General features: G+C 40.0%; 75 protein-coding genes and 4 long non-coding RNA genes across 210 annotated transcripts; 42 read left to right on the top strand and 37 right to left on the bottom strand.

The window, feature by feature from the left end:
* Positions 1 to 23,420: 23,420 nt before the first annotated feature.
* Positions 23,421 to 36,432, bottom strand: LOC143901948 (uncharacterized). The gene is made up of 3 exons (XR_013258226.1): positions 35,914 to 36,432; positions 35,390 to 35,435; positions 23,421 to 24,634 (listed from the first exon to the last, which is right to left on the bottom strand). It is a non-coding gene; the product is annotated as an uncharacterized LOC143901948 (long non-coding RNA).
* Positions 36,433 to 43,357: 6,925 nt separating this feature from the next.
* Positions 43,358 to 130,496, bottom strand: LOC143898551 (telomerase-binding protein EST1A). 3 transcript variants are annotated; one of them, XM_077408124.1, is made up of 28 exons: positions 130,391 to 130,496; positions 129,910 to 130,254; positions 128,517 to 128,976; positions 128,089 to 128,374; positions 127,700 to 127,978; positions 127,333 to 127,586; positions 127,044 to 127,241; positions 126,830 to 126,965; positions 126,577 to 126,749; positions 126,257 to 126,481; positions 125,828 to 126,169; positions 125,585 to 125,752; positions 124,961 to 125,485; positions 124,798 to 124,876; positions 124,604 to 124,714; positions 123,175 to 123,399; positions 122,768 to 122,829; positions 108,110 to 108,255; positions 83,958 to 84,139; positions 82,106 to 82,179; positions 77,053 to 77,165; positions 74,677 to 74,780; positions 74,272 to 74,445; positions 73,696 to 73,902; positions 54,848 to 55,010; positions 49,670 to 49,890; positions 48,660 to 48,741; positions 43,358 to 48,282 (listed from the first exon to the last, which is right to left on the bottom strand). In XM_077408124.1, exons 2-28 carry the CDS (start codon positions 129,956 to 129,958, stop codon positions 48,146 to 48,148), a joined length of 5,175 nt encoding a protein of 1,724 aa, XP_077264250.1. In that variant the 5' UTR covers positions 129,959 to 130,254; positions 130,391 to 130,496; the 3' UTR covers positions 43,358 to 48,145. The 3 variants fall into 3 exon arrangements, with proteins under 3 accessions (XP_077264250.1, XP_077264244.1, XP_077264257.1); XM_077408118.1 differs by having other exon boundaries at positions 129,910 to 130,413; XM_077408131.1 differs by having other exon boundaries at positions 127,333 to 127,583; positions 129,910 to 130,412.
* On the top strand, positions 109,494 to 112,765 carry LOC143893156 (uncharacterized). The gene is made up of 9 exons (XM_077398200.1): positions 109,494 to 110,215; positions 110,367 to 110,480; positions 110,591 to 110,708; positions 111,008 to 111,272; positions 111,359 to 111,481; positions 111,562 to 111,652; positions 112,007 to 112,146; positions 112,226 to 112,358; positions 112,494 to 112,765. Exons 1-9 carry the CDS (start codon positions 110,060 to 110,062, stop codon positions 112,542 to 112,544), a joined length of 1,191 nt encoding a protein of 396 aa, XP_077254326.1. The 5' UTR covers positions 109,494 to 110,059; the 3' UTR covers positions 112,545 to 112,765.
* A 126-nt stretch (positions 130,497 to 130,622) lies between the features above and the next one.
* Positions 130,623 to 134,217, top strand: LOC143898566 (eukaryotic translation initiation factor 2-alpha kinase 1). Of its 2 annotated transcripts, XM_077408136.1 has the most exons (9): positions 130,623 to 130,915; positions 131,298 to 131,486; positions 131,570 to 131,735; positions 131,804 to 132,177; positions 132,271 to 132,566; positions 132,716 to 132,892; positions 132,970 to 133,125; positions 133,236 to 133,367; positions 133,474 to 134,217. In XM_077408136.1, the coding sequence occupies exons 1-9, from the start codon at positions 130,804 to 130,806 to the stop codon at positions 133,720 to 133,722; spliced, it is 1,851 nt and encodes a 616-aa protein (XP_077264262.1). In that variant the 5' UTR covers positions 130,623 to 130,803; the 3' UTR covers positions 133,723 to 134,217. The 2 variants fall into 2 exon arrangements, with proteins under 2 accessions (XP_077264262.1, XP_077264269.1); XM_077408143.1 differs by lacking the exon at positions 131,298 to 131,486.
* LOC143898578 (divergent protein kinase domain 2A) lies at positions 134,160 to 136,387 on the bottom strand. Its single transcript, XM_077408156.1, has 4 exons — positions 135,543 to 136,387; positions 135,110 to 135,410; positions 134,906 to 135,036; positions 134,160 to 134,796 (listed from the first exon to the last, which is right to left on the bottom strand). Exons 1-4 carry the CDS (start codon positions 136,146 to 136,148, stop codon positions 134,578 to 134,580), a joined length of 1,257 nt encoding a protein of 418 aa, XP_077264282.1. The 5' UTR covers positions 136,149 to 136,387; the 3' UTR covers positions 134,160 to 134,577.
* A 10,315-nt stretch (positions 136,388 to 146,702) lies between these two features.
* On the top strand, positions 146,703 to 153,196 carry Phtf (putative homeodomain transcription factor). 2 transcript variants are annotated; one of them, XM_077421110.1, is made up of 16 exons: positions 146,703 to 147,281; positions 147,457 to 147,596; positions 147,748 to 147,959; positions 148,032 to 148,218; positions 148,292 to 148,419; positions 148,490 to 148,592; positions 148,670 to 148,894; positions 149,194 to 149,261; positions 149,465 to 149,634; positions 149,691 to 149,821; positions 149,946 to 150,255; positions 150,337 to 150,565; positions 150,650 to 150,745; positions 150,833 to 150,976; positions 151,048 to 151,143; positions 151,218 to 153,196. In XM_077421110.1, the coding sequence occupies exons 1-16, from the start codon at positions 147,241 to 147,243 to the stop codon at positions 151,269 to 151,271; spliced, it is 2,334 nt and encodes a 777-aa protein (XP_077277236.1). In that variant the 5' UTR covers positions 146,703 to 147,240; the 3' UTR covers positions 151,272 to 153,196. The 2 variants fall into 2 exon arrangements, with proteins under 2 accessions (XP_077277236.1, XP_077269718.1); XM_077413592.1 differs by having other exon boundaries at positions 146,714 to 147,281; positions 151,231 to 153,196.
* Positions 153,197 to 153,825: 629 nt separating this feature from the next.
* On the top strand, positions 153,826 to 163,619 carry Oys (lysophospholipid acyltransferase 6). Its single transcript, XM_077398174.1, has 11 exons — positions 153,826 to 154,302; positions 159,235 to 159,380; positions 159,813 to 159,890; positions 160,450 to 160,541; positions 161,175 to 161,286; positions 161,663 to 161,798; positions 162,008 to 162,155; positions 162,234 to 162,439; positions 162,615 to 162,812; positions 162,889 to 163,040; positions 163,177 to 163,619. The coding sequence occupies exons 1-11, from the start codon at positions 154,216 to 154,218 to the stop codon at positions 163,331 to 163,333; spliced, it is 1,512 nt and encodes a 503-aa protein (XP_077254300.1). The 5' UTR covers positions 153,826 to 154,215; the 3' UTR covers positions 163,334 to 163,619.
* Positions 163,620 to 163,766: 147 nt separating this feature from the next.
* On the top strand, positions 163,767 to 172,604 carry Chp (leucine rich repeat containing G protein-coupled receptor chaoptin). Its single transcript, XM_077402052.1, has 16 exons — positions 163,767 to 164,097; positions 164,737 to 165,025; positions 165,358 to 165,528; positions 165,925 to 166,400; positions 166,608 to 166,827; positions 166,898 to 167,208; positions 167,396 to 167,620; positions 167,678 to 167,899; positions 168,214 to 168,382; positions 168,630 to 169,162; positions 169,324 to 169,518; positions 169,578 to 169,862; positions 169,951 to 170,076; positions 170,137 to 170,250; positions 170,336 to 170,571; positions 170,877 to 172,604. Exons 1-16 carry the CDS (start codon positions 164,095 to 164,097, stop codon positions 171,160 to 171,162), a joined length of 3,861 nt encoding a protein of 1,286 aa, XP_077258178.1. The 5' UTR covers positions 163,767 to 164,094; the 3' UTR covers positions 171,163 to 172,604.
* On the bottom strand, positions 171,721 to 172,761 carry LOC143896099 (uncharacterized). Its single transcript, XM_077403663.1, has 3 exons — positions 172,722 to 172,761; positions 172,020 to 172,234; positions 171,721 to 171,930 (listed from the first exon to the last, which is right to left on the bottom strand). The coding sequence occupies exons 1-3, from the start codon at positions 172,759 to 172,761 to the stop codon at positions 171,721 to 171,723; spliced, it is 465 nt and encodes a 154-aa protein (XP_077259789.1).
* A 1,189-nt stretch (positions 172,762 to 173,950) lies between these two features.
* Positions 173,951 to 175,942, top strand: Smb (small ribonucleoprotein particle protein SmB). Its single transcript, XM_077402939.1, has 3 exons — positions 173,951 to 174,076; positions 174,688 to 175,222; positions 175,655 to 175,942. The coding sequence occupies exons 1-3, from the start codon at positions 174,074 to 174,076 to the stop codon at positions 175,765 to 175,767; spliced, it is 651 nt and encodes a 216-aa protein (XP_077259065.1). The 5' UTR covers positions 173,951 to 174,073; the 3' UTR covers positions 175,768 to 175,942.
* Positions 175,943 to 177,300: 1,358 nt separating this feature from the next.
* On the bottom strand, positions 177,301 to 183,119 carry LOC143895618 (uncharacterized). Of its 3 annotated transcripts, none has more exons than XM_077402911.1 (13): positions 182,899 to 183,119; positions 181,684 to 181,858; positions 181,107 to 181,294; positions 180,919 to 181,028; positions 180,526 to 180,784; positions 179,933 to 180,169; positions 179,734 to 179,832; positions 179,462 to 179,640; positions 179,196 to 179,309; positions 178,912 to 179,091; positions 178,579 to 178,823; positions 178,385 to 178,494; positions 177,301 to 178,253 (listed from the first exon to the last, which is right to left on the bottom strand). In XM_077402911.1, the coding sequence occupies exons 1-13, from the start codon at positions 182,957 to 182,959 to the stop codon at positions 178,060 to 178,062; spliced, it is 2,151 nt and encodes a 716-aa protein (XP_077259037.1). In that variant the 5' UTR covers positions 182,960 to 183,119; the 3' UTR covers positions 177,301 to 178,059. The 3 variants fall into 3 exon arrangements, with proteins under 3 accessions (XP_077259037.1, XP_077259047.1, XP_077259053.1); XM_077402921.1 differs by having other exon boundaries at positions 179,462 to 179,619; positions 182,899 to 183,118; XM_077402927.1 differs by having other exon boundaries at positions 182,444 to 183,112.
* A 567-nt stretch (positions 183,120 to 183,686) lies between these two features.
* Pdzd8 (PDZ domain containing 8) lies at positions 183,687 to 193,718 on the top strand. 8 transcript variants are annotated; one of them, XM_077402841.1, is made up of 10 exons: positions 183,694 to 183,949; positions 184,442 to 185,131; positions 185,209 to 185,401; positions 185,481 to 185,743; positions 185,887 to 186,955; positions 187,229 to 187,491; positions 187,764 to 187,964; positions 189,474 to 189,623; positions 190,727 to 190,909; positions 191,170 to 193,718. In XM_077402841.1, the coding sequence occupies exons 2-10, from the start codon at positions 184,736 to 184,738 to the stop codon at positions 191,371 to 191,373; spliced, it is 2,922 nt and encodes a 973-aa protein (XP_077258967.1). In that variant the 5' UTR covers positions 183,694 to 183,949; positions 184,442 to 184,735; the 3' UTR covers positions 191,374 to 193,718. The 8 variants fall into 8 exon arrangements, with proteins under 8 accessions (XP_077258991.1, XP_077258967.1, XP_077258958.1 ...); XM_077402832.1 differs by having other exon boundaries at positions 184,419 to 185,131; XM_077402805.1 differs by having other exon boundaries at positions 184,376 to 185,131.
* Positions 193,719 to 194,804: 1,086 nt separating this feature from the next.
* On the bottom strand, positions 194,805 to 197,584 carry LOC143895617 (uncharacterized). The gene is made up of 2 exons (XR_013256374.1): positions 195,265 to 197,584; positions 194,805 to 194,900 (listed from the first exon to the last, which is right to left on the bottom strand). It is a non-coding gene; the product is annotated as an uncharacterized LOC143895617 (long non-coding RNA).
* Positions 197,585 to 197,601: 17 nt separating this feature from the next.
* Positions 197,602 to 206,880, top strand: Sclp (leucine rich repeat containing protein 20 sclp). Of its 2 annotated transcripts, none has more exons than XM_077402876.1 (4): positions 197,602 to 198,473; positions 203,895 to 204,038; positions 204,172 to 204,339; positions 204,685 to 206,880. In XM_077402876.1, the coding sequence occupies exons 1-4, from the start codon at positions 198,320 to 198,322 to the stop codon at positions 204,846 to 204,848; spliced, it is 630 nt and encodes a 209-aa protein (XP_077259002.1). In that variant the 5' UTR covers positions 197,602 to 198,319; the 3' UTR covers positions 204,849 to 206,880. The 2 variants fall into 2 exon arrangements, with proteins under 2 accessions (XP_077259002.1, XP_077259012.1); XM_077402886.1 differs by lacking the exon at positions 197,602 to 198,473 and adding an exon at positions 201,722 to 202,294.
* A 1,667-nt stretch (positions 206,881 to 208,547) lies between these two features.
* Cip4 (formin-binding protein 1-like Cip4) lies at positions 208,548 to 242,462 on the bottom strand. Of its 5 annotated transcripts, none has more exons than XM_077402748.1 (11): positions 241,997 to 242,462; positions 222,412 to 222,527; positions 219,312 to 219,362; positions 217,426 to 217,732; positions 217,005 to 217,151; positions 216,187 to 216,543; positions 214,013 to 214,042; positions 212,773 to 213,080; positions 212,282 to 212,473; positions 211,576 to 211,712; positions 208,548 to 211,396 (listed from the first exon to the last, which is right to left on the bottom strand). In XM_077402748.1, the coding sequence occupies exons 1-11, from the start codon at positions 242,018 to 242,020 to the stop codon at positions 211,239 to 211,241; spliced, it is 1,827 nt and encodes a 608-aa protein (XP_077258874.1). In that variant the 5' UTR covers positions 242,021 to 242,462; the 3' UTR covers positions 208,548 to 211,238. The 5 variants fall into 5 exon arrangements, with proteins under 5 accessions (XP_077258874.1, XP_077258888.1, XP_077258881.1 ...); XM_077402762.1 differs by having other exon boundaries at positions 211,576 to 211,700; XM_077402755.1 differs by having other exon boundaries at positions 214,013 to 214,039.
* Positions 242,463 to 243,053: 591 nt separating this feature from the next.
* Positions 243,054 to 252,133, top strand: Sws (patatin like phospholipase domain containing sws). 3 transcript variants are annotated; one of them, XM_077402728.1, is made up of 15 exons: positions 243,054 to 243,297; positions 243,967 to 244,368; positions 244,450 to 244,869; positions 244,975 to 245,279; positions 245,405 to 245,759; positions 245,866 to 246,159; positions 246,382 to 246,761; positions 246,890 to 247,058; positions 247,320 to 247,700; positions 247,858 to 248,133; positions 248,394 to 248,580; positions 250,209 to 250,325; positions 250,645 to 250,965; positions 251,145 to 251,440; positions 251,750 to 252,133. In XM_077402728.1, the coding sequence occupies exons 1-15, from the start codon at positions 243,292 to 243,294 to the stop codon at positions 251,849 to 251,851; spliced, it is 4,011 nt and encodes a 1,336-aa protein (XP_077258854.1). In that variant the 5' UTR covers positions 243,054 to 243,291; the 3' UTR covers positions 251,852 to 252,133. The 3 variants fall into 3 exon arrangements, with proteins under 3 accessions (XP_077258854.1, XP_077258847.1, XP_077258863.1); XM_077402721.1 differs by lacking the exon at positions 250,209 to 250,325 and adding an exon at positions 249,651 to 249,767 and having other exon boundaries at positions 243,062 to 243,297; XM_077402737.1 differs by lacking the exons at positions 243,054 to 243,297; positions 250,209 to 250,325 and adding exons at positions 243,334 to 243,637; positions 249,651 to 249,767.
* On the bottom strand, positions 251,629 to 256,259 carry Fpgs1 (Folylpolyglutamate synthase 1). The gene is made up of 4 exons (XM_077402795.1): positions 256,086 to 256,259; positions 254,361 to 254,585; positions 253,799 to 253,917; positions 251,629 to 253,590 (listed from the first exon to the last, which is right to left on the bottom strand). Exons 2-4 carry the CDS (start codon positions 254,433 to 254,435, stop codon positions 252,258 to 252,260), a joined length of 1,527 nt encoding a protein of 508 aa, XP_077258921.1. The 5' UTR covers positions 254,436 to 254,585; positions 256,086 to 256,259; the 3' UTR covers positions 251,629 to 252,257.
* A 912-nt stretch (positions 256,260 to 257,171) lies between these two features.
* LOC143895384 (E3 ubiquitin-protein ligase RNF14-like) lies at positions 257,172 to 261,120 on the top strand. Of its 4 annotated transcripts, XM_077402471.1 has the most exons (6): positions 257,172 to 257,348; positions 258,994 to 259,062; positions 259,146 to 259,534; positions 259,814 to 260,148; positions 260,264 to 260,428; positions 260,526 to 261,120. In XM_077402471.1, exons 3-6 carry the CDS (start codon positions 259,174 to 259,176, stop codon positions 260,793 to 260,795), a joined length of 1,131 nt encoding a protein of 376 aa, XP_077258597.1. In that variant the 5' UTR covers positions 257,172 to 257,348; positions 258,994 to 259,062; positions 259,146 to 259,173; the 3' UTR covers positions 260,796 to 261,120. The 4 variants fall into 4 exon arrangements, with proteins under 4 accessions (XP_077258597.1, XP_077258582.1, XP_077258591.1 ...); XM_077402456.1 differs by having other exon boundaries at positions 259,146 to 260,148; XM_077402465.1 differs by lacking the exon at positions 258,994 to 259,062 and having other exon boundaries at positions 259,146 to 260,148.
* LOC143895442 (protein SLC31A2) lies at positions 260,000 to 263,459 on the bottom strand. Of its 2 annotated transcripts, none has more exons than XM_077402533.1 (5): positions 263,289 to 263,459; positions 262,948 to 263,207; positions 261,445 to 261,671; positions 261,278 to 261,377; positions 260,000 to 260,114 (listed from the first exon to the last, which is right to left on the bottom strand). In XM_077402533.1, the coding sequence occupies exons 2-5, from the start codon at positions 263,205 to 263,207 to the stop codon at positions 260,078 to 260,080; spliced, it is 624 nt and encodes a 207-aa protein (XP_077258659.1). In that variant the 5' UTR covers positions 263,289 to 263,459; the 3' UTR covers positions 260,000 to 260,077. The 2 variants fall into 2 exon arrangements, with proteins under 2 accessions (XP_077258659.1, XP_077258669.1); XM_077402543.1 differs by having other exon boundaries at positions 263,298 to 263,459.
* A 453-nt stretch (positions 263,460 to 263,912) lies between these two features.
* LOC143895403 (beta-1,3-glucosyltransferase) lies at positions 263,913 to 266,507 on the top strand. The gene is made up of 9 exons (XM_077402477.1): positions 263,913 to 264,048; positions 264,186 to 264,295; positions 264,418 to 264,600; positions 264,672 to 264,802; positions 265,033 to 265,210; positions 265,321 to 265,456; positions 265,539 to 265,686; positions 265,823 to 266,099; positions 266,290 to 266,507. Exons 1-9 carry the CDS (start codon positions 263,976 to 263,978, stop codon positions 266,449 to 266,451), a joined length of 1,398 nt encoding a protein of 465 aa, XP_077258603.1. The 5' UTR covers positions 263,913 to 263,975; the 3' UTR covers positions 266,452 to 266,507.
* A 99-nt stretch (positions 266,508 to 266,606) lies between these two features.
* Positions 266,607 to 336,627, bottom strand: LOC143895319 (peroxisomal acyl-coenzyme A oxidase 3). Of its 6 annotated transcripts, none has more exons than XM_077402373.1 (12): positions 336,608 to 336,627; positions 269,988 to 270,138; positions 269,779 to 269,901; positions 269,477 to 269,632; positions 269,261 to 269,408; positions 268,864 to 269,154; positions 268,612 to 268,775; positions 268,289 to 268,532; positions 267,980 to 268,213; positions 267,713 to 267,867; positions 267,206 to 267,499; positions 266,607 to 267,104 (listed from the first exon to the last, which is right to left on the bottom strand). In XM_077402373.1, exons 1-12 carry the CDS (start codon positions 336,610 to 336,612, stop codon positions 267,015 to 267,017), a joined length of 2,055 nt encoding a protein of 684 aa, XP_077258499.1. In that variant the 5' UTR covers positions 336,613 to 336,627; the 3' UTR covers positions 266,607 to 267,014. The 6 variants fall into 6 exon arrangements, with proteins under 6 accessions (XP_077258499.1, XP_077258510.1, XP_077258506.1 ...); XM_077402384.1 differs by lacking the exon at positions 336,608 to 336,627 and adding an exon at positions 271,142 to 271,303; XM_077402380.1 differs by lacking the exon at positions 336,608 to 336,627 and adding an exon at positions 270,194 to 270,760.
* Ir68a (Ionotropic receptor 68a) lies at positions 270,734 to 280,988 on the top strand. 6 transcript variants are annotated; one of them, XM_077402424.1, is made up of 11 exons: positions 270,734 to 270,822; positions 271,956 to 272,043; positions 272,181 to 274,149; positions 275,232 to 275,409; positions 275,692 to 275,834; positions 276,483 to 276,791; positions 277,172 to 277,277; positions 277,680 to 277,975; positions 278,213 to 278,548; positions 278,996 to 279,383; positions 279,803 to 280,988. In XM_077402424.1, exons 3-11 carry the CDS (start codon positions 274,082 to 274,084, stop codon positions 280,097 to 280,099), a joined length of 2,121 nt encoding a protein of 706 aa, XP_077258550.1. In that variant the 5' UTR covers positions 270,734 to 270,822; positions 271,956 to 272,043; positions 272,181 to 274,081; the 3' UTR covers positions 280,100 to 280,988. The 6 variants fall into 6 exon arrangements, with proteins under 6 accessions (XP_077258550.1, XP_077258542.1, XP_077258526.1 ...); XM_077402416.1 differs by having other exon boundaries at positions 270,734 to 270,858; XM_077402400.1 differs by lacking the exon at positions 270,734 to 270,822 and adding an exon at positions 271,101 to 271,117.
* On the top strand, positions 282,632 to 285,027 carry Dhps (Deoxyhypusine synthase). Of its 2 annotated transcripts, none has more exons than XM_077402483.1 (8): positions 282,632 to 282,758; positions 283,035 to 283,171; positions 283,256 to 283,530; positions 283,608 to 283,826; positions 284,051 to 284,243; positions 284,327 to 284,430; positions 284,507 to 284,632; positions 284,816 to 285,027. In XM_077402483.1, exons 2-8 carry the CDS (start codon positions 283,066 to 283,068, stop codon positions 284,900 to 284,902), a joined length of 1,110 nt encoding a protein of 369 aa, XP_077258609.1. In that variant the 5' UTR covers positions 282,632 to 282,758; positions 283,035 to 283,065; the 3' UTR covers positions 284,903 to 285,027. The 2 variants fall into 2 exon arrangements, with proteins under 2 accessions (XP_077258609.1, XP_077258612.1); XM_077402486.1 differs by having other exon boundaries at positions 282,648 to 282,758; positions 283,043 to 283,171.
* On the top strand, positions 285,556 to 364,119 carry Eip78c (Ecdysone-induced protein 78C). Of its 3 annotated transcripts, none has more exons than XM_077402448.1 (8): positions 285,556 to 286,052; positions 289,628 to 289,707; positions 346,839 to 346,963; positions 350,010 to 350,151; positions 351,676 to 352,070; positions 352,367 to 352,684; positions 352,995 to 353,379; positions 354,159 to 364,119. In XM_077402448.1, the coding sequence occupies exons 1-7, from the start codon at positions 285,964 to 285,966 to the stop codon at positions 353,373 to 353,375; spliced, it is 1,530 nt and encodes a 509-aa protein (XP_077258574.1). In that variant the 5' UTR covers positions 285,556 to 285,963; the 3' UTR covers positions 353,376 to 353,379; positions 354,159 to 364,119. The 3 variants fall into 3 exon arrangements, with proteins under 3 accessions (XP_077258574.1, XP_077258563.1, XP_077258568.1); XM_077402437.1 differs by lacking the exons at positions 285,556 to 286,052; positions 289,628 to 289,707 and adding exons at positions 295,739 to 295,993; positions 299,753 to 301,860 and having other exon boundaries at positions 352,385 to 352,684; XM_077402442.1 differs by lacking the exons at positions 285,556 to 286,052; positions 289,628 to 289,707 and adding an exon at positions 341,161 to 341,422.
* Positions 364,120 to 364,358: 239 nt separating this feature from the next.
* Positions 364,359 to 366,095, bottom strand: LOC143895432 (glycerol-3-phosphate phosphatase-like). 2 transcript variants are annotated; one of them, XM_077402511.1, is made up of 5 exons: positions 365,934 to 366,095; positions 365,709 to 365,802; positions 365,388 to 365,636; positions 365,047 to 365,298; positions 364,359 to 364,970 (listed from the first exon to the last, which is right to left on the bottom strand). In XM_077402511.1, the coding sequence occupies exons 1-5, from the start codon at positions 365,934 to 365,936 to the stop codon at positions 364,627 to 364,629; spliced, it is 942 nt and encodes a 313-aa protein (XP_077258637.1). In that variant the 5' UTR covers positions 365,937 to 366,095; the 3' UTR covers positions 364,359 to 364,626. The 2 variants fall into 2 exon arrangements, with proteins under 2 accessions (XP_077258637.1, XP_077258646.1); XM_077402520.1 differs by having other exon boundaries at positions 365,388 to 365,649; positions 365,934 to 365,977.
* Positions 366,096 to 366,699: 604 nt separating this feature from the next.
* Positions 366,700 to 368,384, bottom strand: LOC143895422 (glycerol-3-phosphate phosphatase-like). Of its 2 annotated transcripts, none has more exons than XM_077402501.1 (5): positions 368,016 to 368,384; positions 367,864 to 367,954; positions 367,544 to 367,792; positions 367,203 to 367,454; positions 366,700 to 367,124 (listed from the first exon to the last, which is right to left on the bottom strand). In XM_077402501.1, the coding sequence occupies exons 2-5, from the start codon at positions 367,949 to 367,951 to the stop codon at positions 366,766 to 366,768; spliced, it is 948 nt and encodes a 315-aa protein (XP_077258627.1). In that variant the 5' UTR covers positions 367,952 to 367,954; positions 368,016 to 368,384; the 3' UTR covers positions 366,700 to 366,765. The 2 variants fall into 2 exon arrangements, with proteins under 2 accessions (XP_077258627.1, XP_077258619.1); XM_077402493.1 differs by having other exon boundaries at positions 368,085 to 368,384.
* Positions 368,385 to 369,191: 807 nt separating this feature from the next.
* LOC143895304 (uncharacterized) lies at positions 369,192 to 375,321 on the top strand. 2 transcript variants are annotated; one of them, XM_077402357.1, is made up of 11 exons: positions 369,192 to 369,482; positions 369,607 to 370,277; positions 370,359 to 370,471; positions 370,569 to 372,630; positions 372,739 to 372,869; positions 372,948 to 373,037; positions 373,122 to 373,232; positions 373,346 to 373,458; positions 373,544 to 373,663; positions 373,753 to 374,006; positions 374,091 to 375,321. In XM_077402357.1, exons 1-11 carry the CDS (start codon positions 369,465 to 369,467, stop codon positions 374,209 to 374,211), a joined length of 3,804 nt encoding a protein of 1,267 aa, XP_077258483.1. In that variant the 5' UTR covers positions 369,192 to 369,464; the 3' UTR covers positions 374,212 to 375,321. The 2 variants fall into 2 exon arrangements, with proteins under 2 accessions (XP_077258483.1, XP_077258475.1); XM_077402349.1 differs by having other exon boundaries at positions 373,735 to 374,006.
* LOC143895294 (transcription elongation factor SPT6) lies at positions 374,604 to 383,971 on the bottom strand. Of its 2 annotated transcripts, XM_077402334.1 has the most exons (12): positions 383,761 to 383,971; positions 383,549 to 383,630; positions 382,537 to 382,733; positions 382,339 to 382,455; positions 382,054 to 382,071; positions 381,817 to 381,980; positions 381,390 to 381,639; positions 378,006 to 381,034; positions 377,267 to 377,783; positions 376,920 to 377,160; positions 376,210 to 376,657; positions 374,604 to 376,088 (listed from the first exon to the last, which is right to left on the bottom strand). In XM_077402334.1, the coding sequence occupies exons 1-12, from the start codon at positions 383,797 to 383,799 to the stop codon at positions 375,881 to 375,883; spliced, it is 5,310 nt and encodes a 1,769-aa protein (XP_077258460.1). In that variant the 5' UTR covers positions 383,800 to 383,971; the 3' UTR covers positions 374,604 to 375,880. The 2 variants fall into 2 exon arrangements, with proteins under 2 accessions (XP_077258460.1, XP_077258469.1); XM_077402343.1 differs by lacking the exon at positions 382,054 to 382,071 and having other exon boundaries at positions 383,761 to 383,970.
* Positions 383,972 to 384,917: 946 nt separating this feature from the next.
* On the top strand, positions 384,918 to 385,878 carry LOC143898474 (nuclear receptor 2C2-associated protein). The gene is made up of 3 exons (XM_077408029.1): positions 384,918 to 385,185; positions 385,317 to 385,407; positions 385,487 to 385,878. The coding sequence occupies exons 1-3, from the start codon at positions 385,148 to 385,150 to the stop codon at positions 385,769 to 385,771; spliced, it is 414 nt and encodes a 137-aa protein (XP_077264155.1). The 5' UTR covers positions 384,918 to 385,147; the 3' UTR covers positions 385,772 to 385,878.
* Positions 385,879 to 385,932: 54 nt separating this feature from the next.
* LOC143898106 (MAM and LDL-receptor class A domain-containing protein 1) lies at positions 385,933 to 391,563 on the bottom strand. Of its 4 annotated transcripts, XM_077407484.1 has the most exons (11): positions 391,464 to 391,563; positions 390,505 to 390,944; positions 389,990 to 390,187; positions 389,384 to 389,738; positions 388,798 to 388,974; positions 388,293 to 388,719; positions 387,725 to 388,063; positions 387,247 to 387,465; positions 386,734 to 387,116; positions 386,292 to 386,457; positions 386,057 to 386,209 (listed from the first exon to the last, which is right to left on the bottom strand). In XM_077407484.1, exons 2-11 carry the CDS (start codon positions 390,906 to 390,908, stop codon positions 386,169 to 386,171), a joined length of 2,709 nt encoding a protein of 902 aa, XP_077263610.1. In that variant the 5' UTR covers positions 390,909 to 390,944; positions 391,464 to 391,563; the 3' UTR covers positions 386,057 to 386,168. The 4 variants fall into 4 exon arrangements, with proteins under 4 accessions (XP_077263537.1, XP_077263610.1, XP_077263454.1 ...); XM_077407411.1 differs by having other exon boundaries at positions 385,933 to 386,457; XM_077407328.1 differs by having other exon boundaries at positions 386,292 to 387,116.
* Positions 391,564 to 392,688: 1,125 nt separating this feature from the next.
* On the bottom strand, positions 392,689 to 394,770 carry LOC143898372 (serine/threonine-protein kinase Nek5). Of its 2 annotated transcripts, none has more exons than XM_077407841.1 (6): positions 394,373 to 394,770; positions 394,202 to 394,292; positions 393,966 to 394,133; positions 393,546 to 393,706; positions 393,202 to 393,349; positions 392,689 to 392,964 (listed from the first exon to the last, which is right to left on the bottom strand). In XM_077407841.1, the coding sequence occupies exons 1-6, from the start codon at positions 394,429 to 394,431 to the stop codon at positions 392,689 to 392,691; spliced, it is 903 nt and encodes a 300-aa protein (XP_077263967.1). In that variant the 5' UTR covers positions 394,432 to 394,770. The 2 variants fall into 2 exon arrangements, with proteins under 2 accessions (XP_077263967.1, XP_077264032.1); XM_077407906.1 differs by having other exon boundaries at positions 393,966 to 394,103.
* A 143-nt stretch (positions 394,771 to 394,913) lies between these two features.
* Duba (Deubiquitinating enzyme A) lies at positions 394,914 to 400,001 on the bottom strand. 2 transcript variants are annotated; one of them, XM_077407646.1, is made up of 12 exons: positions 399,267 to 400,001; positions 399,071 to 399,169; positions 398,347 to 398,438; positions 398,072 to 398,196; positions 397,491 to 397,633; positions 397,252 to 397,407; positions 397,015 to 397,171; positions 396,719 to 396,930; positions 396,506 to 396,625; positions 396,269 to 396,424; positions 395,998 to 396,187; positions 394,914 to 395,668 (listed from the first exon to the last, which is right to left on the bottom strand). In XM_077407646.1, the coding sequence occupies exons 1-12, from the start codon at positions 399,411 to 399,413 to the stop codon at positions 395,508 to 395,510; spliced, it is 1,758 nt and encodes a 585-aa protein (XP_077263772.1). In that variant the 5' UTR covers positions 399,414 to 400,001; the 3' UTR covers positions 394,914 to 395,507. The 2 variants fall into 2 exon arrangements, with proteins under 2 accessions (XP_077263772.1, XP_077263838.1); XM_077407712.1 differs by lacking the exon at positions 399,071 to 399,169 and having other exon boundaries at positions 399,267 to 400,000.
* A 433-nt stretch (positions 400,002 to 400,434) lies between these two features.
* Arp10 (Actin-related protein 10) lies at positions 400,435 to 402,292 on the top strand. Its single transcript, XM_077407772.1, has 5 exons — positions 400,435 to 400,666; positions 400,778 to 400,930; positions 401,004 to 401,288; positions 401,368 to 401,647; positions 401,756 to 402,292. Exons 1-5 carry the CDS (start codon positions 400,587 to 400,589, stop codon positions 402,086 to 402,088), a joined length of 1,131 nt encoding a protein of 376 aa, XP_077263898.1. The 5' UTR covers positions 400,435 to 400,586; the 3' UTR covers positions 402,089 to 402,292.
* On the bottom strand, positions 402,110 to 403,811 carry Eif3f1 (eukaryotic translation initiation factor 3 subunit f1). Its single transcript, XM_077407785.1, has 5 exons — positions 403,634 to 403,811; positions 403,364 to 403,533; positions 403,100 to 403,282; positions 402,619 to 402,840; positions 402,110 to 402,535 (listed from the first exon to the last, which is right to left on the bottom strand). Exons 1-5 carry the CDS (start codon positions 403,740 to 403,742, stop codon positions 402,362 to 402,364), a joined length of 858 nt encoding a protein of 285 aa, XP_077263911.1. The 5' UTR covers positions 403,743 to 403,811; the 3' UTR covers positions 402,110 to 402,361.
* Positions 403,812 to 404,065: 254 nt separating this feature from the next.
* Positions 404,066 to 407,869, top strand: LOC143898352 (metalloendopeptidase OMA1, mitochondrial-like). The gene is made up of 8 exons (XM_077407759.1): positions 404,066 to 404,467; positions 404,641 to 405,478; positions 405,597 to 405,736; positions 405,860 to 406,033; positions 406,122 to 406,229; positions 406,307 to 406,507; positions 406,634 to 406,810; positions 406,991 to 407,869. The coding sequence occupies exons 2-8, from the start codon at positions 405,130 to 405,132 to the stop codon at positions 407,084 to 407,086; spliced, it is 1,245 nt and encodes a 414-aa protein (XP_077263885.1). The 5' UTR covers positions 404,066 to 404,467; positions 404,641 to 405,129; the 3' UTR covers positions 407,087 to 407,869.
* Positions 407,870 to 408,005: 136 nt separating this feature from the next.
* LOC143898335 (integrin alpha-5-like) lies at positions 408,006 to 416,828 on the top strand. Its single transcript, XM_077407725.1, has 20 exons — positions 408,006 to 408,633; positions 409,463 to 409,724; positions 410,249 to 410,381; positions 410,978 to 411,042; positions 411,202 to 411,358; positions 411,439 to 411,524; positions 411,771 to 411,965; positions 412,342 to 412,441; positions 412,510 to 412,711; positions 413,132 to 413,313; positions 413,400 to 413,512; positions 413,792 to 414,006; positions 414,093 to 414,306; positions 414,504 to 414,670; positions 414,744 to 414,927; positions 415,304 to 415,715; positions 415,791 to 415,893; positions 416,256 to 416,385; positions 416,467 to 416,523; positions 416,601 to 416,828. The coding sequence occupies exons 1-20, from the start codon at positions 408,446 to 408,448 to the stop codon at positions 416,634 to 416,636; spliced, it is 3,201 nt and encodes a 1,066-aa protein (XP_077263851.1). The 5' UTR covers positions 408,006 to 408,445; the 3' UTR covers positions 416,637 to 416,828.
* A 234-nt stretch (positions 416,829 to 417,062) lies between these two features.
* Positions 417,063 to 426,248, bottom strand: LOC143898339 (nuclear RNA export factor 1). Of its 2 annotated transcripts, XM_077407746.1 has the most exons (10): positions 425,990 to 426,248; positions 423,205 to 423,575; positions 422,862 to 422,948; positions 422,535 to 422,778; positions 422,231 to 422,424; positions 422,026 to 422,138; positions 421,599 to 421,635; positions 421,288 to 421,517; positions 421,023 to 421,191; positions 417,063 to 420,907 (listed from the first exon to the last, which is right to left on the bottom strand). In XM_077407746.1, the coding sequence occupies exons 1-10, from the start codon at positions 426,060 to 426,062 to the stop codon at positions 420,464 to 420,466; spliced, it is 1,962 nt and encodes a 653-aa protein (XP_077263872.1). In that variant the 5' UTR covers positions 426,063 to 426,248; the 3' UTR covers positions 417,063 to 420,463. The 2 variants fall into 2 exon arrangements, with proteins under 2 accessions (XP_077263872.1, XP_077263863.1); XM_077407737.1 differs by having other exon boundaries at positions 421,288 to 421,635.
* A 309-nt stretch (positions 426,249 to 426,557) lies between these two features.
* Zyd (sodium/potassium/calcium exchanger zydeco) lies at positions 426,558 to 452,806 on the top strand. 2 transcript variants are annotated; one of them, XM_077423446.1, is made up of 8 exons: positions 426,558 to 426,747; positions 445,965 to 446,138; positions 447,488 to 447,675; positions 448,395 to 448,632; positions 448,961 to 449,092; positions 449,597 to 449,812; positions 450,405 to 450,506; positions 450,994 to 452,806. In XM_077423446.1, the coding sequence occupies exons 3-8, from the start codon at positions 447,496 to 447,498 to the stop codon at positions 451,335 to 451,337; spliced, it is 1,212 nt and encodes a 403-aa protein (XP_077279572.1). In that variant the 5' UTR covers positions 426,558 to 426,747; positions 445,965 to 446,138; positions 447,488 to 447,495; the 3' UTR covers positions 451,338 to 452,806. The 2 variants fall into 2 exon arrangements, with proteins under 2 accessions (XP_077279572.1, XP_077279483.1); XM_077423357.1 differs by lacking the exon at positions 426,558 to 426,747 and adding an exon at positions 439,934 to 440,271.
* LOC143907167 (peptidyl-prolyl cis-trans isomerase) lies at positions 430,395 to 432,680 on the top strand. 3 transcript variants are annotated; one of them, XM_077423866.1, is made up of 3 exons: positions 430,395 to 430,741; positions 430,975 to 431,538; positions 432,544 to 432,680. In XM_077423866.1, exon 2 carries the CDS (start codon positions 430,990 to 430,992, stop codon positions 431,506 to 431,508), a length of 519 nt encoding a protein of 172 aa, XP_077279992.1. In that variant the 5' UTR covers positions 430,395 to 430,741; positions 430,975 to 430,989; the 3' UTR covers positions 431,509 to 431,538; positions 432,544 to 432,680. The 3 variants fall into 3 exon arrangements, with proteins under 3 accessions (XP_077279992.1, XP_077279913.1, XP_077280065.1); XM_077423787.1 differs by having other exon boundaries at positions 430,413 to 430,666; XM_077423939.1 differs by lacking the exon at positions 432,544 to 432,680 and having other exon boundaries at positions 430,418 to 430,666; positions 430,975 to 431,905.
* Positions 432,073 to 484,958, bottom strand: LOC143906504 (sodium/potassium/calcium exchanger 4). Of its 3 annotated transcripts, none has more exons than XM_077422748.1 (9): positions 483,538 to 484,945; positions 436,379 to 436,603; positions 435,915 to 436,102; positions 435,675 to 435,822; positions 435,143 to 435,244; positions 434,605 to 434,661; positions 434,015 to 434,224; positions 432,799 to 432,900; positions 432,073 to 432,651 (listed from the first exon to the last, which is right to left on the bottom strand). In XM_077422748.1, the coding sequence occupies exons 1-9, from the start codon at positions 483,755 to 483,757 to the stop codon at positions 432,317 to 432,319; spliced, it is 1,587 nt and encodes a 528-aa protein (XP_077278874.1). In that variant the 5' UTR covers positions 483,758 to 484,945; the 3' UTR covers positions 432,073 to 432,316. The 3 variants fall into 3 exon arrangements, with proteins under 3 accessions (XP_077278874.1, XP_077278944.1, XP_077278802.1); XM_077422818.1 differs by lacking the exon at positions 483,538 to 484,945 and adding an exon at positions 437,094 to 437,624 and having other exon boundaries at positions 432,076 to 432,651; XM_077422676.1 differs by lacking the exons at positions 432,073 to 432,651; positions 432,799 to 432,900; positions 434,015 to 434,224; ... (3 more) ...; positions 435,915 to 436,102; positions 436,379 to 436,603 and adding exons at positions 475,581 to 476,722; positions 476,836 to 477,141; positions 477,260 to 477,427; positions 478,236 to 478,479; positions 481,173 to 481,639 and having other exon boundaries at positions 483,538 to 484,958.
* Hk (potassium voltage-gated channel subfamily A regulatory beta subunit hyperkinetic) lies at positions 453,418 to 474,287 on the top strand. 3 transcript variants are annotated; one of them, XM_077423062.1, is made up of 10 exons: positions 454,139 to 454,733; positions 457,483 to 457,612; positions 460,427 to 460,680; positions 462,784 to 462,997; positions 465,085 to 465,212; positions 466,818 to 467,024; positions 467,371 to 467,468; positions 467,754 to 467,810; positions 468,736 to 468,942; positions 470,065 to 474,287. In XM_077423062.1, the coding sequence occupies exons 1-10, from the start codon at positions 454,697 to 454,699 to the stop codon at positions 470,164 to 470,166; spliced, it is 1,434 nt and encodes a 477-aa protein (XP_077279188.1). In that variant the 5' UTR covers positions 454,139 to 454,696; the 3' UTR covers positions 470,167 to 474,287. The 3 variants fall into 3 exon arrangements, with proteins under 3 accessions (XP_077279358.1, XP_077279188.1, XP_077279273.1); XM_077423147.1 differs by lacking the exon at positions 454,139 to 454,733 and adding an exon at positions 456,070 to 456,088; XM_077423232.1 differs by lacking the exons at positions 454,139 to 454,733; positions 457,483 to 457,612 and adding an exon at positions 453,418 to 454,014.
* Positions 484,959 to 485,751: 793 nt separating the features above from the next.
* Positions 485,752 to 488,523, bottom strand: Pqbp1 (poly-glutamine tract binding protein 1). The gene is made up of 6 exons (XM_077423569.1): positions 488,083 to 488,523; positions 487,816 to 487,925; positions 487,559 to 487,734; positions 487,156 to 487,336; positions 486,896 to 487,065; positions 485,752 to 486,810 (listed from the first exon to the last, which is right to left on the bottom strand). Exons 1-6 carry the CDS (start codon positions 488,150 to 488,152, stop codon positions 486,618 to 486,620), a joined length of 900 nt encoding a protein of 299 aa, XP_077279695.1. The 5' UTR covers positions 488,153 to 488,523; the 3' UTR covers positions 485,752 to 486,617.
* A 294-nt stretch (positions 488,524 to 488,817) lies between these two features.
* Positions 488,818 to 491,158, top strand: LOC143907112 (cdc42 homolog). Its single transcript, XM_077423670.1, has 5 exons — positions 488,818 to 488,877; positions 490,129 to 490,325; positions 490,487 to 490,596; positions 490,669 to 490,866; positions 491,050 to 491,158. Exons 2-5 carry the CDS (start codon positions 490,148 to 490,150, stop codon positions 491,137 to 491,139), a joined length of 576 nt encoding a protein of 191 aa, XP_077279796.1. The 5' UTR covers positions 488,818 to 488,877; positions 490,129 to 490,147; the 3' UTR covers positions 491,140 to 491,158.
* A 5,422-nt stretch (positions 491,159 to 496,580) lies between these two features.
* Positions 496,581 to 517,266, top strand: LOC143906448 (uncharacterized). Its single transcript, XM_077422573.1, has 3 exons — positions 496,581 to 499,629; positions 504,378 to 504,503; positions 505,016 to 517,266. The coding sequence occupies exons 1-3, from the start codon at positions 498,744 to 498,746 to the stop codon at positions 508,639 to 508,641; spliced, it is 4,638 nt and encodes a 1,545-aa protein (XP_077278699.1). The 5' UTR covers positions 496,581 to 498,743; the 3' UTR covers positions 508,642 to 517,266.
* A 1,440-nt stretch (positions 517,267 to 518,706) lies between these two features.
* Positions 518,707 to 555,627, top strand: LOC143905953 (FERM, ARHGEF and pleckstrin domain-containing protein 1). Of its 11 annotated transcripts, XM_077422074.1 has the most exons (21): positions 518,800 to 519,367; positions 520,938 to 521,210; positions 523,065 to 523,169; positions 523,243 to 523,465; positions 523,613 to 523,736; positions 523,823 to 523,910; positions 524,016 to 524,171; positions 524,312 to 524,472; positions 524,857 to 524,931; positions 526,622 to 526,764; positions 527,665 to 527,889; positions 550,259 to 550,461; positions 550,558 to 550,647; positions 550,788 to 551,163; positions 551,233 to 551,342; positions 551,498 to 551,638; positions 551,713 to 551,867; positions 552,221 to 552,342; positions 552,464 to 552,624; positions 552,743 to 553,002; positions 553,079 to 555,627. In XM_077422074.1, the coding sequence occupies exons 2-21, from the start codon at positions 521,025 to 521,027 to the stop codon at positions 553,152 to 553,154; spliced, it is 3,180 nt and encodes a 1,059-aa protein (XP_077278200.1). In that variant the 5' UTR covers positions 518,800 to 519,367; positions 520,938 to 521,024; the 3' UTR covers positions 553,155 to 555,627. The 11 variants fall into 11 exon arrangements, with proteins under 11 accessions (XP_077277806.1, XP_077278539.1, XP_077278456.1 ...); XM_077422241.1 differs by lacking the exons at positions 550,259 to 550,461; positions 550,558 to 550,647; positions 550,788 to 551,163; ... (5 more) ...; positions 552,743 to 553,002; positions 553,079 to 555,627 and adding an exon at positions 542,743 to 547,866 and having other exon boundaries at positions 518,777 to 519,367; XM_077421680.1 differs by lacking the exons at positions 550,259 to 550,461; positions 550,558 to 550,647; positions 550,788 to 551,163; ... (5 more) ...; positions 552,743 to 553,002; positions 553,079 to 555,627 and having other exon boundaries at positions 518,707 to 519,367; positions 527,665 to 542,606.
* A 5,424-nt stretch (positions 555,628 to 561,051) lies between these two features.
* LOC143906666 (uncharacterized) lies at positions 561,052 to 565,413 on the top strand. 2 transcript variants are annotated; one of them, XM_077422931.1, is made up of 7 exons: positions 561,052 to 561,209; positions 562,165 to 562,806; positions 562,932 to 562,949; positions 563,412 to 563,738; positions 564,015 to 564,161; positions 564,252 to 564,399; positions 565,137 to 565,413. In XM_077422931.1, the coding sequence occupies exons 1-7, from the start codon at positions 561,146 to 561,148 to the stop codon at positions 565,285 to 565,287; spliced, it is 1,497 nt and encodes a 498-aa protein (XP_077279057.1). In that variant the 5' UTR covers positions 561,052 to 561,145; the 3' UTR covers positions 565,288 to 565,413. The 2 variants fall into 2 exon arrangements, with proteins under 2 accessions (XP_077279057.1, XP_077279109.1); XM_077422983.1 differs by lacking the exon at positions 563,412 to 563,738.
* Positions 565,414 to 572,173: 6,760 nt separating this feature from the next.
* On the top strand, positions 572,174 to 709,247 carry LOC143903741 (uncharacterized). 2 transcript variants are annotated; one of them, XM_077417650.1, is made up of 5 exons: positions 572,174 to 572,684; positions 629,518 to 629,646; positions 692,316 to 692,456; positions 692,813 to 692,953; positions 706,912 to 709,247. In XM_077417650.1, the coding sequence occupies exons 2-4, from the start codon at positions 629,527 to 629,529 to the stop codon at positions 692,855 to 692,857; spliced, it is 306 nt and encodes a 101-aa protein (XP_077273776.1). In that variant the 5' UTR covers positions 572,174 to 572,684; positions 629,518 to 629,526; the 3' UTR covers positions 692,858 to 692,953; positions 706,912 to 709,247. The 2 variants fall into 2 exon arrangements, 1 of the variants encoding a protein (XP_077273776.1); XR_013258803.1 differs by lacking the exon at positions 692,316 to 692,456 and having other exon boundaries at positions 572,181 to 572,684.
* On the top strand, positions 574,712 to 576,104 carry LOC143903812 (U6 snRNA-associated Sm-like protein LSm6). Its single transcript, XM_077417828.1, has 3 exons — positions 574,712 to 574,872; positions 575,030 to 575,120; positions 575,797 to 576,104. Exons 2-3 carry the CDS (start codon positions 575,030 to 575,032, stop codon positions 575,943 to 575,945), a joined length of 240 nt encoding a protein of 79 aa, XP_077273954.1. The 5' UTR covers positions 574,712 to 574,872; the 3' UTR covers positions 575,946 to 576,104.
* Positions 575,954 to 577,904, bottom strand: LOC143903580 (TIMELESS-interacting protein). The gene is made up of 2 exons (XM_077417315.1): positions 577,763 to 577,904; positions 575,954 to 577,177 (listed from the first exon to the last, which is right to left on the bottom strand). Exon 2 carries the CDS (start codon positions 577,124 to 577,126, stop codon positions 576,158 to 576,160), a length of 969 nt encoding a protein of 322 aa, XP_077273441.1. The 5' UTR covers positions 577,127 to 577,177; positions 577,763 to 577,904; the 3' UTR covers positions 575,954 to 576,157.
* Tpnci (troponin C type I) lies at positions 582,191 to 589,520 on the top strand. Of its 2 annotated transcripts, none has more exons than XM_077417538.1 (6): positions 582,191 to 582,523; positions 583,874 to 583,904; positions 586,213 to 586,356; positions 586,656 to 586,775; positions 587,877 to 588,008; positions 589,154 to 589,520. In XM_077417538.1, exons 1-6 carry the CDS (start codon positions 582,521 to 582,523, stop codon positions 589,180 to 589,182), a joined length of 459 nt encoding a protein of 152 aa, XP_077273664.1. In that variant the 5' UTR covers positions 582,191 to 582,520; the 3' UTR covers positions 589,183 to 589,520. The 2 variants fall into 2 exon arrangements, with proteins under 2 accessions (XP_077273664.1, XP_077273577.1); XM_077417451.1 differs by having other exon boundaries at positions 582,191 to 582,544.
* LOC143903238 (NCK-interacting protein with SH3 domain) lies at positions 589,313 to 594,920 on the bottom strand. The gene is made up of 9 exons (XM_077416730.1): positions 594,370 to 594,920; positions 594,064 to 594,254; positions 593,111 to 594,001; positions 592,614 to 592,816; positions 592,440 to 592,543; positions 592,144 to 592,362; positions 591,375 to 591,547; positions 591,181 to 591,278; positions 589,313 to 591,092 (listed from the first exon to the last, which is right to left on the bottom strand). The coding sequence occupies exons 1-9, from the start codon at positions 594,395 to 594,397 to the stop codon at positions 591,002 to 591,004; spliced, it is 1,998 nt and encodes a 665-aa protein (XP_077272856.1). The 5' UTR covers positions 594,398 to 594,920; the 3' UTR covers positions 589,313 to 591,001.
* On the bottom strand, positions 595,056 to 598,902 carry Taf5 (TATA-box binding protein associated factor 5). The gene is made up of 11 exons (XM_077416846.1): positions 598,732 to 598,902; positions 598,078 to 598,263; positions 597,585 to 597,787; positions 597,318 to 597,514; positions 597,022 to 597,226; positions 596,787 to 596,906; positions 596,552 to 596,697; positions 596,327 to 596,464; positions 595,850 to 596,043; positions 595,482 to 595,773; positions 595,056 to 595,393 (listed from the first exon to the last, which is right to left on the bottom strand). Exons 1-11 carry the CDS (start codon positions 598,792 to 598,794, stop codon positions 595,179 to 595,181), a joined length of 1,959 nt encoding a protein of 652 aa, XP_077272972.1. The 5' UTR covers positions 598,795 to 598,902; the 3' UTR covers positions 595,056 to 595,178.
* Positions 600,395 to 635,148, bottom strand: Tup (LIM1_Isl and LIM2_Isl domain-containing protein tup). 2 transcript variants are annotated; one of them, XM_077416946.1, is made up of 6 exons: positions 633,671 to 635,148; positions 615,262 to 615,448; positions 611,069 to 611,373; positions 606,988 to 607,289; positions 603,932 to 604,153; positions 600,395 to 603,747 (listed from the first exon to the last, which is right to left on the bottom strand). In XM_077416946.1, exons 1-6 carry the CDS (start codon positions 633,783 to 633,785, stop codon positions 603,520 to 603,522), a joined length of 1,359 nt encoding a protein of 452 aa, XP_077273072.1. In that variant the 5' UTR covers positions 633,786 to 635,148; the 3' UTR covers positions 600,395 to 603,519. The 2 variants fall into 2 exon arrangements, with proteins under 2 accessions (XP_077273072.1, XP_077273144.1); XM_077417018.1 differs by having other exon boundaries at positions 603,932 to 604,138.
* Ssp3 (short spindle 3) lies at positions 675,347 to 716,983 on the bottom strand. 6 transcript variants are annotated; one of them, XM_077416040.1, is made up of 15 exons: positions 716,840 to 716,978; positions 715,601 to 715,825; positions 714,154 to 715,466; positions 713,341 to 714,077; positions 712,783 to 713,263; positions 712,449 to 712,631; positions 712,117 to 712,368; positions 711,586 to 712,032; positions 711,396 to 711,505; positions 711,211 to 711,334; positions 702,289 to 702,452; positions 685,645 to 686,089; positions 683,924 to 684,115; positions 679,874 to 680,047; positions 675,347 to 679,009 (listed from the first exon to the last, which is right to left on the bottom strand). In XM_077416040.1, the coding sequence occupies exons 2-15, from the start codon at positions 715,809 to 715,811 to the stop codon at positions 678,935 to 678,937; spliced, it is 4,908 nt and encodes a 1,635-aa protein (XP_077272166.1). In that variant the 5' UTR covers positions 715,812 to 715,825; positions 716,840 to 716,978; the 3' UTR covers positions 675,347 to 678,934. The 6 variants fall into 6 exon arrangements, with proteins under 6 accessions (XP_077272166.1, XP_077272247.1, XP_077272001.1 ...); XM_077416121.1 differs by lacking the exons at positions 675,347 to 679,009; positions 679,874 to 680,047 and adding an exon at positions 680,054 to 683,337 and having other exon boundaries at positions 711,586 to 711,656; positions 711,759 to 712,032; positions 716,840 to 716,981; XM_077415875.1 differs by lacking the exons at positions 675,347 to 679,009; positions 679,874 to 680,047 and adding an exon at positions 680,054 to 683,337 and having other exon boundaries at positions 716,840 to 716,980.
* A 35-nt stretch (positions 716,984 to 717,018) lies between these two features.
* Positions 717,019 to 720,933, top strand: LOC143902981 (uncharacterized). 6 transcript variants are annotated; one of them, XM_077416608.1, is made up of 9 exons: positions 717,019 to 717,139; positions 717,740 to 717,996; positions 718,386 to 718,490; positions 718,580 to 718,645; positions 718,727 to 718,842; positions 718,998 to 719,252; positions 719,342 to 719,549; positions 719,632 to 719,852; positions 719,927 to 720,933. In XM_077416608.1, the coding sequence occupies exons 2-9, from the start codon at positions 717,949 to 717,951 to the stop codon at positions 720,927 to 720,929; spliced, it is 2,022 nt and encodes a 673-aa protein (XP_077272734.1). In that variant the 5' UTR covers positions 717,019 to 717,139; positions 717,740 to 717,948; the 3' UTR covers positions 720,930 to 720,933. The 6 variants fall into 6 exon arrangements, with proteins under 6 accessions (XP_077272734.1, XP_077272515.1, XP_077272659.1 ...); XM_077416389.1 differs by having other exon boundaries at positions 717,037 to 717,144; positions 717,646 to 717,996; XM_077416533.1 differs by having other exon boundaries at positions 717,062 to 717,144.
* A 530-nt stretch (positions 720,934 to 721,463) lies between these two features.
* On the top strand, positions 721,464 to 741,001 carry Dhc64c (dynein heavy chain, cytoplasmic). 8 transcript variants are annotated; one of them, XM_077415288.1, is made up of 22 exons: positions 721,464 to 721,905; positions 722,682 to 724,294; positions 724,401 to 724,536; positions 724,605 to 724,978; positions 725,234 to 725,269; positions 725,914 to 725,985; positions 726,105 to 729,455; positions 729,536 to 729,930; positions 730,015 to 730,325; positions 730,411 to 730,499; positions 730,720 to 730,749; positions 730,886 to 732,032; positions 732,116 to 732,611; positions 732,904 to 733,519; positions 733,719 to 734,513; positions 734,612 to 734,813; positions 734,934 to 735,129; positions 736,484 to 736,601; positions 736,690 to 737,061; positions 737,150 to 739,912; positions 740,004 to 740,201; positions 740,409 to 741,001. In XM_077415288.1, exons 1-22 carry the CDS (start codon positions 721,662 to 721,664, stop codon positions 740,841 to 740,843), a joined length of 13,989 nt encoding a protein of 4,662 aa, XP_077271414.1. In that variant the 5' UTR covers positions 721,464 to 721,661; the 3' UTR covers positions 740,844 to 741,001. The 8 variants fall into 8 exon arrangements, with proteins under 8 accessions (XP_077271414.1, XP_077271730.1, XP_077271568.1 ...); XM_077415211.1 differs by lacking the exon at positions 734,934 to 735,129 and adding an exon at positions 735,564 to 735,762 and having other exon boundaries at positions 721,465 to 721,905; XM_077415604.1 differs by lacking the exon at positions 725,234 to 725,269.
* Positions 741,002 to 742,156: 1,155 nt separating this feature from the next.
* On the bottom strand, positions 742,157 to 753,834 carry LOC143903479 (baculoviral IAP repeat-containing protein 7-B-like). 2 transcript variants are annotated; one of them, XM_077417194.1, is made up of 3 exons: positions 753,325 to 753,834; positions 745,984 to 746,811; positions 742,157 to 745,832 (listed from the first exon to the last, which is right to left on the bottom strand). In XM_077417194.1, the coding sequence occupies exons 2-3, from the start codon at positions 746,770 to 746,772 to the stop codon at positions 745,482 to 745,484; spliced, it is 1,140 nt and encodes a 379-aa protein (XP_077273320.1). In that variant the 5' UTR covers positions 746,773 to 746,811; positions 753,325 to 753,834; the 3' UTR covers positions 742,157 to 745,481. The 2 variants fall into 2 exon arrangements, with proteins under 2 accessions (XP_077273320.1, XP_077273263.1); XM_077417137.1 differs by lacking the exon at positions 753,325 to 753,834 and adding an exon at positions 747,622 to 747,769.
* Positions 753,835 to 759,858: 6,024 nt separating this feature from the next.
* On the bottom strand, positions 759,859 to 767,797 carry LOC143894855 (death-associated inhibitor of apoptosis 1-like). Of its 3 annotated transcripts, none has more exons than XM_077401507.1 (2): positions 766,457 to 767,797; positions 759,859 to 762,587 (listed from the first exon to the last, which is right to left on the bottom strand). In XM_077401507.1, exon 2 carries the CDS (start codon positions 762,551 to 762,553, stop codon positions 761,618 to 761,620), a length of 936 nt encoding a protein of 311 aa, XP_077257633.1. In that variant the 5' UTR covers positions 762,554 to 762,587; positions 766,457 to 767,797; the 3' UTR covers positions 759,859 to 761,617. The 3 variants fall into 3 exon arrangements, with proteins under 3 accessions (XP_077257633.1, XP_077257641.1, XP_077257627.1); XM_077401515.1 differs by lacking the exon at positions 766,457 to 767,797 and adding an exon at positions 763,339 to 763,580; XM_077401501.1 differs by lacking the exon at positions 766,457 to 767,797 and adding an exon at positions 763,168 to 763,321.
* Positions 767,798 to 767,932: 135 nt separating this feature from the next.
* Positions 767,933 to 772,841, bottom strand: Diap2 (Death-associated inhibitor of apoptosis 2). Its single transcript, XM_077400455.1, has 8 exons — positions 771,990 to 772,841; positions 771,714 to 771,834; positions 771,408 to 771,599; positions 771,142 to 771,320; positions 770,740 to 771,021; positions 770,404 to 770,546; positions 770,155 to 770,321; positions 767,933 to 769,710 (listed from the first exon to the last, which is right to left on the bottom strand). Exons 1-8 carry the CDS (start codon positions 772,482 to 772,484, stop codon positions 769,520 to 769,522), a joined length of 1,770 nt encoding a protein of 589 aa, XP_077256581.1. The 5' UTR covers positions 772,485 to 772,841; the 3' UTR covers positions 767,933 to 769,519.
* A 404-nt stretch (positions 772,842 to 773,245) lies between these two features.
* On the top strand, positions 773,246 to 775,825 carry Acat1 (Acetyl-CoA acetyltransferase 1). Its single transcript, XM_077401049.1, has 8 exons — positions 773,246 to 773,403; positions 773,702 to 773,848; positions 773,935 to 774,049; positions 774,237 to 774,430; positions 774,565 to 774,855; positions 774,927 to 775,115; positions 775,191 to 775,348; positions 775,423 to 775,825. The coding sequence occupies exons 1-8, from the start codon at positions 773,377 to 773,379 to the stop codon at positions 775,541 to 775,543; spliced, it is 1,242 nt and encodes a 413-aa protein (XP_077257175.1). The 5' UTR covers positions 773,246 to 773,376; the 3' UTR covers positions 775,544 to 775,825.
* On the top strand, positions 775,457 to 835,533 carry Bdg (sodium-dependent transporter bedraggled). 4 transcript variants are annotated; one of them, XM_077399609.1, is made up of 15 exons: positions 777,508 to 778,580; positions 779,085 to 779,809; positions 788,130 to 789,177; positions 794,516 to 795,559; positions 825,920 to 826,098; positions 826,789 to 827,005; positions 827,944 to 828,197; positions 828,452 to 828,675; positions 828,811 to 828,967; positions 829,055 to 829,335; positions 829,477 to 829,608; positions 831,672 to 831,899; positions 832,101 to 832,298; positions 832,782 to 832,829; positions 832,986 to 835,532. In XM_077399609.1, exons 3-15 carry the CDS (start codon positions 788,147 to 788,149, stop codon positions 833,898 to 833,900), a joined length of 4,908 nt encoding a protein of 1,635 aa, XP_077255735.1. In that variant the 5' UTR covers positions 777,508 to 778,580; positions 779,085 to 779,809; positions 788,130 to 788,146; the 3' UTR covers positions 833,901 to 835,532. The 4 variants fall into 4 exon arrangements, with proteins under 4 accessions (XP_077255744.1, XP_077255735.1, XP_077255716.1 ...); XM_077399618.1 differs by lacking the exons at positions 777,508 to 778,580; positions 779,085 to 779,809 and adding an exon at positions 775,457 to 775,539; XM_077399590.1 differs by lacking the exons at positions 777,508 to 778,580; positions 779,085 to 779,809 and adding an exon at positions 787,268 to 787,454 and having other exon boundaries at positions 832,986 to 835,533.
* Positions 800,301 to 806,996, bottom strand: LOC143895254 (uncharacterized). Its single transcript, XR_013256259.1, has 3 exons — positions 804,828 to 806,996; positions 804,660 to 804,766; positions 800,301 to 802,752 (listed from the first exon to the last, which is right to left on the bottom strand). It is a non-coding gene; the product is annotated as an uncharacterized LOC143895254 (long non-coding RNA).
* LOC143895249 (uncharacterized) lies at positions 828,052 to 830,456 on the bottom strand. Of its 2 annotated transcripts, none has more exons than XR_013256257.1 (3): positions 830,321 to 830,456; positions 828,543 to 828,685; positions 828,052 to 828,187 (listed from the first exon to the last, which is right to left on the bottom strand). It is a non-coding gene; the product is annotated as an uncharacterized LOC143895249 (long non-coding RNA). The 2 variants fall into 2 exon arrangements; XR_013256258.1 differs by lacking the exons at positions 828,052 to 828,187; positions 828,543 to 828,685 and adding exons at positions 828,784 to 828,914; positions 828,992 to 829,371 and having other exon boundaries at positions 830,321 to 830,445.
* A 699-nt stretch (positions 835,534 to 836,232) lies between the features above and the next one.
* LOC143894415 (WASH complex subunit 1) lies at positions 836,233 to 839,502 on the top strand. Its single transcript, XM_077400647.1, has 4 exons — positions 836,233 to 836,564; positions 837,296 to 837,425; positions 837,559 to 838,117; positions 838,256 to 839,502. Exons 1-4 carry the CDS (start codon positions 836,543 to 836,545, stop codon positions 839,048 to 839,050), a joined length of 1,506 nt encoding a protein of 501 aa, XP_077256773.1. The 5' UTR covers positions 836,233 to 836,542; the 3' UTR covers positions 839,051 to 839,502.
* Positions 839,503 to 839,533: 31 nt separating this feature from the next.
* Positions 839,534 to 845,199, bottom strand: Colt (carnitine/acylcarnitine carrier protein colt, mitochondrial). The gene is made up of 5 exons (XM_077401714.1): positions 844,812 to 845,199; positions 844,529 to 844,643; positions 843,745 to 844,059; positions 840,580 to 840,753; positions 839,534 to 840,462 (listed from the first exon to the last, which is right to left on the bottom strand). Exons 1-5 carry the CDS (start codon positions 844,905 to 844,907, stop codon positions 840,275 to 840,277), a joined length of 888 nt encoding a protein of 295 aa, XP_077257840.1. The 5' UTR covers positions 844,908 to 845,199; the 3' UTR covers positions 839,534 to 840,274.
* Positions 840,782 to 843,513, top strand: LOC143894240 (uncharacterized). The gene is made up of 6 exons (XM_077400383.1): positions 840,782 to 841,060; positions 841,292 to 841,429; positions 841,499 to 841,630; positions 841,706 to 842,523; positions 842,595 to 843,144; positions 843,280 to 843,513. Exons 1-6 carry the CDS (start codon positions 841,022 to 841,024, stop codon positions 843,451 to 843,453), a joined length of 1,851 nt encoding a protein of 616 aa, XP_077256509.1. The 5' UTR covers positions 840,782 to 841,021; the 3' UTR covers positions 843,454 to 843,513.
* A 1,014-nt stretch (positions 845,200 to 846,213) lies between the features above and the next one.
* Pgant7 (N-acetylgalactosaminyltransferase 7) lies at positions 846,214 to 850,892 on the top strand. Of its 2 annotated transcripts, none has more exons than XM_077400422.1 (11): positions 846,214 to 846,480; positions 846,685 to 846,858; positions 846,962 to 847,167; positions 847,251 to 847,417; positions 847,515 to 847,722; positions 847,894 to 848,070; positions 848,156 to 848,399; positions 848,488 to 848,709; positions 848,808 to 848,906; positions 848,996 to 849,121; positions 849,207 to 850,892. In XM_077400422.1, exons 1-11 carry the CDS (start codon positions 846,430 to 846,432, stop codon positions 849,345 to 849,347), a joined length of 1,815 nt encoding a protein of 604 aa, XP_077256548.1. In that variant the 5' UTR covers positions 846,214 to 846,429; the 3' UTR covers positions 849,348 to 850,892. The 2 variants fall into 2 exon arrangements, with proteins under 2 accessions (XP_077256548.1, XP_077256554.1); XM_077400428.1 differs by having other exon boundaries at positions 846,215 to 846,480; positions 846,678 to 846,858.
* Positions 850,893 to 851,358: 466 nt separating this feature from the next.
* Positions 851,359 to 856,203, bottom strand: Cct4 (chaperonin containing TCP1 subunit 4). 2 transcript variants are annotated; one of them, XM_077400505.1, is made up of 11 exons: positions 856,085 to 856,203; positions 855,807 to 855,995; positions 854,513 to 854,565; positions 854,323 to 854,412; positions 853,993 to 854,244; positions 853,679 to 853,774; positions 853,435 to 853,596; positions 853,008 to 853,352; positions 852,632 to 852,883; positions 851,938 to 852,222; positions 851,359 to 851,858 (listed from the first exon to the last, which is right to left on the bottom strand). In XM_077400505.1, the coding sequence occupies exons 2-10, from the start codon at positions 855,937 to 855,939 to the stop codon at positions 851,977 to 851,979; spliced, it is 1,629 nt and encodes a 542-aa protein (XP_077256631.1). In that variant the 5' UTR covers positions 855,940 to 855,995; positions 856,085 to 856,203; the 3' UTR covers positions 851,359 to 851,858; positions 851,938 to 851,976. The 2 variants fall into 2 exon arrangements, with proteins under 2 accessions (XP_077256631.1, XP_077256634.1); XM_077400508.1 differs by having other exon boundaries at positions 851,359 to 851,584.
* Positions 856,204 to 858,855: 2,652 nt separating this feature from the next.
* On the top strand, positions 858,856 to 890,557 carry LOC143894017 (uncharacterized). The gene is made up of 4 exons (XM_077400011.1): positions 858,856 to 860,074; positions 881,941 to 882,185; positions 883,468 to 883,618; positions 884,842 to 890,557. Exons 1-4 carry the CDS (start codon positions 859,906 to 859,908, stop codon positions 887,946 to 887,948), a joined length of 3,672 nt encoding a protein of 1,223 aa, XP_077256137.1. The 5' UTR covers positions 858,856 to 859,905; the 3' UTR covers positions 887,949 to 890,557.
* Positions 890,558 to 890,699: 142 nt separating this feature from the next.
* LOC143894764 (cysteine-rich PDZ-binding protein) lies at positions 890,700 to 903,257 on the bottom strand. Of its 6 annotated transcripts, none has more exons than XM_077401418.1 (4): positions 902,892 to 903,026; positions 891,959 to 892,039; positions 891,755 to 891,871; positions 890,700 to 891,679 (listed from the first exon to the last, which is right to left on the bottom strand). In XM_077401418.1, exon 4 carries the CDS (start codon positions 891,620 to 891,622, stop codon positions 891,320 to 891,322), a length of 303 nt encoding a protein of 100 aa, XP_077257544.1. In that variant the 5' UTR covers positions 891,623 to 891,679; positions 891,755 to 891,871; positions 891,959 to 892,039; positions 902,892 to 903,026; the 3' UTR covers positions 890,700 to 891,319. The 6 variants fall into 6 exon arrangements, with proteins under 6 accessions (XP_077257544.1, XP_077257539.1, XP_077257536.1 ...); XM_077401413.1 differs by lacking the exon at positions 902,892 to 903,026 and adding an exon at positions 892,151 to 892,638 and having other exon boundaries at positions 890,700 to 891,675; XM_077401410.1 differs by lacking the exon at positions 902,892 to 903,026 and adding an exon at positions 892,151 to 892,630.
* Positions 895,043 to 900,648, top strand: LOC143894888 (short-chain dehydrogenase/reductase family 16C member 6-like). Of its 3 annotated transcripts, XM_077401575.1 has the most exons (10): positions 895,874 to 895,996; positions 897,170 to 897,255; positions 897,918 to 898,064; positions 898,394 to 898,548; positions 898,672 to 898,849; positions 898,972 to 899,101; positions 899,488 to 899,611; positions 899,831 to 899,956; positions 900,183 to 900,232; positions 900,403 to 900,648. In XM_077401575.1, exons 2-10 carry the CDS (start codon positions 897,235 to 897,237, stop codon positions 900,417 to 900,419), a joined length of 948 nt encoding a protein of 315 aa, XP_077257701.1. In that variant the 5' UTR covers positions 895,874 to 895,996; positions 897,170 to 897,234; the 3' UTR covers positions 900,420 to 900,648. The 3 variants fall into 3 exon arrangements, with proteins under 3 accessions (XP_077257694.1, XP_077257688.1, XP_077257701.1); XM_077401568.1 differs by lacking the exons at positions 895,874 to 895,996; positions 900,403 to 900,648 and adding an exon at positions 895,043 to 895,061 and having other exon boundaries at positions 900,183 to 900,307; XM_077401562.1 differs by lacking the exon at positions 900,403 to 900,648 and having other exon boundaries at positions 895,841 to 895,996; positions 900,183 to 900,307.
* Positions 903,258 to 903,559: 302 nt separating the features above from the next.
* On the top strand, positions 903,560 to 910,387 carry Sym (symplekin scaffold protein). 3 transcript variants are annotated; one of them, XM_077400041.1, is made up of 16 exons: positions 903,561 to 903,931; positions 904,404 to 904,600; positions 904,689 to 904,922; positions 905,006 to 905,292; positions 905,375 to 905,604; positions 905,682 to 905,864; positions 905,951 to 906,393; positions 906,490 to 906,762; positions 906,888 to 907,071; positions 907,161 to 907,402; positions 907,491 to 907,669; positions 907,753 to 907,913; positions 907,995 to 908,130; positions 908,224 to 908,588; positions 908,816 to 908,893; positions 909,015 to 910,387. In XM_077400041.1, exons 1-16 carry the CDS (start codon positions 903,878 to 903,880, stop codon positions 909,099 to 909,101), a joined length of 3,333 nt encoding a protein of 1,110 aa, XP_077256167.1. In that variant the 5' UTR covers positions 903,561 to 903,877; the 3' UTR covers positions 909,102 to 910,387. The 3 variants fall into 3 exon arrangements, 2 of the variants coding, with proteins under 2 accessions (XP_077256167.1, XP_077256157.1); XM_077400031.1 differs by having other exon boundaries at positions 905,679 to 905,864; XR_013255993.1 differs by lacking the exons at positions 908,816 to 908,893; positions 909,015 to 910,387 and having other exon boundaries at positions 903,560 to 903,931; positions 905,679 to 905,864; positions 908,006 to 908,130; positions 908,224 to 908,363.
* Positions 910,313 to 913,182, bottom strand: LOC143894876 (17-beta-hydroxysteroid dehydrogenase 13). Of its 2 annotated transcripts, none has more exons than XM_077401550.1 (7): positions 912,450 to 913,182; positions 912,139 to 912,312; positions 911,595 to 911,771; positions 911,362 to 911,511; positions 911,036 to 911,295; positions 910,798 to 910,923; positions 910,313 to 910,721 (listed from the first exon to the last, which is right to left on the bottom strand). In XM_077401550.1, the coding sequence occupies exons 1-7, from the start codon at positions 912,450 to 912,452 to the stop codon at positions 910,655 to 910,657; spliced, it is 957 nt and encodes a 318-aa protein (XP_077257676.1). In that variant the 5' UTR covers positions 912,453 to 913,182; the 3' UTR covers positions 910,313 to 910,654. The 2 variants fall into 2 exon arrangements, with proteins under 2 accessions (XP_077257676.1, XP_077257682.1); XM_077401556.1 differs by having other exon boundaries at positions 912,559 to 913,181.
* Positions 913,183 to 913,290: 108 nt separating this feature from the next.
* On the top strand, positions 913,291 to 1,006,253 carry Lapsyn (Leucine-rich repeat activity-regulated protein at synapses). Of its 9 annotated transcripts, none has more exons than XM_077401369.1 (4): positions 927,449 to 928,014; positions 929,328 to 929,758; positions 1,000,306 to 1,000,526; positions 1,003,846 to 1,006,253. In XM_077401369.1, exons 2-4 carry the CDS (start codon positions 929,710 to 929,712, stop codon positions 1,004,677 to 1,004,679), a joined length of 1,104 nt encoding a protein of 367 aa, XP_077257495.1. In that variant the 5' UTR covers positions 927,449 to 928,014; positions 929,328 to 929,709; the 3' UTR covers positions 1,004,680 to 1,006,253. The 9 variants fall into 9 exon arrangements, with proteins under 9 accessions (XP_077257505.1, XP_077257449.1, XP_077257509.1 ...); XM_077401342.1 differs by having other exon boundaries at positions 929,233 to 929,758; XM_077401354.1 differs by having other exon boundaries at positions 929,183 to 929,758.
* On the top strand, positions 916,850 to 918,198 carry LOC143895232 (uncharacterized). Its single transcript, XM_077402228.1, has 3 exons — positions 916,850 to 917,053; positions 917,843 to 917,929; positions 918,035 to 918,198. The coding sequence occupies exons 1-3, from the start codon at positions 916,955 to 916,957 to the stop codon at positions 918,059 to 918,061; spliced, it is 213 nt and encodes a 70-aa protein (XP_077258354.1). The 5' UTR covers positions 916,850 to 916,954; the 3' UTR covers positions 918,062 to 918,198.
* Positions 1,006,254 to 1,006,752: 499 nt separating the features above from the next.
* On the bottom strand, positions 1,006,753 to 1,022,017 carry LOC143894226 (lamin Dm0). Of its 3 annotated transcripts, none has more exons than XM_077400376.1 (9): positions 1,021,127 to 1,022,017; positions 1,012,186 to 1,012,498; positions 1,011,444 to 1,011,736; positions 1,011,030 to 1,011,224; positions 1,010,712 to 1,010,943; positions 1,010,394 to 1,010,615; positions 1,010,033 to 1,010,134; positions 1,009,415 to 1,009,473; positions 1,006,753 to 1,008,348 (listed from the first exon to the last, which is right to left on the bottom strand). In XM_077400376.1, the coding sequence occupies exons 1-8, from the start codon at positions 1,021,585 to 1,021,587 to the stop codon at positions 1,009,450 to 1,009,452; spliced, it is 1,842 nt and encodes a 613-aa protein (XP_077256502.1). In that variant the 5' UTR covers positions 1,021,588 to 1,022,017; the 3' UTR covers positions 1,006,753 to 1,008,348; positions 1,009,415 to 1,009,449. The 3 variants fall into 3 exon arrangements, with proteins under 3 accessions (XP_077256502.1, XP_077256496.1, XP_077256508.1); XM_077400382.1 differs by having other exon boundaries at positions 1,008,258 to 1,009,305; XM_077400370.1 differs by lacking the exon at positions 1,009,415 to 1,009,473.
* Positions 1,022,018 to 1,022,633: 616 nt separating this feature from the next.
* On the bottom strand, positions 1,022,634 to 1,059,951 carry LOC143897653 (ribosomal protein S6 kinase alpha-5). Of its 3 annotated transcripts, XR_013256969.1 has the most exons (8): positions 1,051,308 to 1,052,480; positions 1,030,342 to 1,030,416; positions 1,029,744 to 1,029,962; positions 1,029,157 to 1,029,272; positions 1,028,822 to 1,029,022; positions 1,028,052 to 1,028,489; positions 1,025,657 to 1,027,932; positions 1,022,634 to 1,024,536 (listed from the first exon to the last, which is right to left on the bottom strand). XR_013256969.1 is itself a non-coding variant. In XM_077406468.1 (7 exons), exons 1-7 carry the CDS (start codon positions 1,059,697 to 1,059,699, stop codon positions 1,026,316 to 1,026,318), a joined length of 2,772 nt encoding a protein of 923 aa, XP_077262594.1. In that variant the 5' UTR covers positions 1,059,700 to 1,059,951; the 3' UTR covers positions 1,022,634 to 1,026,315. The 3 variants fall into 3 exon arrangements, 2 of the variants coding, with proteins under 2 accessions (XP_077262594.1, XP_077262587.1); XM_077406468.1 differs by lacking the exon at positions 1,051,308 to 1,052,480 and adding an exon at positions 1,059,594 to 1,059,951 and having other exon boundaries at positions 1,022,634 to 1,027,932; XM_077406461.1 differs by having other exon boundaries at positions 1,022,634 to 1,027,932.
* On the top strand, positions 1,059,835 to 1,066,353 carry Iyd (Iodotyrosine deiodinase). Of its 12 annotated transcripts, none has more exons than XM_077406568.1 (6): positions 1,059,866 to 1,059,883; positions 1,062,999 to 1,063,181; positions 1,063,670 to 1,064,005; positions 1,064,611 to 1,064,817; positions 1,065,158 to 1,065,474; positions 1,065,760 to 1,066,353. In XM_077406568.1, the coding sequence occupies exons 3-6, from the start codon at positions 1,063,807 to 1,063,809 to the stop codon at positions 1,065,943 to 1,065,945; spliced, it is 909 nt and encodes a 302-aa protein (XP_077262694.1). In that variant the 5' UTR covers positions 1,059,866 to 1,059,883; positions 1,062,999 to 1,063,181; positions 1,063,670 to 1,063,806; the 3' UTR covers positions 1,065,946 to 1,066,353. The 12 variants fall into 12 exon arrangements, with proteins under 12 accessions (XP_077262728.1, XP_077262694.1, XP_077262720.1 ...); XM_077406560.1 differs by lacking the exon at positions 1,059,866 to 1,059,883 and adding an exon at positions 1,060,036 to 1,060,174; XM_077406552.1 differs by lacking the exon at positions 1,059,866 to 1,059,883 and adding an exon at positions 1,060,583 to 1,060,856.
* Positions 1,066,097 to 1,078,424, bottom strand: D4 (double PHD fingers d4). 5 transcript variants are annotated; one of them, XM_077406478.1, is made up of 10 exons: positions 1,078,231 to 1,078,424; positions 1,078,024 to 1,078,133; positions 1,077,321 to 1,077,557; positions 1,076,974 to 1,077,179; positions 1,076,722 to 1,076,791; positions 1,074,900 to 1,075,055; positions 1,074,265 to 1,074,294; positions 1,072,642 to 1,073,091; positions 1,068,309 to 1,068,421; positions 1,066,097 to 1,067,930 (listed from the first exon to the last, which is right to left on the bottom strand). In XM_077406478.1, the coding sequence occupies exons 1-10, from the start codon at positions 1,078,320 to 1,078,322 to the stop codon at positions 1,067,799 to 1,067,801; spliced, it is 1,596 nt and encodes a 531-aa protein (XP_077262604.1). In that variant the 5' UTR covers positions 1,078,323 to 1,078,424; the 3' UTR covers positions 1,066,097 to 1,067,798. The 5 variants fall into 5 exon arrangements, with proteins under 5 accessions (XP_077262604.1, XP_077262634.1, XP_077262612.1 ...); XM_077406508.1 differs by having other exon boundaries at positions 1,077,321 to 1,077,582; positions 1,078,231 to 1,078,248; XM_077406486.1 differs by lacking the exon at positions 1,074,265 to 1,074,294 and having other exon boundaries at positions 1,078,231 to 1,078,423.
* Positions 1,078,425 to 1,079,042: the final 618 nt, after the last annotated feature.

The raw sequence follows: 1,079,042 nt of genomic DNA, 5'->3' as shown, positions 1-1,079,042 counted from the left end.
CCGAGTCGCGGGAGTCGCTGCTAACAATTTAAGTGATCTTTAGTAATTCGAGTCCCTCTTCGGGATGAAAAGGGTTTTGATGAATCGACGAGAGGCCCACACCGTTAAGCACACCAAACGGTGTAGAACAGTGAACGATTATCGCGACGAGACTTCTTATCAGCCAATTGCGATGACCTACGAACTCGCAATTATTATCACACGTATACACGTCACGAACCTATGTATTTGCGCGATCCGACATAACTATAATCTTCGATGTAAATACCGGCATAGATTGATTCGAGCCGCGGGGTGAAAAGCCGCCGTCCAAAGTGCCGGCGGTCGACGTAATCACTGTTATCCAACGGGCACGGACGTTGAGAAATGATTTTTGCTCGATCTGTTCTCCGCGCGGCGTGAATACGCAACGCGGAGCATGTAACGCCAAAAGCATTCCTCGCGCGACGCGGTTTCGATAACTCCACGATCATTGCGGGTAAATAAGAGAGACAGGTTTTATCTTTACGGTTCAATCTTTCACGCGGTGGAATCATCGAATCGAGGGTGGCCGGATCGCTAGTGATAAGAGATAACGGGTCGAGACGCGCCGTGTTAGCACGAGTGTTTGCTTATCGGTACGCCGTGAGCGGAAGAAGACGTTTTATCCGTTACCGTTCGAGCATTCGTACCATTCGACCGCGAGCAAAGTTGCGGGTTCCCCGCAAGCTATAAATAAATTAAATGAAAAGAATAAACTCTCAGACTATTCATAAATTTTTTACAATAAACAAACAATCACCAACATCTTTACACATTTCGATAAACACACAAATAAGAGTACGAGCTTTCGTAAAATATGTATATTATCACTTTTATTTTACTTTTTTGTTTACCTACCTATATAACGTTTTATATGCCACGCAATTTATACATTCAAATTGATGCTGTAACATTTGACGTAATAGATAGTCATTGATACTATCGATACTCTTGTAAGCCTTCCTGCAAATGCTCTCCACGCTGTGCGTTTCTCGGCATTCGAAGCAGTCACGGGGAAACATCGACGAGCCCGCGTCCCAAGGCGACTCCATAAAGTATTCCCGAAGGGACGTCGGGTGAAAAAAATTCGCCTCTCTAACGAAACTGCGCGCTGGCTGCTACAAAGTGGCGAGCTTTCTGGAAGGAGAGAAAGAGAAGGAAAAGGAAGGAACGCGCGGCCGGCTGCTGTGCCGCACTCCTGCACTCTCAATCGTGATTCCACGAAGTCATGCGATTCTCGACAAAACGAGTCTACGAGTGATAAACTTACCCGGGAAATTAACTAGTCTCGAGGGAACGAGCACGTTCCAACTCGTTACAACGCGGTATTCGACTCGGTATATGATGCTTGTCGGCGGATATAACCGCATAAACAATCTCGGTAAAGTTAGCGTTTCATTTTCAGAATTTCGATATAATTGACAGAGTTAAGTAATTCCATAATTTTTTCAGGGGGCAAGAACCGGAATTTCATCGAGTAAAATGAATTAAGTTCTGAAAATGGAAACGCCAATCTCGTAAATGGTTAAACGACAGACGCGACGCCTCCTCCGCGATTCTACGATGCCACGAGAGAAATCCTCGAGAATTTTTTTTTCGCTATAACAATTCCGTTATGTCAAGAATGTTATGTTTGCGGAAGAAGTCTCGGACGAGAACAATTTAAATGTATTGATTACCAAGAGAAAAAGAATTAATTTCCCGATTGTTTCGAAGAATAGATTATCGACTGTCTCTAGTCTCACGCGCAGTTCTAGGACTAAATAGTATCGTTCGGTTCTACGACGGTCCCAGTACGTGAGTAGACGAAGCGACACCGGCGACGAGAAATTTCAAGATCGTGCTGTATCGTCGCAAGGACGACGTAAAAACTACGTTTAGACTTCTTTCTTCGCTTCGTTCCACCGACTCTTGTGACAAATCGGATGGAAACGTGCTCCGTCTGTTAAGAACGCGTGAAGAACGTACTTGGTGAAGAATATTTTGAAAGATTCATCGTACACGTACGTAACAAACGCTAAACTTTTTAAGAGAGTAAAAATAGAACTGAAGAAATTCGATCGCGGTCTGGTTGTCTTTCAATGACGAGAGCAAAAAATATACGCGGAAAAGAAAACGATGAAGGGACGTATTGTCTTGACTGGAATCTCGCGATGCACGCGCCCTGTATAATAAATCTCGGCAACCTTGTTATAGCCGCGGATTCTTCGCTGTTCTTCTTGCCGCGTTTCTTTCGCCGGTACTTGAATCACGTGGTAATTGCCAGCAAATATTTCTCGCAGCGTCAGCTGAATAACGAGTAAGGGAAGAAGGTTCGCCGCGGATAAACAGATACGATCGGTCAATAAGTAGAAAAGATCCCGGTCGCTCTGTAACCGTCCTAATTAATTTCAACTAATTATACAACAATTGCGCAATTTCTCGATTACGTCCATGACTGTCTTGCAGAGTGTCCAAAGGTAGAAAATGTCGCTTGATTCTATCTTCTTAAGTCTACGTTTTGTTAAAACGTCTTTTGCGCTCTTTTCACGTTAATAATCGTCATTTACCGATACGCGAGTACCTCTTCGAATAGCAACGGGACGTCACGACGCGGCGATCGGCACGAAGCCGATCGGAGAGAGACGGCGAGTACGACTCTAGCAGAGAGTGTTTACTGTTCGGTCGAGCTGTAGATCGCCTCTATCTTCGATCTGGTCTCTCTTCTGGCCGAGCTCAACCTGAATGGCAAAGAGGAACGAGCCACGTTGAAGATCCCCGGCGTCACACGACCGCTACTCACCGGGGAATTTACAATCGCGCGCTGTTCATCCTTTATTGGGCGGCATTCGGCTTACATAGATCGCAAAATTTACGTGGAACGCGCGGCGTGTGTCCGCGACCGCGGGTACTCTCGATCGTGACCTCGAGCAAATCCCTCGGCAGAAAGCACGCAAACGTCGACGGTGAGTTCGATTACCTCGGTCAAAGAGTCGCAGGCTCGCGACTGAATTTGAACAAACCGTTCGACGACGATGCGCACGATTTGAAGAGCAAAAGAAAAGGTTCCAAAAAGTATCTAAGTATTCGAAAATAAAAACGCGACGTCGCGTTTTATTTTCGAATAGATGTGGGGCATTCATGCTTGTTTGCATAATGAAAGTTTGTTGTGAGAAATCAGTGCCAAGTGTTCTTAAATAAAAAAAATTTATTATTTTCTAAAAATGTCTGTATTCTTTTTTGATAATATATATGTTATTACACTAACTTATTTAATTATTTGATTTAATTATTATTAGATATATGTTTAATCTTCTTATACAAGATTCGAATGCGAGTTAGAATCTTTCGGGTAGTCCAACCGAGTGCCTCGTGTACTCGCTTGCGTCACGGAAACCCCGTTCATTTTCATTGACGAGCGAAGAGGACCTGTTCTTGTACTCTCTCTCTCTCTCTCTCTCTCTCTCTCGAGAGAGAGAGAGAGAGAGAGAGAGATTCGAAGCCTCTCGCGCGCACGACGTTTGTCCAAATATCTGTTCACGTAATAACGAGCGTTCTTGTTGAAACACGCGACATTATTCAACACTTTGCACACCCACAGACGGACCTCGCGTGGGCGAGCTGGACACCGCGAGTGCCGCGAATGCGCCCAGATGACGACGTTTCATCCCCGAGGGACGCCGAGGGGTCGACGAACTTTTAACCAGTTCTCAGATTCAGCCGTTACTCCGTGCGTTTTGTCGCCACGCGACAAAACATCAGAGCCAACGAATGGCTCCGCCGGCGGCTGCGGCAGCGAGACATAATTTAAGTCGCGTAATTTACAATCGTACAATGATTCTCATGTGGGAACTTGATACATTGGACTGATTAGATACTGACGAGGATACCGATCCTGTCAAAAAATGGATTCCATACCTCAGTTTTCTGACCCAATACTCAACCAATATTAAAGAAACAATGTTATGGTACAGGCCAAATATATGGATCAATATTGAATAATAATACTGAAACAATATATCGGTAGATTTTTGGTACCACATATGTATCGAAATTGCCAAAATTAGTAGGTATACGTTAGGTGTCACCGAAACGATATAATGCCGATATTTTAATTAATACCATGTCTATACTGAATTTTAGATACCAAACTTGGTAAAAACAATATGAAAGTCAGTACCGCAAGAGCTATTGGAGTATGGAAACTGATATACTAGTACACAAAGAAAGCTGAATAATGTTAAAAATAAATCCACTTTCCTCAATGATTTCAAAAATTGATTGATTATAGATAATCAAAAGTACCTCGTGGTCAATTATTTGAACGCTGATCTTTCTTTTAAGCGTTGCTCATCCCTACAAAGTGCATATGCTCCGTTGCATCTCGGTGAAAAGACGGCGGACAGTTTATCCGGCTGGATGTTTCTCGTATCGTTAGACGTACGTCCGATCATTCTTCGTAGAAGCGAGAGCGGAGAAGGGAACCGTGCGCGCGTATGGTGCGTCGGTGCATCGCGTGCAGGAGCATCGCACGCCTGGAGGTCCGTCCGAAGATCAGTGGATCAACGCTATAGCAACGTCCAGACTGGGCGCCGCACCCCGCCGCGAGATGTTCGGTCGCGTCTCGAAAGAATCGCTCGGTAAATTGAATCCCTGAAACCCGCGCCGGACGCGCTGAGCGTGCGCGAGAGAGCGCGTCTTCTATTTGGAATATTAATTTCGACTCGGCGCATCGCCGGACGCCGACGCGACGTTCCGGCGCAGTCGCGACGAGATTTATTCGCAGCGCGCGACGTAACTGGCATATCTCTGTTGATGATCAATGTAATCCGAAGATTCGTTTGCTCTACTGGAGATCGCGAAAGTACGTATCACCTCGACGAATTCAGTTTTCCGTGCTATGCACAAAAGCGAAAAACGTACCTATACCTCGTCACGTTAACCGTTAGGTTTTTATTATGATCTTGGCGCGCACATCTGTTGCACGCCGTGATTCATCGGAGTTTTATCAAACTCGATTCCGGGGCTGTGTATTAATTGTCGGGGCGAATTTGCGTTTCAGCTGTATTGTTGCAAAATTATCCGTGCGAAAATCGGCGTCGGTGGATTCTATTCTATAAAAAATCTCGCGCGGAAGCATTTCATGTATGTACTGTACATACTATAGAGAATAATTTGAATTTTACCTCACATTAGATTCTATGGATAATAATTGCGAGTTTCACGCGATTAAACAGATTCAAAATGAATAGATACCAAGTTGCGCATCAAATATATACAGTTCAAATGTTTATAACATTACGTATTTTGATATATATAAGTATGTCTCACATAGTATTATAAGTATTACATCTTACAATTAGATAAGTATCTTTGCAAATTTATTAATACAAAAAAACTTCGTAATAAGTTAAATAAAGTTTTTAAATTTTGTTGCTTATTCGCGTCTTTGAAATTTAATGTTTCTCAAAACTTATTGATTTTCACTAGTTACTTCAAATTTATTGACGCATTAATACTGTTGATTAGAAAGAAATCCATTTCCTCATAAATCAAAGAATACTGACTGAAAGAAGATGGGGAATCTATATGTATAAAAGTAGACATTTCTTGTATCGCGCTTTACCTATTTTTTGTAGGCCAAAACGTCATTAGTTGCAACAGAGAGAGAGAGTGTCTTCGCGGACTGATCGGTTTCGGTAGAAGATGATTGTATTTTATATATAAAGATGATGTAATAATAACAGTGTGTGTAAATATTTGACTGGTTACGCAGCATTCCAAGCAAGCGAGGCGAACGTTGCCGCGCACCTTGACCTCAACCCTTTCTCAGATCGACGTATGCGATCGCGGATAAATCATTAGTCATACTTCTCTCCTTTTTGTTGATTTAACGAAGATGTGCCGTAGGAACGAGTAAATACACGTTCCCCGCGCGTATTTGCATAATTTCTGCGTGATATTACTTAGTAATTACAATCTGTCGATCAAACTTTATGCAACTTGAGAAATAATGACTAAAAAAAGTGTATAAACTCATGAACTAAAGATTGCTGATGGACAATAAAGATACTGCCTATAATAACTCAATTACATTACGTTAATCCTACATTGCACTCAATGTTTATATGAGTATCTAAATATTGCGTTTAAAAGCCTAATCAACAATCTTCCACCCTTACAAAAATTGCAAATTATTCTTAATCTTTAATAACCGGTCAGTAGGTATTCGTTGCACCGATATTGCAATGAGGGGCGAAACATATCTTGCTACCTTTTTTTAATTTTCACCCAGCCTCTAATAATTAAAAAAAATATTTTGCGAAATTCCAGATTGAATGCTATAGAGAGAAAAACGATGTGTGTTTTATAGATGCGAAAAATTACAAGCTTTCTTTCTTCTCTGATTTATTGTTCTCGACGACATGTTTTATTCCCGCGCATGTAAATTTCTATTCCGATACATCGCGCGATCTCGGTCGGGAGAAAAAACAATGACCTAGAAGAAAACATGACGCGCAGGTATATAATCGTTCGTAATTGTCGTCGAATGCTTCTTCTTTCCGGCGAGCGTACGTATTGTCTACGGTACGAATGTTCACGCATAGATCTTCAAGTTAGGTTGGAAAAACGACGGTTTGCGTTGCCGAAGGTGATCGGTACTCGTCTCGCAATTACCCTTGGTACTCGTCAGTCGGGCGAAACGCCGATACGATCTCGCTGCTCGTCGTTGGATCTCCTGCGTCCTTGCGGAGACGCTCGCGCGACTCGCCGTCCATAATTTACGTAAGTAGAAATCCGTTGCGATATAATAGTAACTTATATCGCTTACGGTGGTTACTTGTACCGTGAGTGCACGAGCGAATCGTTTAATCTCGATCGCCGGTGAATTAACAATCGCGGCGGGCGAACGCTAAAACGTATATATACACCAACAGCATCGTGTGATTTCTCTGTATATTGAGACAGTACATGGCTGCACAATGGGCCACACTACGCGCTATAATAGATACTGTTAAATAAATATTAACAACGTGATAAAGAGCAATTGTTGTCATTATTGATGTACATAAAGATAATAATTTGAACTGAGATTATATAATAAATTAAATCGATCAATCAATTAATCAATCAATAATAATAATAGTAATAGTAATAATAATAATAATAATAATAATAATTTGAACTTACCTAGATTATATTTTTCTCAATGATAATGTCAGGCCCGAGAAAGGTTTACAGGATCTTTGGAACACGACTCCGACTATATTAAAAATAAGTATGACTCCGAGTACAGGACTATGGGATGCTAAAGCTTATTAGCTCATCCGAAATAATTGGCTCGGCAAGCTTACCACATACAGCGACAATTTGAGAAATTCGACGCGCCAGAGGTATTCATTACAGCGCGATCGCTTTTTTATCTTTCTTTTTTTTTCCTCTTTTTTTCATTATCTTTAGCGCGCGTTGTGATTGCGACGGGTAATTATTACGGCTTTTTATCGCTGTACAACGCGCGTAATTAATTCCTCGCCGCTCGTAAGCGTCGGATTTGTTAAGGTACCGATAAACACGCGCGAGAGATTACATCGCGTACGCAGAGACTTTCCTCCGCGCGAGCCTCGCTCGCGTCCTCGAAGGTCGCGTATGATATGCGTCGAACGCGCGTTCGGGACGGCACCTGCGGTAAGGTAACAACGAGGCCGACAATGTGGCCCCGACGGGAAGAAAAGTCGAGGTGCGACGCATTAAAAGCATACTAAACGTTCGGCCCGAAAGCCGACTCGCTTTGTTCGATTCGGATCGGATTATTTATTTTCACGCGTTACAGTGCAACCAGCGCACAGTTATAGTGCCCAGCGTATGCACCGGGCATCTTTTTTCGTCCCTGAAACGAGAAATACGGGGTACGGGGTTCGCAGAAGTATAGAGCAGTAACGTCTCCCGGTTAATTGCTCGAGTTGCGCTACGTCTCGCCGGCGCCGGGGATCGTATAAGTATAGAAATACCATCTCACTGAAGTCGAGACCGCGGATTATTATCCGCGCGAGCGCGAGAAACGTTTTACCCGACATGGATTAGTAACACGGATCATCGTCGTTTGCTCGACCGCGTAACCAACAGCAGCGACTTTGCCTGACATCGGTGGCGTTGTCTAGTAGGGGCTAAGAAAGACACACGAGTACCCTCGGCCTGAACATTGTAGACGCTGCTTCGTGAAGACACCAAGAGGTTTTGTCTACCTTTTCCATTTTTATTAATATATGTGTATATATTGTATTAATAAGTATACCTATAGATATTTATAAAGATAACATTTTGTATTATAGCCGAAACTTTTTGACCACTAGATCTATAACACAAAATATCGACGTTTTCAAAGATTAATTGGTGACCAGGCACGCGTAAGCGCGAACAACGATACGGTTACCGATATGCGTACGTGTTAAAAGACATATCAAATATTCAAGATGTTTTGGAAAACGACTAATATAATAGCGACGGGGTACTTTCCATTTTTCCGCCTGCAAATATCATTATATCAAAATAAATTGGGAAGATCTGTTACTAATTAAAACCAATCGTAAAACTCGAAATGTTACTTATTCGTTCTCATAAAGATATAATCGCGACGTTTGCCGATATTTAATAAGAAACGTCACATTTTTCACAACGGACGCGGATGCAACGATCGCTGTAACATTGAAACGCAATTAACAACAGAATAACAATGAGAAAGGCGTTTTATCAGGGTGACAGCGAAGCTTTTTCGTCAGCGAGTTGCAGGGGCTGGGGCTGCGCACAAATAGTTCCGGGTGAATAGAAGAACGAGCCTGACATTTCGGCGACTCTGGCGTTGCTAATGAGACTCCTTTATGCTAATCGCTCGCGTGCTCGCTCCTGCGAATCCGCTCGACTCATGAATTTTATCATAAAGCTCCATCATTTTCTTCGTAGGCCATGAGACCTACGAAGGAACGGATTGAGCCGTCAAGGTGGCGAGAAAGGGAGAGAGAGAGCGTTCTTCTTTTCCGTATCAGGACGGAGTGTCGCCAGGACCTTGGTAGAGAGGCCAGCCAGAAAAATCGGAAACGTCTCGTTCTCGAAGGCGAGGGGCACGACGATCCAGATAGGCAATGAACCGGTGGGCATTTTATTTTAACGCTATATGGCCATCATCAGCTCGCGATAGAGAGAAGAGCCGTAAACTCGCTAATGAATGTCCTGAACTGAACGCTATACGCGCTGTTCGCAACGTGGCCGCGCATTCCGTTGATTTGCCGCAGCACCCACCGCTTTCAGGATGATTAAGGAAGATAAATATAGAGCATCGCGCACGTTAGCGCGCACGTAGAGAGTTAGAGAAGACGACGTGGTCCCTGAAGGAACGGCGCAGTTTCTGAAGTACCTAGCGTAAGGTCCAAGGCAAGGATATCTGGAGAGAAAGCACCGCTGTACAAAGTAATCGATGAATTCTTAATTCTTTTGCGACCATATATTGGTCGACTGCAACAAGGTCGATTAGCGACTAACCTTGGATAAGTCGATTTCTAAAGATACGGCAATTTTCGCTTTTAAGGATCATGAAGATGCTCCTGCGTCGCTCAAGGGTATCTCTGTGTTTAACGGACAAATACTTACTTGTGCCGTGCCGAAACCTCGAATTAGGAAGTATATCCGTAAATAGATTTGCGAGCGGAGTCAAGGAGGCATATTCACCATATATCGCGAGCATCGAAGTTACACAAAGGAAGGACGGCGAGTGTTTTTCGTCGATGGATTTACAAATAGAGAAACGAAAAAGATAAGAGGGTATACACCGAAAGATCAGTAGGCACGTTCGAGGTGGCTTAAACTCTCGTCGACGAGAGCGCGCGCCGTAGGAGCGCGACTCCAGGCACAAAGGGAGGAACGTCGTCCGGAACGTGTTCGCGTATATAACGCGACGGCCAAGAATTGAACCGACGATACATCGAAGGTCCTGACCTTGGCGTAACGAGCCACGCCGAGAAGACGAGAGTCACGCCCTGCCGTGAGAAAATTAATTGATATACATTTTTGTCCGGGGGTTTCGCATCTCTCGCCTCGCTCTTTCTCTCGCTCTCTCCCTCTCCCCCTCGCCACGCTCGTTACTTGTATACCGGAGGATCGGCGCGAGCGCGCGCGGTCGCTACCGACCGCGGCGCAGCAACCTCGATTACCAACGACGGACGGCAGCAACAACGACAACGGCAACAACGAACAGCGGGAGCCCGGTGCCGCGCCGCGCCACGCCGCGCCGCGAAACTCGACACAATGGGCGTAACAAATGGCGGAGCTTTATCCCCGCTGTCGTAATAATAAAGTGGTGGATGCCGCAATCGTCTTTGCGGTCGATTAGTAATGATTATGCGCGATTAAACGGCAGCGATTACGGCCACCGCACTGGTTCGCCGTAGTGAGAGAGAAAGAGAGAGAGAGAGAGAGGCGAGGAAGGGAACAGTCGCGCGCGAGCGAACGCAAACGCGCGTCCTTGCAAGGATAAAGAGAGCCGGTGAACCTGGTGCAACCTGGTGCAACCCGTCGACGCAGCGCGCGCCGCGAGTATTGCGCCGCGCGAGAAACGTTCGCAATCGTCTCTCGCGACTCCGAGGGCGACCCTTTCCAAGATCGATGGCGTTCTATCAGCCGAGCATTTCGCGTTGGAATGAAATTAATCGCGCGCAATCACGGTCCAATTATGAGCGGGGCTGCACGCTCGAGAATGCGAGCGACCGCGATCGAGGACTTGAATGGAGAGAGCGGGACGAGCGAGAAAATGGCGATAACGCGGCTTTCGATATTGTGTTTCGACGGCACCAACGAGAAGCATTGTAATGCTGTAACTTTTTCAAAAGAAGCAAGAATACTCTTTTTCCAAGAGTAGATCTATAAAAATCTAGAATTGTACCTCAGATTAATGCATGAACATGAGACTTTTTAAAAATGTTTTTCATATATGCTCAATCAAAAAACTGCCGCAAAATACTTTTGTAAAAAGATAGTGCCAAAAGTACCGAAAATGTAGTTGTAACGCTTTTCATTTACGAGTTTCTGCCGCTCGTTCTAAATTCAATAATCAATAAACGCAAATAATTTTTAATCTTCAAACACGAATACCTTTTATGACACTTCTATTTAAATCGCCTTTAAAATTATTCACTCTCTATATCCGTGTCTTTAAATATCAAATAGCACGGTCGATATTCATAAGGTTCACGCTGAAAGAACATCGTAGCGTAGCTAACGTAGCGTTCTTAAGATAGCAAGCTCAACGATATCAGAGCCTAATGAAATTACAGTACGTTTGCCCGCGACGGATAAGTTTAGGCAGATACGACGCTTGTGTGTTCGCCTGAAATAAATCACTTCAATCAACGTGATGGGACGTCGCGCGGCTCTTATCCGAAGCCGCGGGACCGCGTATAAATCAGGAAATCGCCTCGCTCGAACCGCGTCGGAAATGCAAACTCCGCAAACGAAGAGGAGAGACTCTCCTCGTGCGAGAGATGTATTTGCCAATTTTTAAGTACTTAGTTACACGGTCCGACGACATGCGGACACCGTAAGCATCTCGCGCGGCGCGGCGCGGCGGCGCCGCTCGGCCCGCGTACAGTCATCGACGCGCATTGACTGTCGCGCCGCGTTCCTCGTTCCTCGTTCTCTCCCTTTCCGTCTCCGTTTCAAGATCGTATACCGTATATACCGCGCATTAATCTCGAAATTATAATGCGCTTGATTTATTCGAGGTGCTGCGCGCGCTAGCGCGTCCTCGATTATTCCGAGAAAGTGAGCACGCACCATCCGTCGAGCAGGGTCCTTCGTCGTCCTTCGTGTTCCTGCGCTTCTAAATTTGTTACACGCGCACGCGAGGGAACGTACACCTGCGTCGCCGTAACGCATTGCAGCGCGGGCGAAGCTGACAGGTGAATACCGACATCGATTCAATGACGCGCCGTCCAACGCCAGCGAATCGGAGACACATGCGCTCGTTAATCACGAAATGTATGGTCATCCGCCGGGGATGGGAAAAAGCCAACGAAGGATGTCGGAAAACGGAACTCCACGCGCCTCGATGAGAAACGACTTAATCCTGCGCGCGTGTCGCAGGTGTGTATATCGAAAGTATCGTGTTCGATCAGAAAAGAAATGTCACATTTGCTAAACATCGACGAACCCTGTATAAACGCAAAGTTTGCTTTGACAAACTTATATAATTTTAACGAAGCTTCAAATTATATCTTCGTAGAATGCAATACGATTTGATTTAGCTATTGCGTATATTTTTCTTCTCTGTCTCTTTTTTTTTCTTTTTTTTTTTGAATAATATTTCTCCGATTAAGTTTCCGATTTTTTAATGTTGTATTACTCTAGCAATTACGATGCGCGCGTCTCGAGCATGAGTCCGCCGATTAGTAATTACAAATATTGCTTATTAACACGACAGCAAGGAGAACAGGTTCTTTTGCAAATAAACGGTAATCGCCGGCCTTTATATGTAATTTTTAAACTACAGTAGTGCGTAATCTTTCAACGAAAAGGTCAATAAATCTCGATTTCCCCGTGGTATCTCGCGCAATTAATCTCTCGCGAAAAACTCATGTATGCTGCAGGATCGGATCTATCATGAAACGGATGAAGAGACAAGCAACACTTTAGGCCCTACTTTTAAGCAAGTCCCATATCCCTTCACTGATCGCGAAACGCATGACAAAAAAGAATTGAAAAAAAATCATTTATATTTTATAGCAGCAAAATTTTTTAATAGAGCTCATTTTAGTCCCTCGCTTTCAGTCTTGAGATACGTTATAGACGTAGAGGATACGAGAGAGAATTATCGGAAGATTATTCCACGTTTGTTTCAAGAAAGAGATTTAAATTTACAATAAGCATATATTTAACTACCGAAGATTAGGTATTTAACAGTGACATGTGATATTGTTATAATTATTGCTCTATAAAACCGCACAATTTTACGATCGTCGATGTTAAACGACGATGTTCCGCGATCATTAAGAGTCGACCCTCCCTTCGGATTAGAGATGCTCAAATTTAATAGGATAATAATTTTGTTCACTTTTATATGCATCTGATATCGAGCATTATCTAATGACCTTACAAAGAGAAGATAAATTATCTCGCAGGATCGATATATATTACCGTGGTAATAATAGAGATACTGCTGCGGCAGACAAATTAACGGAAAATCAATACAAGTATTTAACATTATATTAATATTATATATTACAATTAATACGCGTGTGTTTTATATAAAGAATACAGAATGTTTCGGAGTTATTGTTCAAAATAGAATATCTTTATTTCTAGCTTTTCGAAGCTGGTTTTATCTAGCATCAGTACCTTACTAATATCGAAGGCGAAGGATATCAAAACAATCATTGTGAGCATTCTTCTCTCACGCCGAAGTTGCTCCCTCGTTGAATCTTCTTTTTCTCGTTGAGACTGCAGCACCGCGGGGCAGCGTAGATAATAAAAAAAAGTTAATATTGTACACAGCGCATCGCGCGAGAGAGCCTTTTCATTGGAATCGGAATTAAGTACGACGGAAAGCATATACCCACATGGAACCCGGCGAGGTCACGGCGGGTGACGTCACTCACGGATGATCACTGTCTTCGCGGCAGAAGACGCGACCTTGAGGTGTCTTCGCGCTTCGATGTAGCGAGCTAGCTTAACGATCCATCGATCGCTTTCGATCGCTTTCGATCGCGGCCGACCGGCCGGGCTCTGAAGTTAAGCCGGTTGACTAGCTGGTTGATCGGTCGGTCGGTCGATCGGTTGTGGTTGGTTCGTGTACGCGAACGAAATTATCACTTTCCGACGGTTATTAATTTGTGCGCGTTAGTGCTCGAAATTACAGTTGTCCGTATCCGTAATGTGTTAATCTCTATGCTAATAGCGCGATTCGATGTACATAATAACGTTTCTTTCGTGTCGCGCGCGCGCGCGCGAGTTAATGGAGTGTCAATGGAGCAAAACGTCTATAGTTTACCCTCGATACTGAATACTTGTAATATTAATATCAATATTAAGTGTCGCGAAACGCGCGCCTGCGCGTTTTAATCTTCGTGACATGCATTGCAATTAATCTGTAAACGAGGCGTATGATGTTTGAAAAATCGAACTTGCTCGAATTCACACATCATTGAATAATTAATTCAAGCTTTAAGATTAACGATGCAAAAAATATCCGTGAAGAATATCGATCAAGGCTCGAATTTTTGTATCAAAGAATTTTTATGTCGCGTCGTCGACATTTTAGATTAATAGCCTACATTACGATAATGACGATATCACTATTTTTTCGCCACACGTTGTGAAAACGGGTTGTAAAACGCGCGTGGTACGATGACGAAGGAGGTCGATTTCGCGATCGCACGTGGAATAAATGAAAATCAATTCGTTCTGCGTACATCCGGTTCCATTACTGCGCGGTCGCGCACCGATAGACTTTCGTCTTCTTGGCACGCGTCTCACGGATCGGCTAATATGATATCGGTTATTCGCGGTCACTTATATCGTAGGTTCTACGTCGATAAATTAATTGCCGTCGTGGCTTTTCACAAAATTTTATGCTCGCTCGTATTTCACATAAGTTTATGCTAAGCGCGTCGCCCGTTATCTTTTCTTATCGATTTGTCACACGAAAGTTAATTACGCCGGCGAAATTAACGAATTAACGATCGAAGGTTACTTCTACTCTACGTACCGTTATTACCCCGTCGTGCAAAAGCGTAAACACTTACGCATCGAGGGCAAGACGCGCGCGATCCTTAGAGAGAGATTTATCGATCATTATCAACGTAATTCCATTATACGCGAATTATCGTAAACTGAAGAAGAATTTCTCGTTCTCGCGTTTGTTCGCGTCATCGTGATTACGCATCGTAATAACCTGGAATTCCTCCATTTACAGCAACTATCAATAATAATTCCTCTCTAGTAGCGGGTATAAATAGATTTACATTATTGGATGTGTTTATTGCTGGCAATAATGGCGATTCTCCACGATTGGAACCATTACTTTATTAGGCGCGTAATTACTTCGTTAGTTCTGCGACGTGTTATCGTAAAAAGCGCACATCGTACAGACGTCTATTAGTATTAGAGTAAATGAGAAAGAGTTCGCGAGTAAAAATACGAAATTAATTCCGTACGCTCTATTCGAACATCGTACACTATTACGAAATTAATTTCATTAAAACAAATCATTCTTGATTGTCATTGTTCATCTTCTCTTATCGTTATTCTACATGTTCCATTTTCTAATTAACAAAAAGGAAGATTTTTGCTATCCTTATCAAAATAGAGAAGGGAACCTCTGTGCTACACTTCCGTTCGCAAATGGATTGTTACCGAAATTATCGCGCTCTCGCAGTTTTGGGAAAAGATCGTCTCGAATTGCACGCAATATCGCGCATTACAATAACGATAAAAAAGAACGGAGTAAGAACGATCATCGCACGTATTCCAAGAGCTATAGCCACGTTAAAACAGAAAAGCCGAGGAGCACCGACTGCTGCAGCACGGCCGTGGGCGACCCGTCCTCCCTTATACGTCCGACCGAGTACTAGCTAATTCGTTGCGTATATATACAACTTCTAACTAACTGGCTCTCGAGCTTAACCGTTGCCTTATCCCTTGCCGTCTTTTCGTCCATCCTCTTTCTTCCTTAATTTAAATAATCTTGTGAAGAACTCCGAGCTGTGCAGTCACTCGGAAATTTGATGCAGAAGCTTCTCTGATGAAAAAAATGAATCCCAAAATATATTTTTGAAATCTAATAATCGGAGCTTTAGTATATGCACCTAAATTTTTTAAAAGACTTCAACTTTTTAGGCAAAGGGAGATATTACTTATCTTTCATAAATTTTAAAATAAAATTATTTCTAAAGGTCGGATAAGAAAGATGTTAGATTCATCGACAATACAGCATTAATTTTGTTTCGTCAAAAGTTTGAACGTCCCCTCAGTTCGCGCCTTCTCCTTTTTATCAAGTAAAAATCCGCATACTAAAATCTCACTACTATCGCAGAGGTGGGAGCTTCATGGAGATCCCTTCGCCGAACTGCGTCAGCCGCAACGATCCGGGGGCAAGGACCGTCGAGAATGCGGGTGGTTTTTACAGCGTGGAGCATCCGATGGCTCGCCGCTGCACGTCGGGCGGCATAGGTCGAGTTTAATCGACTGTCCGGTCCGGCGCTCGCAGATGAGTTATCGATCGGCCTGTCATCGGCGACAGGTTATTGTCCCACGACGCGCTCGCGCGGGCAAGGCGTAAGTCAGTCTCCGAGCATTTGCGAGAGCGCGCATATATGCATATACATTGTCGGCGGGTCTAGCCCCGATGCGTGGTGTGGCGTGGCGTGGCGTCTCGCGAGATCACGAGCGCCCCGCTCGCACGGGGCGATTTGTCACCGCCATTAAGCTCACGTCAGATCGGTTTTTCATCTCTCGATCTCTCGGGCTGCGGGGGGTGGATAGGCCCCGATTCGTCACAAGCGTCTCTCCGCGCCCGCGGGCCCAGAAGTTAACAATAGATACGAACGGTAATTAGTCACGGCGAAGGGTGTTCGCGCGGTACCTATATGCGATACGCAAAAAGCGCATTAACTATCGGACCAGCGCGATTCTCGCATTCTTATGTCGCCCCGCGAAGATTCATTAAAGTTGCGCGTCGGGTCCGTATTGTATGTACGTAGCGCGCGCGGGGCGTGAAATATAGCGTTAGACGATCGCACCGTTAATACACCGAGAATGCAGTCTATTAAAGATCAGAAACGTATAGAATGAAGATTCCGAAAGGCTCCGATTTCGGATTACGCTGGAAGATATAAGATTCTCTCCCGAAAAAAAGAATGGGACGGAAAATATTTCGCCAAGGGCGAAATCTGAAATCGGTCAAAATCTTTTTTTCCGCAATTCTTTCACTTATCCAAGTACCGTTTGTCAAATCGCGCGATGCAATTGCGGATGCGGATTCTTCGGAACGTTGCCCGAGACGGGCTTTACCGGCGCCGCGGTCGTAAACGTCGAAAATTTTCGAGAGAGAAATGCAATTGTCGTTCTCGCGCGATGTTGCGACTCGTGTGCAACTCTCGGCGTCCCTTAACGGGATACAGGGAGCAAAGGTGAGCGTACAAAGAAGCGCGTCCAACGGATCCGCGGCCCGACAAGAAATTATTTACGAGCCGTCTAATTAGGAGCTAATTATTAATAGCACGAAGAGATCGACCGCGTGGCGAACATCGCTGATTATCGTGCACGACGAGCGCTATTAACGCCTAATTAACATATTCTAAGTCTCACACCTATATACGCGATCACCACCTGGTCTCCGGAGAATCCACGAGTTTTCGTCTCGTGGGCGTTATTTCGCGTAAGTTTTTCGACTTCTTCCTAAATTGTCGTTTTCCTTATATTGACATGATAAAATTTTCAAGATCGTATTAAGAATAAATAATTATTTTGGATTGAAAAAAGAGTTTCAGAGTTTTTAAAATAATTCTGTTATTTCGAATCAATTCGCCAAAGATCGATACCTCTCTTATTTTTAAACTGAAATACGTTCACAAATGTAAAGAAAAAACTGGAGAAAACAAATTATCCCTGCCGTTAAATAGCATTTTCGATATGCACAGCGACAGCAACATTATTGATGAGCGCGCAAACAAAAGTCTAGGCTATCATTTGTATGTATGTTATAACATTGATTAATTCTTTCTCTATAAAGAAAATACAATGATCGCATTTTTTCATCGATCACATTTGTAATTCGTGAGCATTCGATTTTACAATAATAATCGCGTTGTTATTTTAATTCCCCTGTACACATGCCAGAAGCAAAATCACATACAAAAGCAAAATCATTATATTTTGTAATATAATGACAAAACTATAATTGAGTAATCAAACTTCTCATTTCCTATTCATTTAATTCTGTGGCTTAGCTCTTTGAGGTCGCCATAATAGAACTTTTCTGCAGCGGACTTCGCAGTAAACGGTACGTTATTGAGACGCTAAACTGACGTTTCAAGATCGACGTGGCTCGCTATTAACGTACGAGCCCGTACGTCCGGAACGATCGGAGTAAATTGCTCGATTGTAACCGCAATTAATTACACGCGCCGGTAACACGGTCCCCGAGGCCTCTTTGAGCGAGCACCTGCGAACATGACAATCAATTCGCTCTGCGCGTATAGTAGCGCGATCGTCTAATTTACCGTGCGCCTTGTACCGATTTCCATTTACAGGAATCGCGTACGTACCGCTTGTAGCGGAATCGTAATTTAGTACCATACATTCGACGCCTTGCCCGCGCCTCAATATATTATTATAACCTTCTTCCCCTTTCTCTTTTATATCTGCAACGACTAGCATCATTATTGCTTAATACTTAAGTACAATAGCCCATTTAGCCACATACAGGATATCCTGGATTTTCCTCCCATTTAAAGAAATTCGATCTTACAATATATGTATCTCGAACCGAAATGTCAAGATGCTAATAACTTTAAGATTATAAGCAATCAAATACGAAAGAATGTCAAATAAAGATGTCATTTCGTCGAATTTAATTAAGTTTATCAAGGATAGTTTATTTACGCGTATTCGATGCGAATAACAACGCAGATTCGACGAGGATAGTTTGCGAAAGCGCCTATTGATTAAACCCCGCACCGATGATCTCTCTCCGTCTACCGATCGTGCGGCGTAGATCGGAATCGAGTAGCTGACGCGCGTAAAGTTCCTGGATCGATAGCCAGCGCGAGCGCGAGTTCAGTTCCTGGTGCCGGGCGATAATCGATCGCGATTTCGAGGCGAACGCCGCGCAAAGTGGCGCGTTCCGCGCGAGGCAGCGGTAATTACGCCTCGGTACCGGCGAGCATTAATTAGACGCGACGAAATAATTAATCTCAGGTACTTAGATCATCCTCAGGAATCCGGCGACGCGCCGCGCCGCGCCGCGTACACGTACCGTATGCGTACAAACACTCGCCGCCGAGAGGCTCGACCTCGTCGTCGCCGTTGAACAGATCGATTTATCGAATTTATTGCCGTCTCTATCTACCGACGATCGCGCGCGCCGCTGTAATCTCTATATATAGAAGTCGCGAAGACACCTGCGACTTATATACCTGCTCCTCTCCTTCTCCGTCTTCTAACGCGTCCTCCTCTCGGTCTGCCGTACGCGCGTATGTAAGATAAAATACGTCGATTATTCGATCCGCGTAGTCGACGCCGCAGAAAAAGCTTTTCACGGCTGTCCGGTCGATTATCAGAAATTGCATAGGCCTTTGGCCTTTCCGGTAGTCATTGTCGGTGATTATGACGAAAAGGAATGCCACTTCGGCGCGTGTTCTCGAAGCGCGTCGCGCCGCTGAAAAATGAATCTCTGTATATATAAGGACACGTCTACGAGTGTTTATTTAAATTAAATGACCGTCTTCGTCCGGCTGAACATCCGATTTTAATATTTTATTCGCGATAAATAAACGAAATCAGATGCTAACATAAGCGACGGTTGCTACTCGAATTCTTCACTTTCATATTAATCTCCTAATGAAATAAATTTTAAAATTAGAGTAAGAACGGCAGAAGGAACAAAATGTACTCAAATCTGCCAAAGCAGTCTCGATGTTAAACAATTAAGTTTTGGAATTGCAGAACAATTCGACTGATTGAGAGAGAAAGATTTGGTCGAGCTTGGATTAATCGAGCCGAACACTATTCCTACCGTGATAGACACTTCAAACGATAATCAAAGTCGATTTCCAAATTTTCGTCGTGTCTACCGCGAGTGAAGTGAATTTACACGCGAGAGCGTTTACTCAACGGTCTCGTGCATCGCAAGGTCGTGCACATCGGGAAATGCAATTAGCTGCCGAAATTTGCATTTCAAATCACGACCGAAACGGCGCGGGATAATTTCGCGAAACGAGCGTTCGAGATAAAAGCCCGAGCGCTCGGGGCTAAATGGATTTTCGCGAATCTCGAATAAGACGCCGCGCCGGGACAATCTAATGGCAATAATATGGGATTCGTGTTTAAACGTATATAATAAAGTCGAAGAACAACTATATAAACCGCGCCCGACTTGACGGATGATAGATTGACAGCCGTGGAATATCTCCGTCGGCGAGAAACGCACACTTGTTAACATTGCACCGTGGCTCCATAAGGCGGAATACGCGATGTGAATAATTTACAGCCAATTATTTATATCCTCTCTGCCGATCGCGTCGCCGAGTGGACGCGCGGTGTACGCAGCTTGTTCAGTGATTGAACTACGCAGAAATCGGCGATGTTATCGGCACGCGATCGCTAATATATCGTCGATTTAGCAGCACGTCTCCTTCCCTTTCCACCTTATCAGGCTCGTGCGATTTGCATAACGGACTCTTCTTCTTCTTCCTCCTCTACCTCCTCCTCCTCCTCCTCTTCTTCTTCTCCTCGTGAAATTTTCACGTACCAAGCGTACAGAGTCGCGCGACTTGCATTATGCGCGCACGCGTCGCGGTCGTGAGTTAGCGCATCGCGATCCCATAATCGGGTAATTAATCGTCCAGTCATCAGCGTGAATCAGCTCTCTTCAGCGTGGTTAATACGTTGGTTTACGTGATACGCATTTGCATTTCGACGGTTCATTCAGTAGCTCGCGCGTCAAAGGCGGGAAGCGCCACCGCACCGCCCTGGCGAACAACTGGCCAGTTACGGCCGTTCGTCATATAATTACACACCGCATCGACGCGTTAAGGTACGAGGACCGATTCTTCTTGAAAAGAAGAACGGGGAGGACCGATACATTGGCAGCGCATAGGAGAGAGACCAGTCACTGGTTTGTCCGCTGAAGCGCGATGTTATTATCCGCGAGATTTGATGACATAATGAAAAAGCTATTGAAATAATCGATGATATAATCACGGATATTAAACGATAATTACTTTTATGCTGGCTCGAGGTATGGCGTTAGACTGTCATCGAACGGCGCTCAATTAACTTATCTAATAGTGATTTATTTTCTTAGAACACGATTCTCTTTCTTGCTGCAAGCCATGACGTAAACTCGACTATGCCAGAATCTCAAATGCAATTTACTTTACTACTCGTCTTCTTGGAACCTTGCTCGCGACCATGGTACAATATATTTTTGATCACTCTTAATACACACACACAAGAGCTATTTATATTTTAATTTATTTCGCGAAGAGAGAGAGGAAAATTGAGAACACATATATTATATTTTCGTTCAAGAAAGTCGTCGTTAATTTTATCTTTACTTCCTTTCGTTATTCGTTACAAATTATAATTTTCACGCTTTATTACTTATTCGTAACGCGGTAGCGTGTGCGTAAGCTTCAATTAGCGTAAGACACAATACGGATTTAATCACGGCTATATACACGATTATTAACACGCTTCTTGGATTGGAATGGCAGACGGCTTTATCTATACCTGTATCGCCTGTTGGCACTGCATATAGGCGGCCCGTCGCGCGACCTTGTCTAGTTAAGACACCTTCATTGTAGCTACAGAGTGAGCATAATAATGGATACTTAACGATTCGGTATGGAAAACAGCCTAATTGCGCGGATACGTTTAGATGCGCCTGCCATCACAAGGAAACGTAGTTGCCAGGACGCGCCAGGGAACATTGCGAAATGGTTTTCTTGGGAATGCAAATGACTCGGCGACGCTTATTCTCGCCTACAGAAACTACTCATTCCTGCAAAACGATATCTAATCATCTAATTACCCGATTCCTATTTTCGTAATTATCACTCCATTAGCAATCGCATCTTGTTTAATTTCACAGGTTATTTTGCTTGCCTGTAAACGTGGTCGGCTTAAAAAGGTATAGAATTGTGCAGTGTTTTAAAACGGTTATACCGCTTCAATCACATTCTTCATAGTAATTTTGAAAATGTTCTTGAACGAAAGAGGGGTCACTGCACTCATTTGGCCATTGTTCCGGTAGCTGAATATTTATCGCATACCCGAATCTGCTTTAATTAGCGGACTTAATAGATGATTTAACGCCGCGGTGCTCTAAAGCCTCCCACAATGGCGCCTAGGTTTCGGCCACGCCGGGAAGACGACGCGAATGGATTGGATCCCACGAGCATTTGCATTTTTCTGTCGGAACGACGTGCCAAGTTCACAGAGAGTATGCTAATTGAGATCCCTCTCTCGCCTGATGGAAGCCTGTTATATCTTTTCGCTACTATGCTCTCGCATGGCTGAGCCAATTCCGAACTTCCATACGACAGCCGGAATTGCTCGTGCGAAAGCCGCTCGCAATATGCGTCCGCGTCGAAATTATTTTATTTACATCAAGAGTAACATAATTAAAGTTAAGTATAATTATGCGGTAAACGAGATAAACATGAAATTAACGATCGTTAACATAGACAAAGGCCGCCGATATTCATTAGTCGGATTCTGATTCCAGTTTCTAATTGGTTAAAGAAAATGACCACTGCGCATCCTTGGACTTGCTACACTTGTCTTCTTACATCATGTTTCAATCAACAACTCGATCAGTTAAATTTGGCTGTACATTTAACTCGTATATAATCCTTTTCAAAATAAACGATTCAATTATATATATAAATCCGATATGGTTATTACTCGCTGTTAACCCCGAGCTATTGACCGAACGTTTATAACTTCATCGCAATGTTATTTCTGCGCGTTCGATATATAGCCGGCGAAATTTCGCGCCGGAATATCTCACGGTGAAGAGTCGGTAACTCGTCGCTCGCAGCCGGGCCGTAAGGTGCTGGAGGTAGACGTATATATACCATCGTATCCGCGGGAAGAGATCAAGTACTGGACTTGGTCGACCTGCAATTTCGGTAATTTCGCGCGCGCGCGCACACACGTTCGGTTATCGAACCTCTCCGCCGAGAGACCCTTCGGGACCCTTTCGCTGGGCGGTCCGCGGCCGATACCCCACGTTTAGGTTGCTCGGCTCTCTTCATCCCGCGTGTTTCTACGCCTCCACGCTATAGATACCGTCTTCCCTCTTCCCGCCTGTCCCCGACACTTCTTCCCGATGTTTAAAATCGATGAGCTTGCACGAGAACGCCAGAGAGATCGTTTCGATACTCGGTGTACCCGCCCACGTCAAAAATTCGTCGAAAATTCGCGGGGAATTCCACGCAAGAGTGTGCCATAAATTTCCAAATAAACGATATCCAGCGGCAAAATTGCTCCATTATTTGCGATTAACTTTCGTCCCAATATTATTTCTGGGATCTATTTACGTCTCAAAATAATCAAAATGTTCTTTAAAAGTATTGAATCAACATAATTTATTACATACAATAAATTAATAAAACAATGATAAAAATAAAAAATTATCTTGTCACAGAATACTCATCTACATACGTAAGACGACAGGTGTACAGGCGTAACTTCCTATTATTGTCTTCACACGAAATTCCGTATAACGATGCTCCCACAGCATTAGCGCAAATAATGAATCATCGAAAGCACTTACAATTAGTGACGCAACGGGAATTGTTGCTTGACTCAACCTACTTCTCAGTGGGAGATTTTGGGCGAACCGTCATAAAGTTTCGTTAGATAACTTTACGAACGTGCTTGATGGATTCTCTTTAGTAACGAGGGCTGTAACGTGTATAACGAGGGATTGAATTATATCCGTTGAAGACGATCGCGCGAGCAGCAGTGAGGTGGAGAGAAAGATAGAGAGAGAGAGAGACAGAAAAAACAAATGAAAACGAAAGAGAAAACAATATATCAGTGGAGACAAGGGGAATCGGGAAGATGGAGAGAAAGAGAAGGAGAGCGCGAAGTAGACGAAAGTTGAGACGTTGACCAGACGTAACGCTGCCGAAACGCCTCCCTCGTTAATTGATTTCGTTAACGGTGCAACCATTAAACCGTAATAACTCGAAGGGTCCTGCCGGGCAGAAATAACCAGCCGCAAGCTGGCGGAAGAGGATTCGCCTTTTTCCATTACCGGACCGGGAGATTTATTGATCCCACAGAGTTATACGCTACCTCATTCTCACCGACCGAAAGGAAACGGTTCGATGTGGTTGGCAGACGCGGATGCTTCTAACAGCAGATATATCGGGAAACCGGGACACTCAATTAGACGACTACAAAGGATATATAATCTAAAGAAGAATTATTGAGAAAATTTATGGAAACGTACTATGTCTCACTCGCGAAAATAAACGAGAATTTACTTAACGTGCGACAGATTCGCAAATCAACGTTGACGCAGGAAATTGATATAGTAAGTTGCAAAATTACACGGGAGATGGTTACGTACGCCGAGATAACTCAATCACGACCGATGCCGCAACGATATGCCACACTGCATGTTAGACGAGTTAATATCTGCTCTACACACGATACGCACACAGATTATACTCACGATCGATCTAACGGAATACACGCGAGTTAGTAATGTGCAAACCGTCGAGCCGTCCGCGTCGCCCGACGTTTCCGAAACATGTTACCACTAATAGGCCATGTTAATTGCATGCGTTGTAACGAGGACGGTAACCCCGAGGTGGTGTATACCTTCCGTCCGCAGGATTCTTCCTTTGTGTTTCTGCGAAATTAAATCACCGCAATTAACTCGCAATCCTTAAGTAGCGAACGCGATAACGAGGCAGATAATAGATAATAACAATTTATATGCTACCATCTAAGACGCGCGATACACATATACGCACGCACATATCTCGCCGCGTCTCGAATATAATAATTAAATTAAAGAGACAAGAATAGATACCAATTAAGGCGCAATTTCCTCAATTTGTACGGTAGAACATAATAAATCTCGGTCGCATAGTCAAAAAGATCTCGAATATTTTTTGCACCGTAATCAAATTTCCTGTTTTTATCCGTATCAAAAACGTAATATGCCGATTATCTGATAAAAAGAGACTAGCAAAATCGATCGTTTCGCATTCCAGTCGAATAATATAAGTTAAAAGAGGTCAATCGCGATAATTCGACGTTGTTTACGGAACAAAGGCGTGGCGACTATATCTGCCGCATCGATATTTTCGATACAATCTTTTTTACACGTTCTCTTCCCCTCGTCCTCGCCCATAAACGATTATCGGCGTTAATCGGGTTTTCAATTCGCGATACCATCAATTTGTCGAGCGACTCTCGTATACCGGGGCCAGGTCAACGAACCGAATCGGACGAGAAGTAATTAAATGTTGAGACGTGACGACCAGGAATCGACAGAACGAGAGCGTACACAAATGATAGCACGAGCGTCGGTACGGACCCAAAATTCGAGAACACGGGTCATCATCCTCCAGCCTCAAGCGTGTAACTCGTGGAGAACGTGCGCGAATCTGCCTCGCTCAATTACGACCTAACCCATTTAGAGAGAAAGAAAGAGAGACGAATCGATGAACGGGACGCGACAAAATGCGCCGGCGTTTTCGCGCCGCCAAATAATTTATCCGTCTAATTTCGATCGCGCGGGCAACGCGTCGGCGATTCGTCTCGGCGCGGCGCGGCGCGTCTTTCTCGCACCTCGCGCCTCGCGCGGCTTCGGCCTATCGCCCTCGCGCGCGCGCGTACATCTTCCCCGGGGAGCTCGGATTTCTCAGCTGGCGTTACCAGTGACATACGAGCTAATTAAAGTGAACCGTTTCTAACTGTATGCGCGATCGCATCCGATCCGAGAGACGCGCGCTTTCATTCAGCAGAAATCGCGCGCGCGAGCCAAGATATTTGTCGTTCCCCCGAGAGAAATTGTGACGGTTCGTTGAGTTCGGATCCTGTTTAGGATCTGAGGGCGGTCAGAACGGATGTTCGGCAGATGCGATATTTCCCTAGTGATCTACTTTAACATTTTCTCTGTAAAATTGATAACGATCGAGCAATATATCTTTAAAGTAGAAATCGATAGAGATATATATCGTACAAACGTGACATTTTTTTCAATTCGTATTGTAATTTGTAATCGGATAATAATGCTCCCTAAACATTTAGAATGAATTTAATGAAATTGCATTATTGAAATAATTCATACGATATAATTTGCAAAAAATAAAAACACGAAAGATATGTATGCTCTATATATAGAAAATTAAAATAAAAGTAAGTAAATATTTTTTTACACAGCATATAAAATCCGTCAAAAACAGCCCTCGAATAATTTGAATCATTGAGATGGAAGTATTGGATGACGTCGAAACGGAAAGGAATCGAATTATGTTTAAAAAAAACGGAACTGAATTTATTGTATTCGGCCTCGATCCGTCAGCATTCCAGACGAGGTCGATATCGCGATCGGTAAAACGAACGTTGTTATACAACACGCCGTCCTTGAAACGCATAATACGCCTCCGCATCTTACGTCCGTTCCACCTTCGCGGATCGACTTTCTTTATTACGTAGCAGTATCAAAACAACGACGCTATACCGGAAATAAAGGCGAATAATTTCTTTAAAAAGGCCAAACATTAATTATTTATAATCAATGTTCTTTTTTAAAACGTTGAAAATAACCAAGTTAATTAATTATTCACTAATTTCATTATTAACTTTTCGATATTGTTGATATAATTAATTCACATTGATTTTTAACTGAATCCAATCTATCTAATATTTCAAGAAAAAAATTATAAATATAGAACTTTTAGTTTACTTTCTTCTCTGTCCGTGATAAAAAACATATTTTTATTGCAGATTAAAATCTAGCAAGAAACGAAGAATCGCTAATTTTTAATTATTCAATCTATATAAATCATTCTCTCTCGCACGATGTCGCATTGATACATTTACTTATATTAGTTATTTATGCGATGATATATACATTATACACTTAAAATATATCTTTATAATTATGTTTATGTTTCGTTCGCACGTGCTACGAGCCGGTCGAGCAATTTATCATCGGTGCTATCGAGCGATGTACGTAACAAGGTTAGCGCTCGAAGACCGCTTCCCACTTCTTTTCTTCTTCTTACTATTACTCTTATACATGAAAGCGGAAACCGCTGTCCGCCCAGACTACGTTCCTACTTGTGCACAAATCGGTGAGATACCATTATAAATTGAATTGCCATGAAACCGGCGAGACAATGGCAATTCGATACAGAGGCGAAACAGATTGACTATCGACTATAACGAGATTCAATTGTATTTATCAGAAGTAGAGAGCCGAAATATCACTTCCTAATACACAACTACTACTAAATATACAGGAAGTATTATAATTTTGGGACTGATTTCCTCAACGAGTGTAAAATTGATTCTTTTCAACAAAAATACCGAAAAAAGAATAGAAAACTGATTCAATCAAAATTTGATTTTTTATTAAAAAGAAAGATTTAATTCTTTATTGAATTTTAAATAAAATTAATATCAATTTCAAAAATTTTATTTCAGATTTACTATTAAAACAAAATTGTAAAAAAAGATGAAGACATCTAATTACATTTTTGCTAAGGATTTGGAATTAAATAAATCAACTCCATTAGAGTAAAAGAATTCATTCTTGAAAAAGAATCTCACCCGTTAATAAACTTTTCATATTTAAATTGTGAAAACAATACATTAGTATTAAAATAAAATCTAAATTATAAATATTAAAAATATACAATTGATTGACATAATTATATCATACATATGTAATGATAATGACATATATATGCATTAAAATATATTGCAATATGAAAGCAGTTCGTTTATATCTATAAAGATCTAAATGATGAGGGGACGATACTTAGGAAGTAATGGCATATGTATTATATATTAATATATTGCAATAAAAAAGCAGTTTATTTATAATCCAAGGCTGTAAACGATGAGGGGATAGAATATTAAGGGAGTCTACTCGCATTTATCATAAGAAAACACGTGTATCGATAACCATCAGTATATCAAGTTTATCAATATCAGTATATCAATAAATCATCAGAAAATATTACGGGGTCCAGCCGCGCGTGCAAGTTCCGAACAAAATATAACAGTAGCGTCTCGTTACCATCGTCTAAAGTCGTGTTAATGTCAAAGTCGTCATTATTAAGGCGATCGAGGGGCAGCGAAAGACCTGCCCGATAGTCAATTACTTTCGACGTGGTTGCTCTAATAGCTGCGACGACACAATACATCGCCAATTCTTTTTCTTATGGTCTCTTGCTGCGCTCCGCGTTGCATCCCCGACATTTATCGTCGCTCGCGGCACGACCCGTTTGCGTTTTCGCTCAGGTTTCCTTTCGGCACGAGATCGTTTAACGGCACGACAAGACGGTCAAGAAAAGTCGCGACGCGAGTCGAACGTCGCCGACAACGACAACGGACGGTCCCCGTATTGTGTTCCGCGTGGAAGCCAGCGTCACACAAGACCGCCATTAAGAGTTTAGTTTTATCGCGAGCGAGACTCTCTTCTCGGATGAGTGGAGAGCTACTCCAAGCAGACGGCTTTAGCGTCGACGTAAAATCCGCCGCGTAAAATCCGTGAATCGCGCGAGTGTGCCTGCTGCTTGACCGGTCGCCGCGCCGCTTCTCGTTCGTGCACACACGATTCTCATCGCGCGATCGCGAACATTTTTACGTGGGACACTTTTATGACCCAGGTTGATCGCTTAAATGGAATCGAATGTCCACTGTCCAGCGGACACTCGCGTACGATCGTATCGAGGCTCTTTATCAAGCTTTCTTTTTTTCTTTTTCCTTTCTTCCTTCCTCTGTTCGGATACACTCCGCCTCCGAAGCACGAAGGAAAGAATAAGGCAAAGATATTAAATGCGCTTTCACGGAAATTGAATTGGACCCGTCTCGGTTACCCTAACTCTTTTCGCCATGTACATATAAGTAAAAATTAAACTTTCGAAGACCTTTCAATATATCTCTCTTGTTTTACTTTCTTTCTTCCTTATTCAAATTGTTAAGATTCTCTCTTTATTCCAAATTTATATTACATTCTGTTTGATAATATGGATCGTTAATAATGTATTTGAATTTTCCTGTATTCACGCTTTGATATTGCTTAAATATTAACCAATATTAAGCTTCTTTTTAAATTTTTTAAGAACCCAGACTCTTATCAACTCTTACCTTACCCCTTAATTAACTTTCTAGACTCATTTCTCTATCTTTGCGATAATATCTACTCAATTATTCTAATGAGCTTGTCTTATTTCGAAATAATCAATAAATTTATTCTTTTCCCTCTGATGCGCCTGCACTTTGGCAATTAAAAGATTCCTTCCTAGCGATCCAAAACGACGCACGCGAGAAGCAAGGACGAGAAAGAGAGAGACAGGAAGAAATAGGGGGATGAGAGAAGGGAGCGTGCTGCGCGCGTACTCCGACATTATGACGGCGAATATAGCGCGAGTGTGATGTATGGTGCAATTGGTCGTTCGACACAGGATGCAGGCGGAGGTGGGATGATGGAGGGAGGATACGTCCCTCTTCGATCCACCAAATAATTGATGCATGTTCGAGCCTCCGCAGGGTTCAACGGATAATGATGGGGGTCCGGACTCTGCCTGGACTCCCCGGGCTCCGCAGTTGCATCCTGCCCCTCCATCCTGCTTCCCCCTCCTCTCCTCTCATCTCGACTGCAGACATAGACTTCCTTCATCCTTCGGCAGAAACGAAGGGTTTGGGGAGAGATCTTCTACGCTACCATGCTAAATTAGAATCTCCCCCTGTGAAACGGACCAGCGTGATTGGTACCGTCACGGTTTGCGCGTCAAATATTCCACACTATATATTGTAATCCAAATCTCCGCTTTATTATGGAGCAATTTAACACCAATTCGTTGGAGATATATGTAAATTATATGAGGCATTTTTTTGTCCACATGATTTTTAAAACAATTTATAACAAACAGATTAACAGAAACACATGAGTCGTTATACTGCAATTGCATATTACAATTTTTTCTTAAATACAAATATATTTCAATAATTAATTGTATATTTCGCGTGTATCCCACAAGGATTAACACGCTTGCAGTATAAACAAATGTGCAAAATTGTAAGTGAATAACAATAAATGACACTCTTCTCGCAATTGGGCTCACGGCACCGTTATTTTAGCTTGTATTTCTTTAGCAAATTGTTATTGATATGGGGGATAAGCATAGTCGATTCGCCAATATATTTTCGCAGAGTACAGATAAAATCCGTGCGATCTAAAAATAGCGGGCTCGCAGCAACATGGACGTTATATGCGCGAACGCTCGCCGATATGTATTTAACATTCCGCCAGCGATCGCGCGAGGTATTTCGATAATTCGACGAAGACGTGTCGCCGATCGTGATCGGCGAACGAATTCGCGAAACGGGGTGAGCAGTATCGAGCACCGATGCGTCCCACGCAACATATGCAGTGAATGTGTATGTGTATACGTATAATACACGTGTGTGCGTATGTCACCTGAGAGAGATTCCTCCGTTTCTACGCTAACATATATAATATATCCTTCTCTTCGCGTATTTAATCAAGAAAGAAGCGACGAATATATCCGCGGGACGCCATCGGAATACCTCTACTTTCGAGTCAGACGAGTAATCAAAGACGGAAATTTCAATTAGGCATGTGCCCTAAAATTCCGTTTTTAGACACAATCAAAATCACAGAGGCACCTGACTTATGCATTCATCGTCGCCGGCGATAACGAGAATATAACGAACTAATAGTATCCACTACTATAATAAAACAGTTGTACGATATAAAAAGATTCCAATTCTTGGCTGCTTATTTAACATCCCAATACGTATTTAACGTCCCGGGATTATTTAACGTTCTATACTGGGATGTTAAATACACGTAAGTGCAGCTAAATTTTTTATTAAGAATACTATTGAATGTTGAAAGGCATTTTTCTCTCATCGCTTATCGATCTTCCACGGAAGGAGGGGGAGGGATGCGGGGGACAAACGGATAACGTCTCCGTATTGAACCGTCTCTTAACTCATTTTCCGTTATGACTCTAGCGCGATCCGCGTGCCCGCCGCGATAATTAATCGAATAATGGCATGGAAATATTGCAACGCGGAGATTTTTCCCAACGGCAGCGGAGGTCGGCGACCTCGTGGCTCGTCGAGGACCCCAAACGTACGTACGTACGTATACGCACTTACACGCGTGGAGACGTTTCACACGTATACGACGACGTAGAGTGTCGGTATCACCGCGCGAGAATGTCGAATGGAATTACGTCAAGAGGAGATATCCTACTCTGTGTGTTGGCGCGGGTTTACCGTTTTGCCTTCGGAGCCGAGCACCTCTTCTTATTCTTCTTCTTCTTCTTCTCCTTCGCCTGCGCCTTCGCCTTCGCCTTCGCCTTCGCCTGCGCGCGATGCGACGGCTCAAAGGTTACAAACGCACTGACCCATGCGTGTCACCGTTATTCCCATTGATTTTTCTCCTCGAAAATCCCCAGAGCGTGCGATCGGGTGGGTATATAGCTCTTTTCTTACTCTTTCGGTACCGGCACGTACGAGTCGAATCGGCGAGCTCCGAGACGATCGCGACGCTTCGCTCCCGCGAAGAGGAAGATGCGCGTCACATTACCTTATGTAGTACATGGGAAGCGACGGAGAGCCGGAGAGCGGTTTTCCAGGCAGCGGCTCGAGCTTCGAGCTACTGTATTTGCATGATTGACGGACTCTCGGGAGGGAGGGAGAGAGATAGAGAGAGAGAGAGAGAGGAGGAGCGCGCGATAACCCTCAATCGCGAACGAAGGTACGGACGGCGGCTCTACTCCGTCCTATTTGTCCCGATGCGCGTACTTATTAACGTTGTTGCGGCCTTAATCACGGTTGCTGCCAGTTTAATCTCCAGTGTAATTCTGGATTTCCCTTTTGGCTTCGCTCGATTGATTAACCGCACGGAAATCCCTTCTAATCTATCTTTCCTTCATCTTAAGGTAGCATAGAGTGATGGATATTGTGCGATATGTAGATCGCCCCGAGCTAGGCCGCGACTCGTGAGACGGATGCATCAAGACAAAATCGAAACTGATATAATTATATTCGAATCTTGTCAGGGTGACGTATACCATAGACTGTGACAGCCTGAGATTAATATTGCATAATTCGAATTAAAATAGATTCATACTTCCTAAATTATTAATCTAATAAATTGCGTCAAAATCAAACGTGTTATACGTACTTAGGCGTTCAATTCACTCAAGCGCAAAGTTTCGCGAAAATATCAACCGGATTACTGCTGATACCGCGCTCGTTTATGCGCTACAAAATTATCGGTAAAATAATTCGACTTCTTTCATATAATCACGAGAGACTCACCCTGACGGTAAATCGTGGGAGCCGAAGAGATTCTCGGCGGCTCCTCGGAGGAGGAGATCGTGCAAACACAGAGAGAGGCGGTCCCTCCGCCGAGACGATTCACCCTCGATATTATCGGGACGTAAACCCTGGCAACCCTCCTCGCACAGTCGAGACGTTCCATCCCCTCGCGGCGGCGGCGGCGACGGTGGCGGCGGCGGATTGCGTCGCCAGGATCGATCTGGCGCTGGTTGTCACTGCACGCGCCAACGCGCCTCTCGAGCCCATCGGCCGTGTGCGTCGCCGAGAAGCGCCCTTAGGCTAAAACTCCATCTTGCCTTACGCCCGTCAAATTGAATCTTGATACACTCGGTTGACCGCGGCTGTTGCCTCTGATCCAACTCCTACGGGACGAGAATCTCATCGTACCTATACCTACACTGACCTACACGTAGCTCCGAGCACGAAAATTTCTCAAGCGGCGGCTTTTGGTTGCTTCAGGCGCCGGCACAAAGTAATTGCAACGTTCTGGAATACGGTCCGACGAGAGAGAAAGAAAGATTCGTACAACAATATCCCGAACGATACCTTTATTTATCAAAGGTCAGCCGAAGAAAAATTGACCCGAGATAAATTAAAGAATCTACAAATAATGTATAAAATACTCAATGTATCTGTACATATATAAATGGTTGTTATATTTTCGTTAAGGAAAAATCGACTTCAAATTGATAAAAGAATTATTTTAAAAAATCCGATGTTCTTGACAAACAACGTAAAATATTCACTGTATCTGTATACAATATATAATTAGCTGTTATATTTTTGTTAAGGAAAAATCGACTCCAGATTGATCAAAGAATTATTAAAAAGAATCATCTGATATGTTCTTGACGATAAATTTCATCAAACTGACCACGGTACGACTTAATGTATCAATCGTCGTAGTTACAAGCGGTAGAACCCACCGGAATACTTTAACGATACGAATGTGGTGTATCCGTGTGTCGTTGGATTGCAACGACCCGGGGCATCTTAAGCGCGCCGAGTTTGTCTCGACCGTCTCTTCCGGGCCCTCTTCTCAAGGCTGTCGCTCCACCGCGCGGCTCGGTTCGGATCCCGTTAACCGCTGAGTTTTACCGGCCCGAAGACACGTAACCGTCTAATAACATTAATAACGAGAAATGCCTCGTAGGTGGCCGCGGACCGAGGGAGATTTTCATAGATTGGTTCGATCAGGGAAGAGTATCGTGCGCCGTCGAAGTGTCATTACGCGTAAGTACGGCATGCATCATATGATTACGGCCGTGATGTCAGGCAGTAAGGAAACGATACTCTCTAGCGACTTCAATTAAATTACCCGCGTCGATACAGGCAACGGCGAATATTCAATATTCGCGCGGAGATTGCAAGTTATTATCTCGACACGTACTTTACGGTGGGAGGAATTACTTTCGTCGGGAAAGTCGCACAATCGTGGCGCGCGTCCATCGATCTCTCGATCGGTTACGTATGTATAAAAGCGCAATTTCGTTCCACCTGCCGTATATCTGATCCGCTCCAAATGCATTTTTCGAAGACGTCAAATTCGTTCGGACGGGACGACAAGAGAAATAAAGGTATAACGGAATCTCGATAGCGCCTTATCGTTACGACACGGAAGAAAAATCATCTTGTTATAAACTCGACAGTTTTGCAAGCGTAAATTTACAAAGCGACACATAAATTGTATACAATTTTAGACCTTGCATTTCCCTAATTTCGTTTCGTGGAGCTTCGTCCGATGCTCGAAACGTGGACGAGACAAACGCAATGGCGCATTCGGCCAATCTAAACGAGCGCAGGCACCGCTCGCGAGTGTTGTCATGCGGGGACCGTTGGGTCCGTACCTTCACGCGCGATTACCCGACAGATATATCCCTCCTGTACCCGTGCCCGCTTCTTCGGGCTCGGGCTCGCGCTCGCGCTCGCGCCCGCATGCACGCACGCAAGCACGCACGCACGCACGCGTGTATACGCACGCAAGCCTCGTGAGAACGGCGTCTTCTCGATTCTATTGGCGCCACGCCGCGCCGCGACTTGACACGAAAGAGGAAGAAGAAGAAGAAAAATGCGGAGAGCGCGACAAATTTCTGCACTTCTTGGATACACGCGCGCTCTTATTCGAAAATAATTGCGTGTCACACGAGGGAAGAAGTATATTTATTATTTTAATGAATTTTATTTTTATATGTAAAATATATAGTTTGTATATAGAAAACATTTTTTTATTTTTATTGTGCTGAATTGAGACTATTTTTTTATTTCGTAAAGAAATGTAGTTCCCATCGAAGATAAGTTTTCTTAAATTCATCTTGTATATCTCTAACGCACATACATGATAAAGTATACTCATGTTCTAATGTGCGCATAATAAAAGATGCTTATTTCCTCGCTATTAAACGTTGGATATATATAGGAAGGGGTTCAAATATCAACTCCTTTCTTCTTCTATAATATCGCCTCTTATGTATATAATACTTATTTCACCATCTGCTGTATATGCTCAGTGTTTATAAAAAAAAAAGAAAAAACCAGATAGTATTCGAATCTCCTTTGCCGTACGTCAGTTTTGCAATTGTGCAAATATTGATACGTCGCTATTGATCTAAGTACTAAACGGCATGTATCAGATTCGATACGCATATCCGCCGTGCATGCGCGCACACATGCATCATGCGTTACGCGCGGGGTAGACGTACGAGCGCATCGCGATGAGGCGATCAGACACATTCGTTGCACAATTCCATCACGTGTGAACGAATTGACCACCTGGCCAATATAAATAAATAATGACTATTAGTATGCGGGACGTGCGAGGCTGTTTTACGTGATCGATTGCCCGACGCGAGTATCGTTACACGTGTGTATACGGCAATCGGTCCGTAATCGTCTGCCAGGATCACGATTACAGGTATACACCCGCTTGATTCCGCCGCGAGGAGATAGAGAAATTGAATCCTCAATCCTCCCGTGCGTCTATTCGATTCTCATGCAAAGATGCGTTCAAATTTCCTCCACATAATTAAATATAGTACAGTCTTACCTCTGTGTGTGTGCATTGGACTTCTCAAACGGCTCCGTTAAAAATTCTGCAAAAATAATCTATAAAATATGCGAAAATGTAAGAAAAAATCTGGTTATATATAATTATAAAATAAGAATCGTCTGAAATAAAAGATTTAATCCGGGGTCAACGACTTTGTATTGAATGATAATTATATATATACGTGCGTTTCTTATTTAAAGATATAGTTCAGCCCACGGTTAATTTTCGAGTTAATTTTGCTCGATCAATCGAAGTTTATTCGAGTACAGTCTTGAAATAGACATCAATCAAAATTTAATTAGTTCAACGTCAGTTCGATTTAAATCAATTTCGTATCGTAGAAAATCGCACGAAGTACAATAGATGGGAGATTTGCCATAAGGCGGATGAGAACGAGTCAATTTTCGCAGTGATTTAACGGCCAATTATAGGAGATATTTCGCGAGTACGCGCGCAACGCGATGGATGTCGTGTGTTCGCACGGTTAAAAAAAATCGCAATGACAATATTATCCGGCTTACGTCAGGGCGAGCGGCTCCATCCAGAATCCGGATACGATCGATGACGCGCGGTCCGCGATGCGCCCCGGCAGCACAGTAACAGCGATTAACGACACTCGTATAAAGTGACGGTTTGCCTCTGCGATGCGCCGGCAGTTTATACGAGCGTGACTCACGCTCACGCCAAGTAACATCGATAAAACCGAGTTAAATTATGTAAAGGTTCACACGCGCGTTCCGACACGTCGGCCGAGCTGTGCGCGGAGCTGCGCGCGGTTGCCCCGAGAGCTATCGCTTTTAATGAAATGCACGAAGAGCGCAAAGATCTCGCCGTCTATTTTCGCTCTTAAATTAAACCGGACGGCTCGACCGGCATTTTAATGACCCGCTGGCGCAGCGAACCGGGCCACAGACTTTGTAATCCGTTGATTTCCGATCAATATTTCTGATAACATTACCCGTGCAATGTGTTGCACGTTACGCGCTCTATTTCGAACGATAAGACATTATCGGAGTTGTTGCGCAAAGATGTATATTTAAATTATTGTAATCTTGCATTTGTTTATTAATTAATGCGGTTTAAACATTTTAATATCTCTTATTCCGTTAAATACAAATGTTAACGTAAAAAAAAGAGAAAAAATAGAATTTAAACACCGTTAACTTACCGTATGGTCTTCTTTCCTTTCGCGTTACATCTTCGGCAATTTACTTCTGGATCCAACATGGTACAGCAAGGGATTCCCCGGCCTTTCGCGATGATAGGCTTGATTCACTGGAGCATTGTCTCCCGGGCGATACGCATACAATGGCTCAAAGCGATCTGAATCTAATCTATGACTTATGGCCGCAATGCTCGCCTTTTGAATGAACAATGTGCCGCGGCGCACGCATTTTTTTTCTCCGTTCTCTTCTTTTATTTTGCGATTGGTTCGATCGGCTACATTCGAACACGTAATCCGTATAAAAATCGAATGCTCGACCTCTTTCTAGCGGCCGACATAGTAATCGACAAAAAAAAAACCATGACTTTTCGCACCTGCTTCCTCCCGATAAAAGGAGGATAAGTACATTGAATATTTTAGGATATATACACGCCAGATTCGCATTTACAACTAAATTGCTACGAAAGTTTTATATATTCTTTTTACTGCTATTTACTATTTATTATGTTTAACGAAAATAAATTATAAAATCTCCAAAACATGTTAAATCAATTGCGAATAATAATAAACCTTCGTCATTATTTTATATCAAATTTAATCGGGCTTAAATGTATACACCAAACTAAATAAATTACTGATTTAATTTAACGATTAGATTAATATAAAAAATAAAGCTTCGATAGAGAAACTTATTCCTATTATATTGCAGTAAAGAAAGAAAAACTGATAAACTTGTCTTTACGGAAATCTATGGCTTTTCATTGACTTTTGCTTACACGTCTCGTTATGGCTCGCTATACACGGCGCGGCGGAGATTCTTGGTCGCTCAGTCGTTTTGACGAAAGGGAAACGAAGAAGCAACCCGCTAACGCAATACGGCATATTGCGCGGCTGCGGCGGCTTTCAGTGCAGCAGGTAACAACAAAGTCGCCTAACGTAAAGCGCTTGGGCAAAGGGAAGAAGTCAATGGCCACGACGATGTGCATTTAGCGGTCGGAAAGCGCATTACCTAACACACGGCGCGAGATTGGATCTGCTTGCGCGGACGAGGACGAGGAAAAACGAGTGGATGACTTCCTACATAGATAAAGATCACCGCGGACGAGTATCCTAGCGACGAGGTCGAGCCGGTCCTATGCCCGGCATTATGCGCGATTCCTTTGAATTGATCGGGACATTTGTCGATGTGCCTTTTTATCTATCCTCGGATGCAATAAAATTTCTCGATGCAAAACGTAAAACAATACAAAAATCGATAATATTTCCTTTACTTTTACTTTTTTCTTCATCCCTTTCTATGTCGACCTCGCACTTCTAAGTGTCTAGAGGGAAAAAAATAGAAGCATGGTTACATTATAGCGATTGAGCGCTCACTCACGATTTTCAGTATTTGAATAGTTCACAATTATACTATAATTTGCGTCAAGTTAAATATTAAAATTGCAAATCAGGCAATTGCGACACTTAGGCACTCATTCCGCGATCCAGCCACAATTGTAACTGGCTATCGAGTGCCTCGGTCAGTGCTTTGGAACGCTATTACACATCGCGCCGACGGGGTGCAAGGGCCTGAATGAGCGCGTCGTCGCGTCGCTTCGTGAAAAGGCAGTATCGGGGTTGCCGGGACGGCGAAAAAGGAAAAGGAAATGCGGAGAGTGCGACAGACTGCGAAATATAATAGGTCTGAGTTACGGCCACGGCTGTGTGGTCCTGCTTTGACCCCCCGGTCGCGCGAAGGTAGTTAGCTTTGAGGCTTGACACGCGGTGCATGACGTACACAACGTACCGGGCCGAAGCGGCCGCGGAGGAGAGCAGTGGGTAGGTGGTGGTATAACACGGCTTTCGCGAGTGCGAGGAGGCGCTACGTCGCCTTTGTTCGTCCGACGATGTTAACGCCAGATCGGCTCGCGCTTTTATTACCGTATATGATACCTTATCCGTGCCCCGCGCTATCGCGATGATGCTGGTCGCTGATCAACCTGCTGCCTGCGTTTACGAGGGAGCCTCTCGTTTGCGCAACCGGAGGAGGATTGTTGGGGTATCTCTCGTCGCTTAAATTAAGTTACTTAACGCCGGAACATGGTGTTTACTCTGTACTTATATATATACTTATACTCTAGACGATAGAATAAATGTATGGACATAGCTATAAAAATATCGGAGAGAGGCTCTTTATTTGTCTTATTAAATAATAAAAATCGAATTAGTAGTAACAGAAACAGCCGATATTTTCTGCGGGCAAAGAGTACTTTTAGCATACGTTTAAAATATTTGTTTATAAAAATAAGAATATAATAAATTTTTTAATGTAACATTATCAGAGTAAAAATTGTGGACTATTATGGACTATTATGGAAAGATCCGACTTTGACGGTACTAACGTTATTCCTTGAGGGAACGGGCTTTTTGTCGCCGGGGTAAGAACTGGTAAGAGCAAGAGCGCGATTACAGCATTTCGTAAGTAACTCAGACGAGCCAGAAGCGCTCCGACGAATGCAGAGAACGCATTTACGAGTGAACTGCGCGTGAAAGGCGAGGGACATCGCCTGAACTCGCTCCTCGAGGCCTACCTGCATCCGCAAACATTGCATAAGAGTTCGGAAACGGAATTTGCGGCTCGAAGGGAGAAACAATAACAATTTAATCGCACGATTAAACACGTGACGATGAATCACTTTTACTAAAAAATTACGTCATGTACAGTTACGTAATTTCAACAGGAACCACAAAAGTCATTATTGGCGTCATTGCTCAGGTAAGAATAATTAACGTATACGCGCATATCTTTATCGATTAAAAAATTATGTTACATTGCTTCGTAATCTCTTTTTCAAACTCTCTATGTAAAATCTGGATTCACAATAAATTAGATTAAGATAAAATTAGATTAGATAAAACTTTAAGGAAATAAAATTATTAATAAAAAATTATTAAAATTTTAAAGAAGATATAAATACGTAATGTATTTCAATTCAAAAAAATATTAATCCTAATTTTGGACAATACATATCGGAAAAAATAAAAAATATATCTATATAACGTTTTAAATAAAATCATAAAATATATTAATAATATATCAATAAGATATAAGAGCACATTTATGTATCTTACGGAAAGCAATGTCAAATTGATGATTAAAACAGCATAAATTTATTAAGTATGCATTCTCGAAGGAAACAAACTCAAGAGAGCCTCGAGATCGCGCTCACCGAAATTGACGACGTACGATTATCGCCGCGTTCGGCGCGATGAAAGAAGTTACGCCCAAGTCGAAGTGGATGCCCACGGAGCCCACCCGGCGCGATCGAGAGTCATCCAGTCGCCGCTCGCCGCGGCATTCTGGCTCACGGCCAGCTGACTTCGCGGGAACACACTACCGGCCCCGATCGAGGCCCCACGTACGTAGATACACCCACACGCGGACGAGTGAGAGCGCGGTGCCCATGCCTACCACACGTGCAACGACCCCGTGAACTTGAACTTGCGCCGGTCTCGCTCGTCTCGTCGCGGTGCAACCTCGAATCGTTCGCCGAAACGTTGTTAAACAGCGCGAAAAGAAAAGGGTTCCCGCCCCCGACCTGCATCCGCGCGACGAGGGAAAGAGTTAATACGCGCTTCATCTCTGCAGCGCGCGTATGAAAAGTACACGCGCGGGAGAAGTGCGGTCCGTTCGCGGAAGGAGACAAGTTGGGAACGCACGATGATGTTAATCGCTACCGGGAAACAGCGGGGGCTCCTGGCGCGCAACGTGGCTCGCAGCATCGCCGCGCCGCGCTGCCGCGGAGACTCCGGGGAGCAACATACGCGCGTTTCCTCGCGCGTGTCAGGATCCGGTGTGCGAGGCGATTGTGGGACCGCGAGACCCCGATTTTTGCTCGGCTTCCTCTTCAGCTTCTAAACTTCGAGAACGAAAACGCGAGCCCGCCGCGGCGCGGCGGTTAGATTTCAGATGCGCCGAGCGAGCGGGCGAATCTTTATGCCGCCATATGGCAGCGCGCTGCGACGGCGCGGCGGCCTCTTCCCTCTGTGTTCTCCCGCTGGTTTTATACTCCCGTCAGACAAGTGCGGGCTGTTGTGAATGCGATTATACGTGCTTCTCGCACAAACGCAGCGCCGCCGCAGCAACAACCGACCGGTAGCCATCGTCGTTCGTTCGGATCGCTCGCCAAATTGTTCGCCGACCATTTGGAGTCGTTTAATTCTGTATACCCTCAAAGAATCAGCGCAAACGAACTTTCCTCATTCGTGACAAAGCTCAGAGGAAAATATGTGCGAGCCAAAGCGACTGCTAGTTAATTAACTCTGATTTTTTATGTCAATTAAACATTTTGAAAGCATTTACGAATGCACTCAGTCTAGTCTTAAACTTGAAAATTTCTTAGCTTGTAAATAGATATATGAATAAGTCGTTCCGTATTAAACATTTTTTTAAATTTTATTCAAATCTTTACTATCGAGATGGTTTTAAAAACTTGAAGAATTACGAGATAGATCTTGTCTCCCGCAAGACTCTGCGCAAAAATGATTTTAAATTTATTATGGAATCCACGCGCGACTGCAGAGATACACGGGTGACTCTGATGCACGGTATTCGCATATCGCTTCTCAACAGAAGAGATCTCCGAGCTATGGTATCGACGATCGACAACACCAAGATGCAGCTCATCCTTGGTGCATCAGCCCGACCGGAGGACGAGGTAACTCGGTATGCGGGTCACCCCGTTCGCCAGTGCGCGTATCGCGAAGATGCATTGTTCGATCAGATAGCGAGTTTACGTTATCTCGCGGCCGCTACTGCATAACTCTCGCGTTGGCCGCCTTGTGCTCCTTCTTTCTCGCTCAAGCGCGCTTTTATTTACATTTACACATAGTTTTATTAAACATATTGGAAGTTCGAAATGTTTCCATCTATAATTAAATATCGGAGACTTGTAAATTTCGCTAAATTTAAATCTGTCAACATTAAAAACGAGCAAATAGGAAAAATGCTTAAAACACATCTGGTAATAATTATGCACGTTGTAACAAAGAAGCGATTCGTAGATAAAATATAAATACAATAAAATATGTCTAGATTATATAAATTTGACTGTTTTATATCATAATTCTTAGATATATCATATGTAGAGGATAAGAAAATAATCATTAAACAGAAGTCGCGCAATATGAAGTGCTAAATGGTTCGCAGCCACCTCCGACATGTGTGCCTCCCGATAAGTTGTTAAGTCTACGTGGTACGCTTTCGTGGTACGGCGTCGACGGATATGCAACGTGAGTACCGTATACCCTTAGTCGCAACAGACGATCGCCTTTCTCAGAATTAGATAAGTCTCTTTATTGGTGATCAGATCACTGCAGCAACAGCAACAGCAACAGCAGCAGCAGCAGGAGCGGCGATGGCGGCGGCAGCAAGTTCAAGGTTGACTGGGTAAAAATAGCCAGATCTTGCCGGACTCTCTCACGGACGGAGAACGCTTCTCCCGCTGCGTCTGTTGACTGTGCTCGACCGGAAACGTACTGTCCGCCACTGATCGCTAAGACATTCCGAAGCTTGTCCATCGAATTCTCGAGTGAAGTCACATACCGACATACTTTAAAAGCAATCAAGCAAATAAATATTCCGGACGTCAAAATTTAAGTACATACGTAAAATGCAATACGCTCATATATTTATTTAAATAGTTTTATAAAAAATTTTTAAAGAGACCACTGCTTGTGTGCCATTTACTCTCTCAATTTCTTACGTTTCCAATTTGTTTAATCTTTAGAGGAATTAGTAATCACCGATAATTTTCTTGTAACTATTTTTTTTTTGCTATCGATCCTTTTGCCAAGCTGGGAAGATAAGTAAAAAAAAAAGATATAATAACAACTATTTTTTTAAGGCAGTGACTTTTTATCTGTTTTAGATTACAAAATAAATAAAAACTGCGATAAAAACGTCTATTAGTCCAATAACAGGGAAAAATATAGTCCGCGTGATAAAACCGGATAATTAGTGACGTAAGACTTGCACTTGAAACGAAATCGTGATGTCGATAATGGATATTGGAATTCGTCGATCGTGACAAGTATGTACCGCTGTGGAGATGCTACAACGGTGCCCGTTGTCGCTCGTACGTGGCTTTCGTGAAAAACGTACCTGCCTGCACAAGTGCACACGCTGCGCACACCTCGCGTAAGAAAAAGAGTAGTATTCGAGATGACTCGGGCGACCTTAGTCGTGCGCCTAAGAGAAATACCGTGCCCCCGCGCGCGGACCTTCGACGATGAAGATATAACGAGGTCGAGCGTGTCAACGACTCTATCATACGACGAGAATCCCCTCCGCGTGCCTCGCGAGCCTAAATCTCGCGAACTAGGTAAAGAGTACGCAAGACAGGTTTAATCTAGAAAAACCTGACGCGCCGGACCCCGACTTCACGCTCTTCGCAGTCGTAATGGCCTGACAAAAATTATACGTTGCATCCTGTCGAGTTGAATAAATCGCCTATTATTAATACATTAGCTGATGTAGTACTAATAATGAGCATGTCTCTACCTATAATTAAATATATCGGAGACACTTGTAACGTTCATTAAATTTAAATCTGTGAAAATTAAAGAAAGGACAAAGTAAGGAAGAGATATTTGGTGATAATCGAGTCTGGTAATTAACGATTAATTTGCTAAAAATGCAATACAGAATATGTAAAGCAAGTTTAACATAAATTATGAGAATTTCGTTCTAATAAACAGCAGAGATTATTATATATACTAAATATCATATAATTGTAATAATTATAATAAGGTACATAATGTAGTAACGCTAGTCTCAATTTTTTATTGAATATTCAAAGTGGTAACACTATTTAGTAGCGACATTTCTCATAATATATAATAAACGATTAGCCTAAAGCTTCCGCTTTCGTAATAGCATCATCCTTATAGTTTTGTCATCACCATCGTCGTCGTCGTCGTCGTCATATCTTCTCCTCGGACGAAATACAAATGAATCGCGTTCTTTTCGTTTCGTCACATAATAATATACGTACATAGATTTATCAGAGATATTGCGAGAATCTAGCATAAAATCGGGTGGGTGTATTTATATATGTATAATTATATATAAATGTATATTTAATTATATATAATTATATATACCTATATACAATGTGGATATAGGTACACTTACGGTGTGAGAGTTATCTCGGAAGCGGAGGACGTTTTTTGAGAGAACGTACCGCGGCATTTCTCGCTTGTCCACGTCCGAGATAAATCGGTTCTAAAAATCACGAAGTCTATCTTACGTCAAACGTCTACCTAGATTTTTCAGGCAACTTCTCTCTCTCTCTCTCTCTCTCTCTCTCTCTCTCTCTCTCTCTCTCTCTCTCTCTCTCTCTCTTTCTATCTAGCACGGGCTAACATGAACTCGATCGCGCGTAAGCCGATTGGAACAGCCGGCGATTACTCGCAGGATCGACATATATGCAATTTCGAAGTTGAAAGACCGGAGTGAGTGAAGTGAAGATATATTACATCGAAACCATGAAAATGAATTATGATGCTCGGGGACGGACAGTCTTATCGAGGTGGCTTATTCGTGAGTAGAGTGTCTATTGCACCACTATGACTATTGCAGAAGAGAACTATTGCGATGATATTGTAAATATACTATGTGTGTGATATGCCCGGAGTACAATTGCAAACTATAGGTACCCTAATTGTTATCCCGTACTAAGCTAAGTGTTGTAAAAATTATCGCTAAACACTTTTCTCTAAAACCGACGGACCAATCGTACGCGAACTGCGTTTTCGGCAAAATAATTGTTCGAATTTTATCAATCAATATTTTATTCGCTCTTTTGTTATTTTCCAATGATTAATCAGTACTACTATTACTTTTCTTTAAATGTAATAAAATAATTCAGTCTCTGAATGACAGACCACTTTTAAATCCAAAGTTTTTGTTTAATAAACTTTATAGAGCTTGGGACACTTTAAGATATTGTCCTCTAACTGTGATTTTTCATGATTCGTCATTTTAATCGTTAAAAATATGTCTCCCGTATGTCTGTCGGTTCAAGAAAACAAGTGTTTCTCGATAATTTCTATTATTGTATTCGCGATTGCAAGGCGCATTCGCGCAATCGATTTCGCTCGCCCATCCATCGCACTCTTACATCTCGAACGTCTGCCTCCATCAAATTAATTATCGGCCGCTTATGGCGACCGGACGCGTACATTAAAAAGGCTATGAAAGGCTATACTTAGAAATTAGTGAAACACAATGACAGTGTACATCGTCGGTGCTTCGAGTGGGCTTCGTCAAACTCCATCAATACGCCGCACTTTCTCTCGCAGTGGAGGTTCGAATAAAAAATTGAGCTAAAAACGGCGACGAGGGGGGGGGGAAGAAGGTGACAGGGGAAAGAAAAAGAAAAAAACGTTAAAATAAACCGACACGCTGGAAGGACGAGAGATATGAACAAGTTCACAGGAGCGAAACTCCGCGTCTCTCTCTCTCTCTCTCTCTCTCTTCCTCTATTTTCTCTTCCTCCGTCCTCTCAACGTGCCGATCTTGGATCTTGTGAAGTATCGTTGACGAATGCTACTTCACCGTCTTCTTACAGCGACATTAAGAAGTACGTATACTTAAATAAGACCTCACCGCGTTTCGCAAAAAGCAAATTTACGGGATCCTACTCGGAAATTCGTGCGATCGTATCTTTCTCGTAGAAATATACTTAAATCCATAAGTATATAGCGATAGAATCCTTGTACAGACATATATATTTGTTTTCGATAGAAAGAAGATATTTTCCCACGACAGACCGGTAGAGATATTTTAATATTCTTACGTCGGGCTTCTTACGCGCCCTTAAAATATCGCTGAACAGACAACCTTACACGACCGAGACTTTCTTCTGCCCAAACGGCGTGGTTTGTCAAGCGGAACATCACGGTGTAACAAAAGGATTCTGCCCGGGCGGTGCAGTGGGTGGGCACTTCTTCTACTTACCGAATCGATTTAATTCGCAGGAATTCCGACGAGACTTCGGACAGCATCGAGATTTATTGTAGCGTACGGGTTTTAGTACGTCGAGCGTTTTTTCCCTTTCCGCTGACTGTGTCCTCCTTCGCTAATCTAATTGTCATTCTCTCTTTCTCTTTCTCTATTTATCCCCCCCTCTCTCCCTCTCTCCCACACACGCGCATACATACATACACACGCGCGCGCACACACACTCTTTAATACACTAGGAGCATTAAGTAACTATCTTATCTCTGTCGAAAAATAGGACATCGTGTTCGCTACTCGATCATCGGTCCCGCAGTTCCTCGCTAGTCGCGCGCATGCCTCGACCACTGTGTGCTTCCTCTTTCTTCCGAAAGATAAACTCGTATACGTATCTGGTAAAACCGAGCAATATTAAAAAACGCGAAGAAAACGCCAACATTGGCGCGCAAGTTGCGTTCGCGCTTTCGACAATTTGTCATGAGAATGAAGCAATATCCCTCTTCGATTCCACGTCACGCAAACTATTTTGCGAATCTTACTTCGCACTCGCAATCGTGGTCTCAATTGGTCTTCCGTAACGACGAAGCCAGGCAAAGTGACATCGCTAGATCGAAGTCGATGAAAAATCTCGTGTCAACGTGATTCCGACACGGAATGTTTATAACAGCGATCGTGCCAACACGTGCGGGATACATTTATTCTTCGCTTATCGGTAAAAGCTAATCTTTGATATTATAAAGAACACCATGGTTGTACAATCGTGCACCTCATGGAATAAAATCCGCTTCGTTTCCTTACGTTAATTTCTAGTCTTAAGCCGGTGAACTATGTAGATGTCAATATATGTGTATATGCTATACAAGCGAGTACTCGTAAGCAATGAGGAGAGATACGCATCTCAGCTATGACGTACATACGTTTGCTTAAAGACGATCGAAAAAGGAATTTCAAAAATCAAGGATTAATCCACAAAATATATTCTCGGCGACAAACACCAGCAATTTTGTTCGAAATTATAATGTAAACAATCAACCTTGCTTGAAACTATTGATATGTGTAATAAAAACCAAATATAATTTTTACACCGCAAATCTAAGTCTTGTTCTTACACGCATAAACGCCTAAGAGTAACACATTAGACTGAAGCTTTTTTTTACATGTTTTTTATATGTTAAATTACGTCATTTAACAGGTTTAATCGTATTAAATTAAAAGTTAATACATCTTAAATGTGTTTTAATACAGCAAGAAGAGCTTTAGCTAAAATAACACACTTGAATTTGCAGCGTATACGAACGTATTTGATCGTTTTTACACAAAAAATGGACGTAGATTTCCGAAAGTAAGCGATTTTCGATCGTTCCTAATATTCCTCGAGGATAAAATCATCAATCGGCGACGAGCGAATGCGCGATCAACGATCACGTTACATCGCTTGTCGTTTTCGATCTTGTCGATATCCCCGACGAAGCATAGTCATTCATTGGAGACGAATCGCCGTTAATAATTCACTTGACAACTTAAAGGTAATAATGTTAAATGACTTCAGCGGTAAGAAAACGAGAGGAGAATCGCCTCGTGGAAAATGTCACGGTGGATTTACGGCGGAACGATAAAAAGATACGTTTCGTGATTGCTAGCGAAACGATGACGCGAACGCATCATCGTCACATCATCTCAAACCCACACACGCCGTACATACGATATAAAATTTTTTTTAATAACGTTTCACACGAACAAAAGTAAATGACGGCAAACAAAATTATATAAAATGGTTATCCAAGCCGCAATAGACGGCTATTATTGATAAAAACAATCTACAAACAGTGATAGCACTTCAAGACAGTAAAGCTCTATTTTCATCGTTTTCTTCGCTTTTTCTTCGAAACATTCACGTCTCCGTCGGTTGTCCCTCGATTTTACATCTGGTGTACTGTACGCCATGGCTCTTTGTGAACGTCCTGGATTCAACGTGTCTTTCGGACCGCCCGGCGCCCGTTACACGTTCCCCGTGTGAAAAGGCTCTCTCTTCGGGATTTTTATCTCTGCACGTTCGAGATACACGGAACAGTTAGGGGGTACAAGGTAGGTAAGTAGTGTCACGCTCATTCACGAGGAGCCTTCGAATAGCTCGCGTTTCCGACAAGCGAAACGGCGAGCGACAGGCTTCCGAGCCTGTTTCTTTCCCCATCATTCGTACCGTACTTCATTCGCAATTTTACGCGACCGCGCACGCTTTGCTTTTTCTTCGGTAGAACTTGCTCCTGCTTACCGCACTTCGCGGTTTCTCCGTAATAGGATTAAAAAAAATTTAGAAAAAAAAAAGAATACCGTCGGGAGAGACAATCTGAATACCCAACCTGCGACAGACTTACGCGCGATAATAACGTGTCGTTTGCGCACAGTCGACGGTCGATCGGACGCGAAGAAGATCCGTCGGCAACTAACGAACCTTCTTTTTCTTTGTCTACTTCTTTTCCGTTGCGTTTGGTCTTGTTTGACGTTTGGTCGGGCTCGCGCGGCAGGAACACGGGAGATTTCTCGTCAAGTGAGAATCGGAATTTCGTCGCAATCACGTCATATCGCCTCAGCCGAGTCCAGCCCATTGCATGAAATCGGGAACTTCTCTCACGGGCACGTCCCTGGCCAGAGCCTTCACCCTGAGGTTCCGGTCCTCCGTCAGCAGAACCACCTCCCGTCTCAAACGCCTCGGCTGTCCCTCCTCTGTTAAGGCAAAAGCCGGGATTTCCCCATTTTTTTTATTGAGCTTAAGGACCTCCTGCTACTAACTCATTTATATTCTTGTCCCGAAAGTCTTTGATAAATTTAAACTAGCGAAATACCGCCTCTATAGATATTCTTCGGCAAAGTTAGAAGAAAAAAAAGTTTCCTCTTAGATATCCTTTAATAAATCTAGGAAAGAGTATTCTTCTAGAGATAAATTTAGACTTCAGTATTAAACAAAAAAAAAACATTTTCTTCTATAAAAAGTTTAACATCGAATGTATGATTCAATTAATTATGTGAACGAGAATAATGATTGGAACTATGCAACAAATATTTTAACGCGATATGACATGAACTTTATGGTAGGTACTTACCTGCGCTTGCTTGATCCTTGTTAATTCTGCAGAGACTGAGGCACGTAGTTAATATTCTATCGTCGTTCCGTGTCAGTCCATCCTAGAACAAGACGATTGAAATTCCGAATATACCGATAAACTCGAGTAAATAATTACGTTTTAGTAGCGACAAATAGCTAAAAAGAGAACCGAACTTCCGAATTCAGGGCAGAAATTGTCATCGAAATTGAGTTTCCGATTCGATCACGAAAATTATGTTAGTACCGAAAATAATCAGGCACAAGCCGCAAATGCTGCAGAAAATACTTTGAACGTACACCACGTGAGTGTTCTCCGGCTCGTTATTATAACATTCGCGCTTCAATGAACACCGTGTCCGGAGTGCCTTGCCTACCTTTCTTCGCTACCATTGGTCTTTGGCGCGACTGGTTTGTACTGTACCGTGGTTACTTTCTGCGTGTACTGTTGGAATCCTATCGACTGAATGTCACAATCGATTCGCTTTATCGTGTCGCTTGTCGTTGCCCGCCGCAGGCGTTTAGATATAAAGTCGCAATGAAAATAACGACCCCCGTAATAATTTGCATATTCAAATCGATTGTCAGAACCGATTTTGTAATCGCCATTGATACTCGAAATCGCATCATTTGCTTAATAAAATGTAAAACATACCGATGTGTGAATTGGAATTAACGACGACGAAATACTAGATTCAAGAGTAATAATAAAATATGAATAATCAATTTTTCTTGGACTAAAGAAAAAATGCAAGACGAAGAAGAGGAAAAATGTGCGCATTAATTCCCTCTCCAAATAGCTCGCAATAGCTTTGGAGAATTTTCCGAGATTGTTAGAGAGAAAAAAAAGGGTGGAAGAAGTAAAGGACTATTCATTGGAAGTCCTACATCTAGCCGCGGTCAACGATCGATGCAAATTTGCCTTTTAAATACCTCAGCAGACCGAATACAGTTACTTAAGAATGTAAGCGTATCGAATTGTCGAGAGGTTTGTTCAGCTTCTTTACTTACCTTGTCGCAATTTTCCTCGACCGTAAAAGTGCTGGATGTGAGAACGGTGCCCCTCGTGGTTAAGCACCGGATCGCCGGATTTCGGCTTCTCGCGAAGGCCAGTGCCGCCTTGGCATTCTCGGCAACTCGCGCCAAATGCTCAGGATTTAGAGCCGCTTTCGACGCTGGAGGACAATCTCTCGCATCGGCGCCTCGAGCTAGACCTTCGAGTTCACTTAGTACTGCAACAACAAAAAATATTTCCGCTCGTTAAGCACGTGCGAAAAGGGCTATATCGAAAGTCACGCGCATGTCTCGCGAGACTACAAAAGAATCAAGATTAATCGCTGTTAAATGAGTTATGATGAAAAATGCATGGATCTTGAAATTTTAATCCTTGTATAGAAGAGAAGAAAAAGAATTAGGCGTAAAAAAATAAATTTACAATTATAAAATACGTGATTGTGATTCATATAACACTGGTTCTACACACTGCTCAATTAGTCATAATGCTTCATTATTATACGTAAAAATATAAAATTTACATTTATGTTAAAAATGGTAAAATTTTATAAAATACAAGGTATAGAAATAAATAAGTAGATACGATGAATCCTCTCAATTTCATTCGTACAATTTATCGATGATCTAAACGCAGACTGATTCATTGAAAGATTATTTGTATCTTCTCCGAAATTCTTTACACAGTTACACAAATATAAATAACTCGGATTAAGATCTCTCTCTTGAACAAAATCCAACGAAAAGAAAAATCGTGTCTGGTGACTACCACTTTACGTTGGTCTACGTCTACGCGAACATATTCACTCGGCAGAATCGATCTCGCCTTCACGGCCGAGATTGAGGAAAACGGGATGGCGACGTGTGCTGTTAAAGCAAAGAACCATCATAGCTGCTGATGCGCTCAAAAGCCACTCGCCCCGACGATCGGCGACCGCCATACCGATATCGCCCATGTACCGATCGTAGCCAGAAGGCAGCCCGCGGTACGCCGCTGCCATCGAGCCCCATCGCGAGCGTTTCAAGCCGCATACATGCATTCATGTATGAGCCGTGAGAACCTAACTGTGAACGCTCACCGTTGCTCGCCATCGGAGAGCCAGACGGGCCCGTGGTCGGCCGACTGGCCGGCGAGGTCAAAGGGCAGCACGCCGGCCGATTTTGCATGAAGGCGCACTTTCGTTTTTCGACCCCACGGCCCGCACGAACGACAAAAAGGAAAGGGAGAAACGCACGGAGCGAACGAGTAACAAGATTGAGCAGAAAACATTTTTTTCTTTTTACTAGAGAGTGATGACGCGATTTGATTAAACTTTCTTCTTTAAACTTTTGTTGTCATTATTAATTTGATGTTCGCAAACAAAAAGAATTTCTCAACTTGGTAATATTTTGATATTTTGTCAATTTGTTGTCTTTAGAGACTGGTCAATTGAAATTATAGTGATAGAATTTACAACAGAATCTTTAAAACGAGACAGAATCAAAAAGTTTTTTATAATCTCTATTGAAAAGATAATATGATAAATTCAGAGTTCGATTTCGTTTTATTTCGCAGTTTGTCATCTTCCAATTTTTGTTCATGTTCTCCGTACAAACAGATTCATTGAATTAATTCAGTGAGGAGGACGGGGAGAGAGAGAGATTATCACGAATGCTGGTGAGAGGAGCTTTATCGACTTTATTCGCCACAGATTGCCGCGCGAGCGCGCACAGAAAAGCAATCTACGGAAAATGCAAATGGGAGATTCACCAAACTTTCCCCCGACTCGATAAATTAACTGACTGCCAGCCTTATCCTCCTTCCAGACCCGACCCCCGAATGAACTGGCAAGGGCAGTCGCGGTAGTGGACGAAGTTTGCGAGACAGGGGGACGGAAATAGAAAGAATAATATCTGCGCGGAGTGAGAGAATAGGGGAAACGGCATTATTTATCACGGGCTTGCAGACATCATTTATCACCGCGCGATAAATATTCCGTTGCTGAAATATCGACATATGCAGTAATCAATCTTTAAATTATGCGCGATTAGACGTTCGACTAAAATAAATTAAAATAACTGCTCTAACGGCGGATATACAATTTTAAAAACCAATCTCAGTTTTTTAAACTTTGCAATCCATTTTTGTAACATTACTTAAATGCTTTATTTCAGCGATCTATTTCTTAGATATCCGCATCTCAATTTCCTAGGTTCAAGTTCGTTTAGGTTTTGTTAGTGTTTTACCCGGCTGCTCCACTTCCTTATAATTTTTTATTTCCAAACGAGATGTTTCGTGAGTAAAGTGACGTAGTCGAAAAAGCTTAACAAATGTAATGAGCCGTGACTAATCGATGATCGCGATAACGCTCATCGAAATCCACGAGGCAAAACGTTTGTCCTTGCCCTATCGCAACGGCCGCGACCTCACCTAACAAACGTTTTGGCATTCAAAGCTGGAGGATCGACGGAGAATCCATGACAAAATAGGATGCGGACAGTGACGTAAGCTTCCGCAAAATACCAAATACCGTGTCCAGATTGGCACCGTGAGTCGATTTTGCTGAATCAACGATTAGATCAGCGTTAATTGGCAATAGGGATGATGATTGATGAGCCTTTCGATTTTCAACGGCCTTGAACCTTGACACCAGCTTTGTCTTCTATTGAACGCTAAAGCAACCGTGTCGCGTACAACTTTCACGATCTTAAGAAGATCTTCGTAAATTCGATATTAAAAGCTCATTTTTCACATTACTGCTTTAACGTGACGTTTTGTTTAATTTAGTACACTAAATTATTGCAACTTCGCTAGAAAAGGTTTATCCACAGGTACATACATCTGAAAATCGAATGCGATACAAATATGCGTTTTAAGATAAGTAATCACAAAGTAAATACATCACAACTTGAATTAGAGACTCGAGTAGTTAAGATATACGCGCTCGAGGCAATAAATGCTCCGAATATCCGTCTTGTCGTCGTAGCCGTAACTCCAGTCGCATTTACTACGAAGCACCGTGAAAATGTCAGTCGCACCGTGGAAGATTGTAAATTTATCGCTGATTGCGTTTCGCTGAGTAGCGAGTGTCTATAAACTGCGACTATTAAAAAAGAAAGAACCGGTCGCGTCGTTCCGTCGTCCTATGCGTCATCGTTGTTGTCATCATCGTCGACCGATTGACAGAAACGAGCGTCCTGTACGCATTGTCGTGTTGTAAAAACACGCGCGATCGGAGTGTGACGTGTGATTTGATGATTCCATTGCCGTGACAGCCTTCTGTTCAACAACTCCAATTGAATCTAACTCTTGTAATAGAGAGAAATATTTATAAGAAGGATCATTATCTTTAAGAAATATAATTAAATATAATTATATTTTAAGAAATATAATATCTAAACTGAATTTTGAGCTGAATTTTAATCGAATTAATCGAAGCTGAACTTAACGGGATATTTCTGCTAATTAATTTAGAATTATATCTCTCCTATAACTGTTTGTTATTCTTTATGATGTACGATAGTATACAGTTACCATGCACTATCCCAATCAAATAATGTTCGTCGAATAATAAGTAACAGATTCTAATGACGTAATTTATTATGTTAGTCGAGTATATCATAAGGTTATTTAAATTGAGTATCATGAACAACCTGTATTGAAGTTTCATGTTATTACATTCTTTACGAAGATAGATCCCGTCTTCTTCCTCGACAAAAATTTGGTTTTTTGAAGGCCATTATCAGTTATAATAAATTCTCTCTCAACATTAAATATTCCAATAATTAAACGAATCACGGATTAAAATTCTAAAATAAGTTAATTCCATCCAAAAAATGTAAGTTTTGCTCCTGAAGTCTAACTTGTAAGAAAAAATCGAAATTTATATACATAAGTCGTATTTATTGTATATGTTGCAAACGCGAGTACTGTTATATCTCCATAGCGGAACGTAACGTATGGCTGTAAATCGGTATGCCGCGGAGTGCTACGGATTTAACTGCTTCGAGCGCGACGATGACTCGGGACCGCGCCGATTTCGTACGAGTCGTATCTCGATGTGGAGGACCGTTAAAGGAAACGCACTCCGACAATGCGCGGCGCTCCGACCGATCGACGACGCTCGAGAGAAGAATTGCTCAACGCTAATTGGAGCGGAGGAATCGACGGCGGGCTCGCATTCCTCGGTGTCATCATCCTCGGCCGTCGGTAGAGAACCGGGAGCTGACGCAAGCGCCGTTAATGGCCGTATCGGTCGGAGTTCGATCCGGCAAACGGCTCCTGCGAACGGACAAAGCGTCTCGCGATGGCCGCGGGGGTATACGGGACAATCCATTCTCACGAGGACGAGGGGGCAGGGAAGTTCTGCGACAAGTGACGCGTAATGACGATGACCTAATGAACTATTCTCCGCTAGGGATCGACGAATCAACGATCGTCGGCTGTTTCGCGGCTTCGCTTAACGTTCGGAGAGACAAGGCGAATCGAGTGTTTGCGCACCGGCGATTGCTTTGACCCGAGGTGCGACCTCCGACTGGTCGCGTCATTTCTCTTCGATGACATTATCTAGACACAACCCTCGCGAGAAGGTGCGTTCGGTCATTATATAGGTTTTATTGTTAGATACGTTCGTATCTAAACGATATTTCATATAGATACGTTCGATGGGCCCATAGCTAATTAACCAACAAAGTATTATAACAACCGATTTAATTGCGCACGATATATTTCTGATATTTAAATATAAATACTTGAGAATTTATATATAGAAGTAAGAATTCGATTAAAATTTCCATAGATTTTACATCCAATGAATAATCATTTCGTTATGTTTTCAATCTTCGAGAGATAAATGATTTTTACGAGACAAACAGAACAGTGCAGCGAGATAGAGTTAAATTTACGATATTGGACGAATTGAAATTCTTTTCTATTTTTCTTCATCCGATGTATGCATGAATGGAAATTCTTTCTCGTTATTTATTGGTGATTATTTTACGCTCTTTTTTTTTAAAAAAAAAGAGTATTAATTCGAATCATGTTTCTATAGCACATCCATCTTCCTCGAGATAATCGACGATCTTGGTCAAAAAAATGATGGGCGAGGTCGGGGGTCAAACGGCGCACGTGTCAAACGGCAACGTCTCGCCAATCCTTCATCCGCGTTAATAATATGTTAAACTTTTGTTTTCACTTACCGACGAGTGGCACCATGAGAGTGTAGATTGGCTGCGCGCCGGAAGTGGCTCTTGCGATGGTCTGCAGTTGCTGAAGGTAGTCGATGAAGCAGTTAGTATCTGGCACCAGCTGTCTCGGTCTCACCTCAATTTCTACCGACACCGAGGACTTTTGTAAGATTGCCTAAACATACGAAATGTATATACGCATATGTTTATAGTGATATAAAGATATAAATAGATTCTAAAATTTTAATACAAGACTCAAATAAGATATTCTATTTTAAGATAGTCTAATACATCGAAAGAAAAATATATTAAGTGCCACTTTGACGACAAAATACAAACTAAAATAATAATATTACAAAAACATATACCTAAAATAATTAATCATATTCCAATTATAATTAAAGGGGACATTGCATGGTATAGGGACGATATTTAAATTTCACTTTTAATCGCGGATTTCATCTCAATTTTCTATTATTGTACGTAATAAAAAGCAAATCTTTTTAAAATCAATAGCCAAGCAAATTTTATAGTTGAGTAATCGTCTCAATCTGCATCCATCTTCGTGATTCTCCTCCTCGTCGGGGAGAAACGTGCCGCATCTTCATGCGCATTACATGCATCTTCCACCGAGAGAGAAACAAAAAGAGAGAAAAAGAGAGAGAGAAAGAGAGAGAGAGAGAGAGAGAGAGAGAGAGAGAGAGAGAGAGGCGCGTGTGCGTGCAGCGCAAGATGCAACGGAAGACGCATTATCTTCCAATTGAATCCCACGTATGCGGATGGTGCTTCGCGAGAGAGGCAGTGGCGCGCACCGAACAATATCGACTCGGCAGTATAACGTGAATGCCAAGTAACCATTGTCGTAACAGAAGCTACGGACTATAATGAGGCCTCTATCTAATATTGTTTCGACGATGATCGATACATATCATTGACCGCGAGCTCATTTATTCCAAAAAAAAAACCCATGAAAATTGCCTTCGGTAATAAGGCGGTAGCTTAAGATATTTAAGATTATATATTTTAAGACATTTGCGAGCGGCTTCATTAAAATTCAGCAAAGTATTCAGTACATCTGTTATCTCAGCTCATTAACATATCCTTGTGTGACGATTTAAGGAGTTAACCGCTGTCTACAATTTTCGACTGGAATAATATATGCAAAAGTAGCTATTGAATACATTAGAGCCGTAAATCTTCTCTCACTTTCTATTTTTCGACATTCTTTATGTAATCACTATTTAAAAGCAATTTGCTGACTAAAATAAGCACTGAAAACGCAATAATACATAATCTGAAATATGAAAAGAGATAAAAACATTCTAAAGACACTATAGTCCATCGAATCATTTATCCTTTAATTTAATTCTGGATCTTAAAATAGGTCTTCTCAATTTTTTTTTTACCAAATTAACAGATTCCTATATGTAAATTCTAGAATAAAATTCATAAAAACAAAATGTTACTTCCAATAATTAATTTTCAGACAAGGTAAATGCCTCGTACACCTTCTCGTTCTCTTTCTCTCTTTTCTTGCCCGAAATACCGAACATTTCTTTAAATCTTTCAAAAGCTAAGAGGCCACTTAAAACGATCCTGCAATAGTCGGCGCGAATACATTCTCGATCCTCCACAACGGTACATCGAGAATTATTCAATTTCGAGAGTCTCTAGGATATGGTTTCTCACTAATGTCCGTGCGATGGCACGTCGCACGAGTCGGCGAAAAAGCATGCGAGGAATCCGAAGACGAACCTAATTGCTTGCGGGGGTACGTGGACGGAATGCAAAACTAGGGAGAATCGTGCACACGCGACGTTGATCGCCAAGCAAAGCCGTGTCAAGCCACACCACGCCGGTGCTGTGCAAATGTCATACACGTGTCCGACGAGATTTCGATCTCTATTCTCGTCCTGCTGACATGATAGCTCGCGGTTCCCGTTCCGCAAAGGGGTTAATAAATAGCCGGCGGATCACCCATTCGCCCTTTTTTGGCAAAGCTCGTGACGTGGGTGCGAATTCGGGCCCAAATTAAGTTATTATATATAGGATAAACGCGTTCTCGATGATACAGGTGTATATCCTTCCAAGAATTCATTTCGAATATATATATATATATATATGCATATAAGTCGGAAGGGGGCCTGACACGTTCCACAGAAATATATAGATATCGAAACGAAAACGAGTCGACGAATGCAAAATCGTCGCGCGGAAATTTATCACGATGGAAACGGCGTTCAAGATTTTTCATTTTATTTAAGACCGTAATTTACGAGCACTACATGACTACACTCGTCTCGTTGCATCATCGCGAAATGAACGGGGGCATGGCATCCGCCCGCGCTCGTATGCGTTCTTTTCGAATTCAAACGCTTTCCTCTCGCTCGCAGCTCGGTCTGCTTCATTAACGGCCGCGCCGTGCGTGCGACAGCGACATAAAAAGTCGAGGAATTTACTCCCGTTTAAAGTATTCGTGAATTCCTAAACGATGTGGCGTGTACCGTTGCGCATTCCCGCAAACGTATAGCACCACTCGCCGTCCCCCTCCCCCTTCCTTTCCCTCTTTCATTCTCTTCCACCAGCCACGCTCACGCGGTTCTCGTCACTTTTTTTCCCCTCTTTTCTCCGTTGGGCCCGCTCGTTCCTCGCGCCTCGCACCTCGGCCGACAGAGCCCGGCCGGCCCCTGCTCGTGAGAACCCTCCGTTGAATCACGCATCGCGCGGCCCCTAACGCCCGCGCGCATATTAAGCGCACACCGACACGGGCCTTCACACGATCGAGCGGGCCCGCGCCCCGTAACAACATTGTAAATGCGCAACACTCGCGGAAACGTACCTGGTTAACCGTCGGCGTCGGGGGACAAGTTCGCAGGTTCGTCCGGCGCCGACGACCGGCGAGTTACGAACGTGCGCGCGTGCTCGCGACGCGCTCGAACGCGGAATAACGCTTTTTCTAGTAAATGGAAAAGAAAGGCGGAGTCGCCGATTACACTTTCGTTCCCTTCTCAAATTGTCCGGCTCGTCCGGTCGTCCGGATCATCCCAGAACCGCCGGCGAACTCTCACGACGGTTTCGATTTAAACGCTGCTCTTTCTCAAGATGCTCTTAGACTGTATCGTTATATTTTTATTCAGATCTATCTGAATTCTAATGAAAATTTTATGGGACTATACAATGCGAGACTGCATTAAAATGATGCAATGTCAGATTGTTGCGCATAACGCGAATCGGTTTCAAAGAATCCTCGCGAGAAAGTATATATAAGACAATCTTCTATATGGGTTACGATAAAGGGGCCCCTATATATATATATATTTCTGATCAAATACTGAATAAATAAAACGAGCACGAGAAAATAGTTGAATATCAGATTCGGGTAGAAGCTACATGCAACGTTTCCTCAAAGTTGCTTCTGAATAATATATCGTCGATCGAGAAAAGTTCGCTCGATAGATAACAACGTTCACGGTTCTGATATATATATATATATATATATATATATATATATATATATATATATATATATATATATATAACGTCGCGTATACGAGCAAATTGGAATATATGCATAAGTTGAGTACGATATTTGAGAAAGAGAAGAAATAGAATCGAATTCATTATACATTCTAAACGAGAATGCTTTATAAAGAATATATGAAAAAATATCAGTTATAACATGAATAAATTATACACATTAAAAGATAACGAATAGTTAATTGGCAATTGCAATAATACCCTGGTAACTTTTGGTAATTATAATAAACTTAATTTGTGCATATCGAAAAGACGGTGGAATGAGAAACGCGCCAAAGAAAAAGGCCATTTCTTAACGACGATAACGATAATGATAATAATAATAAGAGTGGCAGAGATGTGGGCGAAGAAACCCTCTTCGAGAGATCAGAAATCGATATCTACCATAAGCCACGAAAGTCAATCCTGATAAATTAAGTCGAATCCCTATATGTGCGTCGTATATGCCCATCGGGCGTATATATGTTCCCATAAATCAGGTAAATACCCGGTCTTACCGGCCGCAAACGGTCGGCGTGTATCTGCGCTCTGCGCTGCTCGCATAATCGTTACATCTGTTACATCGTAATCGTTATCATTTCAATTATCCACGGTCCGAGCAGCCGAGAGAGAGAGAGAGAAAGAAAGAGAGAGAGAGAGAGAGAGAAAAAGAAACGCACGCAGGTGCAGGCGCGGACGCGCGCTCGGAGATCTCGGCGCGGCGCGGCGCGACGCGGCGTGCAACTGCCCCGCATAATTCTAGCGTTACACCGAGGGTTAAGACGTTTTTCCCCATAAGGGAGACGGCGATTTTATTGACTCGACGAACGTTACCACGTGGCCGAAGTCGCGAGAGCAACGCGCGTCAACGAGCGCGCGCCGTGCCGGGCGAAAGAGGAATCCAAAGTGCCGCGGTAAATCGCGCGCGATACGATCTAAACCGCCCATTCTGCTCGCGTATACGATTTCGCGAGAGCACATCCCGGGCCTCCTATCCGCGAGTTATATGGATTCGTCGTCGTCGATAACGCGCGTATATGATAATCTCGCTCGGGTTTCGGAGCGCGCCCCCGCGCGCGCATCTCTCCGAGACCGATAATTTCCTTTCCCCGATCCCGATAATTACGCTTCTTCTGTATACTTCGTAATAAACGCTAATTCACTACACGGGATCTCATTTGCATGGGAAACTCATTATGCGCATACCACCGGTAATTCGCCGTGAAATAGATAAGTCGACGGTCAAGTTTTCCGGAATATCTCGAGAGAATCTGCGAAAATCCCTCGCAAGTACGCTCGCCAGACCGTCGTTATAGGACGGGCAAAAACTGGAGAATCAAAAGGAGAAATGGATGAAAAGTAGAAAAATTAAAATGGATTCAAGCCGATGTGGGAAATAAAGGTTGCGCTACCGGTCGCGCGGCAAGAAGAAGAGAGGAGAGAGGAGAGAGGAGAGAGATGCTTATAATTCTATCCTCGATTTTACTGGCCGTTTTATTCCGATGGAATTAGCGTGAGGCGGGTTACATGGGCGATATATTACGGGGAATCGCATTTATAAATGTAACCAACGGCGGCGGTCCGCGACCCTGCCATGCGTTCGTAATGGCGCGCCCAAATCGGATTGCTTTACCCCTTCGTGCCACCATAAACCACTTCCACGTGTAAGAATCGCCTCGCGACAGCGGCCGGTTATCTTCTCAGCCTTTATTAGGTTCTCCGGACCTGTTACCGGGAACAAATGGCCGCCTCAAATAAATCGCAGAAGAGGGATTTTCGCGAATTAATGTAACCGCTGCAATTTGCCACCTACCGAATATGATAAATTCATTAAATTTATTGTCAGTTTATAAATAAAGGTGCAAAAGAAAGAATAATTAAAGCCATGCATGATTTGCAAGATCCACTTTAGATACAACTATATTTGAAGATTAAGTTCAAGCTTATAAGTGCTCCATTTATATAAAATCATATATCTAAAGTGGATCTTACAAATTATGTATATTGCTCCAATGTTGCTCTAAATTCTTCAAATACAGCACCAGGTTTTTCATGGAACATTTTTTGGTTTATTCGATCCTACTTATAGAAAAAAAATTCTGTCAACTAAAATTATTTTTGCGTCACTCTTTCGTTTGTGTGTAATCCGACTCACGCTAATTCCATCGTGATAAAGCAGCCAATAAAATCAGGATAGAATAATTCTATAAGATTATAATTATTATAAAAGAAAGTATCAAAAAGATTACCTGAAGGATAAATAGTTTCGTTTCGGATCAAGGGTGGTAATAAAAGTTTATTGAAGTAATATATCTGAACGGATCTTCAACGTATATCTGTGCTTCCTTTGCAACTAGCAGACTCTCAGCTTTAACTACACCGAGAGTACTTTAACTACAACGTTGCTCGTTGCAACGACGCAAACATTGACATTGTCACGAGCTACACGAATCCTTTTCCTTCTTACTCGTCTCCTAGCTTCGTCTTTGAAGAAAGAGAAGTGGAGAAAGAGAGAGAGAGAGAGAGAGAGAGAGAGAGAGAGAGAGAGAGAGAGAGAGAGAGACCGATCGGTCGAAGTACAGTCAAAAAGAAGAAGCAAAAGATAGTCTGTTTACACTGCCGATGACTGAACTAATAGAAACGACGAGAAGTGGTACTCGCTTTTCGATTTTCAAAGGCGCGTTGTCGGGCGCATTCCTGAGATATTTCTGCCGCCGTCGACGAAAAACGCAAGGTAAATTGAAAACTGAAGGAGCATGGAAAATCCTGCGAAATGCATGGCATCGGCGGCGTCGATGCACTCGATACAGAACGCCGGGAATGAGCCGAGGCGAGAAATGTCAACCTTCCGTGGAACTCAAACCCGGCGAATCGGAAGGAAACTCCTCGCCTTTGGCGCGACGAGATGGTAAAGTAAATTGTCGCCTATGTTATACGAGTGGAGACGATGTCGTGCATAGATGTCGAGCCAAGCGGCTCGAAAGCTATCGACGAGGCGGAAAACCTGGAAAAAAAAGAAAGCGAGAAAGGAAGAAAGAGAGAGAGAGAGAGAAAGAAGAAAATGTCAAAACCAGCAGATTCATCGTGCCATGTGAAGTGGAAGTACCTCAGAATTTCATGTTGTATTTTTATCTGTGGTCTCTGATATTTTTAAGACCACTGTTTATCGATCGGAACTGGAAGACTGATTTTTTCTCCGAGTTGCCCTTATCCTCTCAGAAAATAAAAATCAATCCAATTGCATGTAATATAACCGTCAACGTAGGATTTGAATGCAAACTCGCTTTATATGTGATAAAATGTAAACAAAAGTTCGATGAACTCTTAAATATCGAAACGAATGCAAATATCGGTGATTTATTAGCTGAACCATTTACGAGACTGACCTTTGACGAACCATTTGGCGAACGTTCGTGGCATAAATCATTTCACGGTAGATTAGCGTAGGGGCGCACTTTCGACAGCGGCTACGACACTCCAGGGAAACAAAGTGTTCTTCCCTAATATCGCGGAAATTAAAGATCCGTTCTCTCGCGGGAACGGAGAACAGCTATTACTGTGCATCGAGGGACAACGGGCATACAATGTCCTCGTCGGCGACAGACCCCTTAGAGCGAACCGAGGGAAGGGACGACGGTAGAGAAAATGTTATCTCGAGTCTGCGGGTGATGCGGCGAGGGTGAAGTCCGACCGCATGGTAGTTCCCGCGGGACCGTCAACTCTCGTAATATCTCGACCATAAATGTTTGAATATGTAGCCCGACACACTCGGCTATATCCTCGCCAAGGCATCTTTATGCAACAAATGTGAAAAATAGGGAGGAAAGGCTTCATAGAGAGAAAAGGGTGAACAGTATGAAAAATGATCCGCATCTCTGAAACAAGCATTATGCATATATATACAAACTACAATATTTACGAGTTATTTTATAACTCAAATTTTCGTACTCATCTTGCTGAGTTTTACCATTGAGTAAAATTCATTATAATTTCTCAATAGTTTAAAAAAACATTAATAGTTAGACAATGAGGACAATTTTCTTCGCCAGTGGATAAATGACAGCAGTGTAAGAATTCTTTGACGATAATTGGCAATTTAATTAAAAAGTTAACACGACATTAATAGTTAGATTAGGTATATTGTAATTTTCAAACTCAGTAACGTATCGACTAAAGCATTACATTCAATTTATATACGTGACATATTATACATGCATGAGACATTTCCGTAAAATTGTATGGAATTGTTGTGAAGCTATTAAACAATTTACACATTAGTATATACCGATGTATTAAGGTGCCAATTCATGAGACGCTGAAAATGAGCGTCAACGAGGTGAACGTGGTGGTTTCGCTTTGACGCTAGCGTCAAAGAAATGAAGTTGAATTTGTTTAATGTTCAGCGTCGTCGCTGAATCGTCGTTAATCGTCCCAGTACAATCAAACATAGACTTTAAAATACGTAAAATATTAATTATTTTCAAGTAATATCTTCAAGTAATAATATTTTATGGATACATATATAAATAAAAAGATAATGTTTCTGAAGATTTTTGCTTGCTGAAAATGAGCGTCGAGCGTCAACGTGAAAAGGCACCTTTAAGCATTGTGTGTTGCTAAATTCTCACGGCGCAAGAGGCTTAAATGAACTTCACCATATTATTAATAACCAAAAATAAAATAGTCGAGCCTTACGACGCCGAGGAGCATCAGCGCGGTCCTGCGGGGCTAATATTAAAAAGGCAACACACGAGATTTCGCGGACGTCCGAAACGTTTTACGTCGGCTCTGCGAGATGAAATTCGGGACGTGCACCCCGTCGAGCCGCGCACACGGTGAAATATAAGTTCACTCAGCGGGAAACGGATCCCGCGAAAGAGGAACGAGCGGGGGCTCGTCACGACAGGTGTCTGTCTCGTCGCCGTACGTCCGGTGGAATTTATTTCTCTGATAGGTGTAATTTATTCATACGCGTATGCCGTTACATGCACACAAATGAAACAATACGCGCGCGTCGTTAGCCCTCGGACGGAGAAAGCAACGAGAGCAAACGCCGTAAATCACAATAAAGCGTATATCGTTTATTAACGATCTCATTTAACCACCGAGGCAATAACGTTTCGGCCGAAAACCACGTCTCCCATGCATTTTACATGGCAATCGCGCCGTCATTTGTATTCCGACCGTTGCGCGCGTTGCCCGGGCCGTCTAAATCTAAACGATTCCCGACCGCGGAATCGCCGCCGAATGCGCGATAAATTATCCATTATGCGGAGAATACGCGAGAGATATCGATTGGTATACCCCGCCGAGAACGACGACGAAACACGTCCACCGCCACCGTCCCAACCACAATACAGCCCCTGATGCCCTACGGCTACTAACAACATAGGGTATACACCGGACAACAATGGTGGACGTCAAAACGCCCGGGCCGTTAACCTGGCTTACCATCGTCGACACTAATACGCCAAATTGTTGCCCGTCGCCGTCAACCTGGCTAATTAATTGGATAGCGATATGAAGTTTCGTTGCGGTTCACGTTGATGAAATGCTAATTTTGCTTCTTATTAGACAAGCTGATGTCGGCAAAAAAAATGGTGTGTCGATCAAAGACCCTTACCTTTCATGCACATCGATGTTGCATTATTAGCGAAAGAATCAATTGAAATACAGTGCCAATTATAAATTTATGCAAAATTCTCAACTCGATCTTAATTTGAACTCTTTGCTCTCGAGTCTGCGAAATTTGGAGCACTCAAGCCTTAATAAATAATTATCTGAAAATTTAAAATGAGAAGTAATCAAAAATTAAATTATTATGATTATCTATAGGTATTGCGAAGGCAAACTCTCTCATCGATTTAAGTGAGATATCAATCCAACAAAAACACAACAAAAACAAAGAGATTTTTTCCTCGACAGATTTCGTCTCAATTTTATAATGAATTTGATAAGAACGGTGTTAGAACGCGATTGCGATCACGTAAATCCCTAAAGATGCTTTTGAACGAAGTCATGCCGCGCCATAGTAACCGCTACAGCGACCGTTTGGCGCGGCGCCAACAGACAGAAGATAATTGCTTTAAAGTAATTAGTTACTAGAGTTCACTTCACTCTTACTTGACCGCCTTCTCTCTTCCATCGTCTTTGTGCCTGTCGTCCTCCATCTCCTCATTCTTCTCCTAACTCTCGCCATCGGTAGCAGACGTACGCCCATAAAACGTAATTGCTTTTCGGTTTAATCACGCTTTTTATTGACTGTTTGTCGCGAACGGATATCTGAGCTCGCGTTAGCTACGAGAACCTCGTAACGAATAAAATATTATCTCCTTAGCGAAATACGCCGTCGTTGTCTCGCGGCCATTCGTACAGTTTATTTCAAAGCATCTTGCGTAAACTATCCGCGATAACGAGCACAGAACACATGTTCTTCTTTCTATATAAAATAACATATATGTCCAGAATCGTAAAAAAAATATATGCAAATAAACTTTTTTATTCCTCATGACCCTGAAACATCTCAAATTACGTCATATCTTTGCGAATCAGCCTATTAATCTCAAGGACCATTCGTAGCACCTATCTTCATATAGAAGCGTCCCGGGAGTACGAAGACTACTCGTACTACGAAATAATATAATGATTAATTTCGAACAAGCGTCCTTACCATTTCCCGCAGAATAATCTCTCGCGAAGATCCTTCGGTATAATATATAGGAACCGACTTCTCTGTATCTGAGGTGCCACATAAAGAAAAAACAAAGGTTAGATAAGACATCGCGAATATAAGTGTAATTGTCGGACAACCAAAAATTAAAAACAGGACGGTATCTTGTATTGTAACCATTACCTACGTAATTAACAACGACAGAGACGCGTTAACCTTGGTTGGATCACGTACCTTTCTACAATAATTGCAAGCTTTAAAAGGCAAATGGGGATAAATCAAAAAACGAATTTTCTAAACTGTAAAAGAATAAGAAAATAAAGAAATAAAATCGTTGAAATTTTTGTTTAACGAATTTTAGATTTTGTGATTCAATAACTATTTGAATTCGAAACTATTTGAACAAAAAAATACAGAAGTATAATTTATAAAATCACACAAATGCATACATTATATCTATACACGCTCGCGTTAGCCATATTATTGACACGTTAATGATGATAAAAGACACGTTCAAAAATGCTTAAAAATACCGTGGAAATTAAATGCAGTTTCGCGGAGAGCAAAATTTTATGCGGCCGCATAATTTGAGCAGTTTACGAGTACATGGAAGTAGTTCGGAGAAATTATCGTCGGTCGCAATTTTCGTTCGTTCGTAGCCCGTAGAAGAACATCGGGCTATTAATTTGTACACAAGATTTGCGCGCGCACGCGAGAGCGCAGAAAAAACATGATGCTTCGAGAACAGCGAAAGGGGGGGGAATAAATAAAAATTTTGCATACCGATTTTTAAGGACGATAGTGGTCTTAATTATGGCACGTAAATTAGGGTACATTTAGGTACACGCTAATGCACGTTTCCTCGATGAAGCATGCAGAAACTGCGCAAACATTGCAGAGCGAATAAAAGAAAACGAAACTGAAACGAAACTGAGAAGAACTGCCTACCTCTCTCCCATCTGCGGGAGAATTAACATCATGAGCGTGAGAGATCGCCTCACGATTTTTTTCGAGGCACGCGAGTGCCTCAAAATTTTTCAACCATCCTCCCTATACATTCATCGCACCAGGAGCAAACTCAGGATAAGCGCGATATGCGCAGAAATAGAGTTGTAATGAAGAATATCGCAGTTTGAATAAAAAGAAATACGCAAAACGCTCGGAAAAAAAAATGTATCAGGTTCTTCAATCGCGGTTTTATAATATTTCATTTTACGTATTTTTCTAATTTAATCAAACGGTCACACTTGATCGAATAATCACATCAAATACAATTTCTTCTTTCAAAGTAATCTCCGGCCGCTATATTTTCACTGCGTTTTTTGCAATGATAAATTAATCCTCGCCAATTCCAATAACTTTCGCGTTTATAGATTTTCTTGGACATGTTCCGAATACATCCTGTCGCTTCTCATGTTTCATACTCTCGCATTTCTTCTACTGATAACAGCTTAATTACACTCGTTAAGTTAATTATGATATAATTATAAATAAAACAGATTAAAAGAGATTCCTGATACCGTGTTCTAAATTTTGGAACGTAATAATAATAAAATAACAGCCAAGATGTTAAGAGAGCGAAATGTCTTCATATCGTTCAGTAGGACTGTGTAATAAGGCCTCGGGGGCCGGGTTGCGCGTTTATCTATATGCTTAGAAAACGCCATTGGCATAACTTTGTGAATGTACGCGATATCTAACAACAGAAATACGAGGAGAGGAAAGGGGCGGCGACGAGGGGGTGCGCGCAGAAGAAACGGCAGGATGGAGATTCCAGGATAACCTTCGCATCCGCGGCGAGCGCTTGAACTCCTCTCCGTATATGAAGCGGATTTAATTGGCATAATAAACCTTTAAATAGAAGCTTCGCGCAGAGGAGCGAATGGTGTGTTAAGAGGTCGTTGGAGCCATTTTCTATCTCCTCGCTCTCTCTCGCGGAGCCAGTTTAGATATACCCGAGAGCCTCGTGTATACTCGCAAGTACGAGTTACGCCCGGGATGAAAGATTCGCGAGATATTGATGCATGTATAATAATAAGGGATCGTAATAAATAAGTAGTGCTTTAAGACGTAGCGATTATTTCATCAATTTCGAATCAGAAACGCATCGGCGCATGTGCATAACACCTACGTTTCGATATAAAGTAAATTCCAGTAAAAGAAACTGTGTTATCAGGTTAGATTTAGTCTATTTAATATTTCTTTTCCCTTCTCCTCCTTCCCACGTTTCCCTTTTTTTTTAATTTCGATTAACATGAACATTAGGACCAGTATTGCCTACGCGGTACATCTTCCTCTTAATTTCTAAAAGTCGTTTAGGAGGAAATTGAGTCCGGTTCTGAAACAAGCCGCTCCAGTATTACATCAATCTCGCGCTAGAAATTAAGGCGGCCAAAAAATGTCTCGAGGAAATGAATCGCTTCTTGCAGCATCCTTCGTATCACGGTGCGTTACCGTTAGCCCGGCCCTTGCGATCGCGCAGCGCGCTTCTTTATCTTCTTTTTCCCGTAGATCACGCCCGGTCATCTTCGTCGTCCGACCGCAACGAGAAGCGAACCCGTTCGATATTTCAACAGCGAGACACAGGCGGAGCAAACGCTTGTTACGCATACAGATCTAGTCCAATTCATTTCTCATTTCTCAAACAGCATGTAAAATCTACGTTAATATATTCCCTTCTGTCACTTCACCTACACCGAACAAGCTCAATTTTAGCGTTGAATCTTGCAATGTTAAAGGAAGAAACTTATATTTAGAGTAAATTGTAGAAAGAATTTATAGCAAACTTTGAGAAAGATTAGAGAAGATTAAGAGAAGAAATATATAACATATTACCCCATCACGTTTGAACAATCAATGCAACGTCCAGATAGATATTCCCCGAAAAATCGGCAAACGATTATTAAAAAACGACACGTGAAAAATGCGTATCTTTTTCTGGACGAACAAAAATTCGGCAGAATCGCAAAGAGTTATTAAATATGCTCCGTACCAAAAGAACCCGTAGTTAAGACGCATTACGATATGTTATCCTGGGATCCGTGCATCCATGGTTCATCGACCAAGCATGACGGGCCGCCGCCGTGCGCAAAAAGGAAATATCCTCGAAGACCACGGGCGATGCAGATGAAGGATTAATTGGTTACAGTTCGCGATGTATATACATTCCGGTTTCCTGACGCAATGCATTCATGCGCGTCTCTGATAATGCTATTATCATTGTAGCGATTAGGCTGTGGGCCAATTCCGCCTTTTCAAAAAGATTTCCATATACGTTTCGTAAATTGCTCCGTTTTTTTTTTTTCGTTCTGTGTACACACGGACATACACACGCGCGCGCGCGCACATACACGCCAACGAAAGAGAGATATCGTTTTAATCGACGTGACCAACGGGGTTTACAACTTCTTCGCCGGGATGCAATAGCACGTGACGAGCAGCGAACAAAATGCGAATTTGATTGTTCGGCCGGCAGGCAAAAAAAAATCCCCGCAAAAAGTCGTCCCGCGTAACGTGGCTATTTGCAAAATATGCGTCGAGTTGCGCTCTCGTTCGGTACACGCGAGGATAAAATGATAGGCCGACTAAAAATACAGATTTCATCACGATGAAATCGATAACGGCAAACATTCGTTATTTATATAGTATCACTACGCCAATTTTTTAGAGTGAATATGAAAAATCAGAGAGAGAGAATCATGTATAAAAAATTTAAAAAAGATTTATATATATATGCAGCACTACCATTTCCAATTTTATATCTCTCGAATTCGAGCAAGAGATTTTTTTATATAAACAACATATACAATTTATATGATTTATCCATATAAATGATATTATATAATTTCCTCCAATTTTCTGTTCGAGAAACGAGTTACGTAATAATAATTTCTCGTATAACCAATTCAATTATCGTCGTATGGTTCGCGATTCCGGTATTACAGGAATTATAAAATCAACACAACAAGAGCAACTGTACGTTAATTAATTAACTAATTAATTAATCTCCGCCAAAAATAGCAGTTTGCGTTTCACGATGGTTTGCGAGTTTCGCCCATCGAGATAATGGACATGGGAAACGGTACCTGGTCTACCTCGAAATAACGCGCGACCGAATTACCGGATCCCCGAAATACGGTAAAATTAAGAACTCATCCCCGCCTCTAGACGAGAACCAACGTAATCCGGCCTGGTTTTTAAGGTTAAACACCGGTTCGCGGTTCACGGCGACACGCGCGGAATTTCGCTGGCCAATTAAGCGTAATTTTTCCACTCCAACTAATTTGCGCTATAGTAATTCAAAGCTTGCGGGATGTGCAAAACGCAATTCACTCGACTCGAGTGGCATAATCCAGATTCACCGTTGTCCGCGGAAAAACTGGTTCCGTGGTGTTACGCATGCAACAGGATTGTTCTAGATTCCAAGGCAGGTTCGTTCAGGCGTTAAAATTGACCCACGAGTTTCAGATAATATCATAATTGTTTAACTATACGGTAATGTCGACGAAAAAAAAGAAATGAAGAGCCTCATAGCAAGTTATCGGCGAGGAATTATACTAATCACAAAAGTACGTGTGTAATTATGACACATATTTGAAGTAATAATAATATCGTAAAAAATTAAATCTTTCAATCTTCATATTTTCGTTGCAAATATCAAACATTAGAATATTAATACGTCTCACAATCATTGTGCAATTCTTTAATGGCCAATTTTGGAGATTAATTAAAGTCATAACTCCTGATATGAAAATATCGTAATAGCTTCGAGCCATAAGTGATTAAAGTTGATCGATGATATTACGTGTATCTAGATCCGTAGCTGTGCTTAAACGCGCCCATCAGTTTATCAGTTTATTGATTTTCATAATTTAATGAACTGTGTAATTACTTATCGTCTCTTTAATTATCGAACTTTGATAACAAACTTTTAGAATCATAAGCAATAACAAAATACTGCCACACTGTAATTATTTTTTCTCTAAAATGCACTACCAAACGTTAATTTAATCCATGAATAAATTACTATCGAATCTCTCATTTGCATATAAAGTCTACAACTTGTACCTGATTTTGCTCTAAAAAAAATTGAGCATTTTGATCAGGAATAAAAATTCTACTTACCTAAACGTTGATTGAAAATAGATTATTTTCGTAATTGCTTCGTAGTTGTCCCGTTATTGCTCCTTCACGATATTCACATAGCACTCACTCGCGAAAGAGCGGTTAATTACAATCACGAGCGCACTAATTATCAGGATACAATCATCGCGCGACACTCTGCACGGTACTCTGGATTTTAATCACGTAACGTATACTTTGTCACGTTGCGAGGAAAGAATTGCGTGAAAAAGGTAAAACGAATAAATCTGAAATAGCCGAGGGTTTTAACGAATCACCGACGTACAAACGCTACATTTATGCTGCGAGATTCACACGAGTATATTTAAAAAATGTAAAATTAATTATAACTATGTTTAATTAAACTAAATGTCGCAACGCTGTTTGATTCGGAATCAACCCGTTACGTAACCGTTACGTTCCGTTAATGACCGTTACTCCACTTACTCAATTCAAAAATTAATGGATAAATTACATTTAAATTGCGGAAAAAATTCAAAGAATATAAGCGATGCAAGATATCTTAAAGAAATAACTATCGACCGTGAATATCGCAACGATTTATAATTCCTTCTCTCTATACCGCTTTGATTCCGGCCTCGCGTAAGTAACTCGCATATAAAATGCGTATCAATAAATAGGAACGCTTATGAATCGTTAAACGCAGGAATTAATGAACGATAATCGCCATTCATAAAAAATTATCGCGTTTGATATTCTTTGGTACTTGTCACAGGTAATGCGACACCGCGGAGCACGGAGCGGCTCACGCCGCTACCTGCCGGCTCGAGGTTCGCCGCACGAATAACCGAGCGACGACATAAACAACGGCGTGCTAATACGCTGTACCTAATAACAAACATCAAAGTCGTGCGTCAACCGACTTGTTTTGCCCCGAGCATAAAATAAACTATAGATATACGCCGAATAGTATATGTTCCGCGAATATTAAAGTAGCGTTATTAGAAAGCTACGTGGCACACGCGGCTTCTCGTTACTTATTGTATTCAATATTATTCCGTGAGGCGCATGAATCAAAAAAGAGTGGAAATTATAAAAAATCGATGCGATATTTACGGACAATAGTATTCCTTAAACTTTAAATGTTTCGGAATGTAAACGTAATTTGTCATCATTGTTTTACGAATTCAATAAATGGAATAATTTCGGTCATTAACGGAACGTCACAATGATGAATTGATTAAATCGAGCAGCTTTACGACACTTTTAATTTTATTAATTAATATCTTTTTAATGTATTTTCACGTCAATCTCGCAGCATAAATGTGGCATTTGTACCTTGGTTCGTTAAAACCGTCAGTCGTTTTAAATTCGTTTGCGTTGCATTAACTTTTCTCACGCAGTTCTTCCCTCGCAATGTGAGATGCACATGTTACGTAATTAGAGTCGGAAGTTCATAAAATGTCGCGCGACCGTTACATCCTGATAATTAGCGCGCGCGCGATCGTAATTAACTATGTTTTTGCAACTGAATATTGTGTGTGAGTGCAACGAAACAACCTGAGAAGAAGAGGAGGTCTGATTTGCCACATATAAGTTTGCGAGTACATACAACTTTAACGCTGTCGTTATCGCGTTCTGCAGAAGAAAAAGCCGATCAAATATGCAAAAGTCCGCGTAAAAAAAATAAAGCAGAGCGTCCGAACGCGAGCGAGAAAGACGACCTAAGATAAAACCTGCATCGGCACTGTCGAACAAACTACCGACGGCTACGATATCGCGCGGCTATTTATTTCGGCGGGGTCGCATTGGTCTTCCACCGAACTTTATCCCCGAAACAATTCTACGACCGAGAGTTACGGAGCGAGATCCGTGTTCCGCTTCCAGTTTCGCTTCCTGATAAAAGCGTCGGTCGAAAAATTCGAGAGATACGGGAAGCGGCAAGTAATTTATATCGCCGTCTCGAGTAGCGTGTGGAAAAACCCAATAAGCTTGGATTTTCTCGAAGAGGAAACATCGCGGAGTCTGGATTTAGGTTACCATTTTAAAACCAAGCAAAGAGATGCGTATATATTTATTTTTTCTATTTAATAATATATTTAAAAGTTTCTCGACTATATTTTTTTATGATTGCTTATATTTTCTTATTAAATTAATTTAAATACGTAATAATACTGTTAGTATACCTAAAACTGAAAATTATATCGACGATAAAAAAATTAAACTAAAAAATAGAACAATCGCGCGCGTACAGGATCTCTGACCAGCCTGCTCCTTTTCCTTAATCTTTCTTTTTCTTCGAGAAGAAAGATACCGCGCCGAGAAGGATAGAGAGTAACGTGGCCGACCACATAGTACATACAAAATCCGGCTCCAAAAGCTGGGGTAAGATAATAAATATGCAAAAAGGAGGAGTTTCGATGCCGTAAATAAAAACGAGCGGGCTTGCGTGCTGGCGCGCGAGAGTCTGCGGTGAGAGAAGATCGCGCGCTCCGAAATAAAAGGACGGCAGAGTGGTGTAACAGAGGGTGGAGAAATGCGAAAAGAAGGAGGAAGAGGAGGGGAGAGGAGACACAAAGGTACAGCCATTCTCCACCTTCGTTCGCAACAAGTCAAGCGCGTGTTGTAATCTCTTGATTTAGTTCGACTTAGCTACGATTAATGGGTCTAGTCGGTACTTTTCGTCGATTCGGCAAGTTATTCCGTGGCAAGGCGACAAATCCAGGACAGAAGGCAAGGAATACAGGCGGCGGTTAGATCGGTATCGACGGCGGTTAGACGGTCATTCGACAGCGATATTCGCGTAGGACGTCTCTATCGACGAAAGACTGCATACGGCGCGAGCTAAATTTGGAAGCGCCAAGATTCCTCATCGATCTCGAGCTCGTTCGAACGCCATTCATAGCGCGCAGTCTTCGAACGATCGAATTGCTATATTGAAATTTATTTGCGTATCTTCCAAATAATTCGTCTACAGGTGCGATTATCTTTCGCTTGACACACTGTCTTAAAAAATCTTGGAGATCACAAAAATAATATAAAGATAGACACATAGAAATTTTCAAATATCGTATACGAACATTGTTTTATTAAAATCTGAGATGGCTGAAAGAGGAATGTGAGTGAGATCACAGAGATATTCGCGGGTTTTGGAGCTGTCCGACCAACAATTTTATTACTAAAATTAATTAATTAAAATTCATACTGCTTAAAAAGTGGATTTATACCGAAATAAGCGAGACAATCTTTATGGAAAGTCAAACTTTACCGTGAAATAAAAGTTTGTATTTGTTATCTCCTGCATTAAAGTAAAAAATATGTAGTTTACGTACTCATGCATAAAAATCGAACAAGCTAGAACCAAATAGTGATGTACCGAAGTGTGATTACGGACATTGTTACAAACTTCTAATACCCTCGTTTACTTAACGCTGTTGTTTCGCGTAATAATGTTCGCCGGTTAATACGCAATTTTAATCGGATATTACAACATAACAACGTGTGGTAAGCAGCGCTCTATCGTCGTATGTTGCGCAGACAAATCGATAGATCATCCCCGGTTGCGTACCGCGCCAGGGTATTTCGCACTCACCTGTACTCGCTGTCGATGCCGATCTTGTTTCCGCTGCCGCCTCTCCAGTTCCTCCTTCCTCTCGATCAGCGACCTTATCTCGACAGCCGCCACGGGAGCCGTCGTATCGTCGGGCACATTGCCGCACGAGGGTAATCTTCTCAACGTAGGAATTGACTCCTCCTCCTCCCCCTCGCTGTAACTTTCTACCAGGAGTTCCGAGTCGCTCTGGAAGTGAATTAATTCCATTCCTAGATAACGAACCAGGCAGGGATCGGATTTATAACGGATTGAAAATTCCGAAAAGAAAAATCCCGACCTTTAATTTCGCTTTGACATTTCGTAATTATCTCTATCGTCACTGTTTACATGATTTTACAAACTTTTGATATTCGCGCAATATCCACCATTATTGTTATATATACATACGAGATCAGCTAAAGATAATTTTAAGATAGACCATGGTCGTTCTTTCGCTGCTTCAAAAAATTCGGATTGAGAATTTGCTGGGACTCCCAGCAATCCTCAGCGCGCTGAATGCGTTTTCTTTAGAAGGAGAGGAGGTGGGACTATAGATTTACGACAGTTACCACTTACCTGTGTCGGCGGCGAACTCGGTGAACTCGTGCTCGAAGCCTCGACCACGGAAACATATTCGCTGACGCCGGTCTCGCTTTTCTGCAATTTCAGCACCGGTGTCTCCAAGCCGCACAAGAACACTTGACCGAAGAAGAGAATCTTGCTTATCCTGAGGCACATCTGAGCCACTTCCTGAAAACACGTTGCGAGTTTAACCAACCCGTGGAAGTCGAGCGACCGCGCGCGGATATCCCGGTATAATAACTGGTATAGTAAAAATCCCTTCCGGAACTTTGAAATATCTCGAGATAGGAGACTCTGTTTTAAGCATACTTAAAGTTTGTTGCCAACAAGAAAAGCACGTATCTTGCAGATACGTATATTCAGTGCAATTACTGAAGATATTACACAATGTAAAATTACCATATCTTCTGTTTTCTCCACGTAGCAAGGGTCCTGGGGATTCAGCATGAGAGGAGTGAATCCAGCCAACGTGATATCTTCCGGTAGTTTTACGAGTTCCAAGTCTGAAATCAAATGTAGAAAACCGGTGTACATCCTTTATGCACGAGGATCGATGCTCCTTATAGAAAGTTTTGCGATCGTGCCAAATCAGATCCTCTTTCAGAAGCATACGAATAGACCCTGAATTTACAGAATTGACGCATAAAGATCTATATCACGTATCGCGAAAGGAGCTCAGACGTTTATGCAGCACGATTTAAAATCGATAAAGTGTGATCGCGTAAAATGTGTTCTGACGATCCGTTGTCAGAACACATCCGACATTAAGATTTTATAATTCAATATGAGCGTAGATAAATCATCAACAATAAAATTGCACTTAGCAATAAAATTGTATAATAGTGATATTAGATATTTTTGTCAATAACGCAGAGTTTTCTAAACCTTTTGCATCTACACTTAAAAAAAAAATCTATACTAAGCAAATATAAGCGCAAATAAACGCGAATGAACAATTTGCTTAAGTGCGAACTCATTATCGCGTCGCCAGTACTGACGGCGCTGTTCGCCGTTCATCGAAATAAGTTATTCGCTCGTCCACGTTCATTTACTTCATCTGTGAATCCGTCTTTAAATACTTAATTATTTAAATTTAAGTAATTAATCATGAATAAACTCAATTAATTGCTAACGACGCTTCCGGGCAGGCAACAGTAGCGTTAACGAAAGGCCGAGATCGAATTATGGCTTTGACAAACTTATTAATTCTAGTCAGCCATGTGATCGGCCGTACCCTCGCCGATATGCGCGTATAATGATATTCACTATGAGCCACGCGTATTGACGTCCGCGCATACGTACTCGGTTTAGAGGTAAGTGTACCGCGAGCAAGGACGCGCCATGAAACTGGAACGCTCGTTTCCAAGCGACCGGACCCGTTGGAAGACCCAGTTCGAGACCGAACTCGCGATCGCGTCTAATGATTTGTCAAAAATAGAAAATTTTGCCGCGTATTCCGCTCGCGAAAAGCGTACGCACTCGCGACCGATCGCCATGGTTCTTGTCGGTCTGCCAATGATCGTTGACAACTGCTAATTAGAACAATCGATCATAGGTTCAAAGCCGACAGAACTAAAATTAGTTTTAGTATCGAAAAATATAAAAATCTAGCCCTCAACACTTTTGTGATAAATAACATGACGCGCGCTGTGTCCTTTCGTCACTTTTGAGAACCATTAATGTAATATTCTTCTCGAGCTAAAATTGACCCAAAAAAAATTATATTTGTGCTATTTTAGAGAATTTACTCTAGAATGATAAACTATCGTCAGTTCTATGTCCACAGCTTGAAGAGTTTAATGATCCGGTTGGACGTATCGACAATGAATGCGTGCTAAATTCGTGCAAATGTAATCACCGAAAAATCTGCGAAAGATGCAAAGCCGGGTCGTTTTCGTGGCGAGGTCTACACGTGAATGGGCTTCGAGGCAATGCAATTTGTGTATTCATAACATGCGCGCGGCATGCATATAGTGGCGATGTAGCTCGCACGCACGCTGAAAAACCATTGGCCACACGCTAGTAAACGGCTGCAAGAGAATGGCATTGCAGTGGTCACGTCGAACGTATTCACCGTTACGCAACCGTCGCGCCAGCTATCTACGGGTCAACAGACCGGGCACCGACTTCACCGACTTCGAGGAACGCGACTTTTTCGATTAAGTCTGGTCCAGGTCAGCCCGCGAGAATCGCTCGCATCCCATCCGTGCGTTTCGTCCGGTTGCCATTTCTCTCGCTGTTCGCGCGCGCTTAATCCGCATGAGTTGAAAAATAAACGTTATCAAGATGCAGAAATAAATAAACTTAAATTAATGGACTTTATTACTATTAGTTAATCATAATTAGCGATGAGAGTAAATTCGTTAAAATTTTTCGCTAACAAAGTAATAACTCTTATTAAATAATGTTAGAGAATTTGTTAAAAGGATATAATCAAAATTTTAATTATGTCCTTTTTCGATTTATTTGAGCTCCGTTTTTGTAAATTATTTAATGCTATTGAACTGATTTTTCCGACATCACAAATCGAATAACTTGTTTCGATTGATTTCGTGATCGGACATATTTCGCACAACTCTCCCAATTACCGGAATGTGAAAAAAAAATGAATTGATACTGCTGACAACTTGTGTCAACTTCCGCGATGTATAAACGATTCTGACGATTTTTTAATTTGTTCCAACACGTTTCTCTTTAGGTAAAACAATCGGCGATTATCATTGGCGTGGGCAGAAATTATTTTCGCATAAAAGATAATCGGAAACATTCCTTTACCTTCTTCACGATCTTCCGTATCCTTGCCTTGGATTAGAGTCGTCCTGGTGTAATTTAATTTCTCTAGAAGGTTCACCATCGTCGCCAGTCTGCTCCACGCGTCTCCTGGCGGCCTGCAACAAGAGAATCGAATTAAGCTTCCTCTAAATTTCGTAACATTCATTAAGAATAGCTAAAGTCCGAAGGAATGTTCACGGCTCCACGTCACGATTGAAAGTCCATCGTGATTTGACAAAACTCAAACGAATTCAATCGTTCTTCTAATACATAATTCAAAGCTGGGAATGAGGAAGAAATTCGATAATACCAAGGTCCAATTCTTTCTACATGATTAAACCGAGCTCGCTTCGGAGATTGAGTCATCGATCGAGTGATTTATAATTTACGCCGCATTGAATTGCGGTATAATGATCTTCAATTCCCTAAATTGTATTTTTTACCGGGCTTTCGAAGATTGCTTGACGCCACTTTGGCGCCGCGAGGCCGACGAACTTCTTATACCTCGAAATAATATTCGGGACTAATTTTCTACGGATTTCAGATTCCTCATTATTGTTTTTGTAAGAGTGACGGCGTAAATTGCCCGACAACTCGTGAGGTTGCCGGCTGTGCAAACAACACTTGCTCAAACATTTGCTTATGAAAAAAAATAATCAGGTAAATTGCTACTTGATTTTCTCTGCTACCGGCTACCTGATGGCGTGTACTTAACACGAGGTAAATATTTTCGGTTCTGGATCATTCGTCACGCGACGAATCCTTACCACAAGGGTACCACAATTACCGCGTTCGACGTGACCGAGGCTCCCGAAGAAATTCCGTTTGCCAAAAATACAGTTTCGATGCGTTGCACGAAGATGCACCGAGATATTTCGGAGATTTGCGGTTTCCGCGTGAACGTGACGAAACGCACGTTCGCGCATTTTCGCACGCCTTCGCGTGGGGGACGTATCGCAATTTCGCGTATTTACGACGAGATACATAAATCTGCAGAAATCCGAGAATGAGCGCGATAAAACAAACGGGCAACTGATAAAATTTATATCTAACCATTTGCAGCACTCGAAGAAAGAGGTGGTGTCGCGGGGGAAAGGAACGCGGGTCCTCGTACGAATGTGATATATCCCCGCGCGACTATTCATTAGCAATGTCGAGAATTACGTATTGAAAATTATTACGGCATAGGGACCCGCGTAATGCGCGCGGTGGATAATAATAATAATAGATCACGAATTTATACATTTAATGTACTTCGTATGACCGGCGGCGGCTCGTTCCGCCGACGTTATTAATGATCTACCCGCGGCAGGGCATACGTTACCATTTACCACTTCCGTATTACTGTAAAACCAAAGTCGCTCGTTCAATTAATTCTTTCGTCGCGCATAGCGGCTCTATGAGCAAATTCTCATTGTACAAAACAAGAGCATTTAATACCGGAAATATGCAACGGTTATATTCTTTATGTATTAATTCTGTGTGTTAGTGCTTCTTCGCGAAATAAGGCGACATTACTTATCGCTCGCCTCGCATTATAAAAGAACGGACTTGGTCATAAATTTTTGGCGTGTAAACTCCGTTCCGACATGCAGGTATAGAATCTCATACGATATATACATATGCACGACCACGATGACGATGCGCCGAAGGAGATCACGTGAGAATCATAAGGGGATTTTATCGATCGCTTAATTTCGCGACAGAGCAAAAATGCGTGCAGTTTCCGGCGCGATTTATCGGCCGGCGTCACTAAAGGTCATCGATTAATCGTGTCTGCCATGGGATTCGCCATCGCGAAGTCCGCGTCCGCGTTTGCAACATCGAATCGTCGCGCGCGCCGTTCCAAGTGCAACGATGATCAAGATCGAGAGAGGATCGGCAATCGCGCGTCTCGCGCTGCGCGGCGTCCTTGTCAAGGAAACGCTTGACTCACGTAATTGTTAATCGCTAACGAGCAACAATGATTAACCTATCCCCGGCAGATAGTAGCTGTTGGTTACGCAAAAAAAAAAACCTGCGTCTCGAGACCGACGTTACGAGAGAGAACGAGAGACAGAGAGCAAGAGAAAGAGGGGAAGAGGGAGCCTTGAGGCTCGTTTAATGGACAGTAGATTGCATCAGTCGGACAAGCGTGACTCTCGCGCTCTTATCCCTCTCTCTCTCTCTCTCTCTCTCTCTCTCTCTCTCTCTCTCTCTCTCTCTCTCTCTCTCTCTCTCTCTCTCTCTCTCGCTCTGTCTCTCTTACTGGCTCTTATTCTTCTTTTATTTTATCTCATTAGCGAAACTCGCGCCGAGAAGCGACGACGCGCCGTGCGTCGATAAGATGAACGGCGCAATGCTCTCTCTCTCTTTCTTTCTCTTCTCTCGTCTTCTCTGCGAGCGCGCACGAAGCGCGCACCAAAAAGTATTCGCTCACGTTTGCGTATGATCAATTCGAAACGCGCCGACCCGGCCCCTTTGTGAAATGCTGGCCTGCGGACCTCTCGAGCATTTGCAGGACGTCGCGACTTTCCCGTGCTGTTAGGTCCCTTATATTTAATGACGTGATTCAGCGCGGGGCACGTTAGAATTCGGGGGTCCAACGAGTTCGTACATACGAAAAAGTAAATCAAAATATTATTCTAATCAGTTTTCAACAAGTAGAAAATTAGAATAAAAAAATAGAATCAGATAAAATTGAATTAATTAGGTCGTAAAATATTGCGCTCAAAAGCATCATGATTTCAACTGATTGTCTATTAAAATTCACGATATTAATTTTTTATATCATTTCTCTGTATACTATTTGTCTTTAGATTATCATTTATCTTTCTTTAATTCAAAACTGTACTATACACTAAACATGCTATAATTACTCGTTCCAAGATAATATTTTTTTATATATTTTTAATATCACGCACATTTCAGTTATACAATTAACTCTCCACTGATAATTTATAGAACTCCCGAAATACTAAAAGTACTATCGGTATTTTAGACATAAATTCACGTGATACTTCAGTACCTTGCGCCAGTGACCTCCGTGATAACACATTGATCCGTCGTTTTCCTTCTTTTTCGAAAATTTGTCAATCAAATTGCGGCAGCGGTACAAGAATTATGAATTAGGAACGAAGCGAGACATTACAATCACGAACACGTGTCGCGCCACGGGAACGTCGTCCGACCGCCGTCGCCGCCGCCGCCGCGGATGTCGCGACGTCTTTACCTGCGAGTTTCTCACACCGCGCGCGCGATTCGCCGGGGCATCACCGCGCGAAGAAATTAATAGTCCGATACAACAGCCATAATTCAAAACACCTCAAGTGTCAACCTGAATTAATAGTCGCTACGCGCAGCTGCGACGAAGCCGTGGCCGAATGCGCGGCGCGCGAGTTGGCGAAAGTCACCCTACAAATCTCCTTCTCTATCTCTCCTCCCTCTCGGCGCCTTCGGAGGATTAATCCGTTCGACAAAAGCGCGATGTAGACCCACCATATCTCGCGCTCGTCCGCGAAACTCGCGCTCTCCTCGTTGAAATTAGAACCGATGCGGTAATAATTAAAGCGGGACAGTAACTTATGCATTCGCGCGACGAGCGCGAAAGAAGCGGGTGGTAGAAATAGTGCCGCGAGAACCTGCGCAAGGCGCGCGCGACTCGCCAGAGAGAGAGAGAAGAGAGAGAGGAGAGAGAGATCGAGCCTCGATACGATGCAGCGGTTGACCGTGACCTACGCCACGCTCACTTCCATCACCTCTCCCCCCTCCCCGCCCCCCGTGAGATATCGGCTCTCGCTAGAACACGCTCATGTCTATTAAGCTGGCACGGCCGATCGAATGAGACGTATACAGGGAATTTGATGCTCCCCGATGCTCCCTTGTCAAATTTGTCGCTCTGTCTCGCGATTTCGCGCGTCATTCCGTTCCGTTAAAAACAGTAGCGTCAAAATTCAAAAGTAGCACAGCCGCACGTAAACAGGATGGAAGATTTTTGAAAGCCGGAGTGCCCGAGGCGTCTTCAAACGAGGATATAATTTATTTCGCCAGTCAAATATTAGATGCCAACACGATCGGTAGCACTTTGCACGCTAATGATCTTTCTCGCTCCCAGAATCAAAATTATCCCAAGGCCCGCCGTCAATAAGCATGATCGCGTTACATATCGCGTTACTAAATATCTCGTACGCAACAGCTACGATCCCGAGGCTAAAAACGTTCGGATAACAATTTTTTTCAAATTAATATCGTCTTTCATAATAATCTCAAAGCATATTCGGAAATGATTAATTTCAGGATCTATATACAGTATTTATCAATACTGAATGCTGGAGACGACAAAGTTATTTAATCTCTAAGTTGTTATAAGTACGTTCTTTTAATCATACTATACATTATTTAAATTTGAATACTATAACAAAGTTTTATCTACTCGGATCTCAAAAGTTATATTTAATTTACGTATAATGATTTGAATTATTGTTTTGTATCGTTTCTCTATCTAGTTTTCTCGTTACATTAATTCTCGAGTAAATATGGCTGAAACAGCTAATAGAAATATATGTAGATTATTCAAAATGACAATTACTAATAAAGTAATAAATAGATTCTTGAATCCCTCACTTGAATTCCTGGCAATCCATCATTTCCGACATTATTGCACGTCGGCCTCAATGAATGCGAACTTTTATACGGCGCAAATTCCTCTGTAAATGTCGCATTCGCTGGAAGCCGATGGGCCGGTTCGAACCACACAGACCGCAAAACCGCAGGATCGGAAAGTTCAAGAATATATCGAACAGTTCTGTCGCACGCTACAGTCCTGGCACACGCGATATTCACGCGCTGGCATCTAACTTTAATCCCGAGGGTATGACTATCGCGACGCGCGCGGTTAATAAGCGCAACAAAGTTGTAATTAATCCAAGACGGGGCAGTTCGTAAGCCAAATGAAATTTATGTTGCGAAACAATATAAAGAGATTAGGGACACCACCGAAGCCGAACACTACGACGACTAAAGGCCGCGTACACGCAAATCTCATTTCCTTTATTGGGTTTAACATTAAGAAACTTACCCGACTCTGTAATCCGTGCAAGACGGCGGAGGATTCCAAACGGTGCTGTGGCAAAGCATCCAGTCGCACCAGATCTGCAGAAACAAACGTGAGAACATAAAGTTTATAATTCCGTCAATTCCAAATCAATGTATGTGTAGGCAGAGCCAACGCAAGCCGAATGTCGATGTCGGTATACGCAGACAATCCTTTCAATTAAATTTTCAGAAGCAATTACTCTTATAGAATTCGAAACGTTTCGATCTTGGTCTATACTTAAATGTGAGAAATAATGACAACTTAGCATTAAAAGAAAATGCGAGAGAGTAGTTTTAGAAAATTATTTCTTAATAAAAAAGATTATACACACAAAAAATAACATCGCAAAAGACTATTTATTATAAAAACATTTAAACAGTAGGTATTAGTTACGTAAGAGGAGCCAAGCAAAAGTCCCAACTATCTCGAATCGAGGACGTACTCGAATTATGTTCTCTTCCTAATATAAAAACATCTTATTTGAGAGGAAGATACTTTTTTTTCCCAGATTTTTATTTCCCTCATTTATACCTTATCAAGTTTTTAATCGTCGGAAAAAACGCGCGAAAGTACCTCGCTATTTATAGACACTCCCGCGAGATGCTTTTTTCATCGAGCACGTCCATCCATCCTCATAAAGTGAAACATATTCCACAGCGGCCTTGTATCGCGTCTACTTTATCGGCAATATTAATGGTCTCACCTCAGTCGTAAGCGCGAGTCCGGCTATTATTCCTTGTATCAGCTCGCATTCCGATAGTATATATAATCATTGATTCCTTTTTTTTTTCTTTATATCTTTTTCTCGTTAGCCAAGAAATACATACTATGCAGACGCGCTAATTTCACAGCACGTATATTAGCAAAATATCTATTTAATAATAATTTAATGCCGTAAAATTGAGTTAATCAGTGACAATCCGTCATTTTCCGTGATTCCGAAAAGATTGTACGACGTATAAATTCTTTTATCGTAAAATTAACATTTATTTAAGCACTTCAAGCTTCATTTCAAGCAACATCCTCAACCGCTTTTTTGGTTAGGTTATTCTTCTCATCTTGTGTAGCTAAATCACTAATTACCGTATCATTTCACGATCAATCTTTTATACGGCATAATACCAAGTTAAGAAATCAGTAACTTCAAGGTTCCCATGTCTGCTCACAAAACGATTATTAATCGATGAAATGTATGCACGTTCGCGATAACGTGCGACAGGTGAATTAATTGTGAATGTTGAATTGCGTAACAAGTCGCGACGCGATCGGATCGGATTCTGGATCTGACATATCGGCCACCAGCGGACGGATGCGTGGGTGCGAAACTCTCTCGCGGCGCTTCATAAATTATCCGATGATTAAGCGCGTTCGAATCCGGGGGGAGGAGGGGCTGCGACAGCGATGGGAAGTAGAATCGGATCGAGCTGACGAGGAAAACCCGGCGCCTTCCAGATTGATGCAGCCGCGACCTGGACCAGTGATAATCAACCAGCGGCCCACCATAAATTATCCCGTGGGAAGCGGGAGCGAGTAAAACAGCTACAGCGACGAACGGGGGATGAAAGCTCTTTTTTTACGAGTACGTGCGTATTTGTGTTGCCTCTCGAGATATGAAAATATCGCGATACGACATATGAAATAGCACGAAGTTGAAAAGTTGACCGCCACTGCTCCAGATCTAATTATTCCGTAATGGCGAGCTACGGACGATGGACGTGATCGAGGCAACGTTTCGACTCGGAAATTGACTTACGCTCGCCGACTCGCGTCGCAAAACGCAATTAAGACTTCGCTCAACCGATACGTATTGATGGGGGAAAGAGGGGGAAAGTACCTTAATAGCCGGTAGAAGCACTTGGAGATCCTCGCCGACCACCAGCCTCGGTTCCTGCTCGCTATCTAGCTGAGCTTTCAGCAAAGATACACCACGCTCCAAGATCAGGCTGAACATCTGCAGGGATACGACGAGCGCCCGTTCTTGGACCTCCGATCTGTAGCCTTGTTCCATCTGGGAATCTACAATCAAAAAAATCAAGATAATATTAAATAAATTCATGTGCCATGCCGTTCACTAAATCACGTACATTCTGAACTAAGAAAAATGCTGGTTTCGTGAAAAAAATAATAATTTTCTGAACAAGTAACAGAGATAATATACAGTCGCTTTATACTGCAGGAAGCATGATAGACATTCTTAAAACTTTTATAGTGAAATATAACTAAGATCATGTAGTTAAGATATATTTAAGGGTTTTTTTTAGCTGCAGAATAGTATCCTCTCTTTCAATTTTTATTGTAGTTTTATTTCTCTCTGTTACGTCCTATAAAAATTTACTTCTCGAGACTCACGATTTTTATAACCGTATTCAAGCAAGAAGTTTCCTCGAGAGAACTTCATCTCTCTCACAATACCATTGAAAATCATGAGAATCGTCGCTGAAGAATATCATTCCGATCGATCACGAGCAACGACTTGCGAAGGCAGGGAAAGAACGCGCGAGGGTGCATCTACTATACGCGCGGCAATATCCGGACGGCAAATTGGTGCTGATTGTTACATTGTAGAGACGAAAACGCGTAAGTTAATGCCGGTAGCGATCACGTTTCGGTGATGATGATGATAGCCGATCGATGCGCAATCTATTCCGCGTCGCGACCGGATTCGCTATCGGCGCGACTGTGCGTTTCTCTCTTCGAGACTGTCATTACGCGTTGTATCGAAGCTACGTGACGGGACGGGGCTCCCGGCGGATTCAGAGGAGCCGAAGGTCATGGCACAACCTTCTACTGCACTATACCTCCACTTCCATCGAGTCATTTCGAGACCGTTTCCCGAAGTGGTTCCCTCGGAGGGACCGGTATATAACGAATCGATCCCCTGGCAATGGAAAACAATTCTCTCGGAAAGGTCAAGCGATATCATCTATATGAGAGCAGTTTAATTTGCATTCGGAAGCGCTCCGAATATCGTCTCCTGTAATTCTGGCCTTCGAGGGTGAATAAGCTTTAACTACTTCGTCTGCTCAATTACCTTCAAGCCGTGAAAAGTGCTATTTCGCTATAAATGTTATTTTAATTTCCTAAAGGCGCGACAGTTGAAAGTTTTACTTTTGGAAAGAAATAATAAAATTAAAAAGTATAGGAGCAATGTCCGCAGGACTATCGTACTTTAAATCTCGGAATGTCTCAAAGTGGAATTAAAAGAATCAGTGGCAGAATAGAGATAGCAGAATTAAATTTATCAATATAATGTTGGGAATTCACGAGAATAAATAAATAAATAAGAGCCGGAAGAGGGGCATTGAAAAATGAGGCTTTTAGCTTGCATATTCATTTTCGATAATTGACGTACGAATATTTTAACATCGATTTCCAAGTGATGCCTTATGCGATCTCTTTCATCTTAACTATCGGACGTTACTTTACTACTTCGTGGATATTACGAATATTTGAATATCATACATCTTAAGCGAAAATCCCGTCGCTGCTTTATGCATCTTTATTAGCAGGCTACAGCGAAGGCTAATTAGATAAGCGTCGCTAACGATGGTGTAATGGATCCGCTCAAGAACGCCACTTATCGGGACTACTGATGGCGTTTATCGCGAAAAACGAATAGTGTAGCGGGTAGCGAGTACAGCAAGGTAGATACGAGTCCTCTCTACAGTGTATATTTGCTATTAAAAAAGAAGAAAGTTATCTACAAATCTTTTAAGATTTGAGAATAAAGCGTAAAAAGCGTTAGACCAAGAGCGATAAAACTAATTATAGGATATGTAAACTATGCAGTTATGCGTTATAAAAATCTGAAATAATTTTGTGCATACGCCAAATGACAAAACATCCTAAAAAGAAAACTTAGCCAGGGAGAAAACTTACAACAGTAGATAGACTTCGCATTAGTCGTCTCTATTTTTCGCTTGCCATAAAAGTTGTCGGCAACTCTAAAGACGTCCGAACATTCCGCTCACGCGCGATAGTAAGGGCGTGATTTCACGTTGCGCGTGTGTGTGTATGCGTGACGCGAATTAACTCTGCAGAATAGGAGGCTAACGCAAATCTAACAAGCGGGAGAGTAGCGCACCGTGCCACGTCTGTGCCATCCTCCATCAAGCGTCGTGCATACGCACAACAGCCATATTCGAAGGTAGACTCTGGCAGTTTAATTTATCGCGGACAGGGATAATAATTAGCGTTTAACCGCGAGGTCGCCCCGAGAAAGCCCGTGTGGTCTTCTACTCGTCGGGGATTGGGAGGGGTGTAAAAGGTAATTAGTTAGAGAAGATTTACAGGGAGGGGTTTTTTTGTTTTTAACTAATTGCCACCGCGATCATTAGCGAAACTCAGGCGTATCGCCTCGCGTCGACTTGCACGATTTCCTCGTCTTTCGCGCGAAAAAAAACAACAACAATCTAACTACGCGATCGTTAATCCGTGAATAAATGCACCGTAGCCGCGAGGTCGCCACGCCATCTCGACACGGCAGAAATTGTAAAAATATATTTATAACAATCATCAATGTAACGCTATACCGAGATAGTGGCAAATGACGAGTTTCTATCTGAAATATACCAGGTATACGCACAGTAGTTCTTCGTGCGAACATCGCGAGGCCAACGAACTTCGCAAAAGGTGCGTACACTTCCTCTTATCGAGATCCTTAACTAACGAGGTAAACGCGACAATCGAGATCCCGCGCGGAGCGAGAAGCGCTTTTAATGAAGCCGGTGGGTAAGTTCGGTCTTCCTGTTTCCCGGACCGATACGCCGCCGTGAAAACGGACGGAATCGAGTTAGCGAGCTGCGCGCAGGTAATTCGATTATTAACGATTCTAACAGACACATCGCGTCTCTAATTTAAATGGATTCGCGGCGCGCCATCGGGATATTGCGTTTTCGCGAGATATTCTTCTCTTTAATTTCAAATAACATAGAAATTTAATAATTGTTAGTTACCACCTGTTTACCAAAAATTAAACCAACAATTAATGCACAAACTCTCAAGAGAGCACGTTTACGTTCGTCTGTTTCTTCGCTTTAAAGGAATTTTTTATGAGTTAGTACATCTCACGTTCGGCAGAAGAATAAAAAAGATATACCTCAAACGTAACATTACGTAATTCGTATTTAAACGTCTCCTTTCCTTATTACGCATTCCCCAATTTCCTTTTGTGGAGAGGACTTGTTACGTTTTTAGTGTCCGTTTTTACATATCTCTTCAGGCATTCGAAAACGATCGTTTTTTTTTCTCCCGTCAGTGTTTTTGATAGTTGTTGGGTTTTTAAGTGGTTAACGGTAAGGACAGTATAATAACCGATCGCTGCGGCAGTATCAACGATACCGTTGTCTTTGACGAATGTTTTTTCGAACCCGGCAAATCTCCGTGGTACATACGTATATGGAGAACGCACTCGTTAATTCAGTTACCGCCCCATTCCCGCTAATAACGACTATAGGGGAATATGAGAGAGCTATTGTTTAAGGATAATCACGTCTTAATGGCCGGCAGGAGAGCGTAATGTATCGTTAAATGTAGCTATAATGCGGAGAGCAACGGGGTCCGCGCGAAGTGTTTTACGTATTATTTAAGCAGCGCGCGGCGCAACGCCCGCACACGTGTACGCGGGTACGGACGCGTAGAACAGCGCGCTCGTTCTGCGGTTAACGTTTCAATCCTCGCTACTGCGTTTTACCTGCATTTATCGTGCGTTGTACCCTCTGCAAGTCGTTAACGGCTATTATAGAGATATTACGGCGGCTCGCACAATACCGTGCAACTTCCATTACGTTGAATCGACTCAGGAAAGAACATGTTTCTCGCGAATATTGCTTGATAAGAATATCAATGTTAATTGACTCGTGAAATATCGAGTCAGCTGAAGAGATTAATTTAATTCAACACATTATTTTAATATTAACCCTCCGTGGTCACACCTATTTTTTCCAACAAGAAAGTCACTCTGGGTCATTTTGACCCGAGACGAACTTTGATCGTTGGCCATTTGCATGACCATTTATCCACCGATCGTGTTGAAAAAATTCTCGAATGCACTTGCGATATTGCTAAATCGATTGCTATAAAAAAAGAAGTGCTCAGGAATTTTTAACATATAAAAAAAATTCGCGAAAATTTTATTTTTTTAACGGTCTCTACCTATAGAAGATACTTCAAACTCTTGTAGATGGCGGACCAAGCTCCATTTTAAGCTAGGTATTTAGCTGATATTTAGATCCAAATGAGGTTGGGTCAAATTGACCCAGTGTGACCACGGAGGGTTAATTAATATACTTTCAAAAAATATTTTTAAGAAATTCCATTGTGGAATATTTAATCCTGCTTCATATTTCACGCATATTAGAAAACCATATCTTTCCTAATACTTTTTGAACACGATCAAATAATCTGCTTCAAAAACAGTGATGATCGGAGACAGATCCAGTCATCCGAAAAAATTAAATATGAACTACAATATTTCATAAAGATTTGTCTAAACTTATTCTTATTAAAAATAACACTTCACGTTACTACTCGACGATCAAGTTGATAATCGCGCAATTTTACGCTCAAACATAACACACTAATCTCGGGATAGAATTAAAAAATCGTGCGTCGCAAGATTAAAAAGTGTTCGAATTTCTCTGGCTGTTCAAACGTACCTGCTCCTTTCTACCCCGAGCGATTTGAAATTCGAACAGGCCGTCGCGACGTGTTTCACAAAAGATACAACATTGCGCGATGAATTTAGCACCGACGACCCCGTGGTAATGCCTTTCGAATGACGTGCGCGGACCGCCCGGAGGTAAAGAGGATGAGGTACGAGCGCGCCCGTAAATAATCGGGCATAGGTGAATTCTCGTCGTCGACCTTCGCGCCGCGCGCCGTTTACATCGCACTAATCACGCCAGTAGATTAATGGGTTCTCCTCATTAGGCCGGGGCCCGGCGTAATCGTAATCATTTTATTAGTCATTTTATCGATGCACTCGCGTGCTCGCGCGCGCGCGTACATTTTCCAGCGGTAATATCCTGCTCGTGTCACATTACCATACTATTAACATAGTGCATACCTCGCGGCAACAGTTCAACGACTTTAACCCTTTCATTACCCGTGGCTGCATTATTGCGTGCATTATTAACTTTTAACTTAATTTCCGCCGGTCCAAAAGCGCTTCTTTTGATCAAAATTTTTTTACACGTACTTATAACCGTTTATCTCATTGTCCTTTCTTTTTCATGGTTTCGCGCGATCGTTAAGAACACGTCAGGCTCCACCATATAATTTTTAAGGAAACGAGAAAGATTTGGTTCTCTTCTCATTCATTATGGATTAGAGGAGGTCCTTGTAATGATAGATTTACAAACCGTGATCGTACAATACATCGACAAGTAAACGAGCTGAAGCAACGGCCCAAGTATACCGATCGCATGCGAGAAATTCTGCGACGATACTCGCAGACGCGATCGTTTCTCAGTTCGTGCACGCGCCGCGAGGAGCTAACCCACCGCCGCAGAAGGAATCACTGGTAGGCGCCTGGCGCCAAGAACACGTTAGAAGAGAATCTCGTCGCCGCCAACTCCGTCGCCATGCGAACGAACTATGAGACCTCGATAGCACACGCACCATGCGGGCACATGCCAGCATTGCTCGGCGCGAGAAGAGAGATACGCGACGGCCTTGATCATTTTTCAATCGATAAGGGAAAATTGTTTGATACGCGAGGAAACCTAGATAGGCGGATAGAAACGGGAGGCAGGAAGGGCGCACGTTGCCCCGTACGTCGCACGTAAGTCTGTTAAGTTATCGTAAACTGGTTTGCTCGTTGCTTTGCGCCTTACTGCGCCGCAAACCGGAGATTTAATAAAACGGCGCCGCGCGCGACGTTAGCCAACCGGCCATTCGATTACGATATCCATATTCTTGATCTCTCCCCGCCCATCCCGCGTGCTACTCGGTGCCACTGAACCAGATGGCGATGAGATAAATTTCGCGAGAAACGACCGTTTCGGGCCGATGACCCGTATACGTGATCGCCGTCCGGCATTGAGAGCTGAAAGGAGACCGTCTCATCCCAAAATTCTGGACGTCACGACCGTCGGACCGTCATCCTTTTGACGAACATAAGTTGTTTGTGCTCAATTAAGCATTTCTTTCGTGACAAAATACTTGGACGAATGTGCACAAAAATATTAATATAAAAGGAACATTTTTTTGATTTATATTATTTATACTCCTAAAATAGTCTTCGAGGTATTTTAATGTTGCCGTTCTGTTAATTTCCTGTACTTATTTATTACGTTTGATATTTGGTTATAATCATGACCAAATATATTTTTAATTGTAAATAGAGATTGAAAATATAAAAACAAATATACATATATTCACTGCAAAAAATGAAGAAGGACCAAAATGGAACAGCAAGATTAAAGATTCAAAAAAGATTCCGCTTTTACTTTCTGCTAAAAGTATCCATTTCACTTTTAGATAGACTTTCTACTAAAGAGCTTTGCTGGATGGTTTCCAGTATTTTTCCACATTGTATGTTCTTTCCTAAGTTCTCGACTTAGCATAAGAAATGCGATTAGTCTAACTAATGACGCAATTATTTCCATCGTCGATTTTCGCTTTTATTTCACTACCGTCGAAAAATAACGGAGACGTACTTAACGACGATCAAATTCCGAAATCCTCGCGTCGCAATACAAAAGACACGCGAGTGTGACAGGTAACGTTCTAATCGTCCCGAAATGAGTCACGATGTCGATGTACCGAACAATAACAGTGGCAGCTGGCAGCGGCGCTGGCGATCTCGCCGCGGTGGAGAGATCAGCATCTCTCGAGAGAGAACTGGCGGCTCGCTCGCTCACTCGGGAGCTCAACGTTCGACCTTGGCGGGACCTTGCGAGGTCGCCGACATGATTCCGTCCTGTCCATTCCGCTCGCAGCTCGGCAAGATCGGCAGGGATTAGGAGAGAGGAGTCCAGAGAAGCGGAGTTCAAAAGGGAGGGAAGATGGGTCGGCGTGAGACCCGCGACCTTTTGTCGTCCGCCGTCCGCCACACCTTCACCCGGGCAGCGCCGACTAGAGATTTTTATCCGACTCATTCTTCTCGCGTCAGCCACAGCTAGATGGATACAGTCACTGAATAGGCACGTAATTGGGCTCGCTCACGGCGTTCGCGGAAAAAGCTGATGCAGAAAAAGCGAGCAAAAGTCCTGGGGAGCACGGAGCACGAATGAGATCGTCGCGTCGTCGCGTCGCGACGCGTCGCGGGGCGGGAAATCATCGCGGATGACACGATGCCGTGTCGCGAACAATCTCATTTCAACTAATTACAGTCGCCGGGGTGAGTTTAACGGCGGCAAAAAGCGGTTGAAAAGATAGTCGACGGTTTTGCGTCACGCCACGACAGAGCACGCGAACCTAATCTACCCCTCTTCCGTATCTTCGTTTTCTTTATATTGCGGTCTTCCTATTTCAATTTCTAATATGCATTTACGACAGATTTCGATCAACGGCGAACTTTCTGCAGTAGACAGTATGTAAATTAGGCATAATCTATAAGATACGCGCGCTCGCTACTTCGCGGAAAATTATTCTTCGATAAAATAATGACTGTTACTACGCGTGATTAACGAGCGCCGGTCCAAAGTCGTAAAACTAGATTTGTAAGCCTTTTATTGCCGTATCGTCGCGCGGATCGCTTAAAGCAAATTGCATAATGTAACGAGCTTTTATTGCGTTACGCAGTGACGCCGGGTAAAAATATAGATATCGTGCTTATTAAAGCAAACCGTTCCCCGCAGGACGCAGGAAATGCGTAACAGCGAGAGACCACCGCGGTCTGGAAAATCGAGCATCTCTTCTCCGCGCCCGACCGACGTTCGTTCTCTCGAGACGAGCTATTCAATTCTCGCGATTTCTGCACGAACGGTCGTGGTGATGAGAATGCGCTACGAGACTTCCGTGTAGATGGGAAGCCGCGACCACCCCAACAACAATTTACGAACATCTTGTGTGAATCGTCTTCACGATCTACGTACGCTATTTGTTACGCTTACAGCAGTGATTCGTGAGTGTGTCGTTCATCGGAAGAAACATAAAAACGATTACGGCGAATCTACAAACGCGTATATCTCTGCGGATTGTTACGTCGAATTGTTTCGCGAAAAATAAAATAATCTTACATAGCACCACTAAAAAAGCTATATATTAAGCTCAGAATCTAATCTTCGAAGCAATTTTAAGTAAACGAATTCATATAAGGTATGAATAAAACTAATAATTATTTAAATCTTCACAAAATTAACAACGTTATGAATATAATAACAATATTGTTCATCTAACAAATAATCAAACTTTTTACAGATTAAAAATTTCTAACTATTATACTTCTCAATTTTATACTTTCTGATTTAAATCGTCTTTCCAGAAAATTTTCCAAGTGCATTTTTATGCGATTTATACGACATTTATGCTGTCGAAATAATTTTTTAAACATCGGAACGCGTCGAAAGAATCTGAATGCAACTGCGCGTGTCAGCGCAGCGCGGGAGATAGATATCTGCAGTACTGCGGTTATTGTGCGTTTCTTCACAGGAAGTTATGTATTAACGGTCATAAACGACCCGCGTGCATACGCGCATCGCAAAAGGCCGCTCGTCCGAAGGTATTAAGTGTTCATGCAAATACAAAAGTAAACGCCGTCTTTCTCCGAGTTCGCGCCGTTGCGTCGCCGCGCCCGCCGATACGCGGCGGCGTAATTATACGAGACCGCGAGAAACCTAGCGCCGACTAAATTTAGATCTACAAATCTAAGCTTCAGGTGAAATGAAGTTACGGAAAAACGAAGACGCGCGGAGAAACCTGAAGAACTCGATTCTCGAGCCGCGTCACAAATATTCGAATACTAAGTAAATGTCCAGATCAATAATTTTACTCGCGACATCGTGCTCTTCGAAATACTCAAACGTATATGAGAATTCTTTAAGGTAATCTCAATATCGATTAAAAATGCAATCCGGAATTTCTGGAGTATCCGTATACATTTGATGTGTGCTGATGGGAACTCGTAAAGCTCCAATCGTGCATTCGCGAACCGCGCGACTAATCGGCGGCGCATTAATTGACGCACGTCTCGGATCGCCCCGGGAAAGTTAATCTTATACAAACGTCACACGTTTCTTACAGCATTCTTCACCGTGCGGAATCTCGAATAGGCATTTTTCTGAGATATCGTCATTCCACGCGCGTCGACCACGAAGAAGGCGTTGATTGCCGGACGACATTCGCGATTTACGCTGTGACCGCTTAATGACAGCGCTATTAATTTGCAAATTGTCGTTTGCCCGGCGCCGTTGCAAGACCGTCCGTCATCTCATTTTCGTTATAAACTAGTTAATTGATTAATCGTCCTGTTAGCCGGTTTCTCATCGTCGTGTCGCGTATGTTAGCGCATCCAATTTTCAGACCATACAAGAATCTAATACGTTCGATGAGTAGTTTCCAGGGTGTGTAAGACACGCCTCTGAAGCATCAGCTTTTGTTAATCGTCAAGGAAAAGCATGTTCCTGAATTTAACAGGATCGTAACAGAAATCAATTATTGAAGACTCCATTAAATATTCGCGAAATACATTTTATACGCCATTTTAGGCTTGCTGGAAAGAAATCATCCATTTAAATCTGAACAATTTTTTAGCTTTTAAAAAAACAACAATAAAAATTTAAAAAATTAATTGTAAATGAAGACGGCAACTGTCGGAACACTCGAGAGAACACGCTTAAAGGTCAGAGCGGAAGAGCAACGGCATTCCAGTAAATCCGGTTCGGTAAATCGAGAAGAATTCAGATCGTAATGCGAGCACGCAACAATAAGCTTGATTATCTATCTCCGTACCCGATATCCGGCGATATCATTAGCATATCGCCGTTAAGTTCCTTCCTGGCGATAAGGACAAAAGGAGGTGGTGCGCTTACGAAACGGTATTAATGAAGCGCGCACGGGGTTTTTCTTCGGCGCGATTATTACTTCTGGCGCGGTGATACGTTTCGTGATACGCAATCAAGCGGAGGAAGCGAGTTTTAATAGCCGGACCGAATTAGTCGCGACGCTACCTGCGGAACGATCGTCAATTTGTCGGCTTAACGAAGGAACGAAAGCACGGAATCGCCGCACTCGTTAGGCAATCTCGTCCCGAGAGCGGTCGCGAGACCACGCGCGTGATTAGAAGGGCAGGAAATGAACAGCGAGTCAGGCTGGAACTGACTTTTGATTCGCGGCCAATAAACCGTCGAGACGAATGGAACGCCACCGGCCTTTGGCGAACGCTCGTTTTATCACCGTAACTTGCTTTACGTGGAATTTCAATTTCCCAGATCGCGTTGCTGCGCGTTATCGTGGACACAAATCGGTTTCATCGAATCACAGCGATTGTCGAGTTTCCCAAACGCGAACGAGATTATCAAAAGAAAATTAAGAATTTCACGAACGTTTTTAAGAGAAATCTCATTAAAGAATCTGCAATTAAATTTTAGCACGTTTATGAGACACTCCACACGTACTACACGCATATCGGAGGTATATATACATATAATGTAAAGATTGTATATCATCTCTCGCGATCTAACGCTGGCATCTTCAACGTCACCTCCGCTGCAGCTACTGCTGTTCGTTCACCCGACCTTGGCAAGGTCACGCAGTCACGATAAAAAGGAGCGAGGCAGAAGCGCGGAAGGTAAGCAAGGAGGGGTTGACTATGGGAACGGGGGAGGGTGGAAGGGAGCGAGGGGAGAGTCTAATCAACGGCCGGCGTCATGCTCCAGAGAACATTGCGGGAAGAGAAGGCAGAAAAAGTGGCGAAACTGCCGGAGGGAGACAGAAGCGATGGCGAGAAGTAGAAAGAGAAGATCGCACGAGAAGCGGAGGCAATGCAGGGCGCGAGAGAAATGTCGCACAGGAGTCCAAAAGACGTCGATGGCTCCCAAGAGGATCACGAAAATCTCTGATATCGGCACTAAAAGATGCGGTACCAGATTTCATCTACAGTTTAAAACAAGAAAGTTTATAATTTTATTCTTCCACAGTCCACGCGACAGCTCTATGGTTACAAAATTTTTGGGAATTCTAATATTTTAACATTCCAAATTATTCAAATATGTATTACGTTTTGTGATATTACCACATTTATACAAGAGTGATTTATTTTCCATTTATATCACACTCGTAGCTAATAAGATTCTTCACAATTTAAGAAAATGCAGATGTGATTTGCATACAATTGTTATAACAGTGAAGTATTTACCAAAAAATTTCCTATATATTGTTAAATACATAAAGTTAGGTCATCAGATTGACAATGATTCGATATAAATCTCACATCCGTTTGACGTGTAGCTTCCATCATCGCTCGGCACGAGCATATGTCGACAAGGCGCCAAGTTAAAAATAACGTCTCGCCGGATATTTATAGCGACAAAGCAGGGGAAGCGGATGAAGAGAGAGAGAGAGAGAGAGAAGAGGGCGAGGGTTAACGGGATAAGAAAAGAAAAGAGAGATGCATCTCGCGCCGATCGGCGGCGATAGCTTGGAGTCGCAAGGGAGCTCAAAGGCGAAGAAGAATCGCGGGGACGCAGGACACACGGGTAGCACGGAAGGTGGATAAAGAGAGGGATAAAGATGGCTATAACTGTGTAACTTGTCTGCCCGTAAATTGAGCGGCAGGGGCGGCAGGGGCCGATGAAGAGGGATAAACAGCCGAGTCTGTATACAGCCTACAGTACGCAAAACAGGGTAGTTGAAGTGGAGCGACGACGCATGGTGCATTAGACGAACCTGGAGCCAAAGAGAGAGAGAGAGAGAGAGAAAGAGAGAGAGAGAGAGAGAGAGAGAGAGAGAGAGAGAGAGAGAGAGAGAGAGAGAGAGAGAGAGACGGGGAAAGTGCAGCAGCAGCGGCGGGTGCATTGCGCCCGAAGCAAGATGGCCTTGACGTGGGCCGACCGGCGAGGGCAAGGACGACCGCCCGAGGGATATCCTCTCTTTTTAGCCTCTCCATCTTGACTGTACGGCGGCAGTCGCATCGACCACAACGACTGACGACTCCTCTTCTTGGCCCGTAACCGCGTCCATCCATTACAACATTGTGACAACAACGACGACGACAACGACGATATCCTTCGGCAATATTTGCTAGATTTCATAAGTCATTCGGCTCCTTCTTTACCGAGGACATCGCAAAATTATGCTATGATGAAGAAAAGATTACGTAAGATAGTGTTATCAAAAAGAAAACTATATTGTTCTTTTTCTACAAAACTTATAGTGAAAATTAAATTTACACGTTTAAAAATTATCCCTTATTTCTAACTTAATCTTAGCGAATAAAATTAGAGAGAATTCTTTATTCAATCAATTTTAAATCGATTGCAGCGTTCAAGTATTAAAAAATCCGAACATCATCAGACGATACAGATAGCATGATATTATCGATTCCCATCAGCGTCCGCGAGTTACGGCAGAACGATCTCATCCGTCACCCTCGTCCTTCTCTCTCTCTCTCTCTCTCTCTCTCTCTCTCTCTCTCTCTCTCTCTCTCTCTCTCTCTCTCTCTCTCTCTCTCTCTCTCTCTCTCTCTCTCTCTCTCTCTCTCTCTCTCTCTCTCGCGTCCTTCAATCCTCCTTCAACGAGACGACGAGGTCGTCCCTGAAATCTGCTCGACTTCGGCAGTCATTCTAGGGAATAATTCATGACGTCGCGATCTTACGGAAGAATAGTTTATCGTCCGTGCAAGTGGAAGTCCGATCGGAAATCGATTCACGTACCGATAACATGGACCCGATAAGGGAGGAGGCAACGGAGAGAAAAGAAGAGAAACTTGAACTACGTGAACAAACACTCTCGACCATCCTTTTGCACTAACCACACTTAACGTGAAATACAGTCGATTTTCGCATCCCAGCCGTCGCGGTAATTTGTTCAAGCTATTTTTTTTTCCTCAAGTTTGTTAGATTACGCAAGAGAAGTAACGATTATGTAAACACACAGAGGAGGAAGAAATTCGAACAAATAAGATAGACTGCTTGTCTGACATTGATCAAAACATAAATCGTCTACTAAAGCCTTGTTGGCTTTAAGCTCAAGCTTTAAGATCAGAAAAATCCTTCTGCTTCAACATTTGTGATATCCTTTCCAGCATCATTCTCTCCTAAATACATCATTATAAGATCATCTGAGATGAAGTGATTGATTCGATACAACGAATGGCAGAAATAAAAAGAAATAATCTTTGTCGCTAATCACCATCGTTAGCAGGGAAAAAATGAAATCATTAATTTAGAGAAGTCAATCGAAATACTCGACAATTGTTGTAAGAAATGGGTAAGAAAATTGATAGGGTTTTAAGGGGTGACACTACTTTAAATATATTAATTTACATATATGATACCTTACACAAGAATAAACGAAGATCTATTTTAACAACTCTATCTAATTTTATCCCATTTTCGCTTTACTTCGTTCAACAGCTTCGTATAAGGACTGATAGATTTTCTCTCCAAGATTTTCAGAGTGGACTTCAATGCGTAAAGGTAGAAAAGATCGAAAATCGAGTTCCGGAGAAACGGAAAGTGCGAAAGCAGGCGGCAAACAGAGTTTATGCGAGGCGGCCGGCGTAAAAGTATCGAGAAGTGCGATGTAACACGCACGAAAGTGGCGCGAAAGAGGCGTGCCGCCGCCGGCCGCGCCGTGGATGAAATATCCGCGCTGACATATTGACACTGGGGAGTCATAATTCGCGCCTCTCGGGCAAACAGAGGGCTGCGAGGTGGAGTTAGTCGTCGATGTTCAACGGTGCACGTTTCTGAAAAAGATCTCTCTCTCTCTCTCTCCCAAGGGCGAGAATCCGTTTCGCTTCGCGGAGCATGTGTGCTCTTTGCGCACACACCGGCGAGTCGACCGGGCTGTTTGTTCTTCGTCGATTATAATACTTGGACGCGAGCAAAGTGAAAAAGGAGATCTGGGAAAAAAAATACGGTATCGCGGTAAGATTTTGATTGTCCAAGATTGTCCAAACTAATTTGTGAGGAACATTGTTATCAAATAATCGGCGCTTTTTATTAACGTTACACAAGAAGAATCCCATTGATATAAGAACAAAAGACTTAAAACAAAATTTCAGCGATTTCTGACGGCTGAGGGAAAGAGTTAAACGATCCTGAAATGTTTCGAAGTTCGCGAAGTGCCGCCGCGCTCGTGAGATCTCTCTCCGCGCGTCGTTACGGGTCGCAAGGGGTCGCCGCGTATCAAAATGTACAAAATTGTTGCACTTTCCACGCCGCGGTACGTTCAATCTTACGATCCGCGCAGTGCGGATATTACAAGCCGCACCTCCGCCGAGCGATCGTCCATCCAACCCCCTCCGTTCCCCTTTACCGCTCTCGCGCCCTTGCTGCCACATTAAAATAATTTAATTTAATACCCAGCAATTCCGCTTATTGCCATTGCAACATCAATTTTAATAATAGACCTCTCAGCGAACGAGAGCCTCCCCGACACCCTCTCGGACTCGCCCGCTCGCTTCGTCCGGCGACGGCGACGGCGGCGGCGGCGGCGGCGGCGGCAGCGTTTCTGCGCCTCCGAAGAAAACCCAAAGCGCGCAACACACATTCGATATTACGACCTCGCCGGTAATGACGTTTTTTCTCCGATATTACTGAGAGATTTTTTTCAGGGCGCCAATCTATTTGCGCGCCGCGCGCGCAGAATGGGATCGGCGCAGCGGGGGGAGATTACAGCCGTCGTTACAGATTACACAAGGCTCCGGATGACTCCGTTGTCTGGAAATGCTTACCTCCTTCTCGGTAATTTGTATACGTTACACGAGACTAATAACGACTCCTTCCGATCGTGTTCATAAATTCTTCCCCGGACATCGTATTTCGCCATAATATTATATCCTTGTATAAAATATTCTTAAATTTATAATCTTTAAATTTATATAATAACGTGAATTTTAACGTGAAATAAAGCGATGACTGTATACGCGATCAAGAGCCTAGACGCAAAAGTGCTTTAAAATATATTATGCATAAGTATAATGTGTACCGTCTCAATATCTGTTTATGTTACGTCTGCCGCTTGATAGACAGAATGAATCTTCGCGTATGATAGTCTTCATTAAAATTTTAATAAGGATGTAGGGGATGTGTATGTTTCCACCGATTATGCTAAGATCCTATATAAGATGCTAGTGGCGAAAGGGTTAAGAAAGATCACTCCTCGCGCGTACTATCCGCGCTCGAGAAGATTCTTCCGCGGCGGAACAGAAGCGGGCTCCGAAGTACTCCGAGGTTGGCGGCCGGTACTCGAGAAGAGCACTCGGCGTGCCTATGCATAAATTCACGGGCGCGTCAAGACGTGTTAGCGTTATTACGTGTGTCGAGAGGAATACCGATCTGTCGGTCGGTCGGCCAGCAGTTTTCTCCGTCCTTGCGCGCGAAGCACCCATAACCGGTGCACCCACCGACCGTTGCCGTTGCCGTTGCCGTTGCCGTTCCCGTAGCAGCAACAGCAGCAGCAGCAACACCCAGTCTCAAACACCCGCTAGCGAAACCCTCCCGGTCGCCGGACAGGTGGTAGCGGGATCGCGTTACAGAAATTGCCAATTACCTATAACATGCAATTCCTACCTGCCCCCGTCGCGCTCTTCGCCCTGCTATCGTATTAATCCGCCGCTGCACTCGCCCGTTACAACCGGGCCGCGTAATCGCGCGGGAAGCCGTCGTCGAAATTGGACGACGTTACCTCTTCCCGCGAACGTAAAAGGGTTTCCCAGAAAACAAGACGCTTCCCTCGATCCTGCAGCTATTTTATTATACTTTTGGTAAGCGTAATGTTTAATATTCGGTACGCGAGCAGCTGATCCCTCCCGAAGAGCTCTTTCTAGAAATCAAAGTGTTTGGCACATTTAGTCCTTTTGCAAGATGAGACCTACATCAGGGTGGAGGTGCCACTTTTTCTCTACCTTCAAGGATGAACTGCACCTTCTCATAAGAGGCAGAAGATGCAGTATAATAATCCTCAAAGGAATAGTTTACGCAATATCGACGGACCGCTATCAGCCTTGCCAGATTCGTAAAAACGCGGCTCGACATACTGATTTTTGCACCGCGACCAGGCGCATCGATCATTCGCTTGTATAGCCGCGTGTTCACCCGGAGAGAGTTCGGCCCCGAAGAGGAGAGGTCTCGGCTCGGCCGCCAGCGGGAGTCGAGCGTTTATCGCTTAATGACTTGGACTGGTGTATACCACCGGTGGAAGAATGATAGTCGGTAAGCAAGCTCTCGACCGAGAACCATCGAATGAAGCTAAAACCACTCGCTTAAAATTAATAAAAGTCCATAATTGGCCGCAACGACGTCAGAATGAGGAATGTTATGCTCGCGCGGCAAGGCCGAACATTTTTACACGCTGTATATACCTTCCCTCCTAAATAAAGAAAAAGAAGAGAGAGAAAGAAGCTGCTATATTCGCGCGAAAGAACCTATCTAATTAGCGAAACTAACGGGACGCGGCACACGTCGTGCTTAATTGGAGAAGCCTCAAAACCTCCGTTAGCCGCCTAATTAATTAACCACCCGCGAACTTTCCTTTAAAGGCCGCGAACCAGCCGGTCTTCTCGCTGATTGCGATTAATTCCGACTATCCCCGTCGCGCACATAAATCTCTTGTATCAGAGATAAAAGAGAGAACATCGTGCTAAATTCACAAAAAGGTAAATTTCGTCCCTTGCAATATCGCGCAGTTCACGAAAGATTCGCGTGGCAGTCCGTTTCAATTTCCATAACTCGATTTTCTTCTCACAATCAGTGTCGTCAATTGAGTTCACGTAAATTCAACTTGACCGGGCAATCGGCATTCACCCGGAAAGAACCCATTCCTTTTTTTTTCCGAGTTATGCTTGGCAAACATCCTGAACGACCGGCCTGAGGAACCGGCCGTCAGCCGCGCCTCTTCGCGTCGATGGGGATTAACGCGTGCTTTCGCGATCGCAAACGAGATGGCCTAACGATGGCCAGTCGCTCGTTCGAAATGCCAAATAGAATAGCCGGCGACGACGAACGGAATAAGAGGGTATCATCAGTGGTTGGTATGAGCGAGAACTTTCTTACGAAAAGATCGATAAGCATTCGCGATTCTCCTTGCGTTAACCCACGGACGATGCTTGACCGACAATTACATCAATTGTACCGATTATACCGATTCTTATAACAATAAACAATTGGTATCTGTTCGCTTCGTAAAATAAAACTTTCGTTTTCAAGAGGAATTTTAACATCGCAAATATTGCGTTTGAATGCACACAGCCGCGAGCTATCCTTCTCAACATCACTAATTTATTATTTTTTTTTTTTTTATAAACTTTCAAGGACTACTAGAAGAGTTTAGGAACACACAACGATTAAACAACCAGTAAACGAATGTTCGATCTATCTAAATAAAGCAAAAAAATTCCTAAAGTTACGATTAATGTAAAAGCACTATATACATGAATAATTCAACATATGTCCACTGAAGGACTTACGAAACACGATCAAGCCGACGTATATCGATAATTTTATCTCATCGACACGATTACCTACTACTTCCGGAGAACTGGGTTGTTCAAATATTTCCTTAAAAAACTCTCGATTTTCAATCCGCGAGTATATGCAATAAAAGCAATGTAGGAATAATCCAATGTGTTCTCTTAATGCATAAAAATCGAATGTGAAGAGAAGTATGGGAAATGCGGCCAACCGATTACGAATAAGCAACGGCCACGGTAAGCACCCAGCAGCAGCAGCAGCAGCAGCGACGGCGGCAGGCATTTACCCGGTCACTTCCCGCGAGCGCGCGACGTGTAACGCCGTTCGCGGTTTATTATTAATAGGACGATAAGATCGCGAGGCATTACGTGAAACACACAGCTCGTCAAGCCGTAACTGGTTCCGCGCCGAAGATAGAGTCCCTCATCTATCTCCGGCGACGCCGACGTGCGGTACAAGAACGCGGGCGAACATCAGAGGTGCGCAACCTCCCGACTTGCGTGCTGTACCCTCGATGACTCGCGCGTAAGCAGCGGTCAATTTTCGTGAGAGTGTGAAAATGACAAACGTCGCGGCATTGGGCCTAGGGTCGAGTGTATCGTCCCTAGAGAAATAGAATCTCCTGTTACACCTGCCGCCTGCCGCCAAATTCACAAGACCATATAGCGGCTCTTCAAGCGAGTGTGCGCTACTCTCATGAGACATCATGAGGAAGCGAAATATAACGTATATTAATCCTTAAATCGCGGTTATTCCTCAGGCTGATTCCGCGCGTTTCACAATGCTGCGCGGGGTCTCAAAATATTACCGTTACAAACGTATGAAGAAATGATTTCATTAGTTCGCTATCACCGGAAGTCATTAGACGCAACTGCGGAAAAACGCATGACCGACAATGCGATGCATTTGCGCGCGTCCTCTTGCATCACTGCCGGACAAATTAGTAGAGCCTCGTCTGCTCTAATCGTTCTTACCAGACTATAAATTATTTGCGGGAAATGAACTCGTAAAAACTCGCAAAACAACTCCACGCTGAAGCTCTCGCGTAGAAACGTAAAGACCGTCTTGAGATCGTCTCCGCGGAAAGAATTCGCCAAAGAAACCGGAGGTAAGGTACTTCTTAAATATCCTTACGCGAAGATTGACATTTTCTCGGAAGCGAAGTATAGGTATAACGATGACATCAAAGCTTGAGGACTTGTCACACGATAATCTCATCTTTTTCCGCGTGCAGATATCGAAATGAACGAAATTATAAAAAAAAGTTTTCTCTTCCAAATTCTCTCCATAAAGTCTGTCAAAATTTAATATATAGATTTTTTATTTCTTGACAAACAGAAAGAAATTCAGAGAAAGTTGTATGAGTATTCTTAATTTATTTAAAATTTTTTTACATTATATATATATATATATATATATATATATAAATTATACTTCACTAATTTATAAATAGATAATTTTTTCTGGAGAAGAAGTCAGATCAGAAAAATTTTAGGTAATCCAGCATTTAAAAGTAAGAAAAAAAAATCGAAAGAAATTAAACTGTATTTACGCATATAATGTACTTTTATTACAAAAAAAAAATGAAAAGTATTGTCCCTTACTAACGTGGCGAGGAATGTGACGTGCAAATGCAATTTCCGGAGGCAACTTGTATAATAGTCACTATTCGGCGAGGTGACTGAATTAATTTGATCCCCAGGACAACGCGTCGCGTCAGACGACAGGACCCATATCCAGACGCAATGACAGGACGATATTCGGACACCGTGGTCGCCTCCAGGCGGTTAGAAAGTTCAAAGTTCAATGAACCGCAACTGGCCACGCGAAAGGATCGCACGCAGGCGTGGACGCGCGCACGCATGCACGCCCGCACGCACGTACATACGCGGAAAGCTCGAGAAGAAGGAGGAAAGGGGAGAGAACATTGAAAGGCTCGTTTTTTGCCAGCTGATTTACTCTTACGAATTGGCCGTGCGAAGAAATATTTTCTTCGGCGGGATAAAAGATCAAAACAAACGGCGCACACACGGTGCGCGCATTCGTGACCGAGGTGGTGCAGCAGCGAAACGCGAGATTCTCTCTCGCTCGCGCGCGATAACGATGCCGATGGGGCACCCTGCCGTAGGAAGGATGCGTGAAAAATAAGAAACGCAGAGGTAACACAAGTCGCGAGCGAGACAGAACGAAGCCACGGGCAATAATTCTCATATTTTAGGGAGGCAATTTCGAAGGCGAGTGCGCACATACGAGGGAAGAGAGCTGGATTTTCGAGGGCTGTACTTTTCGATAATTTATGCCAACGAGCTCGCCTCGGCTCCGGCTCGACTTTCCGAGAAGCAATTCCCTTCGCCATGCCCACACGGTTGCCCATCCGCGAAATTCCGTCCGGCGAAATAAGTTTGGATTCATGCGCGCGTGGCGTGTCGCGACATTTTCTTTATCCGAATTGTATAATCTGGTCTCATTCGATTTATTTAAAATCCCCGAACGAGATTCGCCCACGACACACTGAGGCACTTAAATAACCATTTAAATTTTAAGGATTGTTTAAGATAAAGCAGATTGGAGCAACTTAACAATGTTGAAAAATTTTGTTACCTTTTGCGAGGAAATATATTCGTCTGGTCCCTCAAAGAATCTCTTCGAAACACAAAGTACGCTCGAATACTCGAATAAAAAATTTCAATTATACTGAGCAAACGTATAATGATAAACGGAAACGTGACCGATCAAGGGCGAAACGGGAAAAGAAGGAAAAAGATAAAACAATAAAACAATTTAATAACACCAATACGCGGTGGGCGGGAAAGAAAGTGCGTACCCGTATTTATAGGTGTTCCAGTAAGGCAGGTAGTAGTACGTGGAAGGATTTAAGATACGCGAGACCAAGCCAAGTCCGTAGCTCGGATGCAGATGATCCAAGATTATAGACATTAGGGACATTAGCCTTGGCTTTATGCGATTCTTCGGTGGCCCCGGGGTCCTCCGGCTCTGCATTCGTTCCTCGCGCATATACGCGTGCGCACCGTGCTGCGTCCGCGTGAAATAATCTAGCGGCGTTTTCCCGACACATATTCTGCGAACCGTACAGATAACACTTGTGGTATCGTTTAAAAATTCGAAGGTGCAGCCTAAGAAACTTCCAAAGATTTCTATCGACGACGCCTAATATACGTGATATAGAGATAAACGAGGAAGAAAGCACGCATCATCGGTCAAGGGAACGTGTTCGCGCGGCGCGAGAGGGTAAATCGTCGACGAGGTAGGTGTAGAGCGAGAGGGCGAGAGCGAGCCGCAATCGAAAGACGAATGAAACGTCGAAGGCGACGATTACGGGAGTGACTATCCTATAATCCACCGGCGAGGATGGTTTCTTAGATCCTGTGCTTGATTGGTAATTGGATCCTACTTCGGTGCAGGGAGGTATATACCTGCGGATGAAGAAGGTCGTTTACCTCTTTCGATGGAGCAATCTTCTCACGGCGAAATAGTTAGTCCGAGATCGAATCATTCACTTCCTCCGCTTCCGATTTCGCATCGATCATGTTTATCGCGGAATTCCCAAGCACGTAACAAAGATGAATTAATAAAATAACTCTATCAAGAGATGCTGAGAGTAATAACGATCTAAAAGATTAAGAAACAAGTCATTTAACTGTATTAAAAAATTTTCCGATTACTTTTTTTTCCGCTCTTTCTTAACGTTTCATTTTTGCGTTACATCTTTAGCATGCTTCTCGTATATAAAATAAGACATCACAGAGACGGCGTGCTCGCTTCGAGATCCACAACGTTCATACCTAAGGAGAAAGCCAAATCGGAGGAGCAAACCGCAGGGATGTGTCGCGGTGATTTAAGGATGATGAAGGCGGGACCTGGCATTCCTCGACGGACAACCGCAGACAGTGTCGACACGGTTGCATAAACTCAATGGTCCATTACCGACAGTGTTTACGATTTTTCAATTACTGACTGGCTGATGGAGGATCATCGTTACGTCGAAGACAAGGTCGTCCCATCAAAAAGATTCTCGATAGGCAGATATATGCGATTGAACCGAGAAGAAACGGCTAATATTATATTATAATATTTTATCGACCCGACCTTAAGAATATCATAACGAAAGTTTCCAAAAACATTTTAAATACAAAAAATCCTAAAATATTCCGCACTCCTGTGTGCACTATAAATCCTTATAAAAGATTATACTAGCTTCGCAGAGAACATTTTCCCTTTTGATCGAAATAATCGATAGAATTAAGTTATGACTGCAGTCTATTCTCATGTCCGCGGAAAATTTCGCGCAAAAATTTCGCGTCATATGTCATCCGAAGTATTCAACCGCGAAGTTTTACACGCTAGAAGGGAGCCGCTGGAGATTAACGCACGTGCAATATTGCGAGGTTGCAGGTGTAGTCCGCACGTGATGGACGCCTACTTAAAGATTCAAATACTAAAACACCGTCGCTCGTGAACCTGCGTTTGTACTAAGCTGCCTTTTCTTCGGTAAAGTTTTCGCCATTTTCTATTATCGGCTTTGATAATTGGATTTCCGATTGGTGAGTCTTGTTCCTTTTATTATTTAAGTTATTTGACATCCGCACGTTCAAGCCATCTATCAAAATTTATCATATCTATATATCAGACCCATTCAATATCATTCAATATATTATAAGTAACAATAAGTATTATAAAAAAATAAAAGCCAACGACACTAATCTAAAAAATCTGTATATGATGTAGTAATAAATACACTCGAGCTGTTTCAAAATACGAATATATATTCTTTTTATTAATTCGCGGCTTAAAGATCAATTTATCTTCCGAAACCCAAGAGGCGATGTTACTAAATTCGCGTTATCGCGATAAAAAAAAAAAACATCAGCCACTTGGGGCGCAGCTTTGTGCAGTTAAACTCGGGCGGAGAAGCGTTCGAGCAGGTGCAAAGAATTCGAGCGGACAGTTTTACCTCGGAAATAGAGCAGCAAGAGATAGAATGCGCCTTGATGACTCAGGCTAGGTTCCATTCTGAGAAGAGCGAAACCTCAAGCGAACGGGGTTTCGCTCTCGTATAGAAATTAGTAATAATTATATAGGACTAGCACCTGCACGCAGGTGCAAAAACTCGGGGGAACGCTCGTTGCTGTCATGGTGCTCGTGCTCTCTTGGACGAGCAGCCGCATGAGTCATTGTCGAAGCAAGAGAAACATCTACCCGAACCGGATATACCTTTGTACCACGGTTGCTTGTCGATGACAAGCTAAAGCGGAAAACGAGTCATCCCAATAGAATGCATCTCGTGACAGAAATTAACTTTAACAAAATCGCAATAAAAAATTTCTCAGTGTCAATATAACATGACATTTAATAAACTCTAATTAATATAATTTATTAGTAGTTTTGTGACCAATAATATTGTTAAAAATTAATCTATTTTATCCTAGAATGTTTTTTTAGGAGAGCTTCAGTTTAATTTAGAATAGAAATTTCCAACACAAATAAAAGTCTCTTCTGTGTAAAATGGAAATAACAGCTTTTTAGGTTTAAACTGCAAAGTAGCGTATGGAAATATATATTTGCAATATTGTCCGAGTCGGTAGAACTTACTTACATACGCGTTAAACACGCATCATGCATAATGTATGCATTTAGTATATGATTTAGTCACCGATGGTGACCAACTCGACTTCGCAAGTATTTCTGACAAGACAATACACTTTCTAGTTCAAGTTACGTTTAGTAGTCTTTGAAGAAAAAAATCGCGAAAGAAATTAACATTAATAACGAGTACGATTGACTCGATCGTCAATTAATTTTGTTCTGTCTTAAATAAAATCTCGATTACGGAAATTATTTAACAACCAAGAGAAATAGAGATAAATATCTCTATAAAAAGAATATAAATCTATAATGTGTAGTATAGACACGTACTGACAATGAAATCGCGTGATGCAAATTATTTCGGTATAAAATACAGACTTGAATTTAATGTAATATTAATTCAAGAAAAATGTATATTACGTATAAAAGCAGTTAATGTTGCTTTACATAAAAATTTTAATATAGCTAAAAAACTCCTACTTCAAATTCAAAATAAAGATTACTTCAATCTCTCTTCCTTTTGTCAAAAAAATATTGCAATACTTTTTTTTATAAAAACTTAGTCTCTTTAGTCGACGAAATAAAATTAACTGAGATCTTTATAGACCTTCTAAACCAATATATGTAATAGCAAAACAATTATATAAGCTATTATTTTAATACATTATTTGATACAATAATTGAAATATTGTATATATTTGTATAATTGGTACACCGCAATGTTTTATAAATATAAACGTATAAATGTAAGATTATTTGCGATATTAAAAGATGCGAAAAATTCTAGCAAATTTTGACTTACCCTTCAGCTGCGTGGTCTCGATCGCGAACATGTTGAGCGCCAAGAGCTGAAGTAAACGAGTACCAGGAAGTGGTAGTGGCGAATGTTGCAATAAGGCTCTGAATTCCTTCAACATTTGAACACCGGCTTCTTGAAAAGTCTCCATTCTAAAAAAAAAAAAAGAATACAATCTTTTTCGTATTCTTGCAGCGTTTATATTTTGTAGCATAAAAAAATAATCGACTCTGAATTCAGATTACTCAATTCTACTTAATATATCAGATATCGATTTTAAAGAGACCAACTGATGAAAAATCGAATGAATTGAAATTTAACTAATTTACTTAACCTATTTTTATCGTTAAATAACGATATATATTTAATATAAGGAATCAGATGGCGACAATTTTAGATAGTTAACGAACAATTTTTGCTCGCTTTAAGTGATAAAGATTTGCGTGTAATTATGTATAGTTAAACATAACAACTCGATATCACTTTTCATATCCGTTAAAATTTTAAACATTTTAATAATTGAAATTTTGATCTATACAGAGTATTTTTAGAATGGTGCAAAATTCATAAGTACACTCTCTTTGATCATTATGAAAACCACTCAATCATTTTCGATCAATGCACTGAAATATCAATAGCTCTTGAGTAACAAGCAATTCAAAATACTATCCATTTTCCTCCACCTTCGGAAATTATACACGCACAATGGAGACGATTAACGGCACGGAAAGGGTGAGCACCCACGTAAATGTCTCTTCAATCGATCTTGGCTCTAAGTAATCGAGTTTAGATCGAAATCGGTGAATCAGCGACCCACGTCGGCGGCTAATCCGAGACCGGTGATAAAGGAGGACGAAGGTGGCCACGAGGTCTAGAGCCGCCGAGGGGGCATCCTCGTATTAAACACGGCAACGGGAGACCTCGCATAGCGGACACTATCTTTCCCACAGCCTCTTTCCGCGTGGCGTACCCCGTCTACATTTATATATATTGTATATGTATACACACACAATGTATTAAATCTGTGTAACGTCTCACTTGATATCTCACCCGCGCCGCGCCGAGTTTGTAATTCGGAATATTCGTGATGCAACCTCCTTTCAATCCTTCTCAACTCCTCCCATTATGTCCTACTTAACATTTTCCAGCTTTAAAAGTAGAAATTTCTAAATATGGAAGAAATCAAATAACTACTTCTAATGTTATCATTTCACGCCAAAAATGTTTTTAAAAATGTAGAAATTTTAATTGAACTGTTTTTATAACTTTAATCATTTATCTCAGAGAGAATTTATTTAAACATATCATTTATAATATTTTTTCTAATAATCATCTTGATACCGTTGATTACAACTAATAATGCCATACAGAATATCTTTCAGTACAATATAATTCTACATATAAAGTTTCTTTTTTTACCTCTTTCTTGCCGAGTTTATTTTTGATACTTATAAGAATTTTAGAATCCACATTTTACATTTTTGTCCTCGAATCAACTTCATTTATATCCGACATTTTATAAAATTTGAACTCTTGGATTTTATAAATTCTGATTCTCACACACACACAGTCACTATTTCTATTTCTAGTCTCCGATTATTTAAAAGAAGTATAAATTCTCTTTCAAAAATAAAATGACCAAGACCGTTCGATGCGCTCGTCGCACGTCTCACTTGAAAAATGGTTTGATGGATATTACACAGTATACGGTTACGGGAAAGTAAAACTAATTCGATCTTCAAAGAGAAATGATAAAAGGACTTTATAAACGCAAAAGGAAAAAGGTTTACACTCGCAAATAATTGCGCACTTACTTCCAACCGCAATTACCATACTATTTTGCTGTGTCAGAAGGAATCAATAATAAGTTTCCGTAATTCACCGTACGGACAAACGTCCATAAGGAATTGTCCATAAGGAATTGTTGATGGCTCTGTAATATTAGTGTCCCGCAAAATGACTGACAAGAAAGACATTTGGAAAAGTCGGTACTATCTTATCCTTAGAACTTATATGACTATATCGGGTATATGGCCGTACAGTAGACTTGGCGTCAGATACATACGCTTTATACCGACGTTTATATTCTGCAGTAGTATTCTGATACCTCAGGTAAATTTTGAGATTAACGCTTACCGAGAAAACAATTCACTGTAAATTATTTATGTCATCGCAAACGAATGGGTTCTTAGTGGTTTTTTTTTCTCCAATAAAAACTTTGACGTATTGATATGTTCCACACACAATATTGATTCCAAAATAGTTACTGTACGTGATAGTTGCCAAAGATATCACTAATATGATAGAGAGTGTAACAGCAGCGATGATCAGTATAATATTCAGCTATAAAATAGCGAGCATAATGTTTAACAAAAATGTGAGTAATAATACTAGCAAGTTCAATTTCGTTTGCGTTACGTGATCGAGCTGTTTCTTCTCTAAATAGTTAATTCAATGAAAAACGTATATAAGCGTATATTTATATAGATAAAGTCTTGTCTTAAGACAATAGAGGAGGATTGGTTGTCATTGAATACAGATACAGAAAAATCTATTCTGCAACGCCACACCGAATACGGACAATATTTAACGACGTCTTATGCAGGTACGTATGTATGTATCATAGAAAACATGTAGGTGTACTTTTTAAAATGTGTGTACACACAATTGTGGCGTCTATATATATATATATATATATAATGGCGCATTTTTATTACTTCCGTAATTTCTTAAATTTTTCAATTATTTATACTTTTCAAATCGTAAAATTTGCATACAATATATAATTATTATAAAAAAGATGCACTTGTTTATTCAAAACAAATGTTTTTAAACCGTGCAAGAATTTCAAAAGACGATAAAAGTGTATGGAAAGAACTTGCTGATACATATCATATTTTCTAGTTTTCATGCATATGACACAAGTTTTTTACTTGGTCAAGCCAGTCATCTTGACGCTCTTAGAAACCGATGTCGCGAATTCTACAAAGACGTCTATATCGAAGTTGCCGTTTCGCGTCGAGTACGGTGTGGACATAGGTCGATACTTCTATCCAATAACGATTCACTGTTACCTAGCCGTATTCGCTCACGTGTTTAGTACAATCGCGGTTGACTCTTTATATTGCACATTGATCCAGCATGCTTGTGGGATGTTCTCCATTATTGGGTAAAAATATCAGGATCCAGAGCTAACAATTAAAAATTACGATAAGAGTATTATTTTTTTGCACCAACATTTTGGTGCGCTTCCAGACACGTGCTAGAGGAAATTGGTAAAAATAATGACGCTAATTTTCGTCTGACGCTAAACAAGAGAGAAGACAGTGATTACAAGACGGCATTGAGTTGCTTACGTAGACATCTGCAAACAATAGAGTGCGTATTAACGAAAATGCAAATCGATATCGATATTTCTATGCTTGTTTGTATCTGTGCTCAGATTCGCAATTTTGTAGATTCGCGGAACTAATCGAGTCTACGTTTACAAAAATATTTCTGATCAGCGTTAATCTAAATATGATCGGTGGAAGTATGACCGGTATACAGGTATGCATCAATCTCTATATCATTATATTTTACCACTGAATAAAAAATGTCGTAACTCGATTACAATTAATAGGATAAACTCGGGTGAAATGGCCATAGAGAAGAAACGGCCCATCAGGCCCATGTTCTCTCAACCTAGCTATTCTAGCTAGCCATTGCAGCTAGTATCGAATGGGCCATCTCTCCTCTAAGGTCATCTCATCCAAATTTATCCTATTTCACAAGAATAATAATAATTGTACTTTCAATAACAAATGCATAATTTTCAGAATGTCAGGTATGCTCGCACCTAATCGAAAAAATCAGAGATTCAGTTTAAAAGTTTTTTTGAAAGGAATTAAAATCGTGTTTCAGATGGTGATGAATTTAAACAAAGGTGTTAGAGACGCAGCAGCGCCTATGGCTATTTATATTGCGCAACTTGTTCATATCTTTCTACAATTCTGGCAGGCACAGTTTCTGTTAGATTACAGTATTGTTCCATGCGAATCCATGTAAGGATGCAAGTTTCTTCTTTCTTATCGCTAGTTGTATCTAAAATTATATACACAAACTTTATTCTGCGTTATATAGCTGCAGAGGAAACTGGTACTATACTTCGAAGAGATGTCAAAGGCTTTTCCTTTTAATTATGACTAGAACTATAACGCCGTGCAGAATAACTGCCGGTAAAATCGTAACTTTATCAATCGAAAGCTTCGGTGCGGTAAGTAAAAATTGAATAATCATTTTTATATTATCGATTTTTAAAAACTGCAGAATGTCTCAAGTAATTTCGAATATATATATCCCGAAAACATTATAAAAAAATTACATAATATCGAATTTTTATTTTCTAAAGGTTCTGAAAACGATGATGTCTTATTTTACGGTGCTACGTTCCTTCCAGTGATGATACTATCATATCGAAGTAACCATACATACATAATTAACAATACGCCGTTAGCAGAATAAAATTGTGTATAAAATTTTTCTTCGTATCTATCTGAATGTCAGTATTATAATACAATTAGCGCTGAGTGTTAATTTGAAAATTAAATCTCTAGACTTAATTAAAAATTAAATTAAATCTCTAAATTTTTTAATCCATATCTCATCGCATACACACACACACACACACACACACACAACACATTATCTACATTCTACATCAACATTATTTATATGTAATACCTCAATTTTTAGAACGTACAAAAATTATATGCTATACAATTCTATATAATATCTGTTATTTCTCCGTTCTTTACTTCTGTTTACTCTTTCCAAATATTCTAAAGAAACTTACAATTGTCTTGCTAGAGGAACTACAAAAAATGATTAACGCATTCGTTAAATTTTACCGTTGAGAAATTAATCGGTGGATAATTTGCATCTAAATAACTTTCAAAATTTTTCAGAAATCACGATCGATTTTCGAATCATTGTATTTCACGAGACCGATTCCAATAAGCTAGTGTATCTTTCAATAGGCTGAATGAATGGGTTAACCGAGAACGTGCCACTTCGCCAGATAGGAAAAAAGAAGACGAGAGAAAGAGAGATCTCTCGCGGCAAGTCGCGCCGTTCCAACTTCTATGCCAACGTACCGTTATTACGTACTCTCGATTAAACTCCGAAGAATGCCAAGTAATCGCTTAACCCCTTCGGCTCCCGTGGCTTCACCGCGTAATGAATCACCCGGATCGCTTCCCTCGGCCGCGAAGAGGCGAAACATCGGACTCTACGGGGACACGACAGTCGCTGATGGTCCTCGATTGTAAACCCCGATGTTTCTGCCGAGGGTAGAGAGAGAATGCCGAAGAGGCCACTATTCCCATCGCGTCTACACACGCCGCGAGCGATAAACGCGGCTGCTGAAATCGGACACCTCTAAGCGCGGCCAGCGCCAGCGGCGCGAATCAAGGCGCACACTCACACGCTCGTTTGCCCGCTTCGTTGTTCGATCGGTCGAAAAAGACCGTTAGCCGCCGACTGAAATCAAGTTGGTATACGCTGCTACCATCCCACATCGCGTGGTATAATCGTCCGTATTTATTCGCGCCATTACTGATGCCGACGATGCCGCAGCCCCGAACAAGAGAGTAAAACGTGACGAAGCGAGGTGCAATTCTGCGCCAAGCACGCCAGTTTTTGGCAGCGCTCGAAGGTACGACCTCGTTATCGTAATTTAAAACGATCTACTAACAAACAACACTATGTTTGATATATATTAGAATTTTTCGTATTTAAGCTTCATCAAGGGGAATTAAAATACGAGACACAAATTTGCATCGAATATTTTCTCGAAGTTACGAGAAACTGGAATTACCTGCTTTCCCTCTTCGCTTTGAATGGCTCGGACTACTTTATTTAATTTCAGATTCAACTGCGATATGCATATTCAACCATTGCGACGTTACTTTAAGTTCATTAATATTAAATGATAATTTGTATAAATGCTCTCAGAATGAAATCTATGAATTAAAAGTAACATTAAGATATTTTACGAGCTGCTTCTATATATAAATATAAATAACCCGAAACTTTTTTTAATTTTTTGAAAAAATTGAAGTTGTGTACTACACAAACAAAACTTTTAACGTTACTATAGAAAACTATACATATATTTATATATATATATATATATATATATATATATATATATAAAACTATATATAAATCATATCTTTATTGTGACACATATCGAAACTTTTTCTATGTCAAGAATTTAGCACGCGAAAAAAATAATGTGTATAATCGTTCCAACATAAATTAAATTTAACACAACGTCGACATGTCGACGCTGCTGACACAAAGATGGACGGACGCGAGTAACTAATAATTTTCATATTACTCAAGCATAATCGTAAATCTTTATAGCGTTAATACCACTTAGCCAGATACATTATGGTATCGGATCTGATCGTAACTCCGTGATCATCGATTTCTTTATCTTGTCCGCGCTTTACAACTCTCTCGCGGCAGAGATCGAACAACCTCGTTCGGAATAATGCACGGTAACTAAGAGTCGTATCTGCGACCGATCGATCGTAGACAACAATAATAATCTTAGGGCGGATCGATCGAAATATCGACCAGTGAAAGTTCCGAAGTAGCGACGTTGGTCGATTAACTTTACAATTTTTTGATAAATGCTAAAAACACGACTATCACACGCTAGAGAAGGATTCTCGCGTGCGCTTATTAAGTCTGCTATATTAGCAAAGTGACTGCTATCACGCGTGAGAGATAAGCGCTATCGTCGCCTTCACGCTCACTGCCGTTGTCGATGCAGCGCGGCATTGAAATCTCTATGCTACGTTAAAGCATTAATAGCAAGCGTTGCAAGATGACTTTTTCAATTCCTGCATCTCGAAAAGTCGATTATCCTGAACAAAATTACAACAAAAGGATTACATTGCAAAAATACCTTCACTTTTTTGAAAAGATTCAAAGAAAAAAATATTTGATTTATGTGAGAAGTAAGACGTGGGAAAATCAATTAATATCGCACGAGCCAAAACATAAAAACTAATATAAATAATTCAATAAATAATATTAATAAATACTATTAATAATGTAATAATTCAAAAAGCTAATTAATACTATATATGTCTTTACAGATATCTCTCAGTATTCCTATGAACTAGAATTATCTGGAAATGGATCATGATCATGACCACACATAGGAAGACACAAGGATCCTTCACTTAAGTTCGTTTAAGAACCAATTGAATGTCGCTACGTTTGATTAAGTAGATTTATTTTCCTCGTCTAAACAAGATAACGAATCGCTGAGCTATGATAGACTCAGTTAAACCAAACTGTCGGCATCTATCTATCCTGTACAAGGCCCTATGTTGCACACCCTATGCTACGAGCTGATACATAATATGCAACGCCGACATTAAGGAGCCCTCTCGGCAGCCCGAGTTGTCCCATCGACATCGACGGACAGGCTCTATGACTAACAAGTTTGCACTTTAACGCATAACGGGGCATTCCACCGTGTACCATAGATCATGGTCCATGACCCGCGGATTGCGTGGGCCGGCCACCATAATCATTCCTCGCCTCGATACAGCGACGCGGCGGCGATGCGGTACCACGAGCATTAAGTTTCCGACTCTTCTCCTTCTTCTTCTTCTTTTTCTTCATCGTCTTCTTCTTCTTCTTCTTCTTCTTCGCCTTTCATTCCCACTCCCGCTCAATCTCAATCGCGCTATCTCCCGCATCGAACTCACTCCTTTTGCGATGGCGCAGCCAATTTTGTCGCTTCGATCGAGAAATAATCACGTCGCGCGACTAATCTCTTCAGAGACAGTTATTTTACATTTGATTGACAAATTATATGTGTAAAAATTAATTAGTCAAACTAATCAAATTGTGTATATATGTATATATTAGGTTGGCCAATAAGTCCGTGCGGTTATTTACAAGTAACATTTATAAGTATAAAAAACCGCACGGACGGCCAACCTAATAGATGGCAGTTTCATCTAATATAAAATTTACTCTTCGTTACATTGATTACCGATATAAAACGCGCTTCATTTAATAATCAAAAATATATTTGCGAGATATTTTTAAAATAAATTTGTTAAGTATAGTAAATGTCGTTTTCCCCGAAGAAACCGGCAGAAACGTTCATGGCAAGGCAAAAATTTGGCAAAAATCTCAGCAGTTTTGCAAGAAAATGCAAATCCGAACGAAATAGCGCGTAACTCTGTGCGTACGAGGTATTCGTGAGTAGTACAGGTTGTACCAACCGCGAAAATTAATTTAGCCGCAGCTATAAATAAATGTCGGATAGATAATAAATCGTACCGCAAAATACGCAGCGCGGATAAATATATAGATACCTTCGGGGTAACGAAATTCCTTCGATTTTTCATCGGCGGTCGCGCGATTATACATAATTAATCGATCCGGCGCGACATTCCGGTCAGGATACGATCGCGTCGCGGTATTCGGGATCTCCGACCGATCGCCCGTAATAGAAATGTAATCCTGGGTTATTGGGTTTTATCTAGATTATAAAATCTAAATGACTCAATCGCCGACGACGATGCATCATCGCCGAACGCGTATCAAATATGATTACGACCAATACGTTGCCGTCGTAATCATTGTCATTAGTGTAATTATCATTATTTATTGACCGGCAATAATATCGTCTAAAGTTTCGCTCGAACGTAAAGTCGTCGCTCCACAAACGGGATACCGACGTCGCGCATTTTACTCTTCGGAAATTAATTATAAGTAATGATACGGCACATGACACGAACGACGCGCGGACTGCTCTGATTAAGCACTGTTGAGAGGAAATGCACGGCGACATAAATTGTAGCCTGCAATCGGGCAAGACGGTATAAGTGTCAAGGACGTTTTTCATATATCGTCACAGACTTTTCTTTCCTGTTGTATCTACTTCGTAATAAACAGATAAGATTTATTACGCTTACTCCCCAATGCTGTCACGTATTTACTCTACGTTCTCATGTGATCGAAAAATAAAAATAAAAAGCCAATTAAACTTGGGTGCGTACGTTTCTTAAGAATAATAAAAAGAGGACATTTAAATTAGATATCTTATCGCTTTAAATTAGAAATGTAGCATTTTCCATCATTTTCAATTATATATAATTATTATAACGATCTTTAAGTATAATAATTATATTACTAAAAGCTTTTAAATTACTTAAAGCAATCTAAAATGTTGATTAAAAATCTTGCTTTCATCGCTTCTTTTTTTACATTTTTCTTCGCAAGGTAAAAACAGTTCAGTCAAGAAACCGTTTTAAAAACTAACTTTTGCCATATTTTTACATATATATTGTCGTTTATCCCAATCTTCAAATATCTCGCACGTCTCTTAAAAGTTGTTTTATCTCTGTTGTTTCACAGCTCGAACCGGCAGACTCGATGGTTCGAAGGTAAATGGCCACGAAGGAACTTTGCCCGACGAAATGTATCATATAATCTGATCGTCCTTGCCAGCAATGCAAAGACACATAAGCGACGGCATAATGAGCCATTAGCCCGAGAGTGTCGATGACAGAGCCTGATACTATACCCGCTATCTCTTCGTAAACCGAATGCGCCATGAACGTTACGCGTGTTCCCACTTCCCCCCAACGCTTTAACGCTCCGAGAGTGAACATCGTTTAATCATCGATTACCACGGATTCTCCACTCTCGCGCGAAACATATCGTAAAACGAGCAAACAAAAATTTGGAAGATATGCAAATGCATTGAGTATACGAGGCGCGATGCGAGAAACGAGATGGTTCAAAGATAATATTTTCGTTTCGTATAACGGTTGCGAAATCGCAAGAAAATTCTTCCTCCCCTTTATGACTTTCGTACTGGTCTGCACATTATAAACGAAAGAGTAGACTGGTATAATTCGAAAGACTTGAAAAATATTGGCATAAATTTCAAAATATATGTAATTAAATTTTATCGTTATTAAATTAATATTTTAGTTTGCAAATGTATTCATATTTTTAGTCAATTTTTTAATACCAGTAATCATCGAGACTTAAGTGAATAAAATTTACGCGATATTTACGAATAACAACGTAGATTGTATTTGGAAGATTTCGAAGAGATCTGCCACTGGAGGCACAAGGCAAAAATTAATTCTCGTTAGACAGATTCGAATTTATATATCGCAAAAAGACACGATATATAAATTGATTTGTGAAAAGCCTCGGTCGAGCTTCCGTGCACGTCGTCACGTAACTTATCGTGTCGACGAGCCGGAAATCGAACGAAATTTCTCCGGGGGACTCGAAAAAGGACGACCATCGGGGGAGGGCGATCGGAACAAACGGATGGAATCCCAGATGGTCGCGATGGACACGCGATGCGTACGGCGTACGTGCGGTCCGCAATGCACGCCGCCGAGGAAGATAGCCGGGTGTAAGAGTCGGGTTCTGGTCCGCGAGGCTGCGGTATCCGACGAGGAGGGTGCCCTTGAAGCGGGCGGGGTCGTCACTCGCAGGGCCGCGGGTAAACGACCATCGGAAACCCACGTGTGTTACCAGCCGGGGCTCGGAGCCTTACAGCCTCGTAGCTTTACTTACTCGCACTACTTAAGTTTCTGGGTGTGTATGCGCGTCTCACGCTGATCTCCCTCTCCCCCTCCACCCCACCCCCTTTCTCTACCTCCTCTCCCATCCCGTCACGGAAAGCACCACTGTGGACCACGGAGAAAACCTACCTTGCCCATCTATACCACTACCCACCGGTGGAAGCGCCGGCCGGCCGGCCGGCCGGCGACCACTTCTCTTGCCTTACGAGTGTTATGAAACGATTCCTGCCTTCTTCCTTCACGCTGCCAATTTATAGGTTTAATTACCGCCTCGTGGCGCGCGGTGCTCGCGATCCTCGTCGAGAGCAGAAACCCGAAGCTGGATCATACGGCGACGTTAAAAGCGATTTAATCCGTCGGACTGCTGTATTAATCGACGATAAGCGATTTGTCCGCTTTACAGGTATTGCTCGAGACTGTCGGCTATCAGAAACAAGCGTAACGTAGCGTTGGTAGAGCGCACTTGCGCTCTGAAGGTATGTTCGACTCTTTCGCCGCTGCCATACTCATCATATTTCTTGTTACTTGTGACGTACAGACATATATAATATGTGTATAATTAGAAAAGAACGTAATTAGAATTTGAGCATATAAAGTCGAAATATTAGCAGGAAGTACTATTTAATTAATGTGCATTCCTAACATAAATAGTATCCAGTAATCTAGTTTCTATTTTAATGTATTCCCCAAGCTTGTCGCCGTTTTCAATATATTCGTATTTTTTCAAGTTTAAAAAAGTAATTTTTAAATTTAAGGGAAAAAAGTGGAATTCAAGAAAAAGAAGTTATTAAAATGGCACAAAGAAATAATGTTAAATTATCATAAATCAGTTTGCTCAAATTTCGTTATCCATTACTAGTGATATGCTCGTCATAATGATCCATACAGAAATTGAAATCGGAAATTCCTGATCCATAGTCATGTTTATATTTTTATCAAGTTTCGTCCTTAAAATAATTTTGCGATCGGGGTGCGTTTTTGTACAAAATGGGGTTGAAAAATTGCTGTCTAAATGCGAAAAAGACTTATCAAAGCCAATAGCGACTATCTCGATTAATAAAAATTATGCATATTAAAAACGTAATTTCTTGGACCTAGTAGAAAAATCGTGAAAAAATCTCGGATTCTTTACTCAGCGGAAAAGGGCTCGTGAAAGGAAAGGGTTCGGTGGCGGGCGAAAGGCGCGGTACCACGGATGGAGAGGAAATGGTTCGCGACGGGCCGTGTTGCGCGTTGCGCGAGGGCAACCTTGGGCATAACTCGGTAGGGCCGGACGTGCACCGTGGTGCTCCTACAGCCGAGTAATGAGCCAAATCCATTACGGCAGCGGGAACAGCGGCCAGCAACACCGTAAGCCAACTATGCTACGCGAGTCCGACTCCGGTCTCCCATCTTTCCTCCCTCTCTTCCCCGGTCCCTCTAGAGAGAGTTTTACCCTCCCTCAGAGCCATCCGCTTACCATCCACCCATCCGCCATCCGCGATCTGTACGTGTGCCTATATGCCACGCACGTACCGTGTCGTTAACAAGCCCCTAACCAATGGCACCGGTTCGGTACCGATTCCAATTATAGACCGCGTTAGAGCGCGCGTTCCACGTAGCTCTAGTGGCGCATATATACATATACATAGAGAGAAAAAGATAGAGTATCGGAGAGTAACGTTCCATACCTTCTTTTCCTTCCGCTCCTCCTGCGCGCTCCACGTCCTCGTCTCTCAACCCTCCGACGTACTTGCTCCTTTTTCGAATTCGAAATCGCGGAACCAGATCGCCATTATGCTCTCCACTCCCCGACTCGAGGGGGGGGGTAAACCGAGAATTTACGAGAGACGAAAATTCGCGGGAGCAATTTCGTCGCCGGATGAGTTATCGTCGAGGGAACGCGGTACTCGACGGCGGTGGTCGCGGGGTATCCGCGCAAGGTGCAGTACTCGCAAGGTCACGACGCGCGACCGAGGACATTCCTCCCTCCGCCCACCCTCCCCCGCCGTCGCTGCGGTCGGTGGTGGCGCCACGCAATTGTCAATTAACATTTTTACCGACGCGCAAGAAAACACGAAGCTACATACCGTAAAGCCGCGTACGTACATGCCCGCGGTTGGTCCGTGCTCGACGGGGTTTCTCCGTGGGGTCATCGCGAAAACGATGCGCGCGGGTACAGGGCCGAGTAGGTACCGGCATTCGGCAACGATCGAATGGACGAATAATCGCGCGCGCATTCATTTGTATATATTTTTAAACAAAATATGCAACATTCTTTCTCTACAGCGCGCGTCAGGCGGTACTCCGACTTTTCTCGAGAAATCTCGTTGCGATCGACTACATAATGAGACTAATTTTAATTTTAATTTTAATTTTAATTTTCGAGACAAAAAACAAGATCTGATATTATTAGTACACCAATAACGTAAAAAGAATATTTAGGTGAATAATAAACGTTAATACTTCATAATTTTAAAAATAAGTTTCAAAAAAAAGTTCAAATCCAGAAAATTGCGCCGAATAAAAGAAGGAAATATGATAAATATTTAAAAAATACACCAATATCAAAAGAAATTCTTTTACGAATTAGTATTACACGGCAAAAAATATAAGACGTCGAGAGTAAAATATCGACAAAAAAATCGATAAAGAATTCACGATAGATGCATTACATTGAAAAAAAAAACTAAGAATATCTGAGGATCTTTTCAAGAAATATATGTACAGACATATATACATATCTCCGGACACATCCATCCTGATACTTAAGAAAACAACGTGGACTCGTTTTTCACTCGTTATATGTTGGCGAGACGCGATTAATACCATTATTAATGTGCGTATATCCCACCCCAATTTATTTTTCTCCTTGAAAACTGCTAATCGAGCTCTGCGCCGGCCGACCGGACGCGATCCGGAGACTCCACGGTGCGATATTTCTGGATTAGTAGTCGGTCTAGATTAAATTCCACGACGCTCTAACGGCGCGAATAATATCCCGTTCGGGCGAGATCGACGATAATTTATAAACTTGCCGAGGCACAGCCTCGAATTTTTTTAGCGATTCGCCATTTCTGGCTCGATCGCGATACCGGGGTTGTTCCGATTATTTATTACAGGAACGGAATTCATTTATTCGCGCGGTCGCCTTACTTTGTTCAGGATACGTTGCTAATAGTCGGAATATACTAATACATAGTCGGAATACTACAAATTCTGAATTTTCTATTGAAAGTGCCATAAGATTTAACGCGTTAGATTTAGAGCTCTTCGTTTATCCAATTCTTATCCAACGAGTAGAATTTCATCAGAATAGTCGAAATAATCTTTGTCGAAGTTTATTGAAGTTGTACATAAAATCAAAATTAAAAAAACAAAGTGTAAATGGATCCTCTGAGACATATATACTTGACGAATATTGTATATCAAAAACGCATTCGTTCATTTACTTTTTTATTATTATTAATATTAATTATTAATTATTAATTATTAATTATTAATTTAATATATATATAATAGCTAATTCATTTTATAATTTTTAAAAATTTTATTTTATATTATAGGTATATAAAATAAAGTTTCTTATTCATCTGCTTTACACAGATTTGACCCGACTTTTGCAAATTAAAAAAAAGCTGTATTTATAGTCGTAAAATACTGTTGTAACGTATGACTCTGTAAGAAAATGCGGACTAAGAAAACAGGGATATAAACATGTTATTCCAATGACACGAAACTGGCAACCGAAAGATATATACGCGAGTTTGATCAATCTTCAGCAGATGCGAGTAGAATATGAAATGGCGATTTGTTCCGCTCGATAGAATTTGCAGTGTACGCACCGTTGAGATATGTAACGGTGAGATACAGGATGGACATATTTATGTACGAACTGCATTCGCTAGATGCAAATATCGGGCAGTTGGACAGCAACATCAAGCTACTTGCTTGATAGCCATAAACAAATCTTCAGATAACCAAAGTAGTACAACCGCCAGCGAACCTTTTTTCTCTTATCGAAAAACATGCAAGAATATCAATGAAAAACACTCACCCTATCTTGGTGATGAGCTTTCCGTGAACATGAAGATACGAAGTCACAAATCGCTTGTTCACCTACAAAAAAAAATACAAAACTCTAAAGCGATAGATAAAACATTGTCTCTATCATCAGACGTATTAAAAATGTATCAATAATAATAATTTTATCAAAAATATATCAACAATATATCAATAGTAGTTATCAGGCATATTGCTCGAGATATACATATATTATACTACGTATCATTAATGTTTGTCAATTTTAATTTAAAAAAATAAAAGAAATCAAGAGCTCTTTAAAAGAATTTTGCATCTGCTTGGTAGATACGTAGCACTTTATCGTCTGAATACGAAAGATATACACTATAGAAGACGTGGCTTTTGAAAGCTATTAGGCAAATACGAAAGGGAAATAGATACCTCGACACTCGTTAATTGCGATAACTCCTCCAAGTCGCTTGCGTGGGACAATCTCGCTTCATTGGCCGCGCTTGTTGTACGTCGCACTCGCCTACCGTCGCCAGGATGAATCCACGTTTCTCTCCTCAGCCCGCCGCCGATGATGTTTGCACCTTCCTTTTCCTTCATCCTCGCCCGCTCCTTCGACTCCCTTTCCTCCTTCCGTTTACGTTCGATAGACTCGTACTAAGAATATTTCGTTTATTCATAAAGTACCTCTACCGTGTATACCTGATGCATTTACGATGCATCGTGTATCAGACGCGGTGCATGATATAAATCAGCATTTACAATTGTCGGTGTATGTTACAAATGTCGTTATATGCACATCGTTGCCATGTATGTACAAGTGTAGAAGTTACGAGTACTACATGGCGTTATGCACGGTGATCCGCGACCAAATCAGTCTCTAATTTACAGATTCTTCGACGGGAATTTAATTCGTGATCTAATCACCGAACTATATATATATTTTATCGTAATATATGAAATAAATAAAGTTAGCAGTTTTCAATAAATAATATTTTCTATCAAATTCTATTAAGTACCGTTGACAAATTTTATTATTGGAATAGAGACGACGATGGTAACGAAACTCCCATTGTACAGTCCGCTAGTCATACAAAGAGTGTCCATCGGACAATATTTGTATTCCTCATTTGTACAAATTCCCGTGTCTATGATAAGTGCATGCTAACGAAATGTGCAGAGCTCTAGCGAAGATAAGAAAAGTCTCTAACATGGATTTACAGCAAAGCATTTCTGGAAATTTAGGAACATCGGCTCTTACAAACAGGCAGTCTCAAAAATGCTGCATCAGGCATATCGTTAGCAAATATTGTGTTCTTGTGTGAATTTCTCCAAAAGATGAGTGGTTCCGCCCACCTTTGTATATATTACACTTAATTAACTATTCTGTACATGTTTCTTTTCTGTGTAGTGTTCTTAATCATTTATTAAAGCTAAATTCGCATGAGCAATTACTACAAAAAAAAATAGCTATGCAGAAGTGTATTTAACTAACGGCAGATATACGCAAGAACGATATTTACTGTTTTAATAGTTGCAAAAGGCATTAATTCGCCGCCGTTGCCATCAAGAGTTAATGGAATATAAAGATTCTAAGTACACAGATGGATTGAAACATCAAGGCTCCAAAAAACACGTAAAATAGAAAATTTAATATGACAAGCAGCAAAATAATTAACAGGTAAATAAAGCCTTGATAAAGCCTAAATAAATAAATGATGAATAAACGTCTAGAGAATTCACACCAAGTATCAAAATTTACTTACATAATGTAGATACTGGCGGCAAAAGAAAATCAAAATATTATTAACGTTAGTACAGATACAAACGGTTTAACGATACGTTTCATAAGTTCCCTTACCTTTTTTCTGTTTTCGTCGAAGAGCCCTATCAGGCTTTCTCTGGCAGAATGGAAAGGATTGGACGCCATAAGAGATCTCATGTAATAATACACGGCATCTAATTTCCGTCTCTGAAAACGCGAAAAAATAATGAAAAAAATATATATGCATTAAATTACATTCACTACAATAAATGTACGTAGTAAATGCGTACCGCATAATGCGCCAGTAAGGCAAGTTGATTATAAGGTCTGCCATTTTTTGGATTAATTTGTTGTGCTTTCAAGTACCACCTGTACAGAAAAAAAATTAAATCCAATATGTCGAGTCTTTAGAATTATTGCTGTAATTCATAATTATGTATTATAAACACTTACTGCCTAGATTTTCCATAATTGCTCGTTTCGTTCGCTTGCTCCCTATACCTCGCCAAGTCTCCCAAAAATAAAAATATCTTTTGCGCACTGACTAAGGCCAGTCCTAAGAGTCCGAGACCCTTAGGTAGACTCGTCAACGCAAAAAACGTGTCTAATTTGAACTGATACGTAGTCTCGAGAGTAGTCAGTAAACTTTCCAGATAAACGGTACCCTCGTCAATGATATTTAACATTATCTGCTTGTAACGTTCCCGTCCTTCCGAGTTTTCTTTAGGCATCGCTTTTCGCAGCATTTCGATCAGATTGTAAAACAAAATTTTCCAAAAGTGTTGCTCAACGTTTTCCGCCTGGCAGAATTTGATATCAGTCTCAAGCAAGATCTTTAAGCTCTGTTGAAGGAAGTGTCGTATATACGAGACTCTATCCAAACGCGAGGTAAAGCCACCGGAACTTATTATCCATTGTAGTTCCAGATCGGCACGTTCTATGTCCAATAAAAGGCAGTGATTTTTTGCTGAGTGAAAACTAAAAAAAAAATTAAATAGTAATGTAATATAAACGCATATATAACAAAATCCTAGAATGATATAACAATGCGTGACGTAAGAATAATTGAATATATACCTAGCTGAAAATGGGTCGTACCACGAAGGTCTCACGTTTCCGATTTGATCGTTCATGTACGGCGATGGCATACCGTCCACGTGAGCGCCATGGAAAGAGTAATGTGACGATGCGATACCTACATTAGATTGGAATACTGGAACGCTTGAGACTGGCATGTCATTATCCCTTAAAGAGAATAAATCGTTTTATTATCTCGTATAATTAATACATCGCAAGAACGAGAAGAGAAGTTAGTGTTACCTCTGTATAGCTGCTCTGCTTCCGGGAGAAGTGATAACGATAGGTTTATATGGATTATTCGGATCAAAAAGCGTTCTCTGTTGTTGCTGTCCGGTTCTTTGCTGAGAAGTTGTAGCTGTCTGATTGGCAGACGACTGGCTAGTCTCATTAGGCAAGATCAAGACGCCCGGTTGAGCGTTACTGTATCCCGTCGGAGATGATCGGTGTCCTATCGAGTTCGAATTCACGCTCGAAAGAGGAGCAGTGTGAGAGAAAACTTTAGGAGTTTGTCTCCCGTCATCCGACTCGCAAGTCGATATTTTTCTGCCAGTTCTCCAATCTTCGTCTAGGTACCTATCAGTTCTGAAATAAGATATTTTTATACATAATTTGAGATATTTATACCTAAAAATTGCGCATACATAATCCAAGTTTTAAAGAAATAAATACCTGCGTCTATGAAGATCATCGAAATTTCTATAGCTGACGCCATAATTTCTGTCTTTACTCGATTCTCGACTATGCTGAATAATATTACGCCTCCTGTGATCGTACCGCCTACCGCTATTATTGTTATTATTCTTTTGATTATTATTATAATTATCGTTCTCTCTGTTTTGTTGATTTTTCTGACGTTCGCGGCTGTTACCTCGTCCTTTGTCTCTGCTACTGCCACTTGAATAATTCAAAATAATCTCATTAAACGAAGAATCTTTCGATATTTGTAATCATCTTTTAAATAGATAAAAAACCTATAAAGTTCTACTTACCGATCAGCATCACGCTGTTTATCGCGTTTTTTTTTTTTACGTCGCCTGTTACTCTCACCTACGGCCTGACTTCGCGGCACACTTGTGCTTTCCCGTATGCTTAATACGGACGAACTACGGCTCAAATGTTCTTGTTCTAACTTCTCATTCAATTCAACTTCTTCACACCAGTCCTAATTGAAATATAATTCCATATATTTATATATTGCCCAGGAAATATTTTAAATATTAGTTCATCAATTTATATACTTACAAATGTTTCAGATGCGGTATAAGATGATTTGTTACATGATTCGCTTTTCACAGAGCAAGGATTTGTGTTTCGTTGATTATTCTGCTTGTCCAGACTTGAACTGTGCTCGTATGTATTACTGGTGATTGTTCTTTGCCTTAATTATACCAACGTTACGTTATTAAACGCATATAAAAACATGGAAAAAGAAATGATTGTATGAATATTTAGTTACATGTTACTGGTGCGATTGTCTGTTGGTGATGTTGCGCCTCTGCGATGATTCTCAGGTGATCTGTGGCCTCTGTTCGAATTTGATTGCGAAGTTGCGGGCGACGCGGATGACGGCGGTGGCATCATTACGCTATCGGCACGACTTAAGCTTTCCATGCTGGTGTACATAGTGCTATTGCTACCACGGCGATCATAAGACCTGTTATTCGCAAATTTTGTAATGTTCCAATAAAAATTTTCACATATTACTTAAACAGAAAAATCAATATAAATATAATATGTCGTTCTACCGATTCATATATTCCTGGCTAGGAGTATGGGATCTGGAACTCGGAGCAGAGTACTGTTCAGGTGTAACAGGCCTGAACGTGCTGCTTGCTGTACCATCTAATTCCTCGGGTCTCAGTCTACCTCTACCTCTGCTTCTCGTCGGTACGGTATTAGCCCAATTAGATTGCGGTGGCAACGATCCAGATGGTGGCAGATTTTGCATGGTTTGCGAATGCTGCATCGGTGGTGAGTAATTATAACTGGACATACCCTGCTAATACATATTAGAATCCACATGTTACTTCAATTAGAAATCACCATATTGGATATAAATTAATGCTCGTAAAATATAAAAATAAGATAAAACAGCACTGAACGAATTTTTACCTGAAATGTAATGCTGCTACCGTTCCAGGTGTCCTCTGAGGACGTTCCTGGATTGTCGCTAGGTAACGCGTACCCATTATCAAGAAGATATTTCTTTTGAAATCGTGGTGGCAGTTGTTCTAACTTTATATTTTTCGACAAACCGTCTTTCGCGTTGCCGCGTCGGCCTGAGGGTGGCTTGCCTTGAAACTTATCCGAATGCCCAGCGGGCTCAACACTACGAGTGTCTCGCGTACGATTAAAATCGTTCTGGTTGGTCATAGATAAAGGTTCCGAGCCCTAATAACACGTAAAATAAATTTTTTTTTTCTACATTGAGCTATACAGACTTCTACATATAATTTTATAATCTATCATTATAGTACTTTAATATTTCAAATCAAACAGACCTGTCTGACTTCACGTAGATTATCCTTTCGATTCGCACAGTTTCTAGCGGATACCGGTGATTCGGCGCGCCAATACCAACGCTCCTCATTCTCGTTCGCATGACGATGTCGACGGTTACCCGAATACCGTTTACCGGTGTCATCTCTACCTCTGCCTTCGCTTTCATTGTCTCGCGTGCTGTAACTGCTCGCTCGACTACAATCGCTTTTATGATTACGATTGGAATGCGAATCGCGATCATTACTCTCTTCTCTCTCTCGTTCCCACGCGGAATGGCTGGGAGATCTAACAGAATTCATTAACTCATATCAAGATAATGTAATAAACACTACTTCCGTATTGTTTTTCCATATTAAGCATTACTTTATCATCAGGGTAGTTTTATGCATCTTAGATCAATGAGAAGAAAAAGAGGAAATTTTTTTACCTATTGGTTCCGTCCTGTTCAGCCAATGCTTCCTTCACTTTTTTCGGTACATACAGCAACTGCTCAGGCTTCCTATTTTTCTTTTTTGGATCGTTTCTACCTGCTCCTCCGCCAGAGCTGTTACCAGTGCTCCGTGCCGGTTCGCTATTGCCGCTATTTCTATAGTTAATATGGGTATTGTCCAGTTTTTCAGCTACATTGTCGATTTGTGACAGAGGTGGACTGTCCTGCGCCTGATTAGCTCTATTGACTTGCGACTGTCTCGAACGATACTGGACGGAGGTCATTCTGGATTTTTCTTGCGAGCCATTTTCATTGTCGTATTCGTCGGCAGTGCTGTTAGATCTGCCTGACTTACGTAAAGGGCCACTTCCCGGCCTATATAAAGCCTGAGATGCTCTATTTCCTCCGCCGCGTATCCCTGCCAACCTGTCCTTCTCCAATTTAGAAGTCATTGACTCTGAAAATTGTTATTACAATGCTACTCATATAGGAAAATTCAAGTTTTTCAATTTATTTATTTCTTATACTCATAAAAATGGTTTATTCAAATATTTTACATGTTTAATTATAATTTCATTAATCACACATATAAATTGTTATTAAATTATTTCATAAAAATTATACAGCAATTTTTTCAATACTTGTATAGTACAGTAATAAAAATAAGCTGCAAAACAAAGGCTGACTTGAACCGACAGAATCAATTACAAAATCAAATATCTCATGCACGTATATACTTCTACGTCAAATACACAATAACAAATAAAGCAACTGTGATGCTTCAACATAATTTAATCCGTAACATATCTCAAGAATTACTCAATATCACGCGCAATATTGTATATACAGCGTAAAGAATGTCGTCATTGTCGTCGCAAGAGTGGACAAAAATCCCGCAAACTTATATACACCCGATACGTCCTACTCGTAGCTCAAAAAGGACGCGTTAGTCCTCGATGAACGTAGCGAATTCGGAGAAACCGCGGAGCGTGATTTATCAACTTTTAACGAAAATATATGGAATCGTTTGTACCGACACTCTCAACGACGCCGGAATTTACCAAGCGGAACGTCCCCTCCTCGGACGGAAACCGATCGCGGATCGCGCAGCGCCGACGCCGCTCGGTCGAACGAAGATGACGAAGACCGTCGCGATCGTGGGATTCAATCGTCGCGTCGCCCAAACCGCCGTAAAGTAACGCGACATCGCGGTATGCCCGCGGTGTTTGTAGGTTATCTCGCGCGGTGAGGTTAATTTCGCACACGTTACACGCGATCCGGATAAGGATCGCGAATTCGGCCCGAAGTTGGACGCGCGAGGGTGCCGGCGACGGCGCGACGCCGCTCGGTCGCTTCGCTCGCGAAATAATTGACATTTTCGCCGAGATACCTTGTGAAAATCCTCCCCACTTTCTGCGTCCTTTGTCGCGGTTCGCCATATTGAAATGCAATCGCACGAAGTCGGGATTTTTCTATCGCAGCGACGTCCGCGAATGCGACGAGGCGACGATGTGATGCGAACATGCGAGATGCGAGCTTTGCTTTGCGAGCAAATGCGAATGCGAAGAACGAGAGACGTCGTTGTCGTCGACTATTTTCAACGGCACGTGAACGCTACCGCACCCCGCACCATCTGCGTGCACCATCTCCCGAAAACTTTTTCGCAGCGCCGCTCGCCGGCGGTAGCTGAACGTCGATAACGTCGGTACCGACCGCAGATAAATTTTATCTGCGCCTACGAAATAAAAATCAAAAAATCGAATTTAACGCATCAATTCTCTTGCGTTTCTTTTTGCACACACGTTTTATGCGATTATGCGACGTCTGATTTCCTAAGGAAGAGTTTAGGAAGATCGAATTAATAAACGCACGTTTGACTTGTCGAACTGCGGTATCCCTAGTGCGCGTGACGAGAGGAGTCTCGAATATTCCAGAAACGCTCGAACCCTCAAATCTATACCCTTATTTCGGCACAATGTCGAAATTCGCGGAATCGCGCGTCGCCTCGCTTCGATCCTCGCGGATCCCGGGGTCTCCTCGTCTGGTTGGACCTTGCCTGAACCTGAACCTGAACGCGGTGACCGGGACGGGATTTCCGGAATGGTAGGCAGAGTGCGCGGAGCATGTGTTGTACGAGCAACGAGCAAGTCTGCACGTCAGTCGATCGCGTCGGTTCACAGCGTTTAGAGTTCGGCAGGTGGGACCTCGGACTCCTCGTCCTCGGAGTTGTCAGTAGTGTCAGACTGTCAGTCAGTCACGCCGGTCCGCTCGCGCATGGCACGGCATGGAGCGCGCCAAAAGGGAATCGGAATGCGATGCCGGAGCGGCAAGGATGAGCGCGGAGCAGACGGACCATCCTTGGAACGATCTGACCACCATAACCACGTTCGACCAGGGTAATCTGGCGCCCTATTTCGAATATGCGACGCGTACAGTTTTCTTCCGAAATGTGGGATTGAGTGACCTTTACGTTAGAATTTGTCACCCGAAATAATCATTCTTTTTTTACGAAATATAAAAATTAGATTTTTTTACAGAGAGAGAGAGCGAAAATTTTGAATCTGTAGTATTTATTTTGTTTTTAAGTGACTGATTTATTTAAAAGGAAGGGAGAAAAGATATCCTGCAAAAATGTCTATTTAGAATAATTTCTTTCAATTTTTTTTTTTTTTATATTATATTTTATCATGCATATATATACCTCATATGTTGCATCATTTTTTAAAATTGGGATACGCAATGTCTGGTATTTGAAAATCTTGATTTGTTTGGGAACAGGTGACAACATGAGATCGACGTTTTGCTTGAATAATATCGATGAAAATCAAAACAGCGGGAAAATTATGCCAGCAGGAAAGTCACGAAAGCCGCAATTGACTCAAGCCACTGTCTTAATCGAATCTCTCCTACAACAATTATGCGCTATATTAGAAGGGGATAAAGTTCGCAGAGAGAAATTATATTATGGCAATTGATCTTTTTTCTTTAAACATTATTGACGCGCGTAGAAATATTTCTGCGGGGAGCTAATGATAAAGTTTATTTTACAGCAATCTGTAAGAAACTACACGACTTGCAATTAATTAATGACACCTACGATACAATGGAATTTGAAACGCTAAAAGGAAAGTACCAACGTGCTTTCTGTCAGATGCTCTCAGTCGCTCGCGGTGAGCCTGAAAGCGACAGTGTTATGTTTATACCAAAGTATTTACGGTATTTTATATAATATGTCCTTCCAGATCTCTTGTGACATTGTAACGTCACATTGGCGTTGTTTACAGGTTCCTAATACCGAAATTGCGATACGACGAGGAATTTCAGGAAATAAATTTTATCGCTCGCGGTGGTTTCGGTGAAGTTTATAAAGCGCGACATCGTCTCGACGGCATCGAATATGCGATTAAAAAAATTACCATGCCCGCTGATCGTATAGAGATTATACAGAAGCAATTGAATGAAGTAAGGGCATTGGCTAAATTAAATCATACTAATATTGTTTCCTATAATGCGGCTTGGATTGAATCATCGTCCTACAATTCGAGTAGTGTGCCACCCCCAGATCGTAAATCGTACAGATCGCATACGTCGAAACGCCATCGAAAGGAGTCCAAGTCGTACAAATCGTTGATCGAAGATTTATTCAATAGCAAAAAAGGTCTGAATCTTAATTTAACCCTAAGATATATCACGATTAACAAAATATATTATACTCGATACTGAAATATCTCTGTAATTGACATGTATACAGATGTTAAAACGAAAAAGCGAAGTAAGATATATGGGAATATTGGTGATAGTGATACCAATCGTGACGCTATTAGTAACAGATTTGAAGAACTCGACTCGTCGGCTGACATCACAGAAGAGAGAATAATTGAGGGCAGTAACAAGGAAGAATCTACTGAGGAGTCCAGTTCAGATGTAGTGTCTTTCCGAAATAGCAAGAGCAATGAAAATCTAGATCAAACAATTATAGATACGGATACTAGTGGTGATTATTCGGTCGAAGAATTCTCTAGCCGAGACGTATGCACGTACGATAAAGTAAGTGGATAATATAAATATAATATAGATATTAATTGACATAAACCGACATAAACGCATTTTTTGTTTTGAAACACAGATTGTGGATATTGAAAGTATATTGCTAAACACATAAATTTTAATATTTGGCAAATGTTTTGGGTCAACAGAGTCGACCGTATGTGACTTTATACATTCAAATGGCCTTGTGTGAACAGACGCTCGAACAATGGCTGCGCGGTAGAATAAATGTAACGCCTGAACCATTAGCTAGAGCGATATTCCAACAGATTCTTTGTGGAGTCGATTATATGCATTCTCAGAAAATCGTGCATCACGATATAAAGGTAACGATGCTCATATCTTGATCAACGTCACAGTGAAATCTCTTTTGAAATGTAATAGAATATGTTTACGTTTTTAGCCAAGCAATATATTTATTTCGACATCTGGACGGCTTCAGATTCAATTAGGTGATTTCGGTTTAGCATGTCCATTACAAATAGGAAATCATCATTCTGTGGTTGGTACTCATATGTATGCAGCACCGGAACAACTTAAGGGAAATTGTGATCCAAAGGTAATTAAGAGATAAGAAAGAAAATTTTGATGAAAAAAAAATTATACCTACATATATAACATTTATATACTTTGATATACCCTCTATTTTGATACTCTTTTTATTCGCAGAGTGATGTCTACAGCATAGGAATCGTCCTCGTTGAGCTTTTAATTTCAATAAAAACCCAAATGGAATTAAGCACTGTAATTAATTGCTTAAAGTCTGGTAACGTACCAGAAGATCTCAAGCGACACAAGTGGGTGAGTTTAAAATATATTGAATTATTTATTATATTTTATATTATATATATCAACATTTTTATATTGTTTTTTACTAAATCTGAATTGTGTATGTGCTTTTACTTAGGCACAAATCGTCAAACAATTGGTACAAGAGAATCCCGTCAAACGACCATCGACAAGTCAGCTCCTGCAGAACTTTAATAACGACAAGGATGTGATAATAAATGGATTGAAAGATACTATTGTGAATTTAAAAAATGATAATCGCATTAAAGATGACACAATTCAAAAGTTAGTGTTAGAGATTGTGTTATTAAAGGAAAAAGTTCAAGCATTGTCAATGCAACAAACTGTGGACAATACAACAAACTAGACTGTTATATTAAGGAGCTTAAACTCATGAAAAACCTTGATATGACATTAATAAGACTGCCGAGCAATTTTTCTCTCGAGTTAATTTTAGGAAAGTAATGATTCACGCACATAGCAAAGTAAAATTAGTTTTTAAATATTTGGAAATTTATATTTTAATTCAACTTTCTTTTTATAGACATGAACGATAACTCATAATATATAAATTATATATTTTTTATTACATAAAACTTATATAAAATTTTTACATTACTACGAGCACATGTTCATAACTGATCGGAAACCTTAGACAATTGTGTTTAATTTTTCAACTAACAATAACTATCTGACACATGCAAAAAAAAGCTGTAAAATATTTGTAATTAAGTAGATAATTAAATATGTCTAATATGGCGCATGCAAAATTGTCTTGCAATGCCAAGTATTTTTTACCATTACTATGTAAGTAGTTATGCATGTATAAGCATATTTTTATTATATTAAAATGTACATAGAATATTTTGTCTCATTTTATTTCTAGCTTTGCATAATCTGTAAGCACAGATGGATCAATTATCGCTTACAAATCAATAGATGTCAAAGTAGCCAGCCAGGTGATACATACAAGTGTAGTTTTATTACCGTCTTCAATTTAATTATGATGATTATATACTACTATTTTTATATACAATTTTAACATTATTGATAAAATAGTTTACAATATAATATTAAATTATAGATTAGTGTTAAGTACAAAAAATGTACATAAGATATTCTTTGAAAAAGATTATTTAAAAAAGAGTAAGATATACATCTGAAATATTCAACATAATATAATAATACTAAAAGATTTTTCAAGCTATTATTATAACTTAAGCTACTTTACGTTGTATTCGCGTTGAGGTAATTCTCTTAAAATGACATCCAGTAGCGTCTTAAGTCGTTGCCCAACAAATATTCTGGAAGTGGTAAAATCAGGAACGGCACATTGTTGCAACAAATACTCAATATCTGGATATTGCTGTTCAATATTAGTAGGTGCATCGTGAAGAAATCCACCGGGAAATGGATTTTCATTTCCTGAACTTACTAAAAGCTGCAATCACAGACTTTTGAATATGCGGCGTACAAGTTAACGTGCGGTGTATGAAAAGACACTTGATATATCTGACTCTTTAATTATATATAAATAAAATAGCAAGTACCTGACAAATTGCATAATAATTGTGATCGCTTAGACGATGGCTACAAATATCCTTAGAAGAAAATGCAAAACAGTTGGGACAATCGAAATGCATCGTGTTCTTGTGTATTTTCTGCCATTCCTTTGGCTCATCTACAAATTAATTATCACACAAATGCAGTACAACACGTATTTCATCAATAACTTTGTAACAAGAAAATTTTACCTTCTTGAGAAATATTTTTGTCAACAATAATAATATTCTCCAAATCAATAAATTTGGCTACATTTTCATTATCAACAGCAATATTATCAGCCGATATATCCGTTAAATAAAAACTGAATCTTTTGTTTTTGAAGGTGAACATATAAGCGGCATTTAAGAGGCTCGAAGCTATTTTTACTCTATCAATCCAAGATTTGTCATGACAATCCGAAAGTGGCAAACCGATATATTCTTCAATGATAATCCGGCCACAAGCTCCAAAATATTTTGGCACAGGCCATCCATCTTCAGCGGATAATATCTGAAAGGAACGGAGATATAAAACACAAGGTATATAATTATATTAATTTTTTCATTCAAGAATATATCATCCAACGACTCTTGTAATTTAATAAAATAAACTATATAGTTTTTATGAACATTCGTAATTTACCTGAAGGATTAACGGCTCTGGATTTATGGAAACCAATGTCCAGAGATTAATTAGATATTGCGTGGGATTGATGTGTTTATTGTTAAGATGGACATTATAAAACAGATCGTCTAAATGCCCTAATGTCGGACAAAGTCTCAGGCGACTTGTATCATCTTGGGAAAAATCGGAAGTAATTGTTTTTCTGATAAGATCGTAAAAATCTGGCGCATATCTGTCTAATGGAACAAGAATCGAGCAGGGATATCCCAAATGGAGTTGGTCGCATAATGTAACGTCAAGCGCTTTTAGTTCAGAAGAGTGTGCCAGCTTCTTCAGCACCACTTTGCTTTGATCATACGTTCCAAAGAATACATTTTTGACGCTGAACAAGTGAGAGATTATCGCATTAACATCATTCCATAAGAGATCTATTTTGTGAATGTTGTGACACGCAGAAACCCCATAACACGCCGGACACTTGTGCAACTCCGTCAACTGTGTCACAGAAGGATATAAACTTTGTAAAATAACGTTTATTCTTAAGGCAAGAACGCAAATGCCAATTAACAGTATCATCTTCCATTTTTTAAATCTAAAGATGTTACGTATATAACATAGAATCATGAATCAATTATCATATCCCTCCTCTATCTTTCAATGCAGAATCATATTTTATAAAAAAAATCTCTTTTTCATTATAAACTTCACAAAGGTGATTACAAGTCAATCCTTCAATCCTTTTCGAGAATTATTACAGAGCAAAATGACTCAAACTTGTAATTGTTTACTGCCTTTAAATCTTCTCAGATTTTAATCTGTATAACATTAAAAAATTTTTTTTTTAAATATGTGTTTTCACAGGTTATATACTTCTCGTATCCGGCGCTTTAAATTGCTTTAAACTTTAAATATGTAACTTTAAATGCGAGTTTCGGAACGCACTGACTACAGAGTCACAGACTGAGCAATGGACAATGATTCGCATCGACTTCGGTCGAACTGCAATTAATTTTATCGATGTTTAATTAGTCAAATAATATTTGCACCATTTTGTTAACATGGACAGAATAATCAACTTTTTACCGTTTAACTTCAACACATAAAAAGAAAGATTAGTAGAATGACACAGTTATAGTTGAAATATTTGCAGCAATTCTGTCAGTTATGTCCATTTCTATACGAATGGTATAATCTTGGTCGGCAGGAGACCCAGGCAAACTCAGATGCACTCAGGTGCCCTTTATGCACTAAGTGCACGTTAAACTGCACTTTACTCCGTATTTTATTTATTATAAATTTTTAAAAGCAAAAATGCAAAATTGGGTTTTTTATCTCCCTGTATTATTGTATAAAGTGTATATAAAAAAAATTTCACGAATCTATGTAACTTTTATTTTATGAGAAATATGATGGATATTACGAATTAGCCTCATGGGACTAACCAATCGGAATGATTCCGAGATTCCGTCCTGCATGGGGAGGCACCCTTTAGACACGGGATTCGTACGTGCGTTCGGTGTGGCGCGAGAATTACTTTCCAACAATATTAGTTTTATTTTTAAGAAATATTTGTATTTCGTTTGTATCTTTAGAAATATATGTGCCTTTTCTCAAAACCTTGTACTACAATTTATTTACTCATAAGCAAAATATTTTTTATATAATTTACAATAAAAAAATACAATATTTTACAATTACATGACTGCTTTTTAATTTATATATACACATGAGGAGCGGTCGCGGAGGAACGAGGAAGGAAGGAGGAGGCTCAGAGAAGCGTCGGGCGTCGGCGAGGCAACCAACGAGATGAGCAATTTATTTATATTTTATTATTTACTTGTGGACTTATTAAACGGTTTCCCCGTGAAAACTAATACGTGATTGCAATGAGTACTCCACGCGTCGGTTACAGTAATATTATGTATATATATATAATTATATATATATATATATATATATATATATATATATATATATATATATATAACATATAAAAAATATTATATATATATATATATATATATATATATATATATTTCTTATATATATATAAGAATTGCATTTATTATTTTTATTTATATCATAAATGCTAAACTACGGATATATGTATATCATATGGCATTTATATCAGTGAGTGTTTTATTAGAAACATTTAAAAAATGTTTCTAATAATATTTATTACGGTTTCTTAATGTATATTGTTATACGGTATAAGAATCGTTTATTATTTATTACCAATTCTAAACCATTGATACGTATATCGTACCATACCACTTACCAGTGAGCGTTTTTATTGAGTACATATATTCTTGGCGTCATTTACGTTATTTATCTCTTGCGGATCCTGATTCGTTCGGTAGTCCGATTCATCTGTCCATCAAAACGGACTTATATATGGATCGTTATTAATGCATGATATGAAAGAAGGTCCGGTCGGAACTTCAGTTCACTCTATTAGGGCTGCGTTTCAGAGCCACGCTTTAGCGCAATAAACGTGCTCTGTCTTTGTTCAACTTTCTGTAAGTATAATAACGAAGATAGAGCGACAAAGATAGCTCGAGCGTTAAAAGCGTAGTTCTGGAATGCGAGATTGGATATTATCCACCCTCCTGCCTACTGATTTAGTTATAGAATCCGAACATTTATTAAATTATGTATTGGATCCATCTATTGATGAGATCATCAATAGATGGATCCATATACATAATTTAATCTTCTTGTAGGAGATTGAAGAAGTTTCCTCCTCTTCTCGGTTATAAATTATAAACGTATATCATCGACGGCCGCTATGTATTACGGTCACCGTTCAAAACCGAGTTGGGTTTGACAACGTTGGCAACATTTCGGAGCCATTAGCTTGACAGTTCTAATTGTGTTTGCAATAAAGGTATAATGTTTGTGGAAAGAAGGTTAAACCAAGAAAGATTGTCCGGAGATATAAGAGGAGAGAAAAGATGTATTAAAATATGTAGTATAACGGCACTCTCTCCAATTCCTTTCAAATTGAATACAATTATAATTAGTATAATACCTGTATATAGGTGCCTATATATAAAAACTTTTTTACATTCTGTTTAATATTTATTTTTAATTACTTAATTTTTTTATTTAATTTAATTATTTAATTTTTAATAAGTCCAATTATTAATATTTATTTTCATAAAGAAACTTATTTTTTATTTTGATAAATGTAGATACAAATATCTTATTGTATTATAATAATATTTAATATTAATAATTTAATTAATTGCTTAATTTAACTTTTTGTTTAATAAATGAGCGGATGTAGTACTGAAAATGTACCTATTATATAATATTTTAATTTTCAAAATTGTTAAATTACAAGCAAAAGTTTTGTTGTAAATTTTACAGTTGTAAAGTAACTGTAATACTTTATTCGCGTGCATAAAGATACCCTCTGGCAGAGAGGGTATCGGGACTCGAAGAGGAGATATCTCCTGAAAAGGTAGGTTTGTGATACGAGTCAAAGATTATAAAATTATTCATTCGGATTGAAGTCACTTCAAAAAAATTGAGTCTATTATTAGTTTCCTCCTCCATTGTAAATTATAATCTAAAATGATAATTGAATTAAAAATGTAGAACGGTATTAAACTTATAGAGAAGGGACTATCAGTGACAGTTGTCACTATATCGTCAATATATCTACGGTAAAAAGGAGAAGAAAATCCAATAGTCCCGATCGCCCTTATAGTCTCCAAATCCTCAAGGGTAATGTCGGCGGCGATGGTCGGAAAAAGAGGCGAACCCATTGAAGAACCAAACGTCTATCTGTAGCAAACTCCATTGAAAATGAAATAAGTGGAGTCTAGCACAAATTTAACCGCCTGTATAAATTTGTCACAAGGTATGGCGCAGTTCGTACTGCTGTTAAAGTCCTGTTAAAGGAGAAGTCCTGTAAAACGTTCCTTCTCCTTTAATAAGTCGTATATACAATATGTATATAGATTATCTGTTGCACGCGCTGCTACGAGCTCCAATGGTATTAAAGGAGAAGTCGTGGAAAACACAATTTCTCCGTGTTATTAAAGGAGAGCGAAACTGGAAAACGTTCTTCTTTAAAATAGATATTTTATATTTAGACAATATATTGCATATTAAGTAGACTAGGCTAAATAAATGCAAGATACATATTAATATTAATATGAAAGTAGGATACCTTTATATGTAATATCTGTATAATATAATATTAATTTTATAATTTACAACAAATACAACCTAATATTAAGTATGAGATTATACGACCGTGTAAGATATACAATCAAACAGGGAAAAACGCAGTAATCGGTCAGGACTGGATCTTGCTTGTTCTTACTTCTTAAGTGACTTTTTTACGTACAAAAATTTTTGGTTGAAACTGCGTTATGTCCGAAAGTAACGACGCGTGGTCTGCCAAGGCAAAAGAATTGTATGTAAAAAGTCATTTAAGAAGTAATATATTATTCGGACGAGCAAGATCCATCAGTCCTGACCGATTACGGCGTTTTTCCCTGTTTAACCTAATATTATTATGGTAGAACCGCATAATTAAAGCCGCGTATAACGATAATCGTGAAAAGCTCAAATCATATATAACGATAGGGCGCACAGCCGCAACAAGGTGTTTGCGTTAAATTATTTTATAATATATATTTTCCACCGTTCCCCCAGATTGTGTACATCACTACTACCTCACTAAAAAAGCAGAAAATTATAAACAGCTTCTACGAAAATCGCGCCAACGGACGCGTAGCTCTCGGAATAATCCGAATAATAAAGTAAATAATACCAGCTTACCATTTAACACATCCATATTATGTTAAATTAACGCAAAAATTTGGGTGGGCCATTTGGGTGGGACATGTGATTCATGTTATATTTAACACAAATTTTCCAACTGTGTAAATGTATAGCAGTACATTGCAGCTATCGGTAGAAACAAGGCAGTTAAGCAAAAGGATATGATTTAATGAAAACAAGAGAGACACTTGGAATGAAGCTTGTGAAGTTATCCATGAAAATTTTCCTTAATTAATAATCTTGAGCGCGAAAGCGCTCACGAAAGGAAGTAAAGGAAGCTAAGACGCTAATTATCTGACGGAAGCGCATCGCTTATTATACCAGACTTTATCCTTTCTATAATATTTGCATCGTATTTACAGAATATTATAATAAAATGAAAATAGGGTGAAGAGAATTTCAACGCCAATGTAATCTCTTGGCAATGTCTTACTAATTAAAATATTTTTATCAAATCGTGTAAACACAAATTTCTTAAAAAATTAAGCAAGTTTTTGTTGTAGGGGTGTTTATAAAAACATTAAATTAATATATTTTCGGTTTTTTATTTATTAAAAATAATATACCTGAACACTTCTCACAGCTTCTGTCCACAGCAGAAATTTTCTTGAATATATCCAATAAAATAACTTTGAAATGTGTAAAATTGTTATTTTGAGATTTGATTGCACTTTGTTTTATTAAAACTTAGAAAAAAAGATTAATCGAGTTGCTGATTAAAATTAATTAAAAGATATAATCCAAAACATTAAAAACCGATGATTGACTTTATTTATGTATGCAGTCGAAGTACATTTTGCGCAATAAAGTGGCAAAATGCATATTAAAATTGCGTCGAAAATTCATTACTCCCGGTGAAATGTTCAAATGTTTTATTTACGATGCAACTAATTATTTAACAGTTACGGGTTTATTTTATTCCGGTGCTTTTATTACGAGTGAACACGAGAAATGCATTATATAGCGGAAATAAATTTAATTTTGCTCGACAGCATAAAATAAGTCGCGGGCGGAACTAAAAAAACCGTGTATTCAAATGTGATGAACGTTTTGGCTCTTCTTCTTTAAAAAGCCATCTTCTTATCTCAATAAATGCTGAAGATGGCTCGAAAGAAGAGCCGAAACGTTCATCACATTTGAATACACGGTTTTTTTTAGTTTCATTTGCGCACCACGTTCCGCGCCCGATTTGCATTCGCCGTTTTAAATTGTTGGCACTTTCACGAGTCTAATTATATTTCTGAAATAAATTTTATATTTCTCGTATTTCATCTGCAGCAAATTTGCGTACGTAGTATAATTAATATTGTATTAATATTGAACTATTTTTTTTCCAACTTTTGCCGTCTCTTTCCTTCCTAATTTATATTATTTTTTCTTGTCGAAGGTCGGAGAACGCTCTTGAGAACGCTCGTAATACCGTCTCATGGACACGAGGAAATATTTGACGTGTTGAACAAATCCGACGTTCCCTTGTCAAAAGATTAAAATTTAATGAGGTACCTTATGTATGGCAAATCTATATAGCATCTTCCCTCGTTCGCGCCGAGGCTTAAAGACGAGGTCTAACAAAGAAAAACCTACTAGCCAAGACGCAATAATACTAAAGTTATCGATGGCCACGTGGCGGCGGCGCAAAGGATGTTATATATATATATATATATATATCACATATTATTTTTCCTGAATACGAGGCACCCTTTGAGAGTATTTAGCCAAGAACCAGGCATTTATTTCATCAGTTCTTGTTTTTCTAGTAAACTCTATTTTGCTAGAAAAAAAAGAATTGACGAAATAAATAAATATAATAAAATAATAAAAATTAGAACAAGAACTGACTTCATCCTATTTATTTCATTTCAAAGAATAAATCTGTATAACGATCAATGATGCTCGGCTTTTATGAAATTCATCTCATTGTTAGTATTAGGATCTCCGAGGGTGTGAAACGTGCTTCTGCGGGGCGCAGAACATATCATATGATTGTATTATGCGAACGTATTATTACTTTAGCTCCTTGAAATGTGCGACCAAGTATCGCAAACAATTTTTAATTGAAGGATTATTCTTAAAGTGTGTCAAAGTTTGTTCTTTGAAATTTGTGTACGACAGAAATAAAGATGGTTATTTTCTTATATAGTCCATATATATATAATCCTGGCGCTATTAAAGAAAGAAATTCACGAAAGCTTCTTTGATAGCTTTGCAAGTAAAGATTTTTATTTTTAAACTCATGTAACACCCGCAAATTTTGTGTATGTGCAATGCGCACACACATATACTTCACTATTACATTTATACATCCCTAATTTATTTAATGACAAAATAATTCAATGCTGTCACTTGTTTTTGCTGCTAAAAGCTCTCGGCGCAAAGAGTAAGGAAGTTACGATATTTTCCGTTCCATGATATTTTCCGATATTTTCCACTCGGGCGGTTAAAATTGTCAGAGTTAGATGAGAGAGCAAGAATAGAAAAGAATATACGATACAAACAAGAATAACAAGAGAAAAAAGATCAAAAGGAAAGGAAGAGCGCTCGCGCGCAAGAGAGAGAGAGAGAGAGAGAGAGAGAGAGAGAGAGAGAGAGCGTGTGCGTCGCTTCTTTTATCAATTTATTATACAAATTTCTATAGCAAATTTATAAAAAATAAAATAATTTGTTTAAAAATTGCAATTATATAAATGGCAAAAAACAGATTACATGTGAGTTTGTATGTGCGTGCGTGTATGTGCGCAAAATATAAATTGATTAACGAAAACAACTGATTGGGAGAAATTTTATTATCTTCTATCTATCCATATATATATAATAGAATATCTGTAAGGGGTAGCAGGCACATTAACTTAAAAAGTCTATGCTCTTCCCATAGACAACTACTTATATGTTGCTTGCTCCGGAGTGGGCACGCCAAAATATTTATATGCTTTGCTCCGTAAAGGAAAACCAGCCTCTGAAAATCTCAATCCATCAATCCTTATTCCGAAGTTACGGATCCAATTTGCCGACTTCCCTTACCTACATTAGTCTATCGACATCGACCAGAAAACCAAAAATATTGTATATCGCAAAGCATTAGAATAATAAATAAATGATCCGCGATATTTGACCGCGACATTTGATCCATGACATTCGAAATATTCGATAAAGTTATTTTTGACGTTTTTGGCGTTTTGTCACGGATTTAATTGGGTTTTTTTCTCCGGATCAACGTCGCGGATCAAAAGTTGCGGATCATTTGTCTTTGGATCACCTGTTACGTAACCGCACTGAAAGGATATATCGTACAGGTTCATATATTTACGATTCTCTTCTCTCTTTTCAGTTTGACATTTAGAGAATAACTGAACAAAAAAAAATTTATTTTACATACTTGTACGGTTTTAATGTAGACGGTCTAGGCCCGATGAAATATGATTTATATCAAAATATTGTAGTGTTTTACGCGATTATTTACTTCCTAATCTTAAAATGTATTATAATTGTATACTTCAATTTATATCTTTTACGTACAGGATAATATAACGTTTAATATAATTAAAAGATTTATTTAATTAGGGGAACTGTGCATAATATCGCATCCCATTTTTAAGAAGCATTTGACGACATTGAAAAAAAGTATTCCTTACATATTTTTATTCAAAATAAATATTATGACATACGATGGAAATAGAAACAACTCAAAATAATAAAGGCACATAAGATTGGTAAAGATATCCTTTTTTTAACAATTAAGAAAGCCCATGGGGTTTCACGGACTATAGGGTGTGGGATGGATGTAATTAGCATCCCGCGTGGCCGATTTACTCTCGGAAAAATATTGAGAGATGGATAGGAGGCTGAGGGAGCGTCTATTATACCGCACACTATAACTGGGTACTCACACAGAGACGCTCTGTGTGCGTCGAGCCGCCCCTGCCCATGCGCGGCCGGCTCGAGGTGCGATATATAGCTATAGCACGAAATTGTTATTCCCGTTTTCAATCGTCGCGCCGAGAAAACGGAATGGATTGCCAGTGCCAACTCGTCGCGTCGGATTATTATATCTTTATTATAATTTTTATAATTTTAGTAACAATTTCTGGTGTTTCTTTCGTGGGCTACATGTGGTGGAATGGCTACTACATTGATGAATATAACGATGACGATTATGACTATTTAAATACGAGAGCGCGGAGCACGCGGGACTCGGAAGGTAAGGGGCAATTTCACCAACCACACGGTAAAAAATAAAATGTTACGCGTAACATTTTTCAAATGTCCCAGAAAGTCCACTCTAAATTTTGAGTTAAAATAATAACTCATTCATCGTGCGTTACTTGTTGACAAATTAGAAATGTTAATTTATTGACACTATATATATTTTACATTTATATATTTGTTCTTTTAACTTTAAGTATAATGCAAAAATAACTTGTAAAAAATGTCGACATAACATATTTGAATAAACGATAGTTATTTCAACTTAAGAGAAATGTTGTTTTGAACATTTGATTGGTAGTAAATTTGATTGTTTTGTATGTCAAAGTTTACGCATATTTGAGAAGATTTACTTTAACTTTTGTTTATGTTAAAATAATTTTAAGGCGTGTTGATTTTTTGAAATAATTATGTTAAGAGAACTCAAAATAATATTCAATTTCTAAATGACATACATAAAGTGTTAAGTTTATCACGTTGACATTAATGTTGAAAATGTTACGAAAATAATAACATAGCTGTTGTATGTTAATTTTACATTAAAATAATAGTTAAATCTTGGTAACAAAAGAAAATTTTAACATTTGCAGACGCACGATTTTTTACTGTGCACGGTTAGCTTATCTATGAAAAAAGCGATATATTACCACATTGGTAATACGTTTCTTTATCAAATGGCCATATATGAATACCAGCCTATATGTTTTTTTTTTTTCCAGGACACGAGGAGGAAGAGAAGAAGGCGACATCGAACTCGCGATGTTCAACCGTTAGACGCCGGCGCCGTGCCGTCTTCTGTGACCCTCGATTAGTACTACACCGTGCCGTCGTACGTAAGATCCCGACGACGCCGACGGGCAGAGGCGCACGGCAAACCGGACTCGTGCGACGACCCGGTCCCCGCGTGAGGACCCCATCTTGGCAGTGTCCTGTACCGACTCATTCTTGTCCTAGGGACGAGTCCGGCAACCATGCATGTTCGCGCTCTCCTCAGAGCACGAAGAACAATTGTTAATTTCCTGATCGTCCTGAGGGAAAAATGTCTCAGAATTTTTTATATATATATTATTAATTATATATTATAAATAAGATTTTTATTTATACGAAAGTTTTAAGACTTTCTCAGAACTTTAAGATTTTCTTAGATTTTTTATACAATATACAAACATTTTTTCGAAAAAAATTGGACAAAATAATAATGAAATATTTCAGATTTTTCCCGCCAACACACATCATGTATATTTGTATATATTTGTAGAAATCTAAAATAAATATGAGAAAATCCGCGCAGTTTAACAGAAATTTTTATATACAACTTTATATTTTCGATTCTGGAGTGTAAAAATTACCTCAGGCTAAGATTAAGATACCGCGTAAAAGTTTGAGAAAGAGTAATAAAAACTAAACGGGAATAAGCGCGAGACTTTCCATTTGAAATTTCCGCGCTTCTTTCGTTCGGTCGGTAAGATAGACCCACAAGGCTGGTGAGCCTTCGACCATATGCGTGATGCGTGATGCGTGATATGATGCGACGCGGCGAGCGGCGACACGTGCGCGAGATGATCCCACGCCGAAGCTGCCAACTTGGCGGCGATCAGAGAGCGGTATCGCGGTTCGCGGTATCGATCGCGCAGTATCGCGTTCGCGGATCACCTATCTTCTCTCTGCGAATAGACACAGATCAAGTTTCCGTCATGTTGAGAATGAGAATTCTGTGCTTATTGTCTCTGTTGCCATCTGTTGCTAACCAATCATAGCATTCGAATTTTTTAGGTTGTAATTAACGATTTTTTTGTTATTTCCTGTGCCTATTGCCTGTTGCCTGGCATTGTGTGTGCAAGGGGCTTTACTAACTGGAATTTAAACCGAGATTAAAATTAATCTACATTGTAGAATATAAATCCCTGATTAAAGTTAATCGGAGTTTGATCACCCTCAGATTTCTTTCTCAATTTTTCTCACTCTAACTCAAATATTTATTCATTTATTCATTTGTTTCGGATGTAAAAAATAACGTCAAAATATGAGAACCAAACAGATATAAGCTGTGATTTTGATTTTCTTCGACGATTATTTCTGCTTTAAAACAAAGTTTCTAGTTATAATTCGTTGTCTCTGATTTAATCTTTCTTCCATGAACAATGAAAAATTATACGAGTCAATCGCCGACTGACTGGAGTTAATCGGAGCTCGCAAGTCGAAAAATATAAACATACAGATATATCTCCGACATTTCTGCGAACTGGTCGGTATCGCCACCTGAAACCGCTTCCCCGCTGATGCTTATTCAACGGGTGGGAGAAGCGCGATAGCAAAATCGCCACCTCGGATCTCGGATCTCGGATCCAAACCGGGCGATCGCGATGCCTCGAATATACGTTCCGTCCGCTTGGGTTCGTGGGTTGTGCTTTGTTCTGCGTCAAATCGTATTTCCCATCTCTCTTGCGGTCAAGTCCAGTGTCCGGTCGGTTCGACGCATCGCTCGATGCTGTCTCTCCATGGACGAGTGCTAAATGAGAAGAAAAATTTATTTTTAACACATCGCTCGTAGATACGATATGATATATAATAATATTACTCTGACTGTCTCCTAATCGTTCGTGTATAGAATTTTGCGGAAAGTTGTACGCACTCCGTTTTCTCGCGAGTTGTTTTTCTCCTTTATCCTTTCGTCGCGACCAAAAGAGCATCATTTCAGTTGGAAGCTGGTACTGTGATGCGTTTGATCCATATGGATCTCAACGAACTGGTGCACTGGTAAGGAGAATCCCATGGAATTTAATACTATCTAAAATTTGACATTTGTCAGTGACGTGTGACACTCCAAGTTCGGACATTTAATTTGGGCGTTAATATTAATTAGAAGACGATAAGAGACTATAAAAATGACATAACTGATAACTGGAGTAATGAGAAGTAAATTTTTTTTCAGGTATCAAAAAAAGATTGGAACATATGATAAGCAGCAATGGGAGAGAACAATAGAGCAACATATTCTTGATGGACTAACGCATGTTCCAATGAGAACAACAAAACTTAAAACGGAGCTAATTGATGTGGATCTCGTTCGTGGTATGCTGTAAAGATATTAACAGCCATATATATATATATATATATATATATATATATATATATATATAAACTAATAAGTTGTATATATGAAATATTATTAGTTCCTCTTGATAGGCATGTATATTTATTCATAATATATCAATGTATATAGGATCTTCATTCCCGAAAGCCAAGCCGAAGCATGGTTTGATGACAGTAGCTTGCCTAGCGTTTCAGCGACTCATGTTCCTTCCATTGTACAAAAAGTGGTGGATACAGCAGACGAGTTATCGCATCTTTGTGCTTTTCTTGTTACTGTACAGCTTGCAAACGATCAACGTTGTCCTGTATTACGTTTATGCAAGCAGGGAAAATGAGGCGGAAGTATGAAAAATTTGTTCATCTTCTGGAATATGTTGCGTTGCTATCCATCTTGACTGTCATGTCTGTTTACAGATTGTGTCAATGTCGGAAGTATTAGTACCTGTTGTTATGATGTTGGTCCTGTGCACTGTTCATTCCCATATTGTATCGACACATTCGGGTCCTACCATGACGTACAATCAATCCAGGCAACGAATAACAAGACGCTCTCGACACGTTAGATGCAGAAATGGGAAATCAAGGCCTAGACAAAATTTACGTAAGTGTGCTATAGTACAAAGAGCATTCGCTTTATAATATACTTTAGGTACAGTGTACAATCTTCACTACAGGTGTACATAAAGATTCAAAATCCTCTCAAGATATAGCTTCTGAGAAAGCGAGTACAGGAAGTGAAGAAGTACTGACTGCAGTAAGATTTGCTAAGAAAGTAGTGATTCAGAATGGCAGCCAATCTCAGGTAAATATTTTAATTTACAATACTTATCAAAATATTGTATACATGCATTTAAAAATTGTTGATGTAACAGGAACCTGCAAGCGCTCAAGTAGTATATGACAAAGAATCGTTAAGTACAACTGGAGAAAATTCTGATCCCTCAAACGAGAATTTAGCTAATCGCGAACAGCAAGGTAAAGAGGAGCTACTTATTTGTTGCACCGTTGTATAATTTTAGAGCTTGATATCTAATTCTCTCTACATGCGACAGATGATGTACCGGAGGAACATGTAGCAAATATACATCAAGACGATGATGGCTTTGAAAGTTTAAATGGTAATGTTTCTAGTGATAATGACAAAGTGATAGGCCGTGCCCTGGTACAAGGAAATAAATCACGACTAGGTCTGCCACGACAGAATAAAGCTCACGGGTCATGGTCGGAAGACAGTACCATTCGAGTTTCATCAAAGTCAATTTCATCGAAGAACTCAGGTTTGATTTACAAGTACACGCTTGTAAAATAGTTCGTAGACGGCTAACAATTTTGCAAAGATTAAGTCTTTTATAAGTCTTTGTAAAGATAATCGTAATTTTCGAGTGTAAAAATAACTTTTTAAAAATATTGAAAATTCTTCCAATATGACTTAAGCTGTATGAAAGTAATCGCTCTTTTTTTTTTATTTGTTTTTATGTTTGTGGTTGCATTTCCAACCGCTAACACGCTTTAATCTTTGTTGGCAAGGTATAAAATGGAGTAATAGCTAAATCATCGTTTTCCACTTTCCACGCAGCACCTGACCCGTTAAAAAATGATGACAATTTTATGGATAGCAAAAGCAACATTCACGGCCATATTAAGGTACCGTCACTCACAAGTTTCACTTTATAACTGAAGAAAATCTCTATTTTTTAAATGATTGCGCTTATCTCTTTCGGAGGCTAATTTTTCTTAGATATTCTCAAATATCCTTTTACTCTATTAAGAACGAGAGATAATTAGAAGGTTCATATTTAATGCATCTTATATTAATCTGTCAACTTTGGTGGTCTTGTTAATTCAAGGATAAAGATACGTCATCAAAAATATTGAGATCAAGAGATACACGGCAGCAGTGCGAGAGCGAAGAGGAAGGCGAGTGCGAGGAGGCTACAACGCATCATCTCACGGAGGCAACAACTTCCGCCACGGAATGGATGGGTGTAACAACCAACAGTGACGAGTGTAGCTACAGGTAAGACGTACACATCTTAATAAATCATAGCTTTTCGTAAAACAAAATTGTTACAGTTCGGAACTTGGGGAATCTGATATAGCCAGCGAGGCTAATTATGGAGAATTCGTGGAGCATCCTTTCTTATGGGAATTTGAATTACCACCTCCGATATTATTTAATTCTACTTGCACATCGTCTGATCGTGGTTAGTATGATAAGTTTTGCATATAACTAAAGATTTATTTTAAGCAGCTATCTATATCCAACCATCCAACAAAATAAACATATGTAGATTTAACAATATCTACTTTGTATCGTTTTGTTTATAGTTTCGTGTACGATTTGGACGCGGCGTGACATCAAGAAGGCTGAATTATCAGTGCTTGATATCAGTTCAGCAATTATTGCCAGAGTCGAATCCATGCCAGAGGGCATGAATTATTTTTACGGCGGTTTAATACTTAGTGTCGCGTTATGTCTGATACCGTCAATAAAACGGCTGAGTGATCATGTAGGATCAGATAACGTCGGAAATGCATCTGTTAGTCTGTTACCAAGCGACATGATCCAGGTGAACTTTGAAACCTACATCGATGACTTGTGCAGAATAATTGGCATAGCATTCGGAAGTACTTTTTGGTAAGAGAATACTTTTCCGGTTTACATTTTAAAATATTTGCAGATTAGTAGTTTTTTTTTAACCGACTCTTTCTTTTTCAGGGAACGAACGATGGTGTTAATTTCAATATTTGAAAGATTCGCGCTGTCATGCTGTCTATTTTTCTTGCTAGCAGTAGCGGAACGAACGTATAAACAGAGGCTTTTGTATGCAAAATTATTTTCTCACTTGACATCATCCAGACGCGCGCGTAAGTCCGATTTGCCGCACTTCCGTTTGAACAAAGTGCGCAACATAAAGACATGGCTGAGCGTCAGATCTTATTTGAAAGTAAGAACTATCAAACGTTAATACGCTCGTTAATTTGAAAATTAGATTTGTGTGTCTTATGCTTTTTCCAATTTTGTATTACAGCGACGAGGCCCGCAACGATCCGTAGACGTAATTGTTTCAGCAGTATTTCTCGTTACGTTATTATTGCTGTCACTCGTAAGTCTGGAATTAATTAAAGTAAGTACATTATATATATATATATTTTTTTTTTATATATCTATTTTTACTTTTTTATTTCTTTTGACAGTGTAAATTTTATTTTAGGATCTCGAAAGTTTGCACTCGCGATACAATGTCGAGGCATTATTCTGGTGCTTCTCGCTTGGGATATTTATATTACGATTTATGACGTTAGGAACGAAGATCAACAAAAAGTACAGAAATCTCTCAATTTTGATAACTGAACAGGTAAATCTTCCTTATAATATACTTGAACTTCTATACCTGAAAGCTTTCTTACTTTTCGATGTAATTTTCAGATCAACTTATACTTGCAAATTGAGCAAAAGCCACATAAGAAAGAAGAGCTTATGGTTGCAAATAGCGTATTGAAATTGGCGGCTGACTTGATAAAGGTATGCGTTTTTGCAAGTTTAATAAAAAAAAAAAAAAAAAGGGCCAATATAAATAAATAAATTAATTTTCAAAGGGATGTTTTACAGGAATTGGAGAGTCCGTTCAAAATCTCTGGACTCTCGGCTAATCCGTATCTGTACACCATTACTAAAGTGGTGCTATTGTCAGCGCTCTCAGGCGTGCTTTCGGAATTGCTCGGTTTCAAGCTGAAACTGCATAAAATAAAAATCAAATAAAGAAATACGAGAAGTAATGGAAGAAATCACGTATCCTCTGTCAATCTCGGATGTTTACCGGATTTGAAAATCTATCAGCGAAAATTGCTTGGCTTAATTATACTTGGTTAATTTTAGGTGCTTTAGCTTGTTCAACTTCGAGACTGTAAGTAACAAAATCTTATTTAGCTAGTCACATTAATGACAATTTAGCCTAATACCTACTCAATGTATTCCAAATTGAAAAAACTACGTAATTATGACAGAATTTATAATGAAATTTTCATTTAAGAGAAACATTTATTTCAAATTCGTTGAAGAATTTGAAAAGCATATGATTTTAACTCTTTGCTACACGACTACTTCATTCGCGTTGCTGATATTAATAGACTAATGAATATTAAACTGATTTCATGGCCGACTAATTTAGTGGTACAAAAATTATAATATAAAAATAAGTCAATAATTATTCAAATGTTTATAAAATTTATTAGAACAACGGTACAAAATCCATGTGTCAATTCGTAACGTAATCTCCTTGCTTTCTGACGCACTTGATTTAATCTAATATTCTGTTTGTACAATGAAAAGCAAAACTATGTAATGACATTATTGTAGGTTTGCTACTGTTCTATAAATATATTCCGAATAATTGTTGACTCATCTCATACGTAGTTAAATCACTTAACGCACACATTTGACAAGGCAATACATTTATTGTATGCCGTAGAACAGAACTTTAGCCTAAATGAGCCTTTTTTCCGAGTTGCTGCATATTATTGCTTTATCACCGTTAGCCTATTATATCGAATACTAAAAACTGTATAAAAATAATTCTTACACTTAATGAAATGTGTAAAGTGTTTGGAATCTATTCAATGTACAGTGTAAATATTGAAAATTTATAGCAATAATAAGGGCTCGATAAACTACGCACGAAGGACTTCCCTCAAGAAAGTGCTTTTTTAGTTTTAAATTAAAAATTTTTGATGTTTTCTGAACGTTGTAGCAAGATTTTATTATTGTTACGAATGGAGAACATTCTATTTTGTATATTATCTCGCATCTATTTTGTAACTACCGATTCAGGTGGTAGTACCTATATATTCGTTGAGCTTCGTTAATGATAAGAAGATCAATCGTCATATATACTCTAAGGCTATGTAAGAGGGTGAGTCAACAATATTATCTGGAATCTATTTATAAAATTTATTGAAGCGCAAACAGAGATTTTTCAACAAAGTCCTCTTGTTTTTCAACGCACCTGGGGCATCCCGTAAGTATATTTACGCTAAAAAAAAAAGATTTTTTATTAATCTTTCAGCTACACACGCAATACTTTTTTATATCCTACTCAGTGACAAATTGATTAGTGAACGATCAGCATGTATTTGATCCAAATTCAAAGATATAAATTGTCGATTTGCCATACTAAAGGCATAGACCAACTTGTGGAATGCTAGATGCTTCAAATGTAGTTTTGAAAAGCAAGGGGACTACGTGTGTGTTGAAAAATCAACATAAATTTCTGTTAAAGCTTTAATAAATTTTATAAATACATTCCGGATAATTGACTCATTCTCATGTAATCTGACAACTTGCGATATATTTTTCGCAAACATTTTAATGTATTTGAAATGTGTGTATAATTATATAATTGCACAACATACTTGAAGATATATGTAAATACTGTATGTATTACGAGATAGAGTATGTATTATGAGAAGAATAGTACCTGTGCGATAAAAATAAGATTGAATGTAAATTATTTTTCAAACACACATTTAAAACTTGTCGCAAATACATAAGAAATAAAAGCAAATATATATATATATAATGTATATGAAGTGTATATGATACATAGAAAAACTCTGCTGTACGAAGAATCTTTTTGACACTTTAAAAGACAGTTATTTCAATTTGTATCAGTTAACTACAGACTCGCGGTTTACTTCTATTTTATACCAATAATAATAGAAAAAGGAAATCTAATCGACGGAAAAAACCATTTAAACAATGATCTCGGTATATCACGGGCACGTATAAATAAATAAATAAATACATCATTTTATCTATCATAAAAAGAGGAATCTGACGTGTGTGTAAACTTTGCGCGCGCAAACAATAGGTATATATACACATATTATGGAAGAGAAAAAAAATTAAGAGACTGACATCATTCGACTGCGCGAGCGATCAAACGGTCTCGTTATCGATAACAAATCGCAATCCTGGTCGCGCGATTGGGACCTCGATACATTCCCCGCCGCGCCGGAACGTCGGAACCCCGATGACAGCTCGATTTCATCCCCCGCCGCGCCGGTCACCCCGCCACCGATAGATCTGTTATTTGTTATTGTCCCGTGGCGCGAACCGCCGATTGGTCCACGACGACCGCGTGACGAGCGACACGAGCCGTGAGCCGTCGTCACGAGCACGAGCACCCAGAGCACTCGTCGTATGGGCGTGCGAATGTGCCGGCCCGCGGCACTCGGCAGCGCGGATTCGCAGATATAGCTGGCGCGTCACGCGTGGCGCGTGCTCCGGTTTTTTTAAGTCAGGGGGTTTAGTTTAGTTCGCGGTCGACCGTCCGCAGGTGCACGTCGCGCTCGCGCTTGGACGCGCCAACTGACAGCAGCCGTATACGGTAATACGCCGCACGCCGTACATCGGTGAGACGCTCTGCCCGAAGCACGAAGACCGTCGAAGATCGACCATCGACCTGCGGAGTGCGGACTGGTGCGGACCACTCGCTTGTTCGTCTGGTTCGTCAGCCCCCCCTCCCCCTCCCCGTGTGGCTCGCCGGGGCCGCGACCACGACTTTGGACCCGGCTCTCGGCGAATTTCCGTGGGACAATGGCCGCGGCCATGGACCAGGATTACTACGACGGCTTTCGCACTTTCTCCTGGCTCGCGGATCTCGTCGGATTACCGATCGACCAGGTGAGAGCGCCGACGAGCATGGGCGCTGGGCATTCCGGGGTTAGGGGGTGAGACCGGCCGGTGCCACTGTCCTCCGGCGGATTCCCGGGGCGGCAACAGGGAGATATCGATCGTCGGGAGGATCGCGCCGCGTCGCGACGCGCCTCTCCGCGCGTTGTTATTGTGCATCTCGCGAATCGCAGTTTGGATTCGCACAATCTCGAATTTGTATATACGGTCTGGAATGAATCTCTTCCTCGCGCCCGTTGTGCGTCGATCCGGTGTGTTTTTAGTGCTGAAATTATGCGTGGAAACGCGATGAGAATAAGAAAAAAAAAAAAAAACCAAGCGACGAGTCGGTACGAAGTAAACAAATTGAAGTGCTGTACCAATGCGCCGCGACATCGTGGACACCTATAAGTATAATGCGAATTGAAATCAAAGATAAAAATTGTGATGCAAGAAAAATATGTTTATCTTTGATTCTTTGATTTTAATCGCGTTATAACTTATTTAAGGATTAAAATGATAAAAATGTCCAGACATATAGGTATACATACGTGTCCATCGTGCATTGGTATATTTACTTACGTGCGAGGCATTCGTATTCGAAAAGAAGTTCGCTGGATGCGATTGAATAAGAATTTCCGGTCTGTCTACTTGTCACGTATTTTGTTTTTTTTTCTTTAATGGCGATTTTAGTTGCGTCGATTTGATTGATGGCTCTCGACTGTCGGTCGGGTTTTCCCGAGTTTTCCTCGATAATCAAATTTGTAATTGCCTGAGAGAGACAGAGCTAAAAAAAAAAAAAAAAAAAAATGCAGCTTACGTAACGCAGCAAATTATGAAGTTCCCTTTTGCATAATTTCTCAACGACGTGATTTTTTCCCTCACATTACAGTTCTTCGTCGATTTAATTTTGAATTCAACTGATTTGAATAATCGACTTTAATGAGATTCCCGCGCGATGACTTTCAGAACTAGATGTCCTTCTCCACATTGTATTCCTTATGTATCTTGTATAGTTATAAATTATGTGATACATCGTTTTCTCCAACGCGGAAAGAAAGGATGAGAAAAGCGGTAAAAGCTATTTCTCTTCGCAACGATCACGTAACTTTTCCCCGAGGGCGTGAAAGGTGAAAAGTTTCACGTAAACTTGTGATTTATGTGATCATATATAACTCGAGGAAACCTGGAAACCGTGATCTCGTCAACAATAATAAAACAAAAACAAAAGAAAAAATAAATTCACGCGGAATGGATAGAGCGAAAAGTGTAAAGTTCCGCGTGAAATTACGTGCTCGATTCCCCGCATGGTTGGGTGCGGTACGCGTTGTCTGCAAAATTGCCTCGTAAACCTCGAAGTAGCCGATGACGTAAGCCGCGCACACACAAAATCGGAGGATGTATATTCACAACCCCGCAGATTGTATCCCTGTCTTGCGTAACACCGTCAATTGTCAAATCCAAGACGGACAACCGTGAATTTCCCTGTCGTTCGGATACACGCCCGCCGCCTCCGGCTTTTTCAATTCCAACCCGCGCTTCGGCGCGCAAAGCTGCGGTCCGGGTTTCGGCGGCCAGATTCGGGGGGGAGGGGGGCATGCGCGTCTCGTCTAGAAAAAGAAGAAATGAATATTGAAAAAAAAAAAAAAAAAAATATATCGATCGTATGAGCTGCCAGTGTCCATTTCTACCAACGTAGGTTAACTTTAATCTCGGTTTAACTCCTTTTCTATATTTTTCTAGTTCTAACGCTCATTTCCACCAATGTAGATAAATTTTTATCTCGGTTTAACTTCTATCTTTCTCCATGTTCTAAAAATTAAAAGTCAAGTGATGAAGGGGTTACGTAATATTTTTGTTAATGTGGCAGAACAATATATGCTTTGTTGATGTCGCTAGGTAAGTTGATCGCCGATCAAATGAATCGGGGTTCGTTCGTTGAAATCCCCGCGAATCGTTCCAAATCACGACGCACGAATATCCAGAACGAGAAAAATCGATGGACCAGTTTTGTTCGAAAATATATTTTTCGTTGTTCGTTCTTCGTATAAAGCTTCGCGATTGTCTCGTCGCCGATATAACGGCTTATATCTTTTCTCAAAGTCGTGAGACTCGTGTGAGTATTATCTCGAAAGAAATAGAAAAAGCGCAAGAGGGGAGAGAGACGAGGAAAAAGGAAACAAAGACAGAGCGCAGAAGAGATAAGGAAATGCGTGTTATCTATAAAAACAGGTTGATTCGCGCGATGACGAAGCTATATCGCGAGTGAAATAACTGGATTATTCCGATTGCCAGTGAAAGCCTCACCTTGGACAGATCGCGATTCCGCATTCGACCGCACCTCTGAACTATCAATTTGACCTGATTGAAGCGCGATCGAATCACACGTGCACAATCTTCATTGAAGCGGGACGTTTGTGAGAAGCGCGGTGGCGTTAGCGTTCTCTTCGTAGAGAGAAGCCGTCGCGGCGTCGTTCCTACCTGTTTATTAACTTGGAAACGGACGCCTGAGGTGTCTTTTACCCTCCCAGTATCGAAAAAATGATGAAGAGCTCACGTCATATAATTTTAATATGTTTCTTTCTGTTTTTTATATATTTTTTATTGATTTCTCCTTTTTTTTTTCAGGAAATGTTGAGAAAATATAGAACAAGAAAAAAAATACGCAATATGTAATTAATAACAATGACTTTTGATTGGGGTGTAAAAATCACCCTAAGTGACCATGTATGTAAAAAAAATCAAGCGCCCGTTTCCGGGTTAATGCTGAGCTTAAAACCATGGAGAGGATTGAGGGGAAGAAGAATTTAGGTTCTTCGTTAGAAAAACGAAATGTATATAAAGTGATTTTGTAAATACAACGTTTATTCGGTATAATTTTCCTAAAATATTCCTTGTAAAAACAAACGCAATTGAGATACGTCTAGAAGAGGTATGTAAATATAGCTGATCTCGGAGGAGAAAAAAAGATATCACTTATTCACTTTAAGCTGTTCAGTTTAATTGTACTTTACGATATAAATTTCTATGTAGACCTGATGAATCAATGTTTGAAGATTGTTCAGGACTTTTAGAATTTTCCATAATGTGGGTGAAATCAGTTCTAATAAAAAAAAATGCTTCTTTGATATCTATTGGTACTTAATACAAGAAGGCTCTTATTGTATTATAATTTCTGACCCTTTAGGAGGTCAAAGAAGTTCAAATTTTCCATTGAGCGCAATAGAATTCCAAGCAGACGCAACAGGTAATGAAGACATTTGTGTTGCGCCGTGTTGCACATTTTTTTTTTACTAATCGCTTCCCAAGGCTATAAAGACGCGGATGGTAGAGCTATATTATTGGGTGCGTTCAGCCGATACTCCGCTAGCCTAGCACGCGTGAGCAGTCGCTCGTTTTCGCTCGTTTCCTCTCCTTTTAATCCATTGGGTCAAAGGAGAGGAAACGAGCGAAAACGAGCGACTGCTCGCGCGTGCTAGGCTAGCGGAGTATCGGCTGAACGCACCCATTTTCTTACCGCGAGGGAAAACGGTGGCAATTGCACAGCTGTAAAGAGCTCGTAACGAGCGGCCGGATCATTTTACGATATACGCCCGCTCCTTAGAATATGATCGACGTGCTGCGCGCCATTTCGTCTTCTATTTTTAGCGAGAAATCTTTGTCTTGATATTCTTAGCAGTGCATACCGCTAGCAGAAAATGAGATCAGCTGTTTAAAGAAATATGCGCTTAAAAATAAAAACGAGATTAGAAAAGAAGGCAAACGGGAGGATATAATTTCTATTTATTGGTCGTATAACAATGAAGATATATATGTATAATATATATGCATACATATGTACTTGAGAAAAAAAAGTCTTTTGAAATAAGCCTTGCAGAATGAACCTAACGTTGATCTTTTTTGTCAGTGATTTTATTATATTAATGAATACAAATTAATCACCATTGATTTATATTTATTATTTTAACACATTCAGTAATTTATTTATAAGATATATATTATCTCTACATACATTCTTTTATCTGGATTATCTAGTAATCTTTTTATATAGCTTCTTCCAACATATTTCCACATTTGTTATAATATGTATAATATAATATAAATTATATATGTATGTATTATATTTTTAATTTATTATTATAATCCGGTTTTGTATATAACGCATCTTAGAGGAATTATATAAGAATCTTAAAATTAAAAAAAAAACTGATATTTTTTATTTTTAAAGAAATACAATTTTTACATTATTTATTACGATATCTAATTCTTTCAAGCTGGTATATAAACTTTATTGATTTGAAACGTGCAAGATTGAGGTATTCTCACTCATAAGTAAGATAATGATAAGTTTCTACTAGAAAAAAATATGTATAGAGTTGTATATAGTTTTGCAAACAAAGCAATTTACTGTGAATGGCAAAACACACCGGATATATCTACTTCAATTTAGTATGGTGAGTGCAGTAACCACTGGCGCAGAGATCAACGACCTCGTCCGTGTATCTGCAGCGTTGTTCGCGAAGTCGAATGAATCTAGCACCTGCGTACCGTTAGGATGGATTCAAAAGCAGTTTGACATTTCCACGAATGTACCTTTTTACGATTGTGGAAAAGAAACCATACCTCTTAGCACAAATCCTCTCAACACAAAGCACCGTTGCACTTGATATTTTTACATACAAGATACCTACGTATAATTTAGTAACATTTTAATGGACGCGATTAGGATTAAAATTTGCAGGAGCTATTGTTACTTTATTATTTAATAACTTATTAAAAGATGCCTCGTTATTAGAAAAATCTTGATCTGTTTAATTTAATTGATAAACTTATAAAGATTCGAGATTAAATTGTATGTATGTGTGTGTGTTATAAATTATATATTAAGAAAGATGTCTGATAAGATTGAATCTTAATAAATCTGTTTCTCTTTTGTTTGTATAGGTAAATTTTGTCTTGACGCAATTCACAGCCCTCATATTAGCCGCATTATTAAGATCATCTTTGAGCCCCATCGCTACTACTTCAGCTGCCAGACATGTTTATGGCCTTACCATTGGTCTTGCTCTTGGATATTTTTGCTTTGGCAGGTAAGCTTACGTTCCATCCATTCCATGTAAGAGTAATGTATGAGAATTTTTGCTTGTTGCAAAATGGTTGTAACTCGAAATATTAAGTATATGCCATTTAAAGAAATTCCAATTTATGATAATTTTTTTTTAATATTCCTATTGCTTAGTCAAATAATATTTAGTTTAGTATTAGACAAACAATATAGATTAGAGTTAGATTAGTTTCATTCTAAGATATAATTTTCTTTGAGATTCTATCTTCATCTTGTGTCAATTCGATATCGAGACAAGGAGCTACCGCAAAGTATCGGTAAGCAATACATAACTCAATTTTAAGTTACTCTTATAATCCAAGATTAATTCTTTCAGTTGCAACTGTTTTGCCAGCGCGTTGTCGAATATCAGTATCTGTTTTAACAGAGGGACTTACTAATCAGTATTTTTTTTCAGGCAAGCGATTCATCTCGCTATTCTTCCCGCGTTATGTTACGTAGCGATGCGCACACAAAATCCTCGCAATATGCAAAGGTAAGCTGAATATAAATATACATATGTAAGATTATTATAACGTTAACTTACGCGCTGTTAACTGCGTTGTACTCTTAAAGCTCATCTTTTATTTGTGTGTTACTTGTTAATAAATATATATTTCAGTATCAGGAATATTATATCAATATTTCTAGTCAAAATATGTTTATCAATTTTTAGTTAGTCGTGGCAATGTTTAGCATAATAGTGATAATATTATCGCGCTTATTATTATTAAAAAAAAATCGGATTTGCGCGCTTTATCGGACAATACGTTCTTATGCATAATTAATCCTAAATATCCTAATACAATTATCATTATGCAGTATCATATACTCCCTCTCCCGAGACTAACGAGGAAAGATTGCGCACGTCATCGATAACAATGAATCGTTTATTCGCAGCGTGAAGTGCACTTAACGCAACCGTTTGCACTTATGACGTAACGAATCGCGTGCTTATTGTCGAATTAACTATAACGTTTGATCTTGCGAGCGAAATCACGCGAGCAAAGACGATGGCCGCACGAACTTGACATGTGCATCTGAATGTGTTTCAGGGTCGTCCTCGCAATTGCGTTAATCTATTTATCGTGCATTCACTTTCACCGGCAGATCTACGATTATGGCTCGTACACGCTCGACATCACTGGTACGTTCAACTCACAATTTCATCCGGCTTATTTGGAGAAGATTTTTAGCTCTTTTACATTTAATTTACGTAAAAGAATTTTTTTGTTAAATTTATATTGAGGAGTTAATAATTTTAGAAGAGACGCAGATCTTTTTGTAAAATTTTTTAATTATTAGTATACTTTTGTTCACCCACAAATTTTTCTTTAAATGCAATTGCAACAGCATTTTACGCTCTCCTATAAGCGTGACCGCGTTTATTAAAATAGTAATGACATCTTCGCGATGTTGTCACACTTCTTACTGCCTGCAATTATGTAAGTTTTACACTGCGAAAATGTAACGTATCTGTTTATTTAGATCTATTCCTAAGAAGACAAACGTGATTTCCGATATCAATTTCGTACGCTTAAATCCTTCTATCGTTGCCCTTATAAGTCTGCTTCCTTTGTTCTTTACAAACGGCGTTTTATAAATTGAGTTACATTCAGCGTGATATATTGATTATTGAGCAGTATGTGTGTATGATATTGAGCGTTTATTGTGTCTCGCTATTATGCACACGCCAATACATCTCGTTCGCAAATGTTTTCGACGATAACTCTCATCATTATTCTCGTGCTTTTATAACATGTATGGATGTTCTTTTCAGGCCCTCTCATGGTTATAACGCAGAAAGTAACTAGTCTAGCGTTCAACATTCACGACGGGCTAATGCGACGCGAAGAGGAACTAACACCGATGCAACGTCATCAGGCAGTAAAGTGAGTGCACGTGCTCTTTTAACAGGCCCCGTGCGCGTTGTTATTTATATCGAGCACAAGAAATATCAAGAACGTAATGCATATAAAAAGCAGTTCTGATAATTGTTTATGACGTCAAAATCGTATTACTTATGAACTGTATTAGTAAAATATGTTTTTACATATAAATGTATTTATACGTTTAAAATATCGCAATACTTGTAATAATTATAATGTAAACATGCGTTTAGAAAAGAAGATAAGGTTTTTCCAGTTTCACTAAATTTTGACAAATTTATTAATAGAAACGACTTGTTAATGAAACGCGAATGGAAGAATATCTTCGAACTTTATTGTTTACGTTACCGTATAAAAAGATATTCTCTTAATGTTACAGGAAGATGCCAACTACTTTGGAATTCTTCAGCTACATCTTTCACTTTCAAGCTCTAATGGCTGGCCCAGTGATATTCTATCGCGACTACATCGATTTTATACATGGCCATCACTTGCCTGGTGCCAAATCTTTAGCCGTAAGGATATTGACGTGGATATAAAACCTTATAATGCCTGTTACAATTCTAGAATTTATGTCATCTTTGTTTTAAAATAAAAACTAAGGCATTATTTTTTAATATGATGTTGCAAATCATAGATTTGTCGGTTTCACACAATTTAACAAAGAATTACTATATAATAGAAATAAAAGGAGAAACATTAATAGTAATGACAAATGTTTTAGGGCTTTTATGACAAAAATTGTCAAGAAAAGGAGATCGTTTTGGAGCCATCACCGACTCTGGTCGTTATCAAGAAAGTCGTAGCGAGTTTAGCATGCGCTATTATATTTATCACATTTATCCCGGTCTTCCCAATACAGCGCGTAAAAGGTTCGTTTGAATCCTTTGTCTTCAATCTTATCGTGTATAGTATATATCTCTGTGATTAATGATACATTTTTTTTCCAGAGGACGAATTCCTGGAGAACACAAGTATGCTTTACAAAATATGGTACTTAATGCTAACGACTATGCTCGCGCGCTTTAAATACTATCACGCGTGGTTGTTCGCCGATGCCATATGTAACAATTCCGGCCTTGGATTCAACGGTTATGATGAACGAGGCAACGCACGTTGGGATTTGACGTCGAACGTCGACGTTTATAAGTTCGAGGTGCGATATGTCTACTGTTTATTATAATGTATAAATAAAAGTAATTAAAATTTCGTAGCATTACTGGTGACTAAATAGGAAATGCTTGAACTCATTTTCTTGTCGCCAATATACATAGCGAGACCCACGTTTATCTAAAGTTAATGTTGTAATTTATCGTTTGATTGATTTTCAGACGTCACTTAATCTTAGGGAAAGTATCGACAGTTGGAACAAGGGCACGAATTTGTGGCTGCGATCGATCATGTACGAACGAGTTGGTCGTAACAAAGTAATCTACACGTACGCCTTGTCCGCTCTATGGCACGGTTTTTATCCCGGCTATTACCTCACATTCGCGAGCGCAGCGTTCTTTACTGTAGCGGCACGTTCGGTTAGTGTACTTGTGCTGTATTTTAAGGACTGCGAACGAATCGGGTGATTTTCAATTTCTCGTACTCTTGCAATAGGTCCGTCGCCATATCCGGCCGTTGTTCCTAGAATCTCAACGAAAGAAGATTTTTTACGATGTCTTAACGTTCATCACGACGAGAATTGTAATGGCCTACCTGACGTTCAGCTTTGTATTATTAGAATTGATACCAAGCATCAAAGTGTACCTGTAAGTCTTTCATCATACTAGGATTGTAGAAATGATATTCTTCGATATATCGAAACTTTGAATTTATATTGTGGAAGGATACGTTTGTAATTACCAAAAGCCTGACTTTGATTAACGCATTTCTTTTTGTTGTCAGGTACTTGTACCTGCTCCCGCATTTATTGGCTTTGATCGCGATACTACTTCCACCCCGCCTGGGGCTGTCGCGAAAGACGCACAAGCAGTCGGCCGCAAAGATCGAGACTGATCTCTCCGAAACAGTCAGCAACGGAAACGCACACAAAACAATGTAGTCTTCTGGTCGCGACGTTAGGAAAGACATATTTTTTATGAATGTTTTTATTGTACATATATATATATATATAAATTATTTAATATATATGTATATGTGTATATATATAAGTGTACCTATATACAATATTTCTTGTTACAATGCATTACAAATGTGAAAGTCTATCGATAATGTGCTTTATGCACGTTACATTTGAGTAAAACATTATCGAAACTAACGTATCGTTTTTACATATAACAGATAAGAAAAATTTTATAATTCGCCTAAATATATGGCTGTTTTATTTACGACTCTATCAATCTTTCATTCGTTTTTGTATCACCATGCGCCATTGTATCTAAATGAAAAAAAAAAAGTTAATTGAAGCTTTTATGCAAAGACTCGAAGTAATACCGGAACATAAAAATTAGTCTCAAGGAAGATTTAGGTGATTTTAAGTGATGTTATTGGAACACTATCGTAGCGACCGCGAAGCTTGGGTTATTCTGACCGTGCAGTTTAAATATAATTACAGACTGCGACGAGTGGACTCTTAAATGGCTTTGCGCACACATCTTTATTCGATCGTTGTCTAATGGAATATCATGGTTGTAACTGGGTAAACAGAAGCACTGAGACTGTTAGCGTGCACGCGAAGCCCTATCTCGCGAGCAACGACGCGCGAGCACGTCTGACCACCGCGAACGGTCAGTTAGTGTTTCGTTGTTCGATGGCAGGAAGAATACAACACGCGGAAAGAGGCAAAGAACAATCCAAAAGAGCATGGTAAAACCTCTATAATTTATACTTGAAATGCAGTCTTCATTAACCGTGTTGAAACTATTGAAGATTTTGTCTGTACTTTGCATAGAGTCGAGTGATCATTATTTAAGACAAAGAGGATCATTTACAGATAAGGCGCATTATTATGGAAGCTTAAAATATCTTCTCTGAGAGAGAGGTCATAAAGAGACCAATAAACTTTGAATCCTGCTATTTTTATATAAGAAAAGTTCGTTGAACTTTTAAAGCAAGAAAAATAGAATTGCAAAGTTATGGTAGATTTTAACGGTTGAATAATTTAAAATAATTAAAATTACGTGCATGATATCTAACGTGAACAGATATTTATAGGAACACAATCTTCAAGCGTTAAAAATGATAATGATGATTGTAATAATGATACGCTTAACGTGATTAATTGCATCAATTATAAGTATCTCTAAATAATATACTTCGTCCAATGCTGAGGTGATGTGTCACTATAATTTACTCGTATCACATTATTCTTAAACGATTATTGTTTTGTGTCAAAAACTTTACACATATTTGATGGAGGTTTTACTTATGTCAGAAAAGAGTTTTCTGTCTTTACACGAAGTCGTTTTCGAAGCGAATCCGATGTGCGTAATCGATGATTTGCAGAAGCTCTTTACTTTGGTAAAGGTCGCGTACGCTATGTTGGTGATCACCCTGCTGCTGATGATGTGGGCGTCCGTAGTGCGAATGCACGAGCTACCAGTCCAATATCCGCCGTGTTTCTTTAATCCGCTCTGCACTTGCTCGAAGGCCATACCGGATCTCGGCATAGTGGCGTGCTACAATGTGCCGATGCCGCGAATACCGCAGTCGATTAATTCGTCCAAAGTGTTCATGCTGCAACTGGAGAACAATGGGCTGAGGTTTCTGCAGCCACAGTACCTCATGAACACTGGTACGCAGTTGAATTAATATTACGATGGAATCATAATACTGTGACAAAGGATTATACTGTATGCCTTGTTTTATATTTTCTTTTAATTTTTATTACTAAACTAATTGTGCGTATATAATACGAATAAGCATTTTAATGAAATATGGATTTTTTATTTTTGAAACAATATATATTGTACGTATTACATTGTTTTATTAAAATATATTTATTTCTGTTATTTTTTAAAACGTTACATTAAATGCGTTTCCAGTTGTGAACGCATTTGAGCCATGGATAGGATTATGAAGAATCTACAACAGTGATGTTTCTAAAATGATTGTTTCGTACTTTAGGTCTCTATAAGCTACAGATTAAGCATAATCCCCTGGCGGACATTCCAGAAGAAGCCTTTCTAGGTCTCGAGAGATCACTATGGGAGCTTGACTTGTCCTATAATCAACTCACAAGCGTACCGAGTAAATCATTTAGACACTTACAAAAACTACGACTTCTCGAACTCACAGGTACTCACTAATCGCTTTTAGCAAGTTAAATAAATTACAACTGTATTAAATTAGGGATTTAATAGTTCTAAAAAATTCTTTATTGACATTTAATATTCTACTCTGCATTGACTATAATAGTCTAAAATAATAATGTTATATAGAAGATCATTAATATTTATATATATATATATATATATAATAATTATATAATTTTAATTAAATAAGTTTTTAAATAAAAATGCAATTATTTTCTTAGCATATAAGTCCAGCAATTAGAATATTTCAAATTGAACAGAAGAGATAGCTGTATTAATATTTATATATATTATAGTTTTAAAAATATTATGCAGAAAAACTGCAGTAACGTAAGTTGGAAACTGTGTAGCATTATCGTACGCGCAATTTCGTACGCAGGCAATAAGATATCTCGCATTGTGTCGGAAAACTGGCGTGGTTTGGAAAACTCTCTTCAGACTCTACGTTTGGGAAGAAACGCAATCGAGAAACTGCCAGCCGATGCTTTCGTCGGCCTCACGTACTTGGAGATTCTTGATCTTCGAGAGAACAGCCTGAAGGAGATCGATCCTTCGGTGTTCAGAGACGGAATGGCTCATCTGACGCACCTTTATCTGAATGATAATCAGCTGACATATGTGCCATACGCCCAATTGTCCTTATTGAAACGCATGAAGGTCCTTGATCTCAGTTACAACAGGATATCGAAGATGCTGCAGGCCCAACAGGAACCGGAGATCAGAGGTATACAGATGTCCCTGGATGTGTTACAGCTGGACCATAATCAGATCGAGACTCTCGCGTCTGGTGATTTTCAACACTTCTTCAAAGTCAACCGCACATATCTCAGAGGCAATCCTCTGACGACTATTGAGGTACAATGATAAATTTAGGATCACAGTTTAATATGACTCAAATCAAACAGTGCAAAGTTGAAAGAATGTTTAAAAAATACTTGAAAATTAAGATCTTATATTAATAGTAGTAGTTAATTAGTATACTAAAGTAGTATATTAATAGTAGTTAAATAACAGCAATTGATACATTAAACGTATATATATATCGAATATTCGCGAATAAAGGAGGACACGTTCAGAGACTCGCGCATTCGTGAGTTATATTTGAGCGACTGCGATCTGCTGGAGATCAGCTCACCCAACTTAGCCGGTTTGGAATCGTCGCTTGAGCTATTAGACGTATCAGGAAATAATTTAACTATGCTTCCTCATCATCTGTTCCAAGAGTTCGATTTTTTGCGTACGCTCGTCTTCCGTGAGAATCGTATTGACACATTTTCGCCAAGTAAATACTACAGATTTTTCGCAATTGGTAGACACAAAACAAGTATTATCCTCACGATGTATGTTTTCAGTTGAAGTTTTTAATGGCTTCCAATATTCTTTATATAATTTGGACCTCAGCGGCAAGCAGAATAGCATGATTTCTCTTCAAGATCTACGACAAATGAGAAATCTGCGTTTCCTCTCGATATCCCGAATGCCACAGGCGACCTTATCGCCGAATGATTTCTTAGAATTTGGTATGGACATCAAAGAATTACGGATAGTCAATAGTAATCTAAACACGATCAAGGGTCATACTTTCATGCACGTTCGTGGAATCAAGCACCTCGACTTTTCTGAGAATTCGATATCGACGATAGATGATGAGGTTTTCTCAGAGGTAAACTTTCATATTCAACTTTTTAAATCTTTTTAGCTTAAACTTGATATAGAGTTAGAGAAATTAAAATTTTATAAATAAAGATAATTTAATAAGCAAATTTAATAATTAAGTGTTCTATGTGCAATAAGAAAATTATATAAACAATACAAAGTTGCTTAAAAATTTTTCTAAACTTTACACGTAGGTGGGCCATTCTCTGTTGACGTTAAGGATATCTCACGGTCTCTCTTCCACAATTTCTGAAATACCAAATCGGCCGTTTAAATCATTGACGAATTTGCAGCATCTTGATTTCAGTAATAACAAGATACGATCTTTACCTGCTACATCTTTCCATTTTTTGAAAAGAATTAAACGCATTGAGTTTCAGGATAACGAAATTGACAACATACCGAAGGGTACTTTTCAAGTAAGTTGCTTATTTATACTACGTGTGTCTTATGTGACAAGAAAACTGTTTGATTAGGGTGACATCCATTCAACACTGGAAGAAGTCAATTTTGCTTTTAATCAAGTGAGGAATTTGCACACTCATACATTTGTTGACCTGTCGGCCTTAATGACGATCAATCTGGAGGACAACGCCATCGAGAGGATCGATAGACGAGCCTTTATGAATATGAACCGACTTAAGTACGTTAACTTGCGCGGCAACAAGATTAGGGACATCACCGATGAAGCCTTTCAAGTAATTTAATATATATACATGCGTGATTCTTAGTAAACACAGGGTGTTTACACTAGGTTTTATAAGTTGTTTGAATGTGCTTTTAAAGCCGATTGTTTCTTAATAAACATTTTATATAAAAGTATTATTTATTACGTATTTAAAATTTTCCATGTATCTTCAAAATTTAGTCCGAAATTAAATATTTGTTAAGTCAACGTATAAAATTAACATTAAGTAAATTAAGTTAAATAATTTTGTAAGTATTATTCTATAAGTAAATTCGATGATAAATTGATGGTTTGAAAAGGCACTGTAACATTACTGTGTTTCAGAATTTACCAGATCTTGAGTTTCTTGATCTCGCATATAATGATCTTAATGAATTTGACTTCGCCTCGTTCGATCAAGTGGGGACATTATCGTCATTTAAAGTCAACGTTAGTCACAATGAAATTTCAAGATTGTGGGTAAATAGCACCATTTTCGCATATCCGTCTGTCGGTGAGTTTGTCTATTGAGAGATCGCGTGTTTAATAATCTCTCATAATCTCTCAGAAGTAAAATTTTAACTTTAACTTCGATTTAGAAATAATAAATAATGAATAAAATTCACTTTTTAATTATTTTATCTTGTTTTGTTTTATTTAAATAATTTAATATATTATTTATTTTTCTATTACGCTGTTTTTATTTATAGCCGTTAACATTTTTAAACTAATATTCTTAATTTCCAAATTTCTACTTCCAGTTAGCGGCAATGTGCAGTCCAACATTAGGGTTTTGGACTTGAGTTACAATAATATTTCTGATATCGCAAGATATTATTTCAAGCCGGTCGAGTACTCGCTTACTCATCTATATCTGTCTAACAATCAACTGAGGAATATTACCCAGGGTGTCTTTGGCAACATGCCTCATTTGCAATGGCTTGACTTGAGACATAACGAGCTGATGGAGCCAGACTTTGACTGTTTCAAGAACACAAAAAACCTGCAAGTGTTATTTCTCTCCTGGAACAAAATTATGGACATCCCGGCGGAGACTATGAGACCCCTGAAGAAACTGCGCATCGTGGATTTGTCTCATAACAAGCTAAGAACACTGCCGGACAATATGTTCATTGATTCCAACATAGAGAGTCTTGATCTCTCACATAATCAATTCACGAGGCTGCCTATCAAGAGCATGTCGTTGACTTCTATCGCGAGATTAGCAAATCTGGACATGTCCTGGAACGTCCTGTCGGGGATCCACAGCACCGACATGATATTTAGACTTAGAGTAAGTTTATTTCTCTGAGAATACTCCGAGATTACATATTGCAATGAATCAAAATTATAGCTAGTTGTTTTTTTCTGTTAGCTACCTCATAATTGTAAACTGCTAAATAATATATATTATACATTATATTTACTCATTTTTTTCAATATACTTTTCAATAGGGTCTCGTGTGGTTAGACCTATCGTATAATCGACTCGTTAGACTAGATGACGGTGTATTTTCCGATCTACCGTATCTGGCTCATCTTGACTTAAGTCACAACAAGCAACTCATTCTGGAAAGCCGCGGAAGGACGTTCTACGGTTTGGAGGACACACTTCTGTATCTGAGTCTGAGCAATATTTCTCTCTTAAGTGTAAGTACTTTATTAAGCGAGTGAGAGATATATAGAGCAGCCTGTAATGAATACTATAGGTTCCAGAGTTACCTCTGCGACGATTGCGAACCTTATATCTGACACATAACGAACTGGCATCGATTCCCCCGGAAATGTCGTCGAATCTGACATCTCTTCACCATTTAGACTTAAGTTACAACGATTTGACAGTGGTACCGCTGGTCACTCACACATTGCCAGAATTAAAGACTTTCAACTTGGCGGACAATCCTATTACTACCATTACAAATACGAGCTTTCTGGGTGTGGCTGACAGTCTCGAAGAGCTCGACATACGAAGACTCGCGTTGTCAGTCTTTGAGGTAACTTGAGGTTTATTGTTCACATTTCGAATTTGCACATCACGAATTTTGTGAGGTCTCACCGTAGAACACGAATCGACTTTTGCAGGCAGGTGCACTCTGCAAAGCCACCAAACTCCGCAAATTGCACATTACTGCATACAATGGTATAAAGAACTTCAACTTTCCCAACATGCTGAAATACAATGACGGCTTAAAACATTTGCTCATTGATGTGAGTACTGAATGAATATCGTATCATGAAAATTAGATTTACTGAAGCTATTTGTAACAGGTTCAGAATGACACCAATCTAGAGAAGGAAATGAGAGGAAAATTACCCTACAAATTGTACAACATTACACTGACTGGTAGAGCTTTAAAGAATATACATTCAGAGATACTGCGCGTAAGTTCTCGTTCCTTATAATTCGTACTTAAATAATTTACTAGGTGTTGGTTTTGAAGTATGTATTGAGAGATAAACATTTTAGGGTATACAAAACCCCCATCTTCATTTCGGCTTGTACAATACCAGCGTGACGACCGTGCCGCGAGAAATATTCAGAAATGCGCAGCGTGTGCGCAACATAACTATGGAAATTCGCAATAGCGATACTCGAACAGTACATAATCCATCATCCGGTTACAAGCCTGGAGTGCCGAGCGAGCGATTCCTCATGAAGATTCGATTAGCGGGCAGTCATCTCAATTGCGATTGCGATATCGGGTATGACATAACAAAATTGAATTGTCATAGCAGAATACTTGAATATTGATAAATTTAAAGAGAACGAAATTATACAGCAGTAAGCTGTAATTATCTAATAACATGAATTACTTGTAACGTGATGATACAGAGAAGGCAAATTAATATAAATTATTTACTTGGATTCTAAAATTTATGAAGTTTTATTAATGCTTTATTCTTTTGACTTAATTTTCCGTTATATGCAACTCTTTATTCGCAAAATATCGATATATTGATCTACTAAGGCTAACGAACAATAAACATGTTTTCTTTCTTTCACACAGGTGGATAGAAATATGGCAGAGAAAGCACAGACAATATCAAGAGGACAGATGTATGTTTTACGACGAGTTCCAGAATAACGAGCGAGAAGAAGGCGACGAATTCAATTGTTGGGACAACGGATGGGATGATGATCTCCGCGAGACGTTCTGTCTGAACAAAAACAATGTATCGTTGTCGAAGTCGTTAAAAACGGAACTGGAATGTGGATGGAGCGCAGCGAGTTACATCAAGCTGAACACTATCGTTTTCTTGGCGTTCTCGATCGTCTTAACTGTCATTTATTAAGCGTCTCGTTCTCGACTTTATTCCCGGATAGCCAAATCTGTCGAGAACAGATTTTGAAAATGCCTGCTGCGAATTTTCTCGATAGAATGCCAGCAGGAATATAATACATTCTGCTAACAGAATATAATCGCAGATTGATTGCAGAAACTGAGCAAAATGTGCTATTTAAATGATGTATTCCATTTAAATGTTTACAAAATGACAGATTCTGCTCGGTTTCTGTCGACAATCTGCTGTTAGATAATATATAGACAGGCTCTATCAGCAAAACACGAGTTTAATGCGGACACAGATCATATCGGATTGTGATATTTGAGCGAAATCTGCTGCCAATCTATTGTCATACTGCAGATTGTTTCCGGGGTTGCCTTCTATTCAATATTCTCAAACTAATTTGCAAATTTTATCATACCAGAAAGGTGTCACAAAGAAATTATTAACTATATTATAAATTATCATACATGCTTATAAATTTGCACAAAGAAGGATTAAAAAATTTTTGTAACGATAATTTTGTAACGCTGTCATGATTTTATTCGCATTTCACAATGCTGCAATTTAATTGCGCATCACGAATTTAGTTACAATAGCAATTGCCATTTGTATGATCGGCAAAACGATGAAGCCAAATATAAATATAAGGCAAACATACACGCTGAGCAGTTGTACGACGAAAATCGTGAGTTTCACAGTTATTTGCTGAACATTCTTAGTCCTGCGTATATCGATTATCTTATCCAATACGAATCTCAATATGAAGGAAAACATCTGGAACTCACGTTTAAAGAGATACACATTCAATCCTTTACTTTCGGTTTGCCAATGCAGAGAATTTATGAACGCGCTTATATAATCACCTGGATAACGGGAACGATATTAACGATCACGTATATCAGCGCCAACAAAGATCGTACCGTAGCCTGAGCCATTACTACGATCAAAGCAGCGAAGGAATATTCGGTACGTGGTGTGCCGTAAGATTCCTGATGGGTAGCTAAATACTCTCGACAATTGAAAAGAATACTTCGCTTTGCTCTACCTTCCTGGGGTTCATCCTCTTTGAGAACATTCTCTACAATATTACAATACATGATTCGATTACCTTATATGTTCTTTAGATTGACACTTTTCAAAAAAATATAATTTTTTATGTACATTATATTAATTTAATCTGTATCAATATAAGATTTTAATCACATCTGTTTAGCGCAAGAATTGATGTAAAATTTTTGTTGAATAAAGATTTGTAACATCTTAATAGCAGGCAAAGCAATTAATTACTCGACTAGCGTACTACTTATCATAACATTAAGATTATTAAAATCTCACTAAATAATTACTAATATATAAGAAAATAATACTATATTATAATTATTGTATTTATATAATTATACATTTACTTAATAAATGAGTGGATCTTTTATAATCCATATGACTATTGATAGAGACGCTATGCGGATTTTTATATTTCCATGAGACGTATTCAAGTTGTTGAATCACATTGCTTTCAGATGTGGATATATCATCGTATTTCCCGATATCTGAATTTTCAGTCTCACTTGATGTATTTGGAACCTTTTCCGCATTGATCACACCCATTGATTGAAGAGACAAATTCTGTCTACTAATGCACCTGGGCTCATCCAAGATCTAATGATGAAATGATTAGTCTATATCGTGTTACTTTACTTTATATTATTATCTTTTATATATCTTGCGTAATGAATTTTCAAATATACTATCTCATATCTTTTTCTTTACTTTTCTACACGAGTCAGAATTGTCTGCTCGTTGAGATCGTTCATGTTTAACAGTAGGACTAATGGGGTTTAATTTGCAGGGAGCAGCTATAACTTGGACGGTCTGCTTTTCTTCGATGTGCATACTCGCGAAATTTATATGAATTATTTACAGTATGTTTATGAAGTTTTACATACAGTAGGATTATCGTGATAGGCGCGATAGCGAAGCCGAGTGGATTTATCAAATTTATAAAACATCATCTCCTCTATAGATCGTGAATGCAGCATGTTTGCGCGAAAAATGTGAAGTTATCGTGGATAAGTTATTCTTTTAGCTGCATCGATTACATTTACTTTTTTTTTTAGAACAGCTACAAAAATTCTATTTAAACGAATTATTGATCGTATTTAGCACTAAGCATATGTAAATTTCTAAATTTTAATTGTTTTATTTAAATTAAAATTATCCAATATATTATCTTAAATGGTGAGAATGATTTGGAGTAGTGAAGTCCAGTTGACACATTTTTCTATCTATAAAAAAATCTATAATAATAATATTATTAATATATATAAATATAATTTGTTGCCTCTGATTGTATCATTTTTCCATATGTTTTTTCCATTAAACTAGTTAAATGATCAAAAATTAATACAATAATTCTATTAACAAAATAATATTACTCGACAGGTTATAATTATAATCGCCAAATAAGTTTGATCGAAATTTACGAAGACTATGAAACTTCTATTTTCTGGTTTTCATTGTTTTATTTAATATTAATATCAATATTTTTTATTATTATGTATATATTATTATATATTAATATTTATTTTTATTTTTTACATAATTTGTTATATCTTATTTATTTCTTAACTTACATATATAATTTATTGTATATTTATGTCAAAATTTTAATAATCGACCTATTTTTTTGAGTTGTGTGAATCATAAATTTCATATTTTTTCTAAACCGGCGGAGTAACGCGCACCGGAAGTGCACAATTGGATGCCGGGTACACACATTTGGCGCGGTTGGCGCCATTGGCTATTGGCTCCTTGAGCTTGAGCTCCTTCGTCGTCTTCGCGTTAGAAGGGGTTAGGGAAGTCTCCCTGCGAATTTTTCGTGACGAATTTTTGTGCTCTGCGTTAAAAACAATCAGCCAAGATGGTAAGCGGCGAGAATAATCATTATTGAGTTATTTATAATGTAACAATCTTTTAAAATCTTTCCGATTTGTTATCCGCTTCAATCTTTTTGCACGCGAAACTTAAACTGGCGTTTCTAACCTAAAAAAGAAAACGATGAATGCCGGGTTAATTTTCCGCACGGAACAATTTTCTGTAATAAAAAACAAATTATGATTCTTTATATACAAAAAACGAAGATAATGAATAAACGGTATACTTGAGAAGTATATAACTTAACAAATCTTTGTTGTACTTTCAAGAATAAGAACGTCCGCTTGTTTTAACAAAGGGTTCACATTAATAGGGTTTACGTTAATAAAGCGAAATTAGGAAAGAAATTTCCTTTGTTTAAAGCACGATAACAGGGAGAAATAACAAAACGTTTTTATTTTTAAAAGATTTATTTTGTCAGTATTTATTCAGCTTGAGATCTAAGTAACGTAAACATATTCATGAATGTGTAAACAGGCATGAGGATGTAGATAAATTGTACGCATATAAGTAATTTATCATTTTAAACATGTTATGGATATAAGATTGTTAATATTGAGATATATATTTTTGATTAACAAATTATTTATTATTTTTCAGACGATTGGCAAGAACAATAAGATGCTACAGCATATCAACTATCGAGTTAGGATCATCCTACAGGATTCTAGAACGTTCATAGGTACATTCAAGGCTTTCGACAAGCATATGAATCTGATACTTGGTGACTGCGAAGAGTTCCGCAAGATCAAGCCAAAGAACACGAAACAGCCGGAAAGAGAAGAGAAGCGCGTGCTGGGCTTTGTGCTTCTGCGCGGCGAGAATATTGTTTCGTTGACGGTGGAGGGTCCACCACCTCCCGAAGAGGGACTGCCCAGAGTACCGATCCCGGGAGCGGCACCAGGGCCAGGTATGGCTCGCGCTGCTGGTAGAGGTATGCCAGCGAACGTTGCGGGAGTGCCGGCTGGATTGCAAGGACCGGTCAGAGGTGTCGGAGGTCCCTCCCAACAGATCATGACACCAGGCAGCAGAGGTCAAGTCTCGGCACCACCTCAAATACATCCTGGTGGCCCGCCGCGTATGCCAGTCGGTGGACCGCCACCAGGCATGATGGGACCGCCAGCTGGAATGATGGGTATGATCTCTTTTCTGATCTGAATGTCCGTTGAAACGTCGTTATTTTTCCTTTTTCTATGTTCCTCTCTTGTATATCTTACGAATAACTTGATATACTTTCTTCCTTTTTCAGATTTACGTTCTAATATTTAGCGTACATATTTTTATTTATATAATACTCTTTACATATTATATATATATAGAATTGTTTTTTGACGTAATATTTAAAAGAAACTTTATGGACCTTGTTCTTCTGTCAAATACAACAATTACGCAATATATGTCTGACGTAAATCTATCATCTTTCTGAGTTCTTAATCACAATAAAATTTATAGGAATGGCCCTATTAGTATTAGTAGTATTTTTTATGTGTATTTATTTTAAAAATCTAGAAACTTATATATAATTACGGAAATAGTTACGAAATGTATGTATTTCGCTGTCTTATAGGTATGCCACCCGGAATGCCGCCTATGGGACGTGGTGGTCCACCGATGGGACCACCTGGTATGAGAGGTCCGCCTCTAGGTTTGATGCGCGGCGGCCCACCTCGTCCGTACTAGCAAACTGGATTATTAAGAGATATTTGATATAATAATATAATTAGGGATAAGAAATTCTTTTGTAATATTAATATACTGTACTCTTTAATCCTCACGAAACTCTTGTGTGAATGTATAACAGTTTTATAAACTCAAGATTCATAACAAATAATAAAGTCTGCTCAGGTAACATCCATTATCTGTACTTGAAAGAAATTAATATATTAGTAGTATTCGAAAACTCGTAACTTGTGCAGGTCTTTCAATTAATTAATCGATTAAAAACAAATTTGTGATGTTTGACATTGGATTTTCTACTTTGAGATGAATCTTTTCTAAAAGCAATGTAATCTTTAGCCCAGCATAAAGTCTCCTTAGATACGACAAACATATGTAATATTATTAAATTCAAAGATACAACGAACGATCGATTTATTCACGTTTAAATATTTTTATTTCTTTGCAATTAGCTATAAATATCGTTATTCGTATCTGTACACAGTTTGCACTAGTATTATATATACAGAACAGAGTATCTCTGATTTATTGCATCAATTCTCATCTATAAATTTTATTTCTAAATGAGAGTATTGCCATTGAATGGATGCTGTACATGCACATTTTTTTTATAAATTTCTTAATATACAATATTATCTCGGATAACACAAATTTGCATTTGTATTGAGATTGTTAAAATAAGACCCGCTTTAACTTAACAAAATTAATTTAAAAAAATTGATTAACTAATAAAAATTGTTCGTGTTTTAACATATTTTTAAAATCATTTTCATTTATGTGTAATAATATAGCGTATTATATTAAATTACATTTGAAAAAGTCAATCCGGCGAAGTATACGCTGTAGCGTCTTTTTCATTTTCTATATTTCTGTACATATTTGGCGCGATAAGCTACCGCATTTCTTGATACGAGAAATCCGAGACACTCATATCGAATATATACGAGAAAAAACGCAGTTATCTCAATTTACATATTGATGAAGATTGCAATCGTGCAGATCAGCTTACAAATTCATACACTAAGAATTTAGGCGAAAGCATGCAGCATGCTGCAACTTGACGAAAATGCTGCTTAAAACACAGTAAAGTCGGAGTAATAGAATACCGCGATATTGCAATTTAAAGGGCAGTGTCATTTCGCTTACAAAAAATATAGCCTTTTCCTGTTGGACTCTCTTAGTTGAGAACAGACTGTTGCCCTATACGAGCAAGTTTTATTTTTTAAAAATAGCAAAAAACAATACCTCTCTTTTTCGCTATTGATAATTAATGCTATCGTTGAACTTCTATTAACATTCGCACTTTATTAATGGCGATAGGGCGGAAGAAAGTATACGTCCGCCCAACGTCTTTTCTCAGAGTAGCCTGAGTACGTGGATACATTTACAAAATATTTACAACGCCGCTGCAACAGTAGTATGAGCAAGTGACAGATTCATAAAACCAAACTTCTAATACTTAACATCATAATATCACATTTACAAAAATTTAGCCTTACATATTTACAAACAAAAGTACATAAAATGATTTTCGAGTGTGCATGCAATTTGACACATCCAATTACTTATCCTTTTACCATGTAAAGTTTATAGTAATTGCATTTATTCAATAATTTCTCGATAATTTTTGAAATAGTCGTATTTGCTAAATATACAATGAGAATACAAATCTTTGAATTAATAAGCTGCATTTAGCACTAATATAACTGCTTTATATTTAATAGTGAATACATTAAAAAAAAAAAGTATAAGCACCATAGGATGATGATCAGTACAGTTATATTTAGCACTAAATGCGAATCGAGTTTTAGTTCTCTTCTTTTCTACAGAGAATAGTAGCAGAACTAAATAGGAGTAATTTGTATTGCAAACCATTGCAAACTGGGATTACGAAAAATTAAATGAACAAACCCGCATGGTCGTTTCTGTACAAAAGTATAAATTAATGGCAGATTTTTTATAATTTGGCACTTATATACAATACTAATATCAATTAATATGTTTGAATGTCAGAACCATATTTTTACAAATTATCTTATTCATTCTGCATATGTAATAATGAAAAAGATTGGCATCGGTTATTTTCAATCCTTTTGAGATCGTCGAAATTTTCCGAGGAGCGAACATAGACATATGTATATAAACCTCGTTAAAATAGACATACATATATAAATAGAAACATACGCTTATATACGTATACATGATAAATACATCAGTACGCTTTCGAAACGAAAGTATCAGCCTTGCCATCGTGTAATGATGATTACGACACGCGTAACGCGAGATCTTTAGTTGTTACGAGTCGTCATGCTTGTCCATCTGATTTACGGTCACCATCGACCTTGACGACTTTTCTAAATCGTGATTCTCATCGTTGTCCACTCGGTACTGGAAGCTCTGCAAATTCTTATTTGTCGATTCTAGCGTCGCATCAAATGCATCCATGTCTTCGTCAGGTTTTTCTGGTATCCGAATATCGTCTTTATCATCTGTAAAGGATGTAATTGAACATGAACTTTTCGCAACAGCTCTTTTGACTTTGATGACGCATCTCATCTATCAAAGATTAAATTTAATGAGATATATTATGCATATCTTTTTATACATTTGTGCAACATACCGTGCACTTGCTTCGGCTTGACGCGTATTTCCTTGCTTCCTAACGGTTTTGAGGATTCTAGCAGATTTGTGACCTGAGAATTCGTGCTCGCGCTAACATCATTGTTTTTTCTACAAGAGCAAACCAAATTCATCAAAACGTCTTTAAGATTCATTAATTGTTATATCTACACTCGATATTACTACTACTCCGACCTGTGCTGTTTTTCTTCCAATGTGAAGGTAATCATGGAATCTGTTTTCAGAGATGACTCCCGATCGATTGTATTTTTGTCGCTATTGCATTCTTCCTTCGACAAGCGCGGATTTACATCCTGTATCACAGTCTTAGGTTCAACGTTGAGAATGGCCGGCGAATCGAAAAGCTGCGAGAGAACCTTGGTCTCTGGACCATCATGTCGTAAATGTGTGACCAAAGACACAACCGTTGCTTTTCCAGACTGCAAAATATAATTATAAATTTATAAGTATAAAGCGTCAGGACAAGAAATCAAACGGAATAATAGCAGTAGGGAAGATATAAATCACCTTTATATTCGTTTTGATAAATTCTGTATTCTGTGGCGAGTTTGCAGTCGGCAGCATAGTCTTTGTTTTATCTCCATTGTTCAGAGAGATATGATGGGGTTGAACATTGATCGAATTTGCATTATGTTGGCTCGTAACGCATAGATTCTTTCCTCCCATTATTACTTTGCCTAGCACTTCCTGAAATAGTCAGTAGAGCAGTCAATGCAATGAAATATCTGTATACTCAACTTTTACTTTTGTTCTTTGATTCATCTTTGTATTCTTGGTACTTATTAGAATACCTTGCCTGCGTGTGATAGTGTTACGCCTTTTGCCTTCTGGATGACGATCACTTTAGTCTTATTTAATTTAGTGTTATAATGAGGCATATTTATAACTTTCTTGGGAAAAATACCCTGAAAAAAAAAAAAATACATATATATCTAATATATTCTTGATAAAAGATGTTTCTACATTTTATTATTTTTATAATTTTCTTGTTGCAGCAACAAGAAAATAACAAGTTTTACAAACCCAAATAAGTAAGAATAATTGTATTTAGATTTACCGTTTTGGCAGTGGATTGATGATCAAAAGTTGCAATTTGTTCGGATGGCAGTGTCTTACACATTAATGTTGTGGGAACTTGTTTAACTTGAGGCGGCCCGGGGCCACTTGATACTGTTGTTCCAGGATACACAGGCATTGATTGCGTAAGTCGGGGACCTAAGGATTTATTTATATAATCTATGTGACATAAAAATAACTATGAAGTATCGTTTCACGCATCATTTTTATGAAGATTTTTATTAACAACACGAATAAATGTTTGATACTTACTTGAGACTGTAGTACTTTGTATAATTGGTGTCATAGAGCTCTTTACAGATGATGGATTTGAGCTAGTATTGTCAGACATCTGGGCTTTCTGTGCACCATCTGCAATAATAAAAAAAAGACTGATGTTACACAGAAATCGACTGTACGTCGTACATTTTCATCAAACTAAACTCGATCTAAATTTAATGCAGGTGCGTACTTGTGCTATCTTGAGATTGTATGTCTTTGCTTGAATGCACTTTGTTTATGCTCAATACACAGCTCGATACCGCCGGTACTACTTTTGTACTAATTTTATTCTGCTCAGTGCTTACTACCGTCTTAGGATTGTTGGCGTTGCTCGCGCACATGGAAGTTGTAGCAACTACATGTTTATTTAACGTAACTGCGGTGCACTCACTCAGATGTCCTGACACTGTAGCGCTCTCTTTAGAATCTGAGTTTATCAAAATAATTGAAACTTAATTTTAGCACATATTAAAAAGATATATAAGACATACAAAACTTTAGTACGTCTTATATATTGCGAAATATACAAAACTTCTTGTTCGAAAAAAGCACATCTTCGAATTTATTACAAAATCTATGATTTAGAAAAAGCAATTTTTAAATATTACGGATATATTTCTTTCTTTCAAATACAGTAATTTCTGAGGCTTGATATTTTAATTCTAAAACAATGAACAACTTTCTACGTTAAGTAATTCCTTCTCAATCATGTTCATTGCACACAGGGATGATTAGTTTTATTTCCAAGGAATTTACATAAAAATAAAGAAAAAAAAGACAAACCTGAGATCTCATTACCAGTAACCGTAATTAATGCAAAATTTTGACGCTTGGTTACTTGTAGTACTTGCGGCGCTTGCTTATTTTCAGAAGTCCGCAAAGTATGGTTTGGTGGTTCGGACACTACTAGAACTTTATTCGGTGGTGCCGTCGGCAACGGGGAAAGAGATTTGCGTTTTTGAGGGAACTCCTTGGGCTTTTCACTAATCTTATTAAGCCTATCTTTATCATCTGCCCTCTCATCTTCGCTCAAATTTGAATTCTGCAAATTATGCAAGTAACATGACCAATAAAACTGAAGATATACACCGTAACATGTGAATATAATACAAACTTTTATGATATAAATTTATTTTAAAAATTGCCATTAGATAAATTTATTATATTTTTACTTACTTTCTCTGAGGTTTTGCAGTTATCAAGCTCATTTTCAAAGCTATTTAATCTTATATCAATAGATAAATCTTCTTTTATTTTTACATCAGGATGAGATTCAGTTTCAGCAGCTGTCAATACAAATGTATATGTATATTTCAAATAATACAACTTATATGAGTTACCACTACAATTATCATTTAATAAACCTGTTGAGTTTTCAGATCGTCTAACAGTAACACATCTATCAGGTTTTTTCTCGTTTGCAATCGCAGTTGTAAAAGACAGGCTATTTGCTAACGTCGTAAACGCAGACCGTGCCTTCAATCTTGGCAAGAGAGGAATAGTTCGACGACCTTCGAGAGCCCAATCTATACCAGTATTCGGACCATTAAGTCTGGACAACAATAAGTTCACATTAAACAAATAAATCTCAGTTTTCTAGAGTATTGTTTTTGTTAGAGACCTTGTAATAAGAGTCTAGCCATACGGTAGCAACTTTTGATTGGTTCGCCATTTTTCGTCAAAAGCAAGAGAAACGGAAAGAGAAAGAGACACGAGAGAGAAAGAGAAAACGATAGTGAATATACATCCTTCTCTCTCGCAGGATTTAGACAAGATCACCTTATGGCCAGACTCTTGTTATAGGGTCTCTAGTTTTTGTCAGTAATACAACAAGCTTCCTTCTATTTCACTGAATTTCACATATAACACTGTTATATATACAATTAATATCTTTTTATCCTCCTGCGAGTTCTCAAATTCAATGTCGCATAGAATACATACTGTTCTGCAATCGTTGCAAGTTTCTCGTCATTCACAGCTCTCCGTACTTCGGCACGATGTCTTTCATTGGAGATATGTAATACTTTAGCAAGTTCTTGCAACAACTTCTGTTTTTCGTTGGTGAAAGGGCCTTGAGCTCGTAGGACAGAGACCATACTTCCATAAGCGTCTAATTCTGTAGCGCAAAAAGTGTCCCGTATATTAGAATATATTATTGTACAAAAATTACACCAAGCTACTCTTGTGATATATATGCAAATCCTACTAATTTTATAAAACGCATTTATTGCAAACTAAAATTTGTATCAGAGGAACAAATTGTGTTCTAACAAACACGGGACACTCAAAATTGAGTGTGCTCTATCTCATGAAGAATATAATTTTATATTATTCTTTACGATATATATTTGATCTAATCTAATCATCTAATTTAGTATTATGTAATCACACGTATAGCTCTTTGCGTACTAAAATATTATATACTACAAATATACATATATTTACATATTAATTTCTAAAATAATGTATATTATAAGCATATACATTATTAAATGTATGTAAATTATCGACGCTTGATATTCTATTGAAAAAAAAAACATATATTTTTTTATTTATATACATGACCATCTTCCACACAGTGGAGCATGAGCTTAGAGAAACAAGAGCTAAGTATTCACGCTATAATTGATCGTTAAACGATCTACACAATTCTACACAATACAAAGGTCATTTTCTAATATTGACACGAAATAAGAACTACAGCGTCCGATTGCCAGAAAATGCAGACGTTGTTGGGCCTGCGTCTTTCAGCTTTCTGTCTCATAAACGCAGATTATCCCCCGATGTGTCCATCTGACACGAGGACTAAGCCGTTGCATCTAATAACTAAATATAAAACGTGAGCTCGGCTCGGCTTCCATGCCAAGCCATATCCGCTGTTGCTGAACGCGTTATTGGACCACTGGGACTTTTTCACGAGCTCGGGCTCTCGCTTCGTCAGAAACGCAGGACGCGAGGACCGCGATCTCGGCAACGTCGCCGTCGCCGTCGGCGTCGCCGCGGCGTGGGAAACGCGACGGAGAGCAGCCCGGCCACGCGTCCGTGGCCAGATTTTTACGGAAAGTGCGCGAGGGTCGCGAGCGAGGAGCAGCGGCACATCGACGAGGCTCGCTCGCTCGCGAAACGAGGCTATTAATTCGGCTCACATAACCTTACCGAGGCATCGTAGGCACTTCCTGCACTCGTCGCGAGTCATCTCCGGCCGCATCGGCCACATGATTCCGCGACTCTCCCGCAACCGGACCGGAGTCACACGCACAGGACGACGAAATCGGCGCGCGTCTCCCAGCGCATTTTCGAAACCTCCGTTGACAGTCGTGCGAGTCGTGTCGTGCGCGGTGCGCGGTCAGCGTGGTGCGTGAAGTTGTCGGACTAGTGCTATTTTATTGCCGTTGTTATTGGCCGCCCCTGGCGGCGGTCGATCGCCGCCAAGTTGGCAGCTACTCGCGCACGTGTCGCCGCGTCGCATCTAATCACGCATATGGTCGAAGGCTCAGCTTGGGTCTATCTTACCGACCGAACGAAAGAAGCGCGCAAATTTCAAATGGAAGTCTCGCGCTCTTATTCCCGTTCAGTTCTTTTATTACTCTTTCTCAAACTTTCACGCGGTAGCTTAATCTTAAGCCTGAGGTAATTTTTACACGAAAAAATTAAGTTGTGTATAAAAATTTCTGTTAAACTGCGCGGATTTTCTCATATTTATTTTAGATTTCTACAAAGGTAAATACATGATGTGTGTCGGCGGGAAAAATCTGAACTATTTCATTATTAAAATGTTCGTATAAATTTGTATAAAAAATCTAAGAAAATCTTATTTATAATATATAATTAATAATGTATATAAAAAATTCTGAGACATTTTTCCCTCAGGACGATCAGGAAATGGTTCTTTGTGCTCTGAGAAGATCGATAGAAATGCGTGGGGAATCGAATTTATTCCGTCCCGTGCCGCGCGGCGCGGCAGTGACGGTCGTCCTCGCGGTCGCCGCTCGTGGAACGTGGAACGTCGTCTCCGCCATTCACCCTGGATCACCCCGGATGCGGCGCAGCTGGACGCAGCGACGCGGAGGACTCGTTCTCTGGTGCGCGCGCGCGCGCGCGTCGTTCAGCTGATCCGCGGGTCGACGACGACGAGTGAAAGTCAGTGAAAGTGCTCCGAATACCTGTCGAGCCGTGAAGACCGCGAGGTCTAATGCAACGCTGTTAGGTAGTTAGCGACAATACGGTGATTACGGTGCGAGAGCCGCGGAGCCGCCGGAGGTCGACTTTTCCTCAAGAACAATTAGAAGTGTCCTTCTCCGCCCTCCCTCTCTCTCTCTCTCTCTTTCTCACTCGTGTTTTTGCTCACTCCTGCGGTGCTGCGACAAAAACAAATTGTACGACAGCTTTTCCTCTCAATTGACGATAATAGAGAATTTTTCTGAGCAAGAGTGAAGTTTCCGTTTTTAATTGCAATTGATGCAGTTTAAGAAAATTGTTTTTTTTTTTAATTATACAAAACGATTGAGAATAAGAAGCAAATTTGTTTAACTTTGACAATCTACATTTTTCTATCTATATAAAAGTTTGTACATTGTAATTAAATCCTCACTTTTGTACATACGTGTCTTAATTAGCATGATTCTCCCTGCAGCTTGTTTTTTTTTATTGTTTGGAATTTGCCGACACTTGTGAAGGAGAGATTGGATTCTTTCGACAGCTGTGGTTCTAATATGAGTACTTGGAACGTTTTCTCTCGCTGCACGCAAGGTGATACGTAACAACGTGTAACTTCAAAATATGTCCCGTTATTGATATTCATCGGAGAAAAATTGTTTCTCTTCGACAACTCTGCGCCTTTAGCATGGGCATTGGAGACTTTCTTTCACGTGTGTATACGGTGTAACGTTACCACTTACATAATAATCCGCATCTGGGTGTCACTGTTTGCGTTGCGTCCTGCATTTGATAATCGAGGGAGAGACTGGTATCCTTCAACAGCAGTGAATTTAATATGGACAGTTTGCAGCTGGCTCTGGTAGCCGTCTTTACATTCGTCTGTGGTGTAATATGTACCCTGGCGGTGCAGTTTTACCTGTTTAAAAGGTATTTGGATTCGGGACCTCAGGCCACTCCGCCGCAGAGGCAGCTGCAACATGGCAAGGCGCAGTTACCTAAGGAGCTGGTGGAACAGGTGCGGGAGGAACGGGCAAACTCCAACAACGGTATGTCCCGTCAGGTGATGTCCCAGGGCAACGAGAACCTAGCTATAAACCTTACGCTGCAGTTCCTCTTCAACGAGCTGCGGAACGCCGAGCGTGTGCGTCTATGGCTTTACAGGAAATTGAATAACGAGTTCAAGGAGCTTCTTACGCAGTCAACCACCGCCAAGTTGTTAGACAGTGTGAAAGTAAGATTCGACGGGGACAATTTTGGAATAGCGTAAGGGAGAATTTCCGTGTGATAATCCTCCGTAATTGTTTCCAGTTGAGAGACTTGAATCTCGGTACGCAATTTCCGACGATAAAGGGTCTGGAAGTCGCCGACTCAAAAATCGACGCCGACACGGGTTTGCTGGAGTCTCTGGACTTGGCCTTAGATTTACATTACTCAGGAAACTTTCAATTGTCAATAGATGTTAAGATGCTGCTCGGTAAAACAGCCTACATGGCGTTGCAAGGTATTGTCGCGTATAACGGTATGATAAAACGGAAAAATAAGAATACAGGATGTTATATCGTACTTATCAATTTTTACAGTGAAGCGTATCAGCGGTAAAGCTAGGCTACAGTTTACTCGTGTACCGTACACGCACTGGTCGTTGAGCTTCTATTCGGATCCAATCTTGGAGCTGGAAGTGCAGTCGCAGTTCCAAGGCCGTCAGTTACAGCCGCAGATAATCTCGATCATCACCAGTCAGATTAGGAGGGCAGTGAAGCGGAAGCATACTCTACCTCGTTATAAGATGCGCTACAAACCGTTTTTCCGAAGATTGAACGACGAGGCCGTGGATCTTTCAGAGGTAAAATGCGCTTTCTTTAAATTTATTTAGCTTTACATTACAATTTACTTGTGCGTTTGCGAAAATTTCAATTTCGAGAAATAAAAATTAGCTAATTTTAATTTTGATTTATCTTCGCGCGATATCGATCCATACTTTTTTAGGTCGCCAGTACTCAGCTCACTCCAGGATACTTGGAGGTTGTATTATTGGAAATCAGCAGATTAAACCTCGCGTCTATCGTCTTCAATAATGGCGAAGACGTGTCGCAGGTGGAAGTGTACTGCACCATGAGCATAGATTCTACGCCATGGATTTATTTGACGCGGTACAGTGGCGTTCCGTACATGGTGCTAGACCTGATCGTCAGTAAGACGGGCTCCCAGCAGTTGGGCGTGGTGTTCAAGCAGGAGGTCGTGCCGGAGATCGGCCAGATGTGCGTGCTAGTCGAGACCATAGTGTCTGGGAGTCCGGCGGCGATCGCCGAGATGAGGAAAGGCGACATTTTGGTAGCGGTGGATGGCAAAAAAGTGTCGAGCATGAACCAAGTAGCGAAGTTTGTCAAATCCGCTGTACAGCGACGTTTCATTATCAGGGTGGAGAGACGGTACTCGAAGGCGGATTCGAGCGAAAGAGGACAGAAAGCGGATAACGAGAGGACGCCCTTCGCAGAAAGGAAGGCGTCGAAAAGCGATTCCGTGAGCAGGCTGGACAGCCCGAGCGCGGAAGAAGCCGGGAAGATCAAGTTTGAGGCGCAGATCAAGTTCTCCGATCTACGAGATTCTGACAATGATCTCGCGGACACCCGATCGGACAGCGGTAAGCTATTCAAGAGAAGAAAGAGCAGCGGCCAGACGGAAGAAGTCGCCCAGACGCCCGACACTACGCCGTCTCGACGAATCTCGGTGATTTCCACGTCGTCGGCGTCATCCACCAATGTTCAATTTTATCTTCCGGACGACAGTAACACGACCAACATCGCCGATCTGTACCACAACACGAAGGAAAAGCCGTACGCCTCTCTGATCACCTTCGAGGAGACCAAGAGCTTCCGCATCGATTCTGAATTGCAATATTTAAATGTGGGCGTATGGGGCCGGGTGAAGGGCGGTGAAACACCACCGAGATTGCTAGGCTACATAAACGCGCCTGTGAAATTAATCCTGGCGCAGTGCTGCACTTCCACGACTGGGCATTACCTAAAATGTCATGCTTTATTGCCTCCCGATAGTGGTAGGTTTCGAAAATTATCTTTTCCTCTTGTCTGTTTTAATAATATTTATTGTAATATATATACAATAAATATTTAAGTATATAAAATGTATAAAAATATATAAAATTGTAAATAATAGTTTCGATAAATCTTTTTAAGTGGAATTTATTTATAATAAGGGAATAAGTTTCTCATTGGAATTCTATCGGATTTTATCGGATTTTATTCAGATTTAGAAAAAAAGTAATTAAAAGTAAATTTAAAAAATTAATTATAGAATTTCTTTTTTAAAGCTTCTTTAGCGACGTCCTACGTAAGACTCCAAGGTTACTCGGGATTCGATCCGACGCTCTGTTACGGCGACATTCTGCTATCGTACGTATGGGAATCTTGTCGGCCGAGCGATCAAGGGGTTAATGATTTCGGGAAGAAGGAAAACGCAGAAACTGCCAAAACTCAACCGATTCCAAGCGAGGAAATCACTGATAGAAAAATACACGATTTTATCAGGACGCACTTCCACAGAGCGACACTTTGCGATTTTTGTACGAAAAAGGTATGGCATTACAAACTAATAATTCATTTATAGTTTGTCGAATTGCCCATATGTGCAAGAGAAGATCAATAAAATTACGCTTTATAAAAATTTGTGATATTTGGAGGAGAAAGAGAGAGAAAGGAAAATCTGTGGAATGTAAGATATATCTGTGTAATTATATCTGTGTAATTTAAGCTTTAAAAATAGGACAATTTTCATTTTCTTTTACTAAACTCATTTTATCTCTATTTTATTCTACCTGGAGATTTATCGGATTATTTTCTGTGCAGATTTGGTTAAAGGATGCAGTACAGTGTCGTGATTGCGGCATGGTGTGTCACAAAAAGTGTGAGGCGCGTTGTCAGGCATCTGGCACATGCGGCGCGGAGAGTCTAGCAACTCTGGCGTTGGAGGCCGACGAGATCGAGCCAAACGTCGGGGATATCTCTAGCCCGGAGATCTCTCTGACAGGATGCGAAGATAACGTACAGGTACTCAAGACGTAGTTAGGGCATTTTGTTACGCGCGAGCGTAATCGTTTCGAATTTTGCATTGCGATATATGATGCTTCCATACGAGACAGCAAATTCGAACCGAAAGGAAAAAAATGCTTAATCTTCGATATTGGAATCTAGAAAACATTTGTTTATTTATTTATTTATTTTGAGAAATTTTATCTTGTCAGTATTTTTTTATATTAAGTTGAAAGCAATATAATATTCTAGTCCGATGTTGTGAATCTTATGATAATTAAATAATTAGTGTCATTAACATTATTTTGAATGTTTATATCATAATTTGTACACCGCAATGTTTTTTTAAGTTTACACAAATGTGCAATTTATAATCGTATCGCGACGTCAAATCATCTACTATTTTGCAAGTGTTGTACGATTTATCATTTTTTTAAAGATCATACTCTATGTTCTTTATAATTTAGATACTGCCTAATATTTATATCTTAATATAAATAAGGAATATTTAAAAACAATATAAAAATATTATGTAGTATTATATAATATCATTATATAATATTATATAATATTGTATAATATATAATATAATAATCTTTAAAAATTATGTATACATATTTATAATACTTATTTGTTTAAAAGTATTTTTAGATGTGTTGCAATAATAGTTGCAAACATATTCAGTTTTTTCCGAGACTGTTTTTATTTATTTATTGCTTTTTCATCGATACGAAAAAGATCGATTTTTTAAATGTGATATTTATTTTGTCGACATATCATTTTAAGCATTGATCACGCGGACAGAGCAACAACTAATTATCATTATCACATATCAATGAAATATAGGAGTGCTTGATGACATGTCACATGGTTAAGGAACTGTACAATATTTGAGAACTCACGTGTGTCTTTAAATGCATTTATCTTGATATTTTGTATATAGAAAGCAGAGATTGTTATGCGTGACTTGCATTCTGTTGTTGGCAATAAAACGAACTGAACATATGCACGGGGAGGTGAAGGTTCTTTGTAAAGCTTGCACCTCTTGACCTCTTGCCTTTGTTCTCAATGAATTACACACGAGTAGAAAAATAAGTTTAATTTCCTTTCTCGTATGAAACTTTATTCGTACGAGGCATTATTGATAAATTATCGATAAAGTATACAATCTACATATATGTGAATTTTGAAAAATTTGCGAAATAAAATATTTTAAAATTATTATTCTAAATATATTCTTTTAATTTTTGACACAGATTTCTGTGAAATAAATATACAGTGTATCCACACATATCTACTTATATTTCATTTTGGTCTAATGTGTTTCAGAATTTGGCTGGCAATAAATTGACAGATACTAAGCATTTTGAAATTATACATAGACTCTATACTTTATTGGTAAAACAATGTACGCTTTACGACGCGCAACCAATTTTGCACTTTTGATTTATTATTTTACGGATAACTTGTTACCGTGAATGGTGAAAAGGTATTAATCTATTTGAAATCCATTGATCGATTAATCAGGGCGCAAGTATGATGGCCGTGAAGGCTAGTATAGCTAACACTCTGTTTGGCCTGAAGAAGGCTGGAAGCACCAGTTGCTTGGCCCCACCGGCTTCCGGTATTGGTCTGGCATCTCGAAGTCTCCCCCCAAGTCCCTGTGCATCCCGCAAGGTAGAATAACAACACACATTTGTTCGCCCGAAGCGGAGAAGGATCGCATGTGCTCGATTTCACAAAAATTTTATCTAACGTAAATTTTAAACAGGCTTTATTCGTTAACATTGCGATTCCGATGAACAGAGGACATAATGGAAGAATTCAAGGCGGTAACGTTACAATCCGAATATAAATAATTACAGTTTTTATTACTTTTAACTACAAAAGATTATATTAAAAGTATGTTGAAACATAATATATCGTAATTAGATTTAATCTGAATTTGTCCATATTCAGCAAGTATCTTTCGCAATTTCAAAAAATTTCATTAAATCTTAAATAAGAAGAACTGTGGTAATTTAAGTAAAACGTTCTTTCTTCTCAATAGTGAATAATTATGCGACTTTTAATTTAATCACCATAGCTTTCTTATTAGAGTCGCATCAAACCTTCTCCGCTTCACTTTCTTCCACTTGTCTTCTCAAACCGAAACAAAAGAAAATAATACGCTCTTTGGAAGAATTTTTATATCTTGCAGTTCTCATGCTTGTGTGTTTATTCATCTTCAATCATTCCTTCATCAATCACGCGTTACAATCATCATCGAAGATACATTAAGATACTCTCGCACGCAAGAGTGCAAGATAAAGAGATTGGTAACTGCACACTAGCGATAAATGATGGATTTTGAGATAATTTTGGACCATTTAATCATTATACTAATTTTTTATCGTCTATTTATAAATAACTAGATTCTTTGATCCCTTAATGCTCAGTGATCACTATGTCATTTACACAAATTATTATTTCTGTCATAAGATGTTGTTTCCATCGTTTGCCCGAAACTGTTGCAAGTTTTCTCATTGACGAGGATTTTCAACAACACGATGAACACGGCACTGATTGCATTGCAATTGCACCTTAACACCCTAGGCAAGGCTTGCATACGGTGATCATATTATAGATGTAGGAAGATCAATGTGACTCACACGCATGATCGGCTCGACCGCTTGATTATGTTTCACTTTCCGAATCTGCATAACATCGAACGAGGATGCCCCTCGCTGAGATCGCACGGCGATGATTAATCAATCTGATCGAATTGTTGAAACGTTTAGAGTTCATTGGCTGGAGGTCTGGGAATAAGTCCTGACCTCTTGGAGGGTGCCGAGCCAAGTGTTGCAGCTCCACTTATGGCCGGCGACTTGGACGACGGTCTTATGTCAAGGGCCAGGGACACCGGCAAATTCTTGTACAAGTACCTGGAGCCGCAGGAACGTGTCGAGAAGATCAACACCATGGTACGCGAGACAAGTCCTTTATACTGCACAAGTAATTTCGAAGTAGATAACTCGAGAGATTCGTTCCACGAATCTAGAAATGGACTACTGATCCATGGACTACTGATTTGAGGTATTCAAAAACCCAAAAATTTCCCAATCCAGTTCAAGAATATTCGAACTTTGAATCACTCTGATTAACAACGATAAAAATTCTTGTAGGCTCAATATAAAAATGTAACGAAAATGCGTTCTGCTAAACGGATATGTGTCTTTTGTAGATGGGAAAATTGAAGAACGCGCTAGACGCCGAAACTACCTCAAGATTGGACCTGTCTCAGAACGGGGATGCAGACAGCGTGAAGTTGATCGCGCAGAGTGATCTGCGAGTACAGGCACTAAGCGTGCTGCTTTTGCACTACTGCGCCGGATTGCAACACGCGCAGGAGGCGGTGGACCGACCACAAGCCAGCAAGGAATCTTAACAGGAAAGCATCCAATAAACGCGGCAGCTTTAAGAGAAAATCGCACATTTTCCCCCTTTCTCTATAAACAATGAACATGAAAAATGGAAGGATATCTGATAATGGATAATAATGGTTTGCTTTCGCAATTTATTTCGTAATGAGCAACGACTGCGTGACATTAATGCGACGTTACATCAATTTTATGATGATATTGCCGTTTTTTAATATTGACTTAATATGGATTAATTATTAAAATTGTAATGTTACATCAGGCTGTATATAAAATGCACAGAAATATTTATATTACTATGCACAGATAAATAGGGAGCAAATATCTAACATTCCATCGGTTCAGATTCCAGATAACATTCCAATTTATAAATATTCCATCAGTGCAGATATCAGAATCACAATTATATCTTATATGTGTCACTTTTTCTCGTTTCTACTATTTACTGTATAATATTTTAGAAAATCTTATTTACGTAGCATTACTATAACGTTACGTGACGATGCATTTTTCAAAATTTAACGTTGATGTAACGTTATATAAATATTATACATATATATTATAAAGTTACAGGGAGAAAGAGAAAAAATGTGTGTGCGCGTGTGTGTGTTTGTTTTTGAATACATATTATGCCATAGCTGTTCCAAAGCCTATTCTACATTAGTCAATTGATTGATCTTTAACACTATTCACACGAATGTCGGTAAGAAAATAGAGATGGTAAAATATAAGTATTAATTTACTAGTCCAAATTTAATTCCGTAATAGCAAATCTTTAATGACATTAAATATATATTGGACAATTATATATATTTTTTAAAATATTTTTTAAAGAGATTTTTTCAATATTATTTTTTATATCTTATTTAATTTACAGAATTTAATAACTTAAATTCTGCAAACAAATACGTAATTATTCGCACTGTACAGGATTAATCAAAATTCTGCGTATGTGTTACGCATGTATATAAATAATATGTACGTAAATTACACACGCAAATAATATAATTTCGTCTAAGGACTTTTAATAATTTTATCGCGATTTGCGTGTTATAATTTGCATTACATATGTAGCTAGATAATACTCAGAGACGTTCACCAAGAAAGAACACCAAACTCGTTAAAGTTAGTATTAATAGATTGTTATAATAATAATTATTGCAATGTACGTAGGAAGGTGCGTGTGTATTCACACAAGAGAATGCTTTCGTTTGTGAAACGATGCACGTTGTCTAAAAAAAGGCTTTCCGTAAAACAGTGCGAATCCCCAAATGCCTAATAAATACATTTTATCTGATAACAATTTTATGCGATATTAGATTCGCAAATGTAATGTGTGATGAATATATAATAACGTGCGAATTTATAAGACTATTTATAGATTGAGGTGACGATCTGTCGCGATCGTAGGTGATGATCTGTACTGGATAGTTGTTGAATACGGTGCACGGTTGTGCATTGCGCCAAAATACGTGTGATAAGAGGATATCTTGCACGTTTTTAATAACATTTTTAGACCTCACGTTTCTTTTGACAAAGCTAAACCAATTTGCGATCTTAATGGGTGATTCAAAAAATATTTGGACAGATTTTTAATATCTATTCTGCTTTCTATGTCTCTATTAAATTACAGTACGTCTACTCTTTATTTATTAAATAATTCACTTTCGGATTATAATCGTACAAAGGAAATGAAAACAGATGCCATGACTTGACATTTTTCAGTGTCTTACTTAAGAATCGCAGATGGTGCCAAATAACTTAAACCTCAACACAGAACATATCTATGAACTGGAACAATTATACCGAATGGCATTAAACTATATATTCGTACATTAAAGACAAAGAGAGAGAGAGAGAGAGAGAGAGAGAGAGAGAGAGAGGGAGAGAGCGTGCATTTAGAGAGTCGAAAGAGTTGGCATTATATTTAGCATTAGATATGATTTTGCGGTTCCGATCTCTATTTACGTAAAAAATGCATTTGGCTTAGGCCTGTGATGGCAATTGGATGGTCACGTGTAACGCTAAGTGCACTGAATGAATACAGATCTTTGACTGTTGAAAATATAATCAAAGAATTTTACCGCTTTGGCCTAAATCGACGATATTGATATGACGACCGGCGAAGAAGCTATGCAAGTTTTGACTGTATTTAACTTAATTGTTCACAGTGCATTTAATAGTCGTACGAGACACAGCTTCGTATTAGCGAAATCCATCCATAAGCATTTTTGTGTGGCCGTAATTTAAGGTGTTGCGCGTCTCGCGATTGCAAACCGATGTATTATCGCTTATTGTTATTATACATAAAGTGGATATAAAGGTGAATATAGATTGTTAATCTCGTCGTAAATCTCACACTGTTTATACGCCCTAGTATGTACCTTCTAACTGATCTATTGACACTTGAGAATGCAATTGCGATTTATAAAACCACTGGATTTCTAATTGGAATTCTCATCTGGGAATTAATTGTAGATCGTATATCAATGCAGCTCGTATATCATGCCGCAAATTGAAATTTATTTATAAGTTAAATAATATATTCTTCGCAAAAGTTTTTCAATTTTAGAAGCGAGCGAGTAACAGAACGCGGTACTACAAAAAAGTAACGACCGGAAGTTCATCGTACCTATCGAGTTTCTCTAACGAACACATTGCGGACTGCATTTTGTTTGCGCTGAGAGGCTTTTTTGTATCTTTGCTTTTTAATTCACCCTTGTATAAAGGCACACGTGCAACCGCGCCTGTTCAAAAGATACACAGAAGTCGCAATAAAAGTCATCGAGACAGGACGCGTCGTCGGATCGCGTTTCTTCGCGCCTGGAAAATTCCACGATGAAAAATAGACATTCGCGAAAATCGAGGTCGCGTGAACGCGCGTCACGCGCGTCGCGCGCGTCGCGAATGACATTTCTGTCGCGGTCTCGCACGTCCTTGCTAAAGACGTATGTATTAAATCTTTCATGATCAAAACTAATCTTGTATTAGTTATATCTATTTGTACTCGTTTATGTATATTATTTACTTGTACTCTTTCCTTCGATTTTTAAGGTGGCTTTTGTCTGACTTCCATCCCTCAACGTCGAAAAAAAATTAATTTGATTAATATTTACGAAAAGCTTGAAACAAATTGCAACAATAAGGATTCAATCTGCAAAATTGCGATTAGAAATAAAGGTATAAAAATTTTTGATAAATTGTGCAGATTTTCTTATATAGCCCTGAGTCTTACAATTTGCATAAAAATTCTGATTAATAACATGAAAAATTCTGTGACATTTTTCCACCAGGAAAGAACGTCGATCAAGAGAGGCACGTGCTCACCCTCGTACGTCCGGCTGTTTTTGTGAAATCATCGCCGCTCGCGTAGACGATTTCCCAGTAAACATCGAAAACTGAAGACGCAGTAGAGAGAACACGCGGTCGCGTGTTACAAAGAACGGGACAGACGTCAGCGGCGACGATGCTGCAGGGCCAATGTACGCTGCTTGGCGAGGGTGCGTGCCAAGGTGTCCTCCCCAACGTTTCTTCTCTGTTAAAGAAGAAAAGAGATGAGAGCGAAGATACTCACTTCCTTCTGCATCTATCAACGTGCCAATAGATGCTGAGAAATCTATATGAATTTATATAATGCAATCAAAAGAATTAAATTAAATAGCAATTTAAAAAAATGTCTAAATGATTGGAAAATATATAAATAATTGGAGAATGCAGAATTTGAATATGTTCGAGATCTTCAAGGACTTGAAATTTAAAGGCTTGAGAATTCGATGGTTTTGAGATATATCAAGATTGTTGACCCTCGCATAGATAAATTACAAATATTCAGGAATCTAAGGATCCAGAAAATGCAGAAGATTCAAAATTTTATCTAAGGATTCAAGAATGTTGTATACCAATATCAACTACCACAGATCGCAGCCACGCATCCTCGGCTCCTCTGGTCTTCGTCATTTCGTGCCCTACGTCGCACGAAGAGGCGAAAACGACGAAAGAGAAGTCATGGGGGATTTTGGTCCGCGGCTGTCTATTTTCGTCGGCAAGATGTACGCGCAGTATCCTCTGGCCGCGGGCCAAGCATACCGCGGAACCGTATAAACATTTTGTCCCTGTTGAGCACTGAGCTTCACGATGAATGGAGAGCAAAGTCTCCTCTAACGCGGAGGAAGAAGAAGCGCTCGCGTGGGGGGGTTGCAGACAGTGGCGAAATTCGTCTCGCCAACGCGTCTTTGTCGTTTTTTCGTTCTCTTTAAGAAACATGCGAGACTTCAATCACGAATAAAACATTTGCAAAGGAAAGATAAAACAAAATATATTTTATTTTATAACAAGCCGAACGCATCGTTGACGTTTTCGATTGACAAAAAATAAAAACACATTCTCTTATAAAAATGATTTATCTTTTACAAATAAGAAAAAAATAGCTTTCCAATGGATTCACAAAAGAGATCTAAAGGCGATCGATTTTTTACGCTTCTTCGCGATTTTAGCCAAAATTAAACGTGACTGCGTATTCGCGTCGCTTTGTGCTGTGAGACGCGTACTCACTTTTGGCAATTTAGCAAGTTTCTCTGGACATTCGCGTGATAATTCACTATTGCAGCGAAATAGTGACGCACATCTATGCCGCGATTTCCCAAATGTTACGCTGAATTGCGCATAGTAAACTGTCTAGCACGTGGTAAAAGCGGTAAATATTTATTGCGCGCTTTGAATTATTTTTTTGCGAACCAATTTTATTTTTACGAAAGAATAATATCGACGGAGAAACACGATGAAAATATGATTCATATCAATTAATTTTATATTAATATTTCAGGTATTATGTTTTCTATAATAATTTTGTTGAATATATAAAGATAAAATTCTGTGTTTTAGCGTAGAGTCAATGGAATCCGGAATGGCGCAGTGGGCATTTTTCCCCGCCGCAACGGCGTTTACACAGTATTATCGATCTTTATTTCGCATGTCAGTTTGATTGAACAAACTTTGCACATACACGTGGAAAAACCGGATGCGCTGTTCCGTGTATACGAATGTATCTTCCTATTTATTCGAGAAATCTGAGTCAACGCTCATTGCGATCTTCCTCTGACATCATTTACGTGGTTTTTCTTTCTTTTTTTTAGAATTACACTTATTATTTGTATAACGATTGTATTTAATAGTACTTAAACAATAATTGGCACAATGTTTTTACAATGGAAAGAGGTACATTTAAAGATATCTTTAACGACACAAAAGGTAAAGTTCTAGCGAAGTAACAAAGAGTTTGCGACGAAAAGAGGATATATCTTGTTTAAACTTCTTTGTTTGAAAAAACTGCGCAGTCAGAAAGCTCGACGCGCATCAACACTGACGTTGGATCGAGCTTTTCCATTTCGATGTGTAATCTCGATTTTATCTTCAATGATATACTTCGTTAGTTTGTAATGCTGTGAGATAAATCATAATCTAATGGAATCAAAATTTAATCCGTCGAATTGTTAAGCTTCAATCCTTGAACTTAATCCTTAAATATACAGATTTTTTTCTTTGAGAGAAAATTATGTTATAATTTTATATTATAATATAATTTCAGTAATTAGCATAAAATTTGAAATTAACGATTGATGAATTTTGTACAATTTTAACGTTTGTCCAGTTGTATCGTCGAGGGTTCTTCTTTTTGAAAAAACTACAGAACAGTCACGGCGAAGACATAATTTTAACGCAAAAATCTCAACGGAAATTTTAGAAGAATATAAATCTAAAAACTCAAGAAAGTCCTGAAGAGAGAGAGAGAGAGAAATCTTAAAACAATAGAAAATTAAGAAGCGAAGAAAACGATCTTCACCTGGTTTGAACGCGAAACACATTCAATTTAAATTATTTAAAAAGTCGCAAGATCTTAAAACAATTTATTAATTGACATTTTTCTTTCGATCTCGAAACAAAACAGACCTGGAGAGATTTCCGAAGAAATCCTGAAACAGCAGGAAAACCTTGAATAAACGTGTTTCTAACGCGGAAATCCCGACGCCGAATTTGACAGCTTGCATGTCGCGCGGTGCATCTGTGGCTGCGTTTGTTTTCAAACAAAGAGAGGGAGAGTGGATACACACACACACACATACAGAGTAGTCAGCTGTTTGAGACGCTTCCCCGATGGCGGGGGAAGTGGCGAAGGCTTAAATAGCACCGCGAACACTTGTGCAGGCAGTGTTGAACGGAGTCACCTGAAACGGGCCTCGGTCGCCGTGACAGTCTTCAGGTACTCCAAGGACCGAGGACTTGTAAAGTCCTAAAGTTGCGCAGGAAGTCGGCCGGATTTGCGTCCCGCTGAAGTTCACTCGCGAAAACGAGGATCCCTTGAAAGTCACGCTCGAAGTGGACTTTGTCCCGGGCGAAGTCTCCATCGTCCTCTGAAATCACTCGAAAGCTTGAAGGACGTGAAGGAAATCGAAAATCTGCGTCTTTTTTTATTTGGACGATTCTTTGAGGAACGCTCTGGTTATTCGAGTTAAGTTCGACTCTCGAAAGAAGTTTTCACAAAGAAGAATACTCTTCGGAAACGTTGGGATCCGATCTCTGCGCGGATTTTCATCCTGGCAAAAATTTTCTACGCGGAAGAAATTGGATTAACTAAATTCAAAGTATACCAGATCTAGATTTCTAGCCGAAGTCTTTCTATCTTCGGTACGCGGACTTACCGGATACAGTTTAGAGCTTTGCCAGTGACCAAGGGGTGTAAAATTCATGAGAAGAACAACAGCTGTTTAAGCTTGTATGATGTTTTTCTAACGATTATAATAGAAATCGAACAAGAGAAGTTACTGCCAGAGTAGTTTCTTGTCGAATGTGCGAAGATCGTTGCTGATTTTCGACATCACAAACTCGAAAGATTTACATTATTCGCGCGCTTGTCGCTGTAAGTTGCAATCCCTTGTAAGAACGAAGTGTTAAAGAACCATGAGGCCGCCGTATAACGAAGAAGAGGTGCAGCAGATCTCGCAGGAGCAAGGCGAGAGGAATGTCGCGATGGCAGTTTGCGTGCAGCTGGCTGGTCGGGCGATCATCAGGGTGGTTTCACGATGCGAAGAGGCCCAAGATAACTGCAATTTAGGTAATAAGATTGTGCGTGAAATATATTATTGTTTAAAAGACATTTTAAATCTTAAAGATTTTCCTCGGATATATCCAGAATAAAATTCTGGAAATCCTTGCAACACGTTCCTCAGATTAAAAGACGACTCGAATCTTTGAAACGCTTTTTAATTTCTTGGCCTCTCCTGCTATGAATTTTAATGAGTTTCAATGCCGAAGTGTAACAGGTCTATACTTGACTACAAATTAAATAAAAATATTTAGTACGATAGATGTGGAAATCCTTTGACTTGACACAGATTTTTTGACGTTACCATCTAAGTTAAAATCGCGCCATTAAGAAAGTTATCTACGAAAAAGCCGAGTTTGTAAACAGTGTAAACACCATATATGCATGTGTCAGTATCGACTGTACTTCCTGACTCGAGATAACTTCCACCCTCGCCTTATCTGTATAACGCCGTCTGCGCACACCGTAACCTTGATCAACAATGCTTTTGCTGTTTTTAATGTGCCGATGCTTGTGACTCACCACACCTTTCATAAAACGTACTCTACAGATTACGATTGCACAGACTATAATCAAACGCAGATTGTAATTTAATGAGCATACATATATGTACATTGGAAACAATAACTTTGAGAATTTCCGAAGTTTAAAATCGGGGTTTTTGCATATGAACGAAAAAACGATGAGCACTGAGTAAATATTCGTGAAATCAAAACGTACGCATATTCGTGCTGTTCGATAAAAAAAATGTACCAGTTCAATTTTCGGAATCTGTACAGCGTCGCGATTCTACGAAATCAGAAATTTGTAACACGCACTTGGATCGCAGTCATATAAGACCTTATGAAATGAAAAAGTTTGTAGTAACAAAACAGTAAAGAATTAATTTCAAGCATCCAAGATTCCTTTAAATTTGAATAAGTTCTGAATCACTGATGCCAAGAAATGCATTGTCAAAAGCCTATTTCCTCGATGTTTTTATATATTTTGATTAAGATTAAAGGCTAACAAAGGTCTGATTCTAAAGATTCATGATATTTAATGATTATGATAGCAAAGATTTGTGTTAAAAATCTGCAACATTATAATTCCGATTGGAGAACTTGTGAAAGTTCTAAAAATCTGAAACTGCAGAGAAACGCAGTTTCTCTACGATATAAACATAATATTCACAGGGCAAATCAATTATCGGATTACGATAAAAATATCACAAGTGGCTAAGCGGTAGAGATCGCAACAAAACGTTTTATGCGTATTGTCCCGTTAATACCTATCTTATCTAATGCATTATCGGTGACTCAGTTTGTTTTATGCGACTAAACGAACTCTCCTACTTTCGTCAAGATTTGTGATATACGTTTTTTCTCACACGCGTAACGCTGCATGCATTAAGAAAAAATGAAAAAGAAAGGGGAAACACACAAGGAACGGCAAATAAAAATTGATCGTCGAGATCGTCGGGACGCAACGTATCGGCAACGATTTCCTGTTGCGGCAAAAAACTTATAACATAGTTCCGTAGAAAGTACGGATCATGCCAATGACGTACGTCCTCATCGCGTAAAAGCAATCACATAGTAGTAGTGCGTGAAAAACATTTCCGTTCCACTTTGCAATCTCAATATTAATTTCATTAAAGATAAAGAGATACAATTATATCATATAACGAGCAGTGTGAAGAAAAATGTATCACGAATAACAAAAGAGAGGGAGGATTTAAAAAAATCTCTCCTTTTCCCGTTTATTTTTTCTATACCGCTTATGAAACAGTTCACAATGATGTAACTGCAACGATAAATTACAAGTTGTGCAAAGATATAATTTATGTGTTTTAAAAGCTTTTCAAGACGTTTAAATTTCCTGCCCATGAAAAATCAGCAGGATATTTACGATATTTGCAAAGTGAGTAGCTGTTACTACAATAGCTAATAAAATCGAAGATATGATACACGAAGCTGCCGACGATGGAGAAGTTATCCAGGACTGGATAAATAAACGGGTAACGTTTCTCGAGCATCGAGCTCGCGGATAAAAGTGGAATGCTCGCTTAGCAACTCTCCGGCATAGATAATTGACTGGATAAACATTGCGTTACACAACGCGCGTATCCGGCCTTTGTCTCTTTCCTTCTCGCGTATATCGCGAGCCTCGCGGGACATCAGCTCCGGTGATCTTCTGCGGTCGGTATCGTCGTCTGGGTATTCGCGCGTATCTTCGGGACACCCGATGCACCGCACGAAAGGTCGATCTCGGAATAGTAAAGCGAAGCCTTGGCAATGCTGATCTACGCGCTCCGAATATCGGAGGCTGATGTTCCTCGCCTTTATGAATCTTTTTATTGTATAGCTTCAAATACGAGACACGCATCTGTAATACGAATGAAGCGGGCAACGAACGACTGCGCTAGCAATAAAAATCGCTGGTATTGATCCTCCACTGATTCCAATTCCGGATCAAGTCCGTGTCATAAGACTTCTAATTTCGTAGAACTGTGACACGTTACAAGTTTAGCGCGCATTAATTGTTAAAGATTTAATACAAACTGACATTGACTTAGATTATAAATATTGAATCTTCAATATTGCATCCAGCGAGATAAAGAAATGAGTTTATTTTATAAAACATTCTTTTTTTTTGTAATCATAGTTGCTGCAGATACTGCACCTGCAGCTCTGCAGGTGCCATGTCTGAGGCTTTCGTGCGTGGAAGAAAGATCCCGCGTAAGAATCCAGAAATGCAGCAACTTTCCAGCGCGAAACGCACAAACGCGTCTACAAATGCGAGAAGTTCCCGTATAAGGCATCGCGCGACCTTAAATGGCAGCTTGATATCGGGCCTTTTTTACTACTTTTTTGGCGAAGAAAAACGATCGCACGCACGTTAACTAGCCGCGTGAGAGCAATAGCGAAAAATAACTTTCATACTAATTGCACAATGACTCTCATACTAATTGCACAATCGTCCGTTCGAGTATTTTATTCCCACTTAATTATCTTTTGCGCACGAATTATAGAACATTTGACAATATAATATAATCCAAATACTTGTTTGCGAAAAAAAGATCATTCTTAATTCAAATGAAAATGAGTTCAAAAGAATTAAGATCAATTTTCGTAGAATAGTATTAAATTAATTATAATTGATTAATTATGATTGATTATGATTAATTAATTAAGTCGTGCCTTTTTTAATAATATATTCTGCACTTCAATCTATCTATATAAGACTCCAACATTTTTGATAAGAATCAACTAATCGCGCAAAGTTCAAGATCTCCGATAAAAATATTGTGACACATAAAATTAAAGTTTATCAAAATTAAATCCAAGGCCATATGATTCAGAGCAATTAGCTTATCCGGAAACGGCGTCGTGACAAACAAATAACAATCTGACGACTACTTTCACGCCAGTCCCCTTGCCTTATATGTTAAAAAAATATGCAAAAATTATCAGTCGATTAAGCCGATTAAGCTCTCGTCGAGCACTTACGAAACGTGATGTTCTAAATATCTAAATCTTCGATTTTCGGCGCAACGCGCAGCCATATCGCGTGCGCGCGCTCGTTCGGCCATCGCGGAAACAGTTCGTGCATTTCCCTCTCGATAACCCGAGATATCCGAGAATGAGCCGTGAGACGAGTATCACGGCCGACCAGGTGGTGGGATTTATTTCGGCAGGCACGCACAGAAATAAATGCTTCAAACGCAGTCTCTGAACACCGCGAGTCGGTGAGTCAGTGCGGCCCGGCGACGGCGACGTCGAAAATGGCGCACGCCGTTACCAGAGTGGTTCATCGCTGCGAGGAGGCGAAGGAGAACGAGAACCTCGGTAAATTCGGTGAAAGCGACACGCGATTCCTTTTTCGCCAGGAAGATTGTTTAATCCGCGACGGGTCCGCCCGGCCAGGTTTCCACCGTATGGCGTTTTCGTAACGCGCTTATATTCGCATTTCGCATTTGGTGCGCGACCGGGACCGGGGTAGCAGAAATTGCGAAAACGGGGCTTAATTGATTCTTACAACCGAAGAAATTTTATTGTACAATTGTACAGTTTTCTCTTTGCATCGAGTTTGGAGATTTCGATATTCAACCAGCGTCCGAATTTACAGAATGACAAAATTTTACGAGAATTTTATATTTCTTGGATTCTCCACGAAGGTTTCCTCCACGAAGAAGAGGAAAATATGAGGCAGCATTTTTTTTAATTATTATTAGAATTTGTTGTGTAAAAAGTTCAAAGGCCGAGCAACTGAGAGATATTAAATTTAAAAACTAGTTTTAAAAATAGTTTAATATCTAAAAATTAAAAATAGATTGATATCTCTTAAATCTACATATAGGGACGTTTTTAACATCTCTCGATTGCTCGTTTATTGGCCTGTGAACTTTCTACTTACTACTACATTATTTTAAAACACAGCACGAGCATGATTCTTTTTATAGTTTATTAGAATTGGATTGAGGATTCGATAATTTTGCTCGCCCTCACGAAGCGCATAACGAATCCACGTTTGTGTTGAATTACTAAATCGCGCAATTCTGCGCGGCTCGTTATCTTTCCGGAACCGCGTGCGCGCCGATGTTATAATGATCGCGATTCGCGATGATTGATAAATATATAACGCGGAATATACGTTTGTTCCGTAACACATTCTCGGCTCCCGCGCGTTCTTCGAGTTGGATTCAGCGTCGGCGGTCTTCCGTGCTGGAGAAAGCGTGAAACGCGGCGCGAGCTGACGTTAAGTGCACTTTCAGCAGTTATGATGCGCCTAGACTGGCGTTTTCTCATTTTTTTTCCGAGTGGCGGAGCACCTTTACATTATAATTTCATTATTACAGCTTAACCGATGTTTGTCGATATCTGAACGCGCGCGCGGGAAAAAGTCGTATGTTCTCTCGGTTTAACGTTAATCAGTCATCACGGGTGGAACTCTATTCGCGCATCGAAAGAGGCTGCCGCAAAATAAAACATTGGAAGAATAATTTATTTTAGTGCAAAAAGAGTTATTTACTTCATCCAATGTTTCGTCGCTGATTGTCGATATTCGATTGTCGATTTCCATTAAGTAATTGGAGAAAGGGAGAAGGTATTTATATAATGGATAGTAGGATATATGTCGAAAGATACAAGATCGCAATAAATAATGGCCTACACTTTCATTATTTATGAAGGATGTGTGCGGGGGCCCCCGGAAATCGAAGATATTAATTTTTATTTCATTTTTAAAACACGATACTCGTTTCGTGTTTTAAAAATGAATTTATCGCTGAAATTGATGTTAATTAATTTCGAAACGACTACTCTAATTTCTACATGGCGGCTGAAATTTAACGAGAACCCTGAAAGCCATTAACTTAAAGTCACGGGACGTTCGTGTTATTTTTCTTTTTTCAGGGAACTGTATACGTTCTTTCGTTTTACTTTTTAGACTTATCAGAATGCCAGCTCATGCAAATCCCGGACGCAGTTTACCATCTGATGCGGCACACGGAGCTGAAGAGATGCGACCTTTCCGGCAACGTGATCACGAAAATCCCTCCAAAGTTTGCCGTGAAATTCTCACTAATCACCGGTGAGTGATGAACTATAGAGCAGTTTCAGATTAAATCGCCGCTTTTATAAAATTTACTATTAGGAGAATTTCCGCTTATAAAAATCTCACATTATTATTATGTATTTCAACAAGACGCGTATTGTGTTTGCAGAATTGAACTTAAGCCACAATCAGATGAGCAAGTTGCCCGAGGAGCTGGCCGAGCTGCAAGCTCTGGAACGACTCGACATCTCGCACAACACTTTCATCGCTCTACCATCTGTCGCCTGGCGGATACCGCAGCTTAAACGACTTCTCGCCAGCAACAATTTCATCATCGGTCAGTATCGATTAACTTGTCGTTATGTAAGATCTTCATCGAATATTATTGAACGGCAACTCGATCAATTAACGGATCGCACAATACTTCTCCTCCCAAAAAGTATCCTAAAACCATGCAATTATTAAAATAATTTTGGATGTACTAAAAATATCAACATTAAGTATTTAATTCAAGGATTAAAATCGATATAATTTCAATGAGTCCAATTTCTAATGCTATATAGATCGAAAAAGAGGTCTTAGGTAAATTATCGCATTTCTATCGTGATCAAAAAACAAAGGACAATTTTCAGAATATAATAGATTTTCTTGAAATGACAACATTATTGGTTTCATTCCGCAGACATCGACGTCGAGAGGCTCAGGCACGCGCCCGCTCTGGAATTCATCGACCTGCAGACGAACCCGTTACCGTCGAGATTGCACGACCTCCTACGCACTCTGACCAGGATCACGATCGAGCTTACTCCTCGGCAGATCGAGGATTGGGAGGACTTGAACGTTTAAGCCACCTCCCGAGTGAGAGCAGCCCATTTCGCGACGGGAGACGCGCCGGGGGAGGCGATTCCATCCCCCGCGTTCTCTCGACGAAGATTGCTCAAGACTTCGCGAACTATAATACTTATAGAAGTAGAATCGACATTTTGTACAGTGATAACGCGAAATGTGTGATAACGGGTGCCGCGGATCGCCAGTCGACACGGCCCGCTTGTATCTTTTATAAATGTCACTAGTGATTTGTACTTAATTACTGCGGATCTGTTACTGATCTCGTGGAGATCGACCGATCCCTCGTTTTTCTTTTATACCGCGTGGATTTTTAGATTTTATCGCGATACCAGCCATGAGCGACGCTGTTTTGTGATACATAAATACTTAATTCAATCGAATTCGAGGATTCTTAGATCTCACGATTGATGAAATTTTGAATATTAGAACACTTTCAGTATCGAATCCTTGAATTGTAAACTATTGGACCATTTGAATCGTTTGATTTGGATTTTTTCGAACCTTCGGGTTTTTAAATCTGCATAGTTAAATGTGCGATCTCTAAAATTCAAAAGTCTCGGATTTACAGAGCTTAAGACTTGAAGAAATATTTGCAAAATATTAATCTGTCGTTCATGAATACAACTTGTATCGACTGTATTTGTATTGTAATTTTCGTCCGCCAGTGTCGCGGACAATTCACACCGCTATGGACTGCCGATATATATATACATTATATAGTGCAATCTTTTTAATATTTAACATTTTGCACTCGAGTATCATGTGAAAATATAACAGAGATGTTACAATTTTGCATGATTTAATGTTACTATATATTTATAAAATATTAAGAAACAGTGTGTGTAAAAATAAAGATTCCGTAACTCTTTTGTAAATTACATTTTGAGGACGTTTTCACGTTTTACATGCATTCGTAAATCGGATATGAAAAGATTAACGCCTCGCAAATTGATGAGTTTCGGATAAATGTTAATTTTTTTCACTCGAGTACAAAGTGTTAATTAATAATGAAAAAGTAACGAATGACAAAAATATTATTAAGTAGCTATTAACGTCTGGATATAGGGTGCCCCGTGTCTCCGCGAGACTACGCGCGTTCTGCGCGTCGAATGGTAATTACAATTGTAAATTCGTTTTATCTTTCTGTGCTTTTGATCTAGTCAGTCATTCTTAGACGTACGGATCTTGAGATTTACAAAGGTTTACGTAACCGTGTCGAATCCCGGATTTACGGACAATTACGTCCGTGGCATTTGAATAATTTCAGTTCATTTGAAGGTCCCTCAGATTTAAGAATCATTGAAATTTTCTTAAATAAAAAAAAATATAAAAATGTATAACTGATAAATCTGTAAATCTCTAGTTTCATACATCCTCAGATTTGTAGAAATTTGAATGTGGAGACGCGCGAGACGTCGCAATGCAAACAGCACGAGAAGCACGAGAGCGCATTTTTTTTCAATTATATATTTCGCACCGTTCCTAGTCTATATACATCCTAATTACAGTGATTTCTATATCGCAATTTGTATCTTATTTATATGAATGTTCCCTAGAGTCTCGCGAGAGCACTTGCGTCACGGGTCAGGAGAGTAGTTGTTGGTCCGTATTTTTATAATTTATTCGCCGATTGTTCGACGCGTCAGTTGTTAAAATCTTGCAAGATATGTGTCGCAATTGTATATACAATTTTTGACAGGGGAGTAGAAACTGCTTAATGCTTTCAAGACAGATGGACACTTTTACTCGCTTAATAAATTTACCCACATTCTGTATTACGTAAAATAAAACTATCCGAAAGTTATCGAGCCAATTTTGATACGATGCATGCGTGTGTCGCGACTGTTATTAATAGAGAAACGTAAATGGTGCACTCTTATAAAACGTATTAGCTTCGACGGATGGAAGGTCGATGTTCTACTTTGAGCCACTAAATGTGTCGTGTACGAACGTATGTACAGGGTGTGCCGAAAAACGTCTAAAAAAAAAAAAATTGCCAGTTAAAAAATAAAATATCCCAGAACTCTCAGCTGCGTTTTTATCTATTCCTGATTTTATATTCTGAACAAAACGCTTTATCTACAACTTCAATTGCGCTAATTAATATTAATACAACTAACGCTCAACTGATTTCTCTTTTTTTAACTTTACAAATTAAATTAGCTTTATGTAGTGGAAATGAAATTACTCACCGAGCTGCTGGTGCCTGATTAGCTTTACGTTGAAGCTGCACGCAATCTCGATATCATGAATACTCGCTCGCGTGATTAGAAAACAGAGCTAATTACGATCGATAGTATCGTAATAGAACGAAAAGTACTGCGTGGTACAATAATTGTTCGATGCTTTGGTCAGTACTCGCGACATTTATTCGCATGTGCAACATTGCTTCGATGATTTAAAAACACAAAATAGCATTTTATTCAAAAATGGACATAAAACGACGCAAAACAAAGATGACGACGGCGCACGCTAGTTTTAATTGCACTTTTTATATTTTTGCAGCTTCTTTAAATAACATTTTTGAAATGAAATACAATCAATGCCAAAACAAATATCTTTTACTTCGTACAATAATAGTTACTAAAAAAGAAAAAAAACGTTGAACATATTAAATAAATTACATTCACCGAACAAAAATATCACGTTCACGTTTTAATAATTATTAATATCGTACGATTATTATAAAAAAATAATTCTCAACGCGTGTTTGCGTAAATATAGGAATATTATATTCGCGATTTAATAACTATCACTATCACATTTACTTCCTTTTGATTTTTATATAGCAATAAAATCACGTAAAAATTATATTTAAAAATTGTTATACAAGAAATATAAAGTGCGGCTGTTTGAACCGAAAAACTGGTATTCTTCCAAACATATATTTTCTATAAGAGATAAAATTAAATACTAAACGCATCGAACGCATGAGGAAGAGCTCTGGATGTAAAGGCGTAAATATATTACCCACGTTAACGTATCCGAAACAGTTATATTGGTTTAGTACCTGTATTTTTTCAATATTAATAATAATAATAAAAATAATAATAATAAAGTATAATAAAACGCAGAATTAATTATCTACAATGCTTGTTCGCGCGTATAGAGAATCACAAAATATACATAGAACAGACACAATGAAACGTCGGGGCGCACAGACGGCCCCGTTACTTCGTCTTGACATACGCCGAGTAGTTCCCTTGTTTTCGCCGTTAACGAACCGGAAGCGATCAAGAGCGGGGGCAGGATGCGCGTGTGCGTTAGTATGTGTCTGAGTGAACTATTGATATTTATTCGTGTACTTGCGTACGGCTATAGTGAAGCTACGCCTTTTCTTCCTGACGATCGAATATATAATATATACATATGTATATATTATATATACATATATATAATATATGTATATAATATATACATATACATTTTCAATGCGAGAGAAAGTTACACGATTCCCGGATGCCACGAAAAATTACGATAAATGCATCAGGTTCTCGCGGTCGCGCGGACTTCCTTCCGGGACGTATAGGGATCCTAGGATCAGTTCCTTCAGATATACCGCATCTCCATGCTGCTTTAGCGACCATTCATCGAGGCTCTCGCTATCGCAAAATATCGCCCGAAGTAACAATAGTGACAGGCCGACGCTATAACTTCTACAATTACAGCTTGCCGCTACGATTATCGCGAACGCTATTTTTTTTACCATTTAACAATTTTAATATATCGATGTGTAGCACCAACGCAGCACAGAGCATTGCCGCAGGATACCCGGATATTTTAAGGACCAGGCTCCTGTCCGCGACAGAAGCGTGTCCTTCCCGGGGCTTAATATCGATTCTGGCACTCGCATGCTGGGCAGCCTCGCTCTCGCTTCCATATTCCTGGCAATATTTACATAAATCTATCACTAACTAGTCACATTCAGGCTCATTCCTTAAACGCGGTACGCCGACCAGCTCCATCGGAACGACTCATTTCTCGTCGCAAATTGATGTTACGCGTAACCGAGTCCCGAGAATCTCACGACCCTTCTCGTCGTACAGATATCCTTTCGCAGATTACATGCGCTTTCAAATAAGCTAATCTCAAATCTGTAGATCGTTGAAGAGTCAAGAATTCTATTAGGATTATAAAATATTTTACATTACGAAAAATTTTAATTTTATAAATTTTGGCACATCTATACATATGTATATTTATCCGATTTTATAAAATCTTCGTTTATAGAAGCTAGCTTTTCGCACGAATTCCAGATGCTACAGATTCATCACTTCTTGAACCGAAGAGCTCTAACTTTAGAAGCTTTCGATTTTACAAAATCGAATACATGGATATTCAATTATCCATTGCCAAATTTTACAATCCTGTACTGTACGCATCCTAACTACTATAATTTCTGTAATTCTTTTCTCGATGCCACTATACTTCGGAATCTTGTCGATCTTTGCAATCTCGATTACGAGTAAACATCAAGATTTTGCTCGACTCGCGCGAGCACGACGAAACCCTATTAGTCTCGTGCTCTCTCAGCGTATGATAGTGAGTCGTGTGCGTGAAACAGTCGGCCGCCTTTTACAACGTCGAGTCAAGTATACAAAAGAACGATAAAACTTCGGTGCGGCGACAGTTACAACAGTCGTGATTAATTTGCGAGTGACGAGTAGGCGGAGCGCGATTATTATTACTAAGATAGTTACTTCTTTTTTTCTCTTAACGGGGATCGTTAAATGTTTCGCTCGTGCACAGCTATACGGAAAAAGGATACGTCTCGAGAAGTGCATTAAAGACCATTTCATCGTCGACTCTTCACGAAAAGACAATCGCGCTTTAATCCTTAAGCAGCCGCATTGATGTTAATACTGAAGCGATCTGTATAAAAACTCATAAGTTCTCACACGGACAAAAGACTCGTCTTAAAATCTTTAATCAGAATATTGCACTATTTTCGTCGACCATTATTCGATAGACTAAAAACTGGCATTTCCTAATTGCGATGTTAAATAACTATTTTTCTAAATAATTATCCAATAACGTAATTCTTCTGTTTCGATTCTTGCTTCTGCTCAAGGATTAAAAGTGACAAATGCATACAATTGAACATGTATATTATCGGACATAACGCTATCATACAGATGCCTAAATTCAACCCTTACCTCTGGATTCGTGAGTTTCCTGCCGTAGATAGACTTTGGGGCCACCGTGGCCCTTCGTGTAAGATTACTTTAAAATAATTTAAAAAAAAAGAGAGATTTATGTATTTACATAGTGAAACATAGTACACAGTCTGCAAAAAATAATACAATATTTTTAAATAAAAAATTTTCCGAGATTAATAAAGTAGTAACTATTGTTATCATTAGTAATAATTTTGACGAGAACCGAACGCCAAGAAATGCAGGTCCCGATGTGATCCTCCGCGCATTGAATTTCCTCCCGCGATAAATAATAATACAGCCGTATTTCCGCGGTAAAAAATTTCATAATTAATTAATAATCAACAGCCATTAATATCAACTTATATAATTTCAAAATAATGCAGGTAAGGCTGTAGGGCCGCCGCGAGCCTTCGTAAAAAATCGCACGCGAAAATAATGATTTAAATGTAAATTTAAATAATACATTCGCTATTAATAATACGCTATTAAAATCTGTTAAATACCTTTTTTTTAACAGATAATTGCTAATTATTATATAACAAAGCATTATATTAAATAAATCCGGATAAGGGTGAAATATGTCTCTTAGTCTAATAAGCCCAAAAATGAGCTCGACTCTATCCCTATTACGCTTAGATTGTTTGATCACAAAACCGGGGCTATTTGTTCGCTTTATATCGTTCCTTTGTTTCTTCCTGATCGATCGGCCGATCGATCGAACAGGAATACTTAAGAAGGAAATGTGTTGGAGGTGTGTACGCAACAGTTGACAACAGTCACAATTTCGTTGAGAATACTAGCACGCAATAATCCGATTCCGCTATAATACTTCCACTTTTATAGATTGTGATCGCGGGTCTTTAGATTGACAAACGATTTCTCAAATCCGTGATTGAGAAATTCTGTTTTCATCTATCTTATGAATCTTAAAAGATCTTCATAATATATCTTAAAAGAAGCTTCATAATATATTTTGCGTGTGCGAATATTCACGATTCTTAGCTGTTTCAAGTTCCTGCATCTTTAAAATTAAAAACCTTGTGATGTTACGTTGTTCGAGTATTAGGCCTGCGATCCGCTATTGACGTTTCGGTATCCCGTGCCAATTCGTCCAACACATGACCCTCGAGTCTTCGACGACGCCAAATGCGTTACGCGTCTTCGTTAATAATCTCCTTCGAGCGGTTCCATGTCGCGTAGTTCCCCTTTAACAACCTAGAAGAAGCGGCTAAGTGTTGTACAGATGACACTCTATGTACGAGGTCGGCACGAAGCCCTCGATCGGTTGAGAAATGCGTCGCACTCTAGTCCAACCATCTCCTTGATCCAGCTCAATCATATACAGCTCTTCGCCGTCATACATCGGTATGGAACCTTCGCTAGTCGCTGCAAATAAAATAGTAACAATGATAACAAGATTAAAGATTAGGATAACAAGAATAAAGTAATTGTTCATAGTTTTTTTTCTCTGTTGCACTTTAATCTAATTCGTGTTTCCGTCCCTATAACTGAGAACATAGAAAAGTAAATCGTGTGGGTGCCCATAGATTTGGACGGACTCTCACCATCGAAAGGATAAAGCGCCCGACATGTTCCCAATGGCGGTTGAGCGTCCACTTCGTCATGATAATACTCCTCGCAGCCGCTGCCGGGTAGCGACGTTCTCGACTCGCCGAGGCCAGATTCCGGGCTGTTCGTGGAACTGTGCATCAGTACCATAAAGCGAAAACCGTGGCTATTTGTCTAGTGTAAAGTGTCTAATCTACTCAATAACCGAACGCTTTCGCGGAAAGGTATACACAACAACTAGATCGTAATGTAATCTGGACCTACAAGCAATTGTGAAGCAAAACTCCATTCGTCACACTAATTTGTCGAAACGGGGAAAACAGCGGTGACTCATGTAGTAACACTTTTCGTGTTATCTCTGTTACTTATGTTCATTAGCTCCGATAAGATAAGAACAATTGCCATAAAAGCCAAAGACATTGCAATGTTTCTGAACATGAATTTATGCAGAATTATGAAACGGATAAATTATGACACGGAGAATCTATGAAGTATATAATTTGAGTTCTGGTAGAATATAAAAATAGAATATTAATATAATAGCAAATAATGATAAAACATTAATAACGATAAAACGGTACGAATAATAACACGAAAGAACAAATTTATGAACTGAATATGTACGCATTCTAAAGGTCCCGAGATTTTCAGAGTGTACGATGTGACCTGTGCGTTATTCTGTATATTACCGTGATAACTTACCCATGAGTCGGCTGCGGTGTGCTCGGCGCGCTCTTCTTGTGAACCGGTTGATTTGCGTTCGCGTTACAGACGCTCGAGTCCGAAGCGGATCTCGAAAGGCTCTCCTCGCCGCCCGAGTGACTACCTCTTCGTGAACTCAACGGCCTGGTTGCCGAGCCGTTAGTAGTAGGTTTTCGCTGTGCTTGACTTGGGCTGAAACCACGCCAAGTTACTTCTTTACCTCTCTTGATTTTATTATTAAATGGCACAACAATACTGGCCCGTTCAATTAACTGTGTAGAAAATTATATATTTCAACTTATTAAACATTGATAAAGTTGCACGATAAAAACCTGTATTATTATATACTGTTACTTTATATAAATATAAATCTTTTACACTCCACGTTTCACTTCTCACAGTTGCACTATAAACATTCCTCGCTTTTTTAAAGCGGTTATTTGTATGAATAGTGAATATCAGCTTAGTTCCTTGCACAAAGCTTCATTTACCTAGATAAATTGGCACCAGCGCGCATTGCTTCTTCGAGGTAGCCTTGAAACTTTGCCAGTTCAACTCCGAGCTTGTCCAGTTTGTTACTGGACTGGTTTAATTGCCCCTCTATACTCATTGGATCTCCAAGGGCGGGGTTCTGCTCGTACACGCCTTTCATCTTCATCAGACCGTCCCTCGCCGCGGTTTCTTGCTGAATCTTCGCCTGGATCTCGTCCAGTCGCTGCTGCAATCGCTTTTTCCGCTGATTTGGTGGCAGATCGCTGCAGTCCTCCTTGGCACCATCACCGTAGCCAGGCACATTATTCTGGAATTTCATACAATAAGTGTCGAATCCTATAGAAATTATTTGTGCGTATTCCTGAGACCCAAAAATTTTCTTTGCACTAAAATTCTTCGTTATTAAAATAATTATCAAATTATATCAAAATAATTAATATAATAATTGATGCGTATATTAATGATAAATTATGTGGGCAAGAATACTTCAATTGATTGTGAAACGCGAGTTTTTTCTCTTTCTTTCTTCTTTTCTTTCAACATGTCGCACATTCTAGGTCTCAGGAAAATAACAGAAAGATGAGAAAGCTTGGGAACACATTTTGTTGTAGTAGCAACTCGGTTCGTTAATGATCTGCGAATTGTTAGTGGAAACTAGCGTATACAAATTGATATTGATGGACAATTTCAATATTCAATATCGCTCACTGTTCTCTAAGTTCTAAGCGATAATAGATAATACGGATAAAATGTATTCTCTGCGGTATATAAATAATGAACAAAAATCAGAACAAATTATTTCAGAAATGGGAATAATATTTAACCCCTTTGGTGCTAAAAAGTTCAAAATTTGATGCTAGAAAAATTAAAATTTAATTTCTTTAATTTCAAAATTCAGGTTTTTTTGGAAAATTCGCAGATTTTTAGGTTGATGCTACTAAATATTGAAACTCTACAATTCCTGCATTTTGCAGGCTCTAGAAAGCCTTTGATTTTCGCAGAAATTAGATTTATTTAATTAATTTAAACATCTCACGGATGTAGGGATTCTTTCAATTTGATTTTTTACGAAACAATCGAATCAAAATACTTAATTCTGCTCTCGAAGAAGCGATTGCCTGTCTCATCTATTTATTACTGCATGTAAAGAAGACGAGCAAGTCGAGCACTTGTAAGCATTCGGCTAAGCACCAGAAGGGTCAATCGAAAACTGACTTGGCAATTGTATAAAGGACAGACCTTTAAAGCTATGCACACCTCGATCAACTTCTGTCGTTTGCATGAAACAAATCCAAAAAGCGTATCATTCAGCGAATGAACAGGATGGACTATTAGCAATAGCATAAGCGAGACCTCAGATCCTTTCGGAAACATTAATCTCAAATAGTATAAGATATTTTATTTATGTCACATATATAACGAAAAACTGATCTACTTCTAATAATAATGGTAATCAAAATTTCACGTTAATTTAAGTCTAAGCTACTACAAATCTACAAAGCTACAGATATTTAAAAATACATTAATTTTTAAATATAATTCTTCAATTTCACAAATTCTATTTCATAAATTAGATTTTTTAGATTCGCAGATCCTCAGTTCTCAACATTATAAATTATTTTCATATTAAATTCTAGCTCAATTCAATTTCTTTGTTATATTTTACATATCGAATTTGATTTAATTTAGTTACAATATAAAATTTTAATTACATTTTTCACATTACATTCTGTAAGTGTTATAGTCCATCAGTCTTATATTGATTAAAATTAATGCATTCGCTGGGGTTCACGCTCTTCTAACAAGACATTTTAATGTTACATGTATTTTATCTTTATGAGGCAGATAAAGAGTTATTATATACAGAATTGCGAGCAAAAAAGCGGTCTACGAAGTACTTACTAAGTGTGATAATATCCCAATTCATAGCCCGTGACGATTGGAAACAAGAAGACCACAGGCAGATTGAACCATCCACCAAATTAATAGAAAGTAGAGAAGAAAAATAATAGTTATGTTTTTTGTTATACGAGACAAATGAAAGACTGATTGCAAATTGTAGTCCGAAAGTATAAAAATAAAAGAAGATACAGTATTAAACTCAATTCATAGCAATTTTTATCATAATTTATCAGACTTTGTTCTTTTTGTTACATTAATCTAGGAGTTAAAATTTATAAAAACATTCAAAACATTAATTTCGAAAATTTACGCATACAGAAAGTTAAAATAAAGATTAAATATTTCTAATGTGCATTATATAATATCGTTATACCACTATCATTATATTATTATATTATTATAATATAAATATATATATATATTACATATAAATATATATTACATATAAACATTATATAATATAAATATTAATATGCTATTTTTATTAAATCTTGTATACTAGCAGATAGGGAGTACAAGAGACATTATTCCAATTTTAATTGCAGTCTTAACTATGATTAAGATTTTGTGTTCTCCAATTGATTTTATCAGTATGAGTTCATATTATTACATATGAATAGAGTTTTCTGTATCGCAAAGCTCTTGTAAATTTATAGCAAAATCATTTCAAATAATAATAATTGAAAAATGCAAACCGCTTCAAGTAATCATAAGATAACAGTGCACAAAATAATAATTGAGAAGTCGCTTGTAAATGACGTAAATAACTGTAGCCAGTCGGAAGAATACGGAATCTACTAATGTACATGCGCAATAAAAATACATGTGCATATAAGAGCAGGCCTGTCGGCGAATAAGGAGATGCAAAGTATACATACGTAAATGATAAGTTAAAAGAATAAAATAATACTTCAAAGGATTGTCGTGCATGCTACAGTAAAAAATCATCTGCAATATTCTTAGCAATTATCCTTTCCTTCTCACGACCTCGCAGGTGCGATAAATAAATAATGCAATAAATTATGTTAGTTCTTCTTTTAAGTCGTGCGAGTCCTCGGCTTAACGCATTACGAGTCGAAAACAATCAGAAATTATTTTTGTCAGTATAAAAAAATCTACAAATTATGTAATTATGATATATGCAAAGGAATTATTGTGAAAATTTATTAGATCGTCCAGACTCGACGACTTCACAAGAATGATGCGTATAGGATGTCTGAAAAAATACTGTTCTAATTAAAATTCATAAATTCAGAATCATTAATAATAAATAATTATATCGTTTATCTTGCATTAAATTAAAACGGAGAATTACAAACAGAATTAAGAGAATTAAAAAAAATCCGCGAGAAAAATGTAATTATTTTTCAATATTTATCAGCAGGTTTCATTGAGAACATTTATTAATATTATCTTTTCAGTACATCCTATGCGTTGTAACGCTGCACCAATCCCAAAAGATCCCAAAAGATTTGCAATAATCTTTCAGAGCAATACGGACGAGTATCTACCTTATTACTGCCGAAGATCCCGAAGAGGCCGACCCTCTTTTTGATCTTGCCACCGGAGACGGTGCCCTTGACCGTGAGGTGATTGTGGATCGGCTGCATGACCGGCTGGGCCAGTTGACTGTTGCTGTCGTAGTTCTTGGCGACTGATAGGTCTTCAAAGGGAAAGTCTCCAGGTGGCTGGAAACCACTCTTGTAACGTTCTATTACCAACATCGTGTCCTCCTTCTCGTTGATCTCGTTCGCCGCCTTCTCAATGCCATCCAGGCACTGAGCAATTATCGGCGCCACTGCCCGCTCGATCTCTACCGATTTCATCATGTAATTCCGCATGTTCTTTATCCTTTTCTCGTCCAGCTCCTGCGGCAAAAGCGTGACGTATAAGAGAGGATTACTCATGAGAAAAGATAATTGGAACATTGAATTGAGTGAGATAACATTGTAATAATTTCCAATTAGGAAATTAATACTACTAATTTATTAAATTGATATCGATACATTTGCAAGTACACAACTAAGCAGACCAATTAAAATTTTTTTTAGCTATTTTTAAAAATTTAATTAAAAATTAGAATTTCGCGATTAATCAGTGCAAAATTTAATCCATGATTGTTCAAGTTTGACAAATATGTAATCATTTCAAACGTTCTTTTTATCACGTTAAACAGTTTTTTGAATAACAGTTCTTTATATAACGACAAAAGGGAGAATACCTTTCCGAATATTACATAAGAATTACGGACAATATAAAAAATATGTATAATAAAACGGATGTAATAAAACGTGGACGCAATCGTGCACAGTTATAACAAAGTATGTACCTGAAGATGTTGAAACACTTCCGGCATCGCTGTGTGGTAGTGCAACGTCTGCATGTCATTCGTTTTTTGCAGTTGATTCGCGTACTCCGTTTTGGCTTCCTCGCTCTGCTGGGTCTTCATCGTCATATTCATCCTCTGCTTCTCGACCTGATCGTTGCAAAAAAAGAAATTGGTCATCATCGAGCGTCAATGTACACAATTTTCATCAATCGTTCATAATTTGAAGGCACAATTTCTCCGCACGTTCTATCTATGCGTGGAAAAAACACAACTTGAGATTCTATCTATGTTCCGTTGAAATGATACTATACTGACGTTTCTTCCCACTTATTGTATACATGTTGGGCCACTTTCAGAGAAATACGCCAGCGAGACCTAGTCAGGTTTATCAAACGATAGGAGTTTTTTTTTTATCACGCACCTCTGCTCTCGAGAGATTGAGATCCGCGTCCGCTCGCTGATAGTTCTCCACGGCGCGCTCCGCTTCGCGGAAGGCCTTCTCGTAAGCCTTCCTGGCACGCTCCAGATTGCCGATCTGGCCGGCTAGGGTGGCCATCAGCCGCGCACCCTCCTGCAGATGCTTCTTGCGATCCTCTTTGAAATCCTTAACCAGGATATTGAGTTCCCGCAGAACGTTCGCCTGAAGATTCTCCGCGATCACCTCCCGCTGACCGGCCTGGTCGTTCACTTCGTTCAGCTCCATTTTAAACGCCCGACAAGGACTATACCTGAGAAACACAAACTTCGTTCTTCTCTTTGTTCTTTTGCTCTATGTTTACTTTATTCATTTTCTACTTTCTCTTTTTTCGTGAGATTTATTTTCGTCTGATTAAAATCTTTTAAATCTTTTCTTTTTACTTTCTTAATATTTTCAAAAGTCCGCCTTTTATTTTCTACTCCCTCAATTTTTCCTTAAAGTTTTCGTTTAATACTTTGCTCCGTCATTTTTTGATTAATAAATTTCTAGTTTTTCTTGTCGAGAAATCTTAATGACCTAGCTGTTTAAACAATTTTAAACAATTTGGATTGTGTACGCAAACTCTCTTGCCTTAGTTATAGATAAGATGCCTTACTTGTAGATAACGCGTTAGCTAATTTAACATAAATGTTTTTTTTTTTTTTAATTATATAGTGTAATCGTTACATACGTGACAAGAATAATTTCTGATCTACACAACGCCAACGCAGGCTGATTTCACAGAATGAGAGGAGCTTAAATCTCGGCCCACGTCGATTAGTATGACACACTCTTTATACTACTTCATAAAAAACCGACCGGGAGAGCGGAAATTTATTTTGCGGAATTAAACTTATAAGGCATCTCGCCTATATTGCCAAGTATAATCTCTCTGTAAAATTAACACCTTATTAAAAAGATTTTGATATATAATATAAAATTCCGGCTCTTCTCTAACGAGTTTCAGAGTTCCTGATTACGTTTCGAAAAGAGGTTTAATGATTAAGTGCAAAAAATAGAAATCTAAAGATATAAGGTGCTAATATCACGTTTCCATTGCACAAAAATTGATTAACTTTCGAATTTCGAGAATCGATTCTAGGTCGCGAGATAAACAGACTGACTCTGCTCACGTTTCTTTTTCGTTAGTTTTGCAAAACGTGTTTGCGTTGACGTTTTGCTAAGTTTGCGGATATCGAACGAAAGAGTTTCACGCGAGAACGAAAAACGGGAGCGAGCCGTCGCCGGAGAAATTCTGTTGAAGCAAAATTCGCTTCGCTTTAACTCTGATATTGTTTTAACTCCCGCGTTTTATTTTAACCCTGACCTAACCACGCTCCTATGCGCGCTTAATTACTCGCGCGGCGCGCATTCTGTGCGTCGAGTCAGAAAATTAATTATGCCTCCGTGAAAGAACTCGGAACTTATGAAGATCGGTAGAAGTTTCCTACGCAGAGGAAATATTTTCCGTATACCTTTCGCTTTAATAAATCCTGGTTACATGTTCAGAAACACGACGAAAGTTCAAGGTTCATTGCACAGAATATATATATTTTTTAATTACGGAATATATTTTTATATCGTAAGAGGCGTAAAATATGTACCCATGCTAATTAACAATGTTTCGCTCTCAGAAAATTACTATAATTCCATTCATCGTGGTGTAATTATCTACTTCCGCTCGATTGGCCACAGTAGTGGTAATTCATCTCGACCGCGGCGGACAATTTAAATATGCGTATTTATTGCTTTTTGATGTTTTGTACACATATACGGATACAACAAATTATCTGAGATCGCCGGTAACTCGAGAAGAGAGAGTACGCGCGCACATGTAGCTTTATACTTACTGATAATCCTCCTCCTCCTTCTTCTTCGGTTGATAACTCTTCACGAGACGCCTGCAACAGAGACGGGAGAAATAAGATTATTGATGCACGCTTCTCACGAAGGTGAAATGACATCGCCGGGAAACGTTAGGCGAATAACAGAAACTATTAGATTACCCGGAAGTAAACTGCCCAGAGAAATGATCTCTGTGTTATCTCTGGGTTTTTCTCATTTGCAGTTATTTTTTTAATCCAGAGAAAGTTGAAACATATATTATAAATTTTTAATACCGTCTGACGAAAAAATTACGTTCTTCAGATAAATAAAAGATAAAATCAAACTTTACATATTTTTCATATCATTTTACTTTATCTACGAATTCTAATACTAAAAGTTAGATTTGTATTACTTAGAGTAATCTGATAAATACAAAGAGATATCATAATTAAATCATATAGTTCTAAAATCATACATGCGAATATTCATTCATCAGCGAACAAAAATAAATAACTTCTTTAACGCTCGCTATGGCCAGATTTGAAAAATCTTTGCCATACAAAATGCTACATTCTTAATATTTTTATTCAATGTATAGTGCACGTTATACAATTATGGATACGTAAAATGTATTAAAAATGCTTGCTGTATTCTAAATAATAATTATACACACATGTGACTCGAACGTGTTAAACAACAACGATGCAATTATAATAATATTTCAATAGCAATACAAGAATACGCTCAAAGAATTTGCAACATCTCGCAATTTCCACACGCTCGCTTCCTTTTACGTGAAAAGCCGCTGGGAATTTACTGCAATGCGCACGCGGTCATTCCGGCCTGTCGAGGTTCATCGAGGGGTCAAATCGCGGATTGTGCCGCCGCCGCGCGCGGTAATCGAAGAAATATCAGATCGCGAGTGCGCGGAATTATTTTCGGTCGCGGCGCAGATTAAAACGGATCTGGGCGTGCCGTTTTAATTTTTACGGTGCGCCACGTCGGTCTATAAATACACACTATCAAGCTGAATCTCACGCGCTCTTGATACAGCGGAGCAACGACGCGAAGAGAGGGGAGAGAAAAAAAGAGGATGAACGAAAGAGAGAAAGAAAACAGCAAGAAAACAAGAAAATCGCTTGTATCAGGATAATTCCTGGGCAATAAAATATTTTAGAATTTTCCAAGAATCATCCATCAAATACGCACGGATCATCTTCCCGGCATTTCCCCGAATACCCGCGGATGTTGTTACGTCGGATACTCCGGATGATCCAACAGTTCCTTGACGATCGCGTAATTTTTTGGCGCGTTACACGGAGTCGAGGCAATTTTCCCAGAATCGTCCCAGAATACGCGTGCAATGACCGCCGCGATTTTGCACGAAAGTGAATCGAGGGTCGGGCTAGACGTTGGAAATTGCAGCGACGATCAAGACGAAGGACGCGGCGATGATTCGTAATGCAGCGGCAAGAGCGGCGAACCGTGCGCGGCGAAGCGCGCGAAATCATTTCTCGCAGTGTTGCACGCTCGGCGCTAATTAATGCCTTCGTTTTATCAAAATCGATTTTGACGGACATAATGCCCCGTACATTTTCTCATCAGACATGCAAATTTAATTGCAAATTCATGCAATTTACGATTAGTATAACCATTCGATTGTACAACGATAATTGTACTTACACTGAAGTAATTATTACTATAATTAATTATTAAATGAAAGTTATTGAATAAAACATATGAAAAAGATCACGCCTCGGAGTCACGCAACGGAATAAACGTTTTCAAATAATGTTTGATTACTGAAAGAGCGCGCATGAGAGTTATTATACTCCTAAACGTATAAGTCGCGCCCAAAAACGAAGTGATAAAAATATCTGCGTCCCAATAAGTCTATTTGAAATTTCATTCCGACTATAACTTTCGTGGATTATACCAAAGGGCAGACTGTGCAATTAATTACGGCTAATGTTGCGCGCGGCGCGCGACAAACATTTCTCGAAGTGTGCGACAAAGTAATTGAGCGTAATGCAAAACGGAGTAATTAAACGGCCGAAGCGGTTAGATCTCGAGACACCCGATAGAACAAAAGTATACGCTACAGTGGACGGCATTCACCAGAACGGACAAGGGATTCCTTTAACACTGCGTTAGTCGCTACAGATATCGCCTCGTCCCTGAACCCACGGGGTGCGTGAGACACGCTCGTTATACAGAATGTCCCGCATTGAAATCATTTCGCCTCGGATGTCTCACCCTTTGTCGGGGCACTTAAAAAAAAAAGAGGAAAGAAGTATCATGTACGTCGACTTGCACGACAGGGTTTGGCAAGGTGCAAGGTGTACGACAGCGCCGAGGGGCCCCGCGCACCTGCCATCGATCCCCTCGATCCCCTCTTTCTTCTCTGTCACTTTAAATTATTTTCAAAACAAGTAGAAAATGTTCCTTTGCTAATTTTCCTTTTAACTTTGCTTGCATCTTTGTGTTCCTTTGTCTTTAAGAAATTGGTTTAGAACGAAATAAAAGTAAAAATAACTAACTATAAATAAATTACTGATAAATCAAAAACGTTGAGATAAATTTAAAATTTGTTCTTGTAATTTTCCTTGAGAAACTACCGATACGGAATACGTCCCGAATTAGTCGCGTAATAAATTGAAATGCAGACTTGAGCAAAATTGCTTTGAGAAATATTTTGATCGTAAACAATTATAATTGTTTTTAAATATTAACCCCATTCACTCCAACCAGCCCTTTCGTGTCCCACCGAGTTTCTAATCCCCGCATCATAACTCACGAACAAATTGACGAAATTTAATGTTCCAAAGCGCAAATTAAAGCTAAAAGTAGTAGCTTTAATTTGCGCTTTGGAACATTAAATTTCGTCAATTCGTTCGTGAGTTATGATGCGAGGATTAAAAAGGGCGGAAAACACGTTGGATGAAATAGGGTTGAAATATCTCTATAAATAACAAATGAAAATATCCGTATTAAATACGCAGAAACAGGTGCCTTGAAAGTGTCTGAGTATCCTTTACATCTATTTCTCTCTTAATTATATCCGTATAGATCGCGTATATACCTCTTAATTTAATCTTAGGAAGAAAATGTTATGTCTCTCACCTGAGTTTCGCTGCGTATTCGAATTCGATCGCGCAACGATCGCGTATGAAGTGGCCATACCTCTCGAGAAACTCTATCCCTTTTTGCGTGTGCAGGGACAGATTCTCGAACTGGTCCTGAAAACACAGACAGGGAAAATTATAGAAAAAATAGTATTTAAAAAATTGTATACAATATTTAAAAAATAAGAGACTTGCTTAGAAAAGAATATTGAATATAGCCGATTTAAAAAAACCATTGACAAAATGAGATTTATCATATTCTGTATTTATGCTTTTATGATTCAAAGGGACGTAAAATAGTCATTTGAGTAAACATATGCAAAGAAGTCTTAATGAGATTTATTCTAAAAAAAAAATTTTTTTTTATTTTTTTCGATTTCTTGGAACACGTTCGTCTAAATTGTCGATTTCGCCGCCAAGAGAGTGAAGACTTTTCTCCGTCGGACGAACAATCCGACCGTATCTATCGCGGTCGACGACTGAGAAAAACCTCTTGGCACACATACGCCCCTCGTTTCCTCCTCCTCCACCTCCAACCTTTTCCATCGCCACCGCGGGACAATGAGGAATTTCGCAAGCAAACGTGCGCGGAAAGATTTCTGAACGTCGTTTAGCGGCTCGGCACGAAAAGTGAAACTGGACGTATATACTAACGTTCAATTGTCCAAAGTGAGGTACACAAACGAAGTTAGTGCGCGCATTCGCAACTTTGATGACATATTGCAGTTAGCATCGTACAAACTAATTTTCTGTATATTCGCGGGATAAAGTGTTTGTAAACCAAACCCGCAATTTTCCCACCATCGACACTCAATCTTCGCACATCTTGTCAGTGATGAGATAATAAGTTTATTGAAGTTATATTAAAACGGACATAATAATAATAATTTGAATAAATAAAGCTCTTACAAGACAATATGAGTTCCACAAATCTGTTCGCCCCTTTCCTTGATCTCGTTGTTGCATCAAACTCTTCAATTACGGGACAGAATGTTGTACGACATATTGTAAGTTCAATGACGTTACCGAGTTCGTTTTCTCCTTATTATAAAAAAAAAAAGTTTCCTTTCCATGATAACTTGGAAAGTTGGGTAATCGAATGAAACACGATACTGATCGAGATGTCTTCGTGTCTCGGGGTTTCTCACTCACTACTATTAAAGAGGAATGCGAGCTTTATCGTTCAAGGACGATCCTATCTTTCGACATTTATGCCACGGCTTAAGGACAAATCGGGTCGCCGTTGCAGCGTGGCAGAAAGAGAGAAAGAGAGAGACGAAAGATCCATGGTCCACGCTGGCTGGCTGGCATTCGAGAAACGTGTGTTACTTTCATTTCCAACCGAGCGGCCATTCAAGGGCCACGCGACTTCTTACGTGCCATACGTGGTGCGCGCGCGTCCTTCTCAGTCTTCTTTTGCTGATGTGTCTCACCTTGCCGCGTTACAGCGCGAACAAAAAAAAAAGGGACCAAATCTCGACCGGAACACCGGAGTCACGTGTGCGCGATTTGCGGTCCGGTTAGCCGGCCGAACGGCGCGGAATGAAAGAAGGAAGTCGCGCAAGATTTTTCTTCACTCGACCGTGAATAACTTAATAAGTAAGATTAACTCTCTCTCTCTCAAGTGAGAGAATAATCTTTAATCTATCCTGACTGCGATCCATAAACGCTCGAGAGCAATTAAACCCAGTCGGAATAAATTTTTAAGCGTTTTACCGTTTTCCTTGCTTCTTAATTTAAAAGTCGCGTAAAAGTATCGAATTCCTTAGCTGGAGTCCTTGATTTCGTAGTATTTGAATTGATAAACACTTGTGTTATAAATCATGCATAGCATTAGCTTTATCAAGATTCTACAACCGAATCTATATATTTCCCAAAGAAATCCTCTGATCCACAAACTTTAATTTCTTAATTACCAGTTTATTTGCCACCTTCTTACGCCGATTTATCACTCTTTTGGGTCCCCCTCGCGCGAAAAATGTATGGAAATAATACAATCGAAACGATGACGTTCTAAGTTTGAAAATAAGGCAGCGCGTTTGCTCCTGCAGAAAACAAAAATGGAGCGAGACCGAATTGGGCGATTCCACGGACCAAGTGTTGAACTGTAAATTCGATTCGCGATTTCCATGCACGGCGATTTTCTTCCATTCGTTCAAGGTTTACCGGCTTGCGCGCGGCGAACTCCGAGTCGCACTCGCGAGTTGCAATCGCGCGCACGGACGAAGTCACTCGTGCGTCTCTACGTCTCGGATCGGAACAACTTTCTCATTGTGATAACTGTATAACGCGGCTCGTGGCTCGGCAAGTAATTTGCAATGAAATAACGGAGAACTGGTAGCGCAGGTGATAGTCCGCGTATGCCGCGGCTTTCGAACACACACCCGCGTGTGGAACGGCGCGGCGCAGCGTGCGTGGAACGACCGGCGCGGCGGTGACGGGCAATCGCCGGTTGATCGGCCGTCGTTCTTTTCTATCCACGCGAGATACCCGGTCCGGTATAGGTATCTCGACGCCTGATTATTAGATTCCGTTTTTCCTTCGCCGCCGGATATCGCGAACGCCGATAACGCCGCTAGGATTGCGAAGCACGATCGCGTATCGCATATTCGAGGTACTGCAAACTTGGGGTCTATTCAGGGAATTTGTACACAGCCTGAGTCACCCTGGAAACGGAACGTACTCCCGCGATGTTTTCAGATATGAAAAAAAAAACACGATTTTTCCTCGATAGTGCTTTTCCTCAAATATGATATGCTATTATTTGATATAAATTAAATAGAAAATATTTTTATCCTGAAGGTTTCTGTTTGATTTTAGATTACCGAACTCGACTCAAATTTCAAAACGATGAATTTATTTTGACGTCAATGTAATATACAAAAATAGAAAGGCATATGTTCCATGATACATATACGACGTCATTAAAAAAGACGTTAATAAATTTGATAACTCTGGAAAAATAATTTTGAAGAACTTATTTGTATATTCATTATGCTCGTCTTTGGAAATGTCTTATTCTACATATTGTTTTCGTTGCATCTTTAAATCTACGAAATATTTAAACGTTCTAATTTCTGTTCATCCTGTGATATATTTGAGTAAAGAGAATTTAATATTTATTAAAAATAATGCAACACAATTTTTAACGCGTCGCATTCAAATGTATTATAATTAAAATATACTAAATATTCGTAGTATACACGTAAGTATGCTTGCAAACTGATTATTTCTCTGTAACATATCTCATTTAGTACACTTTAAAGATTAGCACGATTGAAAAGTAAAGAGATTACTTTCGCATTGAAATTTGAGACCATCCGTATTATGGCTATTTCAACCCTTGATAATATAAAAGAATCGATGTTTGGATAGTATCGAGCGCGTGTGTGCCCCAAGTATATCAATGACGCTCGTAATTCAACGGATAACGTCACCGTCGCTTATGGGCCGAATCGATCATACGATTTGATGGAGAAACAAATTAAATTATATTCCATTATGCCGAATCGGCCTTCTCCCTCCTCCTCCACCCTCGCGGGGTGAGTGCTAACCAATCCTGCGTTTCGTCCGCAGGTCGATACACGGGAAAACGCATCGACAAGCTATGACTCATCGCGGTGCGAGCTTCTCCAAAAAGGTGCGCTTGCAAGGGAACGAAAGGCTCGAGTGATCAATCTCAGAATCGAGTTATATAGCAATGGTGATAAAATTCAAAATAAAATCAATTCTCAAAAAATATTACCGTCATAACCCTCTCTCTTTACTTTTCTCAATTTTCTTTTTTCTGTGAGTGATATGTCGCAATGCGCAAATATACGAAAATCGAGACGTAACCTAAGAAGATAAAAATTCCAGAGCGATAAAAGAATTCAAGAAAAACCGACCACATAGATTACATCGTGTTATAAAAATTTCAAATATGCTAAAATAAATAAAAAATAAATTTGTTTATTTATTTATAAGACAGAGAGAGAGAGAAAGATAGGGAGAAACTTCAGTTTTTGAGCCTAATAATCCCACGCATGCTTGAAAAAATTCATCCTCTTCAGAGTGGAAGAGTGCTTCCGTTATATTTTCCTACTCTCTTCTTCCTTCCCTATAGATTCTGGTACAGCTCGCGTCTGCAGCAGCAAGCTGTAGAGGGAGATACGACGGAACAGGGAACATTTATATGAAGGCGATCAATAAGAAAAGCGTGCCTTCTGAAGTCAGAGCGAATAAAAATGTACATCATAAAAATAGTTCGAAAACTATAAAGAGTCACACAAGGCGAACCTACCATGGGTTCGAACAAGTGTGTATTATGAGTCACGGAACAGTACCGGGGGTAGCTCCCACACCCTCCACCCTATTGATCCTACATTTCTGTATACTCATGCAACTCAAGAGGGACGAATGAGAAAATAAAGTACGAGCAAGACAGACAACAGTTAGGAAAACCAAGTGGGGAAAGGGATACACGATGGGGCAAAATAGCGGAAATAAGAAATAATATTGCGGAAGAATGATGTGTAGCGCTTACAAAGAGTATTTGAAATCTATATATATATATATATAACGTTCTTCTTTAATAAAAAAAAACACTAAACTTTAATTTGTTCAACTATTTAATTTTTGAATAAGAAAATTAGACTTGAAACGTATCAATTAATCGTTTTTCTCACAGAAGTGTGATTAATATTGAAAAAATTGTCTCTGTAAATTTTGTTGATATCTCTAGTTACATAAGATTAAATCTTCTGCTCGATTTTTATTTCTATTCCGTTTGTCTGTTACCGCGTTTTATCTTTCTATGTCACAAGACAAGACAGATGTCAAATTATCGACTTTTATGAGGTTTTATGAAAAACATCAAATGTTTCTATAAAGTTATGCTCTCGTTTTTTTTTCCCCCAATAAAGTGCTACTAGATATCCGATGCGTCGTTAAAAAAAAAATTAGTAAATACTGCGACCTAATTTTTTGTGATTTTGTGATATAAAAGAGTTGAGATCGCGCGCGTAAAATCGATTTTAAATATTGATAAAACAACTTTATAGACAAAATATAAAATATTTTTCTTTATAAACAAAAAGGTTTTCTGCACAAAAATTTCTACTTTTATTATTTTTATTCCAGCACATATTATTCAATTTTATTTTTATTTTAATTCAAAATATATTTTTCTTTTTGCCGAAACAAATAATAAAATTGTTAATTGTTAATTTTGTCAGATAAATTTAATTTCACAAAAGGCAAGAAAAATATACCTATAGGTACTACCGATTATATTTTGCTTGTTTGTAATAATTAGATAAAAAAGAGAGGCATAAAAAGAAAAGCGTGACATCGATGGAGGATCAGTTTTAGTCAGTCATCATCGAGCTTCGCTAGGTATGCATTGTGAGACTCACGGAACGCATTCACGGGCTTCACCTCGTAAACAGGCACAATGCGTCCCAGTGTTCGCGATAAAATGCGCAATACAATACAATCGTATAGTAGAGGTACAATCGTAGATCACGCACTTCGAACTCTCGCGACGATCGGCACGTGATGAGATTATTATTGAGGACACGTGGAAATTGTAAGTAGGTAATCGGAGTTTCATCGATACGACTAGAAACAATGACTTGAATCATTGAATGTAGGACGGTCGTAGAAGATTTTTCGCTTTCCAAAATTTATTTACATAGATAAACAGACATTATATATAGATATTTAGCGCAACTGCAACGCAAAACGACCGTACATTATCTACAAAGTTAATAATGCTCGCTATTCGCAATTTTTTTTTTATATGGATTTCTCGGCGATTGACGGAGAAATCTAATGATGGATTTCCCTTTTGTTACCATGAACTTTAGTCAGGGCCCTTCGACCCACAATGCCGGCTCTGTCATATCTTCGCCTCTCACCGGAGGAGAGACAAGTTTACCCATTGCTCCGTTAGCTAAAGCGGTACGATAGTCCGTCCTGACCTGCGACAACATTCCGGGAAATTTGCGGGACATCATCTCTGACGCCCCGTCTCGAACTTCGTCACTTTTTTTCGGCAACAAGTGTCTCCGCTCATAACACCGAAATTATATACGCATAATTCACCGATAATTGTACGTAGCCGCTAAGTGAGAAACATCGTTCTGTATCATTAACATTCTCTGTCGATATTTTGTACCTTTATACAAATAACATATCGAACAGATTCTGGAAATTAATAGCTTCAATCACCAGTTAATTTATACCAGTATTTTTCTGGCCCTTTATCTCATAAAATCAGAAAAATACCGGTATGTAAACATACTCGATCACGCGTTTATTCATTTACTTGTGATGTCTTCCCGAATTATTCCTACATTATCACTGTCATTATTTTTTGCGACATCGCGCGTGTGGCGGACACACGTAAGAGCTTGAGGCTCTGGAAAATGTTCAAAGGTCGAAGAGGCAGCCGGCATATGCGTCGTGCGTTTCGCACATTCATGAGCACGAACAGATCCTTGCTCTTGAGCTTTTAATAAACACCGTAAATCCTGTAAAATCTCCGCGCACAAGCGCGGACTCAATCGCAGACGTTAATCTCACCCTTGACGTTAATTAATTTGTTGTGGCTACTCGACTATCGTGAGCGATATTGTATAAGTTTAGAAGTTACACAAACCGCTAATTAATCGTGTTGCAGTGCGTCACAATGATTTTCGAATAATATAAGATTGATTTATACAAATAGTGTCACATAATCTATGTGATTTTGGATATTTTTAATAGATTGCATGAAATAAATATAAAGGGAGCAAAGAAAAGAATTATTTTAACCTAAATTGCGGCGCGCGCGCAAAATCGCATCATATAAATAAATTACTCGGTTATTAATTGTAACGTTAACCGCGTAGTTAATTCTAAATAATCTAGTTCCTCTGAACAATTTATTTTCATTTACTTTATCAAATTAATATCGATATGTGTGTTGACGACAAGCTTCAATTACGCACAGACATCTCGAGATAGGATAAGATTCTTTCTAATTGTAAGAGATATCCTTGGATATTACGATTTTTAAATCCTATTGGTACGCGAGAGGAATGATTCTCAGCGGGATCTCATCGATGCATTCATCTGCGCGCGCACATCAAGATGTAATATCGGCGGCATGCATAATGAAGCGTCGTATATTTATAGGCATTGAGCATGCTGAAGTAACAATAACAACGTATAAATGATTGTGATGACTTGTATTGTCATTGTCGATTTCGCAATTGCCTCGCGTTATATTTTATCTAATCTACGTCTTATCTCAAAATTTTTATCTTCCTCTCTATTTGCCGTAACTTTTTCCCGGAACAAGTATAGTTCTTGGACTCCATTAAGTATCGCATTGTGAAATATTTGCAGAACGTTATTCATACCCTAGGCTCTTTCCACCGAAAACACTTGCAAACCATTGATGATTTAAAAGGCTACGCGATTATATTAATACATTAGACTATTAGATGCTATAATAATTATATTCTATATTATTCTCTCTCTATCTCTCTCTCGTCAAATATCTTATGCTGAATAAACTAATTGAAGAAACTGCGGTAGAGCTGTTGTGTCTGTGAAGTTGGTAGCTCCTTTATTCGTCGTTCGCGCATTTAAACGTAAAAAAGTCATGACATTTCGATAAAAATGACAGACGTTACGCATTGACGTTTTAATTGTTTGCGATGCGTCACGAGATACGGCGGTGTTCTCGTTCGATAAAGACGCTGCGAACGTGAGCGACCGCACCTCGCTATATCTCGGGGCGATTGCTGGAAAGAAATAATAATAATAAAAATAATCGAGAAACGACGGCTCGCGCGCAGTCGTTGACCACGACACGCGCGCCGGGATGACGGACGGACGCATCGCCGATTCCACCTTAATTAATTCGTACCGCATGTTTATGCGTGCGAGGTGAGACGGAGGCGCGTAGGTAGGTATACGTGCGTCTCGCTCGCGACGTGCGCGACGCGTGCACGTGTCAACGGTCTCGTTACTGTACATTCGTGAAAATTATGAGGAAACCTCGACAATTTTCACTCTAAACTCATGTTCGCCAAACTTTTAATAATCAGATTCGATGGCCACACGGATAATAAATCTTGCGACCCGAGCAAGACTAAAAGCGAATAACCTTTTGTGTGGACTTGCGCTTCGAAAAAATTAAATAAAATCTTTTTGCTTAATAATTTCTTAATGTAATTAAAACATTTTTTTATCGGAATTATAATTTGAACACTCGGTTACGGAGAAGATTTATTTTACCGAATTCTATTGAGCTACTTTCTCTCTTCCCGTTATTTGATCGACGACAATCGTCCGTCGGAAAATAACTGTAAGTGACTCTTGATTTTTAATTGGACGTTAAGAAGTCGCCGTCGTCGTCGTCGCCGCCGGCTCGCCGACGATATTACGATTCAGCTTATCACGACTCAATACGATTGCGCGCGTGACTCATTCATATTTTTCGTGAATGCATTTTTAATCTCCAGCCGTATGAATCACAATGCGAACGTTCGTTCATTGCCGCTCGGAACGAAAATGATGGGATTGAATGAGAATGACTGTCTGGAGAGAGAGAGAGAGAGGAGGAGGGGGAGGAAAGGAAAACGTCGAGGAGAATTAATCTAGGGCTCGATATCAGCGGAGGATGCAGCGGTGATAAGAAACGCGCGTGGGTCTCCCTCGACGTCGCACGCAGCGCTCTGTTCCTGCCGGAATAATGGTTCAACGTTCACAAACGCAAATTAAACTTGTCAGCTTTTATACGCGAGATAATAATCCTGGGATTTTCGCGAGAGCGTAAGACATATAGAGAATAATATCTTTCTAAATTAATAAAAAAAATTTCTTTCTTAATTATCGGTATAGTACGAGCAGTTTACGCGCCGAGCAGTGACACAAACGTCGTTACGTGCATTATTACTCGGTAGATCGTGCCGAGAACGCACACGAGGCAAGAAAATTAGCATACTTTATCCCTTACGTAAGATTGCCTAGGTATATATGAACGGCGAAGAAAAATAAAAAGACCGAATGGTCGCTGCGAAAGGAATCGAGTCTCTCGTACGCATATATAGTATACATGTATAGTTGCAGTACCTACTTACAAACATCGCAAAGAATTTGCTCTCGTCATATTTGTATATTAATTTCATTCATATATTATCGCGCATTTTAATAAAATACAAGCGAGAAAGAATCTATTTTTCGTTGTGTATTAAATTTATTCATGCATCACACTTTTCTGTACGATTTTGAAAGACTATTGCATTTTAATAAAATACAAGCGAGAAAGAATCTATTATCTATTTCGTCGTATTAAATTTATTATTCATGTGTTTTCCCGTACGATTTTCAGAGACTATCAAATGAGTAATTAATTTGATTAGGCAATAGAGATAATGAAAATTTGTTAAATTATAACTCTCAAATTCACTTTATTTCGTACAATCGCCTGACTTTTAGAGCACGCGGGCACCCACGCGTGTGTGCGTGCGCGAGTGCGTGGAAAAATCTCTCCAGTCCCGCGCGAGTTCCGCGCGGCCTTAATCAGCGCGGACACGCTTCTTTCTCGCTCTCATTACGCGTTTCACTCTCGCACGTGCGCGTTCTCGAGAGTTCGGGTATTTATAGAGATTCGTTGCGACGCGTGGGTGGGGCAGGTTCTTTCCCTTCGCAGTTCGCGGCCACGCGGCCACGCACGCTGCGTGCCCGAGGAAAAAGGCGAGACAAGCGTCTACGGGGTGTCACGCGCGAACGTGGAATTCGTAACCCTTACACCCGCAGTGTTCTCCGGCGCGTAATAAGTAGCATATATATGTCGAAAAATCTCCAGTTTTTCCTCTTTCGCGAATATACTCGTATCAAGAACGTCTATTAAGCTGACACCAGCCAATTCAGCATAATCGATTAAAATTTCTACAGAAATTTAGTGCTCTTTTGTTGCTAATTTGTTGCTCAATTCCCAATTTTGTTGCTCCAGCCGTTTCGGAGAAAATAGTGGCTGTGCTAACTTATGTTTAAAGTTAGCACAGCCATTCAAAAAATTGTGTTAAATAAAAAAAAAGGACATATTCTTTTAGTGCTTTTTTGTTGCTCCATTCCCGATTTTGTAATTTCATTTTTAAACCCTGGAAACTACCCCCAAAGCTATTTCTCCTTAAAAAAATACTCTAAAATTGCAAATTAATCAGGCTAAATCGTCGTACCGTGTTACGATTAAACACTGTCCTACACGCCGGTATATATTCCTCGATAAAAATATCTTCATGATAAACACACATATTTGATTATAGATTATATACTTTATAAACACATATGTTAAAAAAGGCAAACGCAAACATTACGCGTGGCGAGATTACCAGAGCCTCGTAATGAGAATAAATTATCGCTGCGTGTCTCGTTCGACGAGACACCCTGTACCTCGTGCAAAAATACACATCTTCGTGACAAACGATGAGGAATCACCGCGTGCATGCATGATAATTTTAATACCACCTCAAAGTAATTCTTATACTTGCAAAGTAATTTATTTAACACCAAGTTCCTTTTAACACTTTTGAATATTATCAATTAATATACGAAGTGCATGGCACATAGCTATAAAATGTATAAAATAAAATTATCATTCGTGGAATAATTATAATGCATGTAGAGCATATAATTTCTCTTTGATACGCTGACCTACTATTATCCGAAAAAAAATTATGCGATGTGTCGTGTATGTGTGTGTGTGTGTGTGTGTGTGTGTGTGTGTGTGTGTGTGTGTGTGTGTGTGTGTGTGTGGAGTTTTGTTGTGTATGTGTGTGTGTGTGTGTGTGTGTGTGTGTGTGTGTGTGTGTGCGCGCGAGCTGTGCGTTATACATGAGATATTTAATATAATATACATATATTATTATAAGTTTCTCCGGAGAAATCGGGGAGGCCGAATTTCTGATCTTTCGAATTTACATTTGATTCGCATTTATAGAAAACGCTATATTCAACGCTAATAAAATCGAAAGCGCTCTCCTGAATTTCCCCCAAAAATCTCCTCGCTATCTAAGGAAGCAGATACGTCGAGTGTCCTCCGACGTTTCCAGGTCTTGTCTGGTATAAATAAAATTAAATCTGGTACAGATACCCGAATCGCGTAACGTCCCGCCGTCATCCAGATATTTTCAAAATTTATCTCAATTCTATTATCGAATTCGAACGGAAGCGTATCGTCGTGAACAAAATGTCACGAACCCAGACGTGTCCCAGCATAGTGTCGTTTACACAATCGTGGAAGCCATCCTAACCCTCTGTTTCCGTACACCCAGTAAAATTCCGTAAACAACCGAGATGTGCGAAACGTGTAATCATGCAAACATCTTCGGTCAACCGTACAAGAGAATATAGGCACCCGGTTATCCATTAAACGTGGGAATTGCAAGCGTTTCAAATTTCGGAATAACCCGTGACGCGTATATAAAAGTTGAAAAATGCCGGATTCTTTTGTCAGCGGATTTATTCTCAATTCGTTAAAATTATAAAATAAAATGTACCAAATGGTCATTTGTCCTTTTATTTAAAAAAATGGAAAATGTTCTACACGTTTTAATAAAATTTGACCTAAATTATTTATTTGAAATAAGATTGTCGTTTTCATATAATGTATAATGTATAATGTATATTTGATATTTTAATTAATTTAAAGCTAAAGAGGAGGATTAAGCTAAATTATTTCATTGACTAAAATAAAATTTATTTTGCTGAAGGAACCAGAGAAATCAAATATGTCAAAATTACAGTATTAAAGTTACAGGATGTCTCTCTCCCTCCCTCCCTCCCTCCCTTCCTCCTTCCTCCTCTCTCTCTCTCCATCTCCCTCTTTTCCTCGCTCGATAAAGATCGTAAAATGAAATACATACGTCGATACGATGTCGATATCGTGATATACATTATAGATAACCTCGTAATCACTGTACCGTGTAAAAAAAGATACCGCAGAAGCGACAGAAGGTTTAGGAAAACTGAACTTTTAGACCGTTTAAAATCCCATGTAATCCCCAAACGAGTTTTACATAATTTATACGTAACATCAATATTACGTGTTAAATATACAAACGTCATATATAAAATTAATATTAATGTAGAATGATGTATAAAAGATATGAAATAATTGCAAATCAAACAATCAGAAAGGCAGGATGATTTCCTCGGATTTCGAGCGAAAGTAATGCAAAACCGGGAAAAGCAAATAATAACGGTGTTGACTGGAATTCGCCAAACCGGACAAACCCGTTTAGGTGGTGGTGTCACGCTAGGCCCCGATCACCCCGGTTAACCCTTTCGCCGCGACGCGATCCAATCGAAAAACGCTCGGATTGTACATAACAGATTGCTACAAACGCGCATAGACACATTCCCCGTTAATTAAATGTCGGAAAACACACCGCTTTTCAAAAATCAAAACTCTCGTTGCAATTTACTTTCCTAAACTCGCAGTTCTCGCAGTTATAATTGATAATTAAAAGGCGGGACATATTTCAGAAATTAATTGAAGAAATGTAATTAATAAATTTCACGAGTCGATATATCGGTATAATTAATTCTCGACTGAGAATAATTTCTCCATCGAATATTATGTCTTTTATTTTTCTATTAAACATGATCTGTCTCATTTTTTTTTTCACATTAAAACGTATATTAAAACATTTTCTGCGTTTATAAGAGAAATCGATTTAAAAAAATGCGCCCGAAATAAAGCACTGCTTAATGATTAGAGCAATATCCGGCCGAACAAATCCTAGAGCTGGAAACACTTTTTCGCCGCGCGATCATAATTATGCTATAAATAAGTCGTTACTGTTCGCCACTTCCTCATGCCTCTTTTCTTTACGGTAAATTTAAATCACGTCACGCGTTTCGATAAGAGAGTTTCCACTTGGTGCACTTTGTCATTAAAAAGAATTTATGGCGGTACACAGTTAGGAGCGATCAGCGGTTTCCTCTACAAGCAACGAGGGAAGATACAAACCTAATCAGCATTTCTTCGACGATATTTTCTCAACAACGTCGTAAACATTATGTCGAAGTTCTTTTTATAGTACCACGATAAAAATTTCGTCTTTTAGTCGAAATTGTATATTGAAAAGTCGTCATTTCTTTTATTTTATTGACAGATTAATACAACCTCACACAGTAAAATAAAGTCCCTATACTCCCTTTTACGGCGATAAATCATATCCGACGTACAGTTGCAAGCGCACGGAATACGCTTATTCTCCTAATCCCCATTAGGAAATTTCGCCGAGTACATTTCCGTTAGTCGATTATGCGTTTCAGCGAAAAATGACGAATAACCATTCTTAGCTCATACAAGTCTCGGCGTCCGCGTCGGCCACTTGCGTGTACCGCGGTGATTTCACAATTTGACACATTCCTGAAACGATTTCCGGATGGCCTTCCATTATTTTTTCGAACAAAAAACGGGAAAAATGCCGGAAAGGTCGAACAATTAGCGACGAATATGGAAACGTCGGAGTGCGTATAGCACAGTAAATAGAGAACAACCGACTCTCTCTCGCAATTCGCGATAACAGCGCATATTTGCAGCTAAAGGCACTTGGCTCGAGTGTAGCAGAGCATCAGTATACTGTTGGAGAAAGTATATATACATATATATCTTTATAAGAATAACATAATGACTTCCTCTCTCGCAAAATAAATGGCGGAAAGATCGAGTTCGAATAACAATCGAGAAGAGCCTCGATCGACGTTCATTTGCACACAAAGGAAGAAAAAAATCGCGTGGCTGCACGAATTGGCTCTTGGCTCCCGGTGTCGTCGCGCTCTCTTCCGGTTCACCTACGCGGGTAACGCGGGACCCATCATATTGCGGGCGAAATGGAAGGAAAACGAAACCTACCGCGCCGCGGCGTGCGGCAGGAGGGGAAAAGTTGCGAGGGTTACGAGGAAACGCGAGTTACTTTCTCCAGCGCGAAATCGGAAAAGGCCGGTGCGTTATTTCCGAAATCGCGATACCGTGTACCGTGTATACGGATGACGTAAGTGCCCGTGATTGTAGGTATCTCCATTTTTGTCCCGTGCCGCTCATCCCCCCGCTCAACCATCATCTTCGCGTCTATCGATTCCACGGTGCTGGGTGCGTTGGGGGGACCGAATTGATTCGTCAGGGTCAGTATGCTGGGCCGCCTGCTGCCTGGTTTACGAGGTAAATCGGGCAATCGATAGTTCGGAGGAGCGAGCGTCTTATCTTCGCGATTCGACAGAAAAAATCGTCCTCTCGACGACACTCTCGGGAAGAAAGTATTCCGACAATGAGAAGTAAGAGAAAGAGAGAAGCTCTCCGACGCTTGGCGCCGTGTATAATTTTATATTGTACTTTATGAGATAAAGATACCAATACCCGTACATGTATACCTATATATCTTGGATACCTTTGCTATTTCTAAATCAAAGATAAAAATATTTTGTCTTGCAGTTTGAAACTTTAGTTATAATATCGAAACGTTTATTTCCATAAATTTATATATTTTTAAAGGTATCCAGACATAAGTACGCGTGTTGTCCAGATATTGCTACACTTACTTACACTTAAGTGTCCGCCGGGTATCGGTACCTTTAGCTTGCATCTTTTTTTATTATTTCGGAGTACCAAGTTGTTCTCGATACCGATCTGCGATACTTGGTAAAACACAATGTCCGGTATAATGTTATTCGAGAGCGATAGCGATAGCCTTAGATTATCGAGTCGCAATCGGCGGAGTTCGATTAGCGGCGTAATTTCCGTTATCAATTGGTAAAATTGACACGCGGTCCAAGGTATGCGGCCGTATCGCGTATCGGTCACCGATGCGTCGTACACCTTCTTGTGAATCACGATACAAGACGCGTCCGTGTTTAACCGCTATATAGCCGATGCCGCCGCTCGCGAGCGTGTGTACAAGACGGGCGTGCCTCTCGTCGTATCTTCACAAAGAAAGAGAGTATCTTCCTCGGAGAGGAACAAAGAGAGAAAGAAATTCGTTACGCGCGCATTGCACGCTATATCGAGATAAATATGAATACGTCCTATTACGATTTTTACATAAATTTACTGTAATCCAAATAAAAATAAAAATAAAAAAAAATCCCGTTAAACGAGAAATATAAAACGAGATAAATCACGAGACGTAATTAGCTGAAGCTTTAATGTTAATGCAGCGGAAGAAATAAAAACGCTTCCGCGTGTGCCGAACTAAAAGAAAGGCATCAGGCGCTCTTCGGATAAAAGTCGCGATGATTAAAATCGAAACATCGTTAAGCGTATGTTAATTGAAGAGATTCGTTATACGTTCCAGATTCTCACACGCCCAGCGGCGATTCTCGCGGATGCTTTCAAGACGGACGGACGCATTCACGCGTATGATCGAAGAGGATCGAGGAAAGGAGGATGAAGGAAACGATTCGACATTACGGATTTCGGGAACGAGAGCTCGGCCGAGACGATCGGGTTCGTCGGGCCCGTAACGGGGATAAAGTAACGAAGATTACGGCGCGCGGAATGCGCGAATGAATTATTAATAGAGGGACCGAAGGCGCGCGCAGAGGGACCGTTTGGCAAGCGAAGCGCGAATCGATTTTATGCGCGCGGAAAACGCGGAACGCGCGTTATAAGAATTCTTTCTGGGAAGATGAACGCGCGCGTGCGTCTCTCCTAATCCCATTTAGGGGCTTTTCAAGTCGCGCGCGATTCCACGGACCGGACTACTCCCATCCCCGTGTAGCCGTTCGCGGAAATCCGTAGCGAAAAGTATCGCAGGCTCCTCGTTTCTTACATCACAATTTAAAGTAAAAATAAACATTCCACAATCGCATTGTGTTCCTCCATTACTACACGTTTATACTATACGTTTACGCGAGCGTTACTTCCGTATAATAACTTACGATACGTCCTTCGCGTAAACGGGATTTTGCAGTAACTTGGGATAATTTACTCCGCCGTAAACGAGTGAATTACCGTAGGTTACTACAGAAGTAACGCTCGCGTAAACGTAGTGTATGCTGTCCTTTTTGTAATCGCTTTATGCTCCTAGTTTTTTTATGCTTGTCGCCAGAATATTTTTTCCAAAAAGAAAAAAAATAAATAAAGGTAGACCGTTCAAAATCTTTTATTGCGGTGCATATCCACATCCAGCGTTACAGACTGTCTTTCTTGAAATACAGAATATATCGTCATCTCTCTCTCTCTCTCTCTCTCTCTCTCTCTCTCTCTCTCTCTCTCTCTCTCTCTCTCTCTCTCTCTCTCTCTCTCTCTCTCTCTCTCTCTCTCTCTCTCTCTCTTTCTCTCGGGACGCGGAGTCGGCCGCAAATAAGCCGACGTTGGTCGCCGTCGTGACCGTCGAGGAAGATTTCACGGGAAAGGAAGCAAAAGAACGTACGCTCCTTCACGGGCGAAGTGCGAGGGGGGAACGAGGGGAGGAGGGAGGGGGGCAGGAAAGGTACGCGCAGAAAGAGCACCGAGAGGAGGGTAGGGAGGAGAGGAGGAAACGGGGGAAACCGCGGGGGGACACGCGGGGAACGTCGCCCGCGGCTAGCATCCGAAAAGGCAAAACTCCCGGCGAGCGCGAACTGGTTTTCGGGGATATCGCGGTTACAGGTCGTCGTCAGCGAAAACAGCGACGAAGACGGCGACGGCGATGACGGTTATAGGTAGGTAACTCGGGGCGCGGAAGGAGACGAAAAAAGAAAAATACTCTTCCCAAAAATGTGAAGGAGACGCGCGACAAAGGAGTGGCACCTTGCTGAGAAAAAAAATTTCGATTGTACGTCACGAACGGAATCCAACAGCATAGAGGGAGACGACGAGTTTCTTTAAACCTTCGATGGATACTTGGGAATCTTTCAGGCCTCGCAACACGGAACATCGTATTATTCGTATTATTAATTGTATAAAAGACAGAAAACACAAGGCTCTAAATAAAACCATTGCGCGTGAGGAAAGTAATTTCTTCTTGTACCTGCTCCAATCTTAACGATCCTCTTCAGCTCGGGTAGGATAAAATGTAACAATAGCTGCCGCGAGAGAGCGAGACGCGAGGTGAACAGCTCGACAGACAGAGCAGTTGCTGAGAAGAAGAGAAGCGGAAGATTGCGAGAGAGGACGCTAACTGTCGACTCGGAAGAAAGTACACGGTGCAGAAAAAATATCACTTATCTCGCAAAAAGAAAAGAGGGTATATACCTCGATTGTACAGTCGTCGGATTACAATGAGCTCGCCCGAGGCGAATCGGAAGGCTGATGGATAGATACGTATAGATGATGCATTTAATGAGCAGCTCGATGCGCCGAGGGTGGCGAGTAACGGCGACGGAGGGCTGGCATTTAATGAAAGAAAAAAAAATCGATATTGCGAAGTCATGAAATTACGAGCTCGCTCGAGGCGAAATGACCAAGATCTCGACGGACGGGTTTTAGCCGGACTAACCGATGGATAAGTGATACGTAGAGGGTGGAAACTAGCACACTTTAATAAGCATTAGGTCATTAATATATATTGTTAAATTAATAATCAGTTTAATATACGAAGAGGTAAAAACTACAGTGGTGCAAGTCAAATTTTTTAAAATATATTTTCTCGCGTGCATAGATGCAATCTGTACGATATATAAATTGTATCCGTGCACACGAGATAAAAAATATTATTAAAAATTTTACTCTCACCGCTGTGTGATTTTTACCTCTCTCTCCTCCCTCCACATATAATATACAATAAATTGATTGTCAATTTAATAACGCGACATTACAGTTTCAGCTTTGGTAAGTACGAACCGCATTTAAAAATCGACTGATAATCGGCGCGAGGTTCGGAAGAGAAAAAAAAAGATACAGCGCACGTATAAAATTCACGAAAATTATTATCGGACATCCCGATGACGGAAAACATCAATGTCCATCTACCTATATCTATTCCGTCGTAACTGGTGCTCTTCGTGTCCGCGATTGGGGACGCACGCTTTAACGAACCTGTTGGCCGAGTGAAACCGAGAGACACGCGTGTAAAGAGATTTCCGTGATTCCAGAATCCCGAGACGATCGCGCGACGATCGCGTGACCGCGTCGAAGACAACGAGGCCGTAGTTTAAGAAAAAAAAAATACAAATAACGGATGAGAGGTAATCTCCCGCGACGTATAGCTCCGCGCGCGGCCGAAGCTGTCAAAGCCGATTCCCGACAGCCGGTCAACGGCGGAGGCTAATGGGAAGCGACTCCGATTGATAAGTGGGATATAAGAGGGAAAAATCTGGAAGGCCCCGACGAGAGCTTAATTTGGCGTAACGGAGATTGACTGCCGTATGAAACCTCGAGGATCACGGTCGCGGAGATGAATCACGTTTCTTCTTCGCCTCGACGAGGAGGCTTTCGAGAGCTGCGTTCATTCCGTGGATGAGATAAGTCGAGTTGACGCATCCCCCGACAATGAGAGAATGCTAGAAAGTCCTGGAATATATCTTATCGGATCGGGCGCGCGCGCGCGCGTCCTAAACCACGAAACGCTTCAGCTCGCGGGACGGATTTCTGATAAGCGGCGAAGCAAGAGATTGTCGAAAGTAAACAAAACTCTAGCTTTTAAACTTTAAAACGGATTATACGGCGGACACCTCGGGCTGCCGAGGCTCGCGGCATCGAGAGATCCCGAGAAAACGTCACCGAGTGACGCGTATAATTTTCCTTGAACAAAAAAGAAGAAACTCTCCGCTCGACCAAGTCGTCGAATCCCGGTCGAGACGGTCGTGCGTGCGTGCGTGCGTGTTAGCAACTTGGTGAAATATTCGCTCGCGAGTGCGACTCGAGTGCTCGAGTTCCACGAGTCCGCACGTCTCTCCACGGCAGACGCGTGAACAGGACGGAGAGGAAAGAAAAAAAAACACGAGCGCGCGCAAGTGAACAACGGCGTTGTTTACGGGCGACGAGGGAGCGAGAGGAGGGAATTTCGCCGAGAGGATGAATGGGACGGGGACGGGCGGCCATCGGCGTGAAAACGAGTCTCGGGTCTCGGGCCTTTCGGGTCGGGTCGGGTCGGGGAAGAAGTTTAGGTATGCGGCTCCGCGTCGCAGCAGAAAACGTCACGTCGGCGAACGGCTACCTGAGGCGACGGCCAGAATGCATGGGTCGGAATATACCGTCATTCGCTGCGCGAATTTGCGTTTCTCTCGCCGCCGAGAGACGTGCGTTCGTTCCGTTCGCCGTAGTAAACACGGGTGGGGAACTGGGGAATGGGCAGCTGGAATATACGCGAGACGGACGTTCGTCGACGAGAAAACGGCGGACCCATTTTCGGAACGGCCCCGAGGACCGGAATCTCGCAAGGTGGAAGCGAATCGCGCGAGAGACGAGAGACGAACGGAGCGCCCGCGGCGCGGTGCGGGAGAGGAGCGACAAGGACGAACGTACGCGGCGGTCGCGACGGCGAAAGAGAGAGAGAGAGAGAGAGAGAGAGAGAGAGAGAGAGAGAGAGAGAGAGAGAGAGAGAGAGAAAGAGAGAGATAGACGCACAGAGAGACGGAGAGAGAAACGAAGATGGGAGCTATAGCTGGAGACTCACCCAGAGCTCGGTGCCCCAGCTCATGTTTGCTGGGCCGGGTAAACCAGCGGGCGCGACGGCGAATAATTATCCTCGCGAGACACTTCACATGTAGCGGCGACGTTGCGTGTCGCGCGCGAGCGCCCCGCTTCACTCTTCGCGCACCTCGCGGCAGTCGCGGCTTCCACTGTACCCGCGCGCACCACTGCACCGCGGCGGCGACAACGACGACCGGTGAGCGGGTGGGAAGGAGAGGCAAAAAAAAAAAAAGGGGGAGAGACGAGACCCCCCGAGAAACGCACGGGAGAATCGCGCGTCAGAGATCGCCCGCCACGCGCGCGCACGGTCACACGCACACGGACGTGTCCGACATGTCGATCTCGTAACCACCGACTGCCCGCGCCTACCCTGCCTGCCACCGTCGCTACCGCCGCCGTCTCGGGACTCTGAGGACTCTCGGGACTCGCACTCGCTCGGGACTGACCACGGTGACCACCGCGGCGCCGCCCGCGCCGCCTGAAAACCGCCCCGGAATTCCGCCGTGGCGCGCTCTACCGGCGGCGGGGCGAGTGCGCGCGCGCGTGCGCCGCGCGAATATTTGAATCGGCGGAGAGACGCGTGTCGGACAAACGACGCGTTATTGCGATTAATTAAAAGTGTCATTAGCGATGATTAGATTAATTAAACGCTTGTTGCTTGCGCGCGATAAGTCACGCGTCGTGCGTATTTGCACGTATTCCGATTGTTTTAAATACGCAAGTGTGCCAATTAAACCTCGGATTGATTGTCGAAACACGTGCGAACGTCGATTTCGCGAATATCTCCTTGCAGAGTCGATTGAGTCAGCTAAAATTCTTATAAAAGAAACAACGCAGAATTAAATGACGAGCCTGTAAATAAAGTGATGACGATACGTGTATGTGAACGGTGATTACGCGCACTTTTGGTAATTGTCGCGAAAATTAAGCGATAAGATTGAAACTGATGGATTTTATGCAATGATCGGTTCGCGTCGACTTGTGACTTTCGCCCGCACAGTCGCCGCGAGGTGCGTTTGTCCCAACATGAATTATTTTAAATCACGCAATCGATCTCGCAGCGGCAGCCGCGCGGACAAAATTGGACAAAATGGCGCTGGATGACTCGGGCGAAGTATCAAAGGTCGTTTACTCGCGAGATAAATAATTAATCTTTCGTTTCCGACGAGCTCGATTAGCCGATCGCGTTTCGTGCTCGCCGACCGCATGCGGTCCCGATCGTGACACGTCCCGTCCCGAGTGGATCTTTCGGCGGAGAGGGAGACATGAGTACCCACTATGGAGGTTGTGTATATTTGCTGCCTTGATAATTATTCCCATTCACCGCTAGATTTCCTTTGATCGATATACGATTTTCCACACGGCACGCTGCGCGTAGTCGTGTTTATTTACGTCAATCTCGAAAGTCACTGAAAATCGCGACCTAAATTTTACTATATTATGGAGATCAGAGACGTAACCTGAGAGAAGATGCCAAGTGTCATTAGTCCGTAGACTTTGAGGAGATTCATATTTTTTTTTTTTTGCACGAGAAAGTTATATCATTGAGTTGACATTATTGCGTTATACATTGCGTAACTTATACACGTCATAAATTCTAAAATTCTAACGATACACGTTGATGGTAATTATTTTGTGAATATTTATTATAAATGTGTCATTATCTTTTTCATATTTATCCCGTGTATAAAACATTTTTTATTTTTTAGGATAGATTGAAATTTGTGTAATCTAGTCGGTAATATAATTTTGATGGTGAAAATCTGAATACTGTTTTGAGCAAGAATCTAACTGGCGTTATAATTAAAAAGTTAAAGATGATTTTAGTTGACATTTTCCATTGTTTATTCGTTGATTATAGCACATGGAAAAAATATATCTTGTATTTTTACTTAGGAAAATAATATATGTATTTTTGAGGTGTATCAATGATGGAATATGTGTTAAACACAGGTGATAGAATTATTCAATAAGTTCAACGAGAGCCTGGGATCGTACATATTTTCAAGATGGATTGGGAGGTTCATAGAGGAATATCAAACGTCGAGGACGATTTTCATCGTTGTCACAATTTTACTCCTTATTTTTTTAATTGCGTCGATCTTCGTGGTACGAAAATGGAAGAACAAAGAATTTTTGCCGGAGGTGAAAGAATTTGTTGGAGTGGGCACTGGGAAGCCGAGGTTCAGGAAGAGAGACAAGGTTCTCTTTTACGGCAGAAAGATGTTGCGCAAAGTAAAGTCCATTGGTGGCCAGGTGCACCCCACTGGACAAGGGAAGAAGAGGCGAGCGGTCATGAGATTTGCTCGTCGATTGTTACAACTTAAGAAGGAAACTGCCCCGCAACAGCTCAAGGTATATTTCGCGATAATTAACCAACGATTATTGTTATGTTTATGTGATATATATATCTAAGCAAATTTATTTAATTTCAAGGTGTTGGAGCCGCCGGCTGAATATCTAGAGGAAGATCTGGGGCCTGGCGAGCGAGTACCGCCAGATGCTCTGTACATGTTGCAAAGTATTAGAGTTTTTGGCCACTTTGAAAAACCTGTATTCCTGAAGTTATGCAAGTACACGGAAATCATGACCCTACCTGCTGGCAGTACATTGTTCAAAATCGGAGACCCCGACGAGAATTTATTTATAGTGCAGCAGGGTTTAGTCAATGTATATATCACTGGACCCGATGGCTCTCAAATATCATTAAAAGTGGTAAAAACAGGCGAGTCCGTTACCAGTCTTCTTAGCTTTACCGATGTACTTACCGGGCATACAAGTACGTACAAAACTGTATCGGCAAGAGCTGTGGAAGATTCTGTTGTGGTAAAGTTACCGATGAGCGCGTTTCAAGAAGTAAGTTACATATTTATGCCTATCTTATATTCTCTTTCAGTATTATGTTATATTATATAAAAGTAAAATATTGATATTTTATGAACAACGTTGATATTATTTCAGGTGTTTCAAGATTATCCCGATGCCTTCGTTCGAGTTATCCAGGTCATTATGGTACGGTTGCAGAGAGTTACCTTCACTGCTTTGCATCAATATCTCGGCCTTTCCGCGGAATTAGTCAATCAGGGATCGCACAAGAAGAAACAGAGTCCGTTTTCCGGTTCGCCGGTACGATCAAGAACCAGAGAGAACTTTGCCTCGCAAAACGTCGAGGGTATATATAGTACGTCGGAAGTGCACGATACCAGCGACGTTTCTCAACGTGATGCACTTAATTCAAGCATTTCTCAACCTGTGCCCATCCGACGGTAAGAAATTTTTTAACTAAAATATATTAATTATATCTCTTTAATTTAATATATATTGAATAAATTAAGCCAATTTTGTTCAAGTAATCAGACTAATTATTTGGAATTACTTCGTTACTTGACAGGAAGAGCAATGTCGATTGGAAAAACTTGCAAATGGGTAATCAAAGTTCGGCAGAGATGGTACCGGAATGCGACTCTCACTGGGCAACACCACCTCACGCGGCAATGTCTCAGTCCACACACGGATCACATCCAGAATCCACTCATTCGGGAAGTACTTATTCCGGTAAAAAACGCCAGGTCAACGAAGCGGCGCAGCAACAGCAACAACAGCTGGATGAAGCGCAGCTGATACAGATAGCCACTGACGCGTTTGTTCGTGAACTTGGCATAGAGGACGAGACGGTGCTTAAAGACAAAGTGGAGATCAGGGAAGTGCCGGCTGGTACTTATCTGATGAAAGAAGAATCTCATAAGGTTTGTCATTTTGCATTTGTCAAATATAAGCTGTATGTTGCGTATAAAAGGAAAGGATTATTTTTTATAAATGCAGAAATATTACCAAAATTTAATCGCGTTATAGGATGTCGCACTCGTGTACGTGCTTTCGGGCTCGCTGATAGTAAGCCAACGCGTATCGGAAGGTCGAGACGCAGGCCAAGAAGTGCATATGTTTAGCGCTCATCAGGGTGAAATTGTCGGTGGTTTAGCAGTGCTAACCGGCGAACCATCCTTTTACACAATTAGAGCGAAGCATTCTAGCCGTATCGCGTTGCTCAGTAAATTGACGTTCTTCGCTATCATGCGGGAACAACCTACAGTCGTGTTGCACGTGGCACATACCGTCGTTCGCAGATTAAGCCCTTTCGTGAGACAGGTAAGAATCTGAAAACAAAAACTTATTAAGAGAAGAATTTCTAATACATTATTACAAGAGAGAGAAGTCTTCGGTTGAGCTGAATCTTTGTAGCCTAATATTTTGTGTGAATTTATACTTTTTCCATTTGACATACTGCGCGTCGATTATTTTTTGGTCTTGAAGCACAAGTTTGTATTGGAACGATATATTTACATAATTATATTACTGTTTCTTGGACAGGTGGATTTCGCTCTCGACTGGTTGTTCCTTGAAAGCGGACGGGCCGTTTACAGACAAGGGGATGAATCGGATTCGACATTCATTGTGTTGAGCGGACGATTGCGGTCGGTAATCACTTACAAAAACGGCAAAAAAGAACCGGTAGCGGAATACGGAAAAGGTGACTTGGTAGGAATCGTAGAGATGGTCACGCAGACTCCGAGGTCGACGACAGTCATGGCAGTCCGGGATTCCGAGCTGGCGAAGCTACCGGAAGGTTTATTCAACGTTATCAAACTCAGATATCCAATTGTCGTCACGAGATTAATAAATCTTCTCGGTCATCGCATACTCGGCACCTGGCAACAAGCACATACGAAAAACGGCAGCAATGATACACAGTAAATATAATTGTTGATTACCGATATATATTTTAAGCAATTGATATTATTGTTACATAAATCAAATGTTTTGTGTTTATAATATTATTAGTGCGAATTTATTTAATTAGAGAAATGTTATTTTACAGACGAGCTGCAGCAACGGTTGATGCTAGACCCGCACAAGTAAACTTTTCGACTGTTGCTATAGTGCCGGTGTCGGATGATGTACCATTAACTTCCTTTACTTACGAATTATATCATTCTTTATGTGCCATTGGACCCTGTCTTCGTTTAACGTCAGATGTCGTAAGAAAGGTACTGTATTGCAATTGCAAATCTTGATTATTCTAATACTTATCTTGATATAAATTAACACCGCTCGTGTGTATTATACATATAGCATAACTTAATTCTCTTTAAAATTTATTTATTATTTTTTAAATTTAATTATTTTATAATAAAAAAGATGATTGAATATATTAAGTCCATTGATTTCTCGGAAACAATTAATAACATATATATATATATATATATATATATATATATAAAATCATCAATTTTATTTTTTTTTTACAGACTTTAGGAACGACCATCATGGAACCTGCAAACGAATACCGATTAACTTCCTGGCTTGCACAGCAGGAAGATCAGCACAGAATCTCTTTGTATCAATGTGATTCGAGTTACACGCTATGGACTCAGCGATGCGCGAGACAGGCTGATTGCATTCTTATCGTTGGTCTGGGCGATCGAGCGCCATCGATTGGTCGAACAGAACGTGAGATAGAACGGCTAGTAATGCGAACGCAGAAAGAACTGGTGCTATTACACAAGGAACAGAATGGTCAACGACCAACGAACACCGTTCAGTGGTTGAACATGAGATCATGGGTATCCAGCCATCATCACATCCAATGTCCGAAGCGGATGTTCGCCAGAAGATCGCTGTACAGAATTGTAAGCAACGATCAACCGGGAATTCTAAATTGCTTACGATCTGTTTTATTTTATTTGTTATTAGTAAAAAAATAATTTATTATATGCCAATATTAATGAGAGAAAAGTGTAACTACCACACTTTATATAGTCTAATCTAAAATATGTCGTATCGCAGAATGAATTATACTCCAAAGTGCTCACGTCCGAGCCGAACGTACACAGCGATTTCAGTAGACTAGCGCGATGGTTGACCGGCACGTCGGTCGGTCTCGTCCTGGGTGGAGGTGGTGCTAGAGGCGCTGCTCATGTGGGCATGGTGAAGGCCATCATCGAGGCAGGTATACCCATAGATATGGTTGGTGGTGTCAGCATCGGCGCCTTTATGGGTGCGCTGTGGTGCATGGAAAAGAACATTACCACTACCACACAAAAAGCTAGAGAGTGGTCTAAGGTGAGACAAAATAGATTTGGCGACTTCTATCTGCTCTGTACTTTGGATTCTCTTATCACTGTGAATTTCTAAAGCACAATATGTAAATCTGTAGAATTATAATCTTCTTTAATTCTAATCGTATTCTTTCAAATTATAAAATATAGAGATTTTATCTAAATTTATTTCTCTCTTTTATCTTAATAATTGCTTTTAAATGCTTACCGTCGAATCGTGAAATGTTCATAATAATGTAAAAAAAAAAATATCTCTGTTGGCAGCAAATGACGCAATGGTGGCGGCAGATTATGGACTTGACTTATCCGATGACTTCGATGTTCTCCGGTAAAGATTTTAACAAAACGATACAGCAGACTTTCGGCGACACATATATAGAGGATTTGTGGCTCCCATACTTCACTATAACCACAGACATCACGGACTCCTGTATGCGCACGCATAGACACGGTCTGTAAAAATATATTACTTTGCATTTTTAAATTCTAAATTGACAAAGCTTCTAGTTTGATTTACTTTTCGTACATTCAGCCATTGATGTTTACACGCGCATTTATGATTTTTAAATATAAAATTGATAAATAGATTGTTATTCATATGATAAATTTTTTTTAATAATTTCAAGGATTCTGCAAGTTTAATTCAATGAAGTTTCCAGCAATATAACTACAAGCTTTGATATGTTATTAAAAATACTTGCAATATATCCAAAGTGAATCAAAAAGTAAATACGTAAGAGATGTGTTTCATTTTATAGATAATATCTAAAACTACTTGCACAATCAGCAATCGGTTTTAGATGTCTGTATTAAAAATGGAAACATGAAAAATTGTTCTTTCTTGATTCACACTAACAGCTTTGTCGTGGCATGTAGATATTTTTTGTGCACATTTTTAAATTTTGTGCACATTAGCATTATAGTAGAAACTTTACGAGCGGGAGTGAGCTTTTTGGATAACCATTGTTGACGTACTCTCCGTTTAATGCAGATTTTAAAGAGAAAAGCGAATGAGGCATATTTTTATTTTCACTCGAATGTATAAAAGTTATAAATTGATGTGCATATACTTCCTGTATGCTTACTACTGAATTATGATATCGAAAAAAATACGATATTACTCAATCTACTAAAAACTACTATTTAAAAATTCGTATGCAAAGCATAATATGCTATTAACTTTTTTAAACAAAACTGGAAAAAAATAAAATGTTTAATGTGACTAGAACGTTTAAATGCGATGTCTGATTTGAAGATATCTAGAGATTTACCGTTATTAAAATTCTTTTTAATCCGTGTTTTTAATTAATCATCACTGTTGGTGGCGGTTTTAGTCAATTAATTTTGATTAATGACTGGTCTTTCTCGTTACACACACACACACACACACATACACATATTCGCACAGAAAAAGAAAGCTTGATTAATTGCGGTTAGTACAACTTAAGAATACAGGAAGTACTTCAGATAATGTATACGGGTAAATGCAGGATATTAAAGAGAATGATTCGTCGTCTTTAGGATCGCTGTGGCGGTACATTCGGGCCTCGATGTCATTGTCTGGTTATATGCCACCCATGTGTGACCCCGTTGATGGCCATCTCCTTCTCGACGGCGGGTACGTCAATAACCTTCCAGGTAATCCAGGTCGCACTGATAAACGGTTACAATTTTCGCACAGTCAATAGAACCTAAAGGAAAACATTATAGCGCTAATAATGGTGTCAAGATAATATGAAATTTATTTAGGAGGTTCCGCTGGGAATTTATACATTTTATCTTAATAGCAAATTTATTTAAGTCAAAGTTTACATATAAATTATATAATTTAGCAATTTATCTGAAAGTATCGATTGTATTTATTTTACAACAAGTTACTAGTTCTTCTTTGAAATTCAAACACGCTGACCGTCCAATTTTAGTTGGATTCTGTATCATTTCATATTTACCTTGGCACGATGTTGAAGATTTATTTATGAGCGTTACCGAAATAAAATTATGAAATCACGAGAAACGTCAAGCTCACTCCCGTTGATAAAAGATGCAGTTATCGAATTCTGAATAGTTAAGTCCGCTCAGGTTTACTATGGAAATATATTCGCGGCAGTATGACTGTCGCGGGGGTCTTTCCTCCGATTTGCGATCCTCTTGATGGGCATCTTTTGGTCGACGGGTGTTATGTTAATAACGTGCCAGGTATTCGTCTTTTCTATCGTTTACGTTTAGTCCTGATTGTAATTTCTCAATGATCTCTTGATACTTTTACTTTTATGTACAGGCAGTATACTCCTGAAATTCGTTAGAGAAATCCAGCATGATATAAAATAAATCTAGAAATATATATAAATGATATCTAAAAGAAATAAAAATACAATTCCGTGAACAAAATATATCACGATGTATAATATACGTAAATTCTATATTTTTTTTATGAGTTATAAATCTTCTATAAAGTAGAGACAACGAATTGATGTTAACGTTCTCGATTCATGCATTCTCTTCGTTTCCGTTCAAGCTGACGAAATGTTACGGCAAGGAGCGCATCACATTCTGGCCATCGACGTCGGCTCACAGGACGACACAGACTTAACGAATTACGGGGACTCGTTGTCCGGTTGGTGGTTATTGTGGAAGCGGTGGAATCCATTTGCCACACCTGTGAAAGTGCCAAATCTACCGGATATCCAGTCCAGGCTGGCGTACGTGAGCTGCGTGCGCCAGCTGGAGGAGGTGAAGAGTTCGGATTATTGCGAGTATATCAGACCGCCGATCGACAAGTACAAAACCCTCCAATTTGCCAATTTCGACGAGATCAAGGACGTGGGATACCAACACGGTGAGAATATGTCTGTTAACATTTAATGTTAAGCCCAAATCCATTGTAAAGAATTGTAAATCGACGCTAATAGAAATCATAAAGCATGTGTTATATTGTAAATTTCTTATTAATGAGTAATGAAACATTGCATATATTTAAACACATTTGTAGGACTGAAATGAATCGTGTTTTTTCAGGGAAAACGTATTTCGAAGGTCAATCAAAAGCCGGAGTTCTGCCTCGATTCAACGCGGATCGAGAAATTGCGAGAGCTTTGCGAGCGAAGTATCAAGCGGATAATCAACAGTCACCCTCTTCATACACTTTCACCGATCTCGCACAGATGGTGTGCAAAGTTTCGCGTGGTAGCCGATACATCGATCTCGATATAGATTCAGATTCGGACGAGCTGGAGGAGTACGAGGCGGACTTGGAAGAAGATGCGCAAGAAGTAGGATACGCGTCTGAACCCACTGCCGGTATTTTAGATCAGGCAAGTTATATCTTTTATTCTTTATGTTATATCAATCTGAGTTTTTGTATGAATAAAAATGATAAAAATCGATCAAGAAGACATATATACGTCACTTTTTTCTGTTTTCATTTTTTATTATAAAAAACTAGTCGATTTTAGTTGAAAATCACCCTCTGAAATTTTGATTAAGCATCGTATATTATAAATATAGTATAAAACAAGGCTAAAATATATATTTACTTTTTATATTGTATTACAAAATAGTAAACATTTGTATTAAATTCCTTCGCGATAATGTACAATTATAACTATTTTAATTTATTTCAGAGCCCTGAGGATAATCGCCTGCGACGAAGAACTGGCGTTTCACTTAGTCTATCTGACACGGAGGCGGAGTCAGAACTAGAGTACCATCCAAAGATTTTTTGAATACCCGTTTTACAATTATCGCGATATCGTATATACTCGCTCAATGGAATAAATTCAACACAAACGCAAAACGTTACAAAGTCGGATGCACTGTGAGCGACCTACATCGAAGTACAAAAGCAATTATTGCAAATATATGATCATGGGAACGTCGCTCTGAAATTATGCCACAATGCGATACGTATCGCTTTAACATAAGTAATTAATACAATTATTGTTACTATTAATATTATGTTAAATATAATTCTACGATTTGTAAAAAATTTTTTTTTTCTATTTCAACGTCCTATCATGTTTCTTGCGTATATATTGATATTTATCACATCTCGTATTTCTCATCACAATTTCACCATGGTTACACAAGCATCTTAACACAAATCGAATTTTTATCTTATTTTACATTTCATTAAAAATCACTAGTCATCGTCAAATTGGGATCCAGGATAGCCAATACCGCGCCAACCATATGTAAGGATCCCGTTACAAGTACTTCTACTTTATCGTGACTGTCCGTTCGCGACGATACATGCCTCTTAATGTCGTAGAGCACTTCAGCAACGCTACTCTTCAATATCGAACTCTCGGTCTCGCCCCACAGCTCGCGGTGTTTCTCGCATTTCCTTTTCTGCTCGTCGATTAGCACGTAATTCGATAAATCTTCCACACTGGTCACGCCGGTATAATTTGGAGCGAAGTAAACTCTATCGAAGTTCAATGGTTTTAGCAGGTTTAATAATTTCAGAGAATTCCGGTCGCCACTGGTATTGAATATTAGGAACTTATTGGAGGTTTCTCGGCTGACTCTTTTGAACCACAATACACAATTAACGATACTCTCGATTGTGTGAGCACCATCCAGAAAGAAATCCGCCACACTGGTCTCCAGAATCTGCGTACGACCAGGCCATTTGCAGTTTGCCAATGCTGTCGCGAATTTATTTAAAGAAACGATTTGCGACATATCCTTACCGCTTAGAGAATTGTAAACACTATTGATGTATTCATCTTTTACAATGGACCGGTCGCTACGCAATTTCATCCACTCGAGTGCCACGCTGACCGCCAGTAAAGCATTCTGATACAGCACGTCACTGACGTCGATGCCTGATGTCAACAAGAAGACATCGTTCCAATCTCGATCTTGGATCGTGGAAACTACTCGTAACTCGCGGCATCTTCTCTCTATGGCTCGCTTCCGTAGAACGCGCATCGCTGACTCCGGTTGCTGCACCGTGAAAACTGCCGCACGCGGTTTGAAGATTCCCGACTTCTGGTGAGCGATCTCTTCCAGAGTGTAGCCCAGTAGCGAAGTGTGCTCCAGACCCAGACTCGTCACACCGACGCAAACCGGATTCCGCAGGATATTGGTGCAATCCAGTTCGCCGCCGATTCCAACCTCGATGATCGCTACGTCGACATTTGCCTCCAAAAACACGTGGAACATGAGAATCGTCAGGAACTTGAAGTACGTCGGCATGTCGGACTCGTGTTCTCGTTTTTGCTCCAGACGTCGATACACGGTCCAGAAGGAACGAGCAAAGTGCGACTGGCTGATTGGCTCGCCATTTAGCCGAATGCGTTCCCGCACGGAGACCAGGTGCGGCGAGCTGAAGAAGCCCGTGCTGAAGCCGTGCTGTCGCAGAATCGCCTCCGTAAACGCACACGTTGTACCCTTACCCTTGGTACCAGCCACATGGATGACGGACAAACTGTCCAATTGCTCGAAAGTAATACCAGACCTGTAATAATAGACTTGAAGTTTTAAGTTGAATGGGTTTTTAAAATGACCAAACTTTAATTTTAATAATTTACATTTAATATATTTTTAACCGGCATTTCTCAATTGAAAAGAGAAGCAAGTAAATTTTATTCAAGTATAAGCAAGATAATCTACTTAAATTTTAATTCAGATTATTAATATTAAAATACTGATGACTTCGTTATTACCGGAGTAAATATTTTTCTGTCTCCTTCAATTTTGCAGGATTATTTGTGCCTTGCTTCTTAACCGATTGCAAATAAGCAGCGTTGCTTTGTAGAGAAAGGTTTAACGCTTTTATGGCTTCCTGCAAAAAATAATATTATATAGCTATTTATATGTGAACTTTCTACACATGTCATATTACTCATATAACTTAAAGACTTATAACTTCTTTTCTTGAAAAGAAATTCTTTAATTACAATAATATTTCTCTACTATGTATATAGAGCAACACAAGCATATGCCTACTAATTTTAAATAGTTAACATAAATCAAGTGCAAGAAAACACAATTTTAATAAAATTAATTAATACAACTATTACATCAATTTAAATGATACAACTAAATGTAGAATATATCTTCTAAATCAAACTGTCTCAGATTTTGAAGCGTTAGTCGCCACCAAAATAAACTGTCCTTTATTCATTATAGTGAAAATATTCCAGATATTTTTCAATGAACATAGTAAATTGGAAGACAACAGAAAATTCTGAAATAACAAAAAAGACAATTGGCGAATGTGTTTACCTCGTAGGACCCATTAATATGGACGGAACGGCCCACAAATCCATTGTGCGTCATTTTCCTCAATAAAGTAATCATCGAGTGGACACTTTGTTACGCAATCGTAACCAGAACCGATAAAGTGGCTAGCCTTTTTTTTATCTTTCTTACGTGTCAAAGTTCAAATAAAAATTATTTATTTGGAATTTAACACAATAATTTATTAATAATCAGCGTATGTATTCATATCTAAAAAATAAAATTAAATTAAAAAGCAATTATACCAGTATCGAAAATATAATTGATGTTGGGAACATCTTCATTGCGCAATGTATATAATAAAATACTTGGCCAATTAAAGGCCATTAAACGTGATTCTCCGATTAAACTCACTCTTTGTCTCTTTCTAGGGGGATAGTTAGAAAGAGATGCAGAGTGAGTTTAATCGGAGAATCACGTTAATCGGAGACTGTGATATACCGGCCCTATAATATAGATTATAATAAATGTTTAAAATGTTATAATAAAAATGCAGTTAAAATTTATATTTATAAAAAGATATTTAAAGAGAAATTAAAAATATTATAAGAAAATTAAAGAAAACAGAAATTAATAAATGTTAAAAAATTGTGTCGAAACTTAATAAAAATCGGATAAATAAAAGAATTAGAAATTATAATTTCTCGTTGTAATTTACAGTCGAGTATGTTTTAATTCATAAATTCTTAATCTGTCCCAAGACATATTCACATATGTTTTCAATATCGAACCTCCGTATATCAACGAGTTGTATAACTAGAAATTTTGCAGGTTTGCCGGTTGAATTAATCGCTAGTTAAGTTAAATGAAGTCTGATGGAAGTCATCCTGATCTCTTATTACAAAGACCAAAATAAAGGTGAAATTTCATGGGCAGTGAAAAGCAGCAGCAGATCGTACTGATTGGCTACAAAATAGAGAAGTTCTAGATACTCGAGAACTTCTCTATTTTGTAGCCAATCAGTACGATCTGCTGCTGCTTTTCACTGCCCATGAAATTTCACCTTTATAATGTATATAAATAAAAAAAAACGGTCGTAAGAAGACACACGTGTTATCGAAATGACGAAACTACGCCCTAATTTTATTAGGCTCGTTATTCTTGGCGCCGTTAACTATAAATACTTTTTGGGGAAAACTTTGAAAACTAAAAAAATTAATAAATCAATAAATAAATACATATATAAAAAATAAAAGAAGAGAAACAAAATAAGGAGTACAGTTTAAAGTTTAACTTGTTAGGGTTTTCAGGTCGCACATGTAAACATTACTTTAATTTACTCGAAATTATATATTTTTGCGTATATACTGAGGGGACGCGCGTCTCCCTCGTAACGAGAATTATGAAATACGGGAATTATAATTTATAATCGCGAACCAAATAGAAAAAGTTAAACGAAACAAGTTTTTAAAGAAATTGCGCCTTATTGGTCCAGCAACGTGTAAAATGGAGTACACGCACGCATGGCAGTAACGTAAAATTTAACGCTAACGTAACGTTAGTCACGATCAGTTGCATGGTAATACCGCGTGATGTTTTTATTTTATGAATTAAATCCTGCCACGTGCGTTGGAGCAGTTAACGTGCAATTAATTAAATATTTCTCTATTCTGTTTCTCTGCTCTTTCTACTTCCCCATGGTAATGGTGTTATCGCATGTGCGAAACACCCGATACATTCACTCTAAACACGCATTGAATTTCTATTTACCAAAGAAAAAAGCGTAGCCGCACAGCAAATGCTCCTACGTCGCACTCGGAGTCTACTGAGCAAGTGTCGAAATCTGAGGCTCGTCTCGTCTCGTCCTGGCTCTTTCCGCCCTTTTCTCGAAATCATCCCTCAAAGCACTGTACGCTCTCAAGCCTAGTATCACGGTGGCCGGGTCAGCCGGGTGCGCGTTAAAATTGAATAAATTACTAAAACGCACAACACACCGAGTTCTAATGGCTTCTACACAGGACGTGGTGGAAACGCTTGCCGCGCGGCAAGAAGCGACGCGGTAGCCAATCAACGTGTTGCTTTTTCCGTAAGAATCAAAAGTTTATTGGCTACCGCGTCACTTCTTGCCGCGCGGCAAGCGTTTCCGCGTTCTGTGTGCACTGTGCAGAAGTCATAAGTTCTCTAATAATTTATCTCAAGTAATTACGAGTAGAGATCGGCGATTGGATAACATGTAAATTACTGGGAAATGCGACGCGTCGATTGGTGCATCTCTAGTGACTTTTGCTAAATCGATTCACAGTGACCAAACGCTTTGACAGCTAGGGTCTGTTTTCTATTGCTGAACTGGCTGCACTAGTTCAGAATTTATCTACTCCACACTGGAAGAAAGTTCAGCAATAGGGCCGGTCTACAATTGTCGTAAAGCTAAATTCAGACAAGCGCAGCAAGCAGCAACCCAATCAGCGAGGTGAAATCAACAGTGACGTAGAAAATATCGTTTTGCTGATTGGTTGCTGCTCGCTATTTGACGCTTGACGCGTCCTGTCTGAATCCAGCTTAACTGTCGTAAGTCGTAAGAAATTGCGTCCGATCACGTCCGATGTTCGACGTACGACGATCCGACATCCAATAACAGGATTTATTATTAGAGACAAAAATTTCCTATTGGATGTCGGATCGTCGTTGTACGTCGAACATCGGACGCAGTGTGAATTCTCCATTATTAGAGACAAAAATTTCCTATTGGATGTCGGATCGTCGTACGTCGAACATCGGACGCAGTACGCAGTGTGAATACTGTGAATCCTCCATTAACCTGATGATCCCGGCCACCGGTGATATATAATGAGAGTCGAGAGATCGATGCGCGCGCACTAGGCTTGAGAGCGTATAATGCTTCTTGAGGAATAATTTCGAGAAAAGGGCGGAAAGAGCCAGACAAGCCTCGGATTTCGAGTATTTTGACACTTGCTCAGTAGACTCCGAGTGCGACGTAGGAGCATTTGCTGTGCGGCTACGCTTTTTCCGTCGGTAAATAGAAATTCGTGAATGTATCGTGTCGCACATGCGATAACACCATTGGCACGGCGAAGTAGAAAGAGCAGAGTTTATTTCTGACAACAGAGATCAATATTTTGTTAATTGCACGTTAACTGCTCCAACGCACGTGGCAGGATTTAAGAACATCACGCGGCATTACTATGAAACTGATCGTGACTAACGTTTACGTTAGCGTTAAATTTTACGTTACTGCCATGTGCGTCTACTCCATTACACGGTGCTGAACCAATACGACGCAATTTCTTTAAAAAACTTGGTAATTTAACTTTCCATTTGGTTCGCGATTATTAATCAATATATATACGAAAAAATATAATTTCGAGTAAATTAAAGTAATGTTTACATGTGCGATCTGAAAGCTCTTAACAAGTTAAACTTTGTACTCCTTTTATTTCTCCTCTTTTGTTTCTTTTAACGGCGCCAGGAATAACGATGAATAAAAAAAATCGGCTAATAAAATTAGGCCGTAGCTCATCATTTGTATACCCACGTGTGTCCTCCTTACGACCGATTTTTTTTTTATTCATATACATTATAATACGTCATTAGGGTCATAATCCAAGTACAGAACAGAATGATATATTCGTGATTAAATTCCTTTTTTCAAATTGTTTCTTATTTTTCGTTAAGTTCCCTGTTGAAGTTCCTGCGGATATAAGTTAAGTTAATACAACGATTAGGACTTAACTAGCCCAGTTCAACAGTGGCCAGTTAGCTTAACTAGTAGTTAACTTTCACTCTCCGTCTCTATCTAACCTTTGAGTTAAAAAGAGACAGAGAATGAGAGTTAACTACTAGTTAAGCTAACTGGCCACTGTTGAGAGGAGTAAGATTCTAAATGCTCTTCTCTCCGCGCCATCTATATCTTATTTCGGTCTTTGTAATAAGAGACGACCGAGACGACTCTTTAAATTACGAGAAATTATAATTTCTAATTCTCTTATTTATCCGATTTTTATTAAGTTTCGACATAATTTTTTAACATTTATTAATTTCAGTTTTCTTTAATTTTCTTTTAATATTTTTATTTTTTTTAATATCTTTATAAATATGAATTTAAACTGCATTTTTATTATAACATTATAATGTATATTATTATAGTATTTTATTATATAACATTGCGCAATGAAGACGTTTTCAACATCAATTATATTTTCGATACTGGTATAATTGCTTTTTAATTTTATTCAATTTTTTAGATATGGATACATACGCTGATTATTAATTAATTTTTGTGTTAAATACCAAATAAACAAATTTTTTTATTACTGTGCGACATACCGTGCCTAAGTGCGCGAATTTCGGCCAATTTTATTATTCCTTAAAAACTTATTATTTTAATTACATTTAACATTATTGTAGCCTCGACACATTTTGGTATTAGAATTTTTATCTTAAAATAACTTCGGGAGTCTCTTATTGTCACGCAAAGTCTGTGATATTATATATATGAATATAAACATATATATTTTTAATAACAATTTGTATTATATATAATTTTCTATTTTTATTCTTATATTATATTAATTTTCCATTTATAAATTTTAAGCTTGTATCTGTAATAAGTTTGTATCTGAAACACATTTTTTTGTTACTCTGTCTTTTTATATTATAGATTCGGTAAAAGAATGTAGAATTCCAATTGTAAGAATATAGAATGCAATTCTAATAACTTCTTTAATAGGTTTGTTATTTTTTCTGTATCTATGCATATATAAATGCTCTTTGAAAATCAATTAAACTACGTTATATTAATTTGGATTTTAGTAAGATCACAGATAGATAAGATAACGAGATGTCTTGCGAGACCGCAAGCAATTTCCAACGACAGGAGGACGAAGTGGCTGCCCTTTCTAGTATCTACGACGAAACAGAGTTCTTCTACACGAAAAGCGAATATATAAAATGCTCGATCACCGTATATCCAAAATTTTCTAAAAAACTAGAAATAAAGTTCGATAGTCCCTCCGATGTAGCTGTTTCCGACGATAGCATCTTCGTTGAGCACTTGCCGCCAATCAGAATGTACATTAATCTCCCGAATACGTATCCATCTCAGAAGCCACCAAATTTCTGCATCTCCGTTGTCTGGTTGACACCTTGGGACATCTCTTTCATCTGTCAGAAATTAGACGAAATGTGGGAAGAGAACCGGGGTAACGAGATCATCTTCCTGTGGCTAAGTTTCCTACAAGATGATATTTTCAATTTTTTAAACATACACGAAACGTTAAACGTTTCCTTCTTGCATCTAATTCACACGTCACGAGATAATGTCATGTTACGCCTGGTGCAGTTATCCGATCCCAGGGCTCAGAATGGTGCATTGTTATTAGATATCAAAAGATTATTGTTATCTTACAACAAGCGGCAACATAAAGCACAATTTCACAAGAATGTTTATCCTTGTTGCATATGCTTCGAGGAATGCGCAGGACTGAACTGTATAGAATTGGAAAACTGTAAACACATCTTCTGTAAAAGTTGCATGGAGAAGCACATACGCATCAACATCATCGAGCGTATCAATGCTATATTGTGTCCGACGATAGATTGCAAACGCAAAATAAGTGGCAACGACGTTAAGACTCTCTGTCCAGACTTGTTTTTCCAATACGAAGAGATCATGTTGCGAGTAACGTTAGACACTATGGACGATGTAGTGTATTGCCCAAAAATTTCTTGTCAATATCCGGTTATCAGAAACCCGGGCGATGACGCACCGATTTGTCCCATCTGCAAGTATTGTTTTTGCGTCTATTGCCGTAAGGTAAGATGTATCTCAATATTTAAACGCATAAGATACATGCAAATGTACTGTATAAACACATATACATATATATCTACACACATGTCCTATATTCTATACTTATTTATTCAAACAGTCGTACCACGGACAAGAACCATGCGAAATGACATCGACCGACATTATAAAGCTTATTGATGAATACAAAAACAGCAATATCAAGCAGCAGGCAATGTTGGAGAAGAAATATGGCAAGCGGCAAATGCAAACGATTCAAAAATATCTTACAACCGAGTATCTGCAAGTACGTATGTAATGGAAATTAATGAGTAGATTGAGTAATAAGACTACGATAAGAGTATATATTATTCCTAATAATGATTATGTGTAACTTTGTTTAGGATAATGCGAAAAGGTGCCCGAAATGCCGTTCTTTCATTAGCAAAACCGAAGGTTGCAACAAAATGACGTGTAGAAATTGCCAATCTTTTTTTTGCTGGCTGTGCAACAATCAGATACACGGATACGAGCACTTCAACAGCGTCGACAGTCCGTGTTACGGTCTTTTATTTGAAGGTTTGGAGACGGAGAACGCTATGGATTATGAGAACGCTGTGGATAACTTTATAATGGATAATATAAATCAATACTTGGAAAATTTCAATGTCTAAATCATAAACTCCGGAAAATATGGTCTTTGAAATAATTAGGACCTTAAACTAAAATTATATTACGCTGATTTTTGTTATTTATATTTTTTGCAAACGAGAATGTAAAAAAGGAATCAATGATTGGAATTTTCGATTAAAATGTATAGCTATATTTTTTAAATATTTTTTCCAAGAAAATATTAATTTTAATCAATGTTGATGGTTAACGTATATTTGTATACCTATTATAACAAAATAACATTCTTGTATCTGGTATATAGAAATATAACGAGGATCTTGTATTACTTGTAAATATCATATTATAATAAATCGTATCATTTCTTTATATATATGTACATATCTTTATACATGTATCTTTGTGATTTATAATAAAACATCTGTGTAAAACGTGCTGCGTATACATACAAATATGTAATGCATGACAACAATAATACTAGATAATCTCAGACTTTCCATTGCTATGTTTGGATGCCAAAACTCACGTATTTCTTGGTACGTGAACTTCGATATTCGCTTCGATGATTAATTGCTCAGCAACGATAGAGACAGCAGATTCGCGTCTCTGTTGATTTGAGATAATATCTAGGAGCGATTACAAAAATAAAGGTCAAAGTAGTCGCTTTCTTAGGCTAACATGAAGTTGCGTTACCTTCGCAACTCTTATCACATTCCACAATGGCTTGTTTGCGGTGAAAACGTTGCATGTTTAATTGTACGAGAGTAGGACCGAATATGCAGTATCCAAAGAACGCTCCGATTATGAGGGCGATGGTGATATATGCGTTGTACGTCATAACAGTCATCATCAGGATATAACCAAGCGTAGTGTGAAGAGACCAGTGCAACATTTGCAATGTCCATCTCGAGCAGCTTCCACTAAAGGAACATATTTAACATCGACTTAAGGAGGTTCGATGGCTACAACAAAACGCAGAGAGTTTCATGAAATTTTAATATGTTGTTCTGGAATGCAAAATAGAATTATGTGAATTTTTTAGAAATTTTTCACCGTCCCGTTTTGAAAAAAATCTACTCCAAAAACTTAAAAAGTACAATTTTTGGATTAGATTTTTTTCAAAACGGGACGGTAAAAAATTCCCAAAAAATTCACATAATTCTATTTTGCATTCCAAAACAACATATTAAAATTTCATAAAATTGGCTGCATTTTTAACATAGGTTTTTATGGGAAATATATTGCATATACCTTCAGAATGAAATAAGTGCAAGAAAAAATGCAAATGACAAGGAAAGAAAAATATGCACACTTAATAATTTACAAATAAATGAGCGAAAGAAAGGGGAAGGTTACCGCACATTTCGTAGAAAAATTAATTATTAAAGCATAACGTGCTTGATTTTTCGTCTGCTAGACTGCCACGGTCGTGAACGACGTGAACAGCAGCACGCATTATACGCACGCGGCGACCAATCTGAGCAATCCCCCTTCATTCCCACTACTTCAAACGCTAGTGCGCTGTTTCCAGAACCCCCGCGTCCCACTACTCCCACCGATGAAGCCATCGAACCTCCTTAAGATAAAAAAGCTTAGATGCCGCAGGAAGATACTTGTATTATTTAAAATAATAACTAAAATTGTAAGTAGTAAAATGCCAACGTAATATGACTAATTTATTTCTCGTTATTATGAAAAATGCTATTATTGTTACAGGTATATTGTATTTTGCCTATACAAGATACGAACTCTAGAATAATTATGAAATCGAGTTTTCGTCTTATATTATACTGCATTTTAGTATACAAAATAAAAATAATAATTATAGACGTTGAAGAGAGAAACGAGAAAAGATGAAAAGTATAGAAAGTTTAGCTACAAAAAAAATAAATCTAATATTATACATAAATTTTAAACGACTTGGGACGTGACTTTGATCAAACTCCAATCAATCGGCGATTGATTAAATCGACAGAAAGTACCTAAAGCAGAATCTCTACACAATTTGTTGTCCCTTTTCTTCCACGTGCTAAACAAAAAACTTGCAATTCAATTCACGTTAACAAAATAGTAACATATATTACTTGACACGTTGAAGACCCCAATTAAGTTAATTACTCGCAAGTCACTTGGAGTGTTCGAACAACACGTTTGGCTTATCGTGCTTCAAGGAGAGATAAGAAAACAACAACGTACCATCTTGTGTGAGTTCCAAAGTTCTTCGGTGTCACTCTGGACAGGAGGGACGAACTCTCCGAGGAGGCTGACGTTGTCCTAGGTATGGGCCTAATCGCAGCCTGCTGCAGGTGGATCTGCGAGACCTTCATGGCCTCGTATAGCACTGCGAGGGCGGCCAAGCCCAGGCACGTTGCCACCAGGCCCCATACCGTGGTAACGTTGTATCCTGAAAATAGGAAGCCGCCCAGATCGACGCCGAACCAGTACGACATATGCATCTGCAATAAAGACACGAGTGTTTATTTTTTAGAGTATGCAAGGCACACGAAGGAAACGTCGAGAATTAAGGTTACACCGACCTTGATTACCTCAATTTCTTCTGGTGCGCCCTCGACTCGCGAGAGACACTCATGACTGATAAGCCGCGCGTATACAAACGCCTACACATTCCATCTGGCCACCTACACCTACTACCTAGCCTAACCCTTCCTTAGCTTGTTTACAAATTATGTCCACTTATGCGTAACAACTCAGGCACGTGCACTGACATAAACTGCGGCGTGCAATCCTCGTTACGGTTGCTAGTTGCTAGTTCAACACTGAACGACGCTGAACTTCAGTTTAATCGGACTCAGGCAGTGGAAGAGCGTTTCTTTCCGAAAAATCAATCTTCTGACCCTTACGTGCCCCCCCATCCCCCTCCTCCTCGGTTTGCGTCAAACACAAGCGGTCGAGAGAAGCGACATGTGGAATAACGAGCGAGCCTGATTGGCGCCCATCCGCAGGTTAGACGAATCCTGGGGCGACGATATCGAAACCGGTTTTTTTCGCACAGTTCAATAATGAACAGCTGATCAGCGATCGGACGCAGCGATGCGGACGGAACGGATTGTCGAGTAACAATTGAACAGGTGGTGGTTAATTAAGAAAGCGTCGAGTCGAAACGCCGAAAAATTCCGCCCCTGCAAAGACGGAATCAGCGCCAGGACAGGGACGTATATAGACCTTCCGTCTCCCATCAGAACTTCGAACGCTGTTCGACAAAAATGGAACTGTCAACATATCTCACGTTTCTCGCCTGCGTCTCGTTCATCGCGTGTGCAAATGCAAGTATATTAGGTATTTATTTCAGATACTTTTTATTCTTGTATTAAATTGATATTTAAGAATTTCGAACTGTTGCCCCTTACTCGCCTTTTTTTTTATTCAAAATAATTGAATGCACGCGAAAAAGTCTTAATTAGAATATTTTCCAGAGTCCAACAAGCTGGCGATAGTAATACTGAGCCAAAAGGAAGGCTACAATGCAGCCCATGCTGATTATTTGAGGAAAAACATCTATGAGCAGGGTGACGCTCTTGAAGGAGTACGTTTGTTTACGATAAAATTGTTCCTCTGCATTTTTGTTGAGTCTTCAGTAAATATATATAGGCGACTGAGTCTTGTACTTATTGCTAAATAAGGTATCTGGTTATCTCTATATTTTAGGAGTTACCACGCGTCGTATTGTCCCATGAACTTGACATCAAAGGTTCCTGGACAATAGTTCCGCTGTTGACTCATTTGTCGAATGAATTTCCAGATGTGGAATGGTTTTTCTTTTGTTTGGAAAATACTGTGATTCGATTAGAGAAGCTGTTGAATGTTCTTGGAAAATTTAGCTCGTCTGAGGTGAATTGTGTTCTCGCCGCAAAACATTTTAAGAAAGAACGATTTGTATTCTAGATAATTTGTTTGTGCAGAATGTTTGGATTGGACACATGCTTTATGATCGTGAACCTACTATTATTCATCACTTTGCGCGGCACACTAAGAGATTTAGGTATCCACACATGGCATCTGGATTTGCCATGAGCGCTACGCTATTAAAGAGGTATATTCTATTTTTATATTGAATGATCATTATTATAAGAGTCATAAAAACTTTGGAGGAGTAACAACGGAAGACATTAAAAAATAGGCTACAGATAAAATTGAAAGCTCAACAAAATTGGCATCTAATTTTTAAAACACACACATATATATATATATATATATATAGTTACGATCTGTTTCTGTTCTTATTTTTGTCCAAAAATTAAAAACATGACTTAACATTTTTAGTTTATCTAAACGAGTCTCTGAAGGCAAGGAACCGAAGGCAGATTTTTCTATCGACGTATCATACGAATTCGCCACCTTTGTCTTAAATAGCACTGGCGCAAAGTTGACTCATGTGTCTAAACTGTGCATTGTGTCCGCCTCCGATTGTGCCACGTATCCCCGATTCTTCCATTCTTGCGTATGTTACGCGATATGACTTTCTAATTAATAATAACAATTTTAATAAGTTAAAAGAGAACAATAATTTTATTGTTAAACCACGTTGATATAAATACTCTCGATTTGCAGAGTTCTTCTGTAGCTCCAGAAAACATTTATTTCGCCGTTAAGACTTGCGCCAAATTTCATTTAGACAGAATCCCAGTGGTTAAAAAGTCGTGGGCCAAGTACAATTTGAACATTGGATATTTCAGTGATGCAGCCGGTATGCCTCATCAATGAGAAATTACGTATATTTTGAATATATTTACGGTCTTCGTAAATTGCTGAATTGTTCTACTATCTAGACAAAAATTTACGGGAGGCATACATCGTCCCGAATACTACTAAAGGACACTGTGCTAAAACTTATGCTATCTTGCAAGAAGCCAGCAAAATACTAAAAAAACGTAATTTCGATTGGCTTGCCATTGTCGACGATGACACTATATTCAGGTAAATGTAATTATATTTTTAAAAAATCTTATTTTTAAGTTGACAAAATTATGCACAGCATTACAAAGCCGTGAAAAGCTTATAATCTTTATTTTTAAGATATTGAAAAATTGAAGGGTACTTTAATTTATTACAGTGTAGTACGTTTATTAAACTTGCTCACGTGCTACAATCCTAAGCACGCAGTCGCGATCGGCGAACGTTATGGATTTCGTATGTGGGACAGTCACTATGGCTATCAATACTTAACTGGCGGTGCGGGAGTCGTGTTATCAGCTCCCTTGGTTCATCTGACGGTAGAACCGGGCGCGTGCACTTGCCCATCTGCGACTGCTCCCGATGACATGTATCTCTTTGGACTTTGTTTATTGCGACTTGGAGTAGAAGGCGTGCATTCTTCGATGTTCCATCAGGTAAGTTTATATTGGACATTGAACTCACATATACTTATACAAATTTATGAAATATTGAAATATATATATGAGACTTATAATTTAAAAGGATGATATAATTTTTCAGTACTGTTCAGTCTGATATATTCTAATGATTATTACTTTAATATGATGATATTAAACCATCTTGTATATTTCGTAACTGTTGTAGGCACAACCTGTGGATTATCCTAATGCTTATTTGGCATCTCAAGAACCTATATCATTTCACAGATTCTGGTCGGTTGATCCTAAAGCTGTGTACAATGATTGGTTTGCAGAAGTAGACAAAGTCTTACCACTCGCAGAAGCATCAAAACATACAGAATTATAAATATATATGAAATAAAAATTTTATAGAAATTTGCAATAAAAATGTTTCTTATTTTTGTATTTAAAATCAGACTATTTCTTCAAAACATCTCACATATTGTTTTAACCTAAAATATTATAAGAGTGATTAAGGGTGTTTAGAGTGTTCAAAAATGATTAAATTTTTTTACATTTTTTAATAATATATGTGTATAACATAATATAAACGATATTATATACATTAGTAAAACATGAACAAGATGTAAAAATCCTTAACAATATAACAATATAGGTATAAAAACTATATTCAGTTTACATACTAAAAAATTAACAATATGATATTAAACCATCAATTATCACATTAGAAGTGTAACAATAATTGATGTCGAGGCACTCATTTTTGCAACATATAAAAAATTATTTCAGTTTTTAAATATCAATATATGCACAATTCTGGACGAACGACATGCATTTGTACAATATTGTTTCAAGTTATTATGGATTTTGAAGATATTATTTTAAAGTCTTTAAATGTAAAAAAGTAGGAATAACACACTCGTATCCGTAAATCTCATGCCTCTAATATTACAATTTAGATCGGATTTCATTCCACCACGATGGTCGTTCTAAGTTCTCTTTGTCTTTAAATATCCATTCTTTTATGTGCTTGTATACCTAGTATAAAAAAGCATTTTTAATTTACATATTGAGAAAAGATAATTATTACACATATATAAATAATTTGATATAAATATAAGAGTGGCAGCAGTATATACCTCGCCATCAGACATTCCTAGAGCAGAATTAAGAACAAAATCTGGCGGTGCCAATACGTCAACTAGCGCAACAGCATCGTCGACTAAGTCTCTGCACAGCGTTATAATTCCTTTTCGCAAAAGATCGTCCATATTACTGTTAGAAGAGGCATAACCACCACTGTACAAATCTCCCAATCTCTTCTCCAATGTTATAGCTCCGAATAGAGAACACAGTTTTGTCAATACCTCTCTTTCGTTTTCTTTCCATTTTGGATCTTGTAAAAATTTAACAAAGTACAGCATTACGGCGTGCTGTAAAAAGAAATTAACCGTATTAATTCCATTCTATGGTAATGTTGTAAAATATATGCAAATTGATGCAAAGTATATTTATATCGTAAAAGATGCACGTGTATTTTTCATTAATAGTCTAGAATTTAAAGTTTAAATTTTAGTATAAGACAAATTGTTTAAAATATGTGTCGTTTCTTCTCTATTTTAGTTGTGTATAAATATCTTATTTACCTCTGCATATACGAGAGACAAGGTTCGGGCTAGAAACGTTTGGGAATTGTTTTTTACGTCAAAATCAGACATTCCGCTTGATTTGAGTTCCTTCATACATCGATGTGTTTTTTTCAAGTAATGACAAATCAACCATTTAAAAGCTAAGAGCAAATCTAAAATTAAGAAAATAACATATATTATAGTTGCAGTAAACCTAAGTCATTCATCAAACTAATAACTTTCAGTAGTACATTTTAATACAACAAAGAATCATTTTCATCGTACTTTCAGGCTTCAATACGCCTTCCACTGTAGTTTGATTAAATTTGGTCTTAAGTATTTGTTCTGCATTCACCAGGAAATCCGCAGAATTAAGGGGCGATGGCACGGGCTGTCCTTTAATCACATTAGCCCATTGATTTAACAACCAATTACTTGCTTGTTGAATAAGTACGTTGTTTTCACCCTCGTACGTACAATTCGCATCGTTTTCAGCTCTTATATCACCCAAACGAGACACTAATAATAAAACGATAATTAATTATAATTATAAAGATGTACACGTAATATATAAGACTGAGATTTCGCGCTTACTTTTTAAGTATCCATGCCCACCGCAAGATTCCCTGCAATCTTGAATCGCGTCACGCGCAATCCACGAACATAAGGGTTTCGTTGCGGAAGATAACGCGTGTATCTCCATTCCTCGATCGGCAATCGCGTCTCCATCTTCATTCGCGAAGCGACTTATTTGAAGATCATAGAGACTTTTGTACAACGTCAATGCAAATATTTTTACCGCATACGTTGCGGCTAAATGAGGAATGATTCGCCATTGCTAGAAACATACATATTTTGCATCAAATGTGATATTTTTTTTTCCGTTTAGCTCAAAGTAAAAATCCTGTTACGCGCACTTGCGTTTGATATTCTATGACCGGCAATTCATTATTCTCGGTAGGGCCGAACTGTTTCCTAACTGCGCAATAACGTATAGCAATCGTTAGTGCAAGGCTCATATAATGTCCACATATTCCAGTAATGCTGGCACGGCCTGCCGAGAGCGCACCCAATGACGAGCCTGCGTAGATAAAATGAAATTCAATGAAATCAATTACAAAATATGGCATATGGGTTTTGTCATATCAACGTTAATTCCTACCACCTACCATATCTTTTTCGTTCATCCTTTAGAGCGAGAACATACTTTCCATCCTCGCTGACATCCGCGGTGCGATTTAACAGGCAACTACGGGGTATAGAGTAATTGTCAAACATTAAGAATCCATTGTCTACTCCGTTAAGACCTATCTTTTCACCCATATCACCAACGGTGACACCAGCAAAAGGTAGATGAGTTTTCGGATCGCGAATCGGTACGATGAAAACGTGCAGGCCACGATTCACTCCGTCCGGTGTAATTAGCTGCGCAAATACGAGGGCGTGCGTCGCGCATTTTCCTAAAAATGACAGTGTATCGGAAAATATAGAAAGTTGTACTTAATTGATCAAATATCACTGCATCTTATTGTTAATCAAATCTATATCGACTAAAACTTGGCTTACCTAAACCACCTGCCCAACATTTTGCAGCTTCAAAATCGGGTGTATGAAGGATAAAACTTTTCGTCGCTACGTCATACGTCGCTCTGGTTCGCATGCCTTTCGCATTGGTCCCGTGAGAAATTTCAGTCAGCGCGAAGCAGGCGGTGTACTATATAAGCAATATCAACAAATTTTACAATAATAATTCACCAGACTGTGTCATACGTTTGTACGTACATTTCCAGTGCCAAATTCTGTTATGAGACGTTGATGTCGCTCGGTACCCAGCGTTAATAAGCTACTTGGTACCATACCATGCGAGATACTCGTTCTAATCGGTATCGACCCATCGTATTGAAAAATATACATGTAAGATTGAAGGTCACCCAGGGGCTAAAAAGATTATACAAAAATTTTCAAGTACAAAAATTCCAATATTGTTTCAAATACTCTTATACCAAAATTCATTTATTATCAACGATTGTACTTTATTATAATTATTATAATAATTTGTTGGATAAACGAATTGTCATAATTACATCTATGCCGTTCTCGAGAAGCACTTGGAACCGACTGTTGCAGCATCTTCGAAGATCGTCCAAATTCTTCGACGTAGACTTTCGAAACACTGGGTTGCTTTCGATAAGTTGCCACATTTTCTTCTAGACATTCGATCGCTAATTCAGTCACACGCGTTTACATCGATAGTACGGTTACCAGACTTAACACGTTACACTGATTTCGTTACCTGATACCGTATGCAATCCTCTCCCTCCAAAGATAACTTGAACGACTTCCAGTCGAACGTCGCTCGTTTCCTATAAGCGTCCAACGGTCCCCTCGGCAAATCCTTTATCAAGTTACTGGCGATCGACATCGCGCGTCTATCTCTCGCGAAACTAGAATTTTCGCAATAATTCGTCGTGGGTGAATAACGATTACAACGAGTCTTACCATTTGACATTAAGAACGACAACACACGGTTATTCGGCAGTCTCGGCATGATGCGAAAAAAATCGCTTTTATTTGAAATTTTAATTAATCACCGCGACGTCAATAATTGTGTGTCACGTTGACCATGCCGATTGACATCTGTGACCGCGGTCACCGCACCGGTGACTGGCGCTTTCGAAACTGTTTCGGAGGCGCTTGTAAAAAAAAAAAGACAAATATCATCCGACATAAAATTTCGAGACGGCAATCGACACACTTAGCAATCGTACATTATTGTCTTCTTATCGTTACGATAATGAAAATTTTCTACCGAGTACACGGTAGGACATATGTACACAAAACTGGACAAACGAAATACTAATGACGATATTGACGATCGACACGGTGGAATGGCAAATGGCAGAGTAGCAGCGCGTGAACCCGCGACACTCCGCACTCCGCGAGGGCTCGGCGAGGGGTCGGGGGATCGGAGATCGGATGCGTCTATCCATGCACGTGGACTAGAAACGAGCCGAGTAGGGCCGAGCACGCTCGGACTGGCTCGGAGTCACGTCGGAGTAGTGCTCGCGGCGGACGGAGTAAAACAGAAAAGCTGCGTGGAGCACCAGTGCGGAAAGTGCAATGCAATGGTGCAGCTAAAAAGAACAGAAACAGCGGCCTCGAATGTGCGCTCTCTCTCTCTTCTCTCGCGCGCGCGCGTTTTTTTCTTTCCCCAATTGATATATGTTACGCGCACTTGTATAGAATGAGTAACGAGTGATCCTAATAGCTGAACTACGTTACGTTCTCTTTTCGCACTTGAAACGAAATACTCATATAGGTATATGGAATATTCGACGTTGGAAAGAAAGAGGGGAAGGACGAACGCAAAGAACGGGATTTTGGGGAAGAGAAGAAAAGAGATCGAGGGAATAGAAAAATAGCGTGAGAGTCGTTGCATTTTCGCACCTCGCGGCTCGCGCACTTGTGTCCGTCGTCCGATGAAGTTAACAAGGTCCCGTCGCGCGATGTATCGATCCTGTCCGATTTCGTTTCGAAAGAGCGGGCGAGGATTCCGTTGCCTTGCAATGCGCACGTCCGGGCGAGTATAACGCGCGCCACGTTTCGCCGTACTCCACGCGACTCGACGACGACGGTGGACGTGGACGGGCTGAATAGCGGTCGGGTGGAGAAAGGGGGAGGGGGTCGGATTGCGAGGAGGTCCCGCGAGAATCCTGTAAAGTGGTAAACCGTTCGCGCGCGGCGGAGCGCAGACTGATGTTGATTATTCCGCGGTATTCGCGCGCAATTAGCGATTAGCGGGCTCTCGTCCTCGATTCGCGCGTGCACATTAAAACTGCACCAAACGCGTGCGCAGTGACACGTGCATCACACGTATCTCTTTGGTCACGTCACATGTATACTGTGGCCACGTTCCGTAACGCGCGCATTACGTATACCGCATAGATAAAATATGCGCGCATATATGCGCGTTACGGAACGCAGGATGAGTTATATCGTTATTACCGATAAGAGCAGTGTATGTACTGCTTATAACCGTTGCTTTATTGCTTATTTTAGCGGCCGGAGCGGAAAACCGTGATGAGGCACGGTGGGATTGGGTCTCGAATAACGAATCCTTATAATCACTCGAGAAACATATCGGTTCCGCGATTGCGCGAGGGCCGTGAAACGTGGCACTCTGGGCAGCCTTCGTTTTAATTTCTCCCCCTTCCTTTGTTATTCTTGTTTTTATGGATGAGATTATTTTATACTGTCGCAGAAAATGGAAGGAGCGATAATAATGAACGTCGAAACGCGAGGGAGCCTTGAATTGCGGACGTACCCGTCGGACTTCGGCGCACGTACTCGTGAGTAATATAAGCCGTATAAGAATGACGATTTTATTATTTATTCCGCGTCCTCTCTTCCCGCCGCGAGATTAGATCGCGCGGCGCTTTATTAGATAAGAGAAAACGAACGATTATATTCTTTTCGCTTGGCGTAGAGCGAGACATAGGCAAAAGATCTGGATGTCGATGAGCGGGATTTCTGTCTCTTGATCCGGACTTTGGAATTAGCGGGACTTTCACTCGAGGACGAGATGTCGGAATCTATATAGAGCGCCGTTCTAACGAGAGCCACGAGAGATCGTGTCAATCGTGTCGAAAAGGAGAGGATTTACTTCGACCAAAATCTGATCGACTAATGTGTTCATTTCTATCAATGGAGATTAACTTTAATCTCGATTCAATTTAATTTTTATTCTTTTTTTTATATAGTTCTAATAATTGGACAAAATTAAATTTCTAATTCCAGTAGTTCTAAGCAATGATCGATAATATTATCGTATATATGCAATACGTGTCGATATTTTATGTATCTCTGAGATGCATGTTACGCGATGCATTATGTATCGCTTAATAAATATTTTAAATTTTGCAAAAGTAACGATTCATGCTTCTGTTCGCATTATATATGTACAAGTGCTTATATAAAAATGAGATACATAATGAATATATATGTATAATAAATTATACAGCTATGACATTCATTAATGTGCAAAAGAAAAAAAAACAAGCTAGAATAAGCCTTACGATTACATGGTGTCTGATATAAAAGTCGACCACATCGAAGAGCTCGCAAAACACAATAATTTTCTTTTTTCTATTATGTTTCTTTTTACTATTCCCTGTTGCTGTTTCGAGTGTTATTTGTGAGCGGAATAAAGTTCTTGGATAAATTTTGTTATAAAAAGACACGGTGGTTAGTCTCGCGCGGAGCGAGACGCACCGTGACTTTTTTATGTAAAATAATCGAAACGTGTGTGTAAGAGTGCGACGATCACTGGCTACTTCTTTACGCAATACATTTTTAATTCGCTGATAAGCGTGGCTATATTCAAAAACAACAACAGATAATCTTGCTGACCTATTAGGAATAATAGAGCATTCGGTATACACGCTCGCTCGCATTTTTTACTCGAGTTTCTCTTTTTAAGGCTTTACGCTCTTTTTCTCTCCAATGGCGACACGTATAAGTTAAATAAACCGAGATTAAAGCTAATCTACGTTGATAGAAGTAAACATTAGTTATCGGGGAAACATTCGTACATCTGCAAAGTTCGACAAAGAAAATGTATTCGAATATGCCAGTAATTGCATGCTCGCAGTTACGTTTACGCACGGCGGCTTATAATCCGGTTTAATAACTACCGTATACTATCCGATCCAAAATTTTTCTTTTTTAATCATAATGATCATTTTTAGACACGAGCCTTTTTTGAGACTTGGGCCGATATTCATAGTCCGTTCTTATTTCAAGACCGTCTTAAGTAACGTCTTGAGATGCTAATACGCTCTGTGATTGGTTTATATAACATCTTAAGATTGTACTTAAGTCGGTCCTAAATATAAGATCCGATTATGAATACCACTCTTAAACTACGACTTTTTTTAGTACGTTAAAATATCAAAAATTGATTATTCAAATGTTTCGAGTATCAAAATAGGTTCGTATATATTTAAATGATCGCTATAATTAAAAGAAGCAAAATTTTGGATCGGATAGTATGCGTCAGCGTTGTTAAACTGGATTATAAGCAGCCGTGTAAGCGTAGTCCAATGACGCTCTAATAAGTGAAATAACTTATTCAAAGCAAAGCGTTCGCTTCGACGCTCGCTGCGTCAATGTTGGTTCGACACGGTCGACTTTTGCGAGGAATTATGCATGACTACCGGCAATCCGGATTGTAAACACACGTGCCCGCAATGAAGATCATCAAGAATTGAAATCGCGAAAGAGTAAAGGGAGCGAGGGCTCTCCAAGAGATCGATAGTTCAATACTTTAATACGAGCGAAAGATTCTCTTCGACGAGCCGCGCGCCCGGACAAACGACCCTCGAAATAATGCGTTCTGCGACAATAACGGTGGCTGTTGTCCTCTTTTCGCAACTCGCCCGCATCAGTGCCGAAAGGTAGGACTGCAATAATCGTACAGATTTCGACACACAAGAGCGTATTTTCCCGGTCAATACAAAAGGTTTAAAAAAAAAGGATATTAAGAGCAACACGCGAGACGCGGTGCAGCATGCTTTTATTTTAGGACTGAATTATGAACGTCATTGTGCGATTTCTCATTTCTGCTATTGTCAAAATAAAATCTAATACGCAAATTGTGCGAGCGGTATAACAATAGATTCGCAGCAGATTTGCTCAGATATCGCAATAGATCCGATATATCACCTGTGTCCGCATTAAACTCGCGTTTTGACTGCCTCAGATCTACCGATGTAATCTGATGACTGCGGATCGTCACAAAAACCGAACAGAATCATTTTGTAAGAATTTTAACTGGAATGCATCATTTTTTTTTTTTTAATGGTCACGAAACGGCAAATTTTTTGCAGTCAATCTGCCATTATATTCTGTTAATTGATACTGTTATATTTATGCTGACTATCGACAAAATTTGCAGCAGACACTTTCAAAATCTCGACAGATTCGGCTATGCGAGAATAAAATAATCTGATTCTTTTATGAAGTAAATTATTCTCGCATTACAAAAAGTCGCTAAAGTAGGGGAACGGAGCAGAATAGCTCCGGACAATGGGTAGCCCAGGACATTATTGAAATTCAAGTATACCGCGTATCTACGGCCATTGTTTAAACATTCTAACATGCTCATGTTCTTCTGCGTATCGCTACCCGTTGTTCCCGCTATAATAATAAAACATATGCTTCTATGGATATCGAAAAATTAAAAACTGACTGAGAGAAACGATTCGAAATCGATTGATCTCGAGATTCTCGAGGAAGAATGATGCGAGAGTCGTTGAAGAAATGTGAAATTACGAGGCAATGCGCGATTTTATCTTATTGCGTGTTGCTAATGCTTTACAGTTTTCGCTCTTAAAAAAGCGATGTATACATTTCGATACTCGCATCTAATTGTTACGCCTTTTTCTGTGGTGCTAGTTATTCATGCCGATGAACAACGTTGCACGCGTGTAGTCGAATTTATTGAATAAAGCAAACTGTTCTTATGCACGTATTGCAGAAGCTTGGAAAGACTGCGACGGTGCGAACGCAAAGCGAACGGTCTGAAATCGGTGGTCGAACAAATCGTAGAGGAGATCGCCACGCACAGCAACTGCATAGTTTTCGTTACCGATCCGGCTTATCGTCGACTAATCGATGTGCGTGCCATCGAAATATCTTCCTTCTTGAGATACGATGTAAGTATTGCGATTAAAATATTCCGAGCGGAAGTTTTCGTTCACCGTATGATTTTAATAAAATTTATAGTTAAATGTTTATTATAGTTAAATTTTAAAGGTAAATGTTTGAAACTTAATTAATTCCGCTCAAGTCAACTTGTCAGTTAAAAGCTGATCGTTCTTGCTCTTATTTCGCATCTAATCAGATTCGATAACGAGACGGCGTTGTTTTATCATATAAACATTTATGATAAAAGCAATTTTATCATACATATTTTTGTCGCTTTTTTTTCTTCTCAGATCGCCGTACGCGATAACGAAAAGTTTTCACCGCCGAGGAAAAAAATAGCAAGAACACTTCAACGAGTCAAAGGTTGCGATGCATATGTTATACTAATCAGCAATGGGCTGCTAACGTCACGATTCCTGCAATATGTCGAAGGGTAAACGATCGTGACTGCGTGAAATCAAGAATACAGACTTACTAACAATTATTGTACCAATTATGTTAGTCATTAAAGGAATTATAATGATTTTATGTTTGTCTATCGGAGAGTGCTCAGTTGTCATAAATAATTCAACAAGTGATAAGGACAAAATTAGCTTTGAAAGCCAAACGCGATTAGTTGCGCGTGTTAATGTTTTGTAACATTTAATTAGTAATTCAATACAAAGTTTATAAATTGTACGTTTCGGCTCTACCTTGAAACGTACATTTTATAACTTTATATTGAATTATTTCTTTTGACTTTCAAAGTTCACTTTTTCCTTGTTACTTGTTAATTTTAACATCTTCAGTTAATTATCCATTTATTTCTAAATATTTCTAAGTAATTCAATACGTGTGCGCTACTTGAAAAATGTGTAAATTGAAAATTAATAAGTAACATTAGACTTCTTTGCATGCGCTCTATCAAATTATTTTTATTATAGAATCGCCGAATTATTTCTAAGGTCTTGATTTTACTTTCTCCAAGATATTCGGCGCTGTAACTTGTATCCTCATATTATTGCCGGGGCTTGTATAATTAAATGTTTATCCTTTTAATTTCTTTCACATACGCTCTGAATCGCTCTTACGCCCTCCGCAGAGAACGTCTGATCAACACGCGCGGTTACTTCTTACTTCTGCACGACAATCGGCTGTTCAGGCCCGAATTGCATTACATCTGGAATCGAATTGTTAACGTGGTGTTCATACGACGATACAACACATACAATTACCGTTCGGGTGAACAAATTACCGTGGAACAAATCGATCTCAATACCGTCTCTTATCCGTCGTATACCAGAGACTTCACGACGATCAAGTACATCGATACGTGGCGGAATGGCAAATTGCGTTACGGTAACAATCACTACGTACCGAAAACTACGGACCTTCGTGGCATGAGTTTGCGGTTAGTACGTAACATTTGTCAATAAATGCATGCAAATTTTAATGAGGCTCATAATTCTCGGGATTTTTGCGAGACTTGTTTCGCACATTATAACTTCGGACTTGAAGATAACTTTGCAAATTAAGAAAACTGTATACAAATTGTGATTTACCTCAAATATCTTTTTTAATATTTTTTAATGAAGAGCTTGGAACACGCATGATAAATTCCAATAATTATCATTATATAATTGGCTCTCAACATATATTTATTCGAGAAAGAAATATTGCTTTAGTAGAATTTTGTAACTTTAAGTTTCTAAATTTTATCGCAGAGTGAAAAATCTAATTGATCTATTTCAGTCCTATAACGTTGGATTAATTTTCCAACAAAACTTGTAGAATTGCAGTTTTCGAACATATACCGGCCGTGACGGAAGCATCGCGAGATTACTACCAACAAAGTACAACAACTACAAGTCCTAAGGCTTTGGGTATCGAATTCGAAGTGCGTATTAAAGCCACAAATAAAATAGAAAAAAGAATAAAAATAAAAACTAAAATTAAAAACAATAATTATAAAAAGTATCAAACATGATGTCAACAAAATTTAAATTAGCAATTATTTATTATAATATAGATAATACGCTCGATTTTGCAAGAAGAGGATAGTGGGCGACAACAACGAAATGTGCAACTAAATCCCAGCTGATTTATACATATAACGGAATATAATTAATCAATTACTCTGTTAGATATTAATTTTTTATTTCCTTTATCGCAAACTGGTCTAAAGTTTCAAATGTCTAAATACAAATTGTCTCTCGCCTTATTTTCGTCTTATTGTTTTTTAGATTAATTTAGATAAAAAAATTAGAGATCTCGGTTGACGGAAGGCTCATTGTTTCAGTTAATTCGAGTCATAGCAAGGGCGATGAACTTCAAAACGAATTACTATATGCCTGCTAACATCGAGAAGGAGAGATGGGGACGATGGGGTCACGAGGGAGATAACGATAGCTACACGGGCCTAATCGGCGAGGCGATTGCCGAAAATGCTGATTTTTTTCTCGGAGATCTACATTATACGCTATATCATCTGAATTATTTCGACCTATCCACACCGTATAATGCGGAATGCCTTACCTTCTTAACGCCGGAAGCTTTAACCGATAATTCATGGAAATTACTGATACTACCTTTCAGGTACGTTATCACAATACGCTCATTGTACGAATAATCATTTATTGAAAAAGATGTTAAAAGAATTAACAGAGTACACAAGACTGCAATTAACCAAAATGACTAGCAAATATTCCTTTAAACTTTTGCCAAATGAATATATATTTCAGAAAAGTTTCAGAAAAACGGTTTATTCCTTTAATCTTTTTGCACGTATCTCTCTCTCTCTCTCGCGTAACGTTACATTTTTCACATTTCAAGGCTGAACGCGTGGATAACGCTTCTTTGCACCCTATTGTTGGCCGGCGTAGCTTTCCACGTGTTTGCGGTGTTCTATCAGAAATACGTAGACTCGCGTGAGTCTGTGAAACACGACAAATTGGACGCGTACGACAGTATGAAGGGTCTGTATCTGTTCACCGAGCTCCAGAACAGCGTGCTGTACACATACAGTATGTTACTCCAAGTCTCCCTACCGCGTTTGCCGAACGCCTGGACTGTGAGGGTCTTCATCGGCTGGTGGTGGATCTACAGCATCCTGGCAGCCGTAATTTACCGCGCCAGCATGACGGCGACCCTGTCAAAGCCTGCCGCCAAGTACGGTACACACGATGATATTTACAGAATGTGTATAAAGGATCTCGGATGTGTTCTTCTCGTCGTAGATTTGAAATTTTCTTGACGGAAACGTCGAGGCGTTTGCACACATTCGAATTATTATTAACGCTCGGAAGTAAAAAATTGCAAACTCAGGACAGTATTTACAGTCCGATTTTATATTTAAGATCTTAAATCGGGTCGTAAACGGTGTTAATACTTCATCCAGCCAATGAAACGACTGTACGGCGGCTCGAGATAGTATAATATATATATTTAAGACGATTTTTTAAATATATATATAAGATCGGATTAGGAATACCGCGGCTTTTAATAGACAACAAAGTCGTATTTTTTATTAGTTAATTGAATTAATATCGAATTAAAGATATAGTCCCGTTCTGTCATGTCCAGCAGTTAACGCCATTTATTTATTTGTCACCGCAGAGTAACTATCGATACTTTAGCGCAGTTGACGAGATCGTCGCTAGCGGTAGGAGGATGGAACGAAGAGGGGAAAGAGTTTTTCCTCACCTCGTCGGATTTGCACAGTCTCGAGATCGGCAATAAATACGAGTTGACGGAAAACGAGGAGGATGCGATCGATCGAGTGGCGAACGGGAGGTTCTGTTACTACGAGAACTCATATTTATTGCAACACGCTCGCGGAAGGCGGATATTCGAGAAGCAAGATGATCGGCAGAATATGAGCGAGAAAAACACTGAATCGTCAGTAAAATACAATCTACATATTATGGAGGAATGTTTCGTCCATATGCCGATCGCGTTAGGGATGGAAAAGAATTCTCCGCTCAAGCCCCACGTGGATTTATGGGTATACTTTGCTTGACGATATTAAAGAGTAATTAGCTGCGGGGGGGAATTATTGCGAACGCAGCATGCTGAGAAACACGAGAAGTGCTCTTCTATAACAAATATTTTTATCCAAATAATTTTATTTATCAAAACATACAAATATAATATTTTTGTTCTCAGCGCCAAATCTGACGAAGTAAAATTGTTCTTTTATTATTTGAAATTAAATTAAATATCAAATAAATTTTATTTATATACACTTAGAACGCTATATATACAGAAAATTTATCTTTCGAAACACAGAAGATTTTTTAATTCAGTTAAATTAACACGTTAAATATCAATTTTTAACGTCACGATCTCATCGATCATGACTTTTTGTCTTGCTTAGGTTTTCATAAAATCAGGTTATTTAGCATATTTTAATTCGCATTTTAGGTGAGGCGGATGACAGAAATCGGTTTGGTGCGCAAATGGTTGAGTGATGTCATGGAATGGTCAAAGATCAATGAGGCACGGCAAAGATCAAAATCCGAGATCGCGTTAGTAGATCTACCCAAGTTATACGGCGCTCTTATTGCTCTCGGGATCGGTTATCTCCTCAGTTTTCTAGCTTTATTCGGCGAAATTCTGCACTGGAAATATGTTGTCTTAAAAGATCCGAGATACGACAAATATAATCTCGATGCACTTTATAGAAGCAATAATAAACCTAAGAAGAATAAAACTAATTAAAGCAATTACTCTTGCGTTTATTCTGTAAATGTAGCGAGTCAATAAGAAAAAAATACGCGTCACTTTAAGTCTTCGTTAAATATATATTATGTTCTCTTAAGTGTATATATTTTCGTATTGGATAGATCATATTTATAAATGTTATTACAAATGTTGCATTTTATTTCAGTACTGTTTAATATTTCAAAATAATTCCACACCGTGTTATTTCGACTCTGCGACATTATATATATCCGCTCAGCTATCATGGAGCGTGTATTATTATTAAGTATGACATAATGACTGCCAAGAAAAATATTTGGAGCAACTGTTTGGAGAAAGTCTAAGAGACATATGTGAACTTTTAATAAACATAAATATATTGATATTTTGTTTAAATCTTGCTAATAGTTAAGTCAGTTAACTTAATTTGTTTCTAATTGCGATTTTAGTAATCAAACATTTAGATTAAAGGTATACATCTTGGCCCATATTCTCAACTCTCTTTTTATCGATAAAAGCGCGCATTTATTTTTGAAGTGCTATAATTCATGTTACATATAATACATATACTACAGCATCTCAAAAATAAAAGCGCGCTTTTGCGCTAAAAAAGAGTTGAGAATATGAGTATTTGTCTACATTTTTTCAAGTTAAAAAATAAGATGTAAAACGAGGATAGAGTCAAGGAAAGCTAATCTACATTGGTAGAAATGGTTATGAGTGGATTGACTTTATTCAACAATTACTGCTTTATTGAGCATTATAGAAAAAAATGATTCAGTACTTTTTGACTCATTGACTATTGGGATTTAATTGCGGTTTTTCCCCAATCTCATACTTATGCGAGAAAATATAAAGAAGATAGCTCTTTGAGGCAAATAAATAAATATATATATATATATATATATATATATATATATATATAATCATTTTATATGTTACCTTATTTCACCATTGCAATGTGGTCAGTGTTGACCACTTATACCTTTAATGTATCCAATCTTCTTCGGGCCAGACTGGACTTATCTTTGTCGCTTCTGGTCATATGCAATCTGGTCACATTTCGACCAGATCAAAAAGAAGAAAAATTCTTTGTTTCTGTCTCGCACAACAGCAAATGGCGAAACAGAATGTCAGGGGCCAAGTAGAACTGCTACGATGAGCGCGAGCGTTACGATTAACATTACGATAGATTTATTATATAGATGGCCATGGACCTTTTCGCAGACGCGGATAGAGACCTTCTAATCAGAGACTGGCCGTAAGAAGGCCACTTTTAATTGGTTCGTCATTTTTTCTCAAAAGTAAAAGAAAAGAAAGAAAATATCCTTCTCTCTCGCAGGGCAGAAGGATGGTTAGTCTCTTGATTATAGGGTCTGTACAATAGACGCGGACGACTTGACGGAAAGTCGCAGAGCTGCCGCCGAGCTGCCGCTTATGTTATTCGGTTACGCTCGGACTTTTTAAGATGCTAATTGTTTGTATGCGTAAAAGATTAATAGTCAATCGACACTTTTGCACTTCTCGAGGCACAAGCTATTATATATTTTCCGTCTCTCACTAAAGATAAATAATCCGCACATTTACTTATCTTTTGCGATTTTTAAATGTAATGATTTAATGATTATGAGAATATTCCATTAATACTTGCTTCTTTTTAATCTTTCAATATAAATTTAAAGAACTAAAAAGATTATACATTTATATTTCCGATGTAATATATAATAAAAACTTTAATTTTTTTAATTTTCAGATCTTGAACGTTTTAAACGATCAATTAACACATATCTATTTCTAAATATCAGATATTTACTTATCTATTTAACTGCAATCTCTTGATATTTAGATTACCGTTTATTCTCAAAAAACCGGTTTCTATTATTTTATATATCAAGATAAAAACGTTAGCGTATCATTCAAAAATCATTTTAGATGTAAGAATCGGAAAATATTTTTTGGAAAAGAAATATATTGATCGCGTTACGACCATTTTCTGATTTTTTTTTTAACTAATAAATTTGATAGAATTTTACATTATTAAAATCGAGACTACAGGATATGGTAAAAATTTAGACATTGATTATTCTAAATTTAGGTGCGTTATCAATAATTATCACATATCGTTGAGTGCAAGTGTCATGAATTTCCTGTTGAATGTATATTTGTAAGAGCTTTATTCATCTGAAGAGGGTCCGAATTTGGACCGAAACGTCGTTTTATCTATTAATAAATTTGCCAGTTATGGTCAAGAGGAAGTGTGTTACATATGCATATTTAAAAGTTATAAATATAATTAAATAAAGATTTATAAATGTGACGTAGGGCATCGGCGCGTGTCGCAGCATATCCCCTCCTGCTGGGTAGTTCGGACACGAACCATTAGCACGGACGCAAACCGTGTGCAGTGCACATGAACCAAATGACCGACAGTTTCGAAAAGTGGATGTAGCACGGACACGAACCACCAAAGACCGACAATATCGAAAAGTGCCGGTGGATGTATATACATAGCATTACACACGAATCGACTAATCAGAGTCGACTATTCCCTTCTCTCTGCCTCCGGCGAAAAGTGGATGTGACTCGTAGTTCCAATTTCTGAAAGTGGATGTGCGGCGCTACTGTACGGCCTAGCGCCTAGCAAAAGCGTCTCAAAAAACGCAGGTTATTTTGACAGGTTAGGATCAAATCTTGCGTTAAGATAAATTAATGACAACGCGTAGTTAAATACACGCGTACCGCTCATATATTATTTTTCTCGAAAGCTACTGCTTGATTTAAAATGTTTTCCGCACTTTTTACTAACTTCTTATAAAGAATCAGTTTGCCGGTTATACCATATGATTTGGTAGATGTCTCACATAGAGAATATATTTTATTAATACTTAATCATTAATGATATGATCAGCACACATGCACCCAGCAATTTCTTATACTATGATTAATTTTTAAGATTTTAAGATTACCAGAAATATATTGCCGTTATGGGTGACGCAGAAAAAAAGCAGGATTTACAAGAGCAAGAGTTGGCAAAGAATGCCGTCTTGGTTTCCACCAGTTCTTTGTCGCCTTATACAAATCCAGTAAAAGGTATCTACTTTCCATTAATACTCGTCACTACCGTTACTATTGTCGTAAAAAGTATAAACAATAATGAGAAAATTGTACGTATAGGTTATGATTTTAATAAGGGGATCAACTATCGCGAACTGTTCGCGACCATGGCAAGTTGTGGATTCCAAGCCACAAATTTTGGACTAGCGATCGAAGAAGTGAATCGAATGCTGCGCCAAAGGAGCATACTTCTCACGGAGGATCAACTGGATGAGTCGGAAGAGGATGAATTTATTAAAAGGAAATACCACTGTACAATATTTCTGGGCTATACGTCGAATATGGTGTCCAGTGGCATCAGGGATGTTATAAGATTTCTTGTACAACATAAACTGGTAGGATACGTTTAACGGTTTTATTTAATAGATATCTTTTTGTACTTTTTTTGCGACTTTAGACAGACGTTCCGTAGGTAGATTGTCTCGTCGCCACAGCTGGTGGAGTGGAAGAGGATTTCATAAAATGTTTGGCGCCCACGTATGTTGGCAGCTTCTACTTGGACGACAGAAAGCTCAGGGAAAATGGACTTAACAGAACGGGAAATTTATTGGTACCGAATGATAATTATTGTCTGTTCGAGGATTGGCTAATGCCGAAGTTAGACGCGATGCTGGCTGAACAAAAGGCGAAGGTAAAGCCGTCGTTGTAATTACAATTACAGGTCTGTTTTTTATTGCCGAACTGGATTGCATTAGAACTTTCCTTCTCGTTTTTGCCAAATTGCATATATCTATTTCATTTTAAGTACGGAGAGTGCGTACGCTAGTTCAGCAATAGAAAACAGACCCTGTGATTGTGAATTAGACGCGGTACGGCGTGCGTTTTTTTTATTCCTACGATTGAATTACTTTTCAGGGCACTTCATGGACCCCGTCTAATATGATAGCTAGACTCGGCGAGGAGATCGATCATGAAGATTCGATCTACTATTGGGCCGCGAAAAATAAAATCCCGGTGTTTTGCCCGGCATTGACCGACGGTAGTCTCGGGGATATGATGTTCTTCCATTCGTTCAAAAATCCAGGACTCGTCCTTGACATTGTCGCCGGTTGGTTTTAACTTATATCCGACGTAACGTTCACTTGTCTACGTATAACGCGTACGAATCGATGAATCTTCAATCTTCTACAGATGTCAAGAGGTTAAACAGGATAGCTATGAAAGCGGTGAACAGCGGTATGATAATCGTCGGAGGTGGAGTGGTGAAGCATCACATCTGCAATGCTAATCTCATGGTGAGACGGTAACTCTATTTGGCGCGTTGTCCCGGCGTGTTTGCAGTCGCGCGACGGTAACGGTACTTTATTTTAGAGGAACGGCGCGGACTACGCCGTTTTCATCAACACCTCTTCGGACTTTGACGGCAGCGACAGCGGCGCCCGGCCCGAGGAAGCGATTTCTTGGGGAAAAATTCGTAAGGACGCCGATCCTGTTAAGGTAATCGCGTTACCACTATTGATTTTCAATTTAGTGGTTTATTCGGTAAACGTTAACGATATCGTTACGTGCTTCGCGCAGCTTTTCTACGGTACATTATATCTGCGCAAAGCACGCAACGATGTTGATTAACGTTTACAGAATAGGCTTCTTTATCAAGTGACATCGCTGCTTCTGTCTCAGGTGTGCGCTGACGCTACTTTGGTATTTCCATTGTTGGTGGGAGAAACTTTTGCAAGATTTCATCATTCGGGGAAGATAGGGGATTAAGAATAAGTAAAGACAATATTTCATTTACGACGCGGATAAGATGTACAGGATATACCAAAAGTAACGTAATAATTATAATTGTCTACACACTCATGTATACAGTCATAAATATTAAATTTGTATAGAAAAAAGAAAAAAAACTTTTAATTCTGGGATTATTTATTCAAGCGTTTGAAAGTAATGCAATATCTGCAAGGGGTAGCTTTGTCGAGTAATGTTGTCGCTTTATATCGATATCTATACGAAATATCGATACTACATCTATATTTACAATATCGTACTTATAATTATTATTTTATCTATCTAAAAAGGATCTATTTTCACTCTTTTTTCATATATTCTTCGTAAAACATATTCTCCAAAAATATCGACATTTTACATTAAATATTGAAAGCCGGATTTAAGTGCCGAAAGTTTGTCGGAAAAATCGGGATCATTCCGAGGGTTTCGCTCGGGAGAGATTCGCGTCCCTCGGCGCGACCTCGGCCTCGGGAACGGATCGCGGGGCAGGCGCGTCGCGACGCCTGCGCGACGGCGACAGGTGCTCGGCGGCGCAGGGCGCAGGCCGCGCAGGTTTGCCAGGCATCGCGGCGCCCCGCGGCCCCGCGGCCGTGTCGCGAGGCGAGGGGGCGGTAGGGGTGGCGGGTGGCGGCGCCGTTTCGCCAGTTGTTACCCGTAAGCCCGCGCTCGCGGACGACGGGCCGTGAAACCAGCCCCCGATCATCCCCCGTCGCACGGCTCTCGAGCTCCCTCGACTCGGTGATTTCTGCCCCCGTCCTCCCCCTTCGTCCCCTCCACCCGCGCGGGAACCGGACTGCTCCGGGGTAACGCTCGGTCCCACCCCCTCCCCCACTTCCTCGCTCGTTGATCGTCGTCGCGGTCGACCTCCTCGCGCGGCTCGTCGCCATCGTCGCGCTCGTCGCGGTCGCGCTGCCCCGTTCCTCGTCGTCCGTTATCAACCCTCCCGTCCATCCTTCGCTCGCTCGCCCCTCTTCCCCCCCTTTCGCGGGTTATCGCGTATCGCACAGCGGTGGTGGTGGTGGCCGTCATCGGTATGAACGATGATGGACGTGGAGGAGACCAACGCGGCGTCCACCGCGAGCTCCTCGCCGAGACCTTCCAGCCCCGCCGCGGACTCCACTTTCGTCAGGTGAGAGAATTTTGCAGTGCACACATACACGCATATGTATACATACACATATATGTGTATACGTACGTGTATATATACGCGTGTATACGCGCACGTTGGAACGATAGAGAGGAAGAGAGGAAAAGAGAGAGAAATAATTCGTGTAATTTCGGCGGTTTCGGATTCGGCGATCCGCATCCGCACGCGAAAACGGCCCTTCCCCCCCCCCTCGCGGCGTAAGATTCAGTTTCTCGTACAGCGCTGGAAATTGAACTCGTACCGAATTTATACGGCGCGCACATGCGCACACGCGCGCCGCGCGCCGCCTCCAGAGTCCGCGTAGGTTTCTCGACGAATTTGACCATGTCGCTTCCCTTCCCCTCCGGACGATCGCTAAGCAACTTACGCGAACGTTACGTTGGATTAACACGGTAAAGTGTAGCCCTGATTGCGAACGCGAGTTCGTCAAATATACGTCGCAGATTGCGCGTCTCTCGCGCGAATAAAGACGCTCGCTTTCGAATTTTTGAGATCTTTTTCTCTCTCTCTCTCTCTCTCTCTCTCTTTCTCTCTCTCGCGATAGTATTCCCACGCGGAGAGAATTTTCGTTATTTCTACTTCGTTCTTGAATATATTTCAGGTACATTTGTCTCGAACATTCGTCCTGGAAGGCAAGTTAAGGGTAGCTTCGAAGAGAGTCCGAATCGGGCCGATTATTTCGCTCTCGCATCGACGACGACGGCGGCGGTGGCGGCGGCGGTGGCGGTGGCACACACGGCCTTCGTGTGTGCGACGAGCGCGATATCACGGTGGTTGGACGGCGGAAATACACGGGTCCGCGTATTCGCGGGATCGGGGTATACATCATACACGCGCGGGCGCCGATTAATAATGCACGCATTAAGTGCACCGCCACCCCCGGCCCTCAGCGTCCCCCAGCGTCCGCTAGTCCGCGCGCGCTCCTTGCTCCTTCTCCATTTCTGTTGATTTAAAAATGCAGGTGACGGAGCACAACGGAGCTATCGAGGCGCGCCGCCGTGAATACCCGATCTCTCTCTCTCTCTCTCTCTCTCTTTTTCTCTCTCGAGGTTACCTCGAAGACGAGGGTCTCCGTTTCTTATGTCGGTCCATGCCGGAATTCGGGGAAAGCGAATTTTAAGGCGGAGGAAATTCAATTCGGACCGCGTCGCTCGCGGATTCCGCGATTAGATCACCGAGTCTTACGGTGAGTTCCGTAACTGAAAGCAACTGATGCAACCCTTCGTCGAGCTTCGAATCCCGCGGACGCGTGGAAACGATTCTTCGTTTGTAACAATGCGACAAAGCGGACACGTGAATTTATCGAGATTACAGGCAGCTTCCGTCCTCCGTTTTTCGATCCATGATAACTTCTCAATCGAGAAGAAACTGCGAGTCGTCTCGATAAATGTCGAGATTTTTGCAATCGTGATCCGTAGATCTTAAAAATATAATCTTAAAAAAATGTCCTATAAATATTTTAAATATTTGAAATTCCTCGTTAATATGTATTTGTCAAGTTATTGATTCGATAAGTGTAATTGAGTCGGTTAGAATATAGAAAGGGGACACATGTGACAAAATCATATGTGTATTTGAGAAAAACAAAAAACTGTTTTATGAGCAATGTAAATTTTTCACAGTAAATTTTAGACGCTACTTTGCTCCCGTAAAGTATAAGTTTTCACTTTTAAAGTTATATTTAAACATTTTGCCTATCTATATATATATATTGTAGAGCAAGGATCCATTGATTCAATGTCGGTCAAAATGTCACATGTCCCCCTTTCTCTGTTCTCACTGGTTCAATTGTTCCAATTGCGCGAAAATTGTTTATAATTTCTTTTCATACCGTGTTTGCTCGAATAAATAAAACGACCGGCCACATAAAAGCTGAATAACATGGACTAATCATAAATCAATGCTAATTAATTCAGCGCGCATGGTAGCGCGGAATTGGGCGGATTTATTCTGCAATTATACCGTAAAAGGCCTATGTCTTTAGCATTTTCTATTGAAACGAAAATCGGAGGAACGTGCGAAGCGTTTGTTTCGTCGGCCTTTCTAATTTTTAACGTACCTCCGTGGCTATAAATTGTAAATTAAAATCCTATTGAAGTCCGTCTTAATTTAACCGAAGACAGTTTCGCGTATGCTTGTTGTTAATCTAATTTAAATAAATGTGATATTATAACTTAAATAACAATAACAATAATTTCGCAATGTTATCACTGAATCTTTCGAGTACAATTCGCGAAAAATTACTTGTCAGAAGCTATTAATATCCCAGCACTGTTTTATCCCGAAAGAAAGTGAACTCGACAAAAAATCTATGCTCAAGAAAAACGGTCGAAAAGCTCGTGTTTGTATATAAATTGTTTTTCTCGTAATCCACTATCTTACTTCTAAGTAATTGCAATGTCAGAGTACATACTCCATGCCCTCTGACAGATCGCGATTGATTCTTCCTTGACAATTAGATTACCGTGTCACATACCGGAGGTGATACACATTCCCTATTCCCTACAATTTCTACATATATCTTGACGCTTCCTCGTGTGTCGCGGCTATAAAACACGCGCCCGCTCGGTCGAGGACGCGAAATTACGCTGTCATCAGGACGAATAAAATCCGGCGCGTGTGATCGAACACCTTTAGACGTGGATATTTTCGGATGACCCACTTCGTTCTATCCATCCATAAAGGCGATAATTATCGACGATACTATTAGGAATAGCGGCGACGAGAATGGCGTGACAGACACCGTGTCCGTTATTCCTTCGCTTATGGTGTCAAATAATCCCGCGACGTGGGAAGTATGTCGCGATGTTGTTGTCGAGACAACAAAATGCTGTCGATTCACTATCTTTCGGTTGTTTCGAGCAATTAATTTGAATTTACATAAAGTTTTTCGTCTCTTTCTCAACAAGTGTTTCTATTGAATTAAGTTTTTCTCTCCGTGTGATGCGTAATTCAATTTGAATAATTTATTATAAAATAAGTATCTTTTTCATTATTCGTTATTGAACAGAAGGAAGGAAAATTAAATTGAGCAGTTATTCGACAGAAAAAAGATTAAATTAAGAATGCATATTTTAGATATCTTGAATATTTTTAGGATCTATATAACAGATAAACCATAAATTTTGAATTTTTCCATTGCTTTATAATAATACCGAATTTCTCATATGGACGATTTTTAAACGATCTAAACGAAGAAAATATTCGATTTTACGTTAATATCGTAATTAACCACGAGCACCATTCGCGAAATATTCACAAAAAATGGACGTGCATAGCGTCATCAATTTTTCCATTCCAACTCTCTACCGCAAATTTTTGCCTCGATTAATTTTTCCTAAAGCCGGATTCGCGGGTGAGAATCGAAGTCAAAACTGGGTCAACCTTTTATTGCATCCCAGGGCCGTACACCGATAAACGTCAAACGGAACGGCGAGTAATGCCGCTTTCTGTCGTCCTTCCTAGTACAAGAATTCCGCGCCTGAACTTGAACTACTTTCAGACTAATATCGTTCCGCGTTTTTCATCTAAATGCATAATAGATGTTTTCATTTCAGCGTGAAGAAAGAACCTACAGACGAGCCCAGCAGCCCTTTGGAGGCTACCAGTCCCGGTTCCATCCTACGCAACAACAACGGTGAGTTCCTAATAAGAATAATTATGAACGATCTACGTGAAACGCGTTCGATGCCATGGTGGTCTAATTTCTAGAAAAATAGCTACAAAAATAGAAAAATAAAATTAGCCTTGTAGCAATAATTTCTTATATAAAAAATCATAAATAAAACAATATTTCCTACGTGCTATTTTTTTCAAATAAATCGTACAACAAATACATTTTTACATCTGACCTACTTTTGGTTTCTAGAATTGCCAGAATGATAATAATAATTTGCATTGTTTAAAAATAAAGTGCAAAGCTTAAATGTCAAAAGTCTCAGTGATTTAGTCAATAGTTATATTATTATTATTATTATAGAAACTAAAAATTATTCGACTTAATTTAAGACTTTAATCTCATTGTTCTGAAAGCAAGCTTGTTTATATAAAGTTGGCCCATTGTTGCGTCGAACGTTCCATACGTTGGTAGTGTGATAATTTTGTTAAAACTGCGAGAGAGAACATTAAAGATCGTCGTTAACTGTTCTCACGCCAGCTATTATTATATTATACGATGCGATAAATAATTCGCAAAGCGTTGCATAAAAGAGAGAGAAATTATCGGAGATAAGAGAAATAAAAGTGACAGTTAACAATTTGATGCCACATTTATAGGGTCACGAGAGAGTATTAAAAACTAGAAGAGAAACCTTATAGAAAATTAATGAATATCTAAAAACATCAAGTAAAATATGTATATATACCTTTATAGGTTTATTATTCAAATGAGATTTGTTTTCCCATGATATTTTTATTTTTTCTAATTTCTTGTGTTTCACGCTTCCTTTCAAATCTCGCATCGTTTTTAGCCGATGCGAAAAAAGTCCAGCCAGATCCGTGCTTGATACGTTATTTAATGAGTTTTCGGTTTTGTACACGTTTCTGTGACGCGCGATTTATTTCGCAATAAACTTTTTTAATAGTGCTATACTTATTAGAGAAAGCGTAGATTATTGAAAAGATGCAAGAAATTCTTTTGACCGTGCATACATTTCAAACCGGTTTCCTTCATATACGCAACCGTGGATTAAAAGATCGCATGCTAATCCATTGTTAGTCAAATTCCGCGCGTTGCATGTACATACGCACACATGCATAGAATTTATCCCAGAGATCCTGCGAAACCTGATTTAAAGCAATTTCCAGCGTTTCTACGGACCAGACATATTCTATTTATATTCGACGTTTCGGATGCATCTATACCGGTTATCTGTAGAAACAGTACAAAAAGCATAAAAGAAAGAATATCTCACCGATATTGATTGTCGAGACATAAAACCGTGAAAAAATTCTAATTCTCATAGAGATATTTTACGTGAAAGATATATAGGTAAGAGAATTTTTAGAAGTGCAAATAGATAGAGTCAACATTTTATTTTTCGAGTAATTCCCAGTCCAACCCGGAAAATCTCACTCGAGGGTTGCCTATCAAGCGAACGTAATGTCGAAAATTGCGGCACGGTCGACGACGTCCCACGATCGCGACGTTTTCATCGGTGAAAAAGTTTACCGTATGCCGATTTGTCTCGAGAATCCGTCATTGGGAGAGTTAGGAGGTTCTCGCATGACCCTGGGACATTTCGTACACAATGTACCGAGTCCTCGCGTGACAATAACCAGGGCGTCGGGAGAGAAAAGGGAGAGAGGGAGAATGAGCACCGCTGCCTCACCACGGTGGGATGAGGTTCCAGCTGTAGCTGGCGTTGGATCGATTCAAAAGCGGCAGCAAAGCGCCCCACCCTATTATGTGTTTTCTTCAGACCCCTACCCCTCGTGTTCCAACCCCCGCTGCTTCTCGTCGCGCGAATCCAGCCCGCCACCCCTGCCCGCTACAGCCCCCTTACCGCGCTGCGCACCCCCTGCCTCGCTCCCTCCCACGGGTTCTATCGCGCCGGAACGGTTTGCTAGTCGGAAGATCTCGACGACCGGAAGTTCCCTTCGCGCGTTCCGCTTTAATTGAAGATAATTTCTACCCCTCTCGCATTGCTTTTTACCCCGCACCCTCTTGTCCTCCACAAGCGTTGAAAGTCCGAAGCGTATTCCCAAGACCAAGATATTGGCCTTTCGGTCACCGGTGGACGGCGCCTTAATGGGCAATTGGTTGCCGGGGGAGAATTTCTGGAGTCTCCGTGAAATTCTCCGGTTGATATAGCCAATCAGGCACCGAGCCTCGTTCGTCGCTGACCATCGTTCATCGGAAGGCAAATGTGTCTCTCGGTATTTGCGGGTAAATCAGAAACGGCAGGTAGTCCCTCGTGGCGTATTTACGTACTTGTACAGTATTTATCTGTCGCGCGTGTCAATGTAAAGAACACCTTAAGAGTATAATGATTTAAGATAATAATTTATCAAATCACGTGTTATACGCAACAAAAGTGGAGGAATAGGAATGCGATTGATTGATTCTTAGCGAAACTCTGAAAAAATGCTGGAAAATATGTAGATTCCCGTTTTTCAGATTTAGTCGGCATAGCTTTTGTTACCGCTATGAATGTAATTGCATACATTAAATCGCGTTTTTCAGCAACGAAAGGGTTAAGGACGCATTTACGCTATAAGAATATTTCTTTATGTAGGTCGCGGAGAGATAGCGATATATTATTATCACATTGCGTAAGACCCAGCGCTCTATAATTATGAGTATAAACTTATAACAGCATTCGCTGAATGAGGAGGCGTTAGGCCTGTCACCGTACCGTGATCGAACTGTTATACTGTTATGTTGCTTTATCAAGAGATCGATGCATTGGAGATCGCTCGATCGCAAGCTATTAATTCTGTTATTATTCCGATTTTACATTTTCCTGGAGAATTCTCACGATCACGCAATTAAGCAAATTCGTCCCGAATACTATTAACGAAAATTTTCCGCGTCTCGATTATATCAAGATTCAATACAGATTATGTCATCGCACAACTTTCACCTTCGATAGATCAGTTAGATCTGTATGAACGCACGTGAAAAAGCGCAAATTATAAATTAAAAATCAGTTATTATTAATATCCTTAGGTCTATTAAATTCATATTTTAAGAAGTAAAGAAATTTGATATTGATATATTTTTAATTAATAGTGAATTATCGAATCGCATTTTGAGATTAACAAATATATAAATATAATGAAAATTAGATACTAAAAATCCTGCTACCTAAGAATTTGACAGAGAGATAGTTATATATACGCATATATGACATTTATTGAGAGATCAATTATCTCTCATATTGTTGATTTTTGATATACTTCCTTTCTGAATTGTTAATAAACTGAAAGACGACAATTTCACATAATATAGCTTCTTAATACTAATGTAAGCAATTCATCAACTATTAGCGCTCTAATCAGATCAAGTCTGCCAATAAGTAAGTCTTTACGAGTATAGCTTTCCAATCGGACGGAGCTCGCAATCGAGAGAGAGAGAGAGGGGGAGAGAGAGAGAGAGAGAGAGAGAGAGAGAGAGAGAGAGAGAGAGAGAGAGAGAGAGAGATCGGGGGGGGGGGAAGGGCGAAAGAGACAAAGGGAGTGCGCGAATAAACCGCAGCCGCGGCAGCGCGAAAGCTCCGATGAGGGGAAATGCAGCGCGCGGCTCGCATAATGTAACACACAAGTACAGAGAGAGAGCGAATCGATCTGTGCGTACGGCTCGCGCTCGCGCGAATGCAACCGGTTTCCCAGGTTCATTATACCGCGGAGCCGCGCATCTCCTTTCCTGACAAGTGTGCGCCGTGTTGGCGCGACCACACCGACGACGGTAGTCCCGCCGCGAAGTTACTTACGCCGGACTTCATCCCTTTCTCGTAAACGCTCGGCTGTGTCTCCCCTCGTCCCGCCGCCGCCGCCGCCGCCGCCGCCGCCGCTCCACCGCCGAGGTCCACGATCCACCTCGATCAGGAAACGCGCAGTCGTTGCGCCGATCGTGGAAATAAGTCATCGAACCGCCACGGTTCACGATCGGCTGCGCCGATACCAGCGCGCTGCTTGCCATCCTGGGAACGCGCGGGATAACATGTGTCTAAGATGGCAACAATTCTCTCCTTTTTCTTTTTATCTTATACGCCGAGATGTCGTAATTGTTTCGTCGAAGGTGCGACCGAGTCGAATTCGAGTTAATAATCGTCGTTAAAAATTTCAGCGTATTTTTGTCATATATATGTTTAGAGATTTAGATCTTGAAATTTATTCGTAATATTGTTTCGGCGCGTCCGAAAGTTCTCGTTAAAAGATTAAATATTGAAACTGAGAATTTTAAGATGGGGTGAAACAAAAATTGGAACATCCCATTTGCTCATACGCCTCAATTCCATAACGAATGTCGAGCGGAACAGAATTGAAGATTGCCAAACGAGATTAAAGAGATTCGTTCATTACTATTGTCGCGGAACGGCAAAGTGTTTTGCTAGCCTTGTCAAAGTCCTTCATCTGGATTGAATCTTTCTTGCAAATATCTTTTCCAAACTGAAGCTACTTAAGCGATCGAGCGTTGCCTCGGGCAATTCAGCGTTCCTTCCCCTCTCATCGTGGCTCTTAAAACTCTCCTCGTGGATCGCTAATGCGTCTTTTGTCGCCGCTGACACCCTCGACGGATATCTGTCGCGCCTCCCTTTGGCCGTGCTTGGTCTAAGAGAGCCGGCGGACAAAGTGCCGGTGCGAATTCTGTTTTAGTAGCGGGTCCGAGGAAAGAAAGAGAGAGCCCGTTGGTTCGTATACGTTCGTTCGGCTCTCCCGGCACTTCTCGGTCAATGAACCGCGTGTTGCTGGCGAACCCAGTTGGTCCACTCGCGCGGCGCGCGATCCCCACTCTATACTAACTTTGCCGTGTCCCGCGATTTAACCCCCCACTGCAGCCGCGGCGCGGCGGCGACCACGTCAGATCGGTCGGTCCACGTTTTATCCCTACCGGACGGACCGCGATCCTCCACGACACGGCTCACCTCCGGCTTCTCCCGATCTCGTCCCCCCTCCCCCTCCTCTCGTTCCCTCCGTCGCCGCTGCAATCCCTTCCATCCTCAGGACTCACCTCCGACCCGTTCGCTTAATTCTTCTCGTTCCTCCCCTCCCCGTTCTCCTCTTTTCCATCTCGTTCACCCTCCTGGTATCCCCTTCGCTTCCCTTCTCCCTCATCGCACTTCTATAAACCACCTTCTTGCCTCTCCGAAGTACACCTTCCGCTCACTCTTCCTCTTTCTCTCGCTCCTTGTTTCTCCTCTTTCTTCACCCTTTCCTCCATCCCTTCCCTCCATCCCTTCCCCATCGCGCAATGTCGTAACACGTACGACGGAACGCCGGTTTTAACTTACCTCACAGGTGAGCGCTCTCGGCTGTACCAGGGAGAGGACGAAGCGAGCCGTCCTAAGGGAGGGAGAGAGGAACAAAGAGAGAGTGAGGAGCGGTGCGCTCGTGAACGAGCGAAAGGGAGAGAAAGACAGCGCGAACGTAGGAAGGGGAGGGGGGGGATCAAACGGGAAAGAGAGAAGCACATGCGATCGAGGAAGACGGAGCACGGGAAACATGCGGCGGAGGGCCCATTCCCGGCACTCGCGCGACAACGAGCGGGCTCGACGCGCCGCACGCTCGCGGATCGCGCGCACGCACGTGATCGCGCACGTTTTCGCGAAAAACGTTCCGTCCGATCGGTACTTACCAATTAGCCTAATTCCCTGTGGACACCCCTTCACGACGGGGTGCCTGTGTACGCGCTTCTCTCTGTCTCCTTCCACCCACCCTCGGGAACTGCCGCTTCCGTTTGGTTGCGCCGTCACGTGGACCATCCCTTCCGATGATACCTTCAAACGGGAGCAAAGCGCTCGATTGTCCTACGATACGTGCGGATCGCGACGATCTCGTAGAGGCAGTGAGTGATATCCGGTGGTCTCGAAGTCGCGTATTATTTATCGAGAGGTACAGCGACGTTTTGAGTAGACCCGTGCGTGAAAGATAGTATCTATCTTTTCCAGATGATATTTTAGAGAATAATTGTATACTATCGATGTCAAATACTCTTTAATCGCGATACTCACGAATGTGACTGTGCGACTCCTCCGATCAGTGTGATCGCGTGGTCGTGCCTCAGGATTTTGAAGTGGCGTTTCGAGAATCTACGTGAGATTTTGCGAGAAACTCGTGATTGTGTATAAACTTGTCCGGTGGTGTTTAGAACGGCTTCGGGAGAACTCGGTTGAGAGCCTTTCTCGCCCTCGTGGATTATACTCTGAACCAAATCACTCCAGTGCATCGGGGAATCTTGTCGAAAGAGAGTCTGAACGTCGGTGAGTGTTTAGGGACCGCTCGCGCAGGTAAACTCACGGAGCGTGCAGCGTTATTCGCATGTCACCTTTATTCAGTGCGAGTCGCACACGACCGGCGCGGCGGGGAGATAATTGCCGAGGAAATTGCAAAAGTTCATTGCACTTTCATTCATACCTCATTGTTTCGTGAAGCGCGCGAGCAAGCGGAGCGAGTCCGCGCTGTTCCGAGGTGTCGATTGCGGGAAATGATGAAATTACTATTATTTCGCGGGTGTTGAAAAAGAAATGTATATCATAATGGAAATCCCATAAGCACACGAATCTTTATGCAATCGTTTCAGATTAGACAAGTCGAAGATGAGAGAAAGTGTCGTGTCAAAATAAATCATGGAGTAAGTTCAAGACAGTTTAATTCTCGGTTTAATTGTACCTTCCGGGTGGCCACAGGATAAAAAACAGATATTTATTTTATAAAGCAATGAGTAAAACGAGCTTGAGGGAAACAGCGAAATCCAACTGTCACGATCTTTTAAACATCTGCTTCACTATATATACTTTAGCGATTGCTAGAGGAACAGCAACGGGTGATTGACGGGTTAACGGGTTATCCTTCCTCATATCGCTCCTGAATTGCTTTAACTTTCGAAATATTTTAAGCCCGTGCTGGAACGCACGCGAAAGACGAATCGCGAGATGTCGGGAAGTCGAACGTTAGTTTCTCGACGAGGAGTGCGTCTTCGTGCGGTGTCGATCGTCACGGATCGATTCAACAGTCGCGTTCGATGATCGCGCGAGCACGTGGCTCTCGGCGCGATCGCGCGTTCCCAGAGAAATGCTCTCGCGTGTGCGCGCGCGCGCGCGCACGCGCGAGATCTCCGCTCGCGAGCGTAAGGTGAACGCACTGACTTGCGACGCGGATGGAACGCGGAACCGAGCGGGCGATGTGCGAGACAAATGATCGTCTGCGAGGCCGCGAAATTCGCCGCCGCGCCGGCAAAATTTGCCCAATCTAAGGGACAAAATTACTTCTTCCCGCAATTGACTCGAATTATCAAATGGAGGAACTGTGTCTTTTTGCGTTATACGAAATGTTCGGTAAAGAATGCATTCTTGGTCAACAAAATGATATTTCTTATTAGAAATCTCTGAATAATTTCTCCTTTCTTAAAATAAAATTGAATGTTTACGTTCCTCATTTTCTCTGATTTATCAATTTCTTCAATTTTTGGGTATTTTAAGAATCTTTTCTGAAATTTTTTTATGACACGTTTGGTATTACAAGAACACGCAATAAATGACGTTTAGTATTATATATTATACCGTAATTTATAATATTTTTAAACTTAATAATTATTTATTAAGAAAACAAGAATTAAGAATAAATAAGAATAGATTATTAAGTAGTTTTCGCCTTTTATTTTATGTTTAATTTTGAGACTTTGAATTTAAATTTGAAAGTTATTTAAATATAAAAAATATTCAAATATTTAAATAATCAATATATTTGTGTATTTGAATATTTAAAATATTCAAGTGTATAAAATATTCAAATATTTAAAATACGACTTTATTAAAAAATTAGTGCGAATTGATTGCCACAACATCGGAGGACCTATTATGTTACCGTTTGGAAAATCATTTGATAAAAGCACTCTCATTTTTCATTGTCAGTTGTTCTACCATAGACGTTCACAATTTTTTCAACGATCGGAAAGTTTTCGATCATTGCGAAAATATGGAAAGTCGGTTTTCCAAGCGAAACAACCTTCGCGATTGAAGAAGATTGATATCGTTTCATCACGTAGCGACAGTACACCAATTCCGAAACAGATTCACGATTGCCTAAAAACATACGCGATATTGCTGTCGGAAACACGCTAATTCGCAATTCGCGTGTCACAGGAACATAATATAGGCCCACTAGGAAACTGTCACGGAAAAGGTTTCTATGAAAATAATTTCGCTTCTCATCAATTGTCTTATTGTAGGTAGACAGATAGTCAGATAGCATTTGAAGTAATAAATAAATAAATAAATAAATAAATAAATAAGTAATCATAAATAACATCACGACAAATGTCTTAATTTTGCGAATCAAAACCGCTATTATATTTATATTACAATTACACTGACCGATGCTTGATTCAATCGTTGGCAACTCGATCGTTGCACTCTGTATATCGGTCGACGAATATCTAACCGCGCGCGAATTGTCACAAAACACTTGAAATTCGCGAGGCGGAAAAACAAAGCTGGCTAAGAGGGTAGCAGGGAGGAAGGGAGGAATTTACGTCGCGGGAGGGAAGAAAAGACGGGTTAGAGAGAGGTGGAGGAGAGGATCCGAAGCGAAACGTGCAGGTGAGAGAGCGAGAGAGCCAGAGAGCGAGCGAGAGAGAAAGAAAGAGAGAGAGAGAGAGAGACGACAAAGACAACGATAAGGAAGAAGAGGGGTAGATGTTAACGGAGGAAGGGAGAGGGGAGGAAGATTGTGACCAAGAAGAGGAAGGAGGAACGAGAGTCAGGAAGAAGTCAACGTCCGAAGATTACGGCAATGACATTCACTTTTTCTCACTCTCCGCCTCGTGTTTCTCTCGTGCTCTCCGGGGTTTTTTTATCTTCTCTCCTCCCTCTCCTTGTTTCTCTCGCGATTCACCGGCGATTCCCTGTCCCCATCTCTCTCGCTGGTGCGAAAATGTCGGAACATATAGGGTGGAGTAACTTGGGAAGTTACCTGAAGTCTTTCGGCACGATTGGCCGTAGTGAAAAGTTTTGAAGTTCGTCAACTTCATCGTTGTGCAAAAATCAGAAGCGATCTTTGCGTAAAAGACGCGTGATTTCGTTAGCTTATCTCTCTCACCGCATGATGCGGTAATAAATAATTTTTTGGCAACAATTTGAGCGGTAACAGATTTCCTTTTCTAATATTGTGTTGGAAATCGAGAGACACGGGAAGAGCCAAGTGTGGTATTGCAAATCGTTTTATTGGAAAACTATTAGGGACAATAAAAAATTTTTTGTTTCTATAAATTTATTGATATCGTTTGCGGAAATATCGGAAACAAACTTTTTTAGAAATATAACTTTACATTTCTTAGAAATTAATTTGTTTCATTATTTTGCATATAAAAATATTTAGTTGAGATGATCGAAAAATGAATACTATATCTTTATGAGCTTACTTCATATTTTATCTTGATATATTTTAATATGAAAACGTCTTTCTATAATATTTGCCTTGTAAAATATGCATTTTCTTAATTTATATTAATATTTCTATATACATTCCAGAATTGTCAAGAAAGTGTTAGATATGCAAAAGTTTTCACTCATGCAAATTTAAGAAATTCTTATTCATACATTAAAAAATTTCTCCATTTTTTTATTCCTGTTTTTATCTTTCTGCAGAGTAGGTAATATGAATCCTTCCAAGGGATTGTTTTCCTGGAGGAACATGAAATTTTAGAAATCCAATTTTCTTAAGTTACTTATTCTATTGAGCCTTCTATTTAACTCCCTGAATTTTTGTATTTTTACAAAAATTTGACCGTATATCTTCTATAAATAATAATTAATCTTATTCTAGCAATAAATCGGTACGGATTTTTCTGCAAGCACATGTCCACGTAGTTTTTACAAATCTACAATGAATCGTATATTCGCGTGCGATCACATTTATGCGTCTTTATTATTTTACGATTGCGTTTCTTTCTTTCCGCGTCGTGTATGTCGTTGTTTTGCCTTTGGTTTCTGATTTTCTTTTCGTTTTGATTTATCTTTCAGCGAGATGGCTCACGTGAAAAGTCAATGGACGTGTAAACCATTGAAAATTGGCGAGCGAGTTTGCGCTCGCGCTACTAGAAAAAAGTTCATCCTATAAGAAAAGGGAAAGAGAGCAAGAAGAAACAAAAGAGAAAGAGAACGAAAGGGAAAGAATAACTACGAGAGCGGCAAGGACGACGAACCACGCCGCGAGTAAAGGCGCTCGGTCGATCGTGTACCCCAAAAATAATGGGTTGAACTTTCGAGTGGCGTTCTCCACTCGTAAGAAGAAACTGAAATGGAAGGCGAGACGACGTGCTGCTTCAACTTTCGCGTTGATTGCGTACTTAACGAACGGTAGTCGGATCTGCTCGGAAATCGGCGCGTTTCGTCAGTCACAGATGGAACGAAGGGCCCAGGGATCGGTGCTAAAAGTGACGAAGTGTGAAGTCCAACGATAACAGTGATAACGTATTGTAACTTTCTTTTTAAACGCGGCAGTGCCTGTCCATCGCTCTTTCAAAATCGTCAAACAACCGCGCCCCGCATTTTCCGTTCCGTTCGTTCGGCTCGCGCATCGAGTGTATCGTCCTGTCCGTTATTTATACATTTGCGAGGAAATCTCGGGAGCGTAATCTCCCATTCGCAACTTTTATCGCGCTCATCGCATTCGTCGCGCGCCCATTACGCGCCGTGGTCGAATTAAATCTTATTAAGCAGCGGCGTAAATGCAAATGCGAGAAACACGTAGCCGGGGGAAGAGCGGCCGCGAGATAGACGGAGAGGCGTAATACCTGCGAGGAAACGAGGAAACGTTACTCGCGGTTCAAGGACCCCGTGAAGTTACGAGAAAGACGAGCAGCAGCGGCGACGACGACGACGACGACGACCGGCAAACTCGAGCGGGAAGACACGTTCGTTATACTTACCAAAATCGATCATCGACAATAAAACGTTCTATCAAAGAAGAGGTTGTCGCTTCTCAGACGACGCCTGATGAAATGTTGAATAAATGAACGAGATACAGGATATCCTTTCGCGATAAAACCGTTTCGCTAATGACGCTCGACGTGTCCCGCGAGTTATGTCGGTTCAGCTTACGCGACGTGTCGACGGAGACATCACTAGTGCTCTGGAATAGAAACGCACTATGTATGATATATAGAAGATGCTATCTAACGACTGAAATAAACGTTGCACCGGTTTGTGTACAAGTAACGAAAGGAAAAGTTTAACGACGAAGTTGGATGAACAAGTTTCGTAGCCTATCGAGTGTCGAGCGTCGAATAATTAAACGAGCTTATTAAAGAAAGCGATCGCCACTTTATTATCATCAACAAAGTTCGACCGATACGTAACTCCATTATCGAGGAGCTGGGACGCGATTCCGAGGTTCTTTGAAGATTCGAAGAAAGATAACAACGTTTTTTCTTCACTTTTCTATCCGTGCCAGAATCGTGGCCAAAAATCGACGTCACCCGAGGTAGCCGCGATTTTCGAAGATTCGCGAGAGGAGAATCGACGCCGGTTCCTCTCTCCGTGAAAGCTGCGAAAGTGCCGGTCGTCCGCAGATCGAGAGTCACCGAGTTGTCGCCGGCTCTCGCAGGACCGTCGACGAGACAAGGATCGAGAGGCGCGCGCGCGCGCGCGCGCGAATGCTGAATGCCGCAGGCGGCAGCATCGCCAGCAAACGCGACGCGCACCACGTTGTTCGCCATCGGCGTGGCCACCGACGCCGTGATCGCTCGTACGTACGTTCGATGCAATCCGTACAATGGACGTTTTCAAACTCGATCAGTCGCTGAGCGCGGGTTTGGGCAGCGCCCCGGCGCCGGACACCCTCACGCCGGAAGTGTCGTTCGACGCCGGCAGTGAGTTCAACCTGAGCTTCTTCGACGGCCCGGAGGAGAACAACAGCACCCAGGGCTTCAGCGATCCCGGTTCCGTGGGTAGCGCCAGCGCCTCGCCGCCCCCCGGTACCCCCGTCGCCGCCTCCGCCGCCGCCGCCGCCGCCGCCGCAGCGACCGTCGCTGCCGCCGCAGCCTCCGCTTCCGTCGGTGTTAATAATCCGAACGCGCCCCCGCTGCCGATTGTCCAAGTGCCCACCGCCGGCATCGTCATTAAGCAAGGTTTGTTTTCATTTCTTTCTTATATCACGCGATCGCGAATCTTTCGATTTTTATTTCTGCGCTGTTTTTGCTTCGACCCGTTCGTATATTCGAGGAAAACGCGCCACCAAAAATTTACGGTTGTCGGCGTTAATTTGGCAACCATGGTATCGCAGATATTATTACAATATCGCAAACATGCATTTATACGCTACATGTTACTACAATTATTATGAAATCCCTGATAACCTTCTCTAAATAATATTGAGATATTACCTTGTTTACAAAATAATTTGCTTATTACGCGTGAAAACGATCATATTGAAAAGAAAGAACGTTTAATTAAATTATGGAGTATTTGATTTTAAAAATTAGCAAAAGGAGAGAGAAAAATAAACTTTTCTAACGAAACATATAAAAACTGGGAATATCACGAAAATGCAAATATTTCTTTTATTATTTTATATAAATGCATCGTTGCATCGTTGAATAAATTGAAAACGAAAAAGCAAAGTATAATGAAATAATTGCGAACATCTTCAATAATTTTCCTACATTTACATTGCATATGAACTAATTACTCTTTTTAATAATTTTAACGACTGACCGTTAAACAAATTTAAAATATTTAAAATACTCGTTGCATTTTAATGACTTTGTATTAACGGGTAATTTTAATAATCAATCAATATTTGAACATTCTATTGGATAATTATTATATCGTCTCTCTTATACGTTTTATAAATATATCTCTTTCATTAAAACATCGATATTTTAGCCTTTTAAAAAGATATTTAGCCAGGTCAATAAAATTCATTGAAAGAAAATTCTAAGGTATCGACTTTAATTATTATTAACTTCATAGACGAATTCGTAAGTCTTGCTAAAAGATAAGAACGCTACGATAAGACTGAACATTTTAGACGGTCAATCAATCACGACACCCAAACAAAACACAGTTGATTCAGGATTGTGGAGTTTCGATAAAAATGATAGAAATCAAACAAGCGATTACAATCTCCCGCAATTAATTCTCCATAAGCGCATTGGAAGGAACTTGCCGTCTCTTAACGTAACTTTGATAGTCCATCGCTTTATATATGGGAACGTCTATTTATAGCTCGGCCGCACGTTATACGCTCGGTGTGCCTATGTTTTAACGTTGTTTTACATCCTGAGCACACACGGACGACGCGTATAGCGCTTCTCGTAAAGGTTAGAATACAAATTGAAAAGGTCGCACCCATAATGTGTTACTCGCAGATCTTTCACGATCGCGCCGAGAATCGCGTACTGTCGTTGTCGCTGATTAAGTTACCTTCAGCAACGCGGATTTTGCTTTCAATTCACGAATTCGCTCTTGATTATAGAGATTGAAAAGGGAATATTTCGATGAATTCAGAGACGAAACAGAAATCATTTTTCTCCGTATACTTGTGAGTCGACCGAAAGAATTTAAGTGCCACTCGCGATGTTCCTCTCGTGAGAAAAGTCAAACACTGACATTTCGCTCGAGCCGGGAGCGTGCGAGCGAAATTGTTCTTATCTTCGTCCGGACTTAAGTCTCTTTTCCTCGTTCATTCATTTATTATCAAGAGGTGGTTTTGCGAAATAACTGTACGTTGCTCTACCGTTTAATATCTTTGAGCTTTAGAAATATATAAATTTCTACGGGCTAGATTTTATATCGAAAAAGGATTGATTAGGAATAGTAAAAACGCGCAAACTGATTTTTTTTTTATGACAATTTGATTTACACGAACATCTCGCGCGTTTTTGTGAATTTTCCCGCGGCAACAGAGGAGGCAGGAAAATTATTTGAATTTTCGGGGAAGTAATCCCGAAGTTTACGCGACTCCGAAAGAGGACCACGTTGGGAGGCCCTTGATTATATTATACATTCGCTAGCGGGAATCATCCGACGGTGATCTGATGGCAGCCACCGAAAATCCAACTTTGAATTTCAATCTCGAGGCGGTCAAGGCCCACCGAGAGTAAGTAATTCAATTCAGAAGCGCGAATCTCGCGGGGATAAGAAGCAACATACGCGTCGACTATTGTCGCACCCAAGCCGCGAAACGGCGGATGGAGGGCAAACCTGGGGGGGGGGGACATACGATCGGCGTATTTCGAGACAGTTTTAATGCAATCGCGCGAGATGAATTAACTTCGTACACCGCTAAAATTTCGGCTGTAATACATAATTCAAGAACTTCTTACGAATTGACGCACGTGATAGAGCCTTGGCTGCGTGAAATGTTAAGCTAAATTTATTTTAACGCTTCGATTAACCCATTTAATTATCTATTAACGCTGATAATTAACGAGTTACAAGAATAAGCAACGCCTAATCAAATTTTTGCCAAAGGAAGAAGATTCCTGGGCAATACGACGTTAAAGTTTGTTGCTGAAAAGAAGCGAGGTGGTTTGATATACATACGCATATGTTAAAGCTATATCTTTTAAGCGAAACCTAAGAAGATTCGACGGAAAGGAAACTTGTTAATAAGGTGCATAGAATACGCCCGGAAAGTTTCGACGAGTTAACCGGCGAATTACTGGAAGTTGTTTCGCTATTTAGTCGACACAGCATAGCCGAGTTTTGACGTACAAAACTTGGTGCGACCGAAAAGTTTATATAAGAATCGCGATTTCTATTAAAACGACGTGAATATTATTCGAATTCACAACGCTCGGTTTTACCCGCTCAATTGGCTACTTTGATGATCTTCATACTACTTCGACGAGAAATATTCTTCCAAGGAATTCTTCGTCTGCCATACTTGGAACTCGCAAATATTGAGAAGGGAATGATTTATTGGCGAGCCGTACGCCGATCAAACAATAATGATCATACGCGGACAATCGCGTATCGCAATTTTTCAGCAATTAAGTACCGCTCGGGATTGCTTTTCTCCGGCCCCTAGACGCGGCCGGATGTTACGTTGCGGCGAGAATAGAGGCTTCCTTGATCGACAGTGAGAAGAAAATCGAAGCCTCATTGACACTCCTTTCTTGTTCCTCGCCGCGACGTCGACGCCGGCCGACGGGTCGGAGTCGGGCTGCAAGTCACGATTTTATCGACCATACGAATCGTAAAAGCCAAGAATGCCGTATCCCCGCGTACGACTTTCTTACACGGAATGCAGCTTACGCGGCTCGAGTGCTTTCCTCCGCGAGGAGCGAACAAGTATCCAGAATACACGAGGGGGGGGGGGGAACAACGCGATTATGAGTCGCGCATCTGCTAATTGGTTACGATCGAAGACCCCCGAACGCGGGTTCACCCGCGACGATAAACGAAGGAAATATCCTGTGCCGGGGGGAACACGCTTCGATTGCCAGTCGTATATGCTCCGTTTCATTTCGATCGCTTGCGTCGTTGATTAAAATAAATACTGTAGTTATGCGCGTTTCTTTGGAAGTAACAGTACCTACTACGATACGTGTGTGTAACAAACTCCGAGTGGAAATAGCTAAAAAAAAAAAATACTGCTATTTGCGCAACGAAAGAACGAAGCTATATTCTCTCGTATATTCTTATAAATTTGACACGCTTTATGACAAGAATAAGTCGATATTATCCGATAGTCGATAGTATCGTTATACATGACTTATACAATCGCGGACCGTTTGGACTCCCTTCACTTATCTTATCTACAACTCTTTCTTATCAAGATAGCTACGCTCATTTAAGTCAACCGATGCATTTCAGATATTTTAATACATATTTATCTATGAAGGATAATTTGTCATTTATAAATCAATTTCTGCTTTATATGTACAAAAAAGATTATTATAGCATAAAATTAAGAAGGGCAGTAGAGGCCCAACCCTGCAACCGCCTCGCGAAGAGCGATTCAATTCCGTTGGAGCTTCCGTTTTGAGAATCATATAGATTGATCGACCGAGCGCGAAAATATCGATGACGATGATCGCGTCCGAGAGTCATTGACGTTCTCGCGTGTCACGTAAATCGCTTTCCTGGAACGAAGGCCACGAGAAAGTTCGTACCGCTGCTGGTTCAGTGCCACGGTCACGCTACGTGCGTGGCATCGATAGCGACGAAAGTAAACTAAATCTGAAAGATTACGCAACGCCGCGGCCGTGTTAAAAGTCACCCGACGTGCCGCCGCGCCGCCTCCTTTCTCATTATTCTTTTCTTCTTTCTCCGCTCTCTTATTCATCATTGATCCCGGCTATTCTCTCGGACCGAATGCATTAGATGTCGGTTGACACCTACGTTGAAACGTCGCGACATTTTCAACGGGACGCATGTAGAAACGAAGAGCTTACCTCTTCAATATTTTCGATACCGAGTTAGAAGTTAGAGAAGCACAATTTTATATTTTATATATATATTTTTTTTTGTATATTCTTTCAGGTCAGAATACACAACCAAACTGTTACTTAACGCTTCTATAATTTAATATTAAAATAAGAGGAGAAATTCCAATCATTTATTGTCTTATGGATAATTTATTATCTTATCAAACCTGCATATGCACGTGAAAAATTCTTCTAATTTTTGCGCCAATTTCAGAAAATGGATATTGTGAGATTTGTGACTAATAATAATAAAATTTATAGTAAAGAATTGTCGTGTCCTACATGATGTAGAGTGCTCATTTTTTTCGAAACATTTTTCGTGTCCCCTTTTGAACGAAATTCTTCGACAATTCAAAAGATTTTACCTATTTAGTATGGTGTTTAAGTCTAACGTGCATACGAAGAAGACTAATTGTAAGTAGAGAGAGAGAGAGAGAGAGAGAGAGAGAGAGAGAGAGAGAGAGAGAGAGAGAGAGAGAGAGAGAGAAAACGCGGGTATTAACGCGAAGAAATATTCCGTGCAACGGCAAAAAGTAACGCGGTATTCCATTATCCTTGTCGGCATGATGCAATGCAAAACCGGTCGAAATGATTGGATTTTTATCTCTGGCCTCTTTTTCTCTCTTCCTTCCTCTCTCTCTCTCTCTCTCTCTCTCATCTTCCCCCCCCCTCGTTCTCCATCTCGATTTTCCCCCCTCGCGTTCCATCCGTCTCTTTCTGCCTCTCTTCCTCCGTAACTCGCGTACGTGTGTATTTGTTCTCCTCTCGTTATTTCTTCCTGTCTCGCTTTATCCCGCGGGACGTGCGGAAAGATCGCGCCGATGTCGGACAAGGAGCGAGAACACGCACGCATACACAATCGCACATATAGAAGCGTGTGACTCGCGCGGGGAGACGCATGTGCCATGCGTGCGTGTAAAGATTCGTGTGCGTGCGCGTGTGTGTGCGTGTGTATACGAGTACGCGCGCGCACTGTTACCGTGTGACTCATCCAGGTACATTGCACCCGGTACGTGTCCGGTACGAGCTCGATCGTATATACACCCGTCGTTTATCCAACTCCGATATTTTCCGATTTTTCGATTCGGCACGCACGAAGGAAGTTCGATTCCATGTCGCGCGTCAGAACGATCTCGGACAGTTGCCATCCGCGATATTGGCATCTTCATCCCGAATTTGCTCTTATTCCTTTTCGATCTCCATTTATACGATCTTATCGAGAAAATCGGACAAGGAGAGAGACTTCTTCCGGAAATCCCGTGAGTTCCGTAAAGCGCTGGAATCAAACGCAATATATACGTCTATACAGATCGCAGGAAAACGTCAAAGATCGCAACCAGGCAACAAATTTCTTACAAAGTGTGCGTAAACAAATTGCTTAACATTAGAATTAATATTCTAATACGTATTAATTTGATACATATTAATTTAATATGTTTGATTAAATTTTTTAATATGTATTAATACATATTAAAATCAATAACATATTATTAGATTCATTAAATTAATATGTATTAATATATATATACATATTAATTTAATGAATCTAATAATATATTATTGATTGATAGCAGAGTTATTAGATATTGTGCTCATTAAGTTATCCGATCGAAACATTAATTACTTTTAAAACTTTTTTTGAACGATAAAATTGAACAAAAACAAACGAGAGAGGTCAATTTTAGATTGAAGTCATTTTTAGCCATCCTTAGTCATCTTTAATTTATTAGAAAAATACTTGTAGTTATTTTAATATCTAATTCTGACATCTAGGTGTGCTAACTATTAGGTAATATTATATTTATTCGAGATGGAAAAGATCGCCACATTCGGCCCGGATAAAATTCGTATATGTCGAGTATTTTTCTTCGCCAGAACTTGGCGACTATCGATCAGACGTGTATTTTCTCGTTGCATCTCTTCTTTTTTCGCGTCTTCGCGTCGGAGCGAAAAATCCAGCGATACGACGAATGTAAATACTCCACGATCCATCTTCGTCACTCTCCTCTTCTTCTTTTTTATCATCCTCCACTTCTTCTTCTTCTTCTTCTTGCTCCTCTTCTTCCACCACTCTTCTCTTCTCTTCTCGTTTCCACCTCGTTTTCCAGTCACACCGCGGCGTCTTCTTCGTCGCATCTTTCCCTTCGTGTTCTCTCTCTCTCTCTCTCTCTCTCTCTCTCTCTCTCTCTCTCTCTCTCGCGATTTCTCTCTTTTTCCTTACGTGCTCTTCTCTTCTCCTCGTCCCTTCTTTCTTCCCCCTCTTCGTACTAATTCCAGTACCTTTCTCTCCGTCTCTTTTTTTCCGAAGTCTGTCCCCCTCCTGCCCGCAACTGTCTTTCTTTCTCTCTTCTAGTATTCTCTTTTTCTTCCCTTTTCTCCTTCTCTCTCTCTCTCTCTCTCTCGCTCTCTCGCTCTCTTGCTTTTTCTCTTCCTCGCACCTCAAGAGCAATGAACTCTCGCGGTAGGGTATATCATCGGTGAAGTGATGCTACCACCAGCGCGCCCGTCCGTGCGCGAGCGCGACCACCAACACGCACGTAGTTTCCGTCGTACCGTATCTCTCGTGTATCTCTCTTTCTCTCTCTTTCTCAGCATTTGAGAGATACCTCGTATAGCTCGCTTTCTTACTTTCTTCCCATCTTTCTCGTTCTGTTTCTACATCTCGTCCTCCGTATCAATATCCTTTCTTAATTTCTTTCCGAGTTTTTTTACCATTGATCTTCGTTCTCTTTTTTTCTCTTCCTCAGCCTTGACAATATAATATTAAATATTCATAACGTCATAGGTAATGTTGCGTATAAAATGACAAGCAAAATGTATAAATTGTACGACAATATATTAATGTCCAAAAGATGTCCTAATCCTTCGGTCGATGTTTAGATATCTTTCCCGAGTTTTTCTTCGCCGCGCCATCGGCGGGCGGTAAAAAGATATCTGATTTGCCGGATAAATTTTAACGAGTCGCTCGACCCGTTCCTTAGACAGTCCTGCTTGCTCTTTCGCTGTATCTTGCATGCATTTGAGTGCATCGCACTTACTTCCTGTAGCACCCCCCCCCCACATCGGAGAAGAAGAACATGTTTATAACTATCGCGATTCTTCGCGGCGTACCACGTTGTCTTTATTGTCAAACGCCATTTTCGTAGCAGAAAGAAGGAGATCGAAGGAAGACGGAGCCTTAAACACTAAGAATTTTTTAGCATATAATGATAAATAAAAATAAATTTCAAATAATTCCAAAATTAAATGGGATTTTATTCGATCTATTATCAAGATTAAACATCAAGATATTTTATTATAGACTTGTCATTTTATATAAAAATGAAATAACTTATAAAATTTTACATACTATCTATTTTATGCTACTTATTTAACATTTTAGATATCTTTTTTTTTTTTTTTCTATTACATATCCATCCCGAGACAAGCTATCGAAAAGTTATATTTTGATTGATTTTTACTTCAGTCCTTACCATTTATTTTATATCAGCTTTTTAAAATACTGTTTCTACTATATTAACACTATTGACAGATATATTGTATAACGATCAATTTTATTCGTTCTGTTTATCAATAATAATTGATATAAAATTCATACATTTTTTACATTATTTCTCAATAGCAATATTAAAATTTAATGTCAAGATCGGGGCGACACTCTGTGTAGCTAGGAGAGATGAATAATCGGTGCAACGTGACCGCCTGGCGGTATAAAATCGCGTGTTGGTGCGAAATGGTCACGCCGCGGTGAAATTAAACGAGATTGATTCAGAGTAGTCATTTTGCGTGTGCCGTGCCGAGATGCGGCCGTATACCATCGCGTGTGTCCGGAAATGCAGGCGGGTGCAATAATGGTGGCTGGTAGGAACGCCCTCGACACGAGTCTAGGTTTCCCTTTAATTTTTGAGCGAGGTCTCGAAGGTCAATGGCCGTTACATAAGTCAAAAGACGATGAGAGATGAAATTAGCATATTATATAATATGCTAATGCGTTGTAGGATAGAACAGTTCTTTACTCTAACACTCTCATTAATGCGTGTTTTGGATTTTACTTTTATATAGTTGATTATTTTCTGGCTCTCTGGCGTTTCTTTTACATTTAACGGTCCACGAGGTTCCCGCCGACTGGCGCATCTTGAATTACGTTTATGCCTAAAGGTCGGTAAGATGTTTCGCTGGTCCGATGCCGGAGAGCATTAATAATTGCGGTGATCTAATGGCACCTGCACATAGAATCACTTCTTTTTTAAATCGTCGTGCTATAAATCAATATTAGGGCTATAAAATGAAGAAATAAAAAAATATGCTATTGTTGCGAGGAATCTTGCTTATACCTTGGCTATACATCTAAACGATTTATGTGTCGGACTGTCAATCGAGTGACAGACCAAGGTTTTTTGAGAATATGTTAAGGGAGTGTTGCGCCGAATGCGTACCGATCGTTTAAATTGTATCTCATCAATATTTTACATTATTACTTAATATAAGCAACATTTAGTAACAAAAATATGAAATAAATGAGAAATGAGTAATATACCTACATAGATAAAAATTTAATAGATTACGTCTTGTTTTGTGCGTGCTAACAACATTGAAAAAATTCCGGTACAACTAATGTAAATTTTTGATCAATTTATACAGCTGATGATAATATATGTAATCTTACAATTTTATTATAATTTTTTATATTTTCATAAAAGAAGGTTTATTTTAGAATATTTTACATTTTTTGCATATGAAACTGATAATTTTCGTTTTAATCTTATATTTAAAGAAGTAAATAAATCTGACGTCTTTTAAATTAATATTTTTACGTATGCTTCATTACTTATATAAAACAAGTTTTAAAAAGTTATCAAATTATTAAATTATCACAGCTCACAGCTACTTTTAATGGAGAGATTCTCTGTTTGTGGTCCATTATTTTTCGAAGAGCAACAAGATTACTTTTATAAAAGATAAAGTCTCATTTATGTGATCCAGGCTGCATTAATCAATTAACCAGTTCCATAATTAAACTTTGGTCGAATTTCTCGTTCAGGAAAAGGAAAAACCTGTTCTAAATTCGCGAACGCCGCGCGTGTTATTTCCTTTCCCGCCCGCCGTGTGGGTAGGTTCGCCCGTATGCACATATACGCGCGTATTTTTTGCGTGTGTATACCTGCACGCGCGTTGGTGCAGCGTGCGTTACACGACGGGCGCGTTCGCGTGTATATAGCGATGGTGTATACTCGCGCGCACAAACGAACACACGGCGGGAGACGAGCGAGACAGAAAGACGTATATGCGCGCGCGTGGGGCACGGCACTGTAAGCGAATGCTAATAATATTCACTTCCTGCAACTCGGTTACATTAAATCACCGCCGGGCAACTCTCTGCGCCTCTCCCGCTTTTCCGCGTTATTATCGTTTTCCTTCTGGCGCGCGATATACCCCCGCGATCTCTCGCGATCACCACCGACGCGATGCGGCCACGTGCGACCCAGGAAAGGATATGAGAAACGGCGTATATACTCGGCGTGATCTCGGCGCGAGTTCAATTTTCAATGTTGCAGATTTATGAGATACGGACGATGAGCGCTAATTGACACATGTCGATCGCCGCGAATGGATACAGCGATCGTTAATTGTGCCGTAACTTGAGCTCTCGCTGAAAATATATCAATTTCAATTCCTTGCGATGTATCCTCTTCCGGTTCTCCTGTCATTTATTTTATAATTCGAGCTATCGGATATATTATCCTTCCATCCTGTTGTCCCGAATTGCAGCAACGTGAATCATTACGAGCTATAGTGATACTCTAAGTATAATAATTCTAATATATGCAGATTTTATACATATCTTTATTATAAAAATTGTACACTATTTATGTTAGACCACGTTTAATTTTTCCTGTCATTCTTCAAATATAATAACGAGAATTTTTTAAATATTTCTCCTTCAGAAAACCCGGAAATAATTCGGTATCGATAGAAATTATCAAAGCAATAACCCCGGAAGTTGTTGCATCTCGACATCCGTTTCCGTCAATCAACTAAATTACACTCATAATCAAATATTCCATTTAGAGTAGACATCTATTAATTATAGGGTGAAGCATCTGACTGTCTATAAACGAATGAAAAGAGGCTATCTAACTGTTGCATCTTATTAAGATGACTGATATTTCAGCTTCATCGATTCATGCCAATTTGGCAACGCGCAATCATCGTCTGATCCTTACGTATCGTCACACACGTGGGATCAATGACCACGCGTGTGTGTCCAAGCATCCACGCATACACACGTACAAGACACAGACACACACACACACACACACAACTGCTAGCAGTAAGGACCCAGGCCTTGACCATGAATGTGGGTTGGTGGATTGCATAACTATAGGCAAGTGCTTGTGACACAACGATGCCTCTTCGTGTATGTGGTCGTTGTACACACATATACGAGCGTATACAGCTCGCGCTCGCGTGGGTCGATGGGCGATTGCTCTCCAACGATCCGCGCGCACATTGCTCGCAAGAATGTTTGCACAACGCGAAGCTTCGAGCCAAAAATTCGATCTAAAACCGAAACAAGAGAGATTTTCCGTTTTACAAAATCATTGTTCGTATTTTTTTTACACAAGTTTCTACAAAGTTTCTATAAAGATATTTCAATTTACCGAGAAATTGAATATTATTGAATATTCGGAGGACAGTCACTTGGTCACTTTGAACTAGATTTGCGTGAATTATCGTATTTGAGATAAAAATTCCTAATTAATTGAGAATTGATTAATTAAAAAGATGCTAAATTTGAATGCCAATTTTATCTTTCTTCAATGTCTTCCTCTAACCGTTTCCAATCGATATTTGTTGCCAAAGCAATCTCCTGTCATTTTCTACAATTTGCATTGCCTGTGAATCGGACCAAACGGATATTTTACGACTGTTTTTATTCGCTGTAGGTCCAGCGTATCGGTATTTTACAGTATTGACATTTATTGACGCCACTGTGTTGACACTGTTTCCGCGGTAGGTAATGTTACATTTCTGGAAGGATTGATATTTACATGTCCTGACGTCGTGAAACTCAGTATCTTTGGGCAGAGAGACGCGAATGCGATTCGAAAGGACGTGAATGCGAGCGCAGTCGAGCTCTGAAGTACACTCGATGCACAGGCACGCGCCGGCCATTATGTATCCACGATGTAAGGCTACGACCTTGCTTTAAGTTTCAAACAGCTGTCCAAGTCTACTTTTTAAACCTGCATGAAGTTGCTGGCGGCGCCGGTAAATTAAAAGAGATGCCGCGGACGCGGGCGGGAACAAAATCGGGCGATACGTCAAATTGATGATCACCGAGTGATCGAGACAGCGATTGATTTTTATGATTATTGAGTAACCAATAAGCGTGACTAATCTAATGACGGCGGGAACAAAGTTGGGCGAAATAATCGTATTAATTATTAGCGAATAGTCATATTAACGATTAATTACTTTGATTATTTTGGATAATCGATTGGCACGGGCAATCCGGTGGCGAGGACAAGGTAATTGAAACGTAATTAAATTAATGATTATTGACTAATGAAATTGGCAATCGATGATATCGACTGAATAAACGCTAAATATGATTAATCGGTGAGATATAGTTGAGTAAAACGTAAAATAGAATTAAATATTACTGAGCAAAATTAACTATTAAAATTAATGATTAAATATCTCTGAATTAATTAATTGTTAAATACATATATATACTTATATTAATAATAATAATAATAATAAACTTTATTAACGGGTAATAAACCCTTTAGCGTACAAAGAGAAAAGAAAAAACAAGAACAATAAGATAAAATAAAAATAAAATAAAATAAAAATTTTACAACATAATATGGAGAAATTCAGGTTACAAGAGTAGACGAGAAAGTTTTTGTTTAAAAGTTGATACAGAGCCACCAAAAAAGTCAACCCTATTGGAGAAATTACTTGCAGATATTATTAGCCTATTTACACACGAATTTGCGCTATACAAAGTACGGTGATACTCGATGTGGAAGATGGAGTACTGTCTTAATTCTCTATTCGGGATGTTGAAATAGATACGTTCCAACAAAACTGGACAATCAATAGAGTGATTAAGAAGCTTAAAAATAAATGTAAGATCAAAGGTTAGTCTCCTATTTTCTAACGATAGCAGATTTAATCTATCTAATATAGTGCAGTATTCATGGCAAGTAATTGACATGGGATTACCTAGCTGATAAGCGGCCATACGCAGGAATTTGTGCTGCACACGTTCAATCAATAGCTGATGACATTCAAAATACGGAGACCAAACTATGGAACAGTACTCCAACTTGGGGCGAACTAACGTACAGTATAATAATTTTAAAGTGGTTATATTCTTAAAAAATCTACCCCATCGGAGGATGAATCCAAGCGTTCTATAAGCAGCTGAAACTATTGATTGTATATGTGCATTAAATGATAAGTCCGCACTGAACAAGACCCCGAGATCTCGAGCCTCGCGCACTGCTGAGAGAGGTAAACCATCAAGGGTATAGTTATATAAATATGAGTTACGTCTACGAGAAAAGTGAATAACAAAACATTTAGAGACGTTAAGCCGAAGATAGTTCCTCCTACACCAGGCCTCAAGTTCAAATAAGTCATGTTGTAATAAAAGCGCATCAGCAGGTCCATTAATCCGGCGGTATAATTTAAGGTCATCAGCATACAGTAAGAAAGAGCAGAATTTAATAAAAGCAGCTATGTCATTAATAAATAAAACAAATAAAAGAGGGCCAAGATGTGAGCCCTGCGGCACTCCAGACAAAACATTTATACTTCTAGAGAAGCTATTATTAAACTTTATGACTTGAGACCTGTTTGATAGGAAGCAGGATATCCAACGCAAAAGAGAACCTCCGAACCCTAGAGATCGAAGTTTACACATTAATATTGTATGATTAACTGAGTCGAACGCTTTTCTAAAATCGGTATAAACTGAGTCAACCTGGGACCCACTCTCAACAGTAGAAGTTAAAAAATCATAGTAATTAACAAGATTTGTCGTTGTCGAGCGTCCTGGTACAAATCCATGTTGTTCCTTTATAATAATGTTTTTACATAGGAAGCTAAGTTTTCGAGCAACAATGCCATCAAAGATTTTCGGCATAACATTTTGTTTACATATAGGACGATAGTTAGTGACTGATTGACGGTCGCCACTTTTAAAAATCGGAGAGACAAGACATTGCTTCCAAAGAGATGGGAAGGCACCATCCCTCAGTGACTTATTAAAGATCAGCCACAAAAATCTTGACGCGATAAAGATACATGATTTTAGTAATAAAGGCGGAATGCCATCCAACCCCGCGGAGCAGCTCAATGGAAGCTCACAAATCTCGTTATACACATCCGAAATTGATATGTCCAGGGATAAAAGATCCAAGGGGTGATTTAAATTAAAACCGCTGTCAGAGTATTCGTCGATTACATCGCTACTAATATAAACAGATTCGAAATAATCAGCGAAGCAGTTCGCAATAGATTCATCATCCTCCAGTAAATGATCATTATGCAGAATCTGAGAGGCGCAATGCTTGGAAGATCTGATGTCTCTGATAAAGCCCCAGAAAAGATTGGTATTATTTGACAGCGCATGTTCAGATTTATCAATAAAATCAGACCAGCAAACAGCAGACAGAGATTTACATCTAGCTCTAAGATGAGAGAAAGATAGATAATCAGAGAATGAGAGAGTGCATTTATATCTTAAGTGTGCCGCCTTCTTGGCCCTGATTAGAGAAATTAATTCCTTGGTGAACCATGCTGGATAAGTAGATTCAAAAATAACATAAGAGGGAACATAAGTATTAATCGCAAAGTTCAAGTGAGAGTAAAGTAGCTCAGTGGCCTCATCCACCGGAATATTAGCAAAGGCAGAGTCCCAGTCAATTTGACCTAAATAGTCATCAATTGCAGAAAAATCGGCACGTTTAAAACACGGTCTGCAGAAAGAATTCCCTGCAGGACGAGCAGCAGTGGGAAGTGGCAGGGCAAATTCGAGAGCAGGATGATGTGTGTCGCAAGGAAGGAGAGGCTCAAGGGAAGCATGTACGTGAATACCATCGAGAGAGGAAAAAATCAGATCAAGCTCGTTCCCCAGCACATTACTTATATTATTGTATTGCCGAAAGTTGCAAAGACTAAAATATTCGTTGACAATATCAGCTTGTCTTAATTGTGAGCCGCCCCTGGCAATATAATTCAGAGATGAATTGTTTTGATACCAGATAATATTTGGCAGGTTAAAGTCACCAAGAATAATAAGTTTAACATTAGGATAAGAAAAACAAACATCCAGCACGGAACGACAATGAGATTCATAAACATCAGGCGAAGAATTAGGCGGAATATAAACAGCGACAATAATAAATACGCGACGGCCGATCCTTACTTCGACAAAGAGATGTTCAATATTAGAAGGAGATATTTCAATACAGCGGCTGGGAAAACAATTACGGACAGCAATTAAAACACCGCCGCCCCTCGAGTAGATGCTAGTATGTTTATCCCTGTCATATCGGAAAACTTTAAAATCACTTAGGCCCAGCTCAGCATCAGAAACACCAGAATTAAGCCACGTTTCGGTAAAAATAACAAAGTCAACTTTCAGCACGGAAGAATTGATCGAACACCGCAGATCAGCCAATTTCGTCCTCAAACCTCTCACATTCTGATAATACGCTAAAGGGTGATAGTCGCGTTTTTTTGGCGCCTATTAGTGGAAGCTTTTACAATTTTCGGCACACCGTTAATAAATCTCAAAGTCATGTCGGTAACACCAGTGTCTTTAAGCGATTCAAACCGCTTCTTAACACAAACGAAATGATCACGCTGCTTCCTGGTTAAGTCCTGCTTGATACCAACTGGTCCGGAGTAGCTCTTCTTTTTCTTGAGAATGTCGATGGCGTCGGATTTGGACGGCAATGAGACTCGCAAGGGTCTTGCATGACTGTGTCTAAAAGTGCCGAGTCTCCGGACCTTGATACGAGGAGGATTTAAGGGCCGTATCTTGCGTATTATTTCCTCGGCCGTGGCCAGATCATTCGAACCGTCATCAGTCGAGGAAGAGGGAGAATTTGACTCCTCAATGTTATAAAAAATTAAGTTTGAGGATCTTCTCTCCCTCTCGGAAATTTCCTCCATTATTTCCTCGTGATCGATGGAGGCGGAGGCGGATGATATCTTGTTCTCAATCTCCGTGACTTTCTCAGTTAGCCCCTGCATCTCAGCTGCAATCTGCTCGATATCAGCACGATACAAGCTCGCAAGCTCCTCCCGAAAGATAGTGAACTCTTCACGGATTATAGCTCTAATTTTTCCGATCAAATGATCTGTCAGGTCAAAAGAGCCTTGAGAGCAGCAGAGAAATCTGCCGTCGGAGTGAGGGTGACCCGTTCGGGCTAAGCAACCAGGATGAGAGGCGACGCCGCAATCTTCGCAAACAATCGGTTTAACCACTGTCGCACCGCAGCCCTTGCAAGTCGTCCTCCTATCCATGGTGAAAAATGCGAGTACAGGAAGCAGGAGAAGTCAAAAATCCAAGACCAGTAAAACAACCTTCGACCGAAACTTGTATATGTTAGACTAATAATAAACACGTCTGTACTCTCCGACGGACTGTATAAGACTGTATAAGACTAATATTTACATATAAATATAAAATATATTACTTATATTAACTGCCCGCACGGCGCGGAGCGTTAACAATTTGAACGCGAAACGGGCAGATCGTAAAGGCGGTTCACCCGAAAACGGCTACCCACGTTTTGTATATACATATATATACTTATATTCTTTGACTAACTTGATTTTTTTCTCGCGAAAAACCGCTTTTTATTGTCATAGAAAAATTAAATATTACTCGCAATTATTCCGCTAACAATAAGACAACTTTTATCACATATATATCTCGTTGAGATACTCAGTTTACATTTTTTATTTATTTAGAACGTACAGATTCGTTTCCTGTTTTTGCAAACGAAAATTAGAACCTTCTTACAAATTGATCGTAAATCGCGTGGCGCGCGATGCAACTTTTATTTCCTAATTTTCACGCTTCCAGTCCCTGAGAGTCAAAGAAAAGAGTCAAACGAATGGCGCACTCGCCGGTTTCCGACGAGGGTCGAATGGCTATTCAGAACATTAAGAAACTCGAGGAAATAATCCGCGAGTCCTGGTATATCTACGCAGGAAAAATATTCCCAGTCGTGGTGAATTATTTTTTAAAAAGTTTAGAACACTTATTGTTAGTCACAATCAAAACGGACGTTTATTCTCGAAATAGAAACTCTTTTAAATGTGCGACTGCCGGTAGATAATCCGTCATTGGTCAGACACGACGGAGCCTTCGGTCGTGCGATTCGTCTCTCTATACTCCGATTTTCTTTCTACTCGCACACTCGCACCTCCGAGCTCCGGATACCTGCATAAATTCGTTCCCCGCTCGATCTTTATCCGACGGAAGTTACTCCCGAAAGTTTTGTCCGTCGAGCGTACTTAAGAGTGCGTCGGTCGGTCGTTCGGTCGAAGGAGAAAGTTCGGCAGCAAATTGAAATACCTCACCGGTCGAAGTACTCAACTTCGAATCTCTCTCTCTCTCTGCGAGAGAGAAAAATCTTCGCATATACATAATTCGAGTGATACCGCATTTCGCAAAAATACGTGTACTAAGCCACTTATATGCAAATCTGCGAATAAATCGAAACGATTTTTTGAATTATTTTTCTAAAAGGAGGATTTTTTTGTGTAAGTTTGTTTAAGAGGAGATTTCTCTTTTCAATATGACAAAATAAAATCTCTTTTTTTTTAACGGATAACAAGTAAAAAATAATTTATTTATCATAATACTATGCGAGAGATATCTTTAAGTAAACTTTTGCAGAATGCAGTCAAAATCTGCGCGGCATATTTCCTGTTTATAATATTTCGACGCGTAGCGTTTCTACATCGTGATATCGGCCGCTCTAATACACGAGCCTGTTACCTAGATCTTATCTGAATTGTCTTCCCTACTGGAAATTCGAATCTTTCTGGCGCATAAGTATCGTCTTTAAGAAAGTAATCAGCGCGCGACGAAATGACTCGAAATGAAATCGGAATTGGGCAGGAGAGGGTAAGAATATGGCAGAGAAGAAGAGGAGAAAACGTAAGAAGGGGACGGGAGACTTCTTCGGGAGAAACGATGGTGGTGGCTACGCGGCGAAGTAGAAGGGAAAGATATTCATCAAGGAGACATTGAACCCAGGATTCTCCGTGCGAGGACCACCGTGGAATAAAAAGCTTGGCTGTACTTGGCGATTCGTCGATTTATGTATGCGTGTGCGTGCTAATTTTTTGCGCGCGCTTACATCGGTACTCTCATGACGATAAAAAAAAGAGGAGAAAGGAGCAAAGTAAATGATGAAGCAAAATAAGAGCATCGAAAAAAGAGTGGCGGATGAAAAAAATACATATTAGAACAAATTCGACAAAACAAGAACTATTTTTTGATGACACAATGTTCCGCACACATTGCCAGTTTCTCTACAGAGCGGCGAATAATTACTCACGTTTTTGTTAAATAAACGCCTGCTCCAAAATAGCAAAAAGATATCTCACAATGTACAATTTCTAAATCGAGAATCACGAAAAATAATCGTCGACTGTTGCGATTCTAGCAGGATTACGTAACGTTGTGTAATGAGAAAAACGTAAAACGTGCAATGCGCACATTCGTTTTATTTTCCGCTTCTTATATAACGCGTTAGAAGTCTATGCGATTTTCGATTCGTATGGCGCGTCGACTCGCTGATTGACCATTTTCTACAACAAGTTATCTAGGCACTACAGACAACTGGCCAATCATCTTAAATCAATCCTACTTGAACAGACATGCTCAGAGAAAGTACCCTTTTTCATACGATTTTATTTAGTTTTATTCCATAAAATTAATACTCGCGTATATAGCATTGATCTTATAGAAAACAATTTGAAACTTAGGCCGTGATTAAATGTCTGAAAAGTATTCATGCGCAAAAAAGTAATGAATATTAGAGGAAATATTTATCCGTTAACAACTAATACAATCTCGATTATATAACATCTGATTATTACGTTGTTACATTTAAAAATATTTAATAATATATTCCTTTGTTTGATAATTTTCACGCGAGTTTGTCAGTGTTTCTTATACACATTTTGATCACACAGCTGGTACAATGCCAATGCATCGGATGCAGCATTAAAGCGGTAATTGATGGTTGATTAGGCTATGTATATTAATGACAAGTGCCAGAGGAAATTTACTACGTTCACACGTTATACGGCACATTTCCTTCTAGGCTGCAGTTTAGTTAATGAATTTCAACACAAAATTCCTTGTCTCTGACATCATCATAGAAAGTACTATCGATCTATCTTGTCTTTTTTCGTCTACATGTTCTTCGAACAATGATATAAAATCGACTCTTTGATGAAGAATAACAAAAATGTTGAAAGGTAGAGTGTTCTTACGTTACAAGCGATTGAAAATAGTAAGCTTAAAAAAAAACTGCCTGCTTTCCACGCAGACAGTTAACAAACGCCTGCAAAAGCTTAAAGAAAAAAATCTCGATTGCTCCTACTTCAACGGAGAGCGGGGTGTGCGTGAGGATGTTGCCCTCGAGGGTGTTGTCGCGTTGATTCGCGAGGCGCGAATCTGAAAAAGGTGCGCGAGAAAGGTGCGAGAAAGGCGGCGTGAGGGGGGAAAAAGGCGCTTCGCGCGCACTCCGCCTCTGCTGGACCAGTTTTGCTGGGAGTGTGATAAGAGATCTAAGCGTGGTCGGCGATTTTTTTTCGAATCTCCGCGGTGTTACATATTCGCGTTACGTTTCAGCGTGGCTTTCCCTCTCCGGAGAGTCTTGACGAACGAAGATCGTGGACACGGAACGGAGAGAAATTATGATAATTCGTTATTGAAATTTGAACGGTTTGATCAAATGCACCTAAGAAAAATATATTGATATTACATAAACTTTATTTTATATATGTATATTTATATCGAAATACTATATAAATTAAAAAAATTATTAAAGAGATAAAAAAAAGAAACGAGAACATCGTTCCTTTTCTGTTAACGAAGCTCGTTAGCGTGCTTGGCTCACACGATCGTGAACAAGCGGAATTGAGATCAATTTTCTTTGTTCGTCCATTTATTAATTAGAAGCGCGTTTGATCTCGATCTGTATCTGTTTATATCAATTGCCAGGCATTTTTAGCTTCTCTCATCATAGTATCATATTTACTCCGTCACATTAATACATAATATATATTTAACCGTCACGTTTCAACTCGGAAATGCAATTATATCTCGAATAAAGTGAAATCTTACAATTGAATTTAATTGCTGTCGGGACTGATCGTGATCGTATACGAATCGTCGTACCGAACGCATGCCATCCTTTTTCGTTCTACCCGCTCTTAATGATTCTAGAACGACCTGTATGCGAGAAAGATATACGGCGATATCATATGTCCCGGTGAGCCCCGGCGACTTAAGAGCCGAAAGGAAACCGCGACGGGGACGACGCGACGGCGCGGCGTGTCGCTCGATCGCTCGAAGATATCACTCTCGCGCCACGAAGTGCCTTAATAAGGTTACGTAAGAGCCGAGAGTGTTACCGCGGTGGGCTTTCAGCGAGCCGCACGTATATACTCGTCCGACTCGTATAAACCCGTAAGCGGTTGCGCGAACGCGGAAGACATTACCTCTCTTTTCTCCCTTGCTTTCCCGCCCGTCTCAGCCCGCAATCATCCTCCTCGTCTCCTTTCGTTCGACTCGTATCGTTCGCCGTCCCCCTCTCTCTCTCTCTCTCTTTCTCTTTCTCTCCTTCTCTCCTTCTCTCGCGTTCTTTCTCTCGCTCGCCGAGAGATCGAGAAAACGGCCATGCGATATGTAACTCGCGCGTGCAACATACGAGCGGTAAAAGATCGCCGAAGAGAAACGTCTCAGACGCGGGAAAATCGATACTCACGTACGCGGCGAGTCACGACTTTTCGCGACTTTCGAGATAGAAATGGTCCGCAGCGACTCCCAACTAACGGATGTTTTTTTCCAAATTATCGAATTGACCGTTCTAAAAAGAATTATATTGCATTACTCCGAAATGCGCAAATAAAGAGACGGGTAACACTGATTGAAGTGTACAAATGACATTTTATTTCAAGTAAAATAAAATAGATCAAAAGTGCCAATAAGGTGACACGTATGAATAAAATCCATTTCAATATTTTTAGAATAACGTTTCTTTCGAAAAAGAAAATTTTTATCGGCTTCTTTGGGCGAATAGTACTTTTATCACAAATGAGATAAAAATGGAAGTCTTTTTCAGTGTGCAAAGTAGCTTTATTGTATTAGGCAATTAATAAGGCGGACATTATTATATCTAGATTTTATTAAACACAATTAACTTCATATTATATTAATTATTACCACACAAGTGTCTATTAAAAATACTAATATTTCTATTTTTGTAATTGCTAGTTTTGCAGCTTAATATTGCCCTTTTAATTCAATTCGTAAGACACAATACCGTGAAATATAAATTTCAATCGAGTATTGATTCGCAAGGATATCGTCGTTCATTTAGAGAGGAGAAAGAAACTGTGTGCTTGTGCTTGGCGAGTCTCCGTGTGGCGACTTGGCGAGCCAAGCGCATCGCGCATTCTGCGACACACACGTGCACACGCACGAAACACTCGTGTGTAACAGATCAGAGTCTCTTTCTCTCTCATTCATTCCGCGAGTGTGCGTCGCCTGCGAGCTTACGTCGTGATCCATGGCCTGTCCCAATCTATGCTGCTAAGGCAAAAGGAAGCAAAGCAAAAGGCGGGCAAACACTTAGCTTAACCCAGTGAGGGGCCTCGGCTACCAGAATAACTTGTTCCGCATTGCATTATTAGACGGTTATTTCAGAGCACGTCTCACGACGCCTTCCCCCCCCCCCCCGATGAGGAGGCATTCTGCCTGCTTTCACCGCCTTCGTTCTTCGTGTATCCGATTCGATCTGAGAATTAACGGCGCAAAATTTCACCCGGCGCGCACAGATACGCGGCGAATCTCGCTTTAAGGTAGTCGTCTCGTTAGGGCATGTATTAGATAAAGTTTTCGATTTTGGATTTTATATCAAATTATATGATCAGCTTTGCAGTCGATTTTTTCTGTGGCTCCTTACCGACTATTTACTCTAGAAAATCGATCTCGAAAATCACAAATTTTGCATTACTTCATACAGACGGCCAGAAAAAGAAGGCTCTATCACGGTTTCAATCACATATTTTTCGCATTTTTCGATTAGATGAAGTGAGAAAAAACATTGCTTTTTGTACATTAGATTTCGAAGAATCCGATGCAACCATAAAATATATAGTTTACCGGAGATTTCGCTGCTAATTTTTTAGTTTATTTTAGTGAAAATGCGGTAATCGAGCAGACATTTTTTGGTCGAGGTAAGGTTGGGAAGACTTGGCAAGCCGCTGGCTAATCACTGTAGTTGCAGGTTATGAGGCTCGTCTTTCTTAGCCGAATTGGATAGTAATTGACACCCCTGTCATGCGTTTTGAAACCCTTTCTCAGTAATTGTCAAAATTCAATCGAAAAGGAGATGTAACCTCACTTGTAACCTTTCTCGACGACTCGCACGATCAGCCGATCAAAACGGAGTCAAATGAGAAAAATCACATAATTTGGAAAAAGTAACATACTTTGGCACGTATGAAATTTTACACCATAATTCATAAAATTATTTTTCCCTTAGCAAAAATTGCCCGAAATATATTTCTGAACGTGAAAACCTACAAACAGTCACATGACTAGCACGTAGCGAGATGCCTACCTTAATCCCCTGTCCGCGTCGCAACGTCCGGCAATGCGCTAAGATTAATCTCTGTCAGACTTAATTTGCCAGTCCTAAACGCGAGATATGAAATTCCATAGAAAATATGAATGAGGTATATAGACGCTAGTTTCTCCTTTCGGCAAATTCATCGCTTTCAAACAAATCTTATATAATTCTAACTTATATAAAAAAGCATCATAACAATCGTAATTTATGTATAAAAATATGATATTTTCCACAAAGAAAATGTAAAAGGTACGAATGATATACTTAGCAACAATAATTCTGTTACAGTCAAACGGAATATTTTTATTTAAAAAAAAAAATTTACTTTCCAATAGCTTCTAATAAGAAATTATACACATTGCAATCCAAAGTACAATAATTTTCATAATTAATGATTGACAATTTAATTATGATCCTTTTATCATTTACATATACGCCAATTATTTCAACTATTAATTAATTACAACTATAAATTATTCCATAGGTACAAATATTAACCCTTTGATCTGAATTAATTTTAACAAACAAGTCAATATTAGGTATCATGTCCTCATTTTAATATTATTAATGTAGTTTATCATAACATATTCGGTTTTCGTTACTTGGAGAATTTAATGAAAAATGCCAAACGCGGTATAGATTGCTAATTATCATCGCGCGCAGCTTGCAACATTTGGGGAGCTGTACACAAAGGCTTAATCACTGATTCAATTGGTACTTCAGTACGTAATCCGCTACGCGATAATTATTAATTTAATTATAAATTTCGCCCAATTTTTTTTTTTTCCACGTGCACGCGTCGCGTACACACGCCGAGCGTAAAGCTCGTCCAATCATCACGAGCGGGAGAGCTGCAGCGGCGGCCGCATGTCGAGATGCACGTGTGCGGCGTATAAGCATCTGCTCTTTGTTCGGGTTCGGGATTGCCCCTCCGCGGCGAAACGCGGCGCATAACGCCGCTAATGTTAATCACCGGCCGACGAGCGAGAGCGCCTGGGTGTGGCGTGACTATGGGAAATGGCAGAGGTTAGACGGGATCTGTGCGAACCGCGGTTGCACCGTGCAACTTGCACGCCGCGCGGACGTTCGCGTTGCACGTGTGCGGTAACGTGCAATGCGGGCACCGCGGCGCGGTTTTACTCCGGCGCTCGGCATTTTGTATATACGCTATTGCGATTCTCCTCTTCGCTATCCCGAACTCTGCTCGCGCGACTTCGGGCAAAGACCAGGCCGGGCACGATCAGCGTAGGCACGAATCGGTCTACGACGCGACGCCGACGCGCCGCGCCGATCGAACGACCGTCTCGTTCCCATAGATCCGAGATTGCGATCTTGACGATCCACTTTATGCCGGAGTTCGGGATTCGCGCCTCCGCGTCGCGCCCTAAAATCACGATAATTGCGTTATAAACGTCGCTGTAATACACAGGCGCCTACGATAATGATCGTACGGTAATAACCATCGCGCTGATGATATTATCGCGATAATTAGCGTGCAATGTTTCGGTGGGAAATCATCCCTCTTTTACGCTTCGATTATACAACGATACCGGTTTCGTAAACCAACTCTTTTTACTTCTTCTGTAAAATTTACCACCTTAGACACGCGTCTTTTTTTCGAAGCTATATACTCGCTTGACACAACGTTCTTCTCTCGCCCTGCGGAAAATTAATTAATAATTATGCGGTCACAGTGAAGTGACATGAGAGAGCTCTCTCTCTCTCTCTCGTGAAAATCAAAGGGCGAAGACGCAACGATGACGTAACGCGTGATAATCCCCTTGCTTTTCAAGTTTTTCCTCCTTTCCTCACCGTGCGTGTCGAGGTCCTCTCTTTAATGGCGCGCGGACTCTTGTAAACACGCGGCACTTTGCGTCGCGGTATTTCCTCGGGCAAAAGGGCTCTTTGAATACCGGCTCGACGAGCGTGCAGGAGGGACTCTTGTCGCCCGGTCATGCCCTCCTCGCGCCTCTTGTCTCACGACGTGTGCGCACGACAAAAGCCTTTTACTCTTCGGGGCGTTAGACGCTTGGTTCGTCGTTTAGCCTAATTTCCCCGGCGAGCACAATGCCTAATCTTAAAACGATTATGCGCGAAACTAAACGCAGCCTTTTCACACTTTTATCGGTGAATTGATAAAGATTATTTCAATACATATTGTAAGTATTTTTAATTTACGACGATACTTTTCGAAGGTGTGTCGATGACACCTCGACTTCAAAAATACCTCTGGAACTGGAATTAACTTTTTATATTCAAGATTTGTTGAATATTGAAATTATACACGCGAAGTAAATCTCGCACCTCGGAAGTCTCCTCGTTTCTCGAAAATACCTTTGATATTCATGTTTGCTGTGCTTTGAAAACAAACCGCCTCGCCTCTCATTTTCATTCACGAGTCGTCGCTTTCTTTGTCATCGATTCCACGCTCCGCTTTGCCATTTTGACACTTTAACCGGCAATCCGAGCTATATTTTTCCGCCCGCGCCGGGAATAAAGTCGCGGCATTTCAAATAGGTATTCGAATACCCGTGGCACGGGAATCGAACCCGAAAATCGAGGCGTCCTCGCTTTGTTTGTTCGCGACAGGAGCCCGCGTCGTCACGGATTGATTCTATACATCCCTTTCGGGACGTATCTTCTTGCCGTGCGAATATATAAACGTTTGCAACACGTGCAGGGACGCGCGATAATCGTCGAACAAGCAGCAAATGTAAATTTCACAATCGGATGAGATTATTTTCCAAGGTTCAACTTCATAAGATGAGAGAGAGGCTGCGGTCCACTTGACGCTACAAATGCTTCGAAGCATTCCTCTTCTCTCTTCTTTCAATGAAGAAAGAAAGAGAAGAAGAACGCTCCGAAGTATTTGTAGCGTCAAGTGGACCGCAGCCAGAGAGAGGGAGAGAGAGAAAATTAATAATTATATTTTATCATTAATATACGTGATAAATTATGCGAAAAAATTCATCTATATTCTTTAACTTCGACGTTCGGTTTTTATGATTTAAGCACCGAGTGTCTCTGACTGCTCGTTTCTTATTTAGCGCGGTTATTCATCATTTATAACCGTATTATTCTTCGATAAATTCGGAGTCGATACTGCGATGCAAAACGGAATAAGAAAGCTATTTTGGATACGATGTTTTTTCTTCGTAAAATCCCTATTCGGTAAAACGCTGGCAATCGAGCACCAAGAAAGCTCGCGGTCGATTCGAAGCGTCTGGCAAATCCGGCGGGTATGCCGGACGCCGGACGAGAAAAAACAGAAACGACGGAAAAAGGAACTGAGAAGCAAAAAGGGGGGGGGGAAGAAGAGAAGATGGGAGCGAGGGGACGAAAGCGTTACGTAATGCCGGGTCGCGAGATAGATATAACGAGTTAATTACACGACTATACGATCTCTCGCGGGATCAATGCACCGGGCAGAAAGAGAGAAGATAACCAGCCGCGAGAGCGATGAAGAAAGAAAACGCCTAAGAGCGTAACATCGATCCGCGCACACAAAGGAGGACTGGAGGATCGATCGGTTAACTTTCTTGTAATAGGAATATAGAAAGAATGTTTTCATTTGCCGGAAACGCGATCACGCAACGTTTACAATTCGACGCAAAATAGAGAAAAATACTTAAATGAAATATTGTTATCTCGTCAAACGGTCAATAAGGTGTTCTCGGTATTTCTTTATCCTGGATATCGCGATTGTGAAGAACATCATTTTTACAACCAATAAGTCTTCACATTGAGAGAAAAGAATAAAAACTGAATAAATATACATATAAATATAGAACTGTGTACTTTTTTCGCTATTCGCAGTACCACTCGTGCAGTAGTCATATAATTACACGGAAGGGATGTCGGAAGCGAGATCCTGAGATATGCGATATCCTATTCCTTCTGCAACATTCCGCTTCCCGTAAATAATTTACTGCATTTTGGTACGACACGTACTTTCTTTCGACGCGGGATCAATATTTTACGACAGTTTTTCGAAAGAGCCGATTGTAACGTCTCTCTATACAGACGTAACGTGGATTCGATAATAACACGTGCAGCAATTACGAATCGTGAAACGGCGCTGAACTTTATACAAGCGATACGAGTAGAAAGTCTCTCTTCGTGCCGCGTAATCGCGATCGATTTCCTCGTATAAAGTAACTCCCCGGGCGTTCTTGGAGGCGAATCAAAACTTTCCTTATGTAATGCGAACGATGTTATATAGCACGACGGAGGATTTCGGAGGAAATCTCATTGATTCTGGTGCACTCGTTCCGGTGCACATTTCGCTCATCGATCTCGACGGCAGACACGATAGAGAAAAAAAAAGTAGAAATACAATAATTATATTACTAACAATACCTGTGTGATATTAATAACATATTACGCCATCTTCTTACACGGATATAAATTTCTCTGTCTAGAACGTGTAAAAATTTGATTCGCGGAAAGTGTATCTGTCACGCGATTTCTAAATTCGTCTGTCACTATCTTCGGTATTAGTGCTTCGGTATAATATCGGTGCTAAGAATTCGGTAATAACGCGAGTTAAGAATAGAAAACGCGACAGAGACGCCGTCGGTTTGCATTGAGCAGCCGCGCGTTTTGAAGACGGCTTAGACGGCGTTTAATTATAAAGCGGACGGCGATAAATATCTCGGCCTGTCTGTCGAACGCCGATTACGAAGTGCCGTATCGGTAAAAATTAAATTACCATCGACCCGGCAATAATCAGGCGTGCCACACGGGGCCAGTGCAAAAGCCGCGGTTACGCCAGCAGCTGCGGCTGCAGCGATATATAGTCTATCGTTTAGGGGTGATTCATCGACGGATATCCGTGAGCGCAGCGGGGCGATATTTTTCCCCGTTAATCGATACCCGACGGCCCTTTGAAACTTCACCGTGTTAAAAATCGACAATGAGTTTTGAAATAGCTTTTTTTCGAAAGTGTTCGTTCCGATCCTCTTTTTCTGATAGCGGAAACCTCGTTGGATGTCATGTCTCGCGCATAACAATTTATATCGGATGATCAACTTCGACGAGACGCAATGCAAAACGACTAATTGTAAGTTGAAGAATTATTGTAAATGTAAAGAATGGCTATTTTTTAACACTTATCCGAAATTTTGCAAATGCATATACCGTAAGCTTCTTCTTACAGCTAAAAGATGTTTGGGATCGTTATTACAGACCTGCGTATAAAACCTGAGTTTAAAAAAGAATCAAAATTATTTTTCGATATCTATATAAGAAGCAGAAAATTGAGCCTTGTTAAATTCGAACAAGAAACTGTCTAGGTAAATCCGAAAATATTTATAGCATCCATAACTGCATCCATAGCAATTTGCAACTTATTTGACCAATTCTTTATAAATATGTACCAAGATTGTTATTAAGTGTTAAACTAACGGTCAAATATAATTCAACCAGACGCTTTCGTACGCGATAATAGTGCGGCTGGCATCACTTTTTTTTACAACACAGTCTCTTGGCTAAAACAATCATTTCTTCATCGAGTGGTTCCCGAGCATACGACGACGATACGGAACGTGAATAACGGGAATTCGAAGGTGAATGCTCGAGCAAATTGCGAATTACGATACGGGACTGGCCGCGGACACGTGTGTGAGTGTGCATGCGTGACGCACATACACAATACAAACACACGTATACATGCATGCATACACAAATACACGGAGGCACTTCTACGTATGTACATGCTTACATGCACGACACACGCTGGCCGGTAACCGAGTAACCAGTAATTGACTTCGTATACGAAACCGGAGTGTCGAATGCGCTCGAGTGCTCGCGAGAAGAAGAGTCGTAGCTTGAGATACGAAATTTCAATACTCTCCTTCTGGCCGAGTGCTTTCGGCATCGATAAGTACCTGCAGACATTCGGCATTAGCTAAATGTCGATATTCTGTGAACACAGAATATTTCCGCCCTGTGAAGGGGCAAAGCTACGCAGCTTCTCTCTCTTCCTCGATTCTTATTCGTTTCTCTTCGATCTCTCTCGTAAATTTTAATTTCCATCAACAGATAAATATTAAAATCACTCTTATTTTAATAATTTAATAATAAATATCCAAGCTCTATATAATATAAATTTAATCTAAATAATTTATATTATTTGGAAATATATAGTTTGCAGTCGTGGCACTGTTTTCTCTTCGAGTGTTTGGAGAAAATATACGATGGATAAACACGAAGCACTACGTCGGGACTTACTGTCAAAAACATAAAAGTCCTTCAACATCAGAAATTTAGTTGGTTTATTTTAGATATTAGCGCATCTCGAGTATGAGCTTGTAGCTAACAACTTACGCTCGGTACGCATCTATCAAGTAATATTATATAATACAATAATCGTGTGCACTTTTCTGCGGGATATATGTGTGTCTCCGCGCGTGTGTATGTTTATGTTATATTATATCGTAACCCCCGGTGAAAGCGACGAAATCGCACACAGAAACAAAATCGCGACGGCGCGCGGCGCACCGCGCCGCGCCGAGTTGCAGCATGCGATAAAATCGATAATCCCGACGTCCATGCAACTCGTCCGACTGCGTTAAAATGCGCGCACGGTGGTACCCTCTAATTCTGCATTTAATCCGGATTATTCGATGCGATTTTTTTTTTATTTTCCTGTTACTTACTGTGATCCGATTTGAGAGGGAAACGCGCGAGAATAAAGTATTATTTTATATATCTCGCGATATATATATAAAAAGGTGCGTATAAAATCTCTCGTGTTCTCCGTGAAACTGATAATAATGACATTACGCAGCGCTGATTAATACGGGGTGCATTACGATTTATTGTCTGATTCGTTTTAAGGCATATTTATCAACAATTCCGACAGGAATGATGGAAGACTCTTTTTACATCTGTCTGTCAATAATTTTTGTATATTTGAACGCCACATGCGGCAGGAAAGAATGGGACGTCAATACACGCACACACAAAAGATTGTCTTCATTGCGTTAATTCGTGCTCAATCCTATTTGCATTGGTGATATAAACGCATAAGCTGATATTCTCCGGCGTGCATTTGACTTTAAATGTATTCACTCGATCCTCATCTCGCATGTTTACATTAACGCGATTTTCGTATTAAAGCTCGAAATTATACAACTGCATCTCCAGCGTTTACGACGAGTGAAAAAGCAAAAATGCCGCAGCTTGTATCTATATTCTCTGTTTACATTGTATACTCGCGTTGAATACAAGCGTTCTTTCGCGACGCGAAAAAGCGATGTTAATTTTAAAAAGTCGCATGAGAGAATACTGGTTGCTAAAACTTTCGCTGTTACTTCCAATAGCGGGTCGAAACGAAACTTTCTCAAACGTAATTAAATGCTCATTACGCAATATGAATATGCTGACGTTTCCATAGAATTCCGGGTTAAACTGAAGGCTCGGCTTTGACTTTATTAAAAAAAAAAAGAGCTGCTTTGAAAGATCATAATCAATTGCGCAAACCTTGTTGCGAGAAAGACGATTAAGTTAACGTTTAAATTTTTTTCTCCGCCTATATATTTTATAGATATAACAGAGTACCGGACACAACGTAAACGCGCGTGTGGTATCTCCCAGCAGTGCAACCAATTCACATTGTGAATTTTTCAATTGTTCAGTATTTAATTAAATATTTCTGTAACCATACGGAGAAAAACCTTTTATCTCGTAATAAGTATAAACGATTTTGCTGCAAGAGCAAAATGGATATATTCATTCAACAGGAATTTTTCTGTTTTTTTTTTATCTAAAAAAACATTTAAAAAGAAATACATCTACAAAATACATTTTATTGTAATATTGAATATTCGGTTATGGTAGCGAAGTTTGGCCGCTTTCGCATAGAATATATATGGAAATGGCGACGACATACTTTTGCAACGACAGCAAATTTCTTTTTCTCCGCATAAGCCTTGCTTTTGTGAACTCTCTCCAAGTAAGATCCGCTTTGAAATGAAATGAAGCTTCGTCGCTGTGGAATTTAATGCGTCAAAGCTCCTAGATTTTCGCATTCTCTGGTATATTTCGGTACGAATGAAATTAACCGGTACTAATGGCATCTCGACGCGTATTAGCGACCGCGTGTCCGTTGCTGCGTGTATAACATCGCATAACTGGAGAACGCCCGTTATAAACGAATTTCTTGGCGTTCGTAATTGATGCAACACTGTCGTTATCTCTGAAAACCTTGATATTGATAATTTCGCGGAAGTGATTTACCAAAGCCGACGTAAACCATTTAATTGATGGACTGGCAACTAAATGATTAATTTAACGTAACTATAAGGGATTAAAAACGAGAGAGTGTTATATACCTTTCGTATAATAATCCCCACAACAGTGAACCTGACGCTATTTGCAATATGTTTCTCATGTATATCCATCGTAAAAGCGGAAAAGCGCGTTGATTGCGTGCGACCGGAATTCTATGAGCTTGGTTCGTTATAGCTTAATTATCCATCTCCATTAAAGAGAGAATTGCTAGATATTTTTTTAAATTTTCTACACTTCTAATACTACATTCTCCTCTCTAATACTACTTCTTTAGCTACGAATATTTAAACGATCAACTTAAAATAAAATATATTTACAGAAAAATTGAACGATAACTGTATAACTGTATCAATTTAATAATAATTTTATATGTGATCAAAATTGACAATTTATAAAACCATTGATATAAAATGCATTAAACTTTAAAAATATAAATGGATAATAATACCGCATGCTTCATTTAATTTTACAAATGGCTTCTAATAAAATTTTAATTTAACAAGAAATAGAGAGAGAACCATTTCATTTTCAGCTCTCCGTCATATTTTTCGCGTGCAAGCTTATACCACGTTTTTAACGAGACAAATGGTTCTTTCTATCTTCTGCGGAAATAATTATGAAATCCGGGGTTGTACACCTGATACGGTGCGCATAATAATTACAGAAGTCGAAGTACAGCAACAGGAAAAGCAGGACTGATAGATAATGCGTCAACAGACACTGCATGACGCAAAACAGACAAATAGATTTATTCGTAATTTATCTACGACCAAGTACATTTATATATTTATTAGATAACACGACCTAGTTGAAGTCTATAATTTATTCGATAAGATAGATATTTTGAGCATAAACAATTAATTATTCTCCGGTGAAAACTTGACGCTTAAAAAAAAAAAAAGAATTTGAAATGCCAAAGTTATTGGTAAGGTGATTACGTAAGATTACGTAGTAATTTCTCTCCACGTCCGTTTCTTTTCAGTGCGGTGATAGCGAATACATTAACGCATTGGCTGCTACACGTTATACGTATATACATATATAAATAATACCCATATTTCTTTAAGAGTTATGATTCTTGAGTCGCGACTTTATCCGCGGTTGAATTTGCATTAATATTCGTCGTACACAGATCATGGCAAATTAAAAAGAAAATTTAATTCCTATATATATCGGGAAGCCATAATTTCTATACGGATACGATTTTCGTACGATCGTGCAGCGTCGCAGCGATTAGAATGTTAAAAAACGAGTCAAAATTAAAGCGTTGAGAACAAGCGAATGATACTGAGATCTCTATACCGGGAGCCTCTGGAGTCTCGTCGGTGCAACGAAAGTGCCGTTTCCTAGAGATATATTCAAGCGCATTAGTGACATAATTTTCCCGGTGTATTTCTGTAACATGCCGGAGAGAGAAACGCGAGGTGCGAGGGAGCTGCGGCGGATGGAGAAGAAGAGAGAGAGAAGGAGACCTCCGAGTGAGAGTCTGGCGACGCCGGACCCTCCGCCGGGCCTCTCTCGCTTATAAAGCGGTTTTATCGGCGTCGCGTTTCCGCGTTCGGTTGCACAACACCTGTGCTCGATGCCCTATAATTCTCTCCCACGCTAATCGCAAAAATCCGTAAGGCATCTTCCTGATCAATAACGCCTTCCCTCTCGCCTCCCCGTTCCCATCGGTCTTTAATCTTTCGCCAGATACGCCCCGGGAATCGCCGGACTTCCTAGTTACAAAGTTATACTGTTACGCCTACTTACGCCAAACCGTTTTCGGTTTTTCCGATCGGCTGCGTTCAGCACAAAGGAGCAGCTTCATAAGCGCTTCAGATTTTTTAATACGATTGGTTCTTGCCTTTAGGGTTCCTCGCCGGATATAAGTGTATAAAAGAGAATCTTTTTCAACAAAATTAAATATTGGTTTGTATCTCCAAGATTAGATTATATATCCACGACTCGACAAAAATCCTCCTTTTTTTTTATCGATTAGAACTCGGAGCGTTCTACTTTTCTACTATTTCGGTATTTTTGTGAAATTTTATTTCTGTAATTCAATATCTCGTCAATGGAGTTGCGTATAGGTTGTTTCTAAATTATTCGAAAAATCGAAAACTCTGTAAAAATTTTATATTTATACTCCACAAAACTCTAAGAACGAAGCTCCAACGGATTCGTCAAATTCATATGTATGTATTCGTGCATGTCAAATTCGAAATCCCAAAAACTATAGAGAGCTGCTTGAAAATGCATGTAGTGGCTGTTCGTCAAGACGCATGACTGAAATATTGTTTTCAAGCGAATGTCCAAGATTTTCGAACTCCTTAAATTCGATGTAGTCTCATTTGTATCGTGCACGAGATACGTCGCGCGTGAAATTCTGTACATATAGACCACCCGGGAAATGGTTCCGAGCTCGCAGCCGGCTGCAGACATTCCCGAAGCGACCGTATATCTTTGGAATTGCATAACGACCGCGGATAGGCATTGGACGAAGAGAGAAGCTGACGGTAAGAGAAAGAGAAAGACGGGGAGAGCGAGAGAAAGAGCGTGCGCGCGAGAGAAAGAAAGAGAGAGAGAGAGAGAGAGAGAGAGAGAGAGAGAGAGAGAGAGAGAGAGAGAGAGAGAACGGGATGTCAGGCTCCTCTCGTGCGACGGAGATCGGCCGTAGAAAGTGCATTGGGAAAGCGAGCGAGCGCGAACACGTAAACGCGACCATAAATTATCCGTTTCGGGCGCGCGAAGGCGCATGCATAGGTCCCCGATATTGCGCTTTGTGTGTTCCCAGGATACGAGAGATCGCGGGCTCGTCCTTTAACGATCGCGATTCCTTATCGAGTGGCGAGCTTATTGATCCGACAGGATTCGAAAGCCGCGCCACGGACGTTTCGACGCCAAGCGATGCGCCGTAAGTAAAAATCTTACGTAGGAATCTACAAGAAAAGTAGTAGTAAGCTTTTTCTTAGTAAGGAATTCGATTTGCAACTCAATCTTGTGTGAGATGGCTGTAGCAGAATTAAGCGGTTAAAAATTGCATCGAAATAAAAGATACTTCGGGACAAATGGATCTCGATCGTAATATCTAATCCAAAAAATATATTGTTTTATATATAAATAAAATTAAATATAAAATATAATCTAATAAACAAATTATGTTATAATATACTTTTGAGATCAGATAGCTTCGTCCTCGAAATGTTGTTACGTTATATTAATAGCAATAATAATATAGTCGAGTTAAGCGACACGCTCTGCATAAGTCACATTCCGACATATAATCGTGCGTAATTAGCCGCAATCTGGCCGGGGTGTAGTGAGCGATATTTCGATTAGGTCCTTATACGGTATAAGTCATATCCAAACGCATCGAGTCACGATCGTTGAATCCGACAACCGGCTTGCCGCTAATTACTGACAATATGAGAGCCGAACGGAACGCAAGCGCGGTAGGTACCCCGCGCGCTAATCCCGCGCGTATAACGGTACACGCGCCAGTCGCGCCAGGCAGTATTTCCGGCATATTGCGCGATCGTTAATATTATCTCACGCGTAATAGCGTTTATTACGCGATACGAGATCCCGGCCTTTATTGCGCGCCCCGACGGAAGGTCCCGCGGGAACAATAAAAATGAGATTCAAGTTCACGGAGATACGACTCGCGCGACCGCGCGATAATATCGGCGACCGCCTCGGGGCGATGCAACCACGTCGGAACGTTCCGGTTGGAATATATATGAATTTCGCAAAAATGCGAGACGCGCGTATATCCCGTGGTATATTGAATCAAATGCTCGCTAAACCGTGCGAGCCGTTCGGCGCAAAACTAATTCAATTCTACAAAGACTCGTTTCATACAACGTTCGGTAATTTTGTTTTTACGATGCTGATAATTGACTAAATTAAAAAATTTTTTAGAATACGAAGTCTCAGGAAATCCATACCTATACTTGATGTTAGTCGAAACAACCAATTTGTAATTTTTTGTAAAAATTACTCAAATTTATAACGGTGAGATTTTCCCGTACTTTTCCATTGCAATATGTAAATGATTAAATTTTCATCAATTTACTTTCCCCCTTTACTCCTTTTCTTCAAATATAGAGTGTACTTAAATGATAGAAGAAGGTAATCGTCGATAGAGTTCTAGTGTTAAAAGTGAAGAAAATGGTTCGGACGCTTGTTCGATCATTTACGAAGGAGAGCGAAGAGCTGATCTCTTCTATCGAAATTTCATCACTCACCTCATTCACGAGGTCCGATAGAAAGCCTCGCTACGCAAATCGGCTTATCTCTAATTTATTTTTTCCGAGTTATGGGACACTGTTGCATTCATCGTAACCTCACACCTCCGTGCCCGGTAAAAGCTATTGTCTTTTGACCGGGGTAGAAGCCTCGCCCTGGCACAGTGCGCCGCGTTGGGATGCCATCACGTATCGGCACTAGAAGCACACTCGCACACTGCACTTCGACACGATGGCGCGGACGGACGCATAGGACATGGACTGGAATACGAATGCTGTGACCCAGGCCAGGCGTAGATGTATGCGACGCGCGGCGCTTCCTTGTAAACAAGGGGCGCCGTGAAACTGCAGCCTAGGTCGAGGCCGTGCAGTCGCGAGCACGCGGCTGCCAGTTTGCACGAGAGAATTACGCCATATCGTCTGTCTGCTCTCTCTCTCTCTCCCTAGAGAGAGAGAGGTGTGGACGGCGATACTTGGTATTCTTAGTGCTCGAACGTCTTGAGAATAATTTCGAAAGATTCCGACGATACGATAAATGTACCCCGAGAAACGTTAATACGAGACAACGTGAGAATCACGTTTGAAAAAGCGTTCTATAATCGGGCGCCTTGAGAGATCGGGTTTTCTCCAAAATAATATATAAAGTAATAAAACGCTAAATAACCCGAAAATCTGACTGTCGGGAAATCAATTAGATCAATTAGATTTTAATCAGCCCGAGTAGCGAGTTGCGCGACTTCGCTGTTGGTTAACAATTGATAAACTATAATTATTGCTTCGTTAAGATATCTAATTAAGCGACGCGCATTCCGAGCAGATTACCAAGAATCGTTCTAATAGAGAGTACGCGCTAATTCGGGAACTTTATTCTCGCGTTATTAATGCTACGCAATTGAAAGCCTAATAATGAAATTTTATTGTTGGCACTGTTTAACAAAATGTGTAAGGAATAACAATCTTTACATTTCGGGCGGATTTTTTGTCCGAACTACATCATTTATCGAGCTTGCTCTATACCTGTGAAATATTATTTATGTTTTGTTTGTGAACTTATCCTATAAATTTCAAATGGTTGCCGTAATTAGCATCCTGGCATATAATTAAATACCATGCAATATATCAATAAATAATACAATAGGTTCTATTTTATATGAACTTGTCTGTTTATGTGTGTATATGTATTTCCATACGCACGATAAATTGACAGGCGTGTGTGTTGTGTGGTTACACACGTATTAAAGAGTTAAATAATTACTAATCTATTCTGTCTCATCCATTTTAAAATAATGAATATGTGAAAGAGATCATTATTATATTGTTATTCTTATGCTGTACTACTAATAATTCGTAACAAGTACATTGTATACATACACTTTATGCATGTCTGGTACAACTTTTATAGATCCATTATCCGAAATTGAAATTATTTGCGACTCACCGATACCTGCAGCAGCGGAGTGTAAACCACGTTGCGAGCTACGTTGACCTGTAAAATACAAATATATCCCACATTACATCAGTGCGGAGTGCAATCAATATCTCAAAAAAGTGATCGTTACATGTGTAGAATAGTTAGTAAACGTGTGTTTAATTCCGTGCAAATAACAGAAAAATAAGACATATACCTCATAAGCTATAGATATCTCAAAAAGTAATTACAAATATTGAATTTTATTTGTATCTTTCAAATAAATTAACAATATTTAATAAGATAACTATACATAACTATCATATTAAAACGTATCATATCCGAAAAAAGTATTTTCTAAAATATATACTTTTCATACTTCATAGGTAGAGATTTTTTTCTAATTATTATTCGAATAAACGAGAACGAATGATTAATGTCACGAATGGCAAATAATAAATAAGTCACAAATTACACTTACCTCAAGGTTGCTCCGCCGTCGCCCGATGCCTCCCCAGGCCTCCTCCTCCTCTCAGATTCCTCGATTGCACTCGTGCAACGCAACACTCGTAAAAACGCTTTAAACTGATGCTTTATTCCTATTGCGTGCGCCCTGATAATCGAAACACGATAATCGCGCGACATTTTGTAGCGACACTCCCGACTTGTACGATCGAGTAACGTATGCAGCACCTCGCATCGCGAAGGAAGAATGGCACGAGAAAAATTAGTGTAACGAACGAATCTAAAACGGCGAAGAGTTTTAAACGAATCGCCGATATATGCACACGCCGAATCTGTGCTGCGCGATTGACGATTTAAACTGAAGTATGAAATTAATTGTAACTGTACGATGAGTATTTGATAAAAGCGTCGCAACGGATTGCTCGATTCGGAGCCAATTCGTTATGTAGTCGTGTCATCCGTTGTTAACTGAAAAATTTGAAAATAATTATCGATAATTTTATATCCTGATAAAATCGCGCGACGCGATATGATTATTAAAAAATCGAGTTAAAAGTTAATCAAAATACAAACTGCTCGAAAATCTGCAATTGAATTTCTGATTGATTGTTACGTTGGCTTTCTATTGATTTTCATTCGGTTGAAAACCGCGGCGATCTTATACATATATTACTGCGCTTACTTGATTCGAAAATGGACAGATTATTAAACCGCGAAAAAATTCAAGAACATGCGATACATTAGAGAAATAATTATTAGCCGTAAATATCGTAATGAATTTTAATTCGTATACTCTTTAGCGTCTCTCTTGCCTCGCGCAAATAGTTAACGTATAATATATCTGCCTCGATAAAGAGCCTAAAGAGTTATCTCGACACGCTAATGAATCGTTAATCGCGGGAGTTAATTATTGACAATCGTTATTCGTAAAAGATTATCTATCGTTTAGCATTATTTGGTACAGAGTCGCGAACGCGACGACATGCGGAGCGGGTCACGTCTTGCCGGCTCGAGTTTCGGAGCACAAATGATAGTAAAGATAGCGCGGCGACCTTGCAAACAATAGCGCGCACTCTGTAACATAACAAAAAACGTCGCGGCCGAAAACCGACTTGTTTTGAATTGAAATATTTAATACGAAGTAAACTAAATGTACGCCGAATATTCTGTTTCGTGAATTTTAGTATTTATTAATATACAATAGTATTTATTAAAAAGATCGAGTTACTCGTATCACGCAACGGCTTCTTACTTGACTCACTCGCGATTCGCGTATCATTTCGCTTTTCTCGTTCCGAAAAGAAATCTATACACTCTATACTATTATTATAAAGCAACAGGGTTTGTATTTTTTTTGTCCGCTATGATCTCGGAAACCAATGGACCGAATTTTTACCAAACGTATATGAAATAGGGGTAGAATTTCCCGGGGAGTGCTATAGGGTGTATAGTTTTTCGTTACCGATCTTCTGGAAACCGGTTTTTCTAATTTCTTCAATTTTTCGGTAAATAATTGACGGAATTTCAAAGAATTGTATATAAAACGGGTTGAATTTTCCGTGGAGTGCCATAAAGTGTATAATTTTTTGTTACTGATCTCTTTGGAAGCCGGCACTGAAATTATTGAAATTAAAAACCATTTGATCGAATTTTTATTAAATTTCATATATTTTTAATATCGATTTTTTTGAAAACCGGTATCAGAAGTTTTTCGAATTAAAAACCATTTGACCGAATTTTTATTAAAAGTATATGAAATAGGGGTAGAATTTCCCGGGGAGTGTAGAGGTAGAGTGTATAGTTTTTTGTTACCGATTTTTTGGAAACTGGTTTTTTTTATTTTTTTTATTTTTCGAGAAATAATTGACCGAATTTTTACTAAAAATATATGAAATAGGAGTAGAATTTCCCAGGGAGAACTATAAAGTGTATAATTTTTTGTTACCGAGATCATAGCAAATAAAAAAAAGTTACAAACTGTTTTTTTATTATAATAGTAAAGAATTTTACATAAAACAGGGGTAGAATTTTCGAGACTGAATAAGTTGTTAAATTCACATGTTAAATATTAATCAATTAATCAATATCGAAAGTCGTTTTCGGAAAATAATTGATCGAATCTTTTTGTGGTGTTATTTTTTGACCCGGTATTTATTCCTTACACACACACACACACACACACACATACACAACAGGTGTAAATCCGACCAGGCAACCTCCACGTGGTACATCTTGGGTAATGCTAATGCCGGCGGTATTGACACAAAATTGAGGTATGGCATATTATATGCAAAAATGCTTTATTTCCGAAATATAAGTTTGTAATATTGAAAATTAAAAAATGGCAAAAGCCACGCGTATGAGAGTAATGCATATGGAGAGAGGGAGAGAAAGAAAGAGAGAGAGAGAGAGAGAGAGAGAGAGAGAGAGAGAGAGAGAGAGAGAGAGAGAGAGAGACTATTTGCGTCTAGTAAATTATATTTAAATCGACGAAAAAATGTATAGCGCGGTACAAGATACCAGGTCAGTAAATATGAAACCGGAATTTGCCCTAGATAGCCCTAGCTGTCAATGTAGTTACCGTCAAACCGCGTCATTGACGCTAGATATCGTTGTTGACATCTGACAAAGATTTTCTCAACTCACAACAACACAAGATTCATATAACAGCATAGTTTGTAATAGCGCGTTGAACATGTCGAATTTTGTGCCTGGAAGCTACGATTTGCGGACAGCAAATCAATTCGAACGTGGCGATTTTGACGTGACAAACGAAGAACGTGGAAGACCACCGAAAAAGTTTCAAGACAACGAATTATTGCAAGCATTGTTGGACGAGGACCATGAGGATGACGCTCAAACGCAACCACAACTCGTACCTGGTACCAATATCCACTTTTCATCGTGTCATAATTCGATGGAGAAATTAGTTTCTTTTGTAGGTACGTGGCGAGCAGCATTTCGCAAGTGATTTTTCGGTTTTCCTGCTGTCTTTCATTCAGTTCATGTGGAACCCATTTTCCCATCTTCTGGATCTTTCCCATGGCTTTCAAACGTATGGAGACGGCTTCTCGTGTCACATTTAATTGATCCGCGAGTTGTTACAGCTAGGGCTATCTATTAGAACAAATTCCGGTTTCATATTTACAGATCTGGTATATTCGCCGTGTTAAAGAAACGATATCTGCCCGTAACTATCTGCGTATAACAATAACTTGTTAGACCGAATCCACATTTGCTATCTTGCCTGGATTTCTCTACTTCAGACACATATATAATTAATTATGCGTATAATATATCTGATACGATAAATACTCGATCTCACAGATCACGGGAGTAAATTAGTGATATTCAATAGTCGCGGGCTAGATATTATTGAATATTCGCAGGGAATGAATCGCGTTTCGAAAGGGACAATATGCGACGGTATACCGAGCGGCTGACTCGTGCCGGTGCGGCTATATCGAGTATCGACTCGGGTCTCTCGCCGCGCGGATGATAGCAAATAATCGAACGCTTAAACACAAGAGAATTTATGTTATGCTTCCTCCGAGCACTTTTGGCCATATCGGCGCCACAATATATTTAACGTGTTCCTGAATCGGATATTAATTAATCACGCGTTTGCGTTTAAGGCAAAACAGAGATATTTACGCGTTACCGTGTTACATATCTCTAACGAGCGACTCTTTCGAACGAGCGCTGAACAACTTCGGCTCACTGTTAACTGATTATATCGATTTACATAAATTACCATCCGCTCGAATATCGCCACGTGAAGAGAAATAAGATAACTACATACATTAGATATAACGACACGTTGCGAAAAGCGAGCGCCGCGTGATAACGAGAGAATTCGCGGCCGCGGAATATTTAAGCGGCGCTCGAAACAAATTGGAGAAATAGCAATCGCGCGAGCCAATAGTTGATAGGTTCAACAATTGTGCTTTTGACATATCTTAATACCTGTCTCGTTTCGAAAGGTAGTAATAATAATACACGGCTTGTGCCGCTGCCTGTCATAGCGAAAATCTTTGGCCGCGCGAATAATAACAGCAGTGAGTGTGTAACAGCGCGTTGCACCTGAGCACATTAGACTATTTTCCAGAAACATTTATCGTATAAGGTAAATACGTACCCAATATTCTGTTCCTCACGAGTTAATTTCGAAAAATGGGCTATCGCGGATTTTACATTTTATTTAACGAACTCACTATAGCGTCATCCAAGATGATTGCGTTTGATCGGAAATTTCGTTTAGTGGAGAAATATTGTTGCTTTTAATTTGTTTTGACATATCTAGAATGCTGTTAAAATGCAGATAATATTTACCTTTTACCATTTACCTTTTCATATGCATATATGTACACACAAATAATGCATGGCATATTTATAAAAGATAAATATATCCGAAGAAAAATATTATCTGAACCGTGTAAATTGCTCTATTGTACACCTTTGTATGATTTTCTTGTTACTCGAGAACCATCGTAACCTCAGATACTTCAGGAGATTTTCGACTCATTAATCTTGTGAATTCGCTTTTAAATTATTGTACGGTAATTGCGAGCATCTTGCACATACAATTGTTTTTTTGTTTACAGTAAATATTTTCATAAACTTCCCATCTGTTTCTCAGAAGCGAGCAGGAAATTACTTACAACATTGTTCTCGTAATACGTTCGGCGAATATTTTTTGCGCGTTTCCTTTTCTTTCCTTTTTTCCCTCGATATCTCGGGAAAGCCGCGCGGGGATCCCATCCTGTTTTCTTCCGGAGTGTCTACCGTCGTGTCGAACACGCGCCAGTGCTCACCGACAATGGGGTGCATCATCGACTGTTTCACAAGTACACGTAGATTCACACTTGCGATAACGAGGAGAGCAGCTCCGTATTTCCGCGACGTAAAATTGACATTCGACATGCCTGAACTGTCGACCAACAGCTAAATTTGTGTAAACATTAGGACTAGGCAAATTACGTGGACGGGATTAGATAAATTTAACATTATCTCACCGGGATAGCTCACTACGCGATAGCTGAATGACGTTATCACATATGTAATATACATTGCGACAATGAGATATGTTACTCATTTTATAAATAATAAAGCCTCATTTTTTATATTAACTTCAATCTCTTTATGTTAACATTAAGAATAATACAGTTACAATTATTGCTTATACAGTTACGACTTTTTTGTCGGCAAAAATATAAATCGAAATATCACATTGTTTGTGAATAAATAGCTGGCCCAGATTAAATTATATTCTTATTGGAGCTGGGATAGTCGCTAATAAACACTGTCGAAACGAGCTGTATATCGGTTTTGATATTGTCGAGCACGATAATATCATTAGCATCGCATCGTGCCGTTTATTCGAACGTGCAGCGCTTTCGGTGCATACACACACACACACACACACACATACACACACACACATTTACCGCCCCGCTGATTTCTGAACAAAGGCGATTAACCCCGCGTGTGGATGTAGCGTAATCGATTTATCAGCAGACTGATGGATTACAGGGCCATGGAGAGATCTGGTAGCTTCGAAAGAGACCGCGCACCGCACACACGCACACGTCACGTTATCGCAAATCTACAATTGTACAAATTGCAGCAACGATTACGTGAAATAGAAACTATCAGCAATGGGCTATGATCTAATGACCATAACTCCACCAGTTAATGATATTTTTATCGGTACGAAAAGCAGGTCCAAGTTTATTACTCGTGTAAAATAAATAGAACGTGATTTTTACGTCTTATCACTCGTGTCGGGCAAAGAAAGGTGGTGTTCCGCGAGAGTAAGCGCGACGCAAGAAAATAGCATTTAGATTTATTCGTGCGTGACCGTTTAACATATGTCTCTAATGAGCGGCATGATTCTTTCGAACGAGTACTGAAGAACTTTGGTTTAACTGTTAACTGATTATACCAGTGTATGTAATTACAGCGCACCTATAAACTTCCGCCTTGCTCTCTCGAAATTACGGATCAACCAGAGTATCATTCATATGCACACACATGCACACATACTCACACGTGCGTATTTCTTAATTTATTTTATATCCATTTATTTTTACTAAATATCGGACGAAGTCCTCTATTGGTAAATTGTTATTTTAATTCGTAATTTTTATTATATTTAATTAATATTGTACGCATTACTCTTATGTCACAAGTGGTTGTAATTACAAATTTTAATGAGATGAGATATAAAGTGACGCGGTATAATTATTTATGAGGATTCACGGGAGTAGAATTACATTATTTCCAAAATAATATCGCCCATATCGACCGTAATTAACACTCGAAGTATCTCGATGTTGAGCATACAGAATAATTAATATCTGATGATGGCGTGTCATTATCCGATCGACAGTGTGATTATCTCTTCTCAAAAATCCGTCATTACGCATTTCGTGATTTATTTAATAATTTAACAATGCTTTTACGATGCGACGTCAATCGTCGATTACATTCGATCTACATTAAACCCTCCACTTTTGCTATAATTGTTCCACTAAATTCTTATTTGCACAATTAATCCGTGTCCATCTGTCATTTAACGTATCAACTTGATAAAGAAAGAAAATAAAAAATATTCCTTCTTGCACGCCAGAAATTTAGTTTTCCAATCTTTTTTTTTATACCAATAAAAAATTTATACTCTTCACGAAGAGTCAACAACTCACATGACGTAGAAAGTTTAATCGGAAAATTGAACTGAATTTACTTTTCCCGATCTATCCTTTTCGATATAATATTTAACTTTGATGTCGTTAAAATTATCTGCCAAGGGAAAAGCAGAAGATGGTATAAAATATAATCGGCGCTTATTCCAACCATTTTATCAATCTTTCCATGTCTTGTTAAATTTAATAATACTCAGAACTACGGACTGCCAAAACTGTATCGCGAACTTCCAGAGTTAACTCCTGCTTAGCTATAACACATATATATTACGTACACATTTACAATCAGTTAAAATTGGAAATGACAAACAATTAAGATGTTTCATTGTTATTTTGCGTCTGCCACACGCTATTCTGACTTATTATAGAATTAACAGTCAGTCTTAGTGCGATACATCCGTAATTATAGCGCATCTCGATTTTTAGTTCGTCGGTAATTTCGAAAGAGCAACTGAACGTGCCGTAATCAAAGACAGTTGATTCTGCGAAGCGATCTTGACGTTTCCAGCAGCTCGCCGGTCGTTGTTGCTCGCAAAGGTAAAGGCGCAAGGAGTAGCGCCACGCGACGAGCCAAATAACGGAGTTGCTCTCGATTGTCCCCGCGATGGGTTGCACGATGCATTCAGCGAGCGAGCGAGCGAACGGACGAACGGTACCGTTCGCTTCTGACGACGGTTTCTACGGCCATCATAAAATCACATCGCGCACAAACGGCAAGGTTCTCTTGGATCAGAGAGAATTTTTTAGCTTCCCCCCCCTCCCTCTCTTTCTCTCTCTCTTCCACTAGTTTCACTTGAAAGTTTCTATCATTTTTCTCCTCTCCTTCTTACACGTCCGTAGATTTTCCCCTCTTCTCCTTAGCTATATACGCATAACGACGTCTTCTGGCAGGGGGTTTCGCGAGAGAGGCCAACGGTACACACGTCGCAAGCTACGATCTCCTATGTACGGGTTCTCTTCTCTCCCTTTGCCGGCGGCCCCGTTTCGCTTCTTTTTGCTACTCCTTTTTCATTTCTTCCCTGCTCCATCTTTTCCTTCTCTTCATTCTCTTCCTTCTCCTCCTCTTCCTCCTGCTTCTTCTTCTCCTCCTCCTGTTTCTGCTCCGTCTAGTTGGGTGCCCGCCGCCGTCGCTGCGCCCGCTTCTTCTTCTTCTTCTTCTGCTCCTTTTCCGTAACGGTCACGCCGGCTTCCCGTTACGCGTCCAGCCTGAACCGTCCGAACGAACGAAGCGGCCTATTCCTTTCCACGACGATGAGCTTCGTTGCATTATGGATGCTGAGCGAACGCAGGAAAGATGCTGCTAATGCTGGATGGATGTGTGTGTGTGTCCCGTTTGTCTCTAAGAAATAGGAGAGTCGCGGGGGAGGGGAAGAAACCCGACGCTCACGCGAAATAATCTTTCTTCGCTTTTTTAATTCCTTTTACGTCTTATCTCGCCTTGTTAAACTCAAGGAAACATGTGAAATTAGATAGTCTCGCAAAGTACGTCTCTCTCGCAGCTACAAATAGCCTTACCATCCCGTTTGTCTTTTACACTATACAATCGATTTATCCTGTCATAATTTTCAATTTACAAATCTTATAATTACTTATAGCTTCATTAGAAGAAGGAAAACAGCGCATTAATTTTTTAAATTCTTTTGTTTGCTTACAGAGCAGCATTACGCGGCAGCTGATTCCAACAGTTCGACGCCCGCCAAGAGTTTCGTACCCTGCAAGGTCTGCGGCGATAAGGCGAGCGGTTATCATTACGGCGTTACCAGCTGCGAGGGTTGCAAAGTGAGTATCGAGAGTCCTTATCGAAAGCGAACAAAGAATCGGGTCGAAATTCAAAAGTCGAAGCTGTAACGTCTAACGTCTATATTAATTTTCGCGTAATAATTATTGGAAGAAATTACACCGCTGCAGCGATTTATCTTTGATTGCTTGTGCTGATAATTTGTTGAGAAATAAAGTAAACTCTCAGCACAACTATACTTAAATCCACGTATAACATGATTAATGTGACGCGTTTAATCTCATAAACCAATGTGTAATCTATACGTTAATGATTCGGAAAGCAGCTGGGACTCCGTTCCTCGCGGTTTACTATCGGTAACAAGTCGGAAGAGAATTACCCCACGTGCAGAATTAGAAAAGAGAAGCTCGAGACGGGCGATACATCGCAAGACCGGAGTTGCTCGCAGCATCCGATACCTTGCGCGAATATTCGCCGATCGGTTTGACCTCGCGGCGCAGTGGTGGGTCGAGTAAAATTTACAACTCCGATCCGCAAGGATGCATGACGATCGGGTAATAATCCGCGAAACGACCCGTTCGCACTTCGGGGCAAGATATTTATCGGTGCGCGCGCGCTCACGTCTCAAGCATCGTGGGAGATGCACATCCGCCGCGGAACGCAACGCCCGGGCCCGCCCGTACCGCCGCTGCACGCCTGAGATTTCAAACACGGAAGCCCTAAGGCCAGAGTTAACGGTGAATTGGTGCATTCTCGCATTCGCTAACAGCAAGTTCTGCGGGTAAATGCACGCAGGCACACACACACACACGCGCGCGCGCGCGCGTACCTGCGCGATTCCGCCGTGATAAGTTCAAGCCCAAAGTTAGCGCCGGGTGAGCGAGCCCTCATTTGCATCCCTCAAACGCGACTTCGTCCTGGAAGTAATATCTTTCGCTTAAAGGAGAGAGAAAGGATTTAACATCCAGGCACGTTTTCAATATCGCACGAATGGCATCTGCGCTTTGGCTTCTTCTAATATAATTTCGTAGCGCGCATATTACCGAATATCGAAATTTTTGGTAATATTTGACACCACGTGTCGATATTATTATTCCTTCTTCCGAGTCGAGAACCAAAAGCATTTGAATAATAGATGTGAAACTTACGTTGATAGGAGCTTCTCGAAATTATTATTTTAATATCTAATCCAGCTCACACACACACACACATATTAATATTAAATTATATCATATTATCAATAATATTGACATTTATAATTAACTAATAAACATTGAAATAATAACCAACAAATTTTTGCTCGCACAGCAATAAATTGTAATTTAAACTGCAGCAAATCAATGAAACGGCTTGCCATTGTTCCGCGTCCGACCGTATTACTACTGCGTGGTACGCCGCGCCGTTACCGCCGTTACATTCGTCTGACCCGCACCGCGTTTTTACTACTGACTCGATGTGCGGTTCGTGCTGCTCTCGCTTCTCCTTTATTTTTCACGTGCAATATTTATTGTTGTACAAAACTCTAATGCAGCTTTCTTTTCGCAGCTGCTTTGTAACGTGAGACAACAGTTATTTCAAAAATTCCTACATTACGCGGTACACAAATCTTTTGCAGAAGATAGCGAGCTTTTGGTCGAGTTAAAAAACATAAATCTGGTCCCCGATGTTTTACTTCGCGTATTCTTCTTTCAAGTCGAATTTTTTCTTAGCTTAATATCTCGGCCGAAGTCTCTAGAATTTTTAAGGGATCCTTTATACACAATTATTTAATGCAAATTAAATGTTATTGAAATAACTTTTGAAAAGACTTTCTTTAATTTTGCTAATTAAAGTCAGTTGTAATTTATCTAAAATTTTCATTTCAATTAAAATTTCCTGTATACGCCTTCTGTTTTCTTGTGATGGAGCAATTCTTATCGCAAAAAGATAAAAAATTAATTTATTTCTTTAACTACGCTCAGCTCGTCGCGTTTTCGCAACGTTTTTCTTAGATCTGTGCGTGTTTAACTTGTGACACAGATCTATCAAAATAATTGTATACAATTATTATTTTTTCCATACAGCTGGCGAAGGCACACAGACAGACAAACGCGTTATAATGTATCGATTTTAGAAATGAGCTGAGAGGTCACGCGCGCCATCGGTTACCAGTAATATCGACAGTTGCATTACGGGCAGTCCATCCATCGGGGATTCCAGGATATTGGATGCTGGATATACGTTAACGTTGTTGCCTGACGCTGTTACGAATACCTTTCATCAATTAGCACCGATAGTAATATGCCAATAAACCGATGCTTTCTCGATTGCTCGGGATTCATCCATATGCCGTTTCTATTATTCCATTACGTCTGCGCGAACTATTCGCTTCGTAAAGCCACAGCCGCCTGTTGTTTATGTGTTTATGTAACACAACATTGGTGAAAAAAATAAGGCTATACATCGAGCATTCCGATAAATACTGATGAAATAGAAATGAGAAAACATAGTTATTTCGAAAGTTTCTATATTAAGGTATTTTATTCAAAAGTATTGAGCAAATTATTTGAACAAAGAGAGGGTATGTATGACGTGTTGATTAATTATTACTTATTATTCATTGCAACACAAATTCCGATGTAATCACAACAGAGAGAATTTCTCATCCAGAAAAATGTGCGATGTTTAACGGATTTTTTGGTTCAGTTTATTAAGGTAGTGTCGGAAGTTAAAAATTTAGCAAATATGATAGCTACTTGCGAAATCTTCGTTGAAATAGAAATTGACAAATTTCACAGAAAACTTAGAATATGTTATTTAATATATTATCTGATTGTGTCACTTGTTACTAATTGGAAGCATACAAATTCCGATGTAATCACAACAGAGAATTTCTCATCCGGGAATATATAATAATATATGAAGCGCGTTCGAGAACTTGCTTTTCTCATGAGCGCATTTTCCGTTACGCGTCTCACTTTTCTTACACTCTCGGCGTTACAAAGAAGGGCACGGAGTGTCGTATTTTATACGCAGGGAGATATAATTAACCCCGCGACGGTCTATGGGATCGTTATTAATATAGCGCTTCCTTACTTCCTGTTTCAGGGCTTCTTCAGGAGGAGCATACAGAAGCAGATAGAGTACAGGTGCTTAAGGGACGGCAAGTGTCTTGTCATCAGATTAAATCGGAACCGTTGCCAGTACTGCAGATTCAAGAAGTGCCTAGCCGTCGGCATGTCCAGAGACTGTAAGTACCGTGTTCGCGCTGCCGTTTAACACTTTTAACACTTCGTCTATAGAGTCTAGACAGTCGGCAAATTTGGAAACCATCAATATATCAATGAAACCTCGAAACAAACATTATCGAATATTTAATTCGCAGATTTTGTACTTATAAAGAAATTGATAACCAAAATACATTTTCCAAAAGATTGCGAGGAAAATGTTTTTGATCTCTTCTGCTGATTTTGTTATTTTGTATAAGATAAAGTATATCAAATAATTATAGTACTCACGAGAGATAACATTGACGTCGAGTACTCCAAAAAATTATTTAAAAATGTATTATTGTAAAATAATATGTTGGTTAAAAATTTATATACATATTACCATCTCTTTTATCCTTATTGTATTATAAAATTTTGGAAATAGAAATTTTTATGACAGACAATGAATTGTACATACACGCGTAATTGTACATAGACAAAGAAAGAGAAAATGTTTATTAAAAGTTAAAAAATATTCAGACGAGATTGTAGGTTAATTCGCCAGTTATATGCCGTGCGTTATATGTCGGCTTTGATTCCTCGCGCGTATGTCAGAAACAAGCTCACGAGAGTGCGCGCGGCGCTGTTAGAAATTCAAAACAGAATTCTACGAGATCGCAATTCTGGCCGTCAGTGATGCAAAATCTACTTGTCGCCCATGCCGAGAGAGAGAGAGAGAGAGAGAGAGAGAGAGAGAGAGAGAGAGAGAGAGAGAGAGAGAGAGAGAGAGAGAGAGCAAAGTAAACCAAAGGGCAGGCGTGTACATAATTAAACGTCAGAGTTCCAGGGCGCAATACTGGTCCTACGTGTACGACGTGCGACCTGCGACCTGCGACTTGCGAGTACCGCTTCATTATCGTGTCGCGTGTCGCAAACGAAATTGTAACGAACTCACGTAGACTCGGGTGTAATAATCTGGAGGAACGCAAACGAGATGGCTTTCATTTACATCCTCGTGACTCAACTTTCGGAAATGTTCAAACTTCTGACGTAAAATATCTTGAGTCCGCGGTGTTTAAATCAGGAATCCACGGAACTAATATCAAATCTATCTATAAAATTACTTTGGGCCGTAAGACTTTTATTGTCCGTGTCCCTGAAGCTCGACTCGCCGAAGATCCCCGATTTTTAATCGGCCGCAGTCCAAAAACACTTTAACATTTTCGCGAACGAAGAATTATTTAAGTTTCCGACAAGAAGAATTACCCTCGCTCTTATATATGTTATCGCACGGAAGCCCGGTATGATAACACTTTGACAAATAAACAGCTTACTTAAGATTGTTTGTGGAGAATAAAAGACAATTACGTTCTTTCGTTAAAAAGGGACATTTGCAAAAATATCTTTAATTTTATCGAAGGTTTTATTTACTTAAGATCAATACCGGCGAAAAGAGAGAGCGCCGTCGTATTCGCGAGGAGCAAGAAACATCGGTGAATAATTCCCATCGAATATCTCTCGAGATCTCCCTAGCGATCGTTCTAGCGTTGCCCGTCTTTTTGCAGCCGTGAGATACGGCAGGGTGCCGAAACGCTCGAGAGAACGCGGCCCCGAGGACACGATGGCGACGACCATGACGACGACGACGACGACGACGACGATGGCGGCCATGGAGATGCAGCAGCTGACCACGCCCGATACCGGCAACAACAACGCCAGCAACAAGAACAACAATAACAACAACAACAATAACAACAACAACAACAACAATACCCAGAGCCAGAACGCGATCTCGCGGGTATCGTCGGCGGCGGTGGTCGAGGCTGACCAGTCGGACGCTGACGTGAAGCAACTGGCCGTGTACGATGTGATTCATCAGGTGTCGCAGGCTCATCACGCTCATTGCGGCTTCACGGAAGAGTCCACCAGGGGCCTCACGAGGAAACCTATGATAATACCGGTGAGCCATTAGAAAATGAAAAAGGAAACTGATTTGTTGCGACCTAGAACGTCCAGTCATCAGTAGTCGTCTATTATAATAATAAATTCAATAAATAGAGATCCATGTATTTTCTTCAAAGATATCTTTCGTTGATTGAAAGGGTGAAATAGATTCTGCCGTTACTATACGCTATTGTTTTTCTCTTTTCGGCGCAGAGCGGAATTAGTTTAATTTCCCTATAACTCATTAGCGCGAAGACTTTCCGCTGGAAGTGGTAGCAAACTCGCAGGTCTGTTTGTAATCTTGCTGATTAGGCGAGTAATTCTTCGCAGCCCACCAGCCCGGAAGATCCGGAAGCGGCGTCCTCGACCGCGGAGACGGTCGAGTCGCAGAGGATCTGGCTGTGGCAGCAATTTGCCACGAGGGTGACGCCGTCGGTACAGAGGGTGGTGGAGTTCGCGAAACGGATGCCGGGATTCTGCGAGCTCTCGCAGGACGACCAGCTGATCCTGATCAAGGTCGGCTTCTTCGAGGTGTGGCTCTGCCACATCTCCAAGATGACCACCGACAATTCGATGACCTTTGAAGACGGCACCTACTTTACTCGCCAGCAGCTGGAACTGATGTACGAGGTGAGATTAAAGCGAAGAGTAAATTAGCATAATTTAGCTCGTACTGATCTAATTTTACCTTTGATGAAGTACACGGACTTAAGTACTTATTTTCCTAAGTCTCAGTAAAAATCGTATTTTCGGATTTCAAATTTGTTATCTATCGCATAAAAAAATATAGAACTGATTTTTTTCTGTTAAGGAATAATTAGAAAATAAAACAATAAGTAGAAAATAAAATAATATAATATATTTTAGACATTCCATAAGGTCAATTGTTACAGTGTACGATTGTTGCAATTTTATTCGATCTTTTGCGATCTTTCGACAGCCCGACTTCGTGTCCGCGCTGATGCAAGTCACGTCGTCGCTGAACGCCCATCAACTGACAGATACCGAGCTGGGCCTGTTCTCGGCGGCGGTGCTGCTGAACGAGCGACCGGGACTGAACGACGTCAAAGCCGTGCAGAGGCTGCAGGATCGCGTACTGGAGGCGTTGAGGGTGCAGGCAACGCGGCCCTCTGGCGAAAGTGCCGGCGGCACGATCACCGCGATCGCCAACGTCTCGCAAAGGATACCCGAGTTGAGAGCGCTCGGCGCCAGACACGCCAATCTTCTAGATTGGTTCCGCAGGAACTGGACGAAGCTCAAGTTACCACCGCTGTTCGCCGAGATATTCGACATTCCCAAGTGCGAGGAGGATTTGCAATGAAAAGGTAATCTTCAATAATAAATTAATAGAGACCGGTGTCGTGTGAATAAAAGGGGAGGAAAGTAGATTTTTATTCGCATTCAGCAAAGCGAACGTTTCGTAAAGATACGAGAGCGTTCGCTTACACTCGAAGCATTCGTTTCTAGAAGAGCAAAATGACGTCAATAACACCGTGAAAAAGATACGAGCAGTGAGAGAACCACGAATTCTGCATACAGCTCGATAATCGATAGCTGACTTGAAAATTGCAAACGAATGCTTTAAAAGGGTATTTATATGAAATACGAGATTTATGTTTACGCTTCATGCCTTTACTTTTAAACAAGTACTCGCTTTCATCTTCCGCTCGCTTTTATCTTCCTTTACTTTTATTCATATTATTCAATGTAATTTCATTTTTTCTCGCTTCTCTTTTGGTCATTTGATAATTCGATACTTTCGATAGCGATTATAAATTAATGTCCACAGTGCGAAATTAGCGTGAACTTTTATAATAATCCAATATAACAATGCAATCTTAATTATCTTGATGCAATTGCGTCAAACGGTTTAAAATTAAACTAATAGATTTAGTTAGTTTTCGTAAATTGTGTCTGCTTTTGTTGCTTTGACAAGTTTCTTTACAGATATTACTCTAATTTGTTTAATTGTTGTTTAATGTCGATAAATTAAATTTTGTTGATAAATTAAACTTTGTTTGTGTAAAATGTAATTAAACTTCGTTTAATTTATCTAATTTTAAGATTTTGAATTACCGAATACAGTGAAATATCCTTTGTTTAGCAGCCTCCGTAAGCTACAGCGAGGTAATTCGAGACCGATGATGCCGTGATGTCGGCCAGAAACTTAATCGTCCGAGCGCTCGCCGAGGCCGTTCTGAATATCTAGAATCGTTCGTTTTAACTCGTAGAGTTAGCGAAACACATCTATCACGATCCAACGAGAAGAACAAATTCGAATTGCATGAAGAACGGGCGATCGAAACGAGGAATGAGGCATGTGAAGATCGACTGTCTATCACAAAGGATATCAGAAAATTAAAGAGAAAAGAAAAGCGAAAACGCGATTGTCGACGGCAATTCTTGCTGACTTGTCGCGGGGAATATCTCGGTCGCTCAAAAGTTAGCGGGAAAGAAAGCATTTTTGGCCGAGGGATCGCGAAAGACTTGCCGTACTAGAAAAGAAAGAGAAAGGAGAAAGTTGCAGGCGCAATCGTCGATTATCTGAATAGCGAAATCAAGCAGCCGACACTAGCGTGAATTTCTGGTAGCGATCTTCTAAGGAATTCCCCCGATCGAGAACGTCTCGATCGCTCCAGCGGATAACAGAAGATGATCTCAAGGGAGGAAAAGATCACCTTTAAAGGGCCGCGCAAGCAATAAGCTGAAACTTCTCTGTGCAAGCTCCGCGCAAGTTCGGAGGACAATTCGCAGGTGCAATTTGCTCAAATTCAACGGAAAACGGCTTTGTACTATTCGCCAAGCAATAGCACACACACACGCATTACAGCACGCGCGCGTCTCCGAACGGGCGTATATTCTTGAAATACTCAATCGACGAGGGAGAGATCTTTCGTGCCGTTTTGCCACCGCGTCAAGTAAACGGGGATGGCTGTTTTAACGAGCGTTGCGATGAGAGAACAAGCACAAAAGCGTAAGTCGAGTCATGGACGTCCGTTCGTGCTCAAAAAAGAGAGTCTGTCCTTTATTTTTTCTTCTGTTTCTTTAAATAATTCTAAGGTGTAAAGATAACTAAAAAATATATATATATACAGCAGCAATATACATATATATACATATATATACATATATATACATATATATACATATATTTTATATATATATATATATATATATATATATATATATATATAATGTATATGTATATTGCGTGCAGTACCCGTCTGAGCGGCTAGAATGGAAATCGGCCAAACGATAGCATCAGAAACACCAACTATACTCAACGGACATATCAGAAATTAAGATTATAAAGTGTTCCCTCGTGTATTAAGCGTTGCTGAGCATGTATGTGTCTCTTATAGGTGTTGCGGCCAGCGTAATTGCGATCAGTTCGAATTTCGATGTTGCAGACACGTGAAAAAATTGAATTTTACGTTTCTGTATTACATGTTTTATAATTAATTCGTAATAATAAGGTATTCTTAAATATATATGTTCATACATATATATATATATATATATATATATATAGAAAACTATACAAAGAATTGAAATGCCCGCTGAATTGATATATAATTTTAATTTTCTTGTTAGATTTTCAGATCGCTAATTAATCAATCGGGACACATTTACCCGTGTTCTCAACATCGAAGGTCGAGCTTGTCATCGTTTCTGATCCCTGATTTGTTGCGACACTGAGATGATGATGAACGATTGTACGGCCGCGTAAATGTAACGAAATGCGCGTGCGATTGAGCACGAGGCTCGCGCGATACAAGCGCGAGCACGCATACATATACGCATACAACAGCTATGAGCTTACGTATGTAATTAACGGCGCACGGGCGCTGAGAGAGGAAGCGTATACAAATTTCATGCTATAAGGCTCGAGAGGAAATCTTTATAGGACGTATCTTCTTATAGGCGCATCTGCTACGAATTTCAATCTATGCAATCTCTATTTTTATTACTCGACAAGTAGAATAGCGAATTATATCTCGATATACATATATATAATTATATATAATTATCTATATATATAATTATATATCGTCGCGCGACGCTTCGGGAAACTGTTCTGGACGGAAGCGCGAAAAAGAGAGAACCCGGAGCGCAAACGGTGATTCGGATTAAAGTTCCTCAATTAGTCACGCGGAAGATTTTGCACGTTACTCGTCGCGGCAAACCGACGTCTGTGATCTGTAAACCGCGCCCTGAGAGAGACCATGAGCGAACGAACGCGACGAGTCCGGCATTTTATACACGTGCTTACGAAATCGTGCGGAACGAGCGCGTACCGGCGACACACAGCCCACACATACACATGACACCCAGCGCGACACGCAACGCGAGACGGTCCAGATAACTCTTTACCTGACTCGCGATTCCGCGCGGAACGATCCTGCGGCGAGCGCGACCGGCTCTTCTAACTTTAAACACTAATAAACTTTCTGACAATGACTAGCGTATAATGCATAACAATATATATAATATACATATATATACATATATATATATATATATATATATATATATATATAATCGCAGAGCGTGTGTGCACGTACTTGTGCACGTTTGTTGTGTGTGCGTGTGCGTCTGTGTGCGACATGTGCGATGCGCGAGTGCATCGAAATACTCATCCGTGTAATAAGAGAGCAAAAAGAAGTTTATTGATATAGATATCACTGTTTTACCTATGCGCCGGACGTACTTAAAGTAACGACGTAACCCGGGTTATTATCGCTATCACTCAAATTGAAAGAGGAATCGAAGATGCAGTCCTTGCGATATTAGAGGAAGGAAGGAAGAATTTCCAATCTTTTATCACTCTATCCCTTTTTCTCGCTCTTTCACACTCTTTCTAAGCGCTCACATCAAGTTGTGAATAAACATATCATACTTAATATATTGGACAAAGAGGATATCTCTTTCACCGTTTAATATAATATAAATATATATACAAATATATATATAGGAGAAATATATATATGTATATTACAAAGAAACATTATATTAAAGCTATATTGCAGAAAAAAAAGAAGTAGCTGTTATATATGCGCGTTAATGTCGAGCGAATCGCAAGGTAGGACATATCGGTGATTACAACGCAACGATCACGATCACGTGGTAGTGTTCTCTCGCTTTTATATTCTAATCATCGTAATCGACAGTGGAAGGTCTCTCGTGATTCAATATAAGTCGAGCGTGCGTGACTTGGCGCTTATTGATCGTTATATTGTTTCCGCTTTCTATCCGATCATTGCGATACGAGAAAAATGTCGATTGGAGTTTCAGGGTTTTCGGATAAAATTTTGAGAAAGGATATCTCCGGATGAAATCCAATGGCGAGAATCGACAGCGACATCGACGTCCCTTGGCTTGTTAAAATTGAAGGAGCGTGCAACGGCATAATTTTACAATTTCAAGGAATTCCAAGATTCGAAAAGAGAAAATAAAAGAAAATAAGAAACGAAAGAAAAAGGGGAAAATCTAAGGAAAAAAGAAAGAAAATTGGGGATTCCTTAAAACATTAATTTTGTGTTGTGTCACTGTCTTGATGCAAATTAAAAATGAGAAACATGAATAAAGAAACGATAAACAGATAAATATTATATTCTCGTCTGAGATCGACATTTTTCTCCGGTTACGTCACGGTCGTGCCCTTCAAAATTTCTAGTCCCACGAAAATTATTCGCCGAGGTAGCAATCGTGAATTGAAGAGGTGTTCGAGCGAGCGTTGCTGGAGTATATAATTAAACGGCCAAATACATCATAGTAATAATATAACGTAATATCGTATTATTATATGATAAAAACAAGATAATTCTCTATCTGTCTCTGTCTCTTAGCGACGACGCCGGTCAATCGTCTTTCGTCGTCCTTGCGTAGCGCCGATAGTGTTCCTTCGTGTTCTTGCCGGTTATCCGCGCGCGAATCGATGATGTTCCACTTTTAGGGAATGTGTTCCCAGGTCCTTTCGCCCTGACTTCGCCCAGATCTTTCGCTCTGCTCGCCGGCGGTCCTTCGTTCTTCGACTTCTCGTATAACGTAAACGCGACGATTGGCCGGTACGGTAATAAAGAAAAGAAACACACACGTAAGAAACGGAACGATAATCGAGTTGGTGTATTCTGAAACCCCGGTACAATGCCTGTAGGTCCGAATAAGAGCTGGATCGCAGACGTTGATGCGTTAAATATTCATGTTCCAACGTATACGAGACTGAGTTTACCGAACGAGATTCAGAGCGAATCGAGATCATTGTAGAAACAATCATCAACGTACACATACTTTCCGCTAGCAGCCTGGTTCTTATCGGACCTTCCCTTATTATCATTTTATGTCGAAGAACCTCTCTTCATTTTCTCCTATTCTTTTAAACATACTAAACCGGCTTGAAAGGACGGTCCTTCTCTCTCTTTTTCCCACATCGCCAATTTTCTGTTTTTCCTCTCGTGTTTCGATCGAGACGCAATGTTCACCCATTCCTTTAGTCCTCTCTTCCCCCCTTTAACCCGCTCCCCTTTTGCCATCCCCTAGACTTTCCTAATTTCATCTTTCGCTTCGTCTCTTTTAGGTTTCGAGATTCGAGATTTCGGTCATGGTGCTATAGTGTCTGTACATATACTTAACAAATCGTTGATATAATCAATATCGTTACGATTAATATTATTGCGGTTATAAAATCCGATTATTATCGCTGTGCTCCTCCCACTGCTATTATCATTATCATCGATACGTTTATTATCATTACTGCTACCATCATTATAACTATTATTACGATTATAATTATTATTATGGATATTATTATTATTATTGCTATATTGAATGTACTTATTAGTGATTATCTATATCGACGTTATATATCGTCAGCGGCGCTATTTAAGTCGAGGAAAGGCAAACGCTAGTATGATAAAGACGGTTCAAACGGTTTTTCGAAATACTTCTATGTATTCCGCCCGCAGTTGCTAAGACTACATACATAATAATCGCTCTTCGGTTTAATATAGATTCCCGGTTACATGCGCGCATTATGCATATCCGTTCTCTTCGACATACATCAAAAGCAACGACATATACATCTATAAATATACAAGACGGCCACAAATTCGTACAAAGTTCTGTCAACAAATTCCATGGAGCCAATTTCGTCTTGATTCAATTCGTCACCGATTCTAGTTGAATTTTATTCTGTTTTCGACTTGCGAATAGATGTCATCAATATTAAATACTTTTCGAAATAACATTTTGTTTAATTGAATCAATTTAAAAATAAAACGTTATTGTCTATTAGTCACGAAACTCTCAGGTCGTTTTATAAAAAGTTTTATATTTTCGAGTACTCTGACATTTGTGTTAAGAAAAGATTGATTTTAAATCGATTAAAGAAAAAGAAGATTTTATTATGTCGAACATTTTTGTGCGAATTTGCGTCTGTCGTGTAAATATCCAAAGGCGCTTGACGAAAGAAGTTAACAAATTGCGAAGGGACTTTATCTCTATAAGACTCGTTTATATATTCGCAGATTCTTTAATTTATAAAGATAAATTTGAAAAAAAACTGATTGCTCGATTCAAATACTCAAAATATATTTACCGAATGTTAAATAACTTATACTTTATCAAGCGGCTTGGACATATGTGAACAGTGGTCAACGTATAAATAGTGAATACTGTGCTCTCCTAAATTTAAGATACTTTTATATTTTTCAGTGAAAATTTTCGAAAATCCTATTTTCGTTAAAATTATTATCACTATATGGTTTAAAAGAGAATACATATCAAGGTGTATTAATCTTCGCATTATTGCACCCCGTGAAATAAGAAATATTACATAAATAAATCTTATCTCTTTATGCGAAGAAACGATGGGCCGAATTGTAATAAATGTTTGTTCCTATTTACATGCTCGCCACTGTACGTACTTGCATATACAATGTATCCCAGTCATCGCGCGCTTTCTCGTGACCTTAGATCTAATGAAATTCTGTTTGGTTAATTATTAATCCTCAAATTAATATTTCGTTGAAGGAAAGTCCACTTGGAAATTATATGAGAAATGAATAAATATTGTTATCTATTTGCAAATCTCGCAAAGAATACTTCGATTAAATTGAAACTGAATGACTACCTAAATCTTGTTAATTTTTAATTTTTTTATTTTGTCTTGAAGTGTTTTTGAGGTGTTTCTCGAAGTTTAACATCTAGCATTCATAGTTAAGAGAAAATGCGCGACACTCTGAATACACACATATACATGTACACGTATACATTATTAACGAAGTTGAAGATGATGGCGACGACAAGGATAATGGTAGCGACGGGCGTGCCAAGGGAGGCGGGAATTATTCTTAAAAGAATACATAATAATATATATTACTATATACATGTATAAAATATAATATAAACGAAGATAAAACGATATTAAGGGTAACTACGACAAAAAATGACTGCTCTATACTGCTAAAGTACAAATGTTTTCATTTAGTTGTTTTATAAGACGATATCGATCTGTTAGGGCACGCGTTTATATCTCGCATTTAGCGCTAAACGCGACTGTCGCGGGTGGTTTTTATTTCTTTTAATAAAAAGTTGCGTGTAAAATGTTATATGAGATTAAGAATTTAGATGAATGCATACGGAATGTTAAATATGAGATACAAACGCGGGTCGAAGTTTATAGCGCGTCGGCTTGGGCACACATACATATAGTCCGGCGCGTGTACATATATCTGTATTTATTTGTTAATCTCTAAACGTGTGGCTTGCCAAAGCCACGCGTGTATATATACTGTACATTCATACAGGATATCGTAAAAATCGTAGTCTTTCCATCAGCCGCAATTTCTTTTTATCAGGTTGAAGTTCATCGTTTTGCTGTAAATTTTTGCAACATCATAATTTTTCACAGCTCTAATTTATTATAAATTTATTTATTATAAAATAAATCATCAAATTCAGATACATAAAACGTCTGTCTGAAATAATATTTAGAATTTCAATATGATCTATTCTAAAGTTAATTCGCGTTTTTGCAAATTTAACTTTTTGATTGAAATTCACTGATTTATAGGTTTATTTTCTGATTTTATGAAGAAAAATTCGATTTCAAATTTAGTCAAGTCGTCCTCGAAAGTAAGCAAGCCCCGTACATATTTTTTTGGATATCCTGTATGTATAAAGCACGCATTCATACGCACACATACACGCATATCACATAACATATTCTTCTACTGCTATATATTCGAGCGCATGACGTGCATCCTCTCCATTTCGTCCATTTCGCGAAACATAAGGTAATAATGTTCGACTTTTTTGTCTCGTTGACAATCGTGTAGTAGCGTCACACAGCGACATTCCAGCTGAATGAACAGATCTTTATTTAGAGTTTATGAAGAAATACAGAGTAATTCAAATCTACGTTGCTCGACTGCGTATTGTACATACGTGGAAGAAAAATAAAATATTGACTTACTAAAAATCGGCAAATATGTATATTATTAATTGTAATTTAGCCGACTGACGATATCTATACGTAATAAATGTTTTTATATTTTATTCTCTGTGATGATCTAAGCACAGGAAATATTTATTATGTCTTCTTAAAATATTGGACAATAAAAAGTTGTCTTGAAGAAACAACTTAAGCGACGAAAAGATTTCACAGAATTGTACAAATTTTAAGAATATATTTATAAAAAAAACAGAAGAAGTGTCTAATGTACCAATTTCTTCACTTTTAATTACAAGTTGAAAATTGAAAGATCTTTTATGCTTCTTTACCGATAATTCATCCATATTATTTTATTTAAAAAAAAAAAAATGTTTTTCAAATTCGGCGACATATGTTTGAATCACTCTGTATACGGTCGTAAGTCATTTATTGACGAAATTACAATATATTATTAATTTTTGCAATTTCCGTTAGAGATATCTATCGAACGACCACCGTGTGTGTTTGTGTGTGTGTATGTGGTTTCATTCGAGTGTGTATGTGTCGTGCGTATGCGCGCGTGTGTGTGTGTGTGTGTGTGTGTGTGTGTGTGTGTGTGTGTGTCGTCAGTCTTATTAATTAATATTCCACTTATAAAAACATTTCAGAAATAATAACATGCTTGCGGCGTAACTTATCATTATGAAGTGAGAACATTTTTTTCTGTACCAGAGAGATCTAGCGAGCGAGTGCTGTAAGAACGATTAGATTTAAATTCGTTGATTTGTATTATATCGGTATATAAGTGAGAAGTTTATCGATTTATTGTCTTTCTCACCCTCTCGTTAGGACTGCTCGTTATTATAATCTTGTCTCGTTATAATACAACATTATAATGTAAATGTAGCGATGGCAACATTCGTCAGTTTTTCCAAAGGGTGTTGGAACGACCGCGGAATCGTTTATGTGGAATCCCTCACGCGTCGTTCTTCTTATCATATCCGCTTTCTTCGCGCCGTTATACATGTAAACCGATCGACACCGCAAGATATTAGATTCCCTCTTGTTAAAACCGTTTTCGATTACCTAGAAATACACGAGAAAACTTGTGCCAATTACAAGACTAATCATTAATTACGTAATAATTCATAGAGAACGAGAGGGAAGCGACGACGATTCACGAAATCGAAGAGCTTACTTTCGAAGGCTCAAGTATACATATCCAGTATCCTTAAAAAGGTGAAGATTATGCGTAGCAAAGCTATATATGATGCATAATTTGTTTTTAACGCGCATTCAACACAGCTTAAAAGGTAAGCTCTTCGATTGCAATACACCGGCGGCGATTCTACTTAAGTGATCGCACATATCGAAATACATATATACTTTTTAAGGCCGTATCAATGTTTAATCGTCCATGGGATACGGGATCCCCACGGACATGTGTAAACTAATACAAATTTTGCCTCCGAGAGGATAGTGTAGCATGGCAATAAAAAAAAGCGATCGTATGCTTTCTTCAAGCGTATCTCTGTTTTACATATTTCGAAAAATTAGAACTCTCTCTTTCTCTCTCTCTCTCTCTCTTTCTCTCTTTCTGTCGTTACAAAAGATCCTGATAACATTTTTGAATGCAGCGTAAGAAAATACGCAGGAAAGAGACAAAATATTACATATAACAAAGATTATGTTTACTAGTGTTATTATCGCGTGTTTTTCTAGTCCGCGAAAGATTTGTGATATATGTTTCAAAAAGAGTATAAGAGAAATTATTTATTGTTACAGCCGATCCCCTCGATCGACGTGCCGCAATGCATTTCGTTGTGAAATTGAAGGCGTACCTTGAATGCGTTATATCTTTCCGACGTGTATCATGAGTGAACCGTGATTTACACTGAAACTTCATATCGAACTTTTAAACGATCCGATCGACTTAGGGGAACGTAGTCCGCGAGGGCGGCTTCGACGGTCTCCGTAAATCAATCTGAGAAAAACGTACGGGTTCCTTTGTATAATGTGCGCACCCATTGCGAACGTTACATATGGTGGTAATGAATGTTACGCTGTCTCGCTACAATACTTACGCATCGAAAACCGTTAACGATTTAGCTGTTAAAAGATTTTACGACTCGTGCTCTACGAAATCGATATTTGGATGTGTCTATGTAAGATATAGGCATGCACACACCTCTGATTCTCCTCTCCGCAGAGATTAGGGGCAAGACTCTCCGATAAAACTTAGAAAGTAATAAAATAATATATACAAATGTACACGAGACGAGATGAAAGACACACATATACATACACAACGGACACACACACACACACACACATACGTACCACGCTTCTTTTATATTATATGATGATATAACGCGTTATAAATATATTTCATTGTTATGAGTTTACGACAAGCTCTAGGTAAGGATTACGAATTCGCATCTCTCTCTCTCTACCATTAAGTTTACCATTATATATATATATTTGAATAATATATATTGTATTATCACACAATCTTTTTGCACACATCCTTTCATCCTCTGCCAATTTATCTTCCATTCTCTCTCTCTCTCTCTCTCTCTCTCTCTCTCTCTCTCTCTCTCTCTCTCTCTCTCTCTCTCTCGCTCTCTCTCTCTCTCTCGCAGTACTCCTTTCTCATCCAAAATGTGCATCATCCCTTTCAAAAAAGGTGTACTTTTTCATATAAAAGGCATTGCCAAAATAAACATGGGGTTGGAAGATTTAAAGTGGAAAATTTACTTTCTCGCTTTGTACCTCCGTCTAAACTCGGAACGTCCAAGCATTTTCCCTTCATTTTTATTTCCCTCCAACAATCGCACTTTATCTCCGAGAAAAAAATAAATCAAGACGGGCTGCAAGATCTTTCGTTTAATATTTCTTAAAATTTATACACACAAGAGAGAATTCATTGGTTCACATAATTAATATAAATAGTTAAAATTTGTTGAAAAGATTCTATCTGTTAAATAATTCTATTCACACAAATATATATATGTACATGTATGTATGCATGAGATACATTCCATATATGTACGCGGATTTGTTCTAAAAAGTCGCATTATCTATATTAAAATGTTACGGCGCTCATACTTTCCTTCTTCACGGGCTAAATCTTGCGAATTTATGACATTTCAGTTTCTAGTTCTTTTAAGTACGTTAATAAATCGCCAAGCGCGTCTATGTAGTAATTCGGTACGAGATCCCGTTCTTCCTGTCGCTCGGACTGCTTCCATCTATCGACGTCCGACAAAGCGGTCACTCCCGTCAGGACTAGCAGAGTCGTAAAACCGCAGCGAGTTCCAAAAAGTATATCGGTGTTACACCGGTCTCCGATCATCAAAGTACGCTGGGGATCAACGTTAGATCGTTCCATCAACATTTTAGCCATATATTCATCCGGTTTGCCCATAATCACCGCCTTTCTCTCTGAGCAACTTTCTATACATCTAACCAGGCTTCCCGTACCTGCATCGGAAAAGTCACAGATTTTCAATTGACAGCGTGTTGTAATAGCAGTCACATAAATTATTTAAATACCTACCAGGTATCACGACATCATTTGAAACTGGAAACCTCTCGTCCGTGTTAGTCCCAATGAAATGTACATTGGCGTCATTCAGATACGTAGCCGCTTTGACCATTTTAGGATAACTGAAGTGTTCGTCGAAACCGACTATAACCGCGGCTACCTCAGGGTCCTTCTCGAAAACGGAATACGGGACATTCTGCTTAACTGGGTCCGGCCCTATTCCGCAATGCGAGATTCCAGCCTGTTCCAATTCCTTGGCGATCGCTGCAGATAAAAATTGATATCAGAACAAAGACAATTGCATAATGTATGTAGATTTCACAATCCCATTGACTCGTGGACCAGGGCTTCACCTTCGGAACCAATAACGTAGACCTTCTTGCGAAAGCCCAAGCTTTGTAGATAAGACGCTGACAGGTGAGCGGTGCACAGGATATCGTCCTTGGTCGCCTCAAACTGCAGGGCCTGGCACTTCTCCACGAGTTCATCCCGGGTCTTCGTGCTGTTGTTCGTCACGTAGAAAACTCGCTTGCCGAGCCTGCGGAACAGGTTCACGACGTCCGCCGAATGCGGCAGGGGCGTCATGTGCATCCATAGCACGCCTGAAAGAGAGACCTGAAGAATCAAACGTCGTACCGACCGCGCGCTTTAGCCCCGCAATTTCCCTCGCTCACCGTCGCAGTCCGTCAACACGGTGTCGAACGACTTCAAGAATTTCCAGACATTCTGACGTGTGAGTGCCTTCACGTTTATCGCGACCATTATCACCTACAAAAGCGACGACATGTATCAAGGGGGTCAGAACGACGGAACTGGACATATATTCGTGTTATCGCCATGCATCGGGAACCTTTGTACGTATTATCGGGTGATAACCCAGATAACCGTCCGGTAATTACCATTTACCAGTATCCGCGCGCATCAGACGCGGACTCGGCACGGATCAACTGAGACTGAGATCGCACTGTCACTAGTGTCACCGGTGTCACGCGTTGCTTCGTAAAAAAAAAAAAAACAGTCGGACCCCTGCCTGCCTACGCCATGCGATATCTCGATTTAATTAATGGGTTGTATCGCAATCCGCGATCTCGATTTAAACATGGGGTTTGAAGATTTGAAGCGGAAAATTTACTTCCTCGCTTTGTACCTCCGTCTAAACCCGGAACATCCAATAAGCATTTTCCCTTCATTTTTGTCCCAACAATCGCACTTTATCTCCGAGGCAAAAATAAATCAAGATAGGCTGCAAGATCTTTCGTTTAATATTTATTAAAATGTATACACCAAATATATATATATATATATATAAAATCCGACTGACTCATCTCAACGCCCAGTCCAAACCCCTAAACCAAGAAACATGAAATTCGAGGAGTACCTATATTCCTTTCATGAGGTAGCACTCGCTAAAAAGGGATTTTTAGAAATTTGACCCCTAAGGGGTGAAAAGGGGTAAAATGTGTTTTCACGACTTTCTCAATATCTCTTGGGCTCGATGAGATATCGACTTGGTTTTGCTTACAAAAATTACCCATACAAATGCTTAGAAACATAATTCAAGATTTTGCCCTAATCAACCCCTAAAGGAACAAATCTAAATTCGGAGATGAATTATAGATCCTTTGCAAGGGTGTATCAAGCTAGTATTCCATATATGTACGGATATTTGTTCTAAAAAGTCGCATTATCTTTATTAAAGTGTTATGGCGCTCATACTTTCCTTCTTCACGGCTAAATTTTGCGAACGTGTGACATTTCAGTTTTTAGTTTTTTTAAGTACGGTAATAAATCGCCAAGCGCGTCTATGTAGTAATTCGGTACGAATTTCCGTTCTTCCTGTCGCTCGGACTGCTTCCATCTTTCGACGTCCGACAAAGCGGTCACTCCCGTCAGGACTAGCAGAGTCGTAAAACCGCAGCGATTTCCAAAGAGCATATCGGTGTTACCCCGGTCTCCGATCATCAAAGTACGCTGGGGATCAACGTTCGATTGTTCCATCAACATTTTAGCCATATATTTATCCGGTTTGCCCACAATCATCGCCTTTCTCCCTGAGCAATTTTCTATACATTTAACCAGGCATCCCGTAGCTGCATCGGAAAAATCACAGATTTTTAATTGACAATGTGTTGTAATAGCAGTCACATAAATTATTTAAATATACCTACCAGGTATCACGACATCATTTGAAGCTGGATCCCTCTGATCCGTGTTAGTTCCAATGAAATGTACATTGGCGTCACTCAGATACGTAGCCGCCTTGACCATTTTAGGGTAATTGAAGTGTTCGTCGAAACCGATTATAACCGCGGCTACCTCGGGGTCCTTTTCGAAAACGGAATATGGGATATTCTGATTAACTGGGTCCAACCCTATTCCGCAATACGAGATACCAACCTCCTCCAATTCCTTCCCGATCGCTGCAGATAAAAATTGATATCAGTACAGAACAATTGGCATGCATAATATACATTTCATAATTCCATTGACTCGTAGACCAGGGCTTTACCTTCGGAACCAATAACGTAGACCTTCTTGCGAAAGCCTAAGCTTTGTAGATAACTCGCCGACAGGTGAGCGGTGCACAAAATATCGTCCTTGGTCGCCTCAAACTGCAGGGCCTGGAACTTCTCCACGAGGTCATCCCGGGTCTTCGTGGGGTTGTTCGTCACGTAGAAAACCCGCTTGCCGAGCCTGTGGAACAGATTCACGACGTCCGCCGAATGCGGCAGGGGCGCCTTGTTCATCCATAGCACGCCTGAAAGAGAGACCGGAAGAATCAAACGTCGTACCCCCCGACCGCGCTTCGTCCCGCGATCCCTCACTCACCGTCGCAGTCCGTCAGCACGGTGTCGAACGACTTCAAGAATTTCCAGACGTTTTGATTTGTGAGCGCCTTCACGTTTATCGCGGACATCACCTAACAAAAGCGACGACATGTATCACGGGTGCCGGAACGGCGGAGACGGATATATAAGTACCCGTGTTGTCGCTATCGGGACTTTGCACGTATTATCGGGTGATAATCCGGATAACGATCCGGTAATTACCAGTCTTCTTCTTCTTCTTCTTCTTATAATTTGGCCGTCTGAATAAGGCCGGGGTTCCACTCGTCGTAAAAGCCGCAAGCGGCGTAAATTACGAAAGTTGGAGACCTCGAAAGGCGCCGATATAAGGTATATACTGATTGTTAAACAATGCAGATGGTTATAACAGTCGCGATACTTTACAAAAAAAAAATTCTTTCGGTCAAAACACGTCTGAACACGGTCCAACTTGCCAACCGACTCCGGTAATTACCAAGGTCGGTAGACGCGGCGCGGCGTAAACACGGCACGGCGACATTATTTACCGACCTTGGTAATTATCACACCAGTATCTGCGCACATCAGACATCATCCAGACACGTGATTCGGCACGGATCCGGGAATGTCCGGGATCAGCTGAGATCGAACCACGATGGAAAGTTCCACCATGACTGACTCATGACTCATATGCACTCTCATATGCTACACGTAAACCACAGTATATGTACACCGTGACGTAACCACGTGTTAGCGAAAAAAAGATGGCGGAAACCACGTGCGGATCCCCCACCATGCCTGAGCTGCGCAGAACAGAACGAAACTTCTACTACGTTTACGCGAGCGTTACTTCTGTAGTAACTTACGATACGTCCTTCGCGTAAACGGGATTTTGTAGTAACTTACGATAATTTATTCCGCGTAAACGAGTGATATAGCGTAAGTTACTACAGAAATAACGCTCGCGTAAACGTGGTAAATGACAACCAACGTTTATGCTAGGTCTACAATGCGAGTCGCAAGAATTGACCACGCACAGTCGAATTTGAGGAGAATAATCGACTGTGAATGGTCAATTCTTGCGACTCGCATTGTAGACCCAGCATAAGGGTGCATCCCTATAGAGGAAGAAATAAGCGGAACGGAACGGAATTAAAACGGAAACACTCTGATTGGCTAATAAGCTTCGGTTTAAGCCAATGAAACTGCTACTTTTTTGTAAGAGCTGCAAGTTGATTGGCTTAAGCCCGGTTAAGAAATTGACCAATCACAATCAATTATTCTCCTCAAATTCAACTGTGATTGAACAATTGTGGACCGGGACTTACGTTTGCTATTCGTTCGGTGTTCGTTCGCTTCAGTTCGCTTGACAGGCGTGTGTGTGATGTACGTTTAAATTTGAAAACATTGGTGATATTCGTTTAATTCGTTAATTGGTGTGTGACGTCGTGAATAATTCGAAGAGGAAAGCGCAGGAACGCTTGAAACTCACGAATCGATGCTCGTGTTATTGCATTACGCCGATTGCAGCTTCTTTCCCTGCTTCTAACTTTTCAGAGTGAAATTTTTACGCGCAAATTTCTGTTGTAAACAGAGAACATAACCTCAAAGGACCAATACTTTCCGATGTCCAACCGTCATGAGGTACGTATGCATACTCACGGCGTGAAAGTTTAAAGGGACGTTTCTAATGTCAGTCTGAAGATTATCACAGTTTCTAATTGTATAACGATGAGTCTACAAATTGTGTCTTGAATTTTTGCTGTAGACCACGTTTGGGGATCTACAAGTCGATGAACGATTCAAGAAGCTGCAGCGCTCCTTGAAACTGGCTGTACTGAGACAGGAATCCAGCAGAAGCTCGCACGACGGGAAAATGTCAGCCGTGACAGCCTGGCCCAGCATCTCCAGCATTAATGTAGATACCTTGGATTCTAGCTGCGCAGTTTCGTCGCCGCAAATTTCCTTCATCAGGAGTGAGGTCTTGGCCTCCAGCAACAACCTGAGAAACATCCTGTTGAGGAAGAACACCCGTAATACCAAGCAAGAAGCAATGATTACTTCCAGCGTCAAGCAGTATCGTGTCCAGCAGGATGATCACGTTGATCGGCTTGTTATGCCACCCCCGGCGAAAAATACGATTTATCGCGCTTTTAGGGAACCATCGGGAACCAAAGTTCGTACATTGTCCAATTGCGAACAGACAGCTTCGACTTCGCTTGACAGATCCGCGCAGTCTTCCACGGCGCATACGGCTTTCTTGAAGAGTGCTCCTAGCAGGATGTTTACTAATACAAATGCTGACAAAGAATATTTGAATACTGTTGTCGCACCGGCAACTCCTACCAATTGCTTTGAGAAAGTTGACAGAGTATTTATGAAATGGAAAGTTATGTTAAATGACCAATACGAATTAATAATTAAAGGGACATTAAAATGGTGAGTGCAAAAGTACTACATTGATTGATATTCTTTTCAAGTGCTTATATTGATTATTGATTGTGATATCTTTGCAAATAGTGGAAGGATTGCACGTAGCAAATCAGTTATAAGAAGATACTCTGCGACGTGCGTCGAGTCCAAATTCAAGCACAAATATATTTTACAAGGAAATATTGTTGACGAAAGAAAAGGTAATAAAATTAATTTAATTTTATTTTATTTAATTTAAATTAATTTGTTTTGTGTGTTAAAATTACATATTAATAATTTTGTATATTTTATACAAAGGATTACCGGATTATATTCGCGGGAAATTTTATAACGGCTTTCCTGACGATTGGGAGAATGTCTATCAAATATGGAGGACGTATGTCAGCCAAGGATGTTCAGTGATGTTTCGTTGGCCTACTCCTGTTACTGACAGTGACGATGATTTAAAAAGCGAACTGACAGACTTGACTTATACATGTGCGAGAAATGACAAAGCTATTTCTGCAACAGGATCTTGTAATATAAATAAATACCCTAAGACTAAAAATCTGAATAATACACCTGAAAAGCAGGAAAATTGTCGAAATTACTCGACTCATAGTTCACGAAATCATGAGAAAAATACTTCGTTTGTAAAGCCTTTTATTTCCAACTCTGAAAAGGAGGATGTAATCCCTGTCATGCAAATAAAGAATATAAAGCCGCTATGCGATGAGGATGATAAACAAAATGTCAAAACTGATATAAATCAATCGTTCAGTTCCAGGAAGATCAAATTAAAGGACATTCTTCAGGAGGATAAATTGAACATAATTATTAACAATTTGGCAGATAGGAATTGTTCTCCAAAGTATATTGACAAGATTATTGAGATGTTTGGTTGTTTGGATTATGTAGTGTCTTACAAAATGGGATCGGAATGCAATAATGACTCACTACTCTCCGCGAGTCACGAAACATGCAACCCGAAAACGGTACAGAGTTTAGTGTACGATGACAGTCATGCGAACAGTAATAAACTTGAAAACAAACAGACAGAATTGAAAAACTGTTGGTACTCCACCGATCTGGGATACGGAAGCATAAGAAATGATTTTAATGCTGTCCAGCTATCAAACCCAGTAAACATTAAACCGAAACATGACAAGGATTCAGATAAATCAGAGAGCGAGACTTACACAGGCGTACCCAAAGTATCGATTGAACGAGTTTTAAAAGCTAGAGAATCGCCCAGAAAAATACACAAACGTAAAGTGAGAAAGAAAACGATTTATCCGGACGCTCAGAAGTATGCATCGAATCTGCCGTGCGACGTGGAAAACGTTAAGTTTGAATCTGTTCATGTGCCGAATCAATTTGCTAACACCAAGAAAAATTTACTTTTCGATGATTCTTGCTTTAGTGTCACGGAGGACGAAGTGGAAACAACGAGCGACACGAGGGAGTGTCGCAAGATAGTAAATGTTACTCAAAGACCACAAGAAATGACGTTTTCCAGTCATCGAGAGATACAAAGGAATAATTTTAATGTGTACGGAGGAGGCAAGTCTGTAACACATGTACAAAATGAACAACCGTCCGATGCTTTCGAGGCACAAAAAGTTAACTTGAATGCTTTTATAAAGGAACAGCAAATTGCTTATAGGAACGTTCAAGAGAGGACGCATTCGCATTTTGTTGCGGATGTTGACTACACCACCAATTCTTACATCGACGTTGCGACTGTAAGCATGAATGCGCGGAAGACAGGCGGAAATACGATGGCATCGCATGCTGAGATGGACCAAGATATTGCGATAATCAGCGAATCCAAAAAGCCCTGTGCCTCTCCGAAATTACATAAAGAATTTATTGAACAAACGAAAAGCGAATTTCCAAAGAAGAGATTCAAACCGACTATAATCAGTTCGATGCCGGTGAATTTGAAAATAAGTAAAGTAGACTCGAAGTCTGGACAGCATGAGTCCAAGATAATCATAAAGCATGAGGCTAAGCAAAATGCAAATATTCGGCCGTTAGAGGAAACTGACAAGACATCCATGTTAAAAACGTCGATCAATACAAAACCTGCGATTGACGTTTCCGACGTAGACTTCCTGAATAATTCTCATTCGAAGACAACAGTCGACACGGTCGACGATAAAAGAGAGATTTGTCCGATAATAAATAACAAAAATGAATTGGATAATAATATAAATCCTACTAATTCAACGACGAATCCGACAAATGAGCAACCTAAAAGCAGCAAGCTCGGAGTTGAGGAAAATCCCAAAATGCTGACCGCGTGGACGCCAAAAGTAGTGTATTACGGGAAATCGAAATCTGAACTAGGTTTAACTTTTCAAGGAAAATTACTCAAGTAAGTTTTCTTAGATAATATGGTTAATAATCAAACGATTATATATATTTATGTGATATTTTATATAATTAAAATAGACAATGTTAAATTGTTTTTTTCCTCTTATAGCGAAGCTGGCCATGTCGTGCACAGGAAGTTTACGACGGACATCGTCGCGAGGCGATTATCAGTGACGCTAATCGAAACGGTGAATCATGAATTCTATGAGCTTCTTGGGCATTTAAACGACAACAAGCACAGTACAGTATCCGAAATTCGGCATTAATTGTACGTTGATAAATATTTGTCAATTAAGAAAATATCTTTGTTATATTTAGCTATTCCCAAGGAACTTTCGAGACAATGTCGTTACGGATGTCCCGCGAAAATCGAGCAATTTTGTCTGACTTGGGAAACGTTGCAGCACAGTAAGTTTCTTAAAATATATATTACTTTTAATAAATATATTAATATTACGTGTTCTATGTGTTACGATCATTTCCGTTTCTTAGATAATGTTCAAAAAGTCGAGAAGAAACTTCATGATACAACGATGGACTGTCTGAATGCACCTATTAGTTCGAGGGGCCGTCGTATCCTACCTCCGTTATGTTACTGGATAGGTGAATAAACAGATTAATAATATAAAAATGTGAAAAAATACACATAGATAGAATTCATTTTTTGGGAGAGTAGATGAATAATAGCTCAAGGCTATCTTTTTACTGTTATATAGGTGAACGTGTAACTTTGAAAGATAACAATCCAATATATAGTCCGGGCAATTCACAGGAATCATCGTTACTTTCGCTGACTGACAACTCAAAAGAAATTCAAAAAAATACTACGGTAAAAATTATTGTGATTACGGAAGTATTTGTCTCTATAATTGTATTCACGATAATTGTACATATTTTTTCTTTGTAAAATGTAGAATACTGAAGAAAAAAAGAAGCGGAAAGTTAATTCTAAGAATACATCAAAAGAGCAAGATGTAAATAAGCAAACATCATTGCCCGAATCAAATAAGACTTCTGGTACAAATAAAAATCAAGTAAGCTCGTACAATTATATTTCCGCAAAACATAAATGTATATGAATTTTGTAAACATTTTTTTAATTTAGACGATTGTTGTTGAAAAGGCTGGAGCTTCCAAAAAATCACCTAAAATCAAAACTGCAAACGACGTAAGGAAATCCGATAACTCGAAGAAATCTCGGAAATCCGTCAATAGCAAACGACGACGACGACTGGCACAAAAGTTGATGTTTTCGTCCAGCGATTCCAGCGATTCGAGCGAGGAGGAGCGAAAAGTATCCCCTATGACATTAAGAAAACGGCCAAAGATAGAAGCATCCTCGAATAGAATTTTATGCAGGGACACAACCAAATCCAAGTAATTTTTATATCTTTATTTAATGTAGTTTTTTTTTATTTGAACAATGCGTAATTTGTATTGTGATCTACGTTATTTGTTCAGGCATTACACAGCCTACTATTCACCAACAAAAAGACACGAAAACCGAGAAATGACGTGTACTTATCATCAAAATGTTCCGCAAGAGGATTTCTTATCAGAGGACGAAGTATCATACGTATAATCTCGAACGGTCATTTTGTATAAACGTTATTCTGTATATTTATGTCGATAACAAGCACGCGAAAGTTTAATTTAAAAAAGTAGTTTTCTATATATTTGTCATTGAACGTTATATATATAGAGGTCTCTTTTCGTGAATATTAAATGTATTATGTTTTGGTAAATTATTCTGTCGTGGAAAAAAACTATAATAACTTTCCTCGATTATTTTTTTTTTTTTTTTTATATACTAAAATCAAAGTTTCTGTTCGTGACAGTATAATACGAAAGTGCCATTATTTTTTAAATAAAATATGAAAATTAATATTGAAAACATTTTTTGGCTGCCACAAGTATTTTTAGAAAGTGAGAGAAATAAAAAGCCAAGGGATTATAGAAATACAACGCTTCAAATATATTGCTTTCATGTTTAATGTTATCATTTAACAATTGTATAAATTGTATGTATGAGAAATACCATCTGTTCTAAGTCAAGTCATACAAGAAACATACATAATTCATTGGTACATACTTAAATGAAAATCGTAGTCGATGAAAATACAAAAGATAATTGTTTTCGTTTCTGTTTTCATACAAGAAAATTTACTCGTAAATAAGACATTAATAGGATGCAAGCTATTTAGCGATTTCAAGTGAAGTATTTTAGCGACAGTATTTTGAACGATTTAAATATTTTGCAGCTATTTTTTATATAAAGACTATTTGAGTATATAACGTATAACAGATTTCTATAAAATACCTAGATCGCTGACGTGTTACAGTTATGAATCAGTCCGAGGCAAGTTTTTCAGTCATTTCATGAATCTGTACATATGTATAATAAAGTAATGCTGGTGTAAGCCATTAAAACAACCATTTCTCTCCTGAAATCATCTGACTTACTTCGCTTACTTCCATTTTCCAAAGATAACAGTCCAGGTATTTATGTATAGAAATCTGTAAACAATGTAGCGTTCATATTCAAGAGAGGTTGTACCGCTGCTGATACAATAATTAGATGAATCAATTCTCTATATTAACATGCATGACGGCACCAATGAAAAATGTAAAACATATTTACATATATTTAAGCAATAATTCAGTTACAATCATTTTTTCAATATTATCCTATCGTTAACATACCCGCAAAAAAATATAACTCTAAGTTGACTCTAGTCTTGTATTTAATATCTTTCCATTGTAAACCGATAAATAAAAAGTTTTCGAAAATTATTACAATATAGTAAAAATAATTCCAATAAATTTTTAACAGTTTGATGTAAATAGTTTTTATAAATTACTTTTCATTGATGCCATCAGTATACAAGAAAATGAATCAAGACGATTGCAGAGCGTGTTCAGGCCTTCGTAAAGTTTCCGTAAATTTTATTATATACATAGAAAGAAATCGCGTAGTTAAAAAATAAATAAATTACACTACAACACCGTAGTTTACAATCGGCGATCCCTCTCTTAATCGCAAACGAAACCTCGCATGCAAAAAAGTGGAAGAATTTACTACGTGTTGCATGTCTGCAACGATTAATGATCGGTTTAATTTCACTAGCGATCGACGTCTCGGGATGAAAGCCCCGTCGTCGAGAGAGAGAGAGTACGCGCACTCCCTTATTATTCATTCATAGCGTGATATGACGTTATCTAATAAATATAATCAGCTATGCACAATCCCGTTAGCTCTCGTCGTACAGAGGAGTACCGTCTCCGCTGAGCGACATACTTCGTGGACTAGAATTCGTATGTGGGGTGCCTCGCGGAGATCTGTACGACGGAGTACGCGTAGACGAAGGTCTGCTCCTTCCGGAGGGCGTCGTTCTGCCGACCGGTTCGTCATAGTTACGCGGAGTTCTTCTAGACTCCTCGTACCTGGGCGTCGATCCGCTGAAAACACATTCAACACATTGATGATAAATCGAATGAAGAACATTAACATCTCAAATATCAATAAATTTTAATAGGAAAACGTGATCGTTATTTAATACATATTTATTATTGCACTTACGAGACTCGCGAACCGCTTTTTATACGTGCTGCCCAATCCTCGGCGGCCTTCTTCCAATCCGTCGGGTCGCCGGAAGGAGTGGACAGAGGTGGTGTAGGTCTGTGCGATTGGCCAGACCTGTGATGGCCGGGTGTCATCGAGGGCGGCGGCGGGTGCACGAAGGGCCCTTGATGATGGCTAGGGGTTTGTTGGCCGTATCTGGGAGTAGGCTGTCCATGATGCGGAGTGTGATGAGGCGTCTGGTACGGGGTCATAAACGGAGTTTGACCAGACGGCGTATACGGCGTGTTGGGATACGTGTGTACTCCGCCGTAGCCGGTAGCGCTAGCCGCTCCGGGTGTGTGTGGCGGATAATGATGCGGCGTCTGATTCGCCACTTGCGATAGCGAGTGCAACATGTGATGTGGAAGGTTCTGTGCAACTCGCTGTATTACTTCTTGATTCATTCCTGAAACAATATCGATCGAAATAATAGCAATTAATACATTTGCAGTTCTTGTGCTCATACTTGTGCGTTTTATTTCATTTTAGCGAAAAAACTTGTAGTTGTTAACACAGAACATATATATATATGTAGAATGACTTTATCTTGAAATAAAATATTTTTTCCTAGTAAAATATATTTTGACCTATACTAAGATTCCAGGAATTACTTTCATATAAAAATCATGATGACTGCCAGTTCGCGGTGATGATATAGACAGACTTACCGCTAACTGTTCCTGGCGTAGTAGTGTAAGGTGTCCTAGAAGTCATCGCGCCGCGTGGTGTACTCGGAGTGGATTGTCCAGGGACGGGATCCCTAAAGTGTTCCTTGAACCAGCGTAGTAGATCGCTCACCCTACCGAACATCTGCGCTCGAAATCTGAAGCCCTCGGATGTCACTGTAACGAACTCGTGGCGACAGCGAGTACGCGGCAGATACGAGAGTAGGAACTTTCCAGGATAGGTCTATGAGGGAAAAAAAATTAATGAAATTATTTTTAAATTAAAAATGAAGAAGATTTGCGGGAAATTGCTGGTGTTACGTGCTAAAACCAGCTACGCGTTTACTTACCTTAGCTGCCGATATGATATAGGGAATTCCACCAGGATTTTCCTTCTTCTGTTCCTTCAGTATCTCCTCTGCTTTGTCTTTGATTCCCTCCACGTTGGGCTTGTAGTATTTGAAGTCCAATAATTCGGAGGCGTAAGCGGCCATGGGATTCACATGTCGAGCGATGATCTCATCCAAATCCTCGAACTCCTCGTTGCCGATCCATAGGCTCTGCCCCAATGAGAAAGCGTTCTCCTTACCCTCCTCGCGGACGTCGATATGCTGCAGAATGTCATCGGTGACTTTCCACGTGACTGTCAAGTGGTCGGCACCCTTGCTGCTCGGTCTCACTATTGCTTCACCCTGCTTCATTGTCTGCATTAATTTTACAGTCTCGGCGAAACTGATATTGTGGAAGGACGGATGGACGATTACGCGTTTCACGTAGATTTGCCGCTGTTTTGCTTTCTTTGCGTCCTCTTCTACCTTTATGTCCTTTTGCTCGGTCTCAGTATCATAAAATGGATCGCGTGTCGGCCTACAAACACAATTAAGATTTATGACAATTCACATAATATTATATTAAGAAAAAATATTACAGTATCATTAAAAAATTATATATTTTATATCAGAAACGACGATTTTATTTTCTATTTTTGCAGACTTTGTATTTTTATTTATATAATTTTAAAGGCAATAGATTTATATAGAAGCTGCTTAACTACGTTATTTATTATGTGTATCTATGTGATTCGCTCACCTCCATTCATGATTCTTATCAGAGAGATCGCTGCTCTTACTGGTACACTCGACGCTGAATCGATCTACCTCGATTTTAATAATCCGGCAATGAATGATCTGGCCCATACCGACTCTCTCGCAGGGATTTGCGACGTGTCGGTCCGACAGATTCTTGATGTGAATATAACCAGAGATACCATTGTCCAGTCGCAATCTCACTCCGGTGGCCTTGCCTGGACAAGCGCCAGCATCAAAGTGATTCCATACCTCCGACAATTCAGGAAAATCGTTCTTCAGACAGAACGGACACTGCCACAGGCCGGTCTCTTCGTTTCGCACCGGATTCGCCTGATCAAGCTGTTCGCCCTGTGGTTTTCGATGACTGATACCGACCACGGTAGCCAGCACTAGCTTGCCGACGTAGAAGGTCTCAGGTGTCTCCTTAGTCAGAACATCGAACAGCTTCTCCGCGCTCGGCGATTGATATGGCACACGGAGATCTTTGTACCGGCTATTCAACTCTGCCCTAATATCGTAGAGAGTGACGCACTTGTTGCCGAAACCCTGCCGCTCGAGTTCCTCCGCAAAAGCGTCGAGATCCAAGTCCTTTAGGCGTTCGGGCGACTCGAGAATCTCCTCCAAAGCACCGGCAGGATTGGCGTCCTCATCGTCATACTCCAGAGCGTCGACTGCCATTTTTCTGGCCCATTCATAAGTTTCGGGATGTACGCGCGAACCGTCAAGCACCTCGACATACGCCTCGGTACTGTCGCCCAGGCTATTGGTGTCGATTTTGATGAAGCCAGCGCAATTAATGAATACCTTCGGCCCCATATGACATGCAGTAACTAACTGTGTCCTGTTCTCCAACCGCTGATTTGTCTGCTTCAACATCTTGATCAATGCCTGGCCCTTTCGCGGGCCAAGACCGCAAACAAATTGAACAAGGTTGCCGCAGTATGCCTGTTGGACCGCCTTATTGACGTCTACGCCAACCTCGTTCACGCGATTGACGAACTCCAGATACAGGTTTTCCAGCAGCTCTTCCTTGGGCAACTGGTCCTGCAAACTGTGATACTTGAGGCAGAGAATCTCCTCGTCGGCCGTGCACAATTGCGAGAACTCCACCAGCGGATCCTGCATCCTTCTCGCAAGCGAGATAGCCTGACGCAGCAGCTCCGGATAATCCCGGAACTCCGAGGTACCCTTATTACTGTTGGAATAAATCTTCGCGAGCTCGTTGTCGCATATCTCTACCTGGATACTGGGAAACTGCTCCTCCTCTGTCAGATGAGTGATGCACTCCTTAAGGTCGGCAGCGATCATCATTGCCTCCCGGGACTCGCCGGCCACCACGATCACGTGTGGCTTCTTTGTGGCTATGAAGTTTCTCAGCGCCAGTAGATCGGCCTCTTTCATCATCTTCTCGTCCTCGCGGTAACTGTTCTTGCGCTTCATTAAATGCGGCAGGCGCAGGTGATCCGTACACTCGCCGTCGGCCGCGACCAAACAGGTGAAAGCTGCCTGTGAGTAATCGGGCACATAGGCCAAGCCCATGACGCGCAGGCCTTTACTAGTGTCCCATTCCTCGTCCTCTTCCTCGGGAAATTCGCAGCTGTACGGCGCAACTTTGATCCAGTTGTACATTTTGCGGCAACACGCGCGCATCACGCACTCCTTCGCCTCGGCGATTAGATTCGTGCGTAGCTCCTTCTTCAGATGCGGTATCACCATGCGATTGAGCGCGATCTCGACGCTGCCTACGCGCAAGGCGTTCCAGTCCTGCACGAGTTTGCTGAACTCGTCTCGGCAATAAAGCTGCTTCATCTCGTCGACGTAGTTGCTGCTGGTGTTGCCCTCGATGCTGTCGCTGAGCGTAATCGTGATGAGCTTGTCCTCCTCGGCGATCATCAGATTCAAAAACTGAACGCCTACAAGATCGCGCACCGGCTTGTCCTTCAAGTATTTCATCGTGTAGATCGGATGGTTCTCGTCGATCTCTTTAATGCCCTTCTTCGTTGGCTTCACTGATATCTTAGCGCGTTCCATGTACATCTCGCGCACGCATTTGCGCACGAGTGGCTCGCGCGCCAACTGAAGCGCTACCATCAGCTGAGCAGCCTTCAGAACTTCTTCCGTGGTCGCGAATCGCGAATTGCAATAATCGATCGCGATTGTCGTCGGTTCGGTCGGTTCCTGATCCACTTCGTGACGTTGATAATTGTCACGTAGATTCTCGGCATAATGTTCGGGTGTTAAGCCAAACTTCTTCGCCAGACCGTCCAGCCCGGCCTTCCGACAGATCGAGTACGGGCCGCTTCTAACGGCTTGCTTCAGCGTATCGTCGACCTCTTCTTCCTCCAGCACCTCTTCCTCCTCCGGTGGATCCTCTCCGTTTTCTTCCGCCTCGGCAATCTGTTGTTTACGTCGCTGAATCCTCTCTTCGCGTCGTGCCTGCCTCTCCTTTCGACGCACGGCCTCCTGCATCGCCGGGATCTCGTGGCTATAATACAGCATAAAGTGATTATAGACATCGTTGAGTTCTTCACTTGTCTGCACGTTCTTCAGTCGCTCAATGTCGTCGTCTTTAATCACTCGCACGTTATCTGGCAGTGGCGCGTCTGGATTCTTCATAATTTCATCCAGTTGGTAGTTGCGCATCTTCTCAAATAGCTTGAGCAAATTCTCCTTCCGTTGGCGCAACTGGCACCATTTTGCGTCAAATCTATAAACCTTCCACAGGTCATTAATGTTCAGCTCGGGCAGCACGTACTCCTTCCTGTAGAAGGATATAAAAGGGACTTCGAAGTGTTGATTGCGCATGAAGTCCAAGGCTTTCTTGATTTTCCCGATGGTCTGTGGTCCTTTCCGTGCCCGTTCCTTAGCCTCGGCATTCAAGTGAGCATCCTGAATAGAAATTGTAGGCTTGCAAAACGCCTGCTTGTAGATCCATTCTGCTTCGAGATCCAATTCATCCGAACCTTCCGGAACTGGAGTGACCGGTACAGACCGAAGTTGCATTCTTTCTGGTATATCTGTGTTACGTACCTGCAATTTAAAGCCAAACCTTGTAAGTAATAATTTGGGAATAATGTAGTTAGCTACTAATAAATGTGATATTTGCCACATTGTAATATTTCTATGTACTCCTACACATATTTTCTCTTATGTTAAATTAAAAAAAAGTGTATGATCAAGATTTCTATATCATAATCCAAATTTAATTATTAATTTTTAGGTTACACGTCTCAATGTAAAGATATACATTTTTTTGTCATAATATCTTTTTATACTATAATGATCTAAAACTAAATGTATTCAAATTCAACATAAAAAATACCGTTACATTTAGCCAATGACAAAACAATAATTTATTGTTTAACATTATCTTATTATACAATACCTCGTTGTCCATATCAGTAAAGTGACCGCGTTTCAATTCGCTAGGCTCGTAAATCTCGAAGATACTCTTTCTCGTGGTCTTTTTCTTCAGCTGCTTTTTCGGTCGTCGCGGCCGTTCGGTATCGATGTCATCATCCAAATATTCATCTTCTTCTTCTTCCTCTTCTTCCTCATAATCTTCCTCGCCATATTTACCGAATTCATCATAATCAAAATCAACGCCGAAAATGTCCTGTGCTTCTTGCAATGCCCTAGATAAGAAAAAAACATTCCTTTTTATCTAAATTTCTGTCTTATCTAAATGACCGTAAAATCTTATGCCGATAGGCAGATATACATGTGTATGTACATATATAAATGAAAAAGAAAAAAAAAGGAAAAAAAAACATTAAGGGATATAAAAAAAATTTAAATATTTGATCACTTACGCATCAGAAAATATTGGCTTCTTCTTCTTTCTTTTCTCCGCGATAGGCCTACCATCGTCGTCAACAATAAAGTCATCCGCATCAGTGTACTCTCCTTCGTCACTGCCTTCCTCGAAGGTTTCCGCCTCTGGCCTATGACTCCGTTCACTTCGTCTTTCGTCCTCCTAAAGACAATACAAACATAAGTAAAGATACTACACTTTTGCATATCGCAGACATTATACGAGCGTTACATACCGTAATAATATCTCTTTCCTACAAGAATGCATGTGTATTGCAACAATGACAAATGCAAACATGACATATATACATGTATAAACACGCATTTGTATTTTTAAATACAAATTTATGTACATAAAATAGGAATTCAACAAAGAGCAAAATAAAATGCAGATTGCATGATCAAATATTGCAGTAAATTTTTGTTTTATGTAAATTTTATGTTTAAGTATATAAAATTTCTAAATACTTTGCTAAAATATTAACTCTGTGTTGAATCTGATATGTCCATGTGATACTTACGTCTCCGGAACCTTCAAACAATTCATTGGCAATGGCGTCCCTTTCTTCATCCGCTTCCTTTTCTTGTTCTTCCTCTGACTCCTCATCTTGGATTCTTCGAAGACGTTTGAAACGCTTCTGTAACATAAAATAAAATACTTTATATCATCTAATAAACATGTTCCTTATTAAAGGATAATCCAATAAGTAGAAACATACTCTTTCAAGCTTAACGCCTAAATTTTCTTCGATCAAATCATAATCTTCGTCTTCCAAGCGATCATCGAAATCCTCATCGTCACTCTTCTTACGCTTCTTATGATGATTAGAACCGTCACTGTCTTCACCCTCGCTTTCCTCTATAGGATTGTCGTCTATCAAATCTTTCAGTTCCTCGCGCAACTGATCATCATCATCTATGAAATATACTATGTCAATACTGCACACCATAGGTACAGATACATACATAAGTATATAAATAAATAAACGTAAAAATTAAAATAAATTAAATATAAAATATTAGTGGCAAATATATAATTAACTATACATATAAAAAGAAATATAGTCTGTGTCCATTAGTGGACGCATTAGGTACATCCAATATCATAGCTGCTCTGTGAACAACACTTGCAATTGAATGATTGGTTCTTACGTTTGGATCCGATCAATCACATGCAGTTGCCACTAACCGTTCAGTGAGTTCAGGGAGTAGATATACAAGATGCACCCATTATTGCACAAATACGACAGAAATTTGTAAGATACAAAATTATATAATTTGAAAAATTTGAAAAACTGCAAATTATCTCTTTGATTTTTCTGTCAATTTTCAAATCTTTTAGATAATTTATTTTTCAACATTAATGTAAGAAAATCTCTTTTGATTAATTTTATTATTAATAAATAATAAAAAATAATTCCAAACCAATTGTCAAGAGTTATTTTGTCAAGTTCAATGACAAGTTGAAAAGAGAAAGAAGATAATGAAGAAAAAGAAGGAAGGAGGGGAGGAAGAGCAAACCGACCATCTTGAGACCATTAGATAAAAAGATAGATAATTACTTTCACAGCGGACCAATGCGTTCTGAAAGAACGTAGCAAAGAAAACTATGTTACGAAATATTCTCCAAGCACAAACGCGATCTGCCGTCAATTGAAACGGCGGTGTCTGCCGAGTGTGTCGGCACGTGTAAAAAGCCGCGTAAAAGGCTTGCGCCATGACCTTCCTTACCTTCCTCCTCGTCGTCGCTCTCCTCCACCGCCTTCAGCTTCCGCAGCTTCTTCTTCTCATTTTGGTTCAGCTCCTCCTCACCCTGCAACAAAATCGCAAAACGCTCAGCATCGGTGCGCCGTTGCTTCGGACGACTCGTTTCATTCTTCGCGTAAAAGAATCCTCCCCCCCCCCCCCGCTGTGAGAAAACGGACGGAGGAAAAGGAACTCACCTCGCTCACGTCTGCCTCGGAGTCGAGATACTCCGCCATGTTTCAGAGTAAGGATGGCCTGATCTCACCCGCGATTTCACGTGCGTCACTTTGCCTCGGAGTCACACTTCAAAAGCTCGGCTACACGACGAGATCCTTCGACACCTATCTTGTTCCGTGTTTTTTTGTAGAATAGCGGAATGGCTGAGGCTGAGACCAGTGGGAATGGCACCCGAAAATAAAAAGGTAGAGATGGACGACTTCCTCTTCTTATTCGGTCGTCACAGGTGGCGCTGCGCGTAATATCGGGCGCGTCCGGCGCGTCGATTGGCTAGAAGACGCTGGAATTTATTTATCTGTTTATTTATGTCCATTTTTACCATGTTTCGACCGATAAATCCTCCATAACTAGAGATTTTATAATTAAGAGTCTGGCCATAAGACACGATTTTGTCCAAATTTACACATTCGGTACATTCACTAATATCTCTTTCTCTTTCTTTCTATCTTCTTTTTGTCTCTTTTCTATCTCTTTCTCTTTTTGTTTCTCTCGTTTTTGACAAAACTGGCGGAGCAATCAAAACTGGCCCATTCTTTAATTCGAAAGTCTGTATCCACAACTATATACTGAAAGGAACACTTGTAAAACGGGGTGAAAATGCGAGGTGAAAAGTGAACAAATTTATTAGATTTTGACCAATGAAATCGTAGATACTCTAGTAAATGCTTTCACTTTTTACCTCGTTTCAAGAGAGAGAGAGATAGAAATTATTATATTAGGCTCTCTGAACTGGGCATAAGATAATTAATAGGATTAATAGGCGCATAAGTATTATATATATGTATGTTTATTTATGTATATATAACTAATAATGTATATTTTGTAATTTTTAAATACGAATAAAACACTATTGCATTACTGGATGATACAAGACAAATGACTTTGAGCGAGACATTGACCACGTGGTCAATTGATTTAAAATAAAAATATCTGATTGGTTGATTCAGGGGAAAACTCCAGGCATCGTGGGCTGTGAGTGGCTGTGGTCAATCGCTGTGGTCAAACGGGACGCTCCCTTCTGCTTACCAGCGCGAGTTCTGATTGGCTTCTGCTTTCCTGCTTTCTGCTATACTGCTATACCAAGGTGTGAATTTTTCCGAAGAGCGTGGTGGTGGACGTGGTGGAGCGTGGTTCTCGAACGCAGCCCTGCTGAACGCGTTCGTTATTTCTTTTGCAGGTTATGTCAGCTCATAAGAAAAGTATAAAAAAAAGCTCTGGAGAAGAAAAAAAAGAAATAATTCGTAAAACGGAGAAGAATAAAATTTTTCTCTGATATTGCGGAAAGTTAACGAGGAATTTTTGTCTTTTGTACAAACATAAAAATTATTTCTTTTTATAGAAAAAGATATGCCTGCCCTGTTGACAGAAAATAATTTCGAGTGTCGGTTAGTTTTATGCTTGATACAATAAAATAATAGCTGTTATATAAGAGAAACTATATAAATCCTTTAAACGAAATATATTAGAAAAGAATGTGCTCTATAACGTTTTAATAATGATTCGATATTTTATTCAGGGTGAGTTCTGTGCTTAATAAGAACGTTCAATCTTATGGGAAGATGTATATGTTTGATAATTGCAGTGAAACATGTTGGAATTCCGATGCGGTAAGTAACCAAATTTTCTTACAAAATTATAGATCAACTTTTCATGTTTAATGATATGATTCAATATTGCACATGACAGGGAAGTCCACAATGGGTTCTCATTAGCTTCGAAAACGAATGTGGTCTCTCCAGCTTTGAGGTGGAATTCCAAGGTGGATTTGCTGGGAAGAATTGTCACATAGAGGCCGGTAATGACAAAAAGGAGCTGACACTCGTTGAATCTTTTTATCCGGAGGATAAGAACAAGTTGCAGCGATTTAACTTGAAAAATCAGATCAGAGCTAAGTTCCTTAAATTTATGTTTAACGAAAGCTACGATTTCTTTGGTAGGATCATCATATATAATTTATCGTTGTACTCGTGATATCCCTTCTATCTTATAATTTTGTTACATTACAAAAAATATTCGTACAAATCCAACTTTTGTAGAAAAATCTTTATCTTATTTAATAAAACTTACTATATATTAAATTTTTTTTGTTTTGTTTACAAGTTATAATACGTAGAGAAATTTTTACAAGCGCATTTGTATATTTAGTTCAGTCAATTATATAAAAATTTTTTGAGTCGCACAAAGATGATTATACAATATATTTATCCTAATTGAAAAATGATTTATTATTTGTTCTATATAAAATAATTTATTCTGTTTGTGATACAATTAAACAATATTTTATATGAATCACTGTTAAATGATCGATAAAAAACGATTACTTAAACGTTAAGAGAAGTTTTGTAATTATCACGTGACTCTTTTTTTCTCAAGTCTCGGTTTGGATCGGTTGAGCACTGGCTGGTCGAGCTGAGAAAAGAAACATAAGTATCTTTTAATACCATTTGCTCGCATTTACCGTATGACTTTTTTCTTATTCCATTAGTCTTACTTGCGCAGGCTAGAGGTTGAAACTTTATGTCGTCGACGGCAAAACCTCCGTTACTGGCGCTTCCCTCAAGAATAAGTCGATACGGAGTTCGCGCTTCAATTGTCACTTGTGCCGCCATCCATACTGGTCGTGGATTATTCAATCCTTTAGCTGTCAGTGACCACAACTGCAATACAACATTCATTATTGAAATGAAAAGTTTAGAACAAAAGTGAATCATATATACTCCACCTCCAAAAGTTGCTAGCTCCATGCATCTGATATTAAAATGGAAGTAAAGCAGAAGATAAAAATTTTGTTTTTTATCAGAGAGAGAGAGAGAGAGAGAGAGAGAGAGATAGAGAGAGAGAGAGAGAGAGATTTTCAATATAAAGGGAATATAAAGTAATATTCTGAATATAATCATAAATGTTATATTCGGTTTTATATGTAACATTCGTACCGCTTGCTCCTGTTCGCCTTCGCTCTCTCCCTCAGCCTCTTCGGCAGGCATTTTGATCACTCGCAGAGTGGTAGACTCCTCCACGCCAAAAGCGGCGAACCAAAAGGTGAAACATACAAACTCTTCGTCAGGTGAGGCATTGATGACGGGTGATTGTAGCTCAACCTTCGTCGATTCCTTATTTGTCGTGAAAATGTCGAAGAATACGAAATCGCCAGACGCACCAAAGGTTCTATCTAATAACTGAGCTGGTCGATGAGCCAGAAACGCACGCTGCCACATCACAGCACGGTCGTTATCGGAAATAGTTATGTTCTCCCATCCGCACAAATCCTTCTCGAAACTGCAATCTTCTGCGCGAACGACTGCACTCATTGGTTTCACTGTATTTAGATGTAAAACATAAATTTCACGCATAAAATGAGATAAAAGGATTAGAGAATGGTTATGTCTCCAAAGGAATAGATATTTACTTCAGAAGAAGGAGCATTGAAAGAAGGAGAAAATATTCACCACTGCAATTTCCAGTATAAAAGGCGATATCATCAATTCCTATGCTACCACTTGCTCTGTTAGGACCCCATGTGCCCTCGAACACTATACTGAAGTCTGTGTTTTGATTGACGTTAGTCTGAGCGTAGCTCCATGTGGGACCTTGATTATTGTACAGTTGCCATATAGGTTTAGCTTTCGAACTGTCACCCTCTGTTTGCACATACAGTCGCAAGACGCCTGAAAAATTAAAAATATTGCTCTCATTTTGTCGATAAGTTACATCCATGCAACATTCCGAAAGAAATCGAACAATTTATTTTATCTTATCAAGCTGAATTTCTAGATTTTCTATATTTCCCTGCATAAATTCCCCTTATTAATTAAGAAAAGTATAACAAAGTTCAAAATTGCAAAACCAATTCTTCATTTCAAAGATATAAGATATCAATTCTATGAAACAAATTTTTATTGATTCTTTTTGCAAAACTCCATCTACCTAAGCTGGGTCCTGTGGAATCGATGAAAGGCTCGAACATAAAGTACCAGAATGTGATACAGAGCGGTTCTTCAGAACCTTTCATTTGTCGACTGACCAGCTGAGCGGTACCTCCGGATGACCGTGCACCTCGGAGACGTCCGAGCCCCAGAAAATATTCGTTGCGCCGATTAATCGTGTGTCCACTGCTATACGGTTTCCTCTGATTCCTCGGGCCCAACACTTGAGTGGATACTCTTTCCCATTCGACGCGATCCGGATCTCGCGAGTTGATCCACTCACATTCGTCGATCTCGAAGGTGCAATCCCGCGATATCGGAGCAGCCACTTGTGGTGAAACTGCCAAACCAATACAGATTGTTAGAAAACTAATTCGGATGAGATAATCGATATAATAAAAGTAAATTCAGATCTTGAGTATGTCTTAGGAGTGAAATATAATGAGACCGTCTCATGTACTTTCAGTTTAGAGGCAAAATTTCAATTCATTACAGTCAACGATTGTAGGAACAGTTTTATGCTAGTAGACATTGAAATCTAATTTATAAAACTACATTCTTGAACCTACCCGGGCAAGCACCTGGCCCATATGAGATATCATCGATTGCGATGTCCCCCATGCCGGTGATTCCTACCGATGCTTCGAAAACTAACTGATAATCGTCAATGGAGCTGATCGTAACTTGCGACATGAACCAGGCATTGCCGGCATTTCCGGACAGGCCCCAAATCTCTTGCAGTTGCGTGTCTGAACTGCGAAAATGACGTAGGAATAACTTTAAGTAACCGATTCCAGATCCAAACATGTGGAACCAAAAATGCATGCACATCGATGCATCCGGCATTGTTGCCGGAAAACTCGAGCTTATGATTTTCGCCGTGTCGCCGGGTCTTCGCGGGAAGCCGGAATCGATGAAAGCGTAACCACCGGCAGTGGCACGATCGGTGGAGCTGTCCATCGCCGGACCGGTCGTGGGATTTCCGCTTCCGCGACTCTGGAAATGTGCTTTTTCAAATTAGATTATCACACGTAAGTGCAGGATAAAATCGTGTAAAATTGACAGCGCACTTACTATGGTCCAGTCGAAATCATCTTCCGCATCGTTATTCCAGTCGCAAAAACCACTGGCAAAGTTACAGAATCCAACGCACGATGTGCCAGGCTGTAGATCTATGTCATCGATAGCAATGTATCCGCGATATAAACGCGACGGATCCGTGGAGTCCACTGGCACGCCTTCAATAACTATCTAAATGACAAGATTTCCATTTCTCTTTTACAAAGATATTTATAATAACATGTAACATAAAGCATTGAGAATATCAGCTTTAGCAACAGAAATCATATTTTAGAGGAAAAGATTGGTAAATTTTAATATTAAGGCAATGAATCCTAACTTCAACAAATAAATAAATATAATAATAATATTTGTAAATAAATTTAGATACTTCTGTAGTGTTAATTTGTTCGTCGAACAATTATATTTTAGATGCTAAACAACCACTATATTATTTGAACAAGCTACAAAAGCGGTTGGAGAACATTAAACATGGTTTCTATCAATTTAATTTTATCACAAGTTTTGATTCTCCGTACTGGCTATATCTCTTCGTGTTTACTAATTAAATCTCCGACTGAATCAAATTATAATTATATACCGAGTGTAATTCAGGATACGTATAAAGTATTTGGGCCTGCTGCCATGCTCCGAGCGTGTAATACTGCGCGTGCCACAGTACACGCTCTTCCATGATTTCTGCCGGTTCGCAAGACGCTGTGATATTCTCTACAGGCGATTCTTCTGGCGATTCTTTCTTAAATGAGAACTCGTCCGTTCCGACGTGAAGTAACACTCGTAGCCCCGCGATGCTGAGACCATCCATAGTGTATTTGAACATAAAACAAGTACCGGAGACCCCAGTGCTGCCTAGTTGTGGACTGTGCAAAAGACCTCCGGGACTCTTGGTCTTCAAGTCCTTCGAAGAAACTTGCGATGTCTCCAGAAAGGCGTATCTAACACATTAATCTGTGTTCAAGATTATCCGGGGGAATATGCAAACCTCAAATTATAAGAACATAACGGCAAGCAGTATGTAAAAGAATATATAAGTTCTCTATCGCAAAAGAAAAAATTCATATCATTTCTCATAATCGTAATCTAATATAACTGCGATGAAGGACCAGGAGGCTTAATTCAATATTGAAGAAAATTTGACTTTAGCTATACATTTCTCAAGTGGCAAATATCTTCAGCAACTTTTTACCCTCCTTCCATAGAGCCACTCGTGGCATCGGTCGATGGTCCACCCAACCAGTTGGTGCCCATTCCAGTACCTAAAGTCCATTCCAAGGCACCATTGCCATTTTGCCACTCGCAAAGTGGCATTGACGGTGCTGGCCCAAAATCGCAGAAAACTTCATCAACGGTGACTGTCGGAGGCGGTACAGTAATCGTGGGAAATCTTACAAATTGTAAAATTGCGAACAGCGTGTGAGATTAGTTGATTTCATGATTAACGTCATAACAGCTTTATATATTACAATTATATAAAATTTTATCAAATTTACTGAGTCATATTTAAAGTAAAAATCTAATTAAGATTAAATGAAAGAATATAGTTCTGTTCCATATTCGTTAAGGTACAATCCTTAAGGCTTAAAGCGTAAAAATCTTCTTTTTTTATCGCTTATTTTTCAATAGCTGTCTCAACACCTGAATATTTTTGAATACAAATGTTTTTGCTGATCTCCTTTTTGAAGCTTTAAAAAGGAAAGAAACCTTTGTGTTGAAGGGTTTCTTTGCGCCTGGGTCGTGGGTTGCGCAGATCTGGGCGGTAAAGACCTTTCCGTGGTGAAAGGCGCGGTGCTGCGGGTCGGTAGGATATCCGGCCTGCCTGGCCATTGCCTGGGTTCGATGCGCTCTACTTCGTCCAACGGTTCGCGGTCGCGATCAACGGAATTGATGGGAGATTGTCCTGAATCGATCGAATCGACGGGCTCTGGTCCGTCAACCGCGACGCCGTTCCTCACGGTATTTCTCATAGAGACAGGAGCATAAGTAGAGTTAGCAGCACCCACGAGATCTATTTGTTCCCCGCGCATCGCACTCAAGACGGCTGGAGGGTACCAAGTCATGCTCCACGAAGGGTACAACCAGCAGCTCAGTAACAAGACCCACCACATGTCCGGATACGATTCTACTTCTTGAATTTACTCTATCTGCAAAGGACGAATGAATTAAAATAAAAATCAATGATTTAATTTTTTTATGAGGATTTCACTGCGAAACTAACTTCCTCGCAAAAAATCTCGGATTTCGGCAAAAAATCTTTTAATCTGTTAAAATAGAAATTAAAAACTTTACAAATTGTATATAATTTAATCGATATTAATCTCAATAGCGCTATGAAAGAAGGATTGAAATTTAGAAACTTACATCTTGAAAACTTGAAAATTGTTAAAAATGTGTGCTTTTACACACATTCTTCTATTTTTTATCCATTTATCTTACATTATTTCTGTTGGTAGTTAGACATTAAAATAAGAAGTAGTTCTCTTACTCACAACTGAAATTTGATATTAAAGTCTAATAATGTGTCCGGAACAGAAAAAAAAACGGAAAAAAATCAAGTAGGTACTTCGAAATAAAACCCCGACATCATAGATTAAGTATTTAATTTCACAGAATGAATTCCTCGTGATTCCTCTTTTAATTCACTTATTTTGCACAGGACTTACTTTCCGACGCGCGCGTCATGTATCATCCACTATCGGATCATCAGGATCCTCGGGATACGATGGTCTTGACATGGAGTTCGTTTGGTGGAATTCTACCTCGCTAAAAGATATATGTTATAACGATTTTATATGAAATCATGCTAACATTGCTACCAAATGAAAACGACAACGATAGAAACCAAAAACTAGCGAGTGCGCACTGAAGTAAATCCACAATTCGCAAGATTCTACAAATCTAAATTACATTTCTAAACAACACAAATACGTATCTAAAAACAGACTTTACCTATTACGGATTTTCCGTTTACTCTTGCACTAAACACTTTTCTATTCCTTCAGGACGATTCTTTTGATTACCGATGTCACAAGGATCGAAGAGTAACAAGTTCGGATAGCGGTAACAAGTCCGACAGAACGATATCTGTACTAACGAGATGCGAACTGTACGGTTTTCCAGAATCGCCACAGGGGCACGGAACGAAACAGTATATACATAGTTCCGGTCTTAGCTTCCGGTTACGCATCCCGCGTGCTCGGGGGAACCCGATAGCAATTCATCGAACAATGAAATTCCATCGAGGCAGAATGCCGTAATAATAAGATTAAAATCTAACCGTTTCTACTGGCGATAAATCGGTTCCGCGTATCGCTTCGCAAACGACAGGTTTTCAATTACTCAAACGTGATGTACATTCAACATTCATAATTTAATTTCCTCCCGACGATTAATTACAAGCATAATACAAAGCATCATTATTGTCCAATACAAAGAGCTTGTGCATCGCGCGCGCATACGTTGTACATTATAAAATGTGAAAAGTTATCTTTAACTCAATCGCGTTTTATTTACAAAAGTCCTATAAAGAGTCATTAAAAAATAAATTATATAGTAACAATATGTCATTTAATTTAGAGTCATGTTCCTGCATGATTCAAAAAATTATTTTTGGAGTGTCACTCTATAAAAAATTAATATTAATTGTATAATATAAACATAAACTTGATAATTGTCTCAAATAATTTCAAACATAAATTTTCAACAATGTTTAAACTACGAGGGATCTAATTAGCATGTGACAAAGATCACTTTTACAAAAGTCTTGTTAATATTTTCTTAAAACCATTTGATACGCGTCTCTATTTTATAAAGCGAATTCCTATATGTGGCAATAATAGTTTTCTGTTCTTTCTTCCCAAGACATTATTCATTAAAATGTCATTTCGATTAAAATTTTGATGGATTCAGAAATTTTAAGAAGACATGTGGCCCAAAGCTCTCACGTTCTCGTTCAGCGAGATTAATTTGACGCCCAAGATTCAGATATACTCGAATGATGTAAGGTACAAGAAAGGGGCAAAGTACGAGCTGATCGGTGCGGGGTCGACACAAACTGTTCTTCCTCAGCATCTTCGATATTAGATTCACAATGGATGCTGATATCCACTGCGGTAAAGGTTGCGGCGGGCTGTTGTGCACTAATTTCGTAATCTCTGCCAGATTCTAAAATAGTAATCAATTAAGAGGATATTCATTTAGAGAAAGACACATGTGGGCCGATATAAGTATTTTACATTTTGTAAAATTTTGTAAAATCTTCATTATTCTTTGCATTTAAAAGAGAAAAAAAACGTCGCTTTTCATAAACAATACTCTATCTACAATATTATTAATTTATGCACTTTATGCTATCATTTTACATCTTGACCATATGTCTCGCCGTTAATTAATTTAATTTACCGTGGCTGGAAATGGAAGTCTCTTCGTAACCATTTCATACAGTATAACGCCCATGCTCCATATATCACACTTAAGTTCATACGGCTGTACACTCAGCACTTCCGGAGCCATATAGTAATAAGATCCTGCATGACAAATTATCGAGTCTCTACGAGATGAAAAAAAATTAATAAAATTTGCACAAGATAGAACAGATTATGTTGATTTACATAGAAATGATTGATCGGGGCGATTTATCGTTTTAGGACATTTTAATTATGCTTATTGATAATTTCAGAATAGTAGTTTAATGCTGCGGTTAAAGTGTACTTGTTAAAATTAAAATTGACTCAATCAATGCGTACTCTTGGATACTTTTTGAAAGGCCAAAGTCACCAATTTTAACGATATCACCACGGCTGCCAGTCAACATGATATTTTCCGGTTTTAGATCTCGGTGAAAAATTTTATTCGCATGAATGTGATGTACTCCCAAAGTAACTTGTGAAAAGAGATACAGCGCATCCTAATAAAATAAAATTTTTTTATATAGGTACTTTTTTTACAATTGAGTTTTGATTTTGATAAATTATGATGTATATGCACACAATTAATTAATTTAATTTTAAAATAGTCAATATAACTATTCCTATATAACTCCAATGATTCCAATATAATGCAAGTTTGTAGCTATCGAATTTCGTAAAATTATAAAAAAAAAGTGTCTTTTCTATATACTCAAGTTACAGGTAATCAAAAATTACAATAGAAAAATAGAAAATTACCTCTTCTTTAAGCGGTACGTCTCGTTTTTCTAGCAAATCTTTGAGAGTACATCTAGTTGCATATTCCAAAAGAATATAGCTGTAATTATTCTTTTTCCATGCTCCATAATAAAACACTATGTTTGGATGTCTCAATCTCTGTAGGCATCGTATCTCATCTAGTATTCTCTGTATTACGAAACATATATCGAATTTCGTATTGTAATTAAAGAAATAGATATTGTGCAATTATATACCTCAGAAGGCGAACGGTTTACTGCATTTAAGTCTTGAGCTTTTATAACAAATGGCTTTGAGTCTTTCTTCCTTCTCACCAAGTACACAGTTCTACAAGTATACGTTATTCTGTAGAAGGTAAATCTGATTTGTGTATAATTGCACATTTATTATTTCAAATAACAATATACCCAAATGTTCCCTTTCCAAGTATGCTTTCAAATATATAATCATCGACGTGCATATCCATCTTCGTTTCCACAAAATATAAAACTGAAGGTTTACAGCGAAATTGAATTTTATCAATATTTTGACACGCGTAGTTCAGCTTATTCAAGGACTATTCAGCTTGTTATGGTAGACTATATAAACATAAATATTTTTCCGAAAATGTATGTACATATTTACTTTTCTAACTTAAACAACATAAATTTGTGTACTACTTACTCAATATAAAGGATAATTTATTGCCGTTTCAAAGAATTTCAAAAAGTTTGAAATTCCTTGGTATCGATCAAAATCATTCTATTCTGAATTATTCTCCATATAAATTATTAAATTAAACTCAGAAAAAATGTTCAGTCGAATCCTTATTAAGAAACATTTGTTCCAAATTTTAAGATCGGAAAAATACCGATATTAAAAAAAAAGGTCTATTTACATTTATGCCACTTATACTATGATAATCATGATATTTAGAGAGATGGTAAGTTAAATGTCGACAAATAAAAGTTACAATTAAATGATGTTTTATTTACTCCTTTTTTACAAATAATGCAATGCAGATTTCTTTAAAGCGTCGTTGACCTAAACTATATCAAGAGAAAACATCACGATTATCAAACAATATATATTCTGTCTAAACGGATTGCATACTTTACGGTGAGATAAATGTCAAACTCCAAAGAGGAGTATAACATAGATCGCGATAGTGGTTATTATAACAAAAACTTAAGAAATTTCTTTCTTACCAGTTATAATTTTGGAAGAAACGATGCAAGTTATTTTGATCCATTCTACAATATAAAGATACCCACAACGAAAAAATAAGATACGCAGCTACTTTGTAAGTGTTAACAAAGCGTCTAACGATATAACGTACGTACTCGAAGAAAGTCCCATACGTATGTTATGTGTGTTGAGAGAGACGAAGAGAAAAGATGGAAAAGAAAACCAAAAATAGTGATTATTGCAACATTTACTCACGAATAAGAAAGCAAATCGCTTTATGTCCTAGCACAATATGGGATTAGATGATATTGCAATATATAAATGTATATATCTTTACTCTGATATCTTTTGAACTTTGTCGTTGCCGACCGCATTTCAAGAATTGTTAATAGAACTGTTACTAGACTCTATCGTATTGGCGCTATCGTTTCCGGCGGACGCGGACACGCGTGACTGCTTCAGGCTATCCAAGTACTCCTGTTGCGACGTCGCCAGCACTTGTGAAAGTATTTGGCTATCTTCCCAATCCGTCAGGCCTAAGAAAATTAGAAATGGACAAAAGTTACTACGAAATCCTTGCAGTTTAATGTAAAATTTCTCTAAAAGAGAAAATCTTTAACTAATATTTACTTTAAGAGAATAGCACACTATAAATTTAAATTAGTAATTAAGAGAAGTAAAGTGTTTTTATTCATATTCAACAGAATTAATTTTTATTAAACGAAAACATTATATATATATATATATATATATATATATATATGTATAATGTTTCAAAAAACCAAACTATGAAATAAAAATACAATGCTAATTGGTTTTTCCCTTTTTTTTTCAAATATAAACAGACATGAAAATACATTCTCACCAAATACTTCGGGAGGAAGACGATTGAACAATGAAATGTCGGGTGACGCATTTGCTTCCTTACTGCTTCCAGGCACAGGCTCTTGCGGCATCATTTTCACCTCGAAATCCGATGGCAGATGGGATATGCTAGATCCTTGAGTCGACTGATGTTGCGGCGATCTCTTGCCGTATCGTACCGCATCGCTAACCTAATAATCACAACAAACATCCTTTATGTTACAATACCTTCAACTTCCATCGTGAGAATAAAAAAATAACAAAAAACGGACCTTTGGAGAATTACGTAAATTATCTTGGCTAGTTTGTGTCGTGGTCGGAGAAGAGGTATGGCTACGCTGTTGTCCACGACCTCCATGTGAATGAAAGTGTGAATGATTATGTTGCGCGCTCGTAACTGTGCTCGTACTGCTACTACTGGCTGATCGCTTGATTCAAAAGTCGTGACTGAGTCTTTTCGCTCCAATAGAAGAGTAATTGATATGATAATAAATTGAATTTTTACTTACTGCCTTACGCATCTCATTATCACGCAACCATTGTAAATAACTTTCTCGTGCTACTTGCTCTTCGATAGCTTCATTAGTCGCCTCCCAGTCGGTAGCTTTTATTTTATCCTCCAGCATCGTCTTTCATAAAATCAAAATTATGTGTGAGCATCTTTCGGATATTTATAAAATCAAATAAATCCAGGTGCTTGTTTATGAGTTTATGACGATTACCTGTTCGATATGCAATTCCTCACTTTGACGAACTGCATCCGATATCAGAGCGCGATCAGCAGCACCGGGATTAAATGATGGTAAACCAAGTCCAACGCCTATAGTAGCTTTGAATGGATCAACTATACTGTTATAATGACTGCCACGCTGATACGACAGCCTGATTGGTTCGTTATCACTTTCCACCATAGTATGAAAAATATTGACAGGTTCTATAAAAGAAAAAAGGTATTTGATGACAAGGTCAAGAGAGTGACACAAAAATCTTATAATACAAGTAAAAAAAAAGTACATACCAGTGCTGTAACAATATAATTGGATACTACGGTTGTACATTTCTGACATAGCTTGCATTTCTATATGATTCCCGTGCACATACTCTTGTCTCTTCCTGTCTACATAGGTGCTGAAATCTTCCGCCACAAAATGCGAGAAAAACTCCTGATTGGAAGCCTGAAAGAAACAAAATTTTTACCGTATATATCATTAAGAAAACGTAAACGTTATCTTATCTCCGCGTGTTACACACTTACAATATAATCCATACAATGCTTTCGGACAATTCCATGCATTTCCTGATCACCGTAAACCTGATCTGCTACCGCTCTAAATAAGCAAGCTCCATCCTCGGCCATCTTTTTTAACACAAGACCCTTCTTCTTGAGGCGCTTCTCAAACTTTCTATCTCTCTAGATTATTGCAAGCATGGAACAATCTATATTAGATAACGCATCGTAATGACACATAAAATATTTGGTTTAATAATGCTTACATCCTGCCATTCGGCTAACGTAAGATTATTTTCGGTACGTCCTGTATATTCATCTCCGCTATTGTAGCCATTTGCCTGCTCATGTTCCAAATTCGAGGCATTTCCGACAATGCTTACTCTTCCACTTACGCTAGTATCCGTGCCTAAATAAATCAAACTCATTATCTCACACCTTCCATGTTTATAAACGTCACATACTACGTTTACGCGAGCGTTACTTCTGTAGTAACTTACGATACGTCCTTCGCGTAAACGGGATTTTGTAGTAACTTACGACAATTTATTCCGCGTAAACGGGTGAATTATCATAAGTTACTACAGAAGTAACGCTCGCGTAACGTAGTAACAGTCTTAAGGCGTCTCACACATAAAATCCAACGTAAGCGTAAGAAAATCGACCAGTCCCAACCGAGTAGTGTGCTGTCCGTAACCTCGGTAGAGGAAAATACTCGATTGGGATTGGTCGATTTTCTTACGCTTATGTTTTATGTCCTTACGGGATTTTATGTGTGAAGGCCTTTATTTTAGTGGCTGGTACTGTGCTATACGAAAAAAAAAAAAAAAAAAAAAGACTTTGATACCTTGCGAGCCATTGCAAGAAGCAGCAGGTGGAGTAGCCTGCCTCTCGCGCTCTCTTTCTCTCTCTCTTTCTCTGCCTCTATCCCTCTCACGTTCACGCTTTGTGCGCGAAGGTCTACCAATACAGCTATTAAAAGATTAGTAGATCCCTTATTAAATATAAGCATAAACCTATACTATAAAAGCACGCAATTCCTATTACCTATTTTATGTAAAATTACAAAACAAATGTATTTTATAGCACCCGTTCTTACTCCTTTGCGTCATTTTCAAATACCTGTGGGGACTGACTCTCTGTCTGTGACGTTTACCATGACTCGGGCCACTCCCATCTTCAAAATGTTTGTCTTCGCGACGGTCGACATTTGTCTGCATAAATGTAAAAATACCATACATTAGCCAAAAATATATCTCGGCTGTGAACTCTCTGACTAGGCATTTGGTCGCTACAGCACTCGCTACTGATTATAACAGCATAATACTCCTAATATAGCTTCTTTTTCCCCCAAGTGTAAATATTATCGTTTATGAAAAATTCTTTCTATTTATTATCCATCAGCTTTATACAACGATCAACGTTTACATTACTGCTGCTGCACCAGATGATCTATACCATGCCTGGTTAACTTCAAGCTCCAGAGCCATGGCACTTCTTCTTTTCCATTCACAGAGAGTGGGGGAAAGGGGTTCCTTCGCTGGATGTAGGCTACGGTCAACGTGACGCTACGAATGCTTCAAAGCATTCCTCTTCTCTTTTCTTTCAATGAAGAAAGAAGGAGAAGAACACTCCAAAGCATTCGTAACGTCACGTTGACCATAGCCGTAGTTTAGCAGGCATGATTAACTTCATCCAGCAAAAAAATTCCCCTTTCTCCCGCTCTCCATCAATGGAAAGGGAGAAGTATCGTGGCTCCGGAGCTCAAAGTTGACCAAGACTTGATCCATACGATACCGAGACTAATCCGAAACAAAGAACCGAGGTAATCCCCGGTGCGTCATACCTCGTACGAGTTGCCGGTCAACACGAGGGAACCGCTGTGGGAACCATGATCGCTTTGGACTCCGTGTAGGTCGACGGCAAATCCGCTGGCGCCCCGTACCTAGTCAGCGAGTTGGCAAAACTTCTGTTTTAGAACCTGCCCCTTTTAAGCAGAGAGACAGAGAGCAAAGTTCGGAAATCACGTTCCGGTCTCTCACCTGATAAGGACTGTTCGGGAGCGCGATGCTGCCGGAACTGTGCTCGTTCTGCACTACCCCGTGATGAACGTCGACCTCGGGTCCGGCGCCTCCCTCGCGCGTCCTATCCTTCGGCGCATTTGCCTTCTTCTTCGATAAAATCGTCATGATCTCGAGCGATCAATTCCTGTCTTTATCTCTATCTCTGTCTCTCTTTCTATCTATATATGTATATATATATCTCTCTCTCTCTCTCTCTCTCTCTCTCTCTCTCTCTCTTTCTCTTTCTCTCTTATCTCATCCTCGTTGGTAGAGCAACACGTCGCAGATCGGTTCGCGATCGTCTCGCGATTTGCACAATGCACACCGCGTCTCGGCCGTGAAAGCAATCCGAAATCCGATCACCCTCGCGATCGCCAGCGGGACCGTCCTCGCCGTCCTGTGCACCTATTACGTTACTTTTTTTTTTTCCCCCACAGACGAACTCTGGCGAATGGAGTTCCGCGCACCTTCCGCGCTCTCTCCAGCCCCCTCGTTCGCGTCGACGTCGTTGCGTCACCCGTACGGCGAGAAACTTCGGTCAGGATGACGTTGCTCCGTGGCCGCCGCCGTCCAACATGCCCGAGCGAAATCGACACGGACACGACGTCGTTGATCGCTGCTATGTCCGGAATGTTTTGTCAGACGGCCATGTTTGCCCGTTCACCTTCTCGGCTTCGGAGAAGTTCGGAGAATGCGATAGGTGCGGGAGTTGCGGGTTGCGGGTTGCGGGTTGCGGGACCCGTGGACAGGCCGGACAGGCGTGACCACGACCTGTGATTGGCGGCGAGTAATTCCCTATCGATGGCTGCGACCTGCGACCGACCTGCGACAGCTGTGCGGGAAAGAGCAGTAGTTTGATAAGCGCTTTGTCCATTTCTACCAATGAGGATTATGGAGGTCTACAATGCGAGTCGTAAAGTCGTGAGCCGTAAGAATTGACCACGCACAGTCGATTATTCTCCCCAAATTCGATTGTGCGTGGTCAATTCTTACGACTCACAACTTTACGACTCGCATTGTAGACTTGAACTCATTGGAATTATTCCATTTTCCCTAGAAAACACAACAGGAAATAACTAAACAATTAATTTCGATCGGAATCCATTCCGAAAAAGTCCGTTCGTGAACGCAGATTGAATTTCGGATGACTTGACGAACGCCGAGCGTGCACGACTTTTTCTTCGCTTCGGTTCTGCTCCGGTTTCTTCAGCTGTTCGTCTGTCAAGCTACTTGTCAAACTACATTAAGATTTAGCTAAAAATACGACTATACGAGAAACGGACAAATAAAACCAGGAAAATGCTTCGCGGATACGAGGGCGTGAGATATATCTCGGATAAGACAATGGTAGTGTTCGACATCGGTAGCGCGTACACAAAGTGAGTATTGCGAGACGAGAGAGAGAGAGAGAGAGAGAGGGGTGATTTCTACGGCCTGTATTTTCAATTTGAAATATATTTGTATTGCCGAATACGTTTATTGCGACACAGGTTCGGCTATGCGGGAGAAATGTCGCCACGTGGTATTATTCGAACGGAGGTGAGATGCTCGGAATCGAAGAAGATACGCAGAATCATTGACTATAAGGACCCCGAGGATCTGTATCAATTGCTCGTGGATTTTCTTCATCTATTGTTTTTTAAGTAAGACCGTGAGTTTCTGCGTTTTCACCGTAGCACTAGGGTTTCCATCTAAAGCGACCCCCGTATGACGCAGGTACGTCGTGATAAGCCCAAAAGACGCGAGAATATTGCTCGTGGAGTCTCCACTGGCAGTAACGTCGTTCAGAGATACCCTCGCGAAAGTAATGTTCAGGCACTTCGAAGTCGGTTCAATGTTGTTTCTGCCGAGTCACTTGGCGACGATCAGCACTCTCGGTATCGATACAGCTTTGGTATTGGACGTCGGATATCAGGAGGCAACTCTGATTCCGATCTTTGAGGGAATACCGGTACTTAAAGCCTGGCAAGCGTTGCCCCTAGGCGGACAGATTGTACACGAGTGAGTCTCGCTTTTCCTTCTTTTGCGCTGAGTCGCTTGACAGACACCGTGTAATTTGTATTCTTCTCGCGATTTGTAGGAATTTAGGAAAATACTTTCGAGACACGGCGAGCAATCTAGATTTGTCGGAAAAGATGCTGGAGGACATCAAAGTAAGAACATGTTTCGTAACCACGCTGGAAAGGTCCGCAAAACTAGGGACCGAGAATGCTTCGACTCCACCTCCCGACGTCACGTATCCCGGTGTTAAAAGAATCTTGATACCTGGAGAGATCAGGGAAAAGGCGTTCGAGATACTGTGGGAAAGGGATAACGATAATCTTTCTTTACCCACTATGATACTCGACGCTATCGTTAAGGTAAAGCCAATCTCTACTGTAATTTTCTGCCGTACTGCGCAATAGAACCCTCAAGTTCGTTGTATAACAACGCGCAAGTTTCTAATGTTACATTTAATTTTAAATTAGTGCCCATTGGATACGAGACGCGTGCTGGCCGAAAATATAATACTCGTCGGAGGAACGTCTATGACAAAAGGCTTCGCGAGTCGTCTGAAATCGGAATTATTGGCTTTAATCGCGAGCGATCTGTATAAAAATAAATTGAAGGTGGAATCGTTCAAATTTCATACGGCACCCAGTAAACCAAATTGCACGGCGTGGTTAGGCGGTGCTATTTTTGGCACGACAGATTTGCCATTACGATGTTTGACAAAAGAAGTGTACTTAAAGACTAATCGAGTTCCCGATTGGTCTAATCTTATAGATAATCAAAAGGATGAAACTTCTTACGAAATATGAATAAGATTTAAGAAAGCAGTCTGTAGAAAAGCAAGTAAATAATTTGTATTTATTATTGTTATAATTGTAACTATTTATGCATATTGTATATATAATTGTATCATTCAATGACGCATTTTTTTACACTTTATATAATTACAATCGCAATTTCACAAGCTACCGTTGTAATTCCAATCGATGGTTATTAAAAATAATTGAAACATATCAGGAGTGGACTATTATTATTGATTTTCTTGTGCGCTATGTATAACGTGAAGAGTCAAACGCTCTTGATCATAGAGTCGTAAGCAGAGTAAGTTTCTCGTTAAGTTGCAGCTGCGTTTTTATCAATTGAGATAACGCAACAACCATCAACAGATCTTTAACATTGCTATTAAACATATCGTCAAATTGATCGCTCGTCATTTTCGGCACGGAATGTACCATATCCAAAAGGGCCCTGCCCACCTGAAATAGCGGAACAATTGTATTGGCTAAACGACAAGAATTTTACAGACGAAGACAAGAGTTTTATATCTGTCTGTATTTACTTGATTATCTGGCAGCTGTTTCCCTGCTAGAACATCATCAACATACGCCAATACTTGTTCCAACATTAAAGAAAGCTTGGAACAAGCTTCAGAGACTTGAGCGAGATCCATCATGGGTTCTATCCCTCCGGCAGATTTTATTCCAGACGCTTGTGCGTGAGATGGCACTTGAGTCTTTGAACACAGTTGCAATCCTACCACTTCTGGCTCGTAGCAGGCAATCTGTACAGACAGGTTTAACAATATTAAAGGTAATCTGTATAAAAGAACGTCTTTATATATTCTATAGTATCTTATGTTTATATAAGATCGTCTTAATTATCTTTGGATGCTGTACGACTCGTTTCATTGGCTACGGAGTATCTATAAAGATAAACTTAGGACGATCCTATATGTAAGATCTGACTACGAATACCAGCCTATATGATACAATTTGTTGTAAATGTTACATTTGTCCTATTAGATTGACGTTGTGACAAACCTGAACTTTGACCGGAGTGAACATGGAGCCTTGCTTGCCATTAGGCACACCCAACGGGACACAAACGTACGCTTTGATCCCCATTCTCGTTGTATTCGCCAATGTAGTGTCAACAGTCAAATGCACCGGATTATTGCACTCTCGCACATAATATTCGTGGATAACGGACGAATGTGTGGTAACCTGCGATATACGTTCTGTTTAGTTTGCGTACTGTCGAGAGGAAACGTGTAAGAAGAGACTGAAATCCAAGAGTCTGCGCACCTCGTTGCCGGTGGCCCACCAACCGACGATATTCTCTTGCGCGTTGACTCGATGATTCAAGTCGTACAGGTCCATGCCGTATGTGAGATCGGCCTCCACCTGGCTCTCGGATTCCTTGTGCGGCACGCAAAAGCAGTTGGTTACCTCGACGATCCCCTTCTCCGCGGTACCTGGAATAACGACCGACACGTGTCGGCTGATCACGTCTATCTTGCGGCAGGCGATGTCAAAGCGGGAGGTGCGTATAAAAACGTTTGCTCGATACGTTACCCAGTAAAGTGCCGATAACGCGCATCGATTCCGCTTTTCGTCGTTCGTACGCATCCACGATTTGAAATAAAACCACGGGATGCACCTTGACGGTGAGGTTAAGCGCCATGTTTACGGCACGGAAAAATCGGAAAGAACGCGTCTGGATCGCGCGACGACGCGCGAAGGCCGCGCGAAGAGACCGTCCCCGGCAAGGCGATCAATACTTTTGCATGATTGCCAACTGAATCGAGCGAGCCTGAAAGAAACTGGAAATCAGGGAGAGAAACCTGAGAGAGAGGCCATCCCGGCCTTTGCAGAATTTTCTATCAACAACTTTTCTGTTTGCAATACTGCCATCGTTGGAGTAATAGATTTGTAGATAATTTTTTTTCTCCAGAGTCAACATTTATTTGATATTATATACATTTATTTGATTTTTTAAATTATGCCGAAAATGTTCATTTACAAAGAACAGACCGAACAGACCTATATAAATATTCATCGAAAGAACACGTGGGATTGGCTACCATAGGATCTCATTGCATTATTGGCGTAAAAAATGACTGGACGGCCGTATGACAGCATTGACAGCTGGAAATCGACATAGCTGCACCAGCTGAACGGGACAGTGCAAGAAGTTCAGCTCAGCTAAATAAGAACGGACCTTATGGTTAAAGGGTTAAAGACAAACTTGAATAAACTGAAGCGAATTTTGATCGATCTAATTGAATCGAATTATTTTCCTGTATCATATTTAATCAAAAATGAGTTTGGAATGTTTGGATTTGAATCAGGTTTCCACGTGTTCCTAATCATTAGAATATAAATGAATACTGAAGTGGAAATCATCAGGTATATAACCAAAAAGGAGAATGAATTTTGTAAAATCTTTATAGTTGCCAAATTGTTCTAATTAATACGGTGTGATTATCAACGTATATCTATGTCCTAATCTGAAAATCTGTGATAGATGAATCCGAATAAAATTCTTTTTGTGAATGCATGAATGTCTTTTCTATTTTCAGCTTCCCATTATTTTAGTCACGTCTTAAACTTTTAACAAGTACACGCAGTTCTCTGGCAAGCCATAATCTTGAAACAATTATCTTGGAGTAAAATAAGGACTCGGTACAATGTTAGTCCAACGAATTCAACGACTAAGGCAAACTGAATTAAATTAGATCTGACGATATTGGACAATAAACAAGCATTTATATATATATATATATATATATACTGACAGCTTGTAAAAATTCGATTTGACCAACCGATTTGACTGCATCCGATAGTGCTATTTTTCCTCAAAGGAGATAATCCATGCTGAAGTATTGCACTGGAATAATGAGCAGTTATGACATTAGTTTCAAACTGTTCTTATTAATAGTATTTGCAGATTACAGACAATCATAGCTGTTATTATATTCTTACATGTAGCGTCATACTCCTTAACAGGCTATATTTTTGTTCCCGTTGCGGATATAATTACTGTACCCAAAGCTTTCTTCTTTGTCAATATGCTTGCCATATCGAGAAGTTTATGTCGGAAGAATTTTCAGCGGGGAACAACTCATTTTGTCACTTGCTCTGTGAGAGATCGTCATTATATCTGGTCGTACAAGAGATTCCTCGGTCAAGATAAAGTTGACTACGGAAAGATACAATACTTAAAATTACAAAAATGTGATTTTCGCACAACGCAAAACTTGCATGTTCCACCGTTAGTAGCTATGCTTCTGCGTCCTATCTTACGCATTGGTGCAGCACTGATGGGGCGCGGTATGAAGAGATGGTGGACGCGCAAGTCCGAGAATGAGAAAGAGGAATATAAGCAGTGGTTTAGGGAAAGAAGAAATATATTTCTAGGTAAGAGAGAGAGAGAAAGAGAGAGAGAGAGAGAGAGAGTTATTTAGAAATTGCTAAATAACTGTTTTATAGTAATATCGTGCCATGTTTTATCTATATTTCTTAATTTTTTTAAAAGGTTGTTTCGGACTGTATGGCCTTATATTGGCTATTTACTACGTAACTCATCTTGAAACCGATCCATTGACACAACGTTCGAGATTTATAATCTTTAACCAGGAACAAGAGAAAACATTAGGGAAAATGGTTCTCGAAGCTGTAAGTAAACAATGCAGTCGTAATAACGTAAAAGAATTAAAGATTTTAAAGTCTTTGCATATTTGGAGGTACCCTTTAAAAGTTTATATTATATAACATTATATAATTCTATATTTCATTCAGCATTTAGAAGTTCATAAACAAGATTTGGTACCGCACTCTCATCCAGTTTACAAGAGACTCGTAAGGGTGATTGAAAGAATTTTTACATCTAATAAAGATTTAAAGTCGATGAGAGATACACAGTGGACTTTAACTGTTATTAATACACCATTGACAAACTCATACATCTTGCCGGTGCGTGCATCATCAATATTATACAGCAATATATTCAGTACAAGCTATTGGTACAACTATTTTTACTTTATTTCTTTTGTCTTCTTAGGGTGGGAATATCTTTGTATCCTTGGACATATTAAAAATTATCGAAAATGACGATCAATTAGGCATTGTTTTAGCCCATGAAATGGCTCATTCGCTGCTGTTACATTCTGTAAGTAATAACACGAATGTTTTTAATATTGATTATTCTTTATAAAATATTAAGTATGTGATAATTTTTGTAAACAGCTCGAGGCACTATCGGATCGACTATTGTGGGACTTTTTAATAGCAATACCCATATTATTAGTTTGGGCAATATTTCCCGACTTGGCAGCTGCTATTATTCATATGATAGGAGAACGAATTGTGAATATTATATATAATCTTCCATTCAGCAGAGTTTTGGAGAATGAAGCTGATGAAGTAGGACTTAAACTGGCTGCAAAAGTATGTTATACAACATAATATCTAATATTATATTTTGCATTTTGTATTACTACTCGTATATACATTTACAAAGACTAATTGTTAGAGTTATTTACGAATTAGTATACATATCTATTCTTTGCACAGGCTTGTATTGATATTCGTGAAGCTGTTGTATTTTGGGCTACGATGAGGACGCTTACAGAAATGCATACACTGCCTCCAGAATTGCCATGGATATCGACACATCCTGCTCATGGTGACAGAGAGAAGCGTTTGAATGAAGCAATGACAAAAGCATTAGAATTGCGAAAGGACTCAGGGGTATATCCTTTAACTTTTATTATTGTTATAACTATTATTTAATTACAGATATTAACATTACTTTTTAATTAATCTGCTAACACCCTTGTATAAACACTAGCTGCTATCATACAATTACTAATAACATTGTATTTTACTCATTATAATATACATTATAAAAACTTCCTATTTAATTTGCAGTGTTCGACGTTGCCCGCAGCAGACCCAAGAGACAAGTTTTACAAACGATCGGCAAAAGAACAGGAGATTTATTTTAAACAGAGAGGGATAATTTAAGGTGAGAACTAGAAAACCAGTGATTTTGCTATTGTGTCTAGAGAGTTTCGATTTTTTCTTAAAAGTTATTAAAATAATGTATGCTATAAATATAAAACGTTAATTTTTATGTAATAACACGCGAATCAGTATTCCACATAGCATCAAGTATGCTTTCGTATAAAAATATCTATTTTTTTATTATAAAATATCTTCATCAATTTTCGTACACACAGAAGAACGTATAATACATATATAAATTATGTAATATATAAATTTACATTTGAAACAAGTCAATTTATAATTGAAACAAGCAGATATTTTAATTGCAAATGATACATTATAGTTTTCATAAATAAGACTATAACGTGACTATTGTACAGCTTCTGCTACACGTATTTTATAAAAAATAATTGTATAAAAATATTTTTGCAAATGTACCTAGATGGTTGAAAAAATTTTGTTAATTATTCTGCTATAAATTTTGCCAGCAGTGATATAATAGAATTTGCTAACAGAATATGTGATAGAAAAGCTACATTTTCACGAGTAGCTTTTAAATGAGAGCAATGCTAACGAATAAACGGTCTAAGAGTTTACATGACTTAACTGCGTCCACTGAACGTGTACTTATGCTGTTTTATTTATTTTTCTAAGAGAAGATTTCTTTAAAAATGATGTATAGTTACGAAATTACATTTTATGTGCGCAAATTTTGGACACCCTGTGTATTGTATATATTTTGGATACATAGGTGACGCTAATTTAAGTCTCATGTATTAATATGAAATGTATTGTAAATAATATATGTGTTATTCTGTTGCCGACCTCTTAAATTTGTTGACAAACTTAGTTCTTGTGGAATGTAAGTGCACACGGTCATTTTAAACAAGAAGATTTATATTCGAGAATAAAGTATATTTTTAATAAATACGTTATATCAATTACGTATACTATCTCCAACTAATTAATTAGTTATTTATGAGTAATGGAAATTTTATTTGTTAATATTAGACGGGTGACTACTATAACGTGATTAATTATGACGATTATGTTATCGTCATCCTTCCTGTTCTTCTGATATTACAGTTATAATGCTATTTCATCGAAGCTGGCCAGTGACTTATGCTGTTTCTTATTAATTCCTGTGCTTGGCTGGATGCATATTAAAATTTTATTCAAAAAATTAATCTACATCGTTTTCGCATCAGTTTTATACATTTTTGTCGTCCAGTTATTAAGGATTCAGAAAAGAGGAGAGTGATGATCAAGTCGGATCGTTAATAAACGGCAGTTCGCTGTAATTCGTTGGCGACAGCATCAAATATATGAAATTATTATTTATCCGTGGTGAAAACTCGTGAAGTGTTTCGCTGCGCAATGACGACGAAATTTATATTATTTTTCAATCTTCTAATCGTGTCTGCGTACAATATCGATACAGATTACCCAATATTGTATCCGAACAGTGCGACTAATGCGGACCAATATCTGTACACGAAATTCGAACGTAATTATTTCGGCTATTCGGTGTTGCTACATCGTGACTTGCAGAAGAATATCTCATGGTAATGTGCATTTTACATGTTTTAATAATAATAAGTGATTTAAAAGTATTTTAAAAATTATTTCAGAAAAAATGTCATCGTGTTTGTTAATTTGATTTCATTAATTCTGTAGTGCTATGTATATTTATTATTCGGTTTCTTTTTTTTCAACTAAAGACAATATAGAATAGAGGCTTTCTAAGCTAGATTTTAATGCTTGAACTTATATTACCGACATTAATCTAAAACTTACAATTAGATTATTATCAGTATCAAAATAAACCAAATAAAATGTCGATAAATCTTTAAAAACTACCAATGTTTATTAACATTGGATATTGTTCTCCGTAAATGGATTTAAATTAATATTATAATAAGTTTAAGCATTAAAATTTAGCTTAGCTCATAAGGGTAGAACATAAAACTTATTATAATGACATCATCATGACATCATTATGACTTTATATTCAACAAGACGTTATTATGAATTTTATGTTCTACCTGGGTTGCTGTCTTTATATTTGATTTTTAATTTGCTGAGTTAATCGCCAATATCTTTTATTTTCTTCTTTTTCTTCTTCTTTTTTTACATTATTACATTTACTATATTCTTTAGCTTTTTTTTTCACATTATTTTGTTGTGACATTTTTCGAATTTTTTATTGTTATTTTACTACCCCGATAGCACCAATATCCTATAAATATTCATATAACGTCCATAGGCATTCTGGACATAATATGGACATCCATAGGATATTGTGTGCTGTCTGGGTACTGTCGCTATATCTATCTATGTTATTATTTGTCGTTTGTAAAACCAATTTGAAATGTGTATTCTTTTTTTTAATAGGTTACTCATAGGAGCACCTCGTGGAAATTATACACGCCATGGTATGTCATGGCGTGATACATCAGGTTTTAAATTTTTAGACGAACCTGGTGTAGTTTACTTGTGCAGTTTACCAGGTCCATGTATGGAGATCAGACCGACCATTTCCGCGGAAGACGAAGAATTATACATACGCCAACTCAATATGCGCGCATATGTAAAGAAGGAACATTCCTGGTTCGGTGGTGCAATGTCGGTAGAAAAGAACAGCGGTTTCCTTACGGTACGCAAGAAAGATATGAGGAATTTTTTTTTAATCAGGGTTGTTGTGATTTAAACACTTTATAACATGCTTCCTTAAGAAAGAATTTAACATCTTATTGTTAGCAAGTAAAATGTCAGAAGCCCGGATGGCTAAATCTATTGAAAGTATAGATTTTGCAAAGCATCTGCTACGAATTTTATATCGGCAGAAATATAATAGAATGTGCTGACAGTAGCTGTGACAGATTGATTGTAGAAATATTAAGCGAGATAGATATTTTTCTAATCATTTTTAAATTATTCTTATTACTTTTTTTATGTATTACGTACAAACAGAGAATTATACAAGAGAAAAAACATTTATGGACATATTATATAATTATATATATTTAGATATATGTTTTTATATAAAACAAATTTTATCGGATTGAAAACTTTTCGAAAAAAATGATATTTTGTTTTTTAAAGAAAAAAATATGGTTTTTACTCTGAAATTAATATATCTTGAGCAACTTTTAATTCATCATTATTACTTTATTTCAGATATGTGCCCCGCGAACGATTCTGAGCATTATCAATAGTAGGAAATACACAGACACCTTGCAAGGCATTTGCTACAGCGGTCGAACGTCTTGGACAACATTGGAGTCGGAAATATCTGAAATTAACTATTTTGGTAATTATTTTTCATTTACTACCTTGAGGCAATGAATTTCTAATCGATCAATATATAATATCTGTATCTATATGCTTGATACTATATTATTTCTTCTAACAATCTTTGACTACGGTCATAAAGCCTTTTTCTTCAAAACTGGATTATTTTACAAGATGGGAAAAGTGTCTTTTGTTAGAAAAAAAATTAATAAACTTGTTGATTACGTAGTTTAGTAAAAAGAATGATTGTGTAGTGTGGCTACTTGAGGAAAAAAATGTCTAATACTCTCTAATATTTTTTTCATCTTGTAAAAATATTTTTTGCAAAATTTTTAACCTTTTTATATTATTTTTTATTTTATTATAAAACAATGAATAAAATAATAAAAATAAGTTAAATTATAATAATGTATGAGTTTGATTTCATTTCTTATTGTAGATTTTTGTATGTAGTTTTTAATCAATAATCTCAAACTTTTGGCCGGCAATGTATATCAATAATTTGTTAAAAATGGATTAAAGAATATATTTTCTGTTCAGAAGGATTAACATTAAATACTGTTACATTATACACATATAATACACACACACATATATTAATATTACATACAATAGATTTCAGCAAAGATACGTGGTTTAATCCAATGCACGGTTTCTCTGTTGCCTTTGCAACACCGCAGGTATGTTAATGAAATATTATAATTTAAATTAATTTATAATTTACATTAATTTATAAACATTTTCATGTTCAATTCTTACTCTTTCTATAATACAATATTAATTTTAATTTTGTCGAATGTTTTACCGTTTGACTGATTGTGAGTAATTTGAAATTACAGAAAATGTACAGAGCAATAAGCCGTATCGTAGGAAGACCAAGTGACAATATCATAGGTAGCGTCAACATAGCACATTTCTGGAAGCACTCATTTTATCAATATGAAATCAATAGGAAAACCACAGAGATACCGATACACGACAATCTGTCGCAATTTGGTATGAATTATATGTAACAAATAAAACTTCCATCACACGATCATATGCAAAAGCGGATTTTAATGAAACTATTATAACAGGCTATGCGGTAACATCAGGATATTATTTCAACCAGAATCAACCCTTTTACGCCTGTGGGGATCCGGGGTGGAATTATGTAGGGCAGGTAAAGCATTCTATTCATCCCACTTACGTCCATTTCTATTAATGCACATTAATTTTATGATCTCCGTTTAACTTACTATTTATCTTCTTCTAATTCTTAGAACCGACAAAAAATAAAAAGTAAGAGTTAAACTGAGATTAAAGTTAATCTATACATTGATAGAGATGAACATTATTCAGGCAAAACGTTTCGTTTCTTCCGAGAAGAGGAGATCACGGCGTGTAACTGTGATATTAAATATTACAGGTCGCTGTAGTCGATTTTAACGGAGATTTTGTACCCTCGATCACCAATCTTCGTGGTACTGACATCGGCGAATTCTTCGGGGCGAGCTTGGCTAGCGGTGATTTAAACAACGACGGTCTGCACGATCTTGTGGTCGGAGCTCCGCATTGGGGGAACGATAACGGCAGAATCCACATATATCTGGGCAGCTCAAAGGTAAATTTTATATTATTGTACAAACTAGAACTTTCTCCAACGAGTTCTAGTACTTTATCAATTTTCAACTAAATCGATAATCTTGGGCTACCCACAGTAGATTGTCGGCAGAAAGACCGTACAGAATTGTTATCATCATTTCGTTACTAAGATGTAAATGAAATAAATCATTCAAATGATTACTAAACGGTAGATTCTTAGTTTAGTTTCTTAGACTGCTTAGTTTCTGCAGTCAATCTGCCATTATATTCTGTTAGCAAATTCTGTTATCAAAATTTGTAGCAGTTTCAAAATTTGCTCTTGACAGATTTGGCTATCGCCTTAGAAATTTTTGAAATAAACGATACGATTTGTTAAATTGTTTAATTTGATATAGAAAGAGTTCGAGACAGCCGCGATTCTAAAAGGCACCAGAGAGGATGCACAGTTCGGTTATGCGGTGGCAATCGGCGATGTAGACGGGGACGGTTTTGGCGGTAATTAACTGAGGCTATATCGGATAGCTCATTGTAAAAATAAATACGATATTTTTGTTAAATTCTAGATATTATAGTAGGCGCTCCTTGGGAAGACTCCGGAGCAATTTACGTTTACAACGGCGACGCGAGTTTAAAGGATAAAATAAGACCTACGTTGACACAAAGGATCACGATGCAATTCTCTAGTCCCAATCTTCCGGCAAAAGGAGCAAATATACAAACGTTTGGATTTTCAATATCTGAACCCATCGATATAGATAACAACGGGTTAGTAAATTATTGTACGATTTTGTATTGTTATTGATTCGTAAATTGTGTTTAGTTAATCGAAAGGAAATTTATTATTTATATTTTGTTGGTAAATTTTTGTTGAACCCGAAAATGGATTACGGTCCATTTTCTTGAAGTTAAACAATGCTATATTAATCGTAACTGTGTTAAATAAAAAAAAAATATATATATGACTATTTACTTTCAAAAAAATTAAGAAAAAATATTGAATAAGGGATAAATTATTTACTTTTAAGTAAAATTTCACTGAAATATTTATAAATTTTATATGTGGTTTTAAACTTTTGGCCGAAAGTGTATATAAATAATATTCCTATATCTTTATAAATTACAACGCAATTATTTTATGTTAAATTATTTCCACAAAGTTAGTATCTACGTCTGTGTCATTTATAGGTATGCGGACATCGCAGTAGGCGCATATAAATCAGGACATGTCGTAGTACTTCGAAGTAAACCCGTTATAAGAACAAATTTGACCATATACACCATTCCAAGCACTTTACACAGGAACAATAGTAGCTTTTTGATCGAAGCGTGTGTTGAATATCATAGCTACGACATACCAAACACACACAGTAAGTTATGAAACGTTTAGAAAATCTAATAATTTATTATAACAATTTGTTACATATTGTTATAAATCGCAATTTTTTATTTATAGCTTTCAAAGTCTCTCTTATCGTAGACAAAAAATATAAACGTAGTAAAGAGACTTCATTGGATGTGTACTCGATGGATGCCCATACGTGTGTGAATGCTACTATTACTCTTTCGGTAAACATCCATTCGTTGATAAAATCTAATTCCAATAAGAAAAAATTTTCATATAAAACCACTATAATATATATAATTTTATATAATATCTCTGTTAGTACATATATGCAGGTAAAAATGTAAGAAGCCAAATTAAAGACAGAGATTGTACAATTGAGAAGGAAAATATATATGGACATATTTTATATATAATTATATATATGTATATATTATTTTTATATGGAAAATTTGTTATCGAGATGTCCACAGAGTTTAATAACGATGTCATATATTTTGCAGGATAATATTCAAAATTTCATTGAACCGATTACCATTTATGCATCTCACGATTTTACATGTAATGATTCGTCTGAATTTTGCAAGACTTGCCCTATTGAAAGCAGAAATGCTAGATCGAGGAGTGCGCAAATTTTGCTTTCCTTTGATATTGGATGCGGGGATGATAGAGTCTGCAATTCCAGCATACACGCAATAATGAAATTTTGGGGAATCAGGCAAGTAACGTTCAATATCAAATGTAATACTGCAAATTCTTGCAAACAAAAACATTATTTGTTATATTTACTTTGTTAAAATATAGGGAGAATAATACGTGGGTGATCGGTTCCAACGACATCACTTTGGAAACAAGTTTAAAGAATTTCGCTGAGCCGGCATATCTCACGACTATCGTGTTTACTCTCCCAAAAGAAATAGTACTGCGCAGTATCTTACCATTCTGCGAAGAAGACACGGATGATGATACCCTGACTGTTATTTGCAACGTCGGCAACCCGCTTGGAATGTATGAGGAGGTAAAAATAGTTTGCTCATTTTAGTGTAACTAACTTTAAGTACCATATTTGATTAAAATCATAACACCAAGGAGTCTGTATGATCTGATAAAAAATTATTTGATTAATAATAATTAATATTCGAATTTCGAAGAAAATTTTTAAGAAAAAAAAATCAAAAAAATTTTTTCTCGAGGAATTTAAAAAATTTCCTGCAGAAAGTTATGAGACTCGATTTGGATATGAAACATCTGACCGACGGTTCGTTGCATGGGGAAGTTCTGGAGTTCTCTGCGGAGATACAAACTCACAGCGTAAATCATGGCATGTATATGATTAAATCACTGCTGACTTTGCAAAGCGAAGCGTCTTTGTCGCTAGACGGGTCAGTATACACTTCGAAAGAGAGAAAGCTAAAACAATAACTTTTCGACAATAACAGTTGTGTCGTGTTGCAGAAAAGCGAACGAGAAAAGTTACTATCTATTCAATTTAGATAGTGATCAATCGGACATAATTTTTCAACATGTTTATCAGATATTGAAATTCGGTGTGACGCCTATAGAAGAGGCGCGACTTGTCATCAATCTACCAATATCCATAAACGATTCAGATTCTTTGGTGCTTTTGTATGAGCCGCGGGTAAGTATCGAGCTAACATCGTAATATCTATAAATTTATACGTAGAATATCAAGAAAAATGACTTATATAAAAAATTGATAGCATTTTTTGTCTAAAAAAATATAAGTGTGACGTTAATGATATGCCGGTTCAAACTAAAATTCTCCATTTTATATCGTTATATTCTCTCGAAATTTTATGTGAAAATATATATTTTATCTAAAACATTTTTCTCCAAAATGTTTTGTTTTCGAGTTATTCAGCTAGAACTACTTATTAAAATGAATTTTGTAAAAAGATCTTGTAAAGTAATATCATACATAATGTCACAAATTAATTCTAATAATTTCCTATATGCGTGTGTATCTATAAAGATATATTTAACGATTTTTTCAGATTTATATATCTGGAAGATATTACGACTGCTTATCGAATGGGGTGGATCTAGTGGATCTACAGCAGGATGAACTTTCGGGAGAAACGATGTCGGACGCATCTGATTTGTATAATCCAAATTTTAATAACGAAACGTTGCAGAACGCGACGCATAATGTATTCAAGAGGAACGCGGACAGTCACGTAGCTTTTGCTGCTCGTATTTTACAAACGTTGTACAATATGAGAATGACAAGATTCGAAGATTCGAATGATAATCTGACAGTCCGAGAACGCAATATCATATACGTGAACTGTTCGACGTACGGCGTGAATTGTTCGACGATCTACTGCGATCTGAATGCGTTAAGGACGCAACAGGACGTCGGCAAATTGGTGATGAGATTAATTCTCAAGGCCACGAGGTTTAAAGGTATCGAACTAAAAAACAAATAAGCTATGATTGTCTTTCTCTGCAATTTTTATTTTCTTGCCTTATTATTTTAAGATAATTTCAAATTGTCGAACGAAATGAAGATCGTGAAATTCAGCACAGACGCTCACGTCGAAATCATAAAACCGGCAAACAGGATTTTTGGAATAGACGAAAGGTGAATATTCTCGGACTTAATGTAGATTGTTAATTATCACGATATCCTGAAAGATGCTACGATTTAAGAGTGCTCGTTAAGTACCTGAAAAATAGGCAATAAAAAATTTGAAGTTAATCGGTTCCTTAGTTTTTTGAAATATCAAAGCAAACATTGAGGACAAACATTTTCGTACATTTTTACACCTTATATTTTAATAAATATGAGTTATTTTTGTATGAAATGCGGTAGAAATAATAATAAATACATAAGTAGAAGTACAAGATTCTCGATTTCTTTATTTATGAGAAAAAATTTCAAAAATTGCCAATTTTTCAAGTATTTTTGAGCGAACACCTATTTAAAGAAAATTTACGTTACAGGGACGATACGAATGTCACGACAGAATTTCATAGCGCAGCGAAGACGCAGAAACTACAATTGTGGGTTGTGATTGCGTCAATCTCGTTAGGTCTAATATTACTATGCATCGTTATTATTATATTAAATACGGTAAGTTCTGCACATATCGCTATTACATCACTATTATTTTTTCAATATGTTTTGATCATTTTTTTTTCTTGTTTGTTATAGGTAGGTTTTTTCAAGAGGACGACGAAAGAAGAGTTATTTGCTTTAAATTCTGATGAGGTATAAAATTATAAATACACATAAAACTGATAGATTAATTATGCTGGGAGAGTTAACGCGAAATCATTCGCTTACAGGTAACGGAGGATGCAGAGAAAGGCAGATCCGAATAAAGGAGATATTCTCATATGTGTATTTTCACATAAATTGGCATGTTCTCTTATAACGTAAGTTTATACAAATAAAAAACGATTTATAAAATATTTTTTTTATTCACATTACACAGTCAAGTATTGCTCGTGCAAGCAATACTTAATACATCGACGAGACTTATATAATAAAAGTATTTACATTATGTATATAACATATCATTTTGTGTAAGATTTACATCATTATCACCCATTAATTACATATACTAATAATTTGATGATATTTACTCACATTCTTTCTTCCTCATGCGAAGCAAGAATGTTTATCTATGTAATATTTATGTTGGACCTTTTCCATTTGCGCGCGTTTTACAAAGCATAAGTACCTATTAAATCAACTACTTCGTGTAAATCAACGTAAAAAAATAACATTCTGTTTTCCGATCAGTGATTTATATATTCTGTGTTTATAAATGTATACGATAGTCTTTTCGATACTTCGTATGTGATGTCATCATCCAGTCAAAATATGCTACATACTTTTTTTTCTAAATTAAAACTGTCGCATACGAGTGTGTGAGTATAAATTATTTCTCTTCGCCTACTCTATTTATGGCGCTTACAATATTATAATCTCCCACGCTACTACGCAAGTTGTCATTAATAGGGGCGTGATACCGGTTAAATACATGTTTAACAACACATCTGCACACCAAAGATCAATTCTGCCTCTTAAGCACACAGAGTGTCTCTTGATTCAAGAGAAATGCAGATATACGTGATTCCCACTCTGACGATATAAGCTACGCGGCTTATATATCATGGGGTGTACGCTGCAATGTACTTAATAATAAACTGCTGAATCTCTCTCTCATACGGACTTATTCATCTCGTTCTAGGAACGAAGTCCATGTCCTTTATGCCGTATCCTTACTGCCATCTCCCCACCTTGCCATAAATATCAGAGATAATATTTGGCATACTTTTGTTTTCTGACACATAACGTGTCCTTGGACCTCGAAAGACTTAGGGATCCCAGTTAGGAATACCAGGATATTGTTCTGGAGTTGAAATTTTCAGACCATCATCCTGGTACAGTTGTATGTTTGGCTGTTCGTTGTCCCATGGATGTATGTGTGTGTGTGTGTGTACAAACCACATCCAATAAGAATGCAAACATATCCTCAATAAGATAAAAACTAAAAGTTGCGTTTCATATATACGCAACGCTAACATGTACCACGAAAAAAAATCGAATCCGTCACGAATATTCTCCAATCGAATAATTTATACTCACATAATGTACGCGAACTCCGTTTAGCGAGCACCTAACATGCCTAGCAATTTACGAACGCATAAACCTATATCCTATGACACTATTTACAATTTAAAAAAAACTATTCAATGCAATTATATCGACGTATGTATATGTTAAATAACAATTTTGAGAAACTACTTATACTTTCTACAAAATTGCACTAACTATCTTTTTAAATATCGTTTGATATATATGTATTAAAATATTCCCTTCCCCCCTCCTCATTAATTAAATTATTGTACTCGACTCTTCTATAAATCTAAACGTGTCTGTAGAAATCTGATCTTTATCTGTGCGCGTAATAAAATCTAAGTTAAGGGGATACTCGCTGAAAAATAAAATAGGCAGTTTTTGAAAACTTTTTCTCATAAACGAAAAACCCCAGAAAAAACTTGGGGTTTTGCATATGTACTTGTTATCATTTCTACCGCGTTTCATATAACATAAAAATAACTAATATTTACTAAAATGTAAAAGGGCTGTTAAAATGAATTTAATCATACAACTATCGAGGATAAACATTTCGGAACAGCCGTACATTGCACCTTACATTTTAATAAATACTAGTTATTTTTATATGAAACGCGGCAGAAATCATAATAAAATAGTAATCAATACATATGCCAAATAAATTTCAAAGTTTTTTTGTTTATGAGAAAAAATCTACAAATTACCTATTTTTCAGCAAATATCCCATTTAATAGAGCAAAGACGTTAATTATACATTAAAAAATTTTTCGATATACAAAAAACTTTATTCTTCTTTTACTTAATTTTTTGGACGTAAAATTACTTAAGTTAACTGTACAATGATGTTAGATACAGTTAGGAGGATATTCTAATATGCTTTTTGTAACAGATACAAACTGAAATATTTTTTACGTAGATAAAAAGATAGAGATACTTTTTAATTTTTCATAAAATATATGTATTATGTATAGAATCCAACTTTTCCCCGTATAATATGAAAATTTTTTCCACAAAATTACTCGTTTTTTTTTTTTTTTTTTTTTTTTAAATAAAAAGTATCACTATTTTTTAACTAGTCTCTCTCTCTCTCTCTCTCTCTCTTGCCTGTAAGTTTAATCTAAAAAATTGAAATTCTTTTATAATATCTAACATCATTGAATGTATATAAAATATGGACGAATTGACAATGTGAAGACGTTAATATAAATATAAATTGGTATTTATATTATATTAACATCTTCATATTGCCGAACATAATTTTTTCTGTTCGTACTCTTTATGAATCAAATGAATTGATTTATTTTAAAAATTGTGATTTATATTGTAAACACTTATGAATATGCGTGATAAGATACATCATAAAATTTGTTTTTATGATGTATTATTTTATCAAATAGTATGTAATTCTTTACATACCAAAAAATATTTGGTTAATATTAATACTATGCTAATATTATACTAAAAATTTGATTATGAGTATGTGCTTGTATTTTAACGCGAAATTAATGATACTTTCTGTTCTCCCCGCAGGAAGACATAATAACTAAATTTTTTCACCTATTTAATGTTTTGCATTTTTAAATATTTTTAAATTTAAAGAGAAATTTCTTTTATACCATGTATCAAAACCTGAGAACCGGACATTTGTAACAAAATATTACTTATTATATGTAAAATTACTACGATATTGTTTTCCTTGATCAGTGTATCAGGAATCCGACTTGTTCTTATGAAGTACACATATAATCTATGTAATGTATATTTATCAATATAACAACACCAATGAAAAGTACCAAATGATCATCAGTAGCATCAAATAATTGCTTAAAAAAATAATAATACATTTCGGGAATATTCAGTTAACCACTTAATCATATATGATGATCAGTGATTTCATCATACACATTGCCCAAAAATGTATAAATACAACTCTAATGCATGTATTTATACGTGAGATTATACATAGTATTTCCAACTTTATTGTAAACTTTCTCGTAAATAAGATTTTCAAGAAAAAATTATGGTCTATGAATAGGTCTTTTATAAAATAATCTTAAAATACTTTTCACTAATGCTGTCAAATAATATACTGTATATATATATATATATGTATATATATATATAATTTGTTAAAAATCACAATATAAAAATTAACTATACTCTTACATATTGAGATTATAATGAAATTGTGATTTTTAACCATTTTCATGCGGGTGTACTATGTGTAATTTTGGAAGTTTAAATTTGAACAAGACAGAGCTTTAAGATACATATTTGTAAAGGAATTATATTAATGCGTATTAATATATTCCTTTTTCTAGCACTTTTCTTTCCTTACAGAAATTAATAATTGTTGTTGCCAGAGATACAAAATGGCAAATAACAAATATCCTGATGCTATTCAAGTTTTGATACAAAATACAAATAAGTATACATGAAACAAATGAAACAATATAAACGGAATAAAACGGAATGAAGATCAATGTTTTACAAGAAGCTTGCTCTCTCAGACTTTTCTTACAAGTTATTATCACAGTGGCAAGTTTTCTTACTCAATATATGTTTACTTCGTAAACGCTTCTGACGGTACCTGTCCACGTTTGTAGAACTCTTGAAAGGCAGAGAGTGCATTATCGTAGTTCCATTGAGTTTCTTGCAAGCACTTCAAGCTCCATTCCAGATTCATATTTGTTTGCTGGCTTAACGTCAATGTCATCTGTTGTTTTATGTCATTACTAAGTTCCGTTGGCACAGGCTTCGCTACTCCTACGGTTTCCAGCGCCGTCGTTGTTGGCTGGGGTTGCTGATTGTTTAGCTGATTCAATTGCTGGTGTAACTGCTTCAATTGCGCCTCAGGCGGTTGACTAATATGCAACTGCTCATTCCGAATACAATATCCCTCACCTTCCGGAACAATTATGAATGTCCGGTTGAAGTAGCGGATGGGTTCATCCTTGTTATCAAGTTCTTGGAAGTAGCCCGTTATCGTGATGAACATCATTGCTTGCTGCAGATAAGAAATAACTTATAAAAATAAATAAAATACGAGTGTTTTTATCTCTTATGTGAATAATAATACACAACAGTGTATTGATTACTCGTAGTAACAAATAGTTACTTACCGTAGCAAGAGAGATGTCCATCGTAAAGGTATTCAACAAATGCCTCGTTCGTGGCATTTCTGATACGAAAGAAACTACTGGCAATCTACCTTGTTTCAGTAATTTGTGCCTTCTGTTTGTGTCATTTATTCTGAACAAGTTACGATTTTCCATGAGATACCCATTTAATCTGTGACAAAAAGAATTTCAGTTCAATAATTTTCAATCGTAACACAATAAATTAAAGAGAAAATAAAATAGTGCAACACATTGCACAAACACTCACTTGTTATTATGGGAAGTGGTTATCGTCATGCTAAAGCATGCATGTTCGTCGTATGCATTAAGTAGAGGTTGGCGATTCTCACTATCAAATATCGTAAAATATTGTTGCAAAAATTGACTGGCAATCTCTTGTATTTTTGCATCACTGACGAACATTCTTTGCGATGGAAGTATTTTGGCAGCGTCGTCGACTACATCAAAGACAATGGGTCGTGGTAATTCTATTCCATCCTGTTGAGCAGCGTCATAAAAACTTGTGTTACATGAAAGAATGCAAAATTTTGAAAATGTAACAATATGCACAATACTCACCAAACGCAACAGTTTTGGGAATCGTCTCCGAACATCGCTATAATTGAAAAAAAAGTCCACATGGACCAATGACAAATAACAAAAACATAAACTTTGTAATTAAGCAATCGCAAGAAAAACAAATACGAATTGTTTAACTAAAGTATTTGAAAATTAATCGCGTGATAAAATGTTTTGTTTGATAAAAACTTGTAATTTAATGACATATAACGACAAATGTTATTTGTATTCGATTTAATGGGGAATTAAACTGAGAAAAAAAATCCCAAAAATTGCCTATTTTTCAAAAACTTTTGAGCAAGCACCCCCTTAAAGATGTCTAAATTAAAAAGTAAATATAATTGCTGCCAAAATAGCACGAACAGATTAGCGAATTACTCTTGATATACCGTTCCTCAGTAAAAAAGAAAAAGATGTTGGATATTACCTGACATATTCATTTTGTCGAGTTCTATACTTGTTACAGACAGGATTTCCAATTAACTTCAGTTCGTCCAATTTTAGATCCTTAATGGCATCTAATTGGTGAATGTCTCTAATCTAGAATATGCAATTAACTCAGATCATTAAAATCGAACATTATGTCAATAATCATGTGATACATATTTTCTCATTCTCGCGGTTACACTTACTTTATTATCTCCAACATAAAGAATCTTCAATTTCGAGAACTTTTTGCTTAGCACGCCGAGTCTCTCGATATTCTGCAGCTTATTACCCTCTAAATTCAATGCCTCTAAATTCGGTATGTGTTCACCCACAATGTCCATCACAGTCATGAACATAATAGGATAGCATAACGCACAAAAGTAATCAGAGTAAAGATCTGTAAGACAAACACAAGTAAACTGCAACTTTCAGATTGCATTGACATCTTTAATTAATCTTTAATTGTTGTCTTTAATATATTTGTGGGGTTAATAATTTTCTTCTTACCAGGGTCCAGATGAAACTTGGACAAATCCAAAGCATTTGTTTCTTGTACATATCTCTTAACCATTGCTTGCTTCAATCGTTCTTTCAATTTGTCATCAATCTCATAGATCGGAGAATCTGCTTTGGCCTTTACTTGCAGTTTGTACCCATCGCTCATCGTAATCTTACGATCGCAGTTTAACAATGCGTTGACCGTTTTATGATCATCCACAAAGAAACTAGCTTCTTTTCCCATTAACTTGTACTGTAAATGACAATTTTACTCTTTAGCCGTGAGAATTTAATTAAATAAAAAAATTGTAGATGTTCGAAAAAAGAAATATTTACCATTATGGGAATAAACACTTCAGGAGCCATGTAATTCAAGAGGGTATTTATAATATAATTTTTCTCATACTTATGAGCATATGGTATCTGTAAAATACAAATAGAAATTTATTATAAATCTATATTATAAGAAGAAAATAAAAACACTTATTATATAAATTTAGTCCAAGCTATCCATTAGGACTGGTTAAAACCTGACCCGTTCACTAGTTATCGAGATCTCAAAATCTTGGGTACTCAACTCGTCGCGTCGCGTAAAAGAGTTCACGGTCGGTCTCGCTTCGCGCGTACTTGGCGCGAGACATTACCGTGTTTCTCGATATAATTACAGAAATATACTTACGGTAATTTTATACCAATTGGATTCCATTAGAAGAGGCCGCATTCTAGGTACCGCTTGACCTCCCTTGAAATTCGGCATCGGGCTGTTCCTCCCACGAGAAATTTTTCGCCAAGCCCTGTCACCGCCCACCCTACCATCTCTCTGGTTGATTATCACCTGTCTTGTATTATTGTTCGAACTACCAGTCATTGGTATATCCTCGTCCAAACTCGTCAATGCCAATTTACGCATATCCCTTTGACCAGGCTTAAAGAACTCTTTAGGCCTGAAAGTACTCTTAAACGATACGCGATGCTGATGTTTGATGGGACCAATATGAGGAGGCCCATCGTCCCTTCCTACATTATTCCTTGCTATGCGATCATCATGACCTAAAAATGAAATAGTGATAAAGCAGTAAAATTACACGAAATAATTATTTTTTATCACGAAACAGTTATTTTGATTGCGATCGATACATGTTCGTTTAAATATTCAGCGATTCTTGCGATTCCTCATAAAGATTGCACGATCCGAATAATTCACAATAATCGTGCAGATAACCCTGGGATAACACAGCCGTTAGGTTCCTGTAAAACTTCATGGTGTGCAAAATCTTATTAAACGATGCGGCAAGAAGAAGCGTTGAAAAAATTAGACGCAACAAAATGACGTGGTACAAAAGAACACAAATATCCTGAAAATTTCTCAATTGTGTTAGAGTGCATCTCGCGTCGCATGAATGCCGTGTTATACGAGAGTTTTCGCAATTATCCGATCGTATTAGAACTGAATCGCGCCACGAAATATCGCGGTAAACTTTCCACAGTGGGCGCGTGAAAGTTCGAAATATAAAAAGGCGCATGGGATGTAAATTACACACCCCACGTTTATGTTATATAAATATTAAATCAATTAACATTTTTTGTTCTTTGTTTTCTCGCTGCCAACCTGCTTCATAGAATTTCATTATAATCTACCTGGAATCGTTTTTTATCTCTTTTCTCTCTCACCACTTATATTATTACTCATTTTATATTTAAAAAAAGGAGTTTTCGACATATAAAGGACTTTTAATATATAAACATTTTTATTGAAATAAAAAAATAAAAAGTATAAATATTGCTATGAAAATAATTACTCGGAATCATTATCATCGATAAAACAGAAAATATCGTCATTTTTAGGTGTGCGGCCAAAAAAACCTTTTAAAACCCTTTTGAAACTTTACCTCCAGATAGAGGGCCAAAAAGGTTTGAAAGGTCGTAAAAATAGGTCATATTTTCCATGAGTTTTTTGTAGGGAAACGAGAAAAGCGAAGAACGCTAAACTTTGCACGTGCTTTTCTAGCCTTATTTTAAAAATTTATTTTTATTTTAACAAAAATGCTTTTTTTTCTAATGTTATATTCTATTCACTAGAAACTCGCAAAAAAAAATGGACGGTGTAAATAATTCTAGCTGTTCTGAGCTAAAATCAACACACATTATATGTTTATTAGTTTTTTCTTTTAATAAAATACTATAACAAAATGTTGTGGGAATACTGTAATATTTTTAGTAAGAAGGCCGTCATTTTATCCAGAATGGAAATATCGGTTTAGTTCTAGTTCAGACGATAGCTACCCTTCTCTTGAATAAGAAAATTTTTTATTTTTGCATTTCAGATACCTAGAACAGAGTTAAAATTATTTACACCGTCTATATGCGTTTTTCCTTGCGAGCTCCTAGTGACTGGCATATAACGTGAAAAAAAGAGCATTATTGTTAAAATAAAAGTATATTCTTGAAATAAAGCTAAAAGAACATGCAAAGTTTAACGTTACTCGCGCTTTATTCGTTTCCCTATAAAAAATTTCTGAAAAATACCTTTTTTTTTACGACCTTTCAAAGTCAGAATATTTCAAATACCTTAATATTATTCACTGCTGCATATATTTTAAACTACATTAACATGTTGACTGCCAAATACGAGATTAACTATTTGGCAATTTGTCTGTGTTACTATAATGCAGATTTACGCACAGCGCTGACCGGAGTTTTGAGGATGGGAAAGAAATATTTATTATTTTCATATATTTTATACTTTAGGTTTTGAATACAAATCAGATTTCAACATGCGTAACTCAAATCGGCGTGGGAAATTCTTTTCTTAAATACGGCTTGGCAGTCAACGTGTTAACGGGTTAGAACGTATATAATTTTTACGTTTTATCTCGACAACGATCGATTCCAAATAATTAAAACAAGTTCAGGACACTCATAATTTTACAAGCTGTCGCAAAACGCGCGAGGGTGTTAAAACACACGCGCCCACTGCAAGGTTAATATCGCGTTGTCGCGCGACGTACCTCGATAGACGAACGCTTTCTCTCTCACTCGCGGGATATACCCATTCGAAAATTAATTTAACACGACTTTCTTTCCCGAGCAGTCAATTTTCTCTACGTCATTTCGCCGACTTTGTTAATCCGCGTTGTAAAAAGAATCGTGCATGCGCAGATCCACGTGCGATCGTGCGAGCGCGAAAAAATTTCGTACTTACGCAGCTAAAAAATTTCTCCGCAAAACACCGCGGCGTCCATCTTGTTTTCTCGGCGTTCATTCAACGCCAACGGCGTTGCGCGTAAAAAAAGATGGAGCAAACGAACGATGCTGGGAGAGAGAGATTGGAAATTGGAACTTGGGGAACGCGGGTGAGATTGTCGGCGACGCGATTATCGAAGACGCGACGCGGACATCGCGCGGATATTTTCGCGCCCGGATCGTGCACACATGCGGGCTATAGAGCGGGGAAAGGTACTCACCGAAGTAACCCTTGTCCTCGTTTCCTCCTCGGTTGTAGCGACCGCCCCATTTGTTCGATTTGTTCCTCGGCATGTTCCTCGGCGGGTCAAGAAGAAGCTCGCACGACAAATCTGAACTGAACAAAAACTCACGGCGCAACTCGCTCAACCTCAACCTCAACCTCAACTTCCCAATTTGCCCTTCGCTTAACGAACGACACGGAAAGCACGTCACGCGAACCTTCGCCTCGGCACGAATGACCACGAATGACGAGCCGACGAGAAGACCAGCGTCCCCAGCGTCTCCCAGCGAAGCGTTGCTTCGCGCGCATGCGCAGCGGCGACTGGCGAGGACGCCCAAAACCACGCCAACTACGATGTTAACGCGGTGATTGGCCGAACGGTTGGTACTTTCCACTTTCCACCAATCGATCGACACACGCGTCGTTTTTTCTCTTTCTCGGTAAATGCCGAGTGTTTGTCCCAGGGTCCCATACATGGTTTCGTCTTTGTTACTCGTTGCCGAAAAAGAAAGATGGAACGACGTTCTTGTGCGTCGAGTGTGGACTTGTGTCTCGTGTCGGTTCGTCGCTTGCCGGAAAACTCTCACTCAATATGAGTGACAAAGATAGAAGAAACTTTGTGTTCACATACGTATCTGTATCGGTTGTTAATAAATTAATCATCATTTTCAATGTTTGTAAACGGTCGGTTATAGAGAAAATAGTTGTTGACCCTGCACGCCACTCTACTACGAGAAAGAACGCCATCCGTATCATGTATGTATTTATTATATATATATTCATATATTTTTACATATATAAATTACACGCAGTTACCGCTTTGCAATAAACCCCTTTTTCAGTTTTTTTTTCCAAGGAGAATCCGCAGAGAGAATATTCTAATTCAAGTTATACTTTATTAATTGTCACAGAAACCGATACAAATGTCGAAATAGGTTTTTTACAGAAAAATAGAAAATAATTTAACGTTATAAAAAGAAACTTATATTATTATTTCAGCTTGAAACAAAAATAACTTAAATAATATTACATTTTACAATAGAATCAGTTTTTTTTTAACGTGGAGTTATTAAACTTTAAATTATATATATATATATATATATATATATATAGATATAGATATATAAAGATAGGATGTATGTGAGAATATATGGGTAAAGGGAGAAACAGCTCTTACGTTCTGCTTTAATTTCATGCTAATATATGTATCGTATTAAAATATATATACGCAAATTTTTTGTAGCCTAAACATTTTAATATTGTATTAAAAAAAAAAGAAAATGTAGAGGCACAATTGCAAGTTTTTATTTTTTAATACAAATAGAAAATATTAATGTATTTTTCTATTAAACAATTTCGTTAATATAATTATTAACGGCTTACATTTTCGAAACTTTAAGATTGATGGCGGAGGCTAATGTCGAGACGTAGAGTAATAAGGCAGGAAAAAACGTAAAACTTACCTTTTTTTTCTGCCTTATTTTATGTCCACGACTACATATGTAAATGCCTACGTCTCGTTCTCTGCCTAAGACAGTAATTTACACGCTATTCAAAGTGAAAGTATAATGATTGCAAAATCTTAAGCCTAAAAAGCAGATATATTTTTCGTGAGGCCTTGGTGAAAAAAATTTTCGTATTATTAATCAGAATTTCTATAAAAATTTTCAGATTTTCTCATAATGCTCGAAATTTTTCAGATTTTTAAATACAAATTGGAACGTTTTTCAGAAAAATTCGGACAAAATAATAATATAAAATATTTCAGATTTTTTCCGTCATCTTTATAAAAATCTGAAAAAATCTGAGAAAATCTGATGTGCAATTTATATAAGAAATTTTCATATATATAGATACTGAAATATTTAAAAAATCTTCATCCAATTATTTCTAAAAGTATCTATAAGAAATTTTATATATTTTTCATAAGTCTCAATTCTTACAAAATTTCTGAGAAAATAAGAGAAATTTTTTCACCAGGGGGGTCCTTTTATGTCAGGAAACCTGCCGTGAAAAGTGTTTCGTCAAGGTTTCTCATGGATTTCTTGGATGTTCAAAAGACTTGTCTAAACAACGAAAGAGACCATGAAATACACGTTCCAAACATATTTCAATAGAACTGGTAGCCTGCGCTGACATCAAAGGATTTAAAAAGAAATTCTTTTGAAATTCTTTGATGTTAGGCAGGCCACCTGTTCTATTGAAACATATTTGGAACACGTGTTCCATATGGTCTCCAACGAATTTCTTATAGGTGTTACGCACAGACTGGACTTGACTTAACCAAACGTTAGATAAAATATAATTTAATAAAATAATTGTCTATAAAAATTAAACGATTTCGCGAAAAACAACCAACAGCCCGTATTTCTAAAATTAACGAATATTTTACAAATGCTCGATATAAAGTAGGGTATAAGAATTATTGGTATGTTATATTTAAGACTTATTATAATTTGGGTAGCTATATATCTGGTTTGTAACAATTCTTTTTGCACAGAGAGATTTTATTCTTATAAACGATACGGTATTAATAACATTGCAAAATTGGAAAACCAGTTGTAAGTATAAGAAAAGTTGTACGTATAAAGAAAGTCATTTGCTATTTTATCTTTTACTCCCAAATTGAGAGTTGTATTTAACAATTATAATTCAAGTTATCGTGAAGCCCGGTAATTTATTAAGCTGTCTACTGTACTGCTAATTAAAGAGCTTTTATATTGACGATGTCTTATTCGATTGGTAAATCTATGTGCACTTGGTTTGTGGAATTTTAAAAAAATTCAAAATTATATTAGCCATTTATGAGTTTTCCAGTTCCGTAAATTAAAAATTTTGAGATTACTGCCGTAGATAACAACCCCCTATAGTTTTAATCCAAAAATAGTTGTCTGACATAATTTTTTCATTTTAGTGTTGAAAAAATAAAATGTATAGTATAATAAAATGTTACAGTAGTTCTCTTTGCCGATAAAGAATCTAACTGCCTCTCGTTCGAGTTGGCGGGTTCCGGTTCCAAAAGTCAATCTATACAATAGAAAGAATTATGACCTGTGGTGGGGGGGAGGGGCCTCCGAGGCGATTGCTCCTCCAAATGCTTTGCCAGGTGGCAGGGCCTAGCAAGGCTGCATATTCCTTTCGACGCTCTCAGCGCTAAAAGTGTCGGTTCATCTTCGTTTGATATTCGATGTGCGGCGAAGACAGAATGATACTTACAGCGTCGAAAGGGTCACAAAAGGAACGCAGCTGAGTGAATTAAGGTTGCAAGGTTGTTACCAGGAATCTGCAGGTCATAAATTCAATAGCGACCCTTGCAACCTGGTACCGACCTATATTGAATCCTAATTGCTGGGTAAAGCATTTAGAGGAGCGATTCTCAAGTCACAAATTCTTTCTGTTGTAAATTAAGGCAGTAAAAATCATGGCAGATAAGTAAATGGCCTGGCCACGCGCCTAGCAATCGTGAACGCTGGCTTGTCTCTCCTCGTCGAATTGCACGGACTCACACTGATTCGCGGATCTTATATTGATTAATTTCTTATTAATTATTGCGAAATTTATAAAACATAAAGATATATCAACCAGTATTCGACATCGACCAATTCATTGACGCATCGACGTCAAATCGACATGGATTCGACTAATTATTTCTAGCTGGGCGGGTTCGCGAGTCTTTTGTCTAAATTTAAATTTAAATTTAATAAAGTTGCATCTTTAGACTTTTATTTGCTTAATGATAATTGATCCGTGACGTGTGAATAATGAATTACTGTGGCCGGTATAGTCGGTATAGACGCCCTATGAATACCGGTGTGTATCTGAAGAGAATTGTCCTCGTGAGAAGAAGCGTTTACCGTTTCTTTAACGTGCCAATGGAACACCGGGTATATAAAATCCCATACAAAAAATGGCCGTCTCCACTTGCTTCAACTCTGGCTACGGAGTTAACGATCTGGTAGCATAGAAGTCTGTGCTCATGCGGACCAATACCTATATCTTTTTCTAATTAAAACTGTATCATTTATTTGCAAAGCCCCGTTCAAAGCATGTTTTCTAGTGAAAATTAAATAAGTATATAATAACGACACGTTTGTTTAATGCTAAAGTATGTTTTTATTGATTTTTTTTTTTAACAAAAAACAAATTTTTTCTCGCAAATCTTTCGTCGCGGTTAACCGCATGACGGAGAAAGGGAAGTGTGAAATAATTATTTCTTTCTTTCTGAAACTTTCTACCATTTGAAATTGCATTCCGAAATGCATCAATTTCAATGCACCAGGCATTAATAACGCCGTGTGTATATGTATCAAGCAAAATGAACAAACTTATGGACTTTGACCGGCGAGTCAGTCGACCAATCGCAGCGGAGAATTTCAAAATTCACTGGGTCTGTTTTCTGTTGCTGAACTGGCTGCACTAGAGAGTTCAGAGTTTATCTTCTTCCTTCCAATGTGGAGTAAAAAAGATAAATTGCTCGCGTTCTGAAGAAATCTCGTCTGTACGGAGCACGTGGGGCGTGGGGCTTCAAAATAATGATTACTATAAAATGATTGTTTGACAGTCACATGTCAGTGATTCAAAAACTTGGTAACACGATTCGAATCACGACGAAACTTGGTTCAAAAGAGATTGCGAGAGACGCAAAGGATTACATTGGATTTTTGCCTTTGAAGAGGTAAATAGCTTAGGGGAAAGACGAAAAAGAGGTTACAGATGATAATTGTACAGAAAAAGAGCAAGTTTCAATCAAGTATGTAAAGTGACGTAATTATATCGGTTCAGATATAATGAGAACTAAAATTGATAATTTTTATAATTAATAAAAACATTTTGTAAAAGCATTGTATATATAAGAGTAAATATAAAAATAATATATAAATATTATATGAAGTAACGGAACTCACAGTCTGTCTGATCTCCGTTCACATAAGTCATATAGGAGATAATTTTTATAATAATTTTGATTATGTTTCCTTTTTCTAGCTTCTAAATATATTAATGAATGGTCGCGAGCACAAGATGAACTTACCATTAGCATACTTTGATGTATCTGTGGACGATAAGCCATTGGGGCGAATTGTGATACAATTACGCACTGATGTTGTGCCGAAAACAGCGGAAAATTTCCGTGCCCTGTGTACAGGAGAAAAGGGTTACGGTTACAAAGGAAGCTACTTCCATCGTATAATTCCAAATTTCATGTGTCAAGGAGGTGATTTTACGAATCACAACGGTACAGGTGGCAAGTCGATCTTTGGAGAAAAATTCGAGGATGAGAGTTTCGAGCTCAAGCATACCGCCATGGGTACATTGTCGATGGCAAATTCTGGACCAAATACAAATGGCTCGCAATTCTTTATTACCACTATAAAGACACCCTGGCTGGACAATAAACACGTTGTGTTTGGTAATGTTTTTGAAGGGATGGATGTTGTGAGAAAAATTGAGAGTTACGGTTCGTCATCTGGGAAGACGTATCAAAAGATTATGATAGCAGATTGTGGCCAGCTAGCATGAGCGTTAAAGTAAATAATATAAATGAAAAAGGTAAAAATAATAAAGTAAAAACAATTAAATAAAACAAATTAAAAAATATATATCCAGGTAACTGTAGCCTTGCTTATATTTTTTAAACGTATAATTTTTAAATTCTTAATGGGAAAAGCCAGATATATATATATAGTAATACTAAATTAATTCTACTTAAATGTGTTCATAGAAGGTTATAGAATTGAGAATCTGGTCTAACCAAAAATTTATGCATTTATTTAATTTTTTAAATGATATAAAGATTTATTTTTTCAAATATAATTATGTGGTAAAATCATACGTAGGTATACGTGATGAATAAGTATATTTATATGTAATAAGATTATTTAGTTCTACTTTAGTCTTTTGTGATTATATTTATAATAATCTATATCTTTCGATTTTTTTAAGTTTTAAATCAGACAATGAAGATATGACTTTTTTTATATTTGTAACCAAAAATTTTTAATGTGTTAGGTATAAAAGCTACATTCATGTTGTTATATTACAATCAATTACATAAACATGTGAAATAAACACAAGTATAAAAGATTATAATACAATTTTTATGAATACATATGTAAGGATTACCATAGCTACTGTGTTTAGATATTATTAATTAATATACTTAATATATTCATTAATACTCTTAATATATTCAGATACTTTTTTGTTTTATCGTTAAACAAAAATTGTACAACCGTGTTAAGTAAAAGTTCACTGTGTGACATACATATTTACACAGATATCAACGAGTATAAATATTATCTCATATTTAACGAAACCAATATTACTGCTAGTCAATACATATCGGTAAATTAACGACGAAAAACGTGTTAAGTTCCACAACAGATGCGAATATCATAAATATGGCATACATAACGAGACAGACGACTCCGACTGTACGGCTTAACGCGAATTTGTTAATAAATAAAGCTCCATATAAGATAACTAACGTAGAGAAGAGAGATACTGAGCTATAGACTAACCCTTGAGAATTAATCTGAACATAATACTGTCCAGGTATTTTTGGTAACAGCGTGGCCTTGATGAACCACGGCAGTCCGAGACAGAGTAGCACATCGAATACATTCGACCCGATCGAATTACTTATTCCCATAGCTCCGTAACCTGGAAAGTCACAATGATCTATAATCTACAGGTATTCGATACACATTTTAAGGATACAGAACAAAACGAAAATTCATGTGAAATTCTCGTCTCGTTTCGTCGCTATCCGACGTGGCAGTTTATTATTCAGAATTTTGTTTGCCGTACCTTGATTGGCGACGATAACGCTCGATACCGCTTCCGGTACACTCATACCCGCCGCGAGGAACGTTAAACCCATAATAGAATCTGGAATCCTGAAGGTATCGCCTAAAACATGATACAAATATAATGAAAGTAAGAGGGCTACCAGTCATATACAGTACTAGATTCTAAAGAAACATCTAAGGAATATAAATGAAATCTAGGACATCTTCAAATATTTTCGAGTTATTTCGACGTGACAATGTTATATACATACTAGTGTCACATCGGAATTCTAAAATTCGATGTTTCGGCGTTCTATATAAAGATTCTTTTTTCCAGCAAAATTTCTATCATGTCTCAATGATTTTAGTGAGCAAAATGTTAGCAATATGTTGGTTTGTCAGCAGACTCGAACAGAATATGTCATTAATTGCAGATTTACTGCATCGACATTAATCTCGCAATTTGTCAGTCTGCCGACAGCAGATTACTGCGGCAGAAACCAAACGAAATCTATCATTTCGTGACTATTGGGATATATTATAAATGGCAGATTCTGTTCGATATCTGCAGTCAATTTGTCATCATGTCCTCTCAACAAATTCGATTTTATTGCTGTTAGCATTGTACGACAAAACGTATACACCACCGACTAAAAATTTGAGACCACGTATAAAATTTCAAAATATTTTAGTGAAATACTATTTAAAAGTCCGACTCAATATTTTTTCTTAATTAGAAAAATAAATAGCACAATTGTGATTAATATAGCGTTCTTTAATTTGGTTCCAAAGTCTTTTTTTCCAAAACTAAGTTATATTGGTTATTTTAAAAGATGGATAGAAAAGTCATTTGTCAAAAAATAAATAAATACCTAAACTTGTAACTAGATTACTTACAATTAGATTAGTAAGAAAAAAGATTTAAAAGGGCTACTTTTTAAAAAATATTTAATATTCATTAGTCTAATATTTTTTTCATCCTGTAAAAAATATTTTTTATCAAACTTTCAAGTATTTTATATTATTTCTTATTTTATTGTAAAACGATGAATAAAAATAATAAAAGTATCTATTAAATTATAATGCACAAATTTGATTTTATTTCATATGGTAGATATTTTTAATTAACGGTCTCAAACTTTTGGCCAGCAGTGTAGCAGCGATTTGCAAAATCTATTTTCGACAAACTTGGCTATTTAAGATGTTAATACAAATGTTTAATCGATAGCACGTACCGATAATAGTGATGACCCATCCAATAACGTAGGACGAAGTCGCGATCCACATTACGCACATGATAAATGTAAAGGGATACCAAGATCTCAGTTTCTTTCTTCTACAGTCGGGAATAGTAACGAGTAATGCCAGATTGATGGGCCAAGTGATAATCCACCATAGCTTCTCGCACGTAGAACTCGGCCAGGTCGTCATGTTCACAATTTCGACTAAAAAAAGGCATGTTAATAAATATTTTATGATGCAAACATTGTTCTGTTTATGCCATCAAGTAAGGGCTCTATACCACATTACATTGTTAAACATTAAAGGATGAAATTTAAACCGATATCTTGAGTTAAATAACATTTTGTTATTTTTAACTACCATGTGCGCCAAAATTTTATTATTTTAACACAGAACAGTATTATTTCGACTCCAATTGAGAGCATAATTTGACAGTACGAATTTAACAATGTAATGCGCATGCGTATATGTGTATGTTTTGAGGAGAGAGAAGAGATATACAAAAAGATGCTGTAATTGAAATGATATTACACTCTTGCTTATTACAGATACAACAACATACGTTGTGCTCTGAGGTACATACGTGATTCGTCCTGATCGCTCAAACTAAATTCACATATCTCCGTTTCCTTGACGAGGTCTATTCGTTTTAGAATGAAACATAGGAAAGCATGAGATTATATTTCTTACGAGTAGTTATCGAATGCAATCCCTGCAAAGAGATACGTAGATTAAAAAGGATTGACAGGGATTTATTCTGCGGCGAACTTCTTAATCCACGAGGTCAGACGTCAGACACTGACTTTAAGAATTGCCGGTTTTTCTACCGTTTCCTTCCTACTCCTGATGTAATAATATCGTTCGAGAATTTGTTCATTTTGTAATATGTTTTTGTTTTAAATTCACATGCGGATTAAATGCAACAATGCAACCACTGGAAGAGAGATAGAGAAACGTTTTGGTTTGGTAGAAATAGAAAGGAACTTAAAAGTGTCGAAAGTGAAGTCTGACTTTTTCGAAGATCCAAAGTTTACAATATCACAGAATGAAATTGTATCAATTCCTTTTAATTCACTTATTTTTGCAGAGGTGATAATAATTATATATTGTAGTGATCTTACGATTCGGCAGGAGGGGACTCTCCTCGCAGATATTTCTGTATTTTTTTCTCCTAAACGTTATTCGTTTCATGAAATTGCTGATACGACGGTTGAAACACATTGCTGAAAACAAAAACGCCCCAATTATTGTGGTGTTTTATTGTAATTATTTGTGACAAAACAAAGTAATGGTATTAGATTTTTCGCGCTTTAAAATAGTTAATGCAAATAAAGCGCAGTTCCCCGATAACAAATTTTTCATAAAAAAAGAAAATACATGTATAAGTATACATATGTATCTATATACTTGAATATACTTGTATATACTTGTATATGATTATATATATAAAATATGTACATATATGTTTTCTTTTTCTTGTTTAATCTTTGTTTATATTATACATATATGGGAAAAATAATTAGAAAAACAAATATTGCATTGTTCTTTTTACAAAAACATTTGCAGGACGCGGTGTACATTGCTCTAGCAAGCGAAATTATTTCTCTGGGCTTTCCCCAAAGCCCATTCCATTCATAATCCCTAATATGTTACCTGATATATATAGGATGTAACAAGCGACGAGGATGAGCGCTTCGTACCACTCGACGCGTCCATCCCACAGAGTCAGAATCAGGAGAAGAACCGTGAAAGCGTACGCGAGCGAATCGCGCGATACGGGCCACCACTCCAGCTTCAGCACCTGTAAACGCGATAAGTGTGATAAGAAAGACCGCGGAGAGTCGAATGCAGGAGAGAAGCCCCTGGGATTCGCGCGGGAATCACTGCTTTTACCTCGTTCGCGAAAAGCGCGCAGCACGCAGGCACGGCCAGGATGTTGAACACCGCGGAACCGACGATGGTGCCGACCCCCAGGTCACCCTGCGTCACGAAGGTACCGATGGCGTTGATGAACAATTCCGGACTCGAACTCGCAGCCGCCATTACGGTCGCGCCGGCCACATCCTCGGTGACATTGAGCTCTGCCGTGAGACATTTCGTTTAGTTTTTATTTACACGCATTAATTTAGGCCATTTTTATTCAGGCATCTCTCGTGCGTGCGTATTTGCATGCGCATGCGAGAGGTGGAACGCGCGAACGTTAATAAGCGTAATATAAATGCACGACATAATACGCCAAACTGCAAAACGTCTTACGCTCGTCGGCGAAACGAGAGAGAGAGGAGCCGCAGTGAGGTCATATTATAAGATCACGAAGAAAACGTTGGATATATACCGAACGATCCTCTTGTACTCACTCTCGCAAATTTTCTTAATAGAGGGAACGAAATAGTCGTCGCAGACAATGGCAAGTAATAAAAACAGATAAATAGCGATGACGAAGTGGATTATTATGAATCCTGCCTGTCTTTGCTGCCGCGTAAAACCGTCGGGTGGGAATTCGTTGATCGCGGGCGGCGTGCAGTTGTAACTGTCGTTCCCCGGTGGCTCGAGCTCGCTCGCCTGCAGCAATCTACGTCCTCCTAAAACACGAAAAAAAAAATGTAGAACAAATAGTAAAGAAAATTAATCGTTTTATTCGCACGATTAGATTATCCAATACTTTATATATAATCATATAACAATTTTTTCGCATTTCATATTGATCCAATATTACATAATTTTTTGGTCAATATGATGCATGTCAAAATGATATCACTTTGACTGCGATGTGTTGCTTGGAAAATTTCCTTTTACAAAAAAAAAATGCAAGAATAATTCTTTTAATTATTTTTTAAGTCTTTTTATTTTTTCTGTATACACGAAGAGATTTTACAAGAGAAAGAGAGAATATACGGACATATTTTAGATATAATTATATATATTTATATGTTAATATAATTCTCTCTCTCTCTCTCTCTCTCTCTCTCTCTCTCTCTCTCTCTCTCTCTCTCTCTCTTTCTCTCTCTCCGACTCTCGCGGATCCAGGGAATCAGGGAAGCGAAGAAAAGTTTATTATTTTTATATACTTACGCCAGTCCGCCGCGTAGGCGACATTTGTCGTACTGTCAGAAAACAGTCCCATTAAACTGATGCAAAAAAAGTACGTAGCTGGTATAGTAATAACGAAAAGTATCCGGTATCCGACCGACTGTCTGCGCCGCCATATCATCCTTCGTTACGTAAAGACGTGCAATGCGTGAAAAGTGTGCCTGGTCCTTCCTCGGATAATATACGTGAATATACGTGAAGAAAAACGAGGCGACGGAGATGAGAGAAAGATCTCGACGCGGCGCGAGCGGCTATCTGCCGTTTATCCGGCACGTAAGGCTCGACTACACGCTTATATTTTTCGTCCGTCGGAAACTTATCGCGACTTATAGCGACGCTGATAAGATACTGTTTAAAGCAATCGAGTTATTCCATACCTTCGATTAAAAGACGGGCAGGAAAGTTCCCGTGGCCGTCCCGTCCCCGTGGTTTCTTCCGTTCGCCTCTTCGTATATATACGTGAAGATCTTTGCCGATTCATACGGCGACGGCCGTATCTTCGGCGACAAGCGACAAGAGGTTTACATTGCGTATCGCGCCGGCGATACAGCCTCGTCGATTTGTTCGATCGAGGAGAAACATCTTGTTCTATTATTCCTTACTTCGAGTAAGGTCACATAGAATTATCGAATAAAGGTCGAGTGTCAATAGCGCGATTTTTGACGCTCAAGCCGCGCGATTGCAGCCGCGCGGCACAAATCGCGCGGCTTGAGCGTCAAAAATCGCGCTTGTTTTAACACCGTGCACGTTTATTTATAATTTATTTATTTACCTACCGTGAGAGTCGTAGGACAATAACGCGCGAACTAGAGCTCCGATATCTTTGAGATCGAATAAAATCGCGCGTGTTAACTTTCCTTATTTACTCGAGGCGTCATCTTTTATCTACAACCATGCCATGCAACAAATATTATACATATCGAATGAATCGAACGAATCGAAAAAAAACGCATTCCGGCATTACTAGTTTGCAATGAAAATCGTAACACGCATGTATTCCAGGTATGTTCCGCGAGATTACGTTTTTCGTGAAGTACTTTGTATTATGTAATACAATGCATTTAGTACAAGATTTATGATATAAGAAATGATATGAGCTACAGAAGAGATAATAAAATACGCGAATAATTATTATTAGAGAGTCTCTCGTACGGCTTTTTGCATTTTTATTATATGTATACTATATTTTCAAGAAAAGGATATTTTTAAGGAAAAAACTTCACATATAGTTGTATATAAAATATGTTCATGTTTTTTTTTAAATATAATTTTTGTTTGTATATATAAGAGAAAAATTGATACATATTTTACATATAACTTTGTATGAAAAATTTTGTATGGCGGGTTATTATCAGTTTTTATACATCATAAAATAGCTACGATCCTTTTATGCATAAACATTTCTTGCAAATATAATAAAATTCGTTATTAACAAAATATGCAAGGGTATCAATTAAAAGAGTATCATTATAATTAATTTAGTTAAATTTTATCAGAATAGATTTTTCGTCGCGATTAAGAATATATGGATCTTACGTATTACGCACGTAGGCAAAGATAATAAACTGATACTAATATAATACATAAAACAAATGTTTACGTTATTATCGCATGAATCCGTGTCGGAGTGTGTGTTTCAATATTAATTGTTAGATCAACGGTGAAGACAACCGTTTAAAGGACTTAGAATCGAAATTTGCAGGTCTGAAATATATAAAACCAGTTATAGACTTCCGCAAGAATTTTTTAATATCGTAATAATCGATAAACTTTAAAACTTTTAAACTATTATTTAATAAGGTACAACATTTCTTTGTCTTTTTTTTGCTACAATTCCCATATTTGTTTTTAGACTTGTGTAATCAAAACTATAAATTTTCCTTTAAAATCCGTAGAATATTAAAAAAAGCTGCTACTTGCGACCTAATTTTTAAGATACAACAATTTTATTATTCGACTGTCACAGTAAAATATCCAGTGACATCGATATAACGACGTGGGATATTTTATTAAAATTCAAAACGAGAAAGTTCATTAATGCGATTAAATTTTATAATTTGTTAGATATAAAAATTTCTATTAAAATCACGATACGTAATGAGCGCGCGAGGTGGCCTGATAATTGCGAGAGCTTAATTGTGAAATGCACGTGTTATTCGAAGTGCCAGACAATCGGGTAAAAAAATAACGCAATTAAATGAGCGTCGCGCGTGTTAAATTCTAATGCAGATGTCGATGCAGAGGTACTTACTCGCGTTAAATCAACGCGCAGACAGCACGGCGGTTTGGTGCATTTGCACCAGGCGAATTGTTACACACACGTGAGTGTATAAATACGACCTAAGCTCGAGACTCTCGAGCTCTCGAGTTCTCCAACTAGATATATAAGTTTTAAGGAAGCTTAGGGAAGGGACGCTGCTTTGCGTTCATGTATTATTAATTCATAAACGTTATTTTTATAATATCAGTAAATAATTCTTATTAAATAATTTTTATAATATCAGAATGTTAGTAAAAATATTATAATATTCGATTAAGGTCTCTACTTTAACGACAACGTTCTTCATAAAAGATTTTCAACGCTTAAGACTTAACACCAGCGTGTTCAAAGACGGAAGATTATGACTTGCGACAGTAATTGACGACTTAATTACTCCGAAATTATACGCTACGTATAATTGATTTTTGCATTCATGAAGAGAGATACGTTTGCACTTGACTGAGGATAACGAGATGCCGGTCTGTTAATCGTTAAACTGCTTCGTTCTACAGCACCGTAACGATTTCGCGCATGCACGCACACGAAAGTGTGCTTGTAAAATTTATACAGAGAGAGAAATACGAGCGTGTATAATTTTCCTTCCTCTACTCGTGATGTGCCGATGTCTGGTGGCGATTGCCCGAAAGTGGCGGACGAAATGCCAGATGCAAGTTTGCGTGTCGCAAATTTCGCGGAAGCTCCGCTCGCGGGCTTGAGAGGCTGGAGGAGGCCTCATCACCTACATGCGGCACGATCCAGCAACAGGCGCTACGCGCGAGAGAGAAGAGCCCAGAGGGAGGGGCGATTCCAACAAACGATGTCGGACTTCGGAGTAGATGTTAATGTAGTATGTGTGTGACAACGGGATTGACAACATGGATACTTCTGACCAAGGAGGAGGTGTGTTCGAATCTTATTTTCGATAATATCGCACCGGAGGAGACCGCGAGACGTGTTAAAACGGTTTCGCACACGAAGCGAGGATGGTGTTGGCCCCGCGCATCCGGGGGAGGGGGGGAAATCGGGAGAGAAACGGCGGCGGGAAACGCGGAAAAAAAAACAAGAAAAAAAATTTAAGAGAGTCAGGAAAAGAGAGACGAGCATATGCACCCGGGTGCGTTCGGCGTGCTCTCTCTTCTTTTCCCTTTTTCACTTTCTTCCTCTTTCGGTGGATCACCGCGAGCGGCTGCGCCGCGAACGCAGTTGCCGCACTGTGAAAACGGGGAATGTGCGGAAAAATCGCAGACCGGGATGTTCTGCGATCACGCTAGTGTCGATCGTCCGTTCCACGATAAACGACGGGCGAGGAAAAACCCGTGGCCGTTCTGGTGAAGAAAGTGCTCAGTTAAAAATACGTACATGCGATGCCCCTTATTGCCCCCCCCTCCCCCGCGATATTCGTGACATTACGCGAAGTCAATAGCGAGTACTCAAGCACACACGGACGTATACACAATATATCTCCTGGTGTGGTTCTCTTTCATTTTTCTCCTTTCATTTCTCTTTCCGTGTCTGTCAAATTCAACTATTTGCCGCGTTCGCTTTGTAATTCTCTTTTCGATTGTGTCCGAACAATCGCGATGCTTCGTAAATTCTATGCTTAAAGCTGAAGACTTCTTCTTTGTCTCACTTCATTTTTCATCTTTATTTCATTTTACCGCTGTACATAATATTCGAGCATGTTCTCAGAAGAATTATCTCTCCTTTTCTTCTCTTTTCTTTCTCCTTTCTTTCAGAATTATGATGTCTACTTTCATGAATAACACAATGAATAACAGATCGTTGAATAATTGTGTCTCGGATGTGTTTATTTGTAAATTAAAGAGAATCGTTCATTTATATATCATTTGATTCACAAACTCGTAAATGCGAAATCTATCTCATATGAAATCTATTTATGAAGTGAATATGTGTTTCACGCGAGTAGATATAAATGATATCTAGTACATGTCGCTGATATATTTTTATTTTATTTACGGACGAAAATGCTTGTGCGTATATTGCTTCTACTATATTTGATTGCATTGTACCGGCGTTCTTTTGCTTATGTTATTTATTCACGAAATAAATCACAAACTGCATTCATACACAAAAATCGATTTGTTATCTATTTTAAAAATCGCGGCTAAATGTTGCGTATTTATTGGAACGATTAATCAACTTTCAATAAATTCTGCGAAACCTTTCAAAAATAATATGAGGTATTGAAAGATAAATTATTTTTTTGAATGCACGAGCTGCCGTGGCGCACGTTTTATTTCTATTAATAGTTCAACGAAATTAAAATAATTCACGTCACTAAAATCTGCGCTTCGAGTTTAACTTGTCGATCACTGTCAAACACACAATGCAATTAAATTATCCGCTTTACCAGCAAAATATCAATAATCGTAGACTGACTATGCAAAATACAGAGATTAGGCTTTTAGCCTTTTCGAATTATCGGGAATATCACTTTTATTGCAGATGTATCGGTTATTTTCGAGGAAAGCGGGATTGAAACTAATAGATGATTCAAACGTCCCTAAAAAGACACTCGAGAAGCTTATGAATTTTCTGAAGATGTTTCCTAAACATCCTTTAATCTACCGATTAAAAGTTTTGAGCTTATAATTAATGGCATATTAACATAACAATATAAAACAATGTAAAAGTTTATCCCCGCATTGTATTCTCGTTAGACAAAGCGTCCGCTTTCATTATGGGCAGTTACATTGATCTTTAATAAGAACGACGTACGTGAAGTGATTAACATATTAATTAAAGTCATAGTCTATAGCGAGAGCTTGAGCCGAGAACAACGGGAGGCTTTAGCAGGCTTTACACTTTAAAGCAGCCGATTAAGTATCGTCATTTACGACATAAAATTAATGAAAATTAATAAAAACGACGTCCATTCATCACATCCTAACACGTTCTTTGTCGTTCACTTATCCAGCATGATCGCAGAATCGAATTAACATGTAAACCAACCGTATTCTTCGAAAAAAAAAGAAGATACTCTTTTACTGCCGTTTCATGGAAGAGAGGAATATTTACAATTCACAATAAATTTAAATCGCGTTACCGTTCATTCACACGCTTTATTATCTATTATAAACGGTTAGTGTTGAGAAAAGAGATAAATATTTAGATAATTAATTATAAATAAAATCCATTATTCCTGGGGAATATTTTTTATTAAAGCACATTGGTAATAATAGATTAATCACTTACAGATTAATCACCAATCATTTGTGATTACGCAGGAATTGGTGCAGCTGCACTCGATTAACGCTGACATTTTTTTAACTTAATTACTATGACAACAATGACGATTAACATTTAATAATTAATAACTTTAAATGAATTTTAAAGTATAATCCAATGTTCCCCTTCGATCAATGCAAATGATATATGGACTAACAATTCTAATGGAATGTAGGCAAATGTGATGAAGTCGAGTCGAACGAAAGATGCTGAATGAAAGCCGGTGATTTTTTGTTTGAAACTCAAAAACATAAATAATCTTAAAAAAAGAAAAGGGCATCATTCATCCGTCATACCATTACTTTACACCTCGTTTACTACTATTACGCGTCTCGTTACGATGTTCAATTTAAATCTCTCGTCTTCGCATACCTCAAAGTGTGACGTACTGCGAAACGCGCGGCGACAATCAATGCGCGAACCGTTTGTTTACGGCTTTCTGCCCTATAGCGTGCTCCCCTTGTAGCGGCCCTATCGTATCTGATAAATAACGACTGGGCTACGATCCGCGTCTTCGCGTGCGAAAGAGGAGCGACTAATCGCGAAAAATCGCTGGATTAAAGGCCACGCGGCGGAGGCGCGAGGGGAACGCTGATAATCGCGGGGACATCGCGCCGGCTATCGACGATTCGGCGGTTAACTAATTAATGCGTCCATCCGTCCATCGGCCGCCGTCCGACGCGCGGGCAACGCTTGCGCCGCGCCCTTCCGACCGAACGAATCGCCCGTAGAGCCCGGGAGGAGAGTCGTTGAGTCGTCGTGATATATCTAACGTTTATACGACGTACATTAGACATGAATGGCATCTGTTCTGCCAAGTTGAATGAGAGCAATTTAACTTCTTTAGGCTGCTTAATCGGTAGGAAGTCACATCCAGTCACATAGCGATATATACCGGTAAGAGGCACCAATACGCACACGTTCGGCATATGACAGTCTCCTCGAGGGGAGAAGAGGGAAAAAGACGGAGGGGGGGGAGGAATATTAAAATATTAAAAATATATATGAGAGGTATATATATATATATATATATATATATATATATATATATGAATAAAAATGTCGCTGCTAATTTTGTTATCGTGACGGTCGCATCGTTCTATATATACGACGACGGCGCGCAATTAGATAATCCGGCACGAACTCTTATTCTGCCATAATACCGATATTTAATCCTTTAAGAGGATAATCCAAATCAGACGCGCATTACGGTAATCCGATAAAACACTTGCAGTGAACGAGCGATATTGATAATCCAGAAAAAGTGCAATCGAGTACTATCTGAATAAATCCTCTGAACGATCTCTGTTTGATTGGAAATAATTTTTCGCGATGTAGCCTAATTGCTGTCTTGTCTAGCATTTACAGAAGAATTTATTGAATCTCGTTGAACAACCATTGAATGGCAGATTCTAGTTTAGTATAGAAACATGCAATTGTGCAATAAGTCAGCGATATTACGTTCGCGTTCAGTATAAAAATGGCAATTTTTCAAGAACAAGGGAATCTTTAACGCGTATACAAATTCAGAATTTATTTCTAACGCGATCCACGATGTTACATATCGATGTATATCTTCAAACGCCGATCGTTCGGGGAACAGTTTGTTTCGACAGCTTGAAGATACAAATAGAAAAATTTTACAATTTTTTTGCACGCGGCGACATCCGGATGAAAATCCGACACAATCCGGACAGATATAGGATCGATCGCGCCTCCTAAAACGGATGAGGGAACGCGGTATCCCGCGATTCGCGAAAGGTTTGGGGTAAATGTTTCGTGAAGAGTCGCGCCTTTGGAAATTCGCTCGCTAAAATTAACGCTAACGAGCGGGCCCCGCTCGTACATTCGGATGCGCGTACGCGATCGATCATATACGTTTTTTGCGGCACACGTCCGCTTTTGTGGCCACCGCCGGGCTCCGGTGGTCGCCGTTCGCCAAATAATTCGGCACGACACGACGGTTCCATAAAATTGAAGTAATGGCGAACGGTAACGAGACGTTTCCTACTTGGCGTATCGTTATCTTACCACCACACGATCCGATTTGGACCGTCGCACCGTCGCGCGCTGCCGACGTCGGTCGCGTCGCGTCGTCCGTGTGTGCCCGCGCGGTGCATATAGCGCGTGACATTTCGTGTCGGCGTTCAGCGTTTCAGCGGGAACGTTCCTATTCGGCGAGTCAACGTACGTGCTAATACCACCGATTTCGTAATCCATCTCCTCGATCTACCTCCTCCGTCGCACACCGCGCACACGCCGCCGCGGCGCGGCGGCCCCTCTTAGCGCCAGAACGAGAGAGCTGCCGGGCAGACTTTAAAAAGATAATGGTTAACTTTAAGCTCTTTCCTCGGCTCTTATCGTATTAACCCGATGAGCGCGGAGTGTCATGTGAGGCACAGCCGGGGAAAAAGCCTCTGCGGCAAAAACACGTAAATTGACGCGGCGTTTCGTACCGTTAATGTCTCGCGAATGTGACATGACGTATAACGCGGGACGGACGAGCGCGCTTGCGGAATTATCGAAAACGTTTGATGGAAAACGCTGATGCGTTTTACGTCAAAGCGATCCGCAAATCGAAACACGGCACGATGTGCGTGCCTCGATTTAGTTGATGCGCATTGCGGTTCTGTACCTGTACCCTCGCGTTACGCAACGGCGAAAAAAAAAATAAATACATTTCGTCGAACATGAGTGTGCCCTAGGTGCGGTACATCCGGAATCGGGTATTATGCGGTTGTTGCGACGAATGGGCACAAGGTGCGGCGAAAATCATAGGTCGAAGCCGGAGAATCGATCGCGAAAAAAAAAAAGGAGAAACGACGCGGAATAAACCGTTTTTTCCTCGACGGAAGCTTTATCTTCGGGAAAATCGGTCTCAAAAGTTGCGCGGGCTTCGTCAAAACAATTGTTTTCACATATAATGTCGCAATACAGTGGGTTTTTTAGATTCGATTCAATAAGCTCGAAAAATGTTGACGCCGGAAAAAGAAGAAAAAATACTGAAACCGGAGAATGTCCAATCTCCATCAATTACGTCCGATAATGTTTGCGTTATCGATGAAATAACTCAAGACACTTCCATCGTAAGGCCAATGCCCCCTTGCTCCCTCCCTATGATACGTAGTGCTTGTATTCAAACTTGCCAATAAAATTTGTCCGCGATAGAAGAGACGAAGAGAGAGAGAGAGAGAGAGAGACAGCTCAAATGAAGAAGGAAATTATTCATTCGAGCTTTCGAGAAAGTTTCAGAGAAGATGAATATGCTGTGGAGAATGCTGGTGGCGATTGCCACGATTGTGTTGTATTATGCATCTTATTTACAGGCAACTTACGTTTTTTAGGTATAAATTGTACGCCACCGGCTATAGAAGATTTTCCACACGACTTGTTTGATGAAGAGCAAAGACAAGACGGTGCCGTTGTCGTACACGTCATCGTGTCGCTTTATTTATTTATCGCTTTAGCAGTAGTATGCGATAAATTCTTCGTACCTGCTGTAGAAAAAATATGTCACGGTAAGGGTTGCATTATATATATATATATATCTTCTTCGCTAACTTTCTACGCTTGCGCGTGTATCGAGGATTGAAAAGCTCGTGCCAGGCACCGTTCTGCTTCTGCAAAAACTTTTGACAAATTTACGGAATGACACGAGAAATACGTAACGCAATTTAAAATTGTTAAAACGTAGATTTGGCTCGTATACAAGATAGAAGCGGTATATGTCTTTTTAATCATAGATTCTTTGAAGCTAAAGTTTTCTCGTAAAAAAAAAAATGAATAAATAAAAGTCTCGGGACATTACTGATTAAATTTTAACAAGTAAATGATAAAATTCTTTTTCGCGTAATCTCAAGTAGAACTTAATAGAGTTTTACTTTAATATTTAATCAAGAAGGTAATTAATATTGAATGGTACTTCGCGCGCTATATCTTTTTGACGTTAATTACCTTGGTGATTAAGTTTCAAGGATTTAACTTTGCTAACTTTGTTAACTTTCGAATAACTTGAATGTCTGCTTTGTTTTATAAGAACTGAGAGAGCGAAAGTATATAATATTATAATAGTTTTCTAAGGTAATCGTTGTCTCTTCTAAGATTATAGACTCTTACTTATAAACACGTTACGCGTATATATATATATAGCAAACACGCTCGCGCGCCAAAGTGTGAGAGAACATTTATTTATCCAAAGCTGACGCAGGCGATACCAATCGATCTTCGCAAAACAGGAGCTGAAGTGTAGATCGAATCGAAGCGGATTATTTTGGCACGCTTAGCGATATCGGGAGTTAATTTCAACCGCTTGAGATACGCGATACGCGACTGTCGAATCGATGCCCGTGCGCTGCGGCATATCTGCGTCACTGCGGGCGCCATCCAGGCACATCTTCAACGATTATCGCAACTCATTCTGGCCTCGCGAAATTTCTTGAAATACGATCCGTTCTATTCGGGGTAGAGTCTGATTATCACTTAACGCTACGCGTGGCCGTCCGAGTTCAATTTGCGCAAATAGGAATGTCGCGTATGTTGTCGAGATGAGACTCAGACAGTCACATTTCTCGCTAAGTGGACACGGCGAATGTATATATTAAAGAAAAATAGAATATACCTGGACGCGCATGTCTTACATTTGAATTTTAGAATTATTTATTCGAGATTAACGGAGCTTTCTTTGGCGAAAAGTTTCTCGACTAGAATTTTCGTAGCTTCAAAGAATTCACGTGCGAATTTGTTCTTCGTCTACCTTACTCGGTTCTAAGTTTCGTAGATCCGTGATAAAGAATATTCTCGCACGTGGTTCGTAAAATATACATGTAGGAGATTAAAGGTAAATCAAGGATGGGACACTGCATTTCAGCACTCTCCATGTCGAAAGACGTAGCCGGCGCGACGTTTATGGCGGCGGCGACGTCGGCCCCAGAATTATTCGTGAATGCCATCGGAACATTCATCACGGAAGGTGACATTGGCGTCGGGACGATAGTGGGTTCTGCGGTGTTCAACATCCTGGCTGTTCCAGCCTGCTGCGGCATCGGTGCGGGAATGGTAGGTTGCCAAGAGTGTCCTATATACTTTCGACAAATCTAACGGGACGCGAGAAGCACGAAAAAGAAACTTAACTACCTTTTAAAAAAATGCACAATGTTGATACGTAACATTAGAATATACAGAATAATTTTTACGAGAAAATAAACGCGAGTCTATAATAGATGTGTGTGAAAATGATAGATTCATTCTTCTATGTTTTACGATGCTACCGCATTCATGTATTTTAAAGCGTCAACAATTTTTTTACTTATTGTTAGATAAATTGTTATGAGTAACGGCGGGCTTTATCGAACAGAAACAATACGCGTCAAATTGATATTGACGGGTTGATTAGGAACTGATATCGATGTACGTCAAACGATTGTCAAAAATGCGTCATAGTGCATGATATGTGATCAATGTTATCGCAGAATGTATATATATATTGATTTGTTTAAAATAATATATATGTATATATATATATATCTTATTTTAAAATTAAAATATTTGTATTTTATATGTACTTCTTTTGTTGCAATCTTTTCATAATGTAAATTCTGCGCAAAATTAAACGAAAAGCGAAATCATTTACTTCTGAGTTTGGCATATTATTGCCCTATATATATTTTGTAACAATTTTGGGTTTATTGTAAATTCTATGTTTATAATAGTGAATATTATCACTAAACATATGCGTTGTAATTTGGCGTGTAATAACAATTTATTTCCGTATACAGGTGGTGCCTTTGGATTGGTGGCCTGTTAGTAGAGATTGTCTCGCTTACGGTGTCACGGTCGCAATTTTGATATGCATTATACACGACGAGCGGGTGGAGTGGTACGAAGCATTAACGTTGGTGCTCTTATATATTGTTTATATCGCCGTGATGTATTGGGATAAATCATTCCAGCGGTGTACAAGATTCCGTACGAACGAGGATCAGATATCTTCAGATGGTCCACGAGTTACGACAGGTAAGACCGTGCTTTTGGTCTCGTTTCTTTTTAGTTTTTCAGTTTTGTTTAACAAATTATCGTTATTTTCCTGTTTGATTTGTTTAAAATAAACTGACTTCGAATCGATAAGAAAATTGCAACTTTGTAGCATTTTTTTTTAAATAAAATCTTCAGTAATCCTTTCGATCACGTTTCTGATGATTAAGTTTCAAGAACTTAACTTAAAAGATTTAAATTTTTTAAATCATATCAATAGTAGTACAATTTAGAAGAATATAAGAGTTGAATTTTAATGTTTTGGGATTTTTACATAAAATATAAAATGCATGAATAATGTTTTTCACAGATGCTAGTGACATTCACTTACCAAGACCGGACAAATTGCAATCGCCCGGTGATCGTGTGGAGCAGATAGCTACTATCGACGTACCGCTACAAAATGGCGGGACAAAAACGCAGGAAGAGAATCCAGATCCTAGTAAGTTATTTGTCTGTATCTCCTTATAAATTTTTGAACACAATATTTGTAACATAGCGTTTACGAGCTACTTGTTACGTGAAATATAATTTGTCGCGCAGAATTTGCTACTAATCTCGCGATAAATAAATATTTACTCTCCTAGTCTAATCTAATCAAATCAAATCGATTTCCACGATTTCAATTGTATCGGCGTGTCCGCGAGCGTGACGACAGTGTTCGCGAACAATGGTAAAGCAATGCGTAATATATTTCGCGACAGAGAGAGCGCCACTTGATTGGTCAAGTGTAATTAAGCACTTGTGAATGGGAATTTCCAAGGAATTAACAGCCATCAAGATCAGAGATTGAATATTCAAATTTGACAAATCCGGCTGCTATCGATACGTTTTACATAATTTTTGCATAATATTACAATTTCGTCACTCGGAACCCTTATAGAAAACATAAACAATAGATAATATATCTTCGAATTTGAAATTATCATAATATATTGTATAATAGATTACGAGTACGAGCTCCTGGTGTGGCCAGCGCATGCCGGATGGTTAAGGAAGACCGCTTGGATCACAACGTGGCCCATTCATCTGGTATTCATGTGCACAATTCCCGATTGCGAGAAACCACGATTCAAGAATTGGTTCCCTATCACATTCCTGATGTGCATTATATGGATTGGATCACTCAGCTACGTGGTTGCGTGGATGATCACTATAATCGGTGAGTGATAGTTCTAATTTAATAACAAGTGTACCGTCGAACATCAAAACGTTACAAAGACGAAAAAGATGACGCAAAAGATGACATTTGATAAAATTTTACATGAATATCGATTCCATGTCAAAAAAGAGAAAAGTCTTTTTCTAATTAAAACTTATATTGCGGTCTAAATCTAGCATATCGTTCTCTCGTTTAAAATTAAAGAACGTCAAAAGAGAAGACTGTAACGAGAGAATCTTATTTTATTATGTAGAATCTTTGTATATGTGTGACTTAAATTACATTAGGTGAGTGATGATAATTTGACTTTGACCTTTATCTACGAACAAGCGCATCGTCGAACATCAAAACGCAAAAGACGATATTTGACCAAATTTTACGTGAATATCGATTCCACATCGAAGTCTTTTTCCAAATGAAACGTATGTTACGGTCTAGCTCTAGTATATTTAGTCCCCTTATTAAAAATTAAAGAACGATAAGAAACAAGACTGTAACGAGAGAATCTTTATTTTATCGCGTAGAATCTTTGTGTGTGTGTGTGTGTTGTGTGTGTATGGCTTAAAGTTTTGATACAAACTTTTTTTTTCAGGAGACACGCTGAAGATACCAGATTCCGTAATGGGCATCACTTTCCTCGCGGCGGGAACCAGCGTACCCGAAGCCGTGTCGAGCGTGATTGTTGCGAAACAAGGTATACAGTTATTGACAAATATACCTACGTATATTGGAAATTAATCTCACGACGTAAGTGAATACTTATTACGTTAAATAGACCAATTGAGATGTGCATTTTTCTCATATTTGGATCTCAGCACGGCTCGTAAGATGTTAAGAAAATAGCAGTAACGAGAGGTACATTGGGGAACTAGTGCAAAATTCAGAGAAATCAGCGCGATAGAAATGGGTGGAAGGGTCGTTAGGCACGTTGAGAGGGATTCAATTAGGTCGAGCTATAAGAGGCTGCGAATGGCGCCCAGTAGGTGCATGCCGTGTCGAGGGGTGTACATGTATTTTACACCCGGCGCGAGTAACGTGGGGTTGAGGATTTGAGAAAGACGGACACAATGGCGAAAGAACGGAGCGCGCAGAATGCTCGGGGGAGAGACATTTCGCCATGCTCTTCCTTCATAATTTTTTTCCCATCCGTATACTTTCTACCATTTCGTTACGCTGTTCAGGACACGGCTCGATGGGCATCAGCAATTCGATAGGATCGAACACGTTCGATATACTGTTGTGCCTCGGACTACCCTGGCTGATCAAATCGTCCTTCTCACCAACGCAGCCCGGCAAGCATTACATAAGTATCAACTCCGGCGGGCTGGAGTACAGCGCGATATCGTTGCTGTCGACCCTCATGCTGCTGTACATCGCGTTCGCCTCCAACAAGTTTCAGCTCGACACAAAAGTGGGCCGCGCCTGCCTCTGCATGTACGCCGTGTTCCTCATACTGGCGTCGCTGATCGAGCTCAACGTATTCTTCATGGTAAATCTCCCCACCTGCCAAAGGACGGTGAAATGATCGAGGAGACCCGGACGATGACCCGCCCGTAATGACGTACGGGCGCGGCCTCGCTCGCAATCCGCGCCGGAAACGTTCTTCCCCCCCTCCTCCTCTCCCACGGACTTACCGAGAGACCCGAGCTTGAGCGAGGGGTGTTTATTTCCAGCTACACGGGACAGCTCACCGTGTGTACAGTTTTAATATCAACAATGTTATCGCCACATTAGAACCATGACATGTAATGCATTTTGTATTTACTTACTAAAAGTCTCTCCCTCTCTCTCTTTTTTTCTTTCTCTCTTTATCTATCTATCTATCTTTTGCTCTCTCTTCTCTTTACCTATCACAGTACTAAAAAAAGCTCGTACTGAAAATTCATCTTCGAATATTATAGTTGACATTTTTTTGCTCCATTCAACATATACGTTTTACACAGATAGGCGCGCGCGCGCGCGCGCGCGCCCTTCCTTATTCCTTCTCTCTAATCTTTTCTTAATTTTTATTACCAGCTCCCTTTCATTTCTTTTTCTTTCCCTTTCCTCGCTTATTTTCTCTCTTAAAGTACGATCACTGTGCTTACGGCGATATTGCGTGCGTCGAAGAATCAACAACTTACGATTAGCCACAGTAACGAGCCATGGATCTCATGCCACACATACACACACACACACACATACGATCGGAAGTTCGCCCAGGTATGTAGGTATGTAGACGCGTGCAAAAGTCAATGGGCTCTGAATAATTCGGCAACCGCGGCGAGAGCCGATTGAGATCGTAAGGAGGGGGGAGTGCTCTGCGACTGTGTCTAATTGTATATGAATGCGCGAGAAAGACTGCCGGTTCCCATTTTAGCATTATCGTAGACATCTCGGCATCGGTGTGTGATCGCGAGAATGTGTTTTTACGCGTGTGAATTACGTTCATTCGATATTCAGCCGTCGATCGCGAATGCGGCGCGAAGCGGAGCGTCGCATCCGCGCTCCGACGGTGCGCGGCGAACTCTTCATATATCCGGATTCATTTGCTGTTAATACAAAATATAGCGCTGCACAGAGTCGCTCGGTGAAAAAAAAAAAATCTACTTCTACACATTTTTAGTTCTCTCGTATCTCCGTATCTAGGAACCGTCGGTGGTGATATTACACCCGACGAAGAACAACGGAGATCCTTCCATTTCGATCATGCGCCTTTTTACGCTGCGAAAACGTAACTGACGTATAGCGAAACGCACAGATGTAGACACAGAAACACACACAGACTTACACGCGCATATACGCAAAAAAAAACACACACACACACATATACACGAAATCGAAACCGTGTAGCAAGCCGTCGCGCGCGATACCTTTCTGCGATACACCTTTTCCATTGCGACACACAAAAATCTGTGACTGTAAATGTGTCTAGATAAAACCGTAACTTAACATTTAATAAAGTACTGTAATAAGTTATTAAAATAATACACGATCAATAAATTGACGCTCCTATCTTGTTTCTATGAATATACGTAAGTAAGGGGTGAAGCGTGCTTGAGAGGAATATTATGGTATGATATATGAATATACGAAATAAGCTGCGAGAGAACACTTGGAATTTTCGCACGAAAATCGGCAACGCGAAAAAAAGAAACGCGTAATTTTTTTAAAATAATTGTTCGCTCCGTGACGTGAAACATTTCGATCGACTGACCTCTGGAATCGGACGATATTTAAATCGATTACGCTTATAAGCCGATATTTATATCTTTCCGGAATTATATATTTACATTTAATGATTAAAATGACACGATTTTATTTCCCGTTCGTTTTCGAGATGTACTACAATATTCTTACGTCTGCATGGAAAATCGTTCCGAAAGCGTGATCCGATAATACATCGCGGCAATGCCAACGTTGCTTTTAAAAAATTAAGTACATCGACGACAAATTGGTTTACTGGGGATCCGAGACGCTTCTGGAAACAAATAAATTTCTTTGCATATAATATTGCGGTTCCGCGAGAGACGAAACTTTTACACGCAGAACTCGGGTCAATTTCGCATGGGCTTTACTTTCAGAATTTTCAAGCGGTTACAAAGTTTGCAAAGATATCCTAGGCGCCCATAAATCTCGACCCGCTATTTCAGTTAAAGCTCTCTGTGGACATTGGCGAGCGTGGAACCTGACACCCTAGGCTCCGACATTCACGAAGACATTAGCGCGGAGGATAAATAAACGCGAGATTTACGTCACGTATATGTCACCCTATGTGCCCCGGCGACGGCGGCTCTCTTCCTCGCGATACATCCGCTTTCGGAGCTTCGATTCGCCGCGCGCTGGTCGAAGCGTAAAATCGAACGTGGGACGGAGAGACGACTCAATAAAGAAATCGCTCTCGTCGCGCTGGTCATCCTCTACGGAGATATCGGGACGCAAATTTTATTTAAAGTCCACGCAGATATATACGCCATTCCCCGCTCGTGCACGTTCGAGGGTTCCTGAAAATTCGGGCCTTGGCACTGATTCAACCGACCGAGTTTGCTAAGCGCGCGTCTGGCTCCTCATCTCGCGGGACCCGCCAATGTTACGAGAAGATACGCGAAGTCGGACGGGACGGGACGTTGGTAACGCGCCGCGACCGGCATAAATTATTAAGCTATATATATTTCCAACTCCGTTTCTGCGACATCCGTTCTCGCTCGCCGGCCCACTCGCAGGTACGTATATGCGATTTTTCTGTTGCGTGTCAAAAACGGGGGTGGTGGGGGGATTACCACGAGTGTTGGAGACACTCCCGCGCTCGTGCGACACGCGCGGCTTCCGAATCCGTCGTCGTCCGTGTGGAGCAAACGCGGCACGGCTGACGGCGGAAAGGCCGAAATCGCGCTAAAAGCGTTATACCGTGTCGCGTCGATCCGTCCGAGCTTCTCCTACGCTTCTCGCGTGTCGCCTCGAATGTCGAGCCTCGTATCTCATATCTCATAATTCTCTCCTCGACATACGCGCGTCGAGATTCGGAGATTATATACGCGTCAGTTTAACAACGGTTGCGCGTGTATCTCGCGACCAGTGTCGTCGAGGCAAAGCGGGTCTCTTTCCGGCAACGCGTGCATATGCACCAACACCCGAGCTATCGAGCTTCGCTCGATGTGGTATTGTCAGTCTCTGTGTCTGTCCCTGTTCTCGAGGGGAGGCTTCGAAAACTGCGAGATATGTACTACGTTTACGCGAGCGTTACTTCTGTAGTAACTTACGATACGTCCTTCGCGTAAACGGGATTTTGTAGTAACTTACGATAATTTACTCCGCGTAAACGAGTGATATATCGTAAATTACTACGGAAGTAACGCTCGCGTAAACGTAGTATCTTCTGGTCGCGGTATACATTCGCATAGGCATATGTGCGCGTTCCCTGTGGGTGTAAGGTGTAATTTAGGTACAAACTGCGGCGGCGGAGGAGAAGGAGGCGGAGGAGGAGGAGGAGGGTGGGAGGGAGTGGGAGGGGTCAGTTGCGTGTCGGCGCGGCCGGCGCGGCGGATCTGCAATGCGGCGTTGCCGTTGAGACCGTTGATTCACAAAACCCTTCTTCCTACACCGATTATACCTCCGTTTGTGTGCGTGCTCGTGTATGCGCGATTGTGTCGGGATGTGTCCGCGCGCGCACAAAGAGCGACGCGGGGAGGGATAGCGCGGAACATATAGCGGGTTACATATACACGCGTCTCGCCGTCGTCAAATATTTTCTTCTTTCGGAGATGGTTTTTGTGAATAAAATCTCGAGTTGTAGAGTCCAACGATGCTCTCTTGCTTGCGCGCGCGCGCGCGCGTTCTATATTAATCTATTTACATCAAGAAGACGGCAATTGAATTGTAACATTATTTGCGAAACTGAAATTGTATTAGAATCACCTTTCGGCTATTTCTTTCGTTTGTACCGCTACTGTGTGTACAATAAAATTTTTAGAACATCTCTGTCCATTCATAATAATCATAATTGCCGATGATATCCCGAGATTCGTTCGTTACTGTGACGGAAAGAGGAAAGATGGGAACTTTCCGAAAGTTTCCCGTGATTTGAAGGAAGACACCGGGACGCTTGTTCGCCCAATACGCGCGATGCGGAAGGCGGAATAATGCTCGATGGAACAATGCCGCGGAGCCGTGCGGCGAATCGCGTGAAATCTTCCCGTTTCGAAATCTTCGACTCGATATGACGATCACTTCAGTTTCGTAAAACGACGTGCGAAGAATCAAAAGAAATCTCTCTATCCCTTTCTCTTTTATATCTCTCTTCATTCTCACGTCAATCCGAATTCTTATTCAAGGTCGCGCTCGGCGCTAGCTCGATTTATCGGAATTTGGACCGTTCGATGAATCGCGCGCGTGAAAAATCGCACGAATCTCAGCCGCCTTCACGCCGGCGCCGCGGCTTTCCACGGCTTTCCACATGCAATAACGATCATTTTACCTTACGGCCGACGGCCGTGCCGCATGGTCGAGGTCGAACGACACCGGCGGGGGGGGGGGAGGGGCTGTAGGGGATTCGCACGGCGCCCAGCGCCCATACCATATGACTCGTGCCGCCTCGTGCGCCTTCCGCGACAAATTTCGCGTTTTTACTGTTTTTAGCGCGAGACGCGGAGAGGAGGCGCGCGCGCGCGCGGACGCACGCACGCAGCGAGGAGGCGAAGGGTCGCGTCGCGCGCAGCCACCATCGTGGCGGGGCGACGGGGATCGGAGAGGGTTGCACGGGGGTTGCATCGCGATCCGCCGCCGCCGAAGAGGAGAAAGGTGGGAATCGGCAGCGGGTGTCGAGCGGTGTGCGCGGAGTGTTGCCTACGTGCGGGGAGCACGACACTCGCCGTCTCTTTCTCTCTCTCTCACTCTCTTTCTATCTTTCTCTCTTTCTTTTTCTCACTCCCTTTCTCTCTCTCTCTCTCTCTCCCCTTTTTTCCCCCTCATTCTCGCACAATTTCTCTCCTCCATTTTTACCGATGTTCCGTTCGAGATTTGTGTGTGTTCCTTTATGAAGGCTCGTTATTGCCGCGCCGCGCCGCGCCGTACGATCGTCCCGCGACAAGCGGCGCGCACTTATGCCCGCGTCCGACCCGCGGCCGGCCGATAATGCCCGTTATCGTCGCCGCGCGACGAGTTACGTGACCCGCGACACGCCGCGCGTTACGGGAGTCTACGTCCGCGGGCACGGCGACGGGCACCGGCGACCGAGTAGCACTACCGGTCCCCGTGACGTTGCGACCGTGGGGTGACGGCCGATGATGATGGATCGTAACGCGAAACTGTAGCCCCCCTGCCCGCGCAGTTGGCGAGATCGTCGCGATCGCACCGCACCGGGGCATCCTCGATATATCATATACCCTCCCCGGCATTGGCGGCACGACGGCCGAGGCTCGGCAGTGGATCGCGGGGGATCGTGTCCACGTATCCTCTCTCTCCAGCTTCATATCGTCGACCATATACTCAGCCCACGTCTCTCGCGAGACGTTTCGATCTGATCCGCGGAGATCCGCGGAATCGGAGGGACCGCGAAGAAACCGCTTGTGGTGTCCCCCGCACTCCCCCCCGCTGTCCCCCTGCCCCTGAACGAGAGAGCGCGGATTGTGCCGACCGCGCTGAAGCGCGAGAAACTCTGTGAAGTTTAACGCCGTTCAAAAGTGCTGCCTGAAAAGCGTGATTTGATAACCGACGACCCGGGGGAGGGGGGAGGAAGAGAGAAAATTTAATCAGTGCCTATATATCACGCATCGTACGTGCAACAATCGCGAGATTGATTCGAATCGACCCGATCGATCTTAAGCCTGTACATATACGCGCGATTTTGGAATAAGTATACGATTGCGATGCACGACGTTCTTCGCCACGCGTCGAAGATCGCACTGTCCAAGTCCGAGTGTCGAAGCGAAGGGAACGGGCGCGGAACGAGCGGCGGCGAGACGGAGGAGACCGCTCGGTAAAAAGCGCGCACACACCAGGAGAGTCTCGAGGCTCGAGGTATCTCGATAAGGCACATATCTCGGGTCATGATCGCCGCATTAGGAGTCGAGTAACGCGTGTACCGTGCCCGCGCCGCGATATCGGCCTGCTCCCTCCGCGTGCGTCCTCCCTCCCTTCCTCCCTTGGAGAGCGTCTCTCCGATTCGGACTCTGAAAAAAACGTTCCACGAGCAGCGGCGATGTCGCGATTAATGCTGTGTAACCTTGGCAATACCTCGGCGGCGGGAAATGACACGAACAACAACGCGAACACGAACAGCAGTATGGAGGACGACGATTCTTATCCACTGCCTACGATTTATCGGTACGTATATGTTAACGGCGAACGCCGTCGGAGTACAGTCGGAGTCCACGACTCCGCGCTCGTCGCCGAATGTCGCGTCCACAGCCGCTGGTTCGCGACAGGAACGAAAAAGCAAACCATGGGCCTGCAGGAGGTCGATTGGTGTAGCTTGCGAGGTGAAATCTATGAGAGTGAACAGATTTCGACGAATGAAATTGTATAGATACTCTATAACGGGTTTCCTCACTGTTGTAATTTTCACCTCGTTTCCAGATACACGATCGACCCCCTGCTGAATGCTGAACGAACGATGTTACGGCGACGTGGGATACCCTGCGAAATATCGTGCGGGTTTCGATTAAAGTGGCCCTACCCGAAGAACCCTCTCCCTTAATTTCGCGCGGCACACGCGAGAAACGAATAATTTCACAATAAAGATTTTTTTATTCTCGACCCAACCGATCACGTTTGTTAATTATAATCGTCACGACGCGACGCGACGTTTTTCGAACCATATGGGTCTTGGCCTTTCTCGATCGATATGTAACTTTCGACGCTGACAAATATCCTTTTTAAAATCAATGTAAAGAATTTCAATTTCAACCCTTCTCTCGAATCTGACGGATTCGAGGAGGCTTTTATCTCCGATAAAATAGTGTTCCGGCTCGAGATACCGGGGATGTATCGATCACAAGAATTTATTACATGTAACTTCAATCCACGCGCGATTAATAAGCTGAAGATTCCCAGAGAATTAAAACGCCCCCGTCCGCCCACGCGTTAATTTTTCATCCCTGTTGTTCAATTGCTTTCCCAAACAAATCGCATGAGCCCACTATACATTCCGTTTCCGCTTAATGGCTATTACATCGATCGAATCGCCGTTCCACGACTCGCTCCAACAAGCGGATTACCAAGAATATTTCGGCTTTAATTATTAAACGCGGCTAATCCACAAAGTAATCGCGTCTAGGTGTACTGTCGGGGCAAAGTGATCGGTGTACGCGATACACCGCGGGCACTCGAGCGAGAAGCGATATTCCCCGACCCGAGACCTATCGCCTCTCCTCCTCCCCCCATCCCACGCTCTCCTTCGTCCCTTGCGCGCCGGTGACCCACATCGCGGTGGCGGACTCGCAGTGGGTAGTTTTAGCTTTTAAAGGGGCACAGACGTAGCGCGCGCGCGCGCGCCCGTCTCCGACGTTCCCAGATGTTCTTGGAACGTTGCGCTCGCGAACGATCGACCGATCGAGCTCGAGGCTCGAGGGAAATTCAAACGTCGAGTAACTCGACGAGGATGTGCCACCGACGACGAACGTCCGCGTCGGTGTCTGATGACGCTCGATTGCCCCCGCACCCCCTCGTTTTCCTCAACTCGAGCGAGCTGCGAGAGCACTGGGGTGTGTTAGCTTACTTAGACTTGGTTGCACCAACGTCACTTGTAGGCTAACTTTGGCCGCGATAAGTTTCTCTTCTCCGGGTTTATGTCGTGTGTATAAAGCTGTAATCTGAGACGGGAAGAGAAAAGAGAGAAAGAGAACAAATCGCTGAACCGGGACTTACTTAATATAATATACGCGTTATTGATGTAATAGAGTTTTACGCGAAAGACTGAGACATAAAACAATATGCTAACAGACGGAGACATTTTAGATCAAAATTTAATAAATCATAAAATTACGTACGCCTCAAAATATTTGAATTACACGGACGAGTAACGCGTTTCAACATCGGCCACCACGCTCACGACTGATGTCTGCACATTATCTCAATTATTCATGTTTGAATTTTGGCCAAGTTGGTGCGCGGACAGCCGAGAAGGTCGACCGGCCGGACGATTCTTGTCTGCGACCGTAGTATTAAGCTGGCAATTAATCAACTTTTATAATCGTTACATATTTAGTATTTTCGTACTAAGTTACAACGTGTTAATATTAAATGCTTACGTTTTCGCACTCGATAAGAAAACAACTGAGATTAATATATTAATATGAATAAAAGATCGCTAATGAGCTTCGCGTTCTCTTGTGACAAATTTCATTGGATCTGCAGGACAAATGAATTCTAATCCTCATTCGGATTAAGACTTAAAAATCTTTCCAAGCAGTGCTCACTTAATATTAGTCAGAAATATCGAAAATCTTTGAAAACCAAAGTCCGATAATAAACACGTGTAACACAGTTACAAGACAAAGTAGTATATAATATTATTAATAATACGGGAGCAACTGAAGCAATCGTTGATTGCCAACGGAAGGCTGAACTAAAATATGCGACAATTGTCTTATCAACAACACTCTATGGTACGGAATTGTTTAATAAATATAAAATTACTTAACATCTATGTTCGGCAACTCGTGTTGGCTCGAGTTCCATTTGTAAGAATTGTTCATAAACGAATCGATTATCGTTTTTATTTAATTCTAGACGTTATCTAAGTAATTATTTAAGTTTGAAAATTGCTAAGTTCCAGCGAGAGATGGATTCTCGCTATACGATGTAGACTACGAAACCTTGCGATTTAATCAGTTTCTCAATTCGCGTTCGTTTCATCAGCAAACATTTAACTCGATATTAAATTATCGAGGCATATCCAACATTACATTTCGAAGTGAGAAAATTGAGAGAAAAGACTTTTAAAAAACGAGAAAACCCCAGCGAGAGACAGATAGTAATCGCAGCCTCGGTTGCGAAGTGTCTAAGAGAGAATCTTTGACCGGGCATCCGGGGTCCTCTCGAGACGTCCCAATCGACCGATATAGTTATACGGGATGCACGGCACGGCGACGTATATCGACATCGATACGCGATAACTCTTGCACCTTGTATGCGCAGCTGCCGTGCACCCATAGCAAGTTTGGATTGCATGGAAGAGTTCAACGGCGGCGGCGTCGGAGGCGGCGGTGGCGGCGGCGGCGGTGGCGGCGGCGTAGACTCGGGCGTGCACTGCAGCAACACGACCGGAACGAAAGAACAACTACTAACTAGCTGCATTGCCGCACAAGCGCAACGTTTGCAGCATCCCTCGCCAGGTATTCGCTACCGCAACTTGGGCAAAAGCGGTCTACGTGTTTCCAATGTTGGATTAGGTACGCTGAATGTATTTCCCACTTATCTCTCCCAGAGAGTCGTCTCCTCCGCGATCTCGTGAACGCTTTCCTCCCTTCGAAGACGATATATCACCCTTGGATACCTCTACCTCGTTTCTCCTGCGGTCGTACTCGCGCGATACTATACCCACGACCGAATCGATCCCGCGGAAGCGCATGGTTCCGCGTCTCACCGGTTATCTCGAATTTTTATCACTCGCGGTCACATCGCCGAACGTCGGGGATTTCACGTTTTCATTATTTATTTCGCAACGTTTCTGCTCTCCCGGCCGGACATACGGTTTCGCCGCGGATGCGGATATATACAATATGTACGATACACTATGACCTATAGCTGATCGTTTGTGCTCGATAGCTCGACCAGTACACGCAATTCACATGACTTGCCTACGCAAATATATTGTACACATGTAATCGCTGCACATCATGTGATTCAAGAATAAACGCTTCAAATTATTCATTTTTCTACCGTTGCGTCCGTCCACTTATAATTTTTTATAGACATTTTCTTCAAAATTTAAAAGAAGTGCTACAATATATATTTTTCTACATTAAAAGCTACGTCATTTTTCTCTTTTACAAAAAAAAGAAATGTTTATGTAACAATAAAATTACGTAATGTTATAAAAACAAATTTAGACTAACAAGTTTTAAAAGGATAATCCTTTAAAAGGATTCGTCTGTGCTCACATTAGTATAGAAACAAAAACGTGAACGAAATCTCACACTCTTTTTTGTACATTTCACAAATGTACATTAATTTTTTACAGCAAAAAAGAGCTTATTTTCACGATGTTACTTTGTTGTTCTAGTTTCATAAATTATTCCACGACCGTTCTCACTTGTTGTTTCTCACAATCAGTAAAACTACATATTAGCGGCGACCTCATTGATTTCAATGACCTTGGTATATATCGTCTACCAACTTGCAAAAGAGTTTACCTCATCGTTCGTTACTTATTAAAAAATTATTAACAAATGAAATGAACCATATACACAAACATATGTTGAATATTATAATTTATGCTTTATAAATGCTAATATAAATTCTATGTTATTTGAATATATTACACATATTTAAGTAAATGCTTGGGCCGTTCCTTCTCTCACATCGAAAAAATTCCAACTTAATCCAAATCTATTTCTGATTTGAAATTAAAATTAGATTTGGGTTAGATTAGCATTTTTTCAGAATAGCAGAAGGACGGAAAACGTGAACGAATGCGCGCGCTATTTTCAATATTGCGAAGATACGGATACATATTTTAAAAATAAATAATCGTATTTAATTTATTTCAAAATTGTCTCTTTTATTTTCTAATATAAAGTCGAAAGTTTAAAGGGAGAGAAATGTACATTGCCTCACGTTTGAAATATCGAAAAGAGTGACTACATTGATATTAATAACTGTTTGATAGATAACGAGCGACGGCTAAAATTTTTTGAGTACTGTTCAGAGCTAAAGTCTTTGATAATATGTCATAATCATTCAAATCGATAAAATTTCCCTTAACATATCATTTTATCCGTTTCTCATATAGTTGTTTCTCAGCCGTTGTCTTTCAATGTAAAGCAAAAGTTTCTTTTGCGACATTCTTGCACCAGCAAGGCAGGCCGGATATCCTTGAAACGTGAATCTAGAACAATTTGCTAGTAGGGTACGTGGCGTAGAATTAGACTTAACAAACTTTAAAGACTCAAGAAATGAGTTTGGACGGCTGAGCTGGCAACACGAAACTCCGTAGTTTAAGCTTAATTCATAATTGACAACGGTAATTTGACGACTTATCGCTATAATCGTTATATATACTACGATTATCATTATTCTTATCCTTCGATGTGATGAAAAAAGCGCGGTAATAATACTGTCATTTCTTGCGGGCCTACGAGTCTATTTTCCGTGCTGGCCTTGCGCCAGTGTCTTATCTTCCGGTGGAATAACGTTTTATTTTGAGATAGACGAGTTCGAATGTGCCGATAACTGTTAAAGCTCGGGCAACCCTGACGGTTATTGCGACCGGAAGACAAAGTGCGCGCGGCAGGTCGCGCCGATGTCGCTTGATTTGCTTTTACGGGACGCAGGAACGTGGACCACCTTCGGCGTGGGCGGCTGCGGCAGCGAGGAGACCGCGGAGGCCGTCGTGGCCCTCGCCTACGATAGCGGGATTAATGTGTTCGACCTGAGCGAGGCGCACAGCGGTCACCGCGCCGAGATCCAGTTCGGCCGTATCCTGCTGAGGCGCGCCTGGAACCGTTCCAGCTACGTCGTCACGACGAAAATTTACTGGAACACCAAGTGAGTAGAGCGCGCCCGTTCAGGTGTTTGTCGCGCGTGTCTCGGTGTCATTGATGGCGTTCGTCCGCCCGTCATCGTCGTCGTCGTCGTCATTGATGGTGGTGTTTAGCGAGCATTGATGATATATAGTGGAGCTGGTAGTGGCTCTCGACGTGCTCTCGGTGGCTCTCGATGTTGTAACGCTACTGCACGCGAAAGCGCGGTCTTTTTCCTTTCCTTTTCTTTCTTCTACTTTCTTCTCCTTTCTTTCTTTTCTTATCTTATCTTATCTTATCTTATCTTTCTTTCTTTCTTTCTTTAGACGTGTGTGCTTCTCGATCGATGGCTTCAGTGTAATCGAACTTACTCGCCCATCGGCCTGCGTGCGAACTTTATCCTTCGCGTGCCCTCGCCGGCCGGAGATGATCAGTCGAATCGACATCGATTCGGTGAATGGTCGATGTCGAATACCGGTTGACATTTTTGACGCAACTTTGACTTTAACGCAAGTGTTTTTACGTTAATTAAGCGATTGCGAATATTTCTATAGATTTGTATTGTCTTTCGGCCAATTCCACATCGAATATACAATATATATCTACCTACACTGAGAAAAATAATTATTTTTTTCAAAAAAAATTTTGTTGATTTAATAAAACCGGAAGATTGTATGTTGCCAAGCAGATGATTTGATTGGCTTAACAAAATATTTGTACAAAATATTTTGTTCTTTTTGACTATTTTGTTTGTTGACTATATTGATTTGTTCTTTTTAACTAAATATTTTATACTATCAATTATACATAATATAACATTAACTAAATATTTCTTTAAATAAATTTACTATTTTTAAAAACGTTAATGTTCTTGGTTCAACAAAATTATTTTATTGAGTTAACAAAATTGATCATTAACTTAAAAAAAATGATTTTGTATACCATTTTCAGAATTCAATTATTTCATTTTGTTCAAATAATAGACGTGTACTTAATTCAATAAAATAAATAATTGGATTGTTTTGTTGATTCAACAAAATTTTTCCCTCAGTGTATTATACATATATATACCGTGCTTTTGATGTAGAATTGGCCGAAAAGAAATAGAAATCATTATAGAAATGTTCGCAATTGTTCAATTGACGCAAGAACAATTATGATGAGGTCGAAGATGACAAGAATATCAACCGTCAGCGTTCGACGTCGATTTATCGATGGACTAATCATTTCTGGCTGGGCTTATAATAGCGTATTCTGTGTACACTAAGCATGAGATGCTTAGACACTGTGCGTAATGCTTGTATACCAAACCGTAAGAGTAGAAAAATTGAAAAACCAAAAAATCACAACAAGGTTTTCTTTTTTAAATCTTAAAATCTTCGAAATGTTTCTTTTTCCTATGATTTCACAGTCATTATGAAATAAGGGAGACTATATATCTTAAAACCAATCCTCGGTTTCGAGCTCGCGGAGCTGAATTCTTTTCGCGTCGCGATAAAGAGAAACCTGCCAGTCATTAATAAACTCGAAGGTTACTGATACCTTATCACGTATCGTATTTGTCAATCATATATATACATCGCATGCCTGGTATCGATATAGATACGGAAAGAAAAGGACAGAAACCTTTCCTCAAGAACACTTTTTACGGGCGGAATTACGAAACGGCGGCGTGCCATCGATAAAATAATTAGTCGGTGAACGGTTGTGCTTCAGGTGTCCGTAAGATTACGCCGGATTTATTTTTAGGATTGTAGAACCCGATAGAGGGAGAACATATCGTGCTTAGAAGCGAATCTCGATGCGAAACGGCCTCGTTTAATATCAAGTGGACGGCACGAATATGAGGCTTCTCTCGCCTTGACGCGTGGATCGATAACTAGGTTTCCCGTGCATCGGGCCGTCGTTATATATTCGCCGTTGTTGTTTTCGGTTCGTGTTCGATAACGCGCACCGTGTAACGAGGGAAAGCCGTAATGACAAGGAGACTCTGTCGTATATAACGCGTGCCGCCGCACATATTCCTCATCTGTCTCTTTATGATCCCAACTGCTATTTAATTCCGTTTGCAGCGCCTAATAAGATTGATAATATCTGCCTATTCTTGAATAGGACCGAGGGTCGCGGGCTATCGCGGAAACACATTATCGAGTCCGTGCAAGCTTCGCTCGTCAGGCTGCAACTGTCGTACATCGACATTGTCATGATCCACAAAGTCGATCCAATGTGTCCGATGGAAGGTAACTTTCCAAATTCCTCTTACGAGTAATATTCAGAGATTCGAATATCCTCTCTCTTTCTCTCTCTTTCTCTCTTCCTTTCCTCGTCTCCATTCCATCGTTCAAACACTTTACCGGCACTTCACTGCACAAAAGCGTGCTACGATACTGTGATATATACTGTAATTTCCGACAATAACTTTTACATGAAGATGCCCGTCACGATAACGCACAATTTTTAGCATGAGTAGATAAAAAGAGACACGTTATTATTGTTTATGCTGTAGGAAGGCGAAGAGAGATGATTATTTAATGAGAAGAGAACTTCTCTCTTATCGAGAAGTTGACATTAAGATTAGAAAAAAAAAATTATCGTGTTATCAGAGTTCAGAGTGCTGCTTTTTCATCCTTTATTAGATTTGTTACGCTTTTAATATTTGTTTCAATTACTTCCAGATAACTGACCTTCTCAATAATCTTTATTTAATTTTAATTAAAAAAAAATTCACGATCGATTACTATTGTAAATAGTTGATGATTTTCATTAGACTTTCTATTAATTTCAATATTAAGAGCTTAAACCATCTCATTTTTCATCAATATTATAATAATCGATTCGAAAGTAGTTTCCCATTTAGAATATTCATTTTGCAGTAAATTTTGCTTTCTTTGGATAAAGGTAAAATTTATTTATCACGGTCGCGTCGTGCAAGTTAAATATAAAACTCTTCAAGCTATAAAAAGAAATCATTAACTTATATTACGTGCGATGGATTGATATTTTAAGATATATTATTATTTCATATTCAAGAGACACGGATCCATCGAGTAGTGTTATGCAATGCATTTATTATATAGAATGAGAATAGCTACTTTATAATTATAAAATATAATTATAAAAATATTGACACACTTTTTATCGGTATTGACTCAAATTTCAATGATTCATTTAGTTTCAGACATTTTGCATGACGCAATACAATTTCTTAAAAGACAAACGATCTTCTTAGTCCATGACAAAACTTGAAGAAACTATAATAACGAAGTTACAAAGAATCTCCACTATGGTGACGATTTGATGTTTGGCAGTTGCATTGTGCCGTAATAGTTACCGTATGCTTTTTTCTATATTCGGTACTTTTATAGCGAAAATGGGAAGTCATTGTTGCAAAAGCACATGTATTCTACATGCTATATGTACATATAATATATATACAATATATATGTATTTGTGTATATATATATATATATATATATATATATATATATATATATGTATATAATAATATGCATATATATTTATATATATATTTTTATATTTATTTTCTTGTTGTGCAAATAAACGTCTTGTGTTTACGTATCACGTTAATGTATGCTTTATATTATGCGAAAAATGTATGCAAGAGAACTATCTATATTCTATAGCTATATTTTACCTTTATCCTCACACGCTTTGAAACACACTTCCGCTCTCTTGTTTTCTTAATAGATGTTATCTCACCGTAAAATAGAGATTTATCGCACCGATCTCGCATCATCATTTATCCATGTACCTGGCCATTTTGTCGCGATAACAAAAGTTTGTGTCCTTTGTATCTCACGTATTCGCGTAATCTTACATTTCAGAAATTGTTCGCGCGATGAATTATGTTATAAGTAAAGGTTGGGTGATGTACTGGGGTACATCGCGATGGTCACCCGTGGAGATTATGGAAGCCTATACGAATTGTCGGCAATTTAATTGCGTGACGCCGATCGTCGAGCAAGCGGAGTATCATCTGTTTTATAGAGAGAAACCCGAACTCTATATGCCAGAATTATATAGCAAAATTGGTAATTAATCCGCACTATCTCTATTTTTAACACATTGATTGCCAAGTTAACTCATATTTGGTGATTTATAGACAAACATCAGCTATATTCGGTTTTTTGGCGAGGAAAACAAAAATTGCATTGTAGTGAGTTTTGATAAAGAAAAATATATACACACACAATAATTAAGTATATAGCATATTAAAATAACGTGCTGATATGAAAATATCGGAGATAAAGTTACTTATAATTGTACAATTGTGGCAATCAGTGTGTTAATAGCATATATGATATCGTGAAATATATATCGTAGAAATTTTTAACACGATATTTTAATCGACAAATTCGATCAATAATTTTTTTACAGGGGTTGGTTTAATGGCATGGTCTACTGTCACCATAGGGATGGTCTCTTCGAAGCCGGAAGATTGCGGAGTATCGTTCCTCTCGAGATCGTCTTATAAAGTAAGTATTTAAAATATGTATAATTATTTTTAATATTTATTTGATGAACGAAATTTATTTTATTCTTTATCGAAGAAACGTTTACATATAAATCACTGTTATGTTATTTTTTTTATGCTATTATATATTCCGCGAGAAATATATAATTATATTATTTTAATAAATTAAAAAACTAAATAAGATTGTCACAAAAATATAGCAAGCCATTAAAAAAAAGAACCAAAACGAAAAGTATCTATAAATCGAAAATGATATCGAAACAAAGAATAATCTTTATGATTTCAGAACAAATACTCCTCATTCAGTTGGACGGAGGATGAAACTCAATCTTTGTATAAAGAGGTATGCGAGTAATATATTTATAGAAACAACACGTTTACGCATAAAAAAATAGTCGCAAACATCATTAACCCTTAACTAGCACACGTCCGCGATCGAATGTTGTCTGCACACGGAGTGTTGTACCTACACTTTGAACGTTGGGTAGGGCGAAGTAGAGGATCTCCAATAGACTTGAAAAAAATCAAGTACATGCATTAAACACTGGAAAATGATACCCATTAGCCTAAACTATGAAATTTTTAGTTTTGAGGCATCAAAAAAATTTTTGAAATAAATTTGTTATGAAAAAAAATTATTATTAATTAATTTTATGCGAAATTCATAGATTAACCGACCGAGAAAGATGCCTAAACTTGACGAAATTTGTTTTGGGATGTTTAACTAACACCCCGCGTGCTAGTTAAGGGTTAAAGATAAACATATTTTGTCTATACACGGAAAGAACGGTTTTGTCCAAGTATCGACAAATTTAACTAGATACAGATGTGAAAATAAATTTGGTGGATCATCAAAATAATTATGTAAAACGTTCAAGCATGATGATAATGTTGCAACAAGCTTTTTCTCTCAAGCAACCAGCTTGAGCGTCTGACACAATTATTTTGAGAAAGATGGTCCAACAAAATTAGTTTTAGAATTGTATCTAGCTAAACTTTTAGATACCTCAACAAAACCATATATTTATTTTCCTATATTTATTCTTTCCATATATTTATTCTGATTGTGAGATTTAAAAATCTATCGATTACGGTACATTAATTTATTGTTATTTCTAATAACAATAAGCAAAGTGCAAGGCTATTACTCTCGCATTGTCTTTGAATGATAATTTTACAAAAAGTGTCACAATGATGCGGAGACACGATTCGTGAACTGTGCACTTGTTCTTTTAAGCGCGCTAATGATTATTATTTTTGCGACGCAGGAGTACGCATGGAAAGACAAATCTGCAGACGAGGAGACTCGGAAATACTCGGACAAATTGCGGGACGTATACGCTCTTGCCGAAAGACTGGGGTGCTCTTTCGGGCAATTGGCCATCGCGTGGTCTTTAAAGAATGAAAGTGTTCAGTGCCTTCTGCTCGGTGCATCCAATATAGATCAATTGTATGAGAGTCTCCAAAGCTTACAGGTAACGATCAAGCTGTTTGTCTCTCGCGGAAGATTGTTTGCCCCATGCTATATTTGAGACGATATATCGCGTAAGATTAAATGACGTACTTGTAGTTTTCCTACAGATAACGTAATGTCGAAAGTCGTACATAAATAGTTTCGCTTATCGATAAATTTTAACTGATTTCATTGTCCTTGCTTGTTTTGAATGGCGTAGCGTAAACGAATGAAGGTTTTAAAATGTCCTCCTTCGATTAGAGAGTGATCGAATACTTTTAACTCTTTGCGGTCGTAATACTTTTTAGCATGTATCCCGTTGATCGGAATTATTTTCATTTGCACCACGGGAGACACAGGCTCAATTATTGGTAAAAAAAAAAACTATAAACTTAATTTTACCGATATTTTTTATCATATTTTTATCATTATCACTACTCACAATTAGATATATCCTCAATTTCACTGCGCTCTTGCCGTCTTGTTTTTTTTTAACCATTTCAAGGGATAACAATTTGCAAAATATTACAACAAAAATATGTATAATAATAATAAAGATATAATATGAATAATAATAACAGAACATTAATGTCAAAACTAAAACTTTCTCTACGAGAATCTTTCTATTTCCCGTTGTGCATTCACCAGAGAACTAACTCCTTTTTATGCTACGGATAAAGGATCTAAAATCTGACAGACATATCATGTTCATTTTATATAACGCATAAACGTGGGTGTAAAGTACTATAAGATAAACTGCATCGTGCTGAGCTGCCTAAATAAACGCCGTTCGTGTCGGGAATATATTTCAACTTACGACTAGAAAGTGCTTTGCCGGGAATATCCTGGTTTACGATTAGAAAGGTAAAAGTGCTTTGCCGGTAATATCCCGGACTTCGACCGTAAAGAGTTTAATTTTAAAATAAAGCTATAAAATTGGTACATTAATTGATAACGCGAAAAATAAAATAATTAAAAATCGAAAGTGTTGATCGATTTTATCGCCCTTTGTAAATCATACAAAATTATCGGTTTTTAATTCGTAATCTAGTATAAAATGTATTGATGAAGTAATTCCGTGCGATTAGAAAATATCAGGAATCGAATGTAGTGGCAAATAATAAAAAGAATTCCCGATTTCCAGCTTATCCCGAAATTGAACGCGAACATAATGAGCGAGATCGAGAGGATTCTTGACAACAAACCGTCCCGACCGCCGATGATATCCACTCTGGCGCTTAGATGACAATCGATGTGCCCCCACGGCAGCGGTGGGGGTTCCGTGGAAGAGGCGGGCAGTCCGAAGAGCGAGGGCGGCAACAGTCAGGATCAGGAGCAGACCAAGGAGGCGAACAACAAGATGCCGTTCTGCGAGATACAGTGAAACCGTACGCGCGGACGACGAACCGTCACATTGCTCCATATTGGTTGCCCGACACCGATCGCAACTTGGGTGGCCAAGGACCGACACGGATGCGACTCTCGTTTTCGCGTCCCCGCTTTTCATTTTGGTCGCGACCCGGTGCGGGTCGAATGCACACACGACCACGAGTCGACACGACAATATTTACAATTACGAAAGAAGTCCATCTCCGGAGGCTCGCCGCCCCTCGGCGACGGCGAGAGCATTCACTCTCGGGGCGGTACCCCCGCGTACTTCACGCACCGATTTGTATCTCTCGTACGTCACGCTCGTGGACACTCGTAGATACGTAGATGATAAACGCGACGCGTTTCATCGTAACGACCTCACCTGTCTCCGTTGACAGTGTCGCGCGCTTTCGCGAAAGCATCTCCGCGGGAACGGTCACACTTGTCCCCGATCACACCGAGCCGTAAATTTCTCTCTAATCTCCCTCTGTCAGGAGAGACTCTATCCCATCGGGGAAATTTCCATTCGCGATTCCAAGTGTTCATTATTCTTAGCGTTAATGATCCCATTTGCTACACTTGTAGTAAGTAATCAGGAATTCGGCAGTGTCGCGAGTCCATCGAACTACATTCTTTCTGCCATTCATTGGTCGAGTAAGAGCGATTTGCGGACAATTAAATTCGGACGATATAGCACGCACGTCGATTATCTAAAAAGTTTCGTCGTAGGTCGTAAGGATTTTATCAAGGATGATATGCTACGAGCAGCGCTGCGTTTTAAGTGCTCTACCAAATACTCTTCGTCCTTAACGCGATTAACATCAACTTCGACGTCTAATACGTATTTCTTTCAGCTACACGCTGTTGCGCTTGATTCTTCGCGTTTTATCCATCAATTTACCTCCGCTTCTCTTTCTCCATCTCTCCTTTTTCTAGTTTGTTTGAGGATCGAGATTGCGTTATATTAACAATAAGAGATACACGCGCGATACGCAGTATATGCGTAAGTTTTCCATAAAATAGCCACGGACTTTTTCGCTCTTACAAAGAATACTTCGCGCTTGTTTTCAGAATATAGGTACTGTATACTAAAGGACGCGAATGCAGTTGAAGAATAAATTATACAAAGAGTAATTGCGGAATAATCGATAGCTGACGATTCCGATAATCGAGTTCGATTTTAGTAGAACAAATTGAGACGAGCGATTCGTGAAAGTGAATCGGAACGACATTTTCAATTCAAAGTCTGATTCAGTCCCTGGACTGATTCTTTAGAGGTAATCAATTTCTTAGTGGCTACATTCGAAATATTTTCGCTAAATATCGCAAACTCGGTCGAATCCGACATATATAAATTCTGCAACATGACAGGTTTTACCGAGGAATCTTTGAAGAGCCGGATACTATGTACAAAAGATCTCTACTTCAGTAGACGACCATTTCTGTCAAGAGAACGTCTGTTTGTTTATCGCGCATGATAGTTTTTCGCTTCGCTTCGCCATAAAGTGAGATATATTTCTGAGGAAAGATTTATCTCGAAGAGAGAGGCAAGGTTTGTAATAATCTACGATTATACCTTTGTGCGCGGTATATCGTTGCCCCTGAGCAATATCCTTTCGACTCATCTTGCCTTTCCCTCATGCCAAAATGACGGAGGAGTCACCAGCGGATGCGATTCGTGCCAACCACACACAAGCGCCGTTTCGCCTATCACTCGGAACATTGCTCAAGTGTACGATCGTGAGAAAATTTCTCGCTTACGTAAAAATGGTATGAATCCGTATATCGAAATGTATACAAATCCAAAAGAATCGTACACACTCTGGGATGTGTAGAATCTACAGTTAATTTATTAAATTAGTTTCAACCAAAGGCTTCGAAAAAATCTTTTCTTTGAAATTATACTGTAACGATATTATTGACATTCCGCTTAATCGCGTCAACTCGATGATAAATGCCAAGTTTCTTAGGAATGTGCCATGCAATGTCGCATGCTGATGATAAATGCTCGCGGAAAAGGAAAATAAAGGGGGGGGGATATAATGAAAGCTGCCAGTACACTTTTATCGCGTCCGATGCGGTTTCTTCAAGCTAGACTTTCGTCCAACACGTGACATATGGTAACAGCGACGTAGGTCCCAGTGGAAATACTTGGAGGTGATAAAAAGGGGTGTCACGATGATAAATCAAAAACATAAAATATCGCGCACCAAGTATCGAGCGAATTATATAATATTCGCGTAGCAATATATGCTTACAAACACGATACGCAAAGTGCAAAAATTACGCGCGATCTCATCGGCGGGGAAAACATCGAGCGTCATCATTGCGCGGGTCATGGTATCGTCCGTTATTTTTTTTTTTACATTTCCGAATATTTATCAGTCGCACCGCAAACCGCCTGTACATGACGCATGCAAGAATCGCTCCTGTTGCCGACGCTAAAACCGTCGTTGTACGTCGCCTGCGATCGAAAGGAACGTCGAGAGCTATCAAAGATAAAGCCGTCCTCACGCGGTGCATCATTTTCGTGCCTTCTTCCTCTTATTTTGATCGATGCATTGTAGTATGCAGTCATCACACCGAAGCTGGTGAATCGGTTGCATTGTGACGCTCATAACGCGTAATGAAGAAGCGTCAACAAATTGGGATAGCCAAATCTGTTTGATAACAGATTTTGAAAGTGTCTACCAAAAATTTAATGACAGATTGACTGCAGAAACCGAGCAGAATCTGTCGATAATTTAAATGATGTATTCCATTAAAAAATTTACGAAATGACGAATTCTGTCTACAATTGTCAGATTGTATCAGCAAGCTCTGCCGTGGCGAAACACTTATAGTTTAATGCCTAGGATAATATATCGGATCTATTGTAATATCTGAGCAAATCTGCTGCCAATCCGTTGTCATACTGCGGGCAGTTTGCTTATTAAAAAGAAGTACAGTCAGTCATATAACTCTGTTGCCAACGTTTTAATCGATACATTCAAAGAAACGAGGCACGAGATAATGTACCGTACCAAACATACAGCAATCATGCGTGTCTCGCTCAATGCATGGAGGTGTCTAATGTCTACCTAAATGCGTCGGAACAGGCACAGCGACGTGCGAGCTAATTATGCAGGAAATTATACACCGTAGGATGGCTTAACGAGAATACGGCATTAATACCTGAAGCGTGCCTGAAAACGTGCGGAGAAAAACAGCGAGAGATCGACGACCGCTTATCGACATCACACATCACCGTAAAGCTGGACGCTAAACTATGTAATATTCGCGATTCGTGATTCGTGTAGTAATTTATTGAAAATTCGTTATTCGCGGACTTTCCGCACGCGAACAGTGTACTTTATCGTTACTAAGTACCGATTCGCGATGACGCGTTCTTTGATTTCGCCGAAAAACCGTTCCACTAACGAATTAGCGCGAATAACGAATCATGAATTTGAATTTGACAAATTTTCTCTCAACGCTATTCACGAATGTGCGAAAATACGCGGATAGTCTCGCGCCAGCTTTAATAAAGTAAAATAGCGCGACGGCAAGCAAATGAAATCGGACGTTCACTCAATCGTATATAAATATGATTTTAATACGCCATCAGCTGTTTATGGGGCAAATCTCTATAATATCGCACTTTACAGCCGCAAAAATCCGTCCTAATATTACAAATCGGGAAGGATGTATTTACACAGAAATTGTTTTTGATTAATTACAATTATTGCTTTGCATTGTTTCGTTATCGTAACTTTATAATGTTATATTATATTGCAGATCGAATGAGTTCAATTATATATATAAATCAAGAGCAGAGGGATTTCCCAACATGATTATTTGACAGATTTATATACATTCTCAATTATTTATGATATTTTAATACAAAGAAAACCTGCGCTTTAACTTTTGTGCAGTTTTTATATTTGTATTTTTATCCCCGCTTTATGTTACATTTATTTAATGTGCACCTTAATAAAGATTAACATTGCGATGGGAGGATGTCTGGATTAATATTAACATCTCGAACGGACACGATCGCGATAAAGATAAGGCTTCGCGATAATCCAGATAGGACAATTTCAAGATCGAGGGCGATACTGCCAAAGACCAGTTTTCGATATTGTTCGCTTTCTAATAATATAAATGAAACCTCTTTCTTATCACGCCAATCCTCGACAAGGACTTCTACCAATTACATCAATATCTTATCGATTCAATTTTTACGAATTAAATTACTGATTTAGTATATATCCATGAGAGATGAGTGTGCTAACGGTCAACCATGTTGATCGAAATACAAAGGACGAAGGACGTAATACATAATAAACGAACCGTGTGTTTCTTATGATCCTTTCGAGAATATCCGATTTTTACGCACTCTTAACTTTTACCGCAATGCGATTTATTCGATAATAGAAGAAAACGCGCGCAAATGTCACCGCGGCCTATTGCGCCTCTCCTCCAACGCCTACTTACTTATCTCGCCTATTTACTTGCCGTAAATAGGCACGTGTAGATCTTCGCTGACCGCGCCGCATAGGCAAGTCTGTCGTATCTTTATTAGTATACGATAGAGGAAGGGAAAGTATATACGCCGGCGACGTCATAGACAAGCAATATCCGAATCGACAAAGTAAAATTAATTAATTAATTAAAATATTTCTGACGCGCGCAGAGTCTTTCTAATATACCGAATGAAAACTAATAAAGTCGTCATGATATTTTGCCGCCCGATCGTCTCCGCGTTTTAAGAGCATGAAGTGGCCGAAACGCTAAATGCCTACCGCCTACCTAAAGGAGCTGATCCCATTGCTGATGCCCATTGCTAAGAGGATATCCTAATGGTCATTGGGCATATCCATCACGGTCACTAGCGACATCCTGGATGACCAAGGGGACCAATGCTGCGATGGGCATCTCGCGCTGAGCGCGCGTCTTCGGGATCTTAGGGACCATTGTTGTGACGATTGGCGTGTAACCCAATCGTCACTGAGCATGCGTCACTACCGATGATTCGAAAGCATTTTAATTGAGGAAAAAAGGGGGAGAAGGGCATGGGAAGGAAAAAGATGATTTAAAATCGTATAATTTCGTGCTCGTAAAATGCGGAGAAGATCGACATCAAAGAGGAAATGTCATGCCGTCCGCTTGTAAATATAAAAACGGTCGATACAGGCCGATTTGTACTGTAACATTAAGTTTGGGATGGGCAATCTTTATGATTATCGAGATCTTGTTTGTAATTTTTCCGAACAATAATCCTCCTTCAGATTCACGTAATTCGGCGCGCGAGAGTCATAATTTTTTTTTTTTTTTAATAATACCACGTACATACAAATTAAATTCACTTTTAAGCAGTAATAATTGAAGATACTACACACACGCTCGCTAGATTGCGATTGGTTGGCCCATCTCAAAAATAGGCACTTCAAGTATACTTTTGCGTCTTTTCATGATTTACAGCATTATATATAACATCTAGTGTATAAATTATATATACATATAATAATTTTTATAATAAACGCTGTAAAAACTTCCTCTCTCAACCAAACTATTAGAACATTAGATTTTTCCTTGCTAGAAACCGACAAATATTCCATGAGTACATCATAAATATTACATTAACAATGATGGTTAATTAATTTACAAAGTTAAATGCAGAATTCCGTGCACAGGACTAATTATATAAAAAAAGTGCAAGACAAAAAACGGTGTAAAAATTTTTTTAAATATTTTTTTTTTTTAATCTCTAATCTCTAACAATATAGTTTTATTTTAAACTACATTTCCTTCAATACAAAACAGTATCTTGATCGGTAACTTGATGACGAAATATTTTTTTTTCTTTTGTATAGAAATAAAATATAAATAAGACGTAAAAATAAAAACTGAAAAAATATTTGGATGATATAAGCACTTTACAATTCCGCAAAAATTGCAGACAACGATTGCGAATAACAACGACGGACATTTCTCAACTTGATGTTCGTAGGAACTTTTGTTATTGCGTGGATCTCCTGAGTGCATCCTTGAAAGTTGACAAAAGCAACTTTCGCTCTTCCTCGTGTTGAAAATTCAAAGAGTGGTAACCCGCCGTGTAAAACGGCGACTTTAAGGGGGGCACATAGGTAAGTTCACCGGGTAGAAGACGTTCAGTTCGAATAATAATGCAAAAACCAAGAATATCGCGTAAAATATCAGACAAATGACACCCACTTTCTTGTTCAAGAAATACTTGCAGTACGCGACGAGCGCGTAAAAGGCGATTACGCACACGACGATCGAGAGCACGCTGAAACGCAGAGCATCCGAGACGATCACGATGTCCTTCTGGTCCATAAGAATCTTTACCAGCCACGGTAGACCAAGGCATAGCAGGATATCGAGCGTGTTCGCGCCTAACGTATTGCTCATAGCCATGTCCCCGTTATCTGCGGCGAAACAGAATCAATCTGAGTCCTAGCATTATTGTGCTGGAGATCGCGTTTTTTGAGAGATTTCTTTTTATCAATTCTTTCATTTTCGCGTTACTCGGACAGCTTACTTTGTCTGGAAAGTATTACGATCGAGACGAGTTCCGGCATATTGCCACCAGCAGCTTGGAACGTGATACCCATCACGGAATCCGGGATCCCGATGGTGTCGCCAAGGACAGTCGTCATCCACGACGTCAGGTAGGAAGCCACCGCGATCCATATGATGCACATGACAAACGTTAGCAGATACCAGTTTTTCCATCGTTTATACCTGCTGTCCGGTATGGTAACGAACAATATTAGTTTTAATGGCCAAACGAAGCAGAACCAGATTTTGGCCAGTTTACCGCCGGTGGGCCATACAAATGGGGTATCTAAAAACGAGACGTAGCGAGCAGTTCGCTTATCGTAATGTAACATAATATTCGATTAAGTCTAATCATTCGGGTTGCGTGTAGCCGGAGAGATTACGCGCGTATGTTATAACAATACCTGGTTCCACATATTCTTCTACCTCTTTTACGTGACTTTGCGTCTCTATGTCATTGGCAGAAGGTTTCCGGTTTGCGATGCTTCTTCTGTGATATTCCACTACGAGCTCGCCGTGGAAGTAAGGCCTGTAGAGTCCATCAGGCATTGATTCTCCACTGCTTTTTGGAACTGTCGGATAACAAAATTTATATACATATAGACGGTCCATCATGTATAATCTCCCTTATAATCTTAGACGAACATGTGCGCGATTATACTGAATTATCCCATCACCTGTCGACAAATATTAATGTAAAGGAAGGGTAAAAAATATTGCGGGATTGTGCGAATTTTTAGCTAGATTATTTCACTTCGAGATGAATTGATATCTTTTCCAAAAATCAATGCCCGTAACATACAATCGTATATCAGAGATTATTATCAATCGTTAGCTATATTTTTATGAAGTTGAAATAATCGACTCAAATTCTGATTAGCTCGCTGTGTAAGATTATATTAATAAAAATATTTTATTTAAAAAATGTATTATATAACAAAAACGTATTTTTTGTTAATAACATATAAATAATATAACATAAAATGTCTAATATATCATTTTACATGGACACTGGGTCATTACACGTTCCCTTTTACTTTCTCCAGATAAAAAGTTGTATGGTTTAAAGGGGAACAAATAATGATAAAAACAATTTTCGAAAAAAAAAATTGATTTTTTCAACTCATATTATTTTTTAAAATAGAATTAGATATGTAATTTTTCTACATATGCTGTATATGTTATGTAAATTGAAATACTATTTGACGTGAAAGGCGACACAGAATTTCGACGAAGAAAATATTGTATATACCGTGTGCACAGACAATCCGTGCGAGGTGCTGAGGTGTTCAGAATTAGGAGGCTGATCAATATACAGAAAATCGTATATGGAAATTGCGCAAGGAAGATATCTCCAATATTCAGTGTAATAATACTTACTTTCTTCCTCGTTAAGATCGGTACTGCGGGTTTTGCAAAAGTACAGATGCGCGAGCTTATTATGCCAACGCACAATACACTTGCTGGAAAATAGTATTATCAAATAACCGACGAACAGTACCATGAGGATGATTGCTTCGTACAATTTGATTATGCCGTCCCACATTATGATCACCAAAACGGCGACCGAGATCACGTAAATCACACAATCTCGAGTTAATATTCGCCATTCTAACGGTATTGCCTGTTGAAGAATATGAAAAAATCGTTTTAATTAAGCAAACAACTGTTTTTGTTTTTGCGTGTAAATATCGTATCATAAAACGGATAACAACACTTTGCATACACGCACACACTCATATATTTGCGTTGTGGCAAATTTATCACCAGGTGGTCTCAAAGGTAAAGTGGACGATCGAATATTAATTTATATTTATCGAATACGACATCGGGAAAAAATTCTGCTAATAAAGAGCATCGTTCATGCGAGCACGAGAAACAGACTCATTTATTAAACGCGCGACCTTACATAGTTTTACGCATATTGCATTCTTATTATCTGCTATGCCGTGATCTAACACTTGAATAAACATTTATTTTCGACATTTGCTTTATTGAGTTTAATCAATTTTCTAGTCCACTACGCTGTACTCCACTACATTTAATGGCGAGAGAAAAAAAAAGAAAGAAAAAAATTTTAAAATATTTTCATATCCCAAACTGTGTTTGTAAAATTAAAAAAAAAACTTGCTCGTATTGACCTGCTCAATCTGTCAAAGTTATATACATAGATCAAATTAAACGTAGATATTGTAATCTTTCAAAAACGACATAGCTGACAGTCATTAAAGTAAAGCTTATAGACAATTCATATTCGTGGATAAGATTTTTCTCGTCTTCGAGATATGCACTTCTTGCGGGACAAATGAGATTGTAAAAATAATCTTAATGGTACAATAAACGGCGGCGGCGTTGAATGAAGTGATATATTATTATGGCGTATCAAGTGAGAAGTAACGTAATAATAACAATAATACGGATGAAGAGTCTATTGCTGTATCGCGTCTGCGAGAACTTTGTGATGCAATCATATTTCCCCATAGACATAGAGAATTGTTATTTTAGTACGTGTCAACGGATGGAAATCGGTTAGATAAACAAGTGAGACAAAGCTAATCCTTTAGGATCGGAGAGATAATCCCCCATTTAATCTCGGTGATTAAAGAGATAACATGTTTGAAGGAAATCACCATGAGTTGATATGATCAAACAAATTTTCGTTGTTACATTTTATCAGCCGCATTCTTCTCTTTTGAAATAAACGTTTAAATTTTTATAAATGTGAACCCTTTACCTATGTTAATTAAAGCGATTGTTTGTTTATAACTGATGATACGGTGATGATATAATCTAAATGGAACTTCTTTTGCGAATTACTAAAATGTAGAAACACATTCTGAGAAAACACCACCGCGCATTTAACACAAAAGAAACGTGTAATCGCTTGAGAACACGAACTCGTGAGAACATTTTTTGTTCGTGATTTCGGGGAATTCGGCGACAGTTACAATTACTTCGAAGTAGAGCTTCGCAAACAATGAGCCGTCATTAAAGTAATCATGAGCGATAGAAGACGATAATGTACGCGAGACGTTATTTAATGTTGCAGATATTCGTGTATCATTTTCTGGCATTGTGTAATCTGTTTAATACCGTCCCCGCGTCATAATATCCCCTTCTTCCTTTCCTCGTAACAGCTGCTTCATGTTAAATAATGGCACTTCATGTAAAAGAGGAAGAAAAAAACCTAATATAATTCTAATCAATCTTATGTTAGATTTCAGAATTATCAAATCTTAATAGACAATCATGATTAGATATTTCTAATTATATAAAAAATAGTTAAAAAAGCAAATTCAATTTTTAATTAACACATTATAAATCACTTCTTTACTTGTGATTTTACTTGAATAAGAGTTACATTTTCCTAAAAAATCGACGGATAAGGTAAAGCGATCTATGATCAATGATAAGTAAAAGTCAGTAATGAGATTTCAGGTGATGTCACATGTTATGCGTATCGGCAGAGATGATACAGCAGACATTACTACGTCGGATAATAATAAGGATAATAAACAATCGTTAAATAATTGTTATTCTTAATAAGCAGCGAGATAAGTAGCCCATATCGATAACACGCGTCACATATCGATAAATAACATAAATAATATTGAGGAGTATAGGTGCGATTTTCACAGATAGCGTTTACACCGAGAATTAGCTCGTGAAAGCTTCTCCTCGAATATAAATCTTCTCTTAAATGCGATAACAATTTCGTATTGATTTATGAGCTTGATTTATATACTACATGAAACTTTCCCGCATTACTGGCAATATTTCCGATTTAATACGATACAACTGTACGATACTGCAGAGCCCAGAGCTTATTACGCAGCGTTGTAACGACATTCTCACAAGTTCGATAAATAAAAGAACAGAGGAGAGAGAGAGAGAGAGAGAGAGAGAGAGAGAGAGAGAGAGAGAGAGAGAGAGAGAGAGAGAGAGAGAGAGAGAGAGAGAGAGAGAGAGAGAAGAGATGGGAGAGATGGAGATGAGAGGAGAGAGAGATGGAGAGAGAGATCCTTTCTTTTTAACTTCTCTGCAAAAAAGTTAAGTGCAGGCAGGTTAAAGAGAAACGGATCTCCTTTCAAGTTTTTTCTTCTTCTCGTTTCCTTTTCCGCGACGCCCGAATATATATTACACCGTTTCGCCTCAAACACAAACAAGTGTGAGTAATTGTAAGCAGAACACGGTTGTCCACGCCGTGCATGCGTTATATCAAAGCCGAGATTTCCACTTTCATCATCGCCACTCATCCATGCTAATCCTTATATGTCTTATGTGATCAAGTACTTTATACGCTTGAGCGTTACTTACGTGCATCGCCGATAACGCGCCGCACGCCGGTGTCGCAAACGTGTTAAAGACCGCACCGCCCATCACGGTACCGACACCGAGATCGGACTCGGTTAAAAATGTCCCGACGACGTTGACAAACAGCTCGGGGAAGCAGCTGGCGGTGGCGAGGAAAGTCGCCCCGGCGACGTCGGTGCTGATGTTCAGACGCGTGCAAATGATGTCGAGCGCCGGTAACAGGTAGTCGTTGCAGACGAACGCCGTCAGGATGAAGCAATAGAAGCCGAAAAGCAAATGGAGCACCACCGCGCCCTGACAACGCTGCTCGTACGTGAACACCTCCGGGAACTCCTGGATCGAACGCTCCGAGCAGTTGCCCTCATCTTCCTGACTCGTCGAAAAGAGATGGATCCAGTCGCGAATGTCGTTCGAAATTGAGCCATCCTCCGAGAATCCTTTCAGGATCGAGGACGCAGGTAGATTTTCGTCTAATCGACAACAAGCAAGGCGTCTATTCAAGGGGAATTCCGGCTGATCGTATTTAAGTAAACCGATCATGCACGCGAGAGATTGAGAAGATAAAACTTTATCTCTTTCTAAGATTCTTTCCTTATTTGACTTGCGAGACTGATGTGTGTGTATACCTTAAACTTTTGTGTTTCTCGTAAAAGTCCCACATTACTTGTACTCGCATTTCAAGGTAAACATTTGTTACGAATATCGAGGATATAAAACGATTCATATTTTTGTTTTAATACGCAAATGTTTCTATATATATATATATATATATATTTCCAACGTTACGAAATATTTTACTTTCGCTTCTGTATCTGCTAATTGTATCAACACATTATCTTCGAAATGAAACTTCGTTAAATTGCTTCCATTACTTTTGCCGCTCATACTTTATTTCCCATTTCCCGCGATAACATAATACATTTCTGTAATTATCTTTGTAATTATCTTCAACTAAGAATTTCGATATAGGCGTGACTCGAGTACAGTAAACGTCAAAATAAATACTAATATACGACAATGCCTTTCAAGACTATAATAAGATACTCCGATAAGATTATAGACATTTACATTTATAAATTGATTAAAAGTATTCTCCGAAAAATAAATCTATAAGAGGACTCTCCGTATCAGTGGTGGCGCAGTCATTAGAGTAAAAAAAACAACGTAAAAGTGTCCGCTAATTGGATGCAGTTATGTAATAAGGAACCAAGAGCCATTTCTGTGATTTTCAGTTCTGTGTGTTGCAATTGTTGCAAAGTGCGCTTCACACGTGGACAGGACATTTTCTAGAAACGCATATAACACATGAAATTGTATTTGAGGAAGATTATATAGTAAATTGTTCTGTCATAATATTTGAGATAACGTTGGCGTAGAATTTTATCTCTAATGTTTCGTGGAACTTCCTCTAGTAGAAGTTAATTAAGATTTTGGAGTTGGCGTTCTCCAACATTGCAGAATTGCGTCCAATTTCGAACCGCGTGCGTCTGACAACCTGTTACGTATCTGATTTTCAAATCGCGTTTCAATTTTTACATCATCATTTCTTTATTGCTACGCGCAACTAAGGCACAATGGGAACCCATTTCCTCTCTCTCTCTCTCTCTCTCTCTCTCTCTCTCTCTCTCTCTCTCTCTCCTCTCTCTCTCTCTCTCTCTCTCTCTCTCTCTCTCTCTCTCTCTCTCTCTCCTCTCTCTTCACTTCTTCAATTACTATACCATCGTGTAAATTCTTCTTCTTTTATCCTTTTCGTTATTTCTCTTTCTTTGCCTCACCCACGTTCCAATGTGCAAAATAGCAGCCAATACGTCATGCCCAATGAACAAACTGCAGTACGACAACAGATTGGCAGCAAATTTGCTGAGATATTGCAACAGATCTGATATCACCTGGTGTCATTAAACTCGGTGCTTTTGCCGGCAGAGCCTGTCGATATATAATCTGACGGCAGATTGTCGGCAGAAACCGAACGGAATCACTTTGCAGGCATTTAACTGAAATGCATCATTTAAATGGTTACGAAAAATGGAAACGCGGCAGATTCTGCTCAATTTCTGCAGTCATACTGTTATATTTCCGCTGACATTTTATCGACACATAAATTGTGAGCAGACACTTTCAAAGTCTGTTCTCGACAGATTCAGGTTCTTCTTCTTTCAATGTTCTTTTCCGTCATTTCTCTTTCTCCGCCTCGCCACGTCCCGACTACAATACGACATATATATTGACAGACGACGCGATAACGTCGAAGGAACAAATCATACCGATTTTTCGGCATCGCTCTCGAATATGCGCGAGCGGAATAAAGCCCGAGTATAGCGGGCAACAATGCGGGATAATTGACAACAATCCGTGTTGGTAAACTCACCGTTGACGTCTAGTCGTACGTGTCCCAGACCCGCGGCACTGTCGGCGTACGCGATGAGTAGCGCAAGAATGACGAGTATCGCCGGGGCGATACCGATACTCATCCTCGCATAAATATCGCGCGGGACTACTCGTCGAGTCGCGTGTCCGTCGAAGGTGTGAATTTCAGTGCGACGCGCGTACGATACGGTAAACTGCCGTCTCTGCCACGGCAACGGCATTTATGATAAATTCCGTCGATCAGGAGACCCACACTCCTTCCTACTCGTGGCGCGGCGTCTCTCGACCGAGGGCTTTATCTTCCTTGGGCCGTCGAGTGGAGCAAAATTAGATAAAGACGCGTAATGAAAGTTCGCGCGCCGGATTATCGATCGTTACAACGCGTACCCGATACGTCACTCCTGTAGATCGTCCGTTTCTGGGATCTTCTCGACCGGCTGGTACGTTAACCCGGGCATAAACGAACAAAAACGAATATTCAATGAATTCTTAACGAGCTCTTATTAGCTAACGATTTCTCGTTATTATTTTACGCAATTACTTCAAAGTCGTGATAAAATGATAGCCCGCGGCGTTTAATACGGTAGTTCAAATATCATCAGTGATTAACATCGTTGATGAATTTCATTTGTTATCTTTTGTGATTTCAACGTCGAATTAAACTCGATATCGTTCCAATTGCCACGATTTCGATCCATACTCGATTCTCCAAATAGCTTGATTTGCGACACCTAATTTATTCAAATAATGATTTCTCTCTCTCGAGTACACCAGAGTGGTTTTTCATCAATATTATAAATCTAACTAAATAATTACTGAATTTTTCACGCGCTATACAAGAAGTGCCTCCTGTTAATTATCGTGTCATCTCTCGTGGGCAAGTAGAGCGAGTTATGAATAAGTCTTTTATCGTGTTTTGCGAGTTCCTCAATAATTAATAAAAAATTAATTAATTAAACTTCGCGAATCAGCGTGCATCCAACGATGAAGGATTTTTTAAATTCAGTTTAACCCGTTCTATTTACTCACGAGAGATGGCACGGTAATTACTAAACATCCAGTGTGCAACCACAGTCTGTATAATCAGTATGAATGGATGAAAACTTTCTCCAACTCTATCGAAATATAGATAACACAGAAGGAGATCGAGGCGTCGCATAATGTTTTATTAATACTAATCGGCAGCAGCGTATTTTTCAAGATCCAATCTTGAGATTTATCTCGAGCTTATCGATGTATATAACGAACGATATAAAGGCGATTTCTGATAACGATATTCTGCCACATTATGAAAAATATATTAATCTGTCGTGCGCGTGTAGAGTCTTGCGTGTAGAATTCCACAGAATTACTTTGAGATTTTCGTAATAAAGAAATCAAGGAAATATTTGTAGAAATAAAAAGAAATCATAAATGCTCGATCCAAGCAAAACTTAAAAGAAAAGATCAACGGCCATGCACAATAATGAGCACAAAAAGGTGTTGGTAAAAGATAAAAACGCAAATTTATTCACAATATTATGATGAAACGCATTATACGTTTCGACTTACTAATTGCAAATCTTTTTCAGCAGTCAAGATATAATATGAGAATTAAAGTAAGTACTTCATAACAATGGAATAAATAACAAATGAAAGAAGATTAATAACAGAAACTAAGTAATATGGAAATTAAAACATATAATAAGAAATAGAACAGTACAAATGTAAACGAGCATACATTATATTGATTGTATATAAAAGCTAGTGATAAAGGAAAGAACATATAGTAAAAAAAAATTAAAAAATTTTTGAAAATTAATATAAAAAATATAATACAGTGTAATAAAACTGTATTAATCAAAAGCTTGAGAGACTACATATAACATTTAAAATATTCCGGTAAGACACAACTTAAAAGTCCGAGTCATGCCTCACTCAATGTTTTTTTTCTTAAATTTAAAGTAAATAGGCATTATAACTAGCATGGTTATGTTTAACATAATAATGTTTAATTTCAAAAAAATGACTACAATAATGGATGGAGCATTTTTTCTAAAATTGAGCTATGGGCTGTTTTAAAAAAATAAGTGAAAGGGAAAATTTTCTTCAGAAAAAAATTAATAAACTTGTGTGTGGATGGTTTATCTAGATATAAGAGTTGCTACTTGGACAAAACAAATATTTAATATTATTTCAGAAAATGGATGGGTTTTCACAGTCTTTTAAAAAAAAATACATAAATTGTTTGATTTTATTTCATGTAGTAAACATTTTCAATTAATAGTCTCAAACTACGTACGTATATAGCTTACGTAGGCTGCATTCTGATATTCACTGCCAGTACTGAAAATCCAGGGTTGGTTGTTTACGCGTAAAATATAAATAATAATCTACTTCTATATGTATACGATGTAAATGATGTTTAACGTGTCATGTAAATAATCCATTGTTGAGTAATCTATGAATCATCGAATATTTATATTTCGTCAGAAATATTGGAAATTTATGTTTGGTTTGCAATTTTATTTTCAGTTACTATTATTTAGTTTGGCACAATTTTTAAAACGTAACAGAAAATTAACAGTGATTTGAATTTATACCTATAAAAAAAAACATTGTGCATATTATGTGTGCTTGTTTTTAGTCGTTTAATAGTTTAACATAAATAATATAACGTTTCTGTATTAGTATCATATGCCTTTTATGTCACTCAGTACAGTTAATAAGTAAATTATAATAGAAATGCATCTAATCGTGACGTAAACTGCAAATTTTCAATACTGGTAATGAATATCGAAACGTAGCCATAATAGATGTAAATGTATTAATCGCCGGAAAATTTTAATTATTTCTTCACAAATTGCGATTATTTTTTATTCAGAAAAAATACTAAAAAAACGAAAAATTCTTGCCAACATTTGATTTAAAAAACATCAAACAATTATGAAGCATAATATGGTGTTTTTCTTGATTTAAAAGTGTTTATATTTTATAATAGTAAAATGTTCTCTCGTACAGAATGATTTGTCATTAAATATACTTTAATGCATTAACATAATCACATGAAATTAAGTCATTGTTATCACAAGGTGTATTTACTTATTCCGGTTTTTCAGGAAACGCAACTTTCGGTTTGTTAGACGATTCCGCTTCTGCTTTATTAGCTCTATTAGATCGAAGCACTGCGCCTGGACTGGGATACGGCCTCATTTGATAGAGAGGACCCGAAGCGGTCGTATCGGCACCAGTTTTAGCCTCGTTATGTTTCGCCAATCCATCTGACCATTTTCCCCTACAAAGTGTGATTAAATGTAAATAAAAATGACATAAAATACACATATGTCAATCCGCAAACGTTTGTAAATAGGAATACGTACCTGGGAATATCGCTATAGGATGCTGGGTCCATAGGATCCAAAGTACGATCTTTCGTTTCTTTACCATCGGTTCTGTCAGATCTGTAAGTTCTTTTGTTGTCTGGTCCTTTATATCTTGTACGTTGATTTTCGATCTTCCTATCTTTTTTGACAGGTTCACTTTCTTCTACCTGAATAATCACAATATTAATGTTAAATTGTGAATCGTATAACATTGTAAATTGCAAATTTATCATCGCATAAAAAATATAATCACTAACTTCCATTTGCTCTTGATCGCTAATACTGTCATCGCTCGACATGTTATCATCTTGATCTCCCGCTTTCAAATGCAATTCTTCGCGTAATTGGGATGCAGGTTGTGATATTTGACATTTGGGATGGCCAGGTGGTAACCAAGATACCAGATCGGACGACCAATCCCAATAATAATGCTGCCCACTATGAACGGATAACAAATAGTTTTTTTTTAAATAGAATATCTTATACAATGAGACATTGAAAAAATATTAGACATAATTTTAATCTTATTCCAAATAAAATAGCTATACAGATTATTGCTAATACGAGAATTTAAATAATTACAAAAGATAAAAATTGGTGCTTATTCTTGGAAGAAAATAAGATTTATTCATAGAAGACTAAGAAATTATCGATACTTACGATCCAGGATCGTAAACGGCTTTCCAAGTCTCCGGCAACGGATACTTTTGAATTAATCTCATTTGTTGTTTCAGATATTTGTCCGAAGGTTGCACGCGTCCCATTCCCCATAACTCCTTACACTTTTTCGTACATTCATGATAAATATTATATTTGTTAGGACACCCACTGTAACCCTAAATAAAATATTTTAACAATTTAAAACATTGTTTTTCATTTCGAGAAATTGAATGTTGTTAATTTGTAGTTAAACTTACCATAAATTTTTGGGATATGTCAATCTGGTTGATCTCTTCTTTCGTGTTATCGTAGTCTTCAGCAATTACTTCTTCATGCACTTTCTTCTTGGTCTCTTTCTTTCCGGATTCTGTAAAATTAACAGCACAATCCAACATTACGAATGCACGTGACAATACAAGCTTTATAATTCGTACAATTATTTTTTATTAAATCGGAGAAAATTAATTCGATATACAGAAAATCTACAACAACAACACTTGTTCAATTGTATTTTATAAACGTACCGTGCTTGTCGGATCCAGTGATCAATCCTCTCTTCGCAAGACGCACAGCTAATGCTGCCGGCAAAGGCATTTTGGATTTCTTCGATTCGAACTTTCAGAACTTTATTTACCAAATATATAAATAATGCAGTTTTTTTTTTTTTTAATATAACTCAAACGTGAGACAACTAAACTCTCTATAATTTCGAGTGACAAGTCTCAATCGCGATTGTTTACAAAACCGCAACACGAACACGATGCGTATTTATGAAATAAACTTGTTAAACAATAAAATTATTAAAGCCAAGCTTCCGATGCAAAGAGCACTGAACTCTGAAATAAATACAATAGATATAGATTATCCCACTTGCTGGTTTTAATTTTAAGCTATGTACGACAGGGTTATTGAGGTTATATAAGTTCGTGGATTTTCATCTCTTCTGTCTCTGTCTCTTCTCTTCAATGCGTTCCAAAACTCATAGAAAAAGACGTTTAGGAAAAGAAAAAGAAAGAAAATGCAGCTTAATGGCTCTTGGCAATTCTTCAATACGATTGGTTCTTGCTTTCAGTTCCGCGTTGGATCTAAATGTAGAAACCAATCGTAATAAAGAATCACCGAGCGTTCATTGGCGTTCGCCAAATTGCTCCACTGAAAAACGCAGCCGTGTTCATTCGGCAACGCGTGTGGCTATGTGGACGGCCCATAAGTATCGCGCTATCACACGCTTCAATGGCCTGAATGGCCATGTCTATCTAACGAAACTGCAGGTTTCGTGACGGTAAAGCGTAGTCCAGTGTCGACGCCCAGTTTTTGCGGTGTGAGTGTTCAATTTAAATTTCCTATATCTCCCTCGACCGCGTTACCCTCGTCGTCGATCCACGGGGGTCCCGGGGAGCACGACCTCGCGTACGTCGCGCGGTACTCTCGGCCGCGCGTTCACGCCGTTTGTACGGAGGATACGTATTTGACATAACGATCAAAATGGCGACTCCGAAAACAATTGTTACTCCAGCGCACTGATGTGGCCACTTCGCGTGGGGCACCTCTCCGATCGCCTCTCGCTTCTGTCACACAGCGATAGATTTCACGTTCAGCCACGAGCCACGAGCGCGGATTACGCCGAGATTACGTTGATCCGCGACGTACTCGCAATCGGACGCGCGACGAATGATTTCTCCAATTGGTGCGACAAAACCAATTTGCCGCACGTCGATACTTTGCCAATTTATTTATTGCTGCGACTCGCGACGGTGTATTATCGCGCGTAAAAGAGGTTTGCGCGCAATAATAATCGGTCACTACCGGTCACCGCATTATTGTGTTGCGCGTATAATTAAGTTCAATTGCATTGTAACTTGTCTTTTGCACTGGTGACTGAGAGCCCGGTTTAAAAAATTACAATTCCTCAATTTTTTCAAACGAAAGGATGCTACGTTACGCCTGATGTTGGATTTTATATTTACGTTATATTGTATATGTTTGTATTTAATATTCAGTCTAGGCCTTTTCGATCGAGAATAATACTCAATATCGAGAAATTATATTTAATACACCTTAATACGTCGTAACCATATGTGAATATAGATTTTTGAGGTGACATATTTATTTTTATGATAAACTACGCAGTCTAGTTCATGCTTAATTAATAATTTGATGTCAAAAACAAAGATAAAAGATACCGTAATTTATATACCTAAGGTTTGCTTTTTTATTGCCGCACTGGATTATTGCTAGGATTTTTCTTCTTCCTTTTGTCAAATTTCAAACGTATACTTATTTCTCTTTACAATTAAGTGTACCCTAATTGAGCTTTTTATCCCATAGAAGAGACAAAAGATGGAATTGATAGACATTTTATTACAAAATAAATTGTTATATATTCAATATTATAAATATAATATATATATATATATATATATATATATATATTCAATTCTTTAATAAAGAATTGATGACACATAAATAAACCATTACAATTGTCACTGATTATATTCTTGATGTAATATTTAAGCTGTTAATCAAAGGGAATAATAAAATATGTTTTTACCGTTTCTTATTTTCCACAGGCATTTGACGGAGTTCGAAATGCAGACGATAAAATGCGTAGTGGTTGGAGATGGAGCAGTTGGTAAAACTTGTTTGTTAATCTCTTACACTACGAACAAATTTCCATCGGAATATGTCCCGACAGTATTTGACAATTATGCAGTCACCGTCATGATTGGCGGTGAGCCGTATACCTTAGGATTATTTGATACAGCCGGTAAATATTGTCATTAGTTTATAATACGATTGTTCGTGTGTCAAATTATTTCAAATGATATGTACTTAAAAAAAATATATACAATAATATTAAATAAGTTATAATAAGATAGAAAAGTTTACGTTAGCAACAGTTTAATTAGATTTTTTGATATTTTTTAGGCCAAGAAGACTACGATCGTCTACGTCCATTAAGTTATCCGCAAACCGATGTATTTCTTGTATGCTTCTCGGTTGTGTCGCCATCATCGTTTGAAAATGTTAAAGAAAAGGTACGTAATATAATCAAATTTAATCATTGTTATATTCAATATTTTATCTATAATGTCCTCGTGTATTCACAGTGGGTACCGGAAATAACGCACCATTGTCAAAAAACGCCGTTTTTATTGGTCGGTACGCAAATTGATTTACGGGATGATGCGGCCACCATTGAAAAGCTAGCAAAAAATAAGCAAAAGGCTATTTCGAGTGAGCAAGGAGAGAAACTTGCTAAGGAATTAAAAGCTGTAAAGTATGTTGAATGTAGCGCTCTTACACAGGTATGTGTTATAGTAATCTATTTTTTTAAATCTATTTAATAGTATTTTTTATTAATTAGACAACACAAAGATTTAAAAGATTATTCTCATAAAAGTTTTAAAGATTATATTGCGTAATTAATCTGAAAATTGATTTTTTAATTAGCTAATTTTGTTCCTATAGCTGTGTTTTTTATATTTCAGAAAGGACTTAAAAATGTCTTCGACGAGGCGATATTAGCGGCTTTAGAGCCTCCAGAACCTGTTAGGAGAAGAAGGTGTATTATTTTGTAGAAGGCGTACGACTTTTTTTTATAAAACTGTTAGTTCTACGGTAACGAAGACTGTAAGTTTCCTCATATACACTGCATGCAAAAGTTTTACAGTGACAATTGTTAAATTCTAAGGCATATGATAAGTATTTTATAACATTGGCGGCATATACGTGGATATGAAGCAATCTTTATCTACATTGGCATTATATAAATTTTATAATTATGAAATTGTAATTGTAATTATTAAATTATATCTTTGCCTTGTATAATGAATGTTATACCAACATATCTCGTATTATTCTGTGTATCTCTATGTTTGCATTATGGCGATCAAATGTAGGGATTGTCTGATCACAGAATGTTAAACGAGAGATTCAAGAGAATTTAGGGATGTATTATATATAATATCCGTATACCCATCGTTACAAAAAATAAAATAATTTTGCTCAATATAAATTGTTTCATAAAGAAGATCGTACGTTTTGTATAATTTCATTGAATTACGATATGACGTACACGTATATGCGAGAGTATAATATCATTGATTTCCGCATTTTCTAATATATTTCGTATATTAATTAAAAGTTTTTCGTCCTTTTGGAGTGCTCTACTCTTGATTTTCTACATTTTTTTAAGGTATATTCTCTCTGTGGTACCTAATATATATTATATATACACACAAACACGTGTGCGAATAAAACTATCGATAGATTTAATTATTTAACAAATCAATAAATTTTGCATTGTACCTCAAAAAAAGTATTTAAATGAGAGTTACAATGTATAGTATAACGCGTATCGTTATTATGATTTATAAAACACGTCAGGAAAAAAGAAATTCTTGTTATTATGGGATTGTGTGTAGAAACATCGCACGCGCGCATACATGTCTTTAGATGTAGCTAGATTCTATCGTCATATCTATGACATTTTCTTGGTGGCCATATGTTATCAGCAAAACACGTATACTTATGTTAATATATTTGATTAGTTTAGTATATTTCATTGCAATCATACTTCTCTTTAGTCATTTATAGCCTTATACGGTTTAGTTATACATCAAGTATCATATTTCATCCATGTAACTTCTATGTAGGAGAGAGATCTACAGCTTCTACATTGATTACATTGAGGGATATCCGTAACCATTTATTTAAAAATATAATTACTAATGTTCTATGTAAAAATAGAAAATATTCTAAATCTATTTTATTTAAGAAATTTTTATTTTATTCTTATTTTTTATTATTATTACTATCATCTCTTTGGATTAAATTATAATATGTTACTGAGATATTGCACAGCATACACATAAATATATTATTTTAGTAAATTATTATATAAAATGTATATTATATTTTTTACGATCAAACAGATAGACTAAGATAATACAACACAATTTTAAATTTGGATATTACACATAATATTAGATATTAGTGAAAATATATTTTTTTTAGTGTTAGTTAATAATTTCAGTTTAAAATATCATTTGCATAATATATACCTAAATAATATATGAAAAGATCTTTTTCTTTGTTGAAAATAAAATGATCTGAACGTAGTAGAATAAAATGCTAAAAATATTAAAGATTTTATTTTAAAATAAAATTTTTTTGTTAATATATCCTAGGCTAACCCGAACATCACGTTTGACTTGAATTGGCCTTGAGCTTGAAATCTTTTCTTTTTGAGTATATAAGTTTCAATTCCGAATCCTACATACATTTTATTCCAGCCATGTGTTATATACAGCCAAAGAATCAAATCAGGTCGAAGTACGCGGATTAGAACTGTGTAAATTTTTATCGAATATATTTGGTCGAAGCGTTTTGCCTATATATGCAAATAAAAATCTGCAAATTATATTATATATGCAAATACTTAGATTTTTATTATTTCTGTTCAATATTTTTTTATTGTATTATTATATTTTATTGTAGATATCTTTTTTATTTTTAATAATTGCATCGCAATTTTTACCGTATAGCTTGTCCTATATCGTATTATCATTTATTTTGTTGCGATTTTGTGATTTTTTTTTAACGGAAATCAAATACGTTTACGAGTCTCTATAAGTCGTGACAAGTTAAGATTGTTTTCTTAACATGCGATATTATAAAAATTTATTTTTAAGTAATCGAACTTTTTATGTTCGACACGTAGCAAAATTTACCACGTAAAAGTATACTAAAAGTATACAAGGATGAATCGGATTATTGAGTTTAGCAGAGATTTGTAATGAGTTGCAAATCTCGTATCATATATAAAATACAAAATTAAAAATTATTAGTTATATGTGCGAGAGCCCGGAAATTTTTATGAGTGCTGTAAGATATGCGCGCGTGCGTGTACACGAGTGTATTATTAGCCATGAAAAATATTTATATATTTTTACCATAGCCGAAATGTTTTTTTTGTATACACACTGACATTTCAGTCATTCTTGATTCCAGAATTACAAAAATAAAGATGTTTATAATATAACGTATAACTCTCCTATGCTTACGCATATCCCCGATGTTCACAATAGATGCAAGTTAATTCGTAACATTTTTTAGGACAAACTGCGCAATCGGAGAGGAAATGTTTCACATAGTCGCGTAAAAATACTCCGCAAGCGAAAATTCGCTCGTTACCACGGCGCAAAGTTTTTAACTGTTTATATATATATATATATATATATATATATATATAAAATATGTAAAACGGTTTTTTTTAAATATAAGAATATTAGTAGTGTGATTTTTTAATAAATTGATTTTTTAAATAGATTTGAATTCTTTTTATTTCGCAGTTATAATTAATACAACCCGAAACTTCAGTGTGCGTGTTTGTGTATATTTTTCTTTCTCACAAAAAAAGATTCCTAATTTTTAGAAATTTAAAAAACCGTGACACACTTTACCAATACATTGAGAATGTTCCGATATGCAACAAGCATTTTTTTTCGTTGTCCAAATTCACTCTAAAAAGATAAAATCAACCCTTGGAAGTTGGCCCAGTTTTTTGTTTTATTATTCGCCAATAAAAAGGAAATAGAACAAAATTTTATAGAGGAAACATTTCTTTTAATGAGATTTATCGATTACAAAACTTATCAATTCTTTATTATAAAGTAAGTATAAAGTGTTACGTAAAATAGTTATAAAGTATTTAATGAAAAGAAATGAAAAGAGAAAAAGCTAAGTTGAAAATATAAGGATATTGAGAGTATATTCCTCCCGCTTTTGTTTATACATTTTTTAATAATTTTTTAAACAATTGATAAATTTTCTAATCGATAAATCTTATTAAAAGAAATAAATTTTCTCTATGAAATTTAGTTCTTTTTGTTTGAGAATAATCAAACAAAAAATGGGCGAATTTCCAAGAATGATTCTATACTCTTTTAGAGTTCAGTCAAGAAAAATAATTGCTTATTACATATCAGTTCTCTATTTATTTGCCAAAGTTTTATAATTTTCTGAATTTCTGTGAGTTGGAGGTCTTCCCTTGTCAGTGTACTTTTTAATTCATACACGTATATGTTTACAAATATCTTTGTTCATTCTTATATGTATACAGTGTGTTTTATTCTTTCAACGTTCAGTGAACGCTTGCAACGGTACGACCGTCACTACAAGTTTTATGGTCTGGTTTTATTTTCAGTAAGTAATTTCAGTCGTAGTGCTAGGTTGTGGCATATCCGGTTTTCGGGCATTATTATCAGACACGCGAGTTCGACTCGCGATTGAATTCGGATGATCCCGTGAACCATTACGGTCTCGCACATTCTACGGGTACCAACGTGTATATACCGCACGTGCAAATATAATATTTTCTTTTTTTTTTCTTCGCCGAGCGATATAATCCAATTGAAGTGACAGCGGAACGTAAACTGAGTTAATTGGAGCGTGCGTACTGGACCTTTTATGTGGAATTCACAAGCTGACACGGATATTCCGCAATTTATCCGTTGCAATTGTTACAGCCGCTTCTCCCATTTGTCCGGCGAAAAGCGAGAAAATAATACCTCGCCGCTTTTTTTTTTTTTTTTTTTTTTTGCAAGCGAGAGATATACGGGCGATGGAATTGTCAGAGTTAGCGGTTAGAAATTCAATGACGCAGGTGGCAAGATCGTTTGAGAGATGTAAGGATTATTCATGACTCCGGGTAATAATTACGTGAAACGATCTTCGTGACCGTGCTGAGCCGGCTGAGCGAGAGAATCGCATTATATAACACCGTACTCCGTATTCAATTATCGGCGATTACAGAACTGTGGAAGAGAAAAAAAATAACAGATTGCGCATTCATTTGGATTGGAATGTAAGTATACCTTGAAGCACGGAGGAGCGCGGTATGAACCGAAGCTGGTGATAGATCTTTTACACAGAATTTCACAGGCCTTGCGCGGTTTATAAATAATGTCGCGACGCCGGAACAATTATATACGTACAGGGTTAACCCAGAGTAACTGGAGCAAAGGGATAATCGTGACACTGAAATAGAATCGCTTTAAAATGTGATAAAAGTTCTGTTATAAAGTTTATACATCACGCAGAAGTAAAGTAACGCTTAAAACCACATCTCCGGAATAGTAATAAGGAACGATGGGGCATAAGGGTTGAAAAAAAAAAGATGTGCCGAAAGGAACATCCGAACGATTTCAAAACTAGGTCATTGTTCCGAGGATTCGGATTTATAAGTGTCTCAAATTGCATGCTTAGGAAATTAAAAAATGTATAATATTCGGGAAAAGAAAGGTCTGGCACATACAGGTATATAGGTATAGTATAAAGAAAGAGGCTTTTTGATCTCGAAGATATCGTACAGTCAAAAGATTATATTTAAGATCGAGACAAAATATTTGGCATTTCGCAATACGGACATCTTGCGATAGAAAAGCGCTCCGAAGAGAAAAGGATGCGCTAGCTGAAAGGAGCGTCCGAGTCCGAACAATTTGAAAACTAGGTCATTTGATTATTATTCTAAAGATTCGATTTATAAGTGTATTTTAAATTGTTCATGAAATTTTCAAACATATGATTGAACGATTGATTGACTTTTATATTTAAGATTGACCATCGGCCACACAACGGACCGTTGTTTCGATACAATGTGTCTATTCTGTATATTTAGCTTCGCTATTGCCGAGTGTACGTGCTTGTTTTTTAATCAAATACATTCGCGGGATATTCGGGAAAAGAAAGGTGCGATACAAAGAAAGATCTTTGACCTCAAAGATACGTATCGTCGAAAGATCACTCACGATCGAGAAAACATTTGACATTTTTTTCAGAATAAAGAATCCCTATGAAAAGAGAAACCTTGCGCCTTGCGATATAGGAAACCCTCCTGGAAGAAATGACAATAGATCCGTTCGGATCGGCGCTGTTCCGCTGCTCCGCTACGCGGGCATGAAAGACGCGCGGTAGGCGAAGGACGCTCGCGAGGGAAATTGGCGGAATGTGAATCGGGTGGTGCATTAACAGCGACTCACTCTCTCTCTCTCTCTCTCTCTCTCTCTCTCTCGGTCGATGTTTCGACCCATTTTAGAGCCTTGTGAATTTGCCAGCAACAACTCGGCCGACGTTGCTGGAATGGAAAGTCGTTCTTGCCGGTACGATCAGCGGGGGCATGGTCGACGATGGTAGCGGCGGCGGCGGCGGTAGTGGTGGTGATGGTGATGGTGGTGGTGGTGGTGGAGGCGGCGGCGGCGGTGGCGGCGGCGGCGGCGGCAGTAGTAACGGTGACAGTCTCGGTCGGCGCGTCACGACGAGTGACGCTCCGCTAAACTAAACGTCGACGTCGCTCGTAAAAGAATACTATAGTTGCGCGACCAAAGCAAGGGTGCTCCGTTTCATTGATCCTCCCGTGTTCGTCTCGCGAGAGCCGTTTTATTTAACTCGCCCTCGGGACAGCGACTGTCGAGGAATCTCAACGACGGCGACGACGACGACGACGACGACGACGACGACGATGGGAAGAGTAGCGCGAGCGCGGTCGCGCGCGGCCGTCCCACCGACGGACTCACATTACTCCCGAGCGCGATTGTGATTCCTCCAGAGGCGGTGGAGGGAAGAGCCCTCGGAACTTGGAAGCGATCGGCCTCGTAGTAGTCTGTGGTAGTTTAGTAGTACAACGGCGGTCGCGGGCAGCGACGGACCTCACGAACCGATCGCGGAGTCGTGTCGCGTGCGTCGGCGGTCTTCTCGGCATTCGTCACGCGAAATCGATAAACGGGGACGTCGCGAAAGGGAGAAAGAGAAAGACAGAGAGAGGAGAGGCGGTCGCTTACGCGCGCACGTTACGATTCGCGTCGTGAAAGGTGCTAAAAACGAGGACTCGAGAGCGCGAGATCGAGAGAGAAAGAGAAAATAAAGGCTTTCGGGGGATAATTGCAGGAAACGCGAGTGACGGCGATCGCGGTTGGACTCGACTAGTCGGACTGGTCGCGGCGCGATCCTCGGCGACGTCTCGCTTCGCCGCGCGCGGACGTCGTTCTCTCTCGGGCGGTCGAATTCGAAATTCGAAGGAAAGGTACCCCCCCCCCCCGCCCTCGCGGTTACCGTGGAATCGTCGCTTATAGCGTATCGTCCCCTCGATCTCAATGGGACGTCGCGGTCGCGCGGCGACGTATCACAGTAACCTTGAGTCCCCGTCAAGGTAACCGGGATCCTCCGCGAGCGACCGCGCTCGGGTCTCCGCCAACGTCGGGAAACGTCGTCGGCGGGACGCGAGAGCGCGGCGGGAGCGCGATTATCCGCGAGATGAAGAAAAGCTCCAGCGTGCCTCGATCGATAGGCGCACGGCCTTCGCCGGACTGACTTCCTCGCGCACGCAACGCGAGACAGAGAGAGAGAGGGAGAGCGAACGCGCGTCGCGTTCACCAAGGCAGCAGAGCACGTGCACGCCTACGACGGACAACGATAACGACGACGGTCGGACGCAGGATTCGGCGAGCGGTCGTTCGCGGCAACCGGGAGCGACGGGCAGGGGCAGTCCGAGTCGAAGCATGTGATCTCCGCGGGGTTAATCGATCATCGCGCCGCCCCGACGAAGAGAGGGATCGGAGGGATGTTGCGGCCGCACGTCGGCAGGATTACTTAACGTTCGGCCGACTCCATGCGTGTCCGACGGCACACGTCGATGGCCGCGCGCGCGCGAACCGATGCGAACGACCACGGGCCCCACGGGGTTGTCGAACGACGATGAGCGATAACGCCGGCGCGTAGACAGGTGGAGTATTGTTGGCCGCGCGAGGAAGTGTGTAACGCGCGTCGCCGCCGCGAGCCGTGGGAACGCGAGCTCGAGGGACAGGTAGGAAGCCGTAGCACAGGTGGCGGTGGTAAGGACGGACAGCGACCAGGGCGAAAGAGAGAGAGAGAGAGAGAGAGGGAGAGAGAAAGAGAGAACGAGAAGGGGGAATCAGAGAGAGAGAGAGAGAGAAAAAGAAAGAGGTATAGCGCTCGCTGTATTGTCCTGAGGGGCGAGACCAGCAAGGACTATGGAAAGGTGTACAATGGAAGGATGTACAACATGTCGGTATAAGTGAATGACACCGAGAGGTAGAAGGAGAGAGAGTGAGAAAGAAAAAAAGAAAGAGAGAGATAAAAAAGGAAAGAGAAAGAAGCCCCGACAATGAAGGAACACGGCAACAAACAACATCCGGCGGAACCGGCGGCGAAGACGCTCAAGTCGCTGCTGAAGAAGCCGGGCCAGACCAAGGCGAAGTCGCAGAAGCATCGCGTGGTGATCAACGAGAAGCTGAACGAGTTCTTCGCGGCTGACTACATAATACTTATCAAGGAGGAGTGCTGCGCCGATTACGAGGAGGACTGCGACTGCTGCTACCAGGAGCACGAGTTCATGCGGCTCGGCAACTGCAAGGAGTGCCGGGCGGAATTGAACTTGCACTTCGGCATCGGCGCCGGCACCGGCAACGGCAACGGCAGATACGGCGAGATGGCGAGGGGTGTAGAGCAGGCGCTCTGCGAGAACGCCGCGCGGGATCATCGTGGCGGCGGTGGCGGTGGGCCCCGCGGAAAGAGTCAGCAGGGTCGCGAGGACACGCAAACGGAGGAGGACGAGGAGGAGGATGAGGAGGAGGACGAGGAGGAGGTGGACGACGGCGAGGAGGAAGAGGAGGAGGAGGAGGAGGAGGAGCGGGAGGACGAGGAGGAGAACGTCGACGGGAAGGTAGCGTCGGCGGCCACGTCGGTAGAAGGGAAGGACGTGAGGGACGAGCGAGGGAACGTGGACGCGGAGGACGCGGCGAAAGGACGTCGGCCGAAGGAGACCGCGGATTCCCGTCAGGAGGAGAGCGGAACCGTGGTTCCGTCGTCGGCGGCGCCGCCGCCGTCCGCGCCGCGACACGATCAGCAGCAGCAGGAAACGCTCAGCCCGCCGGAGGGTTACAAGGACGTGTGCTCCGACAGCGAGATCGCCAACGAGACGGAGCAGCGTGGCCGCGCGTCGTCCGCGGTGGCGTGCACGGAGTGCAATTACTATCAGCAACAGGCAGCGGGTAAGCTGACTGGTAGCTTTGTTACGTAACGTTTTGATTTAGGTATTTTCTCGATTGATACCTAGACGACGACGCGGAAGACGGGACTTCCGTAACGTCCCCAATGCCGACCCTCTCTTTCCCTCGACTGTTATATGTACGTTAAAGTATCTTTTTAGAACGATATTTTTCCCCGTATTTACGGATTCAAAATCCTCGTATCGGCAAATATTGTAATATTCAGCGTAAATCCACTAATTTCCGCAATTGCCCAACTATAACGGCTTCCAACAAAGAAATTGGCTTTCCCTTCAATATATCATAACTTGTCGCGTCTCGATAAACGACAGGTAAATTATTATTGGAATTAGAAGCTTTGGTATATCTATATATCTGTATAAATATTCCCCCAGTAGGGAATTAACTTTGCTCAGCGCGGATTTCTTCAGCCCTCGAGATTCTCGTTTAGATAATTGAAGATTTAAGTATACAAACTCTTCTGTAATTGTATAAGAATATGTTTTAGTAAAAATATCGCATGCTGCTTGGTTAAATCACTCTTAGTTTTTGCAAAATAGCTAAGCTTTACTTATCGCGTGACTTTTATTCGTTTGCAAACTTTATCCCTTTTCGTTGTACGAAGAAAAGTAACGATGTGTGTTAAAAATAATATGTATGATAAACACACGATACGCGTAAAAGATAACAACTTACAATTAATATTGTATTAAAAATACAGAACGGATAACAAGCTTACTGGATAAATTTAAAGCAGCTTCGAAGAGCCAGACAAATATTCTTCTTGTTAATACAGAAGAGAACAGTTTCGTAATATTCTGTAACGAGCAGTCGCGTAAGACGAAAAGCTTAACGTACACTTGAAACTTCAACATTCAGAAAACTTTTGATGCTTACCACGTTACTGATTAGAAAAGGAAAGAAAGTCTAATGCAGCCCGTTATTATCATCCAGCAACCGTGTAAAATATTCACTTGAATCACAAGAAGCACTCGCACAACGTTAATCCTCCCGCGGTACACAATTATAATCATAACGGGCATAAGACTGCATATGTTGTTTCTCCCTTTTTTTTAATCGTATTATTATAAATAATTTTTTCGAAAATTTAGAATTATTCGTTTCTTATTGAAAATTTATGCAGTAATTTCTATTTGCGCAACAGTTCCAGATTTCTATTGATCATATCTGAATTTTTTACGGAGAATTTCCTTTGGAAAAATTTTACTGATCCATTCTTCATTGAATATTGCCAAAATTATACTTGTAGAATTACGGTAAAATTTCACAGCTTTAAATAAACATTTTTCTATGTTCATCATGAATATAATTGCAAATAAAATTTAATACCATTTGCATTTTAAACGCTCGTATCAATTTGTAGTTACCGTAGTTGCGTACTAATCTATTTTTCGCTATTATTTTTACAATATGATATTTTTCGGAAAATATTTTTCCGTGTAGCTTGATTTAAAAAAAAATAGGTATGTTATTTGATAGTATAAGTTAAACAAAAATTGTTTGATAAATCGCAGATTTATTTTTGTCTTTAAAGATCGATTGCCTGAAAAATAATTTTGGTGCGTAGTTTTTACAAAAATGGCCTACAGGCGTGAAATAATTTTTTTGCGAGAACAGTTTCGAAACGTTATAACGTATTACGCGCGCGCGCGCGTATTGTAATATGAAACAATAATTCAATAATTGGAAACAATATGCTAATAATACTTCATATACGCTCTGTGCTACGCTATAGCACGCATGATGAAAGTAATGATGCTACATATCTGGAGTTGAATCTATCAGCTTTAATGGAAAGGTGCAAATTAGAGGAATTGCATCGTTGCTCAGCTCTTTTCTCACACATAACCGAGGAACAGTCCCACGATATCCCTTCACACAGGATGCGAATATAATAATGGTATTGTTTTTCATGAGGCTAGCCACGGTTGGTAAGCCGTTTAAGAACATAGCTGGATTTTTATGCGCATTCTTTAGAATACGAAGGGAGATTCTCAAAGGGAAATATATATCTGTATCTGTATATGAATATTCAGAATTGTTCAATTTCGATAGTTATAACATAATGGCTTCTTATAACGTTCGCTTTTTTTTTTAACTATAGTCAATGCGCAGACACTGTGCCGTAAATATTGTACATATACTTTTCTCAAATTCGACTCTTTGTCAGAACTGAAAAATCCGTAGATTGTGATTGTGCTTACTATAAGGGGAAATAATTTAGGTAATATTTTTAATATCGATAGAAAAGGGAAGCTCGTGATCCGATGATATATTAAACGATTAAAAACTACGATCGGATCTACAATCGCGGTCACAAAATACTAATGTATGTAGATACGGAGGGAGTATAGGCTTATTCGCGTATCAACGCTCACCGGAAGCGCGGCCTAGCGTAACTCCGGTACTTCCCCAGGAGATACTCGGTAAGAACACTTATATTTCTAACCAAATGATTCGCATTTTACGCCACGAATACCTAAATTTTCCGCTAGGCACCGTAAACATTAGACTGGGCACAGGGTGCTTGGGGATCTATACTAAAATATCTTCTGAGTTTACAATGAAAGAATAAAAAACATTCAAAGTACGACTCGAGTATTTTTTTAGGGATTACATTTTGCACAAGTCGAATAGTCTGCGCGCACTCTGTGAGTTAAATAAACCTTCCTTTATTAGATTTATTAAAACGCGTCAGACACAAGAGTTCGCTGTGTAGAAAGAGTCTTCATTGTTGGCGCGTACTTCAGGTTCGCAACAGGTTGCGGTACATATGAATGTGGAAAAAAAAATGCATACTTCTCTAATGTGACATTTTTGAATAAGTCGCGTGTCACGCCCACGCTTGGATACAAACGTGTGATAAAATTACACGAGGCAAATTATACATAAAACGGGCTATTACGTCGATTAAATATATATTTTTTTTCCTTAAATTTATGCCGAGGCAAAAGAGATCGTTCTTTTTTTGGCTCTCGCGATTTTCGAAAAGTGCGCGAGATCGCGATATAAGATATTCTTCCGCTGCAAACCGTCCGATAAGTCGGAGACAAGCTTCGTTTTCTTGCGACACGGTGAACGATGTGATATGTCACGAAGCTCAAGCGTTCTATAACAATAGAAAATATACGTCAGCCTTACTATTAATGAACGCCAGACTGCAGAAACTGCAGAAGTTATGCAAGAGAGAGGAGAGAGAGAGAGAGAGGGGAGAGAGAGAGAGAGAGAGAGAGAGAGAGAGAGAGAGAGAGAGAGAGAGAGAGAGAGAGAGAGAGAGAGAGAGAGAGAGAGGAGAGCTGTGAATCGGTCGATACACACGACGCGACTTTGAAAGTACGTTAAATATCGATGGCCATCGCTTGATTAGAACGCACAATAACTGTTCTAACTCTGTTCTAAAGAAAACTCGTTCCCTTCGATTTTAATGACATTTAAGCGAGGCGTTCCTTCGAAAATTTCACATCGTCAAACCGCTTTAAAGGAAATTTAAAAAATAAATTTTTAAAAGAATCGTTTCTTTTTCTCATTATATAGAGATGAAGCACTATTTCTTAAATAAATATCCCGCTACGTACCAACTTATAGCACCTCGGGAAAAATAACTGTCACAATAAAAAATTTTAATATTGAATTAAGCCCATAAAAAATATGCTTAAAATGTTACCTACGTGCTATAATAGTGTTGTAAAGCTATCTGCGAAATTCGCTGCACGGGGCAAAAGTGTCGTTATTTTTTTTAAAACGGTTATATTACGATCCTGGATGAATAGTATCATAAGTGAATTGGCAGGTGAATCACAGCACCTTTTCGAGAAACAATGTAAGTTTCATTATAACAAAATATAATTGTAATTGCGTTAGTTATTTCAGTTTTTTTCCTTTCCTGAAAATCGTGAATTTTCGAGTTGTGTATTCTCTCGGGATACGATATGCGTACCAAAATAAAAAAAATAAAAAATTAGATATACAGCCAGGTTTAATTATGAGAAATGCAGTCGGTCTTTAGGATTTTGCGTAATTTCGTATAACGAGAGCAATTAACCCCTGACGAATGCACGGCGTTTATGTAGATTCAATTCGATCGACATTACGTTGAACCAAGCGCGCCGAATTTATTTCGACTCGTGGAGCGCGCGAACGTCTTCGGGATGCGTTGAGATTATCTAGATTCGCGCGTATTTCTTCGCGGTAGACTTTTCACTCGAAGCTCAAACGCGAGTGTACGTCGCATCGAGAGAGAAAAATCGAAAAAGACGGCGCGGCGTCCGAGAAAATTGCCGCCGCACGCGTTTCTCCTCTCTTGAGAGTTCTCACAATCTTAGTGATCAAGGGAAAGTACGGAATTTCTGGCACACCGCATATATCTCATCCGCGTATCTGCCGGGACGCGTCGTGACACAACACACCTGATAACAGATAAAACTTCCAGCGAGTTCTCAGCGAGATACTGCAGTAAAGAAATGGCATTTGTATCGGACGGCACGACTCCGCTTTTCGCGGCCGTTAATATGTCAGATTTAACGGGCGGCGTAAAGAATTCCGCGTGGATCTCGTATTATCCGAAGATCGTCAGTGAGTTTATAAGATAGCATATCCGTTTCGCGTATCAACTCATTGTTTCCGAAGGCCGCAATAAACGCGGCGCGTTTAATGGACTCATAATAATGCGCATAATTGCGCAAAGGCGTGAGCTAAGACGTATGGGTTCGATCTTGCCTCTTATGTTCCAGAATGCGAGTCGCAAGCGAAGGATCGTGGGAATGAGCGGGATACGCAGGGCAGCAAGGACACGGCGCCCGACGGTCAAAGGAATTTGCAGGAAAAACTGGATAAACAGCATCGGGGGTCTCATCCCGGTATATCTTCCTTCATTTCAAATTACTCGAGTATTTTTATCGCAGAAACCTATTTTTAAAAGTTGTCCCTCGGGCACGAGAATTTATTTATTTTCTTCGACTGCACCAAACACCGGTCAGTAGCATCGGTTTAATTCATTTAGCGAGCTTCGGAAAATATTGTAAGGCATCGCGTAAACGCGCGCGGGACGCGGATATTTGCTCACGTTTACAACTATGTAATAATTGATGACCATTAATCTCGAAAATGACGCAAATGAAGATGCGAAAGCCGATAAGCTCGGGAAAATTAGAGGTACACGTTGCGCGACGTATCTCGTTCTAACGCTCGTAACGCGCAACATATACGTGCAGTATATATACTTACTCTCCGATATCCGAGATAAAATTTTATACGATGAAACGTACGTTGCCTCGCGCAACGTTAAACGGAAGCGTTCGAAATTTAATTGCGTTTCGCAGCGCATTAATTTTTCTCGCTCGACTCAAGTATACGGTAACTCTGTTCGTAGATCTGCACCATCGTTATCTCGTGGAAACAATAACGATGACGACTGTCACGGAGCGACGCATCGTGCGCGAAATTAGCGAGGAGGAGCGGAAGGATTGCTCCGGACGATCCGATGCGGATAAAGATAAAAGCGTTTGCGATGCCGGTTTTAACCCGGCGCATTGTCCCGGGACCGGCGGCGGCGGCCCGATGTCGATCGCTCACGAGAACGCGCGGTGTAACGACTCGGACGTCACGGAGGATCGCGACGGTAACGCAAACGCCAAAAATTCGACGAGCAACGACAAAAGAGCGGCAACGACGGCGGAAGCGGAACGCATCAGCGATCAAACGACGCCGGGCGAGCAGTCGCGCGAGCAGGACGCGAAAGAGCTGTCCCTCGTTTTCAAGCTTGGCAACGTGTCCCTCGCCAGCAACAGCCTGAAGCCAAATTCCGCGGTGAGACAACTTTTTCCCAACCCGAAGTTTATCTCGCCGCCGCCGGTGCCGGCCAACAAAGCGAGCTCGTCGACCTGCCCGGAACACACTCAGGACGAAGCGCAGAAGTTTCTGATTACCGCGGAGAGTTTGCGGCTGTTCGACGCGGTGAAAAAGTCGACGGTCCCCGGTGGCGTCTACGAGTCGCCGGAGTGCGAGTCCAGCTCGATCAAGAGATCCATCGAGCGGAACACTCTGCGACGGAGTCTGATCGGCAAGTACAACACGATAACGCGCAAGAAGAACCTGCGGCCGAAAAATCTGTCGCTCGAGGAGCGGATCAGGCAGCTCACGTGCGTCGATCAGGACGACGAGAACCTGGACACGACCGACAGTTCGGACAACGCAAATTCCGCGAGCGACAAATACGGCGCCGGCGGGGATCTCTCGATACGAACGTCGCCGTTGGGCGAGGAACGGCCTATGTGCGAGTCGCTGCCGGCGAGCGTAGCCTCGACGGAAACCACTGCCATGTTAACGATGGTGACGACGAGATCGAACTCCTTGACGGCGGCGGCGGCGGCGGCGGCGACGACAACGACGACGGCGGCGGCGGCAGCGGCGGCGATGGCGACGACGGCGAGTGCCATGAACACGCACGGACGCAATACGATGGGAATGCCGATGTTGGTGACGGACAATCCGCCGAATCAATCCACCTACAGAAAGATCACGGACCTGTTCGCGCATAAGAAAAACATCCAACCGAATCTACCCGATCTCGGGATCGGCCCGGGTGGGAGAAACCTCCTCGCCAAGGAGTGTCAGTCCAAAAATTCGCTTACGAAGATGAACTCGGATGTGCGAAGGCAATTATTGGCGAGTCTGGCACCGCTGTCTTGCGTCACTGTCAACAATTCTGACGCTCAGGACGACTATTACCGAAACGACTCCAGAATGTTAACGTCCTCGAACCGCGAATCGATAAACTACAACTCGGATTCGTCGTACAGCTTAGAAGACATAGAAGCGGCTCTGAATGGCGAGGACAGAAAGTATGCCGGTCAACCGGACGTGACGAGATGTACGCCGATAGGCAGCAGACCCGACATTGGGGATAATACCGCCGACGAGTTGCTCGCGTTCGTCGAGCAGGACAAGTCGAGGATGGAGCGAATAAAACGCCGCTACAACGAGCCGGAGGACCGTTACTCTTTCATTAACGGCTACCATTCCGAGGACAAGGCCGTGAATACGTCGTCTGAGAATTACGACGGCAAGGGTGTTAAGAATCACGACGGCAGGGATGCGCAGGCGGACAACGAGGAGGAAGAAGACGACGACGAGCTCAACGATTACGGGTTCAACCGGCGACCGTCGGTGACGGGTATTAAGCAGCAGTACGAGGCTACCAATGAGGCCATCCATCGGGCGCGGTCTTGCGCCGGTGCGGTCAACAACGACGCGAGATCCGGCTCGATATGGCCGATATATTGCGACGTGAACGGCGACAAGATCGACGCGAAGTCCCTGTTGCCCGCCGACGGGGCGGACGAGGCGATTCCCATACCCGCGGAGGTGTACGGCACGATGGGGAGCTTCGAGCGGGACACAAATACGATCAATCGCATAAACACGATGCAGAAGCAGATCGACGACATATATCAGACTATCGCCGAGAGCAAGGCGGTAACGGCGAACATCCAGGGTATCTCCGAGCACGCGACTTATCTGGAGAACGCGATACCGCGGCAGTTCGTCAGAACGCCATCCGTCGACGGCGCCGCGCATTTGTACGCCGAGCACAGGAACGGTCATCATTATTTCCAAGAGCAACAGCAGTTGTCGAGCACGCGCATGCTGCGTATCGCGGGTGGCGGTGGCGGCGGGACCGGCGGCGCCGGCGACGATATCGCGGGTTCGATTTACACCAACACCCTGTCGAAGATGCAACGTCGCAATCCGCCGGTGACGATCGCGAACTATCACTGCAACGTGCTGCCCGGCGGTGCCGTGCCCGGCGTCAGCACCAAGTGCTATCGCACCATGTACTTCGTGCCGTACAGCGGCATATCGGACCCCACGTATCAGAACCTGCAGCGCATCCTGCCGCCGCACTCCTCCCCGAACTACGCCAGTCACATCGAGCGATACCCGTATCCCCGTCTGAACAAGACCAATCAGCAACAGGCCTTGTACTATAACGCGAATCGTTCCGCCACGTCGCACTCCAATTTAAATACATCGCCACCCATCCCACCCCCGCCGCCGCCCCCACCACCCCTCGCATCTGTCTCCAGCCCGAATTCCATGCAGAGCGCTCAGCAGGCCCTGCACCTACACATACATCCCCATCAGACTGAGGATTTCCGGTCGCCCAACATCGCGTTCTCCCCCGTGCCTCACACGGCGGTGCATCCCATGCAATTTCACCATCACCAGCATCAACATCAGCACCAGCATCAGCATCATCACGGCGAGATTGCGTCGTACCGCGTGCCCATGGCGACGCAGCAGTCGCCACCCTCGTACACGGTGATCGCGCCCTCGAGATGCATCCCGGCGAGTAACCAGGACGGCTATCCGCTGTACCCGGCGCATCTGGCACGCGGCGCCGTTACCGCCGGTACCACCGCGGCCGCCGCCGCCGCCGCGGACATGCAAACGCAAACAATCGCCATCGCGGCTGCCTCGTCGTTTTCGTCCTCGTCATCCTCGTCGTCTTCCTCGTCCTCGTCGTCCTCGTCGTCGTCCTCGGCGTCAGCGTCCGCCCTGTCGTCTTCGTCCTCGTCCACCTCGGCCGCCGCCGCCACCGCTTCCCTAAAATGCACCGGAATCATAACTAACAGCAACAAGAGCTGTGAGCCGTCCTACGGTGGCAACAACGTGCAATCCGCGTCGGGAAACGTCACTCCGCTCGCGTGTCCGGCATCCTCGGCGTCAGCGGCGCCGGCGACGGCCATCGTCGGATCTGCGGCGACGGTGATGCAACTACCGCGCGCCATCAACACGTGCGCGGTGACGGAACGCGGGGTTCCCGAGGGTGCCGCCAGCATGCCCGCCCGGGACTTCTCGCAACCGACTCTCGTCCCGGCGAACTCGTCGCCGCACGTCCTGCTGATGTCCAACTCTTACGTCGATCCCAATACCAATCTCATGTCTGCGCCGGCCACGGCCTCGAACACGGTGTACTACGCCATGAACGTCTGAAGGGACATGTAGAGACACGTCATGAGGAACAATAGAGCTGCGAGAAACGTCCGAAAAACACCTAGACAAACCTCGCATGGGTGTAGAACATCTTTACGATGTCTTGCGGATGTTGCGTTGCCCGGGAAGTATAACTCTTTCGCTATATGTCTCGCGAGTGATTCTGACGCGAATCGTAAGTAATTAACAAAGGCACGCGATGGAAAGACTCGCTACTCGCTGTCTTTTCCATCTGTTGATCGCACATATTTGACAGAAATTACTCATTTTTGTCATTTGTTAAGAAAGTGACATTTCTTGAGAGATGACAGCTAAACGATTAAAGTGCAATCCTTCTTGAATTCTTTCTCGATTCGATTTCGTCTTTTTTGTTTTTCTATCTTATTTTATCTTATATTTATCTATAGTGTCAGTGTTGCATTTCTTTTCGACGGCTGATTTTAGCCGAGAGATTCATATCCAAAGAGCCTGTTTCCTTCGATTGATAGACGTACGAGAAATGCACTTTTAAAAAGGTGACGAGTGACGAGTAACATCTCTCTTCAGACACGCGCGTATCGCGAACTTTTTATTAATATATATAGTATATATATATATATATATATATATATATATATATATATATATCATAGCAAAAATAGAGTGAAAACGTATATGTGTACATGTTGTACTAGATTACACTTACATTAAATACCCTCCGATATTATTTTCGTTACTTGATAACGCACGCGACCATCACGCGATTGTCCGTACGTTTTATCGCGGTATAATAATAAACATTAGTACGAATTATATTATATCACTTTACACGCTCGTTATCATCACAATATTGTAATACTGTACAAACTTTCTATGGCACTGTAGATACCATCGCGCGTAGATCTATGGTTCTAGATTTGTTCCTATCTACAGCATTTTGTGGATATCGCGACAAAGATATCGATAGTACTTTGTGTTAGATGATATCATTATATTTATGATCTGGCCGGGATTGTTAATTGTTTTGAGTTTCGAGCGACGAGACTTTGTAAATCGCGGTCGTTCCGCGGTCACGTTAACGTTAAACTTCATTGCGCGGGACGACAAAATGGGGCGAAAAGATAATGGGAAAATATGTCGTAAGAATTTCTTTCCGAGTGGAGACCATGGCTGCCACGTGTATTTGTATTCCACGAAAAGAGAGGTGTGTTTCGCGTAGTAAGATCGCTTCGATCGTTTTTCTTCTCCCCGAGTGGAGGACGCTGTTCGTGAGTTTCACTTATACGCTTCATGCCAAATTAAGACGTATCAATGCCTCTAGTCAGTATAAAATTAGTCTACGATAAGAAATAGACGCCAAACGCCAAAAAAAGAAAAAGGAGGAAGGATGCGATTTTTACCCTTAGTTAATTTCTTAGCGCGCCGTTTTTTGATTGACGGGCCGTCGGGAGCCTCCGGATCGTGTGACGGGAAAATCCCCTGCGGGCCCGTCAGACGCGCGTTAATCGAAACCAAAATTAACGTAGCGCATCTGTTTACCGGTGTGTTAGAGAAGCGACGATGTTTAACGATAATGAAATTTCTTAATGACGACAAGTATTACGTACGCACAGGGAGTAAGTACAAAATGCTCTGCGATGGTAGAAAACAAGATATTTGTTACGACGCGCTCATCCTTCACTCACATACATTTACACACACGCTGATATATCAGTTTCAATGGGAACTTGTTGAAAGTACAACCATCATTTCATGAATAGTGTCTCGTAGTTCGCATTCATAAATCATCTTCAAGCCAATATCAGATTACGGATTGGGATTGAGATTGGATTGAAATTTAATCAATCAGAGCAAAGTTCGCGATTAGTTTTCTTTGTTCTGATTGATTAAATTTCAATCTCAATCTCAATCTCAATCCCAGTGTGATACGGACTTTACTCTACCGAAGACTCTCGATGGCACGCAGTTCGAATAGACAATATAGGGACACACGAATCTACCCCCCCTTTTTTTAGCGTAGTGAGACCCTCCGCCGTTGATCGTTTCACTTTCGAAGCCTGTACCCCTAATAATACGTACAAGTAGCCCCTTTAAGACGAGATCGAAGAATAATCGCACGCGCGGCCTATACAGTTTACTCAGCGGAAAACCAAGATAGATACTTATTTATTTTCTTCGTGCCAAATCACATTGCGATGACTCGCGGTGTAGCAAGATACGCGTCGCGACTTATGAGCGATCGAGATACCAAGGGCCAGGTAGATTGACCACGAGATGTATGTTAAACGCGTCTGACAGTCAATTACGGTGAAATCATGATCTTGACGGGACTTCGAAGGGCTGGGAAACCGAATGGAAACGTTTTTTATCACACCGAAAGGATGAGACGGATGCGATTCGATAACAATTTCCATTTAATAGATGTTAATCGATCGTAACGATACGACAAGCGTTGGAAGGTGTCACTCTTCGATTTGTTATTCTCTCGGCGAGAGTGGTTAACACGTGTATTGTTCAAACGATAACTCTAAATAGTAGGCTACTTATCACGGTGATACGTGAGATAGTAAGAACGGCGTATATCGTGAATAGAAATTATAGATATTATTATTTATAATACAGTTGATATATATTATATATATTGTATATTATATTATTTATATTTATATATGCGTAGAAGATATAACGATTAGATTTTATTCTGTTATAGCGTTGTAATTCGCGAAATTCAATTGGAAAGTGATATGCGAGATTGGTTCGCGATTCTTTGTTGTTGTAGGGTTTGCATGCATACGGAAAGCTCCCTTTTGTCGAGGAATCCTACGCGTTTCACGAAATTCACGGATATAGGAGATAACTCTGACCTTTTCGCGAGAAAAGGTTGAGTAGATATATGAAGTAAAACTCGGTCTACATCACATTGGCGGTGTATAAATAAATTATGGTAGGTGTATACATTCTGCGTAAAACAAATGTTGCGTGTCGGCAATACAATGTAAATCGTTGTATTGGCTCGACCTGATTACTTAATTAACACGTTACTTTTAGCAATCTTATATCGACGCAAAGTGCGTGCGTCGTGCGACACAGGAATTCCGCTCATTTATCGTACGTCTTATGTCTTACGCCTTATCCCGCGGATCCCAACTCAATTTATGACGTATGAATCACAGGGTATACCTGCGTAATGTGATTATAATATGTTTTACACATCTATACCAAAGTTACATTATATTGGAAATTTAATTATACCATTGTTAGAAATTCAATTATACCACTGTTACAATTGTTCCGATATCATTCCAGACTCGAAAACGATTTTGTCGAGCAAAAATCGTTTTATGATTTTAATTTCTCTCTCTCTCTCTCTCTCTCTCTCTCTCTCTCTCTCTCTCTCTCTCTCTCTTTTACATCATTACTTTTAGATCTATATAGAGACTTTTAATATTTTTATAATTAGAATGTTAATGATCCTGATATTTTTATACCACGCGTTATGATGCTACTTTTAGAGAGTGGTAATCAATATTATAATTAAGTATAGTTGTGCGGAAACAGGTCACGAGTTCTGTTCTAGGGGATAATTTTATAAAGAAATATCCTCCGAGAATAGAGAGGCTTCGCAGTATTACTGTGTTAACTTTACAAAATGTGTGGATATTATTGTTGTGATATTGTCACCTCTTCTGCCTCTCTCGCATCTTATATTTTTCCGCTGTCGCTTTCTATATCTTGCTCAATTTTCTTATCGGCGACGTTTCATGAAATCTCCACGAAGGAGATCGGTTCTAACTGGTACAAACGTATCGATCGCGCTCTTAACACGTGTCTTTTATCTTGATTATTGATTCCACGGTGAAAAAAAAATTGGAACGAACACCTGCGTGAGCCAATTGCGCTGGCATTAGTAATTGAAGTGAATATTCCCCGGGTTACCTTCCGCGTGCTCCAAGTAATTTTTCGAAGTGAATCTTCGCGCGGAAGACCCGAAGGAATATCCTTTGGGACACTACACCAACTCCATTCACCTCCCACGCCTCGCACATTTAATCTGTCAAATCTTTCGACTGGAAACACACGATCCCTCGGGTGTGACCGAGATATTTCTCCTCGTAAATCTCACTTCTCGTTAATGATCTTGTAACGCCAAAGATTCGCTTGCTGCAAATTTCGTTATCAAACGTAAGAACGTATATCTTAAACGTTATTACTTGTTATATAAGAAATACAATATTGGCGAAGTTAATCCCGTTTGAATCGTCGCGAAATTATAATAATTTGTAGACCTTTTACTTGATACTAAAGAGACTCTAAGGAACTTTACTTGTATAAACAATTTTTATTATTTATATATTCTTTGTTGACCTTTGTGTATATATATATATATATGTAGGTCCAGAGGTATGTTCCGGGACTGTTTACGTTTTTTGAAATGTACAGTCCTGGAATATAACGCATATATATGTAATCAGATTCAAAAAACTGTCCCAAAAAATGCCGTAGGACATCAATTTTTTCCAGGACAGTCCTGGAAACTGCCAAATGTCCCGGAATATACCGATATCAAAAATAAAAGTCCCGGAACATACTTCCAGACCTACATATATATACTATATGTATATATATATGTATGTACGTGCGTATATCTGACATTTTATCAAGACATAAGATTTACCATAAATGAACGCCTGTCTGCGCATTGTGAAGCATGAGGTATTTTATACATGCGGCGGGATAATACAGGCTCTCTTGAGGCCATCGATTCCTCGTTAAGACAGCTTTATCAAGATTCATTCTCATTATAAACGAATTGTCGTCGCGGGTAGCTCGCGACACAGGGAGTAACTTAACGTACGCGCGTGTAATATTCAACGGGAATACTTAACGATACGGATTTTCGGTTTCGGAAATGTATCTGCAACAATCGAATGTATATTGCGTGACCCCCCCCCCCCCGTTCGAAGGCGAACGCGAGCGTACGCGGAGCGATGTAATAGCGAATCGAGCAGTATTATAAGTCATGTACCATTAAGCTATTCGGATAATCGTTGTACTCCTTATGGAATTAGAGAATTGCAGTGTAACGTAGGATGTATGCTTTGTCGAACCCTCGACTATTCCCGTTCTTGAAGTTCCTCGAGTAAAAGTTTGGACACCACGGCATTTAAACAAATTTTTGACCGATCATATGTGTCGGACTAACTACGCGAAGAAATTTATATTTTACTATTACCTTTTACAGATTTATTTATTACAGTAATAATAATATTTATACATATAAGATGTTGAATTAAATTCAATACATAAACTGTATATAGATGCTAAACTGATTTAAACTTTGTTTTTGAGAAGCGCATGGTTAGTCTGAAAATGACGGATGGTGTCTAAACTTTTGCTTGAGAAACTCGACTCTTCTTTTTTGCGTAAGACGACGCAAAGCATCGCAAATGCGAGACCACGCGATCGTCGAAGTCGAGGGAGTTACAAAGGAGTAATTCAGGGAGCGCGTTTCTGCGTCTCCGCAGCGAAAAACGCGGCGCATTTACACTTACAAGATGCGAATTATAGCCCGGGAGGACACGTGGAATTAATCTAGAGAAAAGGGAGAGAACCCCCCCCCCTAGCTTATCTTTTTCTTTTACGTCAACCGCTGATCAAACCTCTCGGAGATCTGATCGACTTCTACGCGCGAGACGAAAAAGCTAGGCGATTGATGAAAATTAATCGCGTGCCGAGAACGAGAAATTTACTCATCGAGTCGATCAGCTCGCCTTCCGAGAGGCTCGATTATAAATGCGAACGTGCGGAAGAACTCGAATCTGTGAAAAATCGAGGGTTGTTTCCTCAAAAAAAAAAAAATGTATATGTAATCGAAACGTTTATTAACAATTTTTCTTAGCGCACTCACGAAGAGACCATGCACGTCGACACGTTCATTCGCTCATCCACTCTTTAAGCGTATAACAGTTAGGTCTTATTAATGTCTTATTACTCTCGTCGATCGATCGATAAAACTCTGTGCGAGATATGCGTATTCGTATTATCATCACCTCCACCTCATGTATACTCGTGTAAAGGATCCCGTCGATTATTATAGCTCGTAGTCACGGCGATGTTAGTGCGCGCGGCTACTTTGTATCGAGTGCTCTTAACGGTCTAATATCGATGGCACTTAACACGTGGGGTCCGATAAGTCCGTCGCGTCACGCGCACTTCGCTGAAAGGGAGAGAAAGTCCCGGGATGGGTGCCCGCGTGCCGACGCGGAGGAATTCGATACATCTTTTGCGCGTGGAACGCGGAAGATGAAAAATAACGTGGATAAAAACGACGCGGACCGTTAAGGGTTTAGCGTTTTATAAGATGAATGTGTGGACCCCCTCCCCTGTCCCCATTGAAGAATTCCCCCTCCCCGACGCGACGGAGGCGAAATTTCTCTCATCGTGGTGTTCGATCGCGTCGCTCACCGAGAACGGCACGGTGTTACATGTTGCAGCACACTTCGCGACGCCGTAATACGCGTATACAAGAGAAGCAATAGGACAAGTGCCAAAAAAAGCTCGTTTCATCACAGCGACGTCCGGAGCACCGCACCGCTAGCGCACCGCTACCGTCTGCTGACCGTACATGCATTTTTCTGTAATTAATCTAAAAGAAAGGAAAGGAAGGAAAAGCGCGCGATTACGAGATGACCGATATTGGAATTCGCGGTCGGCTGAAGAAGTAGCGCACGTCGAATTAGAAGTTACACATCGTTATTTATATCGTGAAATACGATACTGTGTATTTTTTCCCCGCGTGCGAGAGCGGTCCAAATATTGGAAAATTTTGGCAATCGTACTTACTATAATTCTTAGAAAAAACACCGGTATATTCGATAATGCGAAAAGGGAACACAGTCGGGCACAGTTCGTGAGATTTGTTGACATAGGACGCTCGAATCATCTCGCTTGTCGAGCAACGTTCGTTAACCGGGTTAACCCTTTAACGTTGGAATTTTTGAATTTTAGAGAAAATTAGAGGAAAAGAAGATTTTTCTTCCTAATGCTTATACCAATATTTATTATTTGTTCAAAAAATTTCATGTTTCGTTTAAGATATATTTATTCCAAGGAGGACGCGAGTAATCAATAATATTAAAATTAAAGAGACTTTTAAACGTTAGAGAACAAGTTGAGGGAGCGATATATCACGAGGACGCGTTAAAGGGTTTAGAAACATTTTCTTTTCGTCACTCGATCCATCCTCTTACATTTTCAACGTTCCATCAACGTTCTATCCCGTTTAATTTCCGTCTTTCGTTTGCGCGAGCGAAACGTACTTGGAACTTGATGTAAGATTTCTATATTTAGACTGATTAGCTTCCGATATAATCGCAGAAATTTTCAATGTGTGGGCGTATTATTCTGCAATATTATGTAAAGGGTAAAGGCGTAATGACGTAAACGAAAGACCCGTCGCGTCGACCAGACGGATATGACGCATAGGAATAAGGTATTTAACTAGAAAGACCGGCATGTTTCGCTACCTATATATGTCACACAGCAGCCTTTCTAGAAAAGGGATTTCTCGTCGCGGAGGCGAAGAGGCCGCGATTGCCCAAAGAGATTGGAGGCGCGAAGCTAAAAGGATGCAAGGACAAAAGTGGGATTATCGATTTGATATTCAAAACCGCGACCGTGTCAAAGTGATCTTTATAGCATTAGAGGATTTTTATCGCAGATTCTTACATGAGAAATGTTTTAATAATAACGACGGCGGCATGTAAATTGCATATAGGTCACATATAATACATAATCACGCACGATTGTTACGTCGACTGGCCAAATATCTTGACGATACACACGTATACCAAAGAGGACAACGGAGTAGTCACGGAAGTGAATAGAGGCTGAAACGCGGGGGGGGGGGGACAGAGAGGGGGATTGTTTCAAAACCTCCGAAATAGTTTAGACTACCGCGCGAACGAATATCCCAAAGCACATTCTAATCGCGAGCAGGGTAAAAAGGAAGATAACGAGGTACGCGATACCGTAAGCAAATATACGGTAAGATACATATGTTTGCGCGAGGGGCAAAGGCAGGAGCAATCGCGAAGCGAGTGATTTTGGTAGCGCGTATACTTCCAACGTGTCGAAGGTTACTCGATTATTTAATCGCAATAAAAGAAAAAATAAAGTGAAAAGTAACGGAGTAGAGAGACGCCGAAACAACAAGCGTCCGATCGTACCGTCAAGTTGTTTAGTCTTCCGCGCCACCCCATTTGTAATCTACGAAGGTAATCCACGCAAACCGCGCTAAGCCATGAATATTAAGTGGGCGAGCTTAGGACAAAAAAAAACCCATATTGGACGGCAGAGTATCTTTATAGCTGGTGTAACTGCGCTAGGAAGAAAAGGAAAACGAGAAAAAAAGAAAAAAACAGACGCGTAAAAAGACAGCACGGAGTAATAGATTGTACGCCGGTGCGCGCGAATATAAATGATATTCTTTCATTTAAATTCAGGACACGCCCGCACGGCAACCAATGAGATACGCAAGGAAAATTTTACATGTATATTAACTCTCAGATGATAATACCAATAATAAAATACTTATATAAGGAAATGTATATATATAAATAAAACTGCAGCTCTATATATATTATATATATACACATACATTGTTATATACTATTATATACTCTAGTTGGTTTTCTTTAAACGTCCCTTATCTTCAAGATCAATCATCAACATCTCCTCAAAGTAACTCATCCCGTACCATGTTAAACATTAAACATTTTATTTCTATTATTTATCCGTCGATTCGGATTGGACGAACGCGAACGAACGCAAATGAATAACAAACAATTCCGTCAGTACTTGCGATTCGTTGAAGCAAATTGTTCGTTCGCGTTCGTTTGCTCAGTCCGGACTCGACTTGAAAATTTACGAGAGAATTTCGAGAAGTATATGAATAGAAAAAAATGTAAGTTCAAAAATTATAATTTACAGTCTTGAAACATCCTGTATATATACGTATATATATTTATTGAGGCTGTTATTTTAAAAGATGAGAATATGAGATATAATGTTAAAAATAGTCGGTATATCTTGTAGAGTTTTCGTAACTGCTAAAATTTAGATAAAAATAGCTCACAATATATTAATTTAATGTAATATATTGATTTTTATTATTATATCGGTTTTTCTTGCAAACTCATCTACATATGTATACAGGATCTTTCTTAAAGAGCGCGCCTACATATCGCTTCCTTATCAACATTGAGTTGAAAATTCCAGTTTCTTTGCCCTATAATGCTTAATAAAGCAGTAATTAATGTAATTATATTGTGTAAAGTCAACCAACACCGTCTTTTCGACGGGCGTACGACTGGTAATGTGCGCTCACACATGCTAAGTCATCACTAATTAATGAGCGTTCTTTTAAGAAATAGTAGAAAAACCCTATCAGGGAGGACATCGATCTTTATTTAAAACTGCAGCTTTTTATCATTCGAGTTTGATTATTCATACGAGGTACAATTAGAAAAAAATATATATAGTTTTATTCACAATATATCATATTATTTCGTCGTGAATGTGCATTCTTACTTACGAAACATCTGTACAATAATAAATCATGAATTTAATGTTGCATTTTAAGCTATACATAATAATTATAATTTAATTTTTAAATATCTATAGTCGGGAATCTTATATCAGTAGTCAATAATATCCGTATTCTTTAATTAATTATTCCCAAGTCCATTTTAATAGTCACGAAAATTCATTCAGATGTCTTTATGACAATATCTCACCGATGTTGCAACGATTACAAATTCAAAAAGATCATGCGGCAAGATATATTAATTATTAATTATATATATTTATTATTATACTACTACGAGAGAGAGATAATAATAGCGGATATCGATAATTATATCGATCGAGTGTGAAGTAGAAAACTCTAATAACCATCGCTCGGTAATAATCACGATAACTTTACTTACCCGCGATAAAACGTAATCCTCGCCGTCGTAATTATTGATCGCGGCGGCGGTAAGATGACAGGACGCGCGGCTCGCGGGACCGGTGCCACCGCCCTTCGTACATGTCGCGCCCCAGCGCCCTCGGTACTCGGTAGGCCGGCCCTACGTTGCGGCGCGATCACGAGCAACGAGCAACCGGACCGGAGCAACGAAGGCGGAGCGCAGCGTAGCGCGACGCGACGCGACGCGACGCGACGCAACGGAACGTAAACGTAACGGCGATGCCCATCCTCGAGCGCTATTGCGCATATCGTGTAAATCGTGTCTAGGCGGAGAGACTCCAGACATCGGTCGTCCACCGTCTCCGCTACTCTCGCTAGAGTGTACGCGGTCGCGGGCGTGTGTGTGCGCGCGTGTGTGTACGCGTGTGCCGAGATATATACATATATCTCCCTCTATATATACGTGTGTGCGTGTGCGTACGCGATGGTTCTGATTCGGGGCTCTGGTACGCGCTCGATGGTCGAGCATCGTCGCGCACACATCGCCGCACCTACGACGTCGGGCGGCATCGCCGCCCATTATTAACGACTCCCGTCGTCGTCGTCGTCGTCGTCGTCGTCGTCATCTCCGGCGCCGCCGCCTCCGCGAGGAAGGCACGGAAGCGGCCGGCGGACGCTGTCTGACCAGCGGTGTGGTGTCTCGGTGATCAATGAACTCTGGTTGACGCGTGTCGAGGCGTGCTGGCAGCGGGGCGCCCCAGCGACGGCCCGGCGGACGTACGTACAAATAAATCGCCCAGCCAATCTGCCAATCTTACCTCTTCTCTTTCTGACTCTCTCTGATAAATATATATTACGTTAGGCGTCCGAGTTTCTCGCGGAGCGCGCGCGAAGGGCGTCTCGGAAGCCTCTTTCGCGCGAGCGACGTCGACGACGGCGGACCTGTCCGGCTTCCATTTTCGGAATACGCCGCGCCAAGGAACTCGCACTCGCAATTATACGACCACGCACGTACGCGTCGTATATAAGTACGCGGGACGGACGTGCGCGGGCGGCGGTGTGTGTGCGCGCCTATAAGCGCGGGGAAACGAGCGCGTGCACGCATCGCGAGGCACGCATCCTCCTTATTCTACTCTTTCTCGTCCTCGAGCCCTGCTCGCCCTCGCCACGACGTCCGTCGCCGTCGGCCGCGGAGATCGCGAGAAGAGCGTCTCCCGGCCCTTTCCGTCCCTCTCTCGTGCCCTAATCCCGGCTTCCTCGCTCGCTCGCTCGCTCGCTCGCTCGGGATCCCCTGTCGGACGATCACGTCGTCGTGGTTTAATCGCGCGAGGGACGCGACGGGAGAGTCTCCTCAATCTCCCGCGTGATTTACAATATATCTCTCGTCGTCGCGCGTTATGTAAACACGGTACCGTCGCTTCGTCGCGAGGGGATCGGGCATAGCCGACGGCGGGGAACGGATCCGTTTCCGGAGTATTGGTATACGTAATCCCGTCTCGCGCGTATCCGCGACTCCGCGTGTTCCGCCCCCCCCCCCCGTCGTTCGTGTCGCTCGGAATGAATCGATGCGTCGTTCTTTTTATTAAAGAGACGCGCGTTAAGTATTACGGTTGACAGCCGAAAGTGGAGCATCAGCGCGTCGGGAATAGGGGCGAGAGACGCTCTCTCGCTCTCGTGTGCTCCGCTTCGCGGGACTCGGAGTAAAATTGGCTTCCGTCCTTTCACGCGAGTCTCTCTTACGTGTCCCTTTACCTGTGGAAAACTGTGCGATGCGCGAGTCGCGGGACGAGAGACAGCCGCGGAGAAATATTGGAGAAAGCACGCGCGCGCTGGCTTCTATTCTTCAAATATCCCATTGTATTTTCGCTTTTTCGACACGCGTGACTCTGCTGTTGCATAGCCTCCTACGATTACTCATATCCCGCTTACGTAATTCGGTTTTCTGGATTTCAACAGACTCGCTTAAGTTTGTCATTCTTATCGTTTCGGTGTTTTCTTTGTTCACAATTGATAGATGTATCGATTGTCCTTTTTAAGAAAATACGCGTTGAACGATTACTCCATAAAACTGAGAAAAATTGAGGAAAGAACACGCTTTGCTTCTTCCGTCCTTTAAATATCCCATCACATTTCGGCCTCTTTTTTTACATATTCAAGTAAATCTGATCGCCAACGAGCTCACTTAAGTTCGTCATTCTTATCATCTCACAATCAGTATTTTATTTTTCACGGTTGAAAACTTGCACATTGTAGAAATGATAGAATAATTCTTTTACTGGCTTAATCTTTTTTTCACCATAAAATATTTAAACGTAATCCCTTATCTGTTATAATTCTCTCGTTACAGATGATGACGTAATATAAAGATATTGATTGTCCCTCTTAAGAAAATACGCGTTGAACGATTGCTCCGTGAGGCAGAACAAATGACAGTATGATGAATGATATAGACAGTTTTGGTATGAAGGGCGCCGGCTCGAAAATGCCTCACAGTCATTCGACGCCGGCTGGTGTGGACGGAGGTAGTAGGACACCTCCCGCAACACCGCGAAAAGCTGGAAAGATGCTGGCAGTTCGTGTACAGATGTTGGATGATTCTATCACGATGTTTCAAGTGCAGGTAAAGGATACCTTATTTCACCCTCAAATGATATCCTCCTGCGTTTCAACCGCTCGCGACAATTACGCGCTAAGGCACGCGGAGAAAATTGCACAACGAAGCTCATTTATCATGAATCCCAACGAAATTCAATGTCCTTTCGCTAATAAAGTTTCGAAGTCGCTTCTTAAAGTACCCTTTATGGGAAGAAAAAAAAAACGCAAGAGTTTTTGTCTATAAGGTCACGATAGAATCCATAAATAAATGTAAGTTAAGAATATTCTACCCTCTTGCTCTTTACGTGGCGCAACAATGTTTTTTAGTCGGAGACCTTCCTGTGCATTATTTATAAAAATGTGCAAACTGTACGTGAAAATGTTTTGTTTGCCGTCCTTACTATTTGTATAAAGATGACTTCTCGTGCTCTACACAAAGACTATCGCTGGAATAAACGGTGTTGTAAAGTGACGTTGAATGATGCTTGAATCTCTTATTGTACCTTCATAATTCGACATTATACAGCAATTGGATGTGCGGTCCCCTATTTATCACATTCGCGAGCGTAAGCTGTTACGTATCCGCGCTACGCGTCCGCGTGTATTTTATCGATGTATTAAAATGCTATTAAATAATCTGATCCGAGAGAGAGCTCGTATCTCTCCCTTTGATATAATCTAATCTTCGTAATGTATATATTATTTAATATGTTTGCCATCGTTTTACTTTTACACAGAAAAAAAAAAGCGTCAAATCTCAACACTGATGTACTTGTATACACGCAAGAATATATAATCTTCTTATAAGAATTTCAACTTTTTTTTTCTTGATTGAACTATATAAAACTTTGTTTAACTAAATAAATGGCTTCGTTCAAGCAAGTTTTCTTCGTTTAATGTAATATAATCTCATTTCAAGATTATATATTCTTGCGTGTATACAAGTATAAAGTGTTGATTTGACACTTCTTTTTTTTCTGTGTAAGTTGAACTCGTGATCGTTCGTATCTTTTACGTAGTCAAAAAGTCTGCATATATATATATATATATATATATATATATGCATTAGTTCCGTCATCCTATATTCTGCTACATAGGCATGTTAAACTATTTACTTCATCTATCCAGGTCAAGAGTCATTGATTACAAAGCTCCTTAGAATCTTCTCCCTAAAGCGATTTAACGTAAAATTCCGATACACGAGATTTTACACTTTCTTGTTATATTATTAAAAATTTTTTTAAAATTTTTAAAAATTACATTTTTTCCCAAAAAATATGAGGTGTGCTTTTATAAAATGTTATTATATCCATGTGCTGAGGCATAGATAAACAATCTTCTGAAAACTTTTAAAAGAACCTTAGAATTGATCTTGATAAATGCAATATTTAGTTATTTATATTAAAAAATTTTTATTAGCTTATATATATAATATTGTGTATTTTTATATTGGCAAGGCACTCGCTATACATGTTGTATAGTGCATATATTTCTAGAAGAATGAGCTATTGGAGCATATAATGTATCAAATGGGGGATCTCCTTGAATGTGTGTGAAATATGTACACTTATTTATTGATTATTTATTTACAATGCTTGCAACGTGTTGCTTACTTCTTCAGAGATTAATTTTATTCTAGCGTCTTAATTTTTTATAGTGGAAGTACAATAAGATCATTCTGCACATTTACAGCTTTCGATCATATGACTTTGGACATATTTTTGATTGACATATTTTGTGTGACGATTATTTATAAAAATATAACTCGGATAAAGAGATGCCGAAATTTTATAATTCAAGTTGTTATCAACTAGTTGTTGTCAAAGCTTATATTAGTGTAATATCACATTGTATAAATCTTATTATTTGAAAATTTCAGGCTAAGGCACTGGGTAAAGTGTTGTTCGAGCAAGTTTGTAAGCAATTGCATCTTTTAGAAGCGGATTATTTTGGTCTTGAATATCAAGAACCAAATTTCACAAAAGTAAGATGTGATTCTTAATGTAAATAACGTTCTTTAATGAACAATAAAATTAAAGAAATTTTGACATTTACAGTATTGGTTGGATTTGGAGAAGCCAGTGTGCAGACAAGTTGGTTTGTCTCTTATTGATCCGCTACTGAGGTTCTGTGTTAAATTTTATACGCCAGATCCTGCACAGCTTGAAGAAGAGTTTACACGATATTTATTCTGTCAACAAATCAAACGGGATTTAGCTCAAGGTTTACTGCAATGCAATGATAACACAGCAGCATTGATGGCTAGTTATATTGTTCAAGGTAATTGTAATGTTGTTTCTGTTGCTATTAATTTTAAGTCTAAGCCTAACACGGCCTAACAAATTAACACGTTAATTGTTTTTCAATATGTTTTGATTTTGTTCCGTTGTTTAATAAAAATATTTCCATCTGTTTTCTTATTTGTAGCGGAATGTGGGGATTATGTGATAGAAGACTATCCAGATCATACGTATTTATCAACATTCAAGTTTGTGCCTCATCAGGATCAAGAGTTGGAACGACGTATTATGGAGAATCACAAGAAACATGCGTAAGAACTATATATCATACTTCATTAGACGAGTAATTTTCTATTAATGTCGGGCATACGTGCATATATCATTTTAATGTTAATAGGGGTCAATCTCCTGCGGAGGCAGATCTCAATCTCTTAGAAACAGCTCGACGTTGCGAATTGTATGGAATGAAAATGCATCCAGCTAAGGTAGGCGATATTAAAAGATTTGTTCTCTTATCTCATATATCTGGCATTACAAATCTTGTGTAGCTATATAAAATATCTTTATATTTTTGTTTCTTTTTATACTAGGATCATGAAAATGTTCCACTAAATCTCGCAGTGGCGCATATGGGTATTGTAGTCTTTCAAAATTATACTAAGATAAATACATTTAGTTGGGCCAAAATCAGAAAAATCAGTTTCAAACGAAAACGTTTTTTAATCAAATTACATCCCGAGGGTTATGTGAGTATTTAAAATATCTTTAGCACTTGAAATCTTGCAAACAATTATTTTTGCATTAAATAAAGTATTAATTAATGAGCATTTAAATATAACATATTTTTGATGATCACGTATTCATGTAACTTTTTTCTTATCTATAGGGGTATTATAAGGATACAGTCGAATTTTTCTTTGAGGGACGTAATGAGTGTAAAAACTTTTGGAAAAAGTGTGTAGAAAACCATGGCTTCTTCCGTTGCTCTGTAGTTAAGAGAGTCGTAAGGCAGAAAACTAGAGTGCTTAGCCGTGGATCGTCGTTTAGGTATGTCAAATTATCTGCAAGAATGTTACTATATTTATTAAAGAAAGTTAACGTCTAATTTTCACGTTTTTAAATATATATTAGAGACAAATGTCTTATATATTTGAAAATATTATGTTAAAAAATTGTGATTGTACATAAACTTCAAAAAAAAAATATATAGTACTTTAATCTGTAGAGGACGGGAAGTCTATTTTTAGGCTCCACGGGGGTCGCTTATTTTTCGTAGTATAACACTTTAGCACATGTATGGAAGTTATAAATAAAAATCATACAAAGTCATGAAAAAACTTGCCCGTTTTCTAAAGGTTAAATTCGGATAATTGTAATATCAAGATATATATATATATATCTCTACATTGTTGTGTATTTATATATCACCAGGTATAGCGGCAAAACCCAGAAACAAATTGTTGAATTTGTTCGAGATAATTACGTGAAGAGGCAGACATTTCAAAGGTAAGTTTCTCTAAAAAATCGAGGAGTTGTTGAATAATTAAAAGAGTTATTGGATACCCATGTAATACGTAGGTAGTGCATGCAGACCACGTACTGTTCTCCTAATGTTGATTCGTACCATTGAGATTTTTATTAACAAACGCACCAAAACTTGTGAGTAAGATAGGAGGTGGCACGGTCTTGCTTTTACCGGGATACAAGTCGATTATTCGTATGTGTATATTAAAAACGTTTCCAATTTCTATAGCGGAAACTGTTTTATCATATCCATTTTTATATTTCCGTTTGTCAGTGTTGCCTGCTCGGACAGGGGTGGCGGGGAGTCAGGCTCACCATCAGGCACGATAAACCCGAATGATGAGTGTACCCTCTCTCAATAGCGTGATCACTAATTATTTATATTGTTGTATCTAATAATACACAGCAAAGTACTACATTTCACTGCCCTAACAGTTATATCCAACAAGATATTTGTCCATAGCAGTAGATTGTTCTCTAAAATAGAAGATAGTCTATTATATGATACAGTTGAAGAAACAAAATAAGCTGTTCTTGTATATACCGCCGGCAGATATTCATTTGCTGTGCGATATCGATGCACGGTTGAGAAACGCCTTTATACATTGAAACATTAATTGATGTAAAAATATTAATATAAAATACGCGTAACATTAAATTTGCTTATAAACAAGTTAGAATCGTTCATACATTACTACATATCAGACTCGCTAAAAAATATCTCTGTGCATTAAGACGATTCTAAATATTTTTATATTTTATCTCTTCGAGACTTTTTTTCATCTCGAGAGCAATAATTGTGAAATAATCTACATGAATCTTTGATTATCCGTGAACAATTATACACAATTATAAAAGTTGAATGCATTGAAGTCTAAATATGACATTAGGTATATTTATTTTAAAAGTGCACATTTTTTTGTATTTATTTGTGCTTTGGAACACGCAAGATATTCCTCTTGTGTTTCGTATAATTACTGCACGTATGGCTATTTGCGAACGCGCGAATAAAGATTTCTATATTAATTAATGTTTCTATAAAGTATATTTCATATGGCATTTTTGAGAGCAGGACAGCCTCTTTTTACAATTTCAAATTCTATTGAAAATAATGGCTGTCTTTTCACTATTCCCAAATTCAATGGCAATGCACAATTCTCCGTTGCACTCGCGACATGTTACACAGTCCGTGATGATTTACTAATTTTATATATACTTATTTATTAAGTATAATTAGTAAATATATATATGTATATACATAGTTAGCTGCACATTTGTTAATTTTATAAGTGACATTTTTATCTTGTTATATTGTATAATTAAAAATATAAAAGCTAGCTCTACGCGTGTCGACAATAACATACTACATTGCAGTGAAAAATCGTTTAACGGCAGTATTGACCGTGTATCGTATCAGAAGTAATCTACTTTTGTTTATCGCATCGTATTTTAAGCTGTGGATTGGTAGGAAAATCAATATCATCTGCATAATTCCTTGCATCGTAGCGTCGAGTTAGTCGAGAAGCGTTCTTTTTTTTTTCTTTTCTTTTTTCTTACTAACGATCGTTGACAATAACGAAAGAAAGAAAGAAGGGATAAGCTAGTTCCAAACACAGGCTTGGCATTTGACAGCCTAAGTCTGATGCTGAACTTGACTCTCTCTTGCTCGCAGGTCCAATTCGTTCCGGCAGACTAGCGGTGGTAGGGCATTGCAGGGCTCGGAGGGGGGAGGCTATCGTGGGGCCACTCCAAGCAGCTCCCTTATGGGCAGCTCCAGCATCTCTGCCCACCCCCTCCTGCCCCTCGGCGATCCTGGTATGTACCATGACCGACACCAACCTCCACACAACAAACGCTTTATTTTTAATTTCTCCGCCCTTTGGTTCTCTATTTCTGTCCACCTGTTTCTAGCCTCATTTCTTTTCACCGTATCATAACTAAAGTATTGTAATAGTAGAGTAGAATAGCGTATATCTTAAATAGATTGTTTTTAAACGGACGTTTTGTGCTTAAAGTTTATTATGTTCATAAAAATCATGTGTGTGTGCGTGTATGTGCGCGCGTGCAAGCGCAAGCGCGCGTGTATGTAAAAATTATAACGTAAGAAAATGTCAATTATATATATTTGTGATTATAATTATGATTATATATCGTTGACGCATTGAAAGGATTTCCGAAATGTACATATGTATAGTTAGGGCTTGAAATTGAAAAGATTATTTTGAGATTACATTAATTGTACATAAAGAATTAAATAATTAAATATCAATTAGCTTTTGATATTTTGAAAAGTAATATTAACAGTTTTGAAAAGAAATACGAAATATATATAAAGTTTATATCAATACACGATTAACAGATGATAATATATTATTTGGTGTATACTGATTATTGTAGTAGAATAATATAATAATATTATTGATTACTATATCAGAATAATATAAAACCGTGACAACTAGTTTACTCCTAATATTGTGTATTAATTTACTAACATTCCTTTATGTTATTCAAAGTATGAAAAGAAGCAAGTGTCGTGCGTGTACACGCGTGACAAATTCATTTTCGCAGTAGTTATTTCGCTAATTAAATATTCATTAGAATAATTAACACGGCAGAGAGGCGTGATCGCACAAGAGTCACATATAAAAATTTTATAATATTACACAGGGATGTTAGACGAAAGAGGATTTATGTCACGCGATACGATTTTTCCAGCCCTGGCAACCCCAGCTCTGTCTCTGTCATGCGGTTCGATGACACTGGATTCTCCGACGACTGTGACGAGTGCCTCGATGGGAGGGACGATTCACCGTCGAGAAGACACAGCTACATCGTTTCGGACGCTTACCTCTATCGACGTCCATTCGCCAGCCACCCCCAGCCAGGTCCCAGCACAGCGGCAGACACTTGCTACCAGCCAGCAACGGATTTCATCAACAGGTCGTATCAGCCCCTCTAACAGCAGTCCCCCAGAATTCCCACCACCACGACCTCTGCCCAGATACCCTTGGCAACGGTCGGCTAGTTGTCGCGAGTTGTACGCTTCTAGTTTCGAGGACTCCGGTAAGGCGCGGCCGCGGGACGACAAGGTCACCGCGGACCTTCCGTTAAATCCATTTCAATTAGCCTCCCAGGGTGAGCTAGATAACCCCGTAACACGTTACGACGAGAGTAATCGTTCGTATAGCGCCGCTAGTTCGAAATTACCTTCCCTAGATCACGATTCTGTCCCCGAGCGTGTCTACAGCAGTTCCTACCCGGGAACGTCGTCGTTGTCTACCGAATCGGGCCATGAGGAATCGGGTCCCGCTGGAGATCTGTCGCACGACGATCTCTCACACGATTCTTACGAGCTTTTAGAACGCGAGCATGAATTCGAATATCCGGAATCGTATTCTAGTCCGCATGACGAGCACGAACCAATATCCGATCAGAGCGACGAGGGAATCGAGCACGAGATGTTCCAAATGGACTCGGAAACCGATTCCTTCGTCAAGCACAGATCGTTAAAACCTTCGGAGAAACAAAAATACAGATCCGCGTTCACTGATCTCAAGAACTCTAAAACTAAGTCCATCGATCGGTACTCAGCTGTATCCAAGGCGAACGACGATTTTGTGATCACCGAATCTAGGATACAACGAACGGGTACTCAGATAGAACGCAAGTTTGAAACGAGACACGCCAATTCCATGGAACAACCGTCTAAGACGGCTATTCCGCATCAGGACTCCGCCAGAAAAGATCCCGTGGTGATGCAGGTGCAGAAGCAAAAGGTTTCTGTTCTGAATGAGTTAAAGAACTTAAAGCCAAAGTACAAGATCACTCACGTAGACTCGGAGGTCTTGCGAGACGAGGGTATTATGCGTCCGAAATCGCGAATAGACGACGATCTAAGCCCGGTTGACGGAAACAAAACGGTAGATTATAACGCGAGAGGTAGGACGACCAGGGCGCGCAGTATCGCCAGCCTAGACGATCATCCGCGGTTGTACGTCGAGACGGGTAGTCTAGGTCGGGGGCATAAGTCTAGGGATAGAAAATCGAGAGATTCTGACGTCAAGGTCGAGAAAGTCTTGTCGAAGGAGCGTAGAAGCGTTGAGAGGGAGGAGCGAAAGCGGGATCACTCGAGGCGAATAGACAAGAGCGATTCGCGAGAACGTCGTTCGGTGGATCGGCTCGATTCGCGCGAGCGGAGATCGGACAGTCGCGGCCGTCGCAGTATAGACCGGATCGATATGCGCGAGCTACGTAGAAGCATCGAGCGGCTCGACGTGCGCGAGAGGAGTTACGAGCATCTAGACTCGAAAGAGAAGAGTGCCTTTTATTACAATGATTTCTATGAATCGCGCGGTAAGAGCGTCGATCGTTTAGACTCTCAAGGGCTGCGCAGCAGCATGGAGCATCTAAAGAGTCCCAAGGAGAGGAGCAATCATCGGCATTCGGAGCGCCGGGAGCGGAGTATCGAGCGGATCGATTCTCGGGAAGCGAGGAAGAACAGAGCCGCATCTATCGACTACGATCGGCATACTTTAGAACGATACGATTCCGACAACAGAAGTCCGTTCGAGCGGTTGACTCCGAAAGAACAACGAAGGATGAGCGTGGACAGACTCGATTCTCAAAAGTTCGACTTCGATCCGCGAGCGATCGAACGTTTGAAATTCTTAGAGCGCTATGAACAAAGGGAACAACGAACTCATGAGAAAAAGATCGAATCGAGGAGCGCCGAGCGTAAGAGCCTGGAGAAACTGGACTCGCGTGAGCGAAAATACTTGGGACGTTTGGAGTCGCGGGAGGGAAGGAGTCTCGAGTGCCTGGACTTTGACAGCGTAGAACGTAGGAAGAATATCGAGAGAATGGAGCATAAGGATCAGAAGAAAAGTAGGAGCAAGTCCGAGAAAGCCAAGTCGGAAGAGAAACCGCGTGAACGCGACGACTGGAGAAGTTTGGAGAAAGCGCGAAAGGATGACGAGAGACGGGAGCGCGAACGACAGGCGAAATTGTCTATCGAATCCCGTACGGAAACAGTTATCGGCGTCCCGCACGAGATGGAGAATTTGAAGTCGAAAACCGTATTCTCCGAGTACGAGCCGAAGGTTGTTGGCGGCGTTGTGCTAGGTTTCGAGGAGACCGCGTTGCCCGGACACGTGCCGGTGGAGCGTACGAAGAGCGATCCGAATCCGGCGCGGCAAAGACTGGGATCCAACAGCAAGCGGCACATACTGATGCATCAGAAATCCATAGACCTGACACCAGCCGACTCCGGCGACGAGGAACCGTTCTCGGAGAGTGCGGCGATGCAAAAAACCAACGTCGATATCCCGTACACGTTGCACAAAAGGCACGTCATGAACGGCACGGCGTCCGACGAAAAATCCGAGTCGGATAGCAGCAAAACTTCGAAGAATGTCAAGAGTCTCGCCAAGGATTTACCGAAGTTACCGCTGAAGATGGTAACGGATCTCCCGTATTTCGATCTGACCAAGCTTTCTTCGATAGACAAGGCCGGTAATAAACTATCTCCGGATAAATCGAAGAGCGGCGCGGTTACCGCCGCAAGACCGAAATCGATATTAAGCCCTTCGGATAAGCCGAAGAGTATTCTGAGTCCAACATCGAAACTCTCACCCACTGATCTGAAGAGCATCGTTTGCAGTTTGTCGCCTATTAAGAAGAGCCCCTCGAAAACGAAGACCCATTCTCCTGAGAAATTCTCGCCAAAGGGCGGCTCGTTAGATAGGAACAGAGCCGAAGTTATCATCGAGGATTACACGTGCAAGAAGTCCTCGAGCTTGGACAAGAAACCTTCGAAATTGTCGCCAGTGGAGCCGAATGTCACCATTATCTCGGCCATCGAAAAACGCTCGCCTAAAAAATCGCCGACTGATTCTAGCGTGACTATCGTCTCTGTGATACAGAAGAAGAAATCTGTCGACGGAGCGCCCAGAAGTCCCACTAATGTTGCGAAAACAGCGGACGCTAAAATAAAAGCTGCCCTGAATTTTGCCGATATCGTTGGCATGGAAATGAAGCAGAATTTAGAACGCAAGGCAAAAATAGAGATAGATAGTCTAAAAGCACCGGACGATAGTTTAGAGAAGCAAGATAGCATTGAGAAGATACCATTACCTGAAATTCCTCCTAGCGGACAGGCTGAAGAGAGAACGATAGGTGACCAAATCAGAAACGTCGAACAAACGGTGAAGGAACGGGACCGTTCCCCGAAACGAGCCGTCGACGAGTTGTCGGACGATGATCAAAAGAGAGAGAACGTACAGTCTGTAATAGCTCAAGTTCACATACCGGCTACAATGGAAATCAAATCAGAGAAACCACCGATTCCGGAAAAACCGAAGACATTAGAGAAGCCAAGTATTCCCGAAAAAACGAAACGTATTTTGGAGAGAATAGAATCGAAATTTTCGGAAGTTAGTAAAAATTCCGCTACAAGGATATCGAGGCCGAAGATCATTGATACAGGATTTGATGATTTTGTGGATCCAGTCGCCGATTTGCCTTTGGACGAAGTGCCTGTGAAACCTACTTTAGAATTGGATAGTCTTAAAGTTCCTGAGTTCGTTCCTTTTCTGCTGAGACCGCACGCGGAACCGATAAGATCGAAGTCTTTATCGCTGGCGGAAGAGAAGGCTCCGATCGATACCTTGCTCTCACCGGAAGTCGAGAATAAACACTTCGTGCAAGATGTCTCTCCAAAGAGGGTGAAGAAGGTGAAGTCCGAGCCGAAAAAAGATTTCAAAAAACAATCGAAATCATTAGAAGGCGACAAACCACCATTAAAAAAGAGCGCATCGAAGGAGTCACGTTCGCCATCGGCGAGTACAAAAATTGACAAATCCAAATTAAAGCTCGGCGAGATGCCACAGGAGATCATAATAATAGATTCGACTGATGTGGCGCCGGAAATAAGCATTGTACAGAAGGGCAGATCGAAATCTGTAACCAGATTACCCGACAAGCCGTTTTCAACGTCGAAGGATGAGAAGGAAGAAACGAAGAGTACTCGCGCAAAATCCGCATCCGTCGACGACGAGCTGATTAAAGGCGCGATAAAGTCCGAGAAGTCAAGACCGAAATCGTTGGGAATATCGAAGAGCTTGGGAAGTACGGAGAAGAAAGATTCAGTAGAGAAAATCTCACCGAAGAGACTCAAAGCTGCCGCCAAAGCAGCCGTCGAAGGCAAATCTGCTGCGGCTAAGGACGCAGCGTCGAAACAGGACTCGAAAACGGTACGCGGAAAAGTGGCCTTGAAAGTGGAGGCGACTAGTGATGAAACTGCTGCTGAATCGAAGCAGCCTAAACAGGAAAAGGAAAAGTCGTGTGTTAAACCTGACGTGGTGATTGATCAGCCAATGGATACTAAACGAGCCGTAACAGTCGACGAGTCCAAGGGAGCAGTCAAGGAATCAGGTAAAGAGTCAGGTAAAGAGCCAGGCAAGGAACCAACGAAGGACAGCGTAAAGAAAACGGCACTTGCTCAGGACTTAACCGAATCTCCCTTGGTCTTACGTAAACCGGGACAGACGCCGATACTGTTCGCTCGCGCGCGTCTTGGTCTTTCAGAAGGTAGCGGAATTGGCGCTCTTCAGCGTCAAGGTGCGACGCAGTCGCCTACTGCTCAGCGGCGCGCGAAATCTCTGGACGCCGCGGTGATCTCCGTGCACAGACTACCACCGGCGAACGCGTTCTCCAGCAAGGATGACACAGTGGACGTGTCGGAGACATTGGAGGATCAAGAGAACGCCGCCGAAGAGGCTGCTCAAGGCGCGAGCACGGTATCGAAGGTGCTTTCGGTCCAGATGGAGGCCTCTCCGAATCACAAATCCGACAGTACCGACCACACGACCATACCGGAGATATGCACGGATTCTTTGTCCGTTACTGAGACCTCGGGACAGTATCTAGAGTCGCCGCTGACAGAATGTAACGAGATTGTCCCTGGCGCCGATTCGATAGTCTACGAACAGGGACAAGAGAATGACCGAATTCCGTTTGTGAGTTCCATTAACGAAACGCAAACGCCGAAAGTCACAGAGAGCGCTAAAATAGAAGAAGCGACAAAATTCATCGATCAAAGTTCTACAGATTCCGGTGCTGAGCAGAAAGTTTCTGAGGAGAGTTTCGATGCGAGAGCTGGTACGTCAAGAGATGCTCAATTGGATCAAGATCAATCGGCAGTCTCTACGATTTTCGTGAAGAGCGCTAGCACGGAAGTCGTCTGTAAACAGAAACAGACAGAATCGCCGAGCGAAGTTTCCGATAGCGAGACTGCATCAACGAAATCTCCTTCTCGCCCACATGATTTTCGTGTCGATGATTCGAGAAGTCCGTCTGAGAGAGATGATGTACCTGACGTAACCATAAGCGCGGCTCGAGAGAATGACATGTTCTTCTTGCACTGTTACGATCAGGACGATCCTCCAGATATGGTCAAGTCGCCGATACAAATATCCATCGAAGAGTGTTCCGACGACGACGTGAATCCGGAGGAGGAAGAAGAAGAGATAGCGGAAGTGCGAGTGGAAATCGACGAGCGAGAAGAAGAGGAAAGTCACAAGCGGCTGGATTCTCTCGATACGAGCGAGGATACTCTCGACGCGCTCGATACGCAAGTACAGACGCGAGGCGTGGACAGCGAACTAAGTTCACCGGACTACGGTGTCGATAAGATAGACGAGAAGACATTGGTCGAAGTCGAGTTGACACCAGAATATCTAGAGATGAAAAGAGAAGATGAAGAAACGGCGGAAGAATTGCCGGAAGATGAACCGGCCAGAGAGGCTGCGGAAATCGCGGACAGCAATCGTCTCTCCATCGATAAGAAACTTAGACTAAGCACCGAACGCTCGAGAAGTGAGGAGACCAACACCTGGACACCGGACAGAGAAGACCCGGACTCCAGTTCGTGTTCCATCGCCCGGCCGCTAGGGATCGGCCAGATACAACCCATAATAGACCGTCGGGAGATCGCCATGATGGAAAGCGCCCGAGACAGCGGTTCTATGGACGACGACAACAGCAGTGGCTCGCAACATCCTCCGAAGCAGGAAATGAGCGTCACGTGGAAATCATTCCCCCAAGGAAGCTCCGGTAGTTCCAGTCTCGAGGACGGCTGGGTGCCTCAGGACGAGAACAACGTGCAGCGTGAATCGCAGTCTGAAGACAGCAACGGTCAGAACGAAGACAGTTATCAAGAGGACTTAGCGGACTTTCCTGGCACCTTTATCATTGGTCCCGAAATATTAGCCAACTACGGCGCATTTTCGCTTTCGCGCACGTTGTCGAGAATATCCGAACGATCGACAACGTCGGAACAAGACAGAAGCGACTTGGAGGATTCCTTTAAGCCCAGCTCGAGGTCACCGAGCCTCGACGACGAGTCTTTGATGTCGAGCGATCATCAGCCGTCTCTATCATCGGATCCTCCGTCCGGTACGGCGTTACCATCCGTTTCCGACGATCGCAGGACCTCTTCCGAGCTACCAGACATCCCCATCGACGTGGTTGGCGCGCACGAGGATGACACGAAGTCGCCGCGAACGACCAGGCGTTCGCGATTGCAATTGCAAAGTTCCGAGGACTGGCCGTCGCCGCCCAGTTCACCCGTTTTTGAAACACCGATAGTGAGTCACGTGGAGACATTCTACATGGAAATCAAACCGGAGGAAGCCGTCAAGGTGACCGTTACGGACAGCACGGACACGCCCGTCCATGCGGACCAAGACAGCGACTCCAGCGACGAGAACAGGACGTTGCACGACGATTTGCATTCGACCCTTTTGGAGGACGGGCAAAGCTCGACGTCCGCAACGACGGCCGACGGCACGGTCAAGATCGCAGTAAAACCGAAGTCGAATTCGTACATAACCGGGTCGTCACACAGTGAAGACACGTCGATGGGCCTGTCTATGTCCGAGTGGTCCAGCTCGAATAACACCGTGCGCCAGTTTTGCCAGTACTCCGGCACAAAGTCTGACGATAATTCGCTGGCGGAGCTCGGCGCCTCAATCTCGGACTGGTCGGGTAGTACGACGGTGATACCGCAACAGTACTACGCCACGACGGCTGCGGACAAGAGTCAGAGCGACACCACGACGTCCGAGAGGAGCGCGACCAGCATGAGACCGAACTCCAAGTGCCAGTCCGCTGACACTTCTTCCCTTCCGTCTCCACCGTCCCCGTCTTCGCTGCCGTTACCCATGTCGCCACCACTGCCTTCTCCACCCGCGACAGCTACCGCCTCGTTTCTTCACGAGGACGAAGCCGCCGGTTCCGCGATCGAACAGCACGAGACTTTGCAGACCGAGACGCCCGTCAAGGATGACGACGACCTACGTCAATCTCGAACACAGGATGACGAGTTCGATGAGGCGCGGCGATTTATCGAGAACCAGTTTGACGAGCACCATCGCCTACGCCGATACGACGACGAGCAGCAAGGGGCTTATCCCCAGGAATTTACCGACATCTCGCCGCCTCGCATCACTTTTCGAAACGAGTACGACGAAGCCATCGACGACGATGACTTCCAAATGGTCCCGGATGAAGATACACTCTGCGTTGACGACACGACGTTGCCGATCCCCGAGGAGGACGAGGAGGATCAGTTGTACGACAACGTGCCCGCAATGAAGTATTCCAGTAGCGACAAAGTGCGGATGGAGGTTCGCCGCGGGGACAGTTCGGAAGATATGCACGAGAAGTACGCCGATCTAACCTTACAAGCGCGAGTAGCGGACGACGATTGGTTGTCCGAGGAACGAAGAGATGTCCCGGAACGGGAGAAACCGTCGACGAGGTCGCCGAGCAAGTTTGATCGCGGCTTCTCGGAGCCGAGTCCGCACGAGGCGGGCAGACATCAGGGCACGCGGTCCACCGTGCGGCCCGTGATGGTGCCGATCCGAGCGAAGTCGACCCCGTACTACTCCACGACGAGTCTGAGCGGCGAGTCGACCACGTCGAGCCCGCCTATGCCGATCAGAACGCAGATCAGAACGAAGACGATGCCTTCCTCGTCCAACCGCAGCCCGCAGAGCGAGGGCGACACGTCCTCGAGCATGGACAGCCCGGCGCACACGCCCGATCGGGGTCAGCGGGCCTTCCGCCGGAAGCGACAGCAGAACGCCAAGAGGCGACACCGCGTGGTGGTCGATCTCGAGGTCAAGGACGGCCACATAGTGTCCAGCACCGATTCCAGCTTCGACGTGGCGAACATTCCGCCGCCGCTGCTGACGGAGGGCCAGAGTCTGGACGTGGAGGACGACGAAGACGACGAGATGTCCGAGACGAAGGACGAGCGTCGGCGGCAGCAGCGTTGACGCAGCGTCGACGAGCGACGCTAAGTATAGAATTGAGCGCGATCGATTGCGCTCACCCGGGCTCAAACTAGCAGGATTTGCAAAGTTCGTGTGGAATTGAACGCACCTTAGAATTGACAGACTTCGTGGTCGTGCGTTGGCACTCTCGACTATCACGCAAACCAAGATCAAATGGGGAACGGATCTCGCGAACGAATCGACGACTTAGCCTAGCCTTCCGCGATCTTGACGACGACGATTCAACGACCACGACTTGCCTGGCAATATATCGCGCCGAGTGGCAATCGTGAATCGGGAGTTATACGGGTATGAACGACGACGAGGGTACCAACGGCGACGAAAACTGGACAGACGAGACAAAGAGGACGTCCGTCGTTCCGGGCTGGAACGCCCGAGGCTGAATGATCAAAAGCTGCGCGAGGAATGTAGCATAATTATCGTTAGGGATACAGATACGGTTTGTTACGCGTTTTAGAGACCCGGTTTACTTTGATATTACGATAGAACCCCTCTGGTCCCCGTTCCTTCGTAGAGATGAATATATTTTAGCGAGTAATATTCATGCATAACACGCGGTAAGCGAGGAGTATCTTAACTTATCGCGATCGACGTGCCCGCGCGCGACTCGGAGAACGACAACCATTACGCGCGACGCACGTTGTATCCTAATAATTAATAATGTTAATAAGGCATAGAAATCGAAGGAGCGACGTAGGATTTTCGAAGATAATTGTGACTCCAGGAAAACGAGCCGCGTCATCACGATTATCATTTTTAACCCTTTAATCAGCCCGTACTCTCGTTTCGTTTCTCGCACGAGATACCTCCGACATTGCTAGGGGAAATTGTGCGAGTATTTTGAACGAATAACGTAACAATCTTTTTTTTCTCCTACAAAATTCAACGTAGCTTTGTTATACAATTATAACTAGCACGGCAACGTAATCGTGCAACACGGTACAACAACGTTAAAGGGTTAAAATAGCGTTAAATCACGGCGTCACAAATGTTATACGACGTTTTACACGGTCGTGCAACCTTGAATTCATCCAGGATCCAGGACAATCAATCGCGAGCGGCGGGTCGCTCGAGACGGCGATCCCCTCGAGGGGGAAACGAGGGAAACGAAACGCGGAATTACGTAAGGTTGTCCGGGGCCGATTGTTTCCATTGTTCGAATTGAATTCCGAACAGCAACGACAACGCGGATCCCTATATGGGCTATATGATTTCGCCGCGGTTTGCTTCGCGCACGCGAATTAAAAAGGAGGAGTAAAAGTTGCTCAACGTAGATACGTAAAACGTGGTGCACCGCGCTTCTAATGGCAGGTGCATCCCCTGATATATCCTCCGCGTATGGAATTACCCTCGACGAGTGAGAGGAGCACCTGTTACTCGTTAATAGACGTTGGCTCTATGGACCAACCGAGTAGTAGTCGCTAAGCTCTCTGATTTTAAGTGGGAACCTTAAGCGTCGTCTAATCATTAATCCGCGAGACTTATTCGCCTAGCGACAAACACATCCGCGAGATCAGGCCGGGAGATCTATGCCCCGTATTAAGATTGTTACTGGGCGACTTGTTATTTACCGCCGATACTTATTGCGAGAGGAAGATCGCAGGTGTTTCAGCTGTTTTCGGAGGAGTTTGATTCTTCCTGTTTTTCTTTCTCTTCTTTTCCTTCGTTCGTTCAGTAAAATTTCTATTTGAAGCTAATACGACTGGTACACGTGTATACTTTTATCGCTCGCAATTATTCGTTACCCGTAGATCGGTGGTTTTGAGATAGAAAGAGAGAGAGAGAGAGAGAGAGAGAGAGGGAGGGAGAGAGAGAGAGAGAGAGAGAGAGAGAGAGAGAGAGAGAGAGAGAGAGAGAGAGAGAGAGAGAGAAATCGGCTTTACAGCAAGCAAATTTACGGGAGGTGGCTGCTTCCCGATGAAAGAAACGTGCGGTTTGAAAAGCTTTAGGAAGGAGTCCGACTCGCGAGCGAAGCAATAGAAAGTCCCATTTGGATTTCTCATTGGCTTGTATTGTGCCTAGTTTTTTATACCATGTTCGTCGTGTGCGCAATTTAGTACGAGGCGAACGAATTCGACGCGTTTTATGCGCGCACGTGCGCGTGCGTATTTTTAAATAGGTAAAATGGGTAAAATATACGTAAGCGTACCGAGTTATGCGATTGAGAGAACGAGTAACGCTTGTTACTGAGTGCACACGATGTGTTTCCGGGATAACGATTTCACAGTTGCAAATTTACAATTGAACGCGGCATCGTCAGAAGCGCGACTTTGCTTATTTTTCTCGGATCGATGTAAGAAATCCTCGAATCGCGGTTGCTGCCGTCTTAACTTTACGTAGTAAAGTTGTCGACGCCCTTGTTTGCTGTTTAGTACTTTCATATATATATTTTATACTTTAATTTAGATATCTTTATAGTTTAATTTAAATCTTTATATTTTATACAAGTTAGTTTTTATATCGAATACAATTTCTCTTGCGTTTTATAGGTGCATATATTTATTAAACGAAATATCGAGTTACGAATCTTTAAAATGTTAGGTGCAATACTTACAGAGGTGTCACATTCTTAAAGATGAAAATAGGTAAAAATAGATCACACAAATGGAACAGCAGGGTTGATAATTAATACGGAACTAATTAGCTTTCCCGTTATAGAGCGCGATTATTTAAATGGCTTAGAACATTAGTTTAATTTCAAAGGCTTGTTAAAGTATACCTGAAAAGAAGTATCTTTGGATAGATTTCCGGTAAATACAATTAATTGCAGCAATAATTCGTCAATAATTCGGGAATCGCAGCATTCCTGATAACGAGGCGAGATCGTTATCTGTATTGTCGGTATATCTGGGATTCTCGCAATACATATCGTCGTTATTATACACGGATACATTAAAATCGTTACTCGATGATCGTGTATTACGACGAGAGGGATACACAGCGGGAAGATACGCGTGACGCAAAGGGATGACTGCTGAGTGCCGATAAACGATGGCGTGCCGTCATCTTGTTTGACGAAATTCTCTCAGTTTTGATATCCGCGCACGTTCCGAGCCATTATAGGCTTAAATTTGAACGAAAGATTTACTTCAGGATTACGTCAGGGTCATACCGTTGGATTTTCTGATTACACCCTGTACATGCCGTAGTTCGAGCTAGGAATGACAGTTATCCCGGGATTGCCCGAAGCGAGAACCGACGGAATGGCTGTTGCCGAATCATCCGAATAGGTCGCGGTTCCGGCAATTCCAGGATGGTCCTGATTTTGGAGCGGCACACAGAAATATGTAATGGACGGCTTATCTGAGCGCGAACGAGAAAAGTAGATCTCCGGGAAGATTTGTCTGTAAATATATCTCTATTTGGAAAGAAGCTTCCCGCGATTCACCTTCGAGAGTCGTGATCCGAAGATCGAAGATTCTTTTTTTCCCCCGTTATTTGTGCCCACGTACAGCGATATCTAGATGAATTTATTTAAAATTCACTTAAAATACGCACATACGCACATACGCATCGGTGTATGTAAATTAATGAAGCAGACAGGACCTTTGACGCGAACATTAGGACGCTAACTTAAAACTCGCATTGATAATATAATTTAACGATTATGGTCGTTATATGAATGTGCAAGGTAAAATTTTGAGCACCTTTTTTGATAAATTTACCGAAGTCATAAGAAGCAGAATTTTTGAGAAGTCACGACGCAAAAGTCACGAACGGTTAACATACGAGTCATCTCTTCGAAATATACTCGGTGCAGAGGTCATACTCGCCACATTGGTCTAGTTACGTTAATGTCTATAGTAGCACGGCCTGGGCGATTAGTCGAATAAAACCCTTTGATGCGTGATTAGTATCACTTTGATTAGTATCACGTGTCCCCATTTGTGTATGAGTATCTCTACTCGGCGGCGAATTCGATCGGGAACGCACGAATGCTATCAAACCGCAGGAAACACGGCGCAAGTTTGCCGTTTCATTACGAAAAGGAAACAATGTAACGTCACTTTTCCATCAGTTCAGTTTACTCGATCAGAAACACTTGTCTTTCTCTTTCTCTCTCTCTCTCTCTCTCTCTCTCTCTCTCTCTCTCTCTCTCTCTCTCTCTCTCTCTCTCTCTCTCTCTCTTCGCAACCTTTTCCATTTATTTGCGGTTCACTCCATCGAATTCGCCACGAGACTCATGATTTTGGTACGTCCTCCCCGTTTCTTGACTCCTGCATCTGTGCATCGTCAGATTCGGTCCTGTCATCACGTGATATCGCACCTAGAGCGATATTCATAATCCGATCTTAAATTGAAGATCATACGGTCGTTCCATTGGCTGGATGGAATCTTCAGACTGTCTGAGACCAGACTTAGCACGATCTTAAATAAAAAATCGGACTATGAATATCACCCCCTAGAGATCCTCTAATCAGAATCTGAACTTAAGAGCTACTATTTACAATTGTTATTTCTCTGTCATGTTTCTTCAACTCGCATTTTCGACTTTTGAAATTCCTATTTTTGTTAAACATAACGAATAAGTTCATACTTCAAAGGTTTTATTATAAGATTTAATTTCTCTTAATGCTATCAAACGATATAGTGTTTTTATAATAATGCTTGCACACGTATAAAAAAAATGAATAGAAAAAGAAAAATTTTTCCAATAAATTCCATGTATAAATGATACATAATTTCATATAAATTACAATTTTATCATAATAAAGCTAATTAATATCTAGTACAAATTTACAATCAAATTTTATATTCAAGCAAGTAATCAGTTGCAGTTTATGAGATACCTTTATAGTGTAATCTATATAGCTGTACAATTTAATCCACATGTTAAATTAACAATTTATTTAGTTAAATTAAATCCTTTTCTTTCTAATTTTTTTCTTGAGAAAATGATAAAATTTATTGTCCCCTTGGGGTTACAATATATACATTTTCTAATTTTTTTTTGTAATTTAATTGTTAATAAACTTTGTTGGAATTTAAAAGAAAAGAAATAATATTTAAACATTCAGAAAATCTTAGTAATTCCTTGTTGGTTTTTACTTTAATTTTTTCGTCCAAATATCTACTTGTCAAATATTGACGTACATTACGTGCGCCACTATATACAAATTAAGTTGCACATATCTTTTTCTTTTTCGCAAGATTTTTAATAAGAAATGTTGGACCGATATCAGACTTTGATTAGAGGTTTTCAATCGCACCTATATACACATATCGCACTCGTCCCTATCACGCACTTGTTGTCTCCCCCGGCCCTTCACTTGTGACTGCGCGCAAATTGTCGACTCGCTTCAGTCTTGTTTCCTGTAAAACGTACATAATATTGCCATAATTTCCCCCCGTTCATGCATATCGTGGCGGCCAATCGTACGCCCTGCGCGATCATTGACGTGTCCGCGAAAGTTTTCGCCCCGCTCGAGTTCGAAGAACCCCAAATTCGTTTCTCATCACGTCTCTCACCTAATCTCCGTAGTTACGCAACAACACGTCGTACGGTCGTGTCGCATCTAGAACGCGTAATGCACGGAGGGATCGAGAAGAGAACGACGCGGATATTTCCGTCCCCCGTACGACGCGTCGACTCGAGAATCGTAGGGAACGCCTTTTGAACAAACGTCAGAACCGAACGAGAGATAGCTCACTGGGTCTGGGACACTCTGTGCACATCAATTGAACGTGAGAAACGCCATGCGAAACGTTAAACGGAGTTACACGGAGGATACACATTTCATCTGTTACAAAAGTTCCGAGTTCACTATCAGATTGTCAAGCGTGTCGTTCGTTCGACGCGTGATAATTGAATTATCCGATTTAGAAATAGTGCCCAAGTGCCTCGAGCAGCTGCACTTGTCGATCAACTTGGAAAAAAAAGGAATGACATAGGAGGATACCGGTATTTTTAGACAGGGCGTCCTAGACCTATCGCGGAATTTCTCATTTGCAGATCCTTCCATCAAGCTTGAATTCATTTTTCCCACTCAGAAAGGTCATCGATATATTTTCGATAAAAAAAAACGACCCCTTGAAAACCTTCGGTCGTTTTATCCTTTTTGCACTCTGTGTACTTTCATGAAATTTAGTTCTCTTTTGGCATTTAAATTCTGATTGCTCAGAGAAGAATGACATTGGCAATATTGGCAAAATCGGTCCTCGTTCAACGACGAATCATTCCCGAACCGGCATATTCGCCTTTGTTTCTTCCCTTTTCTTTTTGTGGCAAAATACGTGAAAGTATCCTCAAAAGAACGGACAGATCTTTCACATCGAAGAGGGAAGCGCCGTGTTCGGCGGCTCTTTTCAATGTTGGAGAGTGTACGGGTCTCCTAAATCACGCAGTCACGAACAAAGTGACAGAGGCCTTCGCACGACAGACTACCTAAATGTATACATGCATATACATATGTACTTTACATATGCTTTTCGACAGGTGGTGGTGATTACAATCGCTGGACCTACACGAACGGATACGTGAACTCGCCGGCCTGGCACATGCATTACCGTGTGAACCAGGTGCGTAACGTAATGGTTCACGCAACACCACGCACCCTGACTAATCGATTTTTACCGCTGTACCCACGTTGAACGGGAAGCCATACACCGCACACTGTTCAGGCTAAGAAAGTACCACGCTACACGGCAGTGAGGCTCGCGCGAGTAGACGCGCGGCCGCACGCACCAGAGGATCGCGAAACGAGATCATTGACAAAAAAAAAAGAAAAGAGAAAACACGAAAGAAAAGACCAAAGTCCCGAGCGTACCGAGCTTCTATTCTTCGTCCCTTTACAGTTTTCTCGAACGTTATAACACTTTGCGATCGTTTGATTTTCACGCAGCACTTTCACGGGATTGTGATTCTTGCGATTGAGAGGGAGGTAGGAAGCCGCGAACATTTTGTGCTCTCTTGTTGTTGCAGCGTAATACTTGTAAAAATTCTCTACTGTCGAAAAAGAAAGAGAAAGATCCAGATTTAGCGACACCCGGGGTGTGCAACATTTATATATATATATTAATACCATCAGTGTATATATATATATCTGGACAATGCATATTATACGTCCAGGTGCGCATGTACAGAAGCGCCACGAAATTTCGTATTTTCCTACCGTCAGTATTTTCCCTGTTCTCAGAGGACAGAGGATTGAGGATACGCGTTTCGCCTATGCGAATAAAACATGTTGTCCCCTCTTCCGTTTTTCGTTTGAGTTGAACCTTTCGTTATCCAGCTTCTCTTACTTTGTTAGCATGTTTCTCTGCTTCGTTAATTCCGTTTCGTAGCGAAATCTCTTGTCCTTAGATCTTAGACGCACTTAACTCCTCACCTCATGATATTTATTCCAAAGATCGTCACGTTGCTTATGATCCAAAAAAAAGAAGAAGAAAAGAAAAAGCATCGAAGACAGTCCCGCTGTTTGAAATCTGATATTATACCGGATTTTCGTGTGTGCACAAGATATCCACAAGATGTTCACTAATCTTGACACACCCGCACTGCACTTTTAGATTGCAATTTGATCTTCTAGAAACGCGTCTCAATGCGCTTCTTAACGCTGTCGTTAAAATAATCCCGCGATTTTCGATTATACCTTTTACGAATTAAATATACTGTACCAATATACTGTACAGTTGTGTGACACGTATTTCCGATTGTATATATACGCGACGTTGCATCCGTTGAACTCGAAGAGTTCCCATCATCATTTAACTCTTGTAGTTTCAAGCAATTTACCCTCAAAAACGTCACCCCCTCACATTTTTGCATTAGTCACATTAGTCTGTGCTATACATTTACATATATATATATAATAGTTTATTGTTCCTGCCTCCCTGCCTAGAGCGTGCGTAGAGATGTGAATTTCACTCAGACGAGCATACAAAGTTATATTAATCGAACGATCGCGATACGGCACATTGATGGTACGCTACATATTTTCTACAAAGGACATCTCCCCGAAGGTCGGCAAGGGCATTAGATATTTTCCGAAGTAGCGTGTCGAGAGAAAACGAGAGAGAAAGAAGACACGAATTCATCAAGACGCCAGAAACGTTGAATAATCTGAGCGGTGGAATATTCGCAGATCAGCTGCGACGACTCTCCGCATGCCAAAATCGGAACAATCTCGACCGTTTTGTACTGCCTTACGTTAAGCTGTGATAGCGAGAAAAAAAAAATAATAATCTATGAATTTTTTATTGTTATCGAGTGGAGAAATAGCGCGATCGTCAAACTCACATCTCTAGTTGCAGCGTGGTACTGAACGTTCCCGCATCTTATTGACCATTATTACACGTATACACAAAAAATACACACACACACACATATACGCTACACGCATACTTCTACGTTAATTATTAACTATTTAGGAACCTTTGGAACCATTACGTAGCGCCCCTGTCACGAATCACGAACGTATTTTGCCACCTGTCACAGTGTCTCGCCACGTCAACCCCTAATCAATTGTGTAAAGTCCGTTCTCGGTCACGTCACCATGCCCAATCAAATGTAATTCTTATTCACAGTATCTTTGCAGTATATGTGTATGGACACCGTAAGAGATCATTCTCGGCTCTCCGTCCCATTTCTCCTCAGTTTATTCGAAGCTTGTACCATTTTCCTCCCAATGGAAGAAGACAGACACCTGAGATAGATATAAACAATTTATTTTAAACATTATATCACTATAACGGGAAGTTTCTCAGCGCTCTTTCCCATTTTCAAAATCTGCGGAAGGATCATTCGTGATAACACGACAAAAGGCGCTGAATATTTTATATTGCGGTACTCGACAATTGAAAATTGTTTAAATCTCTCTCGGTGTTTGAACGTGGGCTTTTGTCTTTTATGAATCCCCCCCCCCCTTTCTCCGATAAGTCGAGTTGACATTTACTATACGAATGTTCACGAATTTAGCAATAATGCCTGATGCCTGGGGCGAGAAGTTCGCAATTGATGCGGATATTATCCCGTGTCCCCTTTGTTTTTATTATGAATTCTAAAGAATCATCCTCCGTGCTTCTCAATATCGTATCTCGATAGTGGTTCAGGGGATCAATATATTAAATATAACCCGAGCGTGACAGCCGAACGACTGTTATGTATCGAGTAGTCAATCGCAGAGAAACTCACAATGGATATATGTTATAAATAGTTGACCCTCTATTGCATCACGTTCGTCATAGGCAAAAATTTGAATAAATATAACAGAGCACATTCGGTTTGGTTATGAATATCTTAGTATTTTGGAAAAATGTTTCGAGATAACATCGTAAAACAAGCCAATCTTGTTACAGGAAACACGCAGGATTTAATTATTTTTTGATGCAAATTTGCTGCCTCTTTATCTACAAAGTTGACTGACATCAAGAGAAGTCATGCAATACAGGGTTAATGATAATAATAATAATGATTTGTGTTTGGCCAGATTTTGTTCTGAGATTGAAGAATTCAATGTAACTGCGATCTAATCCACTTTTTTTTCGGAATTTAGAGAATTAATCTTAACACTAAGAAAGTTAAATCTGTGGCATTTAACTTTTTGCGTTTAAAAAGAGAAAGTATACGGTTCTGTTAAAGTTTGGAAATTCTCTTGTAAATTTTGGAGCTCGCGCGTATATTGGGTCAAAATGTAAACACTGGAGAAGTATATCTCTGGCGAAAAGTGCACAAGCGTTAAATTTCATAATATTCGGGTATTATTCAAATTATATGTTGAAGTTTGTAAGACAAAAACAAAAATAAATTTTGCCTAATAACTTTTGGCCGTTCATAACGTAGATAAAGATGAATCGAAGAACTTCGTATTTTCTTGGCACTGTTTATTCACAAACACGTTAACTGTTAGAAGGCACTTTGTACTAACCGCATTCGTAGAATCATAGAATGACGATAATTTTGATAACTACGATGAAAAACTTTTTCAAGGTAAAATAGTGCCAAATATTTTGTAAATGGATTCGTCATAATCAGAGAAAGAGAGATTAATTGAAGTAACGTTAAGTTTTTCTTTTTTCCCAAATTCTACTGCATGCAAATATATATGCACTTAATTTTCTCGCTATGGATATTAATGTGGTTCGATTTCCACATATTTCGGGATAAAGCTGGCTAGTCGTAGATTTATAACGAACGTTTATGAATAAGCCGTTCATTCGCTGTTTTTACGGAACTCTTTCTACTCTGATTCGGATATTTGTTGAGGATATTTGTCGCGTGTCCAAACGTTACTCGGCTTTGAACCTTATCAAGGATAAAACTCGACATTCGTATATTAAGCCGGCAAGTTTTTCTATATCTTCGCAAATTACAACGTAAGCATTGTGTTTTTACACCTTGATCTCTCAGTGTCAAACGTTTTTATAAGACTGTCGAATTTAATAACGATATCAAGTCCCAATAGACTCGCGAAGTGTTGATTGATTTACATCACGCGGTGTTGTCATTGAAACTATTGTTTGTCTTCCAGTTTGTATTTTGCTAATTTTGACGCCATTTTTCTACTATTAAATACGCTTCATCTCTTCCAATGGCTTTACCAGACTAGCAATAAAGGAGTCCTTGAGAGAATCATCGACCGGACGGTAATCACACGTCGTTGTCGTCCCAACGTAACTTCGAGCTCGCTCATCTTCCGTTTCCGGTCTGCAAAGACGACGTTACTCGCGTGTCAACTGACTTTTGCTTCGATTTGTGAGCGTTCGAAATAATACGACGTCCGTATACGGGATGCCCTATCACTACCGGCTGTCCTTGCCATAGATATCTTCTTTTAATTTTTCCTATTCGACAGCTCGGTTATAGAAGTCTATCCTTTTCGTTAAATTGAAATTCAAATTGTTTCACCGAGACGAGACGCGCCTTCGTTTCTCTCTTTCTCTCAACGCGATCTTTTCCTTCTTCGACAATGTAAAAAAGGCTGTTAAAATTTTATCAATCGTTTTAAAATAGCTTCGCAATTTTCGCTCTTCTTCTCAGTCGGTCCTACGATATCCGTAGCTGAGACGGCAATTGGTAGCGGTGGGACATCCCGTATACGCGCACACGCACACACGCGTATGCATGTGTAGGTACATATAATTGCGTACAATTTAGGATCCGGCCGATTTAACGGTCGGAACGAAAAGCGGAGGACAAGATAATTAGAGCAGGATACACGTACGTCGAGGTGTCCGTCGTGTCGGCGTAACGCTCCCTCCCCATCCTTATCCCCCCGTTTGTAATTTGTGTAACACTTTTTGATCGTTTATCGATATACCGTACTTGTTAACGCTATATATATATATGAAAATAAATATATATATATATAAATATATATATATACATAAAAAAATATGTTTGTTTTACGCGGTGATTCCCCCGGTTGAGATGCGCCGTTTCGTCGGTCGTTCGATAATATCGACCGATTGTGTTCGCACGATATTGAGGCACAGCTCGATGGAGGGACGTGGGGGAATTACCGGCGTCTGAAGGACGAAGAGCGGTACTCCCAGCGTAGGAAATCTATTGTACATTGATTATTGATACATTAATTATAACAATAAATTATATACAAAGTCACATGTCGGATCTGCGTCAGTAATTTCACTTTGGTTTCTGGATGATATTTGGTTTCTGGAGTATGTTCGTTTCGTTCTCTCGCTCTCTTTTCGTTAAACATTCGTTTTCTCCCTCCGTCCACGTTTTTTTTTCGTTATCCGTCCACGTGTGGTCAGATTGACATTTTAATTTCGGATCCGACCAGAGATTCGCAGCAAGATTTGTTGCTTTCTATTTTTCCTCGTTTTATCCGATTTTTGGCGAATCGAATATTGAATTTCCTCTCCTTCCCCGTGTGCGATGCAGCCTGTCCTCTTCTTCTCTTTTGTTTCTTTTTTTTTTCGTTCTTCATACCGTATCTCTTTATCGCAATGCCGGATTCGTCGTTCGACACGGATGACATTACGTGTGAGTAATCTCCTTACAATGCCTGTCTTAATTGTGGATATTACGATTTCTTTCTCTTCGTCATTGTTTCACGATACGTCTGCTGAAGTGGCACGAATTCCCGCTTAGTCCGGGCTCTCCGTCGCATTTGCATAATCCGTAAACGAATTTGTATGTACTCTTTATTTGAGCGCTGCAGTTTCGAAAGTTATCTGGGAAAGGAAGTACAAAAAGAAAAAGAATAATTTAGGACCCTGATATGGAAATATTTTATTGAAATGTATTTGAAATTTTCTCTCAATTGACCATTTTATTATTATTTCATTAATATTTTAGTAAAAATTCAGTTTCCAGTTAAATTCAGCAAAATTTCATTATACCTAATATTTAAAAAAATTTGTTATTACTTTTCAACAGTATAATTTAACATTCCTTATATTTTACAGTATTACATTACATTACATTTTATATAAGGAAAATTATGATTCATTTTGAAATACATTCAGTATGTTTCAATAACTTTTATTTCATTTTTCATCGATTTCATAGTACTTTTAGCAAAATATTTCCATCAGGGTAACTGCACGTTCTTAATAATAAAAACGGCATAGTTCTTAAATGTCACAAGACGAATGCAACAATAAAGCGCAAGTGTGTTTCGGGATCAAGGCTAAAAGTATCAAAATAGCCTTGATCGTGTGCGATCTCACCGATATATAAGCCCGAAAGTAATACGGCTATCAATTATCGCGCTCAAAGGTCAGAGTATATATTTGCAAGGCTTCCGAGATTCATGCAAATGCGTTACCGGTCCGCACTCGTATATTGAATGAACTTTATGTCGTTACAGCCAACGCAAAGTACGGGCGGAGTAGCTTATTCCTATGTTGTACCGCATATAATCTCTTTCTGTTGTTCTCGTTACGTCTTCCTCCCCGTGGAGGAAGCCGAATTCGATCAGAGATTCTCTCGTTGCTGAGGAATTTCCGTTCGCCCGTTTTGCGAATATCGTGCGACCTCTCGTCATGATGATCCTTATTTCCGCATGCGATTTGCGTAAGTGGAATAATGTAGAATACTGTTACATTATGGATTCTTAACGTTAACTTTATCCGGCTTCTAATCACCGTTTTATTAGTCGGCGGCTTATTACTTAGAGCACGGTACTTTATAGACGTGCTTGGGCATGAATTTTCATAGGAATGAAACCGCATATATTGGCTTTGATGTCTCATTTATTTATTAAAAATCGCTTATTCGACATTATCTGCACTCTTCACTTGCATCATTGCCTTTGTATTATGATCTGCGCAAAAAAGATCGGTCTTTTTTTTTTAATTCTTGAATTAGAAAGCACGTATCTCATTAAGATTTTCAAAGTTAGTCACAGAGCGTCTTTATTTAAGATACACTCTAATGTTTATACTTATTCGCCTCATAACACGTCGCTAAATGATTATTACTTCTAATGAGATGAGAGAGAACTCTTAGAACAGAGTCTACGACAGAGATATTGAAAGTTTAATTTTGCTGAATCAAAAAAGTAGCTATTAATTTTTACTTATAAATTTCTTGATGTTTATTAATACATCGAAAATAATTGGAGGGGTAAAAACCATAGTGGTGTAAGTCAATATTTTAAAAAATTTGACTTACACCACTATTATGGCTTTTACTCCTTCAATTGTAGATTCACATGAAATTAGTATTATTATAGACATTTGTAGATTCATCGAATCCATGCCACACTGATTCATCGAATAATTTTTCCCGAAACTTTATGTTGCATTTGACTCAGCCATCAATACTTATTTCCGATTTTGCAAAAAATCACAAAAAAAAGAATAAATATAGATAGTGCACTATAGCATGCGTGCCTATATATACATACACTTATATATATATATCGGGTCTTATTCCTTCAGATGTTTCCTGGACACCTGTTTTATCTATTTTTTTTTATTTCTCGTACTCAGCAGCACTTCTGTTTCTTCCTAGGGGTTGCCTAACTGATATTTATTTGCAGATGTCCAAGCCGAAAAGCAGGCGATATCTAATCAACGGGAGAACAATAATTCTGTGTACGCCGCTGAGAAATCGCCGGATAAACGGACGACGAACGGCGGAGTCGAGATGAACAATGCGAGCATCGTAAATTCGCCGGATCTCAGTCCGATAAAGAATGTACGAAACGGGGAAGCGGAGGAGGCGGAAGTCAGAAAAACGAAGGTAGGTTTGTCGTTTAAGAATACGGCTATTGCCGTGTTCTTTTTTAACGACAATTATATAAGAACAGCAATAAAGAGTTACTATTTTTTTGTTCAGAGATGGCCAACCGATAAAGCTTATTACATAGCCAAGGAGCTCCTCATGACAGAACGAACTTACAAGAAGGACTTGGATGTTATTAATGTGGTAAGTAAAGCTCTGCGCTTCGTTTTTAGAGCTAGGAAACACAGTCAGTGTGAAACAAGTCCAGTTTAGAAGGACGGTAGATCTAGAGAGACAGAAAGAGGACTCACAAATTTTAACTTGTGACTTATATTTATGTGCAGTGGTTCCGCGAGGAAGTTTCTCGGGAAGCGGCATTGGAAGGGGAGTCGGTAGTCTCTTTAGTCGAGCTACTCGCCGACGTGCACGGACCCTGTCTCCAAGAAATGGAGGCACGGCTGGCACGCTGGGAGAGCAACGCCCGTCACAATATCGGTGACTTTTTGTACAATACGCTTTTGAACGTCCTGCCTCTCTATGATCAATACCTGGAGAATCTGATCCCGGTGTTGGAGAAAATGGAATACTCCATGCGAACGTCGCGACGCTTCGACCAGCTCTGCCGCGATTTCGAGTCGCAGAAGCATTGCTACCTGCCATTGACTTCATTCCTTTTGAAACCTTTACAACGATTACTGCATTATAATAGTATTATCGATAGTGAGTGTGAAATCAGATTTGTAACGTATGTACGATAATTCTTAATTTATTAAAGTGGCGCTCTTTTAGGACTATTGGATCATTATCCAAAGGATCATACCGATTTCGAGGATTGTTTGGCGGCGAGAGACAGACTCGGCGAGACATTGCTCGAAGGGCTCACGATTATAAATCAAGCGGTTAGAAAATTATTGCAATTATTATTGTTTGATACAAGAACTTAATAAATAAAGTGAAAGAAAAGAATCTATTTTTTTACTGGAAATAATTTTTTTTTACTAAGGTCAGTTATGTCAATGTTAATTTTATTTTTTTGTACATTTTTCATTTGTAGGAAAATCTGGTGCAGTTATGCGAAATGCAGAGAGACATCACTGGCTTTGATAATTTAGTACAAGAAGGCCGAAGGTTTATCAGACTTGGATGTCTGCAGAAATACAGCCGTAAAGGTTTCCAACAACGCATGTTTTTCTTGGTAAGTCTCCTACATATTTCTTATTAATTAGTGCGATAGCAGCTGAAAATTTATCGTATTTATTTTTTTTCCAGTTCTCGGACGTGTTATTGTATACATTCCGTACGCAACAACCAACACAATGTTTCCGCGTGCATGGCCAATTACCGTTAAAAGGAATGAAGATTCAAGACGCGGATAATAAGACTGGAACGGATTTCGCTTTTATTGTCGACGGACAAGGAAATCAGTAAATATCAAACTCTTCGAATTACATTGTATATTATTACGGAAATAATAGCAAAGTATAAAATACACTAAAAGATACTAAGTGGTTGTTAAAAGGTCATATCGTTATTGAGGAGTCAACTAGCTAAACTGATTTTATTGAAGCATGTGTGCGATTAATGACAGCCATCAGTACGATTGTGACCTCAACTTGGACGAATATGAACTCGTCGTGTTAAAGCGAAGACATTTTAAGGGACAGAAATTATATTGAAATTTAAAGCAAATATTTTTAGTATTATATTATTAAAGTTAAAAATATGACAGAAGCCCCAAAAAAGACAATATAAAATTTAAATTATTTTATTTTTGTAGATCATTGACAGTTGCAGCGAGCAACGAGGAAGAAAAAGAGAGGTGGATAGAAGATTTGAACATGGCTATAACACAGATCGATGCGGACGCAAAAATGCCGTATTTAAGTTTAAAGTCTTGTAGTAAGTAACTGTTAAGTAATACAAAGTATATCACAATATCTGTACCGAGCGAAAAAATCTTCTCAGCTTTCTTTTTTAATAAAAGAAGATTTCTTCTAAGTTTTTTTTCTTTGTGCAAAAGTTCTAGGTTCAGCCGACGAAATGGGAGATAGTGTAGGATTAGAAGTAGATCGAACTAGTTGCGGTGGTGCAAAGGCTTCACAACGTAGCAATACTGCAGTTCACGTTTGTTGGCATCGTAATACAAGTATTAGTTACAGCGATCAACTACGAGCATTTCAAGTATGTTAAAGTTTCGAATAATATTGGTAAATCACTGATGCCTTGGTTGATATACTTGGATATGTCTTACATAGAAACTGATTAATGATGTGTTTGTTACGTTTCTTCACTGTTTCAGAACCAGCTTAGCGGATTTCTTCTACGGAAATTCAAGAATAGCAACGGTTGGCAAAAGCTTTGGGTCGTATTTACTAACTTCTGCTTATTCTTCTACAAATCTCATCAAGACGACTTCCCATTAGCTAGTTTGCCATTATTAGGATATACTGTTTCTACACCATCAGAAAAAGATGGGATCAACAAGGACTTTGTATTCAAGTTACAATTCAAGAACCATGTATATTTCTTTCGAGCGGAAAGTGATTATACTTTTGGAAGGTAAATATACAGAGAGTCTATGTAATTTTGAATAGCTAAGATTTATGAAAAATACAATGATAAATTTTATCTTTAGGTGGATTGAAGTAATTCGAAGTGCAACTCAACAGAGTCATGTACCCGCTAGTATGAATGGAAAAGAAGAGTACTAAACGAAATCTACGAAATAATGGAATAATTGTGTTAAGAAGAAGTAATTATTAAGATTATGGAATCATGCTACAAAGTATGATTATAAAATGATATATAATGAGAAAATCTAAATCTTTGCTCTTATATGTATGAAATCAAAAGAGAGTCGTAATTGGCGATATCTTGGATAGTATGTCTAATAAAAAATGATTATATACAGTTTTCTGGAAGAACAACTTATTTTCAATCACACTGTTTTTTACTCTTAAGCTATTACTCTACTCTACTATTCTGCTAGTGAAATATTGCAAGCATTTACTTAAATATTTAATCATGATTTTTAAGTACTGTGTTTTCAGACTTAAGTCATTCTTCCAAAGAAAACTTGATAATTTTGAAGACAAAAATCATATACAAGTGATATATAAAAATATAACGAAAAGTATAGAAAATTATTTAGAGATGAAAATATAAAAAGGAACTTTTTTATACAAGTCGCAGGACTTTTTGATATGTGATTTATGTTTTTAATATAAACTTAAAAAATGGCATTACAATGTGTATAAACGAGTGACTGGAATCTCGATATTATGTCAAGTTTATGGAAAATGTTATTCGTAGAAAAAGAAAGAGATGAAAATCTATAGGTATATATGTATAAATAGAAAAATATGTAAATATGGTATTTACACAAATATTAATTGTTCGCGTTTAGAAGTTTTTTAATAAAACTTTTTTTATATCAGTTCTTTATTGAGCGACAGTCGCGCAGATGATAAGTTGTAGTGTCATAGCAATACAATATTAAGTAATATATTTTTGAATATTACCTTTTAAGAACAAATGTTCTTTTTATATAATTTACTCATTAAAAATAATTGATTGCTATAGCGCGATTATCATCCAGTATAAAATGGATATAAATACATAATGTGTTAGAATAATATCTAGATATATTTACACTAATAACGCGTTTTTGGGTCACATTCTGTTATAACGTAAGTGAAACTCAATGAAAATCACGAAAAATTATGGGTATTAATATTGGACCAATTTTACAATCAAATTTGCTTATAATGATTTTCAAATAAGACAATAATTTTTGTTAATGTTTTGTGTGATCTAATTCATATTAGCAAAATGTATAAAATGGGAAAATATTTATGTTATAAATCATAGATCTAAGAAAATGCTTCTGAGTTTTAGTAAATGGTGCCATTGCGCTTTTTAGAACCAATCTATGATATAGTTTCTGCACAAAAAGAGAGATTTGAAGTTCTCTTATAAGATGGCTATATATATGAGCTATATAATATATTTTTATTATCTCTATGTTGAGCGGCTATTTAATTAACAGAGTTTATAATCTTTTTAAGCTGTACCTCTGCCTGAATAATGAATCAAAGAGACGAATAATCATTAAGTTAAGCTTAAGTTAATTGTTAAGCTTGCTTAATGTATTTAGACTATATAAAAGTCTAAAAAAGATGAGAATGTATTGATTCATTGAATTACTCTTTATTAGTCAGATAACATTTAAAAAGACATCTTTCGAATTTGAGAAGGTTGTTTATTGTATAATTTAGATCATATAATTAATATACAAGTCCTTCTTCTTGAAAACGAGTCCTTGTTCGAAAAAAATTTATTCTACCATTTCGGTTTATTTTGAGTCGCAGAATCACACTTCCTGATTGTATTGCGTATTTCGGCCGACATTATATAACATCAAAGAGAGAGAGAGAGAGAGAGAGAGAGAGAGAGAGAGAGAGAGAGAGAGAGAACATGGAAAGAGAATTAGTTATATATATACTGCCAAACTGGAAATCCGTAAGTAAAATGAAAACTTAGCTGACACTATGAAATATCTGCGTAGAAATTTGTTAAAAGTAAATCATAGACTGGTCCCCAAACCATTATCTTTGCCTCGTTAAGCGTCTGATGTACAATGCTTTCTGAGTGTTCAACAATTTAATTGATACATATACGTTTGCAAATAAAATAAAGACAAACTCGAATATTAGCATATTAAAGCGTAAATATTTGACTCATTTTAAGCGCAAAGAGTGCAACTCCGAAAGGACAATTTTATAATGTATCTACAATGATAAGAAGTTGCGATATTGTAACGTTTAGATTCAACAATGAGGTTGAAAGTAGAAAAGACCGAGATCACATTCTAATCAGATTAAAGTGCATTAGACAAATTCATATCAGAGCGTAAGTTATATAAGTAAGTAGCGTTTGTCATAACAGATTTATCCTCTGTATACCCATTTTTTCAATCTTTTGATGTTAATTACTTCTTGGTTTAATCCGTCGATTCCGGTATAGAAATAGCCCATCTATTTCACCTACATTGTATATTTCGAATTTCGAATACATCTTCCTTAAATTATTTCTTGCAGCTAAGATAAACAAGCGAATGTAATAAGTGAATATCATAATTATGTATTATCATGTTTTGCTGCAATAAACCATATATCAGTGCGATTGCGCCTACATTTTTTTCTTACTCATAATAACAGTTATTTTCTGGGAGACATTAGAAAGAGATGGAAATTACGAAGTCGGCAGTACGTATTGGTCGTTTTTTAATTAATCTCGTAAAATATATGTACCGCAGCATTACGGAATCATTCTCGATCAAACTGATTCATCGATGGTTTTCCTTGAACGTATATTTAACATATACTATGCAAAGCAAAATTTACAAAAAAATATTTACATGCTAAATTGCTTTATATGTTTTCTATGTTTATATAATACGCACTGTGATTCTACTTATGTTGACAAATCATTAAGATGGAACGCAAGTCAATACCTGGTAAAAAAATTTTTTGTATAAAAATATGCATAAATATTTGAAATTATATATTAAATCAATATTGTGACCGTATATGTTTTCTTTCTCTTACACACTCTCTCTGTTCTTGTAAACAGGAATATAATAATAAAAAAGAATTACAAATATAATTAAAGAAATAATTTCACTGTTGATGAATTTGAATTTGTTTTTACTGTTGAACTGAATTTGTTTCTTTAAAATTAAAATTTGAAGAAACGAGCAAAAATTGAAGTTATTTTTTAAATCATTTTTTAATTATTTTTGTTATTATACGAACAGCGATTATACAAAAGAAAGAAAGCATGTATGGACATATTATTATATAATTAAATATAAAAAATTTTTTCTCGGATAGAGAATGCCAAAAATATTGGAAAGTGCGATTTTAAGTAATAAATGGCGATCTCTTTCAATTTCGCAAAAAAAAAATAATAATAATACGACCGGCGTAAAACTGCGAAAGGATATTCGGTGGCGTCGAGTATATTAAAAATGAAGATTAATTTCTCAGGAAATAACGTCTCTTCACGATGATTCGTGAGAGGCGGTCTTTCCGCACGGATGATACTATAACAAGATAAATTAAAGAAAATAAAAAGTAATGATCCTGCTAATGTAGCCTCGAGTTTATATCTTTACAAATACGATCGAAAATACGCGACGGCGGCGGCGTCACGTTGCTCATAAATCGCGTGTATGAGTCAAACATGAAACAAAAAACCAGTTCGTAATGTATGCTAAAACATTTCTGGTTCGTTCTACGAGAGTCAGGTTTGAATTTTTATTTATGCCGCACTTGAGGTATAAACTTTTATTCTCACCGCACTTGGAGTATAAATTTTTATTCGCGCCGCATTTGAAGTATGAATTTTTATTCGCGTTGCACTTGGGGTATAAATTTTTCTTCGCGCCGCCGTTAGGGTACGAATTTTTTAATCAACCGTGTTAGTGTATATAATTTTTTTCGTGCCACCTTTGGAATATAAGGTTTTCTTTCGCGCCGCACTTGGAGTATGAATTTTTTTTCGCGCCGCACTTGGGATATGAATTATTACTCTCGCCACACTTTAGGGTATGAATTTTTTAATCAACTGCCGTTAGTGTATACATTTTTTTTCGCGCCACTGTTGGAGTATAAAGTTTCTTTTATCACCGCATTTGGCCTATTATGTCCTATATACAGATATAAAAATTACATAAGAGAAAAAAATATTTGGACATATTTTATAACTATATAATTTTTTTGTATACAAAATTGTTTAAATGACTTTTACTTTCGATGTAATGCCATAGCAGAATTTTTCTTGCAACGTTTTTTTGTCTCAAGCAAATAAGATAAAAAAATTAGTTTTTCTAACCGTGGTTCCATATTACGTAATTACTATATATTCAACTATCTCTCTTAATTTTGCCAAGAAAAAAATAAGTAATATGATCGTAAACTACGAGAGGATATCCAGTAGCGGAACACTCCGTATATATTCTCTCGGGAAATAACGTCTTTCCACGACGATTCATGAGAGTTGGTCTTTCCGCACAGACGATACCTATAAACAAGGTAAGGAAAATAAAAAGTCATAATAATCCCTGCGTGTTTATCTTTACAAGTAGCTTCACGATCGAAAATACGCAATAGTGGCGGTGTGAATCACGTGTATAATGCGTCAAGCGTGAGAAAGAAAAAAGCCAGCTCGCGTAATAAGATATGCTGAAACGTTTCTGGTCCGCTCTACGAGTCAGTAATGAACTTAATGAGTTTTGGTATCGTAAGTGCGCTTCTTTCCGTGATTACGATCTCATAGCAAATGTGGAGGATCGCCGAGCGGAGATTTAATGAGCCGTTCACGTGCTCATGAATAACCATTGAAACCTGACGCGCAGGATAGAGGCCGAAATGTTTATTGCAAGAAGAAGGTCGTTTGTCTCATCCAGCTTTCCTCGTTCTGCTATCAAATAAATCGACTTTTAAAAAAATTAGATAACGGAACTTTTCTTTTTATTTGTAAATCTATCGTTAATTAAGTAGTCGCTGTTTATACTGATACGCGTTTCCTTTAATCTTCATTGCAGTGGAATTGCCATGCTCTTAAATAAATTCGATCTCCGACGGAAGAACATATTTTGTAATCAGGGAGACGAAATTAAATTTATAAATAGTAAAAAAAGAAACTTGTCGCATTTGTGAAAGCAAGTTTGCAGGAAGCATATATTCCTCAAGTTGCTTAGGATGCTTAGGATGCACGAAGCGACGTAGCGACAAACGCGGATAACTCTTTAGTTATAGATAAAAAATTTATAATTATGCATTTTAAGAATCGTCTTGCACAAAATGATTTATTTATCTTTGTATTCCAATTTTTTATTATTTACGGATTATACGGAAATTCAAATTACGTGGAAATAATCGTAATTTTTTTTTATCTATATAAGCGACAACTTATACAATCAGACGAGCGATCGTGAGATTAGTTCATAAAATAAATATTTGTTCTTGCGTATCGTTCATTTTGTGCCAAGTATGCAAGTTATAAATCATTGCGTCGAGAAAATATTAAAAAGTTACCCCGATGACGCCACGAACTATCTCGTTTGACTATTTCGATTATACGCGTCGCTTTAATCTTTTAAGCCGATTAAAGGATTCCTTGTATGTACTTCCCCGTTTAATTTAATCGCAATGATGTGAAAATGTAAAAACACAACGCGTTCGAAATTCTCAGAAAATGACAATCTAAAAAACCAAAGACTGTTCAGGCAAAATATTATATTTCCTAATTTAAGACATTAATTCATGGCTACTTCATGCTGTGCAAGAGTGCAAGTCACGGAATTGCTGAGAATAGCGTTTTATAAAAACTGAGATAAAAACAAATTAATTTCAAGAAATTTGCGGTTCTAATAGAACCATGATAGACTTTTTAGCATAAATAATAAGAATATTTTATCTATCGTGGATATAAAAAATTGCATTTTATATTTAATATTTTTCTTATAAATTTCCTATATATTTTTTTAATTTACATAACGCATCTTATTGATTTGTTCTTCGCAGAATATGCATTTCATGGAACCACATATGTACATGGAAAAGAAAGATGCAGGGAATTTATCTGGGAGAAAATATAATCTTGATAATTCAATAATAATATTAATGTAACAAATATGTCATATTTTTTTATAAAATAAAATGTTTTTTATTTGTTTTATTAATATTGTTATTAACTTCAAGATTATATAATACAGTTTAAACTAATGCTGTTAATACAACATTGTTTTCTTTTTTTATATACACATATCGTGATTAATACAGATCTATAAATAAACATAATTGCTTCATTATATTTATAATACGCCTCGATGGGCAATGAAGTAAGGATACATTAAGAATGCAAATTAGCAATTATTAAGAAATTACGTTTTGTTCTTGCCTTGTAACTTACGGGAAAATGGGAATTATAATTTTTTTCAATATTGACTCATAGGCATTTTGTGCCACACACTGACAAGGGAACGGTCGGAAGTGTCCCTACCCGATTTGGATGCGCTTTGGATATGTTGTTAAGCATCAAAAAATATTAGACTCGTATTTTTTTTTGCTGCTTATCTCGACGTTTAGGGGTTGAAACAACCCCTTAAAAATAACAACCGATTTGGATGTGCTTTGGATATATTGTAACATTTGTTTTTTGATGCTCTACAATATATCCACAGCACATCAAGGGGTTGTTTCAACCCCTAAACGTCGAGATACGCAGCTAAAAAAAACACGTATCTAATGTTTTTTGATGCTCTACAACATATCCAAAGCGCATCCAAATCGGGTAGGGACACTTCCGACCGTTCCCTTGTGAGTGACACAGAACTAGTCATGCATATACCACATCTATTCTATTCTAGAACTACATAACATGTAATAAATATCAATCGTTGTAACCGTTTCCTCTATCGCCTATGTATTTCCAAGTCCTAGATTAAAGTAATCGATAAAATTTGTCCCTAGTATTTATACTTTTGCATTAGCACGTTTAAAATACACATATAATTACTCGTTCAATAATTCTCGGATATTATAAAACATTAGAATTTTAAAAACAATACTAAATTCTCTATATTAATATTTTTAACTTTTCTTTCGAGAGATTGTACATCTGTTTCCTTATACAATAATTTGTGAAAATAGAAAAATCACAATTATTATTGACAAAGTGAATATATACACCTCTTATTACGTATTATTAACGATTGACACAAGTGATAAATATGTGAAATAACATTAAGATTCATCGAGATAAATCCGAGCTGAAGGCTACAAATGACCTTCGTAAATATTTTACATTATCGGCTTTATTGTTAGATGTGTCATACCTTGTAGCTGTTTGAACGGGTAATCGTTAAACCATTGACAATGTCAATGACCAAGTACATATTTAAAGTCTATTTAGCACATCATGTTTACAGCAATAATAAATCGCGACGATATATTGGAAAAAAATTTAGTAAATTGGAAGAGACAGTCTTTATTATTATATATAACTCTCTTAGTGTTAGCCGTTGTGATCGACATCGTGATTAAATTTCTTATTCCGACATACTGCTTTTGGCCTTCTAGAAACTCATTCACTTAAATCGTATAACAAATACATTTTTGCTATAAATAACTAAAGTGAAAAACTCCTCTATTTTCCATATTTCTCTGAAAAGGTAGATACAATCTATGCGGTACAAATTATTGTTTTAGCATAAATTATTCTCAAGAGAATTTTTATTTGAATACACTTGGCGTCATCTTTTTCTATACGATTCTGAGTTCATTTGGTCAATTTATTTTTAGAATTACAATAATTTCATTCCGTTTGTCTTAAAATACTTTTTAAAGACAAATTCGTTTACATTGTGTTTTGTTACAAAGTTCCAAATTCATCGACGTCGATCGGAAACAGGAGCACAAGAAGATACGATAACAGACTTGGGTGGATTCCCGATAATAAGCGCCGGTTATCTTAACCTTGGCCACGCATCCAACGCATTTTCTTGCTTTCATTGCTCCTCAATCCGACCTGCGTTCAACGAAGCAGCCAGTGTTTTAGGAAGGAATGAGCGGTTGGGGTGGGAGACAAGATATAAAGACTTGGCGGCCGATCGGGATAGAAACCAGATATCGTCATGTGGCAGTATCGGACGATCGGCCTTTTGGCCTTATTATTTGCAGCATGTATCCAAGCACGAGGTAAGTTGCTTTCGTTTTGTAACATCAACTTGTCATCATCAACAGTCTCATGTTTTATACTAATTATTGTAAGATATATTTCGCTTCCGTTATCGTCCTTATTGTTTTAATGAGAAATAGTGTATTGTTATAAAATAAACAGTTAAAACTAGTTAGTGTAGTTGTTAGAGAAAAAGAAACTTTCTTGTCAGGAATATATAAAAAAAAAGCTTAAATATATATTTAAGTGTATCATTTCTCATCCTAACATAAAAAGTTAATGTGTGTGTGTGTGTGTGTGTGTTCAATCAGCATATATTATACTTATATTTTATTTTGAATAACAAAACAAAGAGAAAAATCTTAAACAGTAAAATAATAAATAATACGATATACGTATTATTCTGATTTAAAATTGATATTTAGAGTCCATGAGATATAATACGCAAATGTCAATTTATGTTTCCAAGATTTTACCATTAGTGAGACTACGATAATCTTCTCATGACGTAACATTCATAAATATATGTAAATGTGTAATGCGTGCCTTACATTCTACGACATCAGCTTTACGATTGCTTCTTGATCGTAGAAAAGCGTATATAAAAACACGAAGCGGTCGCAAGTTTTAGATTTTTTCTGAGAAATCGATAACAAATTTTTATTATGAATACGAAATTTGTTGCAATCGTATGTAGATAATTGAGTTTGAACTTGAACTTTGATCTAAGATAATTGAACATTTCTCTTAAATGTACTTTAATTTCTTGTAGGCATTAAAACAGTTATACATCTTTGGTCTATAATATGAATTAAGGAGGAAGATTTATAAAAAAAATATGAATATTTTAGGTACATGTAATTCTGAGTGTTTGTGATTAATTATTAGAAGTTATTTTTTCAGTGATTCTTTTGCTTCAAGTTAAGTTTAACTTACAATTAGTTATAAGGAAACAATCTTTTTAATTTGTTGCAGAAGTCGAATTATTGCGTTCGAGGCGTTATAGCGGAGGTTTATCTTCTAGCAGCGCTAGCAGTTCGGCCAGCGCAGGTTCATTTGGTGGTAGCAGTTACTCCAAATCTAATGCTCAAGCTATCGGCAGTGCTTCAGCAGGTGGACAATCCTCGGCTCTGACAGATGGATACGGAGGCGGTGGTCATGGTGGTTATGGAGGCGGTGGCAGCGGCGGATATGGTGGCGGTAGTCACGGGGGTGGCGGTGGACATGGCGGACTCGGGGGTGGCCATGGTGCAGGTTACGGCGATGCTGGCGGCGGTTTAGGCGGTGGGCACGGTGGTTTTGGAGGTGGTAGCAGCGGTGGCCACGGTGGTTTTGGAGGCGGTAGCGGCGGTGGACACGGTGGATTCGGAGGCGGTGGCCACAGCGGAGGTGGTCACGGCGGATACGGAGACGGAGGTAGTCACGGCGGATACGGAGACGGCGGTAGCCATGGAGGATTCGGAAGTGGCGGTAGTCATGGTGGATATGGAAGTGGCAGTGACGGACACGGAGGCGGATACGGAGGTGGTGGACACGGAGGTGGCGGCGGATATGGAGGTGGCGGACATGGAGGTGGCGGTGGATTTGGCGGTGGACACGGCGGTAGCGGTGGATATGGTAATTAATTCTTTATTTTGATTAATTTTGAACAATTTAATCAAGAACAATTTGTTTTATTACAACCTATCAAATATTTCATTTATATACTTTATTTAGAATTAATATTTCGCAATTTTTTTCAGGACTCGGAGGTTATCCTGGTAAGTTAAAAATAAAAAAATTTAAATTTCATGTATATAGAGAATAATACGTGTAATAATAATTAGAAGTTAATACTTAGTAATATTTTAAACTTATATTAACTTCGCTTTTTTTGCATCCTAATTTAGTAGAGTAGAGTAGCACATAAAAAAATACACTAAAAAATTTACGTAGTCTAAAAGTTAACACAGAAATAAGTATAAGCGGTTACAGTCACGCATAATTAAATAGAATTTATTAACCCTTTTTATAAAATATAAATATGCAAATGCTAAATAGAGAGATAATATTAAAAAAGATATAATAATATAACAAAGATAATATCAAAGACTTGGTGTAGTTAGTTTAAGACAAATGCTTTTTTTCACAGCTTTTGCTAATATAACAAAAATAATAACTTCTCACAATCTAGTAGGAACCTTTTAATATAGAGAGTTTTTATGCACTATACACATTTTTAGATGGCCAGGGTGGTGATGGAGGCGGAGTTGGTAAAATTAGTGGAAGTTTGGGAGGTGGTTATGGTGGGTCTAGCGCCGGCGGCTACGGTGGAAGTAGCGCCGGTGCTGGCAGTCATGTAGGAAGTGGCTCCGGAGGTCACGGGAGTGGCCTTGGAGGTGATGGTAGTTCTAGTGGTGGTGGTTATGGCGGAACTGGTTCTAGTACAGGCGCAGGTGGTTACGGGGGTAGTGGTAGTATCGGGGGTTTCGGTGGAAGTAGCCATGGCACCGCGGGTGGTTACGGTGGTGCTGGCGCGGGCGGTTCGGGCAGCGGTTTTGGAGGTAGTAGTAAGTGAACATTAGAAAATATATATAACTGTTTATGCCAGTAGAATTTTTGTAATTAAAATACAAAATATTTCTTTTTTCTAAATTATATATTTTCGTTATTTTAATATGGACCTGTCCAATATAATTCTGAAAACTTAAATTATTTTATTTTTTGCACCTTCATATCTTTTTCGAATTTTGAGACAATTCTATGTAAATTTGCCATAGATAGTGATGGCAATCTTGGAAAAAGTATATTGAAAGATTAAGCTAATGCTGATGCTGATAAATTAGGTGGAGGAGGATTTGGCGGAGGTCCTGGACTTGGCGGTGGATATGGAGGAGGTTCAGGTGGACATGGAGGAGGTTTAAGCGGTGGTTATGGAGGAGGTTTAGGTGGACATGGAGGAGGATTAGACGCTGGACATGGCGGAAGTGGAGGTTAAATGATTTAAATAAAAATTTAATATCAATTTAGACGATGTTAATCGTTATAGATGGATTTGATCATGTTGTAATCTCATGTCTTAGGTGGATGTGCTAGTGGAGGATGCGGTATTGGCCACGGGGGTGGTAGTGCTAATGCCCAAGCTAGTGCAAGCGCCAATGCCGGTGCTGGAAGTCACGGGGGAGGATATGGAGGTCACACGGGTCTTGGCGGTCACGGACCGGGAGTAGAGTATGTATTGCCAACAAACTATACACAAGTATATACTATATTTAAGGAATATTTCATTAATTTCCAATTTCACTTGCCTATGACTTGAAAACGATTTATGTTGATATCTCGATTTTTTTCATAAAAAATCGTAAAATAAGACTGAAGAAAATATCGATTTCCAATTTGACAATCTGTCATTGAGATTAGTATCTCGGGTTTGGAGGCCTCGAATATTGCGAGAAAGAAAATTACAATGATTCGACAATCGTGTAATGATATCAGAACTTTGTATGCGGTGAATCAGTCCGCTTAAAGTTTTCCCAACAGTGAAGATTTCAAGGTGAACAGGTTTCTTGTGAAACCGAATGTTTCCGTAACCTACGGTTGATTATGGAAATCGGCAAGACATGGTAATTTATTGAGCAAATATTGATGAGGCATAAAGTCGACAAAAGCGAGTTCAAATAGCAAATGCTAATCACTATTTTTTTAAGCACTTTATGCACACAAAATTTTCAATATTAAAAAGTTTGTCCATTTTGATGATTTAAAAAAATGTTGCCCTATTTTTCTATAAAACTAATATTACTGCAACTATGAGAAAGTAAAAAGAGTGTTAAAAAGTAGAAACATGCTTGGAGTCGTCATCCAAAATTTAGAAGTGCTTATTATGTGGAATAAATTCTCATTTCAAGTCAATTCTCATCTTTATAATACACATTAACTTTTTGATAATCGTTCGATTTTATTTGTAGTCTATTCTCCCGCATCGGTGACACCGACGAAGGCACGAGCCAGAGCGGTACCGTCGAAGGTGCCAAAGGAGTTTACAGCAGCAGCGCGGCGAACATAGACGGTAGCGGTAAAGGTGCTTACTCCGTTAAAGCCGGTAAAATTCCGGCGTAAACCGCGCCTAACTTTCACATCGATTTCGAAAATTGGTTGTTGCTCCGCTAGATAGAAATCTTCTCGACGACTGGAGATGCATAGCTGTGATTACAAACCTATTTCGATATAAACGTAATACAACAACTCAAAGTCTACGATTTATTTATTTCCTGAGCGTCGAGCGTGTTGTGACGTCTAAAGTAAATCCATGGAATTATATAACATTCTCCTGAATGTTTGATTAATGTATCCTGGTCCCAATCAAAGAAAAAACATTATTCTGCGTTCGGCAATCAACGCTGCGACCAATGTCCAAATGACGTCGGAAATACTTCCGACCATTTATCATCGTATTTCTAAATGACTTGGAAAATCTCTTGAAGTGATGTCAAATTAAAGTGATTTGTTTCCTGGTTATTTACTTTCAGCAATGAAAAAGTTCAATTTATTTTCGTATCTTATTTAAAATATATACGATTCAATATAATATATTACATATGTATATGTTATTGTTCCGTTCAGAAACTAGCAACTACGGCGTTTTTTAGTTTTTATAGTCATAAAAATTGCTTTTTTTATTGAGTTTTCTGCTTCTATTTCTAATTACAGTCAATTGAATTAAATCTTAAATCATTTGATCGTCTAGCGTTTTAAAAAGATAGAATTTCTCGATAAAGATATGAATATGACGAATCATCATAAGTACTGATTGCGTGAAATCATAACGCCTGTTATGTTGTCTCGCTATTTAATAAGCTATCTAATAGCTATTCGCTTATAGTTAATGCCGTTTTGATTAGTTGGAAATACCGATTTCTCATCAATTTTTCATCGCTAATGAATGCTCATCAAATCGATGTAATAATTCATCACTAATCACGTTGCGCAATCCAATATGATTATAATAGTCTGACGGTATATCAAGACCCTCCGTCTCGCCTCCGTCTGTGAATCCGGTTGCATGATGACTGAAAGTCCTTTTGTTATTTCGTCGCTTATTTGCAGCGTAATTATCCATCTTCCGCACAATCGAGTGTGTTAATACATTTTTTGTACAGCGAGTTTTGTATGTTTCACTTGTATCACGAACCTGCATTGGTAAGGGTGAAATTGAGCCACTAATATATATATATATGTATATATATATATATCAAACTATTGTTAGAAACTGTTTCAGTAGTGTGTGCCTATCTCTTTGGTATTTGCATTTAAATTGAAAATGAGCATTTTTTAATACTTGCATTTTATTTTCAATTGTATTTAAAAAATAAACTCTTCGTAACAAATATTTTTTTGTTAGTAAAATATGATAATAATAGAGTAATAATAATAATAATACCTGTTGAAAGATATTTTTTAATGTTTTGTTTAACATTAATTTAATTACAATTCATAAATCCATCTTGCAAATGTTTTATAAAAACATTTTAAAATAAAATACATTTAATTTAACAATATTAGATTTAATTTTTAAAAATGTTATAATTTAAATATCTGATATGTGGCCTGATAGGTTTTTCTTTGTTTCTAGGTTTCTATTTGATTTCATGTAAAGAAAAATAAAATATAAGATAGAAACAGGTCAACCTATATAGAAGCCCTCCACCACCCCCGCCGATTCCAATCGGCGGTCCTCTTTTATTTACATTAATTACAATGTTTTTTTTTTCACATTTTTATCATATATATTTTATTTCTCTTACAATTTATTTTATTATGAAATTAAAAATATAATATACAGTTAAATTTTCTTACAACTTATTATTTGATTTCATGTAAGAGAAATAAAATACATGATAAAAACAGGTCAACCTATAGAGGCCCTCCACCACCCCCGCCGATTCCGATCGGCAGTCCTCTTTTATTTACATTATATATATATATATTTTTTCATATTTTTTCATCATATATATTTTATTTCTTTTACAATTTATTTTACAATTTATTTTACAATTTATTTTACAATATATACATTATAAAATTGAAGATATAATATATAATAAAATTTTCTTACAATTTAGTTAACAATATATATATATATATATATATATATATATATATATACATATAAATCTATATATGTATATACAACGTATATATACATATATATACAACGTATATAATAATACATACATAAAAATTATAGCAGGAGACACGGTAGTGTAATATATTAAAAATTAGTATTATTCAATATTTAATTTACATTTGAGTTGTTGTTATTATTATCATTTATTATTATATTAAAAATATTACTTTTATTTTTTTATATCTACAATTTTTTCTATCGAATTATATCTCCTTGTCCCTGCCTACCCGAATCCCTACCTACCTACCCGTATTCCGATCTATAGTCTTACTTATCCATTTTCCTACCTACCCGTGTTGTAATTTAATATACAAAGTTTTAATGAAGACCGCGACACGATTTATAAGAGGCCTGATTTGTTGGTTAATCCAGTAGGAAACCTGAACGGGATACCTCAAAGTGACACGATCACTTGAGATGTGAGAAATGTGAAATTGAGAGTTCTAACACGCGCGCGATTGGGATTTAATTGCGGTTTTTTAAATCTCGCATGTATATACGAGAAAATATAGAAAAGATAACCCTTTAGAACAAATAAATAGATATATATGTATATAAAACCGCTTTATATGTTACTTTTTATGTTACCTTCACCATCGTGGTCATTGTTGACCACTGCTTTACCTTTATCGTATATTCAATCTTCTTTCTTCGGGCCAGATTGGACCTACCATTGTCATTCCTAGCCATATGCAATCTGGTCGTATTTCGACCAGATCAAAAGGAAGGAGAAAAATTCCTTGTTTTCTTTCTCGTCGGATCATTGTCATCGCCGAAAGATAATATTACGTTCGATTCGAATTACACGCGAGCATCGATTGTATCAAAAACAACGAGAAGTTAATTTAAAAAACATATATATTTTAATTCATAAAAACTAACTGTATAATACAATATTGAACATTGAAAAATATTTTTATCACTATAATTCTGTTATATATTTACTTGAGAATATTAAATAACCGTTTCTTTTTGTGACCCGTTTTTAAAAATTGTAATTGTAATCAAGTAAAGAAAAAAATTTTATTTTACGTTATATGAATATCTCAATTATATCTCGCGAAAAATTGAAATTTATAATGCGGACAAAATTAAAAAATTAATAACGGAAAATTTCTCGATAAAAACCGACCGCGAAAACCGACCGCGAAAATACAAAGATGCGTGATTGTGCATGTTGTTCATGCGACACGCATCTTTAAAATGTATCAAGTAAGATGTATAAAGTAAATGACGTGAGATCTAAAAAAAAAAAAAACGAAAATTCCCGCACAATTGATATTATAATTAAATATTATAATAATCAGTAATCGCGTTATTATAGTTAAATAATAAAGGAAAGTGCCCTATTATGAGATAGGATCCTAATATGAGATGGCGGGGTTTTTTCATGGTGGGATCAACAGATAGGGCCTATATAGGGCCTTTTAGCTTAACATATCTCATATTTGAATCCTGTCTCACAATAGGGCACTTTCCCCTCTATAACATAACATAACATAAATAATATAATATAACATAATTGCAAATATTTACAAACTTATATATCGATATAAATATATATCTCGTTATATTTTTCATTTTTTATCAAAATTATTTTTTATACAATATATTCATACTATATATTATTGTAAAATTAAATATATAATTGTACTATAGATACATATATGATCAATTCTAAAATAATTTTAAAAGTTTCAGCGTTTCTCGACAAAATATTTAGAATCTCACGTCATATATATTACTTGACTAGCATAAAGCCACGTTCTCAATCAAAAATAAATGGATAGGTTACAAAAAATTAGGGTAAAATCGATGCTTTGTTATGCAATAAATTTTAGTTAATTAATTAATAACAAAATAACTTGCATAATAAGACCAAAATATTTCTTGCCCTTTTTATGCATATGTATTTATATATTTATGCATATTGTACGCTTTTTTTCATGCATACCGATATTCTAAATATATCTATGTGTTGCTTCCTTGCATCGATTTATATAATATTTAATCTTGGCTGAACATGTATGGAAAGGAACACAAATATAGGTTAATAAAGTATAAATAAAACACATTCTAACTAATTCATAATTTTTCCCTATCTACAGATATTTTTTTTATAACGCGATATCTTATTCTTATCTCTTTTGTTCAAGAAAAATAATGTCAAAAATAATTCTTTAAAGGAATCTAAATACAAATTTTATATTTCAAAATTCGATACTTTGTACTACGTGTCAGAGTATTACTTATTTTATTTCTTGTTTCTCTTGTGTTTCTAAAATATTTATTAATTTAATTGTAAGCAGAATTAATCTACGTAACAAAATTTCCAAAATTTAATGTACTTAAAAATTTTATTTAAAAGTTACCTACAAAACGCGGCAGTTTGTCAATATAATTCGAACAATAAGATAAGCTCTTTGATAGCTGCGTGCGTGCAAAGTGTGCGAGTATTTTCTCAAGCATAATCGCACAGCACATCGATAAACAAATGATACCAAGATTAAATATTTTTCGTAATTAGTTTTAGCCCATCCATTTTAAGGCAACAAATCTACTTGTAAGTTTTGAGATAGCGTGGCCGATGTAATATTTTTCTAGCGTAATTTATCGTCGTAATTCGACATGAGATACAATGGCTCTATATTTGATTAATCGTAGATTCGTTACCTCAATAAAAAATTTTTTTGACTCACCAATTCGATGCGCAACGGACGGAGTTATGTAGCCACGTAGCTACGATGATACTGTAACATACAAACATAAGATTCAAATTTAAAAAATGCTCAAAATAATCGATTTTGAAAGATAATTTTTACGCGTCTCTACGTCGTCTTTCAATGAGATATTTAGCAATAATTTAGTTATTTACCGAAGAAGATCTTTACAAGAATACAATTTTGAATAATTTCTCTTTTTGTAATTATTTCTAATTTATCGAGATAACAATTCGAATAAATAAAAAAGAACTATTAATTTTTATCAGATAAGAGCCGATACTCACCCCAAGGTTGCTCCGCCGATGCCCGATGCCTCTCTCAGACCTCCTCCTCCTCTCAGGACCTTAGATCTATCCTCCTTTCTCCTCTCACCGCACAGGACACTCGCGAGAAACACTCGCGGATATTAAATTATACAATCGCGCGCGGACTAATTTCAGTAAAAGTCTTTCTCGCGCGATATTTTACGATCGCCCCGATTTGTTCCGCGTTCGTCACCGCGTTACCGGGCGGCGTTACGTTAATGGGCGACGAAATGTCCCGAGATGTCGGCAACTTGGCGCGATATACTACGCAAGTCGAACGGACGGTTAATAAAGACACGCAGTTCGCGAATCAGATACCGCGTGACTGTCGGCCGCTAACTTACGCGACGAAATATATGAGAATCGAGATTATGAAGCATTCACGAACGGGCGATGCATCACGGTATTCCGTTACTCGAATCATCACTCGATACGACGATATATCACTCAGCTCTCTTTTTCCCTACGGAAAGAATCGGACGACGCGATAAATCACACGACAATTCCGGCACAGCGTTCAAAGCACGACACGAGATAAATGAAGGCCACGCGAGTGGCCAGACATGGCGGAACGAACGACTATCTGCACCCGCGAATATCACAGAGCAACTGCAAATCGTTTACAATTGCCGTACGTACCTTCGGCCCGACGTTCTCCGTCTCCGTTTCGACGTTTCGAGCGAGCGATTTGCGCGACGCGTTCATTTCGACAAAAAACACTTGATACGTAAATTGTTGAACACACACGCACGGCGCGCGGTACTCGCGTAGCGCGTATTCCCGCGGCCCGCGAAACGAGGAAGCAGGAATACCAATCACTGAAACGAGCTCGTTCAGAAAACAGCACGAAGCACGCAGTGGACGGGACTGACGAGCGCGCACGGAGCACAAGTGCACTTCCTACCTGTGCGAACGTCCTCGGGAGAATGACAACTGATTGACTTACGCAGGTAACACTACCTCCGAGCGTTGACGGGAGCAAGTGGCGAGTCCGCTCATCGTCAGGGTGCCATTACATGGAGCGCGGAAACGCGGAAACGCGGAAGCGCGGAACAGAATAGTAACTAGTAACTAGATTCCGCGTTTCCGCGAGTTGAGTCCCGCACGTTTGAACGGAAAAGCGGAATCCGCTATTATCGTGTATGTACATACACGATATGTATGGCTGCGTTTCGATATTCACTGCCAGTACTTAACGCAGCCTATGTATGTACCCTGGCTTGCATATAAGATATACTTCATAATAACCATCAACATGATGTTTGGATCTATAATATTATACTGCCACTTTTATTAAATAATAAAGTAATCGAAGAGTATGTGTAAAAGCTTTTTTTCAATGTGATTAAACAGCTCCGAAATTTGATGGAGTATACTGTATCCGCGTTGACAACGGATTTTGACGCGTTCGTTCCGCGAGTTTGTTTCTCCTTATATTACATGGAGCACAATTTGCGCGGAAAAGCGGAACAGTATAGTGACAAATAGACATTTGTATTCATTTCTTAAAATTGTGTTCACTTAATTCATTGCAATTTCTATTAATATGCTTATCTTTTCAGCTTATCTATTGAATACAAGCATTTTAATCAATAAATACCGTTAAAAATTAATATTTTATAATTCTCCGTTCCGCTTTTCCGCTCAAAATATGCTCCATGTAATATTAAGGCATTCAAAACAGACGGAACGGATCGACGGGAATCTAGTAAATTTTGTCTTCCGCGCTTCCGCGTTTCCGCGTTTCCGCGTTTCCGCGCTCCATGTAATGGCACCCTCAGAAACAACGCCGAAAACACGCCGATGTCGCCGATTTTCAAGTTCAACGGTCGCGCCGTGCGCCGTGCGCCGCTAGTGGCGAACTGTGCGGTGCCTAGTACGCCGCCGCATCGAGCCGCCGCGCCGGCGGAACGTGATTGGCCAGATCTGGGGGCTCGACTCACGAGCCAATCGCGTTCGAGTCTCACCCTACTCTACCTTGCGGCGGCTCGGGTGGCAGTGGCGGCGGCAGCGGCGCTGGCGGCGCAGCGGCGCAAGGCGCAAGTAATACGTGACACGTTCAACGGTCGGATCGCGCGAGACGTTGTCACTCGTGTAATTTGTAATTCTTTTCTCGCGAACGAAAAGAAATCCGGTTACGGAGTGTTGCAAAGTGAACGTACGCCGAATATTCCGTTCCTTCTTGTGCGTCGAGTGAAATGAGTGGGATGCTGTCGCTGGGCGAAATGGATATACCGAATGCCGTGCTCGACTCTGCTGTGATTTGGCGGATCTCCTTCTCCTGCAGTGCTCCGGCGATCGGTGAGTGAATTTTACATGAGAAATAAGTGTTTCGAAGCGCGATGTATCCGAATAGAATTATTGTCCCGCGCGTCACAGTGAGACGGTAACCTCGAAAGCGTCTTATTTTGCTTTCGTTTCGATTTCTACTTCGAATAAATGAATCGCGTGGAAGCTTGAAACTCTTGTTTACGCGTGGTGGGAATTAATAAGTCAAAAGAGTGATTGAAGAGAACGATCGCGCGTTTGGCGTGTTCTCACTTTGCCTGTCGCGATCGCAAACGAGCTTGCTTCGAGAAATGCGTATGAATATATATTGAATATATCAAGAGTGCGAACAAGCTGAAATGTGCATCCCCCGAATACAATTTCGTTTTTCGTTAAACAAAATAACAGGCACGTAATTCGCTCGTTCACATAATTCGTCACGTAAATTCAAATTTATTTGTACGCGTGCTTTTTTATTTTTCATCTCTACTTTACGGAAAATTAACGTAAATTGTGTCGTTTGTAAAAATTTCTTCGCGATCGTTCTCGCAGCGCGGTGATCGCGCATACCGTATAAAAGACGATGAACCGTCGCCGCCAAGATACTTAAACAATTATAAAACGTTCTCCGTGCGTTGCTTATTCCCCGAATATTTTATTCGTTTTGATTACAAAATTTTCCATAAACGAGACTACTGCATCGCATTTCGTGCTCTTCGCTCTTGCAGATTTATTAGCAAGGAAAAGAAAGAACGCGTGTTGTCAATTCGATCGCGGCGCTTTAAAATGGAATTATTGCAACAAAATTTTTTTTCTGATAGCTCACACGTGACAGTACGTTACAAAAACTCATAGCTGACGACACTTTAACATTAACTATAGATGGTATTTATTTTTTACAAGCGTCTAAAAAAATTTTGATGACGTTAATCACCATAATTAATTCGCTAAACGCAGTGTGCGATTTTAAAAGAAACGCATTTACTTTTTTTTCCTTTGCGACAAATTTTTAATCACATCGGCGAGGATTTTTTCGATACAGCTATGGATGACGATATATATTTAACCCTATCACGAATAATTCATAATGGCCTTTTGTACGTACACTTTTTACGTATATGATAATCTTACCTGATCGACGAGTCAAACGATATTTTCGAGATGGTATATATATTTCATTTAAATTTCCACTCATCGTTTTTCGACTCTATCATCTTTTACTTTCTTTCGTCGTAACATAATAAAATTCTGTTCAAGATTTCTCATGGAGATTTTTCCTTTGCATTGATTAAACAAATCAAATAAATAGAAGTGAAACAATTGAGTTGTAAAACAATGCAGCGTACTTATCCGCCGTATTTAATTAATTATGCATTTTATATATATATATATATATATATATATATATATATAAAAGTGATTTTAATCAAATTTTAATTTGAAAAAACTTTGATCGAATTCTGAATAACTTTAATCGATGATTAATCCAAGCAGAATCGTTCACGGTAAAATTTCTAGCTATAATGTAATTCATTATTTCTAATTTAATCTTACTTTCGAATAACAGAAGACAAATAATTCGATTTATGTTAACAAAATGCAGATATTATTGGATCAGTTGATCGATCGCTAATTAAGTTAATTAAATCCTAAATTGAAGCAATCCTGACAGTACTTCGTCGATGATCACATCAATAAATTTTCGTAAATCAATCGAATATAGTTCAAGCATATTTTCGCAGGATTGAGGGTTGAAGGGAAAGGAGAGTATGAACAATTATTAACGAATATGATCAATAAGATGACGGCGACGTTAAATTCTTGGAGTACGCGCGCGGTCTCGTTTCCATTCTATAATTGATTTTTATTTGTTTACTTTGAATTCTTCTATTCTTGCAGCTTTTTGCCTAACAATTCGTTGTTGCAAAATAAAATTTTATCTTTATTCCGAGCACTATTTTTAATTATTTCAAATCGCCGCAATTTCTCGGCTAAAATTACGTCATAAGCCTGCTTGCCGAGTTGAATGTGATTGGTTGGCTCCGCGGATAAAGAGCCAATCACACGTTCAATCGCTCTCAGCGAGCAAGTTAGCTGTTTTGCCGGCGGCCCGGCGCTTGCTTGCCGCTTGCGTTTTCCGTGTGTGTCACGACTTTAGGTTAAGATTGTTTAGAATCGAGACTATTCGCGAAGAAAGCGATTATCCGTATTATTTACAACGGTACGTAGAATGTGACAATCGTACTCATCTTTCGTTCACTAAAAATTATTAAAATTATCACGGCATGTAAATAACGTGACGATTTAAGTGCAACCATTCGCTCTTATCCGCTGCGTAATTTCTTTAACGTATTAAATGTCGTTTTTACATATGACAGATGAGCCGGAAGGAAGCATTGTCTCAGTTTATACAACAAATTCATGGACGACCTGTCGTCGTAAAATTGAACAGCGGTGTCGATTACAGAGGTAGATGTTTGCCCATAATGTTGACATATATCAACATTTATCTGTAATGGCTCATCTGCAATAGCAGTAAGGATAGATGCAATAAGACGTAAACAGTAAGCTATTGATCAACCACAGTCGATTATTCTTGAATTATAAAAATCCCGTAGTCAATAGCTTACTGCTTACGTTTTACCGCATACTCTTGCGGCTATTGTGGAAGAGCCGTAACATTGATGTATCAACATTCGCTAAGTTGTATATATTGGCCTAGTTTAAACCGATCTTTTGATACGCGTATCAAATAGTATATTTGAACCGATCAGCCAATAATCAAACTAATTTAGATCCAATTTCACCAACCACGGTTAGCTTAACCGACGGTTAATGTTAGCAGGATGGATTCGTTTCTATTGGTCAATCCTGTTAACTTTAACCGTCGGTTGAGCTAACCGTGGTTGGTGAAATTGGCCCTTTTACTAATTATTTACTATTTAATACGCGTATCAAGTGATTGGTGTAATGTAAACAAGGCTATTGAAAATTAAGACTTTCCCGATAGAATCAATTGTTTTTATCTGTATCGGTTGAATGTCTTTCTAATTCAATTAGTGAATACTACAAATTTTGAAAATTTTCAAGTTTTCTTTAAAAAGAAAAACGTTTGATATAGCCTAATGCAATGTAATATTTTCAGGTGTATTGGCTTGTATAGATGGTTACATGAATATCGCACTTGAACAAACAGAGGAGTACGTTAACGGACAATTAAAGGATAAATATGGGGATGCCTTTATACGGGGGAACAATGTTCTGTACATCAGTACGCAAAAGCGTAGGAATTAATCGTGATATATAAGTAAATAAAAACTAAATGTTTATTTAATAAGCATCTAAAAAAAAATTCATCTTTACATGTATCTTTAATTTATAACTTGTACTTCTAGCATATAATAATTCCAGATGAGACAATTTTTATACCGTATAATAAATGCGATGCTTCTATACGATGTCTTTTGCGAATAGCGAAAACTTAATACACTGCTACAAGATTTATTTTACTCATGGTTCGATACCGGCTCTTCATTTGACACGGTATCATTTGATTCGGTAATGATCGTATTTGCATTTTCATTTATTTGTAGTCGCATATTGTCTATCTGGGATAAATCCATCTCATCGTGGACCGTAAGATTACCGTCTTCGTTCAGAGTGTCCATATTCGCATCATCGGTCAACCTTGATCTCTTAGCTTCTTCCTCCTGCTCTTTCCGCTTTTGGAGTCTTCTTTGAATAGCCAGTTGCTTGTTTCTCTCAATTCTTCGTTTTACTTCGTCACTCAATTCGTTAGCAATAGTGGTATCTGTATGTACTTGTGAATTTTGCGTATCAGTGGATTGCATTAGAAGGTTGTCGAACGCATCCTCGGTTGAAGTGCTCGGAGCAGGAACGGAAGCTCGCGTTTCAGCCTGCTTTTGTTTTTGAATTTGTTCCGTTATCAACAAATCGAAGTCGTCCAGAGGAGCGCTTTCCCGTTGATCCTCGTCATCTTTATCCACGTCATCGTGGGTGATCAAATTATCATCCGATAAAATCATATCCAGCCGATATTTCTTGATAAACACTTGCAGATCTTTCTTCGTTCCCAGTTGCTCGACTCTCGTGAGAAAATCATCGAAATGGTACTTAGGAAACAATCGGTAGGACCAATGTTCCAATCTCTTCATGATTCTGTCAAGATCCGTTCTTTCGTGTCCCTTGCCGTTGAACTTGAAGCCTTCGAAGTACTTTTCGATGGTTTGGATACCATTCGGGCCTCTCAATCTCTCTGTATTAAGTTTGGGCATAGGATTTCTCGCTACGTGCGACTTGGATTTTGATGGATCGACTCTCCGCCCAGTTCCCGTCTCATTGTCGGAAGTCCCATCCCCCGCTTCCCCGTGGCTGTCACGCTCGTTGTTAGAGTCTTGATTCTCGTAATGCTCTATGATATCGTCGTCACCCTTGTAATCCGGAACATCCGCCATGATGGTATGAAGTGTCTATTGATTCAGTTTGACCACTGCTTCGGCAGATTCCTGAAAAAAATATTTACTCATTTAGAGATAATTGTAGTTATCGAACTGAGGAGACTCCTAGACTTGCAATATATTCTTTAAATTAGTGTTGTCCAAGATTCGTAATTCTGAATATTGAATAGAAGTGTGTTGGCGTTTATGTCTGTTGTCTTCCTTTTCCTACTTCCATTTAAGAAAAAGGAAAGCACCGGTACGTCGCGTCAGGCCGGCACCCAGAATTACAAATCTTGAACAGCACTGCTTTAAACAATTAACCTAATCTGACCCTAATTTTGGATGCATTGAGAATAGTGTACAAATTAATGAGAAAAATTAATAAGACCGTCTGAGAAAGGTTAACGTAGCTCTGACTAAGAGGGGACAGAAGTTTCGTGTAAAAAGAAATTGTATAACGATCAGTTTGAGACGATGATGGGAGCGATCCTATTCCAGAAGCTTGAAAAATAATAATTTTGGGCCAACGGTCTATCTATAATATCTTTTTTTATTACGACAAAATCGAGGCGAAAGGTACAGTTTCTCATATCGAGCTGTATCGAATCTAAAATGATTAAACGAATCTGAAATTACAGGTTAGGTGCTTACTTAAGGCGTTCAGAGACGCAGTCTCCTAAAACTCGCTGTCGTCCTGCGACTCACAGCTACCCTTCCCGTCCTCCATAAACTTGTCGAACTGCCCGTCCGACTTTTTCATCCGCTCCAAGACCGACACGAGTAGCTTCTTATTCAGCCGATCGGTCTGCGTTATCTCCCGCACGACGGACTCGCACTTCGGTTCGTCCTGCGCTCGTTCGTTCTGCAGCTTCTCCAACACGTTGCCGTCCCGCTCCATCGGGGTTCCAGGCATCTCTCCGGTTGTTGTCACAACAGACGCTGTTTGCGAAGTTGCGATTGTTGCGAATCGCGGACCTGTGATCTACAGCCGCGCGTGAAAAGTCCGTGAACGCGAAATACGAGGGCGTGTAAACGAAATATCGACGCGAAACGTCAAAATACTGCTAACCGACGTCAGTAGATCTGGTTCTTTATATCTGCACCTGCACCGATGTACACTCGTTGGATAAAAAAAAATGAAATAGATATCTGTTTGAAGTTTAGCGAAAGCGAGAAGGAAAGTTTCAAGTGCAGTTCAATGCAGTGTAAAAGAACATGCCGGATTATTGCCGGAAGATGACGAATCGATTAATCGACCTATCGCTCTTTCTTTGAAATTGATATCCCGTGTCGACTAGTCGATTGTGTTGCATCGTTCTTTTCTTTTTCTTTTTTAAATCACCGAAGCGTTATTGAAGAACAATCCTAGGGTAACTTCGACTAAATTTCGATTAACTCTTTGCCAACTGTGCGAGTTACTAACAATAAGCATTGAATACTGCAACATTTTTGCGATCCGCATCGCTCTTGAAAATTCCATTTCTCTTTCTCTTTTCTTTCTTTTTATATTACTTCTTCAAATTAATTAAGAGTAAAACAGATAGATTTACCTTTTCATGTTCATTTCTTAATTAATGTAGATTAACTTTAATAATACTTTTTATCTTTTTCGAATTATAAATTTACATCTAATTAATTAATTTAATTAATTAAAAAAAGATAAAAAGTAAATTATACCGAGATTAAGTTAATCTACATTAATAGAAATAGACATTAGTCATTTGTTATAATAGTAAAATAGATAATGAAACGGGTAGATCTACTTGAACGGTCGGTAAAGTGTTAATCGGCGATTAATTCAACCGACAATGTTTCTTAAGCAGCAAAAAATTGAATTATATATAATTCGGTGTCTCTAATTTAATCTTTTTAATCCAATTTCTATATACGTTAAACAATAAAAAATTAATAATTTCGTTTATATATGTTAACAATAATGAAAGAATATAAGTATTACTTGACAAATTAGCCGACAAATTAATCAGAGTTTGATCGAATCTTGATATTTTCTCGATGATTATATAGGTAAACCAATAAATTTTTATCAAAAGCAATTCATCAATCGAGACATTTTATTTAATTTTCAGAATATATGATTTTATTAATAAAAGCAAGCAACGTAACATTTTCATGTTCGACACTTTCGCACATACGTTTGACAATAGCGCGAAATTATCGAACTCAATCATTTCACTTTATAACTTTAAAATATATAGGAACGAAACGCGTGTTTCTAAAATCACTGTGCAAACTAATTTTATAGGGTTTTAGCTTATCAAATCATTATTTCTCTAATGTAAATATATGTTACTCACCTCTTATATCGAAACTACCAGCAAAATCGCAACGAGCAAGCGGAGAAACTTCCAGAGCGCACTCTGTTTACATGAACGGGCGGAACGCATTGACGGCGCATGCGGGGGGGTATTTTGTGTTACTCTTAGGGTTGATTTATAATAGCCGTAACCGTTGATTTAAGCCGTAATCTTTAAAAAATTGACTAATCACAGTCGAATGTGAGAAGAATAATCGACTGTGATTGGTCAATTTCTTAAAGATTACGGCTTAAATCAACGGTTACAGCTATTATAAACCAACCCTTAGGCCCAGTTCAACAGTGGCCAGTTAGCTTAACTAGTAGTTAACTTTTACTCTCCGTCTCTATCTAACCTTTGAGTTAAAAAGAGACAGAGAGTGAGAGTTAACTACTAGTTAAGCTAACTGGCCACTGTTGAACTGGGCCTTAACATCATTGTAGGCGCGTAATACAAATAGTTATTGAGATAAACAATGGCGCGGAATTGTCAACGGCGCGGTAATTGCTAACTCTCCCCTAAAAAATTAGACATTTGTTAAAACGATGAATTAATCTTTCTATACCACTAAAAAAATATTGTGCATTTTTGTTCTTAAAATGGTTTAACATTGATTGTGAGGAGATCACTTCTTCATCACTAGTAAATTTTTCCCACGCAAATTGGACTTTAATTCTGAAAAATAATAAATAATTTTTAGAAATAATTTTCTCCTTATCGTTAAACCATTTTAAGAACAAAAATTTAGAACATTTTTTTAGTGGTAGAAAAATTAATTCATTGTTCTAAAAAATAAATCTTTTTTTATATCTGTGGCTTGAAACTTTTGAATCTTACTACAAGTTTAAGTACAGCAGTGTACATAGGTCGTTTGGAATTCCGCAAAAGAGAGCGGATTCTGGTTTGCCAACGTCGCGTACGCATGCAATAGTGAGATCTAGATGACTAAAGTGACTAAACGTATCGAAATGCACAACATATCATTTTCGCAGCAAATAAACATTGTGTTTTCGTCTCGAGAAGCGAATAATACTCTGAGTGTATTGGCGCGAATATAACGCATAACTTTTCGATCTGTCATGACTCGTAACATATCCTCAAAAAAAGACGATATAAACGCTCGTTCTTCGGTTTATCTCAGATATAGGACGGTTGTTTATTGTTTTCGCGCACAGAGCACTGTCCGCGTAGAGGTTTTGGCGTCTGGCAAACGTCCATTCGTGCCCTTGCGTCTCATCCTTCATCCTCTCGCTATGTGTCGAGATGTCCGGAAAGATCTGCCTGGCATATGTATACGCAAAGATACAGAAACGCGTATTCTATCGATGTTAATGTATTTTTTGTTTAATCGTAAGATATTAACCGATTGATCTTCAAATGCTAGCTTTAATGCTCAAAAGCGACTTTATAAGAAAATATAATGAAACATATATTCTTTCCCCGATTTTGATGAACTTTGAATATATGTTTATAGTATACATCGAAATAAGAGACATGTTAAAGGGGTGAAAAAAATTAACTTTTATGTTTCCAAGCGTACGAAACGATAGATATACCTACAAAAATGTTTTAAACTTTTTGTGTTTTGAACTAGACTTTTGAGGTTGCAAACGCACTTTATAATTATATATATCCAGATTTTTATTTGTTATTTTTTCTTCAAAGCAAGTAAAATATTCCAATCAATACTTCGCAAAACGATTGTTCATGTTATTAATGCATGATTATTCCTTTTGCAAGTGGAACATTACCCGAAATTTTCGAACATTAACGTTAATGCTCGAAACTGACTCAAAAGCATAATTTTTTTTGTTACAAGGAAGTAAAATATCGTAATTAATATCGTTTGCGAAATGATTGCATATTCTCCGGCTTCAAGAATTCGTTATCACGTTATTGTTTTTGCGAGAACGATTTAACTCGTTGCGGCTGTTTCCCCACGCCGTCCGTATTGCTTTCGCTTCTATTGTTGCGAAGGTCTTTTGTCTCGATTCTAAATAGCGAGTCCGACATCGATTCGTCCGGTGCACCATACGCACCGACATTTTACTGTCGCTTACTCCAACCGCGGGATTTTCATTCTCTATTTTCGTACCGCTGCAGTATATAACGCCACGTTCGCGCGCAGGAACGGTTGTAATCGCACCAATGCGAGAATCTAATAAAAACATGTTTAGAGCACTGCGTTTGTGTCTCAAATACCAACGGTTTATGACGGCAATTTATTATCTTGAACATAACCATCTTTGCCTCACTTATTTCCCTTTTTAATCAATATATTATACCCTATCTCTTCGATCAAATGTCATTTTCTCGAAGTTGAAACTTTTAATCGCCCATTCTTCCTTCAAATATCTCAATCTTCCCGAGTTTAATCTCTCTCGCAACAGCCTCTCTCCTTTCTCTTTTATAGTCATTTATAGTCTCATGCCTGCGTCGGGAAGAGCGCGGGGTTCCCGGGATTAAAAATAATATTCGATTCGAACAACACGGTCTGATCCGTCGCGTCGGGGAGCCGCTACGTCGCAGCGTCTCCTCGCCGGCGCGCGGCGCGGCGGCGGGCGGCGGTCACCGGATCCCGCGGGTGAACGCGAGACGAGGAGGAGCCGCCGCCGCCTCGAGACCGTCTCGCTGACACACACACACACACACACACACACACACACACCGCGTCCCGCGTCCCAGAAATAGCGCAAGCGCCTTCCCGGAGGTAGCCTCGAGATCCCGCTAAAGAAGCACCCGAACACGCCCTCGACGATTGGCTGGAGCCGGGGTCCGGGGCGCGGCCGGTCCCGCGATCGGTCACGCAACCGCTATATCATCCCATTCGAATATTATCCCGGCGCCGCGTCGCCTCGCAGCAGTGCGTCGAATCGAGGCGACGAGAAGTTTTCAGAGGGCACGGTTTTGTGAGTCCCGCCGTTTTTTCCGTTTCGCAAAAATCCTCTTCGGACGTGACTTAATTAACGCCGTGCGCGCTCCTGCGAAGACCCGGGTCGAGACCGGTCGAGTAATACACACCTCGGTGTCTTAAGTAGAGTAAAAAAAAAAAAGAAAGAGAAAAGAAAAAACAGTCGAATTTCGCGCCGCCACCATGGTATGTTCTATCGATGATATTGTAAGTCGTCGCCCTGGTAAACACACACGTTTTCCTACTGTCTATACTTACGTAGTTATTTGTTGTATTTTTTAACCGTCGAGTCTCTCTCTCTCTCTCTCTCTCTCTCTCTCTCTGTCTCTCTCTCATTTCTTTTTTTATTTTTTTACCTCTCCTTTCTATCTACCTATATCTTTCTATATTTTTTAATATCATCGAAAATTATTTGCACGTGCCACCTGGGCATTTAATTCTAAATCGCTCTTTTCTAATCTGTCTCTAAATCTCGTTTGTGCACCTATTATGTTTTATTTTTTATGCATCGTGATTCAGTAGCGATTAACAGTGTATATCGTGCTCGGATTTTCTAGCGCGCCTAGATAAAATGTGTCTAACCGATCGGCCACTTCCGGCTGAGAGAGATGTATCTTGGTACCATGATGAATGAGATTCTGGAAAAACGTGATTGTTTCTTAAACGGCGAGTTTACTCGGCCGCTTCTTTAAAACAAATCCGCCATTTTTTTCTCCAGAAGGAAAATGTATTTCATATTACTCCGAATATATTTACATATAATATAATATTGAGCAAAAAAAACGAGAGTAGTGTATTTTTCCCGATTTTTGCTGATATGTTGCAACGAAGTTACGGCGGATCGTTTAAAGCGGCGGTTCGAGAAAATCTATTTTGATTCATTAATTGTAACGGATGTAGTTGAATAGAGTAATTAAGACTCTTCGATAAATGGAACAATGATTCTTCAATAATGAATTGCATTGTCATTGTAAAATCGTTAAAAATAGTAAATATTATTTAATTCAATTTTCAAAAAATTAATTAAATTACGGTATTTACTATTTTTAATTATATACATATATTTGTACATTAATGTTTGGTTAATATTAATTCTATAGTTTTTATAAATCTGAATTATATAATTATATTTCATTTTATCGAAGAGTTTCAATTGTTTAGTCCACATGTAGTTCAGAATTGCACGCATGAAAATTCTATCTTGCATAAAATATTTCTATTATAATCTGAAAATCACAACAAATAATTTGTATTCATAATTTAAAGAAATTTGATGGTTTAACGGAGATTTTGACAAATAGAACTTGTTTAATGAATTTTAACAGTGCACGAATGTTTCTTCCAAAAATAACTAGCAACTTTTAATTAAGACGCGATAAATTCAATTAAAACCTTTAACAATTTGTGTCTAATGGTTACAATTAATAGAAGAATGATAAAGATTTTCGATGTTTGACATAGACAGATCTAGAAAAATACCTTTTATCGTTATTGATAATTGTAACTCGCATCTTTATCGTAACTTGCGATTTGCAGGCTGACGAGCTGCCGCCGGAACAAATTGCCGGTATGTATCTGAGTTCAAAATATTGTTAATAAGCGATGGCAAAAAATATGAAGCGACTTTACCCAAGTTTTGTTAGATATACACTCTCTTTAACTATTTCTAACAATCTCCCTTAAATTTCCATATAAATTGTCCCAAAAGTCAAATATCCAATTTACAAAGGCAGTCAACGAAGCGACTGCGAAAGTAATCGGAGCTATTGATTTTGTTGCCAATTGCTGTAACATAAAAATAGATATTCATATATTCCAAGAAAATCCAGGGAATAAACAAAGGTAGAGCGCAGTAGCCAAGAACAGACATAGCTATACTCGGGGGCTCGTCCATATACATATCGTTTAGAATTAAAAACCGTAAAGTTACCCACTGAGAATTCTATCGCGATATCGTTATTAACGTCTTCTCGATAAGTCCATGTTAAAAGATAAATCTCTGCGATTTAATAATACGGCCAGTTTCGATATCCGTTGAAATATGACGAGACGTAGGCTACAATTGCTAAATATGTATTTACGCATATATTACAGAAGCATAGTACAGAAGCATTTTTGACATCGCGACGGGAACGTGGTTCCTACTCGGGATTAAAAATAGAATCCCTTTACACACAAAACGGAATGCGGCAATCGAGCACGGATAAATTTTCATTGCTTTCGCCGAGTTTATTTACGCCGAGTTTGATCCGATCGGGGGCAGCTGCGGAGAGCGCGGCTATGTATAGCTACGCAGAACGAAACGAAAGAGCAGCATCCTCGCCTGACGACGATGACGACGATCGGTTCTACGAATATAAATTGAAATGAAAATAGAAGGGAAAAAGCGCGATGAGGATAGGAGAAGAAAGAAAAGAGGAAGGAGAAACGCGGAATATTCGAGTCTTAACTCCCGTGAGTTACGAATATAGCCCTCGAACGAGATACGGAGCGTATAACCAAAAATATACCGAAGACGTAATTTTTTCACGCTTCGCGGCGCTGATAACGGGATTAATTGACCACGTAAATGCAATGATGATCGAACCAACATTCTAAAATCTTTATACATATTAAGTAAAACGAAAGTAAATCAATAGGTTCTTGTTTTTTGTTTCCAAAGCATTCCTATCAAAGTATAAAATAACAGTACTAAAATAAAATTTGATAACTTTTGTACATACGTTTTTCTTCATTAAAGTAACAACTTCCTTATTTCCATAAGTAATGCAATACTCTTGATATTTTTGAATATACTGTATGTATAATATATATATATATATATATATATATATATATATAATATTAATATATTATAATTATGAAATTATATTACAATAGATAATTTTATTATATATGGAGGAAAAGAGATAATATATACCTAACGCGATATCCTACTCTCCTCTCCACTCTCTCCCCCAATACACGTGTTACATATTAGATAATAATATACACAACACATATACATTAATATTTCTCATGATTGCTACATCGGAATTGGCTTATCGCCGAATAATTTTGCGTTAAGAGTTAAAAATAAGGAAGATATCATAGGAAGATGGAGTAGAAAGATATCGTACGGTAATACGATACCGGTAACGTGTCAAGAACTCTCAAAATCTGAATCGCGCGTTAAATCGGTGCAGTTAAGTCAAGTTAAATTAAGTGCAATTTAATAGATTCGTGGGGAATGTCGTATAAGACTCGAGGACATATGTAGTCGCAGGCGTGAGCCGTGTAATCGCGCGGTTTCTAATTGGATAAATTCGATAAATAACGATAAATAAATGTCGCGCATTCCATCGGCACGAGCCGATGGCGTATCAGGCCAAATAAGCTCAGCGCCAGCCGTCCCGGAAGTACGTTAATATACGGTCTAAATGCGTATCGCCCCGACGTTTAATGTCTTTAACCGAAAGGACTTATATTGTTAGCGAAACTGGCTGTAGAAGAAACCGTTTAGAAAGGAGAGGAGAATCTTTCGTTTCTCTTTTCAAGAGCTGCTTCCAGCTCTTTGCCATCGGATGCCAGCTACACGTCCAATAGTTAAAAGAAGACTATATTAAATTTAAAAAAACAGACAGAATGCTCTATGACAATTATTTGACAGAAGTCTCCTTATTTTTGCTATTCTCTGTCAACATAACAAATGTTATGGATTAACATTATCGTAGCAATTTTCGTGAATATTATGCGTAGATTATCTTTCAGAGACTAATCTAGAGACTAATATGTACAAACATATTTCTTCTATGATCTTCTTCATCGGATATCGAATCGCGGGATTTGCGATAACAAGAGCATTTTTTATATAAAAAATATTTGATCTCTTGTAGTTCTGCGCAAAGCTTTCGATAGCTTCGATAGTGGCAAAACCGGCAGCATTCCCACTGACATGGTAGCCGATATCCTTCGGCTAATGGGGCAACCGTTCAACAAGAAGATCTTGGACGAGCTCATCGACGAAGTCGACGCCGATAGTAAATATCGTTAATCGTACTTCATATTAATTAACAACGGCGCGACATCAACACGGTTACGACACGGGCACGGCGGATTTTGAGGCCTATTTAAAGAATATTACTGATCAAGCGTAACAATGTCTTGTTTATTTCTCTATTTCTGAAATGTTTACAGATATGCATATATACGCGCGTCGCGTCTCTACCGAGTTGTTGTCAAATTTCGTGCGATTTAATTTACCGTAACGCGCCTCGGTAATTCTATTTGTGAAATTCGTTGAATATTTTTGCGCTGTCTCACAATACTCCGCTTGCAGAATCTGGACGGCTCGAGTTTGACGAATTCGTCACGTTGGCGGCGAAATTTATTGTTGAGGAAGACGCGGAGGCGCTGGAAAAGGAGCTGCGGGAAGCCTTCAGGCTCTATGACAAGGAAGGTATATAGCGAATCTCGTAATAAGGCTTGTGGACAGTTTATCGGCCACAGCTCATTAGTTAGCGAGATAATTCGTGGAGTTTTTTCGATAAAAGATATATATGGCTAATAATTACTTTAATAATATAACGACTATTTTTTTACAAATCCAAATTATCTTCCTTCGACTTTTCTCATCTTTCTTATATATATAATTTTTTATGTGTTCCTAACATGGAAATGCGATTTATATAGCGGTAGATGTTTTACTTCGTAAAACGGATCAGTTTCGCAGCGAGGAGAGACTTGGCGTGACAAGCGTGACATATGCGACGAGGAAATTTGAGAATACGTTTGTACAAACAGGCGCGTTAAGTTCGCATCGGTTTCGTTATACGCGAACGTAAAAATAAGCCGGAGATTCCCAACGAAGGAAGCTCACGTGGCGGCCGTGAGCCAAGTATGTCGTAACACGTCTTTCATGAATTACGATTATATCGAGGGTGTGTAGCGTACGTATTTTAATGTGGCTGGCACCGAGGAGATAAATATCGCGGGACGGATAAATTTTGCAATTACTATTTGTGTCAAGTGAAAGAGAGATGAGTACTACGTGCCAGAATAGATTCTCAGAGATATACAAATAATGAAGCAGAATATAAGTAACCCTCAAATAACACAATTAATTGGTTCCGTGTTATATTGAAAACTGTGTATAATTTAAGATCCATATAAAATCGGCATTTGATTCCAAGAGATTATTCGAAAAAACTTTTAAAAGGTAGGATTGTTACAATTTTTTATCGTGTTATTCGAGTCTCTGTACAATTCAAGGGTGTACACCATTCGAGAGTCACCTGTATAACAATATTCTTATATTTTCACGAGCATTCTAGACCTAGACAATAAAGACATCTTTTAGACATACGCGTCTAAAAGACATTTTAAAGATGTCTTTACGATATCTTGTAGACATGCGTGCTGTCTAGGATGGAAAACGATGGTATTATTACATCAATTTTATTGAAAAATGTTACGCGAGTCATATCATAATTTTGTCCCATATGCTACTTAAATATTCTTCGAGCCTGCGATTCTCTATACACGCACCTTGGTCCACCAGGTAACGGCTACATCCCAACGACATGCTTACGTGAAATTTTAAGAGAATTGGACGATCAATTGACGAACGAGGAATTGGACATGATGATCGAAGAAATCGACTCTGATGGTTCTGGTACAGTTGATTTTGACGGTACGTTCTTAGTTCTCCTTCTTTCTCTCTCAACCAAGTGTATGGTATCCAGTAAGTTGACTGCAACTTGCAAGAAAGTAATTTGAAACGAAACCATGATATATATATATATATATATATATATATATATAAAACACGTAAGAAAGTTTAGAACAGTTTTATCGAAGATGATGAATTTTTTATGAAGGCATTTTCTTTTTACCGACTTTAATACCACCGACTTTAATATTTTCGAAGAAAACAATTATAAAACTTGTAAAAAAACGCGAAAAGATATTGAATTGAAAAATTCAACGTTTTATTCTTATGGAGAATCGGTATGTGTCAACGTATGCCACACAAGTTGAACGGAGGAAAATCAAATGGTTTATTTATACGCTCGGCGAGCTGGCAGATCGAGGATGCCACTGATCCCGCGACTCTGCCTATTTTTATATTCGTACCTAACAAATCGCAGCGATTCATCAAAATCACACGCCCGTTCCAATTTCCGATGAATTTCGCGTGTAATGTTCCAAAATATAGAGTGGCGCACATAAAACCGGCTCCAGTGTTTTGCAACTGTATTTTGGACTGGTTTTATGTACGCCACTCTGAATTAGAAAGCGTAACCCTTAAAGGAACAATTGGATTAATAAGATTAAGGAGGAAGTTAGATGTTAAATTAGATCCTTAATTTTATAAGAAAAGACTCTCAACTCGGAAATTCAAAAAATTATAAAACTTTGGCAATACGTAAAGGACGTCCTGTTAGATAATAAGCTATTTTTTTACTGTTTGATTTCACTCTGAAGAGATAAAATCAACTTGGAAGTTGGCCCATTTTTCATTTCTGTTTTATTATTCACCGACGAAAGGAAATAGAGCAAAATTTTATAGAGAAAACTAATTTCTTTTAATGAGATTTATCGATTAGAAAACTTATCGATTATTTAAAGAATTAGTTTTAATACTAATTTGTATTTTTTACAAGTAATTAAAATCTTTAAAAGTCTTACAACGAAATATGGTTTAGTGACATTGTTATGTGTTTGCGAAAAAAGAAAATTCATTGTGTCTAAATTTCTTATTACTTTAAAATAAAGTAACGTTTATAAACAAAAGGAACGTTTGCTGCAAATATATATATTTCTTTTCCTTTTCAGAGTTTATGGAGATGATGACCGGTGAATAATTATCCTGAATGATTGGTGAACTGCTTTTGGATCTAAAGACACTTATGCAATCCATACAATCACATCTTGAAACTAATCGTTCACGTGTTTACAAAGAATTAATGCACATCGAATTTTTTCGCACAGAGATATTTTCCACATTTCGTGATTAGGCTTGGAAGTAAATTCCCACCATAAACGTCGCATTACGTCGGAATGAATTATTTCCAGCTTTTATACAAGCGTCATATTTATTATGAAACAATGAATTTTACTTTCATACACTTACATAAGGCTTGGGAACTTTTTCATTGAGAAATCAGTATACTTATTGTTAATAAAACCAAGATAAGTCTCACATCTTCTGTTATTTAATAATATGAAATATCACACTTTCCCTGTGTCTATATGATGATATGAACAACAAATTTACACCACTTCTTGACTTGACATGAGACCAAAATTTTCTTTCAAATATCTCTACCCGAGCAATTTTTTTCATTCTATTTCGAGGGGGGCCTAATATACACAAAGCGCGTTGTACTGCTATCGCAACACAATTTTTAATAACGTTTATTAGCCTATTTGTAGAGGAGAGCCAAGTCATATAATTTAATATTTATTTCTCTAGGTTTTTCATTTTATATATATTTTTTCTTTCTAATTTTTTTTTCTTTTGGAATATACAATATATAATTAAATCCTTCGTTTTTAGATTACGGCTTCTCTACCAATTTTCATGTTAGATAATAAAGATACTAATTGTAAAAATGCCAATAATCATATTTATATTATAAATTTAGTTTACTTGAATAGATAGATTTAAAATTATTAATAACGGAATGAAAGAGAAAAAACAACGTTTCATATGATGACAGTTATGAGCTAAACTTTTTATTTATTTAACATTCAATTACAATCACACACACATTAAACTTGAGATTACTTTATAATTGACATGTTGATAGTTGCAAACATAACGTAGAATAACATGTTTCAAAAAATATAGTCACTAATCATAGACTAGCAAGTTTAAGGATTGCAGTGGCACCTAGTAAGTCTTATGAGTCCGAATTTTTATCTAGAAATTTTTTGTCGTGATCAAAACATTCGCAAAATAACGATATTTAAAGAAAGTATTGGTATCCCTCTGGAAAACAAGGTATAAGCTAGATTTTTTTTTTATAATTCCTATATGACTTAGAATATTGTGTTCTGACATGTATAGACGTGGACTAGACTACACTTTATGGAGAAACAATACTAATAATTTTTACATAATTTCTCCATCTCTTTTAACAATACACACAGAGATGTATGTATCAGCTGTATGTGTTTATATATTAAAGTTTATCTCAATATATATCTCTATGTATAAGTTATTTTACTTATATATTACTATCAATTAACTATTACATAATTATTATATCATTTAACTATGCGAATGTTGGAATGCTCTTAGATATCAATGGTCCTCGTAATAAGAATGAAAAGGAATTATTTGTTATATCTCATGTTACGAATATATATATATCTATATATAATTTTATATATTCTTCCTACTAAATAGTTCACTTACGCAAAGAGTAACGTCTTGTAGCACCAACAGAATGAAGGCATTATTTATGGCAGTCGTAAAACATATCATCGTTACTTCAGCTAACATAAGCTGTGTGCGCTTCCCTTTACTAGATGAAATATACGAAAGCCATAAGGGCTATCAACAAAATTTGTCATGAATTTGATTCCTCTTTACCGTTGACAAATTCTCAGATCCGTTTAAACAAGAGTTTGCAAGTCATCTTCGTCCAAATCTTGATCAGACGGGGGAATTAAATGTCACATTCTGAACAAATGTGGAAATTCGTTGCTAATTTCGCGTACTACTTGTTGGTCTTTGTGACTCTCTGCTGTCTCCTCGCAAAATATCCTAGCATAAAATACAAGATATACATATAATAAAATAAATTTTATACGAAAATATTTATAATAAATTGTAATAAAGCATGCCACTTTACCTTGTAAAACATTTTAATAAGTCTCCAGATCGATGGCGATGCTCATTATAATTGGACGTGCGTAGAACACGTCGGCAAAGCTCCAGATACTGTCTACGCTGTTTTTGCATATTAAAAATATAGATTAGATATACATTTAAAACATTTTTAATAGGTCCAATATGAGTTTTGTTTATCACAGCGTAATGTAATACCTTATCACCCGGGAACATATCGAAAAGTTGTCGTAGTATAATATCAATAAGAACTTTCACATCATTGGTGTAGAAGAGACTTGCTATGGCATCATTACTGAACAAGTCGACAAAAAGTTTCAGCACAGAGTGCGGCGGTTGTGGCTCGTGGTCAAATATCCGTACCGGATCCTCTGTAATAAATTAAGGATTATTTCAAGCAGTCATCTCCGACATGTATAATACATACACTGCGAGTCCAAAGTTTGAAACCACATATAAAATTATTCTAGTGAAATACTACTTTAAAGTCCGATTCATGCCTCATTCAATATTTTTTCTTAATGTAAAAGTAAGTAGACATTATATTTAGCACAGTTGTAGTTAACGTAGCATTGTTTAATTTCAAGAAAATGGATTACGATCATAAAGCCTTTTTTTCCAAAACTAAAATTATTTTAGATAAGTAAAAGTCTTCTGTCGGGAAAAAATAAATAAATCTGTAGTTATAGATTACTTAGTAAAAAAAAGTGATTGAATATAAGGGTGGCTACTTTGACAAAAAAGTATCTAATATTTTTTTCATCTCGTAAGATATTTTTTGTAGAACTTTCAAACATTTTCTATTATTTTTCATTTTATTATAAAACAATGAATAAAATAATAAAAATATATTAAATTATAACGCACAAGTTCGATTTCATTTCTTAGAGTAGACAATTTTCAATTAATAGTCTCAAACTTTTGCTTGGCAGTGTATGCATCATATACAATATTGCATAAAATTTACCTTCTCTGTTGAAAAGAAATAAGATTTTTTCAGTGAAAGTTTTAGCTACAGTTCGCTCACGTAAGGCGTTTAGAACAATATTCTCAGACGTTGTAAATTGCAAGTTGTAGGATAATATCAAGTTTATAAACAAGTCCGGGATTTGATCTTCTAGATCCGTATCAGGTGGTGTTTCTATTAGGTCCAATAGGAATGATATAAAGTCTGTACCAAGCTGTTCTGTAAAAAAATAACAATAATAAATATTTTATTTTCTATTTTTAGTAATGATATTATGTACGATCTATTTTATCCACCTAAATGCGTAACTGGCATGGGTTCGCCCATTGAAAAAATCATTGTGAGCAGTAACGAAGAATAATTTAATCTTAATACATTCCTGGGATTACTCTTCATATCTCTACAACAAGAATTTTTGTTATTATTTAAATATTGTATGCTTTATTATATATTAAATATGTCTTGAATACCTCGCTAGTTCCATTGGTAAAATACTATTTAACATTATAGTTAGAACCACTGGATCTAAACTGCACATAACGCCAAATGATTGCAGCAACAGTTGTCTAATGGTCCACCTCGTCTCCATCTGATAATATTGTACCAATATTGTTACGCCATTATATCGATCTTGCCTTAAAACATATCTCGACACATTTACATCGGCATTGGTCTGAAAAAAGATATATGTACAAATATTAATTATTTAATAATAAGTAAAACTAAGTGAATCCATATTTATACCACATTTTTAGTATTAACAATCATATTGTGCATATTTAATGTATAACATGAAACTATAAAAGTAAGACAATCATACATTTTTAAATGCGTTTACCGACATAAATTTGGGAAAAATTTTAATTGAAGAGAGTTAAAAGCTATAATATTAGAAGTCAAATTTAATACTAAGCATGTGATATTGATGCAATACAAGTTGCTCCGTTTAAAACAAAAATATATCTACCAATATTTCAGTCAATTCTTTGATGTATTCCACGATTATGGATTCATCTTCGTAAAGCATCCAACTTCTTTGCTGTGAATCTTCCTTGCACGAAGTCAATTCGGTAAAAATAATTTTCAACCTATTAGCATCGTAAGTTTCTTCTATACTCATTTTTGACACGGTCAATGGTGTTTGTAGCTGATGCAGCAAAGCATCGAGATAATGACTTACAGTTTCTGGCAGCAACTGCCGCAGGCTAGACACTACGACTGTGACTGCTACTTTTGACATTTCATGACTAAGTTGAGTATTTTTTCGTACTTGATCGAGCAGTTGGTAAGCGCTTCGCGAATTAATGGCTTGCAAGGAATTGCTCTTAATCGGCGAGCTGGTCTTAGCGGGCGAATTGCTTTTAATTGACGAGCTGCTGGATACATTTTGTATGCTACCTTGGGAGGAGCTTTTACGAACTTCGGTAATCGGTGGTAACTGAATTTTCTGCACAATGTCCGAAGACGACTGACGAGGAAGCGATTGCACACGTTGCTCGTCCCCGTTTGGCCGTTGACATTGCGCGTTTGTTTCAACGTGATCCGTGTTATTGCCGCGAAGGGTCGTCTGTGCCGTTGCGTAAGAAGCATTGCTTGGCGCCGATCTAACATCCGCTTCTGTATTGTCGCAAGCAGTCACGGAATGTGTTTCTTTAGGAACAATGCCGCAATCTAATTCTGGTGGTTTAGGCGCTTGTCTTTTAGACTTTTTGATCAATTCGACTTGTTTCTTCCTTTCTACTAGCTTCGCTAAGAGATCCTGTTTGTCGGGTTGCACCGAGTCGCCGTCTTTCTTAATTTCCGTTTCCAAAGTCAGTATACAGTCTTCCAAAAAGTCAATCAGAAACTGGGGCTGCGCCTGTGAGATCACAATTAACAATACAAATGTTCGTACATGTCTTCGGAACAAGTCTCACATACCTTTACAGAGGTAACATAGTTGGATGGTATGTAGCCTAGACGTCCCCCTCTGTTTACAACTTGCCACCAGTTTTTCTGCTTGACATTACGCTGCAGCAGGATAAAAAATTCACCCTCCCGGAAGCTGAGAGTCTTGGCAAACGTGGCCTTGAAGTCGTACAGGGCCTTGACCATTTCGTAGCTGTCTGCAGCTGCAAGTACGCAGAATTTAAGGGAGAGCCCGTTCAAGAAAAAGGAAACATCTCCAAAAGTATGGAAACATGCGTCCCCCCCGACTTGGGATATAGATACGAACTCCGCACTTACCTAACCTCGCCGCGTTGTTATCGTCCATCGTCGAAAGCGAGAGTGAAAACGCGACGGTGCCGACGGCGACAACGCCCAGGTGAAAACCGGAACGCCGGAGGACCGCCTATATACTACTTACTTTCGTTCGCGCGCGCGCGCGCGCGCACTCGGGCATCTCATTTTCCTCCTACCTGCCTTCTTCCGTCAATGGCTTTTTTGCCTCGAACCAGCCTCGACCGGTCTCTCGGTGTGCGCGCGTGTGGTATATATCACACCGTCACCGGCGTCACCGCGTCACCGCAACTGACGCACTGGTCGCACTGACCGGCGCTTATTACCGCAAGATCGACATCGAGCTGATCGAACTATCGCAGTACTGCCGTTCACCCATTCACCCGCTCGTTATCGCACCCGCTCACTATCGCACAAGTTACAAATTCGCGCGAATTATCGATCGCGATGCGATCGTTCCACTCGGTTTGCCTCTTACTCGAACTTTAATTCGCAGAACATTTCGTTTGATACGCTTATAAGCGTATTTCGATATATCGAAAGCAATATTAGCTACAATAAAAGAATAAAACTGATTTCAGAGACTGTCAATATTTTAGCAAAACTTCTGCCGAACTTTACCGCGTTTCATTACCGGCATTACCGCGCCAAGGGAAATTGAATGTCTTGTGTTTTATTAACAGTAGGGATAATAATTGTGAAAAATTTATTGATAACTTTTATGATACATTTTAATGATTCAATCTCTTTATATATAAATTTAAATTCTATAAATAAGTATATAAAATGGTAAATCTCTTTCTCCAAGCCACGGGTTATCCTGAGTCGAACATGCCGACGCCTAGCAGTAAATTTCTACGTGAAAAATGTAGCGCCAGGACAGACGTATTTTTCGTCGGAAAGGTACGCAGTAGATAAGATTCCGAGTTAGTTTTTACATCTGGATTGTGCGAAACATTGACATCTTCCAAGCTCATCTCCTCCGCTAATTTAGTGAAGTCCCATAATTTCAGTGTGTAATCTAAGGAACCTGACAAAACGATACAATCGATTTTATCGCTTGATATATTTTTTAAATCATTTAATCTGCATAAATGTATGGGAGATGATGCAAGTACCTGAGACTAGAATATTGCCATCTCGACTAAACGATAAACAGTGAATATTAGCCGTGTGGCCGGATAAGGCTGCGACAAGGTGGCCGTGTGCTAAATCCCACATGAGGACACGATGATCCGCACCGGCTGAAGCTAAAAATCGACCCTCTATTGAGAAAGCTAAAGAAAAAATCGGTTCTTTATGCCCAGTCATCAATCGGACTTGACTGCCAGTTACACAATCCCATAATCTTACAGTCATGTCGCTTGAACCGCTTGCAACATAATTCGAATTTGGATGAAATTGAATTACCTATAAAAATAATGGAATAACAGTTGATCGTCTAATGGTTGAACAAATAAATTGGTGCCAGAAAATGTTAACTCACATCAACATCTGAGTAATGGCCAGCAAATATTCGTAATGGCTGGTGAGAATCAGTCGCCCATAATCTGGCAGTTTTGTCATTCGATGCGCTTGCAAAGTAATAACCATGCGGTGAGAATCTTACACACCATACGGGAAATAGATGACCTTTGTAACAGACGACGCATGTCCATGTGTGCAGTGACCATAGCCTTACTGAACAATCAAAATTGTTATACCAATTAGCATACTAAAATTATAGTTTTTTATTATATAAATAAAATGTTTTATCACATTAAAATAAGTATATTCATTTAATTTAGCGTACTAAATATTACATTAATAATTACACTAATTTTCATTATATTTCTTTGTATTAATATTAGACATTAAGAAAAATATTCTTTCGCACATTAAAATTACTGTATATCATTATTTAATTAGATTACTTAAATTCATATATATTGAATAAAACAACATTAAGTAATATAAGTCTCACTTGTAGTATCCTCCGATGATGAAAGCAGTAGATTTCTATCTGGACTAAATGAAAGACTGTAAATTGGCCCACTATGACCATAGAGATGTCTCACAGTTTCAGATGTTCGTTCATCCATCATTCTAACCAATACGTCCTCTGTAAAGTTTTTCACAGATATATAATATGCATTTCAGAACAACGTAACTCAAGAAAGTTGACCTCTATCTTGATTTTATGCGCTACCTGCTTCTCTAGTAATATCCTGTAATTGTTCGCCCGTTTTCATCACCCTCAGTTTTTGTGGAAGTAGACTCCATACTTTTATGCCGGAATCACTAAATCCGGTAGCTAATAAACTTGAGTCTTCTGCTACTTCCGCCGCCGTTATACTAAATATCACGAAAGAAGATTTGTAAGAAATATCTTAGGGGGCTATAGAAATATATTGAAGAAAAAAAATTTCATTTCGTATACTTACGTATAAGTAGTGTTCAACATTGTATAAAAACATATAGATGGTAATGTTTCAGGTCCAAGAACAACTCTCTTTGATGCTTCCCTCAATGCCTTAATTTTTTCCAGTTTATCCGCATCTTTCCTAAATTGAAAAGATAAAAATTGCTTGAAAGACAAAAGCAACGTCCTGTTGATTCTTTAAGGATAGAAATCGACAGAAGCAAGTTAAAAGATCATTAAAGGTATATCTATCTTACAGATTAGGCAACGGCATTCTGCCCACTGGTGGTGCATTCGGGTCAGATTTTGTCTTCTTTGAAAACAAAGGATCCTTCTTTACTTTTTTCTTCTTTGGCTTGTCTCCATCTCCACCACCTGTGTCATCACACTTTTCCTCTTCTTCGGCTGGTGGCTGAATATCAGGTTCCTTTAGAAGTCCATAAAATACTTTGGACTTGTTATCTACATTTCAACAATTTTGTTAACAGGCATTTTTTTTCGATAAAGCATAAAAATAAAGAATAACTCTTCTTTAATAAAATCATTTCATTACCTTGCCTGGTAGCCTCTCCCACCAGAGCTCCAGACGTTGCTTCTATCTGTTGTTTATTGCGAGCAACGCCCTCGTACATATCAAAGTAAAGATGCTCCTGTATGATGTTTAGTAAAACGCTATATTTCTTTTCTTGCAGATGTCGTTTTAGTATCGAAAGGGTATCCCTCGACATTCTGATAATAAACTGATTAGATCTGCAAAGTAGATGGTTAGTTAATATGTTTAAATCACAAGGCTGATCATATCGCTCGTTTCTATGCTTACTTAAAAGTGTCAGTTAATTCATTTCCCGCCATTTGCTCTCGTTTTGTTACATTAGACAATCTCTTCAAGTCATCCTGATAATATTCTTCTAAGTTCCCACTGAACTTCTCCATGAGTTGCTTCGCCTCTTTGGAATGATTATTATAAACCAGTTCCAAATACATGTGCACCAAAACTGGATACAATATGGTTCCCAACTCATGCTATCGTTATATATACATATATTAATAAATATAAATCGTTTTATAGAACATTATATAAAATAAATATAATAAAGTTATATGTATATATATATATATACATATATCTATGGTTACGGTCAACGTGACGCTACAAATGCTTCGAAGCATTCCTCTTCTCTTTTCTTTCAATGAAGAAAGAAAGAGAAGAAGAACGCGCCAAAGCATTTGTGGCGTCACGTTGACCGTAGCCTATATTGTCATGCTTGACACGAAATACTTGCTCGCATGTGTCAACAGTAGCGTCGGCTTACCTTATAAATGTCCAAAGCTCCTTCCACAAACTTTTTCAATTCACTGTACGCTTTCTCATATTGCGCAGGATCTCCCTCGCTCTTGTAAGCGGAAAGGACGCTGGTCACGTCGGAATCAGATTGCTGTGCGTCGTCAATCGATACATCGGTGAGATTAGCTTCCTTTCTAAACAATTCCTCGGTTCCCTAAAAATATAAAGCAACAAGTATTACATAGTATTTGTTTTCAATCACGTGTTCGTATAAATCTATATATCAGAGGTCTATGGGCCGGTATCACAGTCTCCGATTAACGTGATTCTCCATAGATTCTCCGATTAAACTCACTCTTCGTCTCTTTCTAGGGGGATAGTTAGAAAGAGATGCAGAGTGAGTTTAATCGGAGAATCACGTTAATCGGAGACTGTGATACCGGCCCTATGTTTAATAGCTGAACTAGTGTACTCGAAGTGAAATAAATATTGAAATTTGGCGAAAGCGAGAAGAGAAGTCCTAATGCAGCGATAAAAAAAAAACGAACTTTACATTTCTCACACAGTAACATTTTTTTTCTTTGAAATATTTAACGTGCCGTCAACCCACACAACAACATCGACAAACGTAGGTTAGGATGCGCGTCTGGATCTGGAGGTAAACGAGCGTCTTCTGACTTACCTTCAAATTATACTTCTTCAAAAGCTGCAAAACAGCGATCATAGTACTCTTCTCGTTATCCATATTTACGATTATCTTCACTAACAATCGAGGAAAACAATCCCGAAAAATCTCCCACAAAAATTCAACGCACACCGAAATGCATCAGAGCCAACCAGCCAACTAAAGAAAGCGTAAATAAATGTAAATTGGTTTTCGGTCCTTGGTTCATCGCCAGAACGCCACGCGGCGCTACAGTCGCGACTAATCGACAATCTCGAGATTGCGATTCTCGCTAGGTTTTCGAATCGCACTCGGCCGTGCCGTAGAACGCGCCGCGCCGAACGGTGTTCAAGTCGTTTCTCGCGATTTCTAAAGCAACGCGTCTCGCGCACAACACGTCTCTCCTGCGTCGAACGCGTTCGTTGTGTCGTACTTCGCTATCGTGCACTCGTTACCGCGATACGTGTCTCGCTCGCGAATTTCGAAGTGACTCGATCCGTGCGATCGTAGTTGAGCGTGTCATATTACGCGCAGAGACAGTCGATGACGGTCATTCTGGAGTTCCGCAAAATCGACGTGTGGAAGACCCCGACAGGTATCGGCAATCCTCATCCGCGGGTTCGTTAGCCGATCGACGGTTTTTGCGAGATGCAACAGATGCACGATCGTCACCAAGTATGTAAATATATATGTGTATCAAAGATTTTATATATAAGTCAAGCTCATTTTATGCAATAGCGACAGGTCAATGGCCAAAAGAACTGACAAGTGAGAATATAATAATTTAATTTTCATATAATTGAATCATAAATAATAAGGAACGTTTCGTATTTGTGGAGTCTTCAGCTAGTACGAGAAAAATGAACAATTAGATTTACAAAAATAGAATAATGACACGGAAGAATAATTAAGTTATATAAGTTAAGTGATAAAAATACAAAGAATAAATGTAGTGAAATTAAACAAAAGCCATATATATATATATATATATATATATATATATATATATATATATATAAGATCATAAAGAGACCATATCAGAAACTAGATATAACATACGTATAATATGTTGACAATATTTCGCTTTATATCGCTGTTTATACATTTGCCGGAACGCACTGGTACGAAACGTTCTAGTTTTTATGAATAAAATTATATCGAAACTAAATTACATCCTCACTTGCTCGTTCCTCTGGCCCTGGCCTTTCTCTATCGCTAAATATATGTATATTACATGATTGCTCACGAAAAAAATGTTTAGTTATATATACTTAAGTCTATAAATCAGCTTTTTTTCTAAGCTTCCTCTTTTGATAAATTATTCGGTTTGGTAAGCACTAAAAACTTTCAAATTTTAAGTTAATTTTCTTCAACGTTCTATATAAATTTTATTTTCTTTCAAAATTAATATTAAACAATAAAAATGAGATTGAAATAAAGATTAAAATTATTTGACAAATAATTGTAATTATTTTTGTTATCATATATGGAGCCACTAACTTTCTAGTTAGAACCTCACAGTTTTGCAAAAACGCGTTCCTACAAATTATTATCACTTTGTCTAGATATTTAAGGATAATTAATAAGCCTCTCAAAAATTTCTGAATGAGAAGCTAGCGAAATGTATGTTTCGTGAAAATAACTATAAAGCATTCGGAATAAGGGAACCTGGTCAAGATGCTTTTGTTCGACAGTTTATTACATACATTGTGCCAGTATAGAAATATCATACAAATTCGAAGATGCTTGAACGAATTACGAAATATCAGATTTACATCTTTCTCTTTCTCTCGCTTCTTTTTTTTTTTTAAACCATGTACGTACAAGAGAGCGGTGTATACAACAGTCCTATATTCGGAAAGGCTTGGTCACGCATACTGTGGTGTGCGATAAATTTTCATCGCTGCTTCCTCTAAAATAAATAGCTAATCAATAATCAGTGTTACGTATCCGAGCAGAAGGGGTCATGATGACGTTGTTAAGGTGACGTTGAAGTAGCGTTAAAATGATTTTTAATAATCATTTTAAAACCATTTTGACACCATTTTAACGGCATCATGACTTATAAAGCCTGTTCCTTTTAGCTGAATTTCTTGCACGATTCATCTTTTTTATTTTTCTCTCCAACGTGAACCGTGTTAGAAGTTCAGGTAAAAAGAACAGGCCACTTGTTCTACTTGGTTAACTATAAACATTTCTGAAACGCGTTATAGAAAAGCTTGTGCGGTGGACCACATTTGAGTCATTTAGTTTTTAGACGGAGCGCAAAATCTTGAAAAACGGTCGCTACATTCAATATTGCGAAAAACTGAAACTGGGAACATTTCCGAAAATTTCCAAAAACTATCCGTTGTGTTCGACGAAACGCTTTGTAGTCGTTTCGTGCAAAAGTTGAACAGGTGTTTGCCTGTTGTAACATTTTAAGTGTATGCGTGAGCCATTAAAATTGAATCATTAAAATACGCTTTGACGTAAAGATCTGCCTTGTAAAACGGATTTACACATAAATGTATTTCTTTATAAGATTCAAGACTTAGTCTTCGAAATTTAAAACCTAATCTTTGACATTTTTTACATGATTTCTAACTCTTCCGATTCGCGCAAAATGCTTAAAAGTAGAAAGAAAATAAAAGCAAATTTTTTTTAGGGATCTGGATTTGTTGTTTCAAAGATTAGAAATGCACATCTAATTTCTAATATACACATATACATATATCAGAAATTACATAAATTTCTATATATATTTAAATGTATTAAAAACTAGATCAGTTTTTCTAATTTTTGTCGCCAAGTATAGAACATATATATAATATACATATTAGATATAATATATATAATAGAAGTTAGATGAATTTCTGATAAAAATATCATTTGGATGAATTTATATATATTATAATAATTAATATTATTATATTATATATAATTGATTCGATCCCCTGTTAATCTTTCTTCTTAATTGGCTCGCTCCTTACTAGGCGATATCGATTGCACGATTCATTGAAATGTAATTTTCTTTGTATCCAATATAAACGAAGGAGCACCGCTCCCTTGTGCTTCTTCGGTAACTAAGCGTAATCCATCTCTTAACAAACCAAGGCGTGCGCGTCATACGAATACAAAGTCGCCATCCATACAAACTTGAGAGATAACACAGAATATCAACGACGATAACGGCAACTTTGTCGCCGAAAATGATTAAATAAAACGCTATATGGCATTTGCAATCCTTTTGCGAGTATATCTCTGCCGTTACGAAACTTAACATAACTGGAATAATGCAATTATCAATGTAAATTTAGTGTGCCTACATATATCTGTATATATACAAGGGTGTGTCATAATATGTGGCACACGCTTCAAGCACGAATTCAGGATCCTAAGAGAACGAAAAAAATTTATACAAATCCAAAATTTATGTGCCCAATATCGGAAATTTGTTTCGAAGTTATAGATATTTTTATTTCTTGCTTCGTTATACTTTAATCGAATTGCAAGAAACCTTTTAAATAATCGATTCTCCAATAAATGGATTGATCGTGCTGGATCGATTGCCTGACCTGTTCGCTCTCCGGACCTAAATCCACTCGATTGTTACTTATCATTTTACGCTTCGACAGAAATCTAACGGAATCTGTCTGATCTGTCATTAAGTAAACATTTAAATGGCATATAATCGTTTAAATGGTTTAACGAAAACGACAGATTCTGCTCGATTTTGCAGTCAGTTACATTTCTGCTGGCATCCTATGGACAAAATTTGGTGGCAGATACTTTCAAAATTTGTTCTCAACATTTGGCTATCCGGATTTATATAAAAGTACAAAAAATGGCTATACATAAACAAGTGGAGCAAGGCGATTTCGGACATACTATATGAACTTCTTTTGTTATTTAGATTCTGAATTTGTCCCTGAAGTGTATTCCACATATTACGATACACACCCTGCATATATTCCGTTATTCGTAATCTACGGTACAATTTGCGCCTGAGTACATCGTGATTCAACATTGCTCAGATTTACAGCAAGCAGCAACTATGTACAGTGTATCTTCAGCACTGGATATCGAATCGCATCCTCCGTCTTTTATATACACAGGCAGTTAACGACACATGCGTACAAGCCGTTTACAAATCTCCAGCGAAATTGATATTATAATTTTACACAGGCAGCGAATTTCCACTGTAATAACGTAACGCAAAACGATATAATGACACGCAGAAACGTCAGGTTTTATCAGAAGCCAAAATGTTGGGAATCGAAATAACATAACGCTCGCGGTCTGATCAGAATCTGGTTTTCATATCAATAAGCTGATCGACATACAGGATGTTAAGGTTCTTCAAACTTTTCAAGATTCTCGAAAAACTTCTGTAATGCTTAATGATTAGACGGTTGTTCTCTTAAACGTTCCTCTGTAACATTTCAAAGAAATCGTTTTAGAATTGAAGCGAAAATGCATTATTTATGTACGTCCAAGACAGTTGCCCCCTCTCCCCCTTTCTTTCCTCCATCACTCGTGTCATTCTCAGCGTGTTCATCATGGTCGTTTCCGAGCCGCTTTTGGTAGCAGAGCGGGTACGAGTCCGTTTGATTATCGTCGAAAGATCGATGATACGGCGCAGCCCTTTGGTATCTGTGTTGTCCTCCTACATCTGTGTATCACGGTGTATTCCCCGACTCCGTGGCCGCTTCATATCCTCCGTTGCAAGCATCTCGCCGTTATGGCGAGCACCACGACGAGGGTCGCTACGAAAGCGAAGGACGACGGGGGCGTGGTAGTTTTGCGTTCATGCCTCGCACGACACTATGGACTTCCCGTATCGTGGTGAAACGAGTCACTGTCACTCTCGACGTAGGTCACGTAGCTGTCGGTGCTGTCGGGATGCTGGCCCATGTCCGGTCCGCCACCCGGATGATGAGGCCCCGGGGGCGGTAGCGGCCCGCCCCCACCGTCGCTCATCGGTCCGCCGAGCATCCCCGGCGGGGGTCCCAATTGCGCCGGTGGTCCTCCGTGCAAGTCGTAGCCGTGCATCTGCAATTGTTCCAATAATTGAGCTCGAATTTCCGAGTGAAGACAAATTTCTGGCATTTTTCCACAAGTATAAATCATTCTCTCGCATTCGATAAATCAGGCTCGCGAAAGTTCGAGGCTATACGCTCTCGACGGTATCTCACAAAGAAACAAAAAGTTAAACGTTTCGAGTGTAGCGCGTTACCTGGGACACCAAATGGTGGAACGACGGCGCGTTGGGATCCAGCCGTTCCAAGTCCGTGTGAAGCGCAAACTCCGAAAGCGCCTTCCACGGTGGTTGATAAGCCTGAACTTCCAGAGGCGTCATGCCGATAGGGCTCTCGTGTCTCACGGGGCTGCTGGCAACCATGGGTATGCCATGCATGCCGCCGAAGCCCAATTTACGACCGTCCTGAAATAAAAAGCGCTTGGTTCCATTAGATCATTCATCGAAATATCAGCGTCTCGTTATACAGGATGATCCATTTTAAATGCCCACTATGAATATTTAGAAAGGAAGGTATTTTCGAAAAAATATTTCAGACAAATGTGTTGTTTGATTTTGAAGGGGGAAAAAAGTTATGTCATTCATTAGTTTCTGGATATTGATTTGAAAGACACAGGTTGAAATTTTTGAATGGAAATCTACATTTTTATTGCATATCTCTGTAACTGCATGACGTCGAGATAGTGACTTTCCAAAAAACACTGGTTTTAAGTCCCATTTAAATTATCTTAAAAGGGACACACTATATCTAAAAAAAATGTCAAAAAAATCTACACACTATCTAAGAAATGTTATTTTGAGGAATTTACGGTTAAGAGGATCCCAAAGTCCGTTTTACCAACTAAATGTTTCTTCGTATTAACTTTTCTTATGCATTAATTTGATAGAATTAGATATCCTTTTCCATAGTTAAGTATATTAACGCATGTTTGAAATGCACATTAAATTTTGCAAGTTTAAACACCTATTTTGTGAGAAAAATAGTATAGAGGCAATTAGTTATAGTATGGATTAGTTATTTTAAAGTTATTTATAACAATACTATATCAGCGTTTATTCGTGTGCTAGTTATTTTATTAATTATTAGTTATTTTATTAAGTATTATATACTAGAGACGCCTCATTATGTAAACTGATTTTATTAATATTACATGCTTTTATTAATATTACGTGCGAGGCGTGAGTGTGTTATTGTCATTGTATTATAGCCAACCGCAACAATAAAAAATGCAAATTACTTGATTTAAATTAATTCAAATGCAATTAATAACTGAAAATAACTATCTTTTCTCTGATTACTAACAATGCATTTTCTTAAATAAATGCACTAAATATTGATAGTATTAAATTATATATATATATAGTGTACAAGTTTTATTTCATTTTATTTCATATAATATAGACATTAGTCTCAAATTTTTGGCCGGTAGTACATGGACAATATCTTGATCGATAGCATCCGGATTGTCAAACTATTTAGTTAGTTATTCATAAATTAAAAATCGTTTACGTCGGCAAGTTAATAAAAAAAAGTTAAATTGATTCGATGTTAATTAAATTAATGATAAAAGTGTTGTATAGGTTTGATTTATATCAATTCAAAAATCAACACCAGAAAATTTAAAAATTATTGATTCGTGAAACAGCCCATAGAATTTTAAAATATTTAAATATTTTCTATATTATATATTATTCTTCACCAAAAAAAAAAGAATTATATGAAAGAGATTTTATACAGCGGCAGCAATATTGATGCACACGGGCTTTATAACAAATTGTAAGGCAGCTAAACTTTTTTAATTTTGTTTTTCATAATAATGCGATACTCAGTCATTACAATTGTTATTATTGATCGATGGAGAATCCATATTGGCTCCGAAATCAATAGACATCATCGTTGGACAACCAATGTTTGACGTGGAATTGTAAACGATTTTCTCTTATCGGGCTTGCCTTTATTAACAGTCCTTTATCAAGTTAATGAAATACAGAGAGATATTTAATTGCAAATCTATTACAAAATAAATTTCCTAAACTTTTAGAAGATACTCCTTTAATGACATCACAGAGATTATGATTTCAACATAACGAAGCTTTAGCACACAATGCTCGAAGAGTTAAGGATTGATGTTAAATTTTCTGATAAGTGAATTGGGCGCAATGGCACGATAAGGTGGCCTGCAAGAAATTCAGACTTCACCGTTTCTTTTTCTGTGAGACTACTTGAAAAGCAATTATTTATAAAGAAAAGCCCATGAGACACCAGGAGAAATAAAAACTCACATTGAGGAATGCATGGAAGTTTTACTGTCTGCAGTGACTGAATTTCACAGAATAGACTTTTAAAAATGTCTCGAGAACGGTGGATAACATTAAAAAAAATTTTTTTTAAAGTAAAGAGAAGGACTTAAAAAAATTGAGCAATACTTATTATCATACTTATCAGTAACACTCACTCACACATACAGTAGAGAGGGTTTAGAATCATGAAATAACTACTGAAAGACTAAGCCATAAGAAAAAACAAGAGTTTTATCTAAATTCTAAAACATTTTTTTTAATAACCTGTTTCTTTTAAGATAATTTAGGTAGGTATTTAAAGTGATATGTACTCTCAAACTAACAGCTCTTAACGGGAAGTTTTCACTCGACTGAGACTTTAAGTTCTTTGATAGTGATTTAAAATGACAAAAATACAAAAATACATCACGAAAATCTTTCACTAAACTTATGAACTAGCTTGTGACTTGTTAGGAATAAACGAAGATCTTCGGGATAAAATTGTGCAATGAGCACGGAACTGTTCCGAAATACATCGACATTAACAACAGACTTTACCTGATAGACTTTACCACTAAGAGGTTAAACTAGCGTTTTGAAAACGTTTTGACATCAATTACAGGAATATACAATTAAAAAAAATAGGGATTCTCGTTTAAAAATTTCCAAGTGATTGGAAATAAAAATTTCCAATTTTCTTAACATGATCTTCACATCCATGATTAAATAGGTGGCATAACTTCTGTCTCCTTCAAAACCAAACAACTTTTGTATATATATATATATATTTATATATATTTTAATATCTTTCTTACCACATATTCGGAGTGTGCATTTAAAATAAGAACTGTCTATTCATTTATCCGATTTATAACTCGCAAAGCTAATGGCAAACAGAAAGGCTTAAGAATCTGAGAATTTATTTAACTTTACACTCAGAGAAAAGGGATATAGGGGATGTCGTAGCTCGTTACCTTCTCCTGCATTTGCGCCTTCATGGCGATCGTCTTCTTCTTGTCTTTGCACCTCTTGTTCTGGAACCACACCCTGATCACGCGTGGACTCAGCCCCGTCATTTCGACGAGCTGTTCCTTCATTAGGGCGTCCGGGCGGGGATTCGCCGCGTAGCAGGTTCTGAGGGTGTGCAACTGCTTCTCGTTGAGAACCGTGCGTACCCTCGTCGGCTTTCCGTCGGAACCGCCGCCACTTTTGTGGCCACCGGAACCGCGAACGCCACCGACGCCCGCCTTATGCGATCCGCTCTCGGATCCGGAATCTGCAAGCATAAACGTCGAAAGTTCTCCCTCGCGGTGGCCACCAAGCTGAGCTAAACGAATACGTGTTTCAAATGTAAAATATGAATTATATATATAAACAAATTGTGGGATATTTTGAAGAACGCGCGTTTTAAAGGATGCAAGATATGTATTTTTATAAAGAAAACTAGAATGTAAGCTAGAATATGTTGCGTAGAAAAAATATTGATCGAATCTGAATTATTGTGACAATTGCGTTTGCGTAAGTAGGTGTTAATAGTTTGCGGGGAAAAAATAGATGTATTAACGCGACGGAATGTTTTCCGCACAAAAACTAATTAGTTAATCTAATAGGCAGACTTAAGGAAGAGATGTTGTCATTTTTATGGTATAGCAATAAACTGACGTAAGCGCGCGACTCGCTCCAACTGCGAAATCGTAGAAAGGGAGGGAAACACGGAATACAAGGCGGTCGTAAATCTTTCGGCACTCGCCAGCTCTTCCGGATTCTTCGTTAACGTTTTTCTCGACGGTTACTTACAAAGGGCGAGCGTGCGGTTGCCGCCTCTCGGCGAAGATTTATCCGCGAGAGAGCCGCGTTTCGCGAGACGAAACATCCCGGACACGAGGTACGGAAGAACGGAAAATACGCGCGCGATACGATTCCGGACCCGCGACTATATCTTCCCAACCGGTCTTGCAAAACGGTCGTGCCCGGCTAATGGGAGATCCGGATACTGGTTCAGCATGGCGGACCAACGGGGAGCGAAGCAAAAGGTACCGACGACGCGAGACGATCGCCTGCGGACCTAGCGCTCGACAAAACAGTCAAGAGACAATATTGTCGATGGGCAAACGCGGATTCCGTGCTTATGCGATTCCTTGATCCAGCCGAGCGACCTTGGAATGAATCGCGGAACGTTTAAGCGCGAATCATTCGTGACTCGCGAGCCACGGTCGCGCGAACGCGTAATGTTTTATTTGCAAGAGGCGACAGAGGCTATCCACTTTTTTTTGTCAAAAAGTATTGCGTTGTTTAATCTGCCCGTCCGTCTCGTAGTCGCGGAATCTTTCCTCGAAGATACACCTGAGATTTACTCAAAAGAAAAAAAAGGAGGCAGTAAAACGTAAATCCTTTATCAACGCAAACAGTTTCGTGATCGAGATGATTGTCAATGTACCGTAGCGTTGCCAATTAAATAATATACTTTTTAAAAAAAGAGAAATATAATATACACTTTAATCAAATTTTTAATTATTTTATCAGAGTCTGAGTAATAAGTCGAAATTTTAAGTATCCTGTCTAAACGGTTCGATTTTTGTCGTTACGTACACGAAGATGTAATACAGAATGCATGTTGAAGAAGTCCTCCCGATGTAACGAGGACGAGGAAATAAAGTCAGCAGAAGTCATTTAAAATTATTCCACGTCATTCAGAGAGGAAGCTAGATGTCCAACGATAATTTTGACCATTTCACCGATGTATATTCTAGGCAACGTCGACGCTTTAGGTGTCGTGTCGTTCGAAATCTAGTAGATCCGCCAGCGGGAAGACGGAAAGTCAACGAGAGTACACTACAAGAGAACAAACGAAATCCTATTTCTGTGTCCTAACCAAATAGCGGTCTCGGTTGGCATAAGCGAGAATGAAACCGGCGTTGACACGGCGGCACGACGATAAGAAGAGTGAACAGACTCTCGACCTTCGAAAAACGATCGTGTAAGATCATATACCTATCATATCGCATATAGATTGGAAGTACCTTCCGGAGAAAGAATGAGAAGTATGCGGCGAAGAGAAGCGCTTAGTTTGAGGAAGAAGTTATTTCATCACGGTGTAACATCAGCAAGAAATTAAATTCTTTTGAAAAGCATACTGTTAATTGATCTTTTAATGATCGATCGACATACCGGACTATTTCGTGGCGTGCGTGTTCAAACGACCGCGTCGGAAATTTGTTTGTTTAACACGTAAATAATCCGTGGCCTAATAAATTTGATCCTCTTAACGCCTAGAGAGCGGCGAGCGTTCATATAATCGCGGGGCATAAATTCACAGAACCCATTAAAAAAAATAAAGAATGATTTAAGACAAAATTAGAATTACCATAATTTTTGAAAAATTATCTCAGGTATTAAATAAACTCTACAAAAAGAAATCTATTTTATTCTAACGTTATAAAACAAGATTGGAGTCGCGTGAAATGTTATACTATATAGATCTCGCGATACCAAGAACGATCGTTATATTTCTCGCAGATCGAAAGCGGACAGTTTATTAGAGCTGATCGGCAATTCGTGGGCTATTAATAACTTGACGACACGTTTTCGTGATGTCCCGTCCCGCGGGATATATCCTCGGCGCGCTAATAAAGAAAATACGAATAAGAGGAAACAGATCGTGCGTAGTTATGCGCGACAGTAGTTGGCAGGGTGGTGTTACATTTGGCACCTCGGCAACGTTCCGAATACACGTCGGGGCCACTACCGTCGGCACAAGGTGGTCCAACTTTTTCGTGCGTAGAGAACGACGTTTTACGCGCGACGATCTCCAATGACGAATCACAATGACAAACACGGGACGACGTGTGCACGTCGCGCTGCCGCACACGAGTTATTTGCACGAAAATTAGTATATCGGGTAATTATGCCGACGTTTGTCCTTTGCATTTTGTGAGGGAAGAGCGTGGAGAGGGAACCCACGGGGAAAACGGTAGCCGATCATCGTGCGCGCGTCGCGGTTTCTTTCCGCATCTCGATTACTATACGTATCACATTAAAAAGTTCGTTCGTTTCTTCTCTGGCTCTTATATCCGAGGAAAGAAAAATCGAGCGTGCTCTTTGATATCAAATATAGTGGTCTCTTGAAGTAGTTTGTAGTAGTATATTTCGCCGGCGTTTACTTAATCATTTGTCATTGGCACACTAACCGATTTGGCAAATTAGCGAGTTGTAGTTGCGACTGCCTTCCGACACGAGGTGTCAAAAGAGTTAATATCAGTCGCCTCTGGCATTAACTCCCATTGATTATTTGTCAAATCGTCCTCTCCTCTCGAAACCTAATTGCTCTGCCGGTGCAATCCCGTACTATATATCTTACACACGGCTGGATTTAGTGTCTGAATTTCGGCTCCCGCACGGTCGAGTTAATTCGCTCGGTAGCAGTCCAGCCGGTCGGGACGTATACGCGCGCGTTATGCTAGGCTACAGGACATTAAGCCCGTGTAATCCTGACGTATAGGAGGGTAGTGGTCAAGCCTTTACGGTCTTAACGGCTTCAATTATCAACACCTAATTATACGTCGTGAGCCTAACACAACATAGGAGAGTCCTTTGAGCTTACCCTCGAGCGCGCGCCCTTTTGCAAATTTGGTCTTTGGGAACATGGATAGACTGTGCTTGATAATCCACAGATATATCTCACGTCTCGTCGTATGACGCACGTCAGAAGCCGGATTCCCCATTTCACACAGGCGCGAAGATTATTTAATCGTAGAATCTCGATAACCGTGTTCAATTAAGGCAATTAAGGATAACTGACGGGAGAACGGAAATAACAACAGACGATACTAAAGTAGACTTCATGATAACGCGGCGTGTAAATTCAGAAATCGCGGCGGTACTTATTGTGTCTCTCTCAGAACTTTCCGTTTCTTTGAAAAATGTTAAAATAAGATTTCATGACGGTGCCATTTTTCAATGTCGCCAATATCTTCGCAATTCGAAACGTATCGCGGGCGAAAGGAGAGAAAAGAGAAAAAAAAAAAAGAATTCGGTCTTCGACGATTGTGCTCTTACCTGACATCGAGCCGTCGTTCGGGTGTAGATGATGATTGTTGTTCGTCAGGGAAGCGTTATTGTTATTCTCGCTTCCGGGTATACCGACAACTCCGGTGCAGTGCTTTCCGCCCTCGAGGGCATCGTGATCGTGCCGACAGAAGAGGCCGTCCTGCCTCAGAGCGAACTCGTCGCCGGTCTCGAGCCGCCTCATGCATGCGGAACAACGAAAGCACTCCACATGATAGATCTTAGTTTTCGCTCTCATCACATAGTCATTTTTGCTAAAACACTGGCTACACTTGTCGCACTTCGTGCCGAACAACCTGCAACACATATGAAAGAGAGATATATTCGCCATTCTGACGAATAAACACAACGAACTTGCAAAGCGAGGATTTCCGAATAGGAAAATTTCGAATAGAGTTTGAATTGAATTTTCTGGATGATTTTGAAGGAAATCTTAGAACGAGGAATTCTCGTAAGATTGAGAAAAATTATCTATTTGAAATAATTTGATGCACTGAATCTAAATCTGATTTCAGGATTTTGTTGTCATATCAAGTTTAAAAGAAAATAGCACAAAATAGTTCAAAAATTAGGATTTTGGTCATAAACACACATTTTACTACAAAAACTAGTAATGTATGACGAGAATTCTCTAATATTGAAGTCTATAGTAGATCAATAAAAAAAAACGTACGTGAAAAACAGAGATAGAAGAAAAAGATTTAAAGAGGAAATCTTCATTTTTTTTAAAGAGGAAAGATTATATTTTTAGATGTTAGGCAAAAACGTAAAACATAATTTGCAATAGATATATAAACATGGCCAAAATTGTCATTTTCGGACTACTTTGATTCATTTTCTTTATAATTTGAAATTAGGATTATTTACATAACTTAGTGATCAAGTTGGTAAAGACGTCACGGATTAGAAAAAAAAGTCTAATTCGAACCTTATAGCTGGGATATTTTTCATAATAAATTTGTTACAGTGATTTAAGGAATGCTTATTATTTCAAAAAGTTAAATCGATTATCGGTTTAATTATGTTGAATTTACTGTTCTAACGAAAACTATGTCCTAAGATCGATAGATAATCGATAGCTAAGTGAAAAAAAAATATATAAATTCACATAAAATGGCATTTTCTAATTTACTTGGTGGATTTACATGTCGGTCAAGTTAGACTTTAATGATTAATTGTTTTATTTATATTGATACATTGAGGAGAAAATTCAATATTAATCAATATTAACGAAGTTTATATGTATAAAGTGCGCAAATTCAATTCTGATAAATTGTTGATAATTGTTGATGTACATTTCTCATTGTGAGGCAACTACTGATTGTTTCTTTGCTACAACGTTTGTGTCAGTATCAATCTAATATTATCCAGCAGAATGAATCGCGATGTTAATTTTTTCATTATTTGTTTTTTCTTTTTTTGATAAATTTCTATCCTTTGTTTGCTTCTATTTTACTACATCGCGAAGTTGTGAACACGTTCGGTTAACTGGAAATAAAAGCTTTATTCTAAATTCGATAAATGCAAAGTGGAGAAACATAAATCGAGCTAAAGTGACTTTATTGTCGTGTTGTGTATTTATTTCTGTATACGCAACACACATTGAGGGCTAGCTTTTTTACACATATACATATATATAAATTGTATACAAACATATACATACATACAATACATATATACATATATATATATATAACGCGGGATTAATGGTTGCGCCCGGCGCGTAATTGACGACCGCGTTGATGTATAATAGACGTTTCTATTGTTATCATCGCTACTGCTTATTTTTCAAAGTCGATAAACTTTTTCCACGCGCATCGAGAGATGTTTCGGTGCACTTATACGTGTGCGAGCAATTATCTGCATCCTCGTAATTGAAGCGAAATCGTACTCGTAACTTTAGCCAAAATTGATACTCTTTATTTTTGCAAAACGTATATAATTAAAAGAACCAATACTTCGGCTCCGGGACATCACGTGCATTTTAGAAAAATATAATATTGTATACATGAAATTTTATAATATTATTATATGTATATCTATAATTATAATGTATAAACATGTAATTATGCATTTATGTGTACGTGTGTATATGTAAATCAATTACAGTGAATTTTGATAATTCAACTACGTGCATGATTATATTTTGTAATAATCGTGGCACTTTTGCGATTGTTGGCGTTTGCCTGTCGGAAATGGCTATACCGCCGGGAACACCCAGAAGGACGTATGAGGAGGGAGTTACTTTGGTAATTTGGACTTTTGAACGAAAGCGACAGCAACAACAAACGGCCGTCATCGCTGTCGCTCGAGTCCGCGGCCGGATACGCCAGTCTTGTTCGAGTTACGGCGACGTTCCGACGTTCGACGGATCAGCGCAAATAAACCCGCTGCCTCGACAGGGAAAAATATTTGGTCCAGGTCGAATTCGTGCCGATGGGTTATTTGGCGGCATTACCGTCGTGAACGATGAAAAAAAAAAAGAAAGAAATGAGAAAGAGAGAAATCTCCACGCAAGGGATGCGTCTTTTTTTCATTTCTGGCACATTCCCGTTCCTATTTCTGCCACATCGAAAGTGACGTAACAGCGAAACGAATACAACAACTCCAATTTTCAATTAAATGTAAGCATTATAAAATCAATTATGATAATTGATTCGATTACAAGCACAAAGGCATGTCCGTCATTCTGTCACTGTCGAAGAACAGAAAACCAATCATAGAAAAGGAGTAGATTATTATCGAGTAATACAATCTTCAGGAAAAATAATCTAATAATAGACGTTTCGCTTAACACGCATTCGTATTAATTATCTTGATGATGTTCAAGTATATTATTCTCTAAAAAAAATTAAAAAGTTGCAAATTAACGAATAATTTACAAAATCCGTATAAAGTAAATTCTCTCAACATCATCGAAAGTTAATTTTATGTCTGTCTCGAATCCAAGATGATTAATGGAAAAAAGAAGTTTCATATACAAAGTCTTCGTTCATATTTTCTAAACTAATTGCGTAAGTCAGCAAAAGTTACTTAATCCTCAAGCCGCTTATAACTCCATAAAGTCGTGTTCAATTCTATTTCTCGTAGTTTTATCCGCGGTATCCGCGGTCGCGAATACTTCTATTGGTTTCCTATATGATCGACCATGCCACGCACCGGCTAAGTCGGCTATTACGAATAATGCTATTTCGACTATTTCGATCGCATCGTCAGTAAATGACAGTAATAACCGTCACTGTGTCGAGGTGATGTCGATCAATGCCATCACGCATCGCCTCGTTGCGTTGACTCGCGAGTGCGAGTTCTCTCGCGAGCGCGAGCATAATTGCGTGCACGGACTGCACGGTTTCTTTTGCACGCGCCAGCGCACGCAACGTCGTGACAGTGACGGTGCGGGGACATACGTGCATGCGTGCGTGTGCGTTGCACCGCACTCCACGTGTATACGTCGGATAAAAATACCCCGGACTTTCTCGACCCTGTCACCCCCTCCTTCCCCAATTTCTGCCTCTCGACCATTTCTCTCTCTCTCTCTCTCTCTCTCTCTCTCTCTCTCTCTCTCTCTCTCTCTCTCTCTCTTCCTTTTTTTTCCTTTACCTTTTTTTCTTTTCCCTCCTGCTCGCCTCCCAATCCGAGCGTTTGCAAATGCGTATCGGAAAGAGCGTATCGCGTGTCGCCGGAGAATGTAGCGGCCGCAGTGACAAGAGGCACGGTTTTGCATTAATTACCATATTGCACCGCAATCGTGAGGCCGGGGTCTCTCTCCCGAGTGCCTCTTGTTCCACCTCTTCGTGGAATTCGTTCGTTAAGGAGCGACACTTAACCGTCGGACGATGAGACGGTGCGTCCGCTTGACGTACCACGTCATCGCGCGATTTCGTCTCTCTCGTAATCGCGAAAAGAATTAATTGTACGACGTAAAACGAACGAAAAAGTGTCGAGTGCAATCTGAAAGCAACCCTTCCTCGTTTCTTTCGATGCGCGCCGTAAAAAACTGGCGAAAAATTGAACGCTCCGTAGCTCCTTGGAAATTTCTACCGCCGAAGATTCTTTCTTTTTTTCATTTATTTTTTTTGCGGCTACTAGGGTTGAACCACCTTTCAAAAGAAGTTTCCCTGTCTGAATTTCCAGTAAAGCGTACAGCGAAGTTCCTTAAAAAAAAAAGCGACGACGTGACTTACCTAACGTAATCACGCTTGCAGTAAGTTTTGCCGTCCCGCACGAAACAGGTGCATTTCTCGTCCAGAAACTGTTGACACTCGGCACACTTTAAACAAGCCGCGTGCCATTCCAGATTAGGCGCTACCCTCAGGATCCACTGGTCGTGAATTCGACCGCCGCAGCCAACGCAGTGCGAGCTTTTGCCTTCTGAAACACGCAAACAATCGATCGATTTTGAGAGAGAGACAGAGAGAGAGAGAAACACAGAGAGAGAGAGAGAGAGAGAGAGAGAGAGAGAGAGAGAGAGAGAGAGAGAGAGAGAGAGAGAGAGAGAGAGAAACAGTTGTCGCTTCCTCAAAAAAATCTTAATTTTACAATCAGAAGTATAATCTTCCATGCCGAATGCAATGCAATTCGCGAGATCGTCATTTTTACACAATACATACATATCTTTAATTTTCGACATTTTTATAAAGATCTTTTTGATGAAAATCGCGCCCGATCTAGAGATCCGTCGGTGCGTTTCCTCGAAGAGAGAAACTGATATTGGATAATAACGTAAAACAATAATCGTGTTATCTCGAGGCACACGTCCGCGGTGAAAGCACAAAGGGAAAACCGCATTTTGTATACGTATTTCACGGATGACACGCGATCTCGAATTAAAACACGGAATGTGCGATCGATCGATCTTATCGTCGATCATAACGACCGCTCGTTAGTTACGTATTAGCCGCGCGAAATAGCGATCGACATCCCCGCCCGGCGAAATCGCCGACAAACAAAAATAAAATCAATACGTCGATCTGTCCTGTCGTCGCTTTCGCGTCAACGCGTTACCTATCAGTGATTTCGTGGATAAAGCTTACGTAATGGAATCGTACCAGAGAGGTACCTATAGCGAGGGTATTTACGCATCCATTTGCATCGTGAATTGAACGACGAACAATATCTTTTTCACCCTTTTTTACAAATTAATATACATTACAATTAATCCTAATGGCTTTCCCACACTGGAGTGCCTGATGTAACCCCAGGTAAAATTCGCTAGTTTGCTACTTCGAGAATTTACCTTTTCTTTACAAGCGAATATTTTCCAAACTACTATCTTTTTCATATATTTTCTTATTCACAGGCATATTCCCTGATGTCTGGCGTATCGATGGAAAAAAAGTGACTTAAAATCGGTTGATTTTTTTCATGCAGTTTTAGCTAAATATACGACGTTGGGTAACCTGTACCCCAGTGTAGAAAGCCCGTAAAAATTTGGAAGTGTGGGAAGCTTATATAGAGTTAATTACATAGGAGAAAACATGAAAGTCATACAAGACAATAATGCAAATAGAAATAAAAGAATATTGAAATAAAATTGAAAAATTATATAGTGTTTGTTTTTTTTTCTTTAGTATATAACTAAAAACAAAGGCAAGAAATTCACGTCCCGGCGGAAATTCAATTCAGGAAAGTACATTACCCTCGGTCGCCCGCTTTCGTATACGTCTCTGAATCGTACGATGATGTCGCACCTTTCGTAAAATCAGAACATACGAGTGCGTTATCGAAGAAAGATAATCGCCAAATATCGCCGACCAATTCTGAGGATTTATTAAATTTGGGAAATAGATTAGCTTCACACTAAGTGGCATTAGTAATGCCACTTCATATATATAAGACTTTAATTCAATGAACTATTAAATAGTCGTATACATCTTATCTAAATACAGATACAATCAGAAGATAGACTTTATCGAAGAATATAATCTAGGAAAAATTTTTAAAAGCAAATAATTTATATGACGCGCGCCTTTTCAACATAACGTGAAAATTTTTTCCATTTTGTTTTTCAGTGTTTTAATTCAAACTAGGAGCTCCAAAATTTAACGGTTAATTTAGAATTTACATTCTCTGTTTCTTTATAATAACAGGAAATATCAAATATCAAATGTAATTTTTTTTAATTTTAAGAAAACACATTTTCCTTATTTTGATAAGGATAATTACGCACGTGTAAGCCATTATTTTAATTAATACATTCGCGACTGGTGACTACGTCTTTTCGCGAATTAAAAATGGTAGAGAGTACTATACTTTTGTCTATAACAGAAGAAAAATGCTTATCTGTGTGTTAATTTGTATTATTTTATTATTACGTTTATTTCATCAATTTCTCTTTTGTAAGATCTGCGTAATAAATAATTAAAATTGAAATTTTTATTGTATATTAACCTTGTATTCTGCGTAAAGAGCGTTACTTTTTATTTCACTATTTTCTCTTTTATTAATTGTTTTGATATAAGAATTCTTATTCTTCTAGCTTAATTAATTTACATACACTGCCAGCGAAAGTTTAAAGCCATTAATTGAAAATATCTACTATATTAAATAAAATAAAACTTGCATTATAATATTTTACATATTTTCATTATCTTATTCAATCTTTGATTAAATAAAAAATAATATAATATGTGTTTGAAAGTTTTATAAAAAATAGGTTTTACAATATGAAAAGAGTGTTAGACAAAATAAAGAATATTGGACATTTTTCTCGTCAAAGTAGCCACCCTTAATTTAATCACTTTTTTTTTACTAATCTAGGTAATCTAGCTAGAAGTTTATTTATTTTTTCTGACGAAAGATTCTTCCACTCATTTTCTAAAATTGTTCACAGTTCAGTTTTGAAAAAAGAGGCTTCACAATCATCAGTCCATTTTCTTGAAATTAAACGATGCATGGCTATGTTAATCACAACTGTGTTAAATATAATGTCTATTTCCTGTCAAATTAAGAACAAATATTGAGTACGGCAAGAATGAAACTTTTAAATAGTGCTTCACTGGGAATAATTTTAAATTTTATACTTGCAATGGTCTCTTTTTTAAACGTTCGCCGACTGGTAGTATATATCTTTTATCATTATAATATACTGTACATCAAGATATTATTTAAATTAACTTATTTCTTTTAGATTTTTTTCTTTGTAGTTTAATATTAATATAAATGTTCTTTTAATTCCTCATTTTATTTTATCCTCATACACAAGTTATTTTTAGAATTGATATTAAATTCCACGTTCAATTCTCAGTTATATTTTTTGTTATTTTAGTGCATTCTCTTGTTTACAGATAATTTTCATAAAACTTTGTTAATATTTTCGTAAATAAGTACCCGACTTTCGGTCACATAAAGAAACAGTAGCGAATGCGTGCAATATTACAGTTCGGCCACGAATATATTTATATGTAACATAATCTATGATGAGAAACTTGTTTTACATGTCGGAAATTATCCCAGTAAATATTTACAGCTTTCCATATATACATATAAATGTTACATACATTTATACCGAGTTATGACATTTAATTAAACTTCAAAATACAATTAAAACGATCAATTTATCGCATTTGAATAATATTGCCGATACAAAATATATTTTGCATAAATTTTCTGTGTAAATATTTAATGTCCTTCGAAAAGAGCAATTCAATATATTATATCCGTACTTTCATACTCATGACGGTACGCGTGCGAGAGCTACATTTAAAAAAACATCATCGGCAGCAATAAGAGGTTGGATCGCGGTTAAATTAATCCACTTAACAAAAGTACAATATAATTCATAATCAGCAACACGGAGGGAAGCAGGTCGTAAGCGCTGCCGACGGCGGCGCGAAAAAAATTAGAGAACTCTCGATATTACTTGCGATTTATGACGCCGGGAGATGGGCCGGGCGCTCGAAAATCGAAAATCGGGTGCCGTTGGCCGCGCGGCGTGACGCTTTTCTTCGAGACGCGACGCGACGCGACGCGTCGCGTCGTCACGCGAGTGCGTGAGCGAGCGCGGCGACGAGAAGAGAGGCAGAGGAGTGCGCTCGAAGGCGCGTCGAGGATCATCAGGGGCGTACACGCCTGGGCGGCGCGCGTCTACGTCTCGCCGCCGGAACTCCGCCCAGAGTTTCGACGGCGAGACCGTCCGCAGTCGGCGGCGTCCGCCACACTGGATTCTGCGCCCTGACGCGACGCGGTGCGGCGGCCGGGAATTCGCGGAGTCCGCTCGATGGACGTCGGTCCGTTTTTTTTCCTCCTCGCGACGCTGATCCCTCGAGCGTATCGGGGAGCGTTGGAGAGGGGCGTCGATAGCAACCCGCGTGAAATTTTCATAAAATTTGATTGGTATTATTACGAGATATTAATATTATATTAAATATATGATGTATTCTTTTAAATGTACGGTCGGCGTTGTAGAAATGGTACGTCTATTTCCAAGATTAGGCTTTCACGTTGAAACGTATCTTTATACGTTTAGATATGCGTGCATTTCGACTATTAGTAATGAGCTTTAAGTGCCGAGAAAATATGTACATACATCAATACGCGTCAAAAGGTAAATTATAATAAACTGTAATAATAACACTTGACTTACAATTAGAGATAAAGAAACAAGTATGCATGTATATACTTATTCTTGTCCGTAAATATCTTTCCATAAATATTTTTTTATTTTTAGTATCTGTACGTCAATATATTTTGTTAATTCCACAAAGAAAATTGTATTTGTGGAAAACGCCACAAATGCCAGCAAGAGCAAAAAAAATAATTGTATAACGTTCTTTATCATGCATTTTTATGGTTATTCTTTATAGTTCATGTTTAAATTTTATTCATAAATAACAACACATTAATTTTAAACCTCATGTTTGTCACTACCTACTTTGTCACTACAATTTTCATATTTTTTTCATATTTTCATATTTTCGTTGTACACTGAAAATAAAAATTAGCCATGCGTTATCATTCTGTTTATCAGCTGATAAATATAATCAAACGTTAATTATCGCTAATCGCTAATTGGTGTACAATAATAACTTTCCTTGAAGATAGAGTCGCCTGGTCATGGTTAACTATATACTACAAGAATAAAAAAGTTTATTTTTAAAAAATGTTCTACATGAATCAAAATATTATTTTTTTACTGTACAAGAAAAGTGATAGTTTTTTTTTAAACTGTAAAACGGTTGTACGAACAACATGCATATATAAATAAAGGCCAGCTTTAATAAATAAGAATGTTTTTAATAGCAATCATTAAATTTCACACTCGCAATCAATTGCAATTTTTTGACAAGATTGTGGCTTTTGCTTAAAAATCTATTTTTGCTGAATTAACATAAAATACCTTAAAATCGACCATTCGTTTTAAACCAAAATGATGGATCATTTGAAAAAGGAAAATTAATATAGAGTAAATTAAAAAAATAAAATAACAAAAACTTATAATGGTAAAATTAAACGATAGACTCCAAATTGTAGATAAAAATTCTAATACAAAAGACACGAATAAAATTTTGACTAATTTTTAAGAAATAATGTATTTTATCAAAAACATTATTTCAAGAATTAGAGTGTTTTCGCTGTCCTATTTCTTTAATAATTATAGCTAAGCGGATGACCTCAAAAGTCTAGGAATTAATTAAGAATAATAAAAAAGTCTTATTCTACATTAAATTACAAATAGACTTCATTTTGAATAGTGAGATTCTAATTCTCATTATCAGAAAGTAATCAGCTTCGTCAAAGAATTTCATCATTGGACAATAATCCACTAGAAATAGGTTGTATAACAAATAGAGTCTTTCGATACGAGCGTGGGTTTCAAAAATAGGTCAAAGTTACAGAAACTTCGTCTTCTCAAAGATACCGAGTTTGAAAATCGTATAGAGGTAACGTGGAACAAAAGACTGGTACTTATTCCGTCGTTCCCGAGAGTTCGACCGCTGCGCCGTACGGTCGCTGAAATATCCGCGAACTTACGGAGCACGGGTATACGGATTCGCGTCAAACGTGTATACTCACGCGTGGACGCGGGGAGAATCTCGCGACCACCATGAAAATGGCCCAACCGGCCAGTGGATAAGGTCAGGGTGGTGCGCGCGCGAGAGAAAGAAAGAGGAAAGAGGAGCGAGAGCGAGAATAAGCGAAGACGGGAACGGGAGTAACCGGGACGCGCGGGCAAGGTCGGTCAGGATCAAAGAGACTCGGACGAGCAAGAGAGTGTCGGCGGCATCCCATTAGCTCCCAGAGACGACAACCACCTCTCGTATCTCGGGCTCGGATCCTCGGAGCTGAAGCGTACGACCCGACGCGCCGAGCGCACACTTCGGCTCTATACGCGAGCGCGCTCGCTCGATCTCTTCCCTCCCTCCTCTCTCATCTCATCTCCCCCTGCTCCGAAATCATCCTGGAGATACCATCGCGTATTTGTCGCTATTTCGTTACACGTCTCGCTCACGTGGGCGCGGATGATTTAATACCGCCGATGCCGGAATTACCGGACGCGGAGCGTATTTCAACCGACCCGAATGCGTTGTTAAACCGTTATAGAGAGAAGATCTGTGATTTCGACAAATCGTTCCCGTGAAGGGGGGTTCCGAAATTAAGCTCTTCGCGTTGTTCCGAGATTATGAAATGACAAAATGATCACATTTAATGGTAAAATAATCTTCCTCCGTTATAAAAAGAGGAAAACAATTATGAGATGTGATAATTGAGCGCTGATGATTCCAATTTTTAGCCGAATCTGTATTAAAGTATATAATACAATTATGACATTTTATAGCTCATGACAATTCTCTCTCTTCCTCTCTTTTTTTCTCTCGTCCGAAAAGCTGATGTTAATTTTTAGTTCGCGCTCATTTCCAATATTGCCGATTATTGACACGGATCACATTGCGTTGACATTTAATGAGTAATAATGAGCCGGGCGACAGATTACGATTGTAATTTGCAATTCGTACTTAAAACTTCCACGCGATATGACAGGAATCATGATTACCGTCCAATTATGGTGGATGAAAATCTTTCGGTACATGGAAACTTAATCTCCCGTTAATGTTGCAATCACATATACGACGCGTCGATTAATATTACCATATCGGCGCTCTGCCGCACGTCACGCCGTCGAGTCTTAATCACGTTCAATGCAATTTTGTACAATTTTACACGTTTAATCCTAGACGAGTCCACTTGTCGTCGTATCCCGAATCTCGTTTCATAAAACGGCGTCAAATGTCAATGCAAAATAAGAGATATATCTATTTATACGAATGCGTTTTTGTTTGTACCGCTTTTAACATTTGCGCGCTTCTAATCTGAAATTTTGAAGGGGGCATTGTGCGGAGAGACTGTATAGTTCGGAGAAATGCGGGGCATATGATGTCTTTTTTAGCGTTGACCGTCGAGAGTGCCTAGAAAAAGTTAAAAGCGTATCAACGGTACGGTTCACGCCGCCCGGCCGGGCCGAGCCGTGATATAATTTATTCAAGGGAGAAATGCGTGGCGGAGTCGCGTCGATAAAGATGGGGAGAATGCTGCCTGGCCCTCGTCACGATTGATCGGTGGCAAAATTCGATCTCCGGAACACGCCGAGGGATAGTAATGTCATACGGCAAGGTGGTCCACTCCCTTCTGCACACCGCCACGTCCCTCCTCCTTCTCCCGTAGATAAAAGAGAACTACGACTGCAACGATTTTGGAGCGACTCGCTACTGGCCGAATGTGGGTGGCGGGTTGTTCTTCCGTTGCAGTTGTGGGTCATATATTTTGCGATGGCGAGTGCCACGATATTTTTTATACTGTTCTTTTTTTTTCACGAAAGAGACGATAATTTTTAAAAAATTACATAAACATATAACGCAACGACACTGCAGGATTTGTGACAATAAAATCTACGATTCGTCCCCCCAAAATGCGAGAAGTCGCCGATATGCAGAGCCCGGAGTTTTCAAGCTCGTTATTTTCAGGCAGAGAGAAGAAAACACTAAAAAGAAATGTGGAGATTGCTCTATGGGACAAGAAAAAGTAAAATAAAAAAGGCAGATGTAGATGGATGCGGCAAAGAAATGTAAGACGTTGAAGAAGAAGAAGAAGAAGAAGAAGAAGAAGACGACGAAGAGGAAAAGGACGAGGGGATGGAAGAAGAGAGAGAGGGGGGGAGAGAGAGAAGAGGAACAAGGAGATATCTTGGAGTAGCTTGCTACTACGCGGGAGGATGGGAAGGGGGAAGCGGCGCCGGGGTTTGTGTCGAGGATGTCTGGTTGGCAGTTCAGAGGCGCCGACCCGGTGTCCCACGGCGTTCGTTTGGTATTTCATTAACACCTCCGCTAATTATTTCCCTTTTTTTACCGGCCAGTTTCGTAGCGGAATCGGGGAATGCACCTTACAAGACCGCTCGGTGCGGCCTCCTCTCGCGCCTCTGTCGAGTCCGCTTCTCGAGCAGCTGGCCGCCCAAGATACGCGCGACGCGCGTACAAGCCGGTGAATGTACGCAAATATACGCGAATGCGTGTACGCACGAACACGCACGCACGCACGGACAACATGCATGCATGCGTCCGCGTAAGTGCGTACGGTCGGCCGTCTTTAGCGACAAGAAAAAGAAAAGGAAGAGGGGAAAGGGCCGGCGCGGCGGACGGGAGAAGTAGCGTGCAGCGAGCGGTATCACGTCGGCAGAAATGCAGAAAATCGCTTCGCGATGTCCGGTCGAGCGGATCCACGGCTACACCTGTCTACTCGTGATAGATGTCCCGGCGACAACGACCAGAAAATGTTACCGCGAGTAATTCGATACGCCTTTCTTTCGGAGGTACAAAGGTACGATTTAAGTCCCGTCGACTGTCGCGCACGTACGTGCAAAAGTCTATTGCCGCCGATCTTCCGCCGGGACGATGAAGAAACCAGCTGTTCGACAAGTATATATAAAGTTATATTTATACAAATAAATTAGGAAAGATGTAAGACGCGCGCAAGATATATATATATGTGTTTGAGGCGCACGAAGTCTCAGGGAGAGACCTCTGATGGCCTGAGTTACCGGAATAACGACGGTCCTAATCGTCCAGAATTCAACGCGGGATCTCGCTGGCGACGTTCGGCCGGAGATGACAAGCGCGCTGGACCGGGCGCAGCATATCCTCGGCGCCGCACCGCCGATACCGCGGGCACCGCGCGGTCGACACTAAATTTAGGGCGTACGTTTAAATGAACGAAAAGGCCAGGTCCTCAGATATCCCCCGTTGAAATTTATGTAGGTGTTGGCCGTGGCTTTTATCAGTCCGGCCGGCATTCCTGCGCGTCCACCCGGCGCCCCGACGTCGCCGCCGAGCAGGTTCTAATTCGTGCGACTCTCCGAGTCGGTCGCACCTCATCCCTCCCTTGTTGTTCCGGTGATCCACCCTGCACCCGGCGCGAGACAACGCACCGATTTATTTTCATAAAATTTTCCTCGCACTTGAGATGCGACGTCCACTCTGCGCCGACCTTTTCGCACGGAGACAAAGCGCCGATAACACAAGCAACCGAAGGATTATCCGCGTCTGCACTTCTATCTTTTAGAATTTCGATTTCGATTTCCATAGAATCTCGCTCGTTTACCCTTTGCTCAATATTAATCGATATCAAACAATTAATTAAAAAAAAAAAAACGATTTTAGCGAGGGTCAATTTTTTCGAATAAATTTCTCATTCATATTCATTCTTCTAAGACCTCCGCGTAAGAATAAAGTCCGTTGTATTTGTCTCATTGAATGATTTGATAAAAATACCTGGCTTCTCTTTTATCGGCAGAATTATTACGAAAGAAATTAGACACAAGGGAAGGCTATATATAAATATTCTATCCGTAACAGATTTATACATGTACTATATAATATAGACTAGCGAGAAGGAATGTAGCAATAATATAGCTGTACCTAGTTCTCGCAAAGAAACTGAATAAATCAAATTCTTTTATATCCGGATTAGGAATAGGAAGATAAAGCTGTCTCGCTGTTTCACAAACTTATATATATGTATGAATTGCAATGTGCACTCATTTTAAAAACATCTTACGACGAAAAGCAACTATTTAGCGATCTAATTGTAAGATGAGCGGAATAATTATTATCCCAATTATCGTTTCGCCTCTCGTAAAAGTGCGAAGGGTATAAAGATTTTTTACAGCCACCGAAAAATTCTCCGAGGAATCCCTTCGTCAAACATTGGCCGGCACTTTGTGGCCGTCCTACCGTACAAATTTCGCTTCGCTAAAACCTGATGAAATGGACACGTGCCTCGCAGGCTTAGGTAAACAGACGGACGACGCATATCTGCGTTTTCTGCTCGCAGTCCGAGAGACGTGCATGTACGTTCGCCGCGCGACAAGTGCACGTATATCGAGACGTGGCCACCTATACGACCACCCATAGCAGGTCCCGTTGCGATTTCTCGGGAGGAAAAATCGTTCGGGAGAGAGATCGGGAACGACGATAAATTGAACATATACCGTACCGCGCCCGAGCGACGATTACGCTTCTTTATAAGCGACCCGAGCGCGATAAGCCCTCTCGAAACCTCTGCAGCGGCAGCGGTCCCTCTCTCGTTAGAGGGGTCTAATGACGGGAAACACAGGACCCCACGTCCGATAGTCCGGTGTTGTAAACCGGAGACTCTCCGAGGGTCTGGCGCCGGGCGCCGACCACAGCCAGGACCGGACATCTTCGGTCCGGCCCGATCCGATCCGATCCGCTCCGGGCCTTCTGGACTTTCTCGTGGCTAGAACAATGACCAAATGGCCCGTGAACGGCCGTGACCGTAAACCACAGCAGACGTACTTTTTACGTGACAATCGCGCACGCCGCTTCCTGTAAACCGATCCTGTGTATGTACACCGATGCTAAATCTCGCCTCGCGCGAACGATCGGGCCCTGCAATGCGACGTGTGACGTCGACGTTCGTCCTTATACAATACGAATCGAGGGACCGTGATCAGTTTCAAGACGATTTTTCATCGCCTATTCCAACAACTTGATCGACATGTCATCATCGTACCGTCCTATACGTTAAAACGCCTTTTTATCTCGATTCGTTTCTGTCGCGTTTACCACCACAGAATGAATTTAGATCGTTATCGTCCCATCGAGGTGCGAGCTCGCCAAAATTACGTGGTTTCGAGATGCGTCACACATCGACGACAGATACCGATGTCGTGATCCTTATCGCATCGGTCGACCGGTTAATCAATCGACCACGCGATAATGCGCGGAAACGTTATCACACGTCTTGTACCGTGCGTCCGCGACGCCTTTTTCCCACCGGGCGGCACGCCTTTGATCCGCGGGACGCACTGATTTTTCGTTGTATATGCTCCGCGAAAGAATCTGTCCGATCGCCGATAACTCTGTGTACCGAACGATTGCGTACGCTTTCGGCTCTCTCCGTCCGATGCAGGATCCCGAGAATCGTGGTATCATGGCGACAACACGCCGTTGTCGATTATGATTTTCACCGATAACAAACCCACAGATATAATTCCGCGTGATCGCCTATCTTGCGCTGCCCTGCTGGTTTCTAATCTATCTAAACCTGCTATGAATTTAAATATACACAAATATTAATTTTTTAACTAATATAAAACTATCGTAATAGAGTTTTATATATATAAATATTAAATTAATTTTATTTTGACGCAACAGCCTCTTTCAATTTAAAAGAATACATTTTTTATACACTTATCATCTTATATACGTTTCATCCTATCAAATGTATTCAGGTTGATTTCGTTCTTTGAAATATCGTAAGTGAAAGAGGGCTGGTTAAAAGATAAATATAAGTAATTTTTTTTATATTTTTTTCCCAAAGGAGAGAGATCGAGAGAAGGGGCGAAAAGACAGAGAAACTCACGTCGAGACACTGATATATGTCTATGCGCTTCGATAGAAAAGGCCCCGCATCTAATTCAATTGCAGGCCGCCGTTCCGCAAACACCACACACACACACACACACACTCACACACACACACACCCACACCCACACACACACACACACCCACACACACACCACAAACACTCATGATAATTCAATCAAGCCTACCCTATGACGTTATATCCACTTTCCGCCGCCCCTGCCGGGCCTAACCCCGTATGATGGCACCGCGCGGAGGGTGGAAACGGCTCGTAATCTCCGTATGAGAACATCTGCACTCTAATCGGCTGATGATTTCCGCCGAAGCCGAGCCCCCGCTTCTTAACGCGCACGCGTCTCTCCTCTCACGCGTACGAAATAAATCGTTCGTCGGCATGATCGTTCGCGGGGCAAACAATCGGGATTAGCGAGATGCGAGTTGAGAGCCTGGATCTTTATTTCGCAATTGATAGCAGCAGACTGGTTTTTCTATATCCGGCAGACACCGGGCGTCGCGGTCGTTGTACAGATATAGTCGTCATTTTGAGAAAAAGCACCGCACAAAACTGGTTTTTAATTTTAAATGGTTCATTAATATATTCGCGATCGTATACTGTATACTGTGTAATATCGTACATATTCGATGTGGTTCCTTTATATGAGCGAACATACTTTGAGAACTATAGGCATTGCACCTATTTATGAAGATATCAATAAATTTTTATAAAAATTATTTGTAAACAATAGCAGGCGCAGTAAAATAATAATACTAAAATATAAAATTGAGAATTGAACATAAAATATAATTTTAATTTTAAAAATAATTCGTGTATGAAAGTGACATTTAAAATAAAGCACTGAAGAATTTATTAGCATAAAATTACAAAAAAGAATCTTAAAAAAATGGTTATCTTAAATAATATTTTGATATATAATATTATAATTAAAAATATATGAATTACGCTATAGAATTCTTATTCTTTCATTCTCAAAAACAATTAGTAAAAAAGAAAGTAATAAAAGTGAATAAATTTGCAGAAGAGAAACTTATAAAATAGATACAAATTAATACGTACACTGCCGGCAAAAGTTGGAGGGAGAGAGAGAGGGAGAGAGGGAGGGAGGGAGGGAGGGAGGGAAAGGGAGAGAGAGAGAGAGGGGGAGAGAGAGGGAGAGGGAGAGGGAGAGAGGAAGAGAGAGAGAGAGAGAGGGAAAGGGAGAGAGAGGGAGAGGGAGAGAGAGAGGGAGAGAGAGAGGGAGGAAGGGAGGGAGGAAGAGAGGGAGAGAGAGAGAGAGAGAAACATCAGATTCATGCCTTATTCAATATCTTTTTCTTGATTTTAAAATAAATAAGCATTATATTTAGCATAATTGTGATTAACATTGTTTAATTTGCATTGTGGTTAGCATTCCTAGCACAATGTGATTAGCATCGTTTAACTGGAAAAAAAAACAGACTACGATCATAAAGCCTTTTTCCGAAACTGAGCTGTGAACCGTTTTGGAAGATGGATAAAAGTCTTCCGTCAGAGAAAAAAATTAATATACTTGTAACTAGATTACCTATAGATTAGTTTTAAAAAGTGATTAAATGTGCTATTGTGTGTGTGAAAAGGTGGCTATTTTGACAAGAAAAATGTCGAATATTCTTCAGTGTCTAATACTTTTTTTTTTCATTGTGTAAAAAATAGCTTTTGTAGCGCTTTCAAATATTTTATATTATTTTTTATTTGATTATAAGACAACGAATAAGATAATGAAAATGTGTTAAATTATAATGCATAAGTTTGATTTCATTTCATATTGTAGACATTTTTCAATTAATATGGTCTCAAGCTTTTGGTCGGCAGTGTAAATAAACGTTTGCTTTCTGTCATACAAAAGACATAGTACTATGTCGCCAGAACAAAATTTAATTCGCGGAAATGCCGTCACGAATATGTTAAACTCTTTACGAACTAAGTCCCACTATTTTTTTTATGACTGAACCTATCCAGCTTAAAAATTCTTACGAAATTTTATTACACTCCTGTATAGCCTCTCACCTAGCATAAAGTTCTCCCCACTCGACAAAACTAATTTTTTTTCTTGTGTTAAATATAATCCCTTTTCACCCTACATTCAGAGAAATATCTAAAATATTTTCAGAACCTTGTCAGTGGTTTGGATCTCGAAAACAGAATTCTGTCTTAGGCATTTTCGGAGATATATACCGGTCGAAATAGTCATTGTTTCGTGACGCCTTGTCAAGAAAGAAATCGCCAGATACACAAAGTATCGTAGCCTAGCACATTACATCGCGCACGTTTGGTCTAGTTGCGTTAGAATCTGCTCCGCGCGACTCGCATTGTATATTTAAGAATATTATAAATCGGCGATATGTAGATGCGAGTGCACGCGCGCGCCTCGAAAGATGGAAGATAAAAAAAGGAGGACGGATATTTAAATGTTTAACGTGTCGCGGGGCAGAGTTATGCGTGCGCCGGCGAGCGAGGAATCCCGGCGTTAACGTCGCAGTCGTTTTCCATGCACGGAATGCTGATACCGCGTAATTCTGTTTCAGGGTCTAATCATGCAAATGTATGAGCCGTTAATTAAAACCGACGTAAACTGTATCTCGCCACGGGACGCGAGGAGGGAAGGCGAGAGTGGAAGATCGACGGGTTTGTGCATCTCCCCGACTGCGGCCGTGGTAAGTATAACGCGAGTGAATTTTTCTCAGTTTTCGAGCAAACGCTTCTCGCTCTGAAAATCCGTCGATCGTAAATGTAGCAGACGAAACTGATGCATCACGCTGCAACGCAATTCTCAACTAGAGAAATTGAAAGAGCATAACATGGATCATACAGCATATACTTGCACGTATTTTATAAGCGCATAATGTCGTGTGTATATAACATTGTTCATTATGTACTGTTTTATTTATTATGTTTTTCATACGGTATATGGCTTCTACAACAAAAAACGTGATCTACTTACATTTGAAATTATTTACTTAAATATGATTTGTATCATCTGTATATATGAATGTAAGGGAAAACGTTTCACATTCTTCGGAAATGACTTTGATGTAACATTCTCTACTCTGTTTTGATTACCGAAAGCGGTCATTATCAAAACGCGGAGAGTGCGGCGTGAAGCAAAACCGGCCGAGCTAATTATTTTCGATCGCGCGACTAAATCGAAGTACACGTCCTGCGGTTAGATAGAAATCAATGAAATCGAACAAATTCGCGGAATTCCGGGTAAATTAATCGTGTAGAATCTAGATGGTTCAAATAGTCGCTGGAATTTCGAACACAGTCACCATATAATCGCGCTAGCCGATAATAAAACTCATCCAAAGTGTAAAACCGAGTACTCTTTGCATAATAAAAAAATCGAATTATCGGAACTTATTTATTATCATGGCGCAGAGTTATCACCGAGATGTCTAGTGGCACTATAGATATTAAATTTTGCCAAAGTTTCGTAGATGTTTCGATTAACGAACTATGCCTATTCGCCAAAAGAGGCATCGGAATACGGATTTTTCTTCAGATTGATATCCTTTTTTCATACCGCATCGAAAATCGAACTCGCGTCGTGATTATATACCGGCGCGAGCTCGCATTACTACGATCGCGCAATTCCACGTTAATTTAATTATTCTTTGTTTTCGGCATGCGGCGCAGTGCCTGCATCGCGGTCATCGACTTAATTATTCATCCGCCTCATTGAACACATTATCGAATTAATCGCAAGCATAAATTAAAGATCCGCGATTTTATCGTTGACGCGCTCGCACTCGCCATTCTTACTCGCGAATAATATAACGCCGCAATAATTACAAGCGATAAACACGGTTGATATTAATGTTGCCCCCGCGATAATTGCGACTTCGTTGGATCGCACGTACGCGCTCGCATAAGCGCGCGTGCAAAGCGCGCGCGCGAAAAACACGTGTTAAACGCAACACTGTAACATTTAATTACAGAAAATCATCGGCGAATCGTTTCGCGCCGTTGAATATTCCATGTATCCGATTATGAAAATGCGATAACTCGCGTTAATAATAAATGAGCACCACACGAGCGCCGGTTGCACGTGGAAAAGGCTCGTCGAGCTCCTGCATGAGCGGCGTCATTGACTCCGCTCTGATACAACGGTAAGCTCCTCGGGTTGTGTAACGTATCATCAGACACGTTCCTATATTCCGAATCCAGTGGTAAACACCAATTTTACACCCATCAAGATCGCGAATCGTCGCGATGTTATATGTATCGGTGAAATGAGAATTATATAAGCTCTCTTTCTCTCTCTTCTTTCTCCGTCTCTTTTTCTCACACATTTATTGTATTGCACATATGTATCTATTAAATTGCTTAATATTTAATTAATTAATATTTATAATTAATATATTTATAATTGAATTTTTAATATTTCCGCGCTTGAGAGGACGCTATCCTAGAAACGCTCAATAACTATAGCGATATTTCTGCCTTTCTCTGCCCTTCCCTCTCTCTCTCTGCCATCTCTGATAGAATGAGGTTACACGAAGAATGTAATTTGGATGTAATGTTCGACATGTAGTATGACGATATTTCTCTGAATGCCAGAATTCGGTAGATGATATGTGATCGCGGATTAATTTTTAATTTTATCATTATCACAAAATTTAGAACCGCAGCGTTTGTCGTCGTCCAGATATTATGACAAGCTTTTCCGACGGAAATATATTTGTCTTTAAGCAGCGAGATAATTAACGATTGATCTCGATCGCGCATTTTCACAGGCCCATTAACAGGTTTCACGTTTTGTTTCACCCTTTTCTCCTGCCGCTCTTGATGCGACTGTCTATCCTTGATTTACCGTCAATATTACGTCGGAAAATACGTGATGGACGATAACGCGTCTTCGGTAATGGGCGACGTTCCAAGGTTTATTTACCACAAGTGCACTTCATTAACTGTAAATTGCTCGAAAAGCATCCGCGGGATCCGAGACCAGCGAATTTTTTTTCTTTCTTTTTCTCTCGCGAAGGTTGAGCGCGATATTTTTATGATTTGCGCCGCAACGACGCGTCGTCGCCCATAAATCACGCGGACTTTAACTGCCGGCTTATCATGCGACAAAAAGATTTTATTCACCTGCGATGACTAGACACGCGTATACGACGACTTCCCGGTAATTTCAATGCCAACGGCATTGTAACGACGACGCGTCGCGCCGCGAGAAGCTGTTTCGCATGCTTTACGCGCTCGGACCAAAGTATCCGAGATGCTGTGTGTCGCTATGGTGTAATAATTCAGCGTCGTTTGTACGTCCAGTTCGCGTTAAACGCTCGATCTAACCATTCGAGACGTATATATGTCGTTGCCACTGGATCTCTTTTCTGTACGATTTCAAACCTGAGAGGCATCTAACTATTTAGTAAAAGATTAGTCGTAAAATTGTCGCGCGTTATTATTAAGCGTTACTCGGTTATCGCGTGATATATATAACCGCGCGAATGCTCGAAGACTCTAAGAAAGTGATTTGGAAGCAGAAGCCGGACTTACAAACGAATATACGACGCTCCACGTCGCACGATGGCTCCGACAAGATTATATCGTAAAAACAACTACATTGTTCATTCTGAACCGAAGGTTCGTTCCCAAGCATAGGCGAAAATTGATTGATTTCGATTCGTTTCGTTGCTGACTTCGATTCCGCGATTACTCGAACTACAAAGTTTAAAGATATTTGAAGAAAACATGCCATGGTTTATATTTACAATTTATAACTGTATAAATAATAATATATGTGTATATATCAACGGACGTATATCGCCCATGTTTAATGTGTGTTTGTCCTCTGATTTACGCTGACCCACATCAGCGTGGACGCGGTAAAATAATGAATACGAGAGGATGATTATTTGGCCATCTAATTACGCGACGTGTGCACAACGAAGTGACACGTTAAGCAAATTGTCGAGTGATTAGGGGTTTTTTAAACGTTTAAACAGCAACGATGTAGCGAGCCATGCAAATCGTCGTTAATTGATAGACAAAAACCATTATCGTTAAAAAAAGGATCAATCGAACAAGATTATCTGCAATGTAGGATCAATCGAGACACTCACGACAAAGTTCAGTCACTTGCTGGACGAAAATTAGAACAATTCGTTGCATACGCACACGAGTTTTGCGAATGAAGCTCGGTGGGAAACGGAAAATATCATATCTTGTGATCAATGTCATATAATTATTTTTATATTTAAAGCCTGCGTGAAATAATGAGTATTATTGTGCACATCTAGTAGCGTCTCTATACCTTACTTCGCACAGATTTTATGTCTTTATTAGGCTTATGAGCAACATGATGGTAACTGGTTCCTACGCGTCGCGAAACTTCTTCTTCAGATCATTTATTATCATGTAAGTCCCGGTCTACCATAGATGTTTTACGCTTTAAGCCGTAAGAAATTGACCAATCATAGTCGATTATTCTCTTCAAATTTGACCGTGATTGATCAATTTCTTAAGGTTTAGGACTTAAGACGTCTACTGTATTGAGACTGGTCAACTCTATGAAATAGAAAGCAGAGAAGAAAATTGATGAGAGGTATTGCTCCGGTATTGAAATTAAGGACTTTACAAAGAGTTGCGTTTCATTCCCGAGAGGGAGCTAACTCGTCAACATATCTTAAATCTGCGTGAAAAACGAAAGAAAGAAAAGGCTGAGATACTCACTCTGCGTGGGATCGGCAGGCTCGTCCTGTATATTGACCGGTGAAATTTTCAGCGATCTCGGAGGGCCCTGAAAGCCGATGGGCCCGGGCCCCCCGGCTGCGCCCACCCGCTGCATTACGCCGGCAGCCCCTATTTCCGCAGCTCTGCCACTCCTGCGCACCTCGCGCGACGGTTTTCGAGCAATCTTGAAGCCTTCGTACGCCGACCACCGGCCGTACCCTTTAAACTCGTGAAACTTCCGCCCGGCGTGTCTCTGCTACCTTCGAGACGTGTTACGAGAGGCTCACCGAGAGTCGAATCGGCACCGACAAGGAAAACATACAACGCGTAAGAGTCGCTTTGGGTTTTTCTGTTGCTTTTCCGTATTTCAAGTAAATTAAAACTCAATTTTCACGCGTTTAAAAAGCGGAGAACCATGCGGGGAGCTTTTGTTTAATGAATCACACGATATCGATGTACCCCGTCGGGACTCTCTTACATTATTGTATTTCATCGAAACGTTCAGTAAGCAAACTTTAAGTTGAAACTGAGTTTCACAGAAATTTCAAATTTTTAATTTTGGAATTAAATTAGCCTCGACCGGGTGTAATTGGCGTTCCAATGTATCTCTGTTATTCCGGCTTTGTGTCGTTAGCCTGTCCAGTTCGATCAACACTTTCACGATCTCTCGCTTCGTCGAGTTTCCTCAGTCACCCGGGTTATTCACTCTCTCCTCTCTTCCAACTGAATTCTCTCTTTCTCTCTCTCTCTCTCGGCGGATTCGCGACTCCTCGCTCGATTCTTCCGTTCCAATTCCTCCTCGGGATTTTCGTCGAATCGCCGCACTATCTCGCGATACGATACGCACTCACCGAATATCGCGAAACTTATCTTACGAGTTCGGCGAGAGATTTCTCGTGATTGTCAAACGCGAGTACGATCGCAGACACGATCGACGATGATGCAAAACTTCAATAACATTCTTGATCTCCCCGGTTTCGCCGTTCTTGCCAGAGCAACTGGCTTCGAAATCGGCGACTTGCCGATTTCTCGGTTCACGATCACCGGGATCGCGACACGATTACGTTCTCACTCATCAGCAGCGCCGGCGACGTAGCGACGAATATTCCCGTTATTGAAGCCCTCGAGGAGACGAGTCGAACGATAACAGACAGCGGCAAGGACAAGCGAAAGAAACGTTTATTGTAGCAGAAGCTGGACGTGACGTTCGGAGAAAGGTAGAGACGGAAAAGGAAGGAAGGGGACAACGGGACGGTGGGACGGGAGGAGAGCAGGTGAGAAGAAAGAAAGAAAGGGCAGGCATCGAGAGAAAGATAGACGGAAAGGGAGAGAGGGAGAAAGAGAGAGAGAGAGAGGAGAGAGAAAGAGAGAGAGAGAGAGAGAGAAAGAAAGGAGAAGAGAGACGGCACGGTTGCACGAAACTACCCCGACGAGACTGACGACGCGGGGCCCCGGGAGCCACTGACTGCCACAGTTAGGCGTCTCGCTATAGTCTGCTCGAGGATCCGACCCAACCTAAACCGGACCCCACTGCCGGATCCTCCCTCCCCACTGTCCGCTTCCGTCGCTCTCTCGCTCGCTCCCATTGTCAGTCCCGCGATCCCCGATCCCCACCCGGGCCACGCTGGTGGATCTCTATAACTTTCCCTACCACCTTCGGGCGTTCCTATCGAACGCGAGAGAGCGGCGCGCGACAGCGAACGATTCGTCCTCGCGGCGGAGTCGACGCCGTCCGGGATCCACGCCTCCGCGGCCTCCCGGCGAGCCGGCAACAAAATGGCCGACGCGCACCTAATCGATTCGCGCGTGTGCCTATCCTATCCTCCGCGACTCCACGCATCTTTCTCCTCCGCCTCGTAGCCGTCCACCACCACCGAGTCGCTCTCCTCCTACCGTCGCCGCGTTATCTCTTTCTCCCGCTCTCTTTTCTTCTCTTTCTCTCCGCTTCTCCTCCGTCTCTCCTCCGCCTCCGTCGCTCCTGCACCTTCCTTCTTCCTGCTACCCTCCTTTGTACGCCTCCGGTTGCCCTTCGTTGTTCCTTTGTCTTGTTTCTCTTCTCTTTCTCTCTCTCTCTCTCCGTCGCCGCCGATATATCGTCGTATTCGCCCACTCGTCTTCGCCGACATATTTTCCATCGTTTCTCTCCCTCTCGCTCCCGCGCTCTTTTCCCTCTCCCTTCCCCCCTCTCTCTCTCTCTCTCTCTCTCTCTCTCTCTCTCTCTCTCTCTCTCTCTCTCTCTCTCTCTCTCTCAACTCTAGCTCTTTCTCTCCGTTAATCTGCTCGCTGCCGTGATGCTACCCGATGAGCGGTAACCAAAGGCCAGTATCTATGTCGTGTCCATGGCACGCTATGCCCGTGTCCGCTCGACTGCAGCTCGCGATATCCTCTCACCGCGTACTCTCTCTTTCTCTTCCTCTCGTTTGTCTCTCCGGCTGTCTCACGATTTCGCTGTACCGATATATACCTATCGCGGTCCACTATCTCACGTGACTCGCGACCCGATCGTTACAACCAGTCACGCTTATATACTTTTTTTTTCTGTTTGTAGGGTTAATCGAGCCGTTAAATAATTTCGTGATATATAGAACGAGGGAAGTACACGGCTTAGATTGTTTAGATTTCTATACATGAACGCAAACTGGGACCGCGAGTCGGCTCGTATTGCGCAATTTTTCAAAATTGACAGACATCCAAACAATTCCCCTCTCCCGCCTGTTCCCTTTATTCCGCGTTTAAATCACGAAAACGTTTCGGGCTCTCGAGCTGTTTTCCTTCGCCTCACCGTCTTCCTTTCTGAGTAAACTGTCGCTTTAAAGGAATATTCGAGGACATACTTCGAACGTGTCTCTGGTAGAGAACGGCGGGACTCTTCCTACCGCCGCACGAGGTATATCGATTAGGTCGATTTCTGCGCAATGTCCGACAGAGGCTTGAAACATCGCGCAGCGAAAAAGTTCGGTTCGGATTCCATCGGATGAAAGAAAGGGATGTACCGTCGTAGCACCCCTTTTAATTCAGGTATACTTGTCCGATATATCTTTAAAGATAAATCGAAAAGCTTCGGCATGTGCGAACGGCGGGGATCTATATAGGCTGCATTTTGTCTATTAATTTCAGATAAAAAGTGACGGGGCAATTACGAAATTAAGAAAGAAGAAAGAAAATGGGAGCGACGTAACAATAACAAATGTATGGGGACAATGACGAGAGGGGTAGATTATAATTACTCTTGAGTACAAATATTTGTTATTTGTATTTTAATCCTAGAATCACAATGCGGTTTATCTCGAATCGGAATCACAATGACTACTATATTATTAAAAAGCTTCTCTCTTCTCTCCCCCCTCTCTCTCTCTCTCTCTCTTTCAGTTGAAGGTAATATTTATTATTGATAAAATATTTGCGAAATAAATTGTTATATCTTAGGGCCGGTTGTTCCAACCTGTTGGTAAGCTAACTAATAGTTAAGTCATATGTCTATCTTTGTCTAATGTAAAGGATAAACAAAGACATATATATGATTTAACTATTAGTTAGTTTACCAACAGGTTGGAACAATCAGGCCTTAATGTTTTTTGCGCAATAATTTTTAATTAAATCCGCACATGTATATAATTCTCTTGACATTGGGTCGAGTCGGTGTTGCGATTCTATATAGGGGTTGTCGTCTTCAAAACGTTCAGCTTGTTCTCGTCTGTAATAAGAATTTCTTTTACGGCAATTTTGCCTCCTGGAAAATTTAAGAAGAATCGCACTGCGATTTATGGATTGTTATGTACGCGTTCCAAAATTGAAAAGCATCGAAGCGCTGTTATAGTAAAACGAGTTAACTCACTGAATATAGGAATTTGAATCGAATAGATGGAGTCTCTAAAGTGCGGAGGTTCATGTTCGTCGAACTCAGCCGCGTATATATAATAACATTCTCTTAAATTTTTCAGATTAATTCATTTTCGTCCGATTAGCGGAGAAGCGATTTTAATGTCGTTAGAATAGACCAGATATCTCGCTTTTATCATCGACGATAGGGAACGATGTCGGATGACAAAATAAAATTTTCGCTCGTCCGACGTTTTTCGTTCCGACGTTTTTGCTCGGCCAAAGTTTGAAGCGCGTGCGTGTTTCTCGCGGAAGTAAATATTTCCTTCGCGTTTGTCGGGTCGGTGATTCATTCTCGCCGTATTATCCGACATTATGATTCAACGAGCGAGCTTTTTGCCTGAAAATTCTCGTTAAATCGTCTGGTCTCTATAAGACACGTCGACCGCATGGCTGTATCAATGTTTGACAAGATTACGTCTGCTGAATGGCGGGGATTGAATATCGCGGCAGTTATATCGTTTTCGTATTACAACCAGAAAAAAACGGCATTATCTGATTAATTAGAGCATTTTTTTTTCTAAACGTATACTAAATATCGCGCGATCTTTCGAAAGAACAATTTCAGAAATCTTTCAATTAGATTTTATTATAAAACACGTGCGTTTTTGATAGTTATAAAATAAATGGAGCAGCACAGAATTAAATGTGTTGGCGACTATAAATTAAAAAATCTTATTTTAATTCCTTTCGTAAATTATAATTTTTTACTCACTGTGAGCTACATATATCCGCATGAAATTCAAATTTCAGGATCGTTTGGTAACACAATTAAAGATTTAACAATAAAATTATATCTTAAATATTAAAAGTAGAAATTTCAGAAGAGATTTTCTTGCATTTGTTTCGAATGTCAGAAACGTTTACGTAAATATCATTTGCAATTTTTTTAAAATTGATATTAATATGTAAACATACTTCTACAAATAATTTCAAGTGTTTCGATAATTGCTAACAATTACGAAAATATGTGAGTATAGATTCTCTGTGAGAAGTGTGAGAATGTTGGGAACGAAAATCGACGCTAGGTATGTGGTCAAAATGTCTGTATATGTAGTTGGAGAAAGTACGCGATATTTAAACAAGTATAATTCGTTTACAAGCGCGTTAATGTAAAAATTGATATCTAAAGTCCGTTCGGCACTACTAGAAAATTATCGATCGATCGATCGAAAATATTTACGAAAGTGAAAGCTAATGCCATTATACCTCGGTATTGTAGTTTAAAGTGGATATAAAGATAAGATATCTCAATATATATATTACATTTGCTAAATGTGACCGTCTCGTTTCGCGTAAAATATTCAACATTACAGTAATTTGCAATAAAAACTGTTCTCGCTTGGCTATCCATCGATGCTGTCCTTGCCGCTTTAGTGTATAAATTAAATTAAACAATATCGCGCGACGTATAATACCGTATTCACACTGACTGAAACGCGACGCTTGTATAATCACAAACAAAATCGGACGGCTGCAATTACATAATTAATACAAAACGCAGCCTTAATTGGGGATGAAAGTGCCGATCGATATTGTCGATCTCTTCCGGTAAAACCGAGTTCGTTATCCGATTTCGCAGGATTAATATTGATCTCCTTTCAGTCGCGACGAAAAGAATAGTCCAAACTTGAACCAGTCGCGCGCGCGGACGGTGATGGTAGGCGCGGCTCGCGTGTCGCACGACACAACGGCGCGATTCAAGCGGAAAGCTCCTTTCTTCGAAGCCGAGGCTGAAAGGAGCTTGCGCAAAAAAGTGGAAAAAAAGAGCAGCGGCCTCGCGTGGCGTGCTGCGATTCGCACGGCAAAAAAAGAACGGGAAGATCTTTCGCGGTTCGCTTGCGGCGCATTTAGCTAATCCGCGCTGCGCCAGCGAGTCGATCGACGAGCCGAGAGGAATACAATATCGGGGACGGGCCATTTTGATGATAAAAGACCCAACTTGTCGTGCAAAACGTGTACCTCACAGTCTGTAGAGAACTTTTTTTAAATGCAAAGATATTAACAAAACAGTAAAACTTAAACGAGTAAGCAGAAACGAGCGTTGTGAGAAAAATTCAAAAAATTGTAAAATTTTAGAATCTGGTATGTCAAATGTTTTACTTCGTAGCTTATGGACGATTTTTTTTTTAATGTTAAAAGACTAGAAAGAATCGAAATTAAATAAAAATAAGCAGAAATATTATAATAAAAGAATAAAGAAAGTGAAAAAGTACGATCCGATGATTGAATCGTTGATATAGAAACACTTAATCGACATCGTTTCAGTTGTACAACAATTTTAATTGTAATCAATACAGCGCGAGTCTCTTACCAAAGAGACTGAAAGAATTTCTGTAAACGCTCTTTTATATAAGCCTCTATTGCGGATAATGTCGACGAACGAGCGCGCATTTGGCCTCCACTTACGGAGGAGGATGCTTGAACGATTTTATTATGCATTCCAGATGCTTGTACTGATACTTCTTCGAATGTCACGAAAATATTACGGAATCGTCGTTAGAGCGAAGGTAAACGTTTCCGAACGCGCTTTTATTATCTCGATGAGTTCAACGATGAGTTCAGCTACTGAGTATAAGAGCCGTACGACGTTTCACGGGAACGTATACCCAATGTCTTATTGCGTTCATGAAATCGCATGTAAGATAAATTGAATAAAACCGCGAATTTTCGGGATACGATTAGGAAACGCGCGAGCGGGAAGATAAGTCACGAGCGATACATTTTGACACGATAACATACGTTATTCCAACTTACTATAAATGTTTGTGACGTACACCTCGTGGTACTCGTAAAACTGTCAATACCATTACCATCAAGAGGCATTAGGTCGATTTACATCGAAATTTACATATATGTCTTTTTTAATGCGAATCGACAATATAGTTATCGTACACAATCGACAATATAGCTTTCATCTTTAAGGTAATAAAGAGAAACACACATGCACACATATAGAGCACACGCTCCTAGTGAGAAAATAATTAATTATTATTTTCTGCGCACTAATTTAATTATCATTTCTCATGCTTTAAATGCGATATCTATATGTATATAGTTAAATTAATATTTGTTAATGTTGAATTAAAGAACGTAGTCCGAAAACGTCTGATAAATGACGATTCGATTCGATTCGATTCTTTCTAATGCGCCGCAATCGGTGCGGAAAAATGACGAAAAAGTCCCCGCGCCTTCTGACTCGCCATTCTGAATCGAAAAACCGTTTCTCGGCGATATCGAGTGTCAGGAGATCGTCCATCTTAGCGACCGGTAAAGCGCAGCGCGCTTCGAAATTACGAGATTTTACAATGGGGAACGCGGCGCGGGACGCGGGACAGGGATATGTCTCGTGAAGTGGGAGCGTAAAGGAAGGCTTCTTAAGCGGCTCAGCGCGTAGGAGCGTGTAGATGCGGAAAGCCGACAAAGCTATCAGCGCCGAATGCATCCCGGAGCAGATGCGCTTCTCTCTTCAGTGCCTCTTTCTCCGGCCTCTCGTCTTCAGCCCCTTTTCTCTCTCTCTCTCCTTCTTTTTCTCCCTTTCGTAACTTTCTCGCTTGAACCTCTCGAAGGCATGCACGAGGCATGCCGATGGTCCGCAATAATTCACGCGAACTTCAAAACGCTTACAACGAGCCGCCGCCACTGCCGGAGATTCGTCGTTCACTCCCCTCTATTTCGGGGTGTTCGGCGCGACTTCCCGAACTAAGATATAGTAATTTGACACGAAACTCAACGCTCGCGAGAAATTCTCTCTCTCCCTTTCTCCTGTCTCTCAATATTTTTCTTTGATTTGTGGTTTCGTATCTATTCGTGGAATTACGAATTAAAGGAATAAGATAAAAGGATATTTATTAAAACATTTTTTTTTCACTAAATTTATAGCATAAATATATTATACCTTTCTCTTCGTTCTCATTGATATAGAGATAGGTATAGATAGATATATAGAAAGAATTACTGAAATACTTATCTCCGCGTAGAGAACCGAGATTGTACGTTTCACTTAGCTAAAGCGTGCTCCGTTTCGCTCGAGAAGAGTTTGGTCGTCGGGCGCGAGACACGGAGCTTAATCACAGAACTATTCGCTGTTGCGACACTTAAATCTACATATAGCAGGGGCAAAGGACGCATTTAAGGGTGAGTGACAAAGGAGGGGTGAGGAGGGAGAGAGGCAGGAGAACGACGTTGCGGAGAGGGCGCAAAACCTAGGACGGATTAAGGTTTTCTTTCGCACTGAGAAAGACGCCTCAGGGCACCGATTGACCTCCATATTCACGACCACCCGTCGCATCGGGAGCCGCTCTGAGCCGCTTAAGTAGGTAGGATTTAGTTCCGTGAAGCGACAACGAGTCGTGGCTGCCAGTCCCCTGCGCGTTAAGGCGCCACTCGCTATTCTTTTTCCTGCTACCTTACAGAACCATCAGGTCTGGAATCCCGATGGCGAGTCTACAGAAGCGCGTTCCACACTGTCGAGATAAAACAGTAACACTGACAGCGGTTTATCAGTCCAACGACGGCCCGTTGAAGCAGAGGAGGCCAACGTTTTGGACAAACATATAACCGAGTGACATAAAACCATCAAACGCGTTTAATTCTCGTTAAGTTAAATATCTGCGTCGTGTTCGCGAAAAGCGCGAAGGAAACAATAATATTGCTTCCTATAATTTCTGTTCGAGGCTAAAACGAGTCTCGAGTGCGGATGTATGATAAATTAATTGCTTGCTTATTTTTCGAACGGTTCCTTTCGATTGTACTCACTGTGTATAAAATAGTTTCAATCTTTATTAAGGTGCTCTTCAATTGATTGTCCTGGATAAACTTTCATTTTTTCTATGTAAAAGTGAGTGATTAGGATTGTTCCTTATAGAAAATCAAGTAGCACAGTTATTACAATATATTTCTTAATCAATTAGAAAAAATGCCATTTACGGTCCGGACTGGATCTTGATAGCCCAATAATAATATTTCTGTGTGAATTTTGTATACTTTTTTCCAAACTCAGTAAACTACGCGCCGACTTTGTCGGTCTTTAAAACGCAGCTCTTTGTTGGAACAGTAAATCCACATACTTTAAATCGATAGATGATTTAACTGTTGATGTTCATAAGCATTCTTATTAAATCAGTGTAAAGAATTTATTGGGAAAAATATTAACCCAGCCAAGTTTCGAACCTGGGCCTCTCTACATTCCGTGACAAACGTTTTTATTCGACCACTGACACTATATATTTATCGCAATAACGGGTTAATAATAAGGACATTTCTTTTTATTGTTAGTGAATAGGAAAAAAAGATTTCTTAATAAAATATGAGAACATGCGATATGATATTCGTGTTGGTGCCCGTTGTCATAAGACATGTTACACTGAGGATTGATTTCAGCGATACAAAGCAGAAAAACGTCTCTTGTTCACAGAACTGTTCCTCTGAAAAAAGAAAAAGTTAGTACTTGTTGAAATTTGTCGACGTGTCGGGACCGTCCGTGAAATTTCAAAAACTGAAATCCGCAAAAACATCAATCACGTCTCTCCAGACGAATATCAATAAATTAGTACTAATGAGGGTAGACTTTGGAAAATGTACTAAACTCAGGTAATCTCGTAAATTCCGAGACAGCAATCTTTCAACAGCCTCTCCACGATGTTTTGATCGAAATTTACCGTGTCTGTGCGTGACATGTACACGTATATTGCAGGCAGAAGCAAAATTCTTCGCGTAAGAATCATTGTTAAACGACAATTAAAAACCATTGTTCATAAAATTTTCAAGGATTTAATATTTAACTTAAATAAATTAATTCCAATGTTTTTAATTTCCACATCTCGTACATAATTTCAACATTTTCTTGTCCTTCGAACCGTCACTTAACACATCGATAATAGAAGGAAAGAGTTAAAACAATGTCAATTGCATCTAATTCTTTGACGTTGCTGTAACCGTCGTAATGAATCATTACGTACATTTGCTATGGAGAAATTTCCGTGAGCAGCCAGTAATATTTAAAGTAAGATTGTAAGAAGGGCGACGCTTTCCCCGAGAAGGGTTCACAGGCTGCTCCTGACGCTGCCGTACAATGGTAAACGTTAAGTGCGTCTCGTATCGTTGCTTCTGGCGCCAGACTTTACGACGCGTGTCTCGTGCACCCTTAACGACCAGGTAGTTCGGTGATCCTGCTGTCACCTTCATGGAAACATTTTTCGAGCGTACATATTTCACGTGTGAGTCACCTACTCGAAATCCCCGTCCGTGTTGTCGAAAAGGAAACAAAAGGATCTTGCAGTTTTCGCCATTCTCATGCATATCGGTAAGCGGATGAGAAGCTGAGAAGCTATATCGGTGACGAGAAAGAGAAACAGATAGAGAGATTGACGCTTTTGTAGTCTTTTATTAAACAAAATTTCACCACCCGCGAATTAATCAATCTGTGTATGGCGACGATGAATGATGACTGTATAGCTCTAGGGCGAGTTGGATTTTATTTTAAGACGGCTAGAATTTTATACGAACGACGGCGTTGAACGCCAGCTTATACGGCATGTACATGTATGTACATACATACGTGTGCATCGAGTCACTTGTGTTTGACTTTTGCTCGATAAGCGAGCTCTATTTCGTCCATAGATAGTCCTGTTCCTCCTGTTGTCTGCTAACACGCCGCGGACTTGAGCATTACCCAAAAGAATGCATTATTTTGAATACAATTTTATAATTACTAACCCCCCCTCTCTCTCTCTCTCTCTTTCACTCTCCTATATTTCATGCATGTTTGTCGCTGCGGAGACGCAGTCTTCATCGCGTTCATCGTTGTCGGAAAGAGCTAGTTCGTGTCATTTTTTTTTCCAAAACTTCGAATATATCGTTATCAGCGCCAATCGCGATTCCTCAAGCGTTACGTATTATTTTAGCGTGGCGAAATCAACCGCTCTTTAGTGAGCGCACGTTGATTTCCGCGAACGTGCCTGTATCGGCGCCAATAACATGCTCTGCGCGTACCCGCGCAGCCGCGTGCGTACGCGTGTGCGTGAGCGGCGCTGATACACGCGCGAGCGCGCAGGCTGGTATAGAAACGGATGCTATACTACCGGCGCGGTATGGCCGCACTCTGCACTTCGACGCGCCGTTATCTCGGCACCATCTAGCTTGGCTAAAAGCTTCTCCCCATCAACCTCCCTCCTTCTGTTCCCTTTGCTACGGGCCTGAAACCTTCTCCTAGCCGACGCCGCGGCGCAGCGCAGCACGGCGCGGCGCGATGTTGCGGCGCGTCGTACCCCCGCGTGTCCCAATTTTTCTTCGAACTGTTACGCTTGTGCCGCTTAACGTACGTCCATCAAGCCGTATCTCGGTTCCCTCTCTCGTATACGGTTAACAACGACGGAATAGCGACAGAACGATTTGACTCTAAATCCAACATTCGATCAAAATGTTCTCGTATCTTTTTTTTTTTATCAATACAAAACAATATTATATTACAACAACTTGAAAGTCAGGAAACGATTAAGAAGTGTTCAAAAGGGAGAGACGGATCATAAGAAAATATCTTTAGGATAGTGTTTAATGATTGAAAATTTTTTTTTAGCTCTTTATCTTTACATATTCTTTCTTTATTTTTAGCGTTATAGGCGCAAAATCGCACGATATTTGAGCATATTAGAAGACTACTCTTTTTGGCGTGCAATAATGACTTATAGCTAAATTGCACTAAGCTTGATTATAAATAAATATAATTCTACATCGACGCGATTAGGTCTCCGCTTCTACTCATTCGTAATCTGACGGTTATAGAGTAGTAAAATGTGTGTGTGATGGAACATGTTGGTAAAACTTCAAGAGTTTAACGCGGATCCGACCCCGCATTGAAAAATAATCCGAAAACCCGAAAGTCTCTGGAATCCAAGACGTACGAAAACCAAAAAACTGGGAAGTTTCGTGATAGGTTTGAAAATTTCGATAAGTCGCAAGAACATCCATCGGAGGATTAGAGGATGGAAAAGTACGAAGATTGTGTGAGAGAAAATCTGAGGACCCAAGTTAGGAAAAAAGCTTATTTCACTTGGACGTGCCTTTGTCTCCGGTTAGAAAACAGAATTTTGAATAGGTGGTGTTACGGCTTATATTGTTATAGTGTTAAAAATGTAGAAACTTGCACATTGTTTCCTCGTAGTTTTTAATTGTGCAAGTAGAAACTTGCACATTGCTTCCTCATAGTCCTAAGTGTGCAAGTTTTTATTTTATTCGAGGTATAATTATCGGTATTTATTTGTTTTGGCTTCCTCATAGAGGAAGCTTTGTTAGCAAATTTTTTGAAAAATGTGTTTTACGCTGCCGCTTTCTCAATATTTGAGATAGCGATTTATTTTTAATTTTATTATATTTTCCAGTCTTTTCTACCCCTATTTCATATATAATTGGTTAAAATTTGATTGATCAGATCAAGTTTTATAAAGCTTCTATGTATGTACGAATTCTTCGAAATTTCAAATGTATGTAATACGAGATCTGATCAATCAAATTTTAACCAATTATATATGAAATAGGGGTAGAAAAAAACTCAAAAATATATTAGAGTTAAAAATAGATCGCTATCTCAAATATTGAGAAAGATGCAGCGTAAAACACATTTTTCAAAAAAATGAAAATCTGCATAAAATCTATACCGTTTTATGGATTTTAATAAAATTTGAGGAGGACATACTTTCTATGATACTCTATTTGTGTGCCAAATTTCAACCCGGTATCTAAAAAATTGTAGAAGTAGATGCGTGTACAAAAAATCCGTACACACACACACACACACACATACATACATACTTCCGGACATTTTTTACTAATACGATTTTTCGACATTTTAGAACATTCTAAACCTATTTCCATCAAAATCTCGAAAAAAAATTTTTTCACCATCACAAAGCTTCCTCTATGAGGAAGCAAAATGTAGCTATAAATCTCGCTTCGCGGCAACTTACAGACCAGAGATCGGCATTTATTATGCGTAAGATGCAGGTATTTATAAACACCCATACGAATAATATAATAATAGTTAACGAACAAATATTGTATGTAAAGCAAATGAGTTACATACATTGAGATTCTCGATTATCGATTTTGCGCGGATGTCGAAAGCACTTTCAAAGTACGTGGTTGGAGCTATTATCACGAGATAGAGACCGAGTCACCTTCGCGGGACAACCCGGCTTCTATTTTCCCATGTACAGAGTGTCCCGGTATTTCTCTCGCAGTTTAACTATTTCAATCGCAATTATCCCATGTGTCGTCTCGCCAAAATTTCGATCAGCGACCTCATCTCAAGTATTTTCGTCAAGTGATATCCCGACGATCGTTCCTTCATCCGAATTAAAACAATTATAAATTAACATTAATAAGAAAGAAAGGCAAGACTTTTTTACTAAGCATTTGTATTCTCGGGATTTAATTATAGGAAATATCGAGATTGATAAGGAGCGTTATTTTTACAGCGTGCCTATAATTCCAGATTCATCAATGTCTAGATTGTTAAATTTGTAGTGTCAATTAACAAATTAACTAAAAAAATGTTAATTCAACTAGATCAAGGGAGTTAAAATATTGCATTAAAATAATAAATTTTGACACACATGGTAGTTAAAAACAATAAATTATTATTTGATACTCAAGGTATTGATTTAAAATTTCATCTTTTAATATTTAACAATGTATATACTCAGATGGACAAAGGGTGTATCAAAACCGCCAGCTTTCCCTTGCTATCTCGGATCTATTAGATCTTCAGCTACGCTGAAATTTTAACTATCCTCGTGAATCAAACGTCGGAATAAAAATTCTGTCGAGGTGTAACGTTCCCGATCGAGATTAATCGTCGAACAGAGAGAGCTCGGTTCGTTCTCGTCCGCCCTCCTTGACGTCATATTTTGATGGCGCAGGAACAGGAACCTTCGTCCTCGACCCCCATGTAACTCAGAGACGATCGAGCACCTCCGCTTTCCCGTGTGCGAGGAATCGCCTCCATGTTGGCGGCGAAGGAAATATATCCTCGATGGTATTCCCGCGACGCGACGGTGACGCGGCGGTGTAGCGAGAGTCCGGGACATCCTGTATATATGTATATATACACACAGGTGGACGTGCCCCTGTGTGCGCGCGTGCGTGTCTCCATGTTCGCGGTGTAGAGGGAGAAGAGCAGGATCGGACGGACGTAGGGGCAAGGGGGGGGGTTTCGGCCGCCGCGGTCGCCGTACGCGTCTACGCGTCTACGCGCATTTACGCGGGCGGTAAAAGCGACGGTCCCGCGGGCGCGCCTTGCGCGGGCGCGCCATATCGATCTGCCGTTTCCAGGGCCGCTTAAACCCGCGACTCACGCCCGAGTATAATAATTCATGGGTTCAATGGCGAGCACCGCAAAACGGAATTCCGATGGGAGCCGCGCGATGGCTCGCGTCTTCCGGCCGTTTAGATCGCCGCGGTAACGACATTTAATCATCGCGCGCTAATAAAATCGTGCGACACGCTACGCGACGCGGTATAGTTCCCACGGGTGGCTATCCTAGAAAAGAGAAAGGATCCCCGATTTTTTTTCGACTCGAGGACACGATATTTTACGATGCAGTTTGATTGAAACATAATTATGAACCATTTACTGTCGTAAAGATCGTCGGGCGCTAGTATCGAATGCGAACACGTGTTATTCATACGTAAATGTCGAGTGCGAGACAGTTGCGATTCGACAGTTGCAACGAGATGAAAAGAGCGAATCCGTTATTGCCCCGTATTTCGCAAAAGTCATGCATTAAAACGTTTCTGTTGTCCCAGTCCTGTATATTTATTGGTACGCGTCGTTTCCAAGACACCCTATATAACGTTACACTCGTGTGTGTGCGCGAGCCTGGCAATGACGCGGGGCGACGCAGCGGCGCGGCGTCGATCTTTGATCTACGATAGAACGTCACTTTTCTCCCGTGGACCCCGAATCCTGTCTAGCGAGAGCAACGTACGCGCCTACATTCTGCAGAAATAAAGGCCCGGCACGTCTGCTCCGATCGGCCAACAGGCGGGTTCTCTATTATTCTTAATAAACATAGGATTACACGCACCTCCGATTTGTATCCGCACGGATCTAATGTATCTGGTGGCGATTAGCTGCGAGATCTTCGTTCGGTATTCAATGAAATGATTGCACAAGCCCCATGTTAATCGTTGTCGGGAATTAACGATCTGAATGAGAAATACGCGACAATAATAAGAAACGGATAAACTGGATTACCGAGTAAACGTTTTAACATATTTGCGACTGATGATGTAGCACTACGTCTTTTGCTCGTGACAGAAAACAAATTGATGCTTATCTACGCAATAATTTGTGTCATTGTGTTTTTTTGATTAATTTCTTTTTTGTTTACTTGTATAATGAATTGTTCAACTAAAATAACTTAAAATTAAACATTTCATTGTGTATACATTCCATTAATATTACGTTATTACTATTACAATTCCATGAAAAATTTTACTTCTTATTTCACTATTTTCTCTCTTACTAATTGTTTATTAGTATAAGAATAAATAAATTTACATATTTTTATTGTAATACTACACATATATTAAAAAGTAGTAAGTTAATTACTTCTTTCAGATTTTTTTTGTAATTTGTTAATAAAGGTTCTTTAGTTCCCTATTTTATTCCATCATCATACATAAATTATTTTTGTTAAAAGAGAAATTAATTTTTATTTTCAATTTTTAATTACATTTTAATTTTAATAAAGCTATTTTAATTAACCTCTTACATACATTATTTACAAATAATTTTCATAAAAATTTGTTGATATCTTCATAAATAAATGCTTAACTTTCGATATACATTCGCTCATATAAAAGAAAGATATCAAAGGCGCGCAGTATTAGTATAACGTATAACATATACGATCGCGAATGTGTTAATTAGTTAATTGTACATAAAGACGATATTAATTCACTCGTGTCCGATACACTTTGGCGTTCCGTTTGCAAACTGGAATATTTGTGCGAACAAAAAACACTGAAACTTTTCATGAATGTGAATATTCTGTTTAAATTCTGTTAAATCCTTATCGTCTTCTCAAGATAAATTTTATAAATTAGAGTTCGTTACGCACTTAATGGCCGTATCGACGGACGTTTGCATCTCAAAGACCAACGTAGTACGACAGCGAATGTCAATTGAGAGTAAAACTACCGCAGGACATTCCGATTGGTACTGAGTTACGAACTCGCAGTAATACTACTGCCGACACACGCATCAATGTTTCAATTAGCAAACCGACCCATCATTAGGAAGCGAAGAAAAGAAGGGATGAAGGCGCGAGAGAGGCGCGAGTCGGTGTGCCTGTCGGTGTGCGTGATACAGCTATCCCGCGCGTCCGTTTCTCTCCTCGTGATGAAACAAAACCTTCGGTAAAACGACCAAGAGAAAGAGAGGAAGAGAAACCCGAACGCTTAGTCAACCTCGTCAGCCTTTTCAACGCGGTAGCGTCCGAGCTGTGCGCGCTTGTCTTCCCGAGACAAGAAGCTGCAGACTTTCAGCGAAACTCGCGTATAATTGAGTGGGGTGCGAAGAGGAAAAGGGATAAAAACATTGAAAAATTATTTGACGTGGCAGTTGCGCCAAATAAAGCTCGCCTAATAAAAGGAATACTTTCTACACGTTCTTTAATATCGCGCGATTCTGTCTGCACGTAACGCAAAAAACTAAAGAAAAAGAGTGTGTAAGAGTAAATATAAACTATAAAAAAGATGTCCAAACGCTCAATAATATCATAAAGACACTTTCTCGCGTTCAGTCCCGTTTCGTAGATTTCGTGTCGTTAATTAGACAAATATCACTTTACATTGATAAAACAAAAATATACGAGTATATTTGGACTGTCGGAAGAAGGGCTTTGTTTTTCCACAACGGATCTGGTTGAAAAGCAATGATTAGCCCCTCTAGGCACTACTGGATGTATCCGTTACACAACACCGCGCCGAGATATATTAATCCCTTATCGCTGTAAAACAACCGGAGGGCAATAACGTATAAATCCCTTTCGCATTTCGAGTTCGCGGCGTTAATGCATTCAATACTAGAGATTTCGTTTTAACATCGTCGTTATTCTAATTACGTTAGACAATTCCTGCGCTTCTAACGGACGTGATTAAAGAGTGACATTATACGTATGACGGATTCATAAACGCCGTTTTCCAAGCGCGGAAAACGTCAATGTTCAGACGTGCGTTCATAACAATCGAATGCGAGTTGGTCGGAAAACAGGATTTTATAAATACACTTTTCGGGTCAATTTTAACTATCGGGGACTAACCATCGGAAATGTCCGACGTTCGGAGATATACTGGGATTACATACACGCGATCGCAACGTTACCGAAAGGCGGATACTTTACATATCGAGAGACGTACTGCAAGAGGACGAGGCGCGTGCGTACGGCTCTGTATAATCGATCATTTTTGCGCTCGATATACTCCGGGCCCGAACGCGGGGCGATATCCCGCGTATAAAACGCCGCGGGGGGTTAATATGTGTTTGGGCGCGCGATCCCGCGTATGTAATGGATCCGTAATGCGAGCCGGCGATTATTTTCCGCCGCCGCGCCGCCGCGCGCCATTATCGGTCGAACGGGCTGTTGCCCGGTGACAAATTTACCAGCGATTCGAAAGCTTTTAGTGGTAAAAGTTTGGCGCCGATCGCGCTTATATCGTTATACCTGCATTATGCAGGAGGGTGATTTTTAGCGACACCGCCGACATATGACGCGCGCGAATCGCAGCGGAATTAACGATACCAAATCAAAGACGGGGATATCGCCGGGTTGATGACGATTTGTCCCCTCGCGGCAACGTTAAAGCTGTTCTGCCCGAAATCGCCCCGGAGAGAGCGTAAAAATTCGCTCGGCCGGGGGTAAAACGAGATTTCGTTTGTTGTCGCAAACACAGGAAACAATTCTACAAATATTGCACGAAGGTATTATTCGATTAATAGAAAGAGTCAATTGGATTGAAAGATTGGACGTATTATTTATACCGAAATGATTGAAAATATAAAGAGCTAAATAATAAAATATATATATCGATGGAAATAATTTATCTCAATCAAATGTCAGTTTATATTCTATCTCAATATGCGAAAATGTCGAATTTTTTACAATAACGTATTTTCACAATGTTCGTTATCGACTCCGGAGATGAGAAACGATTTAACGCGTTGGAAATTGCGATTATTCCAAATTATATCGCGCAAAATAGCAACGGGATCTAGTACAATTTAACTAAACGATGCGCATAACGAGGGAAGGCGACCGCGCGCGTTCCCCAGGAAACAAAAGGAAAAAAAACGCGCCAAGTTTCCCAAACGCGGCTTCCATCTTGAGCAAGCCATGGACCGACGGGGACTCCTCTCACAATATTGACTTTCGACCGTAAGTATTTATCCCTTTTTTTCTCTTCTTTCTTTTTTATAGTTACATATTTGCATTTATCTGTGGCTGCTCTTTTGTCGGCCGGTCAGAGGAAAGGTAGTCCCTTGGTGCGGGACTGGACGATATATAGACATAACTACTTTACCTATATAAGTACGTCCTCCCTCTACCCAGCTGCATCCTGCATCCGTCGGGCGAACCAGAGCAACTGGTTTCTGCCATGCATGGCGAAATAATGAAACCTCCATCTCGCTGCTCGGACTGACTTCTGCGGCGATCACTCTCCGTCGAATGTCCCGCCGCGACTAGCGTATCCTATTTCTCACAGACACCCGTACATTATTCTAAGAATTTAAAAAAAAAAACTGCGTGCTTTAACATATAAAATATTGTATGTATTTGAACAAATAGCAAAAATCTCGATAAAATGAGGAATCAGAATTATATATAAACACAAACGATATTTTATATCGCCTCTTTAACAGACGAACACATATCTGAGAACCGCTACAGGATTTTATCTGTCGAATCATGTGATTCTTTATAACCCGTATTTATAGTCAAATTTTTGCTAAAAAATATAGCTGAAACTAGTTTTGAAAACTAGTTTTGAGACGTGAAAAAGATAGATGGATCTTTAAGAATCAATCTGACATTCATAACGTCACGCATTCGTATTCGCGATTCAGGAAACTCAAACGAAGTTTGGCTTGAGAGTTAGCCCGAATCTTTTTCGCAATAGTTAAGTCTTGAGAACAAGATTTCGCGTATACGTATTAATGGTCCTTGAATTTTGCATCAGCTGTCTTGAGTCGGAAAAAACTGTGTATCGAGTATCGAGTATCGAGAATCTTATAATAAATATGTATATCTTATAATTAAAATTCTCAAGTTTTCAAAACACACAGTTTCTCACAGTTTTCAAAAATTAATGAAGTATAATATATATATTATAATATACTATAATTATATATATTGCATATATAATACCTATTATAATATACATTATAGTATTATAGAAAGTTTATATTATAATGCAATAATATATTATACTTTTTTTCAAAAGGTGTAAAATTTTTCTTTTTCTATGTTAACATTGTCTCGATGTATTTTTGCTATGTCACGTGTCATTGATATTTCACTAGTCGATTTTGAAAAAGATTATTTTCAAGGCGCATAGCACTACTTTAATATTTAGTGTCTCTCAAGTTTTATATGTATATGAATAATATATAATAATTGTTCCGCTTGTCGGTTAAATACAATTTTGATAAATCCCTAATCGAAATATGGCTATTGAACCGTTCGCGTTTAAGATACAGAATTTTATTCTAAATATCACATCTAATATACTCTTCGAATGAGATTCAAGTAACTACAAAACTAAAAATTCAAACGGGCCTGCGTTGAATTTGCGCGGTGTTCAACCTCGCGTTCTTCCGGCAGGATGCTTCTTGCCTCGTCGATGACGGCCGTTTCGGGTCGTGTCGTTATCCCTTCTCGTAAACGCACGCTTCCGTCGCACGTTGCGCGGGAGTCAATACGCGCGTGTTCCGCCTGAGGTAGATCGATTGACTTACCGTCGTCGGAGCGGAGAAACAGAGCGAGGTCGGCGGTTAAGGGAGCGTATTAGGACAGCGCGGCGCGCTTAGGATGAGCGCGTAACACGCGATCGCGTAATCGCCGCGTGCCTATCAGGCCCAAGTCCGAGCCCCGAATCCACATATGCACGGTTCATGGTGATTTTCCGTTAATTACGAGCGGCACGTGTCGCGACGAATAAAAATGATCCGGCGACGATAAGCCACCGGAGGCGGAGCGATTATCGCTTCGTTGGTAACGCGGCGGTAAAACGCGATGTGCATAAGCATTTTTCATCTTATTTCTTTCTTTATTCTCGCAGTTCGTTGTAAAGGAACGCTGCCGTGATCACTCATGCATGGTTTTGGAAGATAGCCGATAACCTCTCTCATCTCCATTCAATTGGATAAACTGTGCCAAATTAACGAGAACGATATTTTTCGTCTCTATTGATACGAAAAATTATTTTCTTGTTCTATTTTTCGTATATCAAAATTTTTTAAACGAGATTTTAACTTTTACAAGATTTTAATTCGTTACGTTATCATCGCGATATTATTATAAATAATTCTGTTACACGAATCGAATATGCGTGGACGATTTACACGGTAGCGAAAGTGTCGACTGCGATACTTTCAAAAGATCGAAACTTTGCAAACGGTTAAATATTCGCGTTAGAGATAAAATTTAGAATACAACGGCTTTTTCGAGTCACCTGTTTGCAAAGCCTCGCTACCGTATCGGGATCGGATTTGTTTGCTAACATAAAAGGGACCAAAGGATTATCTGTGCAAACAGAATACCCGTTACATTTTATCTCTCTTCTCTCTCTCTCTCCCTCTCTCTTTCTTTCTCCGTTTCTCACTTTTTCTCTCTCACTCTCTTTTGATCGAGTCTTTTATTTTTATTAACTCCGGCGCGTGCGACATTATCAGCTTTATCGGAACTATACAACTGTCGTCAAATAGAAAGAGAGAAAGAAAGAGAGAGAGAGAGAGAGAGCGCGCTTTATAAACAAAACTTAAAATATAAACATACTTGATCGTGCAAGCTCAAAAGCTTGCAATCGTTATTTAACATTACCTTAAGTGAAAGATCCGCAGTTGGATATTTAGACTCAGAAATCTGACTATTAAATGTACAAGGTGCAACACATTGTATTTGATTTAAAACAAATTATTTATTTCAAAAATTTCGAATTATACAGAGTCGGCATCAAGAAGATATTGAAAAGAATGTTTATTCAGAAAGCGTTTGAAAAAGATTCACACAGTCATGAAATCCTACATTTTACAATCCAGTTGGAATTTCAAATCGGTTTGGCTGAAAACAGTCGAGTTTTTCAAGATTTTTCAGTGATGCCCAAATTCTCTCTCTTTCTCTGTCGCATGACCGCATAAATAATCGTGCCATCTGCAAATCAAGTATTAGAAACAGTAAGCATGAGCTGGCTTTAGTAGAGATGATGAGCACGCGATCCGATCAACAGCTGCTCTTTCTGGCCATATGGCATGCACCAACCGTACCGTACTCCGCCTACCCTCGACACGAGTCGAGTCCACCCCCGCGCAAGCGTGCATCCGATAAGAGATCATATACTAACGATAAGCGCGGAACAAGCCATATCGTCTCTCCCGTTCACCGTGCGGACGCGATGGTCAATAAATCTGCGGCACGCTTCCTCGCTTTTTCCGTGCAATGTTTCAAATGGATGACTGGCTTCTGTTTTTAGCAAGACTAGCGCTTTTTTTCTTCCTCCTCTCTCCAACCTCTTTTCTCTCCCTTTCTGTCTCTCTCTCTCTCTCTCTCTCTCTCTCTCTCTCTCTCTCTCTCTCTCTCTCTCTTATTTAACAAACGAGAAAACTACAATTGCAGAATTATATTTATCAAGTAAACATGTCTATACAATGCGCAGCACTGGTCAAATAAAGGCGTTTTTGCGTATGCAATAAAATCGATATGTCGTACTTGTGCAAAGGTAGCTCCTGCTCCTATATCGGTCCGGAAGGAAAGGCCGGAGAATTTGACGAAAGGCAGTTTTACTACCCTTTGTGCGTCGACCATGTCGCACGCGGACACGATAAATATTTTCCGGAAGAATGGACGAGACGTTAAACCCACGCTTCCCTTCGGCTATCACTGCGGCTTTCGATCGGAACCACGAAAACCTCGGAAGAAGAGGAAAAGGAAGGAGTCGCCGAGACCGGAAGCCGAGGACGAACGGCCGTACGTCCGGCCACGCGCTAGCGCAAGGCAATTAATTCATTACCGCCCTTCGCCACCCCTTTCTTCACTTATTCTCCCACCCTTCCTTTCATTCTCGCTGATCCCTTCCGTGCTGGAGATAGTAATTGTTAGTGGCGCTGAACAGAATGACGCACCACGCCAAAAATCCAAGATTTTGCTTCATATTTTCGATCGTATATGCCATATGCGAGGAAACATACGATCGCTAGAAGAGATAGAGCGATTAACATTCGTGCATTTTGGTTACTTGCCATTGATTCATGAGAATTATTATTGGTACTCAAGATCTAGTCACTGAGAAAGTCTCGATTATTTAAGGTCGTTCGATAAGTAGTGTCGCATTTTTCAAAAGATTTTGAGGAATAAAATTTACATTTATTAATTTAACTTAATGCAAAATGTAATCCGCACTTTGTTCCACTGCTATCTACCACTTTGAAAAGTCAATTCTTCAATTCCATTTTGACAAACATGTCAGAACATCTAATTGTATAAACAAAGTAAATACGACATAACTTTTCGAACGCCCTAATATGTTTATTTCATTATTGTATATTTATTTATTATTATATATATCATATATATATATAAAACAAATAAATAAACTTTATAATTATTTATAGTTGACGTTTTGAGCTCGCAATATATTACGAACGGTAACCAATTAAGCATCGGCTCAACGAGATTTTTACATATATCGCGTTGTATACCTCAATTTGCTATTCTCTTGAAAAACATATTTACGGTTCGGATATTAACTGATGTATTTTGCGATCTATTTAGTTTCGCTAAGATGTTTGCTAGGAAATTGGAATCCGTTTCCTTTTTCTCTTCTTTTGCGAATTGTTTTGACGAAGAGACGTGTTCTCGGTTGAACAGCGAGATGAATTCACATTGATAAAGATTGATCAAGTTCACCACATCGTAGTCGAGCGATGACCTCTTCAAATAAAAACCGAATCCGAACGATTTCGTTTAATCCGCTACATATATATTTATCGAGGAAACGTATACGAAAGTGAAAAATACCGAATCCACGTCTCGATATATGTATAGCACAGCTCGATACTGTAACGTGCTTTTCGAAAAGAGCAACGCCCCGAAACGATTTCGGTCTAAAAACCAGGGTGTAGAGTATCGCTCGGCACTCCGTGGGTAGGAGGACGGCGGAGGGAAGGGCGGGCCGCGTAACGCGTCTGACTTTTGGCTATGCCGTACTCCTCGGAAACTCGCCGGGCGAGACACGTGACCCCAACATACGAATTCATTGCCGCCGACACGTGACTTCCAATCAACCCGGCATTGTGCCAGACATTGCGGAGTCGGTTGGTGGTGTTGGTGTGAATGTTCTTGCATACAACCGTCGTCGACGACGGTTGACGTACGACGCGACGGCGGCGCCCGAATTAACGTTAGCGCTGTTTCGAACAGTTTAAGGTTCGAGTCTCTTCATCGTAATCACTCGCCGATAAATCAATTCTTTTCTTATCCATTCGTAAAAATGAGATGTGATAAAAATTCATCTACTGGGGCATTTTCTCAACGGCTTGAACGACAATTTTGTCAGGCGACACGTTTCAGTGGGACACGTACCGTTCATAAACGATAGCCGTGCTCGATCGAACGGCGGGACATCACGCGCATCGAGAGCGTTTAAATCTTGTTTAACAAGTAAACTTCCATTCGCTACGCCACTCATGACTCTCGACCTGTCCTGAGTGCGCGAACTTTAGTTTCGCGTTCCGATTCGCTATATAGCTTTTAAATACTTATAACTCAAAAACTCTAATAGTTTCGACATTTTAGTGTTAGAATTTTTATCTTAAAATAATCTCAGGAATCTTTTTAAATGTTATACAGTCTTGATGGGACAACCTGTATGTATATCGTCGCGTGGTCACGCTAAGTAAACGCGGGTACATAAATGTCTCGATCGAATGATGGCTACGTACCGCGAAGTAAATAGCGAGACGTAGTTCAACATCTCACAAAGTCAAATGGGAACGCGTTCTTATATTAATTTCGATGCGATCTGCCCCTCGAGGGGGCACGCGATCTCGAAACGAGCGGTCGTGCGGCACGCCGAGATCGTTCTCGGCGGAGGAAGTCCAAAGTGGTCCCGGAACCGACCGCTCGTTTCCCAGGGACAGCGAAGAGAAGAGGGAAGAGAGGGCGGATCGCGTAGGAAGAGGTGGAGAGTTTCGACATTGCGTAGACGTCTGTGTGGGGCACGTCGCGTTGGCGACGTCGTGCGTGTCGTCTCCTTCTCCCGGGGACGACGCTGACAAATGACGCGTGGCGCCGTTCGGCCACGCGACGCCTAATTGACGCTACCGTGACGTCACGTGGCTGCGCGTCCGTTGTGTGTATGTCGCTGGCCGACTTTTCGGTGCACGCAACGGCGCGGGGGCGGTGCTCTCTAAACGTACGCGTCAGCGCGTGTAATCCACCGTGTTTTTAACGTCGCCTTGCGCCCCCCCCCCCCCCCCCCCCCCCGAAAAAGCCGCGAACGCTCGAACGATCGGTGTGCCACATCCTCTCCTCCCACCGTCAGTCTCTTATCTTGATTTTTATCCTTTCCTTTATCGTTTGATTGCTCCGAGTAAAAACGCGTTTCCTCGTTCGCATGTCGATCTTTTTTATCGATTCAAACGTATCTTTGCTCTTAACACTCCTTTCGCCTTCCATTATTTGCGGTATGGTACCGAGCTACCGTAGTTGCTGTAACTTTCCCAGAAAGGGTGGCTTCGTCGTTTAACTCGCGCGGAAACTTTAGCGGAAATAAGACTGCATTTGGCTATTTCGGAGTATTTTTCTAAAAAAAAAATACGGAATTTCATAGAAAGCGGAATAAAGGACAACTCGCGAACATCCCCCTTATTTCGAGCGATCCAGCGCGAAAACAATAAATGTCGATCATATCGCGGAGTCGGAATTAATTCGCAGATACACGAGCATGTACGAAAGTCAGCGCGCGAACGCGAAAACTTGGTGACGGGGTAACGGGCGTTATCCGACGACCGATCTGTCGCGCTCGCGGTGGGAGGGGGGGACACGAGCGACAGAATTAGGGACGTCACGTGTGTATGTGCGCGCGCGCGTGCACGCGCGGACGTTCCTGAATATCCGGCGCGGTCGCGTGGTCGGTGAATAATTAGCCGATTGTCCCGTCCGTGGGCCGGAACCGAACCATCAATATTTTTATTTCCACAACGACCCCTGCGGTTGGAACCCCCGTCTCCTCTTTTTTCTCTCTCCTCGCCGAGGTCGAGGGGTTGTCGGGGTGGGGAGGGGGTGGGGTCGATGGCACTAAGTGATATCCCTCGCGTCTGCAATGAGAGACGACTCTCTCGACGATTCTCCCGTTCTCTCTCTCTCTCTCTCTCTCTCTCTCTCTCTCTCGAGGATCCTCACACTGCGCTGTCACTGGCGCGCGCGAATACATCCTGTCGGACGAGAGACGCACGCCGGGTCTCTCTCGTCCGCGCCTCCGACAGATTGATGGAACTCACCGTGACAGGGATGGATCCTCTTTATTCGCAAATGGACGAGACGTTCAACATTTTTTTCATCGCAAAGATCCCCGTGATTCTGGAGCGAGAATCCTTCATTTACGGCGATGTCGCGCGAAGCCTCTGCGAAGTGAAACACGTCATTTTTCGCTTTAAAAAAAAATAGCAAACATCTACACTCTGACGTGCGTCTCTTTCGATAGAGATCATATAATCTGCAGACGCGCGGATATAAAGTTTGCGATAAAGTATGATAGATGCTCAAAATTGAGGAAAATATTAATAATCCGCGATAATGAATTATTTCTCGTTCCGAGAAGGATGAAATGATGGTACCTGTAACCGCTATTTAGTGGTTACAGGTGAACCAAGACATGATAAATCTCGATGATCGACGATCCGCCGCTGGTCCGTAGCAGGCCGGGTTAAGTGCTCGTTGAACAAAGCTTACACAATTTTTCACCTTGTCCCGAGTAACGTGCCATGCGTTTGTATTTCGCAGATTCCATTAATCTGCCCTTCGCCATACATATCTTACAAGTATATCGCACTTATCTTCCCGACAATGACAAGACGTATTACATTTGAGGCGAAGAAAATTGCCAAAATCGTTCGCGCGCTATTTGCTGAATGTATAGACTCGTGGCAAGAAGCGGATATCTCGACGATGCTTGGTATCGAGGTTATGATAATGCGAAGAAGACTGCGCATCATCTTGGAGCGACCGAATCCATCCGCAGTCTCACGGTCCAGGTCGAGCCATCGCTCCTAATGGGTGACGATGCGTGGAATATGATCCATGTTAGACAGCATAATGTCGCGTTATTACTGCACCCTTTGTGCGTACTCCCCCGCGTACCATATAGCGATCAATTCAACTTAGTTTCCCACCGGAACACCCTACTTGAAATCGAAACCATCTAGGACGAACGCGTGACGCGCCGCGGTCACCACGTAATTTCCGCAGACCGCATCGTGAGTAATCTCATGTAAAAACGTATAATATACGCTGAGAAAGTTGCGTATAAATCTACATATAATACATAAAACAATACTTTGATACATATTTTTACGTAACTTCTGAATAAATTAGTACTCTATCCTGATGTTCTCTTAAGTCTTTCAAAATTTTGTTCAAGTTCATTATTAACTGCAATGATAAAGACTGATGCTTTAATTGCCAATCGTATATAAGTCTGAAGAGACAAATTGTAACCATTCGAATGTTCGAATGATGACGCAAATCGGTCTAATGTTCGAATTCACGATTATTATTCGGAACGAATGGGCGGTCTCGGAAGAGGAATCCCGATCGGACCTCGACGATAGCGATATGCAAAGGCGTTCAATGCGCGAGTGACTCAACAGCTTCCGCCTGTTCGCCGATTCCACGCCTCGCGTAATGGAGCGCCAGATGATACCGGGCGCCGCCGCGCCGTATGGAAGACTACCGCGTGTTTGTTAAGAGATTCGCCACGGCGAGCTTCCCGTGGCGAAACGCTAAGTGCATCCCTCTATTATGCAAGCCTCGTCTTCCAGCGAGCTCACGTCACGAGCGAGCTCGGCTGCGATCGCGCCCACGGTAATGAAAACGCGAAGTGCATCGGGTAAGGGAACGCGATGAAATTGATTGATTTATGCTCCTCCGCGACGAACGAGCGGCCGAACGCGGACCGTAAGCGACGACGTGCGACGCTGCGTGCGCTAACCGACAACCGATTGACATTTACCGAGATGTCTCTCGGGATTGGTATACCGTTCTTTAACTTTCTTTAACTAATAAAACTTTTCTCGAAAGTTTTCTTCGTTTGCGCTAATATTCAAGTTTAGAAGTCGCAACCGCTCGCCGAAGTTTGTACCAGCTTGACGTTACGGTGGAGAAACTATGTCAGAGACCAGAAGAAATTACCCACGAAAGAATGTCCCGCAGTTAATTTGGGCTACAATAAATAATGCTCGAAGAGTAAAAAGGGAAATTATCGTATTTTTTTGTTACGTTTCGTGGAGATGTGCAAACTATTCGAATACGAATTGAATCGAATCGAATTGGATGAGATTCGATTCAATTTCGAATTTCTATGATTCGAATCTGAACTATTCGAAAATTTTGGATCTAGTTGGTTCAAACACGAATCATATTATATAATCATTATAATCAATATTATTTTCCGATACAAAATATTTTCTTATTATCTATACATGTTAAAATTCAATCTGAATCTAAATCTCAACAATTATATTGTCAATAAAAAATTATATTTCAACGACTCGATTCGATTCTATTCGACATCAAAACTCCTTGATTCGCACATCTCCAACGACTCGAGACGTCTAATTTTTATCGCAACTTGCGTAGCCACATTTTCGCGCTAGAATATCTCCGGAATACAAACGGGGCCTCTCGTCTCTCGCGTGGTATATACTACTGCTATTGAAATCGAGTGTTTCGGAAAATGAAGCGTGCCGAACGCCACGTTGTTCCGTCCCCTTTAAGCGCGACTCGACGAAACGAGCGAATTGCTACGAATTTGTCGGAATTGTGTTTTCGTCAGATCGCGGCACGGTCCGAGGTAAATGCGGGACGTCACCTAAGGTGCCACCCAGGACCCCTTCGCGTCAGATCTCGAAAGATCTCGCGCGCTCACCAGCCTCCGTGACATCGCCGACGTACGAGACGGACGGGCCTTTAGTCGGAGATTCCGAGAAGGCGACGCGACGGCAGAAGAGGGTAGTCCCCGTATCGAGGACTCGCATCTGCCACGTCACCCGACCGGTCGCTCTTCTCTCCTCTTTCCGGATACGCTTCTTCCCTGCTCGTACCCTACGCCCTGGCCCTCTTCTACGTCCCCCCTTCCCCTCTTCCCCCTTTTCGTCCTCTCGGCGTCTCGTCGGTCTCTCAATCTACCTGGCCATCTACATCCACGTTATCTTGCATCGCGGCCACGACGGCGACTACTAATTCGAAGATTTACTGAAAGTAAGACCTTAAACGCGCATCGCAGCCCTGTCGAAGTTGGGTAACGATCGGATCAGCGTCGTTCGGGCAAAGTGCGGGCCGAACGGCACGCCGATCCTGCCGCTGATAGAGTTGTCATAATTATACAAATTACTCGCAGGTATTGGAAAGACAGAGACAACGAGGGAGAAAGAATTCGATGGAAAATGACAACTGCGGAAAAGCGGGACAGATGCTCCGATGAGTGTCAAGGGATAGGCGTTCGATAAGTCGATTTTTTTTTACAAAACAAAAGGATCGTCCCCGCTCGTCTTTTCGGACTAAGCTTCTTCTTTCGCGAGACAGTCGCGAGAAGGCGTTGATGGAAGAAAAAAAAAGAGAAGAGGCGAAAAGACAGATAGTCGAGTATTCTTGTGCGACAGATACTTTTTCGGCGAATTTGCGGGAGACGTCGCGACGCGGTGAAATTCTTATTGGCAGCGACCGCAGCGAGCCCGCCGGGTAAAACACATTTCAATGGTTACGGCGTCATCGCAACGTACGGGTACGGTGGCCGTTCGCGGAGCCGCTCGCCTCTCCCTCGAAAGTAACCGGTCCGGTTCGATTATCGTCCGGTTAGATTCGATTAAGTCGCTGCAAACGTCGCCGCGCCGATGCCGTGGCGTAGCGGCGGATAATAAATTCAATTTCGGCGTCTCGCAGAGGCGCAACGAGCCACGACGTAAAACCGTCACGTCGCCGAATCACCGAGCGTAGTCGGCCGGCGTGACGCTACGCAGGGAGGGATATCGAATCGACGGGATAAGGGGATCGAAAATTCGGGACGACGTCCTCTATGGGGGTCGGCGCTTGTAGGAATAATATTTTTGTTTCTCTTTCTCGCCTCGCGCGCAAGGTGCAGCGTTCCAAGAGGGATGAGGGCGAAAAGGGGGACTGTGCAAATTTTCGCCGTTTCGTTTTCGTTTGCGAGCGGATGGCTTTTTCTCACTGTGAAGATATATGTGAACGATAATTATATTGATCTTATTGACGGTTTAAAGAATGGTCTTTTTGTAAAAATTGTGTTCCTGGAATGAACGTCGAAATGTCTGTCGATAAAAAAGGTAAAATTGAAATTAAAATATTAATTAGAGTATATATACATCTTAACCCGGTAACGGGTGCCTGGGTGATTTTTACATCCCAGTATCGAAAAAATGAAACACATTATAGTAATTTTAATGTGTTTTTTTTTCGTTTTTTAAATAATATTGTTGGTTTTTCCTTACATTTTTTAGAAAATGTTGAAATAAATCTATATGCACATTGTCCTCAAATACTAATAAATTATAGAACAAGCAAAAATATGCAAAATGTATTCGTCAGATGAACATTCAAATCAGCAGCAGATCATTTTATTCTTCGAGATACAGCTATTTCGCGCGATTTGTGAAAAAAAATTTGGAAATGACTTAAAAAATTCAGTCGTGATAATTGAGAGGCGAGAGCCTCCTCTCGACTGCTATTTTTCGCGTGCCGCTCTCTCCTCTTGCCGCCGAAATACCTCAATTATTCTCTCGATCCCCGGTCATCATCTCTCGGCACTCGAGAGTCGCGCGACATCAAAAGTCTCTCCGCACGTGCATACAGACGCGTCGCACAAAAGCGAAGGCGATCGAGGAGAGCGGCCCGCCGGCTGTCACCGCGATCGGGCGCAAAGTGCAACATGCTCCTCGTGCCAATTGAAATCGAAGCCGAGCGCGAAGAGCGAGAGGGGGAGAGGTAAGGGGGAGAAAACGGGAGCTCGAGCTGGGGGGAGAGAGAGAGAGAGAGAGAGCCCGGAGGGGGCAGGTCGGGGCACCTGCTGGAGTAACAGCGCGCGCTCGTTGCGCGGCGCGCCCGGAGAATCGTGATTAAAGCTCCACCGTCCCGCGGGGGTCCGAGGTCTCGAGGTCGACATTTGGTGTCATTGTCGTGAGACGACTCGTGAGAGAGGGTGCGACGGGAAAGTCCGCGGCTACGCTCTAATGCTGATTTAATCAGAATCACGATGTACTATCTCTCTCTCTCTCTCTCTCTCTCTCTCTCTCTCTCTCTCTCTCTCTCTCTCTCTCTCTCTCTCTCTCTCTCTCTCTCTCTCTCTCTCTCTCTCTCTCTCTCTCTCCCCTCCTTCCTTCTCTCTCTTATGTTTCTGTTCCCCTCCCCCTCTCTCCGCGGCCGATTCTACTCTCGAACACTCTCCGGGCAATGTTGCGCGGACACCCCCTACGCGTAAGCGTACAAGGGCGGAAAGTGCGGTCGAATGAATTCAATCTTGCCGGCGTTAGATGGATGTGTGTTATGCCACTTATTACAGATCACTCGTACTTATTAGAGTAGGTACTTATTAGAACAGAGAATGACTGTTAAAATTTATATTTTTTGCTCCGATATGTAGATAAAATAACGTAATGATATTGCTGGAAAAAATCCGAGAACATGTTTTTTAATATTATTACCTCATGAATTAAAGCGATTTTCTACTGGAGCAATAAAGTTAGTAATTTTCATTTAAATCGGAATAAAATGAGTGCCATTTTACAAGATAAATCTATAATTGTATACCCTTTACTATTCTTAAAAATGTTTTCCTATTAACTATGATAAAGCACAAACTGCTTCATATATATTTTGTAGATATAATGGATTCGTAGTTTGAGATAAAATCGCGGGGCCACGTGTTAAAGTTAAAAATTCATAATTCTCACCTATCGCGCAATTTTTCCTTCACAAACAAGTCCGTGTTTGCCGACATTTAATTTTTTCAGCGCGCATGCCTCGGTTGGCAGAATATCGTTTATATCGCGGTCTCGTTACAGCAACGCGTCCAAAAGAGAATAATATCTCCCTAGGTCGACTCGTACGGGGACCAACTTGGCATCAGTGTCCCCTCACCTTGACTATAATTTTCGGTCCTACATACGTAATGTAATAATCGGCATGTATACCAGCCATATGGGCATGAACCGATGCGCCCTCGTGCATACAAGTATCGGCGCCGAGAGAAACTCGCGACAGAGACAGATTCCCCGTACTCGCGCGTTCCCCCCTGCTCGATGAATACGCACACTTGCCTAAGAGCGGGGGGAACCGACTGAAAGCATCTTAGATTACATTAGATTAAACATCCCTTTGCAGTCCGATCATCTCTACGAGTCCGATGTCAGAGTCATTTTCCGTCCAATATTATTGTACCCCTCGTACGTTTACCTTCGTGATATGTGGCTACAGTTGCACATACGAATAATTTACTGCTTGCCGTTACATTAGAAAAAAATAATGAAAATTTATCATGCCTCGAAACAGCCGATTGTCTTCTTATCATCTTAAGATGATAATTATAAATTACTAAATCATTTTTTCGATTGTGAATCCTGCTACAAGAGGCTTAAGACATTACGCGCTAACACGTCTCGTATTTACGAATACAACCGGATTGAATCGCAACGCGCGTTTACGAGGAGCGCATTTCGGTCTTCGTTAGATCTTCGACGATCCACGATCCACGCCGCCGCGCCGAGTTGGCCAAGTGGCGCGTCCGGCGCGAGGAAAAGTGAGCGTCGGCCGACCCGAACCGAAAACCTTGAGGGGGAGACCTCGCGTTCCCTTCCTCCCTTCCTCCCACTCACCCCCGCCGCCGTTAACCCCGCGTGTATTCACGAGACGACACAGATATGCTTTTAGCGCGAGGCGGGGTGCGTTTCCGAGCACACGCATCGCCCGTGTTACAGAAGCGCGTGCCCGCGCGCGCGCACATGCCACGCGACGGCGTTAAGACGACGCGCGAGCGATGCTTAGGCGACGCCGACGTCGCGGCGTCGTCACGGGGCGAGCACGAGGGGGAGAGCGGAACCGAGGAAAAATCACCCTTTCTTGAAATTCGCTCGCCCGATGCTTCTTACATGTATTTTTTTTTTATATTGTTGTAGGGTAAAAGTACCCCAGCTCGATATAGATATTTACATTTTACAAATATTTTTACATATTTTCTTATATAATATAACATTTATATTTATTATATTTATATTATATTCATATTTTGATTTTGTATCAGAATCAAACTATCAGTTTCGCACTGTTTCCGCAAGATTGTATCGTCGCGCCAGGGAATTCCGTATTATGCTTCTCGACCTACATTCTACAGAGGTTCAGTAACAACCGTATATATCTGAGCGGATTAAACCGAATAGAAAAGTTCTCCACTGTTTTACGATTTTCTCAATAATTAATGAGAAATTAATTAAGAAAGATTTGCGAATCAACGGCTAGGAAAAGATAGCATTAAACGCCAGTTGCGATTGCTGCGCGCGCGGCGTCAGGAGCGTGCCCGATGTGTGCCCACACGCTCATCTCAGAGCTTTATTAATTAACTTGTTATTAATTATTGAGAAAATCACTGAGTGGTAGAGGACTTCTCTACTTAAACCCGCTTGTGAGAAGTTATTACCGGACCCTCGGTCTACGAGAGCTCTCGATTATTCTCCGATGTACTCGACATTTTATTACACGACGGAGTTAAGCTCCCTGACGAGAGCGCAACGCTCATTAAAGAGCGCACATGCGCGCGCGTCGGCCAACCGTACATATCAATCGGGATGCTACCAATCATAAATATTGACCGCGGTTCTCGTAACGGCACGAGCACACAAACGCGATATGTGCGGGCTGTATGCCCACGGCGCGGCGCGGCGCGGCGTCGTGGATTCACCCTTGGATTTCGGTCATAAATATTGATCACGAATACGGTGCGCTCCTTATGCCGCGGCAACCGGGAGCGTGCTCGTCCGGTTCGCCTCGGTCAACGACGTCCCGCGGGAGGCGAACCGCTGTATGTTTACCGTCAATGATTGCGGTTAATTACAACACCACCCGTATGTTTGTATGTCAACCCCATATACATACACGTTAACGATCTCCCGTGGGAGTGCCGCCTCGACTGGAGTCGAGACGGCAAGAAGACGATCCCGCGCTCGCGTTACTCATTCTTGCGTCGCGTTTCCGCGATATTATCTTCATTTAATCACGTCTATAATTTAGGCAGGGCGTACACGCGCGCGCGTGCGCCGTATCGCGAGGAACGACGTTTAGGATTATTTTCCGGCGTGGTTCTTGAATGTTCAAGATTCTAACGAGTCTTGCGCGCGCGTGAATCTCACTATAAGACGTGTCATAAATCGCTGCTAACTACATATAATTAAACAGCTGTCAACGTGTCAATATAGTAAAATCTTCATTATTCCCCTTAATTTACCGCTAATAATAAAAAAAAGAATATATATGTTTTAAGACAGTTTGCATACAAAAAAATATTTATATTTTAAGACTGCTTGCATTTTTTTCCCAAAAACGGTTTTAAGTTTTGCCGTAGAGATGCTCTCGCGAAATAGAGTCGGCCGATAGAGAGATTTTAGGGTTCTTCATTTTCTTAAATCGGCGTGTGTGAATACGGTCTGAAGCGACCGTTCCTCGGGACGGTACGTGGGCAGCCACGCGAAAAGTCTTGACGGAAAATGCGGTGGTCGTCCTCGAGGCAATCGAATCGGCCGTCGGTGGGGCCGGCCGATCCCGGGACAATCGCAGTAAACTTGTAAAACAATAAAAGCTTCCGGTGATCCGCCGCTACGGTGCGCCGAACCGCTACATCGAGTTACCCAAGTCGAAGTTTTCACCGGATACCGCCGCAAACGGGGGGACACGCAGGACGACGTGGAACATCGCCGGTACCCGCGTCGACAAAAATTTCTCTTCGTTGCGATACGACAAATGCAAGTACGTGATGTTGTAAGCTTGCCTAATAATGAAAATTTGGACATTTACGCTAATTCTCGATGTATTAATTATGAAAGAACGAGTCGCTCGCTTCGATTAAAAGTTAATCATCTTCATGAGTAGTTTTTAAGAATAATGACAAACGAACACAATTCTACCCGACTCGTTTATTTTCTATTTTATATATATATATATATATATATATATATATATATATATATATATATATGAAAATATAGATATTAATATAATAAAATAAATTTTAATTTATCAATAAAAAAAATATTTCAATTATATTAAATTAATAAATTAAATATATTTAAAGATTATATTTATGTTGAATATTATTTTTAAATGTAACATAAGATTATATATTACTGTTTTTCATTAACAACAATGTAGAGAATATTCAGATATTATGGATTATCTTTTTCATCAAATATATAATAGAAGAAAAATTAGCTGAAGGGTGTTGCATGCATAATGTATGCACACACAATTTTGCTATATATCTTGTCATTTCAAAAGCAGATACATCGAATTAAAATTCTCCTTTCAATAAGTTTCTAAATCAACGATGGTATTGCACAATTTACAATGACAAAATTTATTATTTTTTATAAAATTACGTGTAACAAGACAAAAATTACCTCGAATCAACGGTCAGAAAAAACTCTTCTTGCGAATCTTGAATCCATTCTTATGCGAAAGTCATAGGCGATTACAATGTATGTCAACGAAGGCAAAGAAAACGAGAGAGAGAGAGAGAGAGAGAGAGAGAGAGAGAGAGAGAGAGAGAGAGAGAGAGAGAGAGAGAGAGAGAGAGAGAGAGAGAGAGAGAGAGAGAATGAGTGAGTGAGTGAGTGCACCATCAACATTTACGCGCCCTCGTTTCTGCGAATCTCACCCCGTCCAGGAAGTATTTCTTCCGAGCTGGTGGGCCGCGACGGAAATGAAAATTTCACATCTGAATTTTTTCGCATTCGCGTTCCTCCCTTCGGTTACTGTACGGACTGCCTGCTGCTGGTGGTACCGAGCTAGGAATTCGGGACAATAGCAACGCCACCCCGTGTCACCCTGCATTAATTTCTGATGATGGAACGCTCGTTTTCTTCGCTCGCCCTCTCTATCAGGGCTGTCATCTAGCCTTCTACGGAAAGGGCGTTGTTCTTCCTGCCAGTATTTTTTTTTTGTTCTTGTTCCGTGCTGCAAATTGCTTCATTTTAACCTACGATTTTCAAGAGAAAGTAATTTTCACAGTATTTCGGTTATTTGTACGACAAATGCTGACGAACAACTACGAATCCTAGACAATAATCGAAGATGAAGAGATAAATAATGTCCGATCTTTAGAATCATGAAGTTTTTAAATATTTTGCGTTATTATCTCCCAAAGTACAATTGCAAACTGGGAGGAAATGCAATCATTTCCAATGAAGGTTAGCGATAATTATTGATAACTTGACCCGATATCATTTGAAACAAATCCAGATAAAATGACGCGAAATCTATAGAGCTAACGTAGCTACATCCTGTTTACCACCCCCACCAAAAAATTCCTTGAAATTTTACAAAATTATCCTACACTTTCTTCCCCAAATGTTCGCCCGACAGCCAGAGTGTTCCTGCTCACCCTTCGTAGTTCTTTCCTTTCGCGCATTCCTCGATTCTCCCTTCAGCTTTCGTCCCCATTATAGTCCTTCGAGTACATATCCGGTGACCCGATTTAAAGCCAAAGGAGGGCGATTTCCTCCGTATGATCGGAAACGATGGGGGGACACCAATTGAGTACTGGATGACCGAGGCAATCGTCGTCGTCGTCGTCGTCGTCGTCGACTAAATGACATCTTCGTCCGCGTCACCCTTCATGCGCATTAATTGCAGACAAATCGCTGCGCACGTAGTTGCGCTTGTGACGGCTATATTTGCAATGTAACATTCTTGCCTAAAACAATCTATCTTTCCCAAAAAGACTTGGACTTATCACGATCAATAGCTTCAATGGATCTTTTTTTTTTAACAATTTTTCTTGCGTCTTTATAGAAAACGCGACTCGACTTATTCTCGAGATTCTCGTCGCGCGTGTCGTCACGTAACTTAACAAATAAAACAGTGGACCTCTATCTTTGCCATTTGTTAAATTTCCAATGGATCTGGTTTGCCCCTCCGGACGGCGAGCGAGCGCCTCTGTCATCCGGTTCACGATGATACCCCTAAATAGCGACCCCCGTAGAGACAATCAATCAGCCGATCACTGGACCTTGACTGTGTCCACATTGCGCGTAGTGAAATAGCGCGTCTGTGTGCGTGTGATACGCACGCACGTATGTGCTCCTGTCCCTACTGGTTGTCTTTCCTCATCACCGTTGCAATAATGTACGCGAAGCTTTCGTTGCGCGCTCCTCTCCCTGTCTCCGTTCCATTTACACCACGCGCCGCGCCGATCTCGCCGTCCATTCGTGTTTAATACGCCACATCGACGGGCGAGACACCATAAGGGGCGCGAGAGGCTATGAAATAAAATAACACGTAGCACGTGAATGGGTCGGTGCATCTGCGTCATTGAGCGCATCGCGAATGATGGATTTAAATAGCTCATACCGAGCAACGTTTGAACATAGCTCGACAGACAATTTGAGTACTTTTGGTGTCGTATCGTCTCGAATTGGCATCAATTTCGCAGCTGACAGACATCACCGGAGTGGGCATTTGACCACTAATGTGTTAAATTAGTTTCAACTCCAAAAAGTCACACTGGAATCAAACTGCTGCCAAAGCTACGTAAATAACGCATCGGTGAGAAGAATAATGGCTCATTTGAAAACGCGATACAGATTATGTGTTGTCACTTAGACTCATTCATCGCATAAAAACAGCGCGTTTTGTTTGCGAAAAGGGCAACGAGCGAAATACAGATACAAATTGTCATTCGCGTCGCAATCGATGAATCTTATTACGCGCCTTTATTAATTCGTATTTTTCTAAAAGTTCGTATATTCTTCGGCTCACCTGCCGCCTCTGAAACGCGCGAACGCAATATCGATATTAAACGTCATCGTACACGCGGGCGACAATGTCGACCCACGTCGCTCCGAACTCCACATAATCGGGACGGCGCGGGCGGGACGACGATGAGGGGACTCCGAGAGAAGAAAAAAAAACGAGAGAGGACAGAAGGGCAAGGGCGTGTTTGGTGTTTCCGATTCTATGGACGCTTGACCCATTGTCTCCGGGGTTTAATTTTTACCCCCTCCCCCGCGTCGTCATCCTGCACCCTGCAGCACACCCTCCCGTGCCTCCTCGTGCGTCTTTCTCCTCGCGGTTCCTCCCACGTTATTCGTAGCCGACCTGCCGACGTATTCAGACGTACGGTGTACGCGACAATGCTGCCCGGGTCCTCGTTGTGAGACAAGGCGGTGCACAATGCGACAGCAATCAGGAGCCGCGCCCCTGCCAGCGGGATCTCCGCGCGTCTCCTCGCAATTATTATTCCCTCTCTCTTTTCCCTTTTCCTCGTCTTCCTTTCTCTTTGTCTTCTTCTTTCTCTCTTTTTACTCGATAGGACGCGTTCCTCGAATGGCGCGGGGGAATAAGAACCAACTTTCCCCGACTCCCAACTTAATCTCTTCCCAACGCGCGATCGCTTGGCCGTACAGGGAACAATGATTACGCGGTAACTCGTGCGAAATACTCGACGGATATAAACTATCGGTTCGTGCGCGAGGTTCGTTGCCGTTTACGTTGCGCAACACGGCTTCGTACAATGCCTTCTCGCGACGGCTTCGTACAATGCCTTCTCGCGACTTCACGTCGAATCTTCGTTCGAAGAAACGAGGGGGGGATACGTACGCGCTCGTTCGGATCTACCTACGAACGCAACTCCAAGAAGATACGCGGCTTACAGGAACCAAATATCGCTTTTAGGATACCGGCGGCAGCGGGGGTGTGTGTTTGCTCGGAGCGATGGATGGATAGATGGATGGATGGGTGGATGGATGGATGGATGGACGCTTTGCTTACGGGGGGGGGAGGGTTACGACGCACTGCGTAAACAACGATCGGGTTTCGTGCCCGCTTTCTTCTTCCTGGTTCTCCCGCCTGTCTCCGACTCGCGTCGATCTTGGTAGTCGAAAGGGTGCTCTTTGCAGTCCGGGAAAACCGATCCGATTTTAGAGAGAGACAAAAGGCTGGGAAACGACGGCTGGGACGTAGAGCAAAATCGGGATATTGTTACGATAGGATTATTTTTAAATAGTTACTCGTAATATTTCCATATCTTATTGGTAAGCTGCAAAATAAGCCAGGCCATTAGGATGATTAAAGGGTTTGGCCCAAAATTAATTTGTTTCATTTTTAGTCGAATGCGCGCGATCTTTTACCTTGCATTCGAATAGATCTCCTGTCAAATCTCAAAATAATGTTTGCTCTTTATACGTCTTTAAAATGATTTTGTTTAACGAGAAAAAAAATAGAATCTTCCCGTAACTTATTTCGCTTAGGAATAATTAGAACATGCTGTCGCTACATTAATACTAATTTATATACAAAATTTGCATACCACATGGATTTTTATACATAATTGGCATTAACTTCGCGACGTTTACGCGGAGCAGACAAGACGGCGCAACTCGAAAATTAACGTTAAAAAGAGTTGCCGTTAAATTAACTGAAGGGAGAGGTAGCTTCTAACCGCGGGAACGTGTCCGACTATCGACGGGCTGGCGGTTCCCGCCAGGAAAGTGCCCGGACATTATCGAAGTTTCGATGTTCGGTCTAACCAAATTCGGGACGACGAGAACGAGGGCAATTTAGTTACCTGGCGCGTTGACTGGCGCAGCCGACTATTCCAGGTCGTGTGTCGATCGATGTTCATCCACGTAAAAGGGTGGGTGGCGGCGGGTCGAGGGAGCGGATGGTTAAAGGACGGCGGTGGCGGGCGGGCGGTCGGAGGTTGTAATAAGCGTAATGGACATAGCACCCCCGCCACACGCATGCCCTCGGTCCTCGCGGCGCGTTCGCGCGGCAAAGGGTTGCTTCCTGTAATCGTGAGAACGCTCTTCCACGCTTGTCCCCCCCTTCCCCTCCCTCTCCCCGACGTTATTCTCGCCGAAATCACGATGATTCTCGCGATGGTGTTTGGGAGAATTTAAATTTATGACAGAAGCTTGAGATTTGAATTTATGAAAATTGTATTATTGTCCGGCAGATAAAGCCCGGAATGGTTACTTTCTTTGTTCTGTTGAATTTCTTGCGATTTCATCCGCGGGAAGATCATCCCGCTTGATATGCGGAAGCAGTATATCAATGATGAAATCAACCCTGGAATTAGCACGATATTCAACTGAGTTATATCAGCGAGTACATCCAAGGCGCGATGCGACTATAAAAAAAGCAATTTATGGATGGCTGTAGCGAAGTTAATATAAATGACACATATTTTCTGCAAATAAACCAGCATTACCTACATAGTAGCATCAATTCTAATTATTTCTACGCAAAATATGTCGCACGAGAACATTATATACTTATATCGCAGAATTACTTAGAATATACAAGAGACAAACGTTATTTTAAGAATCGATGAGAGATTTATATACAAATGGGAAATAAAATAAAAAGTTGTTCGAATCAGAAATGAGATAATAAAGGATTTTCGAGATAAAACTGGTCGCCTTAAAAAGTTACAGAAAAGTGTTCGATCGATTTCATTGAAATTTTCTGTAGTCTCTTAGAATAATCTCATCTTTGTCGTTAGAATTTTTTTATATTCGTCTTGGCTTTTATAATAAAAGAAACACAGTTTTTTCAGTTAAAAGATCGAAATCTTAATTTCTAATTATTGCTATTTTGTGAAAAATCAATTTTTTTAAATCGGCAAAGACTAGATTTCTTCATTATTATTATTATTTTTTTTCCATTTACTTTAAGAATCAATTTGAAATCTTTTATTTCATATAAATAAGAAAAGAAAATAGAAAGAACATACCTGAGATACTGCATACGGCTATCTTGTAGCACACAACAGTCCGTCGAGGATCGCTGTTATTCTTTTACCTTTTTTAAATAAATCTTATATTGTTCTCTGTTTAAATATATTTCATTGAACAAAAAACTCACATGAAAAGTAAAATTTTGTCATTAAAAAATGTACGAAAAGGTGTATTTTTTAGCCTTTTAGGTGCAATCTCTTAATAATACATGCCTTTCCGCTACCGATTGCACATTGTATAGTCGCGAACAAGATGATTTATGCTCGCGGCGAAAAGCGCGGTGCGTTCTCGTGCACGTGACCGCCCGCCACGGCCGCGGCGCGGCGGCACGCACGTAAACGTTGCATCGTTGCCGCACACCGTTCGCATCTCCGTGTGCGGTGTAAAAGCAGTCCACACGCGTGATATATTATGCAGTCTCGCTAAGTGGAGCTAGGAGATGCCGAGCGGAAGAGCAGCGAGGGAAAGAGGAAGAGGGAGCGAGGGAACGAGCGTGAAGAACGAACGGGGACGACGTCACGCGTTGAGCGAGTGCATGCCAGCAGGGCGAGAGAAAGAAACAGATGGGGAAGGGTGGAGAGGAGAGCGAGCGCGAAAGCGCAGAAAGGAGAGGGCGAGGTTACTCAAAACGAGCGGCTGTATTAAGTGCGCCTATAGATTACGGCGCCGGGAAAAGTAGAGGCGCATCGCGCTAAAACGCCTCAGGGAAAAAAATTACCGTATGGGCCCCCGTACGTCATCCTCGCGGCCTCGCCTCGCCTGTTTCTCCCCCCCCCCTCTCTCTCTCTCTCTCTCTCTCTCTTTCCTCTCGCGTGCATGCGAGAGCGTGTCATTTCTGGCCGGGTGCGCGCGGGATGAGCGTATTTCATGGCGAGGAACACTTCGTCGGCGCCTTTTTCTTCGATCCGATGACAGGCGCCGTCTCTCTTTCTCTCTTCCCCGCCTCGATCATCGCGAAGAACGCGTCAAGGGATGGAATACTTCGCGATTTATATACATCATGCATTATCCCGCCGCTTACCCCGTGACATCTTTTTCTTTCTTCCCTCCGAGGACGATACGCTCTAGCGATTTTCACGGTGATTTTTTCCTAGAGAAAATTTGAATCGAAGAAGTTTAATTATGAAGATGTATATGTTGGAGAGCTTCCCGGGGAGATTTGTTCAATTTCCATTTCACACGTAAATATTTCGCAAAGTTGTCACGTTTCCAAACGCTACTGCCTTTGCGCCGGATTAGCCTAGTGGAGAAAAGGATCAAACGAATTCCACTTCGCAACACAAGTGTACGTCGCAAAAAAATGTTATCTTTATTATACGTGTATATATAATACGGGCAATATATTACATATGTAATATATTAGCTTACGCTCGTTTGTGTGTGAGTGTGTGTGTGTGTGTGTGTGTTTGCGTACGCCAAATATATGCGCGCCGAAATATAAATATACACGCGCATGGCACTCGGTAACGTGTTCGTGAATATCGGAACTCTGCCTTCTCCCCGCGATAAAATACTCGTGTATGTCCTACGTACATTTCTATGAGCGCTTCAATTAACGCGGTTAACATTTTCCTAACACTCGCGCAAGACACGACGATGGTCAATTAGGGATGTAACAACGACAAATGGACGCGATAATTGTTCAAGAATGAAATTAGTAGCAACCTGCCATTTGTCGACCGTCTTCTGGCGATGATGGTTGAAATGCGCGCGCTCTCGCCATTTATCTCTATTAATAATTTGACAACCACCTTTTTCTAAATTTTTCTCTCCCTGCCTCCCCGTGCAAAATTCGTCGCACCGTCCGATTTTGTCGATTATTTTGTCCCCATTTGAACCTAGCCGCGAGTTCGTCAACGGAATTGCACGAATCTATGTACATGACTGCCTTTCTGGAACGCCATTCTGTCGTTTTCGTTCACGATGAATCTTCCGGTATACGCGTGAGAAATTCTCGTGAAACGCGAGGACACGCGAGAAGGTACATAAGTACGGATCGTATTCGAGTTAACGGGACCATCTCGCAAAGATGTATTCCCGCGAGGGCGTGCATTTATCGTAAAGGACCGTTTTAAATCTACAATCGCGTATGCGCATTTATATGTATGATGTAAGAGCTACCGTAGAAAAATACCGCTTCTCTTCTTCGTTTCTAGAACGCGAGCTACGCTCGCGAGGACAGCACTCGGCAAAAACGACGCTAATACTATAGCCTCGTTGAAACGTTGCGATTTAATTTTCAGCTACTATAATAGTCGTCGGTATCTAGGCGAGACATCGATCAACCTCGTGCGAAAGTTTCGCGCCAGCGTTGTTTACTCCTAATGAAAAATCTAAGTTCATTCGGACGGCGAAAGTTTCGCAGGAATAATACATTATATAATCATTATATATATATATATATATATATATATATATATGACTATCGTTATATGTTACTTGAGGTCGAACGCATGAGATATTTATGATTCTCGTCTTCATTCGACCCTATGTTATTATTAATGTTAAATATTTGCTGAATATTGTATATCTGTTATATATATATATATATATATATATATATATATATATATATGTGTGTGTGTCTCTGTATGTATGTTCCCCCAAAAAAACAACATAAAAATAGTACGGCAATATTTTCTATCAAATTATGAGACCACCTTTCTTCTAAAATTTAAAAGTTTGTCTTGGACCCAACATTTTATTACAATCATATTTATTGATAGTAAATTTCATGAACGACTAGGACTAAATCTAATCTTTGCGAAACAAAATGTAAGATATAAAAAAAAGACGATATCTAAGATATCTAGATGTCGAAAATTGCAAAAACAATGAGTGTAATTCACAATCAAAGCTTTTCAAAAACCGACTTCCAATAAAATTGAAATATAAGTTTGATGGAAAATACTGCCAAGCTATTGCGTTTTTTTGGGACCTTCCATACATCAATATAATACTTAAATATAAATTGCATTGGCAGCACATTGCACGAATGCATTTGTTGCAGCCACGAAAACTCGTACCATACTGTACTAAAATAAATACCGGATAAAAAAAACAATAAATACCCAATAAAATTTTTCATATAAAAACATATATATAAAATATAGTCCATACAAATTTTCTGTCTTTTATACAATCGTTGTTCATATATAAAAAAAAAATAAGAATTAAAAAATAATTAAAAAAATAATTTTCGCATTCTTTTCTTTTTGATAAAAAAATTAAGTTTGAAGAAACGAGAAAAAATTGGTCGTGTATAATCATACATAAATGCAATAATCATATATAAAATATAATTATATATAAATCAATGAACTATTCTTTACATATTGTTTAAATAATTAACCATTTTTTGAAACAAATTCTCTTAAATCCGACTCTTTCATCGTGAAACACTTGAAAATATTATTCACGTAATGAACACGCAACGCGCGGGTGCAACATAAATTCGCTAAAATCTACAGGGCCGTTATACCCGGGTACAGTTTACGTGGCTAACATACGCACGGATATCTTCCTACATCTATTCGGCCGTGCCACGCGACGACAACTATATCAAAAGGCCCATTTGAAGACACATTCTTTGCACGACAGATTGGCACGCGTGGAAACGGACGGTAGTAAAAAAATACGGTACGAGATACACAGCGCAATGATTGCAAATATAAAGATCTGCTAACGTTAAAAGGACTAGATTCACGGATATAGTCCGCGCGTCTCGCTCAATTACTCCTCTCGCCGTCGCGTATCCTCCTACACTCTTGTCCCTCAAAGTTCGACGGAAGTCTTTATCTAATGAAACGATCCTAAGAGAGTTAGAACAACAGTGCCTGCGCGCATCGCTTTCCTTCATATCGGGGAAAAAAAAATTAAAATTAAGAAAAGCCTGCATTTTCTAGCTTACCGAACGTACGTAAAAATATATATTATTCAAGACGATAACTCACGAGTGCATTGCGATAACTTCGGTCGAGTACCTACTTAGTCTAGCCTAAAGTACCGGGGAGCGATCGTCGTGATGTTTACCGTCGTCATTCGTTCGGCGGGGCGACAGGTAAAATTTCGACAGTAAGTCGGCTATACTATAATGCGCGAGAATAAATTATTCCGCGCACAGAGTTACGTTCAACAAAACAACAATGGTTTCCTCAGCTGAGCGATTACTCGGAAACGTAAATCGTTCTCCGCTCCGGATTTGGTAAACGCGCGCATATTCTCCTTTTTACAATTAGCCTGACATCTCGTCGCTCCTTGAATCAGTACTTCCCGAAACGTATCTCAAACAATTATATAATACGCGTGACTTTGGAATTGTACGGCATGCAGAATTGAAAAATAATCAGATCTCGTTCAGAAAATATTTATAGCAGAAAAATCTCAGTGACACCGGGGATCTTTTGTAGAAGCGAGACGATGCATACCGCGCAAGCCTGTAAAGCAGAATATGCATGCGTGTTCCGTCACTATGTCGCGGACGTAAATAGGCGACTGAAATGGTTCGGGAAGCACTGGTCTAAATTAAAGTAACACATACCTTCGTCTTGTTCGCGTTTACTTCTGAGTAAATTTAACTCTCAAATTGACTTTCATTCCCGGGAAGAGAGACATGCGCGTACATTCACTTAGAGAATGAGATTACCGTTATCGAGATTCAATCTCCGATCGCGCGATAATCAGATACAGACGGCTACGAATTGCATCCGATGCAATCTCTCATCTTTATTCTCCTCCCTTCTCGGAGAAGCGGTCGTTCGCCGTATAACGATCCATCAACGATTCCGTCAATGATACGCGCAAACTGTAATGCCTAATAGGCTCTAAGAAACGAAATTAAACTACTCAAACTTTTAGTTGAACGTCGTCAACGACTAGGCGCTATCCTTCAGCAAACGCACCAAAGGATTTAATTTACCTTCGTCCGAATTTCTGTACTGCTCCAGCAACTGCAAAGCCAATCAGCAAATTTATTCATTAAACGTTATTATGTAGCGTAACGTATTAATTAATAACATTATTCAATTAAAAAATGCATAAGAATTAAGATAATCGTTTTCCGTAGTTTTTTAAAGGGCATTAAATATGATTCCATTTACCAAATTGTTTTGAAAAATTTGTAGTTGAAGTTGCAAAAAAATTTAGTAAACGGGATGGTATTCGCCAAAAAAGACTACGATGATTACCCTCGTTCTTGTGCTAAAAAAAATCATTTTTTGTTAAACAGTGTAATAGATTGGGAGACAAAAGTTCATATATTAGAGAGAAATCAATTATTATAATTCTATAATTGTGAATAATAAAAAATAATTATTAATCAAAGCACAGAGACCGAGAGTGAATATCAAAACATGAAAATTGTATCATTTACCAATGCAGCCAATTTAAGATAATTGTAGTTATCGAATAAGGAAAATTCTTAAAGCGTCTAAAGCGTTTATAACATTTTGCAGTACACGTGAAAGGTTGATCGAATCGCGCGCGATACGGAATCAACTTTGTTATTTACACGTTAAAATTATGAATATATTTATGCACGCAATATTAACATGTATATTAACACGTTAAATGTGGTTACCGGGAAATCGACACTAAAACGCTGATATTACGTCTCACCGATTCAAAAAATGTAATCTACCGCAGAGAAATGCGAGCACCACGAATAGAGAAAAAAAAATGTTTTCCAACAAAGCTCGCGTGTTGTCGCAGATTTGTGTTAATAACGCATCCGTTCAATAAATGTTGAATTTGTGTCAATACGAAAGTTAGGCACATATGACAACACGAGTTGCGTCCGTCAATCATCGACTTACCTCGTACGACATTTCGCAAGACAATATCGCCATCGCCTCAGAATTGCGGTGAGTAGCGGCCAAAAGGGCCGGCAACGTGTACGGTATCAATCTGGGATCTCCGTAAAACGGGAACGGCAGGGTACACAGTTGCTGGAGGACGCTGGGGCCCGCGCCAGCCGATTGGAGAACCAGCTGGAACAGATTTCCCAAACGCGATGGACGTTATTATTCTTCAACGTAAATAATTTCATTTGCTTTAGCTTCTCCAGTAATTCCGCGATATCCGTAAAGAAGAGGAGAAGCTAGCGCAAGCAACGGCTGTGAGTTATTGAAGAGGAAATTATCGCCACGCTACCGAGAGCTATCGTTTCGGTGATTCTTCTCTCATCCGCGTTCTCGAGTTTTCGTACGTGAACTATATCGACTAGAGAATACAAATTCTTAATTTCATCGACGGGTGTTGGTACATCGATACTTTGGCCAGCAGCGAGCAAATCCAGTCACGCGCGCAAATAAAAACGCTTTTAAAAGCCGTTGTAATTTTTATATTTTAAAGCATGTGTGTATCCATTAACTTTTAAAAAAAGTCATCATAAACGAGAGTTTTACATGTTAACAGATATAAATAATAATTAATCTACACAGCAAAGCAATCGATGTTGTTAATAACTAGCATCAGCTAACAGAACTCTAGTTGAAAATAATAATCTTATTAATTCAACTTTTTTTCGTGTACGCGTCATCTCTATATCTATATAAAGCATAGTTCCACGCGTCCCGTCGACGAAGTATTAAATTATTTCTCTCAGAGGTTTCCCGCTTTTCGCGGGAGGAATCTGTCAGCCGAGTAGACGGGGAGATCGATATATACCGGACGAAGATTCGTTTCTCGTAATTGCAAATTACCCGCATCGCACGTTCGACCGGAGTTTCTCAATTGCAGCGCGGATGGTTAATTAAAGCGGCCGAGCAATTTTCTTAAAGAGCGTGAGAACTTGGCGTGGCCCAGGTGTCACGGAAACGAGAGTGTCTTTAACGCGAGAAGATCGCGCTGGACATCTGCGTCTCATGACAAGTGCCTCTGTGAACAGGACGTCGTATTCCTGTGCACCTGCACAAAACTCTTGCAGGAAATGCCCACATTTTACGCATCCCTGTCTCATCGGCGCCAAGGCGGCCCGTATTGCGCTTCGTATGCGTTAAATATCGGTCCGTCCGTTACGGTTGGCATAACTCCGCGCGCAACGTAATGTAACGTATAACTCGGTAATGATTGATTCGCGATGAAATCAGTCGCTTCGCGAAAAATATAGGTTCGCCTCATCACGAAAGTGATGATCGAACGTCGCGGTAGATTTTATCGTGAAAACTGTTCCATAAAAGTAGCCTCATCAATCCAACGCAAGGTCGCTTGACGCGTTTCGAATTCGCGCTAAAGCAAGGTTCTCGTACAATCTTATAGAGAGTTCACATTAAGTTCCACGGAATGGTCAGTGAAAGGACAATTAGCTATGAAAGTTAATCTTTCGTTGAGTTAATCTTGAATCGAGATCAAGAAAGTTAATCTTTCTGATGGGTGTCACGGATGTCGGCGGAAAAAAGCCGATTAGCCGATTGATTGCTATTTAATTGCACGGTTCTGGCGCGGTAAAGCAAGCGACGCGACGTTCTCAATATCGATTGGCAAAAAAAAACAATGTATCACGATTAACGGCGTGTAGCGACGCGCGCGTGACCTCAAGGGGGCCCTAGTTAACACGCCGGGCCCGGGTTTAAAATAAATAAGCGGAAAGCGGTAACGCGCGCACCGCGGCGCCACCGCAAAAAAAAATCCATTTCTCGAATTCGGTTACGACCGTCGACAAAAAACGGAGATGGACGTGTTTATGATCGCGAACGGAGAAGGTGATACCGTCGTACCGGGCTGGCGATAACCCTGCCTGCCGCAGATGCTCGTAGAAGCTTAAAAGCGTCTCGTTTCTCCCTTTCTCTCCCTTTCTCTCTTTCTGTTTTATGCACGTCTCACCTACACACACACACACACACACTTTTTTTCTCTCTCGCTTTCTTCCTTCCTCTTCGTCTCGCGGAAAACGATTTTTCCGAGGCAGCTACTCTCGGAGGGTCGGCTCTCGCTCTTCAGAGCGGCGACCTTAAAAAAGCGCTGAAAGACGAATGCGCGACATCGGTGGTGCACTCAACAGTTCACATTCCGATTCACCCGTTCAAGGAATCAACGTGGACACAGATTCGGTCTCAGACAACGTGCGAGCGGTGGCGTTAAATCGTAGCAACTTCGCGAGAAACAATTTCCTTAAATTGGGAAATCTCGTTAACTTCAGGAATACTAAATTTAGTCGCGAGAGATACTCGCGAGTTGCTTTAAACAATTTTCGCGTTAATAATACGCTGGTAGTTTATATTCCAGAGTTAATAATAGGTATAATAATAATATTTCATATCGCTTCCTATTTCGGAACACCGCACATACAATATTCACAGTTTTATTTGAGAAAGGTACTTGTTGATTGAGATTGTGATGTATTAATTACTTCGTTATAAATAATCACTTTGTAATAATCCGTAACAGGAAAGGTTGAAATATTTAAATAGATACTTAAATGTATCTATTACATAGATACTGAAAATCTATTAATCTATTAATTACATAATTTGTGTAGGATGTACAATAAAATATGCTCTTCCAGCCTTAAGAATCTATTAGATTCACCGAGTAAAACTTTCTTATCAATCGAATGAAGCACAAATTGTTTCGCAATTAAAGAAGAATGCTTGCACTTATCTTTATTTAAAAGATATATAGAATATTGCTGACTTCTATGTTATTGTAAATTAACAAAGAGAACAATGAAAATCGAGATGTAAATTAGGATGTAAAATTCACTCCGCGAGTAATTACGTTAAAAAAAACCCACCCGAGTAACGTAAGGTTAATACTTATAGAGAGAAAATACATAAAATGTATTATTAGATATTTAAAAATATTTACTATAGAGAGATGGGATAGATATACTTTTGAGTATCCATCACTACTATGCAATATTCCTACTTTTAAATATAATTTTTTGCATTTCGCAACTTTTGCGTTTTAATTAACAATTATTTTTATTTTACCCCTTTAGATACGGTTAATTTTGCTCTCGGAGATTCCTTCGTTTTCCGCGTCACAATTATAATAAATGTCCACGCGATTTTGCGAACTGATGGATCGGAGTTGCACGCGTGCACGCGCCCTGAAGCGCACGGAATCGTACGCCGTAAATATATCTTAACGGCATTCGGCCGTATATTGATGGGAGGTCCGCTGAGTGTGTTGTGTCTAACAGCCTCTTCCTTCTTCTCGCCAGTAACGCACGCTGTACGCCATCCAGCGCGTGCATTTCTCGCCGTACGTACCGGGTGACTCGAGACACTGCAGTCTCCGATTCGAAGAATTCAAAGCGGTACACGGTACGTACACCCTAACGGCACACATAGATGAGAATGTTCGGAGGGTATCGCAAAAGTATAGGATATTAGAGGGATGTTCTCCCTCAGGTATGTACATTCTGTATAGAAGCACCGAATATTCGAATGATATCAAGGGCTCTGTTAGGGCAGTAAAATGCCGAAAGCGAACGAGTATCCTCGATAAAGTACGTTCTCGTAAAAATCCTGACGACGCCGACGTACCTGCATCGCGCGGATAAAGATTCGAGACGCAGATAATATTTTTGAAATAGGTCAAATTCCTAATGCGCCCATAGCTTTGTCGCGCGTAGAAAGGATAACAAAAATTAACGATCTCAGAATTAACGGAGGAATCTTCGACTTTTTTCTGATTTCGTAGAAGACCGAAATGAAGATTATTCTTTAAGATCAAGAAGGTGCTTTTACGATTTTTTAAGATTACAGACGGATTATAGGACAGACAAGAAGTTTGACTTTAGCAAATTCAGAGTTTACGCAAGTGAGCGCACGACGAGCTTAACCAAGTTTCATTAGAAAGGCCCCTTCAAATTCTGAGGTGTTCGATCGCATAAGCTGCCATATGGGAACGGAACGTACCTGATTGTCCGGATTGTTTAGGGCGAAGTACCCGAGCACCACAAACAATTCCGAGAGGATGTGAATACCGCTTGTATTCGGCATAGATCCCACCTCCGATTTGTCCGACAAAGAGTCGCGGGACAGTCGGGTTATCAGGTGGCTCGCTATCAGCCGCCATTGCAGGTTCGTACCTTCGGCGCCCAAGAAGCTCTGTAACAGAACGTGCGCGTTTTCCATACAAAAAAAAAGTTATGTATACCAATTAATATTTTTATAATGGTTCTATCGATTTGGCGGATTTACGCATAAACCTGATGTGCTCGTAGAACAACGTGCTTAACGGCACTTAATGGTATTGATATAGTTCCGCTCTCGACTCTCTTCTTTCACCCTGAATCACCGAATCCCCTACAAGGCGGACACTCAAAGCCCGCTGAAATCTAAGACGGGCATTATCGGCCGGCGAAAACGAAACGTCAGCTTTATTTGCCGGTGCGGAGAAACCGCGTCGCGAGAGGCGCAAAGAGAATAGATAATATAACCGTCGGTTTTTCGGCAAATGCGCGCGGGGGCTCATCTGGTAATCGACGGGCGCTCCCGTGGGACGGGGCACGGCCCTCCCGCGGGGCACACGATAGCCCTTATGGTTTTTTGCGGGGCGAAGGGCGCGAGGCGCGGCCGCCTCGATTCAATTCGCGGTCGGCTCGCTGCGAGAGAACTTCACGGGAGGCCTTTACGTCTTGACAGGCCGAACCCCCGCGATACATGATATCTCCATCACGCCCGGTGCCCCCCCGACGGTAAGCTGCATTGTTGATTGTTGGCGGCAACAAGCGGCATCGTTGTCATTTGGAGAGGCGACCGGGGGTGGCCCGCGGTAATGCCGAATCGTGAAAACCGTCGCGAATTAAAGAGTAATGGAGCTTATGATGATCTAATGGATAGAGCACTCTAGCTCTCGCTTGTTAGATCGAGATCGAGTATTCGACGATCGAGATTCGAGAGAGATCCTAAAATAGGACGAACTAACGCTGTGCGAATGTTAGGTGGCATATATTTATATCGCGTAATTAAATATAAAATGAACTGTGGCTGTCCCGCACGTCGACACGGCATGAATTTAGCATGAAAATTATCTAGGAAAAGTACCGAAATTGAAGAGGAATAATACGAGTACACGGAAAACCGAACTCACCATCAAACTTGATGCTAGAAATTGAGGTAGCTGTAATATATCATTCGCATAGACGAACCGCGTGACATCGCGTTTTATGACAATGAAAATCAGAGGAATGATAATTCGGGAGAATTATTTAAAGTAATAGCACGCGCAGTTCAAAACTATAATAATCTATTTAAGATAATCGCTGTAAATACCGCATCTCAAGCCGTGCGTTTATAATTAATTGTAAGCTTTGCTTGCAGCGCACACTTTTGTCTTTGAATCTTTGTATTACACATGGACACATTTTTCTCCAAATAACATTTTCTTTTACTTTACGGTTCTGTCCAATTCAGCAATTATTTGTATCAGTCTTGTTTCATAAAATTATAACACGAAGAAGGTTTAAAAAATGCAAATGCGTTGAAATTAAATAACAATTAATAAATCTATACCTTGAAATTAAAAAATAATAATTAATGAGTATATAAAAATTAATATAAATAAATAAAATAAGGCTGTTTAATTTATTGCAAATTTCGTCGAGATTGTAAAGCCACGATATGAAATTACGTACCTGCAGCGTTCGGAGATCGAGCTCCGCGATCGATTTGAGGAGCTTGAGGCCGCGGCTGGCCAGAGTTCGTATGGCGGGTGTGAAGGTCTGATTGGGGGTGGGCGAGGCACCCTTCTGATTCTGCGGCGTGTACGCGACCGCCGCGTAAAGAGCGCCGATCGCGTTCGACGCCTCGGTCGTCGACAAAGTCGACAGCAAGTGCGACTCGTTGCTCGTTTGCTCGACGCCACTGCCGCCGCCGCCGCCGCCGCCGCCGCCCTCGCCGTGCACGCTGACAGTATCTTGATCGACGGACCTCCTCAGATGGCTGCAGATACGCGCGAGAAGATCGTAAGATGATACCAGCAACGGCGACTCATGCTCCTGATCCAGAAAGAAATCCGTCTCGATCAGGGCTCGGCTGTGGCGTGACACGCGATCCACTAAGCCGCCGGCTACCAGATATCTGAAGCACAAAAGAATCGAGACACGTATTATAATAATACTCTCGCGGATCGACGAAACCGCGCTTCTTTTTTTCCTCGACATTCTCGATACCCTTGGAGTCATGCGGCCAAGGAGAATTCCCATGCTCGAGAAGTTCTTTGAAATTTAATCATTTCTACGTTATACATTTGACTTGAAAGTCATTATCTAATTCTTTGACTATAACGGCTGAGCTGGACGCGAAGCTATACGCACAGCTCTGCTGCAAAACGCAACTGAATGATATTAGTAGTGCAATCGATGTAAAAATATGATTTTAAAAAATATTACGAATAACAATGAGTTCATACTAACTCGAAAGTAGTAATTCATACTTGATAATCTTGCGTCAAGAGAAAATTATTTTGTTCAAAAATATTTCGTCATTGCACTATCAAGAAATGACAATATTTCTTAACTTTAGCTAATTATAAGTTGTAAAATTTTTGATCTGACTACTAAATTCTTAACGATCTCGTATAATAAAATGCTGTAGAACATTTTTTAAATAAAGTAAATACAGATCAAGACAATTTAAAAACATTTTTACCTGGCAGTGATGAAACATCAAGATATAAAAGAGAGCCACTGCAGTGTTTCGTTTTCAAAGATCGTTTTAGCAGAAAGTCATAGCAGTAGCGCGTGGTAGCCAAAGGGTTAAGAAAACTCGAATCAATTCGCTCATGAAATTCCAGTTACATGTAACGTTATTAGTATTTACGAAATATTCCTCTTTTAAATTGAAAATTTCTAATATATAAAGGTTGATCCTCGCTGTTTCAATCCAGGACAGTGGAAGTACGCTGTAAGGGTCGAAGGATTTTAAAAAGCATTGTCGCAGCGGTGTAGAACAATATACGAACGCGTCTTATTGATACGCGAAAGTACCGGGACACCTGTTCTAAACGGAGAAACGAACGATTCAATATTCAATCGGGCCGTCGACCCCCGGGCCGACGCAGGATCTCACTTCGGTACTTTGGCAATCGGCGCTCGTCGATCACCGAGCGATCATACGGCAGCGAAGTGTGCATATGGGCGTCAGTGGGGGGAGATGAAACCGGATAAAAAAAACAATGTATTGCTTACAGGACAGCATGTGCGACGGCGTAACACGAGAGGATTATAACATCAGTGCGTAATTCCGAAAGAAAGAGAGAGGCGAAAGAGGGTGAAGGAGCGGTCAGGACGCGAGAAGAGCGAAGGGGACTGAGGGGGGGTTTGCGAATGAGCGACGCACGCGATGCTCATTCTATCGGGTTGTTGTATGTATACGTTTTTCTTTCTCCCGTAGGCAGCATCCCCTTCCGCGGCCGCGCAAGCCCGAGGGGGTGCGTGCCTGTCAGCGCGTATTATCGCCGCCCCCTTCGACCCTCCTCGGTGGAAACACGCACACAAACTCCGGGGCCCCGCGCGTCAATGAGTATTGGAATATATAATACACGGTGAAAAAGAGAGAGAGAGAGAGAGAGAGAGAGAGAGAGAGAGAGAGGGAGAGAGGGTACGCCGCCCTTCGATGCCGCGTCCGTGGAAGGCCAACTGTCGCGTCTAATCATAACTAACTGCGAGCTAATCCCGCCGCACTAGCTTCGCCGATTGTAGCGCAAAAAGGGTTGGCGATATCGCGCCGTATTTTTCGAAATGTTATATCTCGTGTGTCGATCGCATCGCCGATATTCCCGTCCCGAAAGCGACGCTGTAAAGAATGCGAAATTCCAGAAGATGAATTTTTTAACAATCCGCTCGTGTCGCCGACACGAGACGGAACACGGGATCCGGTTTGCCGAGTCGCGTCGCCATCCGTGGAGACGACGATCTTTTTTTTTCTCTCTCTCTTCTTCTTGTCCTGCACTCGTTCCCCCAATAAGCGCGGCGGACGCTCACGAGAGAGCCCGTTAAGCCTGGCGGAGCCAGAGATACGACAATGGGCGAACACGAGTCACCGCGACGCCGAACGGTGTGCGACGGGGTTCCGAGTAAATTCGCTAATAAAATGCAGCGAAATGATCGCGCCGCGCGGATCAGAATCGCGTCGGCCAGCTATACGTGCTCGCGCGATTACACGCCGAGAGCCCCTCCGCGCCCTTTAATCCGCAACAACACGGACGACAGTTGGGGACGACGAGGGGTACGCAACCGCCGTTGCGTCTTCGAATGCAATAATTCCTGCCGAGTGGCTCTCCTTCCTCCCCAAATGGTTCACCGCGTCCCGCTCTTCCGTTTCGCTCTACCGGTAGCCCGGGATTACATCCGTGAAAGTCACCGCGCCGGATCGCTTAATCCTTTAACCCGTAGTAGGGATAAATTCCGATCCGGGTGATGCTATTCACTCGCGGCCCGAAACATTGAATCATACTTTCATAATCATGTAATCGCGATGGGGTATGCGCTGGCCGAGAGAGGGTGTCCCGAAATCAGTCCTACAACCACAGTCCGGTCAATTTGGTGATGGCTCTTCCTCGACGTCGAGAGGGGGAAGGATCATTATTTTCCAAATTTTAACGTTAAATACTCTCGTAATTAAGTCTCGAACTGTGACTTCGTCACACGCTCCGTTTGAAATTAATTAAAAGAACAAATTTTTGTTACACGGGAAAAAAGAAATATCAAAAATCAAGACTTATATACTCATAAGATATATAATCTTATAAGAATTTCAACTTTTTATTTCAACTTTCTTGATTGAACTATAATGAAACTTCGTTTAACAATATAAAATGTAAATGAATTTATTCAAGCAAGTTTTCTTCGCAATATAATCATTGATTATAGATTGTTGCGTATACCTATACGAGTATATAAGTTTTGATTTGACATTTCTATGTTTTCTGTGTATTTACTCGCCAAAATTTCAAGCCGATGCTTCGAACAGGCTCTGAGTATTACACTGTCAAATTCGTTAATTTGTGTAAAATTATATACATAAATTTAAGTCATTTTTAACCATTCCTACAGGTCGTCACTGCTCCTACTCAATATGTCTTCAATTTACCAAAAACAATGTTAATTTAATTAAACCGACGGAGTTAAAATAATAATTTTTTGTGCTAAAATAATAAATTTCGGCACACATGGTAGTTAACGATAACAAAACGTTTTTTAACTCGAGGCATTGGTTTAAATTTCATCCTTTAATATTTAACAGCGTATTATGTTAGAAACGGACTGCCTCGTTAATATCTCTGGTCGACCTCTGCGATAATGCAAAGCGGGTTATATATCTTCTCAAGAACGGAGTGCGAGATTAGATTTTGCTATTAGTTTTCAATTAGCGATTCGGTCAGGCGAAAGGCGATTGAACTCTGTTTTTCGAATATGTATGTCCCTCAATCTGTCATTCAGTCCACCGCACGCGTACCGAGGGTACCGAAGCGATTCGCGCCAACCAGGAAGATCCCGTGTCCCGATCTTCACGCACGTCCGCGCACGGGGGGGTGCGTCACCCCGCGCCGGCCCGAGATTGCGATCTATCATTGAATGTTTGCGGGGGGGAAGTCTCGAGGCAAATATATCGAATTTATTTATTATCCTCTCGTCCCGCCCCCTGCACGCATCCGCGGCGGAGGACGAGGAGAGAGAGGGGAGGCAGAGAATGGGTGGCGAGCGGCTGGCCGTATATACTGCTACCCCGGAGGCCGCCATTAGCTAACCATATGATTATTTCATAGCGAGCTCGCGAGGGTGCATATCTTTGCGCTTCCAACCCGCACCCCCGACCCACGGAACCGGCGGTGGCTTACGCGATTTGCGCGCTGCACCGCGCGAGTGCACTTACGGGCGGGAAAAAGGTTCTCCACGGGGGTAGGGCTTACCCCCTAAAGAGGAAGGTAATCGAACGGATGGCCCGTAATTTGTATGTCGTGCCCGGATTACCAGAGAGCGCGGAAATACGCGTCTATCCCGGTTTTACGCTGTCGCGCGTAACTCGACTTTTTGGAGAACAATCGCAAGCGTATCTTTCGTACTCGCAATACGTGCACGAATGCAAGATAGAGGTGGCTCTGTGGTCGTATAGCCGCAATTTCGAAAAGGTACAATTGTATCTTTTTTTTTTTGCGGGTTCATCAAGAAATACATATTCTCGGCGATATGGAGAATATTTGTTCACCAAAGTGCTACATGTATTTAGAGTAATATCGGTATACGCGCGATGCGTATATGGGTGATAAAAAATACGTGACTTCGACAAACGAGGCGGAATAAAAATAAGCGGAAACAATTTTTCTGTTAATCCATACGAATAACGTATCTAGCTGAAAATCGCCGCAACAAATTTTTCGTGAACACGCGTGAGTCAGCCGAGTAACACTCCGGAATTAATGCTGTAAATCAATCAAAAATGTAATTCCCGACGTACGTATATATAGCTGAAAGCACGAATATTATGTAGCATGCCGGGGGAAAGGATAAATCTATAAAGAATATAATGAATAGTTGCGCTATTCATTATACAACTGAATTAATAAAAACAATACAGTAGAACACTGATTAATTATATAAATTCATATATGTATACTATATGTTCTCTAAAGTGCTACATGTTTATTATATGATATATGTATAATATATATAAAATTTCGGAATATTTAAAACAATTGTTGGTTTGAAATAATGGCTATACACTCCGTTTCAACGTACCTCTGTACTTGAAAATTGCTCGTCGAAGGAATGACGTTCATAGTAAGAATAACAGAATTCCAGGTCCAGCCCAGCTCGTGGAAATATTCCTCTTCGGCGCCCCGGACAAACGCGCCTGGCAGAAGTGCCATTTCGCTATTTCGACAATAGGGTGTGTTTGCGCAACGAAATGGCAAAAGTGTGTAAATGACAGTCGCGTATCATTGAGTCGGAAAAAAAGGGGTGGCGCGGGGTGCGGCGGCGTCGGCCACTCGGTCGCCAATATTGCTCGGTATTTCGATTCTCCATTATCGATCGTACGCATCAAAATAGATATACACTCTTTCTAATTTTACGTTGAAAAAAAAAGGCTCGAACGAGGCGGCGCGATTGAAAAATGTGTGTACATATAAAAATTGTCAACGACACTTTTCCTACAATAACAACGGCAAAGTTATACATCCAGGGGGATAAATGAATTAAATCACACGTTTTTTCAATCATATAAAATAAGATGCTATAGCATCGAGAGGACACAATTATTCTACCGTCTCTATCTCGAACTATTAAAACTTGAAGCGCCATCGTGCGCGCGCGCTGAACTTGGACGAGTTTGTATTAAATGCCAATAAGGGAACGCCGGCACGCGAAATAAAGCCTAAAACAAGGTCAAATGGGTGGTCTTCGTCGAATTGGTAATGTATTATAATCCTGAGCTCTGACATCCAGCAACTCAGGATATTGCTACTCCGAATTCGTTGATGCGTAATGCATTCGCGCTGGGATTTCGGATAGCGCGGGGGATGAAGCGCGCTATACGGTACTCCGTACGTACGGCCGGGGTCTGTAGGGGCGAGCGTAGGGTGAAGAGTGCTAGCTCTATGCGATTTGGCCGAGCATAGCGACGGTGTCGAGCGTACTGTAAATTCGCTCAAACGATGCGCGAATAAGCGCGAATAAAAGTAAATATGAGAATTTTTAGGGAATTTCTCCACATTTCAACGTGGCTAAACCGACGATTGTACAAAATACTTGAAAATAATTCCGAAATTATAAAAATCAAACAGCTAAATCGAAACTAAAACGAGAAGTTTAGATAAAACAGCGCGATATAATAAAGACGCAATAAGAAAAACAGAATTGAGATAAATAAATAATTGTCGAATTATTGTAACGAAACGTTACAAGCATCATTATCATTATATTGCATGTTGTAAAGACATCACTGTACCGCATTGAGTTTCGAGAGCATAATATTTTTTTTTCTCTTTTTTTTTCGGTAACGATATAATGTTGACATTTCTATTTGATTCTTGAAAAAAACTTTATATGACTGTTTGAAATTGCTAAAAATGTCGCGCCAACATCCGTTATTAGCGGCAGCGCAAAATCCGCGCATCGGTTTCCTGTAAACCTGAATTTTTTAATAACCGATCGCAGCCCTGTTGACTGGAGACCATTTACCGATATTCAATATGTTATGAACATGCCGGCGAAATGTATTCGCGCTGCGCTTCGGCGAAGTACCCCGTTTGCGCGTATTTATACGTGGAGTAGCATTTCTAAAAATAATTTATGTTTACCTACAGAAATTCAATATTGCCGAGGAGAAGATACGTACGCCGCGAGTACAAAATGGCAGCCCGCGGTCGCATCTAGTATGTATTTACATAAAAACACGCTTTTATACAAGAAGGTGTATATATCGGCTGTACCAAGTAAGAGACGAGGTAAAAGCAAAAATATTTCTAAAATAAACAGGGCGTGCTCAATTAATTTAGTTATCGATCTGCTTGCGCGAAACCTTCAGGAATTTCTTGAACGAAGAACTATTAACGGTTAAACAATTAACGTAACTTATTAATACGTATATATAATTGTCTTTATCAATATAAAAAAAATTATACAATAAATCGTTTCCGGCAATTATATATATAACGAAAATCAAGATACGATAAATATCTAACGCGGTAATAAATAATAATAAATGATCAAATTTCCTGTTTTTGTGCTGTTTTTGCGAACATCGCGCATGCAAACGTTGTGTTTTTTAAATACTTTTTTACTGATGTATATTATTTTTCAGAGGATACTTCCCATGCGCGGATATATTGACAGCAGAAGCTCCTAGAGAGTCGTTACTCTTGCGAGGGTACGATGTATCTCGCCATGTCAGAGTCAACACCGGATTTCTTCTGGCGCCGTTTAAAGCTAGCCCTATGCCCGGGTGAGTACGCGGAGAATAATAGACAACGTTGAAGCTCGCCACTTAGCAGAATGGGAACAAGAACAGCCGCTCTGCCTATTTCTACTTGCGCCCCCCTATCCCGGCCTGATCAAATACTCGGCTCCAATCCCGCGGTTCCCATTACTATTGCCGCTCTTGTCATCGCTGTCGTTGACAGCACTATTATTGTTGAAGATCCCTCCTCTCGCCACGGGATCGTAAAAACTGGAAGTTCGCAAGTTTAAACATTGACAAAATTAGGGGACTGCCCCCCCCTTTTCTGACAAATATAAAAATTATTTTCAGACATTTAGTTGTACATCATCTTACAGAAATTATGACTTATTCCGATCAGGTAACAAATTTTCTGAACTTTCTGATTATTCTGTCACGTCACTATCAGTGAGCAACGTATTAGCATTTAACGCTGTCCGAAGAGCAGATTAAGGGATGCGCGCTTTGGGAACGAGTCATGAGCGGAAGGCTTCGGAAATGAATCACTGACCAACACCCGGCATTGCCAGCTGATGCTTCAAGTGCATCTGCTGTCTATCCGACGCTGAATCGCCAAACTAGTATTTACCTTAAATTTATGACGCGACGCGATCCAAAACAGTTAGCTCTCAAACGTGATGATGATCGTCTCAGCGAAATATGAAATGGGTCAAACGTCAACGTGAATTTCTTAACGCAAGTTCAAGTTTGCGATGATAAACAGAAAGTGTGCCGAAATTAGCGAAATAAAATTGCAAATTTTTGCAGTTAAGTAGTACAATTTTGAAATAATAACAGGATATGGCTATAAATGGCGCGCGCCGATTTAGCATTTAGATAAATATACCAAATGTGCGAAAATTATAAAATAAAACCATTTATTTCTGTAGAGTAAGAGCAGTATAGGCGCAATTTTTTGAAATAATAACAGGATGTAGTTATAAATGGCGCGTCTATTCTAGCAGGATTTGGGAAACTAAATTTGCACCTATATACGTTTTTCAAAACGCGCGGCTCAAATCTGATCCCATTTGAAAAAAGGGGCGCGGTTAATGATCGCCGGTAAAATCCGTAGGGGATATTATTCTCTTTGTATAGAAACATTCGCGTTGTAGAAAAAGCGCGCGCTTCAATTTTTGTCGTTAAAATTGTACACTCGTGCGCGCTTTTAAAATAAAACGGCGCGTGCATTATGCAATCGAACCGATAATTAATAATAATTGGAAAGTGAGAAGGACTTATCGTTTTGCGCGCGCGTAACGTTTACAAGATAAAATACAATATGTCATCATAATTAATTCGGCCGGCGCGCATTGTCGGTAATAATTCAAAATCATTATTTATGCGCGCAAACGATACCACCTGCCATTCGCGAATTCGATGCAATATTTAGCTGGCTATTTGCATGTCTGGATTCCAACATGAAAAGAAGTTAATTAAATACGAGCTGCGATTGCTGCGTTAAACGCGTGTACATTTGCGAAAGAACAGTTCCATTATTATCTGCAAAATTATCGTTAGATTCATTCGAGAAGAGCGAGTGATTTCTTGCTTCAGTGATGCGAAAAAATTTCAAATTGAATATAATACGTATTAGAAAAGCTTTTCTAACCACAACTTCTTCGGCCGTGTTTGAAAACGATTTTTCATCAACGAAAGTGAACGAGATTACGCCTTTCCTTATAGGTTCCATTTGCGCAAGCTTCAAACCAGAATTTCACGTAGAATGAAGTTTAATTAAAGTTAACGAAGCGTAAGAAGCCCATACGTATATCTGCAGAGACTATAATTCCTGGTGAAAAAAAAACCCGTCTCTCCTTCAATCATTCAATTCGGAAAAAGAAGTCTCCGTGTTCGCGCGTTTACGGACACTCCACTCCTCTCCACTTCTCATCCTCGAATCTCCAATACGATTTCAAAGTTTGTACATACGTGTAATTTTTCAACACCCTGTGTACGAGCACGCTAAACCGATTCGCGGTGTATCGACCAATCCCGCGAGCAACACGTAGAAAAAAAGGAACGCAACGAAAATACGAAGAATAGCAAACGACTGGGCGTGTTGCGCGTAGGTCGCCGATAGCTCGGCAGAGAGAAAGAGAGAAAGAAAGAGAGAGAAAGAGAAAGAGAGAGGGTCGGAGAGATGAGTCGAGTCCGTACGAAGGAGGGTTGGGAGGATACGAGGGGGGGTATATACCGGCCGAGGGTGAATTTGGACGAGGAGAAACAGAGAGGGAGCGCGGAGGAGGGAACGAGACGGAGGGGAGGAGAGCAGTCCATTAGCAGATTACGTACCCAGCCCGCCTCGCTCATTCACCCCCGCGATGTTTTTTCTTCTTCTCCCCCTTTCTTCCGCGACCGCCGATGATCTTGCCGGTCTGAACGCCGAGCCCACCCTCGCGCTTTCAGACTCGCCCAAAAGCCGCCCTCGCTGACGACGAACGTGGCAGGTGCCCGCGACGGCCGCGACTCCCGGCACCCGTTTGGACCGCCGCCAAAACGTTATCGGTTTTTGGTCGGCGACGCGTCGATTTCATCGATTTAGAGCTCGAGCCATACCTTTCTGCGCGACCCCCTTGTCTCTCGAAAAGATTCGCGGATATATCCGGCGATCGCGAGTTCGAGAACATCCGTGCGTTACGTTTCTCCTCCACGACTTTACCCACTCGTGGGCGGATTCTTCGGATGATGGAGTCGGTTATAACGATACGCATTACGACCTCCGCGTAAAGCTGTTAAAGAGAAAAGGGAAACGTAATATAACGTGGATCGTGCGTCTTATTGGAGTACTTACGGGAGTACCCCGTCTAAAATACGTACAGAAGTCCATTACGCGAAATCCTGCCGCGCATCGACGTTTGCTGATGTTTTCTTGCCGCGATCGCGCGTTAGGGTCGCGCGCCGAATCTATTTGCATGAAATCGATAAGGCGGAGAGCGAGGAGGGGCCAGCGGGGTGAGAAAGAAGTCCGAAAATATGCCCATGGGGAAATGTCGGTGTGGTGTGCGAGATTCGCTCGCGAGTATCCAGGCAGGTCTTTGGCGGGTACGAAAAAAAGAGAGAGAGAGAGAGAGAGTGGAGGGGGAGAAGATGCTCTTTAGGACGGTGAAACTAAATTATCAGATCAAACAGCAGCGCCGTTATATTAATAAAATAGATTTCGCTCGCCGCTCTTCAAAGGGGAAGAGACCGGCGCGCCGTCGTTTCGCGTCTAACCTCGTTTCGCGCAACTCCCGATTTAATCAGGTTGCACGACTAAAACGTAGCCTTTTCATTTTCGTAATAAACCTTATACCTACCTCCTACCCATCTACCTACCTCGCGCGAGCGAAGAGGCAGGCAGGAGAAAAAGTCGCCCGTGAACCTTATTACGTTAAGTAAATGCGCGAGCCGCCGTTCGCCTAGGCTACGCATTAATTAATGCGTCAGTTTGATATTGCCCGTTGCCTGACGATTACGTCGTCGCAAATCTTTTTTACGATAGTTACGCGACCAATCGTTTGCCTACAGAGCGAGAAAGACAGAGAGATTAGAAAGTTAGAGGCAGGAGGAGCGAAGGAAGGAGATAGGGAGGCTTAAGGGAGAGTTTCGTATTATCGCTGCAAATAGTGCAAATTGACTTGTGAGAATACCGATTAATTTTTTTTTCTTCCGGAAAACCCGTGACGATTGATAATTTTCAATTTTATTTCGCCTCAAGATTTTTTTCTTTTTACTAAGAGCTTTTAATATCGCAAATCGACCTCTCATAAATATTAAAGAGCAGAGATGCTCCTAGATATCTTCGCGTGTACTGCCATCCAAAATCCGCATTAACCTTTGCAAGAAATTAATATACTTTTTCAACGAGCTTTTTGATGTCTATTAAAAGTATAACGAATAGAATTTGTTGACCCAGAGGATTATTTCGAAAGATAACAATACACAATAAGTGGTTTAAAAACTTTAAAAACTTTAGGAACTTTTTAGCAACACAAATATACCAGGAGAAATCGTTTCGCTGTTCTTCTAATTTTGTAACCGAAATTTTCTCGACACCTCCGCCTTTACACTTCCGAGCATTACGCGACAATTCTCCCGTCTCTGCGTTATCTTTCAATACGTGATAGGCTTAAAAAGCACCCCGTCTGACAGCGAAAGCGCGTCATTTCTACGCGCGATTAAGACGTAGTCCTTTAATTCTTTATAACAATAGACGGGGGACACGGGAAGCCGCGGGCGGGCTAAGGAAAATTTAGGCCCGTGGACGTCGACAAGCTGATCGAAAGCCCATTTAATCCCCGCGCCGCGAAGAGAAACAAAAAGCGAGATCGCACCGAGTTCCTCCTACATCCGTTTCAATTAACCAGTGCAAACTGTGATTTATCTCGGGCGCACGCAGGGAAGATGGGCACTTTAAGAAGCATAACGATTTTCAAATTGGCATACTTCCATTATACTTCTACGATTCTTTCGGATCGTGCATGTCGTCATAGCTGCTCGCACACAATGTCAATCAAACTCAATGTCAACGTTGTTACTGAGCGTTTGAAACATCGAACTGTTTTCTTATTTGACCTGCGTATGCAAAATTTTCATGATAATTTTCTAATCTTTACAAATTCTGGCGATCTATATATTTAAAAGTTAGCACATTATTGTATCAAACTATGTATCAAAATATGTAACGTTCAAAAATTTAAGAATTAAAAATACAGTTTATAAGCGGTTCGAGTTTAGCAAGCGTTGCACTTTTTTTAGACTTTTAATTAACGCATTGTAAGAATACAAAGAACGATCAAATATCTTCTGGTTCAACATTTCATCAAAATCGTGCGGGCAAAAGCAAAACCAAGGGGATTTGGTTAAACGCTCCGGACAGCGTTTATTCGCGAACATAAGCGAATCGCTCGCTTGATTCCGTCCCGATTGAAAGACAGCATAGACCTCAACGCGCGACAGGTTCCTTCTTCTGGCGACCCGTCGACCGTCGAGATTATCAGTAAGAGTGTTTGCGTACTCGATTCTTTTTACGGTGCTTCCTCTCTAGCAATTATGTTGACGGTAACGAGTCGCCGCTCAGGTCCCGACCGTCGACCGCAAGTTTCGAGAGTCTTCGGTAAGAGAGACCGAGACTCGCCTTTCTTTCCGATTGATTGACTTTGCGGCCATACGTCTGACCTTTCGTCCGTAATAGCTCCTAATATGTTCCTCGCATATAAACGTTTATGGTTTAAATAAACCTTTATACATGTATTTTTAATATATGTACTTAAAAATATATACATATATTTTTTTCATGTATATTAAATTAGAGCATTACATAAACAAACTAATAATATCCCAGCGTGAAAATTCTTCTCTTTATCAGATATACCTTTCGAAAATTAGAAGTATCGATGTAAATATGACTAATTAAAAGTATGTCCGACATGCCTTATTTGCATTTATATACGCGTCATGTTCGCGTACATGTATGCGGCGCGAGAAACAACAGCGGGATGCGATTCTCTCACGGCTCACGTACCTACTTCAACGACAAAAAGCTCATTTATCTTTGGCGTTGTTGGCATTAAAGAGAAAAAGAGAGATACGAGGGAAATGATCTCTGGAAGAGCCGCCACTACCGGCGCCTAGCCTCTCTGCTCAGAGATCGCGGAGAGATATGCGGGCTAACGGATAAAAGTTGATATAGGCAAACACACGCGTTTTTTTATCTGCTTATCTTCGTACGGCGCATCTGTTACTTTATGAAGCCTTTCGTACACCATCGAAAAGTTTAAGAGATATCTGACTCGTACATCATCGATAAAACCTAATGATAATTATATACACTATGTTACAATATCAGAGGGTATCAAATCGACAGAGCGAAACACATTTCTTCAGTTTTTCGGCTTATTAAGAATCCGCGAAGAGAATCCACCACCCACCCTGAGTAAAAAAAAGTATCTCATCTTTTCTTTACAGTCTTTACACTATTAATATCAATTAACACATTGACTGTGTATAATTCGATAACTTTGTCTCTCGTATTCTTATATCAGCATGTTATTTAAATATACCGTCCAATTACGTTCATTCTGCATCAAAACTCGCAATACAATTTTCATTTCCCCCTTTCAAAAAATCGAATCGACGGAATAGCTGGCGTTATAGGTCGCCAACTATGAGTTAACTCATTCGACAGCCGACGTGTTATAAAAAGTTATGCAAAAAAATATAACGCTCACCAAGCTTGAACTACTGATAGAAGAAAGTTACAAAGATCGTATCGTTCTTGGCCGTTTTCGCACAAACAGATGTGGCATTCATATGCATTCTGCAATTCATTATATCGCAACTTATTAACGCGCCAACATTTACAATGCCACCGAATCATTATTTGATATCATCTAGCATGAATGGACATCAAACAGGCAATTATCGAATACGCGAGTGATCGTCGTTCATCATTCCTTCCGCTTGCTGGCAAAATTGCTCGTCTTTCTCCAAGCCGCGGGAGTGGGAGTGGAGCAACGGTAACGTGTGGATCACACCGTACATCGCCGTGCCTGTGGAAGGAAAAATCGGTCTCGGCGCGGCAAAAAAGATCGCGCATTATTTTTCAAGGAAAGAGCGACGGCGAGTGCACTTAACGACCGTCAAATAAGTATTACGACGTACAAAATGATCGATCGCCGTTACACATCTGCGCGCTTTAAAGACACGAGCGAAAAAGCAACGCTCGCCCGCTGAGTAAAAATCGTGACTAGGCCTTTCTCGCACATCGGCAGGAAATTAATCATAATAATCCCACTACCGGTGCGCGCGCGCTCGACAATAAGTCTGATCGCACCTTCGTCATTCATTATACAAGGCCAGACAGTACATTCATGGTGAACATGAAATTCGCAGATTCACCCAACTGTAAAGTACGCCGAAGGGAGATAACGAATCCGGGAATCTTTTTAACGCGCGACACTCCGTCTGTTTCTTTTAGTTGCACTGGCTGAACTGGTGCAACACATAGTGCAATAAGTTAGAATAAAACAAATATATTTTCTTTCGTTCTAACTTATTGCACTAGTTCAGAAGTGCAGCGAAAACGAACAGGCCAACTGTCACATGCTGGCGGGAAATTACCACGTAATTTCAGATGTTCGCGATCTTTCGACTGTAAAAAGTGTATTTCTTCCCGCGTTGATGAAATCAAGGTAATCCTGTTGCCATGCACATAGCAAGACTGAATATATCGCGTTTTCAATTAAAATTTAATTCAATTAAATTTAATTAATTAAAAAGCGCAAAGCTTACCTAAACTAAAAGTTCATCTACAATATATGTATATTCTGAGATACTTGAAGAGGTACCTCTCTCGTGTATTATACCTCGGCGACATGTTCGACGCGTAACGTTCCTACGTTCGACGGAGAGATGAGAGATGCGAGAGATGAGAAAATACGCGGACAGGATTTCCCTCTCCGGAAGACACGAGCAAAGGGAAAAAAAAAGAGGACGAGCGTGGTGAGACAGCGGGAGGCGGAGGGAAGAGGGAGGGGGACAGAGAAGCGGCAAAGGGGTTAACTGGCGTTTTGGGGGGTCCTCGCGAAGGAAGTTGACCCAGGTGCGAAACGTCACCCCGGCGAAGATCGGATCTCGCGCCGATGCAACGAAAACACAGTTTGCGTCTCGTCACTTCGCGTGACTCGCGTATTAAGTTCCGGGCATCGGCGCGACACGGGCGCGGTTATATTTTCAGACAGGGTGGTCCGTGACGGGTGCCCCTCGGAAAGCACACGCCGAACATTCTTTCGTCCCGCCTCAAAGAGGCGCACCCCGAGTCCCCGGCGACGCGACGGTGCGTGTGTGTTTGCGCAACCAGAGCGACTCAACCAGATCAAAAGGATTACGAATTTCGGACCGAGAACCGCGCACTCGCGCGAACGAGTGCATATAAAATGCGTGAAAACCCGTCGGGCGCTAATAGCTTTGGCGAAAAAACACGAGAATCCAATGTCAATCGACGGGAAGAGAAACATTGTGGAAGAAAGCAAGCGGTTTCGAACGACGAATCGAAACGTTCTCGCACGTTTCTTTTATTTTGAGTAACGTGAAAGTGACGTTGCTTGCGTCTCCATTATTTTTTTCTTTTTTAATAAAAATTCCCTACTTACGTTTTTATAATACATCATTTTAATAATATATGGTTTTTTTTATTAAAAATACCACCTCAGCGGCTCTAGCCCTTTTATTGAGGAATTCTATAAAAAAAAAGATACGGGAGAGGACGCGTAAAGACACGTTACAGAAGTTACGATTTCATTGTAGATGATTGCCCGCCATTACGTTAGAGCGTTCATATCATCCAGAAAGACGTGGAACGCTGCTAATTATGCTTCGATTATCCTAATCAGTGAAATAATACTTTGGTCGTCTGCCGAGATTAATTTTAATGGTCCGCCATTTTGTAACTAATAACCGAATCCCCTATACGATATTGCTGTACTTTTCGTTTATACGAGTATTAATAGTGTCTTTTTGAATCTCGGGAAAAACTATAGCTGTACGAATTGTTAAATTATTAAATCCACACATATGCATTAAGTCCGTCCTTAAATTTCTCGAGACATTATAGGATTTTACAGTTAACAATTGTAATCGCGCGCAATAAAATAGTTATCTGTCGATCAAGTATTTAGTATTTGTTTGCGCTAGCGTCTGATATTCCATCAATGTGTTATTACTTTGAATAATGTCTTATTAGAATACACACCGTATTTTTAATTAAAAATAGGTTTTAGTTTAATGCAAGCTTTATTTCGATAAAGATTTTAATTAAAACCAGCATTTTATTAAAATATAGAATATTTATAATATTGCAATTCCGATATTTGGTGGCGATACTTCAGAAATTACCATTGATAATTAATAAACTTTAATAAATATTATTAATAATATCTCTCTCGATCTGTGTAATTTTCCAAATTAGCGAATGTTTTTGAATTAGTTTTGCGCTAATTTCACAAATTTGCTGGAAAATCAGACATTATAAAAATTGATAAAAATTATGAAAAAGAATTTCTCTTTCTTCGTAAAAAAATTATGACACAATGGAAATATTTTTGAAAAAAAGTTGAATAAAAAACAGGTTAAAAATATTCTATTGCAAAAACGTTATTTGAGCCATTCTATAATACAAAGTAATGCAGCTCCTTCGCGAGAGGGAGGATTGACTTACGAATATATACGTTAATATATACGTTAATAAAAACGTTATTATCATTTAAAAGGATTGGGTTCTTACGCGACGCCAATATCGAAGTTTCGAATATCACATGGCGTAAGACTATACTCATAAATTGAGCGTTTGAAAGACTTACCCGGCAATATCTTGAACGCGAGTCTGCAAGACCGTTTTCTCAAAGGGCTCTTCAGGGATCAGGCTGCACAGCAATTGCGTCGCGCTGGCAGCCACTGTACCATTTCCGGTTGAATTGGCGGATACATCCTGAGTCTGAGCGTGGTCGTCGAGACTAGTCAGGGTCTGTGAAAGAAGAAACGCAGCGGTTGCAATGAACGGATGTAATACCTTTATGAAGCCGTTCCACACAAAGTCTGAGAAATAAATGTCACATTTTTTTCTTAGCGAATTTTATTTCCATGCTCTTTAATCCCGTTTTTAGACACGGTAGTCTATGCGCACTCGGCATTGATCGGAAACGGACATCGAAACTTTTATCGATCGCATCTCGTTGCAAATTGCAAATAGTCCGAGTTCTGGAATAGACCGATCTTAAATGCACAGAGAGATGGAATTACAAAAGTAATCAGAAAATATTTCCGACATTCTCTCCTATATTGTTCCTATCGTATACTCCGTGGAGTAATATCGATTCTTAAAATCGAGATAACATCGTAAACGAACAAACAAACGTATCAGAATCGTCAATGGATATTTAAAATCCGAAAAGAAGGATTCGCGCGACCAAAGAGAGACGTATATTTAATTGACTCTTGTCTACTTAACACCGCGAAAGAATCGCAGTGAATGAAATGGGGAAGGGTATCTAAGATACAGCGAGAAACGTGAGACCTGGAATCCATTAGACCTGTGTGTACAATTACAGTGTACAATTACGTATCAATTAAAGTGACAAAAACTGACGAAAGGTTTGCGAAGATGTGAAAGAAAAGGGAGGATCCCCGATCACAGAGATACACCGAACGCGACCACTATCAAACATTCTGTATATTAAATGTGGAAGAAACAGAACGAAGCCACACACTGATATCAGGGTCATTACCTGTATATTTTTTGTAAGAGCGTGCTCGTCGAACGATCAAGAAGTCAGCATGCCACCGTGCCCGGAGGGAATTAAAGGAATTTTAACATAATTTTTTTCACTAAAGTTTTTACCAGGAGAACCATTACACACCGGTCGGCTAGTTATGTACTTAGCGTCCAATTCCAGTCGATCGGCCAGACACAGCGAATTCCTGATAGGTTGAGTCATTGTTACAGACCCGTTAGACCGAGGCAGCCTTGTTGGGCAGCACGCACACGTACACGCGCATTTAGAACGCTAAATTAGTGGTAACGAGTCAAAGGGTTTCGATAAGAATTCTGGAGACAGGAATATAGGTTCTAAACGGTTTAGCCTCGGTAGTCTCGATAAGCCGTTCGAGGAATTCTATAGAAAAGTCGTACGCGCTACACGTTTGTCCACTTTTATTTCACTTCTGGAAGTATCGCGATGCGCGCCGCGGGCCGCGTCGATCGATCGAAAACGACAGTCTTTTCTTTTTTTTCGACGACTTACAACGATCGATTTCTCAAATATCAGCGTTCGCGATGGTCCGATCACTTCTTGTTGCAAAAACCTCATCCGAATTGAGCAATCTCGCCTTTACCTATTAATAATATCGCGGAGAGTACACGTTATAAAGTTTATACCTTGAAGAATAAATCTGATTATCTTCTTTCCGCTCCCCTTTGATTGAATAACGCGTACAGAGCGAGAGTTTAAGGAGACGTTTGCCATCACACATTTGTTATTGATTTCTGAAAGATTCTGCCGCAGGCAGAAAATATTGACGCGCATAATCTTTTAAGAACTATTGTTGCGCCGGGCGGGCCTCGGATGGAAAAGATAATGTTACGAACCGGCCGCGCTCATGAGAGGTAGCGAAATAATCTCCTACGAAACATTAAAAAGTGGTTTGACCACTGCCTTGACAAATTCAATCCCATCCGTATCCAGAAAGAAAAAAGGGCTGCCACGACTCTCTGATACGGGGCGAACGAAAACAAGACGCCAGCGCGAGACGTTGAAATTTCGAGGAACGCATATGTCGGAGTATGTGCGACCATAAACGGGAGATGCTTTTATGTTAATCCAGTTCTTTCCGAACTTAAGCGTCACGGAAAGAGCAAGCCGATGGGAAGAAGATTTTAGAGAATTCTATGAGACGCCGATAAAATAGCGTGGATTCTATTATGATTCTTGAGATCAGTTTGTACATTTGCATTCGCATTTTATCCACAGAGTCATTATTATTCTTGCGATTGTTACATAAGGGACCTCCAAAAGCAGAAAGTTTTATTAGATATGTTTATATATATATATTTTTTTAATTTTTTTTTTCTCGATGTCGATGTTAAACGTTTTAAAACATATGCGTTGAAAAATAAAAAAGACGGTCAACAGAATGTATACGCTGTATGCAATTTATATTTTGCGCTTAACAATGTGACTATCGTCCGTTATAAATTGTTACATTTCTTTGACACGTCCGGAATACGTCACTTCGGACTTCAATTCATTTGACTCGTTGTCAGAAGACACGTTATATTCTCCCCTATTTTTATTTTACGGTCAACGAATACAGTTTGCAGTCATCGAGAAATCGTTTTCCCATGCGTGCGACAGCATCAACCGGGATGCAGTCACGCATAAATACACATATGAATTCTAGAGCGGCAGAGGGACACGGCTATACCGATCGCGGACGGTTTCCAGCGATTTACGTGGAACTGCAGATTTGTTTGGCCGACGAACTAGATTGGGAAACGCGTTCGCGAGGAATTGGCGAGCCCCTTAAAGTGATTCGTCTCTCTGCGCAATGGTCCAGACCGGAAAGTTTGTCCCGACCCCATGCAGCGGGATGAATTACCAGCGTTCCCTTGTCTCGATTTTCTTAAACATTTAGGATCGATTAGAAACCGCCGTTCCTCTCATTCGTGAGGACGCGTCGCGACTCAACGAGTGCCAAAAAAATGGATGGCACGAAACGATACGCCTCGAAACGAAAAAAAATCCACGTATTTCTCGTCAGATTCGTACGCTCTCAGTCCGACGCAGCGCGATCCCGCTTTCGATTGCACCTCGGCCGTACGGAAACGCGTATACATCGGGGAAACACGCCGATACAAGCAGTTATAAAGATAACGAGGGAGGACCCCGCGCGTCCATAATCTCCGCTTATCAGCTGAATTTTTAATTTGGCGAGAGTTTATATCACCGCCGCGCGCTTTACGACGTCTTTTTCTGGTCCATTTAGTAACGAGGTGACTCCCTCGCTTCCATTTTCTCGAGAATCCTCCGAGCCTGACCAATAATACGGAACGGGGTCTAACGATAAACGGAGCTGCGCACGATTGTCCGTATACGAACGGATGAACAATAAAGGCAAAATGCCCGTATAAAACGGGTGAATATTTGCTTAAGCCGAACGGAATCTCCTAGTCATTGTAAGATGATTATAAAACGAACGCGTGCTTCTCGAATATTGTATTACAAATGTTATCGTCGAAACTGTTGATAAAAGTACATGTCCGAGTGGAATAAAAACGAATAATGAGAGTAATGACTCGCGTAAAATCGAGAGGCATATGAATATCAAAGCGGACCTTCGTCTTTATTATTTTCGAGGATGAAAGTCAATGAATCATGATTTGTCAATATACATTGAACAGTCGAAAAGAATAGCCCGTCAATACGTAGAATAAGGGCACTAATTATGGATCACTCTCAGAATAAAAATTCATATTTTTATTTAGGAAAATATTAAACAAACAATAAAATAATAATTATAATATTTATAATTAATCAGACAAAGTGTGCTCCATGATTAATTTTATCTCTCTCTTTTTTATGATTTGGTTCCATTTTATTATATTTATATATTTTATATATTTTTTGTTTTATTTTTTAAAAGATATATCTTTTAATTTTAATTAAATGAAATAATGTAAATGATCTACAATTAAACCCCAGGTACTAGTCGCGGATCAGTTCTCAAAATGTTTTTCCTTTTTGGAGACGCATCCTATAAAAATAATAAAAATAATTTGCGCTTGCATATTGCACAATGTAAATAATGGATCACGATGTAACTTTAAACTTTAGCATTATGGTAATATGTTCAGCTTTATAAATTAAAATGAAAATTATATTCAAAGTTATATATATTTAACGATCAACAACAGTTAAATTACAAACAATAATAATTGAAATAACAAAGTTCTTACACACACACACATAGATACACAATACTATTTTTTATTTTATGTTCTTTCCACTTCAAACAAATTAGTTTTTCGAATCTTCTATTGACAATAAATCTCAACAGAATTAAATAAACATATAAAAAAATCTTTTGCCATGTATTTTCTTTTCACATTTAAATAAAAATGCTTAAAACCTTTGTATCAAATTTTTACTTAAAATTTTGCTGTCTTTAATTAAAATGCCATTCTTTACATAACCGCTCGACAACAAATAATTATTTTAAATACGATAAATGATCCAGAATTAGTGCCCGATCCACATCTGGCACGTTTAACCTAACTCCAGTTAACGATATCACAAAAAAAAGATGCAATTAAATTTCATAGTACATCTCACCTTGTGATGAAAGTAAAACAAAGTATATTCCAAGCACTTTTCTAAACGTGTGTAGAGTATGGGAGGTATTTTACGACTTTCTCGTTATTTTTGCAGATGAACTTCTCCTCGTTCGGCGAAGAATTCGGGTATCCGAATATCATCCGTCATCGGGTGATCTCATAAAATCGTAAAAATCTCGTCGATCATCAACGGCGGTGGCGGCGGGAAAATTGCAACGCGCATTTCGTATTCTAGAACGTGCGAAGAGGTTGTTGAAAAAGCGCCGATAAAAGGTGGCGGAGGAGGAGGAGGAAGAGGAACAAGAGAAGGAGGAGGAGGAAGAGGAGGACGAGACAAAAGATTAGGCCGGGTCCTCGAAACCAGGGCTTGATGGAAGTGGAAACAGAAGTATACCCCACGCACATTCTACCGCGGACGGACTTTCCTTTCACCCGTACAACCCGGGCGCTCCATCCGCGTGCGTGTTGCGCGTGCACGTGTGTATGTGTATGCGTGATGCGTGCGCGCGTGTGACGCGTGCGTACACGCGTGCGTGCGTGCGTGCGTGCGTATCTGTATGTGGGTGACGTCACTAAAAGCTCTCTCGCCGCTAATGCATTTGCGGAGGGGGATCCTTGGAAGAGGGGACAGGAAGGAGGTGACGCCAGTGCCGTATCTATGGAGCGTGAAGAATCGATGGCGAAATCACACCGATGGATTCCCGTGTCGGTGGCGAAGCCACGAGATGATCGGTCCGCGAAGAAAAGATACGCGGAGTCTGCCGTACGAAAGACACGTTGAAAGCGTGAATCTTCACACCGACGAGATACGCACTTGTAGCCGTGTAAATAACAAAAAAATCCAAGAGAAAGAATGAGAGAGAGAGAGAGAGAGAGAAGTCGTCAAATTAGATAAAATTCTAGATAAAAGAATGAAAATCAACGTGAACATATATAACGATTTTAATATTTCTTTGATAAATTTATTCGCGTTTATTGTTGCACAAAGATATCACTCGCATGTGAAATGCCGAGCGTTTGCGCTAAAAGAAAAAAGAATATAACGATCGGTCGCAGTAATTATATTTGCCGTTTTGTAATTAACTGCGTAAAGCACTCGATATTTCATTGACACATATACAAAATGACAACGCCAGATGCGTATAAATCGAATTAAACCGAACCATATTGTTTTGCTAACCGCGCACACCGAAGCGCCGTGATCAAATATTTTTAATTAATTGAACCGCGAATTCTCGATGAAAAAAAGATAAATGCGTATATAAAAAAAAAACAAATACAATTTTTATATTTTAAATCTGTATTTTCTCTTAATGATGAGATTTAAACATTAGAGAATCTTTAAAAAAAAAAAATGTAAAAGCACAGAGACAATCTCTACATCGGTTTCAATCAACAAATAACTGTCGTCTTAGTTCGTGAATTTTGTTATATAGATTTTCTGTTGATATTTAACGCGATAATAGCAGCACTATATCGCAATCATAAACGTATCGACATCGTATCGGGTATATCAATGATTAATAAACGCGAATTTAGCGTACTGCTCAACCTATACATTTTAACGTAAACAGGCAAATAGAGCTGTGCGTCCTTCTTCTCGAAATTGATTCGTTAAAAGAAACTACGTGGAATTATATACATACGTTTATAATATAAATTATATATGTACACAAATAAAATTTTATTATGTTTTATAATGATATATATGTATATATATACAGTGTGTATAATTCATTCTTTTAACTAATTAATTTCTGGAAAAAGAACGGATAACACCTTACAATTACTGTCATTCTATAGGTGAGATTTTTATTTTTGCACAGCTTTCCTATTCTCCAACATGTCTCGAAATTAGTGCGTCGTATTCCCTCCATTTATCGGGGAAACGATACGTGCCTACCGCGACATTCAAACGAGTTCGAAAGGCAACCGCGTGACGTGAAAACGTGGATCCCCGAGATTCTTAATCCTTATTTTGACAAGTCGGACAGAATGGACAGGATGACAGGAACACATCGTCTTTACCGTCGTCCCTTTACCGACCTCGAAACGAGGTAAGAAAAAAAAGGGAGAGAGAATAAAAAAAGGAAGAGAAAGAAAAAAAGAAAGAGACGAAACAAGCTATAATCTACATGCCTATCTACCACATTAGCTCGCTTTAGAAGACGATGCTCGTTATGCTCGTTTATGTTCGTTCGATGCGGATATCACCATGTACTTTGGCTCGCGTCCTTATTAAGAGACGAAAACTCTTTTGTTCGCCATTCCTTTAAATAATTAACGGCAAACAGGCAAATTAGAGTGCCGTTCTTTTTCTAGAAATTAATTTATTTAAACCTATACATTATTCTCTCTCTCTCTCTCTCTCTCTCTCTCTCTCTCTCTCTCTCTCTCTCTCTCTCTCTCTCTCTCTCTCTCTCTCTCTCTCTCTCTCTCTCTCTCTCTCTCTCTCTCTCTCTCTCTCTCTCTCTCGCGTGAGGTGTATATCTTATACACACCATTATATCTCAATTTTCATTTTTTTTATGATTTACAATTAAATAAAGATTGATAATACTGTATATATCGTCAAAAATAGAATAAAGACAAGCTTAAAAGTTTTTCTTTAATTGTGAAACAATTTGTGCAGCATTCGATTAATAAAAAAAAATCTTATCCTGTAAATTAAGTAGATTTCTAAGGCTGGAGTGGTTTTATACTTTAGGCGAGTAATGTGAGGTGAAAAGAGTGATATCAAGTTACCACATATGTATACAATGCAAAATAAAATTTTATTTATTATATATATAATTTATATATATGTATATAATTCCACGTAGCTTCTTTCAATAAATTATCAATCTGTAGAAAAGGAACGTAGTTCTACTTGCCCGTCTACGTTAAAATATATAAATAACATGTGTAATACGCAAGCACACTCACGAACGTTCTAAGATTAAATTCCCTATTCTTCTTGATAGAAAACAAAAAGCGTAAAGGGAATTATATCTGGTCAGTTTATGAAAAAGAATATTTATGCGTCCTTTGCAATATCACAAAAAAACTACACATATGCGACCAGAATCTGCCGGTATCCTTGTTAACAATTTTCGTGTAATCTCGCATTTCAATTACCGCGCGTTCGTTCCGCTATAGGGTTCCCTCGAAACTAAATATACAACGGAAGTTCATTGTATAATTACCTGAGATTTAATTTGCAAACAATTCCCGGATTACAACCTTAATTCGAAGCCCGTTGACGCGCATCCACGTTGATGACGAATGGAAAGCAAAAACTGTTGTCGCCTGCGATCACACATATCTGAACGTGGTTGTCGTGGTTACACGAGAGTCAGAAATAGATCAAGACATTATCGATTCAATTCTGAAGATCAGTTCTTTTTTTACCTTCTCATTAAAGAATTATCACGAATATTTTTATTTTGGGAGATAATTTCGAAGATTCCTTAGTCGAGTAAATTGACCCTCTATTCCCAGAGGGCAGCACGTACCGGATAGGGTGCCGATTCAAATTTTATATATAAAGCTACGTTCAGAACGCATTTTGCAAGGTGGACAATTCGAAAGGTGGAAAATTCTAAAATCAATCCCTTATGGAAACGCAAGAAAAATGACATAAAAATCTGCATAGAAATTGAAGAACTTCGATCAAATTAACTTATTCGACGATTAATTTGTCAAATAATACCCTGTAGTATTATTTTAATATGAAAAACTATCGATTTATTGCTATCAATTTTTTGATACAGGAAAAGAAAGATTAGTTTAGGGACTATGAATTATAGTTAGAAATTTTGCTTTGAGCAATTCTGTTGGTTAATCGTTGGTTAATCGCAGGTCGATATTATTCTTAGACTCATGAATTAAAAATTTCAACCAAAAGAGATAAAGCCGATTAAAATTAAAGTTATCTGGCCGAAATATAATTTAATCTAATTTAATTCGCGGTTCTCAACGCATAGTCTGATTATTAAACAAATAGTGCTATTGGTGAATTCAGATATATATTACTGACTTCAATTTTTAAACGGTATTTAAAAATATTTCCTTAAAATTTATATATATATTAGGGACAAAGAATTTAATTGGGTAATATATTAATTTTCAATAAATCCAGCAATGATGCAACGGACCGATATTTATACTCAAATACAAGAATATCGTATTATAAAATATCTATAAAAAACTACTCCTTCATTATATATAAATCATTGGATTTTAAAAAATATAGCACTACAATTATCTCAAACAAATTTTTTACCTAAATTCATATAATCTATAGTACCCTATGTAATAGGTACTACATGGTAGGTACACATAGAGCAGTACACTATATGAATGGTTAATACGCTAATAATCATTATTGAAGGTAAACTATACACAAACTTACCTCTAAACGTTGTAAAAGTAGATCCAGGATAACGAGAATTTTGTTGCTTAATAAAATAGCCTCTGTGTTCTCGGTGTTCCCACTGATCCCGGCCTTGTAAACTCGGCACAGCGATGTAATTGCTCTAAAATTTCAGATACGAATAAAAATCTCATAATATTAATTAAAAGATTTATTATACTTACTTATTCGGTAAAATGTAAGATGCATTTTGTGTATTTAAGCCTAAATTCAACAAGTTTGTTAGAGTGTCAAATCCATTCAAACATCTAAACGCATCTTGATCAAGTGGACACTGAAACGGAACAAACGAATGAAATATAATTATACGAAGTAATACGCGAGAGGAAATGTTACTTTCACTATAGAGCCTACCGATTTGGAGAAGGCTCGAACAATTTCTCCCGAGCAGCGCTCCAAGGTGGCCAATGCTATGTTCGACCATGCTGATTTGGAATGATTATTATATAATCTATCTAATTCTTTCAAATTACGGCGGAATTTGGCTTTATTGGCTGATTCGACGGATAAATTCTGATTAGTCTCACTTTTGTACTTGTCTTCCCATTCCTGTCCGCGTGAACTTATACGCTGTTTTATTTTCCTGCACCGACGTTTCAGCGCTTTTTGCTTCTCTTTCACAGCCTTGCTGTTGTTCGCGTTATTATTATTGATTACGGTGACAGAAACGTCCCGTATTTGCGCAATATTAAAACGCTGAAGCTCATCTCGAGACGGCTCGCGATTATCGTGCGCGCTTCGTACTGCTTCAAGATGCGTCTTTCCTTTCAAGTGGCTTAGAAGATGCACCTCGCTAGATATCTGTAAAATACGCAAATGCAATAAGTCTCAAGTTAAAAAAAAAAAAAAAAAGATTACGTCGCGTAATTGTGTGGGGAAACTCACAATCGTGCCACATAGAGAGCACTGTTTTTGAGCGGGATACGATTTGAGAGTGGGTGGCACTTCCTCCGATCTTAAAATCGAAGACTCAACCGCACGTTGCCGAATGTGCTCAATGTTTTCCACATGCCGCCTAGTGGATTCTTGCTGCTTCTGCGCTATTTTCTTCTGCAGCTCTTCCTGATTAGCCAGTTGCGCTGCATGAAGTGCCGACAAACGTTCTTCGCGATCTCGTGCCTTTTCTCTCGCTAATTCCTACAAAGTTAAACTTGGTAACTTAAAAACTCCACCTATAAAATAAAGATATCTCGATGGTATAATAATAATTCATGTACTTGTCGTTCTTTTTCTCTCTCGAGCTGCATTTTGCCAACCCTTTCCTCGCGTTCTCGTCGTGCTTGCTTCATTTTTTGTATTCGCAACTGCCGCTCTGCTTCCAAAGCTCTTCGACGTTCCTCAGCCGCAGCTTCTTTGGCAGCTTTTTCCTCTTGTCGACGTTGACGTTCTTCTTGAATACCCTATATAACAAGTCGTGCTTGTGTTAAAAACGTAACACCGATAATATATATATTATATATAATTACACATTAAAATGCTATACAATATACAGGTTTAAAAAATCCTGAATTTTTTTTTATTAAAAATGTTATTTTTTGGAAGGATACATACCTGTAATCTTTCTTCTTGTTCTTGACACAACGCCATAAAATCATGTCTTTTATTTTGTGCCTCCAGTTCATTGATGAAAGCTATTTCCTTCAACTTTGAGTCCTCGTCGTGTGCTTTTCTCACTATTTCTAATAAATGTTGTGTCCTATTTTCTTCCGCCCTTTTAAGTTTCATTTCCATCCTGATTCTCTTGTCCTCTATCAATTGACTCTTTGCACTTTTGACATCTTCCACTTTGTTTAATAATTCTCGCAATCGTTGCGATTTCTCCATAAGCAGCGTTTGACGTTTGTGTTGAGCACAGGCTTGTTTCGCTTGATATTTTCTTAACGTTTCAGGAAGCGATCTTTTTCGCGATGGAGATGAAAGTTTCTGATGTAATTCTAAAGCACGCCCGGGATGACGAGCTACTAATGCACGCAATTGTGCAAGAGTATCGACTCGTTCCGCCCAAGACATTCCTTCTAACATATTTTCGTACCTGTAACATTTATTTTGTTAACAAAATTTGGCAATCCTATCGAGACATTGAACAATATGCATAGCTTTTATATGTACCTGTCTTCTAAACTAATATCATCAGTTACACTGAGCGATACCGCAGGTTCGTCTTCCATTTCGAGAACCATTTCACCATCCGTTTCATCTGTTTCGGTATCAACGTCAATTTCAGTGGACTCTAATTCCAAAATCTGCCGTTTTAAGGACGCCTCTTCATCCGATAGCTGCTGAGATCTTTGAGAATCCGCTTCTTCCGTCTTTCTTTCTTCCTCCAAGATAATTCTTTCTCTTTCTGCCTGAGCGGTCATAAATTGCTGTATACGTTTCTCAAGTAATTCTGCGTCATTCTTAAAGATAGCTGCGATCACCGATGTCGAATTGGTATCACATAAATTTAACGTGTTCTTTTTAAGTGCGTCTTCGAGATTACTTTTAATCGTAGATGTTATGAATTCCCCTTTAACTTTCTCAACCTCATTATTCATATTTTTGCCGGTTTTTCCTACAATACACTTTTTCTTTTGTTTATTTCCATCTGGAGTATAACTAGTCTTCTTCAGCTTCTCCGATGGGCTTTCTATTGATAAAGCTGGCAAGGATAGAGCAGTGCTTGGTTTATGAAAGCGTGTAGACATGTTCAAATTATGAGTGCTCCCTCTTCTACAGCGGTTCCTTACTGTTTGCCAGCCGTCACTTTCGTCTTTTAACTTTGGAGATACCGTTTGTTTGGTTAAAACTTCTACGGATCCATTCATGTCTCTATTTTGATCTTTCCTTGCATTTTGTTCTGATAACTGAAAAAATACATATTGTTTTTGTACACGATATAATAGTACACAATATGACAGTTTAATGAAATATGTATAATACCTTATTTTCAGGAGTTTGAAACCGTCCTCTCACAATAACAGACGTTCCAGGCCTTCTTTTACTTGAAGCAGGTAAATGTTTATCACTTAAGCAAGTTTTACTTCTGATAAATTTTGGAGTTTCGGATAAACCCGACGACTCTACTTTGGATGTTCTCGTTTGCGACACGGTCGCGTAGGCAGGCCTGTTCGCGCTAATTACCATGGGGCTCTTATCTACGTTATTCGATGTTGCATTTGGAGTATCTTTAGTATTTGACTTATCGCCAATTTCGTGAGGATGTTTACTTATTCGGCAATTAACTTGACTTATCTTTTCTGAAGTACTCTGAACGTTAGCTGTCTTTATACTCAACTTTTCAGTATTTTCACACTTTTTATTACTATCCTTTTTAACTTTGGCATTAATTTCATTCTTTCCCAGTCCGTTATTATTATTACATGATAATTTGCTATCCGTACTTTTCCCCTCTGTATTACCGTCTTTAACGTTCACGCCATTACTTTCCTTCTGCACAAGTTCACAATTAGTACACGAACTCGGCGAAACATTTTCATCACTCCTACAGGTTTGTTCTCGTTTTTCTGAAGATAAATTAGAATCAACTGGCTTTACAATACCGCTGTGCAAACAGTCCTTTGTTTGCTTAGAAATATTTCTAACATCCACTTTATTCTTCGAATCGTACGTTACACCGTCGTTCAACGTCCTGCGATCCACAAAGCTATTCGTTTTCGATTGCACAGTTTGTTTCACGAGAACTTTGTTAGACGCTTTCGTCGACGTGGATTTTTCCTTAATTGGTATTTGATTTCCTGTCTTGTCTACTCCATTCTTACGTTTCTCTTTAACGTCGGGGGAACAACTCTTGCAAACGTTGTTTTTATTATCTTTTAACAATTTATGAACAAATTCCTCTTTAGCATGATTAATTTTGTTGTCCGTTACAATCGGTTTATTCTCACAAATGATTTGGTCGACCGGACTTTTGCAGACCAACTCCGTCGGACTGGCTCTCCGCAAGGGACTAGTGGACTTTGGAATTACGGTTGAATTCCATATCCGACAAGGAGACGTTTTCCTGACTTCCCAAGCCAACGGAGTTCGTCGTAACGGTGGCGATGAATTTTCGTAGGCCCACTTAACTTTGAACCATTCTATTAAATTATGAAAATCTCGGGTATAGTTCTCGAGCACCAAAATAACTTCCTTGCACTCAGAGATGTTTTCGTCTTCCTCGCATGTTTGGTAGATACCATCAACCGCTCTTTGCAAATTTCCAAATAGAAATGCCCAGTATCGCGCCTGTAATTCTGGAATGATACGATACGTTCGATCAACAGTGGAATAAACAATGTAAATTGCAAGATATTATTTAATTACATTACACAAGTATTCTTTTATTAAGAAAACAGAGAGATTATTATAAAAAAGAAAGCTGTCTTACCAGACTTCTTATCACGACCCGTAGAAGCGGACCTTACTCTTGTGGTTGGTTTCATAGTTCGCTTTGTCAAACCCGATTCTGCCTGCCTTGGCCCACTGGGCGGTTTCTTCGTAATTTTCTCTACGTTATTCGTACCGACCGGCACGTTAAAAGCTACCAAGTTCCTGGCCGCGCGACCTTCCTCTTGAATGAGTAACCTAACGTCTGCCATTTTTTCGTAAATACCTGGAATAACAATCAGGATAATATATGAGAAAACAGATCTTTAAAATCAACAGAGACACGCGTAGCTACTTATTGAATGCAATTCGGTAAAATTATAAAATTGAACAAAGTAGGCCCCGTGACACATGTTACAACTCACATTAAAAAACCCTGAAAATTGTTCCAAATAGCCAAATCTATCGAGATCAGATTTTAAAAGTGTCTGCTATAAATTTTGTCAATAAAATGCCAACGGAAATATAACAGAATCTGCTATAAGAATATAATGATCAATTGTAGAAACTGAACTGACTTGTGACTATTTAAAACGATGTATTCCATTTAATAAATGTTTACAAAATAACACAGATTCTGTTAGCAATCCGCTGTCAAATTACATCTGCAAGCTCTGCCGACAAAATATAAGTTTAAGACGCAGATGACACCAAAATTTTTATACTGCAAGCGATTTGTTTATCAGGGTATTCAGGGTATACAATGTAAAATAGAAACGGCGGATATGCGTGTGCGCGAGCGGGAAAGCCTCCAGATAAGAAACCAAAGCAGATTTGATCGTCACGTTGTTACGACACGCGCTCTACGACACCGCGGCGCCAACCACGTTCGGGCCTCGAGGTTATACCTCATCGTGACGCAACGCATTCGCGAAGCTCGGACGAGCCGAGCGTGGTGTCGGCGTCCGAGAAAACGACGGTTTAACACGATGACATCGAGATGCCGTAGCCCAACGCGGTCAGTGTCCGCGGATCGCGCAAAACCGTCCGAACCGTCCTTGTCTGCCTGACGACCTGATGACGACGACGACGACGACGACGGGCACCGTTCTGTCAAAGCGCAAAGCGTGAAGCTGATCCGCGCTAGTCACCGCGACCCACCTTTTCGATCCCGAATCCCGACGATTACGAGAGATCGCCGAACGGCCGCCCGCACCTCGCGCGACTACGTCTCGCGAGTGACATTTGAGAAACGGCGCATAATAACATATTTTACGCGGAATCGCATGTATCTACGTACGTCAAAACGGGTAAACACGGGCCTCACGAGTTTTGCGCATTGGTCGAGTACTGCCGCGTGGCGCGTACTGCGCATGATATGGATCACGATCAGGCCCTGGTTCGTTTTTAGCTGAACTTCTTGCACGGTTCGTCTTTCCTACTTTTTCTTCTCACGTTGGAGAGAAAAGGAGGAGAGATGAACTGCGCAAGAATCGCCTAAAATAGAACAGAACTCCATTGCACTGCTATCGACGAGGGCTGCACCGGCTGCACTCAAGTGCACTGAAAACAGTAGGAGCCAGGGCGGAGGGAGAAGAAAGTGCGGTATCACTGTTCTTTGTTTTCTCAAGTTTTTGTATACTTGTAATTTTTCCTTTCTCTTGTCCCTAATATCTAATTGTACACTTATTTGTATCTATTTTATGTTAAATGTAGAAAGTAGAAAGTGAAACATAGAACAATGAGCAACAATTAACCTTACAATGTCTGTCCCTTTTGTAGCCAAATTTTTTTAATTAAAAAATCTTTTTATTTATTTATTTGATTTAATTTGAATGTAAATCATTTTCTTAGATGTAAACTGCAAAGATCGAATTATCTTACAAAGCGCAAAAAATTTCGAGAACGTACAGCTCAAATTAATATTCATAACGAGCATGATATATTTTATTCTTTAATTTTTGCTTTTTTGTTGGAAATCGTTTCGAGGATCGGGGACAAATTACTTTGGGACAGCACTGGAAATTGTTGATACAGCATAAAGCGTGAAAATATTGAAAATATTCGTGGACACGACAACTTCAATCTCCATTTGTTTTTACGTAGAGGCGTCAGTAAAAAGGAGTTCTACCTAAAAAAAACCAAACTATCCTGCATCAGTGTCCGATATAATTACACAAATGGAGATGTTTTTTGACAGTCCAGGATGAAGAAATCGTGAAGAAATTACGCTATAGGATTTCCCCGACTCTTTCTATCCAATTGAGGGATTTTACAATTAATAAATACAATATGTGTGTATCCACGTTGGATTTTATTGGCCGTATTGACCTCTGGAAAGAGGCAGGTGCCATAATTTGAGCGAGAAGACATTGGATTTATAGTGTCACAGTGAATTAAATAATAACGATGGAGGTACCTGGCGTCGACGAGGAAGATGAAGATGTTGTGATACAAGTACGAACCCAATTCCTTAAACTTAAACTCAAATTGTGTAACTTAAAGAGGCCACATTTGTGCCATCCCGAGCAAAAGGATAAGGTTATATTTACATTCGTGGACGCATATCTTTCGCCACTTTGCACAAAGACTAGAAACATCGGGAGAGAATTTCCTTGTTGACAATGTAGTTCCTTCAATTTAACATCAATTTAAGCGTAAACTTTTCACGTTAGAGATAAATTATTGACAAGCAAGCCGCAAGGATAATTGTTCGCTAAATGAATAATGAAGAGTAATGAACATGAGTTTAGAACGACGGGTTTAAAATAATGAAGTATAATTATAATTGATTCCGCTTAATGAAGAATAACGTTTCAGAGAAATTTTATGTCTTTGTGTTACAGGGTAGCGCTCTTCACGAGCATCTTTCACAATTAGGTTACACAGACTTTGAAAGTATGCCTGTGCCCAAGAGAACGCATTTCAAACAGGAGTATTATTTAAATATCGTAATAAGCTTTTATATTATCTGTTACATGCAGAAAAGATTGATAAATCTTTCATAAAATGCGTGTAACCTTTCAATTTTTTCTTTCAGGATATTAGAAACACCTTGAAGAAGATTTACAGAAAATTATTTTCTGTTTATTCTTGGATAACGCAGGTACTTGTTGCTCTGAGAGGAATTACATAGTCGCACAATCTGTAACGAGTACAATTGTTTCCTGTAATTTACTCTTTGCAGGAGAAGAGTGTTTCCAATGAGCAATTGAACACTATTTTGAGTGCAGAGACTTTGTTAAATGACCATTTTTCTATTATTAACGGCTTTGTAGCCAAGTGCGATAACAGTACTAAAAAGTAATTATACAATTTTTCTTAATTATTATAGAGTCTATTGTAAAAAGTAGTTTATAAAGCATCTCTGTGTGGATGTTTACATGTTTCTTGCTTTTAATAAAATTTACAACTGATTGAAATTGATTTAATGATAAACTTATTCATTCTGTTTGCAGAATAACGCCGCAAGAACTAATTGTGATTGGGGCTGCATTAGTCTCTTCAATGTATGTTTCGTCAACGTTATTTGCACTGTCCGCAATTTGTTGCGTCGGTTATATAAAATACTTGCGTTTTCGTGCAAATAGAAATCTAAAAAATGTTGTATCGTTACAAAATGAACTTTTTCTCATGTGTAAAGACAGCCTTAAGATCTTACGACGTGATTATAAAATGAAATTGGGCTTTGAAACGTGTCTTCAACAATTTTCGTAAGTGTACAACATTCAGATAAATTTAAGAAATGTTGATAAGATCTAGGTGTAGATATCATTATTTTATTTCTGTTTGTTTGTACTAGTCGTTTCTTAGGTGAAAAGTTGCATTATCTGGAATCTCTGAGAGATACTTCAATAAGATTTATGGAAAATATTTCCCGTGTATATTACGAATGTTCGCTGTCAATTGCGAAATTGCTGCCACCGGATGTGCTTAGCGAAGAGCTGTTTACAAAGTTTGAACGTAACTCGTTTGAGACATCTGGCGAAATTGATTGTCAAGCGTTAAAGGTGGATGAATAGTACAATTTCAAAATACATTTTACTATAACTTTTACAGTACTTATATTTTCATATTTATTACTTTTTACAGAGATCGTATCACACATATCTTCTGGTACAATCAGAAATGTTGTATTTATTAGCTGTCGCATATGATAGTAATACTTGGATATATTCTTGCCAGAAGATTCCTGAAACAAAATTAGCTCATATAATTAATATCTTGGTTAAAGAACTGGCGGTATATAAAGTTAAATTGTCGGAAGTTATTAACGCGTATCGTACTTGCAAAACGGAACCAGTTCGATATAAGTAAGTTGAGAGACATATGTTTATGTTTGCGTTCGTTACAATAGGCAATATATTACCAAGAGATTTTTCGTTAGGACACAGGACAAAGCTAAATGGCACGATCCAACCGTCCAGCTGGATTTAGCGTCGTACAAACTGCAATTGGCCTACAATCAAGTTTTCTCGACATTTAAAATTATCGAGGACTGTATTAATCAGGACATTAGTATCGATAACGAAACAGCCGATATGCTGATGCAAAAGTTGGATAAAGCATTCAAGGAGATCGGCACGGCTAAGAGTCTGGCAGAATTTGTCGTTCTATTGATGACAAGATCGAGATTCGGTGATCTGAAGGGCAGTCAGCCTGTAACCGATGATACTACGATAAGTCAGAATCCCGACTTGCCAGTAATAATCGATTCGGATCCGCAGATCCTTGACGAGGTATTCGAAGAGTATATCAAAGAGGAGTATTTAAAACCGTTGAACGAAGATACGGATGAATGTTTGTTAGAGCAACGAAAGCTGGATAAGCTTCTAGCGAAAAATTTTATGATCGAATTGAAAGAAGCTTTAATTGATAAACACAAGTCTATGTCCGAACGAGAAGCCAGGGCGCTGCAACGTATATATAAAAACGTATTGAGCGATCCTGCGTCGAGTACCGAGGACAAGGACCGCCAGGTTGTAGCTCCTCCTCCACCGCCAATGCCTTCTTACCGCATGTGGTCAACGCCATCAAGCGACCCTAATTCAGATCGCAAAGTAATTTCTCATATTTATAAGATTAAACAGGATGATCCGTCTATCCGAAAAGAATCCAACGAGTCAGACGAAGAAAATGATCTTATAAGAGCTTTGAAACGGAAGAACATTTCCGATACACCATCCACCGAAGTCTGCGAGAACGGGGATGAAGAATCTGTTGCATCCTTGCCACAGATTCTTCTCGAGACTCAAGCCACGCGATTTATCACGAGGCTACCACCACCTTTTCTCCACGAGGAAACGTTTATAGGGAGCGGTGAAAATTCTGAGGACGAGATCGTAGACAATGCAAGTGATTGTGAGGAAAATAATAAAAACTCTCAATAATAAAGATTTTCTATTTCAGACTGATCAATTTTCCACATCTCTCTTTTCACTTTGTTTTAAATATTGAATGAAATATTGGGCATTTTTTTAAATTATTATGAAAAATATTTTAATATTATTATGAAAAACTATATATTTATTTAGAGAGTATTTATTTTATGAAAAACAAAACTATTTTGAAAAAGATGCGAATAATTAGCGAAAAAACCAAGATTTTACACCGAAATACGCTAAAATAACTTTTGTTGGAATGAAGGAAGTAAATTTCAAATTTAATTATTTGTTAATTTAATTTTTTGCAAAATTTTTGCAACATTTTTGGTAGTGCTAGGGCTACAGTAGCAGTAGCGCCACACATCCACTTTCAGGAATTGGAACTACGAGTCACATCCACTTGTCGTACTGTGCTATGTATGCACTTTTCGATTGTCGGTATTTGGTGGTTCGTGGTTCGTGTCCGAACTGCCTAGTTGGAGGGGATATGTTGGCCGCGGCCAGCGGCCACAGTCACAGTAATGTTCTGTGGTATATTGCACGTGATAAGCACGGTCGCGCTGACGCCGCTGACAGCTTAGTATATGTTCTGAGGCTGGCAGTTCATTCTGGTCGCGCGATCTACCCCTCCGGCGACACACGCTCGCCTCCTCTCAGTCCCACTCGGTGGGACCTCATTCCTCCGAGAACGATCCCACCGGACAGCGAGCGAGCGGCAGGTACCGAAACCGACCCGGCATGGGCGATTCCTTGGACGGCTCCGGGGAACCGTCCCCGGAGTCGCAGAACGTCGCGATCGTCGAGTTCCCGACGTTCGCCAACTATCTGCGCAAGGCCGTCACCGTGCTGCTGCCGGACGAGGATACGGTTCCGCCCGGGTTCAACCTCGCGCTCGATGACCGCTACAATCAGGAGTGCATTCGCAAGTTCCTCGGCGACTCGCAGGTCAGCTCGCTCTACGTGCAGAGGAGCTCGAGCAAAGGTGAGCGCGATCGATCGATCGTCATCTTTCTCCTCCTTCTCCTCATCTACTTCTTCCTCTTTCCTCCATTATCAGATGCGTTAACTTGGATCGATGACGGTGCGCGCAACGGTACATTCGCACGTACATACATACCTATGTCTATGTACATACATGCCGTGCGACGTGCGACGCGGACGGGAGGAAGCCGCGTCCACGCCCCGCGCTCTCCCGCCAAATATGACTCACTCGACTACTCAAGCCGATGAGATCGATATGCGCGTATCGGCGGTACGTATGTATACGTTACATACATCGGGCGACGCATGGCATGGCATGCGTTCCTCATGATCGTGATCTTCGCCACGATCCCCGTCGATCTTCTCGCACAGCGGTAACGCGTAGTTTGATAACATCCGGATTCCGCCGCGTTTGCGCTCTATCACGCAGCCGCCGCGCGCCGTCAGATTTATGATCCTGGCGATAAACGTCCTTCGTGAATCATATTATATATCTTGTATATTTTTATTTTATATATATTTATTGTATATATATATATATATTTCTTAAATACTTTAAATATACTTTACATAAGCCGATTCAAATAATTTGAATCTCTGTTTTGCATTATGAACGAGGTATTGGATAAATTAAAAGTTTTCATCGATGTACAGTTTTCTTTTTATATTTCATCGCCTTTCTTTCCCGAAGTTATCCTCTCGTCGTGATCTAATTATTGAAAAATTGAACGTTGCGTGTGAAATCCTTTACATTTACCGTTCTCTCTCTCTTTGCAGAAGAAGACAGCGGCGAGGGAGATGAGGACAAGGAGAATGCCACTTATTATATATCGAACGAGATACACTTTTCAAACCCAAAAATGGCCTCCCTAGTTCTGACGAAGCGTGGAATTGTCGTCGAGGCTGATAAATCCATTCACTCCCAAGTGCGCCTGATCACTTTCTCCGACGGGCCGCCGTACGAAACCCTGCACGCGATAAGCAAGACCATGGCGCCCTATTTCAAGAGTTACGTTAAGGAAACGGGTCGCGCCCACCGGGACGGGGATAAAATGGTGCCGTTGGTGGAGAAGAAGATCGCCGAACTTGAGATGGGGCTGCTGCATTTGCAGCAGAATATCGATATCCCCGAGATATCGTTGCCCGTTCATCCGATCGTCGCTCAAGTTATCAAGCAATGCGAGGAGGAGGGTCGTAAGCCGAAAGTTGCCGATTTCGGCGACAAGGTCGAAGACTCGACGTTCCTGAATCAATTGCAGAACGGCGTAAACAGGTGGATAAAGGAGATCCAGAAGGTCACGAAACTGAACCGCGATCCGGAATCGGGTACGGCCCTTCAGGAGATATCGTTCTGGTTGAATCTCGAGAGAGCGTTGCACCGCATTCAGGAGAAGCGTGAGAGCATCGAGATTTCCCTAACGCTCGATATACTCAAGCACGGCAAGCGATTCCACGCCACCGTCAGTTTCGACACCGACACCGGCTTGAAGCAGGCGCTGGCCACCGTAAACGATTACAATCCACTGATGAAAGACTTCCCGATCAACGATCTGCTGTCGGCTACTGAATTGGAACGAATACGCAGCAGCGTGCAGCAGATATTCATGCACTTGAGAAAAATCAGAAGCACCAAGTATCCCATTCAGAGAGTGCTGAGATTGGTAGAGGCTATCTCGAGGGACTTGGGGCAACAGTTGCTCAAGGTGCTGGGCACGCGACGTCTGATGCACATTCCGTTCGATGATTTCGAGAAAGTCATGGCCCAATGCTTCGAAGTCTTCACCACCTGGGACGACGAGTACGACAAGCTCACGGGGCTGCTGAGGGACGTCGTGAAGAAGAAGCGCGACGAGCACATGAAGATGGTATGGAGGGTACTGCCGGCGCACAAGAAGTTGCAGTCGAGGATGGAGCACATGCGCCGCTTCCGACGGCAGCACGAGCAGCTGAGAACGGTGATAGTCCGCGTGCTCAGACCCACCGTACGCCAGAGCAGCAACGCTTCCACGATGGAGAACGCCGATAACGACAACGTGAAGGTGGAATTTGCGCTGGACGCCGCCGACGCCAACGCTATCAGCGAAGTTAACTTGGCGTACGAGAACGTGAAGGAAGTGGATTGTCTGGACATCACCAAGGAGGGACAGGAATCCTGGGATGCCGCTGTGCACAGATACGAGGAGCGCATCGAGCGCGTGGAGGCGCGGATCACGGCGCATCTCCGTGATCAATTGGGCACGGCCAAGAACGCGAATGAAATGTTCAGGATATTTTCACGATTTAACGCGCTCTTCGTACGGCCGCACATTCGGGGCGCCATCAGGGAATATCAGACGCAGCTTATACAGAGAGTCAAAGACGATATTGAGGCGCTGCACGAAAAGTTTAAGGTATGAAATAAACGTTAAGATAGCTGCTAACTTTAGCATACGTATTTGCACTTTAAACAAATAGGTGCATTTTAGTGACTTTGAAAACATTTTTTTTTTTTCGTAGGTTCAATATGCGCAAAGTAAATGCTGCCGAATGAGCATGGTGAGAGACTTGCCACCTGTAGCTGGATCAATAATATGGGTCAAACAAATCGATTACCAATTGACAATGTATTTGAAACGCGTCGAGGATGTCCTGGGTAATCTTCCAACCTCTCGAGCTGTAGAAATTATTTTCTCAACTTAATATTACATGCGTGTGGTTTAGGCAAGGGATGGGAGAGTCATATCGAGGGTCAAAAACTGAAAGCCGACGGGGATAGCTTTCGTATGAAACTGTCAACGCAAGAGATTTTCGATGACTGGGCGCGCAAGGTGCAGGCACGGAATCTCGGTGTGACCGGACGTATCTTCACGATCGAGAGCGTGCGTTCGAGAACGGGGCGCGGCAATGTGCTGAAACTGAAAGTGAATTTCCTTCCCGAGATTATTACGCTATCCAAAGAAGTGAGAAACTTGAGAAACCTCGGATTTCGCGTGCCTCTACCTATCGTGAATAAGGCTCACCAAGCTAACCAGCTGTATCCCTTCGCCATCAGTCTCATTGAAAGCATCAGAACTTATGAGAGAACATTGGAGAAGGTAAGACGATCGTGGTAATAATTTCCTAGTTATCGTTATCAAGAAGTTCAACAATTTTTTAGCCAACAATCGATTTCTTTTTTTTTCTGGGTGTTTCCGCATTTTATGAATTATTACAATTGACATAGGCAACTTTTAAAGCTTTAACAGTCCGAACAAAACGATAGATTACGCTAGGGTAATAGTGCCAGGTGTTGAAGGGTAAATGTTAGAATAATTGATATCTCTAATTTTTTGGATCTCCAATATTTTTAGCTTACCAATCGGAGTCCCCATTGTCCCGCATTAAAGGTAGTCATACATGACGCTTCCAAGAATTATGCATCTTGCCTATATATGCAAATGCATTATTGTCTGCCTGCTTAGCTATCGTAGATAAATCTGTCATGCAAGATAACACATAATTTATTTTTACTGATTTATATATATATATATATATATATATTTAACGAATGTTACATCAATTAGTTTCAAATACATGTAGGCTTGTACGGATGTGCGGGAGGTCTAATTATTAATTTTAATTAATAAATTTTACAAATATTCTAAAGGACACCGATAAAAAATGTACACACACATACGTTCTATATTAAACTTTCAAATTCATATAAAGGCGAATACTTAAAAATATAATTATAAATGTGCAATTATGGATTTATTTATAAATTTCAATAAATGAGGCTATCCGCATGTCCGGAAAGTGCTTGGAGGCGATATAATACATATAATTGCTTCATCTATTTGATATGAATATGCCAACTATCATAAACATACTAATTATCACATGACTGTACATTATCTATATTAAATTTTTAAGTATGCATACTCTTGAGTTCGGTATTGAATGATAAATTGTAATTTATGTTGTAAAATTGTACCAAAATTATTACGAACGTTACAAATTTAAAGAAATAATGTAGGAAATCTCTTCTTAGATTGAGGACAAAGCCAGTATCATACCCTTGGTCGCTGGTATGCGTAAAGATGTCTTATCATTGATCTCCGAGGTACGCGCTGAGACGTTTTATATAAAATATATAAAACTTTTAAATTCGCTATTCTATATTTGCTTTCTTTATACTGTGTAGTTTCTAATGTTATAACTATATTGATTGTCTTTTTATAGGGTATTGCACTAGTTTGGGAGAGCTACAAACTCGATCAATACGTGCAGCGTTTATCGGATACTGTCGTATCGTTCCAAGAAAGAGTAGAAGATCTTTTGGTTGTGGAAGAACAATTGGATGTCGATGTTCGCTCTCTTGAAACGTGTCCTTATTCCGCAAACACGTTCGCCGACATATTAGCCAAGATACAGAAATCTGTAGATGAACTATCTCTGAAGAATTATTCCAACTTACATATCTGGGTAGCGAGACTCGATGAAGAAGTGGAGAAAAATTTGGCCGCCAGATTGGAAGCTGGAATAAAAGCGTGGACCGATGCTCTAACCGGTCACAAAAAGGAAGTGGACCTGAGTATGGACACGGACGCTCCCGTGCAACCGACGCATAAGCCTGGCGGCGATCCGAAAATTCAAAATCAGATCCACGAAGTCCGAATTACCAATCAGACTATGTATTTATATCCTAGCATCGAAGACGCAAGGTTCCAAATAATGCAACAGTTATTTGCCTGGCAGGCAATTGTTACTTCGCAGGTTCGTCTCCAAAGCTCGAGATATCAGGTCGGGCTGGATAAACCTGAATCGGGAACATACAGAAATTTGCTTACGAAATTACCTGCTGGTAAGCAACCGCTGGAGGCAGCGTACGAAGCGGTCGAATCCAAGATGAGGGACGTTGCAGATTATGTCGACCAATGGCTACGCTATCAAGCTCTTTGGGATCTGCAGCCGGGCAATCTTTATGGCAAATTGGGCGAAAATATTAACTTATGGATGAAGTGCCTCAATGACATAAAGAAGACAAGAACCACGTTCGATACTTCGGACACGAGACGTGAATTCGGACCTGTGATCATAGATTTTGCAAAAGTGCAGAGTAAGGTGTCTCTGAAGTACGATTCGTGGCATAAAGAAACTTTGGGTAAATTCGGAACGCTTCTGGGTAATGAGATGGCGAGCTTTCACTCCCAGGTGTCGAAATCCAGGAGTGATTTAGAACAACAGTCCATCGAAGCAGCTAGCACATCCGATGCAGTCGGTTTTATAACATACGTGCAATCCCTGAAACGCAAGATGAAAGCATGGGAGAAACAAGTAGACATATATCGCGAAGGTCAAAGGATACTTGAACGTCAGAGATTCCAATTCCCATCTTCTTGGCTGCACGTGGATAATATAGAGGGAGAATGGGGTGCGTTCAACGAAATAATCAAACGCAAAGATACCAGCATTCAAACTCAAGTGGCGTCTCTGCAGATGAAAATCGTCGCTGAAGATAAGGCGGTTGAAACAAGAACCACCGACTTCCTCAGTGACTGGGAAAGGGGCAAACCGGTGGAAGGCCATTTGCGACCGGACGATGCTTTGCAACAGCTGCAGTTATTCGAGAGTAAATTCGCTAGGCTCAAAGAAGAGAGGGATAATGTAGCCAAAGCCAAAGAGGCGTTGGAACTGCAAGAGCCAGGCGGGATATCGACTAGCGAGGATAGAATGCAGGTGGTATTTGAAGAGCTACAGGACTTGAGGGGAGTTTGGTCGGAACTGTCGAGAATATGGACACAAATTGACGAAACGCGCGAGAAACCTTGGCTTTCCGTACAACCGCGAAAGTTGCGTCAACAGTTGGATACGATGATGGCGCAATTGAAGGAACTTCCAGCGAGATTAAGGCAATACTCGTCGTACGAGTACGTGAAGAAGATGTTACAGAGTTATACGAAAGTGAACATGCTGATTGTAGAACTGAAATCCGACGCGCTCAAAGAACGGCATTGGAAACAATTGACGAAGCAGCTCAGAGTGAACTGGGTATTGAGCGAGCTTACTCTCGGCCAAGTCTGGGACGTGAATCTTCAGAAAAATGAAGGTATAGTTAAAGATATTATCCTCGTGGCTCAGGGCGAAATGGCACTCGAGGAGTTCTTGAAGCAAGTACGCGAGTCATGGCAAACATATGAGCTGGACTTGATAAATTACCAAAATAAATGCAGACTGATACGTGGTTGGGACGATTTGTTCAATAAGGTGAAAGAACACATCAATTCAGTGGCAGCTATGAAGCTATCGCCGTATTACAAGGTATTCGAGGAAGAAGCTTTGACATGGGAAGAAAAGTTAAATAGAATTAACGCTCTGTTTGACGTGTGGATAGACGTACAGCGACGATGGGTTTATCTCGAAGGCATCTTCTCCGGTAGCGCAGATATCAAGACATTATTACCGGTGGAGACATCCCGTTTCCAAAGTATCAGTTCCGAGTTCCTGGGACTGATGAAGAAAGTATCCAAATCCCCTATGGTTACAGACGTTTTGAACATTCCTGGCGTTCAAAGGGCGCTCGAACGTCTTGCCGATCTTCTTGGCAAGATACAGAAGGCACTGGGCGAGTACTTGGAAAGAGAACGAACTTCTTTCCCACGATTTTACTTTGTCGGTGACGAGGACTTGTTAGAGATTATTGGTAACAGCAAAAATATTGCAAGGCTGCAGAAGCACTTCAAGAAGATGTTTGCCGGCGTAGCCGCTATTCTGCTAAATGAGGATAACACGGTTATCACCGGTGTCGCTTCACGCGAGGGTGAAGAAGTTATATTCCAGAATCCGGTATCTACAGTCGATCATCCCAAGATCAACGAGTGGTTGTCGCTCGTGGAGAAAGAAATGCGCGTAACGCTTGCCTCGAGCCTCGCGAAAGCGGTGCAAGATATTAAGCAATTTAAAGATAGCAATATAAATTCTCAGGCGTTTATGTCGTGGTGCGATAATTATCAAGCCCAGATAGTCGTTCTAGCTGCACAGATCTTATGGTCGGAAGATGTGGAAGCGGCTCTCCATGAAGCGCAAGTAGACCCGAGCAAAAACCCGCTGGATAGAGTTCTGGTACAGGTAGAAAGCACGTTGAACGTTCTGGCCGACTCTGTTCTTCAAGAGCAGCCGTCTTTAAGGAGAAAGAAGTTGGAACATTTGATCAATGAATTTGTACACAAGCGTACCGTTACCAGACGATTGATCGCCAACAGAGTTTCGAATCCAAAGGCCTTCGAGTGGCTGTGTGAAATGAGATTCTACTTCGATCCTAGGCAAACGGAAGAGCTTCAGCAGCTCACGATACATATGGCGAACGCTAAGTTCTTCTATGGATTTGAATACTTAGGTGTACAAGATCGGCTGGTGCAGACACCGTTGACTGACAGATGCTACCTAACAATGACGCAAGCATTAGAAGCTCGACTTGGTGGTTCGCCATTCGGGCCAGCTGGTACAGGAAAGACTGAATCTGTGAAAGCATTAGGTCATCAGCTTGGAAGATTCGTATTGGTATTTAATTGTGACGAGACATTCGATTTCCAGGTAAGTAAAAAAAAAAAGAAGCTCGATAATATTAACGATAAAAAGAAACATATGCTTTATGTTATCATTATTTCTCACAGGCTATGGGTCGTATATTTGTTGGTCTCTGTCAAGTGGGTGCGTGGGGTTGCTTCGACGAATTTAATCGTTTGGAAGAACGGATGTTATCCGCCGTTTCTCAGCAAGTGCAGACGATTCAAGAAGCGCTCAAGAGTCAGATGGAAGGCAAGAAAGAAGGGACTCTGTGTGTCGAATTGGTTGGAAAACAAGTTAAAGTCTCCACCGATATGGCTATATTCATCACCATGAATCCCGGATACGCCGGACGTTCCAATCTACCTGACAATCTGAAGAAGCTCTTCAGATCGCTTGCTATGACCACACCTGATCGACAACTGATTGCCGAAGTAATGCTCTTCAGTCAAGGTTTCCGATCAGCGGAAAAATTGGCGTGTAAAATTGTGCCATTCTTCAAGTATGTATTCGAATACACATTAGCATCTTGTGTGTGTATAATAAATATTATCTGTTGCATTATTGAACTTTTCTCCTTTCGTAGGCTTTGCGATGAACAACTTTCTAATCAATCTCATTACGATTTCGGATTACGTGCCCTTAAATCTGTGTTGATTTCTGCCGGAAACGTGAAACGCGACCGTATTCAAAAGATCAAGGAGGGCATGCATAGCCGTGGTGAAACCAATATTGATGAAGCCTCGATCGCTGAGAATCTGCCTGAGCAGGAGATACTTATTCAATCTGTTTGCGAGACGATGGTTCCCAAATTGGTTGCCGAGGATATCCCATTATTATTCAGTTTGCTCAGCGATGTATTCCCTAACGTGAATTACACGCGTGCAGAGATGAAGGGTAAATTATTATTGTAATAATACGTATCTTTATAAATAGATGGTTACGCGGAAATTTCTATATGAATATATGCATTTTATTCCAGGATTGAAAGATCAGATCAGGAAAGTTTGCACTGAGGAATACCTAGTATGTGGCGAAGGTGATGAACAAGGAGGAGCTTGGCAAGAAAAGGTAATGCATTTTTCTAATAGAAAAGTTTCTAAAAAATAAATGATACTTAACGCTAATTCTCATTATAATTTTAATTATCTTCTCGTGCGCTATCAATAACACAAATTAAGATATTTACTCTATTCGCAAAATAGTAACTACATTTCTTGTATATTATATGTACATATATATTAATAGCATGCTTAAAGACTTAATTTTCATATTGTTTATGCATACTAAGGATTTGGTTGGTGAAACATGGGTAGAGAAGGTGAGATCAACCTAAATATAATTACGTCTGTAACTATTAATATATTTTTTATATTTTTCTTTTATTATATCGGGGGGGGGGGGATCGCGAATTATCTTTCTCTTGCAATCTTCTATTTATTATATTATTTATTCAGGTACTTCAATTATACCAAATTTGTAACTTAAATCATGGATTAATGATGGTCGGCCCGAGTGGATCTGGTAAAACAACGGCCTGGAAGGTGCTGCTTAAAGCGCTGGAGCGATTCGAAGGTGTGGAAGGTGTCGCCCATGTGATCGATCCCAAAGCGATCAGCAAAGAAACGTTGTACGGCGTGTTAGATCCAAATACGCGCGAATGGACGGACGGTCTGTTCACGCATATATTGAGGAAGATAATCGATAACGTTAGAGGTGAAATCAACAAGCGGCAATGGATCATATTCGACGGAGATGTCGACCCGGAATGGGTCGAGAACCTAAACTCGGTGTTGGACGACAACAAGCTACTCACTTTACCCAATGGTGAACGCCTGAGTTTACCGCCGAACGTAAGAGTTATGTTCGAAGTGCAAGACCTTAAGTACGCTACCTTGGCTACCGTATCGCGATGCGGTATGGTTTGGTTCTCGGAGGACGTGCTGTCAACGGAAATGATATTCGAAAACTATATGCTACGCCTGCGAAATATCCCATTGGAGGACGGCGAGGAGGACAATCTTGGCAAGAAAGCCTCAGAGAAAGAAGATACTCTATCACCTGCTTTATCGGTGCAGAGAGAAGTCGCCAGCATCATGCAAAGTTACTTCGCACCGGACGGTTTAGTAGTGAGATGCTTGGAGTACGCCATGAGGCAGGAACATATAATGGACTTCACGCGCTTGCGAGCTCTCAGTTCTTTATTCTCTATGCTAAATCAAGCCGTTCGCAATGTACTGCAATATAATCACTCTCACATCGACTTTCCTTTGCCGAGCGAACAACTGGAACGTTACATGCCCAAGTGCTTGGTTTACGCGCTCCTATGGAGCTTTGCGGGAGACGCTAAATTAAAAGTTAGATCCGACTTGGGTGACTTCATTAGATCTATTACAACTGTACCTTTACCTTCTCAAAATAATATACCTATTATAGACTTTGAAGTAAATATACATGGCGAGTGGTTGCCTTGGAGCAACAAAGTTCCTCAAATTGAAGTGGAAACTCATAAGGTAGCTAGCCCAGATATTGTCGTGCCAACTTTAGACACTGTGAGGCACGAGAGTCTACTGTACACTTGGCTGGCTGAGCACAAACCTCTAGGTAAGTGATTACTTATCTAACAAACACATTTATTATTGCTGTATTATTTATACATTTAAAAATATAATTACTTTTATGTTTAGTACTGTGTGGACCACCCGGTTCTGGCAAAACCATGACATTATTCTCTGCTTTGCGAGCACTTCCGGACATGGAAGTTGTCGGACTTAACTTCTCTTCCGCGACGACACCCGAACTGTTACTCAAAACATTCGATCACTATTGCGAATATCGTAAAACGCCAAACGGCGTTGTACTCTCACCGGTGCAGTTGGGCAAATGGCTGGTTCTGTTCTGCGATGAGATCAATTTACCTGATATGGATAATTATGGGACGCAACGTGTGATCTCTTTCTTGAGGCAGTTGGTGGAACACAAAGGCTTTTATAGAACCAGTGACCAGGCATGGGTCACTCTGGAAAGAATTCAGTTTGTAGGTGCCTGTAATCCACCTACAGACCCCGGCAGGAAACCTCTCAGTCACAGGTTCCTGCGACATGTACCCGTCATTTACGTTGATTATCCTGGAGAAACCTCGCTCAAGCAGATTTACGGTACATTCACGCGTGCCATGCTCAGGTAAGAATCTTGTCTGTTGAAATATGGACTTCGATATAAGTTACCATTCTCATTTTACATTGTTTCGTTTACAATCTTCAATCAATCTCGTATAAAAATAAAGCGCATATGAAATGAGAGACATGCTAATCGCAAGTCCATCGTTTTCACTCGTCACGCAAGAATTTCGTTTATTTGTATTTATTTAGCATAATTATTATATTGTCTCGAGATACATCTTCCTTTTTCGTAATAAAAGCATCACCTTACAAATATTAATTAACATAAAAGAAATCTTTCTGCATAATTATAGATTGACGCCTAATCTGAGAGGCTACGCGGAACCTTTAACGAACGCAATGGTGGAGTTCTATCTGGCCTCCCAGGAGAGATTTACTCAGGACATGCAACCGCATTATGTGTACTCTCCGCGTGAAATGACACGTTGGGTGCGCGGTATTTGCGAAGCCATTAGACCGCTTGACAATCTCTCCGTGGAAGGTCTGGTGCGTTTATGGGCCCATGAAGCTCTTCGTCTATTCCAAGATAGATTGGTGGAGGAATCCGAGAGAGCTTGGACAAACAAGAACATAGACATCGTGGCCCTGAAACATTTTATGTCGGTCGACAGAGAGAAAGCATTGGCCAGACCGATCTTGTACAGTAACTGGCTGTCAAAGGACTATGTGCCGGTGAATAGAGAAGAGCTGAGAGATTACGTTCGGGCAAGGTTGAAAGTATTCTACGAGGAAGAGCTGGATGTGCCGTTGGTGCTCTTCGACGAGGTTCTTGAACATGTCCTGCGTATTGACAGAATTTTCCGACAGCCTCAGGGACACTTGTTGCTAATTGGTGTCTCTGGCGCTGGTAAGACTACTCTGTCGAGATTCGTTGCATGGATGAATGGCTTGTCCATCTTCCAAATTAAGGTAATTTCTGTTTTGTATCGATAATAAACTTGTTTTAATAACAAATAGACTGCGTTCCCATATTCACTGTCAGTACGGAAAATCTATAGTTCACGGTCACGTACACTATAGATTTTCAGTATAGTGAATATCAAAACGCAGACATATTTAATACTTCAATTCAAGTATGTTTTTCTAATCGATCAATATCTCCGATTAGGTACACAATAAATACACCGGTGAAGATTTCGATGAAGATTTACGGCAGGTGTTGAGACGATCCGGTTGCAAGGACGAAAAGATAGCTTTTATTCTCGACGAATCTAACGTGCTGGATTCCGGTTTTCTCGAGCGCATGAACACGTTGCTCGCCAATGGAGAAGTGCCCGGACTGTTCGAGGGTGACGAATACACGACACTCATGACCCAATGCAAAGAAGGTGCTCAGCGAGAGGGTCTAATGCTGGATTCCAACGAGGAATTGTACAAATGGTTCACCGGCCAAGTTATGAAGAATCTGCACGTCGTTTTTACAATGAATCCGAGTACGGACGGCCTGAAAGATCGCGCGGCGACATCGCCTGCGTTATTCAACAGATGCGTACTGAATTGGTTCGGCGATTGGTCGGACAATGCGTTGTTCCAGGTCGGCAAAGAATTCACTAATCGTGTCGACTTGGAAAGACCCACGTGGAAGTGTCCGGACTTCTTCCCGTCCGTATGCTCGTTGATCCCACCGCAACCGACGCACAGAGATGCCGTGATAAATGCGTGCGTTTACGTTCATCAGACCTTGCACAAAGCAAACACGCGACTGGCTAAGAGAGGTGCCAGAACAATGGCAATCACGCCGCGCCATTACTTAGATTTTATCAATCACTTCGTCAAGTTGTATCAAGAGAAGAGAAGTGACCTGGAGGAACAACAGTTGCATCTAAATGTCGGTTTAAGTAAAATCGCCGAAACAGTTGAGCAGGTGGAAGAAATGCAGAAGAGCTTGGCTGTTAAGTCTCAGGTGAGACATAAGCTGAATTCACGAGAAACATTTATCTTTGTTCTTCTTTTAATGGAACGGAACCTTTTACACATTTGTATTATCCTGTTTTCCCATAGGAGCTGCAAGCTAAGAATGAAGCTGCTAATGCGAAATTAAGACAGATGGTCAAGGACCAGCAGGAAGCCGAGAAGAAGAAGGTGCAGAGTCAAGAGATCCAACAACAACTGGCTATTCAAACGGTGGCTATAAATCAGAAGAGAGATGATGTCATGGCGGATCTTGCCCTGGTGGAACCGGCTGTTATTGATGCTCAAAATGGTATGTATCTTTAATGGTATTTTTTTATTGCAGTATTATATAAACTTTTTCGAATCACTTCCGTTTCAAAATTGCGGTATAATCGCACCTTGCGCTGAAAAACGTTTGCATTGAGTGTAGCCGTGAAGGCAATTAAGCGGCAGCATCTTGTTGAGATCCGATCCATGGCGAATCCGCCGGCTGTCGTAAAACTGGCGCTCGAATCTATATGCTTGTTGCTCGAGGAAAACGCCACAGATTGGAAGCAGATTCGTGCCATTTTAATGAAGGACAGCTTCATTCCCACCATCGTCAGTTTCAATACGGAGAATATCATGTAAGCGGAGCGACTACCGGGTCTGCTGAATGTTCAACGTTCGCGCACGCGGGGTTCTAACATGAAACATGAGCTGCAGTTCATAACAACAATGTGTCTCCTTTTCATACACGTCGATTTTAGCACGTTCACTTAGCGTCACTGCGTCATTACAACTGCAAAGAGATCGTACAATAACGATATTTTGTAAGAAAATATTGCAAACAACGAAAATATTTCATCAGATCGTTTATATCTCTTTGCAAAATGTAAAGATGAGACGTAACATGTATATAATGTATGTTACTTATGTTGCCTCTCTTAAGTCTAACGCTATAGGTCAGCTACACAGGAAGGCCAGCATTCTCTTTCATGTAACTTTACTATAACTTCCTAATGCCTGCGCATCTTCTTCCTTTTGTACTATATAATGCCCTCTTTGATTGTTCGTACAGCGGTGAAATCGATAAAGAAACAGCATTTAGTCGAGGTTCGCTCCATGGCGAATCCGCCGGCGATTGTGAAGGTCGCATTGGAGTCTATCTGCTTGTTGCTCGGCGAAAACGCCAGCGACTGGAAATCTATCCGTGCGGTCATCATGAGGGACAATTTTATCAATACCATTGTCTCTAATTTCAGTACCGAGGATATTACGTAAGCATGCCTTCATTATTTGTTTTCTAGCGATGGCGAGAGAGATCAGCTGTCACAAACTTAAGACAATATTGTGTACGGTACAATATTAGTGCTAAATTGTAATACGATTATATTTGACCGCATTTACGATTAAAATATTAGCTTATAAATTCACGACGATCTTCACACGTGTTTGCTGGTCTCATTTTTTTTGCGTTGTTGTATTCTGGATACAGTGGAAATATGAGATTTCTTTAAATATTACAATGAGTGAACCGACGTCTTTTACACTTATTTAATCAATATATCGTAACAACCTCTGTGATAATCAAATTTCTTACAAATGCGCCAGATTGGCAAATAATTTTGAAACCGCTTTGAAACATGCAATGTGTATATTAACAAGTTTTAACGACAAAGATTGTTATATATAACTACTATTATTCTTTTATTGCATGGTAACAACGTTCGATTAATTTGTCACTAACATTAACGCGCCTAAATCTTGTTTATTGAAAATTATAATATTGATAACATATGACAGCATATATGAAGTACGTACTGTTTTTATAGTAATTGTAGTAAGTTTCTAGTTTTGTGCTGAATTAAAAGTTGTTGATGATAAAAAAAAATAAATATTTTACAAAATATTTGTATATGATAAAAATGTTATATTAAAATAGAGTGAAAGAGTTACTTTATTTTAAAGACAAAAAAGATTAACCAATTTTTTATTTAGTGACGAAGTGAGGGAAAAAATGAAGAGCCGCTATCTGAGCAACCCTGATTATAACTTCGAGAAAGTGAATCGTGCTAGCTTAGCTTGTGGTCCTATGGTAAAATGGGCCATAGCGCAGGTAATTTTCGTTTGAAACCTTAAAAAGATGCATACGTTATTCATATAATTTCCAAGAGGATGAACTTTAAAGATAAATATATTTTCAGATCGAGTATGCTGATATGTTGAAGCGAGTGGAACCCCTGCGCGAAGAGCTCTATTCTTTGGAGCGACAAGCAGAAACTAACAAACTAAAGGGCGAGGAAGTGAAAAATTTGATCGCTCAACTGGAGCAGAGCATAGCGTCATACAAGGAGGAGTACGCTCAACTTATCTCACAGGCGCAAGCCATCAAAGCCGATCTGGAAAGCGTGCAAGCCAAGGTGGATAGATCTATCGCTTTGTTAAAGTCTTTGGTCATCGAAAGGGAACGATGGGAAGCAACAAGCGAAACGTTTAAGAGTCAAATGTCTACGATAATCGGAGACGTTCTATTATCTTCCGCTTTCTTAGCTTATGCTGGCTATTTCGATCAACACGTGAGTTCCTGTTCTTCCTAATATTTCTTTCTTTTGGATTCGGAGTATTAAGTTATGTCAATTCACAACGAAATGTATTTTATTTTAGTATCGCCAAAATCTCTTCACTACGTGGTGCCAACACCTGCAACACGCAAACTTGCAATTCAGACCTGACATCGCGAGAACGGAATACCTGTCCAATCCGGACGAGCGTTTGAGATGGCAGGCGAACGCGTTGCCGACCGACGATCTCTGTACCGAGAATGCTATTATGTTGAAACGCTTCAACAGATATCCGTTGATCATCGATCCATCCGGACAGGCGACAGAATTCATTTTGAACGAGTTTAAAGACCGGAAGATCACGAAGACCAGTTTCTTGGACGACTCGTTCAGGAAAAATCTCGAGAGTGCTCTACGATTCGGTAATCCCCTCCTGGTCCAAGATGTGGAGAATTACGATCCTATATTGAATCCTGTGTTGAACCGAGAATTGAGGCGAACAGGTGGACGCGTGCTGATCACGCTCGGCGACCAAGATATAGATCTCTCGCCTTCTTTCGTCATCTTCTTATCGACGAGAGACCCGACGGTGGAATTCCCACCTGACATCTGTTCACGCGTGACATTCGTTAACTTCACCGTCACTAGAAGCTCTTTGCAGAGCCAATGTTTGAATCAGGTGTTGAAGGCCGAACGTCCGGACATCGATGAAAAGAGATCCGACCTGCTGAAACTTCAAGGAGAATTCCATCTGAGGCTGCGACAACTCGAAAAGTCTCTGCTGCAAGCGTTGAACGACGCCAAGGGCAAGATCCTCGATGACGATTCCGTGATCACCACTCTCGAAACTCTGAAACAGGAGGCCGCCGACATCAGCAAGAAAGTAGAGGAAACAGACAAGGTCATAGCGGAAATCGAGACGGTCTCGCAGCAGTATATGCCTCTGTCTCAAGCGTGTTCAAACATGTACTTCACAATGGACAGCCTCAACCAGGTGCACTTCTTGTATCAATATTCGCTGAAGATGTTCCTGGACATCTTCACGTCCGTGTTGTCGCAAAACCCGAAATTGTCCGGTATATCGGATTACGGTCTACGACTTACGCAAATCACGCGCGATCTCTTTGCCGTCTGTTACGAACGAGTTGCTCGAGGAATGCTGCACACGGATAGGCTGACTTTCGCTCTGCTGCTCTGTCGTATCCACCTGAAGGGCATACCCTCGGAGTCCACTTACGACAGCGAATTCACGTTCTTCTTGCGCGGTAAAGAAGGCGTGCTTAACATCCGGGCGCCTCCAGTACCCAATCTCAGTTCAGAGCAGCAGGAGGCAATGATGCGTCTGAGCATAAGACTGCCCGCTTTCAAGAAGCTCGCGGAAAAGATTCAGGAGAACTCGGAATTCGGCGCGTGGCTACAGTCGCCCACACCCGAAACGTGCGTGCCGAAGCTCTGGGAAGAGGAAAAGCCGTTGTCGCCCACAGGAACGGCGATGCATCAGTTGCTGATAATACAAGCTTTTCGACCGGATCGCGTAATCGCAGCCGCGTCCCTAGTAGTGGCTTCGGCTTTCAACGAGTCCTTCATGCCGGCCGCGGAGGCTGAGCTCGATTTCGCATCCGTCGTAGAGGACCAATTGAAGGCTACCGTGCCAGCTTTATTGTGCTCGGTGCCGGGCTTCGACGCTTCTGGCAGAGTGGACGACCTAGCCGCGGAATTGGGCAAGCAAATAGCTAGCATCGCTATCGGATCGGCGGAAGGATTCAATCAGGCTGATCGGGCTATAAACATGGCTGTGAAGGCCGGCAGATGGGTGCTGTTGAAGAACGTTCATCTTGCTCCGCAATGGTTAGTGCAATTAGAAAAGAAGCTGCATAGTCTTCAGCCGCACGCTTGCTTCCGACTGTTTCTAACAATGGAGATTAATCCTAAAGTGCCGGTGAATTTATTGAGAGCTGGTAGGATCTTCGTGTTCGAGCCGCCTCCTGGCATACGTGCGAACTTGTTGCGTACGTTCAGCACCGTACCCGCCTCGAGGATGATGCGAGCACCCAACGAGAGGGCTCGTCTCTACTTCCTGCTCGCGTGGTTCCACGCAATCGTGCAGGAACGTCTGCGTTACGCGCCGTTGGGCTGGGCCAAGCACTACGAATTCAACGAGAGCGACCTGAGAGTCGCCTGTGATACTTTGGACACGTGGATCGAAGCCACGGCTATGGGCAGGACGAACCTACCGCCGGAAAAAGTTCCCTGGGATGCTCTGGTGACTCTTCTCTCACAGTGCATCTACGGCGGCAAGATTGACAACGATTTCGATCAACGTCTCCTGGCCTCTTTCTTGCGCAAGCTCTTCACTCCACGCTCATTCGAAGCTGACTTTGCCCTTGTCGCCAATATCGACGGCGCACAAGGCAATCAAAGACACATCACCATGCCGGATGGCACTAGGCGCGACCACTTTTTGAAGTGGATCGAGTCTCTCTCGGATAGACAAACACCTTCCTGGCTCGGCCTGCCGAATAATGCGGAGAAAGTGCTTTTAACCACAAGAGGCACCGATTTGGTTTCCAAACTTCTCAAGATGCAGCAGTTGGAGGACGAGGATGAACTGGCGTACTCGAATGAGGAGTCTCTGGATACGCCGAGGGAAGCTGAGGCGGACGGTCGACCATCTTGGATGAGGACCCTGCATAATTCGGCCTCCACGTGGTTACAATTACTTCCAAAGAATTTACCAACCTTGAAGAGGACAGTCGAGAATATCAAAGATCCGTTGTACAGATACTTTGAGAGGGAAGTCAACAGCGGTGCGAAATTACTTCAAGACGTTATCCATGACTTGGAGGATGTCGTATTAATTTGTCAAGTAAGCATTTTACTTCTGTTTTATTGCTCTTGGATGTAAAATGGAACTCTTTTGTCGTTTGAAGTAACAGCATTTTATATATTTTTAACAGGGTGAGAAAAAACAGACCAATTATCACAGAACGATGCTGTCTGAGTTAGTAAAGGGTATTCTACCTGGCGGTTGGAGGAGATATACCGTGCCAAGAGGCTGTACAGTCATACAATGGATCACCGATTTTAGCCACAGGGTTTCGCAACTGCAGGAAGTCTCACGTTTGGTCTCTCAAGGCGGAGCGAAGGAGATAAAGGTTTATTTCGATTTTCATTATAGCCCTTGCTCTACTGTCCCAGATATTTTATCACTGAATGAAAATTCAGTTATACTATTTATTTAAGTGTACCTAATTTAATTATACTATTTTTTAGAAATATCTCTGCTTTTCATTGAACTCGCCCGAATAGATACAACTCAATAATTCCAGCAAAATTATAAAGCGATTGCTATTGCGTTTCAGAGTTTCCCAGTTTGGCTGGGAGGTTTGCTGAATCCTGAAGCTTATATCACTGCGACCAGACAATGCATCGCTCAGGCTAATAGTTGGTCACTCGAGGAACTGCAATTGAATGTAACTATCGGTGATGGCGATAACATTGCCACGGATGACTGCTCCTTTGCCGTTACTGGTTTGAAGCTGCAAGGCGCGCAGTGTAAAGATAATCAATTGTATTTAACTTCAACTATCATGACTGACTTACCAGTCACGATGCTAAGATGGGCGCGATCATCTACGGAGGATATCAGAAAGGGCAAATTGTCCCTGCCGGTTTACTTGAACAGCACTCGTACCGAATTGCTATTTACTGTCGATTTGAATATCGCTCCTAGTCAAGAACCGCACAGTTTTTACGAGAGGGGGGTCGCTGTATTAACATCCACTGCTTTGAATTAATAATTGCTTAACAATTAAAACCGTTTAGAGCAAATTGTACCGCTTCTGAAGCAGAGTACTATCACGATAAAATGAAAACAATATACGACACATTACTGCATGTTACATCATTTGTAAAGAAAAGAGGGCATAGTAACATGCAACTTACTACAAACCTATATAAAGTATAAAAAACATTAAAGAAATATACATTTTACACTGAATTGCTTTCTCCAAAGGATTTTGTGCTGATTGTGACAATTAGAGACGAATACTTTCGGCGCATAGACCATAATTAAATGTACATCATTCATTTATAAGAATTAACATGCAGGAGGTTGTAATATATATATAATTTATTTAATATTGTATACATTTTTTTAGATTTAAAATATAGTTTTCTGTAATAAAAGATTACATTATGTTTGCAGATGTAAGTATCAAGATATTATAGTGTTTATTATAAACGACATTTTAAAGGCATCTAATAAAGTCGTACTATAATAAAATTTTCTTTACATTATTTATCATTCAATCGTTACTGTATATATCCTCTTTATGTATGTATAAATTTCTACTGAAATTTGGATTAGTGGATAAATTGAGATAAGTAGAATGTATATATATATATCCAAATATTTCAGTAAAAATTTAATAAAAATGGAGCCGGCCCGATTCATCTTTCCATCTGGAGGGCGTAAGTAAAATAAATGCAAAAGGCATTGAAATTGTTATATCTGTATACCTTATTAGAGGTAAGGAATCTCCATTATTATAAATTTAGAGAAAATTTCCAATACGACATTCTAAACATGATATCTTATAGGAACTAGGATAATAATTACCATAATATTAGAAAAAGTATCAATTAACTTCGTTCTGAAAAAAACTAAAGATACGATTCTTTAACTCTAACTAAGGTATAGTTAAATCTACAGATATAGATTTCACGTTATGAAGTTTGACACGCACTTGAGACTCAAATATTGAAGCTCATGATGAAGCTGCTGATGATACCTGTCGCCTGTTTCACATTGAACTTTCGGTACAGGCTGCGCGGGGGCCGCCTCATATCGTCGAAACTAATAATTTTGCTTATATATATATATATATATATACACAAGACCATAAATTTATTATCACAGAAAATAATACTTGAGAAAAAGGTGTAACAATGTTTCCACAACAATAGTAACTACAGTATTAACTCATTTTTCTTATTTGTTAAAACGACGCAATTAACTCACGTGCCGTTTCCTTTTATCACGCTGTTCTTATCGTTAAGTGGAAGTGCAAGGATCACATGCGCATGGAATGCCGTTGAAAAACAACAGTTTTTCTCTTTTGAAATTTTATTTCGTATTATAATTGTCATCATTACATGTGTGAATCGCTACTTTTTGTACAGTATTATGTCAAAGTTATTTTGCCCAGGGTACATGTACCGATTGTCACAAATGCATTTTATCGCAGATATTTAAAAAAAAATCGCTATATATATCCGAAAGTTGATTGGTTGGTTGGTTATTTGGTTGGTCGGCTCAACGCGAAAATATCTTTGCCATAAATATGCATTCGTGATGTAAAAATAAACATTTATCATAAAAATAAGCATACAAAAATATATATATACTATATGATGTATAAGTGTATACATATAGGTATAAGATGTACTGATAGAACAGAATAACTTTGAACAGAGGGAACGTAATTACAAGGAGAATTAGAAAAACAATTACGCAACATAAAAACGCAAAATTTTTGGTCTCGTTTCCATCCATTGTTGAACACACAATGTTATAATTCAGCTTCGTTAACGCAAAAGAGATCGTATATACCGAACGACTATTATACCTAGTAGAATCCTATTTTCCAGACGATTATCATATATATAACGTGCATTTATATACCAAATCCCCGTATATTAATTATACATTCGCAAAATAAAGCGAAGATACCGTAATGTTGTTCCGTTTTAAAATTATTTCGGGTAAGTTATTCGAAAAACAAGAATTATATACAATATTACATTCTTTCTAATAATTATCCTTGAAATGTGGTTGCATGTGTGTATCTATTGTGTATAACTGCTAAGTTCAGCTCAGTGAAGCCGCTATGTTGCTGACGTTTAAAAATTATATAATTATAAAATTATACTCCTCTACGTGTGAATACGCTAATTTATTTTAAATAGACCTAATATATACAAAAAATATTTGCAGATAACTTAAATATATTTTAGACGTTAAAATGCAATTCCTGTACTGGTCTAATTAAGTTATTTACGTTTAAAAAGATTACGAAAGTATTATATACAGAGAATAAATAAAATAGCGTGAACACTTTGTAGTGTATTTCCCAGTTCGTATATGTTCACCATTATTTTACCCATCCCCTGTATGTGTGTATGTGTACACTGCCCGTCAACGATTCCTTTCCTGAGGTAAGGGGGGAAATACCAAAGTTCTAGTGATTTTAATAGAAACAACCAACAGCGTCTTTAGGCTTCTATGTTCCTCCCTTATCTCAGAATAGGACGGGTCGCTGACGAGTAGCGTACGTATACACCGAATATACACCGAATCTTTTCAAAATTTCTAATTTAATCGATTAGTCGATGCGTGGATATAAACATAGAATTTTTACTTTTAGGAACTCGATTCAATTATATAATTGTGGGCCACTTGTATATGATTGTTTCTTTTTACCTTAGGTTTGTTCGCGTCGCATACTCCAATAAACACCAAGAGCACTTGGATCACGGATAAAAGGTGGCGATTGGAGCAGATGAATTTTTGGAGCGCGTTGGAGTGATTAGGAGCATGGTGGGGCATGCGACGCGAACAAACCTTTTGTTACCTTGGTTTTACGTAGAATGACCAAGTCTGAGGCTTATTTGATGCAATAGCAATCTTATGTGAAAGAATAATGTAAATATACTTATAAATGTGCGCCAATGCAGCCATAAGAGCTACATCCTTTATGTATTCCTCGTTTCTTAATCTTAGATTTATTGGCCATATTACCTATATGAAATGATACACAACGTACATCAACAAATTCTTACGTCGCTTTAAACATAATAATTGTCCATTATTTCACTTAACGCTCGCAACGCTTCGCTTCATTTTATCCTTGTTATTTGTCAAACAAGGACGAATGATGCTCAGCGTTGTGAGCGCCAAATGGAACGTACCCTCTATCGACGGTCAAAAGCTTATCTCACGTTGCGAGATCCATAATAGCGATAGGTCGAGAGCCTTGAAACTGAACATTGCGTCAATTTTGTATTATCAACACTGGTTGATTTTTATCAACCGTACCCTGGTGTGTTTAGATTTGTTATGTGTAAGTTACAATATTTTACACTTATGGACAATAATGCGTTTAATAATTTGCGGTACATTAATATGTATAAACTACAACGAAGCATGTCTAATAGATTATAATAGAAATTAGGAAAAAAAACACAGGCTGATTAAACTAAATTTCTTCATTAATTTATAATAGAAAGGCTAATAAAGCCAGTCCACAAATATTCGACACAAAAATATTTGTATTAACATATATTGCTCTTCAATTTGCCACTAAGGTAGATTCAATACGAATCGAAACGTTTGGCGATTTTAGAAATAATGATACAAGATACCCGATAAACTTTGAGAAAGCTGAAGTGTGAAGGTAGATTGGCTCAAACTGAAAGGAAAAGTCATGTACCATTTTGCAAAAATCGCAATCATTATTGAGTAATGAATTCAACTATTTGAGCCAATGTACCTGTGAAAAACTGTAGACCAGACTATATTGATACAAATATTTGCGCGTCAAGAACCACGCGATTTGGACTTTATTGCCCTTCTCCTAGCTAAACTTACAGCGAATTTATGACAATTTATGGCCTTTCGTTTCTCTTTTGCACATAGACATTCAATTATACAGGCAAAATCATAAACTAAATGTTAAGATATTCGTTAACTTACACACATTTTTATGTATATATATATATGGTCTTATTCATCATTACTCATCATATAATACTAATGACTAGACTTCATGTCGTGTTGCTATTTGTACTCGTCCAATATGGTGCCGCTTTATCTTCATCTTACATCACAATGTTTTTTTTTTCCAGCAAATATGGAATTGGGGAAACAATATAAACTCGAAAACGTTCAAATAGCAACGTTCCGTTGCAGGTACAATCTATCTTTTCTGATTTTAACGACTTCCCGTATTTGCGTCGTTCGATAGTTAAAATATGAAAATTTGTGATATGCCATACGTGTTTTACACACCGACTAACAATTTTGCAATATCGATTATATAGCCATATATATGTATATATATTTGAATATAGGAACATCTATTACTTGTACAACGATTACAAAGTACATTCACGATTTGTTAGTATTATAACAGAATACGAGATAGAATTGTGGTCTTAATAGAAAATCCTTTCTATTGAGAACCACGATAACCGTGAAGTTAATGTTTCATTAACGAGAGTTTCAACATTGTATAGTTTGTACCTGCTGACCGGTATGCTACATGAGTCCTGTCATTCAGTTTTGTTTGAAAGTATCAGTCTTTATAATGATGATAAGTAGAAAATTTTACAAGCACGGAATCCGCAGATTATTTATCACATGGATAAAGACACTATGAGATGTACGCTTGTACAGTACGTTCAACAGGCTTACGACATACGCCGCATATTTTCATATTTTTCGCACACTCCGCACACGCCAATAAATGTCCGCACGGCATGAATACGATCCGTACTTCTCTACTGTAGCAAATTTTGCATGATCTTGCATCCTTGTCACATGGCTTATCACCTTGGACAGATTGTTCTTCGCTGCTAGCCTCTCCTGATACGGCACTTACTTCTGTAGTATGAGTTTCTTCAGAATAGATCGAATTTTGAGAGCTTCCGCTAGCAATACTCTCAGCATCATTATCTTTCTCAATTTTCTCACCCAATTTATTAATTGCAGACGGTATATTTTCCTGAAAAAATAAATAAATAAATAACTTTAAATGTGTTATTACACATTCAACATAATTAGTTTATTATTTTTTAAATACATGGGAATATTTATTACAAATATACAAATATTACAATTCTAATAACAATAAATATATTTTGTTAAATACTCACTGCTCCGACATACGTTCTCCCGGTAATGCTGCTTACAAATTCCGTCCCTTTAGTTAAAATCAGATAAGGACAGTATTCGAACCACTTGGCGTGCTCTACCCAGGGATCATCTTCTGGCTCCCAATCCCTTAATCCTCCACCACAGTGATAGCACAATGTTTGATCGCCACTTCCCGTGTAATAGAAACCAGCATTTGTCAGTGTCTCTTTAGTTTGCGACATTGCTTTAGGCCATCTGTCGAACGAGGCTAATCTCGCAGCATAACTGGCATATTCGGGATGCTTCGGTCTTGAGGCCATCCCTCTCAATTTAAAATTCACTCTTTCTTCTATCTCATCATGGTCTGGACCAGAGTAAGGCATATATATCGAACCATAAGGTCCACATACGTCCACTCCTTTAGGCACAGGTGCCGGAATCGCGTTAGGATCTGTACCGATCGGCACGTTGCCGCACGGAATATTACGAATAAACCTACACCTCCCAGACCATCGTTGGTGATCGGCCATCGGATTGTCATCCACCTGCCATTCGCATATTTCTATCTGGCATTCGAAACATTTTACCTTGTCGCTCTCTCCAGTATAATAAAAACCCGCGGCCGCGAGTTTCTCTGGCTTTATCCATAAACATGGCCAGTTTTTGAAGCTTTCCAACCGGGTGGATTCAAATCGATAATCGGCACAACCGATATCATCTGTTTCGTCGAAAAATAAGTGGGACGTTATTGGTGAACTGGGTGGCAAACGACTTTGAGGAATTGTGTAGTGTTCGACGCATCCAGTCATTTTCTTAATGTTTGTAAAGATGCCCTTGTGTGTGTGAACCTGTAAAGAAGAAATAAATATTATTAGATGCTTAAATTTAAATATAATAACAATTTTGTTATACTATTTGACGCAGAGTGGCAGCAAAAATTGAGTAGAATCTGCATTTGCGTCTACCAATAGTCAGATTGTGTTGGTAAAATACTAAACGTCACCTGTCCTACATTGAACTTTCGGTACGGGCTGCGTGGGCCGCCTCATATCGTCGAAACTAATAATTTTGCTTACAATATATATTTACAAGACTATTTTATTATTATAGAAAATAATACTTGAGAAAAAGCAGGTGTAACAATGTTTCCACGAAAATGGTAACTACATTATACATAATATTTGAACATTAATACATAATTTTAAAATATTCTTATAAAATATGATGCTACACATATAGTAACGAAGACATTATTGATATCAAACGGCCTGAATGGAAAGTTCAACGTGGGATCATGGCGGATTCATGCGTGGGCCACGTGAGGCGCACGTGACAAGAAGCGTCATATAGACACAATTGACGCCAATTTTCCAGAGATTTCCGATCGAGTTTGCCGACATACCGTGGACACTGCGGACAGTTCGTTTACCGGATGAAACCGCACAAATGTGTGCGCGGCAAGTACTACAGGTGAATGTCGACGAGCACGTGGTTTATTAGCGAGCAAAAAAATATGTAAGAAAAAATTTCAACTGTCATTCTCAGCGACGCTATTTTTCCCCGTGTGGAAAATACCACCTGCCCGCTCGCCTGATATATATTTTATATTAACGCGAACGAAATAAGAGAAGGAAAAAAAAAGGACCGAGAAAACTTACATCTAACCTGTAACCCATGTTCCGCATCGACAAACCGGGACTAATCGGAAGCGTGCGGGAGCGATCTCGTATCTCGTGATCGACTGAGAACTTAAGAGGGAGAACACGAACACGAACACGTTGTTGTCCACGTTGGAGTTTAGAGACTGGAGTGCGCAACCGCGTCAACGTCGCCATTAAAAATAATGCCTTGCCTTTTATACTATCGCGCGATTGCGGGCAAGATTTAAATCGCAAAAAAAATAATAATAATAATAATACAGCTTTGAGCTTTATCGCGTATGTGCAATTAAGCGCAGTAGCTTTTTATGGGCACGTGTGTAAAAATTGCACGTAAAGAAGTAAAAGCGTTCTCCAAACATTAATATTCTCGCTATTATTATTTCGGTTATCGTATATAGTTGCTTCTCAACTTTCGGCGTATTTCGCGAGTGAATGAACGTATCGGATTGTCAAAGCTGTCGCGTCATTTAAAAAAACGCATCATAAAATAAATGAATGACGACTCTCACTGCGTTCAGCGGATAAAGCAGCTTAATGAGCGCTCAGCGATTCTTTAACGTAATTATTGGTTCCTGCCTTTAACCCGTCACTGGATCTCATTATAAAGAAAAGAATCACGAGGCACCAAGCTGCTTTTTCTGTTAAATGCAGTTATTATTATTGCGCGATGTACGCCTTGAGCGAACGAATCTCGGACAATTTGAGCTACTAATTGTAAGGGCCAAAGCACAAGCTTTGGCGTATCCTGATTTGTCAGGTTGAGGACTACGGACTACGACCGTCGTATATATCGCTATGCCGCGTTGTGTGCTTTCGCGCGGAAATGGCGATAAGTTGGGGCCGCACTATTTCCAACGTCTGTTAACTTCTGATCGACTGTTAACTTTTCAGAGTAGTCGGTAGAAGTTGGCTATTTCGATAGTTAACGGTCGGTTAGAAGTTAGAAGTTGACGTTGGAAATAGTGGCCCCAAGTATTCTCTAAGAAATTCTTATTTAAAAACTATTATATTCTCATCATACAATATATCTGAGATATTCTTTCGCTCCCTTTCCGGTTCTCCTTTCTGGGCAAAAGGACCAATGAGGAGTACAAAAGACGCCAGCAGGTTTACGGATAAAAGAAAGCGTGCAGATATAAATGCCTCGGGAATGTGCCTGTCTAAATATTCACGCATCATGACCGTTGATCATTCGAGAAACGGCAACGCTGTCCTGAAGCAGGATGGAGATGATATTTCGCAGTTGAGCGAATAATGACAATAAAATAAATAATAATTTAACAATAATGAATAATACAAATGTGTAATTAATTTTACATTTTGCTCGTGATTCTTTTTTAAATATAATTACACGCGTGTGGAATATGTATTTCACACCTCAAACATTGCATCTCAATTTTAATTATTTTCTTCGATGATTTACAATTAAATACAATTCAATTTACAATTTAATTGATAACATTCTATATATTTTTTATAGTAGATAAAAATTAGCAAATGTGTTCGTTAATTGCGAGACAGTTTGTACGGCTTTCGATCGATAAAAAAGTTTTACTCGGTGAACGTATAGTGGATTTCTAAGGCTGGAATGTATTTTACATCGTATACGAGTAACGGAGGATTAATAATAATGATAAATAACAAAAGTAATGAATAATATAAATATATAATTAATAAAAACAAATGTAACAAATTTTTCGAACAACCAACAATCGTGACGCGCAAACATTCGGACTGAGAGGGGGCACACCAAATATGCCTCCGATATGCGTGCAAAATCGTTAAAAAACATTTTATGACTTCGCGTGTACATAATTTGTAGATCTACCCACGAACCCGCGTTGCTATATACATCGACGAGAAATTCGACTTCCCCGAGAAACTACCAACGCGCTTCAGAAGCAGGAGCACAGCTGTCAGCTGCGACACCGGGTATATGCAACGTTGCCGTAACCCACGGCCTCTATTTCTGTTCGTCTTATTACATTACACGGGAACGCGACGCGCGTACCCGGGCGGCGCGGCGGAGTGAATTGTAACGGTAGGAGCGCCTGGCAACGCGTGTGCCCCCCGTTCATCTTCGCTCCACTTCGTCGAGGTCCGGATTCCTCGTGAAGCGGTGATAAAGAAATATCTCCTGAATTTGTCGCAGAGCTCCGGCGAAATGAGAGAATATTTTCTCAAAAATAATGAAATACTCGACGAAAGTTCGAAGTTGAAAATATTTAAGAATTCTCAGGTTAAAACTGTTAAAAAGTATCGACAATCCGCGGTATGATTATTTACGAGAAATAAGTTCAGTCTGCGACAAGACGGCTCGAGTGCGTCGGGTCTCGTGGAAAGTTGCTACGGCCGTGTGTATTCGAGATCGCCACGTTCGCTGCTCGCTAACTTCGCACGGCTAGCGACAGCGTCTCGTTAAAGAGGAAACGCTTCGGTCACGACGACGCAGCGATACCGTGAAACCGAGTCATCCGCTGCATAGCTGACTCTGCCGCAGCTTAACCTTCGTTCGTCGCCCACCGCACGGGTGTCCCCCGCGTCCCGCTCCAGGGGCGCGTCTTTTCTCTCCTTATTTGTTGACGTCAAGGCGCGGCACGCGGCACGCGTGCTCAGATAGGGGACGCCGCCCGAAAAATCGAGACAACACCGTCGCGATATACAGGGTGTTGCGAAACTATCGAACAGTCCTAATCTGAAACGATCTTGATTATCTCTTGGCTAAGATTCGACTTAGACACCTGCGCGGAGATTTCTTTCTTATCCTCGGTATCTCGCGATCAGACTGATTCGAGCGCTTCGAATCGACCGTAACAAGATTATTTGTTATCGAGCCAGTCATCTTAAGACTTCGTTCGCCAGGAGCTCCCATGTTTTCTCAAAAAAAGTTTCCTCGTATCGCCGCGTTCTCGCTAATCGCGACTCGAGTCAGTCATCGCGAAAATCAATCCGCGGATCAAGCTGAGAGAATTAAATGCCACGAAGCCCGCGTTCGAACGTTTTGCAATGACATCTCCCGTATTGCAAATGACGCATTGAGACACGGTCGAAGTGCACGCTCGCGCATGCTACGCGCGGAGATACACTTATCGGCCGGAGAATTACAAAATGACGTCAGCGCGCAGCGCTCCGTTTCCTTTGGACTCTCGAGTCTTCTTTATTATTCCCGGCCGCGAGAGAGCTGGCAACAAGGCGCGACGGAAGCGTACAGTCGAAAGGCCGTCCGACAACAACCGATTTCGCCAACGTCGGTCGCGAGCTGTCGTCTCGTTGGCGCTCGGTCCAATTTCGTAATAAAAATATCCGCAAGACTCGAGATACGGAAAACGAGGCGAGTTAACGTACGTTCATTTTTCATCTTTACTTCGGAATGGATTCGAATTAAAAAGAAAAAAAAACTGCACACAAGTCCTCAATTCGGTTGACTATGATCGGTTAGATAGACATATAAATGAAATCCAGCACGCGGACCTTCCGCGTTGAAGACGTAGAAGTGAATGATCTAGACGCTACTAGATACCACTATCTTTCGTTAAATATTCTCTGCAATGACAAACAAGCTTATCGAAAGTCACACACACAACTCGAGCGTGATTATTAATCTTATCTCGTCTCGAAAAAAAAAAAAACCAGAATGAAATCGCAGCTCGATTCAGAAGCGCGGGTATAGCGTCTGAGAAGAGGCTTTTCTGGAAATCAAATACATGGCCGCAGGTCTGAACTGTAAGGACGCCAGAGATGCCAGACGGCAGACCGGACAGCACGCTAGCTACTCGATTCGGGAACGTACGGCCGTACGTTTTCGAATCGAGCAACGCGATTGGTCGAAATCCTACTGTTACGTTATACGGAAAGTGTGCGCGGCCAGCTGTAACAGTAGGGAGTGCTGTTTCAGTCTTCCATCTGGCATTACCGGCAAGGGCCCGGAATCAGACTTGCTCGACCTCCTTCTCGAATCATTTTCACGTAACTCGCATGCGAAATTCAATGCTTTTCAAATAGAAAGTCGCATACGAAAATCATTAGGGCAGGCTCGAGAATACGGTCCCAGAACACTCGTCGCGCCTCAGTTCGAGAACTTCTCTGTCGCCGCAAACCTGACCATTGCGTATATTTCGCGACCTTTCGCGTCGAAAGGTTCCGTTCGGTGTTCGGGCCCTTCAACGCGAAAGGTTTAAACCTCTCGTCGGACAGCCAAACTAAGTTTGCCGAAATTTTGGGAATGAGTCACAGAGGAGACAGGTATGCCCTCATAATTCGTCAAAACCTTTTGTAAAAGACAGACAGACAGACAGCAGACAGAGAGGGGGAGGGGGAGGGGGGGAAGAGAGGAGGAACGAAGAGAGAAGGATAAGAAACGCACATGTGACAACGTACAATTTTTTATACTCTATATTAGAAATTTGTGGTGCTGTGATTCTCATTTTAACGTTTACTTTTAATGATTTTTTTAATAGAATCTGATATAAAAATTAACATCTTAATTAGCTATCAGCTATTAATTAATTCTTACATCCGATTACTCATCGATATAAATCAAGTGTACATTATATACGATAAATTTAATAACAGTTTGTTCTGTAATAGCTGAATTTTTGAATTTACAAAATTTGTAGCAGACGCTTTCAAAATCTGTTCTCGACAGATTGGCTATGCGGATGTAAAAAAAATTTGATTCTACATTTCCTTATTTTCTCATGTGGAATCGTTCTTCTCGCTTTTACCACCAGTTTTCTGAGACACCGCATAGGTATCAAGTATCATCTATCGCATTTTAAGTGCGAAAAATATAGCGTGGAATAGCTACAAAGATCGACATGCGTGATCCGAGAGTTTCAAGTTTCCTTTTCTCTTTCATAAAATTCTTTGCTCGCCAGATGGTTTCGGCAGTGCCCGACATTTTACGACTCTTCCAACATATTCCGATTTCGCATCCCGTTTGCAAAAAATTCGTGTGGTCAATCTTAGTAGAAATAATTTTGAGGTCTCTTATTTTTCGCGAACTCTGTCGATCAAGAATCTTATGGTAAAAAAAAAAAAAAAACAATTATTTTCAGATCTGATTCCAAGGGGATGTTGACGTAACTCGTTTCAAGTTCTCCCCGCTACTTTCTCTAAAGATCCCTCTAACGCCGATTACCATTTTTTTCCCTTTCTTTTTTTTTTTCCAATTTTTTTCCCCCCCCCCCCCCCACCCGTTAGTTACATCGCCACGCTTTCCGCTAACGCAGGACCCGCCCAACAAATGTTAGACGATAAACGACGCCGCGCGGAACACACTGCGTCAAAAGGTGCCCGATAAAGAGGTAGGGAGAGGGAGGGGAAGAGCGGAGAGGGGAGAGAGGGGAGCGGCAGACGGAGGAAAGGATGTAGTAAACAAACAGGGCGAATCGTATTAATCGTATTTTCAAGCGTTCGTCAGTTATTTGCGGTCAACTCCCCCTTATCGAATCCACGCTATTTTAAATATTTCAGCCTGTTTTAGCCTCGCGTGTGAACAAATACGTGACCCCGCTACGCTCGCGTGAAAGCGTCGGGCCGTCGGGCGAGCATCCGGACAGATGGTAAGAGCCGAGAGGAGATACGCGACAGGAAGGGGGGGAAAAAAATAGATAGAAAATCTCTGGCGTTTCTTACGAGGAAAGATTTATTGAGGAAAGTGCGACGCGCGAGGTGGTGCGTGAGGCAGAAGAAACGTACCCGAATCGATTTTGGACGACCGGATTGCTGTGAGCGGCGACGCTTGCTTTGGCCTTTCCGCGCAGCTGGCTCCGCCACGCGCGCGCACGGCTTTGTTCCGTCGATCGGGTCTCTGCCTCGGTTATGCCGTTTCGGTGTTGCGTTGTTAAGAATCGAGCGGGTTTACGCGTTCGACGTTCGCTGCTCGTCGCCCGCGAGGATGACAAGGCTTCTCGCACGGTTACGACACAGTGGAACGCGTACGACGCTTCACGTGTATGCTCGGACGTCACGATCGCTCGCAACTCGCAACTCGCCACAACTCGCGCTACTCGGCTCGGTTCCGTGTGGAGTCTCACAAAGCCGCGGTCCGTACTACCACGTACTACAGGCGCGTACAATCGCACTATACTATAGAATGGAACGTAGGAACACAGCATGGGGCCGAGACGGCTTCCCTCTCTCCCTACTCCCTAGTCTCCCTTCTCCGTTCGAGGCCAACGTACGCGCCAACGCCAACGCCGCAACGAGAACGAGTCGACGCGATGCCACGGCTGGCCCCCGCTGACGGCGCGGCGGTGGCAAAAAAGATATTCCAATGTTCCATTCCTCTCCACTCCCTCCAGTGCCTTCCACCTCGGTATAGGGGGATTAGGGAATATGCTGGGGAATCTCACGGAACCCGTCTGTGCGCAGTGCCGCAGTAACGTACCGTGGTTTCTATACGTTCTCTCTCAGCCCCCCTTCCATCTATACATTCTCTTCAATTCTCTTCCGCCGCTTCATCGCTGCTGCGGGCTGCGGGTGCGGGCTGCCTTCAGCCGCGATGCCGCGAGCGACGTGGGGAGTGGGGGTGGGGAGTCGCGGAACGTGGCTGAACCGGATAAAGGCTCTTGCACCTCGCGTTCCCACGGAAAGAAATTTTTACCCTTCTACATTCCTTACCCTTCCCTCTGCCCATGATTTTCGCAAATATATATATATATATATATATATATATATATATATATATGTATGCATTATTTTACTTTTATTTTTAATATCTATGAAGCATATGTATGAAATATACGACGAACTTTTTATCGCGCATCTTGATATATCGACTGCGGATGGAATTGACGAATTTTTACACGTTCTATTTTAGAGTCTTTAGTTTGATTTTACCTCAAGTTTCGTTCTCGACGTGGCTTATAATTTTATACCTTGAGGGGACTTTGCCGCAAGTCCAGTTGCTGTGCGAAACTCGTTCACAGAAGGGTGATACGCAACGATATCGTGTAATTAGTTAACTCTGTCCCCCGACGCCATTTTTATAACGGCACGTTTATGTGCCACTTGGTTATATTTATTCCTCATCAAAGTGTAAAATAAGATTTTTTTATTTTCCTCCTCCAAAAAATCATAGCTCGTGACAGACACCAAAAATCTGACACGCTCTCAAACGTCGCACTCCTGGAAAGCTGCCTTGGAGATTTCTGGAAATTCCTAGAGGCGTTAATGTCGAAGATGAATAAGCAAAATGATATTATCTTTGATCCCTGGAAGAGGGATTTAAAGGACAGGGATTAGAGGGAATGTCTCTATTCATCGTGGCGCGCCAGCGAGAAGTTACGGCACTGATGGACGATGGACCGACTACGGTCCAGCCGTCTGGCCGTCCGACGCGGCGCCCGGCGTCGGGTCTGGGTATCTATTCTTGAATTCGTTTCATGAATAATAATTTCAAGAATAGGTACCCTGGCATTAATTGTTAACTGTACTGGCATTCACTCACATTCGTTCACGCGCGCTAACACGAGCGATGCGAGACGAGGCTGAGGGAAATATAACAACGTGCGCTAAAGCCTATCGGTGCGATTCCAAAAGGTGTCTCGAGCATCGCTCTGTCCTTGTCTGATCTTGATCGACGGCCTGTACCGTTCAATCCTCCCGATCCTCCCCATATCCACTCGATCCACTACGCTGTGAGCTAGACAAGGATAAAAGAGGAACTTTTTTTTTGGGACTCCTCTCTCTCGTAACGCTCTCACATACCGTAAATTTCTATAGCGGCGTACGTCGCTGTAGAAGTTGGTATGTATTTCAGTGAGGGGAACCGTCAGCGAAAGGTCGCCCGATTTCACTCGGTATATTCCGATACGCGGCCGCGAGACTCGCCGCTCTCGCGCGGTCAAATTCCACGATAATGAGCGCGGCTGCCACTCGGTCGCGACTACACGTTCACAAGCAGCAAAAGAGAAAGAGAGAGCGAGAGAAATGACCCATAAAGTAGAACGGAAAAGTCACAATAGAGTCAAAATATAACGTCAAAATGACGGCAAAATGGTCTTAAAAAAATCGTCATCTTTCTTGCGTTCTATCTGACAATGAGATGCGAATCTTTTTCGCCCTTGAGCGACCTTTGACGAATAAGTAGAAGGCAATTTTATCGAGCGCATCCCCGCAGCTCCCGCAGGCCCCCGCTGTGTGGTCGACTGTGGTAGGTCCTATTCTTTTTAGCCGCCTTCCTACGGGAAACGTGACACATTTCCACATATAACTATTATAGCAAGACGGATTAAAAGAAAAGACCTCAGTCACCTGATAGCGTTTTTCACTGGCAGAGCCGGTGCGCACTCATCAGTGCACATTAAAACCGTCGTACGCAAACCAACGTAAAGTGTACGTTTAATATAATCGGATTAAATCATGAAATCCTCAATATTCTTTATTGCACTATTTGGTAAAATATGTACTGAGTATTTTATCAGTCGAAATATTTGCATTTTACTTTAAATATTATTAGAGACTTTAAATCAGTGTACAACGGCTTTAATGTGCACTGAGTGCGCACCAGTCCTGCCAGTGAAAAAGTCATGTGTTTTTTGACGAAATTCTACAAGCCGGAAAAAAGGTATGGACGTTTTGCCTTGCGGAAGGATGTTTCGCATTAGACATTTCCGGTGTTGCCTGGGTTTTGCCTGAACATCCGCCCGTTGTTTCAAAAATGCGTCATTTGCGCTTTCTCATTCCCTTCCTCTTTCTCTCTCTCTCTCTCTCTCTCTCTTGAGAGCGTGGTTTTAAAGGATTTCTGCGTACGGTCGCGCACATTATGTATCGCAGGTTATACAGTTTGCGGGAATTAATGCGGCTTACAAAAGGATCTAATCTTATCACGTGTATCACTTAATAGAGTCAAGCGGCATGACATTTTCGAAATTTATCTCGTCCGCTTAATCTAAATATACGCCCACCCAAATTTCTGCGCATTTATAACGCCGTGACACGCAATCGCGAATGATTACGAATTCTCGGAAGGCGCTCTTTATATAACTATACGCCATGTGTGTAAATTCGGAGGACGCTATATAGAAAAAAAAAATTAAACTCTAAGCCTCGTCATCATATCTCTACTACATAAAATTTGCTCGTCTCTCTATAACGAAGATGTACCTTATAAATATTATCGTAATACAAAAAATACATTTCGTATTATTTCGCTGTCCAAATAAAGTTTTTGCATATATATCGGTAGAAAATAATTAATAATAAATACATTATAGCTAACAAATGTGTTTTAAGAATTAAAATTTTCCATAGCGCAGTTCTTACGCGCGCGCGCGCATATACATACACATGTGTGCATAAATATGTGTAATGAAGATGAGATATCATGAGTATATGAAGATGAGCTCTGAAGTATAAAATAACATGAGCGTTCGTCCCGATGAATCGTGTCATATCCGTTTACTCCGTTTCCGAGAAGAATCACCGATTTAATCGGTCAAAGACTACTAATAGCGATTCGCTTGCGAATCACGTGCGTGTCGTTGCCCGAGATCTTATTTCTTAAAACACATCGTCACGTCAGCGCTACGATAAAACGTATTAATTACATATAATGTATTTCTTAATGCACGTATACGAATAATACCGTAGCGCCCAGCGCCTAGCGAACGCGAATCCGAAAGCGAGAACGTCTAGCGGTCGACATTTAAACGATTCATTCATCGCTCAAATAAAGTGCATTCTTTCACGTATAGGGCTGATGCGTGCGGAAACAGCATCACCCGAGCGTTGAAAATCTATAGTGCACGTGACACATGCTGTAGGACTTTTAGCACTCGGATGCGTAAACGAATGCACCCATGACGTCATACGAGCGTTACGAATGAGGGGCGGATGGTAACTTTCCGAGGCCTGACGCTAATACACTATTTTAGGAGGGGCTCCTTCTTCTGACGGAACGGAAAATTACAGTGACGTGTCCAAAAATGATGAAAAAAATGACTATAAAAACTAACTTTTCTATTACGATTCAATCGTTTTCTCGTTATTTTAATATCGTTATAATTTTCTGTTCTATCTAGGCAATGATAACATTTAAACATTAATAAATATATAACTTGAATAAAATGTATTTATATATTTATAATAAGTGAGATATTCATAAAAACTATAGAGATCTGTATAAAACCTCTCTATAGTTTTTATGAATGTTACTTATTATAAAGATAAATATATCTATATACGTATAGAGCATATGTCGAGACCATCGACATATATAGTACTGGATGGAGCATGCGGCAAGAGATTTTTCTTTGATCTTTTGTGTTGAATGACTTATTGTTAAAAAAGAGATAAGTATAATAGATATGGGCACGGGGATCTCTCCTTTTACTTCCTTTTTTCAATGAATTTTATGTCAATGGTCGAGACATAGTCAAGTGCACGTGTACTTGATAGATTTTCAAAATCGTTTATTTCGACAACGAAACCTCGTACGGAAAAAAATTATTTTACGGCATGCAAATACGTAAAAAATTATTTTACGGTAATTATGTCTCGACTAACGGATTTTGCTATAGATTGCTATTTTTGGGGGGGGGACACGTCGGCAATGAATCTTTTAATTTCTTACTTTTTACTTTAAAAAATTGTTGAAACTGTTGAGTCCAAAGCTGTGCTCTTTAAATCACAGTCTCATGAATTTTTGCTAACAATAAGATGGATTGAGCTTTTAATTCTTGAAATGCTATTACAATTTGTTCTTTTAAATGAGCAACATTTTGACTATTTGTAGTACAAACTAAACTTTTGACATGACCCCATGAATAAAAATCGAGCGTAGTTAAGTCCGGTGATCTTGGGGGTCAAGATACTGTTCCGCCGGCGCCGCGCCGCGGCCAATCCAACATTCGTGTCGTTCATTTAAATAAATCTCGAATAGAAATAGCGATCTATAGCCATATATAACATAAATTCGTCTTTGTGAAATCCGTCCGTATTTAAAATTTCTAGCTATGAATGAAGCGTCTTTATTATGTACACTGGGCAAACTGTGTTAGAGGAATGTGAAGACTTAGCCGATGCAGGACATATATAACACGTTTTCCCCTCGCATTCCTTCTACTGGAGCAAAGGCATGCAGTTATAGGAATAAGACCTTTCGGAAAGGCGGGGGTCTGAGAAGCAAACGTTCCCCTTCGGTCTTGTATTTTCAGGAAAAAAGAGGGTCCTTCCAAAATATGCCAAGGTCCCCCTTTTTAACTATAGAGTGGCGCCGATCTCACTGCGGGAAAAGCGAGGGTTCAAGTTAGTCGGGTTATTCAGGGTTCGTTTTACATTATTTTCAGAAAGTTTTTACACGTACCGTGGGAATTTCTACGACAATTACACAGAAATTTCCGCTTCAAGAAAGATCGAAACTGCAAGCAAGAAGAAAGCGTAGTCTCATTCTTTAACGCTTTTTCACGCATGAGCAATTCGTTATCCATATCGTTCATGAACTTGTTTATATGATTTCCGCGCCGCGATCGCGTCGAACGTAATATAAACAGGTCTGAATTCTCTCGATAAATCGACCTTGTAATGTAGAAGAACCAAGCGGCATTGGCTCCTTAACGATCTTAAATTGAAGAAATTGTTAGCCTTTATATGTGTCTTAAAAACACTTGCGTAGAATTTCCCGAACGTTCCGAGACGAAAGTATTAAAAGATTTCATTATTATTAACATTTGTTACAATCTGGGACACACCGTGCATGTAACAAACTAAATTGTACCGAACTACGATATATTCAAAATATCGTATTCTAACCACTATTGGCGACTCGATTTTTTATTCTCTCGTACCCGCGGAGAGAAAACCACAATCTCAGTATTTTTCAAAAACATTTTCTCGAAGTTTCTAGAGGGTACAGCTAGAACTCATAAGTATTATGACAATGCACCTTTCCATATCTTTCCTGGAAAATATATTTACGAAAGAAAACGCAACGCGATTAAGTGTAAGTTATTCCCTGTTATTTGCAAATACAGATGACGGTGATTGTAACGAAATATTTTGATAATTCTAAATGTTTTACAGATTAAAAAACTATTGATTGATTTTTAGTGTATTATTATTGTATTGTATGTATTATTTATATATTTAGTATATTATTGCAACGTGTGTGGATCACATCTCCGATAGAAGATAACAGAGAGAATAGAATTATACGTGAAAAAATCGCGGTTTTCGATAGGTTAATCTCATGCGTGTTACATGCAAATTACACATTGATGGTAAAGCAACTCATGGAGAACAACAATGTATTTTATTTCGGTTTGCTGCACAGGAAATGATGCAATCTTTTACACGTCATTATTTGTCATACTTCTGCGTATTAAACGCAATATCTGTATACATAATTGTAACCATACTGTGCGTGTATTATGACTAGTATACTTGTATCTGTTTACAAAATTCAGCGCAAAGTTAATGCGCGATGTATCATCACGGCGTTACGTTGCATTAACAAACGATGACATCATACACTGTGGTATGTCGTACGGGCATAAATTATCCTCTTTCGATCCTGGTGTGACTCGCGCTAAATTAAGGCGTAGTTAAGCGCGTTCGTTTCTGCATTATATTTTTATAAATCTTTCGTCTCCGGAATGAAGACTCAGAATCGTATATGTTAATCGAGAAAGAAAACCTTTTGGAACAGTATACACTAAAAAGTGTCTATAGTATATTCGTTTCGTACGATTTAATAATTGACAATCCATCGAACAATTACGTTATCTTGCGTTTATCGTAGAGTTCACAATCGTAATCACTCATTCACATGTCGATCTTAATATATACGATAAAATTACGTACAACTGCCGTTTCTCATAGCGATTCTTATATATATAAACAACGTATAACTACCATTCCTTATGCATTTTTAACAGAATGCGTGCTTTGGATGTTCTTGAAGGAATTCTAAATATTCGCTCGTGCTATTTCATGAATTAACTGAAAGGTAAATGACGGTCTAGATAAACATTCCTATTTTTATTCCTATATCTTGATCTTATATTTACCTCTTGTTTATATCTCGGAACCGCGTTATCTTTAATTCGATCTTCAACTTATTTTTATTCTCATCTTTTTCGAGAAGGAAAATAAATAGGTTGCGTTTCACAAATAATACGCGGTAATTATAAATCAGCTATCTAATCGTAAATAAATCTGTCAATGCGTAATCTATGCAAGTAAAAAATGATATTGACTGAAAGGTCGAGATAATATAAATTTAAAAACGTTCGGTTATACATTCCTTCTTTATACAATTTATATTTTGATAATCCGCGTCAATTTTTCATAATAGTGCAATTAATTTGTAATATGATACACTATGAGGTATTATGTTTGCACTATACATTATGTTAATTATGTAACACTATTCGCTATAATACTGATCAGCAATTGATAATATAGTCGACCGATAAAATTTATCACACATACCTCACGCGATGATTTGAATAAGTACTTAAATAAACTTAAGTGCACATTTATTACGTTAAAAATTACAACGAAAGTTTCGTCCATGTTACGATGTGTAAATATATCAAATTGATGCGTTAATGAGTCATGTCATTCGCGTCAATTATTAAATTAGATCGTTGTAAATCGCTCTCATGCATACCGAACAACTGTACACGTCTAAATGTATCTTTGGATCGGTTTTCTATCGCTGAACTGGCTGCATTAGTTCAGATTTTTTTTTTTTTTAATTTACATTGGAAGGAAAAAGATTAAGTCTGAGCCTAGCGCAGCCAGTTCAGCAAAAAACGGATCTTTTATTACGACAGAGACTGATAAAACAACATGGCTCTCGAACATATTGTTTAACACGCGGACGTACAAAATTTCGCCCATGCGTGAGGTCACTTATCTGTATACATACGGCGAAATAATCGCATGATAGATACGCGCCATGCTTCTCTGCTATTGTAATACAGTCTTATTATTTGTTTCAGTCGGATTTAAAAAGAGAATGGTTTGCTTATCGTTTCAGACACTAACAAATGTAGTCGCACGTTGCAGTCGTCACTTTCTCAGTCTCGAGGCAGGTGTCGTGGTCCGTCTGTTCTGTGGATGATGTGCGCGAGTCGTCTTTCTTCTTCAACTGCTTCCCCGCTATTACCTTTTTGATAAACTTGCATTCGGGAAACCACTTGACGTGCTCCTCCACAGGATCGTCCGTCGGTTCCCAGTTCTTCAAGCATCCCCCGCAGTAGAAACACATCGTTTCATCGGATTGTTCGTAAAGGCCGCTGAGGTAGAAGAAACCGGCGGCTGCCAGGTCCTCTTTTCTTTGGCACATCGTATCGGGCCACGTGGCGAAGGAGTGTAATCTCCGCTCGTAGGAAGCGTATGTGGGCTGCTTCGAACCTAACACGTCGCCGAGCTTGGCCGTGAAATTCGCGTTCGTGATGGAATCCCAGAAGACGGTGATTTCGATGTCCTCGTTGATCTCGGGCTTCATGGTTTCCTCCGTCGACGGATCGGTGTCCGAACTAGAATAAGGCATATACTTGACGCCGTAAAGCCCGCAGGTGTCTAAACATTTGGGCATTTTGGGGATCGTGGTGGGATCGGCATCGATTGGCACATTTCCGCAAGGGAGACTACGGACGAATCGGCATCTTCCGGACCAACGTTGGTGTTCCGCCATTGGGTCGTCGCCGTCTACCCATCCGGACAGGACGATCGAGCACATAAAGCACTTTACCGCATCCTTCTGTTTGGTATAGAAAAAGCCAGCGGCCGCCAGCTTCTTGGGATCGACGAACGGCACGGGCCAATCGCCGAAGGAATTCAACCTCGCGCTCTCAAATCGATAATCCGTGTAGTCCACGTCGTCAGGCATCGTTGATTTCGCGGTCAAAGTCGGTACGTCATATGGCTTCTTCTTGTCCCAATCCTCGTGTCCGATTCGATCCAGTTCCATCATTTTCCTCGGGCGCAACGTCTGCTTGCGCAAAAATCTGCGGGGAAAAAAAGAGGCAAAACGTGACTTATGGTACAAATTCCTCGGTGCGGGTAGCCGGCGTTTTTGCGAAACCCTATTTTATGTCAATTTATGAGTCACGCTATTTGTTGGCGGTACCGACATTCCTTTCTCATTGTCTGAATTTGGGAGTGGTGTGCGGGAGAACCTCCCAAGATAGAAAAGGTAGATAAAAGAGAGAGAAAAAAAAAGGTAAAAGATTATCGTGGAATTTGAAGCACGATCACGGAGCTATTAAGATTTGTATGAATGATGGGATTGAAGAGGCAAATCTATTTGACTGTAGGCGTGAGTAAAGTAAATATTCGTCCCGTCTGAATTGCCCTTTACCAACTCCGATCTCTCGCTCTCCCTTTCTCCCTTTTACAAAAAAAACGCATTCCACAGTCTCGACACGCACGCACGCACGCAATGCCCCAGCCTGCGGAAACACCACCGCGCATCTATCGACGCTGGGATTTTTCCTTTCGAGATATTACCACCCACGGGGTGATGTAAAAGCGTGTTGACATTGAGCGAAATAACTTGAAGGGATCGAGATAAATAGATGAACGTACGCCCGCACAAAGCTGTCGTTCAGCATTTATATATCTTCACGTTTTCATCCGAAAGCCATCGTTGAAAGCGTTGGAAACGCGTTTCGAATCGGCAGAGACAATTTCACTCGCGAACGTCCACTTCGTTACTGCGGCAAATAAATTATTACGCGATTAAATATATTTACTCGCCTTATATTTTCAGGAATGCACAAGTTCTTAATAATACTAGGAAAGGATTATCAATGAAGAGCGTCGTGGAAAGATAAGAGGATCCGGAAGCGAACGCGGCGTTCTGAAACCGCTGTTGTGCAATATAAGCGGAAACCCATTTGCAACGCACTATTAATAGCGCTGATTCGTACGACGAATTATGTAATATTACACGGAATTTTTTAAAGACGCTAACTTACAACATTTTCGTCGTTTCTAAGGCATTATTAGTCCTCTGTATGCAAATTAGATTGAGAAATACAGAGAGAGAGAGAGAGGGTCTAATAGATAATAAATAAATAAATAAATAATAATTATTATTAATATATAATTATTATTATTAATTTAAATCTAACTGAAAAATTTGTATATATTTAATACTACATTTAATAATACATAGATAATAATTAATAATTGACAATTAATTCCTTGCACAAAAGGTAGCATTAAAGCTGCAATTGAAGTAAAGTTTTTATTAAGATAAGCATTCGCTGCTTTATTCTATTTTTTTCAATAATGGAAAGATTAACTGTGAAATCTCATGTCGGAATTTCATAATCTTCCAGTAATTTCGAAGGTCATGCTTGAACCTTGGTGGACAAATTTTCTATAAAAGCTCGAGATTATCGTTATCTATAAAGGCGTATCATTGATAAATTCCAATTATCGGAAAAAAATAAATAAATAAAACGTCCACTCGAGTTGGCATGCCCGTTTTATCAGATGACTTTTTAACAATCGCTGTCGCTAGGGAGTCATAGATGCGATAGAACGAGCCCAACAACCGATGATGATGCCTGAGGTTGATGAGCCAAATGACCTTTACCGATACTTCAGGTAAAACATTGAAAAAAACATTGTTAAGATAAGATATGGTACCGATAGGATTTTCTCGTTAACGTTATTGCAACTGCCACGACGACGCGACGTCTCCGAGATAACAAAAAAAAATGTCTCTTTTTGGAGCACAAAAACGAGACTAATCATTTCCTGTATTTTTTTCGGCGCTGAACGTTTAAGTCGCTCCATCGCGTTACAATTTTGAGAAATTTGCAGTTAAAGTTGTTAAAAAAGGCTATATTAATTATAATTATAACATATAACATTATATTATATATTATATTAATTATATATCAACTATATTAATTTATTTTGTCACAATTATAACATGTAATGTTGAAGAAATGTTATTGAAATCAAAACTGAGTATGCTTTAGTCTTTAAAAAAAAATTTATGTCGATTGTAATTAATACCGCGCGAATACCGTGGGTCCTTTAAGGCACCTTAAGTCGATTTTTCATTTTTGATTCCCACGGGAATGGCTTCAGCGCTTTTAAAAAAGAAATGGAATAGTTCCGGCCTATGTAGATATAGAAATCACTTTTTGAAACCTTAAAGATGACACATGAATTTTTATAGATTTCTTTGTAACACAGAAGAGCTTCAAAAACCCTTTGAACTTAACAAAGGATTGGCAGGATATTCGGGTGAGTGTTCCAAAAACACACGCAGTGTTAAGAAAATATTTATGGTTAATGTAAGGTTGGCGTCAAGTTGCGACTTGCGACCCACATAAACCATTAAGGATCGATCTGCCAGACTTTTTCAAATATTCAAACTTGAAGGGTTTTCCAGATCGTTGGATATTGATCTGATAATTATTAACATAATTTAAAAAATACTTGGCAGATTGTTAAAGTCGCAACTTTGACGCAAATAGACCCTGTATTAATCATAAATAATCTCTTTAATCATAATCGCTACGTTTATGCTACGAAAAACTTCTTTGAAGAGCTGAAAGTTGTAACAACTTTTAACGCGTACTTACTTCATTTTGACTGCAATAAAATTTCTCCAACATTACATATTATAATTGACAAAATACATTAACAGCTCTTTCTTTACAACTTTAATCGCAAATTTCTCTAAATTGTGATAGAACAATTTGGTAAACGAGATCACATTCAGCATTAAAAGACCGTTATACTTTTTTTGGTTAAACGGATGTGACTAATACTACGTTTACGCGAGCGTTACTTCTGTAGTAACTTACGATATATCACTCGTTTACGCGGAGTAAATTGCTACAAAATCTCGTTTACGCGAAGGACGTATCGTAAGTTACTACAGAAGTAACGCTCTCGTAAACGTAGTATAAGGCTACATTCGATCAAAATACACATGTACCGATGTACATGTATATACTTCGGTACACGTGTACTTCGATGTCCTCGAGAACCAAGTATCTGCAATCTGCAGCCGAGATCCCCCAGCTCGCGGGCCCTTCGGATTTCGGATCGATCCGCCCTTCGGACTTTCGGACATCCAGCTGCTGCTGCTGCTCCGACATTCCGCTGAAACCTCTCACATCTGCTTCCCTTTGAATCGCACTAGGGATCACGTGCCACGATGATCTCAGAATGATCTCACCGCGACAAAAATTTGCCACACGGCAAGAGAGAAGTGTAGTAAAGAGAGAGAGAGAGAGAGAGAGAGAGAGAGAGAGAGAGAGAGAGGGGGGAGAGAGAGAGAGAGAGAGAGAGAGAGAGAGAGAGAGAGAAGGATCTTGATGACTTCTGACCGTTCTGACGGCAAACTGAGCTACCAATGGCAAGGGGAAGGGGGGAAAGGCGACGGAGAGCGGAAAAACCCGAAAAACTAAGAGTCTCGTGTACCAAGCTGTGCTTTGTAGGTACTTTGTACGAAAGAATAGAGTCCCGAAAGAAGAAAGGCACGGCGCCAATGTTCCGAGGCGGTCTATGCGTATATGTTTCACGACAATTCACGAATTATTCACGCGCCCTCCTCTGACAATTCACGACCGCTTGAACTGGCTTGAACCAGCTTGAACCGTTCTCAGGTTACGAGCGGAAATGAGAAAAAAAGCAGTTAATGTGCCGCTCGCTTGCGACAAAGTGTCACGGAGACGGAAAGAGAGACCGACCGATCCTTCGCGAAATTTCACGATGGGGTTTATCGGCGTTGACACGAGGACATCGTGGACGATAACGGGGGATTAGGAGAGGAGGCTGGAAGGGCAATCTTATCTAGGTATCGCGACAATTTTTTCTCCCGCATTCGCCATCGCCGACTTACCGCTGAGCCGCGCGCGTCGTCGCCGCTCCTCTCCTTTCGCGATTCGATGATCGCCCTCGCTGGAAAACGTCGGAATTCCCCCGAAGGTACCGGCGTGTTCCGTGTTCCGTCACCCCGGTCTTCCAGGTGTAGACCCGCGGCTACCCGTTATCTACGAACGAAGATCCGGTTCCGTTCGCAGTTCCTCACTCAGCTGGTCGGAAGTGTCGGAACAACGATTCGAGGCCCGTGTCTCGGTCTCGACTCGATTTGACGCGCCGCGAAGCAACGATCGTGACTGGACTGACGCGACGCACGGGGAGCAATCCGAAAAGAAGTGCCGGGACTGCCGCCGGGTCGCCGTCGCTGCCGAATCTCGCGTTCGGAACAAAGGGAAAGGGGAGGGAGAGAAAGAGCGAGAGAGAAAGAGATAGGGAGCGCGACGCGGGAAACGGGGAAGGGAGGGAAAATTTCCAATCCCGTCACGTGGAAACCTGAAAACAGTCGGGGCTGTCTAGGAGGCTAGGTCTAGGGCTGTCCTCATCGAGTAGTTGACTAAACTTGTCGGTAAATGAGTAAAACCGTACCCGAGCAACAAAGCAATCAAAGCATGCCGCCTTACCCGCGGCTACCACAGGCGCCGCTCACCGCTGGCGTCCATTCCATCGGCCAATAACGCTAATATCTTGCACGGCGGACACGGCCTGCACGCCCGACGCCCGACGCGGGGCAGCTCCACCGAGGGCGGGATAGAGGGATCGGGGAAGGGAGAAGGGATCGTAGGGTCGCAGCATATTGGTTGCGGACTTGCTATTCGTAGGAACTGTTGGGAGGCCCTGTACGAATAGGCACTGGGAAACTAGGGCCACTCTAGGGGTGGTTTTATCGCCATTAACTTTTTAAATTTGTGGCGAACTTTTGGCCAACGCAAGACTTATTCGACGTGAAAATTCTAACACTTTTTTTTCTCTGAACGGGAAAAATCCGATTTTGCTTTTGCGAAGAAATTTAACGCTCGAAGCTTCTTTGAACTGGGAATCACGTGATATTGAAAATGTAAAATGTAAATCTGTTTTTTTTTTTTTTTTTAATGACGGAAAATCTGATTTTGTGTTATTGCGGAGAAATTTCGCTCAGAGCGCTTCTTTAATATTAGGAAGAAATGTTTTATTAACGTCAATTGCGGAAATATTGAAGACAATTTAAAGCGTATTTTTTAAATAAAAATCTGATTTAGATTTTACAGAGAAATTTAACGCTCGGAGCTTCTTTGATACTGAGAAAGGATGTTTTGTTAACGCCAATTGCGGGAATCGCGTGATTATTGAAGGAAATGTAAGCGGAAACCGTCAACTGCAATGGGCGCGGTTATCTGAGTACGTGTTTGAGTGTCGCGGTGGTCGCGGTGTAATCAAGTCCGAATGCGACTTGATAAAATTCTATGGTCAACGACAACACGTCACTTGAAAGAAAAAAAAAGGGAATAACTCGATAAGATACGTGTGTAGAAATTCTCTTATTATTTTAAAAAGTGTGTACGCGACATGTGACATCGACTACGCGACGGATTTCTATGCCCGCAATGCTACACGCGATCGTAAAACTGTACATAAAATATTTTCTTCGATATCCTAGATAACAGTTCGCCTATATACAGCTATAATTATTATACGTTTTCATTTCGTAGACACTGGCGATATCACATTTATATTAAATCTCTATCGACTATCTCGCACCTGCGTTCTAAATGAAATTGTACGAATACGAAGGTACTTGATTCTTCATTCATTTCTTTGGTACGATCCTGGCCGAGTTTGCCCTCTCAAGCTTACAGTGCTAAGACTAGCAATTAGTATGGATATATCTATATATATATTACTTCTGATTTGTTTGTTTCTAAAATGATCGAATCGACTAATCGTCTGTCGTTTCGATCACTTTATGTTGCTTGTACTCACCCTCGGCAAACGCAACAGCACTGATTTCTGTATAGCTTTGGCCATTTTATCTGCGATATATATTATCAGACCACATATTTTATCGCGACGCGACGATGTGAGGACTATCAGCATTAAGCGAGATTGTGTCTCTTTTGTACGTGTCCCGATAAATATGTTTTAAGCAACGTCATTTAAATTACAATAGCTTCGTCTCGTCGAAACACTTCGACTCGTATATCATCGATATAGCTCTACTTAAATAAACGATATCGTCAACTGGCACTTTGTATCGACTGGATTATATCTTTCGATTGCGATGTATCTAACGTACGAAGATATTAATGCAAACAATATAGCAGTTATATCTTCGAGCCAACGATCTTAATACAATATTAGAGCAATATTCTGCGAAGTTAACAACGATAGTGACAGCACTTATCTGTAAATCTGTAAAAACTGTCGATAATACACGGATAACAATTATTATAGGTCGATAGTGTCAAGCCTATGTAATCAATTGCAACTATTATTGGTTTGTTCAAGCTTTTTTTTTTTTAAATACTTTTCCACTTTTATAGTCACGATATATCCAATGAAACATCTCGTCGCGTAATATGCATTGTTAAGTGTTATTGTCATTTTCAAAATAAAAAAATTAATACGAGAAAAAGAGTCGCTATAAGAGCACTTTGTAATGGATCGTTATAAACTGAGCAGTTTAGCAGTTTGGTTCTACCTTTGCTCGTAAAAAAAAATTTTATAATTAAAAGATATTTGTATGTAAAATACATAAAATAAATAAGTTGAATGAAAGAACGGCTCGAATTCGAGATTTTCTAGTGGTTCTCACCCAATTTTCGTCACATTTTCAGAGGCCTAGCTTAAGGTAGCAATGGATTATGCGCGATTCATGATTCATGATTTGCCATTCATTATTTGCGACTGATAATCGATACGTGGTGTATCGCGCGTATTGTGCAACTCCATACATAAACAAATCGCGCATCGCCACAAACTGTCTGACTCATGATGATTCGTGTCTTTTGATGTCATCGAAAACTGTTCCGCTGTTCACACGCATAGCGAACTATAAATCTCGAACCATGAATCGCGCTTGGTTTGGCGCTTATGTGTGTAATCTAATTTAGGACAAGAAAATACGGACGTAAGCACGAATCCCCAGTCTACATAACGGACAGCTCGCAAGGGCCGGTGCGCAGTTGTTGCACGTTGCTAAGTGTCCACAAGGTAAAAATACTACGGCTAGTTCGTGATCCATACAAACTTTGCATAAACGAGCCTCCTTCAATTTTCTGTTTTCCTCTCGCAAAGATACTGAAAGAAAGCGACGCACAATTTTTAATGCGGCATACATGTGTGCCGCATCTATTTCTAAGGCCGGTTCTACAATCAGTCGGATGTCGGAACGCAGCCGATGATCCAATGACAGAATTTCTTTTTCAAAGACGAATTTTCTTCATCCGACATACGACTGATTGTAGAACCAGCCTAAGAGATCAGATTACGTATGCGTTTGACGTAGAGGGCATGCGGGATAACTACATACAGGATATATTTCGAACAAAAGAAAATATTGTATGAAGAAATTATATCGGTTAATCCCAGGAATAAGTTTGCGCTGATAACATTCATAAAAGATGCATGCTTAAGACGCGATAGTGCCTGATACCGATTCGTAGAAAAATGGCGTGTAATTGATTTCATAGGTCGCATATAATACCAAATAATAATACATGATATTATTTATCTGTTACTTACTAAGATCATCTGATTCATTATCCGTTCTCTTCCCGGGGTCGCTTTCGAATGCGTCAGATTCCTGTGTACTATTTTTATTGGCGGAATTATTAGTCATTTGCATAGTGACTCGATTAAATAAGTTGTTCAATTCCGAGGTTGGTGAGTTAGAAGTACTGTTGTCGAGCCTAGAGAAAAACAAACGCGATTCTCAAATATTCGATTATTTCCAATCACAGGCAACATGCCGGCATGCCGTGTTTCACATACCTATCATCCTCTTCCATAACTTGATCGTGTAAAACATCTTGTATGAGCTGTACAACATCTGTATACGGTTTGCCAATTCTCTCCATTCTTTTCTTTAGAGCTCTCTTTACTCTGCCTACATGCAACCCAATTTCAAGAGCCGCCTATATTTAAAAAGTCATATAAATTAATTAATCTTATATATATATATATATATATATATATATATATATTATTAGGAATATAAATTATGTTTTTAAATCACTGACGAAGTCAGTTTGAATCATAAAAACATTGCATAATTTTCTCTAATTTCAATGTAACTCATAATGTATATAATTTAATCATTCTACTTGCCTTGGCTGGAGCTGTTTCTAAGAGCTTTTCAACCGCTGCATTTGTTATCGATACGCTGGGTTGTAAAACTGTCGAAAAAGGTGCTACAGTAGTTTCCGTAGTATCTACTGTTGTATCGAGTTCTCTAAGTTGTGAAACCGTGGGAAAAGATGCAACTGAAGTTTCATCTACGACATCAGCCACAGATGCTACCATATCTGATTCGCCAGATTGTGAAGTCGAGGAAAAAGATTCAACTAAAGATTCTATAGGATTATCTTCTTCCGATACGTCAGTAAAAATCTGTGTATATACACATAATAAAATTTAAAAAATGATGCAGTGTAATGTGTATAAAGCATTACAATTATCCACTTAAATTAATTCACAAAATCGCAAAAGAAGATGGAATATGATAATTACCGAAAGATCCAAAGGAGTTCTATTATTAATGCAATATCTGACAAATTCATGTCCACGCACAAGATTTACAAAGACGCAATGTGAAAACCACCGTGCATGTTCAACCCATACGTCATCCGTTGGCTGCCAATTTCGTAGTCCTCCGTCGCAATGGAAACACCTAACTTGGTCTTCATATCCTAGTACCAAATGCACGAGATTAATTACTAGAATGAACATCTCTCTCGTAAAGTCTAACAATTTAAAAAGATAAATATAATTCTAACCGCTGTAATAGAACCCAGCTTCAGCCAACATCTCGGGGGTTTGATTAAGATTTTTCGACCATCCCCCGAAGGTCTGCAATCTTTTTTCATACGTTGCATATTCTGGTCTTTGGGGTGCCTTATGTTTCTGTATTCCTAATTCTTTCATGTTCGTTATAGTCTCAGGCATGACTCTGACCAGTCCTAATAGATCTATCGAAACAAAGTCAAAATAAAAACGGTCAATAATTGACGGTGTGTACAAGCTTGATACGTTTGAGAAGTAAAATTGAATATGTCTCAAGCATTACTAAGATAACAATGTACCATCTCCTGTGTCCCGTTTCATATAGAAATCGCAATTTGGAAAACTCATTCTGTGCGCGCAATCCGGATCGTCACCAGGTTTCCAATTCATTAGAATCCCTCTGCAAAATGCGCATTCCACCTGTTATTTGTACAAAATGTTATGCAAGCGTAAAACATTATTGGACAATATATATAGAACCTCTTACAATTTGCAAGTATCTCGACAAATTGTAGCAAGTCTGCACAATCAATTTACAACAATCTCGATAATATATATCAGAGCAACTCCTTTACCACATCTTTGCTTCGAAGATAGTAAAATCCTGCCAAGGCCAGCTGCTCCGGATGGACAATACTGGTAATCGGCCAAGTTTTAAACGACCGTAGCCTTTGTGCGAAGGTACCGTACTCCCTCGAGGGATCCGTCAGGCTCTGCGGTACGTCCGGGCCGTCCTCGACACCGCTGGAACGTTGCGGATCCGACGGCGATTGGCGACGCGCCGTCGATTCCGCAGCGGCATTGTTGTCGGCTGCCCCTGGTATCAACGGGACGTTGCAGGTGCTGGTTGGGGCGAGGACGAAGGGGCAGTTGGGCGACTTCAGTCGATGACGGACCATAGCTTGGTCACCGTAGTTCCAATCGGATATCCTCGTGCCACACAGGAAACACTGCACCTCCAGGATATGCCCGGTGTAGTAGAATCCCGCTTTCGCGAGTCGCGCCGGATCGATCGCGGCGTTCGCCGGCCACTCGCGGAACGTCCTGAGCCTCTTCTCCTCGACATTCATCCTCGCGGAATGAGATTGTCGCTTGGCATCGACGGGGCGCGCGCGATCAGCAAATTATTGACTCGCTGGCCAACGCCGACGTCCTCGGCCTCGGCGAGTGGTATCGCTGAAACTTTAACGAGCTACAACGACAGTTTTGCTGAATCGTCGAACACGCTACGAGCAGGTAAACGCGGACCGAGTAACTCCGACTATCGAACGAGATTAAAATGTACGAAAATCAAATCTTTTCTGTCTGATAAGACTTCTTCTTCTCCGGACTCCCGGACTTCCCGAGCGACACAAAACAGATACGCACGACGTTTGTAAACTCGAAAGGTCGAGCGAGCGAAAAGCTTGAGACGTCTTTTTCTGATGAGTTTCGGGACGCACTGATATTAAAAAAAAAAAAAAATGCAAAATTTAAATTACGAATGCGCGATGAATTATGTATGCTGTGTGCACATATGTATTGTACATAGTGTAAACTGAATAATTACCGTACATAAATACGCACGTTCAAATATGTTAATGTATTATGATTATGACAATGGCTGTAATATCATATTTCGTGCGTTCCGGAAATCATCGAAAAATATCTCAATTATCTGTGCGCTTGGTAAAAGAAAGAAGACAGGAATAGAAAATAGTGTTTAAAGTACATTTATTTACCTTGAGAAGCGAGAAATAGAGCAACGAAGATATGATCTTTCCGAGAAATGTAGGAGCAAGGAACGTCACAAAAAATACATGTATGTACATACGTACATACATATGTGGAGAGGGCAAAGGTGAACTATGACCTAACCTATTGAGAGAAACCATCTTGCGCTGACAGATCCGAGATAGCGGTTGCACAGTAGGATATTTCTTTTTATCGATAAACAGATCAATAAATAGAATATTATTCATTATGGGAATGGCAATAAGATTGACTAAGGTAAGTTACAATTAATTGAAATGTATACATTTAAGATTATATATACTCTTTGATGTAAATTTAGTCCTTTTAAAAAGTGTGTTTACAAAGCAGATTGTGCAACTTGTGCATGTAATCTACTTTGCATTGTAGTAGTATATCAGATAAAGTGATTTATTATTTATTAATCAAAGTATGAGTTATACTTTTCAATACATATTTTTAGAATTAAAAAAAGTACTATTTTTTTTCAAGTTTGTGTTTCTGAGTTTAATTGAAACCATGCAGGAAGTATTTTAAATATAATTTTTTTTTCCAGATGAATTTCTTAAGCAGACGCTTGTATAGTTCTAAGGTGAGATTAAATGATGTTGTAATAGTCAGTGCTGTACGTACTCCAATGGGCTCGTTTCTCGGATCTCTGTCAAACGTGACGGCTACTAAGCTTGGTGCGGTAGCTGTACAAGTAAGGATTTGACGCAGACACTTATTACGAACATTTATAATTAAGCGCGTGAATTATAAATCACGAGAATTATGTTATTTCTTTAGGCAGCCATCGAGAGAGCTGGTATCGCCAAGGAACAAGTCAAAGAAGTATACATGGGCAATGTCTGTCAAGGTTTCTTGGGTCAAGCACCAGCGAGACAGGCTGCATTATTTGCAGGTCTTGAACGTGTATTTTTTTTATCACAGTTGATAACCATATTTCACAAATTTTTTCCAATAATAATAATGAGAGAAAGATGGTTTTTTAGTAGAAGATTCGTGTGAAATTGCAACGTCAATAAATTCACACATGCATTTCTTTACTATAGAGCGTTAATGAGATTAATGTGTTTGTGTTATTTTAGGTCTTCCAAGTTCAACAATATGTACAACAGTGAACAAAGTTTGCGCGAGTGGCACGAAAAGTGTCACGCTGGCTTCTCAATCTTTGCAATGCGGCCATCAAGAGATTGTTCTAGCCGGTGGTATGGAATCTATGTCTAATGTGCCGTATTATTTAGCACGTGGTGAAACTCCATACGGTGGAGTAAAACTCCAGGTTGAGTTATATACCTTGTATTATTTTTTCCTATTAGTTTATGTACGTATGTGTGCATGCACGCGTGCATATATAGAACAGAAATTTACATTTACATTAAATATAAGTAATTAACACTCCAAAAAATTATACAGGATGGCATTGTGTTCGATGGATTGACTGATGTTTACAATAAATGTCATATGGGTAATTGTGCCGAAAACACGGCTAAAAAACTTAATATCACTCGTCAACAACAAGATGAATATGCTATCAGTAGTTATCAACGCAGCGCGGCAGCTTATGATAATAACGTATTCAAAGATGAACTTGTATCCGTTAGCGTGCCTCAAAAAAAGGGCAAACCAGATGTGAATTTTACCGCGGATGAAGAATATAAAAGAGTCAACTTTGAGAAGTTTGGCAAATTGAGCACAGTTTTTCAGGTAAAGTGACACTCCGCCAATTTATTAATATCTATGAATAATTTTTTGTGTGTTCTTATTTATATATGCAGAAAGAGAATGGTACAGTGACAGCTGGAAATGCATCCACTCTAAACGATGGTGCCGCTGCTTTAATTTTAACGACGAGCGACGTTGCTCAAAGACTGAATCTCAAGCCTCTGGCCAGAGTTGTCGCTTTTCAGGACGCAGCAACGGATCCTATAGATTTTCCGATCGCACCGGCTCTTGCTGTGCCATCGGTAAGTTGTTCACTGGTGTGTAACTGGGCGAAGACTTTTTCTGGAATAGGAATAATACCACAAGTTTTTGTTTAGCTGCTTCAAAATGCGGGAGTTAATAAAAACGATATCGCTCTGTGGGAGATTAATGAGGCATTTAGCGTGGTGGTCGTGGCAAATCAGAAATTACTCGACATCGATCCGGCCAAGGTAAACGTTCATGGTGGTGCCGTTTCGCTCGGACATCCCATAGGGTAAGTTATTTGAGTATATTTCGTTATTCCAAATGCCTTAATATTGAAAAATTAATAAATAATAAATCTTACAGCATGTCAGGAGCACGTATCGTAGTACATTTGGTGCACGCTCTCAAAGCTGGAGAAAAAGGTGTTGCGTCGATTTGCAACGGGGGCGGCGGTGCATCATCAATCCTGATTGAAAAACTGTAAGTTCGCAAATCATCAACAATGGCTGCCATTTCAGTTTGTACGAACCGGACAATCGGTCTTTATTATCGATATGAATCGTGATAAAAAAAGAAGTTATTTTTACACTGTAAAACTATCGAACAATATCGTAGGTTAAAAGCTTTATAGCTTTTCTTATTTGTATAAATAAGATTATTGTTATATAAAATAATATTTTACATTTTTCTACGATATACACGTATATATAAAATAACTTCTAAATCAACATATGGAAATATATTTTAATAAAAATGTTTTTTTTTTAATTATATATTTTTACTGTATATTTTTTTTATTGCTGTTCAAAGCGTCTCGTTGCGTTGCGTACTTTATTACATTAATATACGGAAATAAACTCTTTTACGTCGACAGTTCGATTGATATTATCGACTTTTCAATTGAACTGTGTAATATGCAAAAGAGATATCTCAAAAGAGGAAGTATATCGTATGATTTTTAGGTATCATCCGATATCTTCTCGACCAAAATTAACGTTGTACACGAAAAGCCCGTGTCCGCTTTGCGATATTCTAAAAAACGAGCTGCGTACGCGTTTCGCTGGTCGTTATCGATTGGAAGAAGTTGACATCGCCGCGCAAGGCAACGAACACTATTCTAAATTGTATAGGTACGACATACCAGTCCTCTTTTTAGAAGGTCAATATCTGTGCAAACACCGGTTAGACGCTGACTCGTTAGAAAGGAGACTCGATGAATTGGTTTCAAGGAAAGATAAACGCACACATTGATAAGATGCTACAGGATCATTATCACGCATATACAAATTTAGCAATTTTACTATATATATATATATATATATATATATATGTGTGTACATATTATATATAAAATATGTATGAAAATTACGTGTTGTTTTTGTGGACTGTGTAATTTTGATAAAGTTTGAGAAGCTTCGCAAAATATTTTTATAACGTTTTGTATCGTATTGATGATAGCACTGTTCGACAAAAAAATACGCAAGAGCAAAGATAATCGCTTTTCATGGTTCTTTGGACGCTAAATATGATCCCGTTTATCAAATTGCTCTATCTACGTCATCATTTTGAGATTAATTTAGCGCCTGGCGAAAGAGATTTGGTGACAGAATGTATTGTATTCAACAAGCTATAGGAAACAATTACCCTCGTTCTTGGGTCGAAAGAAAAAGTCATTTTTTGTATTAATATACGATGGTTCTTTTAGTCAAATAAAGAGCAGATCGATCTATCTTTTCCGATTAATAAATCATTTCATCTCTCATTTGATTTTTCCACGCATTTTTTTTTTCGAATAGATCCATTTGTTTTACTAATCAGCCTCGTTTAAATGATTGTAGGCTGTAAATTTATAGCTACGCGGTTGCACCTGAGCCGATATCGGTCCAGCGATTGTCCGCAAACGGCATCGCTCGAGTCTCGGACCCGAGGCTCGACCAATCTCGACGCTTCCATGTCCGCCTTCGCGTCCGTTTTCTCTCTCTTTCTCACTTCGTTTCGCGTCTCGTCCTTTTGTCAAAGCCCCTTCTGCAACAAGGAGACCACGAAGCAGCACGATGGCCTCTACGATTCCGTTGTCGATTATTATTATTTCAATTAAATTATCGGATATATCACGATATCAGTTGTTCGATAAGTTACCATCCCGACGATCGTTTTCATTGAATCGCGCGACATTCCCCTTTGTTTAAATGCGGAATCGAAAAATCGATACGCAATCCCGATAAATTGGAATTCTGTGATGGTCGATGTATCTCTAGAATACTACGACGATAGAATTATGGCGACGAAAACATTTTTCCACGTACGCGTAAGAGAAAATTGGCAAACGATCCGAATTTATGCCGAAGTGATTCACTCCCCCTCGCCTCTCTCTCTCTCTATCTCTCGCATACGGGATCAGCCAAGCTCTTTTTCCCGGCAGACCAGGGTACCAATGTTCCGGTAGGAGCGCACATCGACAGAAAGATTCCGTCGGAGTTGGATCACGTTCTTTTATAAACGTCGATCGACACTCCGGCAATAAGTGTCACAAAAGGGTCAACGATATTACCGGAGCAACTTGGAATCTGTCTCGATCCTTGCGTCCATTCCCCCGGATCGTTCGCCTTACCTTACCTTACCTGTTTCTTCCAACCCTCTCTCCCTCCCACGTTCCCCCCGTTTTCCCCCTTCCGGTCATCGCATTTCTCTCTCTTTCTCTCTCTCTCTTTCGCGCGCGCGCGCGCTCCCTTTCTCTACCACAGACCGGACCCAATCTTTCTCTCTTTCTCTCCCTCTATTTCTCCCCTTCTGCCACCTCGCGCGTGCGTGCGTGTGGATGCGTGGATCGGCGGTTGAATTGGCGAAGCGAACGGACGTACGCGCGGACTTGCAGTTTGCAGTCCGTTGCGCGTTGCCTCGCGTCGGCAGCTCGTTCTTTCTCAGTGCGTGCCAGTGCGTGCCTTACGCGGGCACCGTGAAGTATTCGTCTTAAAACCCATACAGCGGTTACGTGGCACGCGCTCGTTGCGACAGCGGGAAAAGGAGAGAGAGAGAGAGAGAGAGAGAGAGAGAGAGAGAGAGAGAGAGAGAGAGAGAGAGAGAGAGAGAGAGAGAGAGAGAGAGAGAAGAAAAGATCGACGGATAAGAAAGAAGGAAGGAAGAGTTGAATTTGAGGGGGACGGAACGAAAGGGAGAGAGAAACAGCGAGACGAGGGAGAGGGAGGAAAACTTGTGGACAAAGAGAGGGCAGGGGGGGGGAACGAGAGTCGACAGAGAAGAGAAAGAAAGTAAACAAGTGTGCGCGCGAGAGAAAGAGAGGGACCAGCGATCGTTCCTTCGAAGCGAATCGCCGATCGCCGGCGAGGCGAGGGGACGAGTATCTCTCGCGCGTGTCTCGCGAGTGCGTCGCGTTTGGAACTTCGCGTGCGGATCGACGAAAGAGCGAAAAGAAAGAGAATTGTCCTCGATCGGATCCACGGGGAATCTTTTTTCCGTGGTCCCCTGGTGTTTCCAAGCCACTGTCGTGACTCCGGAGCGAGGTAATTTATATTATCGATTTCGTTATCGATCGGCGTCCCCTGCTCCGGCCTTCGATTCGTCTCGGCGCGATTGTGCGAATCGGGGGCGAGGCGAGGAACGCGATAAAATTCGTCGCGTATACGTCCGGTCCGGCGTCCGTCGACCGCGAGAGACCCGCCGCGCCGGCCCCGGGCCCGGTGAGTCACGCTTCACGCTCGCCCGACCCGGTTTCGTTTTATCGAGGTGAACGTGGCGAACGCGAGAATCGAAGCGAGAAAGGTCTCCCGTGTCGCCGTCGCACCGGGGAGATCGAGTTCGACGATCGCGCGCGTCGTCATCGAGCGTCGTTCTCGGCGACGTTCGCACCGTTGACGACGGCGAAAAGGATCGCTGGCCGCGCGAGAGCCAGCGTGCAGCGTGTCGTCTGGAAGTTCGTCGTCGCGCGTCGCACCCGCGATCGACGCGAGAAGCGGTGCCCGGTGCCGCGTCGGGTCGGGCGTGAATCCGAATCGCAATATTTTTAGACGACGCGGTGGTCGAACGGTGTGAGCACGATTACGCCGGTCGGCGCGGACATTTCCGAGGAGTTTCGAACCGCGGAAGAATCTTGAGAGGTGCGGGCCGAAAGGAGAAGATAAGAGCGCGCAGAGCGCAGAGTATTCGAGAGAAGAATCCCCAGATCCCCACGCCTCTCTTGAGAGAGAGAGGAGCGCCTCGAGGACGAGGACGGGAACTCTCGAGAGAGTAATCTCGAGAGAGAAAGAGAGAGAGAGAGAAAAAAAAGGCAGGCATCGGCCGTTTTTCTCCATCGAGTCCAGAAACAGGAAAGGGGGGGAGCGGGTGGCGGAAGGCGGAATGGAGGCGAAAACTGTGCGTCCACTGTTGCGTCGCTGCGCTTTTCGTACCGTTGCTCTCGAACGAGGAACAAAAGGTCGTGCGCGAGTGGAATGACCGTGATTTGAACTCGAGAATTATCGCGCCGCGTGCGTGCAGGCGCACGCGTGCGCGTCGGTGCCCCGGTTTGACTATAGGCCCAGGCTGGCCCAGGGCCCAGGCGAACGAGTCATCGATAGGACGAGGGATCCTCCGCGCGTTCGTTGCGTCTTTTCTCCTCCCCCGACAAATGCCGGCGGCCCTTCGACCTGTCCCTGGTCCCTGTCCCGTCCCTGTCCCGGTGCTACGTACTCGCCACGCGGACCTCCTGCGCTCCGAGCGTGATCATCTCTGGCGTCCCGCGGGTGGCACGAAGGTATGTATAACTATAAATAGATATATCAATCTCCAAGTGTGCACACGTATATGTACGCAAACGGCGAGAGTGACTCTCGCGGGATTGCGCGAGTCGACCTCTCCACGAATGACGCAAGGGAGAGCGGTCGTTCTCTTTTTTCCCTCCCCCTTAAAAGGAAAGACACTGCGCGCGTCGGATTATTTTGAAATAAAATGTATAAATAAGTTAAGTATGCGGGGTAAAAAAGGAGCGTGTGTAAAAAGAAAAACTAACTTGGGACTCTCGACAATGATACTAATAAATTGGAGCAACGAATGTGGTATGAAAGCGTAACGCGGTTGTTGATGCGTAAATTAATAGATTAAGAGTGATTTATTTAAATTTCGCGAGGTACGATATACAATCCGGGCGTTTCGGGTCCACATTGAGCCGTCTTCAGCGGTGCAAAAATTTAGTAAAAGCTTGTATTTAATTTCTTTGTTATAAGCCAAAACGAGCGCTTCGAAATTGGGAAGTGAAAAAGTCGATCCGTTTTATATTGAGACGTTGAGAACAATACGTTTATGTACGATAAAAAAATTACTTTTTAGCAAACCGAGTTCTGTCCATTTCTACCGATGTAGATTGACTTTAATCTCGGTTCAACTTAATTTTTATCTCTTTTTCCAGTTCTGAGAGTTAAAATTCCAGAAAAGGAGATCCTAATGTCCGCGTAAATCGAAACCTGAGACTACGACCATATATTGCTTTCTCGCGATTAATAATGCATGGCCAACGGGGTGACGCAGCGGCCGGAAGCTCTTTCGGTTTTCAAGTGCTTTCTCGCTTTTATGACACAAGCACATAGCCGCGCGCATTTCCGCAATACCGGATTCGATACGCGTTTCTTTCAAGGCGGCGGCGCGCGGAGCTTTTGATAAACTTGCAATAAAAATATTCGCGTGACAAGCGAGTCGCAAAAGCCTGCAAGCTGTGACCTTCGTTCCTTCGAAGGGAGGGGAGGAGAGAGAGAGAGAGAGAGAGAGAGAGAGAGAGAGAGAGAGAGAGAGAGAGAGAGAGAGAGAGAGAGAGAGAGAGAGAAATAGCAAATTGCACGCGCTCGAAAAGGAATTAAATTGAGTCCTCTGAATTGCGTTTACACATGTTTTCAACGGCCAGATGTGTGCGCCAGTGGAAGAGATGCTCGGGAGTGGTTGACCTTCGAGTGCCGCGTCGATGATCCTAAAGAATCTACCTCCGGTGAATGTCAAACGCCGTACGACGTCTTCGAATTCTCGGGAGCAACATACAATTTATCTTGTTCGTCTAATATTAACTATTTATCTCATTAGTCTAATATTAAATATTAATATTAGATTACTGTCCTTGTCGATTTATTCCTAATTGTCAGCCTTTCTTCCGGGTATTAATTACACATACATTGCTTCCAAACGGAAAAATCAACTTTGTATTACATCTATATACCGTTTCGTTTACCGTATAAATTTCGCGGCTACTGTTAGGCTGATGGCAGAGAACGAAACGTAAATGTCGTAGTCGTGGACGTAGGGTAAAGCAGAGAAAAACGTAGTCGTAAGGCTATTGTTGGCAATAGGCCTTACGACTACGTTTTTCTCTGCCTTACCCTACGTCACCCTACGTCCACGATTACGATACTTACGTCTTGTTCTCTGCCATCAGCCTTACTTTGTAAATTACTTACGCGGATGTTAAATCGTATTTTTTTAAAGAAGATCAGTAATTCGTTTTACACTAACATCGTACTTTATACCTTACTTGTACATCGTTCTCCTAATTGCACGTTCTTAATTGCTGCAATGACCGATCGCCTCGATTACTCGCGAAAGGTAGCGGAGTAGTCGTGGAGTTAGAGGAGGCACAGCGGGTGATAACCCCCCTTGTTTATTATTTCGTTGCTGCGCGTGTTTTCAACGTTTACGACCCGCGATGATCCGGCTGCGCGCGCTATTTGCTCAGTCTACCGAAACTAAACGTTTTCCTTCGCTTTGACGCGGAGATTGAAACGGACAAAAGTTTTGCAGTCTCTGTCGAAACTGCTGTATCATCTTTGTTTATGAATGGCTCCTCACATTTTCGTCGGACTTCATCGTCAGAAGTCAGAATTTACAATTTGCCTTAACATTTTAGAACGAGCTATTCTGAACACCGTTCGTCTTATCTCAATTAGATGGTAAGGTTCGTATATTAAACTTGAGATACCGATCATTTCACAATAACAATGAAAGTTTTAAAGGACCGAGTCGAAAGAGTGATGATAAAACTCTATTCTCTATGATATTTATTTATTCTATACATTTTCCACGTTTTTTTCAATCGTTTTAATTTGGAATAGACCGATGGTAGCGATTTGCCGGAAATTTTGACAGAAATTTAATACCAAGTATTTTGCATCAGGAAAAATCAACGTACTTTATTTATTAAACTAACGTAGACGCATGGACGTATAATAGTATATAGGTAAGTGTGAACTCTATAAAGACACACTAGGGTGATGGATCGAAAAATTAAGTTGCCTTGCTCAGTTATGCTATTAGTAATTTATTTTCAATTTTTATTTCTTTATGAACTAAAAAACATATATTTGTTAAGCGATAAATCGAAAAGAAATAAAAAAATTAATTTTTGGACGAAATATCGCAAAATAAATATGTTCTCGTCGTATAAAAAAGCTTATCGTCGATAAGATTTCTCGGTTTCCGAGCGTCTGACGTAAATATAATTTTGGCGGCATTTTAATTCTTAATTGTGTCTCTCGTGACCGTGACTTTTTTAAAAATAAAATAATTGTTAACGAAATGACGGTCATTTAAAAAGTCAATGGTTAATTTTCTCAGTTGAAATTTACACGAGCGGTAAATGGAAAATACTGATTAAATTAATGAATTAAAAAAATGCAGATAACTTTCAAGTCACATGTTGTTATAGAAGATTAAAAACACTGCCCGCATTATTTGTCACCGTAGCCTTGAAGCTAATCAATTACGATACAATTTTTAACGACGCTGTAATTACGACGCGTCGACGTAGTTCGATGACAGAGGCGTTGCCTTACCGAACAAAGAGACGATATACCAAATCTCGTCAACCGCGCGTATGATCCCGCACTCGTTATCCGAGTCGCGTGTTAATGTCGATATTTTTACGTTCTGCCGATTGTAAAACGCAGGCCCGAGTGCGAGCAATCAAGGCCACCAAGCGACTCTATATAGAGTTGAGCGTAAACTGTCGTAAAACGAGCAATTTTCAATATTTTTTCGAATTACGTTGAGGCGGCGCAAATTACAGGCGGCGCGTCTCGCGAGGCTGAAGGCATTTCTAAAATAGAAATAGCGACGAGAACGGCGGTAATAAGTCTGGGGTGCACGAGGATGCGGAAAAGGCGCGCTATAGGAAGCGATTCGACGCGACGTGAGTGCATTCTTGAAACGTGGGAGCGACTCCCGGCGCGCTGCAATAAAAGGCTATACAGGGTGTCTCCGGCGTCGCGCATACTTTTTCCCTAAGCTATACACGGAAAGAATGGTTTCGCCGAAGTATGTAAAAATTAAACCGTAAATGTTGAACCGTCTCAAAATAATTATGTTGGACGTTCAGGCGTGATAATATATTGCGAAAGTTTTAACGCTCTAGCAACCAAGCTAGAATTCAATATAATTATTTAGGTGGTTCAACATAATTATTTTCAGATCTGTTATCTATCTTAGTTTTTTAATACTTTAGCAAAATCGTTTTTTCCACGCGAAGTATATAAAAATTATGCACAGATATAAAAATAATTGCCAACGAATTGAACAATTTGAAATCGCACATAATTGTAATTTCACACAGGTTAACGAGTGTCGCGCGAGAGATGAACGTGTAACTGACAATGAGATGTGAAAGCTATATTCTGTCGAACTTTTCAAAATTTAATTCCCTCTCTCAGCTGTCAAACTGTCAGGCGGAGCTCATTGTTGAAATGAATTTTAACGACCGGCGACGTTCGCTCGCGAATCGGAAGGAAGCGTGACCCCTCGGCACACCCTGATGTACACGCCGAGCGCTAGGAGCGCGTGTCCGCGCGCGGGCGTGTATATGACCGGCGCGGCGCCCCGCTTCTCCCGCGTGCGGCGCGATTAAAAGTTCAATGAACCGCGGCGGGCGGCGATTCGCGGTATGATTGTCTCTCTCCCTTCGTTGATCACCGCGTCGCGATGACCGGTTGGCTCCGGTCGTCGATGAGTCGGACGGTGCAGTTCCCGGTATCCGACGATCGAGGCTTCGGAAAAGTCGATCTCGTGCAGACACGCGGGGACGCGCCGCCCCGCCGCGCCGCCGAGGATTGCGTTAACGATCGTCGAGAAAGTACCGTTCGCGCAATACGTATCCTCGCACGCGAAGCGTAAACCGCGCGGGGTTATCCGCGTCGCTCGCCGTCAATTCCACCATTCGGCGTTCTTTCTTTCCCAACGGGGCTTCTTCTGGAAACGCGGAGATCCGACTCATTCGACCGACCGATTCGCTTCACTCTTTATCAGTCAGGCATCAGACGCCTGTCCTCCGTTGATGGACTTTCGCGAATAGGCGCAGAACGACAAAACTATATAATTCATATGTGGTGAAAGCGCTGCGCGTGCGAACTTACTTTTTTTTTTATCTATAACGAGCGTCCACTGCGAAGCCTCCTACATCCTTCAACGACACTTCCGACCACGATTATCGTCAGATTGCTTGTATTTATGTGTGCAGTAAAAAAACGATGTAAATTTGCGACCTTTACTTCAGTATGTCGCGATATAATAAAATATTTCAATATTTTTTCGAATCGCAAACAGCAAACAGCGTGAAATATTGCAACAGATAGTTGTGTAATAAAATTATCGCGATTGCATTGGTAAACTAAAGATATAATAATTATCGTTTGTTACGATAATAATTAACATCTTTATTTAAATATATTAAAGGATGAAATTTAAACCACGACTTTGAGTTAAATAACATTTTTAACTACTATATATGTATCGAAAATTATTATTTTAATCTTATTAGTTTAATTAAGTTAACGTTGTTTTAGTTGAATTAATGACATATTGATTAGGAGAGCAGTGGCGACTTATAGAATTAGGGTTAAAATTACTTAAAATTACTCAAATTGAGTATAATTTGCCACTACGAATTTAATAGTGTAGTTAAATTCTCTCTCTCTCTCTGTCTCTCTCTTAAAATCTAACGATTGCTCGCGAGCTGCACAAGTTTTTTTCCTCGCGGCACGTAATTAGCTCTATTAGCCGTAAAGTCCTACTCCGTAATTGATTAGTGTTGCAACTTGTGATTAACTCTCCCGTAAGTGGCGCAGGGAAATAACTCTTGGAATACCATTAACACATATAACGTTATAGTTATTGTTTCGCATTGCGAGTCTCACTCACATGGTCTCGCGAAACGAAGATTCCGGCGCTATTGTTTTTAAGCGTCCTCCCCTCGGGATGTCTCGCGTGCGCGCTCTTAAAATTTCTCACCGGCTAACAAGGGCGATTTTTCTTAATTCACGTGTAGAAATTATGATTGTACTTAACCTTCCGGTAGTCGCACCTCGATCTTTCGCATCTTCTGACAAGAGAACGCGCACGAATATACGTGACGACTTGTCTCATCAAGACGTACACGTATTTTATCCACCACGTACTTTATAATGGTCGGAAACGAGAAAATCTCCTCGACGACCTACGCTCTTGTTAGAGAACACGTTGCGAATAATATTTGAAATAAAATTCAATAAAGACGTAGTTCGAGATTTCTCGCGGGAGAGTCGGAACTGGTCGGAACTCCGTCAATTGAATCGTGACTCGCATCTTTCATTAAATTCACCTGCAGTTTAATTTAACGCGACGGATATTCTCGTTCGTTAAGTTTTATTGAAAACGAGGGAAAGTTCTTCGTGTACTTGAAATTAAAAATTCAGTTTATTTTTGCTTTCGGGATACGTATACGAATTAGTTTCCCTCGCTGTTATTCCGGGGCGTCTTGGTACATATATAGAGAGTAGACACAGACGGCGGCGACTTTGTTAATTCGTGGAGTCGAACGTGAGTGGAATGACAGAGAGAGAGAGAGCCGCCGGCCGAGTAATTGTATACAATTGCATCATTTGTTTGCTTTCTGGCCGGCCGTGGGTCGTGAGAACGGGGTCTAACCGAGCGTTTAACGGGCGACGAACAAATTTGCGTGGACGTTAAGCGAAGTCGTGTAACACCTGTGCGCGCACACGCGCGCCGGCGGTAATTAATCAGCCCGAGCGCGACGGCTGAAACGTCCTGCTGATTCATCGGTTCGCGAATTCTGAGTTTCCCGGATTATTTGTAGAATTATTTATGTATATATTTACTTACGTTACTCTTCGCGGAACGTTTGAGCGCCGGATAATTAGTAACGCTAATTAGCTTCGACGCTTGTTGATTCCTCGAAATTGTTAATTGGTGGCGCGTGGACATTAATCAGTGGAAGGACGCACCTTAATGGGGCGACCGCGAAAAATCTACCTTATTATCGAGGAAACGGCACGTACGATTGGAAACGTCGTCTTATCGTTTACGAATTCGTGACACTGCTGTATGCTAACGAATTGGCGATTATTCGACCGATATACGCGGGCGACTCGTTTGCGGCGCGCACAGTTAATTCGCGGTGACTGGACGATATTTTACCGAGACGGGAATACATTATTCGTTAGTGGTTTACGAGCCGTACCTAGTGAAGTGCGAGTATCGCGACTGTGCCGCGCGATGGTTTCGCTTCGCGTCCGAACTCTTTCGAAGGAAATGAAAGAAGAAACCGTTTCCATCAGCGGAAAGGGATACGTTGCCGGTATGTGGGCGCAGTTTCCTCATTGACGGATCTGAAAAAAGCGCGTGTTTCGTGCTCGCGTCAGCGAAATGACATCCGAGAGAAGCTGTGCCGGATTTCTTACTCGGACTTCTTATCGGTAATCGGAGAGAAGAAATCTTGCGATACGCTTAATGATACAGAGCTGCTTCGAATATGATATACAGCGGGGATCGGTGAAAGTTGGGGAAATTGGAAAATGGTGAAAATAAATTGGGACGGCAATCAGAAAAGCTTGATGCCGCATCGACGTTGTTGCAAATTAGAACGTGAAATAATTCAGTCGTCAAACATATCGTGCGCGATGCAATAAAACGTAATATATATTCCGCGTGTACAATATGTAACGTCGCAAAATATTCAAACTTGAGCGAGTGTATTAAATGTTGGTCAACAAAGCCAGCGTTCGACGTCGCGACATTTCCCGACGACACGGTATACTTACAAAGTTGCGAAAGAGGAGGCCGGGCGGTTTACGCGTCGTGGAGTTATAATAAAAAATGAAAGCCGAAATCTCGCGCGCCGTCACCGTTATCGTTGCTAAACGCACCCGACGCGACGCGTCGCGCATCGCTCACTTAGCATCTTGCCGTTAATCGTCGCCGATGATTTACGAACACTTATAATGATAGCGCTGTCTCTTCTTCCTTGGATCTCAGTCGTCTCTTCATCCCGATGCGGACCAGCGAGCGAGCGATACCGCGAATGTGACACGGTCACGCGAATCTCAGCGACATGGCGGGCATACTTTTGCACAACCTTCTCCGATATGTACGGAACGGTGAGTCAGTCGGATAGAAAGAGAAAAGGAAAGAGAGAGAGAGAGAGTGAGAGAGAGATTGGGGAAACGGCCCGACGGATTAGCTTGATGTCTGTGGGAGGCTCGAGAGTCGAGCGAGACGGTCCTGCGGCGATCAATCGTCGAGAGAGAATTGCGCTTCTCTTTGGTTTACGACCAGAGATTTCTTGGTCGGGTCAGGCGAATCTAGGACGAGTTCATAAAGTTGCAATGAAAAACCGCCGACACACTTCGCCCGGAAATTAATCTGATCATCTCGGATGACTCTCGAGGTGTAATCGTTGGTTTAAATCAGGTAGTGGTCAACTATCGCGCGAGTCACCCACGCGTACACGATTCTTTCAAGCACTTGGTTCATATTGCAAATATTTGCGACGTGGAAATAATATACGCTAGAATAATATAGGAGAAATATAGATTGATTTTTAATAAATTATATATAAAACGCATGTACATTTTTTAATTAGAATATGTGTGAGTTAATTGTAATAAAATGAAAATTGTAGCTTTTCTGAGATAGCATTGGAGATATATTTGTTTTTTATATTATTATACTATTATTTTTGAGCTATATATTGAATGAGGAAAGATTACCGTCCTTGAACGGTGCATCGCTCGTTTAATATCAATTAACGGAAGCGCTCTTTATCGTTGCAGGTGTAAATCGTCGCAAAATGGCGTCCAACGAGGATGGCGATCTGATCGATCTTGGAAACGATGCGTGCGTACCGCGGGTCACGGTGGACGATGCAACGCCCGACGAACAGGAGCATCTGCTGGACGTATGTCCCCCGAAATTGGAGCAGAAACTCTCTCTCACCCGTCAGCAAGAGCGAGTGCTGAACAGCATCGATAAGGGTGACATCTTGGTGACCTTGGGCCACGATCAAGTGGTACCGATCCGCAAAAGGATCGACGTGGTCTCGTCAGACACGATCAAGCGGGTGCGCGACATCACCAGGCATTTAGAGCCGGTTATACGCAAGACTTGCTCGGACGTCAACGAGGAGGCTCAACAGGATACGGTGGACCACGCGACGATATCGAGCTGCGAAAGAACGAGGGGAGCCTCGACGGCGAGACGCGAGGACGAGACATACGAGACGCGGGAAATAAACGACGCTTTCGATTTCCTCGCCGAGCACGACGACAACGAAGACCAAGCGGAAACGAGATGCGGTCGCGCGAGGAACGAGAACGTCGATCCGAATCGCACGACATCCTCCGTGCGTCTCTCGATCGGGGGGAAGGAGGATAGGGTCAGTTACCCCTTCGAGTCGTCGTCCAGGACCTCGAACGAGGAAGCGAACGGTAGAAGCGACGCGGAGGAGACGAAAGGCGCCGTCACGCCGAGCGAGTACGATGTCCAGCCGGACGACGATCCGGTCTACAAATCGTTGCCAAGTTCGAACAAGTTTCGCGAGGACGGTTCGCCCAAGGATAGATCCGTTTCCATCGAATCGGAGCCTCGCGCGAGAGTCGTTCTCAAGAGACGCGGTCGAGAGGACGACGCCTTCGAGCGCGGAAGCAAAAGGCGTTCCTTTCAAGAGTCGCATCGTAAGTCGTGGACGGAAGGGACGAGCCTAAACTCGAGCCATTTTACCGATGGGCTTTCTGGCATCGATAGATCCACCAGTCTTAAGGAATATCGCTGCGTACCGTCGATTTCCAACGTCGATCGTGGGGCGGCCAGTTTTCTCACGAGGTACGATTGCTTCCGCTGTTACATTTTCATCCTTTTCTCACGCAGGGAGTTTTCGATCGCGCTTTGCGTCACGTTAGAAGAGAACGAAATTACGCCTGATTTTATAAGGATTGCGTAATATTATCCTATGTGTAAATCAACAATTTTTTAAAGAATTTAATATTAAAGTCACACAAGAATTATTCATGAAAAAATATCTAGTCGTAACGCAACTTTGGGGATTGTTGAAAAATAAAAATAATTAATTTTTACGGCAGATAATTTCATTAAAAATTCGACAAATCTATAGTCATCCAGTTTGTCTTATTATAATTCATGCCGATTAGAAAGTATACAAGTATTTTAATCGAATTATAATCGCGTTCCCCAACTTCCCACTGCGAAGACCGTGATGTTTTTGTAAGAAATTCCTTCTTAGCTTCTCGTATTCGGCTAAAATATCTCCACCTGTCTTTGTAGCGGCTTCTCACGGTGAGCAAGCTCGTATTCTTAGACCGATGCAAGAATTCGCGTAGGTAGAATGCATTGGCACAGGAAAGCGCGCTTTCGTGCCGAAAGTATTTACATAGGCTCGAGCCTAACGAGCGTGCAAACTGTTTCGATTCAGATTCGCTCGACGTCTTAGCGACGATGAGAAACGACGCGGGGTCCCGTCGATCGAAGTTAGGGACACTGACAATGAAAATGCAGATCCTCTTTGACGGCCTCAAACGCATTACGTATGCTCTACCTTTCAAGCGTACCTGTTAAGCATAAATGCAAGCTCGAGAGTTTTAGAGAGCCGCTCTCTTAACTAACAGACCTTTGAAGCGGCTGGCGCTCTGAGGTGAACTCGGAACGTTCGTTGAAAATCACTCTCGATTTTTTAATTAAAAATTTCACGCCGGATCCAGTCGTGCGCGCTTACACGGAACACTTTTTCTTCGCCTTCTTAGTTGAAGAATTGAGAGTCAGGAGACTGCTTAAATTTGAGATTTTACTCTCTCCGGAGATAGTAAAACTTTCTAACGGGCCGCGCGGGATCGGAACGATAGTGCGAACATTCGGAATCTAAAGGCAAACGCGTCGCTCTCGCCTGAAAAAGAAAAAAAATATTATCACGGTCAAGCCGTAGAACGGTACAGAAGTAAACGACATCGTGTATAAGCGAATGGATTTTCACGGATGATTTGCGCTACGGTATCGCGCGAGGTGAGCATTCGCGTAAGCGCGCGGACATGCGATGACTCAAGAAGCCCTCCCGGTATCGAATTGAACCACGCATGGAACGCTTCGGAGGGATGGAACATTACACGTAATGACACGTGAAAGCGGAAAATTCTGGTCCCAGCGCGCGGTACGCAATAACGCACATTATACGAGCAATTAACGATAAACGATGCCGAGATACGAGAAGAAAAATAGTCATATTTATATATAGCATTTTAATAGCCATATATTTCCGCTATACCCTTTTTCCGTAATGAAATAATACATAAGAATAAAATATCGTTGTTTTTGATAATCAATGAAGGAGCTGTTACTATTCTGTATATGTATATACCGTCTATTTTTTCTCGCGGGGGAAGGGGGAACGGAAAATTAAAATACCAATCCTCGCCACCTCGTAACGTATCGTAATTCCCTGTAATTCGCTTCCGTTTGCTCATTAACGTCGCGTTCCAGAAGCGATTCACCTTTGTATCCGTGGTGTCTTGTAATAACGGCCGCTTTTGTTCCGCGCGCATAGGAAATAATTAATAACAATAGACGGCGCGGTAGTGATACGCGCAAATAAGAGAGCCTTTGTCGCCCATTATAACGCGACTGCGATATCGTCGTCCGATATGGGCGCGTCGAGAAGGGCACGACCGCGTTTAGAAAGTCACTCTCCGGATTAATCCGCGAATGAGCGTCTGAGCGAAACGCCGTGATACTTGTCGGAGATGCGAGTTGTGAGACGAGGTGGATAAGTATACAAAGACAAGATAAAAGAACCGAGATATAACGCAATACAAAAGTAAGAATACACGGAGGAGAAAAACAAATCTCTCCTCTCCTGGAAAGAACAAAAGAGGTCTGCGAGCTGAAAATTTATTTGTTGAAAACACAAAGCTTTTACGACACATCAAGTCGCTTTCGAAATAAATTCGATAAGTATATGTAAGATGTCCTATTTTATTTTTCCCAGGCAAATTACGCGAAAATTGAGTCCGGCAGGTAAAAAATATTTCACATAGAAATTGTAAGTATGGTCTGGATACAACCTTTTTGTGAAACGTTTTTGCTAAATTCAGCTCGCTGACTGAAAAGTAAAATAGAGAGAGGACACCCCGGGGATAAATTAGAATATAAATCCAAATGTAACGCACGAAGATCCTCAATGTTCATATATACTGACAATAAGTTTTTATTTTAAGAGATATTATATCAAAGATACAGCTCTGTTTACAATTGCAATTGCAAACGGATTTATCGCGTTATTAACACCTAAATCATTTAGAAATCTAATTTTACTTACTTTATTCGATAAATTCTGAAACCTAATATTTTACAACGTAAAGCTGCACCAGCGAGGGGAGATTATTTTGTACAAAAAACACGATATCCGCGTCGGAAAAAATTTTCGGGCCGATGAAGGATCGACGACGGAACAGCGATATTGTTATCGACAGACAGACAGACATCTCCGCTGGGAAAGGGCATGACCGCATTTAGAAAGTCGGTCCGCGGATTGATACGCGAACCGCCGCGGGCGCTGCGAAAGCAATCGGGTCATCGGGCGCACGAACACACAACACAACGGCCTCGCCTCACTCGCTCGTGCTTCCCCGCGTTAGACACGCGGGTTTCGAACAACGAATTTCAGTTGTTATATCGGCGAAACACTTCCCACGCGCGACTCGACTCGCGCACAATAAGGTGAGAGCCGTATGCCACGTCGGTCGGACATTACGCATCCGGAAAGCCGCGCGTCGCAGTTACGCGCACTGCACCTTGTGACGAAATTTCTCAATGCCTCGCTGCACGTCTGCGATGCGAGGCAGCGTTCAAATGAAAAAAATCTACAGTTCGCATGCAGTTCGGGAAAATTCGGAATTAATTGGTTAATTAGTACGAGATTGATGGAATAAGGAAAGGTACAGTTAATATAACTGTTGCGTAAATCGTCCATTCGCTTACAGATTTTTAAGTATGTTTGTGTGTCTGCGCATTTTACTTTTATGCCATCATAAATAATAATTTAAATCTGCCTTTTTTGGCGGTTCTCGGTAATGCTAAGATATTGAAAATTATCAAGCACATAACACTGCTAGATAATTTGCTAAATCTTAGCATAAAATCTTATTATCGTAGAAATTCTGAATCACTACGTGCCTTCTGTATAACGTCATGACCGACCATTTTAGATTAAACGTAAGAATAAAGTAGGGAGAAAAGAAAGTATATAGGGGCAGGCACGAAGATTACAGTGAACAGCCTAAAATGTTCATTTAAACAAAGAGAATAAATTCTGGACACATAAATCAGCCATTTTGTAAAGAATATTATTTTAATATCCTGATTTTTCAAGCAGCACAACAAAGATAGCGAAAAAAAAAACAGGTATTAATACTGTAGGAAACTGTAAAGCCGTTCTAAATAACTAAATGCAATTTTTTCTATATATGTATATATATATATATTTTTTTTTAAGAGCACATAGCTAATCTATTTTTGACGTATTTTTCTCGGAAAATGAATCCCTCCTATATAAAACAAATTATTCGCGAATATACGTACATTTAAATAACTTATTTTACATAATATAAAATGCGCGTGCGCGCGTCATCCACAAATTATAGCGCCAGTCACACTTTCTCACAATGTTCCCCTCTTGTCTCGAGGGACTTGAATCACTCTAACCACCATCTCCCCTTCACCCCCCTCCGGCCGCACACCTGCGAACAGCTCAAATGTTCTGTGTTTCGAGGCACGAGGAGAAATTACCGAGCTTCTCCACCCACATTCCTACGATTATCCTCCCACAATTCGTAATCGCGCGACGTTCCCCGTTCCTCGCCGAGACCGCGCCGAGAGTAGAAGCCACGCGGGGCGGGGGGGGGGGGTCGACACGACCAGGTACGCGCGGCTCGCGCTCCCGATGCATATAGGGCGCGTAGTACGATTCACATCCTGTTATCCTTCGTCGTTCCCGGTGGTCGGGACGGATGTGGGGTGCGCACCAGGAATCCACGGGCCCCACGGGGATCGGCGTGGTCGGCGTAGAAATGCCTTCTGGCGCGCCGCGTTGGTTGCGCCGTGGTACGGGACATAGGTGGTCGCTCGCCAGGCGTTGTGTTTCGTACCGGAAGTCACGGTGCACGGTATGGGGGTCGTGTGCGCGAGGCGTGGAGCCCGCGTTGAGGTGACATTTCTTCTTCCTCCCCGCGCTTATCCCTCCGCGACGCTTTTGGACCCCTCGAAGCGGCACGCGCTGCCTACGACCGTGCGCGGGGAACAAGGAGTTTTTCTTTTTGGAGTGATGTCTCTCTCTTTCGGGCTGTTCCCCGGCCACGCGTTCGACCGATGTGATCGTGGCTTTCCATCTCGTCCCGGGAAAGAGAGGCGCGTGCGTAAAATCGGGGAGAACACAACAGAGATCGGGGTCGTCGACCCGCCGCGCGCTTTGATACGGAAATTTTTCAAGTTCTGATAGAGAGAGAAAGAGAGAGGCGGGGAAACCTGTTGCTCCCGCGTAAAAAGGAGTTTGTTTGAACTCTCGACGTGGAAGACAATTTTTCTAATGTCAAGAGAACGACGTGACGTTGCCAAGAAATCGATCGGCTATTGGTTATTGTTTGAGTAAGTGGGAAAAATAGTAGTTCGAGATAAAGCCTGAAACAATAAGGAAGTGAGAAAACACGACCGACCTGATACACAATCAATTAGAGGAAAACAACATTTTTACGATCAGGATTGCCCAATAATATTATTCGTGTGAATTTTATGTACATTTTAAAGATTTATAATATTTCAAATTAATGTATAAAATATTTTTAATTTTAAAAATTAAACGACACGAATTCCATCGATTTCAAACTAGTTATTGATCAATCAATATCGCCGATAATTATATATAGATACTGACTGTAATTATTATGATCCTGTTTTTTTTTTGTACATAGCCGCTAAAAGATACGTGTACATTTTTCCGTTATACTTATTCTCCCGTAATATCGGCGTAAAAAAAAAAAAAAAAAAGAAAGCTGCTTCGCCAGCATTCAGGTCGTACGCGTTCATCGGACCGGTGATATACCCGCATAATTCAACCCGGCCGAAGATTAAAGCCCGCATTTTTTCCCCTCTGTGTTTGCAGACAGCCACCGGAAGCGGAATCGGCGACCAGTCCGAGCGAGGACGTCTGCTCGGAAGGTTCCGAGGTGGATTGGTCGTGGCTCGAGGAAGTGGAGTACCCGCGGGCCGCGGAGTCGCTCGCGGCCGCCGGTGAACGTGGGGCTGGCGAACAGGGGGGGCGAGCGAGCGCCGCGGCCCCCACCCGCGGGAGCGCGGGGCGCAGGCGCGGCTGCGAGCATCGCGAAACGGCGACGGGCCGCAGTGTCGCGATGTCCGTCACCGCGACGGCAAAGTCCCTAGCGGGTGGCGGCGGCACGCGGTGGTCGCCCTCCGGCGGCGCGCTTCTCCACGATCGTCAAAACAACGGTAACAACAATCGTCGCAGCGGCGGACGGCATCGCCGGCATCGCAACGTTAACGACAACAATAACGACGGCGACGATGACGACGACGACGACGACGACGAGGCCGCGGCAGCCGCGCGTTGCAACGCCACGAACGAGGCGGTCGATCGTGAAAATCGCGACGGCACGGCGACGACCGCCGTCGCCGCCGTCACCAGCTCGGTCGCCGCCGCCGCGAACTCGTGGATGCGCGCGTCCATGCGGCGTCTGCGTCATCTGCGACTACCCGAGGGCACGCAGCGCGCCGGTACCGGTAATAACGAGCCGGCCGATCGGCGCGCCGTCGTCGTCTCGGCGCCGAATTCGTTGCCGGACATCGCGCTGATCGCACCGGAGATCCTCGCCGCGCAGACCAACGGCAGCGGCACTTCCGGCACGCTGCTCCGACCGTCGAGCGCGCCAGCGAGGAACGCGGGCGCGGGCGCCGCGGGCGCCGCGACGCCGCGCCGCGCCGCCGGTCGACAATTCGCCGGCGGGAGATCGAGGCGAGGCGCGCGTAATCGCGAGGTGTCGTCGCGGCAGGGCAGCCTCATCGGCTCCACGACCACGGCCAGCGACACCACCGCGTCCGGCAACACGACCTGCTCCAGCTCGTTCGGCGGGGCTTCCAGCAGCGCGCCTTCCAGCACGCCGACCAGCCCGCGGCGCACCGCTCCGAGAAGGTCAGTTTGCACGAGTTTTGTACACAATTGCTGCGTCTCTTAGGACATGCAGACGGATCGTTCGTGCTACTCCAGGCGTAAGATTCTTCGCAGACTTAACGCGGAAACGTTGCGAGACCGTTTTTGAAGAAAAGATATTTTCAAAAACTGCAAACAATGCGTAATACGTGTGACACGAAGAATTTTTAGCTCCTAATTTGCGAGGTAACGGGTTGCGCCATTCGCCAGATAGGGCATCGATATAAACGCGAGGCGCGGGATAGTGATCTCAGCTTGAATATTCTTTGTCACGCTGGATGTGCAATATCCAAGGACTGCAGACAGACACGATGATCGATCAGGGTGCGTTCCCAATACGTGGCAGACGCAAGGATTTGAAGGATTCTTTTTAAATCCTTTTTTTTTTTTTTTTTTTTTAACGTGTAAAAAGTTCGATCTTTATGGCCGGCTGAATTTCTCCGGAGTCATCCCGTGTTCTTCTCTCTCGACCTTGCCTTAAGATCTCTTGCCACATTCCCGCCGGAAGCGAGAGAACGTTAACGACTCGGTTGTTACACTTGCCGCTGCCCGTTCGAGCTTGACAATAAGTATACTCGCGCTTTGGCACCCTGTTTGCGCAATCGTGTCTAACGTCACTTCACGGTGTCCCGTCGTTAGGAAATTGGACTAGAAAATTTTCTACGCACGTCGCGGATTCCTCCTCCCCCGATTGTTCCCGCGTAGACATGTCTCCACCTTGGAAATCAGTAATCCTTGCACGCTTTTTGTTCGGGCGGTCGGCGTTCTTGCGGAGTTGTATACGTAATTGATTGGCAACGATATCAGAAACTGGATGTATCGACGATTCGTGAAGGACGCTACGCGTGTCTTGCTGTTTTGTACGTCATAAATATTTCGACCCGCGCGCAAAAACAACTCGACTCGATCTGCTGTTCAGTGAAACATAAATTCGATTAAAAAAAAATAAATAAATAAATAAAACGAAATGACCAGATCGATGAACTGGATAGAAAGTTCCTAACGATACAGAGATTTGCTTTATTATATTATAATAAATAATGAAAGAAAACTGTCACATGAAAGATCGGCAAGTATGCAAAGTATGCGTAGAAACTTACAGTGGAAACGTAAAATGGTACAAAACTGTTTTTATATAGTTTTTTTTTCATCTAACGGTTTTTGACATGCGTCACCGGTTGTGTTGTCAATACATCTCGACTGCAGGATTCGTTCGTCAGTCCGCGGTATGTCAGAACATCCCGTTTCGCCATCTCGCTTCCTCTCTCTCTCTCTCTCTCTCTCTCTCTCTCTCTCTCTCGTTTCTCTTTCAGATATTTCGAGCTACGTTCTATCGGTAACACTATATATCACTTTACCTCGTACAGTCGGCAGAATCCGCGTTAAAACGCCGTTGATGGCGAACACGTGCTTAACTGGTCATTTTTAATTGTCCCGGAAATTAAGCAACGCCGGTAACCCACATAAAATCCGATAATAAATTTATCAGTCGCCCGGAGGTAACTGTAAAGCATGCTCCGTTTCCCAGCGATAGGCTTAACACGAGTCCCATTTACAAATCGACGAACGATCCGACGGAGTCTCGATATTACGCTCATATTCGTAACAGACACCTTGTCAGCGACTCTGATCACACATGAGCCACGTGTGTGAAACGTAATTTATCGTGCCGAGATGAAACGGCAAATATTTATAATCCCGAAAGATTTACTGCCATTAGTCTTCCGAGTACATTCTGTTGGCATCACGCTTTGCTTTATCTCTGTTAAATAAAATTGTTTTTGGATGATAATAATGACGAGCGCGAGATGTATCTCGATTCGCGAACGATTCGACGTTTCACGAGAATTAATTTTGCTCGAATCATATCTTGAAGAATGAAATTTAAACCGATACTTTTCAGTTAAATAACATTTTGCTATTTTTGACTACCATGTGTGCCGAAATTTATTATTTTAACGTAGAACGCAGTATTATTTTAGCTTCTTTGGTTCAATTAAATTAACGACAAATTGAGCAAGGGCAGTGGCGAATCTATAGAAATGATCAAATTGAGTATAATTTGACACTACGAATTGAACAGGGTATATAATAGCCAAAATTTGAAGTATCGAACGCGGATAATAAGCTCGTAACAATCCGATTGATCAATCAACTCGATTCGCCGTAAGGAATCGCGTGAGGTCGGAGATTTCGTCAAGACCGCGAGAGGGTCGACGATCTCGAGCGTCCAGAGATTGTTTCGCCGCCGATGAACCGTGTAACCTGTTGCGCCAATCCGCTCTCCCGAGCAAGCAGCAAAATCTGTCGGGGATGACGGAAGGAGACGGCGACTTACGCGCCGGTTTTTCCGCACGTGCACAGCGTGATAATGTAAAGCAGTGGCGACTCTCATAAACGTTTCATCGCGATGTCTGTGTGCCTATCCAGTAATTCGAGTTAATCAATAATTGGAGACCGAGAACGACGAGAGATCTCTGCTCTTACGATCGGTGTACTCCAGCGAGAATAGCGCGTTCAACGAAGACTTCTCAAAGCCTTCGGACGTACCGCGAACCTATCGAAATATCGATGAATCTCGATTTAGCAAGGTAGGCACGTGCGGAACGCGGTTCATGCATCGAGCATCAGGATTTAACAGGATCGACGGCCATCTGCGAAGCGCGCGCGACTCCTTTTCACCCGAGGCGGACGAGCGCGGTGATTTCGATCGGTTCGTGTTCCCGCGGAGTCCATAAAACGGCTTCCCCCTGTCAATGAACCGTGCCGAGCTGTTTCCCGCCTTCGTGGAAGCCGCGATTATCCCGGTATATCGAGCTCTCGTCGATAGCGGAGAGCCCAAAGAATCCCCGATCGTTCCCTTCGGACGGTCGATCGTCGATCGCGAATTATACTCTCTTCTCATTAAGAATTTCAACGCGATTAAAAACGCGCCGTGATTATCCGCGTGTACCTCACGTTTCTGCAATTTAATCCGTCCCATATTTTCGTAGAATAATGAATCCGATTACGGCGTAGCGGAATGGTTGAAGAATACATATGTTGGCAATATCCACGTTGAATCTTATTTCGATACCTACCGCAAGAATTATTTTTCATAATTATATCGAATAGCGTTACGGAAAGATACCCCGTATCTCTGATTAATTTTTTAGAGTATTCGAAAATAAGCGAGTATATTTGTAATACGTGCTGTTGAAAATTGATATAATTTCTTCTCCGCGAAATTTTAATCGACTGCATCTCTTCCTGCGGTTTTTTATAATTAATTTCGAAATCAAATATCTCGATATATATATCCGTATATTTCAAGACTATTAAGGTAAAAGCTGAAATTATGCGAGGCGATACGTATTCCAATTTATTTGCATTTGTAAAATCGCGTTTCGCGATGTGTGTCGGAACTTTTTTTTTTTACAAGTCGAATGCCGTTCGTTTTTTGATGAAAGAAAGAACTCATTTCAGTCGTTCGATTCGGGGGAATGTCGACGCGTGTAGCAATTCGGCAATACGAGTATTGCCGAATAGTTTACGCGTTTAAACAAAAGTATTTTGTGTCGTTCCTCTGGAAAATGTTTTGTGTAGAGGAATTTAAGAAATGTCGCTTGACATTTTCTCTGCGGCATCAGAGAAAAAGAAAGAGGGAGACGTGGAGAGTGTACGTTCACTCTCGAGGCTCTCGAGATTATCGCGCGATACGAAAAGACGTTAATGAGAAATCTGAATCGCGATACAATTACACGTATGCTAACAACGCGTTTTTTTCGTAATTGCACGGATTCTTCTTCGACAATGGTCGTCGTATTTGGGTCAGTCGGTTGCTACGGGAGCAGGAAGTACCGGGTCGACGACGGTGCGCCGCCTCGTGTAAGTTACCGTAACGGTATACCGACGTTATAGAGCCGTGAGGATATCGCGTTAGTGTTCTGTAATCGTCGGGATAAATTCACCAAAATGAGAGGAGCGAGCGCGACTTTACTCTCCACGTCGCGTTTAACGACGTCCCTCGAGAATTCTAACGCCACAACGTACGAGGGACGAGGGAGATCTCTTTCTCACCCCTGCCGAGTCTCCGAGGTAATTTCCTATAAAATAGCGAGATACGTCCGAAAATGGTCCCCTAAAATGAATCCCGATTTCTGAACGGATTCTATTTATAATAGAATTTATTTATAATAGAATAATTCCATCGGGTACTCTTGTATCCGTCATTCCTTGAGAACGAACGCCACGCGGCACGTCGCGCTGTCGAGATAGTCACGTTCGGTCGTCGCACTTAAATTCTTTGTGCATACTTACTTGCTTTTCCCGTCGCGTCGCCTCTTCTCGGTAGTCCTATTGATCTCGGCGCGCGAGGGTCGTGTGTCGTGTCAACGCAAACGGCGGCACTCGCATTTAGCGCGTATGCAGACAAGCTTGTAAATACAAACGTGATTCACCTTTATAATCCAAGTCGCTATAATCTTGATTTGTGTATTTATTTTGTCTCAAGATATATCCTTTAGAATGTTAAACTCTCTTATACGATGATTCTGATTCTTTTCTAACGTTTGTTAAATAAAAAATTGACGAAAAAGTCATTAGATAATAATTATCTCTCAGTGAGACTCAATTTTCTTTCTGATTACGAAAAACATGAGTTATCTGGATAAGAATTAGTATCTGTTATCGATTATTATTGAATAATTATTATCTAACAATCCTTTTCAATTTTTATTGGCAAATATTAAAACGGAATTTGGAGATTATATATGAGTTCTATGTTCTAACAGATAAATAAAACATTTTGAGAGATAAATATGCACACACCTAAATTAAAATATGTGTCATTAACTCGATATACGCTTCAAAACAATTTAGAATTCTTAAAATACAAAATTGTGCAAAATTAATAATGTCTGTGTTTTGTATTATATCGTTTATGCTTTTAAACACATTTTTATAATAAAAGCGCGTAACAATAATGAAACAGAGTCCTGCTTAAAATTATAATAATGAACTTATTATTATAACGGAAAATAATCTCTTATTATATGTACGGTCATTGATGCAAAAACTTGTTTTTATCGAAGCATCGGGAGTTTAACTCGAGATGGAACTTTTATTAAAACTTACAAAGGAAGCGGAGATAAAAGAGACGGGACAGGACAGGTAAAGACCCGAAATAATGGATCATCCTCTGCGTGCGCAGATCGTATCGGGACGAAAAGCGATCTTCTACTTCCGTGCTGACGTCTCTTCCAGTGCATTTTTGTCATCGTGCAGCAGCGTAGATCTCCCATCTTATTACACGGTCCAGTTCAGCCACTTTCGCGAGCGTCCTTTGTTTTTCGGAAAGTGCCTTACGCTCTACGTCCGCGTGTTCAACAGTTGTGAATCTCTCCATTACTTTGCCATTTAAATGATTAATGATTATATCATTACATCGTTTCGTCGACAATACGTGCTGATGTCCATCGAGTAAATACTCATTGACATTTAAACTAACATTCTCGTGCAAATATTATTTTTATATACGTAACGCCGCACGGAATATTCTCATGTAGGTATCTTCCAAAGAAATTATTTATTACCATGCTCTTTAAGACAAATCGAGAAACATTTTACGGTTTAGTGCATCAGCATTAAGTTGTTTTTTACGAGATACAAGATTTATCGCAGGATTATGTCTTCTATATTCACGCAAGGCCCGTATTTTCAGAGTTCACTTTTATCGATAAATGCATTTATTTCCAAGATTCTATAGTAACCTATAGTAAACTATATGCTAAATGCGCGCATTTATGATAAAAGTGAACTAAGAATACAAGCATAGGAGGCTCTCACTCTTTTTAAATTCGGCGAAATGTAATTGCAAGAAGGCTGTTGCGTACAAAATTATCGAAATGTTAATTATCCTCGCTTCATATATGTACACGCAGTTTCATAGAGAATTCCGTAGCAACCGTGGCACAAAAGGGTCAATATTAGGGCCGGTGTACCTGCTTACACCTATACAATGACCTATTGATTATTTCTCAGTCATAGTTGGCTATTCTCTGTCCTAAGGTCCCCTCAGAACAGGTAGGCGCTTGTAATGGTGACTCCGAGCGTATCTAATCTCCTTGCTGACCCCAACGATTTTTCTTTATCACCAAGGCGACTTAACGCCGACACTCGTAGAAAATATTCTTTCGCGCTGCATTGCGACCGCATTTGACACTACGCTTCGAATCATTTTCGAATACTTTGCTGCATTCCGTAAATTATTTCAAGATACATGTCCGATAAAATAACCAATAGCTGAAGTTACTAAAACAGTTTTTTCATAGTCGAAGGTTGAACGGGCCTGTGTCCATAATAACTCGAACGTACTGAACCTGTTTTACAAAGAACCGCACCTGTTATTCCACAATTCCGCAATTTTCGACGTCTGTGTAAGCATCGTCTGATCGTACCGCTGCTCGCGTATGCAAGGCATATCCGGTGTATTTTATATTCTTCACCTGTCGCGAGGACAGATGATTTCTTGAATGAACGCGCGTCCAGATGTCACGTTTGTCATAAAGAAAGAAACATCGACCTTCACGAGCGGTCGGGGCGTTATTACTTTAACGGGAGTTTATTATTGCGCGATTATGTATAGGACTCAGGATGTTCAGTGATCAATTGTTCAAACGTTGCAAGTTTGATGGGTATCTATATCAGCAGAGAAAGAGGATTTTTTTAATTATTTAACAAGTCTCATTACGCGAATTCTGAAGTGTATATACAACAAATATAAACGTGAACGTTGAATATAATGCGTATAATAATCTTACGAGATTACGAATTTATTTATTTCGCCCAAGCCACATTTTTCGTAATTATCTGTCTGGTAATAATGTGACTTTACGCTCGAAGGATTAGCCGTTTCCGCCAACTTTCGCTTTTCGCAGACTTTCGAACTTGAGTAGCTTTGCTCTTTGAAGGGTGAAGATAGGTGAAGCATGTGGAACGTGAAAAAGTGAATCGCTCCGATAGCCAGCCTGACAGTAGGCAGACAACCGGTTCTCCGTCGCGCTATAATCTCGCCTCTTCTCCTTTCAGAAACTTTCCCCGCGAATTTTTCGAAATTTTTTTCCAATCTCAATCGGATTTCACCTCGTATAAGAGTCGTTGGAGCAGTCGGAGTTTTCAATTTTCACCGATGTTAGCTGGAAATCAATAATCGCTTTTTAACCACTTTTTACCCACGCGACTCCGCAGCAGAAGAAAGTGTCGAGGTGTGAAAAAGTACGCGTTATAAAAAAGTATTGTCATTTATCCTGAAATTCACTATTGTGACAGATCAGGTCCGCTGCTCTCATATCGAGTACTCGTTAGTTTTTGTGAAAATTTTTGCCGAGCTCTCGTTGCGATCGAGTGACGGAAAAAGAACCGCGAAGCACACCGATGTGGTCGACGGAGAATTTTATCGCGTCCACAGCGACTCATCGTGCTCGGGATAGCTTTTTAAGCGCGCGTCCGATTCGCGATGCACGGCTTCTCGTCCATCATACGCGGGACGAGAGATGCGAGAGGATTTACGAGACGTAGTCCCCAACGAAGGGATCTCGAGGCCGGCAACGTGTTATTACGTTCGTTTCGGATGCTATCGCGGACTGTTCCGCGTCCGCATATATCCTCCCGCGAGAATCCAATTTCACAAAGACATGGCAGTCTCGTGCGATTTCATCGGTGTGCGCGCTCCACTGTAATCCCTCCGCGAATTGTCAGCCTCGTTAAATCCTCGATGGATGCACGCGCGCGTGTCGTAATGAAATTTGATTACCGCGTTAAATTGGGTGGTGTTTCAACGTAAAATTCTCGGCGAAATCGCGGCACGATTGTAATTTCGCGAACACAACTCGTGCCCCTCTCTCTCTACCTTCTCCCTATCGGTTTTAGCATCCTTCGACAGACTCGAACTTATTGTTGGCTCGCGCGCGCTCTTTGCCAATTTGCCAGTCTTACGCGAAAGGCTTGTCCGGCTTGTCGAACTCGGAACGCGAGCGAGCGACGTATTCTCGTCGGACAGCCGCGGTCAGGAGTCAACGGTTGTTTCGAACCAATTACCGAGGTCCGACGGCCGCGCGTTGTTCGAACGCGAAAATGAGCCTCTCTTTGTGACGTTTTCGTGTTACTATGGGAATAACGTTCGAACTCAGAAATACGTTTACCAAGCCGGTCTGACGGAATCACCGACCGAGAACGCACCGGTTAAGCGGGTTTGAACGCGTCACGTCTACGGATCGACGTACATCTCGCAAGACATCCACGCGAGCACGCGAGTTTGCCGCTAAATCCGGCCATCTTTTACGTGCCAGATCGATTACGCTTTAGCCGTGATTATGATATAAATTTAGACACCAAGTCACGCGTAATTACAGACGTGGAAGATTAACGAGAGTAAAATAATCGTCGCTTTCTCCTCAGTTATTAGTAATTATTGCTATGATGTTTATCGCGCTCGAGTGTCGATTCCACCGTTCGTTCGAAAGAATCTTGCTCGTAACGAGTTACGTCCGGCGCCTAGAAACCGCTCGCTCGTCACACGCGCGCGCACCCAAATGGCGTATTTAAAAAGCGATAACGGCCGGAGCTCGAGCGTGTTATTCTTTCTTTCAGGCTCTTTCGTGTTCTCTATACCGGTCTAGCGCCAAGGCGTAATCGGTGCCGCGGCTGCGCGAGAAACGTCCTGCACGGTTGCAGGTTCGGAAGAGCAAAGCGTGGCCGTAGTAACGACTAATTAGAGCGTGACCGAAGATGCTAAGCGTTACTTTTTTCATGGTTTTAGAAACGCCCCGGCCTTCTCCCAGATAAAATCACGCTTCAAACGAAAGACACGCTCCTTTCGCAGCTACGAAAAAAAAAAAACCCGCGACACGTCTCGCATTATCGCGTATCGTACTATACACCCGTTATTATGAAAATGGCCCGAGTGACGTGTGCCTTTTGCTGCCGAGGCGATTAATTTTTTTTTTTTCAAGAATATCGCTAAATAATTTAACAGAGGGTGTTATACGCTTACCCTGGCCGCGCGGATCTTTTCTGGTAACGGTAAAATTTTATGGGTACCTACCTTATGCAGGACAATGGAAAGCACACATTATTATCTCGATGCCTTCATACATTCTTCCCTCGCGAACCAGCCTCATAATTACCGACGTGCGTGTGCGCGATCATATTCTAGAAAATGATAAACTTGTAGCAAATTGATGTAAACAGTGGCGGTCTCCGTCGCACGTACTTTTCTTTGTTTAATTCTTCCTCACAGACGCTTTCGATCATCTCTTGTTCAGAATTCTTTCAACTTTTGCAAAGTGCTAGGTGAGGCCGTTTTTTCTCGTTTCACGTGGCCGTACGAACCTTTCCTTTAATGTCAGGTGGATCAGGCAGTTACGGGGAAGTGGTCAGTCCTGTCGACTTCCTTTTTCGGACGTGACAACTTTGAGATTCGGCGTGAGTCATTCAGCCGTTTCTTCGTGACTGCTTACACGCAGTTTACGTCTATTTCCAGTACCATTTCACTCTGTTGAATTCAAGCTGATTATACAAGGCCAGATTGAAGCTTTTTAATTAATCTAAGAAAATCACAACTAATTATTATATTTATTTGACATATATAGATACATTTTATGGTATTTTTAATAACGCATAATTATAACATTATAAACATTTCTTCAACATTCGCATCATTATTTGACGAAGGAGGAAGTCTTATTCGTGTCGCGGCTCGGAGTCACGCAGCCTTAAATCCGCCATTGCGCCTCTTTGTTTCCGCGAGGATGCCTGAGGAATCTTAATCGTGCCGTGTCACGGAGCCTTTCCCAGAAGATAATTCGGCATGTGTACGATTTTCTTAGTCGCGAAGGCATACGCGGCGACGTATATCGCGCTAATCTCCCGTAATTACGCACACGTGCGCAATGCACCATAATAATTACTATATATAATAACACGAGTAAATTTCCGCGGTTATAGAACGTCTCGCGTAGCAAATAGGGGATTATAGGAAACGTTCGAACGAATTAATATATTACGGGAGTAGCAGATGGGAAACGCAGCTGTTGGATTTTGTATATGTTTTCGATAATCATGTCGGCGGGATGAATTCGAATTAAATTTGCAATCAGAGTTCTTTCTATATAATATATATTTTTTTAAATAAGATAATAACACACACATGTATCGTTATCGCGCGTTTTCAACGCTTGATCGGACGACGAGACAAACGTCTCGCAAAACGTTTCGCAAGTGCGGAGAATCACTTTTGATTCCTGGCACTGTTCCGCCCGGTGCTTTCAACTCGTGTATGCGTGTAATACACTGTCGTTTTAACAGCGTTTTCGCGTCGACGGGAATGGGGAATGGCGTTATCGGGTATAGGTGCGAGAAAAGCCGAGGAATGCTGCGGATGAAATCGCCGCGCGTTTACGAACGCGACGGGTTTTTCACGATCGCGGCTTGGCTGCGTTCGTTTTATTGTCGTGGACTCTCTCGCGCATACACGCGCATACACGCATATACACCCGCGAATAATCTGCGTAATAAATGCAGCGCCACGCCGAGTCGCTGGATATGGGCGTATGCATTTCTTCGTTCTCCGTTCCGTCTTTCTCTGCCCCGGGCCGCGTCCTCGCCCGATACACCCGGTGGTCAGAGTGCGTGGCTTTCGGTTCGCTTTCCTACGCACGATCCTCCTCCGCCGTGCCTTCGCGAAACTCGCGATATACTCGTCTTGCATACGCGACGAGCGTACGCGTATAAACATCGACCGAACCTGAGTTCGTGAATTGCGAAACTCCGGCGACGCGCGTGAAAAGATTACCTCGCACGCTCGTTCGAATAAACGTAAATGTTTCCGCAAGTAAGTATCCCGCACTCCGTTCGAACGTTATTCTTTTTGCGCAACGCGATCGCGTAGGTTGTGTAGAATGTGTATCTCGTGAATAAATCTACGTTTCATTTCCCATTTTTTTTAGGATACGCGCATTTAGGAGCGCACATACGAGACGTTATACACGGCCTTTCACGCGATTTTTTTTTGCACATCTGTCGCACCGTACAATCGCGACAATTGTATCTCAAGAATACAATTTTGGATGCGCTATGTGTATGATTGTACGCAAATCAAATTATTGACGCGATTTAATGGTGCGAGCTCTCTTAAGTGTACAAATTCACGAACGTGGGCGTTTAATTACGGACGATCCGTGTGTTGCCTGTTTAGTTTATTGTATGCATACACCGCACGGAACGTACTTGTTAGAACTCAAAGCCGCGCGCGGTCTCTATTTAATATTGTAAATCTGCGGTTCTGCTGCGCGATTGAATAATTATAGAATTTAGGTGTCTACATTGCGATTGAATGATGTTATAATAGTATGTGCTTTTGATGTGGTCAACGGTTTATAATACTTTTAATAATAGCTCAAAACGGATTATGTTTATTGATTCGATATACATCATTTTTTCAAAAGTTTTAATTTGAGACCTAATTACGAAGATAGTTAAAAAATATAGTTTAACAAAAATATATCTCTTAAATTCAGAGAATATTTTATATTAATCTATATGGTCTTCTTTTTGCAAAATTTTTCTGTTGCTTTTGTATCTGCACACATGTTTCATCGTTATTATTATTATTACTGATATTATTATTATTTTTAATTTTATTCTAATTATATCAAGAGAGACTTGCCGAGATCATTGCTGATATGATGGTTCACCTCTTGAGGGGCTAATATTTTACCTGTTTAAAACATTTTTTATATCCCGCACTCGATAAAATTGTTTTATTATAGTGTCAAAGCCCAAAATTTATTTCACAGTAATTGTTCAATCAGTTCATTTTATTTATTTTACACGAATTTTTAGAAAGACAATTTGACTTGTTTGCGTACTATAATAGTTAAAGCATATACATAATATATTTTCATACATATTAATTCCACATACATTATTTTTTCTCCGATACGAAATGGCTGAAGGGCTCAGGTATAATAGGGAAGTTAAATCGATTTCGTACAATCCATCTCCGAGCAGTTTACCGAGGGAGAATTAAAACGGCAATTCTTGTCGCAGGTAGCCGAAGCACGGCCGTGATTTCCGCGCGCGCAAATCCTATTAGGCGTAGCTGCAGGATGCAATCGCGAAAATACCGTTAAAGCCGTACGAGTTGCATCTCGCCGGGGATACGAGATACGCGTGATTTAGCGAATCGAATCGGCGCGCCCGTTAACTCGCGCGTGATTATGTTCCCTTAAAATGGCGTGTCTCGCGGCTTCCCAGGCTCTCGATCAGGCCTACCGTCGTTTAAATTTGTCACGAGAAGTCCGCGACGGAGTCGACGGGAGGTGCAAAAATGTATCTTACATCCCCGCAACCGTCATTGGTCTGAACACGTTCGTTCGAACTTGTCGCGCACTTTATAAATGGAAAAAGAACAATGTCGCATCTCGGATTTCTTCCAGAGCTGATTTCCAGGAAACTGGAATTCTCAACGGGATCACATTTCATATACGACTATATAACGAAAAACCGACGCGATATAACGGGACATTGTTATAACGGTGATCTGCGAGCAATTAACTTTTTAGTAAATTGTTTGCATGACTCCACGCGCATTTAGCTCGCTGACTTTTAACCGCGGCGCGCGCCGTATCCGTGAAACACACACGGCGATCAGGCGCGGCGTGTTACGGCAATATGTTTTCGATTGCGCAATATTCATAACAGGTGTAAGATGATGCGCCTCTTTGTTTATTTGGGAACGTTGCATCATCGAGGTCGAAGGCGCACAACCGTGCGCGGCAATCGCCGTCTGGCGTCTGGCGTTGAGAATGAATGACAGCGCTTTCGCGTTCGCATATTCCTATCTCCACTTACAAAACAAAGGATCGGGATTCGACCGGCGCGACGCGGCGCGGCGTAGAGCGCGGCGGTGTCGCATTTCCTGCACTCCAATTCCCCGGTATGCGGTTAGGGCCTTGGCACATAGAAAAACTTAAGCAGTAAAACTCAAGCAGTAAGCAAATCAGCCAATCACAGTCAAGAACTTAAGGCACGGCCCTAAGCGGTAGCGAATCCATACCGTTAATTTCTTACCGCTTAAGTTTAACTGCTTAAGTTTTTCTATGTGCCAAGGCCCTTATGCTGCGTTCCCACTATACGCGTCGCGCGTCGCGTCACGACGCCGCGTCGTGAGTTATCCAATCAAAACGTTTCATTTTACGACGTCATTTCCGACAAGATTTTGCGTCGGAAATGACGTCATAAAATAAAACGTTTTGATTGGATAACACACGACGCGGCGTCGTGACGCGACGCGCGACGCGTATAGTGGGAACGCAACATTATCGCGTATACGAGAGATCATTGTGCACTTAGGCTCTCCTCCGTGCGCCGGCCGGTTTCGCGTGTGCACGTGAGCGAATATGTATATTCATGCATGAAACGTACCTGACTTACGGTTAAAACTTACGGTTAAAATAACATCATGTCGACCGACGAATTGATTAAACGCGAAGTTAAAATCACAAGTTAGATCAAGTTAAATGAAATCGTATATCTTAGGCTGCTACCCGACGAAAAGTAATTGGCTTAAATTAAATTGCGCGAAATTTAATTATTTGAATATTATTTAAGTAAGTTGTTGGCGTACGGGATACGCACCCCGCGAAAACTCAGAGAAGATTGAACGTCAATTATTTCCGCAATGAGTTTATCGGACGAGCTAATTATCCGCCGCGATACGAAACTTCCAGAGCAGTTCGGAAACTTCGTTGGGAAATTCAATAAATTTCTCATCAGATAGTCCGTTCCTCGGCAAACTTATCCAAATTCATTTATGTATCCCTATACTTAATTAATTCACTACTTCACGTCACTATCAAAAATTAGATCGAAACTATGTAACGGTGTTGAAAAATAATGAACGACCAAGAACTGCAAAATGAAAGAGAACTTGAAATTAAAGAGTGCGTTTGATTATCAAATAATAATAAATGCCATAAAAACGGACGAGTAAAGTACACATATTTGGAGAAAAGTTAATTTAATAAAACAAGATTATTGTCGCAAAATTAATTAAACCGTAACTAAGAATTATTACAGGTGCTAAATGATTCCACGAACTTTCTTTCTCCGCGGCGCAAAATCATCTCTGCGGATGCAGAAGATAAAAAAAAAAACAACAACAATAACACGATGCAGTTTCCTAGGATAAAACATTGCGCATCTTAAAATCTTAACTGTATTATAATCATGTTGTTCCGTTTTATCCTGGCGAGAGATGTATAAATAACGCGTCGCCGATTCGCGAAAATAAATGCCAGGAAGTAGCGTTGCTTCGACAAAGCGCGCATATACTGACGTTTCTAGTCTGTTCTGCCTGCCAACTGTTAGTTTATAACGGACCCGTCGACCCGTTACCGTTAATACTTCGTTATCCCGCCATATAGTCATTCAGCGGACGATTTCGCGAGGGGTAATCCTCCATGGATCTCTCTCGCCTGTGTTGTCCCGGCGACCGCTGTCGTTACCGGATCCAGCACTTGCCATTCACGGTGCGTAACATTGACGACGACGAGGACGACGTGTGTGCCCGATAACGCTGGCGGTCCGGTGCGCAGCTACACTCGTCTAACCGGTTACGCGGCACGCTGCACCCGACGGAAAAATTGATAATCGCTTATGCAACGGTCACCACCGATTTACCGTGCGTTTCGGCACGTTGAAACCTTGAAAACGCGCGCGACCGCAACCAGTATCGATCGTTTTATCATAAGTAATCGTCGCTCGATTATCTTCCCCTGAAGAGAAAGATTTGAAAAGTTTCGAATTTCTCTCACGTTACTGACAGTTATGCGATCGAGTCCGCGATCAGTTGCTTGTTGTAGTTATTGTCTCAATACGTATCTGTAACATCGCGTAATGATTTTATATAATTCTGTAACTTAGAGTCTTGTTGTTAGAGGTAAAGAATTATATCTCCATTATTATAAATTTAGAAAAAGCAAGGCTTGAATGGGGAAATGATGTATTTTTTAGATATAAAATAAAAGTAGCAACTTGATTTATTGAGTTTTGAATAAAGTAATTTAACTGACGTGTTTAATAGTACAACTGCCAATAACCCGCTGTACCCGACCAAAATTTAGACTGAACATTTTCAATACGACTTTTTCTAAATATTGTATCTTAGGAACTAGCGATAATAGATAAGATCTTTTACCATTATACAATTCAAACTTCTGGTACATCGTATGAAAGTATATTAACTCTAATTTTGACAAAAACTGGAGATATACGATTCTTCATCTCTAAGGTACAGATATGTGCTTTTTACTTTTTGCTCCCTTTTGAAATATTTTTTTATAACACTGTTTATACGCAACTGCCGAGAGCGAGGAACTGTCGTTTATGCACTTGCGTCGCGGTGCATCTCGCACGGTCGCCTCTCGGCTTGGTTGCTATCCTGATACCGTGGCTGCAGCCGCAGCTGCGCCGACGTGTCGTCGCAACCGACACTGTGAGAAAGAGAACGAACGGCGAGACGGGACAGATCGAGAGGCGTTCGCCTTTAAGAGTATTTACATAAATCCCGACAAGTCTGACGCGCTCGAAACGGTGTTTCTCGAGAACCGCACGATTCTCGCGCGCGCACCCTTCATCACGCTGAACTCGTATCCTTCACACGCAGCCGAATTTCGATTCGCGATCGGTCCTGTCGAAATGTTTGCTCAACGCGTCGACGTTTCTCCCTTTACGTCACGGCGATGATCAGCGACGAGACAGGAAGAATTGCTCCGCCGCGAAATAAAAACAGTCAGCCTTTCACCGTGATACGCGATGCAAACGCGTTGTGAATTTTATTTGTCCGAGATCTCCCAGAGGTCCCCTAATTCTCTCGCAAGAAAACCGAAGGTAACTTAATTGGATACAGCGTACATTGCTATTTATTGCAGTTAAAGGCGCCTGGCGCGAAGTCGGTCGCGCTAATTTTTCTCGCGACATCGGGATGCAATGTCTAGCTGACTTAATATCACCGATCGATTTTTTTTTCCGTTGAGGGATGCTCGAATATTAAAATTGATCAGAACGCGTTCGTTTCTTCAAAGACGAGATTTCGAGAAGATGGCGAACGCATGTCTCGACCGGTCGGCGTGGCGGAACGTGACTCTCGAGGGAACTTTCGAACGCGGGGACGCGTCAACCCTCAAAATTTCTCCTCTCGGTCACGTTTCTGAATAAATCGTGCGGTCGCGCATCTTTCTTTCTCGACGACCCTCCACGTCCGGCTCTCTCGCTCCGGTTTCACGCTCTTCCGTATTCATGTACCTCCCTCGTTCGTTTCTCTCTTTCTTTATGTATCTTATCCGCCTGCGCTACACGCTGTGCATCCGGCAATCGTCAAACAATACCAGACCGACGCATATATTGCATCGAAATAATACCACGGCACGAATATATACTGGGTGAGTCTGATAAAAAGTTTACCATATTTTTTTTTATTGAAAATGGTTAAAGATAGAGGAAGACATCTATTATCAAAATTTTAGGATAAGTGTAGGAGTATCTATACATACTTTGGTAACTTTGAATGTCTGCTTTTCACATAAATAAACAATTTTTTATAGAAATAGAAAAAGGTACTTTTTAGTCAGTGAATATTATATGGAGAAGTAAAAACCACAGTGGTGTAAGTCAAAATTTCTAAAATATTTTCTCGTGTGCACAGATGGAATTTATATATTATACAGATTGCATCTATGTACACGAGAAAATATTTTTAAAAAATTTGACTTACACCACTGGTTTTTACTCCTCCGTATATAGAAAATGAACTGACGGTACAAGCGGGAAAGGGATGATTTTACACATATGAATTCTACACATTTTTTATACAGGGCTTCGTTTTCCAGAAGAATAACTTTGAATATTTGTCAGATGCGCGTGCATTTATAACACGCTTGTTCCAGTTCTGGAACGTTACATATATGTGGTGCGTGTGTGTGTGTGTGTGCGTGTTCAGAGAAACAAAGAATATATATATTCTTTGTTGAATGTTTTATGCTGTCCTCGAGACGTTCTATGAAAGATATTGCGAGAGAAAATGTTCGAAATAGAAGAGTATCCGCCCACCGTTCCAGACGATCTAAAAAAAAAAAAACTGCGCAAATTCTTTGATCGGTTGAAATCCATGTGCATCAATCTAGAATATCATTGTTTTTAGCATATTGTTTTTGTACGTTTTTAGCACATCGTTTATAAATCTCTCATACGTGTCAAAAGTGTATTTATACCACACAGAGAGAAAGATTTATTTGACGCACACGTCAGGCGCATATTTATCACGGGTTGTCAAATGAAACGCGGTGCAGCCGGGCAGGGAACGATTTCTCGTAAAAAATCAAGAAAAAAAGGACAGAATACGCGACTTGATTGTAGTATATACTTTTTGAATAGGAAAGTAATGTAATTCCGTTTGACCGTGAATTAACATTCGCGTGCGCCATTTGGCGGTGAAAGACGTTACGCGTAACCTTAGAATTCATTTGCGTATACTCGTTACGATGCCTACTTGTCTTTCAGAACTAATCTTTAAGATACAAGATATACGGTATAGACTCGATTATAGAAGCTAGAACTTCGATCTCAGCTATAATTATTACCGATCTTCCGAGTCATTAACCTTCCGATACCTTTTCGCTCAAGAGACTCAAGACGATTAGGCGCCCGCAATTACACCGGATCATTAATACCTGTCGCGAATCTCCGTGTGCCGGTCAATCGCTCCCGCTCTCGCGCGCCCGATTCGCGACGCGTGTACGCACGTGTGTGTGTGTGTGCCACGCGCGAACACCCGTCCGGGATACAGTGTTATTCGGCGCGAGAGTACGGCCGGCCCGTTCGCGTCGGGTCCGCGGCAGTCGCACGCTGCTCCGCCGGGCACGAACACGACACGACGACCATCTTCAAGGCTCCCTCGCTCGCCGCACGTAAACGTGGCCAGCCGCGGCGGGCGAAGACCCATCGCTTTCCGGTGCGCGCAGTGAAGCGGTACCACGCGCGCGTAGCGGCACGTCGTCGTCGGTTGACGACGGTTCGTCGTTCGCCACGAGCCGGCACGACGCGGCACAAGACGGCGAATCTTCCTGGACGCGACCCCGGCGGTGGAAATCGCTTCCGGATCATCTCGTGGAGTCATCGAGAAGGCTCGAACCTCATCGGGACGCCAAGAGCCCCTTTTCTTCGGGCAGGGGGAAGGTTTGGGGTAGGCCCAGCGATCGGTCTTGCTCTTATCCTTTCCCGAAGGAAGGTGCGACAGTGAAATATCTGTAAACACTCGTTTAATATGATTCTTGCAATCTTGCGGTTAAAATCCATCGTGTTCTCGCCGTTCGGCTTGTCGTGTCTTGCCAGTAACTGTTAAGGGATCGGACTGGAAGAGCGCGGACTGAAAACCGGGAACACGAGCCACTTGGAAGGTAACATGCACATTCCCACTTGCGCGACTGCGCTTCGACGAGTCGCGACGACGCGACGCGACGCGAACGAATCGAATGACAATGAATTACGGATGATCGCAACATTGTCCGTCGCGTAACTAACGCGGAAACATCAATCGGAGGACAAGTACGACCCGGAAATTACGCACGAAGGGTAATTAAGATTAGCTTTCGTCGTTTACAGCGAACTAATGCAAACATGCTACATAGACGCCTAAGTGGACTATTCGAGCTGGTCATCTTTTCGAGAAACGACCCGAAAAAACGTTAAAACTAAACAGATAAAAACAAAAAAATTTGATCCGCTAGTGCAAAACAAGATCTTTAAAAGTCAGTTTGCTGATGAATGTACCACAGCAGGTGGATTAGTCGTCCACCAAATGATGTAGATGCGGATGACTCGTCCGCGTCAATCGGAATCTTATTATTTTTCTGTGTCATTCTCTGTTTCTCGGACTCTTCTCCAGGTATCTTCGCTGACGTCCGTATAGATTACAACTTGGAGCGTACGACGTAAACTCCGTTATCGGTGATGACGACTCGATTCGGCATGTTTCTCCACTCTCCGGCGAGAGATATCCGCCGAATATACGCAGATCGGTTTCCCCTCGCCGAGGCGAGTCCTCGACGCTCCGAGACTCCTGTTCCCCGCGTCGTGGATGATTGTGTGATTCGACGTGTGTCGCGTCCGACGTGACCGCATTGCGGTGTGTATGGTACGTCCGCGTATCGATTAGACGGCAAAGTTTGCGCGACGAGCAAACTCGTCAAGTGACCGCGAGCGGCGAAGCCGGAAGATCGAAGGTATATCGAAACTTTTCCGAGCGGCCATAAGTAAGGACAGGGCCCGATACTGCTCGTCGCGTGGGACGGAAAGGTAAAAAAGAAAAGACGGACGAAGCGGAGAAACTGACGGATCGAAGAGGCAAGGTATCTGCCAAGTTTCACGTGGTAGATTGGCAAATCTTCAAGGTGACAGATATCCTCTTTTGCACAACGAATTTCGGCAAGAATGTTGACCGGATATTAATCTCCGGAGCAACGCGAGGTCAGCATTGACTTTACTCAACGTCACATTAAATTGAAGATTACTATTATTTTATTCCGATTTTACCTCGGAATAATGAAATTATATTCGTCGTCGATGCCGAAATGTTGGGATGATGGATGGACCTGATGTCTGTGAAAATCGAGTTTGAGCCTCCTTATTTAAGATACCATTAGACAAACGAAATCAGAGAGAAACGGCAAAAATTATCTTCGGCTGCTCGTTTAAGAAGGACAAATCTCCGCGTGTGTCTCGAGGACATGCGAGCTCGCGCGATAATCACCTGCGATTACAGTCTTAACCGTAGCCTCTCGCGAGGGACAACAAATCGCTAAAACGGAGTTAAGTAATCTTCTCGGCGCGGCGCGGCACATTGTTCGTCGCGGCGAACGCGCGACGTGAAAAATAACGGGTGTCCCGGGTGCGCGGGTGGACGACACGATTGTGTGCCACGCGGGAAAAGAGACGCGAGGCGGTCGGTGCGTGAGCGAAATAAAGAGCCGCGCGTGACTTCACGCTCCGGACACGCTGCCGGGTAAGAGGGCAACGGCGAAGAAGAGAAGCCGGCGGCCGCGGAAACGGACCGTTTCGAAATTCGATTGTTTCGTGGCTCGTTAAAGCAGCCGTCGTGGAACCTTGAGCGGCCGTAGAGTGTATATTTCGCGAGGTTTTCCTCGAACGCTGCAATTCCCTTCATAACGACGGGAAAACTACGCGCGAGACGAGGAGGATACGCCGCGGGAGAGAGAAGTGAGAGAGAGAGAAGCCTTTGTTCAGTGACCTCTTGGATCGAAACATTCGAAAAGGAACGAGGATTATATATGTATAATTAACGTACTGTTATCCAAGGACGAATCTATCATCTGGATACTGGATTCCAGATCGTATTCGAGAACACGTCGAGAAGAGTTTGCGATAATCGCATTCACCTCGGCCAAGTGTGAGGAAAGAAGGCCAATTCCCCGCGCGTAAACAATCCTGAATCCGGGAAGGAGCAGCGAGATTAATTAACGATATCTTTTATTCCAAGGCTGAATTGTTATTTGAAATTAATTGAGCGATCAGGGCTATTTCACATAACGATTGTACAATCGGCGGGTGGAGGAAAGGAGAAGGACGAACTCGGTTCGAACAAGAAAGTTACACACATCTCCTTATTCTGCACGTCGTGGAGAGGAAAAGATAAGAAGGTCGCGCAGGAGGAGGAGGATTCGATTTTGCCGAATGACTGCAGAGGACGACGATCGTTGACGTCGCAACGTGACACATGCGATGAGGATGAACCACGATTCAACGATCTGCCATCAGTACTTCTACTGCAGCCAGCGTCGGCATCGCGTCAGGTATCGAAATCGATTCGCGAAAGCGAAGCACCAATATATTCACAAAAATATAACGCGGATTCGTTCCGCGTTCCGTTACCCCGATTCCGATCCGTGGAAATTGGTTTGCCGGTTTGAATCGTGCTTCGCTTGAATAATTAACTGTAAAGCTCGCGGCTTCGATCGCGAAACGCATGCACTTCGTGCGCGCGACACGTACCGTCGCGTTTTCAATTAATTCCGACTGTTTATCGCCGGTCAGCTAAGTATATCGATTAGCGAACGAACGCGATACAATAAGCGCATCCGGGATATTTCCGAGCTGCCTGAGGAGGACCCAGCGTGACACGTTCCATGCTAATGTGTCTTATCAGTCGTCTTGTTAGACGTCGAAATTACATTAAACTCTTTTAACATCTTTCACGCGCGACATCGTCGATTTATTTAGCAACATCGTTGACGATTCGGCGCCAAATAAATTAGTGTTGCGCTAACATTCGTCAGAATGAGTGATTGCGTGATAATAGTAGGATGTGAGAGGACACGGAGGGAAATTTACCGTCGCGAGAGTTGTTTGCTCGGGGGATCGGATCAGAGGAACACACACACACACACACACACACACGTTTGTGTCTCCTCCGAGAGGAGCTGAGGAGGGACGGCGATTACGATTCCATTCGCCGTGGTATCTTTCTTACGATTTTACGGCCGTCCGATTACACGCGGGATGATTCCCGCTTCCTCTCGCGCGGCGTGTAACGCCGCTCTTATACGGCGTGCAACAAACAGTCTCGTTGCATCCCGGCGTAATGTTTCCCAGCTCCGCGACATGCATCGGCTTAACGAACCGTGTCGAGCCGTAGTCGTCGTAACGTTAGTCGCCGGTTGCGCGCGATGCCCCGTCGAATTGCCCGGCGTGTTTTACACGCGAGAGGACTCGACGACGTTTCCGCGTCTACGATGTTTATTCGCGGGGATGCAGCATCCTACGAACGATGTTCGCACGACGAACGTTTGTCAAGTGCGTTTACGGAAAACTGAGTTTAATTGGTAATTAGATTTTTTACGAGGATTAAGCGACACAAAAGTATTATTTTAACTTCAGCAGATTAACAAAATTAATGAAATATTGAGTAAGAGTAAGTGGCGACTTGTAGGAAAGGTTAAAAATGTCTCAAATTAAATATAATTTCATACTACGAATTTAACAGTGCGTGATACACTTTAAATTGATGTAATTGAGAAAAAAAAGCTGATGCTTCAATTAAAGTGCTATCACGGGGTGCCAAAAACACAAGTATAGTTTATTCAGTTGTATTATTATTAGATCCAATATCTGGATTATTAAACCAATGATTATTATTGGTTTAATAATCCAGATATTGCCATGGGTCTAATAATAATACAATTGAATAAACTACTTATGTTTATGGCACCCCGTGATAGCACTTTAATTGAAGCAACAGCTTTCTTTTCTCCGTGTACAGTGCTGAATGTGTCTGTGCTCGATTGATATATCGTGGCAACACATGAATCATTTCTCATCCAGTACCTTGCTAAATCTTCTGGAATTTTTCGCAAGTTATTGACCGGAATTTTATGTCAAGGTTGCCCGCCCAGATAATACATATATTCACTCGCGTTCGCGGTATATATTCGGTGAGTAATCGTCGTCCGGCATATTCGGCGTCGTCTGACGTCAACCTAAAAATTTAACATGAAGAGAAAATGTGACGCATCTCAGATTTTACAAATAGTGACTATAATGGGACGGAATAAAACCCGACTTTTCGAACGTCTCGCCGATGCGCGACGCTGTGTACCCCAGGTACAGAAAAACCGACCGGGTCATCGGCATCTCGTAGAATGAATGTATCTCGACCTCGCGGTCTCTCTCCTTGGAAAAAATTGCATGGTGACGTCGACGCCATGTAATTTCGCGGAGGTAGGCAACGTTAGATAAAAAACGTAATGTGCGTCAAGTAAATATGGGATACACGCTACCTGCGGGTAGATGGTAAAATGTCGCCTGCTTTTTCGTAACATAGCAAAATGGACGAAGTGGCCAGGGGACGGGGGAGCTTCGTGGATAATATAGCGTACGTTTCCTTCGATCAGTATGGAGCAATCGGGTTCCTCGAGCACGCGATATATTGCGCCTCTTATCTCACGCAACGTGTCTCTCACTTTTTCCGCTCGTTCGCTCCTACTCGACTTTCGCAAATTTTATCCGTGGAAAGCTTCGAGTCCGAAGTTAAATTTTCCGACGCGGACAGATCGAGGGGAGAAAAACGGTCGTAGGTATACGCCGCGGTGTGTCGCAAACGCTGCATTGCGGAAAATTAACCCTTTTTTATCATAATAAGAAGACGCGACACCTCTCGCGGAGACGACGACGACGACGACGACGACGACGACGTTAACTTTCTCACGACAGCTGGTGTCTCGGTGTCGCAAAACTTTACACGCGACGACGTCTCTCGCAGATCTTATACCCATAACGAATTGCGGCAGAAACTCGAAGTCGAAATCGCGTTTTTAGCGAGACGCGGTTTTTTTTCTCTCTCACGGCCGCGGAGAGTTGGCTAATAAAATAAACTCACTTTATTCCGCTCGAGACCATCTGTATTGCCGGCGATTTAAATGTACTGTGTTAAATCGAATCAGAGGCGGCTCGAGATATCTGGCATCGAATGCGGATCAAGGCTGCCGGATTCAGCGCCTCGGAGAATGCCTCGCATACTGTTAGTCAGTTTAGAGAGGCGATACGTTTAACGTAAAAGTCTAATTTACCTTAATGTTTTTAATTGTCTAAATTGCTGTTTACAATCTGTTTAACGTGCGACTTGCGATTTGGATGCAGTTGCGCGCTCGTCACGATTCACGGACTTAAACCCTATAACATCGTTACGGTCTTGCGCAAGGGTAATGCAAGGATGTATTAAGAGTAAACGCCTTTAGAGAATTCGGGAACGTTCTTTACGAAAATTTCATGCGTATCTATAATAGTCCATGCGCATACTTGAAAAATTGTAAAATTATTTTGTTCAGATACATTTATAGAACATTATAAACAGTCTCTTTAAACATATACCTATAAATAAATGAGAATCCATGTATAAATAAGAAAAAAAAACGAAAAGAAAGTAGATAGAAGTTAAATGAATGATTAAAGCGGGGAATTGTTTAATTGTCGATCGTTATAAGCGCCATTTCCGACAATTTTTCTCACAGCTTATTTCACAAAATCGTGAGATTATGCAAGTTACGTAATTTATATGCGCGATTTATGCGCGGGTGGAGAAACGTTTGTTTGCGCGCGCTTATGCAACATCACGAGGATTTATATGCATATCTGCCTAAAGACGTCATTATTTTGACAGATATGTTTTCAAGACTATATGGCGCGAATCATATTCGTGTTTTCTTCAGATTATCGAGTAGATCTTCGCAGATTAATTAGAGAATTATGATGGGATTGAGCAAGACACTTGTGATCGACACGATATGTTATTTACTTTTTCTTCTCGGGTTATTAAGATAATATTGATTTTATCTCTGATCTCATGTCATGACTAATATGTTAATATTTATATAAAAGCGTTCGATCCTATATACAATGAAAAAAATAACAGCAGAGGCTGTATAAGAGTTATATATTAGTAATATTTTTTGAAAAAAATTTTTACAGTAATTTATGCTTATTATATATTAGCATCAAAGTTAAATCGATATCTATTAATAGTTTAGGGAGAGGGGGTAGGGGATTTTAATGTTCCAACAAAAACTGTGATTTAAATCAGACAAAGAATCGGCGGGCAGTTTACTATGTAGTTGTAACTAGTTATTATTTATTTTATGCGTGTTAATGTATGCATGAAGCCGATATGTCTAAATGACATATGACTCTTCAGAGAAATATGAACGCAAAAAATACCAAGCATAGAACAGGTTCATTAATACTTCTTTTCATAATCGACTAATCGATCTTGTTGTCTGGACTATATCTCCCTCTCTCTCCCTCTCTCTTTCTATTCAACATTAAACAAATTCTTTGCTCATATTGGATACTATATAGATATGTAACTCGGAAAAATCACGATTTACGGAATCCGTACTTCTAGTAGAAACGACTGAACAGAAATGCTCAGATTCATTTTTTCACGTTTTTATGAAGTGTATTTTCATATTCTCTCACATATGATCCGATTACAATTAGGATCACGTATCGTCGGTGTAGACTTTACAACGGTTGTAGACGTTACAAAACGTTACCGAAGCCAGTACTACATAAGATTTTAATTACAATCTCGATGTTGAAATATTGATATTTTCATAAAAATACTACATCGATATCATATACTTATCGCGTTACACGCCGGCTGCCGCGTATTACATTTAAAAAATGAAGCATTTTTCTGACCATCCGCTAACAGACACGATCATCGAAAATTTTCTTTACACCTACGCGATGTATAATCCGTCGATTTTTTTTAGTCGGTTTCTGAACAAAGCGCATGCGGGAAAATGCGCGTGTGCAGCTTGCACCTGTTCTTTATTTCGCCACGACACGCGACGCAGAAACACACACACACACACACACACACTTTACGCACCCATCGAATTTCGAGGCGCTCATACCAAGGACAATACATACGTGTTTATCGCGCAAATATTCAGTCGCATGGTAAATACAAACATTTATCGATTCGGTTCCTGAATAAGCGTCAGATCGATGCGCCGCGTATATCGGCGAGCATAAATGCGGGACACGGGTGTTTGTATTCCGCGATCATCTGCGATCGCGATGCGATTTTTTTCGTGAAACCTCGCGAGATCGTGTAGCTGTGCGTTTATTCTTGAAACCCACGCCTGAGATTCATAAAATAACAGGAGCATTTAAAGCGCTCAATTATATGAGCATATGTACATATCCAGAATGATTCAAGAAGAAATGGAAATATTTTTCAAAGATAATATTAGGTTGGCCAATAAGTCCGTGCGGTTTTTTACTTATAAATATTACTTATAAATAACCGCATGGACTTTTGGCCAACCTAATAGTATTAGGTAGTTATTAAAAGAAAATAAGTTCTTACAAACGTGTGCTTTATTCTTGACAGTATGGAGATAGAACTGTTGAATATGATAGAACACAATTTTATTTTAAAATTTTATTTTAGTTTAAAGAAAAATGTTATGTACAACAATTATTAGACAATCCATTAGACGAGTGTGTATGTGTGTATATATTGTATATGGCTATATATATGCACGCATAGGTGTGCGTATAAGATAGTTTAATTAAATAAATGAAAGATATACTTTATAAAATAATAGAGAAACAACTAACAAAACACCTTCATATAAATACTTCACGAAGGCCTTTGAAGCTCCCTCGGAAGCTCTTCGATCTATATAATGAAAGGTATAATGGTATTTTAATGAAAATTTGTAATATAATCAAACTGTCTCGCCGTGGAATGCGAATACTAAACGTTTCTAATTAATCAAGGATCAATTCGTTCTCTGCATATATGTGTTTCAGAGCCTTGCTAGACAATGTCATTGAAATCACCTAGACTCCTAATACGACGCGCTCGCCTTGACAGATTTTATGGATTTTATCAGAGACTTGCAAGTGAGCGATCAATACAGCTATTTTGCCGAACGAATCGATAAACTTTTTCTAACAGGAATCCCTGTCCTCTAAGTAAACAAGTCTGTGTAATAGCGCGAAATCTTCGAGTCGTCTTGTCAGGTGAGACTCATCACTTTCCAGATTGGCGCAAGAGCGAGCAAACAAAGATCAAAAGTAGAATTAAAATTAAATTGCATTACAAGCAAAATGTCTCTGCGACCTCGCCGTTGTTTGCAGAGTGAATTTTCAACAAATCCATTTTTCATATTCAGATTTTATTAATTCTCGTGAGAATTAATAATCGGTGATTTCAATGACATACAAATCGCATTTCGTAAGATCGTTTTCGGCATTTGACTGGCACTCGATTTGCGTTTTATTGTTGAGTAATCGGGTCGAGACACCGGCCGTCCCGCGATTTACCGGTTCAACCGTTTCGCGGGATATTTTTATCGAAGTGGCCAGCCTCGATCGACCGGACTGACCTACGCGAAATCGGACACACAGATCCGAGCCGAGTTGGTGCGCTCGGAGCGACCGAGCGAGCGAGCGGAAGAGAACGAGGAAAGGAGACCGTGCGTGCGGTTATCGTGTCAAGAGTGTGGCGGCTCGCGTGCGCCTAATCGCGAGCGGCATCGGTTAAGGGGCCGTACAGGGTTCGCGGTCATCAGCGGTGACCGCACGGCGGTTGCCGTATCGATCTCCCCTCCGAACCCAAACCCGTCCACCCTTTGTCACCTCCTCGATTTTTAACGACCTTCGGACCGACGTTTCGTGCTCTCCGAAATATCCGTCACGTCAATTAAAAAAATAAAAAGAAAAAGGACTGCTCAGTATTCTGTGCCGTATATCGTGTCGACGATGCCGAGCCGATAACGCTCCCGTGCCGGCGATCGCGATCTTTAAGGGCTTTCCCAGAATATACCGCTCGAATAACGCTCGAGATATATCAGAGTTAACTGTCCATAATAAAGACAACGTCCGCGTTAAAATATCAATTTTGTGCAGTTAAAGGGAATCGTAGATCTCAAGTTGAACCAACATTGTACTTAGCGGCTTATATCTAATCAGTAATTGGCAAAAACATAAACAATTTAATAATTCAAAGATGCATTATTTATCGACTGTTTAACATGGAAATATGCAATTTATATTGAATCTTCAAGATAACAATGTGGCACATACCTATAAGTTTAATAGTATAGCTCGCGGTATAATTGATCGATAAGAGCGTACTCTATTATCTGTGTTACGTAAACTGTTAATACAGCTGTATTAATGCGGGCCAAACGTTTTTTATCGTCCAGGCATCATACCTCTGGCATGCAATTCGCATGAATTCGCGATACTCGTACCGTGCAGTTAGCGACGCGTGATTCCCACTCTTATTTCTCGAGTATCAGTACGTGGGCGGTCGATCGACGGTAAAAAAATTTCAAAATTATTCGTGCTTGATGGCAATGCGTGGCCAATTATTACGACAAATTACTACGACGTCGATTCGTGTATCGTTAAATAATTTACTACGAGACGGCGATGAATAACGCCGGTCATTAAGACAGCACGTTCAGCGCGAGGATGAGGAAAGTTTATTCTTCGTAACTGTTATTGAAAATTGGTCTAAATAGCGGATTTTATTATTTACGAGAAGCGATAGTTTGATTAAATTGTAAGCCAGGAGGTATAGACATTGCGTATTCCCCCGCCATCATCTCCTAAGTTAAAATCGACATAAACTATAATGATCGCGTTCATTATCTTATTAATATAAATTTATTCGGAAGTGAGAGAAACATGGAAAATCTAGACATCCAGACAATTATAAATTCAAACTTGGGCATTCTGCTGCATTTTCGTCCAAGCTAACGTACGCATCGTGTTTCGGGAGAATAGCGTTAATGAGCGCGCAGCTCAACAATGGCCCAGCAAATTTCATACTGGAGAAGCGTTACACAAAACAGGCTATTTTGGCCAGTCTGTCCAAAGTAAAGACCATGACTTTCATGAACGAGAAATTTAAAGTTTAAACCACCGGAAACCGCGTGTTAATTCAAAATACCTTGACTACATTATATACATTACATTATTTAAAAAATTGACTTTTCACTTTTTCGAGGTCTACATTTTGGCTGCGTCAACTCGATATTTTCATACTGAAACTGATGAAAATCTTTACACATATGGTAAAATCCCAGAAGAACTTTTTAATTACAAATAAAAATAATAGAATTATATTAAATGGAGATTACACGTGGACATTTCACAACGTTGCAGTTTTCATTTAGATGTGATTCTACGAACGTTTCTTTCTATAATGATCTTTCTTGTAAAAAAGGCAGAAAAACCAAACGTTCGAGTGTACACGCGAAAAGGTTTGTTCGACGTTTATTCAATAAATAACGCACGCGAGTCCGTCTGAGGTACTTTGAGACGGCACCGATGACGCACCAACGAAACTTTGCGAGGCTCCTCGAGTGCAGAAATCTCCGCTTTGACGCGCAACGATCCTCGATATGCTCCATCTCTCCTATTTTGCCTCTCCATCTCTCCCGCGATAACGGTACCGATCTGACGGTCGATCTATTATCGGCATTACCGCGAGATCTACCGGGTGTGTCCGGCCGCGTCGTGCGTGATTTAAACCCCGTTGGTATACAATCACGTTAAGTATACACGATAGAGCCCGCGGGTCATAATTCACTGTTGATTCTCCTCGTGTATCATCGGCGATCGCCTTATTGGATTTACGAGGGTCCCTACCGCCTCGATTACTCGTTACAGCGATTAGACCGGTATACAAAGATCTCTCTCGCTCCTCGCTAATTTTAGCGCGAACAACGCGCTGTCTTCTGCGTAGGATGTGAACGTTTCGCTGGGTCTACATCCGTCTCTGTAGGACCAAACGGACAGGTTTACGGTAATAAGACGGCGATAACATCCTTTCCGTATTAAGACAGCAGCACGCGATAAAATTGCGCTCGTCCTAGTTTTAGCGCGAACTATCGTGACCTCGGGAGCTACATCATCAGCATCATCTCGATTACGGATCGGAAATCGAGACGTCGCGCAATATACGCTAATGCTAGTTTTGCGACCTAAATGAGATTTGTTGCGTCAATTGGAGATTAATCTGCACATTAATCTTTCGCACACTTCCTTTAATAGATATGGAGTTAGAAAATAAATTGGACGCTTTTTTTACATAAACTGAGAATACTTCATAGAAATCACCGAGATTCTTCGGTTTATATATATAGATTCGGTTTATAGATATCGATACAAAATTCAAGATTTATTTTATTAATTATTAAAGTTTATTAACACGTTGACTTACAATTAGGTGGACCGTACAATTTTTATCCCCGATGCTGTTTTTATACAAGCATATAATTTCAATACGCTACTTAATGTGTTTTTTCTTTTCATCAAAACTTATATAAATTTGTATTTCTCCCTTCAAAAAATTGAATCGGCGAATAGCTGGCGCCCATCTACAGATATCGCCAACTATGAATTAACTCATACTCAGCAGTTAAACGCATCAATTTGCTTTCATATAATTTCTTCTATTGTGAAATAAATTATAGACGCTTTTTAAAATAAACTAAGAATATTTCGTAGAACTGAAAGTTTTCGATTTAACGGATATACATATCTCGATACAGAATCCACGGTTTACTAACGATGTAAATATTTGTGTTATTGATTATATATATTAAGGTTTATTTATTGGTAGGGTTTATATACATACTAATAATGGCAGGATTTACATTAATTACTCCTAATAATCGTGCATTCTCGTGGTATCGATTCCAGGGTATGCGAGAGACAAAGGGACGCCGACAGGCATAACGACAGGGGCGAGGATGACGACGAGGACGAGAATCCTCTGGGGAAATGGCCTCACGCCCTCAGCTCGACCCTCGCGTGCCTCGGCTGCACTCTGGGACTCTTCAACATCAGCAGATTCGCCATTCTCAGCGTGCAGTTTGGAGGTGAGCGCCCGGCCGCAAGAATGCCGCAAACGCGTCACGTCTGGACTCTGTCAAAATGTTCTGGCTCAAGTTCACGACGCAAGTCGTGCGCGAGATGATGGACAGAGGGAATCTTTGACGCGCAGTAATTTTCGCGGAATGGAACGTTCTCAGGGAGAAGAAATCGAGACCGGTCTCGTTTCAATGAGATCGAATTTCGACGTTCTCAGCAGGCAAAAGAAAAAAACGCAAGTTCCATATTTATTCGTGACTGGCGAAATTTATGCGCCGCGGTCGAATGGCGATCAAATTTATATCAGGGCACCGTATGCGGCTTTCAAGTCCCGGCGAAATTGCAGATTCTCGGCGACCGCATACGACGTTGTGCGGCGCCCAACGCTAAGCCTTCCGGAACGAAATTGCCGCGCCGTTGATAATAATTCATACCGCGGCGTGCCTCTCTTCCCCCCCCCTCCTCGTAATGTCGATAATTAGTTCCGCGGCTATTTACGAGAATAATGATCGATCTACACAGCGAAGAAACGGCCGGTTACCCACGCTCGACGTACAGCGCGACGGTTCCCTCAATGGCAAGCGATCGTGAGACGTTTTCCTTCGTCCCTCAATCGTCTCTCAAGGAATTCTTCTTTACTTTGTTATTTGCGGACGCTACTTTTAATCTCTTATTCTTTACCCTCTTTCTTTTTACAGCGAACTTCATTGTACAATTCCTGATCTTATCCCTCGTCCTGGGCATCCCGCTGTTGACGCTACAAGTATGCCTCGGACAAAGATTGGCGGCCGGTTCCGTGGACATGTGGAGAATATCGCCGCTTTTTCAGGGCGTCGGGATAGCTCTGCTCACCGCGCAGGCCTTCATCGGTATTTACAGCATAGTCGGCGTGTCGTGGATGTTCGTGTACTTCAGGTAGATTTATTATGTAAAAATACACCTCGAGAAACGTATCTTTAAAGTTGACACTAAACTATGCGCTATTCTCACGATTCGTGATAATTTGTAGAAAATTCGTTATTCGCTTTCACACTGTTGTTCATATGATTCAACACGAATGTACTGATTTGTGGTGATTCGCGTCCTTCGATTTCGTCGAAAAACCGCTCTGCAAATCAGCAAATTGAATGACGAATCACGAATGCAAATTTAACGAATTTTCTCTTCACGCTATATCTACACACGAATTGCGAACCGAAAATACAATCTGATGCTTAAAGCTAGCGTCAGACTATGCGCTCTCCTACTCGTGATTCGAGATTCGTATGAAATTCGCAAATAGTGTGAACAGACATGTTCGTCGAGTTCGCGTTCGTTGTTTACTATTCGTGTCAATTCGTCAGGAAAGTGATTTTTGACGAAATTAAAGAGCGCAAATCACCACGCGTCAGTTGATTCATATCGATTCGATATACAATGCGTTAATATACGTGTTAATTCGTATACTTATATTCATATAAATTATCTACTTTATCTATTCTATTTTACATTCATATTTGCACTGTTTTTAAATGCGCGATCATGTTTATGTCAATAAAATATTGAGGATATTACTTTTGATAAGTTAATCGAGATTTGGTCGGTATCATCCTAAATTCTGATGAAATTTAACGGATAAATTCGTATTTAGACTTGTATATTCTAAGTTTAGTAGGTCAAGAAGGAACATCGCAGGCCTAGATACAACGCCAGATTAATGTACATCACACGTCATATTTGTGCAATCTCGACGCGATGATCTCAATAGCTCTCTCGAGTCTCTAGACTCTCCTCCATCGCCTACGATGCGATATCAAAATAATGCCATGCCATGTTGATCAAGTAGGACAAAATGCGTGGTATATTGATTGCAGAGATTCGTTCATAACGAAGCAGGACAGGTATCGATGGGCGGAGCCGTTTCTTCTCTATCGAGACGACAGCCGTCCCACGTACAACACCACCGCTTCGTACAAATTATACGAAACTGTTCCGGATTACTTTAGCGGTGCTGTATTGCAAAGACATCACCTGAACGAGGCTAATCCTGGTGTCGTCACGTTAAAGTTCCAAGTGGCCTTCAATCTGGCCGTCGTGTGGATGATCGTATTTGTTTCACTGAGTAAAGGTAAATTTTCTTTTTTAAAACAAAAAAAGATATGAGTTTTACAAAGATTTCTCTCGTTAGTCCTTGTTTCGCATCGATTTTTACAAGAAAATGAAGGAGTATTGAAAGGTCTAATTGTTGGAAAATGTTGAAATATATATTTATGTATGATACTTAAACAGAGAAAAATTTTGTCACTGTATATTTTACATGATGTGCGCGTTCGTTCAATGTGTATCACAAAAGATTTAATTTTCATTTCTATTTTAATTTAGGACTGAGATCTTACGGAAAAGTTGTATACGTTTTCACACTAGTGCCCGTGTTTGGCACATTAATCCTTTGCACCAAACTGCTTGGACTCACCCCGCCGGGCTCGATACACCAACTTTTCCCCGCCACCGTCTGGAGCGAATTCTTTATTAATGGGAAGTCATGGGTGGCTGCCTCTAACGAGGTCTTCCTCACGTGGGGTTTACTCGGTGCGGCCGCTATGCAGGTATCATCACCTACAATCGTACGATGATTATTTAACAAACGCAACTTACTTTCTCCTATATGATTATTCTTCGATTAGTCGTAACACTTAAACGTGACGATCGGTAGCGGCTCATTGAAATACTGCCAATTTCAGATAACGGCTCACAACAAGCACAAGCATCTCCTACAGCGGGACACGAGTCTCGTTGTAATCCTGACGTTTGTGGTTCTCCTTCTCGGGGCTTTCTTAGCGAATACCTGCGTACAAATCCTCAGGCATCACGGTTACGTCTATACTACTAGTTCTTTCGGTAAACACATCCGTTTTGTATTACCTCGAGCAATCGAAAACATTCACGTTTATTCGCCCAAGTTATCATTCTCGCATGATTTTACAGAGAGAATATCAGGGTATACGTTTATGAGGCTTGTCAGTCAACCAGCACCGTCAGGATACAGCAGTACGCCGGAGAGATTCATGTCTCACGCATCATTTCTCCTTGGCCAACGTGTAATACGACCTGGCGCGGACACGAGTACCGAGTCCGGATACCAGGTGTTACGGCTAGCCACTGAATTGGTGCCCTCGACGCTGGCATTGTTGGGCGCCGAACAGGTGTCGCCGTTCTGGGCGGTCCTGTTTTACTTCATCTTCATCTTATTTGGGATCGCACAACAGGTACATATGTTTTACCTCGCACTCGACGAAAGGGTACTACGAAACAAGATCCTATGAATATGCGATCAACAAATGTCGACATCTTATTGTTAGTGATGAATACATAATCGAAAATACTTGAAAGTTTTGTCAATATTTTAGTTGGCGATCTGGCATTGTGTAATAACCGGTATAATGGCGATCAATACGAAAATGATGAAGCTCTGGGAGACCACAATCACGTTTTTTAGCTGTGCTTGTGCATACATACTTGGATTACCAATGGCTACGGAGGTACAGTGGAATTCTTTATAATTCAATGAATCGGAGATGACAACAAATTTTCGATAAAGTTACATTTTATTTATTTAAAGATATTACTCGATAGAAAATGCGATTATGTTCGAACACGCAAATATTTACATTATTAATTGTGTGTCACACACGGAGATACCGCATTTTAATTTACGTAGTATATTAACGCGATACGCCCATGATATAGCTGTGTAACCTGGGTATATCTGTAATATTATCTCCGTCTTCGGATACTCTTATCAGATACAGCGCGCACAATCTTTCATTCCAGAGAATTGTTATCAGCACTTTATTTTAGTTCGCACCGGCATTAGTATCACAAGCGCGTTCGTATTAAAACGGAAGATGAGTAATAACGTTCACTCGGTAGTGCGTCGTAGCGTGCCTTGCTATTTTTGCAATGAATTTTTGGAAGAGAAATATTTAACGGAGCATATAACGCATTGCGCGGCGGTCTTGGAGGAATGTCCTCACAAATGCGGGGTTTACGTTCCACGCAGAAACCTGGAGGTACATGAGAAAATGTGCAACACGAAAACGTCGATGAGAAACAACCAAATAAAGGACATTCAAGATTCGGTGTGGAAAGAAAAGGTCTTCTCGATATTGACGTTATTGCGTTTAGCTATCGACCAAGGGGAAAAGGAGCGGATACGTTTGCAGGATGATCTTTCTAGAAACTTGAGCTTACTGCATTCTCAGCAGGAATCTTTCGTCGCGTTGCAGTTGAATGTCGAGGAAGCGGTTGAAGAATCCCGCAATAACCACGCAGCGCTGAATCGAAGGTTGAATAATCTGGAGATGATCACCGATGAGATGCAACATTGCACTACCGTAAATTTACGACAAATCTCTGAGCAGTTGAAATTGTTGGAGGGAGAATTGGCTGACGATCAAAGTAAACACGTGTGCACTCCAAACGATTGGGACCAGGAATTAAAAGACCTGAAGACGTTCGTAGCTAAGGAGAGCATACGCGCGAGCGATATATGGCAGGAACATTCGCAACGTGTCCACGACTTGAAACTGGAATTGGAAATGAGATGTAAGAACACAAAGGAATTAACGTCCAAACATGATACTTTATCAGAGAAAGTGAACAGTTTGTCGGAAGAAATCCATAAGCATTCCGAAAGCGTGGCCAAGCGAAAATCGGAAATAAAAGGTCTGAAGTTTCAAATGAAGGAGAATCTGAAATATATCGAAGAGCTAATCGCGGAGAATTGTAGACCGGAACCGTCGTTGAGCTCGTGTTCCTGCGAAGGGGCAGAGAACGCCTCGACGAATGGCCGTATTATATGGCGAATCGATCGTTACAAAGAAAAGATGAGCGAGGCGAAGGAGAGTGATCGTGCACTCTACAGTCCGATATTTTACAACAAGGAATACGGTTACACCCTGAGAATGGAATTGTTTCTAAACGGCAAAGGGCAGTGGAAGGATCGTCACATTATCGGATGTTTGCGCGTAGAGAATGGAAAGTGGGATCCATTGTTGGACTGGCCCTGCGTTCTCAGAGCCGCCGTGATCCTACGAGACCAGGACAATCCCGCGAACGATCTTAGAAAGATCGTGAAGACCGTGGGCCGAGATAAGGATGACTCAGATCCTGATAAGGAATCTGGGCTGTACATGTTTATTCCCTATACCACACTGAGCAGATACTCCGGTTATACCAAGAACAACGTTATATTTTTGGATATACAAGTGAAGGATATAAGAACAAGTGTTTCAACAATGTCATTAGTAGCTTAATCAACCATTATTTTTAATAAACTGTTACCTCGTACTTCTAACGGTAGTAATAATGACAAAATTGACGACAATAAATGGTAATCACTCTTTAATGGGAATATATTTATTATATTTATTATTATTAAAAAATATATATAGGAATTATTACGTAATTCCCATCTCGCAATTAGATAACTTAAAAGCGCTTTTATTCTTAAACATATTCTCATAATAATTCTAATGGAAGTATTACTCTACTACTAATGAAAGATTTTATCTTCATTATATATTATTGTATATGTTCGCAGTTGGGTATTTATGTCGTGTACTATCTCGATTACACCGTCGGTGGGGCATGGTGGATAATTGTTTTGTATCTAATGCAAATCGCCGCCGTGTTCGCGGTCCGCGGACGTCCGCACACCGGCGAGGCGGTCGTCGCCGAGTTATTCCCACCGACCGGGCGATGCCTCAGGTACTGGGCCGGTCCTCTCCTCTCCTTCACGTGGAACGTCATTCTTCCCGTCACTTTGATGGTAAAACAATTTCTTTTAGACGCGACAAAGGCTGCGTTCCACTTTACGCTACAAATGCTTTGAAGCATTCCTCTTCTCTTTTCTTTCAATGAAAAAAGAAAGAGAAGAAGGACGCTCCAAAGAATTTGTAGCGTCAAGTGGACCGCAGCCTAAGTTATCGGGTCGCAATCACGCACGTGTCATCGTTATTGTACTCTTTAGGTTCTGAGTATCACAATATTCAAGAGCAGCGACTTCCGGGAACTGTACTCTTATCGTCGCACGGGCAAAGATTACTGGGCTGTGTGGGCAAGGCAACTCGGGGCGGCGATTCAGCTGACGCCGATACTCATGATACCGGCAGTGGCTGTCATACAGACGTGTCGATACCTGAATAGTGGACCACCCGATATATTCGATGTAAATATTCTCACTCGCCACATAAACCTCAAATATTTTATTACCATCGCTGGAAAATAATAAACTCGCGCGCAATTGACAAAAATTGTAAAAGCAACTGTTCAAAATAATCATCAACAACGATGTTATCGCGAACGGCAAAGGTAAAGCTCGCGATTATTGGGTTTTTTTCACATACATTAAGTGCTTTTTCTATAATTGTCTATTAGCATAATTGTTTGATCGTACAAGGTACCCGGTAATAATCATATCACCTTTCGTGAGCAGGTAGAGCGAGTTAAACTTAATAGAAATAGTTTTCTATTGTTTTGCGATAAAAATCTACAAGGATTTTTTCTATTCAGTTTAACCCATTCTGCCTACCCACGAGAGGCGATACGGTCATTACTAGATACCTTGTATAATGTATATAATTGTATGCTACCAGCACTCTACTAATGACTAACATATCTCTTTCACGCTTTCTGTTCTTGCTGACGATAGAACGGACAGGTGGAAGTAACGATAAATCACTGTGAACAATGTAATGGCGTAAGTTCTGACTAATTTTTTTCTGCGTTAATATTGTACAAGCGTTGCAACAACTTGCTTACTTCGCGATCTGTGTTGATCTTTAATAACGGAACAATCTGTTTTATTTTCTTTTTGTTCATTTATTCTCAATGGAACAATGTTTTATTTTTGCAGAGAATTCAGCTGCTCTATCGGCCACCACTGGAACCGGAGGATCCCCGCGACGCGCAGACCCAAATTGGAAACGACACCGGCACCAGCTTGCACGGCAACGGGATCTTACCCGCCGCGACCACGGAGATACCTTTCGAGGATCCGCCGCCGAAGTACACACCCCCACCGAGCTACACCACGGCGACCGGGGCGCGGATCGCGAAGATGCTGCGGCAGAGCTTTCGGCGGAGCGTGCGGAGGATCGCGAACGTATTGGGAGAGAGCAGCGCGCCACGGCAGAGGCCGGCGTTGCAGCCGCCACCGCCGGACTACGCGACCGTCCTGGTGGAGATGAACCAGAGCGGCACGCCGATGTCGCGCGATCACGTTGCGATCCACGTGTTGTCGGAGCCGCGGCCGGATGTGACGAACACCGGCGGTAGCCGACACAACGTGGACACTTCGGTGATCGAACGCCGTCATCGGCCGAACACCATCGACCGCGCCAGCAGGATCAACATCGCGGGAAGATCGCGCACGATCGAGCGCACTCACTCGACGATCGACCGCGGTCGCCGGTCGTACGCGAACACCACCGCGCCGCACACCCTGTCCGGCCCTAACCTGACGGCTGCCGACGTAGCGAATCTGTTGCGTAGTAGCATACGCAGGGGCACCGTGAGAACGCAGCAGTCCCTACGTAGAAGCTTCTGCCACGAGGAACGACCGACGACGGCGGCGTCCGTCGAGAATCTAGTCGAGGCCGCCGCGCCTATCGGCGAAGACTCCTTGATCCTATCGAAGGACACGTCTCTAGTCCCCGACGAACAGGTCGACGACCGCAGTCGCCGCGACGGCGGTGACCACGACGACGGCAACGAGGGCGACGAGAAGAAGACTGCGAGCGAAATGGAGAGTTCCGTTTCTGTGATATAAACTGATACATCGGTCGGTCGTTGCGTGTACGACGCACGAAACCGGCATTTCCGGGTCCAGCGAGTCACTGGAGTCACCGCCAGTGACTCCGGTTAACGATTCGTTGCCTCTTTCCAGGCTGTAATTTCTACCTGTAATATAGATTTATAGATGGAAAGAAAACTTCGTTAACCGAAATCGACACGACGACGTCTACTTGGACAGCCTCCAAGTGCATGAATCCCCTCGAAATTAGAACGTTTTGCTCCCGTGTCTGAGCAATTGCACGCGCTTGTTACTATTCCGAAGTACTTTTGTGTTCTTACCGTATTTATTTCTTAATAAGCGATACCTATATATATTTCTTCGTTAAACGTTTAGAGAATGTAATGTTTCGCATAATATAGTCCGATGCACTACTGAATATCTCGGATCTCGGTCTTGCATTTCTCTGAACGTCAGAGCCAAGTATACGATTTTAACTCCGTTTAATTCCGCAATGTATGCAATTTTTTCTTGCGCTGCATAATATTCAGAAACAGATTTAATTGCGACTCCAAATAAGTCATGTAAATACGGGCCTTCGACCCCTTCGATAATTAAGCAAAGGAGAGTATACTGTTGTTAATAAAGTAGTGCAGTACTCTCGTGTCAGAAAGTATAATTGGTCTCCTAATTCTTGCGCTTTCTCCGGAGATTACGCGGAAGGGGAGTGATCGAGTTAAACAAACGGACGATTAGAAAACGCGTCACGACTCTTCCTGGCTCTTCCGGCTGGAAACTTAAGCCTAATCTCTCAAGTTCGAGAACATTTAACAGCAATGTGCTTTGAGTCAATCCAGTTTTGCAGCATTTACGGCGAATGTGCGCGGACGATATCCGCCCGTACTATTGTTCATCGAGATTAGACCATTCTGTAAATACATGTAGCATTTTAGCGAGTAAATAAATGTAGCATTTTGTAAAATTATGTTACTATTTTAAATCGACTTGCTAGGTATTTCGTTCGTCAGCCTCGTAACGCGGAAGTGTATAGTCCGTCCAGTGTCGACGTTTTCTGTACTTTTCCGTTATGAATCGCGAGAGTAGAGATTGTCGCGGGTGAGTTAGACTGACTTGCATAATATTGTCGTCTCGATCAGAAAGGAAAGAGGTATATTACTGAAATCGAAAAGGCAAAATCCCGAACAGCCAAATTCGTCGAGAACAAATTCTGGAAAGTGTCCGCTACAAATTTTTGACAAAGCTCCAGATTTGATGCATTATCTAACATATATAGTGCTATTGGGAAAATATCAACAGAAATGTAACGAAATTTGTTAATATTATTGGATGGCAGAAATCTAGCAAACTTTTTGTCGGCGAAACGCGAGCTTAATAAAGACACAGTTGATACCAATTTGCTAACAATCTTTGATTTTTGAATTTGTTGCCAATTTGCGGACAGTTTGCTTACTGGGATTATGCGCCTAATATCCTCGTGATCCTTACTAGCGGTACATCCAGATATTTTCCGTAAATGTAATCGCTATACCTGATATTATGGACCACAATAAATTTTTTATGTTCTTGTAATCGTCTTCTCGTGATCCTCAACGCTGAGCCCGAGGAAAAAGATTCACAAGTAATAAAATATTCGAGTGAAAGAAAAAATGTAATTTATTAACGTATATGTTAATTGTTTCAGTTTTAACATGATAAGTTGCCTGATATAAATCATATATTTATTGCATGGATTTATCCTCTGCATATTATTATTATAATATACCTGATGATTCTAAAACTCTGATATCGCTGAAGAACAATTTTGAATGTTTATAAGAATATTTGTAAAATTCAATGATAACATATTCACACTCGACGAATTATACACTTTTTTTTACCGCAAGTGCCTCTAACTCAAGAAATAAGTCGTTCAGCATGGTAATTTAGATACATTTAGTCCTTAATTAATTCAGACTATTCTCCCTTGTTGTACCATCATTCTGAGCGTTTTTATCGCCTCAGCAAGCTCCAGACACAATCTGGACTGCTCGCCCACATTCTTTTTTAGATGCTTTTAATTCTAGAGGAAGTTATATGGCACATTTTTTTACATCTAGACTCAAACTTTCTTTTTTAATTATTATGCTGCCCGGTCGCTTATCAGATTTATCAAAAAGTTTGTTTCGGTTTGTGTCTCCGCGATTTCCGCCGACGATTATGTATTTATATCTCACCCCACTCCCCCCCCCCCCGCCCTGCCTCGCAGGAGCGATGGTTTGTTCTTCGTGGTTGAACTCTTTGTACTTTTTATCTTTTCTCTTTCTCTCCAACGTCTAATCTGTATATATCTATATCGCTTTGAGTGTAAAAAGTACAACGTATAGTGACAGCTGTACCAGCTACCAGCTACAAAGAGCGGAATTGACAATTTCTTCTCGGATGTCTCGGGCGATGTCATCTCGCGGCGGCTCGTCCTCGTATCTCAGGATTCTCAGGATTCTCAGGAATACGATTTGAGGCGGGTGACGCGGGTGTCATGCGGCGTACAGCCGGGACAGCCGACGGGATTAGCGCGATCTGCGGTCATCTGCATACCCGCGTGTCCGTGCGGTCCGTGATTCAGGGCACGTCGTCGGCGGACGGCTACGCCTCGCGACTCTCCCGCGCCCGAGATCAGGATGCCGGAACGAATCGAGATCGGTACGTGGAACCCCCCGGCTCTCACGCCAGCACACGCGAATCTGCGATTATTTACACGACGTGACACATAACCTAATAACGGAGCAACGTAAACGCACCTGGAGCTGGTTGAGGAAGGAGGGAATGATAAAAATGAAATTTTATATGCAACTTTATTGCGAAGACAGGGGCAGGATAATAACATAATAATTAAAAGAGAAAGTTTGAGTCTAGATATAAATGTGCCATATAACTTCCTCCAGAATTAAAAGCATCTTCCAGCTTGAATAAAAGAATGCGAGCGAGCAGCCCAGATTGTGTCTGGAGCTGGCTGAGGGGATAAAAACGCTCAGAATGATGTACAGTCTTATAGCAAACAAGGTAGAATAATCTGAAAAATAATTAAGGACTAAATGTATCTAAATAAACATGCTGAATGACTTATTTCTTGAGTCAGAGGCACTTGCGGTAAGAAAAGTGTATGATTGGTCGAGTGAATATATTATCATTGAATTCTACAAATATTCTTATGAACATTCAAAATTGTTCTTCAGAAAAACACCTTTAACCGTATAAAAAAGCTTTATTCTACCTTTTCAACTTTTTTTCATGTAGAATCATCTTTCCACTTGTACCATCAATTCTGAGATGCGCTGTATATTGTAATATTATTTAATCTATATGTATATTTGTTTTATTGTACAACATATTGTATTTGATACATTTGGTTGCTTAAGTTCCACAAATTCCAGGTGTTATCCCGAATAATTTGAGGCACGAGGAGACTATAGTTCAAATAGCGGAAGCTCTGGACAATCTGGGCGACGCTGTCACATATATATTCGATTGCATCGACAGAAGGCTCTCGCAAAACACTCAGAGGTAAAATAAAAAGAAAGAATCTATCAATCTCAATTTTCATTATGACCAATACGACTGTCACGTTCATTTGTTTAATTGCACGTTTGCTTGAAATATTCAGTGATAATATCTAACAAAGTTCTTCCTTTTGTAGATTAACCAACGTTAAAGAGAGGGCCAGGAAGCTGGAGGACAGATTGCACTATTTACAGACTAACTTAAATCTAAAAGCGGTGAAAATGTATTCCGCTGCTAAATATCCGGCTAATCACATTTACAAGGAGTATCAGATGACCATACCGCCACAGCGCGAGCATGCCGCTGCTATACCAAGCATTTACAAATGTTCCGTGCCTATAAAGGATATCCCCGAAGCATATTTATCCTCCAATTGCAAGACGGAGGATGGCCAGTACGCCGCGAATGTCAGCCTCCAAGAAAAACTCCAATTTTATCACGTGCGATCGAAGGCCGGCAAAAAAGATAACCTTGAGGATGACGTGGAACCATTCCCGCCGCAATTATCCTCAGTTAGTGCCCTCCTACTGTTCGACAGCACGGATAGCCCATACGAAAAAACGTCCGTGCGATCGTCGCGTCAATCAGCCGATAAGCAGCAAATTGAGGACGCCCCAGATTCGATTGTACAACCGTGGCTCTCGTCAGAAATGGACGCGTCTTCCAGCTATTTGTATACCCCAACCCTTGGAGAGGTCAGATTCTTATAATGCATTAATTTATCAGCAATTTATATATTAATTGAAAACATTTGTATTTGTGTTTTTGATCTTAAACTTATTCTTATACTTAAACTTCTATTTATTCTTACAAAAGGTCTTTGCGTATTTCAGGTTCCTCAAATAAATGTGCCGCTGACGCTCCCAGATCTACCAGGCATTGTGGATGACGAGAAATTTGTGCTCGATCTCAACTCCCAAAGTCCTATCGCGCCGTCATCCGCGGTCACGACGCCCACCGTTCGTTTAGATCTACCGACGCCGATCAGTGACGAGAGAGACTCTCAGTCGAAGACTGAAGATAGTGCTCCACACTTGCCCGTTTTAACTGGAACCACATCTGCTACGACAACTGCACCGGCACCTGCGCCACCACCTCCACCGCCTCCTACGGTTACCGTAAACGCAGATAGTGTCGCGAGCAATGAAAAAATTAATTTTCAACAATTTATGGCACCTCCTCCGCCACCACCACCACCACCGCCGCCGCCACCGCCACCGCCACCACCAATTGCAGAACCGTCTGTGCCTGCGTCAAATGACAAGAAGAAGGACAGGACAGCGAAACGTCCGCCTGCGACAACCGGAACGGACGATCGTTCCAATTTGATGGCGGCGATTCGAGACGCTGGCGGAATAGGCAGAGCGAAATTGAGGCCTACCGTATCGGACGAGAAGAAGGATGATCGATGGTCCTCGGCTTCGGTCGGGGGAGATCTGATGGCGGATCTGCATGCGAAACTGGCACTGAGACGTAAAGGCATCGCTGGCTCTACGGTAGGCGCGCTAGAGAGAATGTCAAGCTTGATACCGCCACCCCCGAAACCGAACGAAGCGTCCGCGTCGGACAGAAATTCCGCCACCAGCGAGTACGACTCTCAACCCGATACGGACGATTGGGAAGAGTGATTGCTGCTGTTGCGATAATTGGCAGAACAGCGTGCCATCGAACAATTATATTGTAACGAACGAGGAATCGATAACAAATGGCTTAAATTAATCAGCATTCGCATGTGAAGACTCAGGGGAATTTTTTATTGGATAAATCCAATGAAGTAAGAGGGTAGAATCATAGAGTTACATTATTTTTTTATTCAACAGATCTGAAAATACTATTTGAATTGTGTAAATTTCACTTGCATCCTGTGGTTACTAATCATATTTTTTTTCTTTAGAGAATAATTTGTACAAAAATCTATGTTGAATATATAACTTTGCTAATATTACAATAGTTTGAGCAAAATAATATTACGTGACTATATTTACAGGCGAATAAATTACAAAGTTTTCTTAGGGATGATAGAAGAATCGTTACGAAAGAATAAGTAACAGAATAGAAAATTTTATTTTATCCGTCAATACATTTTTTCCAAAAAATTATTTAATTATATATTCGTTTTGTCCGTTATGTATGTATATTGTTTACGATCTTCCTCAAAAAAGTCTTGTGCATAAAGTATATTACAAAGCTAATCAATCCAATAAAAAAAGATTGTACATTTTCTAATATATAATACAGTGTACAATATACGAATGTAACTAATGTACATATACTGTTACGTTAATAAAGTTTTATATTCAAACTGTATAATACACAATACATTTGGGATATTAAAATTTGCACATGTACCACGGTTACTGAGCAGTCTTTCAATACGTATCTTAAGAATTATTAATATCACGATTCGCGATATATGATATGTTTACATTGTTTACAACATTGGACATATATATTTGAAACTCTTTACAAAAAACAACAAGTCCTGCGTAAGTATATATTATACCCTGGTATCATACTTTCATTCGTTTGCTTCTTATGTACATACATGACAAAATTAAGAAGAAAATCTGACTTTCGAATGTAGTACTCTTTTTGTATAAAATGAATATCTCACTTCGTATTTCCGCCGTATTTCCAATAGTTCTAACATTTGGTGTATATCATCAGTTTGAAATTCATACTCGAAATAGCTGCGAGGCAAGAATAAATTTACACAAATCTATTTCTGTCACGGTAAAATTAATGGCTTTGTCATCTACCGAGTATAAATCGTAGAGAGTGTAAGACGAGCGACGGGTATCGAGAGGCAAAACATTTTCCAAAAATTCTATAATTACATCGCGCGGCTAAAGTTATAAATCTGGTGCGGCCCAGTTCAAGAATTTCATGCAAATCTCGAAGCCCATAAAACAGGCTGCATTTGCAGGGAAAGCTCGTAGCATAACGGGTACAACACCTTTGTAGAGAGCCATTGGTCCCTCGTTTTTCATTAATTTAACGAATACCTCGCGTATTCCGTTTTTGTACGTGCCTTCTGGTGCTGTACAATAATATTATTTAATAAATATTATATTTATATCCGTAAATAAATATAATTCTAATAGCTTAATTAAAATCTTGAAAGGAAAAAAAAAGAAGAGTAGAAGTATATACTTACCAGTCTGCAGGCGGCTTTTTAGGATATCAGGTGGCATTCCCACCAGCCAGTTTGCAATGCCCGCAAAACCGCCAGCCGTTATGGTAGCCAGTAAGCTAAGTTTCCCTCCCTCTGGAGTAAATCGTTCCTTTAGATATTCGTACGTCAGGAAGTACATTCCGCTGGCTGGAATATCTGGAAAAAAAAGCGTATAGAGGCATAGTAAATTCGGGAATCGCTCATGTATCCTTGCGCGAACCGAAGATGGCATATAAACATTATGTAGAATTAATAATAGCGAGTAGAGCGTGTGGGCTGGTAGATAGAAGGCATCCTGTTTGATAGGAAGCACATCAAAGCATATAGATAACAGTTAACAAAATACAGTTTCCTTCGGGCCAGTGTGCTGCTGCTGGTCCTAAGTATCGTGCTACGTTTCAAAATCGTCACATAGTGAAACAACATGACATTTGCTCTCTTGTTTTTCGTCGCCTTGTTTTTGGTATATATACAAATTTTAACACTGTCGCTTCGTTAATAAAATCTTTGCTTTCCGTGCAATTATTTTACACGGATATATAATACTAATATATGTACGTAAAATGATTGCTCTATCAAACTAGGTCGAACGCGTTACGAAATAGATAAAAAAAAATCGCGAAGTAATCTATATAAGTTTGAAACATATTCTGTCGCAATATAGAATCATTGATTCAAATCGTGTTATATTCAGGATCAGTATATGGGACAAATTGTCGATATCGGTGATGTGTGGGAGATCAGATGCCCACAAGGATGTACCTGTGAGATCCAAAAGTACTCCGATCTATCCTTGCATCAATGGGCTAGCACGAACAGGGATAATAATCAGGTATGAGCAAACGAGCACGGACAATCAATGGTATTCGCTTCCGTAATTTAACGTCTTCGTCATCAATAGGACGTACCCTCCGACGATGTTGATTTCAATATGAACGACAATCCAATGGCTCATGAATTGTTGAAGATCGCAACATGCGTGATTGTCGACAACCCTGAAGAGCTTTTGGCTAAACTTCCTTCAGATATACAGGTCGTATGAAAAGCACATGTAATTTCATACATTTATATGTAACACATATATTAACTTATCCTGGCGTTTCATCAGGTTCTGACGTTACTCGAATCGGGCAGCGGGGACGTTGATATTCTTCTGCAAGCTACTACATTCCAACGATTCACCGAACTGATATCGCTAGATATTCAAGGAATAGATTACAGTGATCTGTCCACGAAAGAGACGAATAATAGTACAGATAAAGGCGGCATTATTCTCGCATCTGACGCGATGTATCCTCTGGGATCTACTTTACTGTATCTAAATCTGGAACGAGTTAAACTGTCGAACTTGAATCTGCCAAACAAGGACAAGGCGAATCTAGTGATCAAGCCGGTGAACTCGCAGGAAACGGAAACAGTCGACGAAAATCAGGTGCCTGTAAGCAATACCAGCCAGCACAAAGGTCACCGGCTTATTTTTCTAAGCCAACAGAACAAAGAAGATAAAGAGATCCTGCCGTATGATCTCTATAAGCAAGAATTGGAAGGCTATAGAGAAAACGTTGAGCTGTTTGCCGCGCTCGGTGTGCTGACGCATTTAAGGGTAAACGATTGCGCCCTGAAAGATATATCCTGGCATATGTTCGACGGCCTCAATAGCCTTCTTTATCTCTCGCTGGAAAGGAACGGTTTGAAATTCATTCCCGAATTTTGCTTTTACGGCACACCGAACTTAAGACTACTCTCGCTGGCAAGCAACGAATTATTGACGCTGAAGAGCGTAGACCTGGCAGGATTGCTCATGTTGGAACATTTGGATTTAAGACAAAATAATTTAACGTTCCTATCGGAGTTATCGTTTCCGCCTTTCCCAGCGCTCGTGAGCGCCGATTTCACGGACAATCCTCTGGATTCTATTTTTCCAAGGTAATGAGGTAATACTTATACGCGATGTGTTTCCGCAATTAAATCTGAAGACTGTCGTATATTTATTTCAGTACCTTCGAGATCATGAATACAACAATAAAGTTGTATCTCGGAGGTATGGCGTCGAAACTGAAACTGCAGAAGAACTCGTTACTGGGCCTACGTCAAGCTGAGATATTACACTTGTACAATCTAGAGATACCAATATTAGAACGTTTCATCTTGCAAGGACTGCCATCGTTGACACATCTCGAGATGCGGGGAAACGTCTCGAGCATCGATTTCGATGCGTTCGTCGATCTTGCTAACTTGTTGGATCTCGATCTAAGTCACTGTCATATTCAGCGAATTTCTATGGATGCCTTCTACGGTTTGGAGAAAGTTAAGAGGATTGATTTATCGAATAATGATCTTGAATTCATACCGCCTGGTTTATTCACTGCTCAACAGCAGAAGGAATTGAGAGAAATCATACTTACAAGCAACAAATTAACTTCGCTACCTTTAGAGTTTTTTAGAAATTTGAGGTTGCCAAATAAACAAACGCACGTACAAAATATAAGATTGGATGACAATCCTTGGGATTGTACTTGCGTCATGGTCAGCTGGAATCCTAATCTGGTAACTAATATCAGTAATATTATATTTGATCTCTGTTTAAGCTGTAACGACTTAATTGCACAAACAGAGACAAATACTGAATTAATATATCTGATAATATATCAACAAATCCGTTAATGACTTTGTGCAACGCAGGTAAACAGAAACAAGGAAACGGCTCCACGCTGTTCGACGCCAAAACGATTACAGAATTGGGGGATCTTCTATGCATTGCGCAAAGGTGGCTTACAATGCAGAAGCCCGAAGAAAAGGTACCTTCGGAAGTCTCTAAAGACGAGAAGCTTCGAGGAAGATAACGATATCAGTTAGCCAATCTCCCTTCTCGAATTGTATGTATATATTGATATACACGGAGGATTATAAAAGAAATACATTAAAAATTTTTATAACATTCTCCTTTCCTAAAAATAATATCTGATCCTTCACTCTAGGGTAAGTATTGGTGTGCATACGTATAATAAGCCTGTGTAAAAGTTGCTATTTCACTTCTGTTAACGAACTTCTGCTTGGCATATACAAATGTAACATTTTCAAATGTAAGTTTAAAAATAATATACACGATTTGGAAATTGTGTAACATTGCAAAATACGAATCTCTACCTCTTAACAACGTAGCACAGGTGCCCTTGTAAATACTTTTAATGCCGCCTTCTCGGTACAGTTGCTTCGCGCAATCCAAAGGTCCGCTGTACTTTGGCTTCGCGTCCGCATGCTGTATTTGCAACAAACATTTGATACGTTCACCAGGCGCCATTATAACAGTCGTGAATATGCCGCTAAACGCGCCGGCGTAAAACAGCTGCGACGTCGAGAGTTTCTCGTTCGGAACGCTCTGCTGCAGCTTTTTCCCGACGCTGTATCCAAAGAAACTTATAGCAAATATCGGAGCAACGCCGGACAACGGTGCGCCCATGCCTGAACAAATGATAAAAACAAATTTATAAAAACAATTAATAATTTTCCCTTTCAAAAACATACAAGTCGCAAAAATACAAATAATCTGTGAAGACGTAAACTATTCTTACTTATAATTATTAGAGACCCGGTTGAGCTACTAGAATACTTATACATAACGTTTACGTAAAGTTTTGCAAATTCTAAAATATTAAATTGTCTGCTTCACCTTGATGCGGTTGATCAAAGTGCAGTTAATACATCTATAGCAATAGTTTAACAATATATAGGTCTATTTTCTATCGCTAAACTGGCTGTACTAGCTCAGAGATTATCTTTTTCTTTCCAATGTGGAGCAAAAAGATAAACTCTGAACTAGTGCAGCCAGTTCAGCAATGGAAAACAGATCCTTATATCTCTAATCTCGGCATTGAAATTCGAAAACCCTGATGCGACGATATTCGTAAGGTATTCAGCGCAACATCAATACCCTTATATAAGCCACGTATTCCCTCTTTGGTAATCGTTTTCTTAGCGCAGTCCCATGTACCGGAGTACAGAGGCAATTCATTGGGTCCTGGCACTGGCATCGTCTGGAGCCGTACCTGCAGACAGAGCAACATCTCTTTTCGCATAAAACCCACATGGATTCGCGCGGAAGGTCGATTGCAATATCTAGGCAGACTGTTGGTGAGAAAAGGGAGGACAGAGGAATATGCAAACTCTACAGTCAATTGGATTTAACAAGCTGATCAATTAAGGTGTAACCTCACCTTTATGGTGTCCAGAGGATGGCCAGCTACCACGGTGCACACCCCGCCGAATCCACCGCTTAAGAAATATTTTATGGGGCTAACGCTGTCCGACATGGTGATTGTATGACTGGAGGTCTCTCAGCAGGAAAATACCGTAGAAATAACAGCTCTAAAAACTCGTTGACAAGCCAGGGGTCAAAGTACACCGGCAATTGGCCCTTGACGTATCGAGATCGTAAATCCCATTAATCGATCGTGACGTTTTTCACAGTGTTTTACGCAACCTAATGTATATTCGTATTTATATTGCAACGGCATTTTAATAACGAAGAGAAAAGTCGTCACAAATACGTATCATAAGCAAAATGATCGGTCTGTTCTTTCCAGCTGCCTACACCGTCTGCACTCGAAACGAGGACGAGTATATATTTTTTCCGAGCGTCGTGAAAAGGAAAAGAAATATATATACCATATATACACGAAAGTGTCAAACTAATTTAGACAAATTTGACTAATCATAATCAAAGATACTCGGGAATGTAATTTTAATTTAACACTCGTCAAAATTATGCATTCACGAGAAATATCGTTAAAGTTATTGTGTTAGGATCGAGAAGTATAATATAAGTAACAGTTATTTTGAAATATATACATCTTTTTAAGATTCTTGAAAAATAATCGTCAAAGTTATCAAAAGGTAAAAGGTGTAGTGAAATTAAAAGTCTGAGAATCACGTAAATCATATTTTATTTTCGATAATTTGAATAAAATTGTGATTTTTTAATAATTATTTCCTGCAATTCCTGGACTTTTGAAATCTGTATAAAGCGCACTATATATATATATATATATATATATATATATATATAAACTATTCTTCTTTTTCAAATTGCAGGAAACAAGTTGGAATATGCAAACGTGATTGTTCACAAGTATATATCGTTGCGTTTCGAAACTCATTCAAAAGAAGCGCCATAACTTTCTGCCGCGAGGATATACGCATATCTACAAACTTTTTTTATTTCTTTTATTTGTTTGTGTTTATTTATTTATTTATTTATTTTATTAAGTCCAAAGTATGCTGGAAAAGAATTAGAGATGTAGCTTTTCAAAATCGTATTATTTTTCAAGCGCGGTTTAATAAACGATCATTATAGGTAACACCTGCAATGTTTAAACATGTTGTTAGTAGATCGCTTTTTGAGATCTGTAGAGACCTTGATAATCATTACGTAGAAGCCAATAATTAAATTAGATTCATATAGTATGTAGTTTGTTTAAACATATATATATATATTTTTATGTCTTATATATATAAAGGTGTTTTTTATTCCTAATTTATTTCGCAAAATTATACTCCCATTTGACATTTCCCATCCTCGACATCAAAAATGGCGATGAAGTGAGCAGTGAGCAGTCTAGTTAGCATACGCATGGCGATGAGCATGCGGCATTCCCTACTCTGCGAATGCAGCGTGTCTCCATTCCCATATTTTTAGTACGCGGACAGCTGGCGACACGTTGACTGCTTTTATGCAAATGTTATTAATAGACATCACGGTTTTGATACAATGAACATGTAGGTGGGCTGCGAACGTGCGATAATTATTGACGTTCGACACGTTGACACGGATGCATGCCATTGAGCCAGCTTGGGGCTATCCCGGTTCTTTCCTTCCGACGAGAGGTATCGCGCGTTTCATTTATTTATTTGTCGGAATCGTCGGGTGAAAATAGGACAAGTTAGTTCCGCATGTTGGTGCGGCGGCTAAATTGCCCGATTTGTAATTTACTCTCGAAGTGATTTGCGTCGTCGGCGAAGATTTTCGGGAGATCTCGCGCTACAGCTGCGAAAATCAATAAACACTGTTAAACTCGCTTAAGTTTTCAGATAAATAATTTGAGGAAGATGAGGATTGTACAGCTTAGAAGAAATCGCCTGTCCCACATATTGATTGGCGTCAGCCTGCTGCTGCTGGTTTTATACATTCTACTTAATTTCTCCTCGGACAATCACATGAACGATATAAAGGAGTACTGGGCACAGGGTCTCGGTAAGAAACAGGTAAAGTATCTTGTATATTTATGTATTACAAAATTTTTGTTGTTGACTTTCTCTGATACTTCTGTTTTTACGTTAAATATGTCTTGTTTCAATGTTGGCACAGGTACCGGTGCTTGTGGAAGGCCTGGGAAATTACGAGCCGCGAGATGTACCGGTTAGATCTGGCCCTGGAGAAGGTGGTAAACCGCATATTTTGAGAGACGATCAATTAAACGATGTCCAGCAATCGGAATCCGATTACGGTATGAATATGGTATGTTCCGATGAGATCTCATTGTCGAGAGCGATACCGGATACCAGACCCGCAGAGTGAGTCTCGTCTCGTACAGCTAATAATATTTAGTTTCTGATTGATCTTTTAATTTCGGCGTTTCTTTTTTTTTATAACATAGATGTAAGCATTGGAACTATCCAGAGGAATTACCACGTACCAGTGTCATTATAGTTTTTCACAACGAAGGTTGGTCAGTTTTACTGCGGACTATCCAAAGCGTCATAGATCGCACCCCGTCGAAGATGCTTGAAGAGGTTCTTCTTGTCGATGATTTTTCCGATAAAGGTATATACCTGCATGAAGCCGGTGAAGCGTGATAATTGACAATGTCGGTAGCGCTTGATAATTAACATATGTGATAAATTAATGGAATTCTTTCCAGAGAATCTAAAAGGCGATTTAGACTCCTATGTTGAACAATGGGGAGGGAAAGTTAGATTACTTAGAAACTACGAAAGGCAAGGCTTAATACGAACGCGGTCCCGAGGAGCGCGTGAAGCCAAGGGTGAAGTGATAGTATTTTTAGACGCTCATTGCGAAGTCAATGTGAATTGGCTGCCCCCGCTTTTAGCGCCAATTGCTGAAAATAGGTAAAAACCATTCAATTTACATTGGATAATGAAGGAATATCGAGATATTTTTCTGTTTTGCAACTTGAGAAAATTGAAATATGCTATCAAATAGGAAGTACATCCTTAACTCTTCTATTCTACAAATTATATAACTTTACAATTTCTTTGAATACATTTCTTTTCTTTTAGAAACGTAATGACTGTTCCTGTGATAGACGGCATTGATCATAAAACTTTTGAATATCGTCCTGTGTATCAAGAAGGACATTTGTACAGAGGAATTTTCGAGTGGGGCATGTTGTATAAAGAGAACGAATTGCCCAGGCGGGAAGCCAAGACGCGTGCACATGACAGTATGCCATACAGGTGCAATTCCTATTTCTGCGTAGTTTTGTTATCTAGCTTATCTCATTTTTTCTGTCCAATATTATCTTATTTATTTGACTTACAGATCACCTACGCACGCTGGTGGTTTATTCGCGATAAATCGACAATACTTTTTATCATTGGGTGGATATGACGAGGGATTGCTTGTTTGGGGAGGAGAAAATTTCGAATTATCCTTTAAGATATGGCAATGCGGTGGAAGTATCTTTTGGGTACCGTGCTCACACGTCGGACACGTTTACCGAGGATTTATGCCTTACACGTTCGGTAAACTTGCTCAAAAGAAGAAAGGACCGTTGATAACTATTGTGAGTAATCAGTTGTCTGTAAATGCACATGTATATCTAGATCCTTATCGAGACAGAGAAATAATGATGAAGTGAATTGTTTTTACAGAATTATAAACGAGTTATAGAAACGTGGTTTGACGAGAAACACAAGAAATTCTTTTATACCAGAGAACCTCTGGCTCAATTGCTCGATCACGGTGATATATCTGAGCAGTTGGCCTTCAAGGAACGCAAGAAATGCAAGAGCTTCCAGTGGTATATGGATAATGTGGCATATGACGTGCTAGATAAATTTCCAGAATTGCCACCGAATATTCACTGGGGAGAGGTACGTTTGATCAAGAGCGTAAAATAAATGCGTACGTTTAAGTTTTCTCAACAAATTTTATATATAATTTTTGTATTAAACAATAATTCTCCTTTTAGCTGCGAAATGTGGCAACCGGTTCATGTTTGGACACTATGGGTCATGCACCACCAAGTCTCATGGCTACTTCCCATTGCCATGGATTTGGAAACAATCAAGTAATTTGAAACCTCATTTTTTATTCTATTTTAACTCGGTTTCTTTATTCTATGCTTTATTACCTCTAATCCTGTATATTTCTAATTAGCTTATTAGGCTGAATGCGAAGGGTCAATTAGGTGTCGGTGAGAGATGCATTGAAGCAGACGGCCAAGGTGTAAAATATGCGTTTTGTCGTCTAGGAACTGCAGATGGTCCGTGGCAGTATGACGAAGTGAGTTTATTACTCTTTGATGATAAAAATTTGAAACAAAAATCTTACGCAAACGTCATCAGTATATGTTAATTTGTATTTGCAGAAAACAAAGACTCTGTTACATAGAGTACATAAGAAGTGTGTGGCACTTCATCCTCAAACTCAGCAATTATCTCTGATGCCGTGTGACATAAACAATACTTATCAACAATGGAGCTTTCACCAAGTCCATCCACGGTGGTAATATAGAAAATAAGCTAAAACTTTGTTTAACAAAATGTGTAAATTAATCGAGTTTGTGCGCAAATTCTCGCAGAAAAAACGCAAAATTAATTTAGTAACATGTAATTTTAACATTTATTTGTGACCGACTCATTATACACATTAGTGAGTGATATAAATAAATAATGACTACGAAGTTGAATATTGACATCGAACATATATGCAAGAGCAATCTCGGATTTTATATCTGTGAAAGTTAGGAGGTAAGCATTCATATTAGGAAGAGCAAAAGGTAAAATTTCAAATTTAAATTTACGAGTTTTTTGAAAAAAGTGTTTATATTTAGGTATTAATTAAAACGATATTTGGATATGTAAATTATTAAAAAATTAGAGCAAAACTATTCCGTTAATGCATATTGCTTCTTCACGCAGACTGATAAACTGTAACGAAAAATTAGTGTTGACTGTTGAATAGCAGTATGAGAAATATTTTGATACATGATCTTCCTATTGCTATATATATATACTGCCGAGATTTCTTTCTATAATATTTCTAAGATGGATTGATTTATTAAAATTTCACTTGAAATATTCCTTTTCAGGAAAAGTTGATAATGTAGTCTTCTCATATATTGTTCGAGAGATTAAGGTTGATACTATGATAGAGATTTCTAAATGAAGATTGTAATTTATATATACTATGGATACTATATATATATACATCTGCGTGAGTCCTATGCGAGAATGTGTGAAATTTATACATAAAAGATGTGTACATTCCAGAAAGTTGAAATACTTATTACATATTCATAAGACATATTTTTATACCAGTAGGTCAAATTCTTCATCACTATTGTAAGACATTTAGGCGTTTAATAATCAGTGTATAAAACTAATGATTTTACAAACATGTGAAGTGAAACGATTAAGAATTAGTAATATTAAAAAATATGATTTTTTATTTTGTATAATTAACTACCTATTTATGTAAGCTTTTTGATAAAAATCGAGAGAGGTATATTCTTTGTTACTCCATCATAAAGTTGCTGACTTACATAGAATTTTATAGTTGGTAATGCTTGTTTCAGATTTATACTTTGCATATTTTAAAGAATTTATCTTCTTGGTTTTATTTTATACTTTTTATTTTTATTGATATATAAATAAGGAATTATTGCTGCTACGAAAAACACACAAACGATATTGCGCATATTTATCTGCAGTATACTGAATGGGACGTTCTTTTTTCGAGTATTGAAATCTTAACGCGTAAAATTTAGAGATTTCTAATGTAGCTCGATGTGTAACATTTTGAGATTTCTAATGCAGCTATCATATAAATGTACTTAATCGCATTTACGACTATTATTAGGATCCAATTTAGGGTTTAAAAGCAATGAATATGATTGTGCTGTTGATTTATAACGCAAAATAAAAATGCAATATATTTCAATATAGATAATATATATTTTATTATGTGCAAGATGTACTTAATGTTTAGTTATACTTGGCCAGAACTCTATTGTATGAGATTATATTTCGATTAAATTGTTAAGAGGATCATACATATGTATATATCTTTTTTAGATACAAATATTAATATTTACAAGATCCAAATTTACGACCTCTTCCTTTATAAAAAAAAATTTGGAGTATCTTTCTACTAATCTTTACAGGGTCATGAGACGTTACAGTTTCTTGAATTCAATATTATATTTTTTGCATCGGATTATATGTTAAATATATTTTTTTCCTAAAAATCAAAATTGTTATTCTCGTTGTTTAAACAATCAATATATCATTATGAAAGTTTTCCACCTTCAAGAGAAGAAAGTAGAGAAAGGAAGTGCGAGGAAGAATTGCAAGAGCCACGATTAAAATGGGCGTAAAATTTATCGTTTGATTACACGTACATTTAAAAAATATACCTCGGTACCATGGGATAGACATTCGTCGAGCAGTATTCTTTTGAAAAATGAAATCTTTCAGTAAAAAAAAAGAATGAACTAAGCAAATATAGTCATGAAAAGGTTGTTTTACTGAGTTTTCTATTTATTTAATACACTATATACTTTGACAATATATAATTTTCTCGGTCATTTCAAGAAATTACTTTAGGTGATTGCGGGCTCATGCCGATGCTCTGCAAAGCAAAGACATTGGCACGAGTCACCCGAAATTTAACCAGCATGCCGAACTTGCTACGCACAATCAAAAAATTTGCCTGATCTTGAAAATAGAAATATTCCGCAGAAACCTGGAAGTATACAAGTGATTGCATGTTGAAACTTAGACAAGCATCACGTACTGCTTCTTATTAATACTAAGTCAATAGATTGACAATACTCATTAGAATTATTGTTTCATAATAAAATGTTTCAAAGCTTTTTTATTGTTCAGTGCTAACGTGTTTAAAAAAATATTAAAGTATTACAATATGCAAAACTTTTGCAAAAAGCACATGATTGTAATTGTTAATGTACAGACTTTTTATAACCAGTGGAACGAATGTGATGAACGTGTATATAAGTCTGTAACGAAAATCATATTATAAAGATAACAAAAAACATTAAATTACATAAGTATTATGTATTTATTAATTATACTTACTGCAAAATACGGAATTAATTTTAAATTATGTTCCATGATTTATTGAATCGCGTTAACAATATCATCGATCTTCAGTATACTGCATACAGTTTCAGAAGCAAAAGTTATCGAGCTGGTAGAAACTAGTAGTGGTTGAATTACGTTCTCCTCCAATATGTTAGTGATGGCGCCTTTCCGAACATTAATTCCCGCTGTTACTTCACCCTTCGCGTGTCGATTGCGAAGGTCGGTTACGGTGGCTATCGGATTCAAACCCGCGTTTTCGGCTAACGTCGACGGAATCACCTGTAATTTGTAAATTACAAAAATCATTAAGCATCGTAATTATTCCAGGCGTTGTACGTCAATGTAATTTGATATTTCCAAGTAGAATGAATATTTTTAGAATGCTGAATAGCTTAATGACAGAATAGCTATTTGTCAAGCAAAAGATTTAGGGCCATTTTAGGCGTTACCTTCATATAATATAAAAAATTTTTAGTAAAAAAATATTCCACTGATAAACAAAAATAAAAAAAATTAAATCATTGAAGGAAAGACAAAAATAAAAAAAACAAAAATAATAACTACATAAATAAGTGATAATCCTTTTTTAAAGCAAAAAAATTGAAGTAATACATATAATAGTATATTCTTAAAAACATAAAAAAAAAACATAAAAAAAAACACTATAGGACGCGCATTTAATACTAACTTCAAGCGCATTTGCAAAGGCTTTAATGCAGTATGCATCAATTCCGCCTAAGGTCACTGCGTATTCTCCCAATTTTATTGCCAGTTCAATCTCCGGTGCTCCACCACCGGCAATCAGCGCTCGTTGCTTTACTAAACATCGAATGACGCACAGGGCATCGTGCAGTGATCTCCCAGCTTCTTCTAATACTAATTTGTTGCTACCACGTACGAGAACCGTGACTGTTTTCCCGTGATTTTGGATTCCGGTGATCTGTGTAAAAAACACATCTGTTATATAATTTATATTTAAGATATAATGTGTTGAATTACAAAAGATAAAACAAAAATAATATCGCATCTCGTGATCATGTTCGCTTTTCTAAGCGAAAACACACCTTGACAAATTTCGAATTTCCAGTTTGAACTTCTTCGCAGAGCTCCGCATTGACAAGATTTTCAGGCACAAAATGATCCAGCGACGCGATTGGCCTGCAACCCAGTGTTTTACACACGAAAGGAATATCCTCGCGCTCCACATCTTTTACCACCATGACCTTAATTTTATCCAAGAAGTGTATCGCAAGATCACTGACAGCGTCGCGCAAGACCGACTTTTGCACGAGAAGTACATTACAACCCGATTTCTTGATCTGTTTTACAATATTCAGTATGTAGGCACGTTCCTCTTTTAAAACACGATCCATCGCTGCATAGTCAGATACAACAACGTTATGATCCATCTAGAAATTACAAGTTGATTATCCATCTATGCACAGACGTGAAAACGAATACATTTGTATCACGTTACGTCACGATACTTACATCAGTTTTCGGTGGTGAAATGCAAAATTGAATTAATCCAATTTTAGCTTTCTCAATACGTTTCGGGCCATTTACATTACAAGATTTCTGGGTAAATATTAATCCATCTATTAATTCAGTGTCTTCAACGGTGCCTCCCAACTTCTTGATCACTTTAATATCCTATAAAGGAAATTCACATGAGCAAATCCATGTCATTCCATTAATTTATTAAATAATAGTACTATAAAAAATTTGTTCTCACGTTTAAGTCAACTGACACTTCCTTTCCTTCTTCTGTAACCTTTAATACTGCGTCCACGGCGAGTGGTGCAAGAAGACTGGATTGTTGATGTACAACCTAAAGTATTTATTAATATTAATAACAAATAACAAGTATTGAATCGTTATATATGTAACAATTTAGAATTGCATATAAAAACTGACATAGTATGATCAAGAGACACGGTAGTGTCTCGCGCAGTTACACACGAACGCACGAGTTGCGAGTATTCAAGATTTTGAGATCTCAATAACGAGTGATATTATTAACATTATCAAATGCATTTTTAAACGTACCTTAGAATTAAGAGACGTTGCTGCAACCTTGACAAGAGATTCTTTGTCTGAAAGGTCAACAGGTATGGACATATGTGCCAGAATTGATACTGCTTTAGATGCCGCTTTCTGAAAAGCGTCACTGATCGAAGTGGGATGAATGCCTTTCTGCAACAAACGTTCCGCTGCCTCTAACAGTGATCCAGCTATCACAACAACACTCGTGGTACCATCGCCAGCCTCTATGTCCTGAGCCTTTGACAACTCGACGAGCTAAACATAGGATATATATGCCGAATACGAAATAATATAAAATTTCATGAAATTCAAAGTGAGAAATTTATTTCTCACCATTTTCGCAGCGGGATGGATCACGTTCATCTCTTTCAGGATAGTGGCACCATCATTAGTGATAGTAACTTCTCCGTTGCTAGCTTGAATCTGTCATATTTGCATATGTGCAAAATGAATTAATATTATGTATATGATAGTGTTATATATGTATATAAATTTAAATGAAAGTAATAAATATAAAATTTACCATCTTGTCCATGCCCCTAGGTCCAAGACTTGTACGTATTGCATCGCTGACAGCTACAGAAAAATAATAATTTATATGTAATCAAATCGTAGAAAAAGAGTAATTGTTGTAATTTGTTTACCTCGCAAATAATAATAGACAAAGCTACAAAGATTGTCACGGCTGGCTGCTTATTTTGGGAATAGCATATTTTAAGAAAGCTTGTTTTTGCCAAAGTGTCATCTCACGCAAAAACATACTTTATTATATATTAACGTTTGCTTCTCTGTCTTTATGATTAAGTTCGACTCAGTTCAATGCATCAATCATATAAAGAGTAATCAGCTCTCTGTGGACACTAAACACTTTCAAGCTGACAGAACAGTTTGCTGAGCGAATGCTATGTGGCTAAAAGCAGCTTGTACGTTGTCGAACACATATTCTTTCAAAATAATACAGATTGTTACAACCAGTGAGTTATATACTATACTGGAATATGAACTCAGCCCAGGCGGCAAGAAGAAAAACATGGGTTGATCAAGGATCATTTGTGTCTTCGTTTAGTGAATTTTGATTGGTCAGTGGTTTTCTATTGTTCTCAAAAAGTACAATAGACAAGAGTGCGTTCCGTTTTGGCGCTCACGCGCCGTAAGCATCGCTCTATCTTCGTTTGATATTCGATGTGCAACGAAGATAGAACGATGCTTACAGTGGCTACGACGCGTGAGCGCCCAAACGGAACGCACTCAAGAAGGGGCTGGTTATGGTTCTCCATCTCTTTTGTTTTTCCAGGTTTCTTCTAGAGTAGAGTTCATATTCCATAGTATACAGTCCACTGATTGCAACATAAATAAAATGCTAGAAATCATCATCATTACTGAAAAATAATATATTCCCATTAACGACATATGGATTTTGAAAATATTTCAACCATGTAAACTAAGCCTAATAAAACGCAAGACTATATCTATATAAACTTTTACGGAATAAGCAAAAATTTACAGCATAGATTAACCATTAATCAGTGAACGTTTGTTAAAAAAAAAAACAAACAAACAATTTATATAACAAACTAAATCGGCTAGAAAGCGAAGATAAAATAGGCTGAGCAGCCAGCCGTGACAAAGCAGCCAACAATTTTTATCGTTCAATGTATTTTGCTCGTCGAGCATGCCAGTCGTTTTGCCGGCTGCAACGCGTCCATTGCTATATAAGGTAATATTTTCTTCGACCTCGTGTTCTCCATAACCGCCCACCGAACTGCGAGGCACGTCCCGATCACGATCCGCGAAACGACCGCCGATCACAATTTTACCTTTGGCAGCATTAATATTGCTGCTGCGAATGTCCGCGGGCTTGCTCTTGTCCTTATAGGCCTGGCCATGGGCCCCGCGGCCGTCGCCATTCTCCATCCCCTGCTTCCTCATCGAGAACATGTTCTTGGTCATGTTTCGTCGTCGGATTCTCGAGTAGGTTACAGAGAAGATACGCTTCTGTGCCTCTTCTGAACAGCGTAGAAGTCGGTTAACGCGACGTTTAACGCGAATCGCGATTATTTCACACCTAACCCAACGGCAAAACGTCGATACTTACAAAAGCGTGACGTTCGCCGAGAACGATCAAGAACGAAGAACCACGAAGAACGGAGCACGTCGCACGTCGCAAGTCGCAATGTCGCATCAGCGTTGATCGAGGAGCCGGGTTTCTTCGCGCGTGCGCATCCTACGCAGGCACCTCGATCTGTTCTACGTATAGTGCACCGTATTAGGGTTGGTTTATAATAGCCGTAACCGTTGATTTAAGCCGTAATCTTTAAGAAATTGACCAATCACAGTCGATTATTCTTCCCACATTCGACTGTGATTGGTCAATTTCTTAAAAATTACGGCTTAAGGGGATCCTAAAGTGAAGGCTGAACTTCCTCGACGTCGGTAATGGCTGCGTTCGGGAAGCGCGCTATTAGCGCTATTGCATCATTCTATCTTTATCGCTCATCAGGTGTAAAACAAGGATAAAATAAGCAAATAGCACTAATAGCGTCTTCCCGAACGCACCCAATGTCAACATTTCTAATCCTGTTTTCTATGTTATATATCTATATCTGTCCTTGTCTAACGAGAGGCATCTGTCCTTGTTTCGATTGCTGCGCCATCTCTCGCTACACGCAATGTCAACCTCTGAATGTGCTTTTGCACATATAAAAGTTTATTTAAACTAATCTTTTTTTCTAGGCTTTCAATCTTAAATCTAATTGCACGATATTGTTCTTAAATGTTGTCCCTAGGTCATGCCGGTCTAATTTTGTGGATATTTATTGTGGAATTTTTGTACAAAGCAAATATTGTCGTCACGTATACCAAAAATTAACAAAAATATTAATTTTTTCTCGTTTTTGATATAAATTCGACCACCATGACCTAGATTTTGATGCGTACTTTAATTCTAGACAAGAATTTTGCATTTCTATAAAGCCAATTAAAAGATTAGTGCTAAGAAAAAAAGCCGGTATTACAGACGGCTTTAGGATCCCCTTAAATCAACGGTTACGGCTATTATAAACCAACCCTTACACTTTACAACTTTACACTTAAAAATGGTCGCGTTCAGGCAGACAAGCCGCTCAGTAGCAGTCGGACGTGCGTGGCTCTTATACTTTTAGAACCAACTAATCAACGCAGAGTGTCGATAAGACGAACTCAACAGTTGTGTCCTTGTGTCTGCTGAACGCGGTCGAAACAGACATAACGATCAGACGTCGGAGAGAAGAAAAGGAGAGAACGAAAACGAGAGTGAAATTTTCAACAAAAAGAAATTTAGCCTCAAAGTACAAATCTCTAGGTTTGTTTTTTAATGCTGCAGTGGACTACACTGGAATCTTATACCTTATTCTTGCTTTCGCCCAAATATATACATATATTCACTTTGCTGCGGAAAAGTGTTTATGCAGTGATTCTTTAGTTCCTCGTTGGATTTAAGTATATAAAGAAATTACGTTAAAGAATCATTAAGAGCTATTAAGCTGCTTTTTCTGCAACTAATTTACACTCTAATTCAGCTATAAAAGAAATATAGATCTTATGATGCAACGACTAAAAAATTGGGAGCTATTTCCTATTGCCCCTATTGGTGAAACATCGAAGTTAAACGTTTCCTGGATAGTGATTGGTCGTATACCGACTATTAGCGACGTCTCTGAAGGAAACGACGAATGAGCTATCAGGATGTAAGGCGATTGGACACCGACGTAAAGGCCCCCGCACAATGAAAAATATAAGGAACAAAAAACAAATATTACTGATTAGAAACACGAAATCAGGAATAAAGCTGGTGTAGCATTAATACACGGCTTCCGATAGGTTAAAAATCTATTGCCCGTGTTATTTTCTGTTTCTGTTGCTTGTATTTTTTTCATTGTGTATTCAACTTTATTTATGATTTTTTAGTCCTAATCGCTAATATCTGTTCTTCGTTTCTTATATTTTTCATTGTGTGGAGGCCTTATATATATATATATATATATATATATATATATATATAAGTACCGCATAAAATAAAGAAGAAATAAAGTATTTATCGGAACGATACTCACGCTGCGGTTTCGCGAATGGTTCTTACGAAACATTCTGGGATACAAATTACTTTTGAGAAGCAAATTCAAGCTGGAAGATTCTAAAACAATTTACTGTTATCTCCTGAATTTTAAAACATATTTGGGTGGTATATTATTATTATGCAATGCTAGAGGGCAAAGCTTCTATATGAGAGATAGAAAGATAGAAAGAATTTATTAACGTTGAATTTTGTATTTACTTTAAATTGTATATTTAATTAAAGCTATTAGTATTTCTCATCGATTAACATAGAAAGATTAATCGTTTTACAATTAGGCAAAGATTTCATACAAAAATCACATATATCACTTTATTATTATACCACGCACGATTTTCATTTTATTATTAAATTAGGTTAAAAAATTATATAAAACTTATTAATTACATAATAATTATCGTCTCGTAAGTTAAATATATTTATTTGCTTGGCTCCTTTTTCTTTCTCCGTTTTAATAAAATAATACAAAATAATCATAAAATAACTCTCATCAAAAAATCCATATAAACATTTCTTTATTTTCAACTCATAAGATTTCACGAATACAAATAAAATCACGAAAACTGCTAGTAATAAATGCCGTAAAGCTACTTAACGTTCTAAATAAATACAATCACATTTCATATATTATTACTCACTATGATTTAAAAAAATTTTACAGCAATTTAAAAACAATAACGTGATAATTTCGCAAAAAAATGCGACTATGAAAAAGTGTATTCGAGGCAGATTGCAGCTGGATTGCAGATAAGTAAGCGTTCGTTGGGGCCTGCCGACAAAGGCTCCTGTTCGGACGTCCGCGTTGGGCCGGCCCTGATGGCGAGAAGCGTCAACAATCTCCCTCCTCTCCCTAACCCCCATCGACGGAGTCAGAAGCACCTGTTGCTCGCCTACCTGTTTTACTCGCTCCGCGCGGCACCGCTCCGCTCCCACCGCTTCGTCAGTACGTCGCGCGGCGCTACAGCGAGCAGAGGGACGTGCGGTGAGCAGAGATTTTTTACGCGCGACGTGTGAGATTTGCGCGCCCGCGCGCGCAAATGTATAGACGGGTTTCGTGAAATCCGCGGAGGCCCACGGGCAAAAAGATGCCTCGCCGCGCCGGCGTTTCCGGGACCGACGGCTGAGACCGCAGGGAAGATTCCTTTTTCGTTCGCGCGCGTCGCCGAGATCCCGAGTTATTCGACGATCCGCGGATTAGCGGCTCGCGAATCGGCGATCGAATTCGCGTATCGATCTTTCCCGTCGTCGCCGCGGTGACCGACGGTTATTAACGGCGAGAAGCCGCGATTCGCCACGCCGCAATTACCCACCGTCCGCGTCGCGACGCATTTTACGCCGCGCTACGAAACTACGAACGCCCGCGTTCGTTTTCGCAATCGAGTTGACGCGACTTTTCGCGGATAGGAAAGTCACGGATATAATCGACGGACTGTGCGGGTCGCTTTCCCTCCGCCCGCGAGGCGCCTTCGAATTTTCGCGTTCGACGGCCGAGCGGTAGAATACGAAAAAAAAAACAAAAAAAACGACGAAATATAGAAGTAGAGTATAGCGAATCCTTCGTCGGAGCATTTCGCGTTTTGCCCGAGTGGATCGGTTCGCGCGCGCGAAACTATGCGACCAAATTGACGATACGACGAAGGAGGAAAGGCAGAAAGAAAACGAGACGGAAAGATATATATATATATATATATATAGAGAGAGAGAGAGAGGGAAAGAGAGCGAGTCGCGGTAAGAACGCCGCGACCGGTTGAAGCCGCGCGAGAATATGCGCGAGAGACGGACCTGAGGCTGAGCGCGAGCGAGCCATGGAGGACGCAGCAGCAGCAGCACCAGCACCGGCAACGGCAACGGCAGCGCAGGATACCTGCTTCGGGGCGGGCAGCGTGGCCGGAGCCGTGATCGGGACCTTTCTGACGACGATCCTTCTGCTCGCCGTCGCCGCGCTTCTCTACAGGCAGTGGCGCCGGCATAAGAGTGAGTCTCTCTCAACCTCGCAACCTGTTGATCCACCGACCCAATGGAGACACTTTTCCACCTCTTTTATATAGCTTTCGAAGTCTACGGGGGACGAGAGTTCGAGCTTTCGTGAATTATTTTATATATATAAACGGCAAAGTTATTTAATATATTTAAATGGAGACTTGTGTGTGTGGAGATTATAAAATAATTATATAGGTATACGTAACAAATAAAACAATATATATCATGTTATATGGATATATATATTTTTATTTGTTATCTGTATTATTTATATTTGTTATATACATAATTATATGTTATATATGTATATAATAATTATTTTATAATGCTATATGGATATGTACACAATGCCGCTTTTAGAATAGCTTCCGTGCATATTTATTGTTAAAAATTTATTGTCGATTTCCTTAAGAACGCGCCACTTTCCGTAAGACTAAATTCCCGGACTCAGCAGCGAGACTTGGCGAACGAATGAAATAAAGTAAAGAATGCGCATTCTTTGAATACGTATCCATTTAAACGCCGAGAATCCGTGAGCGTTTTCCACATTTAGGGACGTCCGATAAAACGCATCGCTTCCCTCATTCGGAGATGGCGCTCGAAAATATATTGTTCTCGAAAAAAAAAGGGAAAAAAATGCAGTCTTGTTCTTCCGATTAGGAAAGATAGATTGCATCGCAATTCGCCGCGGCACAATAAGCCGACGTCATTCAGAGAAATAGAAACGGGAGGCGGGAGGGGATGTGCACTTCACACTTGGATGAGTATCCCAGTTCGACCATTAATTGACGCTATTTTTAAAAGTGTCTCCATTGACCCTCGGGGCTATACTACGTGTTCTTTTTTTTTCTTCCCCGTCCGATGAATTCTCTTATTAAACTCGCTTGCGATTTATTCGATGTATAAATCGAAATTCGCTTGAACGACGATTGGATAAACGTTCCGATGTAATTAGAACGTTCGATTTGCGCGTCACGTTCGATTAAACGCTTGAAGTTGCGCGACGTGAAAAATTTGGCGTTCTGGGAAGGGAATTGAAAGTGATTTTACATGTATTGACACTTATTCCATATATGAATTACTGGTGTAACGAGTCGCGCGCGACGCAAGTTTCCGCCGCGTGAATTTTATTCCGAGCGGTCTGAGCGACCGTTGCACGACCGGTCGCTTTAATCTAATTTTCTAAACGGAGATCTTCGATATGGAAGGTTGTCGCAGCGGAAAACTCTTCTTTCGCTAAAAAGATTTCTCTCGACGGAAAATTCTCTTAAAAAAATTAGGGATTGTAGTGAAATCACTTGATACGGTGAACTATAGGGAAATATAATGATTCTAGTATAAGTACTCTAGCATTTTATATAGTAATTCTCTACTAGAATTATATAGTAGAGTATATACTACTATAGTAATATAGTATATACAAGGACTATGGATTATAATGAAAAACTACTTATAATGATTCTAGTAGTATTATAGCATTTTATATAGTAATTCTCTACTAGAATTACACACAGTAGAGTACTATATAGTAATATAGTATGCACAAGGACTACGGATCATAATGAAAAACATTTTTTTTTACGGGAAATAGACATTTTCGACAGAAGATACGAAACAATCTTTTTTCTTATGACGGATGCGTAAGTCAGACAACATCTAAAATAGTTCGGATATCCCACGGTGTGTCAGGAATGTGATAAAGTTGCGAAAAAATCTTTTTCATTCGTAAACAGCTATCTATATAAGTGCCAGTCGTTCCATTCCGATATAGCTGGAAATGAGAGATCGATGCTTCTTCGATCTCCGAAGGGTCGCCGTATCTCCGTTAGGGTTGCATTCCCACAACTTCGGAGGTTCGTGACAATTTCGGCCGGGATTTTTGTCGAGATTTTTGCTTCGGTCGCCTGTGCCAGCCACGCGCGTACGGATTCGGCCGGTGAAAGTAATTTAACACGCCGAGCGCCGAGCGGCGAATTATACACGTGCACCCGCGGTATCTGTTATACGATATTTGACGCTGGCGAAATTCCGATGTTACGCACACGCGTGCGAATATTAATTCCGCGCGTATCTCCACGAATCTCGCTTTCGTTTGCGAATTATTAACGTTTCCGTCACCGGCTCGGAACATCGGGATTTTCGACGTGGAGGGAAGCGTCGTCGTTCGCACGGCGAATTTAAGAATGGAGAAGCGGGGGTATTTAAAACCGTCGATTAATTTCCTTTTAACGCGTTATTTCCCGCGAGGCCGCGAATTCCCGGAGGCAGCGCGGTGACTTCGCGAAACGGAAGGGAGCAAAGAATGCTTGTGTTCTTAGAGGAAATACCTCGGCCATTGTAACGACGGTGGCAGCAGCGACACACCGGTGTGTACCGTGCACGCGCGTAAGATGCGTGTGCGTGTGTAGGACGTTGGTTTCCCGGCGAATTCCTACGTAGGAGCCGCGGTATCAACGTCGCGAGTGTTCGCGAATCGCGACAAGATTTACGTACCTAAGGAGAAACGCGGAAGCGCCAGGGTATATCTTACCTCTTCTACCTGCTCTCGTTCATCCTCGGCGAATGCTCGATATTCGACGATGGAAAGCGGCGACGGAAAGTTTGCGTTAAAGAATTACCTTAGGATATATACCTTTATAATATCGACTTGATTAACTGGTAGATGTTCAATCTTAAATTTTACACTAAAATTATCGAGGCAATCGAAATTGGTTTGTAATTTTTTATCAAATTTTTAACGATGCATTTTCTGAGATTTTCCGCGACTTTTGATGCAATGTGTAAATGATTAAATTCATCAGTTTCTTTCCGCCTTCGTTCCTTTTGTCAAAGATATATATATTTTAACTATTCAAATATACCTACTATATTTATTTCTTTATTTTCGAAGATATATTTGTATATAATATATTTAAATAGTAGAAATATATATCTTTGAAAAAACGGAATAAAGGGGGAAACACACTTTAAACTGATAAATACTACTATTTACTATAAATATAGTAGTTTGTACAATATAGCATATTATTTAAATAATATAGAAATAGATATACGTTAATTGTCGGTAGTTCTAACGTTAAATCTCGAGGTTCAGACTTGAAGCATTTACCATAAATTCTCTATCGAGCTTTAGAAAGGTTTTTATTGTATCCTTGTTAGACTTAAAAGGAGCTTCGCAATTTCGCATCTAGGTCTGTAGAGGCTTTCGGAGCGAGATCAGGTTGGGAAACGCTGGTATGGGCACGTGTGAAGAATAATACGCGGATCGATCGGCAATTCCATCAATATGCGATGGATTCCACTCGAGCGGTGAAATACGCGCTCGAATAAGAGGTCTGCGTATATGGCCTCTATAATCCTCTCGTGCTTGTAGCTTATCGTTTAAATCATATTAGCGATCTTAAAGCTTATCACGCTGTTAGAAATTACACGCTCTCTTTATTCCGAACCAATTACTCCGACGACTTTTTTACTTTGGAGCCTAGGTTCAAAAAAGACAAATATATTTCAAGTAAAATCAATTCGCGAAGTAACAATTCGCATGAGAATTTCAAAATAAAAAACTGTTTTTTCCGCTTTTTTAATTTAATTTTCATGTAACTTAAAAGTTACATTAGTGTGTTAATTTACATATTACGAGTTCTTAGAATTCACGTTATACGCCAGACATACGTGTATACTACGTGATGCATCAATAATTTTCCACGTTCTCCAACGATTGACACAAAGATTTTTAGGTCATACGTGATACAGTCAGGACTATTTTCTCTCAATTTGATCTTCGATCGCGCAATCTCGACATAATAGCCCCGATGCGAAACCATTTCAACGAACTCGCGAATGTCATGAGATAAATCGCACGCAGCTGCGACGTGATGTGTCCCCGCGTGCGAGTCCGAGTATAAGTAATTCACACCGCGGTGCAAGTTGTAAATGTCACTACGTGTAGGCAGGCGCGCGCGGGGGAGCATCATCGTCGGCAATACCGCACTGTGGTCCTCTCGACGCGACGTTACGCGAAGGCCAACGGCGTTTATATAGCCGCTTGCGAGAGCCCCTTGCGAGAGCGGAAAGCGAGGATGATTTCCTACGCGGCGATTATGCGGCGAAATGTCGAAACGGTTGAAGTTATGCCACTGCGGCATACCATCGTGTCCCGTCCTGACGACACGCGGTTTCCCCGCAATCACGGAGATCCCTGGGCGCGAAAACGCCCCAGAAAGCGAGAGGCCAGAGGAGTAAATAATTAACGATCCATGAAGCGATTATTGGATAAAAAATTCGATCCCGCGGTTGCCGCGTTGAGAGAAGCGCCGAAGAACGCGAGTGGTCGTGTCGCACTGAATTTTAAATTCTTGACGGCCAAGGTGGCACAATTCCTGATGATCGTGCCGCGGGATACGTCGCGTCGGCCTACCTCCGGTCTTAAAAAGCGGCGGCAAGTCGATCGACCGCGCTCGCGCGGCCTCTGATACCGGTTTTCGAGCGAAAACGCGTGCGGTGGATCATCCGCGCCGCCCGTTCGGCTATAGGTCGAAAGAAAGGCCGATCTCAGGGGCGCTCGTTGCTCGTTAATGGGTGGCATTGTACGCGCGCGCGTACTTATGCGTCTTATAGGAGGTACTCGCGGCCGGCGATAGACAAGCTCGGCGAAACTGGCGAAGGTCTTTAGAAAGTGCGGCGGCTTCGGGTCCCCTGGCCGGGGACGCCGCGCCGGGGTCGTTGTGTCTGATACCGATACCACACCGCGAGGCATGCCACGATTCGGCGGCAATACGCATACGCGCGTATGCGTATGCGTGCGAGCGTCGCATCGCGTTTTAAGACCGTGCCACACCGCCAGAAACCCTTACTTACGCGAGTCCTAAGGGATCGCTGTCCTTTGAATCATTGATTCAATACCACGGCGAAGAAAGGAGTCTTGACCGAAAGACCAAAGATGTCTCTTGAATTGGAGCACGTGAAACTTGCTAAACTTCTTCCATCCTTTCTACGATGAAAGTAGCGAATCTGTTGATCGGTTTATAATAGAATTAAAATAGAATTATAATAAAATAGTCAAAATAACTGGTCTGTAAGTTTTTATGAATATTGCTTGAATTTATAAAGTGTATTTTTCTGAAATTTTTCTTGAACTTTTATTGCAATATGTAAACGATTAATTTACTTTTCTCTTTTATCTTTAAAAAAATATATATACATATAATATATATATATATATATATATATATATATATAGAGAGAGAGAGAGAGAGAGAGAGAGAATCCATACGTATAATATAATATACTACTATAATATAATATATAATGTACTTAAATAATATAACTTATTGAAATTTAATTGTCGGTAGTTCTAGTACTAACAAACACTTTCAACAGACGGGACAACGTGAAACGGAAATTAAATCTGAGTTAATCAACCAGTTAATTAACTTGACTAAATCAGGACGATCCCGTGTGAGACGGTATAATATCATCTCTATACGTAGAACATTCCTGCATGTGGAGCTGCACGTTCCGTTCAAAACGAAAACAAATATGTTCGATGTAATGAACGTCGTAATACAGAATCGACTCTCGACTCGTTACGTTACGTTCGGACTTTCATCTTACGTGCTTCCGTCATATCCTTGTCGGTTCGGTCCCGCCTGTGATACGCGCGACTCGGCCTTTACTCCTCTCGAACGCGGGACACCCGGTAATCTCTGTGCGCACACGCGTGTTCGCGTGCTGAAACACACGGCGCCCGGCCGATTCTCCCGCGGTAATAAATTACTTTCACGTATATAAGTCGCATGCCGTTGCGAGAATCGGATCGCGCGTGATCCGGACGATCCAGCGATGCTCCGACGCCGACGCTTGCATAAGCATCGGGACGTAGCCGTCTGTGTCGCATGAGACGATCGTCGCGGAAGAGATACGGACATTCGCGATACGCCCCGCGCGAGAGCAAAGACACCCGGTACATGCGGCAACGAGACGCGAACGTAACACGCTATATATACTGGTTGCTGTCCGGCTGTCGTTAAGTTTACGCACGTAACGGCTATCCTCTGTTTATTCTTCTGTCGTGTGGAGGAGCGTATCGATCCTATCGCGGATGTTTTGAGACATCTAATACGACACAAAGAGCCGGACCTTTCCAGGGAGGGTCGGGCGAAATTAATATAAAATTGGAGCGAACGATCGAAGGGAAACGAAACGGGACGGACCGCGGGAAAAAAAGAAGACCCAATAATCGAAAAAGAAATATCACTCGTCTCAAAATCCAATTTGCACGCGAGTCACAAGTCGCGTCCAGTTTGGCTCCGCCGTTAGTTATCAAGTTCCCAACCGAAGCTATGAAAGTTCAGTAAATTTGGCATTTTATTTTAAATTTTATACACGCACATATCGAAATAAATATCAATATGTTGCGATAGACGGAAACGATTCGAGTTTTCTCCAAAGATCCTTTAAGGACCTGTTAGAACTTTCGGACAATTTTATTTTCAGTCACGTTATCGGTATTTTGAGATTTACGTGTCTTCCTTGTGTGATGTTCAATTATATTTGCGACATTTCGATAATTTCGAAGACCGTTTTTCGCGTTCAAGGAACAAGATTTGACTCGCGTGACGATACGGACAACATATTTGTCTCGAGATTAGTCTCATCGTTAAGATTTTTCCCGCGATCTTTTATACGTTTCCTCGAACGGCTAAACGAATTTTCTCTCCATTTTACGTGCGTACACTCGCGGAGATTGATTTTAAGTACATCGTTACGAGATGTAAAATAGAATCGGTCATATACACCCGAGGTGTCGTAAAGGTGGCAATAAAACACGCATTAAAATGGCGCGTCAGGGACATAACAGGTGTTACGGTAGTGGGCGGTGTGGGCAGTGATTACAGATTGTAAAAAAAAGCGAGACATCGTTTTAATCGCGGCGATTAGTTGCGATCTTAAAGCTGACGCCTTATATGTCGCGAGAGTGCACGCGTCGATCTTCGGCGGGATAGAAGAGGTTGAATCACCGTTCTGAAATCGTACTTTTCACGGAGCATCGCGTGACGACGGGAAAGACCGCGACAGCCAGACGAGCGAATATAAGTCCTTCTACGAAAATAAGTCGTATCACTGAAGATCATATCCATGTAAAATTATCACGTCATACAAGCTGGTTGTAAAACGACAAATTGGAATATTGTAAACTGTTACATTCTCTTCCATTTAAAAATCGTTAACCCCCGAAGGGTTACATGTCTCTTCCGTCCGATCGAAGGAATGATAGTGGTAGGAGCGGGTAGGAGAGAAAGCGTGCGAAGGAAATTATCGGTGACGAGAGGATGTATTATCCGCGAAATTCCGCGGCCGCGGTAAAAGAACGCAGACTCGCGAATCGCATTCGAATCTGGGACAACTCGTATGAGAATTGGTCTGCGAGTTTCCCACACACCTTCTCCATTCGCTCGGCAGTATTAGTTCTCGGCGTGCGCGCAAGAAATCTTGATGCGCCGCGCCGGGAAAATGGATTAATAGCTCACCCGCGAAATCCGCTCGTTGCCTACATCGCGCGCATCGACGCGATAAACGCGCGGATAAAGATCGCGTCGCGATCGAGGGAGCACGTTGCGTATGTTGGGATTTGTTTATTTCCATGGCCATGCGTAGAGTATCAAAATGAAAAATCTTATAATATGAATCATCGGTAAGAGAAATAAGATCGCATTGCATCTTCGATTTGCATTAAAATCCTCCTGCGATGAGTTGGAATTGCGATTACGAATTTTGTAAGATTGATATATTTGATTATTTTCTATTCTATATTACTTTCCAATGTTCTTTTAATTATTTGAACGTGAATTATTCTCCGTTTTATATCTTTCTATACTTTTAATTATTCAGACAAAAATGTTTGTATTACTATATATGAAATAATAAGCCCCGCAAATTAATGAAAATAAGATTCTGAGTTTTGAACCTTCGATGGTTTTTAGCAAACGAATCTATTATTTTCACAGGGATTTCGTCGTGCAAGTATCGCTTCGTCACCTTTTTTTCCGGACAAATGTGCGTTTCGGAAGGACGTCCCTCTTTGTAGCGACAGTATTGTTCTGTTAAAATCACGTGGTTCTGTTAATACGAAGTGACGCAGTTCCATGAATCACGATATGCTCGTAATCAGATCGCTCGCATACAAGCGCGCGGGCGCACGAGGACGTGCGCATTGTTCAATTTTCATTCACAAACGAGAGCATTGTGGGACGTACAAAAAAAGGAGAAAAAAAGAACGGTGTACTAGGCCGAGCCCACTCGCCCGATGCGGGTTTTCGCTTTCCATCAGACGCAGAAGCGCGCCCATTCGAGCGTCTCAACTGGAGCGGCAAAGTTTCGATTAGAGCGGTAATAACGTCTTCCTGTTCGAGATAAAGTGGAGTACTACGATCCAATAGACACGCTTTTGGCACCTTCCTTGGAATGGGAGACTTGGCACACACAGCACACATACACCATCGAATTTTCTTTTACCCAATTTTACAGACTTGGCCGCAAGTTTGCGCGAGTTCGATGACATTGTGCCAACGATGGACGCGCGATTCTTCTTTCACTATTAAATATTAAATATTAATGGATGAAATATATTAAACCAATATCTTGAATTAAATAACATTTTGTTATTTTTAATTTACCATGTGCGTCGAAATTTATTATTTTAACACAAAACAGTATTATTTTTTCTTCATCGGTTTAGTTAAATTAACATTGTTTTAGTTAAATTTTATTTTTAACTACCTGTAGGAATAGTTAAAAATGATTCAAATTAATTATAATTAAGTATAATTGAGGATGATTGCGACATATGCATATGCTAGTAAATATACTATAAAATTGAACCTAACCAATAACTTATTTTTCCTCCTAAAAATTGTAGAATATTTTTTGCGACATTTTAACTCAAAATTAGATTTGCATCAGAGTAGAATTTTGTAACACTTTTTAGAAAACCGTTCAGTTTTATGCATTATTACAAGTATTCGCTTAAAAATAATTTGAAAATTGTAGTTCCATTTTTTTAAGGGGCCGAGAGAATGAATCCTTAATTTTTAAATTGATAAAATGAGATTTGCATTGACCTCTTTCCATCTTAATTAGCTTCGAGATTCGTTTTCTCAAAAAGATTAGGGCTAATCGCGCAATCTTTCTCAGGATCGATTCGAACACGTGTGCCAAACCTCGGCAGGTACCATCCATCTCTCTGGAGAGCCATGGCGAGACGTAAGCGTATAGAGAGGAAAGAGTAACTGCATATATCGTTATACGGCAATGGCACGTACTGTACAGGCAAAATTGCGCGTTGTACGCGCGGTTCCATTGAATTACGGGCGGAGAAGAGAAGGAGGGAGAAGGAGCTAAAGCGGAGCGAACTCGCGGAATCCGGGCGCAGAATGCAGGACCGCATAGGAGAGCCGCCGCTTTATCTTGCCCGCGTATGAGCGAGATATCGGCGAACGGGTTTCGCGACTCGACTTTGCAGAACGGAGTTCGGCGAACACGTACGTACGCGGGGTCCGCCTTACACCGGGTGTTCCGTGATTTTCGCAACTACCGACGCGCATTTTTCCGAGGAGAATGACCGTAGTGGGAATGTTGATCGATTCACCTCAGTTCTGCACGGATCAATTCCGTGGAGCGGTACTTCGTCCAACTTTTCGTTTACCGCGGCATTCGTTTAACGTTTTGTGTGTGTCGTTTTTTCCCGACCTTTCCTTCTCTCTCTCTTTCTTTTTCGACAAATTTTTCCTTCGATGCTGATAAAGAGTAAAATAAAATGACGAAGAGAAATTTATTCGTATATCGCGTGATCTGTTGTTTTAAATTATTTAAAGAACAATACGATACGTCTAATTGATAGCAAAAATTACTCGACTAATTAAAAGTTTTCATTAGCTAAATTTACAAATTTCATAACGTTTCTGACTATACTGATGAAAGATGCACGAAGAACGGCATTGCACGATAAATTTTTGGATTGCACGATAACGTTGAACGATAAATTCGCATGACGAATTTCTATTAAAATTTGAGAAAATAAAAATAAAAGCACGCGGAAAATTACGACAAATGGCGTGTATCCGAGCCTCTTATCTAAAGTAGGGCAATACGCGAAGGCTACCAATTGTAGACGATGCAGTAAAAGATAAAACTGGCGGCTGACAACCTACTGTCACTCGACACGCACCTCTTACATAATAATAGTAAACGCGTTCCTCTTAGCATACTCGTATTTATTCATCGATGAAATTTAAAATTGTACATAAAGGTGCGGAAACATCTTCGAGTAACGGAGCCTATTTATTCTTCGATTCTGTTAACAAAAAATAATTGTTTGAAATTTAACACAGGAAGTGTATATTTGCTTCAATATTACTCATGCTTTATTAAATTGCATATCATGTGACACATATTTCTATATTACATTATAGCTAGCAGACCATAGAATTATTTTCCACATAGAAAACTGGAATCTAATTGGTATATACCCAGTCCTATTTCTCAAAAAGGTTATGAATTCTGATCGGGAAACCTATGAAAATTTAAATCAGAAATGTAATGTTTTCATTACTCTACCCAACGATTTTCTAAAGTTTTTTTTTCTAATTTTATTTCATTGTAATATATATATATATATATATATATATATATATATATTGAGCAAAAAATTTTAAATACTTTAAATATTTACACGTTACAAGTATAAATATTTATAGAATGTGAATGGTGAAAATGTTTTAAATGTTCTGCTCGAGTTTTTTTTTAAATTAAATGAATGTTTTAAATGTAACAATGTATATTGTTATTGTAAACATAAAACGCATAGAAAGAAGGGTTTTGTTGAAGTATCTAAAAATTTAGATAAATACACAGATCTTAAAATAATTTTGTTGGGTTATCAAAATAATTATATATACATAGAACGCTCAAATATGACAATAATGCTGCAAAAAGTTTTGAACGTTCTACCAACAGCTCGAACGTTCATTATAATTATTTTGATAGCCCGTAAAATTATTTTAAGATCTTCGTCTAACTAAATATTCAGATGCTTTAGCAAGACCATTCTTTTCGTGCGGTATCTCTTCCGCATTGATCAATCAATCCCTCTCTCGTCCCATTAAATAACTGCATGTCATTAGTAAATGCCGAAGATATTTAGCACATCCATGCCGTGCAAATTGCGAAACAATTATCTTTCACTCCGATGCATGCGGAACGGCGGAGGAAGATATAACAAATATATCTTTCAATAATCCGGTGTCGTACTTCTGTGCCCGCCCCAGCGTTCATACAATTCGACCCCACTTATTCCTCGATCGAAACGGATTGTGATACGTGAAAGAACGCGAGGAATAGTTTTTTTTATCTTCCGTCGAGATCAATACGCGGTGTTCCTAGCCACACGGCCGCACGAAATTATATAATGAAAAGCAATCCCACGTTGCTCTACCCGGTGCTCTGCTCCGATTCGGATTAACGAGACCAACCGTGTGGGTTGGGGAGGGGGAGGGGGATCGTCTCGTTTATGAAAGTCTCCTACTTTTCCGCGCAACGTTTCTTCTTCACATTTCGAAGCGTGATTTACGAGTCACGCATCTCCGCGCGCGAGCGCTTTCTCGTGTAATTTGATTTTCTTATATATACGTGCGCGTGGCAACGCGAGTTTCGTGCTCAGCGAACGGAAGGTATTATAATGCTCAACTATCTCGACAAACTCCGTCGCGCGCATGTGATACCGGAGATTAACATATGTCATTACGAAGTCGTGTCGTAAACGAGGATAGAGGTAACTGAACACAGCCTTGAGTGCAAAAGGAAAAAATCGACAGGACTTAACGCGTCGAAAATATAGTTTTCGACGCGACGCGATCCACGTAGCGACAACTCGAAAATATTTGAAAATATGCAACAAATAATGAATGGGAGGAGCGTGACAGGAGTTGCTCCTGCGTGAAAGAACTTTCGGATTTCGCCAGGGATATTGATTCAGCTCCGTGGTGAATCGCGGCGAGAGAGAACATGGTCGCTCGCTCGTCACATGAAGACGTAACTCAGGTGTCGTGTCCGTTTGAGATATTTTATTATCGATGCCGCCGAGATTCCAATGCGGCGCCGGCGTTCCGATCGTTCTTAAACGGCGACAACGAACCGCCTCGCCGCCGTCGACGGTCGCCTCGAACGAAGGCACGCGGTATGTTTGTATGTACACTTCGCCGCGACGCGCGTTGCGGTGTAAATAACGATGATAACGGTGCGTTATCGCGCACGTTGCCGCGTTATAAGCCTGATGGTGTGGCTGCGGCGACGGCGACATGTGACTACGACGTGCGACAATAAGCTCTCGAGAACGCGAGATAGGGAAATGGGAAATGCCGTAACAAGGCGTTGTGCCTCTTATCGTCACGATCGAGCCGCCGCGAAATGTAAAATAGCTATTAATACATATAGATTATTATAGATAGATAGGCAGATAATTATTTATTTCATACTTTTTGGCTTTGGGGGGAAGAATTTACAAAAATTATTTCCAACTTACAGTACCTATTACATTATTACATTGTATCACGGTCGTAATCATACAAGAGCGCGAGATAGGAAAATGCCATAGCAAGGCGTTGTTGCCTCTTATCGTCACGATCGAGACGCCGCGAAATGCCAAATAGCGCGAGCTATTAATATACAGATAAATAGATATTTATTTCGTGCCTTTTAGCTCTTTGGAAGAGTTTACAAAAACTATTATATTTTCAACTTGACAAAAATGATTTGCTTTAATTGCTGCTTTAAAGTTAATTTTTGTCATACTAGCTATTACATTATCTCGCTATTGTATTGTTGTTCTCTAGCCTCTTTTGCCATATTATAAATTGCTACATTCCTTCAGCTTTATTTTCTTTACTTATCTCTTATCCGTCTTTCTTATCTAAACAATCTTCTTCACCCAATTCTTTCTCCTGTCTCCTAGGACGAGCTATTAATACAGATATTCTGACTAATTATTAATAGTGTAGCACAAAAGTGAGATAGTTGTAAGGATAATTGTACAATTAATAAGAATTGAAATGTACGATACAATCAATAAACGGCATGAAGCAATAGTGAAGAGACAAACGGTGGTCGATACGCGGCCGCGAGCATGTAATAGATAAACGAACTATTCTCTCGCGTACCGTTGCATATATAGCCGTTGCGTCGTCGCGACTCGGGGATTCCGATCGCGCAGGGGCGCGAAGGGTAGCGAATTTCCGCCGCTTATTTCTCCAATTTCTCACGACATCGGCTCGCGTTCGCGCTTATCCTGTCGTGCGCGTCACGTGCGCATCCACGCGGGAATAAGCGCGACGCAACGAACCCACCGCATTCCCGATTCGGCCGCGAAGCGGAACAAACCGCGGCGATTCCGTCAGACCGCGCGTCCGACGTCCCTGGAAAAAGTGGGTGAGAAAACGCGAGAGTTACGCGAGTAGCTTCCGTTATATTGCTTCCTCGATCGCCGACGCCGACGTCGCCGGTCGCCGGTCGCCGCGCGCGCGCGCGTCGCGTCTTCCCAAGACGAATTGAAGAGACGTTTTCCACTTCTCTCTTCGGAGGCGAGAGAACATTTGGACACAGTTGGACTCCGTCTTGCGGTCCTAAACGCGCGTTTCAATCGTCGTCGCGGCCGCGACACGAATATACGGACTTCGGTTAAGGCGTCTCTTTTTTTTCTCCTTTTATGAACGCCACGCCTCGCATTTCTGCATAATCACGGCTGTTGTCATTCCCCTACCATAACGTGCCGCGCCGCGATCCCCGTCTCCCTTCTCTTCCGCCGTGGAGCCGCCTCAGGGAGGTCCCCCCTTACTCTGATCCCTGATACCTTGCATAGCTCCTTTCCCCCGCTGTCCTCAGGAATCCGAGTACGCTGCCTGTATAATGTGGATAGTAGCGGCTGAACCGGTGCATTATCGAATGCACCGCGTCTCTAGTAACGGTGTGTGTGTGTGTGAGAGAGAGAGAGAGAGAGAGAGAGAGAGAGAGAGAGAGAGAGAGAGAGAGAACTTAGCGAGCTCTATAACTTTTACAGCATTTGCAACGTTGGACCGCAATCGAGTCCATGACTCGTTAGGTACTGTTGTCCCATCATTTCACGAGTCTTCGCTTTAAAATCCTTTCGCGATGACTTCATTGAAAATTTTACAATGATTTAAATGTCTGCGATACTTTTTTGTCATTTTAATAAAAATTGAAAAGCGCCCCTTTTAGGAAGAACCTTACCGGCTCTTCGCTTCGTGTGCCTTTTTTCATATTTTTCACATATTACACCGATGAGAAAGAAATTTTAGTAAATATTAGTTTGCCTACAACTGTGACTCTATTTACTAAAATGAAGAAAATTTTCCTTCTTGTTAATATATGTATATTCACTGAGAAAAAAAATACTAATAAAAATGAAAATTTTCTGCATTTTAATAAATGGAGTCACAGTTGTATGCAAACTAACATTTACTAAATTGGAGAACATTTTTTTCTCAGTCGGTATGAACTTTGTGAGTGTAACATGAACATGCGAAGAAAGATCTACATTTATATATGTATAATGTGATTTAATTGTTTGTCTGAAGAGAATTGGCTCATTCATACTATTAATATTTTAAAGGAATAATGAGTTCTTGAACAGGGTCTGCGATACGGTGATATTAATGATTTACAACGTGGATCTTAATGCTAGCACATCGCGATATAAAACAAATGCAATCCAGATTAGACAAGAATCAAGTTAATAACGTTTGCCAATAATTTCTAATCTATGGAATGTATATATCTATCTATATGTGTAGTTTATAACAAACTGCCACGCGCGTAGCATCGATTACACGTTCCACGACCGACTCATTATCTTTATTTATCTCGTCAGCGAAATCGCCACGGTGGAATTGATTCTAAAAAGGCGTTCTCCTTAGAACCGTTTGATTGTCGATCGACGTAACCGTTAGCGGTAATAGCAAATCATCAAGTCGTTTTCGGAACGACTGCGAGAGAGAGGTTGCGGTACGCTTAATAAAAAAAACACCGATGCAGAGCGATAAACGCACGTAATATCTATATACGATATTCAGAATAACGTGCGTAATTTCGGTTTCAGGTAAAAACTACTAATTGTACAAGATGTAATCCAGGTCGCCAAAACTTCGCATACATCTTTTTTACAAACGATAAAAATGCAGTGAGTTACCAGTTGTACACGCGCGCGTAGGAGACTTTGATGCAAAATACTTTTGATCCTGTGACTCATTTTGACATGTTCACCGCTGTCAAAGTGACACCGTTGTTATATTTACCGTGAAGAATTAGATCGAATAGAGGCCAAGAGATCAAGTTCGGTCTACGGGCGACGATGAGTGATGATCGACGATGAATCGACGATATTACTTATCATCAGCATTCCCGCACTATCACACTACTCAAACGACCTTCGAGAATGATCATTGAATCAGAGAGTACGACATTAATCCACATGATCTTATTTGAAAGACATCGACCGTGAAAGGATCAAGGGAGCAAAATCATGATAATCACATTTGGGAAGTCGATCTATCTAAAAAATACAATTTACAGAGATATAAATTATTTAAATACATTTTTATCGATCTCTTTCCGTCATTCGTCGATTTATAGACAAGCAGAAGGAGATCACGGACATTGCGGGGAAATTTTGGGATATAAATCTTTGAGTTCGTAAATCTTTCCGGAAACATTAAATGCAAATTTATAATTCACCAAAATCATTAGGTATGTCGTTCGCGAAAGAGAAAACGTGACGTTTCTTGTTTCCGAACTGTTTTACTTTACGGCTTGCGATCCCATTCCGTGGATCTCCGTTCGGGTCAAGCCACATGCAACCGGGTGCCGCATCAATTGATCCCCGTCTTCGATCCCCGCTACGCCTTACATATCGATCTTTGGACCGCACCGGTGGAACGAGGTGAAGCCGATGATCGTCACGTACCGTGCCGATATTTATGGCGCGCACCGTCTTTTTCTGCGCCGCGCCGCGCCAGCGACCTCGGCCGATGCTACGTGACCTTGAAAAATGGCGAACCGACCGTGATGCGATGCGATGCGATGCGATGCGATGCGATACGGCCGCAGGTCCGTACCTAAATACCAGATCACTGGACTTCACTGGAGTGTCGACGGACGTGCTTTGCGCGTGCTGCTCCGGGGCGCGTCGCTCCGGAGTTTCTTCTCGTAATTCACGGAAGGTTGCGCAAGGCTAACAAGAGTATTCGCGCCCGCGCCGTTCCTTTCTTCGAGCGCGCCGTCGAACTTTTCTTTTCTTTCGTCAGATAAAAATCGTTCGATCGATTGCGCGGAGAATCTCTCCAGAAAGTTTTCTTAAGCCAAAATAACGACGGAGAGAAACCTGTTTTCCGTAATCTAGACTGCGACAGCGATCTAACGGGAGAGAAAAAAAGAGCGTTTTTTTTTTTTTCAATCTTTAAAGTCATGCCTGTTTTGAAAACAAAGTTCAGCATCTAAAGATACTCTATCCCCTACATTCCTTATCTATTTTTGAATGCGCGAATGCCTTAAACCCGCCGCACAATTTCGCATCGGCAAGGACGCGTTCCGAACGAGTCGCAATTTGCGTGAATCATGCCGGTGTAAAATTATGTCCGACTCTACGACTCCACGGACATTTCTCGAAGACGTAATGCCGCACGAATTGATTATTCATTTGCGGAAGATATATCGCGCCGCAACTCGTTCAATAGCGCGGCGTTTATCGCGCGCGCGACGGGAAAGAGAGCGATTCTTACGAAATATGGGACACTCGAAGTGATTCATTGTTAGTATAATCCACATAGATAATTTTAATTTGAAAATAAGCTCGGCTACACCCATCGCACACTATACGCACCCACTCTGATTGAAACTCGCTCGAGGTAACCGATTTTATTTACGATTGTTTAACACCAGCGGTTATGACACAGATTTAGTTCTCCTAACGTCTCTTCGCTTATCTTCCTGCACTTTATTGTTAGCCTTGAGAAGCGAAACGGTCTTATTTACGCAAAATTTGTCGCGGCTGTACGTATTTCGCATTACGTGTTTGCCGAATGTACAGAAAAAAAGAAGTATCAAATCAACACTGATATATACTTGTATGTATGCAAGAATATATAATCTTCTTATAAGAAAAATTTCAACTTTTTATTTCAACTTTTTTTTCTTGATACAGCCACATAAAACTTCGTTTAACTATATATAAATGACTTCATTCAAGCAAGTTTTCTAAGTTTAACGCAATATAATCTCACTTCAAGATTATGTATTCTTGCGTATATCGGTGTTGACTTGACACTTCTTTTTTTTCTGTATATGAACTAAATTTTACGTTGCAGAATCGCGTCGCACTGAGAACCGTGCAATTAGGATAATAAACATCGAAATTGTCGTCAATCAGAATCTGTTGTTTTGCATCGAATTGAGTTCGCGACGTTTTTGCCGATTATCTGCCTGCGTGGCGAATTTGAAGAAAAAAAAAATGCCTGAAGAAACGTGTGCGACCGAGATATTCCGCGAGCCTCTTCCACTTAAGAGACGCGTTCCGGGGCTCCCTTTCGCAAAAGGCCATTATCTTCACGACGCTCGACATCATCGCGTCATGCTGTTGCGCCTGATGTAAACGGCGGTGGGTCACGAAACTGGCACATTAAATATTTACACATAAGTAAAGCGCGTTTTAATCGCTGAGAAGATCCGCAAGCAACAATGGTATCTCCGCGGACTTTTAAAATTCCGTCTGGTATATCTCATTATATTCTTCGCAACTTGCCCCGGAGGCAATTAAAGAGAGTTCGATAAATTAATTCGGCAACGATAATCGAGAAGAACAATCCACTTAAGTTAATATACGTTTTCAAAAATAATATTTCACATATCGATTAAATATTACAGATGTATCAAATATATCTCCGTCATGCAAACTTCATCGAACTGTTTTCGCGGCGAGGCCACTATCGAACATTTTCTCGTTATCCCTGCAGGTGTTCATTAGACTACTTACTCACCGTAACAAAACGTTTTCCTTCCAAAAGAAGTGTCACCCGCGGCCGAGATTATGTCGGCGTCCCGCCGAGAGGGGCTTCCGAGACGAAACGAGAAGCAGATCGGTCGGATCTCGATAAGAGCAACGCGGCCGGAAATAATGGTAGGGTGTGTGGATCGCGATTCGAAGCTCACGGCGAAGAAGAAGAAGAAGAGAAGGAGGAGGAAGAGGAGGAGGAGAGGAAGACGCAGGGTGAGAGAGAGCGAGCTAGCTCACCTTGGCGTTCGTGGTATGCGCCCATTGGCGTCCCTCGCAGAGGCGTAGCGTCACAATCACGGTGGGCGATGGTGTCCCGATAAGAAATCCCTCTCGGCCTGAGAACCGAGAGGAGGAAGAAAGACAGAGGGAAAATAGTCGCTGCGACAGCGCCTTTATGGCCATTCCTATATCTGTTCGTATCCCTCGACCGTGTCGTATCGCCGCGAGCGCGCGTTTTATGCACGCCGCAAAAAACAATGCGACACGCCGTAACCCCGTTAGAGAGCCTGTTGACATTACCTCGCTATTGCCGCACACGCTTGGCCGCACGCCTCGTTTTTGAATTTCGATGAAGCGACGATTTTACGCAGGAGGTTGACGATGCCTCCTGATGCGTAAAAAGTGGACGAGTCGCGTCTGTGAAGGATATCATCGGGATAAAGACACACAAGCGAAGATAGAACCGTGAGAAATAATTTTTCTTTCATTCGCCGATAGATACATCTACATTTCATTAGATCTTAATCCTGCGCGAAACAAATGATTGAAAATTGCGGGAATTAGAAAAATCACATACCTAACTCTGTCCATGCAGTTTTTATATCGTTTTGTGATTAATTCTGTGAAAATTACGTGAGATATTATTTATGCTGATTTGTTAACGTTTTCTCGGTTTTTTTTAAATTAAATTTGCTCGTTTTTATTGAAAGTACGTCAGCCGCTCGCGGAATTCTGTCATTCAAGCCATGAATATGGAAAACAGAATGCTTGTTTGGTATGCTGACACATTGCTGAATTGCGTATATCGGCCGCTCAATGGGCTACGTAACGTGCCAAACATTACGTATTCGAGGCTACTGCATTTAGTGTCAGTAATTGTGAGAAAAACTACGGTAATTGACTAGAAAAAAAAGAATGTTTGTATTATTAACAGCTAATTAATAGACATCGGAGTTTTTATATGCAAGTTGGTGGAAAAGAGCAATTAATAACTAAAAAATTATGATATTTATAATATCCATATTCATACCGCAATATATGTTAGGTATAAATATGTTGGATATTATTATAAATAACAATCTTAGTTGTTGATTGCTCTTTTCCACCAATCTGCATATAAAAAATCCGATGTTTACAAATTAATATTAACATCATATCAAATTATCATTATAGAACTAATCAATTTAATTAACAGAAATAAACATTGTGTTAACTTTACTGACGATGAATAAACGGGGCAGGAATTATTTCATCAAAAAGTGTTTCGCGTTATACGCAGAATTACATTCTTATCCCTATTCACTCCAACCGGAAAAATAATTTTTTAAATAAAACGAGTCGTAATGTGTGTTTGTCAACGTATAAATGTTGTAAAAAAATATTTAAATAAATGATTTCCAAATGTTATTTACATTGATTTTTAGTCGAAGGTACAAAGATATTATAATAATTTTTGGGGAATTTTTCAAAGCTATTAACATTATAAAAAACACGTGGGACTCGAAAGCGCATGGTTGGAGGATTAAAGGGGCGGAAAAAACGTTGGAGTGAATAGGGTAATTATTATCAATCTTCCGCGGGGAAACGGGCAATTTCTCCGGAATGGGAAACCGATGTAGCTTTGAAGAAAAACGTCTCCGCTATATTCGCCAAAATATTTCGTCCGTTTTACTCCTGTCGCGTGCAGAACCACACGTGTGTGTGCCCCCTTCCCTTTCTCTCTTCCTCTTTCTCCCTTTCTTTCCTCTCCCTGAAAAATTCTACCCAACAAGCCGAGCCCGCTGTTTCGCGGTATCGCGCATCGGCAATGCGAAAGTATGCGCGTCGTTTTACGGTAGGTATTATCGATGCCCCCTTCCCCCTCCCCGCCCCCTCTGGCCCCAGGCGCATCTGCATCGAGAAAACGCGAGCCTGGCGAGTGGCGCGACACGCGCGCGGCCTCAAGTATTTCATTTATTACTCGGCGGGATTTGCCCGGCGAGAAAATATATGGCGCGTCGGCACGCGCCGTAAATTCTTATACCGGCTCCTCTCTGTAAAACAAGAGCTTTCCTTCTCTTTCCTACTTTTCTTTCTCTCTTCTCCCCCTTCAGTCGATCCTCGGCGCGGCGTCGCCTCGATTGTGCATACCGGGCACGATTACTCGCCTCATTGTGCGTTACGTAATACAGAGGAAACGACGAGGCGGGAGAGCGAGAGAGAGAGAGAGAGAGAGAGAGAGAGAGAGAGAGAGAGAGAGAGAGAGAGAGAGAGAGAGAGAGACAGAGAAGGGGAGAAAAAGAGAGGAACTGATACTACGTGTACACGCAACTCCTGCGCGCGCGCGCGTGTGTGCGCGAACACGCGGACGCCGATAAATAAACAAATGCGTAGGTGCAGCGCAAAAACGCGCGCGGCGAAAGCGCGCGGACTCGAGGAATGCCGCGCCCGTCCGTGGAAAAATCCGGGACATCCCTTGCGCAACGTCGTGCGTGCGCGTACGATTGAGTAAAAAAAGTGAACGAGAGAGAAAGAAATAAACCTTTTTTACTCGCGCATAAATTCGCGCTTGGGAATATGTCGCCCGTGGTAAATGTCTGCGTTTGAGCCCCGAACGAGGATGTCTTTGCACGTGGCGCGCCATCACAATTCGCCGTTTGCGATGGTATCCAATTTAGAAAAGAAGACACGATGTGAGAGGATTTCCCTCTCGGGAATTCAATTAAGTTAAGAATTGCTACACTACGTGCAAACGGACAAAACGATTGCGTAGTGGAAGTGGGACGAGAGAGAATCGAATCGAATCGTCATTTATTGCGACGAAGCTCTGGGATTACGTCCCCTTAAAGGCTTAAAACGTAAAGACATTTATTACAAAAAGAAAAATAGGCACTAAAACGTAAACTATAATAATGCACATACAATAATAAAAATAAAATAATTAAAAAAAAAAAGAAAAAATGCAATTAAAATAAAATAAGAGCTGCGCGCGCGAGAGAGACAGAAGAGAGAGATTGTCGTGTGCGCAGCCGTCCGACACTAATGTATCATACATCCTATGTCTGAATACGGTCAGGTCAGGTGGATAAAAGATATCGGATACGTAGCGGGACACGGACGGTTTCGAGGAATGCGCTTCCTTCCCGTTGATACTCCGGCTACACCGTATTTGGATGCGCGCGATCGCCTAGTACGTTTTATAAGTAACGTACCACGCTAATGAGTCATGTCGCGATTATGATTCCACTCGCGTGCCGCGACGTATATCCGCGCGAATACTGCGGCCGCGGGTGTGACGAGCGATGAACGAGCTTCACGATGACTCTGGGGGTAGATTCGCGTATGTCCTTGTTTTTAAATGCCCCCGAGATGTACCGAGAGAGATTTAAAAAAGAAAGAGAGAGTTTACAAAAAATTGTTAAGGTTTTTTTCCCGAAGGACAGGTGAAGATATCCCGCGTTTTAGAAGATATTCTTCCGATCGTCGATCTTCATCCCCGGTTGGTTGAATTACGGAATAGTCACCGCGTCTATTTTTATTTTCGCAGGTAAACACTTGGTGCTGGTGACAGATCCCGAGATCGCCGAGGATGCCTACGCCTTCGATAATCCTTGCTTCAAGGACGCCACGCCTGCGCCGGTCGGCCGCGTCACGGAGAGATCGTCATCGGTTGTATCCGGGGACACATCCGCGAAGGACTCCGCGCGATGGTCCACACCCTGGTCATCCCTGGGCCTCGGTTCGGCGGTCCGCAATGACAAACGCCGAACCCTCGACGACTCCTGCGTCGGAGTAAGTGCTCTCTGTCTTGTTTTTTTTTTTTTTTTTTGTAAATACAGAAATGTTACTTTATTTGTCATTCATGATCGGTAGTCGATCTTACTTAACAGAGCAGTCTGTTTTATGTCGTTTTATAATAAAATAATTGAGAAATTGACGAGAAAAGCATTACATTTATTCTCGGATATTCAGAGGGATTTAAAAAAGACAGATTAAAAAAAAAAAAAAAAAGATACCGATTAACATTGAATTATTTAGGTTTAGCTTGTTTGATATTGCAATGAAGCAGCTCATCTCGGCAGTTCAATATCTTTTAAATGCATCACGATTGATTTTTTCCGCATTAAGACAATACAGGTTTATTCTGTACAAATACATAATATGATGGAATGATACCTCGGTGTGCAGATTTAATTGAATATTATCATTATCGGCCTGAACGATTGAATTATCGCGCTAGGTGGACAATAAATTCCGCGATTGAACATGAAGCGTCACGATAATAGTGACAATAGTTCTTGTTTAGTCACGCGATAATAACGACGTAATAATTGCAGGATGAGGCGAATGAAGGCGGGTATGTAATATTTATAAATCTACATGATCTAAGTAATCTGACTTCGAAATATTTTCCTTGCAGAGGAAACGTTAGATTCAGAACAATTTCCAGGAGTACCTATATTTGAATGTTATTATCAGAATATCATGTATCGTGCTTATTAAAATATTCATTCAATATTTTAAAATAAAAATGAAAAGAGATTAAAAATAAATATATGAGAAAAGATATAATTTTGCAGATAAAAGAACACATTGTGCCAACGAAGATGAATAATCTGGAATAAATGTCGGCGCGGCCCGAACGGGTCTCGTTTCACGTCTCGCGTCACGTTTTTATTACTTAAGACAGGATCCGGAAATTCGGATACATATCAGTCGCAATTTATGTCCCAGCTGGATATTGTATACGTACATGACACAGCCGGACGTAATAACATCGTCAATGGACACGACTTCTCTTTCATAAGAATATGACGTGTCTCTCCTTCATCCACTTGTCCCTGCGTTATTAGCTCGTCATCGGCGAGGTTCTCGTTCATTGATCGCCTCTCGGTCGAATCGCGCTCGGGAATAGCGGACTCAACGAATCCATCATATCTCACATACACGTACATACATATACACCCAGTGATCGGCGAGCACGACTCACACGCAATAATGCGACTCCCGTGGTGAGAGTAGTGGAGTTTTCATCGCCCGTGTAACAATCAACCCGACTGTTTTCTTGCTACAGCCCAAGGCCACCAGGGTCAGCGTGGTCAGTTTGCGTAGCCGTGACTTCACCGGCCTGGGCTTTAACGTTTGCGGCAACATGAGGGAGGGCATCTTCGTCAAGGACCTGCTGCATCGCGGACCCGCATCCGAATCCGGACGGATACACCCTGGTCAGTATTGTCAAACGAAGCCCTTCTCTGTTCCGCGATATTTTTGCGAGCGTCTCGCGCGTTCCAACGTTTATCGGCAACGTGTGTCGAAGATAAATTCGCAAAAGTTTATTCCGCTTTCGATTCCAAGAGTATACATAGTCGTGCCATATATTATGTTCCTAAGAAAAATATATTTATTTTATAATTAAAATGAAAAAAAACGATAAATGAAATGTACATGTATTTTAATGAATCGATCAATCATAATACAAGAATAATCATAATTATTAAAAATGTCCACCGTCACTTTCCTCAAACGGTCTGTATACGTTTCATGTCGCTTTTTATTTTAATTATGAAATAAATCTATTTTTAGGAACACAGAACTTTTGGCACGACTATGTAGTTCTTAAAGTTCCGGATGTGTGCGCTCTATTTATAGTTTTGAAATATATATTTATATAGTTTTGCATTTATATACTGTACAGTTTTTTAGAATTTTCTTCAGTTTTCTTTGTATTTAATCTTTGATTCTTGTTAACAAAAATATATATGGTATATATATAAGTATTATCCTCTAGTGATTAGATTTTCACGCTTAATCTCGTTATCGTTGCACACGATGACGACGTAGTGAGAATTTTCTCTTCGCTTACCGTACCGAGATTGAACGCGATTTCTGTTGAGAAAAAGCGATCGTCGTGATTATAAGCGAATGAATTATAATTCAATACCTCAATTAACGGATGGACATATCTCTCTCTCTCGACGAGAGCCGTCTGCGGATTTGAGAATCACCCACATACCTATATTCCACAGTGAAAGCACTGTTATATATATACCACCGTGTTCGAGCATTTGATAATGCGTGTCGTGAGACGATTAAAATGAGGTATCAGGCTCTCATTAAAGTGCATTTGCTGGCGTAAGTTGAGTATCGTACTATGATGTCGAATGGCCCAATTTTGCAAAGGTAACGGCTCAACAAATTTTCAATCTAGAGTTAAAAGCGTAATTTACAACGAAAAGTGTCTTTAGCCGACAATTACTTGGAGGTAGACCTAATTTTACGTTCGTGCGCAGAACATCACGGCTGGAATTCCTGAGATTTCGATTTCTTCTGATAATTTAATGCACATTCAATCGTTTACCTCCACGACCAGGAATGCGTGATCCAAATTCGCGTGTAATATTTTAAATTGGAATTTCACAATGATCGTAGTATGTTGTGATCATTGCAGGTGATCGTATCTCCAGCGTGAAAATCAGCTTCCGCAACATGGTGTACGAGGACGCGTTGACGATCCTGAGCTACGCCTCGCCGTATGATGTAGAGCTAGAAGTGGAGAGCGGTGGTAGCGGGTCTAAGCCAGCGACGTTGCTGAAGAAGAGCGTGGGTCCGAGTCCGACGAGGATTTGCCATCCTCTTTACAGAAGCCAGTCAATTCCGGAATTGTCGCGGGGTCACAAGAGCGTCGCGAAACGTCTCTTCATAGCCGATCCGAACGAGTCCGTGGGCTCGAATTACTCGATGAACTCGACCCTGAAGTCCTCGAAATCGACTCCGGGCAGCGGGCAGAGCCTCGAGAGGCGTCATGACGAGACGAAGAACAATCATCATCACAAATTCGGCATCAAGGTGCTGCCGGCGCTAGACGGCACCGTGCACCGCATCGAGAATCAGAATGAGCATAATACGAATCTGGAGAGAAGGCACTCGCGCAAGATAGACGCGGAAAAACTGCTGACGAACAGGCAGTCCGCGGCTCTGAACGACGCCGGCGACAAGAAACTCTGCAACGAGCGTCTTCAACAACGCGCGGACCACAGCGTCGTTCCGACGAGGATCATCGTCGACAGCGTCGACGTGCCGGACAAAGGCGGCAGGAGTGCCGACGGGGAGCTCAACATACCGTCGGAGGTGCCGACGGAGGTGCACAACGCGGCTATGGCGGCTCGCAGAAATCGAAAGAGCAGTTCTGAGCCCTTAAACATGCAGAAGGTCAGCTCGTCCGATTCCGACGGCGCCAAGAGTCCTCAAAAGAACAAGCGGAAAGCACCGGCGCCGCCGATGAGTACCAGCGAAAACGCGATGCAATCCGTAAGGAAAGACGCCATAGACACCATCGACAGCATCGCCGATTACACGGAATCGTTGTGTGATTATGTAAATAAGGCGCGTGAGAATACGGACGCCGCCGCGGACGCCCGAAGGCACCGTCTGGAGAATCAGCCAATGAATAGACGGAGCTCCGAGTCGGATACCGACAACGAGATGCAGAACAGCTTTACAATCGAATTGAACTCGGCAGATATCACCATTCACCGCACGCCCGTGCCGGAGGCGGACGATGACGAGGATGAGGATGATATGTACAGGAAAGCAGCCAGTCTAGGCGACTTGTCCAAGTACGAGAATAAGACCGCGACGACTCTGGAAAGGGCGCAGAGCCTTGACATGAGCACCGACGCCGGGTCGAAGAAACGTAAGGCGCCGCTACCACCTGAGGACATCAACGAGTCCACGGAGGATCTTACGAAGCTCGATCAGATCGACACGTTTGATCGACGAAAGCTGAAGAAGTCGAACGAATGGGGCACTCTGGAGGACGTGATCTGGAGTGAAGCTGCCACTGAAGCGGAAGAAAAGACGCGCGCGAGGAAGAAGAGCAACGGCACTTTGGAGCGCTCCAAGTCCGCTGTGGAGATCAAGCTAAAGGAAGATGTCACTACAACGGCAACGGCGGACGACGTGTCCGAGCAGAAGAAACCCGATGATTCAGATCAGGAGGTCACCAGCATCGAATTGTACAACCTGCCGTTGAGCAAGCGACTGACCGAGGAGTTTATTCGCATTGAACGGATGTTCAATCCGGACGAGGACAATTCCCTGGCAAGAATCGTGAACGACGGCCAGGTGGTGAAGAGTCCAACTCCGAAGGAGGTGGAATTAGACTTCCAGTTAGCTGACGAGAAACGATCCTCCAAGGAGATTAAGCGCGAGGAGGAGACCGGAAGCGAGCCGGATAATAGTTCCGTATCGGAGAAGTCGGAGGACTTCAGTCGCGCCTTGCGCTACTTTGAGCTCCACGCGAGCGGCTCACCGACGTCTCCGGAGCCGACGATAAAGGTCAATCTGACACGGTTGGACGAGTGGAAAGAAGAAAAAGCGCCCGTTAACGACGCATCGCTTTACGCTGGCAGACAGGCGGTTGTAGAAGAACCTATCTTAAAAGTGACCGTTGATAGAGGCTGTCGCGGTTGTGAGGACAGATGCGGCCAACATAGCGCCGACTGCAAACGTGAGAAGCACGTCGATAACCAGCATCGTGTGACCGTGCGATCGTATTCGGAGGATAACAGAATGGGTACGAGAGAGAGCACGGAAAGAGAAACAGAACGGACAACACCGACGCATCTGCGAGTACACGCGTCTAAATCGGAATCGTCGGCCAGACACGACAAATCCCAGGATAGGGAAGAGAACGCGGAAGGTACGAACGGCGGTACCTTCTCCACGTTCCACGCGCATCGGACGAAGTTCGAACAGCGGAGTGGGGACAGCCAGCAGCGCAACAGGTACTCGCCGATCAAGACGAAATCGCCGACCGACTCTACGTTCGCCGACACGGACCTCGCCAGACGCATCATTAACGTCTCCAGCCGCGACGAGGACGACGAGGAGGAAGAGGACGAGTACGAGTTCGGCTTGAGCGTAACGGCGAACAGCAAGAGTCCATCCTCGCCTAAGGAGGACCGTCATAATATCAGCAGCGTTAGCGTGTCGAGCGGCGAGAATAGCGAGGACAGCGGTCTGGTCCGAGAATCGATGGACTACAACAATCCGCAGGACACGGAGAGTCGTCCACCCTTGCCTAACACGCCTGTACCGCCGAACACTGTCCAAAAGATGACCTACATTACAGAGATCAAGGTGTCGCCCAATAAGGAAGGTGTTCGCGAGACTGACAGCGAGAACGAAGAATTAACGACCGGGACTAACGGCGAGTCGCGGAAGCTGGGGCGGCACGAGATCAAGGTGACGTCGAACGGCAAATCTACGTCCGGCAAAAAACCGCCGGTACCGCCGAGACGATCGGACATCACGAAGAGCCCGAAGAAGGACCGAACGGACAAGCAGGTTGTCTACGTGTCCGAGTACAAGTCGGGCATGAGAGCCCAAATCTTGGACGCGCATCCAGGATCAGAGGTTAAGCAATCGGAGAACAAAAAGTTTGAGCACTGGATCTTCAAGGCTGACAAAGAGCAGAATCGCTGGGGCTCTGTTTCCAGCCAACCGCAGCCCGTGACGAACATCGTGCTCTCGTCCAGGGACGATACGAATTAGAATGTTTGCGATCTGCGACTTCTTTAAGAACGCGAACGGAAATAATTGTTAATTGTGTATCACTCAACTTAGGAGAGACATTTTATTCGAAAAATGAAGTTTCTTCGTATGCGAAGACAAATAATGATTGTAGCGATTAATAGAAAAGCAATTGTATTAATGTTAACAAATGCTCTTAGAGTTTCCAGAAAATCAAGAACTCGCGGATAACGTCCTTTTTAAAATAACCGATTCGAGTGATTAATAAACAAGCAATTGTATTAATGTTAACAAATGTTATTCGAGTTTCCAGAAAACCAAGAACTTTTGGATAACGTCCTTTCTAAGATAACCGATTTGAAGAATGTCGAGTAGAAACACGGCCAAGTGTCGCAATAATAATTTTTAAAACGATATTTTTACACGTGATGTATATTCTCTTGTATCAATTTCTAGCTCTTTTTTTGTTTTCGACACTTGGCTTCTTTTTCATTTGCAGTCTTCAATTCAGTTTGACCTCAATAAATGATCGCGAATAGAAAGCGAGAACGTACGTAAGTCTGAAAAGAAAGAATATGATTAACTTTATGTCACGTACGTGTTGATGCATTTTTTTGAAGTAATGTGTTTTTCACACACGGTATATAACAAAATATGTGCATACATTATACATCTGGAAACATTTCTTCGATGACTTTACTGAGAAGTCTTAGTCTTCGGACGGAGGAATATCTTCGTCTGAACATGCCTTCTGTGAATATGTAAGATATTCAAATTATTTCTCTGATTCTCTTATCGAACTGCATTTAATTTGTCTTCTAATTTTCGATATGTAATTTATTTTAGTATTCTAGAGCCAAAAGAATCGATATGCTTTTGATATTATAATATCGATATAAGTACTGCTGCGCTGCTGAAATGACGCAATGAGATTGCTCGAGGTATATTTATCAATATCATATTTACATTATAATAACAGCTTATAATAAGTGAGTTGAAAACTCATGCACTTGGGCGTGGATCTTGTTGTTTTGAAATTGAGTGTTCTAGCAAAAATAAGCGCAAAGAATTAATTGAAAAGACATCCACTAGGCCGATAATAAATACGAGATGTATCATATGAGATAATTAGTAAAGTGCTGAGAAACTACGTGCCATAAAGAGTAATTATGATTAGAGGAGATTATCTTGAGGTAGAATTGAACTGTAAATGTGCATGTAAAATTTACGGATGTAAGAATTACCGTGTGCGTTATGTCCGACCGATCATCATACGAATAAATAATAGCTGTAATTGCGATAATTGTGCATACTTTTTCCCAAATAATTATATATAAATGTAGGCCAGTGTTTTACATGCGACGGCTAGCAAACTTTTAGCGCAGTTTATGAAAGATCGTGCATTTTTTCATTAACTTTTATCCTCTCCGTTTCTAATCAAAATAATTTCTAGTGGAATATCAATAGAATTTGCTAACAAGATATATATATATAATGAAAAAAATACGTAATCCTAATTTATATCTAAAAACTGGCAATAATCTTCTATGTATTTTACGTACAATAACTTTCTCCTTTCTTTTATTTGTCAGTGTTCCGTACTCTTTTGTCACACATTTGATGTTAAATGTGGTTATTGCATTCCTCTGGATTGAATATCATTTTTATATTATATTATGCAATTTAGAATGAGATGATCACATTTAATACTAAATATATAGCGAAGATGCGATATTGTATTTTTTTTCATCTATATATATATCTATATTTTTCTTTCAACTCTCAAATATTTCGCGGTTATTCTAATGATATGAAGATCAAAAAAATGCGAACTACTATTTTATCGTTCGCAGTCTAAACATTTTATTTTACTTAATTAAAGGTAAGACGTCCCCTATACGTCCATTATGAGATACAAGTAATTTAGTCGATAAGACGTTCGCAATCAAATAATAGACCGTGTAATAATAGACCGCGTAGCGTGTAAGCGAAATAATCTGTAAATCTGGGACTTAAAATATATATATATATATATATATATATATATATATATATATAATTACTTTATTAATGTACTAACATTTACGTAGCTCGTAATTTTACACCTAATTGTTTACGTGTATGAGTATTGTCCGTATGAGATACAAAGTAAATGTAATCAATAAACTCTTACGCATAATTGTACTGTTCGCTTCAAGTACATTGATGCTCAAGCAAAATATTGGGAACGTTGAAAATTTTAATTTTAATAGTACGTAAAGAAGAAGTGTGTTTCCTGTTGCGTGACCAGAAGTTTTTTTCATGGCACCGCATCGTGTCTCTTTTTATTGTTATCTAATGTCCTCCGAGAAGGCAACAGGAAATTAAAATATTGGATTTGCTATAACGCGCGGTTGACATCAAGATACAACCGTTTCACCGTGTTTGTGAATGTACTATTCGTATTATTAAAGGCAAGTGAAATGTTATTGTTAGCTAATGGAAGTCAGTCATTCCGTGTCTTTCCATGTGTACGTTAAATGTAATATAATTTATTTCAGACTAACATGGTAACATACGTTATTGTCTATAATTTGTTAGTCGCGAATGTATAAAGTTTTAATGAATAAAAGTGTATATTTTTAGACATATTAATATTGCAACAATGTATTTTTTCATGTAATAGATTCTCGTGTAAAGAGACATAAAGATTATTTTTGTTACGAGATTATATTGTCTTTTAAGAACAACTCGCATTATAAATAGGACTGGAAAAATAAATTGGCAGAACAGTTAGTAGTTATAATTAATATTATTAATATCACAGTTACAAATATTATTTTGTTCTATACGTTCGTGTTAGTAATTTTTACCAACCTGTACATATGCCTATATAGGTTTCACGAGATAAATTATTATAAAAAGACATGATATGCATATGTGTAAACATTTGATACGAAATATATACGCATCAGTTTCTTATATGCGCGCTATCCTTAATTTTTTTTCTTTTATTTTTAATTATTATATTTATCGTAAACTGTCATATAACAAATTAAATACATTTATGCGAAGAGAATTCCCTTTTACATTTTATCTTATGTTAAGATACATTTTTTATTCATTTTTATTATTAACTGTACTGTGTAACTTGATAACACTTGAAACTTGTACCATTTTTTTGCATTAAATTAATGCACTATATATATACCAATAATTAATGATTAATGAAAAATACATGACAGTTTTACTCTATACAATAATTATATGTTAATATGTCTTTTATGATAATTTCAAGATTTTATATTTAATCATTAAATTATTTATCCATAAATCTATTTGACCGTTTGGTAAACTTATATGTTCATGATAAACTATTCGTTTCAAATATGTCCACATCATTATTAGAAATATTACGTAGCCGACTGTTTGTAATTCTTTGTACTCATCAGCTTTTTACCACACATAGCGCATATAGCTTTCTTGTACGCGCAGGACTGGCAATAATGGGATCCCACTTGGTGAACTTTCTGCCTGCATATTCTGCAGATCTCGAATTTCGTGGTATACGGATTGAATCGTGCCTTTCCCGCGGAAAGAGCTTTGTTCTCACCAACCTTACGACCTCCGCCCTCCGTCGTGTTCCTCGCGCCCGTCTTCCAGGGATCCGGAGTGATAACTTTGCCCAATTTCTTCTCGCATTTCTCGCAAACCATGTTGAGATATTTTGTTTTTTATTTAGAACAAAAATACTACGCAAACTAAATATCTACCTGAAAATAATTGAGCATTATGAGTATCTAAAAATAAATTATTTTTAAATCAAAGACAAAATTATATTATTTTACCTTGAGCTTTTGAGTTGCAATCCTTTCCTGAATTAGTTTCTGCTTGTTTAATATTCGTAAATACAATATCGTGAATATCTGTTCGTCAGGATGAGGTATATCGCATAAGCTAAATAGCTGAAAATAATTATATACTTATTAACGTATAAAGAGAAATCATTCTCTTACATAATATCGAAAAGACATTATATTATATTATTGTACCTTAAATCTCTGTTGTAATCCTTCCTCAAATATCAATGTATCTTCTCATTAGGGTAAAAATACCGAAAACTAAATATCTGCCTGAAAATCATTGTATAAGTGAAACATCAAAAAGAGTGAACATATAAAAATGAATTATTTTTAAATCAAAGACACGATTGTGTTACATTATTATATTATTATCGCACATACGTGGCTTTTTAGGTTATACTGCTTCCACAAGTTGGATTTTTATCTTTTCCACGTACCCGCACGTACAATATCAATCTTTTAATCACTATATCGATTTCTTCGGTATTAAAACTCTGTAAACCTCGTAATTGAAATAACTAAGTACCGAAGGACTTTGAATATCCGTATCCGACTGCGTAGCCAGCGTAGCGAGCTAACGAGAGTAACGAGGGTTAGGAAAAACAATCGTCATTCCGATCGTTTCCGAAGGTTTCCGAACATTTCCGAGCTGCTCCGATCCCTTTGAGAAAACTTTGCGAGGAGGGTGAGGGAGAAACTGGAGGGGAAAAAAAAAAGACTGAAAAATATAATAAAATTAGAAATAGATCGATATCTCCATTTTTGCGGAAATTAAAGCATAAACAAACATTTCTGCAAATTCAAAATTTTATTAAAAAAGAACCCCTTGATTATTAGCAATTTTTATTAATTCTATTACATTCTTCAGTTTTTTCTACCCCTATTTCATATATAATTCGTTAAGATTTGGTTGATTAGTTCTGGAGTTATAAAAATTTCGGTAAATTTGGCACATACACACACACACACACACACACACACACACACACACACACACACACACACACACACACACCCACACACACACACACACACACACACACACACACACACACACACACACACACACACACACACACACACACACACACACACACATACATTTTTTTAAATTACATTTTTTCGACATTTTAGAACATTCTGAACACATTCAGAAAAACAAAAAAAATTTTTTTTTTACGAAAACAAAGCTTCCTCTATGAGAGAGCAAAAGATAGTGTCAATTTTGCAGTTTACATTATTTTACATTAGAAACATTATCTTACATTTTGCTATAAAGGAGCCAGTTTTACAATACTATTGTAAATTACATCAAGATATAATCGTACTGTTTCAATAATATTTCTGCACCATGTAGCAATGCGGCACGCAAGTTTATACAAGTCGATTTTATCGATTATAAATGTTTTATTTTTATTTTAATATGTTTAAGAAGAATTATTATTGTATATTTTCTCGGTTCTGACGTCACAATCTGAGATAACAGTAATGAGTAAACAGGAGCCTTCACTTCTGAATATGTTTTATTAATATTTGTATATGTATTTAATTTTTTAATGCGCTCAAAAATTATCATAACATTAATTTAAATATGCACGTTTGTTGGAAATTACGCTCATAATTAAAATATCTTAGCATTTATAAACGGTTGTTTCGTTTAGAAGAAATCGTCTCTTTTTTTCACCGCTTTTTCTAGCATTCTACCACTCATTGTCAGCCGTTGCCAGATGCTGTCCTTCGTCTCGAACATATCGAGCAGAAAAATGCCGAAATAAAGCAAGAGCCAGTCGACGGCAATAGCTGATTGACCACTGATGCGTTTGACATCATTTGATCGTCCGTTAGACAATGGGACAAAACAGTGAAGCGCCTGTTCGTCCGTCAGCTGATCACCTCATTGGCTTAATCTTTGTTATCAAGGGCTCAAAGACTGTAGAATCGTCTCGAAAAACGAAAGAATAATCCCGAGCCTTCGCGCCCCCGGTGGCCACTCGATAGTAATCTAACGGCGTGTAATTAGCGATCCTTTCGTACAACAACGGTGTGCTTCGACAGTCACATTAGACGTAAAGAACCGCGCGTAACTCGATCGGAGTTCGCAAGATTTAATATTTTTTGAAGACCCCATTGGTTGCCGGTTCAAATCCTGGTTCGAAGAACAAAAAATAATCTTTTGATTTTTAAGCGGAGCGAGCCGTTAGCTCCATTTGGGATTATGTCTATAGGAAATCAGCATGGAAGTCGAAAGGAAGCGATCAAAACGTTGTTTCGTCAATTAAACATTGCTGATATGTCACATATACAATATGGTATAATTTTCTAGTAATAATTTTTAATCGTATTGAGTATATTGCGCGGAGCTGACTTAAAGTTTATGTGTTCCAATTTATTTTAGCCTTTCAATTCCCAAGGGGCGAGTCGTTTGTCCAGAAATTATTTTATTGTTTTATTTCACGATCAGTCATCGTTACTCTCTTATTTCTCCTCATTCTCCATCTCTATCCTATATCATTACTCACTTACCTACTATTTTCTTCTCTTCCTCTCTGTTCTCTATATCTGTTTCGTCCCTTTCTATATCTTCTTTCTGTTATCTCCCCTTGTGGGATTCTTGAATTTGACTGTGCTTTCTCTATTTCCATGCTCCATCTCCATTCTTTTCTTCTTTCGTTACTTCTATCTGTTTTCGCTGTCTCTCTTTTATCGATTTCTATTCTTTCTTTTTTTTCCTTACTTTTTTTCTTTCTGTTAACAGGTACAAGAAAATATCACGAAGTATTCCAATCCCTTCAGTAATATTAAAAATTCTTGCAATAAAAATATGTGTATGTATAAAGAGGTATTTATCTGACTTAATTTTCGTTTTATAAATTTTCTCCGAAATTATTGCAGCAAAAAATTAGACATTCAGTCGAACTATCGGTCGACTTTGGCGATGATAGTGACCGCCTCACATTCTTTGCCCCCTTTTTTTCGTCCTCCTCTTGAAGGTATTTTTCAACGCGAAACGAGTTTCACGCAAGCATATATGCATATATGCAAATGAGATAACTGACCAGAATGAGATTTCGACACAATTTCGATGTTGTCACGCCTTTATACATAGAAGGGGAAATGTTAAGATGGATCAGTCTCTCAACGTATGCGTTAGTCTTTTCTTAACTCTTGAAAAGATACACGCAGTTTATAAATACTTGTATTTGAATCACACTCAGCCATTGATTCTGCTTGAGAGCTGATTGAGTCGTAAGAGTTTAATCTGTGTAATTACTGTAGACAAAAGTTACGAAAGGTCAGTACGATCGGATAAATAAAACAAATTTTATCTTTTTCGTATTATAAATACTAACACTATGTAACAGATTTGGTTTTCTGTAACAAATACAGATTTTAAATCTAAACTTATTCCTCTGCAAGGCAGGCAAAGCTTGATATTTCTTTAAAAAAGAAAACTACGAAGAAACTTTGCTCACGATGTTGTTACGTAATTACTTGTAAAGTATTATTTTTCCTTGAAAACATTTTTAAATAGGAATATGTCAAAATAAATTTTCTTTCTTTCGCTCTCTCTCTCTCTCTCTCTCTCTCTCCCCCTCCCCTTTTCTCCTCTTTAACTTCTATAAAATTCTATTATATATTAATAGTTGTTTATAGTTATATGCTTCATATTATATTACAAAAAATCAACACATTACTTATTAAACGCTCGATACTAAAAAAAATGCGTGATATAGCATAAAAAATATCTTTTTAAAGAAAGATAAAAGAAGATCGCCAAGTGTTCGCACTCGTTGGAATAGCTATTGTACGAAACTATGGCCGGTATTCATAATCAGAATCTGATCTTATATTAAAAACCGTCTTAAGTATAATGTGCAATCTTAAGACATCATAAATCAATCATAGAGCAGTATCAGCATCTCAAGACAATACTTAGAGACGGTCTTGAAATAAGATCCGACTATGAATACCGGTGTATGATTAATAAGCATTTTACACGTCCATTGCAATATCCGGGTTTAACTACGTATTAGTTATAAATACTGACGTAGGATGACGTATAAACGTTAATAGACTCAGTTTTTTATAATTAAGTATCTTTTTATAACAACTGTTACACAGTTACGCCGTTATTGCGCATTATTTCTTTGACGACGCAGTGTTTCAGAAGAAGATAACTTCTAAAATCGTAACAGCAAGATTTACTTGTACCACAACTTTAATAGCGTAAGTTGTAATTGTAATACAATAATCATAGCAAAGTGATAACTTTAGAAATTAAAAAACTTCGCTTCAACGTTTGCACTTGTATCTAAGAGTAGATTTCCTGTAAACAATCTGTTCGCAATATGACATAGATTGGTAGCAGATTTCGTTCAGACATCGCAACAGATCCGATATCATCTGTGTCCGCATTAAACTCGTGTTTTGCCGACAGAACCTGCCGATATAATCTGACAGCAGATTGTCGGCAGAAACCGAGAACAATCTCACTATTTAAACAATATTTAAATAGAATACATCATTTAAATGGTAAATTTTGTTTACTTTCTGCGATCAATCTGCCATTATGTTCTGTTAGCAAAATCTGTTACATTTCTGCTGGCATTCTGTCGGCAACATTTGCGGCAGATATTTTCAAAATCTGTTCTGGATATTAGATTTGACTATGTGGGTTGTTAACAATCTAGCTTTTTTTTTATAAAGGTATATTTATGCTATATCACACATTTTTTCCAGTATCGACTTTTTTATAAGTAATATGTTGATTTTATGCGATATAATATAAAATATATAAATATAAACAACTAACAATATAGAATAGAATTTTATAAAAGTCAGAGAGAAGAAAGGGGAGAGGGAGAAGGAGAGAGAGAGAGAGAGAGAGAGAGAGAGAGAGAGAGAGAGAGAGAGAGAGAGAGAGAGAGAGAGAGAGAAAGAATTTATTTTGACATCCGCGTCGCATTCAGCGATGCAATTCGATGTAATTTTATCTCTTTCATATTATAATAAATACTAACACTATGTAATAGATATAGTTTTTTGCAACAAATAAATTAAAGATTTTAAATTTAAAATTATTCTTTTTCAAAGTAAAGCTTGTTGGTAAAGCCTGATATTTACATATAACGATGTAATACGGAACTTCACAAATATGACACGTCCGTGTAATATAAAGATCGCATTCTGTTTAACATTAAAATAAAATAAAAATATTACTTTTATATAACATAAAAATGACATAGATTTATACAAAAGCTATTGTGATGATCACGAATGATCTTTTTTTACCTCTACTTTATTCTTTATTCAACAAAAAGCTTCCTTGATGACAATGTAATTTTATTCATTCTATTCGATAAAAAACATATAAATGGTAATGATTGTTTTTTGATGCAGAGAGTTACCATTGACTCTTCGTCAGAGAAACAGCTAGAGATTGAAAAGAGATTTAACATCGCATTATGAACAGTAACGACGATCAGGTATACAAAACAAATTCTATTCCTTTCGTACTTATATCCCTTTTCAAGAGAGAAACAAGAGCTTGCTATTTCCTCATAAAAGGGAATTATAAAAAAAACTTTCCTCACAATAATGTTACATAATTATTCGCAAAGTTTACACCTTTCGTGAAAATAATTTTACATAAAAATATGTCAAGTTCTCTATCTATCCAAATATCCTTTATCTAATTTTGTAAAACTTCTCTAGAAAAAGTTTCAATGTGTAATAATCTAAAATAAACACTAAATTTTACTCATAATCTCTATTGTTTCAACTGTTTTACATAATATAACAAATAATATTCTAACGCATTAACAATAATTAAAGTACAGAATTACATAATTACAAGCATATAATTGAAAATATATCATCTGATGAAAAAAGGATTAATGTAATTAATAAACATTTTTATGTAACACGTGCATGGAAAGTGGCCTATTACGCACGCTACGCGTACGTGATAGACCACTTTCCACGCACTTGCAACATAAAATAGGGTGTGCAAGCCGGGCGTAAAGATGAAAATTCACAGGTGCGGAGTCACCGCACCCGGGAATTTTCATCTTACGGCACTTGTTGCACAAATAACTATTATATCAACCGATACTAAATGTTCTTATTAAACAATTTTCTTTTTCAGACAATCGTGATAAAAATATACAATATGTTGCTTTTTCTAGCAGAGATATTATTTCTTATTTTGAAAGTTGTATATTATATTTGTGAAGACATATACAGATTGATCGTTCCAACGAAGAAAAAGAGCGTAGCTGGTGAAATTGTTTTGGTACGTATAAAATTCTTAATATAGTTACTGTTATACAATGTATGTATAAAAAAACATACGAAGAGATAAATTATTTTTATTATGTGAGAAGATTATTGAAACTTATACTGTTATATTATAAAATTACACGTAATATACACATACACACATAATTTTGATGAAGCGATCGAAGCAATTGACATTTATATTTCTGTGCGGAACTGTGCGGAATCGAACTGTGCGCATTTGAATTGTGCGCAACCGTAATTATATGTTTAAACGTTTGTAAATCGTAATTTCTCTAATAACTATAATTTAAACTATATTTTATGTACTATATATTATCACAGATAACAGGTGCAGGTCACGGTATCGGAAAGGAATTAGCGATTGGATATGCATCGTTAGGAGCAACAGTGGTATGTTGGGATATCAATGAAGAAACAAACAACGAGACAATGAACGACATTAAAAGAATGGGGAGGGACTCTGTATATGCGTATCGGTAAATTGCAGCTATTTTTTTTACAAGATTCGATGGAGTGAAAAAGTTACTCCACTAGAATTTACACGTGTGCGAATATCTGTAAAACGCCTATTAAATAATAACTTCTGTCGAGTTTTATAGGTGTAATGTAGCAGATAGGGAAGAAGTCTTCCGGGTAGCCGAGAAAGTAAAGAAAGAAGTGGGTGACGTTACAATCTTGGTCAACAATGCAGGCGCAGTGTTTATTAAATCATTCATGAATCAGAGTCTCGATGAAATTGCTCAAGTTATAGACGTCAATGTAACAGCGCATTATTGGGCAAGTATATAAATGTACTTGATTGTAAGATGTTAAAGTTGCAAGATGTACTACATGACTTAGACGAGCATAGAGAATTAGGCTTTCGCAAATCGTTGCTCACAAATAAACATTATTTTCAGACATTGAAAGCATTCCTACCAAATATGATCGAAAAGAATCACGGTCATGTTGTGGCACTATCATCAATAGCAGGACTTTTCGGCGGTACTTATGGCACGGTTTACTGCCCTTCAAAATTCGCAGTTAAAGGTAACTCATCCCTTATTTAATGATTATAATATTATATATTGTACACGATATAATATTATACAAACAAATATATACACATATGTACATATATACATATAACATAAGTTGCGATTAATCGTAATAATCGCAAGCTACATTTATATACATAATTCAGTTTTAATTTAAAAAATTATTATAAATATACAAATATTCACAAGATAATTATATATATATAATGTTAATTCATGATATATATTACAGTTGTTCACTGAATGACTATAACTAAATATATGTATATTACATATGAAACATATTATTTTAGTAATATGCACGCCAATAGTGTAAAAAATGTTAATGTATTTATACTTTTCTAATGTTTTTTAATATACCTACGTTTCGGCATGCAGCAATTATGGAAGCTATGTCTGAGGAACTACGCGAACTGAGTAACGGAAAATGCTCTATTAATTTTACTACTGTTTATTTGACCTTCGTGCGTACCGGATTTGTTAAAAAGAATATTAAAATTAGGTAACTATACAATAATACATCACTGCAACAAATGTTTTATAATATCACGCAAACTATTTCTTTTATAAGTAGCCAAATTCGACGAAAAGTTTTTACTTCAATAATACCGCATTTTTTAATAGATCTTTTTTTATACCGACAACAATAACGTTATTTGATAAACAAAATATTTATCTCGGTTGTTAGTGGTGAATGATTCAATTTTATTTATCCATATAGATTTCCACGATTAATGGGAGAACTTCAACCGCAGAAAGCGGCTTCGTCAATAATTGATGCGCAAAGACGAAATTATAGAAATAAAAGCATACCGTCATTTTGGTTGCCCATCTCTAAAATAGGAAGGTATGTAAACAACGCAAAAAAATTTAATTATAATACACACAATGTATTTTTAAATATGTGACTATAAACCGCAGGACAAGTCATTGTAAATATATTGATAATATTGAATACTTTTGTACTAAGATTATTATTTTTATATCTATGATAAAAATATAATTTTTTTTCAAACACTTTCCCGACATTTGTAATTTATACGTTTATGATAAAATTATCATTATTATTTCAGACATTTACCGGACAAAGCATTAGAATGCATAAGAGACTTCGCTGATGTTGGTGCGTATGAAGAAGATTAGAAAAAATATGTATAAGATATTTACTTATAAAAATATTTTATCAAAAAAAAAATAAGTCGGAATGTATAATAATGCATTTTGTAATTACCATTATTTTACATTCGTATGAAATTAAAATATAGACAGAATTTTATAGAATTTTGATTTTAGGATTGCCCGGAAATTAATAAATTAATATAACAAAGTCAAGAACAAATGTTTATATTATAATTCTGATGTTGAAATAGTATCATCTAATTAATACGTATAAGAATTGTAGTTGAATTTCATCAAACTTTCAAAGATTTGTAGAAAAGGGACACTTATGTTAAAACTATGTAATCCTGTTGAAAGTTTTTTCAACCGCATTATTAGTATATATAAAATATATCAAAACATGTTTTATAGCACGTAGATTGTAGATATATAAAATATTGTAAAGCGTATAAGTAAAATATAATGTACAATTATCATTTAAAACAATGAAAAAATAATTATCGTTATCATTTATAATCATAACATAATATATAGATAAAATATACATATCACAAATATTTAGTTTGCAAATGTATAAATTATATTATTATTATTGTTCTTATTTAAAGCATCGTGCTAAAAGTCCTGTTATAAAATATCACTGGAAATTACATCAAGATTATCGTATCCCCTTAATCCTACTTTTGCACCAGCAATACGGCAACCAATTTTGATAGCTTTTCGAAGAACCGTTTCAGTAATAAATTTCAATCTATCATATCCCAAACTTTCCGGACCTAAATTTTCCTCAATATCTCGTTTAAATGCAGTGCCATTATCGGAGACATTATCCTCTGTTTGATTGGTATCACTCGTGGAAGCTGCCTCCTCTTTATATTTGCGCATAAACTCAACTTTGCTTTTGTTCAAATAATATATAACAGCTGCATTGAATGTATCACCCGCACCTAAAGTGTCGATTACTTTTTCTGGTGGGAAAGCTGGCGATTGTACTATTGCGCCACACGGAGCACGAGCGATCGCACCTTCCTCTGCCCAAGCACAAATAATGGCATTTCTAAAAGGACAATATGAGTTACCTCTCATATAACAAAACGTTTTATGTCGATACATTTTTTAAATATAAATATCGAAGCTTAATTGGCGTGTTCCTTACTTGATGTCTTGATCGATGTTGCGTATTACCTCGCTCATATTATTAAAACCCAGATTCTTAACGAAATCTTTTGATACAAATGCCACGTCAACGTACGGCAATAGATCCATTAATTCTAAACTGGGATTTTCGAACTCTGCGCTAATCGTAATTGGCATGCGATCAGACGTACTATTTAATGAATTATTATAGCTCTGTATATATTGAATAACAAGTAGCACTACATCTGTATTCCTTCCCTAAAACCAGGAAATATTTCAATTGTCGTGTCACAGCTGTGAATTAATTCCTGCATCACGAGACATACCTCAAAATGAATCCAACTATATTCCTCTAAATTAAGTTGTTCGAAAATTTCTAGTGTCAAATCGGGTAAGCCTTGATTGTGATATACAATTGTGCGTGATCCATTGCTTGAATTCAATATGATAGTCGCGACAGGACACCCACTGCCTTTTATCATAGGGCAATGGGAATAGTCAATTTTATATTTTCGCAGATCATTTTGCATAAAACTAACATTTGCATCTGCGCTCAAGCAAGCCAGTAACTCACACGGCTGTCCTATTAATGATAGCACGGTGCAAGTGTTGGACGCATTGCCCCCCCTTTGCCATCTATAATCGGTGGATCTAGAAAGTTATGTTTACAACGAGAGATTAAATATCCAGATTAGAGAAATGTCTAAATTAAAATTACAAACTCGCAAATATTTCCCCACGAACGTAAATTACTTTAAATAGTTTCAGGAGAGAAAGTAAATTTACTTTCGAAAAATCTCGTGAGATTTTGATAAAAAATTAATATCATTGATTTCAATTAAGTAAAATGAAAAATAACGCTGGAAAATATTTAATATTCTCGGAGGAATATATATATAAAAGGATCTCGAATTATACGTACTCTCATAATATTTTCTAATCTTGTTATTATTTGTTATGTAAATATCCACCAAATCATAAAACAAGCATGTAATATATATATATATATATATATATATATATATATATACGGTCAAAGTTCAAGAAGGCTGTTGATTAGCGTCTTTCTGATAACAAGACTAAATTAAATAGCTATACTTTATCCATATTCCTGTGCTCTCGTCTTTCGTAAAAAGCAAAATTTAAGCCGAGAGCGCTTTCTTGTTACATAGGCTGAAAGATTTTCAATTCGCAGTTCGTGAAAAAATTAAATAGTTACTATTATAACAGTAACTAAAAATAAAATTGCAAACGAGACATAATTAAATTGCCGATATTTCTAACGAAATACGAATGCTCGATTATGCGTACCTAGATTATTCATTGTATACATGTAGATGTAGATTATAATATATTTTGCGCGCAAACGTTCAACCCTGGACGTTTAAATATATCGTCGTATATCGATACCTAAAGGTTGAAAAGGACGCGACCAATAGCCGCGCGTCATCGCGTGCTCACGGGGCAAATTTATGTTTGAATTGACCGCGAGCAAATCCGACGACGTGACGTCAGACGTCACTGACCTTTGAGTGGAATCCTCCGAAGGATATTGCACGCACGTTTGAATGATGTCGAGGCAGACGCGTCCCGCGCATAGAATCTTGAGCGTGCGGGCCTCCGTCGACGATGTCCCGCTGATGACCTTATCAAAACTCGACGTCATTGTCCGCGGTCCATGTCTCCCTTAAATTCACGCTAGGACTCCTACGCGTGGAGATCTCCAGTCTTCCTTTTCTTTTTTACCAAACAGCCGTCCTTATCGCGAGACGTTATATTTTTAAACGTAAATATTATATCTGAACAATAAGATCAACGGACTGCGACGTCTGTGCGACGGGGTCACTGCAACTTGCAACACTTGCAAAGCGAATGAATGAATCTGCGCTTGTGGCGCCCCCTGAAATTAGCCATAGGCAATTTTTTTTATCTAGAAGCCAGGAGCTATCCATACCACGGAAATCGAACATATATAACTCCGAACGTACATACGTTTAAGCATTTTATCGTTCGGTATGCACAAACGGCATCGAAAATATATATTATATTCTTAATACATACATATATACACACAAGTGTAAAATCGTAATTGGTGGCAAAGGCATCGTTTAAATTTGTGCGCCTCGAATCGCGGGGGGAACCATCGTTGCCGTCGCGACACGTGACATGGACACGTGACGTGCTCACGTGACAGTCAAAATGCCAAGATGGCGTCGAGACCGAGCTCGTAGCGCATCGCAAAACACTTGTCGTTGATACCTTCAAATCACAAAATATTCGTACCGGGCTACCGCGGGATATTATACATCCGAGCGAGGCGGGATTCGGCTTATTTGTCGCAGCTTAAAAATATCAAGTCGCCACGGGTTTAGGCGGGGGCGGCGAGGCCCTATGCGACACACGTGGAATACATTTGCGCTTGAACGTATAATTCCGCGTTAGATTTCGCACGCTCGCGGGAGAATCGCCGTTCGCGCGATCGCCGCTTTAAGTTTTATTCAATACAGACACGATGGATCCACGCTTGCATAGAAGATCCGAGGCGGAAAAGGCGCCGCGCGATTTGGTCAGTGGCGTTAACCTCGAAATTGCCGCGCGCCCACTTAGCGATCTTGCCGCGTTGCACGAAGACGCTTTTATGTCGAGGGAAAAGAACAATTTACTTTCGCGGTCCATACCTTTTTGTCAAAAAGCTGTCGCCGCTTTTGGCGGCAAATTTTGTAGAAGCGTGTTTTGCATACGAATTTTTTCCCCCGTCGCTCGCGGATATCGATAGCAATTTGTTATTTAATTTGTAAATGTATAATGCTTCGCAAGAAGGAATTATTTTGATAATTTAATCATAATTGTAGTAAAACGAGATATTTATATACGAGAATTGTCATGAGCCAAAAATATTGTTTGTAAAATTAACGGTATTTTAATCAGTCATGTAAAAATTTCATGTTATCTTCGAGTATTATCGTAATGATTGTGGAAAGTTCTATATTATGGGATAATATAATTTTTTTTTAAATATTTTCTATTTTCTCTTGCAGATCGTTGAGTGGTTAAACGAGGCTTCTATGGGCCTCACCGAGGAAATTAAGGTCACAAACATATGCAAAGTACAGGAACTTTTGTTGAACAAGGAGCCACATTTGTTGGAACATTATTTGGACGACATTCTACAATTCTCGGTGGATAGAAGCGCTGAGGTCAGAAAGACCGTCACGGGATTTATCGAAGAAGCTGGGTTATTGTCAACGATTATCTATTTTTATCGTGCGGTCTTGTTTTTGTAGAAATAAATATTTAATATTTCTCATAACTGATTTTTTCAGAATAAAGTATCCAGAAGTAATCCCTCGCACAGTTCAAATACTTCTTAGATTAGCGTCCGACGAAGCGTCGGCTGTAGCTAAACGAACGCTTAGAGCCAGTGGCAGAATTCTCAGGGCTGCCCTCAAGTGGATCGCTAGTGCTGCTGTCGTTACCACGGACATGGAATTGGCATGGACACAGCTGTGCGCCCTTAAAGTTCAAATTATAAATATGATTGACAGCGATAACGATGGGTGAGCGGGATGATCGAGAGTAATCGTAGATAATCTTTTTATCAGTCACGGATCTAACGCTGTCAAAATATTCTATATTTCAGAATAAGGACGCAAGCCGTAAAGTTTCTTGAAGGCGTAATTTTAATACAGACATATCCAGATCCGGACAGTCCAAAGAAACCCGATGACTTCTCTCTCGAAGATATTCCGCTAACATTGAAAATAGCTCGTAGACGGAAATTGGAGGAAGAGGCAAATCACGTTATGGATCTGCTGATTAAGTTTCATGGGTCACCGCATGTCAGCAGCGTTAATTTAATGACGTGTATGGGATCTTTGGCGTTAATCGCTAAAATGAGACCACAATTTATGCCAAATGTAATTCAAGGTATACGTTTACTTACTATACATTGTACAGTAATTTTTTACCATTTTGCAAGATTTGATAATTCGTGTCGTTTATTGCACAGCCTTACAAAGGTTACAACATGATTTACCACCAACGCTGTCTGATTCTCAAGTAACCAGCGTACAAAAACAATTGAAACTCACACTTCTCGGATTGATGAAACACCCTGCTAGTATAGAGTATGCTTCAACCATAGCTAAGCAGCTGGCTCAGCTTGGAGCGAAAGAGCAGGAAATTATTAAAGCTTATCCAAAACCGGAAGATGTCCGTCGGATGAAAAAGCGTCAACAGGTATATTTGTAAATTTCTAAATAAATATATTTTTTGCTGTACATATTCTGAAAGATTCGTTTGTGTGTGCAAAGGAGATGGCCGCTGCTAGTGCTGCGAAACGAGTAAAAATTGAAGTGGCTTTAGTACCCGATGAAGCTGAAGCGGCACCAAGTCCTGTTCCCGCGCCTAAATTGCCAGAATTGATTGAACTTTCCGAAAGTTTTATTGCTGAAAGACTCAGTGTAGAAATTGCAACAGATTTAGTGATGGATAGTATGGTACAATCACAAATTGTATATTAATCTATATCATAAAGTAAATTTTGAATTATTAATGTGCATTATTGAACAACTGCATTTGACAGGCATGGGTTCCGGACACTATGACGACAATTTTTCAAAGAGAATATCAACCCACGGCAACTACTGATATTAATATACAACGTCAAACGATTGCTAAACTTTTAGCAGCGCAAATCAAACAGACGAAAGCAAAAAAGAGCAAAAAAGACAAGGAAGAGGATGCCGTGATGGAAGATCTAATTAAGAATCCCACCATTAGCGTAGCCGAGGCAAAGCGGGAGCGTAAACGTGAAAAGGATCGGGAGAAAGAGAAAGAGGCGAAAGCGTCATTAGAAGCTCATGAAAAATCTCTTGCAAAAGCCAGAACTCGTTTGAAGGCGTTAAAATTGGTTGAAGTGACAAAACCACTTCCGAAGGAAACTAAAGAACGAATGTTACTGATGGCAGTCAATAGGATATTGCTTTCAGAAAAGACTGCAGTGCTTGGTGGTGTAGCTGCTGTAAGGTATACGAAGCGTAAATTATACGTGTGAAAGTATTATACGTGTTTTAATACATCATATTTATTTTTAATAATCCATCTCCTTATTCTGTATTACAGATCCAAAATTCTGACTACGCTAGCAGCTACTTTCAATCCTTATATTAAAGAAGCTGTATTGCGTTATATTACCGATGACATGCGAAATCGATTAGATTTAGCGTTAGGTTGGCTATATGAAGAGTATGCGTTGCTACAGGGATTTCAAAGACGAACTACGTTATGTACGAAACCACAAGAAGCTCCACATCAGGCATATAACTTCTTATTGTGCACTTTAGTGTCAGCTATTGATTTGATTCAGGGTAAAGATCGTGATACTTTGCTATCCAGGTAATATTAAATTTAAAGAAAACAATGGAATTTAGAAACATATACATCTATGTCAATTTGACTTTGATATATATATATATATATATATATATATATATATATTTTTTTTTTTTTTCATATAAAAGACTTTATCTGGAAGCACCATTAATAACAGAAGATGCTGTAGAGGCTTTAAAAATGGTGTCATCTGATGAAACTAGAGGTCTTGCACCATTGCAGCTTCTGAAAGAAATGGTAGTGCGTAGACCGACGAAACAACTGGTATTTTTAAATGTTTTATTATGCCACACTGGACATGAAAACAATACGGTAAGATTCAAAATCATGTGATATATGATGCATTTGAAATACATATTGATACTATATAAGGTAAAATTTTAATACATTTTAATAAATAGATACGAGAAGCTGCAATACAATTAGTCTGTCAGTTATACGGCCGAGCAGAATTAAGTAAACTGATCGAGGAATATGCAGTTCTGTATTTAGGCTTTTTACGTCTTCACAACCCACCGGAGATTGTTTTCGGGCAAGATAGAGGCAGACCGCAAATCGAGAGTCAGTGGACCGACTCAACTACACGTGCCTGCCTAGGATTATATCTTTCTCTTCTCACTGAACATCAAGATCTCATTCACGAGTGAGTGATAAAACCTTTGTTAATTATTATATATGTTATTTGTGCGAAAGTGCTGTGTGCATTCTCATAATTGCTTGTTAAATATCAGATTAGCTAGAGTATATACATCAATGGGAGCAGATGTGAAACGTATTGTACTAAGACTAGTGGAAGGACCAGTGAGATCTCTGGGTATGGGTAGCCCGCAATTGCTCGCGCTTGTTGAAAATTGTCCAAAAGGATCTGAAACTTTAGTCACGAGAATCATACACATCCTTACAGAGAAGTGTATGTTATTATTACTTGAAAATATGTATTTTTATCGATCTGTGTTTTTCTCTTGTTTTATATTATTTTATTTATGTATGCAGCTGCCCCAAGTGCAGAGTTGGTGGCCAGGGTACGCGAGCTGTATCAGACTAGAGTTTCCGACGTCAGGTTTTTAATACCAGTTCTGAACGGACTGACAAAGAAAGAAGTAATTGCCGCATTACCAAAATTAATCAAATTAAATCCTATCGTCGTGAAAGAGGTAAATTAATAATGCGTTTAAAATATTATTTTATTTGCTATCTCAAGAGCGATTAAAGTATAAGAAATCTGTTCTTTTCAGGTGTTTAACAGGTTGCTTGGAACACATAATAACGAAAGCGGGGTACCTCATACATCGCCTATTACACCTGCGGAATTATTGATAGCTCTACATAATATAGATCCAAGCAAGGCTGAATTAAAGACCGTCATTAAAGGTAGATTATTCTGTGTGAAACATTGAGTTGTATTATACTTGAGGGAAATCTTGTTAACATACATTTTACGGTTATTTTTTCTTTCGTTTACAGCAACATCTCTTTGTTTTGCTGAGAAACAAGCGTATACGCAGGAAACGGTCGCCGTTGTGATGCAACATCTTATGGAGATGACACCTTTACCGACATTATTGATGCGCACAGTCATACAAAGTCTGGCCCTTTATCCCAGGCTAAGCGGATTTGTCATGAACATACTTCAACGTCTAATTTTGAAGCAAGTGTGGAAGCAGCCGAAAGTGTGGGAAGGCTTCGTCAAGTGCTGCGAACGTACGCAGCCGCAAAGTTTTGCTGTTATTTTGCAATTACCACCGGCACAGTTAGCAGAGGCACTCCGAATGGCGAGCAATTTACGTGTTCCCTTACTAGCTCATGTTGAAGCTTTTGCCGAGAATCAGGTAATTTTGCAACATTTTAAAGCATATTTTTACTACACATTTTGTATCGAATATGACAAAAATTCTCATTATATTATTGATATAAAATAAGCGCGGTCTCTATTATTAAAAAACTGAATATTAAAATAAAATTGTTAAGTAAAGCACGATGCAAAATATAGTAAATAGTAAAACTTTGGGTGATATTAATACTTTAAAGATTTAATATTGTATTTTTTTTGTTTCAGAAAGCACACATTCCGCAATCAATAATGGATGTCATACAGGGTAAAGTGCCCTGTGACATGCACGATGAGTTTGATATTGTGAGTAAAGATGCCTGTATATAAAGGAACGATTTTTTGAGCCATATCTTTATAATATAATTCTTTAAAATAAACACGCGGTATTTTGTCGAAAAATATCTCTTCCGTCAATTTCTTTCAGGCACCACCTGGTGATTATTCGAATGATCAAAAACCAGATACAATGGAAATTGATCTTTCGGAACCAGCCCCTCCCGGTTTAGATTAGTATAAAGTCATTCCAGTGTTAAGATCAGAACCATCGTTTACCGGATATTTTAATATTAATAAATCCGCATTATAATTGTACAGTAAATTATTACTTTTTTTTTACGTCGCTATAAGCGACATTTAGTTACATGTTACGTTGATGACAGTCCATATTTATACTCCATTTAGCGCTAAGTATGGAATTTATTTGCTAATATTTGACGCTAAATGGGTGAGTCAAAAAAATAAAATTATACACGATTTAATTTAAAGTAACAAGATTTAGAGACAGCAATAATTGAGACAATTTTTCGATATATATTCTTTTCTATAATTAGTTTAGCACCATATACTGACCATTATTAGTCTTATAAATCAATTTTATTTTCTAATCTTTAATATAATCTAAACATTCTCATTTTGGTATCTAACGTAATAGAATATACAGATGCTATCTGACTTCTCATATTTAATTAGTATATCTTTAATAATACTAAGATACTATCAATAATCTAATACTTGAAAAAAAATTGAAAAAAAAAAATGAAAAAATTGTAACTTTTTTTATGAATAATCTTAATTTTAATTAGATTCTAATTTTTATTTGCATATGTTGTACATATGAGGAGATCAATTGTAATATACTAATTATGTAAGTCAGGTAAAGTACAATTTAACTTATCTGTCAAATCTATATTTTATATAAAATGCATAAAGTTTTAAATACAAGAAAAAATGAGATTGGATATATAATCTGAATTATATGAATTAGTAGAAAACAAATTTTTCTTTTAAAAGTGTACTCGCGAACGATCATTTTGGTGTGCATTTCTTTCTTGCTTGCTGGCTCACGTGTTGTCATAAATTAAAGCTTTGTTTTACAATAAGTATCTGTTTGAAAATCACTTGCGTTGTGGTTATTACAAAAATATGATTTAATCATTAATTGGAATAGAGGAACAGTACATTATTTTAATAACATTACATTTGATTTCGTTATGTATAAAGTTATGACTAAATTACAAATTATTCTCAACATTACATATATGTATTACTGTTGGTGCACAAAGACTAAATTACAAATCAGTCTTAACATTGTATGTATGTATATATCATACATACGTTAAATGTTAAAATAATTATGCTTAAGTTTAAAAAGTATAATATATGTAAAGTAGAATTGAGAGTGGACTTAATATCATATTACCGTATGAAAGTAATGAACAAATCTTTTCCATGACAAAACGTATATAATCTGCAAGTGTATAAAAACTAATAAAATATTTTTTGTTACATAAATTCTTACATTTGTTGCGTTCTCTCTCTTAAGAAGTAAGCAAAATATACGTTATACAAAACTATTTTATATGAACATGAAAAATATCGGCAAGAAATATGTCCTGCTGAGAAATTATGCAGCAAGAATTTCAAGATTGATGACCCATTAAAGAGTGAAACTATCGTATTATTTTACTTCGAGAATACTCAAATGCAATCTTGATTTCCGTATAGCAGATAATAAAACATATATCTATACCTATAATTATAAAATATATAGATTTATATTTAACGTTATGCAAAGTCAACTCCGGTGTCCAACAAATCACGTAACATAAAGGATGCTTTTTTGGGGAGAATCCTGAAAACGTGAGAAACTTGTCAGGTCACTCCTCTATTACCTCACGTACGAATAAAGATATAAATGGCGAAAATACCTAAGTACATGCGCGAGATAAAGCAAATATCCCGGCACACTAAACTCCGCATAGTTTCGGCGAACGCCGTCTAAAATTTGTCTAGCAGCTTCTGCAGCAGGCATCGTACCAAAGTAACTCGGTATTCTGCAATTTTTTCAGAAATTAGAATTAGATCACTGTAGTCAACGGTAATTGCATAATAATAAAAACATGAAAAAAAAAATTGAATGTACAATTTACAAAAACTGGTGGTCACCTAAAACGTATATCTTTCGCAACTTCTGTCCAAACGATAAATGGATAAACGTGAACTAGTGAAACGATAATGTTGCTATTTGAATGTCTTAATTCCATATGCAAGGACTCTGCTAATCCCTGCACCGCGAATTGCGCGGTGGATAAGGGAACTCGGGTTCCTCGATCACTCGACCCATTGGAGAGACCGGCGACGGACGACAAAATCGTGACGTGGCCTTTACCGGCATGTCGCATACACGGCAGAACTGAATCCAACAACTATGAAATAAACGACACTGCTTACCGATATTTTTATCTCAATATATATATCGGAAACACGCTCACCCAAAAGTGACTGATGACTGACACGTCCATGGTGTCTCTTACTTCCGATGATTCTTGTATTAATGCACGTGGACTAGGCAAACCGCAACAATGGAAGAGCATCGTAATGTTTCCCAATTCATTTTTAACAAGATTTACAGTCCGAGCGACCTAATATCGACAACACACGTAGGGCATGAAATGATTTACAATTAAGTGGCTTGAGAACAAGAATACATATGTTTTGTACATACCGTATCTTTACTTCTCACATCGCACTGATAGCTTCTACATACTCCATGCAACTGTTGGGCGCGTTGCACAGTGGCAGCGCAAGTTTCCGCGTTAATATCCACGCAAGCAACCGCGACGCCAAGTTGGCACAGCTGTAGAGCGAGTTCCTTACCTATCCCACGTCCGGCGCCTACGACCTAAAAATCATGACGTGCATTTGTAACGTGCAAAAGTTTACACTGGCAAGAATTTAAGTAGGCAAGACAGAGCGTTAGTCACTATGTAGAGAAACGTGATAGGACCAAGGATCGCTTTATAAAGTTAGATAGAAATAAGGCAGAAATATTAATAGGATAGAATATAGAATGACGAACTGAATAGTGTAAAAGAGAGTGCGTTGAGAGAAAGAAATTATTATAAGAAAGAATAGATAGGTTGTATTAAGTACGATGGTTGCATGGACGGTATGAGCATGTTAAGTAAATATTGTGGACCAAGTCCACTTCTTGCCATGTAAGCTGAAGTTAATAAATTATATACAAGTATAAGGCAAGACAGCGTTACCATGGCCACTTCGTAGTTTAGACTCTTCAAGGGTGGTGGCCTGAACATCCTATAGACGGCGATCAGGATCGTGTAACATATTCCAACGAAGAGTGTCACGAGGTCCAGGGCCAGGATGCACAGCGAGTATATTCGTAACAGCATCTTTGGCGGCCGGATATTTCCTAGCTTGCCCTGCAAAAACAGTTATTGCATAACAGAGCCGGGAACGTCTCGCTGCACAAGAATCACTTGAGGAAGATGATAATAGAGATCTCCTGGTGGAAATTCATCTATGATTTCGTGCCGACAGTGCAGATCGCTTTACGTACCATCCTTCCGGAATTATTTGTCGCTAGAAATCGCGAGCGCGACGCGAATTTGACCGAGCTGAAAGAACTTGCGACGGCGCGTAAGTATACTGAAGTGTTTGAAGTATACCTTGTATCACGTTCACGTTCGTGAACTTTGTCCGGCCGGCTGGGACGCGGTCGAACGGTCGAACTCGCATTAACGTTATCTGAAATCTCAATGAGTCGAGCCGTCGAGCACGGAACGCGCTACGATTGGGCTCAATTGGGCTGGCTAAAATCAACCCGACCCCATAGCCGATTTAGACCACGTCTAATCAGCGTCTAACGCCTTCCGAGCTTCTCGCCCGGTTGGTACGGCCCTCTGAGGAAGCTTCGGCAAAGCGCGTATAATTGTCCTACAATTATCATGTGAATTCATCACCGCGACTTCGCGCGGAAGACTCTTCCCCTGCGATACCGATCTCTGTTTTTTTTTAACGACTTTTCGGCGCGACAGTGATAAGAACGAGAATCGTCGCTGATAGTCGCCGAGATAAGATGTCCGAAGAACATTGCTTCCCTCGATTTATCTATTTTCGAGTACGCTCTCTGAGAATTCATCGATGAAATCCGCGAGTCTTGTAGGTGCAGCCCTCTGATGTAACGTTTACGAGCCGCACGACGCGATCTTGCATGCCAACCGATATGTTGAAACTGGAGTAAACTGGGCTGAAATATATCATCTCGCAGTCTCGCTATTATACGTTCTTTCCATCACGCCAGCATATTTTCTTTTACTACAAATTTTCTATCATAAAAAAAAAAACGGCCAAATTAATTATAATCTTATTAGCAGTTGATTATTACTCCTTATTTTTAGGAAACCCCTTCTGGATTTTTAATTCTTCTTCTATCAGGTGTTTTTTATACTTTGTTGCACTTAAAACGAGGTGGGCATGTGATCAGACGTGGAGAGAAAAAGAGGGAAAAATGCTGACGTCAGGGCCGGAACACAATACCACGACTACCACGAGGGCCACAAGACCACACAAGACATTGGACGCACGAGATCGCTCCCGGCAGTCCCGGTTTGTCGATGCGGAACGTTAGATGTAAGTTTTCTCGGTCTTTTTTTCCTTCTCTTGTTTCGTTCGCGTTAATATAAAATATATCGGGCGAGCGGCAGGTGGTGTTTTCCACACAGGGAAAAATAGCGTCGCTAAGAATAACAGTTAAAACTCATTCTTATATATTTTTTTGCTCGCTGATACACCACGTGCTCGTATCGACATTGTATTCGCGTGTAGTACCTACCGCACACACATTTGTGCAGTTTTATTCGGTAAACGAACTGTCCGCAGTACCTATCCACTGTATGTCGGCAAACTCGATCGGAAATCTGGAAAATTGGCGTCAATTGTGTCTATATGACGCTTCTTGCCACGTGCGCCTCACGTGGCCTGCTCACGCATGAATCCGTCTTGATCCCACGTTAAACTTTCCATTCAGGCTATTTGATATCTTCGTGTAACATATCATAAAATATTTCATAAAAATCATTACCATACGATATTTTATAAGAATATTTAAAAATTATGTATTAATGTTTAAATATTATGTATAATGTAGCTACCATTGTCGTAGAAACATTGTTACACCTTTTTCTCAAGTATTATTTCCTATAATAATAAAATAGTCTTGTAAATATATATTGTAAGCAAAATTATTAGTTTCGACGATATGATTCTGGCCTTCAGATCTTGCTAAAAGCTCTACAATGGCAATGCTAGTCTATTATATACGTTTATGTGATCGCCAACCGTTTCGATCCGTATTGAATCTTCTTTAGTTCAAATTGAGAAGAGCAATATATGTTAATACAAATATTTCTGTGTCGAATATTTGTGAGCTGGCTTTATTAGCCTTTCTATTATAAATTAATGACGAAATTTAGTTTAATCAACCTGTTTTTTTCCCTAATTTTTATTGTAATCTATCAGACATGCTTCGTTGTAGTTTATACATATTAATGTACCGCAAAAATTCGCATAAGTACCGATATTTTAAATATATCTATATGTTGCTTCCTTGTATTGATTTATATATAATATTTAATCTTAGCTGAACAAAAAAGTAAGGGGTATAAAAATAAAACACATCCTAACTAATTCATAATTTTTCCCTATCTACAAATATTTTTTTATAACACGTTTTCTTATTTTTATCTCTTTTGTTCAAGAAAAATAATGTAAAAAATAATTTTTTAAAGGAATCTAAATATAAATTTTATATTTAAAAAATTCATACTTTATATATATATATATATATATATATATATATATATATATACTAATTGTGTGTCAGAATATTATTTTATTTCTCGTTTTTCTTGTGTTTCTAAAATATTTACTACTCTAATTGCAAGCAGTAGTATTAATCTACTAACAAAATTTCCAAAATTTAATATACTTTAAAATTGTATTCAAAAGTTTTATATATATATATATATATATATATATATATATATATATATATACTTGTACAAAACGCGGCAGTTTGTCAACATAACTTGAGCGATGATAAACTCTTTGATAGCTGCATGCGTGTGCGAGAGTATTTTCTCAAGCACAATCGCACGGTACATCGATAAACAAATGATACCAAGATTAAATATTTTCCGTAATCAGTTTTAGCCCATCTATTTTAAGGCAACAAATCCACTTGCAAGTTTTGAGACGGCGTGACCGATGAATATTTTTATAGCGTAATTTATTGTCGTAATTCGACATGAGATACAAATGTACGCGCCGCCGCATCGAGCCGCCGCGTCGGCGGCGCGGAGCGGTGAAACGTGATTGGCCAGATCCGTGGGCTCGACTCACGAGCCAATCGCGTTCGAGGTCTCTCACTGCTGTGCGGCGCGCGGCTCGGCTGGCGGTGGCAGCGCCGGCAGCGGCGCAAGTAATACGACGCGACACGTTCAACGGTCGGATCGCGCGAGACGTTGTCGCTCGTGTAATTCTTTTCTCGCGAACGAAAAGAAATCCGGTTACGGAGTGTTGCAAAATGAACGTACGCCGAATATTCCGTTCCTACTTGTGTCGAGTGAAATGATTGGGATGCTGTCGCTGGACGAAATGAATGCCGAATGCCGTGCTACGGACTCCGTACGTGTCTCCCGTCTCTTTCCCGGCTGTGATTCGACGGATCTTCTGCAGTGCTCCGACAATCGGTGAGTGAATTTTACATGAGAAATAAGTGTTTCGAAGCGCGATGTATCCGAATTTTAATAGAATTATTGTTCCGCGTGTCGCATCAGTGAAACGATAACCTCGGAATTCACGTCTCCGATTTCTTCGAATCGGAGCGAATCGCGCGGGAAGACGCTTATAGCTTGGATCTCTCGTTAAGTGCGGGAATTAATAATTAATTTAGTGATTGAAGAGAACGACCGCGCGTTTGACGTTTCGCACTTTGCTTGTCGCGATCGTAAACGATCGCGAACAGGGGAGCGAGCTTGCTTTCAAAATGCGTATGCATATCGAGAGTGCGAATAGCTGAAGTGTGCATCCATGCACGAATATAATTCTGTTTTTCGTTCAAATAAAACAGACACATAATTCGTTCGTTCACGTAATTCGTTACGTTTACAAATGCTTCAAATTTATTTGCATATGTGTTTTTTTTTTTATTCTTTCCATCGTTCTTGCAGCGCGGTGTGATCGCGCGCATACCATAAATTCTCTAAAAGACGATAAACCGTTGTCAAGATACTTAATTACAAAACATTCTCTGTTGCTTGTTTCCCAAATATTATTCGTTTTGCTTACAAAATTTTCCGTAAAAGCCTATTATGTCGTATTCGGATTTTTAAATTGATATGGGATACATATCTTTTATTTGAAATAACCCACGTTGGGCTGTCTGGGAAGTGTGAAAGTGAAAGAAGAGAAAAAGTGAGAGAGGGAGAGAGGGCTATTAGATATTTAACACATATAATATATAAATATATAAAATAAGTTAATATTTATCGATACATGTAAGATATAAGTATTAAATGGATCTTCAACCAATTACAATCGAGAATATTTATATCTTACATGTATCGATAAACATTAACTTATATATTTATATATTTATAATTTTATATATTTCTATTATATACTATAAGAGTATGTGTTAAATATCTAAATAGCCCTCTCACTTTTTTCTCTTTCCGACACTGCCGACATCTGCAAATGTAACAATACATTTGCAGATTTAGCACGGACGTGCCCCAAAATGATGTTTTATCTTATCGACAGTATCGGAAAATGAACGTGGCTACGTAGTACCAATTTCGAAAATAGATGTACTGGCAGTCTCACGAACTCAGGCTTCTCTCTGCTAAAGAGTGCTAAGTATATATTAGAGAGACAGAGTTTATATATAGCTGCGCCTGCGCCGTGCGCGTGCGCGCAGGGTTATTAGGTTACGTTGCATCTGACTCCGTAACAGAGGGATTAAACTTTCTGCGACCGTCAGGTTGGGAAAATTCGACAGCTATGTGGTACGAGATAATTCCGCCGATGCTGATAATAGGCTTGATACCAATAGTTCCTCTATTGGGAAACTACTACGTGAATCTATACTTCCTCGGAAACGTAAGTACGCAATTTCGCGTAACATAACCTCCCGATCGTAAACTTGCAACAATTACGGGCGTGTTGATAACTAAACGAGTTAAAGATACTCTTTATTTCTGAGAAATCCCTTTCTCGTTTAAAAAGAATTGCAACAATATGTATAATTTTACGGGAGAGTTCAATAAAACCGGATATAAATAATACCCAGAGCTTTTGGAACCTGTAGTTTATTTGTAAATGCGTTAATGATAATTTATACGAGCTAAAGACACTCCTCGCTTTCAGAGGGCACGATTACACCGGGGCATTTAGGCCGCGGCTTATACCTCAAATTCAACCTAAATTTTGACCTGAAGCCAGGTGTCCAGTCGCCTATCAAATGTTTACAGCAAGTGGCCTAAATAATTTAGGTCGAACTTGAGGTATAGGCCGCGGCCTAAATTCAGGGTGTAAATGTAGCCAGAGAAATCAAAACCAAAATATTTAATCCTATCATGAGATGTATTTAATTAACTTGATGACAGCTCAATTCATGATGTCAAGAACTTTATTGAATAGATGTATTTTTATTGAATTGAAATTTGTTGCATTTATTCATCACGTACTTGGACGCAATTATATAGAATTCACTGAAATTCAAATTTGGTTATTGTTGCGCTTACTTCGCGAGAATAGTTTGCTATGTTTTAGACTGATACTCTTTGGACGAGAGCTAAATTCGTGAGAAACGAATTTTGGAGAGAAACGTGCGATATAAATTAGTTTGTACGGAATTTGGAATTATTTCTTTGACTTCTTTCCTTCCAGCCGACGCGTAGAGACCTGAGAGATGTATGGGATCGCAATATGTTTACCAGAGATTGTCGCGTAGGTGAATCCCCATGGAATCACAAGGTAATTTATTAATAAATATATTTGTAAAACACAGTGTTTTATGAATTTGAATAAGTACGAGTAAGTGACTTTCACTTATTTGTGTCTAATCGCTCTGTTTCTTAGGGACTAGAGAATATTCCTGATGATTAAGGGTACAAATACAATATAAATGGATATAACTGTAGTAATATGGTGTATCAGATGAAATAGACAAGTTATCGTCTAATTATAATTTACATACTATACAACAAAGTGTATATATAGATATAATATATAAATACATTATACGACATTGAATATACCTTACCTATCATTTCTAGCCATCTAAGCGCGATAATTAAACATGATTATGAAATCTAAAGTTGATAGAATAGTTCGTTGTTGTTAATAAAAGATGAATAAAATAGAATTGTGAACCCATACATCGTTAAATTTTGTTATACGTGTGAAGTAGTTGTAATTCAACATCTATGACCTTAATTTAATATTTACAAATTTAATGCTTTTTTTGTTGATTAACAGCTAAATCCTAGCATTGGAAAAACGCAAATTCAGATAATCCATGGATGAAATTTAACCTGACAAACTTTGAGCGTCAGATGTAGTCATCCGCGTCTGAATAATTTGACGCGAATCGTAATAATTAATTCCAGCAGCAAAGCAAACTCGCTAAATTAATGAATTGTAAAATTACACCCGGTAAGGGGATCCTACATCCGTAGGTCGGATTAGTTGCGCTCGCACGGATGTCTTACGGTTGGAGAAGCCGGCATCAGCGCGGGGTAACGTTATCTTCATCCCGGAGTCTCGAGCGCTCCTTAGCTAAGCGTTTCACGAATACGCCATACACGCGCGCGGTATTGATAAGATAAGGGCATAAATACCAAGTGGGGAAACTCCGTTCCCACTCCGCGAAGTCTTAGTGCGATATTTTCGGAAAATCAATAGTTAGCGACACTCGCGGTAATTTAACTTGGTTACTTTATCAAGTTAACGTATGTGCCGTACGAGCTTTAGATAAATAATGGGGCATGCCGCGTTCCCACTGTATTTAGGACGTGTACCCGTGTGTCAAACACTTGACGGGTTTCGGAGAGATGTTTGAGAGATGCTGACGCGTAATTAATATTGACTTACGTCTGCATGTCGCGCGTTTGCCATACTCTCGACCGTGATAAGGTTTATATTCATACGTCACGAATACAATCATTTCAATACGATTATTCGTATTTATACGTCAACAATGGTGTTTACTCGGTAATGTTTTACATCGAGAAATTCGTTTCGTAAGGAACTTTGCTCATTTTAAATTAATCCAGGCTTAGTCATCGAACATATATAATTTTATACATAATAATGGTAGTATTAAAGAAAAAATAGTTTTAATTCTCAAATTTCGCTGAAAGCAATTCTGACCTCATGATATTTATACAGCAATATATCGAAAAATATTCACCATTTGTTTGTTACCGCCGTCACTATACGTGGAGGTGCCTTGAAGCGAGGTACAAAAAGACATCTTTGGGAAGGGATAAAAGAACAAGAATTCTGAGAGTCATGTTTAATTATAAAATGAAAAATTATCAATTAGTTGCAAGCGTGAAAAAAAACATCGTATAAGCATAGATAACAAAATGAATACACCTTACACAACATTGATGAAGTTCTAACATTGACCGGCGGGTATTTTGACCATTAGCACCTATAAATTTTCAATTTCCTTTCACGATGCCCTATACGTTGAAATATATATGTCTCATCTTTGGGCCCGGATAGCCTAAAACCCTTGTGAAAATGGACGAAGTTTTTTTTATGTATAAGTATACATATGTAGACTAGTTTTCACGATTCATGATTCTAAATAAAAGACAAAGATTCGAGAAAATGCAGAATATAAGTGATGTGTATCTTTCAGCTTAATTATGGAAGCGCTTAACGTAGATACGTAGAAGATTAGAACATTAGCCTCTCGTTAAATTTTTCGCGAACGAAGGAGCCGAGCGTAGGATTCGTCAAAGGACGCGTCATTAAAACGGGAGAGCGTGCATCTGATGCGCTTCCCTCGCGCTAAGTTTCCTCGAAAAGTTATTTCAGTGGCCTGGCCACTGAAAGGCGTGGTTAAGAAATTTTACTTCAAAGCGACGCGCACCTCAGTCGCGCAAGTGGATAAAAACTTTCCGACCCTAAAAATCGCGTGAATAAGTTCCACTCGTGTTTTTTTCCCTTTTTTCCGTAAACTTCGAGCACGCGACATCACGAGGGCATTTGCATTGTGAATGCTAAGTGCGTGTATGTATGTATGTGTGTGTATGGGGGCAATAAGCTTAACGTGGGTTTTTGTACGGTAAATACGTGGGTGACGACGATACGTCTCCCGGTATCCGCTATTTGAGCAACAAGTGTGTCGAAGGAGGGGTTTCAGGGAAGTACGTTACTCTTTGCGCGCGATAAACTTTGACACTTGGTGCCGCTGGATTGACGGGAAATAATCGCTGTCAAGAGCAAGAGGCAGTAAGTATTGATAAAGCAATAATAGGCCCCTCGACAGACCTCACGCTGCTCGTAAACGAGTGTGTTTCTAACTGCTGAAACAAATAACATCTTGACGTCTCTTTTCCATGTATAATGTATAAAATAACTTTTATACAATCTCTGTTTTTCTTTTATACGCTTCTTTATATCTCCTGAAGATTATTCACGAGATCGATATCGCCATTGTTAGAAACGCGTCTTGAAAATTGTGTACTAACGTGGATACATAAAAAATCGCAGTTCGAGTTTTTAATAGAAATTATTGATCATATAATCATGTAAATGATAGTATATAAGACAATATAAAGTAAATTTGCAAAAGTGAGTGATGTAAAACACTGTATCGTACAGAAGTCCATATCCAAAGGCGAGGCAAGAATTTACAACTGTCCATCTATCTAGAAATTATTGATCGGCGAACCATGCGTGGGTAATCTTCGCGAGTTAATCCGTAGAAAGAAAGAAAGGAAGAAAGAGAGAGAAGAAAGACAAAAATCGAATAAAACAGGATATATAGCCATTTCATCCAGGTTATTATTATTTACGACACCGATCCGGTTCATTCCGATGGTGACCGAGATACACCAAGACACCCGTCAAATATACTTAGAACCAGGACACCGTCGCCGAGTCGCGCCGCGCGAAGAAAATCTTGGCCGCGAGATCGACCTGCCGGGGAATCTCGCCGGGATAACAGATTAAGAATTAATATCGCGAGAGTAGCCGGTGCCGCGAAGGAATATTACCTTAGGTACGGTGCGCACACGCGGAATGAAAATTCTCCGCTTGTCAGACTGCCAGAGAAAGAAATATCCGGCGGTAACGGAGGGAGGGCAGCCGCCCCGGTGCCGACAGGGAATTCTTATTTCCTTTTCTCTCCTCCACCTCCTCCCCCACCTCTTTGCCGCTTCCCCGCCGCGTAAAGCGCGTTTTGCTATCCACACATTTTACCCTCCTCGGTTCAATATATACCCAGGGCGAGAAGACGCTCCCCGAAATTCACACTAGCTGCTGAAGGTGAGGAAGGCTCAGGAGGGCCGTGACGACGCGTGGGGTGAGACACGTGGCACGCGGGAAGAGGAAGTTCCCAGATGTGCGAAACGACGAAACGGCGCCTCCTTGTTCTTCCTCTTTCCGCTCCGGAACTCCCCGAAAATAGATAAGCTCGAACTCCAAATGGGCAAACACTGATAACGAGCGTCGTTGGCAACGGAGGTTGTCGATAGCAACGGGGATACGGACGTCTTCTTAGACCAAAGGAATGCGAGCCAAAAGATCATACCAAAAGAAGTTATTATTATGTAAAAAAGTTAATCTTCCTAAAAATAGATTAAATTATTAATTGTTATAAAAAGCATATCTCTTTCTGAAAATAAAAATTCATATTTTTTAAGACCTCGTTTCTCTCGTGCGCGTATAACAATACACTTGGATCTCTTTTTACAGCAAAATTAAATTGGTTCGCGAATTTAAAATTAAAAGAGCATAGAGTCACGACATCTGTCCCCCTATAGGTAACTCTGCGATTTCTGAATTTCCGCGTAATTTCCAGTGTATGCAGCTTCATTTCCAGCCTCTTATTAACGTAGGGGGAATTACTGGCGGTATTTAAGCCGGCCGAACGGGGGAATCGATCGGTGACTGGTGATTAATACAAATTTGCAGTGTACATACAGTTTATTAACGCGCCGAGATGAAATCGAGCGATTCGGAGAAAAAAAAACACGACGTGATAATTTCGCAGGTGTTTTTCCACCCGGCGGACGAGCCGCGAGCAATATCCGCGCTATTGAGGTCGATGGGGTATTTAATCAAGTAGCAAGATTGATATTTAAACACATACGTACATGCGGGAGAGTAATATGTCGTAATACGCGACGCGCGAGGAAGGTGCACCCCCCGGCTGTATACTGTAAATAAATTACACTTCGCAATTGCACAAAGGACGTAGAGTTCTCGTATCGATCTTGCTCGAACTCCTCGTTATTGGCTCGTAAAAAGAGAACCCTCTTCCCGCCCGAAAAACATTAAAGTCAGCAGGGAACGAGTAGTGAAGCCAACGTATCCCCCCCCCCCCAAAAGGATGTATTATTCATGCCTCTGTGCGAAGCCCTCTAAGGAAAGTCCCTTGGAAGCGTCCCTATTTCGGCTCGTCATACACCAAAGAATATATGATCTCCGAACAAGTAAAAAGAGAAAAAAAAGGAACACAAAGTCACGATGATCGAATATCACCCGTGATCGATCGTCTTTAACAGAAAGTTTATGCTCGTGTATTAATGTCGAGTGTTTTGATGGATGTAACCGATTCGTAAACACAATCGACATGTTTCCCCTAATAAACCTGTAAGCGCGTAACCGAACTGTTAACTAGCTAATTATACATTAACCGGTTACTTGTATTGACGTCAAGTGTTTTGATGCGTAACAAATCGCGTAAACAATTGAAGTGTTTGCGCGCTAACATAATTTTAAAAGGGCGTATATAGAGTTGTTAACGTAATAATAATGTTATTAATAATAATTTAATTATTATTATCGAATGCAATATAGTGACAATATATTGTTGAAACATTCATTATTCGATTTGACTCGATGAAAGTTCGTAGTTTGAAAGAATCTAGGCAACGATAATTAACGTCAAAATATCTCCGAATGCGAATTTCAGATTGAATTTGCACGAGATATTTGAAAGAGAAATCGATTTCGTTATTTCTAGAAAAATATCAATGTCGTCCAATTATTAAGATCCATTACCTTTTTAATCACTCTGCTCTCTATAGTATCTACATGTCTGTTTACTTCTGTTCTGTCAGAATACATCCGTAATACATATATACATACATAAGTAATCACGTATATACATCAGTTGCACTTTCCACAATTATTATTAACGACATAATAAAATACGATGACATACGGCAACACTATGACGTCGACACGCGGCGGCTCGTAGGAAAAGCCGCAGCGCGGCTATAAATCCTGCTTCCATCTGTACTTTATAAATCATGGAAGAACGTGTCGTACCTGCAATGAGTAAAATCGGCAGAACGGTCGCGATACGCGACATCACCTCGCGACTTACAATTAGAGCGCGACGTCGCACTTCTCGGAGCCGATTTTATCTGTTTTTATTTCTTTTTTTTTTTTTTCAAATCGGGATTTCTCCGAATCTCGGGAGACCGCGTCTCGATCGTCATTTATACGAATTTCTATCCGGGGAAATGGAACTTATCGATTCGCGCACGTTTCATCCACCTAGTCGAATCTAACGGGCGATATCGACATCTCTCTGATCGCGCGTCCCTCGAAAATCAATATAAACAACGTTCGTTTTTCATTACCGATCGGAAATCCCGAGTCGGTTTTCAATTCCGGCATTTAAAAATTTTTTAATTTGACTTTTTAGCGGCACTTTCAACGAAGTAAAAATCACGTCGAATCGTAAAAACCTTTCCGATATCGCAATATTATTAGCGTCTCTCGTCTGCGGCTGTGTACCCGACTGCTTCTCTTTCGAGAGACGGTATATACTCTACCACCCGTTTGGAGGATTAATTACACGTCGTTTCATCTCCACGGAAGCTACTTCGGCCACCTCGTGGTGCCGGGGGTAGCTTCATTGCCAATTCCAATTCGAGAAAATCGCGGAAAGTACGGTACACTGTGCAAAGTTGCTCTCGACCCGCTTCCTCGGACTTACCGCGCCTGCAGCCTTTATATACGTTCGCCGTCACTTTCCAACGCAAACGGAACGCCTATTCCCCGTACGCTTTAACGTCGACGATGCAATCCGCGGCGAGCGACAAAATTAGACGGAAAACGGCAGCGAAAGAATTAATTTGATATTATACATTGTCCGACCGCGCGACACTCGCGAAAGGCCGTTCTCTCCTGGCGGTCGTTCCGCTACGCGGAACAGTTGGACGTTTGTTTGAAGTTTATCCAAAAGGTAATTCATTTCAACTGCCTTTTTTTTTTATCCGCAGGTGATCGCTTTTTGTTTCTAGCAGCGTCATAAATCACCGCGCGATGTGAAACGTTAAATAAAAAGCCGTCTCTTGCATTCTGAGCTCTGCTGGAAATGCAATAATGTCTGGATTATAACTGGGTAGTGAAGAGAACATCCGGAAGGGTAAAAGCGCTTGTTACAGCTCGCAAAAGCATTTTGCAATATACGCAAATAACGTTATATTAATATTGAAGCATACAAATACATAGCTTATGATTAATTACTATTTACAATAATTTCGTTTTTTACGACAAAATAGTGACAGATTATCGGAAAAAAATAATTGCATTTTATTATTTTTATATATATATATATATTCTATTTCTATTATATATATATATACGCATGTAAGTATTTTAACTTAATTCATCGTTAAACTCGTTTGATTTCAGTTTCAATTTAATTTAAATAATATAATTTATATTCATATAATAAAGTACAATTCAAAATTATTAAATTTTACGAAAGTAAAATCAGTTCGTTCGCGTTTCTCCCGAACGTCCGCCTCAGTTTTGGACTCGCGCAAAACGTTTTAAATGAAGCGAAAACATTTGAAAAATTGTTTCGAAGTATTTTCTGGCGAATTTATTGGGCGGCGGAGAGACACTCAGGATACAAGAAGCGAATGGACCAACCTGCACCTAACATCTCGTTGAAATTGAATAGGAAAACAATCGGGGTTAACGACGGAACGATTGCCCTTAAAATAAGTAACAATTTTTGCCTAACGAGGCAAAACAAACGGATAATTTATCCCTGGGTCTATTTATTCCCCCCGCTGGGATCTTCCCAAGTCCAGCGCGCGCGGTCTCACTCTCTCTTTCCTCCTTTTTCATAAGCTAACTTTCAATTTGCGGGCGCGAAAGCGAGTATATACTGTGAACCCACATTCGCGGGATGGCGGTGCCATCCTTGAAATCCATTTTCACGGATAAATGAAAACTTGCTGAACTTTACATCTCGCGCCACTTTGCATACATCTGAAAAGTTTCGCGCTGGAAAATTAAAATTTTCCCGCTACCTCAGCTATATCGCCACGAAATTTCAATTGGCTTGTCAGAAACGCGAGTCCGGGCACCTGGATTTTAATTAATGCGCGGCAAACCGAGATCGCAGATAGATCTTTTTAGATAGATTTTAAATTGTCATACCGTGTTAGGGTGATGTATAAGCGTATTATTATCCGTTATGAATTTCGCGGAAGATTTATGAAAACATTTCCGAAATTAATTGCTACATTAAATCGTGATGTGTGACAGATATTATCGCTGTGGAAATGATTCACGCTCTCTGTCATTAATTATACAATAATTTCACGGTTTTCATAGACGAGAAACGAAATAAAATGCGAGTCATTAAAATTCCCTTGAAAAAAAAAACCGCTCGAAACTTGTCAGACGTGAGTTTACCGCTTCCTCAGAGTTTCAGTTTCTGTCAGTCCTTAAGAGATGAAACAGTTGCAAGGTGTAACACGGAACTCCGGCTTTCTTTTTCGCCATTCACGCTGAAGATTTCTAATCCAAATTTATCTTTATCGCCGCTGGTGTATATTTACGGAACACCCTGCCCTATATACATATAATGCACATCGTACTCTCTATATCTCGGGAAACAAAATAAACAAAAAATTGTTGTGGATATAAATCCGCCCCTCGATTTTTTATGAACACTTCTGTTTCGAATTTCGTTTATTGCATCAGGATCGTTGATGGCTGTCAACAACGCGGCAACAACGGTCCTATATTGCGTTTACAAAATCCGTCGGTAAACATATCTCGTTCGATATGCGTGGAAAAGTGCGATTTGTGTGTCGGACGCGAATTTAGAAACATATTTTACACCGTTTCCATTTCCATGCGTTATTTTGGGATTAAATCCAGAGATTTAGTCGCCAGTGTCTGATTTAACAGTAAGGCAAAATAAGAACAGCAATATAATCCTAAAATGGGGAGAGTATTTACGATTCGAAGGGATCAACACTTTCGCGAAATATCAAAATTATCGGTTAACAACTAAAAAAGGGCCACTTCGATCAAGCTTCGATTAACTTAATCGTTGATTAGTCCATTGGAAATAAACCAATCACGTTTGTCAATCTGCTTAATGAGAAAATGCACGTGGTCATTTCCAATGGACTAATCAACGATTAAATTAATCAGAGCTTGGTCGAAGTGGCCCTAAATTATACGCGAAACAAACCATTGGTCAACAAATCGCGTGATAATCATTTGTTTTCTAAGCACTCTAAATCTAATTAAATTCCAGAAATAACGAATATTTATTTATTAGGACCTTTATTTAGGAATGATCCAGAGATTCAGTCGCCAGTCTGATCAGGGCAAAATAAAGAGCACACAGTAATATCGAAATAATCCTAAAACAGAAAGTATCGATATTCGAAGAGATTAACCTTCGCAAAAGAGCAAAATTATCGGTTAACAATTAATTACACGCGAAACGAACATTCTGCATACCGTAATTAGTTCGCCACGATCGCTAATAAAATAATTTACTTTCTAAGCATAATAAACCTAAATAAATCCCAGAAATAACGAATATTTATTATCTAGGCTCATTCAGGGATATCCTGGAAAAAAAAAATAAATTCATTACATCCGTGGCGCGACACGTCGTCGCGCAAAAAGCGACATCAATTTCGCAACAAAGTGCGTAGAAGCCACCCCGTGCGTCGTTGCGTCGGGTATACCCGGGGATTTTCCAGTAATGAACGGCCGTATTGAGAAACACTGGGTCCGAACGACGCCACGTCCTGCTGCCCTTTAGTCATCGAAACCGCTCCTCCCTTCCTGGCAGCCCTTAACGCCGGGAGCCCTCGGCAGTGGTGCGTTAAGTTCGGGGGGGGGGGGGGATTCGTAGCCCTCGTAGGCCTCTCGCTCTCGCCAGCCGTCCGTGACGACGAGGGTGAAGCCGGTGAAGAACGACAGGCGCGCTGGGCGCGCGGCGTGTCGACCGTGTCGTACGTCGTACAGTCATGCGTGAGACCTCGTCGGAGTGAGTCACTTCGCCCCGCGCTTCTTTCCGCGAGCTCGTCGTCCCCTGCCGGTTTTCGCGTCGTTGCGAAATCCGTTCGTTCTAGAGAGGAGAGGAGAGGAGAGGAGAGGAGAGCGAGTCGTCGACACGGGCGCGCGCGAGATCGAGCGATCTCTCATCTTGCCGAGTTTACTGCGTCTTTGCCGGCCGCGCGCGCGCGTGTTTCGAGAGAAAATCGGGAGAAAAAGGCTGAGGCGAGTTCAGGGAAGCCGCCGATCGGGGGAGTTCCGATCCCACGAGCGGCGAGCGGCGCTTCTTGCACCGCTTGCCGCTTGCAGTTGCGCGCGAGACGCCGTCGAGGTGACGTCGCGCCACGTCGCGCTCGAGCGAGGTAACGGTAACGGCTCGTACGAGGGGATTCTCGGCCACGGGGATCTCGCGTGTTTACTTACGCCGGATCTGATTCGATCGCCCGTCAGTTTGGGGGATCGAAACGTTACGAGGCGACGGGACGCGTAGGACTACAGCTGCACCGGTAACAGCGGCGATAACCTCTTCGGAACAGGCGGTACGTGCTGATGTGTGTATACGTGTTTGCGTTGCGTTTGTATTTTCGTGACGTATATATGTCCTTTTTTTTTGGTCGTTCCGCTTGGAGTTTTTATTTTGTGGTGACGCGCCGTGTCCGAGAAGAGTGTCGATCTCGCGCGGCGATCGTTCAACGTGAAGTTACGCGGTAAAGACGCGAGAAATTCGCCTTTGTCTTTGTGCGGCGTGCGGCGACGGGATTCTCCATTTTGAAGTTCGACGCGGTCCGGACTCTCCGCAAAGTTCAGTGACGGAATCTCGGCGGTTCTGCTCGAGAACGCTTTCGATCTTTTCAATTCCCGTTTGTTTCTCTTTCATTCGCGATCTCGTGATCGATTACGAGCGGTTGATCGCAAACGCGCCGTGCCTCGATAATTCGTCTTGGAAGTAACTGCGTTTCGTATACCGTTTCACGGCGACGCATTTTTTCCCACAGTTTATCGGATATATCACGGAAAATACATCGCGTGCGCGCACGCGCATAACGATTTCGCAATCTGTTCCGTGAGTAACTCGCGGAAGAGATCGATTCACGATTATCGGCTTGGCCGGACGCCAAATTCGCCATTCATATCCGCGCGCAAGCGGTCGATTTCTAATCGTAAATTTTCGATTCGCGCCGGTGAATATCGCGGCGGGGAATCAATCGGCCGGTCTAACCGTCTGAAATTCGCGTCAGACTCGCTCTCGATTACGAAATTTCGCCGCAACTCGATCTTCGGCCGCGCTCCAACTTCTCGCTGACTTCCCTCGGAAATTACGAAGCCGAGGTTTTTCTAGGTCCTTTTTCGGATTCGAACTCCGGCAAACTTAATTTTCTCAATTCTTTTCCTTTAGAAACAAATTGCTTCTTTTTTTTTATCTCAAGACTGAGAAAGAGAGAGATAGCTCGAGAATATTTAGCGGACACTTCGGTGTATCGCGTATTCCGTATGGCGAAGTAATTATCGGATTAAATAAACGCGCGCATGTGTGAAAATATCTGTTTTGACTCTTCAATTTGTAAGTAGTAAGATTGAAATTAAAATTTAAATTCGTCGAACGTCGAGGCTACCGGGAAGGTAGAATAATTTTGACGAAAGAAACGCGTTGCCGTGCGCCGCCGGTTGAAAAACACTGGTCGAAACTCGAAACTGCGTACCACATAGGGGGAATCGTCCTTTTTTTTCTACTACGCAACGCGTCTGCCCTTGAACAGGCTAAAGGAAGAAGGGAACTCGGCCGGGAGCGCGCGCGCGCGCGCGCACGTATACGTATACGTACAGGACGATTCACCGTTCGGTGACTTTGTAGAAGCGGTGATGCAACTCGCTCCTGGAGAGGAAGGAAAAGTCCGCGATGACGACGGTGTAACGGCGCGGTTCTGTCGAGCTACACCTTGCTAACTTCAAGCCACCTCGCCCTCCGCTCCCCACGCCCTCGTCTCGTCCCTATTGGCGCGTAGTGTGTGCGCGCGAGCGCGCGCGATATACGCAGCGCGAATATACGTATATATGGTTGCGATGGTGTGAGTGAGATCGCGCGTGCGGATCGTTCGCGGTCTCGGCGGCAGCCTGTATAGCTTCGTCCGCGGCAAGCATCTGGTGGTTGGGGTATTCGCGCGCACCGTAGAAGAAACCGGAGGAAGAGGGATCCGTTCACTACTCGACGCCGATCGTCCCGGACCGACGCGACGATGCGGCCCCTCGGGAAGTCGTCGTGGCGATGGGCCATCAGTGAAGTGGGTGAGTACGAACAGGAAGTACGTGTACGCCGCACCGTGCGAAGACAGCGTTCCTGGGCCGCGGTCGTCGTCATTTTTCGAAATTAATTTTTCGCATCGGGTGAACTGCCGGCTAAAAAAAGCGTTGAAACTTTGCTTTGTCCCGACTTGGCATAACGGTATAGCGTTCTCATTGTTGAATTACAAGCGTTTTGCGAATAATTATTCAAAGCATTTTAAACACATAATATTATAATATAATAATATATATAATATTATTATAATATATATAACAATGTATAATATTATTATAATATAATATATATTATAATATGAATAAGAAATTGAGAGATATATGTATTAAAAATAATAAATAGAGATGCGCGTTCAAGAAAAATTCAATTTGAAAATAATTAATTTTATCTTATGATTTAAAATACATTTTTGAAGAACGTTTATATTAATACAAATGAGCTACAGTTAGGATCTAATAATCCAATCCGATTTGTATCACTCATGGATATATAATCGTACTATTTGTGATATAGTCTGCAAACGTCTGCAAAACAGACGTATATCATAAATAGTAAATAGGCGAATGCACACGCGTATAAGGTGCGCGCGATTGGAAAAGCAGCAATTTTATTTGTCATCGGAAGCATGCGCCGCATAACGATCCGAGAATGTATAAATGAACATTTATACCGCAAGGGAACTCATAATTTATTTACGCATTGATTTACGTAGAGCGTTAAGAATTTTTCTGCGAGCAAGTGGAATTCATATACGTTTAATACGTTCCCCTCTGTTTTTCACGGCTGCACGCATTCGCAAGCCTGACTGACATTTAACTGAAAGTCGGCGGACGTTGTTCGCTTAATCCAGGAAGAGAAACGCGTTTCTTCAAAAGCGAATTGACGGTAATAGGGAGGTATGCGTTTTCGTATAGGATAAGAAAAATGGCGCGTGCAGCGTTGTACAACTCGCGTGTGATTAAATGGAAACCCGGGATCGCTGTCTTCCACGTTGATAAATCGCGTCTTCGGAATGAGCGCGGGATGAGGAACTCGAAAAGATGCTCCGAGAGAAACCGCGGGGCATCCTCGCGCGATCGATGCGCGAGGACAACAAATGATACTGCTAGAAGGGGAGCGCGCGATATCCTGGAAAATTGATTTTTTTTCCCGAATTGTCGAAGTGAAACGATGATGTCGGAGGTAATACTCTTTTTCTCTCCTCTCCCCCTCTGTCTGTCTCTTCGGGTAATACCTCGGCTGCGCGCGGAATTTTTCAGCGACTTACTCCGCGACGTTTCATTAATATGATAAAATGGAACATCACGAAGATTCCTTAACCGAGTCTCTCCCCCGCGCCGCGCCGCCGCATTCCGCATTGTGAAAGGCGGGGCGATATCGAGGAAAGATAATTTCAACGAATGGATTTCGCGCGACGTCGGTTTAACGACACGCTTCCCGTTAATAATTTCGTTGCGGAAACGTGATTTTCGCTCGCGCACTGGCGGATGATAAACACATTTAATTTCGATCCCGCTGTAAACTGGATGTTCCGACGGACAAACAGACAGACAGACACGGGTAGCGGGTTTCTCTCATTCCGGAGATACGAAATGCCGCGAATTGTTTCCACCGACGTAACGAGATTGCGTCAACCGTTGGTTGCGTACCACGATCGTTGCGCGCGGGCGAAGTCGATGGAGAGAAGCGCACGTAGATGACGTGCCCCGCCGACTTGGGGCGAAGTTACGTTGTAATCTTCTTACAACCGCGGAGAAACGTCGGAACTTGGACGCGTCGGTCGCGTCAATAAACCATTAGCACGAACGTAAACTAAAAGCCGTCGTACCTACGGGAACTGCAACGTCGCGTCGGTGGCCGTCGAAAGCGCTTTTTCCCTCAGTCCCGAATTCGCGCGTTTGCGGGAGGGAGGATCCGATTGTGTCGTGAGTTTGAAACTACTTCGATTTTTTTTGTTTTTAATACGATCGGCAATGGAAATTTGGCCGCACTTTGCCACGAGATGCATGCAATATTCATCTAGCTCTGGCATGCTATTCTCGACGTTATTGCTCAGATGAATCATTGTAAATAAAATAATTATTGACTGTTATTATTACGTAATAGTAATTATATATTATTATTTATAGATTATTATTATGATTATTATCTCTCTCTAAATCTGAATCAGTGAATAGTATCACTGAGAAAAAAATTTTTTAGATCCAAGAAAATATTTCTTTGAATAGTCCTAATAACATATTTACTTAATATAATCACATATTTATATATATATATATATATATATATATATATATCACACAATATAATCACATAATCACTTATTTAGAATTATATAATTTTACTGAAATTAAGTAAAAATATCTAATTCCAAATAAATATGTGTAAATATTATATTAAGTAAATATGTTATTAGGACTATATATATATATATTCAAAGAAATATTTTCTTGGATCTAAAAATTTTTTCTCAGTGTACTGTGAATCAGTAGTGAATAGTCACCGATTCAGATTTAGGCTGGATTCGGGGAGCGCGCTATTAGCGCTATTTGCTTATTCTATCCTTGTTTTTACACCTGATGAGCGATAAAGACAGAATGATGCAATAGCGCTAATAGCGCGCTCCTCGAATGCAGCCTTAAAGTATGAAAACAGGAAAAGACGACTAAATATGTGTATACATATGCGTGCTTTTATTATTTTCTTGTATTCAAAGCTTAATTCCTTTTCAACCATAAAACTATATATTTAGAGTGGTTACAACTATATTTAATATTGCATAAACACATACTCTAAATCTATGATAAATACGCAATAAATTTATAATATATATTGCAACGTTAAAAATACGATTGTAAATATAAATATGCATTTTTTTAATTGTTATAATGTTCGGGATTTTTAGCGTCCCGTATATAATAATCTTTTCTGCTCATAATCACTAATTAATTTTAAACATTTTTTATCAGACTATTCCATTTGTCTATCAGTAGACGTGTAGACTGCACATACGTGGATAGAATCAAATACAGCGACTGGGCAATTACTCACGTTTTCTTTCATCGTTCATTTTTGTTTTTTGTCATTATTTGTCTAGCTCGAAGCTTAACTACCAGTCTACCACCCGACAAAGCGTGTAATCTGAGAGTATAGATCAAATTAAGGTTTTCATGTGTATCTTCTGTCGCTGCGCGAACGACAGAAACGCGAAATTAATTGATCGAAATACAAACTTAGAACTTTTTCCAAATTTAACAATTAATTTTTTATAAAATAAATTTATTTGGCTTATATATATAAATAGGCCACGGGGATTTGATGATTTAATTTTAATAGTCTCTTTATCTTTAAAATATACTCTGGACTGCGCTTTGAGTTTAAGTTTAGCGAAGTATGAGTTTAGTGAAGAGAGTAAGTTAACGAGAATACTATACAGAATTTTACAAGAAAATAAGATTATATTAAAAGCAACATTCTGAAAGCGAATTTTAATTGGCCATTCATTCCTTTCATCTGTCACCTTAAGTAGATTCGATAATTAAGTCGTAAATTACTCGATGTTCTTTACAGTTGATCCTATAGTAAAATTGTCGCAGGAAATCCGCAAAAGTTAATTGAAGAATCATTTACAGCGGAATGTTACTCCCGGAATTTTTATTATCTCTTCGTAAACTTAAACTTAAAACGATGAACATTTCCAATTTGGAATGTAAAATAGTTAGAACGTGAATAGACTTGTGATTCGGAAATATGAAATTTATTTTGTATCTATTTCGCTACACAGTAAAGTCCTCTATTATGAGATAGGCTCCTAGAGGTTTCTGCTAAACTAATATAGTTCTATCTGTTGGTTCCATCGTGTACTTATTGCCTTTAGAGTAAAAGTTTAGTGGAAAATTCATTATTCGATCGTGCGTGTGTGTGTGCACTCGCCTACTACATTTTTCAATTCTGGCACATAAACTTTCGGCAATCACGCAAAATAGATGTGGTATCTTATAATAGGGGACTTTCCTCTATTATTTATCGAAGGAACAATTCTAAAAAAACATGTATTGCTTTAAAAAAAATTATGGTATATTGAAAATGTTTTATACTACAAAACGAACTGTCGCAATAAAGCGGCGTAAGCTTTTTAGTTTTAATAATTTTGATTTTTTTTACACTTATATGTGTATTGAATCATAATCAATTTGCACATGAATACGATGCGAGTATACATATAATTATCACGTAAAATCCTAAATCTTGAAGAATAGCATATTTTCATCAGTTATAACTTTAATATTATATAATAGATATGTATCTTATATCTTTTTTACAATCCATATTCTATTCTACTGTATTCAGTACTATTTTTATCACAATTTCTTTTTTGCTCGCTAATATAATTAATTACTCGAAGAAAAGGATGATAATAATTCAGCGCGGCAAACTAATTTAAATTTACCGGATTATATATTTATCGCCATTTAAATATTTTTATCGTTTAAATATCTAATATTCACGTTCCTATATATGCGTGTGTATAAGTACATTCACCTATAAGTGCCTATACCATATTCTATCGCTGCTTTTGGAAAGCCGCCTCGAAAACGGTTAAAAGATTGTGATGGACTGGTGTCGCAAAATTGGTTATTTCAGTTGTTTGCCGTGCGGAGAAAATTGAAAAAGCTACGATCCGAGGCAACGCAGCCATGAAATCGCGCACGTTTAAACAGAATGTATATGTTCACGGTTATTCCGCGACAATTCCTTTTCACTCACGAGCGGCTATGTTATTTGAGTATTTCTTGTGAAAACGTATACGTATGCATTCAGAATTAAAAAGATATATATATGTACATACACAGAATTTCACATGATTTTTCGTTTGACCTTTCGCGTCGCGCACACCGTTGGGAACGATTTCTATATACGTTCGCGTTCACGTAATTAGTAGATAATGCAGGTAATGAATGATAATTAAATGGCATTGCGTCACGGTTAAACGCGGCGATCTTCGCGCGTTGCCTAGTTTCCGTGGAGAAGTGATCGTAAAATTGGACAAGAATTAATCGATACATTTCATTGTGGTTTTCGACGAATTTAATGATTTTCACTCTCCTCCTCCCTCTCTTCCCTAATTTCAGCTTTTGTGCGTATTATTACTGTAATTCAATTCCTCTCCGGCCGAGAACGCAATAATTTACAGTCCACAATTTGCAAATTCCGTATAGTCGCGTTATTCTCAATTGTAAAAATTTTTCACTTGCAAATTCAAACTGACATGGCTTAGAAACGTCCGACGTAATCCGGACACGGCTCTGTACTGAACGTGCCATTGAATATGGTAATTCAATACTGATAGTAATAAGATAATGGTTCTGAATGAACCGGTTTGTACTAGAAACATGTATTTTACATAATATGGAAATGTCGAGATATTATGATGAAATTAGTATTTGATGAAAATTTCGTGTCATTTCTTTTTTTTTACTAAATTGAACTGATTAATATTCTTAATCAAATGGGCTAAATTGTTACGTTGATAGCAATCTATAATGATATTTCTTTCTATAAAAGATTGCACGAAATTTGAGTGTATCACGAAGTGTGGTGGAAATAGAACTGGACGTATAAACAAGAAATTAAATAACACAAAATTAAATGACATAAAAGAGAAAATACCATTTGAGAAATCTTTAATAGCAATTTCGTTATATAATATTAATAGCTGAAGAGATTGTAACGTTTAAAGATAATTCTCTTAACAATATATTGGAAAAATGAGATCTTATCGTCGATATAATTTCGTGTTATTAAGAGTTTATAAAACATATCAGTATTACAGAAATAATGTCAGAAAAATTAAGTTGGTTAGCTTAAAATTAGTTGCTTAACTTAAAATCTTTCCACGATATAAATACAAAACATAAAATTACGATTATTTGCGCAACAAATAATAATAATAATAATAATAATAATTTTTCGATTATTTTTATTTTGTAATTTTTTGATTAATTTTATTTTAATAATAATTGTAACATACTTTTAGAAAGCATTCTGTTACCGATAAATTGATTAATATCGGATTATCTTTTGATATCACTTATTGAGCTTTTGAGGAATTATATCGTGTATTGTGTCAGTTAAAAATTTTCAAGCGTCGCAATTAGTCGTTTTTGATGATTTTTATGCCGTTCTTTCTGTAAAACGATGCATACGCGCCATGTGTATTCATAACGTAACGCACAGCGACATATGCCAAACGGTTAAAAGCGCGTGAACCTGTATTATACGTTTGCCCCGAAATTCGGGTGTATGCACAAAGGTAACAGCAATGTGTGAGCGAGCGCGGGCGAAATCGCGTCACGGTCGTCGCGTCATCTCGCTTGCTACTCTCGTTTGGCGCGGCGTTGGCGTTGCTTGCTTTTCCGTTCACGAGCGAACGCGGTGGAAATAATTGCTTTCGCCGTATTGTGCAACGCGATCGTTTCTCTCGTATCGAAGGTTTTCTTTGAGCGTACGTAGGAGAGGGCGGGCGGGCGCTTTGTGGGGTTACGTGGAGAGAGAACGTTGGACGTTATACGAGGTGTATCTTAACGCACACCGCGCGGTCCCTGCACCCGGGGGGGACACCTAGCATTTTCTCATTTCGCGCCCGAGACTGTTATACCCCGCGGAAATACCGCTCCGCGCTCTCCGTGAAAATTTCCTTCGCGGTGTTTAATTATTTTTCGACCTAAAACATTCCTAGGACTCCGGCGCGCGTATATTACCGCACCTACTTCGCTTAAGAGGGTTTCCTCTTTACGTATAGTTGAGAGAGAAAAACTGGAAGAGGAGCGGCTATAAAATTCGCGGAGAATTGTAGGCAGTCCTACTTCCCCTGTGCATACATATATCAGGAAGAGGTGGAAAGTGTAAGATAGAGAGAGTTGATTTTTAATTCAACGTACAGATAAGCGATGATCCATAAAGATCGACACGAGATACAATTACTTCTTGTTTTTTTTACACACTGGCAATATTAATAATTCATATTTGCTCGAAGCAGAAGATAAAGTGTCGTTCGTGAAACGTGATACAAATACTACGATGATGATAAAATATCGACACCATAAAAATATAACGCGGTACGTTACACAATACACATACACGCACATACACACACGACAAAAGCAAACTAAAGTGTCAAAATTCAAATAAAAGTATCGGTATTCCGATAGTGATGCTATCGTTGATATCTCCCTTAGTATCTTATAACTCGGAATAGATTCATTCTTTGAATAGGCAGATAGAAGAAAAGATTTTCCTCGTTTCGTCAAGTGTAATATGCTTTGTGGAATACGCGCACAGATTTGAAGACTCGTACGTAGATATGGTAGATCGCCGGCGGAGTTAGCCGCGGAATTTCCGCTAGTTCAATTTAACTTTTCTTCGGCGAGCCAAGCGCGCTAACGAACAAATTAAGCCCCAATTTGCATGCGGGCTCTCGCGCTCGCGCTAGCGATCCGCGGCGACGCTGACGACTACGTGATCTCGGCTGGGTTGCGCCGATCTTTTTTTTTTCTTTTTATTCTTCCGCACGACGTAATTGCCAATCACGCCCGTCGCCTTTTACACCGCACAATCGGTGCGAAACGCGTCACTTAACGCCGTTTATACGTTCTCGATCGACCTGCGCGACGCGATATCGCCCGTATCTGATACTATCGGTCTCTTGATTAGTTTCTTTTATCGGGCTGTGTTTCGATTGCCGGAAAATCGATAAAGCGATCGAGGGCCCGAACGAAAGGGCCGCACAAGCCCGCTTCCTTTTTGTCTTTTTTTTTTTTTTTCAATAAATGAGTTATTCGGCATTCGGTTGAATAATAGTCTATCGATCGATGCAACAAGATTTAGTATCCGGATAACATACACGGCGAACAAAAGCGGAACGGATTTATGTTAGTTTTCACAATCGTGATAATTGGTCGTATTCTGATGATCATCGTGGTTTTCACAAACGTTGATACGCTTTTTTTGAATGAAGGATTATATACATACGTATCTCTTTTATCATCACGATGAATTCTCACAATGCTGCAATGTAAAATGAAAGAACATTATTAATATGACATTTGACTCTGATTATAATAATTTCATTTTTTTCTTCGCTCGAAATTTTTTGGCGAGGATACCAGCAGAGGTTTTTATGATTTATCAGAGAGAATTATATCAGAGAATTTCTTTAATAAGCACATCTCAGGATTTTTTACAATAAGCTAAAGGACTGTATCTTATTCTTACATTTTATTTAAGATATCAAATGTAGTTAAAAGAGAAATATATTTTGTGTTTCATCTTGTTCTATAAATGACTTTGTTCTCACCGAGCGAGGGTTAAGTAAAAATTAAGTAAAATTTCCACGAGGTCTTCCTAGTACTTCCGCATTTCTCCAACGCGCCTTCAAGCTAAAATTGCCCGGTTCTTGCATTCAGAATGTCAATTGACATGAAACATTAAAAGCGTTCTTCTGCATCTTTACGGGCGGCAATGCCCAACGAACACTTAACGTCGTTACGAGTTTCGCTCGGAATACTCCTTTAACGAATTTATCCGTGTCCGATTTCTTTCTTTTATTGTTTTCCTCTTCACTGCCTCGTGGCGATCAAATTATGCGACGACGGAAAATTAGTAAGGCGCAAGAGCTAAAAATATCTGAATCGTCATCCATGTTGATTGCTATTAATATATACGAAAACGTTGAAACGCCCGGCGCGGTTTGCCGTAATTTTTATCTAATCAATGATTATTACAATATATTTTTGTTTCCCGGAGAAAAAAAATAACGCATTTAAACGCAGTTGAACGCAGTTTTGACGTCGAAGCATCCCGTAAATTTAATCTTGCATTATATTATGAGCGAAGAATTTAATTAATTCGTTTGCAATCAACGGATAACAATTTGTACACTTTGCATCGGGGAAAAATGCATTTTTCTCATTCTACATTTTTTTCTGCGTTCCACGACGCTTTTAAACGAACAATAGTTATTTGTGTAACAAGTGTCGTAAGATGAAAATTTCCGGGTGCGGAGTTTACGCATTCCCTATTTTATGTTGCAAGTGCCTGGAAAGTGGTCTATCACGCACGCGTAGCGTGCGTAATGGGGGACTTTCCATGCACGTGTTGCATAAAAATTATTCGCGATACGGCCGTCTCTTTCAGGGAGCCATTCGAGATACGCGAATTTAATTTCGTCGTGCCATGGATAAATATCACATTACCCGCGTGGATATTTTTTTTTGCAAAAATTAGAAATTGATTATGAAGAAGATATATGTATAAGAAACTATATTTAAGATAACTCTCTTTCTTTCTCAAACGTTTTCGCGAAACGGGTAACACTTTTCTTATATAAAAATATTTATCTCGACGGAGACAGACTGGGAGAATATTAAAAAACTTCTTATCAAAGAGACATATATATTTTACGTATATATAAGGGACGCCGTACGATGGTCAGTGCTTCAGTTTCTCTCTCTGTCCGTCGTTCTCGTATATTTGCTCTTCGGCGCACGTTCTAGGCGCGCAGCCTCGTGATCAAAGGAGCTACTCAACGGTACCAATAATATTGCAACAGCGGTAGCCGCAACGAACGTCAGTTCATCAATATTACATACTCGCCGCGGGTTTGCGGCTTTCATCGTCGTGTTGCGTCTTCTGCAGCTCTTTATCGGGCCGTTGCATTACACGCGGCTAAAACGCGATCGTCAAGAAGAATCGATAGCGCGCCGCGTCCCGGAGATATAAAGGTAACTCTCTCACTCTCTCTCTCTCTAGGTGCGCGTTGATTGTTATGCCGCGCCACGCGGAAAGGTCGGCCGCGGTAATTGCGTATCATGAAAGTATCGCTCGTTTACACGTTTACTAGCGTACACAGGCGCAACGAGAGTTGCGATACGGACGAGCGACTCTTTCGCGAAAGCAACAGCTGATGCTGCGTAAACACGTACGCCGAGCATTTCTTATAACAGCGGCGAACTCAACTCACGGACGTGAGTTATGAGCAGTTTCAACACCAGATAGTTGCGTGATATCTGATAGCTTATCTTTCGTCTGCGCGTCTTTTGGAGCGGAAGAGGAAAACTGCTGGAAATATATGAGGAAAATTGTTTAGAAATTCTCATTTTTTCTTTCCTCTTGATAAAGATATTTAGATTACAGGTCGTTAAAAATTGAGAGGCTTCCAGATAATGACATTGCATTATCAAGATGTTATCTTTTATTTTTACAAATCCAGGTTTGATTTAAAATAAAATTGTATACATAATTTTGAGCAAGAAATGATATTTCTCTGTAATAATAAATTGATCGATGTATATCAATTCAAAAGATAGAAATTCTGATCGCGGTGATTGCCGTAACGCTTCAATTAAAATTAAAAGCGAGCTTGATAAGCACGCTTATATGTGTAACGCGTTCCAATGACATCATCGTTAGAAGAAGTGGGTTGAGATTGAGAGTTACATCAGGTATAGACACTCTATACAGACAAAGCTTTCAATAACCTTCGAGGCTTTGTTGACGAAGTCGTTCATACATTCTCGCGTGCGCTTGTATCGATAATTCCACATCGATGTGACATCTCTATTGTAAGCAGTGGCGTTCCATTGTAAGCAAGCCTTCCATTATAAAAAGGCATGTGTGTATCGCGAATTTTATTTCTATATAAGCGTGCAAACAAACTTGTTTTTTTCCCAACATTTTATATACTTTTAATCATCTTAGATTAATTTTCAATTTAGAAAATGTTGACGTTAATTTATCACCAACTTCGTAATTATAATAGAATTTAATTTAACTTACGCCGCACCGTGTAATGTATTAAAAAATAAAAACCTAAATAAGAAGTTTATTAATTTATATTAAATCACAAAGAAATTCATTAATTTAAAATAAAATTGCATAAGGAGAAAAATTCAAGCATTAAATCAAAGTCACTTTTAGATTGAAACGTTTTTCATTTCGCGATTGAATTAGCTTCGTAAATTACTTTTGTGTGATCGTTTTCGAAAAAAAAAACGCAATGCAATTTAATTTCATAGCTCAAATTCCCTATATGCAAAGAATTTTATTGAAATATATGTAAAGCTCACTACACAATTATTTTTAGCAGTAAATGTATACGGTACATTTACAATTGCGATAAACAATTGTAGGTATTCTTCTTTCTTTGAACTGTGTATTTTCTCAAAAAACTATATGCATACGGACGCATACGGATAAAAATTATTTCAAAGATTGTAACGAAGAACATTTGGGCACATATAGAGGTTCACAATTATCTAAATTTTAGTATATTCAAATTTTACATTTAGCGAGATTGGTGAAGTGCGTGATATTAAAATCCCTACGATAATATTGAAAATATGAGCTTTACATTGAACTGGATCATATTTAGTATAAAATATGGGGTATGAATGCAGACTTGTATGCACTTGGAGTGGATAATCTCTCTTTTATCTTGCAATGCGCAGGACGATGTGATTCCGCGAAATCTATTAAAATGAAACCTGGATATCCCGTTTTCGCTACGGGGAATTTCGCGAAGAATAAACATCGGTATTATACGTTAATTTGAAATTAACATTAAACGGATTTTGCGAATGATGAGATATAATGCGGCGTAGCCTTTTATGCCGGTGTTTAATTACGACCGCATCACCCCGTTTTCGAATTTTTGCATCGTTAATTATTGCGCGTAAATTAGCGCGAAATTTATTTCGCTTTAACGAATGTACGGCAGGAATGAAGAATCGGGCGCGTCTGTGAAACAAGCGCTTCGTCTTACAAAGTTAATTTGAAAAATTTGCATTCTGACTTGACTTTGTTCTAATTTTATCTTCTTAACTAATTGATATTTTTATTTTAGTTTCAAAGAATAATGAAATTCGGTTTGTTATACAAATAAGTACAAACAGAGAGAGATACGATTGTCTATATTTCTTACGGTTAGGAAGGGAGAATTTTATATATCCAGCAACTTGTGCAGTTCTGACAAAGAGACGGTACATGGTATCTATATATCTTCTCGTGGATGATTAGAGAGCCTCTTCTACCATTAATGGACAGGTATAAAATTAATTTCGTCAGCAGAGAGTGGCATCTACTTCAGCAATAAAAGCGTTTACCGCCATTATAAGCAGGACTGCCATTAAAATGGAGGAGAAGCTGTAATGAGGGTTACGAGCGGATTTTGGAAAAGCCGTAAATTTAATACTCTCGAATGCGCGCATTTGAATTAAGCCGTATGTAGCTCAGAGCGTTGCTCCAGGTATCATCGGCGGTTCGCGGCTTCAGACCGCATTTTAGAGCGAAAACTTGGCATAAAATTCCGTGCGTAAGTTTCGCCGTGAGCTCGAATGTCGATCGGATTGAATCATTGGTTGAATGTGCAGCCCCGCCGCGATTTTGATTGCAAACTTTTGGAGCGGTAAGAAAATCAATGAAACGAGATACTAAGAGAAGAGATAAAAAAATGTTAATTAATATGTATATAATATGTAAGATATATTATACGAATAATCCTGAAAGTCGATTAATTAACTGCACGAATAAGTGACGTAACGTATAACAGTCGTCTGAGGATAAGTTTTCTGATTTCCATAATAATATTCTAAGGAAATAGTATATATGTATGTATGTATGTATATATGTGTGTGTATGTATATATATATATATATATATATATATATATATGTATATATATATATACACACACACACACACACACTATACCGTTCGGGGGTTTGAAAGCACTATACCTTCTTAAGAAAAACAACAGTGGTGCCAATAAAATTCTTTAAGTGTTTCCTTGGAAAATGATTAGAAACAAATCATACTGTGTTTAATAGTTAAAACAAACAATAAAGTTTCTCTATGTATATGACGTTTTTCTTTATATTATAACACCACTGTTGTTTTTCTTAAGAAGGTAGTGCTTTCAAACTTTTGAACGGTAGTGTATGTGTGTATATATGTATATATAAATTATCGCGTACACGATTTCCGTCCCCATTCATTATTATTCTTGGCGCGTACACGAGAAGCTCGAATTACAAACCGATGGGTGCCCATTAAAACTGCACCAGCGGATGTTAATGAACGTTAATGCTAGAAACAACACGCGGACCTCGCGACAATGCAACGTTCGTAATGTTCCCCACTTGTACGTCGGGGTTGATCATTATATAGTTTCCCCCGGGGCTCGGGACGGGGGGCGGATAGTGGCCGGCCGCATTTTTGCTGAAAATGGAGGCGCACTCTCGATCGTTGGGTCCAAGAAGGCGGAGGCGCGGAGGTTAACGTGCAGTGCAGTTACCTCGAACCGCGCGCATTGTCTGGAGAGTGAATGCGATTGAAGTGCATTCATCGGCGATTGCATGCGCCGGGCGATGCACTTCGTTCTTTATCACCGCTGGTTTTGCTAGCTCGCGCTCCGGCGGTTTGAAGGCTCTTGTATTGTCATTGATTTATAAGTCTATTGCGATAATTGAAACGAGATATTCAGTGCTTTATAAATTATAATTTAAGCAAAAAGTACGCAATCTAATACGATGCGCCGCTTGTATATTTTTCAGATGCAGTTATATGTCTCTTTTTTGTATCGATCGATTTATTATTTCACGTGTATAAATATTAAAACAATATTAATATCGTCAGAAATTAGTATTTTACGTTTTACATCGAAATTGTATCAGATATTTTATGTTTTATAGGATATATCAAATTTCGTAGGATATTGATTTTTTAATGATTTTACTCTAATGCGCGGCGTTTATATCCAGAATAACAAAATAATGTAATGTAACTGTGATATTAAAAGATATTATATTTCTATTTGAAAAAGTGTCGATCATATTCATGCACATTTCGTAAAAAATATATGCTATAAAAAATTATAAAAATTAATAGAATATTGCATGCGTTATATTTTCTATCAAAACTGTAAAACTTTTATCGAGACTTTTATTTGAAATAGTAGTTTTCTCGCTCTTTCTCTCTTTGTTTCCAATATATTTGGAGATTTCGGACGTTTTTTTCCACTGCATGCATGCTGTTTTTTTTTTTTTTTGTTTTTATTTTAAATACTAGGAAAGCATTAAAATATTTACGAGCTTTACAAGCTTACTCAAATATAATTTTCTGAATCATGATGACGCAGTGAATATTGTACAATATACGAACGAAGGAACCTGTATACATTGCAGATACGGAAATATATTCTATGCCGGAATTACTACCGGAAGCATTAATGTTTTCTAAGTGAGAAGATAAATAGGCGGTGTATTCAGATATTTGCATCTAGACACAACGACGACAACAACATAGCCATAGCTGTGAATTTATTTCCGGGGAAAGCGATAACGCTTCGCTATACTGTGCTACTGTGCCCCGTCCGATGCCGCCGCGCCGCGGCGCGCCGTTTGCTGCTGCAGCTTTCCGATGCATAACAATGTAACCGCGTGATCCGCTTCCCCTCATCAAAATAACGACCGCATACTGCAACAGATAGCACCTGTTAACGCGTCTCTATATAAATACCGACCTAATTATCATTTGTCAGGCAAGACGTGACGCGGTCTCGGTCTCATCCAGCACAACATTCTCAAAACTGCTAATTAATTTACCGTTTTTTCTTCCTCTCTGTGGGAGGAACAGGGCGTCGCCGGCCGTTAACGAGCAATTTAAGGGCACTTAATGCAGATACGGATCTAATTAAAAAAATTTCAGGTACAGGCGACGTTTCCCGCAGTTAGTTTCCGGTGTAAATGCGAGAACGTGACTCCGTTTTTCCGCCCTGCCCCAAATTAGCTCGCGAGCGCTCTTCAGTTTAATGCCCCCTCCTTGACCTCGCCGTCGCGCTCGTGGGTGGAACCGCCGTTTAACAGATTATCACAAAGGGCTAATTAATATGATAGCGGAACAGAAATTAATTTTTCCGCGAACCGCCCGGTCCACGCCGCTCTTTCGCTGATAACGCCAATCTTGATAACAGGGGATTTTTAGCTGTTCCTCTTTTTCTTCACTGACCGAAGCTAGATTAGATTAGGAATTTCTAATTAACAGTTGCTGGGGTACGCCCATGTAAGATCGGCTCTGTCTGACGTTATACATGCTGCCGGCCTTGGCATAGATAACATCGCGGGCGCAATTGTGCATCGAGCGTCGAGCAAGCTTTTGAAATTCTTAACACCTTGATGGCTGTCGAAATCCGCGTTAGTAAATCTCCAACGAAGTAAAACGCCAGGGGAAGTACTAACAGGTGGCCATTTAAATAAAAATACGTGTAGCTCGAAAGTTATATATCCGTTACAATTACAGCCACCGATATAAAATTAAAACGATAGGGTGTTAACATATTGACTGAATAAGGAAATAACGATTTAAACACACATAAAACATCGAAGCTTTTAAAAGAATTCTTAAAATTGAGATATAAGATGGAAACAAAATATTTAATCCTTGAGATGTATATTATTAAAGATTACTTTATTATTAAAGTTATTAATGATTATATTATTATAATTATTATTAATATAGAAGAAGACAATTTTATTATGAATTTAGATAACTGAAAAAATAGCTTTCTTAGCATGATGGTTATATTAATTATGCAAGCGCATTGTATGAATTATAATGTTTAAAATTTATATTTTATATACAATTTCAAGAACATATCCAAAATATAAACTCTTTTCAAAGCGTTTTGATCGCGCGTCGATTATTATATCGCAATTTCAGTTTTGCAGCAAACGCCCGGAGAAGTGCATTGATTGCTGTCTCTAAACGAAATTTGTGATATTTCAACCGGTAAAACGATCCATCGCGTCATCCGGCAGGCGGTATTCGTGTGAAGTTTATACTTTTTCGAATATCTCCCAATGCACCTTTAATTGTAGCCGCTCCCTACACTCGCAACGATATTGAAACTCCGGGATATAAAAAAAAAGAGATTGCAATTTTTTGCGACGCGAGATAGCCTATTTTAATCTATCCACTGGAGCTTACGACCTCTATTTTTTTTTTTTTTTTACACAAAACTAATAATTCTACAAACGACGTGACACACGAACGACGGATGTTCAATAAAAACGATTTGAAGATATTGAAATTATTAATGCTTTAATAAAGTTACATCCCAAATGAATAAATTTTCATTTAATTGACTTGTGATTCTAACAGAACTCTATTGTACTTTATGAGAGAAGGTGCTATATGTGATTACATTAATAAAGATCGAGATAATATTATTTTTTAATTATACCTTTACGAAGAACGGATTTAGCCACCAAGAAGGGGTTTAGGGGAGGTCATTGCCTCGAGCTGTCTTCGTAAGATAAAGTCTCTCAGCAAATCAAAATTTACGTCGCGATCACAAAATATAATAAATATTAACGACATTACATTGACGAGCGGTAGAGTTAAATTTGGTGAGAAAAGAAACTTGAACAGAAAAATCTGCAAGTGAAACGAAATTTCCTGACATTGTCAAGTCTCTTTAAGTTAAAGAAAAAAAAAACTTAATAATAATGTGTTCAGTATTTTGTCAAGTGAAACGCGTTGATTCTCCTATACGAGTTAAAGTCAATTAAAATTTCCTGAAAAGTTCGAAAGCGCCCGTTGCGTGTAACGTAAATTTCTATTTTCCCTCGATATCCCGCCGGCTTACAAAATTTATATTCCAAACGGAATAAAGGCCGGGCGCAATCTATACGATACGTGCGCACGCGGCGCGAATACGCACGCGGCGCGATACGGTATCTAATATTTTTTGCTGACAGCGCTTTTGCGGGAGCGGATTTTTTGGGATCTATGATTTCGCGCGAATTTTTGGGTTATCTATCGCGCGATATTATTCGTAATAACCGCGAAAAGCTCGGGGAGAATGTGCATCGCGCGAAGGGGCGCGATGAGAAAGCCGCCTGGCAAAATATGATAGCCGGTTTAAACCGCGCATGAGATTTTTTTCTCGCGCCGCGTCTAAGAAAAACGCAACGGTTCCGGGAGTCGGGCGGGCACGGGGATCTCTATATAGCACACGCGCGTATCTTCTGCACAGTCGATGACACAATGTATCTTCCCTTATACGATCTTCCTGCGAGAAAAAAAATGCTGCCGGGTTCACTCGGGTTAATATCTTCAGGGTGAAGAAACTACTTCGATAAAGAGAAAATGCGCGGCTTCCACTCTCGCTAACGACGCAGAATTTCTTTCTTTTAATTTTTCTCGGATATTTTTTGCACGAATCTTTCCACGATCGTGCTTTTTTCGAGTTTCTAGAAAAATAAACAGTGGACGAAATACGAGTGAAATATTTACTAGAGCGTAAAAATACAATAAAAATCAAATATATACGCACATACATTTCCATGAGAGAATTTTATTTTATTGTCGGAAATAGAAAAAAATAAATGATAACATTTTAAATTAAACAAACATTACCTTTCGGTGATACTTGAATTTTTTCTAAAAAAATAAAAAAAAATAAAAAAAAAACGAACATATAGGCCGAAGCACAGACTTTTGCATGGCTCATGGTGCGTGGGCATGGGAAGATGGATTGGTCTATTTCTTTATGCACATGTATATGGACCAATCTATTTTCTTATGTTTGTGCATCGTGCGTTGTGCAAAAGTCTGTGCTTCGGGCTTAAGCTTTAACAACGTGTAACGTGCATGCTGCGTAAGCAAGGAGGAAACAAAACAAAAGCGATCCGCTAGCAATCGATATCCCCCGTGTTACCTTTGGCCGTTTTGGTCACTTCGTTTTTATGAGCACCCTGCAGCTGTAAACGTTGCACTTTATATATACAGATACGCGCTTCGTGCACCGCAATTTGGTAGGAAAGGAACGCGCGGGCCACGCAAGCAGTTCACGCTGCTGGACGGTCTAACTTTCAGAGTTTCAGGTCGCTCGAATAGCGGAACGCGAGCACGTACATGTGCGTGCGTGCGAATGTGTGAGAATTTCCACGCGCTCTTTAAAGATATCCCCAGCCATCTGGACCCAGTTTCCACCTGGTTCCCCAGCTGCGTGCATAACTTTCAAGTCACGCACATTCGTACGATTCGAAGGGTCAGAGTTATGTCTATAGACTCGTGAAAAATCTCGCGAAACTGTCCGGAAAGTTAAGAATCCAATATCGAGATTTAGCTTGTAACTTGTACTGACATCGCTGAAAATTACAGTTACATACACGCCTATAAAAGTGTAATTATTGTCTGACCTTTAATCTAATTTTTTAATCAATTTTCCATAATGAAAGCATTGAGATATGTTATTTTATTTATCAAAAAGGTTTAATAAAGAATTGTTAATCAAGAAATTATAAATCTATGATTCAAGTAGTTTACTTTAAAATTTATTAATTAGCTACATCTAATAATGTGCTAAAAAAAAGTATTATTACTTTCTTGGATAATTCCGGAGTAATTATTAAATATTTTAGAGACCGATATCTATAATCGCAAAGAAGGTAAAAAAATGTATTCTTTAATTTATTCTTTAAATAATAAATTTAGTGTGTTTTTTTAATGGAGTAAGAGCATTACTTTATTTCAAGTGGAATAATATTGACCATTCAAATTGTCGTTAAAGAAAAGAAATAACTCGCATAGGATTCAAGTAACAGTATTTCTCCGTTTCGAAATGCTTTTTGAATCGAGCCGCATCAATCGTTATCTTGGACGACGCTAATAAATTCGGAAAATAAAACGCAAAATATGCAATAATGATTATGAACCATAACTTGAAATGTAAGGAACAGAATTATCGTGTGTACATATACTGTATACATTTATTCCGTTATATTAAATATTTCATAGACGTGACATAGAATGCTTGACGCAGCGTTCCGCGCTTGTTTATTTGGTAAAAAAGCGCGTCGTGTATACACAAAACCGCCGTGCTACCATTCACGTACCGAGTACCGAGACTCGAGCAGGTAGGCAGTAGCGAGAGCTCCTCCGCACATTATTACCCCACGATCCACGAGATGCGATCGCGACGAGTTCCAGAAGAAAGCACGATTATTTCTTACACATTTAGTAACAAGTAACTCGCTGGTCCATCGTATTAATAAATCTCTACAATTTATAAGATGAAACGATCCGTAAGCGTATCGTGGCGAAGGATATCGTGCTTCTCCATCGAAACGGATATTTCGCGCGATTTATACTCGTTCAGTGTACGAATCTTGAACCGTGTACTTTGTCACGATGAGACACGGAGAAAAGTACGAATTGAAATGAAAGTACAAAACTCTCTCTCTATAGTATAGACAATAGGAATTATATAAATTATTTTTTCTTGATATTTATTTTTACTTTTAACAACGCTTAGATCGAAATGTGTTTTACTTTTAAATGTGTCGAGCTTTGAATTATCCGCTGATTTTGATTTGTCTGCCATTTTCGAGAGAGATAGCGCGTGATACACGAACGGCAAGATTGAATAATCTAACGGAAAGCCATAATATATTTATTCTTTCTTTTCTATTTCTGAACTGCAATGGCTGCACTAGTTTAGAATTTATCTTTTTCCTTTCAATGTGGAATAAAGAAAGATAAATTCTGAACTAGTGCATCCAGTTCAGCAATAGAAAAGAGATCCAATAATTGAATTGAGTCAGAGGTGGAACGAATACTTGAGAGAGATACGTTGATACGTATTCAATAATGAATAAAGCATTATATACATATTTTAAAACGACATTTCGGTTAGCACGCAGCCTTGTTTGTCGACATTTGTTTTTTCGCAATAATTATATAATTATTTTGCGAAATATCTATTTGAAGTAGACGTATATATTTGTGTGAAATAATGAATTACTTGTAAAATAGTAACAAGTTACAAATAGCTATTAATCTAGTGTTGCGCTACTTTATTTTCCTTCTTATCAAATATTTCTCAAATAAAATTTGAGGTCTGCGTTTGGGTCTCTCTGTATATTTCTAGCATTAATGTGATACAAACTGACATATATAAGAAAGTAGTAATTTGAGATTTTTTAAATGTATGTTTTATAAACGTTACTAAAATACGAACAAAAAATATTTCACTGGCAATACCTATACGTCACAATTAATTTATTTTACAAAAAGTAACAAGTTAAAATTAGTAAGCCAGTTTTATGTATATTCTAATTTTTCCTATTCTATTAATTTCTATTTTTTTTAAATCTGATTTTACGTGCAACTCGAAATAAAGGAATTTGATAAAACATGAGATCCGGTAATTGTATTATCGCGCATGTTACGTCGCGAAGTCTATAATAATAATCGTAGAATATTTTAATAGATTTCATGGGATAATCTGTTCGCCTGTCACAATTGACGTACTCTCATTGCGCTCCAACCAAAATACGACTTGTCTCAAAATATGAAACTTTATTCACATCAGACTATTTCATTTGATATGCTTTTTATACGATATTTAATACATACCTACATCACAAACGTTTATTTTGTATCTACATGTACTCTATCTCATTATAATTATTCCAATTGATTTTTTTTCATAAATCTTCGGTTATACTAAACGTGCCAAAAGATAAAGGAAATTTGAATGCATATTTAATTGTTAACATTTATTTTAAAACCTTTTCCGATTATTCATGAAAAATTATTGTCTTTTAAGCGATGCAGAAAGAAAGAAGAAAAAGTTAGATTATTGATAAAATTTTAAATGTTACCTGAGAATTCTTGCAATTCTCGCAATAATTGCTCATATAGAATTAATTTATATGCAACATTTGTGAATGTGTCTGTCCCTCCCAGTATAGCGTCTCTGTCTCTCTCCTAATTCAATGTTATATTAAAATCTTTAATATTATATTAAAAAATAAAAAGGGTATTTAATATTTACGTGCTTTAAATGATTTAGTTAAAGTTACACAGAATTTTATATTTTTTCATATACTAGAAATACATATTTAATTATAAGCGTATTAATTAATTAAACTAATTTTACTTAATTTTTTTAATTAAAGTATTATGCGTATTACTGAAAATATTATTTTACATTCTATATTATGGTAAAAAAAAAGATAAGTGCAATGATAAAAATTGTACATAAGTACAACAACATTTATCAAAATCGTAACTAAATCGCTCGTTTCTAAGCTAAATATTATTTCCAATTTTATATTCGTTCTAACAAACAAAATTAAAAATAATTTCGCGTAATTAATTGCCGTGACACTCGATAAAACCGTGGAAGTTTCCGGAATGTTATTGTGGAATCTTAGAACCGATGTAACGTATAACTGCGACGAATGAGCCTGGCAGCTGCCGACAAATAATTTGCGTTTAATTAATTATCAAAACTCCGGTCGGCGAGGTTCTTCCCGCGTAATTAATACTTTCGCGACGTGGACGTCTTTTCACCGTCGTCTAACCGGGCTCGTGAACACAATCGCTGTCGCGATCAAATATCCTATGAAAACCACCGTAGCAGGTCCGCGGTAAGTTGGTCTCGCGAAATGCATAGCGAAATACCGGGCGTGCGCAATATTTCACTAACTGTCCGACAAGAGGGTATTGAATATTTTTGCACTCCGCCGCCGCGGGAGAAGATCTCGTAACGGCATAGCACCGCGGTACGCGGTATAACTCTTTCTCTCTTTGCTCGGCCGTGGAAAAAAATATGATAAACAGCATGGGGAGGCCGCTTAAAGCACGGAAAAGAGCATCTAAATCCTTCAATTAAACGGCTTCCGCAAAATTGTATATAGCGCACGGGCAAAACAGCGCGTATACAATATGAGCTTACGTATACGAAAAGTAATTTCGTATTCTGATTTTACTTCCATAAAAGCACACAAGTGGAACACGATCAAGATCCTCCTTCGATTCCCCTTTTTGAAGTTCAAACGGTAGATTCCGCGATGATCTCCCCGAACAATACCTCGATTGTTCGAAAATTGGTACTTGGTCTGAAGAGAAAATCCAGCCGGGACAAATAACATTTTCCTCGAGCTCTCATATTGCGGCACGAGAAGGTTTTATTATCGCTTCTATAGAGCGTTTATCTCCGCTTTCTACAAGATATCTCGAAAGTACAGCGATAATAAAGTTCGATATTTGAAGCAATGTGGAATGCGTGAACGTTTTAAAATTTATGGTATTCCCACTCGCTTGCGCTATTTCTGAATATGTATAATATATATATATATCCAGTAATCGCATTTCAAATCGAATTGTTCGCGGAATGGGATATGTGTCATATATCACTGCAAAAGTAGATTCCTATTTAATATTTAAACTTTGCTATATATATACTTAAGTGGGCTATATAAGGTTTGAATTTAAAAAGATGCAATTTTTTTAATTTTTCTACAAAGTAATCCCGTATATAGATTTCCCGCATATACACAAAAAAAAATCAGGTCGCTACAGTTTTTTCATCAAACTGCAATTCGCTCGGAATTAAGAATTCGAAGTTTCGTAAAAAGCAGACTTTAAAAAGATGTTGATTTTAACGTTGTTAAGCGGAGTGATTAAAAGTTTGCAAAGAAGAGAATAGAGGAGAAAAGAGGCGAGAACGGAAGTGGGAGTGGAAAGTATAGGGTGAGTTATGGAACTCTCTTCGATAGGAGCGGATGGATCGGCTTTTTCGATTATCCTTCTTTCTGAAAATTCTGCAATCAGATAATCCGAAAGGTCGGGCAACTTAATTACCTCGATAAATGAAACCCGTCGCATGTAAATCAGCTTAAAAAACATTTGCAGTGCAGCATTATTATTTCGTTACTGTCCATTTTAATTGGAATATTTCAAAAGCTTGAATTATTATGGCATACGGCAAATATTCAACAATAGAACGCGCTGATAATTTATTATTATCACCGTTGTCCATTGTTATCATGTAAGCATTTTTAAACGGTATATGAAGCAATTACTGCAATCTTACAGGAAAACGTGTCGAAAACCCTTTGTCGTTAGTAATAAATAATTGAAAAGGTTAATTGACAGGTCATTAAGCACATTTTTGCTAAGAATATGAAACTTGTTTATATTCAAGCTAAATCACAAGCTACAAAAAAGTCATGTATGATATCCTACGCTTTTAATATATGATAATAATGATCTGTTTTGATTGTGAGTTTTAAAGCAGCACGAAATGTTGATAGATCATCGATTAAGAGAGATTCCAAAAGTTTAAAAGTTATAAATTGGAAAATTCTAATTAAATCGATAATTCGTTCAACGGTCGTAAATTAAAACCCGTACAATCGTAACACATTTATCCAATATTTACACAATTTTATCTCTCGCTAGTTCAAAGTATTTCTCTTTAATCAATTCCCACGGCACGTTATTCTTTCCCAAAGCCATAATTGCTACATTTAAAGGACGATGCATCTTTTCTGATACGGAACGCTCGAACTAATTGTGAAATAACAATCCAATACGATTAATAAATCATCTCCCGGCGGAGTACACATATAAACGTGTATGCCCGGGAAAATGCCCGGGCAATTAAGATCGGACGTTTCCCGGCATTACACAAAGGACGAGGCCGGGCAACGGACGAGCGAATAAACAAATGCATCGTCGAAGTCCGAGGATAGGTCGGCCCTTCAATTAGTTCGTTACAGCGTGTTGTGCCCGATATCGCAATTTCGACGTTCGTAACCGGAATTTCTCCGGCTGGCCGCTGTGAAATATCGCCACGCTCCGAAGATTCCGACGAGTTTATTCTCCCGCTCTTTCCGGCTTTTGTGTAGCGGGGAATGCTGCCACGTTTGCTACGAAATTCTGCAACTGTTAACATGGCATACGGATACGGAGCGCACCCGACCCCGCGTCCGTGCTCGCGCGCACGACGACGAGGAGGACACTGTTACGGTCCGACATTTACGACGATATTGCATCGTGCGGGATGCGATAGCGATATAGCGGTTATTGCGCGGGCCGAGAGACAGTCCATTATATTTAGAATATATAGGACGCACGGGGCGAATGTTTATATTTCAAATTGCCGTTCTGTTTGCGTTATACGAACCAACGCGGGGACGGATTCCGCGTCCACCCGCTTTACGCTGACTTTTTTACGCGGGTGTGTATTTTAATTATTATATCGGGATTCCCGCAACCCCCCCCCATATCGTTGTCGTTTAATATATCGCGTTGGGAATTGTACAGTCGAGCACCGTTACTGTTATCTAAAACGGTTTATCCTTTTCCCCTTTTGTAAAACGCACGCAGAAATAATACGGCTTTTCCTCCGTCCGTATTTCCTCTCTAATCCTGATTTCGCTTTTCTTACGTCACGTACGTTTGTATTTCGGAAAAAGAAATTTGCTCGGAAATTTTTATGCACGATTTAGACTATTTAGAGATTCAAGTTGTACCTTCGGCGATCTATATTTCGCTTCGTTCCTATATAGCGGTAGTTTTTATATCCTATCCGCGAACTTATCGGCACTAAAAACCGAATACGGGTCATATATATGTATAAAAATATTATATATTATACTAAACCTTTTTACTTGCTTCTCAACTCATGCTTGAATCATGGTTCCGCGTTGTGTTTGGCATAAACTTTTAAGTATGCAATTTTTATTACATAACTAAAATTAAGATGAATCTCATGCGATATCTTGTATGCAAATATATTATACAAACTTAATAATGTTAATGACATTAACGTGTTTATGTAGGATTATTTATGGACGTGTCGCAAATTTTATAGTGTAGATATAATCTCACACGCGAGATCGATACTCTGATACAACAACAGCGAATACGTCGTGAAATGTTTACGACTTTTCAAATGAGAGTTAGAAGCTATTCTTATGTCAATAGTCAGCTGTAAAGAAAATATATTTTTGACCTTGACTTTCCATGATATATGTAACTTCAACAATAATTTCACGCAACAAGTGGCAAATCTGATTAGAAAATAAACAATGTTTACGCACTGTCTGAATGATCACGTACGCGTGATAACTCATCCGATTGCAATAACTCATCATTGTCATGACGCTTCGTTCGCGCGTCAAGGAAAATGATCGATTCAGAAAAATCTATCGGGGTCAATCAAATACGAAATGTAGTTAGCACTTATTCGCTGATTTCATTGATGAAATAAGCGTGTCAATATAAAAATTAATTGTGTTAATATAAGGTTTAAAATCATCACATATTGATCGAGTTTTAGAAGGAACATTTAAAAAATTAGCCGATCAAAATGTGAAAAGATAATAAATTACTAAGTGATTGCTACGCGACTTCAACTGAGATTTTTTTCATTAAAAAAGAACCGTGGGTTCTCGAAATTACGTATATGAATATGTGATAATCTCCGCTACAAAAGCACGAATCTTTCTTCGAATCGACGAGCTGTTTGATCTTCTTTTTCACACGAGATTTCCGGTCTATCTTGAGGTTTTCCTATATCGATTTCGTACTTCGCGAAAATAAGAGCACTCGCTCGCCTGAAGGCGAGATACATCGTCGCGGATCGCCGTTTCTGCTCGACGCGGACGTACATACGTCTCCAGCACAATCGCATGACGCATTCCCGATGAAATCTCGACTTTGTGGAGCAGCACAAAGCCCGCTCGGAGATTTGCCAGTGATTTTTCATCCCTCCACTCTCCGCCGCCGAATGCCTCATAAATATTCACGGTTCCGCGAGTGTGCGTGTGCGAGCGCGCCACTGAGCGCATGTGCCGCTCATTATGTCTCGCGGAAGCACGAAAAATGAAGCAGGAAGCATTCGAGGCGCCAACTCGGGGAGAGCTTTCGCGCGTAAATTAGGGTGTTGAGAAGAGGGACAACGCGATAACGGAGTTAACGCGACCGCGAGATTTCTTGTATTAATCCGTAAATCTTTTGTACCGCCAGAAGAAAAAAAGAGAACGTACTCATGACGTTTTTCACATCCTACAGCGCTGCCACGGTTTTTTCCCTTACCGCAATAACGCTTTTCGTCGGAATTTTACGTTGGGAAATTGGCCGATGTAACGAGACAAAGTCGCGACAAGAGAATGACATTTTCTGGCCGCCTTTTCTTCGCATCTCCCGAAGATGACATAATTTCATAACTTATGGAATCGCGCTTTCTTTTATAACGGGCAATTTCCATATTTTCTCAACGTAATGTCGATTACGTTGGGCTATTGGCTCTCTCATATGAAACGCTTTTGCTTTGAACGGAGGAATATTTTCAGACCGTTAAGCCAAATCCGCATTAAAACTCATACAAGCGAACAAAAAGTGATAAACGATATGTAGCGATCAGTGAAATGTTGAAGTTGTAAGTAGAATATTACATTCAATTTTCAATAATAAACGTAAACAAGAATCATTCAGTAAATTGAAACCATTCTGGAGGAAAATGAGAACAAATATTTTCAGTAGTGACGTTTTATCATTTTTGCGCGCACAATGCTGCATTATGCTACGTTGAATTATGCTACGTTAAATTATGAAACTGAAAATGATGTGTTTCATAATTTACAACACGCGGAATTGTTACGTGATTGCACCTAGTAGAATATCAAAATTACGCATGATACATCACAATTTATGAAAAGAAGGGAATAACTTATGACTTTATACATGATTTTCCAACATTTATATAATAAAATTTTGTCACGGCAAATTTCGTTGGTCTTTCAAAATCGATTTTCTACCAAAATTTCGCTACGTCGAATACTTACGGTTTCACGAATATTCGATTAAATTATGTCATGTTGCAATTTTCGATGTGTGCGCATAACTTCACAATTAAAAAAATGCAATAATATTTTAATAATATTATAAATTATCTCGGAAAGTAAATATGTCAGAAACGACATCGACCAACAACGCGCAGTAAGGCCCGCATACCTCTATTATGCGATTTATCTACTTAACTTTTTAAGTGTATTATGCTACCACAATTGCATAAAATTAAATTACGTCGATTTCGAAGATGCTCGACGAGGAGAGTCAAAGAATTATTTCTATTTCAACAAAAAACTTTCCGGTTCAGATCTTCCCATCTCAAGACTCTCTCGTTATGTTTCCGCTTCCCTTTCTCGCATGAAGGTTCTTTTCCCCCCTTGATCTCGGATCTTCGTTTGCTGCATACGTCTCTCTTTCCATCGCTTTATTATGACGTTCCATCTCTCTTCCTCGCCTTAGCCCCCTTTTTCCATGCTTTGCTACTTTGCAACCCCACCTATCACATTCTCTGGGGTTTCCCCACTTTCTCTCGAAGCATTTCTCCTATCGTATCCTCCCTTTCGCATGTATCTCCCCTGCTTGTGTATCCGACCTTATTTTTCTCGCACGTTGCTTAACTTCCATCCCATGGATCTTTTTGTTCAAGTCCAGTCCGTCATTCTTATAAAATGTAATTCTGACGAAAAATAATTAAAATTACAGTAGAGAAATGTTAACGACGTTGTTAATTATGACGTTAACAAAAATGAATTTATTGTTATATACATTCATAGTTTCATAGCTGTAACGTGTGTATTTTTCTGCTCGGTGAAGTGTCTGTCACAATTACGAATATTTATTTTTAAGAAGGATCACATTTAATAGCTGGCTTTTTTACAGTCAATATAAAATACATACATATATATAGAGTGTAACTTCACGCCACAGACGATGAGAACCCCTGTTCCTGGATCTTAGAGATTGTCGTATAATTGCTACGTAATATGCGAAGAAATATGAATGTATCGCTGGCGCGATTTGGATTAGTTATAAAATTATGCGTATTATTTCTCGAGATAGGCGCGCCAGATATCGCGAGGGGTGGCGGCTGTTTATCGGCAACGAGGTATCTGCATGCAAGGAGCAAAATGCGCCGCTCGCATTGTACAGCGGAACAGCAGGGCGACAGAGAGAAAAGGGTCGCGGAAAACGGCGGCGATTTTATATTTCGCAGTTTTCCCCGGGAAAAATTCCCCGGTTGCGATGCCGATAGACCGACGGCACCCGGCAATTACGAGACGCCTGGCATACCGTTACGGAAGAAATATTTACGCTGAAAGTAACGCGGCGGGCTCGGCGTGGCGCGGCGGAGCGCGGAAACGCAAATAAATAGTTCATCACCAACAATGCCTGGCTCTCGTCCGACTGACAGGCCTACTCTATAAATCGGGCGGTTGAAATAATATTTGCTCGTTTGCGCGCATTATTTCCGTCCCAATCTACACGAGAAGGAGCATTGGGGGAGCTTTCCTTTTAATCTGTTCGTGAGAGAGGGGTCTTGTTTTTGATCGAGATACAGTTCTCCAAAGTGGAAAGTTCTACAGAGAAAATTATGTGAGTTAATATGTTCGTCGAATATTTCTTTTTGGCAGCTTTCAGCCTCTATACTTATTTCACGAAATATACCTAATACTCTTCGCATCCATCGAGGATATTCTTGACAGCTGTAATTTATATTCAGAGTATTAAAAATGAGATCTGGGGGATATTAATGGGATATCTATAAAATGTAATTTTGCTGAAGATATTATCCCGTCTTTATTTGCCAATTATTCTGCATATTTTATAAAGTCGCACGCAGATATAAAGATAGATAAGATTATATTCGTATAAAGTATATAGCGTTTAATCCACCGCGCGTATATATAATTGCTATAGCAAGAGAAAATTTCTTTTTTCGTACGAACAATCGCAGCGTGGACACTGATGGGTCAACATACTTTTATATATCCGTCTGATAATAGAATTTTGCTCGTCCATTAATATCGTCTTAAAGCACCGTCCCGGAAATTGCTCTCCGAGAACCGGGAGAAATAGCGTATCTCGGTTATATAAAGCTGCCGGACGCTGAAAATCCGTCGTGCGGTTACTTAACTTCGTGTATCGGCCGTATTTATTCTTAAAAACGAGATTACGTCGTACGGTAACAAGGTTTAGCCCCGCGCGCGTAATGCGATACGATGGGCGTGTCGTAGAGGGTGCAGCAACAAAAGCACGGGGTAAAAACTTGAGACGCACGCGTGTGCTCGCACGTCTCGGGATAGAAAATGAGGATAGTATATAAGGAATAGTAGCGATTTAAATATATATATATATATATGTAGGTCCAGGGGTATGTTCCGGGACTGTTTACGTTTTTTGAAATGTACAGTCCTGGAATATAACGCATATATATGTAATCAGATTCAAAAAACTGTCCCGAAAAATGCCGTAGGACATCAATTTTTTCCAGGACAGTCCTGGAAACTGCCAAATGTCCCGGAATATACCGATATCAAAAATAAAAGTCCCGGAACATACTTCCAGACCTACATATATATATATATATATATATATATATATATATATATATATATATATATATATATATACACACACACACATAATATAGATGTATATAATGTATACATATACATATACAGACTTATACATATGTATACGTTGAATAAAAAAAATATTATATATATATATATATATATATATATATATATATATATATGTTGAATTGGTCTCTCTTTTTTAGTCTATATGGTGTGCAGTCGAGGATTACGCGTATCATGAAAATAAATTGTGCAATAGGAGGAATGCTAAGTTTGTCCGGCTAAAGCATTATAAAATCTGAGTATTATTAAATCTTTTAAATTTTAAATAATGATAACGAAAATATAACGCAAGATTTAGGTAAAGAGACATGGAACCTATATAGGGCACAACATTAATATTTTAGGAAAATGCCAATCTCAATTACGTCAAAGATATTTTTCTCTAAACTCTTATAGGCATATGACAATTTGCACAGAGATTACGTCACGAGAATTAAAATTCTACATAATATGTAAAATAATATGATATCCTATCAAATATACTGGAGTCAGAATTAAAACCGTCAAGCGTAAAATTATTACTATTTAAATTATTATGATTAATATATATTGTTGTAAAATTAATAAATATGAATTGTATGCTGGATCAATTACTTGCATATGCATGTGCTCGATATCCAATTACCTTAATAGAAACTGGTTTTTAGTGACCATCGTACGCGGACTGATCATTATGTAACAGCGATGAAAGTCAGTGTCATTGTAAACCGATATCTTCGGATATCTGATCGGACATGCCTGACTTCGTCATCGATCTCTTTGAAGCATATTGCGTTATACTGTACCTTGGCACTGTATATTTCCACTTTTGTGGAATAAATGCTATTCATCTTTTGATAAAAATATTAATTATTTCTCGTGTTGTTTTAGGGCAATCGCTTGAGGACAAATTTAAAAGCATGATAACGTAATATAGACATTAATTCGAGCATTAATTCGATTCTCGATCGTAATTTAATTTATATATATATATATATAGATCGAGAAGAATATTTACCTCGTCAACATTTTAAAATTATGCTAAAAACAATTAGTTGCATAAACTCGTTCTATAAAGTTTGCGAACCGGGAGAGAGAGAGAAATCCTGTTATAATATAAAGTTACGAAGTCAGCTACATTCTACGGTGGTTCGTGTCTAAATGGTTATATTATGTGTCGCTGCCGCATCTGCAAAATCGATCCGGCTATCATGTAACACTAACGCTTTTAGCTCTCAAGCATTCAGATTATGTTCACAAAAAAACTCTAAATGATCTGAAATTACATAAACACGATGAAATATTACGGTGTATATTCGAGTCCGTGCAATCCGTAGAAAAGTGTCGGAGATCTAACGAAATCCAGACCACATAATTGATCGACTCTCGGATCGCGTAACACGATTAGATCCCCGACGTTTACATAAATACCAGCGTGAGCGAGTATATAACTATCCATTATTTACATGAAAGCCGCCGCGGTTCGCGCAGTCGTTCGCAGGCCGACTTCAACGCTGCCCTGAAATATTCCCGATGACGAAACTCCGCCGAGGAGAGGAGACGTATATATCGATACCGCTTCATCCTTCCCGGCATCCCTCTTATCACACGAGCGCGCTGTGATAACGACGTGTCTGGGCCGTGTGGAACAATGGGCGCGAAGGGAATCGGCGCTCACCCGCGACGATCCGTATTTCAATGCACGGCGTTTCGCGGGGGTGGCACGAAAGGCGGCCGCGTATGCGGCATAAATCCTAGAAGAATTATCCGACGAGACGCGGCGACGAGGCGAATTAAAGTTATACCGTATACGCCTCCGCGGGCGCTGAATTAATTCGCCCGAAACGTTTATACATTTTAACGCGCTATTGTGCCGCTATGTCGCGCGTAATAACGTAATACGCACAATAGATTGTAGCTCGGTTTACATACTACTGGTTATAAATGTTGCAATTGCGCCGATGGATATGCATTTGAATCCGAATATAAATGTTGCAGTCGCGGCAAAATAGAGTTTCTCGATCGTTTCTTTCGACTTCGGCCATAAATCTGCGCGTTTAAAGTCGATTTTCTTGAATTTAATCGAACGCTTTATTTGATCATTCATCAGTTATACAATATCTCTCTGTTAAATTTTATCTCAATTAATTATATCTAATCGGCACACACGCGTATATGCGACCCTTGTCTTGAAGTGGAAGATAAAACAAAAGTGTATTTTCACTTTTAAGATATCTTTGAGAGGAATGTTCGTTTTATGATCTCGGTTATCGCGCTGGCACTCGATGCCGGGCGCTTGTTCCGGTAACGAAGTGCAATCTCCTTCGGAACGCGCGCGCGCGCGCGAAACAATGGCGAAAGAGTGGCGCAAGGGTAACGATCGACGAATTCCAAGTCAAGATGTTTCCCGATTCCGGAATAGTTTCGCGGGACGCAATAAATTCCTGAAGGATCTTACGTCGCGTCGGCTCGATCCGCCACCGCAGGCAGGAAAATTCCAGCGGTGACGCTGCGGGATCTAGACGTCGTCGTCGTCGTCGTCGTCGGGATCCACGACTACACATTTTGGAAATTCGGTCCGGGCGGAAGCCGTGCGGGCTGAATTATTAATTGCGCGTCGAACTTTTCCACCGTCATTCTCGTGTAAAACGCCGCTCACGAAACCTCCCTGGCGACTTCTACACGCGCGCTCGCCCGATTAATCTCTCGTTCTTTTAAATCCTCGTGTTAAGGCAAATTGCCAATTACACTTCGATCTTCTTCTCGCGGCGACAGACACGTACCGGTATATAATTTATCTTTGCAGATCACCGTTCTCTCTACGTGACGTTTGTAACGTTAGTTATTTATTACAGTCAATGAGCTAACTATTTTTGCCGCGTGCGATTACTCGCGTAAATTTATCTTTTATTAAGATGGAGTATAAGCTGCGCGAGCGAACAAAATGAACGGTTACGTCTACTTGTTATCTTATCCTAGTGTTAATAATAACTATAATCTGATTTTAGTGTACTTCGGAAATTAGTTTACGAGCTAGAAATTAACTTGCGAAGCGCTCGACGTAGTTAATTCTTTGCGAACATCTTATTGTCCTACTTTTGCCTAAATTCTCGTCTTTACACTGCATGGATCTTTAAAAGATGAAATTGAATATGTACAAGATAGAAAAATAACAAGTCGTCAACACGAGGCGGCTATAAAGTCTAAAGTTAGTCCTCCAACAGTCGAGCTATAAGCAGTTATGTATATCTGCGGCTTTTTTTTGTGAGTCGACGAGTCAGAATTATGACCGACTTAAATCATTTTTCCAGTTATACCATACATCGTTAAAATTTTATGAAAACGTACAGTATAGAATCTCCTTCATTTTTTTTTTAAATTACAAACATAAGCAAGCAAACTTGGAAAAATAATGATTGCAAAGAGATGAATATTCTTTTTGTGTTTCAATAATTTATTGAAAATTTAAGTTCTTGCGAATTAAGTTTGGAAATCCAAATCTCCAATAAACTCTTATTTTACAATTTAAAGAATTGCGAATAACTGTTGAAATATCGTCTTTCGTGTCGTAAAAAATTAACTTCTCACGCATTCCTTGATTCGGATATAATATAAATACTATCACCGTGTATAAATCTCAATAATCGCGATTTTATCACTTTATCTTATAGTTCATCGTTACGATCAAGATTATGTCGGGAATCCGCGTCGACAGCGGCAATTCACGATAAACTGGTGGTGCTAGCGTGGAGCGAGAGCGAGAGCGAGAGAGAGAGAGAGAGAGGGGGGCAGAGAGGCAGAGAAAGAGGAGAAGCGTCTTCCGGCTTAAAGCCCAACAACAATAATGTGCGCGGAATTGGTCGCCGATTAATAAATTCCGATTCTCGCGGTGTATCTGGAGCTGGAGGATCCGGAGGAGCAGTTTGTGGGGCGCGCGCGATAAATTCCGGAAGGGACCCCACGTGGGTGGAAATACCGGCGACGACGACGACGACGACGACGGTGGCGCGATCGAGACATCGGATCCATTGTATGTTCTCGCTTTACCCGCAGAAACCCGATCGGACCGATATTGCGCGCAGTATGCGATATTACGCACGGCGCCATGGTTACGTGTGTAAAGGCACGACGAATGGGTGCATGTATATATAGATATGTACAAATATATGTACACTGATCTTGTACACGCTCTCGCGCGCGCCGATCGCTTTGTATTTCGTGGGGCGAGCGAATAACGAGCGGAACAAGCGGCGCATGCATATACCCGCAACACCGCTCGCTCGCTTCACCCTCTCCAGTCTCCTGCGAGAGCCGCCGAGATTCGTGTTTGCATAAATCTTAAGCTGGTATCTATTTGGCGCTGCAGATGCGCGATGCAGCGTGTGTCGGAAGACGTACGGCGTACATCCCGTTGCGTGCCGCAATGCGTCGCCGCACGGCACAGCACGAGCGCAGCCGGAAACGAGTTATCGAGCATTCGCCGATAATTCGAGCGGAATAACGATTTTTGGAAGAGTGGAGATTGCGCGGGAAAGAGGGAGGCAGCGGTAAAAAAACGGGCGATAAAAAAAGAAGAGGCGCTTCACTATATACGGGTATTTTTTCGAGCCCGGTAATGGAGAACTGTTCGGAATTAGAAGGACATAATTTTGCTCCGAAAGTAATTGGCCGGATTAATTCTCGTTCGATAAGGATTAATTTTAGAATCGAATCTTCGACGTGCTATTTTTAAATGTAATATATATCCGTTTTGTGTGAATTTACACAGATTTTATTTATTGCGTTTAATCGTCGCTTTATTCGTTTATCGCGATGTTGTATTTATACATTTATTTGACTTTAAAATCGATTTTTGTTGTTCGATTAAAGTTTTTTTGGATATTTATTTTTTTTGCACATTAATTAAAGCGTAAAAGTCAAGCGCAGATTAAAGTAATTTATTATACTTTTATAAAAATTTTTATATAACTCTTTGAACTATAAATGCTTTTATGAACAAACTTGTGAAATATTTAAGTCTCAGTCTTGAAGGAAATATCAAAGCGACAATTGATAATTATCCGACATTTGGTATAGTAAATTATTTTCTGATAAGGATTTTTTTCATGGACATTTAGACACTGCCCTGATTTATGATTTCACTTGCAACGTAATAACAGACGCACCGAGATAATACAGACATTATCAACAAGCTTGTCAAAAATGAGTAATATAGAGGAGACTAGAATGAACAAACAAACAAACTGTTTATGAGTTTTGAGAGGAAATTGTTAGGAACGTTCAGCAGTTAATTACAATGGAATATCATTAAAGAGATCACCGACCCGAGAAGGGATCTCATGATGAAGGGACTCGCGCTGTCCCCTTTTATCTACGAAGAGCTCAGGATTACCAGTGAAAGAAGAAGATTCGAAAAGTCGCGGAAACAACGATTGATTTTGCAACGTCAAATAACGGACGTCGGCAAATCCTGCTTTATGCCGCGAATAACAGCATTATTGTTACGCATAAATAGCGTGAAATTCGTTCAGCGCGCGAGCAACAAATATAATTAAATTTTATTGCGTATATGCATAATTGCGCGCGGCACATGTAAAGCGTCGCAAAGGTAATTAATGTAAATGAAATTCGCGGATGTAACAGGCGCGTGTAACAACGTAGCGCACTCGTGCAAGCAAGAGGTTGCAGAGTTGCTTTAAAGGGCACGACAACGACGGATGGACAACCGCGTGATGGATGAATCGCAATTACGTGGGCGTGGAAAGAAGAAAGAGAGATGGATTTGAGTGACGAATAGAGGGATGAAACTGAGCGATATACTGAAATTATATAGGGAAACGCAAGAGACACGTATAGAAAAAGTCGAAGGAACGAATGGAGCAAATACTGATGTAATCTGATGGAAGAGATAAAACGTCACTTAATATTATTAATTTATATATTCCATTAATTTATATATATCATAATATTATCTATTAATAAATAATCTGCATAATATATACAAGGAAGCGATGACCAAATTACAAATAGTTCCATTAATATGTAGTGCTCGATTAGCAAATAATTGCGCGACGATTAGTTGTGGTTATTAAAAAGTAATTATTAATAGTAAATAATTTGAACGTGATTTTAAGGATAGCACAGTAATTTTAATCGCGTAACTGTCTGATAGAATAATCATCGTCGCCGTACGTTTAATTTACATTAAAAAAAAAAAGTACGATTAATTAAACGTGTGCTATATTACATTAAATCGTATTAAATCTCATGAGAAGGAGCATTTTGTAATGAAAATATTGCGAGCCGAGTATTTAGTCCGTTCCGTGCGAGTCTGGTTAGCTTGCACGCGCAAAAGTAATTTTCTGTCACAACAGCAAACTGTGTTATATACACACAGCTCGACGTTGCGAATTTTTGTTATTACAAAATACAACGTTGGCCAGCGCGGGCGCGGAAAGTGCGCATTCCGCGGGAGAGTCAGAATTTTATTGTTGCGCATATACGAGGAAAGATTAAAAGTCTGTATTTTCTGGGGAAATTGCGGGCTGCGCGGCGGCTGGTAAGGATATAAGTGAAGTGAAGTCCCTTCGCCGAAATAACACATAGCAAATTTTTCGGCCTCATTTACATACATCTGCAACGGAGAACTCCATACTCCAGCGATAATCATGATGTATGGCGCTGTTGTATCATTTGCCACACATTACGGTTGGTAAATTTGAACCGTGCTTTTTACTTTGCATTATCCCCGGGACATCGCGGAAGATTGATGCGCGCGGGTTGCAAGCACGGGCCCCCGGCAGACCGCTTTTCATGCTCGCCAGGACGCCCGAATGTTATCAGTTATTACCGCTGGCTGTACCCGGCGACGACGGATAGATAACGTATTCGGTTGCGAGACCGGGCACTGGCTGCTATAGGTGCCATCTCGTTTAAAGAGCGCCATCAGGACTAAATTCAAATCCCGAAGCGAAGGCGGCGTGTTATTTTGGCGGACGAAAGGGGAATTGAAACGCTCCGAGAAAAATTGATGTTGCATGTGAGGCTGGTTTCCGGGGCAAACGAGGGGGCAAACTCGTTTGGCGGTAACGGGGTCGTTGCACCCCCTCGGTCCTCGGTGATTACCTTCAGCCTCAAAATCGACTTCCGCGACGCCCTTTTCGAGTTTCGAATTAACCGTCGTTGATTGAAATGAGAAATCCTATACTTAATGATTTTTGCATATATGTATACATATATACTTTTATAGTTAGTTTAGATGCAATACTTTCACTACATATGTCAGCAGAGTCAGTAAATCATAACGGCACTCGTTATGATTTATTGACGCGTAATTACGTATACACAATGTTTGCATAAACCAGGATCCGCGGTTGGTATTCCTCCAGGAATATATAATAATCTATCAATTTTTAAAAATTATTTTTAAGTAGCAAAGTACTTAAGTCGGGTAATTTGCCTCTTCCTCAGAACGTTAAATATCTTTCTATAATAATTTAATCTTCCATTGCTCTCATGTTAGGCGAGCGCTAACAACACATCTTATTTCTTCAATTGCATAGACTCTGCAACTTTTTAACTTTTTATTTACAACCTTTTAGATTATCAATAATACGAGAATTATATGACCGTTATGATATGCAATCAAATAGATTAAACTAAATTGTCATTTACTACACGGAAAGTCAAGTCGCGTTCGAAGGAGCGCGTATAGTAAACGCTTCTGGCTCCGTGAATGAAAAAACGCATCGTATACTCTTATCGATTTTGACATTCACTTAGAACGTTCTCTTCCCGCAACGAGACGTAAAGTCCACCCTTTATTTGCGCAAGCGCACCTAAATTCGCGTATAGTGCATCCGGCCATAACGGTGGATGATCTCGTTACTTGAAGGAATGCGGTGGGTCGTAGACACTAAACTCTCCGCCACCCGTTTTAACGGATGGTATTGTAGCAACACGCGTATATATGCCTGCTCGAGTACGGTATCTGAACTCTTTTTGATCGCGATGGCAATTGATATAACTCATCGATTATTTCATCTGCTTGCAATATTACCTAATTTAATTACAGGAGAACATTTTAACTTTGCGCTTTACATCGCTTCATTAACTTTCTAACGTTGTTCGGCTGGAGAGTACGCGTTATATACTGCGAACCAGGTCAAAGAAGATTTCAATTTTCACGAGCGATGACTTGTTTTATTACGTATATATATCTTTTCTTCTTTATTTTCATCACAGGTAGATAATTTGTAAGTTGGAGATGTATTACGAAAGTACACGGTAAGTTTTTAAGAACGAGATTAATTTGCATTTATACGAGGCGTTCCACTTCATGCCGCATTACATTTTAATGCGAATACATCACCTGATGGCCAATTTTCTCGTCATTTTTTCCCTCAACGAGATTGTCGAATACCTCCTACGAAGTTATCGGATAAAATCTTCCCCCGATACGTAAGTCGACGGCTCATTCGCTCTTGGGTAAAATAAATCGATCATTAATCCCGTGTGAGGAACCGGGTGTTTTTTTCTTTGAAAAATTCGGCCGCACGCGAGATACGCCGTAAACTTGACCCACTCTTAACGGAAATATTCTGGTCTCGTTTTTAATAACCTACCCGAAGGAGATTCTCGTCGACGTTGTTTTTCCGTGAGACGTTCTGCGTTGCCGTCTGTCTGTCGGCGTTACGAAATTATGCGATAGCCGGGAGTCCCGCGACAAAAAGAACCGTGTAAAAGAGCACGTAGAGCAGGCGCGCGCCGGGGGTAGACTTTCTCGCTATTTCCGTGTTTGCTGTTTCTCCGCAAACGTATCTGGGGCGGCGGCCCATAAATTCTCGCCCTAATGATACCAGGACGCGGAAAGAGGATGAGAGAGGAAGAGGGTTGGAGCGAACCGGTAACAGCCAGGAGGGACTCTGGTGAAGCACTCGGTTCCGATGCGGCACGAGTGAAATAAAGTGGAGCTTCGACAGGTCCCGAAGGACGCGAATGCGTCACTCGGTTTGAAACTAATCGATTATTAAGCTCTCCGAGATCTTTATAAATAGCGAAAGGTTAAAATTATTTTTCGTCATTAAAATTCTACGATAAATTGGAAAATATTAACAATTATAATTAATTGTAATAATAATCGTACGCACTTCGATACGTATTTGCGAAAAATGGGAATCATCCTGCGACCGTATATAATTATTTATTACATATATATTAATTTACACATTATTACATTGTAATTAAAATAAAACTGCGAACGCAAATTATTGATTAGCACATGCTAGTTAAGTCTGGATAATCAGTCGAATAAAAATCGCGATCAATTTTATTATATTCGCCGACAGCGCTATTTCCTCGGATTATTTTCTCAGCTTGCCAAACGGCAAATATATTTGAAGAATTAGAACGGTTCGGGAGCTGAATAGCAACGAGCGAATCTAAAAGCTCTCGGAATAGGCGAAGGGGGAGAGCATACGTCGAACCGAAAGATCGATGTTGCTCGAACGAGATTTTTCCATGCGATATGCGTGGAAAGCAACAGCCAACGATCGGATTAGAATAAATGTGATCTCCGCAAAGCAGGGAGAAGCGGCGCGCTTGTTCCAGAAAGCTTCGCGGAAAGGCGTTTTCATTTTTATTGCGATGTGCGGGAAAGAAGCTCTCTCACCGTGGTCGGCGGAGTGCTGGAAGAAAACCGACGGGTGCGGGAAGTGCTACTGACAGCTTCGAAATACTTTACAGCATCCATGTGGTCCATACGCGCGAGAAAATATATAACATATTGCGCGGTCGCGTTATAAAAATAGTGGCTCTTTCTCGCTCGTCCGGCTTTAATCCTTTCGCGTTCTAAGGGCTACGCGATATTAACATAAATGACGGACGTATATACGTGAAACACAAGCGGGGGCAAAGTCGGAACAAGGAGGAAAGTGGAGAAGAAATAGTTTACCCCAAGCAATTTGTTTCGCTGCAAGTTACGTTTCCCCTAAATTGACAAATTCAACAGCTGGCGATTTAACTTTCGCGAAGTAATGATCTTCGTTGGAAATTGTTCCGGACTGAACGACTCTCAAGCGAATTGTACTCTCCGAAGGCAAATATTTTCCTTCGCGTATGAGCACTTTTCTCTCTCTCTCTCACGTGTGAAACTATATTTCAAATTGTACTGTAATTGATACGATATCTTTGTCACGAGGTAACGCCAATAAATCCATCGCAGGATTGCGATTGTGAACGTAAAATTTACGAGTGCAGTTTCTTCTTGTTCGTCAATGTTGTTTGAACAATGACCCCGAGAATACTTCTCGTGTAAAATCGCCAACCAGTCACGTTCGATTTACCGGCGCTGCACTTTTTCATCTCCTTCCACTCGCCCTCTTTCCGGTCGATATTATTATATTCGTTCGCGGAGTGTATATTAACTACGGCGAAACAACTTGGGCGACAAGTCGCGGTACAAGATGTTATAAAATTCATATTTCTGAATCTGAATTCAAGCGTACCCGGTGCCCTGGGTGCAGGTTTGATCACCTAGATCTCCGAAGTTTCCTCGCGGCGGGCGCTAAGAGACGCTCGTTAAAGGGGCTCGCAATGTCTGATAAAAATTTCAATTTATACGCAAAAAAGTCCTCGAAACTTAGATGAAGAAAGTTCATAACTGCCCATTAGCTCGTTTGCCGTGTCTGCGGAAGCGAAGGACGCCTCGCGACGACCTTTCCCGCCTTTTTTTTTCTCTCTTTCCTCGAGCCTCTTTCATCCCTCGTACAGGTCGTAAAACGTAGACATCCGCGCGTGATATACTCGTTCGGGAAATGATGATCAGCGATGGAGTTGTAGCACAAGTTGCCGCGGCAAAATACGCGAAAGTTATTTAGTCAAAATAGCTGACACGTTGAATTCTGTGGGTTATGATATTACATACAATATCAAGACTGTATATATACGCTCGTGTATGCGGAGCGTTCTCTAAATTTTGCATAGAACTTTAGGAGTGTTTCGGATTCTCCAGAGGTTTGGAATCATCTTACAGTCTCAGCTGAATTTGATCGGACGACGTTGCTTGTTCGACAACTAAACTTTACAATTAAGTTTTTCGTTAATCTTTGCCTTCGTAAACTATTTAAATTATATTGATGTACACGTCTTTCGTAATCGCAATTTTTTTACTGTATTTTAATAACATATACTAACTCCTGTTGAACACGTTGAGATAACCTTATAGCTATTTTCGAGGAAATCGATAATAATAAAATTTGATAAATGCAATTGGATTTGTAATTAAAAGAATCGATTGCCTTGATTACCTCGATTTTTGGCTTTTTAATATAGCTATATATGAATATGATTTAACGAGTCGAAAAAAGAGTCCGCCACGGTTGATTGAATTCTGCAGCTATTTATTAATTCATACTATCAAAAAGAGAGTTCTGCGCGTACTTGACTCTAGCTATTTTATTGAACTAATATCTGCGAAAATTTTTTCATTTACTGCAACGTATATAGAGGACGAAAAAAATTTGCGCACAATTTCTCGCTTTTAATGTCAATCTACTGCTATAGCGATAGAAGTTTTAGAGCTATTATTTTATGTAAAATATTTTTTATGGACATTGTTTTCAATTTAAGGCAAGATTTACTTGATTGCGCGCATAAACGTAGGTTCTTCGTCTACGTCGGAATAAGTAATGTCATAGCTAAAAGACGCGGAAACACAACACGCGCAGATACACGATTGATCAGGCCAATTAACGCGCGTTTAAATTTATCTATCGACGGCTCTTGTCGCGGCAATTAATTACTTATTTAATTAACCGACGATGTTTCCACAACAGTAACACGCAGAGATGGATCGAACGCGAGAATGTTTAGCGTTTATCGAATATTCGAGGCGATCGATCATTGCGTTTGAGGCGTCGCCGCTTCGCACCTGGTTATCGCGATCGCGATTACTCGAATAATTAATAGCGAGTTACATCGTAATTTATTATGTCGCTATCTTGTTCCGCCGATCGCGGAACTCATACGCGGCTGTACTTTTCGACCGGCGCGAACAAAATGAGTATGTTTTATCGTATACATTTCCGCGGAAGAGGACGCGAGCGCGCGCCATTAAATGTAAAGCCGCACACGTATTCGTTTTATTACGAGAAATATGATTAATGAATCTCTCGTCGCGCGCGAACGCACGACGTTAACGCGCGCCCGTTGGAACATATTCGTTATTAAAACATTCGTTCGTTAAAATCTGAAGAGGATCGCGCGCGCTTGTGCGCGCCGAGTTACGTAATTACGATACAAATTATAATTTTCGGCGGAAAAAAGTTCGGCGTAGTCAGACGGAAGTTTTAGCGACACGCGGTAATTAACCCTTCAAACGACGAGCAAATTTAAAGGATGAGACAAAAAACGGTTTCGTCCAATTTGAAATAAACGCGATTTGTCCGATGGAAATGGAGCTCTGCTCAAAAATTCGTCTGGAATGAGCTCTATTTCGTAAAGAATTAAAATGACAATTAAAAGATGAATTAGAAGAGATGAAGAGATTAATTTGGACAAGCCAGAGATTTATCCTTCCTTTATTGTACAATCATGCATATTACGTCAGATTACACTTGCATTGTTAATTTAAATGAATTAATTTTTGTCATGAATATTACAGAAGCATCAAATCGCTGAAGAACACATTCTCCGTCATATTTATTTACATTTAAATTCACGTGCGTTTTAGCAGAATTTTTACCGGAGTATTCATCATGAAGCCTAAATTACTCAAAGAATTCGTAAATGAAGAAAAGCGCAGGAAATGTAGCGTACCCTGCATATAGCTGAAATAACAAGTCGAGTGCCCTTTGTAAGTTCGTATTTAAAGGGTTAATTTCCTTCGCAGCAAATTATATAGCGCATGTTATATTATTACAATAAATTCCTACCTTCCGTCTTTGGCACCTGAGACATTTAAGAAAAGAGTTTCCGCGAAAGAGTAACGAAGCGATTACGGCGCGTATTATACGGTTTTCGTATAAAAAATGTCTCTGAAGATTCTTTCGTTGGTGCTGGTTAAGAGGTCAAATTACCATTCTTTGCATAAAAATTTTCCCCGGAGGTAAAAATGTAACTCCGCGGAGATGTATTCTCGGTTCAAAGCGACGGAGAAAAAAGCCGCGTAATTTTTACGTCTATATCAGAATAATCAGAGTAAGGTTACTAATATACGTACTCCGTATCGCGAAATGTATTCTCTGCCGCTGTTACACAATCGAGCGCAGCAGGCTCGCGAAAGCGCGTTATGACGATTCCGCGTTTCCTGTGCGAGAGGGAACAATATTATCTGCGGGCGCTCGTTGTTCGCGCGAATATTCGTGGGGAAAAGCACGAGGTGGTCATGTAAACCCGTAATCAGTGCAAAACGTTAAGCTGGAGTTAAACCTGGATGCATTCTGTATTAAACCTGCACGTATGTTCATCACTGCGCGAATTAACCTTTGACACACGTTAATACCGCATCCATTTCGATTAATTTTTTAAAAAGCTCGAATGAAGTCCGTATCACCGATATTGCGGTAGATACATGTATTTTTATCCAAATACTTGTGTTATTTCGTTTAATTAATCTTTATATCGATGATGCATGTAGCTTTCTAAATACAGTTGATTGTGGTTCGTATTTGCATTAATGATAGTTGACGTTATAATACCGCGCGGCCGTTGTTTAACGTGTCGAATCAAAATATCTGAAAAATATCTGATTGGAAACGTGTGAGTTTTAAGAAATTTGTATTTTACGTTTCCATTCCGTGTATTATCTATTCTTGGAAATATATGATACGTACGTGGTAATTGCGTGAGATGTATCTGTAAATAATTTTATCAGTTAACTCGTAGGCTACGAGAATAAAAAAGGCGCATGTTTATTGTGCGAGAGCTTTGCGCGATAAATGGCCGTTGAATCTCAGAAACGGACACGACGTTTCGGTTTAAGAATTAAATCCGCGACTGTACGCGCCGACGACTTCGTCCCCCGCGATTTATCGCGCAACCTTCGGGGTCTTTTTAAAGCGCACAAGTGGGTCATTGTCTTTGAACAGGCGACTAGGCGCGGAAACCAGATTTTTTCGGTCCCCTCCATCTTTCTCGCAAGCGAACCTTGAAATAACGGGGGCCTGTTGTAGATAAACGTCTATCTGAAAAACATCTGGAATTCTTTTCTTTTTCCCCCGTTTTCCTCTGTTCTAGGCCAAGTAATTGCGCGTCGAGTTAGAGAAAAAGTTACAGAGAACTAACTGAAATAGAGACGCGAGATTCTGTCTTTGAAATTTCATAATGCAAAGCACGATCGAGGTACAACACGAGTCACGGAAATTACATTTCGCAAAAAGCAAATAAATATTTATATACACAAACGAAGTGTTGATCCTAATTTATCTTCTTCGAAGCGCGAAATTGTGCGCGGCCAACTCCCAGCAATTTTCTTCCCACTTTTTAAAGCAAATCCGACGGGCTCGCTTTTGGGATCCGTTTGCAGATGTTTTTTCGTACTTATTTTTATCTCCTTGATATCCTCCAGATCGTTTCCCTTTCAAAAGCGAAAAAGTAGGAAAAAGTCGTAAGGAACGATATTTCGTGAATTTCTGGTGCATTTGGTCCCATGCGATTTCTTCCTTTTCGCTAAAGAACGTCTTGAAAGAGAGAAGCGATTTCAAGTTGTCGACATGTCCGATAAGTTGTCGACGCAAAAATCTTATCTACAAATTTCGTCCTCTTTCCATTGAATTTGTCGATCGACATTTTTAAAACGAGAAACATAAAAATCCGATCAGGTTCAATAATAGTTTCGTTAAATTATAGAATAATATAACAATAAGCGACAAGATTTTAATATATCAATTTTTTTAAATGTAGAATAATTTGTCATCTTTTACTCAGTTTTAAAAAGCTTTGTGGGAAAAAAAGTTTTCGGTGCAAACTCGGTTTGTCGGGCTGGGGAAAATTATTTTTTCTAATCGCGCTCTCAGACTTTCGGAAGTTTTAATCCGTTTAACGCGCTTTGCCCGTCCCTTAAATGGCTTCTCTTCAAATCTAACTCAGTATAAAGTGAGTACGATATTTTCTAAAAGCACCGGTGCATTATTCCATCCGGAAGCAAAGCGGATCTTAATACGTATGCACTTTGCGCCGGATATTTCGGTACTTTTTATCGCGTGCGCGATAATATCGCTTTGAGTACCGAATCTGCATAGCCGAGATTGTAAAATATACCGTACCGCATGAAAAAGTAAATGTGAAAATACGTACTCGGCGGCCGGTATTAATGCGCCAAATGCGCGCTAGCGTGCATTAGGAGCGAAAAATATTTACAGACCGCGCGCCCACGGTAACGAATCATCCTTGCATGGTCGAGGAATAAAACAAAATATCTCTTTAGAGATTTACGCGTTTAATTCTGCGGAGCGATTACACGTCGGACCTACTTTACACGCTCGTGTGGAATTCGCGGAAAGCGAATATAGCTTTCTGATAACGCAACCTGCGGATGAAATTCATCAGCGCAGAGATACCTTGTGCGTTCTTCGTGAAAAATATCTCCAGTTATTTTTTCTTTCAAACACGAGGCGTGGCTCGTGTTTTCCATTCAGCTCATATATGCTCATTAGGGGCTTCATCCTGAAAGCAAAAATTCTATTCTACTGGAAAGTTTTATTCTACATGAATATCGCTTGCGATAACGGCACGGAGATAAGAATTTCACAGTCACATTTATAACGTCGACGAGGACGAGTACGCGGACGTCCGTCTCTTCATATCTTTTTCAGCTCTTTCTTTTTTTCATACGACGAAAGAAGCGTCCCCGGAGAAACGGCGTCCCAGACGGTTGCCAAGATCACTTCCGACTCGCGCCAGAGCTGCGAGGGAAGAGCGTCATAGGAATATTAAATGCGCGTCGAGCACGGACATTTTTCGTGGCACGCTCTCGCGCCAGATACGCCATATTTTCAACCTCACTCCCCTACGTAACCCCTGACCCTGTCGCGAGAAATACATACGCCTTTTATCGCGCCGAGTGGCGGTGGCGGCCCCGGCGGTGAGTAGCCACTCTTAATTTTCTCGCCGCGAGGAACTCTCGCTTCGGCAAGATCCCTCCCGCTTTTTCTCGTCTCGATCGTGCTTAAATATTTTCATTGCGTTCCCTTCGAACGCGGGGCTCGTTCAACCATTTTATTCTTCCTCTTCCTCCTCTCTGCTTTATCCCCCGACTCACTCTGAAATATCTCGCTTCCACGCGCCGCTGAGATACCCGACCCTCTCCTCGTGTTGTTTCACGTTCCGCACGGAAGGACCATTCTCCGGATGTAACCTGTTTTATATCTATGTGTGTGTGTGTGTGTGTGTGTATATATATATATATATATATATATATATGTAGGTCCAGAGGTATGTTCCGGGACTGTTTACGTTTTTTGAAATGTACAGTCCTGGAATATAACGCATATATATGTAATCAGATTCAAAAAACTGTCCCGAAAATTGCCGTAGGTCATCAATTTTTTCCAGGACAGTCCTGGAAACTGCCAAATGTCCCGGAATATACCGATATCAAAAATAAAAGTCCCGGAACATACTTCCGGACCTACATATATATATATATATATATATACACACACATATATGTAGGTCCGGAAGTATGTTCCGGGACTTTTATTTTTGATATTGGTATATTCCGGGACATTTGGCAGTTTTCAGGACTGTCCTGGAAAAAATTGATGTCCTACGGCAATTTTCGGGACAGTTTTTTGAATCTGATTACATATATAGCGTTATATTCCAGAACTGTACATTTCAAAAAACGTAAACAATCCCGGAACATACCTCTGGACCTACACATATATATATATATATATATATATATATATATATATATACATACATACACACACATCTTTTGTACACTCTCGGTGCATTCGTAAATAAATGCTCGCCTTCGATACATTACGCGCCTTCACGTGCATTATGTCTCGGTTCCATCGCAGAGCGATGGATCCTGGTTTATAGCGAAATACGCATGAACGACACGTTGCAGGGTGGTGGATATAACTGTCTAGTGTACCTGAAACGTATAATCACACCGAAATTTATGTAGGACAGAAATTAAAATCGCGATTATGTAAAGTTTATAAATTTCAAATTGTGAAACAAGAGAGGATAGCTGGAAAAGAGAGCACACGCGAAGCGAACGTATAAGAAAAAAAAACATTTATTGTTAGCGTACAATAGACATTATCAACATTGTATTTTAGCCTGGAAAATCGCTCATTATAAGTTAAACATATCATTTACCCGGAGCAAGTTTCGTGAAAGAATACATTCTGAAACACCAGCACTTCTCTCCGTAACAATTACGAATAACGAGAGAATGACGACGAAACTGTACTATACACGGTAACTGTGCATGACGCTGGATGTTTATCGAGTTGGAATTTACCCGGGATTATATTACAACTTAAGCAAAAAGGCAATTATACGAAGATCATTTGGGCAATCACAATCGCGCAAGATTAGGTCGAGTACTTTTTGCAGTCGCGTGTGCGCTAATGTTCCATTATCGAGCGGGAATGCTCCAGGAGTTAAGAACCGCTTCCCCTTTTTGTCCGCTTGACAAACGTGGCATGAATTCTCGAGCTCCGATTCCGATGGGCCCATAAATTATATAGAAGTAATAATAAATCTTTGCGTAATTGAAACATTTTACTTCCACTCCGTTATTATTCCACCGGGTGCCATTAGATTTACGCCGAAGTGATGAAAGCGACTTGAAATACGGAACGCATCGGATTTTTCAAGTTCGGGATAAGAGATCCCCCGGCGAGGCATTGCGAGGTCATCTTTGGTGGCTCGCACAATGGTAATCCTGAAAATAGTCGTGCAAAATTTTTGCTCATTGTCAGATAAACGAAAAATTTAACGAGTTTACAGAGCAAGAGCTTATCACAGATTTTATAGAGCGCTTTAATCTTAATTGCAAGTTTCAAACATCATATTTATATTGTAATTAAGAGTATAAATATTAACTTATGTATAAATTGTAGTTGTAATTGTGATATGTGCTAATTGAAATCGAGAATGAGAGTGCTCTCTCTGTGTAAAAGCTAGAGAAATCTAAATATTGAAAAAAACCATGAATGTAAATACACGGTTATGCATGGACATGTGTACTGTGCATGGACAAACGGAAATATACAAATACGCGAACGGACTTTCATTTTCTTCTTTCTGGATGTTAAACAAGCGCCGTTAAGCTTTTAAAACTTTATGTTGGTGTTAACAATGATGAAAAAATATACTTTTATGCCAGACAAGTTATGAACTAGAACATAAAAAAGAGAAAATATCTGACATAGACATGGATACATTTGGTAAATGGAGTTTGCAGCTTTCATATTTGCATGTATCCGCATAACGAGTAATTTTTGTTATTTAAACAAATAATGTTTTGCTAAATAACAATAAACAACTTTCCTCTTTTTCTCTTTCTCTTTCTCTTTCTCTCTCTCGCAAAATACATTTAGACATGATCGCTCGAGGCATGATTCCGCAACCTAAAAATGTAGCCGAACAATTTCAATGTAAACCTCGAAGCCCGAAATTGTACGTGCTTGACGTTTAATGCTAAGTACACCTATATATCTCAGAAACGCGCGATAGCCTCGAACGCGTGCTTTACGTCGAGCGAATAAAATTCGAGGAACAAACGGCCTCGTTTGCGCGCTAAATGTGACACGTGTATATACGAACTCGCGGGATTAAAACCTAGTTCTTTTTTTATTGGTGAGCCGCGGTAACTTGCGGCAGCCGGATTTAATCCCAAGAGCTCTCCTCGCGCTCAAAGATTAGAACTCCCTACGTTTATTCCTGATCCTGCACACAACAGGCGTTGCAACACTTTATTACCACGCGCCGGGGTATAGTGGCATCATTAATTTAACCCGCTGCGCCGGGCTGCTTGACACATTGCCGAGGCGAAAATCTCATCGATAAATCTCGCCGTCTCTCTCAGTCTCCGCGCGCTCGGCGCGATAGCCACTTTTCAATCAACGCCGCGCTTGACGCGAAATGGGATAAGTCTGGTCAATAGTGCATTAATATCACTTTTGAAGGGCTGTGTGGAAATGACAGATCTGCCGCGAGACGTGACGCAGAGTCGGGAAACCGATCAAAAGCTCATTTTCGCGTGCGCGCGCACGCGCGCGGCACTTTAACAGCCGATACGGAAAGTTTTTTCCTTGAAGCGGGAAAAATCCGTCGTTTTGCTTGTAAATACCAATAAGAACATTACGTTTCAGACACGACGCGAAGTACCGTCGACAGTTTTTGAAAGTTTCTGCGGGAACTGAAACAGCGGGCTAGGAAAAGGGGGAAGTCTGAAAAGGGGAAAAAGTGGTACTGGCGTCCTAAAAGGGTGAAACACCCATAAAAGAGGAAGAAGAAGAAGCGACAAGAACGTTACGGTAATGCTCGAGGATCATCCTTTTACGCGACGATTACACAGACGGCGTTACGCAAAAATGAGTTAAACTACCACCAAAGTAGTAGTTTCGAGTAAACTTTATTTAAAACGTGGAGTTATCGCGTTGCCCTTGGTCGCGCGTGTAATTCTCCGTTTCTTTTTGTTTTTTTGTTTCTTGCCTTTTTTTTTTGCAACATCGTCCACCGTGAAATCCCCTCCTCGTAACTTATACAACACTCCATTTACTTCGACATAAATTTTTCAGAACATGTAAAAGTGCATGTTTGAATTCGCGAGAATGTTTTCTCGCTCGGCCTGCACATCCAGCAACGTGTCAACGTTAGGAACAACACCCCTCAACATCCCGGGCCGCGCCCGCCCGCACCACGCCGACCTTTCGCGAAGCTCACGCTAACAATTCCCGGAGCCTTATTGTTTCGCCGCGGAATCCACGAGGCGTACGTTACCCGCCACCCGCCACACGTGTGTATGTACATATACGTGACGCGATTGTATTCCGGGCTTGCATGCGCTCCGCGAAGACGTCCCTCTCGGCTGTTGTGTTGGCGCGCCGGGATTCGCGGACGCGACGTTTCGTTCGTTGGACGTGCGGCATATAAAATATTTCGCATATACGCTCCGCCGCGCGCATTTTTCCCGTCTCGCGTCGCGATCTTCGCGTCGGCACGTCCGCGGGCCCGCGGGCTTTCGGCAACGCGGCAGCGCATCGCGGACGGACGCTGTCGCGTCGTGTACGGAACGGCGCGGCGGCGCGAAAAACGCGCCCCCCGCGCCGGCAAGCGGACGTTCGTTTCGTTTCTGAGAGTCTTTGATACGGTTTCGCGCGACCGAATAAATTTACTCGTACGTACGATGTGATAAGTCGCATTTATCTTTCGTATTTCGGTACACGGCGCGGTTTATTCCGACGGCACGGTTCGAAATATGGGACGTTATCTCCGGTATTCCCCTCCGCGCGAGCAGCAGCGCGGGGGGAGGAAATACGTGGATTTACGCGCGTCGGCGAGGAGCGAAACGTCCTTTTATCTATCCTCTTACGGAATGGACGTAGAAGGTCGAGGAAGGTAGGCGTTTTCCTCCGCGCGCGCTTCTCCTTCGGTTGCTCTGTCTATCGAAGTATCGTATCGCCTGGCTCCGCTGATCTCGTCTCGTCTCGTCTCATCCCGCTCGTTGAGATCTATCGTATCAGTGACATATCGGTTCTCTTTCTGTCGATGCCGTATATACGTACGTCGAGGCAACACCCGCCTCCGGCACGGAGTGAAACCGGTTTCAGATAGACTTGTCAGATATTAATTCGACAAATCCTGGCGCGTTGCGTTCGTTTGACAAGTTTAACTTGGTTTATCCTTTTAGTTTATCTTCGTTCATTTAATATTTTTAGCGGAGACACAGACGGCAGTTACCTTCAACGTTATGTCGACAACGAGAAAAAAAATACTCCGTGCAGTGTCGTTAAATAAATCGTGCGATTTTTCTTCGTAAATGATGTTAACATATGAGCTACTTCTGTCTTGCCATTGTTTATTTTGCAATTAGTAAAACGTCTACCGTTTTGCTGTAATGAAAATGATATCGTTCTTATTTTTTATCTTGAGCGAGCAATCACTCGGGGGTTTTTTTTTAATTTGCAACCGTGTAATTTTTATTATTGTAAAATATTGCGGTGTCACGAATGACGACAGTTATGACAATGGGGAGAGTACCGCTTTGTTATAACAATGGAGATAAATGCGATAATTATCTCGATTAACCCTACTTAACTTGTAAGTACGCTCACGGAGTAACTAAGAACCCCTCAGCGCTTTCAGTAACTGTAGGGGAAAGTACTTAATCCTCATCCCAGCAACTTTTTTTCCTAATCAAGAAGGAAAGCGATTTTCACGAAAGTAATTACTTAACAGAGAATCCTCTGGTAAATATAGACCCAAGTATCTTAGGACCCGGCCTTATAGGCTTTTCAGTCAGAAATATAAAAATAAACGCGCGCGGGTGATACTTTGTCGGACATGGGTCAAATAACATTCCACTTTTATAAATCGGAGCACATTATTTCGCAGCGTATCGAATATGACGTAAACTTTTTTTTTATTTATTTAGTCATTCATATTGTTATCTGAAATATTTTTTTTATTGAAAAATAATCCTGTAAACATCGCGGTCTCTCTTTTATCATTTTTATTTTATTTTACAAATAAAATTAAATGACGAGATACACGTGTACCAACACCGAAATCGATACTCTTTCGTGAAACCCAGCGTCAGCGCAAAATTACGTGGCTCAACACCAATCGTGTGTTATCGTCTTAGGTTTAACAGAACACCGTATCCCGAGATCGTTTTCGAAGATCGTCGTTCCGAGTGATTTCGCGCACGGTCGTTACCCGCGCCGCACGTAACTATGACGGATGTATATTTCATTTTAGTGTTTCTCCTTCTTTCGTCTACGTATACGTTCATTCGCGCTCCCGAGCACACGTCCGTGCACAAAACGTGCGCGCGTGTGCTTTTATCCTCCGTGCCGAGTAGCAGGAGGAGAGAGAAACCTACGTGAGAGGCAGCATCAACGTCTCGGCGCGATATTCTCACCGTGAGATATTTTTCCGCGCGAGACAAACGCGAAAAGAGACTGCCATTGTTGCGTTTCAAAGAGCGGGCCCTTGCAAATTTAATCATCCGTAAATCATCGCCGTTGCGCGAGAGAAAGAGGGAGAGAGCAACCGGGCATTTCTCAAAGTGAAGCGCGGCCGTATCTCCGCGCATATTATTATCATTATTTTATGGTCTATTCAGGAACTTCAGGAAAGTTGTACTATACTTTTGACTCAGAGGGAATCGCTTGATTCCCGCGTCAGCAGAATATTACGATCGGCTGTCTCGTCATTTAGTTTGACTACTTCTATTCAGTAAAAGATCTTCTTGATCATCGAGGAGACCGGGTGATTTTTTTCAATTTTTATATTTAAAATTGGAACTGTCATTGCGTTTTTTGATGGGACAAACGTAGTAAATTTAATACTTGGCACGAGAGACACTACCGTGTCTCTTGATCTGGAAAAAATCAAAAATATTGAATATTCTTTTATTTTATTTAAAACAAATTTATTTCGAATGTGCTATCGATTTGACATATATAAATTTATTCGATGAACTTTTTAATGCTAGCTTTTTAATGCTAGTAGAATAGCTGTTGTGAAGCCCGGTGCGATAACAATCTGCGATTAATTCCCGCGGGGTAACTAAATTCGATTATTTAACAAATGGATATAGTTGCGACCGACCAGATTAATCGTTTCGTTGCTATTTAGTCGCCTATACTTCCGCACGTACTTATGTATTACTTCGAGCGACACGAAAAGAAGATAGAAAATGTTTTTTCGACACCTTCGAATTCGCTATCACTTTTTTTTTCTTTAAAACCGGATACACCTCGCTGCTCTTCTTCGTGCCTGTAAACTATATCGCCTCGAGAAAATTCTCACCTAGAGAGAGACCGATACATCGTACTCTACGTGGTAAAGTGCATTCCTACATGCAACCGGGTGAGAAAACGGGACCGGTCGCAAACGCAAACGTGCGCACTTGCTGCAACGTTTTGCATGCGTGCTCCTATCATCGCGCGTGACGCGCAACGATGCAAATAAAATCATGCGTAACTCATTATTCCTCTCTCTCTCTCTCTCTCTCTCTCTCTCTCTCTCTCTCTCTCTCTTTCTCTCTCTCTCCTCTCTTTTCTCTTTGCCTGTTTATGCGCAAAGTCACGTTTCGTGGAACGAGATAACGGACTCGGTTAATAAATGCAGCCCACGTCGGTCCAATAGGTCGAACTTAGGTGCCAATTATGCTCCGGAGTCGTCGTCGTTTTGCTAGCCCGATCTTCCGGTCGCGCTTTTATTTGCTCGAACTTGCAGCGAATTAAGGCGCCTCCCGAGACTAGTTCGTGCTCTCGTTGTAAGAGTAAAACGGTCGGCGACAACGATGAAATTAGTGCGTTCCACGGTGCTGACAATATTTTCCGTGAGAATTTTTCTTTCAAGAGGAAACATCAGAGTCCGATTGAAATAGTTTTACCTTTAAACTGTCGTAAATTACTGCAGTTACTTTGACCTTTAAAAGTTTAAGTTTGGCGTGGAAGAGAGAACATTTTTATTCGCCCATACAAAGACGTAATAATGAAGAGAAATTTTGAGATCTGTTTTCCCGCGATTATGTCTAACAACTTTTTCATCGTTGGTCGCATTATTGGAAAAAAAAATGACGTTTATAATCATCAAGGTTTTGCATAAGGGAAAAGCAGTCGATAATATCTTCAAAATTAATTCTTTTAGCGGAAGACAGAATGTAAAGACGACAGTCAAAACTACAAATACTTAATATTATATCAATATTAAATTATATTAAAAATTATACGAAAAGAAAAATATGTTTTTAAAAAATAAATATACATTTTGTTTCAAAACTGCTCGAAATTATGTGTGTACCACTTCGATGTGTATTTTTATACGATTTTTCTATAAATTCTCGGTACATTTTCTGTTCGCAATAGTAATGCGCGCGTTGCGGGCGAATATCTCCATTTTTAAGCAACTTCGTTGTTAACATATTCGTTGTTGCGTAACCGTTTCTTTCACGAAAGAGATAAAAACGCCGACGAGAACGTGGAACGCGGGATTCCATGATTCAAGGAAGTATAAGGGCGAGAATTCAGCCCGTTCCTCCACGTGAACCGTGAACAGATATTTCTATATATACGCGAAGAATTCAGTCCTTCTTTAGAATTTACTTGAAAAATGCACGCAGTGTGTTCTTCCGCTCAAGGAAGAATTGCTGGAACATTTGAAGTTTGTTCGTTGATTATAATTCTGTCGCGGGTGATGATGTCGCGATGAAATAAAATTGATATTCAGGCGACATTAACACTTAAGGGGAGAACATAATTTGTGCCTTATGTAACAATAATACGACATGTTATTAATTAATTCAATTACGCTCCGCTGTTATTTTATCATCAAGTTATTATTTTATAGAATTTAATAAAAACGTGTATTATTCTACATTAATGTAATTAAAAATATATATTATTTATGTTAAAAATTTGTTCACGCGCGTGGACAGTTACACACGTGACAGTCGTAATAATTTTGATATTATTTTTTCGCTGTTAAACATATTTTTCATCACGGAAAATTCGCGGAACTGTAATACGTTACACAGCTTCTGGGGAAAAGTGTTTCGAAATAATATACTCGACAGCGAATATATCGTGCGAATCGATTTTAGTATAGGATAGGCGCAACACCATCAAACGAAGAATTTCTTTCTTTCGCCTCGTTAAAGAAACGTTACTTTTCGCGGTGAGACAGAACGACCGCGTGTGTCGTATATCGCCTACTCGTGGGTCTTTTTTTATACGAGGAAGTTAATATCAGTGCGCGAGAAGAGAGAGAGAGAGTCCACTTCGCTAACGCTTTATTTTCCCAAGCGGAGAGCTTTTACGAGGTCTACATCGTCGAATAATCGCCTATGGGCCACCACGAAAGAACGAAATGTTTACTCTGAAAATATCTGCCCCTTTCGTGTGTGTTGCGTGTGTACCTGTGTTCCGTACGTGTATGTGTGTGTGTGTGTGTGTGTGTGTGTGTGTGTGTGTATTATACGAGAGCGGAACTCGCGCGTCAGCTGCTCGCACGGTCCAGAGCTGAGGAGATTGTCGGGCCGTGATTCTCTTCCGTCGTTTAACCCGTTTTAAACAATTGCGCATTTCTTCTTTTCGCGCGTTCCTCAAACAGATCCTGGTAATCGTTTCTTACTTTGAGAAATCGCAATACCGCTCTCTTTTCCCAAAAATATTACAGCGCCGTATCATAGCTGCTGTTGCATTTCGAATCGGATCTGGCTTCGCGTAACGTTCTCCGTTCAAAGTCATGTGAATGAAGCATTTTCAAAGTCTGGCAGATTCCTCCTGGGACAGTTTGCGTAGAATATATTCTATTTGGAGCCAGCCACTATACAGTAAAACTACAGTGGCATGGCGAGTCACGGAATGTTAAGTATGTATTGTATCGTATGAATAAAGAAAATTTATTTAGCCGGCATGCGCATGCATACTCGGAACAATTCAGTTTTCGTTTCAAAAATTTAATTGTTAATTTAATTTTATCATTAAATTAAAAGATATTACGTTAAATTTATGGCATTTATTTTCCGTACTGAAACTGGACCGCCTTTCAGTGATTTTTTAATTTTTATTAATATCATTATTACTTCAACAAATAAACCTTGAACTATGATAGAATTCTGTTAAGCAATGAAAATTCGATGATTATGAAAAAGTATTCGCAATCAAATGTTCGCTGGAATAAAATTACCTTGAAATTCGTTAATGCCTACGTCTGGCAAAATTTAGCCAATTAATTTAGCAGCAACCCCCTACAGATTCGTAATTCGAACATATAAAGCATATTTCATTGTTAAACCAAAATGTTCGTATGCACCCTGTTAAATTAGATCTACGTGTGGTATAATATTGCATTATTCGCGCCTGTAAGTTTGGCTAATTTTAGTATCCGATGATCAACGATAACTAGTTTTATTTGCACCAACCGCATGTACGATTCGACCCGCATCTTCGAATTCATAGCTTTGTGAATTTAAATCCGTAGTTCCCGATCGTGTTTTGCCCACCAGGACGATCATGTTCGCGCGGGCCCAGGATTAATTAAAGTGAGTCGGTAAGCAAAGACCGAGAATTAATTAAATTTAAATAATGCCCTCTGTGTATACACACATATATGTGTGGGAGGATCCGTCCGTATATCACGGCCGTAATAATGAATCCAAAAGCGGCGTGGTCCAGTTGCACGCGCGCGAGCGCGCACGAACGCGGCGGTCCACGGGCGCATTATTCGACTTTATTAATAAATTAACATGAATTAATCGCATCGACATAGCGCACGCCGCGCCGCACGGTTGGATGTCGTTACCGATTCAGTATCATTGACGATTAATTGCTTCCGGGTCACAGAGCGGCGGCGGGCTTATTAAATATCTTTCGCGAGCGGTTTTTCGCATGCAAAACGGAATGCGCATCGGCATTTCGCGAGAGAGCTTTCTCCCCCGCTTCTGCGTCGGCGAACGAATGATAGGGAAATCTCGAAATCCGTTGCCGTAACATCGCGGAGTATGTCTGGGCTTAAGGGATATCCTGAGCAAGTGCCTTCGGTAAATACGAGAGTTTGCCGAGAGAGAGAGAGAGAGAGAGAGAGAGGAGAGTTTAGCGAGCCCGCTCGTGCGCGAGAAACTATGAAAAAGCGCTTAGGAGAAACGGGCGTAACAGTGGCCGGGATACGACCAACTTGCCCAATTGCCGCGGAAATTGGAGCGTGAGCGCAATCATCAGAGCTCTATCCGCCACGCGAAATGCCGGTAACGACACACGATCGTGCGTCATCGTCCGACCTCTTCGGCGGAGCTGCATAATTTCCCAGCGGGCTCGAAAACCGCACACGACAAATCTGAAAGAGCTTCGAAAATTTACTTTTGTAAGATATATATATTTTTTTCTTAAATAATTTAGGTTTTCTTCGTTGGACTGGCGCGAAAAAATTTTAAATTATTAACGGTCGAATTTTTGTTATACGGAAAGATCGATGTAGTTTTACTGAACACAAATAGACCGCGAGGATACGACGAGAACGTTGGGAACCGTTGCGCCAGATCCCGTTATGCGTTTAAATGACAACGATAACAAGGCGACAATGCAGGGGGAATTGTTCACTTATTAATATTTATAAGTGCAGTTTGCGTGCGGTAAAAGCGTGACTGTGGAAAAATATTATAAATCTCTTATTGTTGGTAGAGCTATAAGGATAGAGAAGGCTTCTTTAAAATAATGAAATAATACGGCCACATATAATAGAAGACCACGTTCTTTTGTTCAAACAAATTATATTCCAAAAGCATTATAACGGGGGGGGGGGGTATTCATACCATATTATATCCACAACAAGGTGGATATAATAAGGAAAAAGGAACAAATGACGCGTCGCTAAGTATACACTGTGTGCTTGCGATATCAGGTGTTTTGCGCTGTGCATCTGATGTTATATTTCACGAATAGAGGGTTCTGCATCAGCAGCTTTATAGATACATGTATACGTATATAAGTGGATCTCTTTTTCAACGTAATTCCGCAGAACGCGCGTAAATTAATTTGACGAATTGCAAATCGCACGTCCGCGTGTGCGTTCGCAAATCGCGTGTAATGCATAAAAAAAATATTAGCCTAATGCATCATGCTTTTATTTACGTAATTATTATAATAACGAGATATTACGAGAGCACTTAACTTAACGCGGGGGGAATATAAATTAAATGCTGTTTATGCGTGAGATTGTACGTCGCTGTAACGTGAACGTTATTCCGCGATCTCTCTCTTTCTCTCTAAAAATAATATAAACCGATCGCTTTTTTTATTTGGTAAGGAGTCAAACGTTATTTTTGCTCAACATGGCGCGGCTCGCCGCAATTTTCTCGCGTATATACATTGAAAAAATTCGATAAATCAAATGTCCCATCAATCGAGAAAAATAACTCAGCGTGCGTCACGTGGCGCGCGAATACAGCGAGGTTTAACAGGCGTAGATAAAAAAATCCCGCGGTGCGGGCGCGCACCGTCGAAGGCAAGTTGCGTGTTGCGACGTGTGGGCGAAAAAAAATCCCCCGGATTCGCATTGCACGCTCGCTCATTGACATGTTACGTGTTAGCGGAAGCGGAACGGCGGGCGCGGGCGCAAGAGAGAAAGGAAAGAATAATAGTGAGGGACCCGAGGAGCGAGGATAAAAGGGGCGCCCCGCAGTCCTTCACTCGAAAACCCCCACGCGCGCATCATTGTGCGCCATTCGTGACGTGCGTCCCGCAGGTATTTGTGTTTCCGACGTGAAACGGCCGCGCGCAAGAGTGCCCGTTATTTCTGGATGAAGTTTCCCTCCTACCCAGCCCGCGCCCGTCTCAGGTCGAATTTGTTTTATTCGACGCGGGAGCGTCGCCGATCGCCGCGCGCGCGATGTAGACGCGCTTAGCCCTTTATGCTTCACGCGAGAAGCCGCGAGAGTCTCGGACCTCTTCCGCCTCTCTTTCTCTTTCTCTCTCTCTCTCCCTCTCTCTCTCTCTTGGCTCGACAACCGGAGACGCGGTGAAGCTAGTCTTGCGTAAAATCAGCGCTTCTCCGGAGGTAATTGGTTTCTGTCGAAGTTCTTATCTCCGGGTGCCCTCACCCTCTCCTCGCCACGCTTCGCCTCTCGCCTTCAGGCAGGTATCGGTACGCGCAGTGGTGCTTAAGCAAACGCAGATCCGCCAAAGCGGAGACTCTACGAGACATCGGAATCCGCTCCTGGAGTCTCACGTTCGAAATCTGTGCAATGCGCGTTCGCAGTATATAATACTTCTCTTCTGAGTCGCGCAAATCGACGAGTACCTTTTGCGCATTCGCATATTTTCAGCTTATACAAACTCGGAAGAAATTGCGTGAATGATTCACGAGAGTGCGCATATTTTTTGGATGTTTTTCTGTCGCGTCAAATCGCTTTGAAATGTAAGCAAATGAATTTTTCATTGCGAAATAAGGGATAGTGATCTGATTTTCCGGAATAAAGTTTACTAAACATTTTCTAAAAATACATGTACATAAATTTTTTCCTCTAGACTAGAGAAATGAATAATAAAAATTTTTCCTGTTAAATTATAAGAAAACTAAAAAAAGTATGAATTTTTCGTTACGTTCGAAAATCATGGTTACTGTCACAATAATGTAATTAGAGATAATCTCGTTCAATCGATAAGAAAAAATTAGATACAGATATTTATTTAGTAATTTTATTCCGCTCGTTACATTTTGCTACTTGCGCGACAAAAATCTGCACAATTAAGCACTGCTGCGCGATATTTTCTTATAACATAATCGATGTGCGCAGAATAGATTGGTGCAACGTTGTGAGATACTGAGATGCGGTATCGTCGCAAATAACTGCAATCAATTGTATTTCTCTTTTTTATTTATTTTTCGTAAGCGGTGCCGCATAACGTGCGCGGCAGCCGGCAAGATTATTTCTGTAATAAGAAAACTCGCAGAAAAGAAACGTAGGGTAGGGCGGGGAGGGGGTTAGGAATAAGAGCGGCGACGGACAGAAATTATTTCTTGTATAAAATCGGGAAGATTAAAAAGTTTAATGAACTATCGGCAAAGGAATTTACTCGAAAGCGAGCACAATTTACGTTAATGATTGCGCTTTAATTAAATAGATCACCTTTGTCGAACGTTTATTTTTTTTTCTTATTTTCTCCTTTGTTTAAGTAGCGGGGTGTTTTACAAAGCGTCGCTGTTTAAATTTCCCTTCCTGATTCTCGATGAAAAAAGAAGAAGGAACGAGAGAAAAGACGTTAATGAAACGCTTTATTCGTCAGATACAAGGGACTGTTTAGATTAGTTTTTCCGACTATCGACGTGGCTAATTGAAATAACCTATTTAAACCAGTCGCATCGCTGAATTCCCAGCACTGCGACGCGACGCGACGCGCTCTGCAATCAGCGTCGAGCGAAACGGTTAAATAAGATTGTAGCAAGCTAAGAATCTGCGTGCTATACGACGTTACCGCACGGCATTGCGACGGTACTAAGCTTTATGCGCGGGAGACCCGATTGCCTGTGTTGTTGGTGATGAAGAGGTCGGTCTGGAAACTTCTTAGAGAAGGTACCTAAAGCTCTGCACCCCTAAAGATCCTGGGTCCAAGTACATTAGAGCCCGGGGAATGGTCGCGTGGAGTGTAATTTACACCCCGGGCGACTCACAATCGAGAAAGCACTCCCGCGTCGTTCGGGGCCCGGAATCACCCGGAATTAGCATTTGAGTCTCGCTTTTCCGTTGATTCAAGAATAATATCCTTCGGGAGCATATTACACGCGCATTTGCGCAATTAAGAATTTATTACCCGACGGGATACGTGAAAAACGTATCTCTCCGACGCGACGGGCGGTTTTACATTTCGGAAAACTTTTCGCGACGAGATCGATGAAATCTCTCTCGGAAATTTCAAAGGGAAATTTTGACGTCACGCGCGTACGGTAGAACGTCCGCGGGACGTTTGCGGGATCTCCGGTTTCACCGGTCCCTGCACCGACCGCCGCGGGTGATCCTGATACGCTTTAATCGCGAGGGACGGCTATACCGGCCACTCGCGAAATTCCGGAAGATTTTCGCGAGACATTTTTAATATACGCGCTCGATATAGAATTCGAGATGTACGGCACTATTTTTAGATCTGGCTTGCGCGCGCGACTACTGCCGCAAGGTATCAGAGACGTAATCTAGATTGTGTGTTCCCGCGGGAGCTGATTCCCGTTATCGCATTCGTTGTCCCGCGGGACTTTTTTGCGCGCTATTTCACGAAAGCACTCGACCGTATGAGAGCGCGGCGATCGGAGGATGGCGCGGGGGAGAAGCTTTAATTGAGCGATTCGACCGCGTAATTTAGAGATTAAAAACATTGGCGCGCGGGATAGGAGGGTGGGGTACGTTGCACGCGAGCGAGCGGACGCGCACGCTCGCGTGCATTAAAATCCCGGCGCTGTAATTCTTCAACGTCGAAATGAACCTCAGCGAATTAAACTGACGTAAATCGGTGCAACACGCTCGACGAGGAGAGCGGGGCGCAGGTTGTATAATATGTCGGCTCGATCCGACAATAAGCTTGCATCTATACGCCTGGCGTTTACTCGGCTATCCTGTTTTACACGCCAGTGCGTTACATGCGATGCACAGGTTACCTTGTGTATTCATATCTTCTGATATTATTCGGTATTCCGTGGCCGATATTAATCCCGGATACCATTTACACGATATCGTGTCTAGTAAACCATAAATAAAATACGTCTTGAGCGAGAAAAAGAGAATGAAACATAGGGCGGTATTCATAGTCGGATCTTATATCTAAGATCATCTTAAGTCTGGTCAAAAGCAGCCTTTAAGACTCCGTCCAGCCAATCAAATGACCGTATTAGCAACTTAATAAGACATTACTTAAGACGGTCTTGAAATAAGATTTGACTATGAATACCGCCAGAGAAAGTTTATGTTAGAGAAGATAGAAATATTTTATCCTTTAAAGTCTTAGGACTTCAGAATCTTGAACTGATCGATAATTTAATATTTTGAGACATGTGTGTACGTGCGTGATGATGACGTTATTTCGATAATGTTACTGTGCAATTTGCCAAGTAACACGCGCGTGTGCGACGCGCGATAAAAGCATGTCGTGTATTTTAAAAATTTTCACAACAGTGTTAATATACCAGTTGAAAATATTTCAAGTCAATCTGGAAAGGCGTACGCACGGAAGCGTGTGTATTCGCTTTTCAACTCACTTTAGCAACTCGATCCTCTGTTTGTCCTATGACACGCGCATATCTCGCTTTCGGGAATGACGCGAATTAACGAGCGGATAAATATATGCTTCAAATAACGAATACGTCTTCCTCTCGTTTGACATCCTATCGCATCCTTTTTAAATCTCTTTTTCTCTACCAACACACTCGCGCGCGCTGGCCATATATCCTTCACCGAACGGCAAATTCGCGCGTACTTTTTCCAAGTTAATTGATAAAAAGCTCTTTTTCCCTATTACTCGTTAAACAGAACTGACGGGGAACACTTTATCTCTTTCATCGTGTCTATCATAATATCCGACGTGTGAAATATCGTCCCGTAGACCGATGTTAACAAGCGTTGCGTTTCTAAAGGGTACAAGCGTATTTGTACCTTTGTACTTGCCATTGCGGATATCGGGCTTGCGACAATGAGGTATCGAATAATATCCAGTACAGATCGGCGAAGTTTTAATGGCCAAGGTGTGCCCCTATGCGAAACAACTTTCAGCGACGACTACTATTATCGCCGTCCGGTGAAATCCGCGAGATTATAGATAAATGCTATAGCACAGAAGATACGGTGGGAGATAAATTTTGCGGAGGACGCACAAAACACACAGACGCTCTCGCGCAATCGGCCGGCAGTACAACGAGGATACCGTGAGAATACCAATGCGACTGATGCTATTAAGAGGCTCGTTGATTTACCAAGTACCGACTGTACCGAGGCGCGTGCGCTCCCGATCGATCGGGTCGGTCGATCGCCGTAAGAATTTCGCTCGATGGCACAATCCCCCGCGGATCTATGCAATAACGCTCGCGGCGCGCACGCAATCCGTATACGGAAATCAAGATGCGAGGGCACGTGTGCGCGGTGTGTACCGTGCGCAGATCGAAGGCTTCAATCGGACGGTTCTCAGGGACGAGGGTAAATGCGAAACGCGGCTCAAAGGCCGCCCCCGTAAGCTTTTATTACTTCTGTCGATCGAACTTCGAACGACGCGCGATGCTCATCACCGTCGAGATTACACGCGGGAGTGTGTCTCACAGTGGGTGTATCACCGATTCGAACGTCGCGTCGTGACGCAAATAGTTTATACGAGCTGCGATTGAAGCGAGAGAGAGAGAGAGAGAGAGAGAGAGAGAGAGAGAGAGAGAGAGAGAGAGAGAGAGAGAGAGAGAGAGAGAGATTTCGAACGTGAATAAGGCGCGACTTTATTCGGGGATTTTTCGGCGGTTCGGAGATTTCTCTAATTAAACAAAATCTTGCCTCGAAGATGCATATAGTTAACAAGATATTTCATATTGTAACTCCAAGAACTCGGAAGAAATGCAGCGTTCAATTAAGTTGCATACCGGAAAACTTAAGTCGTCCTTACTCCTTAGAAACCCTTTGCTTCTTTTAAAATATAGGCGCCTCGATATTTTTGCCGGGGCAAAAAGTCGACTCTAAATTAGCCAAAGAATTTGCCATTATATACGCGATGATGCGCGCGATTTTCTGCTTCTCTCAGATTATTTTATAATAATAAAAAACTTTTTTGCACAAGGGGGGGTCCAGTAAAATTTTCATTCTTTACCCTTTTATGTCGCTGAGTTAAAAGCTATCAATTTCATATCTCGTTCATATCTCCTCTCGCTGTTTTGAAAAACGACCCCCTCAAATTCGTATTACCTTTGAGGCAGTGGCTACATCCGGCCTACACAAAAAAAAATCAAACGTTATTGTCGATCTCGCCGTTGGATTAGAGCCGAATGCCATTGCCATTGCGCATTGATATTTCCGCTTGCTCTTTACAATACAATTTCCCGCGCGTCAATCAACGAATTATTTAACAACGGGATGCACCGACGAGAATCCCGCGTCGATAGGATTATCGATAGCGATATTTAATTTGCCCTTTCGCCGCTTCGTTTTTTATGAATGAAGAAGCATTCCGCTCACGTAAATGATGGGAGAGCTTCGCTTTACAAACTGCGAAGAAAACCACCATCACGCGATAATACAACTCTCGCATTTGACGATCCCGATTGAGCTCCACGATGGCGGGCATAATGAGATGACTCGCGAAAATGAGTTCTTTTCAAGGATAAAGGGGTGATATTACATCGCTTTGCCTCCTAATCCCGTAATTAATTACATATTCGCTCCCGTTGACCCCGTTAGCCGTTCATTGATCCGTTGCCAATAGGGTCCGAGGGGAAGGCCCATATATATATATTTTTTTTTTTTATGTAAAGCACGAACAGTACACCACGTACGAATGCTGAAGCCTCCTATATATTGATTTAACGGAGTGTGCACGCGGTCGAGGCGATACGAGGGAAATTGCAGCAGCACGCTTCTCGCTGTTTGCGAATTGCATCTGACGTTTGCCATAAACTAGTAGTCGTAAAAAACACGCGTGAGACACATAGGCTTAATAAAGCGACGATTGACGATAAATATCGATTCGGAAATTGAACATGGATTTTTTCCAGGTTTTTTTTTTTATTTGAACGCTCTTTTGCACGCTCGGGTGAAAAACTCGGGTGAAAAACCGGGTGTTAATCGACAACGATTTTCTCACGCTATAGATCTGTATTTTCCAGTTCATTATAATAGGCCACCATTTAAATGCGCAATTTCGAGCATATCGGGGAAATTGGAGGGCCGTTTGGATATTTGGAAAAGAGAAATAAATATTATATTTTGTAATTTATGACAAATATATATATCGATGTATATACACGTATACATTCATATGTATAGATAAAGAACTACAAAGTGGATGTACCCGAAATATGAGATGTGCTGCAAAAAGACAAATTGACTACAAGAGGATTTATTATTCGATCTAATTTGTAAGCTGCGCGAATCGTCGATTGACGCCATTAAAATTAATTAACTTCTGTTATGGAAGGAAAGATATGCATCGATTAAATGGCTTTACCCATCGATACTGGAGTACAATACGGCCGTTTGTTTTGCTCGGCAGGATATAGTGCTGTACAATAACCTATTCGCCACATGTGGCGAGTGGCGAACGATATTGGACACCGCCTGCAATAAAGAGTTAGCTCTCTCTCTCGATGCTTTTATTTATTAAGGGAAAGATCTGAATTTTTCATGGACTCGTCTATAACTGTTCGGGAAATTCTTCTGCGGAATTCCGTTTAAATCAGATTTAAAATTTGCCACCGTGTCGACCTGCACCGTCGATCAGCAAAGTGCCCTTTGAAAAAATCATGTTTGCGACCGACACGTCGCTCGTCATCTATATCCAATTTTTATTGGATTTCATTAATTTATTATTATATATTTTTTTAAATATATTATTACATATTATTAATTATCATCGACTCTTGCAACATTCTTACCACATTCTCTCGTATTTATTTTATTTATATTTCTGAACGTATATATATATATATATATATATATATATATATAACGTGTTTAAAAACAAAGATGTGTAGGTACATAGTAACGAGTTTATTCTTGAAAACTACATTTACAATACAGAAAATTTATCATAGAGAATGCGATGAGTTTGTAAAAGACGTCTTTTATCTTTTGTATATAATTCTACAAAAGCGTCAAATGGCTCGTGATCGTAACTTAGAAAATCTCCGCGAGTGGCTGATATTCCAATATGCGCAGGCTTTAATATTTGCGACAATATGTGCGACCCTACATGTGCATAAATTATATTGTTTATACGCCGCGCGAGTTAAGTAACGATATACGTACATTAAATTTCTATCTTGTCGCTCATGCTCGACGCCATTTATTGGCGTCTGTCAATTGGAAGCGGCGGCGCTTGTCCCCCGCCGCGGGATGGAAGCGTTTATTCTTCTCGGCCGAGGATACGTTAACCGTTCCACGATTCAATTGAGATCGCAAGTAGGCATTTGTCGGGACGAGCGAGCAAATTAATTAGCTCCGGGCGTAACGGCGCCGCGAGTCCGCCAATCGAAGCCGCGCGTTCTGAATGAACATGCTCCGGACACCCTTGCCCGCCGCCTTGCCAGAGACCCGTCCCATCCCACCGACCGGCCGACCGACCAAACCCACTTTCCGTAACGTTGCGCAGACCTGTTGCTGTATATCGCGTAATGTCGTGCAGCATGCACCGCTCACCGATAACACGGTCTATTTTTGGTGCGCGTCTTGAACCACCGCGAAAGCCTCTCGTAAAACTCGCCGACGAACGGGCGGCGCCGGGTCCCGCGGCTCCGCACCGCGTTGCGCCATAGAATCGCTTTTAGAATCGCCGCTTTCTGAAATCGAAAATCGCCGCACTTCCGGCGGGAGCCGAAGGACTGGATTAAAGAGACAATAATTGAATCCCATTAAGATGTAAATGAAATTTTTATTTCTCTCCGTCGCTTATCTCTCGCGAGAATCTCGGAGACTCCGTCTTCTTTTTCTTTCCGCTCGCGCTCGCGCTCGCGCTGAGATAAAACATTTACTTTTCGCAACGTGCAATGTGTCTCGCCCGGTCTTCTTTCCGACTTTTAGTCTCGTCGCGACGAGAGAATCTCCCCTGCTCTGACGAGAAAATTTCGCAGATTTTTAACGTGGGACGTAATTATATACTTATGCAGCGAAGCTTGATATATATGTTCGCTGCCGTAAGTCGGGTTCGTCGGGGCCCGTTTTTTCTCTCGCGGAACGAGTTTTATTCGTTTTTTTTGTTATATAGCGAATCTCTGACGTAGCTAAAAATTTTGTCGAGAGTCCACGACATCCCTTTCAGCCGGTAAAAATAATTAAAATAAAATTCCACGCGGAACGTTTCGCCCCGGTTGAATTTTAATGAGGGGTTCTTTCACCGATTTGATATTGATATTTTTTTAAACAAAGATCTCTAATAACTGTTGAGTTGTTATATCTACAATATAGTTGATCTGGTATATTGAAGATAGCGAAAAAAAAACAGCTTTTAGAGAATAATGCTTTGTACGAAAATTATTTGAAAAAATATGTAAATATTGATAACAACTGTCAGCCACTCTTGCCAATTTAACGAATTATTAACTCTAATAAATAGAATATCTCTGCTATCCGCATATCTCCCTATATAAAGCGATTTTTTTTTGCAGAGCCGCATCTGTTGGGACTCTTTCCGTGTGACTTTCTTTCGAAGTGGGGTATGTGTTCGACGTGCGTTTTACAAACGTTCGAAATTCGACACACGTGTGTTACGGACACCCCGATATGTACACCTGACCTCTCATGCGAATATTAACAGCAACGTACATGATCGATATTCCGGCGATATAAGCACTGACGGCTGGCTGAAACTCGCAACCGCTCTGCAGTTCATCAGAGATCTTGGCACAATAAACACCGCGTCGTCTTTCTTTCAAAACTTGCAAACCGCACGGGCCATGAATCACGACGTCTTGTAAACGGATCCACCGCGCTCCCCGTTTCCCTCCCCCCCCCCACTCCAGTTTCCCATATACGCACCGGAAATAAGCTCTCCGGCACGACGTCAGTGAGCCGCGGTATACTGTTTCATTGTCGATAGCATCGACTTCCGAGTCTCGGTGGTCGACAAAGCTGCGCGAGTTTCGCGGAAAATTTATTCTTCGATTATTCATCTCACGCGTGAATGGCTCACTTCCTCCAAAAATTAAAATAAAACTTTCCTTTGAGGGAATGTTTGCTCCAAAAAGCGCAATAAATGAAATGATAAATAGATCAAACAGCTGAGGATGATATAATATAGCTGAATAATGAAAAAGAGCCGAAATTTATTGCGTGAATAATAAATGAGATTTGATAGTCCACGATTTTTTATTGGTCGAAATTTTACAATTAATTAATGAGTCGGTATGTCGTTTGTCACTCTTAATAGCATTAATCGATGAATTTATAGAAAATTTGAAAACAATTTTTAAACAGATAACTGCAGATCTTGAAAAAAAAAATTCTTAGTTTTCTGGAAACTAACATTGCGCTGTATTTTTACAAGTTTTATAACAATGATTGCCTCAATTATGCCATTTTATTTCACGAATTGTTAACCGTTTTACAATAATTTAAAATCTGCAATATTTTTGTTAGAAACAATTAAAAAAAAAAGAGAGAGATTTTAAAAGCCGTTATTAAGCAATTTCTGCGTAACGATATTATATATTCCAGATATTTTTCGCGTTATTACATTCGACTCAGTCATTTGGACTCTTCTGTCCGTGCTTTAACGAGCTATATTCCTATTGCAAAATGTACTTTTAAATTGTATTTGCTCTCGCTGCTGATTGAAACGAAAGCGCTCGGCTTGTCACGCGACCAGCGTGAAACGTATATTACCATTGTGAATATATTATTCACAGATCATCAAAAGTGGATACAAAATAATAAATTAATACCGAGTCGTATTTAGCCATGGGTAAATAACGGCTTTATAACAAGCCGTAAATGAAACGCACCGTATTTTCAACTCTCGAAACGGTATAAAGGGTATTGCTGCAATGATCAACGGAAAAGCTTTCGAACGGTTTCAAGTGCTTTCTCGTGATATTACATCAATATTTTTATCAAGGTCTTTCTCGAGAAGAAGATATCTGCAAATAGGAATATTCGATGAGAGCAGGGAAAAAGGGACATTTTAGAGTTTAGACAGTCTCTTTGCATTTTTCGATAAAAAATAGCGCATAAAGATGTTTTCTTAATTCTTATTTTTTATAATGAGTATTTTAACACCTTATATATATACATAGAAGCATATTTCGTAACGTAATATACATTATTTAAAATTATATTCTTAATTAGTATATTTTTTAATAATTATATCGTTTTTATGTAAGATTTTTAGGGCATACTCTTGGGGGAAAAAAAAAGAAAAAAAACCTATTAATTCTTGTGATTTAAATTTTACAAAAATTTATTCAAAATATATACCAAATAATTATTTTGCATAATTTGCGAAATTTTTAATCTATTTAATCGGCGGACAGATGAGATTAAGTAGAAAATATTTCGTGAAATTATTATTAGATTAATTCGGAAACTAGACGTATAATTCTCTTCGCGTTCATAAAACGAGGAAGAACGGACGGGAGAAAGAGATAGAGAGTGATGCTACAGAATACTCAAAGGAGTAAGTTTGATTATCAAGATGTTATATTGGGAAATAGAGAGATTCACGAAAGAGAAAGACAGAGAAAGGGGAGGGGGTGAGAGAGAGGAGAGAGAAAGAGAGGCAGGCCGCTGTTCCAATTTGTATTAATAACGTTTTCAAATGCAGGCAAATGAGCGCGTGAGATGTACGGAAATCGGTGAAGCTCTCCATATCGTCGTCTCGTTGCCATCGTCGTCCTTTATTACGTAAACGACAAACTGCAACGTGCACAGGCGCATCATCTTCCTTTCTCCAGTTCCTCCGTGCATCCTACGCAATGCTATTAAGCTTTCGGCTTCGGCGAAGAGAGCACTTTCGTCTTAGCTAACTGCAATTTAATTTTAATTATGGTCGAGAGAAGCCGGGTTTCCCGCTATAATATCCAGCCCCAGGGGTAAGCAGGCGGAGCGACATGAAATTTTTATCTCATCGAAATGCGCAATAAATCCCGCGATAAAAATCCGCAACGGCCGCGCCTTCGCGGACCGAGGAACGAGGCGCTTAGCGGTGGAGCGAGGAACGGCGAGAAATATTCTCAACTTACACGAAGTGTCGCGTGGTATAAGAAAAAAAAATGCCTCTCACGGGACGCGGATTAAGATTTCACAATATTCCAGAAGCAGTGACGGTATACACGCAAATAATGTCATACTAATATAAAATAAACATAACATAAAATTTCATTTACATACTCATGTCACGCGCGCGTGCGCGACGTTCAACCTTTTTTTTAAGCAAAACCAAAGGATGCAGTCACGATAAATTGGAATTGTCCTCCGTAAACTTAATAATACCGATATCCGAGAGTTCTCTTAAAAATGCTGAATTTACATCTCGTCTATATGTTACGGGGGGATATCGCGCGAGCAATTAATTACAAACTTGATATCCCTTAACTTTCCGAATCCACGTTGTAAAGTGTACTTTCCGTGTATTACATTGACACCTGCTGTAAGAGAAATTCTATCGGGACCAAAGGGGGCGATCGATCGATCGACCCGATCGTGGTAACGAACAGGACGTTTCCGGCAGCCGTTCCTCTCGCACGAAGCACCGTGCGAGTTTTATGCTTTTATATAAACAAGGTGCAGGGAGAAGAGAGAGAGGAGAGAAAAGCCTCGTTAACCTTCTGCCCTTTTCCTCTCTTCCCTTTCCGTAATTTCACTTCGCTCCACCGTCAAAGTCCGAAAATTTACGCGGCTGAAATTCTCTCTCTCTCTCTCTCTCTCTCTCTCTCTCTCTCTCTCTCTCTCTCTCTCTCTCTCTTTCTACCGCGCGCGCGAAGTTGAAATCGCCACCTGGAAATTACTTCGCCGGGATGGTAAGCGGACCGGATGGCTGGCTGGCTCTGGCCAGCTATTTCGACTGACAACTTAACCGGCTATAAGAGGTCGGCAACTGCATCTCGCGCCGGGCGATGTCGGGCGTGTAATAATTGCGCCCCGAAAACGCGCTCGCCCGCCGCGTATGTCGGATCGATTCCGACCGAAAACGATGCTTATCGGAATTATATGAATACCGTTTTCTGGACATGGAAAGCATCCAACGGGCGAGCGCAAATAGACGCGATAGCGCTCCGGTAACTGAAGCTATTATACGATTTCAAAGTATAATATCTCTCTTTCTTTTTTCGTCTCCAAGGGGCACTTAATTAAGCTACGGAAATACCGGAGTTGCGCGTAAATGGACGTTACGGGGGAGGGATAGAGGTAAAGGCGATTGGAAAAGTTTCCACAATTTTTTTAAAGCTATCTGGCAAGGCTGCTAATCAACTTCGTTTAACTGCTTCAAGCCGACCGTCGCCCGTTCGCCTAGGCAAAAAAGCAAATCTCTCGAATTAAGACGGAAGGAAATGATATATTGATTAAACGGAGTGAGAGTGGTAAAAGAAAGAAACGTGTTCTGAAGTATTGATAATCTAAATATCCGAAAGTACCAATTTAGTGCAACATTTTACGATGCAATTACAATGCAATAAATATCGGCAAATGACGCGCTTACACGTAACCGCGGTGTCGCGCTGCCAAGGGCAGTCCTGTGGGGATGTTCCCACCCACCCTGGTGTATTCGCAAAGCGATTATCCGATTGGGGATTCGATTTGGGCAAAGTTCAAGCGTGCGTTTCCGCTGGATCTGTTGCAGACATGAGCATCCTTCTCTTTAATGGCTTTCTGTTACTGGGCTTTGTCGTGGCCACGGTGCCGGATGTTCTGGTGCTGGGCTCGCCGGGCCCCACGCAAGTCGTCGATCGGGACCCGTCCGTGAAGAAATGCCGCTACAACAGGGCCTACTCGTTGCTGGGGGCGTCCTGCACGAATCTGGAGTTGCACGACATCCCGACGAATCTGAAGGCGGATATACAGGTGAGATTTGCCAATAAACATCGTAAATACAATTTATTCTTATGTTCTTCTTCTGGGGCATTACAACGTAGGATGTTTTTTCAGCCTTATTAACAATTTTCTTCCATTTGCCCCTTTCACTCGTGTGTCAGGTCTTTTTTGTTAAATTCTTCGCAACAACGGGTTTTTCCGTGGTAGGGCTGTCAGCCCCACGCACCAGCCATCGAACGAAATCGATGAAATATGTGGGGTGACAGTCGGGGACTCGAACTTAAGACTCACCCACTACTACTTTCACAATGAGCCACGCGTTTGTGTGTGTACGATCCAAGGGTCGAAAGACTTTACCTTCCACATCTTTTCATTATCTGCAACAATTCCTATAAAATAGAAGCTAATGAAAGAGTTTACGATAAACTTCTCTAAAAATTATAGCTATAAAGTCCTTTATTTCTCTCTGTTCTCTTTCTTTTCTTCTGTTTGTTTCTCTTTATTTAGATTTTTATTAAACGAAAGAAGCAAAAGGATCAATATTAAAAGATTTTAAGTTAAAAGTTTCCACGTTGCTTTTGTACAATTGTTATATGTTTATTATCTTAATCGCTAACTTTATATTTTAATTCTTATCGTCGGAATGGCACGTGTAAGATATAAAAGAGCGATATATTTTAAATATGAAGTTTTCGGGATATTTTATATATAGACACTTCCTTTCGCTCCCTTGTCAGTTTCACGTTATTTCCGTCAAAGGGGGGTAAATCTGGCACAGCCTTAGTTTACAAAGGATGCACAAGGCTGACTTGCGAAACGGATTGATGTCCCAGCGGTTTAACGCATGCGCTGTCTTGTAACGCGCACTTCATAATAGCATTACAGGAGTTTCGCTTTGTCAACGTCGACGATAAAATGTATATATACTTGTTGATACCTTCTTCTCGAGTGCGCCTTTGTTGATCACTATTTTACTTTTTAACGATACTTCCTTCTACCGGTAATAGATCGCGCGGGGGCGCGCGCGCGCGCTTTTCGACTTCGTGTAATATTAACGCGATGATGAATCTATCTCCGGATCTCCCTCCGTACCGTACCTTTAATTCATTCATTGTTAGCGACATTACGTACGAATAATTAATCACCCTTTCCCGTCAGGTATTTCGACGGGGTATCAACGGATAAGCCTTTTGTAACCGAACCGAGTGAGAGATTGCGAGAGATTGTAATGCATCTTTCTGGAGCTTAAATCTTTGAATCTTTCCACCGTTTTACGGAATGCTTATATGTCTTCCATATGCCCTGCACGTTATTTTCCTTTTTCTTTCTTCAACTGATGTCCGTCTGATACGACCGCATCCTGCAAATCCCCGTACGTCTGCAACTACACTCCTCGTCGTACTTTGGTAAACTTACTTCCCGATGAATCCCAGGCAAAACTCCAGACATGCTAAATCCGGAGATTGGGTTGTCCAGGGTCACGAGGATGGATGCGTTCCGCAATACACTTGAGAAATTTTAGTCGGATAGAGATATTACCGATGCTTCGGTATTTGATCTCGCGTATCGGATGTCCCGATGGAAATTCGAGAGCGACGGAATTTCAATGTAAATTTTTCTTTGACTGTAATTGAGTTTTCTTCAAGGAGACATTTCGCGCTGATGAATAATTTTTCGCAAATAGAATTTTATATAAATTTGAATAGATAAATTCTCGGTTTTCATTCAACTTAAAGCAAATCTTTATTCAATTTGAATCAAACCTTAATAGAATAACCTTAATAGAATAACTTTTTTTGTGGTCGTCGAACTATTTTGCATCAAATTCTTATTAAGAGCAAAATTAATTGTGCTTTGAAAGATCCGTTAATCGATAAATTCGAGTATATTATATTATGTGAACGTATGAGATCGTATGGTTCTTTCATCGGTCGTTATAAATATACATATAATCGCATTTGCAAGAATTATATGTGAATCTGAGCAGCCGCATATATGAATCAACGCGCATAAAGAGCTGTTTATATATTCAATCGACAAAGCAGACTCGTACGCAGAATTTAACGAACGCAGAAATGCCAGACATACTAATTTCGGAGTTGGGTCTGCGCGATGCAAACCAATGTCAACAGAACATGATATCCTTTTACGAAACTCCAGAATGTTTCCCCACATGTCTCAAACGCAACGAAGATGGAATAAAACGGATTTTTATCCCGAATTATTCATTTTACAAGCGGCTTAAATTGAAAAATTTTCTGATGAATAATAAGCATCAGGAATGCAAACAAGCTCATTTTCTAACTTTAAATCTATATTATTTAAATTAATTTTAAACTGAGTTGAGAATATCTAATATAATCATATGGAAAAAGTAATTGAATTAATGGTACTACTAGACTTAATTTGTCAAATTTTGAAGATTGGTTTGATTAATTATTGATTCGTGCCGAGAATTCATTCATTTTACAAGCTTTTTAAATTCAAAGATATTTTCTAAATTAAGCATCAAGAATGTAAATATGTCAATTTTCCAACTTTAAATCTATCTCATTTTAATTTATTTTACTGAGTTGAAAATATCTAATATAATTATAAAATAAATTAATGAGATACTCTACGAGACTTAAACTGGTCAATTTTTGAAAACAGTTTGACCGATACGTGTCAAGAAACTGTAACGAGCGAAAGATTACGTGTTGCGAGATTTATTAAATTAATATAAATAAAAGGCATTAAAATATTCATATTTCTTCATTGCATTTTCATATCAAGGGGTCGCGTCAAAGAAACCATTGTCCGTCGTCCTAACATCTCGCGTCCTTGCATTATTGGGTTAGCTATACGCCATTAATTCTTCTCGCTGACCGGTTAATCTGACAAGTGCATCTTTACGGAAACAAAGATCTTATTGATAAATCCCGACCTCTTCCCTTTCAACGGAATTACCATTTTTCATTCCGAAACGTTTTTTACTAACAGAAATCTGATAACTAACGTAAAATGTTATGTTAATTTCCATCTGAATAACACACCGTATACCTTCAGAAATGAGATATTTTTATTTATTAATTTTATAACGATATACGCTCACACATTCACATAGTATTTATCATTTGCGTGTTATTAATAATTATAATTTAATGTATCGATTACCGAACTCCGATATTACTCGATATCGAAGTTATGTAACATTTTAACTTTTTCCAATCCAATTTAATTCATGTTGCATACTAAATTATTTCTGCTTACGCAGAGAATAATCTTTCTATAAACATGTTTTCCCGTTTTTTTTCCCCCATTCTTTTTACATATGCATAAGTTTTGTCTGAAAATATTTATTTTATAGGTGCTCGACGCTACCGTGAATCGATTGAGGGACTTGACGAACGACAGCCTGGCCTCTTACACGAGCTTAGCCTTCATCTATCTCAGTGACAATTTCATCCAGACTATCGAGGAAGGGGCCTTCGCCAAACAGCGGTACCTTGAAGTGCTGGATCTTTCGACAAACGGTTGCGACACTCTACCGAAGAGCCTCTTCCAGCTACCGTATCTCCGCACGCTCTACCTCGCTCACAACAAGCTCACCGACTCGGTGTTCAAGGTAGAGGTCACCTCGCCCATCCAGTTACTTCAGTTGACCAGGAACAGGCTCACCAAGATCCCGCGTATCGGCCCTCAGGCGACCCTCGTCACTCTCAATGTGTCCGGCAATATGATCACCTCGATCGATACCGAGGACCTGGCGCCGTTCTGCGAGCTCAAGTACCTCGATCTCTCCCGGAACGCGATCAAATTCAACAGCCTCGGCTGCGAGTGTCAGACGTTGAATGCCTGGGTGAAGTTACGTCAGATCAAAATGAAGCCTGAATTCTTCAACTGCACCGACTCACCGATCGAGGATTGCACCGTCGTGCAATTTAGCAATCGGACGTACGAGCTGTACAACGAGTGCTCGACCATCATACAGCAGAAGGTGGAGACTGAGAAAGCCCGCTCGGTCTGGATACTGGTAGCCTCGTGCGTCGCGGTGTTCCTCTTCATCGTCTTCGTGGTGCTGTTCTGCGTGCACAAGCGGAATCGCAGGCGGCGCAGGAAGCAGAAGGAGCATCAGCAGCTGACGGCGAACAACGCCAACACCGAACTGCTGAACAGCAATCTAACGACCGGTAATTCGTGAAATAATCATCGAGAAACGTCGTACAATATAAAAATTGTGGAAGATCCTGTGTCGATGCCGAGAGAGTAAAGCTTTATGCGAACTGCGAGAGGATGAAAGTTAAAGATCGACTTTGAAAAAAAGAAATTAACGATGTTCAAAATATCTGACGACCTGTTTGTATTTATTGAGAGTTTAATCAACGGATTCAAAGAGAGAATTTAATCGGATATATCGACAGATACGTGCCTAACAGTTTGTATCTGATCATTAAATACGCATTCACATGTTCAATAAATGTGAGATTATAGCTCGAATGCTCCTGGCGGCGACTGCCATTTTCCAATACATTTACAAGTTTACAAGTTTTTCAGAAGAACTGTTGAGATATATGTGTTAGCCTCTTAAAGCGATATAATACAAAAACGTTACCATCCAAAATATCGAGCGTAATGGATACTTAGATTATTTAAGACTCCGAAGAGAACCACATCGAAAGTAATCAACGGAGAAGATAACTTCGCGAAGACTATGCTTACAAGATATAAACGCGTTAACTTATAAAATGTGTAAATGTTCTATATTGTGTTCACCTATATATATAAATAATGGTTACGATATATACATATAAGATCTATATGAATGTGATGGATTTTCAAAGGACTCTGAGTGTTTTGAACAAATTATATCATCTCACTATACTTTTTGCGACGATAGGAACTACCGATTTTAATTTCGGTCGAACGAATCTCGGAACCCGGTCGCGCTAATTATCGTGCTTTTGTGGATGTAATAGTAAAACGCCAAGGGTACATTTATTGCACGATTTACGGTACTTAAAGAAGAGCTTTCTTTCAGAGGATGATATTGCGACGTCAAAGTGGATTCTTTTATCCAAGTGTTAAAGATACGATGTTGATTTTACTCCCTCTGTCTCTTCTTATTTCACAATTTTGTATGAAGGCATTCTTATTTATTTCTTATGTAAGCTAAGAATAAGATTTTATGTGTATTTATTTATAAAGCTATATAACGTATAACATCGTAGTAGCGTAACAAAATCTATGCGGTTCTTGAAACCTTCGAGTTTCTTTTCGTTCTATTTCTCTAAAGCATTTCCATTATGTGAATATCTAAGTACATACGTTACTTTAAATTGTTGTATACAATTTAAAAAGGATAAAGTTAAGTTTATATATATATATATATATATATATATATATATATATACTATATATATTATATATAAAATGATGCGAAGAGCCGCGCAATCCATTTTCAGAATGTAAAAGAGTATTACAGATTTGCATTATGAATGCGAAATGTCGCCCAGCTTAGTTCCTAATATTTATTTCATACGGGTGCAGAAGATATTTTTTATTTCATCATGATATCGTAAAGCGAATAAAATAACTGGCGTACCATCGTACCATTGAAATAATGATGCAACACTCAACACGTCGTGACGCGCGCATTACGATATGTCAAAGAACTTTTATACTAATTTTCACGTTACCTTTTAATATGTAGGAAGGACCTTTGTATATGTATTGTATGTACAGAGAAATATTAATAAAACTCGAATATAAAAATTATCCTCAACAAAATTTAATCTTTAGAAATTGAGGAGACGATCTCTCGGCTTCAAACTGACTCTCAAATTTTTCTCAGAATATCACTTTGGCGTATATTTAAGATTTTCTAATTCGAAAATTGAAGAAATCGTAGAAGAGATCTATTCGGATTCTAAAGATTAACTTTTACATTTATTTATATAAATCTTTGATACACAAATTTATATATATTTGAATAGATATTTTTCAAAATTCAGCGAATTAAACTGTCAATAAAAATACAGTCGATTTCCTGTGTTTCAAAGATTGTCGGAATTAGCTATTTTAAGATTTTTTTTCCCCTCGACCCTAACTTTTATTGGCATACGCTTAGAAAATACTATTACACGTTCTATCTTATTTAAATACAAGTAGCGGAAGAGTTACGGCAAGAGGAGAATCCCAGTTAGAGGAAAACAAGTTGATTTGGAATAGGACTTCTTAGAATGGAGGGTATCAACTGTATATTGGTGCAAAAAAGTGACGAAACAAGACAATTTTATTGGCAGAATACAATACATTTTTAAACTGATGAGTTTTATTACAAAATCGGACTAACATGAAAATATCTATCAATTCTTAATGTGGTTCACGCGAAATTGCATATTTTCAATATAATAAAATAGCGTTCTCATACAAAGAGAAGGAAATTTTCCCTACAAACCGGCTCTGTGTACGTACCTAACCGATTCATGTACATAAAATACGAACAATTTGTCCATTTAAATCTTTTCGGCTTTTTTTTTACGCTCTCTTATCAAAAACTTAACTTACTTTAACTTAACGTTCGCCTAAAACCAGTTAGCTGCTGTCGCTATTATGGAAAATAATAATCACGAGTATATTTGTACGGTTAATTTGCGATTTTTATTATTAGTATAAATGATATAAAGTTGAATACAATTAAGAAAAATTATGTTGAATGCCGGTGGGCGCGATTGTAGGAACAAATACGTTTCCCATACCTCCCATGAAAATTATCGGTAGAAAGATCTGTAGAAAAGGTCAATTGGACATCGGCAGCATTCGTACAGTTCGATACACAATTTTGCGGGTTCTCCCGGCCGAAGAACACACTCCTACATTAGCATAAAAATATGCGGCGTTCAATTAAATATTACTTGGTCGGAGAATGAAAATAACATTTAATCGAACGTTTAATCGAGCGTTTTCTTCGAGGTTCATTGAGGGGTGAAACTGTCCCATCTAATTGACAGTCTTATATCTATCATATTTAGCTCTTTCCCACAGTCTCATATTACTATCTCATAGTCCCTTAAAAGGACAAATACTGGTAACCCGATCGCTCTTTTGAATGTTTTCTACTGGACAAAATAAACAAACATAAACGTATCACAAATAAAGAAATTATTAATCATTAAAACACACTCGAAGTATCGCTGCTTCGGTATTACAATTTGATGGAAGTACAGACGAATGCACAATGGTGGTAAACCTGAACTTGTAACGCAGCACACAATAGGGAGGAAGAAGTTGAGCTGAATACAAGCGTACCATTAGTATCCGTCTGTACTCTGTAATCGTTGTATGGCTGTGGGTTTAACGGAATATAATAGCACAATTCCCTTTTCTCCTTTGTAATGAATAGAGATTGATAAATGCAAAAAAAAAAAACGTATTTCATTCACATCACGAAACCCATTTGTTAAATTTGATTTGAACTCTTGTCAGTTCAAATATATTATACAATATCTTCTCATATATGTGTATACATATATAATATATATTCTATTGCATAAATGTAAGGAAAGTTATATAATGTTTCAACTGCAGTATATTCATCATTTCCGCTTTTATTCTCCTTCTCTTCGAAGTGAATATCAGACAAATGAATCTTGTATCTCATATATCTCTGATATTGTACTCTAAATTAATTTATTTGTGTTAATGGCATGATCTCTTTTTTTTCTTAATTTTTATCAGTTTCTAAACGGCGCTTACGGAATAAGAAGCCCCATTATCATACAAGCTTTTAAAATCTTTTAATGTTACTCTTAAACTTATGGTAAATTTATGTTCACATAATGTGGCAACGCTCTTCACCTTGGGGATCGCTCTGAAACATAAAACGTACGTATATCTCATTAACAAAAGGAAACGAAAGAAACGTAAAATAAAATGAGTAATCACCGCGGATCCCAGTTCGCTTAATCCACTGCGAGAATATCGGCATGTCCATTTAGTCACAGATATAAGCAAATGAATCTCATTGTTATATGTTCACACGGTGAAAAAGATATGCGTATGGAGAAAATACATGAAATATATCTCTCGGTAACATTACTCTAATTTTTCTTTACAATCTCTGGCATACAATGACCTATCACTGTATTAACACATGTGCAGTAATGTAGAATACACATAAATACGCTAAATCAGATTTATGTTATTTGTAAATGTTACTACCGTTCGCATTCTAAAAGTAAAGTAAGCGCATACAATTTCTCAAATGACTCTCGACGCCAATCCGATTACACATATGTATAATCGGATACATATGTGGATAATATATATATATATATATATATACTAGTATATATTAATAATTATCTAAATTATTATTATATATAAATAATTATGTAATAATTATTATTAATAACGCTGTGAAATTCGGGAGTAATTAATGTATAATATCAAAAGATGAAAATTATCCACACTGAAATGCAATATAAAAACTCAATCTAAGAATCTTGCATTCGTAGAATATATTAATACGTAGAATATATTAATCACAGGATATTTAAAATTTAATAAGATATAAAGGACGCATGATCAAAATTTCTTTAAATCACAAATTATCATTAATATTAAGTTGAATTCCGAGTAAGAAAGAAAGCTTTAAGTATTGTCTATGTAGATAATATTTAATAACATGTATATATTTGACAATAATATTTTAATTAAAGACAATGTGGTTAATTAATGGGATGGTAATAGTCTTATATAACGAAGATTATATTAATTCTCGTAAGGCATGAGATTTTAGTTAAGCGGTGAGCATCCAGGCAAAATGCTGCATGAAAACCAACAAAATATGAAGCGAAATAATTTCTATTATGAGTGCGGAGAACATTATCGATAATGTAATGTTCGAACATCTGATAGGTTATAAAACAACTTACATAAAGTGCCCATCAGAGTCGTGTGCCCTCACCCTTTAATACGGGTAGAGATATCTTCTCTATGGAACAAGAAGTGAATTGTGAAAATGCTACCCCCCAAAATTAGTCTATAACTGCAACACTTATTCTGTATATAACGAATCTCCAGAAACAAATTGGAGGTAAGTAATGTCTGAATATCTACTGTTTGGTACTACTGTTTATGTATATATTGAATTGACCTCTTTGATGCCTTAAAAACTTGGAATAAATATTATAGCCACATTGTCTTCTTCGATGTTCAAGAATTAAAAAGCATCACTCTTCCAAGATCTATTATTCTACTGACTAATATCTTTTTAGTTTCCCCACTATGGAAGTCTTTTTTGCATTACAATTGAGCTGCTATACAATTTGCTAAATAGAATTTCGTGCGCCGATAGTATATCAAAATAATGCTGCAGTTAAAATATAACGCTAATGCATATCAGCATCGTATATTATATTACATTCTCCTCTTTTTCCCTTTTCTTTTCTAATAATGTCTATTCTCGTTTTCGAAAAGTAATTTAAAGCTTTCATTTCACTACAACATTCAACGTGATGTATAATGCAATAAAATGTTTATTGCATCCTTACCTGCTGATGATGGAGTTCTTCTGCTGGTCGGAATCCCATTTCTCTGTGTCGGGACAAAGTTGTAGATAACTGCTGCCTCTTGCGCTCAGATGTAGCCATTTCCTATTAGAAAATTTACTTAATCGTATTGTGAAAATTTACTGCATCGTGTTGTATTTAATATTAAAATTAATCTTTATATGCATATAATAACGCATTATATTGTCGGAAATATCTAATTATCTCATTCAAGAGTCTTTTAACGTTATTTTAATGAAATTTATTCAAATTTTATTAATTAAAAATATTTATTTGGTGAGAGAGAAGAATGAGAAATGCACATTTATAGATTAAATACATATAGCAAATGGGACGCACGTACCTCTCCTTCAATATTTGTCAGTGTTGTAATCATGTTATCTGCTACGAACCACTTCTGACCCTTCATAACAATATTGGATGGAGGCTCGTGTGTTGCACCGATATCAGCCGACCACACCATCACGTTAGCACCTGCATCGAGCTTTACGCTACGATGAAACTTGAAAGTAGTTTCCAGAGAACCGGCTTTGCGAATAATCTGCCATCCACCCAAGCTTATTTCCTGTTATAAAAGTTACATTCGATAAGAAGTTCGAGTTTACTTGAATAAAACTAAAACGCAAATCGTTGGATCTCCAAAATGTCAGCTTCCACTTACCTTACTGCCCTTATTGGTGAGTTTTACGAATCGTCCTTGGGGATCTGCTTCCGTAATCTCTACGTCACCCCTAGCAGTACCCGTGACACTATAATCATTACTGCTGCGTTCCTCGGTTTCCTCCAGCAAAGTGCGTTTCCGTTTGCCGCCCCTAAGAGGAGTATGTCTAGACGGAGTTGCTCTACCAGTAGACAGAGACGTGTTCGTCGACTGCATAGGTGTGATGTTCATTCTGGAATTGAGGTAAATTCCGCATAAATTAATCTTATCACGTAACATTTGCCAGTCAAATTTACAGAGATTATGATATTGACTCACCTAGCCTCTTCCGACTCGAGCAGCTTGCGATACGCAGCGATTTCCAAATCAAGCGCCACTTTAATATCCATAAGGTCCTGATATTCTTGCAACTGTTGAGCCATTTCATCTCGCATACGCGTTAATTCCGCTTCTAATGCAGCCAAGCTTTCCGTGTAACGATCACGTTCGTTCTCTCGTAAGTTTTCCAAGTCCCTGTCGAGAAGTATTTTATGTTATTCTGCATATTTATTTTATAAAGCTATTTTTACTTATACACAAGTAATATTAATCAGATAATATTTCTCTACTAATCCTTAATTTCTATATTGTGCTTTTCTTGTTTTTTTTCAAAGTAAAGTGTGAATTAAAAAAATTATATTTATGTATTAACAAAAATAAAATGTTTTTACAAGAGAATCTTGTAAAGATTACCTTATGCGTGCATTAGCGGAATTGAACGCTGCTTCGAGTTCGTTGATTCTTGTATTAAGACTTTCGATTCGAGAGCGAGCCTGTCTTAACTCCTCCGTTGCTATGTTAGCGACTCCGCTATTACGCTGAGCGTGAGATGTCAAATTCTTAAATTTATTCTCGTACAAAAGCTCGATCTCCTCTCGATTAGCACGCATCTGCGCCTCATACTGATCGCGTAATTCTTGCAGGGATTGCTGCAGCTTAGCCTCATATTGCTTCGAGAGACGACCGTCGATCTCCGATATTTCAACCTGAAATACAATTACAAAGGAATAAATATTATTTCGAAAGATTCACTAGGAGGTCAACAGGAAACTATACACTATTAAAGTAGAAGCTGTCACATCGATTAGAAATTTATTTGCTCTTTCTTTTTCCGGTCAGATTTTATTATATCGCTGGTCTTAAAGCAATATTTATTGAGTACTTTTAGAGATGACAATAAATGATTATTATTTATTTATCGTAAAACGTAAAACGCGTTCAAGACACAAATTAGAACTCTTTTGTATATTATACATAAATTGATAAATACTACATAAATATGCAATGTAACTAAAGTAAATTGCCATTTCCAGGCAAATTTTCAAATCAGTTTTTTTTGTCAATGCCTGCCAAATGTCAATCGAGAAACTGTTCTTACTAATAATATTTTTACAACAACACAACGAGGCTTGAAGGGCTCTATTGTTTCGCTTACTTGTCGTCTCGTACGAGTCTCTGAAATTTCTTGCTGATAAACTTGGTCCTTGAAACTGATGTCTTCTTTGAGGCTCTGAATATTGTTCTCGAGATCGATTCGCTGGAGGGTCTCTTCCTCCAGGTGCTTACGAACGTCGTCCAGCAGTGCTTTCAATCGAGTCTCTTCCTTCTCCCATTCCCGCTCCTTCTCAGCCAGCTTCTTGCGCTCCGCTTGCGACTGATTGAACTGCGACTGCAAGTCGTTGCAACGCGTCTCGAATATCATTACATTTCGTTCTGATATCTGCAGGTCCTTAGTCTTTTTGTCCAATCTGAAATAAACGATAAATATCAGTTACACAACGTTTATTTCTACTAGCGATATACCTTTCATCTTTAAGTTTATGCTACATTTCTTTAACGACTAACTCTAACTTTTAGCAGTCCGATCGCAAATCAGGATTCTCTGCTATTGGCAAGTTCTTACGTCAACGCAGGAAGTTTGCAAACCGCAACGTGTTCGCTCGATTATGCAACGGCAGATACCATTCATTTATCATTCATTCATTATTTTAAAAAATATATGTGCACTCTATTAAATCTAATTACGTAACATCTTGTTTTCTGTTGTCAATACAATATATTAATATTGATTAAATAAGAGAAAGCAAAGTATTGATAAAGAATCAAACATTGTTTCTGATTCAAGTAGTTTTAACGTTTTAATCGAGACGCGAAAACAAATTTTTGTGAGGATTTATGAGCAAGAACGAATTTTTCCCTGACAACGACGAGTTTCTACGAAGGTTCTTTAAACATAAAATACTCCGAACCGACATCGGCTTGCTATCCTTGGCCTACTGCCTTAAAACAGGCAACATCGAATGATGCTATATCTATTCTCGTGGAATCACTTTTCTCGCTACGTTATCCTCGAAAAGCGTCAGTTCATAGACGGTTTCGCCAGGAATCCTCGTTTTACATTAAGTTGAGAGAACAGTTTGGGAGATTAAAAACAATAGAATAGACAGACAGACAAAAGATAAATTAAACCGTATTTAATTTACATTAATTTCTCACGGAATCTGTATCTCCGCGAAATTCCCCACTTCTAGATAATACGGCAAGCGTTATTTTGCGAGATAATAGACGCGCAAGATCGCGGTCGTGGTACACAATCGGCATTCTGATTTAAATTCGTTTTCGTTTACGACATACCGCCGCGGCTCGCGAGGAGGAAGCCGCGCCGCGCGCCGGGTAGGAGAGAGCACACGGCGCTTCTATTTCAAGCGATGCACGACCCACATTGAGAATTTTATTTTCTGCCATGGTGGCCCGGACGTTGTCTTTAATATATTCACCCGGTTTCCTTCTCCCCGATTCTCAAAGCAGAGAAAAAAACGTGCGTTCCGAAAAGTACACGCTCATCAACAACTCGAGAAATGCACCGATCGCTAATTAACTTGTAGCGGCTCAAGTTAACAATAACGCCTAACAAACGGTATCAACGTGAAAACATTAGAATGCGATTTGCTGCAAACTGCGATCATTCGATCTCATGAGGACCGTTTGTTTCAGCTGAACTTATCGCACAGTTCATTTTTCTCCTTTTTCTTTTCACATTGGAGAGAAAAAGAGAAAAGATGAACCGTGCAAGAAGTTCAACTAAAACGAACAGGCCTATGATTTTCTGACTAGTTTGTAGTTAAATATTAAAACAGATATGTTTTTATTGTTCACAGTAATCGATTCACCATTTGCGTCGACGAAGATGCGCTCAAAGTTGCTATTAATAAATTGTATATCGCAAAACTGCAGCGAAAAGATTAACAGTAAACAGTAAAGTCCCTGTCACATTACGAACTCCTTTATATATATATTTTTTTTAACCGATGTCGTGCGTTCACAAACTGGCCCAAAACAAAGCTGGATACCACCGTTCTACAACAATTGCTGGGCGAGGAAGGGAGTCTCGAGTCGGAGATTTATACGCTTCTTATATAGCAGGAGGGTGATGGTCGTCGCCCTCCAGTTCTGCCGCAGACCAATCGGAACGAAAATGCGAGGCGACGAGACGCCTTCAAAAGACTTAAGACTTGCGACGTTACGTTGCATCCAGCTATGTATGTACGAACGAGCGACATCCGTTACAGTGTCACGGGTCAAGTTTAGCCGCGGATCTATAATCTTTTGTAAAGATACTCGCGCGATAAATTGGGACGCCGATTGTGAGAGCGTGCAATTTTTAATTTTATAATTATATTCTTATACATTTTTTTATTAATATACAATAAAAAATGTTTTTATACTTTATATATATTCAACATATAAGTGTTTCTCACACAGATGTCTTTTCATAATCCTTTTTACAAAAGACACGAGGCAGAATATCCGCGACAATTATCTCGTTAAGAAATTGACACTACAATTCTAAAACAAGATTAAAAAGACATCATTAGATTCACAATACCAATTTCGATTCTCATAATATGCTGTTTCCTCCTAAAATATGGACTTCAAGACTGTCTAATTTATCCAGATAAGATGAGCCCTATATCGGTTGTACATACACGACTCCTCGTATACGATCTTGAACCAGTGTTGGGCAAATTTTATTCTGAATAACGAGTAAGAAATAACAAATATAATAAATTTATTTGTTATTCGTGAATAATGAACAATTTATTCATAATTCGTCATTTTTATTCAAGATTATAACGAATAAAAAAGAAAATTATCGGTCAGGAAGAATAATCTACGAATGTAAACCTAACGTTGACTTAACGTGAAGCTGTAATTTATACTTATTAGTTTTTTAAATGATATAAATAAAAACAAAGAAATTAAATACATTTGCAATCAATAAAAGAAAATAAACATTTGTTTTAATAAAAGTTTGTCGTTATTTTCAATTAACAAAATAAAAAAAATATAAAAGCAAGTTCTATTTATAAATAGAGAAAAGAATATAACGAAAAAGGTATATGGTTAATTTTAGTTTCCCAAAAATGTACACTTCAAAAAGCTAGTGGATTTATAAAAAAAAAAGCACTAAAAAATTCATACAAAAATTTATTTTTTATTTGAAATGCTTTTATTATTTAAATGGACTTTCAGAAACACGCGTATTTCAAACATGGTATCAAATAACCAGAGGAAAAGTGAGATTTGGCTGTATTTAACATTTGTGATAATTTTAAAACAAAGCTTGTATCAGTTCCGTATTATTAACAAAGCTATTTGTCTTGTTTTTATAATATTCGAATGTCACGCAGTTTAACAAGTGTAACCATAACGTAGCCGAAATCAGTTAAGGTAAGTCAGTTAATTTACATATGCAAATCGACTTATATTTTTATTTATTTTATTTTAGAATAAAAGGTAACAAATAAATATGTTTCAAGGTGAATAACGAATAATTCGAATAATGAATAATTTAATAATACAAAAATAACGTTTAAAAAAATTAATTGTGTAACGAGTTGTGTAATCAAATAAAAATTTATTCAATTAAGTTCAGTACAACACTGTTTTGAACTTGTAAGATCGCGACCCTCGGCGACTCCGAAAATGCCGAGGCTTTACACGCGCCCGCTCGCGCGTGCAACGCCCGGCCTCACGCGACGCCTGGCATCGCTAAAATGGCTGACATCGGACGCGTGATGTCGTGCTGCACGATTCCAAGCGGTACCGAATGTCGAGGCGACAATCAATTCGCGACCCTCAGAATTTCGCGTTTGCTTGAAAACGCGCACGTTGCTTTACTCGCGGCGGCTTTACTCGCTGCTTATCCGCGACCGCGCGCGACGCACGGAATCCGAGATTATTAGCGTCGCTCGGCCTCGGAGTACAGATTACGACCGTCTCGTGCTCTTTCGTCCGTGTCGCACGAGCAATGCGCGAACGTGTTCCCTTGTCGTTTAATTGGATCACGGACTTCAGCGACAACGTTACTCCGTCACTTTTGGTGAGAGAAAAAAAACTGAGGAAGATATCTCTCTCGGAAAAATCCGAAGCGTTTTTCTCATTGCCAAAAATGCGAAACACGGAGTTCTCGGAAGAAAAGCTTCAAAGAGACCTTTAAAGAAGCCTCGGCGCTTTGAAGAAACGTTAAAGAAAAATCTAGAAATATACCAAGAATTCCTTCAGATACATGTATTTTAGAGATGTAATACTTTAGATTTTTTTATGAATTTATTTTTCTTATACCGAAAACGTTACTACAATTTTATATTTGAAGCTTATTATTTTTATAACTGCAACTGCAGCGTTCTTTCAAATGTTTAAAATGTAAAGAGAAATTCAAATTGTTTCGAGAATTCCTAAGTGAATAAATAACGATAATTCTAAGAATGTTGTAAGGCAGTTATCATTAATATTCTTAAATATCTTGAGTTTTCTATTAGGAGATGCTCGCGTCATGCCGCAACCTTTTTTGCTCATTCAAGGACCACTGAATTTTCACGCACACTGAAGCACCGCGGGAAGAGAGAGAAAGAGCCGGGGAGAAAGACAGAGGCGTTTGAGTGCCGTCTGTCGCATAATGAAACGCCGTACTTATTCCCAAACAATTTTGGTCGCTGACACAATTGCTTTCGCGAAGGTTCGCGAGATGTAACGGGAACGAAAGAATCGACATTGTCAATGCATAACGTAATAAAAATAATAGCAAGCGACAGCAAAGTCGTGATGCTATCGCTTGTTGAAAGCACTTGCGGTATTAACATTGCTATATCGTCGAAAACAACATGACCTTTAGCGTGAAAATGAGCCTCATGGCCGTGACTATATGTCCCAGGGGCTCTCAACCTGTACTTAACCAATTACAACCGTCCATTCTAATCGATGTATGTACAATTAATGTATATTCGTGCGCTTCTTGCCTAGATATTCGTGCGTTATGACTGATCATTCGTTGGTTATTCGAGGAACGGCAACGCTATCTCAAAGCAGCTGGAAATGATATTTTAAACTTTGACACGTCAATGTCCGATGAATAATAATAACAATAATATAATGATTAATATTACAATATCATGTTTCTAATAATAATAATAATAATAATCTAAGTCGTGATACGTGAATATTTAGATAGGAAGCACGCATTCCGAAAATGCCACTATATGCAGGCAACTTCATATACCAAATAACCAAAGCATTCATGCCGCCAAGTGTACAAGTAATCTCAATATCTACTTATCTTCGCGCGATAACAAGCAACATGGTTTCATCGTGTTTGTTTTGAAAAGAAAATGTTTATTTCAAAGGTGCAGGTGGACAAAGTTTGAGATTACTAAACCCTTTTCCCTCCCCCCTCCCCCACCTATCCTACTCAACCCACGTAAATTGAGCATGGCAGATGCATCGTGGGGAATTGCCGGTGTGTTGCAACCAGTCGCAACGGTAAACCGGGAAACACCGTAATTTCGTCGTCGTGGTATATCAAACCAAACACGTTTAACTTCGACTATCGCAACTTAAATACGTACGGCACGCTTGACGATAATTATATAGAGCGTGGAATTATCGCTCTTACGCGCGTACAAATATGCAATAGTTGCGCAAAAAAGTCATTGGGCACGAATGAGCGACGAGAAAAGCATTAATTTCTTTCTTTTCCAAATCTTCCTTTTCCGTCTACGCTCGATTCTAATTAAAATCTCGCATATGGATAAGAAAAACTTAGAGCAACTTATCGTCTTTTATCAGTTTACGAATTAAAGAAACTATCTATTTCATGAAATGTATCTCTCATGAATGAAAGATACAATAAGACGTTCGTCGTGTTTTCCATTCCTTCTATACCTCGCTGCTTTCTCTTGAAATTCCAGTGAGCAAAGGTAAAGAATCGATTAATCCCATAACGTGGAAGATCTGATAGTCGCCGGGAGGAGGAGGAGGAGGAGAAGGATAGGGAGGAGAAGGGGGTGTAGGTTTATCGTGGAAAAATTTCACTCTCGCGCGGGTCGAAAGGATCGATCGTCTCGACGGCGGGACAAAATGTACCCGACGTATAATCCCAGTTAGCCACGATCGTGCCCGTCGAGTATATACGTGACGGCGGAATCGAGTCCAATGTTTTTAGGTCAGGTGATAACGCGCACCGGCACTGACATCACCGCCGCATAGTAAGCGTGACGCAACCGCTCGTAGTAACGTCACGTTTACGGAGGAGCCCAGTCACGCGGTATACCGGCTCCGTTCGTGCTTCCCCCGAGGGGAAAGGGCCCCCGGCCGCCCCGGCGCGGCGGCCTCGCGTGTGCTCTCACCTCCGAAAATTATTTCCTCTCTCTATGCAAACGTCGCCGTCGCCTTCCTTCGTTTTCTCCAGCTACGCTTTCTCTTTTTTCTCCCCCTCTCTCTTTTCGTCTTTTTTCTCTTTCTCTCTCTCTACCTCTCCCGCTTTCTCGCATTCTTTCAATGTGTTTCGCATTTCCTTTGATTCTACTTACTTCCCCACCCCGAGCCCGTGTCAGACACTCGAGATTTCGATGCATCGTCGTTTTGGAGAGAATCTTTTAACTCTGTTGACAAACACGCTCGACGAAAATACACGTGACGCACCGATAAGCGTCTGTGCTCGTTAATCTAATCAGAAGATCGGCGTCGATGGGTAATTATTGGATATCGATGCGAGTCTTTTATATTCCGGTGAATGTAATACCCCCCGGATCAATTAGGATCGAATGAGTTCTATACCGCGCGATACCGTCATAATTCATAATCTATCATCGCTGCTTGGCACGCAAAACAAGGTTGAACGATAACGCGACGGCACAAAAATATCGATCAGGACAGGTTGAGAATGTTCAGCGCGCTTTGTAACACACGTTGTAACACACACGTTGAGATTCAAAATTCTCGTTGGCTTGATTTTACTTTTATAATTTACTCGTTGTGAGAATATTCGTTTCTCGTAGCTTGCACGCGCAAAAATATCGGATAGAATTAACATTAAACTGCCGTATAAAATCTTCCACGTTAAATAGATAGATATATTACGGATTCTCGTATAAATTATTTAAATTTATTAATATCGATATTGAGCAATAAGAAATAACGAGCTATTTGCGACGATGATCACAAAATAGACACATGATTATACGTTTTATAGCGAGTATGCTGCAATTTCCGGTAAATTGACGCTTATCTGATAATTCCCTAGAAATTATCGACTCAAGGAATATGTGGTGAAGAGAATGACTAAAGTCCACAATATTCAACGACAAAGTGAACTGAAATGCAGTAAATAAGCTTAACTGTAACCCAAGAGTTTGTACGTGTATAAATTATATAAAATGGAATAATAATTTTCCCTGCACATATTGATATCAAAGTAATACTAAAGTAACATGCTAATAATATCTACTACAGTGATAAAATGCAATTTGCATTTCCTCTGTTAAAGGAATTATACGTGTCCTAAAAAAAACACACACAGAACTCAATATGAATATAACCAACTTTGAATTTTTGCATCATCGATATTTGGAAGGTGGAATCGTCACTATGAGTCATAATTCATAATATACTCACTTCGCGATATACCCAGTGTACACATTCCATGTAATAAAAGATAATTTAGAATACACGTATAACTCGATTAGGAATTATGCCTCTTTGCTTCTTGCCTCATTTGTCATAAAAAAAAATCAAACGTTTTTAGATCTGATCTAAAAATACCTGAGTCGAAAAAATGAGAGGCTCCAATATAATTATTCCAGGCAATCTCTATTGTGAATTTTCCTTCGTGCATGCGCGACCATGTAGAAAATACGAAGTAATTAAGGAGCAGAGCGGGGAGGGGTTCAGTTTACACAGAACTGATATACATTTCTACTAATATAGATTAACTCTAATCTCGGTTCAACTTATTTTTTTTTCTAGCTCTGAGAATTATATCCCTTTCTATTAATGCAGGTTAATTTTAATTTTGATTTAACTTACTTTTCATCTTTTACTAGTTTTAAGGGTTAAAAAAAAGATAAAAAGTAAGTTACATCAAGATTAAAATTAATTTATATTGGTAGAAATGAACATTATATATAGAAAAAAATGAAAAGTATAAGTTAAACCGAGATTATAAAGTTCATCTATATCGATAGAAAAATGAATGTAAGTCGTTTAAAAATATCCTATCAGGAATATATATATATATAGGAGGATATTGCCGTATCTTTAACCTTTTTCAAGTTATATGACACAAAATGACCTCTAATCCTTAATTAAATGCGCGCGTGCGAAAATTTCTCCTCTAATCGAGGAATATGCGAGACGAAGACCGGAATCGAACCCGGGAGTCAGGACATTTTTGTTACTACTAATCATTCGCGTTCCCAGTGCTCACGCAGAGCTATGCGTCCTCTCTCTCTTTTTTTTTTTTTTTTTTTTTTTTTTACACGGAGGCTGCATTGAGGTTATGGACGCTTGAACGCGATTGCGCGGATATTTTTATTCTGCGCATGTGTCAGAATAAGAAGTACTAACGAGGATCGAGGATCGAGAGAGAAATTGAGTATATAGCACGGTGCCGATGATTCACGGTATTCACACGGCTTCGCGGACCGAAGTTTCGGCTGTCTCGAACCAAGCTCGCACACCCTTTGAAATCTCGGGCCTCATTGTATTCAAATCCGAGTTTCACCACTTTGCCGACTGCAACACCCAATTGTGCACCCAACAATCAACAAATTCTCGCAAGGCGCAAGGCGCCAGCGTAAAAGATTTTATTTCTTTTTCTATAGATGATCTATAGCATCATCGGAGAAAATTTCCGGGTGCTCAGTCGCGTCGATATTTGTTAGTAACGATCCCGACTAATGCCATCTTACTTTCCTATATCTATTTTGCAAGTAAGAGACAACACGGACAGACACCGGTAAAGTGCTTATCACTAGACTCGGAGTATAAAATGCGACATATATATATATATGTATATATATTGTTAGCGGTCGACTTACTTGCTCTTGAGATCCTCGTTATCATCCCACAGACGTTTGGTATCGATCTCGAGCTTGGCGCGCTCCTTGGCGGTCTCGTCGAGGAGCTTCCGCGCGTCGGACAGCTCGTGCTCGTACATGGCCTTGATGTTGGTGACCTCCCGGGTGACGGTCTCCTGGGTGGTCTGCACCTCCCGGATCAGCCGGGAGTTCTCGGACTCCAGCTGGCGCACCTTCTCGATGTAGCATGCCAGACGATCGTTGAGATTCTGCAGATCCTGCTTCTCCTGCAGCCGGGAATAGCGAGTCGGGCTGAGCGGGCTGCCGGGCCGCTGTCCGACGATCGGCGTCGACGTGCACGGCGGCGATTGGATACCGCTGCCCGACGACGACGATGCGGCAACGGAGGCGGTAGAGGCGGCGGCCGCAGCCGCCGCCGCCGCCGCCGCCGCGGCGGACTTCTTGCTCGACTTCGTTGACATTATTGTTGTCGATGTGTGCGTCTCGTCCGGTCTATGCGTTCGGCTCTCCTTTATGCACGCGGCTTCACGCGCCTGGGGTCTCGGTACGGAGCACTACGTCGTTCCCGGTTAGGCACCCTCGCGACACTGGATCACTCAGATCACTGGGATGAGTGGGATGATGACGATGATAACTAGAGGGAGGACGGAGAGAGAGAGAGAGAGAGAGAGAGAGGGGAAGACCGGCGCGTCTCCCGGGCCTATCGGATCGTCAACTCGCTGCCGACAGCGTCAGCGCGTCCCGTGCCGATCGAACGATCGCGCGTATCTCCTCCGTGATCGACGACCTCGCACACCTTCACAGTCAAATGCGCACTCGGCACCACTGATCAATCAGCGCAGCCAACGGTCGGATTAGTGCGCTTGCGACGACGCCGCCACATCACAAGTCACAAGCCGGGTTTCGCGCCGCCATTAAGCGGGAAGGAGCGCCGAGTGTGGCTATTGGCCACGGCGCCGCAGGGACGCCACGCGACCGGCCAATCGCGCCTCGCGAAACGGCCGGACGCGCGCAGTGCCGCGCGCCGCGATTGGCCGTATCCGGCGCCGACGACGCTCGATTGTGGCCAGGGATGGCCGCGGGGACGGCCGTGCGGGCCAATCGCGTCGCGAGTAATCGAGAAGACGTTGAATATAGAATTCAGGCGGAATCGTTGAATCTCGAGATTAACGGACTTTTCGGTACAATTTAAATTTGTGCTCGTTTTAATTTACGTTTAATAAGTGATAGCTATCTCGGGCTTTGAAGAAATTAAGTACGTAAACTGATTGCCTATTAATCTCTACATTTCTTAAGAAATTATTTTAATTATAGAATTTATTTTCAGGATACCGATGATAAGGATTGTCCGAAATAAAAATACTTTCACAGATATTATAAATTTTTATAAACTGTAACGAAATTAATTCCTCGAAGATAATCGCTTTCACAATTAAGAATTTATCGCGAGAGTAGGCTTTTGATAGTTTCAAGTTGAGTGATGATGGTTCAAAAATAAGAAACTGCGTTTTATAAATAAATATTGTATTATGATATATTTTAACAACCAGTGGTAACAAAGGTAGGTGTCTCTTTTACGTATTTATAGCAACAGAACAGCACTCTCGTATGGTACAAGCTTCGGACCTGTATAACTGTTCATATATATTTATATTAATATTTGTATGTACATATATATACATTCTTTGAACCCTGAAAGGGTTCCTAACGTAACAATATATTCTTAGAAAAAAATTTGTTCAGCAGGCAACCGATGTAACTTATAAAGTTTACGACTTTAGATGACTTTTATGACTCTAAATAGACATATATGCATATGTATATACGTATATACATACATATGTATATTACACGTATACACGTATATATACATATGTATAATATATATTATATATGAATAATATACATATATGTATATATGTATAAATGTATATATATCTCTCCTTGTTAAAGAATATGATTCTCTCTCTCTCTCTCTCTCTCTCTCTCTCTCTCTCTCTCTCTCTCTCTCTCTCTCTCTCTCTCTCTCTCTAGCGACACGATATATTAAATATATAGATATAATCTGTTACATTATCTTTGCATTTTAGATATCTATATATATAATAACTATTATCATATATATACATGTTAAATTCGATAATATCTCACGTATAGCTTCTCTCCGCTACACACCGTGCTTTATTTGGTTTAACAGAAGAGTGTCGCTTCAGTCATCTTTGGTAGAAGCATGCACGCATGCTTTTCTTTCTGCATAACGCTATCTCGTACAAGATAACACAAAACGTTACTCAATTAACGCGTCTGTTCCCTGAGTTATACAACCGCATTTCAGTCTTTACCATTTTGTTACTTCATCTCTCACAGCAATTATTACACATTGATTAAGACAATCGTCTCACTAGTATAAACACAGCAATATCTAATAAAACGAAAAGAAAGTTTAAGGCCGGAAACGTGTTGCTTCTTTTCATAAATCCCCTGTCATGTGAAACAAAAATTTCTTCTTCTTCTCACGTGATTTGTGTTTTAAAACTTGGAAAAATGTAGTAAAAACGACAAAGGGGATAAACCCGAGATAATTTACAATTTATCGACAAACTAATTCCTTCACTTATAGAAGTCAATAATGGCCGCGTTCAGCAGACACAACTGTTGAGTGTCGTCTTATCGACACACTACGTTGATTTGTTGGGTCTAAAAGTAAGAGCCACGCACGTTCGATTGCTACTGAGCGGTTCGTTCCGCTGAATGCGCCCAATTAGTCAACTCCCGAATTATGAGAAATTACATCGATCACGAATTAACGATAACACATTAGATCACAAAATTATAATAATCTGACTTAATTAAATCTAATTCATTTTCTCATAGCGCTCTCTGAATTCTTTATCGCAACTCATTCATTTCCCATCATTCTCAAAATTGTCACATATGTCAAATACTACACAAATACATCCAAGTGTGTGACGAGGTTTCTTACGAAAAACGTTAAATACTGAATAGAAATTCTTTTCGATTTTATCTTATTATCTAGTCAATAAACATCGTCATTTCTTTTTATATAATAGTCATCTGTAAAAATTAATTTAATTTAACAAAATATTTAACGCATGATTATATAAACAAAAAAAATTTTTTTTAAGTTGTATAAATATGTGTCGTTATTCTCAATAACACTATCCGTAAAAGAGTGCTTAAGTTATATAATTTTCTTTTTTTTAACAAATCGTACTTTTTTTAAATATGTTATTTTCCTCTTTTTTTTTCGTTATTGAGGTACCACTGGTAATAATAGTTGCTTTTGTTATCTTCGCGTACTCGCGCGTCATTTCAATTACATTAATATCTTTAATGTACTCATAGTTAAATATGAGTTTTTGAGGCACATTCACCACATATACACTCGTCTTAAGGCTCCTGGGTAGTCACCGCGGTTATGTTGGATTTTTACTACCGAGGCGAGGAAAACACCCAATTTTGTTATGCATGCCATTTTCAAATAAAAAAACATTTCAATAAAACATCACTATAGATCGTTTCAGAACACTTCCGAAATTGGCCGAAAACTACCCTTTTCCCTCGACTATGGGCACGGGTACACCGGGAGGACATTTAGGCCGCGGCCTATACCTCAAATTCAACCTAAAGTCTGACCTGAAGCTAGTTTCGGCCGCCTATCAAATGTTTACAGCAGGCGGCCTAAATAATTTAGGTCGAATTTGAGGTATAGGCCGCGGCCTAAATTCAGGGTGTAAATCTAGCCAATCGCTCTTAAGGTAGCCAAATGCCTCATCTAATTAGTGACGCGCATGAATGGATTAACGAGATTCCCACTGTCCCTATCTACTATCTAGTGAAACCTAGCCAATGGCTAGGTTTACACCCTGAATTTAGGCCGCGGCCTATACCTCAAATTCGACCTAAATTATTTAGGCCGCCTGCTGTAAACATTTGATAGGCGGCCAAAACTAGCGTCAGGTCAGACTTTAGGTTGAATTTGAGGTATAGGCCGCGGCCTAAATGTCTCGGTGTACCCGTGCCCAATATTGGCTATAGGTTTACATCCTGAATTGAGGCCGCGGCCTATACCTCAAATTCGACCTAAATTATTTAAGCCGCCTGCTGTAAACATTTGATAGGCGGCCGAAACTAGCTTCAGGTCAGACTTTAGGTTGAATTTGAGGTATAGGCCGCGGCCTAAGTGTCCCGGTGTACCCGTGCCCAATAAACAAACAGCCATAAAACGAAGCCTAAACATACGGGAAAAACATCCGTTTAACGACTATCGAAAGGAGGTGAAAACGTTCCTTCCGCATGCAAATCTTACTTTTCGGTCAATTTTACGACTTTCACGGATACGTTAAACGTTAGAGCACAAGCACAGAGCGAATAATAAAGAAATATCATGCACAACAAAATAGGGTTGTCAACATGTCACAAAGGACAGAATTCTCCATTGGAGAGAGTTCTGATTTCTGCCGCGACGGTACGTCGCCACCGTCAACGCAGAGTTCTCGGCTCAGGAACCTTAAGCAATCGCTAAAATTTTCTTCGTATTGGCTAGTTAATTGCTGTCATCATCCCTATGATTATCGATCGCAGAAGTGACGTTTGGAAGAAAATTTTAACGGAAGTGTGTAATAAGTTATAATAACTTACAACGTTTGTCGTCCTCGCACTATAATCACAGACAATCCCAGTTTGACGCAACAAAACGATTCACCACCATCTTATTCGCATCCGCCTACTTACAATTCTCTGTCTCCCTCACTTTCCGATAGCGGTAATAAAAATAAAATTCTGTACATTGCGTAAATCCTCGCGAAGAAATGTTGATACTTTGTTGAGACCCTGACCACAGTGATATAATATCGTGTTATACACGTCCACTTCTGGTATCTATTCAATATATTAAATTCATCATCGTAAGAATGCACTTTTCAATTATATAATTATTCAGATAAAAAATGGACCAAGATTTAGAGAAGATGGGATGGCATAGTCATGTTATAGCTAGTCATATATCTATGTACGATATCCTAAAACTCTGGTGAGATAGGAATGATGCGATGTTCGCGTCCAAGATGAACGCAGAAGGCAGCGGTGTTATATACCGTGTAAAATGCATAGGAAACAAGGTGTGAATTCATTGGAGCGTTACTGGACCAAGCATAAGTAGGAAAACTCTACTCGACTATAATCGTGGCGAGCCGTTTCGGCCGCTTGCCAGCTTTATGTCTCCTATCGACGCCCCTTTCGTCACGCGCGGCCTGCGAGGACGACTCGAACGACTCCGTGGAATTGTCAGAACCTATATCTTTGTCCGAATTTATTATCTGTTCGAGTTTACGTTTTCGCGATCGGGTCATTGGCCCGCTACTACTGCTGCCGCTAGCCTCGCTGTCAACATCATGTCGATGTCGATGATGCTTCTTCGTCGGAATCACCTGTTGACACGACGAGTCGAGGTCGGCGTGGTTGCGTTTGGCCCGCTTCTTCGCGGTCCGCTCTAATTCCTGCAGGAGCGAGTGTCTTATCGAGGAATTCGAGTCGGAAGAAGAAGACATGGAACTCAGGTACTCGTTAACAACTTCGTCGTTAAAGTCGAAGACGCTTGGTGACGAGGTGGAAGTGTTCGCAGCGCTCGCCGTGGCGCTTGGTAGTTGCAGCAACTGAACTGACGACGGACTCGAGGAGGAGGAAGAAGACGGTCTCGACGTCGAGGAACTGGAATTGGAACGTTTGTGTTTGCGACGCTGAGCCAGCTTGGCGGCGTCGACCGCGCGCAATCGGAAACCCTCGCGATCGTGGACTGACGTCGAACTTGTGGCTACCGCGGTGTCCGCGTGAACAGTGTCAGTGACGGGCGTTACCGGGAGAATCGTCGTGTCATGCATTGTCAACCACGGATGGTACACCAGAGAAGCCGCGGTAAGTCTGTTGTTGGGCTCGATCATCAGCAGACCTTTCATCACTTGCTTCGCACCGGGGGACACGTGACTCCAAGCCTCACCGTCGAAATTAATCTCACCGGCTTTGATGCGCATCGCCACGTTAGGTGTGTCCGTGCGGAAGAGTGGGTTGTCGGACAACATGAAATACAGAATAGTCCCCAAGGACCACATGTCGCAGCTCTCGTCGTATTCTTGGTTGGCTACAACCTCCGGAGCGGCGTACGGAAGCGTGAAGCAGGGCGTGTGCAGTGGCTCACAGCTGTTCTTCATTCTGGCGAATCCAAAGTCAACTATTTTCACTGACGAATCCTCGCCTTGGTGCACGTACACGATATTCTCTGGCTTGAGATCACGGTGCACCACGCCGCGCGAATGCATATACCGCACCGCGGACGCCAATTGTCGCATCACTCGCTTCGCCTGCCGTTCCGAGAATGGCCGCGGTCGTTGCAACAATTCCCCGCCCGAAAGCAATTCCATCACGATATACGTGTGAAGTCGATCATGGTGGACGTCTATTAGTTTCACCACATTCGCGTGACGCTGGCACGCACGCAACAGACTCTCCTCCCGGCTGCAATCCACTCGTCTGCTGACGATCTTCACGGCGTACTCCTGCTGGGTCTTGCGGTTACGACAGCGTCGACAAATCGAGAAGCTGCCATCGCCCAAAGCTGGTCCCGCTTGGTCTAGCTCGTACGTCTGGAAGAACGTGGACTCCTCGAAACACGTGCTGAGCAGGTCGGACAACAAAGGCCGTTGCGAACTGGTACCTTCCTCGCCACCGAAGATATCTCTGCTCACCACGTTGTCGGTGAACAGTACCGAAGGCGCTACGTACGAATAACCCTGTAAAATCATCCGAGTGAGAAATTTTCAAAATAATTAATAAAACCCGCGATTGTATAACGGGATATAATTACATATTTGTCCCGAGATAACAACAAAAAAAAATTAAAGAAGCCTACCCTGAAATGTTTATCAGGGTAGTCGCCATCAACGACCGCCGGGCTGTCAACGGCAACGTTCATCTTCGTGAATTCGTCTGAAAAATTGCTGGTGTCCAATTCGTGCGAGATTTTGGGAACCAAAGGCGGCTTGATCTGTTTCTTTTCCAGACCCTCCCAAGTGAAGGCCGGTGCCGCGTCCATGAAGAAGGGATGCTCCTTAAGCTCTTTAGCGTCGCGCGGTCCACCGCCCAATCTCTGTCGTGGGTCTTTGACCAGCAAGCGGGTGATGAAGTCGCTCACGTTGGCACTCATGTGGCTCGGCATCGGCGGCGGATCGTTCTTCAATATCCTCCTCGAGATTTCCTGCTGGTTGTTCTTCTCGCCCTCCACCGTGAAAGGCGACGCACCGGTCAGTAATTCAAACGTTAGCACGCCCACACTCCACCAATCGACAGCCTATGAAAATGCCATCTCGATTGTAATAGATACGTTTAAACGAGTTTTATATACTTTATATTTTATATACTTTTATACGTATAATTTTTAAGTATATGTATCTTTTTGCTTTCTGAAAATTTAATTTAATAATTAGTTTGTTGCTTCTTAACAATGAAATATTATATATAATTGTAATGTAATTATACGTATAATTCACGCATTATATAAATTGAATTGCATAGTTAGGGAGAAATAAAACAGATAGTGAGAAAAGGAGCTGCCAAAGCGGATACGGGGATGAAATAACACGCGGGTCGGTAACGCGGAAAAGTAGAAAGGTTTCAACTCACGATATCGTGGCCGTTCGGGCCCGCCTTTACCACTTCCGGTGCCATATACTCGATGGTTCCGCAAAACGAGTAAGTACGCGCGTTACCGTTCCTCTCATGCGGTAGGAACTCTTTGCTGAGACCGAAATCCGTCAACACGAGATGCCCTTCCTTGTCCAAGAGTATGTTCTCGAGTTTTATGTCCCGATAGATTACGCCAAGCTGTAACATGAAACATCAAACAAAATTCATGTAGATTCGGTTTAAATCTCCGTTTAGTTCATCGCGGACTGTTTTTCCGTCAAGAAAAAATCTCGTTGTCTGTGCGCGCATAACATCATTATATTAATACGTACATCATGAAGGCGCTCTAGCGCCAAGATAATTTCGCCGATATAAAATCGTACTGCGTCCTCCGTGAAGCAGTCGTGCTGATACAGGTGCGTAAACATTTCACCGCCGGCGACGTATTCTGGAAATAGAAATAAATATCTTGCATATTCGAAATTCTCTATTCTCTACGTGAGAAAGAAACGGAGCAAGCTGTTCTTCGTCGCGTTATCCAGTAATGTGAAACGCGACAGTCGAAATAAAAGGAAAAGACATATTTTATATTTATAAGTATCCGTAATATAAATATGAAATTTTACATATATATGGCTATACCAAATATTTTCTTTTATCCACACACATTTATATAATATCTGTTACTTTCTCTCAAAAGTAAATAATTTGTTTAAGAGTAATTGTTTATTATTTTGCAAAGGGAGATATTAACTTCCATCATCTATTCAGTGAAATTTAATTTGGGACACACATACGCGTAGTATTATTATGTTCTTTCTTTTTTTATTATTTATCTTTGTTTATATATCCTTTCTCTCTCACCGATAGATCTGTTTATATTTTTTTCTTTTAGTTTCAGTTCCTCGCCGAGTCTTACCCAAGATCAAACAGAGTTTGTCGTCCGTTTGAAACGCATAGTAGAGAGTTATCAGGAACGGGCTGTCCCTGATAGCCTCCAGAATTTGCCGCTCGGACTTGGTGTGCTCCGTCGTCTTCTTCTTCTGCACGATGGAGGCCTTCTTCAGCACCTTCATGGCATAGAGCCGTCCGGCGTCAGCACCGGTCCTCTTTCGCACCAGGAAAACCTTGCCGTAAGCTGTGCGAAAACAAAACGATCGACATTAAAAGCGTGACACGCGTCGCAGTTTAGGGAAGTTAATAATAACGGAGATCGAGAAATATCCGATACGGAAAAAACAGTGCGGCCGTAAAAAAAAGTATCCAAAATAAAAAATCGGAAATCAACTTACGTACGCAGTGTAAAGAGAGGAGTTTAAATTTGATGCCTGTAACGGTACAAAATATTACAGCGCCCGTTACAAATGATCCGAGGGTTATTACCGTTACCGATATAGCTTGAGTATATTACTTATTTCCGATATTGTAAGTATTATGATCCAGAAACGGATACAAATATTGTCGGACATTACTGGGCCACGTTTCGGAAAAGACATTTCGTCGAAGCGCTCTCTCACCTCCGGTGCCAAGGACTTTCAGCAGATCGAAGTGTGTCATGTCCACTTTCTGGCTGCTGTTGTCCGCTAGATTTACTGTAACAGAAAAAAATGACAATTTCATCAGAAAGGTTGGCATCCATGCAATAATATTGATTGCGACACCCGTTATATCCTATGGCAATTCGGCAGGATCGTTGCGGATCCCCGATCGCGTGCTCGCGCACCGTGAAGCGGCTTTTACGAAATTTATGTAAAAAAAAAAAGAACCTCTGAAATCGCGAAAACCCCGCGCGAGCTATACCCGGTGATCCAGTCGAACGCGCGAGAGAGATCGAGAAAGTAATAATGATGACGTTTGATTAACCCTCGGTGGTCACGAGTCTTTTTATATATTATATATATATTTTTTTTAAAGGAGTTTTTTTAACACGATGCCACTCAAAAAGTTAATTTTTTATAATGAGAATACGTTCTACAACGTTTAAACTTATATATCTGGAATTTTTTGCGATCCACATAAACTGTTAGTTTTTGAACAGCATGCAGCTGTTTGAAAATTGGTTGGGGTCACTTTGACCTCGTGTGACTACCGAGGGTTACAAAAACGGGACCACACACCGTGAAAAAGACTCTTTCAATAAAATAAACTCTCAATTTGAGCTTCGCCGAGTGAGTCTATAATTTAACGGCCGAACTGGAGTACGCTAATTAATAACTTCTTCATTCCTAACGGTCACATTCTCTCCCCAACGCGCAACGTTCGCGTTCCTCGGCGACGTGCGGGTTGTCGCGCGGTGCGCGGGTTCCCAGACGCCGAGGGGGGGGCGAGGGAAGGGAGAGATTGCGGACGTTGTGACGCGCGCGAGGCTGACAAGGCTTCTCTCGCGAGACAATGAGGTTGCTCCTGGCATTCATTTTTCTCTCGACGCCGCCGCGTACGACGGGAGAGAAAGAAGGAGGAGGAGAGGAGAGATAGAGGAGAGAGAGAGAGAAAAACGTTTCTCGGCGCGTTCGTCGCGTGGACGACGGGGAGCGCGGAATGGAATGCCGCTTATTCGACGTGTGACACGCGAAGGTACGAACACCTGCGACACGCGGCTAATATATCGGCAGGTGCGACGACGCGACGCCGCGAATACACACGTGAGCGATTCGCCGCCCGTTGCGCCTCGCCTCGCTCACGCGTGGTTTATCGCGGTAGTTCGCACAACAAGAAACACATGTCGCTTGTAATTGAAGCAACGAACGGCGCGTCTAATGCACCTAAAAACGAAGGGAAAACAAATTCGTATGAAAATTATACGAGAATACGTGGCGTTAAGCGCCGCGCTGGTTTCGCGCGAGTTTTCAAGCCGCGGTGCCTTTTCATATGCAGCATGCCGCAGCAGCAAATAGTTACGTAATCAAAATTTAATAATAATAAATATATTGTATGTCTCGCTCAACACCATTTTTTTCTTGTTATGACAGAGCTATGTGTCCCGACAGGAATGTTTTTTTTTATTAGGAATAATTATGACTACTTATTGTGACTGGAATCAACAGAGTACGCGTTCTCTTTCAGCTAGTGTTCTGCTTAGCTGTTGGTTCAGTTGAATTTCACGGCGATGAAGCAAAATATCCAGTAAGAAATTTTCAACCAGTAGCAGCGAACTACCGCGGCAGAATGCCGTGCATGAAATGGTACCTTTAGACATTCATATATTCCGAGGCAGCGGCGTCGCGATTACTTACGTTTCAGTTACCGCGTTACATAATTCGCGAAACAACTGTATCTACTCCGGCGAACGATAAGAAGCCAGACCGGTAACGATATAATGACCAGTAAATAATGCACAATAACGATTTCATCGTTATTTCTTTCTTTCGTTATCCGCCATTTACTGTCAATCGGCATCGCCAAGAGGAAACACGCTCGTTTCGGTTTTGATTCTCCGCGAGAAAAACAAACGCCGCACGTAATCGGAAAGGAACTGTGAATAATTGACGAGGTAAAAATATAAACGAGAGTAAAATTCCGCAGCGCACACGAGCGAGGTATTATAGTCTCGCTCGCGATATGGAATCTACTTCGACTCGGTTAACGTCCATTTCTACCAATGTAGATTACCTTTAATCTCAAGTAAGTTAAACCAAGATTAAAATCAACATTGGTAGAAATGGATATAAATATGTTCGCGTTTAAGTAATATCTACTTGCAAAGGATACGTTTAAGATTTATACGATTTATACGAGCACGTCATGTGGGAAAATTTCAAGGGGACAGCTGGGATTCACGCCCGATTCCGGGGGGGGGGGCCACCCAAAACGCGAGTCTTTATCGTCGAGACCACCTTTAAACCGATTCAAGCAGGCTTGAGCGTTGAAGCTGCACGTGAAATTGTACGTCGTAAGTCGGAGCGACTCTGCAAAGTAGACATCCGTGCGGAGTGTTCCAGAACTGTATAGCTTTCTTTCTGCCAGCCACGACGAGCAGCATCGACCTGATCGTCGACCTAATCGCGATCTCTTACCCCAATTTCGAGCCAGTTGCATAAATGACTATCATCTACCGAGTAATGTCGCTTTACGTCGATGGATTTTGCCCCGTATCATTTGTATACACGCGTATCTCCGTTATACTTTTGTCTGTGTCCTTCGCTTATCTTTCCTTATCTTTTATTATCTACCTCTTTATTGCGAAGTAATTAAGTGGGTCACAAAGTTCACGGACAATCGGAATCGAGAGAAAAAGAGAGAGGGGGATTTATGCAATATCTTCCGTGCTTATAATTTTATCTCTTGACTATTAAATTCGTATAGTTTGAGTAAATTTTGAACCATTCCTAGGTCGCCATTGCTCCCACTCGAAATAATGTCATTAATTTAATTGAAACAATGTTAATTTAACTAAATCAATGGAGTTAAAATAATACTGTTTTCCATTAAAATAATAAATTTCGACATACATGGTAGTTTAAATTAACAAAATGTTATTTAACTCAAGATATTAAATTTTATACTTCAATATTTGACAGTGTTTCCGCGAAACTATATGTTATTCATGTCGAAAATAATGAAAAATACGCGATAAGATTCTCGACGTTCAGGGAATGAAATCTTAAGAGAACGGCCCCGTGGCTATATATTAGGAAAGGATGACTAATAAGGCTATCCCCCCATCGAGCTCATTTCGTTGACTCATTCGACGGTAATGCAAAAAATGGGAATTTCAAGATTGTGGCTACGGCCGCAAGTGGGTCACGATTCTGTTACGGAAATTATAAACGGCGTTGCCACTTTCACTTTTGCATCTTCGCGTCTCTATATCCTCTTTCGCGGATTTTTTTCTTTTTTTTTTACGCCAAGAGAGAGACCCCTTTCTCGGTAGGGAAACGGCGAGCGAAGCCGGAAGATCCAACGGCTAAATCGGTACGAGGAAATCATCGCTGGAGGGTTAATGCGATCTCACCGAGACCGTGCAGAAATCTCCGATACTCGTTAAAACCATGGATGTACAAATCTCTTGCGCCATTCAGATAGTTCAAGACTAATCCTCCGTATTAGAAGTTCTCACGTTAAATAATTTATTCTTTTATATAATGGTTTGACCATCTAATTAAGTCATCTCTAAAAATCCTCGTCGTAACAAGAGCATAAGACACGTGTAACCTAACGAATCGCATAATTCATCAAGATTTAATTAGTATAATACCTCAATGCCTCCTTGCGTTTCGAAATCGCTTCGAACTGTTTTCGAATTGTTAAATACTTGAGAATTTTCTTTTTCAAACGTAGCAGAGTAAATTATCAACAAATATTCCTAATCTATAAACAAATCGGAGTATCTATGAGTAACTAGGTCGTCGCAACTAGAGGTGAACCAACATTTTCTCGAGAACAAAATGGATCTGAAGAATATTCCACGATTGCGTAATCGCGGCACGAGAATCGAGAACAGGTGACTAGACGGTGAAAGCACACGGCTACACAGCGGACGTGGTTCGCGGAGGTTCGCGAGGCTCGGGTGAGGCCCGGGCGTCATTCCGGGCGTCCCCGGCCCTGACTGCCAGAGCCCGAGAGAGAATGCATGTCAAGGTAGCGTAGGAGATTCGCACCAGCGCGGCGCGGCGTACGCATGTACCTATCTACGTACGTACGTACCTCGCGATTGTCGCGAGCTCGCGCTCGCGGATTCGCGCACGCGACTAGCGCAAACTAGCGCAAACCCTCCGCGCAAGGAGAATCACGGACGTGGAATGACCCACTTTGTCGGAGGTGCGAGTCAAGTTCGCAGGGGACCTCCTCGCGTGCTCCCGAGGACGGTGCACCTCGTCGACAGACGACCGATTCCCGCGATTCCCCTTTAGCTCCGATCTCCGATTCGGCGACGGCGGCCTCCTTCGAGCCGGCTGCTTGCCGACTCGAGACGCGAGTTTCGCCTCTCCGTTACCTCGGAACGGCATTCCGGCCCCTCTCGCTCGCGTGAATAATGAGTTCCCTTTTTCTGACGCCCGACTGCACCGAGGGAAAAACAATCGGAGAAGGATGTGTACCGTAATCTCGCGGTGCCGGGGATGCCAATTTGCGAAATTGGCCTCCGGTGCAAGAAGCACCTCGGCAGATTTTCGCGTCCGTCTCTCTCTTCCTCTGAAGTACACACCGTGTCTTTTTCTCCTCGCTTTATAATGCATTAGATTAAGCGAAATGAAAGAATTTTAACGACGATCCCTCTCTTTCTCCCTCCTCCTTCACCGGCGTCGATTCCCGTTACCTTGGTGACTGAGAAAGCGAGATTAGGCGATTCAGCGTCCGTTTCGACTTCCAAAACGGTTCTCAAGGCTCCTCCGGCGTTTCGTGTCATATTATTCCGGCTTATTACACAATAGATGGAGATTCCATCGAGTTGCGCGCGGTTTCGCCGTGGCCGCCGGATGTCTTGATTTTCTTCGAAACGGCCGCGCGGAAATCGTGCGGAAAATATGGGAAGAGGGAGGAAGAGAAAAAAAAGGACCCTCCCCTCCGTTATCGTACAATTTGCGACGGGCGTATACCCACGAGCGCGACGGTGCGAGGTACACCGTCGCGGAAGTTCCGCTTTTGTCTGACCCAGATAGTCGGCATTCACTCGCTATTTCGTAACGGGACCGACTACTTTCTTTCGCCGGCCGCGACGTCGGCTCGACTACGCGTGTATGCACAACAGCGTGTGCGTGCGTGTATACATGTATGCGTGCATGTGACAGCAGTGTGCACGAGAAATCTCTTCCCCCGGTCGTCCCCTGCGCTCGTCGCTCGGAGCGTTGCGCCCGAACTTTTGCCCTTCGTGACTGAGGAATTTCTATGGCAACGCACGGGGGAATGCCCGTTTTTCAAGTACCGACAGGTTCATTCGTTTGTCGATATGGGCTCGACGCCGCGATATCGAAATTAATGAAAAGTGTCGACGTGAAACGTCGATTAGCTGCAGCATCGATTTTGTAGTCATACATTGTTAAATAAATTAAAGTTATATATTGAGTTAAATAACATTTTGTTATATATTTTTAAGTACCATGCGTGTCAATATTTATTATTTAAACAAAACAATATTATTTTTCACTTATTGGTTTAGTTAATTTAGCATTGTTTTAAAGTAAAATTGGCGATATATTGAGTATGAATAATGGCGACTTGTAAGAATAGTTGAAACTGACTCAAATTGAATATAAGTTGACACTACGAATTTAACAGTGTAAGAATTGATCGCAGATAAACGATCGTTTCAAAAGTGCTATGTATATTAGTCCAAAAATTTAATTTCATAATTAATTTAATTATAATTAATTTTATAAACAAAGTCAATTACAGGTTTTATCGGCAAAGCGTGTCGCTGTATACCGAGTAAAACTTTATAATGCTATGAGTAAAACAAATGGCAAAGTGTACCCGAGAAATTAAAAAGTAATAAAGAGAAACTCTCTTTTCAATAAATTCCTAAACATTGTAATTAAAAAGAAAAAGAAAATTATTCTTTACAACAATATCAACAAAAATACTTATAATATAATCCGTAATTAGCAATCAAATTGACATTATTCTGAGAAATGTTTTTCTCCTTTCCTCGTCAGATTCTTGACAAACAAAGAATCTGTCCTATATAGTCGCAGATTAATTAATATATAACAATAAGACAAAGAATCTGTTACGTGCCGCAGTAATTCCGTAATGCGAACAACAATTGCATAAACAAGCCACTGGGATCGATCTACCCTTCGCAACGTTAACGAAAAACGAGCGGACGGCGAGGGAGGGCGGGGGAACCGCGTGGCCGGTATACCGTGGGTCCGTGGCGCAACCGTTAAGGTTGATTCACACTATACGGCACGGACCGTCACGTTCCGACAACGACACATACGTTAGACAAGGATACCTATTGTCTCCATCCTTGTCTAACGTACGTGAACGTACACGTGTCGTTGTCGGAACGTGACGGTCCGTGCCCTATAGTGTGAATCAACCTTTACTTGGTACCGTACTGCCTCGGTGCTACATACATTCCACCATTCTACTCGTGGCGACCGTGGCTGCAGCGCGGCACGTGTGGGGCAGTACACGTGCCGCTCGAGAGAGAGAGAGAGAGAGAGAGAGAGAGAGAGAGAGAGAGAGAGAGAGAGAGAGAGAGAGAGAGAGAGAGGTTACGTCGAACGGTAGCGGTAGCAACCGCTGCCTCAATTAATTGAAACGATATGGAAACGCCGCGCCGCGTCGCAAGCATGAGCGGGGAAATCGAACGGATGGGCACGGCCGAGCACGAGGCTCCATTCATCGCACAGATCAAAACTATCTCCTCCGTTCTTGTCGCGGGATTGAGAAATTCGACGAGGTTGAGAAATTCAACATTCCCCGGAATTCCCCGCGGATTCCCTGATAAACTCCCTCGAGGAGAATCATTCGCGAATCGGGGGGCGAAAGTGAGCGCGACGAAGAAAGCACTTTCGAAATGTCGTCCCTAATCTACATTTACATCGATAAAGATGGTTCTTCGACGGCGAGAGATATGTTTAACCACGTCGAATATTTTATTTCTCTCGTGAAGATAATTCAATAGGCCGCATATCGCGCTACGATTTCACCAGGACACTGTCATTGTTCCGTATAATGAAAGACGCGTGATTGTTCCTTTCACGTCTTTTCTTTTCTTTTTTATCGCGCTTCCATATGAGAACTGATACAAGAACTGGACACGAAAGTAGCCGTGGGGGACACCCGTGATAAGATCAGCGGCGTTGCGCTCTCTCGTGCAATAATCTCTTTCAAGACGTTCGATTACCTCGGAGAAACACGATACGGACGAACCGCGGCACGGGCCGCTCCAGATATCCATTCCCCGTGTTTATCGGTTTAATATCGTGCACGACGGAGGGGGGAAAAGGGCACGCTTGATATTGATCTGTTGCGATTTTATATTTAGACCTTACAACTTACAACTCGCGCCGGATCGGCTTGTTTACTCGCCGGTACACATCTCGACCGGCGCGGCGCGGCGCGGCGGCGGCGGCGGCGGCGGGCAAGAAAAAATAGTATAGTCCCCGTCGCCGATCGCGCCGTGCCAACAACGGGAAGATCCCCGCGAGTCCATGAACTCCGGACTCCTCGACTGACGAAAAAAAAGTCGTGTTGAAACGGTAAACATAAGTATGGGACAATGCGTTAACGCATACACGTAAACACCGTATAAAAATATGTTTTACGTTGTTGGCTTTTGAGGTACATTTTAAGTCCTCCTGGCGCTATTTCCGACAGGCATTGAGAGCGACGCGTGTATTTTGTTAGAGAAGAAGGTCTCACACGCGAGGAGAAGCCCTCGTTTAATAAGTATACTCTTTATCAAGATTCTATGAATTGTTTTTACTGATGTCGTTAATCGCTACGCGTTCGCAGTTCGTACCGAATTAACCGCAAACTAAATTGAAATCAATTGAAAGAAATGTTGATAGATCTGAACAAACGTAAGTGCCTAACGTATATAGATTGCGAAGGATAGAAAGCAAGTAAATTGTCATGTTCAAGATAGAAGACTGTAAGATAATCGTGATTATACACAACATGTATTATTTTCTATCTAATTCGAAAGGAAAGAAAAATAATAACTTTCGACTGCTTCTGTACAAGGTAATTTTTACATATAAATACATCTAAAAATGCAAATAAGCTTTTTACAATGCCGATCTAAATGCTACAGTCTTCAAGATTAGCATAAAAAGATTAATATATACCCATGAATTGTCTGGCATCAATCTATAATAACAAAAAGACGTTACGACCGCATCAAAGATCAAGTGTAAAAACATGGAGATTCTTCCTAATCATTAGCCTTGCATGAAAGACATTAATCGTTGATAACGTATAAACGTAAACGTGCAAATTCAGCGAGGCGACATCCTTGAAAAACGTTCCGCGTCTCAAGTTTAAATGGCTAAGCGATTTTATGATTAGAACACTATCTGCGCTTAGATAAATATATTTTATATCAATTGCGACTTCCCAAAATATAAAATAGTAATTTAATAACAATTAAGTGATGTAGAAGCTAGTGGCAAGATATCTTGAAAACATATAATGTCTCAGAAATAGAAAAGTGTATTTCATTGCTTATCGAAAGATAACGAATTAATTAAGATAATAACGAACCCAGGACCATTGTGTATAACGCGCGCGCGCGCGCGTGAGAAAGAGAGAGAGATACGGGGGATTCACAAAATTCTCAGAGAGGTGTATTTTAAGAAACTTTCATGAAAAAAAAAACGGTTTGATTTATTAAATAGCAGTTTATCAATATATATATGAGGGCGAATCCCCGGATTAATCCTTGGTCTATTTTCCTCCCGGTAAATAGTTGAGCGTCTCCCACTTCACATAGGAGCCCCGCGCGTGTCGCGACACTTAAATATTAATTCGCCTCACGGCGTAATTATGCCAGAGGAAAGCCGACCGCCATATCGGCTCCGCGGCAACGGCGGTGACATAACGTACGTACCGCGTATTACGTGCATGTTACCCGCGTTGTCTCTCTCTCCCGTTGCATCACCGAGTTTATCGACAAGTCGCGCAAGAACATCCGCGACAACGGACACAGCGTCGTCGTCGTCGTCGTCGTCGTCGGGGCGACGCGAATAATTGATAACGAGAATAATTCGCTCGGACCGTTTAATATTTTAACCCTTCCAGGTGGGGAATTCTCGGGACCGTGGCAACATAACGGCTCATTTCTCCCCCTCGTTCCTTATCTATAATATTTCTTCCCCCTTTCTCTCTTTTTTTCCTTACGAACGCGTTAATATTGCGTAATAGTTCGCTCCGTCGAACGCGAGCGACTCTGAATTTCCGAAGGCGTTGCAAATTCTTTTTCCGCGCTCAGCGACGCGATCGCGAAACTCACTGCCTTACTAAAGCATCGCTGCCAGATATTTTTATCGCGCGATATACACCGCACAATAACGTCCCCGCGATGATTATTAGTGTGCGCACGTGTCGGTGAATGTGTTACGTGATGGTGATGCAGTGATTCTCAGACCGCGATTGCAGATCTTTCCGACGCGACGCGACGCGACGCGGCGGATGGTTTCCAGTCACTGGAACGTGTAATCGATCTCCATATAGTTTGCGATCGGACAATATTAGATTTCTCATTGACTCAAGTTATAAACTGAAGTTATAAATAACTTTTATTCACACATGTGATAAATCAAAAATAAACCTCTTCTCCGATCTCTCGCTCGACGTCTCTTTTCGAGAAAAATCGATGCGATTTTAATAGAAAATAACAAATATAACACTCGAATCTAAACGGTATATATCTCAGAAGCCTATAATAAAAAATGTCGGAGAGTTCGGCAAAATGTATATACATAAGTATTCTGTGCATATAGACAGCTATCCTTCGGAAAGACATTAATAACAGATTCGCGTGTCTAATTTGAATTTACAATTTGTAAATCGTATAACACACGTGTATTCCACAATGTTAAATTAATCGTCTACTAATAGTTATTTAGCATACACGTGCAATATGCTGCAATTATCTCACTGATGAATAAATATTTATTCGGCGAGGCAAAAAGTTATTTATCTGATTGAAAAACGTATATATATAATCGCATTGATATTAAATAAAATTAATCTTAGAAGAATGGCACTAATTGTAAGATTTATCCTCATATCTCCCGATATTCCATTTCGATTGATATTCTGATTAATACTGATACAATTATTTGTCAAGGATTATTGTAACATTTTTTTTTACGCACTAGCAAGAAATATACTGAATCACTTAACTTAAAATGCAAATACGTTAGTTGTTGTACATTTACCTCAAACGTTAATATAATTTAATACAGCGATGGAGAACTTCGATCTAACACTACAGAGAAAAATTGTCAAGACTTTCTCATTACCTTTTTCCATTTCACTTTAAAACTTTCTTTCTCCAAAATCCGTCTAATACCCTTATTTTCATATATCAGGCCTTTCTTCTTTCTTTAATTACATTTTTTTCGCAAATTGTTGTAAAAATGCATTTCAGAACCAATCGAACCGAGCAAAATCCCAATGTCACAAATGTAGTACGGTCGAATGCGATTATTGTCGAGTACGCGTGAACACATGCGCGATGCGGGCTCTATAAATAGAAAGATGCTTGGTGCTATATGCATACGCGAATTGCTAAATTTAGACGCTTTCAGGGATTTTTGCAGGACGCTCGTGCACACCGCCAACACGAGTACCCAAACAATTAGCGGCCAATTTGTACGGATTAGCTTAACCAGTTTTTGAAAAAGCTGCATTCTGTAATATAATCGTACGCTCTATAAATCTAAATCGTTTCTCTCAAGAGCTTCTCTCGCGTAATTAACAGACTGTTTTAATAATTAAAAATATTCTCGCAAAACAGCTTTCACTTTTTAGAGATAAACGAAAGTAAAATTTATCTCTCATATATTCGTGACAGCCAAAATTCTTGTTTCTTTTTAAGTTAAGATTCCGACCATTTTTACGAATGTGTCTTCAGTCTAAGTGGAAGAATATCTAGAAGAATTCTGAAGACACAGTGCTAAATAATAAATTCGAAATGGAAAGATACCATCGATGTTCGTGCTATAACCGTCGCGATTTCGTGGCGACCTTAGAACCGTTTTCCTCGTTATCGATGCCAAGAACCGAAATGTGCCACGTGGCCTACTTCATTTGGCGCCCACGCGTCAATTTTTTCTCTACCTATAGTAATCATTAATTATTCGCGAGCTTTCCATTAAATTTATATTTTTAATCGAACTCTATTGGCTTCGAATATTACTTGTTTTACAGTCGTACCGTTAAAAGTAAAAAAATTTACAGCATTGATTCAAGTGCTGAATATTAAAATACATAACTTTTTTGTATTGACGTGTATTGCATTTGGTCTTAATAATTAATTATAGTTATAAATAATAGAAAATGTATCTCAAAAGTGAGATCATGTCTCAGTCTTTATATACATTTGACAGAAAAACTATATGTATCGTCTATGTAACTTTCTCCATGACAAAATAATTCTTTGTTTTTAAACAAAAGAAGTACAGCAATGTAACAAATACAATGTAAAGCAATAAATGTGCAAAATAATATATACAATATATGTATAAGATCACGCGACATTAAACTTTAATAAATCCAATTTTTAAACACAATTTTAAACACATTAAACGCATACCTAATTTATTTTCTTCTTCTTTTATGCTACTTCTTGTTTACATATATATACGCACTAATCTATATTATACATTTCCTTTTGTCAATTATTTATATATGAATTTTATTATTTGGTCAATTAGGAACGCGAAACGTTCTGGAATAATTCAATAAAATACAAATAATAATAACGAACAATAAGCTTAATTACGAAGCGCTAATTATTCGCGATCGAAATACGGGGGAATTAACGTAGGGATTAAATTTTGGAAAAAAGTTTTCTGTTTGCGCCACACACACAAGAGTTCTCGAGCCGAAACTGGCCAAAGTGAAATGTGAAAGTAATATGCATGCTCCTGAGCACATTTACTCTCGCGGAACACGCGAAATCTTACTAAACGCGTTAGGCGCCACACTAAAAACCAATTTCACTCGCTCCGAGAAATACGAGGAAAACGGAAGAGTTCGCTTATCATCGATTACGGATCAGGGACACTGCCACACTATATCTGGAAAACTCGCGTTACCCATATACAGATATTTCATCATTATAATTGAATGATGTTGTTTATTATTCGTTTAACGATACGGCCGAACGAGGAAATTTTTTTATTACTTCTCGCTTGCTGCTCAATTAATTTCACACGAAATCAATGCAAAATAAATGCCGGCGTGATTAAATATCCTTTGTAAGAGAAAAAGAAATATTGTCTTAATATTTACTCGTGCGCATTGGATCGTCCATTTAATGCATTCCTCTTTAAGATATATATTCTACTTGATATATTCCAACTTACCAACATAAAAAAATTGCAAAAATTTTACGGTTTGCAGAAGAGCAGCTGTAAACCAGTTCTGCAACAAAAGCCGAAAGTTTGTATATAATGCAATTACAAAAATTATCGGGTAACGGTAACTAAGTTCGTCGTAAAAATCATCTGTTACGTTAATTTCTCGGATAAAACAGCAATCTGCGCGGCACGGAGCAATCCGCACGCTATCTTTGCTTATAGGGATGGGGGGGTCTGCGTGACCGTCCACGTGCCACACAGTCATGCAAAATATCTGCATTAGGAGGCAGGTACGCGTCTAATATTCGCGTGCCCAAGAAAAAACGAATTGCATGCCGCGTACAGGCACACACTTCGCGCATGATCGCTAATTTAGTCGATGCTAATGCGTTCCATCGACGATGACACCAAGGTTTAAAACGGCCGTCGATGTAAAAACTGCTCGCGATAATAACCCGATTGTATCTTCTCACGGACAAAAAAGTGTGGATAATAAAATGCGCAAATAAATGTATATGCAGATGAAAGTGTAGCGGATAAGTGTGTCGTAGCCGTTAACATATATATGCGGTTAAAAATTACGCGCGACGATTTAGCGTCCTTCTCCAAGGCAGTGAAGAATCGAGGGCAAATAAATGTGATATTTTAATAATAATAAAAAAACGGAATACAATTAGCGTAATTCGAAAATAAGCACGAGCAGCAACGGAGCATTGTTAAAACTATGGCACCTGATTAATTTTATTATTTATAGCGAGCGCAAATTGACAGATTTATTGTCAATTTTGAGCGGAAAAACCGACGCGAGACTTAGAGTTCCCAAGAAATCGGTGACTCCTAAAAATTTGTCGGGTCAGCGTTCTCGACATTCCTTACACGTTATACATACATAAAGCTCGCAGAAATATGCTCGACCTCTAGACAATGTTTTTTCACGCGATTCTCTACCTGACTCTACCATATAATTTCCTCTCTCTTTTCTCTTTAAATTTTTTTAATGCTTATTATGTTATTATATACATATAAAGCTCCTCCATTCACAAATTTATAATAATAATTTAATTTAGAAATATAAATATTAATAAATTATAATAAATCAATATTATTTTATATATAATAAATTGGACCAATACATTTTATGACTTCACATTAAATTTTATTATATCAGAAGAGGGAGAGAGAGAAAGAGGTCTTTTTATTTATAAACTTTTATTTTTATCCATCACTTACAAAGTGAAAATTATTTTTAGCCTTTCATGAAATTTTGCGTTCTCATTTCAGACCAGGAAAGATTTTCTGAATACCATCAGGTCTCAAAAAGACAACAAAGACAACAAAGAAACTTAATCGGAATGCATCCTAAGGGTTTGATTTGTGATCCCTTGTTTTTGACATTCTCTTTCTCTTTCTTCAGAAAAATTTTCTTTGAAATTTTTTTTGTTAAACTTGAAAAAAAACCTGAAAAATGTTAAAAAAAATAAAATATCTTAAAAATACCTTAAAATACCTTATTCAAAATACCTGAATTCTCATTGTCAAAGAGACTTCAAAACTACAATTCCTTTTTTTTTTTTGAAGCTGATGCCGAATGTTTTCTTAATTGTTTCGCATTTTATATTATAATAATATATATAATTAACAATTATTAATTAATTATGAGCAATAAAAAATAAGAATTAATGTACTATAGTAAAGTAAATAAAATTATTTGAAGAACATTATTTATGACGTTTAAATCGGAAGGGATTTTATTTTCGCAAATAATTTTATAACTTAAGGCTTAAATATCAGGTTGCTATAGGAAAGTTCTGGCCGTTTCAGGATTTGACGAAAAATCTGTTCACTGGAACATTCGCAAAATTTCTACCGAAATCTGCCTGAGCGTTGGCGAAAGGTCATCGATGCGGACGGTGTCTATACTTTTTGAATTAATCAACTTTTGGTTTTGTACAAAATAAACGTTCACGGTATGAGTTCCCAAGGCGGCCAGAACTTTCCTAGCAACCCAATTAAAATTGTGCGTCAAAAATTAAAAAAAAAAGCTGTGTTCGACTGACCTGTCTTGGCCATTTTGCAGGAAAATATTGAATCACAAGTTTCACAATGTCAAACAATATCACAATAATCGAAAAATCCGTTTTCGTGCATTGCCTCTTCCTCCGCCTACGATAAACGGAAATTCTGCTGTAGAAACCCGAATTGAGAAGAGGCCATTTTTAGCCCGTTCGATAACTTTCCTGCAGCGTAGTGCATTCGCGACAGTTCAGGTTCAGGTTGCTTTCCGCTACACGTGCACCGGTCGACTGAGGCAACCAGACTGGACCGGGACTGGCCGCCGTTAAAATTTCTAAAGACCTAATAGCTGAAATTGTCCCCACCATTCAGAACTTTTCCTAATATCTCTAAGGGCCTAACTGACACAAGTCTTGGAAAATTCTATCCCCTCCGCTCACCGTACTGCGTTAGAGCTTCTCTGAAAATTTCCAAGAATCTACCTGGTTTCCCCACTACTCATTATACCAAGTAAGTTTTCTCTGAGGAAGAAAGCCGAAACGGTTCTACGGAACTTCATAGGATATTTAAGCTGCCGATGTGCAACTAATCGAACTCACTATTAGAGAACTTGAAAAGATTAATTACACTGGATATATCGGGCGTAATAACAATTTTTTTTTTACATTACAAGAGTTGAATTTTTTCTTCGAATTCTTGAAAAAGGTTATGTGCACCATACAGCTGAATATTTTATACATTTCAATCTTTAATCCTACAGAAAGGCATATTTTGTGCCGAGTTGTCGAATCGTCTTCGTTGCAAACAAACATTGGAATCATTTTCGCGCGACTCTGACATCGAAATCCATACACGCAGAGCTATATCAACCTTATTTGCTTTTATCATCTTCTCTTATCTCGAAGCAGTCAATACGCGCTATGTCATAATGGAAAGACCAACGATAACTATGTACTGCGATTGTCCACAATCATGAAAATGTGAAATGTTGCATCGAAAGCGAGAAATTTGTTTAACAACTCGGCGATTAAACTGTCGTCCAATGCAATTGATGAAAATGTAAATAAATTCGACTGCTTATCGTATGAAGAGCTGAAAAAATTGGATGAAAGATATATATAAAAAAAAACAAAAAAAAAATCTTAAATTAAGATTCTTCAACAGATTCAAAATCGAATCTTTGTCAGAATTTTTATTTCAATTTTAAAATTATATTTAACCACAAAACTTTATATTTCAAATAAGCAATTCATATATACATCAAAACTTGATAACATTGCCGTATATCGTGCATCGATTAATCTATACATTACTTGAATAAACATGTTACAAAAGCAGCTTAGAAATCGTGCCCATAAAAAGTAACGTCCATCGTATTAACCGTATTATAAAAATGTGATTAACAATTAGGTTCATATCAACAATTCTGAACGGCATAGCAATCTCTCTTCTTTTCTCTCTCTCTCTCTCTCTCTTTGTTCGAAACGAAGATACGCAAAATTGCGCAAAAAATCTCGTCTTTTTATGGCCTAATAATTCCTCGCTTGATAAATGGTGTGTGGCCGCATAATTTCGCGCTCAATAATTGAAGTATTTGCTGGTCGAGCGAATATTACAATATAGCGTTTTCGGTGGAGAAACTTTCGTAGTAGAAACAAGGCAAATATTACGCCACTGGATGTATCGGGTGTACGTACGTAACCGTACTCGGTACCTCTGAGCAAGATAATCGTATATCGCGTCGCAACGTTGAAAAGTATTACAGCACCGTTCTAAGTTTACGATGAATTGCCGTGTACTTGCATGAAGAGAACGACCAGACGACACTTCCGCGTCGATACATGTTTTCGAACCTATCACATTTTTATCCTTCGCATCTAATTTCTATATACTTTTCTGATAAAAATAAAAAGGAATTGTGTGTGTGCAAGGGACGTTCGTCAAAGATATTCGTTTCGGTACTCTTTCACTAAAATTATATTTTATTAGAAAGCTCAATTATATACTCAAATTTAATTATTAAACTCAAATTTATTTAAGTCTTCGATGTTCAATCTGGCGAGATCTATTAATTTCAAATTGCGATGTAATGTTAGTCAGTCGCATTGTTAATCGCTAACATCCGTTCGCGTGCCCGAGGGGAACAAGGAAAAATACATAAAATATACATAAAAGTATTTAGGTAAAAATAACATGAAAATGGAAGGACATCAGAGGGATAGAGTTTATCACTTCGTACCAGTATTTACCGGTTTATTCTTCAACCTTGCATTATTTATAGAACAACAGCTGTTTGAATCCTTTTGTATCGGTAACTCACGTCCCGTACAAAGCACGCGTTATTAGAGATTGATCGAGTCAGTTGCGTTATGCTTTTCCGGCATTCGCGTGGAGACTTTAGTCTTATTTTCTCTTTCTTCATCATGACCCATCTTTCACGGTCATCCGGCACGAGTATCTGTCGCTCGTTGTAGCTACGTGCCCAATCTCGAATCGGTTTAGCATCGTACGGAATCCTCTTTTATTTCCGAGAATTCTTTTTATAGGCACGTAGTAAGTACATGTACACGTGTAAATATGCAAACAAACGCCGCTTGTCTCGCTCACGAACTTCCTGACCGATTTAGAATTTTTTTCACAATCAGGAAGTCTCATTAAGAAAGTATTCTAATTTACTTTTAACGATGTCCCAAATGTATTTTTAATTTGCCCAATTTTATCTTTTATCAAATCTTTAAATATCATTAAATAATCTGTAAAAATTAGTGTTTCCGAAATTCTTACTAAAGAATCCGAGATTCGTTCAAGATTACCTAGAAAATCAAGTATCTTATCGATCTTCTCTTTGTCGAAATCCTTTAGTTTCTGTTTTTTCTTTATTTCCGTAGAACTAGGAAATTATTGATGTTCAGATAGGGGCAATCATTCTTGTCGACCAGATGTGCCGTGTAATTGAGAGACTCTCCGCAACATATGCTGTATCGATGGACACTCCAAATCGCAATCGTTTTGCGATTGTAATTATTAAGTGGCCCGTATACGATACAACGTGCGTGAACGGCTGTTGCGCCAAAGTTTTATGAAACTTTGGAAAGCGCGGCTCTCGAACAATTGTTTTTCGCGTCAAAAGTGCTTGTTGCCAGTATGTTTGCGTACATGTTGATCATTTCTGTTTAATTTCGAATGTTTATACAACGCGCGTCTGCAACGAAAATTGTGTAACGAACGACCGTTACATTCTATCGCTGAGTTAATTCTTATTTTATCAAGCTTTTTTCGCGAACACGTTGCACGAGCAGACGGTTATATTCACGTACAATATGTCACATCTTCCCGTTTATTTTTAGCGACATATGCGATATATATTTCTTTCTACGTGATACGATTCCTTTTCCATAATCCTCAGCGGAATGTATGCGAAAGAAGAAATTGCATTTGCAGAGAACGCGTCAGGCGTAAAACACACTGGCCGCGTTACTTTTATCACCGATTGCAAGATCGATCTGACTTTCATAAACAGTTTCATAAACGGCGGCACAAGCGCCTCTATATGTATATTGTATTTTCACGATAGCACAAAACGTTATATAATGCACGACGGCTTATATCATTGAAGAAGGGACAGGGAGAGAAAGAGGCTATTCTGTGAAAACGTCTGTAATGTTTGTAATTGAATATTTTTGCCCTGGCTCTCGATACGGCTTCTCTCGCATTGATATAATAGCGGTTTATTTTTAGATCTCCCATAGCACTTGCAGATGCGGTACGGTTGTTGAGCGAGCGACGAGAATGGAGCTACCACCTTTCCGCGTGTCGATTAAACTTGCTCGCAGGCAAAGAAACGCCTTCGGGTTGCTGCCTTCGACATTCAACTCTTTCGTTCATAGATATTGCGCGAACAAAGAATACGAAACGGGACGATTTTTTGTCGATTATCGACACACCGTCCCGTCCGCGAGCTTCTCGTATATATGTCAAATGTCGAACGAACATTGAAATCGGATATAAATATTATTGACGCGAAAAACAATTATCTCGTGGCGCGGATGCGCAATGTTTTAGTATAACGATAATAAAATTAAAACGTCGCGCCGTTTCTCGGAGACTCGAAACGAGCTTCCCTCAATTGAGAATAACAACACGGTTGGTTTCGAAAGTGCATGGCACAAAACCTGAGCGTTTCAGCCGTGTCATGTCTCTCGTTGTATATACCAGGAGAAAGTGATTAAGATCTCCCCCCTTTCCTGTCGTGATATTAACTCTCCTCACCCTTTCGCTAAAAAACACGTATGCGGAACTACCGCAAGTATTAGGGAGTGAAATAAAGAACGTTATTATTTTCTCAGTACGTAAATGTGTGACACACGAGAAACGGATTCGGACAATGATTTAGTATGTTCCAGGAACATGTAAGCGTAAATTGTGAGCGGAAATAAAAAAGGGCAAGTGTATGTTGATAAAAAAATAATTATTGATTTTTGCTGAAGGTCTCTGTGAACTATAAATGTGACGGAGGAAGCGCGCGTTCTCGCCACACTTGGCGCAATCTGAATCAACACGAGCCGTGATCTTTCTTTTTCGAAACGTGATCTCTCTTTTTGGGACGAACACAAACGTCTATAAAAAAAAAAAATTTTCACGCACGAAGGACAATATCGCGCGGCAACGGAGCGTAAGGTCGAAGTCCGCATTATATTCGCGTCGAGAAAAGTTAACTGTTGGGTGCTCGCGCTAAAAAAAAAATCATGCACGCGCCAGAAAAAGTTGATCATCGGATCGTCAAGGGTTCTGTGAATAAAAGATAGTGAGCCTAAAACAATACGTGCCCACTGGTCTTAATACGTAAAGCGAACGTTATAAAAGTTTGGAACCTTGGTTCAAATTCTTAAGATGGTACAATGGGGATTGAGAATATCTCAAGAACAAAGGAATCTGGAAAGACCTGTCACGACTGTCATGGCATCATTAATAAAGTTGAGAATAATATTGTTCGAAGACTATAGAATGTAGGGGTTTGAGAAAGTTTTGGGAAAATTCTAGTTCTTTCTCTTTGTTCGAAGATTGCCTTCGGATTGTCTGAAACTATTGAAAAATAGAAAGAACATAAAACCCTAGTGAAAGGATATTTTTGTATGTTTGCGCTTTTCTTTATCTTCCTTCTTTTTATCTTCCCTTCCGTTACTTTGGTCGCAAAGAAAATCCTAATCCTAGTCATATCGGACTACCTGCGGTGTTGAAACAGATTTTTGCGATAAAAGTAAATTGAAGATATTTTATGGTTCAACGGAACCGCTGAGGTTTATTATTTAGTCAAGGCTTTCGAATATTTAGCGACAGGTAGGAACCATCGAAAGTTTTAATAGGCTTAAAAATTAAGCTCCCTGAATCTCTAGCTACGAAAATTCGTCTAATGATTTTTGGCCTTCATTATATACCATTTCCATTATAATGGGGCACGCCGAAGATACTTTGAATATAAAAAAGCGGTTTTTTAACGATTCGTTTTCTTACATACAGGTAAGGATGGATGCGCAGCCACCATTAGTCCTAGATAAATTTATTAAAAAATATGTTAATTGATGTACGATAGTTCGAACAAACACGTTATGTAGTGACATTAAAAGCTATCACGTTTTAAATTTATGCAATTTGAAAAAAATAATCAAATTCTTCGAATAAAATATTAGAATAAAATATTAGACAGTACGTATAAAATATGTACATGGCCTTTAAAGTGACAGCGCTTTTTGACTTCGTCGTTATCAAAGGTTATATTTTAAGTATACTAAACTATTCGCCTAATAGCCTTTGAACTAAGTTTTTGTCTTAAACCGCGACCTGCGACGGTGTTATTGATTGTCAAAGATAATAAGTTGTAAATTTTATTTTATATATTCTATATACTTTTTATTTAGCGTCAAAAAAGATAAATAAAAAGAAAATTTTTCTAAATCGTGTGCACAACAAATTAACACGATAGACATAATTAGAAACTGTTAATTTTTTAAGATTACGAGCGTTGATGCGAATGCTGTGCCGCAACCCAATAGCAAATGGGGAAATATCAAACACGCAATCAGATCGATACCTAATGGGTTTTAAGAAGCCTACGGTTTATTAGCCGTACTTACATATGTATTTACGACCTGTTGAAGCCATTGCTAAATATCACGCACAGTAAACATTCGCCGGTCGACATAAATTCCGCGTCTTAAAAGAATGTTGCTTCGTCTTTCATTTATTCACTCACCTTCCCATTCATCGTATCTATTTTTCAGTTTAACCGACAAACACGCGTGGCATACTTGACACGAAAGACGACTGTTTTCGAACTATCGAGGGATAATGACAATGAGCCTGCGATCATTGAAGAATAGTAATCGACGGACGAGCAAAGTACAAACAACGAAAAGACGTGGCTTTTTATGAACAAAAGGATCCGTAAGACACGCTGATGTAACATCTATATCATCGACAGGGGGTGGTTTTACCTGTGTCGTCAGATATTTCCACATCATCCCAGTCCTCAACGATGATGGAGGGGCTCGTTGCACACTCGACATTCGTCGAATCCTCTTCGGTGCAATCGATTATTTCGGAGCTGTTGTTGATATAATCGACCGCTTTGGTGTCTCCGTGAACGTAGAGGACTGCCTTCGTGTCCTCGTGAACGCAGGCAGGTGCCTCGGAGTCGACGATTGCCTTGGAGTCTCGGACACGGAAGATCGGCTCGGAATTCTCGCGGGCATAGGCAAGTTCCTCGGAGCCTACGCGGCCGTTAACGACTATCTCGGAGCCTTCGGCGACGTCGCGCTCAACATCGTCAGGGTCCTTGACGACGTCGTCCTTAGCCTCGTCGGAGTCGTTAACGTCAAGGTCGTTTATATCCTCGACCAGGCCGGAAGAAAAAGAGGATCCTTGCCGGCTCTCCTCCCAGTGATCCGAGCGTCTGGCCTCGTTGATGATCAAGATGCCAGCGGGGTCGACGCTGAGGAGCGCCCCGTAATGATTGTAATTACTGAAGATTACGTCGCTCAGGTCACCGCAGTTTTCCTCGAAATAACCGCTCTCCTTCTTCGACGGGACCGAGACAGTGTCGGTCGCCACGAGACTCTCCTCTTCCTCCATCGCGAAACGGCGGACCCGGGGGGTACGATGCGTGCCGCGTACGTCACTGTCGCGCCGCGGCGCGAAGCAACGTCAGCGGGAATGAAGACAACAAAAAAGTAGGAAGAAAGAGGCGGGGGACGGTGGATCGGCGATCGACATAAGTCGAACTTTTTCGCGCAACGATCGCGAAGCGTCGCGTCGGTTAAACGAAACGTATATAAACGCCGTCAGTTATCCTACTGACACACTTAGGGAACCACCGCGCAACGTGCGGCGAGCGACACGCTCGCAGTCCGGCTGTTCGCACGATCGTCGGACAAGTGCCGGCGGACCTTGACCAGATTCGCGAATATCTCGCCCCGTTTTTCCCCGGGAGTGCGAGTCCGCCGAGGACGTCGACGCATGCGAGCCTATCCACGACGTGTTGATCCCGCGTAGTTTTTTTTATCAGTCTGACGAGAACAAGAATGAGTATCTGTCTCTGCCCAGGGTATCCGTATCCTCGTTAAGTCTTATTGTTAGATAGAAACTGCAGGAATTCTCGTCAGATACCTCCGACCGCGTTTCGACCGAGTTGACGAAGACGAGGACCAGGATGAGAGGATGAGAATGTCGGTCACGGATACGTCGACGCCAGTGTGCGACACTGCCGAACGTTGACGCAACGGGAAACAATTTCGGACACCTCGTCGTATATCCAGTCAATCGGCTTTAAAAAGCTTCACTTTCACCAGTACGGTAACAGTCCCGTGTTTCGATAACGCGCGAGATCCGCACGAAGCGCGTGTCCTCGCGAAAGTCTGCAGTCTCGCCGCGACAGGCGCACGACGCTATGAGACGAGATTGTCGGTGTCCGTTGCGCGTTATACGCACCACACAATATACGAGCGGAACTAGACGAGGCGCGAGCGAGAATCCACACGATGTATGTACCTACTCGCCGCGCAGGGTCGTTGTGGACTGAATAACCTGACCGACGGACCCTACGCGAGAGCCAGAGCCAGAGCGCTTTATCCACCCCACCCGATTCCACTCACCCTCCCTCTCTCCCGCTGCCCGGCCGAGTGCTAACAGCTGATTTGGAAAACACCGAGGGCCCCCTCTTCAGGGACGGCTCTAGCGCGACGCCGCGCCCCGAGGTTACATAACGCGACTCTCCGAACTCCGAACGCCGAACTGCTCTTCGCGCAGACCAGGAATTTCGAGAAAATCGAAATTATACGTAATGGTCGCCGCGACGCGTGGTGTCGCGGTCGTGCGGTAAGAAAAGGAAAACAATGAAATATCATACGCCAAGCACGCGGAACTCCCGTGTTTCTCACAGGGTGGATAACCCTTTGCCCCCTATGCGCTGCGCATTGGCCGCAATATCGTACTTTGCTTCGTATAATTAATCTAATTAGAGCCGAATGAAAAATATGTCATAGTACGTCAAATACTGTAAAAAAAAAAAACGATATGTAAAATCGCATGAATAACAAGTGTAAACATTTCCATTATAAATCGTGTGATATTTTAACACTTATTTTTTTATCGAAGTTTACATATCTCTTTTTCACAGTATCATTTTTATGGTAAAATATGGCAGTAATTCTCAATATTTACTCGATATCGTTAATTAGAACACGTTACATGCAAAAGCAATTATAAAGATACATTAAAAAAGGATTTTTAATACAAACAATCTTTCACAACAACTAAAACGAAAGAAATTTAGAGAGGATTCAAGATCACACACGGTATTTTTCAAAAGATAATAGCTATGGGATATTTTATATCTATTCTTTTTAAAATAATTTAATTAATAATAACAAATAATTAATCATTTATAATTATTTATGTAATAATAATCTTATCAAATTATTAAAATAAAAAATTAGAAAAATTTAAATAAGAAATTAAAAAATTTTTTAATAAGAATTGATTTTCACAGCCGAAATTTTTAAGTAAGAAATTTTTTATATTTGATCGGCTATGAAAATAAGACTCAAAAGAGTTTTATAGGATGTATTTTGAAGTATGTGTTTTGAAAGATACCGCAATGCGTTTGAAGCACTGATAGTGAGCAAGTGAGCGCTAATTTTGTTTTTAACATATTTTTTCGAACGGATGTTTACTCACGAATGGTGTATCTCCCAAGAGGTTCTCAAGGTTCTCAACCTTTTTTTATCTCAAGAAGGCCATATTAAAATATTTGTAATCACCGAACGGTCAGATAAGTTTCATTTTGGAAAATCATATAAAAACAAGACATCTTTATTTTAAAATTCTCTTATATTATAACGCTGAAATTTCTTGGCCTTTGATTTCTTGGCTGTGCCAGATAAAACTTGATCATATCGTACGACAAAATAAAAAAGAAAAATACGAGCATTTTGTTGCGACAATTATTAACGTTTATTAACATGAGACTTCACACACGAGGGCCGGATCCAGCCTGCAGGCTACAGATTGGGAATTCCTAGTGTGTACATAAAAGTTGTTTATTCAAATGAGCATGCATGAACGAAATAAGCCGGTATTTCGAAAATTTTAGAAATACCGCCTATTGCAAATATTCGAAAGCTTCAAAATAACTATAGTCGTTAACTTTTAGCCGGAGTTTTACGTTTCGGTTCCCTTCCCTGCGATTCCCTTTCAAAAATTCACGCACCGAAACGATCAAATTTTGACCGATCATCGGACGACAAAATAAAAGAGAAAAATACGAACGTTGTATTGCGAGAATTATTAACTTTTACTAATATGACTTTATGATAAGTAAATTAAGTATAGCAAAACGTAAGATAAACGATGTAAGATGTATAATGTAATAAATTTCCCTGGAAGAAATACAATAGATTCTTGTTATATTAATAATATAGATTCTAGATCTAATTTTCTCGGTAAGAAAAATCACGTTTCCGAAGGTTAAGATATGAAAAATTTATGAGAAACATTTAATATTACAATTCTGTAGGTGATTTACAGAGGTTATTCAATTCATCGTTTACAATCGTAAATTTACAAGCCGATAATGCGCTTTGCTTCAGTGTGCTCAAACGCACGGGGCTGAAGTTCAGAAAACCATCGTCCCGCTTACCTTTGACCTTTAGTAAATATTTCATGGGGCTTCAATGGTGGAATGGTAGTATGGAATTTTCCCTTTGGCTCAACTTTCAATTTGCCCGAATGATTTCAAAAGTTTATCCGTGATTGCTGGATTTGCGTGATCCTTATTTAACAAATAACGCGATTCTCGTAATCGCTTAAAATTGAATTATATAAAGATTATAATTTATAATGACATTATTATATTAAATATTCCACCAGTACAATATAATTGTAAATTATAATAAATATGAAATGTCAATAAAAATTGGCAATTATTTGCTGCGAATTCCTATCGTTCAAAGCCCACAATGCAAGTTTTCTTTCAATAAACTAAAAAAAAAAGGTACACATTTAAAATTATTTAATTTCGTAACCATTGCAGGTCTTTGGCGTTTAACATTTTAGCGGGCAGTGAGCGACAACTGTTAACGAGAGATTATAATGAATTTACGTACGCCATATAAATGATGGACCCGGAGATAAAATTCGTCAGTCGTCAATCGCGCGAATTTACGGTCAAAGAGCTTCGGTGTCACGATTTAACGGCGACATTTGCGGTCGATTGGATAACATTCACGCGGGTTTGTCACCGGGAAGCCAACGTCGTCGGTGGAAACCGGCTCCGGCGATATCGTGTCTATCGAAAACCCGACGACGAAGACGACGGCGCGGGCGCGCGGCCGGCTTCGCGGTTTTTTATTTCTGCTCTCGACGAGAACAGGATTCGCGGGTGCGCTCGTAGACCGTAGCCAAGACGATTCAATCGTGTTTCGCGCGATAACAGCGTGACTATACTCCAGCATTCGGTCATTTGCAAATAGCGCGAAAGATAGCAAACGGAAATCTCGCTGCTGTATCCCGCGCGGTCTAAAAAGTCGCCTTACCGAAAGTAACAAATATAACGCGGAAGAGATTAAATAGAAATAATATATAGTGATCGGAAATTATATATAAGATGTATTAAAAAAATCAAGCTCGTGCGTCTCAAAAAACAGTGAAGAAAGTTCGAGGACCAGCTAAACGAGCAATCGAGAAATGTTAAAATTATGTACTAAAAAGTTATAATTTATGATGTAACTTTATATCTCTCGAATTATATTATTATGTTCCGGCATGGGCAAAAAGATCTCTCACGAACATACTGATTATCGTTGCTGTAAACTACTGTACGCGAAGCGTGAATAAAATTGGCGAGAAGGTAAAGGATGATTTTAAGTAAATTTCAAGAAATTCAGAAATAAAACTTTTCAAAGTAAAGTAAAACATATTAGATTCAGGGGTAATGGAAAATCAACTTCAGAGGATTCAATATCGCTGCAGCATTTCATCATGCATTTCATTCTTCTCTTTGTTTTCCGAATAAAGAGTTAGAATTTCCAGAAGCGACGAATACCGCGAGTCATTCCGTGACTTTGCTGCTTCCTTCATCTCTTTCTCTCTCTCTCTCTCTCTCTCTCTCTCTCTCTCTCTCTCTCTCTCTCTCTGTGTGTGTGTGTTTGTTAAAAACACGCAATTGTCAAACAATTGTGAATAGTAACACGGGCTCTGGGTGGCACCTACGTAACATTTAAAATTAAATGTCAAGCATATAAAAAAAGTTCGAAGAAAGATCTAGGCGGCGCGGGGAGAGACGGCGAGGAGCAAAGCGGAATGTTCACTCAACGAGTTCGCGTGCATTTTAACAGGTGGCGGCACGTCGTTTCTGTTGAATAAATAATCGGCTATACGACGTTGAAAACCGTCGAGATACGCCGGGCCTTTAATCATTGGCGCCGGTCCACGATGTAATATTACTCCGTGCTACGATACCGCGCTAACAGCAACGACAGTTGATAGTAGTACACTTGATCATATATCGCATATATCTCACGTGATCGTCGCGCTCAATTCTCTCCTCCTATTTCCTTTTGTTTCTCATTATAGAACGGCACACGTGCGCGCGTGCGCGCGCGCAAAATACTAGGATTAAAATTTATTAAATCGGACACTTAACCTAATTGCAGCACTTGATTTAATTAATTTAACAGTAATAGAATTATTTAACGGCATGTAATTATATAATTAATATTAATTTGTTAAATGGAAATTCAACGAGGCAGTTAGGTATTTTAATATCGTTGAGCTATTTATGTCATATTTTGGATTGAAAAAAAAAAATATAGAAAGGAAACTATGATATATACTACGATACAGATAAAACGATGTTTCCTCGATGAAACTATACCTAAACAAATGATGTTTTCCTGGTCCCAGGCTATAAGCATATATTTGGCTGCCTCGTGACAAACAATTTCACAGCGTTTCTACGCTGCGTCATTATGTAACTTTAGTGATGTGAGATATCTAAAAAATTGTAATTTCTCTAAACTATAATCTAAATACACCGTGACGCATAAATATTAAGCAATGTTATATAATTTGCCGCATTTTTGTTTAGTGTGCTCGCAGGTGAGTGTTACAATAATTAATAATATATGTTTTTTAGATGCACAATATATATCGCACATTTGTTACAACATAACTCAAAAATTGTCATTTTTTTTTAATCGTTGGTCAAAAAAGAACGGGTATTTGAATAAAGAGCTAATGATACTTTTACCGCTCTACAAGTTATTACACCAAAATCGCATTTAAAAACGATATTACAAAATTTTAATGATTCAAAACATTCGCTCATTTTCTGGAAAAATTTGTTTTTAGAGATCTGTTGTAGCAAATGAGTGATATATAAAAAAAAAAAAAAAATGTATGTAAAGATATTATATAGATATATATTTATGATACATACAATTTATTAGAATAAATATATATAGAAAAAATATATATATATACATTTATATAGATACACATTTTATATACAGTTAGGAATATTTATTTATTGCCGTGAAAAACCCACCTATATAACTTTCTAGCCAAGACGATAGTAAAATATACGATAATAAAATACTCTGTTAACCTCGCTGTTAACCAACAACAATTCTCCGATAATTCCTCGGATAATTCGTTATCTACAGATGAGGATGGACAGAGACATTTAAGAAAAAAGTTCAATAATTTTAAAAAAGGGCATCGATAATTTTCTTTTCCTTGCCATTGTGTAAAGAACTTAAACAAGATTACTTTTTTTACTTTCGGAGGATCAGAGGTACGTTCAGAAATATCAATTAGCAGGTATGAGAACGAGAAGATGAAAAAGAGTAACGATGAAAGACACAAAAGTCTTAGACCAACCGCCGGCGTCAATAAAAGACACATCTCGTGCTGTTTTTTCTAAGAAATAGAAAGTGCCTGAAGCTAAAACGGACAATATACGAAAAATGCGTTCCTATAACAATTAACGAATGAAAATAGCAAGGTTTCTACCGATATTTCTTTCTGTAAAAACATCGACGAAAAGAATGTCTTTCGGAGACAATAAAGACAAAAGAAAAGACGTTTTAGTAATTTAAACGTCTTATACCTTTCTTCGACCAGCCGGCGCATATATCGTTGACGTCTGGAGAAAAAATTGGAAGAGAGAGAGAGAGAGAGAGAGAGAGAGAGAGAGAGAGAGAGAGAGAGAGAGAGAGAGAAGGAAAGAATGCAGCCTAACGAATTTCAGTGGCCATTGTGAGACCGGGATTATTTCCTTGCTCTCGGATACCCAAACCCCCGAAGCATTGCCTTTGCCAGCAGATCTGGCGGACGCGAGCGAATGATTTTTTGCGGCGGGACAGCGCGTTTTTGACCGGATCAGACCGATAATTTCTCGAACGGCTTGTGCGTCTGATTATGTTTACATACCGCGGTTAAATATAGAGAAAGCCTATTTATCTAGCGGCGGGAAGCCACGCGCGCCTCTCGGAGGCTATCTTGACGCAACAACGCGATCGAGAGAGCGACGCGCGAGAGGGGGTTCTTCTCTTTTCTTTTCTTCTCTTTCTTCCTCGCAAAAACTCATCTTCTCTCGTCGTCGCAAGTTTTAATTTTATGCGACGCGTCGCACGCGCGCGCGTCAGCGGCGCTACGCCGCTGTTACCTATATAATATTCGTCCGATCCGAAACGTTTTATAAAGTGACACACGCACACACGTCGAGGTAGGTATTTCCTCGCGCGATGTATCCCTATACGATATTACTATCGGAGTACGGAGACGCGACGGCGACGCGTGTCAACGGAACGGAACGTATTCGGGCAGCGTCGGTGACATTGAGATATGCGAGTCCGAGTCCGATAAAGTCCCAGAACGACGAAGTACGACGATGATATATCGAAGCCGAGATGCGACTTCGGACGGAGCTCGCGATCGCGAAACGCGCTTCTGTCGTCAAATGGAGTTCCAAGTCAGAAAGAGAGTCGCAATGAAGTCAATACGATGGCAAAGCGACCTAGAAATCGTCATTTTTATTAATTCATGGCTGTTCTATCTGGAGGGGGAGGGGGGGGGACAAATCGCTCCCTCGATCGCACGATCCACGATTCGGCGGCGATCAGCGGAGATCGCCGGAGCTTCGACACCTTATATTATACGCTCTTTACGGTAGGCTCTCGCGAGGTGGCGGAGAGAAAAAAGCAAGTATAGCATGGACGTACCGAATATCAACTCGTGGGTGACCGTCTGCTCCGTGCTGCTCCGCGGCATGTCGAAGGCGGGCGGGGGTGGTGGCGGTGGAAGTAGCGGCTGCATGGCGTTCTCCATACCCTCTCGCTCTCTTCCTCCGTTCGTTCGCTCGCTCGCTCGCACTCTGTCCTCTGCTCCCCCCCTTTCCCCTCCCACTTGTCACACCGTTATCGTCGTCGTTCCTGCTGGAACGTCACACGATCGGGAGAACGTCGAGCTCGACCCGCGGCTCAATCGACGCGCATTTCGCGGCGACGACACGGTACGCCCATATCCGATCCGCGTCGGAAAACGTCTCTCGCGCACCGTGTATCGCGGTACGCGCACACGTGTGTCCTTTCGCGCGCGCGCGCGCGCGTATGTGTATATATATATACGTACCTGTTTGCACGTATGTGCGAAGTGCGCGATACAATACGTACGGCGTAGAGGAGCCGGGAGCACCGATTTTTCGCGTGCAGAAGGTGCAAGTCGGAGCGCGCACACCGGCGCCTCGTCGCGCTCGTCGCACACACGCGGAGAAAAGAACTCGCCTCGCGGAAAGTCACACAAGGTTAGAGCCGCCGCCGCCGTTGCCGCTGGCGCGGCCCTTTTTACATGGTCGCCAGTCGCCACCGCAGACCGCCCGATTCGCCGCGCCCGAATGGTGCGGACGACGGACCCGCAATCGTGTGTGTCGTGTCGCCGTCGCCGAACGACCCCGAGACCAACCTCACCAACCCCGACCCCGTCCACGTTTTCGCTACTGCGCGCTCCGCGCTTCTCGCGCAGCGCGCAGCTGCCGCGCGCCTCCGCTCATTGGCCGCCGCGCGCTGACCGAACTCAGGCGCGTGTCAACCCGGTTTCGCGCCCCCCCCCCACCACCCGAACGGATTCCTCGTTGGAGAACGGAATCCGTCGCGGCGAATTCGGAGCTCGACGCGACGCGCGGAAAGCGCGCGCGAGACTCGATCGAAACGCGTGTGCGGCGTGTGCGTAACGTATAAACGCGTCCAATAAAATGCGCGCCTATCGCGAGATTATACCGCGTTATCGTTTCGACGGAGCTTGGTATATACACACTCGCGGCGGCGTATAACGGTCGAGACGCATAATGCCGTACCTTTTGGCGAATGTTGCGTCCCCAATGGTGTACGTCCAACTGAAATCGCGGCTCGACCCTGAGTTAAACAAAGTGCGAGGAATCTACTCCGACGTCTCCGACTGTCGCTGCTGCAACATTCGATATATATTTCGTATGATATGGCTGATGCGATATATAGATGCAACCATGTTCCAAGCCAACTGTTCCGTTCGTGTATATAGATACTTGATGTCGAAATCGACGAAATAAAAGACAAAGGGAAATATGTGGTAGCGTAGTTGAACGAGCTTTTATAAATAACGTAATTTTGTCGAGCAGAATATAATTGAGTTTTTGAAAGTTACTATTTTTCATCGACTGCTCGCGAAGTGCTTGACACGGCCCTGCTCTCGACGATTTCGTGCGATTTCTTATCTTTCTTCGCTCTTTTTCTTTTTTTTTTTTTCCTACGAATCTTACAATTAGACGAAGCAGTTCCGAAGTGTCGAACGCAGCCTTCGATATTATTTGCCGCGATCGCGAAAGGACCGTACGCAGCCGGCGATATATCTTCTGCGATTCCATCCTCAGAGGAGGGCATTGTATATACTACGTTCTCGTTAATTCTAGGTATCGATTTTTCCTTATTGATAATCAAGGTCAGCACGGCGAGCGTTTCATCACGTTGATCGTAAAACAAGAGAGAAAACGAGAAAATATATACGCCGGCGCCGTCAGATTGGCACCACAAAGTCGGAGAATTAATTCGTTGATCGTCAACACCAAAATATAACGAGAAGAAAAAGAGGTGCAAGAATTGATAAAAATATTTCCCTTTTTAACCAGGATTACAGAATGTTATCCTGCCCCGAGCAAAACTTTCTTGCGGAAGTTTCATACATAGGAATACAAAAAATTCTGTACAACTATATATATATATATACAAAGTAAAATGTCAGCCTATTAACTTCTAAACCCTTTGACCGATCTGGATCAAATTTTGCACAGTTACTCTCTAGACCCCCGTGGAAAATATAGTTTATTACCATGAACTCCCGATTTCATTCACTTATTGATATTTTGCGATAATTTTTAAGTTTAGTGCATTTTATTATACAAGTAAGCATTGCGTAACAAAGTGCGCATGAAAAGTGTTCGACAAAAATTAATGTAAAAATATATGCTTGAAAAATTCCACAAAAATAATATAAAATTAAAAAATTGACAATAAAAAATTGTATTTACACAAAATAAGCATCGTGTAATGAAGTATAAATAAACTGCAGGACATAAGGAGCTCAGACCACGCCAGGTAGTTAAAAGCTACTAGTATCTTATGATAAAAAAAAACCTGTGCGAGAACACTTCTTAATTTAGTATTTCCCTGTTCTCTTTTCGTTTTAACCCAGGTATCGACCCGTTGCCGGACGAAGTTATGTAATACGTAAATGGTGCGAGAGAGTATAAAGCTATTAGGAGTCTCCAAAAACTAATTCTCGATTTCGATTATATATTCCCAGCCGTTGTATTTGGTAAACGAGGGGAAAACGCGTTTCAAATGCAAACGAGACGCGCGCTTAAGGTGATCTCCAGATCTCAACGAACCGAGATAACTGTCGGCGGAAGGAATGCCGGCTTACGGTACGGCGTACGGCGTACTAATACAATCGGAAAACCAGAAGTTTTTATCTTTGAAACGGAGCGGCACAAACTCGCTGTCGAATTCGAGTATCCGAGTGTTCCGCGATTATACTCGTGCTATATCGCTCTCGATCGTTCTCTTCGCTCAGTTGATCATCGAGTTACATTGTAAAATATGTAATAGATAGCAAAAAGAAAAACACAGAGACAAACAGTATATCATTAATAAGCGATGAGATCTGGAACAGGATAGAATCTCGTCGTTCGGACTGGCTTTCTCGTTTCACCAATTTGACGTAAATTTGTCCGTATACGCTACATGCGGTCTTCGTTAAATCATTGCTTTTGTTTCTTAAAAAAGAAACGCTTTTGAACCTATCGCCTTGTAGCTTATAAGGATATTACATGAAAAAAAAAAAACTCATCGTTTCGAAGATCTCCTATAAACACGCGAGAAGTTGTTTGTCCCTTCGAAATTTATGAATTTTCGTTAGGAGTGGCAAACAATAAGATATCGAAAGTAAACGAGGGGCAAGATCCTCTCTCCCGTTGGCCAGCAGTTTCATAACAAAGCCACGATAAATATTTCGTAACAATGTTGAACCTCAGAGCCGTTCAAAGCCGGCAAAGTAACACGCCACGAGTGCGATATCGTTTTCGTTTTTCTTTTTAGCCTGCAGTCCGACAATGAGAAGTATAAAGTATAAATGATCGTCGAATCGCACAAACTTGTTCAGCATTCCAGACCAGAAAACTTCGCATGACGAAAGAAAGGGCGTATCGGTCGTCTACGATTTCAGAAAAATAATTTGTTTCTCCCGGAATCTTATAACAATCGCGAAGACAAATACTGATCGTAAGTTACTCGACAAAATTTTAATTACCGAAGAGCGGAAAAAGAGAAAAAAAGACCCTCCTGTCTCTTCTTGATGGACTGCTTGTTCCCGGTGAAAAAATTTCACCTGCCAATTTTTCAGAAATTTTATAAGAACGGAAAGACCTTGTAAAAAATCCTGGAAAAATATAAAATTTCTCAGATACTTTTAGAAATAATTGGACGAGAATTTTCGGGATATTTCAGTATCTGTATGTATGACCATTTCTGATAAATTGCACCGATTTTCTCACATTTATTTCGATTCCTACAAAGATGCGTTGGCAGGAAAAATCTGAAATATTTTACTATTATTTTGTCTGTTTTTTGTTTCAAAATCTGAAAAATTATGAGCGTTCGAAGAAAGTCTGAAAAATTTTATAGAAATTCTAATTAATAATATAAGAAGTTCTGAGACATTTTTTCACCAGGGGCATCTGAGTTAAACTGTACACATTCACGTTTTGCAGTGAACGCCCGATATTGACATCATTTGATCACGGTTATCTGATCGAGACTTGGCCGAGTATACGATCGCCCCGTTCGATAGTGGCGAGACCAGTAGCGAGTGAAAACTGTGAAAAGACTGTCCTCGTCGTGCGTAAAGATGTTCGCCGAATACGCACCCTTCACGACCAAGTACTTCTATCACATACTCGTTATCGTCGTCTCATTTGTCTTGTTTAAAAAGTTCTTCGAACGACCAGCCAAGGGAACCGCACAAAGTGGGACGTATGCATTCACGGCATCTGACGAATCCACGGACCCGAGTGAAAGTAATGTCGCAGCGGACGATTCTACGTCTCGTACGTTGGATGGAGCGTGATTGTCGGTCATATTCGCCTCATTTTGAAAAGAAAAACGCGTAAAAACGACGAAAACATCTCATTCGGAGCCCTTTCGCTCGAGATCTTAATAATATTAATTAGCCATTTTATTGATGGTAAATGATAGAGACCTTCGCGTATCGGATTACAAAGAAACGACGTAACGATGGTTAATGGTCACGGGATGATTAAAAAAAAAAACGAAAAGTAAAGTACTAGCAAACTTAGCAATATGCCAATTGTAAATTTTATGAAGCAGTCAAAATAACTGATTTGTTATTTTTTTTATCAAGATTGTAACAGTTTATTTGTTGAAATTTTTCGCGACTTACGTCGCAATATATAAATGATTAAATTGATCGATTTACACTTTCCCCCTTCATTTTTTGTTTAAAAAAAATTTACGATTTGTCGTTAGAAATCCTTCTTTCGTATTATTCCGAAATAATTTTATGTAATTTCATAAGGACGCAATATCTTTCATTTTCTTTTCTGATTTATCGTCGATTCATACGTAGACTATGTTCCAAGATACACACACATACTTCGATAAGATATATTTTGATAAGATAAATTCTTTCCAGAAATGGACAAAACGTCGTGTGAAGTGGAGCCCGCTTTATCGCGCGATCTCAAGCACGTACCGTATCACTACGTCCGGAAGTCCGAAAAGGAGTTATTAGCCCATGCGTCAGAATTTTATCGAATGGTTGCGGCGAGGCGGACCTTGAGATTCTTCAGCACGGATCCCGTCCCGAGGGAAGTTATCCGTGAAATTATAAGGGCCGCAGGTACACTTCGGTGACACTTGTCAATTAAAAGTGAGAGATTTCTTCTAAGATTCAAGATTCGAGTACTCGCGGGAGAGCACCGCACGATTTGAAAATAACTCAGCGTTTCAAACTTTTTCAAGAGATGTGTGAACAGATATTGTATAAATAAATAAAAAAAAAAACAATCCATAGGATAAGTTATGCGTTAAAATACCGAAATTGAAATTTAATGCCGTCGATGGTGATCCGAGAAGTTACAGTGTTAGTGCGACTAGTGCTTAGAATAAGCTGAGCCAAGACGCTGTTCCACTTAAGCTCGCATCTTCCAAGCTACGTACTCACGTTTCTTTTTATTTAGGTACCGCTCCCAGCGGCGCGCATACAGAGCCATGGACCTTTGTTGCGATATCTAATCCGACTACGAAATTGAAAATCAGAAACATCGTGGAGCAAGAGGAGGAAATCAATTACAAGAAGAGGATGGGTATAAAATGGACGACTGACTTGTCTCCACTAAGGACCAATTGGATAAAGGAATATCTGACCACAGTTCCATACCTGATACTTGTGTTCAAGCAAACTTACAGCACATTGCCAAACGGGCAGAAAAAGATTCATTATTATCATGAAATGAGCGTTTCTATCGCATGTGGAATTCTCATTACCGCTATACAGGTGATTTTAATATCTTCCTGCGACGAATATTAGCATCTCAAATCTTTTGCTCCAAAGAGTCTTTCTTACACAAAATTCACGAAAAATATAGTATCTATATATAAGTTAATTTATCAAGAGAAAAAAAAGTATCGAGCCCCGAAAAATGATCCCTGATCATTGAATATGTTTACAAAATTTTGCATCCCATAATGAGGGTGTAGCTCGTGAACTTTGCTCGCGATATTTTTCTTGCTTAATGATTGTGAATTTATATTTAATTCATCACATTACTCTTAAACACAGTACGCCGGATTGGTGACCCTTACATCCACGCCAATGAACTGTGGACCGGCTATACGCAGCCTTCTTGAACGTCCCGCCAACGAGAAGCTCGTGTTACTTCTGCCGGTCGGTTATCCAGCCAAAGACGCCACTATACCTGATTTACAGCGGAAAGATCTGTCCGAGATCTTAGTCGAGATCGATTAACGGAAGTAATAAGATAGATAAAACGCGATTATAACTTGCATCTCACCGTCTCACTTGCGCTAGAAAAAAAATTAGAATATTTTTATACGTTTCTCTTCATTTGCACGAAGAAATCGAGAATGGGAATATCTGAAATAAATAGTCCAACATATATTTATGTTAATGCTATTTTTATGAAAAAATGTTATATTTTTCGGATTACTAACTTTTTTCCTTATATCTTACATTACATTTTTTGTGGATAGCAATTATTTACTATAATCGTAGAATCGTAGTGCCCCTTGGCTTAAAAACATCGCTGCCAATATTACAAAGTAAATGATAATATTCGAAAGAAAACCTAATCCCTGAAATATAGCACCTGTTCGTGAGTTATGTCGTTTGTTATATTTCTTTCTCCTGCAGAGACAGAGTCTCGAAAAAGTATACAATGGCACGCAATAAGATTGCTCTAAACTTAATGATCCGGTTTGTATATATAAACTAATGTTTATTTTCAAATTTGCATATACATAATGTTAAAAGTAAGCGATATAAAATATAAATCCATCGCTCTCTAAGTCGGAAAGAAGAACTTAAGGGTGAGTCGATAGAGAGAAGTTCAAGTGTATATCTAACGATAGTACAATTAGGCGGTCGTAAGATCGATGAAATTGAAAAATGAGGTTTTACATTAATCAACGAATACCAAATATCACCCACAGCGCCGTCTTAAATTAAGTACATTTAATATATAAAATATAAAAATACTGAGCTATAAATGACGAAGAACATGTAGAATATAATTTTCCTCCAGTACTTCAAGTCTGTATATGACAGCTATGTCCGCTACTAATAGCTATGTGTAAAAGCTTTTAGTATCATGATACATACAGAGAAACAGATAATATTCTATTTATCACTATTCATGGAACAAATACTATTAATATCATGATCTAGAATATGAATTTTTTTTCCGTAATTCCTTTTTTTCCTATGAGACCCGGGCCCGGACCGGGTCGTTTGGCGAGGAGCTAAGAGTTACCGTGAAAACTCGAGATCGCCAAATTTTCGTTAAATTTAAGCAATTGCAAAAGTTCTGAAAGCAACCGAATTTCAAATATCATTGACTAAGAGTAGAGCAGAATCTAGAACTAGGAGAGTATTTTTTGTCCTATTTAGCGATCTTTAATTAAATCTCTATTCGTTCGTTCACATTCAGATTAATAATATCGCTGTGAAGAGTATATATACATATATATATATATATATATATATATATATATATATATATGTGTGTATATATGTATATAAATGAGCAAAAAATACTTTGTTCAGTACGAATGTAAAATCTAACGTCGTCGGTAAATCGAACTCCGTCTTTATCTTTAAAATTAGTAATCTCTTTGTCCGTTCCGCTTATGGAACCTTGCTAACAGTTGGACTGCGACGTGTCTTTATACATCTATTCGTAGAAGCTATCTCAGTTAAATTATAAATACGTGTTTCCTTACATCTTTATCTCGTTGAGATCACCAGTGCCTGAGATATCTAATGTAGTAACGCTATATATATAAACGTATCCTCCTAATTATTATTATCGTTATCGTTATCATTAACATAATTTAACGGGAGGGAGGAGGGGGGGGAAATCGATGGATCAATGCAAATTTCGTAATAAATAGTAATCGATGAAGTTGCCTTACTGGGTTTTTCTTTTTTCTTCCTCTCGAACAAATTTGCGCGCAACACGCCGTTTATATAATACTACATATGGTGAGCCCGTGAATACTCTCCTAATTCTCCTAATAAGATGACCGCTATATACCACAGCGCGATGGATACAGCTCCGCGACTTATCTATAAAAGTGGACTTAATCACGGCGATGAAATTCGGCTATGCATAGGCGGCAAGACCAGGAGCCCTCGGGAGGTGATGCAAGAGCCGGAGACAGACAATACATGTGGTAGCCACGATCACAGTCGTCACAGAACAGCAACTGATCCTATTTCAGTTCGCCAAACCGTTAATATCAGGTGAATCTATGGTCGCGTATGAAGCGCGTAGTGCTATATACTACATTTATTTTCACCGGGGTTTTCGTTAATACCAATACCAACAAATACTCGTCCGACAGCGCGCGTCAATCCACGAATAAACGTCAGAATTACTTATGAGAGACACGAGATGCGATTGCTTAAGAAAACGAGACGCGAAGTGACAATGCGAAGAAAATACTCTCCGATCCTCTCACGATCAAGATCGAAATGGATATCGTGCCGTTCGTTCGCGCACGCCTCTATTACCGGGCGTGATAAAGTCATTTGCTTTACGAGTTCTGCGAAAGAGAGATTGCGGGATATATATGTATGTATATACTTACATCGTTGTCCGAGGTGCCGCAAATAGAGCAACATTTGCATTCGATGCACTGCCACCTGTACTTGCGAACAGAAACGATCATGTTTGCAGTGAATTGCAAACAAGTTGGATGCCCTATAACAAGAACGTACGCACGTCAAGGAACACGCATTTGGGGACGGAACGAGGAGATCGGTCGTGGGATGCGAGTAGAAAGGTGCCAGGACAGTTATCTTGTGCCGAAGAACAGTGAACTCCAAGCTATTCATTTTATTTATTTATTTTTTCTCCCGTAAATCTACTTTTTTTTTCGATGTTTTCTCATCGCAAATCGAAATTTTTACACAAGTGAGAAAGAGAGCCAATGACAAATCTGGTCTACAAAAAAGATACGACTCTAGGATGTCTTTCACCTTTCCTCAGCACTAAAAACGTCCGGAATAATGATACGTCCTCATGTTTTTCCGCACAGAATATTTTATTTCATGATATTTGTAATTTCCTTTTTTTTTTTTTTGATGTTGCATTTTGAACATACTGTTATTATTTGGAATAATAGGTGGTAAGTAATAGCAGGGCGTACCTTGGAATAGTTCACGTTCTTTCTTGCGCAGCACAATATAAACGTCGCAGATGCACACTCTCCCTCGCTCCTTTTTTCTCTCTCTCTCTCTCGCTCTCTCACACTCTCGCGCTTTCTCGTAAATTCTCTCTTTCTCTCATTGTCATGCACACAACACGCAACTCATATAACGTATCACACATTTTTTATATATATTATATATATATATATGAAGCCACACACATATATATATATATATTTATATATAACTAGTGTGACTTAAATACTATATTTATAAGCCTCATTGGGTATTGCTTAATTAAAACTGCCTAATAACAAATCTTCAATTTTATATATAACAAGGAGGAACTATATATCTGCATGCTTCCATTGTTTTTATACCATGTGAGTTTTTCTTACGACAATCTAAGGATAATATAATATCAATTTATACAAGAAAACCAAAACGTAGTATCCTCTAAGTCTGCCATATTTAGCTATACCATGTTAAATAATAGAATATCCTACGTTGTATCATATGCTATATGTAAAGAAGCTGTAACGTATCTCTGTCGATAGCCTTCTACATTCGAGTTACATAATATATGTATATTAGAAAGTACTCTGTAACACGAAGCTCTACGATTAAAGAAGACGGCTGGTTTCACGGCTGTAAAATCATTTCCAAATACTCCAGAAGTCAAATACATTGTATAAAAAAAAGGACAGCGTGCAATACACGCGTCTGCGCGAGTATAGGAAGTAAAATGTTGTACGACGACGTTACAACTTGTGTGGCGTATGAGTGTAAAATAAGCGACATGTAAAACTTGCGACATACTTATATCATAATCAGTGAAAAAATGTATAAAATAATTCGAGTCTGGTTTCGAAGCTAGTTTTTTTAACGCCGTTCTCGCGTTCTTTTACGCCTGAAAAACTCATAAGGTATTACATTAAATTTCATACACGGTATCCTGTTGTCCCTAGTCAAAATGATATTTGTACGAGTATCAAAGCTTGTACAAAACTAAGCTATGTCGGATTTCTACAAGAAGAATATTAGTCACGACGTTTTATGTGTGACGCAATTGTCAGAGAAAGGAAGCCTAACTAAAAACGGTCGGTAGTGAAAAGAGAATTCCATTTATGGAAATCTATAAAATGTAAGCTTTATCCCCATAATCTTCGTCTTGCTTGTTAAATATGTAATAAATATATATTGCGTCATTACAAATAACGGTAATAGCAAGGAGCGGGGTTATACTACATTAGGTCGGAGAAGCTAATGCCCACAACTAAAGGTAATTAAAAGGCGGCAGATACAATGGAATGTGAGACACATTAGAAAGAAATCAACGAGCAGTTCTGATTAAACAAGAACGCGCGCGATCGCGTTTTTTCCATTTTTTTCCTTTTTCCTAAATCCTTTATAACGAAATCTGATATACATCATCGCGATCACATCGAGCACTCTGTTATACATGTGTTAATTAAAATCCACGTAAATAAATTCACTACCTTAAATTACCATCTCACATGTAGCGGTTCACGTGACGAAACATTAATAATCTAGTAACTCGCTAATGTGAGGACGTAAAATGAGGTCTCTCGAGTAACAACTTGTCTAAGAGATAACGAGGATTGTCTGAGAGACAAATTGTTACTCAAAGTACACAGCTCTGCTATTCGAACGAAAGATTTTTACGCGGCGCGCACACCATGTAAAAAACGTTATCTTGCGTTATAACGAAGGTCTCTCTCATTTCCGTGAATTCATTCCGTGAATTTCACTTTTGAGAGACGCAATTTTTCGATTGTAAAAGTAAACGTAATGAACACATAAACGAGTCGTTAAACAAGTATATATACCAATCGAAATTATTCAATAGATAAAAACATCATTCTTGCGGTCGTTATATATATTCGATCTTTCTATTCGGAATTTTTCCAAAGTCGCGGAAGATACGGAGATCCTTAGAATTGCACTCTCTCCTCTTTCGTTATTCCTCTTTCTGCGCTGCGCTCTTAGCTCGCATCGTCTAAAACCTCATAATATCCAACAAACGCAAAGCCACCAAAGTATTTACAAGCGTTCGGGAAAACGTAGAAATATTGAAGTGACGCGCGATCAACATCTCTCAGTATCTTACAATAAATACGTTGCTTTCATTAAAACGATTCTCATGATTGTGCTGGATATATAAAGTATATATATATATATATACTTATATATATATATATATATAGCATCTAAAATTCTTCTAAACCTGCCGGTGCGTTTCTCACGCCGTGCATCGCCTCCCTTCCCTTTTGATTTCTAACACAATAACGAAAATATCGGGATACACTGTCAAACAGAAGACAAACACATCCTCCGCAATACGTGCTCTGTTGGTACTGTGCAACAGGAATTTCAACAAATTTTTTGCGTACAATTCCGCGTAAAAGCAAAACGAATCGTCGATTTTGCTACTCGACGTCCAATCACGCATACACACACACGACGAAAATTTGACTTCTCTCAGACTGACGAAGACTTTTTTTTTGTTTCCTCGTAATTATTACGGCATTACCGATTCAATATCTTAGAAACTAATCATTGAGATACTATAAATCACAGCAAATTCGCGTAGTAAAGGAATTCCTGAAAATTCCTATTACTCAGATGCGACAAGTTGCACCATTGACAAAACGATGTTTTGTATTCCTCGCCTTTGACTAGTGTATGTAAAGCTCGTAACCGTTTGATCCTACACTGTGCAGATAATTGAGAATGCCTTCTTTCCTTTCCTTCCTTAATTATTGCACCCAGTTGCAACAGCAATGGTTTCTTTTCTACTACCCTTGGCGGCAGTGACAAGACGCGTCACGCGACAACCGTAACCTTATACAACTCAAAAAGTCATCCCTATTATCTCGGTAAACCTAAAGCGTATTGAAGAGCATGCATGGATCTACAAAATCCGATAATGGATATCTCACACTTTTAACGTACATCTTGTACGTGCTCGTTCGTGATTAACGCATTTAACGAAACGGTAAAGAAGAGAGATTGTACAAATGTAACGGATAAACATCTCGATTGCGCGTTTAACAATTGTAGGTATACGTTTTGAAATATATACGAATGGAAAACAGCGAGGTCCTCTCTTTGCGTAAGGAAGGGCACGTACGCTTGCTTGCTTGCTCGTAAAATTAACGAATTACTTAATGTCTTTCACGATATTAACATCTGAAACATGGAAGTATAAACGATTATATATAGCATAAAACACGTGTGTATATATATATTATACATATATATACCCAATATTCTCCGTAACCATCGCGTTAAGTGATCTCCAAATCATGTATCATCCCGTAAATAAACTGCTGATCACCTCGCACGTTCGCGCGTGTCGCGAGAAAGCGTACGCAAGATATTGCAACAAGCCGATTCCTTCTCTCTTTCCTCCTTCTTCTTTTTTGAGTTGTATTTGGCTATGTGTATGCACAAGAACGCAGTGCGCGATATAATTTCGCAAAGAGACGTAGAAAATAGAACTGTCGTCCGTAGAAACGTACGACTCTCACCGCCAATTCGGAATATATCGATTTCAATGAATATATTTGACTACGTGATTACCATCGTCGTCGTCGTCGTCGTCGTAATCGTAGTCGTAGTCGTAGTCGTCGTCGTCGTCGTCGTCGTCGTCGTCGTCGTCGTCGTCGTCGCACGCCGGCGACAGTGCGAGTTAATTGTGATTCGTTCGCCGGGTGTACTTGCGCTTGATCTTTTCCTCTGGCTTACCTGAGCGGCCGCAATCGCTGCACGACACCAGCTCCTCGGAACCGCCGGTCTTCTTGTTCTCGCGCGCGTCACCCAGGCAAAAGTCGCAGTACGGGGACGGCTGGGCCGCGGACGACTTGCCGCCAGGCTTCTTCTCCGCGGTCGGTCCCCCGGGGGTGGGCGGGCCGCCAGTCGCGCCCGCGGTCTCCGCGGACGGCAGCGTGGAGACGGCGGTGCCGCCGGGCGAGGACGCCGCCGGCAGATGATCTTCCTTGGTCGCCGGGACGGTGGGTGATGCCGGGGCGACGGGCGCCTGCACGGCCGATTGCAGCTGCTGCTGCTGCTGCTGCTGCTGCGATTGCTGCGGCTGCGATCCCGCCGTTCCCGCAGTGGGTGCGGCGGTAGGCGCCGCCGGGGAGGGACTCGAGGTATTCGAGGAGGTAGCGTTCTGACGACCCCGACGTGTACCACCTGATCACAAACCGATCAACATACCCAGTTGCGCTTTGCCGTCACAAGCTGATGACCATGCACACCGGCTTTATATGTATAATAGAGACAAAATAGACAAATTCATAGTCGACTCTTTCTCACTCTCTCTCGCTCTCGCTCTAGCTTGCTCTCTTTTTCTCTCTCTTTCTCTCTTTTTTTTATTCATAATCGATTCGGTTATGGTGAAACATATCTTTGCAAAGACTGGGAATATCCCCGAAATAGAGTCCGAGGCGACTCGATGAATTCATCTGAATGTATACAGAGAGTCCCCATATCCGTTGTCGTGCGTTTCGCAATAAAAGGGGCAAAGATAGAAATCAGAAGAATGATTACGATAATCTTGGAAAAAATTAAGTTACAAATTGTAGACTCTGTGTTAATTTTAATTTGATAATCTCACACAGTTATCACTAATACTGTTGTAATATAAAAAATCAAAAAATCGCAAAAAAAAATCGGGAGTAACGATTGCAATCGGGACACTCTGTATAATGTCAAAGTAATTGCTATACAACCTGTTTATGTACACATACGTATGCGATGCGTACATAAACAGTCTGTAATGCCTATTAATTTTGTCTTATCGCATTCTTCATATATAACGAAATCAATTATTCTAAACTTCACAAGACTCAACCGACTGTTACAACAAAAAAAACAAATCTGATTATATGTAAGTATAACAAAGTGCATATGTCAATCAGTACATTCCATCACCAGCAGCAAAATCCAAGATATATAACGACGAAATATATATATATATATATATATATATATATATATATATATATATCGATTCCAAGTACAGACAGATACAAACAAACGGCTTTTCAAACGTATTCGAGCTACAGGTAATTTCAAAGATATAAATAGGTATTTGATTTTCAACGAAGCCTCAACATTCATTAATAAGAGAATCGAAGCCAAAATCGCTCTAGGAGTAATATACAAGCGTCAAAATAGCAAATAAAAGAACTCTTACACTTGTTAGGCTCATTCGTAAAAAACTATAATCATGCCGAAGAGGGATTACAAAAAGAGCTACTGATAAAATGAAAAGAAGAGAATGAAAAAGGAACACGCATACACACACACACATACAAAACGCTCAAGAGCCACGACGTCGTAATCGCACCGAAAAATACCAACCTACAGGACTTGACGATCTTTTTCCTCTCTCTTATGTATATATAAAAAAAAAAAAAACATTTCGCTATAATATTGTTTAGAAGCATGCTACTGCAAAATACATGCAGCACAAATAATTATCGCTTTCTTATTCATTAAAACATTCCCATTTTGATATGTAAAATATATCCTATATGTACACAAATAAAGAAGATATACGCAAATATTTAATTATACAATGCAAAATAAAATCTCATATATCATACTAGCTTGAATATTTTTTATATCCGTATGATATATATATGTATAGATAGCTTGACACATAATATGTAATAGAACATCGCAAGAAAGTATAAATTCAATACATACAGATTTCGAAATAGAAAAATTTAAAAATTAGAGAAGAAACGTCATGATATCTTATTTGCAATGCATGCACACACATTTGCAGTACATGTAAAAAAAAAGATATATATATATTATAAATTGTTATATTGGGATAAGTTCTCGGATGAGTTGCGTGATCGGGACAAGAATGAAGATAATGGCAAGTGGGGAAGGAGGCGGCGCGGAGGGAAGGGGGGGAAGGCTGAATCAGGGGTAAGAAACGCGGGCTTAAAGGAAAGTGAGAAAACTGAGCTGATTTTGGCTCCAACCTGGCTGGTTCGAAGCAGCGGTGTCTGCAACGCTCCTAGGTTCAACTTCGGCAGGACTGGGACTTAGTTCCTTAGCAGGATCACCGGAGGAAGTAGAGTGGGAATGACCGTAATGGTAGACCAGACCGGGTCTGGTCTTATACCGTGCGCTGCATACTGCAAAAGTGCAAATACTGTTTTCCCGCAATCCATCCAATGCAACGTCCAATGATAAGACAGACCTTTCGTTTAACGGACGATCAAGGGAGGTAGTACGGGACAGTATATAAAGCTGACAGGGCGGGGTCAGGGATAACATTTGCACACCTTCCGCACCAGTACACATCCCTATCCACCTACGAGTCTATATGTGGACAAGCAGTGAAGGAGTTCCAGCCCAAGAAGCAAAACTAATACGATGCAAGGCTTGATGCTTGTACTCCTACAGAATGAGCTCGCTACAGTGTGAGCCAGTACATTCTTGCTCTGTTATTATTGCAGGTAGAGCTAGTCCGAAGATATTTGGGCCGGTGACATTTAGCTCGACTGTCAACGAGAATAAGTTCAATGCTCCATTAAAATTGTGTCTCAAACACGAGCTTAGTATAACCGGACCAAATGTCTTTAGATTATCTGCTAGTCTAACAGGAGTGGTTTCAAGAAGTAAACAGATTGCAGGCACATTCGAGTTAATTCATAGACTTTGTGTTTGGAAAAGTTTGACCAAATTAGTAATGACTATTATACTCCTTCCAGATAATAACGAGATTGTTCAAAAAGAGTTATTTTAAATTCTCTTTTTATATCTTTTTCTCTTGTTTACTTATGCTAAATACAATCGAATTCCAATAAATTTGTGCATAATGAGTATATAAGCGAGCTGTTTCTCTGAGAAAAATATGTAAGGCAATTCTCACATGTCTTTACAAAAGAGTTAGTGACTCGTGATTAAAAAATTTTACTGTTTGAATTTAAATGTTACGTGATGATTATAAAGTGCCGAATGAAATTCAAGCTTTTGATTGACATAATAATATCGTATGTTAGTAATTCATCTTTTAATCAAAGTGAAATATAGTTAAGTTAAATGACAAAATGTTAGTTTAATTAAACTGCGATATAATAAATCTTTGATTACATTTTGATTATATATCCATCCTTTAATTATTTTTAATCCGATTAGTAAATGTAGAGAAACATTCAAGAGCATAGACATATAAAAAGCGTATACTATTTATGCACAAAGTTTTGGATATTTGGAACGTACGACTAGTCTCTGCCTCGCACTCAGAATCATACCATGACTGCCCATACTCAAGTAAAAAACAAAATAATAAGATATATTTCTCGCATAATAAAATCTTTGTAATTAAATTTTTGTATATGTCGGTATTTGAATTTGGACAAAAAATACCGACTATTATATGATTAATCAATCTCTCTGAACAAACAAGATTAAGTCATCGCGATAATGAGAAAATAAGACTAGAAAGCACCTTCCCGCATTACATATAGTTTGTTACGTATTTAAGTTACCATTGCCTGGACTACCATTGCATAAGATTATTCAACTATATATTACCATATATTCAACTGCAATTTAACAATTTAACAATTTATTTCAATCTTCCATCATATTTTATATACTATAATCAAGTTGTAATATATATTGATATGAATGTAGGTGAACAAAATTAACAAATTTTTTAACGGAAAAAATCTATTCATTTGTTTATAACTTATTTGAAGTAATAAACGTCAAAACAATAATAACGATAATATTTATAATAAACTAATAACAGGAAGAATGGTCATTTGTAGTTGTATCTATGATTAAACTTACGGTCACAAACGAACGGTTTATCAGAGTCAACAGAGTCGTAGTTGGTCTTTTTACGTCCACGGCCACCACCCTGCGTTAAATAAAATCACATCTACAGACTGATCACACAAGATTCACATAGAGTAATTTGTATAAATATATATATTTACAATATCATAAATCGGTAGATACTATAATATGTAGATTATATTATATTGATATTTTACATTTTAAGTATCTGTTATCCATTTTTATATTTGCCTTATGACTTACTTTTGTACGTTTACCGCTCGGAGTATCTGTGGTAGGTGGATGACTACGAGCAGGATGATGACCACCTCCACGAGTTTTTCTGCGTTTTCGTTTACTGCTATAACTCTCCTCGTAATCATAGTCGCTATCAGGATCAGGTTCTTCATAGGCATCCATATCTAACATGTCTTGCTCGTCATAATACCAAGCATCTTTACTGTGTTCGTCTGAAAGCATTCAATTTTTCATTTACATGAAATATTAAGACTGGTCTAAGTAAAATAACTGAAAAAGATGTCCAAGTAAAATAATTTTTGATATCGATAAATCAATTTACGTAGAATAATTTGACGATTAATTTTATGTACCTTTAAGTGCCACCGAATCTTTGCTATCGTCATTTACATGCGTAATAGTTTCCACGCCTTCCGTTCCATCTTCCGTATCTCCCCTTGGTCCTCGTTTTGGATGTAGATAATGCATTAAATATTGCCGGCGTTTCTTTCGCCATCGTTTGCTTGGATAAGTGTAAATCTGGCCGTGCAATAAGCCAGGCAATCTTTCTCTCGAGGACATAAAAAGTGCAGAGTGATTTTGCGCAACACCTGCGATTTCAAACAAGCTCTTGTACTATTGTTTAAAGACAAAATCATATCGATAAATTATCACCGTAATTGTAATTATAATTAATATATTGCAATTAATGTAACTACTGGAATATAAAAATTAAAATTGGCACTAATTAATATAATTAGATTAACAAATTTTCTTTCTATATTTATAAAATATCTTTGTATTGCCCGGTTAACTAAACTACAAATCGATACACTTCATTATCCAATTAAGTATAAGAGATACTCGGTGTGATAATTAAAAAATCAATATTATCTTTTCTAAAGCAAGCCTTTACAGAATATAGTTGACATTGACAATTTCATTTTTTTTTTAGATAGCGACGTTTACAATGAGTCTGACTGAAAATCAATACCAGAGCACTGTCGTTAATTAGCCGATTGTTTGATTTATTCGACAACAGTCGTGTAAACGGTGCAAACGGGCTCGGAATCTTACCTGTCTGCGAGTCGAGGAAGGGCATGCGAAGACGTCGTTCCCGGCATAGTCGGCTATTGTAATTGGATGAATTCTCAATGGCCTCTCTGTAAGCCGTGTCGTTGAGGAAGCTGCAAAGCGGATCGACAGAGTTAGGTATATCTCTCTCTCGGCCGGATAAACCGCGCCCGCGGGTCAGGACCTGACACGGGAAGGGAAAATACGCACCTCTCGATCTTGCTCAGATTACTCTCGTTCACGACTTGTATTATTCCGCTGTTGGCGTGAGGCATGGCTGGGGAGATCGCCACCGTCGTCATCTTCGGACAGTTCTCGCGTCCCCACGTCCCCCGTCGCTCGCGCGTTCGAGTCCCGCTACGCTACGTTCCGTTCCACGACGCCCCCGTGCCCCCGTGTAGCGCCTAGCGCCGCTCCGGTTTCTTCCCGGAAGTGGAGCACCGCGACGATCAAACGTCGCACCGCGCGATACACGAGGCGGCGAAAATATATCTCTCAATGCGACGCGAATGACATTGGCGATAAACGTTACTGACGATGCGTAGAATTATTATTGCGCTAAAGGGAACATTGCTGATGAATAAAACTTTGCGCGTCCCGACTCGGCATCGTGAACGGCATCGTTGGTGTATTCGAGGCGCGCGCATTCTCTTCGGATATTCGTGTATCGTGCTGGAGAATGAAAGTCAATAGTCTCGCTCGTTGCATTAGTGCGAGCCGCGAAAGAGAATTCAGAAATGAACACAACTTTCTCGAGATTGCCGTGTTCAAGGTTTTTAATTTGTTGTTATTTGATCGTCTCTATATCGATACGTTATCGAATTTTGAACCGTTCGAATCCTCGAATATAAAATTTTAGAGAATTTCAAGAATCATGAAATTAAAAATACAAATTTAAAAAATTGTATTTAAAAAATTGACTCTCCGTAATGTTAGCACTATTACATATTTAGCAAATTAAAAATACGAAGGTAGAAAGAAGATATTTGGAGTAGTGAGATCTAATTGTAAAAGGATTAAAA

The sequence above is a fragment of the Temnothorax americanus genome, unplaced genomic scaffold (genome assembly GCF_048541705.1).
Source record: "Temnothorax americanus isolate GAGA-0224 unplaced genomic scaffold, ASM4854170v1 Scaffold1, whole genome shotgun sequence".
Lineage (NCBI taxonomy): Eukaryota > Metazoa > Arthropoda > Insecta > Hymenoptera > Formicidae > Temnothorax > Temnothorax americanus.
The sequence above is the reverse complement of the archived record's forward strand: the minus strand, read 5'-3'. Positions and strand labels throughout refer to the sequence as shown.

Bases quoted from the DNA above. Each gene is read 5' to 3' on its own strand.
- LOC143894888 (XM_077401568.1), top strand. From the start codon at position 897,235: ATGAACAGTAACGACGATCAG. The intron at 897,256-897,917 runs GTATACAAAACA...TTTCTTTTTCAG, and splicing joins TGAACAGTAACGACGATCAG to ACAATCGTGATAAAAATATA. The intron at 899,957-900,182 runs GTATGTAAACAA...TTATTATTTCAG, and splicing joins CCCATCTCTAAAATAGGAAG to ACATTTACCGGACAAAGCAT.
- LOC143898566 (XM_077408136.1), top strand. From the start codon at position 130,804: ATGGAGCGCGCCAAAAGGGAATCGGAATGCGATGCCGGAGCGGCAAGG. The intron at 131,487-131,569 runs GCAATTGATCTT...TTTATTTTACAG, and splicing joins CAGAGAGAAATTATATTATG to CAATCTGTAAGAAACTACAC. The intron at 132,567-132,715 runs GTAAGTGGATAA...TTGGGTCAACAG, and splicing joins ACGTATGCACGTACGATAAA to AGTCGACCGTATGTGACTTT.
- Eip78c (XM_077402437.1), top strand. From the start codon at position 301,506: ATGGACGTTTTCAAACTCGATCAGTCGCTGAGCGCGGGTTTGGGCAGC. The intron at 301,861-346,838 runs GTTTGTTTTCAT...GTTTGCTTACAG, and splicing joins CGGCATCGTCATTAAGCAAG to AGCAGCATTACGCGGCAGCT. The intron at 352,685-352,994 runs GTGAGATTAAAG...ATCTTTCGACAG, and splicing joins AGCTGGAACTGATGTACGAG to CCCGACTTCGTGTCCGCGCT.
- LOC143894017 (XM_077400011.1), top strand. From the start codon at position 859,906: ATGGAGGACGCAGCAGCAGCAGCACCAGCACCGGCAACGGCAACGGCA. The intron at 882,186-883,467 runs GTAAGTGCTCTC...TTCTTGCTACAG, and splicing joins TCGACGACTCCTGCGTCGGA to CCCAAGGCCACCAGGGTCAG. The intron at 883,619-884,841 runs GTCAGTATTGTC...TGATCATTGCAG, and splicing joins ATCCGGACGGATACACCCTG to GTGATCGTATCTCCAGCGTG.
- LOC143903479 (XM_077417137.1), bottom strand. From the start codon at position 747,648: ATGCGGAACATGGGTTACAGGTTAGAT. The intron at 746,812-747,621 runs GTAAGTTTTCTC...TCTTCTTTACAG, and splicing joins ACATGGGTTACAGGTTAGAT to GTTCACACACACAAGGGCAT. The intron at 745,833-745,983 runs GTGAGTATTTAA...TTATTTTTTCAG, and splicing joins GGAGAACGTATGTCGGAGCA to GAAAATATACCGTCTGCAAT.
- Oys (XM_077398174.1), top strand. From the start codon at position 154,216: ATGGCCGCGGCCATGGACCAGGATTACTACGACGGCTTTCGCACTTTC. The intron at 161,287-161,662 runs GTGAGTGCACGT...TTAATGTTACAG, and splicing joins CAACGTCATCAGGCAGTAAA to GAAGATGCCAACTACTTTGG. The intron at 162,440-162,614 runs GTGCGATATGTC...ATTGATTTTCAG, and splicing joins TCGACGTTTATAAGTTCGAG to ACGTCACTTAATCTTAGGGA.
- Iyd (XM_077406602.1), top strand. From the start codon at position 1,063,807: ATGTTCGCCGAATACGCACCCTTCACGACCAAGTACTTCTATCACATA. The intron at 1,064,818-1,065,157 runs GTACACTTCGGT...CTTTTTATTTAG, and splicing joins TGAAATTATAAGGGCCGCAG to GTACCGCTCCCAGCGGCGCG. The intron at 1,065,475-1,065,759 runs GTGATTTTAATA...TCTTAAACACAG, and splicing joins TTCTCATTACCGCTATACAG to TACGCCGGATTGGTGACCCT.
- LOC143902981 (XM_077416608.1), top strand. From the start codon at position 717,949: ATGGAGGTACCTGGCGTCGACGAGGAAGATGAAGATGTTGTGATACAA. The intron at 718,646-718,726 runs GTACTTGTTGCT...TACTCTTTGCAG, and splicing joins TTTATTCTTGGATAACGCAG to GAGAAGAGTGTTTCCAATGA. The intron at 719,550-719,631 runs GTGGATGAATAG...TACTTTTTACAG, and splicing joins TTGATTGTCAAGCGTTAAAG to AGATCGTATCACACATATCT.
- Pdzd8 (XM_077402841.1), top strand. From the start codon at position 184,736: ATGGACAGTTTGCAGCTGGCTCTGGTAGCCGTCTTTACATTCGTCTGT. The intron at 185,402-185,480 runs GTATTGTCGCGT...CAATTTTTACAG, and splicing joins AGCCTACATGGCGTTGCAAG to TGAAGCGTATCAGCGGTAAA. The intron at 185,744-185,886 runs GTAAAATGCGCT...ATACTTTTTTAG, and splicing joins AGGCCGTGGATCTTTCAGAG to GTCGCCAGTACTCAGCTCAC.
- Cct4 (XM_077400505.1), bottom strand. From the start codon at position 855,939: ATGACCAAGAACATGTTCTCGATGAGGAAGCAGGGGATGGAGAATGGC. The intron at 854,413-854,512 runs GTAAATTTTATA...CAAATATGACAG, and splicing joins CTAGGGGCATGGACAAGATG to ATTCAAGCTAGCAACGGAGA. The intron at 854,245-854,322 runs GTGAGAAATAAA...TCCTATGTTTAG, and splicing joins TCCATCCCGCTGCGAAAATG to CTCGTCGAGTTGTCAAAGGC.
- LOC143895422 (XM_077402501.1), bottom strand. From the start codon at position 367,951: ATGTCCGCGATAAACGTGAAGGCGCTCACAAATCAAAACGTCTGGAAA. The intron at 367,455-367,543 runs GTAAAGCCCTGG...TTTTATCTGCAG, and splicing joins CTACGTTATTGGTTCCGAAG to CGATCGGGAAGGAATTGGAG. The intron at 367,125-367,202 runs GTAGGTATATTT...TTTCCGATGCAG, and splicing joins AAATGATGTCGTGATACCTG to CTACGGGATGCCTGGTTAAA.
- LOC143895304 (XM_077402349.1), top strand. The intron at 370,278-370,358 runs GTGAGTGCAAAA...CTTTGCAAATAG, and splicing joins ATTAAAGGGACATTAAAATG to TGGAAGGATTGCACGTAGCA. The intron at 372,631-372,738 runs GTAAGTTTTCTT...TTCCTCTTATAG, and splicing joins TTTCAAGGAAAATTACTCAA to CGAAGCTGGCCATGTCGTGC.
- Diap2 (XM_077400455.1), bottom strand. From the start codon at position 772,484: ATGAATGTCGAGGAGAAGAGGCTCAGGACGTTCCGCGAGTGGCCGGCG. The intron at 771,835-771,989 runs GTAAAGGAGTTG...TACAAATAACAG, and splicing joins ATCTTCGAAGCAAAGATGTG to GTGGAATGCGCATTTTGCAG. The intron at 769,711-770,154 runs GTAAGTAACAGA...GCTTTCTTTCAG, and splicing joins TAATGAATCAGATGATCTTA to TATCTTTGCGAGAGGAAAAC.
- Colt (XM_077401714.1), bottom strand. From the start codon at position 844,907: ATGTCGGACAGCGTTAGCCCCATAAAATATTTCTTAAGCGGTGGATTC. The intron at 844,060-844,528 runs GTATTGATGTTG...TCATTTGTTCAG, and splicing joins AATACGTGGCTTATATAAGG to GCATGGGCGCACCGTTGTCC. The intron at 840,754-843,744 runs GTAGAGATTCGT...TTTTTTTTCCAG, and splicing joins CTGTGCTACGTTGTTAAGAG to ATATTCCAGCCAGCGGAATG.
- LOC143907167 (XM_077423866.1), top strand. From the start codon at position 430,990: ATGAATGGTCGCGAGCACAAGATGAACTTACCATTAGCATACTTTGAT.
- LOC143895294 (XM_077402334.1), bottom strand. From the start codon at position 383,799: ATGGCGGAGTATCTCGACTCCGAGGCAGACGTGAGCGAG. The intron at 381,640-381,816 runs GTAAGTGATCAA...TTTCTTATCTAG, and splicing joins AAGCCAATATTTTCTGATGC to GGCATTGCAAGAAGCACAGG. The intron at 377,784-378,005 runs GTGAGCGAATCA...TTGTGTTTGTAG, and splicing joins GATAAGAATCATGAATGGAG to GCCGACACGCGATCCATTTT.
- Sym (XM_077400031.1), top strand. From the start codon at position 903,878: ATGGATCCACGCTTGCATAGAAGATCCGAGGCGGAAAAGGCGCCGCGC. The intron at 907,072-907,160 runs GTAAGATTCAAA...TTTAATAAATAG, and splicing joins CTGGACATGAAAACAATACG to ATACGAGAAGCTGCAATACA. The intron at 907,914-907,994 runs GTAAATTAATAA...TGTTCTTTTCAG, and splicing joins ATCCTATCGTCGTGAAAGAG to GTGTTTAACAGGTTGCTTGG.
- Sclp (XM_077402876.1), top strand. From the start codon at position 198,320: ATGAGGCCGCCGTATAACGAAGAAGAGGTGCAGCAGATCTCGCAGGAG. The intron at 204,039-204,171 runs GTGAGTGATGAA...TTGTGTTTGCAG, and splicing joins GAAATTCTCACTAATCACCG to AATTGAACTTAAGCCACAAT. The intron at 204,340-204,684 runs GTCAGTATCGAT...TTCATTCCGCAG, and splicing joins CAGCAACAATTTCATCATCG to ACATCGACGTCGAGAGGCTC.
- LOC143894876 (XM_077401550.1), bottom strand. The intron at 911,512-911,594 runs GTATGTACAAAA...TGTCGATATTAG, and splicing joins ATGTGAGAAGTAAAGATACG to GTCGCTCGGACTGTAAATCT. The intron at 911,296-911,361 runs GTGAGCGTGTTT...TTTATTTCATAG, and splicing joins CAGTCATCAGTCACTTTTGG to TTGTTGGATTCAGTTCTGCC.
- LOC143898578 (XM_077408156.1), bottom strand. From the start codon at position 136,148: ATGATTCTATGTTATATACGTAACATCTTTAGATTTAAAAAATGGAAG. The intron at 135,411-135,542 runs GTAAATTACGAA...CGTTCCTTTCAG, and splicing joins CAGAGCCGTTAATCCTTCAG to ATATTATCCGCTGAAGATGG. The intron at 134,797-134,905 runs GTACTTGCTATT...CTGTGATTGCAG, and splicing joins ATTATTATGCAATTTGTCAG to CTTTTAGTAAGTTCAGGAAA.
- LOC143906448 (XM_077422573.1), top strand. From the start codon at position 498,744: ATGAAGGAACACGGCAACAAACAACATCCGGCGGAACCGGCGGCGAAG. The intron at 499,630-504,377 runs GTAAGCTGACTG...CTTATGTTCCAG, and splicing joins CTATCAGCAACAGGCAGCGG to AATGCGAGTCGCAAGCGAAG. The intron at 504,504-505,015 runs GTATATCTTCCT...CTCTGTTCGTAG, and splicing joins GCATCGGGGGTCTCATCCCG to ATCTGCACCATCGTTATCTC.
- LOC143894855 (XM_077401501.1), bottom strand. From the start codon at position 763,193: ATGCTGAACGACAGCTTTGTGCGGGC. The intron at 762,588-763,167 runs GTACGTTCATCT...TTTTCCCCGCAG, and splicing joins AACGACAGCTTTGTGCGGGC to ATTTTTGCGCAAGCAGACGT.
- LOC143898339 (XM_077407737.1), bottom strand. From the start codon at position 426,062: ATGCCGAGGAACAAATCGAACAAATGGGGCGGTCGCTACAACCGAGGA. The intron at 421,636-422,025 runs GTAATATCCAAC...TTTCAATTATAG, and splicing joins CGACAAAATGAATATGTCAG to CGATGTTCGGAGACGATTCC. The intron at 421,192-421,287 runs GTGAGTGTTTGT...TTTTTGTCACAG, and splicing joins ACCACTTCCCATAATAACAA to ATTAAATGGGTATCTCATGG.
- Duba (XM_077407646.1), bottom strand. From the start codon at position 399,413: ATGACGATTTTATCGAAGAAGAAGGCAAATGCGCCGAAGGATAGGACG. The intron at 397,172-397,251 runs GTAAGTGTGTAA...TGTTTCTTTCAG, and splicing joins AGCATTGTATGGATTATATT to GCTTCCAATCAGGAGTTTTT. The intron at 395,669-395,997 runs GTGAGAATGTAT...TAATTTTCTTAG, and splicing joins TCTTCCTCCCGAAGTATTTG to GCCTGACGGATTGGGAAGAT.
- LOC143906504 (XM_077422676.1), bottom strand. From the start codon at position 483,757: ATGCCGTTGCCGTGGCAGAGACGGCAGTTTACCGTATCGTACGCGCGT. The intron at 477,428-478,235 runs GTAAGTATTATT...GTTATCCGACAG, and splicing joins CGATCTTAACGAGGAAGAAA to TTCCAAAAAGCAGTGGAGAA. The intron at 476,723-476,835 runs GTAAGCTGTCCG...GTTTCGCCGCAG, and splicing joins CGTAATACTTTCCAGACAAA to ATAACGGGGACATGGCTATG.
- LOC143895442 (XM_077402533.1), bottom strand. From the start codon at position 263,207: ATGCATATGTCGTACTGGTTCGGCGTCGATCTGGGCGGCTTCCTATTT. The intron at 261,672-262,947 runs GTACGTTGTTGT...ATGTTCCTTTAG, and splicing joins TTTGGAACTCACACAAGATG to TGGAAGCTGCTCGAGATGGA. The intron at 260,115-261,277 runs GTGAGTTTTGGC...CAATACTTGCAG, and splicing joins GTTCACGTACCAAGAAATAC to ATGGGACAAATCGGTGCGTC.
- LOC143907112 (XM_077423670.1), top strand. From the start codon at position 490,148: ATGCAGACGATAAAATGCGTAGTGGTTGGAGATGGAGCAGTTGGTAAA. The intron at 490,597-490,668 runs GTACGTAATATA...GTGTATTCACAG, and splicing joins TTGAAAATGTTAAAGAAAAG to TGGGTACCGGAAATAACGCA. The intron at 490,867-491,049 runs GTATGTGTTATA...TTTATATTTCAG, and splicing joins AATGTAGCGCTCTTACACAG to AAAGGACTTAAAAATGTCTT.
- LOC143898474 (XM_077408029.1), top strand. From the start codon at position 385,148: ATGCCTGCCCTGTTGACAGAAAATAATTTCGAGTGTCG. The intron at 385,186-385,316 runs GTTAGTTTTATG...TATTTTATTCAG, and splicing joins GAAAATAATTTCGAGTGTCG to GGTGAGTTCTGTGCTTAATA. The intron at 385,408-385,486 runs GTAAGTAACCAA...TGCACATGACAG, and splicing joins CATGTTGGAATTCCGATGCG to GGAAGTCCACAATGGGTTCT.
- Tpnci (XM_077417451.1), top strand. From the start codon at position 582,521: ATGGTATGTTCTATCGATGATATT. The intron at 582,545-583,873 runs GTAAGTCGTCGC...TGCGATTTGCAG, and splicing joins TATGTTCTATCGATGATATT to GCTGACGAGCTGCCGCCGGA. The intron at 586,776-587,876 runs GTATATAGCGAA...TTGGTCCACCAG, and splicing joins CAGGCTCTATGACAAGGAAG to GTAACGGCTACATCCCAACG.
- Fpgs1 (XM_077402795.1), bottom strand. From the start codon at position 254,435: ATGATTACTTTATTGAGGAAAATGACGCACAATGGATTTGTGGGCCGT. The intron at 253,918-254,360 runs GTAAACACATTC...TATTTTTTGCAG, and splicing joins ATATTAATGGGTCCTACGAG to GAAGCCATAAAAGCGTTAAA. The intron at 253,591-253,798 runs GTAATAACGAAG...CTATTATTACAG, and splicing joins ACAGAAAAATATTTACTCCG to GTCTGGTATTACTTTCGAGC.
- LOC143906666 (XM_077422931.1), top strand. From the start codon at position 561,146: ATGTGGCAGTATCGGACGATCGGCCTTTTGGCCTTATTATTTGCAGCA. The intron at 561,210-562,164 runs GTAAGTTGCTTT...AATTTGTTGCAG, and splicing joins AGCATGTATCCAAGCACGAG to AAGTCGAATTATTGCGTTCG. The intron at 564,162-564,251 runs GTTAAATGATTT...CTCATGTCTTAG, and splicing joins TGGACATGGCGGAAGTGGAG to GTGGATGTGCTAGTGGAGGA.
- Taf5 (XM_077416846.1), bottom strand. From the start codon at position 598,794: ATGGATAACGAGAAGAGTACTATGATCGCTGTTTTGCAGCTTTTGAAG. The intron at 596,698-596,786 runs GTAAGTATACGA...CGTGATATTTAG, and splicing joins ATGTTGAACACTACTTATAC to TATAACGGCGGCGGAAGTAG. The intron at 595,774-595,849 runs GTGAGTTAACAT...TTATTTTTATAG, and splicing joins GCCATTACTCAGATGTTGAT to GTAATTCAATTTCATCCAAA.
- LOC143903812 (XM_077417828.1), top strand. From the start codon at position 575,030: ATGAGCCGGAAGGAAGCATTGTCTCAGTTTATACAACAAATTCATGGA. The intron at 575,121-575,796 runs GTAGATGTTTGC...TAATATTTTCAG, and splicing joins CAGCGGTGTCGATTACAGAG to GTGTATTGGCTTGTATAGAT.
- Dhc64c (XM_077415211.1), top strand. From the start codon at position 721,662: ATGGGCGATTCCTTGGACGGCTCCGGGGAACCGTCCCCGGAGTCGCAG. The intron at 729,931-730,014 runs GTATGTATTCGA...CTCCTTTCGTAG, and splicing joins AAAATTGTGCCATTCTTCAA to GCTTTGCGATGAACAACTTT. The intron at 730,326-730,410 runs GTAAATTATTAT...ATTTTATTCCAG, and splicing joins CACGCGTGCAGAGATGAAGG to GATTGAAAGATCAGATCAGG.
- LOC143897653 (XM_077406461.1), bottom strand. From the start codon at position 1,051,944: ATGGAGGAAGAGGAGAGTCTCGTGGCGACCGACACTGTCTCGGTCCCG. The intron at 1,030,417-1,051,307 runs GTAAAACCACCC...TTTCTGTTACAG, and splicing joins GGAAATATCTGACGACACAG to TAAATCTAGCGGACAACAGC. The intron at 1,029,023-1,029,156 runs GTACGTATTAAT...TTCATGTTACAG, and splicing joins CGCTAGAGCGCCTTCATGAT to CTTGGCGTAATCTATCGGGA.
- LOC143896099 (XM_077403663.1), bottom strand. From the start codon at position 172,761: ATGGGTGTGATCAATGCGGAAAAGGTTCCAAATACATCAA. The intron at 172,235-172,721 runs GTGAGACTGAAA...GTAATATTGTAG, and splicing joins AAAGGTTCCAAATACATCAA to AGAATGTTCTCAAAGAGGAT. The intron at 171,931-172,019 runs GTGATTATATAA...CGTGAGTTCCAG, and splicing joins ATATCGTTCCCGTTATCCAG to ATGTTTTCCTTCATATTGAG.
- Ssp3 (XM_077415875.1), bottom strand. From the start codon at position 715,811: ATGGCAGACGTTAGGTTACTCATTCAAGAGGAAGGTCGCGCGGCCAGG. The intron at 711,506-711,585 runs GTAGGCTCTATA...GTTCCGTTTCAG, and splicing joins TTCGAGCCTTCTCCAAATCG to TGTCCACTTGATCAAGATGC. The intron at 684,116-685,644 runs GTACGTAATTTC...GTTCTGTTACAG, and splicing joins TCGATCTCCGAACGCTGCAG to AGCTTCTTGGGCGCCGAAGG.
- Tup (XM_077416946.1), bottom strand. From the start codon at position 633,785: ATGCAGCGGGTGGGCGCAGCCGGGGGGCCCGGGCCCATCGGCTTTCAG. The intron at 611,374-615,261 runs GTAAGTCACGTC...TATGTGTTGCAG, and splicing joins TGCAAGCGTGATTACGTTAG to GTTGTTCGGCACGAAGTGCG. The intron at 604,154-606,987 runs GTAACGAGCTAC...AATGGAACCAAG, and splicing joins AGGCGCAAATGCAGGAGAAG to CGCTTTTTATTTCAGGACGG.
- Pgant7 (XM_077400422.1), top strand. From the start codon at position 846,430: ATGCCATTGAGCCAGCTTGGGGCTATCCCGGTTCTTTCCTTCCGACGA. The intron at 848,400-848,487 runs GTGAGTAATCAG...TTGTTTTTACAG, and splicing joins AAGGACCGTTGATAACTATT to AATTATAAACGAGTTATAGA. The intron at 848,907-848,995 runs GTAATTTGAAAC...ATTTCTAATTAG, and splicing joins ATGGATTTGGAAACAATCAA to CTTATTAGGCTGAATGCGAA.
- Ir68a (XM_077402424.1), top strand. From the start codon at position 274,082: ATGCGTTCTGCGACAATAACGGTGGCTGTTGTCCTCTTTTCGCAACTC. The intron at 275,835-276,482 runs GTAAACGATCGT...CGCCCTCCGCAG, and splicing joins TTCCTGCAATATGTCGAAGG to AGAACGTCTGATCAACACGC. The intron at 276,792-277,171 runs GTTAGTACGTAA...CAAAACTTGTAG, and splicing joins CTTCGTGGCATGAGTTTGCG to AATTGCAGTTTTCGAACATA.
- Acat1 (XM_077401049.1), top strand. From the start codon at position 773,377: ATGGGAATGGCAATAAGATTGACTAAG. The intron at 773,849-773,934 runs GTAAGGATTTGA...TTATTTCTTTAG, and splicing joins TTGGTGCGGTAGCTGTACAA to GCAGCCATCGAGAGAGCTGG. The intron at 775,349-775,422 runs GTAAGTTATTTG...TAAATCTTACAG, and splicing joins TCGCTCGGACATCCCATAGG to CATGTCAGGAGCACGTATCG.
- LOC143903238 (XM_077416730.1), bottom strand. From the start codon at position 594,397: ATGGACGATAACAACGCGGCGAGGTTAG. The intron at 594,002-594,063 runs GTATGTGAGACT...GTGATCTCACAG, and splicing joins ACTATGTTACCTCTGTAAAG to GCGCAGCCCCAGTTTCTGAT. The intron at 591,548-592,143 runs GTAAATTTTATG...AATTTATTACAG, and splicing joins ATTTCTTTTCAACAGAGAAG to AGGATCCGGTACGGATATTT.
- LOC143895384 (XM_077402465.1), top strand. From the start codon at position 259,174: ATGTCTTGCGAGACCGCAAGCAATTTCCAACGACAGGAGGACGAAGTG. The intron at 260,149-260,263 runs GTAAGATGTATC...TTATTCAAACAG, and splicing joins TTTGCGTCTATTGCCGTAAG to TCGTACCACGGACAAGAACC. The intron at 260,429-260,525 runs GTACGTATGTAA...AACTTTGTTTAG, and splicing joins TTACAACCGAGTATCTGCAA to GATAATGCGAAAAGGTGCCC.
- Zyd (XM_077423357.1), top strand. From the start codon at position 440,247: ATGGATACTTCTGACCAAGGAGGAG. The intron at 440,272-445,964 runs GTGTGTTCGAAT...TACGTTTTTTAG, and splicing joins TACTTCTGACCAAGGAGGAG to GTATAAATTGTACGCCACCG. The intron at 446,139-447,487 runs GTAAGGGTTGCA...ACTGCATTTCAG, and splicing joins TGTAGAAAAAATATGTCACG to CACTCTCCATGTCGAAAGAC.
- LOC143898352 (XM_077407759.1), top strand. From the start codon at position 405,130: ATGCTTGCCATATCGAGAAGTTTATGTCGGAAGAATTTTCAGCGGGGA. The intron at 406,230-406,306 runs GTAAGTAATAAC...TTTTGTAAACAG, and splicing joins ATTCGCTGCTGTTACATTCT to CTCGAGGCACTATCGGATCG. The intron at 406,811-406,990 runs GTATATCCTTTA...TTTAATTTGCAG, and splicing joins AATTGCGAAAGGACTCAGGG to TGTTCGACGTTGCCCGCAGC.
- LOC143894226 (XM_077400370.1), bottom strand. From the start codon at position 1,021,587: ATGTCAACGAAGTCGAGCAAGAAGTCCGCCGCGGCGGCGGCGGCGGCG. The intron at 1,011,737-1,012,185 runs GTAAGCGAAACA...ATTGTATTTCAG, and splicing joins AGACTCGTACGAGACGACAA to GTTGAAATATCGGAGATCGA. The intron at 1,010,135-1,010,393 runs GTACGTGCGTCC...ATTTTCTAATAG, and splicing joins TGACAAATATTGAAGGAGAG to GAAATGGCTACATCTGAGCG.
- LOC143895618 (XM_077402911.1), bottom strand. From the start codon at position 182,959: ATGTGGCCGATGCGGCCGGAGATGACTCGCGACGAGTGCAGGAAGTGC. The intron at 178,824-178,911 runs GTGATTTATATC...TATATTTTGCAG, and splicing joins TTATCAAAACGAATATAAAG to TCTGGAAAAGCAACGGTTGT. The intron at 178,254-178,384 runs GTATGTTGCACA...CATCCTTTACAG, and splicing joins CAAGCCGAAGCAAGTGCACG to ATGATAAAGACGATATTCGG.
- LOC143895232 (XM_077402228.1), top strand. From the start codon at position 916,955: ATGTGGTACGAGATAATTCCGCCGATGCTGATAATAGGCTTGATACCA. The intron at 917,054-917,842 runs GTAAGTACGCAA...CTTTCCTTCCAG, and splicing joins ATCTATACTTCCTCGGAAAC to CCGACGCGTAGAGACCTGAG. The intron at 917,930-918,034 runs GTAATTTATTAA...TCTGTTTCTTAG, and splicing joins AATCCCCATGGAATCACAAG to GGACTAGAGAATATTCCTGA.
- Cip4 (XM_077402748.1), bottom strand. From the start codon at position 242,020: ATGAGCTGGGGCACCGAGCTCTGG. The intron at 219,363-222,411 runs GTGAGAGACATA...TCTCTGTTGCAG, and splicing joins GAATACGCAGCGAAACTCAG to GCGTCTCGTGAAGAGTTATC. The intron at 216,544-217,004 runs GTACATACTTTG...CTTTTGCCGCAG, and splicing joins AAGTGTTTCAACATCTTCAG to GAGCTGGACGAGAAAAGGAT.
- LOC143895319 (XM_077402363.1), bottom strand. From the start codon at position 270,242: ATGCCGAGACTGCCGAATAACCGTGTGTTGTCGTTCTTAATGTCAAAT. The intron at 268,533-268,611 runs GTGCGCGTAACA...GTATGTTTCTAG, and splicing joins TCATAGAATATCAAACGCAA to CAATGGCGAATCATTCCTCA. The intron at 267,868-267,979 runs GTACGATGAAAA...TCTTAATTTTAG, and splicing joins AGGCGTATTGAAGCCTGAAA to ATTTGCTCTTAGCTTTTAAA.
- Eif3f1 (XM_077407785.1), bottom strand. From the start codon at position 403,742: ATGGCGCTTAACCTCACCGTCAAGGTGCATCCCGTGGTTTTATTTCAA. The intron at 402,841-403,099 runs GTTTGTCACAAC...CTGTCTGTACAG, and splicing joins TCACTCCGGTCAAAGTTCAG to ATTGCCTGCTACGAGCCAGA. The intron at 402,536-402,618 runs GTAAATACAGAC...CCGCTATTTCAG, and splicing joins AACAGCTGCCAGATAATCAA to GTGGGCAGGGCCCTTTTGGA.
- Phtf (XM_077413592.1), top strand. From the start codon at position 147,241: ATGCGTTTGATCCATATGGATCTCAACGAACTGGTGCACTG. The intron at 147,960-148,031 runs GTATGAAAAATT...GTCTGTTTACAG, and splicing joins GCAGGGAAAATGAGGCGGAA to ATTGTGTCAATGTCGGAAGT. The intron at 150,256-150,336 runs GTAAGAGAATAC...TTTCTTTTTCAG, and splicing joins GCATTCGGAAGTACTTTTTG to GGAACGAACGATGGTGTTAA.
- LOC143903580 (XM_077417315.1), bottom strand. From the start codon at position 577,126: ATGGCGGATGTTCCGGATTACAAGGGTGACGACGATATCATAGAGCAT.
- Smb (XM_077402939.1), top strand. The intron at 175,223-175,654 runs GTATGATCTCTT...GCTGTCTTATAG, and splicing joins ACCGCCAGCTGGAATGATGG to GTATGCCACCCGGAATGCCG.
- D4 (XM_077406478.1), bottom strand. From the start codon at position 1,078,322: ATGACGACGGTGGCGATCTCCCCAGCCATGCCTCACGCCAACAGCGGA. The intron at 1,078,134-1,078,230 runs GTGCGTATTTTC...TCCGCTTTGCAG, and splicing joins AATCTGAGCAAGATCGAGAG to CTTCCTCAACGACACGGCTT. The intron at 1,077,180-1,077,320 runs GTACATAAAATT...GAATGCTTTCAG, and splicing joins AGATTCGGTGGCACTTAAAG to ACGAACACAGTAAAGATGCT.
- LOC143895403 (XM_077402477.1), top strand. From the start codon at position 263,976: ATGGAACTGTCAACATATCTCACGTTTCTCGCCTGCGTCTCGTTCATC. The intron at 264,803-265,032 runs GTATATTCTATT...TAACATTTTTAG, and splicing joins AGCGCTACGCTATTAAAGAG to TTTATCTAAACGAGTCTCTG. The intron at 265,687-265,822 runs GTAAATGTAATT...AATTTATTACAG, and splicing joins GACGATGACACTATATTCAG to TGTAGTACGTTTATTAAACT.
- LOC143894415 (XM_077400647.1), top strand. From the start codon at position 836,543: ATGCCGGAACGAATCGAGATCG. The intron at 837,426-837,558 runs GTAAAATAAAAA...TTCCTTTTGTAG, and splicing joins CTCTCGCAAAACACTCAGAG to ATTAACCAACGTTAAAGAGA. The intron at 838,118-838,255 runs GTCAGATTCTTA...TGCGTATTTCAG, and splicing joins ATACCCCAACCCTTGGAGAG to GTTCCTCAAATAAATGTGCC.
- LOC143895432 (XM_077402511.1), bottom strand. The intron at 365,637-365,708 runs GTGAGCGAGGGA...TCTCTCTTTCAG, and splicing joins CGTGTTGACGGACTGCGACG to GCGTGCTATGGATGCACATG. The intron at 365,299-365,387 runs GTGAAGCCCTGG...TTTTATCTGCAG, and splicing joins CTACGTTATTGGTTCCGAAG to CGATCGCCAAGGAATTGGAA.
- Arp10 (XM_077407772.1), top strand. From the start codon at position 400,587: ATGCTTCGCGGATACGAGGGCGTGAGATATATCTCGGATAAGACAATG. The intron at 401,289-401,367 runs GTGAGTCTCGCT...CGCGATTTGTAG, and splicing joins GGCGGACAGATTGTACACGA to GAATTTAGGAAAATACTTTC. The intron at 401,648-401,755 runs GTAAAGCCAATC...ATTTTAAATTAG, and splicing joins TACTCGACGCTATCGTTAAG to TGCCCATTGGATACGAGACG.
- LOC143905953 (XM_077421680.1), top strand. From the start codon at position 521,025: ATGATGAATGATATAGACAGTTTTGGTATGAAGGGCGCCGGCTCGAAA. The intron at 523,737-523,822 runs GTAAGAACTATA...TAATGTTAATAG, and splicing joins GAGAATCACAAGAAACATGC to GGGTCAATCTCCTGCGGAGG. The intron at 526,765-527,664 runs GTATGTACCATG...CGATTTTTCCAG, and splicing joins CCTGCCCCTCGGCGATCCTG to CCCTGGCAACCCCAGCTCTG.
- LOC143898106 (XM_077407328.1), bottom strand. From the start codon at position 390,908: ATGTGGTGGGTCTTGTTACTGAGCTGCTGGTTGTACCCTTCGTGGAGC. The intron at 390,188-390,504 runs GTTTCTTTCCTT...ACAATTTGTAAG, and splicing joins AGAAACCCTTCAACACAAAG to ATTTCCCACGATTACTGTAC. The intron at 389,739-389,989 runs GTAAAAAGTTGC...TTAATGTGTTAG, and splicing joins AGTGGCTCTATGGAAGGAGG to ATACGCCTTTCTGGAGACAT.
- LOC143893156 (XM_077398200.1), top strand. From the start codon at position 110,060: ATGACTGACAAGAAAGACATTTGGAAAAGTCGGTACTATCTTATCCTT. The intron at 110,216-110,366 runs GTAAATTTTGAG...ATTCCAAAATAG, and splicing joins GTAGTATTCTGATACCTCAG to TTACTGTACGTGATAGTTGC. The intron at 110,481-110,590 runs GTGAGTAATAAT...ATATTTATATAG, and splicing joins GCATAATGTTTAACAAAAAT to ATAAAGTCTTGTCTTAAGAC.
- LOC143898372 (XM_077407841.1), bottom strand. From the start codon at position 394,431: ATGGATATGCACGTCGATGATTATATATTTGAAAGCATACTTGGAAAG. The intron at 393,707-393,965 runs GTAATTTTCTAT...TTATTTTATTAG, and splicing joins ACGTACCGCTTAAAGAAGAG to GATGCGCTGTATCTCTTTTC. The intron at 392,965-393,201 runs GTAAATTAAATT...TTACTATTTTAG, and splicing joins GACTTCCATTTCCAGCCACG to AATCTGGCAGAGATTACGAA.
- Pqbp1 (XM_077423569.1), bottom strand. From the start codon at position 488,152: ATGCCTTTGCCGGCAGCATTAGCTGTGCGTCTTGCGAAGAGAGGATTG. The intron at 487,735-487,815 runs GTAAGTTTAACT...TATTTTATTTAG, and splicing joins ACATATCCCAAAAATTTATG to GGTTACAGTGGGTGTCCTAA. The intron at 487,066-487,155 runs GTTAGTGATTAT...GTGATTATTCAG, and splicing joins GCGATCAAGAGCAAATGGAA to GTAGAAGAAAGTGAACCTGT.
- LOC143898551 (XM_077408124.1), bottom strand. From the start codon at position 129,958: ATGGCGAACCGCGACAAAGGACGCAGAAAGTGGGGAGGATTTTCACAA. The intron at 74,446-74,676 runs GTAATTTTACAT...ACGTGTTTTCAG, and splicing joins TGGAGAAAACAGAAGATATG to GAAGTGGCTCAGATGTGCCT. The intron at 49,891-54,847 runs GTAAGTGAAAAC...TTGTTGTTGCAG, and splicing joins TCTCATGGTGCCACTCGTCG to TACTAAGTGAACTCGAAGGT.
- LOC143894240 (XM_077400383.1), top strand. From the start codon at position 841,022: ATGACATTTGCTCTCTTGTTTTTCGTCGCCTTGTTTTTG. The intron at 841,430-841,498 runs GTATGAGCAAAC...CGTCATCAATAG, and splicing joins CGAACAGGGATAATAATCAG to GACGTACCCTCCGACGATGT. The intron at 841,631-841,705 runs GTCGTATGAAAA...GCGTTTCATCAG, and splicing joins AACTTCCTTCAGATATACAG to GTTCTGACGTTACTCGAATC.
- Lapsyn (XM_077401323.1), top strand. From the start codon at position 915,552: ATGCCGAATGCCGTGCTACGGACTCCGTACGTGTCTCCCGTCTCTTTC. The intron at 915,643-1,000,305 runs GTGAGTGAATTT...GATCTGTTGCAG, and splicing joins CTGCAGTGCTCCGACAATCG to ACATGAGCATCCTTCTCTTT. The intron at 1,000,527-1,003,845 runs GTGAGATTTGCC...TTTATTTTATAG, and splicing joins ATCTGAAGGCGGATATACAG to GTGCTCGACGCTACCGTGAA.
- Hk (XM_077423062.1), top strand. From the start codon at position 454,697: ATGTGCGCGTTCCCTGTGGGTGTAAGGTGTAATTTAG. The intron at 465,213-466,817 runs GTAACTTTCCAA...CTTACATTTCAG, and splicing joins TCCAATGTGTCCGATGGAAG to AAATTGTTCGCGCGATGAAT. The intron at 467,469-467,753 runs GTAAGTATTTAA...TTATGATTTCAG, and splicing joins TCTCGAGATCGTCTTATAAA to AACAAATACTCCTCATTCAG.
- LOC143898335 (XM_077407725.1), top strand. From the start codon at position 408,446: ATGACGACGAAATTTATATTATTTTTCAATCTTCTAATCGTGTCTGCG. The intron at 410,382-410,977 runs GTAATTATTTTT...TACATACAATAG, and splicing joins ATCTGAAATTAACTATTTTG to ATTTCAGCAAAGATACGTGG. The intron at 411,359-411,438 runs GTATGAATTATA...CTATTATAACAG, and splicing joins CGACAATCTGTCGCAATTTG to GCTATGCGGTAACATCAGGA.
- Bdg (XM_077399590.1), top strand. From the start codon at position 787,409: ATGGCGGGCATACTTTTGCACAACCTTCTCCGATATGTACGGAACG. The intron at 828,198-828,451 runs GTAAATTTTCTT...ATTTTAATTTAG, and splicing joins ATTTGTTTCACTGAGTAAAG to GACTGAGATCTTACGGAAAA. The intron at 828,968-829,054 runs GTAAACACATCC...ATGATTTTACAG, and splicing joins CTATACTACTAGTTCTTTCG to AGAGAATATCAGGGTATACG.
- Sws (XM_077402728.1), top strand. The intron at 247,701-247,857 runs GTAAGCAACGAT...GTCGTATCGCAG, and splicing joins GAAGATCGCTGTACAGAATT to AATGAATTATACTCCAAAGT. The intron at 250,326-250,644 runs GTATTCGTCTTT...TTTCCGTTCAAG, and splicing joins TTATGTTAATAACGTGCCAG to CTGACGAAATGTTACGGCAA.
- LOC143894764 (XM_077401390.1), bottom strand. From the start codon at position 903,031: ATGACGTCGAGTTTTGATAAGGTCATCAGCGGGACATCGTCGACGGAG. The intron at 901,624-901,691 runs GTATGTCTCGTG...TCCTGGTTTTAG, and splicing joins ATAGTTGGATTCATTTTGAG to GGAAGGAATACAGATGTAGT. The intron at 901,286-901,384 runs GTAAGGAACACG...TTGTCCTTTTAG, and splicing joins AACATCGATCAAGACATCAA to AAATGCCATTATTTGTGCTT.
- Dhps (XM_077402483.1), top strand. From the start codon at position 283,066: ATGGGTGACGCAGAAAAAAAGCAGGATTTACAAGAGCAAGAGTTGGCA. The intron at 283,531-283,607 runs GTAGGATACGTT...GACGTTCCGTAG, and splicing joins TTCTTGTACAACATAAACTG to GTAGATTGTCTCGTCGCCAC. The intron at 284,633-284,815 runs GTAATCGCGTTA...CTTCTGTCTCAG, and splicing joins AGGACGCCGATCCTGTTAAG to GTGTGCGCTGACGCTACTTT.
- LOC143903741 (XM_077417650.1), top strand. From the start codon at position 629,527: ATGCAAATGTATGAGCCGTTAATTAAAACCGACGTAAACTGTATCTCG. The intron at 629,647-692,315 runs GTAAGTATAACG...GTTTACCTACAG, and splicing joins TCTCCCCGACTGCGGCCGTG to AAATTCAATATTGCCGAGGA. The intron at 692,457-692,812 runs GTAAAAGCAAAA...ATTATTTTTCAG, and splicing joins TGTACCAAGTAAGAGACGAG to AGGATACTTCCCATGCGCGG.
- Chp (XM_077402052.1), top strand. The intron at 167,621-167,677 runs GTAAGTTGCTTA...CTGTTTGATTAG, and splicing joins TACCGAAGGGTACTTTTCAA to GGTGACATCCATTCAACACT. The intron at 169,163-169,323 runs GTAAGTTTATTT...ACTTTTCAATAG, and splicing joins ACATGATATTTAGACTTAGA to GGTCTCGTGTGGTTAGACCT.